Here is a 1088728-nt window from a genome sequence, read left to right as displayed (position 1 = left end):
AGTCTAAAAGACAGCTTGACAGGCAATAGGAAATGTGGAGGCAGTTGGGGCTGGAAGGTGAGAGGCTGAATTCTGATAAGAGGGGAGGGGGCCGAGGGCAGAGAGACAGTGTGGACAGGAGGTGCCAAGTCTAGAGTTAACGCATGTCCTTTAAGGTGAGGGCATGGGTTGTTTGCTTTGCACCCCTGTTTTAGGGACAGATATGGGTGGTCTATGTACAGTGAGTGTTTGCAGACAAGAAATCAAAGGAAAGCAGAAGAATCTTGCAACCCAAGATCCCCACAAAGAATTAACTTTCCAGTTAACTATAACTCTACCAATAGTCTCATTTAACTGAAATGATGTCATATCAAAGATTCAAAGGTATTCTAAGCTAAGCACACATGTCTCCATGTCCTTAGGAAGGAGGGGACACAGGCCTGGAATCTCAGAAAGGGGAATAGCTGTAAGGTTCCTCTCTGCCTTCCATGTTTTACTCCATAGCTGCATTCTTGACTCAACTGTTGCCCATGGCATTCATTCTGCTCTGTTCAGGCTAGTCCCAGGGGTCAGAGCTATTCTCCTGCCTCTGTGCTGATAGTCACTCAATCCCACCTCACCCTGGGAATCAGACAAGGCAGAGGGAACAGCAATTGCCTCCACTAGTGCACAAAATATAACCCCCAAAAGGAAACTCAACATGCTCTAAAAACAAGAAACAAAGGGCACTGTGTGGCTGTGGTTGAGTATATGCCTTCCACTCAGCATCGTGATCCTGGGATCCTGGGATTCAGTCCTGCATCAGGCTCCCTGCAGTGAGCCTGCTCCTCCCTCTGCCTATGTCTCTGTCTCTGTGTGTGTCTCTGATGAATAAATAAATAAAACCTTAAAAAAAAAAAAATCCCGAGTAGGAAGTGACTTGTCAAAAGGAATATAAAGCCATTAGATTGTCTAGATTTGCAAACTCTATCACCTGTAACCTTTCAAAAGGATACTTCACACTGTAATTTTTTCAGGCAATTCATTTTTGAGATAGAATTATAATAATATGGAAAGATCTCTAGGGAATATTAAGTGAAAAAAACAGATTGCAGAACATTATTTTTAGTATGATCTCATTACATATATCATTTAGGTCAGCCTTACTAATTAGGTCATTTAGATCTTCCATATCCTTATTTATTATTGTCCACTTGATCTATTTTTTAAGATCCATCAGTCAATTCATAGAAAGACAAAACTCATTTTACAGAAGGTAAAAGGGAGGAGTCTATTCCAGATTACTCAGGCTGGTAGTGCCTCTTAATCTTTAAAGCCCTTTACTTTCTTTTCAATTTGCTCAGATTTTTCATTTATATCCTCTACTCCATATTCAGCAGTGTCTGTTTTCCTTCATGTTCCTTCCAATATAGCTTTAATTTTGATCACAGGGTTTTTTGGCCTTTTTTTTTTTTTTTTTTTTAATTCTGGGCTCTGTGCTTCTTGAGGAAGATAGATGTTTGGCAGTTTTCTCTATTTCTTTTAATGTAATTGGTCTATATAGATATTCTATCTACCCTTAAATCTTATTTGGTAATTTATATTATACCTGTTTACATTTCAGCAACTTTTGTTATTGCAATCTATTTCCCTGATCTTTTGTATCTCTGCTTTAGGCTCTTAATTTGATTACTTTTTTTACCACCACTTCCTGCAAGATACAGTTCAAACAAATTCTTTTTTTTTTTTATTCATTTATTGGAGAGAGAGTGGGAGAGCGAGCATGAGCAGGGGGAGGGGTAGAGGGAGACAGAGAAACAGACTCCCCAGTGAGCTGGGAGCCCGACACAGGGCTCAATCTAAGGACCCTGAGAACATGACCGGAGCTCAAGGCTGACACTTAACTGACCCAGACACCCAGGTGCCCTCTTGATTACATTTGAAATTAATTCCAAAGTATTTTGTCATAATTTTAAAACAAACTTTATTTTTTAAGGAAGTTTTTAAGTCCATAGCAAAACCAAATACAGAGAGTTCCCACATACATCCTGCCCCTGGCATGCATAGCCTCCCCCACCATCAACATCCCACACCAGAAGTAGTACATATGTTACAACTGATGAAGCTACATTGACACATCATTATCACCCAAAGTCCATAGTTTAGAGTTTACTCTTGGCATGGTACATACTACAAATTTTGACAAAGGAATGATGCCATGTACCCACCATTATGATATATAGAATAGTTTCATTGTCCTAAAGCTCCTCTGTGCTCCACCTGTTCATCCCTCCTACCCTGGCAACCACTGATCTTTTTACTGACCATCATTTTGCCTTTTCCAGAATGTGATATAGTTGGAATTATATATATATATATATATATATATATATATATATATATATACTGTGTATATATGTATATATGTATATGTATATATACAGTATGTGTATATATATACGGTATATATATTATACTATACTATATATATAAGTATACAGTATATATATACTGTATTATATATATATATATATATATATATATATACACTGTATAATTCCAACTATATTACATTCTGGAAAAGGCAAAATGATTGTATACATATATATATATACATATATATATATATATGCCTTTTCAGATTACCAAATATAATCAATACGCATCTTGGGTTCCTCCAAGCCTTTTAATGGCTTATGGTCCATTTCTTTTTAGCACTGAGTAATATTCCATTGTCAGGATACACCACAGTTTATTTATCCATTCACCTACTGACGGCCATCTTGGTTCTTTCCAAGTTTTGGCAATTATGAATAAAGCTTCTATAAACATCTGTGTCCAGGTTTTTGTGTGGACATAAGTTTTCAACTCATTTGGGTGAATACCAGAGAGTGGGATTGCTGAATCATATGGTAAGAGTATGTTTAGCTTTCTAAGAAACCACCAAACTGTCTTCCAAGGTGGCTGTACCATTTTGCATTCCCACCAGCAATAAATGAGAGTTCTTGTTGCTCCACAACCCCTCCAATATTGGGTGTTGTCAGTGTTCTGGATTTTGGCCATTCTAATAAGTGCAGTGTTGTTTTATTGTCATCATTTTTATCAGTGAGACTGCAAAAGTTTTTCTAGAGTGTGTGTTCTGCTTGATATTTTGTTTTTACTTCTCCTTTCCTTTTTTTTCTTGTAACATCTTTGTATATTACATCCTTTTTTTTTTTACTACTTCTTACAGAAACAGGAGATATTTTCCTGTATCAGCTTTTTGCTTTCCTATTCACGTTACTTCCCTGCCTAAGTCAACCACTTAATGACAATGTAAAAGGGAAAAATGAGCTCCCTGGTGTTCCTCTTCTTCCCAGACCCTCCTTACTCATCAGAAAAACAAAAGTAGAGAGCATAGGTAGAATGTGTACATATCACGAAGTAAAGTGCAAACAGCTGAGTTAGTTGTGTGCAGTGCTTCTACTGCTCTGGCTAAAACAAAATAACATATGTGTATGTGCAAGCTACAAAATGTGAATTGTGTAATTTCAGTGATTGTGCCTTTGATTTCAATGATTTTACCATTAATAACTTATAACTGACATTGCACAATATAAAGATAAATGGTAAAATTCATGCTAACATTTTAATTTTTATTTACTTAGAACATTAAATAGTAAATGGAAAACATTATGACTGGTCGAGGGAACACAGGAAAAAGGAACAATTTATATCTTAGGATCTTAAAAAGTACTTTTCCCGGGATCCCTGGGTGGCGCAGCGGTTTGGCGCCTGCCTTTGGCCCAGGGCGCGATCCTGGAGACCCGGGATCGAATCCCACGTCAGGCTCCCGGTGCATGGAGCCTGCTTCTCCCTCTGCCTGTGTCTCTGCCTCTCTCTCTGTATGATTATCATAAATAAATTTTAAAAAAATAATAATAATAAAAATAAAAAGTACTTTTCCCGATTTTTGAACAAAGGCCTCGCATTTTCATTTTGCAGTGAGCCCAAAAAATTATGTAGCCAGCCCTACCCAGGAGGTTAGTGCTAAAAAAGACCTTAGAGATTATCTAGCTCAATCTCTTCATCAGACAAGGAAGATAAGGCCCAGAGAGGTGAAGTAACATCTATCTTGCTTAGGAAATCAATTAAAAGGGAAGGATAGAATGAGAGGAACATCGTCCATCCTTAGAGCTTGAGGAGTGAACTGGGGCTTCGCTGAAACGTCCTAATTCCCAGAGACCTGACCCTCTCTGCTCTATCACAGTCTAGGTTCTCTAACACCCAATCCCTCTCATGATGACCTTGGTGTTTCCAGAGCCAGCCTTGTCTCCAGGGTCGGAGGACAGTAAAGCCAAATTCCCACATTCTGTGTGGTTGCTTCATATTCCAGCCACATCCCCACCATCCTGGGATCCCCTTAGGCATCACTTGCATACATTCAACAGCCAGACAAGGTCTTTTGCTACCAACTGTGTCCTGCCAGCTCTGAGCACCTGGGGACTTTCGATGGACATGTTTTCTATCCTCAGGAACATCTGGCTTCTAGTAAGTCCACAAACCCTTTTAAGTTTGGGAAATAAACTATTAGAGGTGGAGTTTAGGGGGGGAGCACGGAGAGTTCTGATGCAGTGTCCTGAACTTTCCTGCCTTACATCAAGTTCTTCCTTCCTACGAAGACAACATGAAGGGGAGAAAAGGAGAGCACTAGGAGAACAGAACTGGGAAAGATGTGTTGTATTTTTCTACTGGCCTCAGGACACTCTTGCTGTGAGGCTCAAAAATGTTGACTTCAAAAGACTTAACAATTTCTTCCGAAGGCAACTGACTGAATAGCTCATATAACAAGTCTTTTTTCTCAGATGGCCTGTCTTCTGATAGTCCAGCCAGTACCTCCACCACACACACACACACACACACACACACACACACACTCACACTTTATTTTCACTTCTTCAAGGAATAAGAAAATAGGCACTTCTTCTCAAATTACAGTGAGATCATTTTACCCTCTCCTATAGCCCTACAGCCAACGCATTCCCAAAACACATTCCCAGAGCAATGTCTGAAAGGACACCATGTACCCTATCATTGCTTTGGGTGTAAACATGATTTTGAACTCCACTCTGCCTTCCGTCCACCTACATCAAAACCCTAGAAGGATATTTTCTTCGAATGTTATATTTCCTGGGACTTCCTCGTGTTGCCTGAAAAGTGTTTCTTTCTAACCAAAACCTTTCAGCCCAGGCCATGGCCAGCTCTGGGTGTGGAAGCAGATTGGGACCCTGGTTGCACAGCACAAGAGCGGGGCCTCCCACCCCAAGACCAACACTCCTGCCAGCTCTTGGGCCCTTCGTGCTTTCTCAAGGAATGGTCTTTCTCCTGCCACCAACCAGAGATTTTACAACAGAAGACCACACCCTCTGTTTCAGTGCTATGGGGCAGCTTCCCGCTCCACTTCCGGACCCTCTGGCCCTTCGGGGGTCCCACACTGTCTAAAGACCCTCTGCTTTGGACACATTGTCTTGCCATTGACTCCTGAGTGTTGAACTTCAGATTCTCATTGCTTCCTGAGCTTTCCTGCCTGGGCTGGGAACTCAGTCCTCCTGTCTGGTTGTCTGACTGTCCTGCAAGAACCAGTTCCACGCAGCTGGCCCTCCACACCTCCCCTAGACATTTGAGAAAGGCCTGTATTCTAGCACATTATCTTCCTCTCGGGATTGCTTCACCCGCTGATTGGAACTCAGGGATGATAACTTATTTCTCTATGCCTCCCCTGCGCCCCAAATGCCTCCCGGGCAGGACTGGCGTATAGGTCCCCTAGGAGCTGGGCAGAGACCGGCGGTGTCCGGGAAAGCTCCCACCGCCAGCACAGCGCTGTCAACATACCTGCACACATGCCCAGTAAACACGTGTGCTGGTAACTCTGATTTCAGCTCGATGCCTGTCTCCCAGTGTGTTCCCAGCGCCCCTCCTCCATCACCGTAAAGGCCCAGCGAGGTTGTCACACCCCTGTGAGATCTAAAAAGCTACGTGGGCCGCTCTGCCCAGCTGCAGAGCACCAGAGGCTGTTGGGGAGCTTTGAACAAATCCGGGATTATTTATAATTGAATGTCAGACTGCAAGCGCCTGCAGAGCCACGAAGGAGTTTATTATCCTCCGCCCTCGCATGCATCTCCCGGCCCTTGGCCCTGGCCCTGGGCCCCCTGCCACGCTCACAGCCGGCCGCCCGCTGGCCTCGGAGCACCTGTGCTGGCAGCAGCTCCCTCCGGGCGGGGGTGGGTGGGTAGTGGGGGGGGGCGCTCAAGCATCTGAGACCACCCAGCACCACTGGACCCTGCCGACAGAGGTGGAGCGTCCCAGAGTAGAAGGGCCAGCTGAGGCAGAACGGCTGGACTGGCTTCCTCCAGACTTATCTCGGGGGGTTGGGAGGGCCGCTGCAGGGTTGGGGCAGGGTTGGCAGCCGCTAGGAGAGCCCTGGGGGGAGCCTGTCCTGGGGGTGGGGGAGTTCTGGTTTCCCTGTCCCCAGCACTTGGCCTGAACTCCCTGGCCTCGAAGGCCACCCACCTCAACTACCTGAGCTGCAGAGCCCTTTCTTCCAAAGACCCTTACCAGAAACCCAGAAAGAACAGCCCACATTTCTCCATTGTGGTTTCCAAGGTGTCTGCATTTTACTCTCCTTCCTCTGCTCCCTTCCACTCCTGACCAGCAGAGGCACCTGGCACCACGGAGCCCAGCGCCAGGGACCAGGCCGGCAGGCAGCCTGCACCTGTCGGGCAGGAATGGTGTTTATGGAAAGCCACAGAAGACAGGCACATGGATGAGTGCATTAGAATGTTCCTTCCTGCGAGTGGTGGAAGATCAGTTCAAACAAGTTTAATTAAAAGGGCCTTTACTGGAAGGACCCCCGAGCACCTGCACACACATCTGGGTTCTGGGTGCTAGGATTGGGCCTCAGAGTCACGAGGATCCCTCTCTGTCTCTCCTCTCTCCTTACCTCCACATGGCTTTTATCCTCTCCAGTGGACGTGTCTGAAAATACAGCCTCTGGGCAGCCCGTGGCTCAGCGGTTTAGCGCCGCCTTCAGCCCAAGGCGTGATCCTGGAGACCCGGGATCAAGTCCCACGTTAGGCTGCCTGCATGGAGCCTGCTTCTCCCTCTGCCTGTGTCTCTGCCTCTGTGTGTGTGTGTGTGTGAGTGTGTGTGTGTGTGTGTGTGTCTCATGAATAAGTAAATAAAATCTAAAAAAAAGAAAACAAAAAACAAAAATACAGCCTCTGGAACCCTAACCTCCCGCCCCTTCCCTGCAACCTCCTGAGTTCAGATGCGGTCACCCTGACGTCTTCTCAGAACGATCCCAGGAAAGGCCTCTGATTGGCCCAATCTGTCACGTGCCCACCCCTGAACCAATCACCGTAGCCCGAGGGAGAGATGCCCGCCTACTCCGTGGCCCAGGGCAGGGAGCGCTGGGATTGACAGCCGCTGCGAACCGCAGGGGGAGCCCAGGGAAGAAGTTCGCCCTGGAAAGAGGGGCTCCCGTTAGGTTAAGGATGGTGGACAGCATGGGTTCTTAACATTTTGACGAGGCTTTCTTGGAATCCGTGTCTTCACCAAAAGAAATGGTCCGAATGAGTTCAACCTCAAGCATTGGAGATGGGGGCGAGGAGAGCCTCGCAGAGCCCCCGGGACCACCCACAGAGGGAGCCACGTTCGCCCGGTGCCTACTCCACCAGAGCTAAACCCAAGCATTAGCTGGGAGCATGTGTGTTGCTTTTCCTTTTAAACTTAATTCAACTTGAAAGGGCTCTTCATCTTATCTTGTGCAAGTGAGCAAGGGAGAGTGTGTTGGTTCAGTGGTGCAATAAATAACCTCTCATTATGAGAAATGTGATGCCTCAGTCCGCTAAGCCATTTGGTAACCATAATCTGACATTACAGAAGCTTTTCTTGTGAGACGAGAGATATCTGAGCCACTTCCCTTTTCAAACAACTTCAGCTAATGGCTTTCCATGCTATTAGTGGAATGAGTCCAAGCTATCTTTGATTTGTGGCCACTTGATTGGGTCCTGAAAGCAGAGGCTCAGCCTTGTGAGGAGGAATAATTGCCTGGGAACGCCGCAGAAAGATACAATTCCTGTGCAGTCAGAGGGACCACAGATGGAGAGAAACTCAACTCCCCTCAGGAAGATGAAAACGTTTGTAAAGATTTCTCACCCCTATGCTGGCCCCTTCCTCACTGGGACAGTTCACTTCAGCCCTCTCTGCCTCTGCAATTTTCCTGACTCTGGGAATGTTTTCTTAAAAAGGAAGGAGTCTTCTTGGATTCTACTACACCCAGCCAGAAGCCATTTAGAAAATGATCCAGCTGCCCGGCCTGGCTAACAGGTCAAACCTCCATATCTGTAGGCAAAATGTCAGTCCTCACAGTGCACCTTAGCCTCTGCCTATGAATTCCAAACTGACTCCAGCTGCTGCAGGGCAGTTAGAGTGAGGGGGCAGCAGTGTGTGGGCTGCAAAGTAGACCTCTTACTAATAGGAAGAGAGACGCCATTTTGTAGAGCAAAGTTGCATGACCACCTGCATGCTTCTGGGCTAACCACAGGCCCGTTTTGGGAGCCTTGGTGTTCTCAAAGAAAATGACAGTAGGGGATCCCTGGGTGGCTCAGCGGTTCAGCGCCTGCCTTTGGCCCCGGGGCGTGATCCTGAAGTCCCGGGATCGAGTCCCACGTCGGGCTCCCGGCATGGAGCCTGCTTCTCCCTCTGCCTGTGTCTCTGCCTCTCTCTCTCTCTCTCTCTCTCTCTCTATCATGAATAAATAAAAAATATTTTAAAAAAAAGAAAAGAAAAGAAAATGACACTAAAGCTCAACACTGTGCTAAGCACCCTTCACAGGTCAAAAGAGGGAATACCAGTGGGACAGCATTTGTTTTGACATTGGAAACCCGGCTTCGTTTGCAGAACCATAACAACCAAAGGTTATCTCGAGCTTGGAAGGGACTTTTTCTTTTGAATAAACTTTTGATTTTGGAATAATTTTAGATTTACAGAAAAGTTACAGATATAGTACAGAGAGTCGCCACATACCTTTCACCCACTTTCCAATAATGTTAACATCTTTCGTTATGCTGCATTTCTCAAAATCAAGAAATTAACATACCATCAACTAATCTCCAGACATTATTCAGCTTTTCACTAATTTTTCCACTAGTATTCCAGGATCTCACATTGCATTTAGTCATCATGTGTCCCTAGCCTGCCCTGATCTGTGACAGTTTTTCAGTCTTCTTTTCCTTGTTTATCAAGACCTTAACAATTTTGAGGAGTATTGGTCAGATATTTCATAGAATTCTCTATTTGGGTTTTCTGATGTTATCTCATGAGTAGACTAAGGTTAAGGGTTTTGATGAAGATACTCAGATATGAAATGCTCAGGAGGGATTTTTTTAAAGGCCAGGTAACTCAGAAGTTACAAACTGATCTGCTGTCAAATCAAGTCATAGTTTGTTTGCAGCCAATTTTGTGCTGAATTTTTTCAATTCAGATTTCTAGCTTCTCTTAAAAACTAGAAAGAGCTGATGACTGAGGGCTTCTATTGCAGTCAGAGGTGGGCACTGAGAAGCCATGGCCTCCCCAGCTCTACAGTCCAGCAGCAGCTGCCATTGATCCTCATATCAATGATTTTGATCTTCTTACAGTAAAAAGGTGCCTTCTATATTTCCATCACAATAGAAGTGGACCTAGATGGCTCCACACTTCAAGAGAAAGAAAGCAAAAGCAAGAAATGTGGTTAGGGGAATCTCAAAGAAACTACATTTTTCCTAATAATAGAAAAGGGCATGAATGCACACTCTGAAAACTACATGTGATTTTTGGTGACTATTGTCCACCTGACATCGACCTCACCACTTATTTGACAGCAGAAAGGAGGGGGTGGGTCAAGAGGGAAGCCAATTATAAGAAAAGTAGATGGGTTAGGAGAAAGGATATTGAAACTTCCATCTGCCCTGACTTCCTCCCAAGACCCTTCCACAGACAATGTTCATATTATTACCCAAGGATGGCCCTGTCACCTACCTAAACACAGACATCCAGTAGGGTCTACACATCCAGGCCTACCCTGAACAGGGGTTTCCAGTACTGCCAAAACCACCCCAGGACCTGTGAGCAGGGAGAGGGTCTGCCATGTCTTTTGTATCCTTCCTAACGTAGGACTTGCTAAAGGCAGTGTCAAAGTCGGCCTGATTTCTCCTCTATTGCCCAACCCTGCCATCTGCATGTCAGACATCCCTTGCCGCAAAGCTAGAATTCCCACCTCCCCCACCCCAAGCAAAGTGACCACAGGTTTCTCAACTCTTCCTCATGATCCCTCTCCCCTTTTCCATTTCTATCCCCCATACCCCCTGCCTTTGAAAGCTGCAGGATCTATAGAACGTGACCACACCAGGCACTGAGGTATTGACCAAGCCAATATCCAAGTCTCAAGCCCCCCTACCAATGGGATGAGTTCTACCCAGTGCCTTGCCAGAGCAAACCTGGAGTGGGAGAACTCCATTGAAAGAAGTGAACCAGGAGTCAGAGGATCCGGATCTGGTCTGGATTGCAGTGCTGTGTGGTATCAGGCAAATCACCTGATGTCTCTGAGCCCTAGATATCTAGCTATCTTAATAGCTGGTGATATTTTTACCTGCCCTGTTAACCTCTTGATTACTGTGATGTGGAAAGATGATCAAGCCACAGAATTAGCTTCCTAGCTTGCTCCCTTTACTACTAAGCACAAATTATATCCTCTACTGTCCACAAGAGCCACACCTTCTCCATCAGTGCACTTCCATCACATTCCTTGTTTATCTGTTTACCCTGCACCCTCACTCCTAACAGGACTGCCTTGAGGACAACATACTCATATTGGAACATGGGAACTCGCACTGTGGTATCTATTCCTGTTCTTGGTATAGGCCGTATCAATAAATATTGAATGAATAAATTAAGCAAGCAAGCAATAAAATTAATGTAGTGTATGTAAAAGTACTTTGTAAACTATTGGGTCTTGTCTAAATGTGAAGGCCTAGGATGCTACGAGTCCAGTTCTGGGGTAGCTGATCGGATCTACCAAGCCCCCTTCTCAGACAACCTTTTCTGCCCCACAGCCAATGGTTAGTCCTTGACCCTGCCTTCTGCTCAAAGCTGATTGGACCAATCCATTGGCTGACCAATCTAGCAGTCTATTGGCTGATGAGCTGCCAATGAAACACTTCCAGTATTGGAACAGTTACAGAGATCTTTAAAATCATAAAATGAAAGTAGATGATTCAATAGCCAGACTGTGGAAGGAGCCTCAGTGTCCATCAAAAAATGAATGGATAAAGAAGATGTGGTCTATATATACAATGGAATATTACTCAGCCATTAGTAATGACAAATACCCACCATTTGCTTCCACGTGGATGGAACTAGAGGGTATTATGCTGAGTGAAGTAAGTCAATCGGAGGACAATCATTATATGGTTTCACTCATACGGGGAATATAAAAATAGTGAAAGGGATTATAGGGGAAAGGAGAGAAAATGAGTGGAAAACATCAGAGAGGGTGACAAAACATGAGAGACTCCTCTAACTCTGGGAAATGAGCAAGGGGTAGTGGAAGGGGAGGTGGCGGGGGGAAGATGGGGTGACTGGGTGATGGGCCCTGAGGGGGACATTTGATGGGATGAGCACTGGGTGTTATGCTATATGTTGGCATATCAAACTCCAATAAAAAAAAAGATTAAAAAAAAGAAAAAGAAAGTAGGTGATTGAACAGAAAGTGTTATGTAGAGCCATGCCTGGGGCAGCTATATTGGTCCAAGAAGCCAGTACAGTAGATGGAGAAATAGATGTGAGAAAGATTATCTAAGCCTTGCAACTGCAGAGGGCAATTTCTGTTCCCAACATTCCAGTTGCATTTCTAGTCTGACTGTACTTTGTGTCTTGTGCTGCGATGTCTAAGAGATTTTCCATTGACATTGTATAATAAATAAATCCCTCTTTGCTTAAACTAGGGGTGGAGTGGAAGTTGGAATATCTATTCTTTATACCCAAATAATCTTTCATTTAGACATTGAGCAAACAACACACAGCCTCCTACTAACAGGTACAAATTTATCCATAGGGAGAAGGAAGAGGACATCCTGAGAGCTAAGACACAAGGACTTACCTAAAGCACTTACTTCAGATAGGGCCTGTGGCCCAGAACAGACCCTGAATCCCAAAGTTGATAATGAGAGTGGTACCTCCCTGAGAAACCTCAGAGATACTGAGGAGGCTAAGCCATAAGGCAGCCAGAAAAAATATTCCAAAGAATTAAGCATCAGGTTGGCATGTTATTGCTGGAGCTGATGGCTAATGGTTAGTAGCCAGACCAGGAAGCCTTTTGGGACCCTCTGTGGAGACTGGCTGGCTCTGAAAGGCTGGGATTCCACCAAATCAGGAGATGGCTAAGCTCACAAGAGGCAAAAGTGCTAAAGAACCAGATGAGCAAAGCGTCAAAACCAGGAGGAGACATAGCCGGATTTAGCTCTGGCCGGTGGATCCTGGTAAGAAAAGATTTCTCATCCAGGAAACATAAGTAACTCAGATGGTGTTTCTCATAAGATTATGAAACACTGTGGAACTTCTGTTTCCTGTCATTTGTCTGCCTCAGAAGAGCTAATGTTTATTGATTTTCTTCTGTAAGAGGCAGAATCATCAATTTGGTTTGCCTATATTGAAAATTCTCAGGTTTCCAGGGCGCCTGGGTGGCTCAGTGGTTGAGCATCTGCCTCTGGCTCAGGGCATGATCCCAGGGTCCTGGGATCGAGGTCCACATCAAGCTCCCCGCAGGGAGCCTGCTTCTCCCTCTGCCTATATCTCTGCCTCTCTCTGTGTGTCTCTTGTGAATAAATAAATAAAATCTTTTCGAAAGAAAGAAAGAGAGAGAGAGAGAGAGAGAAAGAAAGAAAGAAAGAAAGAAAGAAAGAAAGAAAGAAGAAAGAAAGAAAGAAAGAAAGAAAGAAAGAAAGAAAGAAAGAAAGAAGAAAGGAAAGAAAGAGAGAGAGAGAGAGAGAGAAAGAAAGAAAGAAAGAAAGAAAGAAAGAAAGAAAGAAAGAAAGAAAGAAAGAAAGAAAGAAGAAAGAAAGAAAGAAATACAGAAGAGAAAGTTAGTTCTCAGGTTTCCAAAAGAAGTTAGAACAAAAGAATTGAAATCAGGGTCTCCATATTGGTTTTATCCTTATTCACAGAGAGTACTATAATGACAGACTTCACAAAAATCTTCAGATTTTCAGAAAGACTTCATCTAAAATCTTACACTTTTTCAAATACTCGGAAGCCAAAAATGTTAGAAGGAAATGAGCATTTATTGAATACTGAGCATGTGTCAGGCACTGAGTTAGGCCCTTTTATGAGTCAAGCAGCAAAATTTATCTTGCAGGACTTCCAAAAGTTATTATACTCATTTCACTGAAGAGAAAACTGAAAAATAAAGAAACTAAATGGCTTGCCCAAAGTTCCACTTACAATATGGAGCCAAACTGAGATTCTGATCCATGTCTATTTGTCTCAGCTTCCTCATCTTTCCATGGCACAGACTGCCTCTCTGTGACTGGCCTCCCCAGGTCCTTAATAAACTAAGTACTGTGAAGAGATCTAGTTTTTATGACAATCTTGGGCCAAGAATGTAGAAAAATATTGAAACCCCAAACTGTGACTAGTATCATCTTTTTTCTAATGTAGTTTTTAAGACTTGTATTGTGAATCCATCTGGAACTTATTTTTGAGTAAGGTGTGAATTAGAGGTACAGCTTCATTTTGTCTTAACAGACACCTGTGTACACCTGGTACAATTGATTTTTTTAAGCTTCTTTTTCCCACTGAATTGAAATTGCCACCTTTAGCATTCATTATGCTTCTATATTCACAGGTTCTACTCCTCACTCTTTTCTTTCCACTGATCTATTCCAGTACCATTTCTCAGCTGTCTAAATTTTGTAGTTTTTTTTCAAGTTGTACTACCTGGTAAAGCAAGCCATCCTTCTTAAATTCCTCTCAGGTATTTATTCTTCCATAGGAACATTAATACCTCCACCTACACAAAATAACGAGTTTTATTCCTTTAATTTTGAATTATATGTGTATAGTAATATGGCTTATTAATAAAGATTGATGTTGCAAATTAAATCTTATATTGGTGTGTATCTCCATTTTTCAATCTTACTCTATGTTAATTGACATGATTTTTAAACATGTTATTTATTTATTCATGAGAGACACACAGAGAGAAACAGAGACACAGAGAGAGGGACAAGTAGGCCTCATGCAGGGAGCCTGATGTGGGACTCGATACTGGGACTCCAAGATCACACCCTGGGCCAAAGGCAGGTGCTAAACCACTGAGCCACCTAGGGATCTCTGCTACTGACCTTTTTATATGTTTATCATATCCAACCACCTTACCAAATTCTCATCTTCAGACTAGTAGGTTATTAACATCACTAAATTCTAAATATATATTTCTGAAAAAAAAGATAATTTATTTGGCTTTCCTCCAATACTTTACATATTTTATTGCTCTTTTGCATTCCTTAAAACTTCCAAAATAATACCAAGTAGTGATAAAAGCTCTCAGTGTTATTTATTCCTGATTTTAAAATGGCTTTACTATTTCAAGTTTTAATATTAATATTGCTTGGGAACTATTTCTAAACCTAGGATAGTTTAAAAAAAAACTCACCACAGTTTCATAGATGCTGACACAAAACTCCTGGATCAGAGACAAAAGACAGTTTATTACTGCAATAGCAGTTGTGAGAGAACAGTGTATTTGTGCCAATCTCTTAAACCCTGATCCCCACAGGGCGATGTGAAGAGGACCAGATGACACCTGCATATGCAGTGGTTGGATTACAGGAGCAGAATCCTGAGTTTAAGGAACTTGATCTGATTGTTTTATAATGAGCATTAAGCATATCCACTCTTTGCTCCAGAGTGAGACACACTCTCTGTCTTCCGAGGTTGTAAAAAACCCACCCTTTATTCTGAAGAGAATCATTATATCTTTCATAGTTGTTTGCAATACAAACATCTTTGAAAAGATAATCCAGAACAAGGAGCAGTCAGTAGTTCACTCATAAATATTCAAAAAGGTGAGAGATCCATGGAAAGTTATTTCCCAATGATGAAAAACTGAGGCAAAACAGACAACACATTAGTGCTTGTTAATTTTTAGCGGGCATATGAATGGCATTAAATTATTTCTTGTCTTTTTTCTATATTTCTATAAACATCTGCTCCCACCCTCCAAAAAAAAAAAAAAAAAGAATCAAGAACTGTCTAGTAATGAAATAGCTGCCTCAAAATATGGTGAATATTCCAAAAAAATATGAGTAACTTCCCCGTAGGGACACTGGAATCCTAAATTGTATGGGTAGGGCAGGGTAGGTCCCTTCTAATTCAAAGAATCTGGAATATTAGATGGCCAAGTCTGAAGGCATGTCAGAGTTGACTTAGCTACTTCTACTTATTACATCTGCATTTCCCATCATATTCATAGGAGCGCCAGAGACAAATGATTGGAAATCACACACACATGTACACACATACACAGTTTCGAAAGAACTTGTGGCTAGGATTATCCATGTTTCTTAATCTCTTTAGTCTTTCTTTAATGAGGTCAGTGGGAGGACTGTTATTTATGCTCCTAGAGCATTGGCATATGAGAAATGTCATGGGCACAGGAAAGTCAATGGTGAGGAAGATAAACATGACCCTGTCCCACAGAACTTACTATCTTGAGGGGGAAGATAAATAATTCCACAGAATATGAGATGTAATTGGCTCTCAAATTCACTAGAAATTGATTTACCCCCCCTCCTCCTCCACATCTACTCACCCACTAGCTCTCAAGGGATCCATAGCTAGAGAGAGATGGTGCAATTTTCCTGTGTATGTCCCACAGGGAGTAACAGAATAGGGGGACCAGGAAAACCAAAGGTTAATAATGCAAGGTCCAATAAGATACTGGATGAAAAAATGCTGTCTGCTTAGGTGATTCTGCTCTCTCTGACTCAGATTTTCCTTTTCAAAGGAAACCTAATATCTATCTTCATAGCTCAAATGAATACTAATTGTTTTAAAGCAAATCTAACATAGCATTAAAAAGTCCAAAATTGGGCAACCCGGGTGGCTCAGTGGTTTAGTGCCGCCTTCGGCCCAGGGCCTGATCCTGGAGACCCAGGATCAAGTCCCGTGTCAAGCTCCCTGCGTGGAGCCTACTTCTCCCTCTGCCTGTGTCTCTGCCTCTCTCTCACTTTCTCCCTCTCTCTGTGTCTTTCATGAATAAATAAATAAAATATTTTTAATAAATAAATAAATAAATAAATAAATAGTCCAAAATTAAAATGATCTCTTGAGGTTTTTGCCCAAAATTTAATACCCCACATCCCTGATCCTTCCTTTGTTTCTGCCTCTCTGATACCATTCTTGTGGCCATAACAGTATATAAAACACAGATGCACACACACTTACATACACTCACACACACGTTTGCTTTCTCTATATTTCTAAAATTTCCTCTTATTCACTCTCAAAATTTGAGACCTACTGTGGCTGGAATAAGAATAAGATTTTAGCCAATGGGAATCATGGTTTCTTTACCCTCTCTCAGTAACAATAAAAACGCAACTACCGTTCAATTTGAGCAAACACCTAAATGAAAATTCATTGAAAATATTAAATTAATATTAAACCCACTGAATTGTCTTTATTTTTGAAAGCATTCAGAATAGAATTCCTTCACTTAGCAAGCTTCTCTCACAGCTCTTCTAGAAAAATATTTACTCTGAAAGGCAAAATGTTTGTCTTTTTCCCAAATTTGATGCCAGATGTACCCCAAGTCAGATAAACAATGAGCAGAATGCAAAACCCGGTTCCAGATTCCTTCAAAAGCTGAACTAAATAACATTTCTACTCTGCAACGCCTGAAATGCTAGGCCTTGCCAAATGATTTTGAAAGATGGACTTCCTCTGCCCCCTGCCGTACTCTAGGTAAATGACAGGACTTCCTAACAGCAGGAGATGGGGCCAGGGTAGGTAGGTACGGACATTCCTTGTAGAATATAAAGGCTGTGGTCAAAGGGCCTGTGCCTGTCATTCGGCACTGTGCTCCTGAAATGAGGCAGAATTGGAATATAGCAAGCCCTCTATAGATAATGTGCCGAATGAGTAAACATACAGGTGAGGGAAATGGGCTTATGTACTCCACATAGGCATAATAGCAAAAGCATACTGGCCCAAGGAAAAAAATAGTCCAAACATCTTGTGATTCTTTCTTCATAAGTGTTTGAAATAAATTGGTAGCAATCAGCATGCCTAGCATTCTCTAATAATTCCCCTGGGCTAAACAAAATAATAAAATTGGAATAGTCAGACTTTAAGGATAAAGGTAGATTTTTCTAAATGTTACTGTCAAGAAATAAGTCTTTGAGAGCTTAGGATCTAAAAGCCATGAGGTAAACAAAACAAAACAAAACAAAACACCATATAATTTTCTCCAAGATGGCAGAACAAGTTGAGAGATCATAAAGTTCTCTGTGTTATCTTTCATCCTTTTCTCCAGAGACCCCTGTTTCTACCAACCCTCCAATGATTACCCATGTATCTCTCCAGGAGTAGCAAAGCAAGGTTGGGACAGATAGGCATCATCTTTAGTTGGAGGTAGGTTTATTGAATATGAAAGAAGTCATGTTAGGGCTAAGATTTTGACATTTGATATACCTATGTACCTACCCTGAAGAAGCTTAGGTTTCACTGAGAAGTCAACAAATAAGTATATGCAGAACAGTTCTACAGGGAATATAATTAAGTGCCAGTTGTGATATACAAAATGTCCAAGGGGCAAATGTTTCCACCAAGGAGTATTTCTACCAGTTGAAACAGACACTTATACAGTTCAGGTTCTTTAGACCATATCCCTAAACAAGCAAATAAAATGGAGGCTAGATGGAGGGTGGAGTGAGTGTTTACTACTTTAGCTGAGGTAATTGATCCTGGTTACGAAGTGGAAATAGGATTAATACTACATGAGACAGGAAGGAATGTTTGGAAACTAGGGGATCCTCCTTGTCCTGCCTTGTTTAGGGATGAAAGTTAACAGAGGCCTAGAGCAATGCTAGAGAGGTAGAGGGCCACCAACGGCTCAGATCTCTCAGGAATAAAGGTTTGTGTTGCTCTACTAGGTAAAGCCAGATGAAATAATAGTAGCTGAGGGCAAAAGAAACATGGATTGGACAAATATCAACTACGGACATTTTTCTCCATCCTTGATGAGTTGTGTGCATAAGCATGTATGCTAATTCTTTCCTCTTTTTCTCCCCAACCCTACTAATAGTCTCTGTTGATTCGTTTCATATTTTACAGATGATAGGGTATTAAGATGAGATTGTGTTTAAATTAGAAGAATGAACATCAAACCCAAATCCTTAATTTAGAGTTGAATGCAATAAATTAAAATTTAGGGCTTCCTCTTTTGAGGAATGAGTAGCATACTTTGTAAAAGAGATAGTAGCCTAGTGTGAAGTAGAGTGGAGACTCATTTTTTCCCTAACAGTTACCACCTTCTAACAAACCTTATAATTCATTTTACTATACTTGTTGTTGTCTGACTTCCCTACAAAGGCTTGATGTTTTAGTCTCTTTTGTTCATTGAGGTTTCCCTCAGGCCTACACCTGGGTCTGAAATATGGTACCCAATAAAGATTTGTGGAATGAATAAATTGAATTATCAAATGAGTAAATGAGTTATCAAATGAATGAGTGACTATTGCTTCTACAACTCTTCTTCTGCTGCTGCTACTACTACTACTACTACTACAGCCCTCTTTCCTGGCCCTTCCAAGTTCATTGTATTCACCTTGCAAAATTCTGCCTGGGCAAGAAGTGAGATTCAGAGCAGGAAGTTACTAAGCCAACAGCATAACTTTTCCTTATCAAGAATAAAAAGCTATTAATTTTCAAATGTAATTTTGTTTGGGGGGCTGGGAGGAAGAGAAGGTATAGGGGGATTCTTTCATTTGTTCATATTTAAAATGCCCTAATCAATGAAACCCAGTGACTCAGCCTAGAAGCACAATTCTTAAAAATTAAGAGGTAAGGTAAATGGATCATCCTTAATTTTTGAGGAATCTTTAAGATCTAGAGCTTATGCCACACAACCAGGGTAATGTCCATGAAAAGTTAGTTCAAATTCTTGTAGTGGATGGTCAGGGGCTTTGGCTATATGGAGATATTTATAAGATAACTGGGAAGAATTGAATGCTAACTAGATATTTGATTTTGAGTAGTATGTTATTCTTTTTGGAAAAAAATAGTATTGCTTGCTAACAATGAAAGTCCTGTTTTAGAGGTATATACTGAGGTATTTATGATTGAAATAATATACCTGAGGTTCAAATTAACTGAGTCTGGGGATGGGGAATGGGAGTACATAGATGAAATCAGACTGGCTATATGCTGGTAACTATTTAAGCTGGGTGATGGGTACATAGCAGTTCATTATACCGTTCCACTTTATGTCTGAAAATCTTCATAATAATATCCTTAAGCATCTCTTTATGGACTTTTACATTAACTCCTCATTTGATCTCTTCCCCCTGGCACCACACCTCCTTAGTCAAGAAAAACATAGTCTGTAGGTATATGCACTGACACCACAAACAGCCCAGAAATAATATCCTGACATTTACTCAACAACAGCTGTTTGCCGACACCCAAGGAGTCAACTTCCATGGGAAATATTACTCAAGGCAAACCACTGTGAAGCTTACCTGAAACTTGCCTCCTTAATTTCTTTCTCCTCTGTGGAGCTTCTTCTCCACTATTCTACCCACATTGTCCTTGAAAGATTTACGAGAGTTTTGCTTAATGTATGTATAGGATCTTTTTAAGCATTGAAATTATCTGCCAAATACTTTTAGTTAAATATAAATGATATAAGACTATTCTTTTCAATATTAAGTTTATCCATTTACTTCTCAAGACCCCTCCAAATTTGTGATATGAGTGTGTTTACAGGACCATTTGCTGTGGCAGAGACCTGCAATTGTTTCATCCAATAGCTCTGTTAAACTGCCTAACTGTATACTTAACGTGTTTACAGTTCTGACAATTCAAGTAGTTAATAATACTGTATTTTAACTCTACCAGGCAGACTTCTAAAAGCTAGAAATGTGACAGTTGAACAGAGAACCCTTATCCTTTAGAAGCCAACATACTAATATAGAAAGACATAATATGCAAAAAATATGTCATCAGGTACTGCGAAGAAAATGCTAAAATAGACTAAGGCAATAGAGCTACTGGAATAACTGGTTAGGAGACATCTCTAAGGAGGTAACTAACATTTGGATTAAGATCTGAATGATGAGAAGGGAGATCTGGCAAAAAGAATGTTCCTAGTGGAATAAACAACAAGCATCGAAGTCCCGAGATAGTCTTCATATGCTTAAGGGCAGAGTCAGTGTGGTTGGAACACAGTGAGTGAGAAAAAGAGAAGATGAGCTTCTCAGCCAAGGTAAGGAGCCAGAGCTTAATTTTTCCAGTAAGGGGAAATCATTGGAGAATGAAACAGCAAAGTATGATCTGACTCACTTATTAGAGAAAGAGTGGTTCTGGCTACTTTGGGGAGAACAGACTAAAAGAGGGTGAGCAGACCAGTTTGGGCTGATGACAGATGACCGTGTATGACCACAGCTGTAGCAGGGGAGCTGGAGAGAAGAAATCAAATTCAGGATATGTTCTAGAACAGAACCGATGAGCCCAGGGTGGGTTGAATGTGGCTATGAGAGAAAGAGTAGAATGGAAGAGAGCTCTTAGACTGTTGACTGAGACAAATTGCTTTTGAGCATTCTCAGTTGGGGCTGAGAGACAATCAGTAGACCTGTTCTTGGCAGAAACTGAAATGGACATACAAAGGGAGATATGGATCAGTTCAATACAGAGTCTGGGTGGGCGATAGAGATTTAATAGTCACCAGTGTAAAGATGGTGGTTATGGGATCCAGCAAAGGACAATGAGTAGGAGACCAGTGAAGTGAAATAATCACAAACGCATTTGAACGAACGTGTGGTCAACTCTGTCAAATGCTAAGAGACTGTGCTATTAAATTAACCGTTAGCTTTGAAGATGTCTTATAACCTTAATCCTAACTATTTCAATAAACTGGAGGCGAGCCAGCTTGGAGTCCATTCAGGTCGGAAATCAGAGACAGTGTGTGTATATAAATCTTTCAGAAAATTTTGCTGTGAAAAGTGAAAACAGAGAACTATAGCTAGAAGGAACAAGGACAGGCTAAGGGAAGGGTGGTTTTTTGTTTTGTTTTTTTGAAGTTGGGTGAAATTAAGGAAGGTCTGAAAGCCAAAAGAAATGATACAGTAGCCTAGAATTTGAGGATGCAGAGAAATGCAAAGAAAAAGGCTATCTACAGAATCAAAGTTCTCATGAAAATGGATTCCAGAGCACATATAGAAGAGCAGACCTTAGATATGAACAGGGACACCATCCATTATGTAACAGAAAGAAATACAGAATCATGTGGGCACATTTAGAGTCACACTCATAGATCAATTGTGGCAAGATAAAAATAATTGCCTTCTTGCATGCATTTTCTTTATGAGCTAGAAGGTGAAGTCATCAGTGCAGAAGTAGGGCAGAGAAAGGATTTTAACAATCTGAGGAGCAAGAAGGTAAAAAACAGCCCTTCAATTTACCAGAGAAGTGTGGTCAGGTTGTTTGGCAGGGCTGAGTACCCATTTCAGATTTGCGGACATGCAATTTAAGGAACTTTTGCCGGCTGGCTTCTGTTATTTTCTCCAGCTATATTGAACCGCTAGAGAAGAGGTACAAATACCATGAAGGGACCAAGGATGTATGTGTGTAAAGGAATGAGTACAGTGCTGGAACACTGCACCTAAGAAAAGTGGGAAGGGAAGTGAGATGGGGTAACATGCACGAAAAAGCAGTGGGGCCAAAGGAGGGATAGATCTGAAAGAATTAGAGAATGTCTTGAAAGGGAATATAGGAGTAAATGAGCTGAAAAGGTGAGTGACTGCTGTCAAAAATCTAACTTGGGGAGGCAGAGAGTTCTACAGCAGGAGGCTGTCTTACGAATGGGTGGAGATGGAATGGAAGGAGATATCCTTAGAGCTGAAAAAAAATCATAGCGTGGGATGGGGCACTTATAGGAGGGAAGGTTGCCAAGACTGATCACAAAAGGAGTAAAAAGGCTATAAGCACGGTGCTAAAGTTATCAGTGCAGGAGGGGGCAGTGGCAGGGAAATCAGTAGACGCCCACAGTATGCTGGGGGCCGAGTGAAACATTCTGACAACTCTGAAGAAGCTGTTTTGTTTTGTTGTTAATAGAAAAAAGATTTGATATCAGCAATGGAGGACAAGGACATCTAACCCTCCTTTAGTACCCGAAGAACACAGGGTGTGTTCTGAATGGGCTGCGCAGGAGACATTCAGCTGGGAAAGTAGAATAGGAAACCAGGTTTCAGTTCAGGAGAGAAATTAAGAGAAAACACACAGTGAAGGTGTCTGGGTGGCTCAGTCCACTAAGCGTCTGGCTTTGGCTCAGGTCATGATCCCAGGGTCCTGGGATAGAGTCCTAGCATCTAGCTCCCTGCTCAGTGGGGAGTCTGCTTCTCCCTTCACACATCCACCCCCCACTCGTCATCTCTCTCAAATAAATAAAATTGTAAAACACACAGAGAGAGATCAAGTTATAGGCAATTTTGCTAATAACAGTGGATTATAGAGCACCAAGAAAGCGGCAGGAAGGCAGGGAAGGGTTAAGCCCGGAGGAAGAGTAGGTAGTGCTTCTCCATCCTACCTGCACAATAGAACCAAGTAGGGACCATTTAGGATACAATCTCCAGGGGTGCCATGATCCTAATACGGAGTTGTGAACCACTTGCTTAAATGATAGTGAAGCAGTATGGAGATAAATGACTTCATTGTCTGATGTTGAATGGGGGAGATAGGGAGTGAGGCACAATGGGGTTGGCCGCAGAAGCACTGGCAGAGGGACAGTGTTCTCAAGTACTGCTAGAGAGGACGTAATTTGTACAAGACTTCTAGGGGGCAGTGATTCTACTTCCCAGAGTTTGTTCCAATATTCTGGTTATTAACACAGAGATGCATCAGATGCTGGTTACAAGGTCCTCCATTGCTGTATTAACACAGCAAAAATGAAAATGTCAAATATGCAATGTTATGAAGCATATAAGTGTAAATGTAAAGAGTAACAAAATAAAATGTAACCATTTAAAAAGACTTAGAATGTGATTTCTGTTGTGAAAAAAGATTCGGGATATATCAAAGAGAGAATGCAGTTTCAAAAAAAACATTATGTACAGCATGGTATTAACTCAAAAAAGACTTACTTTTACACACTAACACAGTAACAGATTGGAAGACCTTTAAAAAAAGGAAATCAGTGTTTATCCCTTTGAACTTTGACAAGTATTAAGGGTGATTGTTTTGCACATTTTGAAGATTTCTTGCACACATTTTATATTGATGGAAAAAAAAGGTTTTTGTTTGGGGCGGGGCGGATGGCTTATTTTAAAGAAATGGGCCTAAAGTATCAGTTCCAATTCCTACTGTTCCCAAGGAGAATTTGGTCAGTGCAATTTGTTTCTGGTGACAGGCACATGCCATGGGCTTCTAAGTATTAAGAAAAATTACCTCAAATATGGAAATACAGCAAATGATGGTACACCCTGTCCTTTCAAATTCATACAGGGGTGTTAACAGGCCTGCCAAGGGGATTTTTTACTGTAGGGCAGTGGTTCTCAAAATGTAATCCAAGGATCCCTATGAGTCCCCAATAGACACTTTTGGGATTCTGGAAGGTCCTCCTTTTCCAACTACATAACTGCAAGACCAGATTTTCTTCATATACTTCAACCAAAACAACATATTGCAACATATGAATGTGGAAGCTGATATGAGAATCCAGCTGTCTTCGAAGCCAGTTAAGTGTTCTATTTGCAAACATGTAAAATAATGACTTTTTTCTCAAGATATATGTGTGTGTATATATATATACATGTATACATATATATGTATGTATATCTGAAGCTATTTTTATAAAAATACTAATACATTATGGGTTTGATTTTTAAATTAATACGTTTAAACTTTTAATTTCTAAAGTAATTATTGACAGATCATTTGGGGTCCTCAGTTTTTAAACCCGTAAAGGGGTGCTGAGACCAGAAGTCTGAGACACACTGATCTTTGCTATTTACTCTGAGGAGGGCAGATGACTCGGCATACTCATTTCAAAACCCTCTGTGGGTGGACTATGTGACTCCTGTTCCTCCAATTCTGCTTTGAACCAGCTTTGCAGCCTTAATGATTTCTTCATTAAGGAGGCAAATAAATTTGACAAATATTCATTATATATTTATAGGAGTCATGTTTTTTTTGAAGATTATACTTTGACAGATATAATCTGATTTCTAGATATTATGATTTAGCCCTGATGTTCTTTCTTTGCATTCAAAGGTGGATGAAAAAACAAACACTATGAAAAGTCTCCTCCTTCTTAAACATTTCCCTAATGACTGCCGTACCTAAAACTAGTTTGTTCCTCAAGAAAAATATTAAAAGGGAGAATTGGTCCAAAGGTTGTGAATCAGAGCAGCAGTTTTAAAAGAATGGTTAAAGAATGGGTAATTTGGCAGAAACAATATCCACCTTCATATCAAAGAGTACACTTTTCACCTGTCACCATGTCCTTCCCCAAGGCTCGACCACCCTTCTCAGGTAAACAACCAAATACAAGAACATAATTTCAGCTCTGTGCAGAAAGCTTTCCTAGTCAGTATGAAAACAGCAGGAGAATAATCCTACTACCCATTAGGAAATACTACTCTAATACTGGATCTTAAATTTCAGTGGGCATCAGAATTATCTGGGAAGCCTATTAGAAATCAAATTTAAATCCATTATATACAGTGTGAGGGAGGGCAGGAGTGTGCATCTGAAACAAACACTCCAGGTGATTCTGATTAAAAATAAATAAAATCAAACTTTGAAAAACTATCCTAAGACTACTAAAACTGCCACTCAACTGATCTCTTCCATTTTTCTACGAATCATTCGGGTATCCTCAACATCTAACTGCCAAGTTCCGCCACAGAGCCTGTAAGGAACTCCGCAATCTGACCAGTCTGTCTTTACAGCTCTGTCCCACAGCCACATCCACTTCTGCCCTACAGCCATCTCACTCTCCTGGAGCCCAGCTGCATTCCCCCTTGCTGAGCTCTTTCCCATTCCCTTCCTCTGCCTGTGAAGGACAATTTATGCTTCATGGTTGTGTGATAGGGTGGGCAGTCCATGGCTATCTGGACTCTAAAACCAGTAGATCTGGCTCCCAAGCCTAGAGCGCACTCCCATGGGCAACCTCTCTGAGACTCGGATGACTCCTCTATCAAAATGAAGGTAAAAAATAGCCACCCCAAAATTATTGCTCCAGCACTGGCAGTATTTAGTTTAGATGTGAAGTGTATTCATTTGGGGTGTTTGTTTTTTTTTTTTTTTTTTTGGTCTCTTGTAAAGGCTTCTATCCTCCCAGTAGTGCGTTCTAGCAACATCAGCATTCTTAGAGACACATAAGGAATATAAGAACAACTCTTTAACTCCTTAGACAGGCTTATAAACCCAATTCTGGAAGAACTTAAGAGCAGATACTGAAGCTGCATCAGATCAAATCAGTATACTAAAGTCCTAAAGATAATCCAGGTCCGTAAGGGTAGACTGCTCTCACCTCACAATTATTTTGCCAGACATTTTTAGTTAATAATCCTGTTTCCTTGGAATGCCTGGGTGGCTCAACAGTTGAGCGCCTGCCTTTGGCTCAGGGCGCGATCCCGGGATCCAGGATCAAGTCAGTCCCCTTATCGGGCTCCTTGTGGGGACCCTGCCTCTCTGTGTCTCTCTCATGAATAAATAATTTTTAAAAAAATGTTTCCTAGCATTTTGAGGCAGAGGGTTTGAGAAAACACATTGATTGCCAAATGACAAGCCGGCTCATCTAGAGCACACGGTACATGTGTTAAGTATGAGAGGAGGATGAAAGGGATGAAGTTACCAGTCCAGCCCATGTTATTCTGCATATTCACCATGCACAAGAATATTGGATAATGTGAATGATTACAAAATGCATATAGATTTCATCTTTCCAAGGAGCTAAATCTAGATGAGAAACTTACTGATACCACATTTTTTCAGACAAAATAGCAATGACCATTAACCTCCAAGATGGTCATGTTTTTTCTCTTCAGGAAGCAAAGGGTATAAAATCAAAAGTAGGTATGATTTGGAAGATAGTTGCATTTTTCACAAACATTCTCTCCATAAAAAAGGATTCAAAAGAATGTCTACCAGGATTTCGATCCATGTTCTCATCCCGTCCTCATAACAACCCTGAGAGAGGTATTCTCTCCATTTTGCAGATGAAACAGCAGAGGCCAAGCTGTCATGTAGGATTTACACAAGTTCACAAAGCATGATAAGGTGGAGCTGGGACCAAAGCTCGGTTTTAACTCCAAGGTCTATCTCCTTTTCCTGGAATTGAAATTTAAGTATGCCTCCAAGTTTTTAAGTAATCTTCATATTTTGTGACTGGGGAAGTCTAAGCTAATGCACAAATGATCCCCACCCCACAACCCAAAAAAGTTCCTGACAAGCTTCAGGAAGTTATCAGACTACATGGAGCATTAAAACAAGAAAAATTGAGTGCAAAATTTCTATCCCTGCTTCCCAAACACCTTTCACATTTTATTACTTGACTCTCTTACCAATCCTGTGGTGGGGGAAACTCAAAAAATAAGACAACTATTAGCAATCCAAGGTCTAATGGTCTCTCCTTAAAACCCCATCTACCCTCAGAAAAATCAAAGCAATCTACATGAGCATAAAGGATCTTCTTGGCCTAGGTAAATGTCTGTTATTTGAAAAAAAAAAAATCACATACAGGGTAATTCTGTTTTTGTGCAAGATAAAAATCAAGAGTATGTCTTATGCATAAACAGACATATCAATAAGCACAGGAGTTATTTCTACAGCATACCAGATAATGGTTACCTCTGAGGTACACAAAGAACAGGAAAATTTCACTTCTTGCTTCATATAAAGGAATATTGTGGGTGATTTTCACCTTGTTTCAGTATTAATAAAATTGTGTTTCCTCCACCTTTTGGTGCTTTACAGAATGCCACCAAGACAGCTTTCATCATGAGGAACTTGATTTGTCTGTGTCTGAAACCCCTGAAGGTGTGTAGTAACATCCTGGTTTGCAAGCCTGAGTTCCCCAGATACTTTTTTTGATAACGTGCTTTCCTACCAACCTCACAGGACCACTGTATGAAGTGAAAGTGCTTCGCTGGGCTATACAAAAGCTGTGATCCCCTCTTCTCAACCTTTTTGTACATATCTTTAGGCAATTTTGAACTGGTCAACTGCTAGCTTTGGCTCCAAAGAGCCCAGAAAGTCACAAATCTAAAAGAACATAACAAAAGTTGTATTGCACTGAAGGATGTCAAGAGTGGTTAATTCCTTAACCTTAACTCCAGCAAACCCCAAATCTGGAGGAGAAATCCCTAGGATCTAAGACTTCAGTAGAGAAAGCAGCAATTCTGTCCTCCTTTGAAAAGTCCCAATTCCACTTTGTTTGCCCAGGAGGCCTACTGGCAGATTCCCCAAAGTTCCAATACAGAGGCTTCAAACTGAATCCAAGACAGACAGTCACTTGGTTAGCAAACCTTGTGAGATTAGTAAACGCTGGCATGAGAAGGTGGCTGCCAGCAGCACAGTCAACTGCTCTCAAGGCTGATTTTTCTCATCATCCCACAACTATGACAGGAATGGGAAAATAGACGCACAGATTGATTCTGATCAAAGTTTAGGAATTCGACCATGAATAAAGTCTAACAGTTGGAGAACCTACCCAAGTAACCTCCCCTAGCAGATAAGCAGCTTATCAAAAAGCTGATTCCCTGGTTAAAAGGCTAAGCATGCACTTATGAAGACTGTGAAAGGCCACTTTGAATATTTATCTAGTGCACCACTAATAGCACCACCACAGCGTTTACTGAAATTTTAACAGGTTCTTAACCAAGTTAAGACCAAGCTTCCTTTAATCCCATAATAATGAAACAACGTAACTAACACCAACAGTACCCATGCCTTCAACAAGGATAAAGCCCCTAGTCCCATCCAATTCTGGAAATAACTAAAGCCCAAGTCCAAGTCAGAGTTTTCTGAAAATATAACCCTCACAAGTGAAATACTGCTATTCAATTCTACAGAGGAAGTTCAGTAAAATGAGGAGGACTAGCTATCTTCATGAGAAATGTGTATGTCAGAGGTGCCTGGGTGGCTCCGTCCATTAAACATCCAACTCTTAATTTCAGCTCAGGTCATGAGATGAAGCTTCACATTGGTCTCACTGGGCATGAAAAGCCTGCTTGGGATTCTCACCTCCTCAACCCTCACACCTCCTTTCCCCTCTCTCTTCATCCCTGCTCATACACTTGCTCACTCTCTTTCAAAACAAAAATATATATATATATATATATATATATATATATATATATATATATATATATACACACACACACACACACACACATACACACACACACACACACACGACAGTAGCAGGGTTGTGAAGGACTGTCCCTCCCATAAAAGTAAATTATTTGTGTCTTAATTAGGAAAATAAATCATTTGTCATTAAGCATTCCTTTAAAAAAAAAAAAACTGTCATATTATATGGGCTACTACAAAATTGTACCACAGAAAATATACTAACACCAAAGTTAGTGCAGTCAACAGTTTTGAATATGCCTTTAATCCCTTTTATTGCTTCTTACTTAACAATTATTTTCAGTCTTCCAGCTGAAACCAAAGTGTTTTTTCTTGGAATTCTTTATAGAATTTTATCTTCTTCGTGGAAACACATTCTCCAATAAGAAATATTAACAAATCCATGGTCTAGATTTCACAACTCTTATGATTTGTTGTTGTTGTTGTTGTTTAAAAAAAAAAAAAAAAGGTAAGCTCTGTCTTTAATTTCAGAAGAATTGCTATTATACAACAAACTTTTTATTTTTTCATTCATAAAAACAGTCCACAGCATTCATAAAACAGGGTGTTAGAAGAAATAAAAAGACTTTTCAAGTAGATTCTTTATGTTTTAAGAACAGATGAGTCGGTAGCAATTTAATACAGATGGAAACAAATACAATCCATATAAAAACAGGATTTGAAAGAAGGAGGGGAGGAGATATATCAACCGAAGTAAATTTAGAGCTTTCAGGCATGCAACTCAACATCTGAATTTTCTTTACTTAAAAACCAAACTAGGTGCTTTAATAATAAGTGTTTATAAAGAAGGCTACAAAAATATTGCAAAAATATTAAATATTAGCCTTACATATACCATCAAAAAAAAAAAAAAAAGGAGAGAAAGAGGGAGAAAAGAAATTAACAAATCCCCAGCTACACCTAGGCTAATCACAACAAGTTTTCCCTAACAGAGACAGACAAAGAAAAATAATTTTTACAAGCTCAGCTTTGGGTACAATACCTTAGAGCTCTCACTTGGGTGTTTCCTGCTCATGCTCTTTTCAGTTTAAACAAACATGGTTTATGTAATGGAATACATACTTGAAGGATTCCTTAAAAAAGAATCACAAGTTTCATTTTATATATACAACAAATTTTTAATTATGTACTGAAAATAAATTACAGGAAATAACTTTAAAATGCAACAGAGGACAAAGTCACAATAAACATTCCCATTGAATTCCCTTGGGGGGGGGGAGGTGAGATTGCAGTGCTCAAGAAGATAAATATCACAAATATATCAAAAACTTCAAATTGTCTATGCATTCACACACTGACATGAGCCACAAACATTCCTTCACAGGGACTGTACTTAGCCTACCACAGAACCAGATTTTGCCATAAACTACAAAACTTTTAATACAAAATCGTATTTATATATTTATAATTCATATACATGCCCTATCTGTGATTTTAGAAAATAAAAGCTACACACTGTACAGACACTCTTAACTCATAGCTGTAGGCAACATTTTTGGATGGAATTTCTCCCCCAATAAAATTAATGGCATATTTTATGTACATGAAGGCTAAACTGCATAAAGACAGTTCAGTTTCCCAGATATGCATCTCCTTTTAGGGCAGGTTTATAAATTTAAAAAGGCAAGACAAATGTACACCTCAGAATCACTTTCTTAGCTACAAGAGTTGTCATGTAATTTCTGTGAAATTTCTGATACATGCACTTATGTAATACTGGTATTGAAGGCAGTAAAGCAATATATACTTTTAATGTAGTGGCTCAATAAAGGCTTCATTGTCATTCTGATTCTTGATACAGTGATTTGTAACTTCACTAAAAATTAAAATTTCAATGGGACACTGGTGTTAAAGAGACTCTAAATAGATTTTTTAAAATATTTCCCTGAAATATCCTTTTACATAAGACAAATTTCACTAACATTAGATTAAAAGGAAAAGAAAATAAAAGAAACATGGCACAAATGTGCATGATAAACTAATGCTCCTCAGCCAATCTCCATGTCTTAGGAGCCAAGAACAGAATGCTTAAAACCAACAAACAATTTTCACACTCTGTGGCAGCCATCTGTGAAGCCAGTTATACTAAACTACTTCTACAGTTGATTGTAAACTTTGGTTTATTTTTATTTGAGTTCTCATTGTACAGCAAGCATGAAAAAAGGGAGAGTGGAGTCCATGAGGAGATGAATTGTCAGTCTGTCTTTAATCTGGCATGATGAGACACCTGGTCAGTCAGGCCTGCTTTGATAGAGTTTGTTACAGACTGCCTTATGTTTTCCTCCATCAAATTATCACCCAGGGGCTTCAATACCTGTGGTATGAGAAATGTGCAAAACAAATAAAAACATGAGGTAAAAAAAGAGTTACATATAAAAATAGATATAAAAATTCAATTCAAAGCAATGAAGAAAATAACCAGAAATGTGGGAAATAAAAAGATGCTTCTCCCAAAAAAAGCTATGATGCTACAAATAATGCAGTTAGACATCTGATAATGCAACAAAAACTAGTTTCCTCCTATTCAAACCATTTACAATTCCTAGGAGACGGATGTGCAATTCCATACCCTATATGCAGCATCAAATCTGGTAAGTATACAGCATTTATGCAGACCGGCCCAGACGGTCCTGCTTATTGTCCTACATGTATTAGTGGGAACACTTCAGATAGAGAAAAAAGTTAAAAATACTGTCTAATTTTTCTTCTTGTTATTGTTGGATGACAGTCTCTGTCGCTGTGCTGATGAAAGAGCACGATGGACCATTCGACGTCTAGTAACTTCAAACAGTTTGGAAAACACCTAAAACATGGAGTGATTCGTTAGGACAATGACTCAGAGTGCCTTGAAGTTAAAGAGTTTAAGACTACAAGAATCGGAGACTTTGTGGGTTTCTCACCTTCCTGGGACTCCTCTGAAGCAAAAGAAAAGAGAAATGCAAGAAAATTTAGGCAAGGTTTGTTGACACAGCACAGATCTCTGACTAGTGATCAACTTACCTTCACTACACTGAAAATAATTTTACACACTTTAGATTCTTCCATTTAATTATTTTGTAATAATGGCACCTCTAAAGTCCTAGAATCAATGCTATACAGGAGAATGACTGGCTTTCAAAAGAAAACACTGTACAATGATTAAAATTCATGCTGCAGAAAATTAGTAATGGTCCAAAATTTTAAAGTAGGTAATTTTTTTTAAAGTGAGATTGTTGATAGCTTTTAATCCATCCTCTATTAGAAGATATCAAAGGAATATGAAGAGTGAGATTTTTTTAGATAAAAGGTTAAATTTAACAAATATCCAAACACAAGCTTCCAAATCAGATCCAAATAAATCGAGCATTTCTCTGAAGAATAAATACAAAATCCAAATTAATATAGTGGGTCACTTTATAAAATAATGACATTATTACAAGAAAAATCAATACCCAATCAACCTTCAAAAAATTATTTACTTCGTCAGTCTTTAAACTTAATGCCAAAACCAACATGAACCTGCATATCCTAGATCTTCAAAATAAGCTCAATTACTTCATCGGCCCAGAAATGATATTTGAAAATGCCATTATTATACTGTCCGTCAATAATAACTGCAGCTTTCCTTCTGATCCTTGACATGATGCTCAAGTATTTCATGATGATCATTTTAATAACATCCTTGAATGGAATTTTCTCAACACAGGCAATTCCAGCACACAGTTGGCCAATATACAACATGGCTTTCCTTAGTAGATTCTTGTCAGGCCCGACTCTGAATTCTGGTTTGAGGTAAAATATTATGATTTGAATTCTGGCTGAGGTAAAAGATTACGATTAAGAGAAGCTGGTTCTCTTTGTAGTGCTTTGCTTTGTTCAGAGTGTAGTGTTTCCAAAGTACAGAAGTCAAACAAAATTCCTTTGGTAAAAGAAATCTCTACAAGATTGTTCCTTGTAGTACATCAGCAAATCACCACTATCTTCATGGATGGCAACAAAGACCTGAATGCCATCCACTATTTTTCCTCAAATAAGCATGCATTGCTTCTTGCCAGTATTATTAAGAGACTTCTTTTGCTTTCTTAAAGCATTGCACTTCCAAATTTCTTTTCCTTATACCGATTCTATTTTCTTTCCTCTAAGAAAAAAATCCTTAGAGACTCTGGCCCTGCCCATCATGTGGCATAATCAGGCCCATGACTAAGAATCTATCCAAAGGATATTACAGATTTAAGCTAATCAAAGCACACTATAATTATTTATGACTTTAAGAAAAAATTTCTCCGGTTCATTTTTATATTCATATTATACAACCAAACAAAACAGAAAACATCCTCTTGACATTCCTCATACAAAAGAAAAGCAGGTGTGCAAATACTGCAGAAGGGTGGGGAAGTGTCACAGGGATGAGATTAGTCACTGAAAAACCAAAAGATAGATACCAACCTGTTCCCACAGTGTTTCAGCAATCTGATCAATCATTGTTCCAATTTCTCTGAACTCCCCAGAGTACTTTACATATGCCCAAGTACAAAGAGATGTCAGTGCTAACCCCATGATAAGGTTACACAAGACGGCTATAGAGTTTAGGCCAATGAAGCCAGTCAGTCCTGAGATTATATACATAGCAAACATGACTGCAAACAGTGTGGCAGGGGTACGAGCAGCATAGAAGATATTTTTGCCATCATTGTGCTTTATAAAATTTGCATAGGTTTCTTCGATTTCAGCTTCAAGCTGGTCCTGATAACGATGGCAGAATTCATCTCCACCCATTTTTTTTACTGAACGGAACTGTTTAATCGCCACTTCCTTGAGATCCAGGTGTTTTCGCTCCAGATCTGAAGGTGCAATGTAAGGCTTGTCCCCACCACATACCTGTACAGACAGAATTACAGGAGGACACATTACAGGCTAGAAGTAATTTATATTTGGGAAGAAGTTCCCTGCTCACAGTTTTTAGTCTCAAAGTCAAGCCACCTACATGGTTGAGTTTTAAACTTGTTCATAATACCCTACACATAAATTACTTCTTATATGTTTAACTGACTTGGGCAAAATAAATAATCCCAGTAAAGACAGAAACAATTATACTGCAATCTATACCTGACTTCATTGGCCCACCAACACACCATTAGAATACAAAAAGACTGCTGGCACAGAGTGGGTAAAAAAGAGAAAAAAGGTATTTTAATGTTTGAGTTAGCAAGATTAGCACAGAAGTTGTTATTGGCCTTAAACTGATATTACATCATAAGATACTAATAAGAGCACTCTGAATCATGTGTCAAAACTATTTTAGTACAATTTATATAATAACTTGCCACCTGTATCCTGCACTCCAACCATGTGAATTATATTCTTAGTTTATTTGCAGTAGAGATGGTAAAGGGGAATCAGTAACTGATATAACGTGATAATCCATGCGGAGCACAAATTAGTTCAATTATTTTAAATGTAAAAATCCTCTTACTCTAGTGTCAAATTTAAATGTTGGTTACAAACCTGCTCCATACTTTTGCAATAGATCTCTCTTGCTCCTGCTACTGCAGCAAGATTATTAGCTTCAGCTGTTGCCTAAAAAAATAAAACAAAATGTGTCAATTTTATGCAAAAGATATTCAATGGCTCTATAAATTCTGATTAACACAATAAATTATATACAATGAACATGCCTGAAAATGAACCAGAGAAAACATTATCGACTTCCAGTTTTCCTTTCCAATGGAAGGGAAGACCAGTATAAAATATCTAATAATTGCTTCTAACAGGACTGCCTAATTTTGTTTTGCTTAGGTTTATTAAAATGGGTATGCTAAGGTGTCTGGGTGGCTCGTCGGCTTAGCATCCGACTTTTGGTTTTGGCTCAGTAAGAGTCATAAGACTGAGTCCTGAATTGGGCTCTGTGCTCAGCAGTCTGCTTGAGATTTCTCTCTGCCCCTTCTGCTTGTGTTCTCTCTCTCTCGAATAATCTTAAAAAAAAAAAAAAAAGAAAAAAAGGATTGTAAAAAAAATCCGTATGTGCTCAAGAAATCAAAGAATCAGACATGATCATAAAATGTGTCAAGCCCCCAAATGTACAGAACCAATGCTTGCTCTCTCTCCTATAAGTATTATACAAGAGACTTTCAAATTGACAAAACAGCTTATTGCAGGAGCTGTAGAAATAAATACTGTTTAATCTACTATAAAACTGAGAAATTGCCCAAAAATATCACCTAGAAATGCATCTGAAAAAAATTAAACATAAATTTAAGTGAAAAATTAACAGTATGAACACAGTGATATAAAAGTTACAAGAACAGGGATCCCTGGGTGGCGCAGCGGTTTGGCTCCTGCCTTTGGCCCAGGACGCGATCCTGGAGACCCAGGATCGAATCCCACATCGGGCTCCCGGTGCATGGAGTCTGCTTCTCCCTCTGCCTATGTCTCTGCCTCTCTCTCTTTCTCTCTCTGTGACTATCATAAATAAATTAAAAAATTAAAAAAAAAATTAAAAAAAATAAAAAATATTTAAAAGTTACAAGAACAGATGGACATTAAAATAACAATTATTCTTGATCTCTTAAATTAAGCTGTCTCATCTTCTCTTAAAAAATGAACTAGGTTAAAAAAAAAAAAAAAAAACTAGGTTAAAATAACATTGTCCCAAAAGAACACTTTTTTTTTTTTTAAGATTTTATTTATTTACTCAAGAAAATGAGACAGAGACAGAGAGAGGCAGAGACACAGGCAGAGAGAGAAGCAGGCCTCATGCAGGGAGCCCAATGTGGGACTCAATTCCAGGACTCCAGGATCACGCCCTGAGACAAAGGCAGACACTCAACCACTGAGCTACCCAGGCATCCCAAGAACACTTTTTATAAAAAAGATTTTATTTACTTATTTGACAGAGAGAGAGAACAAAACCAGAGGGAGCAGCAGACTCCCCACTAAGCATGGAGCTAGCTTAGAGTTCCATCCCAGGATACTGGGATCACGATCTGAGCTGGAGGCAGACACTTAACTGACTAAGCCACCCAAGCACCTCTAAAAGAACAGCTTTTAAAAAAGGAGAGGGAAAAAAAGAAAAAAACTATATGCACTAGAGGCAGCTCTAAATCATTAATATCAAAGGGATAAATAAACTTTATTTCCAACGTTTATGGTCAAAGCTCAGAGAACAGAAGAAATTTGGTTCAGAGAGGCCCATATCAAGCCATCTCCTGCAAAAGAAATTATTTGCTTGAAAGAAGCACAACTCCATCTCCAGCACTTATTTCTAAACCAAAGACTTTTTTCCTTCATAAATATATGTACAACACACACACTACCTGAAGCATGGACTTTGGATGTGGAAGTTCCTCTCCTTGATAAATTTTAATATAAGCCTAAAAATACAAAAGACATTATATTGGCAGGTTAAACAACTTGGCTCTACATCATGAAGGAAGAAAAACCATTTAATATAAAAATAATTCATGCTTGTAAAAGGGAAGTCTAGGAAAAAATTCTAAATAAAAAAATAAAAAAAAGGAAATTAAAATCTTAAAAATCATAGACTCTCATTTCCAAAGTTAACCCTATTCTCAACATTATTAAAAATACATGTTGCAAAAAAGTTGCTAAATAATATCCTAGAGATTGTTTCTAAATATAATTCCAACTTGCATAAGTTATCTCATATATAAAAATTATTTATACAACGCCATCTACTTTATGAAAAGACATTCATAATTCTTCCCTCCTGCCATTGTTTTAAATGTTAGAAAATATTTTTACTCAATATTTCACTTTGACCAAGTTAAATTATATTCCAGTTCAAGAAAAAAATTACCTAATTTATGCTTTAAGGATAAGAAGGAAAAATGAAAGTTTTTGGTAAGTTCATATAGGAATTGCTCATCTTAACTCCTTACTACCTCTAAATTAATTCATAACAAAAATAGTATGAAAGTGAACATCAACTGTCCAATAAATGACCCAAAATATACTTTCAACTGGAATTTCCCTTCCATCTCTAACTACTATGAACAGAAAGAACCCTGACAATGGTTTTGTTCTGGCAAGCAAGCTATGAGGACTAGAAAAGAGCAGAGAGAGAGAGAGAGAGAGAGAAAAAAAAAAAAAAAATCTATGAGTAATTTACTTAAACTCAGAAACCAGTTTTGTACTTTCAGTTGCTCTTATCAAGTTTTCAAGAACTCAGAGAGAAGGCTTTTATGAGAACTCAAGATGCAGAATTACATTCCCAATTATTTATCATCATTCACAAATGATAGAATGGTATGACAATTATATGGTGAATGGTCTTCTCTTCATATCAGAGCTGAAGAAAAAGCAGGATAATTCCATAAACAAATAAAATCACTGTCTAAGAGATATAAGTTGTCTGCTGTAATTTTAACTATCCTTAAAAACTGATATAGCCGATTCAAAGTAGAAAAAGAAACTATATATAAACCTCACTTTTTTGCTTTAAAGTATACATACATATCAATTTTAAGTCAGCTATACTTCTAACTGAGACAAAGTCATTTAATGTAGTTTTACCTTAAAGTATTCTACAAGATCTCTACAAGTGACTTTAGATCCACTTATCTCTTTTTCTACCAAATTTTCAGGGGCAAGCAGCAATGGAACTAGATTTCGAAGCTCTCTTTTAAAATCTTCATCAATATCTGGAGGAGATGAGATAAAAGCCAGCATGTTAGTCAAGAAAAGAAAGAAAGATTAAAAGCAGTCCCCTCTGGTAAAGATTCATAAAATCTTGTTTCATGAAAACGACAATATACATACAGTATTTATTACTTGAGTAGATTTATTTTAAAAAAAAATTTCATCCAAACACCTATCTCCTAGGAAAAAATACTCCTCTTATTCTGCTATTCCATTTCCCTCATCCTCCAATAATTTTTTCAGCTCAAATAATAAACTGCGATCTACCAAAATAAATTCCAAGTCTTTTTCAAAAGACAAACAATTCCTGAAATTATACTAAATTTTAATACTAGATTTTGTATTTCCAGCTATATTGTAAAACTTTCATTATTCCTCCAGCCTTTAGCCATCACATTTAATCCTAAAACATACCTAAAAATTTGCATCATCCCTAAAACAGTCTTAAATCTGATTACATGAATACAATATATTAGTAAAACATTTTACAGACTGCAAACAGATGAAATACTGAAATGTTCTCAGCCTTTGGAATTTTTAGGACACTAGTGCTAAGCAACAGATCACATTATAAAATATGCTAATCCATACACTAGGTGTCTGTGACAAACCCAATGGAAAGCTAGACAGACCACACAGCATTAAAATCACCTCATTAAACTATCTTCCAGTACAAAACAAAACATTAAGGAACCATGTATTTTTCTTTTAAACTCTCAGCCTCTAAAAAATTAAAGTTCTGATTTTAGCAAGAATGGGAATTCCCACCTTTCAATCTCCCATCAAAACTAGGATTAGTTGCAACTTTAAGACCAGGATGTGGCAAAAGGAAGCAACCAAGATTTGAGAAACAATTGTGAATGTGCTTCCTTACATTCTGTAGCTCTTCATGTTGATTCTGTTTTACCTGAGGGGAGAAAGAAACAGGGTGAAGATGCAAACAATAAAAAAAAAAAAAAAAAAGAAGAAGAAGAAGGAAGAGGAGGAGGAGGAGGAGGGGGAGGAGTTGGAAAAGAAGAAGAAGAAGTTGTTTTAAAGAAAATACACATGCATACTCACAAGTGTGCACACTTAACTCCAATGCTACTTCCAGATGGGTGTTTTTTGACAACATAAAATTTTACTAAAGACCCATTTCTGACCACTTTGGTAAGACCCCACTTTATCTGAAAACTAGAAAAGATGTTTTCCCCCATGTTTGCTGCGAACGGATGAAAAAATACAAATAATAATTAATCATACTATCTAACACCAGACTAACAAGTAGTGGTTGTGGTTTACAAACCAGTAGATAAATTAAGAATTTGCCTTTAGGGATCCCTGGGTGGCGCAGCGGTTTGGCGCCTGCCTTTGGCTCAGGGCGCGATCCTGGAGACCCGGGATCGAGTCCCACGTCGGGCTCCCTGCATGGAGCCTGCTTCTCCCTTTGCCTGTGTCTCTGCCTCTCTCTCTCTCTCTCTCTCTCTCTCTCTCTCTATCATGAATAAATAAATAAAATCTTTAAAAAAAAAAAAAGAATTTGCCTTTAAAGTACTTGTAACAGCAAAGAGAAAAACAAAGTACTAATTTGCCTACAAATAAAAAGGTCAACCCCCGAGCAAAATAACAGCTAAAAATGAAAAAGCTCCAATGCAGTCTAAAAAATATTTGAAACTTGTTGGGATTTCACTACTTACCCCAAATGACTATTTATGATTTATGCTAGTTATCAGTGTTTTGGGAAGAGAGATTGCTATGTGTTTTCTAGAAGAAAATCTTAAATTTAGATTTCGTTTAATAACTACTCATCTCAGTATAATTCACATACTCTCTCAATGACTCTTCTCAAACACCATTTTAAAAAACGATGCACTATTTATAATCAACAAAACCTTGAAACTACCTAAATCTCCATCAAGAGTAGAATGAAGAAATTGTTGTCCAGTCATACAATAGAATACTGCATAACAATGAGACTGAATGAACTAACTACATGTAACAATATCTAAGAAACATAATACTAGCAAACGAAGCTAGACACAAAAGAATACATGATGTATATGATTCCTTTCCTAAAAAGTACACACAAAGCTCGTCAGAGGTCAGGATACAAGTAGAGGGCTGGGGGGTAATAGATGAAGGTGGGTACTTCTGGTGAGTACCGAAGATGGCTACATTCATTTGTATAAATTTATCAAGCTGCGCTTACAACTTGAGCACTTTCCTGTATCATTTCAATAAGATAAAAACAAAAACAAAACGTGGTCTTTGAAGTTCAAAAAAATTCTGAGTTTAGTTAGTATGTCTGATATGCTCTGTATTCATTTCTTCTGAATAAACCAGAGAAAACTCTGATGATTGAAATTATCTCTGACAATAGGGTCTGGAAATGCCTTTCCAATAGCCAAGAACGAGGAATTGGTTTCCCTCTTATTTTTTTAATAAGAAAATTATATTATGCCCCGAGTTTTTTAATGTAGTTGAGAAACTAAATACATCATCCTACAGGCAATAAAACTTTATTACCCAAAAGTGAGGACCCTACCACTTACAAATTAAGAGATTTTCATGTAACTTTTGTGTATGTGAGTAGATGGATACATCTGACCTGATAATTTCCCCCAAGTACTTCGATAGGAGGGTACACCTCAGGAACAAAGGATCATGTTGTGAGGTTATTTTCTAGGAATGCTTTAATGTAGCATGTTGCATGGATCAGGAGTCTGGACATTAGGGTCCTAGTTCCAGTTATCAACAATTAGTTAAGAGACCAAAGGCAAGTCACTTTTCTGGGTTCAGTTACATTATATATTTAAAAAAGGAAGCTGAATTAGATTTGGTTAAGATCCTTCTTCTAGCTCTATATGCTGTCACTCTAAGAGACAGTATTCTTTGGACAGAACACATCATCTGTGTTCAATGTATGTATATCATATTACCTATACCTAGTCTGTTCCAATTGTTTGGAAAGCTCAGCTATGCCAAAAAGAGACACATGCAAGTAGATCAAAAAAGTTAGTCTCCTTCAAAATTTTATCCTTTGAATATTGTACAGGAGTACAACCAATCTACTTTTCATCAATTCTATATAGGCTAATTTGGGATATGCAATTTATAGTGGCAACACTTAAGAGACAGGAAGTCTAAGCAACAGTCCAGACAGCAGACTCCTTCATCTGGCTTCATGCTTATTATGCTCTCCTCACTAGGAAATGGGGGCTTACCTGCAATCTCTTTTCAAGGAATTGTTTTCCACCTTCCAAACCATATGAATGTTCATAAGGATAACTCCAGTCTCGAATCAAAAACATTAGTGTCTACAGACAGAAAAAAGTAGAAATCATTTCTTACAAAATTTTACAAAAAAAAAAAAAAAAATCACTAAACAATTTAACAACCACTCCCCTAAACAATCCCTATGAAAAGTTATAGTAACCAAATGGTTAATACTGCTCATAGTTCTAGCAAGGTCCTACCTAAGCCTACAACACACACTCCTAGCCCCTATACCAAGCAATTGCTTCCATTTGAGAACTTCATGGTATTTGAAGAGTCACCAGAGGCAATAATACGGGATCTTAAAAAAATCAACAAAAGGCATTATTAGGGCATACAGATCATAATTTTAAGTCAAGGTTGTATAACTAACAGCAATTAATCTAATTCTAGACCAACTGATTCTTTTCACTGAATTTCTTATTCATATATGCTTTGGTTTCTCAATCGCAGCCTTACTGATAATTTGAACCAGACAATTCTGCATGTGGCTGGTTGGTGAGAAGTATTTCTGGCCTCTATGCACTAGGCCAGCAGCATTCACCTCCCTCCAAAACTGTAACAACCAAAAATGTCTCCAGACATTGGCAAATGTCCCCTGGGTGACAGAATTATCCCAATTAGGAAAAACTGATTTGGGCCAAATACAGTATATTTCATCCCTAGACAGAAAATAAAGCCATAGCCTGCCCCGATATTTCATAAAAGTGATCACCTGAGTCACATAAGACTGAGGCAGAATCAATATAAACCCACCAACACTAAAGATCATCAGCTGTCACACAGTAAGTACTTCACATACTGATGAGCAAACAGGGTGGAGTCATTCTCACCTATTATAACACATCTGACTAAACAGTACTAATGTCAACTTACAAATTACACTTACTTGAAAAAAGAAACCACCTGAAATTAGCTTTGCTTTTATTAATTTAAATCTCTGTCACAACAGGACTCTACAGAAGCAAACAGAGCATATACTTCTCAAATAACTCCACCTAGGTTTATTTCTGACTTAATATTCTGTACCTGGCATTTAACAGGAGTAAAAAATATGGGGATTGAGGGAATGGAAGGAAGGGAGAGATATAATAAATTGTGAAATTTTCTATATGAAACCAAAATTAAGAATAACTACAAAAAACCTACAATATTTTGTAATAGTTTTCCATGTATAAAGAAACTTACATGACTGTCTCAAGTTTAGGAATTAAATTACATCTAATTAAGAGAAACATTAACCTCTTAATCTAAGCATAGCATTAACAATCTAACTATATTCATTTGTTCTATTTCCTACTCTTGTTAGCCCACTACAGGTGGTAATTACATTAGTTTCAACTACACTGAATCTGTTACTAAAAATGAGTTTGAAAAAAAATAAAATAAAATAAAAATAAAAATAAATAAAAATAAAAATGAGTTTGTTATAATATCCTCTTATCTTCAGACTTAAAAGATAAAGTGGCTTGACAGCTTTTTATATGTAAGTTTTTAAAAATGATAAAATACTTATTTACCTGAAATGGTTTCTGGTAGATTTCTTCCATTGCAAGTCTGCCGTACTCTGTAAATAACTATTAAAGCAAGTTATTTAAAATAATGCCCCCAAATAGATTGAAAGAAGACATTTATCTATAAAGCCGTTCTATGTAAGACCATATAGATGTCAGAGCCTTTAAAATCATTTGAAAGTCAAGCATTTAATTTTCTAACAGACTAGTTATACATTAAAATTTCTTCTAGCTAAGAAGTTATATTTCAGTTTAAAACCATGTAATACTGAATCTTCTTACACTATAATAGGTTTCTAGATGGAAAGTCACAAGTAAGAATTATATTTTCAATTCTTTGGCACACATTCTTTGAGAAATACATACTTGCAAGTGTTGAAGATCATCTTCTTGAATATTCTGAGACAAATTATATACCTGTTAAAACAAAATTGTAGTTTTTATCCATTTTTTTTAATACCTAGCTGTGTACAACTTTACTTGTTGAAATTAAGGGTATTTTATACATCAGCACAAAAGAATCACCTAGCCATTAGCTTAACCAGTGGCACATGAAAAGAATTTTCTTTTTTCCTAACAGGATAAAACATTAAGGGGGGAAGTAGTGGCGGTAAATTACGCAAAAATCATGAAAACATACATAAGGGGTCTAGAAAGTGGCAGATATTTTTTTAAAGGTATATTATGTAATAAGGATTTTTTTTCCTCCTTCCCAAAGTTTCTTTAATGTTGTGACATGATCATTTTTTTTTAACAGTGAAGACTGTTTCCACAATTATTTTCCTAAGTCAATGGACATAATTCTGCAAAAATATACTCCTCCCTAGTATAATCTTAAGAGTGTGTGTTTGGGTGGGTGGATGGATAGATAAACAGATGTGTTTGGACAGATGGATGGATAGACAGATATAGTTTATAGTTATTTAGTGTGTGCCTTGACTATCATCAACTTTACATGGCTTTTTTTTACTTCAAGTAAATCATTGGTCTAAATAACTTAAAATGAACATTTTACCAGCCTATGATAGCTGAAAAATATAACAGTAGGTGGCACTCTTGCCCTTTCTAGAATCTTTTATGAGGCTTTACAGGGCACAGAGCCCAGAGCTGAAGATTTGCGTGCTGTCAAGGAAGGAAAACTGGAGAAAAGACTGGAATTGCAAAAGAGGTCCAATCCTTCCAAGTCAGGCTAAAAAGTGACAGTCTGCCGAGGGAGAAAAGTGAGTATCCACAGATGTCACCCCTGCAGAAAAATAACTCAGGTCTAAGAAAATAGGGTTACTCCAAAAATAGAACAATTTGTTCTAATGGCAAATAAGTGATAATCTAGCTGAATCACTTGGATGTCAAAAATATAAATAGCCAAAACAGGCCAGCAAACCTAAAATGACATTCTCAACAGACTAACTCCAAACATGGAACTTAAAAAGTAGTTAATGACTGAGGTGATTATACTAGAGCTAAATGTAAAATCTGAAAGCATGACCAACCTATTCCTACCCATAGGGATCTTAGGTTTTAGAAAACAGGTCAAGATATTTTCATTGTCTGGGCCAGGTTGCAAATCACAAAGAGAGACTTGTTTATCTTAGATCATTAGTACTTAGTATATTGTATTTTACTTAATAGATGCTTAACAATCACTTGTTGAAAGAATAAATGACAAATGGATTTGTCATTGATCGACCAACCAGATAATTTATGAAAGAAAAATGTAACCTCAAAGATGAAGAAAAAAATGAAAATAATTTTCACCTTCATTGTTCATAGTTTGCAAAGTATCTTCTTCTATATTATCTCATTTAGATCTTATTTCTGCCTCCACACAACAATCACATGCAAGATGGGTAAAATCCTCATTTTACAGATAAGAAAGTGGTGGAATGGCTTTAAGTGATTGTCTAAAACCAGGCCACCTACTATCGTGAAGTTAAATAAATTGACAAAAGAACACCAAGGTACAAATTTCAGGACAGAGAATTCCTTCATTATAACTTAAGGCAAGCTACAGAGCCAGCTAATCTGAAGTGCACAAAGACTGGCTTCTGCTTGCCTCAAGGGAATGGCAGTAGTGCCACCCTGCAAGATCAGAGAAAAAAAAGGTAGAACAAAATGGAGAAAAGATATTGTAAGGGTTCCCAAAAGCATTATTTAATTGGCAGTACCAGAGCTCACCGGCCCTAAAAAAAAACAGAAGCCACTCTGAAAAGCATTCCTGTTTTATCTCATAATAATATCCAAAATTTCTTTTCATTCTGACAGCTAGGTATTTCAAAATGAGGAAGGAAGGAAATGGGAACTTATAAGAGACTGGACATATGTTCCAGATATTACCAGAAACCATTAGCAAAATTCCAAGATGCTATGACAGTACCACCTATGATCTACCATCAATAAGAAACATCATCTGAGGAGCATATACTTCTACTGTTTGCACATATACTTCTGCGTACATCACCACCAGCTAGGGCTAACCACCATACTCAATAATTCACTCTTCAGCCAGAGGAGCATCAACCACAGATGATCTCAGGGGAAAAAAAGTAAAGAGATACAAAATGACATGTGGTAGTTTAAATCAGTCCATCAGCCTAAATTATACAGAAAAGAGATGGACTAGCTTGAAGAGACCAGAACTTGATATAATAAAAAACACAATTCAAGTACAGAGTAAGTGAAAAACAGAAGGGATTTTACTAAATCAAATGGTTCCTATAAGTCCTTAGAGTATTATAGGACCATCACATAACATTTTGTAAGTTTAATATGAATTAATTCTTCTGCCTCTACTACCACCAAATAATCAAGTACTAGTTGTCATACATATCAAGTAGAAAACTAAGTTTAATTACTTGGGATCTTTTCTTTATTGGTTTAGCCAAAACATAAAAGACATACTCTATAATATAGCTGGGAACCATATGACTGAATTCAATTAAAGATAACATGCGGGGCAACCCCGGTGGCCCAGCGGTTTAGCGCCGCCTTTGGCCCGGGGTGTGATCCTGAAGACCCAGGATCAAGTCCCACATCAGGCTCCCTGCATGAAGCCTGCTTCTCCCTCTGCCTGTGTCTCTGCCTCTCTCTTTCTCTGTGTCTGTTGTGAATAAATAAATAAAATCTTAAAAAAAAAAGAAAAGAAAAGAAAAAAGATAACATGCGGTATCTTTAAAAAGAAAGAAGAAAGGAAAAAAGAAAAGAAAGAAAACGAAAATAGAATAGAAAAGAAAAGAAAGAAAAGAAAAGAAAAGAAAAGAAAAGAAAAGAAAAGAAAAGAAAAGAAAAGAAAAGAAAAGAAAAGAAAGAGAGAAAAATCAAGCAAGCATAGGGGTGCCTGAGTAGCTCAGTGGATTAAGCCTCCAACTCTTGGTTTTGGCTCTGGTCATGATCTCAGGGTTGTTGAGATCAAGCCCCATGTAGGGCTCTGTGCTCAGCGCAGTCTGCTCGAGATTCTGTTTCTACCTCTGTCTCTCTTCGCTCCCACAGGTTTGCGCACACACTCTCACTTTCTCACTTGTCTTTTCTCTCAAATAAATAAATCTTAAAAAAAAGTATAGATGCTATGATGAAAAAACAAAGGGATTGGTTATTGGTTTATTACTTCCTAGCTAACCACTCAAAGTATGAAATTCCACACTGTGAACCAGAAAAGCATGGAAATGTAAATAACTCTAATTTTAATCCTTCTTTCTTCAATCAAAAGACATTTGTTTTTCAATGTGGATCATTTTTTTTCTTTTTCAAATTTTTATTTAAATTCTAGTTAGTTAACATATAATGTAATATTGATTTCAGGAGAATTTAGTGATTCATCACTTACATATAACACCCAGTACTCAACAAAACAAGTGCCCTCCTTAATCCAGATCACCCATTTAGCCCATCCCCCACCCACCTCCTCTCCAGCAACCCTCAGTTGTTCTCTATAGTGGAGTCCTTTACCAGTTCAGGTTTGCTTCCCTCTCTCCCATCCACTTCCCCTATGCTCATCTGTTTTGTTTTCAAAAAGCATTTGAAGAAAGAGCAAAGGTATTAGGATTATCTGAACTGATTATACCATGCCATTTCGTGTCTCACCTGGACAGAGCTAGTCATGGTGCTCAGAGCGAACACCGTTGCGCAGTCTTTGATAGTTGACTGGCTATCAAAGGCACCCTGGGTATCCATTAGCAGCACAGCCACCTAGGAATTTAAAAGTTTAAAATACTAAGTAAAATATTCACCAACAGTGACCAATTTTTTTTTTTTTTTTTTTACCAACAGTGACTATTAAAACCAAATTTAAAATGATAAATGTCAAAATCAGTAATAAAGTCAAGGAAAGTACTCTAAGTATCTCACACGTTTTGACATGATAATCCATATATGTTATGTTAAAGTTAACATCGCATTAACAGTTCTGTGTTTTGATCTTTAATACCAGGAAAGAGATCAAAAAAAGAATATGGGAGGAAAAAAAACAGAAAGAAAGTATAAACATTTACTTTTGTTCCATTAGGTCTGTCGATCACAAATACTTCATTCCAGACTTGTATGCCTGTTGTTTCTCTTTCACAACCACCTCGCCACGTAAAGCCAGTCAATGGTTCATTGTTTCCACCAATCCAACTTTGGGAATCCTGTTAAAGTCAAGCATAAATGTAAAATAAAACACAAAAAGTTAAGAACTAATTAATGAGAAGTGTAAGAAATCACCCATTCTTTATTTTACAAATGAGGCAGGTAAGCCCAGCAAGATAAAATACACTTTAACATTACACAAGTAGTTACAAAAGCAATTCCAAGTCCTATCTGAGGTGCTTTGGTCTTAGAGACAGTCTCCTACAAACTAAACATCTCAAATCTCACATTTTCATTCCCTAGGCTTCTAGATAAGTGAGATCATACCCACTTTCTCCCCATTTTGAAGATTTCCTATGTTTAAAAATCACAAAAAATAGATACTAGCTATTGTGACATCTTGTACAAATAAGCAAAACTAAGTTCCAGAAAGAATGGCTGTCAAAAAAGCACTCCTCTCTTAAAATAGCTTATACTAAAATGTTTTCACGCTGCCTTAATTTTCTCTTTAAAAAATACCAACTTTAAAAATAACCAAAACACTTATTTAGAATCAGATTCAAACAGTCCAATTGTTTTTTTGGTTTAAAAGAGAAAAAAAAAAGCCTTTTTTAAAACCAAAAGGGACATCTGAACCCAGACAGGATATTTTACTAGGCAGTGCTAACTCACAGTAAAAATGACTGTTTGGTGTGATAACGGTACTGTGGGTAATACTAACAATAACAGAGTTCTTATCTGTTAAATACTCAAGTACTTATGGTAAAAAAATATGCCCGGCATTTGCTTTAAAATATTCCAGCAAAAAAATAAAAGTGCAGGGAGGTATACGGATGAAACAAGACCAACAAAATGTTGATACATACATTGGAGTTCATTATACTATCCTATCTTTGGTTATGTTTAAAATTTTCCAAATAAAATGTTCTACCTAAACCACAGGGCTAGACGGTTATAATTAAATATCGTGAAATAACATAAAAATTAATACATAATAAGATAATTTATCTGGAAAATTAATTCTGGGACACAATAAATGAATAAGTTTGACAGATATCAAGATCCCTATACTTTAGCCCACATACCCTTTACTCAAAAGTAACCCACAGGAAAAATTCATTTGTTTCAGAAATACTTTTAACAAGCTTAGATACATAGTCCAAAACAGATAGCAAAGGTCACATTAAGAGTAAAGATGTTTAAAGTAGGCTCAATGAGGAATGAAACAATTTATGAAAAACAGATTTAAGGTGGGGAAAAAAAAAAGTGTTGTCTAGACCATCATCTAATGTAAAAATCAGCCTTAAACTTCAAGCCATCCTATAGTTATTATTATCCCACAAAACTCCCATCCCCAATAGGTTACCAATCTTATCAATCACAAAATTCTCTTGCAGTCTTCTTCACTTTTCAGTGTCTTCAACTTAAGGCCCCTTCATCCCTGTTGGTGACAAAGCTACCTCATGGCATAACTCTATTTACATTATATACTAAGGACTTGCACTTCAGGAGGGGCCCTTCCAAGGATTAGAGAGATTATGATATCCCCTAAACAAGCCCAATGGTGGTCTTGCCCCTTGGACTATATTTTGGATGCTCCACATAGGTCTTCTTATACCTCCATGCTATATTCTCCAACCCATCCTTCCATAGTCACTTAATTTTCTCAACAAGAAATGGAATCATGCTACTGTCCTAAAATGTTATCTGCAGAGGTGCCTGGGTGGTTCAGTTGGTTAAGCATGACTCTTGGTTTCAGCTCAGGTCATGATCTCATGGGTGGTAAGATGGAGCTCCAAGTTGGGCTCTGCTTGAGATTCTCTCCCTCTGTCCCATGCCCAAATAAGTAAATAAATAAAATCTTTTTTAAAAAAGTCATCTGCAGTTCCCCATTTATCTATAGAACTCTGGAGTTCTGTTGTATACAACCCACTTTTAATTTTTTTAATTTACTTTTCCTATCTCTGCTCCCAATAGTCCCTACGATCCCCCTAACACACACACACACACACACACACACACACACACACACACACACTTTTTCTGCCATACCAAAAAGATCACTATTCTAAATATGTATGTTGTTTAGCAGATCTATACCTTTGTTCCACCTGTTCTCTGCGTGGACTGAGCCAGCAATCAAGAAACTCTAACTTTTATGAATTCCTAAGAATACTGCTGACACTACAGGTGGTTATCTTTACATGGCTTTGGACTGCACTTCTTGCGTGAGTCTTCAGAGCACACGGTATAAATTCCACCTGTTTACCAAATTGTTCCTACCAAAGTGTCTTACCCCATTTTAGGCTCTCACATGTGGCTTCTCATTCCCCTAACAATGCCAAAGTGGTACTTGATAAATTATTTTTAAAAGGTCCAACCTATAGGAACAACTTAAAAGAATCCACCCTGTTAATCAATTTTTATTCTATATTTTACTTGTCTTATGTATCTATGAGAATGTATGAGACTGTAAGTTCCATGATGTCACCTGAATGTATGTTCCATGAAGAAGGAAGTTTTGTCTTTTTTTTTTTTTTTTTTTTGTCTCAAAACATAGATCAGTATTCCCAGGACATAGAAAAAACACAGATCAGTATTCCCAGGACATAGAATAACGCCTGACCTGCAGTAGGCACTCAAAATATTTGTTCAATAAATGAACACAAAAAATTTTACTAAGCTTCAATGTGTTTCCTTTTGAGCATGGGTAAGATATATGGAAGAAATACGATCCCTTTTATTATTCCTAAAATCAATTACACAGACAAGAAAGTAAAAACAAATTTTAAAAAGCAGACATGACTGAAATCACAGGCCAACATATTTGCTAATCTTACCTTCTCCAAAACTTAAAAAGAATTGATGTCTCAAAAAAAAAAAAAAGTCTCATAAAAAAAATCTACTATGTATCATGGTTTCCTAGTTCACCCTGTTACGGAAATGTTTAAAAACCACTAAATTTACTAGTCAACAAAAGTATGAAAGAGGAGCACCTGGGTAGCTCAGTTGGTTGGACGTCAGACTCTTGGTCTTGGTCATGATGTCATGGGTGGTGAGATGGAGCCCAGAGTCAGGATCCACAATCAGCAGGGAACCTGCTTGAGATTCTCTCCTTTTGCCCTCCCCCCACTCATACACTCATATTCTCTCTCTAAATCTTTTTTTAAAGAGAGAGAAGAAAGGTAAAACTTGAAGAAGTCTATCACTATATCATACTGAATACTGATAAGCTCCATGAAACATATTCATACATTCACTCAGCAAGTATTCACTGAACCCCTACCACGTATCAGCTACCGTTCTAGGTTCTAGGGCTACAACAGTACACAAGAACAAACTTTCCTGCCCTTCAGAAGCATTCTAGGGAATTCTAAAAGCAGTCTCACTGTAAAAAGATATTTGTCATAAGTTACTAAAAATAAATCTAAGAACTGAAATACAGTAAACTGGTGCCATTTACTACTGGGGAGATGAAAAAAAGCCTTAAAACTCAGAATTCCAAAAATAATCTTAGTCCTTCAGTAAAAAAAAGAGATCTTTTAGAATGAATCTCAATGGTAAAAAGTAATCTAAAAACACCTGAACTTTAAATATAATCAAATTCTATAGAGAATAAACATAAGCCTTGCCAAAAAGACTTACCAATGTAATATAATTATCAATAATAAAGAAACCCTACCTACTCTAAATAATAAGAAACAAATTCTTTTTTTTTTTTTAAGATTTTTATTTACTTATTCATGAGAGAGAGAGAGAGGCAGAGACATAGGCAGGAGAAGCAGGCTCCATGCAGGGAGCCCGACATAGAACTCGATCCCAGGTCTCCAGAATCATGCCCTGGGCCGAAGGCAGCACTAAACCACTGAGCCACCTGGGCTGCCCAATAAGAAATAAATTCTTATTTCACCATAGGCAAGATAACACTCCCTAGCAATGAAGTGAAACAAGCTAGGTAAACTTTAAACAGAGTTGGTGGTCCAGCCAGGTCAATGTCAGAACACACACAACTTCCTGTTTGAAGGCCTACACCCTTCAATGGGCAGATTGGAAAAATAAAGACCATAGTAACTTATCATAGCTAGGAGGAAAAACTGACAAAAGAGATGAAATTAAAGTTTCAAGTAACACTACAATAAAAGAGGAGACCCTTCCTAGTTGAGAGACATTCCCCCACAAAAGCACCACAGATGAAAATTTTAATCTTGTAAATCTACCTAATTAAGGAGATAGGTTATTAACAATCAACATCCAAATTGTGGATAGAGTAATATACATATTCTGACCACAAAGCATCAGTTAGTCTTTTTATTTAAATACATAAGAATCCTCTGCAAATCCTAGAACAAATTAAGAAACATTAGAGTCTTAAAACAGTTTTAAACTATCTAACATCTTACCTAACCCCATGCCCAACTCCTCTCTTTGGGGGCTAGACAGATAACATTATGACTTATCCAAGTCACAAGCGCAGACAAAGGACAACTCTATCAACTTAGGTGCACACTAACGAAGAATTAAAAAAAAAAAAAAAAACTGGTTAAAAGATGTCCTTGACTTTGATGACATTATACTAAATGAAATAAGCCAGCCACAAAATAACAAATATTGTATGATTCTATTTATATGAAGTACCTAGAATAAATTCATGGAGACAGAGGAGAATGGTAGTTACCAGGCACTGAGGGGGAGGGGAAAAATGGGAGTGTCATGGGTACAGAGTTTCAGTTTGTGAAGGTGAAAAAGTTCTGCAGACATTAAAAGGAAAGCTACAGACCCATAAAGCACAGGAACACAGATGCAAAAACATTCAACAGAATGTTAGCAAATTAAATCCAACAATGTATATTAAAAAAAATTATACACCACAGCTAAATGAGACTTATTCCAGGAATGCAAGAACTGACTCAATACTCAAAAAATTAATAACATATCAACAAGCTAAGAAAAATCACATGACCATATCGATAGATACATAGAAAAAGCACTTGACAAAATCCAACAACTATTCACGATTAAAAAACAAAAAACCTCCCAACAGACTAGTAACAGAGAGGAACTTCTGAACTTGATTTAAAAAAAATGCAAAGGAAAAAAAAAAAAAAAAATGCAAAGGGATCCCTGGGTGGCGCAGCGGTTTGGCGCCTGCCTTTGGCCCAGGGCGCGATCCTGGAGACCCGGGATCGAATCCCACATCGGGCTCCCGGTGCATGGAGCCTGCTTCTCCCTCTGCCTGTGTCTCTGTCTCTCTCTCTCTCTCTGTGACTATCATAAATAAATAAAAAATATATATTTAAAAAAAAATGCAAAAATTCCTACAGCTAAAAATCATAGATAATGGTGAGAACTTCAACACTTCCTCCCCCAAAGATTAAGAAAACAAATAAGAATACCAACCTTACCACTTGTACTCAACATTGTACTGGAGATTCTAGACAGGATAGTTAGCCAAAAAGAGGTTAAGAGGTACTTAGATTGGAAAGGATGAAGTAAAACTATCTCTGTTTACAGATGACATGACCTGGTATGTAGAAAACTCTAAAGAACACACTAGAGAACTATTGAAACTAATGAAGGAACTGAACAAGGTCACAGGATACAAGATCGATATACAAAAATTGATTATATTTGATGGAAGCTTGCAATGAACGATCTGAAAATAAAATTAAGAAAACAATTTCAGGGGTGCCTGGATGGCTCATCTGGTTAAGCATCTGCCTTCAGCTCAGGTCATGATCATGCCCTCACTGGGCTCTCTCTGCTTGGTGGTGAGTCTGCTTCTGCTTCTCCCTCTCCCTCTCCAATCTCTCTTGCTTTCCTTCTCGCTCTCAAAAAACAAAAACAAAAAGAACCACAATTCCATACTTAATAGCATTTAAAAAGTAATACATTTATCAAAAGTAGAACATACTCTGCAAATAATTAAGCATTTTTGAAAAAAAATTAAAGATCTAAATAAACAGAAAAACATCTTTAAAACAAACAAATAAATGGAAAAAAATCTCATGTTCATGAAGTGGGACACTTAATATTAATATGGCAATACTCAAGTTGATCTTTCACAGTCAACCTAATCACCAACAGAATTCCAGCTAACTTCCCATAAAACTGACAGGCTAGGGATCCCTGGGTGGCGTAGAGGTTTAGCGCCTGCCTTTGGCCCAGGGCGCGATCCTGGAGACTCGGGATCGAATCCCACGTCGGGCTCCTGGTGCATGGAGACTGCTTCTCCCTCTGCCTATGTCTCTGCCTCTCTCTCTCTGTGTGACTATCAAAAAAAAAAAAAAAAAACCGACAGGCTAGGTCTAAAATTCATATGCATGGACTTGCAAGGAACCTAGAATAGACAATCTTTTTTTTTTTTTTTGAGATTTATTTATTTATGATAGACAGAGAGACAGGCAGAGACACAGGAGGAGGGAGAAGCAGGCTCCATGCCAGGAGCCCCACGTGGGACTCCATCCCAGGACTCCAGGATCGCGCCCTGGGCCAAAGGCAGGCTCTAAACCACTGAGCCCCCCAGGGATCCCCAGACAATCTTTTTTTACTATTATTTTTTATTTTTTAAGAATTGACAATCTTTAAAAAGAACAAAATAAGAGGACTCTCACCTCCTAATTTGAAAACTTCCCTAAAGAGCAATTGGTAACCAAGAGAGTCTGGTCCTGGCATTAAGAATAGACATATAGACCAATGAAATAAAACTGAGAGTCCAGAAATAAATTCATATGTCTATGACCAACTAATTCTCGACAAAAAAAAGTACCAAGACCATTCAATGGAGAAAGAACAGCCTTTCAACAAATGGTGCTGGAACAAATGGATAGACATATACAAAAGAATTGAAGCTAGACCCTTGCCTAATTCCATTATTATTATTATATACTACTGTTTTATAATTAGTGAATTACATTAACATGTATTCAGATAATTATAACATTATTCATAAGCCAAAAGGTGGAAACAACCCAAATGTCCATTAACTGATAAACTGGATAAAGAAAATGTGGTATATCTATAAATAAAATGATATTGTCTTAAAAATTAATGAAGCACTGATAATGCTACAACATAAATGAACCTTTAAAACGTTATGCTAGGGGTGCCTAAGTAGCTCAGTTGGTTCAGTATCTGCCTTTGGCTCAGGTCATGATCTCAGGGTCCTGGGATCAGGCCCAGTGTCAGGCTCCCTGCTCAGTGGAGAGTCTCCTTCTCCTTCTCCCTCTATCTCTAAACCCCCACTCATTCTCTCTCTTAAATAAATAAAATCTTTAAAAAAAAATAAAATATTATGCTAAATGAAAGAAGCTAGTCACCAAAAAAACCACATATATTATTTATGTGTATGTCCAGAAGAGGCAAATCTATAGAGACAAAAAAAATTGGTAGTTCCTTAAGGCCAGAGGTTTTGGGGGTAGAGAAGGGGAAGTGATAGTTAAAGGATACAGGGCTTCATTTTTCTCATTTTTAGGTGATAAAAATATTCTAAATTTGATTTTTGGTGACAACTATCACCATATTTTGTGACTGTCTATTCTAGGTCCCTTCCAAGTACAACTCTGCGAATATACTAAAAACCATAAAACTGTGCAGTTTAATTGGATGGATTATATGGTGTATGAATTATATCTCAATAAAGCTGTTAAAAGAAAAACCAAAAATCAAATACACTTAGTAGACAAGCTTAACAAAGACTTCCAGTCATACAAAATCCATCCCATACTACTACAGAAGTCTAGGAGGAAAAGGAAAGTCCACTGGAGGTTCTGCTATATATCCATGTACTAGTGTAACATGTCATAAATCCTATGGCTTAAGTTTTTTTTTTTTAAGATGTTTTTATTTTTAAGTAATCTCTACACCCAACATGGGGCTCAAACTTACAACTTCAACATCAAGAGTCGCATACTCTACTGACTAAACCAGCCAGGCACCACTAAACTTGTTTGGGTTTTTTTAAGATTTTATTTGTGAGAGAGCGCGCGCACGCGTTTAAGTGCACGTGAACAAGGGGAGAGGGGCAGAGGGAGAAAGAGAGAATATTCTCAAGCAGATGCCCCAGGCTCAATCCCAGGACCCTGTGACCATAACCCCAGCAGAAATCAAGAGTCAGCTGCTTAACCAACTGAGCCACCCAGGTGCCCCTAAACTTGCTTTTTGATGGACGGATTATGATAACCATTATCCAAAGTATCTAAAGAAAATGCATCCTATTAGTTATTTTAAAAATGTGTAAGATTATGATAACCATTATCCAAAGTATCTATAGAAAATGCATCCTATTAGTGATTTTAAAAATGTGTAAGAAAATGATGTTTCAAACAGAACAAACATTCCTGAACGAAAACTCATTCAGTTAAACAGCAAAATTTTCTGGGAGAATGAGAGAGACAGGGAGTTAATAACTTTAAAAAACTATTCTTCAACAACAGTTAATAATAAAAGGCACTTAATTTATACAAGACTGTTTAACACCCTAAATGTCTTAATGTGTTTGATCAGTTCTTACATTAACAGTCTATTACTTAAAGATATCCTTCAGTAAATGACCTAAATGAAATCAAGTACTTTAGAAATAGTAAATTTTATTTTTTTTAAGATTTTATTTATTTAATCATGAGAGACACAGAGAGAGAGGCAGAGACATAGGCAGAGGGAGAAGAAGGATTTCCACAGGGAGCCAGATATGGGACTCAATTCCAGGACCCCAGGATCACTACCTGAGACAAAGGCAGATGTTCAACCACTGAGCCACCCAGGTGCCCCAGAAATAGTAAATTTTAACTTAAAAGAAACACAGATTTCAGAATGGAAAAAAGCTCTGTTAGAACAATTTATGTTCTCCCAAGTACAAATATATGACGACACAGGTACTGTAATTGTGATGATACTACAAAACAGGCAGTATATACAAGTGGGGCTTATAGCTGGAGAGATGTTTTCAAAGCCTACAAACAACAACATTTTTCAGGGAATAGACACTCAGGAATGCAACTGAGAAAGCCTCTCTTAAGATACTGCTATAAGGACTTTGAACAATATATTGTAGACTACTCCATCTCATCTGCTTTTGATTCCTCTAGCTTTGGCAACATTTGGTGAAGTTTTTCTAACTGAAATTACTCACACTAATTTTAAACCTGCATATGAGAGAACAGAAGGTTAGTTTCAGCCCAGAAATCAAAATCTAAGAGGAAAAAAAAAAGCCAGTGTGCTGATGAAAAAAGGGTAATCCACAGTTCACATAACTCAACCCTTTAGCTTATATTCAGGGATAAAAATAAGCCTAACAATTTTTATTTTCTTTATTAAAATTCTGATCAAATTTTGCTGGCTTAAAAAAATTTTTTGCTGGCTTCCTGCATAGGCAAAAATAGAACAATGTAAAATTTAAATTTTCAGCAGCTTATCACATAAGTTATATAGAGTATTCCTTTCACCTGTCGTAAGTGAAATACACAAGTTAATTCAGTTCAATAGATGAATAAGCTAAATTTCTACATTAAATGTAGCAACAGTTTTATAAACATGAACCTGTAAAGAGTAGGATGATGACTTAAAACTTACAAAATGCATACCTATCAGAACGCTAAAATTAAAAAGACAATAGTGTTCATAAGATGCATAACGAACGTAAATCTCTTACATTGCTCGTGGAAGTACAAATTGGTAAAGCCACTTTGGAAAAAATTTTGGCAGTCCATCTAGTTAAATGGGCATTATGGACCTAGCATTTCTACTCTTGGGAATATAACCGACAGAAGTAAGTACTTATGTCACCAAGACTTATATAAGAATTTCATGGTAGCTTTATTCATAACAGACAAATATTACAAATAACTCATATGTCAAAAGGAGTAAATAAATTGTGATTTATCTTCATCCAATGAAATACCACTCAGCAATAACAATTACTAATGCATGTGATAACACAGATAAATCTCTTAGATTCAATGTTGAGTGAACGAAATGAGACACAAGACTGAATACTTTATGATTACATTTATGTAAAGTTCAATCAAGAGTAGACAAAACTAATCTGTGGTGATGTAAGTCAGGATTGTGGCGGACTCTTGGTGTTGAAGACAGTAATACCTGGCAGGGAGCACGATGAGAGAGCCTTCTAGAGTGCTAGTAATGTTCTCTTTCTTGATTTGAGTGGCAGTGGTTACAAAAGTATAGGTACACAAAAATTCACTGGCTATACTAATAAGGTTTATGCACTTTATTTTAAGTTATACCACAAAAAAAAATAATGACCCTTGGAAGAACCTTTTAAAAATATTATTCATACTCTAAATATATTTCTTTCTTAGAAAAGAACATGAAACAAGCCTTCCTTCATGCATCCACACATTTCCCACAAGTCTCACATCTCAGACATTGTTATTAGCCTTAGGGAAAAAAAAGGGTGAAATCAAGTTCAACATCCCATATGGCCAATTCGGAGTTATTTGTACTTTTGGCAAATTATATGTAGCAGCACATATGATCCTTAAAGATAGTTCTTACTCCTGATCTCTGGAAGCCATTCAGGGAGCAACTCTAGTAAAATATAAAAACTATATATAGTTTCCCTTAAAATGCCTTTAGTAATTATGTTATAAATGTAGTCAAAACTCTTTACTCACCTAAGCATAGATACCAGTGGGCAGCAAACAAGTTAACAGGCATGCACTCCTGTCAGTCTATCTCAACTACTGAAATAGACACTGAAAGTGACCATTTTCAAAAGAACAGTTCAGTGAAAGTATGGAAAAGGACCAAACATCATTTTACATAGTGGTTTTAAGAATAAAGACTTTGGAATCAAACTGTCTGGTCTGGCTGGTCTCAGCCTTGCCATGTCTTTTAAATTTAGCCTCATTTCCTTACCTATCAAGTTGAAATACTAATATTACTGTATTGGGGTAATGTGAATACTGAGTGAGATAATACCTATTAAATGCCCAGTAATCAGAATACCTAGAATTCGACAAAGATTCAGAAACTGTTATTTTAAGAGATAATCTGTACTTCCTCATGGAAGAATACATCATCTATGAGATGCTCTTGCCAAAAAGTCGAACAAGTCCTGAGTCTGATCAAGTCCATAGATTTAACTCACAATTTATAGTACATTCACAGGACAAAGGAACATGTAAAACTACACCATTCAGATAAAAAACAACAACAACAACAACAACAGCAGCAAATCCAGACTGGAGAAACTGTAAGACCAGCAACTAATTTATTTAAAAAATAAACTGCCAAGAAAGAGACGGAGGGAAGCCTAAAAAGAATTAAAAGCACTTTAAAGGCCACCAATCACAATGTGGATCTCATTTGGTTCAATCTTGACTTGAACTGTAAAAAAATTTTTAAATTAAAACATATGAGTCAACTGCAAAGTTTATCCCTTTTATTACCTAACTTACGAATTACTCGTTTTTATGCATGATATTATTGTAATGCCCACAAAACCCCTTATCTTTAAAGAGATATATACTATAATATTGACAAATTCTATACCTGGACATACTTCAAAACAACATATAAAGTATGGAATGAGTTGGAGTATAGATGAAATGAGATTGAGTTGATAACTATAAATACATGAGCACTCATTATGCTATCATCTACTTTCATAGGTGTTAAAAACTCACAGTAAAATTTTTTTAAAAAACAGAAAATGATATAAAAGTACAAGCAACTCTGTACAGAATTAAGACTAGCTACAAGAGTTCAGTAGCAGCTCTCACCCATATATCCCAAGTATTAAGTTTTACATTCATAATTTAATTCTAAATTAAGTTTTGACCTTCCTAAACCAATTCCTGAAATTCAAATTACTTTTACATGATAATTTTTGATCAGCATTCTTCTAATACTTCCTATTATCACAGGTGTAATCTACTTGGGAAGCAGGGGATTCACAAAAATCAACTTACTAAAACTGGTAAGATCAAAACAAATATCCACTGACAGCTAAATGAATAAATAAAATGTGGTATAATCATATAGCAGATAACAAAGTAACAAAAATAATGAATGCTCACTACATGCAAAAACACGGACACATTTCATAGATATCTCAAAGAAATAAGCCAAACACAAGCTTTTATAGTATGATTTCATTTACATGCAGTTCAAAACTAGGCAAAACTGTCTGTGGTACAAGAATCCAGGATAGCAGTTATCTTTTGGAGTAGATATTAACTAGGGGGTAGATATTAACTGGAAGGGATATAATAAGGTGGGGGGTGAGGTTCTGTATCTTTATCTGGGTAGTGGTAATATGGGTGTGTACATGTGTAAAATTTCAGAAAGCTATACAGTTAAAGATTTGGATACTTTTCTGTATATAAATTATACTCCAGGAAAAAAAGAAAAGAAAAAACACATTTATCTAAACTACACCCCCCAACAACCAAATCAGCATTAGAAAGGGAAAGGCAGGGATCCCTGGGTGGCGCAGCGGTTTAGCACCTGCCTTTGGCCCAGGGCGCGATCCTGGAGACCCGGGATCGAATCCCACGTCAGGCTCCCGGTGCATGGAGCCTGCTTCTCCCTCTGCCTGTGTCTCTGCCTCTCTCTCTCTCTGTGTGTGTGTGTGTGTGACTATCATAAATAAATTTAAAAAAAAAAAAAAAAGGGAAAGGCATAGAATACTTGAATATACATACATAATTCGCAAGGAAAAGTCATCCTCTCTCCCACCACTACCACCTATTCTGTTTCTCATTACAGATTTTCATCTCCTCTTATATAACTCCCTACTTGTACAAATAATGATTTTTTTAAAATACTGACATAATAGACCTAATAGTTCTCACATAAATTTTTATAATTATTTACAGCTTTTTGAGAATTCAGTTTTTGAGAAAACTCAAACTCTTTTACAAAAAATATTCTACTTACAAATTACTAGGTTCACCAACAATATTTGAATTTCTGTAGTATTCCTCATATGTGGCATTCATAGTGAATGTCGTAAGTGATATCCTTTTAAGTTCAAAATGTGCTACTACTTTATGAATTCAAGAATCAACAATTTTAGTGACCCTCTCATATCTTATATTTCATGGTAAAAGTTGAACTGTAGTTATTGATCAATTCCAATACACAACAGAATCTTATTCTAGAAAAATGTCTAGTTCATCTCTTGTTTACAAAAGAAGACTAACTTCTTTCCTCCTATACTTTTAAAACAATCTTTTCAAAACACAGTGGTAGCTCAAACAAAAACCCTGTGTAAAAAGCTATTTACTTCACAAGAATATAAGACCTAAAAATCAGAATTTCCCCTATTATTTGGAAATGTTTGATAAAAACCTCAGAATATTCTTAGTTTTAAGAATTTGAATACCGAAGTTTTCATTTTTATCCAACGGAAACAAGCCTACATTCAATCTTGTATTACTTTACTAATTACTCAAAATGAAGTCATCTATTTCTAAATCGTAAAGTAAAATATTTATATTTCGCTCCTTTAGTGAACTGCATCCTTACATAAATTGACTCACGTCAATAAAAAGACAAAGTCAGTACAAGCCACTGCTCATCTCCTACCTTCTTCAGCTATCATAACACCTTTGCAGGCAAGATATGGTTAATGAAATAAATTCAGAACTATTCCATTGTGACTTTCCTTCTATACTTTCATTCTCCTAGGAAAAGCATAACCCACCACTAAATCAGTGTAAGTAGAGGCATGCTGTCCCAAAATTCAGACTATGTTTAGCATCATTTTTATTTTTTTTTTAGCATCATTTTTAATTAAGAGTAAGATTATTAATATCAGAAATTCTATATGGAAACCTTATCAATCAAAAATTAGTAAAGCTATTTCAGCTTAGAAGCCACTAAGTAGGTATATAACCTCACTCAGGTCCTGATAACCTTCCTATGGCTTCAGTGTCTCCCCCAGGAAAAGGGATATTGTGTTACTTCAGAGACGATAAATACAAGACACATGCTACTCCCCTCCTGAACCACCACTACCAATTGATCAGAGATTGATGTAGAAATGGCACCTGAGGTGAAATTTATCTGTCATTGCTAGGTAAGTGATCTACACTTCCTTCCCCTTTGAACATTCTGTCTGTGACCTACCTGGAATCAAATACATTTGCACTCAACATCTCAAGACACACATACATACAATAGTATAAGCTTACTTAAGGAGTCAGAACCTCAATTATCATCTTTAAATGTACAGTCTTTTTTAAAAAGAATATGCCACTATTTATTCATTTCTCTATTTCAGATGTAAAATTTTGAGAATAATCAATCTAAATGGATGAAATAATGCATTTTTCTCAGTTTGCTACACATGTAACATAGTGCTGTTTAATATGAACTACATTCTTGATATTGAGGCATACCTGACCATGCCTGAGGAGATCTTATGAAAAGAATTTACTACTGAAAAGTTTCCTGGAAAATCAGCTAGGAATGTTTACCTTGTTACTTACCTTAAGGCAGATGCACACCCAGTTACAGATTGATATAGAACTTGTAAAGGTGAGCACCCTGACATGTGTTTAGACAATTACATAATTCTGTCAAAGCGTTATTTCTAGCATCTTCATGTGGCTTCTGAATGTCAAACGCCCCTGTAATGAGAGTTCTTCCTCCTAAGTGCGGCACTCCAAATTTCCAAGTCCTCCTTCTTTGTCCCTATCAAATTCTCCCTCCCTCAGCCCAATATTCAATGGTTAGAAAAACATTCTGATTCAAGTGAAATTATTTTTTGCTTTTTTTCAGGGGAGAATGCCAAAATCAGGGGAAAGAAGGAAATAACAATTGCTTGGTATTATGAAAAAGTGAAAATCTGTGGAGAAGGGGAGATTCACTGGTCAAAACAAGAAGTGCTTACTACGGGACAATTAATGTGTTAGATGAGGGAGATGTGGTAATCAAGATAAGACCCACTCCTGACAGAGGTTAAACTCACCAGGAAAAATAAGTAAGTAAAACAGTATCAATGAAACAAATGACTTGTACATCAGAGGTGGGAGGAGAATATAACATAGTCTTAAAAATCAGAGGAGTCCTCAGGGCACCTGGCTGGCTCAGTCACAAGCATGTGACTCTTGATCTCAGGGTTGTGAGTTCAAGTCCCATTTTGGGCATAGAGCCTACTTAAAAAAAATAAAAATAAAAAAAATCAGGGAAGGCCTGCTATGCAAAGATTAGCCAAAGATAAAGCAACATTTGAAGAAATAACAAGAAACACTTGAGGAACTGCAAATACGATGGTATGCTTGACACAGAGAAGCAAGATACGAAGCTCAGACATCATCAAAGGCCTTGGAAGCCACTCTAAGGAACTGGACTTTAGCTCAAAATGTAATAGTGACTGAAGCGAACTTATTTGAAGAGCATAGGTATACTTTTACAAAAGTCTCTATCAGCCCACTTCACACATTGTTGGAAAGGTGATTAAAAAGGGGAATGTGTGGGATCCCTGGATGGCTCAAAAGTTTAGTGCCTGCCTTCGGCCCAGGGCGTGGTCCTGGAGTCCTGGGATGGAGTCCCACAGCAGGCTCCATGTAGGGAGCCTGCTTCTTGCTCTGCCTGTGTCTCTGCCTCTCTCTGTTGTGTCTCTGCCTCTCTCTCTCTCTGTGTCTTTCATGAATAAATAAAATCTTTAAAAAGGGGGGGGGGGGAATGTGTGAAGAAATAACAAAAAGGGAGAGATGAACAGTGTATCAGAGACCTTAGCGTATACTCAGACATCTCGGGTTAGAGCTACAATGACTCTGACGTAGATTCTCACTCACATGCATCAACATGTACTACATGCAAAAAGCAATTACGGAGATGAGGAGGAATCAAAAACTCAAACAAACTTAGATTACTGTCTTAGAACTGAGTAGTTTTAGCAAGAACTGGATTTTGGTAAAATTAAAGACACAGTTCTCACTGTTTTTTGTCTATTATTTTTAAACAAGGTTGGGTTTTGGTTTTAATTGGGTTCAATTTAAAAGACACTATTCACCTTGTTATACATATATCTAAGCATGAAGTCCAGTAGAAATGATTTCCCTTTACGAAAAGCTCCTGCCACGGATACCACTACTATGTTAAGATCTCGTATGTGCTCCTGTAGCAATATCTGCTCCAAAGCTTCTTCATCGAGCTCAAAGTTATGGTCATCTTCATGAGCAAGAACAATCTGTACTGGACATGGTTTCTTCATAACCTCATCAGAGTTTACTAGGTCATCATCTTCATAATTCTCACCTAGAATTAAAACAAGAGAAAGAGGTTACTTGAATTCCTGCATGACAAATTTCTAAAGGATCACAACTAAAGCAAAATTTCAAGTAATTTCCCCCTTATTGCAGATCATCTGAAAATACTTATATAAAGTAATATTCAAGTACATACTGGATTTCTCACTCCCTCCTCTATAACAGAACCAAGAATACGCTAAGATTTCCCACTATATATACAATAAGCAGCAATACTGAGTACAGCCTCTACTATTAAGTCTTAACAGCTAAACGTGAACAGTAGCTGTTTCTTGAGCCTGCATTATTCTATAAACAATTCCTGTATGCACACATAAAGTTGATCTGTGCAAAAGGGAGTAGGAGGGGAGTCTATTTTACCGAATAACTCAGATTCCAATTCTCCCTGTGGGCATCACCTGGAAATTACTCTAAGCCACAAAGATTAAAACATGAGTTGTAAACATTGCTCCCTGGGAAACTTAAAACGGCTAAGCTAGGGTCATAAGAAGTTTCTAAAACGGACACTTATGGTAAAGCTAACAAGTCCCTAATTTAGTAAGAGTAACCTAAGAGTACAGCTTCCCTTATTAAAGCAAAGCACAGGATTAATATCTTAGTGGAAAACACAAGAACAGTGAGGTGCCTAACTATAAGATAGTTTCATTTGCCTCTGGGCTCTTTTTCACCAAAGACCACAGCCACCACTTCAAAATTACACATCTCCCCAAAACAGTTATATAAACTCTTCCTTCATTCACCCCGCACACCAAAAGAAGGTAACCTTTGCAGAACTTTACTCAACAATGAGAAGAAAAAAAAAAAAAAAATGAGTAACTATAAAACCCGAAACAGCAGAGACAAGTTTCTAAAGTTTAGGTTTCTGTTCTTTTAAAAAAATAAACAAAAACATCTAATAGCTGGTTTCAGAGTCTATATCCCTTGTCTGGCTCTCCTCCCTATCAATTATCCCATGTAGCAACAACTTACTCCTGAGGACCTTATCCTCTTCCACATCAACAATTTTAAGAGACTCTCCCCCTTGAACCTGTCTACTAAGCTCCTTCCCAATCTATGGAGATGTACAGTATCTGTTCTGTTCAATGCAATGACTGTCCCTTCTCTACCAGCAGACAGCCCAATGAGAAGTGGCACATTATTAGCCAACACTGCTAGAATATCTTATCCAACTAACAACTATTCTTAAAAATGAAGTATCTACATTAATGGATTTTTTTTTCTCCTTACAGAAAGAAAAATCTAGCTTTTGATTTGCAAAAGCTAGGAGAGCCTTTACTTCCACATTACAAGGCACCTTTAACTGTAAGTAGCAAAAGCAGCAATACTATTTCAAAATGCACTGCAAACAATAACAATATAAAGAGCAAGCCATTTCAAAGAAGAATCTTTGAAAGTAAAAGCAATCAATATTTAATTAAAGAGGATATTATCACTTCCAGTTTCATGGTACACATGCAGAGTGGTACCTAACTGGTCTCTTCTTGCTGGTGTCCCTCCTCTAATCTGATCTAAATTCCACAGAGTAGCAACTAAGTAACATACATAAGTGAGTGTGATTAAATTACTCTCCTTAAAAATCACTGTTACAGAGGATTAACAACTGCGATCCTACATAAAATCCTGTACTCACTGCCAAATCTCTCCTGCCTCATTTGGTGCTACTCTCGCCTCTGTAAACTACAAATAGACAAGCTAGCCTTTTTTCAGATCCTTATGCTATTACAGCTCTTTCTAGACTCATATTTCACTCATGATATTCCTTTGTCTGGAATATTTTTTCCATGCCATTGCCCTAATCAATTCAATAAGACTTATTCCTTAAGTCTCAGAATATGTCCCCCCTTCTAGACTATCAATCTTCTGTTTAAAACTCTCAATTAGCTTCCCACCGTAACCAGAAAATATAAAGAAAAAAACAGAACTCGAAGTTCCTTAACCTCCACAGCCCTGTGTTATCTGGTTCCTTCAATCTAGTCCCCTAGCTTTTCCTTGAACAGGCCAAACCTGTGTCCCCTGTGTCCCACCTTAAAATCTTTGTCCTGGGGCAGCCCCAGTTTAGCGCCGCCTGCAGCCCGGGGTATGATCCTGGAGATCTGGAATCAAGTCCCACATCAGGCTCCCTGCATGGTGCCTGCTTCTCCCTCTGCCTGTCTCTCTATCTCTCTCTCTCTCTCTCTCTCTGTGTCTCATGAATAAATAAATAAAATCTTAAAAAAAAAAAATCTTTGTCCTGCTTTCCCATCTGGAATGATCGGTCCCTAGAAACTCGTGTGGCTTAATTCTCCATCATCCAGGTCTCAGCTCAAATATTCTCTTAAGTGTAGCCTTCCTTGATCACTCAAGTCTAAATTAAAGACCCCTCCACATCACTTTAAAAAAAACAGGTTTCTTTCCCCACAGTCCTTTTCAGTATCTAAAATGACCCTTTTTTATGTGTTTACACGTGTATCTTATTATCTCTCCCTCCACAGAATATATGTACCTCAATCACCCTGATGACCACTCCATCTCCCAGCATCCAGAACAGTGCTTGGCACCTAACAGGTGCTTAATAAATATTTCTTGATTGAACGAAACTTACACATTTCATTCAGGAGTTTTATACCTGCCCCTATGTATTTTAAAAGCAAATTTGAGAATCACCTAGTTTGGGAAAATACTTCCAGCAACTCAAGAGTAGTGTACTTATCACAAAATTACAATTAAAAGTATTAAGTTCTATTAAGTAATACACTAATTATAAAGAATCCAAAATGATTAAAGGTTAAAATATCACAATGACCAAACTTGGATTGATTTTGTTAAAAAAATCAACAAATAGTCTTGTTCTTACAATAAAGAAAGCATTAGTTTTTGAAAAATAAAAACAAATCACTTGGCAGGAAATTTTTATTAACTTGAAATTTTACCTAGATTAGTTGACTATAGTTACCATGTAGCCAGTTTTCTTTGATTAACATGGATAAAGATAGGTACCTCAGATTTATAGGCAAGTGTCTAGATTCTGTCATCATTTCTAGTGTGTAGACTTCAAAGTGAAGTGCACAAACCATGTTTCAAAAGTATAATGGAGCACATTATAGTGACCTGGTTCACTTAAGTTTACGCCCTCATTATGATTTTTCTACCAAATTTGTACTAACTACAGATAAAGAACTCCATTCATCAAACACTGATATAAGCAACTGAAAAATAATGTACATTAGATTACTTGTAAACATTAACACATAGTGATTACATACAATTGGAAATCTTTTTAAATTTAGCATCACTCTAAAATTTTAAACTAAAGTTAAATGCGATGCAGAGAATAGTGATTTTATTTCCATTTTTCAATGCCGGAAAATGACTTAAGGTGACTTCAGATTTCCAATAAATTTTCCTGATTGACTGTTCCAAGTCAGTTCTTCCCCACTCCAATTCCCAAAATGATCTTTCAAGATAAAAGCTGAAATATACTTATAGAAAATCAATTGTTCCCCAAGTATTTCCCCATGCCTTAACACTAAGTATACTTAACCTATTTGCCACAAGGCCTACAAAAAGACACCTGCAGTAGTAAAAAAGATGAGTAATTGCCAGGGGTTGAGGGGAAAGGAGACAAGGATTTTTAGGGCAATAAGCTATTCTCTCTAATGCTATAAAGGTACACACACGGCATTACACATTTGTCAAAACCCAAAGAATATACAACCCTGTAAGTGAAGCCTACTGTAAACTGTGGGCTTTGAGTAATAATGATGAGTCAATGAAGATTCATCAACTCTAACAAATGTACCCACTTTGGTCTGGAGCAGGGAGGCTGTTGATGTGTGTGGGGCCTGGGGTATATGCATACTCTGTACTTTCCACTGAATTTTGCTATGATCCTAAAACTGCTCTAAAAAAAGAAACCTATAAAAAAAAAAATTTGTCTTTTTGATTGCTCTTTAAACATACTTTATCTTAAATCTGCCAAACTCATACATTCAGCATATATTCCAACAGCAAAATTTACACTTCAAAACTGACCTAGATCCGTCTGCATTCAAGCTTAATTATAAGCTAAGGCAATAAAAAGATACTACAAATCTGTATTACAATAAAATGTTACTAACATTAGATTATTTCAACCCCAAACTAAACTTGTAGAAAGAGAACCAAATAAAGAATAATTGACTTTTCAAAAGCAATGAAAGTATATTTTAAGTTATTATTCACATTCCAACTAAAAACTTAAAACAAGGATCCCTGGGTGGCGCAGCGGTTTAGCGCCTGCCTTTGGCCCAGGGCGCAATCCTGGAGACCCGGGATCGAGTCCCACATCGGGCTCCCGGTGCATGGAGCCTGCTTCTCCCTCTGCCTATGTCTCTGCCTCTCTCTCTCTCTCTCTCTCTGTGACTATCATAAGTAAATAAAAATTAAAAAAAAAAAAAAAACTTAAAACAATTCTTATGGAAAGTAGCCTGGATTCAGTCTACTTAGTCTATTTTCAAAAATTTGCAGTTTGACAAAAGCAATGTTTTTGTGTCTGGTATGTTTATACTCAACATTTATACTCTATAACCAAATGGAAACAGTATCCAATTACTTTATTATTAATTATTCTAATTATTTTAAGTTTATTCTAGCACATATTTTTAAAAGCCATAAAGAGGTTATACCATGGCAAAGCTATTTGTAGGAATCTTATAAAAAATAAGGATGCAAAGATGTACAGGTTTGCTGACCAGTGTTATTTACAGTAGTAAAAATTAATGTTGACTGTGGAACTCCATTGGAAATGGGCCCCATAGATCTCTTAACCATGTGGACATACTATGCAGCTTAAAAACACATCTACACATTTAAGAAATTAAGGACATTTAAGACATCAGTATTAAATATGTGGGAATAAGGCAGATCACAAATTATTATAACTCCTCTCCAGTTTTGTTTTGCTTTGCTTTTAAAAACACAGGTACACTTAGGGAGAAAAAAAAAATATATATACACACACACACACACACACACACACACACACATCACTTGGGACTTCCAGGCATTAGAATAACTACTGGCCCTCTGTTGCAAACTATAATACTAGACAAAATATATGAGGCATCTTTTTTCAAGGATGGACAATAGTCATAGGAGTCAAGCAGTAATCCTTGCATGGGAAACCAAAGCACAAGCAAAGATCTGAGTTGAGGACTGCTAAAGCAACTGGAACCATTACACAGGGCAGAGAGTAAAAGAAGCTGTGCAGAGGTGGAGCCAAGGTGCAAAGGCACATAATACTAGCAAAGCTTACCAGAAAGCTGCTACTACAGTGTTGAACAGGAACATAGACTCCAGAGATGAAACAGTATTGGGGCACTTTGGCATTCTGGACCAGCTATGGTAGAGATCTTATGAGCACTTCAGGCATTAAGCTAAGGCAGAGAGAGCAAAGGCATAATAATCTGACAGGTTGGCTATGGAAGAATAGATAAAACAAAATGGCCATTATGTTAATAATCACTCAAAAATCTGGGAGATGTATATACACAGGTTCCTTATATTGCTCTCTTCACTTCCATACATATTTGAAAATTTCCATAATAGAAAGTTTCTTTTAAAAAGTAGAGAAGCGGGATACCTGGGTGACTCAGTGGTTAAGCATCTGCTTTCGCTCGGGGTGTGGTCCTGGAGTCCCCGGATCAAGTCTCACATCCGGCTCCCTGTATGGGGCCTGCTTCTCCCTCTGCCTAGTGTCTGCCTCTCTCTCTCTATCTCTCTCTCTCTCATGAGTAAATAAAATCTTAAAAAAAAAAAAATGTCAAAAAGCTAGGGGCACCTAGGTAGCTCAGTTGCTTAAACGTCCAACTCTTGATTTCGACTCAGGTTATGATCTTAGAGTCATGAGACTGAGGCTGAGGCCGCACAGGAACTCTGCGCTCAGTGGGGAGTATGCCTGAGGATTCTCTCCTCTCCCTCTGCCCTCCCCAAACTCGTGAGCGCTCACACCTGCTCTCTCTCACTCAATGTCTCAAATAAATAAATCTTTAAAAAGAATAGCAAGGCTAAAGTTTTCATTAGGAGATGAAACAGATCCAAATACAAAAGACAGAGATACAGGTCAGTGCTATTAGAAGTGAGAGAGAAGTCTCAAAGATTGTATAATGCAGCTTTCTCAACCTTTCTTCTACTTCTACAGTCCTTTGGTGACTGGGAGAAACAAAGGAGTACCATGGAAAATTTAAAAAAAAAAAAAAAAAAAGGAAAAAAGAAAGTTTTCAAAATATACAAGGTCAAGCAATTGTAAAATTCTACATCTACACTACCATTCCCCCCAACCTACTTCCCCATGAAAACAGTTCATCTAAACACACATCAATCCTTCCCAAAATCTGAAAGCAAAATCCCTAAGAAACTCAGTATCAGTTGGCTAACTAAAAGTAGACACTCTATTACTAAGAAAAAGAAAAAAAAAAAAATGAGGCTTAAAATCAAATCTATTAAACACCCTAAAAAGAAAATTGTAGAACCAGATGGCTACACTGGTGAATTCTACCAAACATTTAAGGAAGAAATTATACCAATTCTACAAAGAATCTTACAGAAAAAAAGAAAAGAACATTTCCCAACTCATTTTATGAAGCCAATATTATTATTCTAACCAAATCAGACAAAAACATTACAAGAAAAAAACTACCAACAGTCCTCATGAACAAACATAAAAATCCTTAATAAAAATGTAGTATTTTTCAGTATATAGTATTCAGAATATACAAAAAAAATCTACAACTGTTCACTAAGAACAATTCCATTTTTTAAAGACTATTAATCTGAGAGAAAGAGAACATGCATGCACAAGGGGGGGGGGGGGGGGGGGCAAAGGGACAAGAAAACTTCCCGCTGAGCAGGGAGCCCAACATGAGGCTTGATCCCAGGGCCCTGAGATCATGGCCCAAGCATAAGTCAGACGCTTAACCAGCTGAGCCACCCAGGCACCCCTATAACAATTCCATCTTAAAATGGGCAAAAGATTTTATCTTCATATCACCAAAGAAGATATATGGTCATTAAGCACATGAAAATATACTCAACACCATTAGATGTTAGGGAAATTAAAAATAATACCACAATCAGATACATCTACATACTCTAATAACTAAAATTTACAAGACCAATGAAAGCGCTGGTAAAGAGCAAACGACACATATATTTCTGTTGAGAATACAAAATGATACAACCACTTTGAAAAACTTTTGGTAATATCTTTTAGAAAGTTAAACATATTTTAAATAATCTCTATGCCCAACATGGGACTTGAACTCACAACCCCAAGATCAAGAGTTGCACGCTCTACCAACTGAGCCAGACTGGAGCCCAAGTTAAACATATATTTACCATACAATCTATAATCACACTCTTAGGTACTTAAAAGAAATTAAAACATAACAACAAAAGACTGAAAATGAATATTCATAGCAGTTCTACTCATAATGGCCATAAACTGGAAACAACCCAATGTCCATTTACCGGAAAATGCATAAACCGTGTTAAATCTGTACAATGGACTATTACTTGGAAATGAATTACTAAAATACACAATGACACAGATAAATCTAAAAAGATATATACTAAATGAAAGGATATATGAAATTCTAGAAAAAGTAAAACTATAGTAACATAAAGCAGATAATTGGCCACCAAGAGCTGAAGGCAAGGGAAGAAATTGACTACTGCTACAAACTGTGTGTCCCTCAAATTCGTATGTTGAAGCCCTAATCCTCAATGTGATGGTATTTGGAGGTGGGGCCTGTGAGGGGCTAATATAAGGTCATGGGGGTAGAGCCCTCATGTATGGAATTAGAAAGGGACCTGAGAGAAATGATCTCTTCCTCCACCCTGTGAAGACAGATGCAGAAGCCATTTGCAAACTAGAAAGAGGACTAAAACCAAATCTGCTGGCACCTTGATCCTTTCCTAGTCTCCAAAACTGATAAATAAATGTGTGTGTAAGCCAACCAGTCTATGGTAATTTGTTATAGCAGCCCAAGCTAAGTCAATTCTAAAGGAGCACAAGGGAACTTTTTGAGATGATGGAAATGTTCTGTAACATGACTGGTGGTGGTGGTGGTGGTGGTGGTGGTGGTGGTGGTGGTGGTGGTGGTGGTGGTGGTAGCTACAAAACTAGCATTCATGAAAACTCATCAAACTATACTGAAAAATCAATGATTTTTATATAAATTATTTCAGTAAGGCAGATTTTGGAAAAATCAAATGCAACTTATTCCCCTTAGCACTTTTTTTTAATTCATTCAAGAGTGAGATCACAAGTAGGAGGGGAGGGGCAGAGGGAGAGGGAGAAGTAGACTTCCAGTTGAGCAGAGAGCCCCAGGCAGGGGCTCGACAGATGCTTAACCAACTGAGCTGTCCAGGTGCCCCCCAACTTTAGTACTTTCATTTATTAAATGAGAGGATAAAGCAATACAACAATTGATTAATCATTTTCCAGAACAAAAATGTCCCCTTCAAGGAGTATTACCCATGAAGGTTATACTCCAATGTCATGAAAAACTAGAGCTGTCAATCAATTCTGACACTACTCAAATTCAATATAAAATGCTTTCTCTTGACCTGAATTCAGGAACTGGAAAACATAATTTTGAGTGTTTCTAATGGTGACAAATGTACTTCTTTGTGAATGAATTCCTGTGAATCCACTACCACATCATGCCAAAATATTTTGGTTAGAAAATAAAAAGGTATTAGGAAGCTACTAATACTTATTTTCCTAAAGAACTCAAGACAGCTTTTTATATTGAGGAGGGAGGGCTTTTTTATTCCTATAAATTCCATAATCTGTTTAAGCATCAACAGATTATGCATATGCTTCCTAGCATACATATCTCAAGACATATGAGGACATTCAAGTTCTAGAATATATGCTTAAAAATTAGCCTCAATACTTAAAATTAAATCTAATATATCACTCACAGGGGCTTTAGAGATTCGGCAGCCAGATTCACTAATTTTACAGATAAGGAAAACACAGGACTAGATTTTTATTTGCAGGGAGAACTGGGCTAGGTCTTCTTAGTGTTTTTCCTCCACAGCAGTGCTTCTCAAACTTTTAGCATGCATATGAATCACTTGAGGATCTTGTTAAAATGCATATTCTGATTCAGTAAATCTGGAGTGGAGCCTGAAACTGCACATTTCTAACTCCAAAGTGATACAACACTAATGGAGTACCAAGGATCACCATATTTTACAGGTGTTTAGTATGTAAACTAATTTTATTTTGTAGTTTCTACTGATGTTAAGGTTTTTACAGGAGGAAGAAAGTTTTCAAGCTAAACTATAATCCTGCATTCTTCCTGAGACAGCTAATACTCTGATATAACTAATCACTCCAGGCTAGCCACTGAGGATTCTGGATAAGGTGAAAAAAGGCAGTGAACACAAGACACCCCTACTTTAAAAATATAAGTATAGAAAATGTTTTAGTATTTGACATGATATATATAGCCAGATTTGAAAATCATTGGACTGGAGTCATCATCAGCCACCTGGGTGAGCTTTTATAATAGTCCTGGACTTCCCTCCATTCGCCCTCCCCATCCCCCAAGACAGATGCAGCCCAGAATAAGAATGCTGACAGATACAAACTTGAACTTCCATCCTATAGTTTTTTTTGAAAAAGAGAAGCAGCTGTTACCTACCAGGTACTTCAAGAAAAGGTTTTATTTATTTGCTCCTGTAAGATAGTATTATTAAGAACTACAAGGTTACACTTCTTTCATAGAAAACATGAACCATAATGCAAATTGCAAAATAAAAACTTCAAAGATTCCAGAAGACCTATTAACACCATCAGATATCAGATACTTTCCCAAATTAGCTTTGCCACTTTTGTTAATCATTTTGCTAAAAATGCTCTTAAAGAGTTATCTAATGTAATTCATCTCCTTCCTTCATTACTGTCAAATCAGGAGATACACAAAAGTTGTTTTCTTAGAAGATTCATATATTATTTTCCACTTGAAAACTACTGTTTCCATAGTAACCAGCACTGATGTCATGGAATTTTTACTGTTCCCATTTAAAGAATACTGAGGCATAAAAATGTTTTTATGAATTTACCTTAATAGATTAAGAAAAATGTAAAATAGACTACAAATATATAAGCACAAAGTATTTTTCCCAAAGCTTATCACCAAATACTAAGTAGTTCTTAAAGCATACACTTAAATACAAGTGTAATTTGAGAGAAGAAAAAAATTTTCAACTAAAGTTAATTTAAACTAGATATTTTAAATGAGGATGCAGTTTATGAAGTCAATTTTGTTAGCTAGTTAAGAGATGCTAAAATAATGGCTCAGAGGACTACAACACAGAAATTCAGAAAAATTCTATATAGGTTCAAGTTCTATACAGTTTAAGTCCTTACTAAGGTTTTTCCCGATTGTCTTCTAAAGTTAAGTCTTGTGAAAAATCTCACCCAAGTCACCCAGGAGTCTTGCATCTGCCCTAAGTACTTTTTTTGGAAGGAGGAAGAGGGGAAGATGATATATTTTTGTTCTGTGGTCCCAGTTTTTAAAGAACTAAGAGTCCAAAATACTGAAAAATTTAATTTTTAGAAAAGTCATTTATATGCTAGAGGAATACTTACGCATACGCAAAGGAAGAGAAAAACAAGGTTCCTTGTTCACTGAAGTACTATTTGAAACGCCAAAAAAAAAAAAAAAAAAAAAAGACAATCCAAATATTCATGGATAAATAAACCATGAAATAGAAAATCAAAATTAATGAATAAGATATAAGTGTGTGTACATGGATAAAATTCAAAACCAATGCCAAATGAAAAAAACAAATCAAACCACAAGCTGCTTAAGCTGCTTACTTAAAATTTTTAAATACAGCACAATACTGTATATCATGCATTTTTAAAATGCATATACAGGGGCAACTGGGTGGCTCAGTTAAGCATCCAACTCGATCTCAGCTCAGGTCTTGATCTCAGGGTTTTGAGTTCAAGCCTCACATTAAGGGAGAGTGTTGGGCCTACTTCAAAACAAACAAACATATATTTTATAAGAGTATTAAAAAAAACAGGAAATATGAATACCAACTTCAAGATGAGCGTGTATCTGTGGAGGGAGGGAAGAAAAGAAAAAGATGTTGGGAGAACCCTTCAACTTGTACAGTGTTTGCTTCTCTTTAAAAATGATTCAAAACAATTAGGGCAAATAGTATGCATTAAATCCAACAATGGGCACTTGAACATCTGTAATATTTTTCTATCATTTTTATAAGTTTGAAATATGTTACAATTGTTTTTAATGAAGCATGTTAAGTTACTTCAAGAATTTACATCCACAGAAAAAGGAACTATTTGAGTGACTATGACTTTAAGACAGGCATCGTGACAGAAATCCTCTCAACAGCCCTGTAACTTAGCAATTATCCCCATTTCAGAGAGAAGAAATGTAGACAAAGTTTTTTAATAAGAAATTCTACAAAATTCTACAGCTAAAAAGAAATATATGCATCAAGTTTTCTATAGTAAGTCCATCCTGCTTCCTTTATACCAGACTTTTTACGTTACAGGGTAATTCTTATAAAAATCATTGCTCCCCCAGTGGTATAGCCATAGAAAAGAGACTCAAATCAGTCCTTATTTTTGAAAGGATGTTTATCACTTAAAACAGATCCCTGGTACCAGTTCATCTATTCTTATGAGTAAAAAAGACAAGTACAGATTATCTGTAGGCTTAAAGGGTTTGATCTTGTTTGGTTGGGAGAGGTGGACTAATAAACATCTAGTATTTGAGATTTCTAGATCCTTAAAGCTCTGGATTTAAACTGCAGTCTAGAAAAAAAATAGAGTAACGAAAATAATCAAAACTACAGATACACATAAGTTTTCCTTGAAAGGAAAAAAAAAAAAAAAACCCCACAACTTTGCGATTGCATGGTCATACCACCTGCAATTTAATTATACATGGATCTGAGTTATGCTGACAACATTTAATTAGCCAAAACCACACCATAAAACAATGAGTCCCATGTACACTAAAGTTTAAGAACCACCTGGGTGGCTTGTTTGGAATACAGACTCTTGGACCTCGCCTCCAGAGTTGATTCAGCTGATCAGGAATAGGATCCAGGAATCTACATGTGTAACAAGCACCCCACTAACCACCACCAAGGTCATTCTGATGCAGCGAGGTTAAAGGACTAGAAGTGGGAGCACGTAAATTTCTATTCCTTCAACAAACATTCACTGAACACCTACAACATGATTCTAAGAATTGCAAAATTCACTAGTGAACAAAATTAAAAAAAAAAAAAATCCTGCCCTTAGGAGTTTATTACATCCTAAAGATGAGGAAATAGAAAACAAGTAAACAAATATAGGACATTGACTAGTATTAAAACTTCAAAGAAAAATAGAGCAGATTAAAGGAAATGGAAACAGGGGCTTGCTACTTCATAAAAGAATAATCAGGCAACACTTCTCTAATAAGGAAACATTTGAGCAGAGAATTGAAAGAAGTGGATATCTGGGAAGAGAGGTGAAAACATTATTAACTTTTTCACTCTTCAAAATACTTTAATGTATGAAATAATTTTAGGTATACCTTCTACTACAGAAGAGGGAAAAACAGTGCCTATTCTGAGTTAATAACTACATAATTATCTCTTTAATCCCCAAAATCACTTTGTTGGGTAAGCTATGAGTTTCTGTATAAAGGAGGACAATGAGAATCAGATTAAGCAATTTGCAAGGACATATATTTCCTAAGTATTCAAATCTGGACACATACTCAGGTCCTTGTCAAATCCATCATCTTCCAACTATGCCAAATGAGCATGTTTGTTGAATAAACTTGCTGAATTCTTACATGCTCAAGATTTCTAAAAGGCTGAAAAAAGTTACCTTAACCACAATTTGTTTAGGGAAAAAAAAAAAAAAGGAAGAGGGGTTTCTCATCTTTTTTTTTTTTTTTTTTTTTTTTATTTATGATAGTCACACACACACAGAGAGAGAGAGAGAGAGAGAGAGAGGCAGAGACACAGGCAGAGGGAGAAGCAGGCTCCATGCACCGGGAGCCCGACGTGGAATTTGATTCCGGGTCTCCAGGATCGTGCCCTGGGCCAAAGGCAGGCGCCAAACCGCTGGGCCACCCAGGGATCCCCGGTTTCTCATCTTTATAACAAATCTTGACATATGATTATTTTTCCCTCTTTCCAAACATTTCCTTGTCAAAATTTAATCATTTATACAGTCAGCAAATCACTTATACCATCCTCCAACATTGGGGAAACAATCTTTTTATCTTCATAAGCTTTCTAGAAGAGCACTTTTAAAGTGCAGACTTTTAAGATATGAGATGCAATAAAATTATATTTCCAACTAGTAGTAATTAGAAAGCAAGGCATTATACTAGATACTAGAGAAATATAATTTGCTGATGATAATGGTTCTTACTCTCAAGGAGCCAACAAAAACAAGTAAAAAAGAACAGTATAAAGAAAGTGCTATGTTAGATTATTTAGCTAATGTTATCAATGAAGACATCCTGGAGAAGGCTGTACCTCTCTGAGGCCTGAAAATCTGATTAAGGCTAACCTTAAAAGTTTAGGCTATGAATACTGAGAGCCAAGGAAAGCATTATCCTGAAAGATAAGGAAAATTTTGAGGCAGAGGAGTGACAGGATCAAAGCTGAGCTGCAGAGATAAACCAAAAGTGATGAGTGAATAAGAAGTGTAATGAGAATCTAAAAACAGAGAAATCAGATATTAAGTAACTAGAAGAGCCTGAGTATAAGATGAGAAGCCCAAAGACAGAAGGTGATAGCAAAAAGGGAAAGCAATGCATGCAAAAGCTAGCCAGTTCAACATCCTTCTCTGAAGTAGGCAACAGATAACACTAAACTATTCCATATTTTTATAAGGAACATATCCTTTTCTTATAAGCCTTTATAAAACAGCAATGTACTACATTTCCATTCCCAACAGTAATTTTGGTACAGTTACTCTAAGGTTTTCTAACACAGAGATCGGGAATCCATCATAATCAGATTAGATTTCCTTGACTCAGGCAAAACATTGGATCATTCTCTTTTTGGCCCCAAAATTAACTTAGTAGTAAGTTAAAAAATATTAAATCCATTAAAAAGCTACTGAAATTTGGGATAACCAATTAGCAAAGGAGTTGTTAAAATACACACACACACACACACACACACACAGAGGGTTAAATTTAGAATAAGGTTTTTATGACAAATCTCAAATAGGTATCTACCAAGACTCCAGAAATAAGATGCTACATTCCATTTTGCCACAACTCTCTACCTCGGATGACTCATTATAGCAGCACTTTATTTTTTTTTTTTTAATTTTATTTATCTGAGAGAGAACGTGTATGCAGGGAGAGGGACAAGCAAACTCTCCACTGAGCAGAAAGCCTGATGCTGGGCTCGATCCCAGGACCCTGTGATCATGATGTGAGCTGAAGTCAGATGCCTAACCAACTGAGCCACCCAAATACCTCTATAGCAGCACTGGAAAAAAAAAAAAAAAAGTATACTCTCCCAAACTCAGCTCAAAATAGGCAAAATTCCTACTAAGAAAACAGCTGTAAAAATAGTGCAAAACAGACAAACATCCTTCCAAGTAGATAGATAAATGTGATTTTTTGAAAAAACAAAAGGGATAAGAAAGTCAGAGGTTCTCACTATACTCTCCTTTTACCCTTTCTCTAGTTTGGCAACTTTTTTAGAGTACATGTCAGGATTCTTTATGGTAGATAAATGTACATGCTCAAAAACAGGTGTACGGGAACACATCTTCACAGTTTTTAAGAAGTCACATTTGGGGCTATTCAGTTTTTCTAGGAATCATCCAGTTATTTAAATCAATTCTTTGCCCAACTTGACTACAAAAACTGCCCATATTCTCTTTTTATTACACATGCTCTAACACCATTTGATCCTCTAGTTACCTTTACCTAATTGCTTTTACATACTTTTTAAACATCCCTTCTGGAAAAATTCTTAGGAAAGACAAGGGCTTAAACTATTTTGTAAAAAACCTTACCAAATACTGCCTTTTTATCTTCAAAGAAGGGATATATCCTACACTCTGCTTCCTAAAACCCACTCATTCTTCAAGGCCTGATAAAGCCCACCCTCCTCCACGAAGTCTTCCTCAGTAACACCAGCACACAGTAATTCTTACCTGTGAAATTATAAACTTAAGGATAAACTTTACTCACAAATACGCATAAGGTCTATCTGATCTCCCAACTACATGAAAGCTTAGACAAGGGATCTGTTCTACACTTTTCTACACAGGTACTCATTACAAGCAACCAAAGAGCCCTTTCGTAAGGTAGGTGCTCAATATGTCAACAGATAACATCAAGAGGAAAAAAAGCTAGTTGTCTAAAAATGGTCTTCTATCGGCCTGTCCTCCTCTACCTCTTTACTCCCAAAGAAAACTAACTTCTTTACCCTGAAGGGGTGGTAACTTTCTTTGTACACTGAATACATGCCAAGTGTTTTTAAGACATTATCTTTTATAAACTACCAAAGTATGTTTTTTTAGTTAAGGAAACGAATCTACCATGCTACTGGGCACCAAAGCAGAAGCCCATACTCTGCCATTAAGAGAGTCAGGAATAAACAATGTATCAGGAAGAATTCAAAACAGTTCAAAAAATAAAAATAAAAATAAAACCCTTCTGGTAGCATACCTAAAAAATTCAGAAGAGATTAGCACCAAGAAGTTGAAAAGTTGACAATTTATTTAAGAAAAACACTCATATGGAACCATTTAGATATTTTTTCAAAAACACAATATTCCTCCCCAAATCCCACGAAATTAAAAAGCAAATATAAACACTGAGAGATGGTCCAAGAATATGAAAATGCAATAAAAAGAATTCAAATTCAGTTACCGTATTAAAATTTAAGAATTAACTGTAATTGAAGAAATACAAATGCAACAATAAGATCTTTTTTACCTATTATGTGTTAGCATTTGTTTTTAAATAATACCCACTTGTGAACAAAAGTATTTGCAAACAAGTACAAAAAAACCTAACCCAAATGAACACAGAATAAATCAGAACAAACTTTCTGAATGGATTTGCTGATGTGTCTTCAATCTTGAAAGGTATAGTAAGTAGTTTGATCCAGAAATCTACTTTTAAAACCTTATCCTAAAGGTCAAGATTTATCTACAAATATGGTTAGCCATCATTATGCACAAAAAATAACCTCATATCCAGGAGGATTAGTTTAGTACTACTATGCCATTTTAAAAATCATGTCATAGAGATTATTTGATCACACCGGGAAATACAGTATGAAATGAAAAAGTAAATTACAAAATCACAAAAGATCCCAATTTAGAAAAAATTAAATTATACATTAAAAAAGGATATACACTAAAAGATGTATACTAGAATGCTAACAGTGCTTACCACTAGGTGGTATGATTTTTACTTTTTTCTTTTTTATGTGTATTTTCCCAAGTGTCTACAAAGATTTACTGCTTTTGAAATTTAAAAAAAAAATGAAACTTTTACAAGGTATAAAATTACCCATGTTAGATTAAAAGCCATGATCACAAGATCTGATCAATCACAAGATTAGCTATAATTTAAAGGCAGTAGATACCTTTTTTTTTTTAAGATTGTATTTATTTATTAATGAGACAGAGAAAGAGAGAAAGAGAGAGACCCAGAGGCAGAAGTAGGATCCCCAGGAGCAGGGAGCCCGATGTAGGGCTTGATCCTAGGACTCCAGGATCAGAACCTGAACTGAAGGCAGACACCCAACCAACTGAGGCACCCAGCCACCCCTAAAGGCAGTAAATTTCTATCTTAGTATCTAATTGTAAGACTTTTGGCATGAAAAAAAAAAAAAAAGACTTTTGGCATCAACAATCTTGTTCAACCTTTCTGAGAACTTCTAGCCTACACTACAGAATCTGAGAAACCATACCCAAGGCAACTGCCATTCTCCTGCAATAAAAAGCCTCTCAACTCTAAAACCCTCCACAGATCATATTGTCATATCTATTTTAAAATTAAAGTGCTGATGAAAAGAGCGATTTCTGGAAATGTGATTAATAACTATGTTCCAAAAAAACCTAAGAACAAGAGTGAGTTTGTGTCAAAGTTTCCCTACCATTTACCTCAAAAATCAGCTATCCTCATTCTGATAAGAGCAAACGTAATCTAACTTTTAATATCTCATAAACCCATTCATTCAAATATGGAATGAGAAGTTCATTTAGCATGCCCATTTCACCCCCCTTTTAAAAAAAGTTAGAGAAGGCCTTAAAAGTTTCTAAAGTGCCTTCACAGATTATCTATTTAATAATCCAAAAAGAAAAAAAAAAAAGACCTGTAAATTTGCTAAGGCAGATATTACCTACCAGGAAGGAAAAAATGCTATTACAAAGCTAGTATTAAAATCCAAGCCTCGGGATGCCTGGGTGGGTGACTCAGTGGTTGAGCATCTGCTTTCAGCTCAGGGTGTGAACCTGGGGTCCTGGGATAGTCCCCCATGGGCTCCCCGTGGGGAGCCTGCTTCTCCTTCTGCCTAGGTCTCTGTCTCTCTGTGTCTCTCATGAATAAATAAATAAACTCTTTAAAAAAATAAAAAAATAGAATAAGATAAAATCCAAGCCTCCATTCTAAATCCATTCAGGAGATCATAAGAAGTTTATAGAATTCAAAAGTTAAGTCTTTAGTTAAAATATGTCCTAATCACTATCCATGACTCTAAATGTGGACTTCCAAGTCAATCATTCTTTAGGCATTTTTGTCCAAAACAGACCCGAATTAAATTCTGCACATTTACTATCTAAAAAGTAAATGCACTCTCCTTGAAAACTGCCATGACCTTAACTAAGTTACTTCATATTGAATCCTATTCAGAAGACTATTTTGCCATATGACTGATTCTCTAAAGTGCAAGTTTATTAAACTGAAGATAGCAGAGAAGTATAAATATATATTTTATCTTATAAAAACAAAGTTTTTATCTTAGAAGAACAAATGTTTTTCAAGTCACCTATTTTGAAACTTAACTTTTAGTCCAAAATAACTACATTATACTAATAGCTACCATCAACAGAATGTCTGCCACTGGGTTGAGCACTTTTATCACATTTAATACCTGCAATATCCCTAATCATGAACACATTATCAGCATTTTACAGATAAAAAATTCACCTACCACCTTTGCCCAAACTAAACCTTTGTCCAAACTGCAGGAAAAAAAATTAGAAGAGACTGATTGCAAATATATACATGTATATACAATAGAGTAAGTAATCAAATTGGTGCATTCCTACATAAACATTACAGTCTCCTACACATAAACAGCTTTACCATTACAAAACACCTGTACCTATCATCTCATTTGTTTCCCACAACAGCCCTCCTTTGGGATTATTATCACTGCAGTGTGTAAGGGGCTTCAAGGCTGAGTTTAAGTGAAGTTACTCAGCTTCTGATTCCTTATTCTTTCCCATTGCACTACCTTCCTTCTCTATACTTAAAAAAACACTGCCTCCACAGAGTATCATGCAATAAAAAAAGGAAATGTACTATAGATCCTTGATACGCATCTTTCATAAATTACATAGTTCACCAATAAGTTATTAGTTACTGGTTATTTTGACACTAGTCACAGAAATATAATTTGTATGAATAATTTCATTAAGCTGGTACATTACCAAGGAATCCCCTAAATCCTGTCCATAAAACCAACTATCTGCAGCCACCCGTCCCATGGTAGATAGTGAAGGTGGGTACTTAAATACACATTTTACAAAAATCTACCTAAGATTAGCATATATGTTACACCTAAACACACAGAGATACGGTTACCAATAACCTGAAAAAATCATTTGTAAAACAGTTATCTTGGCTTTGCAATTCTGAACACTTCCTACTTCTCAATGTCCTTAACAAACAAAATTGTTCTATTTCATGAATTCTACTTCTTTCTACAACATCTACCTTTTCCCTTCCTACTTCAAAATTTCCCACTCCACTTAGTGACTTGATCTATCTTTACTTATCTATTAACTGCTCCAACTACTCATTAGTATGATTTCAGATGTCATTCATTCAACAGTTTTACTGAGACATTTCTAATTACGTATGCAATAATTTTCAATGAAAAAGGGCCCCTACTCTCCTCCAAGTCCACAGCAGTAAGAGTGCCTCTGAGTAGTTTCTGTGACTGTAGACAAGTTAAAATCACTCCCTCTAATGGGATTCCCTCAAAGGAAGATTTTTAAGGGAGAAATAAAAAAAAAAGCAAAATGTTTAAAGCGCTTTATAAAATATCAAGGATTATTCTATTGCCATCATATTTTCAGACTGGTGGGAGGTTTTTGGCAATTCTTTTTCAAAGCAATAGAGAAAGCACTCAACCATTCTTATAGGAGGGATGGTGAGGAACGGTAAAGGATAGGAAGAAACTTATATGAGTAATGAATTCTTTGGGGATCAAGCTCAGTGACTCAATATTCACATCCATTTTCCTTAAGTTAAATAATGCCCAAGAAAGTAACACACTTGGATTTTAAAACTATAAAACAGTAATACAATCAGAATAGCACTACACTAAAAAAAAAAAAAAAAAAAAAAGCTATTTCCCTACAGCCACTCCACCCAGAAAAAACTCCTATAAAGCAGTAAATCACCAGTACAAAAAAAGTTTAACTTCCATTTCCATTCCTTAAATTTCTTTTGTCTCTTAATGTTGAGAGCCCTATTTGAACATAAACAAATTTTTAATATGCTTCTTGTTAAAAGTCTCCCAACTATAAAAATATTCCTTGAACTACAGCATGGAATGAGGTGACAGTCTTCTGTACTCTTTAACAACTGCTTAATATCAGACAGGTGGAAAAAGCATAATTTTGGAAATGGTCTAATAATTTCAAGAAAGTTGCTTTCATCTGTGAATACTTTAAAACTTTGTCCTAAAGTTAAAAAGAGTGGCAAAGTAAAATTGAATCCCAAAATAGGTGTACCCATTAAGGCCAGAATCTCATTTTAACTCACAGTTTATTTTCCCTATAATAAATACCTCTTTACTGTATATAAGACATCTCCTTCTTCCCCAAATAATTTCCAAGATATTTAATCACATGAACAGAACCTGTCATCTGTTAAGTCATTAAAATACAAGAGTACATAAATGTTTACAAAGATCCTGCATTCCTAAAGAGAGTATGCATTTCTCTTCCTAAAACTAAACTACTAGAGCGTAGAGCGGCACCTGAGTCACCCCTGAACTCAATTCTTCAAGTTTACTTATCCAGAAAGCAGAGGGAGACAAAGAGTTTCTTCTACAGTCAAAAACAGCTGAGTCCCTACTCATTCACAGCCTGTTTGCTCTCGCTTTAAACACAAATCTTAAGTTTTATTTGGATTTTTATGTCATACAGTGACTACAGAGCAAATCAGCAGGTTTTAGCCATTTGATAGGTATGGTTATCAAGCGAAGGGCTACCTCCAAGAGCAGGGAAAACCTGTAAGCAGACAGCATGTTTAATAAATGGTGAGCCCTATTTATCAACTCTTAAGAAGCACATTTCTTCTCGATGGACCATAAAATAAAAACGATGTTCATAATCATGACTAAGTCACAAAGTTATGCTTCTCTTAATAAGGCAAGTACACAAAACACTCTGAAACTACATCTAAAACGGTTATCTTAAAAATACATACGAGTAAGTGCAAGAGCGTATACACACATCACACACACGCCCCTGGGGTCCAAGAGATCTAAATCAATCAATCAGCATTCCCAAACTAATTACTTGAGAATTCTAACCAGAAGGGGGGCACTAAGGCAAAACAAAACCTCTCTTTGGTTGTGTTTTTTCTTTTCTACAGGTACACAGTTCTGTCAAGTGCTTTTGTTGGCAGGCAATAATGAAATGCGCTTTATTTCCTGCTCTTTTCCCTGTATCAAAACTCGACAGTTTGTCACCACCTCGGACGTATGTTCAACACATTCAAAGGTCACTATAAAATGATGAAATCTGTTTCACATAAACTTTCCTGCTGAAGCTGGCCTTCGTGGATAACATCTTATCAAAATGCTTTACATTTCATCTCACGAAACCTTTATCAGGTTGGAGAAAAGCGGAATCTCAAGAACGCCAAGTCCACATTCGGAGTAGTTTATAAACTCAACGCGTGCCACGGACGCACTCAACTAACCGTACGCTTTTTACTGTTGATAAACCTCTGAAAAAAAAAAACTTTGCGCCTTAAGTACTACCAAGATTCTCCATCAGGACCTCACGCGTTCAAGTCACACCGCAGCGAAAAGCTCAAAGGCCGAACGTCCTAAAAATAGGGGTGTTGTGAGCGGGACCCACGACGGCCCGCGGCCACAGCGAACGCGCCGTGGAGGGGGCAGCGGCGCTCCTCGTACACGTACGAAGCAGCTCACACTCAGCCAAAGCCGGGAGCGACGGGTCAGGTGACTCACACCACACGCACCACAGTCTCCCCGGGCCCTACTACGCCGCCTGGGCGACTCGTGCCCGGCTCACAACCCTAGTTTAGCAACTCCCCGGACTCGCACCCTCGCCCCGCGCAACCCGCGAGAACAGGCTCCGGGGCCGAGGCGTCCGAGCAGGCGGGCCCCGGGGCGCAGCCCTGGCCTGCGGACTGCGGTTCCCTCCTGGAAGGGTGTCTGGAGAGCTCCCCGACCTGGCGGCGAGGGGTCGGCGCCCGCCGCGCGCCCCGCGCCCTCCTCCTCCGCGGGGCCCAGAACGCCCCGGCCGTCTCCTCCGTCTCCCAGAGAAAGGCAGAGGGCAGACGGCGCCCGCCGGGAGACACATGGCCCTGCCGCGCCCGCAGCTCTCCAGCACCCGGCCGCGGCGCCACCGACCTCCGAGCGCCCCGGGTCTGCGGCCCCAGCTCAAGGCCGCCCCCTCAGGTCGGGGCGGACGCGGCGGCAGCCACGCGGCGGGCGGGCGGGCGGGCAGGGGGCCGGGCCGGGCGCAGACGCGCGCGCCGCCAGTTCACCCGACAGCTGCGGGAGCCGCGGCCCCAGGGCCGCCCTCTCAGGCCGCGCGCCGCCACAGCTCGGGGCGCGGCGGGGGCTAGGCCCGGCGGCCGTCAGACGCGGCGGCGGGAGGAGCGCTGAACCAGCCACGGACGACGACCCCGCCGCCTGCGGCCGCTGCCCGCGGGTCCGAGCGGCCCGCGCCCTCTCCGCACCGAGGCCCTGCGCCTCCGCCCCGCCGGCGCTTACCTAGGAAGGTCGTGGACGAGACGTGGTTAACCCCGGTACTCGGGTCGCTGGTCCGGCGCCGGCGCCGCAACCCCTGGTGCGGCTGCTGCCTCCGCGCTGCCTCGTCCCCCTCCGCCATCTTGTACCGATTTAAAATTAACTCCCCACTGACGTCAAACGCCGCCGCCGCTTTATCAACCTCCCGGGAGCCGGCGGGGCGCCCGCGGGTCCTAGCGCCGCCAGCAGCCAGCGCCTCCGTGTCCTCCCCACGCCCTCTCGCGTCCCGCCCACCGGCGCCCTCGCTCCGCCTCCGCCCTGCCAGCCTCCCCGCCCGCCCGCCGGTCGCTGGGTTTTCCTGGCCTCCCACTTCTGGAAGGGATTGGGCGGCGCCGTGACCGCGATCGCCTCGCCTCGCCTCGCCCCGCACAGCTCCGAGCTCAGTACCACACCCCCTTAGCGCCGCGCTGGTCTGTGTGAACGCAGAAGGGATCTCCAGAGAACCAGGTCCCTCCTTCCCAGTTCAGTAACCCAATTCTTCTTGCGGCTCTTCTTGATTATCGTTAACTCGCGCTCTGCACGTGAGGTTGCTTTCGCGAACGCCTTCCTTTCTCTGTTTTATCCCCCACCTTCTCCTCCACGGCTGTTCTCACTGTCCCCCCTCCCAGGCTATTGCCCTGCCCTGCTTCTCCTCTTGATCTGTGCTCGCCCAAGTCCCTAATGTTGCTTCCCCTCTGAGACCATCCTATGGTTTATTTGCATTAGTTCCTATCTGCTCATGAGACCCTCCCCCATCCTCTTGACTGTGCATAACCTTTCCTGCCCCTAGTACCTGCAGGGACAAGCCAGAAAGCACTGTCATCAGAAAATGAATTGTAGGAGGTCTTTTACTAACTATGATGAACCTTCTTGTGAGAATCCAGTGATATCCTGTAGAAAGTTCAGGTCACCTTTTAAAATAAATACCAACTAAATCAATAAACACAGACAGACAGACAGACCAGCCTCTGGAAGCTTCTGTGAAACACAGTCTCTTTTCTTTTGGATTTTTACCACATCACCAATGCATTCAAAACTCTTTTTCTTTGGTCAAGACAGGTGTCCAGGTGTCCAAATTGCTGTCTTGTCCAGGTCTTCTCACAAGTCTAAAAATCACAGCCTTTCATCTTGCATGATCTCTAGAAAAGCATTGGTGTCCTAGGAGCTTGCACAGTGCCATCCTAGCAGGGTTTTCATTGGGCTATTTGTTTATTCATCTGTTTTCTGTCTTTATAGAAAGGGAGCTGGACCTCCTCCTGGGCTTCCTAACTCCCTGAATCCTGGTTCAGTGCCCCTAAGATCCCAGCCATAAGCCTGGTTTAATGACGGATTTCCTTTCATAATCTCCCCATGCAGCAACTATTTAATGTTGCCCACGATCTGTTTTATGCAAGAAATGGTCTTGGGCATGAGAGAAGATACAAAGATGAGTATTTTTGCAGACAAAAAATAAACTTTAGTTAGAATTAGCAGTTACCTTAGTATTGAGCGCCTCCCATCATGGACCCCCAAGGATTCACAGCTCTACTCCTCCTAGTCTATTGGCCTAACTGCTTTCCTTTCCACTATTAGACACTAAGTATATCCTGGACTGCTACTACAGTGCCCTGCACAGGTCCCCACAACTCCTGACTTTAAGGAGCGTGGAGAAGCCAAATGGAAATACAGTCAAGAGATTGAGCATTGTCCCACAGTCACCTCAAATCTGCGTGTGTTGAAAAGTCCTTGGGGCGCCTGGGTGGCTCAGCAGTTGAGTGTCTGCCTTCAGCTCAGGGCCTGATCCTGGGGGCCAGGATGGAGTCCAGCATCGGGCTCCTTGCATGAAGCCTGCTTCTCCCTCTCCCTATGTCTCTGCCTGTCTCTCTCTCTCTCTCTCTCTCTCTCTCTCTCTCTCTGTCTCTCATGATTAAATAAATAAAATCTTAAAAAAAGAAAAGTCCTTTCTTCGTTTTCACCAGTCAGCTATCCCTCTTGTTTCTCATCACAGTGAAACCTCAGTGTTACTTCAGATTTCTCCCTCCTCGCGCTTCCCCTCTCCACCAAGCAAGTATACGAGTCAGTTCTGACTTCTGAATCTCTGTCCAGCTCACCTCCAATCCATCCACTCAGCCTTCCTCTTGATTCAGCACCATCATTTCCCACTGCACTGAGGTAATGTCACTGTGGGCCCTTCTATGGGTCCTCCACCCAGCCACTGGCTTGAGTTTTCTTAGATGCAGATCTGTTGATGTGATTTTTCTGCTCAGGATAAAGTCCAAACTCTTCAGAATAGTTGACAAGGCCTTTCATGATTTGGACCCTACCTATGTATTGAGCTTCATTTTTCACTACTCTGTCACTTATTCTTCATTTTTTTTTAATTTAACAAATGAATTTTGACACTGTTGTATGTGCTAAACCACAAATAATGAACAAGACAGTCAAAATTGGTTTACCTAGTTGTTTTGTTTTGTTTCTTTCTACAGCCCACACAGACCGCTCCAACACAAGAAAGTGAGTTTCAGGGGCTCAAGGATCTAAATTATTCATGGGCACCTGGGTGATTCAGTGGTAGAGCATGTTAATCTTGATCTTGGGGTCTTGAGTTCAAGCCCCATGTTGAGTGTGGAGATTACTTTTTAAAAACTGTGGTTCTGGGCAGCCCCGGTGGCCCAGCAGCTGGGCGCTGCCTTTGGCCCCGGGGTGTGATCCTGGAGACCCAGGGGCGAGTCCCGCATCAGGCTCCCTGCATGGAGCCTGCTTCTCCCTCTGCCTGTGTCTCTGCCTCTCTCTCACTCTCTCTCTCTCTCTCTCTCTCGCTCTGTGTATCTCATGAATAAATAAAATCTTTAAAAAATATATTTTAAAAAAAATATATATATATACACTGTGAATTCCTGGAGGACAGAAACCAGAGCTTATCCACAGCAGGTACTTTGGACTTTGGGATTCTGCCTTCAGTTAGTGTAAATTGTATCCAAAATTATTTCTTCCAAATAGACAACTGTAAAATGTTTAAATCCTATGAACAAATGGGCAAAAGTTGTCCACAATTTGCAAAAAAAAAAAAAAAAGTGTTGTAAAGATGGACCTTAAACATATGAGAAAATACTCAGCTTCACTCATAATAAAAGAAACACAAATTAAAATAACATTGAGACACCATTTCTCACCCATCAGTTTGGCAAAACTTCAAAAGCTTATGATTACACTTTGTTGTCAAGGACATGGGGGAAAACAGGCACTCACACACTACTTTCTCACTGAGACTACAAAATGGTGCAACCTCTATGGAGAGGAATTTGGCATTGCCCAACAAACTTCAAATGCAATTACACTTTGACCTACCAGTCCCACTTCTGGACATTAACTCTGAAGGTACAACTCCAATAATACAAAAAAATACATTTGAGCAAGGTTATTCACTGCATTATTTGCAGTTGCAAAATATTGGAAATGAAATATCCAACTGTAGGTAATCAGAAAAATAAATTATGATAAATACTCATGATGGGGCAATTTGTATCTATAAAGAGAGAAGAGAAAGATCTCTATGAACTGGTATGGAATAGCTCCCAAGAGATATTCTAAAGTGGAAAAATCAAACTGCAGAAGAGCATATATAGTATGCTACCTTTTGGGTAGAAATAAGAGGGAGAAATAAGAAAACATGCGTATATCCACTTATTTGTCCAAAAAGAAACTCAGAAAGGTTAAACAGAAAACAATAGTTGCCTCTAAGAGGGTGGGGTTTTGGGGAGGGAATAAGAAAGAATACAAAATGGAAGGGATCCCTGGGTGGTGCAGCGGTTTGGCACCTGCCTTTGGCTCAGGGCACGATCCTGGAGACCTGGGATCGATTCCCACGTCGGGCTCCCAGCGCATGGAGCCTGCTTCTCCCTCTGCCTGTGTCTGCCCCTCTCTCTCTCTCTGTGTGTGACTATCATAAAAAAAAAAAAAAAAAACAGAATGGAGTGACACTTCTGATTATACTGTTTTATATAGTGTTGACTTTTGAAAACATGTTCTACATGATCAAAAAAATAAACAAGGACAGGAAAGAGTTACTAAAATTGAAAGCAAACCAAATAACGATATATTATAACGATATCTAAATGAACAGCCACCCTGAAGAGGGGGAAAAAAGGCAACAAATCCAAGTAATTTACAAACACAGAATCAGACTATAAATATTTCTCAGTCTTGGTTGGGATAGGGGGAGAACAACAAACAAATCCTGAACATTTTCTAGTAGGCTTATTCTTGTATAGGTATGGGCAAAGCAATTCTGAATCTATTTTAGCTGTATTATGGATCAGTAAATATATATATGTTATATATAATATTGATATATATTATATGTAATCAATTTATATAATGTACATGTATATACATGTATATATTAGATATGAGTAAATATATTTTAGATGAATTATAGATAAATAAATGTGTTGTTCTAGCTGAGAGCTAGGGTTCTCAGTGGGGAAGAAGGGACATACAAATAATGAAAGGGGGAAAGTAAGGTGGATCCTATAGGATGAACTAAATTGGAGTTATTGATATGGACTGAAGATTTACAAAACATGCATATATGTATATGGTGTCTGCAAGTGTAAATATGTGTGCATGTGTGTATATACAATGTATATATGTATATACATGCATATATTTCCATTTCTTAGCCACAGAAAAGGCTTATAAACAAAGACACCCAGGTAGCAACAATCATACCTAGTGCCCAATCTTGGCCTCTAGTACCATTCTCTACTAAAAGGAAGCAGATGTCCATGGAGAAACCACTGATTTTAGAACTTGAGCAGGGTGAGAACAATATGAACCATGAGCATCATTTTTGTAGCAGAAGAAGGAGGTACTCAAAAAACAAAACAAAAAGTCTCAGAAGAGGCTCCCACTGGCCACATTTGAAACAATTTGAGCACCAAAACAAGTAAGGACAACAATGAATTATAGAAAATAGGGAAAATAAGAATCTATAAGTCTATACCAATGATAGATTGGATAGGTAAATAGATGATAGATAGATAGATAGATAGATAGATAGATAGATAGATAGATGAAGGGAGGACTCTTGTTTACAGTAAAATGCTGAGGGTCAATTGGTAAATGTAAAGGCAGTGCTAGAATTGATGAGTCATCACGTTGCAACCATGATAGCAAAGCCTAGGTCAGACAAGAATTATTAATGGATGCTAAAACTAGGGGCAAAGATTTGATGAAGAGTCGAAGATTTGCATGTCTTAAAGTTTCTCTTCACATTTGCTTATTAATTGCAAGAGAAAAATAGAAACTGAAATTAGTTGATACTTTGACTAGGTGATTAAAATTAGCATCACCAGGGGTGTCTGACTAGCTCAGTTGGTAAAGCATGTGGCTCTTGATCCAGGGTCGTTTAAGCCCCACATTAGGTGTAGAGCATACTTTAAAAAAAAAGTTAACATCACCAGTGAGGACGCAGATGGACATCATGTGCCTCCAGATATCATGCTCTGAGAGAAACATTTATGCAGTATGCCAGTCTGGAATGAACCTAACCATGAGGGAACCTAAGATAGGCCTAAAACAAAAAAAAACATTCTATTAAAAGAGGAAAGAAAAAAAAAATAGAAGAGGGGATATATTCTTTAAAAGATATTCTTCAAATATTCTTCCAATTTTTTTTAACTTACCAAAATGACTTTTATTTGTATGTGCTACATAAACAGTGAATGGTAATTCATGGCACTTGTTACTTGGTCCAGACATGAAAAGGTTTATGGAACCAGTAAATGACATTTTGAAAAGGGTCATGTCATACATCCAAAGTAGACCTGTTTAGCACAATTCAATACTATTCCTTCCGTATTTTATAAATGGAATTTTCTTCTACTTGTATCCATTTCCCGGGGCTTATGGACCCATTCATATTCTCCATATTTAGAATCAAAGGTTCCTTTCTGAAGAGATCTTAATTTATCAGTGTCACAAAAGACAAAGAATGACTGCAAAAATGTTCTAACACCCTTGAGTCAACTGACAAAATTAAAATATGGCTGGTAGATAGAAATATTACAGTATTAAATTTATAAAAACATAGTGTTATTTATACAAAATACATACAGGAGTATCTTAAAGTGCCAGCATGTATCAAACTTTCTCTAGAATGGTTTAGATAATATTAGGAGAAGACAGAAAGGAAGAAAATAACCATAAAACAGATGGGGCAAAATGTTAATAATAGTCTGGATACAGAACATATAGATGATCAATGTTTATTCTTGCTCTTGAAACTTTTCTGTAATTTTGAAATTATTTTCAAAATGGATTTGTTTGGGTTTTATAATTTTAAAAATGTTTAAAAAATCTTAAATTGTTTCTTTTAAAGGATAAAAAAATCATCTCTTTGATTAAAGATTGATCAAAATTTACACTTCATATATCACTATGCAGTTATTAAAAATAATCACAACTAACAACTTAGTAGAAGAATATCTTTATGTCAAGCAGGAAAAAGTAGATTACAACTATGTAAAGATATGTGTGGACATAGAAAAAACTGGAAATATGTTAAAAACTGGTTGGATGATATGGGATTATGTTCTCTATTTTACAAATTGCCAGTTGTCCTGCTGCACTGCCCATAAGATATTTAAAAATTACTTTGCAAGTGGTTCATTTGGGCTTCTAACAAATGCCTATGATAGAGGATAGAAGAGGCCTTGATTTTAGGGGGGAAGAATTAACTTGGACATTCTAATGTCTATGTCTTCCTTCTTGGAAGAAATCTTAGAAAATATTGGCACAAGTCAGCAATAATAGAAAAATTTTAAATAGGGTAACTAATGACCCAAAGTCTCTCAAATCTCTGATATACAGTTTGTTCCTTTTATATAGAATACTGCTAAAAGCCTCACAATATCCTTCACAGCTTGTTCGATATGTCTAGAAGAGACGGAAAACTCTCAGCATATTCTCCAACCATACAGTCTGGATTTTCCAGCTGATTCTGCTTTCATACATAATCACCTATTCTGTATGAAATCGTACATTCAGATGTTTAGTTGTGAATATGTTATCACCATGCTTTGTAGAATTGGAGAACTTGCTTCCCCATTTCCTCTACTCCTCTTAATAATTACTCCCTTTTCCTTTCTTCTCACAGGACCTCTGGAAATTGCTTGATTTCTCTGAAAAGTCAAAAAGGAAGAATAAAGCTAGTTTACAGAAAAGCTACAGATTCAATCTAAATATTTAACCTGGGGATCCCTGGGTGGCGCAGCGGTTTAGCGCCTGCCTTTGGCCCAGGGCGCGATCCTGGAGACCTGGGATCGAATCCCACGTCGGGCTCCCGGTGCATGGAGCCTGCTTCTCCCTCTGCTTCTCCCTCTGCCTATGTCTCTGCCTCTCTCTCTCTCTCTGTGTGACTATCATAAATAAATAAATAAATGATTTTTTTAAAATAAATAAATACATATTTAACCTGAATCAGGAGTTCGTCCCAGTTGTCATACAAAACTGGGGGGGGGGTGGTGAACTAGGGGGAAAAGCATTTCCGTGTTCTTGGCAATATTCTTTGAGTAACTGAAGTGGTCTGAAGGTTCTAATTCCAGTTCTGGGACCTGACCCACCACCACAATCCAAAGAATGATAACCTTTTCCCCTGCTTTCATATTAATGGCAGGATCTTTATCAACTTGTTGGTGGCATCCTCCTTATGTCTGAGTGACAGGCAATTTAGAAAGTTGGCTTTGTAAGGACATAATCTATTTTATTATTGGCCTGAAGAATATAGTATTTAAAAGAAGAAGACAAAAAGGGGCATCAGGATGGCTCAGTCGATTAAGCGTCTGCCTTGGGCTCAGATCATGATTCCAGAGTTCTGGGAACCAGCCCCACATGGGGCTCTCTGCTTCATGGGGAGTCTGCTTCTTCCTCCCCCTATGCCTATCACTCCCCCTGCTTGTTCTCTCTCTCTCTCTTTCTCTCTCTCTCTGTCAAATAAATGCATAAAATCTTTAAAAAAAAAAAAAGAAAACAAAAAAAGAAAAGAAAAAAGCTCTAAAAGGATTATTCCACAAAGATTTATACATTGTCATTTGCTCACTAAAAAATTGCCAAGACACTAGAAATAAACACTTTATAAGCAGGACAACATAGACCATTTGCTAAACTGAAGTTGATAGAATCAACCAAAAAGCTACCGAAGTCCTTACTGACCTCTAAGTTTGCCTGAGAAGTCACTTCACTATCTACTGCCTAGCGCAGGTGTGTTCTTTCAGAAGACTCACACATCACACAGCAGAGCCATTAGTTTTCCCTCACTTCAGTTCTAAAGACCCCAATACTGTCAGTCTGGTCTCCCATGTTTTTTCCTTTCCTTTCCTTAATATACTTTTCTCTTTTTGGTGTTCTGTATATGTTGTCCCCTCCCCAGTCTGCAGTTACTCTACCTGAATCAAAATGGGCCAAATCCTTATTAAAAAAAAAAAGAAGAAGAAGAAAGAAAAACACCTTCTCAAAGAGAAAAGGCAGTGATTCCTAAAGAAAACCTTCCCCACTCCTATTTCATGGATTCTTGCTGAGTTTTCCATGGAAGGAAAGCACAAGGTACCAAGAGTATGAGAAATGGCTGGAACAGACCCTATGATCTTTTTAATCTCCATGGAGATGGTGTAAGATAGAAGGAATGTTCTTCCCAATATGAAGTAGAGATTTGGATATCCACTAGTGGGAACTCCTCCCTTGGATTAGGGGGCATCAGATGAACTGGGCAGGGTAAGGGTAAGAGAACAGGTAAGCAAACATAAAGTAGTGACTACAATAGAAAAGGTATTAGATATGGCTGAGGCTAAAAGGAGATGATTTATTCTCTGAGAATAAAAAAAGTTGCCCACGTTAGGGGCAAATTGCATCTCTGGAGACCTTGTTACGTTTTCAGTGTTGTTTTTTCTGGAAGTATAGTTTAAGCTACACCATGCTTACAAACTACCGCTCCCTCATGCGAAGATACGTGCTTTTTTGTGCATGAATCACTGACAGAAGATGAATGAGCCATTTCCCTGAGGCCATGTAGAGTTCTGCATACAGGCAGAGTTGCTTCAGGGCCCAGTTGACAAAAAGAAGAACAAGGCTGGAGAACCGGCCTGGGGTCAGACAGGGTTAGGAGCACTGGCAACCAGGAAGCTTGACCCAATGGCCAGCATCCCTAGGTGAACTCTGCAGGCTCAGTGGTAATGGCCACTGGTTAATTCCGAAGTTGCAGTGACTGTGGCTAGCAAACTGCTTTGCTATCTATGAGGCTTTCTTTGAGATTAAACATTCTGAGGGAGAGAGAGGGCAGAGAGGACATTTTTTGCAGGAAAAGAGGGAAACCAGAGTAGATGTAGACCAGAATAGGGACTCTGGGTTACTGACTGGCAGGGAGATTTTACTTATATTTAAAGCTGATGAGCCAGAGTCATTTGGTTATATTCTCTAAGGAAGATCAAACCAAAAACATCAAGGTTACTTGAGGCTATTACTTGCAGGAGCCTGGACAGGAGTGCATGCTTCTCCAGCATAACTGTGTTTGTCTCCCATTGAGAATCATCAGTATTTATTTGTTTATTTATTTATTTATTTATTTATTTATTTATTTATTTATTCCAGGGTTTTTTTATTTTTATTTTTTATAAATTTTTTTTATTGGTGTTCAATTTGCCAACATATAGAATAACACCCAGTGCTCATTCCATCAAGTGCCCCCCTCAGTGCCCGTCACCCAGTCACCCCCACCCCCCGCCCACCTCCCCTTCCACCCCCCCTAGTTCGTTTCCCAGAGTTAGGAGTCTCTCATGTTCTGTCTCCCTCCCTGATATTTCCCACTCATTTTTCTCCAGCATTTAAAAAGTTAGTTGCTGGGCAGCCCCAGCAGCCCAGCGGTTTAGCGCTGCCTTCAGTCCCAGGGCCTGATCCTGGAGACCCGGAATTGAGTCCCACATCGGGCTCCCTGCATGGAGCCTGCTTCTCCCTCTGCCTGTGTCTCTGCCTCTCTCTCTCTCTGTGTCTCTCTCTCTCTGTCTCTCTCTGTGCCTCTCATGAATAAATAAAAAGAAAAAATAAAATCTTTAAAAAAAAAATCAGTTACTCCATATGGAAGACTGTGGGCAGATGAGTTTCCACCTGGGCTGCTTAATCTTAGATGTCCACTTTTTCTCTAGAGCAAGAGGGAAATAATGACCTCTCCAGCCCATGTTGATCCCAAGAGAGAATGACAAACTGAGCTATGTTAACATCAGTGTGGCTTTGTGAAAAGAACACTGACTTTGGAGATCAGACCCCAGCTCTGCACCTTCTATTTGTCACCTTGAGAAAGTTAATTAACCTCTCTGACCCTCAGTTTCCTCTGCTTAGAACATAAAGATCTCTTCGTAGCATGTTTGTCATGAGGATTGCACATAATATAGATGGAATGTTTAGCCCATTTAGGCACATCGTAATAAATGATAGTCATCATGATTATTTCTCCATGGAAGCAGCTCTTTTGAGTCTAAGCAGAGATTAAAAAGCAAAAACACAATTAATAATAATAATAATAATAATATCTATTCATAATTTCATTTAATTGACAAAGTACCTCAATGAAGCAAGTATTATCAGCATCATCAGCCTTTTACAGAAGACAAAACCTAGGTTTAAAATGTCATAAAAGGGGATCCCTGGGTGGCGCAGCGGTTTGGCGGCTGCCTTTGGCCCAGGGCGCGATCCTGGAGACCCAGGATCGAATCCCACGTCGGGCTCCCGGTGCATGGAGACTGCTTCTCCCTCTGCCTATGTCTCTGCCTCTCTCTCTCTCTCTCTGTGTGACTATCATAAATAAATAAAAAATTAAAAAAATAAAAAATAAAAAAAAATAAAATGTCATAAAATGGGCAGCCCTAGTAGCCTAGCGGCTTAGCGCCACCTTCCACCTGGGGCCTGATCCTGGAGACCTGGGATTGAGTCCCACGTCTGGTTCTCTGCACAGAGCCTGCTTCTGTCTCTGCCTCTCTCTCTCTCTCTCTCTGTGTCTGTCATGAATAAATAAATAAAATATTTTTTAAAAAAAAATTTTAAATAAAAGGTCATAAAAGGGACACCTGGGTGGCTCAATGGCTGAGTGCCTGCCTTCCGCCCAGGGCGTGACACAGGGCGTGATCCTGGGGTTCCAGTATTGAGTCCCACGTCAGGCTCCCTGGATGGAGATTGCTTTTCTCTGCCTATATCTCTGCCTCTGTCTCTGTGTGTGCCTCTCATGAATAAATAAATAAAATCTTTAACAAATAAAATAAATAAATAAATAAATAAATAAATAAATAAGGTCACACAAGGGTGCCTGGGTGGCTCAGTGGTTGAGCATCTACCTGTGGCTCAGGTCATGATCCTGCAGTCCTGAGATCTAGTGCTGCATCAGGTTCCCCTCTGGGAGCCTGATTCTCCCTCGGCTTCTCTCTGTGTGTCTCTCATGAATAAACAAATAAAATCTTTTAAATAAATAAATAAATAAATAATAAAAGGTCACATAATTTGTTCAAGCTCACGTGACTAGTAAATTGAAGAGCTGAGGTTTAAATGCAGTACTGTTTGCTTCCAGAGCCTGTGTTCTTAACCAGGTATATCTAGATTACATGCCAGTCTTCAAGCTAGACACTGAAAACTCTATAATCATAAGCCATTTATACAGACCATTAAGTAGCTAGAAGCAGCTTCTGGTTGTTCAGGAGACTGTTTCAGGTAGCTGGAGTGGAGGTAGATACCTCTCAAAGTCCAGGACAAGGGTGGACATGAGCCCTCTGACAGACATTCTCCTAAATGCAACAGAAGCATCTACTTGAATGACCAGCATCTATAGAATTCATAGGTGTCTTGCAGTCACTAAAATAGCTTAGCAGTAGGAGCAAAAAAATCCAAATCCGTGTACTAGATCTGCCTGAGAATATTTGGAAAAGTAGACAGAGACTGCTTTTTAAATGAAGATCAGTGTACAAAAGAAAAGGACATTGTCAGGAACTCTTTAGGGACTATTATCAGATTCTATCACATTTTTTCAAAGATAATAAGAAGGAGGTGGCTGTCGCCATCATGATACAGAAAATGTGCTTCTGGCTTGAAGGAAATACTGCCATGTGTTTTCAATTCCTCTGAGAACAGGGGAGTCAATGATTCCCTCCCCAAGCCTGTCCAGACACACCTAACATCCTCCCCATAACTCCCCAGCCTTCAGGAATACCTTTGAAGTCAGTGGGAAATCTGGGCCTCTCAGAAGGAATTGCATATTTTAGCTTCTTTTAGATTAGGACGGTATCTATATTGGCTTTATTATAATCAACATATTTTATTTGTAAGTGGAAAGCAGCCAAATCTTTTCTATCTCACATCCAAGCTTAATTCCAAGCTCCCGAAATTTGACTGGCTTGTCAGCAGACAGCACACTCCACCTTGACAATGCCCTTAGAATTGATTGTCCTTGTTATAACCTATTTAATCCTTGCATTCACTGCCACTAGGTAGTTTCATGGTTCTATTTTGACAGTCAGATCTGCACCTTACCTCAAATGCCTCCCCAAAACGCCTCCCCAAGCCCCACACCCCTTCTCCCCTGCCTCATATTCTCAGGGTCTGTCCTCAAGTACAAGTGCTCAGAATGTAAGCTCCTTCTATTTCCCACAACCATTCTTTTGTTCGAGCTGAGATGTCAGAAGATAATGCCACTGCCACCTCATCAGCCTAGAAAACATTTATGATCACCCTCCAAGAAGGCGAGATATAAGACATAGGGAAATGATTGTTGTTTTAAGGCATTATGTTTGGGGACAATTTTTTTTTTTTTAATTTATGAGAGACACAGAGAGAGAGAAAGAGAGAGGCAGAGACACAGGCAGAGGGAGAAGCAAGCTCCATGCAGGGACCTCGATGTGGGATTCGATTCCGGGTCTCCAGGATCACGCCCCTGGCTGAAGGCAGCGCTAAACTGCTGAGCCACCCGGGCTGGGGGGCAATGTTTTATACAACAGTAGATAACCAGAATGCCCACACATGATATATGCTACCAATGCATAAAAATATAGATGTGGTAAAACAATAAACAGGTATGTAGCAACAGTAAACACTGAATTCAGGATAGTGGTAATGACTCCAGTAAAGTTGCTTGTTTCTGCTGTATAGAATAGAGGGGCTTCACCATTTGCTTCAACGTGGATGGAACTGGAGGGTATTATGCTGAGTGAAATAAGTCAATCGGAGAAGGACAAACATTATATGGTCTCATTCATTTGGGGAATATAAATAATAGTGAAAGGGAATAGAAGGAAAGGGAGAAGAAATGGGTAGGAAATATCAGAAAGGGAGACAGAACATGAAGACTCCTAACTCTGGGAAAGGAACTAGGGGTGGTGGAAGGGGAGGAGGGCGGGGGTGGGGGTGAATGGGTGACGGGCACTGAGGGGGGCACTTGACGGGATGAGCACTGGGTGTTATTCTGTATGTTGGCAAATTGAACACCAATAAAAAATAAATTTATTATTTAAAAAAAGAAGAGCAGGGCTTGATTTTTTTTGTTGTTGTCATTTTGTTTTATTTGACAATAATATGAATGTTAAATGGCATTCACTTGCAGGACATGTTCCCACAGGCATGCCCAAATATCCATGGGTGGCCACTGTAAATTAGACTATTGGCCATGCAGCATTCATCAGGAGCAGATCCAGGATTTGTGGTGCCTAAAGCATCTACAAACTTGGGAAACCTCTTTAAGAAAAAAAAATACTGAATCAAAATTTGATGTAAAAGTAAATATTTATTTCGAAGGAGAAAATAAATCACGAATTTTATAAGCTAATGTATACCACAAACACAGAAAAATAATATTTTTATTAATTAACTTTATGGCATGCCTTTCTAGTACTAGTTTTCTGGCCATTCAGTCTTTGATTGGCTCTTCATATTATACCAAATTGAGGATATCATTTTCTGTAAAGAAAATGGAAAGGCAATTCAGTTTTTTCTCTAGCACAGTTAATAGAGTTCATATTTATTGATAGTTTTTGAAAGTCTCTCTCAGCTTTTAACATTTTCTTACTGATGTCATGTGAATTTTGAGGATTATTGTCACATTTAGGGAGATCTCCATCAGGTCTCTTTTGTGTCAAATTTCAGGGCATATTAAGTTATCTTTTCAGTGACTAATCTCAAATATTCTGATTTGAAAGTGCATGCAGCATTTATAACTGCATATGCTACATTTTGCAGTAGATTCTTGACAGGAGAGAAATTTCATTCTCTTTCTTTTCTTTCTTTTCTTTTCTTTTCTTTTCTTTTCTTTTCTTTTTTCTTTTCTTTTCTTTTTTTTAAGGGAGGAGGGTCAGAAGGAGAGAGAATCTCAAGCAGGATCCATGCCCAGAGCAAAACCTGACATGGGGCTCCATCTCACAACCCTGAGATAATGACCTGAGTGGAAACCAAGAATCAGATGCCCAATGAACTGAGCCACCCATTTCTAATCATTACTGATAGGGTCAAAATCTTCTTTTTACAATTTTACCTATCCAGTGGTTGGAAGGATTTCCCCTACACTAAGTTTTTTCCATACTTCTCAAACATTATTTTCCTTCTACTATCCACATACTGTTGGGGCTGGCCAATGGAGGACTCTTCTACTTCTTCTCTTTGATATGTTCCTATCACTTTTGAGCCTGAGAACACAGAACTAGAGAGACAGAGGGTATGTACTGGTTTGCCCCTTTAGGGCTTAAATCCAGGAAGTGGAAGTTAAAGAGATGGGAGGGATTACAGGAAGCAGAGGAGGTTTTTCCTTCCTCGCCCCATTTGGAGTGGGAGGGAGGACACTACTTGCTCCTTTAAGAAATGCTCACAGCAGATTAAAAACAATAGTGTGTGGGGTTTAGATGGCAATGGACCTTGGTTATCCCTCTGAGCTTCCCTTGGCTGGGACTTGGCTGGGACCGTTCATACCATGAAGGACTGGGAAAGTAGTTGAGTTGGAAACCAAAGGGCAAGACTTTGAGTGTAGAGTATTCAACCTAAACCAGGAATCAGATGAAGGTTGTAGGTGTAGTTCAGAGAGGTATGCCACACCAGGGTGACCTGGATCAGCAGAAAAGAGCACTGGGTCCTGGACACACAAAGAACAAATTACAGGCAGGTCAACTCCAATGGTGCACAGGAGTGCAAGGAGTACAAGGTGCCCAGGGACCAGACTAGCCGAGCCACCTCCCAGCAGAGCCCAGCAAGGCCCCACACAAGAGCACTGGGACACAGGCATGTATCCCAGGTCTCCTCCTCTTGCCAGACAGTCACCTGAGTTAGCTTTCCACTCTGTTTGCAACCTTGTTTTTTAGCTATTGTTCTAGGAGGAAGTAGAAACAATGGAATCTAAGATACCAGAGTCAGATTTCCAAGTCACAGGGGAAGATCTCTGGAATTCTCTACCAAGACTTATTAACAATATCTATGAGGTTCTTGGGGCCACTGGGTGGCTAAACTGGTTAAGCATCTGCCCTTCAGCTCAGGTCTTGGTCCCAGGGTCCTGGGATCAAGCTCCGCATCAGGCTCCCTGCTCAATGGGAAGCCTACTTCTCCCTCTTCCTCTGCCCCTCCTCACATTAGTGTGCTCTCTCTCACTCTCTCTCTCTTTCATAAATAAATAAATAAATAAATAAATAAATAAATAAATAAAATTTAAAAAAGAATATCTATCAGGTTCTTACATATGTCTGGTAATTCATATAATCATAATAAGATATTTTTTATCACTTTTTTCAGTTAAGCTTCACAATATCTCCAAAGCAGAGGTACTATTACTATTCACATTTTACACTAAGAAGCCGAAGCCAAGAAAAATTAAATAATTTGCTCAAAGCTACCCAGTTTATAAGATAGCGGAGCTAGGCTTTGAACTCACAGGTAGAACTTGGGAGTGTACACTTGGAACTACTAAGTTCTGTTTACCTGTAGCAGCTCGAGGACTCTAGGTATATAATGTCAATAGCTCCTTGGGGTTAGCCTGACAATCCCCCACCATAAGTCCCTTCCTCAGCACCATGTGACATCAGTGGCAGATCTCAGAAGATAAAGTGATTGCTGCTGCAGTATATGTAGTGTAGTCTACTTCTCAAATCAGAGCTCACATTGCTTCTGAGGAGAGTCACCTGTTACAGGGGAAGCACTGCACATCAGCTATTACTACCCTGTGGGTACTATACTATGCCACCCTGGCAGAGGCCAAGTATGCCCTAATCTCATATCCATTCTCTGCTCCATTCCAGAAGCCTCTGGAACATCTTAAAGGTATGCTCATTCCCTGTACAAAGTGTGTTGCGTATTTTAATCTATGGAAGTTCATCCTTAGAAAGAACCACACTTGCTATGGATAACCCAGAAACTAGAGCAATCCAGGCTCCAGATTGCAATTCTGACTCTGTGACAGGATTACTTGAAAATGTGTTTACCCGCCATGTAGCTTCATTTTCACAAAACTGAAGGGGGTGCAACATACCACTATCACTTATAGACTGGTTGGTTGGTTTCTTCTTGAGCAAGTATTTATGCGCAATGTACTGCTCTGCCCAGCCAAGCCATCTCCTCCAGCACCCCTCCCATCAGCATGTGCTTTCCTCAGAGTTCTTAAGGACAAAGCCATATCCTTGCTGGTGCTGACAGTGCCCATGGAGAAAGCTAGGGTGTGTGCCAAGCAGGCAGACTGCTGATGCTCCTAGAACCTCTGGTCCAGTGGGCACCACAGCTAAGAAAATTCCACATAGAGGCAGTGAGATCAGCCTCTAACCAGTGCTGCCACGGTTTGTTCCAAGCAGTTCTGCTTATGCCTAAAGATTCTCAAAGACTGCAGTTTCATCCTCTCACCTCCTGCTGGGAATGCCTCAAAATCTCATGAAGCCAATTCCTCTGTTTCTGGATTCTCCCCTCAAAGTTTCCAGATATCGTGCCTCTCTTCTGCCACTCACTTCTCAGAACCAACTCCTCAGTAATCCTACTTGTCCTCCCAGCAGGGGCACTGGATATTTGACCAACCCAGCACAATGCACATTGTGGATAAAAAGGGGATGCAAAGCCAAAAGAGACTTGAACAAGAAATATTGTCCTCACTAGCTGTATTTTGGCCCTAGTTTGGGACAGCAAAATTGGCCTATAACAGATGTTAAAAATACTTAAGAATTTTAGCCTGGAAAAAATAAAGAATTTTAGCCTGGGTTAAGTATTTTCCTCCTGTTCTTATTTTAAGTATGTAGAACCAAAAATGTGCATGTCCATCTGGAAAACAGCATGTTTAGGTTTTAGTTGTGGGTATATTTAAATCTGAAGGTCAAGGCCAACAACACCCTACATCCTGAATTGGAACCCTGTCCTCATATACAGTCAGTCATGTTTTCTTTTATTTCATCCTGAATGATGAGGGACAGGATCTGTCAAATGCCATGAAGAAACACTAGAGTAGGTTCATCATGACTGAAGATAGGATACTCGTTCTTGACAAGATAAGCAGGTTACATCTCATCAGAAATGTTGCAGTTGTATAACAGAACATGAGATTTTTTGGTCTAATATTTTCACAAGGATAACTATTTTCAGAGTAATTTCAACATCTTTCATAATGCTTATGTGACAACCGAGGGCTGGTGGCCATTCTGGGCTAAACACCATTCACAGAAGACTAAGGCATGGTAACTTTCCAAAATTAAGACAAGAGAGTTCCAGGAAACCGCTAAAATTAGGTATACACATAGATGCTCCAGGCAGGTAGGAAGGAAAATAACAGGTCTCTAGTGAAAAAACAAAAACAAAACAAACAAATGAACAAACAAACAAAAAACCCCAGGAAAATAGGTATGTGGGGATAAAGGAGCTAGTTTTGAGCAGTAGAGAATGGGCAGAGGAAACTAAGAGGAAATTCAATTTAGGAAGGTAAGAGAAGGCTGACAAGCAGAGAAGTGCCCTTTGTGGGTCCAAAAGCAGGAAAAGAAATTCAACAACAAAAGTTCAGGAACCCCAAAAACGAGAATAAAGGGAATGTATTAGAGTCACATATGATTCTGGAGAGTTTGTATCTGCTCATGAAAAGATGGTGCTCCTAAATCCCACAGCAAGGAGATGAAGAATAACATGACCTTGATTTCTATTCTATCTTCCCCAGCATCTGCGAAAGCAATCTGGCCAGCTATTCCCTCTTGGGTGGGTAGGGAAGGGGAGAAGCATACACACTACAAAGGCGAGAGGGAAATATAAAGGAAAATAGCATCAAGTATTTCAGTAGAGAGACTTGGGAGTGCTGTTCAGGAAACACCCTGAGATGAGTGTGGGATCTGTTAGACTGTGCCTCAGGGAGTCTATAATAGGCTTGTAGATAGTGATCACAACCCAAAGGCATCTTTGTAGGCTGAATAGATCCTTTCAAAATTAGATCATCTGCAGTTCCACGAGTATGAATATTTTAAATCTAAGACTATGCCTGATTCCCCAGGTAGCATACCTGGGGAATTTACAGCATAAGGATATAATATTGGACACAAGCTACCAATCCACCACGGGTTTCCAAAATAGCTTTTCTCTCCTGCCAATGAGATCTCTGATCACATCTCCAAGTCTTTAGCAGGTTCCTCCTGGAACATAAAGGGCAACATTAAAACTCATAGGCTGTGTCTAGTAAACCCCTTTTTGAGGACACAATATAATCTTGAAGGGAAAGCTAGGCTATTTCATTACTCAAAGTGGAATAATAATTGATAATACATTTTCTATTTCTCCTTCCTCTGCTCTTCCTTCTTCCAACCAAAATGTTGACTTGTCCACACATTTATCTTCTGTAGTTGCAAACTGGCTGCCAAAGTTGTTAAGTGCGCCATAGAGATGTAACAGTGTGAACAAAGGAGAATCTATTTCCTGCCTTGAATCCCTTTTCTTCAGGGGGAATTTTAAGTTTTTAATTTAGTTTTTAAAATTTTAACTTAATTTTAAGTTTTCTTTAAACTTTCTTACAGTCTCACTGCTTAAAATTGCTACTCATGCCAATTCCTAGTCTTTGACAAGGAAAATGGCCTTTCCATGATTGGATCTTGTAATCAAGATCCACCCTGCCTTGGGCTAAAATCAGCTTTCCCTAAAGCACTAAGTTGCCTTATATCTGACCAAAGTTGAGATATTGTTAGTAAGGAAGGGAGGAATGGCTGATGGAGAGACAGCCATATTGTTTGTTGTAGAGAAGAATATGACTTCCAAACATACCCTAACCCACCACCTAGCTCCTCCTGCTCCAACAATCCACTTGCCACAAGGCTAATGACTCCTCCTCTCCTACCCCTAAAATTGGGCATAACTGAAGCAATGAAGGCTCTCCACAAACAGGCTACGAGCAAGCCTGGAAGTCCTAAGACCCAGTCAAGAATTCTACAAGTACCAGAAAAATTAATATGAGTCATAGACAGCTTATGTTGAAACATAAACCAACTGAGAAGCATAAGTTGTACCACTGATGATAATAAAGGACCTTTTAATTCTTAGTAAGCCCCAGTTAGGTATTGTTCCTGTTCATGCCTTGACCTGGGTTGTTTGATTGAGGTTTCTGTGGGTTTCTGTGAGGTTTCCTGGGTTTCTGTGTGAGGCCTTGCTGTATATTGAAAATCCTGTTTATCTTATTGTCACACATATCCTTATAATAGAGTCTCCCATAACTAAAAGTAACTTTAATAGTTGGATTTTTCTCTGCAGAAAATCAGTTTAACCTGGAGGCCCAGAGTTGGGAACCAAATAAGACCTACAGATTATTTTATCCTCACATAGTTAGCCTATAATGTGGTTTTAAAAATTTCTAAATTAGGGCACCTCAGTGGCTTAGTTAGTAAGCATCTGCCTTTAGCTCAGGTCATTATCCCAGGATTCTGGGATAGAGCCCCTGTCAGGCGTCCTGCTCAGTAGGGAGTTGGCTTCTCCCTGCGCCCCTCCCCCCACTCTTGGGCACTCTCTCACTCGCGCTCTCTCTCAAATAAATAAATAAAATCTTTTAAAAAGTAATAAAATTTCTTCGTTAACTACAAACATTTAAAAATCAAGAAATCACATTTTTAAAAATCTGGATTTCTGGATTTTTCTCAAAAAACCAGATCTGACCATGGAGTCACATGGTGACCATTATCTGAGGCTGACTAGAGATTCCCCTTTGGAAGGAAAGTAGATTCTCCAGCTTGCTACAGACTCCATTTCATATTCATGCTGCCTGCTTGATCCATCTGAAATTTATGGCCCTTGGCTACCTAATCAAAACTACACATGGACTTGCCTAATGTACCTGAATTTAATAAACACAAGAATCATAGCCAATTCAATCTGAGATTGAAAAGCAAATGTATATATGAAGTGAGAGACATACATGTGTGTAACACATGATAGGAGACATATGATCTCCAAGAAGAGCTGAGACATGAGGCCCATCCCCCAAGGAAAAACATTCCAAAACTCACAGCCCTCCTCCCTCTCCCCACAAATCTTGGGAAGCTGGCCAGCCCTGATAGGAGAGGAAGAGGAAAGAGTCAAATGTGCTATTGTGTTCTGGTCTAGTCTACAACAATCACCATGTCGGGGGAGGCCCCAGAGCACTAGATCTGATTACCTACTGATTGTGATTTCAGCTTGCAGAACAAGCCTGTTCCTATTAGTGACTGTATACAATTACTAACTGATATGCTTTTGGGATTTTACCACAATATGCTTTTCAGGGATTTCTCATTTCTTGCACCATCCTCTACACACAGTCACACAGACATTTACACATGTGCACACACACGCATACACACAAACACACATGCTCTTACCTTGATAGGTCGGATAGCAGGCGGCCCAAAAGGAGTCGAAACCTAGCTCTGTTTCAGGGTCCATTTTTTCTTCTTTTAATCCCCACTTAATGACCACATCCGTTAAAACCTATCTTCCTTGCTGAATGTCAGAGTCCAAAATGGAAAGGCCAGGGATGGGAGTGGAGGGATCTATCTACCAATTATTTTCAGTAAGTGCCTAATTCCAAACTAAATCAGAACTGTAAAAATGTACTAACTTAACATCTCAGGATCTCATCCAGAAATAGCCAACATCCAATATGAATAAAAATGTGCATAGCATGATACAAGGCTGTATGTTGAAATGGGCAATTGAGTACAGATCTTTTAGTTGATGAGATGACAGAAATAGTTCTTAAAAATTAGGACAGATAAAAAAAAAGTCAGCAAAACAGGGAACTAAGTATCATAGAGATCACTGTGGCCTTTGGAGAAATTTCTATCAAACTGGATGCAGCCATAGGGAAATTAGGCTAGTGTAATAAGATCAGACATTTTGAGTCCAAAGCACCCCTTTAAGCATGGAAGAACACAAACAATGCTTCCTCCTGATAACCCAGGGTAAGGCAGTCTTCTATCTGTTCTACTTTCTGGTGGTGTAAGGTACGTGCCTCAGGAAAATCCTGTTGAAAATAGAAGGGTTCATTCTACGTAAAGAGTTTTAGCTCTTGGAATGTAGGTTCTGGTAGAACATCAAGAGGCTGGACATTTTCTAGAATTCCTGTCGGATCCTTTCATCACCCTAGGAAGTGCCTGAAAATAATGATTCAGTGAGGAACTGGGAACAGAGAGATGTTGCATAGACCTTAATGGATTTGCTTCCATTATTCAGTTCAGCCCAATTCAATCAGAACTACTCTGTGTCCAGCACTGTGTTAAGGGATATAACAAATGTGAAAGAAGTTTATGACAAAGCCCTTGACCTCGAGAAGCTTGCCATCTTGTTGGGTAGGCACCGAAATCAATCTAATCTTTACCTAATCTCAGGTTTCTTATGTACCATTCCACAAATACATTTATTAAATTATAACAAATTAAGTTAAAATCCATCACTGGTTGTATTCCAGCATAGCTAAAATGAGTAGATAATGTCAAGTGTTGAAAAGAATGTGGAGCAACTGGGCCTCTCATATATCTATGATAGAAGAAAAATTGGTAACACCATTTTGGAAAATTCTTTGGCAGTATTTGTAAATATAAGTATATCCCAGGATCCAGAAATTCTACTTCTGGATTTATACCCAACTGAAATCAATGTATATTTTCACCAAAAGACATATATAAAAATGGTCACAGCTGCACTATTCATAAAATTGCCCCAAAACTGGAAACAACCCAAATGGCCATCAGTAGCAGAATAGTTAAACAGCATACTCAGGCAATAAGCTGCTAAAGAGCCTGGGAATAAAAAAACCATACCGAACAATATGAATGAGTCTTACCAACATAATGTGAGCAAAAAAAGGCAGACCAAAAAAAAAAAAAAAAAAAAAAGACAACTAATACAATATGATTGCATTGGTACAAAGTTCAAAAGCAGAAAAACTAATCTATTGTGGTAGAACTCAAGATAGTGGTTATCTTTGCTCAGAAAGGATAGTCGTTTGAATGACAGGCAAGAGGAAGACTCTGGGGTGCTGATCATGATTTATTTCTTGATCTGGGAGGTGATCACATGAGTCACATGAGTGTTCACTTTGTGCAAAATCACTGAGCTCTATGTGATTTGCACACATTTCTACAAAATTTGTCAATAAATAAATCCATACAAGGGTCACATTGAGTATTTTAAATGCATCGATATTTTCTAAACATCTCTACTAATGGAGAATTGAAGCCCAGAAGAGTAGTAGAAATTTACTTCCGGCAGTCTTTGACTGGGACCAGGAATTGCAAGTTTCTGAACTCCCTGTTCTGTGACTGATTCTCTAGACAATTTTAGAAAAACATTACTTGTCATATATCTATTTTTAAAAATTGCAAGTTTGGCTTTCATTCTTCAATCACCATCTAATAGGTTTGCCTTTAAGGGTAAAATATGTGAAATTGCCTGGCAGTTGATGCTTTCAATGTTAAATCAAAATGAAAATTCTAGTCCCTTTAAATTTTCATGATAGGTAACAAAATTCTGCTGCACATAGGGAATGGGTTGTTATTATCCAAAGGAAATCATTATCATTCTCATCCTCTGCTCAGCCCACAGGTAAAGTTTAGACTGTCTGCCATAAATCTTTATGTGGAAGCCAAGCTCTCCTTTCCTTTCCTTTCAGAGGGACGGGGACAGGTGCTTTCTCAATCCTTACATGGATGGATTCCTTTGCTCTGAGGAACAGGAGAAGAAACAAGTCTTAGCAGAATCTGAGCCAAAATGACAAGAGAGTTGGTCTTGATGGAAGGGGACCTGGGGCTGTCTCTTATTAACAGGAAAATTGTAACCAGTCATTCTACCCCTCAAATTTCAATTTACTCATGTTTAAGATGAAGCCATAACAATCCTACTTATGTCATTGGGTTGTCTTGAGGTAAAAGTGAGATTATGTATATAAAAGGTTTTTGGAAACTAGAAAGCGCTACACAAATGCAAAGGATTATATTTGTGTAAGAATGCTGTCAGTAAACTCTGTTGTTTTAAAGTCAGGGGTCCAGGGGATGAGAATATAGCACAGTGAGCAAGACAAACAAGGTCCCAGCACTCAAACAGCTTAGGTAGTGAGATCTTTATACATAAGATAGCAAAAGGCCAAACAAAAAATAAGATGACTTTGATGGTCAGTAATATTGTCATAACATTGTGTGGTGACAGATGGTGACTACAGTGATCATGGTGAGCATTGATTAATGTATAGAATTGTGGAATCACTATGTTGCACACTTGAAACTAATATAACATTGCATATTAACTATACTTCAATAAAAAATAAGTTTGGCTAATTAAAAAGTGCTATGAAGAAAATAAAGCAAAGCAGTGCAACAGAGAGTGACTAGGAGATTCCATTAGGTTGGATGACCAAGGACAGCCTCCCTGAGAGGAGGTCTTTGAGGCTGTGTCCTCAAAGGGAATAGGAAGCTCTGGAGGCAGAGTGCTCCAGGCACAGGGGACAGCAGAGCCAAAGGTGCTGAGATGGGAGGAAGCTTCATGTGTGTGTGAGGACCAAAGAGAGAGCCCCTGTGGTTAGAGCAGAGAGAGAAAGGAAAGATGGCCTGACAGGCAGGCAGAGGCCAGAGCACAGAAGACATCGTGGATTGTGCTAGAAGCTGGTCACTTAGGGAAAGGATGCAGGTAGAAAAGAGGGCACAGGACCAGGATTCATTTAAAGCAGAGGAAGAACTGGCAGCAAAAGACTTTTCTCCCAGGGAAATAGCTGTGAAACCATAAAGTCAGGCCTTCCTCTGACTTGCAGTATTTCAGACAAACACCACTCAGGTTTCAGACATGGATTCACTTTGAAGCTGGTGAGGGGTAAGCTTCAGAATGCCCCACTTGTACAAGGCTCTTCCAAGGCCCCTGGAGGTACTTCAGCATTTTGTAATCCAATTTGGTATTCTTTTTCTTCAAAAGATCTCCCCAAACCTATCTCTACCCCTGAATGTGTCCAAATGTTACTGCAAATTTCTAGAATCAGAACTTCAGCAACAAGTCAGAACCCAGAGGTTTGTAAATATGCCTCCTTTTGACTACTCAGGGTTCATTTCAACCAGCTGGGAAGCCTGAGATCAACATTTCTGTGGGCTGCCCTACTTACTTCTCTTTGCCTGACTAAGCCCTGGGACCAAACTTTTCACAGTCTGACCCTGGCTAACCTTCCCAGCCTCATTCTCCATGGCTTCTCTAACCTTCTCCCTCCTCTGCCTCCACTACCTCCCCACACCTATAAAAATCTTCAGCAACGTGCTCCTGTTCTGGCAACCAGTAAATCCTTTCTTGGCTCTGTATTTTTATACATGCTATTCCTCGTGCCTGAATGCTCTTCCCCCTTCTCCTGTCAAACCCTTGTTGCACCCATACTCTACAAAACTGGAGTCCTCTTGCCCTTCTCCAATTACTGCTCCCACGACACTGAAAGCATCACTCAATGAAGACACCAACCTCAGTGTAATCAGTTACTCTTTACATGACTATTCTCCTCACACCCCCACCGCAGCACACTGGCCCAGTAGATTCCTGGAGAACAGTGCATATTCATCTCCTGCATTCTCTTGCCCCATCCCAGGATCTAGCACATCAAGTAGTGAATCAGTGGATGGCAATCTCCCAAATGTTCGGCAGGAGAGAACATGAGTGTTTGAGGAAGCTTCTAGTTTGGCCAAAATACCTCTAAGCATTTTTTTTTCTTTTTAATTTATGTCCGCATCCATCCCAGTATGCCCAGGGCCTGGTAAATACTGGGTGGTCGGTAAGCAGTCGTTGGCGGAGTCGTTGTGCATGATTCCAATACAAAGTACAGGCACTGCCAGGTGGCTCCCCTGCTCTCGTGGGGAGCTCACACTCCAGTGCAAGGTGTAGCATGGCTCTAATTATAAACAAAAGTGAGTAAATAGCTAATTTCAAATAGCAGAAAGTATTATGAAGACCTTAAAAGAACCACAGGTAGAGGAAGGGAACCACGGTGAAAGGGCACCAAGGTTGACACTGTAAAGGAGTAACCAATGACTTATCCCTGGGGTTTGCTACACAAAAGAGAACAAAATCGTCTGGTTCTCTCAGGGGCTATGGGTTTGGCAAGGAGGTGGATGTGGCTTGGTTGGAACTCCTTCCCCTGAAAACTCTTCCTGGAGCCCTGTGCTAGGAGCAAAGCTTTCCCAGGGCAGTCACAGGCCTGGTGCCAGGCAGCTGGGTGGTAGAGCCGGCCTCAGTGTTTACTAAACAAACCAATGTGATTATCCTGTCAAGATCTGAAAGACAAAGACAAAAAACTTAGCATAAATACAAGGCCACCTATTCAATTAAAGCTTCAAACCAGGGCAGCTAAAAGCCTGAATATAAAGCAGTCAGGGAGAGTTTTATTAAAAGTGAGTTACATAACTTGAGACTTGCTTGAGACTCAAACAAAGGCGTTCTTATCTCAAGGTTAAAGCAAAGAATTAAGACTAGCAGCGGTCTCCAAGCACTTCTCCTAAAACTTGCTGCCGTAGTGAGGGACCAGCCTGGGAATGAAGGGTGACAGAGGCCTCTCCAGCCAGCTGCTCCCTTGGGTTCCTTAGGACGTCTTCTGGGTGGGCTGTTGCTCCCCGCGGATGGTGGAATGGCAGGACAGTCACATCGATCACCAACTCGTAACTCAAGAACTGTCCCATTCCACCACCCACTCCTGTTACGGTGAAGAAACCCTAGAGATGACCCAGCCAGGTACTGCGGGACAGGGACCAGAGCTGCCAACCAGGCCAGCGCCCCTTCCACTCCACCCCACCACCTGCACCTTCAGACACATCCACGCACCTTGGTCAGCAGCCCATGGCTGGAGGGGGCAAGGGCACATGCCCCCAAACACTGGCTGAGGCCAGCCCCAGCCCCACCCCCAGCCCCACTGAGAGCTTCACTTTTCTCCTTTTCCTTTCTTCATTCTACCCTTTTCCTTCCCAACCCACTGATGACACAGAGGGACCCAGATGCATTGTTTTGTCTTACTGGCACATGGGAGGCAGTGCAGTCTGGAAACAAAATGTTTCTCTTTCAACCTCTTCTACCTCTCTATTCTAGCCTAAGCCTTGTCCACCCGGGGCCTCTAGCCACCCCCATCCCTGACCCAGCCTTTTCCTCCTTTGTGCAAGTCAAGAGTCCTATCAGTGGACATAATTAAAAGATAAAGTCTTTGGGCAGCCCAGGTGGTTCAGCGGTTTAGCGCCGCCTTCAGCCTGGGGCATGATCCTGGAGACCCGGGACCCAGTCCCACGTCAGGCTCCCTGCGTGGAGCCTGCTTCTCCCTCTGCCTGTGTTTCTGCCTCTCTCTCTCTCTCTCTCTCTCTCTATGTCTCTCATGAATAAATAAATAAAATCTTTAAAAAAAAAAAAGATACAGTCTTTGGGATAGGGATTTCTGGCTCTCCCAGAGATTAGAATTTAGAGGTAATTCTGGTGCTCCAAGGGGAATTGAAGCTACCCAACTCCCCCACCACCTCCTTGAGGGAGCAGTCATCCCATCCTGCTGTCGGTCACCAGCTCCAGTCAGGGGCTCCTGCTTCAGTGGAACCTACATTTGCCAATGCTGTACTCCGAGGTTACACCCTCGGGTGCTGTCCTCCTTGGGGACGTGCAACGCTAGGCAGCTCAGAAGTCCTGACTTGCACAAAGGAGAAAAGGGTGATGTTTGAGCCACGTATGGCAGCAGGCAGGTGGTTTATAGCTTTAAATCCAGTGGGATGTCATCCAAGCTGGTTCTACAGAGGGACAATGAAGACCTTCTTTGGAGGACTGGGCGGGGCTAGGTTAAAGCACCAGGCAGGCTCTTTGAGCCGTTCTGTTCTGTAGGCTCCCAGGAGTGTTGGCATTACACAATCTCTTGCCGGACAGACAGGCAGAACTGGCAAGCTCGCTAGAACACAACGAGGTCTTAGGAGAGAGCTTTTTCCCTGCAACTCTGCCAGCGTTCCTAATCACACTGGCTCTCGATTTAGGGACTTCAAATGACAAAATGATAAGGTCTGAAATTTGTTTTGCCGCACCATAGAAAATTGTAAGACTCCCCCTGGGCCAGAAAATTTTTCTAAGTGTTAATTCTGAATAAGTGGCTTTTCCAAACCCTTTGGCATTAGCCAAGCACACCAGAGAGAATGAAAACTTGCTTTTCTGGGGGACCAGGTCCTGCGCTGTCCCTTTCTCTTTACTGGGCAGGGTTTGTCTTAAATTTGCATCTAAACAAAGGGCGCCAGCAGCAAACTGGGTGGCTGTTGCTGGGTTGTTTTGCATTTTTCCATCTTCTTATTTAGAAAGCAAATATTATTATTTCTTATTTTGGCTCCCTCCAAGTGAAATGGTCTTTTAGATCCAGCATATTTCGGGATTAGTTTGTGTAAGGGTTTATGAGAATGTCTGTTTAAACTTCTAATGCTGGGATCCCTGGGTGGCTCAGCGGTTTGGCGCCTGCCTTTGGCCCAGAGTGTGATCCTGGAGTCCCGGGGTCAAGTCCCACATCAGGCTCAAGTCGCACATCAGGCTCCCTGCATGGAGCCTGCTTCTCCCTCTGCCTGTGTCTCTACCTCTCTCTCTCTATGTGTCTCTCATGAATAAATAAATAAAATCTTTAAAATAAATAAATAAAAATAAATAAATTTCTAGTGCTGCCTTTAGACCCATCCAAGAGTGAAGTCTCCCCAGGGTACCCAACTACTCCCAGAGGGTAAACCCCCTACGAGGAATCAGCCAGGGAGCTAAGTAAAACAGGAGGAAGGCTGCCTCTTCTGTGGCATCCAAGGGTTGGGCCTACCGACTTCTGATTGTACTTCTGGAAACTACCATCCACCTCTACTGAAGTTAGCTACTGGAAAGAGCCACAGAATATCTCCATGGTATTTCCTTCATGGATGTCATTGAAAACATGGTATAACTGTCATGCAAGACTCTCTTTATGAGGATTCTTAGGAGAAATTTCTTTCTGGACTTAAGACCACAGGCATACATACCTTTTTTGAATAATTATACCACCTTAGGATATTTGCATGCAGTCTTCAGAACCCAGCCATACATTCTGGATGGAACCTGCCTATGTAGTTCTATCAGGGCTGCCCTGAGGTGATCTGCCTGACTAGACCCTCAAATCCCAGAGAATACCTCCTAGGAACCATCAACCCAGACCCAGAGCTTCAAGAAGCCTGACCTCAGCACAAAAGCAGATCCCTATGGACATATCATTCTTTCAATAACAAATATTTCATATGACAAGTATGTACAGAGCATCTACTATGTGTCAGAGGATATAGCCATGACATGACAGGCACAATTCGTTCTTTTCATAGAGTCTAATAGGATTTATCTCACTGGATCCATTTGAGCTTGTAGATATGCCAATGAAATTAACAGTCAGCTAAGAAGGAAACCTCAGAAAAAGACCAGAAGACCAAATTAACAGCAAAAATGAAAAGATGGAGCCAGAGTGAATGAGAACACATAGAAAAAGAGAAAAACTATATTTCTGTTAGCAGTATAGTCTTGGGCAAATGACTTAAACCCCTGAGTTCCCACATCTAAAAAATGATTATACCACAAAGGCTTATCGTGAGAAATAAGTGAGATAAAGCTCTTAACACACACTGATAAAGCTCCTTGCACATGCTCAATAAATACTGGCTGCAACTTTCACTACTATCCAAGGAGTGCTGAGGGGAGTAGAGCCCATAGGATGAGCATTGTGGCCACTTGACCCATTTCAATGGGATTGACAGGATTGGTGTTAGCAGGAAATGGAAATGTGGGGACAATAGAGGGGTCATGCCTGTGAGGTCACCTGAAGCCTACTATTTCCCATAGAAACTATTTTTTCTCTTACACTTCAATAATTTTTCATCAATCCTCATACCCTCTCTCTTTTCAGATACAGAAACTCCCGTTGTCCCTTCCATTTTACTGATGAGAATGGTTTCCTTTTTATTGACCTTGGCCAACGTTAGAAAGTTAGCACAGATAGAAAGTCCAGACTTTCTAACTCGCTTTTGTGCATTTTCTCACCCATGATTGTGCATTTTCTGTTCTGAGGGAAAGCGGAAATCAATTGGTTTTCTTGTTTTTTCCTTTTTGGCAGTAGCAAGCAGTGTCACATGCCACACACAGAAGTCTAAACAGCACACATTCTAATTTAGGAGTTCCTTACAACTGGCTTTGGGGTTATTGCTTCTCTAAAGTAAATAGTCAAATACCCCATTAAATGTAACATCTAAGTGACTCTTGGCTGCAGCCCTTGACCTAGAATTCTGGGGTGCAAAAAAGTTAGGGAAGTTCCAAAGATGTGGTTCCCTCTGGCTCACATATCAGCCTCAGTGAATGGCTCACTTCTGTTTCAAGGGGTTGATCTTCTTTGTACTGTCTGGGCAATGAAAGTTGAATTTCAAAGCAACAAGATCCTAAAATCCCAGATTTTGAAAAGCCAGTTTCCTCATGTTCTGTGCTTCATTGTACCCATCGGCCCCGGCCCACACCCTCCTTACCCTTTATGGCCCTGAAGAACTTCTCCAAGTCCAAGCAGAGAGTAGTTCTATCAACAAAGTGGTGAGAGGCCCACTCCCACCCCCAGCACTGGAGCCGCAGGAGTTGAGACACACTTAAGAGAAATGACCTTGCTGTAGGAAAACCTAGAAAGGCTAGGAAATGATGGAGAAAGAGCATGCCACTAGTAATTTCTACTCATGCAAGGTGCACAGGTCAGCAATATAAATAGAACAGGGGCAACTCTCAAGCCTTCATGCCTTTATTCTCCATAGACATTTTATTTTATTTATTTATTTATTTATTTATTTATTTATTTATTTATTTATTTTAAAACAACCACCTTTGCTCCACACCATTGCACTGAACACTTTCCTCGAGTTCCTTCCTCCCCCTCAACTCTATGCCTCTCACCTTCTTCTGCTGGCCACATTTTCTAACTCAGTATTTTTTCCCATCCTCTTTTTTTTATTTATTTATTTATTTATGATAGTTACAGAGAGAGAGAGAGGCATAGACACAGGCAGAGGGAGAAGCAGGCTCCATGCACCAGGAGCCCGATGTGGGATTCGATCCCAGGTCTCCAGGATCCCTCCTTGGGCCAGAGGCAGGCGCCAAATTGCTGCGCCACCCAGGGATCCCTCCATAGACATTTTAGTGCAAATGAGCTAGATTGGGCTCAACATAATCCCAGTTTATTGACCCTCAGTTATCTTCAGGGAATCAGTTGGCCCTTCCAACCCATTGCTAATGAAATTTGGAAGAAAAACCCACTGGGCGTAAACTCTACATCCAGAATCTAGAGTTAACTGTGACCATTGGTAACAGTTTTTGGACAAAGGCAATGTTTTTAGAAACCTACTCTATTATTGCTCTGCACCATAAATTCAGGGGACCACCCCCTTACTTCTCTTATCTCCTCAGCCTGGTCTCTTAAGGAACCGTTGAGTGTTTATCAACTATTCATTCTGGTAAGAGTGATAAGGGGAAATGCTTTTGTTTTCTATGATAAAGCTTCTGTGTTCTGTTCTCATGGTTAGGCAAGTCACCACCGCCTGGGAGATTTATCAGTTACCCACGCCAATTTTGGGAGCTTACAACTTTGAATCAAACAAGAGATATTCGCTATTTGTACAAACCTAGCAAGCCAATGTGGAAAACTCGGGAGAGAATATATACTTTGACCAAATTATTCAAGTCAACAACATCCCATCTCCTAGGTCAATTGACCACTGAATCATAATGCCTGATAGCCACATGACCCTTCAAGGAGAGCTTACAAAGCATGTTCTCATTTGTTATCTCCTGACACTCCCAGCAGCCCTCTTGCTGTGGACTTGACTGGTGTTATCACAGAGCAGGCTCTGAACTCTGAGCCCAAAGGATAGAGCTCCAGCTCCAGCCACTTCCTTGGTTGATGTGCTTGGGTAATTTCACTTCAACTCTGATCCTCAGTCTTCTCTTCTGCACAAAGGAACTAAAACACCCAGAGATGGATGGAACTGACAAAGCTTTAGTTTCAGCACCTACTGTTGTACGATTTCTTTTCCTTTGGTGCCACAGTTCTTTGATCACTCTGCTTCAAAGAATGAAGAAGTAGACCAGACACAGAGTGGTGGGCAGCAAAGCAAAGTTTATTGAGTGACAATACAAAGCTCCCAAAGAGAGAGAGGGGACCTGAGAGGGTTGCAGATTTGACGTTTAGATCTAGGGGTTTTAATGGGCTTGTTGGCAGGCTGTTTTAATCTGATTAATCCTCTATGCGCCTGTCACCCAATCAGGTTTTTGTCATGTACCTATCATGTGGGAAAGGGTAGAGGGCTCCCTCCAGGGTGGTATAAAATCCTTTGAAGGGTGGTTTCCTCTTAGGGCAGGGGGACTCCTTGTCCCTGCCTGCCTTACTTCTGACTTTCCTTCATTACTACCACCTGCACAGGATGTGAACCTAATTTTGTGTCCCTTTCCTTAGAGAAGACTCCCCAAATTGTAATAAGCTTCAGGACTCAAAAAACCTAGATCAATTTCCCAATAAGACCTGTTTAGTCTCATACCAAGAAGCCAAAATATGACTGGTATTTGTATGGCCTCAGCTCTGCCAAATGGCCCATGATGATCACCATTCATCACATACTAGAGGGACTTTGGTGGAGAATTGCTTTCCACTGCATCGGAGCCCCTGGTCTGGAGATTACACCATCACCTCTGTTAGGGCATTTGACCAATGTCTGCTTGAAGCGGAAGAGCCCTCTGTATGAATAGCTGCAGCCCTGTCTCAAGGTGGGACGAGCTCTGTGATACAATCCTATAATCCATGCTCCTTTGGGATCAGATTGAAGCTAGACTGCAGATGGGCTGACATCCTTACTTAGCTCTTTCTGCTTCCCTCACTCCCTTTCATCGCCCTACAGGTTATATATGTCCGTGAATCCTCACCCGGGGCCCAGCTTCCAGGGTACCTGACCTAAGATACAGTGATAAGGAGAGTATATCATTATCGCCCACGTCAAAGCCTATCTGGTCCACTTTCAAACACAGTCAAAGAGCCATGAGCCCCTGAGACCCCTGCAGCCAATGCTCAGGCTACTGCACAGATGTATTTACTTATTCCATGACTAGTATCCCTGTCTGAGGCCCATCCTGGGCCCCTAGCCAAGTTCAGAGATGCAGGGTTCTAGGTACCTTTGGAACTAGGCAGTGGGAGGGTGAAGGCCGTGAAGCTGAGCGTTTGGTAAAACTCTACACTGTGATCGCCCCACCCTTAATGTCTTCTCTGAGCACTTGTTTTAGATGTTAGGAAAGGAGACCAAATGATGAGAAAAGAATGATTGGTAGCATTATGCCTCTTTTGATCATTTTCTCAACGTTTTTTACCCAGGAGATTTATAACTAGCTCTTTGTCCCCGCTGAATAGACGAGAAATCCAGGCTCTCCAGTGTTGCCTGTCATTTTACAGAAGACAGAGTTCGGGAGGAAAAAGATTTAGAGCCTCTTTCTGTCTCATCTCTGACTTGGCCTGTGACTTTAAATGAATTAATTGTCACCCTTTAGCACTCATGTGTGTGGCATGGAAATTTACTTTCATGCCCCACAAAGAGTAAAGACTCTTGGAGAAAGATATCATAACAGCAAGACCACCATCTACAAAAGAGACATAATTTTTAAATCACCAAAAAGGACACACAAGGAATTCTTCATGAAAGGGAATAAAATGTGAGGCAGGAAGTACTTATTACCAAAGTGTTTGCTCCCCCAGGCCTTTAGCGCTAAAGGGTCTAGAGATCATTAGTCCGCCACTTCCTTACACAAATGAGACAGGCAGGTATAGGCTTTGCAGACACATTGTGAGGAGCTAGGTCCAAATACAGAAGTATCATTTAAGGGAGAGAGGAACAGGTAGGCCTGATGAAGCTAGGCAGGTATATTCCAGAAAGAGCTATCATAGGCTGGAAAAGCCCAGTTAGGGGACTACGACCCAAGAAGCAAAGCTTCAGGGAACTCACCCAGGTAAGGCTCCCAGTGCCCAACATGGAATTCACCACAATCCTGGCTTTTCTGGATCAAAAGTTTCCCATAGATATCCTTGGAACTTATCTCAGAATGTGGATAGTACTATATTGAGTAGGGAGCAAAATAACAGGGTTAACTGTGTGACCTTGGTCAAATTACTATCTTCCATTTCCTTGTCTGTAGTAGGTCCTCCTTTACTCATCTTTTGGGCTGGAATCAGATTCTGTTCCAGGCAAGTATGTATGAAATTGCTTTGAAACCTGTAGAGTGAGAACTGTCAATGTAAGATAATAACATCTGTGGATAGATAAGAAGGGAGAGAGAAAAGAAAGCTTTTCAGAATAGGAAGAAAGGAGCTCCAAGATCTGTAGGCTCATTCAGCCTGGTCGCTGAGCCGATGCAAGGCCAGGCTTACAATGCATGCAGAGTCTTCCCTACTGTTGAGAGGGAGCTGGAAGGAACCCCATGCTCAGTGTCCAGTGCTCCTGGCAAGAATGAGTCTGCCTTTGGGAATCCACAGAAGTAGGAGCTGCCATCTAGTCTTCCTATCATAAGCAACCACATATGGTCCATCTGTCTGACTGTTCTCTGCCATGATTTCTGGTTCCAATTCCCTCTCCAGCACCCTGTTGGGATTAGGGCCCATTCCTAAGCTCTGATCCAATTGGCTGGGGCCCTGTTCATTCCAGTCTCTTCCCCAGGACAGATGGACATGTTGGATAAACATATTAAATATACATAGAGCAACCAAACTCTCAGAAATCCTGCCCTCTACTTTACCTGCTCAATTCCAACAGAATCTCCCGTGGACTCGCTCAGTCTGGATCACACTCAGCACCACTCCCCAGGCTTAATGGTTTGAACCATGGATTCCGCTCCTGGGGGAGGAGTCTTCTGCAATTCCCCCCATTCCAGCTATTTCCCCCTCCCCCCCTACATTGACATTAGTTGCAACATGCTCCCTCTTCCCCGGAGCCTACAATACTGATAATGACAGTTTCAAATATCTTTCCCTAAAAATTTCAGCGAAGAAAGGCACAAGATAAAAGGCTCAAAAGAAATAAGGAGCATGTACTTCTAAAATTTTCATCCTTCAAAGGAACAATCAAAGATAATTAAAATATTAGTGAAGAAAACATAATTATATTTGCATATCCTTTAAATTATAAATTAGCATGCTGCTCCTTAAAAAAAGTTTTTTTTTTTTTAATTTCAACAACTTAGGTAATTGAAGTGATGAAGTTTGTGGAACCCTGATTGCCTGTGAAATAAATACACCTTGTATGTTCTCCATATAACACTTCAAAGTGTTGTTCTTGGAGCAGAGGAGAGTACTCCTAGAGACTTCATCTTGAGATTACCAGGGCCAAACCAGACTGATTGTAAACCAAGTGGCAGTTGGTGAGAAGTGGCTTTAGGGGCTTGGATTGGACACTCAGAGACAAAATGGGAAGACAGAGGTGGGAGCAGAGACAGGAAATTGTCTACTTGGAGAGAGACTGGAGTAGGTTTTGATAAATCCTTGGTAGCCTTGGAATGGCCAGGGAGGGAGCCATTTAGGCATCAGGTGGGTCTGGATTCTTCTCTTCCCTCCGGGAGCCTGTGTGAGAAGGGTAGGTCTCTGGAGGTAGAGAAAAGACGGAAGACATTTCTGGTTTTGATGCTAATTCACCTGCTGCATGGCAACTGGTCAGAAGGCAGATGATGACTTTCTCCTGAAGTCACAACTCAATCTACTCACCTCTAAAATTCACCAATATTGCAGCACCAAGGATGGGCACAGCCTCAAAGTTAGAATATCCACGCATCTGGAACAGGAATTCACACTTTGTTTTGTTTAGTGAGAAGTCTCTACTTCTTTCATCTTGACTAATAGGTAATGTGGTCGATCATTTAGATCAAGTCTGGTAAACAAAGCAGGCAAATACAATTTGGAACCCCAAATCACAGTGCGAGCATGTGGGGTCCCTAACTAACATGGCTCCCAGGGGGCTTTCCTGGGACTAGCTGGTTATTAACCTAGATAGCAGAAAGAACATTTCAAAGGGGGCAAAGGTAACAACTGAGAGAAGAGGAGGAAGGTCCCTCATGAGGGTCAAAAGCTTGAATCGTCAACTATTGTGTTGATAGTTACTCTTCTACTTAAGATCCTTCTTTGGCTCCCCCTTGTCAAAGGATGACCCCCAACCACCATTGTCCATTAGGGTGACATACAAGACCCTGGCTTGGCCTTATCTCTTCACATGACCTCCAGATATTTAACTTCAGGCATCCAGATTGCTAGTGACTGGGTTGATCTAGTAACTACTCAACCATGAGTCAGCTTTCCTCACCCTGTAATAATTCCTGCCCTTCCTATGCCTGGGAAATGCCTCTTCTTCCTTAAAAATCAGACCTTCCCCTTCCCAGCAACGTGCCTCCCTCAGTTGACCATTCCCTCTTTGGGCCACTAACCTAGTTTCTGCACCGCTTTATTAGACTCATTGATTTTATGAGTCTGTAAATCCCTCCAGGTGAAGATGACTGTGACTTACCACCCTCCATACTTTCAGTGCCCAGCACTGTGAATGACAAAATTTAGGAACTTCACCAATGTTTGTTGAATCAAATTGAATTGAAATTGAATATGACAAAAAATTGACTATGACTCTGAAATAACAAGCATTTTTTTAAAGATTTTATTTATTTATTCATGACAGACACAAAAAGAGAAAGAGGCAAAGACACAGGCAGAGGGAGAAGCAGGCTCCATGCAGGGAGCCCGATGTGGGACTCAATCCCACATCTCCAGGATCACACTCTGGGCTGAAGGCAGCGCTAAACCGCTGAGCCACCAAAGCTGCCTGCATTTTCTTTTTCTTGTCTAACTCACAAATAGCGTGAGAAGAAAAATAAAGTAATATGTGCATACCATCTCCAAATAAATTATCTTAGAGAACAACTTCTATGTGAATTTTGGATCTGCAAATTCTATCAAAGAATTCTATACATGAAGGTAAAACCAAATTTGTCTCCTCAGTTTGCAGTTTAGACCCAGGATGACATTCAGTTAACTTTATCCATTAGTGGTTGTAAAAAAGGTGGGTGTTCTAATTAATCAGTTTAAGAGCCATCATAAAAGAACACAGAAGACCTGGATCCTGGGTCCTGGCTTTTCTATTTACACCTTCTATGGACTCTGGGCAAATCACTTCACCTTAATTCCTTCAGCTTCAGAATGTGGATTATAAGTTTTTCTTGTTTAAAATACTGGATAGGGACATCTGGTTGGCTCAGTGGTTGAGCAGCTGCCTTCAGCTCGGGTCATGATCCCGGGGTCCTGGGATCGGGTCCCAAATTGGGCTCCCCACAGGGAGCCTACTTCTCCCTCTGCCTATGTCTCTGCCTCTCTCTCTCTAAGTCTCTCATGAATAAATAAATAAAATCTTTAAAAATAAAATAAAATACTGGATAGCTGAAAATCGATCTGTCAGTATGAGGTATCATTAGGTATACCTGACCAATTCCCCAGGAATAAATATCTTAACATTTAGCACCAGAAAATATTAAGCAAAACTCACATCTTTCTTTGCTGATTCAGAAGGCACTTCAGCAAGAGCATTGGGCTCATCATTATAAACATCACTTCCCATTACACCATTTGCACTTTGTGCAAATACCAGTCAGTTAATAGAAAGTTCCATTTGATAGAATGGTACATAAACCAACCTTTGAATAATATTATATATTTTCTTAAATGGACACACCATGAAACAATTTAATGAGGTTACTACCAAAACAGCTTTGAGTTTTCATGAGTTAAATGCATAGCTATGGCTGGAAAGGATTGTTTCAACTCCATCAGCTTAATCACAGTTTACTGGTCCCAAGTGGGTTTCGAGGGATGGTGTCAGGCATTACCATGTGTGGTCAGTGACTCACACCCAAATCACTGTTTTCAGGCAGGAGACTCAAACATTTGGGCAATAAGCCTTGTAAAATTCTTATTTATAGGGAGGTTAAGCAGCCTTTGGGATTAGTCTCATCCAAAGAGGGTTTTAAAGACCTGCATTGACTGCAAATCAGAATATTCCCATTTACTTCAGTGACACAGAAACTGCATTCTAGGGAAAACATTTGTCCTCCTCCAGACTTGTTAGACACTATATATCTTGGTGAACATTACCTTATAAAGAAGTGGTCTGGGAGCTGAACAAGAGCTGTCCACTGAAGCTACATGTTCAGTCTCATAAACTCATCCACCACTGGGAAATTCCATTTGTAATTTTGTTCTGAAACAGGATCAGAAAGAAAAGGTGGCAGGGCTGTTCTTGGGGCAAAGACTGGATTAAAATCTCTAGAGAAATAAAATCATGTTTGGCAAAGTAAGGAGGACAGAAGAATTGGATGACTGATTGAGTTCAGCCAGGAAAGCGCTGGAAATGAGATGGAAAAATCAGAAGTCATGGTGGAAGGGAAGTAGAAGCTTCTGGAAAGAGGCTGGAGCGAAGGGGACTCCCATGCAGGATCAAGGGGAAGCTCTGCAAAACTTGACATGACACGAAAGAGCATCATCAATAATGAAGGAGGTAGCAGGTGTGAGAGAGAGCCAGTGGCAGTGAGGGAGCATGCCTTTGCCCCAGTTCTAAAATGGAACAACCCACACGAAAACCATGTTTCTCAAGTGAGAGCTGTGGAGTGACCATCCACACTTGGAGCTTGTTTGAAATGCAGAGGCCCAGGCCCCATCCCAGATCCACTGAGTCAGAGCTTGCACTTTAACAGGAACCCTGGGGGAATTGGTGCACAGGAACCTGAGCCCTGGTTTTATTTTAGGGCCCTGGCAACCTCCTCTCCTCTTTTTCTTTGTTTTCCTTCTTCTCCCCTTCATCTTTCATTACTTCTTCCTCAAATTCCAAAACCAGGTCATGTGTGAAAATCAGTATCTGCTTGTCTCGACCTGATCTAATTCAAACACTCAAATATATTGCTACTTGGTCCTGAGTCAAAGCCCAAACTAGCCTCAATTCATAAACACGTGAACAAAATCATTCATCGGGCCCCAGAAAAACAGAAAGCAAGAGCCCTCCCCCACAAGATCTATATTTGTGTCATTTCTTGATACAGAGCCATAAGTGTACACAGGGCTTTGTTGGGGAGCATGCCAACAAGACTATAATCCTTGCCCTTTAAAAAAATATTTTTTTCTTTTTCTCTTATGCCTTAGGGAATAGCTAGGGTGGGGATAGCGTTAGGAAATCTTTGGGCCAAACTATATAAAATGAATGGAAGGAAGCCATAGGTATTTGTTAGGGCCTCCAGACTACTCTAAGAAAACAATCAAGACTTTCCCAAACAATATGCATATGAGCAGATTCTTGCTGTGCAAGGAAACCAGCCCTCAGTTATCTAAAGAAGTCTCAGCCACACACACGCACACACACACACACACACACACACACACACATCCCACAAGAGATCCTACAGGAATTTGGGCCAAAGATACCTGTTTAAAAAATAAATGTATAAAAGAAAATGTAAAAAGGAAAAATATTTCATAGTACTTATAAAAACAGTTAAATTAAATCTGAAATAGCCATTTGATAAAATATCCTGTAGTCACTCAAATCAGAGTTTCAATAATATTTAGCATAAAGCATTAAGAATAAGTGGTGAGGCAGGATACAAAATATATTTATATTCACCGTTTTCCCACTTTTACGTAAATAAAAAAGGAGAACTAAATATACCAAAACGTTAATGGCCTGTATCTCCAAATTTGAGATAAGTGACTTAAATGTTACTCTCTGCACTCTTCTATATTTTCCAACTGGTATGGGCATACAACTCGTACAAGTACTCTTCCAAATGGTCACATTTGTCTCGGTAAAAATTCTTTCTTGACTTCACAAATTCTCTTTTCTCTCTACAGCCTCAACAAAGCCCACTTAATTTTCCCATCCAGAAAAGAGGTGGTTCAGAGAATTCTATCCATTGGAAAAATCATGCCGGCTCTAGACACCGAGAAGAGGGGAAAGCAGGATCGGGAGGGGGTCAAAACGAGGAAATTTAACAACTTCCCAAATCGTCTTACATCAGCCCTTCAGTATGAGATTCTAGATTTCATTCAGAGCATTTTTCATTCCCAAACATACCCATCATTGATTGACACAGAAACACTCTAAAGTCCAAAAGCATGTTCGCACACTATCCAGAAGCTCAGAAGCAGCACAATTTTTTGAGATATTCTAGTTCACTAGTTCTCAATTCTGGTGTGTGTTGGAGTTGCCTGGTGAGCTTGAAAAAATATTAACACCCAAGTCCTACCCTCAGAGCTTCTGATTTTACTGGTCTGGGGTGTGGCCTAGGCATCTGGGTTTCCTTAGAGCTCCCGATTGGGTGATTGGATATGGAATGCTGTAGCCCCTGCTCTTACCCAAACTACCCTGCAACCCCACAGATGTACATTACCCTGGTCCAGGTGACATGTCCAGCTTTAGCCAGCTCATCCCTGGCATCCAGAACCTGATCACATATTTGGCTACAGGCAAAACAGCTACCTGACTATAATGAACTACAAGGTGGGCAGCCAGGTTCTGTAACTGTGCAAGAGGAGGAGGACCAATTTAAGCGGACAAGTCCAATCCTGACCACATGGGTAACACCTGCTTTTTGGGGCCAGACAGATGCAAGGTAATTCACTTGGCCAAGAGCTCTCAGCTGCTGAGTGGTTGGGTCAAGATTCTCATCCTAAAGCCTTGGTCTTTCACCTGAATACTACAGGATAAAACATCGAATGCATTTTTAAAATATCTTTTGGATTTCAAAATAAGCTTAGATCTATAGAAAGTTTGAGGAGAGAGCACAAAGTACTCCTGTGCAACCCTCACCCAGCTTCCCCTAATATTAACATCTTACCGAGCCAGGGTACGTCTGTCCAAACTAACACAGGGGCATTGCTATGTTCTCATTCTAACTACGGACTTTATCCAGGCTTCACCAGTTTCCTTACTAATCTCCTTTTGTCTGTTCCAGGATCCCATATTAAGGACTAATACATTTAATACAACATAGGAAATGTCACAGGATAATTATCAAATGCAGACAGTAAAAAAGAGCTGAGGGAGGCTCTTTTCTAGCTTTCTAGCTGAGAGAGGTCGAGGCATGTATCTCAGAACCAGTGGGATCTCTGATGTGCCTTGAGGGATGTGTCCTGGTTCCATGGCAGACAGGGGTAGGGCAGGCATTCCAGCTCTCAGGAATGTCTGATGGGGCTCAGTGTACTAACTGCCTGAGGAATTTGCAGCTCACATTGGACAGAGTATAAGGCTCCAACCACAGACTGGGACCAGAGACCAAGGGGTCAAGCGTTGCTGTGCGGGAGAGGAGAAACTTTCCCACGCCCTGAAGTCACACCGCTTGCGCTGTGCTCTGCAAAAATGCAGAGTCTCCAGATCCAGGCTTATTTCTGAAGTTACTCTCTCAAGTCAAAGGAACCAAAGTAACAAATTAAATATTCAGACTTGCTCTCCTGAGGGGTCTCTTTTATTTGCTTCTCCAGGGGCCACTGTGGCCCTGAGGCTGCGTGGGGCTGGCGAGCAGGTGCTAGCACTGAGCCGCTGCCAGGAGGGAGCCAAACTGAGTCTGCCTGAGTAGAACCTCGGCACCCTTGGGGGACCCCTCAGCTCTGGCTGTCTCTCCTTAGGAAGTCACTGATCTTTGAGGTGGACTCGGCGCCCGAGGCAGGCTAGGACTGACATTTTAGTGTTCTGACTATATTTAACGTGGAATACATTCTAGATTTAGCTCTTCAGCTAGGATAGAATTTTCCCCTTCCCCTGCCCTCACTGTTCGGGGCCAGGTCTAGGTTGAGGCAAGAAAGGTGGCTGGGGCACACAATTGAAGGGGGACCTTGTGCCACCTTGAGAACAAGCACCTCCCTCAGTTCCCCCACCCCCGGGGCCCTCGGCTCACCTCACCCCAGCCCCAGCCCAGTTACCACCTCCCCATCCACTGCTCCACCCCTGTGGTATCACCGCGATGATTTTTTTTTAAAAGATTTTATTTATTTATTCATGAGAAACAGAGACAGAGGCAGAGACTGAAGCAGAGACTGAGGTAGAGGAAGAAGCAGGCTCCCTGCGGGGAGCCCCGTGTGGGACTCCATCCCAGGACCCTGGGATCAAGACCTGAGCCAAGGCAGACGCTCAACCACTGAGCCACCCAAGTGCTCCTCACCTAGCACCTGCAGAATAAAAAAGGGGCCAAGAAAACCCCCACATTTTGAGCTTTCCCTGTTACAACTAATAGAGGTTTAAATGTCCAAACCCCTCGCTTTGAAACAGGACTAAATATGAACAGTCCTCCCCAGGCAGCAGGCTAGTTAGTGAGGGCTTATGTTCAGCAGCTGCCATGTGGGACAGCAGATAAGACCTGGGACACAGCCACTTGCTGGGTCGTGCTGCATCAGGCACCCTCTGCTTCAGCTCCTCTACGGACTCTGTGCCTAAGGAGTCTGGGGTTTAGAAAGAAGAGAGATTCTGGAACTTCTGAGTCTTCTGACTTAGAAATATAAAGCCAGTGAGGAGAAAGAAGTAGGAGAGCTGGCCAATGGTCCAGAAAGATCAACTTAGCAGAAAAGAGCAGAACTCTCCTGATGGCTGTTGATGAGTCTGGCTTGTTGGACACACTGGACATCCACGCAGGGCTAACAGCTCAGAACTGCCTCCAAGCACCTCAGTCCTGATTTTCTCAAATGAAAAATAATGGAATTTTAATTAGCGAATGGTTCTCAACCCTGACTGCGTCCTAGCATCACAGGGGGCTTTAGAAACATCAATGCCTGAGCCCTGCTCTGGAGGCATGGTTTAATTAGTCAGGCCCAGCCACCAATGCTTTTCAAAACCCCCAGGTGGTTCAAACGTGTTGCCACACAAGAACCTCTGTGACAGGTGAGATTTAACTCCACCTCTGACATTCTATGATCCTGAGAAATAATAGGTAACTGTTTTTGGCCTTGCTTCTCTGGACAGAACCCAGTTCAGGAGCTCCCATTAAAATGCCACAGTGGGTTTGTGTGTGTGTGTGTGTTTGTGTGTGTGTATGTGTGTGTGTGTGTGTGTGTGTTTTAAAAAGAAGGTTAAGCGTTTTTAGTAAAGTCTCTGGATCCTGACAGAAGGATGTCGAGGAAAAGGCAGCCATGATAACAGGGTGAATGAGCAAATTTTCAAGTAGAAACTGTCCCGGGGGGCTCACAGCTACAGTGGCAGCTGAAAAGTCACCCTTAAGTTGCTTCAGTGCTCAGAAGCCAGGGGCCCAGTCCCAGAGAATGGCCTTGTTGCCCTAATGATTATGCAATGACCCAGCTGCCCACAAAGTGGGTGCAAGGCTGTGAGTAATCAGTGGACAACTTCAGCTCCACATCCCAGGAGGACACCAATGCCAATTAAACCAGAGGTCACCTGTGTCTGACAAGGATGGTGGCCAGCCTGGGCTTCACTGAGTGGTAAGTGGTCATAGATGCTGCTGTGCAGTAGCCATTAGGGACTAAGCACACTGGTCACATGCTAGAGCATAGTGATTGAAAGGTCCACAGAAGATTGGGCAACAGTGGATTTCAGGACCAAAGTCCCAGGGCAGAAGTATGGCTGGTGTCTCACAGTAGCTTCCCAGGACAGCTGCCCAGTGTATTACAACAGGGCTCTTATCCAGAGCATAAAGAGTTTTTATTCCCTTCCTGCTTTTTTTTTTAACCCTCTTCTGGACTTTCCACGTGGACTATGAATGCCAAGTGCTGTGAACACCAAGTGATGCTTTGGAACACACTGCCACCTCAGAAAACATCCTCAGGAACTTTCTGCTTGTCTGGTAGTGGAGGTTCTTGACCCCAGCTGCATGTTGGATTTGACTGGTCTCAAGTGAGGTCCGGGTATCAGTAGGGTTTTGTTTTTTTTTTTTTTAAGATTTTATTTATTCATAAGACACACACACACATACACACAGAGAGAGGCAGAGACACAGGCCGAGGGAGAAGCAGGCTCCACACAGGGAGCCTGACGTGGGACTCGATCCCAGGATCCCGGGATCACAACCTGGGCTGAAGGCAGCGCCAAACCGCTGAGCCACCCGGGCTGCCCTCAGTAGGGTTTTCAATCTCCCCAGATGACTCTGATGTACAGCCAGTGGTGAAAAGCATAGGACTAAGCCGTGCCTGGCTCAGGTGAGGAGGTGGTGGGATGGATTGGAGGGAGTCATGGCAAGTGTCTCAGGGGAGTCATGGAGAGATGGAACAAGACCAAGACATGGCAAGCTGGAAAGTTTTCAGAAATCACCTATGGGGGCAGCCCGGGTGGCTCAGCGGTTTGGTGCTGCCTACAGCCACAGTGGCTGGGTGACAGGGGAATGGCTGGGTGCCAAGGGTATAAAGATGAATAAGACCCAGGCCCTACCCTCAGGGAGCACACAGTCTAGTAGGGAAGACAGACATACAAATTGTGTAACGAAAGTTGGACATGGACTATGTATGTATTCAACTCAGGCATATGGGGCAAGAACCTTCTGTGATCTGGGAACTGTCTACGTTGGGGACCAGAGATCTGAGGCTACGAGACAGGTAGGGCTATATTGGGATGTAAGCTAAGCATATACCAGCTTAAAAGTATGGACCTTGTCTTGTAGTGGACGAGAACCCCCCAAGAATGCTAATCAAGATCGTGGCATAATCTGATGAGTGGAAAGATCTGCCCAGCAGCCTAGTGGCACTGTTTCCAGGTAGAGGAAAGTCTTTGAGGAGATCTTGAGATGATTTTTGCTACCTATGCCCCATCCTGCTTTTGGAGGAAAGGAAAAGAGAAGCGGATTGAATCATTGACCAGCCACTGTTTCTCCATAGCTGACACAGGAATTGGCCATGGTCTCTGTTGAGTTTTCTGCTGCTCAGAACCATAAAACAAAGGGTGTCTTTCAATTTCCAGGCATTGCAAAAACCTTGCCTTCCTTCCCTCTAATTCAAGTTATAAAAAACAACAACAACTATCTCGACAGTCAAGGGTAAAACAAAAGGAGCTGGTCTTTGAACTTCAGGGGTCTGCTTCCTACATAGGAAGTAAGGGCACACTGAGCAAGTTCCTTACCCACCTCCCACTAGCTCACTTTGACCTTCCTTTGATGGTCAAGCCCATTTCTCTAGACCCCCAAGTGATTTCTATCATTGCTTGGGTCAACCTGCTGCCTCCTCCTCTGAAAGAAAGCAGCACAGAGTCCCTGGGCTCATTGGTTCAACAATGATTTCTGTACTTTATTTGCTCAGATCAGGAAAAAAAAAAAAAAAAAAAAAACCTCCAACTTTTTGACTGCGAGAAGACGCAGACATGCAGACATCATGCTTGATAGAGTGTCAGAGAGAGGCATTATTTATTCAACTGGCTTGATTAGTGAGTGCCAGACAGCTATTAGAACAAAAATCATGCTTTCAGACAACTGTGTCTATTTATGAAATGGTGAGCCTCTGCTGAAAGCCCAGATAATGCTTGTTATCTTCACCCACACTAGCCAAATGTTTGGGTAAATAAAGATGTTACATGAAATTCCCTGTCACTTTAACACAAATTGACATAAAATGGAACACTATTCTGTTTTGTTCCATTTCATGGCTGGGTGACTTCCAAGGCCAAGGAAAGGGGAAGGGGAGGGTTTCCTGGGGCTAAGGATCCTGCTTAACCTGCCACCCTCCTCTGTGCAGACATACCAGGTCCTCCCCTGAGACCATGGTTCATTGTATATCAGGTAACCTAATCTTCGAGTGGTTGCTAGAATTGGCCATCTGTAACCAGTATTTTAATCTAAATAGACCTACACACACAGGTGACCAATACAAGGGCATCGGGCACACTGATCCCATTGCTAGCCACTTGTTAAGATTGTCTGCCTTTGTTTTTTTATCTGGCTCTGACCCCTTGCTCAATGTTGATATCTAGCCAAAGGCCAAAGACACTTCAGGCTTTGTTCCTTGTTCTTGGGCCCCTGGAGAACATGATCTATTTTTTTTTCCTTGCTTTTGACTGTAAGTACTGGGCATGCACTAACCCTGAAGCTCCCCTGTGACAACACCCCAGATAAGCACAAGTGAGCCCCTCCACTAGGCAAGTTCTAGTTTCCCATATAGAGGGTTGAACAAAAGTGGAAGATGAGTCAGTTGTGACAACCAGAAAGAGCAGTTACTGGACTTTTCCTAGAATCCAACTTGCTCAAATATTCATCTTGCTCAGGTATCCAACTATAACACGGAGAACCAGAAGTAGCCAACCCATTTTACCAGTCAGGCTACATTGACTAAGAAGCCACTCTTAGGCCGATCCACTTTTTGAAAAGCAGCTGCAGACATGGTATAAACATGTGCTCTTGCTAATAGAGACCATATGCACCTCTTCTTGCCCTTAGGTGTAGTCTGCCCACACTGACTATTTCATTTTGCAGCTTCATGCAGTGGAAGGAGGGCTTCCACCCCATTCCCTTCTCGTCTCCCATCCTAAATCTTCAGAAGGAGCTCATTGACCCACTTTGTAATGTGGCTGCTTCCACTGTAGCCCTTTGATGCAGGTGAGAGCATGGCATGAAACATTAAGACATGGTGGCCCTCCAAAGAAGGGAATTCCCACAATTGATCAAACTAAGTGAGGGTTATCACACTGTCTTGTTCCTGAACTCTATCAATCCTGATCCCATTTCACAAAACAAGAGTTCCCCTGTTGCATCCCAGCTATATCAAAAGATAAAGGCTGGAGTCAGTTTAAGATAAGCCACTTGTGGAACCCTTACCAATTATTGCCTTGTAATACAGATGATCCCTTTTCTATCACTGTATAATGGAGAAAAAAAAATTGAGCTGTCCAGTCTGAAGAGACCCTGTGTCTTAGACAAAGACTTTGTTCTGTATTCTGGAGGAGGCCAGTCCTCAACAAAAGGCAATATGATGGAGAAGTTAAGCTCATAGTTCCTGGAGTTAATTAAGGGCTGAGTTCAAATGCCTGCTCCAACATTTATAGCTGTGTGACATGCAGCCTCAGTTTTACCACCTATAAATGAAAATAGTTGATACCCACCTCCTGGTGTTGGCATGACAATGACTTGAGATAATGCATGAAGAGTACCTAACATGGAACACAGAAGGCTTTTCATGATGCTGGATAGAGTTGGTCTTCAGTGATGTCCCTTTGTAGTGTCATCCCCATTCCCCACCCCTGTGTCCTGGGGTGCCCAAGACTCTATAACCAGGCTTGCTTCTCAACTGTTCCTTCTCCATATGATTTCCCAAGGAGACTTTATGAAATTTTTACCCCCATTTGAATTTAAAATCCTTCATGGCTCATTAAAACAGTCAAGTCAAAGCTGAAGTCTTTATCATGGGCCCCCAAGCCCACTCTCAGTTTGGATCCTGCCTACCTCTCCCACCTCACCTTGTCTATGCCAAGCTCTCACCATGCTAGACATTTGCTATTGCTCAGATAAGCCATGCTCTTTCATTACAATGCATGTCTGTACAAGCTGTCCCCTCTTCCTGCCATACCTTTCCCCTGGCTACCTCCAGAGAGCCTAGCTAACCAGTTTCCAAGATTTGTACTATCAGGAGATTCCTGGAGACTCTTGACAACCCCAACCTGCATTCTGTATTAGATATGCTTCACTTGGCTCTATCAAAGTCTTTATCCACTGTATTTACTTGTCTTTGCTATTAAATTCTGAGTTTCTTGACTATAGGAATACATTTTCAGAACCAACCACAGAGCTTGACATGAATGAGACATTCAATAAAGTCTGATTGCCTGAAACACCAATGATATGTTTTTGAAACCATGTGTACTAGAAGGGATGATGAAACACGTAGTCCTTTTCTCCATGTGATTAAGTGAACTAGTTGGGCACTTAACCCATGACTTTGGCCACAACAATTCAGCTGGCATGTCTAGATGCTTCACCAGAAACAGAAGCCAGCACTGTGTATAAAATATCAAGTTTTAAAGTTGGAAACCTACTTTCAAAGTCCTTGTTTCTTGTGATCTTGGCCAAAATGCTTAACTTTGTTTTCCTTGCCTACGAACAGAGTTTATAGTGCCCGGCTGTAGAGAATAAATGAGACAATGCCTATATAAGTAAAAAGTATCATTAAAATTCTTTCTGTATCTAATTGTTATGGCCACTTTCAGAAAATGGGGGATATTCCAATTTTCTAAGCCACAGTTCATCCTTGTCCCTTAAATATCAAGTCATTGTCTGGTACCAGAAAATATTGATCACCTGCGTTTTTCTCATGTTTGTACTGCATCTCAAGTGGAGACCTGGGCATAAATTTTACACCCCTCATGACATTTAGATGTTACAGAATTCACTGGAGCCTGACTCTAGCCCAGCACCATCCCTAGAGACCATGCTGTGGGACTGGGGTCACAGCAAAACTCCTATAATGAGCTCTTTCCAGCACGGCCAGCAAAAAACAACCCTCAGCTAAGATATAACCTGTCCTAGCACAGATTTCTATGCTTTCACAGGTCAGCCTCTAGTGAGATGAGTGATAAAACCAAAAAAAGCTGAAATTAACTGTGGGAATAAGGTTTGCATTATTCATCTGTAAGGATTCTGTATAGCGTTTTAATAATACATATATTAAGCATGGCTAAGCTTCTCCCTGCTTATAATTATTAACAAGTTGCAGAGAGACTCATGGTAATTATCGTCTGGGAATACCACTCAGTGTATAACTCTCAGAAGGTGAACTAATTCCCAAGGTCAGGTGATGTGGAGCAGGAATGTCAAAGTGTGCAGTATATAAAGTAATTAATAAGGTAACCACGAGCAATAAGGCCATAAATCCATCTAAGAGGTTAGAATCTCCCCCGGAAGGAGAACTTGTAGCCTGACCAGGATTTGCACATTTCTAACCTTTATTGTTACTGATGTGCAATTTTTGGTTAGCATCCCCTTGGTAACCAGCACATGGAACCCAGAATGTGAACCTGAGACGGAGGAGAAGTCAGAAAGCCTTTATTCATTACACAAACATTGCAGAAGCACTCACTGAATGCCTGGCACAGCACAGGTCCATTAAGATAAGTTCCCGGCCTTAAGGAGTCATAGATGAGCAACAACGTGATAAGGGTAGTTCCAAGTGTGCACAGAGTCCCAGGAGAGCCCAGAGAAAGAAGCAGCTCATTCTTTCTGGGAATACTTGAAAGGATATCTATGAGGATGTGGCTTTGAAGCGGAAGTCTTGAGAAGTCCTTCTGGCCCAGAAGTCAGAAAAGGGCATTCCAGGTGAAAGAGAAAAGCAGATGCGTTGACTCCCTGTCCACCGGGAGCCAAAATGGGTCCACCTAGGGCATGAGTCAGACAAGCTGGCCATGAACCTCAGAGTCAAGCTAAGCAAGGAGAGGAGAGGGCCTGAGAAAAGGGCCAGCCAAAACCTTTAGAGAGCTGGGAGGTCATCGATGACCAAGTCTGGGTCAGTTGACAGCAGGGTCGGAGGGTCAGATGCTGACAGAACAGAGGGAGACAGGAGAGGTGGAAGAGACCCAGCCTCCTGTTTATTGGTGACAGCTACTTGGTGGGTTGATCTGGTTTAAAAGTGAGGGACTGGGGGCACCTGGGTGGCTCAGTGGTTGAGCATCTGCCTTTGGCTCAGGGGGTGATCTTGGGGTCCTAGGATTGAGTCCCATATCTGGCTCCCTGTGGAAATCCTTCTTCTCCCTCTGCCTGTGTCTCTGCCTCTCTCTCTAAGGAATACGGCTCCATCTCGTAGTCCATGGGAAAACATTATGGTATCTTAGGCCTGGGAGTGACACAGAATTATATTTTGGAAAGATCACTGTGGCAGCACTATGGAAGACTCACCAGAGCAGCCTTTCTTGGAGGGTAGTAGACACTCTGTCTTAGAACTTATTTAAAAGGAATATGCATCATGTTAGCTATACCCTATATCTACCAAATCCAAATTCAGTGGAGACGCCTAGGAATCTGCATTTTTATCTTTCCCTGGTATTTGGGGGGCACACTCGAGCCTGCAAGCCATCACCGGGGCAAGACAAGACAGGATCTGTACTGAGAAGGAGGCTAGTAAAGAAACATGCAAGCAAAGACCCTGTCACACACAGAGGGTGCATACTAAGAATGGGACAGATAAATGAATAAATAGGACAGAAACAGGTTTTGGAGACTGATGGGATGAAGAGAGGTCAACTCCAAAATATAAGGTAGAAGCATATGACATACAGTGTCTGCCTTCCACAGTGCAATAAATGTTGAATTTGGGCGGGGGGGGGAAGACTTACACAAGAATACTCAACCTCCATGAATTATTTTGTAGAATAAGGGCAGACCAAACTCCACAATGCTTGGTTTCAGTGGTTCTCACCCTGACTGCACATTAGGATCACCTAGGGACCTTTACAAAGTTATAGGAACCTGGAGCCTACCCCTAGACCAATTAAATCTGAATCTTGGAACAACAGGGGCAGCCCGGGCATCAGTACATCTCCAAAGCTCCCCAAAGGATTTTAATGCACAGCCAGGGTTAGGAATTGATAATCCTTAGAAGTGACAGATAACAGAAGGGAAAAGTGGCTTTATTCCTTCGCCCTGATCATCATGGAGAATACAAAATCACCAAAATGGGAAAACGGCAATTTGGGGATGAGACGGACCCAAGACTGATTTCATGGTATGTAATCCAAGAGATCCAGTTTAATATCCTTGAAAGGCAGTGTGAGGAAATGTCCAGAAAACCCAGCTTTCCGTTATCCCAATGTGGAAACCGGGACACAGCAGATGGCAGGATAATGGATTGCATCTGCTCAAGTTAGAGCTGCTTTTATTTGCAAGACATCAAATTCATATTGACTGCGGGACAGCTGATATGATTTATTTCTAATGAAAATGGAGGCATCGGGGCTCTGTCTTTGCTCGTTACCCTAAGACAGAGTCTTGTCTGTGATCAGGACACACCGGATGACAGAACATGTATGCAGGGACCGCAAGAGGCAGCTCCTGCTCTCAGGGACTAACTGTTGGAGAATCTCCACCTGCCCAGCAGAGAAGCAGTGAACTTCCCCACCCAGAGCCCCGCTCCTCCAGAGCAGTCAGGTACGTACCAGGGAAACACCATTTATATTTCCTTTTCACCATTAATTATGTAATCCTACATGTGCTCTCAAAAGTGCAGCATGAGATTTCGAAAAGAAAATGCAATAGGTATAGTGCATTCATTCCTGAAAGAAATCATCTCCAGCGACATGAAAGCAGCCCTAGCCCCTGGCGCCTGAGATCCTCTCCAGCTCAGCAGTGTGAAATGAGCAGGGAGCCTGCCTGCTGCCCCAACCGCTCCTAGCTGCTTCCTGAGGCTGTGACAGTGTGAAAGGGAGGGCAGAAGGACATGGGGTGGAGGAAAGAACAGGAACACCCGAGTGACAAGCAGCATTTTTCCCACACCTCTCAGGAAAAGAGCAGAACCAAGCCAGGTGCCCCGCTACCTGCCCAAACCTGGGAATGCCTACTGATGTTTCAAAGAGGGTCAGTCCTGTGGAATGGGTCTTAGGAATCTTCCACTTCTGAACTCCCAATATACAGATGAGAAAACGAGACCAGAGGAAAAACTGGCTTGCCCAAGATCACAGGATGACCCAGTGGCAGTTTGGGCTTCGGGTCTCCTGATTCTCAGATGCTCCCCTTCTTTTCCTCACCAGTAGATCTCAAGCTTGGCTCCACAGAGGAATCATCTGGGGAGATTTACAAAACCCATGCCCAGCCCTACCCCCCAGAGATCCCAGCTGTGGGATGGGGGTGGGGAGAGTCTGGATGTTGGCACTTTACAGTTCCCCAGGTGATGGGCAGTGCGCCCAAAACAGAGGGCCCCTGTGCCCTGGCTTAACTTGACTCAGCTGTCTGTTCCCTCTTGGTCCAGGATAAGCCCAGCCCTGTGCTAGGGGCCTGAGCTGGGAAAATGCAGCAGACTCGGTTCTTGCCCCATAGCTGCTCAGCATCAGGCAGAAGAGCCTACCGTGAGAGGCTCATTCCAGCAGCAGAATTCGTAAGAGTAACCATATAAAGAGAGATAAGTGGTAGCAGTGATTAACTCCATATGGGAAGGCTGAGGGAGGCGGTATTTGAGTCTGTGGTAGAGGACAAAGAGGAGTTTGCTGAGAGAACTGCAAGATGCAGGAGGGTTTTCCAGGGAGAGAGAACAGCAAATGCAAAGTCCTGAAGGCATGAAGTGACCCAGCACATTCGAAGCTTGGTGTATCCAAAGCAGGGCGCAAGGTGGGAGGCAGGCAGGGGCTGGATCCCAAAGGGCCTAATGATATAAACCATTCTAAGGGTTGGGGGATTATCCGGGAATGATGTTGAACCACTGATCTAGGTCATGCAGAAGGATGGCAAGGTTAATTTGCATTTTAGGAAAGCAACCCTAATGGTGGCATGGATAGTGAATGGGAAGGGCAAGAAGCCAGAGGCAGGAAGGCAGAGGGACGATGAAGGTCTAGGGAGTGGCAACAAGCCCTGAGAGCAGAAGACAAATAAGGCCCAAATGCTCATCTCTGCCCTGATTCACTGCACTTAGAGGTGGGATTGATAGCATGAGGTGGCTAATTGGTTAAGGAGCAAGAATGCCTGATTCCAATGCAACTCCTTCCTATTCCTCTTCATATACTTGGAACTGAATGGCCCACTCCCCACTGCCTTGGATACTGCTGGCCCCTCAGCCTGGCATGCCTATCCCTCCCCATGTCCAAATGTCCGAAGAGAATATATCCTTTAGGTCTCAAATTGATGCTGCTTCCCTCGAAAATCTGGATTAGGAAGGAAGAAAGGTAGGAAGGAAGGAAGGAAAGGGCAAAGTTCAGCAACTCTATTCCACGTGTTCTCAGAAACAGGTCTTTGCACCATGTCTCCTGAGAGTCTTCCTTCTCGTCCACGTGGTAAGCCACCATTCCTTCACAACTCCGCCGAAAGCCACCTGTACTGGGAAGGTGTGTTTGGTACTTGCAGACATGGGTTGTGTCCCATAGCACTTCTGCATTCCTCTGTCAGTATTTAGAGAATTGTTTCAAGTTGTCAGTACTGTTTTCCCTCCTAGGGTAAATAGGCTCTTCTGAAAACAGGAGCCTTTTCGTCTTATTGTCTCCTATTCTGACCCAGCACACGGAAAAAAGGTGATGAAAGTTCGTTGAATGAATGGGTGTCAGAGCCAAATTGATGAATCTAGGGAAGTGTTCTACAAGGACGATGATGATGCTTATGGGATGCTGGAGGCCCCCCCCCCCCCTTAGAACAGGGTACCTCAGATTTACCTCTCTGGCATCAAGTGATGCCCAAGGGTGGAGTGTTATAGTGGGGAAGTACACCCATGCCTTTTGAACTGGTCTGCAGACCACTTGGAAGGCTTCCTGAGGCTAGTGCAAGGCTGGGAACTGCACTCTGGGAGCTGCTTCCAAGGCATTCCCTCAGAGGAGAGTTTAGCCATGGCAGGGAGCGGAAGGGAGAGACAAGACTGCCCTATCCAGGAAGAGTCAGGCTTATCCTTGTCTTCTGTGCAACTCTCCCTAGGGCGTGGCCCTCTCCCAAGGAACTGATATGTTCCAGAAGCACCTCTCCCTCCAGCAATCTCTCTTAGCTGGGTATTATGAAGGAACATTTGATGAGCTGATACACTCAAGCAATGCACCAGTACTTCCTAGCTTAGTCATCCCACAGGATGACCTTTTAAGGTGCTGGAAGATTCACAGGAGTTTCAGGTGCTGTAGCAACCTGAAGGGAAACGTATGTAGACCTCAGCAGTGTCCTCCAACTCCCCCACCATGAGGGAACTCGTATATTTGAGAGTCATTCCTGCTCCCTTCGAGTCACACATCCAGGCATGGAGTCCAGATTTTTTGAGTCTGAGCTGACAACTCAAGGGAGAGAGCACTGAGAGCTCTGCTGGAGGGCAGCATTGCTGAAATTAAAAGGAATCATTTTATCTGGTGCAGTGTCTCCACATGATTGCTCCCCTGTGGCAGCTATGATGTTGGGGTAAGCCTCCGTACGTACCCCAGGGCCTAGGGGGAAGGAGGGGGGAGCAAGGAGAATCATGGGAAGGAGGAGGGACAGGAAGAGGCCCTCCTGGACACACATGTGTCAGTGGGAGATTTATGGGGGGGCTCTGCTGATGCACAGACAACAAACACCTTTCAAACCAGCCACATTCCTTTCTGGGAACCGGAGAGGAGAGGGTGTGACTCCATGGCAAAATTCCCCCTGAGGCTTTGGCTCTGCAGGAAGCTCCTGGCTGTTCTCTAGAAGGTGCAACTCCCATAGGAGAAGACAGACAGGCTCGGCAAGGGCAGGCAGGTGCGGCTGGGCCAGCCCTTCATCACCCTTAGGCCGGTTCAATCTGGAGGGCCCCACCTCAGGTCTGCCATCTGCTTGGAAATGAGGTCTGGGCAAAAGCCATTGATAGGAAAGCCTCTCTTCCTGGGAGGCCGTGGGCTTTAAATCACCCAGAGGAATTGTGGAGTGGAGGCCTGGCTTGACACCCTAAAAGCCACTCCCAAGAATGGGTACAGTAAAATCATCCTGAGGGTGGGTTAAAAAGAAGTTAGAGTGAAGGACACGATGCCCACATCCAGAACGTTTCTATTGCTCAGATGGGTGGATGTGTTCTTCAGGATGATGCTTGGAAGCCTCTCGAATTTGTTCTCGATCAGGCTACCCAACTTGATACTATTCCTTCAGGCCAGCTTCTTTTTGCCCAGACCTTAAATTCAACCTCCAGCATTACAATGGTGTCCTCGAGAGACACCATTTTAATTTTCAGTGAAAAGCATCAGCCACCTCTTCATATTGTACTTCTTCCACTTTGAGTTTTAAAAAGAATTTCTTCCTTCTGTCTCTCCTGATCCAGCTGTAGAATTCCCTGACCTCAACATGAAGTCCTTGTAGACTCCAGCCCTAAAACATTCTGAGTCCACATAAAGCCTCCCCTGTGGCATGCTACCACGGTAAGATTTGGATGGATCTAAGCTCCCATCTGACAGTTCCTCCTCCCTTCTCTTGGTCCATCCAACAGAAAGGCTATTTACCAAATGGCCTTGAAGCCTTTCCCTGGTGCTTCCTTCTGGATTGATCTAGCAGACATTCATGAAACTCCCATTTTGTGCCAGGCACTTTACCAGCCACTAGGAATGCACAACAAGTAGGACTAGAGAGAGGAGATAGCAAGCCAGAAGGTCCTTTTCCTTGCTGAGAGTAGAGGACTGACCCTAAAGTATGACACTGGCCCTGTGAGACAGGATTAACTGGAAGCTCTCAAATTCATTTACATCATCAGATTTTTCTAGGCCTCACTTGCTGCCTCCACTGCAGTTAGACTTATAGGTGTGGCCCCAGTGACAACTAAGGCAAACCATGTTGCAATTTTCCTCTTAGCCCCGTACACATCTCTGAGCCTGGGAGAGCAGGTGCACGAGAGGAGCACCTAGGAGGCAGGGAGGGTGGGGTTCTCCATGCATTCTGCCGGTAACTGGCAGTGCCACCAACTTGGTTTGTTCATCTGACCTGCCCTCTCCCCGCAGAATGGGTTAGGAATAACAACTGTCCCAAAACCAGACTGAAGGTCTTGGCCCACTTTTAAGGATTTCCAAACCAATGCAGCTCAAGCTATCCTGCAGCTGTGCCTTTAAGAGAATGATGCAGGCAGCTGAGCTCATCTTTCATGAGCTCATCTTGCAGAAGGTGTGGTCTTTTCTTCCTTACCATTTTTCTTATGCTGCCAGAGTCTGAAGACTTAGAGGAATTCCTACAAAATAGCTCACCTTTGCTTGGCCCATGAAACACAAAAACCCTGCAGCAAACATCAGTCTAACGGGTCATCATACTCCGAAGGAGTGTAATAAACGGCATTTTATTCTGCGCCTGACAGTTGGTTCCAGCCCTCTGTCCTCAGCCCCTGGTTTAAGACGCTTATTCTGGGCAGTTCCAGAGAGCAACAATAGCCATTCATCAGTAATGTTTGAACTACAGATCGTTATCCATCCATCACTTTTGACTGTGACTGTGTTTGTAATAATGAAGAATTAGGCCAGCAAGTGCTAATCCTCAGAATCTGGTCTCAGACCCAGTTGTAATATCACTTCTGCTACTATAAGCAACACGATCCTGGGCAAGTTACTGAATTTCTCTGAGTCTCAGTTTTCTCATCTGTAAAATGAAGTTAATGGCACTTACCTCATAAAATCAACGTGACAATTGTATTAAAGAGTGTCACACATGGGTGGCACAGAACCAGTACTTGACAGATGGTCCATGAATGCGCTGATGGTCTGGCAGGGGAGGGTCATAATATTCCCTTTGACAGCCGTTGTCTATTGACCAGGAAGATAGAGAAAGGAACAATTTTGCTTGTTAAAATTCTCACACCTCTTCCTCCACAACTTAGCCCTTCACTCTCTCTTGGTTATCTGCCTGCGGCTCCCACCAAAATGCCAAAGCTCTTTGAGGTCACAGATTATGGCCCAGTGGTCAGCAGTCTTTCTACATTTTTTAGATAGTTAATAAATATTTGTGCATGAATGCATGGATTTTTTTTTTCACCTGACTAGTTGAATATGACTTTTGCTGCTTATGGGTATCACTACCCAGGAAATGTAGAGTCTAAGATGGGAGGGACATGGGTTTAATATTTACTGATTCCTCATACCTGCCACCTATCATTAAATCCAAAATCTTTAGACCTTGCTGCTTTGCATGACTGGATTAGATTGCATATAGGAATTTTGCAAAGCAAGAAAGATACATCACACCAATTTTCATCTCAGTTTCTATTCCTTTCAAGAGGCTCTCCAAAGCCACTTAGTCCCCCAGCAATAATCACGCACAAGGCAAAGAAATTAAAAACTTTGGATGGGAAGACATTAAATTAGTCTCTGGAATGTAGTAAAAGACATATTCAGGGGTGTATCCTTTCCCTGGACTTCTTTCCGGCCTCTGCCACTGACTCTGAGCAGAACAAGTACTCATGGGGAAGGTTCCTCTTGGATAATGAGAGAAAATACATTAAAATCTTGTTACAAATTGCTGCTTGGTACTTTGGATTTGTTGTACTATAGGTATGATCATGTTCCCATGCACAGTGGTGTATAAAAAACATCACTCCTGATAACAACAAAAACCTACAATATAGAGTTTCTAAAACACAGAGTCTCTTGGTAATAAAAAGGTGCAAGGCCCCAATAACCCAACAGTTCTCTTTACCCCCTTTCATCGACGATGTTCCAGGGAAATCTACTGTGCTTCTCCCTTCCAGTCTCTTGGGAATCATGGGGATAATGTGCGCTTGGGGAAGGTGGGGTGGGGAGGTGGTGCTTGATGGGGTGTGGATGCAAATAAGCTGGTTATAGCCCAGGGTGGTTGTATCAAAAAGAGGAGCCTGGTCAGAAAGGAAGCAAAAGGCCCAGCCTGGCTTGTAAGGACTCTGGGGGAATCAAAATTCCAGATAGAAAATCCAGAGTAGAGTTTAGTTTGTTTGTATTTGTTTTAATAGAGCAATAAGACTGGACATGGGTTTTCTGCCCATGTGTATGTAGGTTTATTGCTTGAGGTAGAAAGACTTCAATGCAAAGATGGGACTTCCTCTCTCATCAGGAAGGGGATTGGCCTTCAGTAAAACCCCAAAGCCTGTAAACAAGGTTTTGTCTGCCAAGTGAACAGGCCTGGGTGGTTGCCGGTCCCATTTTCAGAAGTCATTTCCTTGGAAACCCCTGCCCAGCTGAGCCCATTTGGCCTGGTAGCCCAGAGCACTTGAGGAAGTTCTTAACCTCCACCCACCAGAGCTGAGGCACCCACATGGCCCAGTTTCCCTTCAGATATTTCACCCATAGGTCTGCACAATTAGGCTTGTGTCTGACAGGTGTTCTCAGAGGGGAGGAGAGGAGGGTTGGAAAGTACAGCCATGGGAAACACCCCTGTAGTAATAACTGATCCCCTTACCAAGTCCCTCACTCCCTCATGCCCCTTCTTAGTGAAGCCTTCTTGGACATGCTAATTAAATGTGCAATTTCCCCAGCCCCTGTCCCTAGTACCCCTTAGCTCCTGTCCCTGCTTTATTTTTCTCTGTAGAACTTACTACTTTTTGACATTATTTTTTATTTTTTTAATTATTTTTTAAGATTTTATTTATTTATTCATGAAGGACACAGAGAGAGAGAGGCAGAGACATAGGCAGAGGGAGAAGCAGGCTCCATGCAGGGAGCCCGATGAGGGACTCAATCCCAGGTGTCCAGGAAGACGCCCTGAGTTGAAGGCAGGCGTCAAACTGCTGAGCCACCCAGGGATCCCCCGACATTATTTTTTATTTATGTGTTTACTTTCTCTCCCACTATGTTGTAAGCTCCAAGAAGGTAAGATTTTTGTCTACCTTGTTCACTGTATTCCCAGTACCTAGAGCAGTGGGTGGCACATAGCAGGCACTCAGTAAATGTATTTGTTTCAATCAAGGCCTATTGACAGCCAAGTGCTTTACATTGATTACAGCCCCCAAGCCAACCCTACAAGTGAACATTGGTCCCTGAGGGAAACTAATGTCCTCTCCATGGATAGGTAGGGCCACTCTCTGCCTTCAGAAGAGTACTACTTTCCTAAAGGGTGTTTGTTTGTTTTTAATTTAAATTCAACTTGCCAACATATAGTATAATACCCAGTGCTTATCACATCATGTGCCCTCTTTAATGCCTGTCACCCAGTTACTCTCATCCTCTCAAATTCCTTCCCTTCCACAACCCTTTGTTTCCCAGAGTTAGGAGTCTCTCATGGTTTCTCTTCCTCTAATTTTTCCCCACTCGGTTTCTCCCTTTCTCTTATGGTCCCTTTTGCTATTTCATATACTTGACATACAAGTGAAAACATATGATAATTGTCTTTCTCCTATTGACTTATTTCGCTCCACATAATACCATCTAGTTCCATCTATGTCAATGTAAATGGTAGATAGTCATCCTTTCTGATGGCTGCGTAATATTTTGTTGTATATATATACCACATCTTCTTTATCCATTCATCTGTCGAAGAACATTTTGGCTCCTTCCACAATTTGGCTATGGTGGACATTGCTGCTAGGAACATTGGGGTGCAGGTGTCCTATCATTTCATTGCATCTGTGTCTTTGGCGTAAATACTCCGTAGTGCAATTGCGGGGTCATGGGATAGCTCTATTTTTAACTTCTTGAGGAACCCCCACACTGTTTTCCAGAGTCGCTGCAGCAGCATGCAGTGTTCCCACCAACAATGCAAGAGGGTTCCCCTTTCTCCACATCCTCGTCAACATTTGCTGTTTCCTGTCTTGTTAATTTTAGCCATTCTCACCGGTGTGAGGCGGCATCTCATTGTGGTTTTGATTTGTATTTCCCTGATGGCAAGTGATGTGGAGCATTTTTTCATGTGCTTGTTGGCCATGGGTAGGTCTTCTTTGGAGAAATGTCTGTTCATGTCTCCAGAGGGTGTTTTAACAACCACTGTGTTAGTGGGAAGAGTCACTCTGTCTGGTTAAAATTCTCAGAATAAGTGTGTCTTCTTCTGTTTCTTAAATTCAAATTGGTTAGGGGATCCCTGGGTGGCTCAGCTGTTTAGCGCCTGCCTTCGGCCCAGGGCATGATCCTGGAGTCCCACATCGGGCTCCCTTCATGGAGCCTGCTTCTCCCTCTGCCTGTGTCTCTGCCTCTCTCTCTCTCTCTCTTTGTGTCTCTCATGAATAAATAAAATCTTTTTAAAAAATTCAAATTGGTTAAAAAAAAAAAAAAAAAAACAGACCCTGCTGTCCTCCTCTGTCTCCCAGTTAGACTTGCTTCTGTCAAGGAGTCAGTCTTGGCCTGAAGTTTGATCTCTCTAGAGAATGGCTGGCATCCCACTTTCTCGTTTTCACTGGGCAAGGTAGCTCAAGAAGTCATGGTTCTTTGCTGAACAACAGAAATCCAAACTGGCTAATTTAAGTAGAAAAGATATTTATTGAAGAATGTTAGGCAGTTCACAAACTCTCTAGCTCTCAGCGCTAGAGAAACAGGCCTAGAAGCAGCTAGAAAAACACCCTAAATCACACCACAAAAGTGGTCCCAGAGAGACACCATTTTTGCCACTCCTATTTTCAGACACTCCAGCTCACCCCCCCCCCCCCCCCCCCGCATCAACAACCCCAGCATGGGGCACAGATGCTGCCCTGGGAATCTCGTCCACACTACCTGAGAAAGTGGACCAGGCTGCTGCCACTTTCGCATAAATGGGTTCACACACCACCTGCTCCTTACATAATCAACTTCAGAGTCTGCAGGGAGAGTGTCCTACTGTCTAAACCCAGTTGGAACACTGGCTCCCTGGCAGCAAGGGAGGCTGGGAAAAGAAATATCTGATCTTCTCCCATGGGAAGAAGATGAGGTCACATTTCTCAAATGATAAAGTGATCAAAAAAGTATGACAAATGTTTACTTCATTGATATACTTGGTTCTCCTGGTCAAATGCCCTCTTACTAGCACCTTAATGCAACATTAATTTCTAAGAGAGAAATCTTATAGTCCCCTTTTCACACGAGAAGATGGACTTAGGGTCAGAGACTTGTCCAAGGTCACACAGCTCAACAACATCTGATTAAATATTCAAACTCCCACACCACACTGACTCAGCTGCACCTCACTGCCTTCATCCATCAGTTGCCTCCACTTTCCTATTCTTTATTATCTATGTCTTCATGTATATTTCCTTTTGGTCTCATCTCCCCTGTCACATGATAGATTCCTATTCCTTCTCCACTCAACCCACTGACTAAAGGTAGGAGGGAGCCCAGAGGTCTGCAGCAGATGCAGGTGCAGCCATCCAACAGCCATTCACTGCCCATCCCCTGCTAACAGAGCACCCGCTTTGTCCAAGAGACAAGAGGCTGGGCCTCGGGAGTGCATGGTGATTGGTCCAAGTGTGCTTCTCCTTTGAGCTTCCATCACCTCTGATTCCCTGACCACCTTAGCACTTCCTGCCTCGAGGTACCCGCTCTGCTCTCACCTGCCCTGTTCCACTCTTCTGGTCCCTGGCCTCACATTCCACCCTCTATCAAGTCCTCTTCTCGAGGAACCTTGACTTCAAAGTAAGCAAAGCTTCCCTCACACCTCGAGGGAGGCGGTGGTTGTACAACATTGTAGATGCAATATATGCCACTGAGTTGTATGCTTTAGAATAGTTCATTGAATATATGTGAATTTCACATCCAAAAAAAAAAAAAAAGTCCCTTTACTCTAAACTTGCTCTGCTCCATTCTCTTGCTGCTAGCCTTCACCAAATTTGGCCCTCCCTTGAAAGAAGGCACCATATGTCCTGATACATCTTATCCCCCACTTCATTTGCCACCTTTCCCCACTCAATAGAAATCCTTAATATGAAGCCCATGAACACCCAAAGAGGGCTGTGAGCTCCCTAAAAATATTTGCAGAATTTTAAATATTATACATGGCATTACAAATATTTTAAAGGGACTTGTGATCTCCAAAAATGTTCATGTAAAGCACATGTCAAAAAAAGAGGAGGAAATTGATATATATTTGTATATGTATGCATAGAGTATACCTTCAGCAGCAGTTTACAAACTTCAGCATGCACCAGGAGGGCTTGTTAAAACGCAGATTTCTGGGTTCCCCCCCAACCCCCTGCCAAACTTTCTTCTTTAATAAGTTTGAGGTGGGATCTGAGAATTTGCATTTCTAACAAGCTCCGGGGTGATTATTTTACTGCTTGTCCATGGATAGAGTCTGTTGTGAGATACATAAAAACTGTTAATATGATTGACTTCAGGGAGGGAGAACTTGTTGGCTGGGGGCACAGGTAGAATTTCTCACTGCACCCTTTTGTATCTTTTGAATTTCTGTCTATGTGAGTATATTACCTACTCCAAAACAAACTTGATATTGAAAAAAAAAGAAATGAGAACATCACTACCTTGAACTCACTACCCTCACCCACATGATAAAAGAGAGAGTTTTATTTAAATAACTAGAGATTCTTCCAGAAGGTCACCACCCTCTTCCCTCTTTCTCCCTTTGTTTCTCATTTGTATGCTGTGCATCCACTCAGTGTTACTTTATTCAAATAACCCCTGCTGCTGGGTACCCGAGCACATTTCCACCTTCCAAGAGGAATCCTACTTGTGTTCAAAGAGCTAAAAAAACACAATGGCAAATTCAGTTGTCTAAGAAAATAAAACAATGAAATACTGCTTTCCACAAAATTTAAAAGTTATTAAACATCCAAAATATGTTGGCAGGCATTGGGGAATACAGACTTTTTGCACTACTGGTAGAAATAAAAATTGGATTATCTCTAGAAGGCAATCTGGCCTTTAAAAATGTGCACAGCCTTTGACCTAATTAATTCCACTTATAGAAATAAATCCTAAGGAAACAGCAAGAGATGCATAAAAGCATTTATAATTAAGGATGTTCATCTCAGCATGAAAAACCAGAAAAAAAATCATGGTCGAACAATCAGTGTTTATTAAATATACTATGCCACATTTATCATGGAACCCAATATTACAATTTAAAAACTGTATTGTAAAAAGATACTTTCTGACATGGAAGCGTGCTCATGTTGTATTATCACGCAACAGAATAAATCGGGTGACAAAACAGCATCATGATATGTTTAGAAAATTATGAATATAAGATAATTTGAAAGATCTATTCTGTAGTATTTAATAGCAGTTAATCTCTGTCGTGATTACAGGTGGATTTTACTTTCATTTCATTTTCATTGTACTCATCAATATTTCAAACTTTCCACACTGAGTGTATACTGCTTTTATTAAAAACAAGAACAGAAAAAAAGGGGAAAGGGAGCTCATGTTGACATTAATTACACTTCCTCGTACAAGGACACTCAAGATGGGTCAGATACAAGGCCTCTGAAGGAGAATCCTCAGGGAATGCTGTTGAATGCCCATCCTGAGACACCACTCCCCGGGGTTTCTTGAGCTTCTGGCAACCAGGGTAGTGTGGGGGCAAGAGCTTTTCACTCTGGTCTCTTCTGCTGCTGCTGCTTATCAGGACAGCACCCACAGGAGGCGCCATGGTGGTGCCCAGCCCATGGCCAAGGCCCCAGCAGAGCCTGCAGTAAGTATACAGACCCACCCAAATCACTGGCCGAGAGCAAAACATGGGTGCAGGTCTTAAGGCAAGGAGTGAGTGTCCCGACCTGTGCGGAATGCTGGGTGGTTTGTGGTTAACCGCACCTCCCAAGGAGCTGGGCAGGCTTGAGGCCAAGTGAGAATGGAGCGTGGGAGCTGGTTATGGGAGTGAGAAAAAGAAAGTGTAGTAATTGAGACTGAGACTTAAGCTGAAACAGTGTAGGAGTTGACAGAGATGGAGGTGCAGATACAGACCGACTTGGGCTAACTTTGGAGGAGAACAAGTTTTTCCACCAGGGAGCTGGACTTTTGCTAGGGCTGGAGCCCCCTGCTCATGGGAGCGGGAGCCATTGTTTAAAACAACACCAACAAAAACCTCATTGTGATTCTAAGAAAATACTGAATCTGAGGAATACACAAGGTTTAGGCCTCATGGGGACTCTTCAGTATGTCCAAAGCCTCCAACGTTATTCTTCACAGCCATCTTCCAGGGTAGACTAGCCATGGCATGGTCCCCAGACTTAAAAGAAAGAAGAAAGAAAGAAAGAAGAAAGAAAGGAAAGAAAGAAAGAAAGAAAGAAAGAAAGAAAGAAAGAAAGAAAGAAAGAAAGAAAGAAAACAGCTGAGGAATTAAAGTTGCGTTTCCACAACTCGACCATATTGAAGTGACAGGACATGTTCTATCATGTTGGTTAGTTTACTGTTCAAGCAAAGTTTGCAACTTCTCTGAACTTCCACATGACAAAAAAAAAAAAAAAATTTTTTTTGCAAAGATGGAAGCTGTGATTTAGTAGAAGGATCATAGGATTTAGAGCCACCCAACTGTGCAACTGCCCAACCACCACAAGGTTTGAGTGCTAGCCCCACACTTGAGAGAGTCAAGTAATCTCTGTGAGCTGTGTTTTCCTTGCATGTAAAATTGAGAAATTCACTCCTCCAACAAATATTTATTGAGTACCTACTACACGTCAGAGACTGTACTAGGCACTGGGGACCCAATCATGAGCCAATTCCCACCGTCCTAGGGATGGGATCATTTTATGGCCACAGTCTTCGTACTCTGAAAGTTAAAAAATGCTTTTCACATTTTTGAGTTAGTGAAATAATTAAAAGGAGGGTATTAAAAAAAAAAAGGAGGGTATTTTGTAACTTATAAAAAGTCATACAAAATTCCAATTTCAGTGTCCTCAAGTCAAAGTTCATTGGAACACAGTCCTATTCATGAGTCCACTTGGTGTCCAGGGGCTGCTTCCACAATCCAGTGGCAGAGCTGAGCAGTTGTAACGGAGATTGAAAAGCCCACGAATCTGCAAATATTTACCATCTGGCTCTTTAAAAAAAAACATGTGGTGACCCTTGAACTAAAGGAAGAATAACAGGTGATAACAGACTCCAAAAAGTTCTATGAAATTAAAAGAGGAGAGGAATTTGTCAAGGCTGTTAAGAAGGTGAAAATTAAAATGCTCCATTGCTTTTTCTGGCATTCTGTAACATCAGCTCCCAAATCTGAGTGTTTCTAGGTCTTGCTGGGCTGTGGGTACCCACCAGGTGGAAGGAACAGATGTATCTGGAACTTCAGTGGCTCCTGCCTCCACCTATGCAAGCCTGGCCCTCTAGCCCCACCTAAGATGCACCGGTGTTCCCCACCCAGAGTCTGGGAGGGTGACTCATGTCTTCTCAGGCTGCCCTCTGGGAATACACCTGTATTCTTGCCAAAGGCGCTGTTTCCATGACACCAGAGGTGCCGACCAGCCTGCAGGTATGCCTTCTGCTATCCTCACATGAAAGAGAGATGCTTTGCTGCACAGGGACAGAAGGACAATGCCCCTCCTCTGCTCGGTGTCCCTGAGAGTTAACTTTAAAACCAAAGCACATAGCTCTGGCCTCTGCCTCCCCAAGGCCCTGTGGAAAGGGCCCCTCAGGTCCCTACCTGGCTGCCTGTCCTATTGGCCTGGGAAGACAAGGCCAGAGATTGGCATTGCCTTGTATCTGTGCCAAACTCTCCCCCTTCCTCTCCCCCAGCATTGCCCCCCACCCAAGCCAACCACCTGGGACCTGTATTGACAACTGAATACAGGTGTGCCTCAGTTTTATGATCTGCTATATAATCTCTGTGCTGTACACGTGGTATTTCCTAATCCAGCTCCCCGTCGGCCACGCACCCCTGGACTTTCTCCTGCCACAATTTGGTGACACATGCATTCAGGAGGTCAGCCTGGGGCTCCCTCGCTTCTCTCCGCGTGCGGCGGGCCCCAGGCAGCTCCGTCAGTACGTCAGCAGCACTGTGCCAGGCCTCGGGCCCAGGGAGCCCGTGGAGGCACCAGGCAGCAGGAACACAGCCTGCAAAGGAGGCCTCTGCCTCTGGTTCCCTGTGGGGGGCACGCTGGCCTCCCGAAGTGTCAGGTTAGAGCTCTGACAGCCTCCCTGCCTCCAGCCTGCCCCTGGCCCCTAGGCTGAACCCTGTCCTGACTCTCAGGCCAGCTACTCCGGCCTGCACGGGCTTTGATAGCGACACCCTGCTGTGAAGAGTCCAGTTCCTCAGGCCTATGGACCTCCTGCCACAAAGGCCCACCCAGCTCCACCACCCAGGGCACCCACACCATTTCTCAGCTTTGCCTGAGCCTCCGGTGCCCACTGCATCTTGCATGCTACGTGTTCAGACTGGGTCAGCACCCTTAACCGTCCCCTCCCTACCCATGCCTGGGCTTCCTGCCCTCCCCCCAATTTTTAAGGAGCATCTTCAGCTCCCCTCTTTAGCCCAGAAACTCTCACCAGCTTGTGTGAGATGGGGGTTCCGGTGTGGAACAACCCTGCTGTTCCATTAGTTAATTCTGGCTTTTCCAGTCTGGCTTCCTTCCCTTACCCTGAAGGACCTGTGCCACCAATGTCCCAGCATGGCTCAGGGCCCAAACCCACTTAACAATGATGGCAGCTGGGGTCATGGCTTGCTTCCGTGCTCTAGTAGAGCAGAACAGAAAATGGGGAGACAAGTGGAAAAAACAACTATTAACACACCTCACATAGGCTCTAGGTGGGCTCAAAAACTGGGGTGGGCCCAGCTTAACGGGGAAAGGCATCCAGGGACTCAGGAGGTGGGAAGACAGAGGGTAGAAGAGGGGTGACAGAGAGGCCTGCTCCCCCCAGCAGAGGCTAGCGGTGAGTTTCTTTTTTGAGGAAAGGCCACATCTACATGTGTTTCTGTACCTTTAAGGAGGCAAGAAAGCAGAGACAAAGGGACGGAGGGAAATGTGCACACAGGACTCTCAAGCGATTAGTCAAATCCCCCTGGCTTCTCTGCCCTATTTCCAAGTATGTGGATGGATCCAATTCCTCTGTTGTTCCTCAGTCTCTCCTAATCCAGGATATGATTATATGAAGTAGATTAAAGGTGTCTGTGACCAAAGTAGGGGCTGCTACACTCCTGGAACCGGTTTTGCAAGAGTCTGTGTTCATTTAAATTCAATTAGCAGACTTGGAATTGCTCATGCTGACTTCTGATTCTTGATGACAAAGTGAAAATTGATGTAAAGTTTTATAGGGAGTTTGTAACTTATGGGATGCTGTCCCTCCAGCAATGCCCTTAAAAAGCCAGCTCTCAGAATACAACTGAGATCAAGCGTGTTTTAGGGAAAATTCTTTCATCAGGTGGGAAGTTGGATGGAGGACTTCCAGGGTCCCTTCTAATTCAAAGCTTTTATGTCTCTGAGATTACTGGATGCCGAAGTGCAGGGCCAGAAAAACCATCTAACAAAAGAGGTTTAAAAAGACTTGACAACGTGTTTTATCCAGGGCAAAGTGAGCCCAAACATTTCAAACTAGAGCTATCAACAAAGAATGTGTTTGCAAACCAGACACAATTTAAAATAAGCTTCAGCTGGCAAATGATAAACCTTCCCTAAAAAGGTAATCAGATGGGAGAGTGAACAAACATTGGAAGTGGTATTAGAAAAGATATCTGCACCATCCAGCAGGCTCTCAGACTTTTAACTCCAAATAGACCCGTACACTTGTTTGGGGCAGGGTGGGTGGGGCGATAAAAAAAAAAAAAAAAAGGGAAAGTTAGGATTGTTGCATCCTACTCAGCTGGTGGCTGTGGGAAAGCCGCAGGAAATGGAGTACTCCGTGGCAGCTTTGAAAAGGAAAACAAAACAGGCTAAATCCTGAGGATTGTGGTGTGGGAAGAAAGGGTTATAAAGTGGGTTAGGTGAGGTCCCTGGGCCATGAGAGCAGGAAGTCCCTGGGATGGTGGGACACACCCCAGTCCAACTGCTGGTACCCATGGCAGACGGGCAGGGAGTGGCTTACGTTCCTCCTCTCTCACTGATGCCATTCTACGTCTTCACAGCACCACATTTGATGCCGTCCTTTAGGTTCAGACCATTCACCTTACCAACCTCCACCTTTTATTGGCCTGGTAGGGAGCTTTGGCTTTGACAAAATAGATTTTTTAATATTTTCACTGTGCAATAGATCATACTTACAAAAGAATGTGTGTGATCGATATGTACTGTTCAAAGAATAATAATAAAGCCAAACACCCACACATTACCACCCAGCTTAAGGAATAAAATATGGCCAATACCCTGAAGCTCCCTCTGTTCTGAGCCCCTTCCCAATTGCTTCTCCACACACCCGACCCCACACCACCCCCCGGCAAGCCCCTGACCTGACACATGTGTTGTTCACTCCCTTGGATTCTCTTCAATCCATTTATAATGGACCCCCTAACCATCATATTACTTAATGGTGCCTGGTCTTGAAGTTCACATAATGAATCCATACTAATTGCAGTCTCCTCTATTTGTTCCTTATGCTCCGCAGTAGGTATTTTTGAAATTCATCCATGTTGATATATGTAGCTGGAGTTTATTCACTGTCTCTGCTATGCAGGAGTCCATTGTCTGATTACATCACCATCACTTCTTGTTTACGGACATCTGGGTTGTTACCTTTTTTAGTTGTAAACAAAGCTATTATGAACATTCTGGTACGTGTCTCCTGTAGAATATGGGGGAGCCTTTCCTCGGGCATAGCTCCTCGAGGGTAGTCCGCAGACCCACTGCTGGTGCCCATACTGGCACTGCTTTACCATGAGGTAAGGAAGCTGTACCAGAACATGAAGCAACTGCACGATTTAATACTGTGGAGCGGGACCAGTGGTTTTTCCACAGCAGGACTCCACTGCGAAAGAGCAGCTGAGTTAAAGTCTGGCACAAGCACCTCATTTCTTCTTACCTCTGGCACTTTGCTGAGCCCAAGGTGCCCTTTGCCTTTTTTCTTCACCCTCATCTACCAACCTGTAGATCTCTCCCCGGTCAATGAAGACTCCGGCCACTTACTCAGTCTCCAAGTTTGCTCAACAAAAATCTGTTGAATGGATGAATGAATGAATGAATGAATGAATGATTTGCCCTTCCCCACTCACACATCTACCTTAGGATTTCCATATTCTTCCATGAACCTCACCTCCCCAGTTGATTTGTCAGGCGGTGGGAACAAGCACTGACAAGCAAGCTGGGAGAGTCAAAGTCCTTTCCAGCATTTTTCATCCCGAAACCAACAACGGAAGTCACTCTCTCTCCAATGCAAAAGCTATGAGGCCATTCACCAGGACGGTCAGAAGCCCTCTTTCCCACCTCGGGAAAAAGCAGGTCTGCCATGACGGGGGATTGAGTCGCACAGAGAAAACGAGTAGGAACAAGAATAGGAGCAAGAACCTGGCAGCACTTCAGTCCCAGCCCTCAGTGTTGGGTCTGGCTGCATCCTGCCTTTTCCATGCAGTTATTCAAGAGCATTCTTGGTTTGTCCTTTTTCCCAAAGCTGGCTGAAACTGTGTTTCCGGGTCTGGAAAGAAAATAAATACTCTATACTTTAGCCCTTGTAAGCTGCAGAAAGCTGGAATCAAGATTGACCTTTGGACTGCAAAGCTAGTTTTCAAGGATATTTTTGAAGAATGGTTGTCAGTCCTTTGGATTTGTGTTGGTACCAACACCAAACAAAAACAAAAACCAAGCAAAACAAAAACTTACAAGCAGATGGGAGATCACTGTATTGTAGTATGAGAGTCATTCCCATCTTTCCCACCACTGCTCAGGTATTGGCTTTTACTTGGGGCACACTCATGACCACACGTGTCTCAATGCTGATCTCACACAAGGTGTGCAAGGCCCTCTTTACCAGGAGTTTCCTCTGTGGTACATCATTCAGGATGCCATGTGACACCACCAGGAAGGCTCTTTTCCCACATCCAAATATAACCCACGTGTATGTGGAGGGTCCAGGAAGAACATGTGACAGTAGCTGGGACAGTCAGGACTCTGTTGATAAAAGGAGATGGAGAAGAAGCTCTAAGCAAAGGGACTTTAAGAAATAGCAGGAGTCTCCTGAGGAACATTTGATCCAGAGATAATTGCTTTAAAAGCCAAAGGGGCTTTTAAATCATTTACCACAGAAACTGAAAGCCCTTTGTGGGCATTTCATCTGTCTTAGTTCATGGTCTTACTGGACACAAAGCTCAATTAAGTCAGGGTCATGGTATCTGCAGTGGACAGAACAGATCAGGTCGTTGCCCCCACCCCACCCCCCACTCACCCATAGATGAGCACCCTGAGTGTTCCTGGGTCACCTGGTCACACAGTCTGTTTTGGAATCTACCCAACCTGGGCATGCTTCTGTGGTGGATAATCTTGGTGCTCCTCCAAGGTTCTCTTCCATGTTTTCTCTCTCTGCAGGGCTGCTCCTGGGCTTCGGAAACCCACTTTGCCCGCAGCCAGAATAGCTGAAGGTGGCTGGCCATTTAAGCCCAGACCCTGTGGCCCTTAGCTAATGAATGCGGATGAGTACAAAAGCATGCATGCAGCAGGTGTTGAGCACTTTACTGGTAAAGTAACTAGTAGCCAGTGAACAGGGGGAAACAATGGGGATCCACAGCAGGAGTTTGCCATTAGTTTTCCCTCTGACACCTCCACGCAAAACAGCTCAAAACCCAGCAGAGGATAGTGGGGCACAGACTACACGTGCTCTAGGTCTGATCTGAGCAGAAAAGGGAATCCTCGTGCTCAGAGGCAGAGGGCAAAGTGTGCCACTTTACCGTTTTTCCTTTCCTCTTCTCTGCTTCTCTGTGTCCCAGCCCCTAAGCTGTGCCACAACTACTGGGGGACAAATGATGTCAAAGCTGGAAGCTGGTGTTGGAAGAGAAAGTTGTACTTCTGGGAGTTGCAGTGACCTACTCCCACTTGAGAGCATCCCACATTATTTTCATTCCTCCTTCTCCCTCCCTTCTCTTCCTCCCTTAAGCAAGAGACGAGATGAGCCTATATCCGAGAGGACATGTCTTGCAGGAGGTGAAAAAGAGTGAAACTCATTTCCTCACTCTCCGCTCCAAGCCCAGACTGAGAACACTATTAAAGAAATCACATAATCTGGAAGTTAACAAAAACGGAGAGGAGAAAGAGCACTAGCCTTGGAATCAGAAGGCCAAGATTCAAACCACAGTCATATCTCTTATTAACTCAACAGTGGTGAGCAAATATCTTGTACTCAATGGCTTCTGGTCTGCTCTTAAATTGCATCTTAATTGCGGGTAATAACACCAGCTTGAGGATTCATACTCTGACACCTGTGAAAATATTTGGGTACATATCAGGTATAAATACTGTGGGACTTGGTCTTGATATTTGTCCCCTAGGTACTCAAAGTTTAAGCTAGACACAATGAAGGAAACTCAGAAAATATCAAAAAGAGAATTTCAAACCTGGAGTTGATGTGACCTCTCACCTCTGTGAAGAGAAAGTGGGTGTTCAAGGGGTTAAGTGACTTCTCTAAAGCCACCAAGTCAGTTACAGAGCTGGGGTTGGAATCTGGCCTTCACCAACTGGTCCTCTGCATTCTTCTGTTACCACACGTCCCCTTACAGTGAGTGAGCTAGCCTGGTGGCCACCCTCATGCTGAACAGGCAGGTCTCACAAATACCAAGCAGACAGAGTAGCTGAGAGGACATTAGGTCATACAGCCCCAGGCTGCCATTCACTGTAAAGGGACCTCAGGATCCATGGGGATGGAGAGGCCTTCTAATGAGCCTTACAGACTATTTGACCAGGCGGGAAAGATAACTAATACCTGAGGTAATTGATTTACTACGTGAGCCAGACTCCTCAGCCCACAAGAAGAGAACAACTTTATTCTTTCCCACCATGACTTTTTAACACCTCTGGTGGGAGGGACCCTCCCCTCCCTGCCCACACACAAAGGACAGTTCAAGCGGGTCTATGCATTTCCCAGACACTTTCACGATTAACTGATTGCATCATTTTCAGATACTGAAAAAGCACAATCAAATCTAAACCTAAACATCTCTGTCATGTCCAGTTTAAAGTACATCCTGTCTCCATCTCCATCCTGAACCCCAAACAGCAGACCAGCAGTAGGAGTGATTCTGTGTCACTTGTTCTTTCTGCATCCACCTCTTCCTCTGCTTCCCCCACTGACCATAATGTCCAAGGTAGTGAAGCCTAGGCTAGTCCAGGGTAGTGGTGAGGGGGCTCAGGGTGAGGGAACAGGTAAGTGGGCCACAAGGTCTTATTTAGCCAATGCTGTTGTAATCTGCCTTGGTGAGTTCTGTGTGGCTAGTACCCAAACACTGCGTCTTTCTCAAAGAAAGAGCTTTGTGGGTTCTCCAGGGACCTTCCCCTTTGACTTACTCTCTAGTTCCTCCACATTCCTCCAAAGGCACACCAACAGAATGCCCTTCTGCTGGGGCCACCTTGACCTCATAGGTCATCTTCTTGGGCCAGACCTTTCAACTCAAGCCAGATCCCCTTCCTCTGGTGTCTGCCACATGCTAGAATTGCAAGCTGTCCCCCAGAACTTTTTCAATGTCTGTCCAGTAGCAGCACATTGCCACATCTCAAATGAGCTGCAGGAGAGGGGCAATTGCAGATGTCAATTTCCCCTTACGGTAGTATCCTCTTCCACGTTAATGGTTTTTAAACCTCCACCACTTGGCTTGAGTTACGCAGGAGGGGAGGAGAAGCACATAGCATCCTGCTCATTGGGCCAATGGTTTTCATCCATCTATCACTTTCTCTTTCTCTTGTATTTGGGATGAAAGTGGATGATAGGCTAGGGTTTTTGAGGATATCTTTTAGCAAGTCTTACAATGCCTTTTTAAGAATAGGGGTACATTGATACTTCTCATTCACCTAGGGACCTCACTTATGACCAGGAGCATTTCTACATTCTGTCACACCAGATTTTTACACCAACAATAAGTGTAATTCGTGGGGATATAAAAAATACCTGAAATTCTAATTCATCTGCCTTCTCCTTTGTTACTCACTGGCAAGAAAGGAATCACTATGGACCGTTTTAATTGATTCAACAAAAGTTTCAACATCCTTCATGAAGATAATCATCTCTGATCATAAAAGTTCTGGCCATAATAAATGTAGACTATGGGCAGACAGCATCCATCAGAAATCTGCTTTTCTACTTGAGCACAGAGTCAGGAAGCAAAGGACTTTGCCCACAACAGGGAGACCCAGAGAGTCCATGTGCCGACCAGTGAGCCTACGCTCATTTCCTTACTCCCCAGTCACATGCTAGCTCAGAAGTCTGATCTTCTATAAAAGAATCATAATGTAGATGCCCTTCATTATTTGCTTTATTCAGAAAAGAAGAAATGTGCTGTTGAAGATGATAAAATACTTTTCACAATCTGAAGACAAATAAGAATGGAGGGAGGAAAGAAAGAAGAAAGGAATCAAAGATGTAACAGACATTGAGAAATTGGCATGACGGAGGAAGTAAACCTCAGGAAGGGTAATAGGACTCCTTATCTTGATATGCAATGAAACTCATAAATTATCTCCTCAAATCTTTCCCCAAAAAACTCCAGCTTCACTTAATTTTTCATGTGTTTCAGGAACACTTGAAATTCTCACTTAAGATCTAAAAGGCAGGATGCCTGGGTGGTTCAGTGGTTGCGCATCTGCCTTTGACCCAGGGTGTGATCCTGTAGTCCTGGGATTTAGTCCTACATGGGGCTTCCTGAATGGAACCTGCTTCTCCTCCCTCTGCCTGTGTCTCTGCCTCTCTCTCTCTCTCTCTGTATCTCTCATGAATAAATAAATAAAATCTTTAAAAAAAATGATCTAAAAGGCTAAGAGGCATATGCATCCTAATGTTTATAGCAGCAATATCCACAAGAGCCAAAATATGGAAAGACCCCAGATGTCCATTGACAGATGTGGTATATATACAACAGAATATTACTCAGCCATCAAAACAATGAAATCTTGTCATTTGCAAGGATGTGGATGGAATGAGAGGGTAATTATGCTAAGCAAAATAAGTCAGAGAAAGACACATACCATATGATTTCACTCACGTGTGGAATTCAAGAAACAAAACAGATGAACATAGGGAAGGGGAAGGAAAAATAAGATAGATACAGAGATGGAAGACAAACCATAAGAGATTCTTAGCTATAGGGAACAAACTGAGGGTTGCTGGAGAGGAGAGGGGTAGAGGGATAGGGTAACTGGGTGATGGGCATTAAGAAAGGCACATGATATAATGAGCATTGGGTGTTATATGCAAATGGTGAATCACTAAATACTACCTCTGAAACTAATACACTTTATGTTAACTATACAGAATTTAAATTAAAAAATTTTTTAAAGATTTAAAAGGCTATTTATTAATAATGCATCCTATTTATATCATACTTTCTACTTTTCAAAGTGTTCTATTGTTTTCAATTCTCATAAACACGCTGTGGGGTAGATAGGGCAGGCACTTTCATGATTGAAGGTAGCTAAGGTTCAGAGAGGTTAAGTAAATTATGCAAGATCACACAGCCAGGTATTAACAGAACCCAGGCCAGAAATGAGAAATTCTCAGGCCTGGTTCAGTGCTCTTTTCTCTATACTGTGCTGCCTTGGATCACCACTCAGGAAATCTCAAGGAGAGTTCAAATGGTATGAATTAAAATGTAATTTTAATTAAAATGTAAATGTATAGTCAAGTAGCTATAGTTTCCTCCCCATTAGCATGTAGGACAGCTATCAAGTGGCAACCCTGGGACGTCCTGGGCATTTTATTACCCTGACACCCAACTCTTTGAGAGGCAGATAGAGGCCTGTAGACCTTTGAGTCTGAGCTTTTCGTGGGGATTATGAAATCAATTAGTGTGTCAACAAACATTTCTGAATAGAATAGAAAATATCACACTGCATCATATGGGAAGATGAAGCATTGCCTTGCAAAGTTGTTATTATTGTGTGTGTGTTTGTGTGTAATGTAAGTTTTGTTTTGTTTTGTTTTTAACCATGGATCATTGTCAAAAATGTTTGGAAACTCTGCTTTACAGAAGAACTTCTAGCCAAACTCCTAGCCAAACTTCTAGCTGTTACCAGTTAGTTATATGCTTTTACATTCCACAGATATAAAATTTTAGAAAAAAGGGGGGGGGGGTTGCAGTAAACAAAATTTGGAGCTATTTTAATAAAAATCCAATTAAGCAGAATGTTTAGGGAATTTACTGTCCTGGTTAATTGAATCTCTACATTAATGAGGACAAATTGAAAACCCTGTCAAGATGCAGGATTGCAGAACTTTATAGGTAGGCGAGACCTTGGAGATTGGTTTTCCCCTGCTCCCTCAATCCTCTGCTGGTGGAAGCCCAGACCCAGAAGGAGGGAACCGCCTGCCCTGGGCCCTGCAGACAAGCCAAGACCCAGGCCCACAAATTGCCTGCTCAAAGCTCCTGTGAGATTGAGCTGAATCGCAGTGCAATCGTCCGTAACCCTTGGGATTGCTTAATAAAACCTTTAAAATAAAACCTCAGCTTTCAGTTTGTCTTTGCCATTGTCTTTTCTCATAGGTCAGTGTCGTTGAGTTACAGAATTTAGAGCAAACACCAAAGATCTGTTGGTAGCATCAAAAGACTGGAGTGGCTGAGCCCCTCTCCCTCTCTCTCTCTCTCTCCCTCTCTCTGATTGATTAGAATTCACTTTTCTTTGTTTCCTCTGATCTTGTTTCTTCATACATTATTAGTATTCCAGACGCAGGGTGAGAACTTTCTTTTTTTTTAATATATTTTTTATATTGCTTGAGGCTGAAAGAGGCTGTTTTCATCCTTGGAACTCTCTAAAGCATCCCATGACCCCACTCTGCCACCGTTCCTGCATACAAGCTATTATTTCATTCATTCTAGCACATCGAAACTGAAACACCTAGCACCATACTTCAAAGGCACGCGTTGTTCTCTGTGCACAGTCGTCCTTTCAACACATATATACAAGCACCTCCTGAATGGCAGGCACTGTACGAGCTGCTGGGGATGCAGCAGGGAACAAAATGGAAAAATTCTTGCTCTTACAAAGCTTATATTTCAATGTCAGCAAATAGACAGTAAATGAATACACAAGTAAGAATGTGGTATGTCAGATGGTAATAGGTACGAAGGAGGGGGAAACAGCAAGATATAGGAAAACAGAGATTGTCAGGGGTGGGTCATTACTATTTTATGGGGAGTCATTGGGGAAGGTCTTGCTAATCAAAATACAGAGACCTGGAGGAAGTAAGGGGGTGAGACATGTCACTCTCTGGGAGAAGAGAGTTGCTAGCAGAGAAAAAAATTGTAAGTGAACAGCATTTTAAGCATCAGGCTACAAATGCTTTCCCTCAGGTACCAACGTCTGACTGTTAAATCCCCCTCACCAGTGACACAGTCCTAAAGGGTATTTTATGTTGATTTAGGGATAAGACAAGTTGCATTGGTTCATTCCAGTCACAAGCATAAGTGCCAAGTGCAGGGATTCTCTAATGAAAGACACAGATGGCCCCTGCCCTCGAGATTAGTGACCAATGGTCTATACACAATGGTCAGGGTATGAAAAGTATTGCAGAGGAAAGAAAGCATAAAAAGTCTTCCAGAATAGGAGGAAGGGGGATTTCAAGCAGAGGAAATAACAAATTTGGGTAAAGGTACAGGGGTAGGAGAGCAGATGGTACATTCCTGGTTCCCAAATTGGTATGATTGGAAGGTGAGTCTCAGGAAATGGGGGTAGAAATGGGAACAAATGTGGATGCCCCTCTGATCTCTGGAGCACTATTAAAATCTCTCCTGGTTGCAGCCCAGAAAAGCAGGCTGAGGTGGAGAGATGGGGATGAGAGTGGGAAGGCTCTGGACAGGGGAATAGGAGCCACATTATAAAGTCACGAATTTAAATATTTGAAGCAGAAGAATTATTTGATCAGATTTGCCTTTTATAAAGATCTATTGATACATAGAGGATGAAGGAGGAAGGGACTGGAAGCAGGAGAAGCAGTGAAAACTCTGAAGGGGCTCATAGGTCCAGAATAATGCAGGTAAGAAAAGCAGAGAAGGTCCCCTAAGAGGCTGGCAGATGATGCAGAAAGAGTGGGATGGACTTGCCACTATTTCAAGGATAGGATGGACCTGGGGTTGGATGTGCTCTCAGGGCACAAGAAACAAGTTTAGGAGGAAAGGGAGCAATTCCCTCTTAGAAGACAGAGCCAGAAAAGAAAAGCTATGTCCTGAAGGCTGTTTGGAATTCCTCAAATGACACCACTGGCATAGAAGCAAGGACTGTTACTTTCACAGATGATGGCTTTAATGTGTAATTGTAGAACTGGCTGATTGGTTTGGGGGAGTAGATTCCAACCGCAGACTATCATAAAATACAAGATAAAATGTACAGTAACGTGGTTAACTCTACAAAAGCCATACCAGGATTTACATATCCAAACAAATATTATATTTCTTGGAGGCTACACATTATTTCCAGTCTGCACCTGTTGAGAACTGCCTCAGACTTCTCTTGGGGATATCCCTTCATGACCATAGCCCCAGAGCTAGAAAATTTCAGCCTTTGATGGAAAATCTATTTTTCAGAAAAGATGCTTATTTGCCACAAAAGAACAGTGGTTGCCTGAGACAGGGTAGGTGGGGGCATAGAGAAAAGAGATGGGATATCAAGGGACACAAGAGAATTTTGGAGGGTGATGCACTCATGTCTCAATTGTGGTGATGGGTTTCATGAACCCATGAGTTTATTTATTTATTTATTTTTATTTTTATTTTTTTTATTTATGATAGTCACAGAGAGAGAAAGAGAGGCAGGGACATAGGCAGGGGGAGAAGCAGGCTCCATGCACCGGGAGCCCGACGTGGGACCCGATCCCGGGTCTCCAGGATCGCGCCCTGGGCCAAAGGCAGGCGCCAAACTGCTGCGCCACCCAGGGATCCCGAACCCATGAGTTTATATATAAATTCATCAAAATGTACGCTTAAATATGTGCAGTTTATTGTACATCAGTTACATCCCAATAAATCTATTTTTTAAAGTCGTTTGTTGCAAAGAGTAATACCTAAGGCTCATGATCATGTTGAGGAACCCTCTCCTTTATTATTTTTTTAGTGAAAATTTAAAAGAATATTCTACTTGTGTGTCTACCAGGCTGACTTGAAGGCAATTCTCAGTACAGATTGGTTTTTGTTTTAAAAAAAAAAAAAGGAAGAAAAATTAATTAATTAATTAATTAATTAATTAAAAAGGAAGAAAAAGTCACAGAAACAAATGAACTGCCCCCAGTAAAGGATAGTCTTCATGTGAGCAAGTACATCCTAGAACATATAGTCATGCCCTGTAATCTAAATTGGAATCCAATGACTTAGTATCTTCTGGTTCTTCTACTCACTCTCATGAAGGACAGCTCTCCACGTACGTATTGTGCCTTTTGCTTGGCTCATCCAGAGAAGGGGTTGAATAAGAACAAGTATCATTGCTTCTACTACCTGGGGTTTGCATTTCAAATATCCAGGTCCAGTCTTAGAGAGCTGAGATTCCAGAAAGTTTTCCTGACTGCCCCCACTCCCACCTCACCTCCACCTAACATCGTCCTCTGACCAGTTTACCAATGTCTGGAAGTCTACCACTGGAAGATTATTTCCTTTGGGTTAAACCATCCCATTCTCCAAGAATCCCATTGGAAAGTAGGATCCTGGAGGGCAGGCCTGGATGGTGTGCCAAAAGGGGAGAGCCTGGAGTTAGCTGGGGGCGCTGTAAGGACACTGGCCTCCAAGGGTGGAGGTCACCAATGAAAGAAAAGGGAGTCCAGCTAGGGGAGATAAGTTGCCACAGAGGGCCTAAACTAAAGCTATTCCCCATTTTTTAGTCATATATTTATTCAGAAAGCATTTATTGAGTATCAGCATTCCCAACTTGGTTTTACTTCCCGACTTAGTATCAAACACAGTGATACAAAGGAGGAAGTTCTGCAAAGTTGATGAGCAAGCTGACCTGCTCTGTAATAAGAGAGCTGGCCCGTGCATCAGCAGCTGGTCCCACAGGGACTCAGAGGCCAGGTGCTCACTTCACACCTTGAGCAGAAGTTTGGAATTAAATGAAACAGAATATTGACAAATGAAAGTTTTAGAGAAGCATGAAAACTATGAATGCAAAGCAGGTGGGGATGCTATTAAAATAGTTCATCTAAAAATAGTCTAATTCCATCTAGGGGCCAAACCCGATTAGGTTTCGTGTTCATTTGGGTTCATAGTCTGTCTATGCCTCCTTCGGCTCTGTGGGGCCAACATTGGAAGGAAAGAGGGTATCCTCCTCAATCTTTATGCTCAGTCACAACACACTGACCCATCATCCAAAGCAGAGCCCAAGAATGGAGAGGTTTGGAGACCAGGAAGTAAATGTTGAATGTGGAGCTGTCTGGAGCTAGAAAAAACTTGAAGTGATTTAGGAAAGTTAATAAGCCCTCCTTTTGACCCATCTCCCCTCAGGCAAATGAAGTCAGAACCTCAGTGGGGTCATCCATAAAATTCCCAAACCTCTGGCCTCTCCTGTGGTCCCAGCCGTCACATGGCTCAGCCTAGGGGACATAAAGGAGAGTGAAGCAAGGTCCAAGTGGAGAAGCTTGTATTTCACTCAGCTGTAGCACGGGGCAGTGGTCTGAGAAACCAAATCCATCCTCAAAGCTTATTCTTGAGTCTGGCAAAGGCATAGTGCTCAGGGAGTTCCACTGTTGAGGGGAGACCACTGAAATCAGGACCCAGAAAGGGGATTGTGCTGGACAAGTGTCGTGGCTCCTACCCATCTTCAGCCCTTTTTATAGAAACGGCCCTCTGATGTAAGGCTGGGCCCTATGGTTAGACCATGTGACACTGAGCTCTTGCCATCCCCTCCAGCACCACAGCTCCCTGGCCCAAGGTGGCTCTGCCTGGCTAGTGACCCAGGACTCAGGGCCCCACCTGCGCTCAAAGATGGCTAGGCCGCTCCACCTCCCTCCCAGCAGCACCAGCGGTGGGCAGAGCAGCCTCGCTCAGTTGGGTCTTGTCACAAGAGCTTCATTTTTCACTAGTGCCGTCTTCACCCTGCTCTGTTGCAATGTCCCTTTCTTCTAGCAATTTAGAGGAGGCCACGGAGGTTATGAGTAGCCAGAGTCAAGGAGTGACCCAGGAGAGAAGCAACGAGGAAGCCAAAGGTGGGACAGGATAGCAGACCTAGGGGGCAGCTGAGTCATCTGGAGGAGCCTGCAGTGCTCATCAGCAGTCCCACTGCGGGGTCCGCAGAGCCAGGCAGGATCTGGAGCCACCCCCCAGGTCCTTCCCTGTGAGCTCTGATCCCGGGTGGCTCTTGTTTCCCTCCCTGTACAATGTTCCTGATTGCTCTGTATGGGGCAATACCAAACTCACCCCAAACACCCCTTCCTCGGGTGAGCTCGAGGTTTCTCCCCCTTGCTAACCAATGAGCCAAACAACGGTTTTGCAAGAGGTCTCTGGCCTCCCCTGAGCACAGAAGGCCAAAAACATGATATGGTTCCAGGGAAACCAGTGAGGCCCTTTGCCCACTGGAAGCAGAGGGTGAACCTGCAGGCTGCTTTCCTGTGAGGCATTAAATGTTTTTCTTTCCACAAATCATTTTTCCGAAGTTTAGAGGAAGCAACATGGTGTAGGAGAAATAAAACTGTGCCTCCCTAAATCAGTGATGCGAGTTTGGCCAAGCAAATTTAAGTCCCTGTCCCAGTTTTGTTTTATCATAAAAAATGCAGAATGAATAATAATTGCCCTACTGCCTTGAAGATCTTTTTGTGAAGATCACATAAAAATAAGCATAAGAAGGCTTGGGGAAGCATGTATAAGAGCTATATTATTTTATGAACTGAAAATGAGAGTGGGAAGTAGGAGGTGGCATTGCACATGCCAACCAACAAAGGAGTCACTGCCATTCCCTTCTGCCAAGGTTAATGGACTCAGCACTAAAGAAGCCAAAAGATGAATGTTTGTATCTCCCAATAATGAGGACGGTGGCTTCCTGCCTATACCCAAAGTCACTGTTATTTCCACAAGGGACATTAGAAGAATTAGAATTTATCCCCCTCCACTGCCTCCCTATCCTCTCTCTCCCTCTCTCTCTCTCTGTCACTCACTCTCTCCACTCCTAGCTGCAGGTAACCACACAATCCAGGTGAAAGCAGCTTAAACAACAGAAAATTCCCATGCAATTTCCAATCCCCCGATTTGTTAATGTAGTGGCATATGAGTTGGCCTATGTCCTCGGGCTTCCCGCCACAGGGTTACAAAAAGGCTGCTTCAGCCCTACACAGCACATTCTCCCCCAGCCACACCCAAGAGCAGGAGAGATTTTTCTTAAATGTCTCTGGGGCATTTCTGTCATTGGAGCAAAAAACTTGTTCAGGAAAGCTCCCTTCCTCTCTCACACACACACACACACACACCCACACACACAACCAACACAGAACATCCTCCAAAAGGGCCGGGAAAGGTTCTCAGCATCTCTAGTAGGAATGGGCACCGCCAGCAAGAAAAAAGCAGAGGGCGGGATTGCAAGGCAGTAGCACAGAAGAGACATCTGTAGGGTTGGCAAGAGCATTTCAGTGCAGAGAATGAAGTTCATTCTTGTTAAATGAAGCAGAAGAATTTGTTCCAGGGTATTAATTGGCCAACAAAATTATTGTAAAGGCTAAAGAAGCAGATTCTGAGTTGAAGATTCAGGAAAGAGTCCTATAGTCACCCAGCTGCCTGATCTGCACTCGGAAAGCCAAGGGCTCCAGAACCACACTGCCTTGAGCACACCATGTCTGCCGTGGTCCACACTGGGCTCACGGATGACCCATCCTGCCTCTTCACACCCACAAGGCCAGAGACTGGACCTTGAGATCCCCACTCCAGCTGTTATAGGAAAACCAAACACCTCCCCAACCAAATTTTCTGGTAGAATCTTGGATCCCCTCAATTCAGTGGTTCAAAATTCACAGGAAAGATTTCAACAGGCAGAATCAAGTCGGAACAGAAACTATAGCTGCAAGAGAGTCTGGGAAGTGTCCTTGTTAGCTCTTAATCACCTGTGATACAGGGAGGTACACCAGAAGGATGGAAGACATGGAATTCCAACCACACCTAATCAGCCACAGTAATCAACTGTGTTGGCCACACTCTGCTTCAGGCTATAGCTTCGAGCTTCAATTGGGTCAGTCCATATGTTCAAGGTAGGGGCCAGAGGTGGGGTCTTTCCCTGATTCCAGGGCCACAGAACATGACAATCAGCATACCTCATTCTCCTGGCCGTAGTAGTCGGCTCAAGCAGACGCACGCCTTAGGGCCGTTCAACCTGATCAACCCTCGGGACTCTTACCCAAGCTCCTGGAAAATGAAGCTTGCTCTTTCCAGCTAAACAGGAACCTGAAAAATCTAGAGCTGCTACATCCATCTTTCATTACAAAAGAAAAGCCCATCTGAGAATGGAGCCAACAGAGATGAGGCAAAGCCAAGAGATGGAGAGAAGTTAGGATCTGATGATATTTTTGAACCCCTGGATTCACCCATTCCTGAAGCCTTCTGGGCTGTTCAGGTACATGAGTCAATATCTTCTCTTTTTGTTTAAGTTCATTTTAATTGTCATGGTCAGGGTGAGGGACACAGAGGAGTGTTATCCAAGACCAATTTTGATCATTTCCCCTTAACATGCAGGAGGTGGCCACTGGTTTATTGAGATTACTACCCCAACTCCTTAAGGGTTAACTACTCACAGTGAAGTGAGAAAGTCCAGAAACAATGGAGAGATGTGAGCAGCTGGAGCTAGGGTTACAGCATGGACAGCTGCAGCCTTGCTTTTCTTCATTGATATAAAAACCACTCTTGTCTCTGAATCCCCAGTGGGCTGGGGGTGTGTTCATTTTGCTTTGAAAGATTACAGGGGTCTTCACATTTTCCTTGGGAATCTCATTTAGAAGCAATAATAAGATCAGAATGCATTATCCTATTTTCAAATAGATATTAAATATATATTTTAAATTTTGCATTTTGGATGAATAAATACATTCTTTTTAATCAATCAAATAAACTTATTAATAACAACATATACATTTGTCTTCATAATATTGAAGATGTTGTGCAAATGGACTGTTCAACACACTCAAGCTAACTTATCGTTTCAACCGCTGCCTAGGTGAGGAGAGATGAGGGGCCCGATGAATCTGATGGTCCTCAGCATTGAGTGTACAACTGGGCAAGGGGACCCTCACGGAGTCAGTGCACCGGGACCCTGTGCTGTGCCACTAGATACTCCCTTTGGGAATGGAAGTCTGATTCCGCCAGATGCCCCAAAGGTTGTCAGCTAATAGGCCTCAGCTGTCCACCCTCTTTGGGGATTATATTGATTGAAGATGACTGCCTTATCCAAGGTCACAGTCGGTCCTTCCAAGGGCAGCCCTCATCCAATGACTGACGATGCAGGAGAGAAAGGTCATGTGACCTCCCCTTCCAGTCACTCCTGCTCCCTCCCCCTGGGGGTGACCCCAGCAGCACTCCCCAGTAAACACCCTAGCTCTACCCTCCATCTCAGAATCTGCCTCCCAGGAGACTCCTGCAGACCCCAGTCTCGGACAACAGTTGCTGGATGTAGGGGTTCAACCAGGTGTAACAGAGAAAGATTCCAAACCAATTTCCACACTTCTCAGCAGCTCCCACTGTTTCTGCTGCTCCCCGTCCCTGCCCCATCTTCTTGTGCAAATAAAATTATCCTTCATGGTCCAGGCTCACTGCTCACCTTCTCTACGAAAACCCCCCAAATCCCCAGGCAGCAGTGGGCTCTCCCTGTCCTGAATTCCCATAGCATTTTGTGTGTGCCTCTTTCAGGATGCATCATCTGCTTGGGTTTTTTGAAGTTTTGCATTTTCAGTTTCTGCCACTGAGTTTTTGAGTTGGTGAGGTACCTTCTCTGAGCCAATTTCTCTGTTCTATAAAATGGGAACAATGATACTCTGGGGGATAAGGTAAGCCAAAGCCCCTACCCCAGAGTCTGGTCCTCCAAAAAATCCTCAATGTGCCTATTTCTTCTCTCCTTCCTCCTAAATGGGCCACTCTCCTCAAGAAAAATGGAATGCCTTCAGTTTTTCTGCTCTCTCAGGGAGGAGCAAGCAGCAGGAGCCCCCTTGAGAGTATCTGACCTCCCCACACACTGCCCTCCACAGAGCTTTGGCTATTTGCAAACAGAAGAAGCGATATTATTTGTGGCTTTGAAGAGACAAAGGATACACCCAGGTATACTCTTCTGTGGTCACACTGCAGTCAGCTTGCCCTAGAACATCTAAATCTCTGTCTATTTTTAGGATCAGAGTTAATTTTCTGGCTTGGTGTGAGCACCCTGAATGGGGGAGGAAGTTAAAAGTGGATGGTGTTTCACTGTTAGGTATACATCCAAAGAATTGAAAACAGGGACTCATATGGATACTTGCACACCAATGTTCACTGCAGGATTATCCACAATAGCCAAAAAATGGAAACAACCCTGGTGTCCACCAACAGATGATTGGGTCAGCAGACCATGGTGTATATATATGATGGAATATTATTTAGCCTTAAAAAGGAATGAAGTTCTGACACCTGCTACATCATGGATTAACCTTCATAGCATGAAGCTAAGCTCAGTGAAATAAGCCAGACACAAAAAGGACAAATGTTGTATGATTCCACTTATATGAGATGTCTGGAATAAGTCAATTCATAGAGACCAAAAGTACATTGGAAGTTACCAAGGGCTGGGAGGAGGGCAAAGTAGAGAACTAGTTCAGAGCTACAGAGTTTCTGTTTGAGGTGATGGAAACATTTTGGAAAGGAGTGATGGTCGTTCAACATTGTGAATGTAATCAATAGCTCTGAATTCATACTTAAAAATTGCACACTTCATGTTACAAATATTTTACCACAATTTTAAAAGTTAATGTTGTAATATGTCAAAAAACTATTGAATTATACTTTAAATGAGTGAATAATATGTGAGTTATAGCTCAATAAAACTTTTTTTAGAATGATATTTACTATAATGGCTCATTCTGGGGCACAAAGGGCTGTATAAAATTCAAAGACCAAAAAACAAACAAACAAACAAACAAACCCAAACCTAATCCGCAACTGAAGGAGAGATGTGACATTTTTAGCTAGGGCCCCCCCTGGGCCTCCTTTTCCCCCTTGGCGCCTAGACCATTCTGCAGGGCTGCACTCCCCCTCGATTTCTTTATTTTTTTTTATTTTTTAAAATTTTTTTTATTTGAATTCAATTCGCCAACATATAGTATAACACCCAGTGCTCATCCCATCACGTACCCTCCTCAGTGCCCGTCACCCAGTCAGCCCATCCCCCAACCCACCTCCCTTTCAGCAACCCTTTGTTTCCCAGAGGTAGAAGTCTCTCATGGTTTGTCTTCCTCTCTAATTTTTCCCAACTCAGTTTCCCTCCTTTCTCTTCTAGTCCCTTTCACTATTTTTTTATATTCCGCATATAAGTGAAACCATATGATGATTGTGCTTCTCCAATTGACTTATTTCACTCAGCATAATACCCTCCAGTTCCACCCACTCCCCTGCAGTTTCTGAGAAAACACCAGATTTGTTGCACACAGTGCTCTCCCAGGATTTTGGTCATTTCATCTGGCAGCTGAAGACTGTAGCAACCTCCCAAACCCCCCACCCCACCCCCAGGTAGGACAGGTCTTGAACAGGCACCCTGGGTGTTAGTGCTTCTCCTGCCTTTGCAGCAGAGAGGACTAATCCTTGGAAAGGCTGGCTTCTGGTATGAGAGGGGTTGGGGACAGAGAGCTCAAGAGGCTAGCAAGTCTGCCTCCCACCAGGATGCAGAGCCTGCTGGGCAGGCTATAGAACACTTGCAATGAAATGTGAGAACCTGCGTGTTTTATGCTTCTACATCCTTCTCTAATTTAATACCGGGATCCACAGCCACCGCTGCCGCCAAACACATAACCATACACTTCAGATTCCGGGGCAGGTACTTCTCAATTAACATAAGAATTAGTAAGGGAAGCAGGTTTGCATCATACAGGAGTCCTGAGCCCACAGGCCTATAAAGGGCACAAGGGAAATGCAGATGAACAAAGCAAGCTTCTCTTCATCCAGTGAAGTGTTTTAGGTGAAATTTCTTAATATTCATGTCATTGTTGGCAACTACCTCAATATTTCAATGTCCTGAATACCCAAGCCCAGGCACAACTTCAGGCTGTTGCCTCTGCCCGACTTGTCAATTTTTACCACAATCCTCTAAGATGAGTGTTATTAACCCCATTTCTGCAAACAAGGTGTCACACAAGATGGGTCCCTGTTACCAGGATCCAAGACAAATGCCATGATGTCACAAGGCATGAGCTAGGGAATGTGCTATCTAGGGGAAAGAACAAATGAATCAAGTAAGGATCTACAAAATGAGTGAAGGCAGCCATCCCTTGGATCCACCCATCCTCCCAAATAGTACAAGCCTAAGAACAAACCTGACAGTAGAGCCAGACAGTCTGGATTTGCCAGCTGCTTATAGTTGTCAGAATGCCAACTGTGCAGATCTTGGGGTCCATGGGATATTAGAGACCCTCTGTCAGGAGAGCATAAGTGAGCCTAAAGGCTAAGTTGAGATGCAGTGCCTCCTGTAGGGAGTCAGTGGGAACCTCCCACCCGGTCCCTGAAGGCTCACTTTCCGGGCAATCTAGAATAAGAACCTAGGGTCACTTTAGACAATTCTGATTACTGTACCACATGAGGAATCTGAGGCCCAGAGAGTTTAAGGCACGTGAGAGCAAGATCACACAACTGGTAGATGGCAGAGTTCAGATTCTAAATCACGCTTTTTTCACCACACTGTATCTCAAGGATAACATCCTTGTTATCCAACCCATGGTCCTCCCTGCTTTCCGCTGGAGCAGCCCGTGGGGTCAGCATACTCGCAGGTGTCTCAGGTTTATTGTGGGGATGAGGCTGAAACCTGCTCTCCCAGGTTCTCTGGGATGACTAGAACCAAGGGGAAGCCTTGGAGGCACCAGTAACGCCAGTTCACTCTGTGCTATCTCCGAGATTTCTAGATGGCAAGGCCACTTGTCTTTCTCTTTCAAGTTTGATTTCCCAGTTTCCAGAGCCAGAGGCAGACCCTGAAAAAAATCTATACTAACTCCAGTAAATACAGATACCATTAACACCTCAGCTCCTTCTTTCCCCTAGGACAACAGAAATATAGTTCAACATGGATAATAGTAAAGTCTTGCAATGTGGGTGTGGGTGGGTGTGTAGATCCCTGTATGAGGTTCTGGGAGAGTTGAATAAAAATGTCCTTCCCTTTCAAGGGATCGGTACACTTTGGTAACAGCCAACCTATGTGAGCCAAAGACCATCATAAACTGAGTGATTCTAATAGAAGGCAAACAGAACACAGAGCAATTTATACCCTATCCTTGTTGTAATTTCAAAGTCTCAGAAAATTTAATTAGAGGAATCCCAAGAGTAATTTAGATCTGTCTTGTGTTTCATTGGTCTTGCATTGGCACGGCTTGGGACATTCAGGATGTATTTGTGTCCTTCACCTTTTCTTCTGTCTGAGTCAGAGTCTTTTACTGTCCCATTTGGCCATAGTACTGGTCTGGAAATCTTTGAGCCTAGCGCCCAAGGACACATATGTACCACTGACCAGCCCCCATAACACAGACATTCTTTTGGTTCTCTTGTTGGCTGGAGTTATTTTGCCATGTCTGAGAAGCTGCTGAAGTGACAGCTTCACCTGTGTCCCGGCTCTATCAGCTCTCACAGCTGTGGCAATGTGAGCGCCTGATGTAAATGCAGTCAAGGCCCTGGGAGGAATCCCTGGTTGGAGAGAACAGGTTGTGAGATAAGAATGACATTCCAAACCGTGCGGAAGGCATTTGGAGATGCAGCCTGAGAAATTCTGGAGGACGCGCAAGTTGCTCCCAGCTACAGAAGATGCAAGGACACGTGGTCTGAGAGAGGCCAACTGACCTCAGAGTCATCTCAAGCACGTACTCTGACCCACCCAGGAAGCAGCTGGCCAGAGACGGACCCAATGGGGATCCCTGTGGTCCTCAACCTTACTGCCTTATTAATGGGTAGATAACAGTCAAAATATTTATAAAGGCAGTTCTTTTTCTCCACTGTGCTTGCTTGCTTGATTTACAAGTCCAGGGACGAGGCCTGGCCGTCCAAGATGACAGCGAACTGAGATTCCATTCTTTAATCATCCTTATTTTTAGTCATGGGGATAAGGGAGTTGAATTACTATCCTGTCACCCCCTTGAGCTGAAATCCATCTGTTCCTAAGAATCTCAATGGAAAGTTTAGGCCTTTGTGTTCTGTAACCTCTATTTTTGGAATAGAAGTGTTCTCCAAAATCTACTTTTTAAAAATCCAGATTTGCTAACCTGTGTATAACCTTATTATTTTTCCCTCTTTATCTGCTCCGTCATCATCACCACTCCCCATATCCCCTGAGATCCACCCCTGTCAAACACCTACTACACAGGGAATGTTGTTCTGAAAGTCATCATTCCTCTCATAGGTAACTGCACAGAACAGCAAGAAAGCACTTCAGGGAGGTCGAGTGTTGCACTCGTCATGGAATTTGGAGAGCAAGCTTGAGCCGGGAATTCAGCAGTCAGCAAAGGTGCCTGTCCTTTTTCTGGAGACCTGTCAGTCCTGGGTTGAATGTCAGAGTACACTCCCGATCCGCCCGCAGGTTTCATCTGATGGTTTTGACCTTTACAACGGGGTGTGTTACCGGGGCAAGTTTCCCATTGATTCAATGAGCCTCATTTGGAATCAGTTGAGTAATTACAATTTTTCTGGCTTCCCACCCTATTCTAATTAGTGTACTTTACCTAACCAGAGCCAGCAGGAGCTGCCTCAAAGTCTCTGCATCCCTTCCTCCTGGATCTATGAAGCTTGTTTGACTGGAAAGTAAATATTATTTGCTAAAAGTAGCTCAGATCGAGTTTATAAGCTCAAGATTCCTCATCCTCCTTCCTGCCTCCTCCCCAGCCACCCCCAATCTTTCTTCTTCCCTGTCAATGTATGCAATAATAGAATCTTGATCTTTAATCATCTTTTTCATCTCTTCAGTTAGTGTCACACTTTTGGGCTCATCTGAGAAAGACTTCAGGGATGGGTTGATGAGTGAGTGGGAGACCCTGCGGGGCAGTGAGCTGTGGGGCCGCCCTGAGAGCACAGGTGGAAGCTTGAAGTTGAGAAGTTTCCAAGGAAGGGTAGACTCCCTGAGCTGTCACCCTGACCATTCTCAGGGGGGAAGAGAGGATAAAGCCCAGGTGAGCCTTCCTCAAAGTGGAAATAGTCAAGGTCTGGCCCTTGGGATGAGTAGGCTTGGTGAAGCTCCCTCCCAAGCCGGTGGAGGTGTGAGCCTTGCTGTCTCCCATCCCATGTCTCCCGCCTGGATCAATACTTCTCAAAAAGTTCCAGCAACAGAATCCCCACCTGAAACAAAATTTAGGCAGAATCAACCGATAAAGCCAATAAAAGCTAAGTAGCCGGTGGCAGGGGGTGAGGGGGTGCAAGGCATGAGCTTCTTCCTCAGTCCTCCCTTTCGCCACCCACCCTCTGTCCTTGCAATAGCCCCAGCAAACATCCAGGGAACAGTGTTTGGGGACCTCTGCACCTCCAGAGCACGTGGGCTGCTTTAGGCAGAAGGACATTGTAATCTTAGCCTTCCCCTGCACCCCCTCCCTTTCCCCAACTGGAGAGGACAGATGCTCCCAAGTAAATGAGTTGAAATTCAAGTAAGAGAAATTCCTGGGGGCTGTTTACTTGGTGTTCCATGGCTAACAGGTTTTACTGTGCCCTCTGGCTGAATCATCCCTCTGGGGGTGGGGATGGGGGGGTGGCAGACGGTGCCAGGAAGCCTGGGCAGCGTTGGGTGGCAGCACTGCCACCTCGAAGACACGTGGTGTCTGCTACCTGCCCACCTGCTCGGTTCTTCCCACATCTCTCCCTCCTGCAGACAGATTCCTGGCTCTAGTGTGTGGGGTTTCCTCATGCCCGCTCACCCCTTCTATACCGAGTCTGCATCAAATTAAGACAGCAGGGATTTGTGGGGGGAGAGAAGATAGGGAAGTGTTCATACCCGAAAAGGTCCTCTTTTTTTTTTTTTAACCTGGTGCAGCACTTACTGAGCATCCAGCAGAGCAGATGCTAGACTCCTCCTTGACATCTCCTGGGAGCCCTGGGAAGCGTGTTGGACCCCGAGTCCTCGGAGCGGGGCTCTGCTTCCAGCTCTGCCACGAACCGTTCCAGTGGCCTTGAGCAAATGTCTCGATTCTCCAAACTTGGCTTTCGATAAAATTAAAAGGTGGTCCCTAAGGTCTCTTCTAGCCTTACCCTTAATGGGCCACTCGTGGTCACTGCCTGGTCAGTCCTTAGCCTCCCCTCTGACGTCAGGGGCCCCGGAGGCTCTTTGGGTGACATTACTCTGAATAGTGCCCTGCTCCTTGAATGGAATCGGCCTTGCAACCCGCCCACCGGGAACCACCTGGAACGGAGAAGATGCCAAAAGCAGTCCACACACTCAACCAATTAGGGCTAGCCCGCAGGGAGGTGGCAGGTGGGGACTCTACCCAAAGGGGCCCTCCTGACTGATGGTGACCAGATCATCAGATTTTCTTGTGTCAGGAAGATGAATGTGAGGTTCTTACAGAGAAGATGCCAGAATAACCACAGGGAGACAGACTGCCTCGAAACAAAGTGTGGCCATTGTTCTACTTTTTTTTTTTTTTTTAAGATTTTATTTATTTATTTGACAGAGCAAGCACAAGTAAGGGGAGAGGCAGGCAGGGGGAGAGGGAGAAGCAAGCTCCATGTGGAGCAGAGAGTCTGACATGGAGCTTGATCCCAGGACCCCAGGATCATGACCTGAGCCTAAGGCAGACACTTAACCATCTGAGCCACCCAGGCACCCCCCATTGTTCTACTTCTTGAAGGAGGTCCCACAGGCCAGCTCCAGGAGCCCTGGGACAAAGCACAGCTCTGTACTGACGAGATGGCTTTCCAGGACTCCTCATGTCCCCTCCTGTGGGCTTACAGTTCACATTCATCACCTGAGGAGAGCCAGACCTGTCTTGTTCCCCGTAGCCCAAAAGTGCCTAGAAGCGATGATCCTATTCTATTCTGTCAGCAGGTCATGATAGGTCATTAATCTCCTAGGTCATAAATCTCCTGACACCCTGAATTTGTGTTGGGCATGATTGCTCCTTCCTGACCCAACACGTAGGGTTAACTCCTTGTGGGTCAATGGAGCAAGCATTTCTTCAAAATCAGGGCCCTGAGTGGTTCGTTTATTATTAACTGGTAAGGTAACTTTGAGAAAGGTGCTTGACCTCTGCCTCAGTCTCCTCAGCCTCTGATGAGAACAATATTATTCAATCTACCTGCCTCCAAGGGCTTTTGTAGAAAGAAATTAAATGCGATCGTGTACATGAACCTGCTTAAGTGTACACAATGTACTGGGTAAACAATTGTCCTTAATAGCCAGACAGTGAAAGGCATGAGACAGCAGAAGGTAGAAATTAAGAGCACCAACTCTGGCGTGTCCTACAAGGCCTACTTAGCCTGTGTGCCTCAGTTTTCTCATCTGTAAAATGGGGGTGATTACACCAGCACCGCTTCATAAGGCTGCTTAACTTAATGTACATCAAGAACTTAGAACAATGCATAGCATATAGTAAATGCTAAATTAATGTCTTGTATTATTAAGAAGAACACACTCCTCTGGCTAGAAGCACATCTGGTGGGCACCCACAGCCCTCCTGTGCACCTGGGAATGAAGCCCTGTCTGGGCCTTGGGAAGGAAAACGTGGCAGGTCTGGCACAACTCCTCCCTCACAGCAGGTTCCTGGCCTTCTATCCTGCACTGGTACTGTGAGACTCCATGCAACTTCCTCTGGCCCAAAAGCCCCCGTAGAAAAGAAAGAAGACCATAGTGACTTGTCCCACAATCCTCTGGATTGCTTCCTGTGTGGTATCCGGGAAGAATGCCTCACTCCAGGAGTCCCCAGGTGTGCACCCTATTGCAGAGGGGAGCCTTAGCACATGCATGTTGAAGAATCAGAGAGAGAAAGAACGCAGTAGAGCTCCCCTGGAAAGGAATAGAGAATTACTATTGCTGTAAATACCTTTACAAATAAATGATTCCTCAGCCTTACTTTTGCCTATAATTTTCCTCGTTATAGACCTCCACCGCCACCCCTTGAGTTCAGAATGAGGTAGAAATTTTTTTTCAGGATTTTATTTATTTCAGAGAAAGAGCAAGAGAGAACATGAGCAGGGAAGAGTGGGATTCCCCACTGAGGAGGGAGACCAGCATGGGCTCAATCCCAGGATCCTGAGATCATGACCTGAGCCGAAGGCAGATGCTTAACCAACTGAGCTACCCCTGAGGTAGAAATTTTAAAAGCAGTCTTATTCCAGAATTTGGTGTACTCTTCTCAGCAAACCTCTATATTGGGAGCAGCAGTCACTGACCCCATTGCAAGGGAGGTGGGGGGAAGGATGCACCCAGACTGCTGTGACCTCACGCTGCCATGTCTGAGGAAGTGACTTGAGCAAGAAAGCCCCAAGTCCTGGGGGCCTGGCCCTTGCCCACCACTCTACCTGGCAAAGGCATAGAAGCATCTCTGCCACACATCACTCTGTTGTTTCTGCAGTGGTCCTAAGTCAGACTGTCACAAATGATCATCCAAGTGAACCCTGAAAGGTCCCCACTGCAGCAGTGGGGACTGGTGAGGAACAGGGTGACCACTGCATTTTGAGAGACTCTTCTGTGTTTAGTCAGCCTCCGGTTGGCTTTCCACACTCCGCAGTGTCTATCCATGACCGCATTCATGTCCAGCTGGAATGACAGCTTTGGCTCCGGGTTTGGATTTCTTAACCACGACATGAGCTGAGAATGCGGAATGGCACGTAACAGTGACCAGGTCTTGGTATTTGCTCTGATGGCACAAAGACTTTTGTCCTGGAGTCAGATGTCAAGCCAAACCTTGAACTCTGCTGCCCTGGCTTCAGCAGTTGCTTCATAAGTGAGTCCTAACAATTGTTCCACGTGATCAGAGGGAAGAAATAGCATAGTGCCATCCTCAAGGCTTAGCAAGGACACCAGCATGCAGTCCCAGGAAGGCTGTGGGTTACAAGAGAGTATGTCCCAGAGCCCTGGAGTGGAGTTAGTCTCGGCAGCCTCTGTCATGTGACTCCTGTCCATTTCCCCTCAGAGGGAATTTCTCTCTCTCTATGGAGTAAGGGGGCAGGCATGAGGTTTTCTCTGTGGGAACCAAAATGTTCCTACAGACTTTATCTTTTTCAACTTCAAAAACACCTTTTTTTTTTTTTTAAATGTAAGGTATTTTCTGAAGTCTGCATGAGGTATGCATAGTATTATCATGAATCCTATTGTAGGGCTAAGCTGTGAGGTCCATGGCATCACATGAGTGTAATTCACTCTTTCCTTCGACCAGTATAAAACTAAAACAACCTGCTAAGCAGTGTGTAAGTTTCTCCCACTAAAACTCACATCTGGTCACAGGATGGTTCCAAGGTGGGGGGCAGACCCCCATGAAGACCTTTCAGAGGCCACAAATACAGAACCAGTGAAGGAATCCACCCCAAAGGAAAATAACATCAAATTGCATTTTTTTCAAAGTGTAAGGGAAGAAGAACACAGATCTGGTTTTACTCATGATAAATATTTCATTAGCAAACGATCTCCACCTCTCCCCTCCTCCCACCCCCTGCTCACTCCTCTACCCTCCTCCCTCCACCAACTTTGCAACCCAGCCTAGGGGGAGTAGGGGAGGCGGAGGGGGGGTGCATTTGAGTGATGTCATTGCCTAGAAAGTGAGAGCTCTTCCCAGGGGAGAGGGGGAGACTTCCAAACACTGCAAAGTGGTCGGAAGCAGGAGCCGAGGGGCAGTTCCCTGGGGGAGGGATGAGAATACTCTGGGGAAAGCCGGGTGAGACTCTGTAATCTCGAGGAGGGAGAGGACTCTTCTTTGCAGAGTCCAGCTGTGGAAGGCTCACCGAAGGGAGCTGAAGCTGTGGGAGCCTGTGAGAGAATGATAGGGGAGGGCAGACATGGAGTCAATCAGAAAATTATCTTGACTCATCTAGGAAACTAAGGACGAAAGCAATAACTCAGTTTCTACATGTGCTCTTGGGGAAAGGAGAAGATTGTTCCCAGAGAAACACTGGCCTTCTTAGTCTGCCTTAGAAGACCTTAGACTCAAAGCCAGGGCTGGGGGAATAAAGAGGAGCAGGAAACCAGAAAGATCTGGAGATAACTCCGTAGTATTTTTGGTTAACACAAGCGGGGCCTTTAACCGCCAGATCCGATACTCTTAGAGGTAGGTACTGCACCCCAACACTTGTCTCCACTTAGCTAGGCACCGAAAGTTTGGATGTGTAAACACTGCTGTTGGAGGGGCAACACAGGAGCCCAAAAGGGGAGAGACAGGAGGTCATAGTGGCTCAGACGGTTAGGCATCTGCCTTCAGCTCAGGTCATGATCCCTGGGTCCCTGCTCAGCCTGGAGCCTGCTTCTCCCTCTCCCTCACCCCTGCTTATACTCTCTCTCCCTATCTCTCTCTCTCTCTCTCCCTCTCTCTCTAATACATAAATAAAATCTTTCAAAAGGCGGGGGCGGGGGGGTGAGGGGTAGAGGCTATGATTCCCGGGGCACCCCTTTGGAAAAGCCATTTCTCCTTGACCTTAGATGAAGGTCTATTCCTTGTTAATTTCTCCCTAAATAAGTTTCTTTAGCTCTTAAAAAAAATAGTGGTTCTCAAAGCAGGGGTCCTTGTACTAGCTGCATCAACATCACCTGGGAACTTGTTAGAAATGCAAATTCCCTACCTGATGCCAGCAACCTATGTTTTAACAAGCCCTTCTGCTGACTGTGATGCCCATGTGCAGGCTTGTCTAAGCACCATCACTTTAGCCGAATGGCAGACCCACTGAACCAAGAAAGTATTAAATATTTCACCCTTTCCTATTTATCGATCCATGTTTGGCTTTTGCATTTAAAAGTTCTTTGCAGATGGGACGCCTGGGTGGCTCAGCGGTTGAGCATCTGCCTTTGGCTCAGGGCGTGATCCTGGAGTCCCAGGATGGGATCAAGTCCCACGTCAAGTTTCCTGCATGGAGCCTGCTTCTACCTCTGCCTGTATCTCTGCCTCTCCCTCTCTCTCTCTGTCTCTCATGAATAAATAAATAAAATCTTTAAAAAATAAAATAAATAAAAGTTCTTTGCAGAAATGTACAGGGTTTCTATGACATGTAGCTCAGTGTTTCTGAGGTTATGATGCACACTATTGAGTTAACTCTTTTAACCTTGGGGGTAAGGAAGAAGTAGGTACAACAGGGCCAAAATGTAATTTGATCAACCTTCCCTCCGAAGCTGAGGGAAGTGCATCAAAGTGAACGGAAGAGATGCAGGGAACAAACCTTGAAAGACTCTTAACACTCCAAAACAAACTGAGGGTCACTGGAGGGGAGAGTGGTGGGGGATGGAGCCACTGGGGGACGGGCATGAAGGAGGGCACTTGATGGAATGAGCTCTGGGCATTCCATGCAATTGATGAAACACTAAATTCTACCTCTAAAACTAATAATATATTATATGGTAACTAAATTGAATTCAAATTTAAAAATTTTTAAAAATATTTTATTTATTTATTCATAGAGACACACAGAGAGAAAGAGAGAGAGAGAGAGAGAGAGAGAAAGAGAGGCAGAGACACAGGCAGAGGGAGAAGCAGGCTCCATGCAGGGAGCCTGACGTGGGACTTGATCCTGGATCTCCAGGATCACACCCCGGGCTGCAGGCGGCGCTAAACCACTGCACCACTGGGGCTGCCCAAATTTAAAAATTTTTAATAAAAAATTAAAAAGAGAGAGAAAGAGGCAGGGGACCAGGCTCCAGCTGCCTTTGACTCCCTCCCTCTAAACAGAGCCGCCTGAATCTACAAAGCAACTGAGAAGTGTCCTTAAGACTACACTAGCTCGTCCTTCTCTTTGGAAATAAGAGCTTGCAGGGCTGCCCGTGGCAGGTGAGTAACCCCCAAGATTGTTCATATGCATCCCATTTCCTTTTCACTTTCAAGGTCAATCATTCTAGTATTTCTCAACACTGATTCCCTGCCCCACTCCTGGGGAAAATGGAATTTAGAGTCCTGGAGACTCAGCTGCAGTCAGCCACCCTTTGGCCTCACCCTGTCCCTCCCCCAAGCCACACATTCCCTGTGACTCTCTCCTCTGGGTTCCAGAACTGCCGAAACATTCCAAGACAGAGGTGATCCCTTCCCACCTGGCTCACATTGTCAAAAGAGATAAGGGAGGCCAAAGACAGGTATCTGTCAGGGGAGCCAAGATCTACGTGCTCCCTGCAGCCTCTGGCAGGCCCAGATGAGAAGGGAATTGGAGCTTTGGCACAATGCCTGGAGAAGGCTGAGGCTGAGGTGGAGAAGGGGCTGTTATGTAAGTGAAGCACATGGATTGGAGCCCTGCTATTCACCTGTTGCTAATTAGTGCACTCGCTCGCAGGAAAAAAATCTGCCTGCTGGTACAAGCTTACCTAGCTTTCAGAGTAAAGGCAGAAAGAGGCAATCTAGAGGGGTTTCGTTCAGTTCAGCAGAAACATTCATTGAACCATAGGGTACCTATTAGATACTGGGGATCCTGAAATAAATAAACCAGGGTCCCTCCTCACCACTGGCTCATGGTCAAGAAGAGGGACACAGGATTGTCAACAGTCCTTTGCAACCCATGTGATTTACGATCCATGTGATACATAAAATGAAACTCTCATCAGTGTACAACAAGCCTGCAGAAAAGCTTTGAAAATTAAGTTAAGCAGACCCAGTGGTTTCTTCCAGAAAGGCGTTCCAGGCAGGAAAAACAATGTGTGCAAAAGCTGGGGAGTGGGGCTGGGGTCCTCTAACCTGGCAAAATTAAGTGAAGGTTCAAACGCCAGGAGCAGAGTCAGGAAGACCGGCTGCCTCCTTGCAGGGCCAAAATCTGAGTGGAAGGAGCAGAGAAAGAGTGAGGGTAAGAACAGGTCAGGACTGAATGGACAGGGAAAGATCGGGGGAAGGGAGGCCAGGGAGATTGCTCGGACAACCGGCGAGCGTGGAGGCCTTTATGGGCCAGTGGGGACGCTGCTTAGAAGAGCCAGCCTAGCCCAGATGGCAGGGTGGCTGCGGCACGCAGACACAGCTGTGTGCAGACCCCAGTGCTCCCAACCAGTAGGAGGGGCTGCTCTGCTTGAAGAAAGAGTGGAAGTTGGAGCCCAGAAACTTTTTTAAGCCCCTGGACGAGGCCTACTGTGTCTGGGAGGGCATGAACAGGATTAAAAGGGAGACTCCAGGAGAGCAGAGCATAAATCTGCCCATTTGCACCCAAGAGGAAGACAACTGCTTACTGGATATCTTTACCTTGAACCCCCATGGACACTCAAACATAACATGTCCAAAACAGATATGTGATCACCACCCCTCCTCCCTAACTCACACCCAGAAACCCCATGAGGCCTCTCTCCCACCTCCTCTCTCTAAGCAAATTATTTACTAAATCACTCTTGAATCTGCTCACCTCCTATTAGTTTCCAGGTGCCATGGTCACAAATGACTACAAATTTAGTAGCTTAAAACAACACAAATTTATTATCTTATAGTTCCTGGAGGTCACAAGCCTAAAATAAGTCTCTCTGGGCTCACATCAAAGTGCCAGCAGAGCTGTGTCCCTTCCGGAGACTTTAGGGGGAAATTCATCCCCTGGACTTGTTCCAGCTTCTGGAGGCTACTGCGTTCTCCAGCTCTTGACCCCTTCCTCCATTGTGAGAGCCTCTCTGACTTTGACCTTCTGCTTTCTTCCATCTTTTAAGGATTCCTGGGATTAGCTCAAGCCCACCCAGAACATCTAGAGTAACCTCTCAATCTCAAGATCCTTAATTTAACCACATCTGCAAAGTCTCTTTTACCATGAAGGTAACACTGTCACAGATTCCAGGCTTAGAAAGTGAATGAAGTCTTTTTTCTGCCATCTGGGCAGTTATTCGGCCCACCACACAGCTCTGCCCAACGCCTCTGTCACCAGCGTCTCTCATGTGGAGCTGTCACTATGTTGCCAATACATAGCCAGCTCATGAAGTATTTAATGAGGGGAGAAGAAAAGAGGGAAAGAAGAAAGAGAAGTGGAGGAAGGAAAGGGTTCCTCTTCCCATGGTCCCCTTGTGGGAAAGGATGCCTTCATTCCCAGGCTCTCACCTGGGCTTCCTGACCCCAGGGTGTCCCCCTCCACACCATTCTTGGCCATGCGGTTTCCTTCTGTCCTTGCTCTTTGCCACCAAGCTTTTCCTTGCTATCTTCTCTGTCTGGAAGCTTTTCTCTGACCATCCTAATAGTCATCCTCACTGCACCCCAACCTCCACACAGAGCACCTGGCCAGGTGATGGCCCTTTGGCTCCAGCGGCTCTGTTACCTCCCCAGAAGCCTTCTCAGACTTCTAGGTTGCGGTGAGTTGGGGCTCTGGGGGGCACGTGGAGCCCTGCTCTCATCTCTCCCAGCCTTTACTTCATCTGCTTGGGACTGCCTGTCTCCTCATCCATCTTTTCTGAGCTTTATATGCTTGAGGACAGGTCAGAATCTTGTTCCATGTTGTCCCCCAAGTACATTGTAAGGCTCGGTAAATATTTCTGAATCAGAGGTGCCTGGGTAGCTCAGTGGGTTAAGTGTCTGTCTTTGGCTCAGGTCATGATCCTGGGGTCCTGGGGTCAAGTCCTGCCTCAGACTCCCTGCTCGGTGAAGAGTCTGCTTCTCCCTCTGTCTCTGCCCCTCCCCCTGCTCTCTCTCACTCAAATGAATATATATATATATATAAATATATATATATATTTATTTCTGAATCAGATTTTTTTAAATAAAATAATATTCTCTTTGATTGAAAAGTCTTTGGGTACCAGATCCAATCTGGCCAGCTCCTAGACAGCCAGACCCTGCTCTTTCTTAGTGCTTAGGGCAGCATTCTTTACTCATGGAGATATGTTCCCAGGCCTCCAGAGGATACCTAAAACCTCAGATAACACTGAACCTATACAGGCTATGCTTTTTTCTCTACACACATATCTATGATAAAGTTTAATTTCTAAATTAGGCACAGTAAGAGATGAACAACAATAATCAATCATAACAGTATACCAGAGTAAGTTATGCAAATGTGGTCTCTCTCTCAAAATATCTTCTTATACTGTACTCACTCTTCTCCTCCTGTGATGATGTGAGATGATAAAGTGCCCACGTGATGAGATGAAGCGAGGTGAACGAAGTCGGTCTTGTAGCATGTTAGGCAACTACTGATCTTCTGTCGATACGGCAGAAAAGGATCATCTGCTTTCAGACTGAGGTTGGCCTCTGGTAACTGAAACCTCAGATAAAGGGGGACCACCGTATTACCTGCTGCTGACTCGACTGGAAGGTGTGGTGGCAAAGTCAGTAGAGGGACATTTTCCTATAGACATAGAGGGGCCAGTAAACAGTTCAAAGCTTGTCAGTCGGTCCCAGATCAGGAAGGCAACTAGGGACAAGGCCCTGGCAAAGAGGCCTGGGAGGTTTTCCAAAGCCAGAATCCAGAAAAGAGGTTTCCCCACTTGGGTCACATAGGCAAGGCTGGACCCTGCTGTCTGTAATTTCATCACTGGCCAGAGCTGGATTCCTGCAACATAGCAAGAATTCCAGGACAGCACACGTGAGGCAGCAGCTGGACTGTCAGCCTTGTGCTAAACCAAGGCAGAGCCAATGCGGCAGCTCTCCAGCAGAGGTGCACATGTGGGGGCCCCACAGCCCTCCCACACTCAGCTCTTCTCCACCAAAGGCCTCTCCCCACACCTCTCCCCTCCCGATTGTACTCCCCCAAATGCCAGGTCTGCTCAAGGAGGGGAGACATTTAGGAGAGTACCACCAAATCTCTAGCAACTTCAACAGTTGATGAGAAAAAAATTGTTAACAATGACTCTTTTCCGTCTGCTTTTAATAGAAAAATTTACAAAATAATAGTTTCCTTCAAGAGTTAGTGTGGCCAAGACAAATTATGTCAAAAGTACTTGTCAACTTGCTTATAGGCTAAACAAGTATCTCTTTTTTCTCACTCTCTTTCTCTGTTTTTTTTTTAACTTTCTTAAAATGAATATTATTAGAACTTTTCACAGCCCAAACTCAGCTTCTCACTTGCATTCCATATGGAAATTTTTGCTTTGGCTTATTTATTTTCACAGCTCTATGATATTCCGTAGCATGTCTACTCTACAATGTATTCATCCATTTTGCTCTTGGTGGATATTTAGGTTGTTCTGAGTTTTTTCCCTCTGTCAAATAATTTTTTTTCCTCTTTCAAATAATTCTGCAATATATTCTTCTACAAAGTCTCCTTATGCACGCTCAGGAGAGTCTCTTACGTGGAATCGATGGGTAAGTACTTCCTCAACTTGACAAAAGGAGTAGTGTCATTACTAAGCTACTATCCAAAACGGCTGCATCCATTCACCCTCCCACCAAGAACACGTGTTCCCATTGCTACATATATCCCCCAATACTTTGCAAATGTTTTGGGGTTTCACCAATCTTACAGGTATAAAATGTTATCTGGTTTGTGGTAATTTACATTTCTCTGGCTACTAGTGGGATCGAGTATCTTTTCGTGTATTTATTGACCTTTTGGATTTCTTCTGTGAAATGCTTGCTCATATCTTTGGCCTGATTTTCTACTGAGTTGTTTGTTTTAATCTTATCAATCTATATTTTGTTTTTTTCATACACTTTCTGGATACCAGTCCTTTGTCATTTATAGGCTATGTCTGTTCAAGTCCTCCAAGAAGCAGACACTAGAAGGGAATTAGAAGTGCAAGACAAGGGCAGCCCTGGTGGTGCAGCGGTTTAGTGCTGCCTGCAGCCCGGGTGTGATCCTGGAGACCTGGGATCGAGTCCCACGTCGGGCTCCCTGCATGGAGCCTGCTTCTCCCTCTGCCAGTGTCTCTAATCCTCTCTCTCTCTCAATAAATAAATAAATCTTTAAAAAAAAAAAAAAGAAGTGCAAGACAACAATTATTGGGGCTAATGCTTATGAATGGGAGTGGGAGTGATGGGAGTGGGAGTCATTGGGGAGAGTCTTCAGATGCCAACGCAGATCTTGATATATGGAAAGAGGAAGGAAAAAGAAAGGAGGATTGGGCAGGAAGAGCCTCCACTGTAGGGCAACTCTGAGAAAGTGTCTGTCCAGCTAATGAGCCCTAGAAGTTTGCCTTTTAAAAGAATTCGACATTGGGCAGGAATGTCTCAGCTCTAGCTCTCCAGCCATGCTCAATTTTTAGCAGGGACCAAGCCAGGGAGAACATGGCTTCAGCTTGAACACGGTGGTGGATCTCAAGGGTACAGCAGCTACAGGCTCCCCTCTAGTCACACACCTGGCAGGTGCTTCTCTCTAGAAGGGAGACTGAGCAGCACACTCCTATGGCTGCCACACTGCCAAGATCTTCTGCTTGGCACTTGTCTATTTTTTATTTTTCCCTTACAGCATCTTTTGGGGAAAAGAAGCTTCACATTTTACATGGTCAAATTTACCACTACTTTTCTTTATGGTTTGGTCTTTTTGTTTTCAGATAGTATTGCCTACACTGTGATCTTGACAGTTTTCTGTATTTGCTCTTAGAAGTCCTAAAGTCCTGCTTTTCAAATTTTTCACCCAGAACTTGATGGGTTCTTTTGGGTTTTGTTTTTCTGTATGGATTACCAAATTCCCAGGGCCATTAGTTGAATGGTTCATTCCTTTTCCATGGATCTACATGTCATCCCTGTCACATATCAAGTCTTCACACATATAGGGACCTGTCTGGGGGTTGTCTATTCTGTTCCATTGGTTCTGTCTCTTTCTGGGCCAACACCACATGGCCTTAATTTAGTAAATCTAAGAACCTTACAGGGCAAGTCACTCATCTTGTTTTTTTCAAAACTTTATAACTCTTTTGGCCCTTTGCTTTTTCACAGCAAGGTTAAAATCATCTTGTCTACTTACAAACACACACACAAAAAAAAAAAGAAAAAAAAAAAACCTGCCCAGATTTGGTTTGGTGTCACATAGAGTTTATAAATTAATTTAGGAAAAATTGAAAGTGACAGTGAATCTTTGTATCATGAACACTTTATTCATATATTGAAGAATACCTAAATAAGTGTGAAGTTTTATCATTTTCTTCATAAAGATCACGTATACATTTAATTAGATTTATTTCTGGTCCCTTACAGCTTTTGTTTCCTTTTCAGATGTTAGCTTTAAAAGCTTCTGTTTTCTAACAGGGATTGGTCATAAAAATGCAAATTGGTTTTTGCATAATGATCTTCTATTTAGCAAACCTGATGTATCTCTTACAAGTTGTATGAGGCTCCTTTTTACACATCTCTAGAAAATCTGGATCCTCTGTACCCAAAGAGAATCCATTAGGCTTTTACCCTTGGTTACCTCAGCAATCCTAGCAGGGGACTCTGCTGACTCCCCTGGCTAAACAGCAACGCCCCCTTCTGGAGACCTGCCAGGGAGCCAGAACTCTTCTGCAGGATAGCTGTGGTGCTTGTTTAGATCCAACAGGGATCTGGACAGAGTAGCCTAACTTGAGGTCAGCTTTACTGTTACAAAATAGAATGATCCCCAGGCAAAAGGCTCAGAGCCAGCCGGTTAGACAAGGGGCTGCCTGGATGACCTGATTAAAAGATGTCGTTTCTTGATTGGCCACATCCACTCTGTCCTTCCACTCTCCCTACTTGAAAAGGCCTTGGGGACATCAGAAAGCAGGCCAGAGGGAGGAGGCAGCACTGTATGGAGAAAGGGAGTTAGAGTGAAGCCTGCCCCTCACCCAGCCCACCCCCACTGAGCTCTCAAACTGTTCCCAAACTAGGTTCCACTTCCAGTGTCCATCTGGCCTGCTGCTGGAGGGCAATTGGGCAGCTTCCAGAGACCTATGTGAGGCCAGAAAGATGTGCTCTGTGGATCATTGGCTTTGGGGACTCCAGATACTGGAGAGAGACAGAAGATGAAAATGTGATGTCCAGGGATCCCTGGGTGGCGCAGCAGTTTAGCGCCTGCCTTTGGCCCAGGGCGCGATCCTGGAGACCCGGGATCGAATCCCACGTCGGGCTCCCGGTGCATGGAGCCTGCTTCTCCCTCTGCCTATGTCTCTGCCTCTCTCTGTGTGTGTGTGTGACTATCATAAATAAATAAAAATTTTTTTTAAAAAGTTAAAAAAAAAAGAAAGAAAACGTGATGTCCATTTAGTGGACACAGGCCTCTCATTAGCCTTCAGCTATCTCCACAAAACAGTCCTGAGGCAAAGTGACTTTTCCAGGGATCCCATTATCTCTTCTCTCATTTCTCCATGGCCTACTTGGGTGTACAGGGTCTTGGTGACTTAACGTGAAGTCTTGGGTTTTATTCCCATATCCATCAAAGCTGTGAGCCAGTGACGCACAGTGAAAAATGAATGATTTGAGTCCGACAGATCTGAGTTCAAATTCCCATATGGTCTCAAGCATAGTGTAGTCAACTCTTCCAAGCTTTAGTTTCTCCCTCTGCCTATGGAAGAAGGAAATATTTTCTTTGCGGGCTTAGTGAGATGATAAAATTAAATCAAGTACATCACCCCAGAGTGGGTGCCTAATAAAGATGTTTGAGTCCTTAGATGGTTTGTGAGGAAATTGTTAGATCACTCTTCTAGTTTAATGGAGTGTTGGGTACTTGCCAATCTCACCTCTTTTCCAGTGAATCAAGAAATATGAGTTCCCCTGAAATGAGCAGCCACTATGTACAATGTTGTATGCTCAAGATGGAGTTCATGTGCATATGTTAACTCATTTTATCCTTAGGACAACTCTGTGAGGTGCACGGAGTGGATATTATGGCCATGCTTCAAATGAAGAAATTAAGGTCCAGAGAAGCAACATGACTTCCTGAAGTTGGAGGCAGGATATAGAAGAACTGAGATAAGCTGTGTGCTTCGTGGAAGCCTTTGCTGACTTTGGCCCCATTGGGTCATTTCCCTTCTCCTTTCCTGGCAACCTAGTTCCAGACCTCAGGTAACCCCACGGTTTTTAGCTAAGTTCCAGGGCAGTCCTGACGTCTCCTTTTCAGATGACAAATTAAGTATTTCAATTGCCAGGAGCAACAGTTCACCCACTCACTGGACCCTCCCAGTCTCCAGTGTTTTCCTGCCAACAAGAATTGACTGAAAAGCTATTGTTTCTATTATTCTTGCTTTTCAGAGGAACTGCTGTTCTGTATAAAGTCCCTGAGGTGGAAAGTGCAATCAGAATAAGGTGGAGAGGAAAGAAAGGTTAATGAGAAGAAAAGAAGGGCAAGAGAGGCTGTTTATAGGAATCAGCAAATCATTATTTAAACCAAAAATGATTTTTTTTGTATATTAACTCTATTATAATTTCTGTGCATTTGTATGGCTTCCTCCACTCACCTGTAAGCTTCTCGAAGGGGAAAGTGTGTGTGTGTGTGTGTGTGTGTGTGTGTGTGTGTGTGTGTGTGTATCTGTCCTTCTGTTTCTGTATTTAATCTATGGCACCTGACCTGATATCTAATACATAAACAACTACCCCATAGAAAGAAGGAATTGCTGGTCCATCTTTCCAGAAATGCCTCATCCTTGGGCTTTCAGTTGTGCCTGACACACCATGACAGTCTCCACCTCCTGGAGGGCTATTCCCTTTGACAAGTTAACTGAGTCCTCTCCCCACTGTCCACAGAGCAGAGTAGCATACCGTGGGAGAGGACTGTGATGAGTGAGGCCAAGGGAACAGAGGATTATATGGGATACTGTCAGTCCTGGGAGAGACCCAAGTGGGAATATACTCCTGGGACATGCAGCATGGATGGTTTTGCCCTTGTAAGAAGAAGACAAATCACTCCACCAGGAGGAGCCCTGAGAAGGCAAACATGGCTCATGCTATCATCATTAGCTTGACCTGGGTCTGGTTCCACACTGCAGCCTGCACCATAAGGCAGAGCAACGCTATGTGGCTGCTGTGTGAATCAAGCTGACAACCCCAAAGCTCATTCCTTTGGTCCCCATCAAAATTGAGCCAGACAACTACAGACCTCTGCAGAGTAAGAGATGCTCTACAGCAAGGGATGCCCAGAGCCTCAATCCACTAGGACAAGTCAAGAGGCTACTGATGTATTTGTTTCTTATTTGTCTGTTCCATTCACTGTTTTGATCATTGGTTTTTTTCACTCATTCGTTCCTTTATTCTCTTATTTTGTCACTCATTCATTAACATATTTATCCCTGCTTTGTTACAAAATGGACTTAAGGTGGAACAACTTATCCCAAAGATGACATTTTTAAGTTGATTTGATCCCATCAATAATTCAATAATTTGAATATTTGCAATACTAATTTGCAATTGTATGAATTGCATTCAGTAATTTAATTCAACAAATAATAATTAAATGCCAATTCTAATAAAGATGAGACAACATCAGTGAGAAGACAAAGATGGGCGCCACCCAACTCTACCTTCTAGCCTGGGTGTAGACAAGTGGGTGTGGACAAGTAAACAATCACAAAACAATTGCACACTAGTTATCTTTTTTTTTAAGTCTTTACTTATTTATTTGACAGAGAGAGAGAGAGCTGGGGGAGCAATAGAGGGAGAGGGAGAAGCAGTCTCCCCGCTGAGCAGGGAGCCCAATGTGGTGCTCGACCCCAGGACCCCGAGGTCATGACCTGAGCCAAAGGCAGATGTCTGGCCGACTGAGTCACCCAGGTGCCCCCAGTTGTCTCTCTAGTGATCAAGGCTGAACATTCTACATTACTGTCAGTCCCTAAATACTGCAGATATTCATTTTAAAAGCTGTTTATATTCTACGTACTATAATGACATCTCACTAATTGTCATATCATTCTTCAACAACCAAAAACTGCTCCCCAGATTAAGACTGATGCAGCAGCAGCCCCATGTCCCCCACCGCCAGGCTTTGCTGTCTAAAAACCTGCTGTTCCTACCCAGATAGTGGCCTTGGGACATTGCTGTGTCCTTATGAAAGGAAGAACTTACAAACAAACCTATCAGAAGTTAAGACAACCAGTGGACAATTTTAAGTGCAACCTGCAAACCTCAAGTAAAAGGCAAAATTTGCCAAGATCCCATTCTGGGTCTAATTCCTCTGGTGCTGGCCCCCCAACCCCAGGTCTAATTCTTATTGGCTCGGTGAGAATCCTTTGTTTCACTTCCCTCCACCCTGAGTGCAAACCAGGGTTTCTCCCTTCAATGAGGAGCTGCTGGTGATCCAAGTACTTTTCCAGGTTTACTCAGAAAGAGACCTTTGTTCTCTTGATCTTCCACGTTTCATGAAAGAGCAGATTCCAAGCTAAATCCTGTCCAGAGGACTATGGGAAATCCATTTAATCTCTGAACCAGAGCTTCTGCTTAGAGAAATAAGAATTCTGCTGCCTGTCCTGCCTACCTCCTCAGGCTGGCTGTGAGACTGAGCCCTGTGAAGCACACAGCCAGTATCAAGAGAGGGAGGAGTCCTACTCACTCATCCATCTTCCAACGAATGGCCTGGTTCTCTGTTCTGTGTTCACCTGCATCCGCTGTGGTCAAGTCAGATCACTCTGCAGAGGTCCACAGCCATGTTTTACTTGCTTTTTGTTTTCACTTGGCCTTGTTATGTGGTAAATGACCCTGATATTTTTCTTCCCACAAGCCTCCCAGATGCTTTAAATGGAGTATTTGGTGCCCCAAACCTATATTACACTCTGAAGAAGAGGAGAAACTGACCTCTGTATAAACCAACATAAGAATGAAACCAATCTCAGGTGCTGGGGTTGGGAGTCAAACCCCATGTTCCTCCAGCTACAAGCAACATTTGAGACCACCCAGGCCAATCCCTGCCTTTGATGAATGGAGACCACTGGACTCCAGGTCACCCCAGTTAGTGAAAAGCCAAGCCCCACAGCCACCATGTTTGTCTCTCCAGTCACATAATAGCCAGCATTTGTACCTTGAGTTTTAAATATTTCTTAATGTGTTTGAGTGTATTCTCTCATTTCATCTCCTTAAGATGTCACCTTTTTCAGATGAGCAGGAAATCAGGCCAGGGAAAGAGAAATGACTTCCTTTGTGGTCATTCACAAAGTTAGTATCTGGGCTGTAAGTAGTGTCTAGGTCCTGGAATCCCAGGGCCTGAGTTTCCCAACAGCTGGTTTTAATAGTAAGTAGGACAATTGCAGGACCTAGCAAGAGCAGGGCTCTGGGGTAAAGGAGCCTGGTGATTTAGGAGGAAGCCCTGGCATGTCAGATAACACTACTGTTACACATCAGAGCTTGAAGTAAAGAAAGGTCTCTCTGGTCTGGATTAAGGGCCAATTGCTTTTCAATGCAATGGAAGGATCTAGCAAGGTAGCTTTCAAAGTATGGTCTCCAGGTGAGCAGCATCAGTGTCCCCTAGGGAATTATTAGAAATGCAAATTCCAGGATCCCTGGGTGGCGCAGCAGTTTGGCACCTGCCTTTGGCCCAGGGCGCGATCCTGGAGACCTGGGATCGAATCCCACGTCGGGCTCCCGGTGCATGGAGCCTGCTTCTCCCTCTGCCTGTGTCTCTGCCTCTCTCTCTCTGTGTGTGTGTGTGACTATCGTAGATTTAAAAAAAAAAAAAAGAAAAGAAATGCAAATTCCCCAACCAATGGGATCAGAAACTGGCCCCTGGGTGTGGTGCCCACGCACTGTGTTTTAGTAAGCCTTGTGAGGATTCTGATGCAGGCTCCCAGTTTGAGGGCATCCACTCAAAGAGCAATATTCTCAAGTTTTGGTCCCGGGAGCCCAGCCTCAGGATCTCCAGAGGCAGCTTTTGAAATAGGTGATTGGAGATGCAATGAAAGAACCAGAGATTACTCCTTCCGGCCATCATTTCCCAAACCGGCCTAACCTGAAGTATTACTATGGACCTCTTGAAAAGACCAATGGGAAAGGGCAGACCAGCACTCTGAGCTAGAGCAGCTAACAAACCATGAATTGGTTAATGGCTTCTCAGACTTGAATGAGCGTCAGGATTCCCTGGAGGGCTTGTTCTAGCACACACTGCTGGGGCCCCCCCCTCAGAATTTTTAATCCCATGGGTCTGCAGTGGGACCTGACATTAGATCATCTTGATTATATCACCCTTGATTGCAGTACTGGTCCCAATCACCAGTGCCCAGGATTCTGATTCTTATTTTTGAGCATGATGATCATCTCATAATTTTGTTTTTAATTTATGGAGAACTTGGCATCCAGTATCATATGAAGGTACTTGAATGACCCATTGGCCCAAAAGCACCTCCTGCTTTCTGAGAAATTTCCAACATCAGAATCACCAAGTGAGGGACAGGGTGACTGGAACTACACAGGGAGCTAAGAGTTCCTCTGGTCTTCTCTCATTTTGCATGGAAACATGCATTAAATTGTTTTGTTAACATTTTGGTGCTGGGATAGTGAGATGCAAAGGAGTTCTGTAGGTAGAACCATGGCTAAAACCAGCTCCAAGGAAAACGAGATGGGGGCAGAGGGCAGTCTGAAGATGGGTGTGAGGGTGGCTGCCCCAGGACAGTTCTGGGGAGATATGGGGCACGCGGGTACCTGCTTTTGTGTACTACCATCTGGATTACCAAAGTGGTTGCCAGACACAAAAGAGAGAAATGAATGTCCGAGCAAAAGAGTCCCTGATGGCTCCAAAGGGAAGTCAATAGGAACTAGTGACTTGGCTCCCAACCAGCTGTGTGTGTCCTGTTTAAGTCACAAGAGCCTTGTCTCTCCCTCGTGTATTGTCCCAGTTCTCATCCTGTACCCAGGAAGGCAAGTATTCTGTCTAGATCATTCCATAAGGAGGCTGGGTCACTTATTTCTGGGAGGATGTGGTACAGGTCCATGGAGGGAGAAGACAGACAGCTCAACCTCAGACAGAAATATGTATCCTGAAACTGGAGACCCCCATGGAGACTGGTATCAGATAACTGAGGACAAGACTGTAAACACAGGCACCTCTGTCTGCTACTGTCCTGCAAGCAGTGTCCAGGGGATGCTATCTTCCTAGGGCAGCCTGATTGGGCCTAGGGGCCAGTTCTTTGTATAAAAGCTTTGCCTGGAAAAAAATATTTCCTTTGTGCAGGCTCAAAAGAGGCTTCTGGGTGAGCTCAGTGCCTTAGTGGACAGCGAGCAAAGAGGGGGATTAAAGTGTTGGAAACAGATGGATAAGGTTAGGGGCTGCAAACACAGAAGGCTGAGGGCTACACCGACAGAGGCTTTTGAACATATCAAAGAAACTAATTTTGCAACATTCTGCTCGCAAGCCAGGCACTTTGCTGGTTATTGGTCCTCTCCAGGCAAAGGTACAGAAATGGGCTCAGACCTAAGTCACTTGCCTGAGGTCACCCAGCTGGTAGTGACAAAGCCAGGGCTCATCTGACTTGAGGCTCACCCTGCCATGTGGTCTTCAGGGGGAACAATAGTAGAGCCTGTGTTTAAGGGGAAAAAAGGTGGCACTTGGGTATTTTCTATTTCTGCAACATGAGAGATTGGTTTACACATTAATAGGAATTGTCTGAAATAAAAACAGATTCTCTCAGGATGTTAAAGAAATCTCTTTGTGAGATGACTGCCCTGAAAGTGGGAGAGTGCATGGCGAAGGGGCCCCTTGGTAATCCAGGGGCAGCCCAGAGGAAAGGACATGGATTTGGGGCCTAGAAGTAGCTTTGGAGAGTCACAGAAGAGAGAGAGCCACAGAGGAGGGAGAGCCACAAAAGCCTCCCACCCCCACCAAACAGACACACATACACAAAATCAAACTGAAAATTTGGGGGCCTTTATTTTTTTACCTTAACACTCAAAGGATGGGGATCCCTGGGTGGCGCAGCAGTTTAGCGCCTGCCTTTGGCCCAGGGCGCGATCCTGGAGACCCAGGATTGAATCCCACGTCGGGCTCCCGGTGCATGGAGCCTGCTTCTCCCTCTGCCTATGTCTCTTCCTCTCTCTCTCTCTCTCTCTGTGACTATCATAAATAAAAATTTAAAAAAAAATACCATTTAAAAAAAAAACACTCAAAGGAATGAGGCTCTCAGGTATGATAGGCAGTGAAGTGGCTATTTTGGGCCATTACACTTGCCTGTCCCTCCCCTCATCCCCCAACATAAGTACCATTGCTTATTCTGATACTTGGAGGAAGAGGGAGATTTGTGCTCAGAGACCTTCCAAGCAGAAGCCATCTGAGACTGGGTGCTTGTCCTCCACGGGCCCTGCCACACAGCTGTTGTGTTCCCGTCCCATCTGGCTGTGTCCAGATGCAGGCTCAAAGGTCCTCACACTACAGGTGCCAGCCAAGAATGGAATGATTAAGAGCAAAATAAAATCCAAACCTTGGCAGTCTCTTTGTCCATGAGTTTCAGCATCTGCAAGCTGTTTGCCATCAAAAATGAGCCCCTTGGGGAGGAGTTCTGCATGTAACTGGATCCTGAGAAGCTCCAATTCCCTAGTGACTGAAGACAGACTCCCCCCATTTCAGGAGCAGAGAGGGTTGCTCCACAGTCACACTGAACTGTGTCAGATGCTCAAGGAGGACCCTCTCTAATTAGCCTTGTCTACCTGGTCCCCTGAACACCCTATGGACCTTTCCTTCACCTCTACTTACAATACTGTTCTTGCCTGGATGTGCCTCTCTTCTCTCCCTGCCATTTAAATCCTATTCATTTTTCAAGGACTGACTGGAAGGCACTTTCTCTCTGGAAGACTCTCAGGTCACCCCGCCCCTGGAGATCTCTTCCTCCTGTGAATTATTCACCTTGCCTGTCTGCACCATTCATTTGGCTTCTAAATGGCCCTCACTCCCCTCCAGGTTAGTGGATTTGACTTTGAGACGAGTCTATTCAGATGATTGTGCTTTTCCTGGTATTTCCTGGTATTTATGTGCACAATAAGCACTCAAATACTCATTGTTTGACTGCCAATGAATTATGGACAAACTCCTTCAAAAATATTTTTATTGGACCTGCATTATATCCTCTCAGGAACACATATTCCAGTCTTCTGAAGCTTATAACGTGAAAAGAAAGTCTTGCCGAGTACAGGAGAATATAACAAGGCATATCTATTCATATAGGAAAGAAAACGGAAAATATTCAAAATCCCACTATCTAGAGTCAACCAAGGTTTGGTGTTTTGTTTTTTTTTTTTTTCATTTTTGTTGTTTTTTAAAGATATTATTTATTTATTTGAGAGAGAGAAAGGGAGAGACAGAGCGGGGGAAAGGACAGAGGTAGAGAATCCCAAGCAGACTCCGAGCTGAGCTCAGAGCCCAATGTAGACCTGACCCCATGGCTGTGAGATCATGACACGAGCCAAAATCAAGAGTCAGACACTCAATGAACTGAGCCACCCCAGTGTCCCTAGAATCAACAAGGGTTTAAGTGTTAAGATACAGCCTTCCAAACATTTCTATAGATAGGTAGTTTTTTTTTTAATAACAGCTTTATTGAGATATGATTCACATATCATACAATTGGACAGTCATATGGAAAAAGATAAAATTTAATCCATTTCTCACACTAAACACCTGGATAAATCTAAATGGGTCAAAGATCTAAATGTAAAATTGAAATCATGTAAATAATAGGAAAAAAATAGATGAAATATTTTATAACCTAGGGGAGGCAAAATCCAGAAGGAATAACAGAAAAGATGAATAAGTTTGGCTCCATAGTAACATAAAAACATCCTAAGTGAAATCAAAAGGCAAATGAAAAGCTGAAAGAAATAACTGGTAAATCCAGACAAAGGGCTAATATCCTTAATAATCAGAGAACTTCAAAAAAGAAAAAGCCAGACAACCTGATAGAAAAACGGGCAAAAGAGATGAACAGGCATTTCATAGAAAAAGGAAAGCAAATGAAACTACATTCACCATTGCTCATAACAAAAGAACTGTAAAATTAAACTAAACTGAAATATCATTCATTATTGTTGGGATCATCAAAAGTCCAAACATTTGACAATATACTCTATTGGTGAGTGTTTGAGTAAATAATTGCTCTCCAGCATTTTTGTTGGGAATTCAAAATGATACAATCTCTGTGGAGGAGGGTTTTGTAATGTCAAGCAAAATTGCATGTGCCTTTTCCCTTCGACCCAGAAATTACAGTTCTAGGAGCCTACCCCAAATGTAACTACCAAAATTGTGAAATGACATATGCTCAAGGTTATTCATTGCAACACCATCTATAATAGCAAAGACATGAAACAACTCAAATGTCTATCAACAGGGGACTTGTTGAATACATTCTGGAATATAAAAGAATAAGGATGTGGGTTGTCTGGGTGGCTCAGCGGTTGAGCGTCTGCCTTTGGCTCGGGACGTGATCCCGGGGCTCCAGGATCAAGTCCCACGTCAGGCTCCCTGCATGGATCCTGCTTCTCCCTCTGTCTGTGTCTCTGCTGCTCTGTCTCTCATGAATAAATAAATAAAATCTTAAAAAAAAAAGAATAAGGATGGCCTTCAGAAATACAAAGTTAGAAGGGTAGAGTGTGCTGTTTTGTTAGAAAGGGTGGAGGACTACAAGCCTATGTACATATAAACAACAATGGAACACTAAAACGAATCTAATTATAGACAAGCAAGAATCCAGATGGTGGTTGAATGGAGACATGAAATCTAAACTTCTCTGTTTGTATCATTTTTATAATTTTTACTTGTAGCCATATAGATATTTTACAGTATTAAAAAACAAAAACATATTTAAAAAAGGCAACACCCATCCATCAAAAACAGACTGAGACAGATGAAAAGAACAGGGTTTTCAAGTTGATTTCATGATCACATGAAGAAGTACTTCAAGTGACTTAAAAGCCAGTTTTTGACTGTGGATACCTAGTGGGTAGAGCCTGGGGTGACAAAAACATCTTAAATAAATCGTATTCCTCAGTCTTCCTAGTTATTCCTTTTTTTTTTGTTTTGTTTTGTTTTTTGTTTTGTTTTGTTTTGTTTTTTATTTTTTTCCTAGTTATTCCATAGGACAAATGACCCACTTTTGCCAACAAATAAAATGGATAAAAACTAAAAAGAAGACAATCTCTTATAGATTAGAAGGGACTTAAGACAGCCACAACCAAATGCAACCAAAAAGAGAGTTTTGAAATAGAGAAACCTGAACTCTAACATTAGGTGAGATTAGGAATCATCATTAAATTTATTGAGTGTGATAACAATAACGTGGTTGTAAGTTTTTTTAATTCTTTCTCAGAGATTTGTTTTCTCCCTGTGTCTTTGGATTTTTTTTTAAGTATGGCTTCAATCAAATAAGCTTCACAGGAACTAAGTGGTGACTTCCAGAGTTCCAGGGAGACATACTTAGGATTCTGTGACACTAAGTCCTGTGTCAAACACCTGAGTCAATGGTAAACTTTTCAGAAGGTGCGAGTGAGAAATAGAGCCTTAAAAATAATGACCTTAGAGGATGTATTCTGTTTTATCAAGTTGATTGAAGTGGAAAAGCCTTTGCAGTGTATATAAATCAAACCATCCAAGTCAGAGAACGCAGGCCCTAGAGCCAAGCTGCAGGTTCAAATTCCAGCTCTGCCAACTCCTCCTCTATGGCCTTGGGGCCAGTTCCTTAGCTTCCCTGTTCCTCAGTTTCCCTACCCACATAAGGGGGGGGGGGGTGATAATCATACCTACCTCATAAGGCTATCATAAGGAGTAATTAAGTTACATACACAGAAAGTGCTCAGAACAGTGACTGGCACATATGAAACATAATATGTTATTAAACATAATAAATCTTTTCTTTAAGCATTTTTTTTAAATTTTTTTTTATTTATTTATGATAGTCACAGAGAGAGAGAGAGGCAGAGACACAGGCAGAGGGAGAAGCAGGCTCCATGCACCGGGAGCCTGATGTGGGATTCGATCCCGGGTCTCCAGGATCGCGCCCTGGGCCAAAGGCAGGCGCCAAACCGCTGTGCCACCCAGGGATCCCCTTCTTTAAGCATTTAAATTTTGGAATAAATTTGCCAGCCATATACATTGCCCCTTTTAGTTTTCCAAGAGAAATTATTTTTTCTAGAATTATTTTTGCATCTTTAAATAGTGAACATGTTAGTGGGGAAATACAACCAATAGATCATTACATTCGCCCCCTAGCACCCTTCCACAATGATGTGCCCTCTTCTGGTGACTCTTGGGGTCTGAGGAGTGGGCTTGCCCACTAACTATAAAGGGCCCACCAGGCCAGGTGCCAATCTCAGGACTACTTTGTCCAGGAAGCCCCCCACATCCCTTGGTCCAGGTTAGGTTCTCTCGTTGGCCTTTTTGCCTACAGTGGGTAACCACCACTTGAGAGCACACTCATTACAGTGAAATTCCCATCTTGTTCATCTTACAGGATGGCATTTATTGAAGAGAGAGCTTTGCCTTGCTCTCCTTTGTAATCCCTAGCATGGTGCCTGTCACCCAGTGGGTGTTTGATGATCGCTTGTTAAAATGATCTGAGTTGCATCATCACCCAGTGGGTAGAGGACCTAGTGCCTGAGCAGAAAGAAGGAGATAGAAGAAGAGTGTCAGAAGGGGAAAGGAGGCCATGGGCAAACTGCCAGTCTGCATTTCTCCTTGGGGACCACCCGGGCCATCAAAACTTAAATCCCACTTCATTCAAAATATGTTGCTTAATCACTCCTGGTATATGTTCCATGCTTCACCCCACAGCCATTTACTGAAGAACCCCCTGAAATATAATCTTGCCCCCAAAAAACTTCAGATTGGTAGAAGAGATCAAGTCAAAGTATCCAATCAACAGAATGAAAAGGAAACTGATGAAATGGGAGAAAATATTTGCAAATCATATACCTGATAAGGGATTAATACCCAGAATATATAAAGAACTTCCACAATTCAACAACAAAGACCATAAAAATAAATAATCCAATTTAAAAATGGACAAAGGACTTGAATGGACATTTCTACAAGACATATAAATGGCCAACAAGCATATGAAAAAATGTTCAATATCAGTAATCATTAGTAAAATGCAAATCAGAACCACAGTTAGATATCAACTCACACCCATCAAGCTGGCTGCTATAAGAAAACAGAAGCAAAAACTAAAATAGAAAATAACAAGTGTTGGTCAGGATGTGGAGAAACAGGAACCCTTGTGCTCTATATGGGGATGTAAAAGACTGCAGCTATTCTGGAAAACAGTGTGGAAGTTCCTCAAAAAATTAAAAATAGAACTACTATATGAACCAGGCAAGAGACTGAACATCTGTGTGCCCCCACTATTCATACGTTCAAATTCCAACCCCAATGTGATGGCATTTGGAGCTATGGCTTCTGGGAGATCATGAAGGCAGGACCCTTATGAATGAGATTAGTGCTCTTATAAAAAAGACCCAGGGAGGCCCCTCACCCCTCTGCCATGTGAGGACACAACAAAAAAACCAGATATCTATGAACCAGAAAGTAGATCCCCACCAGACATTGAATCTGCCCAACACCTCGATCCAGAACTGTGAGAGATAAACTTTTGTTGTTTATAAGCCACTTATCTATAGTATTCTGTTACCACAACCCAAATAGACTAAGACAATCCAGCAATTCCACTTCTGAGCATATCTTCAAAAGAACTGGAGCAGGATCTCAGAGATATTTGCACACCCGTGTTCATAACAGTACTATTCCCTATAGCCAAGAGGCAGAGGGGACCCAAGTGTCCATCAGTATGAATAAATGTGTGTATACATACAATGGAAAATTATTTGCCCTTGAAAAAGAAGGAAATTTTAACACATGCTACATGAATGAACATTGAGGGCATTATGCTAAGGAAAATAAGCCAGTCACATAAAGTCAAATCCTGTATGAGTCCACTCACATGAGATATCTAGAGAAGATAAACTCATAGAAATGGAAAGTACAGTAGTGGTTACTGGGGGCTGCCGGGAAGGAGGAGGTGAGAGTTATTTCATGGGTACAGGGTTGCAAGTTCTGGAGACTGGCTGCACAATAACATGAATACACTTACCACTACTGAACTGTACACTTAAATATGTTTAAGATAGTACATTTTACTTTATATTTTTTTATCACAATCTTTGAAAAGAGAGAGAGAAACCAGGTGCAAAAACCAATTCCAAACAATTTATTGAATAATCTCAACTAGTTAGGAGATAAAAACAGGATTCTTGGTCCTATAATTGCCTCCCAACTAGTCCAGGTTGTCCGTCCTTTTTTTTCTAAATAGTGGGTCCTATAAGCACTTCTTTACCATATTCTATAGCTTCCTGGTCATCGTTGATTATTTCAGATTTAAGACTCAATCCTGGGCAGCCCCGGGTGGCTCAGCGGTTTAGCGCCGCCTGCAGCCCAGGGTGTGATCCAGATCGAGTCCTACATTGGGTTCCTTGCATGGAGCCTGCTTCTCCCTCTGCCTGTGTCTCTGCCTCTGTGTGTGTGTGTGCGTGTGTGTTTCTCATGAATAAATAAATAAATAAATCTTAAAAAAAAAAAAAAAAAAAGACTCAATCTTGTTCTTCTTTTATCTGATCACCTTTCCTCCCAGACTTCCTGGGAGACCAGTCCACGGCTGCAGCGTTAGACTTGTTCTTCTCTTTACCCATGACACCCTCTCCTCTCTAGGCCTCAGATAGTGTTGGACCAGGAAGCAAGAGAGGTGGTAGAGAGGTGTCTCCTTACTTTGACAGAGCTTGGTTACATGGCTCTATCTCCTACACTTCTCAAAGCAGTGGTTCTGGGCCCTCTCTGCCCCCCACAGGATCCCTTGAGCATTACCTTTCTCTCATCCTTTTACCCCTGTTCCAAACTGCAAGGTCAACAAGTCTTTAGACCAAGCAAATAACCATTTGGGAGAACAATGCCTGACTCCTGAAAAACACTTGTGTTTTTTTCTGATTCCCTCAGATCCCCACTCCCTTTCTTGGCTTCAAGGAGTGGAGTGAGTAACCTCTCTCCCTTTTCAATCCTCTTCTTATATGGATTGATGGGGGTAGAGGAGATAGCTTAGATGGCTGGTTAGGGCAGGAAGCCTGGCTTTTCCAACTTCTGGGGCTCCCTGGGGCTCTCTGAATTGAGAGAACTTTGACCCTTACCAATCACCCTCGCTCAAACCAGCCGTATCATAAGCAGTCAGAAGAGGAAAGCTCACCCTCAATACTAGGGAATTCAGGGGGCCAGGAAACATTGGAATGGACCTCCAAGGATGGGTCAAATTTGGCAAAGTGGAGACTAACGGCCAGATGAGAGGGAGGGAGAAGCCGAGGGCACTGAGTGGTAGGCCAGCACAGGCAAAGGCCCAGTGACAAAAAGTTATAGGACTTGTGAGTGGCACCATTGACACATTCATGAAGGGGTCATAGAAATAAGGCTGGAGCAGACCTACCCCTGCCCAGGGTTCTATTTCGGATCGTACTCAGCTCTGTCTGCCTTGAGGAAGGATGACAGCTACTGTGCACCGCTCCCAGGACCAGGTCAAGATTGGCCAGGGCAGAGCCCTGAAATACCCAAATTCACTTGCCCTGCAATGAGCTGTTTGCACTGGCTGTCAGCCTGGAAAGCAGCCTACATTTATGGCTTACGCTTTCTTTCTTTCTTCCTTTTTTTTTCAAGATTTATTTATTTATTTGAGAGAGAGAACACTCGAGCAGGGGTAGGGGCATAGGGAGAAAGAGTCTCAAGTAGGCTCCTTGGTAAGTGGGTAGCCTGACTCAGGGCTCCATCTCACCACCCCAAGATCATGACCTAAGACAAATTCAAAAGTCTGTCACTTAATCAACTGCGCCACCCAGGCGCCCCTGCTTGCGCTTTCTTTTGTCTCCAGACATAAAATCAGCAAAATTTGTTCTGCAGTCAATCACATTTTTTGTGGGCTTCTTGCAGAAGTGCCAGCTGCTTCTCTGTAACTCGGACCACTCCACGCAGCTCATTCTAACCTAAAGGACGCAGCCCCAAACGCATCGTATCCGGCCAGCCCGCCCTGAATTCCCACCACCTGAATTCCAAACCTTATGGGGGAGGGGGGGAGTTACTCAAGGGGACAGGTGGACTTTAGCTCTGACCACTCACCTGCCATGTGACTTTGGACACGTTAGTCTCTCAACCTCAAACTGATCAGAAAATGGGGTGAATACAATCTGCCTTGACCTAGGATCAAAGGGGGGAAGTCATATGCACGAACCTGCACTTGAGAAGTGTCGTGACAGACACACGTAAGAAGCAGTGACAATGATGTGTAGCTCTGTATGCCAAAGGCAGCGTTTCTCCTCTCAAAGCCCAGAGACTCTAAGTGCATCAGGAAGCAGACAGCATGTGCGCTCCCAGGGGAGAGATCTGTGCACAGAGGACATGATAAATAATAGTGCCAGCTCAAAATAAACACTAGTGTCACAAAACACTGCTTCCAGCCCCCCCCCCCCCCCGTGTTTGGGGTGTTCCCTTGCTCTGTTCCGCCTCCCTGCTCTTTCTATTTCTATAGCACCCATCACCATGGCATCTAGGTACTCAAATAAACACATGAAGTTTAAACCAGAGCCGTCTGTGGGAAGACACACTCGGCTTCCGAAGCTTGTCGCCCGACGCTGGACCTGGAAGAGGAGCGACAGGTCGAACTGTCTCCGTGGATGATAGAATCTCAAGATTACCTGTGGGAGGAGAGAAGTCAACACTCAAGGCCTAGCAAATACCCACGGGGGGTAGCACCTTATTAGCTGCCTGGGGACTGAGAGTAATGAGTCGGTGCTGCTTGCCCTCAAGGATGCACAGCCTCTAAGGCAAGAGCAGACTCTCCAAATAGAGGCCCAGAGTGGGGACATCAGATGACACCGGGGCTTGTCCCCGCCCGAGGTGGATATACACACAGCCCACGTTTTTACGAACCACAAGCCAGAATCTATTAGGCAAAACGACCTTATTATTCTATTTCCAAAGGCAAGATGTCTTCAAGAGGGTGTGGAGTGAATGTGGGCATCCTGGAGTCTCCAGGGCAGGTCATTGTTTAGAGTCACCGTCACAGGTGGCTATGGGAAATAGGGCTGTGCCTGAAAGCCTGTGACGAGGGATCACAGGGATGGGCAGCTTTCCAGGCAGGATGCTCCTTCCCAGGGCACTGCCACGTGTCCACAGCACCTTCTTGAATATTTCTGGGGTGGGGGTGGGGTAATTTCAATATTGAAGCAAAAATCTGCTTCCTACTAACTTGTTCCTTGATCCCAATTTGCTCTCTTATCTTCCCCAGAATAAATACCTTCTCTTCCACATTCTAAATATTTTTCATCTTTTAAAAAAAATGTTTTAAAGATTTTATTTATTTATTCATGAGAGACACAGAGAGAGAAGCAGAGACATAGGCAGAGGGAGAAGCAGGCTTCATGCAGGGAGCCCAATGCAGGACTAGATCCCAGGACTCCAGGATCATGCCCTGAGCCAAAGGCAGATGCTCAGCTGCTGAGCCACCCAGGCATCCCTTTTTAAAAATTTTTTAAAGATTTTATTTATTTATTTGAGAAGAGAGAGCAAGAGCTGGGAGAGGGCAGAGGCGGAGGAAGAGGGAGAGAATCTCAAGCCGACTCCATACCAAGCACAGAGCCCAATGCGGGGCTTGATCCCATGACCCTGAGATCATGACCTGAGCTGAAACCAAGAGTCAGACGCCCAACCAATCAAGCTACCCAGGTGCCCTCATGTTCTAAATATTTAAAGAGGGATTAGTTCTTGCATGTCTTCTTTATTCTAAACCAAACATCCTTAATTCCTGTGAATATTTCTTGTTTTCCTGGCCTGTCATCCACAATGCCTTGTTAATTATACGCTAATGTATGATGCGTCTTTTTAGAAAGATGGTTTGACCAGAGTCGTGGCATACTTCAGCCACAAGAGGAATCTCAAGGCTCCCTTAATCCACCCTAGAAGAGAAGGAAGCTTTCTAGCTTTCCTGGAAATGGGTACAGAGTTAAGCAAACATTCATTTGGCTTCTTCCATTCTCCCTGTTAGCATCTCTATCTCTTGGAAACACACACCTCTGGTCTCTTATCAAAGGGACCAGTGTTTGCCTCCTGTAAGAGCAGAGAATGGGCCCTTAGGAAAAGGGAAGCCAGACAAAGGAGATACAGAGTGTCTGGCCTTCAACCATACTCAAGGCCCAGAAGGGCTTTGGTCCCTTTACGCAGGTCTTCTCATCAACCAAGTAAAAAGGCCAGATAAGGGGGGCCAGAGAGGCTTCTCCCCTGCCTTTGGCCTGGACTTAGATCTAGGGAAAAGGAGTGCTTGAGGCCCACTCAGCCAAGAGAGCTGGCCAAGACTGAGCCATCTCCACCTCCTTCCAACAAAGAACAGCCAACAACCAACAGAGAGTGAGTACACTACAGTGGGATGACTACATCCCACGGCCCAGGTGCTGTGCTATTGATGCAAACACACATTGCATTTACCTTTTGAACCAGTTTCACTATTGGCTCTTACTGAAATCATGGGTTACAAGGCACAACGTTTTCCTAAATAAAATTGACCCTAGATTCTGCGAGGTTTAGCATCAGAAGGAGGAGTCAAAGAGGAAGGGATGTCACTCTATCATTAACCTTCAGGTTTTCTCACTTCCATTACCATGTCAACCCTGAACTGGTACCCGGGGCCGCAGCCTTCTCTTACAGTTGGAATCTAAATGCAGACATCACCCCCCTTCCCTCCTCTGTTGATTTTCCCTTGGCTCTGCAAAACCCAAGTGGCTTTGCCAGTATAGGGATTGACTTCAACATAGCTATTTTGTCCCTAGGTTCTAACCCAGCTCAGTCGGTCTGAGAGACCCATACACTTGCCCAAAGAGTCTGATATAAGTCTTCAAGTATCCTCTTTGCATTCCTCATTTCTACATGGAGGGCACCATCCTGCAGCCCAGCCCCCCGGAGACCTCCCATTGGCAGTTTTGACATCTTCAATCTCTGTACAAAGTGAGAGCACCCACTCTGCAGACTGACCAACTTTATGCTGCTCAGATCATGGAATCAGATATGAGAAATGTCCCTCCTCCTTAAGAGAGTACCCTTAATAATGAATGACCCTGCCCTTCAGGACCCTGCCTTTTCATAGTGAGGTTATGCACACTAACGCAGTATTCACAAAGGAAAAGGCCAGTATAGTTCCTGGCCAGGGCAGGCCTCCATGGACTTGGGCCTTCACTGCAGAAACTGTGGGCAGCTCTGGATGATGGATGAGGCCTTGCCCTCAAAGGGACTGCCCTCCCTCTGTGGCATCCAGAACCTGCTTCATATAACGAGAGGTGGCCTGTGTGCTGAAGAGGATCCAGCAGAGAGCTCCCTTCAGGATGGGCCTAGCCTCTGAGCAGTGCAGACCATAGGAAAGAGAGCATGTGCCCCCAGAGAACTGCCTTCAGGTTTAGGTAGCCAATGAAGTCCTGCAAATTCACCTTGTGTGGCTGTAAGTTGCCAGGACCTCACTGATCTTGGCAGGCTCATGAGAGAGGGAGAGTTGGTGCCTAGGTCCCTACCTGGGTCGGGCCTGCAGGCTATGGAGCACTGTGCCCTCTGCCAGGGCCCCCACAGACTCTTCTGGCTTCACAGTGGTGTTCATCGTCCTCCAGCCCTGGGGCGAAAGGCTTGTCTGCAGACACCAAAAATTTGGTGCTCAGAATCTGTGCTGGAGGTCCTCGAGACTGGCCAAATGCCCTTGGGAGGCATGCTCACTCTGTCTTGGCTCTGGCGGACCGCAGGTCTGCATTCCTCACAAGCCTAAGATGACTGCGGTGAGGGGAAAAATAACATTACATGGCACGATTCCAGCTTTAATAGGGTTTCTGCAAAGAATTGAGGATACCAAGAACTATACATGTGTATGTACATAAATGGGTGAACTTTAAGTACTTGGAATTGTTAAAGAGCTCGTTTTAAGAGTCCTTAGGCAAAACCACCCCTTTCTCAGCTAAACTTCCACTTTCTGGAAGGTGGAACAGGCTGGGGAGGTGAGCCCGGCTGGGGCTGGAAGGCGGGTTCTTCACTCAGTCTCTCCGGCCAGGGCTCCCGAGGCCTGAGGCCTGCTCCGCCCAGACAGGACGCTCCAGGCAAGGTCAAAGGCCTCCGCCAGGTCCCCAGAGGAGGGCCGCCCCCGCCCCCGCCCCCGCCCCCCCTCGGGACCGCGGCCCAGGTCCCACCGCTGAGGGCCGCGCACCCCGCCCGCGAGGCCCGGGCACCGGGGAGCCCCCCGCTGGTGGGGCGTCTGGCCACCAGGTGGCGCCACTCGGCTGCCGGCGCGCCCCGGGGCGGAGGGGGGTGGGGGGGGCGGGTGGCTGCGGCCCAGGGAGCAGAGGACCAAGGACCACCCGAGCCAAGCCGCCCCACCCCACGGCTCCGTCACACCAGCTCGTGCCTGGGGCTGGGGGCAGGCAGTTTCAGCGGAATTACTGAACAGTCTCGTAAAAAAAAAAAAAAAAAAAAAAATCAGTGGAATTACTGAACAGTTCCATCCCACCCACCACTCTTGCATCAATTTAAAAATAAACTGTGCTAAGGGAAGTTGTTGGCGACAATGGAATAGTACAGAACATCCTTAATACTGACAGCAGTAGAGGACTGTGTTTAAGAAGGAGTGTGGGTTCTGGAGTCTCAATGAGTTCGAATCCTACCTAATGACCGTGTACATTAATCCCCATATCCTACTGCCTCATCTGCAAATGCAGATAGGTAACCTAGAACTTATACATGGAGCTGTGAACAGGAATTAAATGAGTCGATACACCACATATGTAGGTGTGTATATTTAATATATGTACATATTAACTATATAAGAGTATATGTATATGTCTATAAATTATATTTTATATATACAAAATTATAGGTGTATATGTAATAGTATACAAACGTCTAACATAGTGAGCACCAATGTCAGCTCTATTGTATATTTCACTATGCAACGTCTATGAATCATTTATTTTTAAAAACATCTTTCAAAAAAATAAACAAAAATAAAAAATAAAAACATCTTTCATTCAAACAAGAGAAAGTCACACCTTTGGAGCTTTTTTGTTATCTTTTTATATGGAGATTTTCAAATGTTTATAAAACCAGCAAAAATAGTATAATGAACCCCTATGGACCCGTCACCTACTTTCAATAATTATTAACACATGGTCAATTCTGTTTAATCTATACCCTGTGTCCCCTCCCACAGTCAGCTGGGTTATTCTAAAGCAGACCCCAGATCTCATATTATTTCATTCCTACACACTTACCTATTACACAATAACTTTTAAAGCTCAATGTATATTTAATACTGCCTCTATGAATAGTCTGTTGTATTCATCAGTCCATGATTTCCCATGACACTGAGTATCTTTTCCACAGCATCATTTGACACAGAAATTGGAACTGAATACTGAATCAGTAATGAAAATTTTGGAGCAACAGATTTTTTGCTGGTAAAGTATTTCCACTTCTCAAAAGATGTGTTCTAAGGAAGGAACATTGCCTTCAGCCACTGGCTCCCTCCCAGTGAGAACCCCAAGGCTGCTCTTTTATCTATGGAGACCCAGCCCAGGCTGAATTATCAGTCAGGGAAGGAGATTTCTCTTAAATTACACAATCAGATTCCTGCACTCAGAGCAGGGTATGATCCATTTCAAGAAGGAAATCACTTCTCCAGACACTTGAAGGTTTTAAGATACACACTCAATACTTCAGTGGATAATTCATTGTCTGCCTAGAGTGTTGCTGACACAGTACCAATGTTATTTTCACGCTGAAAATTCAACTAAATTTTTTTCCTCAAGGCACTTTGGAACTATGTTAATGTTTTAAACTATTGTCATTAGATATATAGGTATATATAGAGAGATATACATATATATATTCTAATATAAGGAATACGTGTGTGTGCCTAATATTCCTTGCATTGAGAGCCCTTTGAGACAGAAAAAAATATGGAAGCCAAAGAAATAATAAGGTCCTGTTTCAATTATATCCTTTTGAAATTCTGCACTTGTGTTACTATACACTGCCTGAGTGGCAGACAAAGTTAATGTGATGGGAGGCAGGATCTCAGTGCGCTCTAGGATACTTTTGAGCTTCTTTGGAAAGGGTTATCTTATTTCCAGTATAATTAGTAACAGTAGCCAACATCAGAGTGTCTCAGATTTTGTAATATTTATATTACTATTAATAAGGGACTTTCATAAGAAACAGACTATTTAATCCTCAGAACTCTATGGAGTTGGGATTATACCCATTTTACAAAGGAGGACACTGCAACCAAAATTCAAGACAATCTGGGAATACATACACACACACAGAGTATTTCAATTTGTAGTTTAATGAGCTAAGTGAATTCTCTCACTGAATCAAAATGGTATACAAATCTTGGTGCTGTTCTCCTGTTATATTTATAAAGTAGGCATCTGTCTTCCTCTCATTCTCAACACAAGAAAAAATGTAACCATGTTATATCAAGCAGAGAGACTGTCTAGACCTAGGTATATAATTCCCCATTTCCTCCATTCTCTTTTAGCAAACTGACTGAGTTATCTAGCACAATTACGCCTTTTTCTGATCATTAGTCTCCAGTGTCTAGGTTAGGATTCTGAGCGCTCCATAGGGTAAGGTGTCCAATTCCTACAGCCTCTGCACCTTGAGAATGAGACTCCTTGGGGATCAATAAAGCTGAGTAGCAACGCTAAAGGTCTGGGACAGTACAGTCTTGTAGGAACCTGGGCCCTCACACACTTCCAGGAGAGGGCCTGGGAGGTAACCTTTATGTCTATGGCTGTTGGCAAATGATCGGAAGCCAAGATCAAGAATTCTCCAAAATTCTGGGGCAGCCCGGGTGGCTCAGCGGTTTAGTGCTGCCTTCAGCCCAGGGCGTGATCCTGGAGACCCGGGATGGAGTCCCACGTCGGGATCCCTGCATGGGCCCTGCTTCTCCCTCTGCCTGTGTCTCTTCCCCTCTCTCTCTCTCTCTGTCTCTCATGAATAAATAAATAAAATCTTAAAAAAAAAAAAAAAGAATTCTCCAAAATCCTTTTCTTCCTTTAAAATCTTGATCCTTTGGGGTGCCTGAGTGGCTCAGCGCATTATGCATCCGACTCTTGCTCTCCACTCAGGTCTTGATCTCTGGGTTGTGAGTTCAGGCCCTGTGTTGGGCTCCACAGTGGGCATGGAGCCTACTTTTAATTAATTAATAAAAATAAAATAAAATAAAATAAAATAAAATAAAATAAAATAAAATCTTGATCCTTCTAGGAAGATAAAAATCATCCCTTTCTTCACATTACCATGACAGCTTGGGCACATTTCCTAGGCTCTTGCATTCTATCAGTTGATATCTTTGTTAGCCTTCCCACTTCATGACAAATGTAGAGAAGGAGGAGATAGGCCCATTCATCTTCAGATTCCTCAGGACCCAACCCCATAGAAAGTAGGTGCCTAATAATTATTGATTGACTTTATGATTCAAATCATTGGGGCAACTTGACTCTTATACCATCTACGGCTAACTTACATGCTGTTGTAGTTCTTTTACATCATTCACAAATTGCCTGGGTTTTTGCATTGTGATGTTTTGTTTTGTTTTGCTTTGTTTTGTTTTGTTTTGTTTTGTTAATACCAATGCTCCGGATCCAAAAGTTCCTTGCTAAGTGAGGAATGTACCAGCTCCAAGTGTCCCTGGGGTACTATTAACTATAAAATTTAAGAACTACTAGAAGTGGAGCTGGTGAGAAAAGAGTGATTGCAATATGTAGCTCTTGCATCAGTCATCCATTTTTCCATTTTCTCCTCCTTAAAGTCATGTGCCCTTGGGCTACAGTGGAGTCGTCTGCCCTGGTCACTCAACAAGTAATACATGGAAGAAAGCCCAAGCCAAGCTTTGGGCTCAGCATAATACTCCTTTATGTGAAGCAGACTCCTTCTGTGTGACTGCAAAGCCCTGGCAACAATCCACAGCTAGAATATGTTATGGCCCATGGACTTATTTTTTAGAAATGGGCATCTTTTTGCTGACTGCTGCACTCTGAGGGAGTCTATTCCTCTTGCTATTCCAACTGGCCCAGAGTTTGACTGTCTTTCTACAAGTGTCCCTAAAGTTAACATTTCCTCTTTTTTTTTTTTAAGATTTTATTTATTTATTCATGAGAGACAGAGAGAGAGGCAGAGACATAGGCTGAGGGAGAGGCAGGCTCCTTGAAGGGACCCCAATGTGGGGCTTGATCCCAGGACTCCAGGATCAAGCCCTGAGTCTAAGGCAGATGCTCAACCTCAGTGCCACCCAGACATCCCAACATTTCCTCTTTCTACCCTATCCCGCTAAGGCTTACGGTAAGACATGCTGTGTGGCATGCCTACAGCATTCATTCTTTGCCCATGTCCATCCAGGACAATCGTGTTGCTCGTGAGAACACAATGCAATCTCTGCAGTGGGAAGCAAGTGCCATGCGATCTGGAGGGTCCCAGCCTCTCTGAGGTCTGCCTACACCTCATCCTTACATTGTCTTGCACACCACCATCATGTCTATCTTCCTAAGATTCCTACTCTCCTTGGGCTGCTTCTCTTTCAGGAATCTACTGTGGCTGTCCACTGCCTACTGGGAGGGAAAAAGGTGACATATTTGGTGAGTACCCACTACCCTATGTACCAGGGATTTACACACACTCTATTGAAGCCTGTGGGTGAGGGATATTCTCCTCATTCATAAGATGCAGGCTCTGCAGCTCAGAGAGGTTAAGAAACTTGCTCCAAGTCATACATCTTGTAAATAGTAGAATCAGGATTGACACTAAAGTCCACACCCTCCACACCATCTGTCCTCCTGAGAGCAGAAGACAGATGGGTAAAGCACTCTGGAATTCAGACATTTCCTCATCTGTCCCTACCTAACCAACATACCCTCACCTTCCAGTTCCCACAGTCAGATCATTCTCTGAAAGGCCCTCACACACCTGGCTCCTTCACACAATGAATGTATCCTGGAGGTGCAAATGTGGAAATGATCTTCTTGCACCTGGGAAAGTAAGAGGCGGGGTGAAGACTCTTTGGCCTCTGCCTTCACTGGCCCTCACTGGGCTCCCTGGGAGCCTACTGTTTGCCTGCAACCTCCTGCAAAAGAAGCCACCAGAACACACCTACAGTCAAATGCAGAGTTTGAGATTTGCTGCCCTGAAGGGGACCACAGAGCCTCAGTGAGAGGGCGTCCAAAGGAGTTGATGGTAGGGTTTGGGATTGTGCTCAGTGATTCTGGGGAGGATTCAGGAAGTGGGGCGGTGCTCTGGATTGGATGTTGGCAGGAAGCAGCAGTGATGCTCTGATGGGTACCTTAATTCTTATCTAGAAGGTAGGAGGAGAGAAGCAAGCCTACAGCTATAAGGGAGAAGGAAGCGGCAGGCGCTCCTATTACCCAGGAGTAGGGGAAGGCTAGGTGGTCATTTTTGTGATCTGGACAAGTTCTTGCTTCCGATGATGGTCACACATGATGACAGATGGGTCTTGTTTTTGTCTTGACCCACCAGAGTGACAGAGTGGCCTTGTCTGATGCAAGTGTTCTGTGAGGCTGTTCATGTTGAACAAGAGTGTACGACAGGCAGTGGTGTGCGGCCAGCTGCTCTTCTCCTCTCTCTCCCACTTTCTCCATAGAGCTGGTGTTCTGGTTTACACATTCTTTTTTTTTTTTTTTTTAAGATTTTATTTATTTATTCATGAGAGGCACAGAGAGAGAGAGGGGGGCAGAGACATAGGCAGAGGGACAAGCAGGCTCCCCGCAGGGAGCCCGACATGGGACTCGATCCCGGGTCTCCAAGATCACACCCTGGGCCGAAGGCAGCGCTAAACCGCTGAGCCACCCTGGCTGCCCTGGTTTACACATTCGATGTCCTCTCCCCACGGCCCTGTCTGGACCCTGGTTCTCTCCCGTCAGTGAATTTCTGCCTCCAAATACAACTTAGTGCTCGTGTGTCCACATGCCTACGGAGGCTGAAGCCGTGTAGAGGGGTGCAGGCATTTCTGGAGAAGAGTGGGACCAGCGTGAGAGAGCTGATGGGCGCAGGGAGCCAGGCCCACCATGGGACCAGCCAGCCAAGTGGGAGGCAGAGGGGCAGGGAAGGCATTCCTCCCCCCAGGAACCAAGGCGCTGCTGGCTCTTTGGGACTCTGAGGGCACATGCTGCTACCTTGTAACTCTGGCAGAGCCCTGAGCACAGACTGGGCTCCCTAGCGGGTACCTCTGCCTGGACGCTGTGCCAAGGTCCCTCCCCACACCCAGGAGGCAGGCTCTGAAATCACGGGAGCTGCGGGTACTGCAAAATGTACGGTATGACTATTATATGATCCAACATACATCCATAGATTGGGAGACAAAGGCTGGGCTATTTTTGTGTCTTAGGAAAGCACTTTTAAAGATGACAATACCCTCACTGTAACAACTTAAACAGGTTGAATTACAGAAAGTTTTTTTTTTTAGATTTTATTTGTTTATTCATGAGAGACACACACAGAGAGAGAGAGAGAGAGAGGCAGAGACATTGGCAGAGGGAGAAGCAGGCCCCATGCGGGGAGCCCAACGTGGGACTCAATCCCAGGACCAGGATCACACCCTGAGCAGAAGGCAGACACTCAACCGCTAAGCCCCCCAGGCATCCCAGAAAGATTTTTTTTAAATCGTTTCTTCCTCCTCTGCCCAATCCTACTCTCTTAAAGTAACTGGTGTTAGCATTTCCGTGTAGTTCATCCCATACTTTTCTGCTTATACAGAATTGCCTATTTAGAGTCTCACTTTTGCTTTTTATAAAAATATGATCATGCTCTTCATATTATTCTACAACTTGCTTATTTGAACTTAACTATATGTCTTCTACACCTTTCCAAGTTAATATGTATAAATGTGTGGTTCATTTTATTTAAGGATTGCCTAATATTCCATAAAATGGATGTACCATAATTTATGAAATCAGCTCGACATGAATCATGGTTTAGGGTTCCATCTTATCAGCTTTGTTTGCTAATGGTAATGTCTGGGCTAGTCTTGTTTGGTTGTAATCTCTTAAATAACGAAGACCATGTCTGAAATACAAATTTCCTTCCTAGAACCTAACACATCACTGCCTACACACATCACACATTTGACATGACATGAATATTCTTTTAATTTTGGAAATGCTCATAATGTCTTCTTTTCATTTGCTAAAAGGAAGACAGTTCTTAGGATGAGAGACCCATATTTGGCACATTTGCTGAGCAGGAGGGGATAATTTTTAATTTCCTAATCCCATACATTCCAAATTTTCTCCGTATGTCAATCTCCCTCCCAACATGTGCATCAAATTTTCCTTTGAAAATACTGTTGTATCACTACAGAAATTATTTAAATTCAACCCTCTGCACCATAAAATAATTCAAGTTTCAGAGCAAGGCTGCCTAATCGAACACCCTTGTTTTAAAGATGAACCAAGTGAGGCTTGAAAGAATTGATAACCTGCTAAAGTCACATGGCTGCTCTGTAGAGCACCTGGGCTAGGACCACACCAGGGCTCCCTCCACTGCTGGACACAGTCCCTCCAGGGCTTGGGGACGGAGGGGCTCAGCACACAGGCCGTGGTGTTTGTATTCGAGGAAGATTTAAAAGTAGACTATTACTGTTTCTCAAAGACAAACAGGTAAGAGACTAGAGTTCCTGAAGAGGGAACTCTTTCCACCAGATGCTAAGCCAATGCTTGTTTTCCCCAGGTCTGCACTTGTTCCAGCTGGCAGTTTTCCCTGCATCCAGCAGTGACTTGAGTGGTGAATGGACCTCCTTTCTCACATTCCCACATGATCCCTGGCATTCCAGCACACCCTGGCCTGGAGTTAGGGGCTGTTCACTAGCTGGTTATATAAAGATGAAATCCACCAGGCATGGACAGAGAGGAAACCCTGATCAGGAATGAATGGATCCAGCTTATAAAATTTTTGAGATAGTTTTTAATGGGAAACAATACCAAAAAATCTTCTTTTTGCTATTTATACAAACATATGAACACAGCATCACTAGGCATCCTTCTAGTTCCTTAGAAAAGGTCAGCCCCAGCAACTAAAGGATGCTAAAGGTTAATTTCCTTTAGTTTCAGTGTAAAATTCTCCCTGGGCCTTACATAAAGTGGGACATACCTGGGGCACACTTTCTGATCCCCCACATATATTTGGATGAAGCTGCTCAGACCCCTTTGAGAGGTAGTAGCACAATAACCAGAAGACCCCGAGAGTATTTGGGACACTTCCTATTTCAAATATTTTATCAGACCATATGTTGAATGATGCTTCTTGACTTTTCAGAAAATATAGGTGATAATGTTATAGAATGGAAGTACAAAAGACAAAGAAAGCAAAAAACCAAAAATCAAAAGCCCAACCCTCTTTCTTCTCCTCACTAAATGAGTATAAATGAAGACAGAACTACCAATTGTTTCCTATGGATGTTTTATTTCCTGTCTCAAAATGGAAAAAACAAACAGAAGAAGTACAAGAACAGAACACAGCCTCTTAGAGACACAAGTTTCTACCTGCTAGGAAAACAGGAATCTTTAAAAAGAAGTCTTCTTCCTTTATAGGGTAGCAATAATTATGTTGCCAAGGAAATCTTGCCTCCTTAGACTTACCTTGTATAAGAAGCAAAATGTAGCCAGAAAAGACGAGTTCAAAAGCCTGGAGACCGTTCTTCTAGTTCCTGTCCTCAGTTTTCCATTCTGTGGAAACTGGACCTGAGACTTCCCAGCAAAATATTGAGGCAGATGTGCTGTGTATAGCTCCCGTGCCCAAAGACTCAGGTCCATTATTCCACAGACTTCTAAGGGACTGTCAGGGAACAAATGGGCAGTGATAATGCTATTTTCCAAGCATTTATGAATCAACCATGAGGGTCAGGGAAGAGGAGCTCATTTTGCTTTCCAGGAAACACCCTCTATCTGAAAGGAAGGTGATACATATGAAGCACTTCCAGAGTTAGCCCAGTGCATTTGCTGCCCTTTCATTATGGTGATAGTGATAAAAGTCATAGCTACTATTTATTGAGACTATGTGCTATAAATGTATTATCTTGTTTAGTCCTCCTAATGACTCTATCACTATTCCTACTTTACCTACAAGAAAACAGATTTCGAGATGTTAAGAAAAATACCTAATATCATACAGCTAGTAAGTGCTAAAGCTGGTATTCAAACTAGTTCTATGAGACTGCAAAGGCCATTTAGCTAACAATTGTGCTTTCCTATCTCCTTTAATGGACATTTGATGGATTTCTGAGTGATTAACTAGAAGAAAGACAGACAGAAAGGGAGGAAGGGAGAGAAAGAAAGGTAGGAAGAGGGAGGGAGAGAGGGAGGAAAGGAGAGAAAAGGAAGGAGGGAAGGAAGGAGGGAAGGAAGGAAGGAAGGAAGGAACGAACGAACGAACGAACGAACGAAGGAAGATTCAGTTAAACATATCCACAAAGATCAGCCAACTGCTGCTCAGTGGTGATGTTAACAGAAACTGCTATGGAGCCAGCTCCATTCCCTCATCAGTTCCAGCATCAGAATAACCTGGGCACACTCTGGAGAACGGTATGGAGGTTCCTAAGAAAGTTAAAAATATAGCTATCCTATGACCCAGCAATTGCACTATTAGGTATTTACCCAAAGGATACAAAGATACAGATTCGAACAGGTATATGCACATCAATGATGTGTCTAGCAGCATTATCAGCAATAGCCAAACTACAGAGAGAACCCAAATGTCTATCGGCTGATGAATAGATAAAGATGATGTGATGTATATATACAATGGAATATTACTCAGCCATTAGAAAGAATGAAATCTTGTCCTTTACAATGACATGGATGGAACTAGAAGGTATGCTAAGTGAAATAAGTCAGAGAAAGACAAATATCATATGATCTCACTCATATGTGGAATTCAAAAAACAAAACAGATGAACATGTGGGAAGGGGGCAGGGAGGGAGAGAGAGAAATAAACCACAAGAGACTCTTAACAATAGAGAACAAACTGAGGGTGGATGGAGAGAGGTGGTGGGATGGGCTAGATGAGTGGTGGGCACCTTTTGTCATGAGTACTGAGTGTTGTACATGATGAATCACCAAATTCTACTCCAGAAACCAACACTGCACTGTATGTTAACTGAGTAAAATTTAAATAAATTTTTAAAAAACAGAGAGGAAAACCTGGGTAGTTAGGAGAAAGGCCTATTGTTGGGCTCATTCCAGACCTGCTGAGTCAGAGTCTCTGGGGATGGGGCCTAGGAATCCCCATGTTCCCACACCTCCCGCACCTGCCCACCCACCCTCAGGCAATTCTGCTGCACTGCTGTTTTAGGAGGTCTGAGAACAGCTTCTGGTCAATGGCCATGCCTACAGGCTCACCTGGAAGACTCAGTTGTCCTGGCATAAGTAGCAATAGTAACCACCTTTATTCCCATAAGTGAGAATAAGCTTAGACAATCAATTTGCATGTGTATATTTCTGTATTTTTTGTACCAAAATCAGACCATATGATACATGCTATTTTATAACCTGTTTTTTAATTTAATGATTCCTGCTTTTCTATATAAGTAAAATTTCATCTTTGCTAATACCAATTCATACTCAGATTTCTTGTCATCCCAAAAATCTAGTTTAATCAGCATATAACTGTTTTATAATAGATAAGACTATTTAAACTGAAAACAGTTTATATATATATATATATATATATATATATATATATATATATAACATCAACTTATTAAATAGACAAGATGTACTATGGGCCATGCCATCTTTTGGATTTTTCTGGATACTTCTTGTTGATTCATTCATTCCCGTTTTCTGTATTACTTATCAACGAAAAATTAAAGTTTGATGGAGTCAAGTTTGGGTCTACATCATAATGTTTACTTCATCTCTGTATCATATTGGAAAACATGTACCACCTCATCTACCTGCCATTACTGATGCTAAGGTCAACCATTGGATGAGGGTGATGACCTTCTGATCCCACAACAGGAGAGTTACATTTTTCCCCTTGCAATTAGAAAGTCATCTATACAGCATCAATTTGGCTTTCTATAAACATACGGTTTCGCATCAACCGTATACCTAATGCTTTTAGCACCCTTGATAATTGTTGCCTGAGTTAGGGATGTTGCAGAATGTTGACTTGCTAATTCTATTAATCCTATTACATTATTAGCAGTTATTATTTGGTAACATAGAGATTTTTACTAATCATCTGGGGCCATTTGGTTACCAGTTCCTATTTGAAAGGCAAATTAAATTTCTTTCTTTTCCTCTACCATTTTCCAATTAAGGAGCTAGTTTAACAGCCATTGGGCCCAAATTCTAGAGTTCCCTTTGCACAGACATGATTGGCAATCAGAAATATTCCACCAGAAAGAGTACCCGTGGTAAGTGTTGACCTAAGCTAGCTATAATTTTCACATCTGACCCTTGAGCCACAATCCTGTACCGCATTTCTTTGAGCTCAGAAAGTTCTTAAATAGCACTTAGTTTGTGATAAAACACACTCTGTTGCCTCTCAGAAATGAGCTTTCATTAAGCAGAAACAGAATGGTTCTAGTTAATGGGCTTTCAAGAAACAGGAGCATTGTACCAAGTTACAGGACAATGATTCTTGTGTTCACAGTTTGACATATGGTGTAGGTCTTTAAAAGGGGTCACATCATCACACACTGTGGCAAGATCAACAATATCTCTCATTGTAAATGCCCTTCTTACACCGTGACTTTAACACTCTTGCCAGTGAGAGGTGGGGTCTGTGTTCCCTTCCCTTGAATCTGGGCAGGCTGGTGGCATAGCAGAAGTGACACTATGTAAGGATATATCACCATTTGTTTATTCATTTGCTTGTTGATGGGCATTTGGTTGTTTCCAATTTTGTGCTATTACAAATAAAGTTGCTATGAGCATTTGTGTACAAGTCATTGTGTGGACATGTACTTTCTTCTAGGAGTAAATGGCTGGATCACATGGCAGGTGTATGGTTTAACTCTTAGGAAACTGCCAAATAGTTTTTGCAAAGTGTTGTACCATTTTACATTCGTGCCAGAAATGTAGAAATTTCCAGTTGCTCCACAGCCTCACCAACATTTCTTATGGTCAGTCATCTCAATTTTAAGCCATTCTAATAGGTATGGAGTGGTTACTCACTGGGGCTTTAATTTCCATTTCCCTAATGACTAATGATGTTAAGCATCTATGCATGTGCTTATTGATCATTCACATATATTCTTTGGTGAAATGTCTATTCTAACCTTTTTGACAAGTTCTAATAGGGTTGTTTTCTTTCTTTCTTTCTTTCTTTCTTTCTTTCTTTCTTTCTTTCTTTTTTACTAATTTATTTTATTTAGTTTTTTGAGTGAGAGCACACATGTGTGCATGAGCAAGGGTGGGGAGGGACAGAGAGAGAGAGGGAGAGAATCTTAAGCAGGCTCCATGCTGGGCATGGAGCTCGATTCTCACAGTCCTGAGATCAAGACCTGAGCTGAAATCAAGAGTTGGATGCTTAACTGACTGAGCCATTTAGGTGCCCCAGGATTGTTTTCCTATATTGAGTTTCAAAGGTTGTTTATATTTTCTAGATACAAGTCATTTATCAGATATGTACATTGCAAATATTTTCTCTTAGTCCATGGCTTGTCTTTTCATTCTAAGAGAAGTTTTTTTTTTTTTAAGAGCAGAAGTTTTTAATTTTGATTAAGTCCAATTTATGAGTTGTTCTTTTATAGATCATTCTTTTGGTGTCATAACTAAGAAATCTTTGCCTAAACCAAGGTCACAAAGATTTTTCTATGTTTTGTCTACAAGTTTTATAGTTTTAGCTTTCTTACATTTATTTTTTTTTAATTTTATTTATTCATGAGAGACACAGAGAGAGAGACAGAGGCAGAGACACAGGTGGAGGGAGAAGCAGGCTCCATGCAGGGAGCCTGATGTGGGACCTTATCCCAGGACTCCAGGATGACGTCCTGGGCTGAAGGCAGACACTAAACTGCTGAGCCACCTAGGGATCCCCTCTTTCTTATATTTAGATCCATGACCTATCTTGATTAATTTTTTCTGTATATGTTACAGAATATGAGTTGGAAGTTCTTTTGTTGTTTTTTGCTTTTGTACAGCCAATTGTTATGGCAACATTTGTTGAAAAGACTATCCTTTCACCACTGAATTATCTTTTCATCTTTATATCATCAATGTATGTATAGATCTCTTTCCACGCTCTTTATTCTGTTCCACTGATTTATTTCTATCTTGTGCCACCACCCACTATGTTTATAAGTTTGAAACCAGATAGTTTCAGTTCTCCAATTTTGTTCTTTTTCAAAGTTGTTTTGACTATCCTGGGTCCTTTGCATTTCATATAAGTTTTTTGGAATCAAGTTATACATTTTAATTGGGAAAAAAAAGCCTGCTAGGATTTTGATGGGATTGTCTTAAATTTATAGATCAATCAGCAAGAGTTGACATTTTAAACATTCTGAATTCAATAGCCAAACATGATAGTAGAGTAACTAGTCAGAAAATATAATGAAAGAAAAGATTCAATTCACAGTAACAAAAATAAAACACCTAGGAGAAGTATATTAAACTCCACATAAAGAATATCACAAAAATAAAAAAATAAAAAAAAGTATCACAAAAATATGCTGAAAGACTTAAAAGGAGACCTAAATCTCCTAGATAGATTAATGTAAATAATATAATAATAATGTAAACATGTATTTAGATATTATATATTTATATTTTACATGTTACATGTACAGAGTAAATGTAAATATATAATAACATAAAACTATATTAATTCCTCTCAAAATATAAACCTAATGCCACTCTAATGAAAACTCTGGCCTTTGTTTTAACTTGGTAAATTGATCCTCAAATTATTTTTTTTAAGATTTTAATTATTTATTCATCAGAGATACACAGAGAGAGAGAGAGGCAGAGACACAGGCAGAGGGAGAAGCAGGCTCCATGCAGGGAGCCCGATGCGGGACTTGATCCTGGGACTCCAGGATGACGCCCTGGGTCTAAGGCAGGCAATAAACCGCTGAGGCACCCAGGGATCCCCCAATCCTCAAATTAATCTAGAAGAATAAGTACTTAAGAATAGGCAAGAAAAATGTGAAAAATAAGATACATGAGAGTTGCTAGAGTAGCTTACTCTGTCAGATATCAAATTAAAAACATAATATGGGTTCAGTGGGACAGATTAGAGAATACAAAACCAGACACAAGCATTAAGGGGATTTAGTATACCGCCTGTGTAGGATTATTCCAGAAACTATGTTAAGACAATTGGTTATACATAAGGAGAAAAATTAGATCTTTGTGTTGCACAGTACACAAAAATGAATTCTCAACTGGATCAAAACTCTTAAATCCTAAAAAAAGAGACTATTAAACTATAAGAAAATACTTGTAGAACTTCAGAATAGAGTTTGTCTTTCAAATAAGGATTTTTAATCTATAAACCTCATGTTTATTTTAAAATTTTACACAAATATGTAGCTAGGTTAATGTACATGTAAACAAAAAGTTGGAGGAAGATCCTGCAGGCTGTAATATGGCTAGGAAGTGGGATTACAGTGGACTTTCATCATCTGTTTTATATTTTGAAGATGTTTGAATTTTGTCTGATTATCTTTGCAGTTAGAAAAAAGCAAACAAAAAATCCATATTATGTACTCTGATGAAATATATCAATACTCTCAGAAGATAATTAACTAAAACAAAGCTATGTGCAAAATGCTTCAATTTCCAAAATATTAAAATTTTGTGAATCCTATGCTTAGCATTCTATGTTCATTATGCTTGATTCACTTTGATTTGCTGATGACTTTCCAAATATAGCATTCAGAATTGACCTAATATTCCAGAAATATTCTGGCCAACCTGCAGAACAGTAAGACATGACCTGAAAACTAATGTTTCCCTCTCCTTATTTTGTTAGTGTTGTTTTAGCCTCATCACAGTGTGGTTTCATCGAGGCATACTCCCTTTTATTGCGCTTCACTTTGGTGCACTTTGCAGGCACTGCTTTTCTTACTAACTAAAGGTTTGGGGCAACTCTTCATCAAGCAGGTCTATCAGTACCATTTTTTCAACAGTATTTGCTTACTTCATGTCTCTGTCACATTTTGGCAAGTCTTGCAATATTTTAAACTTTTTCATTATTATCATTATATTTGAATTGCTGTAATCTCACAATACAACTTTAATGGATAAGATGTTCCTTCTTACAGATGAGCAAAGAAAGTGGTTTCTTGAGATGGAATCTACTCCTGGTAAAGATGCTGTGAAGATTGTTGAAATGACAACAAAGGATTTAAAATATTAAATAAACCTAACTGATAAAGCAGCAATAGTGTTTGAGAGGATTGACTCCAATTTTGAAAGAAGTTCTGTGGGTAAAATGCTGCTAACATCAATGCTACAGAGAAATTGTTCATGAAAGGAAGAGTTAATCAATAGGGCAAATTTCATTGTCTTATTTTATGAAATTGTCACAGCCATCCCAGCCTTGAGCAACCACCACCCTGTTCAGTCAGCAACCCTCAACATCGAGGCAAGACCCTTCACTAGCAAAAAGATTGATTACCTGGAAACTCAAATGAAGGCTAGTATTTTTTAGCAATGAAGTATTTTTAAAGTATGAACATTATTTTTTAGATATATTATTGCACACTTACTAGATTCCAGGATAGTGTAAACATAACTTTCACATGCACTAGGAAACCTAAAAATTCATTGACTTGCTTTATTGTGGTATTCTTTATTGCAGTGGTCTGGAGCCCAACCCACAGTACCTCTGAGGTATACCTGTATTTAGACTGTGGTCAGTAAAAAGCCCCCCAGTCATCCAACCAGGTTTCTGTTGGAAAACTAACCAACTCTATTAGTTTTTATTCTTGTCATAACAAATTACCACAAAGTTAATGGGTTAAACAACACAAATTTATTACCATACAGTCCAATAGATCAGGAATCTGATGTTGGTTTCACTTGGCTAAAACGAAGGTGTCAGCAAGGCTGTGTTCCTGTCTGGAGGTTCTAGGGAGAATCCACTTCTTTGTACCTTCGGGTTGTTGACATATTTCGGTTCACTGCAGTTGTAGCACTGAGACTCCTATTTGCTTGCTGATTGTCAGTTTAAGGACTGTTCTCATCTTCTAGAGGCTACCCACATTCCTTGACTTGTGGCCTCAACCCTCCATCTTAAAATCCATCAATAGCAGGTCAAATTCTCTTCGAATATCTCCTCCTTCTCCTATCTCCTCCTTCAATGCTGAAGGAAAGTTCTCAATTTCAAAGACTCATGTGATTAGATTGGCCCCTCCTAGATAATCCAGGATATTCTCCCCAACCAAAAGTCAGTAAATTTACTCACATCAGCAAAATCCCTTTTGCCGTGAGGTTATATATTTACAGGTTTTGGGGATTAGGACATCAACATCTTTGGGAGCAGTTAAGTGCGTATGCTTTGGAATCCTCAGGGGTTGGAATCTGGTTCTAACACCTAACAGGCAAAGAATCTTGGACAAGTTACTTTAAATTTTTTCTTTTTTATAATAATGGCATCGACTCCAACTGACTCTCATAAAAACTACAGAACACATATACTTAGCAGGTGCCTAACATACAAACATAACTGTTAGCTATTATTAAACTTAAATGAGGAACATTTAATCTCAAATTTCATATTATTGTTTCCAACCCAGCGCCACAGCCTGTCAAGATAGTTTTTAATCTCAATTCTGTGGTCTGCAATATTATAACTTCCTTTTAGATTTGTGTTATCTTCCCCTTGATAAGCACACTTGCTCCTCCATTTTGGTCACAAAGTTAGGGAAGGTCAAACTGTAGCTCTGGCACCCATGGAGACAACTCTTCTCTTTGAGAACAATTTCATGTGAAAGGCCCTGACTCCCTGGGTCAGGTGCTGAGAAAGGGAAAGGAAATACAAAGGCTTCTGCCCTCAAGACATTCCTAGTCTAATTAATGGCCCTTTTCAAAACAAGAAAAAAATAGGGTCACTGCAAATGGCACCATGGCCTGCTCTAAGACAATTTAGTTTTAGGTGGATAAATGAGGTAAGTAAAGGAGATATTAACATCCCCATTTTATAGATTAATAAACAACCAAGGCTCAGGACATTTTAAAGGACTTGTTTAGGCTCATTTGGCTAATGAAGGGCAGAGGGAAGCCATGAACCCAGGATTTCTGAATCCAAATTCTACATTCCTTCCCCCTCAGCACTCTTCCTTCTAAGGGTATGGAAATCACAATGAAAAATAGCTTCCTGTGAACTGGGGTGAGCACACCACTGGCATACAGTTCTGCTTGCCACATATCAGAACCTGAAAAGCCCCAGAAAGGAGATAACTAAATGATGTAAGAAATCCTGGGCCTTATCAGGGAAATACAAATCAAAACCACAATGAGATACCACCTTACACCAGTGAGAATGGGGAAAATTAACAAGGCAGGAAACCACAAATGTTGGAGAGGATGCGGAGAAAAGGGAACCCTCTTACATTGTTAGTGGGAATGTGAACTGGTGCAGCCACTCTGGAAAACTGTGTGGAGGTTCCTCAAAGAGTTAAAAATAGACCGGCCCTACGACCCAGCAATTGCACTGCTGGGGATTTACCCCAAAGATACAGATGCAATGAAACGCCGGGACACGTGCACCCCGATGTTTATAGCAGCAATGTCCACAATAGCCAAACTGTGGAAGGAGCCTCGGTGTCCATCGAAAGATGAATGGATAAAGAAGATGTGGTCTATGTATACAATGGAATATTACTCAGCCATTAGAAACGACAAATACCCACCATTTGCTTCCACGTGGATGGAACTGGAGGGTATTATGCTGAGTGAAGTAAGTCAATCGGAGAAGGACAAAGATTATATGTTCTCATTCATTTGGGGAATATAAATAATAGTGAAAGGGAATAGAAGGGAAAAGAGAAGAATTGGGTAGGAAATATCAGAAAGGGAGACAGAACATGGAAGACTCCTAACTCTGGGAAACGAACTAGGGGTGGTGGAAGGGGAGGAGAGCAGAGGGTGGGGGTAAATGGGTGACGGGCACTGAGGGGGGCACTTGACAGGATGAGCACTGGGTGTTATTCTGTATGTTGGCAAATTGAACACCAACAAAAAATTATTAAAAAAAAAAAGAAACAGAAATTGAGGGTTGCCTGGCTGGCTGAGTCAGCAGAGCATGTGACTCTTGACCTTGGGTTTGTAAATTCACAATGGGTGTAGAGATTACTTAAAATAAAATAAACAGAAATTGAACCAAAAAAAAAGAAAGAAAGAAAGAAAGAAAAGAAAGAAAAGAAAGAAAGAAAGAAGAAAGAAAAAGAAAGAAAGAGAAAGAAGAAAGAAAGAAAGAAAGAAAGAAAGAAAGAAAGAAAGAAAGAAAGAAAGAAAGAAAGAAAGAAATCAATCCTGGGCCTTTGATGAAGAGCTACTTCATTAGAATTAAAAAAAAAAAAAGGGACACCTGGGTGGCTCAGCGGTTGAGCACCTGCCTTTGGCCCCCAAGCGTGATTCCAGAGTCCAGGGATCAAGTCCCACATCGGGCTCCCTGCATGGAGCCTACTTCTCTGTGTCTCTGCCTCTCTCTCTCTCTCTCTCTCTCTGTGTGTCTTTCATGAATAAATAAATAAAATCTTTAAAAAAAAAAAAAAAGAGGGCACCTAGGTAGTTCAGTGGTTAAGCGTCTGCCTTTGGCTCAGGTCATGATCCCTTGGGTCCTGGGATCGAGTCCTTCAGCTCCTTGCTTCTCCCTCTGCCTATGTCTCTGACTCTCATGAATAAATAAAATATTTTATTAAATCACAGATATGGCCAACATAGATGAAAATCCAATATTGTGACTTCAAAATCCCATATTCATAAAAGGGTCAATATGTACCACATCCTGGTTGTGTAAGATCTCAATTTACTATAACATGTGTATACAAACATACATATATATATTCAATACTAAAAGTGAAATTCTATCACATAAACTTCTTTTAAACTAACAGTTTAATTTTGCCTGGCTTTAGAATTTAGGAGGTCTTTTATGGAGATCGTATAAGTCTACAGAAAACAAACAAACAAACCACTGTCCAGATAGGTTGAAATCATTCAAACCAGCAACTTATTGGATTTTCTATTATCTGAGCTATTACATTTTATTTTATTTTTTTTTAATTTTTATTTATTTATGATAGTCAGAGAGAGAGAGAGAGAGAGAGGCAGAGACACAGGCAGAGGGAGAAGCAGGCTCCATGCACCGGGAGCCTGATGTGGGATTCGATCCCGGGTCTCCAGGATCGCGCCCTGGGCCAAAGGCAGGCGCCAAACCGCTGCGCCACCCAGGGATCCCTGAGCTATTACATTTTAATCTACAAACCCATTTTTATTATTGAAGAAGTTTCAAAGGAGCAGCTGACCATGAATTTGAAATGACAATGATTGGGTTGTGACAGCCTCTATTTCTCTCCCAAGTGTCAACCCCATAGCAGTGCAGAGGTCCTCTCCAATGGAAGTGCCCCCTATCTGTCCTGAAGATTTATATTGACTACCATCAGAAGCATGTTTATATTCTTTCACTGTGAGGTAAGTAGGACAGATATTGTTCTCATTTTACACAAAAAGAGTCTAAGGCTTAAGGTACCTTAAATGACTTTGCTCAAGGTCACACAGCTCATTGGTCGAACAGCTGGGACAGGAAGTCAGATCTCACAAGTCCTGTTACACAGTGCTACCTCAAAGTTATTAGCAATTATTTTTCACTCATCCAAAACAACAGAATGTAGTAAGAGTTCTGTTTCTGTCCCTTCTTAATTTCAATACATTGTCTTGAAATATGTATAAATTATGCCTTAACTGAAAAATACCACTTTCCCGCAGTATATCCAGTCACCTGTCTGCCAGGACAGAAAGATATTTCTAAGAATCTTTGGAGTTGGCAAGTTGTATACATGATCAAAGCAGGACTTTTGGTTGAGACAGGACTATAATGCAGACAGACTATTAAGCCAGGTCTTTCCAGTAAGGTGTCTCCCATTTAATGGAGCTGTTTCTAAAATGCCTATCTATGATCACTCCCTCTCACTAGATGGCCAATGGCACAGTGAGATTTTCTTGTGATCATAGATGTCTAGATTTTTCTCAAAGCCACATAGCTTCAGGAGAAAAAAAAAATCAAAGTTTTAGCTACTGTGTTTCTTTTTTTCCAACTCTTGAGTCAGAAGCTGGTGCACCTCAGATATTTCTTCAAGCTCAGAAAGGCAAACCAATACCTGAGTGTGCCAACACTACTGTTCTCCTCCCCCATCACAGCAACCCATCCCATAACCTGGCCCCATCTATCTTACCTGTAACCTGAATAGAGGTGGCTGGTATCATTAGGGAATACCATGGAAAAGCAGCACTGTTGCTTGGCAGCAATCTCCTCAGCTAGCTTCCCATAAACTGGGATAGAAATTTCTTCCTCTAATCCAAGTTACCTCTGTAATATATACCAACTTGAAGGATCCTCACATAAACATTCATGATGTAAGAAATTGGTAGGCAGCCTGATTCCTTCCTTTATTCCTTTATGCTATAAGGGCAAAGTTACTAGGGAACAAGAATAATTAATCCAATCAGGGGATCCCTGGGTGGCTCAGCGGTTTAGGGTCGCCTTCAGCCCAGGGCCTGATCCTGGAGTCCCAGGATGGAGTCCCATATTGGGCTCCCTGCATGGAACCTGCTTCTCCCTCTGCCTGTGTCTCTGCCTCTCTCTCTCTCTCTCTCTCTCGAATAAATAAATCTTAAATCTCTGTGTCTCTCATGAATAAGTAAAATATTTTTAAAAAAATTCAACCAATCCATGAAAATTATCTGCATAATTCAGACAAGAAAAAAACTCACTCAAGAACAATTTTACTCATTTTATTCAAATAATTTTGACAGCCCCTTTCCCCAGTGATAACTGCTGGGTCAGAGAAGAACTTAAAAAAAAAAAAAAAAGTGAACACCACCAAATAGAACTGCTTTCTTGAGCAAACAGTGTCATCTAGCCCAAATTGTATCAATTCTGCATTGTATCAATGCAGAACCTAGGAACCATTACTATAATCCAGGTCTCCTTCCTCAACAGTCTCTGCCCTTTGCACTATATGCAGTCACGTGCTCTTCACGGGAAGAGCATCACAGCCCATCAAACAATCCAATGTGTCACACCTGGTGGTAAGTAGGTTGAGCGTTGGCGCTCCCAGGGGTTTTCCCTGGGCATTTTCAGGGACTTACCCTACAATTTATAAACCGTGTAGTCTTCATTCACACATAATGGAAATAATTCCCCAAAGCAGTCCTACCTTCCTCAGAAACATAAATGAACAAAGGAAAATAACAGGTTTTACTGATTCCAAGACTAGTGTTAAGAGCAGAAACTGGGGGGAAAAAAAAAGAGCAGAAACTGGGGACTACAGGGTTATTACACAGCAGGAGGACATTCAACAGGCGTGGAACTGTTTTTGGCACAGTGGTAGAAATTTCAGTTCAATAGCACTTTGCTGAGAAATATTGTGGTATTAAATAATCATATGAGGTCTTTTAAGAACAAATCTAAATTTGTATTAGCAAAAGTCCTGTAAATATTACTTATCCTTATAATAGTTTAGCAAGAAAAGCTCTACCATGATTGAGGTCACTGATATTGGAATCAGTCCTTTTCGACTACTTTGGTTTGGTTTTTTTGTTGTTGCTGTTGTTGTTGTTTTTAATTTATCCATTTGAGAGAGAGGCAGAGGGAGAGGGAGAAACAGATTCCCCGCTGAGCGGAGAGCATGACATGGGACTTGATCCCAGGATCCTGAGATCATAACTCAAGCAGAAGGCTTAATGGACTGAGCCACCTAGGTGCCCCCAATTACTTTGTATTGGGCAGAAAAAGCTCAGGTTTTATCATGTATCATACAGATGCATAAAACAAAACACATTAGCATTCTCATTTTAGATAAAAGTCCCCTAAAGCCCTCTTGAGCAAACCATAAGAACTCATATATACATAAACTTTTTTGTTTTATGTATTATTTTCCATATATATATATATATATATATCAGTCTCTTATTGAAGTTCTCAAGACTTTGAAGCAGCTATAAATGCAATACATGGATCAAAGTCTAAAAAAACAGGGTAGACTGGATAAGATAGCCTATAAACTTTCAAGGAAATTGGGTATATTCATAACTATGTCTGTAGTCTGAGGCTCACTAAGTGAAGACAGCTCAAAACTGTTTTAGTAGAGAGTCCTCCTGAACTGAGCAGCTAGTGTACTACTCTGGTTTAGGAGTGCTGAGAAGTTCTACTTTCTATTTATGGAATCATACCTATCATTCCTCAAACCCTCTTTCCTAACTGCTCACTGTTCATGAGACCCAATGGACTCTCTTCCCTGGCTCCTACTCTCCTGCCCCATAGTCCATGACAGAACAGAAGCAGCCAACCAACAGAGCAATTCAACCATAAGCCAGATTTAGAATCACATCTTCCACTGGTGTTAGGGGATATTAATCCATACTCCCCCCATGCCCACTTCCTCAACCTATTTAACTAGCTATATGAAAGCCCTGACACCCTCACTATATTGAACCTCATCCAAACTGAAGGGTTGCTGGGCCAGACCTTTTCTTTCATTGTAAAATACACATAAAATTATCATTTCAACCATTTTAAAGTGTACAATTCCATGGCATTTACTATTTCATAGTTTGGCTAAACGTTACCACCCTCCAGTTCCAGAGCAGTATCATCACCCTCCTGTATCCACTCTCCATTCATGCGACCCCCAGCCCCCTGGCAAACTACTTATTCTGCTGTCATTTACCACAGCAATTAGTAGTTTGGGCTAATATTGCTAATACTTCACTGAGAAGGACCAATTAATTCAATGAAGCAAAAGGGATTTTTGTTTATATTAAGAATTTTAAGGACTAACATCTGGATTCTAAATCCAATTTAACTTCAGGTCATAATATCCCTGTAGGTTTTGTTAAACCTTAACAGATTACCATATCTGGGTCCCTCATCATTAATTTGTCAAGTAAAATTAATTACCATCCCCGTTTCCCTCCATACTCTGTAGTGTTAATCACTCCTTGATCTCATTTTTCCATTTTATAGAATTCATAAAAGAACAAATTTAAGTTATATTACTCAAAGATTAAAGATTCACTAGTCGATTTTTGGTTCCTCCTTCCTAGGAAATAGTGTTTCCTATCTGGGAAGATATCTTTGCCATTCTTCTGTTGGCTCCTTTGTAAGCTCAAATTGACCCACTGACTTTTAAAAGCCCAACTTTTAATGTCTGGCACATTCTGTGCACTTAACAGATGTTTAAAAAAAAAAAAAGAGTTAAATGTCCAAGAAGCTAAATGGTTGCAAGTGACACTTCTGGTATGGTTTTTGTAGAAACTATTATCTGTTGGCTCAAATTGTCATTTTTCCTTTGCACGTCTAAGTAATAACAAAAATAATCTTAACTACATTTGTTTTGTGACATCATAAGATCACAAATTTTAAATGAAAAGCAACAAATAATACAATTTGCTTTGACTATTAGAAACACAAACATATAGTCCAATTAAGTCAAAATCTGCACATGGACCAGTATAATTCTAGTTTCTACTCATGGAATCATCCCCCTCCTCCAGCCCTCCAACACCCCCCCTCCCAAACCCCTACAAAATCCTCTTTTCTGTTCAGAATCACTGTCAACTATTACTGGGCAACACAAGGCATCATTTACCACGTTTTTCTCCTATTGTCTTAAGAAAAAGGAATTTCAAACAAACAAAACCACATCCATAATCATCTTAACAACCTAAATTTCATAATCCTAAATTGTAATCAAGTTTCAAGTCTCCAAATTATTCCACTGGTATTCAGTTATCTAATCAGCTATACTCAAATTATAGTAATAATCACAATATTTCAGGCCATTTATTGGTTTAACTTTCCAAGCTCTCAATAATCCCCAGAAAGGATTAATATTGCTCTTGATTTCTCTTGGTATTTCTGCGGAGAAAAAAAGATAATCAAATTATCAAATCAACTCAAAGCAAGTATTTCAAGGTTGTTCAGCAGCTTTAGCCTGATTACTGTCACCTAAGGGAGCTGTGTATGTTTTCAAATCAGAAATTCCCACTAATTCAGTGCTTCTACTAAATTCAATTAAGTTCTGTAAAATTTTCATAAAAAGATTTAAGTTACACAATAGGGAGAATTTGTGTCTCTCTCTCAATAAATAAAATCTTTAAATAAAAAATAAAAATAGGGCTACCTGTCAAACAATTCTCCATGCTCTTTCATTCAATTGTGTGGTTTTTTTTAAAGATTTATTTATTCATGAGAGAGAGAGAGAGAGGCAGAGACATAGGCAGAGGGAAGCAGGCTCCATGCAGGGAGCCTGAGGTGGGACTCGATCCCGGGACTCCAGAGTCACACCCTGGGCGAAGGCAGGGGCTCAATCACTGAGCCACCCAGGCATCCCTGATTGTGTTTACATTACAATGGCCAAAGATGAGATTTAGGCACTTAGACATTCTTCAAACTGAAAAGGGAACTCTGAAGACAAGAGTCTACTGAGCATGATCAAACTTGCTTATGCTCACGGTGGTTTCCAAAGCTATCTAAATTAGGGTGTCTTTATAGTTCTCCTCCTTCTGTGTATCATTTTTTTTCCACCTGCTGGTTGCTCTCAAGATAGTAAATTGGCTGTTGCAGTCCCAGGCCGACCTCACAGATGTAGGCCACACCCCTTTGGGAGAGTATTTCCTCCTCCATTCTTCAACAAATCCTGTCTTCACTGTCTTTGGATCAATCTATCCCCCTTACCTGTTCAACCCAGAACCAGATTAGTTTAAATCCACAGTTCCCAACCCAGCCCAGACAATCTGACATCCTTACATTATGCTGAACTAAGTCTTTGATAATACCTACCTACCTATCTACCTAATATACACACACACACACATACACACACACAGTTTTTGAAGAAAAACAACATTAAAACTTAATTATATTATCAGGGAGAAATAAAACTTATAATAAAATGCATAGTGTGAAAAAAAAATAAAATAAAATGCATAGTGTGATACATAAATGTTCAGGAATGGCTATAATAGAGGAAAAAGAGGAGTATGACTGCTGCAAATGAAAACTGACCCTGATGTGCTGTAATGTCAAGTACTGTAATGACATAGTTTTCCTAAATAGCAAAACAACTCTTGGAAATATTCCAAACAAAATAATCATCCTTCCTTGATTTACAAGGCAGTTGCATTCCTAGGAAATTCTTTGTACTGTATACAAAAAACACCATTAATATCTACAAAATATTATTCACTCTAAGATCAGATAGTATCTGATGGGATACTGGCAAGTCATATAGGACAGGGACAATTCTTCCTAGTCCCTGCCCATCAAATATTTGTAGTAGTATCCCCCAAACCATGAAGAAGCACCCCTACATGCTGTTGAAATGTTCTCTAAGGGGGCCACCGGCTGTAGGAATCCGATGAAGTCAGTAAGGCTCACTCAAACCTCAATTACTTTACAAAATGAAGAAAGGTGAGAGGCAGCAATATCCACTTCCTCATTCATAAATTAAAACTAAGAGAATTTCACCCAAAACCCAAAAAATACAATTTAAAAATGAGCATAAGACATGAGCAGACATTTCTTCAAAGAAGACATACAGATGGCCAACAGACACTTGAAAAGATGCTCATCATCACGGAAATGCAAATCAAAACTACCTCACACTTGTCAGAATGATTAAAATAAAAAAGAAACAAACAACAGGCATTGCGAGAAAGTGGAGGAAAAGAAAACTTCTAGCACTGGCAGGAATGCAAACTGGGGCAGCCACTAGGGACAAAAGCATGGAGGTTCCTCAAGAAGTTAAAAATAGAGCTCCCCTACAACCCAGCAACCCACTATTGGGTATGTACCCAAAGAATACAAAAACATTAATTCAAAATGATACAAGAACCTAATGTTTATAGCTGTGTTACTTACAACAGCCAAATTATGGAAACAGCCCAAAAGTCCATCCACTGATGAATAAAGGTGTGTGTGTGTGTTCACACCAGTGAGAATGGTGAAAATTAACAAGACAGGAAACAACAAATGTTGGAGAGGATGTGGAGAAAGGGGAACCCTCTTGCACTGTTGGTGGGAATGTGAACTGGTAAAGCCACTCTGGAAAACTGTGTGGAGGTTCCTCAAAGAGTTAAAAATAGATCTGCCCTACGACCCAGCAATTGCACTGTTGGGGATTTACCCCAAAGATACAGATGCTGTGAAATGGCAGGACACCTGCACCCCAATGTTTATAGCACCGATGTCCATGATAGCCAAACTGTGGAAGGAGCCTCGGCATCCATCGAAAGAGGAATGGATAGAGAAGATGTGGTGTACACTGGAATATTACTCAGCCATTAGAAATGACGAATACCATTTGCTTCAACGTGGATAGAACTGGAGGGTATTATGCTGAGTGAAGGAAGTCAATTGGAGAAGGACAAACATCATATGGTTTCATTCATTCGGGGAATATAAGAAATAGTGAAAGGGACTATAGGGGAAAGGAGAGAAAACGACTGGGAAATATAGAAGGTGACAAACGATGAGAGACTCCTAACTCTGGGAAAGGAACAAGGGGTAGTGGGAGGGAAGGTGGGCAAGGGGTGTGATTGGGTGACAGGCACTGACGGAGGCACTTGATGGGATGACCACTGAGTGTTATGCTATATGTTGGCAAATTGAACTCCAATAAAAAGTGTGTACACCTACATATAATGGAATATTGTTCAGCCATAAAAAAGAATGAAAGCTTGACATTTGCAATGACATGGATGGAGCTAGGGTATAATGCTCAGTAAAAAAGTCAGAGAAAGTAGAAGGGGAGGAGGGCGGGGGGTGGGAGTGAAAGGGTGACGGGCACTGGGTGTTATTCTGTATGTTAGTAAATTGAACACCAATAAAAAAAAAAAAAAAAAAAAAAAAGTCAGAGAAAGACAAATAACAAATATCACATGATATCACTCATATGTGGAATTTAAGAAACAAAATAAGCAAAGGGGGCAAAAAAAAAAAAAAAAAAAACCTGATGGTTTACCAGAGGGGAGGTGGATGGCGGTTGGGTTAAATAGGTGATGGGGATTAAGACGTGCACTTGTGATGATGAGCACTGGGTGATTAAAATAAAAACTTAAAAACAAAACACCAAGAGAATTTCAAGTGCTTCCTCAGATAAAAGGCTTTATATTCAAGAAATGTCTACTAATAAATCAAAGTCTTTTGTATTTGTTCAAGTTCAAAGCATGTTAAAATTGAGATGGCCAGAAAGGTGATAAGCTGAATGAACTAAATAAAATATATCAGTTTTTAATTAGCACTTGAATCCATTTGGTAGAAATGGTAGGTTTTAGGAAAAAGCAACAATATTACAAATTAAATATCCACTAGATTTCAAACTCCCAATAACTTTCTCGGCTTTAAACAAGAATCATGTTTGCACATTCACTTATATTTCGGTTGACATTGGAAACCATCATAGTAGAAATAATTTAGAAGGAATAAAACATGCTGAGGGACAGAAACTATGAATCTTGTTTCCTCTAAATCCGCTTATGACTTAATTCTGTGAGCAAACAAGTGGAATTATGAATAAAAAGGCTTGCTACTTTTCTTAATAAAGATTTTATTTATCTGAGAGAGCAAGCAAGCATGAGTAGGGGTGAGAGAGGCAGAGGGAGAAGGAGAAGCAGACTCCCTACTGAGCAGGGAGTGGGACTTGGGGCTCAATCCTGGAACCCTAGGATCATAACCTGAGTAGAAGGCAGACACTGAATGGACTGAGCCACCTAGGTGCCCCCCAAATTTTTGCTACTCTTTACGTGGTCCCTTAAATGGACTAAGTCTCTTGAGCCAAAGGACCATATGGAGGCAGGAAAGCTTACTGCAGTTATCTTTCTTACAAGGACCCTTGTCACCTGAAAAACTTTTGGAAGCAAAGCTCCTTGTGCTTGATTCTTAATTATGGAAGAATGCTCTAGTCAAAATTGCTTTGCGCTAGAGAGGGAATGAAGTATCACTAACAACTACTAAAAAGCAATTACCTAGCAACCTAACCCTACAGATAGTGATTTTTTAAAAATGAAACACAGCTGACCCTATTTGGTCATTTTTATTCTCTTCTCTCATTTCAGTCCCAGAAAGTATAGTCTGGATAACCAAATCACTAGGATGCTGGTAAGTCTCATGTCAGCTGCAATTGCAATTTTTTAAAATTTGGGGTAGTACCCTCAGTAGGAAAGTATGGTTTTAATAGGCAGCTTATATTCCTTAACTCAGTCATACAGATGTATTATCAAACATTTACTGGAATTTAGATACGGAACAGGATTCTATTATTTAAAAAAATAAACTCACAGCTAATATTATTTCTTTACAGCTATAGAATCTGCTCTTTCATGTTCTCCTAAAAGTGGAAAGATAGCATAAAGAAGTTGTTGTTAAGGCTAAGGAAAGAGAGAGTGTTGTCAGAGCCAATTCCATTCTAGGATCAGATAATATCAGATATTCAACAGCAGTGCTGCCCAAGCAAGTAAACTGTCAAAGATATTACTGATAGCAACAGAATAGGGCTGACGTATCAGTGATCTATGAATAAACAAGGTACAACTTAACATACTTTACACATGAAGAATTTACTGATCATTTTGTTGGGGAAAGAGCATTAAGATAGTGTTCATACCTAAAAGTCAATACCACTTAGAGGTGCCTGGGTGGAGCAGTTGGTTGAGTGACTAACTTGGTTTCAGCTTAGGTCTGATCTCAGGGTCGTGGGATCGAGCCCCAAATCAGCTCTCAGTGCAGTCTTCCTATGACTCTCTCCATCTCCCTCTACCCCTCCCTCCCTGCACTCTTCTAAAATAAGTAAATCTTTAAAAAAATAAATAAAAAATAGTAATACCATTTAAACCAAATCTAAATTAAATAAGCCCTGTCACCATCCAAGGGTTTCTTTCCTAAAACCTTAGGTACAACATAAAATAATCTATAACACTGACATCACGATTAGTTTTCAGAAGAGGGGAAGGGAAGGAAACAATTCTACAAACTCAGAAGTTACCTTTTAAAATGAAAGCATTTTAATTTTGCAATAAATGTAGAAAAGTATTTATAGGAGAGGGGGGATAAAGCTTTGTTTATTGTAGAGTTACGTAAACTTAGGTATTAAATTGGCAATGAATGAATGAGGAATATACACCACTGAGTACCACACACTTACAGTTCATATACAAAGTTACCTTGGCAAAACTGACTGGGTTCTATAAGAGTCTAAAATGCCTCAAGACTGAACTTAAATTTTTCTAGGTCTTTAGAGGGCTAAAGGGACATTGGTTGACAGCTGTTTAAATTCAAAGGGAAATAAATGTTAATGTGTTTGGTATCCATCTTTACTTACTGTTCAAAAATTCTAAAACTTTTTAAAATCCTGCCTCATTTCATTTATTTTTTTAAAGATTTCATTTATTTATTCATGAAAGACAGAGAGAGAGAGGCAGATTCATAGGTAGAGGGAGAAGCAGGCTCCCTGTGGGGTCCCTCATGTGGAACTCGAACCCTGGACCCTGGGATCATGACCTGAGTCCAAGGCAGATGCTCAACCACTGAGCCACCCAGGCATCCCCGCCTCATTTCTAAAAGGATTAAGGCAAAATGTCTTTTTTAAGTTAAAATTCACAATAAAACTTTTACAAAAGATCTAAATGGAACTTCTACTTGCAAATTTGTTTAAAACTCTCAAGATCACAAAACTGCTATTGCCAACTATAAACTTCAGTTATTTTAGGTAGATGAAATATTGTCCCTTTTATTAAAGATAAAAATATAAAATGGCTATATGACATTTTTATTATAAAAAAGCTCTGAATTTGCTAAGTGTGCTACAGTCTCTTTTTTTTTTTTTTTTTTTTTTTGCTACAGTCTCTTAATACCATGTTTACACCTTCCTTACACCTTCCTTGAGATGTAGTACTTTCCAAAAAAAAGGAAAAAAAACAGATCCAGTGGGAAAGAGAATGTTTAATAAATGGTGTTGAAACAAACAGCTATCTGTTTGGAATAAAAATAAAATTAGATCCTTACACCTTGCACCATATAGAAAAATACATATATTACTGATGGATTCAAGAGTAAAAAATAAAAATGCAAGTACCCAAAATTCTACATACAATTTTAAGGGGTTCACAGACTCCCTAAAGCCCCTCCATGGATCTCAGGTTAAGAATTGTTAATAACTTCTATTAAAATCTCAATGCCAAATACCAAGTGTGTTTTCAAGATCAAGTCACATGCAACAAATGAAGATGAACACATTAACTCATTGTTGTAACTTTATAAAATCTCCAAACTGGAACTAGAAACAGAGGCATGTCAATACAAATGGACAATGACTTAAAAAAAAAAAAAATACACCAATTTAAATAAGTTTGAGTGCATACTGTACAAGTGTATCCATGTCTGTTAGCCTTTCAGAAATATAAAATCAGCTAAATCTTTAGTACTTAAAATTCATTATGTGCAATGTTATTCTCAAACTTGATTAAAATACTTAATAAATACAAGTTATGTTTAATATGAATAACTGCAACATACTTAAAACATCTAAACATATAATAGGAACTCTATAATATTAAAATGCAATACTTTCACCTGCATTAATCTCATACACAATGGAAAAATACTTGCAGATAATTAGCATTAAGAATGCAAATATATTTTCACTGTGGAAGAAAAATAATAAGATTAGAAATCATATATTTGTGTAATCTACAAGGAAGCTGTAGATAGTCTACATTATGACATTCTATTTTAAAATGAAAACAATTCAATATTTAACTTTACAACAAATTTACTCAAGGCAAAATATCTGTTTATTACAGAACAGGATCTTAAATCAAAGTAAGCAAGGCAACATTAGATCAACCATCTTAGATTTTTCTTAATGAAGTGTAGCTTTAAAATTGTAATAAAGGTGAACATAAATTCTAACATGCTCTTCTCTTCTTATAAATGGGATGATGTAGAAAAGCAAAGCTTCAACGTGTAGGGATTGGAGCCATCTGTAAAAATAAAAAAAAAGTTAACAGCTCACTTCATCAAACTTTCAAGATTACTCTGAGTTAGCAGAGTAAATTATTTCACCTTTTTATAGAATCAGAAGCAGAAACATAAAGAAGGAAAATTTTTATCTAAGTAAGGTAAGGGGAAGATTACTTTTGTATATCTCCACCAGCAGGTAAGCTACATGTAGGCAGGAACTTTTATCCACAGCTACACACTCTTGCTACTGCTCTAAACCCTATCTGACACACAGAGGCACTCAACATCTCTTAGTGAATTAGTTAATCATTACAGATAAACAGTATAGGATTAAGCTTATGTCCATTAGTGAAGCTCATTTTGCAGAATATATTAGAATGGCAATTCCTCTATAAAAGCCAATTCAAACTGAAAGGAAACAAACCATGAGACCCTTAACTCCAGGAAACCAATTGAGGGTTGCTGAAGGGGAAGTGGGTGGGGGAATGAGATAATTATGAGATGGGCATTAAAGAGGGCATGTGATGTGATGAACACTGGGTGTTGTATGCAACTCATGAATTACTAAATTCTACATCTGAAACTAATGATGTCCTTCCTGTATGTTGGCTAATTGAATTTAAAACTTTTTAAAAAGCCAATTCAAATAGAGGCTGGGAAATGGGATAAGAATGGAATGTAAGGGAAGATATTAATAAGCTGAAAAAGTTCCAGGATCTAGTATTAAATTCTAGAATTAAAGGTTCCCTGGGTGGCTCAGTGGTTTGGTGTCTGCCTTTAGCCCAGGGCATGATCCTGGAGTCCCAGGATCGAGTCCCGCATCGGGCTCCCTGTGTAGAGCCTGCTTCCCCCTGCCTGCGTCTCTGCTTCTCTGTGTGTGTGTCTCTCATGAATAAATAAATAAATAAAATTCTTTAAAAAAATAAAAATTCTAGAATTACTCAAAAAACAGAGTATAATCCACAAAATTTTTTCCATTTTACACATTTTTCTTTCTTTTCAGACCAAAGAGAACTCCTCCTCAATTAATTATGCAAAGAAATAATTCCAGTATCTTAATGGATTAAATTTTTTTAAATTCCTATAAAGGAAAAAGCATATAAATTAACAGGTATTTGCATGACACTGGAGAGGATAAAAAGATAAATAATTATTCCTGCCTCCAAGTAGTTTATTTACTTATTTATTTAAACAAATGTTTTCAATTTTTTTTTTAAAAGATTTTATTTATTCGTGAGAGACAGAGAGAGAGAGAGAGGCAGAGACAGAGGCAGAGGGAAAAGCAGGCTCCATGCAGGGAGCCTGACAGAGAGAGAGAGAGACACAGAGAGAGAGACAGAGAGAGAGAGAAAGGCAGAGACACAGGCAGAGGGAGAAGCAGGCTCCATGCAGGGAGCCTGACGTGAGACTTGATCCTAGGACTCCAGGATCATGCCCTGGGCTGAAGGTGGCACTAAATTGCTGAGCCACTCGGGCTGCCCCAAGTAGTTTAAAATACATCTTGAGTATGTCTCAAATATGTATATAATTTTAAAACCTTTAAAAGCCTTCTAGCAAAGATTAAGCTTGATTCACTACTTAAAATTTATTTTCGTTGACTAAAAGTTATATGAAAGGAGGTACTCTTATTCTTTAATTAAAATTTTCAAACATAGGGCAGCCCCGGTGACGCAGCTGTTTGGCGCTGCCTGCAGCCTGGGATGTGATCCTGGAGACCTGGGATCAAGTCCCACATCGGGTTCCCTGCATGGAGCCTGCTTCTCCCTCTGCCTGTGTCTCTGCCTCTCTCTCTGTGTCTATGAATAAATAAATAAAATCTTTAAAAAAAAATTTTTTTCAAACATAAAAAATATATAAATTGACATGATAAACCCCCATTTATCTATCACCTAGTTTTAATAACTGTCAACATTTGGCAGTCTTATTTCATCTACTTATTCTCCACACACATTTTGGGAGCTGGAATATTTTAAAGTAAATCCTAGATATATTATTCCACCCACAAATCCTTCAGTGTGTATTTTTCCTTTTTTTCCACATTACACCTAATAAAATTAATACTTTTTTCTTCCACTATTAGAAAAATAAGGGTTTAACACTCCTTAAATCCAGGATCAAAGTAAAGTACACAGCACAAAGCTTCAAAAGTTAAATACTTGAGTGTATTTTGTATGATAGAAAAAGAAGCCTTTACCATTCTGGAGAATAAACAGTGACAATTTCACTTAATACAAATTAAAACAATGGAATTCCATTTTTCATCTATCATACTGGCTAAAAATTGAAAGTTTGACAAGACTCAGTGTTGGTAAGAATGTTGGGCAATGGGCATTTTCATATACCACAGCTAGAGATGTATACTGTACAACCTTTCTAAAGGGCAATCTAGTAACATTTATTAGAATATAAACCTTTATGTTCTCCACCATTAGGAAATTGCCCTACAAAATAGAAAAAGTGCAATGATAGGGAGGTTATTATAGTAACAGAAAAAACAACTAGAAAAAAACAGTATTCACTAGTAGGGAAATGGGTAAATCAAATAAACTGTGGTGTATCTCTACTATGAATAGCTACTCTGTCTGTGCTTTGGGGGAAAAAAAAGTAGTAGCCTTGCATATGCTGATACAGAAATAGCTCCAAGACATATTAAGTGAAAACAGCAAGGCATAGAAGAGTATGTATAGAAAAACCATTTTGTATAACTTTTAAAAACATAGATATACATACACTGAGGAGGAGGAATAAAAGGAGACAAGTTAGAAGCTACTGAAAGCTTTTTAACTTTCATTTTGTACCACTGTGTGTCGTTTTTTAACCATATATGTATTGCTTTCTTCTAAAAAGATCAACAGGGACTGTGGGAGCCAGTATCCAAGACGGCCCCAATGGTCTCTACCCTCCTGGTATTCATAGCTCTGTATGGTCCCCTCCCCACACTGTACTCTGGTTGATCTGTGGGACCACAAGGATACAACATAAGTGATAGTATGTCACTTCCAATGTTAGGTTATAAAAGATACTGGGGCCTCTGTTTTAGTCATTTCTCTCATCTCTCGCAGATCACTCACTCGAAGTAAACCAGCTACAATGAAATGGCCAATGTAGCTTAACTGGACTTGCAAATAAGCACATAAATGAGCTTGGAAATGGATTACCCACTTCCCAATCATGACTTGAAATGACTGTAGACCCAGACAACAGCTTGACTGAAACTTCAAGAGACCCTAAGCTAGAAATACCCAGCTACACTGTACATGTTACTGACCCTCAGTTTGCTGTTTTAAGCTGCTTGGTATGGTAATGTTACACAGCAACAGGTAACTAATAAAAGGATTGTTATGAGTTGCAGGACTTATATGCCTTTTTTCTTCATACTTCTCTATATTTAAAAAAAAGTGTTATTTTAAAATTGTTGATGTTTCTGAAGTAACTCCTATTGAATAATTATGACACATCTTTCTTACTTGGAACTCTTATCTGGTAGTGATTAAGTGCTGTAAGGGCTTCTACCGCATCAGTTTTGCATTCCCATTCTAACAGCCCGGAAAGCGTTTTGGCAGAAGCTAAAACAAAACAAAGAAACAAAAATCCAGTTATTTGCTTGTCATCAGTTTAACCAGAAAACTTAAAAAGAGGGAATGTGCACTTACGTTTTGCGTCAAACACTTTATATTTGATAAATGTAAGAACTTCATGGTCATTACATAACTGTCAAAGAAATGTAAAACCCCATTAAAAATATGGCCAAAATAATATTCCTGCCTTTTTTTCTTTTTTTTCTTTTAGAATGTAAACTTTATGGGGGCACATGGGTGGCTCAGACAGTTAAGTGTCTGACTCTTGATTTCAGCTGACCTCATGATCTCAGAGTCATGAGATGAAGCCCCACATCAGGCTCTATGCTGGGTGTAGAGCCTGCTTAGGATTCTTACTTTCCCTCTGCCCCTCCCCCCTTCCTGCGTGTGCACATGTGTGCATGCTCTTGCATGTTCTCTCTCTCTAGAAAAAAGAAAAAAAAGTAAACTTTGTGGTACCGTTTAAGTCCGGCATGAATGAATTAAGTCAAACATGTTTTTAGACTGGTAAGTTCTATGAGAAAATCAATTTTAAAAAGTGATATTTCTTATAAACTATGTAAGTAATTTAGTGCTAATACAATAAAACTATAAATTTTATGTAACATGTATGCTCAGAGTTGTCAGGATTTATTTAGTACCTAAGGTAGAGAGTAGAGTTCCAGAAAAATCAATTATTTTCTAAAGCATTTCCTACAGTTTGGCAAAAAGGCAGGGATATATAAAATTTTGTAACAGACAAGATTTAAGGGCATAGTAAAATAATTTTCTAAATGCAGAAGTCAGGTATTTCATTCCAACTCTCAAAATAACTGAGCCACAAACCAACAAAAGACTAAAAATACTAATAATGCAGAATGGAGGCCAGAAAAGCACAATGGTCAAAGAGTGAGCTATAAAGTACCAAATAAATAACAGAACACCAATAATATCAAAAGCAGAAGATGAATAGTGCAAGACTTTAAAATGAGGTAAAAATGTTATAAATTTTAAAATAATAGGAACATTCTACGTAATTGTATTTTAACACCTACCTTTGTGAAGGTCTCCTCTGTGACACACAGTGGAACATTATAATAATGCAGCACACATGAGGGTGGCTGGATTATATTCTTAGATGCTTGACCAGCACTTGTAAAGCGATTATTTTTGCTCATTGCAAAATCTTTGTAGCTACTTGTACCATCCTCCAGCTCAAATATTTGACTTGGAACAACTGAATGTTGTTTAGACACACTAAAGATTGGGAAGGAAAAAGGTAAAAAACATGTTAGATAAAAAGCAGCAAGTAGGCAGTCTCAAAATGTTAGTATCTATGCCTGCACCAATTTTAACAAATAATACACATAGCTATTTAAATATGATTCAAATATTTAATATTTAAACACTTATTTGAATATTTAAATTTAAGTTATAATCCACGACTCTTATAAGTTTAGGTATATTCTCACATTAGGAAACTTCACATAAAACTTGCCCATTTTAACATGCTGTTTTACAATCATAACACTAAAAGCTAAGTATAGGTGAGCAAAACCTGAATTATATGACCTTAACATGCTATGTCAAAAATGGTAACATTATAGGTGCTAGTTTCAAATGTGCTCTCAATTACATTAAAATATTCTAAAACTGAAATATCTAATAAAAACGATAAAGATTTTTTAATACATTTAAAATTTACCACTTAAGATAATTACCAAACATTAAGTCTTTTCCCAAATAATTTGACATTGTTAAGGTGTGTGACAGCTCTTTCTACAGCATACTCATCACCCATTTCTACCAGTGCTGTACCAGGAATGGTCTTCATAAATTTTACCTGCAAATACAAAATCCCAAAAAGGTGACTATTTCCCTTCTACAATAACAGAATTTCTGAGAGTATGATTTAAGTGGTTGAGGTCAAATACAGACGATCATCTAGAATCTTGACTTTATTCTGCTGTGCTATTAAGACACTCTTAGGGCAGCCCGGGTGGCTTAGCGGTTTAGTGCCGCCTGCAGCCCAGGGCCTGATCCTGGAGGCCCGGGATTGAGTCCCACATTGGGCTCCCTGCATGGAGCCTACTTTTCCCTCTGCCTGTGCCTCTGCCTCTCTCTCTCTGTGTCTCTCATGAATAAATAAAAAAAAAAAAAGACACTCTTTACTCTTACCAAAACTCAACAAAGATAAAAGGTAAAAAGGAAGACTGTAATTCTACTGTGTAGCACAATGAAGAAGAGCACAGGCTTACTCTGTCTCTGCTATGTATTGCATGACTTAGGGTAATTTTCTTCTCCAAGCTACAGACTTCCCTATAAAACAGAGACAATGATAACATCTGATAGGGTTCACCGATATTTATTCATTCAATAAATATTAGGTGCCTAAAATGTCTTAATAAACACTGAGCTAGATACTGGGGATTAATGGTGAACATAATAGACCTGGTCTTCTTGAAACTTATATTCTGGTAGGTAGGATAAAAAATTTAAAACTATTCAGAATGCTGTTAAAGCAATTAACAAGATGCTATAAGAAATACTGCAAGACAGCCTTGAGATAGCAGTGACAGCAGGAAGGCTTGTACAAGGTAGGGGCAGTTTAAAAACCAGGCACACTTCACAAGTTTCCATTGCATCTTGGACAAAAGCTCATACCTATCCTCTTATTTTATTCTGGTTTTAGTAGGTAACACTGTAGTAATAAGGGTTAAATGGGTTAAAGTAGGATAGTCATTCAGCATATTACCCACCCCTTACAAAGTCCTTAAATAGCTATTCTGTACCACTAACATTCATGATACCTTGAACATACTTATTTGTTAACCGTAAAAGACTACTACAAATACATTTATACAACAAATACAGCATAGTATTTATATCCATCCTTGCAACTACCAAATTTATTTATTTATTTTTTTAAAGGGAAGGATTTTATTTTATTTAAATTTTTATTTATTTATGATAGTCACATCAGAGAGAGAGAGAGACAGGCAGAGACACAGGCAGAGGGAGAAGCAGGCTCCATGCACCAGGAGCCCAACGTGGGATTCGATCCCGGGTCTCCAGGATCGCGCCCTGGGCCAAAGGCAGGCGCTAAACCGCTGCGCCACCCAGGGATCCCGCAACTACCAATTTTAATGGGCTATCCTAGCATTTTTATTTTTCTTTTTATTTATTTATTTTTTTATCCTAGCATTTTTATACTATACCTATACTTCAACAAAACTCAGTTGTAGCAGAACTTTTCAACTTGAAATCAATTACCTTCGTGTGGGCAAACCTTCTATACCTTGATTTAATCGACCTGCAAATCTAGCAATGACTAAATATCTAATGCTAAACATGTAACTCTTATCCTTGTAAATTTCAAAGAAAAAAAAAAAAAGGTGAGGCATAATTAACTATATATAAATCTTTTAAAATATTACCATAGCTTAAGTTTCATATATCATAATCATTTAAAAAGTTGAAAAAAAATTTTTTTTACTTTTATTTAGTTATTCATGATAGACACACAGAGAAAGCCAGAGACATAGGCAGAGGGAGAAGCAGGCTCCTGTAGGGAGCCCGATGCAGGACTCAATCCCAGGATCCTGGGATCACAACCTGAGCCAAAGGCAGACACTTAACCACTGAGCCACTCAGGGGCCCCTGTTTAAACATTTTTGAGATGTGAGACCGGAATTGCTCAAATAGCACACAGAAAACTTAAGTTTATCAGACAAAGCGATTTAGGTTTCTAAATCATGAGATAATTAGTTCATAACAGAAAAGACAAAAATATACTAAAGATGTTAATTAAACTGCCTGATTCTGATTGCCTATAAATGTGAAAAGCACAAACAGAAAAGTAACATTATGTGATAAGGTTAAAATACACATTAAAGCCCATTTAGTTATCAAACATGCAGTTCTTCCACCTTAACTAACATCTAGGTGTCTAAGAGAAATGTCTGTGTGAAAAAATCTGAACTACTTCTCAATGTTGCTAAATCTGTCCCATGTATTCCTGGCAAGTTATATAAGCAGAAATATCCCATATGTTATCCCTAGACCAAATGTGGGATTTTCTTTCTTTTCTTTTCTAAATGCGGTCAAATGGTTATGTTGAGGAAATTCTTGTTTCAGAGATTTTCTGAGTTGCTTTCTCAGATCAAGAAGCTTTTAGAATTAACAAAGTAAGAACTAAGAGTACCAACTTTTCAACCCAGGCTCCCTCATGCACACACATTTATGACTCATGCTTGTACCTTTTTTATTGTGAAAAGAATAAAGAAAAATAACATTATCTCAGTACTGAAATTCAAATTAGCAAGTGTATCAAATAACTGGTAACTTAAAACAACCAATCATTTCCCCAGTTAAATTTTCCATGATTCTTTAAAAAATAGTTTAGTGGGACACCTGGGTGGGCTCAGTGGTTGAGCATCTGCCTTCGGCTCAGGGCGTGATCCCGGAGCTCCGGAATCAAGTCCCGCATTGGGCTCCCTGCATAGAGCCTGCTTCTTCCTCCTGTGTCTCTGCCTCTCTCTCTCTCTCTCTCTCTCTCTCTCTCTCTCTGTCTCTCATGAATAAATACATAAATCTTAAAAGGCAAGCCTCCAGATACAGTTTTGAACACATTCTTTCAAAGTGGGTCACTGTTTTAGATACTGATAGACCTAAAAGCACATTGTTCCTCAGAAGATACTAGAGCCCTAGCACTTAGGAGGCAAGTATTAAATCTAGAAGTCTCCTAAAACTCATGATACACGGCCAAGCTCCATGAAAGTAAGTGCTCTTTCTAATTCTACAGTTAACAGGTTAAATGCTAGACACTCTTTGCATCATTACAATCAAAACAGGGTAGTAATTGATTAAACTACTGCTTTGGATTTCTATTTATATTAGCTATTTTTAAAGTATTTTTAGTAGCAACAACCTATACTGATGACTTACCAATAAAACCCAATTTCTGAAGCTTGTAATGAATTTTTAGCTTATGTGGGTTATTACTGGAAGAACTTTTATGTTCCTAATATAAGAAGACACACATATTTGCTGACTTTTCAGACTTCCCTACTAGATATCCTAGCAAAAGAAATTAATATAAAACAAAACTTACCTTTTCAATATTTCCATATAAGCAGAAAAGGTTGAACACTCTTGAACAATTCATTTTTAGCTGATGCAATCCACTAACCATTACAACTGAACCAGAGGGATTTCCTCCATGCATGTAAGAGGAAGAAGCCTGTGGTAATGGATACGCAACAAGTTCAGGTGTGTCTCGAGAGCCCATTCTGTAACGACTCGGTAAAGGCAATAATGGACCATGGGATCCTATAAAAATGATAAACAAAACACAACTTTAGCAGACACACTTCACACTAACAGTAAACTCTTAATATTAGCTAGTGTGATGCATGTCCAAGGAAAACTCAAATGTGTTTTCAAATATAACCTGTGGAGATTAATAAAATCTGTACTTCTTTCTACCAAATCCAAGATGCATTGACCTGCATATATGTCAGGCTTTTAAGTTTATATTTTAAAAAATACTGTTAACAAAAAAGTGTATATAAGATCAGGCCAAAGATAGCAGGGATGGAGGGGTATTAATGTAAAACTTTGGGCCACTGTGTATAAATTATAATTATCTCAAATTTGTTTAAAAACCATTCTGTCAATATCTTTTGGAGATAATATGATAATATATACAGTGAAATCTCGGAAACTATCTATATACAGATATAACAAAAAGAACATCTCTTTAATCCACTGAAAGGCTATCCCCTTGAATAGATTTTACTGTAATGTGCTTTCTGGTTAGTATTTTATTCCCCTAATTCTAATCTAGGAAACAAAACCTCTAATTTTGTTAATATCACACCTACTGAAAGGTGTCATTTATTCAGCATCTGCATTATCTGAAACATCAAGAACCCAGAAGAAAATAATGCCTGAGTATCTGAAACTGTTGTCACAACACACACACAAATCTACATCTCTTATTGAGAATCCTTATGAAGAATCAACTTGCTAATTTTAGAGTAGTTCTAAACAACTTTGATTTATCTGATTTCCCATCCGTAAAACAAGAAAATAAAGCTAAAGTGAATGGAACAGACAGGAATGGGGGAGTCTGGAGAACTGATACTAAAAGCAGGCACAGGGCACATTCACAATAGCAAGAACTGAGAAGCAACTAAGAAGACTGATAAAGTGGTGGTTGCGGAGGGGAGAAGGGAGGGGGTGAAAGAGGTGAAGGGGATTAAGAAGTACCAACTCCCAGTTACAAAAATAATAATAATAATAATAATAATAATAATAATAATAATAAGTCTCTGGATGAAAAGTACAGCATAGGGAATATGGCCCACAACACTGTAATAACATGATATGGTACTACACTTATCATGGTGAGCACTGCACAATGCATAGACTTGTCCAACTGCTATGTTGTCTAGCTGAAACTAATATAATATTGTATGTCAGAAAAAAAAATTAAAAAAAAGAAAAAAAACACTGTATGTCAACTATACCTCAATTAAAAAAAAAAGCAGCAAAAAAAAAAAAAAGCAGCAGTAACTAAAATGGAGATATAACTCAGAATTATAAACCTATACATGTTAGGTGTTCCTGAGTTAGTGATTACAGAAGCATACTCTTGTACATGCAAAGCTCCTCCTGATGTGCAAGATACCAATCCAAAAGCCCAAGTCTTTTCCTCATTTCTCAAGAAATAAAGAGTATGTAATGCTACTGGCTCTCATTTTTATGTAAGACTAAGGGACACTTGTCATCTATCAGGTAAGTTACCAAAACCACATTTTGGTATTCATATTAGAGTTTCTGCAGACTCCAATTTAGTATTTATATTTAGTATTCTAAATATAGCTGCCATTCATAACAACACAGCAATACTACCAATGAGCATACACACAGTGTGAATTCCTACAATTTCATGGAGGGAGAAACACTTCATCAATGCATCATCATCATCAGTGTTGCCTTAAATTGGAATGGTTTTCAACTGCCCTTCTCACTGATAATTAGTAGTTTATCAAAACAAACAATATAGCTCATGGTGAGTTACTTGTTAGTGACTATACTTATTTTGGCCTCTAATTTAAACTTGATACATAAGCTAAGGTCAAATATCACTCATTCTTATCCCTACTGCAAAAGTACATATCCATACCACATCATCCCTCCACTACCACCATTTGCTTGTACAGTAATGACACTTCACTATCATCGCTACATTTTGTCATAGAAAGTAGGAAGATGTGTGGCAGACGAGCAGTGGAAACTTCCACTCTATTTAAAGTCCAAAAATGTTGAGATCCACTGCCATAGGTAACAACTGAATTCAGTGCAAGAGAATATAACTGATATTGGTAATCATGACCTCAGCTTTCAGGATTAAATTATGTTGTCTACACTATTTAAATTGTTGCCTATATTTTAAGAAGAAAAAATAGAAATCTTTTAAAAGCTTTCTATACATAAAACAAAAAGTTCACACAAAATGTTTTGATGCTTGGACAGCCTGGGGTAGGCTCAGCAGTTTAGCGCCGCCTTCAGCCCAGGGCCTGATCCTGGAGACCCGGGATCAAGTCCCGCATTGAGCTCCCTGCATGGAGCCTGCTTCTCCCTCTGCCTGTGGTCTCTGCTTCTCTCTCTCCCTGTGTCTCTCATGAATAAATAAGTAAAATCTTTAAAAAAAAAAAAAAAAAGTTTTGATGCTCAAAAGCTAATACTTTGGGTATTAAAAAAATTAACTTTATGTGGAAAAATGCTACATAAATGGCATTATTATAATTTTGAAGACATTTTTCACCCTTATACTTTGAAACCTTTGGTTCAGGGGCCATATCCAAAGATGCTAGCAATTAATATACAATTTTTTTCTGAGGTTTAGAGAAAATAAATCTGTGTAATGGCAAAAATAGTATTTTTCAAGTATGAGGGCGTCTACTAGTTCACCTCCTAGGACAGGGCTTCCCAAAGTAAAAGATTTAAAGAATTCTGAAAGCACAGATCTTTAATACTATAATAAACTGATGTATAAATTTAATATAATTAAACAATTAAACCTTTTCTATTCCCTTATTCTCATAGACCATCAGAAAGGAAAAGCCACCCATGGTATCATATGACACCAGAGTGCAAAAATACCTGTTTTGCTGAACTGCAGATGTGAAGGGATACAGCTATGATTTGCAGTTTTTAAAAAGGCTCAACATATCACTAGCACCTACTCCCATCTCTGCTTTTCCCCAATTTCCTCACCTTACTTCTCCACCTCTTTTTAGTCATCTCTCTCTCTCTCTCTCCTCCAATACTCTATTCTGCTTACTTCCCGAGGAAAGCAGAACAAGTTATCGTCAGAATTAACTGTTTCAATGGACATAGCTCAGAATGTATACCCCTACATAACCCCACCACAACCATTCCTCCTCAGGAGGACCCTATTTATCTGCCAATGCAAAGAATTTTGCACCTCTCTTTAAGTTTACATTTTAAAATTTATACACACACACACACACACGCAAAATCAATTAAGGTATGAAACTGACAAAGAATTTCACTTTGGCTTTTTAAAAATATCAAGTTCTTCTAGAACATATAACATTTTTATTTATACAATTTTTCAGTGAGATATAGTTTATAAAAAAAAAAAAAAGGCAAACCTGAAAACCCATACTGAGAAAATAGTCTGTGTCAACACTACCACAGCAGGGTTCTTGGTCCTTCATTTATTTTTTTCACAGATTTTTCTAGATTCCTTTGGCAAAATATTTAAACTATTTTTAGCCCTTTCCTGACTGTCATAACACATATACTCCACAACTACACTACAAACTTATGATTAGGGAAGCCCTGGTGGTGCAGCGGTTTGGCGCCGCCTGCAGCCTGGGGTGTGATCCTGGAGACCCGGGATCAAGTCCCACGTCGGGCTCCCTGCGTGGAGCCTGGTTCTCCCTCTGCCTGTGTCTCTGCCTCTTTCTCTCTCTGAATAAATAAATAAAAATCTTAAAAAAAAAACTTATGATTAGAAATCTTTGTTACCCTCCATTATGGAAAGCGCAGTGGGCTCCTAATAAGGGCTCCTAATGACCAACTTAATATTTATGCTGTTAAAGAAACAGCTAAGAAAAATGATCAAGGAACGCACTAAAACAGCTGTAATAAGATTCTCTTTCCATATCACATTTACTGTTTTGACAACAAAGAGATTGTTTCAATCACTTCTGCCATATAGACTACCATATAACTGAACATACACACACACACACACACATAAGTTAATAAATTCCAGAGTTCAAAAAACGACACTAAGGAATGCAATTTGAAAACATTTCAGAGCCAACACTGGGTGCTTTTCGAAAATAAATCCCGAGAGTACAGTATAACAATTTCTATTTTCTATCACTTCTAAGAGCATTGTACTTCAGCTTTAAACCACAGAATAGGTGAGGTCAATAACTACTACTAAAAACTAAAAAACATTTAAAAAACACAAACCTTATAACCAGTTAAAACTCTTATCAATAACAATTCTCAACATCTACCCCTACAAGGATAATAGTCTGATACCTAACTTTTTCCTTGGGAAGACTATTATTTTAGGTTTCATGATCTCATCTTATCAACATAGCAAACATTAAAACTGAAGTTTTAAAAGAGGAATTAAATACAAACAAATTTAGCCAAAGCCAAAATACCAACTCCAGAACTAAAGAATTAGGCTCTAACCAGAAACATGTTTCTTTTTGACAAATGCCCCTCTTTCTGCCTTTATTACTCAAAGTTCCTCATTGTTCGTAATTGCTAGAATGGAAGAAAATATACTTACTAAGCAGTAGTATTTCTCTTTGGTCCTCTAACAGACCAGAGCCTATTACTAATCAAAACCAAACCAAACCAAACTAGTAATAAAGCTTTCAATCCCCAACCAACAGCTCTCATTCATCTCAAGGATTATATATCAATATCCTAAGAAAACAAAGGATTTTGGACAACTCCTTGGGAGTACATTATAAGGGACTGATCCCCTATAAACCAAGTCAGGTGAGCAGGAAAAATAGAGACAAGAAATGTGCCATTCTTCATCAGAAATGCAAAAATTCTAATAGTTCATCTATACTACCTTCCTTCTGCCTTGACAAACTTACCATAGCCATCATGTCTAAACGAAGAAGGGTGTTCTCCCAAAATGGCTTGTCTCTGGCGACCCTTTCCTCTATCTGACACAAAAGTAGAAACATGGTTTTAACAATTTTGACCCAAGTACTTAACAGAGTACTCACATGGGAAACACCCATTCAAAACATCCATTACAATTCATAAAAGAAATATGATTCCTGGTTAACTTTAAACATCCATTCATATCCAATTTAAATACAAACACCAAGAGTTTAAGGAAGTAACTCTATCTAACAAATTCCACTTAACTTGAAAATATCTTTTTGGCAAATGCCAAATACAATCACACTTTCAAATTTAAGGAAAGAATGGATACTTTTCAGAAAGTGAACATACACAATGCTAGAGTTTGACACTGTACAGAAGTTTTTACCAATACATGTCTTTAAAACAAGCTTTAAGTGCAGTACTTTTGAAAGACAGTACCTGAATCATACTATTAGCTTCAACAGCAACACATTTTCAAAGTGGGCTTCTTTCAAGAAGTTCAGCATAAGCCAACAACAACCTGTATTACATGGTTTCACAATCAGTAAACACAGAGTATTTTGTATGTATATACACATATTTACAAACACCTACTGACTTGAGAGCTGGAAATTTGCACATCACTGGCCCATATTATATCATGGATTGGTCATTGTGTATAGACCTTAACACCAGGCAGGACTATGAGCACTCCCCAAAGTTTAAATATGCCAAGATAAAGCTAACCAAGGGGGCTACATTATTGGATGAGAGTACTACAATACTCCTAAAAAACAATTTTAATTCTAGCTAAGTTTTTAGGAAAGGCATGCCAATTTTCCTAAATTTAATTTGAGACATCAAAAAAAAAATTACTTGTAAGTTTCTAAAACAACACTTCCTATGTTGGTTGGTAAATTTTAGAAATTATTGTACAATATTTTTAGAAAGTTTGCTGATCATATTATAGTACCAAATAAGAATTTTTTTAAATGTATCTTTGAGTCTGGTCATTCTAAATCTTTGAAAATTCATAAAGAGGCTTTCAATAAATCCTTAGTCACCTAAACAAATGAGGTTTATGGGAGATGAGAAATAATTTTCACTTCAGCCTAGAGAAGTTGTCATTTTAAGTACCTATTTCAAGTTATCATAGCATTAAAAGGGACCTAAGAGGTCATTTAATTCAACTTTTATTCAGTATATAAATTCTCTTTATACCATCCCTATCAATCAAAAAAACCATCTAGCCCTCTGCTTCCCCAAAACCCATAAAAAGGTACTCATTACTTTCCCTTAAATTTTCAGTTGGTCCAAAATTAGAAGATAATTAATTTTTATATTGTATAGAAATTGGTCCTCTACCCATATTCTATCCCACTTGGGGCCTCACAGACTTAGTCTTTCTCCAAAAACCCTTTCATATGCTCCAAGTTATTAAGATCCTCCCTCCATTTCCCCAAAGTCATTTCTTCTCCCGTCATTCATAGTTCCTTCTTTCCATTACATGGATTCCACCATCACCATGTAAGTCCCACTCCTCTTGAATTAACCCAGTCAGCTAATCCTTTCTGTTAGTATTCCTCTATTTAAGTATGCCACCAAACACTACATGAAATTCCTTATCTGATCTAAGGAATCTTAAACCAAAACCACTATAAGGTCTTCACGGCTCAGTTTTATTGAAACAAGTTAACAGTGTGCTATAAAGGAAAGAGCACTAGATTAGGAATCAGAAGATTCCAATTTAACCACTAATTCACTGTATAATCACAGAAACTCGGGACACCTTGGTAGCTCAGTGGTTTAGCGCCTGCTTTTGGCCCAGGGCATGATCCTGGAGTCCCGGGATTGAGTCCCACATTGGGCTTCCTGCATGGAACCTGCTTCTCCCTCTGCCTGTGTCTCTGCCTCTCTCTTCTCTGTGTCTCTCATGAATAAATAAATTAAATCTTAAAAAAAAAAATCACAGAAACTCACAATCTTCATTCATAAAATGAAGGAGTTAAGAGTAGATGGTCTCCCAAGGTATCTTTCAACCAAACATTCTCATTATTAATAATTCTCATTTGAAGTATTCGCTACCTAATATAAGGTCACATAAAACAGAAGTGTGCAGAAGAATCAAATACTGATTATATCAGTCTGTAAATAGTGGCTTGTAACTTTCCATGAATACATCTAAAATCTGATGGAAGCTATATTACCTTCTCCCCAAAAAAAGTGCACACATACACAAGTTTTGCTTAACATTTCTGGAACGATTTTCTGGAGTCCAGGCTAAGAACTTTTTGCACTAAAATGTAATTTGGGCTGAAAAGGACTTTTAAAAATGAGGTAATATTTATTACAGAGTTCTTTTTGGTAGAAAAAGTTACAATTCAGTTATCAACTTGATTGGATGATGAAATCACTACAAAAACAAGAATATAAACTGCTACAGTCTTGCCAGACAAGTATCTGTCAGGAATTACAAAGCAAGAATTCTTTTCCTTTGAAAACCAACTAAAATTCCACTTTACTTCTTTATATTTCACTCTTTAAATATCTACCTCACACATTTCTAACCTTTTCTGATTATAACTCTTATAGGAAAAACTAACCAAGGCTGGCTCTGCATAAACTTTAGACCTCCTAACAGAACAGATGTAAACACTAGTAAGTAAGAAGCATATCCACAAACGTTTTAAGAGACATTAAGAGAAATGTGACCAAAACTCACTCTCTCAAATGAGTTTTAAAAAAAAAAGTATTCAATAACAGACTGTAAATTGACAGAAGTGAGAGATTTCTCATCAACCACTTGTTCTGTTGTTTGAGTACTAAGGCTTTTTTTCCAATACTGTATTCAACTGTACCAAGCTTATGCCAAGCAGATTTGTGAGTAGGGAAAAATGTGGGGTCCGGCCAAAGCTGCATCACAATACAAACCTGTTTGCAACCCCGTGCATAAGGCAAGATGATTTCCTAACAATTGAGAATTAAAGAGGCCAATCATCCAAAGTTCTAAATATTGGAACATGCACAAGATCATTGCATTGTCTTTTATTTTTTCTTTTTGCAAGAGTACATGCACTATTGCGTCCCTATTGCCCAAGATATTTTGGATGCCACAAAAATTTTTCCTACTTTATGGACTTTTACAGATATGATCATATTGGTAAGTTTTTCCAACATGTGGTTCAAAAACTGATATTGTAGTTGAGGTGTAGCCAATACTGCAGCCCCCTTGTTTTTACAAGATCCACATTTTAATTTGTATATTCCAAAATTGCCACACAATTAGTTGAACAATTTTATCAGTCAAATCTATGCTCATGAAATCTAGCATTTATAAGTTATAGGTGAAAATGCATCTCAAATGAAATGCTTATTTTAAGATTTATCAGATTTAAATATAGTGTACCTTGAACAGACATGTTACTTTCACCTATATTTAAAATGTCAAAATTTCTAGTTACACAAGTTAACATGAGTGATAGATAACCTTAAATTGTTACAAAAAGTGACAACTTATAAACAGCCACTTTACAAAAAAAAAAAAAAAAATCAAACCACACAGAAACCATCTTTTACATATAATGCATCTTTTCATCATGTTAATCTGTTCGATGTCCACAATTAAGGTAAAAAAAAAAACCCAAAAGAGTAAACTTAAGTGCAGCAAGTGTGCACCTTTCTAATCCTTTTATCTTTAATATCTGTGTGGATTGGTTGAGCATTAGCAGTTCTCAAGACCTATAGATAAATTGGTCCTGGTTATTGCCAATTAACAATTTGAATCTAAGCTGCAAACAGTTACATTAATGGGCATTAAGATTTACAACATTGTAAATAAAGTCTAGTACTTCGTGAAAAGTCTTAAATTCTACAACTGAAGCCTTAAGGGAAATCAGACCAATATACATATACAACTTGAATAAATGGGCACAGTCTATCATGGTGTTCATCCCATGCAAGTCTGAAGTACTGTTAAGTGTCCTCCTTTAAAAACTTGGGGTGATGGTGCATGCAGTATGCAGTCAAGGTGAATTGCAAGTCTGAGTTTTTCAGAGGGCTTTTTGCTGATGCCGATGTTGTGCATGATGAAGTGTAGAGTCAGCCTGCTGGAGTCCTCTATCCTTCTTAATGCCTCGTCCAGCTTGGGGGAAAAGTCCTTTCCATAGAGAAGCAGTGTGCAAGTCTGCAGTTTGTAAGGAATATTCTGAATCAGTTTCCTCTCCTCCAAAGAGAGAGAGCTGCTTGGAGAAATGCAAGTCCTTGAACTGCGGGCGTGCCTGTATGTGTGGGCTCCTTGTTGAACTAAATATAAATAACTCAGTACATACCAGTAGGGGGCACTAATTTCAAGGTTATTTTCCAGTATTACAAGGCCTTTAGCAACACAAGCATTCACCAAACAAGGTTTTCATTTGAATGAACTAGCTCACCTCAGGAAAAAGGAAGCTAACTGCACGTAAAAAATTTGTCAGCAGATGTAAGACATTCTAAAATGCATAAAATACTTACCTCGTCTTCCCAAATATGGTTTAGTGTAGTCCCAACTGTCATTGTCATTCCTAATAACATTTAGACGAGTTGGCTGTTAAGATTAAAAAAAAAGTAAGCTCAAATTGTATATCCAAAGCATAAATACTTCTTTGGCAAAGTGTTGAAAAAAATATTTACCCTTGCATATTCAATTTTTAGTGTGCAACATCCAGCATATATATCTGCTCCATTGAGTGCTGCTTTAGCTTTCTGGGCACAAAGGACTGATTCAAACATAAGATCTATTAAGGAAATTTGGTTTAATTTAAATATTTAATCATTATTCACTGCCTAAAAAAAAGAACTGAAAATAATCAGACATAACTCTCGCTTCTAGAAATGCTTTACCAATAAAATTTCTAGATGAATTTTAGGAGAATTTCTTTTTAAGATCAAGGGTGCCAAAGAAAACATAATAAACCAAAAACTCGACATTAATCCTCCTATGCCATTAGAAGTACTTTATAAATTGAAAGGAAGAGGGGAAATGGAGCATGGTCCCATTCCCTGGCAAACGACAGTCTGCTCTCTTGAAACAGGAAATATTTTACTCTTAAAGGAGGAAAAACATTACAAAAAAAAAACTATATAAAACAAATAATTGATTTTATATATTTCTGAGAAGGCAGGGTTTTTTTTAAATTTTTTTTAGAAGGCAGGGTTTTATAATCACTTAACTACCTTCATTTTATTGGTTTTAAAAAATTATTTGGTCTATAGTTAAAAAAAAAAATCACCAAAGTGGTTTAAAAAAAAAAAAAAAAAAGAGCAAAACACCTTGCTGGAAGTCAGCACCATTAAAAGTTTGCTGTAGAAGAAAGAGGCTCTCCCTGCCAATAGACCATGGAGACTGGTGGCACAGTAGCAACCTAGGTGTGAGGAGTGTGAGGATTGCAGTGGCAGCGGCCATGCAGGCCATACTGAACAAGTTGGTGTCTGTGGATGACCTGCTGAAGTTTGTTAAAGAAATTTCAAATCTGGGAAGGTAGCAGGTTTCGTGTCCAAGAGCACACGGTTTGAGTATGGCTGGTGCCTGATGCAAAGCAAGTACAGCGATGACATCCGCAAAGGCATTGCACTGCTAGAGTAGCTGCTCCCCAAAGGGAGTAAAGAGCAGTGGGCTTATGTCTTCTACCTGGCTATGGGGAACTACTGGCTCAAAGAATATGAGAAGGCACTAAAGCATGTGCGGGGGCTGCTGCAGACAGAGCCTCAGAACAACCAGGCCCAGGAACTGGAATGGCTCATTGACAAGGCCAGGAAGAAAGATGGACTAGTGGACATGGCCATTGTTGGAGATGTGGCCCTAGGCGTAGTGGACCTGGCTGGACTCATCCGACTTGCTGTATCCAAGTCCAAATCCTGAGTGAGATCATACTTCCAACCTCTGCCCAGAGATACGTGGGAGTCTATGGGGGATACTTGAAGAGGGGGGACCCATCCAACTTTGTTGTACCTTTCCTCTATATCCCATCACTGCCTGCCAGCCTACAGCCTCCTTTCCCCAGAGACATGTCTAATAGCCCCAAACCATGTGCTCTAGAATGAGTGTTAATAAAACTGGGCCTTGGCTTAGGGGGAAAAAAAAAGTTTGCTGTAAAGCCCTCATGTTTTTCTATGCATACACATGTACACATAGGTGGGGGGGAGGGGTGGGTAGTTATTATTTTCTTTTTACATGGCATTATACAATACGTAGTATTTTGCAACTTGCACCTTTTACTCAACAATTAACAAATTTAACAATGAAAAATTCTTACATAAACTATGACCATTTAAAAAATTCAACAAAAAAAGGTAAGAAGAGTTTTATATTATCAACTCTATAAAGTTTTGGTACTTTCAAACTACTTATTTTAAGGAGAAGTTCACATTTTAGAAAGGTACAAATGTACATATTATCAAACATTTTTTCCCCATTAAAAAAAGACAAAGCACACTCTGGAGATGCAGCACTAGAATGTTTTTAGGTAGCAAGGTATTCTTATCTGTAAGTACTGCAGTTTCATTGTTTAAATCTAAAGTAGTTTGGGGGAGAGGAGTGGAGAATACCACTTGTCTAGAAATTATAAAGGGAAAACAAGAGCACATTACACAGCATTCCTATACATCAATAAAAAAAATTTATAAGTAAAGGATATTCAACCATTGCTTGTATCCCATTTCTCTTGAATATAACAATACGCTGTACTTTTCCAACAGGGTTGCATACAGTATATAAAACATCCTATGAAGGAAAGAAAACAAGATTTCTTCACATTTTATATTTGGAAAAACAAGAAAGTTATACTATACCTTTTTCAACTTAAAAAAAAAAACTTGTCAAGATGTCATTTCTATTCATTACTATTAAACTTTTAAAAACTGTTACACTTCTAAATTATTTCCTCACCCATACAGTATATCTAACATTAAAAAAATTACAATGAAACATTTCAAAAGGACTGTAACCTATTTTATCTCCTAAATAAATACTTGATTCCTATTTCACAGGTACCTAAAATAACGTCTGACAATACACAATAAAACCAACCTATAATCAATTAATATATGTTTCATTTTCCAAATGTGATTCTGAAATGTTTTATGATCCCTTAAATTATAGTAATAAATACTTATTAAGAAGTGTTACTACTTCTTAAAAAAAAAAAAAAAAGAAGTAGTAACAGATCAACTTGGTATTCATTTTTTAAGGGATGACTATACAGAGACAAGACTCTGGGAAGATCATTTATACAATGTTAGATATCAACAAACAAGATCCCTGAATTAAATAATAAAGAACTAAAATACCCACTTAACAACAACTCTTCAGCTGTCAAGAAATTTCTTGAGCATCTACAATTACATGGTGGCACCATTAGGTACTAGGAATACAACCATAAACCAATGAGAGTACCTGTACTAGATCAGATTTGTTCTTTTTCCTCAAACACAAAATACTAGAACTATATTGATACTGCTTATTAATAAGTCTAGAAGTATTACAGAGGTAAATAATATCTAGTAAAATTTAAATAGTATCTTATGCTTTATGTCCCAATATCACATACCCTTACTAGAAATCATACCAAGTGAAGCTTCCCTTACTGTGATACTCTATTCATCACAAAAATAAAGTTCCCTTGTCACTGATTTATTATGAAACAGCATGTGACTATGGAGTAAAAAACTTAACTGATTCAGGACATGAATCCTTTATATAAATTCTGCTAATATCACTTTTTTTAAAGGGTATGACAGAATTTTAAGTAAATCAGACAGGTTTTTTTTGTTGTTGTTGTTGTTTGTTGTTTTTTTTATTTATGATAGTCACACAGAGAGAGAGAGAGAGAGAGGCAGAGACACGGGCAGAGGGAGAAGCAGGCTCCATGCACTGGGAGCCCGACGTGGGACTGGATCCTGGGTCTCCAAGATCGCACCCTAGGCCAAAGGCAGGCGCTAAACCGCTGCGCCACCCAGGGATCCCTCAGACAGGTTTTTAATACATGATCTCAAACCACTTAAAATGATATATACATCTTCGGGCTTCTGTCCTTTCTTAGTAGTTGCCCTTAACAATTGTGCTTGCACATGAGTGAGAGAAGTTTCTTGGTCATTTCTAACAAGTCTAATTCCCTATCCAAAACAGAGTTAACACTGATGCTGAATGTACAAAATCTAAAATGTGCTTATTTAATTGTGACAACTGCATATCTGACCTTTTCAGCTTCAGTGCTCAAAATCTGTTTGTTACATGATAGTCAAAATTAAGATTCATCTTAATAATCCTTTTAAAAACACTATTTTTAAATATCTAGAAGGCAGTGAAGAAAACTAAGTCACTCCAGAAGCAATTTTCAAAATCATTTTTAATTTAGCTTATTATCCTAAAATACATACCACTGTAATTGGATAAAGAGGATTCTGAATTGATAGCAGAAGAACTTTGTTGCCTCCTGATGGATCATCAGTATTTCCTGGCCGAGTGATCCTCTTGCTTGTAGAATAGTTGAAAAAAGCCTGTTGACCAGCAATGTACACAGGTTCATCCGCAGCAAATGTCACACATTCTTTGGCACTATCTATGTTTTCAAACTCCACTAGAGCCTGCCGTTTAAATGGCATCATCATAACATAGCTGAAAAGCAGATTGGGAAAGAATATCCAAATATAATAAATTCAGTTACTGTTATTCTCAATCAAGAAAAAGTAGACTTTAATAAAAATGTGTGAAATAATACAGATTAGTATTCTTTACTATATATATCCAGTTTTCATCAATTATTAAATCATCCAAATAAATTGTGGTACACCAGGCAGATGATTCATATTTGAAAACTTATCCTATGACTGAAAGGTTGTCCATCTTTGGCCCTTCTCAAGCACAAGTCTGTTATCAGTCATTAATGACACCGCCCCATTTTATTCTTCAGGCTGCCAAAGCAGTATTAGAAAATAGAGAGATATAGAAACCAATAGGAATAAAACTGTAGAGTAGCAGATGGGACCCTTAACAACAGAAACTACCCCTATTGAATTTTCTAAATAAATAAGTGCTCACACTAATAATTAAGAAATGACTATATACTTTCATTTATCTTACTAAAAACAAGGGAACCAAAAGATACATGAAAGCAACTCCAAACCAACCAAATTTCATACAAATAAATGATCTCCAAAATATTTTTAAATATTAAAGAATCTAGGATGCCTGGGTGGCTCAGTGGTTGAGCATCTGCCTTAAGCTCAGGGAGCGATCCTGGAGTCCTGGGATTGAGTCCCACATCGGGCTCCCTGCATGGAGCCTGAGTCTCCCTCTGCCTGTATCTCTGCCTCTCTCTAATGAAATCTTTAAAAAAAAAAAAATTAATCCATGAAAAGATACTCACTAGATTATGGTAACTGCGGTTGCCTATGAGCAAGAAGGTGGTATTATTTACATTTCACTGTATACTCTTGGGAAGGAACATATTTTAGTACACCAAATGAAAAATAAAGCAATGAAGGGAAGAAGGGAACAAAGAAATCAAAGCACGTGGATTACACCAGGGGAAACAATATGCCCTCTATTCACAAGAACACCTTAAAAATATTTAAAATACAATTATGGTTTTATAATAACAGAAGGCTGCAGGAAAAAAAAAACCATCAGGTCAGGTACTCAGTGACAGCACTGCTTCTCAATCAAGCATCCAGACCTACTGCTATCCTTTAGAAACTGGCAAATGGTTTATTTTGTGGCCTGGCAAATTATGTAATTTTTTTTTTAAATTTTTTTTTTTTTTAATTTATGATAGTCAGAGAGAGAGAGAGAGGCAGAGATACAGGCAGAGGGAGAAGCAGGCTCCATGCACCGGGAGCCCGATGTGGGACTCGATCCCGGGTCTCCAGGATCGCGCCCTGGGCCAAAGGCAGGCGCCAAACCACTGCGCCACCCAGGGATCCCCAAATTATGTAATTTCTTATGATTTTCAGCTTCCTCATTTATAAAACTTGGAAGGATTGTTGTCAAGATTATGTTACTGCATACAAACTGCTTGCCTTGCTTCATTCATCTTCAAATCCTTGGGAATTTAGAAACAGAGCAGACACATTAACAGGCATTCAATCAATATTTGCTGGTCTATGAAGCTTGCTAGCTCTACCCACCCACACTGTTTCAAATTAAACAATACAGAAATAATAGACTTTTTTAAAGATTATTTATTTATTCATAGAGACACAGAGAGAGAGAGAGAGAGAGGCAGAGACACACGCAGAGGGAGAAGCAGGCTCCATGCAGAGAGCCTGACATGGGACTCGATCCAGGGTCTCCAGGATAACGCCCTAGGCTGCAGGCGGCGCTAAACCACTGCGCCACCGGGGCTGCCGGAAATTAAAGATTTACCAATCATGAATGCAAAATATAAATCCCAGGAGGGAAACATTCCTTTTAGAAACTTCTGGCTGAAGTTCTCAAGTCTTGCATACAAAAAATAGAAAACCCTGGAATCAGGACTACGCTAAAGAAATTAAAGAATAAACATTCTCCTCTCACAAAAAAAACAAAAAAAGTTGGTTGAATAAATGGTATTACCAAGTAAATATGTTAATAATGCCCTTTTATGGACGCCTGGGTGGCTCAGTAGTTGAGCGTCTGCCTTTGGCTCAGGTCATGATCCTGGGTTCCTGGGACTAAGTCCCATATTGAGCTCCCTGTGGAGAGCTTGCTTCTCCCTCTGCCTATGTCCTGATTCTCTCTCTGTGTCTCTCATGAATAAATAAAATCTTAAAAAATAATAATAATGCCTTTTTATTCTTTAGCACAGGAAATTATAAAAGTTCGAAAATAAATTCTTTATTGGCCTATTTTAGACATGGTCATAGTAAAACTGCCTTCTGTAACTAAACTAAGTGAGCTAGAGATTTAAAAGTTGAGAAGTGGCAGGATGCCTGGGTGGCTCAGTGGTTGAGCATCTGCCTTTGGCTCAGGGCCTGATCCCAGGATCCGGAATGAATCCTGAGTCCCAAGTCCCACCACTGGGCTATCTGCGGGGAGCCTACTTCTCCCTCTGCCTGTGTCTCTGCCTCTCTAGGTCTCTCATGAATAAATAAATCTTAAAAAAAAAAAAGTTAAGAAGTGGCATCATGTGGAGATAAAGAAGAAGAAATTAGAATATTGCAGATAGCAGATATTTTTAGAATGCACCTAAAGTATTGGGCATGTAATTTGTAAGAAACCTTTAAAAGCATTAATATGAGGAAAATTGGAAGAACAAAGAAAATAAAAAAGTAAAAGGCCTAAGGACATGGTAGGGTCAGTGCTTTCAACTTATAACTCAAAACACATTTACTAATTTTTAAATAAAAACAGAAGGAAGCAAAAGATTTATTATACAAATTAGGTCCCAAAAGTTTTGTTTTAAAATTTTAAACCAATGTAGCTAATTATACATAGCATCCTCTCCTTTAATGGAAGGGGGAAAGGGAGAAAGAGAGACTCAGTATAGATTTTTTTTTTTTAAGATTTTATTTATTTATCCATGAGAGACCCACAGAGAGAGAGGCAGAGACACAGGCAGAGAGAGAAGCAGGCTTCACACAGGGAGCCCGACGCGGGACTCGATCTTGGGTCTCCAGGATCACACCCCAGGCTGCAGGCGGTGCCAAACCACTGAGCCAGCCAGGCTGCCCCTCAGTATAGATTTTTAAATATTATTTTGATCCTAACACATGAATACACTAAAGAATAAAGACAAAAATAGAATTTTATTATACTGACACAACCATTCTCAATATCTTATACTTTCTCCTAAACTTCTTTCCTACACATCTAGTTTTTAGGCGTAAACTTACTATGTGTTGAACTTAGTGACACATCCTTTTAATATGTGCAGCTTCTATATAATCTTATAATCCTACACACACCACTAAAGAAATAAACAGAGAAAGATTCTATAAATGCAACATTTGAAGTAAAATACCTACTCCTCGCTGGAGGCTATTTCAAGGTTCTTTCAGCTTTAACAGCTGCCATCTTATTCAAGATCATTGCATATAAATAAAACTCCTATCACACATATTTATCCCAATTAAACTTTTAATTATACACTAATTTTTCCAATTATTTTGCAACTTTTTACCCACAAAACTACCAATCCTGAAGGCAGAATGCAAATTAACTGAATTACATTCACATATAAAACACTTTATCATGGACTAAGTATCAAAAAGTATACAGGCTAAAAATAGGCCACTCAAAAGGGATTCAAATAACTAACCAACTTCAACAAATAGTCTTATTTCTTTAAGGCCCAACATTCAGGTCATGGTCATAATTAACATCAAAATATCAATACAGTTATTATTTCTCTAAAGTTTCCACCAGTATTTGCTCACCAGCTTGTTTTCGGACATTGCTTCAGTATTTCTTCACTTTAAGGAAATAACTTTAAAAGCCCAATATAAAAGAATAGAAGAAAAAATAAGCCCAGAAATAACCATCTCTTTCTAACTCCATGGGATGATGCAATCCATAGGGTTAGTCTAGAGCAAACATGCAAGTCTAAGCAAGGTCTAAGAGGTTTGCTTCAATATATAAAGCTCCAGACAAACTTATTTCCAATATCCACTTAAAATGACACTTTAAGAAATGGGCTTTCTTCTGCCCTGTGGATTGCCAATTTGTACCTCCAAGAATAAACAATATATAACTGTAGTTTCTGAGGTACATAAGTTGAGGATAACAGGTTTGCCAAGTCATCCACCTCTTTATAACATGGTCATCAAAAAAATTAATAAAAAAGATGACAGAAGGTGTCACCTAACACTACTCCTACTCCTTTGAAGCAATGATTCCTTTCCGTTGGACATGTCTGATCAATCTCTCACCATTTATTTATACATCCATTCAATACTCAGAACTCCACATCACATTTTATAAGATGGAAGCAATCAAGCAACCGATTTATCTCTGTAAATATACTGAAACTTCTCTGCTGTTTCTGTATTTTGAGTTAGTCTGTGTTTCTAAGGCCTATAACCAAAACCCCAAACATATTCACCAAGGAAAAAATAATAAAATCAACTCTAGACTATCCATACTAAGAAGAGAACAACAGCCCGGCATACTCCAAAAATAATTTAGAAAGACTTTTTGAGTGTCTATTTTTGGCAACAGATTCACTTTTCTGATTATGTTTTCACTTAAGTCAATATTCTTAAGCACACACCAGCTGTGGGAAGAGAAAAGAGGACCCTGAGTGAATACAAAACACAAAAATAAAACAAACTAGGATAAAACACTGACAGCTCATGATCTGCTTAAGAACTCATAGCAACACACCTAAGCAAATAATGCCTACCCTTAATCTACCCACTTTTACTTGCCAATTAATTCTTAAAAATTCCAAAATAAATAACAACAAAAAATCAGTTTTTAAGTACCACTACTTAAAACTCTAAAGATGAAGAGTGTAATCAACTCGTTTAAACATTAAAGCAGTGTTTAACAAGGAATCATGGACTCATTTGAAAATCAGATGAAAGATGTCATAATCTATTTTACATACAACACCTGGCTGCGGAGTGAGAGGCAAGCATGGATCCACAAAAATACATCCATGCATCATCCCAGAAGGTTAAAAATAAGAAGCTCAAAGGGTTCTAAGGAAATACACTCACAGGCAAACTTAATATAAATTATGGTTAAACATCAAGGATTGTAGCAGGCAAGCAAGGCTTGTTTTACCATACTGTTTTCAATCTGCACAAAGTCCCTATGAGCCTTACCATATTGTCCCAAATTTCTCCAGAGCCTCCACAAGGTCTGCTTCCACCACAGATTCACAGAGTCCTCGAACATGGACAACAGGTGAAACAGAAACTTTATGATGACTTCCACCTGCCTCCTAGCAAGAGAAAATAATTTCTAGTTAAAAACTTCATTTTTAAAAGATCTTATTTATTTGAGAGAAAGAGAGCACTACACGCACGCACACAAGAGCAGGGGCCAAAGGAGAAGGAGTAGCAGGCTCCTTGTTGAGCAGGATCCCCCAGGATCCCCCAGGACCACCAGGAGCCAAAGGCAGGCGCTTAACCAACTGAGCCACCCATGCACACCTAGTTAAAAACTTTAAAAGTCTAAATTGCATTTTGGTAAATTCAATTCTGCATTAAAAAGCAAACATTAAAAAAAAAAATCCAAACCAAACTGCATTCACAAGTTAGCAAAAGGACCTAAGAATAAAATCATCAATTAAATGTTTGGCATGAAAATTTTGATTTCTTAAAAGGTAGGATTCTCTAATAAGTACAACATAATAACTTATTTCAACTTCAATCTCCAAAAAAATTTTAGCAGATACGAAGTATGCTATGACTGGAATTATATGTTATACTCATAATTTTATAGTTTCACGTCCATAAAATCAAAATCTCAAGTAGTCCAAATGAACAAAACATTTTAATTTTAAATGTTTCTTTAACATAAAGATTATAAACTTTATTTATATCCTCTTTTGTTCTTAATTGGTTACCTAGTCCCACTATAATTTGAAGTTACTTACTTAAGCAGTACAATCACATTTATACAAGGTACCTCTCTATTGACAAACAAGTATCACTCAAAAATGCAAGCCTCCCAGGGCTTCTAGAGTACTGTATGTCTTGGAGTACACCCAGCAGACAGTTTTAAATGTAAGTAAACGGACTATATTTAAGAATTACTTGGGCAGCCCTGGTGTCTCAGCAGTTTAGCGCTGCCTGCAGCCCAGGGTGTGATCCTGGAGACCCTGGATGAAGTCCCAGGTCAGGCTCCCTGCATGGAGCCTGCTTCTCCCTCTGCCTGTGTCTTTGCCTCTCTCTCTCTCCTCTCTGTGCATTCTCATGAATAAATAAATAAAATATTTTAAAAAATAATAATAATTACTTTGTAAATGAAAACAGCTTTCTCACCTGCTTAGTCAAGTTCTATTAAGACAAAAATCTGTATTAACAACTAGCCACTGGGCATCTCTCTTACATCACTTCAGAAATGACTTCCATATATGATCCATACACACAGAAAAAAAATCTATTAAATAAAAAGCTTTTTTCTCTTACAGACTAACCTAAAAGCACAAATGTTTTACCTTTAAAACTTAAGAATCATGTTAAGAAAACTAAATCTCTTTATGGCTAGTTTAAAATATTCACCAATTTCTCTTTACTATAAAGACTGTTAGAAAAATATAACAGTCTAGTGCCCTGCCAATAAAAAAGTTACATCATGGTTTAAAGAGCTGATTTAAATATATAAATTAACCATGGGACTACTCTCTTACACTATTTTTTTTTTATTTTTTTTTAAATTTATTTATGATAGTCACAGAGAGACACAGAGAGAGAGGCAGAGACATAGGCAGAGGGAGAAGCAGGCTCCATGCACCGGGAGCCCGATGTGGGATTCGATCCCGGGTCTCCAGGATCGTGCCCTGGGCCAAAGGCAGGCGCCAAACCGCTGCGCCACCCAGGGATCCCACTCTCTTACACTACTGTCAAATTCAACAAATAAATTCAGTCCTCTCCAAATACTAATAACTTGGAATTTCATTTGAATTGCTTATGCTGAGTCTTTTCTATGGTCAAGTAGATATTCATTATACACCACTAAGTTTGAAAGGAATAATTCTGATTGTATACTATGCAACCAAACACTCTATTAACAACCTTAAATGAACTCTGCCCAAGTAAAGTTCAATAACCAAATGTACCTTAACATCAATAAGCTACTAAATATAACTGGACAACAATTCAGAAAAAAAGCTCTAAACCATACATATATTTAAAGTTTAAGTTAACAAATTTTACTCTAAAAATAATGCAACAGTAAACTTCAAGAAATAAGACAGTCATCTCGGTCCTTAAAAATCAGTTGGCGGGGATCCCTGGGTGGCACAGTGGTTTGGCGCCTGCCTTTGGTCCAGGGCACGATCCTGGAGACTCAGGATCGAATCCCACGTCGGGCTCCCTGTGTGGAGCCTGCTTCTCCCTCTGCCTGTGTCTCTGCCTCTCTCTCCCTCTCTCTGTGTGACTATCATAAATAAATAAAAATTAAAAAAAAAAAAAATCAGTTGGCGAAGGTAAATGTGCAAAGGAAAACTACATTGGCCAAGGCTCTTCAAAAAGTTAGCATGAAAAAATAGTGGAAGATCTTAGATTAAGACTAAAGAGAGACAACAATCAAAGGTAATACCTTAGTCTTCATTTTATAACAGATAAAAACTGCTATGAAAGATATTTTAAGGACAATTGGAGAAATTTAAATACAGATAGGATATTATATTATGTAACAGAACTATTTATTGTCTTAGGTACCATTATGATAATGGTAATGTTGATGTGAAAAGAATATCCTTATTCTTAGGAAAGCTGGGATATATTTAGGGATGGATTGTCATGATGTGTGCAACTTACTTTCACAGTTTAGGGGGAAAAATGTATATGAGTATGGATATACATGTACAGAGATAAAATCTCAAATGGCAAAATGTTAAGAACTAGGTAAAGGGCATATGTAATTGGATTATTTCCCATAATAAAAAATTGGAAAATTATTTTATTATATAATATTTAAGGTCTACAATAAGGTATGAAGAACAATGTAGTCATTAATTCACCACCCGGTTTAACAAATAAAACACTACCAATCATCTGAATATGTCTCCTACCTCCCTTCCCATCATGGATAACCACTACCTTGAATATAATGGTAAAAAATATGACTATTTTCAAATTGATCTTCTCACAAAGAAGTGGATTATAGGACCAATTTTTTAAAATCCCTCAAAAATAACTGCTGTTAATATATTATTATTTAATTTGTTTTCTAAATGGAACAGTTCAAGACTTAAGTCATTCTTCTGAAGCTGGAAGCAATTAAATAGGGACGCCTGGGTGACTCACGGTTGAGCATCTACCTTCGGCCCAGGGTATGATCCTGGAGTCTCAAGATGGAGTCCCCCATCGGGCTGGGCTCCCTGCATGGCGCCTGCTTCTCTCTCTGCCTATGTCTCTGCCTCTCTCTCTCTCTGTCTCTCATGAATAAATAAAATCTTTAAAAAAAGATTTGGCAAAGGCTATTAAAATACTATTTTTTAATGCTATTAAACATACTTAGGGGGAAGATACAATTATCTCAACTTCAAGGCAGAAAATATATCATATCCCCCTTGCATTTCTCTTATCCCCACTAATGAATCTTCCATTCATGAGTTTATCTACCTTGATAGTTCTCCAATCTTTAGATCTCTTTTCTTGAACTTCACATTTTTTCATCCTTTGTTTAAATAAAAAAAAAGGAAAAAAAAACCCTGGGATTGTTTCCAAATATAAAACCAATCAATATATTAGTGACATCTTTTCAAACAATATTTTCACACGCCCCCCTTTTGTTTTTTTGTTTTTTGTTTTGGGTTTTTTTTAAAAAAAAGAGAGAGTGTGTGCGCACAGGTGTGTGAGCATATGTGCAGCAAGCAGGGGAAGAAGGGGCAAAATCTTAAGTAGGCTCCACACTCAGCACAGCAGAGCCGGATGTGGGACTCAATCTCACAACCCTGAGATCATGACCCAAGCCAAAATCAAGAGTCAGTTGCTTAACCTACTGAGCCCACCCTGGCGCCCCCTAAAACTTTTCTCAAATCAGTATTTTCTTATCTCTAGCTATGCTATACACTGGTGATAAGAAATCTGAAATCATCTGTACAACTTCTTTTACTTACCCTAAAATTACCTCTTTAAAGCATCATACTATGAATCTAATTTCTAAATTGGTAAATAAATATTATTTACCCTACCCATGTATTTACATTTTGATCATGTCTTCTCCAGTTCAGTTTTTTTTAAACCTTTCTCATACAGAAGTCCAGTCTTTCCATTTCAAATATTTAGTTATCTAGATTCCCTCCTGATCTATTTGTCGATTACTTATCAGACTAAAAACAGTAATTCAAGTAGCACTCAGCAAATGAAGCCATTGCTGCACTTTACATATACCTTTTTTTTTTATCACCCTATCCCTTCTTTAGCCAAACTTTGTCAACTATAACGGAGGCATTATTTTTTCCCTTTGCAGGCTACAGACCAGTCTAGTCATAACCATTCCAAACTCTCAGTCCCGTGAAGGCTATCTCAAGTACCAACTCTAATAATACCAACTTTAAGTGCTAATTTTGACTACTGCTGATTGAAGACCATGCTCTATTGAAGAGAAGGGAAGCTCAGGAGAGTATAGATGAAGCTTCTACCTGAGAGTCCTGAGAGGACTAGGAAGGGCCCATAACGTCTCTTCACATAGTAAAGCAACAATTATAAATTATAAACCAGTAAAGGCCAGGCACAACATCCTTATTAGGCTTTGTTTTCCCAACATCTTCATGCACAACACATGTTTAACAACACAAGAAATGCTAAACAGCAGCTGAACAACCCTCTTCTGCCCTCTTATATAGTTAGAGGATTAAAAAAAAGACCAACCTCAAATTCAATAATTCAGTCCCCAACACCAGACACAGAACAACTGCCAAGAGATTATCTAGCTTCTCCTTACACACCTCCAATGACAGGAAACATACTACTCATGAGACAATCCATTAAATCTTTAGAAAATTCTTCACAATATGCATCCAAATCTGTCTCTCCATAGTTTTGTATCCAAAATGACCTTTGAAGTCAGACCAGCGTCTGAATCTTTGGACATTCATTGGCTCAGTGATCTTAGACTAATTAACTTTTTGAGCTTCAGTTTCACTACTAAAAAAAAAAAAAACAACTCTGATCACATAAGATTACAATAAATGGGACAACAAATATAAAATGTCTAGCATAGTTGCAAGATATAGTTATTTAACAAGGGTTCAAGAAATATTAAATGGCACCCCCTACCCTGATATAGTTATTTAACAAGAGTTCAAGAAATATTAAATGGCACCCCCTACCCTTATCTACATTTCCCTTTTCTACATGACAACCTTCCAAATATTTGTAATGATTGTTCAAATTACACCTAAATATACCCTTCAGGCTACACAGCTCCAGATTCTTCTGTCATTCCTCTTATAACGTGATTTCAAATGTCTTTTCCATGCTGGTAATCATTCTCTGGATGAATTAGAATTTATCAACATTAAAAAAAAACACAATCAATAGATATTTATATTTCTTTTACTTTGTATACTTCATACAAACAAAAGACAAAGGGGTTTTAAGGGGCAGCTGCAAATATTTTTTAATTCACACTATGCTTAGAGTTAACTACATAATTTTTCTTACTAAATAAATTACACCTCTTTACTTTTTTCTTCTTCTTTTTTTTTTTTTTAGAGAGGAAGTGAAGTGGGGGGAAGGGCAGGTCAGTATAGGGAATCTTAAGAGGGCTGCAGGAGCCCACCACCCTGAGATGATGACCTGAGCCAAAATCAAGAGTTAAACACTTAACTGACTGAGCCGAGGGGCCCCTTTCTTTTCTTTTTTTTAAAGAAATACAGCAGATCCAAAATATGGGAAACCCTTTAATTTTCTTATCTAAAGTTTTTAGGTACATTTGATCACATAACAGAGCTATGATTAAAAAGAACAGCCGTACTCAAATAACTTTTTAAAAAAATCTTCATTTTGCTCGTGTAGTAGAAATTATTTGGGTTGCCTACCTAGAGCCCCGTCCCCTTCTTCTAGTTAAACACATACACACACGCACACACTTGGAACTCTTGTTATTCCACCAGTGTTCTCAATCACACAATCATGCCTGCCCAATTTCTGAGGTAGCCCAGTGATTAGATGCAGGGAGAACAAAGATTAAAAGTGTTGATCAGAAGGGATACATATGGACACTGAGGAAGAGAGTGTTCTCTATTTGCTAGCGCTAAGAATGTAAGTCTAGCTTTATAACTACACAGAAGATATAAAGCACACAGAATCAAGTCACAATGACATCACCTAAATCCCTAGATCCAGCCATGCCTGAAACCACCACCACAACTTGGCTTTCCAGTTACATGGGCCAGTAAAATTCCCCACGTCTGCCAACTTTTTGTTTTGCTTAAGCTCACCTGAACTGTTGCTGTGGCTGCAACTGCAAGCTTTGAAAGTTGTATCCAATTTCATAGAGGCAAAAAAAAGAAGTACTAAAGATGTAGAATCACAGATTTTTAGATATGTAATTTTTTTTCTTATATCCCCATCAGTGAGAATAGCATCTAGCACACAAAAGGTGCTCAAGTATTGTTTTTTGATGAATTAAGAGATCACAGTGATCATCTAATCCAACCTCCCCATGTGATAGTTGAGTTCCAGAGAGGTTAAGTCACAAAGCATGTTGGTAGCAGATCCAAGACAACTGCCTTGGTTGGGCTTATGGCTCTATTAACAGCTCTTTTCACTGTTATGTACTAACATGATGAAATATAGTCACTTGTTAAAACCAAAAGATAGCAGGGACGCCTGGGTGGCTCAGCAATTGAGCATCTGCCTCCAGCTCAGGGTGTGGTCCTGGAGTCCTGGGATCAGAGTCCCACATGGTGCTCCCCTCCTCGGGGAGCCTGCTTCTCTCTCTCTGTCTCTGCCTCTCTGTGTCTCTCATGAATAAATAAAATCTTTAAAAAAAAAAAAAAAAAGATAGTAAAATCTACTACTTTTCACTTCTTTCCTAATATCAGGCCAGAAAATCCTCACGCTACTACAGCAGCTTAGCTAAAGGAGACAGGGAACACTATTGCTATAGAAGCCTCAAGACTTTGGCACTTCCCTCCAGGGCACACATCCTTTAACTTTTTTATTGCCCAGGGTATAGTTACCATGCTCACTGTCAGCCTCTAAACTTTTCCTGTGGGAGCTAAGCTAACAAAGTGACCTCATCTCCTCTCCCATCCCACATTCATCCAACAAGCCATCATAATATTCCTATGCATCTTTGTAATTCAGATCCTTAAAGTATAGTAGTGTATCATAAATTCAAACTAGATTCTCTATATGATATATATCACTAGGAAATCTTAGGATCTACATTTTTATCTTGGCATTTTGCCATCTTGTAAGTCTATTTATTAAAAAGTTGAGAAATAAATTCTCACATCAGCAAACAAACCACTTTAACAATCTGATTTGCCTGTTTACTCACCGGCACAATACAGTGAATGAAAAATTTAAAAGCCTCCAAAATGAATTAGCACTCTATAAATGTTTTTTGATACCAGTCTTTTATAAAAGATCTTTTCTATGTAATCTCCCAATTTAATTCCTCAACTGGTTTTGCCAAGTAAAGTCCTAATATTTGTAAGTCAAACTGCTTTTTTAAAAGTAAGCAGATATGAATGCCTGGGTGGCTCAGCGGTTGAGCATCTGCCTTCGGCTCAGAGTGTGATCTCTGGATCGGGAATCGAGTCCCACATGGGGCTCCCTGTAGGGAGCCTGCTTCTCCCTCTGCCTCTCTCTCTCTCTGTGCTTTTCACGAATAAATAAATCTTAAAAAAACAAAAAAAAAAAAAGGCAGATACAGGGGTGCCTGGGAGGCTCAGTTGGTTGGGCATCTATCTTTGGCTTAGGTCATGGTCCAGGGTCCTAGGATTTGAGCCCCCACATCAGGCTCCCTGCTCAGCAGGGAGTCTGCTCCTGCCTCTCTCTCTGCCTATCCCCTCATACTCTGCTTTCTCTCTCTTATACTCTCTCTCAAATAAACAATCTTTTAAAAAAATAAAGCAGATACAGAAATGTACCATTAATATGATCTTGAAGGTCATGACTGCTAAATTTAAGACTACTCACTCTACAAGAATAAAGTAATTGTATAATACATAGCACAAACCTCCATAATCCAGCTTTGTGCAACAATGCAGTCAAGTGGATATGAAACACTCTAGGAATTTTTGATCTTCAAATTAAGTACAAGAAGCCATAAATCTAAAGTATCTTATTTCTCATATCCAAATTCATTTCTTCTTTTCCTAACTCATTTGTCTATACACCTTAAAACAACATGATCATTCACAATGATCAATTCATCTTTAAATTATAAGTATTTATAAAAATACTCATTTTCTTTCTTTTTAAAGATTTGAGAGAGAGCACACACGAGAGGGGAGGAGCAGAGGGAGAGGGACAAGTAGACTCCCAGCGTAGAGCTTGAGGGGAGACTCCTTGATCTCACAACCCTAAGATTAGGACCTGAGCCGAAATCAAGAGTCAGACATTTATTGAGCCACCCAGGAGCCCCATCACTGCTTTCCTAATTACGGCAGTCTTTAAATCTAATCATTTTTAAAGCACTCATGGAAACTTAATTATCCAAAGCAAAATAATGTAAATCTTTGAAGTCTTTGCATCTTACAAACCTCCAACTGGAGTGGAAAAGCTTGATTATTATTGTATCTAATCTACGTTTACTGTTTTTAACAGTTTGACCACCAGGTATTTATTTCTTCTATGGCTGGAGGTTGAGCCAAACCCATTTCAGTTAGATGAATTATCATATTTCTGGCTGATGACGCACTAGACATTAAACTTCTATCTAGGGAATGTCTATCCTAATAAAATTTTATTATGTACAGGTTTCCATAGTTGCAATTATTTCAAAATAGTACCAAAAATTACACGAATAAAAAAGTTTGAAGACAGGAAAAATAAGCCTTCATTAGATTTCACAGTACAGTATTGCATTCTACAGTTGAATAAAAGCAATTCACTCTCCCCTAAGAAACAAAACTGTAAGATAAACAAAAATTAGAATTTTTAACTTAATCTGCATATGTTAGTTCCTGCCTGGGTAATTTAAAAGCGGCATTACATTAATCACTGAACTACAACATCAGGTATGGAAAGATTCAACTTTTTATATTTTACAGACTAAGCAAATTCAAGAGTAGTAGTTAACTGACTTTCCCAAAGGCACATAGATTGTATGCTAGCTAAGACTTCTGACTCTCCTCAAGCCTTGCCCAGTGCAATTTCCACTGCCAGATCCAATTCACTTTGGATATGTTAATTATATATTATTTTCTTACCAACATCCAAAATAATACTATTGCCCTAATGTTTAATCAATTTTTCAAAACAAATTTTTTCATAAACAGATTAAAGTATCTTTCCAAGACACTGAAGGGAGATATTTCATGCTGCTATGCAAAAAACTCAAGACTTTTGGCAAAAGAAATACACTGATCCATGAGATCCATCTAAAATATCAGTTACAATATTCCTGTTTCAATTCCACAGTGGAATGGTCTTTGAACTGAAACTTTTAAGAAAACATGCATTTCTTTTATTCGCATGTTCAAGTTACATTCTGAATATTCCAAATACCTAGGCACAAAAATCAAAAGCTATTATTTAGCCAGGAGGAGACATTTATTTAGAAGAAGAAAAAGTTCCTTTTTTTCTAACGTGTTGAAACCTGTTTGGTATTTGGAAACTCTAACACGGACTACTTGACCAGAATTTTTTACGTAAAAATTCAAACTATTACTAAAGACTTAAATAATTCGCCTCTTATAAAAAGTGAAAACATCCTAAGTAGAATATGTGTGCACAAAAAAAAAAAATCACAATTGTGTTAAATGTTTGAAGGACATCTAGGCTATTATTAAGACCCCTTAAGGGCACCCAAAAAAGGGCGACAACTTGCTTTGCTTTGTTTCCTTAAAGTCATGCAACTGAAGCCGAGTTACTACTACTAGCTGCGGACCAGACGACTGTTCACATTCCTTCTGCCTCCAGCTAACAAGAGCAACAAGAATGCAGGAATGTGTGTTCAAGGCAGTCAGAGTTCTGTTCCTCCTTTCGTGGGGCAAATGTGCAACGAGCAAACGGCCAATGAAGAACTAAGGCGATTTTACGATTTTACTTAAAAACAAGGGCGGTGTTAAGACCTTACCAACACTTTTTTTTTTTTTTTGGAAAAAGGCATGCACGCGCGCGCCATGCCTGCCAAGAGTGAACATTTTGAAATTAAACCTCCAGAACTGGGGTGCGAGCGCCGGGGCGCGACCTGTCAGCGGGTGGCGGCTGTGCTCGGGGCCCAGGCGGAGAGGGACCCCGGCCGAACCCACGCAAACCGTCCTGCGGCCGAGCCGGGCGCGCGGATGCTGCGGGCTCGGCGGCAGGAGGCGGAGACCGAGGGTCGCGCCGACGCCCGCCGGCGGAGTTGAACTAACAAAGAGCAAGCGGCGCTCGAGCGGCGCTCGGGAGTCCCCCGGGCGCGCAAGCAACGCCGCCCCGCCGCCCCCGCCCCCGCCCCCGCGCCCGCCCGGCTCCCCTCCCCGAGTTCGGGGCCGGCGGACGAGCGCGCGCGCGCGCGGGGCCTGCGGCCAGGCCGGAGCCGGATTCGCGGTCGGGATGCGCGAAACAGGTAGGGCAGACAGGCTAATCCCGGCCGGCCCCGCGCAGCAGCAGCAGCAGCAGCAGCAGCAGCAGGGAGGGGGCCCCGGGCGCGCGGAGGGCCCCGCCGCCCGGCCCTGCTTCCCCGGGAGCCGCCAGGCACCGCGGACGGGGCGCCGCGCTTTGTTACCGGCTGAGAGAAGCTCCGGCCGGCGCCGCCGCCGCCGCCGCCATCGCCCCCGCCTCGGGGCGTCGCTTCCCGGCGGTTCTCGCCCTCTTCGGCCGAGTAGTCGATCTCCCCCTCCTCGGTCTTGAGGCGCTTGGCCTGGCTCTCGTACTCGCGGTCCTCCTCGTAGGTCTCCCTGGGGGAGGAGGAGGAGGAGGACATGGCGGCGGCCGGAGGGACCGGCGGGCGCGCGAGCGGGTGGGGGTGGCGGCGGGGCGCGGGCCTCGGACGCCGCCGGCCGTCCCCGCCACTGGCCGAGCCTCTCGAGCGAAGGGCCGCGCTGCCGGGCGGGCCGCGGGAGCCGGGCGGGCGCAGAGGGCGGGCGGGATGCGGGGGGCGGGGGGCGGCCCAGGAGGAGGCTCCGGAGCGGCCGCTCCCCTTTATTACGGAGCCCACATTCAGCCTCTCCCTCCTCCTCCGTCTCTGCTTCCAGCCCCGGGGAGCGAATCTAAGGATGGGGACGCGGCCGTGGCTTCCGGTCTTCCCTCCTCCCCTAATCCGCTCCCCGCCGCCCAGGCCGAGCCTCCGCCCCCGCCCTCGCGGCCGCCGCGCAGGATCGAATCCAGCCGCAGCCCGCGGGAAGCGCCCCCCGGCCTGGGCCCCGCTCCCCATTGGCAGGCGGAAAAGTCGACCGCGCTTCCAATTGGCCGCACGGACTGTTCGTCAAGAGCCGCCCACGGCTCGGCCCCGCCCTCCTCCCTGCGCCGGGCCGACTCGCCGCTGGCCTGCGAGTCCCGAGCGCGCAACGCTCGCCGCGCGCTGCCCGGGAGCCGTTGCTGCGCGGCGGCCGTTAGCGCCGCTGGATTCTCTCGCGCGCCGGAGCCGGGCGTGGAGGGATCCCCAGCGGGCCTCGAGGCGTGCAGGGGAGCCGGGGCTGCGGGTGTTAACCGCCCTCCCGCTAATTTAAATGCTCTTATTCTCTTGACAAGAGGGTGGGGAAAACCTCTAAACTCCCTGCAGAGAGAGCTCGCACAGCCCTTAAAAACTACAGAGGCCGACGGGAGGAGAGGGTTTTTGGAACCATGAAAGTAGGCTTCTCTCTCTCTCCCTCTCTGTTGTGTGCAAAATCGGATGAGAGTGGGTGCACCCTCTCCCCGCCCCTCACTAGATATTTCGAGATCAGCGGTCTACATTTAGCAAGGCGCAGGTGGACGTCAGTGCGACCCGTGATAGCGTTTGTCATCTAGGCCTCTCTTTCCTGACACTTAGGGGGGACTGCTGTGTGTAAATTCCTGGGTTTTAGATCTTCCGTGCGATATGTCATCCTTCATCCCAACCCTTTGCTCTCGGGCTGATGAATCTGTTTCAACGTTATCGTTTATTTTTGAAAGATACAGAAACTTAGGAAAATTCTGTTTCTCCCTCGGGCCAGGACTCCTTTCGTTCGTGGAGCCCCGAGGACTCTTCCAAGCTTCTACTTGCTGCTTTCTCTCTGTCTCTCTCTCTCTTTTTTGCAGGGCCCTTTATACTTCACCTCTTAGGGTGTTCTGTTTTAAAGACTAGAAACGCTTGAAGACGAACTGTGCTGTTTTTTTGTTTTTTTCCTCACCTGCTGTGCAGATCCCTGGCATAAGTTAGATACTCAACAATGCGGAGTGAGTGGTCCTTGGGAAATAAAGGTCCAGTATCTGTCAGGAGAGAAACTAGCAAATCTAATCCAACCTAACTGCCCTCTGTGACTTAACCCCCGGAGGGTTGCCTGGGATAGAGACCCTTAAGTGTTTCCATTGTCTTTATCCTTCCATGCTCTTCTAAATGTGGCTCTTCCTTTCCTAACCTTGTGGATTGTTTCCTCCTCCCACCTTGTTCTCCCTCATTTCCAAAGTTATTTCCTCCAAAAAAGCCATTTTTATTTATTGCTGGCAGTGCTTTAACACACACTGTTTTTTACTTTATAATTTACACTGCCTGTCATTTTGGGGGGGAAAAATGCAAGCTTTTCACAGCACCATAGAGCTTATAATCAAATTTGTGTGCAGCTGCAAGTGTACACTGACAGAACTAAAAAAATGTTAGAAATTTATTTTTTAGATTAAGATAGAATGGAAGTAGACAAAAGAAATACCAAAGAGGGAGCTGCAGTGCTGGCCACATGAGGAAATATTACCGACAGAGCATTGGGAAGAATGAAAAGAGCCAGAAAGAAGGCCTTATCCAAACTTTCCAAATATTTTATAGTGATAGTGAAAATATTCTCAAAGCCTACCTCCAACTCCTAGATTATACCAGGTTAAAATTCAAGTCTCACGCCAATCCAGAAGGAAACCCAGCCTTGCGAAACCTTGCAGTTATACTCTGTTTACTAACAGAAGGTGGGAAGGAATATGTACCAGCATGAAACTTGGTTCTTTTTTGGAATAGGTCACATCAAACTGCTCAGTAAAAAAAAACCTGAAGACGTGAAACATAGTCTGTTTAAAGGACATCGATCTGTACATTGACCACAGGTTATCTGTGAGCTTATTGCTGATAAGTTGTTCAGTGACAAGTCCTTCGATAAGGAGAATGCTAGCTAGCTAATCACTCTACCATGAGAAGAGCTAAAGAAGGAGGGTATAAATTATACTCTGCATGATTTAACTTAAATGAGATAAATTACACACCTCCCAGGAGCCAGAAATGCCTAAGAAACCCAGTAACAGCTCCTAAATGCCCTGACCATCTGGAATTTCTTTTGCACTACATCTAGCCTCAGGCCTTTGGCTGATTGTCTGAATGCTTGATTGGATTGGATGCTCTTGATTAGGATAAGAAACAGCCATGAACTACCATTACCACAACTCAAAGTGGATTCAGAGGCTCTACTAGAATGGGAGACAGGTCTAGAGCAGCCCTGGGGAAACTGGAAACTGATAGTCAAGGTCCTTTATAATCTAACCCTGAGTTGCTATTTAGTTTTAAATCTCAGTACTGAGTGTAATTTATAAGATAGTGGGGGATCCCTGGGTGGCTCAGCTGTTTAGCGCCTGCCTTTGGCCCAGGTCTTGATCCTGGAGTCCCGACATCGAGTCCCACGTTGGGCTCCCAGCATGGAGGCTGCTGCTTCCTCCTCCTGTGTCTCCTCCTGCCTCTATGTCTATCATGAATAAGTAAATAAATCTGTAAAAAAAAATTATAAGATAGTGTGCTAAGTGATGAAGGGACCAGAAAACTATATGAAATCATCCCTGCCTTCTCAAAGCTTGCAGTCAAGTCAAGGAAACAAGACACATGTAATAACAGCCATTCACAGTGTGCTGGGTACTATGCTAGCCACTATACAGGTCATGTCAGCAAATTCTGACAGAAGCCCTCTTACAGGCATTATTACTTTGCCCATTTTACAATTAAACAATCCAGGAAGGGTTAAGGAGGACCTGCCGTAAAGACCAAGCCAACCAGAGAGTAAGAATTAGAACCCAAGCTATCTGATTCCAGATCCAGTACTCATCAAGAAGAATAATTTTTTAAATTTACTGCCACAAACACAGATCTTATACTCACTTATCATGATACTAACTTATTCACTAATTTCTACCAGGGCTTATGTAGTAGTAATTCTAGAAAGGGATGAATAGATTATAGTTTTCATCATTTTTATTAGTATAAGGAAATTTAATTGGCTTCCATAAGAAATTACAAACAAAGCTGTTTTAGTGTTCATTTTTAAATTTAATTTCTATAGAAAAGGCTCAGAAATCAATAGAGAAGTATCTTTATTTTCTGATGGATACATCATATGAACAACTGGCGATGCAAACTATGAACTTTTCATACCCAAACTCAATTTCCAATATTGCAACTATTTGACTGAATATACAAAACTTTGTTTTCTGCCTCAGCTTTTTCAAAATCAAATAAAACCCTTATGCACACCTTATTTGTGAGCCACATTTCCAAAGAATTGGAACTATAGAGGTATATTTTCATTAAGACCTGTTTAACAACAACAACAACAAAAACCTGTTTAACACAGGGATGCCTGGGTGGCTCAGCGGTTGAGCATCTACCTTTGGCTCAGGGTGTGATCCTGGAGTCCCGGGATCGAGTCCCATGTCGGGCTCCCTGCATGGAGCCTGCTTCTCTCTCTACCTGTGTCTCTGCCTCTCTCTCTGTGTCTCCCATGAATAAATAAATAAAAACTTAAAAAAAAAAAAAAAAGACCTGTTTAACACAAAGCCCAGACAGAGACAAATCAATTAGTTCCTATGAAACTGTCAAATCCCAAGTATGCTTGTGATGATATCACTTCTGTGTTTGACAGAGATCCCCCAAGAAAGGACACTCTGTCCTGTACCCAAGCTAACCCCTTTAATTTGATCTACATTTGGTTTGTTATGGTGAAAAGCCACAGTTCCAAGTGGATGCACCCTGTAGGAAGTGCTTGAGCACTATTAGCTCGCTGTGTAGTCAAGTGTAACCACAGTGGTATTCTCTTTTGGGCATTATCATCATGCACATCTGCTTTGGGGCTGGAACTACTACCTTATTATGCCTCTTTAAAAAAAAAAGTTGTGATAAGTCAGCAAAAATAAAATAGATTTACTTTAGAGGACTAGCTCAGATACTAAATAATGATGGGTAAAATTCAGATTCTTACCATCATAGTGGTAGCCACTTAATCTTAGAAATAATACTTAAATTATTTCCACTTCTAACTCCTGTGAATTGAGAGTGCTTTAGACATCTTTAAAATTTTTTTAATAAGCAAGAAGAGTAAAATCGTAGCATTTCTATCCCCAGTTGAGAGCAAATAGAATTTATCAAAGTAAATTCACTGACATGAAAATATAAAGATTAACAAGTAGTTGCTCACACTTAACAAAATGGTACTAAGTGCTACGGATCATTCCCAATGGTATAGAAGATGAAATAATTGGGAGTAATCAGTATTTAGTGCCTTTTTGTTAAGTAGAGCTCTTGGTTCTTTTCTTTTTTAACTTAAGAAAAATAAAAACTTCTTGGAAACACCCCATTTCACCCCATCAAGGAAGTTTCCTTAGTAAGAAAGTTACTAATTCACTCATTGTTTTTCCCGATCTTTGATGCTGCAACCACTAAAAATGACAAGGAATACTAAAGAGAACACATAAACTAGGTTTTTAGACCTTTTTTTTTTTTTAAGATTTTATTTATTCATGGTAAACATAGGGGGAGAGAGAGGCAGAGACACAGGCAGAAGGAGAAGCAGGCTCCATGCAGGGAGCCTGATGTGGGACTCCAGGATCGCGCCCTGGGCCAAAGGCAGGCGCTAAACCGCTTAGCCACCCAGGGATTCCCCCCTTTTTTTTTTTTTTAATTTACCTTTCCCACCTTCAGCTTTCTCGGCCTGGCAATGTCTTTGCATTCTGAATATGTTAGGGGGCATTTGAATCAAATGGAATGGATTTTTAACAGAATTGTATAATCGTTTCCCTTGATACTATGTACTTTCCGAAATTATTGTGGCAGTTTCCTCCACCACTACCCCTAAGATCAGAAAATCAATAGATCATCTTTAAGACAAGAAAAGAAGAAAAAAAAAAAAGACAAAAGTGTTTGGCCCATGCAGCCTAACCACAAATCAGTTATTGAGTTTGGCTAGACCTGTGCCATCCAGTGCAGTGGCCACTAGTCACACATGGCTATTTACATTTAAATTAGTTGTAATTAAAGAAAATGTAAAATTCTATTTCTGAGTCATACTAGTCACATTTTTTTAAAAAGATTTTATTTATTTATGATAGACATAGAAAGAGAGGCAGAGACAAAGGCAGAAGGAGAGGCAGGCTCCATGCCGGGAGCCCGACGCAGGACTCGATCCCGGGGCTCCAGGATTGCGCCCTGGGCCAAAGGCAGGCGCCATACCTCTGAGCCACCCAGGGATCCCCCTACTAGTTGCATTTTAAGTAACCAATAGCCACATGTACAACTGGCTGCTGCTTTGGATATGCTGGACTGGACTGTAGCATAGGACCGTATCTTATTCATCTTTTTGTGTTCTCATCACCTACAACATTGTACATGGTAGCCACTGACTAGACACTTGTTGGTCTGAGTTAAGCTCTCCTTCTCCTAGCTTAAGAAAAGGAAGCACATAAAACATGTAAGTTGTGCAACTTAGGTATATGTATATGTCTCAAAGATTTATCCATAATTTGATTTGCTCCTCACCCATATTTGAAATGAGATCATTTAAAAGATATAATTACATTTTTCAGCCAACTAAGCTATATTTTGTACACTAGATATACCAAAATGTGTATGATTTAAATTTGTCAACCAATTGTATTAAATGAAGCACATCTATCGAAAGATTTCTTATTGTGAATATTTTTCAAACGTGAAAATTCTTCTCACAAAGTAGTCACTCTCTGACTTATCTCTAAGAATGCCATTACATTGGGGTACCTGGGTGGCTCAATTAGCTGAGTGTCTGCCTTTGGCCCAGGTCATGATCCCAGAGTTCTGGGATCAAGCCCCACGTCCTGCTCCCTGCTCAGTGAGGAGCCTGCTTCTCCCTCTGGCTCTGCTGCTCCTCCTCCCATTTGTGCTCTTTCTCTCAAATAAATCTTTAAAAAAAGAATGCCATTACACGATCATCAGAATTTCCACTGAATTGAGAATAAAGCAAACAAAAGTATTTTTTAAAGGTGCTATCATAAGCATCCTATATTAAAAGTCCATAGAATAAATTTACTATTATTACTAATTATAAATAAATAGCACTGCATAGAACTTTACTATGTACAAAGCAGTTTCATATACATTGCCTGATTTGATTCTCACAGAAACATTGAAGTAGAGCAAGTCCTTACTGTCTCCTTTTGACAATGTTCAGAAAAACTAATCTTTTGTCTCTCAATTCCCATCTTCTTTCCAGTATATCAATGAGGACATATGGACTGTTATTTATGGGGATTAGTTTGGCATTGGAACTTTTAATTTTTCTGTCCTATTTGGATGGGACTACTTTCTTAGGAATATAATTTTGGGGCAGCCCGGGTGGCTCAGCGGATTAGTGCCGCCTTCAGCCCAGGGTGTGATCCTGGAGACCCAGGATCAAGTCCCACGTCGGGCACCCTGCATGGAGCCTGCTTCTCCCTTTGCCTGTGTCTCTGCCTCTCTCTCTCTCTCTCTCTCTCTCTCTCTCATGAATATATAAATAAAGTCTTTAAAGAAAAAAAGGAATATAATTTTTAATTATATATAGATATGTAATATATATAAACACTGGTTCAGAGAAGACCCTCAATAAATACTGGCTAAATAAATCAGTGAATACATGTATGGTCCTGAAAACAGCTGACTATATGAATCAAAGTTGAATTTCAGAGAACAGAATTCATTCCAGTTAGTTTAAGCCAGAAGTATTAAAATACTTAAAGAATAATTGAGAGTATTAATGGAATGCTTTTCTTTCTTTTTTCTTTCTTTTTCTTTATATATATAAGAGAGAAAGTGTTGGGAGGGGCAGGAGAAGAAAAGAGAGAATCTTAGGTAGGCTCCATGCCTAACATGGAGCCTGATGTGAAGCTTGATCTCACGACCCTGAGATCACGACCTGAGCTGAAATCAAGAATCAGATGCTTAACTGACTGAGGTACCCACGCGCCCCCAATTTTGCATTCCTAACAAGCCCCCAGGTGCTGCTGCTGCTGCTGATGTGAAGACTACATTTTGGATACCAGCATTTTAGATAAGTCTTCTCCAACTCAGCTGCCAAAAGAATGGATTGTGCCAAGGCAATGATTCCCTTCAACCCTTGGGACAGCTAGATGAGGCCAGGTGCAGGCAGTTTCAAGGCTGATTGGCTCCAACTTCCATCAGTGTGCCATACGAGTACTAATATTTTCTACATGTGCTGTGATGTGGGAAGCATTGCAGTCTTTGAATAAATATGTCTGTTATTGAGTCTTTGTCAAATATTGGCCAATACATGTAGTCTTTTCGGAATCCTTTATTAGTAGCAGATTTTTTTTTTAATATTAACTATTCCTGCAACACATTTAGAGAACTAAAGATAGCTTGGGGTTCCCCAGGTGGTTCAGTTGGTTGAACATCTAACTCTTGATTTCAGCTCAGGTCATGATCTCAGGGTTGTGGAATTGAGCCCCGCATCAGGCTCTGCACTCAGCATGGAGTCTGTTTAAGATTCCCTTTTACCTCTCCCTCTGCCCCTCTCCCTACTCACTCTCTCTAAAAATAAGTAAATAAATCTTAAAAAAAAAAAGAGAGAGAGAGAGAGAGAAAGGGAGAGAGAAGGATATACCAGGGTGGCTCAGTGTTTGAGCATCTGCCTTTGGCTCAGGGTGTGATCCCAGGTCCAGGATAGAGTTCCACATCGGGCTCCCTGGGAGGAGCCTGCTTCTCCCTCTGTCTATGTCTCTGTCTCCCTGTCTCCCTCTCTGTGTCTCCATGAATAAATAAAATCTTTAAAAAAAAATTTTTTTTAAAGAGAACTAAAGATAGCTATAGTCAACTTACATATCACCAAGTCAACCCTTATAATGAAGATTTACAGTGAGAAAAGATAGTAATAGGGCACTTGAGCAGCTCAGTTAAGTGTCCAACTCTTGATTTTGGCTCAGGTCATGGTCTCAGGGTCATGAGATGGAGTCCTGTCTTGGACTCTGAGCTGGGCATGGGCATGGAGCTTGCTTAAGAGTATTTCTCTCCCGGGCAGCCCCAGTGGCTCAGCGGTTTAGCGCTGCCTTCAGCCCAGGGTGATCCTGGAGACCTGGGATCGAGTCCCACATCAGGTTCCTGGCATGGAGCCTGCTTCTCCCTCTGCCTGTATCTCTGCCTCTCTCTCTCTTTGTGTCTCTCATGAATAAATAAATAAAATCTTTAAAAAAAGTCTCTCTTGCTCTTGCTCTCTCACCCCTTGCCCCTTTCCAACCCCCCCATGCACATGTGCACTAAAAAAAGAAAAAGAAAAAAAAAAAAGATAAAAGATGGCTTCAGCTCTTCTGCTAATGACATCAAAATGACCATAGGAAGGGAGAAGAGAGAAAAGTCCATCTGCTTGATTATTTCTATATTGTGCAATGTTTTTTTGTTTTTGTTTTGTTTTTGTTTTTGTTTCAGAAAAGAAGTGGCAATTTATAAAAATGATATTTGGAGTTGTTTCTTCATGGATGCCAATGTTTGCAATTTAAACACAGAATATATTTATTTATTTATTTATTTATTTATTTATTTATTTATTTATTTATTTTGGTCCTACAGACAGTAAAACAAACTCTAGGCCTTTTAAAATAGGTGAGGCAATAGTTCTACATAGTCAAATTGAATTCTTTTCACAAGCAGCAACATTTCAACCACTCCTTAAATTCCTTCTCAGCCCCCAGCTTTTCAGCCTTATCAACCAGGTGTAAGTGGAACACTAAAGGTGTATTTGTTGGATAAGAAGAGAGAAAATGTTGTAGCCATTAGCCTTACATGGAGAGCAACCATGTGTGCCCTTGATGTGGGGTTCTGAATGGTTGGGACACCATAGCTATTGTATGCTCAGTGTAAGAGGGTGAAGAACTGAGATCAACAAAGGTAAGTTTCACCCACTTCCACAACTTTAAAAGATTAAGTGTGCCCAGTGTTGTTGGGAAAGACGATTGCCAGTCACCTCCAGATTCAAATAAAAGAAAGAGAAGAATGAGTTAAAGAAGATAAATGATCTTGGAGTGCCTGGCTGGCTCAGTCAGTAGAGCATACGACTCTTGATATCAGGGTCTTGAGTTTAAGCCCCACACTGGGCAGAGAGCCTCCTTAAAAAAAAAAAAAAAAAAAAAAAAAAAAAAAAAAAAAGGACAAATAATCTAGTAATGAAATGGGTTGAAGTATCAGGCCTGTATTGATTTCTGTTTACTTTAGTCTTGGTATTTTGAAAGGATCTAGTTGTGACATTCCAGCATCACAATTCAATACTGAGACAGAGGGCAGCCCCGGTGGCGCAGCGGTTTAGCACCGCCTGCAGCCCAGGGTGTGATCCTGGAGACCCTGGATCGAGTCCCACGTCGTGCTGTCTGCATGGAGCCTGCTTCTCTCTCTGCCTCTCTCTCTCTCTCTCTGTGTCTCTATGAATAAATAAATAAAATCTTTAAAAAAAAAAATACTGAGACAGAGGGCAGCCCTGGTGGCTTAGCGGTTTAGCGCCGCCTTCTGCCTGGGGTGTGATCCTGGAGACCCGAGATTGAGTCACACGTCAGGCTCCCTGCGTGGAGCCTGCTTCTCCCTCTGCCTGTCTCTGCCTCTCTCTCTCTCTCTCTCTCTCTCTCTCTGTCTCTCTCTGTCTCTCGTGAATAAATAAAAAAAAATACTGAGATTCAATGATTCATAATCCAGTTGACATCATTACCACCTGGTAAAAAGGATTATTAGTGGGTGGTTTTGTTTTTAAGATTTTATTTATTTTAGAGAATACGAGCAGCAGGGCAGGAGGGACAGAGGGAGAGAATCCCAAGCAGATGCCCCACCAAGTGCAGAGCTCAATGCAGGGCTCCATCACACAATCCTGAGATCACGACCTGAGCTGAAACCAAGAGTTGGACACTCAACCATCTGAGCCACCCAGGCACCCAATTCTTACTTTGAGATACCAACAACGACTACATCAATTCTTCTCTGCATTTTGGGCTGGTCTTACAGTCACCTGACTAAAAACTACGTTCCCAGCTCCCCTTGCAGCTAGGTGTGACCTTGTGACAAAGTTCTTGCCAATGAAATATGAGCAGAGAGGTTGGTGGAACTGCTGTGTCATTGCTTAAAAAGAAATGGTTTGCCCTCTATGTTCTCTTTCCCTTCTTGCATCCTAGAGTATAGACATGGGACTGAATCAGCTTCTACCAAGCAGAACATGTAAGAGATGGCAGGGCAACCAGACTGAAGGCACTAGGTCCCTGGATGAGTTTTGTGGAGCAAAGTCACTCCCCAGCCTGAACCACATACTTCCAGACTGTTACATGAGAAAGGCAAACTTCCATTTTGCTTTTATGCCTTATTTTGGGATTTCTTGGTGATGGCAGTTTCTAGCCTATACCTAACATATCTCTGGTAGACCCTCCAGGGAGGGAAACAGGATTGCTGGAGACCACAGCTTGAAAGAATACTTCACATATTCTTTTATACTTTTCAATTTTGTGGCATATACACTATTCCCTAGTTATTAAAAATTCATCAATCAGTTCATTAATTTGTTAGTGCCTTTGTATCCCTGTTGAATTAAACAAAAACAAGTATTATCTTACTAGAGAGTGTTTTTTCGTCCTGGCTAAGAGAAAGAGGCATGTTGTTTGTCCCCAGATCTTCAATATCTTGACTCTACCACCAACTTTAGCAGATATTCCTAGAAGCTGTGCTAGCAGGAGCAACAATCTAAATCATTAAGTGTAATGAGAACTAGGAACCAAATGCCACTATGAGTGCTACTGGTTTTATGGGAACACAATGCTTTCTATGCTGTCATCTGCCCCAGTAAAGTCAGTCACATTCAGCTAGTTGCTTCAAGTGACTACTCCTACCCCATCTGTCCATCTAACAAATATTGATCATGCATATAACTTTATAGTGTACCCCTACTCGACCCCATGGTAGGCACTAAGGAAAGGAAGATGAATAGGACACTGTCACACTTCTCTGTGTCTATGTCAGTACTTCTATTCTTAATGAAGGCTAAAATACAGGATTACCCCTCCCCACTTATGTGATACTTCAAGAAACAGTGGCAGGGATGCCTGAGTGGCTCAGGGTGTGATCCTAGGATCCAGGATCGAGTCCATGTCAGGCTCCCTATGGGGAGCCTGCTTCTCCCTCTGCCTATGTCACTGCCTCTTTCTCTCTGTGTCTCTCATGAATAAATAAATCTTAAAAAAAAAACAGTGGCAAATATAAATTGGGTAAAGAGATATCCTCTTTGCCCCTCAAATATCACTGTATATTCAAAAAGCCAAAGCTGTCAGATATAATCCTCTCTCGGCACCATCACTTCCCACTTACAAAATTATAGCATTAGAAACTGTGGGAAAAAAAAAAAAAACTGTGGTTAAAGGCAAATTTTAATTCTCTTTGATAAACTGATAATAATTAATGTATTTTGCCAAAGTTAATGTTTGTTAAGTTATGTATACCAGTTTTAAGAGTCATTAAGGTTATAATACCCTGGGGTGCCTAGATGGCTCAGTCAGTTAAACATCAGACTCTGGATTTCAACTCAGGTCCTGATCTCAGGGTTGTGAGATCAAACTGTTGTGTCAGGCTCCACACTCTGCTTGAGATTCTGTCTCTCTCCTTCTGCCCCTCCTCCACTCCCTCTGTAAAATAAAATAAAATAAAATAAAATAAAATAAAATAAAATAAAATAAAATAAAATCTATAATACCCTTTATTAAGGTAATTTTACTCATGGGAATTTAATTCAAACTAATATAGAAGCCATATGTATGAAGATGCTCATAACATTATATCTAAGAGTGGGGACATCATTACCTAAATAATGATTGCCAGCTAGATGATATAAGTGATAATTATAAAAATTTTATAAAAATAAAAAAGGATACAATAGTTGTTAAAAGTATAATACAAATGTGTGTGTGTACAGGGTTTCTCAACCTTGCCACTATGGACATTTTGGATTGGATAATTCTTTTTTTGAGAGGGAGCTGTATACTGTAGTCTTTTTGTTCATCTATTGGAAACCCAATAGATGCCAGTAGCCCCTACCTGCCCCTAGTAGGGACAATTAAAAATATCTCCAGATATTCTCAACTGTCCCCTGCAAGGCAATCTTCTCTAGTTAAGAATCATTAGTAGATGTACTCTCTATATAGTGCATGTTCTGTGATCACAGTTATATAATATATTTGCACATACAGATAAAGGTGGAAGGAAATTTAGAAAAACTAAAAAGACATCTTTACTAGAGTGATGAAGTTATTGAAGCTTTTAAACATTCTTTTTAATATTTTTGCAAAAAGAGGTTCTTGCGTGGTGCAGTTAAGCACCTGATTCTTGGTTTTGGCTCAGGTGGTGATCTCAGGGTTATGGATTGAGCCCTGAGTTGGGCTTCTCACTCAGCACCGAATCTGCTTGGATTTCTCCTCCCTCTGCCCCACTTGCTCATGATATCTCATTCTCTCTCTCTAAAATAAGTAAATAACTTTTAAAAATATTTTTGCAATAAAACATTAAGAGAGTTAAAATTGAGTATTGTTAAAATTCGTAAACTCTTCTAAGGAGTTTTAATCTTTAAAAATATTATACATTTCATTATTAGAGATGATTTTCTTTTTTTTGTTATTTGTTTAAGTTTTTATTTTAATTCCAGTTAGTTAATATACAGTATTATATTAGTTTCAAGTATATAATGTAATGATTCAACAATTCTATACATCACCCAGTGCTCATCATAAGTGTATTACTTAATCCTAATCACCCCCATCTCCCATTCCCCTACCCTCTGGTAACCATCAGTTTGTTCCCTATAGTTAAAAGTCTGTTTCTTAGTTTGTCTCTCCCTCGGTTTTTCCCTCTTTGCTCATTTGTTTTGTTTCTTAAATTCCACATATCGGTGAAGTCATATGGTATTTGTCTTTCTCTGACTGACTTATTTCGCTTAGCATTATACTTTTGAGCTCCATCCATGTCATTACAAATGCCAAGAGATAGGTTTTACCTTCCTATGATAGTCATATCATCAAAAGAAACTTTATTTAGATGACTGCAATATCATTTTTTAAAAGATTTATTTATTTATTTATTTATTTATTTATTTATTTATTTATTTATTTAAGAGAGAGCCTGAAAGCACAAAGCAGGGGAATGGCAGAGGGAGAGGGTGGATGTGAGGCTCCATCCCAGGACCACAGGACCATGCCCTGAGCCGAAGGCTGGTGCTTAACTGACTGAGCCACCCAGTCAAGGAAGCCAAACTGATATATGATTCAGTTGGGGAAGAAGGACACAATGACCCATTAATAGTGGACATGATTGTCATTCTGCAGAATGCTGCCTGGAGCTAGCCCACAATCAGAATTGCCACTGATTTCAGAAGAAACTTTGTACAAGAAAAAAAAAATGAATTCAGAATTATTTCATCATTGATCCCCATGATTTGAGTAAGAACTTAATGTATGTGGCTTCAATGGGAAAGTTACTGAAAATATTTTGACAATGCCCAGTGTTATAAAAAAAATGTATTAGGGATTACAACATCTAACATTTGCAGGATACTTTACAGCACTTCTTCTCTTATATAATAGATGTGAGCACAAGAAATAGAACCTCACTTATGAACATGTACTGAGTAATAGAGCAAGTATATAATATAGTGTAAGCTACTCTAACCCTGTAAGATTGGGAAAGAATAAAACCATTGTCAACATTTATATAGCCACTCTGTTTTTGTTCCACTAGTACAGATGATTTAAGATGATTTTTTGAAAATCTCAATGACATTGAAAAGCAATCTGTCTGAGCGGCAGGTGATCTGGTGGACCTAAGCTTTGGCAGAGAGGGAGACCTTCTCCTGTTCTGGGGCATATATTTGAATCTGTTAACAAATACAGGAGTGTTTGACTCTTAGTGAGGTATGTTCGGAGACTTGGGGAATTTGGAGGTTGAGAAAGAAAGGAAAAGAGAGAAGATTGGGAGAAAGAATCTGGAAGAACAGTGCAGAAGGCACGGCTTCTCACTGCTCTACCTCTACTCTACCCCAACACACTGGGTCCTGTGCACTCATTAGATCCCTGCAAAAAGAAGTGTTAGAATCAGAAGCTGAAACTTTCTCGTGATACTTTGTTGGACTGAGCACATATCAGTGCTGTTTTGAGACCCAGGTAGGAAAGGACAGAGTGGAATGGGGGCATTATCTTAATTGCTGGGTGGGTGGATCAAATCACACCTACCAAGTGCCTTGTAGGATTGGAGCAGCAGAAAAGCAGAATTTACATGGAAGGTCCTAGCTACAGGGTGGGCGCCTCCTTCAAACAGATTTTGAACAAGAAACTTCCACCAGGAAACTATAATAGAATCATTTCTGCTGGTACTATTATCACACCAAATTAAAACTTACTTAAAATGATGTAGCACAGGGGCACCCGCCTGACTCAGTCAGTGGAGCATGCAGCTCTTGTGGGGTTGTGAGTTCATGGAGTATGGAGATTACTTAGAAAGAATCTTAAAAAGAAATTATACAAAAAAAAATCAGTTCAACATTCATTCCAAAAGTTTAGAATGCTTTATATTGAATGTTGTAACCCCTGTTAGGGACCGTGCTGATTAGCACAAAAGGACAAGATTTTAATCAATCAGTAAATGATAGGTAAATGAACCTACAGTGGATATCTCTTGTTATTAACAGTCTGGTTTCACGACCCTTTATATTAGAACTCTTCTTTCCTGTAAGGAACCCAGTCCCGGTATCTCAGGTGGGGCTGAACTCTCACATGACCATTATGACAGATGTGTGCAAGTGACCAGGGCAGGCCAGCCAGAGTTCTGTTTCCTCAGTGTCTTTGCTTGCTTGTTTCAGAGATGTATATGTGACCCACCAGAACATATCGGAATTTTTGGTTAGAATTGTTGGGATAGACTGTCCTCTTAGTTGGATTTGCTAAGCTGGGGATATAGGCATCTGGGACTGGAGAAGCCCAGAATGAAACTTCAAGAGATAAGCAGAGCTGGAGATACGGAAACAGGACTAATGACATTGTTGGAACCTTTGGATTCAGTTATGCCTGAAGCCAACTTTGTGTTGACTCCCCTATCTTCTACCATCCACTTCGGAGTAGTAGGCTCAATTACACCAGTCCCAAATCAATTTACCTGGCTCAACAGGAGTCAAAACTCCCATCATTTCCTAGTTCTAGGTTCCTGGGCTTTGCTTCCAGGCAGTGGCGTCAATGAAACAACTGGTGAGGGCAGCCCCGGGTGGCTCAGGAGTTTAGCGCCACCTTCGGCCCTGGGCGTGATCCTGGAGACCTGGGATCGAGTCCCACATCAGGCTCCCTGCATGGAGCCTGCTTCTCCCTCTGCCTGTGTCTCTGCCTCTGTCTCTCTCTGTGTGTCTCTCATAAATAAATAAATAAAATCTTAAAAAAAAAAAAAAGAACTGACAATAAGAATATGCAAGCAAATGATTCTTTATTTTCATTAACTTTGGCCAAAGAGGAATGCCTGGCTCAGCTGTTAAGCATCTGCCTTGGGCTCAGGGAGTGATCCTGGGTCTAGGGATCAAGTCCTGCATCGGGCTCCCTGCAAGGAGCCTACTTCTCCCTCTATGTCTCTGCCTTTCTCTCTGTGTCTCTCATGAATAAATAAAATCTTTTTAAAAAAACAAAACAAAAAAACAACTTTGGCCAAAGACAGGGAGAAAGACAGCAGTTTCGAAGTATCTAAAGCTCTCTCGAGCCTACAGGATGTAGATAATCCTTTTTATAACCAGAAATCATTTTCCTCATGATACTACTCTTATCTGTAGTCATGTCACTTCCAAAAGTGCACTACCTCCAAGGTTTAGTTAGCTAGATTACCTGTGGCTTTGTTACTAATTGTTATTTTTCTTGCATGTGATCTTTGCCATTATCATAAAGAAAGTGTTTCATCATCAGAATACCTGGGGCGTGGCTGGCTCAGTGATAGAGCATGCAACTCTTGATTCTCAGGGTTATGAGTTTGAGCCCCATGTTGGGTGTAGAGATTACTTAAAAATAAACTCTAAAAAGAGAAGAACACCCACAGGGAAAGAGAACATCACAACTTTAATGAAGCTTGAACCAACCCAGGTCCAATCCCCACTGTGTTCTTGGTTCCTCTTGGCTTTGTATTCATAAAAACAGACTTTCTGCAGTCCCTGCCCATCTCCCCCTTGTTTTGCCTCCTTCCAAAACTTTGGCTGACATGTTCATATTTGCCCTAAATTTGCTATCTTAACTAATTTTATCTTTACTAACTTACATGGATAGCTTCTCTTCCTCCTACGTAATACATTCTCTCTCTGAATTTCTCTTTTAGACCAAAATTGTCCATTCAACCCTCTGGACCTCCTACCTTTCAGGAGCCAATAAATTCTTCTTTTCCTTAAGCCTGTTTAGGGAGGGTTTCTTTTGCTAAAAAGCAATTCTTGGGATCCCTGGGTGGCGCAGCGGTTTGGCGCCTGCCTTTGGCCCAGGGCGCGATCCTGGAGACCCAGGATCGAATCCCACATCAGGCTCCCAGTGCATGGAGCCTGCTTCTCCCTCTGCCTATGTCTCTGCCTCTCTCTCTCTCTCTCTCTCTATCATAAATAAATAAAAACTAAAATAAAAAATAAAAAAAAAGCAATTCTTGCTCCTGCCACAACATGCTGAATGCTGGACCATTAAACCCTTCTCAGGGGTTTTCATTGCAAGAGCCAGTTACTAGGATGTTTGCTATCATAATTCCTGAAATGAAGAAAAATATGGTAGAAACACCAGACACCTGTGCCTCCTCCCAAACACTAGTAAAATAATGGTAAAAGAATACAGTTAAAAAAAGTATTAGCCCTCAACAAAAAAAATTGGAAACAGAAACAAAGGCTATTCAACAAACTTATGGAAGATGAAAAGTGAAGGGAGAAGTAATAACTAACCTAACAGAATAGAGGAAGTTGAAATCCAAACATCTCAGAAGGGGGTTTCCAATGAATAATAAGCTAGAAACCAAGAGTCTCAGTGCTTGGACCACAAAAGGTACAAGTGAAGGTGTAACTCCAAAAGTAATGTGAATAATGAACTATAAAAGGACAATGGTTGGACCTCTAGTCCCCAGTCCCCTTCTCAATGCTAAGTAGCCAGCAAAATACCACTCCATAGGAGAATGGAGGTTCATATTCTGGAGAAAATCCAAGAGGCTGTGGATTTGAAGACTAAGCCACATGCAGGGTAAGGACAAGTCATTGAGTTGAAAACTGGAGTATCATATAAGTAGCTAATACTGACCTATGGGGAGCCTGAGGCATGTCCTTCTCCCCAGCTCACACCAATCAATTAGATTCTCCTCCAAAGAAACTAGACCGGTCCAGAGGAAAGACCTATAGACACTGATATTAGACAGTCCCCAAATAATAAGGCTGGTCAGGACCCAGTGGTCTATAGCAAAGCCCTTAAAGCAATAAACCTTGTCAATGCACCCAGGGCCCCCAAAGAGCTTTCTTCATGAGTCAGTCTTAAAAATTAGTGGCCAGTCAGTGTCCATCGAAAGATGAATGGATAAAGAAGATGTGGTTTATGTATACAATGGAATATTACTCAGCCATTAGAAACGACAAATATCCACCATTTGCTTCGACGTGGATAGAACTGGAAGGTATTATGCTGAGTGAAATAAGTCAATCGGAGAAGGACAAACATATGGTCTCATTCATTTGGGGAATATAAAAAAAAGTGAAAGGGAATAAAAGGGAAAGGAGAAAAAATGAGTGGGAAATATCAGAAAGGGAGACAGAACATGAGAGACTCCTAACTCTGGGAAACGAACTAGGGGTGGTGGAAGGGGGGAGGTGGGCGGAGGGGTGTGGGTGACTGGGTGATGGGCACTGAGGGGGGCACTTGAGGGGATGAGCACTGGGTGTTATTCTATATGTTGGCAAATTGAACACCAATAAAAAATAAATTTACAAAAAAATTAAAAATTAAAAAATTAGTGGCCAGCCAAATAAACCAGATATTTGAGAAAAACCTGCAACATGAAAGAAGTATGCCAAAACAAACAGAAAAACGGAAGCCAGAGAGTCCTCAACCCTAGAAAGAGTAGTCTAGTTACAATCCCTGCTTCTGAGGATGTTTGATAGCAGTGTTAGAACTACTATGGCCACAGAGTCTCGTTGCTAAGATTACATTCAGTTGCAAGTAACAGAGAACCAGACCACAATTGATCAAATAGCAGTTTATCACATGAGAAGAAATTGAAGGTATTCAGCAATATCCTGCTAGAGTTCAAACTACGAATTTAGGGATCTTTGCTTTGTTTCTATCAACAGTGCCTAGAACAGCACATAGAATATATATAGTAGGACTCAAAAAATATTTGTTAACTGAATGAATGAATCTCTTCCTCTCTTCTCCTTGCTCCTCTACTCCACCTTCCACCTCTTTTGCAGAAGAAAATCACAACATTTCAGGCATGTGAGGGATTGTCCCTTAGTTCCCATTCAATGCTACACATTGTCCAGCCAGCAAAGGGTATTATCAATCACATACAACTATCTGAATGACTAAACTTTTAAGAATTATGCCCAAAATGTGATGAAGAAAGAGAATTTGTACAGCCTTTACTTCTGCCACTATTGCTGGTTGTTTTATAAATAGATCCTTTGTGACCACTCCCGCCAGCAAATGCTCCTATGTTCTCTAGGCTGAAGTTTCTTTTTTTTTTTTTTTTTTTAATTTTTATTTATTTATGATAGTCACAGAGAGAGAGAGAGAGGCACAGAGACATAGGCAGAGGGAGAAGCAGGCTCCATGCACCGGGAGCCTGATGTGGGATTCGATCCCGGGTCTCCAGGATCGCGCCCTGGGCCAAAGGCAGGCGCCAAACCGCTGCGCCACCCAGGGATCCCTCTAGGCTGAAGTTTCAAGGAGAAAGTGGAGTGGTTATGATGGACTGTGATTAGAAGACCAAATAGGGGGCAGTCCAGGTGGCTCAGCGGTTTAGTGCTGCCTTCAGCCCAGGGCATGATCCTGGAGACCCGGGATCGAGTCCCACATCAGGCTCCCTGCATGGAGCCTGCTTCTCCTTCTGCCTGTGTCTGTTCCTCTCTCTCTCTCTCTCTCTCTCTGTCTCATGAATAAATAAATAAAATCTTAAAAAAAAAAAAAAAAGACCAAATAGGACACAGATCTGAAGTGGGGCATTTTTAAACAGCTGTTTTGATGTAGCCAGGTCCAAACGGCCTATATAAATGTGAAATCACTATTTTAAAAATATACCAAGTAATGGATGCAGCAGACATTCTTAACTGTTGCACTATTATTAAGACGTTATTTTCAAACTTAATGATGATTCTGGGAAAGGAGAATAATGGATCCTGTTATATATATATATATATAATATATATATATATTATATATAATATATATTAGATCAAAATCAAAGATAACTATGAGGTCCGGGATCCCTGGGTGGCGCAGCGGTTTGGCGCCTGCCTTTGGCCCAGGGCGCGATCCTGGAGACCCGGGATCGAATCCCACGTCGGGCTCCCAGTGCATGGAGCCTGCTTCTCCCTCTGCCTGTGTCTCTGCCTCTCTCTCTCTCTCTCTGTGTGACTATCATAAATAAAAAAATTTTTTAAAAATTTAAAAAAAAAACTATGAGGTCCACAGGATGTAGAAGTATCTATCCTCTAGAATAGTATTTCTCACCATTTTTTTTTCTTTCTCCTCTTTCAGTAAATACAAGAATCTCAGCTCCTGCAGAAATTCATTTCTTACCACCCAAGGAGACTTTGTCAAGCTTTACTTTCTTCAGTTACAATATGAAATTTGTTTTAACTAGCCGATCAAAAGTCTCTTAGGCTTAGCTTTTGAGCAGCCTCTTGGATAACTCAGTCATGAAGGCAGACACTCAGTGACATTCTGAGGGTGGTGGTTCAATAATGGGGGATGGCAGGGTAGAAGGAGAGGGGGACCTCAGATCCAGGTGGTATCCAGGATCCTTGCTAGTCTCTGCTATGAAAGGACTGATTTCTCAGGACTCTTCTCCCTGCCTGATGGATCCTGAGTGCAAATGTTCCTTCCTCTCTGGCCATATAGGGTATTGTGCTGCCATCACTGATGGAGTTGCTCATTTTGTCCATTTGTTTTGAGACCTAAAATCTCTGTGTATGTGGTTCTTCATCCCAGCACAGGCATCTATTCAAGGGTGTACTGCGACATGCTTAACAACTATTTCCAACTCACATCATGTCCTCAGGCCCCTAACTGCACAGAGCGTGTTCTGGGATGCCTTTTCAGGGACCACATGTTACTCTGGCTATACCATGAATCCTCCTGAAGCTCTGGCTGCTACAGAAGAGAAGAGCTTCTCAAAGATCTCACAGTGTTTTTTCCTGGTCTCTAGCTAAGCAAAGATGAGAGCTTGGGGTGGCCATGAGGGGACAGGGACTTCAGAGAGTTAGAGTGAGTAGATTCATGGTGATGTCCCACATCCACCTCTTCAGCCCTCTTCTCATGGAAGATTGTCACTGGCCAAGGAAGAGAGAAGCTGAGAGAGCAGGAAACTTTGCTTTTCCCTCCTGGTCTCAGTCTCCAGTAGCTGCCCATCCATCTTGAAAGGCCTCATTCACTTTTCAACAAATGTTCACTCTTATCAGAAGTTTTTTTTTTTTTTAAGATTTATTTTATTATTTGTTTGAGAGAGAGAGCACAAGTGGGGTGGGGTGGAGAAAGGGAGAAGGAGAGAATCCCAAGCAAACTCTGCACTGAGCATAGAGCTCAACGAAGGGCTCCATCTCATTGCCCTGAGATCATGACCTGAGCCAAAACCAAGAGTCGGATACTTAACCAACTGTGACTGAGGCACCCTGTCAGAAGAGTTTTTAAAAACATGAGTCAAAACTCTTATGTGGTCCTATCCCTCAGGTACTTTGTAAGCATCTCTCATAACTCATGCAGCTTGCATTTGGTTTAAAAATTTGTAATTTAAAAAGCTCTGTCAATCAGCATTAAAAGATATGTAAACTAAACATGGAAAAGTAAAATTTATTAATTCGTTATGGTGCTGGAATTATGGGTGGTTTTCACTCAGTAGTTTTTATTTATATCACTATTACATAATGATGTTTATGAATTTTTTATGCTTTAAGAAAAAAGGCTAAAAGTTGTTGTCATCTATAACCCAGCTCCAGAGACTGATTCCCAAGTTAGCCTAGTTCATCTCTGAATTAATCTCTTGAGGATCTGAGAACTCTATAGTGTCACACAGAACACCACCAACTTTACATGGTCATAGCAACATACTTTTAAACCACTTGAGGATGTTTTATGTATCATATACAACATGAAATACAGTGTTAAAATGATAAGTGTTAAACCTTTGAAATGTAATGTGCTCAGAAACAAAATCATACAAAAATCAGTTGTGTTTCTCTGTACCAACAGTGAAATATCTGAAAAAGAAATACAGAAAACAGTCCCATTTATAATGGCATCAAAAACAATAAAATACTCAGGGACAAATGTAACCAGGTGAAAGAGCTGTACATGGAAAACTGTAAGACTTTGATGAAAGAAATTGAGAAGATACAAATAAGTGGAAAGATGTCCTGGGTTAATGGATTGGAAGAACAAATATTATTAAAATGTTCATACTATCTATAACCATCTATATATAAATTCAGTGCAATCCCTATCAAAATTCCAATGGCATTTGGCATAGGTCGCAGATTTTTTTTTTTTTAAATCCTGATATTTGTATGGAACCACAAAAGACCTAAAATAGCCACAGCAATCCTGGGAAAGAAGAACAAAGCTTTAGGCATCATCTGCCTTATTTCAAATTTTATTACAAAGCTATAGTAATCAAAACAATATAGTACTGGCATAAAAATAGACACATAAACCAATGGAACAGAATCAAAAGCCCAGAAAAAAAAAAAATGTATCTATGGCCAACTAATATTTGACAAGGGAGCCAAGAATACTCACTGGGAAATGGACAGTCTCTTCAATAAATAGTGCTAGGAAAACTGAAAAAACAATCATGAAAAAGAATGAAATTAGATCCCTTACATCACTCACAAAAATTAACCTGAAATGGTTTGAAGACTTAAAGATAAGGCCTAAAACTATAAAATTCTTACAGAATAAAACACAGAGGAAAAGTTCCTTGACATTGGTCCTGGCAATGACTTTTTTTGGATATGATACCAAGAGTGCAGGCAACAAAAGTAAAAATAAACAAGTGGGACTACATCAAACTAAAAAACTTCTGCCAGCAAAAGAAAATATCAACAAAATGAAAAAGCAATCTATTGAATGGGAGTAAATAGTTACAAACCATCTATGTAATAAGAGGTTAAAATCCAAAATATATAAAGAACTCCCACAACTCAATAGCAAAAATAATAATAATAATCAGTTTCAAAATGGGTAGAGGACCCGAATAGACATTTTCCAAAGAACGCATACAGGTGACCAACAGGTACATGAAAAGATACCCGACAATACTAATCAAGGAAATCCAATCACAACCACAGTGAGATACCACTTCACATCTGTTAGCAAGGCTATTTTCAAAAAGACAAAAGAGTTAAGTGCCAGGGAGGGTTTGGAGAAAAGGAGGGCACCCTTGTGCACTGTTGACAGAAATGTAAATTGGTACAGCCAATATGGAAAAACGTTGGAGGCTCCTCAAAAAAATAGAACTAACCATATGATCCAGCAACGCACTTCTGAGTATATATCTGAAGGAAACAAAATCACTGTCTCAAAGAATCATCGGTACTTCGATGTTCACTGCAGCATTATTCACAATATCCAAGACACAGAAACAACCTAAGTGTCTGTGCACAGATGAATGGGTAAAGAACACACACACACACACACACACACAGAGAGAGAGGAGAGAGAGAGAGAATATTATTCAGCCATGAAAAAGGAAGTTCTGCCACTTGGCACAACATGGATGGATCTTAGGGCATTATGCTAAGTGAAGTAAATCAGAGAGAGAAAGATAAATACTCTATGATTTCTCAGATACGTGGAATCTAATGAAGCCTAACTCCTAGAAAGGGTGGTGGTTGACAGGGCAAGGTGGGGGAAATAGGGAGATGGTGATCAGAGGGTACACACCTGCAGGGATAAGATGAATACATTCTGAGGCCCTAATGTACAGCCGGTGACTATAGTTAACAATACTGTGTTATATACTTGAAAGTTGCTGAAAGAGGAGATCTTAAGTATTCTCACCACACACATATACACACAAAAGGTAACTTTGTGAGGTGATAATGGATGTATACATGTATCAAATCATCACCCTGCACACTGTAAACTTATACAATATTATATTTCAACTACATCTCAATAAAGCTGGGGAGAGGGAATGATGTGCTTGCAGAACTCTTTTTTGAAGACTCATTTTACATTTTTAAAATTTTTTTTTAATTTTTTTTTTTTTTTTTTATGATAGTCACACAGAGAGAAGAGAAAGAGGCAGAGACACAGGCAGAGGGAGAAGCAGGCTCCATTTAGGGAGCCCAACGTGGGACTCGATCCCAGATCTCCTGGATCAGGCCCTGGGCTGCAGGCGGTGCTAAACCGCTGAGCCGTCCAGGCCATTTTACATTTTTTTTTTGATGCTGATCGTTAACAGTCCCACATGGACACGCTAACTGCCAGTTAACTAGAGGGAAAGTTTCCTTAGGGAAAGGAAAGGGTGTCAGCAGCAATACCATCTGCTAATTTGCCAATGATCATTATTCTGATTACCTGTATTTAACAATTAGCAGTCTAAACCAAGGGTTCTCAAACGGGAATCGGGCTCTACTAAAACCAGGAAACGGAGCAGCCGGGTGGCGGTAGGAGCCGTTACAGGAGCCAGAGCTGCTGATTAAGCTGATCAAGATGACAACCTCCCAAAAGCACCGAGACTTCGTGGCGGAGCCCATGGGGCAAAAGCCAGTGGGGAGTCTGGCTGGGATTGGTGAAGTCTTGGGCAAGAAGCTGGAGGAAAGGGGCCTTGACAAGGCCTCTGTGGTCCTTGGCCAGTTTCTGGTGCTAAAGAAAGATGAAGATCTCTTCCGGGAATGGCTGAAGGACACATGTGGTGCCAATGCTAAGCAGTCCCGGGACGCTCCGGGTGCCTTCGACAGTGGAGAGCCCCCAGCCCCAAGCCCCAGCATGCAGTCTCCCGAGTTTGCAGCCGCGTGGGGACTCCTCCCCTGTCCTCTCCTCTACAAAGGAAGAGATTGCTGTTGTTGTACTCACTTCTGATGTACTTCAAGGTCTTTGGGAGTTCTCTTCCTCTCACCATTTCAACTTTTTTGAAATTCTCACTCTTGCATGCATCTCCCCACTCCTTCCCCCTGCCAGCTTCATGTCAACAATTATCAGCTTTACTGAGTGAGTTCCTGGCCCTTCCCTCACCCCCACCCCCACTAGTCTGGTCTGTTTTATGCTATTTGGCTCCTTTTTTGGCAGAACAGTCACTGTCCTTGTAAAGTTTTTTAAATCAATAAAGTCAGTGGCCTTCAAAAAAATAAAATAAAACCAGGAAACATGCCTCTGAGCCTTTGGCAGCCATCAAGCCACTCCTGTTAACAACTTCCCTCACAACCTTCACAGGTCCCCAGCCCCCCAAAAAGGCAAGGGGCCAGCAGCATCCTCTTCTCTGCTTTGGTCCGGGGTCCCCTCTGGAGAGACACTTGTACCACCCCCTCCCTCTCAGCTCCCACGCAGGTCTCCCCGTAACCTAAAACTTTCACGGAGGTGCTTAGGAGGTAGAGATCTCCGCATTGGGTTAGTGACAAGCCCAGGAATGTATCTGAATCTTGGTGGCAAGTCATGTTATAGTGGTGTCATATAATCCTTTGTGGCTTCACAAAGTGTCCTGTACTCGTATATTTGCAGCCTGACTGAAAAAAAATCAGTAATAAAAATAGCATCTAATGTATTGAGAATGTACCACAATGCCGAGTACTCTGTTAAACACTCCACATTTATTAACTCACATTATCCTTAGAGCAATCCTGGCAAATACTCTTACTATCCCATTTTACCAACATGAAAAGTGAGGCTAGGAGGTTAAATAACTCGCCTAAAGTTACACAGCTAGTAAATAATTGTTAGAATTGGGTTTTCTTACATTGTAAGCAAGAGAAAACCACTTGAGCTAAATTCAGGTCCATCCTCCTACACAAAAAGGAGATTTAACAGAGGCTATTACCAGGAACCCAAGGGTCAGGAACATCAGGCATCAAGATGGAATTGAATCAAGAATTGGAAATCGGGATCCCTGGGTGGCGCAGCGGTTTGGCGCCTGCCTTTGGCCCAGGGTGCAGATCCTGGAGACCCGGGATCGAATCCCACATCGGCCTCCCGGTGCATGGAGCCTGCTTCTCTCTCTGCCTCTCTCTCCTGTGTGACTATCATAAATAAATAAAAATTAAAAAAAAAAAAAGTCCTTTAGGGACCTCTCTCTCTGTCTCTCATGAATAAATAAATAAAATCTTTAAAAAAAAAATTGGAAATCTATTATGAACAATGTGAATGCCCAGAATTCATGTGAGGGTATGTTTGTGATTAGGAGTTCATCTCTCTCTTCCTTTCGATCTTCCTTAAGATCTCTTGCCTTATTCTCGGCCTATCTTCCTCCTTCTGTTTCATTCTTTTCTATGCTCCAGGCATAGCCTCTGCTGCTCCATATGTGCATAGCCAAATATAGCTGCCCCCTACCATAGCTTGCAAGTCTACTTGTTCTTAAGTGGGAACAACTCTAAATATTAGGAGAGAGAATTTGATTAATCTTGTTTCCTCCTTTGATCCAATTAAATATGTCCAGTCAGCTATGGGCGTTCTCAGAGGAGGCTGTGGTCTGGGAACATTTCCCAGACCAAAATATGTATTCCCCAGTGCTTGAGATAGGATTAGAACCCAGATCTTTCTCACTCCAGAGCCAGAGTTCTTAACTACCATGTTATTCTAAAAGAATGAAAGTGAATACCTAGGGGATTTCCACATTGCTAAAATCATAGCAAACAACATTTTATAAAGTTGATTTATTAAACTGGATGAAAATTCAGTACATTATTGCACACACTTTTGTGTATCTAAAACATTTCATCATTTAAAAAACCAACGCATCAGTAGCAACAAGAAAACAAAGCACTTGCTCCCCAGTGGCTTCCCAAAGTTCCTAGTTTCACAAAGTCAAGGAGCTTGAAGTGCTGCTGATGGACAACAAACCTCAATGGGCAGAGATTGTTCACAGTATCTTCCCCTAGGACCATGAAGCCATTATGGAAAGAGCAGCCCAGCTGGCCATCAGAGTCACCAAGCCCAATACCAGGCTACACAGCAAAGAAAGTGAATGGACAGATGGCTATGTGCACATCGTATTTGTGTTAATAAAACCGTAAAACTACAAAACAGAAAGACTTTCTTAAAAAAGCCAAAGCATATAAAACATTGATTTTTAGAAAAAAAAATCAAAAGGTGCTTGGGTGGCTCAGTTAAGTGTTTGCCTTTGGCTCTGGTCATGATCCCGGAATCCTGTGATTGAGCTCTGCATTGGGCTCCATGCTTAGTGGGGAGTCTGCTTCTCCCTCTCCCTCTGCCTCTCCTCCTTGCTTGTATGCTCTCTCTCTCTCTCTCTCTCTCTCAAATAAATAGATCATTTTTTAAAAAGGTGATTAAGGAAAAAAAATAAAAAATAAAAAAAATAAAAAGGTGATTAAGGACTATCCTTTTTAGCAGTATAGTGCCCTAACTATTCAGAGTAAATTTCCCTGTAAAGAACACCTAAAAATACTGGATAAAGTATTTCTTTTTAAAAACCACACATTTTTAAAAAGTCTTTTATTTTTTTTTAATTTTTATTTATTTATGATAGTCACACACAGAGAGAGAGAGAGGCAGAGACACAGGCAGAGGGAGAAGCAGGCTCCATGCAGGGAGCCCCACGTGGGACTCAATTCCGGGTCTCCAGGATCTCGCCCTGGGCCAAAGGCAGGCGCTAAACTGCTGCGCCACCCAGGGATCCCTAAAAAGTCTTTTAAATACATGGTTGCATATGAAGGAAATCCATGGGTGGGGAATACAAACTTGTTCAATTTATTATTAATCTTTAAACTGTACAAATATGTTATATATACTTTTTTGTTTTAATATCTTCATATTTTTAATTTAAAAGATGACGAGTTCATTTTAAAAATCACTACATTTTTTAAAAAGTTGAAAATGCATAAATAACGCAGAATTAAAGTATCAATATTGTATACAGCTCATATAAATCCATCAGATAAATACTAAGACCATGTTAGACAATGGAACAGAAGTCAAGAGTCAATAAATTCAAATAAAAGGAAATATAAATAGATCAAATATGCACAGTAAAAAACAAAGTTTCATCAACCCAGTAGTAAAAAAGAAATTAAATATTTAAGTGCTGTCATGTCTTGAATTTTAAAAAATATTAAAAATATATTCATTTTCGGCACTGCTAATAGATAAATTAATAGAATTTGTGAAAAGCAACTTCTCAATACCTATCAAGAGTTCTGAAGTGTTTATACTCTTTGGTTAAATAATACCATTTCTAGGAATCTTGTATAGAAATTATTCTTATACACCAGCAAGTATTTTTTATTACAAAGAGGGTGATATTTACTGAATGCTTATGCCATGCACCAAGTATGGTGCTAAAATCATATGAAATCGGAGGTGTCATAATCTCAATCTCACAAATAAGGAGACTTGGGCTACATTACTGCCCAAATTACTCAGCCGGCAGGTACTATGGCCCCATCCAAACCCAGGCAGTGTGATTCTATAACCCATATATTTTTTTTAATTTAATTTTTTTGAGAGAGAGAGAGAGAGAGAGCACAAGCAAGGAGGAGAAGCAGAGGGAAAGGGAGAAGCAGACTCTCCGCTGAGCAGGGAGCCTAATGCAGGGTTTGATCCCAGAGCCCCAAGATCATGACCTGACCAAAAGCAGAAGCTTAACTGACTGAGCCACCCAGGCAATCCTAGAATCCATATTTTTAAGTGCCACACTATACTGGAGCATTGCAGCATTGTTTCTAATTGTCAAAAACAAAACCGAACACTTCTTAACAATTCAATAAACAGCATGAGACAACTATTCATGGAGAAGAAATGAAAGGGGAAAAAAAACTGGCAACAACCTTAATATCCAATAGTAGGCAAATAGCACAATAAAGTTTGGTACTATGTTTATGTGCAATAAGAGAAGGGAGATTACTCATTTCAGAAAAATGTCAGTACATGGGAGAATAGGCATCTTAGAAATGAAGAAATGTGGCATCATGGTTCAGTGCAAATGTATTACGGTTAAAATTAAACTAAAAATGAAACTCCTACTTATGGTAAATCAATAGCATCATCTTAGTAAGCAAAAGAGAGCACTTCTGCATTTATATTCTAATTTACTGTGAGCAGATAATACGTTCACATTGTCCAAACATCAAACAAGCATAAAAATATACACGGTAGAAAGTCTCAGTCTTGCTCTGTCCCAATTCCAGTCAGTTATCATCCCTAAACCCAACACAGCTCATCAATAGTAGCAGTTTTTTGTTTAGCCTTCCATGGGATTGTTCCTGGTCAAAGAGGTCAACTTTTGTCCTCTTCTTTTTTCTCACATTATAAGATACTAGATGCATATTTCCAGCAACTTGACTTTTTTTCATTTAGTCTTTTTTTTTAATACTTTTTAAAATTTTATTTGAGAGAGAGGCAGAGACACAGGCAGAGGCAGAAGGAGAAGCAGGCTCCATGCAGGGAGCCTGATGCGGAACTCGATCCCAGGTCTCCAGGATCACGCCCTGGGCAGAAGGCAGGCACCAAACTACTGAGCCATCCAGGTGTCCCTCATTTAGTCTATCTTGAAAATCTTTCTAAATCAATACAAAAAAGCACCTACTCATTCTTTTTAATAGCTGTATAGTATTCCAAAGTAATTGTACCATAAATTCTTTAATGAAGCCTATATTAGTTGACATCTGTGTTGCTTCCAATTTTTTGCTATTACCAAAAAATGCTGCAATGAATAATATTTCTTAGATACTATCTCTAGAAATCATTGTTAAAAGTGGAATGTTGGGGGGCACCTAGGTGGCCCCGTGGTTGAGCATCTGCCTTTGGTTCAGGTCGTGATCCCAGGGTCCTGGGATCGAGTCCCTCATCAGCCTCCCCACAGGGAACCTGCTTCTCCCTTTGCCTATGTCTATGCCTCTATCTGTGTCTCTCGTGAATAAATAAATAAAATCTTAAAAAAAAGTGAAGTGCCAAGTCCGAATGTATACCAATTTATAGTTTTGATGGATCCTACCAATCCCTAATGCACTAAAACTTTATGCCATTAGGTCTTCCTACCCAGGAACAGGTCTGCTTTTCCATTGATCCCAGCCTTCATTTATGGAGGACAACACATTTTGGGCCCACTACGGTTTTTTTTGTTTTGTTTCTAAGATTTTATTTATTTGTGAGGGAGAGGGAAAAGTAGACTCCTCGCTGAGTAGAGAGTGTGTGTAAGGCTTGATCTCAGGACCCTGGGCTGATGACCTGAGCCAAAGGCAAATGCTTAACCGACTGAGCCACCCAGGCACCCCAGGACCCACTACTTTTCAAAACACAATGCATATATAAAAAACAAAACAAAACAAAGCTATATATCAATGATTTCAGTTATGCAAAAAAAAAAAAAAAAAAAAAAGAGAGAGAGAGAGAGAGAGGTTTGGTGAGGTAAAAAAAAAAAGTAGTTCATTATGTTAACAATCTATCAGGGCAGGTGGGATTATGAGTCACATGTGTTACCTCTGTAACTACTCTGTAGTCTTTTTTTATCCTTTTCTGCATTTTTCAATTTCTTGCTTTAGTTTGTTTTGATACAGTGAGCATGATTAGTTTTTAAATAAGAGCTTTTTAACTAAATGTCATTTGGCTCAGTCTTTTGCCTTCAGTCTGCCAATGTGAGACAACTAAAGCAAAAACTTTAAGTGACAGGCCTGGGGTCACATTAAACTACTCATCTTGGTGGGAGGACAGTTCAAGGTTCCTGCCTCCCAGCATGGGACCTCCCTCTCGCCCACAACTTCCCATACTTCTCTGAGTTATTTGGCAACTATGGAGGTTTTGGTTGCTTTGTAACGTTTGGGAAATTGGGCTCCATAAATTTCATTCTGTTTTGATGTAGTATTTTAAGGCTTGATTTAGTGCTGCATTTTGATACAACTCTAGACTGTGTTTTTGTTTTGTTTAAGATTTATTTATTTTTGAGAAAGAATGAGAGAGCTGAGGGGTGGGGGTGCAGAGGAAGAGGGATAGGAAGAGAAAGAGGCTCAAGCAGGCTCCCTGCTGAGCACAGAGCCCCACACAGGACTCCATCTGAGACCCTGAGACCATGACCTGAGGAGAAATCAAGACTCTGTCGGTTAGCAGACTGAGTCACCCAGGTGCCCCTAGGCTGTGTTTTGAAAATGATGTCATCACCAATATCCCTGCAATAAATGTCTCCTGAAAACCCCAGGTATCCTCATCACTTTCCTGAAGACTGAGCTGAATGCAGTTCAATCTAGCCAACTCTCACTGAGGCACATTTTCACTTCCCAAATGTCCACCTGGCTCTTCACACGTGATGTCTGCCTGCACTATAAAAAAATATCAGGGAATCCCTGGGTGGCTCAGCAATTTAGCGCCTGCCTTTGGCCCAGGGCGTGATCCTGGAGTCCTGGGATCCAGTCCCACGTCGGGCTCTCTGCATGGAGCCTGCTTCTCCTTCTGCCTGTGTCTCCGCCTCTGTCTCTCTGTGTGTCTCTCATGAATAAATAAATAAAATCTTTAAAATATATATATATATCATAAGGCTTTTGCTTGGCAAAATATGGCCCAGTTTTATGACCAATAACTGAGGCAATAAATACACTGGAAATTCTACATTTCCAGGAAAGACATCATTTGATGGAAAAGGTGATGCATGGTAGAGGATAGGAAGCAGGTGGAACCAGGCATATGTGGGGTTTCTAGAAGCCTGAAAAGGAAGCACAAGTCTGCAGTTATACCATGAAATTTTTTTCCTTTTTTTTTTTTAAATTATAAGTAAGTTCTACACCCAATGTGGGGCTGGAACTCACCACCCCAAGATCAAGAGTCATATGCTCCACCAACTGAGCCAGCAAGGTACCCCTATTTTTTTCTTTCTTTTTTTCTTTTTTCTTTTATGTAAGCTCTACACCCAACATGGAAGAAAAAAATATTTTATTTGAAATCTCAAATTAGTCAATAACTTTTCAAAGTAATAAGATTTAGCATTATTCATCAGGGGAGAAAAGCAAGATAAATCCACGAAAAATTGGCCCTGAGAGTTAGGTACTTTAAGATGAAATTGTGAAGTGTCTAGATAAAGCAAACTCCCTTTTTGTTCTTACAGCATCTTATATCAAGGGATAAATTCATGAAAGACCAATCAAGAAGCAGCTATATCCTTGCTCTGACTTTGACCTTTCTCAGAGAAGAATGTGGTTTTGCTAAAATAAGAAAAGAATCTATTGAGGTCATGCTATACTTGATTTTTATCTTTTAAAATTTGGCAGAAATTCTGACCTAAACCTACTGGCTGTGCTGACAATCCCATCGAAGAATTTATTTAAACTGGTGCCACTGTCACTGGTGCAGAATCTTGTCTTAGGAAACTTGACAGTTTTGGGAAACCACAGTTTAGAGATGTATAATTTGATTCTCTATGGGACAATTTAAATCAGAATTTTTGAAGGGAAAAATTCTAATATAGAGACTCATTAAGGGAAAAATTTGCTGAAAACTTCCGTTAGGGGATAATTGCTATGTGGCATAAGAGATTTTCCCCTCTTTGGTCAATTCTTATAATAATTCTTTTTTATAGAACAAAGCCCTCTGAACTTCATATTTGGGGAAGGAAAGGAAGGAAGAAAGATCTTAAAATTCTGGGGGAAATAAAAAAATGGCTACTCAGTTACCTTTTAGGGGCTCATCCCAGACAAAAGTATAAGCAAGTTTCCTCTCCTGCTATCGTAACTCCCAGTACTCCTGTTTTGTTTTGGGGGTACTGTTTTTACCCCAGTACCCACCTGTTTTGTATTGCTTCAAACTCTTGTTCTGAGCCAGATGTTTTTTTATAAACAAATTCTCATTAAGATGACTTACCTTTCCGAGGAATACTCACATTTCAAAAAGATTTATAAATACCAAAAGGCACATAACTCTGTGCCTTTAGACACTGTGCTTTAGAGCTTAGAAGAGGCTGGTGGGGAACATAGTAGGGAACCATATCAGAATTCCTGATTATAGTACACAGGTTGGTCACACATGTCTCCTGCAGAAGGTTAGTGTCAGTTCACCAAAATGCCAAAGAAAAAGAATCTTGATTATTTCTACATTCAAATAAAGAAGGAATAGTTTAAAACTGATAGCATATACATTTTATTTTTAAATTTTATTTATTTCTTTGAGAGAGAGAGAACACAAACAGGAGGAGGGGCAGAGGAAGAAGCAGACTCCCCACTGAGCAGGAAGCCTGATTCAGGACTTGATCCCAAGACCCTGGAATCTTGGGAGAAGATCAGATGGCAGATGCCCAACCAACTGAGCCCAGTCACCCTATTTTTATTGTTTGAAGCAAAAAAATCAAGCCATGGCTCCAAGTCCTATATCAACCATTTCATTTAACACATTCAAAATATTTTAACTGTTAGGCAAAGGAGATTCACAAAATATTCATAGAAAAATAATAAATGAAGGCATCTACCATGCCTAATACATACCTCAGTATGAGAAATAATTAATCCTTCCAATTATAAATTTTCTTTTTCTGTTACTTGTCAGCTCACTGGGTTTTCCTGGATTAGGAACAATGAAAACTCATACCGACTATAACAGATTGTTAGATTTTCATTCTCCTGATTTAAAAAAAGTTGGGCATCTTAAAGAAATTCATAAATTATACCGTATAAAAATGTATAAATGAAGAACATTGAGATAAATGGAAATGAAGGTAAGAAAATAAAGTCATGTGATTAATACACAAAAGCCATGCCATGAGGATCCTTCCTGTAAATAGAGGTGGGCTATATTTTTGGTTTTGAGCTTCCAGCAGTGAAGAAAGAAAAAAACTCAGATCAGTTATTAAATCAAAAGCCAAGTTGGAGTTCTATTCACAGAGCCTAAGTAAACAGGGCCCAGATGTTGTTAGGTGCAGCACTGTGCATGTATTTGAGCTCCTGTATGAATCTGGAACTAAGGATCAAGATGCAGAATTGTAGTAGAGAGAAGACAAGCCATATTTAGGAAAGAGCAAACTCCTTACGAAATCTGGTGGCTCTAGGGTATTCACAGACCAGTTGCAGAGAGGGCCAGCCTCAGGGGCTTATAGCTGTCACCGGCTCATCCCCATACAGCAGCAAACAAAACAAACAAAAACAAACATCCTAGGGGCCTCTAGATGGCTCAGTCAGTTAAACATCTGGCTCAGATCATGATCTCAGGGTTGTGCGATGGAGCTCCATGCTGAGTATGAAGCCTGCTTAAGATGCTCTCTCTCCCTCTCCTTCTGCTCCTCTCCCACCCCCATCTCCTCACCCCTGCTCATGCACGCATGCTCGCTCACTCTCTCCCTAAAAAAAAAAAAAAAAAAAAGTCCTAGAGCAACCCACCAAGAATTCTATACTAGGGCAGCCCCGGTGGCGCAGCGGTTTAGCGCTGCCTGCAATCCAGGTCATGATCCTGGAGACCCCGGATTGAGTCTCACGTCAGGCTGCCTTCATGGAGCCTGCTTCTCCCTCTGCCTGTGTCTCTGCCTCTCTCTCTTTCTGTGTGTGTCTCTATGAATAAATAAATTTAAAAAAAAAGAATTCTATACTAAAAAAAAAAAGAAGGAAAAAAGCATTCATGACAAAAAAGTGAGAAATAGTGAAAAATGAAGTCGAAGGATTCACAGCAAATGTATGGTTGATCATTGCAGAAGATGAGACAGAGATGAGCATGTGATGACAGTGGAGATCAAAGGTACTTCAAATGCATTGGGGAAGATTTTATTATACACAGAAATACACATAAAGGTTAAAAGCAAATATGCCAACATGCTAACAGCTCTCAATTCTGGGAAGTGAGAAAACTTTGTATTTTATACTTATCTGTATTTTTTAATTATTTAAAAATTTAAAAATAAAAATAGAGGAGATGGTAGTAAGAGGGGATACATTGGTAAAAGATTCCTGGAGAAGATGAGTTTTGGGGCAAATTATGAAAAACAGACTTTGGATGGCCTCAGGGGAGACTTGCCAGAGTGTAAGACTGAGGAGCTTTCTGTTTGGAAGCTAATTAGGGACATAAAAATTATGTATGTGAAACACCTAGATGCCAATACACAGCCACACAGAACTAAAGTTCCAGCACTTATCATTAATAACAGAGAAAGCGGGCAGCTTGCGTAGCTCAGAGGTTTAGCGCTGCCTTCAGCCCGGGGCGTGGTCCTAGAGACCCAGGATTGAGTCCCACTTCAGGCTCCCTGCATGGACCCTGCTTCTTCCTCTGCCTGTGTCTCTGCCTCTCTGTGTGTGTGTCTCTCATGAATAAATAAATAAAATCTTTTAAAAAATTAAAATTAAAAAATAACAGAGAAAGCAAAAAAATTACTTCAGAATGAGTAATTCAGAGTTTTCCACATGACTCAACCTCAGACACATTTCCATTTCTTTATTCTTCCTCATTCATCTTCACCCATACCTATACCATTACTATGTCACTGAATTTCTTTGGAATGGTCTAGAAATAAGAGGAAGGAAGGAAGGAAGGAAGGAAGGAAGGAAGGAAGGAAGGAAGGAAGGAAGGAAGGGAGGGGTGGACAGGGAAACTAAGGGAGACAGGGAGAGGAGAGAGAAGAGAGTTCAGCATATTGTGCAAAGAACTTACTAATGGGCAAGATGATCATGCATCCTAGAAAAGAAAGAAAAACCAAATTAGTTCACAATAGGTGTTCCACAATATCATCTTAGAAAATAAGAAGTCTTAGATTTTGAGGAACAAAAGGAAAGGTTGCCCTAGAGGCCACATGACAAGTCTCCCACCCTGTGACTAAAACATACCTAAACATTTTTTTGCTTTGTTGGATTGGCTATTTTTCTGAGTATGTGGTTACAACAAAAAAACTCCACCTCATGTTTCTCAATCCTATTTATATCAACTCAAGTTCTTGATGTCATTTCTGTGTTAGAGTCCTTTTATTTCTTTCTTTTTTTTTAAAAAATATTTTATTTACTTGTGAGAAAGAGCATAAGTATGGGGAGGGGCAGAGGGAAAGGGAGAAGCAGACTCCCCACTGACCAGGGAGCCCAATACGGGGCTTGATCCTAGGACCCTGGGATCATGGCCTGAGCCCAAGGCAGAGTATTCACTGACTGAGCCACCCAGGCAACCCAAGTCCTTTTCTTTTTAAGGACAGTTCATTTTCTTGGTATCTCTGGGTACTGTGTATCAATTAACAGGGTAAGCCACTGGGACACCTGGCAATAGATGCTGTTACTACAGCTGCAGAACTCATCTATGCTATAAAACTGCATTTAAATTTTGTCTTTTACAGTTTGAATGAAGTATGATTCCATTATGATGCTATTGAGCACATTTATAATGTGAGCATTCACAAACACTCTGTGGTAAAATGGCTCAATTGCCCTTTCTTCCTGAAGTGTTGAACACCGAGATCTGTTGCCTGGTTTAAAGCAACTGTAATGTGAGGTCAGAGTCAGATACTTTAAGTCCTGCAGATCAAAAAGCATAACACCATATTGACAATTTTCTTTGGGGGAAAAATGCATATATTTTCACTATAATTACTGTATCTTAGTTCTTAATGAGGTATGTCTTTTCCAGAGAAAATTTAAAAAGAAAGTCTGATGCAGATAAAATGTTTAAATGAGGGAAGAAAGTGAGAACATTCAAATCACTCTGAAATAATGATAAATTATAACAGCTTCCAACAATTACTTAGTTCTTATGAAAAGTATTTACCATGGCAACCACTGCATCAAATTGCTCTTAAATAGGTCCCGAGCCATATGCAAAAAAAAAAAAAAAAAGCAAGACAAAATTCGTCTCCTAGACCCATATTTGTTCAGTTTAGAGCGAGGAGGTAGCCTACGGTAGCATGATAATACATAATACATGTGTACCATGCTTTCTTTGTCATACAACACCTCACATATACCATCTTATAGTTGTGTTCGTGATGCAGAATCACTTTAATTATCTTGATCTCCTTCTTGATGTTTCAGACTATTTAAGATTTTATTTATTTGAGAGAGAGTGAGAGCACAGAAGCAGGAGAAGGAGGAAAGGGAGAGGGAGAAGCAGGCTCCCCACTGAGCAGGGGAGCTCCACGTGGAACTAGATCCCAGAAACCTGAGATCTTGTCCCAAAGCCCAAGGCAGCAGCTCAATCAACCAACCCACCTAGGTGCCCCTGTTTCAAACTACTTAAATGTGAAATAAGAGGTCTTCAGTAGCAAATGTGGAGGGGTCTCTCCTCTCATGGAATTACTGAAATAGTGTTAAATTCTTGAGGACCTTTCCCCAACACAGGTCTCCCTCCACTTTGATTTCATATTATAAATGAATATATACAAGAATCTTAAGGAAACATTCTAATTTGTTGACAAAGATATAAGAACAAAGATATACAGTGCAGCACTATAAAAATCAAGGAATTAGGGGATCCCTGGGTGGCGCAGCGGTTTGGCGCCTGCCTTTGGCCCAGGGCGCGATCCTGGAGACCCGGGATCGAATCCCACGTCGGGCTCCCGGTGCATGGAGCCTGCTTCTCCCTCTGCCTGTGTCTCTGCCTCTCTCTCTCTCACTGTGTGCCTATCATAAATAAATAAAAAAAAATTAAAAAAAAAAAAATCAAGGAATTAGAGCATGTTCTTATTTATTACGCCATTAGTCTGGAGGCAGACTGCCTTGTTTTAAAATCCAGATTTTGGGGGCAGCCCCGGTGGCCCAGCAGTTTATATGATTTATAAATCACATACCCTGCGTTTGGCGCAGGGTGTGATCCTGGAGACACAGGATCGAGTCCCACGTGGGGCTCCCTGCATGGAGCCTGCGTTTCCCTCTGCTTGTGTCTCTACCTCTCAATCTCTCTCTCTCTCTCTGTCATGAATAAATAAATAAATCTTTAAAAATAAATAAAGTAAATAAATAAATAAAATAAAATCCAGCCTTTGCTACTTCCAAGATATGTGACCTCCTTTTCTCTCAGTTTCTCACCTGTAAAATTGGGATAACCCTAATACCTATGTATAAGATTATTATAAGATTTCTTCAAGTCAGTACAGGAACAGGGCACATGAACAATGCATAGCAAGTACAATGTGTTTGCTATCATTGTCATCATCATCATTAGTAAGCACATACTATGTGCCTGGCCACAAAATCCTTGATATACATAGGCTCATTTCATCATTGCAGAAAACTTATATAGTAAGTAGTATTAGTCACATTTTACAAATGGAATGTCAGAAGAATTACATAATCTGCCAAAATCACACAAGAAGTAAATGGTGCATAGCTAATCATACAAATAATTTAGGGCTCTGGGCCAGTTTTTGCCAAATTTAGGATAGAAGAGTTGTGAAGAAATATCTGACTTAAAATATCGGCTACATGGTTTACAAAAAGTTCACTTTGGTAGGGGACTAAAGAGTAGCTACTGGCCAGAGCATCTGATACTGAAGTATAATGCAAGACCATTGGGAATGCTCACTGGGAGAGACACACGATATTAACAAAAAATTACAGTCAGAGAAAACATGGAACAATACTACACCCAAATTATAAATAGGGTCAGGTACAGCAAATTGCACTGTTAATGTGCAGAATTGTAACCTAGCTGTTTCTCAGATGCACAGCTCTGCACAGGATGGTCCAGGAAGCAAATAATCATTTATTATGTGACAACTGTTGACATTCTAGAAGAAGGTCAGCAAACTATGACTCATGGACCCACTGCTTGTTTTTGCAAGTAAAGTTTTATCAGAACTCAGCCACACCTACGTGTTCATACACACTCTGTGGTTGTTTTTGAACTATAATGGCAGAGATGGGTAGTTGTGAAGAATACCATATGGCCCACCAAAACCTGAAATATTTACTATCTGGCCCATTTCAGAAAAAATTTCCTGATCCCTGTTCTAGAGCAATGCTGGAAAGGCCAGCCTATCTATCTATCTATGTTTATAAGAAGAAATTACATCTGAATTAGAAAGAATTAGATTATTAAATAGACGTTCATATTTTGTAAAGAACAGTTTGTATGCCCAAGACTTTTTTAACGATGACACTCAGATGTGGGGTTTTTTTGTTGTTTTTTTTTTTAAGGAGAGAGTTGAGGAGGAAATAGTGAGCTTTGTCTTGAATAGGATAAGCATATGGTGGCAGTGGCACACCCAAGCTTCTACTTAGAATAGTTATTAGGCAGATGGAGATAGAAGTCTAATGCCTGGGAGATAGGACAAGACTGGAGTTGCTGATTTGAGAGTCATGAGTCAAAAGGTGCTCTTTTGAGTTCATAAAGATTTAGAAAGCATATGAAAAAAATAAAAATAAGAAGCACCTTTTTTTTAAAGATTTTATTTATTTACTCATGAGAGACACAGAGAAAGAGAGGCAGAGACTTAGGCAGAGAGAGAAGCAGGCTCCATGCAGGGAGCCGGATGTGGGACTCGATCCTGGGACCCCAGGATCACACCCTGGGTCAAAGGCAGACGCTCAACCACCGAGCCACCCAGATGTCCCCCAAGATTATTTAATGTTTTGGATTCTAGTATATAAAAAGTTGGACAGTTATTAAAATTAGGATCTAATCTCTATTATTCTGACTTGTATTATTATATTTTTTAAGGATTTCCCTTTACTGACATGATAAAACTCTATTCTTCCTAAAATTGCCTAGCCAATGTAGTAAATATTTGTATTAACTGTTTCTCTATTTTTTTAAAAAGATTTTATTTATTTATTCATGAGAGACACACAGAGAGAGGCAGAGACACAGGCAGAGGAAGAAGCAGGCTCCATGCAGGGAGCCCGACGTGGGACTCGAACCCCTGTCTCCAGGATCACACCCTTGGCCGAAGGCAGGCGTCAAACTGCTGAGCCACCCAGGGATCCCCAACTGTTTCTCTATTTAACCATTGGAAAGTTCTTAGTATTTTTTACAGCTTTCACAATTAACAATTATACAATTAACAGCTTTCACAATTGTCAATTATTACAGCATATTCCTCTTGCGGTAATAATTACACATTTTTACTTCAACAACTGATCTTTCGGTAGGTATTCAGCTATTTGGTTTTCCCAAAATCAATACTGACAGCGGAATTGTAGCGCCTCCATCTTGAAAAGTTTAAAATATGTAGACAAACCTAATTTTTGTTTAGGATATTAAGAAAAATTCAACTGAGTAGACTTTAAAGATCTTATTAACTATTTAATGATTCATGAATTGGGCAGCATCCAATCTAGCAGATAGAAGGTAGCTCTGAAGAGCTGTACAAAATAAGGGACTTTATAGGCAGAAGGTTACTGGGAACAAGGAGGTTGTACTAGGCAAATCGGGGAATGGTAATTGCATGGTTACTTTTTAGGGGATGGCAGGGATCTATCAGGCAGATTACCTAACTACTGCTGATCAGGTGATGCCGGATTGTTTTAAGATTCCATTGGCGGGGTGGGGGGCAGCCCTGGTGGCTCAGTGGCTTGGCGCTGCTTTCAGCCCAGGGTGTGATCCTAGAGACCTGGGATCGAGTCCCACGTCAGACTGTCTGCATGGAGCCTGCTTCTCCCTGTGTCTATGCTTCTCTCTCTGTGTCTCTTGTGAATAAAAAAAAAAAAAAAGATTCCATTCCTGGGAGAGCCGGTTTCGGTTTGGTGATGTGGTGCTTAGCATCAGCAGCTCTATTTGGGTCCTTTTGTCTTGTTTTAAATAAAGATTATAATGATAAAGGCATATCTGAGAGTAAAAGCCAAAGTCAGACAGAAATTTGGCTCTTCTGTGGGGAAAGATGGGGAATGAAGTAGGGAAAAAATACCCAGAAGGGCCAGTTTTGGGGCACCTGGGTGGCTCAGTGGTTGAGTCTTTGGCTCATGGTGTGATTCCAGGGTCTGGGGATTGAGACCCACACAACAGGCCAACAAGTCCCCACAGGGAGCCTGCTTCTCCCTGTGTGTCTCCTGAGTAAATGAAATCTTTAAAAAAGAAAATAATTTTATTTGTAACATTTCATTTCTTAAGCAAGGATTTGAAACTTCAGTGTTTATTATATTACTCTCTACTCTTTTTCACCTGCCTCAAAAGTTTAATAACAATAAGAAAGATAGCAGCAAATAAAAAAAGCTGCTTATTAAGAATGCCCTTGCAGTTCTAGAAACTGGAAATATTTCTCATTTCCAAACTTTTTAAATTGGAAAAAGATTCTAAAATAGGGATTTATCTTTTCTTCAAAGGTGAAATTATTGGTTTTTAAATCACCATTCAGCAGTTGATGTATTTAAATCTCAGAAAATAAAGTTAAAAACAAGCATAAAATTCACATAGTAACGTAGCCACATACCATTTTTTGACGGCAAGCTGATACAAAACATTTTTCTGCTCTAGTGATGGTAATTAAAGGAAAAAGAAAAGAAAAGAGCTGAGAGGAAAAGAAACTGGGTAGTTTGATTGGGTTTGAAACCAAATGAACAACATTCAAATCTGCGGTCTTCAGGGTTAAGATCTCTACGTGATCTGGAACCCCATCTCAAAAGCTGGCTCATGGAAACGTTCCTCCCACTTCTATTTGGGCACAATTTTTCTATTTTCAGTATTACCTGGCGCAAATTTTCTGGTTTTCTCCACAGATCCCCCAAACATCTGATCAGAAAGCCCTAGCCCTGGATATTCCTTGGTGAAGGTGGTTGGCCCGGGCAAAGTACCTGCCTCGTTTCCTGTTTTCTCTCTCATCTAGGTACAACAGGGACCCAGCAGAGCAGGATATGACAGTTAGAGGGAATGCTGCAAACAAGAGTGAAAGCAATTACTCTGCGTCTTAGGTGCATTTGCTCGTTTGCATTTCAGTAGATAAGTGATACTATCTCTTGCACTTAAATGGGACAGGCTGTACCCGGTCAAGTAGAGAAGAAAAGGCACCTGCCTCCAGTTATCACTATCAATTAGCAGCTTGTTTGGCTTTCTTCAGGACTGCGGGGGGTGGGGGGGTGGGGGGGGTGGGGGGGGCGGGTGTACAGGGCACGTGTTTTGTATTTTTTTTTTTAAATATTTTTATTTATTTATGATAGTCACAGAGAGAGAGAGAGAGAGAGAGGCAGAGACATAGGCAGAGGGAGAAGCAGGCTCCATGCACCGGGAGCCCGACGTGGGATTCGATCCCGGGTCTCCAGGATCGCGCCCTGGGCCAAAGGCAGGCGCTAAACCGCTGCGCCACCCAGGGATCCCTGTATTTTTTTTTTTAATGAAAGCCTTCCACTTGGGGATCCCTGGGTGGCTCAATGGTTTGGCGCCTGCCTTTGGCCCAGGGCGTGATCCTGGAGTCCTCGGGATCGAGTCTCACGTCCTGCTCCCTGCGTGGAGCCTGTGTCTCTGACTCTCTGTGTCTCTCATGAATAAATAAATAAAAACTTAAAAAAAAAAATGAAAGCCTTCCCCCAATGAGTTTTTCAATTCCAGTTTTGAGTTTGTAACTTTATATCTACTTTATGTCTTTTCCAAGTCTCACTTGAAGAGAGATTGGAATAGAAAACAGCCAAGATTTAGAAAACAGCATGATACTTGTGGACAAAGTGAGGAAAGGGATGAGGGGCAGAGAAATTCCTTCACTGAGTGAGATAATGAATCATTTCCTTCACACACAAAAAAAACTCTTACCACAGCAGATGAACTGCATTTCATGATATATTTAGATCTAGGTATCTACTCTGCAGCTCATTTTTATAATGCTTTCTACTGACTTCCTAGCAGAAAATCCCCCTTTAAACATTTGTTATCAGAGAGCAAAATAATGGTTGCCTAGTCCTGGGGGTGCTGCGGGTGGGGATGAGAGTGACTTGCAAGAGGTTACTTTTTGGGATAATGAAAATGTTTCAATCTTAGATTTGGGTGACGGCTGCATGAGTGTGAATATACGCTGTACAGACCTGAGATTTTTCCTAACACGCTCTCTCCCCACTTCCCATCAGGGCTTCTTTATAATTGATCTCATGGACAATCTAACCCAATATAGCCCCGTGATAGACACGGGATTAGCAACCCCAAAGCCATTCATAGAATCCTCTTTTTCTGCCTTTTTCTTTTGTAGTGGCTGGAAAGCAAAATACCTGATTTTTTTTTCATTTTTGCTGTGAGGAGCGACCATATGATTCAGTTCTGGCCAATACAACACAAACTGGACTCAATTACCCAGGATTTCCAGGAAAGTGTCACTTTCCAGATTCATAGATACAACTGGCAGGTACAACTTCATCTCTGTTGCCTTCTCCCCTTCCAACTGCCTAGAAGGTAAATATGAGGTGCAACAGCCAGTTGGGGACAAGAAGTGACAAGCATGAGGAGAAAAGCCCAGAAGCTAAGAAAGGTGGAGCAGAAAAACTGAAAAAGCCTTGGTCCTCATCAGCATTTCTTAGCGGCTATACCAGCGCTGGATTGCTCAGTTCTGGATTTCTCATAAGAAAAAGAAAAGTCTTTTGAGTTAACATATTGCTGCTATTGCTATTGCCAACAGGTACCCTGTTATTTGCAACCAAAAGCACTCCTAACCAGCCAATTATGAGACTATTTAAAAATGATTTAAATATGTCAGTGTCAAAGTGGTTTTATTTTAATGGCCAGGGGCTGCTTCTCATGTATAGAAAAGACCATTTATAGTTAATTGGAGTTTGAGTTAATTTATTATTTATTGAAGAATCGTATTTTGCTTAAACCTTAAAGTTTATTTTTATTATTTGTTTAAAGATTTATTTATTTATTAATGAGAGACACAGAGAGAGAGAAGCAGAGACATAGGCAGAGGGAAAAGCAGGCTTCTTGCAGGGAGCCTGATGTGGGACTCAATCCCAGATCCTGGGATCAGACTCTCAGCCGAAGATAGACGCTCAACCGCTGAGCCACCCACGCGTCCCAAACCTTAGTTTAATTTAAAATATTTTATCTTCCTTACAGATCTAGTAAGGTAAGTGCCACACTAGAGATTTGTGCACAAATGAAGACAAAGAGTGTCTTCACAGAGAAGACACAGAGAAGAAACAGAGAAGCATCTGAGCTAGGCCCAAAGAATAAAGGAAAAAGATGTTCCAGAATGAAAGAATCCATAAACTCAGAGGCACGAAAGAGTATGATGTGCTAGATGGGTACATGAGGCTGGAGAAGGTGAGATGATGTTAGGAAACCAATTGAAGCCAAATCCTTTCAAGTCTTGTGTACAAGACTAAGTTGCTTAAACTGTATCCTACAGAAAATAGAAGCTTTTAGCAGTTTCGAAGGGAATGACATGATCATATGGATGTTTTATTTTATTCCACTTTATTTTTTAAAGATTTTATTTATTTATTCATGAGAGACCCAGAGAGAGAGAGAGGCAGAGACACAGGCAGAAAGCAGGCTCCATGCAGGGAGCCCGATGTGGGACTCGATCCCAGGACTCTAGGATCATACCCTGGGCTGAAGGCAGGCGCTAAACCGCTGAGCCACCCAGGTGTCCCGATATGGATGTTTTAGAAAGTGGGGCACACGCTCAGTTGGTTGAGCGTTCGACTCTTGATTTCAGCTCAAGTCCTGATCTCAGGGTCCTGGGATTGAGCCCCAAGTCAGGCTTTGTGCTCAGTTTAGAATTCTCTCTGTGTCTCCCTCTCCCTCCCAGATTATGCTCTCTTTCTCTTTTTCTCTCTCTAAAACAAATAATAAAAAAATAATAATAATAATAAATAAATAAATAAAATAAATAACAAACAAATAATTAAATCTTTTAAAGAAAGAAAGAAAAAAGAGATTGCAGGCCACAGTTAGGGAGGCTATTTGAAAAATACTGTAGAGAGGATTAGGAACCGAACAAAGAAAAGACCCCACTGCAGAGGCTGCGGGGGACCCCCAGGGTAGGGGTCCAATGCAGGACAAGGCAGAGGCTGAGGTTCCACAGTCAGAGAGAGCTGAGGGGAGGCAAAGCTGGCCAGGGAGAGGGGTTCAGTGTTCCAGGAGGCATTGCTGAGGCCGTGAAGGGCCAGCTGTTAACTGCTGGAGCCTGCCACTTAGGAACCAGCACAGTGCATAGCGAACAGGTGGACAAGGCAGCAGAGGAGGCAAAGGACACCCCCCCTCCACCCTAGGACCTTGGCTCTTCCTGCAGTGGTAGACTCCTAAGCCCCACCCCTCCCTCTTCTCCAAACACCTGCTCACCATATTAGGAAAAGAAACCAACAAAGGCGGAGGTTATCTGAAAATTACAATATCTTTAGCCAAGAGAAACTGAACATACCTATTTAATTAATTAAACAAGGAGGCCATTAGACTGAGGTGACCCTGATGCCATGGCAGCCTAAGTAAGCAAACCAAAATCTAAGCCCGTAAATGCCTCAAGGTTATGAAACTGAAACCTAAAGACATCCAGTCACCAACAGCCAACCAGACTAAACTATGGCCAATCAATAATTCCTTGCTTCACTTCCACCTTTTCTCCAGAAAAGTCTTATTCCTAACCACTTCCAGTTTGGTGCTGCCCATTCAAGTCGATTTTTTTTTTTTTAAGATTTATTTTTGAGAGAAAGTGAGAGAGAAAGAGCATGAATGGGGAGAAAGGTCAGAGGGACAGGGAGAAGCAGACTCCTCACTGAGCACGGAGCCCCATGGATGCAAGACTCGATCCCAGGACCCTGGGATCATGACCTGAGCCGAAGGCAGATGCTTAACCAACTGAGCCACCCAGGCACCCCTTGTTGATTTTTAATCAAATAAGCTCTTTAAATTTTTAATATGCCTCAGTTTATCTTTTAATACACCCAAGGAGATCATTTCAATTATCAGCATTGTCATGCTTTAAACCAAATCAGACATTTAGCTAATCACCACCACCACCATTAGCAGCTAACCATGTAATTAGGAGCGCTAGAGAAGGCCAGATCAATTATGGACAAAATAATAGGAAAGCCATCTTCTCTGCAAAACATAGGTATAGCACCGGTTAAATTATACACCTCAGATACAGAAGCACCATGAAAGCAGAGTCAAACATACAAACATTGGTTGATTCTATCCTATACCGTCCATGGGCAGCACTGGATCTGGGGGACATTGGCAATTGGGTCACTAGAGATAATTCCCACTTAGGAGGCAGGTACATTTTGGAGGACCTGGCCCTGACCCGAGACTCTCCAGTTCTTTGCCCCAGTCTATGTTCATCAAATGACCCATGATTATTATTATTAGTTCAATCAATTCTTTAATACTAGAGACTGGTATTGGAAAAGGACCCCTTTCCCCCTTAAAAGAAACAGGAATGGACTTTGATTTTATATAAACAGGACTTAGACCCTTAGTCCAGAGCATACGCCTCATGTCAGAAGCAGCCAAAGATGGAATCAACCATGTTATAATCAGCATGAGAAATGTAGATCCCAGCAATTTCTAGAACTGCTGGCTGGGTTCTACCTTAGGAATTTGAGTTCTGCAAAAAGACAGGAAACATTTAGCAAGACCGGTGATTTCCCAAGATGTATCTGAGAAATGACTGTTTCAGTAAGTAGCATCTGTATGGACTGAAGGTGTTCATACCTGGTTGTGCAGAGATGCTGCATCAGCACTGCCCTTTCCATAGCAGTGATAATGGAGTGACTGACACTCTATTCTGTGGCTGCAGTGGCTCTAGCTCACAACCAGCTCGTACCAGCTCAACATGTTCCTTTTTTTTAAATATATTTTTTAATGTATTTACTTGAGAGAGAGCAAGAGCTAGAGAGAGCACAGAGGGAGAGGGAGAAGCAGACTCCCAACCGAGTAGGGAGCTGATGCGAGGCTTGATCCAGGGACCCTGGGGTCATGACCTGAGCCAAAGGCAGGCACTTAACCAACTGAGCCACCCAGGTGCCCCTCGATATGTTCTCTTTTTGTTACTTACCATTTTGATATAAGAAGTGGAGCTAGGCAGGCCTGAGTCAATACTCACTGTGCCTCCTTTGCTACAGTCTTCCCTGAATCTTGTTTTTTCTCAGCCATGAGAATACCAATGGTCATTACCTCTCAGGCAGATAAACTAGGTAAAACACCTAACAATGCACAGCCTGGCACCCAACAGCCACAGACCACTGTTAATTCTGATTCCTTTTTCTGAGTTTCTGATTCCAAACTGAGGCAGACTCTCCAGGATCCTCAAGATTGACCTCGGCTTGGGGTCCTCTGCACCCACTTGTAATTCTTTCTCATCTTTAGGGGAAGAACATAACCTGCAGTCAGACTTGGGGCCCTTTGTTTAGGGCATGATTGGACATACTTCTGGAAGGAATGGTGTTGGGAGTGTGGGGTACAACTCAAGGAAACGCATGATTCTCAAACTTCAGTGAGCATGGGAATCATTTAGGGAGTTTATTAAAAATACAGATACCCGGGGTCCTGGGATCAAGTCCTGCGTCAGGCTTCCTGCAGGAAACCTGCTTCTCCCTCTGCCTATGTCTTTGCCTCTCTCTGCGTGTCTCTCCTGAATAAATAAATCTTAAAAAAAAAAAAAATACAGATACCCAAGTCCCTCCCTCAATGACTAAGAAGAGTCACTGAGCCACTGAAAGTCAGACCCAGGAATCTATATTTTTAATACAGTCCTCAGAAATTCTAAAGTGCACCAAAGTTTCCTCCTCCTTGACCTTGGTTACTCCCTGAAGACAGAGTGGGTGGCAGGGCACAGTTGGGGGCTGTGGGAAAATAAAAAATATTTGGTCTCTGTCTCTACTTTCTGGCACGTAGCTCCCCAAACCTTTGGACTCTCTTGAATGATAAGAATGTCTTAAGTGATGAGTGTCTTATGCTAATGAAACAACCCTTGGGCTGTGTCAAGGGGCTAAGAACTCCAGGTTGAGAACTGTCTGGAGAAAAACCAACCAAGTAATTAGAGGGTTAGAATTTTCTACCTCACCCCTTGACCTCCAGGGAGGGAAGAAGAGTGGAAATTGAGTTCGATCACCAATGGCCAGAGCTTTAATCAAATTTGCCTACCTAATGAAACCTTGAGAAAAACCCTAAAGGACAGATTGGTGAAGACATTCATGTGCTTGGAGATGGCACTCCAGGAAAGAACATGGAAACTCTGCACCAATCCCCAGTCCTCACCTTGACCACCCCCATAACTTATCTTATGTGTCTCCTCCACTTTGCTGTTCCTGAAGTAGAACCTTTAGAATGAACGGGTAAACCTAAGTCAAGTGTTTTTCCTGAGTTCTATGAGTCATTCTTGCAAATTATCAGATCTGAAGGGACTCATGGCAACTCCCAAATTTGTAGTCAGGGTAAACCCTCATAGTCCACTTGCAACTGGTGTGTGTGCCAGCCCATGGGACCAGGCCCTCTAACCCATGAGATCTGACCCAAACTCTAGGTAAAGGGTGTCAGAATTGAATTGTTGGGCACCCAGTTAGTGTCATAGAATTGGTTGGTATCTGTAAAAACATGATACATTTAGTGTCAGAAAAAAAACCACACAGAGGCCCTGTCGTATTTTATCTCCTTCTGACTTCACCTGGCCCTGGTACAACTGCACTTCTTTATAAAATGTGGGTAAGCCTAGAAGAAATGGCCAAGTCTGTTGCAATTCTCTGACCTAAATTCAGTGTTAGCTTTTTGAAGAGTAACAGAAATGGGGCTTAAATTTTCCCTATTCAAATCTACCCAAAGGAGGGCAGAATTTGCCTACAGACCTCTGACCTGCTGATTGTAATCCACACCACAGCCAGTGGGCAATCTTCAACAGGCCAGGGAGGAAAGGGCTCTCTCTGGAACAGGGCACAAGTCCATTTTCTGGAATCATTTTATGGGCTCACTGACCTTGACTCTGGCTAAAACCACTTGATATGCCTCTTGACCTTTTGAGCTAGGTCCTGTGGTGTCTGCAAGACTTCTTCCATCTACCCAGATTCTTTGCCTATTTATCAATAGTCAAGCCTCTCCTCATGCCCCAAAGTTGCTACAATAAATTCACTCAGCCATTTATTTCCACCAGAATATGCCACAAGAGTCCAAACAAAGGCTTTTCTGGTAAGCTTTCCTGTCCTGCCTTCATGCCCAAGGTCTCAGCTGCACTGCAGTGTTTGTTATTAGGATGCTATACCTTCCCTTCCTTGCTTTCTCTTCCCTTTCCTCCTGGAGAAGCCACACCGTTTTAGCAGTCAATGCCACCCATCTTGGTTTACCACCTGATATTCCCAAAACCATTCAAAAGGGCCTTCATTCTTAGCCTTTTTTTTTTTAATAATATATTGTGATTTTTGGCAGACTTCTACTAAGACCCTGTTAGAACAAAGTTAACCTTGTTAGTGATTGTCTTGCCCACCTGCAGGGAGGGAGACATGATCAATTTGGTAAAATTTGGCACAAAATCAACCTATTCTGAAGTTTGATACAATTATGTGAATAAGTTATAAGCCACTGTGATATGAGTGGAGGTAATGTATGAACTTTCAGGATGTATCCTCAAAGGGAAGGGGCCTGCTCCTTCTTCAATATCCCCCACTCCTCACATGCTCCCCTTCAAGCTGTGACTCTCAATGTGGACATGGTGGCATACTTCCTTAGCTAAATGGACTTTAGGTCATACCCTTCAGGTAGTGAAGCAGCAAGCTAGAGGGAACTTATGTACCAGATGACCACATTGAGCAGAGCTGCCATACTAACCTTGGACTACTCGTTGAGAGAAGCAATCCACCAAGGCCCTGAGCATCCCTGAACATCCTTTTTGGGTATACTAAGAATTCAAAGCCTACTCTGGAGGCAACCATTTCTCGAGGTTGAGTTTGCAGTGAGCAGATCCGTCTTCTCCCAGACAAAGAGCAGGCTTGCTTACCACTCATTATAAAAGTGGTAGGTTCCAGTTGTAATGTAAATCCACTGTACATATCACGTCCACCTTGGTTCCTCTGTGTTGCCTCTGTGACTCTTGGGGGGCATAGGCAACCAGCCCCAGCAGAATGCATATGCTGCTTGCTATGCAGTGAGAAATGAAATCCTTTGTCTTAGACCCAGGAGTCTGTGTCTTCAGTCAGAATCCATGAAACAGTAATTTATTAACTTGCAAATAGGGTAAAATCCCAGATCTTGGGAACCCTGGGTGGCGCAGCGGTTTAGCGCCTGCCTTTGGCCCAGGGCGCAATCCTGGAGACCCGGGATCGAATCCCACGTCGGGCTCCCGGTGCATGGAGCCTGCTTCTCCCTCTGCCTTTGTCTCTGCCTCTCTCTCTCTCTCTCTGTGTGACTATCATAAATAAATAAAAATTTAAAAAAATTTTTTAAAATCCCAGATCTTTTTTTTTTTTTAAGATTTTATTTATTTATTCATGAGAGACACAAGAGAGAGAGAGAGGCAGACAGAGACATAGGCAGAGGGAGAAGCAGGTTCCATGCAGGAAGCCTGATGCAGGACTCAGTCCCCAGACTCCAGGAACGCACCCTGGACAGAAGGCAGACACTTAACTGCTGAGCCACCCAGGCATCTCTAAAATCCCGGATCTTGACATACCTACCTCTGGACTGTTTTGGAGGAAAAAGAAAACTTGTATCTTTCTTGAGCCACCATTATTTTGGATCTCCATTATAGGCAGCCAAACCTAATTCTAAGTAATCAAAGAGTAACTTTCCAAAGCTCTAATTTGGAAAAACAACAATAACAAAACATGCTTGTCACATCTTGTCAGAAATTTATCTTTCAAGCAGAGCCAAATGTGATCCATTCAGAAGCGAGAAATTATAAAAGTAAGAAGTATATGCCCCTTGGGACCCCTTGAACATGTATCCTAGAGAAATTAAGACCACACTATGACTGGTTAGCAGGTATCACAGATACTGAATCGAAGTTTACTTAATCAGCCTGGCAAAACCACAAGAGCAAATTCTCCACATTTATGTGGGTCAGATCATCTTTAAATGTTTTAAATGCTTGAATGTTACTTTCTGCCAAGACTTCTTTTCAGCCATGCTTTTTGATATAAGATTCCACATTATGAGGGAGGGAGTCCAGACGAACTCAGAGAGCAATTCTCTTGTTCATAGAAGAGGAGGAGGCAGGGGTGAATCTACTTCAGGCTCGGCTGAGTCTGAGCTCGTGTTCTTTCTAGAATGTTGGCAGCTCTTGTCCTTTGAAAAACAGCAGGGTGATTGAAGATGTTGAGAAAGGTTCAAGCAAGTTTGCGTCACTACCACTTTAGTCAGGAGACCGAAGCGGACAAAGATAAGAAGTGAGGATGTGGCACACCTGCTACGAAACCACTGACAAAGTGTTGATAGCTCTTCTTGAGACACAGGTATTTTGATGTGTCAAAAATTAAGTGCTTGAATTCTCTGCAAGAATTCCCTTTGCATTTATTTCTTATTTCTCTAACTCATTCACAATTCTCTGACAAAATTACCCCATGACTCTTTTTGGTGGGCAAATGCTGCTGTTGCCTGTTTGGTATCCATTTTCACTTTGAGACTAGCATCTAGATCTTCCCTTAGAGAGTCGCTCCCCACTCTCCTCCAGCCCACATTGCTATAAGTGAGGTGACTCAACCCTACCAAGCACCAGGCAATTGGCTCAGAAGAGCACATAACCTGGTAAGATTCAACACTGGGATAATTTTGTTGATGCTATTTGGGATTGTGAGGCTTCCTATGTCCTGAGATTGCTAGTCTAGGGATAATATAAGTTTGGAGATGCTAGGAATCATAGGTAGAGAAAACAGTCTGAAAATGGGGCCAACACATCAGAAAACAGAACAAGAGGAAGAGAGAAACCAAGTTCTCTTTTTTTTTTTAATTTTTTTTTTTTTTTAAAGATTTTATTTATTTATTCATGAGGGACAGAGAGAGAGAAAGAGAGAGAGAGGCAGAGGGAGAAGCAGGCTCCATGCAAGGAGCCTGACGTGGGACTCGATCCCGGGTCTCCAGGATCAGGCCCTGGGCTGAGGGCGGCACTAAACCACTGAGCCACCGGGCAGCCCCGAAACCAAGTTCTCTTGACAGAGTTTTAGCTCAGATCCAGCCATGCCTAAAGGTAGATTCATTCATAGACTTTTCACTATGTTATAATAATTTCCCTTTCCTTTTTTTGCCTAAGCCAAACATGAGCTGGTTTATAACTTGTAGAATTAAAAGAGTTCTGATTCTTGAAAGTATTGCTGTTACAAAGGACAACTCGAAGTGTTTATCCATTCTATATAAAACCAAAGAGGGATCCCTGGGTGGCTCAGTAGTTTAGCGCCTGCCTTCCTCCCGAGGCTTGATCTTGGGGTCCCGGGATCGAGTCCTGCGTTGGGCTCCTGCATGGAGCCTGCTTCTCCCTCTGCCTGTGTTTCTGCCTCTGTGTGTGTGTGTCTCTCATGAATAAATAAATAAAACATTAAAAAATAAAATAAAATAAAACCAAAGAATGTGCTCAGGCCAGTTGAGGCTTTATAATTTGTATAAATAGGTGCCACAATCAAGTAAAAGGGAATGAATGAGGGACTGGTTTTGAAGCTTCTTTACATGACATTGATTAAACATCTATTATTCATATCAAAAAGTGAGGGGAAAGAAAAGACATCCCCCCCAAACCACTCCCTTGGCAACATCATTCACTCAAACTAAGGAAAGATCAACCAACAGGGTTTCCAGAGCACTATGAGGGTTTAATACATATCTGACTATTAGTGCTTACCTGAGGCTGAAGGATGTAGTAGAAAGTGCTCTGGATTAAAATCTTAGTTCTACAACCCCCTCAAGCTAAATGATCCTAGACTAATGGCTTAAATTCAGGGAGATCTAGCTTATTTTGCAAGGTTTAGTATTTGCTATAAATGATATTCCTGCATCCTTCTGTACTATTTTTTTCTTCCTTAACATAATTATAGAGGCGCCTGGGTGGCTCAGTCAGGTAAGTGTCTGCCTTCAGCTCAGGTCATGATCCCAGGATCCTGGGATGGAGTCCCACATCCATCAGGCTCCCTGCTCAGCAGGGAGTCTGCTTCTCTCTCTCTCCCTCTGCCAATCCTCCTGTTTGTGCTCTCTCATTCTCTCTCTGTCAAATAAATAAATATTAAAAAAAAACATTTTTTTTAATTTTTTTTTTAATTTTTATTTATTTATGATAGTCACACACAGAGAGAGAGAGAGGCAGAGACAAAGGCAGAGGGAGAAGCAGGCTCCATGCACCGGAGCCTGATGTGGGACTCGATCCCGGGTCTCCAGGATCGCGCCCTGGGCCAAAGGCAGGCGCCAAACCGCTGCGCCACCCAGGGATCCCAAAAAAAAAAAACATTTAATTATGAAATTTATGCCTGAAGGCCTGTGGAGTCCCTAGTGCATTTATTTTCCTGTTATGTCATATTGTGTTACATGGATATATACCAAAATCTTTTTATCCATTTTCAAATTGCTGGACTTAGGTTGATTTCAAATTTGTATCTTACGCATAATACTGCTATAAATATTCTTAAACCTGTATGCAAAAAATCATCTAGTGTATATTCCAAGACACGGAATTGCTGGGTTACATGCAATTTGACTTTATTAGATATTGACAGGTTGTCCTCCAACATGGTTTTATCAATTGAGATTCCTACCAGCTATGTACAAGAGATGCTTCACATCCTGTCCCACATATTTTTTAGTGATCTTCTAATCTGTTCTAGTTATTGGGATACAGCAGTGAAAATTCTTGCTCTCCTGGAGCTTTCATTTTCTTGACAGAAGACCTAATAAGTAAACAAATGACAATATAACAGGTCTGGAGGCGATGAGAGCCTCCTTTCCAGAGTGTATGGGTGCCAAGGACTAGCTCTTCTCCTTGGGCCCTTCTTAACCTACAGTAAATGAATGCAATGCCCTCTTGAGCTCAATGTGACCTAATTCCAGAAACTCATTTTTTAAACTTGTAATTACCATAAAAATTAGGAGATGAACATTTTACACTGGCGTAATATATTAGAATTGCTTTGGAATCCAGGTTCTCAGTTGACCGCAGTACCAGGCAGCATATACAGAAGTAGTTAAATGCTCCTATCTCTGCAGTCAAAGTGCCCAGGATCAAATCTTGATTTCCTGACTTAGAAATCATGTGACCTTGAACAAGTTACTTAACCTCAATAAGTCTCAGTTTCTGTATCAGGTAACAGTGTCTGATTCACTAGAGGTGTTTATCATGGTGCCAGTACATTTTTAGCACTTTATATTTACTAAGAACCAATTAATAAAAATCGGATGGACCAATCCCAATAAAAATAGGATATTATTCCCATTTCATAGTTGAGGAAACTGAAGTTCAGAGTGGTTGAACAAATTGCCTGGCCAGTAAGTTCCAATGCCTTTTGGACCCAGGTTTTCTGATATCAGAGCCAGTTTTCCATTACAGCATTGTAAATATGAATGCATCATGTATTCACTCAATGATTATTTACTGAGCATCTAAAATTGCCAGTCCCCGTGTTTGATGCTAGGAAATTCTAAAATAGTCCTAATAAAGCTGAACATCTCTGGGCAATCCTGAAACTACAACTCCTTTGAGGCCAGTCCCAGTGTTTTTTTTTTCATTCAACACTGGTAATGAATTCTGAAGATTTTACTGAAGGCTTTCTGGAAGATAGAGATGAGCATTGTATCATATTAAGACTGTAACCTTCTTGAAGGCAAGGATCCTGATTTTTTTTTAATTTATTTATTCATGAGAGACACAGAGAGAGAGGTAGAGACATAGCAGAGAGAGAAGCAGGCTCTCTGCAGAGAGCCTGATGTGGGACTCGATCCCAGAACCCCGGGATCATGACCTGAGCCAAAGGCAGATGCTCAACCACTGAACCACCCAGGTGTCTCAAGGATCAGGTTTTACATATCAATGGGCAACCAGAGCTTAGCACAGTGCCTGGCACATACTTAATGAATCTTTGATGAATGAACATGTCATACAGCAAAATTTAATCCATCTTCCTCAACAACTTTTCTCCTGCCCTCATCATACTTTCCCCAGCAATCACTCCAAAATTATTGATGAAACAGGTGAGTTGAAGTGTAAAGAATTCTGCCTCTGGTGATCCTGTTGGGGTTCTCCCAGGTATTCTGAGCTTCCAGATGAGTAGGTTTCTTCTGAAACCACATATAGTGTTGTTGAGGTTGCAAAAAGTGTATGAGTCAAAATATCAAGTCAGCGAGCCAATAATTGAGTAAACAGTAACAACAAAATGTACTCATGGAAAGATAAAGAATGATCTAAGACACTGCATAGTTGAGTGCCCAATGAAGAGAACTGACGATAAACACTATTCGAGTTCAGAGCAATGACAAAGCCAACAGGAAGATGGTAACTAATCAACTGAAAAGAAGCTATTCTGGGTCTCTTTATAGACAAACTGTGAGGTGTGGTGAGTTGGTTTTATTATTATGGCTCAGAGACTTTCCTCTGCCTAACACCTTGTCAACGGCTTAAAGCTTTGGAGCCATTTCCATGGGCCCTGGGTCTGATGGGTCCCAGGAGCAGCACACCTGCAGTGTCTATACAGAATGAGGAGGTAGGGCCCAGGGTCCAAGGACTCAGATCTCCTCATTCCTAGCACCCCAAGCACTCAACTTTGGAGATTAACCTCTAGCAAAGAAGAAAAACTGACCTTATTCTTTACCTGTCTACCCTGGCACCACACTCTCTGGTTGAGAGAAAAGGTATCTATTTTAAGCAACTCCTCTTGACATAAATGTTACAATTCCTTCTCTTTTTACCTCATAACTTCACCCTTGGTGCCCATTCCAAAAATAAAAATAAATACTTCCTTGAATTTGACAATGCTTCGTTTTCAAAGTTACTATCTTACTTCTGACCTAATCCAACCTTGGAGATGGAAAATATTTCCTTCGATTTAGGGTGCCTCTTCTTCCTTTTTTTTTTTTTTAAGTTCACAAATATTCCTTTAATATATTTATTTTAAGTAGGCTCCACACCCAACATGAGGCTTGAACTCATGACCCTGAGATCAAGAGCCACGTGCTCTACCGTCTGAGCCAGCCAGATGTCCCAAGTGTACAAATATCCCTTTAGAGTATCACTAGGAAAATGGGATATTTTGGTAAGAAAAGTCAAGGTTCAGGCCTGACAGCTGACCTAGCACAAGCTAGTTCTAGTTAGAACAATATGTTAAGCCCTTAAAAGTGAAAGGAAAGTGAAATAAAGAAATGTCCCCTTACATCTTAGAGAGACATCATAGTCTGTTTCATTTTCTACCAAGCCTAGCTACAATACCTCCCTTAGTGACACTTGGCTTTGGCCATTCAAATGCATTTATCTCTTTCTGTGACAACATGAGCTTGGCAGAACATTGAGAACTGGAGGCTGAGAAAAGAAAATGCAGTCTTCCTGCCCACAGAAGAGAGTCTGAGACATCAGTGCTAACACAGCATTGCCGAAAGGGCTCGTATATGAATCAGCCACAAATGTGAAGTGGGCTGATGAGGATTGCAGAGTTTATGAGAATTTCTGATGAAGCAGCACGCAAGAGCGCTATCGGCTATTGTGTGAGGCTGGGGCAGTCTGTAATTTGACTTGTTTGGGTCTTTTTGTTATTATGTGTTTCGCTTCACCAAGGCTTGTTGCAAGCTCTCTTTTTCCTTTGCTATCACAATTCCCCTGCTTCATGAATGAGAATTGAGGCTTGTGGCAAGAATGTTAAATATTCCTTCAAACTGCAGACAGAGAGGGCTGAGAAACAGTTATGTTGCATTAGCATCTGATTCCAGGAACACGATTCCAGTTCTCCTCATTTTCCAACCATGGATGCATTTTGGCGCTTACTGCGGTCTAGTTGGATTCCTGCTGCAGAACCTAGAAACCAAACTGAAAGCAGTGTCAAGCATAGATGAGTCTAAAGGTGGTCAAGTAAAACATGTCTTCTGGTTTCCAGCATCCTCCTCCTTCCTAGGCCCAGTACTGTCTAGATTTGACACATTTAGCAAAGAAACAGGCTCCTGTATTTTATATGACAATCCTGTTAAGGACTTTAGGAGCTCTATCTTAGTCTTATGGCATCAGAGCCTATTTTTGGGGAAAAAAAAACCCCACAAGAGATCAGTCATCAAACTGTTAAGTAGCATTTCTCAAAGTCTGGTCCCAGATAATCTGCATTAGAATAACCTAGGAAATGAAAGGGGCAGATTCCTGAGTCTTGCCCTTGACTCACAGAATCAGAAATTCCAGGAATAAGCCTGTAAATACACATTCTTGAAAAATCTCAGGTAATTTTGAGGCACTCTACAGCATGATCTGTTGTCTTTTCCTCTCCCACCACCCCTTTTCTGCTTGTAGAAAAGAGATAATGAAAGTACAGTATGTGACATTTAGGGGGGAACTCAATAAATATTCCCTCAATTCCTTCTTTCTCTCTTCCTCTCTCTCTTTTTTTTTTTTTTAAGATTTATTTAGTTATTTATTTATGATAGACATAGAGAGAGAGAGGCAGAGACACAGGAGGAGGGAGAAGCAGGCTCCATGTCGGGAGCCCGACGTGGGACTCGATCCGGGGACTCCAGGATCGCGCCTGGGGCCAAAGGCAGGTGCTAAACCCCTGAGCCACCCAGGGATCCCCCTCTCTCTCTTTTTTTAAAGATTTATTTATTAATTTGAGAGACAGAGACAGAGCGAGTGAGCATGTGAGCTGGAGGAGGGGCAAAGGGAGAAAATCCCCAAGCAAGCAGACTTCCCCTATGGAGGAGGGAGCCTGGGACTTGATCCCATAACCCTCAATCATGATCTTAACTGACTCAGCCACCCAGGGAACCCTCCCTTAATCCCTTCTTAAAGGAATTTTGGATTTCATGAACTAAATGGGGTAGATCCTCAAGGCCCTTCCCCAGAGCCCTGAGGTAAAGAAAGTCAGATGCTGTCTCTGACCACCTCCATGGAACCAAGCCCTACCTTATCTACACTTGATTCTGTCCAGCTGGGCTGCTACTGTAGGTCCACAGCCAGCACAAGCATGTCCAGAGCTTCACTGTGTGGGACAAACAGAATGACTCTTCAGTGTTCAGAGTGGCCTGCACTTACTTGCCCTTTCTCTAAATCACCTCTGCGCTTCTGTACTTCTTTCTCCTCGAGATCAAAGAGTTCATTTAAAACCAGAATCTCCTACCCCACCCCCACCCCCCACATTCGTCTGTGTCTAATTCTGCTCTCTGTGTTTTCCAGGATTTCATCTGAAAGTCTGCCACCAACGTTAATGAACAGCTAGCTCACTGCTAGCTCACTGGCACCTGTTTGAGAACCGCGTGCCAGGAACGGGGGTAGCATCCCGCAGATTCAGGGTTTGGGTTTGGCCCGTAGAAAGACTACAGGCCCCAAGATGCAATTTCACCTTTCAAAGACTTCCACTCCCAACATGCAATGCAGCCAGAGTTAGCGAAGGAAAAGACGGGCTGGAAATTTTGCCTTCCTGTCACCCTCAGGCAAAGGAAAGATTCAGAAAGTCGCCAGGGGATATTTTTTGCAGGAATGGTCACTCCCTGAATCTAGGCAAGGAAGGGGAGGGGCCTGGGCCGCGTCCCGCCTCTTCTCCAGCAAACTTCTCCCGCTCCTGCCTCGCGGCTGCAGTTCCCGGGGCCGGGAGTCGCTGCCCGCCCCTGGCTTTGCCCATGGTCTCGGTGACTAGAGCCGTGTTCGGGGACCTGCCCTCAGGGGCAGGGACAGTGGAGAAGTTCCAGCTGCAGTCTGACCTGCTCAAAGTGGACATCATCTCCTGGGGCTGCACCATTACGGCCCTGGAGGTCAAAGACAGGCAGGGCAGGGCGTCAGATGTGGTGCTCGGCTTTGCAGAGCTGGAAGGTGGGTTGAACTCGGCCTGGGCTGCGGGCCCCCAGCCCTGCCGCTCACCCCCCCTGGGTCGGGCTGCTGCCCGGGACCCAGGGGGAAGCCCCGAGCTGGTCGCCGAGCTGGTCGCCGTCAGGGTGCCTGCAGCCGGCCGACTTTCTGTGTTTCCATCCATTGCCCGGGAAAAGACGAATGAGTGGGAACAGCTATAGGACATGGCCTCTGGTTGTCTATTTAGGCTTTGCTTTAATTAATTGAGAATAGTTGAAGGTAAGATAAAACCCCAGTAACCCAGGAGCCATCTTTGAACCCGAGGGCAAAAAGAAGGAAAAGCTGGCTAAGAAGGGGGTGTGACTCCCAGTTCTTCCCTCAGGTTCTTTTTGTAGAAGGACAAATCAAGACCTGCCTCATCTACTTCCTTTTTTTTTTTTTTTTTTTCCTTCCTCTTCTACTTCCTTTTTTCTTCATCAACTTCTCTTGGAGGCCTCCTTCTCTTGGTGTCTCAGAAATGCTCCAACATGGCTCAGTGGGTGCAGACAATTTAGCTACTTGGGCTGGAGTAATATAGTGCCCAGCATTGGCTGGCTGCTCAGTGAAAAGTGGAAGACCCACTCATTGTCTAGCAATGAGGTCTCCCACTAGAATGAACCTCCACTTTATTGGAATCCATGGGCAATTGGGATGATGTATTCATCTGTGCATCCAAAAACTGTTCATTCAGTTATCTCATTCAGACAAGGTCCTCAGTCACCCTCACAGAGCTTGCTCTTCAGCTGGGGAGATAGACATTAGCCAAATAATCGCATTCAGAAGTAATTGCAGTTGCAGTTTGATCTCAGCAAAGGAAAATGTATGCAGCGCTCTCATGTCACTACCGTGTAGCTAGGCAGGAGATGAGGTCTGAAATAAAGTTGGTGAAGGGAATCTGCTTGAAGATAAAGGCCCTTTGCTCAGTGGAAGGGGCCGGGGCAAAAACTGCTAGAGGAGGTTTGAGGTTTTCCTCTAGGTGTGTCTTTCTATCTGTTTGATTCTTTAGACATGTAACATGGCTTATGGTTAGAAGTCAACAGAAGACTCTGGGTCTTGGTTTTCTCTGGTGGGGGTTCAGATCTTCTGTCATCAGAGTCAGAAGGCAAGGGGGTTGACGAGTGACAAAAGACAATTCTTGAGAATCATTTCGCTGAGTCACCTGTTAGTAGCATAACTATTTTCTATGCTGACACAGAATCACAAAGAGATTACTTGGCTGGTGCAAAATTGCCCAGTGGGGTCGAAAAATTGGACATAGTGCCTAGAATTCCGAGCCAGCAAAGCATTGGAGATGCTAAGCTGTCAGCATCTGCTTTTTTTTTTTTTTTTTTTAATTTTATCGCCTCTTCCATCTCTGCCTTATCACTGCTCAGGAGATAAACGCCCTCCCTCTGCACCTCTACACACACACACATTCACCTACCCTCACTCCTTACCACTTTTAATTCCAATAGAAGAGTCACACGGATCTTTTTTTTTTTTTTTTTAAGATTTTATTTATTCATGAGAGACACAGAATGAGAGAGGCAGAGACACAGCCAGAGGGAAAAGCAGGCTTCATGCAAGGAGTCCGATGTGGGACCGGATCCCGGAACTCCAGGATCACGCCCTGCGTTGGAGGCAGGCGCTAAACCGCTGAGCCACCCAGGCGTCCCAAGAGTCACACGGATCTTAAAAGACAAGGCGTCTTTGTGGACTTCTAATGAACCACGTGCCATGACATGACACCTGGGAAACAGCAGTGTCTTTGTAAGCATGGAAGTGTCAATTTTTTGAGGGGGCATCCATACAGTGGAGCCATCCCTAGGAGTCTGTGACTTCTGCAGGAGTCTAAGTGAAGAAAGTACTATCCCCACAGGTTCTTAAAAGGGAGAAAACAAATAGATCCCCTCGGATTACAGTGATCTAGCTTGTGCTGTATTGCCCTCCATGTTAGTAACATGTCTTGAGAACGTTAAATAGCATTTTCTTATTAGGCTTCACAAAAAAGGTTGAATCAAAGTGTCTAAAATATTCTGGGTGCTGAGTCGAGACAGACATCCTCATTCCTGAAAGCTTGAATCAAAATGTCTAACATATTTTGGTTATTGGGTCAAGATAGACATCCTCATTCCTATGCTATAATTTAGATAATTGAATTATTTTTTAAGGCTTTTCAATTTTTTTAACTTTTTAAGAGATTTTATTTATTCATTCATGAGAGACAGAGGCAGAGGGAGAAACAGGCTCGCTTCAGGGAGCCTGATGTGGGACTTGATCCTAGAATGCTGGTATCATGCCCTGAGCCAGAGGCAGACACTCAACCACTGAGCCACCCAGGCGTCCCTTTAAGGCTTTTTAAAAATATATATTTTATTTATTTATTTGACAGAGAGAGAGCGTGTGAACACAAACAGGGGGAGCTGCAGGCAGAGGGAGAGGGAGAAGCAGGCTCTCCCGCGGAGCAGGGAGCAGGGAGCCAGACACAGGACTTAGTCTCAGGACCCAGGGATCATGACCTGCGCCAAAGGCAGACACAACCGACAGAGCCACCCAGGCGCCCCTAGATAATTGAATTACTGATTTTAAAAGGAAAGCAAGCTATTTGCAGAAGAGGAGAGGTTGGAAAAAAGCCCTCACAATATCAAGTAATGCTTTCTAATATGTGTACCCATCCTCGTGGTTAATGCAAGTGGCCCTTTGTTCCCTTTTTACAGCCCTGTCTTTCAATTTTTTTGTAGATTCTTTCAGTATTGCTGAAGATAAAAGAAGACTTCGTATATGTCATAACAGGAAGCATACTTGGCTCGGTTAGAATAGTGTGAAATGGCGCTCTGCTACTATTTTGACCAATTTTTGTGTATTAAAACCCATGTTAAGAAACTGGCAAAAGTGGGGCACCTGCTTGGTTGGTGGAGCAAACGACTCTCCATCCCAGGGTTGTGAGTTTGAGCCCCACAATGGGTGTAGAGATTGCTTAAAAAATAAAATAAAATCTTAAAAAAGAGAGAGAAATTGCTAACAGTGATTGTTAGAAGGAGGCTTAATTTTCACTGTTGATTCATTTTGAATATCTGAATATGTAAGTATTATATAAACAAAACTGAGGTAAATCATTTAAAGCTCTAACACATAACAGAATATGACAATAGGGGGTTATCTTGACATTACTATTTCCCTGAAACGTTTTGAACCACAGGAAGGAGCTAAGCATGGGTAATTCCATGAGACAGGGTCCTTTTGTAACTGCCAGGTTTGATGTGAACTCTCTCCAGTTTCCCAGATAGATTATATAAACTGTTTGGATCATGGCCATGACCGGAGGTCAGAATGGCTCAATTTCTCCCTGGGAAAATTAGATCTTTCTTCTGTAGAATTCTAAAGAGGTAAACCATATGATCTTTTAGTTATAGCCTGGAAAAATTAGTAATGCCTCCTATGAATTTTTCTGCCATTTTTTTGTACTTAAAATATTTAAAGTGCTTTTCATCTTCGGGTCCCACCCACAGTCATTATGACTTCTTTCAAAACCTGTGATGAGACTATATGCCTATAAGCCACAGGTATAAACAGCCTACCCACACAATCAGTGCCTGTTCTGCCCCCTTGCCTTCCCCCCCAGTTACCACCAAATACCCAGCTATTAACTGCCATGAGAGCCATTATGGAAAAAGTAGAAAAAACAGACTTCGTGCTTTTAGAAAACCACAGTTCATAGGGGGTGGAGGAAATGGGACGGGTTTAGAGGCTGTGGTGTGGTACTCCACATGCCCAAGAGTGCCCTTGTAGGAGCACTGGGGATTCCTGATTTAAATCTCCACTTTGTCCCTTAAAGCTGTGGGACCCAAGCATGTTATTTCACCTCCCTAGACTTATTTCCTCACCTTAACTAATGGGTAATGATGAGGAAATGTGTTTCCGGTTGCAATAGTGTCTGTCCGTAGTGAGCCATCAATAATTTTTATCTCCTTTCCTTCCCCTGCCCCCAAATATCTTCCCCTCACACTACTTGAACCTTTTACATCGCTTGCTTAACACTGAATAAAGGGCAGGAAGAGGGGTACCTGGGTGGTTCAGTGGTTGAGTGGCTGCCTTTGGCTCAGTCCTGATCCCAGGGTCCTGGGATTGAGTCCGCATCGGGCTCCCCACACAGTCTCTGCCTCTCGCTCTGTGTCTCATAAATAATAAATAAAATCTTTAAAAAGGGGGGAGGGGACGTGAAGATCCATGTAGACAACCAGCAGCCATTTGAAAATAGAGAAAATATTGGGGACGATTAAAGTGCTTGTCAATTAAAGTAGTGTTTGTTTCTCTCCCAAAGCCAAAGGAAAGTCATTCAGTTTGGAGAAGCTTAGACTGGGATTGGAAGGCAATTTTATTTCAACTTCAGGGCACTTTGGCTGGTTTGGGCTGTATGAGGTGGACTGCCCAGTTGGGGTCTGTGGGATGCTAGAGGAGTGGAGAGATCCGTTAATACATTCTGGCCAGTCCTTTGCCCAGGAAAAGGGACAGACTATTCCTTTGCTCTTTACCTGACATGGGCAATTGGCTTGATTAAATCATCATTTGTGGATTGACCTGGAAAACTTTGTCCTTTTTACATGGAAAACACTATTTTCTGCACTTCAAAACAAGCTGTTTAGTCATGTCCTGTTCAGAATTTGAGGATTGTCACTTTTTATAATTCTGATTTGATATAAAAGCTTAGTAAACATATGAAGATAGTATAAAATCCATTTGTTCTAAGGAGTTTTTTGGAGACAGTTGGCAGCATTGGTTTCTGAAATACAATTAGTTATGAGAAGAATGTGGATTTAAACAGTCTGGCTCCTGAGTACTTGTTCTTACGCATCACATTATTTGAAAAGCACAAGGCTTTCTGGTGAATTGAACTTACAACCATCTCTTCTCCTAGGCCACACTGACCTCTCCACCAACTCCCACCTCCCTTCTGATAACTAGTTGTATGTGGGGGCAAATTACTTCACCTGTCTATCCTTAGTTTCCATATTTATAAAATGAGAGTAATAATTTTGTCTACCTCATAACTATCCAGAAGGCGAAATTAGTCAAATGTAGAGCACTTTGAAAGCAGCTGAGCCTTAGGAAGAACTCAGTGGCAGCTATTATGATAGTCCATGGGCAGGACTCTGAGGACCTGCAGGTTAGCAACGGAGTGAATCAGGAAAGATCTGGCAAAGAATGATTGATGTTTTACTTATGCCCAAGGTTGAGTAATGGAAACCTATGACCTGTAACTGGCCCAATGGTCCAGGGTCTGTATCCTGAGAGCCCCTCCAGCCATGGTAAAAATAATTTATATGCTTGAATTGTATACTCTTCTGATCCACATAGATGGGATGGATATAGAATCTACCTCCAAACCTTAGTCTCTACCATTGCAATCATATGGTAGAGGTACTTAGAAAAGGAAAGATCTATGTAACATGCCCATGCACAACTTATAAGTAAAAGGACTCAAGCACATTGCTTTTTATAGCCCCCTAAAAAGCCCAACAACAGTTTTGCTCATCAATATGCCATGTTGCCATCAAAAGGAATATGGTAGATGGATATGTAGTCACTTGGATAGATCTTAAGGCATTTGATAAATGGGAAGTTGCAAAATGATGTGCATAGTACAATTCTCTTTATATAAATATTGCATTTGGGTATTTGTATGTGCTTCTCTGTAGTTAATTAAACAAACAAACAAAAATGGAAGTGTATATGCCAAACCGTTAGCTGTGGTTGTCACTGGGAAAAAGAAGAGTTAAAGCATAAAAGAGGGACTTTCACATTTTACTCTTTTTTTTTTAATAGTTTTATTTTTATGTATTCATGAGAGACACAGAGAGAGAGAGAGGCACAGACACAGGCAGAGAGAGAAGCAGGCTCCATACAGCGAGCCCGATGTGGGACTCGATCCTGGGACTCCGGGATCACACCCTGGGCTAAAGGCAGATGCTCAACCACTGAGCCAACCAGGCATCCCCACATTTTACTCTTTCCTTAAAAAAATTATTTATTTATTTATTTATTTATTTATTTATTTATTTATTTATGATAAAGAGAGAGAGAGCCAGAGTGGGGAAGGGGGAGTAGAGGGAGAGAAAGAATCTCAAGCAGACTCCTCTGTGAGCATGGAGCCTAATGTGGGGCTGTATCCCACAACCCCGAGATCATGACCTAAGCCGAAATCAAGAGTTGGATGCCTATCCAACTGAGGCACTCAGGTGCCTCTTTCTATTTTACTCTTTCTTAAGTTTGCCTGATTTAGTGAGTGAAAATACAGGTGTCCTATATTTTTATTTTTATCTTAAGTATGAATTTGAGATAAACAACAAATGAGGGTTTAAAAAAAATTTTTTTTAAGTTTTTATTCATTAATTTATCTCTACACCCAACATGGGGCTTAAACTCACAGCCCCCAAGGTGAAGAGTCACAGGCTCTTCTGACTAAGCCAGCCAGGTGCCCCAGCAAATGGTTTTTAAGTGTCAACTATGTCTCATGTATAATAATAATGTGGGTGTACTTATACTAAAAAATTATTGTTTATCTGATGTTCAGATTCAACCAGGTGCTGTATTTCCTCTGACAAACCCACTCTGTATATTTGTTTAATGCTTTTTAAAGGATAGATTCATGGGACACCTGGGTGGCTCAGCAGTTGAGCATTTGCCTTTGGCTCAGGGCGTGATACTAGAGTCCTGGGATCGAGTCCCACATCAGGCTTCCCACAAGGAGCCTGCTTCTCCCTCTGCCTGTGTCTCTGCCTCTCTCTCTCTGTCTCTCATGAATAAATAAATAAAATAAAATCTTTTTTAAAAAATAAAGGATAGTTTCATGAAATGATTGTATAATTTATTTTTATTTTTCATTAAAAAAATATTTTGTTTATTTATTCATGAGAGACACATGGAGACAGGGAGAGAGAGAAGCAGGCTCCCTGTGGGGAGCCTGATGTGAGACTCAATCCCAGGACCCTGGGATCACACCCTGAGCCAAAGGCAGACGCTCAACCACTGAGCCACCCAGGTGCCTTGTATTATTTTTTTAAAAATTAAGAAAGAAAGAAGAATTCTTGTCAAGACAATACAAAAATATAACCTAGGAGATTGGCCTAGAAACGAGCGGATTACAAAGCAGCATGTAAACTAAGACTCCATTTTTATAAAATGAAGAAAAGCACATGTCTGCATGTACTAAAAGACAGGAGCATATACATAAGAATATTAACAGTAGTTCTCTCTAGTGATGAGGTTAGGATGATTTAAGTTTCTTGGGGCACCTGGGTGGCTCAGTTGGTTGCACATTTGCCTTTTGGTTTTGGCTTGGTCGTGACCTCATGGGTTGTGAGATCGAGCCCCAAGTGGGGCTCTGTGCTTAGCACAGAGTCTGCTTAAGACTCTCTCTCCCTCTGCCTTCCCCCCGCCTCAAATAAATAAATCTTTATTTTTTATTTATTTTTTTTAATTTTTATTTATTTATGATAGTCACACAGAGAGAGAGAGAGAGGCAGAGACATAGGCAGAGGGAGAAGCAGGCTCCATGCACCGGGAGCCCGACGTGGGATTCGATCCCGGGTCTCCAGGATCGCGCCCTGGGCCAAAGGCAGGCGCTAAACTGCTGCGCCACCCAGGGATCCCTAAATAAATCTTTAAAAAAAAATGTCTTCTTTGTGCTTGATAAAGTTCTTTTAAATTGTTTATAAAGAACAGGCATTACTTTAGGAAAGAGAAAACATTGTGTGTAAAGAACACCATTTTTTCTGTGCTTCCCTGAGGACTTAAATATGTCCAAGTTGTTATTACTTTCAGCTTCTCTCAGGAGAAAGTGGTGTGCAGTACTGTGAGCCTGACCTTTGGTTTGAAGTTTTATTTTACTTTATTTTATTTAAAGGTTGTATTTATTTATTCATGAGAGAGGCAGAGACATAGGCAGAGTGAGAAGCATGCTCCCTGTGGGGACCCCCATGTGGGACTCGATCCCCAGACCCCAGGATCATGCCCTGAGCCAAAGGCAGATTCTCAACCACTGAGCCACCCAGATGGATGCCCCTGGTTTGAAGGCTTTTTTGTTTTTAGAGATTTTATTTATTTATTCATGAGAGACACAGAGAGGCAGAGACACAAGCAGAGGGAGAAGCAGGCTCCATGCAGGGAGCCTGACGCAGGACTCAGTCCCAGATCTCCAGGATCATGCCCTGGGCGGAAGGCAGACGCTTAACCACTGAGCCACCCAGGCGTCCCCGGTTAGAAGTTTTAAAAAACACTTTTATCTCATGTCCTGCAGGCTACCTCCAAAAGCAGCCCTACTTTGGAGCAGTGGTTGGCAGGGTGGCGAACCGAATTGCCAAAGGGACATTCACATTGGACGGGAAGGAGTACAAGCTGGCCATTAACAATGGGCCCAACAGTCTGCATGGAGGAATCCGAGGGTTCGACAAGGTGAGTCAGGGGCCCTGGACAGAATCCTCACCTAGTACCCCTCACGGAGTACCTTCAAACACACCATCTATTTGCCAGGCTCACTCCCAGGCCCTATAGCAAATGCATGGTGAGGTGATACAGGAAAGAGGCTGCTCCAGTGGTTGGAGGGAGCAGATGCACTCCCTGGTCCGGGACTCATCCTTCTGTAGCTCCTCTGATGGTAACAGGCAGGGGAGCCATGAGTGAAAGGGCGATAGCCCTTGACTGGGGAAAGTTGGGGAATGACTTTCTCCTAGTGTCGGCATCAGGAAGTCCAGTGGACCTTAGGCACAACAGAAAACTGTACAAGGCATCTGCATGGATTCTCTCTTATGCTTACTAGAGCCCTGTGTTATCACCAAATGAGGTATCTGAGGGTCTGAAAGGCCATGTACCTCCTAGGTTGGGCTGTCCGGCCTGCAGCCCTCATTTCTTTCTTTCTTTCTTTTTTTTTTTTTTAAAGATTTTATTTATTTATTCATGAGAGACACACACACACACACACAACACAGAGAGAGAGAGAGAGAGAGAGAGAGAGAGGCAGAGACACAGGCAGAGGGAGAAGCAGGCTCCATGCAGGCAGCCCAACTTGGGACTCAATCCCGGGTCTCCAGGATCACGGCCTGGGCCGAAGGCAGGCGGCAAACCACTGAGTCACCCAGGGATCCCCCCCGCCCCCATTTCTACACTATACCTGCTGGTGTCATCCATGGCCTCTATAGGCACCCCCGGTCCAACACACACCCCTGAAACTCATTAAGCCCCCTCTCCATGTGGCAGTGTGTGCCACATCCAGGCCTAGCCTTCCACTGAAGTGCCTCATGCCTCAAAATTACCTCAGATTCTTCCCCAATGACCCCTTTCCACATTAAAACTCCCATTCCCCAAGTGAATTCCTGGAAAAACAAGGTTAGGACAGCAAATTAATCAGATAGCTTCTCCCTGAGGTAGAAATGCCTGGCATGCTTCCTAACTGTGTGGGAGTCTGAGGGTTAACACCCAGCAACTCTCTTACTAGTCTAATTTCAGGGAAACAATTTTGGTAACTAACTCTCCTTTATTTTATTTTATTTTATTTTTAAAAATATTTTATTTATTTATTCATGAGAGAGAGAAAGAGAGAGGCAGAGACACAGGCAGAGGGAGAAGCAGGCTCCATGCAGGGAGCCTGACATGGGACTTGATCCTGGATCTCCAGGATCAGGCCCTGGGCCAAAGGCAGTGCTAAACCACTGAGCCACCCGGGCTGCCCACTAACTCTCCTTTAAATTATACCACCCAGTTTATTCCCTAAAGAAGAACCAGAAAATACCGCAACATGTATGGCAGCTAAAGATCACCATTTCTTCTTTTCTGCCTCTTACTGCCACCTGTCCCTTTGAAGGAAGTTGGTCACTCTGTCAGCAACTTCCTGTCTGTGGCCTAGAACCATACTGCCCCTCTGTTCCCCATTCCTCCATGATGGGACTCCTCATACCAGGAAGGCATGAAGGCAAGGGGTAGCCCCTGTCCTGGCAGTCCCAGGGCAGAGGGTCTCTGAAATATGGCAGGTGCATGGGCAAAACCCAACCAGAGGAGGTTAGGCCCAGCTGTGTTCTGACAGGGATCTTCAGACAAGCCTCAGAACAACACCTGTTCTGGCTTGTTCCTCTTCCCTCTATTCCACTGTAGTATTTTCTGTGATATTGCTTCACATGTGTCCCTGGTAAAAACACAGCAAGATAGTATACACATCCTTCAGAGCACCGTGCCTACTGATTCCCTTCTGTGAACCAGGGAGCACGATATGGTGGGGATTTCTGAGACTCCAGTATAGTGAAGGAGCCAGACCCTTAGATAAATAGCTGCTATAGGCAACAAGCCCCATAATATGGATGTCAGTAGTGTGTTACAGAAACTGGGTGTGGACAAATTCATGGCAACTGGGGAGGTAGGATTTGAAGAAAATCCTTTGAAGAAAAAATAGCATTTCATTTAGGAAGTAGGTACTGGAAAAGATGGCTGTGCAGAAGCCCAGAGAGGGTGGGGAAAGACTTGGAATTTATCCTGAAGATATTGAAAGCTTTTGAACTGTAAACTTTTGTACAGAAACATGAGCAGTATCAGGTGAACTTTGTTTCAAGTTGTATTTCATCTCAACAGTTACTGAATAATAGCTGCTTTGTAGATATGTCTTTTTCTATTTATAGCAACACATTTTTTTTAAAAGATGAAATTTGAATAACCTAACAGGGTTAGAAATGGTACATAAGTAAGCCTAGAGATGCAAATGTGAAAATTTTCAGGAAATTTTGAAACTGTAGGGTCAGGGATATTCTCGCATGAATAGGAATGGTTTTCCACATAATTATACTTATCTGATAATGACGGTTTACACAAAAAAACTTTCCACTGTGTTCTTTCTCTGAAGGACAAAAACTAGGTAGCAAGTTAAGAACATTTTATTTCAAGTACTTTATTCTTAAAATTTTCCATTTGGGGGATTTTTTTTCTTTTTTTAATCATGCATATAACTGGCTTTGTATTTTAAGTATCTTGAAAGTTCAGCATTTCTAGGAGATAACTAGGGTGTAAAATTAATTTTTTACTAAGGTCAGTGAATTTGTTTCAGATACCAGCTGCTCTCACCATAGGTAAAGGCAGAGGCCTCCGCTCCTGCTGGGCTTCCCTTCCTGGTAAATGTGGGATCTCTCAACATCAGTAAGAGAGATCCAGGCCACACTAGAAGCAGGTGGGCAGAACCTGGGCTCAAAAGCCATTCTTATAGCCCACAGCAATTATTATCTTTCAAGTCTATTTGGAATGACAGTGTTCGGCCTCAACTCTTCCATTGAAAAAAGGAGATTCAAACAAAACATTCACTGAAATGAAGATGTGAAATGGTGTAGACTACCTGCATGAGCTTGAATCTTAGTTCTGTCCCTAATGACATGTGTGACTTTAAAAAAATATTTTATTTATTCATTCATGAGAGACACAGAGAGAGAGAGAGGTAGAGACATAGGCAGAAGGAGAAGCTAGCTCCCAATGGGGAGCCTGATGCGGGACTCAGTCCCACAACCCCAGGATCACGACCTGAGCCGGAAGCAGACACTCAACCACTGAGCCACCCAGGTGCCCCCGTGTATGACTTTAAACAAGATTTCCTCCCCTTTAAACAATAGGCATGGGGCACCTGGGTAGCACAATGGGTTAGGCATCTGACTCTTGGTTTCAGCTCAGGTCATGATATCAGAGCTGTGAGATCAAGCCCCTTGTCCAGCTCCATGCTCAGGTCAGAGTCTGCTTAAGATTCTCTCCCTCAAAAAACAAACAAACAAACAAACAAACACTGTCTCTCTCCCTCTTCCTCTGCCCCTCCCCCATTGCATGTACACTCTCTCTCTGTAAAATAAATAAATAAATTTTTTTTTTAAAAAAGAGTTTTAAGCAATGAGCATGAAGTATGGAAAGGTTCTACTCAACTACCCTGGAATATGGGAGGTGGAAGTGGGCAAAGTAACACCACTGAATTCAGTTTGCTCATCTGTAAAATGGGGTCATAGTATTAGTTGGAGCCATTTGAAATTGCCAGTGTTCAATTCTTTTGACCTACAAAGACAATCATTTTGTTTGGTTCAACCAAATCCTTACCTTATAAAATGGTTTATGTAAAGCACCAGGTCAGTGACTGGTGAGCACCAAACAAATAGAGGTCTCATGTCAGCAAAGACCTCTTGATTAGTGAACCCCAGGGCTCCCCAAAGGGATCGGGCTTTCCAAGCAGTATATTCTCTGAAAGCATAGAATAAGGAAACAAGCTCAGGATAAGACCACTGTCTTCCCAGCTGGAAGAAGCTAGGAAAAGTAGTATATTCTTTCTGAGCCCAGCTCTCTCAGCTCTCTCATCGTTAAAGAGGATAATGGTGCCTATAATGAGTCAGCTTGGAGACAAATAAGACAGTGTCTGTGCAGTTCCTAACAAAGTGTCTTGGCTCATCATGGGCACCCAGTAAATCCTGGTTGTCCCTCCCCTGTATGGGTGGGTAATCTTGAGGCCTCTAGGGCAAAGGTGAGAGGAACCGCTGTGCAAATCCAAGATTCCTATTTCCAAAAGCAAAAAAACTCCTGGAACCTTCTTTTTCTTGCCACCCTTAGAATCATATTTTCTAGAATGAGAAGAAAACTTCAAGATCATTTTTTCAATCCCTTTGTGGCAGGGACTCATGCCCACCCGACATCACACACTGAGCTAAGAACAAACCTGGCACCCAAATCAGGACTCCTGACTTGTGGGCAGAACTCTTCCTAACAGAACAAGTGCCTTCTTATTTGTTTGGAACTCTGCCCAGGGAATACAGAAACTCTTGAGGCATTTTTTAAAATAAATATTCAAAATAAAATAAAATAAAATAAAATAAATATTCATAAATAGTATTTTCCTGGAAAAGAGGGGCTGATTTATTAAGGTCATCTTTTAATACCATTGGCAGATATTGCTATATGACATTTATCAGAATGAGATACCAAGATTAAAAAAAAAAAACTTTTAAAGAAGGGGAGGAAGAAAATATTGTAAACACATACATCTAAGTTTAGGGAGAAAGAATATAGGGAATATGAATACGTAAAGAGAAAGAAAAAATTTTTTCTCTCAAAGTCTACTTTTTTGTATAAACAAAATTTTAGAACAACTAATATCTAAGCTATTATTTAAACATCATAAAGATCATACAACCATTTCTCTTCCTAGAATTAGCTAGCTTTAATATTGAAATGTGGCATTTAGCTCAAGATTGCAATGACTGAAAAGCTTTGAAAACACTTTTTTCTAGGTCCTCTGGACCCCTGAAGTGCTGTCAAATGGCGTCCAGTTCTCAAGGGTCAGTCCAGATGGTGAGGAAGGTTACCCTGGAGAGTTGAAAGTCTGGGTGACATACACGCTGGATGGTGGGGAGCTTAAGATCAACTACCGAGCACAGGCCAGTCAGACCACACCAGTCAATCTGACCAACCATTCTTATTTCAACCTTGCAGGCCAGGTAAGTGAACTTGCCTCTGCTCTCCTGCTGTGTGCTTTGTGGAATGGCCTAGGGAGTGGCTGGAGAGACCAACCCAGGATAGAATTACTCTTGCAATGGGGTCAGCCCTGGCAATGAGGAAAAATGTCTAGCAAGGCAGCTGACTCATAGTAGGTGCTCAATAAATGGAAGTTATAGAGAAAGATAGAAAGAGTACATTTATTACCCAGAGAATGATCTCTTTCCTACATGTTCAGACAAGTAAGTAGCTAATTCAAGAATTCCCTCTCATCTCACTGTACCATGAGCTTACATTTGTTTCCTCATTCCACTCCTACCCCTAAAAAATTCCAGTGAAGGCAGTTTCCACCCTTGGGACTTTAAAAATGGGCTTGGCTCTGTCCCTTTCAACATGCTGCTAACATTTGTGTGCCTCCACTGTGCCGCCCACCCTAAGAGTGGTGGAGAGACACTCCCGACCCCTCAGGTAAACCCCTCTACGTTATCCTATTCCCTCCTAATGGTAATATTTCGGCTTGTTGAAGAGGCTGTTACATGAGGCAGAGTAGAAAGTTTAGCTAAACTCTGTAGACTTCCTCTTCATCATCATTGTCTACTATACTTGAATCGCTTTGGCATGATTTCCTACCACAAGATGATGTTCACAGCCAGCTAGTAATATCTTGCTTTTTTACACTCTTTTAGGAGTCTGCTGATGATGTGCTGCTTTTTTTTCTAGGATCTTTCCAAGTAGCACGAATTAATTGGTTCTTATATAATTTCCAAAGTTCTCCCTTTAAAAATAAGATGATTCTAAACTTGTCTATTGCTTATCCTCAGAAACTTCCACCATCCTCCTTAAGATCTTAAAGACAAAGCAAAAATCAAAACCAAAACAAACATGCCCAGCCATAAGAGGCTCTGCAATAATGTGCATAAAGACCGTACTTTTTATAGTAAGTTCAGAAAGAAACTTGAAGAAATAGAACAAAATATTAGTATTTTTTTTTATAGGTAGTAGATCATGGTGATTTTTCACTCTTTTCTGCATTTTTGTATACTTAGGACATCCTATTTTATAATTGGGGGCAGGGGTAGGTGCTCTAAAGAAATAGATTCAGAAATGGAAATTACACTAAGTATTACATCTGCTGATATATTCCAATCAAGGAGACAAAGTGAGAATGCAGTTCACTAAAGCTCTTTCCATTTACTTGGCAAGAGGACCCTCACAGATCACAGACCCCACCCACAAGGGTGATCAAGGTTAACTGCCTTCTGTGTACTCTTAGTGAGTGCAACTCAAATCCACAGCCACTAGCTTCAGGGTTGAGGATGGCAGGGGGTCATTAGCCCTTTGGGGCATTTTGATAAGAGTGGGTGGTCATTCACCGGGCCTCGGGTCTAGGGGCCTCTGCATCTTTGGAACATCTCTTGCTCTACCCAGGAAAGTGTGATTATGTGTCTTAAACCCTCCCCAGGGAAATAGCTCAGAACTTGATCATTTAAAGTAGTTGACTTCATCTTATATATTTCTTGTTGCTTCTTTATTGGTTTTTAAATTTAATAAGCAATATGTTTGTTCTACCTGGGGCCGAATTTTGACTCATCACTTCTGAGTGTCAGTGGCCTGGGGGGAGGAGAGAACTGTGTTTTTCAAAGAATGAAAAAGGTTTATAGGTTGCAGGTTGTTTGGGCTTTGTTGTTGTTGATGATGTTCCTTCCTTATCTCACCCCAAACTGGACAAACATTCTAAGAGGTAGGAAAGTGGCCTGGGGGAATTGGAGATGAAAAGCCATAGTGGGGTTCCAGCATGACTAGGGGATGGGGTATGTCAGCAAGGACCCTGGTTCTTCCATCTTTCTATTCTGCTTCTTCAGTATTTTGGCTTCTATGTTAGGGCTCAACTTCTCCTTTTCACAAGATGGTTGGCACAGCTCCAGGAATCACTTTTTCATATAGTCACATCCAGAGGCAAGTGAAAAAGGGACCTATTCCTATTCCTCCAATGTTCCATTTTGAAGATTAAACAGAAGTCTTCCCAGAAGCTTCCCAGCAGACTTTGCCTCACATTTCATGGGCCAGAAGTGTGTCCCTGCCCTGCCTAACCCAATACTAGCAAGGGATTTGGACCACCATGATGGGCTTAGGCCAAACAAAATTCACCCGGTGGGATTAGGGGGGCCATCCTTTCCCTGAGTATGTGGCCTACCACAGAATGAATCAACAAGTCACCATTCTGCCAGGGAAAAGGGAGGGTGCCAGTAAAGGAGCTGCTGTGGCTTTTGGGTAGTATTGTAGAGTTGGTGATAGCCTGCTAGAGGTGATGAAAGCTGAAGTAAGGCAGTGGTAGTAGCAATGCACGGAAAGGTCTGTAAAGCCCCGTGCAGGCCACAGTGAGCTCTGTAAATGGTTAATGTCCTGAACTAGTAGCAGCTGAGCAAAGCTAACCAAAGCAAACACTGAACCCAGAGGTGGGCCTCAAGATCTGTTGGTGGGGGATCCCTGGGTGGCGCAGAGGTTTGGCGCCTGCCTTTGGCCCAGGGCGCGATCCTGGAGACCCGGGATGGAATCCCACGTCGGGCTCCCGGTGCATGGAGCCTGCTTCTCCCTCTGCCTGTGTCTCTGCCTCTCTCTCTCTCTCTCTCTGACTATCATAAATAAATAAAAATTAAAAAAAAAAAAAAAAAAAAGATCTGTTGGTGGATCCGCATTCTTTTGCCAGGTTTTCATCAGCCTAGAAAGGAAATGAATACAGCAGGAATATTCCACCAGAGTGGATCATCGCATTATTCCAGGTCAGAAGAGTTATAAAATGAAGCATGCTTCCCTTTAATAAAGGAATGTAGGTGTCGCTTGATGACCCAGTGCCCATTAAGAGAGTGGCTCTCTAATAAATGTTCCTTTCCTTCCCCCCCAGCTTCTTCCTAACCTCTCAGACTTGTGAATTTATTTGGTGAATCATTTTCTTCCTGCCCTAGAGCTACAAAGCAAATAGAAGAAGGAAATTCCTAAGCAGCTTTATTCATAATAGTAAAAAACTGGAAACAAGCAAAAGTCTGTCAACAAGGAAATGGACAAACAGATTGTGATACATTCATGCAATGGAATACTACTCAGCCTTCGACTGAGCACTGAGCAGATAGAGCCAAGGAGGGGCACCTGGGTGGCTCAGTTGGTTACGTAGCTACCTTTGGCTTAGGTCATGATTCCAGGGTCCTGCGATTGAGTCCCACATTAGGCTCCCTGCTCGATGGGGAGCCTGCTTCTGTCTCTCCTGCTCCCTCTGCTATGTTCTCTCTCTCTCTCTCTCTGTCAAATAAAAAGATAATAATAAAATCTTAAAAAAAAAGAGAGAAAGAGAGCCAAGGAAATAGCTCCTAGTTCTCTGCTCCCCTCAGAAGCAGAGGCCTCTTCAGTGCTGGCAGTACCCCTGAGGCATGAGGAGATGGGAGTAGGGAGAGCCAGGCAGGAGAGACCACTCTAGCCTAGAGCTGCTCTAGGGGATGCAGTAGACCCCTTCCATTTTGGACCAACCTTCTCACATCAGAATAGGGGCTAAACGAGTGGCTAAGCGTAGAAACTGTGGGCAGAAGAGAGACCTCTGCCCTGGGCTTGTCTCCCGTCCACTCCTATCCCTGCCCATATGAACCCATGGGGAGGACACAAGACCATGGCTGTTCTTCAGAAACAGCCTTCCCGGAGTGTCATTAAAGCAGTTTCTGGCATGTTTACACATAGATTCTCAAGGTCTCTAAAATGCTGGCATTTGTCCTCAGGACAACTCCATTTGATTATGTGGGCCTAAGTTTTTCTGACTAGAGAATCTGTTTCGGTTAACCTGCAGGGTTCCGCCTCCTTCTGCTTGCTTCTCGAGAACCCAGCCTAGCTTTCAGTTTAGCTTAGCTCAGTCTCTCAACCCGAGCATACTAACACGTTGGGTCAGGCAATTTCTTTGCTGCAGGGGTGCGTCTAATAGGGTGTTTGGCAGAATTGCTGGCCTCTTCCCACTAGATGCCAGTATCATTACCACCCCCAGTCATGACAGTCAAAAATGTCTCCAGAACATTGTCAAATTTTGTCCTCTGGCAAAATCATCCCTAGTGGAGACACACTAGTTTAGCTTATTTTTGAGCATTCACTAAGCAAAAGCCCTCTCCTGGTTGCCCTTACACATCTTTTGCTGTGAAGCTTGAAAATATACTATTAAAATATAATCCTTTTTATCAGAAATCTGTATGTGTCTTTTCCAATTTGCAAGTAGCACAACACAGCTTTACTAAACTGTTCTTCAGGGATCCCTGCGTGGCGCAGCGGTTTGGCGCCTGCCTTTGGCCCAGGGCGTGATCCTGGAGACCCGGGATCGAATCCCACGTCGGGCTCCCGGTGCATGGAGCCTGCTTCTCCCTCTGCCTGTGTCTCTGCCTCTCTCTCTCTCTCTCTCTCTCTCTCTCTGTGTGACTATCATAAATAAATAAAAAAAAAATTTAAACTGTTCTTCACAAGAACCCTGGAAAAGATGGGAGCATCATTGGCCCAATTTTACCCTGAAGGACAAGAGAGTCAAGGTTAAGTGATTTCCCTGGGGCCACTCCATGATAACCAGAACTAGACCCCAGGCCTTCTGATTACTGACTGGTCTTTGACTCCCCCTGGGAAGACAGGCTGCATGGTTAATGGAAGTAACTCCAGTTCTGACTCCCAGGCTTTTGTCATTTGGTACAGGGTGGGTCCTCTGGATGGGAGTTGAGCCAGAGAAAGGAGAGAGATACCCCTACCTCCAAGCCTGCTGGTGATAGTTGGCCATCCAGCTCTTGTGTTTCAGGTCAACAGCTCTTGTTCTTCTGTTTGCCTAGCATGTGAGGAGAGCGTGAGAAACCCCTCTGCTAATAAGTCAAAGTCCAAAAGCCTTTCAAAACACTGATGTCTCTGACTTTTCACACTAATAATTCTATTTAGAAAAGAAAATACATGCTGGGCTCACACTGGAAAACTTTTTTTTAAAGGATTTTATTTATTTGACACAGAGCACAAACAGGGGGAGCAGCAGGGAGAAGGGAGAGGAAGAAGCAGACTCCCCACTGAACAGGAAGCCACACCTGGGGCTCAATCCCAGGACCCTGAGATCACATCCCAAGCCAAGGCAGATCCTTAACTGCTAAGCCACTCAGCCACCCATGGAAAATTTCTTTCAAATGTACAGTTGCTATGTTGAGGACTTAACTACCTACATTTAAATGAACATATTTATCATTGCTGTACGTCAAATGGGATTTCTTTCTTCTTTTTTTTATTTTTATTTTTTTATTTTTTTTATGAGAGAGAGAGAGTATGAGCTGGGAGAGGGGCAGAGGAAAAGGGAGAAGCAGACTCCCTGCTAAGCAGGGAGCCTGACATGGGGCTCAATCCCAGGACCCTGGGATCATGACCCGAGCCATAGGCAGACACTTAATCAACTGAGCCACCCAGGTGTCCCGAAATGGAATTTCTAAAGTGTTTGTCAATGCCTAAAAATATTTCTGCAAGAGAAGTTAAAAAGCAAAAGTACATGGGGCACCTGAGTGGCTCAGTCAGTTAAATGATTGACTCTTGATTGTGGCTCAGGTCATGATCTCAGGGTTATGGGATTGAGCCCTACATGGGGCTCTCCACTGAATGCTGAACATGGAGCCTGCTTGGGATTCTCTTTCCCTCTTCCTCTGCCCCTCCTCACTGCTTGTGTTCTCTCTCTCTCTCAAATAAATCTTTTTTTTTTTTTTTTAAAGGCAAAAATACAAAATAAGACTAAGCATTAGGTCTTATTTTCTTTCTCAACCTTTCCAGGGTTCTCCAAACATATATGACCATGAAGTCACTATAGATGCTGATGCCTTTTTGCCTGTGGATGAAACCCTGATTCCTACAGGTTGGTGAATTTAAACTTTTTTATGGGAATGCAGAGCTGGGGTGTGATTGGGGGAGTACTGAAACTTCATTTACCTAAATGTATTTTCTCTGTTGGCTTCCAAATTACATATAATTACCATGATTAGTCACTTATGTTGGTTAAGGTTGGGTGATCATATAATTAAACACCCAAGTCAGGACATTTTTGAGAGGGAAAGGGGATGCTATTAATAATTAACCCGGGGCAACAGGGAAATTCTAAACAACCTGGGCAACATGGCCATCCTAGCCAAGCCTAGACGGCAAGAATTCTCTGCTAAAATGTAAATCTGATACTTCTTAACACCTCACCAGAGCTAAATTTATCTAGGCATTACTTCACCAGTGCAGGACACTGATAGAGCCCGATGTGGTTTTTGATGGAGGAGGAAAGGTTGTACCCTGGGTAAGACAAATGCATATGTCACCTTTAGGATAGAGTTGGGTGGATGGGGTAGCATGGAGAGTTCAAAGTATGAAAAGGCAGGGTGAGGTGTTGCCAAACTCAAACGTTATGAATGTGTGAGTGTGTGTGCCTCCTAGGTCAAATGAATTGAGATCATCTTGGTTATTATTATTTGGGATCAAAACTAGCTTGGGATGCCTGGTGGCTCAGTGGTTGAGTGTCTGCCTTTGGCTCAGGGCATGATCCTGTTCCACATCGGACTTCCGGCATGGAGCTTGCTTCTCCTTCTGCCTGTGTCTCTGCCTCTCTCTGTGTCTCTCATGAATAAATAAATAAATTGTTTAAAAAAAGAAAAAAACTACCTTATTCAAATAGGCAAATCCATTGAAATAGAAAGTAGATTAGGAGGTTGTAGGGGCTGGGGACAGAGGGCAATGGAAAGTAACAATGGCTACAAGATTTCTTTTTGAAAAAAAAAGAAAAAATTTCTTTTTGGGCTGATAAAAAGATTCTGGAATTAGGTAGAGGTGATGGTTGCACAACCTATAAACATACTAAACACTACTGAACTATGCACTTTAAAAGGGTGAACTTTGTGGTATGTGGATTATATCTCAATTAAAAACAAGAAAAAAACAAACAAACAACCTTGGTTCATGTGTTGCCTCCAGGATTAAGTGGTGTAGATTTTTTTTTTTAATTTTTTATTTATTTATGATAGTCACACAGAGAGAGAGAGAGAGAGGCAGAGACACAGGCAGAGGGAGAAGCAGGCTCCATGCACCGGGAGCCCGACGTGGGATTCGATCCAGGGTCTCCCGGATCGCGCCCCGGGCCAAAGGCAGGTGCCAAACCGCTGCGCCACCCAGGGATCCCAGTGGTGTAGATTTGTACTAGATTGTAGGTGTACCACCATCTGTGTCGAGGGGACAGGTTGATGACCTCAAGATGGCTGACAGGGGTGCTGTTATTTGTGGCAGCTTATGGGAATTCATGTAAAGTAATTACCCCAAAGCAGGGGTCCAGAAATTCTTACTGAATTTCATTAAAATCAGAGCTGAGGTAAGTGTAGAAGGCTTAGTCAAAGAAAACCAAAGTAAACAAAGTAGAGGATGAAGGGAAAGAAGAACAGAAATCTAGAAACACACACTTTTGTATCAGCTCCTCTCCCTCTGGGAAGAAGGGCAGCTGCCTGCTGCCTCTTGACAGGCCAAGATCTCTGGCCTGTGTCTGACAGAGACTTAGAGCACTAAATGTCCTGTGTTGCGCTCCAACCTTCCATAAGTCCATCTGCTGGCAGCTACATGTGGGAGGTCAGGAAGGTCTTTTCCTCTCTTCCCACCCCCTGTAGGGGTGCTATTACTTTGGTTATCACCTCTGCTAATGAAGAGCTTAAGAATGATAGATAATGAACAGTTTGAAGCCAAGGGCACCGTAATCAAATAATCAAGGTTTACATCATCACCAATAAGTTGTATTGTGTCCTCTTCATATGATATACTGAAAAAGCACATCATTTGTGTCATATTCTGTCAGAAATGTCTAACCTCATTTCATTTAGGACAAGGCATCACATGAACCCAATTGAGGGACAGTCTACAAAATAATTGACCAGGACTCTTCAGTAGTGTCAAGGTCATGAAAGACAAAACAAGCCTGAAGAATGGTCACAGAAGAGAGTAGGGAGATGGGACAACTAAATGTAGTGTGAGATCCCGGACTGGATCCTGAGCCAGAAAGAGGACTTTAGTGGGAACATTGGTGAAATTCTAGTGAAGCATGTAGTAAAAAGTATTGTACCAATGTTAATTTCTTGTGATTATTGTACCATGGTTATATATATATCAACATTAGGGAAAGGACAGGTATACAGAGATGTACTATATTTTTAGATTTTATTTTTAAGAAGTCTCTACCCTCGTCGTGGGGCTCAAACTCACAACCCTGAGATTAAGAGTCGCACAGTCAACTGACTGAGCCAGCCAGATGCCCCCAGAGATGTACTATTTTTGTAACCTTTCTGAAGTCTAAAATTATTTCAAAATTTAAAAAAATTTTAAAGCCCAGGGCTCCAAGTAAGATATTACTTTAATTTTCCTGGACACCTGCCTTCCTTTATAGGTAAGGGCTTCTGTTTTATTTTGGCGTCTTTCAAATAATGGGGTTGTGTTTATGGCCACTAATTGAAAATGTTTATAAGAAAATGGTAAGAATGTGAGTCTCCATACAAAATAGCAACTTCCATGAACAGCAGGAATTGGAAACGCATAAATACAGAGACTGCAAAGCTAATTAGAATAATAATGAGAAATCAAGATAAATGGATTAAAATTTTTTGCATCACAGTTTTGAACGTTTTCCTAGCTCCAGGGCTGAGTTTACAGACTTTTACATTGGTCTTGGTAACATGTGTCATCTTCTGATATTTACATGACTCAACGTGAGGATGAGTAAGCTGGCCCATCTTGTCCTAGATGCGGCAGGATTGCATTTAAACTCTTAGGTTGTGAGCTGCAAGAAAAAAGTGGTGGCGGCTGCTGTTTCGTAACTGATAAGGAAGAAAATGAATTCAGTAGCTTCTAGGTGGAGGTGATGAAATTAGTGCATATTTATTTGTGTACATTTATAAAATCTTATCCTGTCCTGTTGCGTTTTGATCAGATGAGAATCACAAAAATGCATAATTCATGCCATGTAAAGATTATTTGTCACGATGGTAGGAGATAATGGTGGCAAAACACAGTAGAGCTTAACATGTAATCTGCTGAGATGTGGAAAACTCATTCATCTCAGGTCTGCACTGTGAATGGTTTTAGGACCAAATTCTATACTTTGTACTAATTTTGAACACCTGTGAAGCTGAATAGAGCTCTGGATCCTAGGATGCAAGAGCCCCAGTTGTAGTCTGGGCTCTGTTGTTAACTAGCTAGGCAACCTTCAGTGTGGGTGTGTTTGTAGCGCTTTAACATTTAACTTCCCTATGCCCTCATTTCCTTTTCTGCAAATGGGAAAGATGCTGAACTCAATCCAATTTTATGAACTAGTAAGTTTTCTTTAAAAAATAATTTCAGAGACTTACATGGGGTTGCCCAACTTTTCATTTTGCCAAGTTAGAAAGCCATGATAAATATAGGGCTATTAAAACTAATGGGAATGTATATATATTATATTTCAATTAAAAAATAATTTAAACTAACTGGGATAATAATGAGGAACAGAAATAAATAGACCAGTGATGCTTGGCTGACTCAGTCGGTAAAGCTCTCAAACTTGCGGTTGTGAGTTCAAGTCTCATGGTGGGCACGGAGCCTACTTAAGAAAAAAAGGAAGAAAGAAATAGACTACATTTATTTTTTTTAAACCCATGCTGCCATTTATAATCACCAGCTTTTCATAAAAGAAAATATTTTAACACCACAAAAGTGGGGAATTTTTTTTTTTTTAAGATTTTATTTATTTGAGAGAGAAAAAGCCAGAGACAGAGCATGAGCAGGAGGGGCAGAGGGAGAAGGAGAAGCAGACTCCCGCCTGAGCAGGGAGCCCCAAGCAGGACTTGATCCCTGGACTCTGGGATTAAAATCTGAGACTAAGGCAGACATAACCGACTGAGCCTCTCAGGTGCCCCATAAAAGTAGGGAAATTTAAATCTCAGGATAAGTAACTACCCTTTAAATTGAATTCATCTTGTTTTTTAAAGAAATGTGATAGGGCACCTACAAGGCTCTTAATATAATATTTTACTGCTATTTCTACCACCCTTCAAATCCATTAAAACACTATCATGAAAGTAAGTAAGTTGCAACAGCTTCAGAGCACATAAAATCCTTAAGTCTCTTTAACTATGTCTGTTTGCCCAGTGACACTTCAACTGAAATTATAGGGTTATTTCTTCTCCCCCTTTGTCAGAAATGCATGAAAAACAAGTGAATTGTATGTTTCCTTTGGAACTGCCTCCAAAAATGAGTGTTAACTGCACTGTGCACTGCCCTAATGGAAGAATTCATGCATCTGGCACTCTTTCAGCCAAGAACAAATCTCTAGGAGCCCAGATTTCATCAGACTCGTAACACTGACCCAAAGCCCATGAGCATGTGGCTTCATTCTGAGACCAGTCCGTGTCATTTGGTCATTTGGAGAGTTGACAGTCTAGTGGAGGAGTCAGCCAGAATATTATTCATTAACCTGGAAAATGTCAGGATAGATAGAACTCGAAGACTTGCTACAGAGGGAAAGCACTGCCTGGGGGCTCCCAGATCAAGGATGAGAATTAAATAACAACTGAAAGGGCAAGTGGAGCTTTGCCAGGCAGTGAGGAGAAAGATGTTCTGGATAGAGATGAAGAAGAAAAGGGAGTGCAGGCACAGCAGGACTGTCCCCAGGAAAGCGCTGGGCTTCTGAAGCATTCAGGGCATGCTCTTAGTGTCAGAAAACTAATGGGCCTAGAGAGGTTGGCTGGGACCATGTTAGATATGCACCAGGTTCTGGTATGGCTCCAATCCTGGATGACCGTAGGTTGCCCTGGACTTTGAGTCTGATTTACACAGGCCAGACTCACAGGTGTACCTGAGTCCAGTCTTAAACACCCGGATATTCAGCCAGAAGTGGACTGAACCACAAGGCCACTTCCTTGAGACATGGTACAAGAAACCCGTTAGACCAGCCACACTCTGTTAAGAGTTCTGGGGATTGATATGCAGTATCTAGAGATTGTGGTTGTGCTGAATTGAGAAAAAGGAAGATACTGTTTATTTGTGAGATGAGGTGAAGGTTTATGATAATAATAGCTAATATCTCAGAGAGGAATTTATAGATGATAATCTACACTAGATTCCCATAAGGTAGTTTCTGTTAATTTTTCATATTTAACAGATATAGAACCTGTAGCCCAAAAAGTTTAAGTAACTTACTGGGGATCACCCAGTTAACAAGTGGTGTGAAGCTGGGATTCAAACCTAGGGAGGCCAGTATTTCAACTCAGACTCTTAACTAGACCCATACTCTGCAGACCCTACCGTGGGGTTAGATGTCAAGAAGGGTTCTGGGATAGGGAAGCGGGATGGGAGGGGAAAGAAAGAAAAGTAAACTAAATTCTTGATAGTATAGATAGCCAAGATCACCATGTAGTCATGACCTGGGAAGTAAGCCAGAAAGAAAAAGCTTCAACAGTTGTCAGTTCTCATTTCCTTTCTACCTTTTATATAAGTAGCCTTACAGCATCTCCATTGTCCTCCCTTTATTTTGACTTTTCTGCAAAGAAAACAGAAAATAAGTTATATTGGAAAGGGGGGAGGGGAGGAGAAAGACAAAGATGGAGGCATAAGAGGCTTTCCTGAGACTAAAGAGCATGAATAGAAGTGCCTGGCCGTGTTAGACTGACCAGGAAGGGAATGTGGAAAAGGAACAAGTCGAGAAGAGTCCAGTTTCAAGCTCAGAATTATTCTCCGGGTCCCCTCAGTAATCTCGGAGGTCATTGTGCTGTTGCAATGTAGTACCTTGTTTGGTAATGCATCCTGCTGGCTCTTGGTCTTCTCATCTGCCAAATCTTGTCATGATCAGGCTATTGTTGCAGGTCTGCTGTCTTCAGGTATTCACACTGGTCATTTCTGTTGAAGGTGGTAGGAAGTTCACCAATATAGTAGAAGAAAAGCTTAACCATGTACCTGGGTAGCTTTCAGTTATCTGGAAGGTTTACTTACAATGAGATGCCTCGTTTCACCAGCAGGGTGCTGGGCAATGACTTCATTCTAGATCCTTTGGCTGTCTCTGGCTTTCCCCTGGGCTGCTGCCTGGTGGTGGGGAAGCTCTGCAGAGGCTGGCAGGCCAGTTTGGTCTCCTTGTGTATGAATGGCTCTACTGTCAGTTATTTTGTGAACCATCCACCATCCTGTGCCTTCTACTCTAAATCCTTGTTTGTGTGTTTATTTCTTTTAGATTTCTCATTTTAGGGTAGTAAAAAAATCCTCATTATTTTTACTTGGAGCTCCCAGAGAGAAAAGTCTCTCTTACCATCATTGTACCAAAAAAGAAACCAATGACTCCTTACCTGAACTCACTATCACAGGAAGAGACAGCTGCAAAACATGTCTGAAAGAATGGCTCACAAAGGAGAATTTGTGGTGGATTTGGAGGAAGCTCGGGGCAACATTGTAACCATGAGGACTTTTATCAGATCATTCTTTGAATTCTGTAGGGGTTTGTCCCAAATGCTTTATCTGACAAATTGCAATTTCTTTTTTCTTTTCTTTTCTTTTTTTTTTTTTTCAAATTGCAATTTCTGTAGCTTCATTTAGCCAGCCTCCTTTTGACTTTCTGCCAAGGCCCTTAGGCTCCCTTCGAAGCCCATGTCTTTCTGTGATACAAAGATGTTTAATGGTCCCAGGCCCTGCCTTTTGGGACTATTAATTTATACATATGTTTGTTTTTCAACTCCTTCCTTTTGTTTGCCCTTCATACAACTATTTCTGAGAGAAATGCTGATGCAGATCTAAACTTTGCGGGTGTTTTTCACCTTGGTTATAGATATTTGGTAAATAATTTTTCAGGTGAAGGGAAAACCCACTGCCATAAGAAAGTAGCACCTCTTATTTTACAGTAGCTGTGAGACTGTGGCCGAGGTACTCAGTAAAAAGGGACCTTCCCCCTGTGTGTGTTTGGGGGAGGGGCGGAGCCTTGGCCTCCATTTTGCTTGTTGCAGGCTCACCTCACCAGTTGGGCGTTATCACACAGGAAGGAAAGGGATATGTTGCCATGCAGTTTTCAGGAGCCAGAGCAAGCACATACCATGAAATCCCCTTGTCTTAAACTCATAGCCCCCGTTTATACCTCTACCCCAGGCAGGGCCCTCAGACCTAGCAGAGTCTGGCTCTCGTTTTGCTCCTACCTTTCTTCCTGTTAGCAATTTGGGCAACATATAAAATGTCTTCAGCCCTTTCAATCAGTAAAACGCAGAAGACAACAGCCTGTATTGCGTGGCTTCTTCATTCTCCCCCTTTCTCTGTGCATCTACTGAAAAGCTATCCTCCTACTGAAAAGCTATCCTTTTCCCAAAGCTCAGTGAAAAAACCTCAGCAAATATGGGGGTAGCAGAAGCCTTCAAAGGGCCCATTCAAATAATTTAGTCACACGCACACCCCCACTCTCCCCCTGTAAATTTCTGCCATTTTGCCATTCCTGAGGGCTTCCAGGCAAACAATATTCTTTGTGTGTTGTTAGGCTGCAAGACTCCAGCATCTTTGCTGTTCTTTTTTTTTTGGGGGGGGGGGTAAGTTAAAAAAAAGAAGAAGAAAATATGTTGAATAAAATAGGAGAATGCCTCACCTAGCTTCTGAAACTACTGCTCTGGATGTAATTCTGGGCACTTTGGCATTGGCAGTGCTGTCTGGGTCACGTGGTCCTTGCTCACAGGTGTCTCTCCCATGCCACAGCTACACCACCACCGGAAGGCCTCTGCAAGGCTGATAGCTTGGTTCACCTGTAGACCAAGAGCAGAGTCTGCAGCTAAGCTGTCAGGCTGGGTTTGCACATCAGCAGTTAGTTTAGCTTTGCTTCTTCTGAGCAGTTGTCCTCCCTACTTGAAAAAAAAAATGCAGCCCATAAAGCATTTGCCACTACTTAGGATGGGCTCCTACTCTGTTACTGAGGTATCTTCAGAACTTCTCGAGTGTGTGTTTATGTTTGTTGTTGTCAGGGCTGTCTGTGTAGTTTCCCGAAAGTGCAACTCCTGGAAGCAGTTTATCAGGAAGGACCAGTGTGTGATCGGTGTCCACAGAGAGAGGACATTCCAATGCCAGATCTCTGTACTGCCATGTCGGGCGTTTAGCTTCAGGACCTGAGTCTAGTGTCCTGTCCAGTGGCAACCAGAGAAAATTGGTTCCCAGGAACCCTACTCAGGTGGGAAGCCAGCTAAATATGAGCAGGTGAGAAAATTCAGGCCTTCTGTTTCCCCAGAGATTAATTCATTCCCAGGGTTGTAAACATTACACGTCCCCCTTTCGCCTTCCAGAACCGTGAGACTCGGAGGCAGTGTGGGCAACCTGCCCAGCAAGATATTATCATGTACACAACATTGTGCAGAACCAAGCACGTGTCTTTCATAGGCATTTTTGGCACATGGCTTTTTTTTCCCTTTAATTTTGCTGTTCTTTACTTGCAGTCGTAGATAAGGAATTTAAAAAGCAAAAAAAGGAATGCTTTGACTAGGTCTTTTGCCTCTTAAAGTAACATTAGTAAAATTCTATCTTATTCTTTTCCTTGAGAAAAGATACCTTTTATTTTTATAGAAATCTACCCAGCCGACTCTGTCCCCCAGCCCATCTGTGTTCACTCGCTATTCTTGCGGCTCTTGGTTTTTGAAAGCGCCTTCTAAAATTACATGAAAGCAGCTCCATTTTGACAAAATTAGAATTCTGGTACGAACAGCTTACCGTGAGGCTGTGGAGAAAGGCCCAGCAAAACCTTTGTATTTTCTTCCACCCTGTCTGGGTTCAACCCATAGTTCAGTCAATTTTATAATTACTTCCCTAGGGCAGGTCTAAAGTCTCTGCTCTGGAGAAATAACAAATTCCAAAATAGTCTCCTGTTTCAAAGATGGTGCAAACAAAGACTGTTTTGATCTACATGTTTTAATCATTCTGGAGCTTCTTACAGAAAATTCCTTTAGACTTTCTATGATTCTAAAATGTTGGACATAAGGCTAGCTTCAAACCTACATCAGGACGGGTCCTCTTTCCTTTTCCTTTTCCCCCACTTTTACCTTTTCCCCCACTTTTAACTTTTCCCCCACTTTTACCTTTTCCCCCACTTTTACCTTTTCCTTACCCCTTACCCAGTATTGTTAGTCATAACAATATCCTACCATACCATTTCTTAAACTAAGACTGTATTTTTTTTAGAGAAGTTTTAGGTTCACAGCAAAATTGAGCAGAAGTTACAGCAATTTCCCATATACCGCACAGCACCCCCCTCTCTCTTCCACATCCCCCACCAGGAGTGGAGCATTTCTTATAGCTGATGAGCCTACAGTGACATATCATCATCACCCAAAGTTCATAGTTTACATTAGGGTTCACTCTTGGACATAGGTATAATGACATGTATCCATCATTATGATAGCACACAGAGTAGTATTCACTGCCCTAAATATCCACTGGATATAACAGTAGTAGTTTCAACCAATCCTTCAGTACGCTTCCTCTTTCCTTTTGAGTCTCCCCTCCCCCCAATATTGTTAAGTCATCAGGACCTGCTGATTTTTAACTCCTAAGTATTTCTCAAATCTGTCTCCTCATTGGGTATCATTGATTATAGGGTTCTATTTCCATTGTCACTATCCTGGTTAGGCTGTCTTTTCTTGTCTAGATCACTGCCCGGCTTGTATTATGAGTTTCACAAATTGAGAGCAGTGAATGAACAAACGAATCTGGAGAATAGCTCTCTAACTGTGGGGGGAAAAAATCTCTTTAGATCTATCCTCCATCTGGTTACTAAACTTATCTATCTAAAATGCAAATCTTACTTTGATACCCCCCAGCTTAAAAACCTTTTACGTGGCTCCCAGGCCAGCTGCCTCCCAGACCCATCTCCCAGCGTGCCTTACTCATGCCCCACACTCCTGCCACCCACAGGCACCACCCAACTCCCCCTTCTCTGTTGCATAAACCCTCTGCTCTTCAAGGCTATGTACTTCCTCCTTAGAAATTCTTCCCCCCTCCCTCCTGCTTCCTGGAAACAATAGATTCTTTGTTGTTCAAGGTTTTTTGTAATGACAGAAACTCTTTAGAGCTCACCCTGTGCCCAGAGCTCACCTTTCTTATATTCCCCTGCACAAGTCTGCCTGGGATGATCTATCAGGATTTAGTTACAGATCTAAAGTAGGGAGCTGGAAGGGAGCTTTAGGCTTGATCTCTTTAGCTTCAAGCAAAACTATGCTGAACACAAAAATGAAACCCAGTAAGAGCCAGGCTATACATTCTAGGAAAGGTACTCCTTCCTTTCCCTACACTCAGTCTCTCTCCTGTCTTCTCTCTTCTTGACATTTGTTTTCAATAGAGCATATTAATACAATACTGCAGGATAACCAGAATTCAGAAATCCTGGGCATGGGTCTCCCTTTTGCTACCTACCAGCTATGCACTCAAGTCAGCCAGGAAAACTCACTGGGCCTCATAACCTAATCTGCTACCGTTCATCAGATGGGGGTTACATCAGTTGAACTCTGAAGTCCTGTTGGTTCTAATTCTGATTCAGAGACCCTGTGGAATCTCTAAACCAGATATTCATCACCAAGGTCCATACATGTATGTCTGGGAAGATAATGAGAGATTTTCAGGGAATTGCTGGCCCCCTGAAATTCTGTGTAAAGCCCTGTATGAGCTGATGGCATCATCTTGGTTCATAGAGGGTTTGTCTTTTTTAAGGCGGTGGGAGTGGTTGTCTGGTCCTTTTTTCCTTTCAAGGTAATGATAGTTTATGGTTATCCTACTATGTATTATAATATATAAAGATAGCCATTGTTTTGGAGATGAACACTAGTGTGTTTTCTTTTTTGTAATCTTCAGCGTGGCTTTAAAGTTTTTTTTTTTTTTGCTAATTTATCATCAGTTGATTTTCTGAAGGGATCTAGAAGACTAGCTTAGCTACAGGAGGAAGATAGCATTCCAGGAGAAAATAACTTCTCCAAGGTTCCATCTGGAGGAGCAGCAACTGCCAGGGGTGAGGATTGGATGGCTTTTCTGTTTCTGCTTGATCAGATGAATGAAATTGCCTTTCTGTAGCCACTAGCAGTCAGGACTCCAGGCCAGGCCATCAGTCTGTGGAATGTAGGAGCAGGCAGGCACGCTGGGGCCCCGCTGTAAGTGAGAAGCCAGAGCATGGTGTCCTGGCTGTCACCTTCAGCTCTGCATTTCTGGAGACAAGCACCTCGAGCCATGGGTCTGCTCCCCAAGCTTCTTCGTTTTCCATTCTTATCACCGGCCCACACCAAGCACCTGCTACGTGTCAGGTACTATGCAAGCCCCAGGGAAGCAATGTGCCCTGCCTGCACGGAGAACATGCAGCCATGTATATAGCACAGGTCCTGTGCTTGAAGAAATAAAACTAGTGTTATTAAAGAAAGAATTTGAATAACACTAAAAAAGTGAAACTCATGATATTGGTACTTATGGAATGTTAGTTACCCTGGAGCTGTTTCTTCTATGACAGGTCCCTCGTAGACAGTTGGAGGAAGTTCACTATAGAAACTCTCCTGGTAAAAAAAAAAAAAAAAGAAAAGAAAAAAAGAAAAAAGAAACTCTCCTGGTAGCAATAATACTCTCCAACTGGGTGCATTACTGAATCCTTCTCAATAAAAGGGTCCCAAGAACAGTTTTATGAGGCTCCAGAATAACCCCCAAAGCAATACTTGTGTTCCCTGCTAGAAAACACATCACTGCTACAAGATTGGCAAACACAAGCCAGCCTGGTGGAAATTTGGCAGGAAGAAAGCTCAGAAATTAGCACTTGGCCAGGCATTATGTAATTCCTATGAAAATTTCAGACTAACAACAAGTAAATTTGCCAGAAGAGATGTTATTTGCTAGAGCTCTGACTAGCTGGTGTTTAACACCCACTCTCCCCACCCCGGATCTGGACAGGGGCTGGCTGTGGTTCATTCCTTCAAGGTCACTCCATTCTGAAGGACCTTAGAGATAACTGTGGGTTTTGCACTATGGGCCTGAGGCTGATTCACACAAGTACTCAGAGCAGATTTATATTCAGTTCAACCAACATTTATGGAGCGCCTGCTGATTGCTACCTGCTTCCTGAGGCATTGGCCATGGAAAGATGATTGAACACTATCTCTGCCCTTGAGAAGCTCACAGGGAGTAAAGAATCTAATGTGGTCAGGACAGTGGAAGAGGTAATGTCCATGGGGCTAAGGGAGTATAGAGGCAAGGGTAGAAGGAGGCTTTCTCAAGATCACCCTGAGCTGCAAGAAGTTTCTTAGTGTGAGGATCTAGCAACAAGGAGAATGGGATACATTTGTGAAGGCACCACCAATATTTAAGGTATAAGACAAGCTCACATGAAAAGCACTGAGGGAGATGGTTAGATATAGAAGGCAAACAAAGAGAAAAGGTGAATGGAAGTCATGGAGTGGCCAACCTCATCAGTGCTCCAGAGAGTACTCTCCCTAGGGAAACCTGGGGAGAGTGCGTTGGGCTGCAGTGGCTGTTCCTGCTTACCTCATTTTACAGAGTAGTGAGGGTAGAAGCCAGGCCATGACAGCTAGAGAAGCCACTGAAAGTGAGGAAGGAGAATCAAGGAGCACAGGCCAAAGAGGAGTTTCCAACTAAGGCAACTTTCTTGAGTACAGAATTTCAGGCTCCACCTCAGAGATTCTGGTTCATTTACTTTAGTGTGGGGCCAGGGAATCTGGGAACCACTAGTGTTGAATTTGCTTTCAGTAACCTGTGAAAGGAAGAAGACAGGGTGCCTCCATGAGGTGGAGATGCAGGGTCAGGAAGAGTTTTTTTCGGGAGAGAGGAGCTGATGGAGGGCAGGTAAAATGTTTGTCGAAGGGTACCAGGTGAGGATGGAAACCAGGAATCTGTGGTGGCCTCAGTTGGTGCTTCTGGGAGTTTTCTCCAGATTTTCTCAGAGAAGGCAGACTGTGAGATGATCCAAAGCTGGAATTTTGTAAAGTAGGAAGGGCAGAAGGACAGGGTGTAAGACAGGTCACTAAGAGTGGTACTAACCAAGTGGACTCAGATCATAGACACTGGGCCCAGGCAAAGAGCGAAGGACATGAGGGACCTGATGCACACTATAGCAGCAGAACCTGGAGACCAGGGGAATGTAGTGGCACTCTGGAGAACAGGTCTGTCAGGAATGCCCCTTCAGGAAGACTGCAGATTGACAGTGGGCGAACTTTCCACTGGCTGCAAATCCCTGGAGGCCATCTTGATGTGAGTCTAGGATGGAAAAATTTTCTGCATGAAAATGCCTCGTGTGGGCCCAACTGTGAAGTGTAAAATTGCGTCCTCACCTGAAAACAACATGTAACTGGGTTTAGCATCTTATGCTTCAGATGGCATGTAATATCCAGAAGCAATACCCATTGCAAGTCAAAGTAAAATCAGAAAATGCTCAGTGAAAAGAAAAAGAAAACAGCAGAGAATAAAGCCACAAACCCCAAAGCTTTGGCAGAGGAAAGGGGGAAAACTGCCATAGAGACAAGCTTTGAGGTTGTGTGATCTATGAAAATTTATAGAAATGTTACCTTAAAAAAAAAAAAAAAAAAAAAACCCAGGGTGCTTTACTTGCCAACCACTGGAATGAAGACAAAATTCCCACCCAGGGTGTTACTTTTAATTATCATTCTCTTTATGTTGTTTCTTAAAATAATAACAGGCATTCTAGAGATGATATACCAAGATGGCTTAATTAGGTGTCAGATGAGTACCTGTGCCCACGAGCCCCATTACCGCTGGCTTCCTTATGCAAATTTGACTGGCTTCTGAACCTGACTAGATAAAGAAACAGACAGAACTGGAGCAGCTGGGCTGGAAGCACAGCTGGGCTGTCCCCACAGACACCAGACTCCCATGGCAAGGTGCTCTTCCCATTGCCCCAGCATTCCTCACCCCCCCCCCCCACCCGCCCCTGTGCTTTTTTTTTAACTCAGATGAACGCACGGCACATCCAGCCTGGGTCTCCCTTAGATGATCTCCACAATCGGTGCCTTTCACCTACAGGGCACACATAGAGCTTGTTAATATGCAGATTCCGACTCAGTTGGTCTGAGGTAGAGCTTCTGTGTCCCATGTCTAAAAAGCCCCCGGTGATGGTCCAGGGTCCATCCTTTCTCTAGGCACCTAAAAAGCTCTAAAAAGCTCTGCCTAGCCTCAAGTTTATTAGTTTTTCCCTCTTGGGGCACCTACTTCTCCCTTCCAGCTCTCCTCCCCAACAACCCTGTTGTCCTCCTACTACCCCCTGAGATACCTTTATTCCCTGCCCTCCTTCAACTTTTCATCTCCCACTTCTGGACCTCTCTGTAGGTCATTCTATAAAGAGCTGCTCTCGGCCAATGGCCTCCCTAGATAAGACAAGCTAACAATTATTTATTCATTCATTCATTTATTTATTTTTGAGCTAATTTTATTTATTTATTTTTTTAGATTTCATTTATTTATTCATGAGAAACACAGAAAGAGGAAGAAACAGAGGCAGAGGGAGAAGCAGGCTCCCTGCAGGAGCCTGATGTGGGACTGGATCCTGGGACCTTGGGATCATGCCCTGAGCCAAAGGCACACAGGCTCAAACGCTGAGCCACCCAGACATCCCTAAAAATTTGATTTTAAAAAGAGAGAGGGGGCGCACCTGTGTGGCTTAGTCAGTTAATCATCTGTCTGCCTTCTGCTCAGGTCATGGTCTCAGGGTCCTGGGATCGAGCCCCACATTGTCAGGCTCTCTGCTCATCAGAGAGTCTGCATCTCCCTCTGGCTCTCTCTCTCTCTCTCTCACTCTCTCTTTTTTTAAAGATTTTATTTATCCATTAATGAGAGACACACAGAGAGAGAGGCAGAGACACAGGCAGAGGGAGAAGCAGGCTCCATGCAGGGAGCCTGACATGGGACTCGATCCTGGGTCTCCAGGATCATGCCCTGGGCCAAAGGCAGGTGCCCAACCACTGAGCCACCCAGGGATCCCTGGCTCTCCCTCTCAAATAAATAAATAAATAAAATCTTTTTTAAAAATTAAAAACTAAGAGGAGGGAAATAACTAGATGTGTCTCTAAGGGGAACAACCTGCTTCATCGTGTTTATCACCTGGGCCAATGGATCTACAGCCTTGGAAGGTCATAGTTGGAAAAGTTGAATCCCAGACTTTTGGGCTCCATGGGCACTCAGGTGCTTCTGGGTCAAGATGTTCACGGTCCATCCTGGGTCAACACATCAGAAAGTCCTTTCTGAAATTGAGCTGGGATCCATCTACCTAGACCCAGCCTCAGTTCTCCTACTTCTTGTCTCAAGCCTCAGAAGGTAGCTGTGATGGTGCCCCCCAAGTCATTTCTTCTTCAGGAAGAGCTGTTCTTCTTATGCCATGAGTTGGCCATGGTCCTCTGCTTCTCCTTCTGTAGGTCTAGGCCTCTCCATCTGTGATGCCTGCACTGCAAAAAGTAATCAAAAACTGTCACCACCTCATTACACTCTTTATGTAACTCCTTTTGAATTTACTGCCAACCACATCCTTAAACTCATTTTCACACATGCTGTAGCTCAGCTACATCTCCCTAGTCAGTAATAATTGTAGTCATTAGACGTAACATTTATGAGAATTAGTATAACATGATAGCTAAGAACACATGCTCTGGAACCAGACAGCCTAGATGTGAAGCACTTAATGAAGAACCGTGTCATTGTTAGTTATCACCATCATGACTATCATCATCACACCTGTGCTAAGCACTTGCCCACAATAACTATTTTAATCCCCATGACAACTTCCTGGGATTTATTGGGCTATATTGTCCTGATTTTACAAGTAAGGAGATGCAACCTCAAAAGATTATTTTTTGTGCCCAGGGTTAGAGTTATGGTGCAAAGCTAGGCAGTGTCCTTTGCTTTTTGGTCTTTGGCTTTTGGGACACAAGTACAGGACCATATCTGTTGCCATTATCCACAAATTTTATCTACTTATCGGTGCTTTACTCCCACTTTGTGCTGTCTTTTGTATTCCTGGTTCTGTTTATTCCAAGTGAATCTGCCTCCTGGCTTTGTGCTGTCTGTCCTAATTTGAGAAGAGTATCTTCTGTGTCTTCATCCAGATCACCCACAGATCAGAGGCCACGTGACAACCCCCTCCAGATTCTGCTCACTGCAGCCCAGGTGGTGTTCCATTTCCTGAAGCTCCCCATGCCACCAGCTTTGTGATCCTGTCAGAGAAGCCTAGGGGGTAGCCTGGGAATGATTTGTATTTGAATATATCTGTATTTGGTTCCTAGTGAGCATGCTTCATCTTGCCTTCCAGGTCTCCATTCTAGAATTCTTCCAAGACAGAGAGCAGCTCCTAAATTTATAGTTTGTGAAATATTCCCTCCAGGCAGGGCCAGTTGCAAAGACCAGGTCAAATGCAAGGTCTGCTGAACACGTACAGCAGAGAGGATACTGACCACGTGCTACAGATAGTGAGACCTACGAGGCTGGCTCTACATTTCAAGGCTCCCTTCTTTCGGACTCCACAGGCCTTCTATGTCCTGACTAAACCATAGGAGGCTGAGCAGCGAGGTTGAGCAGTCGTGGTGGCCAATATTTCTGTGCAGGGAAAACATGGGGCAGCAGTCTCATTAGAAGGGAGACTGGAGAGGGCCTTGAAACTTAAATCATAGGTTTATTTGGAGCGATTTGCAAGAAAGGGGAGCACTGATGGAAATCCGAGAGGCTAGAGCCCCCACAAAAAGCCATTTCTTGGTACTGCCACTGCGCCAATTGACCAGAAAGGCTGGACTAATTTCTTCCTTCTCTCCTACTGTACTATTGCCGGACCCTAAGCCATTCATTCAATTTGGCTATCTTCAGTTACCACCCTTTTCGATGTCAGAATGTCAACCACCTGTGTCTGGTGCTCTTCCTGGCTTCCTGCGAGCCATGACTGTGGGAGCCTCCTGGCTCTTGGAGGACAGCAGGACGCCATGGGTCTGCCATGAGCCTGGGCTCCCTAATTATGCCACTGTTGCTGGAGCCTGCCCAAGCTACTGTAAAGCAGCAAAACAAGCGTGCTGGAAAATGCTTCCGCCCCAAAGCGTTCCCTTTTGAAATCATCAAGCAAATGCCAAATACTTTCTTTCTGTGTGGTCAGGCAGCAAAGCTGTCCCTCTCGTGCTAGAGCAGTTAGGGCGGACTGAGCCTGGTGGATCTAGGAGGACTTGGGGAAGGCAGTCTTAGTTCTCAGATCAGCATGTGGCCCTAGCAATGCACCTACTCTTGGGCAGTGGGTCCCCCAGGATGCCATGAAAAATGACGGGGACGGGTGAGGGAGCTTCCACTGGAAAGAGAAGATGCCTCTGATCTTAGTGCAGTGAGTCCTTGGTATGCCGTTGAACACTTAAATGCTGACTTTAACACATCAGGAAAACAAAGTGGTTAAAGGCGTGGACTCAAACCCTGACTGCTTAGGTTTAAATGCAGCTCTGTGACATTGGATCATTTATTTAACCTCTGCAAACTTCACGTGTAAAGCAAAGGTAATCGCTGGACCTATCTCGCTGGTTGCGAAGATTAAATGAGGTGCTACATGTAAGGTGCATGGAACAACAGCTCCTGACATTTCACAAGAGCTTTGTAAGGATTAACTACTATTATTACCATTATCATTATCCTCACCATCACCACCATTTCTGAGTGTTGAATGCGTACCAGCTACTGAGCTAAGCACATACATGCATTAGCTCGTTTAACTACCCTGTGAAATAGGTGTAATGCTTCAATTATGCCTCAGTCGAGGAAATGGACATTTGGAGAGGTTAATTAACCCGCACAGAGCTAAACAGGTAAAAAATTGGTGAAGTCAGGATTTGGAGCCAAGTTTCCCTAACTCCAGAGTCTATGCTATTATCACCCCTGGCCACGGTCCATAAAAACAGCTGTTACAGAGTACTTTCTGCACACTGGATAGGATGCAGAGCACTCTACATTCCTTATCTTGTTTAATTTTCATAATCCTATGAGGTAGATACTCTTCTTATCCCCAGTTTACAGATGAGGAAAGCAAGGTTCAGAGAGCTAAGCAACCTCCACACATTTTTACAGCAAAGAATTTAAATCCAGGCTGCCTAATGCTTAAAATCCATTCTAATATCTACTGGGATTGACTGCCAAACAAGTGAGCAAGATGCTGCTCCTGGGAGGTTGATAACAGTCAGAGATCTTGACTCCTGAGGGCCACGGTAACCCAGGGGGACACAGTTTGCCGATCAGCCCTTTTCTGAGCTATCATTAGGAGCAATTTGCACTTTTTCTTATGCTTCACGTTCCTGCAATTTCTGTAAACTGCTGATTTGCTCAGATTAAGATGTGCTCCTGTGCATTTCACATATTCCTTTATTGTACGTCCTGCAAAAATGTGCAAGAATCATAAATAGTCCAGAAGGAGGTCCTGATGTATTGTGCATTGCCATAGGAGGAGTCTGCGGATTCCCAGACTGCATTCCTTGACCAAAAACACCTGCGGTTGGACGACTACAACATTCCAGATGCGCATTTCAGGATCAGGTCATGAGAGGGCAACTTGCTTGGTGATGACTAGTGGTCTAGATTTCACCAGACTGGAAATCAGGGATTCTTTACCAGTCATGCGTGACTGATCTTCAGCCGTTCTGAGAACATTCTTTACGTTCGTGTGCATTTTCCTAGAGAGAGAGCCCGTAACTCTTACAATATTCTCAAAGGAGTACATGACTCAAAAAACGGTTTAAAAACTACAGTTCTAGGGATGCCTGGGTGGCTCAGCGGTTGAGCGCCTGCCTTCAGCCCAGGGTGTGATTCTGGAGTCCTGGGATCAAATCCCACGTTGGGCTCCCTGCGTGGAGCCTGCTTCTCCCTCTGCCTGTGTCTCTGCCTCTCTCTCTCTCTGTCTCTCATGAATAAATAAATATAATCTTAAAAAAAAAAACACAGTTCTAGGTTTAAAAATCACTAAGGGAGGAAACTTCAGAAACAAAACCAAACCAAAAAATCCTGAATCCTTTTTAATGGAAATGGCAGTGCTCCCTGAAGGCAGAAATGCACCTTCCTTTTGCATCTGTGATTTATGCTATAATGAATAATTGTTCTCTCTGTTCTCTGTTGAGAGGGGGAGAGGGAGAGAGAGACAGAGAGAGAGACAGAGAGGAAAGGAACAGAGAGACAGACCACCATGTGCCAGGTACTACCCTAAAGATAAGACTTCCTTTAATCATTCACTCAATTAAATCTCACACTATCTGTTGTAGGTAGATACCAATATTAACTCTGAATCTTACAGAGGCATAGAAACTTACCCAAGGTCAATTACTAAATTCATCTAAATCCTAAGATGTCTTACATAGATTTGTAGATCAAAATACAGGACAAATCATATAAAATAATTTTCAAATAATATACTTAATTTTACATACTTGATTTTTAAAATATTTTTTTAATATTTCTTTTCTAAGGGAGAAAAAAATATTGGAAAGAAATTTCTCCTCTCAAAATTTTCTAGAAAGTCTATGCCAGATTTTTTTCTTTTCCCAAAATAATTTTTAATTATTATTATAAATGAGACTTTGCGGAGGACTGTCCAATGGGACTATAATTTTATGGCTGTGCTTGTGTTACTGGGTTGTGAGAAGATGAGAGAGAAAGGGGACCTGCCAGGAAGGGGCTAAAAATGAATGAACATGGAAATGCAGTGACTCTTGCAGTGACCATCTGTTCATCTTCTCAGAGATTCAGGCACTAGGGCCACCAGGCAGAGGAAAAGAGCAATTTCTGATGATGAGAAATTAAAAGCATTGAATTAAAATTCACCCCAGGTGAATTTTCTCAGTCAGACAGAGAGAGAGTGTTCATGCCCAGATGTTACAAAAAGACATTTCACTGTAGTCAGTGTTTGATCATGAGTTCAAAGGACTAATTCACCTTCCACTCCACTTTCTTAAGTCGTTTGCCCCCCAAATTAATTCAGAGCTAGGGGCTTCTAGGGTATGTGTAATATAAATGCATCTTGCCTATGCTCTACATACAACTTCACAGGTGACAGGTGACAGGAGTCCATGCCTATGCTTGTTTGGTCTTGTACCTTGTCCACTGAGCCAGTCCTGACTTCTTTTTCAAGATAAGGCTCTGTCACCACCTCTGGAAAGCCTTCTCTGCCCCCCACAGCTGCACAGGGAGCTGCTTCTGTCTGTTCCAAGAGAGCCCATTGGATGCCACTCTCACTGCCTTTGTCACACTCCCCTATCAGTGTTAATTTTTTTGTCTGTCTCCTTCACCAGATTCTAGGCTCTCAGGTCAGCTGCATGCCTGGCACTTAAAGCTGCTCAAAAATGTGTGAACCAACAACTTACTTGTTTCTTCCCCACCCAAAAGTAATTACGAGGATTAGTGTTCTTAAGGAAGAACCAGTTAAGGACGCTTCTATGTGATAAAGGGAGGGGAAGGGTGCATTAATCTCCTGTCAAGACCAGTCAAGTGCCAAGAGGTGAAAATATCCTAAGGCAGTGTACTAGTTATCTATTGCTATATAATAAATGACTCCACACTTCATGTATTATCTTTCACTGTTTCTGTGGTCAGGAATTCAGACAGGGTGTATCCTGTGTCTGCATGTGATGTCTGGGGCTCATTTGCTCACATGCCTAGCTGAGGTCATCAGCAAAATACCCCACACGTGGCCTTTCAATGTGACTTGAACTTCCTTACAACATGGCGGCTGGCTTCCAAGAGCAAATATCCTGGAGAGCAAGGGCCAAGCAGAAACCACTTCGTTTTTACAACCTGACCTCAGAAGTCACACAGCATCATTTGTGCCGTATTCTATTGGTGGAGGCAGTTACAAGGGTCCTTCCTGGTTTAAGGTAGGGAACAGACTCCACCTCTCAATGAAGGAGTGTCAACATCATATTATAAGTAGAACCTGTGGAATGGCATACACACTGGCGCGGCCATCTTTGAAAAGTGAAATCTGGTGATGCCTGGGTGGCTCAGTCAGTTGGGTACCTGCCTTTGGCTTAGGTCATGATCCCAGAGTCCTGGAATCTAGGCCCACATTAGGGAGATGGCTTCTCCCTCTCCCTCTGTCCCCCACTTGTGATTGCTCTGTCTTTCTAGTGCTTACTCTCTCAGATAAATAAAAAATCTTAAAAAAGAAAAATAAAAGAAAAGAAAAGGAAAGAGAAAAGTGAAATCTGCCACAAGCAGTCATGGGGAAAGGGCCGAAGTCAGTATAATAGAATACATATAAGAACCCCTTATGTAAGATAAGAGATATGAATGAAAGCAGATGGATTTCATGAAGGCAATGAGTCTTTCCTTTGCTGCCAGAAGGCAGGTAATTATAACTCTGTCAGGATGCAAATAGGAAAAGGAAGATTTAACACCTTGTGAGAGAGTCACTGTTTTCAGTTATTAGATCTGCATCATCATCTTGCAAAGATGGGGCAGCTGTAGTTGCCAGAGTGACACATCTCTTGAGGTCATCTATAGACATCACCTCATTCCTGGCTTACTTTCTTTTTTTAAAAAGATTTTATTTATTTATTCATGAGAGACATAGAGAGAGAGAGAGGCAGAGACACAGGCAGAGGGAGACGCAGGCTCCATGCAGGAAGCCCAACGTGGGACTTGATCCAGGGTCTCCAGGATCATGCCCTGGGCCGAAGGCAGGCGCCAGACCACTGAGCCCCACCCCAGGCATCCCCCTGGCTCACTTTCATTCCAACACCACTCTTGTTGTAGTCCCTAATTATTTTATTATCCATATTGATGATACTCTGACCTCCCAGCTTCTTGACATCGTCTCTTCCAAAGATCTTATCCCCAAACCTTCTCAGTTACTCACTCCCTTGGTCATTGGGTCATCACCTCTTACTGTAGCCATCTACAATCCCTAGTTAAGATGTCTATTCCATCCCCAACAATTCTTTGATGCCACACAAAGCGATAGTCCCTTGATTCTACCATCATTTCACTGCCCCTTGCCTGCTCATGAGCTCGCTTCCACCTACTGCATCAGAAATCTGCCATTAGATTCACTCTTTTGCATGTGCTCTGCACTCCCTCACCCACCTCCTCTTTCTGTGTCTCTCCTAACAAACCCAATCAGCCAAATCCTCCACAGCTGCCACCCCGCAGGGCCTGGTCTCTCACTCTAAATTCATGACAGTAACCTCAGGTGAGTGCACAGTGGTGCCTGCAGTCAGTGGGGTAAGTAGAAATGCTACCTCGAGCTGCTCGCCCGCACCAGAGCTGTAACCCCATACCTTTGAATCGGAGCCCACCATCCACTCAGACATCATGGCATTGCTGCTCAGACCCTAATGCACAGTCAGCCAACCTCCAGGAACATTAAGAAATCCTCTTCAGGGACGCCTGGGTGGCTCGGCAGTTGAGCATCTGCCTTTGGCTCAGGGCGTAATCATGGGGTCCCAGGATTGAGTCCCGCATCGGGCTCCCCGTGGGGAGCCTGCTTCTCCCTCTGCCTGTGTCTCTGCATCTCTCATGAAAAAATAAATAAAATCTTAAAAAAATATATCTTCTTCAGACAACAGCTTCTCTCTGCTGACACCTCAGCTTTCTGGTAGCTTCAAAACTGAAGTCTGGTGATGTGACATCCTCTCTGAGGGCACCCTTTCCATTTCCGCTTCATTTTCTGTACACTCAGCGTTGCTGAGCTATTTTGACATCTTCTATTCTTAGCACCAAAGCACAAAGTCACATATGCAGATAGACCAAAATTAGAAGAACAGCACATTGATTTTCCAAACCCTTTGAAAAATCAAGAACACTTGGGGGCTTGGTGGTGGAAGGGGCTGTGACCAAGTCACTCCAGGGTGAGGAGCCTGGAGACTGACACAAAGGAGACGCGTCACCTTGGGCAAGTCCCTTTAGCTGTCTGAGTCCCAATCTTATCTGCGAAGCAAGAGGACTGCATGAGGTAATTCGGAAGGCCCTTTCTAGATCATTCATTCTGACTTTGACACAGGATGCTACAACATTCACAGTTGTCCCTGCTTTTTCTGCCTCTACTTCATTCATCAGTTTTTCAATCAAGTAAAGGGCCATTGCATGCTTAGAGGGTACAAAGATAAAAGGACACAATCCCTGCCCTCTAGGAGTTTGATAAAATCCTATAATTATGCCTAATGTGATAAATGTTTTGAAGAAGGTATGTTTCGAAGTGTGATAGGAACAAAGTAGAAAAGGAGATTAGTTGTAGCTGTAGAGCTTGAATCCTTCACAGAGGAAATGGCTTTAGAGAGTAAGTATTCTTACACAACTTTGCCAAGGTGTGGTGGAGGTAGGCACAGAGAGGACATTCCAGTTATGAGAAAAGGCCCAGAGCCATAGTGAATCTGGGAGACAAATTCCATGTTTTCATTATCCCCAATTATTGGGTACATGAGGTACGTGTTTCAGGGCATGAGGCTGGAAAAAGATGGATTGGAATCCCTCTTTCTTTTTTTTTTCTCATTCAGCAGAAGATCTCATTTTAGATTTATCCCAAGTTTCTCAAATTTAAGTCAGGGTTTCTCTGCCATCCTTGAAATCTTATCCCCTCTAGGCTCTCCTTTGTGTTACATATGTTATCCTGAAATTTGACCTGTTTATTGATGCCACCCACCTGAAACCATTTATCATATATTCCCATGTAATATATAAAGCTGAAAATAATAGCTTCATTTTACAGAGAAAAAAGTTAACATAAACATTGATTTGTAGATCAATACCAGGTAAATATGCGCTGAAATGTGCCCTGGCTCCCTCCTTCATGAAAATTTCATGACATAAAGTGAGGAGAAATAAGTAATCTTGGCCGACTTGTGCAATATTACATTGGGACTGTCATATAAGGGTTAGATTTTAAGTCAAGCATGGTTTTAAGGAACTAAATATTGTGAATACCATATAAGGATAGGGAAGAAAGTGTAATGTAAATTAATACTCAGAATATGGGTTGGTAAGACTAAAATAATCTTCTGGAACCCATGAAAATAGCTGCTACTTTTTCCCAGATTAATTCTTTCATAAGGAAGCATTTTACCTTTTTAAAAATCAGTGTGGGGTGGTTGGTCACCCAGACTTTACAAGACAGTAGGACCCACAGGGTCATTACCATCCAGGATTTGGTCTTGGGCCTGTGGTACCCAAAAAGTTCAATTATTCATTTTTGCAGAACTGATGAGGGTTTAGAGGACTATGAACCCTGAGGCGGATGTCTGTAAAGCAAGCTCTTTATATTGTGTCTCTCTAGCACCATCTACTGGGAAACAAAAGTGGCTTTATTAGGATTCTTAAGAGTTGAAAGCATCAGAACCCAAGTCAGGTAGCAAAGAGAAGGAGAGTGAGAAAGGAAAAGCTTAGCAGAGTCTAAGAAACAGAGGATTAAGTATATTGAAGTTATTTATATATAGATAGATGTAACTACTTAAACAAAACTACAAACTTTTGAACTTATAAGACACACACATACACAGACCATATAATACAAGATTTTAGAAAGTAAGCAACAACAAAATTCATAAACACAGAAAGCAACCATAAAATGTAATGACAAAACTAAGAATACTTAGAACATATGTATGTCATGGTAATGCCATAAAATGCCTCTATTAAAGTTTCTCAGATTAAATCACAAAGCAAACCCTAAGGAATGCTGTGTACAACCAAGTTGTGGGGAAGGTTAAAATATGAGATTTCAAAAGCAAACCAAGCAGATGAAAGCCAAAGTGGCAGGGGTCTCAATCTTAATATCAGTAAAGACTGATTTCAGGAAAGAAAGCATTAAATTTATATAAAAGGAAGACACCTTGTAATGATAAAGAATACAATTCACAAAGTTCACCATATCTGAGACCATAAAGAAAACCACAGGTAGCTTCACAAAATAGGAGTAATAGAGCCAATACTGACCTAGAAATGTTTTAACTCTTAATAATTCTTGGATCAAAAGGGAACTCAAACCCTGAAACTAGTAACATCTAGAAAATCACATCATAATTATATATAATGCAAATATATACACAATATATATTGGAATATATAATAAATGGAAATATGATGTTATAATTATATATAATGGAAACTCCTACATGTGATATAAAGCCTATTGCTCAGAAAAACATTGTAGCACTAAATACTTACACTAATTTAAAAATATGTGAAAATATGGGATGCCTGGATGGCTCAGCGGTTGAGAATCTGCCTTCGGCTCAGGTCCTGATCCCGGAATCCAGGACCAAATCCCACACTGGGCTGGCTCCTTGCGGGGAGTCTGCTTCTCCCACTGCTTAGGTCTCTGCCTCTTTCTCTCTGTGTCTCCCATGAATAAATAAATAAATTCTTTTTTAAAAAATAAAAATATGTGAAAATACATTAATTAGGAACCTATCCAAGATATTTGAAAAATAACAAAATAAACCCAAAAGAACAAAAAAAATTAATACAAATAAAAGCAGAAATTATGATTTTAAAAAGAGGAGAAAAAAATAAAATAGATAAAGCATTAGCTAACTTATTCAGTGCACAGTTAGAAAAGAACACAGGCCAATAACCACAGGTGAAATTGAAAGGATCATAAGTTACGGTCTTCCTCGACCCTACAAATAAATTGGAAGTAATATAGATGGAATGCATACATTTCTAGAAAAATATAGATTTGTATTTATGACACTAGAAAATAAATTTTAAATAGATTATCATAGAAAACAGAAATATGAATGCGTTGAGTTGTCTAATGAATACATAGGAATAAATTTAGCAGCAACCTCCAAGACAAACTGAGTAAAAAGATCAAGGTGGAGGGACACCTGGATGGCTCAGTGATTGAGCGTCTGCCTTTGGCTCAGGTCGTGATCCCAGGGTCCTGGGATGGAGTCCTGAATCGGGTTCTGCGCTGGGAGCCTGCTTCTCCCTCTGCCTATGTCTCTGACTCTTCAGTCTCTCATGAATAAATAAAGTCTTTTTTTTTTTTTTTTTAAGATCAAGGTGGAAACAAGCTGTATTTTTCTGTATGCGTGCATGGTCTGCATTTAGTATTTGGATATCTTTGTAATGTCTCTGGAAGGATTTGTGAGGAACAAGCAACAGTAGTTGCTTCTGTTGAAGTTTGATCTGTGGGGAACAAAGATAGAGATTGTTTTGGTTTTATGGTATTTTGTACCTTTTACATTTGTTACTTTTCAAATTGATTACATGTGCAAATATTACCCATTCAAAAATTCTTTTTCAGACAAGCAGAACTAAGGTAAAGGAAACAGATGGTTTTAAAGGATATTTTCAAAAAGAATGCTACTTAATTTTTCCTAAAGCTGACTCTGGTAAGGGAAGAATTCTTTTGTGTGCTTCCCAAACTCCCTTGGTCAAACAGTGGACACCAGATGTGCACTAGGATGGCATTGGCCAGGCCTCTGTGTCCCCCTTGGGTTCTTTGGACCCCAGGCATCCTCGCAGCTCAGCGTGAACTCACAGATTCCAGTCCTCACATACCAGGACTATGTTTCTGAACAGCAGCTCCAAGTCTAAGAAAAGGATGCCTCCTTTCACCCAAAGATAGCAAATTTGTATTTCCTCTTTAGTATTTAGGAACACACAAAAGCAGAACTAAATTATTATAGTGGCTAAAGTTGGTTCTCCTTTTACTTGTTTAAATCTTTTAATGGTAAGGTACAAGTTCCTGATTTTTCCTAGCCTCCTCAGGTTTCAGACCCATTTTGCATGCTACCTCTCTCTCCTCTAAAGTAGTGTAGAAACCAAGTTCCTAAAATATCTCCATCTGGCCACATGAAAGGAAAAAGTATTTGTAGCCCTAAAAGAGTATGTTAACTAGCGTTTGTATTCACTTTTTTTAAAATTTGATTTATTTATTCATGAGAGACACACACAGAGAGAGAGAGGCAGAGACACAGGCAGAAGGAGAAGCAGGCTCCACACGGAGCCAGATGCGAGACTCGATCCCAGGACCCCGGATCACGTCCTGGGCCGAAGGCAGGTACTAAACCGCTGAGCCACCCAGGGATTCCCTGTGTTCGCCTTTAAATATATGATACAGTTCTAGAACAAAAGAAAACTTTTAAAGAAACTAAACTGGGCTTCCAGTTATGAAATGAATAAATCATAGGAATGAAAGGCACAGCATAGGGACTAGTCAGTGGTACTGTAATAGCGTTGTATGGTGACAGATGGGAGCTACACTCACGGTGAGCACAGCATAATGTAAAGAAGCTGATTCACTATGTTGCACACCTGAAACTCATGCAGTATTGTGTTAATTATGTTCAAATTTTTGAAAAAAATTGAATAAATACAGAAACTGAACTGGATCAGGGTGTAAGGCTCTGAAATAGAGTCCCTCTCCTCTTTCAAGAAAGCATGGCCAGAGGAAGAGTACTCCAGCCTGCTGCCCTTTTATCTGCCTCTTCCCACCAGGAGAAGTTGCTCCAGTACAAGGAACAGCGTTTGACCTGAGGAAGCCAGTCGAGCTTGGAAAACACCTGCAGGAGTTCCATATCAATGGCTTTGTTTTTTTTTTTTTTTTTTTTTTTTTTTTTTTTAAATTTTTATTTATTTATGATAGTTACAGAGAGAGAGAGAGGCAGAGACACAGGCAGAGGGAGAAGCAGGCTCCATGCACCGGGAGCCCGACGTGGGATTCGATCCCGGGTCTCCAGGATCGCGCCCTGGGCCAAAGGCAGGCGCCAAACCGCTGCGCCACCCAGGGATCCCCATATCAATGGCTTTGACCACAATTTCTGTCTGAAGGGATCTAAAGAAAAGCACTTTTGTGCACGGTAGGTCCTTTCCACTTACTGTCTCCGTAGGGAAGAAGAGACTCCACCTCCTATACGAGGAGCTTCTGCTCTGGCCATATCAATAGCATTTACTATGCCGCAGGGACCAAATACCACATCCTCGGTCTTCTCAAAGCTCCTGCTCCACAGAGTAGCTCCATGGAACCATCCCCCCACCCCCCCCACGCCATTATCCCTGGGCTCCCACCTAGCAATCCTGCCTCTCTTTGCTCCCTCTCTCCCCATCTGTGCCTGTTCTTTAAGGACCATCTTTTATTAGAAGCCCTGACTGAAGTCACCTCTGCTTCCCTTGAACTTCTGGAGCCCTCTGTACTTTGTTCATTTGTGATTCGTGCCCTGTCTACTTCCATGGAAAGTCCGAGGCTGCACTTCTCCCAGAGCACCCGCCACCGGCAGCCTTGTCCGATAGGCGTCTGCGTGCACTCTTCTCCTCACTAGACTCTGAGCTCCTCATGCCGTCTCATCCCTGTGAGTCCCCCCGTCTCTGCCCTAGTCCCTAACACCCTGCTTGGCACTAGCAAATAACAAATGTCTGTAGAAGAAATGGATGTTAAGTAAAGCAGAGAAAATGATTCAGACTCTAGTAGAAGCTTCGAAAGCTTTCTCTCTCTCAGAGCCCCAGTCCCTGTGTTCTTCCAGATGGAGTCTGCTCTCCTCCGCTTGACTAATGTTCACATTTCTCTCTCTACTGCCCCCACCTCGAGGAGACTCTCCTGCCTCCTCCTCTCCAGTATTCAAATCCTGGCCCTCCCCTTCCCAAACAGCTTTCCCTGAACCTTTTGACTGACTGTGCATAGTTGGAATGTTTTACCTCTCAGTAAGAGGGTAAGACTGAAGCTTTCCTTTATCCATATCCCTTCAACACCAAGTATGGGACCAGGTGGCTACTCTCAGCTCTGTAGAGGCCTGCTTAAAAAAAAAAAAAAAAAAAAGGAAACAGTGAATCTAGCAGAAACTGATGGTACAGCTGTTCTCAGGAGAGATCTGACCACAGAGTACGACCTGTTCTAGCCCGAGGGAAAGGGAGTGGTTTAATTTAGAAAAGCATCTCTTCTCTTTCAAAAGACATAGCTGGTGGTTTTGCCAAGCCAAGCCGAGAGCACCAACTGTTTAAGAGAAAGAATCTCAGCCCCTCCAGAACCTGAAAACTGCATCTTTTCAGCCTGACTGCCCCAACAGACATACATACATATATATCTAGCTGGGGTGAGCCTTCCCCAGAGAGGCCACGATCACAGTGAGAGCTTGCTATTGAAGGATCTTCAGAACCACCTGCTCACGCCTCACCCAGGAGACTGCGAGAATTGCCCATCATGCTCTCATCTTTGTCTTCCAGTCCCTGCTCTGGGGCTGGGTCTGATTACTGTCTCCAAGGCTGCTTCCCAGCTTCTACTTGTCCCAGCTAGCTTTTCTGTCCTATACTTACATGATTTGCTTTCTTCCCAGGGTCCATCATGCTGGAAGTGGCCGTGTCCTGGAAGTGTACACTACCCAGCCTGGGATCCAGTTTTACACAGGCAACTTCCTGGATGGCACGCTGAAGGGCAAGAGTGGAGCAGTCTATCCCAAGCACTCCGGTTTCTGTCTCGAGACCCAGAACTGGCCTGATGCAGTCCATCAGGTAAAGCTCCAGCCCAGCTTTTCAGTGCTGTTGTGTCCAAGGTCACTCTGTATGACAAGGGTCATGACACTCAAATCAGGTCTGTATGATTCAAAAGTTCATGTTGGTGGTTCTCTTCTCCAAGTTATGATAAGGAAACCCTTAGCCAAGTTACTAACACAGCATTTATGTATTTTTATATCTATTTTGTGTCTTCAAAGCCTTTATCCGGTTTAATGTTGCTCCTTGTCAATACCTGCTCATCTTTTGAACCACGCTTTTTTTGGTGGGTGTGTGGGGGAGAAGGGGAGGGAGAAAGAGAATCCAAAGCAAGCTCCACGCCCAACATGGAGCCGACACCCTGAGATCATGACCTGAGCAGAAATCAAGAATCAGACGCCTAACTGACTGAACCACCCAGTCCCTCCCTGCAACCACACTTTTAAAATGATCCTATCTTTTCTTCCTATTTGCTTACTGGTGACCTCTTTTTCTAGCTACTGCCTAGAGTAGTGCTCCTCAAAGGACCAGCTCATCAGACGTTTGCAGCTTGCACCAGAATGTGAATTGATACAGGGCCTCCATCAGGAAAGTCCTGCTGTAACGTGTGCTCAGTGATGTAGCTGGTTTTCATTCCAGCTGAAGTTCTTTATCTCCTTGCAAACCAATAGTAAACAATTGTTACATTGGCAGCTGGTTCTCAGAGCCAGTCTAGAGACCAGTCTAAAGCCATCCTGAATGGTGAAGGGTGCAGCCTGGGCTGGCAACGTATAACCTGTATTGTTTTTCCCTCCACAGCCCAACTTCCCTCCTGTGCTGCTGAGGCCTGGGGAGGAGTATGACCACACCACTTGGCTCAAGTTTTCTGTGGCTTAAGGAAGTGTAAAGATGTGACCTCCTCCAGGGCCAGGCTGGGAGCCCCTTCAGCAGCTTGTCTCCTGCCCAGAGAGATTTAGAGGCTTTAAAAGTGATCCTGTGAATGAAACCCACATAAAGGGTAGCTTCCTAATGATTAGTCTGAGTATTGATTTTTCTTTCCCAGTGACTGACTACAGGTCAGGTCTATGAGCAGCTCTCTCCTCTGTGTAGTTAAGAGGACTCACTGGGTGGCTCAGTGATTGAGCATCTGCCTTCGGCTCAGGGTGTGATCCTGGAGTCCCAGGATCGAGTCCCACATCAGGTTCCCCGCACAGAGCCTGCTTCTGCCTCTGCCTATGTCTCTGCCTCTCTCTCTGTGTCTCTCATGAATAAATACATAAAATCTTAAAAAAAAAAAAAAAAAAAAAAAGAGGACTCATCCATTAATGTCATCACCTGAGCCCTGACCCTAGCCCAGAAGTGGTATCCAAGCCCCTTATACCGTTTTGGCTCCATCTCTTCACCCTGTTGCTTTCTTCTCTACTTTTTACCCTTCCTTTGATCCTTTCATTCCTTTTCTTTGTCCTCCTCCTCCACCGCTCCCCTGTGCAGCACTGTGGAGTTTATAGTCACATTAGCTCATTTTTACATGCTAGCAGATGGACTTGTCTGCCTTGATAAGGCAGGAGATGACGGACAGCCAGGGAGCTGGGGCCTAGGGAGGATAAATGACCCTTGTAAAAAGCATATAGCTAGGAAAAATTTTAGCCAGGACTTGACATCAGATCATGCACATTCAGCTCCCCTTCTTTGCTTCCATTTCAGCCCGCCAGGGCACCCAGGGTCACTGATGGGCAAAGGAGGGGAGGGGGCTGACCTTCCTCTCTTAGGCCAGCCTTTCTTCCCAGATTTACATTTATAATAAGCATCAGTCTGAGTTGAGTTTACCGGATCTTTAGGGATGTCACTTAAAGGGCCAGATCAAAATATCAAGAATCTAATTTTGATTCTCTGCCTTTGGGGTTGAGAAAGTCCCAGCCCAGCAAAGGCATGGGAAGAAAGTCAGCCACTAGAGATGAGCTGTGTCAGTGTGGAGACAAGACCTTACTTAGGACTACACATTGCTCCTAGAGCAAGAGATTGAGTTATGTAGATGAGGCTGGGGCTCCCCCCTTTCCTGAACAATGGAATCACTAGTTATGGGTTTGAGTTGATGGTTACTTTAGGTTTTTAAAGAAATGAATCTTATACTTCTGTATACTAGCAACCAGTTGAAATAAAACCAAAAGCTGCACCTTCAGAAGACTCCCAGTCTCCTCATTCATTTTTAAAATGTCTCAGACACGGACCTTTGGGAAATTGACCAAGTGTATAGTGTATTCTGGATCCCACTGTGCTCTCCAGTACAAGCCCCAGCATCTTCCTAGAAAAAACCACCTAACTGGTAGCCTGTTGCGTTCCCATGCTTCTTAACAACAACAATAAACCAAAAATAGTGTTCATTTTTTAATTCATTTCATCACAGATTTTCTGGATACCTTTTGGGTCCATGGTTCTCTGCGGAGTCTTTTAAGGAATTCAAGAAGTAATGTTTAAGATACAGTGTAGTGCCCCTCAGGGACCTCAGTCTCTCTGGGGAAGACAAGACCAACAGTGACAATAACATGATGTAGATTTGCACCACAACAGACCAAACCTTGAGCACTAACTTTGCTACTGGTATTTACTGCACAGCAAACTAATTTCACTTGTCCTCAATTTTTCTCACCTATAAGGCAAAGATATTAGACTTGAAATGTCTGGAAGGCAAATCTATGTCTGCAGAGCTAGAATGAACACTGGCCACTAGTCACATTCTTTTTCCACAGAGCCCTCCTCCTGTGCCCATGACAAAGGACCTGAGAAGGTGGAGAGCAAATGCTTAAGCCAGCCAGAGCACTGAGCAACAGACCTTGAGGGCTAGGAGCTGTGACCTTGGGTTTGAGCAGGCACTGAACTCTAATTATTGTTTGGGGCCCTGCACAATGTATACTTCCATCACACATTCTTCTAGGAAATCTGTGGACAGTTGAATTCTTACCCTGTTACTGGGATTGCAAGGATTCTCCTCCTTTATGGCTCATCTTATTTTATGGTTGTCAAAAATATGTTTGAAGAAATTATTTCATCTGATCATTATAACCTATAATGAGGTAGCAAAATCCTCATTTAAACAAAAAGAGGTCGGGATGCCTGGGGGGCTCAGTGGTTAAGTGTCTACCTTTGGCTCAGGGCGTGACCCTGGAGACCCGGGATAGAGTCCATCCGGCTCCTTGCATGGAGCCTGCTTCTCCCTCTGCCTGTGTCTCTGCCCCTCTCTCTGTGTCTCTCATGAATAAATACATAAAATCTTTAAAAATTATAATAATAAATAAAAAACTATTAAATAAATTAGAAATAAAATAAATTTTAAAAAAAAGGTCACAGGGATGCCTGGGTGGCTCAGTGGTTGAGTGTATGCCTTTGGCTCAGGGCGTGATCCAGGGTCCAGGATCAAGTCCTGCATCAGTCTCCTTGCGGGGAGCCTGCTTCTCCCTCTGCCTGTATCTCTGCATCTGTGTCTCTCATGAATAAATAAATAAAATATTAAAAACAAACAAACAACAAAAAAACGAGGTCACTGGCTAGAGAAAGTAATAGTGCCAGAAAGTGGCAAACTAGAACACAAGCCCTTCAATTAGAAACCCAATTTATTTTATTTTTTTAAAGATTTTTAAAATTTTTTATTTATTCATGAGAGACACAGAGAGAGAGAGAGAGAGAGAGAAGCAGAGACACAGGCAGAGGGAGAAGCAGGCCCCATGCCGGGAGTCCGATGCAGGACTCGATCCCAGATCTCCAGGATCATGCCCCGGGCTGCAGGCGGCGCTAAACCTCTGGGCCAATGGGGCTGCCCTAGAAACCCAATTTAAAAAAAAAAAAGGGTGGGGGGCAGCCCAATGTATATTCTAGTGGCACTACACTCCAAAAAAGTCCCCAATTTTTCCTTACAAAGGGGAAAATCTAAGATTCATAACAAAAAGTATTAGTAAATGGAGAATTTTTACTCAATCACCATTAGTAGCAATGTAAATAATACCACTTTTTTAGAGGAAAATTTCACAGAATCTATTAATATTAGCAATCTTGCAAAATTCCTAATCTAGCAATTCCACTTTTAAAAATCTTTCCTAGGGACGCCTGGGTGACTCAGTGGTTTAGTGCCTGCCTTCAGCCCAGGGCATGATCCTGGGGTCCCGGGATCGAGTCCCACATCGGGTTCCCTGCATGGAGCCTGCTTCTCTCTCTGCCTATGTCTCTGCCTCTCTCTGTGGCTCTCATGAATAAATAAATGAAATCTTAAAAAAAAAAATCTTTCCTATAGAAATATTAGCACAAATCTGTAAAGACAAACATTCAGACAAGGATGTTCATTGTAATCTAATTAGCAATAATATAAAATTGAAAATTACTTAACACCCATCAATACAAGAATGATTAGCCATACAATGGAGTACTACTGAAAGACCATTAAAACAGAGGACATCAAATTATACACTATCCTGCTTTTGTAAAATAAAATAAAACAAAAATTTACACATATTTGTAAAGTCTAGAAGGGCTAATTAAGTTATTAACAATTGTGTCCTCTGGCCAACAGAATTTGGAGGGGAACTGAGGACTTTCACTTTTTACTTTTTTTATATTGTTTGAATTGCCAAGCATCTTCCTTTTGCAATTAATAATTTAAGTCTGCGGGATCCCTGGGTGGCGCAGCGGTTTGGCGCCTGCCTTTGGCCCAGGGCGCGATCCTGGAGACCCGGGATCGAATCCCACATCGGGCTCCCGGTGCATGGAGCCTGTTCCTCCCTCTGCCTGTGTCTCTGCCGCGCTCTCTCTCTGTGACTATCATAAATAAATAAAAAAAAAAAAAAATTAAAAAAAAAATAATAATTTAAGTCTGCAAAATGAGGGGGGAAGACACATTTTTTTTTTAAGACACATTTTTAAAAACAGTATTTCAGACTTACAGGAAAGTTGCAAGAACAGTATAAAAAATTTCCATATACCCCACACTCAGAAATCTCATTCAAATTTCACCACCTGTCTCTATGTCCTTCCTAGTAAAAGGGTCCAAACCAAGAGCACAAATTGTACTTAAGTTTCTTCAGTTTCCTTCAATCTGGCACAATTCCTCAGTCCTCTCGACTTGACCTTTATAACCTTCATTTTTGGAGACTGCAGGAAAGTTATTTTATACAATGTGCCTCCATTGGGATTTGTCTGGTGTTTCCTCTTGATCAGATTGATGTCATATATCTTTCGCAGGAATATCACTGAAATAATGCTGTTCTTCACACCGCAGCCTCTCAGGTAATGCCAAGTTCCAGGTGTGGCCTCTCACCGATGAGGTTAACTTTGTAGGTGCTGGATACCAGGTTTCTTCAGTCTAAAGCTACCAATATATATGTTAGCCATGGGGCCTTAGAGATGAAATACTAAGCTGACTGCAATGTATCTATTAGTTTAATTAATTGTTCAACGCAGGGTTGTAATATTCTAGGTGCCAGAAATCATTTAGGAAACCTTAGAGGAAAAGAAAGAAAAAGAGTATTTTCTTATTCACAGGTAAACATAACTACAAATTAGTTCCCAATTTAAGTGGCCTCTAGGTTTGAGAATACATTTATTACTCAAGTACAGTTGACCGTTGTTGAGCAATGCAAGGATTCACTCTACGCAGTCAAGAATTCACGTGTGGGATCCCTGGGTGGCGCAGCAGTTTGGCGCCTGCCTTTGGCCCAGGGCGCGATCCTGGAGAGCCGGGATCGAATCCCACGTCAGTCTCCCAGTGCATGGAGCCTGCTTATCCCTCTGCCTGTGTCTCTGCCTCTCTCTCTCTCACTGTGTGCCTATCATGAAAAAAAAAAAAAAAAAAGAATTCACGTGTAAATTTCGACTCCCCCAGAACTTAACTGCTAATAGCCTATTGTTGATTGAAAGCCTTACTGACAACATATAAACAGTTCAATAACACATAGTTTGCAAATCTGTATCACATATTGTATTCTTACAATAAAATAAGCTAAGCTGAGAAAAATATTAGGAGAAAATAAGCTGAGAAAAAATATTAGGAGAATAAGAGAAAATACATTTACAGTACTGTGATGTATTTTCACATATATGTGAACCTATGCAGTTCAAACCCATGTTGTTCAAGGGTTAATCATACTTTGTTTTCCTTTTTTTTTAAAAAAAAAAGATTTATTTATTCATGAGAGACACAGAGAGAGAGAGACAGACACAGGCAGAAGGAGAAGCAGGCTCCATGCAGGGAGCCTGACGTGGGATTCGATCTTGGGTCTCCAGGATCACACCCTGGGCTGAAGGCGGTAATAAACGGTTGAGCCACCCGGGCTGCCCTGTTTTCCTCTGTTCTAAGGAGTTGTCTTTCATAATAAATAAAATAATTACAAACAAAAAACAAAGTAACATCTTCCACTCATTAAAATAATAAATAAATAATATAAATAAATAAGTAAGTAAGGTGCCTGAGTGGCTCAGCCAGTTAGGCATCTAACACTTGATTTCAGCTCAAGTCATAACCTCAGGGTTGTGGCAGCGTGCCCCACATCAGGCTCCTTGCTCAGTGCAGAGTCTGCTTATCCCTCTCCCTCTACTCCTCCTCCAGTGAGCTCACTCAAATGAATAATAAATCTTAAAAATAAGCAAATAAAAAGTTACTTAACCCCAGTAAGGATATGCACCTTTAGGGCAGCTGGAAGAAGATACTGGTAATTAATTCTGTTTATGAAAGACAATAAAAAGGCTAACTATAGGGACGCTTGGGTGGCTCAGCGGTTGAGCGTCTGCCTTTGGCTCAGGGTGTGATCCTGGGGTCCTGGGATCGAGTCCCACATCCGGCTCCCTGTATGGAGCCTGCTTCTCCCTCTGCCTATGTCTCTCTGTGTGTCTTTCGTGACTAAATAAATAAAATCTTCAAGGAAAAAAAAAAGGCTATGTCAAGCAACAAATCTGGTGAAAGTAAAATCTTAGAAAAATTGATCTTTTGTGGTAGAAACCACAAAAGTGGTTTCTATCCCTTCTTATGAAATACACACATAAAAGAACTTTGATTTGCCTGAGAAAAGACCTTCTATATCCTTATGAGACATGTAGAGTGTGACAACATGTGAGCTTAATTCTGGCATTTTATGATGAGCTTCATGAAGATGTCAGGAAGAAACAAAACTTTACAGTCTAATAGGACAATTTTAGTTCCTGTGAAATGGTGAAGAGAAACATGGTATTCAATATGAAAAATCACCACACAACCAGTTATTAAAGCCTTGTTGAAAATGCAAACATCCACTAAAAATGCAATACAACCTATCCCACCCCCACAAGAATACATTTCTAGGAGAGCATGCCTTCTTAACCATACACCCCTAACCCACACCCAGACTAGTGCTATTATTCTGAGTTCTGACTCTTTACAAGATGATCATATCACTGACTTCAGTTCAATGATCTATGGGTTCCTGTTTCAAATTCTTAGAAGTTCTTATCATTTGCTGTGGGATTTTCATTTTTCCAATTCCCATCATTTTGCCTAACAAAGTAAGATGTGGTAATAACTGCACAAACATCGCTGTAAAGATCCCTGGATGGCTCAGTGGTTTAGTGCCTGCCTTCGGCCCAGGGCGTGGTCCTGGAGTCCCGGGATCAAGTCCCAAGTCGGGCTCGCTCCCTGCATGGAGCCTGCTTCTCTCTCTGCCTGTGTCTCTGCCTCTCTCTCTCCCTGTCTCATGAATAAATAAATAAAATCTTAAAAAAAAAATAAAGACTAAACTAAGATGCCATGCTGTGGAGGTTGAACTGTTATGACCGCTAGGTAACCAATGACGTCCAATCTCAAAGGACTAAAGGAAGTCAGTGTTAATGAATACAAGGAGAGTCTGTGAAAAGTAAAAATACAGAACTACTATACTAGCAGAAGACAGAAGGGAGACAGAGCATGTACCTCCTGTTCCTTAGCCAGTTCCCATTATCAGTCACAACCATTTTAAACAACTGGACCACCAGTTTGCAGTGGGTTATTCACAGTTTTGACAGGAGTGCAATCCTTTTCCAATTGAGCCATTTATCTTTTTCAAGTTTCAACTTCTCCTCTTCCTTCTCCTCCTCATAACTCAAGTGTCAGGTGCTTTGGGTAGCACTCCCAAGTAGCCAAGTAAGGAGCCAAGTAAGGCTACAGTACTTACTGTAGCCAACTAAGGAGGATCAGCAGATCCTCTCCTCAAAAAAGCAACTATAATGCCGAAAAAAAAATTGACAAAACAGCTTTGGTGCTCTGGAAACCAGCCAAAAGCATACAACAGTCTGAGATGTGTTTATGTTTGGAAAACTGTAGGACTTGGGCAGCCCTGGTGGTGCAGCGGTTTAGCATCGCCTGCAGCCTGGGGTGTGATCCTGGAGACCTGGGATTGAGTCCCATATCGGGCTTCCTGCATGGAGCCTGCTTCTTCCTCTGCCTGTGTCTCTGCCTCTGTCTCTCTCTCTCTCTCTCCTCTCTGAATAAATAAATAAATCTTTTTAAAAAAGAAAAAAAACACATTTCTTTAAAAAAAAAAAAAAAAGGAAAACTGTAGGACTTTGTATAGGAATAGTGGGACACTATGGCATTCTTGCCTGGGGCTGCTGCCATTCCCTTATTCCACCAAGCTCAATCACTATAGAGGTTCTACCAGGGGCAAAACAGAACATGAGGCCCAGTAGGTTGCTGTGGTGGAAGGGGGAGGGCTCACTCAATTTGAATGGTGGGTGACATCAATGCCCAACAGCTTTATCAATAGAAGTAACGATCTCATTGCTATGCAAGCAGGGACAGCTGATGGCTCTACTAGCCTGATGTTGCAATCTGGTTGGAACATGCAGATTTCAGGCTGATCAGAGGCTGCACACATGCATAGTAGAAACCAGACAGGGTCCAGGCTGCACTCTCCTGGCCAGCTCTGAGGCTGCACGCATGTGCAGAGAAAATTAAAAGGGGTTCAGCAGGGATCCCTGGGTGGCGCAGCGGTTTGGCGCCTGCCTTTGGCCCAGGGCGCGATCCTGGAGACCCGGGATCGAATCCCACATCGGGCTCCCGGTGCATGGAGCCTGCTTCTCCCTCTGCCTGTGTCTCTGCCTCTCTCTCTCTCTGTGTGTGACTGTCATAAAAAAAAAAAAAAAAAAAAAAAATTAAAAAAAATAAATAAAACTAAAAGATGGTTCAAGTTGGCAGATTAACTTTATGAGAAAAAAAAAAAGGGGGGTTCAGCAAAAAGTAAAAGCCAGGATTGATAACACTGAATTCACTCTCCACCTACAAACCAATCCACCAGCAAAGGGCAGAAATCTGACTGACTGGTTGAGGTGTCTGAGCTACAACCTGTCTAGTGATTGGCTCACCACTAAGCTATGCAGACACAAGGCAACCCCCTAGAAAGCTAAACTTAAAAATAAACACAAGAGGGGCACCTGAGTGGCTCAGTTAAGCATCTGCCTTTGGCTTAAGTCATGATCTCAGAGTCCTGGGATCAAATCCCACATTGGGCTCCCTGCTCAGTACGGAGCCTGCTTCTCCGTCTGTGTGCTGCTCCCCATGCTTGTGTTCTTTCTCTCTCAAATAACTAAAATCTTAAAAATAAAATAAACAGGGCAGCCTGGAGGGCTCAGCGGTTTAGCACCACCTTCAGCCCAGGGTGTGATCCTGGAGACCCGGGATCGAGTCCCACCTCAGGCTCCCTGAATGGAGCCTGCTTCTCCCTCTGCCTATGTCTCTGCCTCTCTCTGTGTGTATCTCTCATGAATAAATAAATAAAATATTAAAAAAAAAATAACTAATTAAATAAACACAAAGTTAAGAATCACCAAAAAGTTGAGTGGAGATAGATTTAAAAAAGAAGTGAAAACTGTTAGGTTGAAATGTACAGTAATAAATGAAAAGTGCACTAAAGAAGGTCAGAAACAGATTTGAGATGACAGGATAAAAAATAAGTGAACTTGAAGATAAACCAATAGATATTCAATCTGAAAAACAGAAAAGAGACTGAAAAAAACAACAGAATCTTGGGAGACCTGTAGGACATCAAGGTCTATTAACAACACCTTATGTGTGAAAGTCCAAAAAGGAGAGGACACTTTCTGCCTCCGATGCTGCCACGTTTGTGGCTAAGGGGGACAAAAAAAGGAGGACCCTTGACTGCACACATTCTGTAGAGGATGGAATCATGGGTATTACCAATTTTGAGCAGTTTCTTCAAGAGAGAATCCAAGTGAATGGAAAAGGTGGGAATCTTGGTGGAGGGATTGTAATTATTGAAAGGAGGGATAGTAATTTTTTAACTCCTGAGGTGCCATTTTCCAAAAGGTATTTGAAATATCTCATTTGAAGGATGATCTATGTGATTGTTTGCACAAAGTTGCTAACAGCAAAGTTATGAATTGCATTACTTCCGGATTAAGCAAGACAAGGAAGAGGAGCATTAAAACCCATTTATCTGGAATATTTTGTATGAGTTCTTGAATAAAACTTGAATACCAAAAAAAAATAAAACAAAACAAAAAAAAAAAAAAAGGAGAGGAAAGGATCAGAAAAATATTTCAAAAAATAATGGCGGGATGCCTGGATAGCTCAGCAGTTGAGCATCTTTCTTCGGCTCAGGGCATGATCCCAGGTCCAGGGATTGAGTCCCGCATCAGGCTCCCTGCAAGGAGCCTACTTCTCCCTCTGTCTATGCCTCTGCCTCTCTCTCTGTGTTTCTCATAAATAAATAAAATCTTTTTTAAAAAATGGCAAAAATCCTCAAATCTGACAAAAACCACTAATCGATAAAATCAAAAAGCTCAAATAACTCCAAGAGGATGAATACAAAAAGATCCCCACCTAGATACATAATATTTAAAAAGATGCCAAAAAGCAAAGAGAAAATTTGAAAGAGATAAATGACTCATTATTACAGGGACCACCAATACAAGTAACATCTAACTTCTCATCTCAAACAATGGAGTCCAGAAGGCAGTCCAGAATGACATAGTCAAAATGCTTAAAACCAAGGATTCTATATCACTTAAAACTACCATTCAAAACCAAAAATGAAATGAAAACATCCCCAGATAAAAAATCAGAGAATTCACTGCTAGCAGACCTGCCTTACTAGAAATACTAGAAGAAGTCCTTCATGCTAAAAGGAAATTAAGTAGCAACTTGAAACCTTGGAAAGAAATGAAGAATATCAGATATGGTAAATAGATGGGTCAGCAAAAAGAGTCTCTATATTTTCTCATCTCTTCTGTATAAGACTGTATAATGCAATAATTATGACACTGTATCACTGAATTTATAATACATTCAGCACACAGGAGAAGTTCAAGAAAAGGAAATACATTGGAGCAAAACTTCTGTATTTTACCAGAATATTAATCTGAAGTAGATGGTGATAAATGAAACTATGACAACTAAGGAAATAACTCACAAAAATAGTAAAAAATAAAATCAAGAGGAATTAAAATGACACACTAAGAAACCACTTAATACAAAAGAAGGCAAATATGAGGAGAGGAAAAAAAGGAGACATATAGAAAACAAAATGGGAAATAAAATGTCAACTGTAAATCTAACCATATCAATAATTCCATTAACTATAGATGGCTTAAATACCCCCAAAGGCAGACTGAATTAAAAAAGCAAGATCTAGCAACTAACTATATATGCACTGATAGGCTGAAAGTAAGTGGATGGAAAAGAGATGCCATACAAAACAGTCATCAATAGAGAGCTGGAGTGGCTATATTAATAACAGACAAAATAGACTTTAAAAAAAGAAATATTCATAGAAACAAAAATATTTTTTATTTATTTTTAAAGGATTTTATTCATGAGAGAGAGAGAGAGAGAGAGAGAGGCAGAGACACGCCGGCCCCATGCAGGGAGCCCGATGTGGGACTCAATCCTGGGTCTCCAGGATCACTCCCTGGGGGGCTGAAGGCACCGCTAAACTGCTGAGCCACCTGAGCCGCCCGAAACAAAAATATTTTGTAATAAAAGCATCATTACACCAGAAAGATATAATTATAAATGTATGTATGCAACCCGAAGAGCCATAGATGCTTTGAAGAAGTAACTGTGATCAGAGGCCATGTCTGGAGTTGCCTTAGTGTTGGGTAAAACCAATAGTTCTAGTAAATACTGCTTCAGGTTTTTCCTGAACAGTACATTAACTTTTTTTTTTTAGATGAATATTTCTCTGAGCACAGTGACCTCTGCTGGTATTTATATAAACTAAAATGCAGTTTCTACCACTTGCATAGAAAGGTTCCATTCCAGGGTCACTTGGGTGGCTCCGTGGTTGAGTACCTGCCTTCAGCTCAGGTCATGATCCCAGGGTCCTGGGATTGAGTCCTGCATCAGGATCCCTGAAGTGGAGGAGGGAGCCTTTGTCTATGTCTCTGCTTCTCTCTGTGTCTCTCATGAATAAATAAATAAAATCTTAAAAAAAGAAAAGAAAGGTTCCATTCCAGCATAAGGTCATTTGCTCAGAGAAAGGATCAGAGAAACATAAAGGATACATACATATTAGAACCTTCCTTTGAATCACATGAGTATTGCAAACTTTATTATAATAGTAATAAGCCAAACTGTCCATTAACTAGTGAACTAGGAGTGGGCCATCACTAGCCCCAACAGCAATAGTTTTCTCTTCTGGCTAAATATTGGAATCACCAGGAATATTTTTAGAGTATTGATGCTCAGCCCTCACCAATGATGATTTTGATTTCACTGGGAAGTTTCTAAGCCTTCTGGGTGATCCTAATATGTAACTAGGGATAAGAACCACTGACATAGAGTAAAAGGTTTCACCGATATTATAAGTGCATAAATGTTTAGCTAGAATTTGCCCCCTAGCTTCATAAAGCACTTCCTCAAGAATGAGTCACAGAGAAAAAATCCTCCCAGACCAAAAGTATGTCTTGGGAAGGCTGTTGCAACCCTACCAGCAATGGCACCCAAGATCTTCAGAAATAATTATATTGAAAATTATGAACAGTTGAAGATAAATGTCTAAACCAGAGTGGCAAACATTTTCTGTAAATGGTTTTGTGCCTTAGCCACTGTAACACAAAAAGTCAAGAGATGAGATAGGTAAACAAATGAGCCCGGCTGCAATCCAATAAAACTTTATGGATGCTGCAACTTGAATTTCACATAATTTTCATGTCATTAAGTGTCATTACACTTTTAATTTTTTCAACTATATAAAAATGTAGAAACCAGGGATCCCTGGGTGGCGCAGCGGTTTGGCGCCTGCCTTTGGCCCAGGGCGCGATCCTGGAGACCCAGGATCGAATCCCACGTCGGGCTCCCTGCATGGAGCCTGCTTCTCCCTCTGCCTGTGTCTCTGCCTCTCTCTCTCTCTCTGTGAGACTATCATAAATAAATAAAAATTAAAAAAAATTTAAAAAAAAAATGTAGAAACCATCTTAGCTCATTAACCACATGAAAACAGCAGTGGGCCAAATCTGGCCTGTGGGTCGTAATTTCCAAAAATCCTGGTCTAAATAAATATTTTGCACTCTGAAAGATTATAAACGTTAAAGCACAGAATAGCCATCCTTATTTAAAGAAAGCAGTATGCTCTTACTATAGGAGCCCAGGAACTCTGGTGATGGTCATCTTGACAATGACAGAGATAATAACAAGCCCATCTACCTTTACCTCTGCCATATACATATTTTCTTTATAGCCAGATTTTTTTTTATGCTTGGCATTGAACAGATTCATTTTCTAGAATCCAGATTTCTTGAAGATAAGCTACAACCCAAAATTAAAACTAACAGGGTCTTTCCTATAGAATCACAGTCAAGTCACCTTCACTTTGGTTATTGAGAACAACCCAGGCAATCTGTAGAACTGGAAGGGATTACAGGATATGCTGGGTGGCCCAGGTGGCTCGGCAGTTTAGCACTGCCTTCGGCCCAGGGCCTGATCCTGGAGACCCGGGATTGAGTCCCACATCGGGCTCCCTGCATGGAGCCTGCTTCTCCCTCTGCCTGTGTCTCTGCCTCTCTCTCTGTCTTCTCATGAATAAATAAATAAAATCTTAAAAAAAAAAAAAAAAAAAGAAATAGGTGCTGTTGGTCCGATGACTTTACCTTTCTTAGATGGGATAAGGTGACTTAACTGGGCTCACCAGCTCTTGGAGTGAAGGTAAGTCTCCACCCTTGTATGCAGAGAACTCTTTTTTTATTTTTTTATTTTATTTTTTTAATTTATTTATGATAGTCACAGAGAGAGAGAGAGAGAGGCAGAGACAAAGGCAGAGGGAGAAGCAGGCTCCATGCACTGGGAGCCCGACGTGGGTTTCGATCCCAGGTCTCCAGGATCGCGCCCTGGGCCAAAGGCAGGCGCCAAACCGCTGCACCACCCAGGGATCCCCTATGCAGAGAACTTTCTGCACAAAAATTTTCCACATCCTTTCAGAGCAGAACTCTTGAAGTTTAATCCAAAGGAGGAGAAAAAGCCCTTGCACTGGAATTGCAGAGTAGACCTGGACATTATAAACAGTGGCTATGGATCCATCATCTGCTTGTCTGCAAGCAGATTCAGACAGTAGTCAAGAGTCAGTCTTGGAGGTGGCTAGAAGGAAATGTGAGTTTTTATAATTGAAATGGTGATTATAAAGGTCTGAGAGTTGAAGAGGAGGTTCCAATTTTATATGCTTGGTTTAACAGATTAAAATTCATTAATTTATTCATCCATTAATTTTTCCTTCAAATATTTAAGTATCAGGCAATGAGGAAATGGAACAACAAGGCCTGGTACCTGCTATCACAATTAGACTTCGGTGGCATACCTGCAGAGATGGAAATAGGCAATTACAGTGTGAATAGGAATCTGACTATAGAAGTTCAGTGTTGAGAGCAAGGGAATGTAACCTAAACTTTTGAATCTGTGGAAACTGGAAAGTTTCCAGAATGGGGGTAAATACCATTCTGCCACAAATTAAAAACCAAAAACTATGCTGAGACACCATTTCCCAACATATGATTGGTAAAATTAACAAGTGATAGCCTACCATGTGGTTACACAAAGTATACCATGTAGGTAAGAGTACAGAGAAACAATCATATACCTTGTCACCAAAGCAAACAATACAATGCCAGGATAAGTGCACATATTCTTTGACCCAGTAATTTAACTTCTAGGGATTATCCAAGATATGCAGGGTCATGTGTGCAATGTATTGTACAAGGCTATTTACTACAGCATTGTTACAGTAATTAGAAACAACCCTCAAATCCATTGATAGGGAACTGATTCAATTCCTGTTACTCTTTGCTCAAAAATGCTTGGTGGAAAAAAAGTAAAAATGCTTGTCTTCTCCGTATACAAGATCCTATACGATCTCTATATATCCTATACCCCTCTCCCTTTCTATGCCATCTCTTCCCATTCTCCCCTCTGGTTCGCTTCATACTGGCCTCCTTACCCAACTCAAACCACTTCATGGCCTTTGAGTTTACTGTGTCCTATCCAAAACACTCTATCCCCACAAGCTGATGTACCTTACTCTCTCACTTGCACAAATGTCACTTTCGGAGGTCTCCCTCCAACATCTTTTACCTAATACCAACTAACTCCCTCTCTCTCCCTCGGCTTCACTGTTGTACATACACGTTATTACCCACCTGACGTTTGTTCATTTGTCTCTCCAGAACTCAAGCTCCATGAAGATAAAGACTTTGTTCACCTGTTTTCCAAGGGTAGCAGTACCTGGCACATTGAAGGGGGCACAAGTTAACTATATAAATTATGCAACACCCAGGAACTAAATAGTATGCAATGTAAAAGAATGAGCAAACGACATTTTACGTGAAAGAACTCTAAAATGTTAAGTGACAAAAACAAGGTATATCTATTTTGTGTTAAAAGGAAAATGGAGAAAATACGTTTACTTGCTCAGGCTATATAATTGCTTGTTTACCTTTGGGGAGATAACTGGGCAGCTGAGTCAGAGTTAGGAAACCTTTTCATTGTATACACCTCGAATATAAGTTACCAAGTCAAAAAATAAAATAAAATGAAAAATAAGTTGAGTCAGTGGGAAAAAGAAAAAAAGAACTAGATTTGAAAATTGGTCTTAAGGATCTAACAATTAATTTGCTACTGCATTCCACATGCTTGTTATCCTTCTATCCAGCATCTTTTCCTCATAAAGTCTAGAAAGAAAATAGCCTAGTTATTAACAATGGTGTAATCTACAATGGGTAGAATGTTATATCTTCTGATTTTCCCCTATAGTTTTAAGGGAGCAGTAAGAAGCTTTATCGATTAGAAAAGCAAGGGCTTTCAAACAATAGGTAGGATTCAAATGTCTCCTTCTCCCTAATAAGAGAATAGTACAGAATTAACAATCTCTGAACCCATCTCCTCTTCTCTGAGATGGGGAGTTAACAGTATTATTTTGTTGTGGGGACAAAACATTCCTTTGCTATTTTTTACGAGAATGGTAACAAGAAACCTAGAAGGTGTGGAAAAATAACCTATCAGCCTTTAAAACTGTCTAGTGGTGCTTCCCTGCCACCTTCCCTTCACTTTAGTTCTGGATAGAACAGCTTTAATACTACCATACCATAAACCTAGGCATTTTCACCCCATTTCTTTGGCTTGTCAAGTTTTCACCACCCTCCAGACAGTCGAAGACTAGCCAGGACCCTAGTAAATGTGTTACTTTGAACTTATCTTTCTAGCTATGCAATTATATATACATCTTGTAGATTGTATGGCTCTCCCTTCCAAATGTCTCCAAACAACGGTTGCTCAGTTAAGAGCCAGATCTAGTGAATTCTTTGCTTTTACTCTTCACTCTGATTACTCTTTGCCAAGCTGTTTTCGAGCTTTCCATTTATCTTGGAAATCACCATGCCCCTTTAGACTTCCAAGATAAGCTACACAAAGATGAGAAACAATCCTACACCACCATTCATTTAACCAAGTCTCAAAGTGATGGCATTTCCAAACTCCAATTTTCTTCCTCCTCAGGAAAGAACATGGCAAGGTGGTAGGACCTCTTTCACAGGATACTTAGCCTAGCTCTAAGTCCAAAGGAAGACTACCATTGTGAAGTTAAGGGTATTCATTACCTACCTCCCAACACCTTTCTATAGGTGAGAGGATCAAAATATTGTGTCCAAAGTACTGTCTGATGTGTTCATTAGCTACTAATACCAGGTTTAAAATTTAGAATGAGCCTAGACTAGCACTGACCAAGTCAGTCACATAAATTGAGCATTCCTAACATCTAAAACTGCGAACAGAAAGTACACTGCATCAAAGTGTATCAAATATTTTAAGATGTATGCTAATCATAGTAGTTCCTGTCAAGCATGTGATAAGTACTGGCCTAGATACCCAACATTCTCTTTCTCATTAAGGGCAGCACTTTCTGTGCTTGTTTCTTAAACCCATTTTTGACCCTACCCCTCCCTCCATATCCTTTCCATACTTCTGCACTAATCTCTAGGATGCTGCTAGTTAGTTAATCCATCCCAAAGCTACAGGATTAGATTCCTACTCTAGGCTCAGAACTCCCACTTCCAAAAATTGAGTATCAGGATTGTTTGTTCTCTGCAGATTTATTAAGTGAACTTATCTTTATATTAATACAGAACAATTAAAGCTGACCAAGTCAACAAATAAGCCTGCCGATTATACACAAAGCTTTACACCATTATAATTCAGCCAGTTGTCAAAATTCTGAAAACAAAGCATCCAATCTTCCAATGCACTAGTGATCAGACCAAATAAATTTGATGCAGACCAGTATTCCCCTTTTTTATACCAATGCTAATGAATACCTGGTTAAAAAAAAAAAAAAACTTGACCAGAAAACTCAAAATTAACTATTACCTGCCCTACTAAAGATATTTAAAGTCTCAACAAAGAATCTATTGGCTATATTTCTAAGATCTACCAGATGCTACCAAAACAACTATATGAGGTGTTGCTAAATGTAGGTGAGATTTACATAACTCCTTTAGTCTCATTAACATTTCTAATTAACATCTTTTTCTTTTGACATCTTTAATTACTTTTGCACCAGCCTGGCAAAATAAGATGTTGGTAGTCAGGAACTGAAAAACCTAAGTTGGAAATTAACAGAACAGATCTCTGCTCTGAATAAGGCAATTCATTTTAAAAGACAGATTATCTGGACTGGAAAATTTTGCAAAGCTGGTTTACATGAAGCTGTTTTGTCCTAAATTCAGACAATTCCTCAAACATGCAAAAGTTGTGGTATAAAATGAATGTTGGAAACCAAAAAAAAAAAAACCCCAGAGAATTTATTAAAACCAGGAGTTCTAATTTGACACCATCCCATCTAAATAGCCTGAAAACCTCAATTTAGTTCTATTAACTAAAATAGCCTTTGGAATCAGTGGTCCCTCTAGGTTGACAGACTGAGATTAGAGCTTGATACCTAGTAACACCAACTCCAAGAGATTAATGTAGGAACTGGTCAGATACGCTATTAAAGAACTTGAGTTCTTATCTCACCCAAAGCTCTAAGAATAAAAAGGAATTTTCCAAGTGTATGTATTCTATAGCTAACGATGTTTAAGACTCAAGTAACACCATTAAACTTTGAATGTAGGTCTGTATGAATATGGTTACTATCAAGGTTTACCCCTGAAGCTTAACAGAATATTGATATTGAACACAAATCAGAAATCTAGTTAGAAACATTTTATTTAAATGTGCCAAATAAAAACCCACATTTTCAGACCATAGGATGTTAATACATTCAACAAAAATTTATATTATCTTACTGCTGTGAATTTACAGAGTAATAATCCAGATCCATTTTGATTAGATGGTTGAAATACCCTTCCTAGGTTACACTTTACAGACATCACAAATCCCTTATAATAATGTAAACAAAATAACTTTTCCCTAAAAGGTGAACTTGAGAACTTCAGTCCACTCTCTCAGGACTTGCACTTCTTCGCGGACTTCCTGATGGGGAACGACTAAAAAGAAAAACATTAAGTTCGGAACTGATTAGTATTTACTGAAATTTATTCTTATGTACATGTCAAGGGAAAACTCAATTTCAATGAACTCAAAGGTGGCCAAAGGTACTATACGCATCAGAGAACAAAAAAATTTTAAGATTTACATATAAATCCTTTGTTCCTGCTTAAGATTAGGTTTAATAGCCTTGCAAAAATTCCAAGTTAAAGAGAACAACTATTTGAATTCTGGGAATTTTTTATAATTAAGTGGCAACTAAACAAGATAATGCTTTAACTGTAAGATTTCAACCTAAACATTTTTTTTCCTTCCTGTGGGTACCTCATTTACCTATTGTCCCATGTGGAGGAAAAAGCACATTTCTTAACATGAAATTATACAGTTAAAGGTTCACAGGGCAAAACATCTTAATAACCATCTTAACAATTTAATGACTAAATATTCACCAAAAATACAAGCTAATGTTGAAATGGGAAATGCAATCACCTACGAAACTTACTATCTAGTAATATATATACATACATACATATACATATATACATAAATATATATATATATAGCACCAATTCTCCAAAGAGCTCAAAGCCTGTAAAGTAAGCAGTAAGCAAAACATATTCTGCAGATGCCACACTTGACAACAAATTATGTAGCTTACCTTCTTTTTGGAGATGGAGATCTGGACTTTGATCGGCTGTCAAAACATGAGAAATTCTATTAAGAAAAAGTACTAACCAATCTCTTTCTTATAATCACAGTATCATGAAATGAACCCCCAAATTGCCCTGAGCTTAAAATTAAAAGGTCAGGCTGCAGTTAAACTGAAAAAGAGCCTACCAGTTTGCGAACAAAAGCCAATCTTCCAACACTGTTCTTCATAAAATGAGTGAATTGCTTCATTGTATCACTATCTTTACACTCTGGCTTTATGCACAATTATCTCAGAATGCTTCTCTAGGGCCCATCAGTTCTAAGAAGGCCTCTTCATATACCCCAAAGTCAAACTTCTGTCTCACCATAGCTTGACATTTCCTTGTCCAAAAGTCAGCCCTAACAGGCCATGTATAAGTCAAGTTCTAAAGTTTGGTATACTAGAGTAAGGTACAGGTACTGTGTTCCCACTAACACCTAGACTTAAATTTAACACTTGAAATTTCAACAATTCAAAACACTTTGAACTCTTTGGATATTGGTGCCATATAACTAGAAAAGCATTAATCAGATTTTTACCCTACCTGCTTCTTGGTCGTGAAAGTGATCTGGATCTTGATCTTGACCTCGACCGGGATCTTAACAAAAAGAAAAACAATTATACCAATTAGTTCATAGGAATAAGCTCCTTAAATATCTACTGAGCACTTGTTAAACTAAGAATAGAGAAACTAAAATTAAGCAAGACACAGGGCACCTGGCTAATTCAGTGGATAGAGTATATGACTCTTGATCTCAGGACTATGAGTCAGAGACCATGCCAGGTATAAAGATTAAAGAAATTTAAAATCAAGTATTAAAAAAAAAACCCCACAATCTAAGCTCTGGTACCAAAATAAGCAACCACACACTTCAATTACTTAGTTCTATCATACTCCACCACTGGGCTGATTGTCACAGTTCCTGCACAGAGGTACAAAATTCTTAAACAGCGTATAATATCCAAGAGAAAGAAATGGTTTTAAAATTGGTGTGGTTTGGTTTAATTTTATCTTGAATCAAACCAGTATTACACAGATCCCTAAACGGAGATTTCAATTATTCTGGTAAGAAGCTCAGTATAAAATCACAACTGGAGGGATCCCTGGGTGACGCAGCGGTTTGGCGCCTGCCTTTGGCCCAGGGCACGATCCTGGAGGACCAGGATCGAATCCCACATCGGGCTCCCGGTGCATGGAGCCTGCTTCTCCCTCTGCCTGTGTCTCTGCCTCTCTCTCTCTCTCTCTGTGACTATCATAAATAAATAAAAATTAAAAAAAAAAACAAAAAAAATCACAACTGGGGAAGCACATGAGTGGTTCAGCAGTTGAGCATCTACTTCTGGCTCAGGCCATGATCCCAGGGTCCTGGGATCAAGTCCCGCATCAGGCTCCACAGGGAGGCCTGCTTCTCCTTTTGCCTACATCTCTGCCTCTGATGAAGTCTTAAAAAAAAGAAACTACAAAAAAATTAATTACAACTTGGTCTTAAGACTTTATTCTTAGATCAATAAACTTTCATGGTTCAGGACTATTGATTTGTCACACAAACCAAGTCAAGTTCTAAAATACACACATTGGGGTCCGACAACCAAAGGCATTTATCTAGGCAGAATCCAGAGCTTTCAAGTGGACCACAAATTTAGAATCCCTGCATTTAGAGATTTTGTGCTATTATTCAACAGTAGGAACTCCCAGTGGCATTCCCTACTAATGACTCAACTGTAGTATTGTCAACTCCTTATTTTACAATCTTACCATTTCTACCACCTTTAAAAGACTTCTACAAAGGAACAAAAAAAGCTAGGATTCTTAGTTGATTTTTAACTTACATTTCAGTGTCTCTGGTTAAAAAGCAGGCCACACACCCCAAATCTACACAATTACTACTCTGAACAACTTTCCAGTCTCATTCACTTCATCACTCCAAAAAGGAGAAATTTAGGTGTCAACTTGCTTCTGAATCTCCTCCTGGTTCTAATGGTCCTCTTCTTACCAGAGATCAAGCAACTATCCTCTCTTAGAGGTAGTAGCATCATTTACCTATACAGACATAATCTGTCTGACTTTCGAAAAGCTTTAGGCAACATGTCTACCCAGAGTGTTCACTGGAATGACTTGGGGATTTGTGCTTTGGACCTTCCTCTACCATGGCCTCTCAAGCAACCCTTAAAAAAAAAAAAATCTTTGATCAGATTTCTCTTTAACTGTATAATTACAGTAATATCCATTTACAGGTCATGTATAAATTCAACTTTTTTTTAAGATATGAGAGGCACCCATGGGGGTGGGGGGTAGGGCAGAGGGAGAAGCAGACTTCACTGAGCAGAGAGCACAACCTAGGACTCAAACCCAGAATCTGGGGATCATGACCTGAGCCAAAGGCAGACACTCGACTGAACCACCCAGACACCCTAAAATTCAACTTTTAGATCTCCAAATATTTTCTGAAGCAATCCATTTCAATTATATCTTTAAGACACTCCTTAATGGTCTTAAAGTGCAGTCATTAAGACGTGACAATCCAAATACAAGTAAGGGAAAGAAAGTGTTACATACTGGAAATACCTCGATCCTTTTATAGAACCAGACCTAGATCGTCTGAGCGAAGCTGATCTTGATCTACGAAGAGACACAGATCTTGATCGTCGTGGAGATGCTGATCTTGACCTGATAAACAAATCAAAGTTTAAGTCTCAAGTCCAACTAAAGATTAACACTTGTTAAAATTTAAATTAAATATTTCTCACCTCCTTCCCCTGCTCCTGCTGCGTGAGCGGGAGTATCGCCTACCTCTGGATCTTGAATGTGATCTAGATCGTGACCTATTTTTTTAAGTCAGAGAAAAACAAAATGTTAGATGGTAACTCGTTTTTAGAGTTTGTGTGCCTCTGCTGAAATCAAATCTCAAAACTATTTAAATTTAGTGTCTCATTTGGAAATAAACTCTGGGCCTATTAGTTTTTTTTTTTTTTTTTTTTTTTTACTACCTAAAAAAAGATTTGTTAAAAGCTGAATTACATCTTAGAATTACATAATATAAAACACTGTAATGTGTATTTAAAATAAACCTTGCAAGTTTGCAGGTCGACCCTCTTTGGCCCATGGTCTAGTAGATCTAGACGATCTAGAAGTATCTATAGCCGATCGCTGCATCTAGATGTTTTCTTCAATCTAACGACGATCAAACTGACAGCCAAATGAGCCAGGTGAGGCTTGATTGACGCAAGAAGATTTTTCTAGTTGGGAATGTGGTCAATCTGATGTTCCTCTTTCTAAACCGGAGGGGGCCCCAATTGTAAGCCAAATTTACTGTTACGGCGATCACCGTCTCAAATTTTCTGCCCTTTAAAGAATAAGGTGAAGCTAGGTGTAGATGACTCGAGGGGATCTGGCCTCTTATGCTGATCACCTCAAGGTCTAGGAGGATCTTAATTGTCGGATTTGCAAGGCGCCTCAGCATGATATCATAAGGCTCGTGACATTCTGAATCAAGGCGACTGACTCAAACGAAGAAACCTGAAAGGTTTTGACCAGGTTGATTATTAATATATTAACATTTGTTTAATTAAACAAAAATTGTAAAATACACCTGTACAATTAACATTCAAGTTTATAGAAAAATACTAGTTTCTGCCTTGCTAATAAAAAAATTACTCGATTAACTAGTATACCAACCATTCCTTTATTAAAATAAATACCTGCTTCGCCGCCGCCGGCTATAACGATGACAATCATAAGCATAATGTCCCTTTTCGCCACATTCATAGCATCTATCATTGGGATCAAAGGGACGTCGGGCAGGTGGTCTATCAAAACGAGATCTCCGAGGCATGCCTGTTGATAATTCAACTCTCACTCGGGAACCACAAATCACCCTACAAAAAAAGGCAACAAAATTCTAATGCTAAAAAAATAAACAATTCTAGATTTAGAGCTTTCCAACCATGCTTTTCCCTCACAAACTTCAGCTATCTTTATAAACCTTTCTAACTCCACCTTTGTGCCTCCTTCATATCTTTATCTTAAGTATATAGTCATGATTAGCTACTTAAGTCTCCTCTAGACTACAGAATCTATGCTTGTCACCTAGCTCACTACTCAATCCACAGGAATGTTCTAATAAACGTCAATTTCATAACCAACTCTTACTTACTTCCCATCCAGGCCTCGCACTGCATCTTCTGCATCTCTAGGATCTTCAAATTCCACAAAGGCAAATCCTGGAGGATTTCTCGCAATCCACACAGTTCTTAAAGGACCATAATAACTGAAAGCCCTTTCTAACTCTCCTTTGCCGGCACCGGTTCCCAGATTACCAACATACACCTTGGTTTCTGTTTAAAAACGCAAATAGAAGAATGAATGTTATGCAAAATTTTGCCTACGTCTGAGTGAATTTTGTGCCCCAAACAGACCATCCGTTAAGATTGTGCCAAGCACGTTCAATGCTTTATCAAGGATTTAATTTAGTCTTAAAGCCAGCGAAGCCCATACATTTCTGAAAAGCCAGGCGTGTGACAAAGTTCTTAACGTTCTAATAGGGAAACGACCTCCAAAACAGAAGCAGACACGTGGTAGGATATTCCGAGGCGTGGGGCGGGCTCCGCCCCGGCCCCGCCCCCGAGTCCCGGCAGCCCCGGGCGCGCGGGGAGCGCGCGGGCCGGCAGCGTCGGCGGCGGCGGCGGGCGGGCCCCGGCAGGGGCCGGACCGGGAGAGCGGGGCTGCGCCGGCTCTCGTCCTCCGCGGCAACCGCCCGAGGCGCAGGCTCGCCCAAGACTCCAGCTCCCCGCCCCAGAGCCATAAACCGCGCTCGAAAGAGCTAAAAGAGAAAAGAAACCAGCCGCCAGACGAAAAGATTAGGTCTCCATTCCCACTCAGTTCGACCGACTGTCTGACGAGAATGCGCAGCTCGAAGCTGCCCCACTTCTGTCCGGTCTCAAATCCATCCTTGCTTTTAAGGCTGCGACCCGATCTGTCTGCTAAAGTGGCGGGAAAGCGCCAAGGAAATGCGCCACCATGGTCGTCAATGTGCGCAAAATGGCAGCCGGGAGCGGGGGGGTGGGGGGCGGGCGGGCGGCTTCCAGGAGGGCAACGGGGAAGCCGTGACCGTGGGCCTGCCGTGGGCTGTGGTTGAGACGAAAACGCCCGAGAAGGAATACGGAACCCACCCAGACTTGCACCCGCCATCCCCCGGCTGCCTCCGATACCCCGCCCCCGCGGCCTCCGGCTTCGTATGGTGTACGCCGAGGCCGCCATTACGCACGCGGAATAACCGTCTCCCAACCGCCGCGCCAACCCCACGGCCTCGCAGTACTCACTGCATCCGCAGCAACGCCCCTCACTGGGCCCTGGCCTCTTACCTCCTCCGTACCGCCCGTAACGCGACATGATGCTGGCCCGCGAGCTCGGCGCTTTCCGCTCGCAGTGCCCAGGGAGCGAGGAATACAAAAGCTGCGAAACCCAGTGAGTGGCCAACGGTCCCGGCGGCACTACGAGGAAGAGTCTGGGTTCGCGCTTATATACGCGGCGGCGGCTTCTCTCTGCGCATGCGTCATCTCGACGTTCTGCGCGGCACAAAGGAGCTGGGCGGAAACAGCGGAGGGGCGGCGCGGAGGGAACTGAAGGGGCTAAGACGCTGGGAACGGGCGGAGGGATACGTTTCCATGGGAACGCCAGACCTCGCCGGTAAACCCGTGGACTTCCCCGCCGCGTCCCGCCCCCTCCCCTCCCCTCCCCCTTTTCCTTCCTTCTCCCTCCCCCCTTTTATTTCCCCCCAGTCTAGGAACCCTCAGCTCAGGTAGTCTTACTGCAGGTACACTACACCGGCCTTACGAAAGGCTGTAAAATTTAACCGCTGATGTTGCAGCTGTCGCCGCCTTTCTGCGGGGGGACCTGGCTTAGACTGCTGCTCAGTCGTCTCCGGGGCTCATCAGAGGTAATCGGGAGTTTGGCCAGGGTGAGAGCTGCATAAACCCCTCCATTCTGAGTAGTGGTCACTGCGCCCTGGGCCTCAAAAGGAGTGCCGTGCCCAGGGACTGCACCGACCCTCCGGCCGCTTCAGAACCAATTTTCACCCACACCGTATGAGTTCTTGGACTCTGGGGCACAGAGGAATAGAGTTGTATTTCGTTTTACGGTTATTTTGAAATTGTGCAAAGCCCCTAAATCCTTAAAGCATTCTAGCTAGTGGCAGTTATGAAATTATTTGCATTTGAAGCACAGATTTATTTGTGCTTTCTTTCTAGTGCTTTCTGCTTTGAATTGTAGTAACACATCTCATCCACTAATACTCCTATCCTGAGGACTGGGACTTTAAGTCGTCTTCGAGTAACAGCCTTGCTGCTCAGCCAAACTCTATAGAAAATAAATGTAAACCCTTTCTTTAGATAGAATTGCTTAACATAAGTTCTGATTGTATTTTTATTAGGTATAGTTGACATACAATGTTATATTCATTTCACATGTACAGCATAGTGTTTTAACAATTCTTTGCATTACTGGATGTTCGCCCTAAGTGTAGTCACCACCTGTCACGCATACATTTTTATGGTATTATTGACTATATTTCCAATGCTATACTTTTCAGATTTGATTTTATACAATGTATTTTCCAAATGCCAAGTCTACAAATACAGATTTAACTCCTTTTTCACCAGCTACAAAAAAAAAAAAAAAGACATTACACTATATATAATAAATACTTGGAATATTTGAGTTGGAATTGCTTCACATAAAAGATGTAATCATTAGCTATTTGTATCTCTATGTTTTTCATCTGTAACTTCACGTGATGTATTTGGATGTGTGATGCGGACTATGGAAGACAGGAGATTTAGTTGGTGAATAAAATATGGATCCTCTCTTGACAATGCTACAAATTTATATACGTATTTTTTTCAGATGTATCAAATTATAGAAAGAATACATCCATTGCAAGAAAATTCTAGCAAGAAAATAGAAGTTCTATAGAATGTTATATTTATTCTCCTTTAGTTTTATTGATTGTGTTTTCTACTTAACTGGGTTCTTCTCAAAGGATTAAATGATAAAGATCTTTTTATATACTCCCTCGAAGACTGGGTATCAGTTCTGTAAAGGCTCACTAATTTGACTTTCTTCTATTAAGAAATTATGGGGGTGCCTGGGTGGCTCTGTCTGTTAAGCATCCAACTCTTGATAGACCCCCACCTCAGGCTCCAAGCTGGGTGAGAAGCCTGCTTAAGACTCTCTCCCTCCACCCCATCCCTGCCACTCAAAAAAAAAAAAAAAAAAAAAAGAATTTATGAAAAGTGTTGTTGCACAAAGCACAGGTAACTTATTGGAAGATAGTACTTATTATACTATTAGGCCTCAATACATGTTTTTTTGTCTCTGAATACAAAGTCTATTGTACTAAGGAGAATTCTGAAGGATGTCATACTATAAAAAATATGAAAAGAAGCAATTTTCCAACTTACACAACTGCTTTCAAGCACATTAAAGGAAAAGTGATAAACCCTGCCTGGCTTGCCTTCCTCTCTAGGAAATAGGTGCTTTGATAAGCTAACTACATGTTATTTATCTGTATTAGAAAAGGGCCAATTCTAGGCTGAGCTTTGCTATCCTAGGTACCATGAAAAAACAATAGTTCTGAATGGTATTTCCATACACTAGTCTACTGAACACTCTAAGAACACATAACCAATTCTTTTCACTAAATGTCAATCCAAATCAGGGAGATAGTATTGTACAGAACACTTTTATTTCCACTGATTCTTTTGAAATCAGTTTCAGCCACATAAATTTCTGCCTATAGGATTATGTGTTAAATTAAGATCATTTTCCCAGATTCAATTGGAATATAAAAGGTACTTTATTCAACGAATATTCTAAGATTTCCTAATATGAAATTTTAAGTGATTCTTAATATATCACTTTTTTTTTTTTTTTTTTTTTTTTAGAATTTATTCATTTGAGAGAGAGAGAGAGAGAAAGAGAGAAAGAGATCAGGGGGAAGGGTAGAGGGAGAGGGAGAAGCTGACTCCTGACCTAGCAGGAAGCCTGATGCCAGGCCTGATCCCAGGACTCCAGGATCATGACCTGAGCCAAAGGCAGACACTTAACCAACTGAGCCACCCCGGAGCCCCTGTATTACTGTTGTTAAATAATACTGATTATATTATTAGTTTATGAGAGGGTGGGTTAATTCTTAATCCTCTTACAGCAGCTTTTGAAATTTATCTGCATTTCCTAAATTGAGTTTTTCCAGAGAGGCATTAAAGGAAAAGTTCACTCTTTCTCTTATTTTCTATTCCATTTTAGTTTCACTTTTTTTTTTTAAGATTTTATTTATTTATTCATGAGGGACACACACAGAGAGAGAGAGAGAGGCAGAGACACAGGCAGAGGGATAAGCAGGCTCCATGCAGGGAGCCCAATGTGGGACTCAACCCTGGGACCCCAGGATCACGCCCTGTGTGGAAGGCAGGCACTAAACCACTGAGCCACCCAGGGATCCCTTAGTTTCACTTTTAAATCGTTCCAATTTTAGCTTGTATGTGAAAACTTTAAACCGAAACCAGGTTTAGTCCTTTTGAATATGTATCTATTTTTATTTTTTTAAAGATTTTATTTATTTACTCATGACAGACAGAGAGAGAGAGAGGCAGAGACACAGGCAGAGGGAGAAGCAGGCTTCATGCAGGGAGCCCGATGTGGGACTCAATCCCGGGTCTCCAGGATCATGCCCTGGGCCAAAGGCAGAAGCCAAACCACTGGGCCACTCAGGGATCCCCGCACATGTATCTATTTTTAATGTAAAGAAATAGTCTGTACTTATAAACACTAGTGTTTTAATATGTATTTATGTGTGTGCTATATATATATGTGTACTGTGGGCCAGTCCAAATAGCTGTATTCAACTACAACTTGCTTTTCTTTTTTTCAACATTTCATAATCTTCTATTCCCTCTAGAATGTTCTTACAAACTTCTAGGAAGGAAAAATCGTCAGAATTATGTTTATGATTCTTTCATTTTTAAAATATTTTATTTATTTATTCGTGAGAGACACACCAGGAGAGGCAGAGACAGAGGCAGAGGGAGAAGCAGCCTCCATGCAGGGAGCCCGAGGTAGGACTCAATCCTGGGACCACAGGATCACATCCTGAGCCAAAGGCAGATGCTCAACCACTGAGCCACCCAGGCATCCCTAATTCTTTCATTTTGTATCAAGAAATTAACTTTTCGTTAGCCAAGCCCTGGATTATAATCAGTACTGAAGTATGGAGATGGGGCTGGGGGAGCAACAGGTAAAAAATGCCAGTGCCTTAACCAACTTGAAAGGGTGAAACTAGGAAGAATGAAAATGTGATGCAAGAGTGCTGCACTGATACAAATACTACTAAATGGCTGGTTTAAGAATATAAAGCAATCTAGTAAGGATGAGGCTTTCTGAGGAATGCCTGATTGTATTAAAAAGAGTGAAACTGTAAAACCATCAAACCCCATTGAATTATGTTGTTCCTTATCTAAAGAAAGAATATTAATGAAAGGGACTTAGGGGCACCTGGGTGGCACAGAGATTGAGTGTCTGCCTCGGGCTCGGGTCATGATCCTGGGGTCCTGGAATCGAGTCCCACATCTGGCTCCTCACAGAGTGCCTGCTTCTCCCTCTGCCTGTGTCTCTGTCCCTCTCTTTCTGTCTCTCATGAATAAATAAATAAAATCTTAAAAAAAAATGAAAGGGACTTGGTCACCTTGTTGTCTTAACTAGAAAGCTAGACTAGCTTGGACAGAGTTTAGCAGTTCTAAACTGTCACTATCTTAGAGAGAACCTATGTTATTAGCCTGCTCTCAGCTGTACTTAAAGATTACTGCTCAAGACTGTTGACTTCCCTCATTGATGTTTTGATACCGATTTTTCAATTCCCAGAAATGAATATCCTCTACCATAAATTAATAAAAATTATTGTTCTTCATGAATTCTTTCCTTAGGATAGGTGGTAGGTATAGTATAATGATTAAGAGCATATAAACTCATGGAGTGTGACCGTTGGGTTTGAAGCGTGGCTCCACCATTTAATTAATAGCTGCCTACCCTTGATCAAGTTGTTAATCTCCTGGTACTTCAGATTCCTCATCTGCAAAATGGGGTTTGAGAGTAGTACTCATCTCAGAGAGTAGTTGTTAGGATTACATGAGGTAAATCAAGCAAATGACATTGCCCAGTGTCTAGCACATACTGAGTACTCAATAAATGTTAGCTGTTAGGAGGATGAAGAAGAGAGGCAGTAGTAGTGGTTTGACTAACCTTTGTCAGCTGCTAAAAATTTGATATGACCTGGGTACACTGACAGAAATGAAGTTTTGTTTCTGGAAAGCCAGGGACAAGACCCTGAAACACGGTGAGCAGCTTATGCCCACTCCTAAGATGTCTTTGTCTCTTCACTCATTTGCTTCTAAGTGAAATTGTTACTTTTCTTCTTTGACCCTATCCACAGAGACAAAAACAATCTGACACTTAAAAAAACCAACAAGTCAGAAAAAGAAATTTTCTTCATGAAAAGTGGATCTGCAAGAATCCTGAAATCAAATGCTGAAACTTGCTTAAAGGGTTTATGCAAAGGCATTTGCCTATGGAATTGGGGTGGGGAGGGGAATGGATGTATGTTCATGAGCAATGGGGAAATTGTTGCTTTTTATTACAAAGTTAAGTCTTTGAAGCTAATTTCTTTTTTTTGAGAGGGAGTGCAGAAAGAGAGGGAGAAAGAATCTTAAGCAGGCTCCAGGCCCAGCTTGGAGCCAACTTGGGGCTCCATCTCATGACCCTGAGATCATGACCTGAGCTGAAACTCCATGAGACTCCTAACCAACTGAGCCACGCAGATGCCCCTTTGAAACTAATTTCAATAAGATTAAGCATACCTTTTTTCCTAAAAAAAAAAAAAAAAAAAAAAGATTTTATTTTGGGCAGCCCAGGTGGCTCAGAGGTTTAGCACTGCCTTCAGCTCAGGGAGTAATCCTGGAGACCTGGGATCGAGTCCTACATCAGGCTCCCTGCATAGAGCCTGCTTCTCCTTCTGCCTGTGTGTCTGCCTCTCTCTCTCTTTCTCTCTCTCTGTGTCTCTCATGAATAAATAAATAAAATCTTAAAAAATAAAATAAAATATTTTATTTATTTATTCATGAGAGACACAGAAAGAAAACAGAGACATAGGCAGAGGGAGAAGCAGACTCCCTGCAGGAGCCTGATGTGGGACTCATTCCTGGAACTCCAGGATCATGCCCTGCACCAAAGGCAGATGCTCAGCCACTGAGCCACTCAGGCATCACAAGAGTACCTTTCTTTAAAAAGCAAATAGAAAACCTATTCCCAAGCCAATGATAAATGGATACATATACTGTGACTCAAATAGATAAGTTTAGACTTCATAAGAAAGAAATGGTTTGAAACACATAGGGAAACAAGGAATTTTATTAAATCATTAGTCTAACCACCTCATTTTTCAAATGAGACTAAGACCTAGAATTGTAACATGGTGAGTGCAGTGGTACCCAAATCTTGCTATGAAGACTGTCAGAACTTTGATAAAAACATCTCCAATTCCAGGGATGCTGGGGTGGCTCAGTGGTTGAGTGCCGGGATTGAGTCACACATCAGGCTCCCGCGTGGAGCCTGCTTCTCCCTCTGCCTATGTCTCTGTCTCTCTGTGTGTGTTTCTTATGAATAAATAAATAAAACCTTGAAAAAAAAAACTCCAATTCCATAAAAATAGTTACTATTCCAACCACTCTTTCTTGGGAAGAACCATCTTTTATTCTGTGAATATGTCGTATTTATTTATTTATTCATTTATCTTTTTTTTATCTTATTTTTTTAATGTTCCTCTGCCCCCCCCCTTTTTTAGGTGGTTCTGTTTTTATTTTTATTTATTTTTTTAATTTTTTTATGATAGTCACACAGAGAGAGAGAGAGGCAGAGACACAGGCAGAGGGAGAAGCAGGCTCCATGCACCGGGAGCCGGACATGGGATTCAATCCCGGGTCTCCAGGATCGCGCCCTGGGCCAAAGGCAGGCGCTAAACTGCTGCGCCACCCAGGGATCCCTAGGTGGTTCTGTTTTTAAATTTAAATTCAATTTGCCAACATATAGTGCTGCCCCTTTTAATGAAAGGATGCTAACAGTAATTTTTTTAAATCTCATGTTTTCTTTTAAGTTTGTTTGGTTTTAATAATCTCTACACCCAATGTGGAACTCAAACCCACCACCCTGAGATCAAAAGTCAGCATTCTTCTCTGACGGAGCCAACTAGGCACTCCTCTTCATGTTTTCTTGATAGAAAAAGTTTGTACCCTCCATCCTCCAGTATTTTTCAGATCTACCTAGTTCCCCAAATCCAAGACTATGGAATCTCTAGTTAAGAACCAAGTCTGATAGGGTGCCTAGCTAGCTCAGTCAGTAGAACCTCTGACTCTTGATCTCAGGATCTTGACTTCAAGCCCCACTTTGGGCATATAGCTTACTTAAAAAAAAAAAAAAAAAAAAAAAAAAAAAGACTTCACCCAGTAAAAAGTAGGAAAAAAAACCCCACAGAAACAGACAAGAAAAAAGGCCCCCCAACGAAAAAATTGTCTGTCCTTACTAAAAATGCAAATTAAAACAACATGCTATTTTTGTCAGGAGTGCGGTTAAATCGGCAATTATATACACTAAATATTTGAGGGTCAATTTAGCAATAGGTTGTTTCCTTCTTTTTTTTTTTTTTTAAGATTTTATGTATTTATTCATGAGAGACACATAGAGAAAAAGGCAGAGACACAGGCAGAGGGAGGAGCAGGCTCCATGCAGGGAGCCTGATGTGGGACTTGATCCTGGGACCCCAGGTTCACACCCTGAGCCAAAGGCGGCGTTTAAACTGCTGAGCCCCGAGCTGCCCTAGGTTGTTTCCTGAATTAAACACTTTTATATCCTATATACTGCCCCCTGCACACACACACAAACTTTAGAATATATAAAATTTAATTATTCAAAAATATCCTTTAACTTTTCACTAATTCAAATACAACATTTATAATTAGTATGTAATTTTTAAATTTTATTTTTAAATTTTAACTAGGCGCCATGCCCAACATGGGGCTTTAACTCATGACCCTGATGATCAAGACTCACAGAGTCACATGACTGAGCCAGCCAGGCACCCCAATTAGTATATAATTTTGAGATAGTATTGGGTATGGGCACCTTTGTGACTGTTCTTTCTTTGGAAAACTGGTCCCAGCAATTTTCACCTCATTGGTATGGAGTATGATTCCCCACAGTCCATAATCACTGTCTCAATCTGTGGTTACAGCCATATTCCAACATGAATATGGTGAACTGGAAAAAGTATTGAGTTCAGAAGTAAGGCAACATATGTTCCCATCTTTATTACTAAATAATCATATTATTTTTTATATGTTACAAACTTTCTGGGCCTCATTTTTCTCATATTAAAAGAGGTTTCTAGCCTCCAATTATCTTACTAATGTTAGTATTTGCTGAGTATTTACTATGTGCCAGACACTATACTAAGTGTTTTACATATGTTAACTCTTTTTTTCACTTTAAAATCAAAGCAAACTGCTCTTTTTTTTTTTTTAAGATTTTATTTCTTTATTCACGAGAGACACACACAGAGAGAGAGAGAGGCAGAGACATGGCAGAGGGAGAAGCAGGGAGCCCAACAGGGGCGCGCAACTCAACCCTGGGACTCCAGGATCACGCCCTGGGGTGAAGACAGGCGCTAAACCTCTGAGCCACGCAGGGATTCCCCCTGTTTGTTAGTTTTTAAGATTTTTAAATTTTTATTTATTCATGAGAGACACACAGAAAGAGGCAGAGACATAGGCAGAGGGAGAAGCAGGCTCCCTGCAGGGAGCCCAGTATGGGACTTGATCCCAGATCCTGGGATCACGCCCTGAGCCAAAGGCAGATGCTCAACCGCGGAGCCATCTAGGCGTCCCCAAGCTGCTCATTTTTTAACAGACCTCTGCCCCTTTCCTTATGCTATTCTTATCCTTATAATATTAATATTCCTTGACTGTTCCTGTGAACAATCCTACCTATGAAAGTCCTACTCATAGTTAAAAGCTTAGCTTAAATATATCACTTCCTAGAATCAGAGAAGTTAAATGATTTGCCCAAGGCCTTCCACCTACCTCTTTGATGAATATAGTCTGAGTTCATGAAAAGAGCAATGACCTGGGACTTAGAAGACTTGAAATTGAATACTGTTTCTGCAATTTACTACTTGGTTTTAGACAAATCACTTACATGTTTTAGACATTGGTTGTTTCATTTGTATTCATTCATGTAATATACATTCAAGTATACTTTGAAAAATGATTCAAAGCTAATAATACAATTCAAAATTTTGAGTTATTTTGGACAGCAATGTTGTATGTTCTTCTGTACTTAGCTAAATTATTCCACTGGATTATATGGATAAGGTTATTAAGTATCCAGGGGTGCCTAGGTGGCTCAGTTAGTTAAGCATCTGCCTTTGGCTCAGGTCATGATCTTGGGGTCTTGGGATTGGGCTCCACGTTGGGCTCTCTGCTCAGCAGGGAGTCAGCTTCTCCCTCTCCCTCTGTGCTCTCTCTCTCTCTCTCTCTCTCTCTCTCAAATAAATAAAATCCTGAGTCTCCAGGATCAGGCCCTGGGCCGAAGGCAGCGCTAAACCGCTGAGCCACCGGGGCTGCCCAATAAAATCTTTTTTAAAAGATTATTAATTATCCATGTAATATTAAATTCAGAATGCAAAAACTTTCTTAAGTTATAAAAATAATTTACTTTTGCTATAGAAAATGGAAAATATAGAAAGCAGAATGAAAAAAACAACAATAATCCTACATGGCTTAACTTTCCCAATAAAATATGTCATGTTCACTGCTACAGATAAATAATTGCCAAATAATCCTACATGGCTTAACTTTCCCAATAAAATATGTCATGTTCACTGCTATAGATAAATAAATAATTGCCAAATGACATCTTTTAAAAGAAAGAAGTTTGGGGAGCCTGGCTGGCTCAGGCAGAAAAACATGTGACTTCTGATCTTTGGGTTGTGAATTTGAGCCCCACATTGGATGTAGAGATTAAATAAATTTTTAAAAATTAAAAAATAAGATTAAATAAATAAGTTAGCTCATGTTATACTGTTGACTATGACTGTCAGCTCTGCAGTCCAACCACCTGGGTTTGAATCCTGTTCTCCATACATACATCAACTATGATTTTGGGCAAGTCACTTAACTTCACTTAGACTCAGTTTCCCCATACATAAAAGAGAAATGACAATAATACCCACTTCATCCAGTTGTGAGAGTTACATGAAATAAGCATGCAAAACTATTATAGGCTTCCCCCCCACCGAATATAAGTAACATATTGATTGTGGAAATTATAAATAGTACAAATACCAGGCTGTGAATTTTGTGAGGGCAGGGTCCAACTCTATTTCATTAACTAGGTTATGCCTATTTCATAGCATAGTCCTTATATAGTAGGTGCTCAATATTTACTGAATGTTGTTAAATAAAGAATATACGGGGATCCCTGGGTGGCTCAGCGGTTTGGCGCCTGCCTTCGGCCCAGGGCGCAATCCTGGAGTCCCGGGATCGAGTCCCGCATCCGGCTCCCTGCATGGAGCCTGCTTCTCCCTCCTGTGTCTCTGCCTCTCTCTCTCTGTCTATCATGAATAAATAAATAAAATCTTAAAAAAAAAAGAATATAAATGTTATCCATAACCCCACCACTCAGATATAATCATTATTATAATCTGAAATTTATAGTTCCAATTTTTACCTATGCATATATCACTTCTTTGGAAAAAATCACATCATATAGTTTTGTAAAAACCTTCTCTTTTTACTTAGTATATGTGATGGTTAATTTTACAAGTCAACATGACTGGTCCACAGGACCAGACATTTGGCCAAATATTATTCTGGATGTGTTTGTGAGGGTGTTTGAATGAGATTAACATTTGAATCAGTAGTAAGCAGTACTGAGTAAAGCAGATTGACTCCCCTATGTGGATGGACCTCATCCAATTAATTGAAGACCTGAATAGAACAGAACAAAAGACTGAGCAAGATAGAATTCCTCCTGTGTGACTGTCTGAGCCAGAACATCAGTCTTTTCCTGCCTTAGGACTCTACTTGAAAAATTGGCTCTTCCTGGATTTTGAGCCTGCTGGCTTTCAGATTAGAATTTATACCATGGGGTCTCCTGGGTCTGCAGCTTGCCAATTACAGATCTTGAGACTCCTCAGCCTCCAGATCTGCATGAGCCAGTTCTTTATTTTATGTATTATTTTGTACATACCTGGCATTGGTTATGCTTCTCTGGAGAACCCCAACTAATACAGTACATTATACCATAAACAATTTCTTAAGTCATTAAATAGTCTACAACAGTATAATGTTTGCGATAGTATTCCATCAGTATCCACTGTTGTAAGAAATTTAGATTTTCATTTTTGTATTATAAATAATGCTGAAGTATATATACCTTCTGTAGATATTTATATACACCCCTGATTATAACCTTAGGATAATTCCATAAGTAAAATTACTTGGTCAAAGAGTATAAAAAAAATTTAAATGTTGGGGCACATGGGTGGCCTAGTCAGTTAAGCAACTGATTTTTGCCTTCAGCTCAGGTCATGATTTCAGGGTCATGGGATTAAGCCCCACAACAAACACAACAAGCCCCATGTTGAGCCCCATCTCGAGCCCCCGTCCCACTCCATGCTCAGAGAAGAGTCTGCTTGGGATTCTCACCCTCTCCCTTTGTCCCTCCCCCCCACAATAAATAGATCATTTAAAAAAATGTAAAAGCTTTTAAAACATGTTGCCAAATAGCTCTCCAAAATGGTTGCAGCCACTTATGTATACCCACCAACAAGTCCACAAAGGTATTTGGTTTTCTGCACCTTCATTAACACTGGATGAATTTTTTTTTAATTTTTTTAAAATTTTTATTTATTTATGATAGTCACAGAGAGAGAGAGAGAGAGAGGGAGAGACACAGGCAGAGGGAGAAGCAGGCTCCATGCACCGGGAGCCCGACGTGGGATTCGATCCCGGGTCTCCAGGATCGCGCCCTGGGCCAAAGGCAGGCGCTAAACCGCTGCGCCACCCAGGGATCCCTGGATGAATTTTTTTAATCTGCCAAATTTCATTTTTAAGATGGAGATATTTTAAAATTTTTCATTTTATTATTTATAATGAGATTCAACATTATGCTTATTGGTAATTAATTTATTTACGTCCTTTGTTGATTTTTCTGTTGGGGTGTTTTTCCTAGCTTAGTGATCCCTAGGAACTCTTACTATATTAAGGACACCAATTCTTTGTAGTATTCGTTGTTACATTTTTTAGTATCATAGTTTTAAAAGTAAAAGGATTACTTCATCTTGAATTTATCTTAGTATATGTAAATTGAAAACTGTCATAGCCATTTAATAAATGCTAATTTAGTTTGATAACTAAGTGCCAGTCATTATACTTGATGATGAAGATAGATATAAAAGATGCAAAAAAAAAAAAAGACCAATGTTTAAAAATATATATATATTTTATACCAGCAAGTGCTGGTATAGAGGTAAGCACAAGGCATCATGGGAATACATAGGATGTTCACTTATCTTAGTCTGAAAGAAGAGATCAAGAGATTCTCACATCTTCTATATCTCTCCTCAAATGTCACCTTATTGGGGAGGCCTTCTCTGACTACCCTACATAAAATACCAAGTACCTTATACCCCATCACTCTCTAAATTTCTTATTCTGTCTTAATCTGTTTTAGTCTTCCTCATAGCATATATCAACTGCTGACATGTTGTTTATTCATTTGTGTTTTCCTCCACATCACAACATCCTTCTCCCTGCCAAGAATGCCCCTCCCCTAAGAAAACCAATTCCATGGTAGCCAGGTCTTTATTTTGTTCATTGCTGTATCCCTAGCACCAAGAATAGTGCTCAGTATATTGAAGGGGCTCAATTCAATCTGTATTAAACGAATAAGAGAAAGGAAGGCTCTTCTCTGTTAGTGTAAGAGGTTTTTCTCATCTCATCCAAGGCTTTCCTCCCCACACTTGTGCTCTGTATCCCTCTCTGCTTCCTCTCTATCTTACTCAAGCCCCTACTCGACTGATCTTCCTGGCTCAGTATTAGTGCTCCCTAATCCATTCTTACTAGACTGATATTTTTTTTATTTTAATTGTTTAAAACATTTTATTTTGTTGAGAGAGAGGGAGGGAACATGAGGGGCAGAAGGAGAAGCAGACTCCCCGTTGAGCAGGGAGCCTGATGTGAGTCTTGATCCCAGGACTCTGGGATTGTGACCTGAGCCAAAGGCAGATGTTTAACGGACTGAGCCACCCATGTGCCCCTGATCCTTAAAAAAAAACAAAACAAAAACAAAGAGATTACATTTTTAAGTAATCTCTACACCCAATGTGGAGCTTGAATTTACAACGCCGCGATCAAGAGTCACATGCTCTACCAATGGAGCAAGTCAGGCACCCTGCTAGAGTGATCTTTTAAAAGTAGACAAGTGGACAGAGGTAAAGAAGACATCTCAGACAGAACATTTTAAGCAAAAGAATGATAAAATGACTCCACTTCTATTGCCAAAAGCTATGAAACTCCTCACACAGCAGTCTGCATCCCAAATGTCATTTAAAACAATTTGGCAAAAAAAAAAAAAAAATTTAAATTAAATTTAAAAAAATTAAACAATTTGGCAAGCACCTGCTATATGCCAGGATATGAGGGGATTTGTATAAAATAATATATTGAGTATTTACACTATATGCCAGGTACTGTTCTGACTGCTTTCCATATATTAATCTACCTAATTCTCCCAACCACTCTTTGGTAGAAGTATTATTATTCCCTATTTGCAGATGAGAAACAGAAGCACAGTAAAGGCAAGCAAGTGGAGAATCAGGATTCAAACCTAAGCAGTCTAACTTAACAGTTTGTGCATTTTACCATATCATACCATTTTACCGTATTATAACCTCATTAAAGAAGAATGTCCAGGGTGATTTGGAGGACAACAGAGAGGTACTGCATTCAACAAAGTAGATCTGACAGGATTTGGTCACTGATGGATATGGGAGGAGGAAAAAAAAGAGAGAGATCTAGTGTGGATGATAGTACTAATCATCTAAAGAGAGAATACAAGAGTTAGAGGAGGAGGATATAGTCTTAAGGGTCTATAAATAACATGCCTTTTCCTGTCTGAGTTCAGAACCAATGGAATATAGATGCAAGAGTCAGGCTGAAGGACCCCAAAGTTGATTTTTGATTAAGTTGACAGTTACTGTGGTTTCAGATGTGATGAGCTGCCAGGACGCCTGGGTGGCTCAGTAGCTGAGCATCTGCCCTTCGGTTTAGGGTGTGATCCCAGAGTCCCATATCGGGCTTGCACAGGGAGCCTGCTTCTCCCTCTGCCTGTGTCTCTGTGTCTCTCATGAATATATAAATAAAATCTTAAAAAAAAAAAAAAAGACGTGATGTGCTGCCAACTGGGCTCACCGATGCTTCACCCCCTAATTAAACCTTTGCCCATCTGGTCCCAGGCACAGCTAGAGAGCAGAAAACAAACTCTTTCTGGTTGTTGGTTTCAGGCCAATTCAAAAGGAGGAATTCAGAAGGGATAGAGCAACGCTCTTCCAGGTCTTTTTATCAGCTCCCAGCCAGAAGTCAGCCCAGAGTATTCCTCTAGCAGAAAAGTCCCCTTATGGGAACATTAAGAGCAAGGGATTGGGGGGATAGGAGAAATAGGGAGAAGCTGGTAAAAGAATACAAACTTTCAGTTATAAGATGAATGAGATCTAAGTATCTAATATATGACATGGTGGCTATAGTTGATAACATTGTATTGTATAATTGAAATTTGCTGAAAGTAGAAAAATGTTCTTATCACCCCTAGACCATCATGTTATATACTTTAAATGTCTTACAGTTTTGGGCAGCCCCGGTGGCGCAGCGGTTTAGCGCCGCCTGTAGCCCAGGGCGTGATCCTGGAGACCCTGAGTCGAGTCCCACATCAGGTTCTCTGTATGATGCCGGCTTCTCCCTCTGCCTGTGTCTCTGCCTCTCTCTCTCTCTGTCTCTATGAATAAATAAATTAAAAAAAATAAATATCTTACAGTTTTGTCAATTTTTTCTCAGTAAAACTGAGTGGGGGGGGCAGAGAATAGAGAGTGTATCAATTATACAAAAAGAAAAAAAAATTTCTTAAAGGGAATAAGCCTTCCCCCATCAACATTTCTGAAAATGTGTATTATTGCTGAAAGAACTCTTTGTTTATAAAGGATTTACTTCACATGTTTTCTATATATTACAAATGATTTGAATTTCTCAGAAATACCTCTTATGAGTAAATAAAATTCTTTCTCTCCCCTCCCCATCTTGTCTGCCATAGATGAGAATATTCTAATGCTGCACCCACACTATTAGTTTGTCTGCCTCCGTTGTAACAGCGACACCTCAGGCTGTAGAAGAAGTGAGCTCAGTTGGGAGAGCAGGAGCTACCCTCATTGCGGCCACATCACTCCCTGTCAGATACTGCCCATCTCTAAAGTAAGGAAGCAAATATGTCACTTACTCTAAGTAAAAGAGAAAATGATAAGGAGAATGTCTTTACATCATTTACTCTAAGTAAGGCAGAAAGTGATGAGGACAAATTTGAAGATGCCTATGAAACTATCCCTGTGGCAACAACAATGAATCTAATGTCTTCCTTAGAAGAATGCACAACTGGATTGTATTTATTTCTAAATAATAGATTCAAAGAGGCCATAGATCTTATTCATCCATGGTCAAAAAACAGTATATACCATGCTCTAATTTATAATATCCTTATGGTTGTTAAGGCCATCTTGACTTTTGACCCACTGGATATACAGATTGGAATGACTACCACAAAGGAAGCTTTGAAAACCTGCAATGGTTTCCGAAGAAAATCTAGGATGACAAGTTTTTCTCATCTAGTGAATAAACAGGGAATAAAGGCTATCAAAGAAGAGGAATTGCATGCAGAAGTCTGCTATGCTGAGTGCTTGATTCTGAAATCCACTGTAACATTTATACAAGACGACAGTATGTTTGCTTTCCTTAAAAGTGCAATCAACATCGGGTTAAGTTATCAAATATACAAAGACTGTCAACAAGTATTAACACAGATACCTAACAACCAGAGCAAAACCTACAGACATCTGGTTGGAGGAGTAAAATTTGGACTTGGAGCATTCAATCTGATATTATCACTTGTGCCACCAAAGACCCTTAAACTACTCAATATTGTTGGATATTCTGGTGATAGAGACGTGGGCTTGACTTTGCTTTATGAGAGTGCATCTGAATCCCATATAAACAATATCTTAAGTGTTCTAACTCTACTCTTTTATTACAGTTATATCTTTGTAGCTTTTGGTGTTGAAAAGGGTCACAGTTCTGCTGTAGAGGACCTCTTCCTAATCTACCTCCAGAAATTTCCAAACTGTGTCATACTTAAATTTTTTCATGCACGTTTTAGTATGCTGAAAGGAAATTTTAAAAATGCACAGTTAGTATTAGAGCAATGCATTTTTATTCAAAATGAATGGAAGCAGTTTCATCACCTCTGTTATTGGGAACTCATGTGGTGCCATGTTTTTCTGCGGAATTGGAAGCAGGCTTACCACTATGCTGACCTACTGTCTCATAAGAGCAGGTGGTCCAAGGCAATATATGTATACAGTAAAGCTATGCTACTCGCCTTGCTTCCTTCTGAGTCTGTCAAATCAGAGAGTGAGGACCTAAACTCTCTCTTCTTAAAAGTGGATAGCCTGAGAATCAAAATTTTAGGAACTTCTGTGCCAATAGAAAAGTTTGTTGCTGAAAAGGGCCAGCGCTATGGCACTACTACAGGCTGGTTTACTGCACAGCCCATCCTGGAATTCATTTATGCCTGGAGTGGTTTCCGAGTCATGAGTAAAAAACTAGACCTTATTTCAAGCTGGTTATCAATAATTAATAGAGGAGAAGACCTTTTACGAGAAAATCCAAATAAAGAGTATGGCACAGATGACATAAGTTTGTTAAATTTACTGAAAGGTCTATGCCTGAAACATTTAGGCAGATATTCGACAGCTGAGCATTACTTTAATCGTGTCATTCAAAAGGAGAAGTTGTTAAAATATGACCACTATTTGGTGCCATACACTTATTATGAACTAGGAATTCTTCACTACCTAAAAGGAGATTATGAGAGTGCAACAAAAAACCTAGACAACATAAAAAACTACAAAGACTATTCCATGGAAGCCCGATTACAGTTTAGGACTCACATAGCTCTTGAACAAATAGCTAAAGAAAAGCGATGGTCTTGACACAAACCAAACAAAGTGTGGTTTTGTTTATTATGAGTGAAGTATCTGCAATCAGCAAGGTAATTAGCAGTCAAAAAATTATTTCTTTGTTGAAGAAATCCAAGAAGAGGCAGCTGCTAAGAATCTGATCAGTAACAAGAAAGGAATTGGCCATTACTTTTCCCTCTTTCCCTCTCCTTACCTATAAAATGGAATGTCTTAGACTGGCAAATGGAGTGATGCACATTTTCTTGAAAAAGAAAAGGCAAATAATGTACAGTTGACCCTTGAACAACACAGAGATTATGGGTGCTGACCTATGTGCAGTCAAAAATCTGTGTATAACTTTTGACTCCCCAAAAACTTAACCACTAGTAGCCTACTGTTGACTAGAAGCATTATCAATAACAAAAACTGTCAATTAACATATATTTTGTGTGTTGCATGTATTACATACTGTTTTTATACTAAAGTAAGCTAGAGAAAAATTATTAAGAAAATAATAAGAGAAAATACGTTTATAGTACACAGTACCATATCAAAAAAAAGTCCATGTATAAGTGAACCCACATAATTCAAACCCATGTTGTTCAAGGGCCAACTGTACATTATAAAATCTACTCTCTCTTCTATGTTATGAATTTTTCAATTATGTTAGATAACATTTTCAAAAACTCAAAAAATATTTTTTTAACATCTCACTTGATTATATATATACACTTGCAAATAAAATAGGAAAAGAAGCTACACCAGGAATCCCAGTGCCCTATAAATGTTTTTACTGTTAAAAGAAAGAAAAAAACCCTTAAGGTCTTACTGACATTTCAAAACAATGATGTACCAAACAGCATGGACTCTGAATACTTTTCTCTTTTATAGTAAATTCTATTGGCTTTTTATACCAGAGAAGATATTTTTCCCCACGTCTACTTTACCTTTCACCAGTAGTCTATTTTACCTTTTTCACTAGGAAGCTCAAATAGGGGTCTATAATTTGTCACAGGGTAGAAAAGAAAAGGCCCCCCTTACACACACACACACACACACACACACACACACACACACAAGCAAACCCTTTGTAGAGAAGTGGAAGAAGCCAGGGAGGATATTCACTAGGCAAGAAAAAAGACTAAGCCCATGGAGGCTTGAATTACTGCTGGCCCTCCCTTAGCGACCCTCCCTAGGGTGTTAAGAAGTGACAACATAATTAAACCCTTGCATCTATCCAGTTGCCATTGTTAGTGAGCTAATCTGAGAGTAAACGGCAGCTGTACGAATGGGATATTGCTTTACCTGCCTTGGGGGTAAAATCAGTACCTAGACCATTTAATTTCCAGACCATTAAATCTGGCTGGGTGTATCCTCCCTTGGAAAGTCACCCTTGGAAACAGACCTTGCTGGGAAAGTCTGGTTTGCTAAAACAGGTGAGTGAAACACGTTATGTTAATGTTTTGGGCATCCAAGCAATTGACTGGATCACAATGAGGAGCTAGGATTTCAGATTTAAAATGTTTTACTTTGAAAAGCACATTTCTCCTTAACTAAAAATAGACTGTCAGGTGAAGACCTGTGCTTAAGTTTTCTCCATTATTTAATCAGTAGGGTAAAGTGGTTAAGAGGGCAGGCTCTGGGCTGATGGCCTGGATTGGTACCCCTGCTCCCACATTAGCTAGCCATATGCTCTTGGGCCTCTGCGCCTCAGTGTCCCCTGGCTATAAAGCAGGGATAATAGATCCTAGTTCATGTTTTTTTCTGGGTTAATTAAGATTGAGTTAATACACATGTATTATTACTACTACTCTTCTTACTAATAGTAAGAAGAAGAAGAATACATTGTTACCCAGTGCAGAAGATTTAAATTATTTCCTCAGAAAAAGCAAAGGTGCCCTTGTTACTGCTTTCCCAATCTGAAGCTTGACCTGTTACTTTGCTTTTTCTATTTTAGTTGATCTTGGTCACTTATGAAATAAGTAACTGCCTAAATTGGGCAGCCCGGGTGGCTCAGTGGTTTAGTGCTGCCTTTGGCCCAGGGCGTTACCCTGGGGTCCTGGGAATCCAGTCCCATATCAGGCTCCCTGCATGGAGCCTGCTTCTCCCTCTGTCTGTGCCTCCCTCGCTCGCTCTCTCTGTCTCTCATGAATAAGTAAATAATAAAATCTTAAAAAAAAAAAACACCATTAAAAAAAAAAAAAGAAACTGCCTAAATTATGGTTTTGTGTTTTGTCCCAGCTTCTTCCAAGAGTAAATTTATTAATTGGTTAAATAAACACATGTTGAATGCCTACCATTTGCAGCACTGAACAGGGTATTTAGGATATAAAGTATGTTCTCTCTCCTGAGGACTTTATTAGGGAGACAAGTTAGAAGAGGATTTTGTTGGGGTGGCAACACTAAAAACAGTTGCTTAGACAGGTAGGAATTTGTCTCAAACACAAGAAATCTGAAGGTAGATAGCTCAGGTCTGGTATGGCTCTTATTTTTCTGCTTGGCATGCCAGTCTTCCCATGCTTTTCTCCTTACACAGTGGAAAGAGGCTACCTCATCTCTGGGCCTTATGTCCAAACCAGGCAAGCTGGAAGACGAATGGTTAAGAAGCAAAAAAGGCTTTCTCCTTCTGAGGAGGCTTTGCCTTTTTATTTCAGAACGGACCAGGAATTTCCATATATATCTCATTGGCCAGGAATCTTCATATGGCCACTTCTACCTGCAAGGGAAGCTGAAGATTGAGTTGGAGCTTTCCAGCCTCATTAGGAGGTCGTGAAAAAGGACTGTTAAGTGACCCAAACCCACAGTAACTGCCACAACACATATGTAAATTAGAAGACTACAAAATGGTATGAGAAGGGTACAGCTGAAAAGGGAACAAGGCAACAATGAGATCAAGGAATCACCTGGAGAAGACTCTGGGGCTCCAACAGGAAATCTTGAAATTGGCATTTCCTTGGTGAAATTGCTATTCATAGCCCTGCTTTCTCACCCTTAACTGCCCAAGGGTTGACTAGACACATCAGGGCTGATTCTTACCAGTCAGATTCACAAGAGATTAAGATATAATTTGCTTTGCTAATTTATTTTTTTATACTAGGGACTATTCCAGAGTTGCAAACTCAGTTTCCTGTGGGATCAGGCAGTTAATGTAAACAATATAAAGCAGATGAATGGAAAAACAATAAGGGTGGTAGAAACTAGCTGTGAAGAAGACAGAGGAAACCCATCTAAGAGCTTTCAAATTAAAAAATAATAATTTTAAAAGATTTTAAACTGTGCAGATATTAAACTATCTGCACGTCCCGATAGGATGCCTAATTTGTGATTGCTGGTCTATTCCTTCTTACTGACTAGAAAGTGCTCATGTTTTCTTCTCAAGAACCACCTCTCTTGATAAACACTGTACCTAGGGCAGCCCCGGTGGCGCAGCGGCTTAGCGCTGTCTGCAGCCGCGGGTGTGATCCTGGAGACCCTGGATTGAGTCCCACGTCACGTCACGCTCTCTGCATGGAGCCTGCTTCTCCCTCTGCCTCTCTCTCTCTCTCTCTCTGCATCTCTATGAATAAATAAATAAAATCTTAAAAAAAAAAAAAAAAAAAAAAACACTGTACCTAGAAAACCAGCAGGGAGGAGTCATAAGGCAGCGGTGAGGGTGGAATCAGAATATGAAGCCGATAGTTTTAGGAATGTCTATTCCAGGCCAGCGTGAGACCTGATGAAGCATCTGTTCCCCACAATATGTATATATTTCTGGAAAGTCCCTACCTTGCAGATCCAGGGTCTCTCAGAAATACCTCCCAATCTTGTGCTTACTGACCTTTCTTCTATGCCTTCTGCTGCCAACCCTGGGGTACCGAAAGCCCCAGTAGGGTATAATAAGTTTCCGTTTACTAACATAAAATCCCATTCCAGTCCTGCTTCCACGAGAGTACAACCAGGTCACTTAGTTTCGAATTTTGGTCATCCCCACCTTCTCTAGTGATCCAGGCTATAGATGGTCTCTTTGTACAAACGAATCACAGATTGAACCATACCATTTTACTTAACATTTAGGGTTAATTTATAAAAGCTTGGAGGAGGGTGGCCCAGTGGCTCAGCGGTTTAGTGCTGCCTTTGGCCCAGGGCCTGATTCTGGGGACCCAGGATCGAGTCCCATGTTGGGCTCCCTGCATGGAGCCTGCTTCTCCCTCTGCCTGTGTCTCTGCCTGCCCACCCCCCATGTGTTTCTCATGAATAAATAAATAAAATATTAAAAAAAAAAAAGCTTGGAGGAGAGACCTCACTGTTGCCTTCCTGTGCCATAAACACAAAGTATTATTGAAGCATTTTTTATTCTGGGGAGAAATTTCTTACCTGATTTGGTAAACATAGTAACTATTTGGAGGCCTGAGATCCTGAGAAAAAGAGGAAGGGATTATGAATGAAGAACAGAGAAAAGCTTTGTTAAAGGATCAAAGTTCTCAACATGCCCTGCCCCAGTCCAATTAATCACTAAATCCTGTTGATTTTTCCTTTGAAATATTTGTTGATTCTACTCCTTTTTTCTCCTTTTTCATTTTCATTGCTATCAGCTTAGGCTAGGACTTTATTATTTCCTGTCTGGACCACTGCACTAATTTTTAGCTCAGCAGTCAATATCTTGTGTTGTTCCAAGGCAAGTCCAGGGAAAAATAAAAATAGTTAATCCCGCTTTTTTTTTCAAAACAAAATAAAATCTATGTAAAACATGTATATTCATACCACTTAGATTATGTCATTGACTAAGAGGAACTCAATGAAAAAAATAGCACCGATTTTTAGCCAGCCTAAAGATATTATCTGAGCATATTTTTTTTTTTTTTTTATCTGAGCATATTTGAAAAACAATTACAGAAGCAGTTTGCCAAACCTTCATGCCTTACATGTGTTTGGTGCTTTAGAGTTCACAAAGTCTACTCAAAACATTTTTTAATCCAGGGAAAACAATCCTATCTTCACTCTACTACTAGGGAAACCAATTTTCTCTGAGGTTGTAAAATGTCCCCTCTGGGTAGGCCTCGGAAGTGCTGGTCAAAGCAGATAACTAATCAACTTAGAGACACTGCCTCCCTAAATCCGATTTCCATTTGGAAGGTGATTCTGGAAATTTTTTTTTGTCCTGATACCACTGCTTTGTTTGGATAGAGAGGCTACATTTTAAATTTTTTTTTTTTAATTTTTATTTATTTATGATAGTCACAGAGAGAGAGAGAGAGAGAGAGAGAGGCAGAGACACAGGCAGAGGGAGAAGCAGGCTCCACGCACCGGGAGCCCGATGTGGGATTCGATCCCGGGTCTCCAGGATCGCGCCCTGGGCCAAAGGCAGGCGCCAAACCGCTGCGCCACCCAGGGATCCCGAGAGGCTACATTTTACATAAAGTTTCATGCTGTGTATATATACTCTGTACTTCCCCGTTTTTCTCCACCTCTATTGTCTAATTTATCTGCATCCTTTCTAATACACTGATTTATTTAAAGATTTTATGTATTTATTGACGAGAGATAGAGACTGAGGCAGAGACATAGGCAGAGAGAGAAGCAGGCTCCCTGCAGGGAGCCCGATGTGGGACTTGATCCCGGACCCCAGGATCACACCCTGAGTCGAAGGCAGATGCTCAACCGCTGAGCCACCCAGGCGTCCCTCTAATTCACTGATTTAATCACGTTATTCTATCACTCAAATTCTTTCCATTCTCTTTGTATAGTATAACTATAATGTAGAACTCATTTTGAGTTAATATTTGAAAGTTCTTAAAGTAGTGCCTGGCACATATTAGGTGATATGTAACTGCCTAAGAAATGAAAATTCAGTTGAATGAAAATTGAGCACCTACTATATGCCAGGCAATGTGGTAAAGGTGGGAGATACAGTAGTAAATACAACAGACGTGACCCCTACCCTTAGAGGTTCACAGTGACTGTGTATGGCTTAGTCATGAAAATTTATTGCTGACAGGATGCTAGGTCATCTAATCCCACATTTTCATTTATAAATGAGGAAACTGAAATCTAAGAGGCAAATGACATCCAAAGTCATAAAGCTGGTAGGAACACAGTCAGTGGTGTGCAGGAACCAGCTTAAACTGTCTCAAAATAGCCCATTGTTAAATACTGAGGAATTTTTTGAGACAGTTGTTTAAAACATTGGTACCTTGAAATCAGATACGGTGGGAATATTTACACCTTAGAAATCAGCAAATAGTACAAATCAAGCCCCTTTTTTCCCCAGGAGAACCAGTTTACCAGGACATTACAGATTTAACCAAATTGAAACCAAGCTTGCTAAAACTCCCTGTCTACTGCTTTTCACTCCCATCTACACCTCCTTTGGTAAGGTTCTGTGTCCTATAGACACAGAATTTTTTGCAGTTGGTTCATTACCTATAAATCAAGTTCAAGGGCTACCTCTTTAGGAAGCTTTTCTCTAAGAACCTCTTCCTCAACCCTTCCCATTTATTACCACCTCCAGGTAGAATGATAGCTTACTCATTTACAAGTACAAGGAGACATCAGCTTCCCAAAGGCAAGACATTTTTAAAATGTTTTTGAATTTCTACTTAACAGAAAGTGTAGCATGTATAGCTACACAATATATGATTGATGAATAAATATAGAAATAAAGAATAGACACTTTTAGTGGGTTCTACTTGTTGAATAAATGAAAAAAACAGAACATTAAAAAAAATTGGGGCCAAAATGACCAGAGTTGTTTTTTTTTTTTCTGATCTTCCCTTGCATGAAATATACTCAGCAAATATCTATCCCACTCCCACTCATTTTCTACCTACTCTTCTGTTTTTTTTCCATGATAAGTACATTCTTTATCTACCTACTATTATAGTCAACAATGTGAATAAAATTGTGATAGTCTAGCCAGGCAGAGCAGGTTTATCTTTGCACCATGATAAAGAACAGTGCTAAAACTACTGACAACTTTTTTTTTAAAACTTCTAATTTTCTTCAGGGCAGTTAAGAAAAGGTTCTTTTAAGAAAAGTTTCTTGCTGGGGCACCTTGCTGGCTCAGTTGGTAGAGCATGCAATTCTTAAACAGGGTGGTGAGTTCAAACCCCATGTTGTGTGTAGAGATTATTTTTTTAAAGATTTTATTTATTAATGAGAGGAACAGAGACAGAGAGGCAGAGACACAGGCAGAGGGAGATGCAGGCTCCATGCAGGGAGCCTGATGTGGCACTCGATCACGGGTCTCCAGGATCAGGCCCTGGGCTGAAGGTGGCGCTAAACCAATGAGCCACCTGGGCTGCCCTAGAGATTACTTTAAAGTTTCTTTTTTTTTTTTTTTTTTAATTTTTATTTATTTATGATAGTCACAGAGAGAGAGAGAGGCAGAGACACAGGCAGAGGGAGAAGCAGGCTCCATGCACCGGGAGCCCGACGTGGGATTCGATCCCAGGTCTCCAGGATCGCGCCCTGGGCCAAAGGCAGGCGCCAAACCATTGCGCCACCCAGGGATCCCTAGAGATTACTTTAAAAAACAAACTTGTCTTGCTAAAATTAAACAAAATGTACTCCAAAATCTAGAATAAGCAATTTTGCACTTGGCAGAGGAAAGAGTTAAGTGTGTATGTGTGAAGGTTTGAGGGGGAGGTAGACATTAGAAAGGAGATGGAGTGAGAGGGAAGGGGAAGGGAGGGAGGAAAGTGGAAAATGTAAGAGAAGGAACATCACTTGGTCTAAGGGAGGCCCCAGGGGGACCAAGGGTAAGGGGTGACAGGGGAAAGGAAATGGTACATCTGAACTTGTTGAGGGTGGACTACAGGAGAGGGTCTTTCTGTAACCCTGCATTAGGGAGTGGGCTTGGCTCAGCCTGTTGTCAGCCAGTGACTCACATCATCAGATGCTGGGAATGATTCTTCATGTAGGAGGGGGGAAGAGAAGGGGAAGAAATTGCCCTAGTCTTATCAATTTAAAAGGGTGTCATTTAAGTTTGAAACTAGCTTCCAAAGTCTTTGATTCTGCAGTACAGATAGAAGGCTTAAAATCCCAATGACTAGTTGTCACAATTGGTTGAAGCTCTTTTGGACTGAATTTTTATGAAGTCATATATTCAACTTCACAGTATAACAACTGGTATTTATTTATGTTTTTGATTTAAGTAATCTCTATGCCCAACATGGGGCTTGGGCTCACTACCTGATGATCAAGAGTTGTGTGCTTTTCCGAATGAGCCAGCCAGACACCCCCGATTGGTATTTATATTAGCTCTTTGTAGATTTACAGAGGACTCAACCGGCATAATCTGAGTCTACTAAAGCCACATTAATATAATTAGCCAATCACTCAACAAGTGAAGGCTGCCAAAGGATTATTTGAAATGATGGCAATAAGACACAATATACTGCAAGGATTTTGTGAACTCAAATCCCAAGTTGTAACGGAAAAGCTGGCTAATTTTCAATGTTTTCTACATTGTGGTTTGAGAGTCCTCTAATTCAGTTTTTGTAAATCTCCTCTGGCGTTCACATTTGCAGAAACTCAACATTTAACACCATGTACCACTTTCCGGATCACACTTTATCTGGACCATGCCAGGAGCCAACTGCATACCAGAACAGAAATCTGCGGCAGAAGCGAGTCTTTTGCACTTTTCCACGGGGAGGGGGCGGTTGGGTGAGGAGTTAGAGGAGAGGCCGGGTCTTTCCTAGTGAGTAGGGCACTAGTCAGTGGTCTGCTAGGTGGAATTCATGCCAATCCTGTGCTTTTTGTTTCTGGCTTCTGTACCTTCAGTAGGACTGTAGCAAGGGCACATCCCAAAGGAGCAGACGTATTAATTGCCTTACACCAACCAACCAACCAAAGATCTTGCCTCTATCGCTCTTCTCCAAAGCACTTTCATTTCCAGGAATACTGTCAACGAGAAACTGGAAGGAGACGTCTCCTCTTTAAAAACAAAAGGTTGAAAAAAAAAAAAAAAGGTTGAAATGTCCATCGTGAGAACGAAGAGGGATGGTTCTAGGGGAACAAGGAGCCTTATTATCACCATACAAAAACCTCAGGTGGGTGGCGCAGCGGTTTAGCGCCTGCCTTTGGCCCAGGGCGTGGTCCTGGAGTCCCGGGATCGGTCCCGCGTCGGGCTCCCTGCGTGGAGCCTGCTTCTCCCTCTGCCTGTGTGTGTGTCTCTCTCTCTGTCTCTCATGAATGAATGAATAAATCTTATAAAAAAAAAAAAAAAAAAAAAACCACCTCAGGCGCTGCCGGCACCCCGCACCTGGCCTTTATTCCCCCACACTTGGCGCCTCTCAGACCTCTAGGTATGACCAAGGACTACAAAGCAGAGAATTCTGGGGGAAGGAAGTGACGTTGCGGCGCAAAGCACGCTGGGCTCAGGTGGGCGGGGCTCAGGTGGGCGGGGCCGGAGTGCCTCCTTCCTCTCCGCGTGGTTGCTGCGTGCTCGGCGCTGCTGGGAGTTCTACCTGGTATTTCTCTCGTTTGTGGGTTTAAACGATTAAGTAGCACCAGGTTTGAGCACCGTTCTAAGCGTCATGCAGCTGCAAGCGGGGCTACGGAATGTGCCTCGCTCTAGAGCCTTTGCTGCTGCCCCCGGGTTGGTGCAGCCTCCGGACTACTAGGAAATGGTCAAATCCAGCGGAGAAACAGCTAGAGAGCGCTAGTGGGTGGGTGTCAACGTTTTCTTTCTCAGTTGTGGCTGACGGTGATGGGTGAGCTCCTTTGATCGCAGGAGAGCAGAGTTAAATTGTTTGTTTGAGCCCCTGCCGACCGGAGTTCGAAGCCGGGGTGAAGGCGATCGCGCATGGCAGTGGGGGATGGGCCAGAACGAGGAAGCCAGATGAGTTACCCGAGGCTGGGCCCCGTGGCAACCCGGGGTCTCCTTAGTTTTCAGACTGGGTTGTGAAATAGCTGATAAGCTATTTTCCTGTTAGGGACCGTGAGGCAAATCACAGATGCGCTCTATCTGTAGGATGGAGATTAGGGGCAAGGCATTGCTTGAGTGGAACATCTATGTTAACCCGAACTGGTGATGCTTTTAGATCAGCCATGAATGAATGGATGAAGAAAGGCCCCTTAGAATGGCAAGATTACACGTACAAAGAAGTCAGAGTGACAGCCAGTGAGAAGGAATATAAAGGATGGGTTTTAACCACAGACCCCGTTTCTGCCAAGTGAGTATGGGTCCTCCTTCCCTGAAATCCTGATGACACCCCTCTGTGCGGCCCATATGTCATGTCCAATTTAAGGAAGTAGATAAATGAAAGGCTAGTTATTCACACCTAAGAACTGTATTGCCTTTGAATCCAAGTGTTGTTCTAACAATGGATTACCTTGGCAGACCAGCCAGGTTTGTAGAAGGGAAACACTTATTACTACATTTTTATTAGAAAATCTCAAACATCCATGAATGTAGAGAGAATAGTTTAACAGACACTAGCCTTACTTTCCCCTTCTAAATATCTTTAAGCCAGTTGCAGATGCATACTTTTGTTCACAAATACCTTTTTATCTTTTAGCAGATGAGGACTTTTTAACGACCACAACAACATAATACTAAGCAAAAGTAATAATAACTTTATTATTAACAGTCTGTTTTTAGGTTTGCCTGGTTGTCTCAAAATATCTCTTTAATTGGTTTATTAATGCGGTCTAAGTATCTTAAGCTAGGACTTTGCACTTTCTCTTTTTTTAGTTTTCTGTGTCATTTATTTGTTGAAGAAATGGAATCATTTGTCTTACAGAATTGAACACATTCTGGATTTAGCTTATTGTATTATCATGGTGTAGTTTAACATGGTCTCTTAGCCTCCATATTTCCTATAAACTGGTATTCATATCTAGAGGTTTGATTAGGATCAGATTTGTTTTTTGCATGACTACTTTAAAGGTGGTGATACACAGACACACGCTTTATTTTGGAATGATTTTAGATTTACAGAAAAGAGTGCAGAGAGGACCCATCTACCCAGCCTCCCCTAATTGTTGGCATCTTACCCAACCATGGTACATTCCTCAGAACTAAAATTACATTAACTAAACTGCAATCATTTGGCTTTTAACAGTTTTTCCACTAATTGTTTGCCTTTTTCTGTTCCAGGATCCAATGTAGGATCCCATATAACATTTAATCGTCTTGTGTCCTTAGTCTCCTCTGAACTGTGACAATTTCTCAGTTATTCCATGTTTTTCATGACATTGACACTTTTGAAGAGTTCTGGTGAGGTATTTCGTAGAACATCTCTCAACTTGGATTTGTGTGATGGTTTCTCATAAATAGCCTGGGATTATAGACTTTGGGAAGAGGACCACACAAGTGAAATTCACATCACATCATATATTTTGTTTAGTTAGGAGTTTTGCATTTGTATTGATGAGTGAGATTAGCTTGTAGTTTTTATATTTTTAATCATCTTCTCTGCTTTTGGTATCAAGATTATATTAGCCTTATTAAACGAGTTAAGGTACAGTCCTTTTAAAGTGTCTACAAGAATTTGGTCAGGTCAGAAATGTTTGAACCAAAAAAAAACAAAACAAAACAAAAAAAAAACAAAAAAAAAAGAAATGTTTGAACCTTGGGGTGCCTGGCTGGCTTAGTCGGTAGAGCATGCAACTCTTGATTTTGGGATTGTGAGTTCAAGCTCCGATTGGGTGTGGAGATTAATTAAAAATAAAATCTTAGAAAAAATGTTTAAACTTTGAAAATTGTATATAATTTGTTGGTAAAATTGGGCCTTTTTCCCCCCCCTCCACGGGAAGTAGAAATTTATATTTTCTCAGAAGTAGAAATTTATATTTTCTAGGAAGTTTTCTGTTTTAGTTTTCGAGACTATTGGCATAAATTTGTTCCTGATACTTTAAACTGCCAATCTTTGCTACCTTCTTTCTAACATTATTTGTATGTGTCTTTTTTTTCCTGTTCTAATTAATCTTGCCTGAGTTTTGTGAATTTTACATGTTTTAAGAACCAACATTTGGCTTTGATGATCATGTTATTAACTCTTTTGTTTTCTATTTCGTCAATTTTGTGCTTTGTTATTTTCTTTGGTCTGCTTTGAATGCGAGTTCTTCAGGTTGTTTAACTCTAAAATTAAGTCTGTACCCTTTCTTTCTTTCTGATACACATTTAAGCCATTTATAATTCTTCAGTGCTTTAACTGCATCCCCCAATGATTGGTTTTAGGCTAGACAAAAAAGTCTAGATATGTAGGATTCTCAGTGAATACTTCTTTTTTTTTTTAAGATTTATTTATTCATGAGAGACACAGGGAGAGAGAGGAGAGAGAGAAAGTCAGAGACACAGGCAGAGGGAGAAGCAGGCTCCATGCAGGGAGCCTGATGTGGGACTCGATCCTAGGTCTCCAGGATCACGCCCTGGTTTGAAGGCGGCTCTAAACCACTGAGCCACCCAGGCTGCCCAGTGAATACTTATTGAATGAGTATTTATAAACGTTTGGTAGTGAGGGGATTAATTTTAAACAGGGAAGTTCTTATTTCCTATTTGTAATTGCCTATTGGGGCTGGTGATGCCTCTCATTCCATTGCTTCTTCCACAGTTTTATGGGCCTTTGGGTTTTTCTTTTGCAAATCTGCTCTGAACTTAACTTTCCCTCCGAAGTATTGTCCTGGTGAACTTCCTGGAAGATGGCAGCATGTCTGTGACTGGAATTATGGGCCATGCTGTGCAGACTGTTGAAACTGTGAACGAAGGGGACCATGGAGTGAGAGAGAAGCTGAAACATTTGTTCATGTCTGGAGACTGCAAGGCCTACAGCCCTGAGGATCTGGAGAAGAGAAAGAACAGCCTAAAGAAATGGCTCGAGAAGAACCACATCCCCATCACTGAGCAGGGAGATTCACGAAGGACTTTGTGTGTGGCTGGGGTTCTGACAATAGAACCACCCTATGGTCCAGAAAATTGCAGCAGTCCTAATGAGATTATTCTGTCCCGTGTTCAGGATCTTATTCAAGGACATCTTGCAGCTTCCCAATGAGAGGCCAAGACCTATGGATGCATCGACTGAAATAACACTTCGTTTTTATTCCTTCATAAAATGTTTTGAATGTTAAATCCATGATATTACAAGATTTCAGAGGCACACAAGTGTGTTTGTGTGTTTGTGTTTGTGTTCTCCATTGTTTTGGTAAAATCAAAGATGTGGATTATGAGTGCTAATAAATAAGGGAACTATGGCAGGGATAGCATCACATGAAACAATAGCACAAGAACATTAGAATTGCAAGACTCTGCACAGGTGGCAGCACACCTCGGGTTTTGTTAGGCAAGAAATGTATTTGAAAGAAATGCAACACGTTTGATTCAATATAAGATGTCTTGTTAAGTCCCTTGCACTAACTGGATGTGTCCATTTTAAAATAATTATTTATTGTGTAAGGATGAAATAGCTTTTGAATCAGAATATAGCGGAATATGTGCTTTTTTGTTTGAAGCTTGAAAGTTTCAACTACTTGTAAAATCTTAACACATAAGCTATATAACTTTTAAAGCCTTTCAAAGTGAGCACTGGCTGATACCTCTAAAAAAAAAAAAAAGGTAAGCATCACGAGTATTTTGCGCTGAACTGAAACGTGGTTCCTGTGCTTGGTGGATTTGACCAAGGCTTTCGGCCCATGCTGCTTTCTGCCCGTACCGCATTCCCGGGTCAGGCTTTCCTGGAGGGAGAGATGCAGGAACATGCTTCACCAGAGCTGGCCCTACCCCGTGGAAGCCAGGCAGGGGCTAGGGCTCGATATGGAGGTTTCTGGCCTAGAAACCTAGGGCGGTATCTCAGATTGTCATTTGAGGGTGTTCTCAGGGGCAGGTCTAGAGTGACCTCGGGGTTTTCACATCAGATTAGAACCCCAGGCCTCTGATTCCCGAGGACACGGGTCAGCAGACTTTGAGACGTTGGGGCGAATGCAGCCTGCTGCCTCTATTTGGTAGGCTTTACTGGCACACAGCGTACCCACCAGTTTACGTATCTTCCGTGCCTGTTTTTGAGTCATGATGGCAGATTTGAATATTGTGACAAACTATATGGCTTGTATTTACAGAAAAATAGAGCCCTTTACAGAAAGTCTGCCCTAGGAAATCCTTGAAGCAGCCTGATATGCCAGAGCTTGGAGCAGACTTCCAAGGCAGTTTGGAACTGGATAGGCCATGTGCGCTGCTACAGGGCAGCCTCACTCACTGCTCCCTGGTCTGTCCTCAGGGATCATCTGTGCACACAGCCCTTTCAGTTCCCACGTACGCCCCTTATTCAAAAGAAAAGAGAAGCGGTAACTTTTGGAAGAAAGACTTCAAGATATTCAGGTTTTAGGGACGCCTGGGTGGCTCAGTGGTTGAGCGTCTGCCTTCCACTCAGGTTGTGATCCTGGAGTCCTGGGATCAAGTCCCACATCAGGCTCTGCATGAGCCTGTTTCTCCTCCGTCTTCCGATGTCTCTCATGAATAAATAGAATCTTAAAAAAATACATTCAGGTTTTAGGGGGTCTTTGAATGCAGCTCAGTAACAGCTATTTCTCTGCCTAGTTGTCTAATGACAGGATGTAGCCTCACACTCCTCACACTTGAGCAAGCACCAGAATCAGCCAGAGAGCTTGTTAAAACATTGCAGGACCCTACCCCCAGCAGACTCTGGCTCAGTAGGTCCAAGTTGGGGCCCAGGCATTTGAATTTCTAACAAACTCCCAGATAATGGTAATGCTACCTGTCTCGGGCCATGATTGCAAAAGTAATTCAGGAACTTTGGGGGAAACAAAGTCCTTCCTTCACATCTTTAAAGTTCCCATGATCCTAAAGGGATTTAGTGCATAGCCTTTCTCCTTGTGACTAAGACCTCGTTCAAGTCTTGGAATGTCTTGGAAAAGCAAATAGGAGATGCAGAATAAGAAATTTAGTGTGGAAATGATTTTGGCAAAATACGGGGAGACCTTGAGATGAGAGAAGCCATGTAGGAAATTGCGCCTTGGTCCAAGGACAGGTGCACTGGTATTGGTAGATTTGTTTGCTGTCAGGCTAGTGAGCTGGGAGAGAGACTGTTTCTTGGCAACTGAGTCCTCCGATTGTTTAAACAATGCACCTGTGAACAAAACCTGAGTGCCCAAGAGGGTAAATGATCTGGCTCTGCCATGGAAACCTCATATTCTTATCATTTTGTCAAATCTATTTGTATTTCTAATATTTACTCCCATGCAATTACACACTAATTATGTAACTACAGCATACATGCACTGCTTTTAGCTTGTTTTAATGTAATTTCAGATTTATAGGAACTTTGCAAGAACAGAACAAACAAGTCTCATATATTCTTCTCTCAGCAGATGTTAACATTTTACCACATTTGTATTGTCTATGTGTGTGTGTTCATTTTATCCCCCTGAACTGTTTGAGAGTAAATCATGGACATGATGGAAAAATGACATTCTCTTAAATAACCACAGTACAGCCATCAAAATCAGAATAGTAACATTGATACAGTGCTGTGATTTAATACACACTTTATCCATATAATCTCAACGTCCTGTATTGCAAAAAACCAAAAAACCCCCACAAAATGAGTTTTAAAATTTGGACAATGTATCATGTTCAGTCATGTCCCTTCCTTTAATCTGGAATAGTTCCTCAGTCTTTCTTTGATTTAATGGGACATTGATATTTATTTTGTGGAATGACCCTCAATTTGAGTTTGTCTGATGTTTCCTTTTGTTGTAATTTGGTATGATGTTTTTGGGTAGGAATACCCTGGAAATGATAGTGTATTTTCAATAAATCATATTGGGAGGCACATAAAACTGGTTTGTCCCATTTCTGGTGATGTTAACTGATCATTTGGTGAAGGTGTTGTCAAGTTTCTCCACGGTGAAGTTACTATTTTTCTAAGTTCTTTTTTTTTTTTTTTTAACTCCTTTCTACATCCAGTGTGGGGCTTGAACTCATGACCTTGAGATCAAGAGTCACATGCTCTTCTGACTGAGACATCAGGTGCCCCACTATTTTTTTTAATAAAGGTATCTTAACAACAAATTTTTATTTATTTTTATTTTTTTATTTAATAAATTAATTTTTATTGGTGTTCAATTTACCAACATACAGAATAACACCCAGTGCTCATCCCGTCAAGTGTCCCCCTCAGTGCCCGTCACCCATTCACCCCCCCCGCCCTCCTCCCCTTCCACCACCCCTAGTTCATTTCCCAGAGTTAGGAGTCTTTATATTGTCTCCCTTTCTGATAATTTCCCACACATTTCTTTTCCCTTCCCTTATATTCCCTTTCACTATTATTTATATTCCCCAAATGAATGAGAACATACACTGTCCTTCTCCGATTGACTTACTTCGCTCAGCATAATACCCTCCAGTTCCATCCACGTTGAAGCAAATGGTGGGTATTTGTCGTTTCTAATGGCTGAGTAATATTCCATTGTATACATAAACCACAGCTTCTTTATCCATTCATCTTTCGATGGACACCGAGGCTCCTTCCACAGTTTGGCTATTGTGGACATTGCTGCTAGAAACATCGGGGTGCAGGTGTCCCGGCGTTTCATTGCATCTGAATCTTTGGGGTAAATCCCCAACAGTGCAATTGCTGGGTTATTTATTTATTTTTAAAGATTTTGTGTTTAAGTACTCTCTACACCCAACATGGGGCTTGAATTCAACAACCTTGAGGTCAAGAGTTGTGTGCTTGATTGAGCCAGCCAGGCACCAAAATTTTTTTTTTTTTTAAATTTTTAGAGCACATTTTATGTGCCATCAGTAATGGGGGGCAGAGGAGAGAATCTTAGGCAGGCTCTACATCCAGCACAGAGCCCTATGTCGGGCTCAATCTCACCACCTTCAGACCATGATTTGAGCTGAAACCAAGAGTCAGAGGCTTAACCGACTGAGCCACCCAGGCACCACAGGCACCCAATATATTTTTAAAAAGAACTTTATTGAGAGGTATTATTAACATACCATAAAATTCATCCACTTGAAGTATAGATATCAGTGATCTTTACTACATTTAGAGTTGTGCAGTCATCACCACAATCCTTTATTTATTTTTTTAAACATTTCCATCCTCACAAGAGTCTGTTTCTCATTTGCAATGAATTCCCATTCCCACTCTCAGTCCCAGGCAACCACTAATTTTTTGTATCTGTATCTTTTACATTTCTGTACATTTCATATAAATGGAATCATACCATATGTGGTCTTGGTGTCTAGCTTCTCTCACTTAGCATTATGTTTTTGAAATTCATGCATGTTGTAGCATGTATCACAGGTTCCTTTTTATTACTGGATAATATCCTATTGTGAATATACTCCTTTTTGTTTATTCAGTCACCATGGATATTTGGATTGTTCCCAGTTTGGAGCTATTGTGAATAATGCTGCTGTGAATATTTGTGAAAAACCTTTGTGTGGACATATATTTTCATTTCTCTTGTGAAATAACTTAGGAGTGGAGTCACTGGATTATATGATAAATTATGTTTAACTTTTTAAGAAACTCAAGCTATGTTCTAATATAGCCACACCATTTTATGTGCCATCAGTAATGTAATGAGGGCTCCAGTTTCTCTGCACCCTTATCAGTACCTGTTATTATGTGTGATTCTAGAGGTTATGAAGTAGTATCTCCCTGTGGTTTTCATTTGAATTTCTCTAAAGACTAATGAGGTTGAGCATCTTTTCATGTGCTTATTAACCCATTTGTATATCCTTGGTGAAATGTTTACTCAAGTATTTTGCCCATTTTAAAAACTGAGTTTTCTACTTGAGTTGTAAGAGGTCTTAACGTATATTTCTAGATATACAATTCTAGATACAAGTGCTTTATCAAAATATAATTTACAAATATTTCCTCCCAGTCTGTGGCTTGTCTTATATTTTCTCGATGTTTTTGAACTGCAGAAGTTTAAGAAATTGGCTAAGTATGATTTATAATTTTTTTTGTTATCTATCATGCTTTTTGTGTTTGTAGCTAAGAATTCTTTGCCTAACTTAAGGTCACATAGACTTTTTAAAAAATATTTTATTTATTTATTCATGAGAGACAGAGAGAGACAGAGAGAGAGAGGCAGAGACACAGGCAGAGGGAGAAGAAGGCTCCATGCAGGGAGCCCGACGTGGGACTTGATCTGGGGTCTCCAGGATCAGGCCCTGGGCTGAAGGTGGCGCTAAACCGCTGAGCCACCCGGGCTGCCCTCACATAGACTTTCTTTTTTCTAATTTTAAACATTTGTTTATTTTAGAGGGAGAGCGCATATGATTGGCGGGAGGGGCAGAGGGAGAGAATCTCAAGCAGATTCCTCCCTGAGCACAGAGCCTGAGGTGGGGCTCTATCTAACAACCCATGAGATCATGACCTGAGCCAAAACCAAGAGTCAGGTGCTTAACCAAATTATTCATCCAGGCACCCTCAAATACATTTTCAAGAGGGAGTAAGCCATACATTTATTCCCTACAGCTACTTCTTTGGTGATATACAGAGGTTTCCTCACAATGTTTTTTTTTTTTTTTTCTCCCCTTTCTCCTTCCACCTACTTCCCCTTACAGTGTTTAAAGAAGCACACCTAGGGGTGCCTGTGTGGCTTAGTCGGTTAAGCATTGCTTTAGGTCATGATCCTGGGGTTGGTCCTGGGATCAAGCCCCACAGCAGGCTCTCTGCTCAGCAGGGAGTCTGTTTGTCTCTCTCCCCATCCCTCTGCCCCTCCCCACTGCTCATGCTTTCTCTCTCTCTCTCACTTGCACACTCTCTCTCAATAAATAAAATCTTAAAAAAAAAAAAAAAGCACACGTACTTGCTGAATGAGATGAGATCTTTCAAAAGCAGAATAAAAGACTTAAAGCCATTAGTATCCTTCCTTTAATGTCAACAAATAAGCCATCTAGTTTCTTTAGAACCTTCAAAGGATCTTGCAGGGGGTAAATTATGCTCCTGATTGAATTTATTCAAGGAAACTTTATTTCTCTATTGTCCTATTTCTCCTTTGTTCCTGTTTATATCCTGACTTCCTAGGGTGGCTGGCACATAGCACCTGCTTAAAATGTTGGTTATATTGAAATTACGAGCATAAATGTCGGATGAATGTCTGCAACCCCAGCATGAGTCTCAAACTAGCCATGTAGTACACATTAGTTATAAACTGGACCATCAGCCTCCCTCTTAACTAATCAGATTGCATGCTTCAATTAATCTGTCTTAGCCATGCTTACTATGGAAAAGGGTGGTATAAAGATTTATGGGCCAGAAATAATGGGGACAGCTGGAGTTTAAATGGGAAAGTGCACAGGTGAATTTCAGAGACAGAAGGGTAGCATTAACAGCAACGTCTATGATTACAGATTGTTTGTTTTGCGTCTATAGTCAATGGATTAGTTTCCTCCTCATATGGGATAGTTCCTTGGTGCCCATGATATAGCATGGCCCCTGATTTGTAAGGACATCTGTCTTCTAAAGAGCATAACATATCTTTGATTTTCAGTCTGGTAATCTTGCTAATAAGTCCTAAAACAAACTGATTTTTTTTTTCCAGCTTAAACTGTAGAAGGGTTACTGAGCCTAGAAATTACAGTTCCCAATGAGACTTCATGTTAGATTTCAACATTTTACAGTTATCTACCTAGAGAGCTATATACTCCCATCCCCCTTCTTAAAACCCTATTTGTGTTATACCATATCGGCCAAAGTCTACTAAGTTGGACTCTGTTCAAATAACAGAAAGATAAAGTAAGGGTGTGCATATTTCAGACATCTTAATGTGGGCCTACACGGGAGAATTTGAGTTTTGCAGTGAAAAACATTAGCAGTATGTCATATACAAATTGTATTTTCAAAAACCATGTTTTAACTTTTAACATTTTCAAAATAAGTGATATTTATAAAAACTAAATTTAATGGTAGAACATGTTTTTAAAATAAACATATCCCAGGGCACCTGGGTGACTCAGTTGGTTGAGCATCTCCCTCTGGCTCAGGTCATGATCCCAGGGTCCTGGGATGGAGCCTCACATCAGGCTTCCTGCTCAGCAGGGAGCTTGCTTCTCCCTTTCCCCCACTTGTGCTCTCTCTCGCTGCTCTCTCAAATAAATAAACTCTTAAAAAAAAATATATATATATCCCTACCCATCTGGGTGTGCATGGTTTTTCCCATTTGTACATATAATTTCCTCAAATTATTAAGCACTGTATTTTGGTAACAACATGATGGATTCATAAGCTTTTATGCACACAGTACATGTTTATTAGAGTTGATTTGGGCATAATTTTCAGAGACAACTATGGGCATAATTTATATCTAATTAATAGACTTTTTAAGTAGTTACCTATCTCATTTTGTTTAGATTTTCTCCACCTTGGCACTACTGATGATTTGAACTGAATAATTTTTTGTTGAGGGGGGTGGCGGATCCTGTGCCTTATAGGATATTTAGCAGCATCTCTGGCTTCTAACCACTAGATGCCGGGAGTATACCCCAATCCCCCATTCAGCGGTGACATCTCCAAGATACTGCCAAATGTCCCCTGGTGGGCAAAATTGCTTCCAGTTGAGAACCACTGGTTTAAAACAAGTAAAATATACATTTTCTCTTATGAGAAAACTTCTTTATAGTCTTTGTACATGATAAGATCCTGTATTATAGTTATCAACCTCTGGACAAATACAGTCTTACTTGAAAGGTTAACACAACTTTTGTTTTAATACATTTGAAAGTTAAGGATGGAATGAGGCAAAACTTACCACAAGGGGACTCTCAGGAAGTAAATGAGTCTTTTTGGCTATGTTATCCTGTCTTGAATCATTGTAGAAGAAAATTGGCCATGGATAATCTCCCTTTCATAAAATAAGTTCATTCAATATGGAAGGAAAATAAACTCCTTTAGGCCATTTTCAGTAAAACCCAGGTTGGAGGTAGCAGTAACTGTGTTATAAGGATTATGCAGGAATCTGCATAAGGAATAATAATTTTAAAAACCTGTTTGAAATGCTTCTGTTGAAAATATTTATTAAATATATAATTACACCATATTTAGGAATATCGTTATTTATAATGTCAGGATCATCATCCTAAACACTGATTTTCATTGTTGGTATTTATGGGAAGTTGCCCCCTACTTTTTTAAAGATTATTTGTTGAGAGAGAGAGAGAACCCATGATTGGGAGGAGGGGCAGAGGGAGAGAGAGAGAGACAATCTCAAGTGAACTTCACAATGAGCATGGAGCCCGACACGGGGCTCCATCTCCTCATCCCAAGATCATGACCTGAGCCACCCAGGCGCCACTGGGGAAATTGCCTTTTCAAACAAATCCCTTATACTGTCTTTGTTGCAATTTGTTTTTTTCCTAAAAAGTTGAAATATAGGTAGGAAATCAGTGAATGAATCTAAGCCATTCTCCTGTAGCTATCTCACTGGGGCACTGTGTCCTAGCTTATATACTCAATCAGCTGGGTTGGAACCGACTCAGGAGTAGACTCGGGGATGGCCCCAGGGGCAAAGATGGGGCAGAGGCTGAACTGTCTGTGGGGACAAGTTCATGTTTAGGCTGCTGTCCTGTATCTTTCCTAAAGAGTATCAAGCGAGTGATTCTCCAACAGAACTCCTTGTCTCTGCTCTTTGACAGAACAAATTATTAAGACATCTAAGATTTTAAAGCACTTTGAAGATTAATGATTGGCTATAAATCCTATTTAAGACCAATCTCTTTGATAAATCACTTTAGGGATAATAACTTATAAATGGCAAGAAAAAGGTCTCTTCTGTTAATGACTCACTGTGGTTAATGGTTTACACAGTCATTACATAGCTTTACATGCATGAGACTAAAAAGACACGAAGAAGCCTGTCACTCTGGAACAGTCTGGAACAGTCTGAAACGACTGCTATGGCAATAGACTGAGCTGTTTATACAGTGTTTCCACCTGAGGCACTGTCCTGTGAATACTCAAATACTGACACAGTTTCAGGATTAAGATCTAACTTCTGAAAACAATAGCTCACTCTGTATTTATTAACTGGCTAAATATTTTAAGCAAGTTCTACCCACCCCCCCCTTTGGGAGAAAATAAACCCTGGGAATTATGCCTAATTCTAGCAGGACTTAGGAGGAAAGAACCAGCATATACACAGGCTTAGGTACAATGGCACCATGAACATAATTCTGCTGCCCCCAGGGATCTTTATTTATGTGGCAATTAGGTGACACACAAAGGACAATGTCAAGAATGTGACGCCTGAGCTCCTCAGCCCAGCAATTGAGAGAACAAGACAGAGTGCAGTTTTCAAAAAGCCAGCCTGGGCTGCATCTGAAAACCACACCCTTGGTCCCAATTTGCTTACATTTGCTACATTTTAATTTTACAAAGTACTTTCACAAGGTCTTATTTTATGATAACCTCTTAGGGATATATTCAAACCATTGCCCAGAAAGGAAAAAGAACATTTACCATATATGCCTACAGATCCACAGGCTGTGTGCTTTGGCATATTATTTAAACTGCTCACATAACAGAATGGGAGGATAAAGACCAAAGTTCACTACCTGTCAGAGAGTTTGAATTGTAATATTCAGATATGGAACTCAAGTAGGAAGAAGACCAACCTAATGCTTTGCCAACCTATGACCACCTTTGCAAGAATGTTTACCTTGTTTTCATCTCCTGAGAACAACCCACTTACACAGACTACAACACGAGGGGACTAATTTTGTAGCAAGTACTTTACCAATATTGTTTCCTAGCTAGATTCCAGTAAAGGTAAAACAAATAGGTAAGAAACATTTACAGAATTCTTCATACAATTAACATGAAGTGCTTACCATCTTTCTGGGGTTTAGACATCCGGTTTCACCTTGAAATGCTATACTGCATTCTGATCTTCAATTGCGAAGAAGTAATCCCGTTTCACTTATTTCATAATTTTAATGAGGGGGCTTACGAAGTTCAGTTTTGGGGGTGGGGGAGGATTTTCTTATTCAGTGTCTTCAATCAAGGCTTCCCAATCTTTTCCAATCTTTCTGGCACATCTGTGAAATGACTTGTGCATTTGTATGTGGCTGCAAGTAACCAGCCCAAGAATAACTTCCTCGAGGGGAACGATTTCGAAGCACTTTTAATGGAAAGTTCTGTTGTTTATCGCCCCGCTGTACGCTTTGCTGCAAACTTGTGTTGAAGCTGCAGGTCCACTTGGGCAGATGGCTCCAGCTAGGGCAGCCAGCACGAGCTCCACTATAGCACCAAGAGTCAAAACTGGTTTAAGAAATGTTTTAGAGGGTTAGTGCGGTTTTCTCCTTCATTTCTCCTGAGCGGTTCTGTAACATGAGCCTTGTTTCAATAGCAAGTTAGAACTTGAATACTGCGGGTGCTATGCATATCCGTGTTTTTTTACTTAAAGTGAGGACATGAGTTAATGCCTTTTAAAAATACTACTTAGAGTCTAAACATTTCAAGCATGCCAAAGCTTCAACACACTTGACACTAGCCATTTGGGACAGTCTGAGAGGTTTTCTGAAAACTTAACCATTTGAAGTAATATGTTGAAAAGGGAACAGCCTTCACTGAATTGGGTTTGCTGACTAATTTGGATTCTATCCATAATATGAAATCTGTAGTGACTCTACCTGGGCGCCAAACACAAGAATATTTTTTCTATTCAGCTCTTCGGGATTCTTCCAGCCACACTGATAAATGTCCAGAGAAAATGTAAATGTATTAATAGTTTTCCAAAATGCTAGCTCCCCATTCACCTAAGTGGCAGCTGAAAATAAGCAGTCTCATGGAAGATATTTTTATGGCTGTAAATCTGACACTAGTGTGGCAACCTTTTCTACTTCGACTATGCCAAGTTGGCTGAGAATACCATCAAAATTCCCCTTTGGGTATCGTGAAATGTGGCCGTTAGATCTGAGCATGTTCCTAAGAGAGAGCAAAGATTCCTAATTGGAAAACTGAAAACAGAACAAAGACACCTGGATTGTTCTGCTTTTCTGAACAAGAATGGTAAGTATTAAAACCAGCTTGCATTTAATAACAAGAGCTCTTCAAGGTTGTTTTTTTTAGGCCGACTTTTAATGAGTAAAAATAAAAATCCCTCAGAAATTAGGTTTAAGTTTACTTTGTAGCCCATAGCCTTAAAATGAAATCTCAATTTTTCTTGTTCACATGATTTTTTTTTGTCCTCTGTTCTAACTTCTTTCAGATGAGCCTTTATGATAGATAAAACATTCAGTATTTCTCCCCATGCTCCTATCTTGCCCCAGGAAAAAGCAAGAGAAAACAAATACGTACATTAAAACAGAATTGTATTAAACATTCACTTTTGTATTAGGAGAGGAATTTCATTTATCCCAGAATAGTCACAGAGAAAAAGACAGCAAGCTGGTTTTGAGACTGCCTCACATTGACACTCCAAATTGTGCTGGGAGTGCCCCTGAGCTGTTAACAACACTGTCTGGGAAACTCCTCTAAGGGAACGTGGTGTCTCAGCTTAGTGGGCAGTGCCTGGGCCCCTCCAGGGCAGCCCCAGCACAGAGCTTGGTTGGAGGTAGAGGTGCTGCTGTTATTTCCCAAGTAAGCAAGAAGCAGGGGAGTAGCAAGCACTCTCCTAAGACTGGTCTTTATTGTGTGGTGACAAGTTTCACAATTGTGCTGATGATCCGAGATCCTCGCGGACATGTACACAGATCTATGCTTGGGTTTTTAATCTTATCCTGGAGGAGCTGGTCAAGTTCGCAACGCAGTTCCTTTACTAATTCAGCCACCTAAAATGAAAGTTGCAACGTAAGCCGTGATTGGGTCAATGAGGGAGGAAAGGTTCCTAAGGGAAACATCTCACGGATGACTGTCATTATTTTAGATTTCTGGTAGTAATTTTAACTCCATGGTGGGAGGAGGGGAGAAACTAACACATTTTTATTCTAGAAGTACTTCTAAAATTTTTTTTTTTTAATATTTTATTTATTTATTTAGGATAGTCACAGAGAGAGAGAGAGAGGCAGAGACACAGGCAGAGGGAGAAGCAGGCTCCATGCACCGGGAGCCTGACGTGGGATTCGATCCCGGGTCTCCAGGATCGCGCCCTGGGCCAAAGGCAGGCGCCAAACCGCTGCGCCACCCAGGGATCCCTACTTCTAAAATTTCTTGATGCAGCTCTAAGAATGTTCACTCAATGTCAGCTCTGCAATATAATAAATGGGGTCATTATAAAAAGTCTCCTCTATCACATCTCATTTAAAGAGAAGATTAAATCTGGAAGAATGGCTTCTATGTAGCGTTCTGCATATTAAAGCTTGGTCAAGGGCAGCCCCAGTGGCGCAGCGGTTTAGCGCCGCCTGCAGCCCAGGGTGTGATCCTGGAGACCCGGGATCGAGTCCCACATCGGGCTCCTTGCATGGAGCCTGCTTCTCCCTCTGCCTGTGTCTCTGCCATTCTCTCTCTCTCTCTCTGTGTTTCTCATGAATAAATAAATAAATAAATCTTTAAAAAAAAAAAAAAAAAGCTTGGTCAACTTTTACAATTTGCTCCAAGAGAGGCAGGAAAATGGAGAATTAAAAATGCTAGATATTAAAGCCAAAAAATCTGTAGCTTTGGGATACATTTGATGCTTTCATTGGAAGAAACAACTCCACCTTTTTTATGGCATTTTCTTATGCTGATGTACAGCGGGCACTGGAGATGTCTTCCCAAAATGGTTTGCTGCTCCCCCATTATTTGGTAACCATGCAGTTTGCACCTGGCCTAACTCAAACAGGCTTATGCCATGAGCTCTGCCAGAGTGAATGGCTCAGATCATCACGGCCTTAGAGTTTATGACATTCCTTTGGTCATAGAAGTTGGTTTAAGAGAAGAAGTTTCTTGTCTCCCTGCTGGACAGTGTGCTGCTGCACAGATGTGAGGCCTGGAGCTATGGCAGCCATCCTGCTACCATGAGGTCAGCCAGACTTTTGTTGTCCCTGGGCTGCTGAATCAAACCAACCCTTTCTGGCTTTCTTGACCTGTACTGTGCAATACAACAGCCATCTGTCACATGTGGCTAATCTAATGGCCAGTTCAAACAGATGTGCTGGTGTATGTATGTAAAATACATCCCAGATTTTAAAGATTTAATATAAAAAAACAGTATAAAATATCTAATAAATTCTTATATTGATTACATGTTGAATATAAAACTTTTTAGGTGTATTAGGTTAAATAAAATTAAGATTAATTTCACTTATTTGTATTTTTTATGCGTGGCTACTAGAAAAATTGAAATACAGCCCTCAGGGGGGCTCCTTCAGAGACGGAACTGATAGCCTTTACCTGATGGGAAGCAGCTGCAAAACGGATCCAACCATCATCCAAGGACACAACAAACTCCCCTCTCTGAAGCTGCACACTCACTTGGCCTCCTCCAAACAAGACCAGCGGGTACACGGACACCATACTGCAGTCTCGGATGAACACCCGACTGGTTTTGATCTTTTCATGGTACACCAGGTAGGGGCTGTCAAAGTGTCTGACCTGGAACAGGAAACCTCAGATGAGGGCACTGACAGCCTGAGGGGAACTCCACCCACTCCATGGATTTAAGTACCACCTGTCCATTGACAATTCCCCAAATTATCTCCGGCCTGTACCTTTCCCTTGAGGACAGACTTCTACATGCATCGACCTCAGGAGGTCTTACTTTGGATATTTAATAATCATCTCAAACTCACGTTCAAAAGGAATTCTTGATTTTCCCCAACTTACAGTATTCCCCTCCTGCTCAGTAAGTGATATTCCTGTTCACCTAGCTGCTCACGTCCCAAACTGAGAAACTTTTCTCAACTGTTCTTTCCCCTCATGCTGTCGAAATGATCACTAGGTCCTGTCAGTTCTATTTTCAAAATACATAATGAACGGACATATTCCCTGCAATGTGACAGCTACCACCTTAGCTCAGAGCATCACTGCCTCCCACAGACCACTGCCACAGCCTCCTAAGCACCTGCTTGGCTTCTGTTTTACACCTTCAGTCTCTTTCCCACCTAGCAGCCACGGTTACCTTTTATTTATTTATTTTTAAAACTATTTTATTTATTTATTTGACAAAGACAGAGAGAACATAAGCAGGGGGAACAGTAGGCAGAGGAAGAAGCAGGCTCCCCACTGTACAGGGAGCCCAAAGTGGGGCTCTATCCTAGGACCCAGAGATCATGACCTGAGCCGAAGGCAGACACTTAACCCACTGAGCCACCCAGATACCCCTGCAATGATCTTTTAAAAACATAAATCCAATTAGGCTCAAAACCTTCCAGTGACTTCCTAAGAATAAAATCTCAGATCTATGGCCCACACAGTCCCACACAACCTGACCCTGCCCACTTGTCCTGACACATCTGCTCCTCTGGCACCTCATCATCCCATTCCACCTCTCCCAACCACTGGTCTGCATCTCCGGAAGCACACCAATATGCTTCTGTCTCATGGTCTTTGCACTTATTTCCTCTGCTGGAATGCTCTCTCCCTAGAGATCTTCATGGCTCGCCCTGTACTTTATTTAGGATCTGCTCAGTTGTTTTCTCCTCAGCGAGTTCTTCCCCGACCACATTTGGCAAAATGGCCTATCTCTTATCACTCTCAATCTCTTATTCTGTTTTATTTTCCTTGATTGCATTTGTCACTAACCTGAGATGATGTGTTTACTTATTTCTTTCCTGTCTTGCTCAGCAGAACTTAAGCTCCCTGAGGGCAGAGACCCTGTCTGTCTAGTTCATCCACTGTCCTCCATGGATCAGAGTAGTGCCTGGCACAGAGAAACTGCTAGGAGATACTGAATAATTTGGAATCATTGCATGAATGTCATGGTAAACTCAGAAGAGGAGGTAGAACTAACTGTGACCGCTGGCTCCTAAGTACGTATGTAGCTGAAAGACCAGATGGCCATCTGGTCCTCAAAGTCTTCTGGGCTGAGGAGACCCTTTTCGTGCTTGGCTGACACGTTACTCGGTAGTTCCAGGGGTTGGCCAGCCCTCACACTTCAAATTCTCTTCCTCCATCCCCCTGTCCTCTCTTTCTCCATCTCCCCTCAAAGTTTTATTGAGTGTCTGCTTTTAGGGAGGCGCCCTGCTACATGTCAAGAACATAAAAATGAAAAACATACAATTCCTGTCTTTAGAAATTTCATCCTTCCATGAAGATGATGTACCACAAACCATGAAATAACATGGTAAGCACAACTGTGGATAAAATGCACACCTGATGGTGGACCAAGAAACAAAGCAACTTTGAGGGAGAGTTGTTCAAATGGAAGCTCAAATTAGAGGAGCCTGCTGGGAATGAGAATGTATTCCAGGTTCCAAGAAAGCATGTTACATGTCATGGCACACAGAATGATCAAGGGAGGAGCAGTGGGAGACATGGTAAAAGAGGGGCCTGGCCTGAAAAGTCATGGGAGAGTTTGCAGGAGACTCCATATATGAAGAGTTTCAAGCAAGGGGATGACGTGACCCAATGTATGTTTTGTAAAGTTAATTCTGGCAGCAGTACTGTAAAAGGCTGGAGAGAAAGGACCAGAAGTCAGATCATTATAGCACTTTAGAGAAGAGACAGATGTTGGGGTTTGAACTGAGGAAGGGACAGTGGGAAGAAGAGGAACAAGCACATCTGAGAGTGTCAGAAGGCGGAACTGCTGGGACCTGGTGTCCACAAGGACTGGGGTAAAGAGAAAAGTGGCAGGGTCTCTATGAACGCAGGGTTCTAGTTTGGGTGGTGCTGTTCACCAAGACGGAATACAAGAAGAAAAGAATGAAGTGGAAAATAAGGAATTTGAATCTTCATTATCTGGCTGATGATTTCTGGCAGGAGACTCAGAAAAAGCCCAGGCCCAGAGAGAGAGGAGCAGGGGCTCAGTGACAGCACACAGGCGGCAGTGAGAATCACAGAGCTATGCTCTGATGGTTCAGGAAGAATAAGTGCACTACAGTGAGAAATGAGAACTCAGGACAGAACCGCTATTTCAGAGCAAAGGAAGAGAAACTCCTAAAAGAGGTGTCAGGGGATGATCAGAGAAAGGGAAGAAAGTGGCATTTCAGGAGCAAAACCACATGAAAGAGAGTTTCAAGAGGACAGGAGGTTAGCGGTGTCAGATACTACACAAGAGTCAAGTCTGATGAGGACCAGGGGGTGTTCACTGGGTAGGACACCAAGGAGGTGATGCATAGCTGGTGGTGAGTTCAATGGAGCGCTGGGAAAAGCCTCAGCAGCAGGCCTGGCCTCGGGAGAAAGCAACGAGGAAGTGCCATCAGTAAGCACAGGTCATTCCCTTTTAAGGCACAGATTTAGTGATCTCATTACATCCTTCTTTTTTTTTTTTACATCCTGACTTCTTAAATCCCCACTGCAAAGAAACATCTGAAAGCAGGTTTGAACATTTTTTTTGGTATCCAGTAGAATTTTCTTGAAATGGAAATAGTCTTTCCCCAAACTGCCCAATTTCTAGTCTGTTCATACTTATTCAACCTCCCCCCAAGACAGTGGTGCTGCTGGGGATGGCGAAGGATAGAAGGAGGTATGGCTCACTTGAAGGGACTATGCTGCTCCCCACAAGACCTGCCGTATGTAAATAGAGGTGTCTCCCACCATTCCTACCTGGTAGTTCACTGAGGAAGGGTGAATGTGCACATATCCATCATTCTTGGTGACAAACTTCAACTCATCTGATTTTGGTTGCATTCTGACTGCTCCAGTACTGGTCTTCTGAAATTTCCCTTCTGGGCTTTTCACCTAAACAGGTTTTTGGAAAAAAATATAATAATAAATTTATGTATGTATGCATGTATTTATTTATTTCTATGACCAGAAGCATCCCTTGGCACGAAACCAGTCTTGTCTGAATGCTTTGGCTGTTTCTTCCCTGCTTCCTTTTGAAGGTAGTATAAGCATACTTTCCCCCTTTTATTTCTTTTTTCTGACCACCAAGAAGTGTGGATGTAGGTGCAGTAGCCCTGGGAGACTCTACGGCACACCAGCCATATGGGGGTAGATGGATGTTGCTAACTCGAGGTCTGAAACCGATTCTCAGCTGCATCTAGCTGGCAGCAGTGGAGGACGAATCTGCTACTTTTGGAAGTAATCCTACTTTTCCAAATGCCTTTCTTTCCAAATGAGGGGGAAAAAATGAATAAACACATTATCTCATTTAAAAAGAAAAATTTTAGGGACGTACCTGGGTGGCTCAGCGGTTGAGCGCCTGCCTTCGGCCCAGGGCAAGATCCTAGAGTCCCGGGATCGAGTCCCACATGGGGCTCCATGCTTCTCCCTCTTCCTATGTCTCTGCCTCTCTCTCTCTCTCTCTCTCTCTCATGAATAAATAAACTAAAAATCTTTAAAAAAATTTATATGCACATACACATATATATGAATTATATATATATGTATGTTTTGCAAAAATAATACATGTTTACTATAGAAAATAATATATTAGGAAAAAATAAGAAAATAAAGATATCTTATAATCACATGATTAAGAGAGAACTTAATTGTATCTGATAAATATTTTCATTTTTGGTGTTAGATTTGTTTTTATACAGAAACAAAGAAAACTATAAACATAAATAAAAGTACACAGGTATTGAAATTAACATAGGATCATTTTCTATAATCTTTTTAAACTTAATATTTTGAGAACATTTTTCCATGTTAAATATTTTCTTAAAACATAATTCTAAATGGCTATATGGTATCTAGTTGTAAGGATCTATAATCATTTAATAAATTCCCTATTATTGGTACTTTTGATTGTTTGCAATTACAAACAGAGCTAGAATGAACATTCTTCTAGCTGTAGCTTTATGCATACATGCAATTAGTTCTTAATAAGTCCTCAGCAATGAAATTTAGAAAGGGTATATCAATTTACACTCCCACTAACAGTAAGAATGTTCATTGTGGGGGGCTTCTGATAGCAGTAGTATTACAATTTTTAAAAACTTGTGGTACATCATAATCACCCAAAGCCCATAGTTTACCTTTAGGTTCACTCTTGGTGGTGTATATTCTATGGGTTTGGGCAAATGTATAATGACATGTATCCATTACAATGGTATCATGCAGAGTATTTTCATTGCCTTAAAATTTTTTTATTTATTCTCCCCAATCCTTTGGGGTTACTTTGTCTCCATGCTTTTGCTCCAAATGATTTTTTAAAATAAATTTCAAACGGTTTGAAAAGTATTCAAGTACCGAACAGAAAATGTGCCAGAAATTCATCAGATGTCAACTGAGCATTTAACAAAATGATAAACGAGAAACAAGTTTGTACTCTGACAAATTCAGTCTTTCTAAGTTTGACAAGGGCTGGGAAATTAAAACTCAGGTACAACAGCAATGTACAGATAGGATTTTCCAGAAGGTTGGCCACAGGTGGTCCCACGGCAGAGCCCTAGCTTGTTTGATTTTGTTCTTATCTAACTGTAGTCCAGAGCAGAGGCCATAAGGGAAACTGTGGTAGAATCAAGCTTCTATCTAACATAGAAGGCTAGTTATGCACAAACTACTGACAGGGTCACATTTATGTACATTTAAATTTCTGGAATGTCGTAATCTGTCAGAAGGATTAAAAAGGCACTTCATTTTATACAATAAATGTATTCTTGAATGATGTATCGAACAGATTTGGGGAATTGAAGGATTGGAAATGTGTACAAAGTTTAAAAGGCTCTGTGTTTATTTGCATGCATCTCTTTAAGACAATTAATTTGTATGTCTTAACTTATGTCCCCTGGCTACAAATCAAACAAGAAGTGGTAGGACCCAGGAAAAAATGTTTTGTTACCTGCACCACATTTGGATAAAGAGCAGCACACAGCATTGCTGATATCAGCTTGGGATTCTCAGCATTTGAGTTTGCCTATGAGAGAAAGCAAGCATTGATCTTATAAGTAATGTGGCTACTTCTGTCTGTACCCTAGAATTTATCATTAGATTACATATGATTTCTTTCTTAAAACAAAACTAAAATACCTAATTTCTATGTTTTTGCTAGAGAAATTCTTTCCTTCTAAGTAAAAAATAAGTCTACTGGACCATATGCACACAGGACCCACTCCAAGAAGCCCCAGTAACTCTGGGTCTCTGCAAAGCAATTACAAAGCCAGTGTTTCTAAGGATCAGTAGACAGAGATTCTGGTTCATGAGATGTTCATCATCTGCAGAAAGTACTAAATGCACTGAGAACAGAGTGACATCAGGTTCATCTTGAAGAAGCGTTCTTCCCACGGTCATATAGAAGAACTATCCTTGGTTGGAAAAAGGCTGGTGTGATTTAAGAAGACATTCTTGAAACATCTATTTCACCTCTTATAGGCTTATCAAGAACCAGTGCGGGGATGCCGGGAGGGTGCAGTTGGTTAAGTAGCTTGGTTTCAGCTCAGGTCATCATTTCAGGGTTGTGAGATCAAGCCCTGCATCAGGCTCTGTGCTCAGCAAGGAGTTTGCTTGAGTTCCTCTATCCCTCTCCCTCTGCCTCTCCTGCTTATGCTTACTCTCTTTCTCTCTCTTTCAAAGAAAGAACGAACGAATGAACAAACTGGTATGAAATTAAAAAAAAAATGTAGCAATTAACAGAAAAACCCTTCTGTTTTTAGGAGTGTTACCTGACACTTTGTGGAAAGAAAATCAAGAATGCCACTAAGCCCACTATTCAGAGGGCTTAGGTGAAGAATTAAGGGAGTTCATATATGGTTCATGCACCAATTGAAGAGAAATAAAAGAACTAACTACGCATTCTTTACCTCTTCTCCTGTGGCGTCCAAGATACCATCTCCTCCTTGGGCCCTCTTCTCGATTTCCCTTGCTCTGAGTCCTTCCTTTACAAAGCCTATATCTGATAACAGTTCAGTGAATTGTCGTTTGAGGCTGGCCATCTCCTGAAAGAAACAGAAAAAATCTTTAAGCCCGGGCATCAGCAAATTGAAGATGCGTGCAGTGTTTACTTCAGTGGATAATAGTGAGGCTCACACAGGTCATCACACAGGTATGAAGATTATCTTGTCTGGTCATTTCCAGAAGGGCAATTTTTACTTAGATGAATTGGCAGACAGAGTGAAAGAGCTACCCAGAAATTCACCAATTTCAGAAAACCCAAGGATCATTTAACTCAAAAATCACATTTTTTCTTTCTTTTTTTTTTTTTTAAAGATTTTATTTATTTATTCATGAGAGACACACACAGAGAGAGAGGCAGAGACACAGGCAGAGGGAGACCCCGACATGGGACTCGATCCTGGGTCTCCAGGATCACACCCTGGGCCGAAGGTGGCGCTAAACTGCTGAGCCACCCGGGCTGCCCCCAAAATCACATTTTCAAAAACACATTGGATTTGGGGTAGGTCTGACTTTCCTGGCAGTTCTTAGGACAGCAGAACAGTTTATTTTGGGTCTCCAGCTCAAGGCACTGCAACATCACCTCACTTGCATTTCTGAGCAGATCCTCTTGGCCCCTTCCTGGAGCCTGGGTTGGTAGTGTTCTCTCTCAATGGATGTGGAATCCCCAGCTCTGAACTTACTTTCTATGACCTAATGATCCTTGGGCTCACATCTTTTCCTAGGAATAAGGATATTACTGAGTGGTTTAGATGCAGACACCCCTTTGTGTAGCCGAGCACAAGTGTGAGAAAGAAAAGAACAGACCTATTTTTCTTCTGCCACTGGTCAAATATAGGCTGTGTATCAGACAACATGGAAGGAGGTAAGGACAGTCAGGGGAACTGAGAGCCAAGCAACACTACTCTGTCTTGATGATAGCTCAACTATTTTCTCGGAATGTCTCAGGTACACGTGGATGACATGGCAAAATATAGCTAGGATTTCTCTATCATGACAAAGTTCTCATTGATATTTTAATAAATCTTAATATCTTTAGTGAGAAGAGGGAACTTGGATGGACCTTCTAGATCACAGCAAAATGTACATACATCATGAAGAAAACGAATACATTTCATAAGAAATGTAATTTGAAAGAAATATCATTTTACACTTAAATATTAATGTCCTGAGGGCATATCTACTACTGCCCCTTACAGATAACATACCCTCCAGACCAGTGGTTCTCAACCTTGGCTGCATACTAGAATCCCTTGGTGCACCCAATGATAACAATGAATCCACCCACAGAGATCTAGATGTAACTGGCCTGGGATGGAACCTAGGCATTTTTCCTTATTATACTGTTAAGCCTCCTCAGGTGAATCTAATATGCAGCCAGGATTGAAAATTATTGCTTTTGATATACTTAGAACAAATGATGCTTCATTGTAGTACACCCCAAGGCATAAGAGAATGAAGGCAAATAGTGAGATGCTTTTGAAGTCTTTTATTTCATTTTAAATAACCAAATTCATTCACTTGTGCATTTCTTCAATGAGTCTTTACTGAGTATCAACTGTGTGCTAAGCACTGTTCCTTGATGCAGTGTTGAACACAACAGTAAGGTCTATGCTCTGAAGGGGCTTCTGGGATACATGGATGGATGGATGGATGGATGGATGGATAGATAGATAAATGTTAGTGGGAAGCACTAAGGACATTAATTTTGTGTTCTACTCCAAGACATCTTTTATTTTTAAAACAAATTTCAAGCATTTATTTATTTGAGAGAAATGACAGAGATAGCGAGAGAGAATACGAGTGAAGAGGAGAAGGAGACACAGACTCTCTGCTGAGCAGAGAGACCCACATGGGGCTCAATCCCAGGAACCTGAGATCATGACCCAAGCCAAAAGCAGATCTTAACTGACTGAGCCACCCAGGTGCCCCGAGACATCTTTTTTTTTTTTTTTTTTTAAGATTTTATTTATTTACTCATGAGAGACACAGACCGCGCACGTGCAAGAGAGGCAGAGACACAGGCAGAGGGAGAAGCAGGCTCCATGCAGGGAACCTGACATGGGACTCGATCCTGGGTCTCCAGGATCACAACCTGGGCCGAAGGCAGTGCTAAACCGCTGAGCCACCCGGGCTGCCCTGGGACATCTTTTAATAGGAAAATAAAGTCCTTTCCCTTCCCCAGGCTCAAAATCTTTGAGCAAAACAATGCTTTAAAAAGATGTGTACCACCACTATTCTGGCTTCCATACCACTTTGGAAAGGTGCCTAAAACACTGTCATAAGAGAGCACAGAGCCCTCTCACTCACACAGAAGTGGACATAAGAAAAATTAACAAAATCTGGTTCAGTACTCGTTCTCTGGTTTTGTGGAGAAGGTAAGGAGTTTGGGGATGGTGATAGACTGCTCTGAGAATATGATGAGAGCCATGGTCCCTGTCTCCAAAATAAAGCACATATGTTTAAACATATGATTTTGCATACAAATTTGGGGTTTATGGATCCAGGTTAAGAATGTCTGGTATAATTACTAAAAAACGGACTTCCAGTAAGCTGTAATTTTCACAGTGTCTGTATTCTCTGATCCTTCACACAAACACAGATTCACTGAAAAGAGGAAAAATGGATCAGTTGAAAGGTTCAGCACAGAAGGCCTCGGAGGATATAAAACAGGAGTCTGTTTTACAGAGCTGGTAAAGCCAACCATATTCCAGAAATGACATTTTTAATGTCAAGGCAGGACAAGCGAGACAAAGTTGCAACACCCTCTTCTGTGTGGCTACAACAGAAAATGAATGAAAACAAACTGCCATGGGCACAACTCACCTGAAGAACTCTTCCAGACAAGAAGTTTTGTCTGCAGTAATTGTAACTTGCACGCATTCCTTCTTTCATACTTAGCTGCCACCCCTACATTTTAAGAAAATAAAAGTGAACTTACTCTGTCGTTAGTGCCAATTCTAGTAATACATCTCAGTTATTATATACTTACCTTATATGCTCGTAGAAGGGCCAGATAGTCACTGTTTGCAAATGCAAATTCTAGCTTTTTCTGGTTAGCTTCCTCTTTTTTATCCCAGGGAGACACCTAAATGAGGAAAACCAGGTTTGAAGGGCACATTCATTTAACCTGAGGTTTCTTTCTTTTTTCTTCAAGATTTTAAGTAATCTCTATACCCAGTGTGGGGCTCGAACTTAACAACCCCGAGATCAAGAGTTGCATGCTCCACCAACTGAGCCAGCCAGGTGCCCCATGATTTTTGATAATAATGCCAAGACCATTCAATGGTGAAAGAATAGTCTTTTCAACAAATGGTACTGGGACAAATGAATCGTTATATGCAGAAGAATGAAGTGGACTCTTACTCATGCCAATTTGCAAAAATTAACTCAAATACACCAAAGACCATAATGTAAGAGCTAAAACTATAAAACTCTTCTGGGGCACCTGGGTGGCTCAGTCGGTTAAGTGTCTGACTTTTGATTTCAGCTCATGTCATGATCTCTGGGTTGTGAGATCAATCCCCATCTTGGGCTCTGTGCTGAGCCTGAAAGTCTGCTTAAGATTCTCCCTCTCCCTCTGCCCCACCAAATAAAAATAAAGCTATAAAACTTAGAAAACCACATAGGGATAAATGGGATAAATCTTCATAACTGGATCTGGCAATGGATTTTTTTTCTTTTTTTTTATTGAGGATTTTATTTACTTACTTAGAGAGAGAGGGAAGGAGCATGTGCGCATGTACACACATGTTAGCAGGGGCAGTGGCAGGCAGAAGGAGAGGGAGAAGTAGACTCCCAGCTGAGCAGGGATTCCCATGAGGGTCTGAATTCCAGAACCCAGGGATCATGACCTGAGCTGAAGGCAGACAACCCAGAGAGCCTCCCAGGCACCCCGGGATTTTTTTTTTTTCTTTTTTAGTGTAGTTGACACACGTTACATTAGTTTCAGGTATACAACACAGTGATTTGACAAGTCAATAATTTATACATTATGCCAATGCTCTCCACAAGTGTAGCTATCATCTGTCAATGGACAACACTATTACAATATGGTTAACTATACTCCTTCTGCTTGCCTTTTATTCCCATGACTTATTCATTCTATAACTGGAAGCCTGTATCTTCCACTCCCCTTCAGCCATTTTGGTAATGGATTCTTTTTATTTTATTTATTTATTTATTTTTTAGGATTCTAAACTACGACAATGGAAGGTCGAAGAACAAAAAAGGGGATAAACTGGACTTCATCAAAATTAAAAACTTTTGTGTTTCAAAGGAAATATCAAGAAAGTGAAAAAGGTAACCCACAGAATAGGAAAAAATATTTGCAGATCTTATTTCTCATAAGGGACCAGAATAAACAACTCTTACAAATCAATAATAAAAGGATGAATAACCCAATTTTAAAAATGGGCAAAGGATCTGAATTTCTTGAAAGAAGATACACAAATGGCAAATAAGCAAATGAAAAGATGTTTATTATCATTAGCCATTAGGGAAACACAAATCGAAACTACAAATTCACAACCCCTAAGATGATTATAATAAAAAAATCAGATAATAACAAGTGTTGGTGAAGATAGGGAGAAATTGCAATCCTAATAAAATCCTGGTAGAATGTAATGTGAGGCTACTCTGAAAAAAAAACCTGGAAATTCCTCAGAAAGTTAAATAGAGAGTTAACATTTGATCCAATAATTTTATTCCTAGGTATATACTTAAGATAAATGAAAACCTACATCTACATAAAAATTTGTACATGAACATTCGTAGGCAAAGATGGGAACAATCCCAATGTCCATCCAGTGCTGAATGGATAAACAAAATGTGGTAGGAACGTCCATACAAAGGAATATTATTTGGCAAAGGAATGAAGTACCGATTATGCTATAACACAGATGCACCTTAAAAGCATTATGCTAAGTGAAGAAGCCGTCACCAAAGACCATATGTTATATTATTTCATTAATATGTAATGTATGGAAGAGGTAAATCTATGAAGACAGAGCAAATTGGTGGTTATCTAGGGCTGTGGTGGATGAGGGATTAGAGGGCGGAAGGGGTGTGACTGCTAAGGGGTTTCTTTTTTTAAAAAGATTTTATTTATTTGACAGAGAGAGAGAGAGAAAGCGCGCGCACAAGCAGGGAGAGCAGCAGAGGGAGAGGAAGAAGCAGATTCCCCGCTGAGCAGGGAGCCCGATGTGGGGCTTGATCCCAAGATCCTGGGATCAGGATCTGAGTCGAAGGCAGATGCTTAACCAACTGAGTCACCCAGGCACCCCTGCTAAGGGGTTTCTTTATGAGGTAATAAAAATGTTTTAGACTTGACAATGGCGAGGACCACATAAACTAAAAATTACTCAATGTACAATTTAAGTGGGCAAATTATATTTCAATAAAACTGTTTAAAAACAGTGGTCCACTTTTTGCTTGCCTTCATTTTCTGATTTTTCTTTAATGAGCAAGGATGTAGCAGATACAATAAAAAGCACATTTAGGTTATTTTGATAAGATGGATCTTTAGTTCTTAATCTTTATTTGAGGTATGAATTTGAGGATCAGACAAAAGTTATAGACATTGTGACCTAAGAATTCCCATATATCATCCTCACAAGAAAATGTGGGGGCGGAGGTCTCACATAACCCTGAAGCCCCCATGGTCCCCTTAGAGACCTATGGACTCCAGTTTAGATGAATGTTGTTTACTTACAAAAGGAGACTTAAAAGCCAAACTGGCAGCAATGGTGAGGGCAGGATCCAGACAGCGGAAGATAGACCCAAACAGCATCAGTTTGCCGATTCTCACATCCACGGGCAGAGAGGCCAAGTGATACCCTAGGGGGGTCAGCTTTTCATCTGGAGTTAATGCTCCTAAGTCTCGTAATCGTATTTTTGAGGCGCGGAGAGAGTCAGTGTGCGGCGGCTCAATGAGCCGAGAAAACACAGACTGGAGATTGTGAGTGCTAAACATCTCTAAAATTTTAATTCTACAAAAAGAAAACAAAATAATAATTTGGCCATTTTATTTCTGGAGAGATGACACAGAGGAGTAAGCTTCTTTCTTGAAAGAAAATAGTTGATAATTTCCCAGACATATATGCTTTCATAAGCCAGACAATCCTAGTTTAAATACATCTTTTTTTCTTTTTCTTTTTTTTGGTGGGGGGAGGCGGGCAGAGAGAGAAGGAGAGAGTGAATCCTAAGCAGACTCTGAGCTGAGTGCAGAGCCCGATGGAGGGTTTGATCTCCTCACCCCAAGATCTTGACTCTGAGCTGAAATCAAGAGTTGGACGCCCAACTGACTGACTGAGCCACTCAGGTGTCCCTGAGGTGTTTTTAAACCATATGTGCTATGTAATTACATTTTCCCCTCTCTCATCTTCCCTCATGGATCATTCAACTTCCAAAGCTTTCTTAAATCCCCTAGTTCCTCTCATTTGCACTGTTACTACCTTAGATCAAGGCATCTGCTCGCCCAACTTCTCAAGACCTGACTGTGGACACTTAAAAGCAGGGCCTAGGTCTTGTATCCTATGTATCTCTAGTGCTTAGCTCAACCCTGGCAAATGGAAGGCTTTCAAAACATACCCACTGGATAAAAAGAGAGCTATAACATCTTTGTACAAGGAACTTTTTTTGCTTTGGGCTATTATTTTATGAGCATACTCCCTCCAAGTAGTGAATGGGTCATAGGGCATGGATAGTGTGAGTTCTAACATCACACCACCTGCATTTTCAGAAAGGCTGAACCAAAGGTTCCCTGGCTTCAATAACACTGAGTTCCATCATTCGTTCATTAAACCCTATTTTATGATATTTGTTCTTGTTTGTCAGATAAATAATGGTGTTTTTCAAGTTGTTTCTGTTTAGCTGGCTCTGATAATGAGGCTGTAGATTTTCTACCTTTGATGATTTAATATTGGTGTTGCTCCTAGCAGAAATTTCTTGAGAAGTCAGATTACTTTCCTGAGTTACAAATGTACTCTTAAGTTCTATTTTAGGGCCATTTTTTGCAATGTAAGAGATCTTCCTGTGCAGACCATGAAAACGAATGGTAAAGGCAACACTGAAGAGCTCTTTCTTTGCAAATGAATGAGTTCATCCATGTTCACTCTTAGCAAAATGTCTTCTACTAAGAAAAAGAAAACACAGAACTTAGGGTGAGAAACATGAAGACCTTCCAGAAGCCAGAACACAAAGATCCAGATGTACCTCAGACACAGCTGTTCTAATGGCACTCTTTGTATTTCTGGTAGCTGCTGCTTTAAAAGCTGGTGATTGAAGTGATGACTGGTGAATAAGTGGAAGCAGACCCCAGAGGCAACACGGCCTGCTCGACCTTTTCTTTGCAGAGCATTGGCTTGAGAGACAAAAGTATCCTCTAGGCTCTCCATCCCTTTGCTGGCATCATATCTACAGAGAAAAAGAAAATGTAAAAAGGAGTTATTTTTTAAAAACATGGCTAAGACCCTACTTTGCATGGAGAGAATAGAAGAACTACCCTGCTTCCACAGAAGAACCCAGTGTCCTCTGTGTTCTGGGATAGTTTAGTCCCTGGTAGGAGCACACAGTGCTGATTTATGTGGTGTCAAATGTTGGTGGACTACATACAGTTCCTTTATGCAACCTTTATTTTTATTTTTTTTTTGTATTTATTTTGACAAGTAAAAATCGTATATATTTAAGCTATACAATGTGATGTTTTGATATATGTGTACACCATGAAATGGTTACCATAATCAAACTAATTAACACATCCATCACCACCTATATCACCTCTTTTTCATTCAAGCACATGTAAAGCATATGAAAGAAAGGAAAAATAATTACTTTCAAGATAAAAACCTTAAACTTTGCATCTCTATTTGACTTTAAGACTATGGTCCTGGTATAGAATCACTCATATATACTCACATAGTTTTCATAAAACATTTTTTCAAATGGCAATCCATGCAGCTCAGTAGCATTAATAATTAACACGTCACTCTAAGTAAGCCATCTTTAGCCCTTCTCTTACATTGCCAAAAGAGAATACCTCTTTTCTTTCATTTTCCCAGAATCGATGACATAGACAACATCGTCGATGGTTATGGATGTCTCAGCAATGTTGGTGGAAATTATAATCTTAGTAACACCCACAGGGGGTTTTACAAACACAGCCTGCTGCTCTTCACTGGATAAAGATGAATGAAGTGGGTGAACCACACATCTGAAAGGAAATAAAAAGCACATTTAGTGTTCTAGCACAAAAGGCTGAAATTGGATTAATGATGGGTGAATTTCTACTAAAATTAACAACAGGACTCCAAGCATCAGCAGCTTCTCTATAACCTGCCCTCAGGGTCCAGCTCTTCCAAATGGGAAGGTTCCTTCTGAGCCTTACAAAACATTTATTCAGTTCTATGAATTAAAAATCTTGCACTGACTGGGGAAAAACTGGAGTGTAACTTAGTAGTAAATAATCAAGAGGACTAGATAGTTGATATTCTATAAACGAACAAGCCTAGAGCACATTAACCAGTAGAGAATTATTTTTCCTCTATCTTTAAATCCAGAGAACAAGAGGCAGAGACAGTCATGTATGCTAAGAAACTTAATTCTTGTATTTCTAGGGAGTGTTCATTTCTTCAGTATTTAATATGAAAACTTAGATTGAAAGTTTGATATGAAAACACATGTCTTGCTACTGGAAAAGAAACTGTTACAAATAACTTTCTCAAATGGCAGCATTTCTTTGTTGTTACTTACACTGGCTTCTCCCATCCCCTGTACATGGCAACTGAAATTATATGCAATTTTGCTGAGTCACTACGCTAAGTAAAGAGAAATATTTTTATTTAATGGAATGGGAATGACTGATTCCCTGGAACAAATAGGTTTGTCTGCTTCCAGCTGGCATAACCAAACGTATTCTTGAGGAGTGACACCAGGGTCTAAAGAGGGTGATGGCTGTCAGAGACTGTTCTGGTTATTCATCTTTGCATATAACTGCAACAGACAATTAAGGATAGGGAAAGCAATTAACTTACCGATGACTGCGTCTGTTGTTGAAAAGAGAATTAGATTGTAGCTGTTCATATAGCATTTTGATTTCTGCTAGTCCCGGTAAAAATACGAGTATAGCACCTGGGTACATAAAAAGAATCAATGTGATAGATGCAAAAAAAAGAAAAACTAATATGGACTACAGAGCTATTTTAAATTTTAAAAATGTAATAAACTGAGATTTTTTTCACTGTCAGTTTCTGTTGTAAAGTCCCCAAGGATTTAATGGATAACAGTATTTTTCATACATTTTCTGACTTAGCTCCAAAATGAATGGGGCATAATTATCTTTCTACAAGAGGAAAAACTTAAGTGTAGAAAAATATAATACCTTAAGTTATACAACAATCATTAGCAAAACTCTTTAAACATATTTCTTCAGTGCACTGAATAATTGTGGAATATTTCAGTGCCAAGAGGGGGCACTCAACAAGAGTCACCTTCTTTTGTGCTTTATTCAGAGAGGAGATTGATGCCCCTCCTTTAATCCCACAAATATTTATTGGGTGCCTATGTCAGCCCTGTGCTAGATACAACGGCATATAAATATTTTATTTTATTTTATTTTATTATGATAGTCACACAGAGAGAGAGAAAGAGGCAGAGACACAGGCAGAGGGAGAAGCAGGCTCCATGCACCGGGAGCCCAATGTGGGATTCGATCCCGGCTCTCCAGGATCACGCCCTGGGCCAAAGGCAGGCGCCAAACCGCTGCGCCACCCAGGGATCCCTACAACGGCATATAAACCAAAGATCTGCCCACAAGGAACTCAGGACCTATTCTTTATCACCATTATTCTCCCCACTAAGTAAATAGGGAAACTAATGCTTTTATACTATAAAGTGTTGAAACCAATCCTCAAAGATACCTTTTGCACCCTTCAGAGTTCCATTTTTGTAATAATTTAGTTTCCTTATTTACTTAGTGGGGATTTTTTTTAAAAGACATTATGAATTTATTTGAGACAGAGAAAGAGAGAATGAACAGGAGGGACAGAGGGAGAGGGAGAGAGAATTTCAAGCAGACTCCGTGCTGAGCACAGAGCCTGATGTGGAACTGTATGTCACAACCCTTGCATCACAACCTGAGCCAAAACCAAGTCAGTTGCTTAACTGACTGTGCCACCGAGACACTCCATAAATAAATGAACTTAAAAAGAGTGGTAAAATAATCTATATGGATGGGGAAATTTTTTTGGTCTATATTTCTCTGTGCCTCCTGATCTGTTCTGCCCTCACAGCTTGGTGACCTGTATTTGAGATAACTTTTTTTAATAAAGTAAGCTCTACATCCAATATGGAGCTTGAACTCACAACCCCAATGTCAAAAGTCACATGCTCTGCCAACTGAACCAGCCAGGCGTCCCTGTATCAGGGTTATCATTAACATCCACAAACATATCAGAGTCCCCAGAGTCCCCTCACTACAGTTACTCTGCTGTGAATTCAGGTAACTTTCTAACAGTTCTTTTTGTCTGCTATGCCTGTGTTTTTCAACAATCATCTTTTCCTTTGGGATGAACAAGACATTCAGCCCAGTGATAACGCATTAGCCAACACCAACTATTTGCCAAAAGATAACAAATAAGGCACTTTAATCCTTTCATGTGGCTCATGATGGTAACAAATAAGGCACTTCAATCCTTTCATGTGGTAATAATTACCATAATAATTACTAAATTATTAAATTTATTATTAAAGTCTAAGCAGAGGAGGGCAGCCATTCCCACTTTCTAAAGCACTGTGTACAGTGAGCACATGACGTAACTGTTTGATCAACTTATGGTCACCCAACAATGGCTGCATCTATTCATGCACATGACCAATTTTTACTCTGTACCTAAATATTCCAGATGTAATCCCAGAGTCTGAATAACACAGTGGTGTATGATAAATCCTTATTCTTAAGGAGTTCACATTCTATTGAAGGAAACTGTCAGCAAGCAGACCTATAATTCTGGATATAATGAAGTGCTAGAATGAAAATGAAGATCATTTTTGGATATCATAATAGCTTAAGGAGTAGAGGGCGGTGGGAAAACAAGGTGGTCAGAGAAGACTTCTCTGAAGAGAAGATATCTGACAGAAACCTGAATGATGGGAAGGATTCAGTTATGAGGAGACTTGGGAGATAAGGGGCTGCAAATGAGGTTAAGAAGGCCACTGGGATAGGAAGTCAGTGAGTAAGGGGAAAGTAGTGATTGCTCTGGGTCATACTAGTAGTAGTAGCAACAGTGATCATAGCAATAATGACGATGTATGTTATGATTATAATGTTACCATTAGAGATGGTATTTACTGGGCATTAACTATATGTCTGGTACTGTGCTAAGTGCTTTACATATGGTCTCTTTTTTTCTTTTTCTTTTTTTTTTTTTAAAGATTTTATTATTAAGCAATCTCTATGCCCAACATGGGGCTTGAACTCACAACCCAGAGATCAAGAATCACATGCTCTGCTGACTGAGCCAGCCAGGTACCCCCTACATATGGTTTCTCTTAATCTTAAAAATAGCTGAATGTCAGAGGAATTATGACTGTCTTCATTTCACAAACAAGGAAACTGAGGCAGAGCAAGGATAAAGACTTTATCCAAGGCTACACAGTTCCCAAATAGCAGAGCTGGAAGTTTATCAGACTCCAAAGCCTGTTCTCTTAACCCCCTGCCCTGTGACCTCCATATGCAGAGTCTTCATGGGATTCAACACTCATTACCAGATTCTCATTTAGCCTGGGACTGAGGGTTTAATATATGGAGTACCCAGATCTTCTTTTTAGCTTTCCTCCTTTTGGACTTTGTATTGTTAATATCTTTTTGCTCAGTGGGAACAAGAGAATGGCAAGCAAAAAGGAGTCGGTGAACCTCAAAAAGTAAAAGGTAAAATTTCCTCCTGAAAAGCCTCATAAGCAATTTTACACACAACTAGGTGTGAAAAAGTGAGGGTGGGAGCAAGGGATCCAGGAAGGGAGGTCGGCCCCACAGTACCCACTGTCTCAGTAAGCGAGCTGCCTTCTTTTTTGCCATGTTACACACAAATGAAGACAACAAGTGGTTACCTGGAGGGTAGGAGTGCTTTCCATCTACAATCCACTCTAACAAGGCCTCTATTAATTCGAGATTAACCTTTTCAAAATCCATGATGGACATTGTTTTGATGACTGATTTGCTAACTCCTGAAAGAAAGGTAAAAATCAGAAGGATAATTATCCTTGTTAAAGCAATGATGCCTGTGAACTAGGTGAATCTCTTCATTTAATAACACAGATGTTCACATTTACTCACCGAAATGAATTGTTTTCTTTCAGTCTCTCAGAAAATACGTTCTTACTAGGAGCACTTTTTGCTTGAACAATGACTTAAAGAATAGGCACCTGACCCTGCTGAAAAGGACCAGATTGGCGACTTTTTCCTTTCTTCCTTCCTCTCTTTTATCTATCACTCATTTATTGACAATTTAAATCTTAGAAACAAAATTCAAGTCAAATACAGTTTAGAAACCCTTTCCAGATTCATCAAGTCATGAGTCAGATCAGATAGAAGTCCAGGTAACAGTGATTCAAGGAATAAAAGGACAAAGACCACAGCTTTCACCAACATCCTCACGACAGTGACTCTTCACCTTTAAGTTCCTTTGAGAAAATGGCAAAAGTTCTGGATCTTCCCTGAAAAATACATATGATTTTAATGGCTTCACCATGAACCCCTGAAATCTAGTCATAGACTTTTAGGTAAGGGTCTCCAGTCTCCTCCTAATTTATCTAGGACTAGTGAAAGACAGAGTTCTTTGGGTTGTACTTTAAGCCTGAGCTCTTTTAAAAATAAATAGCTTATTCCTGGGGAGACTAACTCTCCAAAGACCACTGGCCTTTCTTTTTGGGTCTTCTTAATAGCCTATCACCCTAAATATAGTCTAACTGGAACAAAATAGTTGCAGGCGATATTAAGGAAGGGAAGCTTCCTATATTATGCTGAAAAGTTTGAAGAGTGGCAAAAGCAGTTTCTAAACAATGTTGTTCTGGCAGTATGAATCTGATACTGGTCAAACATGAAAGAAAGGAAGATACAAGCTACATAAATATGGATGTGTCTAGGTGTGGAAGGCAGAGAAGGAATAATTTTTATATGTCAAGATTCCAAAAAGCAAACTTTACAAAAAGGAGAAAGAATTAGCTAACAGAAAAAAAGAGAAGTGAAAATAATTTTTAAAAAATTTTAGTTTGACAGTTTTTGCTAAACAATCATATACTTAAAAGGACTGATTATGATTATTTAACTAGAAAAGTTTTAAAAATTGAGCTCAGAAACATGTAATTTTCTGAAAAGTCAGGGAGCCTTGACATCAACTAGACCTGGTCTTTTGTTATACGGAAAGGGAGAAGCTAAGCGGTCAGCCCACTATCACGCAGAGCCAGGTTTCTTGACCCCAAATCTTCCATCCTCTTCCTTCAGAAAGGAGTTCTCAGAAGTGCTTTTTGAACTTGGTAAACTGTGTACTTGAAATTAGAAAGGTCTGGCTTAATCCAGTCATAATTTTTATTTATTTACTTTTAAAAGATTTTATTTATTTATTTTAGAGAGAGAGAGAGAGCGTGAATGGGAGGAGGGGCAGAGGGAGAATCTCAAGCAGACTCCACGCTGACCATGGAGCCCTTTGTGAACCTCTAGCTCACAACCCTGAGATCATTACCTGAGCTGAAATCAAAAGCTGGATGCTTAACCCACTGAGCCACCTAGTCATCCCATCCAGTCATAATTGTTAAAGAAAATTCTGAAATTTCAAAGGAGAAATCAAGGGGGTTTTCCTGTAACAGAATTTAATAGAATAAACAAATGGGAATTATCAGCTGGTATGACGTATTGAAAGAACACAAACTTTTTGACTCAGACATATTCGGATTAGAATTACAAATGTGCACTGACTAGCTGGGCCTTGTGTTGGGAATTTGTATTATCTCATTTAATTCCCTAAACAACACCATTTTATGGTTAGGGAAACTGAGGTACAGAGAGGAAAGAAGGATCAACACTGTTTCTGTGGTTTTCTTTTCTTTCTTTTTTTAAGATTTTATTTATGTATTCATGAGAGACACAGAGAGAGTGGCCAAGACATAGGCAGAGAGAGAAGCAGGCTCCATGCAGGGAGGCTGACATGGAACTTGATCCCGGGTCTCCAGGACCACACACTGGGCTGAAGACAGCGCTAAACTGCTGAGCCACCTGGGCTGCCCTGGCCCAAACTCTTAAAAGAAAAATACAGGCTGGGGAGTTTTTTTCAGATTAAAAGAAACGAAAAACACATAACAATGAATGCAATATGTAATTGTGGACTGGATTCTGAACCAGAAAAAAATAGAAGTAAAGAATATTTTTTTAGATAATTGGCAAAGTTAGAATATTGGATATGGATTAAATAATAGTATTATATCAGTTAAATATCTTCATTTTGATTATATCCTGTGCTTATGCTTTTAAGAAATATAATTAAAGGGGCAGCCCGGGTGGCTCAGCGGTTTAGTGCCACCTTCAGTCCAGGTCCTGATCCTGGAGACCAGGGATTGAGTCCCATGTCGGGCTCCCTGCCTGGAGCCTGATTCTCCCTCTGCCTGTGTCTCTGCCTCTCTCTCTCTCTGTGTCTCTCATGAATAAATAAATAAAATCTTAAAAAAAAAAAAGAAAAGAAATATAATTAAAATATTAGGAATTAAGGGACATCATATCTGCAACTTATTCAAAAGGTTCATGAAAGAAATATATACATGCACACAGAGCAAATGATAAAGCAAATGAAACAAAATATTAATAATTGGTGAACTGGGGGTAAAGGATATAGGAGAGTTCATTGTATAGTCCTGCCCACTTTAATTTTGAATTTACAATCGTATCAAAATAAGAAGTCATAAAATACTCAAGAATATATTTATATTTCACTATCCCATTTTCCTATAATACATCTTCTATAATCACAAAAAAAGCCTACTGGTAACTATAGTAACAATTATACCTAAAACGTGTTGGAATTGCTACTTTTCTAAGTTTAAAGTTGTTCTGATGAATTATGACAATATATATGAAACAAGAGCTACGTTTTTCTTCCTCTGGATCACCTGGGGGTGGGGGGGAACTGGTTGCCTTTCAGCATAACTGTAATATTCCCCCAGGGAACGCATTACCTTTATAGCGGGCCAGGAGCTGCTTAAAATCTAACTGTTGATCTGGCACTGCATCTTTGACAGAGTCCTGGTGCTGGAGGTGAAGAGAGAGCCTCAGGTCTTCTTCTACTTCTTCAAATGCGGTTCTGCTGCGCCTTGCTTTTAGCTTCTCCTTTGTCATCTGCTTCATGGAGCGCATATATGGGCTTCCGTCTTGTAACACATACCTGAGGAAGGAAGACAAAGGAATGGTTCTGTGTGTACCTGAGTCTGATGGTGAGAAATGAAAATTTTCACCTATTTATATGCTCATTCACCAGAATGCTACTCTGTTTCTGCCCAATTCATGTGCTACTCTTCCACCAGTCTGCTAGCTGTGCCCTATTTCTGATAGGGAACACACTGGAATGCTTTTGGTTCTGTTTCAAGATAATTCTGGAGGCAGTGAGTCTGAGTTTGAAAGTGAGAGAATAAAAAAAAAAAAAAAAGAAAGTGAGAGAATAAAGACAGGTAAACTAGTTGAAAGATTAATTTCCCCAGAGATTCACATTCAATAGAAATGGGATGGGGCCCAGAGAATAACAATTTTAATAAGCTCCCTGTGTATGCTTATTGCACACCAAAGTTTGAGAGCCACTGTTTCTGGGTTTTTAGCTTGAGAATACTGCATGATTAAATCAATAGAGAATTAGGAGTGGGGCTTATTAGAAAGGGAAGGAGCAGGGAGGAGAAAAATTCTGAATTGAATTCAGGTGCCAGATATCAAGGAGCTCAGAGGTCAGGAACAAGGATAATGATCTGGGAATTCTTGGCACAGAGGTAACATTTGAAATCACATGAGTCTAACAGAGGTATGAAAAAGTTTAACAGTGAGAAGAAGTAGTGCAAGGATAAAACCATGGGGAATCTTCAAGGTCAAAGAATGGGAAGAGAAATCAGGGCTTTCAAAGGAGAGAAATATATTTGTATCCAATGGAAATGACCTTCTCTATCCAGTACTGAAATTACAGACATCTTAACACTATACTGCAAGCTCCCTGAGACTTGTAGAATGATAATAGCTAACATTTATAAAGCATTTGCTATGCACCAAGCACAGTTCTAGACACTGGCAGCTATTACCTCCAAGAATTAATAAATAAATCCTCATAACAACCCTGTGAAGCAGCTATTAGTAATATGATCACTCTACCTATGATGAAACTGAGTCACAGAGAGATTAAACTACTTATCAATGTTACAGTTAGTAAGTAGAAGGATTTTTAAAAATCATTTATTTATTTTACATAATCTCTACACCCAACATGCTTGAACTCACAACCCTAAGATCAAGAGTTGCATGTTCCTCCAAGTAAGCCAGCTAGGTGCCCCTACTAAGTATAGGGATTTAAATACTGGCAGTCTATCTGCAGAATTGGTTTTTTTTTTTTTCTTATTAAATTGTCCATGTATTTTGTCCTTCATCATTTTTTAAATAGATTCTGTTCTTCAGAGCAGTTTTAGGATCACAGCAATATCGAGCAGAAGTTAGAGAGATTTCTCAATACCCCCTGTTCCCCACATATGCATAGTCTCCCTCATTATCAATATCCCCCACCAGAGTGGTGTAATTGTTATAACTGATGAACCTACAAGGTACATCATGATCACCCAAAGCCTATAGTTTACATTAGGGTTCCAGTCAGTACTAACAATATACAATATTGTCTGTGAATTGCAAATATTGTATAATATTTGCTGAAAAGGGAAAATAAAATACTCAAACAGAGAATTAGAAGAAAAACTAACATATCTATTAAAATGCTGGCCCAGTGAAGTAAAATAATAATTGTGTTCAAAGTCTTTCACCAAACCTTCGTTAATGTCTTCCTTACCTTGTCACAGCAATTGCATCTTCCAGAAAAAATTGATCAACAGGAAATGTACGACCTAGAAGAACAAAAAAATAAACGAGAAAAGCCTCAGTTTCAACTATCTTGAAATAAATAGTTTGTATATGTAAAAATAACTTGTATGTGTAAAATTCTCTTAAAACAAAGCTTGGCACAATAAGGGGCTGTTTGTTCTGTGGTCTTAAAAATATCAAAAAAGAAAGAAAGAAAGCTTTTGATGATAAAACTAATTAGAAAGGATAGATTCCAGCTCATAAAAAACTCCAGGAGTGCATAGGTGAAGAGATGCTCATTTGGTAATAAGACTTTTTTTTAACCTCTTTTTTTAAAACCAGTTACACTTTTCCCACCCTCCCCCTTTCCTCCCTCTAACCAACAACTAGAAGAAATAATATCATTATCCTCAAAATTATCCCCAAATTTGGGACACCTGGGTGGCTCAGCAGTTGAGTGCCTGCCTTCGGCCCAGGGCATGATCTTGGAGTCCTGGGATTGGGTCCCACATCAGGCTGCATGTAGCCTGCTGCTTCTTCTTTTTTTTTTTTTTTGTAGTCTGCTTCTCTATCTGCCTATGTCTCTGCCTCTCTGAACAAATAAATAAAATCTTAAAAAAAAAAAAAAATGGGGGGATCCCTGGGTGGCGCAGCGGTTTGGCGCCTGCCTTTGGCCCAGGGCGCGATCCTGGAGACCCGGGATCGAATCCCACGTCGGGCTCCCGGTGCATGGAGCCTGCTTCTCCCTCTGCCTGTGTCTCTCTGCCTCTCTCTCTCTCTCTCTCTGTGACTATCATGAATAAATAAATAAAATCTTTAAAAAAAAAAAAAATGGGACGCCTGGGTGACTCAGCAGTTGAGCATCTGCCTTCAGTTCAGGGCATGATCCCGGGATCTGGGATCGAGTCCCGCATCGAGCTCCTTGCAGGGAGCCTGCTTCTCCCTCTGCCTATGTCTCTACCTGTCTCTTTCTGTGTCTTACATGAATAAATAAATTTTAAAAATCTTAAAAAAAAGTTATCCCCAAATTCTTCCTTTGGCAATCAACTGCAAAAGGATAAAGCAAAGCCCATAGTGATAAATCAATCCCACAATGAGACTGAAACACCAAAAGACACAGACTATTCAATTTTACTTTCTCTCAGAGTAGGCCAACATCCAGAAAGTTAGCAGATTCTAGCAATGAATCAACATGCTATACAGATACAACTTCCCTCTTTGTGACATTTTACCATTATTAGCTTACATTTTGATGTTAAACACAATGGAATCCTAGAAATCCTATTAGCCTAGACTTTTTAAAAAAGCACATATAAGGCAGCCCCGACGGCACAGCGGTTTAGTGCCGCCTGCAGCTCGGAGTGTGATGCTGGGGGCCCAGGATGGAGTCCTGCGTCGGGCTCCTTGCATGGAGCCTGCTTCTCCCTCTGCCTGTGTCTCTGCCTCTCTCTCTCTCTCTGTCTCTCATGAATAAATAAATAAAATCTTTAAAAAAATAAATAAATAAAAAGCACATATAAAACTGAAATCTCTTAGCAAATGGATATGTTACTTCTTTGTTAATTTTGTTATTTGGTCATAATTTTGTTATAAGTGAATCACTCTTCTAGAAAATAAGTATTAATACCTGTTATTTTATATCTCAAATGAACTTCAAAAATAATTATACTTGCTTATTAGAACAGTGCATATTTAAGGATGCATTTTAATCACCTGGTATAGTAATAACTGGGCAGGAACTGAAATATTCTGAAAAGAGTTCAGCATTTAAAGTTGCGCTCATTAGAATAACTTGAAGATTTGGTCTCTGCAACACAATGTCCTTCAAAACTAGTAGCAAGAAGTCACTAAAGGAAATAAAAGAAACACCTAAAGATCAAACAAATTCAATACATAAAAATGAATTAAATTCATTCAAAAATGAATTTTGGTGAATTTTAAGCATGGAATGTGTAAGATCTATGTGAAAAAAACTACAAATCTCACAGAAAGATGTGTCATGATCCTAGATGTGAACTTAAAATTATAAAGATACCCCCTGCAATAAACTAAAATCCGTGTAGTACCAATCAAAATACCAATAGGATCTATCATTGCCTTTGATAATTCTACTTCTTGATATCTACATGTACATAATGAAGAATATACAAGGATTTTCATGATTGCATTGTTTATAATAGTATAACAATGGAAACTACTTAAATATCCATCAACCAAGAAGTCATTAACTACAGTAAAATCACCCATTCTGTGGAATAACATGAGGCAGATAAAAGGAATAAGGTAGAGCTTTGATACTGATATGAAAACATCTCTAAGACATAGTGAAAAAAACCCAAGTTGTAGAATAATATGCGCCATAGAAAAGCAATATCCTTGCCTCAGCATCCCCTTTGTACTCTATTCTCAATAGAACAGACCAACAATTCTATTCAATGTAAATCTTACTGTGCCACTCTTCTCACAATCCTCTGATGACTTATTAAAGTCCTCACTAACAAGTTAGGTCCTACATGACATGATCTGCATCACCACCGCTCATCTCCTGTTGCTCTTCCCTTATTCACTCACTCTACCCACACTGTACTCCTTGCTGTCCTTAAGGAGTACCTCAGGTACTTTGCACATGTTATTAATCTGCCTGGAATAGGCTTCTCCTGGACATTCACAGGTAGCTCCCTCACTTCCTTCAAGTCTTTTTTTTTTTTTTTTTTTTTTTTTACTTCCTTCAAGTCTTTACTCAAAGATACATTTTCAGCCAGGCCTTCTCTTCTCTGGCTACTCTGTTTAAAAATTCAAATGCTCCCCTTCTCTGCATTTCATATCACCCTTAGCAGTTACCCTTTCTTAGCAGTTAACATATTCTACTTATTTATCTTTCTTATTGTTGAGCTCATCCATTAGAATATAAGCTTTATTAGGACAAGGATTTTGGTCTACTTTGTTCACTACTAAAAGTAATCTAGAACAATGTCTGGAGAATAGTAAGTGCCCAATAAATATTCTTTGACTTACTAATTGAGCCTATCATTTGTGTAAGACAAAAAAGGCCAGAAAATAAAAGTACCCAATCCTAACAAAGTAAACATACATGTCAATGTATAGAAGGACATATCATCAGTCTGATGCCCATAGTTATCTCTGGGGAGAGACTGGTGAGGACTTCCATTTTATCTGTACTGCCTGAAGAAAAAGAAAAATTAAAAAAATATGTATAGTAGGCCCCAGCCCAATGTGGAGCTCAAACTCTCAACCTCAAGACCAAGAGTCTCATGTTCTATTAACTGAGCCAGCAGGTGCCCCCTGTATTGCTTTTTCAATGACAGTATATTATTGTACTATTTAGTTTTCTTTAATTTCATGAGCTAATGTAATTGCATTAATGATTTTTTTTCTTTTTTAGGGAAAAGGAAATAATGTGTCAATAGGAAATGCTTAAATAATTTATAGTATATCCATGCTTTAAAATCTCCTTATGCAATTATTAACTTCAAAGATAGCTCATGCTATTATGTTAACTATTACATCAAAAGGAGTATAGAAAACTCCAATAGTGTTTGTAGAGACACATTATCTCTCTCTACCACATCTCTCTCCTAACTCCTAATACATCCCCAGAAGAAAACAGACCAAAACTGTAACAGGAAACTATTATATAGGGTACAGAAACTATTCTTGACATTTCTTTGATACTTTCTAAATATTTAGAAAAATCAAACTTGGTTAACTCTATGACCAGGAAATTCATTTAAAATTTTAAACTAACACAACTGTAACTTTTGTATATTCAACCTTCAATTTTGTCTATATTTTTACCTAGATTTTACTCTCATTTTTTCTCCTTTTCTATCTGAGCTAGCAAGTATTCCCTTGCTTTTTCTTTTTCTTTTAATCTGTATACTGCTTTCCCATAGATTGGTATGTCTGGATCTCCCTTCTACAGTAACTTATCTTTATTCAGATGTTAAAATATTTTGAATTTTTAACTGTTGATATTCCACATTAAGTTTTATGAAATCTTTTACTTTTGAGAACATGATTACCCCTAGAAACCAGATCCAGAACTATGCTTCAGTTTCTCTGGGTATGTGGAAATATAAATATTATGAAATCCAAAGCCATTCTTTATACTTAAAGTTACACTGGATATAATTTCCCCTAAAGTTTTAAATGTATTTTTATAATACAATCATTTAAATATTATTAATCTGGTTGAATGTTATATTTGATTTCCTCCTCCAACTTATTTAATGAAAAAATTTTCTTCTTTCAAATGTTCACTTGAACATTTACCTGCAAAATGAAATGACTTACCATTTGTTTTTTCCCTCCTGTTTTCTGGAGTCTCTACAAAAAGATTATTTGCCCCTTAAAGATTCCCAGTGTTTTCTGTATTACCAGAGTATAAATGACTCTATAGAGTCATTTAAAAGTTTACTATTGTTGGGACCCATGGGTGGCTCAGTGCTTGAGCATCTGCCTTTGGCTCAGGTTGTGAACCTGGGGTCCTGGGATCAAGTCCTGCATCAGGCTTCCTGAGGGGAGCCTGCTTCTCCCTCTGCCTATGTCTCTGCCTCCCTCTTTATTTTGATCTATTCTTTTTTTTTTTTAAGATTTTATTTATTTATTCATGAGAGACACAGAGAGAGAGAGAGAGGCAGAGACATAGACAGAGGGAGAAGCAGGCTCCATGCAGGAAGCCCAATGTGGGACTCGATCCCGGGACTGTGGGATCAGGCCCTGAGCCAAAGGCAGACGCTCAACCACTGAGCCACCCAGGTGTCCCTATTTTGATGTATTCTTTACGTCTGCTTTTCTTTAGTGTCTAATTACTTCATATTTCTTGTTTACTAGCATATCAATGTATTTATTTCTTTGAACAAATAGTCTTCTAGTCATGTCTTCTCTATTCAGTTTGTAAAAATTTTTTATCATTCATGTTTCTTTTTTAAATTTTGCTATTAGCTATTTTCTGCTTCTCTGTCAGTCTGACAACTTTACTTAGACTTTGCTTCTTCTCTAGATATTTATAATAGGATAGTCCTTTTGGGGAAGTCTCAAAATTTTATGGTCTTTTTTTCTCCCCTACTAGTTTTTTTGTTGTTATCGAACATGATCCACATGACAAACTATGGTTGATATCATCTATTAGCCCTTCCTTTTAAAATATTGAAGATTTTGAGTTTATGTCCCAACCCCTTAATGACTTCTAATCCCATTAAAATAAAATCTAAGGGGTGCTTGGGTGGCTCAGTCAGTTAAGCGTCTGCCTTTGGCTCAGGTCATGATCCTGGGGTCCTGTGATGGGGCCCTGCTTCGGGTCTGCTTCTCCCTCTGCAGTACTGCCCCCCTCATGCTCTTGTACTTTCAACTCTCTCAAAAAAAATAAATAAATAAATAAAAATTTTTAAAGATTTTATTTATTTATTCATGAGACACATAGAGAGAGAGAGACACAGAGACACAGGTAGAGGGAGAAGCAAGTTCCATGCAAGGAGTCCAATGTGGGACTCAAACCCAGGAATCCGGGATCGTGCCCTGAGCCAGACAGGTGCTCAACTGCTGAGCCACTCAGGCTTCCCAAAATAAAGAAAATCTTAAAAAAAAAAAATCTAAATGCTTTATTGTCCATGGTATACGAGGTCCTCGAAGATCTGGCTCCTGCCTCTTCTACCCACTACTTTTCCCCTCATATACTACACCCAGCTCTGCACAGGCCTTCCTCCAGCTTCTGGGCTCATGACACCCTTTCCCACCAGAGCCTGCAAATGTTAGCCTTGCCCCCAGCTGTCACATGGGATGCCTTCTCATACTTCCATTTTTAATTTAAATGTCATCTCGAGAGAGATCAGCTCTGACCATCTCGTGAATCTCTCCTCCCAAAAGAGAGCATCCTGTTTATTCCTTCATGGCACTTACTCCAATTTGTAACTATTTATTTATTTGTTCATTATTTCTTTTTCCTTCCAGACCATGAGATAAAGGAGAATCACATATGCTTATTCACTCTAGTATCCCCAGCAGTTAATAGATCACTCTGCACTTAACCCAGTCTCAATAAATGCATGAATGAATGACAGACCAAATGAACTAAGAAGGAAGCACATATTGACCAATCTATCAACTACAGTGTATGTTACAACTGCTATTTCTACTAGGTACCAAGCCCAGCTCAGCACGAGGCCCAGGAGGGTGTAAAGTATCTCCTAGTAGAAGATGTCCCTGTAACATGATGACTCTTCTAGTGAAGAACATGTGCCCTCCTAGCATTTCTAGTGTTCCAGACCCTGGATATCAGGGAAGCAGTTCCTCTTCTCTAACTTGGCCTTCTCTGTGGCCTTTCTCTTTTGCTCTATGAAAACTGAATTAGAAACAGAACAAAATTATTTCAGTGATGTCTTTGTTTTAAGTATATGGCTGTTTGTTTGGAAGATCCTTGTTTTACCTTTCTTCTGTCCTCTCATGAACTTCATCAACAATGATATGGGTGACTCCTTGGAGAGATGTATCTCCTTCCAGCCTTCTCAGCAGCACGCCTGTGGTGCAGTACAACAGTCTGGTGGCTGAGGACTTACATAGAAAAGGGCACAGAAAGCATTCATGGAATTTTTGAAAAAAGGAAATACTTTCAAGGCCAATATGGCAAAGCCATTTTGAATGGATAGGGACAAAGAATCTTGAAAACCTCAGTAGTTCCATTTAATAGGAAACTACACTGAATGCATAGTTTCTTATTGGCAACAACAGTTAAAGCTTTTCTACTTCATATCAAAATTTTAAGTTTACAACTCATAAAAAGCATTCAAAGTTATTATAAAACATAAAACCAACAATGAGTGATGAACTCAATTCTGAATTTGTCCATTTCTTATTTGGTTGAATGGATTAAGTCCCAAGTTTAAGAGTAAAACAGCAATTACTAGATCATTTCTTCCAATAAAGAATAAAAGATCTTTATAGAAGAAATGAAATACATTCAAATAAGAGTTCTTATACCAAAACATTTCTTAAAGGTCTTAAGTTGTACTGAGGTACGTATCCCAACTTGCCCATGAGTCCCCAGGCCCCAAGAATTTTGTTTCTGTTATCAGGAAACCAGCAGAGTATACAAACCTTGACACTTTCCAGCCGGATCTGGTACCCCACAGTCAGACCCACTCTTTCTGTCCTTTCTTTAGCAACACGTTCAGCAACAGATATTGCTGAGATTCGTCGGGGCTGGGTACAGATGATGTTAGCCACCTTCTCAGGTGGTCCGCTCAGAGAATCATCCAGAATAAACTGAGGAATCTGTGTGGTTTTCCCACATCTGTATGTCAAAACAAATAAGTCCTAAAATGAGAGTTTTCAAGTGCTAGTTAAAAAAAAAAAAAAAAAGCAATTATGTGCGATGAGGGAAGTGAGAAAGCTAATTATAATAAAACTTGTTCGGCTTCATTTATCTTCTAAACCAACCTACTGCCTTGTTACCTACAGCCCAAAACTGCTAGGAACTTGCACTTGGAAGAACAGAGCAATCATATATTAATTTAATATCATTGTAAAATTGGGACAATTGAGTAAACAATAGATTAAGTTCTGTAAACACCTCTAGGAATATGAACTCTGTATTTGAATCCTAAAGAAGTAGGAGTATTGTCTTATGATTTTATGTATTATCTTACTGATTTGGCTACAAGTGGACTGAGGTTAAAAAATAAGCCAGAAGATCTCAGATTAGTACTGTATCAGTGAGTCTGGGCACAAATGTAATTACTAGGTTGAATACCTATGAATATAGAATTAAATTAAGCCTATGACCTGTTCCTGTTAAATAAGTTTGGATAGGGATCCCTGGGTGGCGCAGCGGTTTGGCGCCTGCCTTTGGCCCAGGGCGTGATCCCGGAGACCCGGGATCGAATCCCCCACATCGGGCTCCCGGTGCATGGAGCCTGCTTCTCCCTCTGCCTGTGTCTCTGCCTCCCTCTCTCTCTCTCTGTAACTATCATAAATAAAAAATAAAAAATAAAAATAAGTTTGGATAACACATGAAAAGTGTGAAACAGGAAAAGAAATATGCCTTAAGTTGTTCTTAAAAGAACAAATAAAAGCTCTAAGAAAATCAGAATAAATTTAGAAGATGAAACTTCCCAAGTTAAATATTCTGTAAGGGCATCTGTGTGGCTCAGTTGGTTAAGCAGCTAGCTCTTGATTTCAGCTCAGGTCATGATCTCAGGGTCCTGGGATTGAGCTCCCCATTGGGCTCTGTGCTCAATGGGAGGAGTCTGCTTGAGGATTCTCTCTCCCTCTCCCTCCGCCCCTTCCCCACCTTGCATGTGTGCTCTCTCTAAAATAAATAAATCTTTTAAAATAAATAAATGTTCTGGAACTATCCTTTACATTTAAAAATAGGCCTGTTAAAAGCTTTCAGTTAGGGATGTCTGGATGGTGCACGTCCAACTCTATGCTCAGCATGGAGTCTGCTTAAGATTTTCCCTCCCTGTGTCCTTCCCCACTGTGTATTTGTGCTCTCGCTCTCTCTCTCTTTCTCAGATAAATCTTTAAAAAAAATGTTTTAAATGGCTGCAGACCTGCAATATTATGTTCTGTGAAATATTATTTCATACCATACCAGAAAGAGCACAAATAATAACAGCTACTAGTTTTTTACACATAGAACTGGTTATGGTAACCAGTGTACACACCATATTAATGGATTGAAAGCTACATTACAAATAAATTGCATTCTTACCCAGTCATACCACTTATAACAAGCACTTGGTGCTCACTCAACAATTTAAGAATGGTTTCTCTTTCTTCCCACGCAGGGAGTGATTGTCTTTCTTGCAGAATTGACTGGAACTGTCTGGAAGCCTAACAACATAAAAGATAAGGCATCAGTTAGGTTACTTTGAATCATCTTTCACAAACTCTGAGTGTGGAATCCCATAGCTTGACCCACCCTTTTTGCTCTTTAATAATTTGTTCAGAGATAGAAACTGCAGATTTGTTAGGATTAGGTGTTGATGACTTAAAGTCAGGAGGCTGCTCAGAGAATCAGCCAGAATAAGTTGTGAAATCTTTATGGTTTTCCTACAACTGAATAAATTGCAAGATCTTACAAGAGAAATAAACCATCCTGCTTAGCACTACATGGCTCTTCCTAGCAAGAGTCTCTGCATCAGCACTATCCAATAGAACTTTCCCTGTTAGTGGAAATGTCCTATATTAGTATTGTCCAGTATAACAACCTCTGGCTCCATGTGGCTAGGGAGCACTTGAAATGTGGCCAGTGCTACTGATAAACTGAATTATAAATTTTAATTTAATTTCAATTTAATTAATTTCAATTTAAATAGCCCACATAGCTAGCTACCACATTGGACAGCATTAGATTTTTACTAAAATCAGTAAGAGCACTCATGAAAGGGTTCTTTTTGGCCAGGCATCACATATATGTAACTCAGTCTGACATCCAATGGCCAATAAACATTGTAGTGCATGTTAAAACTAAAGATGTATTTTTGAATAAGAAATTCATACTAATATATTATTTTCTGCATATAATTTTATCATATAAATTAATCATCTCTGAACACAAACTGATCAAATTGGAATGTACAATTTTTGGTTTCTATCACCTTACTATTTATGGTGTGAATTCCTATTTCTTTTGATGTCCTACAGGTATTGCACTGTAATATGCGATAGTGTCATACTGTGTCAAAAATCAGAATTAGAGCCTCATAATTAGAAGAGCCATTAAACAGCATCTAATCCAATCCCCAAGATGGGTAAGCTTTTGTCCTACACCCAACACCCCACTGTGCCCTAAAAGTTCACTTTAGGTTCTAAAATAATCTTTGTGTGAATGGAGTAAAAACAGCATGGACTTTAGAAACAGAGAATTAACTCAAACCAATGTGTTGCCACCTACTAGCTATGTGACTTTGGGCAAGTTATTTATCTTGTGATCCTGTGAAATGGGGTAAGGGTCTCTCCTTGTCCTTCTCCTTTCTATGCTATTCTTTCTAATGTAAATCACAGTATTAACTTTTATTTCACTTATCAGATCTTCTATCAGAGTACCAAAGCCACGTGATTCTGAGAATATTTGGTATATATGCGTGTTTCATTGTCACCAGCCACTGGATTTTCCAAAACTATCCAGAACATGCACCCATATTTGCTGTGGCATGCAGAGAGTTTGACCACTCAGAGTTAGAGAAAACCAAAGTATACTAGGGAGGGTAGCCAAGGTTTCCTAATGCCTAATCCATTCATCCACACATTAGGGAGGCAATGCTAGCCATTATCTCAGAATACTCTACCTGTTTTATTCGGAACTGCTTGCAGATTTTAGCATTTTCAGCATATACTGATTTTGCCTGCCAGTCATATCTTTTGGAAATCTTTTTCTTAAGGTTCACATAGCTTTCATTCTCCACTATAACTGGTGCAGGACCTTCATCCTCATCTGTCTCCTCCTCAGGTTCTGATTCTTTTTCAACTTGAAGGGGATAAAAGGAAACATTTTCAATATGGAGCCCTTTCTTTAGCAAAGGGGGAAAGTCACTATCTAATAAATAAAGTAACAACAAAAAATCATAAGATGGGAAAAAGTTAAAGCATGAATAAAGCAGGTTCATTCATTTCAACTACTTCTACTGCTCAAGAACTTAAAATCCATCTTCAAATAAACTTTAATCAAGTACAAGTGGCTACTGCTAAACCAAATTTAAAACGAAGAAAAAAAATCATGACACACCTTGTTAATTCCAGACTTTTTACATTCAAGGAATTAACCAAAAGTTTCAACTACTTGCAAGTATTCCTAAAATCCTCTAACATACAACAACCTAAATGTCTATTAAGTGATAAATTGATAAACAAAATATGGCATGTCTATGTAATGGAATATTAGTCAGCAGTAAAATGAAGTATTGATACATCCTACAATATGAATGAACCTAAAAACATGATGCTAAGTGAAAGAAGCCACTCACAAAAGCCATATATCGTATGATTCCATTTCCATGAAGTGTACAGAATAGGCAAATGCATAGAGACAGAATGTAAATTCATGACTGTCAGGGGTTGAGGGAAGGAAGAAATGAGGATTCACTGCTAATAAGTAAGTATGAGGTTTCTTCTAGGGTTGATAAAAATGTTCTGAAATTAGATAGTGGTCACGGTTGTACAACCCTGTGAATATACTAAAAACCCACTGAATTGTACACTTTAAAATTAAGGGTAGATTTTATGGTATGTAAATTTTATCTCAATAAAGCTGTTACTTAAAAAAAAAGTCTATGCCACACATTTTGTCATTTCTCAAGGAATATATTTGAATCTCATATGCTAGAAGCTGCCATTTGGGAGCAAGTAGCTAGTGAGTACATCTACCCACTGTCCATCATCCACATCTCAATGCAATTTCATTGTTCTTTACTTATTGATGCTTACTTAAGATATCTTGTAAAATAATAAGAACTTGTTTCTCTCAAAGAACGATGGTAACAAGAGAGAATTCTTTGGACTCTGAAAAAGGAGTTTAATTATAGTGTAAAAATCTGTATAACAAATCTGGATTTTGATAAAGCCAGAAGCTTGCACACACATTTTTTATACTTGAGGATTTAGGGGTTCATAAAGATAGCCCTAAGATAATGAATTTTGGGGGTCTAGTGTACCCTAGAAAGAGAAATATCTCTAAAAACTCATTTGAAAGTAATTCTGTGTAAAGCATCAGAAGTAAAACAAATGAATTAAATGAAACATTTCCTAGAAAGTTGCTTTAAGGTTCTTCTAATCCCCAACTGCTAGAATCAACTTATACATCACTACAGACTTTCAATACAAAGAGCCCAATTATGGTGACAAAATTGGGACTTACAATTAAAGTTAGGCCACAGTTCAGAGGATTCTCATTCCTTTTTGCCCATGGACCAAGAAGAATGACTTGCCTAACATCACCAGGAGATCCTAGAGCAGCCCTTGGAAACTCTGACTTCCTTAATCCACCATTCTGAATGCCCAATCCAGAAAGCCCTCCACTCAGTCAAGGCCTTACATACCTTCAGCAATTTGACTTGATGTAAAAGAATTATTTGGAATCACTGGTTTACGACAGATAGGATTGTTTATTCTGGTTCCAGAGGATACTGGCATAAAGTTCACAGGAGGGACACTGTACTTGTGATGGGTATTTGTTAGTAAATTGACTATTTCTGATTCTTCCTCTAAAAGGGTTATCAAAGAATATACAACAGGTTCTGAAGTTTCTGCAAATGTCAAGGCCTTGCCGTAAAGGAACTCAGAAATATGTAAACGACAAGCCAGAGGTAGATTCTCATTGGTAGAATAAAATGCCACAAGGGGAGCTTGGTAAGGGTATTTGTGGTCTTTAGAAAATCGGATTTCAAGTTCATATAAAAAAGAGGCATCTTCATGAGCATTAAGATGAGAATCATCTACAATTCTTTCTGCTCTTCCGACAATTTGATTTGGGGGCACTTCATGTTTGAATTTGCATCTTGATCCAAATTTACAATTTCCTTTGAGGTAAAATTTACAGATTTCAAGAGTAGTCTCCTGTATATTTTTGGTACTTTCCTTTTGCTTGGATTTGCAGAATTTACTCGTCAAATACTCCAGTTCTAATCCAATGGTCCAGACTCGGTTCTGAATTCTTTCTATAAATTTTTCTCCACAGATTGACTTGAGAGCAAATGCCTCTTCCTGCCGCTGTTCTACACACTCTTCCACGCTTACATGGGCAACTGCCTCAGAGATCTTCATTTTCTCCCCAAATGTCTCTGAAAAACATTGTGTGAGCAGATGTTCTAGTGATGCCCCCACATCTCCATCACAAATCCTCAGGGCTGCCTGACAGCGTTCAGTGTTGAAACCATACCTAGCAAGTGTGAAACATGATAAAAAATATTAAGTAGTATCAAATCACAAAAGCGAGATTCAGTTAAATGTTTATGTGAAGTTGTAAGTTATAGGCAGGATCTGTATTTTGAAAGTTTCTGGTAATATTCCCTAATCAGTTTGTTCTAAAAGACAGGATATTGGGACGCCTGGGTGGCTCGGTGGTTGGGCATCTGCTTTTGGCTCAGGGCGTGATCCCTGAGTCCTGGGATCAAGTCCCACATCTGGCTTCCTGCATGGAGCCTGCTTCTCCCTCTACTTATGTCTCTCCCTCTCTCTCTGTGTATCTCTCCTAAATAAATAAATAAATAAAATCTTTTTAAAAAAAACATGAAAGAGGATATTAGACCTATCAGGCACCACTGCAACCCACACAATAGGAAAGTATTCAAGGTGGGGGGTAGTTGGGTTTATAGTACAATTTCAGTTTCTTCAGTTCTCCCCTAACTCCTATAAATGTTGAAAGCAATCACCTGGAAAGTTTCTGCACTGCAAATGTTGAGACTGTAAATTCTGGATTATGAGGCTCCACTGGGCCTGAGCCAGCATATTCCAATGGCTCACAGTCTGGAACAAGGGAAGCTTCTCGTCCAGCAGACCAGTACTGTTCATCATCACAATCAGGCTCATCATCTTCCTCCTCCCCAGAAATGCTTCTTCTGACAAAGATAACATTTTCATTTATTAGATTAATTTCCACGTATGTCGAAGAAAAATTTAGCAAGTGTCTAAGAATTTAGTGCAAGGAGCCAAAGGACATAGGATCCTAACCATTCTTCAGTCACTGATTTAAATGTTTACTGATCTCTTCATTTATATCTTGGCAATTAATATTTATCAGGCATTTATTACATGCAAAGTACTAGGGGAAGTGTTTCATATGTTCTATTTCTTTAAAAATCTTTCTACTAACCCTTAATCAGATACTATTGGAATCACCATTTTTCCGATGACCAACTAAAACTTAGAATTAGTAATTGCCAAAAGTTATACAGTAAAGAGCAACTAGAGACTTCCACCAAGGCAGTCTGACCCCAGAGCCTGTATTCTTAACTACAGAAGCTCTGGCTATCCTCTCTCCTCACTCATAAAAACCATGCCTAAGTTTTTGCTTTGCTGCATCGCCACCTTTCCTAAATCTAAAACAGATAAAGAGATTTGTAGATAGGATGGAAATTGAGCTGTTCATGACTGATCATCCATTAATTCTGGCAAATGGAATGAATTGACTTCTTTGACTGAAATCACAAAGCAAAACAGCCAAAAGAGTAAAAGTTGTTTCTCTTAAGCAGATGGTTATGAGAAAGTGTACTCCTAAGACTTCATCTGATCAACTCAGTATTTGCTCCTAGAACAATACTGCTACTTGTTCACTACAAGGTTTTATTTGAAAGGCTCTCAATAAAGCAATTATGGAATCCATTTGAGCATTGTCCTCAGAAAAAAAAGATGAAAAGGCAATCTGTACTGCTCCCAGATATTGCAAAACAAACTCCTTCTAAAATTGCTGCTGAATAATTATTCTTGTATTTCTTTTGGCTCACTTTCAACTAATTACATTGTCACAATAGGATCAGTATTGAAAAGTGTTCCAAAGACATACAGGACCTTCCCACTGCCAATATAACTTCCTTAATATACTAATTTACTTAAATAAAATAATTTACTCAGATCCAGCATCTGCATCTTGTTCCTGCAAGTCCCGGAGAAGAGCTTTCACTTTCTCTTGATTCTCAGAAGTCATATGCAGGGTCTGAAGTGGCACTTTGGCTTCAGGCTTCCATTTGGGGCGTGCCTCTCCTTTTCTTGTGCTACTGTTGCTAGGTCTGCAAAGGACACATTTACCTGTGACCAGAACTTTGACACTCACCTCACAGCCCCCAAACATAGAACATGAACTGGACTGTCTAGTACTGGACTGTTTACTACAGTACTTACCAGGCTTCATTATCTTGCAACTGCTGGAAAAAAATGCCTGATTCTTTTTTTTTTTTTGCCTGTTAGATTCTTAATCATTAAATCTGGCTTCACTAACTCAAGAATCGTCTAGAAAAAGTAATGCCATGATGACTCCTATTGGAATAGAGGACTTTCAAAAGAAAAACATTACACACAAAGAATTATTTCATTCTATTTTAGGCTCCCAATCTGAAAACAATGAAGAATCTCATCTTACTGGTGCATATTAGGCCCTGCTTTTGAAATATTTACCTAAATTATCATTATTTCTTAATTACAAAAATAATAAATACATGTTCACTGGCGCAAAGTAGAAAACAGAAGTCATCCTAAATCACATCAATTCTTTTCAGACACATTTTTAATAAAATTATACAGCATATATAATCTTATATAATTAGCTTTATTTCCTTATCAAAATAAAACTGGCATTTCCCTAAGCTTATTCTCCTACAACATATTTTTAAAATGGTTACATATAGTTATAGATGCACTGGAATTTATTTCATTAATCTTTCATTATTGGATTTTAGATTTTTTAGAAACTCTTTTTAGTATTTAAAATAATAAATTCTGGGCAGCCCGGGTGGCTCAGCGGTTTAGCGCTGCCTTCAGCCCAGGGCCTGATCCTGGAGACTCCCTACATGGAGCCTGCTTCTCCCTCTGCCTGTGTCTCTGCCTCTCTCTCTCTGAGTCTCTCATGAATAAATAAATAAAATCTTTTAAAAATAAATAAATAAATAATTCTAAAGTTTAACATTGTTCATTAAATTTCATTTTTTTGGGGGGGGTTGGCATGTTTCATTATAAATTTTCACAAAACTAGGAAAATGGAAGAAACTTTTTTTGTGTTTAAAATTACAATCCATAATATTGAGACCTTGAAAAGAACCACACATTTATACTTGCAACAGTGGGTAGCAAAGGAGAAAATATAATTGATTGTGGTTTTAGCCACTTAGTACAAATTTCTTTAAAGAAATATTGCCCCAAATCTATCATTTCCTCTTTTTTTTTTTTTTTAATGTAGGCTTCATGCCCATGTGAAGCTTGAACTCATGACCCTGACATTAAGAGTTGCATGCTCTGTCAACTGAGCAAACCAGGCACTCCTTAATAATGGAACACAAACACACACACACAAATGGAACCCACACTTTAGAGCGTTAATTTTAGGATTTTTTTCCCCAGTAATCTTTACACCCAACAGGGGGCTCAAACTCATAACCCCGAGATCAAGAGTTGCATGCTCTATTGACGAAGCCAGCAGGTGAAGAGATTTTTGTTTTGAAAAATTGAAATCTATAGAAATAAACATCCTTTACCTAGATTCACCAATTGTTAACATTTGCCATACATTAATGCATATATACATTTATGCAGCCTCTTCCTCTCTCTCTCTACGTATACACATATATGCCTATTATATGCCCCCTCTATTTTATATACATATTGCTGAACATCTGAACATAAGCTGCAGACACCATAAAGAGATCGTGTTCACTTTTAAATATTTCAACATGTGTTTTCTTTCTTTCTCTCTCTTTTTTTAAAATATTTTATTTATTTATTTGACAGAGAGAGAGCACAAGCAGGGTAAGTAGCAGAAGAGAGGGAGAAGCAGGTTCTCTGCTGAGAAATAAGTCTGATGCGGGGCTCGATCCCAGGACCCTGGGATCATGACTGAGCCGAAGGCAGATGCCCAATCGAGTCACCCAGGTGCCCCTTTGGCATTTATTTTTTAAGAACAGAGACAAATTCTTATATAACCACAATACTATTATAACTCACAAGATACTTTATATTGACACAATATCTTCTGAAATATAATCTATATTCAAAGCCCCCAATTATTTCAGTCATGTCCTCTATAGATTTTGATTATCTAATTAAAAATGATATTTAGCTTTTTTTTTTTTTTTTTTCAAATTCCCTTAAGTTCCCTTACCTATTTCCTGACATTGTCTTTTTTGAAGAGCTCAGGTCAGTCATCTTGGAGAAATTCTCACAATTTGGATTTGTCTGATTGTTTCCTCATGATTTGCTAAAAAAAAAAGTACACGGGGGGGGGGGGGGAACTACATGCTCCTAACTCACCACTTATCTTTATACCCCTTTACTTTTTTTTTTTTTTAAGATCTTATTTATTTATTCATGAGAGACAGACAGAGAGAGAGAGAGAGAGAGAGACAGGCAGAGGGAGAAGCAGGCTCTATGCAGGGAGCCCGAAGCGGGACTCGATCCTGGATCCCAGAATCACACCCTGAGCCAAAGGCAGATGCTCAACCGCTGTGCCACCCAGGCATCCCTATACCCCTTTACTTTGCCTTCTTTCCTGTTACTAGGGAAGAATGATCCTAGATCCTAAAGGCAACCCCTCTATTTGTATACTGTATCTCAATCTCTTCAGTCTCCTCAAGGAAATTATTCTAGCATTTACCTCTCCCTCTACATCATCAGTTCTCTATTCCCCGTGGAGCATTTCCATCAGTATATACACATGCTGTATAATGTCTACCATCTTAAAAAAACCAAACCAAATTCTCCCCTTGAGTGCACACCCTCTCAAACTATACTTATCTTTCTTTCTTCCTCTGCCCTTTATCATAAAACTCCTCAAAAGGGTTATCTACATCATTATCTTTGTCTCCACTTTCTTTTTCTCTTTGACAGACACTAAAATCAGGGTTTCTCCAAACCAAGTATATAAAACAGCTCTTGTCAAGGTTATGTATGCTATAGATATAACTCAATGAAGCCTAAAACCAAAATTATGAGAAAACTCATATACTACACTAAGAAAACCCTGCCTCATCTCACCACCCATCAAGAGTCTTGAACACTATTGTTAATGAAGCTAAGGTGCAGACATTCACCAGCTGAGGCTTTGGAATAAAGCTACATGTGAGATAAGACCAAACTGGGGCCACAGAGAAGAGATGCTGTTAGCTTATTTTTCTCTAGGCATGTAATTGTTATGCCACCCATGGAAGCAGTGTGAGATCTGGCTTTGGGATTCATAGAAAGGGGAGTTATCAGTTAAAAACTGAAATTACCTGATTCTTGGGAATCAACATGTGAGGAACATTTGGATTGTAAACTTTTCCATCTATCAGTTAATCTTACCTTGGTGCCTGCATAATCTCAAGTCCTTCTCAATAAAACAGAAGTCTCCAATAATCCTGAATTCAAATGAATAAACACCATGTAAAAATTTCCAATTTATCCCATTGGTTCAAGAAATTCCTGGTGGCCTTCAAATGTGTTCTCCGGGAGTCTGAGAGTCATAACTAGATTATACAGCGCCTTCATGGGAATGAACAAAATGCTGCATTTTCTAGTCCTATTTAGGGGAAGTGATCATTCCAATGGGGCAGAAGGGGAGCTGGGGCAAATGGGTAAAGGAAGTCAAAGGGAACAGATTTAGTAACAAGAGGAGTGTGTTCTGGAGACGTAGTGTACAATATTGTTACCATAGTTAACTATAATGTTTTATATATTTGAATTTGCCAAGACAGAGTTAACTATAATGTTTTACATATTTGAATTTGCTAAGACAATAGTTCTTAAAAGTTCACCCATATATAAAATTTAAAAAATAAAACAAACAAAGAAAGAAAAAGAGACAAATGGGAAAGCAGACTCCTAAAGACACAGAACAAACTGGTGGTTGCCAGAGGGGAGGTGGGTGAGGAAATGTGTTAACTAGACAAAGCAGATTAAGAGTACACTTATCCTGATGAATACTGAGAAATGAATAAAACTGTTGAACAATTATACTGTACAACTGAAACTAATACAAGACTGTATATTAATTATACTTGGATAAAGAAAAAAGTTCACACCAAAAATAAATAAACTGTTAATATATAAGGCAATAGATGTGAAACTTAAAATGAAAAGTTACCTATGCTATCCACATTGCCAAATCCAGGGGACAGCTGTCTCTCTTGACCTCTCACAAGTACTCCTTTACAACTGAGTGTCCCCTTTAGGTATCCAATCCTATCTGACTGGATAATCCCCTTTAAAGCAACTTTATTTCCTAAGTCCAGAAACCAAATTCTCTTAGCTTTCCTCCTACTTCACTGGCAACTACACTATTCCCTCTGTCAGATTCTCCCAATATTTCTCAGTTCTAAGGCCCAGAGTATCCCAGTGCTCAAAGTTCAGACCTCTTCTCTATCTGTATAGTCTATCCCACCCAATCTTAGTTTTATTTTTTTTATTTATTCATTTTTTAAAGATTTTATTTATTTATTCATATAAGAGAGAGAGAGACAGAGACAGAGACAGAGACACAGGCAGAAGGAGAAGCAGGCTCCATGCAGGGACCCTGATGTGGGACTCGATCCCGGGACCCCAGGATCACGCCCTGGGCCGAAGGCAGGTGCTAAACCGCTGAGCCACCCAGGGATCCCCCAATCTCATAGTTTTAAATAGTGGTTATTCAGACAACTCACACATTTACTTTTCTAGCTTAGATCTTTTCTTTGAACTCCAGACTATTATGTAAATCGTCTATGACATTTCTTCTCAGAGAGTATCTCCCAACTACTCTTCCTGCTTCCAACCCATGTTCCCCTGTAGTCTATTTTCCTTTTTTTTAAAAAAAAAGATTTTATATATTTATTCATGAGAGAGGCAGAGACATAGACAGAGGGAGAAGGTTCCCGCAGGGATCCTGATGCCAGACTCGGGCCCAGGACTCTAGGATCATGATCTGAGCCAAAGGCAGACGCTCAATCACTAAGCCACCCAGACGTCCTTGTAGTCTATTTTCCACACAGAATACTGAGTCAGGGCTACTGAGTATAGTTGCACAGACTGTACGCTGTTCAAAAGTTCCTGTTGGGGTGGGAGGAGAATGAGGGAGGATGAGTTGGCAAGAGCTTGAATCCAATCCATGCTAGCTTATCAAGCCATGCATTCTGGGGCTATCACTGCCCCAAGAGAAAAGCACCATATTCTAATTCACACAAAGGCATATGCTGAATAGTAGCAATTCTGGCCTGAGAAACTGATGTCACACACCTTTGCCTCAAACCTGGCAGTGGCTTCCAAAGGCTGACCAAAAGCTACACAGTGTGAGCCTCTTGGATCTAACCATTACTCTCCTTCTTACTCATCCACTCTAGCCATGTCCTTTTCTGCCACTTCCTAACCCTTCCTGGCACTCTCTTAGCTGAGAGACTTTGTATTTGGTGCTCCCTCTGCCTTCAATGTTTTTCCCTCAGGTAGTTTCATAGCGCTCCCCTTCATATCCTTCTTTTCCCTGCTTAAAGGACATGTTATTAGAGAAGCCTTCCCTGATCACTCTATATAAAACAGCAACTGTTTAAAAATAGCAGGAGTTTATTTTGGCATTTTTTACCTCTTTTATCTTCCTTTCTTTTTCTCCAGGGCACTTTCTACCTGGACATATATTATTTATGGTCTTTATACCTCAGACTTCCTTCTAGGAAGACAAGGACAATATTTTATTCATTGTTACAATTCTAGTCCCCAAAACAGTGCCTGGTGCATAGTAGGCACTCAGTATATACTCGCTGTGTGAATGAACATCTAAGACTGTAAGAACCTCCAATTATGTCTATGTTTTCAAAAACAAGGGAGCTGCATCTAACTCAGAAGTTAGGTTATTAAGTCAGCAGGTAAGATGAAAACATATCTTAAAATTACCTTGGAAGATTCCTTTAAAAAAAGATGTCAAGTTTGATATTGACATATTAGTTCTCAATATGTCCAAAATGACTGTTTTTCTTCTTGAACAACAACAACAAAAAAAATTGTAGATTCTCTGGTTGAGTATCAGATGATGTATTTGATTATGTTACAGACCATGTATAAAAGCATATATTTAGGGGCACTTGGGTGGCTCAGTAGATTACATGTTTGCCTTTGACTCAGGTCATAATCCCAAGTTCCTGGGATCGAGTCCTGTATCAGGCTCCCTGCTCAGTGGGGAGTCTGCTTCTCCCTCTCCCTCTGTCCCTACCCCTGCTTGTGCTCTCTCACTTTCTCTCTCAAATAAATAAATAAAATCTTTGAAAAACAAAACCCTATATATTTAAACTCTAAAATCATATACATAGTGCATCAAGTGGCTTCAAGTACAAAAAGCACTTGGATACTGAGGATGATGGAGGGAATTGTCCTTCTTCTTCCATATCTTGCTCACTGTGGGGCCCAGATTCATTTAGTGGCAAGTTTAAACCACTTAAATGCTATTTGCTTTTCTTTTTCTTTTCTTGAGTGCATATAATTGTATTCATTTAAGTTAAAAGCATGTATTATGCAGTTAAACTTCCAGCACTCACTTATATTCCTTTCTAACTAATATTTAGTTGGGAGTTATTCCCATAAAAGAAAGTGTACACATAGCTTTAAAGAAATCTCTTTTGTCTCTAAAGATTCCAGTACAGCCTGCGTTGCCATTTGAGAGACAATGAGAATCCTCTATCTATACTGCATAACATGCAGCAATAAAAGCTTTACTTTCATTAAATATTGATTAGAATTATCAGGATCTATTCATTATTTAAAAGTTGAATATGAAAGAAGCCTGGATATGACTCTGTCACTGGTCATCACATGAAGCACCGGTAAAGAGTTGGCTGATGTGTCTAGAAAATAGATAATTCATCAACTAAAAAGACAGAGTACAGCCAAGTAGCATTTCAGGTTTTTCAAACTACAGTGTGTAAGTGTGTAAGAAATACTTAAAATAACTTTTGCTAAAATGTCTTTCACTATTTCCAGTATTTACTTTCCTGGTAACATTAGTTACAATAACAGTATTACATTCAATTCACAGTATCATGTTAAGTTGAAGTTAACTTCAGATTTCCATCTTCTTAAAAAAAAAGCTGTTATTTGCCATCATGTCTTTAAGAAAAGGTTACAAGGGATCCCTGGGTGGCGCAGCAGTTTGGCGCCTGCCTTTGGCCCAGGGCTCGATCCTGGAGACCCGGGATCAAATCCCACATCGGGCTCCCGGTGCATGGAGCCTGCTTCTCCCTCTGCCTGTGTCTCTGCCTCTCTCTCTCTCTCTCTCTCTCTCTCTCTGAGATTGTCATAAATAAATAAAAATAAAAAATAAAAAATAAAAAAAAAGAAAAGGTTACAAAATAGAGGACTGCAAGGTTTTAAAACAAGAGGAACAATTAACTTGACCAGAGTTTCTTAGCATTTCCCCCCCTTTCTCTTAGCTCTCTGCTGTCCCACAGATTAGAGATTGATACCGTTTCTATATTGAAACATTAAAAAAGTATAATGACCTGGATGAGCGCCTTGATTCAGTGAAGATACAAAAGTCATCACCTTCATCCCAAATTCTACTTGAGGCCTTTCTATTGCCAGCACTGCCACCGCCACTGCTGCCACCCCCATGAGATTTACTAGTGTGACTTCTGCCGCCTCTTCCTCCTCTAGAAGACCCTTTTCCACCTCCTTTGCCTGGCTTGCCTTTTCTTCTTACTGAAGAACTCATTTTCACCTGCAAGAGAAAAAATAATACAGATACCATAAAACCAGACAAGTATAACATTCCTTTGTCAAAGTTACAAATATAGCCCATTATAAAGAAATAAGGAAACACACATTTTAAAAAAGGTCAGTCTAGGTGAAGCATAGGTAACTGTTTTACAAAAGCCTTACAAGCCCATCCCTCTGAGGATTAATATGTAGTGACTTTCTCGGACACAGATGTCTTAACCAAGGATATGCAACAGAAATACATGGAGAAGTTCCAAAACACACATGCTTAAGCCCCAATCTTACATTCTGACTAGGTTAGATTTGCTGTAGGGTTTAAAAAACTCTAGTTGAAAAGACACTTTTTTCATGTATATAATATGTGATTTGATAAACAAAATTTTAATTTACATAATCACTTGCAGAGCCACAGACTTGATTCAGAGATTTTGCCTGTGTAGAGTAAAAGTACAGCGCTTTTGCATGCAGATGAAGTTGTTAACCAGTTTAAAACAGAATGATATAACTGTAAGATGTTTTATGTAAGCTTCATGGAAACTACAAAGAAAAGAAAAAAGTATATATATACAAAAGAGAAAGGAATCAAAGCATACCACCACAGAAAATCATCAAATCACAAAGACAGCAATAGAGGAAGAAAGGAACAAAGGAAGTGTAAAACACCTAAGAAACAATTAACAAAATATCAATATTAAGCCCTTACCTATTAATAATTACTTTAAATGTAAATAGATTAACTTCTCCAATCAAAAGACACAGGATGGATGAATAGATGAGAAAACAAGACCCAACTATATCCTTCCTACAACAGAAGTGCTTTGGCTTTAAAGACACAGACTGAAAGTGAAGGGATGGAAAAAGCTATTTCATGCAAATGGAAACCAAGAGAGCAGGGGCAACTATACTTTTATTGGGCAAAATAGACTTAATGGCAAAAGCTAACAATGGAGAAAGATGGTCATTATATAATGATAAGGGGATTGATTCATCAAGATGATCTAACAATTGTAAATATTTACACATCCAACATCAGTACACCTAAATATATAAAGCAAAACAATTTATAGACCGAAAAGGAAGTAAAAATGAAAATGATACATTAAAATTATAAAATATAGCCAAAGCTAGTTTTAAGATATTTTCTTAGACTTACATATTCCTATGTTAGGAGAAAATAGTTTTAACTCAAGAAGTAATAAGCTGCATTAAAAAGAATACCCAGGAATAAATTTAACCAAGGAGGTAAAAGAACTGTACACTGAAAACTATAGACATTGATGAAAGAAACTAAAGAAGACACATAAATGGAAAGATAGTCTATGTTCGTGGATTGGAAGAATTGATATTATTAGAATGTCCATACTACCCCAAGTAATCTCCAGATTCAATGCAACATCTATCAAAATTCCAATGGCATTTTTCACAGAAATAGAATAAATAATCCTAAAAGTTGCATGGAGCCACAAACGACCCTGAATAGCCAAAGCAATCTTGAGAAAGAACAAAGCTGGAGGCTGATTTCAAACTATATTACAAAGCTGTGGGAATAGAAAGAGCATAGTATTGGCATAAAAGCAGACACACAGATGAATGGAACAGAATAGGGACCCCAGAAACAAACCCAAACATAGGGTCAATTAATTCGCAACAAAGGAGCCAAGACTATACAATGAGGAAAGAAGTTTCTTGAATAAATCGTGTTGGGAAAACTGGACAGCCACATGCAAAAGAATGAAATTAGACTATTATCTTATACCACACACAAAAATGAACTCAAATGGATTATTGACTTGAATGTAAGACCTGATGCTATACAACTCCTAGAAGAAAACACAGGTGGTAAACTCTGACATCAGTGTTGGTAATGATTTTTGTGACTCCAACTTCAAAATCAAAGGCAACAAAAGCAAAAATAAAAAGTGGGACTACATCAAACTAAAAAGTTTTTGCACAAAAAAGGAAAACATCAAAATGAAAAGGCAACCTACTAAATTGGAGAAAATATTTGCAAATCATATATCTGATAATGCGTTAAATATCTAAAATATATAAAGAGCTCATACAACTTATCAGAAAAAAATCCAATCAAAACATTAGCAAAGAATCGGAAGAGACATTTTTCCAAAGAGAACATACAGATGGCTAACGGGTACATGAAAAAATGCTCAACATCACTAATTATCAGGGCAATACAAACCAAAACCAAAACCACAATGAAATATCACCTCACACTTCTGAGAATGGCTATTATCAAAAAGACAAGAATTAACAAGTGTTGGCAAGGATGTGGAGAAAAGGGAACTCTTGTGCACTCACTGTTGGTAGGAATGTAAATTGGTGCAGCCACTATGGAAAACAGTATGGAGGTTCTTCAAAAAATTCAAATTAGAACTAGCATAAATTTAATAATTCCACTTCTGGGTATTTATCCAAAGAAAATGAAAACACTAGTTCAAAAAGATACATACACCACTATATTGACTGAAGCATTATTTACAATAGCCAAGATATGGAAATAACCTAAGTATCCATGATGGATGAATGGATATAGAATATGTAAGATATATAGATATATATACATGCACAATGGGATACTACTCAGCCATAAAAGAGAATGAAATACTGTTATTTGTGACAAGGATGGACAGTGAGGGCATTTTGCTAAGTGAAATTAGAGACAGAAAGCAAATACTATACAATCTCATTTGTGTGTGGAATTTATAAACCAAAACACAGGCTCACAGATAAGAGAACAGTTGGTGGCTACCAGAGATGGGGGGTAGAGGGTGGGTAAAATGGGTAAAGGGGGTCAAAAGGTACAAACTTCCAGTTATAAAATAAATAAGTTATGGAGATATAATATACAGCATGGTGACTATAGTTAATAATACTCTATTGCATATTTGAAAGTTGCTAAGAGAGTAATCTTAAAAGTCTTCATCACAAGAAAAAAATCTTTTAACTATGTATGGGGTTGGTGCTAGCTAGACTTACTGTGGTGATCGTTTCACAATATATACAAATGACAAATCATTATGTTGTATACCTGAAACTAATATAATGCTATATGTCAGTTATACCTCAATTAAAAAAATTATCCAACTATATGCTATTTATTCATCACTTTAAATACAAAGAAACAAATGAATGAAAAGCAAACAGATGGTAAAAGATAAATTATGCATACAGCAACCACAAGAAAGCTGGAGTGACTATGCTAATATCAGACAAAACAGACTTTAAAGCAAAAAAAAAAAGTTACTAGAAATAAAGGACATTTCATAATGTTAAAGGAGTTGATCTATCAGGAAGATGTAACAGTGATAAACATATATCACTGTTGGGGGACGCCTGGGTGGCTCCGCGGTTGAGCATCTGTCTTTGGTTCAGAGTGTGATCCCAGGGTTTTGGGATCGAGTCCCACATCGGGCTCCCTGCATGGAGCCTGCTTCTCCCTCTGCCTGTGTCTCTGCCTTGTTCTCTCTGTGTCTCTCATGAATAAATAAAATCTTTAAAAGAAAAAAAAGTAACAATTGGAAACTTCAATACCCCACTTCCAATAGTGGTGGAAGAACAACTAGATAGAAGATCAATAAGGAAACATTAGATTTAAAACACAGTATACTGGGATCCCTGGGTGGCTCAGTGGTTTAATGCCTGCATTCAGCCCAGGGCGTGATCCTGGAGTCCTCGGATCGAATCCCATGTCAGGCCTCCTGCATGGAGCCTGCTTCTCCTTCTGCCTGTGTCTCTGCCTCTCTCTCTCTCTATGTGTCTCTCATGAATAAATAAATGAAATCTTTGAAAAAAAGAAAATAAAACACAGTATACACCAACTAAGACCTAAGAGACATCTATAGGACACTCTACCCAACACCATATATATTTTTCTTGTTTGCAGAAGGAAAATTTTCTGGGACAAATCGTATCCTAGGTTAGAAAGCAAACCTCAATAAATTTAAAAAGATATAATGCAAAATGTGTTTTGCAACCATAGAAAAAAATGAAATTGGAAATAAAAGCAGGAAAAATTTTGGGAAACTCATTGTTATGTGGAAATTAAACTAGGCCTCTTGGTATTCCTTTCTTCAAAATCCTTCATAATAATACATATTTATACAGTGTTTATTTTATGTTTATCTGCCCTTTCCTCCTCTCAAAAAGCTCTCTGAAGGCAAGAATTAGGTCTATTTTGAGTAACACAGTACCTCTTACAGTGTCTTGTATACAGTAGGAATTCAATATATACTTGGGTAATGAATGATTGAAGGCTGAATGGCTGATATGAGACTGCAGATTCATTCTTTCCACAAATATTTTTTTGAGCACTTATCATGTGCCAGATCCTAGGGATATGACAGCAAAGAAGACAAAATTCCTCATGAAGCTTACCTTCCAAAGGGAAAGAAAAACAGTAAACAAATAGATAATATCAGTTAAGTGCTATACAGAAAAAGAAAATGCCTAAGACTGTTATTTTAAATAGAGTGGTCAGGTAAGGCCTCTCTGAGATCATGTTTGAACAGACACCTGAACAAACTGAGAGAATGAGCCATGAAATATTTGTGAAAATAGTATTCTGAGGGGAAGGTGCCAAGTCCAGTACATCTTCAATGCACTGAGCTGGACAAAAAGTAAGAAGTCTAAGGGGTCGGTACAAAAGTGAAGAACAGCAGTGAGGTCAGAGAGCAGAAAAAGCCAAGAAAACTCTGGAGACAGGGGGTGCCCCAGGAGGAGAGGCAAGAGAGAAGAGGCTGTGACCTCAGGAAAACCTGCAGGCCACAAAGCTAACATTGCATTGCCATGGTAAAGATCTGGTTGGGTTTAGTTTTTAAGTTGCAGTTGCTGCCAATTTAGGCTAATACCTGGCTTTGACGATTTTATACACAATATTTTTGTACATCACAACTTGGCCACCTTTGCTCCAAACAATAGGATGAATTTTCTTAAAGTAAGCTTAGTTTCTGAACTTTTTGGTGATTCACGTATGTGCATAGATTCTGTGATCCCATTTCATACTGCACCATACAGAAACACTTTGTATGAACGAATTGCTTTTTATTTTCACATTATTAGTAATGTCATGGTTCAATTACATGCTTATTCACCTCATAAATTTGTTATTAGTCTTTGAAGAAAAAATATGTAAATATGTACGTGTAACATGAGACTTTCTAAAGCAGGACTTAAAGTATTTTGGAGAAGTCTGACAGTGTATCACGTGAATTCGGATTTTACCTCAATGCCAAGAATTATGTTTAGAGAGGAAAAAAGAAGCTTGTTTTGATCTCAGAAAAATAGATTGCTTTGGGTTTTATGTAGCTTTAGATTCTTAAAAAGCTAGAATCTACTCTGTTTAACTAAAAGTCATTTGGAAAAAAAAATTTAATTCTGAATATGATAGGAAGTCACTAAAGAGCTGAGGCAAAAGATTGTTATGACTGACTCATGTTTTAAAACAATTAGGCTAGCTGCTATGTGAAGAATAAAAAGCCTGGGGGAGGGAGTGAGGAGGCCAACTAGGAGATTATTGCAGTTGTTCAGGCAGAACAAATAGAGGAAAAATAAGGTGGTTTGGACTAGAGTGGGAGTAGTAGAGTTGAAAACTGGTCACAGATTTTCTGAATGTATTTTAAATGTAGATGAATTAGACGAAAAGTATGAGAAAGAAATGTCTACAATTTTGGCCTAGGTTAACTGGGTAAATAGTGGTGTCATGTGCTCAGAATTGGAATATTGGGGAGGAAAAGATCTGGGGAGGGCGTCACAAATGCAGATTGGATATGTTGCCTTTGAGATGCCAATTAGATACTTACATGGAGACATACTGAAGGTAGTTGAATATACCAGTCTGCATTGAGGGGAAAGGTAAGATTATTTCATGTAACCCTCTAAAAATCTAGTACAGTAAATATTATCATCTATATGTTACAGAGGAGGAGCTTAGAGGACAAGTAAATTATATAACTTGTCTAATGTCACCTAATGTGTAGAAGCAAAGTCTGAAGCCAGGGTTTGAAACAATCTGTTTGACATCAAAGCCAAAATTCTTTCTTTTTTTTTTTTTTTAAGATTTATTTATTCATGAGAAACACAGAGAGAGAGGCAGAGACACAGGCAGAGGGAGAAGCAGGCTCCATGCAGGGAGCCCAATGCGGGACTCAATCCTGGGACTCCACGCCCTGAGCCACCTGGGTGTCCCAGCCAAAATTCTTTCTACGGTATCTCCTCCTCCTCACCATCAATATGTACCTTGTATCGTCAATGCAAAGTTCAGTGATAAACCAGACTTCTTTTGATTTGTGCCTGGGACTTAATTTATAAAAGTGACAAGAAGAGGTCAATGTCACCAAAAGAAAAGTGTAACGTTATTCCCCGTTTGGCCAGAAAGGAGAGAAGTACATCACGCCACGCCAGGCCAGGCCACAGGAGGAAGCACCAAGTGTCAGTCAGGAGGCACAAAGGAGCCAGGGGAAGGCAAAGCCATAGTCCTTCTTAGGGTTTCCACAGGAAAGGCAGGCAGAATAAACAGTTTAGGATTGGCCAGTTAAAATAATTCCAGCAGACTTGGGGCATAGGGGCTGTCCTGGTTGCCTGTGACCTGACCCTGGGTTGATTTGGGGGTAGGGAAAAATTGGCTTGGTGGGCAAAAATTACTTAAAGCAGGTAGGTCGTTGGGGGTCGGTCTGCATATGAAAAGCATGTTCACAGGTCAAGGTCCGTTAACTATCCCTGCCAAGGGCAGTTTCTTGGCGAGCCAGGCCCCTAAGGTGTCAACATATAATAAAATATGGAAAATAAAAAATGATTAATACACTTTTCCAATCCAAATTTAAAATCCCGTAACACCTGGGTGGCTCAGTGTTTGGGCGGCTGCCTTTGGCTTGGGTTGTGATTCTGGGATCTGGGATCTAGTCCTGCATAGGCCAGGTGGGATCCAGGCAGGCTGACAGGGGCCGGTGAGTCTGGACCAGCAGGATCCCAGGGACCAGCCTGCTATAAAGAGCCGGCTTCTTCCCTGCCTGTGTCTCTGCCTCTCTCTCTCTCTCTCTGTGTCTCATGATTAAATAAAAAAAAAAATTTAAATCCCTTCATTGCAAGTTTCCTGACTCCAGATCTCTTAGATAAGAATATCCTAAGAAGCCCAACTACCTCAAATTCTTCTGTAAAAACAGTGGTGCTTATATGTATATATATACTCACAAAAATGTAGGGTCATTAAAAGCGTAACAAGAGGTCAAAAAAATAGGACAAACTGAATTCTGTAAAGTTGTGCATCAATAATTACTTATTATTTCTAGAACTCAGAAAAAGGGAAAGGATATACAAATCAGACAGAAAGATCAGAACTTCGGCTCAAAAAACACCCAGACCAGGTAAGTTTGTGTAAGTAAAATACATTAGGAAAAAAGCAAGAAGTTACCGCGCTCTGACTTTTAAAGAGTGGGTAGCCAACCAGAGCAAGCCCCAGCCAGCTTGGCTAACAACGATCAACAACCTGTCTCACACCCATCCAAAAAAAAAAAAAAAAAAAAAAAAGTCACCTTCACAACCTGATCTGCGATCTGCTCTCAAAATGTTGAAGGAAGACTTGCTGGCTGTATCCAATACGACTCACTCCAGATGTTCTCGAGGGAATGGGAATTGGGTTGTATCATCTACACGGATAAATCTACTATTTTATTCCATTTAGCCTGGGAAGATTCCAACTACTTTTTCTTCACCGTGGACACAGGGACCTAAGTTGGGCTCAAAGAGGATCCTTTGTTTCACACCCAAAACAGGCCCCCAGGCGCAGAATCACCAAACGGGATACTTAAAACCGATCACACCCACTCCCTTCCCAGCAAACCTCTGGCCCCATAGAGCCAGCTCCACGCAGATGCCCACACCTGGTACCTTTCTGCCAGCAAACACTCAGACCCAGATGACCAGGGACAAGAAAGGAAACCCGAGCCTCTCCAATGCAACTCTTTACCCCTCCAGCCGGGACGCGGACAACCCGGGATCCTGCTGGTGCAGACCCACCGGCCCCGGGCGGCCTGCCTGGATCCACCCGGCCGGACGCTCCTCACACCCCGACCACCCCGGGGAGGGAGGCGGGGGACGGCTCCGCACACCGACAACCACGGCGGCACACATCCCTGGTCCGCGGAACGGGAGGCCGTGGTGGGCTCGCAGCCTGCTTCCCGGGGCGGCGGTCGGAGGCAGCGCCCACAGGCGAGGGGTCCCGCCAGGGCTTCGCCACCCACCGCGACCTCACCTGGAGCTGCTCGGCCGCGGCCCTTCTGCGGCAGCACAACCTGCTGTCTTCTGATTGGCTCCGCTTCGGCCCCTCGCATATTCACTTCCGGGTGAGAGGTGCCTCGTCGCCCCGGCAACCAGGGCGCGCTCCGCACCCACTTAGCCCTTGGTTCCCTCATTGCCGTAGAGCTGGCGGCCCCGGAGGAATCGCGGAGTCAAGAAAATCTCTGCCACACACCTCTGTCGAGTGAGTGCCCCTCCTCCCAATGCCCCGAGCGCGGAAGGGCACAGGGCTGCCCCAAGGAGAACTCCCCTTACGCCGCAGCGTGGCCCCTGGTGGCTCCGGTGTGGCTGTGACTTACTTCCTGATCGTCTACACTGGGCATGGCGTGGGGCACACGGAGAACCCGCCTGGCCTGGGGATCAGAACACCTGGATTCTACCTCTGATTCGGCCATCGACTGGCTGTTGTGAAATCTTAGTCAAGTGCCATCATCTCTGGGTTTCAGTTTCCTCTGTGGTGCCAGATGGTCTCCACATCTCTTAGGTTCTCCCTCGCTCTAACATTACAAAGTTTCAAATGTGGAGCAATTTAAGGGCATTTGAAAACAGGTTTTTTTTGGGAATCCTTGGGTGGCTCAGCAGTTTAGCGCTGCCTTCAGCCCAGGGTGTGATCCTGGAGACCTGGGATCGAGTCCCACGTCGGGCTCTCTGCATGGTGCCTGCTTCTGTCTCTGCCTCTCTCTCTGTGTCTTTCATGAATAAATAAATAAAATCTTAAAAAAAAAAAAAACAGGTTTTTTTTGTATGATAAAGCACTGCTTGGTAAGCACTTAATGCCTGCTTCCCAAGTGCCATTCATTCACTAGACATTCAGTTCCTACGAACAAGTACTAAGCACCTACCACTAAGTACTAAACTGGACACTAGAGTGAGAAAAAAAAGATTTGACTAATCCCTGATCCCTGACCTGGGCGAGCTGGGTATTGTGATTGGGGATTCCAGCACAAAAGCGTTGTTTTAACAGGGTTCTAAGTGTGTGGAGACGCCTAGATGAGTCTAGGGTGAGGGGAGATAAGAAAGGCTTTGCTCAGGTGATACCTGTCTTTTTCTTTGTGCTTTTTTTCTGGGAAAAAATTGCAACTTCGTATCCCAGTTCACCAATTTACTTTTCCGTTGTATCCATTATGCTATTCAGTCATTACACCAATTATGTTATTCATTTCCTAGATTGCTAATTGGTTCTTTTTCATAACCTGTCTCAAGGATACTATACCCTCCCTTCCTCTCTGAGGATGTTACAGTATTCTGAGGTCTTCTACCTATTGTGTTATGTTTCCTCAAAGGGGATGAGCCTCCGGTCTTTTTCAATTGGCACCTAAATTAATTTTTATATTTTTTATTTTTTTAAAGATTTTATTTATTTATTAGAGACAGAGAGAGAGAGAGAGAAGCAGGTAGGCTCCATGCAGAGAGCCGGACACGGGACTCGATCCCAGTTCTCCAGGATCAGGCCCCAGGCCGATCGCCGGCGCTAAACCGCTGAGCCATAGGGGCTGCCCCTAAATTAATTTTTAAATAAAAATTTAGTTCTCTTGTCCCACCCGCAGAGATTCTGATTCAGTAATATAGGAACTTGCAAGCATCCTAGGTAATTCTGATGCACGAGCCACACTTTGAGTAACATTCTGGTAGACTCTATGGTCCCAGAAGTTAGAATTTACTTATCTTCTCCATATTTATGTGTTCTTTGCTATTGGAAAAAAATAACTTCTAATGATTTAGTCCGCTAAATGTCCCAGGGCTTTGAGGCATAGATTCCCCTCAGTCCTTTCTTTTGATCTCGTCTCCATTCCAATCTCATTCTGTTTAGACAGCCTCACCCCTACCTCTCCCCACTATCATATACTATCTTTCTTTATTTTCTATTCCCTCCTTGTGCCAATTCCTCACTCCACTTTACCTCTGTGAGGGCATCAACAGGTCATAGAAGCTACCCAAGAGAAATAGAAACGTATATCCACACAAAAACTTATACATGAATGTCTATAGCAAAGATCTTCATAACAGCCCAAACTGGATAGACAACCCCACTGTCCACCAATTGATAAATGGATAAACAAACTGTTATTGCTGTACAGTGGACTGTTATTTGGTAAAAAGAGATGAAGTACTGCTACATGACATGGATGAACCTTAAAAACATGCTAAGTAAAAAAAACAAAACAAAACAAAAAAAAAACATGCTAAGTAAAAGAAGCCAATCATAAAGGACCACATACTGTGTGACTCCATTTATATGTAATGGCCAAAATAGGCAAATCCATAGGGATAGGAAGTAGATTAGTGGTTGCCAGGGGCTGCCGTGGAGTTGAGGTGTGGCTGGGGATAGAGAAGAGATGGGAGTAGAAATTAGGGGAATGGAGACTAACTGTTAACATTCTAAAATTAGATTGTAATGATAGTTTCATACCTCTGAATATGCTAAAAAACATTAAATTGTATACTTTTAAAGGGTAAGTTTTATGGTATGTGAATTATACATTAATAAAGCTATTATAATAAATAAATAAAAATAGATCATCTAGACAAAATTATTAATTTCCTCAAGACCCTACACTAGATGATGGAAATGCCAAGTAATCATGATACGTGAGCAGCCCAGGTGGCTCAGCGGTTTAGTACTGCATTCAGCTCAGGGCCTGATCCTGAAGACCTAGGATCGAGTCCCACGTCGGGCTCCCGGTTCATGGAGCCTGCTTCTCCCTCTGCCTGTGTCTCTGCCTCTTTCTCTCTCCTTCTCTCTCTCTGTGTTTCTCATGAATAAATAAATAAACTCTTTAAAAAAAATCATGATACGTTTATGATCATATGAAGTGAGTCAGTTTGGTCAGCCCTTAAAGCACATTTGGTCTTCTAACATAAAAATATTTAAGTTTACGTGACTTTTCTTAACTCTTTTAAAACAGCTGCTGAAGTGTATAAGATAAACTTCATATTTCCAAATGGAGACAAGTATGGTAAGCACATATTTCAATTACTTTTTCTATCTCGATTTACATTAAATAGCTTAAGAGTAAAAGAAAAAGAGACTGTAAATTTTGTAAAACTACTATTGGAATATTCCATTAAATAAAATGACACAGAAATACTAATAGATGGACAGATTTTAAATTTAAACTCTAATGTTAAGTCTAGGCAGTATGCCTTGAAACCTATATATGGGATCTGTCAGTCTTCCTGGCTGGTATGTTTTAATGGTTACAGGACTAAGGGGCACCTGTCTTGCTCAGTCAGAAGAGCATACAACTCTTGATCTCAGGGTCATGAGTTTAAAACCCATGAAGGATGTAGAGATTACTTATATACATACATAAATTTAAAACAACAACAACAACAAACCCCAAGACCTTTTAAGTCCATAGAGCTCCTTATCTCTGGTCACATTAGTTTCAGTGCTAGAGAGCCAAAGAGACCCATAGGGGTGCAGTTGTGATTAGGCCCGAACATACTTTATCACCTAGCCAAACAAGGTTCCCATTCATAATGAGTTATAATATATTTATCTCTTGTTTAGATGGTGACTGTACAAGAACATCTTCTGGAATCTTTGAGAGAAATGGAATAGGTATTCATACCACTCCTAATGGGATTGTCTACACAGGAAGCTGGAAAGATGACAAGGTATTGTTGTCATTGTAATATTGACAGTGGATAAGTAAACCTATTGCTTAAATGATTCCTGGCATTTCACCATTAATGAAAAACACATATGAGTAGACTATACAATAAAAATAACCGATATGGACATAGGAGTGATACTAAAGTCATAAAAGGTTTATCATCTTTTTTTAAAGTTTTATTTATTTAAGTAATCTCTACACCCAAAGTGAGGCTCAAACTCACAACCTCCCACCACCCACCACCCTGAGATCAAGAGTCTCATGCTCCTCTGAGCAAGCCATAGAGGCTCCCTGTCATCTTTATTATTATCTTTCTCATCTCCTATTCACTTAGTAGTTAAACTCATTACATAATTTACTCATCTAATCCTCATAGCAACCTCATGACATAGGTAAAAATTAATGCTCCTATTTTAAAAATGAGGGAAATCAGGCTCAGGTTTCTTGCCCAGGGAGTAATGAAACCAGATATATACCCGGGTCTGCCTGAATACAAATTTTTGTTGCTCATAACTAATTTGTACTGTTTCCTGGGCTAATTAAACTGGTTGTCCTGGGATCCCTGGGTGGCGCAGTGGTTTGGCGCCTGCCTTTGGCCCGGGGCGCGATCCTGGAGACCTGGGATCGAATCCCACGTCGGGCTCCCGGTGCATGGAGCCTGCTTCTCCCTCTGCCTGTGTCTCTGCCTCTCTCTCTCTCTCTGTGACTATCATAAATAAATTAAAAAAAAAAAAAAATAAAAAATAAACTGGTTGTCCTTTAAGATCTTTGACATATTCACGATATCTTGAGGACTCTATTATCATCATCATGGACCCCCTAGATATTCAGATGCTCCAGATCAGGAACATTTGACTTGGTGGGCTTCAGAGAGAGATGCATTTGAAGGACAATGATAAATGGTAAATGTCTTATTTTATTTTTGTGGAAATAAAGGATGATACAATGATAGATTAAATAATAACCAAGTGGATGATAGACCTATTTATGTACATTTTTTAAGTATTCTAGGTAACTGAATGTTAGTTACTGAGATCATTTCCTTTGTTATAAACAGATGAATGGTTTTGGAAGACTTGAGCATTTTTCGGGAGCAGTGTATGAAGGACACTTTAAGGACAATATGTTTCATGGACTGGGGACATATACATTTCCAACTGGGGCAAAGTATACTGGAAACTTCAATGAAAATAGGTAGGCTTAAAATAAAGTCATCGTAGTTATAAAAGATTCTTTCCAGGCATATTTGCTTAAATATTATATTTAGTTAATACTAAAATGCTAAATATTCTTTTGTAATATATTTCATTAAAATATATTTATAATATATTTATTAAGAATTACTGGATTAGAAGCACCTGGGTGGCTCGGTGAGTTAAGTGTCTGACTCTTGATTTCAGCTCAGGTCATGATCTGAGTTGTGAGATCGAGCCCTGCATTGACCTCCAAGCTGGGCGTGGAAGCTGCTTAAAATTCTCTCTGTCTCTCTCTCTCTGCCCCTCACTCTGCCCCTCTCCCTCTCTCTCTATTAAAAAAAAAAAAAAAAAAGAATTGTTGGATTATTTGAGGGGGGAAATGTCATGAGAGGCTAAGACCATCATGAGCCTCCAAAAGAAAATATTCTTGGTAGTAATCTATTAGACTTTTCATTTATTTCCTCTTACCTTTCGTATTACTATAGAACCTTTTGAAGTCAACTTGAAAATGGAAAATAGTCAGAATTATTGAGAAAATTTAGGCCAAAAATTACTTTCACTTAAAATATCCAGATAAACTTTTTTTTTTTTTTTTTTTAAAGAGGGAGCGAGGGAGATGGGGGAGAGGGAGAGGAAGCAAGAGAATCTTAAGCAGACTCTACACCCAGCATGGAGCCTGATATAGGGTTTCATCTCACAGCCTTGACATGACCTGAGTCGAAACCAAGAGTTGGATGCTTAAACAGCTGAGCCACTCAGGCACCCCATCCTGATAAACTTTTAAAAAAGAAGCCTTGGGAGATAATTCATAACTGTTTATTGGATTTTGACCTGATATATGTATGTATTTTTACTAAGATAATTTTTAAAATGTAAGCAAAATTAGTCTTCGGATTATAGAAATGTACCCATTGTTACCTTTCTGAACTTATGCTTGAAGGAAAAATAAAAGTGAAATGAAACAAAAGCACACTTTTATAGCTTAATCTTCACACTGAATATTATGCCATGTCATCCAGAGATTCATGTTTATTTATAAATATCTTTATTATTTCCAGAATTGAAAATGCAGACTAATTGTTATGAAGTTGTTGATATAAATACATTTTGAGGAGAGTAGAAAAGTATTCACCTTTTTTTATTCCAAGTCTGTGCTGATAACACAAACTTTTTCCACTGATGTTAATGAAGGGAAAAATTCTAACCCATGGTATTAAAGTCTATTTGTATATGTGAAGTACATTTTCACTACTTCCAAGAGTCCAAGAAAACCCTCCACATAGAATACAGCACCTCACACATAGTTGATAGTCAATAAATATTTGTTGAATAAATGAATGAACTAATATGAATTTTTCATTTTTTAACTGATTGTTTAAGTTTTGTATAAACTTAGTGTATGAGATCCAAAAATCTTGGACACCAAAATTTGTATAATAACAAGGTTTGCTGGAGGGTATTATGCTGAGTGAAGTAAGTCAGTCGGAGAAGGACAAACATTATATGTTCTCATTCATTTGGGGAATATAAATAATAGTGAAAGGGAATATAAGGGAAGGGAGAAGAAATGTGTGGGAAATATCAGAAAGGGAGACAGAAGGTAAAGACTGCTAACTCTGGGAAACGAACTAGGGGTGGTGGAAGGGGAGGAGGGTGGGGGGTGGGAGTGATTGGGTGACAGGCACTGGGGGTTATTCTGTATGTTGGTAAATTGAACACCAATAAAAATAAATAAAAAAAAATAACAAGGTTTGTTTGGGATAGTAATGGTTTTGGTAGGATATGAAAGCAGGATGCTGAATTTTATTTTATTATTTTAATTTATTTTATTTTATTTTATTTTTAGGATGCTGAATTTTATTTATTTTTTTATTATTTTTTTAAGATTTTATTTATTTATTCATCAGAGAGAGAGAGAGAGAGGCAGAGACACAGGCAGAGGGAGAAGCAGGCTCCATGCAAGGGAGCAAGGGAGCCGACGTGGGACTCGACCCTGGGTCTCCAGGATCAGGCCCTGGGCCGAAGGCGGCGCCAAACCGCTGAGCCACCTGGGTTGCCCGAGGATGCTGAATTTTATTTCTTTTTTCTTTTTTTTTTTTAAGATTTATTTATTTATATACTTATTTATGATAGACACAGAGAGAGAGAGAGAGAGAGAGAGATAGGCAGAGACACAGGAGGAGGGAGAAGCAGGCTCCGTGCCGGGAGCCCAACGTGGGACTCCATCCCGGGACTCCAGGATCGCGCCCCCTGGGCCAAAGGCAGGCGCTAAACCGCCGAGCCACCCAGGGATCCCTGGATGCTGAATTTTAATTTTTAATTTTTTTTTTTTTTTTTTTTAATGATAGTCACAGAGAGAGAGAGAGGCAGAGACACAGGCAGAAGGAGAAGCAGGCTCCATGCGCCGGGAGCCGGACATGGGACTCGATTCCAGGTCTCCAGGATCGCGCCCTGGGCCAAAGGCAGGCGCCAAACCGCCACGCCACCCAGGGATCCCTGGATGCTGAATTTTAAATCAAAATTTGAAAGTGGGAAGATATGATTCTTCAGGCATAGAGTATAATATGCTAGACAATCTTATACCTAGACTGTAAATTCTTGGCTAATGAACAAATTTATTTTTTACTATTGCAGGGTGGAAGGTGAAGGACAATATACTGATATCCAAGGACTAGAATGGTGTGGTAACTTTCATTTCACTGCTGCTCCAGGCCTGAAACTAAAGCTCCACATGTAGTATATTCTGCATTAAAGTTTTAATGTGGTAACTGAAGCTTTTAGTTATAAAGAAAACTTAGTTATCTGAAATAACTTCATACACTACCTCTGTATCATAATTTTGCCAATAAAACCATCATTCAACGTCTTTTTGAACTTTATTTTCATTATCTTATAATTAGTTTAAAATAAATTATGTGGGGATGGCTGGGTGGCTCAGCCAGTTGAGCATCCAATTCTTGATTTTGGCTCAGATCATAATCTCAGGGTCATGAGATCAAGCCCTGTGTCAAGCTCTGCACTGGGTGTGGAGCCTCCTTAAGATAGATTCTCCCCCTCCCTCTGGCTCTCCCCCTGCTTACATGCACACTCTCTCTTTCTCTCTAAAATAAACAAATCTGGGGGATCCCTGGGTGGCTCAGCGGTTTGGCACCTGCCTTTGGTCCAGGGTGTGATCCTGGAGTCCCGGGATCAAGTCCCACATCAGGCTCCATGCATGGAGCCTGCTTCTCCCTCTGCCTATGTCTCTGCCTCTCCCTGTCTCAGTCTGTGTCTCTCATGAATAAATAAATAAAATTTTTTTTTAAATTTTTTTCTTTTTAAATTTATTTATTCATGATAGTCACACGGAGAGAGAGAGAGAGGCAGAGAGAGACACAGGCAGAGGGAGAAGCAGGCTCCAAGCACCGGGAGCCCGATGTGGGATTCGATCCCGGGTCTCCAGGATCGCACCCTGGGCCAAAGGCAGGAGCCAAACCGCTGCGCCACCCAGGGATCCCAATAAATAAAATATTTTAGAAAAATAAAATAAATCTTTTTTTTTTTAAATAAAATAAATTATGTGATTCTTTTTTTTTTTTTTTTTTTAAGATTTTATTTATTTATTCATGACAGACACACAGAGAGAGAGGCAGAGACAGGCAGAGGGAGAAGCAGGCTCGATGCAGGGAGGCCGACGTGGAACTCAATCCTGGATCTCCAGGATCATACCCCAGGCTAAAGGAGGTGCCAAACCTATGGGTCATCGGGGCTGCCCTGTGATTCATTTTAATAAACACAGCAGAACTATCTAAATCTTGGCAAAGTCAATTTCCAATCCTGTGCCTGAGTTTTGTCATCTTTAAAAAGCATATCTCAAAAAAAAAAAAATATATCTCTATGTTAAAGGGAACTACCAAGGAATTGAAAAGAATCCACAGAATGGGAAGAAAGTCTTCTATCTGATGCAGGTTTAGATTCCAGAGTATATAAAGAACTCATATGTAAATATATATAAATAAAATAAAAATATAACCCAATTTAAAAATGGGCAAAGGATTTGTTTTTTGTTTGGTCGGGTTTTTAAAAGATTTTATTTATTTATTCATAAGAGACACACAGAGAGAGAGGCAAAGACACAGGCAGAGGGAAAAGCAGGCTCCACACAGGAAGCCTGACATGGGACTCGATCCCCAGTCTCCAGGATCATGCCCTGGTCTGAAGGCAGGCACCAAACCGCTGAGCCACCCAGGCTTCCCAAAGGATTTGAATAGACATGTCTTCAAAGAAGATATGCAAATGTCTAATAAGCAAATGAAATCATTACTCTTTAGGAAAGAAGTAATATAGTAATACAGTGCTATAGTAAGATAGCACTTCACAATCACTCAGCTGGCTATATTAAAAAATACAATAACAAAGATTGGCAATGATAGGGAGAAATTGGAAACTGCCAACATTTCTGCTGCGAATATAAGATGGTACAGCTACTATGGAAAAGTTTTTCAAAAAGTTAGGCATAGAGTTACCATACGACCCAGGAATTCCTAACTATGTACCCCAAATAATTGACCTGTATAGGAATATTCATGGCAGCGTTATTCATAACAGTTCAATGTTGGAAACAACCCAAATATCCATCAACTGTTGAATGTATAAAAAAATGTGGTATATCCATATAAAGGATTATTTTCAGCCATAAAAAGGAATGAAGTACTGACACATGCTACAACATGAATGAACCTTGAAAACATTATGCTAAGTGAAAGAAGCCAATTGCAAAAGGCCACATATTTACACCCCTTATGTGAAATGCCCAGAATAGGCAAATCCATAGAGACAGGAAGTAGATCAGTGGTTGCCATGGGAGGAAGGAACTGGGAGGCATGGGGTTTCTTTTTGGGGGTGATGGAAATATTTTAGAATTAGTGGTGATGGTTATACAACCTTTGTGAATACTAAAATCACTGAATTATTCACAATAAAAGGGCAAATGTTATGTTTGGTATGTGAATTATATTTCAATTTTTTAAAAAGTATATTTCAATGTTTTGTGTCCTCATGTATTCTATGCCAAAGAAGCTTCTTCACGTTCTAGATAACACAGTTTTAAAATGGCCAGAAGAGTATATGACAGCTACATATTAAAAATTATAATAAAGACCTGAGTTTGCTGAAATTGTTTTTCTGAAAATGACAAAAAGTGCTGTAAACAGTAACTTCCATATCATATTTTTTCATTCAAAATCTTGTGGAAATTTGTACTTCTCAATATATCATTGCTAAATTCTTAAAAATTTCTTGTACTACTATAAATCTGGATTGAGATGTCTTTAAAATATAAATAAAAATGATATTTTTGTTAGTTTTCCATAATCATATATTATGTATTTAATTTCAAAAGACCCCATTTTTAACAGTTCAAAGATACATTTTTAAAATTAGACACTTTTGGATTTGTTGCTTAGCATTAATTGGTATGTTTTACAATTAAATATTATTATTATACTGGAATTTATACAAATTAAGATAAAGTAAGAGGGGGATGTTTTCAGGGACCAGGACATATAATTCAATTTCAAAATTTCTGGAAAATATAGAAAAATATCTGTTTTATTGCAAACCTAATTTTTCCCAATATTTTCCTTTAAAAGTATTTAAGGTAACAAGATAAATATTTTGCTTTTAAAATCTTTAACTTTTTATTGATAGAGGAATAACTTTTTAATGCTCAAATTTCCAGTTTTCTAAGATAACAAAGTCATTTCATTTAAACAGTTTTCTTTCTTTTACTCCTTGAAAGTAAATGCAGTTCAGTTGATTAGTTGATGCTAGAATTTGACCTGAAGCTTATATAATTAGAAGAGACACTAGTTTTCCTCATTTAAAAGCCTAGTTAGCATATGACAGTCTCGTTTCCGGGGAAGTCAAACCTCCCCTGCTTTTTTTTTTTTTTTTAATAACCTTTAAATTAATTTAGACTCCAGATAAGCCTTGATCTGAGGATGATATAACCACAGCAAGCAACATGGGGTAAGTGTGTGCTTTTATAAGCTTTGAAAGATGTTGAGAGGGGAAATATTTTCATAAAGGAAGGAATCCCATATATCCTTACTAATTCAGCTTCAAGCCACGCTGACATTAATTTAAGGTAGCCATTTAAAAGAAGTAACTATTTAAAAGTTATAACAATTTGTAAAACATTCATTTATTTTCTTGCTTAATTTTTAAATTATACCATAATCTGCCTTTGCAAGTTGTCAACTAATGAAGTGTTTGGGGACTGAAGAGTGTGGGATATTTATGTATTAATTTGAAGCAGAGTTACATTTTGAGAGTAATCTTAAAGATGACAGGATTCTCGATTTACAAGACTGATAAACCCAACATGTATATGCCTCTTTGGGATTAAGAATAAAGGATAAAAAAGATTAGGAATGTCTTTTGTGACACAGAAAAGGGACAGAGGATTCTATCAGAGTTCACTCTGCTATGTACCGAATAATGTGTGCTGATTAATTACACAGGGACATTAGTGAAACTTAATTCTAAACTCTTTGTGGGGTTTGGGAACATGATAAGAAGAATTGGGCTTCACTTGAAAGCTTTCTATTCTTTACTTAAGCAAGACTAGCATTCCATTATAATTAGTATTGGAATTAATGGGCTTTTATATGCTGAAACTAGTATTCTAAAAATGTAGAATTACGTCTTTTTATTACCATTTTGTCTTTTTAAATAGCGCCTTTCAATAAAAAAATCATATTGCTGGAAATGGCATAACCATTTCATTGCAATCACTTCTGAAGGATTTAACATAAATGATCAGAAATTTATACTAGGGAAATTTTTTGACACATGTTTATTCTAAACAGTTTCCCTGAATTTAATTAACATCTACATTTTTGTTGATACCATGGACTCTGAAAACGCAGTCTAAATCAGTTTGAAGCCTCAGAGGCTTTTGAAAGAAAAGATGATCATAATATTGTTAACTTTTAATATAATACAATATAAAAGTTAACAGATAAACACCTTGTACAGATCGCGCACATTCATGTGGTTGATCTGATTTGGGACAGAATTGATGATTTGTCCTTATTCCCCCTCTTTCCCTCCTCTCTTCTCTCTATATAAGAGTGAATATCAACATAGCAGTAAACTAGTAAACTCCAAGCAATGGACACACAAAAAGTATTCCTTTCTTCCTTCCTCTCTGAAAAAAAATTTTTGTAAAATCAAACAATGGCAAGTGATTTACAGATGGTCTGAATTTTCATCTATGGACCCCAGATTCAGAATCTTCTGATTTTGAATGTAAGGACTGGAGTATGAGTTGCTCATTATTTTTGAATTTTTATAAAATGTAAGAATATTTAATTATTTCTGCTAATCTTCTCTCGGGGACAATGTTGAAAGTACTGATTCTTCTACTGACCATCTCCCAACACACACACACACACACACACACACACACACACACACGAAAGAAGCACAGTTTGATCAATATCCATAGTTTGACAATCACATTACTACTGCTTGTCCCCAATGACTTGATTAATCACTGTGCTTTCAAGAATGCCAGAAATCATCTTGGGAATGCTGGAAGAAAAAAATGTTCATTATTTTATTTGTAAGGTGCTTTCAGTGCCCTAAATAAGATGAACTAAACCATAAATCACTAAACTTTACAGAGGATACTCTTCTGATTATTTTGTTACCTAATCCTGTCCTGACTGAGAGAAGAGAGTTTGGTAGGTATTGACACCCATTTAAGTCTTCCTAAAATAGAAAAATAAAAAAAAGTGGCAGCTGATCAGATGCTCAAATTTTTTCATTTGAGGAAGTCTTTAGAATTTATCCCCTGGGAATGAAGAAGCAGCTGTTTAGGATTTTTTTGGACAGGGATTACTTATCTCAGAGCTATTTGAGAATACAATGCTCTTATATGGGTCTGTGCCAGCTCTTTCCATTTTTCCTCAGGCTATGCTGGCATAGTTTTAGTGAACAATGAAGGCAAATAATAGAAAATTCTAACAATCCTCCTTCTCTCAAATTTTCACTGGATTCCTTATGGAGTATGATGCTGGGTGGGGTGGGTAGAGAGAAAGGGATAATTGTGGAAAAGTGGAAGGTTAATGTTAAGTTGATACCTGTTATTTATCATCATACTCGGGTAGAGGATGAACAATGGGAAAGAAGGGATGAATGCATATCTTTGCTAAGATACTTTTCCTTTTTCTTTTCTTTCTTTCTTTCTTTATTTTTTAGATTTATTTATTTTAGGGAGAGAGAGAGAGCACAAGCGGGAGGGGCAGAGGGAGAGAGAATCTCAAGTGGACTCCACGCTGTGCGTGGATCTCCATATGGGGCTGGATCTCACCACCTTGAGATCACAACCTGAGTGGAAACCAAGAGTCCACTGTTAACCCACTGCACCACCCAGGAGCCCCCTGAGATACTTTCCAATACTCTTTCCCCATCTACCGTGGACTCCCAGTTGACATCTGAGGATAATAAATGTTAAGGTTCTGCTAAAATTGTAGAACCAGTAAGTTCATTATTACAGCATATTCAACCTCCCTTTAGTTTCCCAGTTCAAATAAGTGCAATTTTAAAAACTCCTTAATGGCTATAATCTTCACTTTCTGAATCTGAGAATTACAATCCACATCTTTTTCCTGGGCAAAGTACACATTGAGCTCATGCAATAACCTCTGAAATGTTGCTTCTATCTGTGTCTTCTTGTCCTTTCTAATAGTTGCTTCCCTCATTCAGATCATCATCACCTCTTGGATTGCTTACAGGGCCTGCTCTCTGGCCTCCCTGCAGCTGGTGTTCCCTTTGTAGGGCATCCTGTGAGAAGCATCTCCTTACTGAAGACATGGCATCTGGCTACTCCCGTGTTTAAAACTTTCAGTGACTCCTTGTTCTCTCTACTGCAGAGCAGGCCCCCAAGCAGGTACCACGGCCCCGTATCTTTCCCCAGTCTCCCAGTCTAGCTTTTCCTCCTGCCCTACCCTTCATGCTCCCTAAAATCCCTAAGTCCACCTGTGTCTTGTGACTTTCTACTCTGTTCCTTTGCTGATCCTTTTTACCATTTCTACACGTTGTGCAAATCCCAGTCCAAATCCTATCTTTGCTTTTAAGATTTATTTACTTGAGAGAGAGAGGGAGAGAGCATGAGTGGAGGAAAGGGCAGGGGGAGAAGCAGACTCCCTGCTGAACATGGAGCCCACCTACTCGGGGCTCTATCCCAGGATTCAGAGATCATGACCTGAGCCGAGGTCAGACGCTTAACCAACTGAGCCAGCCAGGTGCCCCACAGATCCTATCTTCTTTGTGAAATTTTCTGTAATCCTCAGAACTAGAACCATCTTTTTTCCTCTGAAAGTTTTAGGCACTTTATATTTTTCTGATTGCATTTTTTATAATCCATTATGGGCTACAGGTTACTCGTGTGTCTTCCTGAAGGAGGAATAATGTCATCTTCATATTTCTCCTAACACCTGGCACAGTGCTTTTTACATGGTATGTGCTCAGTTGAAATGAACTGTTTTTCTTTAATCCACAAAAAAAGCTAAAAACTGAATTTTAGCCAAACTTCCTTCTTTCTTCCCCAGTAGAATGGCCCCATCTTTCAAGTTCCTATCTGAAGAGCTCAAATGAGTGTATAATTCCACAATATAATTGTTGCAAGGAAGAAGGGTAAAAACAAGGATTGAAGTGATGCTCCTGAGGCTTCTGAAGAGTGGCGAATTTGTTATTCAATAAAAGGGACACACATACTTAAGGGAGAGAAGACTTTTAAGAATTAAAAATGCAAAAAAAAAAAAAAAAATGCTTCTTGGTTTTAGACATTTCCCTAAAAGGCCAACATATCAGTAAGTTTGGGTTCATCTGCATAAGATGGAAAAGCAAAACAACAGTGGCTTAAACAAGCTAGAAGTTTATTTCTCTCTTATATTAAAAAAAAAAAAAAAAGCCTAGGGCTGCCTGGTTGGTTCAGTCAGTAGAGCATGTGACTCTTGATCTCAGGGATATGAGTTCAAGTTCCACATTGGGCACAGAGCCTATTAAAAAAAAAAAAAAAAAAAAGCCCACAGGTTAGCAGTCCAGAGCTGTTAGAGTGGGTCCTTGTCTGAAGGACCCTGGTTCCTTCCATCCTGCTCTCCTGCCATCCAAGTTGTTCAGACTCCACCTATCTCATTTGTGTTCAGCCAGTAGGAAGGAAGAATAGGAATAAAAAAATGTTGTGTCTTTTGAGACTTCCCACAGATCATTCACATTATTTCTACTTCTACCTCAGGGGTTGAATCTATTCACCTAGCTGTGAAGGAGAAGGGGGAACATAGTTTTTAAACTGGGTTACTAAAGAAGATTCTCTTAAGATAAAGGAGTGGACCTTGACAAAATGGCAAAGGAGACTTAGTAAGCCTTCAGTGCCGCTACTGCCCACATTCCAGCCAGAATCACATTCCAGCCTTGATCTCCCTTAATCCTCACACTTACATTCTTATTATGATGCCACTTATGCAGATCAAGAAACGGATGCCCAGAAAGATTCTGTGACTTGGCCAAATGGCCAAAGAAGAAGCTTCAGATAATGAAAAAATGAAAAATAAATAAAACAAGTAGCTGGGTTGAACCTGTTATATTACTCAAAAACAAACTTAAGCCCCACAACCCAAAAAACCCACCATATACTCATAGAGCATTTTCCAAATGGATTTCTACTTAATTTTGACTGTAGATCACCTCAATCAGCCCCTACAGAAAAACCTATTACAAACCCGTTTCACTTGTCACTTGAAGTACATGACTTCATTTAATGTGGGATATTTAGGAAAATCTCTAGATTTGTGGCTTTCATCATTTTAGGGTCTGATGAATTGCTTTGAATGTTGAAGTACTCCAGCTGATTTTAAATACATAGGAATTTGTTTTTATTAGTCACCCAAAGATAGAAATACCAAGGTGAGTGTGTTTACTGAATACCAGGTAACTTAAAAAGGAAAGGGCTAAAAGAAACAAGAACTTTCATTTTTACTTTATATATTGTTGAATGATTAGAAATTTTTAACAGCAATCTTTATATATTGTTGAATGATTAGAAATTTTTAACAGCAATCTTAAAACAAAGGATGGTATAAATTACAAGATACCTATCCTTATCAATGGCCTTTTGTTTCTTGTAGAACCTCTAGAAAAATCAGAAAGACTTTACAAAACATGATGTGATGTCTACTGGTGGAGACAGGCCACGAGGTGAGTGAAAATTGCTTAGAGCTTATTTCTAGTAACGACACAGATGAGCTGAGAGCTTAGTTTAAACCAGTGTACTTAGTTTAAACTAGTACTTGTACTTCATTTATAAATTTAAACATTTATGCATTGCTTAAGAATCTTGTAATTCTCCTTTGTTTATTTGTTTTTATTTTTTAAAAGATTTTATTTATTTATTTGAGAGAAAGAGAGAGAGTGCAAGAGAGCAGGAACAAGAGGGAAGGGCAGAAGAAGAGGGAGAAGCAGATTCCCCGCTAAGCAGGGAACCTGAGGAGGTAAGGAGCTTGATCTCAGGTCCCTGGGATCATGACCTAAGCAGAAGATAGAGGCTTAACTGAGTCACCCATACACCCCAACTCTTCTTTATTTAAAAACAGGTAAATATATCATGAGATTCCTTCTTCATTAGCAGTCAGAGCTAAGCCACCTTATAAACTAGCCATGTTACATCAGACTTTTACTGAATGTATGAATGCTTACAGTATTGAGATAATAATGAACTATATTTTCACTGAGTTTTATTTTGAATGTCTTTGGAGATTGCAAACACAACAAAACCTTAAGGACAACAAAATTTGCATTCAACTAATATTTACTGAGTCCCTACTTCATGTTAGGCTTTGTGGCATGATAACTATGTGGGATAGGTAAGTATTATCCTCATTTTACAGATGAGGAGATGTAGGCTTATGAAGGGTAAGTAACATTCCCATGACATAAAACTAAATAAGTAGCAGGTCTGCAATTTGAAGCTAGATATCTCATGAACTTACGAAGAAAGTCCTATGGTTTAAAACATTATTTTAAAGTTTCGAAACTAAAAAGCACACATTGCAAAACAAACAAACTTGATCAAGGCAGAAGAGCCTAGAAGTGCCAGGGTGGGTTAGTCAGTTAAGTGGCCAATTTTTGATTTTGGCTCGATCACAATCTTAGGGTCCTGGAATCGAGCCTTGGGTTGGGCTTCATGCTCAGCAAGGAGTCTGCTTGAGGATTGTCTCTCTCCCTCCACCTCTGTACCTTCCCCAACTTGTGCACATGCATACTCTCTCAAATAAAAAAATAAATCTTAAAAAAAAGACACAAGAGTATAAGTAAAATTTGAAAGTCCATCCCACCCCTACCCCATCCCTTTTTCCAAGAATAATCACTGTTAGTAGTAGTTTGGCATAAATGCTTCCATATCTTTCCTTTTGACCAATGTCAAAAGAAAATGTACTTTTTACTGTATCACACTTCCCATCTACTTAAAAAAATCAATGAATAGAGGAGATTGAATTTAGTATATATCTACTAATATAAATATGTAGTCTAAAAAATGACTGAAATGTTCATTCAGCTAACATTAGGCCTCTAACTATAGAAATTCAAAGTACAGAACTCACTTTCTGTTTCACGGGGACTCATAATCTAGTGTAGCAGTTCTCAATTTGGTTTTGAGAGGGTAAATAGGGACTCTGTTGTGAGTCTGATGTGAGCTCTGAACCTACAACATAAAATTTTACCTATAACTCAGGGAATTCATGAACACCCTGAAAGTAATATGGATCCCTGCCTCTTGTAGAAGTAAGATTCTTAAATCAATAATTTAACATAAATACTATAATAGACATATGGACAAGACACTATTGCCGCACAAAAAAGCAAAGGCTTACCTTAAGCAAGACATGTCAAGAAAGACAAGGAAGAATGATACTTGCCCAGACTCTTGGAGGACACAAGGAGTGTGACAATTCGCCCAGTGTAAGGGAAGGAGATCCATTGAGGAACAACTCTATAAAGCCTAGAGGCCAGAAAAGACAGGGAGCCAAACACAAGACTGTGTTTGGATAGTGTGTATACAAGAGTGACTAAAGATGACTTGGAGAGCTGGGGGGAGGCAGACCATGAAGGTAGAGGTCTGCTGTGTTAGGACATTTGAACTTTAGGAGTCACTGAAGGATTCTGATTCTGATTTTCATAGGTAAGTAAGAAGTCTATAATTAATGTATGACTGAATAAATGATCATGGGAATAGTAATTTAGATGATAGGATAAGATAGAAAAAGGAGATAAGACCACTTGATTCAGACTTATTGGAAGATCAGTGATTAAACAATAAGCTATTAGAAAGATATATTGCTAAAAATCGGATGGAAATCATTGGAAGGTCATTCCTTTTGCAAAGGAGACTGGGAGACTAAAGCTTGGAGACTGTGTGTGCAAGATAAAACTCAAAATTTGGAAAGCAGTTCTGTCCTCTCACTGCAGTGAGTCCCACACACAAACTAGTGTGGATCACTCAGGGAGTATCATTCACATCCCCATGCCTTCTGCTGTCCTCCAGTGACTCCTGATGGATGGTTTGTTTTTCCATCAACTCTTCCATCTTCAAAGAGTAGAGAAGAGAAAGACAGTAAAATTGGTCAGTTTCTCAATATTTCTACACTGAGTATATGTATTCCTTTCATAATTATTTTCCTAATTCAGGTTTCAAAGTAATGTAATTTAGAGCAAGGCTTACAAACAATGCCATATCTGGTTCATTTCTTTTTGAGTCTATTTAACCTAATATACCTAACTAAAAATCCAATTTTAGTCTCACCTCCTACTACTTGACAGTAGCTTATAATTGTGGCAAGACCATAATGTCCCAAGGATATTTACTTGATAAATATTTATTATTCATTAAAAACTTTACATATCAGATGCTGTAGGAGCTTTGAAGACTTATCCATATATTGAATATGCAGTTTTGTGTGTACGAGATATCATAAAAATTTGTTTAAATACAAAGAAGCATTTGGTCTTTGCCAAAGGGTAGTTGCTCCAAAAGATTTCTCAGTTCCCATGTTTAAATAGTGAACTTTTGTTAAAACAATATTTAATATAATTTTAGGTGAAATAGCATTGATTTTTCCAGCTTGCCTTTTTGAGGTTATTGATTTGGAGCAAAAAAAAGCATCTCCTTGCTATTACTATGAATGAATAAAGTTCTGTGTCATTTTCTTTTCTTTTTTCCTCAGGTTTACTGAGGAATAATTGACAAATAAAATTGTAATGTTTTTAACCAGCTGATTTGTTATATGTGTATGCTATGAAAAGATTTCCCCCATCGAATTAATTAAAACATCCATCACCTCACATATTTACCTTTTTTTTTTTTTTTTTTGGTGAGAACATTAAGTTCTACTCTCTTAGAAATTTTCAATTATACAGTATTATTAACTTTAGTCACTAGGTTATACATTACACCCTCAGACCTTATTCATCTTATAACTTATACCCTTTTACCAACCTCTCCTTATTGTTGTCTGCTTTAGGGAATAAAAAAATCATTAACCATCCACATACTCTGGAATTGAATTAAATTCAACTCAAACTTGTGTTGAGTGCTCATCACAAAAAGTTCTCAAACTACCTCAGAGGAATGTGAACAAATAATATAAATGTATTTACCTTTAAAAGCCTAATTTTGCATGCCTCTCTATAAAATATCTCAGCATTTAAGAATATGTAATAATTTTTAAGTTGCTTATTACTAAGTAAAATTGCCATATAAGGAGATGATCTATATTTATCCTGAGGCTTAGAGTCCAGCACTCTAGTTTGGTAAGAACCAGATGCCCACCAGGCGCTATGGCTATGAATAAGACATGGTCCCTGCTTTAGTAGAGCTGACAGTTTTGCATGGGAAAAATAGTAAATATTGCTCAGCTAAACCGCTGAGCCACCCAGGGGTCCCCAATCCCAATTGAATTCTACAGATATTCCAAGAAAGGAGAAATAACTTGCTATTGGATTGAAGGAGGAAGTTCCAGAGGTAATTAATTATATTATTAACTATAGCTAATAATTCCCAGTAGGGAGAGATACTAATAGTATGGTATGAGAATGTAGTAGAAGAAGGGTTGACTAAAGATGATTTAGAGGATCAGAGCTGGCTTCGTAGAGAAGGAGGTGCTTGAATTGAACCTTGAAGGATGAGAAATACTTCTTTAGGTAAGGAAAAATGCTTGAGGCATAGAGAACGGGAGGAACAAAAGTACAGAGGCAAGTGTTTGATGAAATGCATGAACTGTGATCATCTACCAGCTTAGCTGTTATAAGTAGCAATATCATATTTCAACTAGTTCCAGCTTAGCTGTTATAAGTAGCAATATCATATCAGCCAATTTTTCTAGCTAGCCCAGGTACACATGGGGAGCCTTACCCTGGCAGCCTCTCCGAGGTTCCAGAGAAAAGTGCCTGAGAGGATGTGATGTGATTGTGATTTGCCAATCAGTTAGTGAGAAGGGGCTCCTGAAATATAAAATTAGGTGTCGAGAGACCTGAAGCAGGCTAAAACTCTGACACTCATTCAAACAGATTTGCTTTCAATATTTAATATTTGAATAAACAACAGGCTGATCCCCTCATGGAAGAAGAGTGAAAGAGGCCCCTCAGGGGCAATATTTGGCCTCCCATCCAGGGTCAAGGCAGTTTGGCTCCAGCCTCACACTACATCACTCAGCTGAACAAACATTTTATAAGGAAACTGGACTCACCTTTCTTAGTAGGCTTTTTATTGCCACTCAAGACTGTACCTAGGGAGTGCCCAGCTGACTCAGTTGGTATAACATGTGACTCTTAATCTCAGGTTGTGAGTTCAAGCCCCATGCTGGATGTGTAGCCTATTTTTAAATGAAAGAAAGAAAGAAGAAAGAAAGAAAGAAAGAAAGAAAGAAAGAAAGAAAGAAAGAAAGAAAGAAAGAAAGGAAGAAAGAAAGAAAGATTGCACCCAGGACAGCCCATCACCCCCACCTTCCCACCCACCCACCCACATAGCCTTACCATGTTTATCGAAGCATTTATTTTAATCACACAAGATGCTTTCCTTGAGAGAAGTCCTAACAAATACAGTTTTCTCCCACTCCCATTTCCAGGGCTCTTGTAGTGCCTCTGACACATTGGTGCATGCATAGCTCCTTAATCCAGCTCTAAATCCATTTTTAGGCCTGAGAGTGTCAAGCAGTTGATTGGTGGGGGCTCCCCTGTCACATAGCTGGGCTAAGGCTGCAGCTGAAAATGCAACTTCCAGATTCTGGCTCCTGCAATGGTAACCAGGGTTTCTGAGTGAGCCATTTTATTATTTCCATTCAAACAGGAGCTTAAGACTTAGTCAAGTCACTCAAACTCTTGACCTCATTTTCTTTATTCGTGAAGCAACAGGGTTTGGCTAGCTGATCTCTATGTAATCCTTCAGTTCTGATTTTCTTCACCACTATATGCTTCATCTTTAGTTTAAAGATTGCAAGTAATTCTGGTTTGGTTTGGCTTGGTCTCTCCAAACTATGATATTGGTTCATTCATTTATTCAACACCTATTTATTTGAACCTATTCTGTGCTTGATCTTTCTGAGCCTCAGAAAATGTAGAGTGAATAAAAATGCCCATGCCCTGGTGAAGTGGAGGTGGCGGGCCAAGATGGCCAGTGAACAAATAAATAGATAGTATTGTCATTTACTGGTTAGTGCTACAGATAAAAACAAAGCAGTGAAAGGCAAGTGGACAATGGAAGTTGGGTCCTGCTCTTACACATGTGGTCAGGAAAGACCTTTCTAATAAAGTGATATTTAAGCAGCAACCAAAAGTCTTGAAACTTTTTATCCTTGATGTATGAATATGGGATATTGTAAATTTGAGAAGACCTGGAAGTTCAAGAGATGGGAATGAAATCGGCCCTGGTAGAGGTACATAAAAGTCTGGGTTTCAACCTAGCTTTTCTCTGTCATGTCCTTCACATCCCAAGATTTTCACAAATGAACTATCTCACTTCTAGGATTCTAAACATTCTATTTTAACACTTTAATAATAACTTTTCAAATGTACTGCATCTACTTGCTTCTTTCACTTTTGTCAATGGGAATTATGCCTATAAGTATGTTAATTATGAATTAACAATAAATTCAAAAAGCTTTGATAATTGAATTTACAGGAATTTACCAAGTAGGGATTTGTTTAGCATGTGAATTTTGCATCCTGATTTTCAGTACTTTCCTCTTCAGCTCCACAAACCACAGCCCAGAGGAAGGACACAACCTAAAGAATGTGTGAGAAGGAGTTAAAGAATCAAGGACTAGATTGGAAATATTCTTTTCAAAGGGGTGGGTCTCTCTCCATCCTCATTCATCTTGCCTCCACTGGCTCATTCACGAACTGCCTATCATGTGATTTGTTTTGGAGCAGGCCAGAAGCACCGGTCCCCAAGCAGATGAATGGCAGACACTGCAGGCTGAAGGCAGGTTCTGTGGTTATTAAAAGAAAAGAAAGAACAGAAAAGAAAGGAAAAGAAAAGAAAAGAAAAGAAAAGAAAGGAAAAGAAAAGAAAAGAAAAGAAAAGAAAAGAAAAGAAAAGAAAAGAAAAGAAAAGAAAAGAAGTGGGCAAACCCCAGGTAGTGAATTTGCCAAGGTGCATTCCAAAATGGGCTAAAAATGAAAAGGATTCATTTTGCTTCCAAAACACTAGCATTTTATATATATATATATATATATATATATATATATATATATATATATAGGCTAAGCCATTGCCGATTATCCTACTTTTTTTAAGTAACTTTTTTTTTTTTTTTTTTTTTTTTTTTTTAGAGAGAGAGAACCAGCAGGATGAGGAAGGAGTAGAGGGAGAAAGAGAGGGCGGGGGTGGGGAGAATGAGAATCTCGTAGGCTCCAAGCCTGATGCAGGGTCCAGCATGGGACTTGACATAGGTCTCAATCCCATGACCCTGAGACTATGACCTGAGCCGAAATCAAGAGTCAGTCACTTAACCGACTAAGCCACTCAGGTGCCCTGTAGGTTATCCTACTTTCTACCCTATAGCTCTGAGAACGCCTTTTCGGGCTGAAATAGAGCCTTAAATCCTTTCATTCTTTCTCCTTAGCATTTCCAGCCAAATTCTTCCTCCCTCAGTCTCTACATTCATGACTACCGATTATTAGATTTTTAGGTAAGAGAACATTAAACCACTTAATTATTAATAATTACACCTAATTAGCACATTAGATTATGTGCTAAATAGTTGCCACTTGCAGTGTTTAGCAGGTTTATCATCTTACTCAACAAGCTTTTTTTGAGTTCTTCTCTATGTAAGAACATAGAGTCAGCACCAAGGAGAGTAAGAGGTAGAAAAAAAATAGCCTCTTTTCTCCAGAAGTTTATAATGGAACCTGCGGCAGCAATCCCAGGACTCTGGGATCATAACTGCAGCCAAAGGCAGACACTTATCTGACTGAGCCACCCAGGCGCCCTAGAAAATGAAATTATTTATGTAAGATAAATAACAGTAGAAACTCATGGTTTAGGTTCCAACTGAATTCTTTTTTTTTTTTTTTTTAAGATTTTATTTATTTATTCATGAGAGATAGAGAGAGAGGCAGAGAAACAGGCAGAGGGAGAAGCAAGCTCCATACAGGGAGCCCAATGCAGGACTCAATCCTGGGACTCCAGGACACTCTGGGCCCAAGGCAGGCGCTAAACCGCTGAGCCACCCAGGGATCCCCGATTCCAATTGAATTCTACAGATATTCCAAGAAAGGAGAAATAACTTGCTATTGGATTGAAGGAGGAAGTTCCAGAGGTAAAGAGCCTGAGTTGGACCTCAGGGAAGGAATAAGGATTTGACAATTGGGGGAGGGGGAGGAGGGCAGACCAGGCAGCAGAGAAAGGAAGAAACAATGCAGGAATGAAAATGAATTAACTCAGCAGGCTGGAATACTTTCTACATATTGGAAACAAGGTTGGAGAGGAAGGTCAGGGACATTGTGGAGGACCCAGAAAAAATAATTGATGTATTATACTTTATAACTTGAGTCTTTGAGCAGAAGTAAGAAATGATCAAAGGAAAATAATCTAGGGGCACCTGGGTGGCTCAGTCCATTCTGCCTTTGGCTCAGGTTTGATCCCAGAGTCCTAAGATTGAGCCCCACTTGTGGGCTCCCTGCTCATCAAGGAGTCTACTTATCCCTCTCCCTCTGCCCTTCCCCTCAACTCATGTGCATGCTCTCTCTATATATATCAAATAAATAAATAAAAGCTTTAAAATAATAAAGGAATATAATCTAGTAGCAGTGTAGAGCATTGGATAAACTACTTAGGAAGCTCCTACAGATGTTTAGGCACATAGCAGTCAGGGTTGAAACAGAGAGAATGAAAAGAGAGAGGGGAAATTTAAGAAATATGACAAAGAAAGACTCGGAAGGATTTCACTGCTGGATTGGAGGAGGAGAGGAAGTTCATTTGGAGGTCTTGAGCCGGTGACAGGGCTAGGGAACTCCCAAGGGGGAGCCTGGAATAGGCTAAAGATGACCTGCAAGATTTAAACAGCTTGAGTTTGAGGTGACCATGGAACAGTCAGGTGAAAATATTCTTTAGAGAGGAATATAACAACCAGGGATGCTCATTTAGCAGGAAAAAAATAGCAAAAGATCTGAAGAATAGCTGATTTTGTTTCCTTCTCTCCAAATAAAGACCTAAGTACAAAAAAAAAAAAAAATCTAAAACTGCATAGTGGAAGAATTCAGGATTGGGAAATTGTGAACTGTTTACCATAAATCCAGTTTGGGGTACAGTGGCTTTTTGTTTTTTTGTCTCTGTTTTTGTTTTTAAGACTGAATAAAACAATTATGGAAGGCTGAGGGGACTGAGTGGGCTGGGAAAGGGAGGCTGTGAGTTGCTATGTCCCCATGTTCCCGAGTAATATTTGGAGACAGCCTGCTAGAGTCTAGTCTCAGCATTTTAGAGTTGAGAGCCTATTTCTATTACAGATGAAAATATGGAAGGCCAGAAAGAGGTCGTGGCTTCCTTGTGGCCCTGCAGAGTGAGAAGTCAGGGTTGCATCTCAGTCCCGACCCTGCCAGTAAGCAGGTGAACTACCATCTTGATACCGGAGAACATTTTTACATCCATCTATAGGGGGATGCCTGGTGAAAATGTTCAGATTGCATTACCAAAAAGCAAAATGGAGGGCCTATGAAAGCATGAAGTACGTGCCATCAGAGGCAGGAAATGATGTGGCATAGCACGTGTGTACCCCCTGTTAGATTGACTGACCTTGGTGAGAGAGCTATTTCCAAGTGACCTCAGAACAAGATGAAATGGGCATAATCTACACAAGGAATAATTTTCCTTACATCATGTTTAAACAGCCCTAGAATAGATGTCAAGTGTGATTGTTCAGTCTGTTTCCATATGTATTTTTTAAAAGTTCTGAAGAATAGGATTGCTATCTGACAATCGGGGATGGGAGAAGCATGTAATTCAGTTTGGAGGCAAGAGGATGAAGAACTTCTATGTTTCATTTACTTATTCCTGTCCCAACTTGTTCCCAAAAGGAAACTGAAACAGTGCAACAAGAGATTTGGGAATCAGAATATACTAGTCCCATTGTGTTCTTATTTCTTGATGGGATATCTCTAGACCTTTTGCCTTTGTGCCAAACCTACCAGATATTGGTAAGAAGTGGTAAGAAGTTACTCATGATTGGGTTTGATGCACCTTAACTCTAGGAAGGCCATGCAGGAAATAGGCTAAAATTAGAGACGAAATAATCAAACTAATGATGAATTTACATTTTTCATTGATGAATAAAAATATTGAATATTTCTTTAAGTTAGTATATGTTGTTAGACTCTAGTAATAACAGATTATAAAATGACCTTTGCCTTAGTGAGGATAGGTGACAGTTGAGGAGAATGGCCAAGATAGGCTTAGGAAGAGTATGACGCATGAACTGCCTTTTGGAGGTTGGTGGGATTTGGGTTGGAAGAGTGCAGAGGGTTTTAAGGCAGGGGACCTGCAGGAATTGAGATCCTCAGGTGCAAATGCATACAGCTTGTAGGTAGACCAGTTCTGCAAGGAGAATGTTGTAGCTTCTTAGTGGCCTGAGAACATTGCTGACCCCTGTCAACACTGCATGAGCTGTGGGGCTATTCTTCTAACTGAGGTTTTAGATTTGCAGGGTTTGTCTGTGATTTCCAACTCCTGGAGTCTTCGTTCACTGGGAGGTAATGAGAAATTACAGTCATTCTGAGGATTGGATTTTACACTATTCTCCTTTCTAGCAGTTCTGAAAGCGCCAAAGGCAGATCCAAATTGGATGTCATTTTATCTGAACTATGAAATGTCCCCCAGGAGAGGCAGCAGTAACCTGGTTTCCCCTCTCACCTAAAAAAGGCTTTAGTGACTGATGATCTATTTCACAAGGTACTACTAACTCAGCCACATGATCCAGCTCTTCTGAGGCTTGCTGCTGCCTCTGCCTCAGTGGGAAGCATACTTCCTGAGGACTAGTTAAGGTTTGCCACTTTGATAGACCCCTCTGCTAATTAGGGTCATCCCTAGGGCTGAAGCTCAGGGCTCTTTCTCCACGGTTCTCTTAGGAGCCTTTCTTGCCCTTCACTGTCTTCCTGCTTCTCCACTCAGGACCAGCCTGGTGAAAATACAGTGACAGTAACTTCATCTTCCTTTGAAGTAGGTATTACCTTGCACTGGGGCAACACTGGGCTCTCCACCTCTTGGAGAGTGTCTTGGAGAAGCTCTTAACTTCAGCTCAGATGAATCCAGAGAGAGAACCTGTTTGAAAGGTTGAAATTAAATTAGTAGAACCAGGATAAGAAAAGAGAGCGAGCACATCTTCCTGACTAGACCCATGCTATAGCATTTAGGTTCACAAAATTGGGTTCTGGCACATTTATGTATGCCAGACAATAAAATGAGTCAGAAGACCCCTTGGAAGTAATAGGCTCTGAAACTGGTGATATGTTTTGATGTCTCAAATGACATGATAAATTAAATTTTGACTTTAATTTTTAAAATAATTATCTCTAACCATTGGGTTGTTTTTTTGTGTGTGTGATAGCATACTGGTGTTTTTTTTTTTTTTTTTTTTTTTCCGATTGATGTTGACATATAGCAAGCAACTCAACCAAATTTCTCTATCCTGGCTGATATTATGTAAACAAACAAATAAACATGAATATGCCTGTGGAGTAGAAGTAGAAAGATCTCTGTTTTTCTGTATTTTTTTTAATTTATTTATTTTTTCATGAGAGACACAGAGGCAGAGACAGAAGCAGGCTCCACACAGACAGAGGCAGGGAGCCCAATGTAGGACTCGATCCTGGATCCCAGGATCACGCCCCGAGCCGAAGGCAGATGCTCAACCGCTGAGCCACCCAGGTGTCCCGTGTTACTCTGTATTCTGATGTAAAGAACCTCTATGTGCTCCTGAGATACAGGGTTGCCCACTTGTTGCTCCTTTTCTCACTGGCTTTGGGAGCTCTCGGATTGCTGGCAATAGTGAAGGATCAGTGGTACTTAGTTTTAGTGTGGGACCACTCCTTAGGAGATTGCAGGATCTTTAAGCCCCATGGTGGGCACAGGGGATATATTTCTGCTACTAAAACTTTGCTTGATGGGTTTTTTCCCCCCTCACAAAAACCACCTCCAGGCTAAACTCTTTCTATTTACCAGTAATTGTTTTTTGCCTATGTGAAGCACCATGTGTTAGAAGGCACGTTTCTCTTGTAGTACTGGATGGGAATTCAATTCAATTCCACAAGTATTTGTTGATGACAAACTCAGAATGTCACAAAGAGCTGGGGACACAAAGACAAATAAACCCCACTCTGCTCCCATGTTGCTCAGTCTGGTGAGGCGATTAGCATTCAGACAGTTAACCAACGCTATGATGATGGCTTTGTGACCTGGTTCAGTTGGCAGGGGCTGCCCTGTTTCTAGCAACACCCACATATGGGAAAAAATCAATTAAGAGTCTGACTTGAGGACCAAGGACCATTTTCAAAATAAGACTGCTTAATTGGGGGGCTGTCTGGCCCTATATTTTAATTCTTTAATGTATTGCTTTTGTCACCATAAGCTGTTATATATTCAAGAATGATTTGGTTATCTATATTTTTAGAAGCAGGAATAAAAAAATAACACTATCATGGGGTATCCTTGTTTTAAATACTTGCATCCATGCCTATATATTGTGAAATTTATTTTATCTCCCTATCATTTTGCTTCTAAGGGTCATGTCATGTTCTTTGTTTTCTTTCATTATGTTGATTAATAAATTATATTAATAGATTTATAAGCATCCAGCCATTTTTGTGCTCTAGAATAAATTCATGTTATTGTATTTTTGCTTTCTGATATTTTATTCAGAATATTTGTATATTTATTTATTTAGGCTATTCTAGAGTAGATTCAGGATCAGAACCTCATAGGATGGAAATAGTGATTTACATATGTACTATTCTCTGGTACAGATTAAATAATAGTCACTGCTATTTTCAGAAATTTCCTGTGATATTATCCTAGGTTATTTCTTATTTGAGAAGTAGATATTTGACATCCCTCTTTCAATATCTTCTCTAGACAGTTGTTGTTGACTTTATGGTTTTTATTTTTTAAAAAATTTTAAAAAGATTTTATTTATTTGAGAGAGAGAGAGAGCACAAGCAGGGGGAGTGGCAGGTAGAGGGAGACGGAGAAGCAGGCTCACCGCTGAGCAGGGAGTCCAATGTGGGATCACGACCTGAGCTGAAGGCAGATGCTTAACCAATTGAGTCACTCAGGTGACCCTGGCTTTATACGGTTTTTAAAACAAAGCTCAGCAATTTATGTTTTCCTAGAAAATTGTCCATTTCATCTAGCTTTAAAAATTATTGGCAATAAATGACACATAAAATTTTTAAAGTAATATTTCATAGCCTCTGAATTGGTGGTTATATCCCTCTTTTTTTCTATTCTCTCTCTCTCAATCTCCCTCTGTCTCATCAGACCTGTCAGAACTTTTCTCCTTTTACCAATCCATTCAACCTGTTTGTTCAGATGGCTCTCAGAGCCCACATAGGAAGGAACACATCATTAATGACAGTAAAAGTGTTTCCTTATATTATAGTGCTTTGAAATCCTGTGGCATGAAGTAGTTTATTTAAAGATCTAAGCTAATAGAGTAATGGTCTCACTTAGAGCTACTTCTTAAGTAACTTTGAGTAAATACTTAATTGTTCAGAACTTCAGTCTCCTTCCATATAACCTAGATGGTAACAGTGCCTTGCAGAGGGATGAAGTAAGGGATCAAGTAATGATCTAGTAAGACAGCATCGGAGAAAGTACAAACTATGACATATATACAAACAAGGTCATGAAATATGTCATATCGTGAAACCTATGTCACTTCCAAGTTAGAGAAGAAATCAAACAACCCCTTCCATAATTTTTAAAGCATTCTTCTAAGATCAGACAGATCACAAAGATCATACAGATTTTCCTCCCTGAAAATGTTTGCAGGATTTTTCCTGATGAATTACTTTAGTTTCAGGGTAGAATATTTCCTCATCACCCTCCCCCCAACATAAAAAGTTCTCATTCTACTAATTAGAAATGTGCACTAAAGACCCATTCAATAAAGGACACCGAAATGGAAATTAACTCAATTCTGCTTTCAATTAATTCCAATTCCCCAAAGTGCCAAACTTTCTTTTTCTGTCACAGCAGTAATTGGAAAGTAATAAGACAATCCTAAGTTTTTGTGGTCTTATGCGTGTTTGTGTGTGTGCGGTATGCATTCTAGGTCAGTCTGGGGGAGGGTCAGGAGATCTTTTTTGGTATTCTTTAGGCTTCTATTAACTTTATTAATATTATTAACTTTATTATTTGAATTAATTTCATAAAAAGTCTGGCTATCACTTCTTGGGTTAATTCCTATTTCTCTATTGCAATAATTTTATTGCAGTAATTTTAGAACCTTTGTCTTTAAGCAGCAGCAATCAATTTAAAAGGAAACCCTTCCCCAAAAGCTGCAGTTTGTTAATCAGACAAGAACAGGGAGACTCTGGTTGAAAGGGATGGAAAGGGGGGGTCCAGGTGCCCACAGCTTGGTGGCTTTCTCCTTGTTTCATGGCAGGTTCAAAAAAGCCCACAGGCTTCAAAGAATATACAGAAAACCATTGCTCTATATAACAATCAGCCATGGTTTAGTAACTAACAGGCTTTTCCTAAAAACTTAACAGTGTTTTCCAAGGGTCTGCCAAATCCCACATGGGTGTGTTTAGAGCCCAGGACTGCTATTGTAGAGATGGAAATATAGGAGGAAGACTGAGGAGGAGTAGAAGCCATGTTAACTTGGTGAGAGGAAAGCATCTGCTAGTTATTCAAAGGTAGGCAGTGATTCCAGCACAATGAAGGACAGATAGAGAATAGGCTCAGAGTGTGAGGGATTCCTACAGAAAATGAAGAAAAGACTAAGATCTCAAAGGGAATGTTAGAATGTAGTAAGGCTTTTTCCAGAAAAAGTCATACAACTTTTCCATGTAATCTTGTTATTGTCCCTTTTAAGATGTGCCTTTCAATGTATGTTACTCATTTATATGATCATAATATTTGCACTAGTAATTCTCTTCTGGAAACCTTGCCTAAGGAAAAACTGTCTTAAATATGAAAAGAAAAAAAAGCTATATTTCTTTTAATGTTTATTTATTATAGTGAAAAGAAGAAAACTGTCCTAATGTTGAATAATTGGGGGAAGGAAAGAAAACAATGACACATTTCCTCAATTATTTTTCAGTAACAAAAATAATGGTTGTGTAACTATTTGGAGAAAGATACAAAACAGCCTTCTGAAATCACAGAGACCTGAGTTCTAATTCAGACTCCCTCTGCCATTTTTTATCCATGATCCTGGGTATATTATCACTTCATTTTCCCAACCCTCAATATTCTCATTATAAAATGAGGATAATGATGCATGCTCAACAGAACCAATATGAGGATTAAATTAAATGTGATAATATAAATAAATATGAAGCAATAGTGTTTGGCACATAGCAGCTGTTCAATAAATATGATTTCTCTCTCCACCATTCTTTTTTTTTTTTTTTTGAGTTCATTGGTGTTCAATTTACTAAAATACAGAATAACCCCCAGTGCCCGTCACCCATTCACTCCCACCCCCCGCCCTCCTCCCCTTCCAACACCCCTAGTTCGTTTCCCAGAGTTAGCAGTCTTTACGTTCTGTCTCCCTTTCTGATATTTCCCACACATTTCTTCCCCCTTCCCTTATATTCCCTTTCACTATTATTTATATTCCCCAAATGAATGAGAACATATAATGTTTGTCCTTCTCCGACTGACTTACTTCACTCAGCATAATACCCTCCAGTTCCATCCACGTTGAAGCAAATGGTGGGTATTTGTCATTTCTAATAGCTGAGTAATATTCCATTGTATACATAAACCACATCTTCTTTATCCATTCATCTTTCGTTGGACACCGAGGCTCCTTCCACAGTTTGGCTATCGTGGCCATTGCTGCTATAAACATCGGGGTGCAGGTGTCCCGGCGTTTCACTGCATCTGTATCTTTGGGGTAAATCCCCAGCAGTGCAATTGCTGGGTCGTAGGGCAGGTATATTTTTAACTGTTTGAGGAACCTCCACACAGTTTTCCAGAGTGGCTGCACCAGTTCACATTCCCACCAACAGTGTATGAGGGTTCCCTTTTCTCCACATCCTCTCCAACATTTGTTGTTTCCTGCCTTGTTAATTTTCCCCTTTCTCACTGGTGTGAGGTGGTATCTCATTGTGGTTTTGATTTGTATTTCCCTGATGGCAAGTGATGCAGAGCATTTTCTCATGTGCATGTTGGCCATGTCTATGTCTTCCTCTGTGAGATTTCTGTTCATGTCTTTTGCCCATTTCATGATTCTCCACCATTCTTTATATACATGGAAAGATGCTTAAACTCTATCAATGGATTCATTGACAAACTTAAGGAAATATATGGTTTCCTAGGAAAACAAATTACAGAATTAAGTAGAAAAATTGAGATTACCTTTGAGAAAACTGAAAAAGGTTTAAAGATATGTCTACTTTTTAAAAATATATTATTTATTTATATATTTATGAGAGACACAGAGAGAGAGGCAGAGACATAGGCAGAAGGAGAAGCAGGCTCTCTGCGGGGAGCCTGATGTGGGACTTGATCCCAGAACCTCCAGATTACCACCTGAGGCCAAAGGCAGATGCTCAATGACTGAGCCACTCAGCTGCCCAATCTGTCTACCTTTTCTTAAAAAGCACTAGGTCCAAATGATTTCATAGCTATGCTCTATTATCTTTTAAAGACAGATAATTCCAATTTAATTGAATTTTTTGTAAATTATAGGAAAAGATTGAAAACTTTCTAGTTCATTTTAGGAAGCTAGCATAACCTTAATGCCAAAAAAGAGTAAAAGATAAAAAACATAAATCTTCCACAGATCAAAATCACTCATGAATATAGATGCAAATTGTCTAAATATTAACAAATAGAATCCAGCAGTATATCAAAAGAGATGACCAAGCAAATATTATAGAATGTAAGGATGACTCAACATCAAGGAATCAGCATAATTCATTATAATACTAAATTTTTAAGAAGTAATTCTATCAACAGCTACTGAGAGGACCAATAAAATATAATACACATTCCTAATAAGAAATTTTAGTAAAATAGAACTAAAAAGAAATTACTTAAATATGATAAAGATTATTTGCCAAAAAGAGCAAGTATCATGCTTAAAGCCATTTACATTAAAATCAGAAAATGGATAATGATGTCCACTATTACCATTATTATTAAACACTATACTGGAAGCTCTAACAAATACAATGGTGACAGCGAAATAGCCAGTATAAATATTTGAAAATAAGGATAAAAATCACCTAGAAAGGAGGAACCTGGCTGGCTCAGTCAGAAGAGTGTGTGACTCTTGATCTCGGGGTTCTGGGCTTGAGCTTAACCCAGGCTTGGGGTAGAGATTATTTAAAAAATAAAATAAAATAAACTTAAAAAAATTACCTAGGAAGCTCAAGAAATACTCATTTATTTATTTTATTTTTTAAAGAGGGCTCCACTCTGGGTTTTAACTCACAATCCTAAGATCAAGACCTGAGGTGAGATCAAGAGTCGGACACTTAAATGACTGAGCCACCCAGGTGTCCCCAAAAATACTCATTTAGAAATCTTTTGTAATTAATAAAGGAATTTACTAAGGTGGCCAAATGTAAAATAAATATAAAAAAGATAGAGGATACAGGGCAGATGAATGAATAAATAAAATCTTTAAAAAAATAGAGGATACAAAAACCAGCTAGCAATGGAATTGGAAAAATGCCATTCACAATAGCAATAAAAATTATAAAACGCTGAAGAATAAATTTCACAGGAATGGTACAGGATCTTTAAGAAGAAAACAATAAAATCTGATCAAAAGACTTTTTTTTTAAATTAAAGATTTAATTTATTTATTCATGAGAGACACAGGCAGAGGGAGAAGCAGGCTCCACGCAGGGAGCCGGATGTGGGCTTGATTCCGGGATTCCAGGATCACACCCTGGGCCAAAGGGAGGCGCTCAACCACTGAGCTACCCAGGCATTCCTGATCAAAAGACCTTAAGCAAGATCCAGTCAAATGGAAAAAACATACATGCTCTTGGATGACAAGATCTGATGTAAAAAAAGATCAGTTGTTCCAAATTAATATATAAATCTAATGTAATTTCAGTGAGAATCCCAATCTTTTTTGTAATGGGTAAAATAATCTTGGAGTTCATTTATTCATATGGTAAAATAAATATCAGATAAAACAAATTATAAAAAATAATAGTTGACTCGCCTTACCAAATATCTTTAAAATATCAGAGAACACCTATAATTTGTGGTTTGGGAATAGACATAGAGAGATCGGAATGGAATAGAGGGCCCACAAAAGGTCTCTGTGTATATGAGAATTTAATGTGTAACAAAAATAATGTTCAGTTCTGTGAAGGAAAAGGATGGCTATGCAATGACTGGTGCAGGTACAAATGGCTATCCATCTGGAAGATAAAGAAGATTGAACATGCCCTCACACTTCATATAATAACAAGTTCCAAATGAATTAAACACTTAAAAATAATGAATGCTTTAGGAGAAAATTTAGGGAAACATGGATATAAAACATTGGAGCTTCAGAGAGCTTTTAAAGCAGTGCAAGAAATCTAGAAGTAAAAAGGGAAAAATACCTATTTGATTTCATAAATTGAAAAATATTTCAGTAGCCAAAATGACCATAAAGTCAGAAGACCAAAAAAAAAATAGATGGGAAAAATATTCAAAATTCACACAACAAATAAAAATCTAACCTGTATTATATGAAAACTCTTACTGATTGATAAGGAGAAGATAGATAACCCAATGGAAAAATATGCAAAACAGAGGAATAGGTAATCCCAAAACAGCATTTCTAAATGTACAGTAAGTATATGTAGAGATGCTCAGTAGCAGTAGTAATCAGCAAAAATAGCAATGAGCTATCACTTGTCACTCACCTAACTGGCAAGAAGTAAAAAGTGTTAATATCCACTATAGGCTGGGATACAGGAGAGGTACTCGTGCAATATTCTTGGGGGAAATGAGAATAATTACAGTCCTTTTGTGAAACAGCCTAGTTGTATCTGTTAAAACCACACATAATTAAAAGCACCAATGAGTAAGGCTCTATGTACCAAGTTGTTATAGGATTGTTTGCAGTGGCAAAGTAATGGAAATAGAGGGAATGTACGCCAATACAGAAATGATTAACATAGGTCATCCGTACCTCAGATACTAGACAGCCATTAAAAATAATTTATTGGGGATCCCTGGGTGGCTCAGTGGTTTGGTGCTTGCCTTCGGCCCAGGGTGTGATCCTGGGGTCCCAGGATCGAGTCCCGCGTCGGGCTCCCTGAGTGGAGCCTGCTTCTCCCTCTGCCTGTGTCTCTGCCTCTCTGTCTCTGTCATGAATAAATAAATATAATCTTAAAAAATGAATAAAAATAAATAAAAATAATTTATTGGATCTACACCAATTAACTTGGAAAGATTGCCACGATGTATTATTAAGTGAAAGAAATAAGATGCAGGGAGGTCTAGTTTGGACCTATGATAACTTGTATGTTCTGTGTATGTGTGTGTGTATACAATTATATGAGAATGGAGAAAGGAATGGAAGAACACTAGCAAACTGCTAACATGGATGGGACTGGGGAGGAACACTCCTCCTCTCTGCTCAAATGGCCACAATAAGAACATGAGTGGGCAGCCCGGGGGGCTCAGCGGTTTAGCGCCGCCTTCAGCCCAGGGCGTGATCCTGGAGACCCGGGATCGAGTCCCACGTCGGGCTCCCTGCATGGAGCCTGCTTCTCCACCTCTCTCTCTCTCTCTCTCTCTGTCTCTCATGAATAAATAAGTAAAATCTTAAAAAAAAAAATGAGTAACAAGGATCCAATATTTTTGTAAAGGGGATTTTTTTAAAAAGATTTAATTTATTTATTCATGAGAGATACACAGAGAAAGGCAGAGAGACATAGGCAGAAGGAGAAGCAGGCTCCCTGCAGGGGGACTGTTTCAGGACTCGATTCCAGGACCCCGGGATCATGAGGTGAGCTGAATTCAAGCAGATGCTCAACCACTGAACCACCCAGGTGTCCCAAGAATCCAATTTTTTAAAAAAGATTTTATTTATTTATTTATTTATTTATTTATTTATTTATTTATTTATGAAAGACACATAGAGAAAGGCAGAGACACAGGCAGAAGGAGAAGCAGGCTCCATGAAGGGAGCCTGACGCGGGACTCGATGCCCGGACTCCAGCATCATGCCCTGAGCCAAAGGCAGGCGCTAGACCACTGAGCCACCCAGGGATCCCCAAGAATCTAATTTTTAAAAAGAAAGTAAAGGGACTCCTGGGTGGCTCAGCGGTCGAGCGCCTTCGTTTGGCCCAGGGTGTGATCCTGGAGACTAGGATCGAGTCCCGTGTCAGGCTCCCTGCATGGAGCCTGCTTTTTCCCTCTGCCTGTGTCTCTGCCTCTCTCTGTGTGTCTCTCTCTGTCACTCATGAATAAATAAAGTCTTTAAAAAAATAAAAAAATAAAATAAAAAGAAAGTAAAACATGGTATAATGTAGGTAATGCAATAGTGATGCAAGTAGGTCCAACCAATCATGTAAAACATTCAAGAGAAGAAAGATTGGCAGGCAATACAGCTAAATGATTATCGCGGTTGTTTAAGTAGAGGCATTATAGTTGGTTTTTTCCTCTATATTTTCTAAATTTTTTCCATTGTAGTTTTGTTGGTTTTGTATATAAATAAATAAAATAAAAATTCTAATTTACTTTCTACTAACCACACACATTTTATCATGTCTTGAAATCAATCACCATAGGTAGATAGGTGAGCTTGATGATGTCCTAACTCTGAAAATGTGTAAATTTACATATTATTTATGACATATAAGAGATATTTTCAGTTTGTTTTTAATTAGTTGTAGATTAGATAACTAAATCCCTAGGAAATAATTATCCATAAAAATATGGCTTTCAATATTTCAAGATTTTTTTCTCCTCTAAACAGTAATAGACATCACTTCTAACAGTAATTTTCAAAGCTGTGAGGCTTTGAGCAGGTCATTTTCTTCCCCTCCCCAGGCCTCAGCTGAGCCTATAAATGAAGAAGCTGGATGAAATAATTTTCTCATGGCCTTTGGCTCTAACATTCTGTGATTTAATTTGCATACATCATAGAATGCATTAGATATCAAACAAATGAACAATTGCTAAGGAGAAGAAAGTTTTCCTCTGAGCAATACTTAAATCAGCTCTAAAAGATATTCAGATAACTAGAGAAAATGCCCAACCTTGATGTAACTTTCATGCTCACTTGAAAAATGTACAAGATTCCAAAGACTATATAGTATTGACTTTCTTGATATCCCTCATTTATAATTATATAGCTGTTGATAAAATGCTTTTTCATTAACGTTTACCCTTTTGCCCCTGCCAAGTTATTATTTTGCTTTACAGACTTCAATATATGAATGAAAGGTTGTTTTTGTTTTTTAAAAAGATTTATTTATTTGAGAGAGAGACAGTATGAGTAGGAGGGGCAGAGGGAGAGGGAGAGAAAATCTCAAGTAGACTCTACACTGACTGTGGAGCTGACTGCAGGCTCCATCTCATGACCCTGAGATCATGACCTGACTTGAAACCAAGAGTTGGATGCTTAAGTGACTGTACCACCCAGAAACTCCTGAATGAAAAGTTTTAATTCTGATTTCTTGAGGTATAACATGTAGCAAATAAAATGCATTCCATTAAAACATACATTTTATGAATTTTGGCAAACTTATGCACCTGTATAACTACTATCACAATTAAGCAATAGAACATTTCTATCACTCTAAAAAGTTCCTTGTGCCTCTACCCAGTTAAGCCTCACCTCCTACCCTACATAATTACTGATCTGCATTTTGTCACTATAGATTAGATATGTCCTTTGTAGGCCAATGAACAAATTTTTTACTGTGTTTTCTCAGTCTTGGATAGTGTTAATATATTTTGATAGTTTCAATCAGGATTCTTAGTTGCATCCAACAAAAAAGAGCTCTGGCTGATTTCAGCAGCAAAGGAGTTTGTTGAAAGGCAGCTCATAGAATTCCTGGGAGACTGGGGAACAAGACTGGGATTATGCAGCCAGCAACAATGCCCCAAATCATAGAGTACAGCTGTTCTGGTGAGGAAAGCACCACAAGCAGCACTTGGAGTTACCTAAGCTCTGTACCACATCATGGTCACCACTACCACCCTTGCTGCCACTGCTGTTTTAGGAACTGTTTCTTAGAAAGTACTAAGTATGTCCAATATATCTGTCCTAGGAAATCCTTCTGCAACTTCCAGTGTCAACTGGAGTGAGTAAATCTGCGTGGCATATCCTAGGTCATGTGGCTCTTATGCATAAGCTGCAAGAAAGGCTAGAACATGCCACTTACAGCCTCTAGAGCAAGAGGTTTAATCAAACTTCATAAGATGGGAGGATTCCCCCATCATTGGAAGGGGTTAAAATTCTAGATGGCCAAAAGGAGGGCCAACGTCTACAATACTGACAGTTACATTTGTTCATTAGATTGCATTCTGAACTTGCAGCTTCATATCTAATGGTCACTACAACTAGGCCACATTTGATAACACCTCCTGTGTCTAAAGTGGCCTACCGGACTCTGAAAGTGGGAATGACATCATCAAAGCACTTACTGTGTAATGAAATAGAAGTAGATGTATTTGCCTTCATACTTGCTTAAGTTTTTTCTACTTAAGGCGATTTCCCTAAACCAGAACCTATTAATAAAATTAATGGGTCTAAACTAATGGATTTAATTGGAAAAAGAATGTAGCATATTAAAAACCACCGTAATTTTAAGTAATAAATTTCATATTTATTTACAAAATACTTATCTTTAACTTTTTCTTTGAAGTTTTTACTTATTTATTCATGAAAGAGAGAGAGAGAGAGGCAGAGATGTAGCCATAGGGAGAAGCAGGCTCCCTGCAGGGAGCTTGATGTGGGACTCGATCCTAGTCAAAGGTGGATCCTCAACTGCTGAACCATCCAGGCATCCCTTACCTTAAACTTTTTTTTTTTTTAAGATTGTATTTATTCATGAGAGATACAGAGAGATTGGTAGTGACACAGGCAGAGGGAGAAGCGGGCTCCACACAGGAAGCCTGATGTGGGACTCAATCTTGGGACCCCAGGATCATGCCCTGAGCTGAAGGCAGATGCTCAACTGCTGAGCCACCCAGGCGATCCACCTTTAACTTTTAAACTAAATATTAACTTGATATTTTTCCGAAATTACATAAACCTCAAGTTGCCTCTAATAGCTGTGTTCATTTCAATTATTTTAAGTTAACACATAAAATAAGTCCAGTTACTTCACCAGTTCTTCCTGCTATCCCTTCTTGATTTCATTTGACAGGTCCAGAGAAGAAGGGGTGGCCTGATCCAGGGACAATGAAGATGTAATGTTGAAGAATCAGCTGGAGGAAAGAAGCAACAGTCACCATGGAAAAGACAAAAACAAAGCAAGGTTAGATTTTTCCTATGTCTTGCTTTATATTTTGGGATGTAAGAAATGTAGGTTTCAGTGTTCTCTTGCCATTGTATCAAAACATGATAATATGTTACCTTGACTATTCTCATTTCCTTATCATCGTGTAATGACCACGAAGAGCACAAACTTGGTGCTAGAAAAACAGGAAATGCTATACATATAATTTGGTCTGAGTAGTTATCTTATTTTTCTTGGCAATAACTTTAGGACTTGCTTCAGGACAACCTGCTGAATGAGGCAAAGATACAGATTCAGCTAAGAAACATCCAATACCCTCTAGGTTAGCCTAGAAACATAAGTGCTCTCTCTTTTCATCTTTGCCATATAGAATCAACCATATGGAAATAGTTTGTTATCACCTCCAATTTCCAGATAAGGAAACAGTCATAGAGAAGTCAAGCTACAATCACAAAATGTCAGAGTTTGATCTGGGAGCCTGGTCTCTGTTCTCACATTCTGGTCCTTGCCATGATACCAGGCTGTTGGAACACAGTGTAAAATAAGCTAAGTAATCTTTACCCAAGCTTGTGTGGGGAGTTTTGGTTATTTCAAACCATCCAGATTTTGGAGGAACAGCCTTCTATCTGTATAAGTTCTGGGCTGAGGTTATATATTATTTATGAACTTAATACACTGAGGGTGTTTCCTCTAAGGAAGGGTTTTCTATGCAGCATGTCTTAGAGAACAATATACGTGTCCATGTAACCAAACATTTGCAACCAGTACTTTCATCTATAAATTGCTTGATTCATACAATGTGACCATTTCTCCAACAATGGAGATATAGCTAAATGGATGAGCTGCATGTTTTACACGGATTGTCTTGTATTCATGGTCAGCCAATCTGATTCTGAAAGGTACACTCTAAGCCAACCATCTTTCTCCCTAGTTTGTAGTGGTTTTTATAAACCTACTACTTCCTTTGTCTTTGCCCTGTGTTTTGCAATCTCTAGTGTTTCTAATATTATTTTCTTTTTGCCTGCATTCTTCCCAGAATCTTTCCATTGACAATTCCCTTCTACCAACCCTCTTGCCCAGGAAGACAGTAAGATTACCTTAGCTGATCTGGGCAGTGACAGGAGGCGAGAGCTTAGAAGTTTGGCAAGGACATTTTATGCAGGCTTCCTGAGAACAGCAGAGTGATGATGGGGCAGGTGCCTTGTGTAGCCTTCCTGGTTATAGAACTACCCCCTCAAGTAAACTGCTGTCAGCCCCACGAACATGAAGGAAACCCTTCATGCACATTCCCTTCTGGTTGATTAATGATGATTAATCATTCAGTTCGGTTGAGAAACTTTCCCACTGCGGTAGAACAAGTTTCTTTGTTTTGTTTTGTTTTGCTTTTCACTACAAGAGTTATATCAGGTAGAAATGGTTAGGTCATTAGGATGTGAATATAGAAACCACCCTCACCAGCTTATGTTTTGTTCTTATATTGTTGGTTTCTTGTCATGCAGTCACAGATTTAAGATCCTCTAAGTCCCCTTTTCCTCTGTGTGTGAAGAGGCCAGGGACAGAGTGAGTTATATTCATTGAACAGAGCTCTTTCTTCCTACAGGAGAGAATGAACATATGCCAATGAATAATCCTTCCACACAGATTTACCAGGTAAAGACAATTAGATTGTTTTGAACACTCCTTGTGTGATGATGATGACTGTCATTTGTGTATAAAATTTTCTAGCACTTGCAAGTGCTTACACATCTCTCACTGCGTTTGTTCACTTAACAGGACTCTGAGATAGTCAGGGGAGAGAGTGCCACTCATGTTGCACTTTTGAGAAAACTGTTTAGTGAAGAACAGCTTATCCAGGTTATAAATTATACCACTATCACTTCCACGTCCACTTTGCTTTTCTAGCCTGTCACCACCAACACTATGGCCATTACATTGTATAATGCCATCTCCACGAGAGACGAGAGTGAAGGAGAGAGCAAGATCTGTTTTTGTTTGTTTGTTTGTTTCCTACTTTAACAGGGAGAATTGAGGACTGAAAGGGAGTTAACACTGCAAATGTTCAAATATGGTGATAGAAAAAATTTTAAGCTCCTTTTAAACAATGGAAATAATGTACAAGGAAGATACATATTCTGCAAAACATTTTGAAATACATTTGCAACAAGGATCACATGGGGCTGCTTTGGCTTTCTAAACAGTATTTGTTTGGCTTCTATCTTCTAAATGTAAATTTGAAGTAAAATTCTGTCCTTAAAAATCATGGGAATTAATTCTGATGTAATTTGTAGTATAAAAGCAGCTCTGGCTAGGGAAATTCATGCTCCTCTCTAGAGTTAGGGCACTGTTCTCTGGATTGCAGGAGGAGGGAGAAAGAAACAACAGGGCTTGATGGGCTGGGAGAAAGGATGACTTCAAAGTTGGCTGTAAAGTTCTAAGCTTTCGTTAGGATAAAGAGTAGTTTTCTGTAAAGAGCTACAGGAATCCAGAAGAGTGGAGAGTTTTAGGGGAAATATTATTTAGATTTGTTGAGATTAAGTGATAGTAGAGTGAATATTTTCACAACTAGTTGCAAGATATATCATGCAATAGATCATTGCTGCGGGCCAATGAGGGCAAGCCAACACAGAATTATGAAAACATTTTTGTAATCATGTTGCTCCTAGACCAAAACCAGCAGTGGGAATGGGTAGAGGAAAGAGCTTCATTTGAATTTAATACGTATTTATTGAGCAGTTACTGTGTACAAAACCAACTGCTTGGCCTAATGAGAAATAACAGATGCAACAGATATTTGCAATTGATTTTTAAGTGTCCACCACCTGGAAAACATATACAATTAATAGTTCAAACAGGTAGGCTGTTGGAAGGATTACAACAGAGGGATGAATGAATATTGGCTGAAGGATTTGAACCAGGCATTTAAGGACAAATTGGTCGTTTGGTAAGTGGATATGGGGAAGGGTGTTTCAAGCAAAGGGACCAGCTTGAACAAAGGCCTGGAAGTAAGAGTGAGTCTTCACTCAGTGCTGATTTGATGCTGCACTTATCCATGACCTCCAAATGCCTTCCTTGCCCACCTCCTCTCTGTTCACATCTGACTTGTGTATGGCATATGAATGACTGTGAGTATGTCTTTAAACTTAGGCATGATTTAAAGTCTATTATAGACTTTATGTAGGTCACTCCCTGAATGTTGGCTAAATATAGCAGCAGTGGGGGGTGGCCTCATTCTCTTATTGTATCACAAATCCAAGTACATCTGTTAACAGTGGAACAAATGAAGAGTGGAAGTGAAGTTGGTCTCTATGACCTCTGTGATGCTGTGATTATAACCCCATCCTTGTTTTAAAAGCATGCTTCCTAAGCCCCAGTCTGTTTACTCCAAGCAACATTTAACCAAAAGAAGATGAAGGAGAAGTAAAGAAAGAAGAAGAGGAAGAGGAAGGAGGGAAGCAGGGAGAGGTTAACTATAATAGAGTACAACCTATACCAAAAAGGGAGAGCAAAATATGAAACCTGAAGCAAAATGTGATGTGTTAGTCACTTTCCATCTATTTTATAGATCCCGACCTGATATTATAGTAAATATTATCTTGTTAATTTATTTATTTTTATTGTCTGTCTCCTTCTCTAGAATGTAAGCTCCAAGGGCAGGGATTTAGTACATCATGCTCTCTGTTGTAATCTCAGCATAAAGTACAGTGCCTGGAACATAACACATATTCAATAAATATTAGTTGGATGAATGAATGAGTATCTGCAAGATGTGTATATTGCTTTGAGCCAAGAGATATGATGTAGTCATTTAGTCTGGTGTCAAATGATGTTTGGAAAATTGTCTGATTCTTCTTCAGGAAAAAAAATAAAAGAAGAGATCCTTACTTCATACCCAAATCAAAATAAACTCAAAAATGGATTAAAGGGCTAGAAATCTAAAAATCAAACCATAAAAATTTAGCATTAGTGAATATTTATCTAGTCTCTGCATGTGAAACATCTTTCTAAGTGAAAAAGCACTGGAAGAAATCACAAAGGGAAGGCCTAGAGATTTCACCCACATCACAATTAAAAATTTTCCCAATGTATATAAATATATTTTCAACCTATTCAAAGGCCTATAACAAAATGGAAAAATTATTACAAAAAATATCACAAGGGTTTAATGATATACAAATAGTTAATACAAGTCAGTAAAAAAAGACACTTCTAAGACCTCAGTAGAGTGTAGGCAAAAAATACAGAAAATTTACCAAAGTAGAACTATAGACAGTTAATAAATAGGAGAGAAAATTGAGACTTTTGAAGCTTATGACAATCTGATTAGTGAATAATGAAATAATAATACTTAATTCCGATGAGTGTGTGTAAATTAGTGGAAACTTTTTTTCTTTAAGATTTTATTTATTCATTCATGAGAACACAGAGAGAGAGAGAGGCAGAGACACAGGCAGAGGGAGAAGCAGGCTCCATGCAGGGAGCCGGATGTGGGACTCGATTCCGGGACTCCAGGATCATGCCCTGGGCCAAAGGCAGGCACTAAACCGCTGAGCCACCCAGGGATCCCCTAGTGGAAACTTTTACAAAAAGTATTAGTTAAAATACAGTAAAAGTGTTAAAATGTTCACAACCCTAATTGGCTCCCTGTTCTTTGGATGGATTTGACCTCCTTGGTGAATAAGGTACATTAACTCAAATAGGGTCACAAAAGCCAATAGGAGAATGAACACTACCATCTCCCACTCGAGAATTATTACTAGAACTAGTGAATGTGTGTGGATACACTGATTGCGCCTTAGCTCATCTTCCCTTTTATTTGAATCCAAGTCTACCCTGCTTTTCTCTCATCCTTGGTCCACTGTACATAAGCTTCTCAAAGTTCACCCAGTTTCTTCTCCAGAGTCAGATTGTGTTGCTTCAGACTGATTTCTTCCTTTTGCACATGGATTTTTAAAATAAGATTCCATTAACATGAGAAGTGGTGGTGGGGGCAACAATCAAGGCAACAGATATGGCAACTGCACCATCTTGGTCCTAGCTCAACTCCCGCCTAATGATGTGAATTCCAACTGTGTTTTTGGCTCGCTTGTAGGAATGTAAACATTGCAGTTTCCTCCATTTATATTACTTATATTCTATGCATTTTGTTTTTCTAAATACACTAATTTAGCCCTTTGGATCAAATACTACCCAACATCCTTAAACGCACAGTAATTTCATATTTAGGAATTTATCCTAAGGAAATAATTTGAAATACATACAAAAATTTAAATAAAATGTATTGTAGATCAGCATTATTTATAATATTGAAAAATTATAAACAACATGAATTTCCAAGAAGAGTGAATGAGTGGATAAACTCTGGCACATCCATTGGTTGGGATATTGAGCAACCATTAAAAATAGAGAAAAAAATTTGAAGTCTATGAAAAAGGGTTTATAAGAGTGTTTTGCAAAAAAGGGGGGCAGAATCAAAATAAATCTGTCGTGTGATTTCAACTATATAAATGTCTGCACTTACTTTCACAGAACAAAACAGAAGGAAATATGCCAAAACATTCGCAATTGTATTAAAGTAAGGAGATTTGAAGTTCTTTTTTCTTTTTTCTTTTTCTCTCTAATGAAAATCATTTAAGAAAAAGAGTTATGTACCAAAACGACTCCTAACTAAAAAACTATGGGAACCAGTCCTACAGTAATAGGTTTCATCATTAAAACTGTCGTTGAAAGTTTTCTGCAATTTGTAAGTCCTGTTTGAGCCTCAGTCTCTTTTTGCCATTGAGGAATGTCTTCCAATACCAGAGAAATGAATTCTACTAGGCCTGTGGTGCATCCAGGGATCAATAAGATAAACTGGCACAACAAGCCTCATACCAGCTTCAATAATGCCCTGCAAGAATGTCATGAAGGGTCAACTTTTGCAGGGAGTGTAGAGGAGTAGATTTGGGAAATTTACTCTTGACTGTTAAAACGACTTGCTGCCCACTTTTTGTATTAAGTTATTGCATTTCTGGGGATTAATAAAAAGAACTAATATTAAGATGACAGTTGGCAGAAAAACTGTGTTTCCTCTGTACAAACCCTGGTTTGGGGGAAACCAAAGCAATTACGTTGGCATCCTTGCCATCATGTGCTGCTTCGTAGAGCCTGTAGTCAGGTGTTGTAGGAATGTGGCCTGCCATGTGGAGCTTTCTCAAATCTTGACATTTGTGACTTAGCTAGGATCTCAAGGCACAGGCACAGGCCCCTGAGTTTGCCCCATTGTAGCCTTTGACCTTGATTATGGAACAGAACAAAGGACAAATCTATGTGAAAAACAAGTTGGAACAACTTGCATAATTTATGAAAGTGTAGTTTGAGGGATCTTTGGTGGAAAAAAAAAGATGGGAAGACATTGATTAAAATTGACCTCGAGAAGAGATCAGAAGCCAAGAAAGTAAAGAAAATTGAGCAACAGAAATTGAGGACAGGAAATAGGAAGAATTCGGACTCGTCTCCCCTATTTCTTTGAGCGTAAGATGCCCTCTGTGGTGCCCTAGGCTTCGAAGTACAAGTCTTCCCTGAACCTGCCTCCAGTGGGAGCCCGCCTCCAGCGGCAGGATGGAGGGATCATAACCTCTCTAGAGCAGCTTCATGAAAAAATCAACGAGATGAGGAACGTGTTCAACTCGCTGGAGAACAAGGTAGACACCCATTTCTAATCCTTGGGGTGGGCTGTGGGCTGTCGAATGAGAGAGCTGAAGGGAGAGCAGAAAAAAAAAGATGTTACATCCGTGTCCTCAGAGTATTTTTTTATTCACAAGGAATGGCCAGTGAGTATTGGAAAACCAGTCTGTGGCAGCTAAAGATACTGAGTCGCATGCATCTAAAGAGTAGCATGTTGGTTCAGGCGTGTGATGATTCTCACTAATGGCATTCCCTTCCTGGCTTTTCAGTGTTTGTGAAGCTGTTTATAAGGCAGTAGTGCTACTTCAGTACCCAAGGGGCTCAAAGTAATACATAGGAAGGAAATGGGCTCATAGCTTAAAATGGTTTCAGAAATCTCAAGGTCCCCATATAACCAGATTGTTGGGGGAAACTCAATTTTTTTTTTGAGAGCTGGGGTTCTTCAGGCGAGGAAAAATCCTTTCCCCTAGGATCCTACTGCTGCCTTTTGGTTCCTGGGGGAATCTCTACATATCCCCCTAAGGGAGCAGTGATAGTGAAACCTATTTCTGTTGGATGGTGGTTCCCTTTCTTTTTCAAACAGGAAATTTGAACTTACCTCAGAGCACCTGAATGAAGGTCAGGTTTCCTTTCTTCAATTTGAAAACTTGCACAATTTTTGCTTTGATATTATATTGCCATCAGTTTTGTTTATTTTGTTCACTGAAGATGAATTTGCATCACAAGAATTACCAGATCAAAAGTAGTTGACCTGGTGATTTCATCCATTATGATGACTAGATTAGGACACGTACTAAAATCCATCACAAAGATTAATTAAAATTAAGAATGATTGGAGCAAAATACAGATTGCTCATGTTGTTTCTCAGGCTTCCAGCCCTGAACACTTGGCAGATCCCACTTTTATCTTCAGAATGATCTCTTTGGTTCCTCTTATTTCTTCCTATTCCGGGCCCTTGAAAGAAAACTTGGTGAGGTACAGTGAACCACAAAACCTTATATTTCAAAATGTGGTGTAGGAGATCAAATAATTTTATAGTGGGAGGTATCATTGCAAGTTGGAATCATTTGGATAACCAGATTCTGAAAATGTTTAGAAGTACACATTTGAAGGAATTTTGTTAATTTTGTTAAAAATTCTGTTTTGAAGAGAGAACTGGAGCCAAGAGTTCCTCTCCTTAGTAGAGTGTAAGATCATGAATTTCAAGAAAATAATGTTATTATCTTATTGTTATTATCTTAACTCTTTGTCTGTTGAAAATGCTTTTTTTTTGTTTGTTCAATAAAAAAAACTTGAACTTTTAGAAGTGCTCCATTTTCTCCACATTTCTGTTTGTGCTTTAACTTTTTGATGTGGTACTTAAAGGGGGAGAAGAAATAAAATTTTTTGAACACCTTCAATGTACCAAGCATGCACTGTGGCAGGAAACTTGCCTACATTTATTCATTTAATTCTCCAGACAGCCCTGTGAAATAGGTGTCACAGTAGTTATTTTATGCAGGAGGAGATTGCTACAAAGAGGTTAACTAACTTGCCTGAGGTCTTACTTCTTATAGGAGAGAGCTAGGATTTGTACCCTGACTCCAAAATTAATACCTTTTTCATGATGTGGAAGTTGACAACAGAAGTCCAATGTGTGCACTCCTACACAGCCAAGCTTGACTCTTGAAGATAATGCAACATCACTATCAACAGCGTGCTGAGCTCCTAACACTGTAGCTATTTCTTGCCACTGCAAATGCCATTTTCTCCTTTTCCACATCATCCAGTTTATTTATATATATATATATATATATATATATATATATATATATATATATATATCTCCTCTTCCCTTTCAAAGAAATTCTTAGATATGCTTAGTTTTTACTCTTTTTATCATTTAATTTTTTAAAGGAAAAATAACTGAATTTCTTCATCTTCTTATAACACCAAGGATAATATGATCCACCCCTTCTTTCATGGGATTCAAAGAGTTACTGGATCAAGATTGTATTCAACATGCATAGTTGCCTTTCAAGTAAATCTCATTTTAATCAAATGTGTTAGAATAAACAGTAGCTCACAGGAGCACTTGTAAACTTAATTAATTGCTTGCTTGCTTGTCACTGTCAAACTTCTGCAAGTGCTATATAAAAAAACTCTCTTTTCCCTAAATGGAGCTAAAGTTGCCTTATGTTGTCTAAACTTAAGTCTACTAGTAAATGAAATTTATAGATTTTTAGGAGCCTGGTTTCTCAAACAAAGGAAAATTCATGGGGCCAATGGTAATATTTATAATAGTTTCTAGCAAATTTAATTCACTCTTGGCGATTATTATTTAGTTGCAGGCCTTGGCCTCTGAACTTAAAACTGGTTTCACAGAAGCAATGCAAGAACTGTCAAGAATTCAACATGGAGAATATGCTTTGGAAGAGAAGGTTAAGAGCTGCCGATGTTCCATGGAAGAAAAAGTTACTGAGATGAAGAATTCATTAAACTATTTCAAGGTAGGCTCCTCTTCTATTTCCCTGCTAAGCAGAGAGTAACAGAAGTAGAAAACACCTTTTTGTGTGGCAGCCAAATAAAAGAATTTCCTTCTGACCCATTCACTAATTATCATGAAACAAAACTCTATTTCCTGTTTTTCTTTTTTGGATCTTGGTGTTAAAATTATAGGCCACAATAGAAATAAGATGTTCATCTCTCATTCATTCATTCATTCAACAAATATGTATTAAAAGCTTACTGTGTACTAGATATCATATTATATATCCTTTCATCCCTTTTATCACATTAAATATGTATCGATTCCTATTTTTTAGGAAGAGCTGAGCAATGCCATGTCAATGATTCAGGCCATCACTTCCAAACAAGAAGAAATGCAACAGAAAATTGAACAGCTTCAGCAGGAAAAGCGAAGAGAATCTCGAAAAGTTAAAGCCAAGTGAGTGTTTTACACAAAATTGGCCAAAGGCAAACCCATAAGCAGTAGCTTGTAAAGTGACATGGAGAATACCTTCCCCAATACACAGAGAGCTAACTGCCTATATACTTCTGGAATCTGCCACTCAGCATGTGATGGAGGTTATAGAATAATAAAAATTGGTTAATATTAAAAATGGAAGGTAATTATTACATGGAAAATGCACTTAACACAATAGGAAGTGAAATGAAAATGATATAAAATGGCATGTGGTATTTTATTTCAACTGTAAAAATGTGTAAGATAACAACTATAGAGATATATTTAAAAATAGTGACTATTGTCTTAATATAATGGGGTCACTAATTATTTTCTTTTTTTATTCATTTTCTAAAATTTCTGTAATGCTACACCTAGTTTACTTCTACTGTTGAAAATAAAATTTGTGTTAACGTCTCAATCAGGTTGAATCAATTAAATTTCACCATTAAACATATATGATCATTATTATGTTTTTCAATTATCGAATTTAAAATAGAAAAATATGAAAATAATATTTCTGTGGCCCTGAAGAATGGCTTCTTGTTTGCAGCTGGAAGACCTGCTGCCTCTTGGTATCTTTGTGTTGCTTTGTTAAATGAATGTACATTATCCGAAGCAAATTATCATCATTGCAAACTGTAGAGATCCCGATGACAAGGAAGCCAGTAACAGAAAAACAAAAAATATAGATATTACAATTAGGATGTGATTTGTATGTATTTGAAATCTTTTCTCCAGCTTTGGAGATGAATTAAATTGAACTCTAAGAACTGCTAATATCTAACTATTTTTAATTTACAAAAACAGCACTTTTGTATGGCCCAACTTAATAATTCAGAATTTTTCTTAAATTATTCTGAACTGATTTTCTTCTTAACCCATCAGGCATTCAGACTCTTTGTTTTCCTTCCCCAGGAAAACTCAAAAAGAAGAACATGGCTCACAGGCTGGGCCTGCTCAAGCACAAGGAAGTCCTTTCCGTTCAATCAATATCCCTGAGCCTGTTCTTCCAAGTGAAGACTTTACAAACCTTTTGCCCTCTCAGGCTTATGAAAAAGGTACACTTTGCAAATCATGTTGAATTAGCCAAGTCTTTCCCCTTGATTCCTAAAGCTTAAGTAATAGTGAGAATGGGCTTATGTCCTCCATCCTTATTATAGGAAAATGATGTATTGCTCAGAATTTTTCCTCCTGTAACTGGAATTTATAAGAATCTAGAGGATTGGGCGGCCTGGGTGGCTCAACGGTTTAGCGCCTGCCTTCGGCCCAGGGCCTGATCCTGGAGACCCAGGATCGAGTCCCACATTGGGCTCCCTGCATGGGGCCTGCTTCTCCCTCTGCCTGCATTTCTGCCTCTCTCTCTCTCTCTGTGTGTCTCTCATGAATAAATAAGTAAAAAAAAAAAAAAAAAAAGAATCCAGAGGATTCTACAAGATCAAGAGAATCTGCCCAATTTTAAAAGATTTTTTAAAAAAGATTTTATTTATCAGAAAGAGAGAGAAAGAGAGCACAAGCAGGGGGAGCAGCAGAGGGAGAGGGAGAAGCAGACTCCCCACTGAGCAGAGAGCCCAACGTGGAAGTGGGGCTCAATTCCAGGACCCTGGGATCATGACCTGAGCTGAAGGCAGATGTTTAACTCACTGAGCCAGTCAGGCGCCCCTAAAAGATTTTCTTTTGGGGGAAAATACTTACCTGGGTTTTCTAAATTTCAAATACTAACCCCGGGAGAAAAATGTTACAAAAAATTATTCATTCTAATAACTCATTTTATTTTCTACATTGTCTCTCAATCCTCATCTCCCTGCATAAACATAAACATCTTAAAGATAGGCATATTCTTAGCATAAAATTGTGTGTTCTGTTTTTTTTTTTTTTCAGCAAGGTTTCACTGATAGGAGAAAATCATATCTGCCTTAACTGGTGGGCAGTGATGTCAGTGGCAATGTAGCTCTGCACCCCTCTTTCTCTGGATAACAAGAGCTGATGCTGCCTGTGGGCTGACAGTCACTAGCCACACTCTTGCACTGAAGGATAATAAAGCAGATGCTAGAAAATTGTTCCTGGGCAGTCCTACAGAAACTGGGTTTCCATCCAGTTACCTCCATCTGTACCCATGTCTGGTTACGCGTTTGCTACATCTTTGTATGCTCAGCACCGTCTAGCAAAGCACCTTGTATGCCAGAGAGTGTAGACATTAATGTTGTTTAGAGGAATTGTCCTCTTTTTTTTTGGTCACATATAGAAAGTCTCCAAAAGAAGCTCAAGGACTTCTTAATCAATTGTAAGCTCCTCAGGGGCTCCTCAATATATTGTAAGGCACAATATATTCCTAGACAATAAATCTTTTTTGAACAACTAAATATAAAAATATAAATAAAAATCTAAATCAGATGGCTTTTAATCAGTTTAACTTCAAAATATGAAAATGCTTTTTTTTCTTTTTAGTGTTTTTACCCCTTTGAGTAGTTACTCTAGAGACTGATGGAAAACTCACCAACCCAACTGGGTAATGAGTGGGTTAATCACAGGTGGTTCTATTTTCTTTGCTCCGTGTCACGAAGAACAGGATATGAAAGGATAGTCTTATTAGGATAGAATACAGGATGGCCTTGAAAAGTAGAGGTCAGATCAATGCCAGGTCTAGGGAAGTTGAACATGTTCACAAGATAAAAGATTAAAAATTTTATATTCAAAGTGTTCAGATGGAGTTCAATTAGCTGTGTGGTGGCAACTCCTCCTTCCTTCCCTGTTATAATATGCATGGCTTATATATTATAGTTTATTCAACCAAGTTACTGCAGAATTTGGAAATAATGTGCCATAGTAAGAAATTCTGGGTATGATTGGTGGTAGGTTATGTTAAAATTCAGGATCTAAGGGCTAAACTTTCAGGAAGGGTTGGCTTACTCTCTGTTAATCATAAAATGGCTCAATTGTTGTTTGTTGCTCCAAACTTCAGTAGCTTAAAATAACAAACATTCATTATGTTATAGTTTCTTTGAGGCAGGAATTTGTGGGTGCCTCTGGCTCCAGGTCTTTCATGAGATTGCAGTCAAGGTGTTGGTTGTTCCACTATCCATTTCTCTTTCCTTCTATCCATCCATCACCCCAGACACAGACTTAGATGGTGGGAGATGGTAATGAACAAAACAACAAATATTCCTGCTCTCATGGAGCCTTTGTTCTGAAAAAAGCAGACAATGAACTGAGACAGATAAAATGTGTAGTATGTTAGTCATAAGGAGAAAAATAAGGAAACACAGGTATAATTTTAGAGAGGGTGTCAGGTAAAGACCTGAAGGAAGTGAGGATGTGAGCTTATGCATACTGAGGGGAAGAAAGGGATCAGCCCATGCCAAGGTCCTAGCGGGAACATAATTGAGATGTTCAAGTTGGAGAAGGAGCAGTGGTGCTAGAGCAGAGTGACCAAGGGAGACAATAGGAGATGAGGATTTAAGAAAAGAAAAAAATAGCAGGCAGAGGAGGGGACAGATATTTTAGGGCCTCATGGTCATTATAAAGCCTTTGGCTTTTATGCGGACACAGGAATCCATTGTTAAGCAGAGGAGTGACAGGGTCTGACTTACATTTGAACAGCATCATTCCAGCTCTTTTCATCATCACCATCCTCACCATCATAGTTAGACAATAATTTAGTTCTTACTCTGTGCAATTTACACATATTAATTGATTTAATTCTTTGGAAGTCTATGAGGTGAGTGCCACTTATTATATCTTCTTACAAATGGGAAAACAGCTTGCCACTATATTGATATTTATTTTATTTTTTGCTGCGCTGTCTCCCTTAGTAAACTCCTGACAGTTTACTGAGGGAGAGAGCATAAAAGAGAGCATCTCATAGAAGATGGCCAGCTCCTGTTAGTGGAATGAAATACTGATTGAAAGCTTTCCTTTCTTTATAGCCCAAGAGTCCAGATCCATGCATGTGGGAGATAGTAATGTGAAGGGGATGATAGGTCCTGGTAAGTAGCTCTGTTTTTAGTTCTCTTCTCTTCTATCAATATCTACCCTTTCCCTCCTCTTATTCCCTCAGGCCCAAACCAGGCTTGAAAGAACTCAGGCAAGAGTTACTAATGGTTACTAAGAATCCAAGATGTATAGTGGAGTAAGTCAGTGACTCAGTTAAACCCAAGGAGACAGAAGGGGTGGAGATGTTTAAGACACCTAGTATTCTTGGTTCTTTCTGGCTCATTTAAATTATCAATGAAATAATACTCACTGACAAACTCACATGTATACGTAGCACGACATCAGTTTCCTACGGACACATTTTATAGTTTATTTAATTTAAAAGTTATTTACTTAATATTGAAAATTCATCTGTATTTTGTAAATTATTTCATCTTCCCACCTTCCATTCTTCCTTCATTTTTTCAACTTACCATTATGGAGCCAAGGAAGACAAATTCCAAAAGAAAACATTGCTTTCAGCATCTTTCTTATTCTATATTTTTTTCCCCTGGTGTGCTCACCTAAAAGGAAGGAGATATAAGGAGTCAATGCATACTACTACAAATTAATTATATTATTTTATAAATTTATTTGTTTAAATGCCTTATTTAGTAGAGATTACCTACAGAGAGTAGAGGATATATATAGGCCAGAAACAGACAGAGGTGATCCTTTGCAACTGATGTATTTAATCCTCAAGGGATAGTTTGTACTCAAACAGGGGCATAATATTTATGAGTTCATAACAAATATAATTTGTTTTTAAAAAGTTGGATCTTGATGGCAGGTGTTATTTTTCAGGAATGAACCCAACAACTCCAGAAGCAGAAGAAAACCTAAAGTCTTGCCTCTCGGCTGATATCCAATCCAAGAGCCATCTGTCATCTGGTGTGTGGAGGCAGCCTAAGGATGGTAAAGAATGGGGTGACGAATATGTCACAAAAGACCACCCAGATAAACTCAAGGATGCTGGCCAGGGCAGACACAGCTCCTTGGAAAATGTTTTATGTGAAACCTCTTTAGCTGGTAAGTCCCAAGAGGAAATATAGGCTGAAAATTTGAAGAACAGGAAATCTAGTGGCTAGAACCCTTGCAATTTAGATTCAGTGGACCTACAAGACCACCTGGTATCTGATTTCCTTTTCAGACAAACACTAAAGCCAATAGAGATGAAGGGACTCACCTGAGGTCACATGGCCAGCTTGGGACAACCACCTTGATTCTGGATATCCATGACATTTAGTAATGCAGTGCCTTGGGAGGAAAAAAAGGCATAAAGTTGTTGGAGAAGAGGGCAGAATTTTATGATTTATTCAGTGGTGTGAAATCTTCAGTATGTGCCTCTTGCATCAGTAGTCTACCACCAAAATATCAAGCACTGCAACAGGGTCTGCCCTCCCTCCCTCCCTCCTGTTTTCCTTCCTTCCACTCCTTTGAATCACAAGTTGCTACATAACACTCATTATATGTCACACTATGGCATTTCTCTCCAACTATTTTGTGGAAGATAATTTTTAAAAATTAATTTTTACTATCAAACACATGAAAAATTAAATAGCACTGAAAGGTTTATTATGAAGAAAACAGTAACCACTTTACATTGTTTTCAATTCCTTCTGGTAATTGCTTCCATGTTTTCAAACAAGTTTATGCTGCCTTTTTTTTTTTAAGATTTTATTTATTTATTCATGAGAGACACACAGAAAGAGAAAGGCAGAGACACAGGCAAAGGGAAGAGAAGCGGGCTCCATGCAAGGAGCCCAATGTGGGACTCGATCCCAGGACCCTGGGATCACGCCCTGAGCCAAAGGCAAATGCTCAACCACTGAGCTACCCAGGCGTCCCTACTTTTTTTTTTTTTTTTATCAGTACCTTACTGGGGGATAATTTACATACAGCAAAGTTCACAAAGCTTAAGTTCATTGACTTTTTATATATGTATATATACCCCCTTGTGATCACTACCTGGATCAAGATATACAGTAATACAGTATTTCTGTTACCCCGGAGAGTTCTCTCATGCACTTTACCACCTGAAGAACCACTATTCTGACTCCATCACTGTAAATTAGTTTTGTCTGTTCTTGAACTTCATACAGAGGGAATAATACAATGTGTACTCTTTTGAGTCAGGCTTCTTTCAATATAATGTGTTGTGTGTAATTCACTCAGTAGTGCATTCCTTTTTTTCAGTCACATTGAATAAATTTACCACAGTTTGCTTAACTGTTTTCTTGTTGAAGGACATTTGGATTGTTACCAGTTTAGGGCTATTATAAGTAAAACTGAAATGAATATTGTACAAATCTGTTTTGGATGTATGGCCTCATTTGTCTTGGGTGTACACGCAGGAGTAAAATCTCTAGATTATGGGATAGGATTAGGTTATACTTTGAAAGAAAATATCAAAGTTTTCCAAAGTGGTTGGGACATTTTATATTCTACCCAGTAATGTCTTTGAGTTACTAGATGGAATATAATGACCACAGTTAGTAAGTATGGTCAGTCTTTTTAATTTTTGCCATTCTCATAGGGGTGTGCTGGCATTGTAGTTTTAATTTACACTTCCCTGATCACTAATGATGTTGAGCATCTTTTCATGTGCTTATTAGTTATTTGTACATCTTCTTTTATGAAGTGCCTATTTAAGTTCTTTGTCCAACTTTTATTTATTTTTTTAAAAGATTTTATTTATTTATTCGTGAGAGACACACAGAAAGAGAGAAGCAGAGACACAGGCAGAGGGAGAGGCAGGCTCCATGCAGGGAGCCCGACATGGGACTTGATCCCAGGTCTCCAGGATTGGGTCCTGGGCTGAAGGCGGCACTAAACCGCTAAGCCACCCAGGCTGCCCTTTGTCCAACTTTTAAAGTGCATTATCTTCTTATTATCAATTAGTAGAATTTCTTAATATATTTTGGATATGAGTTCTTTATTATTAGAGAATTTCTTAATATATTTTGGATATGAGTTCTTTATCTGTGTGGCAAATATTTTATTCCAGTATGTGGCTTGCCTTTTCACTTTCTTAATAGTCTTTTGCTGAATAGATGTTCTTAATTTTGATGAAGTTTATCCATTTTAAACTTTTTATATAGATTCTAACTTATGTGTCCTTCCAAGAAATCTTTGCCTATCTCAAAGTTGTGAAGATATTCTAGTATGTTTTCTTTGAGAATTTTTATAGTTTTAGCTTTCACATTTAGATCTATTATCTTTTTTTAGATGTTTTTTGAGTAAACTCTACACCCAATGTGGAACTCAAACTCATGACCCCAAGATCTAGAGTCAGATACTCTGCTAACTGAGCCAGTCAGGAGCTCAAACCTACTACTTATCTTGAATAGATTTTGATGTATGGTGTGAGGAAAGAGTCCGAGTTCATTTTTTTCCCTATATGTCTATCCAGTTGCTTGAGTACCATTTATCAAAAATATCTTTCTTTCTATATTAAATTGTGTAGAGAGCATCAAGTGATTCACATATGGGTGGGTCTAATTCTAGACTCTATGTTCTTTTTATTCCAATTAGTAGAGAATTTATATCTTGTCAGTATTGAGTGTTCCAATCAAAGAACATGGGATATGTCTCCCTTTATATAGGTCCCCTTCAATTTTTCTTAGCAATGTAATGGGAAATCTATCATTTATATTCTTCTTCTTTCCCCCCACCAAAGCATTTGCCCTAGAGAATCTATCATCCTACCCCATCCTGGTCTGTTGCACTGCTGCCATCCTGGGACTTTCCACTCTTCCTAAAAATTTCTTTCATAGTTCTCCAATGTCAGATTCCTGTTTGTTTGCTTTTATCTTGTGTGTCTTTGTTGGTTTCTTGGTTTACTCCTTGTTTGATGGAACTCATTGTCCAGTAGCTTCCACATACTTGTTGATAATTTAGGTGAATACAAAATATTTTTTCCCTCATCATTTTGAAGCAATTGTTCCATTGTCCTCTAATGTCTAATGTTACTATTGGAAAGTCCAATACCATTCTGATCCCTAGTACTTTGTTTCCTGATTGTTCTTTCTGGTAATTTTTAGCATCTTCTTTTTACCTTTGGTGTGCTAAAGTTTCACAGAAGTTTGAGTCTTTTTCATTAATTATGCTGAACACGGTAGGGCCCTTTCCTCTAGAAAAGTGTGTCCTGGTATTTTTTTCTATTATTAATTTGATAGTATCTTCACATCCATTTTCTTCTTTTCTCTGAAATTTCTAATAACTAATTTGATGTTGGGTCTCTTGGATTGATGTTCTTCACTACCTCTTCTTCACTTCTAGTCTCTTTTTCTTCAACATGTCTCTTTCTTGTTTTGGGGAGGAGTGAGGAAGAAGGCAGGAAATCTCTTTGACTTTATCTTCCACTCTTTTCTCTGAAAAAATGCCAAAATTTCTTCTTCTTCTCTCTCTCTCTCCTTCTTTTGGAATGTTCTCTTTTCTTAAAAATATAGCATACTGTAACTACTAAATGGGCAGAATGTTTTTCTCTTATCTCTTTGAGGATATTAATTATAGGATTTTAAAAAGAGATTTATTTACTTATTTTTATATATGTAAGGAGAGTGTGCAAGTGGTAGGAGGCACAGAGGGAAAGAGAGAATCCTTCAGCAGACTCCCTGCTGAGTAAGGATTCCAAGGCAGGGCTCCATAGATCCCAGGACCCCAGATCATGGCCTGACCTGAAATCATGGTCGGCGCTTAACCAACTGAGCCACCTGGCTGCCCCTTAATTATAGGATTTTTAAAAAGTTTTGTTTCTGCATTGTCTCTTTTTTATTTAATGTACAATTGACATATAACATTATATCAGTTTCAGATGTACAACATAATGACTTGATATTTGTATATATTGTGAAATGATCACCACAATACATCTAGTTAATATCATCACCACACATAGGTAAACATTTCTTTCTTCTTTGAGGAGAACTTTTATGTCTACTCTTTTAGCAACTTTCAATTATGCAAGGCAATATTATTAATCATAGTCACCATGCTTTACATTACAGCCTCTGCATTGTCTCTATTCAAAATGCACATATACCTTTTTTTCTCTTTTTTTTATGGTGTAAGGTTGATTCAAATGTCTGAGGATTCTTGGCTGATATATATATATATATATATATATATATATATATATATATATATATGAGGCCCTAAATAAAAAACCTGCAAGATTCTATATTGGCCAAGCTTATCAGTTAAACAGGCTTCACTATAGGCTAAGCAGGTAGCAAAATAACTTTTTGGTAGGTGACTTCTTTATGTCAGTGAGTGTAGGTCTTTTTCCCTTGGATAGTTTAGTTTCTTTGGTGGAAGATCCTCCAGACTCCTGCCTGGAGAGTATAAGTCTGTCTACTGGTATTGTGGGAAGACCTGCAGGGGAAGGGGCTGAGAAGAATCTCCCCAATCACTATGCAAGCCTTCTCTGAGTCCCCTTGTTTTCATTTTGGCATCTCAACTCTTCCTTCTATGGTCGATGTCTTTAGTCCAGACCCCAGAGATAAGAGCCCCTCTAGTTTAATTTTTCACATTTTCCCATGGGGCGTAAATGAGGAAGTCATCTGGCCTGGGAGTAGGGGCCTGGAAGTCCAATTGCACTTTATGAAGACTTGTGTCCTGTTTTCAGCATTGATCTTTATTTGCACTTTCTATGATGCCTGGTGCCTCTACTCCTTGAGCCTTTCTGCTTCTCAGCAGATTTTCCATCTGCAGACAAGAACACCACAGTTTTGTGCCCTTACTCAGCTGAATTAATTACCATGCTTCCACTCTGTTTATCATCTTCCAAAAACTTGCCGATGTCTCTTTTTATTGCTTTCAATGTCTTTTTATTGCTTTCTATCATTTCACAGAGCTTTGGAAAGGAGTGGTTGACAAAAATTCCCTCTTTGATTTGTTTTTAAAGCTAAAAGACAGACTGTGGCTCTAGAACTCCTTGAATCAGAAAGAAAATATGTCATCAACATCTCTCTGATCCTGAAGATCAAGGCAACATTCCAAGGGTCAGATGGAAAGAGGAATTCCAAAGAGAGAAGGTATCCATTGTATTCATTGCCTTTGATTTTCAGATTGATTAAAATTTTAAGGTAAGTTGTTTATTGTTTTCACTTTGGGAATTCTGGGACCTGCAAAGAGTTCCAGAAATAGTCTTTGAAGAGAGTGTAGGCAGTGACAGCAGGTAACCCCTGGCAAGTCTTACATTTAGACTTACAGCAGATAAGAAAAGGAATATAGTCTCTGAGACCTTCAGTGTTCCTGGCATATCTGTAAAGAACCTAAAGGGAGAATAAATGTTCCAGTGAGGGAGACATTGCTCTCGTTGCCATCTGCATGTCCTCCTGGGATCACAGGTCTCATAGAAGTAGAAGGGAATGGATGCAATGTAGGTCTGGAGCATTAAGTGGCCATTAGATACATGGCAAAGGGCTGAATAACTCTGGACTTGGATCTTTCTTATTTGTTCAGGTGATCCCATAGTACTAGACGGTGCACAACTGGTGTGTGTGTGTGTGTGTGTGTGTGTGTGGTGAGGCAGTGCTTCCACAGGGTCTGCAGTATATTATAACAGCATGCTAGCTCCAAGATTACAACACTCCTTGATTGCTTCTGCTCATAATCTTTATATCTCCTCTGCTTCTTCTCCTTTGAGAAAAACAGGAAGGAGGAAACTCTGATTTGGTGGAAAAGACTAACATAATGAAGATGTAATCAGATTAGTTGAGGAAAAGGCCAATCCAAAAAATGGAAGGTCTGAATTATGGACTCTTACAGATAAATGCAGCATTAATAGTTTAAACAGTCTATCAGGTAATAGACCCTGGTGGTTCACAAGCTATGAATCCTTCTAGGGAAGTCCCTAACTGCATTTTCCTGCTCTTTACCATTCCCCAATTTTACTTGGCTTTGCCGCTGCCAGAAGTATACCTAGTTACCAGAACGCAATGCTCCCCCTTTCTAAATGGCTGAGGTGAGGGAATATTCCCTGACAAACTCAAAAGTGGCTTGACTATTTTCAAGAACCATTTTACTGCAAAATTGAAGTAAGCAAAGTATAGAAAGTAACAAGGAACAGAAAGAGTGGTGTGAGCTAAAGCTCTGATCACTAGTGGCCCTGGATGGGGCTTCACCCTCTCTCAGTGGCCACCCAGGTTCCTTCCAACGCTGGTCATTCCTTCCCAGTCTAGCCACTTGAATCCCCTGCTAGACTCCAATCTGGCTTGCCCTACCCTCCCACATTGCCCCTTTGGGCCTCTGAGAGGTCTCCACAGCCTCTACTGGAGACCTAGCCTCTATTTTGCCATTGCTAGAGACCTGCTCGGTTTACATTAATCAAATCTAAAGGCAAGTCTACCTTTTGGTGCAGCATTGCTTCCACATCTAAGATTCTGAGCCAGCAGAATTTCTTCCTTGTCTCTGAAAATCTAGGGATGGGGCATGGAAAGAGAGAGAATTATTTACTTTGGAACACAGTAACCAGGCACTTTGTTTATAACTTCATGAAATCTGCCCCAGAATCCTGTGAAGCCTACCTTATAGATGAAGAAACTAAGGTTCAGGGGGGATTTAAAGCCACATAGTTGATTAGTTCCAGACTTTGGACCCAGGCCCCTCTGCCCCTGTCCTTGTGACCTTTCTACATCACACTACTTCCCTGAGGACCATATTATTTCAAAGACATCACCTGATTAACAGCAACATGTCAAGTTTCTCGGCCAGAAGCATACTCTGTCTGTCCCTGTTTCACAGCGTAGGGTTCTCTCTTAACAGCCCAGATTTCAACTCCACTGTCAGGAGTTCTTGACTCACTGAAGCTCTCTTCTACTTGCCATCACTTCCTTCTCCTCTAAGATCTTCTCCCATGACTGACCGATGACTGAGGAAGGACTGAGCTCTCTCAAATTCCGAGATTAGAAAAAGTTTAAAACTATCACACAATCCTCCATGAAAATAAGAAAAATAGTTATGTCTCATATCTGTGCTAATGCTATTCATGTTAGTTATTTGTTGAGCTAACCCTCTTTTTTCTTTTCATAGCTCAAGACGAAAAAGCTTTCAGTCAATATTCTTAGTACTCATGCAAAGACTCTAGGTCTGAGCTTTGCAGTGTTGCCATTTTTCCACCCCAGGGTTAGATTTCTGTTGAATTCCTTCACTCACTACATTTCTTCTTTTTTCTAAGCCTTTCTGAAGCCTCCATGTGCACTTTAAATAGGCCAGCTGAATGAAGTAACACAACAGAATGAGATGATTCCTTTTCTCTACTGGCATTTCTCCCCATGCAAAGATGAAAATAAATTGTAACATTTCCTATTTTTTCCATTATACATTACAAGCCACCAGCACTTTCTACCCCTGCTGCAAAGTAACCTGGGGGTAAAAATAAAACCCACCATAACTACAACCTGCCACTCAAAACTGAGGTTGCCACCTCTTCTCAAATCTATAAAATAAAACTTTCGTTTTTCCCTAGAAAAAAGTAAAGCCCTCAAGAGCCTCCTCACCCTGTGTCAAGCCGGCCCTGCTCCTGGCTGAACGAAAGGAGGTTGAGCTGCCAGCTGAGGTCTTGAGTAGAACTTGTGGGCTACTGTTCATTTGTTGGAGGATCACAAAAGTTGCAGTTCTTGAATATTTCTGGTATGATTCCTCTAGATAGAGTTACAAGCTCAGGATCAAACAGTCCTGTCTGTCTGAATACTTGTGAAGAAGGGCAACCTCAGCCTGAAAGTATTGCCAGTCTTCTAAGCTAAACTCCGGCTCCAAATTCACCAAGCACTCAGTATGCTCCAGATCACCACCAGGTGGCACATGCTTCATTATTGATGCCCCTCAAATGTGGTTACATCCCACTGTTGAAGCTCAGGAGTTATTTTGGCCTAAAATTAGACAGGCAAGAGTTAAGTTATTAACTTGAAACTCTAAGTGGGTTTTCCTTGATTGCTTTTGGTTTATCTCCCTTGTTTAAGTACTGTATTGTGGGAGTTGAAATAACCTTGAAGGTTTTAAAAAGAATAAACTACTCATGCAGTTGCTAGAATTTCATCCCTTGTAAGGAAGAGAAAAGAAGTTGAGTACTTAATACTTTCATCCTTATGAAAAAGTTGTCTCTAGGAGTCAGGTCTGGCTCTAAGCAAAACAATGAAACAGGTTATGTGTGTGTCTATACTGCTTGGTTGCTTCTTTCTCTTTCTGTTCTCCATCTCCTGGCTCACCTCCTCCACACTCCTCCCTGATTTCAAATAATATCCTTATTAAATAAAACTTTTTTTTTCAATATTTAGTATAGAACCCACTGTAGGTCATTGCTCTTCATGGAACTTACATGTTTCCATAATACTTGCTGGGAGCATTTTCTGACCCTCACCTTGAAACCTCAAGCTATTACCCCCAGCAGACAGCCCAGGAAGTACCTGGACTCTGACCAAGTTACCAGCTCTCCAATTCTGCAAGTACACTGGTTGCAGCATAGCAGAAGAAAGAAAGCTGACTTTCTCATAGCAGCATAGAGAAAGCTGACTTTCTCAAAATAAAGAGAAAGAAGGTCAGGTCAGGTGGGGCCAGGCGAGGCCAGAAAAAGAATAAAGAAAGAGAAAAAGAAAAGAGATAATCCAAGAGATATGACATAACCTATACAGACAACCCAACTCAGTCAGATCTCACCATGGCATGGTGCCCTAACATCTTTCAGTGTCACCCCAGGAATATTACCCAAAGTCATGACAGCCTTGGGTGGGGAGCAATCTTTCAGATCTAGACCTTTTGCTGGATCAGTGTTTTACTTTTTCAGTTCAGTCAGCTTTGCTTTCCTCTACCAGCTTTATGGTCTCCTCCCAGTCAGACTGTCTCCTAGCCACCCTTCCAGCTTCCCTCTGGTCTGGACAGGGATTACTTAGATCTTCTGAGCCCACTGCGTCAGTCATAAGAAGTCAAATTGGGAAGCCCCTCCATGTGAGCTTATGGACATGGGTTTGCCTATGTAAAGGCTAATGGTACAGGAGGTGGAGGGATAGAGACCAGTGGGAAGGAATCCTTATATCTTTTCACAGGGGGCTGGATACTCTCTCTGGTATCTGTGTCTTCTCTGAGCTGTAGCCCCAGGGGAATGTTTGCTTTTTGTAAAGATGGGTTGAAAACTTAAAAAAAAATTTTTTTAATTTATGTATTTATGTATGTTTGTATTTATTTATTTATTTTTGGGAGGGGGTTAAAAAAAACTCCTTATCAAACCAGTGTTCTTCCTACTGTTCTCAACAAAGGTCTATTTGTTCCAGGTTGGCAAAGCACCCCAATGACCCACTAATTTATTCTCGTTGGACCCTGAGGGAATATCGAGATAAGTTCAGCCCTCAGTGACAAGCAGGCGATCACTTTCATCTTTGTTAAACCTGTGGTCTTGAAAGCACAAGAGAACCTGCTTTCAATTCCCATTAAGTCACCAAGTTAGAGCTTCAAACCTTGCTTTGGCCCAGCAAAACTCCTTTTCCTTACAGCTTCCTTCCTCATTCCTATAGGTCCCTGACTGCCCTGCCACTCTCCATCCAGTCTTCCTCTGGCCATGATTCTTTCTCTCTCTCCTCTCCACCACATCCTTTGCTGACACCTCTCTTCCTTCTTTCACTTCCCCTGGAGAAAAATACGAACAAACCAACCAACCTGAGACATTCTGTGGGATGGGGGAGAGGGAAGTGAGAGGAGGGAGGGGCTCTGTGAAGCTCCAAGGAGTAGCAGGCCAGGCCTGGTCCTCAGCTTCCCCGGGTAAGACTGTGTCCTTGCCCAGTATTCCTCTTGGAAATAGGAAAGGGAAGGAGCTCTTTCAGAAGCCCATGCCCTGAGCATGTAGTTCCCAGCTTGAAACAAATTTTCATTTTTACCTAAATCAGAGTCTCTTACCTCGTAGCTAAGAATGATCAAGTGCCCCCTCAGTACTGTCATATACAGCATTAATTAGAGTAGACTATGTTGCACATCAAGCAGGAATAACTTTAAAGTTTTACAAAAGAGTTCCCTTAGAATTTCCACTGTCACATAAATGAGAAGAGCATAACAGTTTGGCTTTTAAAAGGCCACTCACGGGGCACCTGGCTGGCTCAGTTGGAAGAGTGTGTGATTCTTGATCTCAGGTTTGTGAGTTTGAGCCCTGCATTGGGTGTAGAGATTATCAAAAAGATAATAATAATTATAATAAAATAAATAAACTAAAAAAAAGCCATTTAAGCGATGTGCTCTTTATTAGTACAATACACAATTGTGGAGGAGCCATTGGTAAAGGGGTCTTTTTATCTTTATTCCTTTTTTAAAAGATTTATTTATTTATTTTAGAGAGAAAGAGTGTGTGTGTGTGTGTGTGTGTGCATGCATGCATGCTCTCAAGAATGGGTAGAGGGGCAGAGGGAAAGAATCTTTAAAGCAGAATCTCTTGAGTGTGGGGCCCAATTTGGGGCTCGATCCCAGGACCCTGAGATCATGAAAGCCAAAATAAAGAGTTGGACGCTTGACCAACTGAGCTACCCAGGCACCCCTAATGCGGTCTTTTTACATCTTGAGGATATTTGCTATTAGCTCTACAATGTCAAACTTAAAAAAAAAATCCTGATGTAGAGCTGCGACTCAAAATGTTTTGAATGACTGGGAAAATGGAACCTCCTGCATATATTCTCATAGGGTCTTTTCTTCTCTACACCTGGTTTGTGTGATCCTATCTCTATTCTGTTTCAAGCCTCTTCCCTGGCTCTTTACGGTACCTTGTCCAGCAGCACCTCGATTTGCTTCATGCTCTGCAGGAACGGGTCCTAAAGTGGCCACGCCAAGGAGTTCTTGGAGATTTATTCCTTAAGTTAACAAATGATGAGGTGAGTTTTTTTGGAAAAATCCTTTATAAGTTTGAATTACATGCATCTGTGTCCCCCTTGTCTGCTTCTTTGAATGGAGAACCTCAAATCAGTGATTTTCAGAGTTAGGAAAACTGTTGAGATGTATAGTCTAACCTCCTCATGCTACAGATAATGAAATAAAGCTCAGAAACATGAAAAGACTGCTGAAATCACTGAGTTAGCTAGGTAGTTGTGGACCTGTGATCCAAGTTTCCTAACTTCCAGCCCATCGCTTCCCACTGTACTATGTATAACTGCTTCATTGAATCTGCGTATGTGTGCATTTATGTATAAATAAATATATATATCATATATATATCCATTCACACATATGAAATAAATACAGGAGGGTTTGTGTATGTATATGTATTTCACACTTATTTCATTCCTTGTGAAAATGTGATGGGCAGCTATTTGTCTTGCATGTTTTTTTATTTTCACTTCCTTGGAGAAAAGGAAGGAAACTTTGCTAAGTTTCCAAGTCTCTATACTGTTCTGCAAAGAAAATATGACCCAGGCCAGAGGTTGCAGACTCAAATGCCTACAGGGCCAGGCAATGATAAAAATGAGTGGAAGAAAGCAGAATGTGATACAATATGGATCGTTGGGAGGTGAGCTTAAGTGGAGCATATATGCTTTTCTACAGGAAATACTATCCAATTATTATTCAGGAAGAAAGGATTACAGTTGCCAGATCTTCTGATACTTTAAGAGACACTGGCAATCCAGAATTTTGTTTGAAATTTTAAAAATATTCTGTGGGCTAATTAAAATTGGGCTGCAAAATTAACATGCAGAGTTAGCCTGCAATCAAACTCTATATATCAATGATTCTCAATGATAGGTGATAACACAAAGTTTACGGATTATTTACTTGTATAGTTTACAAATTATTTACTTACATGGATGTAATGTAATCCCTCTAATATCACTTTTATTTGTATTCAGTATGCTTTCTTGGTGAGAATTGTTGTATCTGTGGCAATATAACTTTGGAAGCTGAGAACTATTTTCCTGGAACATATTGCATAGGTGAATAAGCATTTGGTGGAAATACACAATTAGTGGAAGAAGTTGAGAATCATTGGTCTAGACACTGGGAAGTGAGTTGGACAAAGTTCCTTACTGGATGTAGATGATTGAAATTAAAAGTAACTTAAAAGCAAAATAGGGATTTTAATCATTTAACAATTTAAAAATACTTTTTCAACTTATGTGACCCCTTTTTGGTGCGTTGGTTTTCCACTTTCTCATTAAAACAGGACTATTGAGTTTGGTTCCCAAGTCCATATGGATATTTACCTTGAAATCAAAAAGACTTGAAAAAAGAATTAAAAAATAAAAAAAAAACATTAATGAGCACATTAAATAAATGATTAAGATAATCTGCCAAGTACTCCGTTTTTATATACATGACTCTATAAAAACATTAGCTGTTATCATTCCTGTTTCCAGGTTCTTACCATGCATTTTTGTGTTTGTTTTCAAGAATAATTTCTTGGATTATTACGTTGCCTATCTAAGGGACCTGCCTGAATGCATCTCTTTGGTTCATGTTGTTGTCCTGAAGGAGGTAAGGTAACTCTGTGCATGGACTGCTTTTTGGTTACATGTGTGTCTATAGGCCATTGCTCATCCACTTAGGAGAGGACAACACATGTACTCAGCTTGTCTTCCAGGCTGGGGAATGGCTCAAACAGAGCCACTGACACTTCTACCTGGGGTTAAAGGAGCCCACTTGAGGATGAGTGCCAGTGCTTTGGTCCTTGCCCTGCTCTACTCTCTTATATTCCATTGGAAGTTTGCCCAAAGTAAACAGGTGTTCTAAGCAGATATCCTCAAATTGCAGCTTGCATGTTATATGAAGATTTCCTCCTCTTCCAGGCTCAGACAATTTAACTCTGAATATTAAACTCAAATCATGCTGTGTCTGTCAGTTTATAAGATGATAAAGTTCTAATCATATAGCTTAAAGTATTGCTACTGCAATGCTATATTAGGTACTCAATAAGCACATATAATTATCTAACAATTCTAGTTATTTTAGGTAAGTTGAGTTAATCAAGTTTTACAGGAGGTGAGGGTCTCTTTCTTATTAACATTTTACCTCAACCCTCCACTACTCTCAACTGTATGAGTATAATGCCCACCATATATTAGTGCTCAGCAAATATTTGAGAAAGGGAAGCAGAGGGAAGGGAAGAGGAGGGGAGGGGGAGGAGGGAAAGGAGGGGAGGGAGGGGAGGGAAAGAAAGGAACATGGAGAGAATGCGACCTGTTTCCTCTGCAGCCCAGCTGACAAGTTTCTAGTTACAGTCTTTCTCCACCCTCACAAGGCTCCAATTCACCCTTAGTGCCTACTAGCAAGCCACTGCAATGAGTACTTCCAAGAGAATCCTTATGAATTAATTCAACTCAAATATAATCTATTGACTGCCCAAATCTGTCCAGCACTGTGCCATTCCCCAGTGGTGGGGAATGAGGGGGTTGTTTGGAAAGTTGGGTGGATTTAAAAGAAGTATATGATATGCTTCCTGCTACAGAAGAATTGTCTCCTTGAGCATGTCTCTGAACAAGTGGCCTATGCAATGAAGGATCATGGCACTCTAGAGAAAGAAAATGCTCTGGAAATAAAAAAAAAAAACCCTTCTTACTCTGGTAGGACTCACTTTGGGGTTCTGCAGCCAGTGTCTTCAGGGACAATGAAGAGTGACTCTACCTTTCTTTCAGGGTGATGAAGAGATTAAATCTGACATCTACACACTGTTTTTTCACATAGTCCAGCGCATCCCTGAATATCTGATACATCTGCAGGTAGGCATGGCTGGGAATCCAACAAACTGATTTTCAAGCTAAACTACTATTTGTGGCTTGCAACTGAGAAACGTGGTAAAGGGTCAAGGAAGAATCATTGGTATTTCTAAGGGGTGATGAAATGATTTAGACTACTGTGATTACCCCATTCCTACTTTGTGGCATGAACTAAAATCTAAATATCTAAAAATCTTTGACTCATAACATTTATCTTTGAAGTTCTATCTTCGTTTACCAGCAATCCCCACCTCTGTTGATCCAAGATCTTCCTATAGCATCTCCTGATAGATTCTGAGTACCCATTCGGTCCTTTTCACCTTGTTCTACATCATCTAAATGAACCCCCAAACCCTTACCCCACCCCCTGGCATTTAAGAAGTATCTATATAACCTGTCCACTTAACTGCTATCCTGACTACTTTCTTTTGGCTCAAGTCCAAGGGCCTACCACATATTGCTCATGTTTTATGTCACAGAAAAACCATGTAGAAGTTGATGAGCTAACTTCTGCACACCATTTTACCACAGGGTTTGCAGTACCTGGGAGGAAGTAGATTTGAGAGAAAAGCTCACCAACACCCTTATCAGTCCTTCTTATTTGTACCATCCATCTGTTCTGATTTAATTGCTGATTGATTTTCCTAAGTAATTCAGGAAAAGCATCTTAGAAATGCTTGAAATTTATCTCAGGCAGAAGTAACCTAGTATCAATATTGTGTGGCTTTAAAATTTAAAATCTTCTCACAGGGATGTCTGGATGGCTTAGGGGTTGAGCAAATGCCTTCAGCTCAGGACATGATCCCGGGATCCGGGATAGAGTCCCACATCGGGCTTCTGGCAGGGAGCCTGCTTCTCCCTCTGCCTGTGCCTCTGCCTCTCTCTCTGTTCTCATGAATAAATAAGTAAAATCTTTAAAAAATAAATCTTCTCACAGTAATTATCTTATTTATTTTTAAATATTTATTTTAGAGAGAGAGAGCATGAGCAGGAGGAGGGGCAGAGAGAGATGGAGAGGGAGAGGGAGAGGGAGAGGGAGAGGGAGAGGGAGAGGGAGAGGGAGAGGGAGAGGGAGAGGGAGAGAAACTCCAGCAGACTCCCTGCTGAGTGCAGAGCATGACATGGGACTTGATCTCATGACCTAGAGATCATGACCTGAGCTGAAATCAAGAGGCAGATGCTTAGCCAGCTGAACCACCCAGGTGCCTCAATAATTATCTTATTTAATGCTTTCAAAAATCCCATGAAATAAGTATCATTACCATAGCTTAGATAAGGAAATAGAGAGCCAGAGAAATTAAGTAACTTGTCCAAGTTAACACACCTCATAGGTGAAAAAAGTCTAGGACTGAAACCCTGGTCTTACAAGCAGTATGGTAAATAAGAGCCCTGATTCTACTGTCTGAATTCAACTTCTGGCTCTGCTACCTGTCAGATGTGTGACCTAATGACTTAACTTTGCTGTGCCTTGATTTCCTTATTTGTTAAATGGAGGTAATAATTGCACCTATCTAATCTAGCTAGCTATGGTAAACATTAACTGAGGAAACAAATCTGTAAAGGCATTAGTACTTGGCAATAGGAAGACTCAATAAATGTTAGCTTTCCCAGATCCAACTAATATGCATGTTCCTCTACAGGACAATAGGCAATATAATAGGAGGGACCAGCAGGCCAGGCTTGATCATAAACAGCCTCCCCTTCCAGCATGCCTTAATTCCTGACGTCTCACTATTGGCCTTACTCATTTGGGTCATAAGGCATTGCTTGTAGACAGTAATTGTTAGAATGGCTCCATTACCTTAGAGATCTAATGAGTAGATCCTTCTAATTTTTCAGAGGGAATTATCCAACGTTCATGTCCAACTGAAACAGGAGCTATGGTGACTATTATTCTCCCTTGGTGTGATGGACAAAGAGAATAGCAGGTTTAACCTTTCAGTTTACAATTAGATTGGCCACATATATTGATGTTCTGATTAAATGACTACCAAACCCTCACAACAGATGGAGGCAAGGTGCAAAAGAGACAAAAGTTTTCATTCTAATTATGCAAATGCTGCCTCCTTTTTATCTCCACCCAGAATGTCCTGAAGTTCACAGAGCAGGAACACCCTGACTATTACCTACTCCTGGTGTGTGTTCAGCGCCTTCGAGTATTTATCTCGCATTACACCCTGCTGTTTCAATGCAATGAGGATTTGCTTATTCAGAAACGGAAAAAGCTCAAGAAGTAAGCTTCTGATGGTGCCGTCTAGAGGGTTGATCAAAGGTTTCTGAGAACAGGGATACAGTCAGTGTGGGTATCTGTCACAAGTAACCTCATTGTATGTTAAATGGCTGAAATGTAGTGTCGGGGGGGTAGAAGAGAACAGAGAAGAGGATGAAAATGAGGTGGTCATGCTGGCTACAGGAGAGAGGTACCTATTACCTGGTGGTAATTTTCACCAGGTAATAGGTAGAATTATTTTAGAAAAATAAAATTTTACTCTAATCCCTATACAGACCCCATCTTCTGTTATTAACCACTTTGAAAATAGTTATTTCCCTAAGTTTGCCAGGTTAAAAAAAGCAGTTTAAAGGCCAGAATGTAGTTTCTTTCATGAACTCAACAAATATTTATTGAGCATGTATATCAGGCCCTGCTCTATGTATTGAGTATAGTGCAATGAACAAAACAGATAAAAAGCTTTGCCATGTAGAGCTTATTTTCTAGAGTTGGACGGCCAGTTAATAAATAGATGGTATAAATGCTATGGATAAAAACAAAACAAATAAGGGAGAGGGTGGTAGTTGAACAAATTTCATGCTAAAGAGAAACAAAAAGGGCTGACTAGGGAGAATCTGGGCTTCAGAAGGAACAGAAACAACCCATAGCAGAATTTCCTAATGTCCTGGATTTCCTTTAACGTCATCCCAAGCCAATGAGGAAAACAATTTCTGGGGTTGTTTGAGACCAGAAAAAGATGCTATCTCCCAAGCTAGGGCTTCTCTAATGGAGGACATCTTCCTATACCATCCCTTTCCCCTAAACTTAATTCAGGCAATTAATCAGCATCCCTATTCTTGCCCAGCATCTAGCTTGTACTGTTATGTAAGCAACCTGGTTTGTAGAGAGCCATGGAGAGAGACAGACAGACAGAAAGAGAGAGGGAACTTCACAGCTGAGTTTCATCTGAGAAATATTGTTTCCTGATCTATCTTGGGATAATCTGAATCGATTCAGATAATTCAGAACCAATTTTCCACTGTATACCCTGAAAATTATTACTTCCATTCTCACAGATCATCCATGGCAAAGCTGTACAAAGGGCTGGCTTCCCAGTGTGCAAATACTGGACAAGATGCTTCCCCTACTGCAGGCCCTGAGGCTGTCCGTGACAGTGGGATCCACTCAGAAGAGATACTGCAACCCTACCCTTCTGCTCCCAGTTCTGGCCCTGCTGTCACGTAAGCACCTATTGCTATGGAAAGGTTAATGGCAATGCCCTTGGGTGGCAAGTCATCTGTATGGGGTCGCAGGACAGCCTGGAATAGGAGTATCATCTACAGGACTCTTGCCTCCCTCTTGCTCCATCAGGCCTAAATATGGCAGGCAAGCAGCTAACCCAATGGTTGGGTCCCAGAGGAAGGCTAATGTTAACAGGGCAGGTCTACAGGCTGAAGACTACACCTAACAATTTTATTACACATAACCACCTTCTATCTACAGCATAAGTCTCTCTGGGTTTAGACAGTGATTGAGTGGAAGAGTGCCACAACAAAACAGGAAGGCATTTTACAGCTCCTCAGAAGGGTGAGAACCCACCTAAGTTCTCTACAAGGTAGAGTAGAGGGAAAGAATCCCAGTCAGGGGTGAGTGGAAGTTTAGGTTCTGAGAGGAGAAATAGGCTTGAGGTGATACATAAAGAATGTTGTTTAGCCCTTCTCAATGCCCCTTGAAGCTTCTTCAGAAAGGGATTTTCTAAGTTCTTTTCTTCACTTAGGATAGCTTCTCTTAAAGTTGTTCTATGCATTGGATGTATTTGATAGCCTTTTAAAGTCTTTGCACACAACACTCTAGCACATTGAACTGGATTCGTATTCACCAGACTTCTCGATGATTTTTACATTAAGGATTAGGCCATTTATATATACTTGGAACTCTTTACCAAGGATAGGATAAAGTCAAATTAGCTACTTTTGATACCAGGATTTCTGGAAAGATAAGGGAAACCCAAACTCAAAATTCCAAAACCTCCCTATGTCAAATACAGATAATTCTCATCAAAGTATAGACTATAATTTCTGCTTTGGGTTTTATTATCTAAAGGAAAATTGAGAAGTTGTGCAAAAAGTTACTTTTCTTGTCTAAGATTACAATGAAGTAAGAGGTAGGCAATTGAGATTCTTTCAATTTTTAATCACTACAGTTTTTAAAATGCCAATTACAATCACTGCAAGGAGTATCTGATCAGTAATGAAAAATAAACGCTGCTTCCTCTTTCTGCCCTCATAAAATTGAGAAGATGTATTCTAGAAAGACAGAAGTGCAAATGTGGAAAGAAAAGAAAGAGAAATTCCATAATCATTCTGAAACCTGAGACATTAACCTTTCCATACAGAGAGCCCAGGAAGATTTTCTTCCTATAGAGAAAACCCCATAAGTCTTGTAGGGGGAGAACTCCATACAGAAAAAGTACCTTTCCAGGGTGGAGAGTGGAAGACAGGTAGGAAGAGGGTATTAACTTTTTGGGTCACTTCAGCTTTTATGACAATAAAGGTATCTTAAAGTGCAACAAATAGAACCAAAACAAACAAACAAACAAAAACAAAAAAAGAAAAAGAAAAGAAATCCCTAGAGAGGATACCCCAACCAAAAAAGATGGCTGTCATTGCACCGTGTTGGCAAAATGGCCAGTAGAAAATTCAACAATTTTCCAAGTGAAAAGGCAATTCAAGTTAGGTATTTCATTTTATCATTTTTCACCTTTGAAAGTGTGAGACTTCATTTTCATCTTAAGATCGCCAGAGAAAGATACTTAGATTTTGCATCTATTTTTCCTTTTTAATACATCTGCATTTTTAATGCATTTTTTGTGTGTGTGTGTGTGTGTGGCAGAATTAGTAAACTAGCAGAACAATCAGGTTGGGTCAGTGTGTAGCCAGACACTCACATCTGCCTGGCAATCACCTTCTACCAGAACTGGCAAATCCCATCCAATCTGATGTGTATGCCACCCTAATATCTTATGTAAATTATTCATTATTCACGATTAAACATGAAATTGGGCATATTTAGAGTGAAAGCCTTTTCATTTTGGTGGGTTTTGAGGGTGAAAGTTCGAGACGACTTTATACAGCACTCTCCACAGCGACAACATTTTCAAATTTTTCATTATGAAAACTTCAAATACCTACGAAGGTGTACCGTGAACCCCGTACTTCATCATCAAGATTCAACAGCTTTCAAGATCGTTACCCATTCATTCCATTTAGAAACGTAATTGTTCTTAAGCGCGAAGGTCCAGGAGTCGAACAAAAGCTCTTTCCATGACTTTGTATCATACCGCTAGGACAAAACAAATCGAGAGGTGAGAGGAAGGAGATGCCTCGGGGGCTCTGGACACGAGCTGGGTGAGCTGGGTGGGTCGGAGCTCCCGGCGCGCGCCGGGTCAGGACGCTCCTTGGCCGACTTGCCTCGTCGACACGCAGCCTCCTTGCTCAGACAGAGACTTCGGGCACCCTCTCGCCAGATGGCATTTTCACCCCCCTAGGTGGGGGGCCAGGGCTCATGGGGCCTCCTCGGCTGGAGGAGCCTGTGGAGCTTGGTAGGTGACCCACGCCGGCGCGGGGGAGGGTGGAGGCGAGAGAGCGGAGCGGGCGGCTCCCGCGGCGCCGGGGCGGCGGCGGATGACAGAGCGTGTAGCGCCCGCCGTCGCCCTCGCCCTCGCCGTCGCCCTCCGCCTCGGCCGCTGAGGCCTGCACTAACCGACCGTAAGCACACCTCCTTTTGTGTTCTGTTTTCCTTTTAAAGACATCTGATGCCCCCAGTGAAGAAAAGCCAGCCACAGCCAAGCCTGATGGAGAGCATGCAGCCCGGGAAGCCCAGTGAGTGGGAGCTGGAGGGCAGAAAGCACGAGAGGCCCGAGAGCCTCCTGGCGCCCGCGCAGTTCTGTGCCGCCGAGCAGGACGTGAAGGCGCTGGCCGGGCCGCTGCAGGCCATCCCCGAGATGGACTTCGAGCCCTCGCCCGCCGAGCCGCTGGCCAACGTGGAGCGCTCCCTGCGCGCGCCGGCCGAGCTCCTGCCCGACGCCCGCGGCTTCGTGCCCGCGGGCTACGAGGAGTTCGAGTACGGCGGCGAGATCTTCGCGCTGCCCGCGCCCTACGACGAGGAGCCGTACCAGGCCCCGGCCCTCTTCGAGAACTGCTCGCCCGCCTCTTCCGAGTCCAGCCTGGACATCTGCTTCCTGCGGCCCGTCAGCTTCGCCATGGAGGCCGAGCGGCCCGAGCACCCGCTGCAGCCGCTGCCCAAGAGCGCCACGTCGCCGGCGGGCAGCAGCGGCGCCTACAAGCTGGAGGCGGCGGCGCAGGCGCACGGCAAGGCCAAGCCGCTGAGCCGCTCGCTCAAGGAGTTCCCGCGCGCGCCGCCCGCCGAGGGCGTGGCCCCGCGCCTCTACAGCACGCGCAGCAGCAGCGGCGGCCGCGCGCCCCTCAAGGCCGAGCGCGCCGCGCAGCCGCACGGCCCGGCCGCCGCCGCCGCCGCTGCCGCCGCCGCCCGCGGCGCGCCCCGGACCTTCTTCCCCCAGCAGAGGTCCCAAAGCGAAAAGCAGACCTATTTGGAAGTAAGGAGGGTAAAGTAAAACCAAACCCAAACCCACAGCGCCGGCAACCCCCCCGCCCCCCGGGTCCAGGTCTCCAGGGGGCAGCCTGGGCTCCCCTAGCGTGGAGGGGAAAGCGGGCTGGCCCGAGGGGCAGCGGAGGCCGCCGGGGGAGCTGCCCCCGAGGCGAGCGGCAGGGGCCGGGTGGCTGGCCCCGCACGTGGGCGTCCGGTGGCGAAGAGCCAGCAGAGCACGGACTCCTAGACCTGCTTACTGCCACCAGCCTCCCCTCCCGTCCGCTCCGCAGAGTTAGGGCTCTTTTCTGCCTTAAGCCGCGGCACCTCACGGTTGCACCTTTGCCTTCAGAGCCCTGCACGCTAGTCCGAGGCCTGTTTCCTCCTCTCCTGCTGCGCGCACCTGCGTGTGCAAGTGTTCGAAATGCCGAACACGGTGTGCCAGCCTGCCCCACTCCCTGACCCCGCACGAGCCTCGCCTGCAGCTGGGAAGGAGGCGGGTTGCCCCATCTCGCTGTGCACGGCCTGCAAAGTCTGCGGCGAATGGGGTCCCATTGCTTCGCAGATTCCGGTGGGACATGGACCACACGATGAGTCAAGGAGGCGTTGACTCGCAAACACCTTCTTTGGCGTCCGTATCAATGTTTAGTATTTTGGATGTCTAAACTTCCTCTCTGCAAGCCTTGGGACGTTTAAAGAGGTGTTCAAGTACATACGCATGAAACGTCTAGTGGTTCCTGAGCAAACAGTTTATCTGTGTGTGATCGGAACGATGCAGTTTCTGATTAAGCCGAGAGAGGCGAGATAGCTTTGACCTCTGCCATCATCCTTGCTGTCTAACTTCGTTTTAAGAGTGGTAGTTAGGGTTTGCAGGGCAGCTCTGTATTGGGACATCTTGAGAATGATACAGTCCAGGACTAACTTTACCTGCACCAAGTATCACTTGTATCAAGCCTAGGCTAGAGGAGATTTTTCCAGGAATGAGGGGCTCTATATTCCACGTATTCTTGTTTCCAAGTGAGCGAGGATAGATTGAGGATCACTGACTCCATTCATTCATTCATTTTTCAGTAGACACTGAGAACCTGCCTCCCAATGGGCTCTTTGCCAAGGGCTGAGGGTTCTGACATGAATAGCACCTAAATCTGCCCTCTAGCACTTCTGGCATATGGCAGGAAGGAAACCCAGAAACCCAGAATGATAATAAACTGTGGGAACACGTGGAGGGGTATTTAAACCCTCCTGGAGTGATGGTCAGAGAGGGCCTCCTGGATAAATTGAATGTCTTAATTCAACTTTAAAAGCTGCCTAGGTGAAGAGTGAGGTAGAGAAATATGAAGAAGGCTCATGAGTCTTTTTTTAAAAACAGCAAGGTGATGCTTTTCCTCTTGGATACTCTACCAAGTGGGAGTGATGGATCTCAGGCCAGAGGAACAGGAAGGGGCTGGGTTGTGAAGAGTCCTGGAGCTTGTAGCCCATCTAGACTCCAGCATCAAAGTCTGACTGGTTCCTGCAGAGGGACCTTAGTATGCTCAGCTGAAGTTGCTGAGATTCCCCAGGGTTCTGAGATATTTTTTCTGACTTTGATCTTCAACTCTGAACTTTACAAAATTCTATTAGGCAAAATTTCTGAGACAAATCAACCTTAGGCATGTGTCAGAGTTTAAAAGTTCATTAACATGGGGAAATAGGTAGGAAATAATGATGCCAATTCAAATTGACTTGAGATGGGCAGAGATTTACATATAAAACCTTCTAACTAGTATAGTCTAAGCTGCAAAGAATGCTTTTATTTCACATGTTCAAAAAAGTGTCTTCCCTCCCCGCTAGTTAATATGTGAAAAAATGGGAGTTCAGCAGTTGACAGGGAGAAAAAAACATTAATCAGAAATAAACAAGTAATATATCTGAGAAGCAAACAATGAGTAAAATATTTGTGGCTGTTTATCAGACATACCAGATAACAATAAACACTATATTACGGATTGTTACTCAGACATCCTGGACAGCAAGTTTCATCCCATAACAGTGTCAGACATGAATCAGCTCAGTTCAGAAAGTGACACTAAGGAGATGTCAAATAGAGGTCAGTTAAAAGGCCTTTTCTCTTTCAGTTGTCAGTAAATTTTTCAAGCATGTGAATTTTTCACACGAGGTTCACCTTGCTTATTATTTCTGTTCTTGGACAAAGGTTTTTCTTTCTAAAAATTCAGAAGGTGTGGACTGTTGGGAATCCTAGAGAGAGATGGAATGCAAAGTCTAGGAGGGCAGAGGCTGTGTGTGGGTATGTGCGTGTGCATGTATGTATGTATGTGCATGTACATTCATGTGTGTATATGGGCATGCATCTGTATATATATATATATATATATGTATATATGTATATGTGTGCTTGTATGTGACTGTGGGTGGTTGAGGTGTGAGATAAGGTTTTAGTTGCAAAAGATGAACCCTTCAAAAGCCCTATCTTTAAAGGTGTCAGCTCTTTCCTACTGAGATGTGCAAAGCTCCTACTATTTCATCTCCTTAAGTATACTCTGTATATCTTCCACACCTGCCCCGCAGAGCCAGCCAAACCCTGTTTCTAAGAGGAAAGAAGGGAACATGCTTTAGTGCAAAGAGCACCTACCTGGGTGTCAGGAGATCTGGGTTCTAGTATTGGTTCTGGTGCCAAATAGCTGTGTGCTTTTGGTCAATTCACTCGGCATCTCTGTGTTTCCAGTTTTCTCCTCTATAAAAATAAGACAGTATATACCTTACCTAATTCACAGCATTGTTGTGAGGATCAGGCCAAATAAGATAAAGTATGTGAATATGCTTGTAAAGTATGGAATGCTATACAAATGGAAGATATTATCAAGATCATGATTGCATAGAAAGATGCAATCCTAAACAGTCCCTAAAAGCCCAGTTTTCAAAATATGTTCCTTGGGCTAGTAGTAAATGCATTCATTTACCTGGGAGCTTTTGTAATTGCAGAATTTGGGCCCCACCCCAAATGGGTGACTCATATAAACATTAAGTGCAGGTGGGCAGGAACATACATACCTTAAGCTACTGGTTTTTAAGATCTAAGTGTGTATCAGGATTACCTAGACCTAACTCCAGAGTTTCTGATTCAGAAAGTCTGGGTTGGGGCTCGGGGAATCTACATTTTAAATAGAAGCTCCAGTTGATCCTGTTGCCCCAGGACCACACTTTGAGAAATGCCCCACTAAGCTATCAAGATGTTGCTCTTCATAGTTTAGTTATGAATCTTAGTAGAGTCTCAGAGAATCTCCAAATCTGCTACTAAAACCCCAAGTTAAATTCTCAAAGTCAAACCCATGTGTCCTGAAAAAAGTCATCTCCATGCCTCACTTCACTGTCAGCAAGCAGGCACCCATCCAATTCATGAAAGTTTTGGGGTGGTTTTTGCTTTGATCTCTTGGGTTCTCTTCTTAGGTTCAAAATTAAGCAGCTATTTTAGGTCCCTTCTAAGTTCTCAGTCACTTCATTTCATGAATGAAATGAAATATTTCATTCATATGGAACATAAACATAAGTACATATCTATTTTATTTAGCACATCTCACGCTTGAAAAGAAACTAGAAAGTTCACAGAAGATAGGGCCTTGTTTTATTTATTTTTACTTTACACCGCAAATACCATGAATTAAGAATTATAAAAACTATATTAAAGGCGTATTTGCAGGGTGGAAATAATATGGCAGGCACACATACACACATGCATGTACATGTGCCTGTATACATAGTTGACATTTACTTCTAAACAGATATGAAAAAAAATAAAAAAAAATAAACAGATCTGACCTCTCAAAACCTCCTTCCCCATTTATGTCTAAAATGGAGAGTTAGGAATATGAGTTTAAAACTAACATTACAAGGAAGGAATTGCCTTATTTTGTAGAAAGAGAAACACTTCCAGAGATGTGAGGGGACCACTACTTGTTTTTCAGCAAGACAGTATTGGTACCAGAATAAGAAGCTGTTCTCCATAGTCTTAAGATACTTGCTAACTTCCCTTATGTCCTGATCTTTAATTATTTTTATACCATAATCTTACTCTAAGACTGTTTGCCTTGGTTCGTACAAAATCCTTCTGAACTCAGTAGAAAATTATCCTCTTGCCGACTTCTGATTTCTTTGTTAGCCTAGGTTTTTTAGTTGGAATAGGGTGCTCACTGTTAGTCTTTTGGGGTAGGAGAGGAAAGTGACAGAGTTAAAAGAATCGTCCCAATCAGAGGGTAATATTAACTTTGGAAATAGTAAATAAACACCCCTCTTTTATTTTATTTTCAGGAGATGCATTTAGAAGACACCACCAGATTCTGTCCAAAGGAAGAAAGAGAAAGTGAGCAAACATCTTTCAGCGATCAAAACCCCAGGCAAGACCAGAAAGGGGGCTTTCGCAGCTCCTTCCGCAAGCTCTTTAAAAAGAAGTGAGTAGCCCTTAGACAAGACAGCATTGTAACTCATTTCCCTTTGGGCTAAGTCTTGAGGTTTTAACAGTAATAAGTTTCGAGTAGCCGGGTTTCACACAACAGCTTCAAGCTCAGTGCCTGCAGCCAGTAGCCACGATTCCTGCCAGGTGAATATGTTTTCTTGTTGTAATCTCCTAGAGTAAAAGCAAACTCAGCCATGTCCTCTGCCTCTTTTAGCTCTTCCTTGTTCCCAAAGTTGTGTGTCTGAGAAGAGTAAGCAGAGGAGGTCCCCAGGGTAATGAGCTGATGACAATCAAATCCCTTTGAGACTGGGAGGCATGGGATCCACTGTTGGAGTTGGGTATAATGGGTGCTCCATCCAAATCTCCCCAGCTGTAGAAAGTTTTCCAGGGCATCTCAGCACTTCTGCTTATAGGAGTCTATAGTTATCCTGGATGCTAGTACTTGGTTTACTAGTGTTTTCCCTATCAGAAATGATGGAATGGATTTGCCTTGGGCCCTAGTTAAAGAAAAATTACTTTAATGGAGTTTCCATACTCCAGAGGAGGCAAAAACAAGACATTTCCCTCCTGTGGTCCTTCTAAGATTCTAAGTCCTTTTTGCAGGGAATCACCCATCAGGCATTTGGGCCAGCATTTATGAGCACTGTCTTACAGACTGGGAGATGATGGCCAAACCCCAGCATGAAATGTAAGGAAGAGAGATTGGAGCATTTAGCATTTGACCTGAGAGGGATTCTCCAGTCCAGTCACTGCCTGCCTGAGAGACTATTGTCTCTCATCTCCACTGGTCCTCAGGCCACCTCCCCCTCCCTTAGAGAGAGTTTCCCTGCTACTTAGTTTCTCTTGGGAGAGGAGGTTCTTGTAGTCAGTTTTCAACATTTAGTGGATGGAAAAGTTAAAGACACTGTAGCTGCCTTTGTGGAATTGCTTATAAGTGAGAAAGTAGAGGGAAATCACTTTCTCCCTTGAGGGTAGAAGTTACTGGCTGATGTAGATAATGGTCTTGATGGAAGAGTTGAGGGCAGGCCTGGAGTGAGGACTTTTTTTGATGATTTGTCCAATTTTTCTCCCATGGGGAGGATGGTACTGAGATTAGTAGATCTCTAATTGTGGGTCCCTGCCTGTTACTGGAAGAATGAGGAAGAGAAAGAGAGCAACATTATTACAGTTAGATACAGTACTACTCCACCATGTCCTCTTTCACTGTGACTAAGGTAGCCCTGTGCATGCATGCATGACTATTGCTAGATCCCTTTATGCAGAGGGCGAGGAGTTAAGACTTGTATTACTCTCTTTACCTTCATAGATTAGATTTTTCTTGGCCTACTGCCTGCCTCTGTCATGTTTGGCTGGGATGGAGAGACCTGGAAGCAGACAACCCTCCCAACCTAACCTTAGAATTTAGGCTCCTAAATCCTTCTAAGGACTCCTAAGATAGCCACTGCTTAAGCCTATCTTTTTGTTAAACCACAATATTGCCAAAACAAATAGCCACTTTTTACCCGCTGCCATTTATAGTGAGTGGGTACTGTCTGTTGGAAGACAGTGAGCCATGGATTCACCACTGGTTCCCATTTTTTGGAGCAATGTAAGAGAATGCTCTGTCCATTACTTGAGGCAGAGGGAGTAGACTTGTCCTCTCTGTGTCTAAGGGGCAGAACTAGGAGCAGTGGGTAAGAAGAAGAACTATCTAAAAACGCAGGTACTGGGAACTGGCTGCCTCTTGAGGGAATGGGTTCCCCTGAGTCGAAGCTAGATGACTTGGGTCAGGGATGCTAATGGAAGGGATTCCTGCACCGAGTGGGAAATTGCCCAAGATAAGCACCTGAGATTTGCTTTATCTGTACTTTGGCTTTGTTTTAGATCAATCTGAGTAATCACATCTTTTTAACACCTGGAACAAGAAATTAATATGGCGTTGGGACCTATAATTTTAAAGACTCACCATGTGGAAGACCTGATTTTACCTTTCTGTAGCCCTCCCACCACCCCCCGCCCCCCAGCCCTCGGCACAGTGCTGAGGACTAGCTGTGGACTCTCCAAATTCATGTTGGTTAATTGCTTGCAGTCTTCTTGCACCTTTTGGGGATCCTTCTTAGAGAGTTAAGTGGATCTCCTTCGACCTCTTATCTTTTCTCATAGATCAGTCTCTTCTGCACCAATCACAGTGCTGCCACCAATTCTGCTGCTGTCTTTGTATTTAAAATCTGAAGTGGTATATGAATGGAAGTGAAGGGGGTGCCACACAGATGGCTGCTCCCTCTGGCAGACTTTCCTAGCTTTGAACATCTAGGGTAGGATTGTGAGCACCACCAGGTGATATTTGCTTACTGCCTTGTGTCAGGGTACCATAATAGGTGCTTTGGGACAGGATAAAGAAGCAGCTTGAGTAGTTCTCCTGAGTGTTCTCATGTAAAAACCATGGGAAGTTTGCTCTACTATGCTAAGATAGAGAGGAAGGATAAGAAAGTCCCAGAGTAGCACAGAAAGGTCAGTGGCTCTTAACTCAGATGAGAACACACCATTCTTCTTGGTGGTTAAGCATTCTTTCTTATATGCATGTACTGTATGAGATACTTGTGTAGGAATCATGAATGACATAGTCCCAGCTGTTGTATAGGAACTTGCACTCTGAAGTCAGGCATGTGGACAGGTACAGGGAGGAACCAGAGACATTTAGCTCATTCTCCTCCCATGTGTGGAGAGGTCAGGCCGGCAGCAAGCCGTGTGACTTTAAGAAGTGGTTAATCCTGGGTCTTGGAGCCATGCCACAACCTGGCCTCCGAGGTCCAAAATGGACTAGTGCCAGAAAAGCCACCTGTGTCAAGTTTGGGGTTCGCTGCCTGCCTCCCCCACAGCCCTCTGGAGGCTCATTCCTGTCTACACTGACACACTTTTTGTATCCATAGGGGCTTGTTTGGCTGGTGGCCCCACACACCCAGAGTGCTGCTTCGGGATGAAGCTAGGCATGGAGCCAGATGCAGCAGAAAACCTGAGAAAGGGTTCTCTTCCCTCTGAGGCTGGGAGGGCCGAATGCTCAGACCCACAAGGATTCAAAAGGGAGAGTCAAGTTGACATCATAAAAAAAAAAAAAAAAAAAAGTCCTGAAAAATGCCCAAGATATTTGGGAAAAGGATGATGCTCTGATTATTTCTATCTCAGGCACATTTGTCCTGGGTAGATACCAGGTCACATGTCCCTGAAAGCTGCCCAGAATTGATCAGAATAAAGACTACATATCTGAAGCTTGAAAATGTTAAGCAACTTTAAAAAATTTTAAATGAAGATCCTTAGAAGCCAGGAGCAGACCTAATATGATAGGCTGACGCTGGACTGAACCCTTATCTCTGCCTTTGAGCAGGGATTAAGACAAACCGTCCCGTTCTAGAAGGCTGGATATGGAGGCTGTTTAAGTCTTATATCTAGACTACTCTGAAGTGTGAAGCAAATGCTACTTTATCTATATATATATATAAATCTTGCACTTAGTTTAATAAGTATGCTTGGTTAGGGGTATGGCATGAATGAAGAGGATTATGTAAGACAGTTTAGAGGTAGAGAGTATAGGTGTTCTTTTATTCCCAAATTTGGGGAAGTGGAAGAAAAAGAATATGGCTTCCAAATGATTAATTCTGTTTCCTCACCCATTCTCATTCCCTTTAACGCTTTATACTTATATATCTCAGAGTGTCTCCTTCCTCCTCATCACCCTCCCTGTACCAGTCACATCAAAATCTCTCTCTTTTCTTAAAGACACACACATACAGAATACTTCTACAGGGCCCCATGTAACTGAACATCAGTGAATCCTCTTCTTTTGGTGTCTTACCAGCTGTTTTTGTGTATGCACAGCCTTGGCTGTGGAACCATGTAATAGAAAGGACTACCAAAGAATTTTTTTTTTCATATTTCATTTTTTTTTTTACTACCAAAGAATTAATTGATAATTTATCCCACCTTCTTCTCTACTTCCTCAAAGCCTATTTCAAGTCCTCTCATTTCTTATCTACTGGGGATTCCTCTCTCATTTCCCTACATAACTTCAAAATCAAAGGAGATGATTGAAAGCATAACATTTTAGATGACTTAAACCTCATTACAAATGTTTCTTAATAGATCATTTGAAACCTATCACTAAGTTAAGGAAGGGTCTTTAGTGTACTAAGTTCTGTCTAGCACAAAAGAAGTAAAAGAAATAGTTGTAGTCCATTAGAAGCTTATAGTTCAGATGTAAGGGTAACCGAGCTGAAGGTTTAGTACCTAGAGCATAGTAAGCACTCAACAAACATATAGTAAAAGAATGCTAATTTGTCACCTTGTTGATTACTAGGGCTGACTGGTTTGGGGGACAGGATGGGTGTTGCCCTGCTCCCTTGCCTTTCCATGTGCAGGTTTGCTAAAGCTTTCACAGCAGACAATCTTTCCAATCAGAAAACCAGCCCTTCTTAGGTCAGAGGATTCCAGGGCACTGGATTTTACCCCTGCTCCTTTCCCAGCTCTAAATAAACTTACAAGGCTTATTTGTAGCAAATCTACACTTGTATGATCTACCCAGCTTGTTATTTTCTTTGTCTCTGTGGACTGAGAGGAAGGATGAAGGGCTGAAGGGAATAAAAGCAAATACGGTAGCTCCTTCTCCTAGATTCTGCAAATTATTTCCCAGTAATTTAGGTGTACATTACTTCAAAGCCTAATAGCCACACATTTGGAAGAGTCCAAGTGGCCACATACTATGTAAGCAAGTTAAAATTATCTTTGAAAGGATAAAAACAAGCTTATAGTCATGGCTACAGTAGAATGCTGGATTTTGAAAAGGATTAGCAAGTTAGCCATTAGTTAATTAATAGTTAATATCAGGAAATATAGAGAAATTCACATACTTGGAGACACAGAGAAAGTGATTTGTGAGAAGAGCGGTTAAAAAAAGAAAATACTAAGCTGAGTTTGTGGACTTTGAAAACTAGACAGGGCGATTTTGGCATTTGTTTCAGAAATGGGAACGCAACTGGTGAAGATTTCTGTGGTCCTTGGGGCTGGTGGTGACATCAAAGCTTTCCCATTTCCAGGTAAACACTAAACAGTTGCATGTTGGAACCATCAAAGTATAACATACTGGGTTTTGGAGAGATCAGATGTAGCTAAGAGGGGAAATGTGAGGTAAAGATTTTAAGTTTTGGCTAATGATTTTCTGATGAGAAACTGCCGTAAGGGGGAACCATTCAGAAGAAACACCACCAGATTAAAATCTTGCTTCCTATTTCCCACCCCAAAATATAGGCATTCCTAGCTTTCTGAATAGCAGAAGATATGGAAAAAGAATGAAATTGTCAAAAATATATCTTCCTAACATTTTGGGCACAACTGTACTACTCAGGGATGATTTGAACTGTAGGTAGGTGGGAATTCTGAGTTGAGAGGAGGTGTGGAGTCTTAGGGTGGGGCAGGTGGAGGCTCTCTTTCAAGGCAGAGTTGGGGGGGGGGCTTCTGAAAGGGAAAAGGACTTTCACCTCACCAGATAAGATAGAATCTTATCTCATGAGTACCCAGACGGACTGGTGTTGAGAGAAAGAATAGTTTTTCCTCTATGCACTGTGATGTAGTGGAAAAGTGCTTCTTCCTGAATGAAAGTAGAAAACATGGTGGGCAGCTCTGGCTTCATCTGTGACACCAAGCATCAGGAATGAATAGTATTAAAAAAAAAAAAAAATCCAGTCAGTCATCAGGTTTCCAGACATCAAGATTTTAGTCTTTGTGTGGATCCAACTTCTTTCCTTGAATAATATAAAGGGATGTTTGCATTCTGCCCAATTAATTCAGTAAGTGATAGAGTCACAATTAACTTATCTAACAACAACAATTAGGACTTGTAGCATACCAAAGATAGTGAAAGAATTTATCCTTCTTTTGTGGATAGTGGAAGCATGCCTGATTCTCCCTCAGCATATGGAGAACCTGTTCAGTTGTATAGGAGCTTTGGACAAAGAACTTCATGTCTAATGTCACTTCCATACATCCTGCATGAGGTCTTCTGATATTGGTCTTAGTCACTGGGCTAGTTTTACTCATTCTAGCTCAGAGTTTAAGTTAGCCAAAGGGCCCCAGCCTAGCTTATCAGAGGTTATTTCCAGAAAGCCTCCTCCCTCCAGGGACTTCTGACATGAACAAACTGGAGAAGGTGCAGAGCTGGAATGGATTACCCAACTGGCTTAACCAAGATAAAGGAAGAATGCACCCTCGACTGGGGACTCAATTGGACTGATTTGAGTTGTTGACTATTGATTGATTGGGCTTGGTCTCCTTTGTGGTGGTTGAGATAATAGAATCTCCTCAATCTGACTACTGTACTAATTTCTGCATTCTACCAAATGTAGCATATATGTGTGGTTGGCTTCAATAAATCTTTCATTTAAAAATGAAAACAAGTAAAAGCAAGAGTTTGTAATGTAATGCCCAAATTCAGTAATGGCCCTTGATAGATAACCTTGATTGAGAACAATGAATTCCATCCATTTTAATTTAAGGGCCTTGGTAATTTGTGGAATAGTTGCTGGGTTGAATCAAAAATAAGATTTCCTAAATTTTCTGAGCTTTTGTTTCCCCTTTACAATGTTATACACAATATCTTACACTAACATACACAGTTGTCACAATTGTCTCCATAAAGCATTAGAAAGATATTCTCTTTATATTCGTTGCAAATTTTAGTTACACATGTGCTGAGTCATGAAATTGAAGGAAAGTAAAAATTATTCCAGATCTAAAAGGCAATTGTTTTACAAATGCAAAACAATTTGGATAGATAAAATATCTGAAAACAAAACCAAATCAACCTGTACTTTATCTGTGTGCTGAGATTTTAGGTCCAGTGGATCAGAATACAGGGAAAAAACTAATGAGAATCCCTCAATGGATCCTTCACCCACCAAACAAGATTTCTTCAGAAACCGACTTGCTCTTGCAAATGACCTTGACCAAGGAACAGCTGTGTAAAACATACTTAAAGTTGTATTGTCAAGTGGTAAGATGAGGATAAAAAGCTTGTATATATCTGTGTAGGAATATATATATATATATATATATATATACACACATATATATATTGATGTATAAATCCCTGAGGAAAACTAATATAAATACTTACATATGAAACTAAATCAACATACAAGACATTGAAGAGATGAAGATTAGTCTATGGTTGAGAGCTGGCTTTTTGAACCTCAACACTTGGGAAAAGGGAAATGAAGACTTTTCACAGCATTACAGAAACACAATAAATTTGGAGGAAAATAAATATTTGTAAGAACAAAAACTTCCAACTTGAAGTCATTCCCCCAGTATAATATTGAGCATGTAACATGGATGTGAATTTTATGCTTCCTAGGCATTTACCTTATGAATTCATTCCAGTGCTCTTAGGCTAATACACATGGTGTTAGGGGCCAGGTCTGTCTTGCCATATATCTTCCAAAAACTCCAAGGCATACCTAAAGGCAAAGGATCAATTAACAAAGTTATATTTTACATGTTGCCAATCTGAGTTGTGGAGTATTTGTGCTTAAACCATGATATAGAAGGTTCAAAGCATATAGACACATTGATCTCCAAACAGGAAGAGAACCCTGAGAGTAGTATTTCTTTTGTTCTGTTGTTATGAAAATCAGTACAGGGACCAATGATATCTCTCAAAACTGGGAGGCCAAAGAAATATTTTCCCTCATGGGGATTATGCTGTAGATGAGAACAGTTCAGAGTCTATGTGTTACTGAGTATTCAGGATTTAAAGATCCACTAGTGATCCTGAATGTCACAAACACTCATGAACAGATAGATTGGGGGGAAAAGCACTTATTAAGCTACATCTTCTCTTTAAAAAGACTTTCTTCAGTCTGGAAAGAAGATGGCAACATCAGTGCTTTAATGGCTCACACACATGGGTTGCTACAAAACACCAGGTCAGAATGAAAACTACGGCTGGCAGTTCTTTTTCTGTTTTCCAGAAGTAAGCTGTAAAAAAAACAAAAACAAAAAACAGTTTTTATAGCTCAGACAGGGGAATCATTGCAATGAGGCTTGCCTGGGTATGGGGTACTAAAATGTGCTTTGTTTCCACATGGATATGTCCAAGATGGTCCACATCCTTGACATGCCCCAAATGTAAGAATAATAGAAAAAAATTAGGTCTCTCTTCCCAGGCAGTTGTCTGTAATGAATTGGAGGCATTTGGTTACAGCTTATTCAAAATCTTGGTACTCAAACCAACTTTCTTTAGAGGGTGTTCCTCTAGGAATGTGCTGTATGATAGATTTGGGGGAAGTTTAGCTTCTGAGTGTTGTAGGTTTTCTTCTACTTGTCTGATGGTTAATTAGGAACTCATCCATTAGCATTTTGAACAATAGGAGGTCTGGAGCACTTAAAAGATCGCTTCCAAGTTTGGAATATTTGGAATATTTCCAATATTTAAGTGTAAGCCAAGCTTTTCATTTTCCTGAAGTTAATGAACTCCTTTGAAGTTCCAGTTTCTCTCTATTAGTAGGCCAAAGGTGGTTTGGGTGCAATGCCTGAAAGCACAACACAGAACTGACTGGATGTGGAAAGTGAAGTACAAATCACAGTCTTTTAAGTAAAGTGTAAAAACAATAACATTTCTTTCTCCTTCATAATGTTGATCATATAAATGATAGATTCCTGGGAAGGTTTCAAAAGCATCACACACCTCGCAAAGGATAACATCCTTTGAAAAAATCTTGATGTTACATCGGTAGCATAACTCAATTTTGTTGTGTCTTATGAAACTAGCATATAAAATTAGTAATAATTAGTGCTGCTACTCTCTGGGTCTCCATCACTCGATATCTGGATTTTTCTGGTAGCTTTCTGACTGTCCCCAAGTACTGTCTGTTCCCATCAATCCTACACATCTCTAACACATTAATATTTCCCAATGCTGGATTGTATGATACTCTTTGTTCTTATTGTCTACAAATTCTGAACTCCTTGACTTGACATTCAGGGCTGTCTCTCCAGTATGGCTCCAAATCTTCTCTTTGGCTGCCATCTCCCGTTTTATAGGCCTGCTGGACCACGTGTATCAGCAAAGCTGGGCTTTTATTGCTTGCTAGTGAGCCTTGAACCTTGCTTCATGCCTTTTTCCTAGCCTCTTTCCTCTCTGCTGGTCTTCAAGGTCCAGTTTAAGTCCCTCATCTTTTTGTGATCTCCTGTGTTGTAACATGTCTGTCTTTTGATATATTTTATCTTGTCTTCCCAAGAAGAATGTAAGTCCCTTCAAGGACAGGAACTATGACGTATCTTTGTAAATTCCTTTCCACTTCTAGAATAGTGTAGAGTAGACTACAGGGAATAAAATCTATTCATAATTTGACAAAGAGCTTCAGGATTGTCATTTTACCTTCCCGCCTTTCATTTTTTTTAAAAGAAAAATACCAATCACAAAGGAAATAAAATACAGTTGTCTTCAGAAGCACTTTTTGCTTAAAGGCAGAAGGCGCCACTGCCACTTTCACAGCATCTAGAGTTAGAAAACATCTCTCCACTTAAAAAAAAAAGTTTGCTACTTTTTTCTGTGTTGTCCTGGCTCATTTCATAATCTTTCTACATAGTATTGTAAATCGACAGTGGAGATAGGATCTTTAATAATATTTCTTAATGACATTTAATATAATGCTGGATTAAGGATGAAGTCAGGGTGAGAAGGAGGTTTGCAGTTCCTACATCTGTGAGCTCCAGTCTCCTGGAGAAGTACAGTTTACAGGAGACTATAGCTGTCTTCTGGAAGTCTCTGGGTTCATAAGCAGAAAGAAACATTCCACCAGGAGATGAGGTGGATGTTTTCACGCAGGTTGGGAGTGGCAACAGGTCCCTTCTGCAGCCTGCTGTGGTTTGTGTACAAGCCCGAGCAAGGATTCCCCTGCTTTTCTGACTCCCAAAGTGGAACCTTGTAGAACCAGGGATTTGTGGAGCAGCACTCTAGGGTTCTCTGTAGTGGGTTGTTTGATCATGTGACAAATAGTTAAAACCTGTTGGAGGTTTGAAAGTAGAATGTTTCTTGCTTGCCCAGGGAAAACCATTTGAGTAGTGCTTTCTATAGAACTTCATGTCTCATTTGCTTACCTTCTTCAAGTCTTTACTATTATGTTACTTTTGCCATGAGGGCACTTGTAAAAATTCAGGTTCCTGGATACTAGCTCAGTCCCACTTTATTGAAATATTTGTGAGTGAGGCCCAGGCACCTGCATTTTAAATGCATTCGGGTGATTCTTTGCCCTACCAAAATTTTAGGGCCATTACATCTTAGACCAATAAATTGATCTTAGTATGTAAGCTTCGGCACGCAGATTTTATCCATAGATGGAAATTTAGGACAGAATAAAGAATTGATTACACTTATCTTGAGATACAGAAAGTTGATAGTTCATCAAAATCCAAATGAATCTTTCTGAATTCTTAAATTTATCATCTGTGACCTTTACTATCACATACAGTAATATTTTGGTTAAAATATACATATACACAGGATTAGTGTTCTTTATAATAAATTGACAAAATTGATTGTATAGTCCAGATAATTGCATGCACTTAGGAAAACAATAAAATGAATGTCTTATATTAAGTTGTATAATAAAATTAAATCTAGTTTCCAGACTAAACTTTCTCTTGAAATATCACCATTGATAATTTTCTTCCCAAGCCTAAACAGTAATGCTTTTGGGACACTTCGGATTCTCATAGCCTAAAAGTTGATTTAGCATGAAGATGTGACTGTAGCGCTCTCAGCATCTGAGCATCCTGGTATGTATGGAATATGGGCCAGTAAGTCTCACAGTGGTGGGGACAGGGTGAGGGAAAAGGGACATGATATATACTCTTTCAAAAAAGGAAATGAGTTAACAAAAGAGGTTGAGAAAATTGATGAGGACCTATATATTTTAAGGGAAAAAATAGAAATTGTTGTGTAATACTAGACCTAAATTTTAAACATATGTATAAGAATATACGATATGATTTAGGTAATGCTGAAAATATTATTTTTGGAGGTTGTCAGAACTGCAAAATAGTCAAGATTTTTCTACCCAAGTAACTTATTTTCCAAAACTTGTTTTCAGAGAGCTTATGCATGATCTTGGTAAGTCATCTAAACTCCTTTCTTATCTATAAACTAGATTTTTTTCTCCCCTCTTGCCTCGTTCCCTTCAGAGGTAATTGTATTAAATGCTCATAATTCTTAGCAGGAAAACAACGTATTGTGTTTCTTCCTCATGTCCATAAAGCTGATTATCTGAAGACAGTGGTCTCTACTGTAGAGGTCTGTTGTTGGATACCATCTGTGTTTCTAAGTGGGTTGTTTCCATTCAGCCCTAGGCCACATCCCCTCTCCTTATTATCACATTTTCCAGGTGGGGCAAATGCTTTAGCATACAAGCATGCTCTTATTTCTTCCATTTTTTAAGCAAAAGATATCTTGACTGTTGTAGCTATGCCTTATATCTCTGCTTACCTTTCTAGTAAAACTTGAGTGAGGAAACTTGCTCCAGTTCTCTCCTCCCATTGTTTATTAGACTCACTTGGCCTGTACCACTCCCCTCAACTGGCTGTGTCCAGTTTATCACTGACTTTCACTTGCTAAATGAATAGTCCACTCTCTCTATCAAATAGTATTTGACATGCTTGTCACCTCTTCCTTCTGAAATACTACTACTACTACTACTAATTTACTAGTCTTCAAGGGCACAACATACTCTTGGGTTACATCTTTCTTTATTGGCAATTCCTTCTTAGTCAATTTGCTGGTTCTGCTTTCTCCTCCCTCTCTTATCAGAGTGGCCTGGGGGCTCTCCTTTACTTAGATCTCTTCTTTTTCCATTTTGTACTTACCTTCTTTGGTGATCATATCCAGTCTGCTAGCTTTAAAATATGATCTTTATGAAAGTGACTCCCAAATTTATAGCCTCAGCCCAGACACCTGTCAGAGGTCCGACATAGTTATATTTATTGAACTTAATATGTCTGAGCCTGCTTCATCACTACCTTCCCACCTCAGTTAATGGTAACTTTGTCCTTTAGTTGCTCAGACCAAAAGCCTTGAAGTCATCCTTGACAATTCTGTTTCTTTTTTTTTAATTCCTTTTTTTTTTTTAAAAAGATTTATTTATTTATTTGAGAGAGAGAATGCATGCACAAGGACTGGGAAGGGGCGGAGGGATAAGCAGACTCCCTGCTGAGCACGGAGCCTGTTGCAGGGCTTGTTCTAAGGACCTTGAGATCATGACCTGAGCCGAAGTCAGATGCTTAACCAACTGAGCCACCCAGGCACCCTGACAATTCTGTTTCTTAACCCCATGTTCAGCCTCTCAGCAAATTGGCCATCTCTGACCACTTGTCACCACCTGCACTGCTCTCACCTTGACCAAGCTAGCCTTCCCACTCCCACTCTTGACCCCTGATTGTTCTCAACATGGTCAGAGTGAACCTCTGCTCAAACGCTCTATGAGCTCCTTTTCTAAGAGAAGCCAAAGTCATTAAAAGTGATCTGGCCCCTGTTAAACCTCTGATGGCATCTCCTATTCTGCCTACATTCATTCCTCTCCAGGCACAAGTAGCCTCGCTATTCTTCAGATGTTCCACGTATGCTCCTGCTGCTGGGCTTCTCAACCGGCCTTTCCCTGTGACTGGGCATGTTCTCTTCCTCAGACACTTGCATGTCTCCTTCCTTCATCTCTTTCAAGTCTTTTCTCACATGCAATCTTCTCTCTGAGCTGACTCTGATCATCTCATTTAATATATTCTACCCCATCCCCTACATTCCTAGTCACCTTGTCTTTTTTTGTTGTTGTTCATAGCAGTTACAACATTCTTATGTATTTCTTATTGTCTACATCTCACTAGATTATGAATCTTATGATGGTACAGATTTTTGTTTTGTTCATTGCTATATTCCTAACATCAGAAGTATACCTGGAACAGTAAATATTTGTTGAATAGTCAGATGGGCCCTATGAAATGCTTATAATGTGGTCATTTAAAAGCAATTGAAATGATAGTAACATCAAAGGAAACTGGATAGTAAAGAATCAAGAAGTTATGGGAACTTCAGAATGAAATAGCAACCTCTTAAAAAAAGATACCTACAAGCAGGCAAACTTTGAAAACATATCCCTCATAACTTTAGTTATCTTTATTAAGCATTCTATTCTGTAAAAGGCATTGGGCTTCACACATTTTTACATTCTGTAGTTCATCATGAATGACCTTACACTTAAAAAATTCTTTACAGAGTATAACCATAAACTGTTATCTTTTTATGTTAAGCCTAGAAAGAATTGCTAAACGTCAGGTTGCCACATTCCAACAGGTCTTGGTAAGACTTGTCTGTCCAGGAACTGTGATATCTGAAAACTTTTATGGAATACAAGTGCCTCCCTCAGCCCTTTGAAACTTCATCCAGGTGACATCCAAGGTCACTAAGGTACTGATTTTCATCCCAAGGGTCTCCCAGTCACTATAGTCAGAGGGGCTTGATACAGGAGGAAATCCTGAATTTTCTCTGTATGATGATAGAGGAAAAAGTACGTCCAAAGCAAGACTATGATAAAGAACAAACTATTTTCTCTATGGAGAGCACAAGCTAAAATAATGGTGATGGATGCTGAAAGGAGTGCTTTCTAAAATAAATACATACAGAAAGAATACACTTGTGGACTATGTAAGGCATTTTTCTTTATTATTTTTCGGTTTATCTTAGTAATGCCAGAAAAATAACAGCCATTATTTTCACTTTAAATGCAAACCGAATAATACTGCACACAGAGTACAAAGATTACCTACGAACGTGGTTAGGTACAAAGGCCATATTAGATGTATAGACTGCACTTTGTTTTTTTTACATCAGAGTAAGACTGACAGAGCAATTTTTTTGACGATTATTTTAGCAAATACCGTGCTACTAAACAAAGGCAAATACATACACACACACACACACACACACACACACACACACATACACACACAAACACGTTTCTACTAAAGTTATACATGTCACTTTGACAAAGGCTTCTTCTCTGGTGAGTTTCACCAGATATTTGCACCCCAAGGTCCCCTGCCCTGATCCCGCCCCCAAATGCTGACTTGATCTGAAGAAAAAAATTAGAGATGTTCTTAATTAAAGGCACATTTGGCAGCTACTGAAAATGGCATGCATCTGGCACAGGTGCACTCTCCCTAAAGCCATACCACGTGACTTCCATCCTATGCATCTTGTTTCTTTGAATGATAGTCTAATGTGATCCACCTTCAGCTAACTTGATTTATAATTTTGCAGCAGTTGGCTACTTAATGCACTATTTTCATTAAAGGCAAAAGGGAAATTTGCTCAGAGTTGACAGAAAATGCACTTTACGGTGTCAAAAATGGAAAATAAGGCATGAAATTTACAAAATAAGTTACAAGTGCTTTTGTTTAGATTTAACATATAGACTTCATGCTTCTTAACTAGAGCTCAAAATATTTCATTGGCTCATGTATTAGGGATCATGAAATGATTTTTAGTAATGAGATGTTTCAAAAGAAAAATATTGAATAAATAAACTTAAGTCATCACTTTCCCTTATAAATAATTCTACTGCATAATTCTTTCAGCCAAACAGATATTCACCTTGTTGCTTTTACTGGTAAAGATGAATGTGCAACAGGACCTACACTTGTACAGCGGTCATACAGTGTAAGTTAAAAGAATAAGTGAATCTAACAATGGCAGCAGAATACCAAGAAATAAATGGTTAAGTTTCTTTCTAAATCTGGAGGAAACAAAAGGTTTTCCTCAATATATACAACACTAACAAATTGGGAACCTCTCCCTCCTCCATTTCCATGATTTGTTTTGCTGAGCCACTTAAAACTGAATTTAAGCTATCATTAAAAGGATGAAATACATGACTAAAGTAAGCTAAACTTAAGATTTAAGATCATGGTCGTAGATACCAAGTAAGTTTTAGTTTGTGTAACTTTTAATTTATGAAAAAAAAAAAACCATTAAGGAAGAATTCAAAACCATAATATACCCTCAAGTGAAACAATACTTGTTCACTAGACTGTTGTGTTGATTGTAGTATCATTAGTGTGGCATGCTTTTTCCTAAATTCAGATCCATTAAAACATTCTTGAGCTGTTAGAGCATAGTAACCTACTAAACATGTAATGTGAAACCCAACAGCCTTTAATTAAGCAAACTTTTAATGTTTGTGTATTTCCTGATAATTTGTACTTTTGAAATACATTAGGAGGGCTGGGAACAGTCAATTATCTGTCTTTCAATAAACTTAGAAACATATTACTTATCTGTTCCTGTTTTAAAAAGTGCTTAGATGTGAAAATTCTCCCTTTCTGTTGTTATAATCAGCCCACTTAATTCAACCTTGAAATATTTTTGTGCTCCAAAGATAATGAAACTTCTAAGAACATCTCCATTTCTAAAAGAAATGTCCCGTATTTTGGATTGTGGTTTATAAATAGTCATGCTGCCCTATCTTGTAATGTACTGGATTCAAAAGCAGAATTGAGTGGTGATGCATTTCTCTTCTTAGCCACTTCTTGTCCCTGAATAAGTATATTTTAGTTACTACAAAGAATAAATTTGTCGGCTAGTTCACATATGAAGAAGGCAAGGATAGTTTTCTCACCTCTCTTTAAGGGCCTCCAATGGAAAGGTTTCTAATCCGTTACCACTGCAGAAAATATTTTTACCCAAATGTCAACTTTAGAATAAAAATATCCTCTATCCACAATGCTGATGCACAGTGAAGTGGTCTCCTAGAACCACTGGGGGTAGAAGAATGGTTCCCTTCGGGAGAATCATGACTAGAAACCAAATCTGAACTTTTCCTCTATACATGATCAAGTGAGTTGAAAAGCCTTGCTGAAGGCTGACACACTGGCCAGGGAGATTGTGAATGGGCTCCCATGTGACTTCTCAGGCTCGCATTTGAAATGAGGTGGGATAATCCAAGAGAAGTGATCAGTAAGACATAGAAAGGGAAATCGTAGGGAAAATGAGGCTGTTCTAATAAAAAGTCATGAGGGATTCTGGAATGTGCACTAGGATTAATTGTAGCAGCTCTAGTAAGTAGGCGTAGATAAACACTTGTTGAATGAATGGTCTTATGAACACTTTGTGTACACGAGTAGATTTGAAATTAATTTTGGAGGAGACTTTTAAAAGGAGACATTTTACAGATAGAAAAATGGCTACCATAATAGGAATGGTACAAATATTAAACAAAAAAAGATTCAACTCTAACAAATAAGAAAGGATATGATAGGATGGATTGTTTAATGATGATGCAATCAACATTCTAGTCTTAAAGGACTATATACTGTAATACTGGTGAAGTACATTTAATGCTCTAATAAAGATCACAGGAAATTATTAAAGTACTAGGTTTCCACCATGATGCAGCACTTCTAAAAATGTCTCTAATGGCATGGTTAACAGAATTGCTGAGATGTTGCTTCATTATTCTGAAGACACATGCAGACACTGATGACTCTCTAATGATGGAACACTGCACAATTCACAGACATTGTAGTAGAGATTAATAAAACGTTTTCTCTTCGACAAATTGCATGCATTTCAGTCACAGTATTGGTTAGACTCAGATCAGTACATATGCTTAATGAATAATCCATATTATGATACTAATGATGTAGGTAGATGTTCTATTATGAATAGAGCAAAGACCTCAAGCAAGGTAGAATGTTTAATATAACAATCTGTATACATGTTGCCTAGGAAATTAAAAAACAAAGTTCTGCTTAAAATACCCATTCTAGTCTAACCAAATTTTTTCCTACATGCCAAACTGTAACTTTAGATCATTCTTTAAGATGAAATACATACATCCAGAACTAGAAACCACGGCGTACCGCAATACGTGCTTTTATGCTTAGTGTTTGCATGTGATGTGTGTGTGTGTGTGTTTCAACTGAAAGAAATAAGAATCAACCATTTTCTCCATATAATAATTTAATATATGCCAGTCAAACAAAGTATTTGTATCTTTATTCAATTAAATTAAAACAGACCTGCCAGGTTTATTATATAACATTCACTATATACACATGATTTCAGCAATGCAAGGTAATTCTAGATATGCTGATTACTCAACTATCAGTAAAACATGAATGGTGTCAGTGATGCCCAGCAAGTGGTTCTTTTCACACTGGGTGACTACATTTCCAGAGTATGGTTAGAGGGACAGCTATGAGCCATGACATGGATTACCAGTAAACTTTTGTGGGAGAAGGGGGGAAAATAACAATCTAGCATAGATTAACAGTCTCCTAAATGTAAATCGTATACATGACAGTTACATTTTTTAAAAAGTTCTTCTGTCATGTTAATGACACAAAACTTATCTGGTTTGAAGGCAACACCACCATGTTTTGTTTGTGTAGGGAGGGTGGGGGAATGCTCTTAAAATTAGTATAATTACTCCTAAAAAGAGAGACAGAGAGAGAGAGAGAGAGAGAGAGAGAGAAAGAAAGAAAGAAAGAAAGAAAGAAAGAAAGAAAAGAAAAGAAAAGAAAAGAAAAGAAAGAAAAGAAAGAAGAAAAAGAAAAAGGAAGGAAAGAAAAAGAAAAGAGAAAAGAAAAGAAAAAAGGAAGGAAGGAAGGAAGGAAGAAAGACAAAGTACCTCTTTGGTGAAGCCTTGGTACCCATTCACTTCACTGTAATAATCTGTAAACAGGACTGTGGCACAGTGCTGGGCCTTGACGCCAACAAGGTCAGGCAGCACAGCCACTCCTCACAGTCCTTTGAATGATTTTTAAGAAAATATTCTAAAGTAGGATGAGTAAAAGCAAAGGAAAACAAAGGAGATATGAAGATCCCTGTTTAAGATTTCTTTTTAAAAAGTGCATACTTTGAATTACAAAAACTGTCATCATGTGGGCCTGCTGGACACTAGACTGTGTTTTCCATCCCTTTAATGATAAAGATCAATTCACAAAAAGAGGACCCCTGCCTATAGGCTAGAAACAGTCCCTTCACTTGATTTTCAGGTGAAATCAGTTGTCCAATTCCTCTAGATCAGTCTTTCCATATTCTGAACGAATACCATTTTCATGTTCTAATTACGTCTAGGTTCAAGTTCATTGTCTCATACTGCATCCCGAAGGAGAGGCGTTAGTGTTTGGAGTTGTCATTTTAACTCCTCAGTGCTGGCACATTCAGTGCCCTCTATTGCCAGCCATGGAGCTGGGGCTAGGAAACGTCCATCCCAGAACAGAGAAACTCAGGAAGAATGGGCATTCTCCAACAGGGGTGGTCCATCTCTGTGCACAGATGGGTGTGTGTGCTCCCTTTTATAAGTTTTCGGAGGGAGTTTAGGGATATGTTGGGAAGTGCTTTGTCGTGGAGGAACAGGCGGCCCAGTGACTGAAGGAAGGTCCGCTTCTTGTGTCAATGGTGGTGATGGCAGATGCCTTCTCGTGCCATGGGGAGAAGGTGTTTGAGGAGGAGGTGGTGTAAAAGGGGAAGGGCTGTTTGGGAAGAAGGCATTGCCATGATCACTTTTTTTGCCCAGAGGGGGAGGCTGGAGATGTAGTGGTGAGCTGGAGAAAACATCAGGTGTCCTCACAGGTTCTCGTGGTGGTAATAAGGGAGGGCTCTCAGGAGGGTCTGATATAGAGGTCCGGTCTGATATTGAATATCGCGGTGAATAGGCTTTTGATGTGGGCTGCCTAGGAGGAATTGCTGGGGGGCTGTCCAAATGCTTAGACATAATCTGACACAAATGAGAAAAAGAATAAAACACAAATTTATTAATAATTGATGTAGTACCACAAACATATTATGAATTAAGTTGGGGTTTTCAAAAACACAACTGGTAGAGCCCTGGGTATGGTTCAGGGGGTTTTGCCATATGTTTTAAATGAGGGTTTAATACCAATTTGTTAAGATTTTTTTTTTCTAAGTTTTTATTTTTCTCAACATTTTGTCGCTTGCTACTGCTTACCTATCAGTCTAGTATAAAATCATTTACAATTTAACATAAGTTAATCTTATAATTTAAAACTTACTACATTAACATTTTTTGATGTTCTGCAAAGAGTGTCTTGACTTGTTCAGGTGCTCTGTTCTCTGGACACTTGAGAACCCCTGAATCAAGTTAAGAGTTGGCAAAGAAAGAAGCTTAAACAACTGGGGAAAAAAAGGCTATTATATGCTGTTAAGGTCTCTTCCAACCCAGAATCATCAGGCAAATCCCATTTAAAAGCATGTCAGATCTGTTAAGGGCTCAGATAGGTAATGTTTAAGATTCACTTTAAATGTGCTTTCATACAAAGCTTCACACCTCTTTGCTTCTTTCTCTTTCCTTGCATAGTCTCTGCTTGAGACTACATTACTCTTTATAGATTAAGCTTGTTTTTTTCCTTGACAGTACCCATAATTTAGATTTATAAGGGTTCTTAAAACATACCAAAAAACTATGTTCAGAAGAAAATAAATAAACATAACTGCAGGGTAAATTGTATTTAGTTCTTGTCTACACTCTATTAAGCTCAGCTACCCTGAAGTTTCAGCCTAACCTGGTGGGAACATGATTCTACTGTAACCATAATGACTCCAGTGTCAAGATGACAGGATTCTACTTACCTTAGACGGTGAAGATTCGGCGGGGGCAGATTCCGGCCTTCTTCGTGGAGGAACAGGAGGGGGGACAGGTACTTCATCAGTGCCCTTGGTTAAACTTATAGATGATACTGAAGCAGATCCTGTAGGGTGTTACATTTTTTAAAAAGTTGACAGGTATTCTATTTCATCTCTTAATCCTGTAAAGGCTTAGCTGGAAACTGCTTATATTTATTAAAAGAAATGTACAGAATTATCAAAAGCAGTTCAATAAACCAGTACATAATAGGATTTCCTTTACTAAAGCAAATTGCTCTAAAAGCATGCAGAAATTTCCTAGCAGAATTTTCAGAAAAAACAAACAAAACTGCCTAAGATATTCTGTTATTTTGCTTCTTGAACAAAATAACATTCCCACTGTTAATTTTTTACTGGAATTTTTAATTTCAATATTATTCTCAGAATCTGGGAGAAACAGCAAACTACTAAAAACTTTTGGAATGGTAATTTTATTAGGTTTTTTGTTATGGGCTCACTTTCTTTCTCTGACTTTATTAGTATAGAATTTCCTTGTCTTTACTGGATAGTCCTTGGGATTAGTTTTTGATCTTAACTGCTCTCCTGAGCAGTTTTCTCAAAGGGTGCCAGGGAGAGAATCTCATGTCTGGAGGAAGGGTCTCCTCACTTTGTCTAGGTATGGGCTGGCTCTCCTTGGTGAGTGAGCAAAATCAGGTTAATCATACTCTAATCCAAAAATTTTAATTGTGATAGAGCTATTTAAGATGACTGAGGCAGCCCTGATAAAAACAGAAATTACACTAGAATCTAGTGAACCTGATTTAAGAGTGAGTTGATGAACTGGCACAAAAAAGGTAAGTAAAGCTTCTTATTAGAACTTATCCTATAGACATTTATGATGACACGGGCGTAGTATAGGCATAAAGTAATTACATTTTGAGAGACAACATTTATATAAGTTGTTAGTTTATGCAAAGTATAAAAAAGATGAAAATACATAAATGATCAGAATTATACTTGGGAGGTTCTTGTTTTCCTTTAAGTACCAATAGCTTTTATTTTGTCGATTAAAAGTTATAACAATATAGAACTTAGAAGAGTGCTTTGTGTACTGATATTATTCAAATGAGCAACATTTTGGTCACCTACCTTTCTTCTTAGGAGACTATGTAGGAAGTTAATTTAGCTTACAACTAATGTTTTCCATTGTATACATTTTGAAATCATTTGTATGAAGGGCAGCATAACCCACTAATCTATTAGCTTAAAACTTATGGAATCATTTGATGAATTGTTAGTTGACTTTAAAAATAAAAAAGCAAATATCTACAGTATAACTTTATTTTGCTTAACAGTGATGAATATTTAGGCCATATAAATTAAGTTACAATTATAAGATAGTTCTTCTAAAGTCAAGTAGTAGTAGTCATTTGCCTATAGTCTGTGCTGTTGCCAGGCTAAGTGTATTTTGTGATTTAGACACTGCACATAGCTGCCAGCATTCCCATCTGCGCATGCATGCTCTTGCTTTTTTTTTTAAGTTGAGCATTAAAATATATTTAGAACTCTATAGTTGGAAAAGAGAAATGGTTAAATGTGGAAGTCACCCATATAATAATGTTCTTTTCAAAAGAGAAAATAGGTTTTACAAAAAGCATGAAAAGTATATAAGTTGAAGCAAATCATTTAGGATCAAAAGATAGCACGAGTGAACCCCTCGCTTCTATGATATTGCAAGCAATGTACCAATGCCGCCAGACCCAAGAAGAGTTTTAGCAGGGAAGGTTACACTTGGTTTAACTTTTAAAGCCAAAGCAAGAATTATGAGTCTTAAACCAAATATACTAACTTGGGCCATGGGGCAGTGAAACTTGGATAAAGACGGTATCGCTGCCTGTGAAAGGAAACAAGAAAGAGTAGATTTTTTTCTTTCATTGATAAATTCAACTCATCTGTAAAAATGCATTTCTGATAAAAATATAATTTTTGTTATTCTAGTTGTAAAGAATGGTACAGCAGTCTTTAGTAAAAGCTCACTACTTCTTACTTTTGAGAAAAATAAAGAATTATGTTGAGCTAATATCATATTGGGAATTTTGAAGATTTCTTTTAGATTCTACTTGATGTCATAATATTTAAATGAAAAGCATTCATGAGAAAACTAAAATATCTTCTATTAGTGGAAGACTTTTAAAAAATGTATAAACCCAATTCAAGCAAAGAATTCAGCTGGACATTATAGAAACAGGTCATTTACTAGAGATTTTTTGAAAACTCAAATGTGTGAAGTTAAGTAATAAATAATGAATTTATGTTATATAAATTGAAAAATAAAGGGGAATTTCTTACTAATATTATATACTTTTGAAAATGTTCTTGGAGCATATATTCTTATTGCAAAATAATTATAGCTTTGGATATTGTAAAACAAGCTTGAAAGGGATATAGCCTTTTCCTTCTGTATTCTTGAACACTTCATATATATTTGGCACTTAGACACATTTTATACAGGAAACTCACTGACAAATTTAGGATGTTTAATTTCAACAGTATTAATTCTTCTAGAAAAAAAAAAAATGAAAACCATAAAAGCCAAAGCCCCAAGAGCATTAAAGTAGAAAAACTGAGACAAGAGGCTAAGTGATCTGTACTAAATCTACATAGTTGTTTATGTGACATTGCCTCCTATTACCAACATATTAAAGCGATAATATCCAAGAGACTAGAATAATTCCTGTAACACTAATCTCAGCTGATTTTTTTAAAAGTTCAGGTTCCTCTCTCCCTCTCTTTGTACAACAATCACTCAGATAATTTGGACCATTGTTTTTTTCTAGCTGCTTTGGTCAGAACAAGGATAATTTTATGTTTCAGGTTCAGTTGGCAAGATTATTAATGTGATTGCTATTTATATAGATATGGTGGGTATATTTCCCACACAGCCCCAATTTCCAACAATCTATCCCATTAATTTCCTTTCCTTATGGACTGATAGTTTATTTAGAGGCCATGGTTGTTACCAAGGGTAGCAATCCATTAATTCTAGTAAGTTATCTCTCAGAAGATAAAAAATAATTTTTGTATTTTGATGTTAAACGAAGCTGTTGTTCTTTCTGTCAGTGATTCACTCCACTATTTATTAGGCACCTATGATGGGACAGGGGTAAAGGAGTATTTACCTCTAGTGTTTCCCTACTCATGTTTTTTTCCACTTTTCTTAGAAAAGAAATAAATATGCCTCCTGGAGATAAGCCTCAAGAACTTGGTAGTACACTTAGTACAATAAGAGAATAAAATAAAAACAAAGCTTCTGATAGCTACAAATGCAGGCTTTTACAAAGAATAATTATACCTATGTGTACCCACTGTACATACACAGACTTGACTTGGATCATATTTATATATATGGATGGTGCAGGCTTATGTGTGTGGTAAAGTAAGGGCACTTTTCTGATTTGTCATTTTATTTTTTAAGATTTTATTTATTTATTCATGAGAGACACAGAGGCAGAGACACAGGCAGAGGGAGAAGCAGGCTCCCTATAGGGAGATGTGGGACTCGATCCCAGGACCCCAGGATTATTTTGGCTTCCCTGAGCCAAAGGCAGACACTCAACCACTGAGCCACCCAGATGCCCCTGATTTGTCATTTTAAATGAATTTCTTGGTCTTACTGTCTGTAAAATGCTAAAAAAAACCTCTTAGAATTATTCGTGCCCTAATCAAGAAATATATACTAGAAATTCTATACTAGCTAGGAACCGAACAAATTCATGGATAATGACTTAATAGTGAAACCCAATTAATTAAAAAAGGTAGTATTAATTTGTTAAGTACAAATCCCAGACAAAAGATCAGTGGTTCTCAATCTTGGCTACACATTATAATCCCCCTGGAAAGCTTTTACTTTATTTTTTTTAAAGATTTTTATTTTTTATCTATTTATTCATGAGGGGGGGAGGGCAGAGACCTACAACAATCTATGAAGAAAAGCCTTGCATTCCAGCTTGAAATGCTTGGAATACATCTTTTCTGGTTAAAGTTTCTTCTCCTGAGTCCTAGAGCTGAAGTTCATCAGCAGTAGACAGACCGGTGGGACCTCTGGCTGCCTTCTATGATCAGGCAATCTTCAAACAGGAAGGCACCTAGAACACTTTCCTCCTCCTCTCCACCTTGGGATGGCAGCAGAAACAAAGCAGCAAGCTGAGTGACCTCTCCCTTGGTTATGGAGACTGTCATGACCACCTCAAAGGTGGAGCTGGCCAGGCCAAGATGTGGAGCAGGGCTTTGAGTGGGAGAGTGTAGGAAGCTGACTAGGTGGGTGGCCAGTTTCCTTACCTCTCTGTCCTCACCACAAAGCTTTCCGTGACCACTCTTGCCCCTTCTGTGATCATCTTTGTGTAAACTTCCACAGCACTGTGTCTTCACCACTCATTTAGCATTTTGCTGAGCCCTTAGGTATCTTCTCTGGTAAAGCTTGCAATCTTACTGAGATTGAAAAATAAATATAGTACAAAGAGAATCATAGCATTTAACAATGGTTAAAGCATTTAACTATGATTTGCTTCGTACTATGATTATTTTTCCTTTCTCAGTAAGATTATGAGCTTTACCAGAAGAGATGTGATGTGTAAGTGCTTGGGAAGGAGTGAGACACGTAACAGATACTGGCCGATTAATTAGCTATGGTTTTAAAGTAAACTATTTTGAAAGACAAAACTAGAAGCAAAAAAGCACTACTATAACTGATCAAAAATTCTAGTCAAGCTTTGGCTTTTGAAAAACTTAGGCAATGATACTTTTGCTGCTATGTATCAAGTGGAATATGTTCAGATGAGCTAAGAATGTAGGCACAGCAGCTCTTTCCTGACAGGCCCTGAGGATGTAGGAAGTCTCTCCGTGGTGGAAACATTTTTGGCAAGCTGGGAGCTCCAGTGACCCCCACAGTACTAGTGGGTCTGTTAAGCAGAATTGGGGTCATGAGCACATGAGAACCTTCACTACACAGAGGCCCACAGGTAAGTTTTAAGTAAGGGACTGAGCACACAGATGATTTTATATTATGCTGGCTTCTCTAATTTCAAAAGTTATTTTCAGTTTTTACTCAGAGGAAAGAGAATCGTAAAAGTTTTATCACAAAGAAAGCGAAATTGAGCAAACCCTCCAAGCTCAGCTTACAAAGCCTAACTCCTGGACCAGTGGTTCCTCCACCTGTCCAGCTGCTGAATACTGTTCCACTGCTGTGTAGGACAGAGCACTGCATTCCAAAGTGATTCCTTCTTCCCTCTATGACTTAACTGCTTTAAAGATCTAGCACCAGTAGGGAATGTTAATGTGCTTATCTCCTGTTTTTCCCTCCTCTTCCATTTTTAGCTACTTTTTAAACTAAGAGAAGCAGAATTTGCAATTGATAGCTTTCATGTGATTTCAATCATTTATTTATGTGGGAATCTTCATAATATAGACCACACCTATCTGCTCTAAGAAAAAAAAACCCTGCAAAGAATTAAATAGGTCAGAATAAATCATGATTTGGGGTTGGGTATAATAAAAAGTGCTGGTTTTATTACTTAATTTTAGAGGGTTTATGAATTGGGGAATATAAGTGGGATTTTTTTTCTTTTTTTGCCTGATGTTTATTTGAACTTACAAAGATATCTGATAGCTTTAGTAGGTTTATAACGGGACTCCAAAATCCCCAGTAGCCAAATGAAGCCAAGATATAGTAATTCTCAAAACAAACACACCTTAGGTGGTAAAAAGAGATACTACTGGGCAACTACAAATGTATGTACAACACATGAATAAATAGATAGGATTCTGGGCCAAATCTCAAAATAATACACCTTTGAAGAATAATTTTAAGTCAATTTTTATTTAAAAAGTTAGGTTCTCTGAGTTGGAAGAAACCTCAAAAATCTAGCTGGATTTCCAGAAGGCACAGAAAATGTCTTTTATCTAAAAATCAGAGAAGCTCACTAGCAGACTGAGATCCTCAACCAGATTGCTAACTCCTAGGTCACCTGGCTCCTTGACCTCCTCCCCCATAATAACGACATGCTGTCTTCTCAGGACTGGATTTTGTTCTGTCTGATACTAGGAATTGGTCTGTACATTGATCTGAGATAGCCAATGGGAAGAGCATGTGGAAGTGTTTGTGAGAGGGGTAAAGCTGATGCGATTCAAGTTTTAATTCTGAACAAATGGAAAGAGTTCATGCATTCTTAGAGCTTTAAAGCTCCACATGGAATTAGAAATTCTAATTTCTAATTAGAAAATTAGAGGAAGCAAGGTGACCCTCATATAAAAGGTAGCCTCTTCAAAGGGCTAGAGCTGAGCTCTACTGTTTGGAAGCCACTAGGCACATGTGGATTAAGCATGTGAATGTGGCTAGTCTGAGTTGAGGTGTGCTCTAAGTGTAAAATGCATACTGGATTTTGACAATTTAGAACAAAAAGAGAATGTAAAATAGCTCAATAAATTTTTATCTTGAATTCATGTTGCAATGATAATATTTTACACACACTGAGTTAAATAAAATATATTAAAATAAATTTCACCTTATTCTTTTTGCTTTCGTAAGTGTGGCTATAGAACATTTAACGTACCTACGTGGCTCACGCTATATTTCTACTAGACAGCACTGATCTAGAAATCAGAAAGGAATGAGCAGTAGTATGCAGTCTGTGAGATCTGTACAGCTGGGCTTGAAAGCACAGGCAGTGTATTAGCGGGTGCTATACAGCATCTGCCAGATGGTGTAGACTGAGAAAGGGTTAAATAGGAGATTAAATTTGATACTTGCTGCAAAAATTGAAACCTATAGAGTTTGGTGAAAAGGGAATGATGTACTGAGTGGTATTCAAATATAATAATTTTGGAGGCAGCATTTAAAGCAGTGGATTGACAATCCTTGCAGATTTTAGGAGTTATCTTTGTTTCCTCTAGATACAAGGAAGGCGTTTTGAATTCACCAACTGAAAACAAATGCTCAAATCAAGTTTAAATTACCAATTTTATCACTAGGCCTTCTGGTAAAGTATAACAAATTTAAAGAGGGCTATTCAAACAGGTTTTAAAAAAATTGTAAGTTGCTGGAGTTTAGAATTTGCTTTATATTTTTATAATGATATATTTTGAAACGGTATTTGTCTACAAATTTACAAAAAATAAAAAAGTTATATATATTTTTTTACCTCAAGCACATATCATACTAACAATTACTTTAAAGCACTTAAAATTTTAGCACCTACTTGAGTGAAAAGGGCTCGAATGGTCGGAATCAAAAACGCTGCAAACATCTGTGGTACTAGAAGCACCAGAAGCAGGAGGAGGTGTTAACGGTGTTCTTGGAGAATTTGGTGCAGATGCTGTACTTTCTGTTTCACTTTCAGGGATTCTACTATAACTAATTTTCCTTGGCTCCTGCTGCAGAGGTGTAGGATGTCTCATGGTACCTGGTCTTGGGTTTGATGGACGAACACCAGGAGATTTTAGGGGATAGCTATATTTTTTTGGCTGTAGACGTATCAAAAGAAACACATTATTTATAATACCATAACAGAAAGGAAGGTTTTTTTGTATGCCTGGTAAAACTCAACTAATATCTTCGAAAACCACAAATCACTACTAAACAAATGATTAAAATCAAAGTGTCCAAGTTATATTAACATCCCGTTTCCATAAAGCCTTGGCTACCTAAAATAGTAGGCAATGGATTTCTTTAAATAGCGGAGTCTTAGTCCTAAAAATACTACGATATTTGTTATCTTGATATTTTTGAATGGGAATCTTTCTCAGATATGCTGTAGATTTCCCTGGCTTTTTAAACAGACCTTGTTGAACTAATTTAACCTTGCTGGAAAAGCCAGGATCATGATTATGAACTATAATACCTTATGATGCTGTAATACTGTGATGTTGGAATTGTTTGAGCTATTTACAAATGCATTAAATTGCTTCAGTTTTCATCTGTGTGTGTATGCTAGTTTTATGATTTTCTTACAGAGTGCTATTAGCAAAGCTCTTTGAAGCAAGACTATATAGCTACTTCTAATTTGCTGTTTTTAATGAATCTTTTAAAAAAAGGTTTTAGGCCTTAAGAAATTTTCTTGCGAGGTAATTGCATAAGCTTTAGTTCACAGATACTTTGAAATTTACCTTGGTTACTAAGGAAGCCACTTTTATTTACTTCTTGATTTTTTATTTTTTTAAGAAGGAACAAGACAGATTATATTCAGACCAGTGAGGTGATGACACTACGTAAAACTAGCCAGGCATTGACAAGTAATAAAAAACAATGGAAACTTTACTTTCCCCCAAAAAGTATCTTTAACCAAACTTGTTATTTTTATGGCTAATGATTCGTAGTTAAAAGTTTTCATAAGTTGTTACTTTAGAAAAGTCATAAATGAGTATGCTTAAGTGAATTAGTATAACTTAATCAAATTTCCTGCCTTTAAGAATACATCTCAAATAACATTTCTTTTTACAAAAACAACTTACATATTTGCCCAATTTCTTCATCTATCAGGATTTATTCATATTAATAGTAATGCTCACTTATTTCCAACCAAATGGGATATTCCTGAGCATACTTATTAAGCATTTATTCATTACTTCTATCCATCACAGGTACACTTCATCCCTGAATGACCTCATGGAAACTAATCTGTATAACACATATGGTAGTGATGATATAACCAGATATAGATAACTGCAAAAAAATCTATAAATATGAAAGAAATATAAATATGTGAATGCTTACAAATCTTGGCAGAGGCTTAGGGTTTCGTGGTTCTATCTCTAGGGATTTGTTGAAAAGATAATCTGTAAATTCTTTTTCCATGCTATTTCCCATTGGATTCAAATTTTCAAAAAACCTCTAAAATAAATGCAAGAAATAATTATTAATATTAAATATTTTAAATGCATTTGAAATTCATGAAAACATTTAACATATGAAAATTTGAGTTATTTTTAACTTTATTTTCCTTTATCACCTGTATGAAATAAACCAACTTTCATCAGCTGGTTTATAAACTTTATTAGAAAGACATATCCTCAAAGAATTCAACTTACTTTGATATCTGATTCTACTCGTAAACAATAAGGCTGATTTTGGTACTGCTGGATCTCTCCTGTTATTTCTGCTACTTTCCTCCTTTTGCTAAAGTTTATAAGCTCTTTTCCATGCCTTTTTAGGACCTCAGGGTTGCCTTCTTCTGTTTTCAAGATATTAGTTAGATAAATTCCTGGAAGATATAATTAAATTATTTCAAGGATAAGAAAGGAACCAGTTAGTTCTTTTTCTTTGTCAGTAATTGTCAGCATATCACACTACCATCTCAATCACCATAACCACAGATTTAAAGCACAGATTTCCATTCTATGAAAAACTAGCTAAATATCAAGAGAAATATTTTTATAAATGTCAAATTCTTCTGTGACACTTAAATTTTATAAATACGCAGAAAAAGGGAAACCAAGTTTAACAAATTTTAAGAGCTCTATCAGGAGGATAACCAATTTTCCATACCTCCAAAACCATGTGGTATTTGACACAAGTCCCTGTTTTGTTAAAGGAACTTTGAGCATAACCCACCACATAACAACACATATTTCTGGCCAAAGGGGAAAACATTAAATTCAAAGGATCATATTTTCTGCTTATTCAAAGCTCGTTTGGCTTTTTTAATTCAGAGGTAATACTGTTTGGATAGGCCTACTTGTGGGAATGTAGAAGGACCTGCAAACTTATCAAACACAGTATTGCATATAATTTATGTCTGTTCTGGTCTTCAGTACTTCTAGGATGAGTGGCAGTCTCATAATTGAGCTCCTGTTTCCCCATCACTGTAGGTTGTGCACTGGAGGAGGAGAAGGAACCCAATCCAGGCACTTGCACATTCTTTATATGGCCCTCTGGGGCGGGGAGCACCTTAATTCCTTTCTGTTCTAGCATAAATGTTCTGGAGCCAACTCTGCAGCTTTCTGCTTGTGTGGTCTTGTGCAAGTTGCTTAGCTTCTCTGTGCCTTAGTTTTTTCATCTGTAAAATGAGGACAGCAGGGTTGCTTTGAGAAATAAGGGAGTAAATTTACATATAGACTTAGAATAGGGCCTGACAACAGCAAATACTTAATTAGCGATGGTTGTGATTGTTGATGCTGATTTGCCAGTCTTGCCTTATTCTTTTAAGCTTCTGCCTCTCCCCCTAAAGTACTGACTGTGACATTGGGGAAAGAAAAGAGTGTGTATGAATATCTGAGTTCATTCACCCCGCATACAAGTACTGAGTCTCTGCTGCATGCCCAGCACTGCATTAGGTGCTGCAGTACAAAGATGAACAAGACACACAGTCCCTGATCTCAAGGAGTTCAGAGCTTTGAATGTGGGCTACAGTACAGTTTGGTAAGTACTATATCAGTAGTAATGCATAAGATGCTATGAGAGCACAGAGATGTGCCTGTCTGCCTTGGGCTGGTGGGAATAGAAAAAGCATCATAGATGAAGTGATGTTGACAATAAATCTCAAAAAATGAAGCAAAGTTTAATGAGTAAGAGAGGGGCATCCTAAGCAAAGCAGCAATGTGTACGAAGGCACTGGTTTGTGACGAAGCCTGGAAGGCATAGTCGGAGATAGCATGCTGTGTGTATGGCTAGACCAGAGGGGTTTGGTGTGTGGGTGGAGGAAGAGTGGAGGATAGGAGGACAGACATAGGCAAGGGATTACTAGTTCTAATCCCCCATCACTGCAGGTTGTGCATCACGGAAGGAGCAGAATGGACAAAATAACAGGCACTTTTGTTCTAATCATAGTGTAGTGGTTCTAAAGGCTTTTGTAGCAGAGGCACACTTTCAAATACCTGAATATTTGGCCACACTCCTGAAAAGATTAAATGACTCAAACTCCGTGAACAAGTCAGCAATAATGCAAAATGACAGATACCAATGCCTGTTTGGTTCTAAAAAGTATCTGGTTTTTAAGTGTATTAGTTGGCTGTTTCTTAGCACCTAGGCTACTCTTGATTATACATTCATATTCATAAGACAGATTTACCATGTGTTCTAATATGCACAGGCTTTTTATTTTCTACATCTGCCTGTTACTTGGCTCTTTTACTTGCAGCCAGTTATATCCTCCACTACACTACATTGCATGATGTACATAGCTCAATGTTCAGTCTGACAAACATATTCATATGGTAAACATATTTAAGGGGCAGCTGGAATCAACCTTCTACATTGGTCCCACATTGATGGCCCAAGAGTTTGTGGGTAGCAGCACCTGGATTGGAATCATGAGGAGCCTTTTTTAAAAGACCTTAATTTTTATTCATAGGAGATTATTGGCATCTTTGCATTCTAGAAGGTTTACTCTGGCTGTACTACGAAACCAGATGGGTTAGGAGTTAAGATTAGAAGCAGGATGAGCAATTAGCAGAGTAAATGTAGTCCTGGTGAGCTAATGAGGGCTATCTTAGGGTCTCCAGTGATAGAGTGAAGTGCATACATATTTAAGGGGTAGACTCTACAACAACTGAGTAATTGGTCTGGGCAGAGGGAGCAAGGTGGAAAAGAAGACTCTCAGATTTGTGCCTGACTGAACGGGTGGGGGTATAATGACTGCCACTGGGAACACAGAGGATAATAAACTATGGGACGTTGTATGTGTTCAGCATATACTTGAACAAAGTTGTGAAAATGCTTACACGTAGCATTTTGGGAGCGTTCTGGATAGAATCTGGAAATTATGTTATGACATATTAATGGCTAGTTAAAAGAAGAGCAAATGATTAAAGATGTATTCAAATTTTGTTGATCACACACTACCATCAGTAAAAAGTGTTTAAGCACGGATTCTCTCTCTCTCTCTTAAAAAAATACATATACATATGTATATGTATATGTATATGTATATGTATATGTATATGTATATGTATATGTATATGTAGTTTCTGAGTAAAAAATGTAGTACAAATGGATATATAGACCTGAATATCATCTACGGGTAAAGGTTAATTTTTTTCAATAGATCATTTTACATACCCTGCTCTGGTGATGGCTGTCTGGGGAGAAGGAAAGCAGAGCATTATGACATAAATAATGAAGAGGGGTAAGGTTTACATTGTTGCTGATGCCTTTCCCAATCTTTGTAGGAAAAACTGGCTGCTCAGGGTTCTAGGTTCCTATGTAGCACTTTGCACATACTTCAATATATACATTTCTGTGATGCAGTATTACATTTACTACATGGTACTATAATTTATTTTTCTGCTCTTTCAAGAGAGCTTATTGAGAATAAGACTATGTTTTATTTGTCTCTTGATTCTTGACACCCAGCGTGGCAGGTAGAGGCATTCAACAATATCTCTGAATGAATAAAAAGCACATTATTTCAGAATAGAAGAGAAAGCATTTGAAGAATGGCTCAGGATGCAAGAGACCTACAGTTAATCCTAAAATGGCAGGATACAAGAGTGGAAATGAGGCAGACTGAGAAGAAGCAGGAGGAGGACACAAAATTAGAGCTGTATGAAAGGAAAGAACAAAGCCAAAGCTACAGGCTTGGATGTTTGTGCAGGGAGGTGAGACTTGGCTAAAGGAACAGTCTATATCCTTTTACCTTAGAGGAAATGTTTGCCTACATATACCCATTTATTTTTTTTATTTTTTTATTTTTTTAATTTTTATTTACTTATGATAGTCACAGAGAGAGAGAGAGAGAGGCAGAGACACAGGCAGAGACAGAAGCAGGCTCCATGCACCGGGAGCCCGATGTGGGATTCGATCCCGGGTCTCCAGGATCGCGCCCTGGGTCAAAGGCAGGCGCCAAACAGCTGCGCCACCCAGGGATCCCCATATACCCATTTATAAAAAGTAGAACACTTTGGTATGTGGAGAAAAACTGGGATATAGATCCACAGTCTGGGAAAGCCTCAGAAGGAGAAGTTGCCTGACTTATTCTGTAAATGGTGCAGCACCAGCAAAAGACATGAATGAGAATTCTGGTAAGATGACAGAGGGAGTGAAAGTGTCAGATGCTACCTCTGACCCTCCCATAGAGGAGAAAAAAAAAAAATCCAAAAAAACTAGTCCCCAGAGTTAAGGATAAGAATCTGGAAGGAATTTCTACAAGCCACCATATAGACGATACAGAATTAGGAAGCAGCAATAACACCTGGTTCTACCCTCTGGTCAGAACCATGAAAGGCTGTGTGGCTAACCCCAGGAACTGGGGAACAGCAAAGATCATCTTAGAGCAGCAGAACTGACCTTGAAACAGCAAAGCTCAATAACCAGAGAGATAAGCAGAGGTAGGTAGGAAAGCTGGCAGGTGACTTGTCTGTACCTATCAAACTAGCTACACTTTTGTGTTCACTCACCAAATCACATCGCCAACATCAAAACAAAGAAACCATACTCTAAATACAGGTCTGAAACTGTTTTTTTTTTCACTTAACAATGCATTAGGAAGATCAGTTATGTTAGCTCATATGTCTGATGGAGAATAGTTTAGAGAGTGCAGTCTGTGTGACTAACTGCTCACCAATCAGGGTGATAGGGTAGCAGGGACCAAACAGACAGCTGGGTGAATAGGCCCTGAAGTTTTGGTTCACCTCTGTGAGGTGTAGGAGGTGTAGAAGCTGTAGGATATCACAAGTAGTACAACCATAAGCTCAGGGAGCACAGGCAGGTACTGTGTATTTTTTACTTTTTCTATGCACCTGGCATAGTCCCTGATACTTCATAGGTACTCAAGAATTTGTTGACAGATGGAATGAAAGGAATATCAGGCCTACCCAGGTTCTTCCAAGGCTCCCTTGTATGAACTAGCACCACAGTCACCACACTTGAAATACACAGATTTTAATGCATCTGCTTCTTCTTTTTCTAAATTGTTTTAAAATTGTTTTTAACTCCTTATCAAAATTGTCTTTACATTCTTTCCTCTAGGAACTGTGGAAGGTCTGTGCATCTTCTGTAGTGCCCAGATAGGTATAACATTTCTAACTTACAAGATCTTATGTAAGATATATTTCATTTTGAAAATTAAATCTGATGAATCTGTACTTTTTTAAGAAAAGATTTTATTGATTTATTTGAAAGGGGGGGGAGAGAGAGGGAGAGAGTGAGTGTGCATGTGTGCACATGACCTGGGGGAGGGGCAGAGGGAGAAGCAGACTCCCCACTGAGCAGGGAGGCCAGACATGGCTCAATCCCAGGGCCCTGAGATCACGACCTGAGTGAAAGGCAGATGCTTACCTGATTGAGCCAGCCAGGTACCCTTGAATCTGTACTTTTGTAATTAAAAAGAAAATGTTTTGCCAGAAAGAGAAAATAAATTAACCAATAGTTTTACCAAGAGTGTAGGGGGCAAAAAGTTCTCAGGAAAAAAAAAAAAATTATAATGATAAAAAGTAATACATGATATAAAAAACAAAAGAAGAGAGTAATTACATTTCAGTTTTATCTTTTTGAAGTAAAAAGCAAAGTAAAAATAGAAATGGGAAAGATATATTGCAAATAGGAACAATTTAGATAGATAAAACTGACTACTGGTATTTTTAAAATAATGAGACAAGGGCAGCCCGGGGGGCTCAGTGGTTTAGCGCTGCCTTCAGCCCAGGGCCTGATCTTAGGGACCCGCGATGGAGTCCCACGTTGGGCTTCCTGCATGGAGCCTGCTTCTCCCTCTGCCTGTGTTTCTGCCTCTTTCTCTCTCTCTGTGTCTCTCATGAATGGATAAATAAAATCTTTAAAAAATATATAAAATAAAATAATAAGACAATTGTGTAGCAGAAAACAGAAATAGAAAAAAATTAAGGAAGGAATGAAAATGTTACCAAAGAACTGTATCGTATAAAAGATTCCAGGCCTAGATACACTTTTTCTGTTGGCCTGTTTCAAAGTTTAAATGCTAAATCATTTCATGATATTCCAGAATAGAGTAAGATGGAAAGCTACTGAACTCTTGTTACAAAGTAAATATAATAATAACAAAAGCTGACAGATACAACACAAAGAAGAATCACAGACCAATCTCATTCATGTAGATGGATAAAAAATCCTAAATAGAATTCATTTGTACACTTAAAAGATCAATTTACTGTGAATAAATAAGGTTTAATATTAGTAAATAGGAAAGTTCAGTATTAGTAAACCTATAATTTTAATTTGCTAAGCAAGAACATTTTTCCCTTTTCAAAAGTCCTAATAGAGTAAAATTCTATGGTGATTCACATGCTAATTATTTATTAAATAAGTATTTTCTGCTGGCATATGACACGTACGTACATTCAGTCATTTAATGAAATAAATGTCTTGTTATATCCAGAAACAATAAAAATTCAAGAAATGCTCACCAAAGAAAGGCACACATGGTGGATTAATAGACCTGAGTTTTGCCAAATATTTCTTATAGTGATCTTCACTTAATTCATGAGCTTCTTCTAAAATTTTCTTTTGGCGACTTGGTATTTGCTACAAAAAAAAGAAATTTTGGGAGCATAAGTTTATAAAAGGAATCACAGGTTTGTCCCAAAATGCTGGGCTAAAAATAAAGCCAAATACAACAGTATCAGTTTGATTCTAAGAATGATAATAATTGTTTCAAACACACTATCTTTGTGGATCCTAGAACAAACTTGAGGGGTGTGTGTGTGTGTGTGTGAGAGAGAGATAGAGAGAGAGAAATCTAATTTATCTTGCAATTCCTTACACAATTACGAGAGCACTTAATTGTACATTACATATAAATTAAATCCTGAAAGGTTTTTCTTCTTCAAACCTAGCCTAGGACCTGTGAATGCATTTTAATGAGAATCCCTAATTTAAAAAGCACAACCAACTCAATACAAAACTTAGACAATTCCATCTTTTAAACTGTTACTGAAAAGACAGATGAGGCACTTAAAAATTAAAGACTATGATTGTTAAAATCCTGATTCTTCATTTAAGAAATACCTACACAAACCTACCTCAAATGTGTGGTCTAGTCTGTAAACAGGTGATGAGTTCATAGCACTGACAACCTCAAGAACACCATTGAAGTTGTTCAGCTCTTGAAAGACTTGTAGAATCTCAATTATTCGACTCACCACAGCTACTCTTTCTTCTAAGTTTTCAGTTTCTACAATACATCTGGGAATCAAAGACAAAAAATGAATTAAATTTGTAGTTTTCCCAACAAAGCTATAACTTAAGGAATTTAGTAAATAAAATAATGTAGAGTGGGGCAGATGGTTATAGTTATAGAGAGAATCTATATTCAGAGTGACAGGTGAACAGCAGAAGACCAGATAAGGCAGTGCCTTCAGTTGGGCATGGCGCTCTTTAGTTTTTCACACTGACACAGCCAAACAGTCCAGCTTTTTCCTATTCTATTAGGATTAATTGATGAGCTTAACATCTTGTTGAATGTATGCTGGTCTTTGGGATGTGGGTATTCTAGGGGAATTTATTCTGGAACTCAAGAATTCCGTGTCTCCTATTCGTCTAACTCCAAGATTGCAGTGATTAATGTTTCTTTCTTTGGTATACAGAAATAATTAGCTACATTTCTAGGAGCAGCTCTTTAGAAAAGCATTGAAATGTTAAAAAGTCAATGAAAGTATTTTACCATAATTAAGAATAAAATTTCTTAAATTACTAAGGAAGAAAAAAAGTCAAAAGCACTTTATATTTAAAAATCAAGAATCTTTGGAAGGTACATAAATTCCAGGACATAGTTAAAAGGAAGCATACTATGCTCAAAAAGAAAACTCCTCAGTAAGCACTTACTAATATTTGAGAGAATTTTTTAATTTACTAATCACCAGGAAAGAAAAAGGCATTTTAAACTTGGTTTTTAATAATGTAATATTAAACAACGTGTAATCTAAGAAAAAACCCAGTATATATAAATGGAAAAAAAATATAAATAAAGATTTAAAAATTTTCTTAAAAATATAAAGGTGAAAGTTACATTATTTGCCAATGAGGGTAAACGGTCACTAAGAAAAAAACTATTGTAAAACTATCAAAATAAATTCGCCTTGCTATCAAATTAAACATAACATGTTTACATGTTTAAAGCATTAGCTAGATCTCTACAAATATGTCATATAATGGCTAACTAGTTAGCTGGACATTTAGAAAAGTACAAGTATATTTACAGCTTTTATTTAACTATTTCAGTTGATATTACCTAGGTACACAGACTGAGATCACCTGTGGAGTTTTTGTAAAAACCAGGTAAGTCTGGGGTGATTTATCCATAGGTGACTCCAATTCTAATGTACATCCATGGCTGAGAACCACCATAGCAAACAAACAAGAATCTCTCACATTGAAAAAGCCAAAATTGGGACCCTTGTTTACTGTTGGTGGGGGGAATGCAAACTGGTATAGCTACTATGGAAAATAGTACGGAGGTTCCTCAAAAATTAAAAATAGAACTACCATATGATCATCCATCAGTTCCACTTTTGGTTATTTATTCAAAAGTATTGAAGTCAGGGTCTCAGCGATATTAGCACTCTATGTTTGTTGCAGTGTTTGTTCACAATAGCCATGATGTAGAAATAATTCAAATGCCCATCTATGGTTGAACAGATAAAGAAAATGTGGTATATACACATGATGGAATATTATTCAGCCTTAAAAAGAAGAAAATCCTGCAATATGTGACCATATTGATGAATCCTGAAGATGCTATTCTAATAAATAAGTCAATCACAGAAAGACAAACACTGCATGATTCTACACATATGAAGCATCTAAAATAAGTCAAAATTATAAAAGCATAAAGGGTGATTGCCAGGAGCTAGGGGAAGGGGATTAATAGGGAGTTGTCAACAAGCATGTATAAAATTTCAGTTACACAAGATGAATTCTAGAAATCCACTGTACATTATGCCTCAAAATTAAAAATACTGTATTACACATTTAAAAAAACTGTTAAGAGGGTACGTCTCATGTTAGGTGTTCTTACAACAATTTAAAAAAATAAGAAAAAGGAAAAAGTGCAGGAAATGGCCTTTCAGTCATCTATTAAAAAATAGGATAGAAATGAAAATGGTCTGTCTTATTGGTTATGTTTCCTCTTTATAGACATACATTTTAATCATTATGATAGAAAAGGTCTTCTGCATGTTTAAGTACAATTATTTAACTTGATAATGAAGCAATCAGGAAGCAACATTTAGATGGCAAATTATAAAGTTTTACTTTTTAAAAAAATTTATTTTATTAAAAAAAATTTATTTTATTTGACAGAAAAAAAAAAGAGGAAGAGAACAATGGGAGAGGGGGAAAGGGAGAGGGAGAGAGAGAGAAGAATCTCAAGCAGACTCCCCGTTGAGCACAGAGCCCAATGTGGGGCTCGATCTTACAACCCTGAGACCATGACCTGAGACAAAAATCAAGAGTTGGACACAAACAACTGAGCCACCAAGGTGCCCCTAAAGTCTTACTTTTTAGAGGCTAAGAAATAATAACATAAAATAAGTAACTTGGAATGCTAATTTCTCTTTAGAAATTGCTTTCAAGCCTTTATCCACATTTTAGCTAAAGTTTCAGTCATATTAGTCAATTAATCACTTTGTATTTACTCAGAAAAAAATGGCCAGTGTATAAAATGCTACTCTGTGGCCCCAACTATAAAATTGCATTGAGATTCTGGATTGCTGATGTGGCAGTGTAAGCAGCTCTGCTTTCCCACTCCTCATTGAAACTGGTGAAAATTATACATATAAGTAAAAATATAAATATAATATAAATCTACCCCCCCTTCCTCAACATTTAAAATCTCTGGAAATAGCCCTAAGAGCAAATGGCAAATGAAGAAACATCTATTTAGGAAAATCTTGCCTCTCTTACTGAATTTTTGTAGAGTTTATGGCATTGGAACCAAGCCTCCTCCCTCCTTCCTCCCAAAGAACCTCTGGTGGTGGAGGGGAAGAGTCTACTCCAGTGAGCTGCAGCCAAGAATGCAGGTCTCCCTGTCCACCTAGCTCCCAGATTGAGGGCTTTCTTCTCTGGAGGAACAGGACTTTAGCATTTCTCATGCAGTCCCCAGCTGCCTGGTCACTGAGGCTAAATCCCTGCTGAGTGCAGCTGAGAAGTGGGGACTCCCTTCTTCTACCTAACTCCTACACGGAACATAGGTTCTCACCTATGTTGAACCCATGAAATACTGAGAATGCTGAGAAGACAGACTCTCCCTGGTTCCTGAGGCAGTGGTTCCATGCCAGGAGGATCTCACATACCACCCCCAACTATGCATTTGGCTCCTAGAGCAGGAATGTTTCAGAGAAGCTTGCCATCATCCTGAGCTCAGGAGGGCAGGCTCAAACAGTTCCTACTTACTCTTGTCATTTGCAACCAACTGTGAGGAAGTTTATCTTGAGAACAATGAAGGAAGGTTGTGATGAAGGCGATAGGAAGATTCATGGATCTAACTGCCTACAATGTCGGTTGACTAGTTTGCAGGAGAGAACCAGGGAAAAAGAGCTAAAAAGGGGTCTTCCTGGGGTCAGAACAAATATCAGAGACCTAAGAAACTACTCCTTAAGAGCAGTCTCAATTTGATTGGATTAGTTTGCAGATTAATTTATACCACTAGGGAAATGGTTTTGTAGGTTTTTTACAAGATTTTATTAATTTATTTGGGATAGAGAGTCCAAGAGCGCATGAGCAGAAGGGAGGGACAGAGGGAGAGGGGGAAGCAGACTCCCCACTGAGCAGGGAGCCCACCAGGGGCTTGATCCCAGGACCCCAAGATCATGACCTGAGCTGAAGGCTGACCCATGTGCCTGGGAAGTTGTTGAAACAGTAGAGTAATCAGTTACCAATTAGTGGAGTTTAACAACTGAGTGTGGCCAAGAAATCCCTACCTATACTGCCACCTTCTTAGGATGACGATGGACATACCCAAATCTATACCTCTCAGAAGAGGAACTTCTCAGCTTCAAGTCTCAGTATGGAGGGAGCAGGGGGGATAGGCTTCACTACAATAAATCTAGTTAGTTATTCACTAAATAAGCAATAACAGTAACAAGCTCTGGGGGTCAGGGGAAGGAACTACCCGTAAGTTGCTTTAATGTATTATCTAAAATGTCAAGTTTCCAACAAAAAACGAGGAGGCATGCAAAGCAACAAGAAAGTACAGCAGTCCCCACTCATCTGCAGTTTTATTTTCCCCAGTCTCAGTTACCCATAGCCAACCACATCCTACAGATGATCCTCCTTTTGAAGTATCAGCAGGTCATTAGTATCCTAAGGCTATGTCACATTACGTGAGCATTCACACCACTTAATCTCATCACATAGGCATTTTATCACCTCACATCATCACAAGAAGGGTGACTGTAGTACAGGAAGATATTTTGAGAGAGAGATCACGTTCACATACTTTTATTGTAGTATACTGTTATAACTGTTCTATGTTATTAGTTATTGTTGTTAATCTTTTACTGTGCTTAATTTATAAATTAAACTTTATCATAGGTATGTATGTATAGAAACAAGACATAGTATATATAGGGTTCAGTACTATCCATGCTTTCAAGCATCCATTGGGGGCCCTGGAATGTATTCTCCATGGATAAGGGGGAATTACTGGATGACCCATTCATAAGGTAAAAAGCAGGGAATAATAATTGCCTGTGAGAAGGACCAGATGTCAGATTTAACAGAAAATGATTTCAAAGTAGCCATTACGAATATGTTTACAGAACTAATGGAAAGAAAGCGGGATTTAAAAAGTACAGGAAGATAGGATGACAGAGTGCAGCACAGAATATCATAAAAGACACAGCAGTAAAAAAAAAAAAAAAGACACAGCAGTAATAAAAAGAACCAAATGGAAACTCTAAAATTAAAAAATACAATAGTTAAAAAACTTACTAAAGAGGCTCAAAAGTACATTTGAACTGGCAGAAGAAATAATTAACTTGAAGATAGAGCTATCGTTCAAAAATGAAGGCAAAATAAAGACTTCCCCAGATAAACAAAAGCTGAGAGAATCTGTTGCTAGCAAACCCAGCAGAGGAAGACTACTAAAGAAAGTTCTTCAGGGTGAAAGCAAGGAACCCCAGATGGTAACACGAATCCACAAAAACAGAGTGCTAGTGACAGTAATTAAGTGATTACATAAGATGACACAAATGCATATTTTTTCTCATTGCTTCTGTGAACTGATTTAAAAAGCAAACTGTATAAAATAATATGTATGTAATGTATCGTTGGACTTAAAAGGCATCTATATATAATACATTGCCAATAACTACATAGAGGAGGTGGGCCACAAACGGTAAAGCAACAATTGTTACAATGTATTATTATCAGAGTTGCCTCATTATTATATGTAACACATAGTACAATAATACCACAAAAAAGGAAGACAGAATAGGGCTACCTAGGAGGAACACCTCTATGTACCCTGGAATCAAGCTAGCACAAGTCTGCAGCTGATTCCGAGAAGATAAAGCATCCACTAAACCCATCCTCAAGAAACCATTAAATGAAATAACAATACATTAAAAAAAAGAGGAAAAAATACGTTAGAAAACTATTCTCCGTGCAAAACAAAGCAGGAATAGAGGAATAAAAAAGGACATGAGGCATACAAAAGCAGAACTGCATTTCAGGTTCTAAGAGCGGGCTGCTATGAAGCGTATGATGGCAGCACTACTTACTTCTCAAACCACAGAGTGAGATTAGTGGTGTGCCGGATCATTTTTAGAAGATTGGGAGAATTAATTTCTTTGTCTTCTTTTGTCCACACACTTCCAACTAATTCTGATGGCTGTACAGCTCTAAAATCATCAAGACACAATAATTCTACATGATACCTTTGCCTCTAGCACGCTGCTTTATTAAGTAAATGAGGTAAATAAAATCAAACACCCACATAAAACTTCTTTGAACACCAACAGAAAGGTTTATGAAAACAAGGCATAACAAAATCTTACAATTATGGGTATTTTTCTATTTCTATGTGTGTATCTATATACTTATATCATCACTTTATAGTAGCATTCTGCTTTGGGCAACATTGGGATTTTTCATAACATCTTTCCCAGCACTTACAAATACTATTTAATGAATTAGGGTGACAGTGTAATTTGGGATAGTTCTTTTAAATAATGGTATCTGTTATAATAATCAGTTCACTGAGGATATAGTAACCACTGTAATTCATAAATCTTTTTTCTTCCCCTAAAGGAGGCAGGGGAACATACCACAGAAAGCTCCTGCGAAATAAATAAAGTAGATTCTAATACATTAGGTTTTTGGGAAAGTGATGATTTTTGGAGCAGACAGAGATCTATAAATTAAGTTCCTTTTATTCATGTAGTTATTAAAAAATAGTTTGTTATTCTAAATTCTAAATAGTCCCCATTTAAAATGAGAAATACACTGAGACAGTAGTTACATTAATGCAGAAAAACTAAAAGAAGCTATGACTGGCCATAACTTAAGTTCACAACTACAAGGGCAGCAGCTAACTTACTGAATGTAAGTTACTTTGTGCTGGGCAATGTGCTAAGCACTTTATATACTGACTATTTCCAATCTAACAATGGCCCCAGGAATAGGTACTGTCATTAGCCCCATTTTAATCTTGAGGAAGCTCAGGGACACAAGAAGGCTCAAGTTGCCCAAGGATACCAAGCCGGTGATTGGTAAAGCCAGGATCTGCACTTAGCTTTACCAGCGGGAGTGACAACAGACACAACCTGTAAATCCAGGCAGAACAGGGGAATCAGGGAGAGAAAGAAGGGGAGGCTGTCTATCCATCAAGGCTTTACTACTACACACTTCAGGCACTAGCTCATTTATGTCTTTTAACATTCCTATAAGGCAGAAACCAGTATTTCATTAAAAAAAATTAACTCCTTTGAAATGATTTTTCAGCTTGAATGTCAAATTACATACCGATACAGATCTGATTCAAGTAAAGTGAGTTGTCGAGCAATTTCTATTGGGTGTAAGGTGAGCAGGTCAAAAGTCTCTATGTGCCCAGGCCTGCTTATATGCCACTCGACTGTGGGAGGTGAACTCTGAAATGTAATATTATGACCTGGTCCATTGTCTCTTGCAATTTTTTTCCTTTGGATTATTTTAGTGATGGATTCAACCCATTTTTTCATTGCTTTACCTGAAATACATTATATTTTAAATGACATTTAAATACTTTTCACTCAATTATTTTATTCTTTTAAAATATTTTAAAATTAGACAGGTGATACTTAAATATATCTTTGCTATTACAAAGTTCAATGATCAAAATTTAAAAAAAGGAAGTTCCCCTTTACCATTTCCCTGTTCCCTATCCTAATCTCATGCTCCTTCCCATGGCTAACCACCATTAACAGTCTCGTATACATTCTTCCACGTCCTTTCTAAATAAAATTAGAAAGTAACTCATTCATAGAGATTTCTCACCTCCACTCTTCCAAACTTCAGTTCAAAATGTTATTTTATAATCCTCCATAAAAAAGACATGAGATTTATAAGAATAAACTATACACATTCACTGTTAACCTAATTAACATTGCATTTTATACACCAAACAGTGCCAGGGGCTTGATTCCTTCATGTTAGAGTTTCTGATGTGACTCTGTTTTGTACTATGCATGAAAGTACTCTCATTTAACTCTTTATTTTCTGATTCTCATTTAGAGTGCACTATGGAAATTAGAAACAAGTTTGTCTAGGACATTCTTAGACCTACACAATCATAGAATCTTTGAAACTCGAGGGGATATGATGACACACCAGTTCCTAATTGTCTTCTGGTACACAGACCTTCAGATAAGTGGAAAAATAGCATAAATTGAGACTTTTTTTTTAGCCAGTTCAAAAATAATCAGTAAGTTGATTTACTAAATGAAAATACACCAGGTCAACCGGGTGACTATTGAGGAATTTGTGAATCAAAACGTTTGATGAAAATTTTCAACTTTTTCAAGTGCTTATGCTGCCACTATTATAAACAACTTTTAACAACACTGAACAATAATGACATCAGTTGATAGTCACCATAGTGGTACTTTTACATGTAAAACTAGGCACTTAAAAAACAAAACAAAACACCATACCTCTCACTGTTCCAATAAATTCTTCCATTCGCTGCAAAAGATCTGCATCTCTTTCAAAATCATAGAAGTGGTGCTCCACCCAATGCCGACATACATTTAATACTCTATGGCATTAACACAGAAGAATAACTGAATTACATGGGAACTCAGACATAAATGTTTATCATGATGAATTGTGTAAATTAAAAGAGTAATTCTTTCCAAATTAAATAATTTTATCAGTGGCTTACACTTTTGCTTCCCTCATTTTACTTGTTACCTCCTCCTGCTTGGAAAGATCCTTATTTACTTCAATTCTGAAACCAAAGCTCAAGACAGACTTCACTACTTCAGTTATTTCATTACTGCTTACCGCAGTTGTACAGGCTGTATGTATTCTTTTCTAAACCTTTTTAGTTCTGCACTCAAGGGCTGATCTCCATTCTCTATAGCTATGCGATCAGCTTCTGTTGGCTCAGGCTCTGGAATTTCAAACCTAACATAAAACAGAACAAACTAATGAAAATACCAATAATATCAAATTATACAAACTGAAAACTACAAACCTTTTCACTAGTCAGCACAATAAAGAGAGCAATGTGAAAATTAACTACAGACATACATACATTATCAGTGAAAACAAGTAAGGCTTCTATAAAGGTTTAAAGATCTTACTTTAATTTTTAAAAAATAAATTAATATTTGCCAATATTAAAAAAATGAGAAACATAATAAAGAATACATGCAGAGTCTAAAAATAAATGTGATTATAAAGTTATGGGACTGCTGTTCATTTTTGGCTTGTGTAATCACTCTAAATCAGCTAACATAATACTTTTTAAGGGTAATGCTTAAAAAGTTGACTGTTCCTTGGGTGGCTGAAACACTTTTCTTGATTATGGTATTTGTTCACTGATAAGCTCCATTTTCTTCAACATGTGATATATTTGAAAAATTCTGTTTAGAACATCTAAATCATCAAAATTTAAGTTTCCAGAGCCTAAATTATACATTTTTATACAGTTCTTTAACTTGACTAATTCCATAAATTTGAAATTTCCCATACTGGGTTTCCATGTAAAAAAGAATGCTCATTTTTATATTTCAATGATCAAAACTAAAAGATTATTATAATATAAATGGTCATCTAAGAGATGTTAGTTCTTAAAAAAGTACTCATGAACTATAATTTAAAGCTCATATAATTTATTTCTGAGAAACATGTAGGATCTTTTAGCTCAATCTCTTTAAAAAAAAAAGAATTTAAATATTTTACATTAACAGACCTTTCTATTATAAGACTCAGTAGTTCTTGAGGTTTACAAAAGGATCTGTATGTTGTAAGAAATGTCCGAACAAAATTGGGATCTAAGAAGAAAAAGGAAAATTATCTTATTAAAATCTTTGATTCAGAATGATTAAAGCTATTATCAACATTTTCAAAAGACAATGAACAATTTTAAAATTCCCAAAATGTTCTGACCACATAGAATGCTTTGGACTTTATAACAAATTGCTAGCCTAAGCCCTTACTAAAATCAGTGGCAAAACCAGTTACTAAGATTCTGTATCAACTTAGTTCTTGACCTCTGTACACTCTGAGTGGCTGAACTTACTAAACTCCTCATCAGCCGCAGGAATGCAAAGGGAAGAAAGGCAAAGAGCATGGAAACAAGCTTCCACCTGTTACCTGATCTCAGAACATCTCCAGTTGGTTTCTATCTACCTCATGAAGAGAAAGGCCACAGTGATAACCCATTACTTTTTCTGACATCCAGACTAGTTTATCTAGGATCAGCTACCTAGATTCCTTTAAATCATGTTAAGAGAGCATTCAACTAGAAACTGGATCCTAGAATGCTGTAGATTAAATACAGTTTCAATAAATAAATAAATAAATAAATAAATAAATAAATAAATAAATAAATAAAATAAATACAGTTTCTCAATGATTTTATTTGCTAGAGGTCTTCATTAAAACTGCTAAAAGAAGCTTACAAATACCCATTAGTTATTAAACTACTAAATGTGTGAGAATATGGATTTGGTTCTCTTCACAAGTCCATTCTTTTTATTTCAAATAGTCATGGTAAGAGTTTAATCATAAGAGCAGGTGTCTCCAACTCTTTCCGTGAGAGAACCTACTTTTCATTCACATCTCCATGAAGTAAATCAGGAGGCTGACAGAGCGTAGTAACTTCCCTAGGTCTGGCCTACTCCAGTCTATCCTTGCCAGTTTTCTCCCAGGTTGTGGAGAAAGGCTCCTGCCACCAGCACAAGAGACCTGGGCTGTCATCTTCTGCACAAAGAGGGGGAGAGACATTGTCCCACAATGGGAAAAAAAAAAAAAAAATCATTCCCTCCTATGACTCAAATTTCATCAAGGTCCACATTTAGTTATCAGGCTTTAAAAAAAAGGAGGTGAGAATTCATAAACTTTTCTTACTGGGAGCATCCTTTTCCTGGTTTTCATTATGGACTGGTAAGCTCTAATGTAATGAGAAATTCATTGAGAGTAGCAAGTACCTTTATTTTTGTTAGGCTTCACACTGTGGATCCTTTATGAATACTATCGCTCTTCTATTAGCATAGGATTTACCAAGAATCAGAGTTAATTTGTTTGGAAAATTTCTACTTAGGCTGATTCTTTCTGATTAAGAACCACTGTAAAGTTAGCCTTAACATAAAATAATGATAATATATTAAACTCCCTTCCCCAAAGTAAATGCTTGGTTTTATCACAGAAATCTATTTCTGATCTGTTGGTATATGTGGTCATCAAGATAATGAATTGATTTAAATATCAGACAACTTGAATTTATAAGGTTTTTTTTTAAGTTAAAGAAAATTCACAGAATAAAAACATATTGATTTTAAATGCCCCTCTCCTCCTCTACCTTCCAAGTCTAGAGTGGGGTTACTGATAAAAGTAATTCAAATATATACAATCCTTTAGTAATTTCCTCTCTGTTGGTATCTTATTGTTTGTCTTCAGTTACAGAGTTCCTCAAACGTTAAAGACTAATGTCTCATCCAGAAGAAAAGATTTTAGAACAGAAGGCTGTACAAGATTTTAAAACAGAGATTTATATCGATTTCATCACAATCCTCCCTTTCAAGAATCTACTTCCTGTTCTGCAAATCTATTTGTAAGGTGAGGCCTCTCAAAACATCATATGTCTAGGAATCAAAAGCAGTGGCCACTGCAGAGATGCTGAGCTGTCACTGATGGAGAGAGCTCAGACCCTTAGCAGACAGTGTTCCAAGTCTACTTGGATTCTAGCTGTATTCTAAATTTAAGCTGACCCCTCTATTTTAAAGGAAAAGTTTATTTTGGTCTAAAAACCGAAAACCAATATTCAGATCCATTTCTTCTCAGAGGCCACCTAAGTTAGGCTAAAAAGTTGTGGGATATCAAAGGTACTTTTAAACTGAAAAAGAATAAAAACAAGTTCTAAGTAAATTATTCTTTAAGAAAACTGCCTATTTTTAAAGGCAAACTACTTTTAAATGGTCTTTTCATCTTCAACCAAACCAAAATTTCTGGTCATTTCAGTATCTTAGTAACTGATGACAATGCGGGGAAAGTCCTGACATGCCTCGGTCCCACATCAGGCACAGTTCCTGCTATCTGTTATGTAACGTTCTCCAAGGGCACTCACATAATTACTCCTTATGATTTCTGTGAAGTGAGTGGGGCTGATGTTTTTCCTTTCTGCTTATGAGAGAAGTAGCTAAGACTCATCCAATGTCACACAGTAGAGTGGCAGAAACGCAACCAGACTCTAGATTGTGTGATTCCTAATTTTATGCTTTTTTCCTACTGTATCACATAACCTCTCTGGACTAAAGGATCCCTTCAAGTTTTCACAGCTGTGACATATAAATACAAAGAATAATTCTATGAGTTATGTAATCAATACAGAAACTTAAATAAATAAATGATTAATTCAGAATGTAGCTGTAAACTGCTAATCTGGTTAAAGGCACTACAATGTCACTGAAAAATTAGCAGGCTAATTGTGATTCTGTAATTCTTGTTAAGCCTTCTTCCAGATTTTAGGAAGTAGCAGCTGTACCTTCCTGTACACTGTATTCAGAAGAGGAGTTTCTGAAGCGGGCAGTGAAATAAACACTCCCACAATCATCACTGTTGTACTAGATTCTAAAGTGACTCAAGTTTAAGTTGTTTTTAGCTTGATTAGAAATAAGAGCAGTCTTGCCAAAAAGAAAAAACCAGCAGAAGCTAAAAATAAACCAAGAAAACTTGGCAAAAGTTTAAGTACTTTCAAAAAATATCTTACAGGCTGCATATATTCCCAGGCTTGTATTGATTTAGACTCCATTTTTGGTTGCAAGTGGTGCAAAATTGCTAATGAATGAAAAACTTTTTATATAAAGAGAGGACATAACATCTGTATTTGAAATTTTAAACAATAAAAGGGTACATATTCCAGAAGCTATTTTTATCTCTATTAACTTCCCCTCTTCAGTGATTCTAACATGTACCATGTCCCACTAACCTCTGGAAACCTTTATCTTATGGATGATGTGAAGGACTAAGATAATTTGATATTTTAAAAATACCCATCAATAAGTACAGATTATATAATTTTTGTAAGGAAAAAAGTCCTACCTACTCAGGCAATGATAAAAGCTAAGTCTTATCCTGGTTCTGTTGGTTGTGAGGCAGCAGCTATCTACCTGTATTATAAAATGATGTTTCAGAGACAGATGGAAGGCAAACACATTAAAAATACAAAAGCCAGGCTGCTTTGGTTTCAGAACATAAGCACAAATATTTGTGGAGACCATGAAAATTGGCTAGTTTGAGAGTCTCCTTCTCTCCTTTTCTCACTTGCTTGTGGATGTAAATCCTGCAAACCTCCTTCTCAAACATGATTTCAATATCAACAATGATAAAAACTTCCTTCTGGTTTTTCTTCGTTATTATTTTAGGTACTAGTCTCTTCTACTAGATTCTCAAATCCCTGCACTAAGATTTCTACACCAAGCTCACTAGCTGCTGTTTCCTTCCCTCTATACAACTCTCCATACAAATAGTTGCTCACTCTCCCATCAAATCCTTGATCCACGTTATTTTGAACAGGAGCTGCAGGTTTTTTTTCTGCTGATCTTCTAGCTGCCTTTTCTCCTTCACTTGAAAACTATTCTTTGAAAAATACTTCATTGCACAGTTCTTCAAAATCTTAGGAATTCAAAATATACCTATGTTAATGTTCAGAGGACAGCATGCTAAATTGAAGGTGATAATGCAACTGTTTTTTTTTTTAGGTACCTATTTTGATTGACACTTGACATTTTATTTGGCAAGGTCAATGAAATTTATGAAATATTTGTTACATGGAGTTATTTATGTCAAGAATGCCCCTCCTCCCATCACCATAGTGAACTGCTTTTAATCAGGATGTCTGTTCATGTGATAATTCTCCCTTTAATACAGCCATTTAAAAAGCCACAAGAAACAATAAGCTCCTCAACAAGGGTTTATAAACAATCACTCTTGAATTCCTTAAAAAAGGAAACAGACGCTATGCTGACGCACAAACATTTAAAAAAATTATCAGAGAGTTTAAAAATAGAACAGCACTGCCCTATAGATCAAAAATTGTTCAAAAGATTTTTTTTTTTTTTTAAAGTTAAGACACCCAAACTGAACTTATATAGGCCACAAACTCAAAAGAAATCTAATGCAGGTTTCTGAGGATTTTCTGAGGGCATAAAATAGAAATAAATATTTTAAAGAAAACTATCAACTGGTACAAGTTTTTTCAATACCATTTTCTAGAAAAGAGTTCACCACGTATGGGAAACACCTTTTTCCCACACTTCAATATGAAAAGCTTTTATTTCCATATAATGTCAGTTCTGAATTTTCCCTATCTCGAGGTCATCTCATTTCTCTAAAATAAGATTATCGAGTCAGACACACCATTACCAAACATTTCTTCACTCATGTCGTTTTAAGTCTCAATAATTAATTTTTGCTTTATCTCCTATAACTCTGAAACAGAAGTAAAATTCCTACTCTCATCTCTTCTTTACATGCATTGCTTTGTGTTCTCTTAAGGTAGGTAAGAAAAGTCTCTTCATATTCTTATCAGATTCAGAGTGATCTAACAAGATAGTGTCCCCTCTCCAGCATTTGAAATGAATTCCAAAGTTCTGATGTAGTTAGCAGATTACTATATTTACAGAAATACTGGATCTGAGAGACAAGTTATAAATCAGATTCCACATAAGAACCCGTTGGAATCTTTTAAGCAAGTTAAGCATTTTCTAATTTACCTTAATTTAACTTTTTCTCCCAGAAAGCTTTCTTTTATAGGACAAACAACACCAATAGACTGGGTTTTGTTAAAAACTAAAATTATGATGCCCAATACCTAATGGTATACTAAAATCTATGCATTAAAGTGGAAGTTTGTCTATAGTTAGAGATGATTACCTATTTCAATAAGAGAAAAGAATTACTCTGCTTAAATCTTCACAGTAAACCTGTGTTTGCCCATTAATGAACAACCCATTTATATTGCTTGTAATTCAAACTACACATGAAATTCTATTTTTATTATGTGATAAACATAAGAAATATATTTTAATAATGAAAAAATTAGCCTTATATGAGTCACTGTAACATGGTATAAAGTACAGTCTATTAAGAATCAAGAAACCTAAGTTTTAGTCCTCATTCTGCAATTGGTATGATTTCTGGAAAATCATGTAATTTTCAGGGGCCTTGGGTTTTTGTCTGTTGTTTGAGGAATTGGTCATCTTGTCTGACACTGCAAATCTATAGCTGTTTCAAAGTTATTGTTAAAAACACTTGAGGGATCAAGTTGGCTGAAGCCACAGTGAAGTCTGAATCAAGTAAGGTTAAACCAGTTTTTCTTCTGGTTTTTATGACAATTTCTGACCAACCCATAAGCTAAAAAATGTTTGCAAGTGATGCTTAGTGGATATTAAATTTTCTCATATATTATAGCCAATGTCTTTTATTACAATTCTGTACAATATAATAAAAATGTACAAGTTAAATGTTAGCTTTTATTTCAGCCTAATTTGCACTGTATGTTCCAATAAAAATAGCTACCAACCAAATGAACCCCCCACTCCACCAAAAAAGAGAAGAGTAATAATTCTAAAAACAAACGGTCACTTGATCTGTTATTATTGTTGTGAGGACTCAAAGTACATTTAATCTGGAAGAGTCCTTAAAAAATAATTGTTTTCATGTTTTACAAGTTCACAGATGATCTAATAAAAACACATTCCATATTGCCAGTAACATATTCAGTTAACATATTCATACAGAAGAGTCCAAATAAGCTAGTAATTAATACTATTTGTACGTATTGTAAACCATAACTCAAGAAAGCTGCTTGTGTATTCCAGTTACACCAGTAATATACCGTAGTGACATATGTTAAAATATTCAATTAAGCTTCAAAAGAAGACAGAAAAGAAAAATGTCAAAAAACCTTGGCCACAACACTTCTAAAATTAACACTGGCATTTTATTCCTCGAGAAATTAGTAAAAGGAATTTTTGAAAAACTTTAACTTTTTAAAAAAGTAAAATAATCTTGTCAGTTTAAATGTGAATACACTTAGGCTTACAAAGTCCTGTAGATCTAGAAATTTCAGTGTTTTATACTAACTAGAAGTAAAACCATTGAAAATACTACTCTATTCAAAAGCTAAAGGTTAATATAAAGAAGAGCCACAATCAAAAATAACTCACAAGACACTACAGCAAAAGTACTATGTCTACAGACTTGGCTAGCATTGTGTACATTAAGGAGAAAAAATAATCAAGACTACAGAAAAACTCTCAGCTATGCTTGTTCAAGTTTTGTTTTAAAGTGTTTTCAATTCAAAAAATAAATAAAAAGCAGAGTTTCCAGAAAATATTTAATTGTAGTTCTGCAACTGTTTACTAATAAGTTAGTTCTGTGAAATGCAGTTTTTAAAAAAAACTTTATCAACAATCAAGTTTTACAGAAACAATTATATTAAAAAATTTGGAATCTGAAAATGTTTTCCAATTTAAATGCCACTATGGTGACATAATAAGTCTTCTTTAGCACTTTCTACTTAACATTGCTCTACAGGAAAAAAAAAAAACAGTAAAACTTTTGTCTTATGTAGATAAAAATCTAAGGATTAATTTAATACAGTCTAAGAACTCAAAGCAAAGGTATTTAAAATAAAAAACAGTTTAGGATGTTCATGCTAATGAAATCAGTGAATCATCTAAGACTGAGAATAATGTGGCAAGAAGAACAATTTGAACTTGTGTAACAACCTTAAAAATTCTTAAAAATCAAAGAAAGAAGTATTCTGCAACCACAAGTTTCGAGTAATTTAATGAAACATTTTTGTAGTTGATTTTGATCTTAAAGAGTACACAGAAACTGATGAAGATCACAAAATAGGTTAGTCATATTAATTACTGAAAATTATACCTCTCAAAAAGTTTTATATAACATAAAAAAAGATGCTAGAGTAATCTGTTTCTTTTTTATGTAAAATCTTAGGCAGCTTATTTAACTTTCCTGTGCTTTTTTTCATTTTTGAGTCAGTAAAATGAAAACACTGATAGCAGAAGTTTCTAGGTGAAAAATCAGTAGTAAAATTGGAATCCCAGAGTAGGTTTCTTGCATGATCTTCAACGTGTTTCAGCTACTGCCTGCTACTACCAAATGGAATCTGTTTAGAGAATCCAAACTGCTTTTAATAACCTATGGAAAACACTAATATTTTACTATGGAAAAGGCTAGCTAGCAAAAGAACTACCAATTGGAGGCCAAATAAAAATTAAAACCAAAACAAAACTGGCTTATTTATCCCAGAGACATGTGGAGATAATGAAACATGATATTAACGAAAGTGTTTTGATATCACTGATAAAAATATTCTTTTTTTTTTTTTTTTTGATAAAAATATTCTAACTTGATTTTACTTTTTTTGCAAAGAGGCCCTGATAGTTTCCAGGCCATTTAAGTAGTTCTGACTGGACATTTAATAAATCAAACAGATTAATATTATCAAATGCTATTCATCTTTATTACAATGGATCAGTTAATGGGTAATCTTTAAAAGTTTAACTGGTGCCAGAACAGTTTCCAGAGAGAACTGAGAACCCATTCAGAGGACTTTAAAAAATGAAAAAACAAAACAAACCAAAAGACCCCCACCTCCCTTAGAAATACACATCTCTTAGAAATAAGAATATATTTAAGCAAGAAGTATAGGGATGGAGGTTAACATTCACATTCAACTACTTCAGAAGAGCATTTATGTTATAAGATATACGTTTGAGTTTATAGATCTTTGTAATAAAAACATTCTTTGAAATTTTACATTTATATTTACAAAGAGCTTTTGCATATAGTCGTTGATCTGTTCTTTCCAATAACATTCTAAGGTTGCTGTTGGGATGTTGATTTTTGGGATGAAAACTGAGGTCTGGGACCTTAGGGAACTGTGACAGAGTGAGGGTGTAAATCCAGATTTGGTGCTCTTTCCACTATACCATAGGCTACAGCACTGTACAATTACCAAGCTTTCTATCGTGTAGGAAAGTTGAAGGTTGAGGAACATTGGATTATCATGGGTTACTTTACTAGAAGAAATAGAATTACTTTAAAAAAAAAAAATCATGTTTGTTCCTAAACTCTCCCAACATTACATTTGATTTGGCTTCCACCAATCTTCCTAGGTAGTTTGGACGCATTTGTCTCTTAAAAACTGCCCTGCTAAGGTAATACTGTTTTCTTAAATGTGATCAATTGTAAAACAGAAAAAAAATATTGAAAACTTTAATGAAAGTTTTAGGAATGGAAATTAAGAAAAAGCAATGCGCATATTCCAGCACAGTTCTGGTAATGAATGTATACTAAAATTTTTACTGACTTTAAGATCTCAGTAATGGAAAGAGAAGAAAGAAAGAAAAAAAAAGGTAAAGGTTTTTAGACCCTAATGATGATTTATCTTGTTTCTGCCACCAATTGGGTAAATTTAGCCAAGTGATTTTATTTTCTTACTTGTAATTCTGGTTGTAAAGTTAAAAATAATATTTAAATGTGGCAGAAAAGGTACAAATGGCAGTATTTTTAGGCAAAGGAAAATGAACTCGGAATAATGCAGAGATCTTTTGTTGTTAGTTTGCTTTCTATTTTAGGCACAATGACCTGTGCAGCAAAGAAAATCAGTTGGAAGCAGGAAAATAAAAGTGACAGGCAACTTTATATTTCTTACCTGCGTACATATGGTACGTGAGCCTCTCTATAAGTTTAATAACAGTTCCTGCTTTGATAATTGGAATTCCAGCCTTGGGCTGCATGTTTTCTTCAAATATTATATTCTCTTCAGAGTCAGGCTCTGCAAATCTATAAACATCGGCACTAGGGAGCCTCATCTGCTCCTCCTTCTCTTCCTGTAGCATCGTCACATCAAGCATCCTTTCCAGTGTACTCCGGTACTGTAAAGATATCAATGCTGCCATCCAATTGTTTTTCTCTTCAGCTGACTTGGCAGAAAATATAACACTATTTTCATCTTTTAAAATTATTTCAAAAGCATGCTTGTACTCACTGGTGTCATCTTTGTCATTAATTTGTACCTTTCTCATGAAAAACTTTTCTTTAAGACGATATTCTGCATTGCTAGCACCAGGAAGTCTTGGCTGCCCATGATTTGATTTACAGCAAATCATTAAGCCATCAAAGAGAAATATGTGTCTCTCATGTTTGGCTCCTACACGTGTAAGAGTTCCTTCCATTATAAATTCATTGCAACATTGTCCAATGTCTTTTCCCTCCCAACCATCAATATTCTTTTGAATCTCGTTCATTTTCTTGATTGCTAGTTGTTTCCCCTTCATTTGCTGACTATAAAACCGACATGCAGATTCACTGGGATAAAGGAAAAAAACATCATTAGTACACAGATGACAGACAATCTAGAATTCATAAAATAAAGGACAATATAAAAGTACATTTTAAAAAGTTGCACGGAGAAGGCTTTCATTAATTTTCCAAATATATTAGTGTTATAAAACTGCACCATTTTAGGAATTAAAGCAACACAGTAGAGACTTTTTTTAGTGCTCTAAAAAGAACAATGAGTAATGACAAAATTCTACTCTATAAATTTAGCTATGGAATGATTATTTCTACCTTGACTTCTAAATATTTAGAATGACAAATATTAAAAAGTAGCCCAATATAGTGAAAAAAATCGTTTAAAAGACTTTAAAAAAATTATTTAGAAGTGTTTAAGTGGACAAATCCTCAAGCTAACAAACATGCACATATTATAATTAAGAAAGTGGAAGCAATGTTATCTGAATTAATACCTCAAGTTATATAATCCCTAAAATAAAGGACACTACGAATTTTACTTTGACAGAACGATGATGTTGACATAAATCTACTCAAGACATTTTTCTCTGTCTCTCCCTTAGCTTACCAGTTGACTCTCAGGAGGTCTTGTCTGGGAGTACGCAAGGAAAATGCACAAATATGAAAGGTTTTTCAAACAATAACAAATTCTCTTGGCTTTGATGTCACTTCCTCTGAAAGACCAAGCTTGTCACTAAAACTATTTTCTTCATTGTTTACTTGAGGAGGGAACTGGGATCCCTGAATTTATACCAGAATACTCAGGGTGAAAGGGAGGATTATTAAAATAGTAAAAATATTCACCTCAGTCTTCGTTTTGCAAGACTTTTAGAACATATTTTTTCCATACCACTCTGAACATTAAGCAAAGCTGTTATTGCTTGTTTCAAACACTCCTTGTCCTCTTGATCTTCACTCTTTTCTTCTAACTGCTGCAAAGTCAAAATGACAAATCTGAACCCATAGGACAGTTTTGGACAAAAAAGAATAATAAGCTCATTTTATTTAAGAATGAAAATAAAATTGATTCAACTCTTTCTGCCACAATAAAATTTTTAAACATGTCATAAAGTGTCTTCTTTATGTATTGCTTTCTGTATCGACATGCAACCAAGTTTTCCATATTAAAAAAAAAAGATCAAAACCAGTGTTAAAAGATGTCATGCCTTGTGACAGGCAGTAATGTGCAGTTTCTCATCTGAATATGACTGAAGATAAATGAGGGACATGAATTATCTTCTTAACCAGCACAGGATTTGCACAGCAGTAAGCACATAGATAAGATGTCTCCTTAAGTACGGAATTTGGTCTTAGGTTTCTGGATCCAACACTACTATTGTAGCAACAGGATGATTAGGAAGATCAAGACACAAAGAAAGATGCAATATAGTGAAGAGGAACTTGCAGACACAAAACCTAGGCCCCAGTTTTGCCTCAACTTCCATGTGACTCTGGGGCAAATTACTTGGCTTCTGAGTCTCACTTTTCTCAACTGTCAAGGCTTGTAAAAAGCCTGCCCTGCCTACTTAATGGGGCTCTTATTAAAAATCAAAGCACTTATAAATGGTAATGTGCAGGATAAGTCTAAGTTGTTTCTTTGTAGTTCTACTGCAGAAGTAACATTGGTTATCATGAAGCACTTTGTTAGTATTCACACGTTAAGATTTTGAATAAAACTAGATATGTACATATTAGTGAAACTAAGTACATTTTCTATGAGTGGCAAATATACTATATATGCTAGACAGAAACTCTGTACTTAGTAAGGATTGAGTCATGAAGAAGTACCAATTATCAATACAACAGGTGGTTATAATTCAAGCAAGCAATTAACTGAGGTATGAGTTACAATAAATGACAAGAATCCAGTAAACTTCTAAACCTATTTCCGGATACCAAAAAGAAAAAGTTAAGAACACGTATCAGTAGTTTTCACACAACATTTAAAAACACTTACTCTCTACCATAACAGAAAAGATGTGAGAAGTAAAATCACAAAATATTCAAAGTAATTAGTAAAGGTTTACTATTCAATGAGTGTAATTATTCATTATTACTTTAAGTATTTTATGTTCTTGAGAGATAGTCCTTAAAGATCAACAACACATTCCTTTGCATTTCACCTGATGAAATCAGTTATAACACATACACATACTGATGACTTGTGAAAAGTAAACATATTTTTTACTCAAAACCTAAATCATTATAAAAATAATTTAATAAAATATCTTAAATGCTCAGGTATTCCAGATATAGTAAATGCCATACTGTGACGTCTATTTAATGTTCAGTTTTATTATTCTAATTTCTTATATTAAGAACTCACCATACTTTCAACAAGAGGCACAATCTGCACTTTTTAGAAAAATATTCAATCTCAATTGTGTTAAGTAAAACAAAATTCTATTCATGATAAACCCCCAGGACAAAGAAGGGTAAAAAAATGTTTTTCTCCCTCAAAGCATATATATATATATATATATATATATATATATATATATATATATATATATATACTCATATATATTTTTACTCATAGTATTACTCTTCACTATGGCCAGCTAGATTAAAGAAAGTCAAGAGCCAAGTGTTCATAAAAGAAAGCTACCAGGTTTTTACTTAATGGATATAACTGGTAGGCTGAAGGCTGTACTTAGGGCATTCTTTCAAAATACTCTCCCCTTCCCTATTTTACTTTTCATATGGCGGAATTTTGGGAGACAAATAAAATGTTACTGTTAGCCTTACTGAGTTAAGGTTTCCAAGGCAGCAATTTCACATTGAAAGCAATGTGCATTAAGAAATGGCAAAATTCGGGCAGGGGGTGGGGGTGAGTGGGTGAGGGGAACTGAGGGGGACACTTGACGGGATGAGCACTGGGTGTTATTCTGTATGTTGGTAAATTGAACACCAATAAAAAATTATTTTATTAAAAAAAAAAAAAGAAATGGCAAAATTCTATGTGGTGTAACAAAAGCACCACTAAAGAAAATTATTTCACTGAGTTATTTCAGAATGCAATCACTCAAATATTTGAGTCAATAGGATACAAGGCAATTTTTTAATCTTAAAGAGCTGGTAGAATATTGAGTCCTTCATATTCTATCCTTTTATTTTTTATATTATTAATTCAGGCAAACATACCTAAAGTCATACAAAAACCCACAGTTTTGACAGACATAAAAAGAGCTATGAAAGTAACAAATCAAAAAAAAAAAAGTAACAAATCGACTTAGACATGCATTTGATTTTCTATTCTAATAATGTTTCAAGTTTCTGGGTCATTGATCTGTTATTAACTATATAGCATTTCACATATAGAATATGCCAGTATCGCAAAAATATTAATACATTTTAAAAACCACAAACCCAAAGTCTATGCCAAACCTGTAAGACTTTACTAATGAAGTAGTAATCTGCCCCAGAGTCACATGATAGTTGAGGCAAATTTTAAGTGCAATTTTTACCTTCGCACCATTACCCAAGCATCTAAAATAAATTTCAAGGTAATAAATGACTTTTCTTATAAGCATTTTTGTTAACATTGCTGACTTAAACTGGGCATTGGTGCAGAATAATTGAAGCTAGCTACTATCAAAGGTGTGGCTTACTGTTACAGAAACAAAGCAGTTGCAGAGAGTTCAACTAATTCACAAACATATAATGGCTTCCTTTTGTTTTAAAAAAACACAAAATCTTTGAATTCATGTTTTTATTTCTAGAAATTAATTTTTCCAATATGAGATTATATATAATGAAGGAACTGCCATTAGTAAATGATGACAGAGGCAGGAAAGAACCAGGATTTCTGAACCTCAGTTCAAGGACCTTCTCAATATACTATCTAAAAAACTGATATAACTTTGAAATACCTATTAAGAGAATATTCACCAAATAAAACCTATTCCATTCAAATAGGTGAATTGTAATGCACAGGATGACAAAATATACAATCAAGAAATATATAACTCTAAGATTTGGGACATAAAGATTTGTTTTTATCTTAAATGGGGATCGCGTTTTGATTGTGGAATGGTTACATGTATACTCTGATAAGATGCTAAGAATAGATTACAAAGTGGAAAATACATGGTCAAATAGAAAATTTAATTTACTATTTTTGTTAACAAATGTATGGAATATTATCCAAATTATTCCAGAAACCAACAGATTAAGCCAGCTGCTCCTGACTGTATGCTATCTCATAATTCACACATCCCATTTGAGGCTAAGCACAAGAAAGGCAATGACCCTCAACTATTCTTTTACAGTTGCAGCAAAACTAAAAAGTATGGGTGAAAAAGATTAAATTCATAACTAAAATGAGATTTAGAGATGGTCTGCAGACTTCAATTACTCATACTACTTGCTAAGTCAGAAAGTACATTTCATAATCTAGTTCCTTTCCTCTCAAAAGTTATTTTATGTGTGGTGATTTCATATATGCCGATAATTCTTACAATACACAAAATTTCAAATAAGCGATATTAATATGTTAATAAAGTTTGATCTTTTTAATCAGCCCAAGCTCTCATTTTCCCCCATAAGAAATGGAATAAACAGCATAAATTTGTAGTATAAGCAGTGTAAATTTATAATATAACTAGTATAGTTCTTCCATAATTATAATTTACATAATAGCTTTATTAAACTAACCAGTAGTTGAAAATATAAAAATGAAAGCTTAAAATATAAATTGTAACATGATGTATGATTCACTGCTAGGAAATAAAAGCAAAATTTTCAAAGTTTTTTGAAGGAAAAGTCACAAATTGTATTAAGATAATTAAGTGTGGCCCTTTGTATCCTTTCGAGAAACTATTTAGAATATTAATAGTAGCTGAGTGGAAAAAACTGAAAAGGGCAGATCAACAGGGGAAAGCCCATCAAGTTCTATTCAGAATTAAATTAACAAATATTAGCCTTACACTATTTCCCCTCTTACTGCTTTAAACACCACAGCCATAACAAATACTGCAGAAAAACTATAAAAATGCAAGAATTTCCAGTAATGGTAGTGAACTGAAGAAGTCTTGAGAGCCCTCCCACAGATAATAATTATATTATCTGGACAAAATGTAAAAAACAACCATTTGTAGGCACTGGAAAACATCTAAAAGAAAGCATAAGCCAGCAGCACCAATTATTCTTGAAAAGCTGCAACTAGCAAATGTACACACTTGCGCGATTTAAGGCTTTCCCCAACCTCTCATGGTAACAACAGTGGGGAAGAATGAGAAGAAAAGAAGCCTCTACAGGCCAGAGATCAAAGAGAGCACAGTTTAAAAAGACATTTAAGGGGGGAAATCTGGAACTGCAGAAGGATTGAAACCCAAAATCTGAAAATAAACTCTAAGTACCTGTTTGCTAAACTTTGCATGCACCGGACAACCCCAGGAAGCCTGGCAAAAAAGCAGGCAGAGACCAAAGAGGAATCTACTCTTGAAGGATAGAGCTCTAATGGAGAAGTTCTGAGGCTTTTTTTTTTTTTTTTAAGAAATGGGTTTATTACCCAAATGTACACAGCTCAGGTAGCAGAAAGCTGAAGCCTTATTTGTTTCAGGTGCCAGGAGATAAAGCTTAAAGCTGACAGAGCAGCTGGAAATTAAGGGGAAATCCCTGGGTATAAGGGAACCACAGAGACTGTGCCCCCAAAACTGAACATAATCTCTGCCCAAACACTTGTCTGACTGCCAAATCATACATGCATAGGGGAGACCCAAGAGAATCACCTAAAGCAACATATAGAAATCCTAGAAAGTGAACAGAGATATCAGCTGCTGCATAATACAGAAGAGAAATTTTCAGCCGAGTCTAGGAAAGTGAACTGCCTATCAAAGTAAATAACCAAAGTAAATAATCCCAAAACAAGAAACCCAGCAATCCTCAACACAATAGAATCCAGAATTGTTCACGAGCAAACAACAGGAAAGTGTGACCCATGTTCGGCGGGGGGGTTGGGGGGGGAGTCAATTAACAGAAAATGACTCCAAGTGGGCCCAGATGTTAGATTTAAGAAAGGTTTCAAAGAGGCTTTTATGATCATGTTCAAAGAATTAAAGGAAAACATGGTCTTACTGAGTGGACAGATAGGGAGTCTGTGGAAACTGTAAAGCAAAACCCAAATGGAAATTTTAGAGTAAGCAAGGTATTAATAGTTCTACTGACAGATTTAATAAAAATTACTAATTTGAAGGACAAAGAAAAAATAAGATTTAAGAAAAATGAACAGTCTTACAGATGTGTGGGACAACACGAATTAGTTCAACGTAAATGTACCTGAAGTTCCAGAAGGAGAGAAAATGAAATAAAAAAATGGCAGAAAATGCAACCATAATGGAAAAGCAAGTTAAAATCTGAAGCATGGAAAGGAGTTTGAAACTTTAAATAGGATATCAACCCTAAAAAGTGTTAGGCATAACATTTATGAAAATAAAATACCTTTAAAACTATCTTCCTGTTTTTATCAGAGAGAAAATTATAAATGCACCTCACAGTTTAGTTGATTTAAAATTTAAAATTAGAGTAGTACAATAGTCAGCTGTTTATTTATTATTACAATGGCTATTGAATTACACTATCTTATGTTTAACTTTATTTTATTATTTTTTAAACGATTTTATTTATTTATTCATGAGAGACACAGTCAGAGACCTAGGCAGAGGGAGAAGCAGGCTCCCAGCAAGGAGCCCAATGCAGGACTTGATCCTGAAGGCAGACGCTCAACCACTGAGAGACCAAGGCGTCCCCTATGTTTAACTTTAGACATTTAACACCTGTAGTCAGATATAATACCATTTAGCTCACTGCTTGGAGTCCATGGTTTCTGGATAAGAGTTTCCAAATTTAGAAACCTAGTTCAACGGAATGGAAGCTAGATAGATCTCTATTGGGCTTATTTTTATTACAGAAGCTATGTTTTCTAAATCTTCTCTTACTGCTGGTATTAAAACATCAGTTCATGGGCAGTATAGAAAATGGTCTGAAGCATACAGCAGTAAAACCAGATGTAAAAAATGAAAAAAATTATAGATAAAAAATGATGTAGAGTAGATGATTGCTATTGTACAGCTCCCAAACTGAAAAAGCAGCAAACCAAAGACATTAACAAATGTATGCCAAGATGTTTGTGGTGGGGTTTGCAGAGCAGATTTCTTTACAAAGAGTTTTTGGCACACTACATGAAGGCCACTAGTGGGTGTTTAAAGTGTATTATGTAGCACAATTTATATTTGACTCTTCATATTTGTTTTGTGTAGCATTTTTTAAAAAAGGCTGTATATTGGGAGGATAAAATCTCTTAATTTTAATACTGCTCAAATTTTTAATTTTTTTAAGGTTTTTATTTTTTTATTAGAGAGAGAGAGAGAGAGAGAGAGAGAGAACTCTCGCATGTGCAAGTGATAACAAAAGGCAGAGGGGGAGAGAGAAGCTGACTCCCTGCAGGGAGCCGGAAGAGGGGGGGGGAGGGCAGCCGCAAATCCCAGGACCTTGGGAACATGACCTGAGTTGAAGTCAAATGCTTAACCGACTGAGCCACTCAGGCACCCAACATTTCTCAATTTTTTCTCCTAAGTTTTCCACTCACTGTACCATTCAGATCATTGAGTTCTAAATCTTTATCAGTAATCCTTTCCCACAATTCCTGTACTGAAACATTTGGGGCTATAATTTTTGTAATATTTGTGATGTTAAGAATAAAAAGAGCCAATCTTAAAATCAGTCCGCTATGCAAAAATCTAGGAATATTAGAAAATTTAATGTTGAATTCTGTTTTTTAAATTTTTAAAAAAGATTTTATTTCTAAGTAATCTCTACACCCGATATGGGGCTTAAATTTACAACCCCAAGATCAAGAGTCACATGCTCCACCAACTGAGCCAGCCAGGCACCACAAATGTTACATTTTAACATATAGCAAGAAGCTAACCAGGTGAGCCTTTGGATTAAAGTCATTAGTGTTCTTATTTTCTAAAATAAAGCTTGTGATCAAGATAAACACTGCAATGTTAAAATGAAATAACATCAACTACAATACTTACTATTCTGTTAGTCCTCAATTTAATTTATTTAAAAACACATGGTTATTATGATGTGTTAAAATTAAACCTGGACATGTTTTCTCTCAATTATTTTGCTATCTTGTACTTTTTATTATCAGTAAATACTAAGAAAGGTATAGAGATTTTAAGGGTTTAATTTTCTATTTTTTTCCCTTAAGAGAAAGCATATATGATAACCCCAAACCCAATTATATACACTTAGTCTTATTCAGATGATTTAGTAATTTTATATTCCTGTTCTTTTTTTACCTGCCTACAGTCTATCTGAAAAATACTGCAGCCATTAGCATTTCACAAGAATTTTTGGGACTAAAATTAAATTAAATTTTATTTTTTTAAATAAATACAAAATCTTACAAATAAATAAAAAATCTTACATTTTATGTATTTATTATGAGACTCAGAGAGAGAGGCAGAGACACAGACAGAGGGAGAAGCAGGCTCCTCACAGGGAGACTGATGCGGGACTTGACCCCCAGACTGGGATCAGGCCCTGAGCCAAAGGCAGATGCTCAACCGCTGAGCCACCCAGGCGTCCCTATAATTAAATTTTAAAATCTAAGATCAGAATGAAATGATACTTAACTGGCTTAATGTAAAACAATATATATATTGTTATATATATAATGTAAAACAATATATATAGTTATATATAATGTAAAACTATATATATATATATATTTAAGAGTCATTATATACTGGAAAATCAGAAAACCCAAAATGAGTATAATTCTATACTATACCAAAACTTAATTGTCATGGGTTGAACTGTGTTCAAGTCCTAACCTTTGGTACCAGGGAATATGATCTTATTTGAAAACTGGGTCTTTGCAGATAGAATCAAGTTGAGGTGAAGTCATATTGGATTAGAGTGGGCCCTACAACTGTTGACTTAGCACCTTTGTAAGAGAGAGGACAGAGCAGATGCAGAGATAACCGAAGAATGGGGAGCTGTGATGAAAGCCATGTGAAGATGGAGGCAAGGAAAGAAGTAATGGCATGGGCAAGCCAAGGGCTAGGCTACCAAGGATTGCTAGGATCCACCAAAAGGTAAGTGGCAGGATTCTTCTCTAAAGTCTTAAGAGGGAGTATGGCTCTGCTGATACCCTAATTTCGGACTTCTAGTCTCCAGAACTGTTAAAGCTCGAATTTTTGTTGTTTTTAAGCTACACAGTTCGTGGTGCCTTTTTCTGGCAGCCATAGGAAATGAATACACTAATGTACATATAACAGTATAGATTTGAACCCAATTTTTAAAAAAGATTTTTTTTTTTATTTATTTGAGAGAGAGAGAGCAAGTACAAGCATGGGAAGCAGCAGAGGGAAGGGGGAGAAGCAGAGTCCCCAGTGACCAGGAAACCTGATGTCGGGCTGGATCCCAGGATCACAGGATCATGATCTGAGCCAAAAGCAGAAGCTTAACTGACTGAACTAACCATGCCCCTGAACCCAACTTTTTTAAATTGAGGGAAACTTACTTTTCCTTATATTGTATGGTCAACATACTTACATAGTCCCCAAGTAACAACTCTAAATTTGCTTAATAAAGCAAATTAAACTTCACAGAAAAGAGTATTATTTTTCAGTTTCAGAGCATTCAAGTCTTACACTTATTTGATTACTTGACTAAACTTTTATTATTTTCTGAATTTATAAAGTTTAAAGAGTTCTAAGTTTCCAGGGCACATGGGTGGCTCAGTCCATTAAATGTCGGACTCTTGATTTTGGCTTAGGTCATGATCTTGGGGGCATGGGATCAAGCCCTGTGTCGGGCTCTGTGCTCAGCAAGGAGTTGATAGAGACTCTCTTCTTTATTTATTTTAGAGAAAGCATGGGCAAGCATGGGGAGGGGTGCAGGGAGAGAGAGAGAGAGACAGAAACCTTTTAGCAGACTCTGCACTGAGCATGGAGTCTGATGTGGGGCTTGATCTTAACACCCTGAAATCAAGACCTGAGAGGAAACCAAGAATTGGACATTTAACCAACTGTGCCATCCAGGGATTTCAGATTCTCTCCTTCTTCCTCTACCCCTTCCCCCTGCTTACGTGCTCACTCTCTCTCTAATAAGTAAATTTTATAAAAAAAATTCTAAGTTTCCAAAATTAGTGTAATTACATACAATTTATAGTTAAACGTCTTTTAAAATATAAGACACCTATAGGAATTCTAAGGAAAACTTATTTTATTTTTGCAATTTTTTAAACAAGTGTTTACTGTCTAAGTGCCAGACACTACTAGGCACAAGAATTCAAAGATACTTAGGACTCACCCATTCTAAGGAAAACTTATTTTATTTTTGCAATTTTTTAAACAAGTGTTTACTGTCTAAGTGCCAGACACTACTAGGCACAAGAATTTAAAGATACTTAGGACTCACCCACTCTGTGTGAAGCACACAGTCTAATAACAAGGTAGACAATAGGAATGAGACAAGTTCTATGAGGAAGTATGAAGAAAGGAAACTCATTAGGTAAAAGAATCAGCGTAGGGAATCAAGAGTAACTTGACAGAGAAACCAAGATTTGAGCAAACTGACAAGCAGGAATTTCTTAGATGAAAGGGGAAGCTAGAAACAGAAGGGAAGGGAAATGGGAACAAAAGGAAAGTGGAATCCTGAACAGGTTTGATATATCCAGGGCTGCTAAAAATTTTCTTATGGCTAAAGCATAAGTCGGGTTAAGACTAGGTACTGAGATGAGGCTGGAAAGAGGCTAAAGAACTTAGATTTGTGTTGAAGTTGATAGGGAACCAACTGTCCTTTTTAAACTGAAAATTCCAAGAGGCATAAAGGCCATATAGGAAGCTGCTACAGTAGTCCCAGCAAGACATGCTGGGAGACCTGGGCTAAGGCAGTGTTAGTTAAGTGTAGAGAACACAAGGAACTTCCAGAAATGTATTACATTTGAAAGATTTATTTATTTACTTGAGAGAGAGAGAGAGAGAGAGAAGGCACACACCCAGTGGTGGGGTGGGGCAGAGGGAGAGGGAAAGAGAATCCCAAGCAGACTCCATGCTGAGTGCAGAGCCTGACACTGGGCCAATCTCAACACCCTGAGATCACGACCTGAACTGAAACCAAGAGTTGGGTGCTTAACCATCTGCACCACCCAGGCGCCCCAGAAATATAATGTTTATATTTATAATATAAATATAAAAATATAATGTTCATAACATATTTTAAAAGGGTTTTATGTCAGAGACTCTACCAAAACAAACAAACAAACAAACAAACCTACTAGAACTGATAAATTCAGTGAGGTCTCAAGTTACATATACAACTAATATAATACACAATAAATCTGTTACATTTCTATACACTAATAATGAAGTAGAAAGAGAAATTAAGAAAACAATCCCATTTGCAACTGCACCAAAAATAATAACATCCCTAGAAATAAACTTCATCAAGGAAGTGAAAGACACACAAGACCTCGAACAGCCAAAGCAATCTTGAGATAGAAGAACAAAGCTGGATGTATCAGAATCCCAGATTTCAAGGTACATTATAAAGTTGTAGTAATCAAAACAGTATGGCACTGGCACAAAACCACACACACAGATCAACAGAATAGAGAACCCAGAAATAAACGCACACTTATATAGTCAATTGATCTACAACAAAGAAAGCAAGAAGATGCAATAGGTAAAAGATACTCTCTTCAACAAATGGTGCTGGGAAAACTGGAGAGCTACATACAAAAGAATGTAACTGGAAAAGAATGTAACTGGACCACTTTCTTGCACCATATACAAAAATAAACTCGAAATAGATTAAAGACCTAAATGTGAGACTTAAAACCATAAAACTATTGGAAGAAAACAGGCACTAATTTCTTTGATATTGGTGGGCACCTGGGTGGCTCAGTGGTTGAGCATCTGCCTTTGGCTTGGGTTGTGATCCTGAGATCCTGGGATTGAGTCCCACATGAGGCTACCTGCAGGGAGCCTGCTTCTCCCTCTGCCTATGTCTCTGCCTCTCTCTCTATGTCTCTCATGAATACATAAATAAAATCTGGGATGCTTGGGTGGCTCAGCGGTTTAGTGCCTGCCTTCAGCCCAGGGCATGATCCTGGAGTCCTGGGATCGAGTCCCACATTGGGCTCCCTGTGTGGAGCCTGCTTCTCCCTCTGCCTGTGTCTCTGCCTCTCTCTCTCTGTGTCTCTCATGAATAAATAAATAAAATCTTTTTTTAAAAAAAATCTTTAAAAAAATTTGATATTGGCTGTAGAAACATTTTTCTAGATATGTCTCTCAGGCAAAGGAAACAAAAGCAAAATTACACTATTGGGTCTCTACAAAATAAAAAGCTTTCACACAGTGAAGGAAAAACAAAAATAAGAAGGCAACCTACTGAATGGAAGATGGTATTTGCAAATTATATATCCAATAAGGAGTTAATATCCAAAATATATAAAGAACTTATACAACTCAATGCCAAAACCCACAAGCAATCCAATTAAAAAATGGGCAGAGGATCCAAATAGACAATTTTCCAAAGAAGACATTCAGATGCCCCACCAACACATGAAAAGATGCTCAACATCACTGATCATCAGGGAAATGCAAATCAAAACTACAATGAGATATCACCTTTCACTTATCAAAATGGCTAAAATAAAAAAATACACAAAATAACAAGTGTTGGTGAGGATGTAGAGAAAAAGGAACCCACATGCACTGTTGGTGGCAATGTACATTGGTATAGCCCCTATGGAAAACAGTATGGAGATTCCTTAAAAAATTAAAAATATAATCCAGTAATTCTGCTACTGGGTATTTACCCAAGGAATACAAAAACACTAATTTGAAGATATACTGTACAACTATCTTTACTGCAGCATTACTTACAATAGCTAAATTATGGAAGCAGCCCAAGTGTCCAAGGATAGATGAATAAAGATGTGGTGTATATCTACAATAGAGTATTACTCAGTCATAAAAAGAATGAGATTTTTGCCATTTGTAACAATATGGATGGACCTACAGAATAATGCTAAATGAAATAAGTCAGTGAGAGAAAGACAAATACCATCTGATTTCACTCAAACGTGGAATTTAAGAAACAAAACTAACGAACAACAAAGAGAAAAAGAGGACAAAAAAACCAGACTCCTAAATACAAAGAACAAATTGATGGTTGCCAGAGGGGAGGCAGGTGAGGATCCCCTGAAGTAGTTAAAGGATTAAGGGTACACTTATCTTGATAAGTTCTAAGTAATATACAGAATCACTGAATCCTTGTATTATACATCTGAAAATAATATAATACTGTGTGTTAATTATACTTCAACAAAAATAAAGAAAATATAAAAGGGTTTTATGGTCTAATTAATTTGGGAAACCCTAAGAAAACAATTAGATTGCTTTATTATGCAACTTAACAAAGTCTTTATTTTTTTTAAAAAATATTTTATTTATTTATTTATTCACGAGACACACAGAGAGAGAGAGGCAGAGACACAGGCAGAGGGAGAAGCAGGCTCCATGCAGGGAGCCGGACATGGGACTCGATCCTGAATCTCCAGGATCACGCCCTGGGCTGAAGGTGGTGCTAAACCGCTGAGCCACCCAGGCGGCCCCAAAGTCTTTAATATTCTAGTGTACACTGAAAATTTCTAAGAGTATATAATTAAGGATGTAATGCAAAGAAAAAATAATAATAAAAAAAATAAAAAATAAAAAAAAAATAAAAAAAAAAAAGGATGTAATGCTCCTCCAACATATTTGACCACTATACACACCCACCAACTTTTTATTTAAAGTATCCCATGGGACTAGCATCTCAAAGAATATTCTTTGAAAATACTGCTCAGTGAAAATATTTAATTAAGCAACAAACCAACAATTAGAAATTGAAAAATAAGTATAAATAATACATTAGTACAGAGGGAATGCAGAATAAAAAAGAGGGATCACAGTCTGTGAGATTAATTAGAAGGTTTCCACTCAATATACTACTAATTTTGCAATGGAACTTTAGGTAGTAATACAAACAAGGGTGCTTAAACCAATAGAAATCTTTTAAACTGCTGAATGATGTTTTCTAATAAAAATTCTATTACCACAACTTACAAATTAAAAAATCTTAATCACCTGTACTTGGGGGAGTAAATAATTTCTTACATTATTAAGATGATTAGGTTTTACAGCCTTTTGAATCTTCGTCAAAGCTTCCTATTATTATTATTTATAAATTAGTAACTGTTTCCAGGTTTTATCTGGCCTTTAATGTTTCAGAATTTCATTACAGTCTCATGTTAAAATCCCATTATCATACAAACTATTATGAACAAGGATTCTATATAATAAACTTGTTTGCAAATATCCCATGAGGACTACGGTTTGTCATAGTGAATTATTTGTAAAGAATGGTTTTGTATAACAAATGCTTCCTTCTTGATCATCCTCTTAAAATAATCATTCTATACCATAGTATATTGGTTTTTGGTCTATACCAAAGACCTTAAATGGTATGCTGTTTTCAGTCTACAATAGAGAGCTAAGAGCTCTATAATTCTGCTTGGTGATTAAATCCTTTAACTCCCTTGGTCCTTCTCCAGTTCAAACATTCCTACTTGAGAAATCTAGAGTCCAAATTACTATAATGTAAAAAGCCTGGGACTTCATTCACTGATTCATTGATAGCCCAATTTAGTATGTACTCCTGCAAATTGTAAACAAAATTTCTACTAATAAATTCTCCATAACAAAATCATGATATTAAATAGAATTTTTCCTTAATGAAGCACACATTCCTTTAAAAGCTAAAGAAATAATACTAGTATTAACCCATATCTTATTTTGTCTCTATGGGGCTAGTTCATTAAGGGTAAATAGATTATCTTTAATATTGCATCCTTTATTTTAAGCTTTTGAAAAAAAATGATTTTTAGGACATATTATCCACAATCCAAAGGAGATGTATGTCATTAGATACATACATAAGTTTTTTTTAAAGATTTTATTTATTTATTCATGAGAAACCCAGAAAGAAAGAGGCAGAGACATAGGCAAAGGGAGAAGCAGGCTCCATGCAGGGAGCCAAAGTGGGACTTGATCCCAGTACTCCAGGATCACGAGCTGAAAGTAGATGTGCTCAACTACTGAGCCACCCAGGCATCCCATATACATAAGTTGTTTAAAAGTAAATCACTTTGAGCTACATCAATGAATGACTCTTATACAGACCAAGTCCCTTTTTCCTTAGCTAATTTCAGTGTGTAAAGGAAAAGGGGGGAAAAATAAAAATCTTTTTATCAGTGCTTCCTAAATCGAGTATTTTGAACTGTGTGATCAAATAAGAAATTTTCACTGGGATTATACATAGTTCACTCTAAAGTAATGCTAAACAGTTTGAAAAAAATATTTTTTATGCCATGTAAGCAAAAAGGGCACAAGATAAAAATATCTGATGATTGCTTTAAAATTCACTATTAAAACTAGAGAAAATATAGAATTTTTTGCAGATTCATTTACATTTTATTCTTAACTAGAAAAAGCAATTAGATATAGACTAATGTTCATGGGTGCTCACATAATAATTCACAAATAAATTGGTAGGAAAAAAACTGCATCACATTTGCATGTTTTATAAATAGCAGTAAGAGTCTTCTTACCTTCAAAAGTTCAAAGTAATGTAGACAGTGGTAAACAGGGGCTAGAAGTAGCCTGGGTAAAACATACTGAACAGCTTCTTTGAAACCTTCGCCTATTGACTAAAAAACAAAGTAATTAATTTTTTTTAAGTTTCCTTTTCAGATATCATATATCTTTATTTAAATTACTATACCTGTAAATAGAGTGCTGCTCCAGGCTTTGATAACTGACTAAGGAAACGATCATGAAAACCAGGCCGTAAAATATCTCGAGCATATGATTCATATGGATCAAATGCCAGTTCCTTAGAAAATAAAGAATGTAAAAGATAAATAATCTTTCTCTAAGTTAAAACATAAATAACCTACCACCAGAAATACAGAAAGATTAAATTATGAGTACAGCTAAGCTAGCACAATTATATACTTCTTTTAAAGCCTCCAAACAAAATTACATGGCTATTAATTATAATTTTAATAGGATAAGTTTAATATTCTCCAGTAAGAGAGTAAGTAAATCAGTTCTTTCTGATGAATAATGGCATCCTTATATGTTATGACAAGGATTCTAGTAGAGCATTATCAACAAAAGTGGTCATAAGAATGGCAAGACTTATGGTTCTGGAAAACATAGTTAAGCTTCAACAACGAATACAGTTATCAACAATGAAGTAAAATATAAACCCTTAGAATATGGGTGCCCAACATTTATTTTCTCATGGCTGTTTCTTAGTGGTAGACTTTTACTTTCACATTCTTTAAGCCAGAGGTAAACAGTTTGTATCATCTAAAATTCATTGTTACAGTTTTCACAAACATGAGTTTAATCCAAATTGCCGAAAATTTTACTATAATCAATCAACCATTAATAAACAAAAAAAAATTAATGGTTAGGTCTAAAAAAGTACAATCTATTGGTTTTGATGATTCCTAAGGGAAAGAGAATCAGTGTCTTGATTTCAGCAGGAGCCATCCTATGCCTTATTCCTGGTTTAAAACAAAACAAAACAAAACCAAAAACCTTAGGAGAACTGTGCTGTAGATTCTAACAAGAGCTCATTTCTAGGATGGGGAATTCCAGAAAGAGGAAGAGGACATCTAGTGGAGTACAGAAGGAAGAGGGGCTGACAGCACAAATGATATTTATATTCATTACCCTTAATATTATTATTTTTTTTAAACAAAAAATTGAATAATAACAATACAAGATCAGAAATCAAAAGACCCGAGCTCTACTCTTTGTGAAATACACTATGGCACAGAAAGTTCTAAGTCATCTTGAATTCCTTGAACTGGCTCCTTATTAATTTCCCAATTTCAACTCCTTCAACCACTTTCCCAACTGTAAATCTCTATGATAATATAACACTGGAAATTGCAGTCCATCGTCGATTTTACAAGAATGAATAGTAAAGTCTCGACAAAGGAGTCAGGTGTGAACAGAGTAGATGGGAGAGAGGAATAAAAATGTGACTTGAAACTTTTATCTTGGGTCTCTTGAACTCTAGAAATCCTCTTGCTTAGCAGATAGTATTTACCCTCGCTCTCTTTCGATAAACTCTAATTTACTACAGAATTTGTATGACAGCTATATATAAAGTAAAGGCTATACACTGAAGTGGCTTAAAAGCATAATTTTAGAGTCTCAGAGATCCAGATTCCAATTCTGATTGTACTACTTATTAGCTGTGGGAGCTCTGATAAACTAAGCCAGGTTCTTCACTGGAAAGCGGATAATATCTACTTTCAAGGGATTGTTTTAGAAATTAAACGAGATATATGCAACATGCTTACAAATAAATGCTTACTGTCATGCACATAGTAGGCACTGAGTATGCTGTACCCAGTATTATCATTCTAAAATAGCTAATTTCAAGAAAGAAAAAACCAACACATAACTAGGAATCGAACTGCTAATCAGTTTAATTCTAGAAGGTCAATTTTTAGAATTGCAAGCACTTCTAGGAATCCTTGTACTAGTTAATAGATCATTTTATGATTAGTTTACTAGTTAAAAGTTAATACTTTTATTTTTTTAATTTAATTATCAATATGTCATTGTGTATTAATGATTAAAAATGTAGAATATTCTAAACACTGAAATGTACAGAGAACAACCTAACATAACTATATTCATCATTTAGCTCAAAAAAGTTGAACATTTTATATTTGTTTCAATTTTTAAAAAAGAAATAAGACAGAATTGTGGTAATTGATCCTCCTGAGCTCCTTTTCACAAGTTTATCTCCTCCCCTACTGATCCCCAAAGAAATCACTGTCCTGAATTTGAATTTTATCATTCCCACATGTGTTTTTATAATTACTTATGTATCAAGAAATAAGGCAATGTTTCCAAACTTTATATAAATATCATAATGTATTTATTCTTCCCCAATTTGTACTTTACATTCAAAGTTGTGTCCAAGATTTATCCATTTGGATTAATGTGGTTTCTTCCATTTATTTATTCTAAACTCCGTAACATTCTATAGTATAGATATGTTTTTTTGAGATAATTTAGAATCACATGCAGTTACAAAAAATAACAGAATGATTCTGTGTGCACACTACTCAGTTTCCCATCCTGGTAACATTTTCCAATAGTACAATATAGTACTCACAATCACAATCTGGCCATTGACCCCAACGTAGTAAAGTATGAAACATTTCTATCCACAGGCATCTCTCTTATTGACCTTTTTTAAAAAAGTTTTTTTTTCAAGGTCTTATTTATTTTTTTTAAGTAATCTCTACACCCGACATGGGGCTTGAACTCACAACCCAGGATCAACCCACGCTCAACTGACTGAGCCAGCCAGGCGCCCCTCTCTTGTTGCTCTTTTTAGAATCAGACCTCCCTCCTTCCTGTTAGCACCCAAGTCTAAATTATGTCTCTTTGTTTTGTAGCTCATGCTTTGGATGTGTCACATCTAGGAATCCTTTGCCAATGCCAAGGTTGTGAAGATTTAGCCTTGCTTTCTTCTAAGAGTTTTATCATTCTAGCTCTTACATTAGATCCATTTTATGTTTGTAAATGTGTGAGGCAAAAAGTTCAGTTTCATTCTTTCAGGTTTCTCATAACTTTATAGTGTCTTTTTGTGAACAAAAGTTTTAAAATTTTAATCTTTTATGGTATGCACTCTCTTAAGAATCCCTTTCTATCTCAAAGTCAAAAACATATTTTCCTATATTCTCTTCTAAACTTCTAAAGTATGCTTTCCATTTTTAGATTTTTAATCTGTTGAGAACTTGGGTATGAAGTGAGCTAAGGAATTTTTTTCTTTCCACATGGATAACCAGTGTATTTTTTAACCCAGCACTATTTTTTAATTCGTTTGTTCTTTCTCTACTGATTAATAATGTAATCTCAGTCACATACCACGTGTGTATGTATATTTTTTTCAGGGTACTCTATTCTGTCGCACTGTTTATAGCTACACCACTACTTTATATTTACTGTGCCTACATAATAAATTTTAAAATTTGACAAGACAAATCCTCTCAACTTGTTCTTCCTCAGAATTTTAATTTTTGTCCCTTCATTCTTCTACATTCATTCTTCCAAATTTTAGGATTAGTTTGCTATGCACTAGATTTAGAAATTTTTAGGAGACAACTGGTATCATTATACTATTGAGTATTTCCATACATGAACATAGTACGTATTCCCACTTACTGAGATCTTCTTTATGAATCTAATTATTTTATGATTTTCTTAATTGGTCTTGAATGTTTATTTGGCGCATTTCTGAATGTCTTATAGTTTTGTTTCTAGAGTGGAGTCTTTTTCCTTTAATGTCATGTGTATTCAATGGGTAATAACTGAGCATAGTAATACTATCAATTTTTATTTTATGTACCAACAATACTGAACTTGACTAATACTTCTAATACTACACAAATCTTAGAATTGCCATGTTTACATGTTTTTGAACTTCCTACAAATAGAATTATATAGTATTTTGAGTGTCCTCATATAGTTCACCATGAGTCCTTCATTGGCTATAGATATTACAAATATTGTCTCCCTACCCTAGCTTGCCTTTTCATTCTCTTAATTTTGGTTACTGATACATATGTTCTTACCTTTAATGAAGTCCAATTTATCAATTTTTTCTTTCATGGTTTTGGTGTCTTATTTAAGAAATCTTTGCTTATTCTAAGGTCATGAAGATCTCTTACATTTGCTTCTGCAAGCTTTGTTATTTTAAATTTTGAACTCACTCTTGAAGAGAAGTCTAATTGGGCAGAAAATTCTATTTTCTCTTAGTACTTGAAGATATCACTCAAATGACTGTTAGTTTCTATTGTTAAAGAGAAGCCTTCTGTTTTTCTAGTTGTAGTTCCTTTCCAAGTAATACTCTTTTCTCTCTAATGGCTTTTAAGATTTTCTCTTTATCACTTGATGTTCTATAGTTTCACTATAATATTTTTAGCTGTAGGCTTATTTTTATTTATCCCGTCCAGTATTTGGAATTCATTTTTGATTGTGGGAACTCATGTCTTCATTTCTGGTAAATTCTCAATTTTCACCTCTTCAGATCTTTCTTCTCCATCATTCTTTACCTGAAACTCCTATTAGAGGCTATTAAAGCTCTTCGATATAGCCTTTATTACTCTTAGCTTTTCTTTCATATTCTAATTGTGGTTTCTCTGTGTCATATTTTTAGTTAATTCCTTCTTCCAATTCATTAATTTTCTACTTAAACTAGGTTTAGCAAATGTTTACTACATACTGAGTTTTTAATTATATTTAATTCCCAATATCCTAATTGTTTCTTTTGATACTTACCTGTTCTTATTTTCTTTCCGATTTTTATTTCACAACGTCTTCTTTAAAAATGGTATTTCTTCATTTATATGAGCATCCTAAACATCTTTTATAAACTCTTTGTATGTCTATTGTACAAAATTAATTTCATCTGGAATGAATTTATTTTCTAATTGTTGATTTTCCTATATTCTATACTTTATTCTATATTCTGTACTATACTAACTCTTCTGTACTATAGACTTTTCAGGGGGAGGCTTTTATTTTTTGGTTTCCTTTTTTTCTCTCCTATCCCTTTATGATCACTCTTCCAGACCCAAACCTGCTCTGTAACAGATTTTGGGGTTTTAAGCTCTATCATCATACCGGCTTGATATTGTAGGATAATTTGTTAGGTTTTAAAGTATTTTTGTTATAATGTAGTGTTTCTGTTTTCTTACCTCAAGTCCACGACTTCCTATAAAACCTTGCAGGGAGGAAGTTGATAGGATTTCCCTGGTATCCTCCTATGATCAGGGTTTTACAGCAAGAAGTCTTGCTCACTTTCACATTTAGTACATTTAGTACATTTAGTCTTCATTGTCCTTAAGAGCTGAACATCCAACTATCGGAGCTTATTACCTTGAATGTTTATTTCTAATCTTATTTTTGAGTCTAGTTATGTATATTCCTTCTTTTAAAAGTAATATACTTTATGACTTCTATGTGTTTGAAGCAAGAGTGGAGGGGCCCTAACGAAACTTAAGCTTACCAAAATATCCTGAAAAATCTTATTTTTTTTATTTATTTATTTTTTTACCAAACTCAACCCTGTGTTTATGGATTTTAGGCTTAGAATGAAGTAAGAGCTAAAGATCTCAGAATAACTATCAATGCTAACTCATTTGGACTAATTCATATATTTTAGAATTTGAATACCCAAGGAGGTGGTTACTATTTTTCCACCCCCATAACATCTGAATCATCTAGGTCCTAGTCTTGATTTTCCTATTCACTTCATTCCTCCTATTCTAAATAATAATGTATGGTTATCATAGCTTATAGTAATGAAGGTGATTAGCTAAATATTTTAGGTAGGTTACTTTAATTTTCACAAAAATCCTGAGTCCTACCTATTATTATGCCTATTTTAGAAATACAGACATGGGGATTTAGAGATTGGAGATAAATTGCCCACAGTCACATACAACTAATAAGTAGCAGAATTTAAACTGGAACACAAGTAGTCTAACCTAAGGTCCAGCTTCCATGGCTTCTTCAATCAAAGGGCATTGATGGACTTTTCTTAGCTTTGTTATAGAAGAAAAGATAATGGATTGTCAGGTGTAAATGCCTTGCCTCTGTGGGATCTGCTTTTTTATAATAGATGAGAGACTACTTTTTTGTGTGTTTCATAAGATAAAGAGACAAATGTTGACAATGAGCCTACAAGGAACAGACAATACGGCTAAGTAGTCAGCAGTCAATATCCAGGATTTTAGCTGGAAATAAGAATTAAGATTCCAATTTTAATGCAAATGTACAGCTTTTACGCAGAATTTTTTTTGGTGTATAATAAAGTACTTACCTCTGCTAAGTCTTCAAAGCAGCTTCCTACTAAGGGATGGGGGCTCCCTTCATCAGTCATTTCCACAGTATCTTCTATATGGCCCAGTAACTTTACACTAAGTTCATGTATATCTACTATACGACTAAATATATTTTCTACATCCTGTTGGGAGGAAAAACACATTAAGTCAATTGGGCTATAGAATAAAAAACAAATTTTGAGCCAATAAGTCATTTTATAATCATGAAATTTAACATGGCAAGTACAGTGAGAAATTTTAACAACTTATAAATCCAAGTAAAAGACAATTCAAGAATTCTTTTTTGCAAAGGTGTATAATTTGCAAATACATTTCTTTAGGTTGGGGTTCTCAAAATAATATATAGTACTTTTATGAAAACCATTTTTTAAAAACAGTTGAGTGAATGAAGCAAACGGCATTGTTTTTACATTTTTGCAAATCTCAACCATCTAGCTTAATAGAAGACAGCTGGATTTTCACATATATTTCTGCATTTAATCTGTTGTGATATGTTGTTTTTATTAAAGCATACAAAGAAAATCTAGTTTTACACAGATACTTGAAAAAGGGAGGAATATTTTAATAATTATTCAAATAATTGTAGATCTCTTTTTCAGTACTGTTTCTTTATTGAGATATGTCACACACCATAAAATTCACCCTTTTAAAGTACACTATTCAATGGTTTTCACATATTCAGAGCTGTTCAGTTATTGCCACTATCAAATTCCAATGTATCTTCCTCACCCCAGAGAAGGTCTACATTCATTAGCAGCGTTCTCCATTCTTGTTTTCTGGCAGGGGCTGGCAACCATTAATCTACTTTCCATCTCTATGGATTTGCCCATTCTGGACATTTCATATAATGGAGTGAATAGCCTTTTATGATATTATACCAAAACTCAACAAATGGTAGTTTCTTTTTTTTAAAGATTTTATTTATCCATTAGAGAGAGAGCACAAGCAGGGGGAGTGGCAGAGGGAAAGGGAGCAGCAGACTCCCTGCTGAGCAGGGAACCCACTCAATCCCAGAACCCTGGGATCATGACCTGAGTCGAAACCAGACACTTAACCAACTGAGCCACCCAGGTACCCCTAAATGGTAGTTTCTTAAAGGTTAGTTACAATGTGGAATCTGAAACCATATCAATTTTGTACTTTTACATTAAAATCCATCAGTCTATATTTTAACTTTTAGAAAACTTTAACTTTTAGAAAAATGTCTAGGCAATTGAAAAACAAATATTCACTTACAATTATTCAGTTACTATTTTTTTGATTTGATTATTTTTAGTAGTGACTGTATTTTTTTCGTCAAATCAACTCTGAGGCATGATTCATATCCAATAATATATATATCTATTTTGATGTACTTTTGGATGAGATTTTATGTAGTTATTCACCCTTGTAACTATTACCATAGTCAAGATATAAAACAGTTTTATTACCTTAAGAAGTCTTCTTCTGCCCTATCCCCATTAATCACTACTACTGCCCCCAGGAAACCAGTGATTTGCTTTGTCAAAGATTAGACAGATTAGAATTCTAGAATATTAAACAAATGAAATCTTTTTTTTTTTTTATTTTCAAGGATTTGTGCATACAATGGTGAATAAAAAATTGTATTTCAACTATAAAAGGCTGACTCCATTCCACCCTGGTATTCAGGGTTTATGGTGATGCCAGTTTGAATCTGAGCCAATACTGCTATCCCCCTTCCTTCACCCCCTAAAAGACTCCCTCAGAGGAACAACCTCCTATAATTTTTAGCCAAAATACATATGGCACATCAACCAAAGTAATGAATAGCCTTCTGCTCATCTGCTTACATAAAGGCAAGAAATAAAATAAACTGTGTATTTGTTTCTTGCTGTAAATTACCTTCATATTGTGCACATTTTTGGTACTTTCTCATATGAAAACATCTCAAAATATAACAATTTAGGTCAAGATGTTATTTGCTCTTATTTGTCTAGTTTCTTGGCTAATGTTTTTGAGATACATCCATATTGTTGCTTTTATAACTACTTCATTCCTTTTAATTCTGAATAGTATTCCATTGCATGGACATACCACAATTTGTATATCCATTTACCTGTTGGTGGATATTTGGGTTGTTTCCAGTTTGGGGCCATTACAAATAAAGCTGTTATGAACACTCACAAACAAGTTTTGTGTGGACATGTTTTCATTTCTTCTGGGTAAAAACCTAGGAGTGGAATTGCAGGTAGTATGGCTAGTTTATGTTTAATGTTACACAAAACAGCCAAATTCTTTTCCTAACTATTTGTACTAGATCATATTCTCACAAGCAATGAGGGAATTTTACATTCCCATAAGCAGTTGCTCCACATTCTTTTCAGCATTTGGTATTGTCAGTCTTTTTAATCACAGCCTTTCTATCTAATGAGTTTGTAGTAGTATCTCACTGTGGTCTTTATGTGGCCTTTGCATTTCCCATCTGGCTACCGATGTTGAGCATTGCTTTCAATGTGCTTTTCAGACATTGGTATAACTTCTTTCACAAAGTGTGTGAATTTTTGCCCACTTAAAATTATCACGCTGTTATTCCAATTACTGAATTGTAAAAGCTCTTTATAAAGCTGGATTCAAGTCCTGTTAAATATATGTATTGCAAATAGGTTCTACCAATCTGTGGCTTATTTTGTGACAATGTCTTTAGAAGAGCAAGTTTTTCATTTTAATGAAGTCCAATTCGTTAATTTTTTATTTTATGGTCTTAATTTTTGTGTCTTAAGAAATCTTTGCCTATTCTTTACTCCTTTTTTTAAAGTAATGTCTATACCCAGTGTGGGGCTTGGACTCACAACCCCGAGATCAAGAGTCGCACTGTCCACTGACCGAGCCAGCCAGGTGCCCCTTCATTCTTTTATTTTTAAAAACAACTTTATTAAGGTAAAATTCACATAGAATGCATTTCATCTATTTAAAGTGAACAATTCAGTGTTTTTTTAAAACTCTATATAAAGATTTGTGCAACTCATAAATGAATCCTCTAACTTTTAATGGTCAATCAGTGCCATAACTCAAGCCCCAGTTGCTGCTTCTATAGTGAGCACTACTTTTCTGTTAGTCATCCATGGGTAGACCTCTAAGAATTACTAGAATGTAACTCTCTTTGGCAATTTCTTTTTCTTTTTTTTTTTTTTTAAATTTTTTTTAATTTTTATTTATTTATGATAGTCACAGAGAGAGAGAGAGAGAGAGAGGCAGAGACATAGGCAGAGGGAGAAGCAGGCTCCATGCACCGGGAGCCCGATGTGGGATTCGATCCCGGGTCTCCAGGATCGCGCCCTGGGCCAAAGGCAGGCGCCAAACCGCTGCGCCACCCAGGGATCCCTCTCTTTGGCAATTTCAATTGTTCTTACCACTCAGCATTTCCCCAGCATTGAGTAGGCTGGTTTGATTACTATTGTAAGATCAGTGAGTCCTCTCTAATTTTCAATGTCACAAGCTCTCTCCTTTTGTTCCTCAAAATATTGTTGTCATACTTCTATTGTGGAAATTACCACACTATACTGCAATTTAATATTAAGTTTACATTTCAATCTTGACTAGACTCAATTTGAGGGAAGGAACTGTTTTTATTCATCTTTGAATCCCTACCGTAAAGTACTATATGATGCCTAACAACATATATAGGCAGCACTGATGAAGTGTTAGTTGAAGGACTCAAATAAATGAGTCAAATTAAACAAAAAACATCTTCCACCTTAACAAGAAGCTTTATTCCTTGGAGTACAAAGAAGATTCTGTAAGTTCATTTGCACTTAGAGTTCAATCTAGAGTTTAGATTTTGTCTTTTAATTTTTGGTGTTGAATTTATTCAAACTATTGTAGCAACTATGAGATCATAGTCACTATGAATTAAATCCCACAACTTAAAAATATGACAAAAAAAAAAAAAAAAAAATATGACAAATTAGCAATCATGAACTACACAACTTCAAATCTGAGTTGTCATGTAAAATTATCAACACATGCAACGATGTATGTGTACACAACAATACTTACATTAGCTGAAAACAATTTTGAATTGGAGACAAAGGGCTCTCTAAAAACTTTTATAATTAAATTTAGTTCCCTTATGTACTGTCGAATTTCTGCCATAAATGCTTTTACCAAATCATAATAAGTTTGCTCTCCTGAGGTGGAAGGCTCTTCATCAGTCAAAGATAATATATTTATATCTTCTACATCTTGATGAAACATGTCCATTAATACCTAAACAGAAATATAAAACAAATACAATAAAATATGAATCTATAGTCAAGCTTAAGCACCCTAAGTTGCTCTTTGAATATAGTTCTTAAGTGATAAAAAGCAGGTACACAATTATCTCTTCTTGGCTATACTGCCTCTGTCACCTCCGTATCTCTCTAAAACAGAATTCCCCATCTAATATCACAAACTGCTTTCTCTAAGTTCTCTACTAATACTAGTATTGTCTCTCTTTTGTTAACCTATTACTTCAAATTTGTTCTCAAATCCTGTATTGGATTTCTCTCTTACTTAGTTTCTTCTGTTTTATACCCTTGCCATCGCTACCTCATTCCAGGGCTCATCACTCTGTATCTGATAATTCACAGTCTGCTAATTGGCCTCCTTAATTACATTTGTTGGAAACTGATCAAAACTAGTCCTGTTTCTTCAAAGAAGTCTACTATTATTATTCTTGCTAAACCTCATCTCTCCATTTCAGTAAATTTCTGTGTGATTATCCCTACAACAAAGTGAAGTAATATTTTATCTTGGATTATTTTCTGCTTGTTTCACAAATGTAAGTTTTCTCCTTCACCAACTCTGGAGACTTGTTTTGTGTTTTTTAAAAGAATTTATTTATTTATTTATTTATTTATTTATTTATTTATTTATTTATTTATGAGAGAGCGAGCATGAGCAGGGTGAGTAGCAGAAACAGAAGAAGGCTTTCTGCTGAGCAGGGAGCAAGACATGGGGTTTGATCCCAGCATGAGCAGGGTGAGGGGCAGAAAGAGAAGGAGGCTTCCTGCTGAACAGGGAGCAAGACATAGGGTTCAATCCCAGGACCGTGGGATCATGATCTAAGTCTAAGATAGATGCTTAACCAACTGAGCCACTCAGGCACCCCTGGGGCCTTGTTTTACACTTCTTTTGTATTTCCTCCCTGTGTGAGCTCATAGTATGTACTCAAAAATACTTATCTAATTTATTTAGAAGTGTCAAGTATTTTACATTTACTGAAAAGATAACTCTTTTAAAAACCAAATACTTATTCCTTTAAAAATATCAATATATTTGAAATCCTTCCTCAGATCAGGTGTTTTTTAATCCTGTATGTTCACATTCTGAAAGAACAAAGAAGACTGGAACATAATTAAGTGAACTTAGTAATCAGAAAGAATATTCCAAATCAGTAAGAGTATAGTGAGAAAAAATGGATTGAAATCCTTCATCAGAAAATATTTTATTTTCTGCAAAGTTATTTTTATACAATGAAAATACTGAGGCAGTCTAGCATGATAATTAAAACTTTTAGACTCAAATCTAGAGTTTGAGTCTAGACTTTAAAACTTCTCAGAAAATTCAGGAACAATTTCTTTATCTCTCTGAACTTTAGTTTCCCTTTTATAAGAGCATCTTACCTTAGAGTGATACCATAAAGGCCAAATTACATAAATTTCATATATGCTTAACTTTCAATAAATGTTTGCTCTTAATATTATTATAATAAAACCATACAAGTAGTACCTACAGATAGTTAAGTATTGAAATAAAACTCAAGAGTTAAGCATTTTTATATTTTCAAAATCCATAATCTTCTAAGTGTCCCGATCTAAATAACTTAAAGAATTTTACTAATAAGAGATTATTACCAGTATTAACCCTATCTGCAAGAGCACATCAAAGAAAAACTGCATGACATGTTTAAACAGTTTAGTACTATATATAATACTCTATTTCCATAAAGTGTTATCTTGAGTACTTGCTATTGGGTTACTGGAAATGTATCCTAACACAATATATAATTTTATTGTCTGAACAGATTAGCATCCAATAAATCAGGAATAAAAATTTAAGAACAAAACATAGAGAAGATCAGTATCCTACCTTATCAGCACACATTGCCACTTTAATATCTTGTTTTGTAATTTCATAATGCCGTATATTCCGTACATAATTCCCCACCAGCTTTAAAATGTCTGCAGAAATGTATTCTAATACTGCTACTATGTAAACAGAAACTTGGTGGTCAATTTTATAACCTAGGACCTCCTGAAAAATTAAAAGAAAAACAGACTTAAAAATCATATACTATAAATTTGACACACCGATTAAAAAGAAACAATGCATACAATTTAGCTTAATTTTTAGAGTCCTGTGACTATCAACAACATTTAATTGTAGGTTCATCTGTGAATAATATACATACTGCTATTTGGAAATACAAGCTAAGCAAAGGTAAGGCAAAATTACCTATGATCATATAAAATACTTAAGTAGTACAGATTACTTAATAGATCATCCTTAATCTAGGAAGGGAAGCCCCAGTTTGGGGGTAGGGGAATGTTCACTTTATCTAATTCAGGAAACTTGGAATTAACTATAATAAGTAAAACTATAAATAAAATAATTTATATAATAAATTATTTAATAAAATAATAAATTTAAATAAATAAATAAATATAAAATAAATTTTATCTTTACGTAGAACAAAAGTTAATATATTACTGGTATCTGGGAATATCTAGTAGCCTTATAGCTCTATTCTTCTTTCCAAAAGAACCTGGGATCCCAAAACCCTAGTGGCACATTCCTGGTATCTATAACTGTTTCTATGGGGAAAAAAAAAATCATGCTATGTTCTACTGAACAACAGTGGTTATTAAAAGCATGTTATTAAATAGTATGATTAGAATTCAAAGGATGTATGGGATTTTGTGGGGCTGACTAATGCCTACAGGAAAACAAATTCTATTTTCTAAACAATCCAATTTAAAAAAACCTTTGAAATAAAAAGTTTACTTAAGTTGGAGACAGGTGGCATTTACCTTTAAAGACATGTAAAAACTATAAAATGTTTATAGTGATAAGGATGTATTAATAAATTGAATGATATCCACAACAGATCACAAAATTCAGTCTAGGATCATTATTAATACAGCATGCACATACCTCAATTTGTTAATTCTCTTAGAATATAATTTAATGTATGGCTGGTAAAAATCATGAAGAGAATTATAAAGAAGTATGCAATTACTAATAGAGTTCAGTAATTTTCTATAACTTGCACTTATTTCCTCAGACCAGTTAAGACATAGGCAGATATTTCTATTCCAACAACCCAAATACAAAACATAACCTTTTCACAGTCCTAAACATTATCCAAGTGTTAATCTTAAATCTTGAATAAGATCAAACAGATTTACATTTCCTGACACTATCACTCTGAGCCCTGTGAACGTGAACTCAAAGTCACTCAATTACTTTCTGTCTCAGTCACCTCATCTACAAACTGGGCATGAGAATAAATCTGTGGAGTGTTATTACATAATATATGTAAGATTTAGCATTTTGCTTGTGTTATAGTTTATACAAAATTATGGATATCAAAGTATTGTTAAGGTTTTAATTACTATAGCCCCTATATTTTTTTATGTGAGTGTTAATAATTAGTTTGTTCATTTTATTAAATAAATAAGAGCTTCCAGCAATTATTCTTTCCACTAGTTGTGGAGAGATTCAGCTGACTGATTTAAATGAGGAGAGGACTGGGTAGTTTAGATAACCTTTAGAAAGTTTTTATTCAAAGCTTACACGTAGCTCTGTGTAAGCCTCAGTCTCACAGAGGTCCCTTCACACATAATGATGTGAAAGGTTTATAAGGACACTTAGGTCTAACCAACAAGCAAGGAGTTTTATAAATTCTCTGAGATTATAGTAACACCTGAGATGAATAAAATCCACAATTGTAACTTTTCTTTTAGTCTTTTCAATTTGCATATTTTTGTTGGTATGAAGTTACTTTAAATCACGATGCCCAACTTATACTTTCCTATTATATCATCCCTCCCCACAACAAGAATTCCTGGAAAAATTAATATGAGAGAATTTCACCCTTCAACTCACTATCATCCATAAAAATATATTCTTAATGTTTGAAAATCATGGGTTTTATTTTGCTTTTAAAAGGCAAGAAGGCAGTATTTCAGCTTTACCTTTAATAAAGGATGAATTTTTTCTACTGGGAGAGATAAAGGGTTTCTTCGCTTCCTCTTTTCAATAGCCGATTGGGCATCAGCTATTGCCCACTTATCAATTGGATGAGGGAAACTTTTTTGAACACGTTCCTTGGAAAATAGGAAAATAACAACTAAGCAACAAATACATTAAATAGTGCTCTTCACTTACCATTTACTTTTAAAATCAAAGAATATCAAAAGCAGGCTTTTCACATGTGGTATAATTTATACTACAAACATAACTTAAGCTAAGAGAACTATAGCTGTCAATGTATTAGTTTCTTAATTAGGAAATTAAGAGACTAAATATCCCTTATATTATCTCAGGGGAAAATCACATTCTGAATTTCGACTTCACTGTGATAAAGCTAATGACAAGAATGATTAGAATAACCATTGAATTGAGTATATAAAATCTCAAGAACAAGACCTAAATTCAAGAAACGTATATCTAAACCCAATTCTCCTTCATTTGTCTTTTCAACACCAATCATAACCTCAAGTAGTATTTTGCACTTGAAACCTCTAAGAATTTTTTTCTTCACTTTATTCATCCATACTAAAGTACCTAACTTCAAAACTATTTACACATCATGGAATCAAGGGTCTACACTTGGTAATAGTAATTTTTATATTTTGAATCCTTCATTGATCATTAATTTTTAACAAAATAATTTCTAGTACTTATTCAGTTAGAATTTCCACTGCAAGTGAAGGAACTCATATTAATGTAAAAGCTGAATTTCCATACTTTCATACTTTAATATAATTCACTTCAAAACATTCTCTTAAGTTTTTAAATTCCATTTTCAGGATACCATAGTTAAAGCCAGTAGAGGTCGCTATTAATTTAAACACATGTATGTAACTAGTAGTACATAAAAACTATTAGATAAAATTAAACATCATCATTACAAGTCTGAATAAAAACTTTTGTCAGTTGCTATTAAAATGGAAAATAAAAAGATTGCTATGTGATACTCTGGGGGAAAAACATGTTGATTCTAGGACATGTTAAGAACAAATTTATAAAGTGAGAATAGTTCAACCTATTCCAGTTAAATAAATTTTCTCTTCATCTACGTTTAAGGCTAAATCAGCTGCCCAACATAAGAAGTGATCGTTTCAATTCTAATTAATGAATTAGAGGTGTGTTGAAAGAAATTATTGTAATTATAATTTCACATACTTTTTGAAATGCCTAGTTGAAAGCTATTTGCCAGGACAGTATATCTTCATATAACACAGGCAGTATAGAGGTCCAAAATATTGGGGGTAGTCTGGCAGGTGAAAAAGGAGAAAAGAGAAGGGGAAAACGGTGGAAAGGAACAACCAAAGCAAAAATTCTTTTCCGTTTTCCCAGGAAACAACTTGGTAATCCAAAAGTAACAATTATAGATAGCCCTGTGGATTGCTAATTTCTTTTTCTCTTTTTTCCCCCTCAACTCAGAGTAAGATATAATAAATTTTTTGGTAAAGATTTTTATTTATTTATTCATGAGAGACAGAGACATAGGCAGATGGAGAAGCAGGCTCCTCACAGGGAGCCCGAAGCAGGACTCAATCACCGGACCCTAGGATCACACTCTGAGCTGAAGGCAGACACTCAACCAACCACTGAGCCACCCAGGCCTCCTAAAAATAATAAATTCTTAATACATTTCACATTACATCCTAACACATCATACACATACTAAGCTGGAACAAAGTTCATAAAACAGAACCTGCCCTTATTAGATGCAATGCACTGATATTTTCTATTCATTTAAAACATGTTGGGCAATGCACTAAAGTGATTTTATGACTTATTAATGGGTCATGACCTAGAATCTTAAAAAGCACTGGTGTATAATGGTGAGAGAAAAGCAGAAGAGAAGCTGAACTCAGTATGCCAATTCTAAATATACTGAACATATGTCTTTTTGGGGAAAAAAAGACATTGGTGGAATTACAGAGGCAAATGAGACAGGAGTAGAGGTGGAAGAAAAAAGAATAGCAATCCCTTCCCATCTCAGTTGTATCCATCTAATTCCAAGTTTATCTATTGTTTTGAGAAAGAAGGGGAAAGAAAATCAGGAATGATAAAAGAGGAAGCAAGAAAGGGAAAATAATACTGATGAAAAATACATTTTAAACTTACTTCTTAGTATATTACTGGAATCAAATTACCAACTGTATATTTAGGAGGTAATAATCAGAGTCAATGTATGGGAAAACTGGTAGGGTCAAAAAATAAAAGTGCCTTAAATGTCAAAAGGCCAAGTTGAAAGAATCACTTTATCCCTTGTAGTGGCAAATTTAATAGAGCACAATAAATTTTTACAATTATTTTATAGATTTTAAAAGTTTTTTTTTAAAGCCCAAAGAGGAATGATCAATGAAAGATTCATGAATTAAAATTCTAGTACTCTGCTACTTTAATAATTTCATTTGTTTGAAATGAGAAATTCCATCTTTATTAATATCTAGTGGCTTTGGAAAAAAATGAGATACAGAGCTAGGTTTAAGGTTCAACTGTCTCTTTATTAGCAGAACCCTCTCTTTTCCTTTACATAAAAAAAGGATCTAAATAGATATCCTTTCAGATCAATTCCAATACAAATATTCTAGGGCCTATGAAAATTCCCACACATGTATTTCAGCGTAAATATTCAGACCCACAGGTACTTTTGAAGTCCTATTAATAGTAATAAAGGCTTACTGTGGGGAATTGGGGGGGAGGGTCCTAGAAAGGTATAAAATATGGAGAAATTACTTGGGAAATCTAAACGTTAATAGAACACTTATTAGAAATTATAAAGATTCTTTAGGATGTGAAGGAAAAGAAGTTAATTTAAAAAAATGAATGGAAAAGTAAAGCACACTTTTAAAATTTTAGATTATAGCTCATAGAAAAAAGAGTCTTAGGTAAATTAGTCCAAGAAAGCCTGAGTTAAATGAGAAGAAAAATGCATTGGTATCATAAGAAATCAAAGTTGGTTAAATACAGGACATAGAGGCCAGAAAGGGAAAGAAGAAAGACATTAACAAATGGAAATCAGTTTCGTTAACCAGAGAAAAGAAGAAAAAGAACAAGTACAATTATGAAAGGATGAGACCTAAGAAATTAAATAAAATATACTTTACCAGGACACAGAAAAAAATACTATTATTTTTTGCTTCTATTTTTTAAAAAGATTAAATATAGAAAACGAACATAGGGAGAATAAACTAGACTGGAATAATTTTATACCTATGTTCTAAATATTAAATTATTTTGAAAAGACAGAAACAATACATACTCCTCCTCTGCATTCCCAGAGCATTCGTATAAATGCTTCCTTATTCATCCTGAACACTGCCTGACAGGTAGTAGATGCTCAAATATTGGTGGTATGGATTAGTTAATTTTGGCAATATCAATAAAAAGAAATCCCTTTCATTTGAACTATGACAGTCCCTAACCTGTGATTATCTGTAGTACCATTTATCAAAACTTTTAATTAACGTAAGCAAGATTATAGATATGTATTATATAATCCATCAGTTTTCAAGTACTTTTGAAGTATCTTTTCCCAAAATTACAGGGCAACTAAAACTTTTAGTTTTTCATTAAAACGAATCCCCTTGGGGCCAAATATTAAGCTTGAATTGCTATTCTACTTTGTTGATACTTTAATCGAAATGTATTCTTTAGAAAGATTAGAAATGTATATATTGCACTAATTCAGATGGATCTATTTTTAAGTAAAATTTTTAATATGGCCCCCATATTTTAAAAAATTTTGATGAACTCTCACCTCAAAATTTATTTGAAGGGCTTGCAAAATTCATGGCCCTTATTATTTTAAAAGAAAGCTCTATAGATGTATTAAAGAAATTAAATGTATTAAAGAAATTAAATGTATTAAAGAAATTAAAAATCCTAATGAATGAGAAAATGAAGAATTATTTTCTGATAAAAGAATCTAAGACACCATTATATTCATTTAAATATCTCTACATACCCATATTCTTGTCTAAATAAACTTTAGGGAATGGCACAAGAACAAAGGTATTTGATTATTGAATGGAAAAGACCCAAGTTTCCACCTTTTCTAAAAATCTACCATTCTGAGGGTTGTCTAACATATAAAATAAGGAGAATAACTACAGAGTTGTTATAAAGACAAATATGTATGTAACAGTACTCTGAAATCACAAAGCCTATTACACAACTCATTGTTATTTCTATTACTGTCATATATATTCTCTCTTCCAACCATTCCCAATCCCAAAGCCAGATCACTGATATATCACATGGCTATATCTATTTTAAGGGTCCAGGTTAAGTGCTTGAAAATAACAAGATAAGGCATAGGGTAAACGTATACCTTCAAGATCTCAGAAGTTTTCTGAACACTAAGAAGCTATAAAGTATTTTTTATTACTTAGAGTCTTGAGGGCTTGAGGGCCTACATATTGGTTAAATCTGCACAAGTTAAAGACTAAAGAGACTCAGTAATTTCCAAGAATTAATGGAAATTTCTTCAATATTGGAAAATTATATATTTGTTTCTATATTAATTAAAAGAAGAAGGCTAGATAAACATAGGTATATAGTATATAGTACAAGGTATCTAGAAAGAGCTGAATTTGAGTTTGTAATGTTATCAAACCAGGAAATTCCTGGAATGTCCTCTAACATCAGATTGTCAAGCAAGATGAGATCTGTATTCTAATACAGCAGGCAAAAGGATGAATGCTGCATTTTATAAACACTGTGGGAGAACCTAACTAAGATCCAAAAGAGCAATTGCAACTGGAAATGTTCATGAGAAGAGTCAGGCAACCAGTTCTATTCAAGATCTACTCTGAGTCCCAGTGTAATTAAGTATCTAAAAGAAATCATGAATATAAGATAGCTGATCTTATAATTCAATGGGAAAAATGGGATAAAAATGTATAAAACCTACTTTGAATTACTTAGGAAATCAAAGTGAATTACTATTCCATCATATAAAATATTTCTACATCCACAACCTCTGTAATTCAGTGTTTTTAAGAGTTTTATCTCTTTGCTTCAGCTGAAATCTGTTCTCCTGAAGACTTCTAGATCAAAAGCTGCCCTGTCCCAAAACCCACTTGAAGGTAAATTTAACATCTTTTCCACTCCCCAAGCTGTTTCTGGGTCATGTAAAATCTTGCCATCATCTGTGTGACTTTATCATCTATATTAAGGACACATAAAATACCCTGGCCTCTTAATTCCTTGAATACCTCAACTTGGGGACCTTTGCTTCTAGCCCAGCCACCATCACAGGGCCGCATCCTGCTTTGTAACTGTGTTACTGAGGAAATCTTAAATTCCAACAATTTTGTCTCTGATCCCAATCTATTCTTTTAATTCTCCCACTCAGGTATTTCAGTGTTATCAGTTCTCTGACCTTATTGAGAAATCCAATACCCTAGTTCCATGCATGTTTTTCCAGTTTACTTGCCCTCTCCTGGCAGAACAGCTGAGCTGGAATGTACATCCAGAAAGCTTACACTTTTGGGGTTAGTCTTGGCTTCACTACCTTTTAGCTGTGACCTTGGGCAAGGGCAATTTATTTAACCTCTCTGTGCTTCAGTTTCCACATTTATTCATTCAACATGTATTTCCCGAGTGCCTTCTCAGTGCCAGACATTGTTCTGGGCGCTAGGAATTTAGCAGTGAGCAAGAAAAATAACCTTGGAGCTTACATCTAGTAAGGGGAAAAAATAGCACCATCTTCATGGTGTTATTAAAAACTTTAAATAAAACGTAAAACATAGAAGTGTTTTAGAACAGTGCATGATACTATAGCAAGCACTCAAATATCGGCCATTATTACAGTTCACTTTTTTTCCCTATCCAGTTTGGATACACTTTTCAGAAGTTTCTTTCTTTCTTTTTTTTTTTTTTTTAAGATTTTATGTATTTCTTCATGAGAGACCCAGAGAGCACAGAGAGAGAGAGAGAGAGAGAGAGAGAGAGAGGGAGGGAGGCAGAGACATAGGCAGACGGAGAAGCAGGCTCCATGCAGGGAGCCCGATGTGAGACTTGATCCCAGGACTTCAGGATCACGCCCTGGGCTGAAGGCAGACACTCAACCACTGAGCTACCCAGGTGTCCCTTTTCAGAAGTTTCTTATCGGATATGCCCTCATATTAATTCCTCAGCCTCCTAGGGAACTAAGCAGGGCCTGGGGTATTTAGATATACCTCCTACCTAGCCACTCTTTGTGATAAAATCTTTATTTAATTCTATGTGTGTTGTATTCTGAAAGGTTATAAAGCATCGCTATTATTAAATTCCTCATTCCTTGGCCTATGGTTCCACTGTATATCCATGGTGAAATACGTTCAACCCAACTATCTTTTTTGTGCCCACATTTGAAAATGGCAAAAGAAATGTCAGAGAAACTCAAAGATTTGTACCAGTATATATTCAATGTCATTAAAGTCAAATTGATCCTTCATGCCAGAAAACTATATTTCTTCCAGCTCTATCTCCCATTTTTTACAGGTAGAATTTCAAACCTTTTTTCTTTTCTTTTTTTTTTTATTTTTTTATTTATTTATGATAGTCACACAGAGAGAGAGAGAGAGAGAGAGAGAGGGAGGGAGAGACACAGGCAGAGGGAGAAACAGGCTCCATGCACCGGGAGCCCAACTCGGGATTCGATCTCCAGGATCGCGCCCTGGGCCAAAGGCAGGCGCTAAACCGCCGCGCCACCCAGGGATCCCACCTTTTTTCTTTTTTCTTTTCAGACTTTTGACTCCTTCAGATGCCTCTTCTAGGAGGCTAATCCTTAAGCCACAAAACCTATGTGATTAGTTTGTCCCTTTTATAGCTTCCCACATACCTTTTATTCAGTATATCACATAATGTTATTGCCCATACTCCCACCTGTATCTCCTCTAAACTAGAAACCCTAAAAACACAGGGGCCATATCATCTTACTAAGAGATTGCAAGAACTTCCTAGATTTTTATGTTTCCTTCTCTTCCAACTGGTGGGAAGGAGTTCACTTACTATCCAAAATACATGTAACAGGAATGCCTGGGTGGCTCATCGATTGAGCATCTGCCTTCAGCTCAGGGCGTGATCCAGACATTGAGTCCTGCATCAGGCTCCCCGTGGGAAGACTGCTTCTCCCTCTGCCTGTGTCTCTGCCTCTCTCTCTCTCTCTCTCTGTGTGTCTCTCATGAATAAATGATAAAATCTTTTTTAAAAAATAAAATAAAATACATGTAACAACTGAAGATCAAAACATTAACTGACATGAATTAAAAAAAATTTTTTTTAAAATTTAATCTAAGTAGGCTCCATGACCAGCGGGGCTTAAACTAATGAGCCTGATATTAAGACCTGAGCTGAAATCATAGTCAGACGCTTAACCAACTGAGCCACCTAGGTGCCCCAAATGAAATGTTTTATAAATGATAGTTGGCTTTAAAAATGAAAGAAACACTTGAACATATTCCACTTTAAAGCTATGTGCGTGTGCTTAAAATTCTTGCATCAAGAAGTAGTATTTGGAGGCCAACAAAAGTTCATTCCAGATTTAAAGCCAAACATGGAATAACTGGACAGCTAAAACATATACAAGTTATCATACACCTAATACAAAGAATAAATTCAGGCTTCATTTTTTTAGTACCACATATATATTTTGTGGACTTGAAGAGCAAACTCTTCCGCTGACATTACAATAAGTACAGATTAGATATATGTGTGTATATACATATCTGTATATATGAAGTAAATACAAGGCAAAATTTAACATACCTCTACATCTGAAGCACTTCGGGGCTGAGCTTGGCATAGCATATTTAATAACTGCAAAATTAATTCTTCAACATATTGAAGAGCATCGTCACTAGACTCAAGAGTCGGATGAACTTGTCCCTGGACCTATAAACAAAAAGCAAAAGTAATTAAAATGTAGATTTGTACTCAAGTATACGATCTGGCTTGCAATACAGATTTAAATATTATGACCCAGAAGTCAGTTCTTAAACTTTTTCCCAGCTACATATACCATCTAGGCTTATTCACATGCTCCTGGAGATTCAGATACTTAACCACAAATTTCAATATATTTTTTTTCTTAAACCACAGTTACCTTGAGGTGTGGGAATGCAGAGAGGGAGAGAGAGGATAAGCCAGGAATAAAAGATGCAGTTTATATGGTTTTCATCATGAACCAGTGGTAGGAGAGAAAACAAACAAACAAAAGAAAACAACAAAAAAAAGTGGTAGTTAGATCATTTATTACTTGGGCAAAATTGACCTCCCATGAGTCTCTAGCCCTTGTTCCACTCTCTTTCCCACTAAACGATAAAATCCAAAAGGGATTTCACCAATATAACACCAGCACATAATAGAAACTTGATAAATGTTTGTTGAATACAAAGTCACCTTATATCAAAGGACACAAAATGAGCACTTCTGACAATCTGTGACTGTCTCTGCTTTAGTAGTCACTTATTCATAAATGCATAATAATCTTTACCTTCATTTTCCTCAACTGTTTCTTTGGAGGTACATTAGGCCACTGGCCTCTGTAAAACTTACATTTTAATAACCATCATGATAGTCTTTACTGGCATACTTTGCCATTCACTATGGGTCACAACTATTTCTCTCTCTCTCTTTCTCTTTTTTTTTTTTTTTTTTTTACTTTTTAAATATCTTATTTATTTGAGACAGAGATAGCATAAGCAGTGGGGAGGTGCAGAGGGAAAGGGAGAAGCAGACTCCCAACTGAGCAGGGAGCCCGAGCTTAGGGCTCAATCCCAGGACTCTGGGATCATGACCTAAGCCGAAGGCAGACATTTAACTGGCTGAGCCACCCAGGTCCCCCTATGCCCTACTTTTAAAAAATGGCAGAAATATCAGTTCCAGGAGACAACATATATTTTAAAATATGCTCAGCTCTCCAAAGAGTGGCAGAGTTCTCTTTGGAGGAAAGTGCACAATACTCGCTGCCCAAGCACATGTAGTATGGTTTATACTATTATACTTCATCAGCAGACAAGGTATGAAAGCCTCAGTGTAGGGGGACATTTTAATAGTATACCACATAAAACTTTCTGAAATGTATGTTATAAGTACATAGGGGGCGCCTGGGTGGCTGAGTCAGTTAAGTATCAGACTTGTGATTTCTGCTCAGGTCATCTCATGGGTCAAGATGGAGCCCCACATCAGGCTCTGCACTCAGCAGGGAGTCAGCTTGGGATTCTCTCTCTTTCTGCCCCTCCCCCCACTCATGGGCACTCGTACTCTTTCTCAAAGAAACGAATCTTAAAAAAACATAGTTCTATATATATATATATACATACATATAAAATACTTTTTATATAAGCATTTAAATTTTACTTTTTAAAAAATACATTTAAATTTTTTAAAAATGCTTTTTATAAGCATTTAAAATACTTTTTAAAGAAGAATTTTAGAGGCAAATAATACAACAGTTCACGACTGTAGGATGGAGTGCTACATCAAATATGAGACTTAAAACAACTTATTATTACTTTATAGGTGAAGAAACTAAGCCCCAAAAGACTTAAATAATTTGCCCAATCATTTTTGGTCATATTTAGGATAGCAATTGCCAACCTGATTGTAACTGATTTGTTTATAAATCTCTCCACCCTATTAGATGACTGAATGGCTGTACAATTAAAATAATGGATAGAGTTTGGACTTAGAACCCAGAATCTGTTTCTCAGCTCAGTGCTTGCTATTCACCATACCATCATACTCTAATGTGTATAGCTAATGAACCTTGTAAACCTATTTCCCTTCAACACTTAACAAGATTAAACCACTTTTTTGTTTTTAAACTAGAACTTCACATATATTTTATTTATTAATTTGAGTATAGGTGACACACAATGTTACAATGGTTTTAGGTATACAACAGTGATTCACCTTCTCTATACCTATGCTCACAAGTAGTTACCATCTGTCACCATACAATACTATTATAGTATCACTGACTATATTCCAGATGCTGTTCCTTCTATTCTCTTATTAATCATTCCACAACCAGACGCCTGTATCTCCCATTCCCCTTCACCTACTTAGCCCATCTCCATAGCCCCTTCCCTCTGGCAACCATCAGTTTGTTCTCTGTATTTATAGGTCTGATTCTTCTTACAAAAGTTTTATATTTATTCATTGAATTGCATGCACCCACTGGCTTGAATGGCCTTCTCTGATACCCTTGACCTTCATGGCTGATTTATCTTCATTTATTAGTAAATCTTAACACCAGATGGTGTGCTTTTCTTGGGGGGCTCTCAGTCAACACAATCTATTCTACCTCTCTTCTTTGCTCCTTTCGCATTTTCTTGTGAAGTTCCTTATTTTCCTCTATCTCTTAAGTATGAATTATATTGTTTGTTTACTCCTTTCTTTTGTTCTTTCCCCCCAATCTTATTTACTTCCACATTTTAAACTATAATCTATGTAGATGACTCAAAATCTACTTCTCTCCTGAGTTTTAGACACGTACTTCAAATCACTTACTAGATATCTCCACCACCTATCCTACCCAAATCTCTAATATATATATATAACTTGGGGAGAAAAAGGAATTTATTATAAAAGTTTAATAAGAAAAACTGTATCTCGGGACACCTGGCTGGCTCAACTGGTGGAGCATGTGACTCTTGATCTCTGGGTTGTAGGTTCAGCCCCACACTGGGTGTAGAGATCACTTAAAAATAAAAAATAAAATCTTTTTTTTTTAAAAAAAAAGCACTTAAAAGAAGAAAAACTGTATCTCACACATAGAACTAAATTTAAAAAAATGAAAGTATATTTGAGAAAACACAGTATAGACAGCTCCTGTTTTCACAAGATGTAGTACTGGAAACTGTAGCTATAATTGGGGTTTACATTCCCGTCCAACGCTCCAGCATCATATGAACTATAGCTACAGATTTATAAAACCACAGAATTTTAGAAATAAAAGGGACTTTAGAAGTCATTTAACTCAGCCCCACTATTTATTTAGCAAATGAGAAAAAGGAAACACCCACGATCCTATAGCTAACTAGTAATGCTGTAAATATTGAACCTGGGCCTCCTGGTGTTTGGGCTACAGCTCTTTCCACTAAACCCTTGACTGTCAAATTTGGAGTCTGAGGAGTGTCCTAGTAGACACACTAGCATAAGGAAAATGTCCACAAACTTTATCTATTCACATGGTAGAGTTCCATAGAACACTTGGCTGGCTTGAAGTATGCTGTCATACTTTAATGAACATTGGCATGTAATAAATGCAAATGCATCACTTATAAACCTGTATAATCTGAAAAGGTACAATCATTTTCATTCAAAATTATAAGCAAAATTTATAAAATTATAAAGTTACTAAAAATCCAGCTAAAATGCTATAGATAAAATGAAAATATTTATTCAACAATAATTTTAATTAACTTTTAAAAATATCAAAGCCCTCTGAGGTTTAGGTACACAGAAACACATTTTAAAAAGTGTTCAGGGGGCAGCCCCAGTGGCGCAGCGGTTTAGCGCCGCCTGCAGCCCAGGGCGTGATCCTGGAGACCCTGGATCGAGTCCCACGTCAGGCTCTCTGTATGATGCCTGCTTTTCCCTCTGCCTGTGTCTCTGCCTCTCTCTCTCTGTCTCTATGAATAAATAAATAAAATCTTTTAAAAAATAAATAAAAATAAAAAGTGTTCAGGGAAAGTGTAAATTAATCAGATATTTTTTTTAAATGTTCTTTGTTTTTCAAAGAAACCCATGGAAACAATATAATTCTTCACTAATATATATATCCATCTCTGGCTGCTCTTCAATTTACACTTTATGCTGAAGCAATTCAAACTATTTGCAGTTTGCTAAAACATGGCATGCAGTTTTACTCACACTGTTCTCCATGCCTATCATTCATTCTCTGTCCCTTTCATCTGCCTGTTTGGCTTTCAAAGCCCAGATCTCATCTCATTTGGGAAGACTTCCTTGTTTCTCACCTCTTTCTAAGGTAGAATTAATCTCATTCATTTAAATGATTTATTGACTCTATTAAGTACCAGACTCTATTGGTGTGGGATACATAGAGATAAACCAAAAACAACCCCTGCTTATAGAGGCCTTTATTCTGCTAATGCTTACCATATTTTTGTTATCAGTCTGTCATACTGAATTACATTGCATGTTCCCTTGTTTACTGGATGGACTGTGATGATCTAATTGGGCAGAGCCTTGTTTATCTAGTTATAGAATCTTATGCTCTTTATTTTGCACTCTAAATCCCTGACATTGACAGTATATTCAAAGCCTTGGTGCTATAGGGATGAAAGGGATAAAATATTTCTTTCTTGGAATTAAGATTGAAAAGGGGATAGTGGTAAGGCTTGAGTTTGGGTGATTTCAGGAGCATATACCCCGAAAGCAGAAACTCAACATATAAAGACAGAACTAAAATAGATGCTTATTATGTAGAATCAAATGAACTGTATATAACCAGAGTAGTGAAATGCTATGGTTTAAACAAACAAACTTGATATTGCTTATAATTTAGGCACATACAATTCAAATGTTGGCTAGGTTTGACACCTCACATGACGCATACAATTTTAAAAATTTAAATTCAAACCATTTTATTCACTGATAGTTACTAATAGCCAAATAAAACCTATTAGATAAGTTAATCACAAAGAATTAGGCTTAAACAGAAAATAATGCATGGTGCCAGCTGTTCTAAGTTTATGAATATTAACCTTTACCATATCTTAAACTTGTCAAATGAGGATCACAAGGTTCATTCACATGAAAGACTAATGTTATTTTATTTCCTTAAAAACAAAAACAATACTTCAAAACCTCTGACTGAAAAGTATGGACAATGGTAAATGTTTCAAGACAAGAGAGCACCAATTCCTGAAATACACACTTTGCTCTTTATTCTTTTAAGGAAGATGCCGTTAAGAGATTTCTTAATGAGCAGACATAAGTAGTATTACATTTCCTATACAGACAGAATAAAAAAACAGCTCTTTTCTATGAGTGTTACAGCTGTATAGGGTTACAGCTAAAGCATTCCATTCCACTTAAGTGGTACTCAAATGTATTTAATAGATCAAATGATCCAAATTATTCAAGACCATACAGAATAGGTTACCCAGCCAAATCTTACGACAGCCTTCAAAAGTCATCTACAGCTGATATTCACTGAGGGTGTGTGTAACACCAGTTATAATAAGCATGATGGGTTTATACATCAAATGTGGGCTCTATCTTATATACGGTTTTCAAAATATATTTATTGACATATATTTTTTAAGATTTTATTTATTTATTCATGAGAGACACAGAGAGAGAGGGGGCAGAGACACAGGCAGAGGGAGAAGCAAGCTCCATGCAGGGAGCCTAACATGGGACTCGATCCCTGGTCTCTAGGATCACACCCTGGGCTGCAGGTGGCGCTACACCACTGTGCCACCAGGGCTGCCCTATATTTATTGATATTAAAAACTTCATATACTTCAAAAAATATAATTAGGTAATTTAAATAAAGCAAATGCAAGAACTTCAGTAAAGAATTAATGTTAACTATGGATAAGAAATTCATGTGATCATGACAGTGACTCATTCTTTTAAGGTATAATCATTATATTCAACTGAAGATGTCATGTTGAATTTTAAACCTTCTTTAAGGACTGCTTGCATCTATCTTGATGGTCTGTTTTGTCTCTAGTGGTTTCTAACAGGTTCAGAAGCAACTTTGTTGACTATTATTGCCAGATTTTGTGGAATCTGAAAAAAAACAAAGGGATCAGGTCTATTTCAATTCCTAGTTGTTTGATACAAGTCCTCTAAGTGTATTCAGCAACCCCTTGGGTAAACTGCCAGAAAACACTATGTTGAATTCTGATGAATTTTTCATAGCCTTTTCTAGCTAATGGCTCTCTGAAGAATTAGAAAGGCTTCTGGAGTGTATTTTGTCCTATCTTGAGCACAGATCTGCTACTTTTATTTATAACTACAACAGAGAATATAAAATAAAACTGGTATTCTCAAAATCTTTATCCTAGCAAATAATATTAAAGATTTGGATTGTTAAATTTCTTTCTCAGTGTTACAATGATTATTTAGCCAACATTTGAGGTTTTAGGTGCTTATCTCTCCTCATTCATAGATTTAAGAATCACAGCAAAAATCCTTTGTAAACAAAATTTAAGAAGCCAAAAAATAAAACAAATCAGAGAATTTAAATCTTTTCTATAATTAAATTGACTAAAAAGATTTTCTCATTTCTTGGAGCCTGTTAATTAGCCTTTAGGCCCATATATATAACAATCTTTCTTTCTTTCCACACTTCCCCTTATTTGCTGGGGACACAAAGAGGAATAAGGACATAGCATCTGCCTCACAAAGAGTTCAGCTCACAGAGGAGCTAGACATGTACACAACTGACTTAACAATGTGATGGGGCTTAAATGTAGTTACATTTAAGATAGAGTGATGACAAAAAAAAAAAGGGAGTGACCCTGTTGATGGTGTGAGGAGTATCAGAAGTCTTCTCAAGCAGGGTGCCTGAGTGCCTCAGTCAGGTAAGCGTCTGACTCTTGATTTCAGCTCAGGTCAGGATCTCAGGGTTTTGAGATTGAGCTCCATGTTGGGCTCTGCGCTGGGCATGAAGCCTGCTTAAGATTCTCTCTCTCCCTCTGCCCCTACCCTCCTCCAGCTTGCACTCTCTCTCTCTCTAAAAAAAAAAGAAAGAAAAGAAAAAAAAAAGTCTTCCCAAGTAAAACACATATAAACTGGGGCATAAAGAATAAGATATGAAAGGCAGCACTTAAGGAAGCAGGGCTTTTACTAAAAAAGCCAGCATACAAAAAATTATAGAGGCCAAGACCAAATGATATGTTGGGAAACTTTAAGAATTGGGTCTAAGAGCACCTGGAGGGAAGGCTAAGCCTAAAGGACAGGTTTGTGTTTAATGCGAAGAAGTGGGGAGGTGAGTGACCAGAGAAGTAAAGAAAAACTGAAAGGTTTTAAACAAGACACTGACATAACTAGATCTGTTTGCTCAAGAATCTCTCTGGTATCAGGATGAAGATTGAGTTGAAATGAAGATGAGACTGAAGGAAGCAAAACTAATTGGAAGGATGGTATATAGGCTCTGGAAAAACAAACAGTGAAGGCCTGAACCAAGGCAGAAATAGGGGGAGGTGAGAAAGTGAGGAAGTGTGTTTGGACAACTATTTTGAAGGAGAGTGGGGGCAACAATGAGAACCACCAACTTAACCAGTATAGGAAATATTATAAGAGGACAGTATTTTGCAGAAATTCAAGTTGAGCACTTCAGTTTAAGGTTCTTGTATCTTATGTAGTGAAACAAAGCTGAATTTTTTATCAAGTGGTTTTGAAATTTTTATTTAGTTTTTTTTTTGGTTGTAAAGAATTATTTGCCCTAGTAGTATTTCAAATACTCAAGTAGCAAAACTACTTAAGTACTGGGTATTTATGGAAGAGATATATTTACTTTTTAACCTACTAGTTGTCATAACTACAGGACGTAAAGAGGGCTTATTTAATGAATACTTGCAAATAACTTAGTCCCAATTTTCAAGATTTTTCATTTTTACTAATGTTAAATGATTACAGTAAATTAACTGAAATAAGTAAAAATTATTTAAGACAACTTATCACATATTTGGTCATGTGAGCAAAATATAAATAAATAAACAATTTGAGAACCTGTGTACACTGTAGAGGTAGCTTTTGACTACTACCCATGGCCCAAAAATGTATGCACAAAAATAATTAAGATAATTTAAACTGTAATTAAATTTTTAAAATAAAAGCAATGAAAAAAGATATAGCTAACATATAGAAAAAACTTTAAATTATAGGAAATATAGTCACTGAAAAAGTCTATCTCATACCATCTGAAGAAATTTTCAATTGGAGAAATTTTAAAAACATACACATTTAACTCTTCATTCAACGTTATTTTAAGATTATTTATTTACTTATTTATTTGAAAGAAAAAGAGAACAAGTAAGCAGAGCAGAAGGCAGAGGCAGAGGAAGCAGCAGACTCCCCACTGAGCAGGGAGCCCAACGTGGGGGTGATCCCTGGACCATGGAAGCTGGAAGCAAACACACTTAACCACTAACCAACTGAGCCACCCAGGTGGCTCTTCATTCAAAATTAAATTGTAAATGCCGATGTAAGCCTGGGACATCTCATTGTACCAGAAAGGAAGGAAGCTCTTAGAGGGGAATGGGTCATAACAAATAAAACAAAACAAGAGAACACAGAAATATCATGAAGAAGCTTCTCATGGGACGCCTGGAAGGCTCAGTGGTTGAGCATCTGCCTTTGGCTCAGGGTGTGATCCCGATCTAAGGATCCGGTCCCACATCAGGCTCCCCACAGGGAGCCTGCTCCTCCCTCTGCCTATGTCTCTGCCTCTCTCTCTCTCTCTCTTTCTCTCTCTCTCTCTCTGTCTCTCATGAATAAATAAATAAAACCTTAGAAAAAAAAAAAGCTTCTCACTTGCAAAATATGGGCTAATTCAAGAACCAAATCAACCTTAACTAAAATATGTTGAATCTGTGCTCATTTGCTAGCACATATACTAAATTTGAAAAACACAAAGAAGATTAGTATGGCTCCTGTGCAAGAATGACATGTGAAATACAATGAATCTATGAAAAACCAATGAGGTCAAATGATGTTTATAAAATACCAAACTCATTAAACAGCACTGGAAATAACTGAGGCATCAATTCTTTATTCTGAAAGAATTTATATACATTCTTCTTTTCCTGTCTGAACTATGCTCTGGGATAACCAAACAATCCAAGCTGATGAGGAAATCTTCCTTACAGAAGGATTCCAGATAAATGTAAAAGGAACGCAGAGTTCAAAAAACATCCATTTGCAACTTGAACAACATAAATTCAGACATTAATCCAGCCAATGAACTGTTATATGAAGAGTTCATCTTTATAAAGAAGGGCTAAGGCTATCACCTCCTGAATCCCCTGATCAATTTTAGATAGCACCACTAAAATTGGGGTCAGACTTGATGCAGTGTGAAGCCACAGCACCACCTGTGAAGTAATCTTGCCAAAAAAGCTAAAAATAAATCTAATAAAAAATCCAGAATGTTGAACATCTTGCACAACTGTCCCAGTTCCTGCAACAAGTCAATTGGGAAAGGAGAGTCTATAAATTAAAGAAATTTAAGAGACATAACAACTACATTTAATATGCAGATTTTGTTTGGCTCCTGATTCCAATAAACCAACTGCAAAAACGACACTTCTCTGGTGCTTGTGTGGTTCAAGTGGTTAAATGTCTGCCTTCAGCTCATGATCCCAGGGTACTAGGATTGAGTCCTGAACATTGGAGAGTCTGCTTCTCCCTCTCCCTCTACTCCTCTCCATCCCCCACCTGCTCATGCTCCCACTCTCTCTCAAATAAGTAAAAAGCTTAAAAAAAATGACACTTCTCAAATGGACAAATGTGAATTTTGACTAGTATTACTAGATGACACCAAGAAACTGTTAATTTTGATAACTATGATAATGGCATTGCAGTTCTATAAGAAGAAAAATGCATACTGAAACAGGTAGGGAGGAAATGACCTCTAATGAATGTGATCTGCTTTAAAGTCCTTTGGGAAAAATAAAAAGGAAGGTGGATAAAGATGAAGTAAATGTGGCAAAAGCTAGATAACTCTAGGTGATGGACACATGAAGATTTGTTCTGCCTACTTTGTATATGTTTAAAATTTTTCTTTAAAAATATTGGTGTGGGATATAAAAATATTACATATCACCTACAGAGACTATCACCAATGCAAATTCACCGCATTCCTACTATTCCCTTTGGGAAGGTCTGGGGATGGGCCCCATGATCTGTATCTTTAATAATACCTCTGGAAATTCTTGCAAGTGATCCTGAGATCATACTCTGAGAAATACTAACATAGAAGAAAGAACTTCTAAAGTCCTAAATATATCTAGAGATGTTAAGAGGAACACTGATAGAAGATCTACAACCTGAGCTGACTTTTGAAAAATGAATGGAAATCTTCTGGGTGAATCAATGAAGAGAGCAATCTAGCAGGAATACTGCGGGTAAATACACAAAAATATGAGAGAGAATACATCCAATGCCCTGATCTTGGTTTCTAACATCATTCTCCAAAGGAGAAAGAAGGGTTCTTTGCATATATGGTTGATTCTAGGTCTGGGGACGGGTATATACAGAATGAGCCTAGAGCATGTTGTAATACTGGAAAGTAAAAAAGTGCTCAAAAACCAAAAGAGTAGGGTATGTCAAAAAGACCTAAGAGGGGAAAAAAAGAAAGAATGAAAGAAAGGGAAAAACAACACAGGAGCCAACATGAAAGAGTTTCCAATGGTCAAAGCTGGTACAATCTGAGCAAGAAAAGAGTACTGGATTATAACCCAAAGTATAAATAAATAAGTATCCATGAGGCTATCCTGATACATATACAGATAGATATATGAAACATAAATATATATTTATTTTCCGAAATAAAGGGAGATGGTCTCTTTTCATATATATATATATATATATATATATATATATGAAATATATATCATTTCCTTTATACATATATGCAACTATAAAGTTACTCCCTCCCCTATCTTTTCCATATTCTTTAGAAGCAAGCTGGGGGACGGGTACTTAATACTATCCTCTTTAGTTACAATCCATTTCTACAGCATACATAAAGGATGGGGGATGGAGGAGTAACCTTATACTGGATAAAGCTAACAAACACTACCTTGGCCAAGTGCTCAAAGATTAACATCAACAATGACAAGTCATGCTAATAACAGGTACCTTTGATATGCTATGACAAAAAAATGGCACTTTCCTTCTGTAGTTTTCCTACCAAAAACGTATGACCTCAGTCTAACCATGAGAAAATGCAAATCCAAATAGAGAAGCATTCTGCTTCTCTAGAAGTACTGACCAGTACTTCTCAAAGTCATCAAGTACAAGAAAAATCTGAGAAACTGTCACAGACCAGAGGAGGCAAGGGAGAAAAGATGACTAAATGTAATGCGGTAATCTGGGTGGGATTCTGAAGCAGTAAAAAGAACCATGTGGGAAAACTGGCAAAATGTGAATAAGGTAGTAGATTCAGTAAATAGTCATATACTTATGTTGATTTTTTAGTTGTGACATACCACAGTGACATATGGCATTAATAAGGAGAAATTAGGTAAGGGGTATACAAGAATTTTCTGTATTATCTTTGCAACTTTTCTGTAAATATAAAACTGCTGTAAAGTTTATTTTTAAAAATGTGGGTTGTGGCTGAAGTAGTACTAGAAAGAAATTTAAAGCCTTACCGTTTATATTAGAAGAGAAGAAAGGATGAAAATGAATGGGCTAAGCATCTGATGTAAAAAACTGGGGATGGGAGGAGAAAGATATATTAAAACAGCACTACCTAAAAGAAAGAAATAAAAAGCAATAATAAATAAAAAATAGGTAACTCCCTGGACCTCACACCATGCCACGTGCAGCTAGAGAGAGAAAGTGGGGGTCTGAGAACAAGGTTACAGGCCCTCACCAGACATCAAATCTGTCAGTGCCTTGATTTTGGACTCTATACCCTCCAGAACTGTGAGAAATACGTTTCTGTTGTTTATAAGCTACCCAAGTCTATGGTATTCTGTTACAGCAACTGAATAGGCTAGATACAAACTATACAGATAAAATCAAAGATGGACCAAATACATAACTGTGATGAACAAAAGATTTAGAAACCTTTAAAAAAGTATGGAAGAACATCTTTATAATTTGAGGCAGTAAAGAATTTCTTTGAAGACACAAAAAGCATAAAACAAAGAAAAATCATAATTCAATCTCTTAAATTAAGAACTACTGCTTCATCAAACAAAATACAAAAAATACAAAGCTAAGTCACACACTGGGAGAAAATAAATGGAGCACATATAATCTACAAAGGATAAATATCCAGGATAAAGAACTCTAAAGTATTAATAAAAACAAACTCCATTTTTTTTAAATGGGTAAAAGACATGTAAAGGGATTTCACATAAGAGGAAACACAACTGCTGCATAAATAATACAAAGGTGCTCAGCTTCAACCTTGTAAATATTCGGGTAAACAGAAATTAAAACTATGAAATATAATTTCAGATCTTACTTTTTTGACAAAAATTTAAAGTCTGAGAGTATCAAGTGTTAGTGAAGATGTGAAAAAACTTCATTCATTACTGGTGGAAATATAAAACAACATAACCTTTTGGATTAAAGTTTCAGAATACTGGGGTGCCTAGGTGGCTCAGTTAAACATCTGCCTTCAGCTCAGGTCATGATCCCAGGGTCACAGGATTGAGCCATGTGTTGGGCTCCCTGTTCAGTGGGGAGTCTGCTTCTCTCTCTCCCTCTACCCCAAACCCTCCCCCTGCTTGTGCTCTCTTTCTCTCAAATAAATAAAATCTTAATAAAAAAAAAAGGTTTGAAAAAGCCTAGTAAAGCTGAATATACACATATTACATGGTCAGCATTTCTGCTTTTTATTATATTATAGATGAACTCTTTTTTTCCCCCAAGTAATAAGCTCTATGCCCAATGTGAGGCTTGAAGTCACAACTGTGAAATCAAGAGCTGCACTGTCTACTGAGCCAGCCAGATGCTCAAAGAACTCTTAAATGTGTGCAAAAATGAATAAGCACAAAAATGTTAATAGTAAGTAACGTCTGAAACGCAAAACTTGGAAACAACCCCAATGTCTATCAACACAATGGATCAATACATTGTAGTAAATTCACAAAGTGGAATATTATATACTAGTGAAAGTGAGTGAACTAAAAGCTGCAGAGTAACACAAATGGCTCTCAAAATCATAATATTGGGTAAAAACGTAAGTCACAGAATAATATAAACAATATGATTCCATTTATATCAAGTTCAGAAAAGGCAAAATCAAACTATGCATTGTTCAGAAATTTACATATGTGATAAAACTGTAAAGAAATGTAAACAATTGATTAATCCAAAACTCAGTAAATTGTTACTTCCAAGTGATGGGAGAGGACATGCAATCAGGTAGAGAAACTCAAGGGCTTTTTAAGTATTAGAAATACCTTATATCTTAAACCATGTGTTACATACATAGGTGTTCATTTTAAACTGAATGTTAGTTACATGCACTTTTTAAAATGTATGATATACTTAAATTTTTTTTTAATTAAAGGATTCTGAGTAATATTTAAAACTATTTTTTCTAGTCTTGGAAGTTTTTAAGTATTTTCTTCAGTAAATGTTATAAAATATAAATAATACATAACTTTACGAGGAAAAAATGTGTTTATTGTTAATTTGGATAATGAGTACGGAGCAAAACAAACTGATGCAACTATAAGATTGACAAGTTTTGGGTTTTTTTTAAAAAAAGGATTTTATTCATTCATATGAGTGAGAGAGAGAGAGCACAAGCAGGAGGAAGGGCAGAGTCTTTGCTGAGCACGGAACTGGACCCGGGGCTCGAACCCAGGACCCTGAGATCATGATGACCCAAGCCAAAGTCAGATGCTTAACCACCTGAGCCACCCAAGCGCCCCTACAAGTTCTTAATTGTTAGCAAAGAATGTTCATAGTTGTTAAGTTAAAAAGTTCTGATGATTTTTTTTCTTGCATTTATTAACGAGGTAAAATCCATACTATGTTCTATAGTCAGAATTTAAGTGGTTACTTGTCTGTTTTTTTCATTTTTATGGAAACATCAGTTAATAAATAGGGAAGAAATCCTAGTCTGATTCTGATTAATTACACAATAAAATCAGGTTGTACTTATTTCCTCATATAATCTCATTTTAAATTCTAAAACTGGAACCAAAATTTGTTAACTCTGGTGGAAGAAGATTTGTGTTTAGGCCTATGTATATATACTTAAGAATAAAAGGTACTATAACTTTATATGTATACGTTCCTTCTATTCATCATAGAGCATTTTTATTTTTAAATCTTTGCAAATATTTAATCCATGTTATAATTTTTTTATAATTTCCCTGATTTTTAATTCATAAATATAGCATCTGACTATTCACAAGTTTCTGGATTTTTTATTAAAAACTTCTCCATAAGGAATACTCTCCTAGGTCATATAAAAAGGATATAGAAAATGATACCTGTTTAAGAATTAATAGTAAAGTTGAAGAAAGGAAATACAAACACATACAATCATAAAATCTAAAAGTGTTGAAAAGAAAGAGCCAGAAGTGACTTTGTATCCTAAGTTCCCACCTAAGGAGGATGTCTTACAAAATGGCTTGAAAATACAATGCATCACATCAAAAAATTTAAAAAGCTGACAAAGTACTAAGAATAATCAAGTTTTGGACTAATTAAGCACGGGGGCCTGGCTTCTTTGCCTTGTTACACACTATTAGCTTTTTATCTTATTTTTAATAAAAGTTAGAGCCGGGGCAGCCCGGGTGGCTCAGCGGTTTAGTACTCCCTTCGGCCCAGGGTGTGATCCTGGAGACCTGGGATGGAGTCCCACGTCGGGCCCCCTGCATGGAGCCTGCTTCTGCCTCTCCCTCTGCCTGTGCCTCTGTCTGTGCCTCTTTCTCTCTGTGTGTTTCTCATGAATAAATAAATAAAAATCTTTAAAAAATAAAATAAAATAAAATAAAATAAAATAAAATAAAATAAAATAAAATAAAAGTTAAGAGTACTTATAGTTAAACCCTTGAGTGAGTTTGAAATTTTCACCCAGAAGCATCTTATTTCTAATTTTAATGTCTGCTCCAGGGAGAAAAGTAAACCTGAACTGACTAGTATCATGAACTGTTCAATTTATTCCATTTTGTTATTTATATCTCAATAATGAAAATCAAACTTGAAATAGGGACTTAAGCCCTCAGCTAGTATGTAGCCAAGAGACAGGATATAGTTAGGTATTTTACAAAACTTGTTAAAAATCTAAATTCATGTGGGAGCACAGCCAAATTATTCAAGCTACAGAAGGAAGAGAAATAAAATAAACACTACTATATAAACATCAGAATTAAGATTATAGACCATCTTAGCCTGATAGAACGTTTGGTTCTAAACAAAGTTCTTCTAACCTTCCTCTTACAATTCTTTCATTCATGCAACAAATATTTGTTAAGCAGCCTATATGCTCAGCAGTGTAGCAGGCATTGGGGAAAAGCAGAAAAGACAAAGTTCTAGTCCTCGCAGAACTTAAAGTCTTTGGTCTAGGTTGGACTTGTGTCTTTTCCATCATTTTCCTCTGTATTTTTGGCAAAGAAAAATGAAATCTATGTTAACGAAAAAATAAAGAAGAATAGAAAAATAAGATATCTTAATGTAATAATCAAAATTTACCAAAGAAGAGCCAGAAAATCTAGCTAGGTTGTAAAGCTCCATAAAGAGGTGAAGGCCATAGAAATGGATCTAGGAAATAGTACAAACTAAGAGTGAATAAAATCTCAGTCCAGGGTAGACCACAGAGCAGTGAAGGACAGGACAGAATCTTGGTAGCACCTACCTGCAAGCAGCAAGCAGATGAAGATGAGGCAAAACAAAAACCATTGTCCAAGAGCTTTAAATGTTGCAAAATTCACAGTATTTTGAGAAGACCAATTCATGAACAATTAGCACATAATTGGTGACCTCTTAGAGTAGCATGCGCAGAACCCAAATGGCAACTCAAATGAAACTCAACAAAATGGGACTCAATTGTCTGGCCATTGTGGAATAAATGGGAAGAGAGAGAGGGGAAGAGAGATCCTAAACGCAGACTGCTCCTGGGGGGAAACTCTAGGGAAGAAAACAAAAGATGTAACTGTAAAAGTCTTAAAAAGAGATCCAAAACACAGAAGGTAAAGGAAATACCCAACTGTGAGTCAAAAATTGATTACTCTTGTTATTTCATGCATTTTAAAGGAAGACATTTTACCTATGTTGATAAAGATTTAAAAGAAATCACTTGTTTGTGTGGTAAACTTCCCATTCAACACCCATGTGCCAGAGATGAGCACACTGCCTGACACATTCATTCAGGAAATATTACTTGAGAGCCTGCTATGTTTCAGATACACAGTATACACCTAATGGATATCCTATTACTTCTTACTGGCTTTTATTTCTAATAAAGGTTTAGTGGCTAATGAGTTATGTTTTCCTTCTGTTTCTAACCAAAGTGGATATTGCACGTGTAATAAGGTGGCCAGAGATAAATAGGCAAATACAAACACAGACTGGGAAGTATAATAAATTAGACATTTTGTTTGGGGATAATCTTTTAGAACCCATTTGGGAAGAAAGCGTAAGTAAACAACAAATTGGGAAAAGGGAGGAAAAGTATGCAAAAGCTGCAAGGGTACTAACCTGCCAGCTAGGACAAGTGGGACCTCTTTTCTTGCTTCTAATAACTCTCCCTTCCCCCATTTCTGGTTTTTCTACGCACTTCCAGCAGTTCCAACAAAAGGAACAGGTCCCTGGTCATCATAGAGTAACAAGCCCCACAATTACCTTCCCACTTTGAAAAATTTATAAAACCAAATATATGAAACAAAGATTTTCAGATATTGGGAAAAAGGCAACTCAAAACTATGATGCCTAAAAGGAAGGGAAATCAATGAGGTGACCCCTATAACTGCTCAGCTTCTGCCAGGAGGCAGTTTTCAGGTCTCTGAGCAGGGAGAGAGTAGAGGAAGGACTCAAAGGAAGCCCGGAAATCTCAAGTTAAAGAGACAGAAATCATACAGGTCAAAGTGGCCAAATATGTGCAGTAGGTTGTGAAAATGGAGAAGACTGCCCAAGACAGAGGAAGCTCTAGAGATCTGCAGAGTACTCTCAAATCTATGGCTGAGTACTGATGTGCACAAGTGAGAAAAAATTTCTCAAGGCCAGGAAAGAACCACCAAAAGGGCCGCAGACAAAACAATTCCTAGAGCTCACACAGGAGTGGGATTAGTTCATGCTGCCATCAGCCACAGTGGAAAGATCTCTTAATACATGGAATATCATGTAAAGTTCTTAAGAAAATACTACCTCAGTAGTAAAACTAAAACCTGCTTTGGATCTGCTCTAACAAAGCTTAAAGCAAGTCTCAAAAGGTAAACGTATCCTAAATAATTTAATTACTTGTCAGAACAAAATACAATACTATTCATAAAATATAACAAAATCCAGTACACAACAATATAAAATTCATTAATTTCCAACAACCAATAAAAAATTACTAGCAGGCAAAGCAGCAGAAAAATATAACCCAAAAGCAGAAGAGTTAATCAACTGAACCTGGAAAATGGTAAGGATGATGGAATCAGTAAAGAAATTGAAATAGCTAGCATAAGGCCACAAAACACATCTCCACAAATTCAAAAACAAAACAAAAAACAAATGAAGTCACACCATGCATCTTTTCTGACCGCAATACTATGAAACTAGAAATCAGGCACAAGAAAAAAATCTGGAAAGAGCATGAATACATAGAGGTTAAATAATGTTACTAAACATTGAATGGGTCAACCAAGAAATTAAAGACATCAAAAATTACTTGGAAGCAAATGAAAATTAAAAAGCAGACAAAATCTTTGGGATGCAGCAAAAGTGGATCTGAGAGAGAATACAGTATTATAGTAATACAGGCCTACCTCAAGAAGCAAGAATCTCAAGTAAACAACCTAACCTCACATCTAAAGGAGCTGGAAAAAAAGAACTACAAAACCCCAAACCAGCAAAAGGAATAAAAATGAAGGAAATATTAAAGATTAGGGCAGAAATGAAAGATACAAAAACAAAAAAAACACAATAGAACAGATCAATGAAACCAGGAGAGATGGTTCTTTGAAAAGATCAACAAAATTGATGAACCTCAAGCCAGACTCAAAAAAGGTGGGGTGGGGGAGGGGACCCAAATCAACAAAATTACCAACAAAAGAGGAAAACTAACAACCAACATCACAGAAATACAAACAACTGTTAACAGAATATTATGAAAACCTATATGCCAACAAATTGGGATAACTCAGAAGAAACAGATAAATTCCTAGAAACATAAAACTTATCAAAACTAAAGCAAGGAATGATAAAAAATTTGAACAGACCAATTGTCAGCAATGAAACTGAATCAGTAATCAAAAAAATTTCCAAAACACCGAAGTCCAGGACCAGATGAATTCACAGAATTCTACCAAATATTTAAAGAGTTAATACCTATTCCTCTCAAACTATTCAAAAGAAAAAAATACATATGTATATATATACATATATATGAGGAAGGAAAACTTCTAAATTCTTTCTATGAAGCCATTGTCACCCTGATACCAAAACCAGATAAAGACACTACAAATGAAGAGAACCCACAGGCCAGTATCTCTCAGGTATTATATATGCAAAAATCCTAAACAAAGTATTAGCAAACTGAATCCAACAATTCATTAAAAAAAAAAAATCATACATCATGACCACGTGGGATTTATTCCCAGGATGCAAGGGTGGGCTAATATTCACAAAATAATCAACATGATACATCATATCAATAAGAGAAAATATAAAAATCATATGATCATTTCAATTCATGCAGAAAAAACATGTGACAAAGTACAACATTCAGGGATGCCTGGGTGGTTCAGCGGTTGAGCATCTGCCTTTGGCTCAGGGTGTGATCTCAGAATCCTGGGATGGAGTCCCACATCCGGCTCCCTGCATGGAGTCTGCTTCTCCCTCTCCCTGCATCTCTGCCTCTCTCTCTGTGTCTCTCATGAATAAATAAATCTTAAAAAAAATAAAAAGTACAACATTCATTCATAATTGATAAAAAAAAAAAAAAACCCCTCTGCAAATTAGGTCTCGAGGGAACACACCTCAACCCAATTAAGGCCTTAAATGAAAACCCACAGCCAACATCATATTCAATGGTGAAAAACAGAGCTTTTCCCCCTAAGGTGAGAAACAAGGCAAGGATGTCCACTCTTAACCACTTTTTTCAACATAGTACCAAAAGTCCTAGCTACAGCAATTAGACAACAGTAAAAATAAAAGGCATCCAAATTGGTAAGGAAGACGTAAAATTCACTATTTGCAGATGACATGATACTATACACAGAAAACCCTAAAAACTCCACCAAAAAATTACTGGACTGATAAATGAAGTCAATAAATCACAGGATACAAAATCAATGTACAAAAATCTGTTGCATTCCTATACATTAATAATGATGCAGCGGAAAGTGAAATTAAGGAAATAATCACATTTACAGTTGCACCAAAACCAATAAAGCAAACTTAACCAAAGAGTTCAAAGACCTATACCCTGAAAACTATAAAACACTGATGAAAGAAATTCAAGATAACACAAAGAAATGGAAAGATATTCCATGCCTATGAACTGGAAGAACAAACATTGTTAAAATGTCTATACCACCCAAAGTAATCTACAGATTTAAAGCAATTCCTATCAAATACCAACAATATTTTTCACAAAAGTAGAACAAGCAATCCTAAATTCGTACGGAACCATGAAAGACCTTGCAGAGCCAAAACAATCTTGAAAAAAAAAAATAAAACTGGAGGTATCATAATTCCAGGTTTCAAGTTATATTACAAAGCTGCAGTACTTAGAACAGTATGGTACTGGAACAAAAACACACATCAATGGAATAGAGTAGAAAACTCAGAAATAAACCCACAATTACATGGTCAATCCATCATCAACAAAGGAAGAATGAATACACAATGGGAAAAAGACAAATCTCTTCAACAATTGGTGCTGGGAAAACAGGAGAGCTACATGCAAAAGAATGAAACTGGACCACTTTCTTGCACCATATACAAAAATAAACAAAAAAGATTTTAAAGACCTAAACCTGAGACCTGAAATCATAAAAATCCTTGAAGAGAGCAATGGCAATAATTTGTCTGACATTGGCCATAGCAACATTTTTTTTGGATGTGTGTCCTGAGGCAAGGGAAAAAAAAAACAAAAGCTACTGAGACTGCATCAAAATAAAAAATTTCAGGGACACCTGGGTGGCTCAGCGGTTGAACATCTGCCTCTGCTCAGGACATGGTCCCAGGGTCCCAAGATCCAGTCCTGCATCAGACTCCCCGCAAGGAGCCTGCTTCTGCCTCTGCCTCTGCGTCTCAAATAAATAAATAAATAAATAAATAAATAAATAAATAAATAAACAAACAAACAAACAAACAAACAAATAAATAAATAAAATCTTTAAAATAAATAAAAAATAAATTTAAAAATTTCTGCACAGTGAAGGAAACAATAAAAAAACTAAAAGGCACCCTACTGGGTGGGAGAGACAGTTGCAAATGACATATCTGATAAAGGGTTAGTAGCTAAAACATTATGTACTTATACAACTCAACACCAAAAAAAATCCAATTTAAAAATGGCTAATAGACATGAACAGACATTTCTCTAAAGAAGATATACAGATGGCCAAGAGACACATGAAAAGATCCTCAACATCACTCATCATCAAGGAAACGCAACTCAAAACTATGTTGAGATATTACCTCACACCTGTCAGAATGGCTAAAATAAAAAACACAAAAAACAAGTGTGGGTGATGATGTGGAGAAACAGGAACCCTCTTGGTACTGTTGATGGGAATGGAAACTGGTGCAGCCACTATGGAAATTAGTATGGAGATTCCTCAAAAAATTAAAAATAGAACTATCGTATGATCCAGGAATTGCACTACTGGGATTTACCCAAAAATACAAAACATCCCTATGTTTATTGCATCATTATTTACAATAGTCAAACTATGGAAGCAGCCCAAGTGCCCATCTGTAGATGAATGGATAAAGAAAATGTGGTCTACACATACAGTGGAATATTATTCAGTCATAAAAAGGAACGAAATCTTGCATTTGCAACAACATGGATAAAGCTAGAGAATTTAATGCTAAGCAAAGTAAGTCAGAGAAAGACACTATATAATCTCACTCATATGTGAAATTTAAGAAATGAAACAAATAAAGGAAGAAAAAAAAAGAGACAAACCATGAAACAGACTCTTAACTATAGAGAACAAATTGATGGTTACCAGAGGGAAGGTGGGTGAGGGAATGGGTGAAATAGGTGATGAGGATTAAAGAATACATTAATCATGAAGAAAAAATAAATAAAAATAGCTAGAATATAATGTAAAGGAAAAATATGAACATGATGAGGAAAAGATACAAAAATTTATTTAAATAAAACTTCTAGAGATAAAATTATAATATCTGAAGTGGAAGATACAGTAGATTGAATACTGCAAAACAAAATACAGGGGAACTTTGAGACACAGCAGAGAAACTCTTCAAAATTAAGCACCAACGGAGGGGGGGAAAAACGACTGAAAAAAATGATAAACCTCCATGACCCTTGGGACAATACTAAGCAGTCTAAGAGATATGGAACTGGAGTCCCAGCAAGGCAGACAGAAAAAAATGTTTAATAAGGAAGAAGTTCCGCTGTGGGAGGCTGTGTTTGGGCCCCAGGCCCACCAAGAGCACTTTGGCAAGTAATGCAACAAAGCAGTTGGCTGTGTTTTAATAAGAATCTACAAGGATTTACATTTCTAGTTTTTACTCTGATAGGATTAAAACCTTGACTTATGTTTAGTCTAAGTATGTCCCTTTTCTTATATTTATCAGTGTGGGAGGAAATAAGAACATTAAAAAAAGAAAGAAAAAAGTTATTTTCTACCTCAACTGGACTCAAATATTTATTAAAGATCTGCTGTGCAGCAAGACCTTATTCTAAATGTCAGAGATTCAACATTAAATGAAGTTCACACTGAGCTTATATTATAGTAAGAAAAGGGGTCTGGCCTGTGCATTTATTTTTTAAAAATAAGAAACCTTAATTTCAGCCTCAATCCACTGAAATGAGACATCAAGTATATACAATAAAAAAGATGGGGCACCTGGGTGACTCGGTTGAGCATCCAATTCTTGGTTTCGACTCAGGTCATGATCTCAAGGTTATGGAATAGAGTCCTGTGCCCAGCTCTGCGCTCAGCAGGGAGTCTGCTTGAGATTCTCTCTCTACCTTTCCCTCTGCCCCCCCTTTCCATACTCACAAACACATATTCTCTAAAATAAATAAATAGATCTTTAAAAAACTATGTTTAAAAAAAGGAAACTACATATGTAACCACAGTACATATGACAGTCTCTATGAATTGAACATGTCTTATTATTCAAAGTACATAAAACACTCTACTCACACATAACTAATGAATGTATCATGTAAGCACATAACTGGTGGTTAATCCAGAATTCTCTTTCCCAACAGAGCCAGGATCCCATCCTCCCTACATTTTATTGTAATTATCATATCACCCATATATTCTGCTCCTTGCCTACTACCAGTCTTCTTGCATTCTTTTACAGAAGACAGAATCCCTCCCCACATTAGGATAAATCAGAAGAACGAGAGTTCTGTTCACGTAGTACTTATGAAATGGATGAATCACACTGTTAAATTCTATATGGTATTAGCTATTTTATTATGAGTTAAACATGCTTTGTAGGATAGTATTGTTATTGGACTGAACTGTGTCCCCTAAAAATGCGTATGTTTAAGTCCTAATTCTCAGCACTTCAGAATATGGCTATATTTGGAGATGGGTTCTTTAAAGGCAACTCAGTTAAAATTAGGTCATTAGGGTAGGCCCAAATCCAATCTGTTCTTATAAAAAGGAAATTTGGACACATATATACAAAGAGGAGAGATCATGCAAAGACACAGGGAGAAGATGGCCATTTATAAGCCAAAGAGAGAGGCCTCAGAAGCAATCAAACCTGTCACAACTTTGATCTCAGACTTCTAGTCTCCAGAATTACAATAAAATAAATTCCGGTTGTTTAAGCCATCTGGTTTGTTATGGTAGCCCTGGCAAACTAATACAACTATGTATCCATTAAAAAGAATTAAAACTATGCCATTTGACAGACTTCCACAAGGTATGATTTTTTTTTTCCATAAAGATTTTATTTATCTACTATTTGAGAGAGAGAGTAAGCAACAGAGACAGGACAAGCAGGGGCAAAGGGGAAAGCAGATTCCCCTGCTGAGCAAGGAGCCCAAAGTGGGACTCCACCCCAGGACCCTGGGATCATGACCTAAGCCAAAGGCAGGCACTTAACCGACTGAGCCACCCAGGTGCCCAAAGTATTCTTAAGACAGAAAAATGTAAAGTACAAGGAATCTCAAACCATATACATGTGCATGTGCGTATATACTATATTATAAATATACATTTGTACATGAACATGACAACTGGATGAAAATATGTAATAATATAGCCTGAATTGTTAACATGGGTTAAAGGTGCTGGCAGAGGAGGAAGGGAAGAATGATGGGAGAAAAACCAACCAACCACTCTCTTCCCACCCTTCCCAAAAAACTGTACTGAAAATAATTGTGCCATTTTTATATATGTTTGTAACATTTTATATATGCATAAATAAAACTAAATTTTTCATTTAAATAAAGGTCTTATGATTGCTTTTCTGCTGTGTGTACATCAGCCATGGGAAAGACAGTATCCAAAGTCCTTTCCCACAGGAAATAACTATACACAAATTCCAAATATGTGTCAATTGCCAAGTTCATATCATCTTGCATTTGTTTTGCTTTAAAAACAATAAGTATGGCCTTCCAAAACAAATTTTTTTTATTACTTTTTGTGATAACAGAGTTCCCACCAATAAAACAAATAACTGATTCAAGAAAAAGAATCTCTGATGGTTTTTCAGTTCTTCAAGCATTTTCTTAATCTTCATATTTGAGTCTTCCAAATGTGGCAGAAATCCCTGTTATCAGTGATGTCCTTGACACAAGCAGGAGCTCTCTATAAAATCCCAGTTTTTTCCCATAGCATTCCCATACATTCTATCCTTCTGCTGAAATTTCAATACCATTTGAAGAGGCATCTTTAAAGTTGGAGTAGCAATTCACAACACATGTGTGTCTACCGTCTACTCTTTGTTAGTTTTCCTAAAAATACCAACAGATGGCAGTTTGTGACTTGAATATATTTCTAGTAAGATTCACCAGTTGACTCCCCCTAACTTTGAAGTGTTAGATTCTAAAATCTACTGAGTCAAAGGCAGAAGAGCAGAAGGAAAAGCTTTTACAAATGCAAACTTTTCTAAACAGATCAGGTTCCTTGATGTCTAATTCTAAGACAGTAAATTGATTTACTAGATAAACTAAATGGATTTCACACATACAGATATTTTCTTTTCTGGAAGGTAAAATGGTCAATGTCATCTGTGAATCTATTTGTAAATTTTATCCATTTTCAGATTTTGAGTTAAAGAGGCTATATCCCAAATAAGGCACATGCACACAGGCATGTGTTCACCAGATATCGTGCTAGATACTAGGAATATAAAATAGACACAGCCCCTGCCCTCACAGACAGTAAGGCTACAGAGGGTATGTGTAAAACAGGAATATTAGAAGTAGCTTTCCCCTACTACCTTCTACTATTCTAGAATGTGGCTGAATGTCCCTGCAAGAAAACAGAATCTACTGACTCCTGGGCTCAACTGTGACAAATATATTCTTCAAAGGGAAGCTTTAGAAAATAGTCACATTTAAGGAAGACATACTAGGCACAAATGGTTGGGTGTAGAGATCACTTTGATGCAAAGGATCAGTGCCACAGAATGACAGAGTTGCTTCAGGTTTCCTGATAACTGACATTAAGTGTGAGTATTACATATTTATACTTCATAAAAATACTTCATTAAATACAATCAGTGTATCTTAGTTTTGTAAATATTAAACATTGCCAACATGGCAAGAATAACAGGGTTGTCAAATGATAAAGTCTTGTCTGCAAAACTCAAGTACTATGATTTAACAACTTCACACTTTTCAATCACAAGACAATTAAATCCATGGGATCTTTATAATAACAAGATCTACTATTTTCTTGGAGACTGCTAAGGGGGAGGAAAAAAATAACAGGAGTTGTCAGAATACCTATCTTGGAGGTCTGACTTCCCCTGTATGTATGATCTTAGGTAAGACATTAAATTTCCTAAAATTTCAAGCTTCTCTCCTGAAAATGGCAATATCATTACTCATTTCCTCAGGATACTGTGATGATCAAATAAAATCACGTATCTGAAGGCACTTTAAAAAATACAATGCTAAATAATGAGTAGTCATTATTCACATTACCATACATAGTGAGGCACAAATTTTAACAGCTGAACATAAAACACATAGATGAAGATTATATGTACTTGACCTTATCAATCTGATAGTTTCTCAGTTTTTTATTTTTTTTTAAATTTTATTTATTTTTTCATGAGAGTCACAGAGAGAGAGAGAGAGAGAATGGCAGAGACATAGGCAGAGGGAGAAGCAAGCTCCCCTCAAGGAGCCCAATGTGGGACTCGATCCTGGATCCCGGGATCAGGACCTGAGCTGAAGGCAGATGCTCAACTGCTGAGCCATCCAGGTGTTCCTCTCAGTTCCACTTTAAAAGATACACCAGTAAAACCCATATTATTCCACTTCGAATTATATAATCCTAAATATTGGTCATTCTTAACCTACACGAAGCATAACAATTATCTAAAAGTGGTTTTTTTTTGTTTGTTTGTTTTTTGGGCTTCTTTTTAAATGCAGCCTTCTGAGCCTCAACCCTAGATATTATGGTTCAGTATGTGTGGGGTGAAACCAAGGAACATGCTTCTTTTTTTTAACTGTGGTAAAATAAAAGTTACCACTTACCATTTTTAGGTGAGCAATTTAGTGGCGTTAAGTACATTCACATTGTTGTACAACCATTACCATTATCCATCTGCAGAACTCTGTAGCCATTAAACAGTAACACTCCATCCCTTCTTCTCTCCAGTCCCTGATAACTACTCTTTTATTTTCTGTCTCCATGAATTTGGCTATTCTAGGTATTTCATAGAAGTGGAATCATACATTCGTCCTTTTGTATCTGACTTCTTTCCCCTGGCAAAATGTTTCAGGGTTCATCCATGTTGCAGCATACAGCTGATTTCATTGCCTTTTTTAAGCTGGTAAAACTCCTAATCTTTTTTTAAGAGTATTTTTTTAAAGCATTTTTAAAAAATATTGAGAAGATAGATTTCCTGTATATTATATACCCCCCCTGCCTCCACTCATGCATAGCCTCTGCTGTACCAACATCTACACCAAACTGGTACATTTGCTACAACTATATGAATCTACACTGCTACATCATCACCCAACATCTTTAGTTTACATTAGAGTTCACTCTTGGTGTTGTATGGGTTTTGACAAATGTATAACGAGGTGTATGCACTATTACAGTATCACAGACAATAGTTTCCCTGCCCTAAGAATTCTCTGTACTCTATTCATCTTTCCCTCCCACCCAACCCCTGATCTTTTAGCTATCTCCAGAGTTTTGCCTTTCCCAAAATGGCATAGTTTGGAGATATACAGTAGGCAGCATTTTCAGATTGGTTCTTTCACTTAATAAAATAATGCATGTAACGTCCTCCATATCCTTTCACAGCTTGATAGCTCACTTCTTTTCAGTGTTAAATAATATTCCATTGTCTGGATATACCACAGTTTATTCATTCACCTACTGAAGGAAGTCTTGGTTGCTTTTAAGTCCTGCCAAATATGAATAAATCTGCTATAAAATCCATGTGCAGGTTTTTTGTGGATGTAAGTTTTCAGTTCCTTTGGGTAAATTCCCAAAGTGTGATTGTTGGCTTACATCATAAGAGTATATTCAGTTTCATAAAAAAATCACCAAACTAACTTCTAAAATGGCTGCACTATTTTGCATTTCCAAGAGCAATGAATGGGAGTTTCCTATTGCTCCACATTCTTGCCACCAGTTGATGTTGCTAGTGTTCCAGATTTCATTATAACAAAGAGGTAGTGATATCTCATTTTAGTTTTATTTTTCTTTTCCCTGATGACCTATTATGTGAAGTATTTTTAGTTGCCATTGTGTATCTTCTTTGGTGAGGTGTCTGTGAGGGTCTTTGGCCCATTTTTTTTTTTGGCCCATTTTTAATTGGGTTATTATTGTTGAGTCTTAAGAGTTCTTTGTATATTTTAGATAACTATCCTTTATTAGATTACATCTTTTGCAAATATTTTCACCCAGCCCATCGCTTGTCTTTTTATTCACTTGACAGGATCTTCTGCAGGGCAGAAAATTTTAATTCTAATGAAAGTCTAGCTTACCAGTTCTTTCTTTCTTTCTTTTTAAGATTTTATTTATTTATTCACGAAGGACACACAGAGACAGGTAGAGACAAAGGTAGAGGGAGAAGCAGGCTCCCTGTGAGGAGCCTGATGAGAGACTCGATCCCAGGACCCCAAGATCATGATCTGAGCCAAAGGCAGATGCTCAACCACTGAGCCACCCAGGTAACCCACCCCCCCATCAGTTATTTCTTTCATTGATCATGCCTAGTGTTGTATCTAAAACAGCACTGCCAAGATCATCTAGATTTTCTCCTATGCTACCTTCTAAGAATCTTAGTTTTGTATTTTACACTTAGGTCTGTGACTCACTTTGAATTAATTTTTGTGACAGCTGTAATGTCTGTCTAGATTCATTTTTTGCATGTGGATGTCTGATTGTTCCAGCATCTTTTTTTTAAGATTGTATTTATTTGTTCATGAGAGACATGCAGAGACATAGGCAGAGGGAGAGGCAGGCTTTCTGTGAGGAGCCCAATTTGGGACTCGATCCCCAGACCCTGGGATCACACCTTGAGCAGAAGGCAGATGCTCAACTGCTGAGCCCCCAGACATCCCATTCCAGCAACATTTGTTGAAGAAGCTACCTTTGCTCAACTGTATTGCTTTTGTTCCTTGGTCAAAGATCAATTAACTATATTTATATGGGTCTATTTTGGGGCTCTCTATTCTGTTCCACTGATCTATTTGTCTATTCTTTCACCGATACCACCCTGTCTTGATTACTATAGCTTCAGTGTAACTCTTAAAGTCAGGTAGTATCAATACTTTGACTTTGTTCTCATTCAGTATAGCCTTAGCTATTCTGGGTCTTTTGGCTTTCCATATAAACTTTAAAATCAGTTTGTAAATATCAGTAAGATAATTTGCTGGGATAATTTTCACTGATATTACAGTGAATCTATAGATTGAGTTGGGAAAAACTAACATCTTGACAATATCAAGGAGTTCCTATCCATGAACATGGAGTCTCTCTCCATTTATTTAGTTCTTTGATTTCTTTCATCAGAGTTTTATAGTTTTCCTCATATAGATCTTATGTATATTTTGTTAGATTTATACCTCATTATTTCAATTTTGGGGTGCTAATGTAAATAGTATCCATTCTTTGCTTATCAGTTATTTCTTTCATTGATCATGCCTAGTGTTGTATCTAAAACAGCACTGCCAAGATCATCTAGATTTTCTCCTATGCTACCTTCTAAGAATCTTATAATTTTGTATTTTACACTTAGGTCTGTGACTCACTTTGAATTAATTCTTTGTCTAGTTTAAGATGACTATCAATCCTATTCCTTTATTTTTGTTGTTGTTGTTTTTTAAAGATTTTATTTATTTATTCAGGAGAGACGGGGGTTGGGGGGGTGGGCAGAGAGACAGGCAGAGGGAGAAGCAGGCTCCATGCAGGGAGCCTAACGTGGGACTCGATCCCGGGTCTCCAGGATTACATCCTGGGCTGAAGGTGGCACTAGACCGCTGAGCCACCCAGGCTGCCCTTAGTCCTTTATTTTGGACCAGCCATTCTGTATCTAAACTAAGAGTTTTCAGCCTCAGCACTACTGATATCTTGAGCCAAATAATTCTCTTTTGTGGGGGGTCTGTCTTTTGTAGCATAAGATATTTAGCTGCATAACCGGCCTCTAACCATTGAATGACATTAGCATTCGTGCCCCTGCCAGTTGTAACAACCAAAAATGTCATCAGACATTGTCAAGTGTCCTCTGGAGGTGGGGCAAAATCACTGCTGGTGGAGAACTGCTGATTTAAAGCACACCTTTCCCTATCTCTTCACAGTCTACCAGGTGCAGCTGGATCTCCTGACCTCCTATAAATTTTCTTGGATAAAAATTAAATCTCCAGTAGTTCATAATTCTTCAGCCTGGCACAACAGACCTTTTCCTCACTACTGCTTAAATATATTCTGTTAAATATTCTCTTCCTTGTGCTTTCATAAACATACATTCACATTCTATTTATACCTCAACTTTTAAAAATAGCAAAATCCATATATTTATACCTTATATATCTACTGACAAATTATAGCTTCTTGAGGCAAGAGAGGAGGTGATAGATTTAAAACTTGAAATAAATTTTTACCAAAAAATAAAAGTAAGCCTCAAAAGACTTATACATTTTCAAATAAAATCTCTTTAAAAGCAAGACAAATTTAAATCTACTTGGAAGCTCTTAATTAGTTGTAAAAATGTCTCTTCAAATTACGCATTCAAGAAAAACTTCCTATCACTCAAAGTCTCCAATTAAAGCTTAAAATGAATATGACAATTTACTTCTAAATATCAACATCCTGTTATAACTTCAGAACTCTTATGAAGCTCTATTACTTCTTTTGTAAAATGTAACTTTAAAAGGAGTCTCAGCATATACAAAGATCTCAAAAAAGCAATTATCACAGAAATACTGTAATTTTTTAAATAAATGAATTTTATTTATCTTTTAAGGATTTTATTCATTTATTCATGAGAGACACAGAGAGAGAGGCAGAGACATAGGCAGAGAGGGCCCGATGCAGGACTCGATCCCTGGACACCAGGATCACACCCTGAGCTGAAGGCAGCTGCTCAACTGTTCAACAACCACTGAGCCACCCGGCATCCCTAAATAAATGCATTTTAAAAACTAACACTTAAATAAAGGTTTGTTAACTCTTACAGTAACAGGAAACTTCTTATCCTTTTTTTCTAATCTTCAAACAATCTTACAGGATAGGCAATATTTTCCTCACTGTACAGATAATAAGGGGTTATACAGGCCATTCTTAATATATGTGAATAATTTAGAGCTGGATTAAAATATTTTTATTTATTTATTTAAATTTAATTTGCCAACATATAGTATAATACCCAATGCTCATCCCATCAAGTGTCCACCCTCCTTAGCGCCTGTCACCCAGTAACCTCCCCTTCCACAACCCTTTGTTTGTTTCCCAGAGTTAGGAGTCTTTCATGGTTTGTCTCCCTCTCTAATTTATCCCCACTCAGTTTCCCTCCTTTCCCTTATAATCCCTTTCACTATTTCTTATGTTCCACGTATGAATGAAATCATATGACTGTCCTTCGCTGATTGACAGCATAATACCCTCCAGTTCCATCCACATCGAAGCAAATGGTGGATATTCCTCCTTTTTGATGGCTAATATTCCATTGTGTATATATATCACATCTTCTTTAAAGAGTTGGATTAAAATCTTGATTATTTTATTAAGTAGCTGTATGACTCTAGACAAAATATTTGACTTCTTAGTTTTCCTACTCCATAAACTGAGGATAATACCTCTATTACAATGTTAAAACAGAGATTAAATAATAAATTCAAATATGTTATAACTTCAAGGGATTATGTGTATGAATGTGCCCATAAAATTTTAAGTAACTCCCTTATCAGTTAAATGGTAATTGAAGCCCCTTCACTACACAGTGCACCACATACACAGTAAGGTTTTTTAATACTATCACACCGGTAAGTAGTGAGCTAAGTAAGTTTATTTCAGAAATTACCAATGTAGGGCACCTGGGTGGCTCAGTGGTTACGTGTTGCCTTTGGCTCAGGTCATGATCCTGGGGTCCTGGGATTGAGTCCTGCATCGGGCTCCCTGAGAGAACCTACTTCTCCTTCTGCCTATGTCCCTGCCTCTCTCTGTGTGTCTCTCATGAATAAATAAATAAAATATTTAAGAAAAAAAAAAAAGAAAGAAAGAAATTACTAATGCAACAGTCCAGGTGTTTTTGTACTATTGTACAAAAAGTATTTTAACTGCAGTCTTGAATGCTTTCAATAGAGGCAGCAATCCAGTTTTAACTAATCCTTGTTCCTTCTATGGGTTTATAAAGAGTTTACCCTTTAACTAATATGCAGCAAATACCCGTCATTCCTGGGTGTCTTCTTAATAGGACTGTGACTTCCTTTTGAGGAATTCTTCCCTCTGTACAATCTTAGAGAAAGAGGACTTTCTGGTGACCATAGAGAAGCCAAGAGGCTAGACCCTAACTCTTCCAGTTCCAGGGGTAGGTAGACAATCTCTGCTAAAGTATAAGCATATAACCCAAGGAAGGAAAAACTGGAAGTCCATCAACAACAGAAGCTGGGATCCACCAGGCCTTTTCCACTTAGGAGCCTGCAGCATTAACCCTGAAGCCCTAGACAGAGCTCCCTGGGCTCCTGCCAATTCCTTCCATGAACCCCTGAGCAGTACCTTCCAACAAATCTCTTTTATGATCAAGACCTTTTATTTGCAACCAAGAATCCCAACTGATATACTACTAAACTAATGGGAAACTGAAAGGTTTGTCTTTTTGAAATCTGGAAATAAACATGATAAGGAAGGTGGATGAGCTGCTTTCTCATGCTGACATTTGGCCTGTGGGTTTTAAAAGTACATTATTAAATAAAATTCCTAATCATTAAGATATATCAATAATTATTTCCTTAAAATTGAATTTTTAAAGTATGAAGTTATTATAGATATCCAGGGTACATAAAATTATAGAATTGAATATTTCTGTGCCTGCTTAACTCTTAACACATAACAGGAAAAAAAAAATCACCAAATGTCAGTCTTTAACCCACTAAATCAGAGACAAGCCTTTCCCTTAAGACTTAGTAAGAATTTGCTATTGTGTATTTGGGACTCTTAATCATGCAATATAACACCATAACAATTCTGTAACCTCCTTTGGTGTAGGAGATACATCTTTTAAACCCCTAGATTCTCGGTCTGCAACTCAATAATCAGGTAAATTCAGTAAAACATCAAATATCATCTAAAAATGCAACTTCCTGAAAATGTATTATAGTTTATAACACCTTTTAAGTAAAGAATATTAATAAGTACATCAAGCAATAAAACTGTAATTTTGGAAAAACATGTTGAATGTTCCTGACCAGTAGCTTGTTTCAATCACCTAGATTTTTTTTTTAAGATTTTATTTATTTATTCATGAGAGACACAGAGAGAGGCAGGCAGAGATACAGGCAGAGGAGAAGCAGGCTCCATGCAGGGAGCCCGACGTGGGACTCAATCCCAGGTCTCCAGAATCATGCCCTGGGCCAAAGGCGGCGCTAAACCGCTGAGCCACCGGGGCTTGCCCCAATCACTTAGATTTAAACCAAATCCTAACATATAAAATAGTGGTTTTCTACTATATATATAGTATTTCTACTATATTTTCCTGAAATAACTAATCACCCATATGATAGGTCCTACTAAATAAACTATAGCAGGAAAGACAATTTTTATATTTTCCTGAAATAACTAATCACCCATATGATAGGTCCTACTAAACTATAGCAGGAAAGACAATTTTTAGTGTTTTTGCAATGGGAAAGCACATTTTTGCACTTTAGAGCAAAGTATTTGCAATCCAAATGATTCAGTACCACTTTCATTCCCACCAACACAGAGCAGGGTAGATCAAGTGTAAGAAATTCTACTCAGGGATCCCTATTTTCACATTCAAAATCAGGTATGTTCTACTGGTAGGTTTTTACTTAAGATCTTTTTTTTTTTTTTTAAGATTTTATTTATTTATTCATGAGAGACGGGGGGCGGGGGGGGCAGAGACACAGGCAAAGGGAGAAGCAGGCACCCTGTGGGGAGCCCGATGTGGGACTCGATCCAGGACTCCAGGATCACGCCCTGGGCTGAAGGCAGCCGCTAAACTGCTGACCTACCCAGGGATCCCCATGATCATTTGACACAATACTGAAATTGCTAAGAAATCAGAGGGAACAGCAAGCACAAAAGCCCAACACAGGAGACTGCTTAGAGGAACAAAAAGTTCAGTGTGACTACAGCAGAGTCAGCAGAGTTTGGAGATGAGATCAGAGAGATAGGCAAGATCACTTAAGGACTTTGAGCACAATACAGCAGCAATGATGAAAAGCCAATGAGAAGGTCGTGTAGAGTCTTTCTACAAGGGTGCACTGCTACTTTTAATTCAGGGAACAAAAAGGTCATTGCTATGGTTTCAGACTCCACATTGCATTTAAGAAACTACCACTTGTGGGGTCTGATGTCAAAGAAAAATATTCATAATAGCTGAAAAACCTGTTAAATACCTCTTCCCTTTCCAACAATTTGTATGCATAAGACTGGATTTTCTTCATACAGCTCACCTAAAACAACATATCACAATTGATTGTAATGCAGAAGCAGATATAAGAATACAGGTTTGTTTTACTAAGGAAGTCATTAAAGAGATCTGCAAAAATGTAAAACAATTCCTCTCTAAATTTTTTTTATCTTGGAAAATATAGTTCTTTTAATAAGAACGTTAATACCTAACAGCTTACTATTTTTATTTAAATTAATTTTTTTGTTTTATTCTCAAAAATATAAATTTGTGGGTATAACCCATATAAACAGTGCTCTTTGGGAGCCTCAATAATTTTTTAAGAGTGCATAGGGGATCCTGAGATAAAAAATTTGAGAACTACTCATTTATCAATCAAAGATGTCCTGGAGTAGCATTCCCCAAACATCATTAATAATTTTGGAGGACTCCTTGTCAGATAAACTACAGAAAATCTATTTACAAATAATTTAACAGTCAGCCACACACATCATCTCTCTTCTCTCACTAAAACCCAAAACTATAAACCTGTTAGTCAAAGGATTTTTATAACTTTTAGGGAGGAGAAGGGAGCTCCCAAGAGAAATCTTCAATGAGCCACAATATATAATACAGAACATAATACGAATAAAAGTAAAGCTACTCTGGTTAAAATGAGGGTGGTATTTTCTGCCTCCAGTTCATCCATCATTTTAGCTACCATGAAAATCCCTTAAAGTACTACTTAGAATTTCACAGAATGCAGCTTTTAAATCTTTATTTTAAACTGCTGCTTAAACTTGCTGCTTACTTAAGTTTCAGAAAGGTTCTGCCATTGTTTTAAATGGTCATTTTCAACTTTACTCTCCAGGAGAAACCAGATGTATGTTTTTTGCATCTATATAGACAACCACAAAATTGTTTAAATCTCATAGAGAACTCTCAGAGCCATGAGAATGTCTAAGGATTCTTGAGAAACTACTTCAGGACTGGTAAATGGGTGGAGTTAACATAAAAAGGCTTCCTGAAAAAAAGAGACACTATGATTAGGCAAGCAGAAAAGGCTCAGCTCAGAAATGAGAGGTTCCATAAGGGCAAGGGTGAGCCATAGCTTCTAGGCTATAAAGGAGAATAGCCAGTCCGTGGCTCTCAAGTACCAAAGTTCTGCAGACTACATGCAAGTTTATAATTTAGATAGTAAAATAACTCCCTTTCCTCAATCGGGCCAGATGAACATTTCTTATTTTGCTAAATTCCCTACATTAAGGAAAATTTAAAAGGTGAGACAAACCAAGCCTCAAGTCTTAATAGGAATACTTGCTTCCAAGACAAAAATTATCCCAGTTCCACATATTCTGAGTTGACATAGGATAGGGCTGTGTCACTGTTCAAAGAAGACAGAGGGGAGTCATTAAGAGTTTTAAGAGTGAAGCAGAAAATTATTTTAGCAACATTACAGAGTGACTGGAAGAGGCTATTGGCTGTATAGAAGTCTAGGCATGAGCTGACCAAAGGCAACTGGGAAATAATTTCATTGGGAAATAGTTTCATAAGTCAGTAGTGTTTTCACAATCCATTTTTAATGTTTAATATCATTTCTGTGCATTCTACAGTTGGTACATGAAAAGCAAGATGTTTATGTGGAGCTACTTATTTGGCTACCCAAACTCTTATAAAAGAAACAATGCAGATCAACTAATTTTGGGGGGGAACCCCACAAAAAAGGTTGTTTAACTATTAAAGTGAGGCTGAATGAAAAAAAGACATTTTAGTATTTCCACAATAATTAAAATGAACATCTATGGCCTATAACCTAGGCTAGTGAAAGCAAGACTGTCTTTCCCCTATGCAGACTTAGGGAGTTTTTTTTTAAAGGCAAGAGAAGGGGAAAGGTGAGCAGTTTTATACTTTTTCTATTACTTCCTTTCCTCAGTAACTCCCTCTGAATTTTCTAATAGGTATAAGAGGTATCAAAGAAACAACATGCTGAATGTGCTCCATTTTACATGAGCTAATTTATGGAAATCTATCCCACATCTCACCTGCACACATTCTTTAAGATCTGTCTTCTTCATTTTATGTTACCTTTAAGGGCAGAATAGAAAAGGGCCTATAAGGGGGGATGTTGACCAAAGGGTACAATGTTTCATTCATATAGGATGAATAAATTCTGGAGCTCTAATGTTGAGTTGGCTTTTTTCTTTTTTAGTTTTTCTTTATTTAAATAATCTCTACACCCAACATGGGGCTCAAACTCCCCACCCCAAGATCAGAATCACATGCTCTTCCAACTGAACCAGCCAGACACATTCCTCTGGAGATCTAATGCATAGCATGGTGACTATAGTTAATAATATTGTACTATATATTTAAAATTTGCTCCCAGAGTAATTGGGAGCAAATTTTTTTGTGTTTTCACAACACAAAAAAACTGGTAACTATGTGAGGTAATAGATATGTTAGTTAGCTTGACTGTGGTGAACATTTCATGATGTATATGTGTACCAAAACAGTTGTACACCTTAAATATAAATAGTTTTTGACAATCACACCTCAATAAAGCTAAAGTCGGTGGGGAGAGAAAACAAAAACAAAGAGAAAACAAAAACAAAGAGATATCAATAATATATATCTTTTAAAACCTAATTATTTGTCAGGCTACATTCATGTGGGTTTGTTTGGTATTGTTTGTTTTTGGTGTAAAGTAATAAAATATCATTTAGTATAGAACAAGTATAAAAAGTCATTTCAAAAATATTAAGCTTTTTTATTACCTAATGAAATATGTTACCAAGGAGACCTATATTTGAGAAACACTAAAAATATATTAGCTGAAATAAATTTTTATTTTTCTTCAAACAATAAGGAATTAACAGAAATAAAATTACTACCAATACCCACCACTAATTTGCTATGAGATCTTGGATCAAGTGATTTAACTAATCTCTACAGAGGGGGACTGAATTGAATGCTTTGTAAAGTTCCTTTACATCCTAAAACTCTTTATTAAATATCTACTTAAGTTCAAGGAAATTTGTGAGGATCTACGAAAGACAATCCTAGGAAAAAGGTATATGTTCTGTATATAGGAGCCTTGAAAAAAACCCAAATAATTTAGCCTTAACAATGGCTAAATATTATTTAAAAACTATAATATATATGCAAGTATATGCAAATTATATATGGAAATGTGGGATAAAAATAAAAGTTTTATCCCTTTTATCAGGTAGAAACTCCTCTATTTATCAGCATTACTCGAATATTATGATAGTTCATAGGGATCATTAAAGTAGAGGTCCAGGAATCAACTGTAAAATCTTGGGCCCCACCCAAGACCTTCTGAATATCTAGGAACCTCTAGAAGTGGGCCCCAATGAAGTAAGTTTCAACAGCCCCTCCATGTGATTCTAATGCTTAATAAAGTTTGAGAACAACTGCGCTAACATACAAGAGCGTGGATTAACGATCAACATCCATGATGAGAACGGTTTAAGTATTTTCACCTATTGAAAATTAAATGTTTATGTAAGCTTAAATTAACTATTCTTTATTAATCATAATATTATAAGAATACTTTGGTTTACATAATGGGAGAAAATATTTGCAATTCACATATCTAATAAGAAACTTGTATTCAGAATAATAAAGAACTCTCGCAACTCAACAACAAAAGGACAAATAACCCAATTAACAAATAAGAAATAATCTGAATAGATATTTTCCCAAATAAGATATAAAAATGGCAAATATGTATTGAAAAGGTGTTTAACATCATTACTTATCAGGGAAATGCAAACGAAAACCACAATGAAATAATCACTTCACACCAACGACAATGTAGGCTAGAATCTAAAAGGTAAGGGTTGGTGAAGGAGAAATCAAAACCTCACATATTGCTAGTGGGAATATAAAATGGTGCAGCCACTTAGGAAAACAATCTGATGGCTCCTCAAACACAGAGTTACCTATACCTCAGTAATTTTCCTCCAAAAGAAATGGAAACATTATGACCACACAAAAAATTGGAAATAAAATTCATACAGCAACATTAGAACAGCAAAAGGTAGAAATAACCTAAATATCTATTGATGAATGCATAAATAAAATTTAGCATATCCATAAAATGGACTCTAATTTGGCTATCAAAAGGAATGAAATACTGATACACACAATGTTGATGAATCTTGAAAACATTTTGATCAGTCAAAGACAACAGTCTCAAAAAACCCATGTAATGGGATGCCTGGGTGGCACAGTAGTTGAGTATCTGCCTTTGGCTCAGGGCGTGATCCCAGTCTTGGGATCAAGTCCCACATCGGGCTCCCTTCGGGGAGCCTGCTTCTCCTTCTGCCAGTGTCTCTGCCTCTTTCTCTGTGTTTCTCATGAATAAGTAAATAAAATCTTAAAAAAAAAAAAAAAAACAACACGTATGAGTGCATATGACTGTATTAGATGAAATGTCCAGAACAGACAAAACCAGAGAGACAGAAAGTATACAAATGGTTGCCTGGGGCTGGGGGCCTAGAAGGAGACAGCTAAAGGGTACAAAGTTTCTTTTTGAGGTGATGAAAATGGCTGATAATTGACTATTAGTGATGGTTGCACAATTTTAGGAATTATTCCCCAAATATATACTTCAAATGGGTGGACTATACAATATATAAATTATACGCCAATAAAACTCTTCCCCAAAAGAGAGACGGAGAAAGAGGAGAAAGGACATAACACAGTAAGAAAATATAAAGAAAAACCTATATATTAGCTGCAAGAATATTTAGTAGTATGCCTAAACCAACTGTTGAACAATTAAATAATATAGAAAACACATTATATGAATCCTGACAGCATTCTGGGCACCCATCCTAACTAAGCCTAGCTTGAATTATATTTATTTAGAAATTACCAAAATTTGTTCCAAATGTGGAAACTTCTAACAAACGAGCATTTGTGTAGAAATACAAGGATATTTTTAAAAAACACTTTTAAAAAGTGGATGTATACTTCTTTCATAAAATGCTTGACTAATTTCTTCTTGCTTTGAATGACCAGCAGCACACGAAGAACAGTTTTCAAATTATGAGCACAGAATGAAGGGCTTCCCCAGAGGTATGAAAAACACTAACCGGGAGAGGGGAGGAGACAGCACAATTCTACATACTGTCTCTGCCAGAAGAAAAATACACAACTTTCTTTGTGACCTGTTAATATATTGAGTTTTCATTTAAGGTATTGTTTTATTAAGTACTATCTCTACTTCTAAAAATGGACAAGGGTTTTAATACTGAGACGAAAAACAAAAGATTCTGAAGTCCAAAAGACTACGCTATATGGATTCTGAGTGAGGCTTATAGAATGAAGGAAGAGATATTCCTTTTTATTTCGTACTATTATTTATTTATTTCAATACTGAATGCTTATTACTATTAAAAAAAGGATTCCCTTAAATGAGTCATAAGGAAGGTTTCTATCTTTTAAGTTCTTTTTTTAAATTTTTAAGACAGCTACAAACCATTACAAGGATGTCCAGTTACCGGCATAATGCCTATTAAATGTTGGCCATTTGAAATTTTTATTTTTAATATAGAAATAAACTTGTATTTTGATGTAACCAATATATACAGACTAAAACAGCTTAGTATTCTGAATTGCTAAAAAGCATTATGTACTAATATTCTTAGACCACATAAGGAATGTTTTGGTTTTTCCTTAATATTTTGGTAGAACAATTAATTCTGCAAGAAGCTGGACACTTGGTACTTTCATCATTCTAAAAAGTAGAATTCATTTCATATACTAAAACTATTAGTAAGATATCAATAAATGTATCATTATGTATTTTGCCAACTTCAAAGTTGTTTGACCTAATTACTGTAAGAGAACTCTCAATAGAAGACAAAAACCAGAAAAAGCAGAAGCAAAACTAGAATTGGCTTATTACAAAGATCTGAAAAGATTTCTGATTACTTTCACTTTTCCCATCTTGGAAAGCTTAAGATACCCAGGTAAAATGCTAATTTAACACAGGTATAACTTAAAATATAGTCATAAGGAGACTCCACTACACTCAAGTCCTGGTAGTTTTATAGCACAAATATTATGGGCTGAGATACTTGATTCCAAATTTCAATGAAGTGAAAAATTATTTTATTATATAATTTGAACTGCCCTGGTTTAGAATCAAGGAGTGAGGATGGCCAATAATTTTACTATGTAATTTAAATATAATTTTAATATAGAAGTTAAATATAATTTTTCCCCTCACCCCCTGGAGACTTTCTTTTCAAGGGTTAATTTACATAGCTATAGCTGCTATTAATAAGTCATGATCCCAGTGTCCTGGGATCAAGCCCTATGTCAGACTCCCTGCTCAGCAGAGAATCTGTTTCTCCCTCTGCCCCTCACCCTGCTTATGTTCACTCGCTTTCTCTCTCTCAAATAAATAAATCTTAAAAAAAAAAGTAGTAGCTTCATTATGAAATAATTTTACTAAAAACTTTATAGGTATTTCAAGACCAATACAACTTCAATTGGGAAAAAACTATTTTTTCACAAAAAATAAATAATCATATGCAAATACAACGTAGAATTTCTAAATAGACTAGCTAGAAGGTAGACAAAGAAAAACACCTTATTCATATTTTAAAAAAATTAGAATGACAACAGACTTCTCATCCAAAATCATGGAGGTCAGAAAGATGTGGCATAATATTTTTTAGGTGCAAAACAAAAAGAGTTATCAATCCAGAATACCATATCCAGTAAAAATACATTCTGGAATGAAGCAAAACTAAGAAAATACATTAACAGTAGACCTACCCTAACAGAATGGCTAGGGCAGTCCTGGGGGCTCAGTGGTTTAGCACCGCCTTCAGCCCAGGGTGTGATCCTGGAGACCTGGGATCATGTCCCAGGTCAGACTCCCTGCGTGGAGGCTGCTTGCTTTTCCCTCTGCCTGTGTCTCTGCCTCTCTGTGTCTCTCATGAATAAATAAATAAAATCTTAAAAAAAAAAAAAAAAGGAATTGCTAAAGGAAGTTATCTAAAAAGAAAAACAAGAAAAGGAACTTGAGAATATCAGGAAGAAAGGAAGAACATTAGAAAATATATGTGAAAATACAATAGTAAATACAATTCTTTCTCCTTTGACCTTTATAATTTTGTTTTAACCATTTATGTTTGATGGTTAAAACAAAATTATAATGCTGTCTCATGTGGTTCTAAATGTATGGCGAAGAACTATCAAGACAACCATAAACAAAAGTGAGTAAAGGAAGTTTTCTCTATACTTCAATCAAACTGACAAAATGACACCAATACACTGCAGTAAGTTATATGTATATATAATGCCTAGAACCACTAAAAAGCATACAAAAAGATACTCAAAAACACTATAAATAAATAAAAATGAAATTCTAACAAATGTTCAAGCAACCTGCAGTAAGGCAGGAAAAAGAAAATAGAAACAAAAAAGTACAAAGAGAAAATAATAACTAAAATAACAGGCTATAACACCAATACACTGCAGTAAGTTATATGTATATATAATGCCTAGAACCACTAAAAAGCATACAAAAAGATACTCAAAAACACTATGAGTAAATAAAAATGAAATTCTAACAAATGTTCAAGCAACCTGCAGTAAAGCAGGAAAAAGAAAATAGAAACAAAAAAGTACAAAGAGAAAATAATAACTAAAATAACAGGCTATAACATAGCAATAATTACACTGCATAAAAATGGTCTGAACATACCAATTAAAAGCAGATGTTGCAGAGTGTTTTAAAAGACATGACCCAACTATTTGCTATCTACATGATACTTCAAATATAAAAATATATATCACATAAACATTAATCAAAGGAAGCAGGAATAGCAATATTAATATCAGATAAAGTAACTTCAAGGAAACTTTATCAAAGAGAGGGACATTACATAACTATAAAGAGGTCAGTCCACAAGAAGCTACAGCAACCCCAAAAGTATATCCACCAAGCAGAACTCCAAAATATGTGAAGCAAAAACTGAGAGAACTGAAAGAATATAGAAACAAATTCAAAGTTACAGTTGGACGATTCAACACCCTTCTCTGAACAATTAATAAAACAAGTATAGAGAAAATCACCAACAATAAACACACACACACACACCACCATCAATCAACAAGAATTAACTGACCATTTTTTATTTTTTTTTAATTTTTATTTATTTATGATAGTCACACAGAGAGAGAGAGAGGGGCAGAGACATAGGCAGAAGGAGAAGCAGGCTCCATGCACCGGGAGCCCGACGTGGGATTCGATCCCGGGTCTCCAGGATCGCGCCCTGGGCCAAAGGCAGGCGCCAAACCGCTGCGCCACCCAGGGATCCCTTAACTGACCATTTATAAAACACTCCATACAGGGGCACCTGGGTGACTCAGTCAGTTAAGCATCTACCTTCGGCTTAGGTCATGATCCCAGAGTCCTGGGATCCAGCCCTTTGTCAGGCTCCATGCAGCCTTGAGATTCTCTCTCTGCCTCTTCTCTGTGCTTCTGCTCTTTCTCAAATAAATAAAATCTTAAAAACAAAACAAAAAACCCCACTCCATACAATAGTAGAGTACACATTCTTTTCAAATATGTAACATAAAAAAAAAAAAAAGATAAACATACCTAGGACTACATAACAAACCTTAGCAAATTTAAAAGAATTGAAAACGCACAGAATATATTCTCTGATCACAGTAAAAATCAAACTAGAAATTAATAATAGAAAAATATCCAAATGCTTGGAAACTAAAAAAACCACTTTTACCTAAATAAACAAAGATGGGATAAAGGGGCAAAGAGTAAATCTCAAGGGAATTCACACACACACACACACACACACACACACACACGAAAGAAATACATATATATTTCTTCCATATACATGTGAAAGAAAATTAAAACATAATATATTAAAATTTGGGGGTGCCTAGGTGGCTCAGTTGATTAAGCATCTGCCTTCAGTTCAGGTTATGATTCCAGGGTCCTGGGATCAAGCCTCTGCCTTGAGCTCTCTGCTCAGTGGGGAGCCTGCTTGTCCCTCTCCCCCCTGCTCCTGCCCTCTCTCACTGTGACTATCCCTGTCTCTCTCTCAAATAAATATTTTTTTAAAATGTTAAAATTTGTGGGGATTACGTAAAACAATGCTGGGAAGGAAATTTATAGCACACTAGAAAAGAGGGAAAGCCTCAAATCAATCATTTAAGAACCCCAGAAAAGAAGAGCAAGCTAAAAGCAAACCAAGAGGAAGGAAGGAAATAATAAAGATGAGAAACGAATGAAATTGAAAACAGGAAAAAAAAAATAGAGAAAAATCAATGAAACTACTATTCTTTTTTCTTTCAAAGATTTATTTATTTAATTCAAAAAAGACAAAGAGCACAAGCAAGTGTGCATTGGTGGGGAGGAGCAAAGGGAGAGAGAGAAAGTCTAAAGGTCCACAATGAACACAAAGCCCCATGTGGGGCTCAATCACATGACCCTGAGATTATGACCTGAGCTGACACCAAGAGTCCAATGCTTAATCAACTGCACCACTCAGGTGGTCTGAGAAATAAAAAATTGACAAACATCTAACAAGACTAACAAAGGAAAAAGACAAGACACAGATTCTCAATATTAGGACAAAATCGGGACTGAAGCATGGAGACCACTACAGACTGTGCAACTATAAAAGAATAATAAGAGAATAAACCATGAACAACTCTTCAGACACAAGTTGACAATTCAGAAAAAAATGGATCAATTTCTCAAAAAACAAAAAACCTACCATAACTTACTCATTATGAAACCATTTGAATAACCCTATACCTACTAAATAAATTTCATTTGTAATTTCAACACACTCTAAAAAGAACTCATCAGGCCTAAATGGTTTCATGAAAATTTATAGCAAACTTAAAAGAAATTAACACCAATTCCCACAATCTCAGCCAGAAAACAACTGAAATACTTTCAAATTCATCTATTAAGCTAGTATTACCCCACAACACTAAAACCAGACAGAAACAGTACAAAAAGGAAAACTATATACCAATATCCTTCATAATTACAGATCCTTAACAAAATATTGGCAAATGGAATTCAGGAATACACAAAAAGTAATTATTACACACCACGACCAAGAAGAGTTTATCACAGGGATGTAGGTCGGGATCAGTATTCCAAAAATTATCAATATAATACACCATATTAAAAAGCTAAAGGAAAAAATCCACATTGATCACATTAACTGAGGTAGAGAAAACATCTGACAGATCTCAACACCCATTTGTGGAGAGGGAGTTGACAACACCTTTTAGAAAAACAGGAAAGAAAGTACCTCAACTTGATAAAGAGCATCTACAATATACCTACAGTCACCATACACTAGACAGTGAAAGACTTAATGGTTTCTCCCTGCAACTGGGAGGTGGGGAGACAAGAATATCCACTGTCAACATATTGAACATCATGCTATTAGTAAAACCCTGCAAAAAGCAAAAATAACAAAAAAAGGGAATCCTTAGAACAAACTGAGGACAAAGGATACAAGAGAAACATACAGAAATCAATTGTATTTTGATATAGTGACAATAAACACAAGCATACTAAACAAACTAAACTAAATTAAATATAATCCACACACCCAAAATACTTCAGTTCCAGTCTAAGAAAACGAATACAGGACTTATATGCTGAAAACAATACAATATTGGTGAAAGAAATCAAAACTCTAAATAAACGGACAGTCTATGTTGATGGAAGGGGAGACTTAACACAGTAAGAAAGTCAATTCTCCCACCCACTTAAATTAATACATAGGTTTAACACAATTCCTATCAATATCCCAGAGAGATTTTTCTTAAAGGATATCGACAAGATTATTCTAAAACTTATATGAAAAAGAAAGAGAACTAGAATAGCTAAACTAATTTTGGAAAAAGATAAAATGAAAAAAATTATTCTACCCAATTTCAAGACTCATTATATAGCTACAGCAATAAAAACTATGTAGTATTGGCAGACAGAGAGACACAGACAGAATAGAGAACCTAGAAATAGGTCCAGAAAAATATGCCCAATTAATTTGTGAAGAAAGTGCAAAAAAATTCAATGGAAGAGACTGCCTTTCCAACAACTCAAGATACTTCAGACTTACATGTAATATAAAAGTAAAAAATTCAGGAAAAAAATATATGACAAAATTTTCAGGATCCATTAATAGCCAAAGAGTACTAAGACTTGACACCAATCCATAAAAGACCGATAAATTACACTTCATCAAAATTTAAAATTTTTGCTCTGAGAAAGACCCTGCTAAGTAGACAAAAAGACGAGCTAAGGAGTGGAACAAAATATTTACAAACCACATATCCAACAAATGATTAGCATCGTGTGTGTGTGTGTGTGTGTGTGTGTATGAGTATTTATTTAGCATATATATATTTAGTTAATACATATTATTTATTTTATATATATATATACACACATACATATACACACGGATTATTCCTTTACCATTGAGTTTTAAGAATTTTTAAATAATCCAATTTGAGAGTAAATAATCTGATTAGAAAATGGGTAAGAGGGATCCCTGGGTGGCGCAGCGGTTTGGCTGCGGTGCGATCCTGGAGACCCAGGATCGAATCCCACATCGGGCTCCCGGTGCATGGAGCCTGCTTCTCCCTCTGCCTATGCCTCTGCCTCTCTCTCTCTCTCTCTCTCTCTCTGTGACTATCATAAATAAATTTAAAAAATCAAAAATAAAAAAAATAAAAAAAAAAAGAAAATGGGTAAGAGACATGAAGAGTTCACATACTGATGATGACATATATACAAGTTTTCACTGCACTGGTGTTTACAATACAAAAAGACAGAAAATGACCTCAGTGTTTCTGAATAGACTAGTTAAATAAATTACAGTATAACCAAACAATAGAATGCAGCCATAGAAAAGAATGAGAGTGATCTTAAATATTATGCTCTCCAAAATATATTGAAAAGGGGGGGGGGGGGACAAAGATGCAAAAGAGAGTATACCAAAATAAAAAAAAAGGAAAAAAATAACAAAAATATACGCACACATATATTTTAAACACTTGTTTATCATAAAAAAAATCTGTAATAAGAGAAAAAGATGGATGTTACATAATGACAGAAGAGCCAATCCAACAAAAGAATATAACACTTATAAATATTTATGCATCCAACAGAGGAGCACATAAATATATAAGGCAAATATTAACAGAAAACATACAAGAAAATCTCAGCCTTGAATGACATGTTAAATCACTGCACTTAACAGATATATTCAGAACATTCCATTCAAAAGCAACAGAATATACATTCTTTTCAAGTGTACATTTTCCAGGACAAATCATATGTGGTCACAAGAAGTCTTAATAAATCTAAGAGAACAGACATTATATCAGGGATCTTTTCCAACCACAACAATCTGAAACTGGAAATTACATGAAGAAAACTGGAAAATTCACGAACATGTAGAGATCAAACACCATGCTACTGAACTACCAATGGGGTCAAAGAAGAAATCAAGAGAAACCCAAAAATACCTTAAAACAATTGAAAATGAAAATACAACAAATTTGTGCGGCAAAAGCAGTTTTGAGACAGAAGTTTATAGCAATAAATGCCTACCTCAAGAAAGAAGAAAAGTCTCAAATAAACAGCCCAACTTAGACCTCAAAGAATTAGAAAATAACAAAGCCCAAAGTTAGTAGGAGGAAGGGAATAACAAAGATTAGAGCAGGAATAAATTAAATAGAGACTAAACAGATCAATGAAACTAAGAGCTAGTTCTTTGAAAAGATAAAATTGACAAGCCATTAGGCTTATCACGAAAAAAAAGAGAGGGCTTAAATAAAGTCAGAAATGAAAGAAGTCACAACTGATACCACAGAAATATAAAGGATTTTAAGAGACAACTTTCAGCAATTATATGCCAACAAATTGGACAACCTAGAAGAAATGGATAATTTCCTAGAAACATACTTACCAGAACTGAATCATGATGAACTAGAAAATCTGAACAGATTGATTACTAAAGGAGATTGAATCAATAAAAAACTTCTTGGGACACCTGGGTGGCTCAGCAGTTGAGCGTCTGCCATTGGTAAGGGCGTGATCCCAGAGTTCCAGGATGGAGTCCCACGTCGGGCTCCCCGCATGGAGCCTGCTTCTCCCTCTGCCTGTGTCTCTGCCTCTCTCTGTGTGTCTCTAGTGATTAATTTAAAAACAAAATCTTAAAACAAAAACAAAAACCTCCCAATGAACCAAAGTCCAGGACTAGACAACTCCAGTGGTGAATTCTCCCTAACAGTCAAAGGAAGATTAATACCAATCAATCCTTCTCAAACTCTTCCAAAAAAACAGAGGAGGAGGGAACTCTTCCAAGCCCAATTAATGAGGCTACCTTTACCCTATCAGGGGCAATATCAGACAAGGACACCACAAGAAAATTACAGACCACTATCCCTGGTGAACAAAAATGCAAAAATCCTTAACAAAATATTAGCAAACTGAATTCCACAGTATATTAAAGGGATCATAGTCTGGGATCAAGTGGGATTTATTCCAGGGATGCAAGGATGGTTCAACATCTGCAGATCAGTCAATGTGATATACCACATTAACAAAATGAAAGATAAAATTCATATAATCAACTCAATGGATGCAGAAAAATACTTGACAAAAAAATCCATTTATGATAAAAACTCTCAACAAAGTGGGCATAGAACAACCCTCAACATAATAACAGACATATATGACAAGCCCACAGCTAACATCATACTCAATGGTAAAAAACTGAAAGCATTTCCTCTAAGATCAGAAACATGACAAGTATGCTCACTCTCATCATTTTTATTCAACGTAGTATTGGAAGTCTTAGCCAGAGCAATTAGGCAAGAAAAAAAAATATAAAAGGCAAGCTAATTGAAAAGGAAGAAGTAAAAGTGTCATTACCTGCAGATGGCATGATATTATACAAAGAATACACTAAAAGCTCCATCAGAAAACTGCTAGAACTGAAATTAATTCAGTAAAGCTGAAGGACACAGGGTCAAAACACTAAAAACTGCCTTTCTACAAACCAATAACAAACTATCAGAAAGAAAGATAAAGAAAACAATCCCACTTACAATTGCATCAGAAAGAATAAAATACCTAGGAATAAATTTAACCAAAGAGGAGGAAGAATAATTGAAAACTATAAAACATTAATAAAAGAAATTGAAGAAGACACAAATGGAAAGTTATTCTACACTTATGGACAGGAAGAATCAATATTATTACAATGTTCATGCTACTCAAAACAATCTACAGATTCAAAGCAATATCTATCAAAATTCCAATGGCATTTTAAAAAACACTTTGAGAGAGAGTTGAGGACAAGTGGGGAGAGGGGCAGGAGAGAACCTGAAGAAGACTGTGCTCAGCATAGAGCCCAAAGGTGGGGGGGGGGGGGGTCAATCCCATGACCCTGATACCATGACCTGAGCCAAAACCAAGAGTCAGACACCTAACCGACTGAGCCAGCCAGGTGCCCCACCAATGGCATTTTTCAAAGAAATACAATAAATAATCCTAAAATTTATACAATAATAGTCCTAAAATGGAACTAGAAAAAACCCTATAGGTTTTGTAACCTAGGCAATGTAATCTTGAGAAAGAAGAACAAAACTGTAGGGATCAAAAAACAAAACAAAACAAAACAAAACAGGGACACCTGGATAGCTCAGCAGCCTTTGGCTCAGGGCGTGATCTCGTGATCAAGTCTCATGTCGGGCTCCTTGCAGGGAGCCTGTTTCTCCCCTTTCTCTCTATCTCTCATGAATAAATAAAATCTTCAACAAAACAAAACAACTGTAGATATCATGTGCCCTGATTTTAAACTATATTACAAAGCTATAATACTTATTAATAACAGAATGGCACTGCAATAAAAACACACACAAAGATCAATGGAACAATCTAGAGAGCCCAGAAATAAACCCATGCATACTGGCCAATTAATTTATAACAAAGGAACCAAGAACATACAATGGGGAAAGGACAAGCCTTTAATCCATTTTTAGTTAATTTCTGTGTATGATACAAGATAACAATCATTCTTTTGCATGTGGCTGTCCAATTAACTAAAAATGGATTAAAGACATGAACAAAAAATTAAATTAAATTAAAAAAATAAAATAAAATAATTTAAAAAAGACTTGAGGGGATCCCTGGATGGCTCAGCAGTTTAGTGCCGGCCTTCGGCCCAGGGTGTGGCCCTGGAGTCTCAGGATCAAGTACCAAGTCAGGCTCCCTGCATGGAGCCTGCTTCTCCCTCTGCCTATGTCTCTGTCTCTGTCTCTCTCTCTGAATGAATAAATAAATATTAAAAAAAAAAAAGACTTGAACATAAGACCTGAAACCATAAAACTCCTAGAAGAAAACATAGAAAGCAATCTCCTTAATATTGGTCTTGGCAAAGTTTTTCTGAATGTGACACCAAAAGCAAAAATAAGTAAGTGGGACTATACCATACTAAAAAAGCTTCTGCACAGCAAAATGTAAAAGCAACCATTTAAATGGAAGAAAATATTTGTAAATCATATGCCTGATAAGGAACAAATATCCAAAATATATAAAGAACCCATACAACCCAACAGCCTCCCCCAAATCAAAAAATAAATAAATAAATAAATAAATGGGCAGAAGATCTAAATAGATGCTTTTCCAAAGATGACAGACAGCCAAATGGGTACATGAAAAGATGCTAAACAACATTCATCATCAAGAAAGTACAAATCAAAGTCAAAATGAGATATCACTTCACACCTGTCAGAATAGCTACTATTAAAAAGACAAGAGGGGAGCCTGGCTGGCTCGGTTGGTAGAATTTGCTACTCTTGATTTTAGGGTGGCAAGTTCAAGCCCCACAAGCCCCATATTGGGTATAGAGATTACTTAAAAATAAAATTTTAAAAATTAGAAGACAAGAAATAACAAATGTTGGCAAGGATGTAGAGAAAAGGGAAGTCTTGTGCATCACTGGTGGGCATGTATGTTGGTAGGGCCACTATGGAAAACAGTATGGAGGTTCCTCAAAAAATTTAAAAAAGAAAACAAAAACACTAACTTCAAGTTATATGCACTAGCATGTTCACTGCAGCTTTATTTATATTAGCTAGGATATGGAAACAAACTAAGTGTCCACAGATGGATGGATAAAGAAATTGTGATATAAAGGAATACTATTTAGCCATAAAAAAGAATGAAAATTTGCCATCTGCTACAACATAGATGGACCTCTGAAGCATTATGCTAAATAAAAATGGACACCTAACTCACACCATATACAAAATTTAACCCAAAATAAATCAATGACCTAAATATAAGTGCTAAAACCATAAACCTCCTAGAATAAAACTTAGGGATAAATCTTCATGATGTTGGATTTGGCAAAAGATTTTTAGATATGACATTAAAAGCATGAACAATGCAAGAAAAAATAAAATTTTTTATGCAAGGACATTATCAAGAAATTGAATAACACAACATGGTTGGGTTTGAATGGGTCTATCATCAAGAAAAATAGGGGTGCCTGGGTGGCTCCATTGGTTAAGTGTCTGGCTGTTGGTTTCAGCTCAGGTCTTGATCTCAGGGTTGTGAGTTCAAACACAGCATGGAGCCCACTTAAAAAAAAAAAAAAGGACATCTAATGATTTACTAAAACTTAACAAAAATACAATCTAATTTTAAAAATGGGCAATGGATTTGAATAGACATTTTTTATAAAGAAGATCTAGAGATGGCCAATAAACACATGAGAAAATGCTCAATATCATTAATCATAAGGGAAATACAAACCAAAAGCACAATGAGCTATCATGTCATACCAAACTAAGATAGCAATTTTTAAAAGAAAAAACAAAAAATAAGAAGTATAGGTGAGGATGTGGAGAAATTAGAACCATTGTGTGTTACTGGTGGGAATGTAAAATGGCTGCTATGGAAAACAGTATGGCAGTTCCTCATAAAGATAAACATAGCATTTCCAAATGACCCAGCAATTCCACTTCTAGATATATACCCAAAAGAACTGAAAACAAGATTCAGGTGTCTGTATACCCATGTTCATTGTAGCATTGTTCACAATAGCAAAAAGACAGAAACAACCCAAATGTCCATCAATAGGTGAATGGATAAACAAAATGTGATATAAACATACAATGGAATATTATTCAACCCTAAGAAAGAATGAAATTCTGATACATGCTACAATATGAATGAACCTTGAAGACATTATACTGTGAAGTCAGACACAAAAGAACAAATATTGTATGATTCCACGTACATGAAATATCTAGAATAGGCAAATTCACAGAGGCAGAAAGTAGATTAGAGGTTACCAGGGGCTGAGGGAGAGGGAAGTGGAGAGCTATTGCTTAATTTGTGCAGAGTTTCTGTTTGGGATGATGAAAAAGTTTTGGAAATAGTGGCGATGGTTGCGCAACACTGTGAATGTAGTTATTGGCACTGAATTATACACTTAAGAACAGTAAAGATGGCTAATTTTATGTTACATATATTTAAAATTAAGAGAGTTATTAAGTGTATGTACAAAAATCAGAATCCTACCAAAGTCCTTAACAAAAACAGGTGTAAAAGTAATTATCAGTTAGTGCATTCCATTACAAATTATTTGGCCATACATAGAAATCAATTTACTTGCAAATGATTTAGATTATAAGTAAAATAGAAAATGAATCGTATCTATATAGAAAGGGAAAACTTTACTTTGGGCATATAAATGAGCAACTAGAATTATTAGCTTATTACAGAAAGTCTCTGTTAATGAAAAACTCCACTTTTCTTTTTCTCTCAAGATCTATTTATTATCTATTTTGAACCCTGAACTGTCAAATTCCTTTCTATATACTAAGGTCAATCCTATTTGCAATTGGGATGCTTTAAGGTATAGGGGGAGAGTATAGACTTATGTTTTATCACCAGATACAAGTTTCAGAGAAACAAATTTTTTTATTTTGAATTGCATATCCATAATGCTTGCCATACAGTAAGAGCTCCACAAATTTAGTGAATAAAACCAAACCAGTCAAATCAGCAGGAAGCAACATTAAAAAATTTTTTTCAAAATCATCTTCCTGTTACACTTTTAAAATATGCATTTTAAAAATAATATCTAAGTAATTCAGGGTCCATAAAACTCAAACTTTAAATTTTTCCCCTATGTATACTCCTAACCCCAATGGGAAGTGACCAGAATTTGACTTTTTGATGAATTTCTTGTACTGATCTGTGCTTGTCTGCCTCTGAGGTAGCCCAAATCTAGAAAGGAAAATCAACAAGCAGTCATCTTCATGTTGGATAGTGGACCACTTAAGGTAGTGCTGAAGTGCTCCTAGTTCATATAGTAGAGTAATATGGGTATCATTCGCATTGTTTTCTTTTGCTTTTACTGCTTTGTTTGTGGTTTTGTACATTAAAGGTTTAATTACAAGATAAACTTGAATGTGAAATGTGAACTTTACTTGACAACTACTAAAGCAAACTGTGTACTACTAATATGAACGATAATTAAGTTTTGACTTTTAAAACTCACCCTAAGTGGGGATCCGTGGATGGCTTGGTGGTTTGGTGCCTGCCTTTGGCCCAGGGTGTGCTCCTGGAGACCTGGGATCGGGTCCCGCATCGGGCTCCCTGCATGGAGCCTGCTTCTCTCTCTGCCTGTGTCTCTGCCTCTCTGCCTCTCTCTCTCTCTCATGAATAAATAAATAAAATCTTTAAAAAAATAAAAATTAAAAAAAATAAAACTCACCCTAAGATAGATAGATAGATAGATAGATAGATAGATAGATAGATAGATAGATTGATTTTTTTTTCCCCTTTTTACAGCATAAAGGGCTTGGGGGCAGGGGGAAGTCCCCCTTGAAGTGGTGGAAGATTGTAACTGATTATCCCAAATCAGGCAATTTATAGCTACAGAGGTGACTCTGGCTGGCTACGAGAAGGAGTCTCTCAAATCTTGAACTCCAGGGAAGATAACTGACTGAGGACTCCAGCTGCTGCATTCAGAGATCCATCACGGTGCTCGTACAGAGGCTGCGCTCAGGTGGCAGCTACCAGTCAGGGACTGAGCAAGGCAGGCAAACTAAGGCAGGCTTATTCCTGGGAAACGAAGAGTCCCTGTGACAGGCAACTCTCACCCAAGAACTTTCCTTAGAACTGCACTGAAAGTGTCAGACACTTTCACCCAAAGTTCCTTCCTCCCTTACCTCTCTCTCTCTCCTTCACTTGGGAGTCAGACTTGCATCATAGTCTAAAGACTCTCCCTAACTCCTTCCCCATTTTCTCTCACAAGTACTTCTAATAAATACTTGCACACCCAACCCCATTTTGGCATCTGCTTCTCCCCTGCATTACACACTTTAAAAAAAAAAAAAAAAAATTTAGCCATTTCGAGGCACCTGGGTGGTCTGTTAAGCATCCAACTCTTGATATCAGCCCAGGTCTTGATCTCAGGGTTGTGAGTTCAAGCCCCACATTGGGCTTCACACTGGGCATGCATGTATGAATATATACATATATATAGCCATTTAAAATGAATTATTTCTAAAATACAGTATTTGCTTACCTATTTGCTAAAATGGTATATGCTGAACATGGCAATTCCGATGTCCTTTGAAGTTGAAGGTGTCAACCAACACCTAACTTGAAGGGACAGACTCAGAAGCACATGCCATTCAACAAATACGTCCTGAGCATCAGCTATACATGAGAAAATATGCTAAGCATTTTAGGGAATATAGGATCCTATTGTTGAGGTACTTCCCAATATAGAGAAAGACAGAAGCCATAGATGCAAACTTTGAAGGGCAGACTCACTAAGTACTAAAATAGAGGTATAGAGTCCTAAGTAAACCAAGAGATTCATTCTCCTTAGGGGATGGAGTTGTAGTGTTTCTACTCCTCCTTTATGGAGAAAATGGTATTTGAAATGTACTTTGAAATACATTATCAGAGCTTTCAGGTTGTTGCCTGCCTATAATTCCTGAGGACAGTTCAACGACACTTTCCATTCCTGCCACACTTGGCTATCCTCTAACTGTAAACCCCTTCTAACACAATCCTCTCACACCCTCTCATTCCCAGAGTACTGAAGGCTTCTTAGTTCTTCTTCTCCTAAGATGCTCCTCTCCTGGTATGTCCTTTTTCATCCCATTACTACTTAGACCTCTAAGCCAGAAAGTGAAGAATAAGTTTTGATTTCTCTCTCTCTCACTACTCTACCATTCAATCATCATTCTACTTCTGCATCTGAAATCTGTTTTCTCTATCCCCACAGCTGTTGCCCTGGTCAAAACCACCATCATCCCATCCTAACTAGCCTTCCTGCCTACAGTTCTACTACTATGTAATGTATGTTCCACAGAGCAGCCAGTGAGCCTTCAAAATTCACACCTAGAGGCACCTGGGTGACTCAGTCGGTTAAGCCTCTGACTCCTGGTTTCCACTCAGGTCACAATCTCAAGGTTATGAGATTGAGCCCCATTATCAGGCTACATGGTCAGCAGAGAGTTTGCTTAAGATTCTCTCTCTCCCTCTCCCTCTGCCCCCCCCACTTGCTCGTATAATAAAATCTTTTTAAAAAATTCATATCTAATTGTCAATATCCTGCTTGAAACCTTTCAAGCCACAGTGGTGGCTTTCATTGGTTCCTCACTGCTCACAAGATCTGGCCCCATGCTCTAGTCTCCAGCTACTCAGAACTCCTAAAAAGCTGAGCTCCTCTTAGACTCCAAGCCACCACAAATCCTTGAATACCTCCTCCTCATCCTCACTTAATTCCCTTTCCACTTAAAACATCACTTCTGTCACTCCCAAACATAAACACACAGGATAGTCTCCAAGCTTCCTATTGCCACCCCAAGCCTTTACTTCTCAGCCCCCTCCTTTGTGGTCTATGCTAGCTTTCCATTAACTAGTGCCCTTAAAATTCTTAATTTTTTATGCAGCAGAACCCCTTTTCCAAATGTCATCCTATGCAGAGCCCTAATGCATAAAAAGGCTGAGCTTCTCAGCTTAAAGCAAGGGATTTCAAAGCCCTCTTCATTCAGTCTTCTGAATTCTAAGGCACTTCTCTTTCCTAAAATCTAAGGTGCAAGATAATTAAACCACCACTGTACTGTATTATACCGCCTACTCAAAGGAAGCAATACAGTACAGTAGAAAGAGTTGTCTTTGAAGCCGGACAGACTCAGGTTCAAATCCTAATTCTATCCTGTATTAGTTTTAAGATCTTGAGCAGTCTGCCTCTCTAAGGATCATTTCCTCATCTGTAAAACTCAGCTATAAAAACAGATGACCACTCTCACTACTTTCATTCAACATTTAATGGAGGTCGTAGCCAGTAAAATAAGGAAAGGAAAATTAATTAATTAATTAATTAATTAATTAATTAATTAATTTTGGATTGTCTGTAGTTACAGATGACATAATCACATAGAAAATTCTGTGGAACTACAACTACCAGCAAAATCAAAGGATATGACCTCAACATATAAAAAGCAGCTTTATGTTTGCATATTTGTGACAATTAGGAAATAAAATTCTAGGGGTAGCTGGATGGCTCAACCAGTTGATTTCAGCTCAGATCATGATCTCAATGGGCTCCCTGCTCAGTGGGGAGTCTGCTTATCTTCCTCCTTCTCTCCCTCTGTCCCTCACCCCACCACATGCTCCCATGCATGCTCTGTCTCAAAATAAATAAAATCTTAAAAAAAAAAATAGAAAAAATTCTAAAACAATTTACAATAGCATCAAAACACAAAATACTTAGGGTTAAACTTAACCAAAGACATCTAAGACTTCTCCATTGAAAACTACAAAGTGTTGCTGACAGAAATTAAAAACTCTTGGGGTGCCTTCAGCTCAGGTCATGATCCCAGGGTCCTGAAATCAAGCCTCACAATTAGGCTCCCTGCTCAAGTGGGGAGTCTGCTTCTCTTTCTCCCTCTGCCCCTTCCCCTGCTGGTGCTTATCCTTTCGGAAGGAAGGAAGGAAGGAAGGAAGGAAGGAAGGAAGGAAGGAAGGAAGGAAGGAAGGAAGGAAGGAAGGAAAGAAAGAAGAGAAAGAAAGAAAGAAAGAAAGAAAGAAAGAAAGAAAGAAAGAAAGAAATTTAAAAGTCTATATAAATGGAGAGATATACCATGTTCATGGACCCAAAGATTTAATACTGTTAAGGTGTCAACTCTCCATAGTGATCAATCTATAGACTCAATGCAATCACAATCAAAATCTCACCAAGATATTTTGGTAGAAATTTATAGTGAAATCCAAATCTAGAAACACTAAAAGAATATTTTAAAAGAAGAACAAAATTGGAGGACTTAACACTACCTAACTTCAAGACTTATTGAATTCACAGTAACCAAAAGTATGGTACTGATATAAACAAACTGACCACTGGGATAGACTGAAAATGTTTGAATATACATTCACATAAATATATATGATATATATTCAATTAGTTTTCATAAAAGCATCACAGTCCAACAGGGAAAGGAAAATCTCTTCAACACATAGTTCTATAATAACTAGATCTCAGCATAAAAAAAGAATCAATTCCCACTTATACACAACAATTAACCTGATAGGGACCACAGATTATATAAAAGCTAAAACTTCGGATTTTAGTATATGTGCTGCCAAAGCGAGCACTATAAAAGCTAAAACTATAAAGTTTCTTTAGAAAACAACATTAGGGAATTATTTCATGATTTGGTGGCAGGCAGGGGGTTCTTACAGAGCAATGACCAAAAAAAAAAAAAAAAAAAAAAAAACCTAATAAATTTGATCCTTTGATATTTAAAAATCTGCTCATCAAAAAACACCATTAGGAGAACAAATAAACAAGCCATAGGACAGAATATGTTTATATTCATAAAACATCTTTCTGATAAACAAGTTATCCAAGACATACAAAGAACTCTTATGACTCAATACTAAAAACTCAAAATTTAAAATGGGCAACAGATTTATGCAGACACCATTCAAAGGAAGACATAAGAATGGCCAATAAGAACATGAAAAGGTGTTTAATATCAGTCACCAGGATAATGCAAATTAAAACCACCATGACCACTGCACACCCATCACAGCAACTAAAATTAAAGACTAATAACATCAAAATGTGGAGCAACTAGAACTCTCATACATTGTTGATGGGAATATAAAAGGTACAATCACTTTGAGAAAAAGTCTGGCAGTTTCTTAGAAAACTAAACAGACACTCTATAAGCCATTTACCTAACAGTATTTACCCAAGAGAAATGAAAACGTAGTCCTACCAAAAAAAAAAAAAACTTGTATAATAAGAACATTCATCGAAACACTATTCATAATAGCCTCAAACTGGAAACCTCCCAGGTATCTAACCACTTGATAAACTCTGACACAATCCTATGATAGAAAAATGGACTGAATTTCTGATAAACACAACCACAAAGCCTTACCAAAAACATATACTATATGATTCTATTAATATGATGTTCTAGAATAGGTATGATTAATCTATGGTAGGAGGATAAAAGATCAGAACAGTTGCAGGGATCGACAGGTAAGGCACATGAGGGAAACTTCAGTAGTGATAGTAATGTCTGATATCTTGATAGAGGCTTGGGATTCTATTGGTCAAAACTCATCAAATGGTACAATTAACATTTGTACATTCCACTGTACATTAGATTTTACCTAAAAACCAAAAAGAACTGTAAAAACACACTGAACTATAGTTAATAACATGCATACTTAAGTGTTTAGGGATAAAATGTACTGATATCTGTAACTAACTTTGAAATGCATGAAAATGTAAGATGGATTGGTGGATGGAGGGAGGAAAGGATAGGCATGTGATAAAGCAAACAGTAAAATGTAAATTATAGAACCTAGGTGATGAGCTGAAATTTTCATAATAAAATGTTGGGTAAAAAAAGGACAAAAAAATTCAAAAATAAAGTGCAAAGTTCTTTCCTATTCTACCCACAGTTGTGAAATAAAATACATTATGGAAAATAGGGAGTAGTTGTCACTTACATTATTTTTGGCTGAAGCATCCTCACTGCTGTAATTTCTGGACCTCACTGCCATTGCTGGATTAGAGTCTTCCTTTCCACTACAACATATGCCATAATCCTTGGACTTCGTCATCATCCATATGTATAGAGTACTCCAATTCATCATTCAATACACCAACTCTGGAGCTCCTAACTGTCTTATTTCTCTCATCTCTGGAATCTTAAAATGCTAAAGTATAATTGTCATTTCTACTCATAATCCCCGATCTGCTCTCACTACCCTACCCTCCTCTTCCAACTCATCAGGATTCCTAATCCATGGGAGCCGCCTTTTTTTTTTTTTTAAAGATTTTATTTATTTATTCATGAGAGACACAGAGAGAGAAGTAGAGATGTAGGCAGAGGGAGAAGCAAAGTAGGCTGCTCGCAGGGAGCCCAATGCAGGACTTGATCTCTAGACCCATGATCACACCCTGAGCCGAAGGCAGATGCTCAAATGTTGACCCACCCAGGCATCCCCATGGGAGCTTTCATTTAAACCTCCACGACCTGTCTTACAGCTTTACCTCCTATCATTTGAAATACTGCTATCCTTAGTCTCTATTGCAACCACCTGCTACCAATTCTTGATCTGTACCCCCTCTACCTAAACTGATGAGTGCTGCTGGAGGAAATCTCATAACCAGACCAATTAATGATACTCCAAGTTTATGGTCTCCACACTCAGCACTGCTCAGCAATTCCTTTCTAATTCACTGGCTGGCTCCTTCTCCACAATCCCTAACAGCAATTCCAAAACTTCACCCTGCTTCTTAAACTCCTTACTCATTTCTCTTTCCTCACTCTATGTAAAGATTCTTGCCTTTTGTTTCAATATGAAAACAGAGACTACCTGTCATGAACTCCCTGCCCCACAACGTACAAACCCAACTTTATTTCTTTCCTCTCCAACACAGAAAAAAGGTTGCCATCACCCCTGCTAGAAGTAGCACAGCAGTGTTTAAAAATGCACTCTTAAAAAAATAAAAATAAAAATGCAGACTCTCTAACCAAATTACTCTTTCAAAACCTGTTTTTTGTCTTCATTCAACAAATTCCACACACCTGAGTTATACAATCTGTTAAATTTTAACAAATGTATATATCCCTGAAACTATCAGTATAATCAACAAATGAACACAAAAGCCTTCCCCAAAAACAACCACTGACCTTTTTGTCACTGTAGATGAGTTTTCAATTTCAAGAATTTTACATAGTTATATAGTATATACTCTTTTTTGAGCTGGCTTAATTATTTTGGAGATTCAGCCATATTGTCATTTGTGTCAATAATTCATTCCTTTTTATCACCAAGTAGTATTCCAATGTAGGACTATTTCACAATTTATTCATTCACCGTTAGTGGACATTTGGGTTGATTCCATGAACAGAGCTGTCACGAACATCTAGGTGTAAGTCTTTGTATGGATAAAGGCTTCATCTTTTTTTTTTTTTTTTTAAAGACTTATTTGAGAGAGAAGAAGCAGGAGAGGCAGAAAAAAAAGGAGAGCATTTCAAGCAAACTCTGCACTGAGCTTGGAGCCCAACGTGGGGCTGGATCTCACGACAATGAGATCATGACCTGAGCTGAAACCAAGAGTCGGACGCTTAAATGATTGTGCCATCCAAGTGCCCCAAGGCTTCATCTATTCTTTTTTTTTTTTTTTTAAGATTTTTAATTTATTTATTCATAGAGACAGAGAGAGAGAGAGAGGCAGAGACAAAGGCAGAGGGAGAAGCAGGCATCATACAGAGAGCCTGACGTGGGACTCGATCCATGGTCTCCAGGATCACGCCCTGGGCTGCAGGCGGTGCTAAACCGCTGTGCCACCGGGGCTGCCCAAGGCTTCATCTATTCTTAAGCCTTTACTTACACCCCTAGCAGTCCCAAATCTGCGGCGGCAGATACCAACAACCAACTGCCAGCTTTGACAAGTCCACCTGGATAAGCCATCTTTTAAATCAACATGTCCCAAATGTGTTTTTATGCCACTCTCTCCACCCCCAGGAGCTTCTCCTCCTCCATCCTGTCTTGACTAAAGGTACACAAACCAGAAACTTAAGACTCTTCCTGCTCTCTTATCACGTGCCCTACATCTCTCAAAATCCATCCCTACATCTCTTAGTTCAAATGCACCCTTAATTCAAATGTATATCATCTCTTGGCTGGACTACTAAACTAAACTAGCCTTCTAACTTTTCTCCTTACCTCTGGTCTCATTCTTTTCCAATGCATTTTCTATTCTATAGCCAAAGTGAATTTTCTAAAATTCCAAACTGATTTTCATCCCCTCAAGAAAAAATTCAAACTGCTTAGCTTAATATTAAAAAATTTCTCTATAAACCAGTTTCCTCTCCAAACTCATCCTCTGCCCCTTCCCACCCTGCTCTAACTTAGTCATTTCTGGATGATGTCATTTACTTTTTTATCCTTAGTGCCAAGGGCATTACCTGGTCTGTAGTAAGCATGACATATTTGTGCAATAGATAAGATAGGACTTAGATTGATATAGTGAAACATTCTGCACATATCCAGGAAAAGCAGTCATCCAGTTTAGCTGAAGCATAAAGAATATGAAATATTATGGTAAGCAATCCAGTCAGAAAAGCAGGATGAAGCCAGATCACTGATCACCACCAATTCCATGCTAAAGACTGTGTACCTCATCTTATGCCCTCAAAATTTATCAATTGTTTGTGTGTGTGTGTGTGTGTTTTTAAGTTTTTATTTAAATTCTAGTTAGTTAATATATAGTATAATACTGGTTTCAGGAGATTTTAGTGATTCATCACTTACATGTAACACTCAATGCTCAAGTGCCCTCCTTAATCCCCATCACCCATTTAGCCCATCCCCTGGCCCACCACCCCTCCAGCAACCCTCAGTTTGCTCTCTGTAGTTAAGAGACTCTTACAGTTTGCTTCTCCCTTTTCTCCCTCCCCCTATGTTGACACCAGTGGTTGAGAACAAGAGTGCAACATATTCAGAAGTGTTCTATAACTTCTGAAATCTCAAAAAACAGATATGGGAAAGGTAAGAGGCAGTAAACTAGTTAAGAGGCTATCTACAGTAGTGTGGGAAAGGAGACTCAGAGTAGAAGGCAACAGATTAGAAGAACATGTCAAAACGGAATAAACCTATAGGCTGTGCCTGGGTATGGGGAGGAATAGTAAAAGAGAGAAGTAAGAGATGATTCCAAAGTTTTGAACCAAATAAAATAATAAAGCCCTAATCAAGAGGAATTTTTTAAATAGTCAGTGTAAGGGAGAGAGGTGACGGTTTTAGTTTGGGTATTCCCTCACCCATTTAGCCAAATTATGTGCCTACTAGATAAGTATCAGGCACTGAATGTGTGAAGGGTAAAAAGAGGGGTAAAATACCATTCCTATTCTCAAGGACCATCCAATCTAGTCCTGGGATGGGGGAGATGGCTAAATAGGAACTTACAACTCACTGAAGTGCTAGGGTTTGCTGCTAAAAGAAAATAAAGACTATCCAACTCAGCCCTGAGGATTTGAGAAAACACCTGAGTTAGTGTTGGCCAGGCAAAGGGCAGTCCAGGTTAAGAGAATAACATAACAACAGAGCCTCAGGTAAGAAAACACAAGTTGGGCACTTGTTTCTGCAAACAGTAAAATAAGTCTAAAGGAAGAGTTCAAAATAGGGAGCTATCCACATGAAATGTCTAGCAAGCAGGTGAAAATGCAGGTCTGAGCTGCCAGGAGTGCATCCAGATATGCAATAGATTTTCAACCTCATCTTAGGTGGCTTAGAGTCAAGAGCAGAGGCTATCTCAAATAAGAATTGGAAGAATCTTTACTTATCAGCTAGATTGTGTACACTTCCACCTCCCCCCATCACTTCTGTCATGCAAGGTTATCTCTGCTTCAAGTCAAAGCAGGTTTATGTAAATAGGCAACGAGGACCGGTGGGGACTGTGAAAAATTGGAGATGCATGCCCAGTCTAAAGAGGAAAGCCATTCACTCAGCTCCAGCAGTTTACGGTCTTGCCCAGTGGGGAGAGACCTTCCTATTCTTCAAGAAAAACTGAAAATTCAGATTTTACGTAACATCTCCCACGTTTAAATACTGGCAACTAATTACATTAAAAGTTTGTAAAAGAACACTGTGCCAGCCAAACAAAATGCTTCTATGGAAAATGCTTCAGCAAGGGCCACCAGTGTGGCAGTTAGACTTGATCTGCCAACTCCTACAGTGCTCTTTCCATTACTTCACAGTACCCTCAACTAACAGACTATCTTGATGGTTCCCTGGGACAGGAGTTGTTTGCTCCTAAGCCAAACAGCCCCAAACAGATTGGGTTTTATGAGTTCTTCTGTATGTTCTCAACAATGTCTCTGTCTCCTCCCCACTCCACCCCCACCTCCATCAGTACCAGGCTTCTATCATGACTGAGACCTCCTACTCCCCTCTTATAAGCTAAGACACCAAGATTACAGGTAAAGTAAAAAGAGTTGAGAGCCCTGATGGGATAGCTAATGAATACGGTATATAAGGAATATGGCATCTCTCTGGTTTTCTTAGAAAACAGTATCACAGAGATGCCTATTACTTACTCAGACACTTAAGGAAAAGAGTCAGTAACTTATATCTGAAAAAAATGAGCAAATTCGGCTAACTAAATAGTTTCCACTGTAAGCTTCCAAGGAGCTGTTGGGGGGGGGGGGGAGTGCTGCGTAGGGCAAAAGGGAAAGTAAAAGTTGCTGGCCTTTGGGAAACATCAGGCACCTTTTAAGACACAGTTTTTAAAAGTATAAATGTTTAGAACAAAAGGTACACCACAATCTCAACTCTCAGTAGGAGCAAAAATATTTTTAATAACATAAAAAACATTTTTTGAGCAACAAGAAATTGGGATTAAGCAACACTACTAAAGTAATCTATTTATAGAAAAGGTAAAAGGGAAACAAAAAAACACCGTTTTTATGTTCAAACACATCAGTTTCTGACGCTTTGGTGTTTGTCACAATGTTGCTTTAGAAGCTTTTAAAGTGTAGCAACAATTCCTAAATGTACTAAAACATTTTAAAAGCACAGATCATGGAGTGTACAACTTTAGATAACAATGTGGCAAACTTGAAAAAATACAGAAAGGCTGAAAATCCAAATTAACAAAGCAAGATAGAATGAAGATTCTCGGACGCTGGGGGGGGGGGGGGGTGGGGGTTGGGGAGGGAGTAGCCTGTGCACCCGCCCCTGTTCCCCGGGGCAGTGGGGGAATCCGGGGGAATGAAGAGTGATTACAGAGGGCGAGCAGAGCAGGCCGTGTTCCGGCTGGCAGGCGAGCTCTGCAATTACCCAGAGCCAGCGGTGTGGCTAGAGCGTTCTCGAGCCCACCGAAAACAGCACACTGGACACCTAAAACTGGAGGCTGACAGCAGTTCCCCGGGCAAGACGGACAAGGCGGAAAAGTGGCCTGCTTTGACCTCCGCTGCAAGCTGAGCCTCCCCCAACTCCTGCCTGCGAGTCGGGGGGGCAGGACAGTCACCTCTCCGAGGCTGGATGATTCGGACAAACTCTGCCTGGCTTCCCGAGGCCTTCCCACACACCCGGTGAATGTCAACAGCGAGCGAGCCGGCGAGCGTGGGGGAAGCCTCCCAGGCCGGGAAGAAAGACGGCCCAGCGCGCGCCCCGCCTCCCCGGCCCGGCCCTTCCCCGGCCCTTCCCCGGCCCTTCCCCGGCCGCGGCCCCGCGCCCTCGCAGGGGCTGCAAGCCGGGAAGCAGGGTCCCGCGCGCGCTCCTCACCTTCTTCAGCGCCGGCACCAGCAGCCCCCGCCACTTGGGTGCGTTCTCCTCGCTGAAGAACTCGTACGGCAGCTGCTGCGCCTGCATGGTGCCCCCGGGGCGCCTCTGGGCGGGGAGAGGGGCGGCGGCGGCCGGGCCGGGGAGCCGCGAGAGGGCGAGCTCGCAGCACCCAACAGGCCCGCGGCCCCGCCGGACGGCCCGGCCCCCTCGGGGCGCCGCGCGGCCGGGCTAGCCCCGCAGAGGCGGCTGACGGGCGAGGCCCGCGCCCGGCCAGCCACCCGACACGGGCACCCGCGGCGGACAGCGAACGCAGCCCGGAGGCGGCGGCGGCGGCATCCCGCACCACCGCCCCGGGGCCGGGCCCCCCCGCCCCTCCCCGGCCCGCCGGCGCCGCCCCGGGCTGCCCTCCGCCGCGGCCGCCGCCCGCCGGGGCTACGCTCCCGGGCCCGGCCTGGCCCCGCGGCGCGGCCGGCGGCTGGGGGAGGGCGTGTGGAGGGACACTCCGGCCGCGGCGCCCGCTCCGCGCGGCGGGGACCCCGAAACGCAAGCGGCCCGGGGCGGAGCGGGGCCGGGGCGGAGCGGGGGAGGGGAAAGGCCCGAGGTCGTCGTCGGAGGATCCGGCTGCCCGGAGGTGCCGCCGCCGACGCCGGTGTAGCGCTCCAGCTTCCTACTAGCGAACTGAACCTGCTCGCTACTGAGCATGCGCCGCCCGGCGGGGCCGGTTCGCTCCGGGTTTTCCGGCTCTCCAGCGGAGGAGGAGGGAAGCGCGGGAGGGGGGGCGCCCCCGAGGACTGCAGGGGAGGAGCCAAACGGCCCCGAGGCGTCGAACCCTGGCCTGCGGGGTGGGGTGCGAGCTACCGCGAAGCAACCCCCATTGTGTGCTTGGGTCGCGAGGGCTCCCACCTCTCGGGAGTCCCCGGGCCTTTAGTTTCGGAAAGGGGCGTGTGTGTGTGTGTGTGTGTGTGTGTGTGTGTGTGTGTGTGTACTTTGTTCCTGAACATGAAGACCTGCCCAGGGCATGCAATGTATAGTAAACAGACTGGACAAAAGATAGGTGCTTTTCTCACGAAACCTACTGCTCGATATTTGTCGGGTAATAGAAGTGATTGCAGTATTTCCCATACGTCTCCCCACCCCCGGCCCCAAGATTTATCACCAAGAATAAAATGCGTACCTGCAGCGTAGATTTTGCGTGTGCGTTTTGAGTTCAATATGTTCATCTTTCAAAGCCACTTAAATTTGAACGCCTTTGAATAAATTATTTATTTAAGGTGATTCTTAAAGAATCACCTCCGTGGAAACAGACCTCTTTCGCAGCTCCCAGGTCCCAGAACGTGGGGCACTTGGTTTATCTGTTTTGTAATCTCTCCTGGCTCTCTGAACTAGATAGCAAACTCCTGCAAGGCAGATCTTTTGCACCACGGGCTCTACACAGAATAGGCACTTAGTGAATGTTTGGGGAGCGCTAAAGGAGCATTATCTACAAACTGTTCATCTCAGGGATGCAGGTGTTTAACAACGGCACTGTGTGGCTGGCCCTCACGGTTTACCATTAAGTGCTTTTTGAGCACAATCTCGTTTAATACTCATAGCAATTCCATTGTATTCATTTCACAGATGAGACAGTTTAGAGAACTAGCTTTGGTTAAAGTTGATACTGGACACTGCTATTCCAGAGAACAATAAACAGGATCGCATAGATGAAAACGTTAAAGCAGTTATAGTTCCTAATCTCTACAAGACCTCTTTGCCGAACTCTTAGAAAAGCCTTAGGTCTTTCCCTTTTAAAATGTACACGCAATTTGCATTTTAATATCCTTCACATTTTCAAAGTATTCGCAATGGACATTTTGAAAATCATCCATACATCCTGTGGGTAAGATGGAGATAGAGGAATCACAGCTTTTAGAGGAGTTGGGGGCAGGAGAAGGGGGTTTCAGGGGAAAGAAGGGTCTCAGCCAGCCATCTTCAAATATGATATGAAAGGACTAACATGGAAAAAATCATAGGATATGTAATATGGTTTATGTGATTCTAAACAATTGAACTAAGATCAAGCCTCTGGCTCAAATTATTCCTTGGCTTCCCATTGCTCTTAGAATACTTTTTTTTTTTTTAAGAGTATTTATTAGAGAGAGCACGTGAGCATGCTCGCGGAGGAGGGGAAGAGGGAGCAGCAGTGAGAATCTAAGCAGACTCCCTGCTAAGCATAGAGCCCCACCCCGGCTCCGCTGTGGGAAGATCACGACCTCGGCCGAGAGTCAGCGGCTGGCTGCTTAACCGAGTGACCCACCCAGGCGCCCCCTCTTAGCATACTTTTCAAAAACTTCTTACCACGACCCGCAAAGTCTGCATCTGGCCCCTGTTTTACATTCTCAACCTTGGCTCACCACACTCCCAAGTCACACTAGCCTTTTGTCTATTCCTAGAAAACACCAAACTCTTTCCTGCTTCAGGAAAGCTCTGTGCTTCCCTCAACCTGTAACTCACTTTGCTTCTAACTCTCCACTTGGCTGGTTACAAACGTTACCACCTCCAAGAGCCCTTCTCCCATCACGCCAAGTTGTTCCCACCTATCTGTTTTCACCATAAACCTTGCTTATTCCCTTGCTAGCATCATCACAGCCGCTAGAGTGCATTCCAAGAGCTCAACCTCTCTGCTGCATCCTTGCATCCCCACCACCTACAGTCCCTGATACACACAGGTGCTCAACAAATATTTTCAAAGGAACGAGAGTTGGAGGAAACTTCGAGGAAGGCTATCGAATCACAGTCGTCCCAGAAACACAGACGGTCTTCGGGGGCGGGGGGTGGGGGTGGTGCCAATAAAAACCGTACATTCCGGGGTTAATAGGTTAGATCTGGAGTCCCCTACAACCTGGGAGTCTCCGATTTGACTGCAGAGGTAAACAAGCCCTCTTGAAACATGGGTTACAGCCCGGCACGAGCATGCTTAACGGCCAGAGCAGGTTTTCACTAGCTTAGATCTACGTTTTGGCCGCAGCCTGAGAGCAAGCAGCTGGCGGAAGATTGCAGAGGCTCGAGGCTCGACGCTTCTCAGCGGAGCCCTAAGGGGCGTGGTTCTGGGCTCGGCGCCGCTGAGGTCGGAGAGCAACCGAGCCCCTCCGCGCCGTTTGCTTGTGTCTCTTGGCACAAATCAAAACACCTTACGGCCGTGCAGCGGTACAAGACAGCCGCGGGAGACGCGGACAGCGTCTAGTGGAAACGCGAAAACTCCCTGGGGGCGCTCAGCCTTAACGGCCGACGGCCGCCCGCGGCGGCGCAGGCGCAGAGGTTCCGTCCGCGCCCCTCCCCAGCCCTAAAGAGCCTTGAGCCAGAGCGGACGTGACGCACGGGGGCGCGCCCGACAAACTAGCCGAGGCCCGAGTGCGACGCGTCCAGGAGGGCTAGCCGAGTTCCGAGAGTGTCGCGACGGCCCCCGCGCCGCGGGTAAGGGGGCGGGGAGGGAGCTTGGGCCGGCGGCGCGCCCCCTGCAGGCAGCAGTGCTCTTCTCCCTGCGCCGCCTCCCCACCCCCCGCCGCAGCCGCGGGGCTCCCCGCCTGGCTGCGGCGACAGTCATGCTGCTGAAGCGGACCTCGGGTCCAGTTCCTCCCTGTTCAGGAGCCTTCACTGCTATCCCAGGATAAAGTCCAGAGTCCTTAGCTCGGTATTCATGACCTTGCACAATCAGACCACACTACTTATCTCTCCAGCTCTATCTCACTTAAAGTGGACTACTGTTAACCCATCAGGTTCTGCTTCCTGCCTAGGCTGTTCCGTCCGCGTGGTGAGCCCACAACAGCCCCCCCCGCCCCGCCCCCGCCCCGCCAGGGCTTCACCTCATCTCCCTTGTGCGCACTCACCGAGGAACTAACTCTTTTCCACGCTCTTGCGCCCCCTTCTCTCTCAGGTCTTTCCCGACCCCCCCCCCCCGCCCCGCCCCGGGTTCAGGATTCTTACCGTTAAGCTTTAGAGCCCAGTGCGCAGAAGAAACAGCAGTTTCAGCCACCAGCAGAGCCACAGTCCTCTTCCAGCGGCATATCCTCGCTTCGTGTCCCTCAACCCTGTCTCTCTTCCCAACCCCTACTTTTTCAATTCCAGTTCTCCAAATAGTATGTCCCTAAGAGACCACAACAGGGAAAATAGTGACCCAGGAAACCACCGCATACCTACCCTTTATCACTTTTTAGTTACGACTCTGATTTCCTCCATCTGTATCTCTCCGTCAAAGACGGTGGGGAGCAGGGTAGGGACGGTTAGAAGAAAAGATCCAAAAGCTCTCCAAGATAATGTGAGACTGTTCCTGGCCCTTTGTTTTTTAAGAGCCCCCCAGAGTCCAGTTTGCCTTTTTTTTTTTTTTTTTTTGCAAAAGTCTCTTTCAAGTTGTAATGGCACCTCAAACTGATTGCATCCTGATCCCATGCAACTTTAATCAAATTCCCAACAGAGTTTGTCATGAACCTTGATTAACTGATTCTACAATGTATATGGGATAGCAAAACAAAAAAAAACAAGACAAAACCCTGTTCTATAAAAAGAACAAGGTAGCAAAAATTAAGATATGGAGACTTTATTACAGAGCCAGAGTAATCAAAACAATGTGGTGTCAACACAGGAATAGACAAACAAACCAATGGATCAGGGAAGGACCACATACGTGGACACTTGATTGCAGATGATTAGGGAAGGGATGTACTGCTCAATACGTGGAATATAGGCAATTGATAAATACATACAGAAAAAATGAAATTCTATCCCCAACTCATGTGCTGCACAAAACAGTACCACTTTGGCAGAAGACTTAAATACTAAAAGTCATAACATTAGAAGAAAATATAGCATGTTTTGATGAGCTCAGAGTAGGAAAAAATTTCTCAAATAAGAGACAAAAAACACAAACCATAAATTTAAAGTTTGACAAATGTGATTTCATTAAAATTAAGAACTTCTCTAAATCCAAACATACTATTAACAAGTGAAAGGACAAGGGGTGCCAGCTGTCTCAGTTGGTGGAGCATGCAATTCTTGACCTCCGGGTTAGGTTATGATTTGGAGCCCCACATCAGGTGTAGAGTTTACTTTTAAAAAAAGTGAAAGGTGGGACCCCTGGGTGGCTCAGTGGTTGAGCATCTGCCTTCCACTCAGGGCTCAGGGCGTGATCCTGGAGTCCTGTGATCGAGTCCCACATGGGGCTCCCTGCATGGCCTGCTTCCCCCTCTGCCTGTGTCTCTGCCTCTCATGAATAAACAAATAAAATCTTAAAATAAAATAAAGTAATAAAAAAGTGAAAGGATATGCCATTAAATAAGAGAAAGCAGTTAAAAGTCACATAACCAAAAAAGAACTTGTATTCAGAACATGTAGTTTACTTTAGAGGAAATAAGAATGGCTATATGTTCACCTCATTAGTGATCAGGGAAACACAAGTTAAAACCACAGTGAAAAATATTATGTCATACCCATTGAATTGGCAAAAATCTAGAAGCTGAAGAATACTAAGATTTGGCAAGGATGTAAAGCAATGGAGATTCTCATCCACAGCTATGTGAAAATAAATTAGTACACAATTTACAGACAACTATTTCTTAAAAGATAGTTGATAAAAGCATAGATATATTCCCATAGCATATATATTCCAGAAATTGATTGTAATAACAGAAACAGTAGAATGGGTAAACAAATTGTGGAATACTGGCACCTCCAGAACTGTGAGTAATAAATTTCTGTTGTTTGAAAGCCACCCCATGTGGTATTTTGTTATAACAGCCCAAATGAACTAAGGCACACATTGACTTGTTTGTCTTATTATTTTATTTTTTAAAGGATTTTATTATTTGACAGAGAGAAAGAGAGAGAGGGAGATCCAGAGAGCCCAAGCAGGTGAGTGGGGGGAAAGGCAGAGGGAGAAGGAGAAGCAGACTCCTTGCTGAGCAAGGAACCTGTTACAGGGCTCGATCCTAGGACCCTGGGATCATGACCTGAGCCGAAGGCAGACGTTCAACTGACTAGGCCACCCAGATGCCCCTGTCTTATTATTTTGAAATTTAAACACATACACTCTTTTTTTGTATGTACATGTTACAAATACATGCTACACACAGAGGAGGGATGTTGATTATAATGGGTGAATAATGAGAGAGCCGAGTGAATTCATAGACCATTCTGAACAGGACTGTGACAGTCTCAGAAATGCACTTAGGAAGTAAAATCTATTTGCTCCTAACTATAGACCAGAATCTAGAAGTAAGCACAAGTACACAGCACTTTGAAGACAAGCCATCGATATGGACTGCCAGTTTCCCTTCTCTGCTCTTCTCACCAACAAAAGGCTAACATTTCCAAAGCTTCTCAATCTCAGATACTAAAGATTAGAGAGACCACCAAAGACAGAAAATAAGAGCTACTTAGGTCAACGAACTCAGTCCTTTAATGTTCTTTGTTGCCCTAAGCAAATTACTTAAGACCTATATAACCCTGAGATCTTGAACTGAGCCAAAACCAAGAGTAGGGCATTTAACCAAATGAGCCACCCAGGTGTCCCTCAAGGGTTAATTTTTAGAATCATTTGGCATTTTAATTTTCAAATAAGTAGTGTATTCACAGGGGCGCCGGGGTGGCTCGGTAGGTTAAACGTCAGTCTTCACTCAGGTCATGATCCCAGGGTCCCAGGATCGAGTGCCCTTCACCCCTCATTGGGCCCCTCATCCTCCACCTGCTTAGCAGAGCTTCTGCTTCTGCCTCTCCCTCTGCCGCTCCTTGCCACTCATGCTCTCTCTTTCTCTCTCTGTCAGATAAATAAAATCTTTTTTTTAAAAAAAGGGTAATATATTCATGTTATTCAAAAAGTATCTTTTTTACCCTGCCCCCAAGCTATAATGCTTCTACCTATTCTTGCTACTAACAGGTAACAATTTTTATTAGTGGCTTATTTATTCTCCATACAAAAACAAGCAGACACAAATACAATTTTCTAACAGAAAAGTTTCCAAGTTTCCAGTTTCAGAAAATTTCTTATGAAGAAAAAGTTTTATTTCAAAAACTTTTCAGAGAAAAGCTTCAAAACAGCGGAAGGATTCCCATATATCTTTCATGTAGAATCACCAATTTTTTTTGTATATTTTTTTAAGTAGAGTTTGATTTGCCAACATATAGCATAACACCCAGTGCTCATCCCATCAAGTGCCCCCCTCAGTGCCCATCACCCAGTAACCCCAACCCCCCACCCACCTCCCTTTCCACTACCCCAGAGTTAGGAATCTCTCATGTTTTGTCACCCTCACTGATCACTGATATTTTCACTCATTTTCACTCATTTTCTCTCCTTTCCCCTTTATTCCCTTTCATTATGTTTTATATTCCCCGAATGAATGAGACCATATAATGTTTGTCCTTCTCCAATTGACTTATTTCACTCAGCATAATACCCTCCAGTTCCATCCACGTTGAAGCAAATTGTGGGTATTCGTCATTTCTAGTGGCTGAGTAATATTCCATTGTATACATAGACCACATCTTCTTTATCCATTCATCTGTCGATGGACACCGAGGCTCCTTCCACAGTTTGGCCATTGTGGACATTGCTGCTATAAACATTGGGGTGCAGGTGTCCCGGCATTTCACTGCATCTGTATCTTTGGGGTAAATCCCCAGCAGTGCAATTGCTGGGTCATAGGGCAGTTTTTAACTCTTTGAGGAACCTCCACACAGTTTTCCAGAGTGGCTGCGCCAGTTCACATTCCCACCAACAGTGCAAGAGGGTTCCCCTTTCTCCACATCCTCTCCAACATTTGTTGTTTCCTGTCTTGTTAATTTTCCCCATTCTCACTGGTGTAAGGTGGTATCTCATTGTGGTTTTGATTTGTATTTCCCTGATGGCAAGTGATGCGGAACATTTTCTCATGTGCTTGTTGGCCATGTCTATGTCTTCTTTGGTGAGATTCACCAAATTTTTAAGACATTGCCACTTTTGCCATATCATTTACTCTCTGTCCTTGTCTCTCCATATGTATATACATACATACATACACATATGTGCACATAATACTTCTTCAGAATTACTTGAGTGCCATTTGCACTCATCATCCCCTTTACCCCAAACATTTCAGTGAGTCAGTGTGCATTTCCCAGAACAAGGATTTTCATTTACATGATCAGAGTAAAATTATTAAATTCAGAAAATTAACATCAATATAATACTACTCTCTAATCTCCAGACCATTTTTCATCGATTGTTCCAACAATGTTCTCTGTAGAGACTGCTTTTCCTGGTCAGGATCATAGACCGCGTTCAGATTTCATGGCTCCTCAGTCTCCTTTTAATCTGGAACAGTTCCTCAGTCTTTCTTTGTCTTTACTGGTGTTGGCTTTTAAGATGACAGGCTATTTAGTTACATAATATTCCTCAGTGTGGATTTGTTTGAGGAGCATGTTAAGAGTTAGGTTTTGTCTTTTTGGCAGGGATAGTACATGAATGAGATGTTCTGGGACTGTCACATCAGAGGGCACACGAAGACAGTTTCTTCCATCAGTGGTGATGCTAACTTTGATTACTTGGTTAAGGTGGAGTCAGACAAATTTCTCCAATGTAAAGTTATTTTTAGCTTTTGTGGTTAATTAGTAACTTGTACAAATATATGTTATTTTTTAAAAAAACAGCTTTACTGAAATGTAATTCACATCCTGTACAATTGACCCTTTTAAAGTTTTCAAATCGGGGTGCTGGGTGGCTCAATTCTTGGTCATGGTCTCAGGGTTGTAAGATTGAGTCCCACATTGGGCTCTGTGCTGAGTGGGGAGTCTTGAGATTTTTTTCTCCCCCCCTTCCCTTTTACTCCCCCAACTCCCCACCCGTGCTCTCTCTCTTTCTAAAATAAAGTGTTCAAATCAATGGTTTTTAGTATATTCACAGAGTTGTGCAACCATCATCACAATCAATTTTGGAATATTCTCATCACACTCCCCTCTCAAATAAGCTTCATATCCATTAGAGTCATCACTCGTTTTCCCCCAACCTCCCCCAGCTTCAGGCAACTGCTAACCTACTTCCAGCCTCCATACATAGATTTGGCTATTCCAGAGAGATAAATGGAAACATACAATATGTGGTCTTTGTGACTGGCTTCTTTTTCTTAGTATAATGTCTTTAAGGGTTCCTTCATGTTATGGCATGTATTTCATTAATTTTCTTGTCAAGTAATATTTTGTTGCATGGATATACCACATTTTATTTGTCCATTCATCAGTTGATGAAATTTTGGGTTATTTCCACTTTTTGGGTAGTGAATGCTGTTATGAACATTTATGTATAAGTTTTTATGTAGACATATGTTTTCATTTCTCCTGGGTATGTAAGTAGGTAGTGGAATTGCTGTGGCATATGGTAACCCTACGTTTAATCTTTTGAAGAACTACCAGAACTTTCTCCTAAGTGATCGCATCATTTTACATTTAAATCAGCAATATATGAGGGTTATGATTTGTCTATGTCCTTACCAACGTTTTTTATTGTCTTTTTTTATTATAGCCATCCTAGATAGGTATGAAGTGGTATGTCATTGTGGTTTTGATTTTCATTTCCCTGATGGCTAATGATGCTGAGTATCTTTTCATGTACTTAATGGCCATGCGTATATCTTCTCTGGAGAAATGTCTATTCAGATCTTCTTCTCATTCTTTAATTGGGCCATTTGTCTTTTTATTATTGAATTATAAGAGTTCTCTCTACATTCTGAATACAAGACCCTTACCATATACATGATTTGCAAATATTTTCTCTGATTCTTTGGGTTGTCTTTTTATTTTGTTACTGGCCCTTTGAAGAAAAAAAAAAGTTTTTCATTTAAATCTAATTTATCTACTGTTGTTGTCACTGTGTGTTTGGTGTCATTTCTAAAAAGACTGTGCCTAACCCAGCATCATGAAGAGTTATCTCTATATTTTCACTTAAGAGTTTTGACACTTCAGCTTTTAGATTTAGGTCTATCATCCATTTTGAGTTCATTTTTGTGTGTGGCATGAAGAAGGGGTCTAATTTCATTCTTTTATAGATGGATAAACAGTTATCCCAGCACCACTTATTGAAAAAACTATTCTTTTCTCATTGAAATGTGTTGATATCCTTATTGAAAATTAATTGGCCATACATGTCAGGGTTTGCTTATGGACACTGAATTCTATTCCATTGATCCATATGTCTATCCTCATGCTAATTGTACACTGTCTTGATTATTGTATTTTGTAATAAATTTTGAAATAAGGAAGGGTGAGGTCTTTAACTCTGTTATTCTTTTTCCAAGATTGTTTTGGCTATTCTTGGTTCCTTGCAATTCTATATGCATTTTATGATCAGCTTGCCAATTTCCACAAAAAAAGGAAGTTTGGATTTCGTTAGGGATTGCATTGAGTCTGTAGATCAATTTGGTTAATAGTGCCATCTTAAACAATATTAACTTTTTTGATTCATGAACATGAAATGTCATTAACACTTGTGCAGATCTTTAATTTCTTTCAATAATGTTTTGTCGTTTTCACAGTGTATGTCTTGCACTTTTTTTGTATTTCTAAGTTCTATTTTATTCTTTTTGATCTTATTATAAATAGCTGTTTTCTTAATATCATTATCAGGTTGTGTATTGGTAGTATATAGAAATAAAATTAATTTTTATGTATTTGTATTTTGCCTTGCAACATTCTAAACTCATTTATTAGGTCTAAAAATATGTATTATTACATTCCTGTTTTATTAACAAATTGTAACAAACAGTGTTTTAAATGTTTTTGCTACCCTTAATAGTTTATCTTAACCATGTCTCCAAATCCATATATAAAGAGAATTCTCATGTTTCTGTAGTTACATAGAATTCTATTACCTAAATATACAATAATTTATTTTACCAGTCCCCTTTTGAGGGACATTTGGTTTTTTCCTAATCTTTGATTACAAACAGCACTGCAACAAGTAAAATTATTTTGCTTGTATTCAAGTATATCTGAGGATAAATTCCCTGAAGAGGGATTGCTGGGTCCATGAAAAGTACATTTGCAATTTTGATAAATATAGACAAACTAGTGGGCTAATTATTTAATGTTCATAATGTATTTTAGGGTGCTCATTAGGAGTGGTATAGTAATATTAAGCCAAGACAAAAACATCTTAGTTACCTAATAGTGACTATTCATATTATATTAGTATCTCTAAGGACTTTAAGATAGTATTCTTGAAGTGGTAATACCTCCCGAATGATATATAGGACAAATTATCATTTTTAATACTATTGTCTTATTCTGTATTCATTCTATAAAGCATGTAGCTTAATTTCAGCAGATAAATTTATACCACGATACATCTGCTGTCAATTCTTTCTCCCTCTGTCTGTCTCTTTTTTTTTTAAGTAAACTCTACCCCCAAATGGAGTTGGGACTCATACTCCGGAGATTAAGAGTCATGTGTTCTACTGACTGAGCCAGCCAGGAGCCCTGCTGTCAATTCTTTGGATATCAGGGCTGTTACCCCATTGAGAGATAAAATGATCTGCCAAACTAGTGGAGTTACACTAGACTGTATTAGCTAAGTGACGTACAAAATGGCTATTTTTTCCCAAGTATATAAATAAATAAATGATAGAGCCAGTCAAGCCAATTGATCAGTTGTCATTTCTTAAAAAAACTGATGTTGTTTATAGGTTTTACATCCTCATCATTTTTTTTTTAAATAGGAAATTGTAAAGAAGCAGCACATAATTTGTTTTGTCTGTAACACTGATGCTAACTTGTGGCAGACATGGAGATGCTGTGTAGCCCAGATATCTCTTTAAGAAAGGACTCAATTTGTCTTGACTCTTCATACGTTTGAAATTTAATTTAGAAAAACCAAAGCGCTACAGAACTATTTAAATAAAAGCACGTATCTTCCATTTGCAAAAAAAAAAAAAAAAAAAGAAAGGACTCAATTGCCCAACTTCAAGGATTATGCAGTGAGCTGACAGCCTCCAGCTGTTAACCCCTTCACGTCTCCTTCAGCTTTTGAGCCAAGGCCATACTCTTCTTGAGGTGGCCTCAATTGATGACTCAGCAAGATGGTAGAACAAAAGACTGGCCATTTCCACCCATTGCAGGACTCCTCTACTGGGCAAGCTTTGCTCTGGAACTCCCCACTGGGATGGGAGAGTCATTGCAGATCTGCATTGTGGTCTTCTGGCTCCTCTGCCTGGTCTTGCTTCCTCCTTTCTCCCTTCATGGACATTAACTTCTCAGTAAGCCTTTTGCACTCTTAGCTTCATCTCAGTTGGGTCTTCCCAGCAGACCCAACTAATACTTTTGTGTATAAATACTGTTTACAGGATATCAACCGATGTTTTTAATCATGATGCATCCATATAAGCACCTTAAATTCATTGATTATAGAAATACATCCATAATTTCCTAAACTGATCCCTTTCTCATGATATGCACAGAAATTGATATAGCTCTACATCTCTCAGTAAAGAGATTGCAGTTTACCCTAATTTTGGTTATGTTCCTTAAACAGAGTTTAGTTAGAATAAATATGGCTAAAGCATTCAAACTTCATCAGATCTATTCTTCTTTAACTGCTTTGGACAGAGACAATCTCTTTTTTGGGGAGTGGTGGTGGTCAATAAACTACCAGCAGTTCTAAAAGAAGACAGAGAGAGAAAAGTAATACAAAAACAAATAGCACATCCCATCATCCCTTGTGCAACAGCACATTTCCCCAAATCTTTGAAAATTACTTATACATGCGTGGCTTATGAAGAGAATGCCAGAAACATAGTTTCATAAGGATTATATTAAACTTTTCTTGTCCCTGAGGCAGAAGCATTACTGCTTCAGAACTGATTTCCTCTTAACCTCCTCTGCCTAGAAATGAAAAAGTTTGCCTTGATTTATGGGGTGTCTAGTTTTCGTTTTCTTAATTCTAACATAGAAGTTAAAACAAAAACAACAAAGCCTGAGGATGGAAAACAACACCAACAGCTATAGAAGAATTTATTTATTTTTTAAGAATTGAATTTTTTAAAAAAGATTTTATTTATTTTAGAGAGAGAGAAAGTAAGTGAGAGGGCGGAGCAGACAGAGAGGGGGAGGGACCAGCAGACTCCATGCTCAGTGCAGAGCCCAATGCAGGGCTCCATCTCACCCTCCTGAGATGATGACATGAGCTGAAATCAAGAGTCAGTCACCCAACTGACTGGGTCACCCAGGTGCTTCAAGAATTGAATTTTAATTTTCTCAGCTGATCAGGCAAAAATAGATTATCTTCTTACTGAAGCCAGTGGGACCAGTTCTCACAAAATATTTTGTTACGATATCCCTTTCTGTTGTTTATTGATTTTAGGTAGGAGAAGCAGAGGGAGAAAGACTTGAGATGGAATCTATGTGCCTATTAGGTTAAGCACATCTCTTGTAAGTTTATTCCTAGTTCTTGTTAACTTTTGTTGTCATTTGGAATGGAATTTTGAAATTACATTTCTACCCAATCTTTTTTTTTTTTTTAATCTAACCATTGCTTTCATATAATTATCTTAACTCTGGCTACTTTATGAAGTTTTTCATTCACACCAACAGTTTTCTTTTTAAAATAGTGTTTTTGATTCCCTATGTTTATGATCATTTTCTGTGCAAACCTTGACAATTTTGCCTTCAGCCTTTTCATAAGGAGGGAGGGAGGAGCAAGACCTGGACCCTATAACCACTCTCCACTCTGCCTTGACCAAAATTGAAAATGCTGCCACTACTGATGCTGAAAGCTGCTGAATCAAAAAGTCATCTGCCAAATTAATAAGCTACTGCTACTGTGGCTAGCTCCAGAACCAGGCCACCTCTGCCGCGGTCTACACCAGCAATGCAGATGCTCTGCACACTGCCTCTCCACAGATGACTTGGTTTCAGATTAAAATCTCACATGCATGCTTCTGTTTGATGGGACATCTTGAGCCTTAGCCACAAAGAGAGCCTGGGATAGAGTTTTTTAGCTTCCATCTGTGCATTCATTATAAAGCATGCCAATTTGCAATAAGGCCATAGTATTCCTTAGCATGTTTCCTTATATTTCTTATTTTTATTGTGATTAAATACATATACCATAAAACTTACCATTTTAAGTGTATGGTTCAATAGTGTTGAGTATATTCACGTTTTTGTGCAATTTCCAAAACCCTTTTCATCTTGCAAAACTGAAACCCTGTACCCATTAAACAACAATTCTCCATTTCCTCCTTCTACTTTCTGTTTCTATGAGTCCACCATTCTACTTTCTGTTTCTATGAGTCCAACTTCTTTAGGTACCTCATTTAAGTGGAATCATATTTGTCTTTTTTGTGACTGTCTTGTTTCACTTAGCATAATGCCCTCAAGTTGCATCCATGTTGTATCATGTGTCAGAATTCCTTCCTTTTTAAGGCTGAATAATCTTCCATTCTATGGATATACCACATTTTGTTTATTAATTCATCTGTCAATGGACACTGGGATTCCTTGCACCTCTTGGCTGTTGTGAATAATGCCACTAAGAACATGGTTGTACAAATATCTTTTTGAAGTCCTGCTTTTAATGCATACCCATTTCTTTCTTCCTAGGGCTTTAAAAAGGTAAGGGCTGGTAAATTTTTTTTTTTTAATTTTTTTTTATTATTCATGATAGTCACACAGAGAGAGAGAGAGAGAGGCAGAGACACAGGCAGAGGGAGAAGCAGGCTCCATGCACCGGGAGCCCGACGTGGGATTCGATCCCGGGTTTCCAGGATCGTGCCCTGGGCCAGAGGCAGGCGCCAAACCGCTGCGCCACCCAGGGATCCCAGGGCTGGTAAATTTTATCAAATGATTTTTTTAGTATCTGTAGCAGATAATACTTTTTGAGAGGTTGAAATATTATCACCCACCCCACATGCTTGATGTGCTCTTCATTGAGTTGTAGGGTTTATATGACCCTGAGAATATCTCTGCGACTGCCTGGACAGAGTATGGCCAAAATGATGGTATGTTACCTGCAAGGCTGGATCATAAAAATGCAATGCATTTCTACCCTCTGCTCCTGGGATGCTCATTTTTGGATCCCATCAGCCATGCTATGAGAGGGTTCAGATTAACCCTTGCAGAAAGTACCTGGAGAGGCCATGTATGAGTTTTCCACCTGACATCCCAGCATTAAGTGTAAAACAAGCAAGTGATGATACCTCCAGATGATTCTGTTCCTCAGTCATCAAGACACCCCACACTTTGAGTCTCCCCAGTGAGGCTCTGGACACTGTAGAGCAGAGGTAAATGGTCTCTGCTGTGCTCTATTTGATTACTGACCCTCAGTATTTGTGAGTGTAAGCAAATGGTTGCTTTACACCCTGAGGTTTTGGGGGTGGTTTGTTACACAGTAATAAATAACCAGTACTATACCTAATAATATGAGCATTTGGTTATTCTTCATTCATCTTTTGATGTAATATTTAAGTACCCATACATTCCTAGAATAAACTGTCCTTGCTTGTTTTTTTCTTTTTCTAAGATTTTATTTATGTATTCATGAGAGACACAGAGAGAGGCAGACGCACAGACACAGGTAGAGGGAGAAGCAGGCTCCATGCAGGGAGCCCCACGCGGGACTCGATCCCAGGTCTCCAGGATCAGGCCCCAGGCCGAAGGCGGCACTAAACCGCTACACCACCGGGACTGCCCTGTCTTTGCTCATATTAATAAACTTCTGGGTTTAGTTTGCTGGTGTGATTCAGATAAATAATTATTATTCTAAAACAAAACTGGCCTTAACTGCTTCTGCCTTCTAAGGGGAAAGGTGATATAATTTATACTGGAAGAGGAATAAATATCCGCACTATTCTATTCCACTTTCAGGGCAGTTGCCTACTGTCTCTTCTCTTCTTATTTGGTTTAAATCCCATGTTTGCCACTATGATCAATCCCTTGAGAATACTTTCCATTTCCCTACCTTTCTCCCTTTACCATACTTGCCTTGCAAAAAAGTTCAGCCTCCGATAACCCCATCCACCCACCAGTTCTGTGCCTGCACATGTGATCTGGGCTGTGCTCAGCTGGTGTCACCATAATTTCATGATCACAAGCCTTGTAAACTGAACCAGTCTTTGGAACACCTAATTTACACCTTTGCCTCTTACTTTATTTCTCCCACCTGTTTCCACCTCCTTTTTGCTCCTGACCTTGACTTTTACCTCATTAATAAAATCAAAACCATCAACCTGGAGCTCTTCCATCCTGCCACATCCTTCTCCTTCATCTTAATTCAAGGACCATGTGTATCACCCCAGGGTGCCGCTTTCAAAGAACTGGTTTGGCTGTGGGCAGAAGAAACGAACATTTTGGAGCCTTTCCAATGTCCCAGGTATACCTTACTTACATTTTGGTTTACGAAGCAGGGGTTAGTATTCCCACTTTTCTGAGGCGAAAACTGAGGCTCAGCAAATTTAAGCACTTTGCCCTACCTCACCCACTGCAATGCTGTTGGCGGACCAGAGTCCGTGCTTGCCTACTGCACTTCATCTCCATGGTTCCCCATGCCAAGGACTCTCTGTACATTGCTGTTTCAGATTTATCTTTTGAAAAATGAGACCGTTCAAGAGAGGAAAGTTCCAACAGCTTATTCTTTGATCTTTCGAAGGACATCAGTGTGTGAGAATATGTCGGGTCCAGCTGGGGCTGACAGCAGGTTGTAACTTGAACAAGTCACCCTGCTCAATCCCATTCTTGCTCTTCAGTGCTTTGTGTTTAGGAGGTAAATCTGATCCTGAGTCACTATGTAACTCCTACCTTTAAAACTTAGTCCTAGAAAAATGGATCTTTGGCCTAAGTTTGTGAAACCATAACATATTTTTATGTTTGTTATCTGTATATGCTTTACATTTGCTTTACATAAAATGAGACCAGCACTGAGTCTCCCCAAAATGAGACCCATTGCTAAGTTAATTTAGCATGATATAACACCATCCCGGGGTGGGGGGCGGTGGGCAGCTGTTTCCTACCATTTTACAAATCTTTTATATTTTGCAGTATTAGGACATTTTCTTAAAGCCAAATAAATGTGTTTGCTTAAGTGCACATTGGAATGTCTTTAATTATGTGTTTCTGTTGTATATAATTATCATGGAATGTAGGCGAGCCAAAGACTGGACATGATTTTCCCCCTGGGTTCTCAGTCTGGCATATCTATCTGACTTTGGCTTTCACTCCAGGGCACTTGGAGATTAGAGCTAAAAAGAGCCTGAAAAAGTGGGCACTGCAGTTCAGCGCTTGCTTTGCCCTGCCTTCTGAGCTCCACAGCCCGTAGCTAGGATGGACAGTGACACAACGACATCTTGCTGGACTGGGAGTGTGTGGAGTAGGGGGAGGAGAAGGCTGTGCTGATTGAGGCAGGGGATAAAAATATATGAGAATGTTGAGCCCAGAACTGCATAATTTCAGTCTTATCAGCTCTGCTGAAAGTGACATTTATAATCCACTTGCAACATAGGAAAAAATGAAAGCCAGTCCAGTTTCTCTGGGTCATCCTCTTCTTCCCCCGCTGACAGACAGGGTTCGCCTTCAAGCTGCCCAAAGCGTCACCCCACCCATCCCGCCCACCTGGCTGCCTCTTTGCTCCATTTCCCCCTTCCTTACCCAAGCCTCACTTCCAAGGCCCTCACCTGCCAGGGTCCAAACTCCCGTTTCCTCAGAGATTCTGAATTCACTGAACCAAACCCTGGCATGTAACCTTAGTTTTGCCTATCCAGCTCCCCCTTCTTTCCTTTGGGAGCTTTCCTTTGGGAAACCACTTTTCCCCGGCTGCATTCCCATCATTTTGACCTGCCCTTTCCCCAGCCAGGAGGATCTTTACTGATGAAATTCATGTAAAAAGGCAGGAGCTAGAGAAGTGGTCTTTGAGGTACCCTTTCAGTTATGCTCATTATAGATCCAACTCCATTGATTCCTTAAAATGGCTTTGAGACTGGAATGGAGACTATGTAAAGAAGATAAGTGTGGGGCCTGTCTAAACTGCATTGAGGATTTTTAAAAAGATTTTATTTATTTATTCATGAGAGACACACAGAGAGAGGCAGAGACATAGGCAGAGGGAGAAACAGAATCCCCGGGGGGAGCCCCATGCGGGACTGGATCCCAGGACCCCAGGATCACATCTTGAGCCTAAGGCAGATGTTCAACCACTGAGCCACCCTGGTGTCCCTGATTGAGTATTAAACTAGCTGTCTTTTACAGGCTGTCAGGAGCAAAGACACATTATTTTCTGATTTAGTCTTCCTCATTATCACACAAAATTTCACAAGAGTGGTTTATGGTTTTATATCTAGCAAGGAGGTAGTACTTGTTCCAGAGAACGGAGCTAATTTATTTCTGCAGAGTAAAGTGATTCCTATCCCCCACCCCCACTGCTATAGAAAGCAGAGTGGCTGCAGCAGCATTGATTTTTTTTTAACTTGTCTTACAACATTTCTCTTTCATATTCTTTTAAAATCTATATTGCTAAGATGCTAAGACAAGCAACTTTCTTAGAAAAAGAAATCCCTGATGCAATGTTATAAAAATACTTTTCACTAGATATGGGTGTCTCTGTGTTGCTCTTTTCTAACTTCAAAGCCACGAAATGCAGTAATTTCTCTGAGCATAATTTCTTCAGGAATTGCGACCCTCTGCCATTAGGCTTATAGGAAACATTTTGTTCAGGATCCTAATTTTGTAAGTAAAGGGATGGAGCCTAAAGAAAAATCAGTACTTGCTTGAGGTCAAACAAGTCTGTTAATACCAAAAGTAAAATTAGATTTCTTGGTCCTAAAATGCTTATAACCTTTCAATGTGATCTTGCCTGGTATTTCAAGGAAGGTCTGCCCTTTTCAGATCCTGTGATTCTAGGACAAAATAACAACAGGAGCAGTATCTGAACTTAGCCAGAGAAAGGTGCTGATTTACTCTGATTCTTTTTTTCCCCTTTTATATGTTTATTTTAAATAATCCTTGCTTGTGTGAATACTCTGTCCCTTAAAAAACCATCACCCAATGGGTTCTCAAACCAATAGTTCTTAAAGTGTGATCCTGGAATCCGCATCATATGGGACTTGAATAAAAAAGCAAATTCTTAGCACCCTCGGCCCCCAGACCAGCTGAACTCTGGGGGTGGATCCAGTAATTTGTGTTTTAACAAGCTTCTAATTGATTCTAATACACACTGACATTTGAGAACCACTGATTTAGATACTCCTTACTGGCATTAATTAAATTATTGAAGTTGCAATATGGTAAATTTCCATCATCCGTTGAACACTTACTCGCTGGAATTCTTCCTCTTTTTTTACTGAGATATTATTGACATATAACATTGGGTAAGTGCAAGGTGTACAATATGTTGACTTGGTACAATTCTATATAGCAATATGATTACCATCGTAGTGTTAGCTAACATCTCTTTCAGGTCACATAATTATCATTTCTTTTTTTTGTGTGGTGAAACATTTATGATTGAGTGTCTCAGTAACTTAGAAATATATAATATATTGTTAATCACAATACTTTGTATCGGATGCTTAGAACGTATTCATCTTCTAACTGCTGGTTTTATCTTTTGACCAACATTTTCCTATTTCCTCCAGCCCCTAGCCCCTGATAATTATAATTCTACTCTTTCTGTGAGTTCAGCTTTTTTAGATTCCACACATAAATGAGATCATGTAAATTTGTCTTTCTCTATCTGGCATGTGTCACTTAGCATAATGCTCTCAAGGTCCATCCGTGTTGTCATAAATGGCAAGATTTCCTTCTTTCTTAAGGCTGAATAATATTTCATCATATATATGATGAAAATTGTGTGTGTGTGTATGTATGTATATATATATGGTGGAATATAATGGTGGAAAAATTATATATTCCACCATATATATATATATATATATATATATATATATATATCATTATATATATCACATCTTCTTTATTCATTCATCCATTGATGGACACTTAGTTTGTTTCTATATCTTGGCTATTGTGAATAATGCTGCAATAAACATGGGAGTGCAGCTATCTTTTCAATATCCTATTTTTATTTCCTTTGAATATACAGCCAGAAGTGGGATTGCTGGATCAGTAATATGGTAGTTCTATTTTTAATTTTTTGAGGAAGCTCCATAATATTTTCCGTAGTGACTGCACTGATTTACATTCCCACCAAGAATGTACAAATATTCCCTTTGCTCCACATTCTCGCCAACACTTGTTGTTTCTTGTCTTTTTGACGATAGCCATTCTAACAGATGTGTGGTGAGATCTCACTATAGTTTTGACTTGCATTTGACTTGCATTTCTGATGATTAGTGATGTTGAGCACTTTATGTACCTGTTGGCCATTTGTCTGTCTTCTTTGGAAAACTGTCTAGTCAGTTCCTCTACCTATTTTGATGGGATTGTTTAGGGGGTGGGGTTTGCTATTGAGTTTATAAATTCTTAATATATTTTGGATATTGACTCTTTACCTGATACGTGGTTTAAATATTTTCTTCCATTCTGTAGGTTGCTTTTTCATTTTGTTGGTTCATTAGCTAGAATCCTTTTCTATAAAGTTTTATTTATTTATTTTAGAGACAGAAAGTGTGGAGGGGCAGAAGAGAGTCTTAAGAAGACTCCCTGCTGAGCACAGAGCCCCACATGGGGCTCAATCGTAGGACCCTGATATCACAACCTGAGCCAAAACCAAGTCACTTAACTGACTATGTCACCCAGGCACCCCTAGTTGGAATCATTCTATACAGAAAAACTTTCTTTTGCCTTGCCCTACTTTTCTCTCTATTCTCCTCTCTTCCTCCATCTCCATGGATTCATAGACTTTGGAAATTCAGCATGCTAAAATCTGTTACAGTCACCATTCTTTTGAATATCCAAATAGTCTCTCATTTACCTGATGGAATCTCCTTCAAGCTGTTGCTGTGTTCTTTCCACCAGGCTCCAGAAGGTGTTTAGAGCATCTTGCTGTCTGATGCAAGAAGATTCAGTGATTCTTGACTGTGTATTTGATTGTTTTTATATGAATCTTGAGGGCAGGAACAAAGTCTGCTAGTGAACATTAACCAGAAGGGACCTGATATCTAAATAATGTTCTCCACAGTAAATTTATTCACGCAAGATGAGTTTGACCATTATTTTGGAAAGGGCAAAGCCTGTTCAAAGTTATATTGAAGTCTCTGTGATTCTTAGACTAGGGTGATTCAGAATAGGTGTAAATTGCAGTGTTTTGTTATGACTTTAGGTTAACTGACTCTGAGGTCAGATCCTTAATCAGATAAAAAAAAGACACTCACTCATAATTGGCAAGAGCATGCTGGAGATAGTAAAATGAGATATTTGGTTTCAGTCTTTAATGTGTATGGATTTTAGGATCTATATAATACAGCAGACACAGCTACTTAAAATATCTCAGTGCTTATCAGAGTAACCTAAACGTAAAATTAATCTGCAAATTTAATACAGCTACTTGAAATAATTAATATTTCAATACATACCAGAATAACCTAAACAGAAATTAATTTGCAAAGAGAATAATACCTTATACTTGCAAAATGATTACTATGAGTCAGGCACTGCACTGAGCGCTTAACATGTATTAACTCAAGTATTGCTTTTAAAACCTCTATGAGGCAGGTGCTCTTAGTATTCCTATTCTACAGATAAGTAAACTGAGGGAGAAAAAGGTTTAGTATCTTACCCCAGGCAGCACAGCTAAGCAATGGTAAGCAGTCCATGCTCTTAACTGCCACACTATAATGCCTTTCTAAATGTGTACTGATAAATATAATTAACTGAAGAGATTGCTCTCTGATTAACTTATTATTTAGCTTCATAATATTTTCAGCAAGAGAATAGAAGTAGTGGAGTATTGTGGCAATAGCCCAGGAGTTTTGAATGTCAAAACCTGCTTGTGGGTTCCAACTAAAGCTCAGGTATGAACTTAGGCAAAATCGTTCTAAGCTTCAGCTTCTTCATCTGTAAAATAAAGCTAATAATATGTTCTCTGCTTACCACTTAGTCATAAGGATTAGATAGCATAATGGGTGTGAAAGTGCATTGTAAATTGGGTTAGACATAGAATCTTAACAGTATAAAACATATCTTACGTTTTTCTATTTATAAAGCAAGTTCACATCTCAGTTTAAAATATTCTGGATCCTTAAACTATTTCTCTTATATTTTATTTATGACTGAATCTTCCAAACTGGCAAATTTCTTTTTTTTCCCCCATAATTATTTGACTTCCCATCTTGGACTTATTAAAATTTTTATAAAATCATTATGCAAATAAAGCATCTTTTACGTGCATCTCCCAGAGGCAAATTTTAACTTCTTGTCATGTTTCAATTTTATCTGCTACATGCAGGCGACATAATCTGCTGCTCTGGTGGCTCATGCATTTGTGTTTTGCATATTTCATACAAGAAAATGGATTGGAGAGAGAAGTCGACCAGATGGGATTCTCTTTCCAGGCAAAGAAGAACCAGAAAAAATTTGCATGACCACGATCTCTTCTGTGGACAAAGGATGCTTGTTTTCAGGACTGGCAATCGGTCATAGAGTGACAACCCATCCCTGAATTCCTGAGGTGCCCTAGGTTTACAATCTGAGGTTCTTAAATAGTTCCCAAGGTGCAATTATATCCAAATTTAATCAACCCCAGAAAATAGCTAATTAAAAATAATCATGTAAAACAGCAGGTCTTTTCTCCAAAATTAAACACGCACTTTCTTTTACTGGCTGTTTAGACAAGTCTTGCAAAAGCCCAGCCACCTGTTCTGGGGTGGGGGTTGGGGGGTAGGGAAGGAGGTACTGGAGTTCCTAGGAGGTGACTGTTCTTGGCAGCCACCTCCACCCAGTCCTTCCTGGAATCTGTCATTGTCAGCTTCTGCTGAGATATGACTTTGTACTTGGTGGGTAAAGATAGGCAAGACATTTTTTTCTTTAACCTCTCTTTGACTCTCTTTTCCAAACTCTTGTTTACATTTTTTAAGTGACATAATTAGAGTAAAGCTCCTAAAATAGTGTGTGATCCTCCCTTCGCTTGTCTCTTTTCCTCCCTCTTGGCAGCCCTGACTACTCTGGTTCCCCAGGCATTGCCCTATTACCCAGGAAGTTGGGTGTGGTTTCCAGAAGGTTTGGTTGGGATTTACATTCTGGTTTGCATTGATGATTTAATCCATCCTTTGGGCCTCTTTCAGCAGAAAACCAGACAGAATATTTTTCTGACCTAATTTGTTTTTCTCTAAATTAACACCTCACAGAATAGAATGCCACAGAGTAAAACCAGTAGAGAGGGGAGTGTTTTTCTGAAAATTAGGAAATTTCGAGAATTCATGGACCATAATGGAGACACTTGGGGAAGCAACACTTTGGAACTGAGGTTAATGTTCTCCTCTAGCTCAGTTTCTTTTGTTCCCTTGTCTTAATAGCCAGCTAGCGCAGTTATCTAACACTAAACAAAACAAAACAAAACAAAACAAAACAAAACAAAAAAACAAGAAACAATGAAAAAATATTTCAAGTTCTTGGGGATTGTGAATTTTTTGTGTTGACCGCCGCTGAGCAGGCAGTGAAGAGATGAGCTCTGGCAACTCAGCAAGACCTGAATTGTTAAGGCAGTATTGAGTATTGAGAGCCACTTTGTTTTGTAATGCCCCATGACTCTACTTTTAAATGTCTATTTTCAATTCAGTTCTATTTTAGTTCATCATATTGTTTTGTCTGTTTTGTTTTTAATTGACATACACTTTGCATAGAGCTGAATGCACAGATATTAGATGTATAGTTGCATGAGTTTTGACAATTGTATACATCTGTGTAACCCCAGTCAAGATGTAGAACATTTTCATCACTCTAGAAAATTCCCTCATTGCTCTTTACTTATCCCAGCCTAACTCCAAATAACCACTCTTCTGATTTGTATCACCACAGGTCAATAGTTCTACCTGTTTGAACTTATATAAATAGAATCATGAACTATGTACTCTCCTTTTTGTATGTGGATTCTTTTACTCAACATAATGTCATTGAAATAGCAAGTCTCTCTCATCCATGCTATTACATGGATCAGTAGTTGGTTCTTTTTTTCTCTTTTTTAGATTTTATTTATTTATTCATGAGAGACATAGAGAGGCTGAGACACAGGCAGAGAGATAATCAGGCTCCATGCAGGGAGCCCAACGTGGGACTTGATCCTGGGACTCCAGGGTCACACCCTGGGCCGAAGGCAGATGCTCAACCGCTGAGCCACCCAGGCATTCCCCACCCCCCTTCTTTTTATTGTGGTAAAATATACGTAAAGTTTACCATTTAACTATTTTTACATGTACAATTCAGTGCCCTTAAGTGCATTCAGGGTGTCGTGTCACCATCGCCACTACCCACTTCTGGAAATTTTTCAACATCCCAAACTGAAACTCTGTCCCATTAAACTGTATCTCCCCAGCATCTGGTAACCACTATTCTACTTCCTGTCTCTATGAATTTGACTATTTGAGGTATCTCATAGAAGTGGAACCATGCAATATTTGTCCTTTTGTCTCTGGATTCTTTCCCTTAGCATAAGGTTTCCAAGGTTTGTCCATGTTGAAGTATGTATCAAGAATCTCATTCCTTTTTAAGGCTGAATGATATTCCATTGTATCTATATCCCACGTTTTCTTTATCTATTTATCTATTGATGGACATTTGGGTTGTTTCCACTTTCTGGTTATTGTGAACAATGGTGCTATGAACATTGGTAGACAAGGACCTGTTTTAACCCAGGCTGTCAATTCTTTGGAGTAGATACCTTGGAGTGGAATTGCTAGATCATGTGGTAATTCTAGGTTTAACTTTTTGAAGAACCACCAAACTGTTGTCCACAGGTCCTGAACCATTTGATATTCCCCAAAGCAGTGCAGGAGGGAGTTCTCAATTTCCCAGCCCATACTCCTTATTTTCCTCTTTTTAAAAAAGAATAGCTATTTTGATTAGTATCAAATGACATCTCATTGTGGTTTTCATTTGCATTTTCCTAATGACATGATTGAGTATCTTCCTGCACTTATATTTACTAGGCAGCTTTCTGAACTTCTCCCTAATCTTTTTGCAGGAATGATTTGAAATACTATTTAATCTAGAACAATAAACTACAGATTTTTTATCCTCACAGAGAAATTCAATTTGAAAATATTTTAGAGGAATTGACTTTTTTGTAGTTGTTGTTGCCAAGAAAGAACTTAATACTGCCATGTCCTATGGCTATCATTTTACAAATGATAAGACATTTTAGTTTAAAAAAAAGAAGGAAGAATAATCCCTAAATAAAGGAGAGACTTTTGAATTAATTTGGCTTAAGGAAAAAATTATTTTTTTGTCCGTATTTTTCTCATTTTTGCTGTGATCCAGAAAAACCAACTGGTTCTTGAGTCTCGCTGGTCTGGAGCAGACTTCTCCAAAGGCAGAAACATGCACTCAGGATACAAGATCTCATGGAGAGAAAATATCAGAACTTGTTTTTCTTTTTTTCCTTTTTTTTTTGTCTGGAAAAGAAGAAAGATATGAAGCATTCTGCTATTTAACATGGAGGCCAACACTGGCATCCTCATTTAGCCACATCTGAGAGAAAGAAGTTTCATGATATGGATAGTTTGACAGTGAGGCTTCCATTCACTCTTTGACTTTTAGCCTATTAGAGTATTTGTGGAATATTGTAGCCTTGGTAAGCCTTCTTTTTTTTTCTTTTTTTAAGATTTATTTATTTGAGAGAGAGAGAGAAAAAAGAGAGAGCATGTGCAAGTGCACTCACATGCCCAGGCATGCACATAAGCATGTACCTACATGCGCAGGAACCCATATGCACATGCATATGCACATGTGCACACACATGCTCACGAGTGCATAAGCAGCGTGGAGAGCAGAGGGAGAGAGGGAGAGAGAGAATATCCCAGACTTCTCTGTGAGCACAGAGCATGACAAGGGGATTGATCCCACCACCCTGAGATCATAACCTGAGCCAAAACCAACACTTGGATATCCAATAAACTGAGCCGTACAGGCACCTGAGGTAAGCCTTCTTAAGTGGACTTAGTGGAATATTTATAATAACACTTTGTAATGAGGTAGGGAGTGTGGGGAACATCTTTTCTTTTGGGACTACCCAAAGTCTTTAAGATTTTATTATTTATTTATTTATTTATTTATTTATTTATTTATTTATTTTAGAGAGAGAGAGTAGGGACAGGGGCAGAGGTAGAGAATCTTCAAGCAGCGGATCCCTGAGTAGCTCAGCAGGTTTAGCGCCTGCCTTCGGCCCAGGGCATGATCCTGGAGTGCCAAGATCAAGTCCCGGGTGAGGCTCCCTGCATGGAGCCTGCTTCTTCTCCCTCTGCCTGTGTCTCTGCCTCTCTCGCTCTCTGTGTCTCTCATGAATAAATAAATAAAATCCAAAAAAAAAAAAAAGAGAATCTTCAAGCAGACTCCCTGGTGAGTACTACCCCAACTTGGGGCTTGATGAGATCATGATCTGAGCAGAAACCAAGAATTGGAAGATCAACCAACTAAGCCACCCAGGTGCCCTACACCCAACTGGGACTTGAATTCACAACCCTGAGATCAAGAGTCACATGCTCTATCAACTGAGCCAGCCAGGCACCCCTGGAACTACCCAAAGTCTTTAGAATTCTCTCTCCACATTTTGATAATTTCTCAGAATCAAAATCTCACTTCTCAATATAAAACGTGAAAAACTACATTTTTCAATCTTTTTCTGAGCTAAGATGCACACTTTTCTTTTTTAAGATTCATTTATTTATTTTAGGAGGGGAGGGGCAGAGGGAGAGGGAGGGAAATCCTTAAGTAGACTCCCTAATGAGTGCAGAGCCTGATGTGGGGCTTGATTCCAGGACCCTGAGATCATGACCTGAGCTGAAATCAAGAGCTAGACGCTCAACCAAATGAGCCACCAAGGTGCAGACTTTTGATATGGATTCCATCTGTAAGGCTCATGTGAGTGAGATTGATTTGGAACTGAATCACACAAGTGAAGAGGCATGGTGTGAGGCATCGTTTTGCTGTGGCAAAGTGGCATAGTCCCGGAGTCAGCAGGTACAGGTACAGATCCCTTGGTAAGACAGTTCTGGATTGGACCTTTGGAAGTTCACTCAAGGAACTGTTTCTTTAGCCCTTCTGTTTATTCTTTTTAGTTGACTATCTCCCTTTCTGCTCAAACTTGCTAGAGTAGATTCTGTTTTTTTTTTTAAAGATTTTATTATTTATTCATGAGAATACACAGAGAGGAGACAGAGAGAGAGAGAGAGGCAGAGGCACAGGCAGAGGGAGAAGCTAGCTCCATGCAGGGAGCCGGACGTGGGACTCAATCCGTGGTCTCCAGGGTCACGCCCTGGGATGAAGGCAGCGCTAAACCGCTGAGCCACCAGGGATGCTCAGATTCTACTGTTTTTAACCAAGAACCCTCCTGACCAATTTAAGGAGATGACCAGAACACAAAGGTTTTCCTGATTATCTAGAGGCAAAGTCCTTAAAAGAATTGTCAAGCGTGGTGAAGTTACCTATCTTTCTTTTACAAGAAGATACGGGTTGGGGGATCCCTGGGTGGCTCAGCGGTTTAGCGCCTGCCTTTGGTCCAGGGCGCAATCCTGGAGTCCCGGGGTCGAGTCCTGGGGTCGAGTCCTGTGTCGGGCTCCCGGCATGGAGCCTGCTTCTCCCTCCTCCTGTGTCTCTGCCTCTCTCTCTCTATCATGAATAAATAAATAAATAAATCTTAAAAAAAAAAAAAAAGATGCGGGTTGATCTTGTCTTTCAAGTGTTGACAATTTTTTTAAGCTTGCTACTAGATATTTTTTGGAAAAAACAAACCAGACCAACTTTTTAAGACACAAGTGACATTTTTAGAAATAGATAATATGGTAACTGCTTTTTGAAAGAAATTTATACTTTGAAGAAATTATTTTGAAAAAGTATACTTGGAAAGAATTCCATCATTCTATTTTTTAAAAAACCTCAAAGTATAATCATACCTTTTTAAAAAAGATTTTATTTATATATTCATGATAGACATAGAGAAAGAGAGAGAGGCAGGGACACAGGCAGAGGGAGAAGCAGGCTCCATGCAGGGAGCCTGACGTGGGACTGCAGGCACTGAACCGCTGAGCCACCCAGGGATCCCCTATAATCATACCTTTAAAAAATATGTATTATGTGCACACACAAAAAATTTAAAAACAGAATTTTCTAACATGTTTAAAAATCTTACAAATGTAGAGTTTTAATAAGTTTCAAATACACTTGTTTAAAATAAGAATTTGACAACTTCCAATTAATCTGTAAGAATAACTAATTCACTTTAGGGAAAATGGAAAACTTTTCTAACCAAATTTCAACAACACATTAATATAATTGTTAGGTAAGGATTAAAAATGAGTATTATGATTTAGGAAGCTTATCTAATAATATATTATAATACTGTTTTGAAGCACTTTTTTTTTTAGCTTTGACAGACTTTAATGGAATGTATTGGGGGAAAAAAAAAAAAGCTGAACATAGAACCAGACCTTTGCTTATTGCAAAGTGCTAAACCAAACATTATAATCATGACATATTCAATTATATTTCTCTTACTAATTATATTGCTATGCTAGTAGTGATATATACTTTTTAAGATTTTATTTATTTATTCATTAGAGACAGAGAAAGAGGCAGAGACATAGGCAGAGGGTGGGACTCGATCCCAGGACCCCAGGATCAGGACCTGAGCCAAAGGCAGATCCTCAACCACTGAGCCACCCAGGTGCCCCTAGTAATGAAATTTTTAGTAAGAGCAAAATTTTTGTATCAGTAATAACTGAAATAAATATTTTCTAAAGCATGTGATTTAGCTTAGTATGTATATATGTATGATTTACAAGTTAGTAAATAGATATATTAGAAATGCATGCTTAAAACAATTTTTAACCCAGTATATCCAAAGTATTATTTTAACATATAATGGATAGAATATTAATAATGAGATATTTCACATTCTCTCTTTCATACTGCCTTTGAAATCAAGTATGTATTTTATACTTAACCAGATTTCAGTTTGAACCAGCCATAACTCAAGGGCTTATGTGGTGGCTACTGTATTGGACAGCACAGCTCTCGCTGTATTATAATTTACCTTCCTTATTTTCAATGTCTTTTCTAACTTTGTTTCATTCAGGCTGTTGAAAACAGGCAAGTGTAATATATTTTTCAACCATCTTTCAAAACAAACAACAAAAATCAGGAGAAACAATCTATCAAGAATACTGTATGCCTAGTTCTATGTAGGTTTATTGGAAATAGTCTAGAGGTTTTGTACCTTTGCATCTAAAATTCCGTATTAACATCTTTGCTAAGTAGAATCTATACTAAGGGATCTGAATGTGGGTGTGGTAATTCCTATCTACTGTCTCCAAAATAGGATTTTAGGTAATTATATTATTAACCAAAATTGTGGTATTGTAGCCATCAGTTCTATCAATGTGTCTGCCTATCATGTCTTTATATTTTATAAAGTGAGTGGCAGGTACTTGTTTTGTTCTAAGAATTCATCACTCGAACCACATTCAAGTGTCTGCTTAAGATTGTATTTAGTATTTGGACAACTCAGATACAATCTAATGTAGCCTTATTCTCAAACTTGAGGAAAATATAGTAGATAATGTCTAAAAAGGGCAATTATTAAACTAACTTCTGTAAACATAACTGAGGTAAATAAAGGCTTCAGATAAGAATTCACTTCGAAATTAGCCAGAAGAGGTTTAGGCCCGTAGATGACACAAATTGGCTTGGATGATGCAAATGCAGGCTATATATGAATCATCCTTATTTGTTTATTAAGTGTGGAAAGGAGGTAAAAGATTTGGCTCCTGGTTTTACTTTTGTCTATGTGATTAGTTATTTTTAAGAAAAATTACAGAAAGCCAGTCATTATGTGCTCAACAGTGCATTTTAGAGCTCTTAGAGAAGATCATGGTCACCTGAACCAGTCACCCTCATTTTATAGTGAAAGAAACCCAGGCCTGAGGTGTGTAGGCTGGGGCTGATTCCCAGGTCTCTCAACTCCCTGCCCAATGCTTTCTACTGAGCTACTAAAGGACATGAGTAAGTGATATTCAAAAGAAAACACACAAGTGGCAAAAACACATATGAAAAGTTTATATTGAATACAAATTAAAACCAGAAGATACCAATTTGTTTTTCATTGAACAAATTGGCAAAGATGCAAGTTTATAACAAGGATTGTTTTTTTTGTTTTTGTTTTTGTTTTTTTTTTTTATGTGAGACTTTTGGGAAATGGGCTGGCTGGTATCTGAAATTTCACAAATAGATTAAAATGTTATCTCATCTTAAACATGAAAAAAGAATAAAATGTTATGCTTTACTAATATTTACACCTTAAAGAAAGTGAGTGCCTCAGCTCCTTTGCTGAGAATGGGGTTTCCCTGGGGTAAAGGGAGAAAGTCCAATGTCTGTAGATTTCCAATGCCTTATGAATGAGAACATGTTTGTGTGTGAAGGTTTGGGAGACAGAGGCAAATGGCCTTTCTCACAGTTTACCTAGATGGGCTGGCTCTGATAATAACGAGCCCATGATGGGACAGTTTCAGGATGTTAGAGTCATTAAAAAAAAAAAAAAAAACTCCCAGAAAAAAATTATTTTGATCTCTTTTCCTACATTCTTCATAGCTGGCATTTGGGTTTGGGATTTATTTGGTGAGCATTCTTTCCTTTGCCTTTTGTATTGAATTTATGGAGAAGTTCTGTTTCTTAGAGATGATCCTTTGAAGCCGGAGATGAAGTTTGAGGTCTTTCTGTCTAAAAGTTCCCTCTTGGGCAGCCCTGGTGGCTCAGCGGTTTAGTGCTGCCTTCAGCCCAGGGCGCAATCCTGGAGACCCAGGATTGAGTCCCATGTCAGGCTCCCTGCATGGAGCCTGCTTCTCCCTCTGCCTGTGTCTCTGACTCTCTCTTTCTCTGTGTGTGTCTCTCCTGAATAAATAAATAAAAATAAAATCTGAAAAATAAATAAAAATAAAAGTTCCCTCTTTATACAAGTCCTGAAGAAGCAAGGCTATTAGAGGCTCAGCTCAGGAAGATGCTGGGCAGATATTGGGTACTTCCTGTTCATGTATCCAAATGGCAAATATAGGAAAGCAATGAGGCTCCTATTTCAATTCCTTCAGATTTATGATCCTTGATTAATGTTTTCATATAAACTTCCCCTCATTCCCAAGTGGGTCTGAGGCAATGTGAACTTACTGCATTCAACCCGGAGCTCTTGCTTGCAGACAAGAGATTGCCAAAGGACCAGGGGTTTTGTGGGGTTTTTTTGTTTTTTTAGATTCTTGCAATATGTCATCTCATAGTGTGATAAACCAAGTTATTATCATGAGCAATTTTTTTAATCTGCAAAGTATTTTATAGTTTACAGAGGCCTTTAAAATCCTTTTCGTTTGACTCAACAATCTTGCAAGCTAAGAAGGAAGGGTCTTGACAGTGTGCAGATGAGGAAACTAAAAATGAGAGACTTTTGTAAAGATTTTTTTGTTCAAGTAATCTCTACACCCAGCGTGGGGTTTGAACTCACTACCCCCCTGATCAAGAGTCACATGCTCTACGGACAAAGCCAGCCAGGTGCCCTCTGCCCCCAAATGAGAGACTTCTGATTTCAAAGTTACTAAGTGACAGGTAAAAAACGAAGATTTACACCCAGGTCTCCTAATTCCAGCCCCTTTTTCCTTCTACTTTACCACAGTTCCTCTCCATAAAAGCAAAGGGGGGAAAATCATTCATCATGGCAATTAGGAAGATAAATCCCCAGCAACCTTATAGCTAATTCCCTTTCAAGGGTCCTCCAGCTGAAGTCTGCTGCCTCGGGCGAGTCACTGAATGTTGCTCTTGTAATCTCCCGCTGGGTCAAGTCCTCAAGCAGCCACACTGCCCTTGCACCACCGCTGCCCTCTGCTTACCGCCGGCTGGCGTCACCTGGTCTCTGCTGTGACCACAGCAGCCGAGAGAGCTGGCTGTCCACCAGGAGGGAAACACCCTCTTTTCCACAAGAAAGAGAGGTAGCCGGAGCACACCGCGCAGCCTCCCTCCCCCCGGGCTGCTGACTGAGCTCTAACCCAGGGGACGTGAGGAAGAGTTCCATCTGTCTCAGGTAAAAAGAATCCCTGGCCGTCCACTTTCCCTCTTCTCCCTTCCTGTGGCTTAAACACCGATGACTGAACCGACCCTGGGAGCTGCGTGTCAAGGGTGGCACAGCAGCCGTCCTCATGGCCCTGAGTGCCTGTGAGGAACGGCCGGGCCCACGGCGGTGCAGCCCTGTGACCATTAGGTGACAGGGAAGTCAACCTCTCTGTAGTCTGAATCACCAAATTTTGGGGTCTCCTATTTACAGATGTGTAGGGTGTTACTCCACTGTTATCCCTTGACTCCTCCTGGCTGCTCCATCCCTTCTAGCTGGAAGCTCTCTAACGGTTCATGGTGCCTCAGTACCAGGCTATAATCTTTCATGAGACATTATGGAAAGTTTGGGAACAAAGAAATCACTCGGAGGCAGCAGTGGGGCAGATGCATCCTCAGGGTCTGTGGCGGCCCCAGGGGCTTGCCTAGTGGCGGGCGGCTTCCCGCTCCGGCCCCACCCTGCAGCCAGCGCCCTTGAGGCTTTATCGCTGTAAGGATGGTCAGTGTGGCAGCGTCAGCTTCCCACCCACAAAGGCCACAATCGCACTAGCGTGAAAGACTTTTTTTTTTTTACATGCAACACTTTGGAGAAAAAGGACTCCTGGTCCGGTCACAAGGTTACCCGCCTTTCTGCCCTCTCCGCTGCAGCTGTGACGGGTTAACGTGGCCACACGCGTCCCCTCCCCTCCCACTCTTTTCCTTCCCCTCCTTTCTTTCATTAAAATAAAAAACACTGATTGCAGGTAGCCAGCAGAGGCTGGGCTGAGGGCCGCAGCTGAGGAGGATGTGAAGGCCTTACCTCGTTCCAAGTCACATCCAAGTTCTCACGGTGGCCCACACAAAGGCCTCTCCTGACCGCCTGTGGTCTTTGAGCTTTTAGAATCAGTCTGTAGAGAAGCAGGGAGAGCAAGTCTCCGTCCAGAACCCTGTAAATGTTACCAACCCTGACGACAGAGATTATGGGGCTGGAAGTTAGCAGGGAGAAGGAGAGGTGAGGGTGCGGTGGTGCCTCCCGCTTTATGAACCAAGTCTAGCTGATGGACTTTAAAAGGCGTACGTGTATTAGAGGGATAAAAGGGAACCCACGGAGGAACTAGATCTGTTCAGGGGGGGCAGGAAGGGGGCACCAAGGAGTCCAAGTGATCAAAATCTGCAATCAGCAATCAAAAAGTAATAAATACCCAGTTTAATATCAGTACTCTAATGCCAGAGAGTATTAACTTTTATTACTACTTTATGAGCACACTTAACGAAGGCATGTATGCCATTAACTGTTATCTAAAGCCTGGTGGGATCGCTCTCCAAAGGCGGGCCTCCTGTTAATTCCTGCTCCTGGGACGTCCCTCGCCACACTGAATCAGCGCTAACCCAGGCCTCACTTTAGCTAATAGAAGGTAGCAGAAGTGACACCCTGTCCGTTCTTGGCTTTAAGGGGGCTGGCAGCGTCTGCTTTTGTCTATTTTGGAGTCCCGAGCACACATGTAAGAAGTTCTGCCACCCTGCTGGATGCACGTTGTGGAGAGATCACACACAGAGAGAAAGGCGCTGAAATTACCAGGGGACATGGAGACAGGCCAGGCCGCCCGGTGCCCCATCTCAGCGCCCCCTTCCAGGCAGGTGTGGGGTGAGGCCGGCTTGGCTGTTTCAGGCCCATCGCTATCTGGCTTGAGCAGCAGCACGAGACACCCTGAGCGGGGCCAGCAGAAATCATGGTCCCGCTGGGCCCCAGCTGACCCACACACGGGTGAGAGATAATGAAATGGCTGTTGTTGTCAGCCTCAAAGTTTTGGGGCGGTTTGTTATGGAGCAAAAGATAACTGGAACAGGCATATTTAATCTTTTTCTGTCAGGTCACTCGCTTCCTGCTCAAGTTCCAAAATATTAATCCCCAAATTCCAAGAACTGAGGAGAGTGTGGGGAAGGGAGGAGCGGGAGGAAGATGGAGAGCAGGATGTCTGGTTGCCACATGGGGTGAGGTGGGAGTGAAATGGCCTCTGTGGTAGGGGAATAAAAGGACTCTTCTACCCATGAATGTCAACATTCAAATTTGGAGTTTTCTGGAGCCACTATAGATATCCTGCCTCCATCTTCTCATTTTTCTCCCCATCCTTAGTAAAGACTGCTAGACTGCTACCCACACATTACTTTGTATGAGTAGAATTTTTGTAAAAATTCAGGGGCTGGATTCATGGTTGGATGCTTCCTAGGGAACACTTTCAAACTCAGAAGAGAAGGTGGACTTGGGCTTGGTCTGGTGGTTTGCCGTGGGACCCGCACTGCTCCTGAGTAGAAGGTTCTAGAGGCATTGCAAGTTTCCACCGGGCCTTTTGTTCCTGTGCCCTCTGCCATGAGAAGGGCATACCCCGTATAGCATCTGCTCCTTTAGCCTGGGTGTCTAAGTGAGAAGACACATGAACCTGTTCTCAAACCATAACCTGCGGTAGCCAAACCACAACCACTGCCCTGTAACAGGAGCAGGAAATAAATATTTGTTGTAGGTCACTAAGATTTTGAGGTTGTTACACGGCATAATCTAGCAAAAGCAAACTAATATGAAGCCCAGACTCTAAAGGCTTCCAGAGGGGAGAAAAGAAATCTGGTCATTTACAAAGGGTCCAAGTTAGACAATGTCAGGCTTAAGATCAGCAATGCCAATCAACGATCTTAAGATCATTACCGTTAGAAGGTAATGGAGCCCTGTCTTCAAAGCTGTGAGATAAAAGTATTCTGACTTTAAAATCTATAACTTATATGATACATTCATGTACACAAAAACTTGGAAAGCATACCATCTATGTGCTTCTCATGAAATTAAAAAACACATATATGGTGTTATAGTTTTTTTCTTTTTAAAAAGATTTTAAAATTTATTTTAGGGGGGTAGGGGGTGTGCAGAGAGGGGCAGAGGGAGAGGGAGAGAGAGAGAATCTCAAGCAGCCTCCATGCCCAGTGCAGAGCCCAAGTCGGGGCTTGATCTCATGACTCTGAGATCATGACCTGAGCCAAAACCAAGAGTTGGATGCCCAACCGACTGAGCCATTCAGGTGCCCTGGCATTATATTTTATCCTAATAAAGTGAAAAGGAAAAAGAAAACCCTTTCTTGATAGTGAAGGTATGGGGAAATAGTGATGGTATAAAGAAATATGTAAATTAATTTGTTTCTGGAGAACTTAGCAAAACCTATAAAAATCCTAAAAATATTCCCATCTTTGAATCAGCAATTTCATTTGCAGAAATTTATTTGAGGAAAATTAGCATCAATATAGACAAGGATTTAGCTACTAAGATGTGGCACAAAGCATTATATATAATAGTGATAATTGGGAACAGCCTAATGTACATACTGGGCAGGCATTAACTATTATGTAATTTTTAAAAAATTATCCCTTTGAACTAAATACTGTGCATTTTATGAAATGTTTAGAAGATATAAAAATAAACCTTTTTTTTACTCTTACGCTCCAGCTACTGAGTTTCCTCCTTGAAGGCAATTATTCCAGTTTCCTTTTCAATCTTTCCAGAGACATTCTTCCTTTATACATGTACATATGCATAACTAGATTATATATTAATTATTTATGCATATGTGTATTTTATAATGGTAGCACACTGCTACCACACTACTCTGCTCTTGGCTTTTTACACTTAATTCTTCTTAGAGATTACTCAGTGTAAGCACGTGGATCATGACCTCATTCTTTTAAACAACTCTAGGGTATTCCTTTGATATGTGTCCCTTAATTTACCTAAGCCATTTTGAGAAGATCAGATCTGTAAAGGATTTATAGAAGAACATTTAATAACATGCATAGAAGTTTATGATTTATCAAGGTAAAAAAAAATGAAGCAGCAGATTACAATGTGGTTGAGCGCTATAGCAGTCTGCAAGTCAACAGATAGTCTCTTCCCAATGCTTAGGACACCTATTTGCATGAAAGCCTAGCATTTGCCATTACAAATTCCTGGACTGATTCAACCACTGTGCCCTTTGTTCTAGTGAGCTGGCCTTTGTAACCAGGGAAACAGCCCCAGTTCATAATCTAAAGAAATATTGCAGAGATAGTCCAGCTAAAGATAAGAAATAGGGTTATATTATTCTCTGGGGACTTAGTGATCCCTCTCTCCCCCCCTCTCTCTCTATCCTGCCTTCCCCCCACCTTTTGTGTGTATGTATGTATGTGGTTTTATGACTTTGACAATCAGTGGTTAGTTCTCATCCACATTGTCCAGAAGTTTTTGAAAGTGGTGACAGGGACATAGGTAACCAACATATAAAGCTTGTTTGGTGAATTTTTATCCTCATCATGTTTCCTAGACAACATGGATACTGTATAGCACATTCTTATTCCTTTGACCCAGATACTTTGCTGAGCCTGGTGTCAATGCACATACCTGGCATTCCCATCTCCTTCAAGGCAAATTTCTAGATTTCGTTGAGTGCCTGAAGGGCTTGCCTCTTGAAGCCCATTCCATGATGTCCATGTGAATGTTGATGGTATAGTCTCTGGTCACTACCCCACTGATGGCAGGCAACCCTTCTTCTGGGAGCCATTCTGTGGGGCCCAACTTGGAAAGACTTGGTTATCTTAACACACTTTTATTTTCCAGGGCCATTTATGATGCCAGGCAGCACCACAGTAGAAGCTTCCAACCCCAGACTTCCCTGCTGCTTAGTTAATCCAGGGGTGGACTACACTACCACCTCCTTTGCTTGTGCTACTAATTGGGTTAGGAATAGAGGAATGGGCTAATAAATGAGTGACTAGAGGCCTTTCAGTCTTGCAGAAACTATAAAATCAACACTAAGAGAAAAACGGGTTGGAGTCCTGGGATCACGCCCTGGAGATCTGCCAGCCCTGCCCCATCTGAGTTTTCCTCACTCACTCAGCTGAACGCTGGACCCTTACTGGGAAGCAATGACAAGAAGGGAGAAGACTGGTCCAGGTCCTGATGATGTGAAAAGCTTGTCACAACTGGAACCTAATCTCTGCCTCCAAAAGTGTATGTTGAAACAAGTATCCCTTAAAAAAGGACAACAACAGAGCTTCTTATTTTGGAATAATTCTAGACTTACAGAAAGGTTGCAGATATTACTTATAGTTCCTGTATACCCCTGACCCATATTCCCCTAATGTTAACATCTTACATTACCGCGGCACATTTGTGAAAGCCAGGAAACCAGTATCAGTTCATTACCATTAGTCGAATTCCAGAATTTACTTGGGTTTCACTAGCTTCTCTATCAATGTCCTTTTGCTGTTTTAGTATCCAGTCTGGGATCCCATGTTGCACTGAGTCACATCTCCTCTGCTCTCTGCATCTCCTTTCCTGGTCTTTCTCTTTCACAACCTTGACAGTTCTGTAGAGTATTGGTTAGGTATTTTGTAGACTCAAATATGGTTCATCTCATGTTTTTTCTCATTATTACACTGAGATTATGGGTTGTGGGAAGAATACCAGAGGTGAAGTACCCTTCTCTTCATACCAGATTGGGGGTATAGGACATCACCGCGGCTGGTCACTGGTGATGCTAACTTGGATCACACAGGTAGGTGGGGTTTCTCAACTCTCAAGTCACTATTTTGTCCCTTTCCATATTCTATTCTTTGGAAGAGTTACTAAGTCTAACCTGCATTCAAGGAGAGGAAAACTGGGCTCCACTTCTTGGAGGGAATAATATTTACAAAGATTATTTGGAATTCACCTGAAAGAAGCTTTGTCCTCCCTTCATTTATTTATTTAGGTGTTTATTTATGTATTTATGTATGTATATACAAGCATCCTTTTAGTTAAAAGTGGTAAATAGTCTTGTTTAAGTAAAGAGGTTGAGTCAGTACTTATGCTTTTAGCAAAGTTGACTGTCCCCTATGACAGGGAATACCCCTTCTAGGGGTTCCTAATGGATATAAGAACAGGGACTCTAAATAAAGACAGTTTAATCTCAGCTCTGCCACATGTTAGCTATATGACCATGGGCAAATTTCTTAATCTCTCAGTTTTTTCTTTTTTTAAAAGTTTTTTTTTAAAGATTTTATTTATTTACTTGAGAGAGAGAGAGTGAGAGAGAAAGAGGGAGAGAGAGAGAGAGGGAGCACGCGAGCGAGCAGGGGGAGAGGCAGAGGGAGTAGATTCCCCCCCACTGAGTAGGGAGCCAGATACAGGGCAGATCCTGGGACTCCAGGATCATGACCTGAGCTGAAGGCAGACCCTCAACTGACTGAGCCACCCAGGCATCCCTCAGTTTTTCTTTTTCAAAAATAGACATACTATATATTAAAAATACTGTTTAAGGGTACGTGGCTGGCTCAGTCTGTAGAGCACGTTACTCTTGATCTTGGGGTTGTAAGTTCAAGTTCTATGTTGGATGTAGAGATTATTTAAACAAAAAATCTTTTAAAAATACTATCTTGGACAGCCCAGGTGGCTCAGCGGTTTAGCACTGCCTTCAGCCCAGGGCATGATCCTGGAGACCTGGGATCGAGTCCCACGTCAGGCTCCCTGCATGGAGCCTGCTTCTCCCTCTGCCTGTGTCTCTGCCTCTCTCTCTCTCTGTGTCTCTCATGAATAAATATAATCTTTAAAAAAAAAATACTATCTTATAGAATTTAATGAGATGGGGTGCTGGGGGGCCTTTGGCTCAGGTCATGATCCCAGGGTCCTGGGATGAGCCTCTCACTGGGCTCCTTGCTCAGTGGGGAACCTCCTTATCCCTCTCCCTTTGCCCCTCCCCTGCTTGTGGTCACTGGCTCTATCTCTCTGTCAAATAAATAAAATCTTAAAAAAAAAAGATGGGACGTCTGGGTGGCTCAGCGGTTGGGCACCTGCTTTCAGCTCAGGGTGTGATCCTGGAGTCCTGGGATCGAGTCCCACTTCGGGCTCCCTGTATGGAGCCTGCTTCTCCCTCTGCCTGTGTCTCTGCCTCTCTCTCTCTCTTTCAGGAATAAATAAATAAAATCTTAAGAAAAAAAGAATTTAATGAGATAATTTAAACACATAGCATAGGATATAATGAATAGTTAATGCTTAATAAATATTAGTTATTTATTACATGATTTAATTTTATTAGATTAAGAAGTATATATGTAATGTGCATATGAATACATATATATACTCACACATAGAATCAGTGGTTGATGATATTCTTAGTGACTTTATTTTCTTCCCTTTGCTTATTTGTACATTTTAAATTTTCTATAAAAACATTTTTTAATTTTCCAATTAAGAGAAAAATATAATAAAATTTTCCAGATTGATAACGCCTACCACTGCCACAAGTATGGAAAATGACCACTTTCTCATATCACTGCTGGGGAGAAAACTTGCCAAATCTTTTCTGAAGATTGCTTTGGCAATAAGTAGCAGAAGATTTTGCAGACTGTCTAACTCAGCACTTCCATTTCTAGCTATTTATCAGATGAAGATATTGTACAGAATATATACATAAAGAATTATCTTTATAAATGTTCAGTACATCAATTATGAGAGCAAAAACTAGTAATAACTAAATCCTACATATGAATTATGGTCTTGGGAAACCAAAAGATCATTTCGTAGAAAACTATTTAATGAAATTATTAAAATGTTGACAATATATTTCAGTGACAAAGGGAAAAAATTATGACCATATTATTTTATTTTTGTAAAACACACAAAGTTGTTTAAAAAATATAAGTGGTGACAGTTATTATCTCTGTGTTGTTGGATCATGAGTGACTTCCTATTTTCTTATTTGGGTTTATCTGCATTTTCCAGATTGCCTATGAGGAACCTAAATTATTTTTGGAAATTGAAAAAGCCAATGCTATTTTTAACATGCTCAACACAGAGAATTTGAAAAATATAAAATTTTATATAGAAGAAAGTAACGATTTTACCACTTAGGGCTATTACTAATAATGTGTTAATTCTTTTATGTAAATGTGTAATCTGTCACTCCTCCCTCCTACCCAGGTTAGGATCATACCACGTACAATGTTTTGTATTCTGTTTTTTTTTTTTTCCTAAAACTTAACTCTGTATCATAAATATCTCCCTAAGTTTTGAATACTTTTAAAAACAATGTTTAAAAAAAACAAAGACCGGGGCAAACTGCAGGAACTGATGTATAAAGATTCATTACAAAGTGCACAAAGCAAGCTGCAAAGCCATATTATAGGGTGATCATATAAGATAGTCACCAAGCACATAATTTTGATTATCCCGTAAGAGGAGGAATTTTGGGGAAATAATTGGAGGCTTAAAATTTTAAAATAATGTGGATATTATTATTTCTTTGATCAGAAAAGTGATACTGTTTTAAAATAAATAAAAACTACATTTTTAAAGTGCTGTACAATATTCTACTATTCCCTAAAATTTCCTTTTGGATATTTGGATTTGTTTCCACCTTTTCATTATATAAATAATGATCATCCTAGGATGAATATCTTTGTTTTCAAGCCCTTTTCTGAGCTCCTTATATCCTATGACAAATTTGAAGAAAAAGTCCTAGATCAATTTGTGTGTACTGATCTTAAAGTATTCTGCTTAAAACATATGCTTGTACATAAATGTATGCCTATATATAAAGAGTAACAGATTTAACTTTCTATTTCTTAATAAAAATCAGCAAGACTGCTTAGTTTATGGCCTTCAGTTTACTCAGAGAATTTCTCATGGGAAAAACATACTCTCTTTTGAAATATATTTCAGAGTTTTATTTGAAAACTCCATTAGAAACTTTGAAAACTGGCTAATAGTCTACAACAAAGAAATGGAGGCAATAGATCAATGTTCTTGCATTAAGCTAATGTGATGCAGGCCAATTCACTAACAGTACTCTGACATGGGATTCAGAAAAGAGATTGTAAAAAATAAAAATTAAAAATTAAAAAAGTCATTAATGCATGGTTTTATCCTCTATCCTATTTTAAAACATAAATATAAGGGCGCCTGGGTGGTTCAGTCGGTTAAGCATCTGGCTCTTGATTTCAGCTCAGATTATGATATTGGAGTCCTGAGATGGAGCCCTGTGTTGGGCTCGGTGCTTAGTAGGGAATCTCCCTGAGGACTCTCTCTTTCTCCCTCTGCTCCTCCCCCTGCTCTCACACATATATGTGCTTTCTCTCTGTCTCTCTCTAAAATAAGCCAATAAATCTAAAAAAATAAAATAAATATAAATATAGAAAAATGCATATAGAACTAGTCTTTATCAAAAGTGAGTTTTATTGAGGTATAATTCACATATCATAAAATTTATCCCCTTAAAGTACACAATTGGATGGTTTTAGTATAGATATAGATTGTATAACCGTCACCACTGTCTTATTTTAGAACATTTTCATCATTCTTGCTTTTGGAAATTATCCCTCCATTTTATTTTATAATTATTATACATAGACGCTACTTCAAATCCATTATCAAATCAGGCAGCAGGGAGACCACATAGTTAAATAAATAAATACAGTTCTGACAACCCAGTTAACCTGTGTTTAACATTTCTTTTGGCCTTGGCCTTGGCTTTCTTATCTATAAAATCAGATGTTTGGTGAGCTCTCACAAAGGACTCTGATTTAAATTTTTTTTTGTAGCATTCATATGACTGTTCATATTTCATGATAATTTCAGTACCATCCACTTCGGTTAGAGCCAGGCCTTTGCATATACAGAGGAGGAATATGCAGATGCCTTTATTTACAAATGTGATGAGATCTACCCAAAAGAGACAACACATTGTTATAGTTTGGGGCTAGCCAGTTAGCTAAGGACACATGTTATATAGTTACTTTAGTTAAGATTGGCCTTAGAGAAATTACAAATATCAGGGTGTAAGAATTCAGCGAAAATTGAAAATGCCCCAAAGCAAGGGACCTGGCTTCAGACAACTAATGCTTACCACCTTTAAATGCAAAAATAAGTGAAAAGTTTGGCAGAAGTTTTCTGAAAATTTAAAAGCCGGCTCTGCCCAGTCCTGGCTACCTTTGTGAACCTAAGATTTCTTACTTGTAAAATGTGGCTAACAATACCTATTTACTCCCATATTGGGGAGAGTATGTATAAAGCATCCAGTCGTCCAGTGCCTGACATCTGAGGAGGGCTTCACGTAATTTAGTTCCCTTGGATCAGTTAATCTACCAAGAACATAAAGGTCATCAGAAAAGAGGTGGTACGGAGAAGGACAATCATCATATGCTTTCACTCATATGTGGAATATAAGAAACAGTGAAAGAGACCTTAAGGGAAAGGAGGAGAACTGAGTGGGGAAAATTAGAGAGGGAGACAAACCATGAGAGACTCCTAACTCTGGGAAACAAAGGGTTGCAGCAGGGGAGGTGGGTAAGGGAATGGGGTGACTGGGTGACGGGCACTGAGGAGGGCACTTGGTGGGATGAGCACTGGGTGTTATACTATATATTGGCAAATTGAATTTAAAAAAAGAAAGAAAAGATATGGTAATATATAATGCAATATATGATACATGCCTAAATCAGTGAAATTAAGGATTAATCGAAAGAGCCATGGATGCCTGGATGGCTCAGTCAGTTAAGCGTCTGCCTTTGGCTCAGGTCATGATCTTGGGGTCCTGGGATTGAGCCCTGAGTCGGGCTCCCTGCTCAGGAATCTGCTTATCCCTCTCTCTTTGCCCTCCCCCAACCTCCTGCTCGTGTTTGCACTCTCTTTCTCAAAAAAATAAATAAGTAAAAATCAATAAATAAGATCTTTAAAGAGAAAAAAAACATAATTTGCCTCCATAATGCATCAATGATTTGTATTTCAAGCATGATAGCTGCTTTATATTTAGAATATTGATTTAAAATATTTCTTTCCTTTCTACGACATAAGGCTTGAGATTTCTATTACTACTTAATGCTTCTCTCTAGCTTTGATCCTATCAAACTTCCTAAAATATCCAACTGCATTGGTCATTGTTGCTCCCTTGTGGGTTTAGAAATTCTGAAAATTAAGGGGTGCCTGGCTGGCTAAGTCAGTGGAGCATAAAGCTCTTAATCTTGGGGTCCTAAGTTCCAGCCCCATGTTGCAGGGTAGAATGTACTAAAAAAATAACCTTAAACCCCGAAATTTTGAAAATTAAAACAACAAACAAACAGAAAACACCATGTAAATTTGTGCCACATAGGTTCTGATGGTTAACAAGTTGATATAAAATTAAAATATTGTAAAAAATGTTCAAGGATTTTATATACTGAGATCCCTGGAAAATCTGCAAGCAATGTTACCTCGATGGAGTCTTCTTGCAGATCTTGGCCAAAGATTTACTTTAATCCTTAGGAACTGTGCAATTTGAAAATTGAAGTTTCAATTTCACCTGTACTTAATAGCTATCTGCCAGCCTTATGTGTTCTTCCTTGTTGATGTTACTGATCAAAGGATGTGCACTTATTGGGCAAAAATGGTACTTTCCCTCTTCAGAGTGGCATCCAGCTTATCTATTTATAGTATGCCATAATCTATGGCAACAAGTAGTTTAAAGTGCTTACAAAGGCAAAACAAAACAACAGCAAATCCCAAGCCCAGTGTTGAATATAACGTAAACTCTCTAATACCTCTTAAATATTTTTGGATTGCTGAAAAATTGACAGCAGGGCTCCTGCAAAGCAACTGCACCCTCAGGATTTTGCACTTGCCACCATGGAGCTAGCTCTCTGTAGCAGACAGGTTGGAGAAAGGAGATCTTAGAGTAGCTTGGGACGGTGGAAGAATACAGGACTAGTTCCTTCTTTGTGAAGCAGACAGAGCATGATCCCTACCTGGGCTCTTTCTCTGTCCTCACTTCTCCATTCAATCTGTGACAGACCTGAGAAAAGGAGGGAAAGAGGACACATATACGGGACAAGAGAATAATGACAGCTGTTTATATCATTTCACAAAATATCTCTTGGTCAGAAGGATCCTTAAAAACATAGAGCTAGAACCTATTGCCCTTTGCCCACTTAGCTCTGGTGCATGCTCTTTGTTAGGAATGATGCCTGAGTGTGGCACTAGTAAATACCTGAAGCCCACAGTTTGCTGTCAGCATATTTCTACCTCCATTTCTTACCCCCTGTGGTGGCCTCCACTCCCAATCCCTAAAGAGAGACCAGTGCTCTGATGTTGCCCTGTAGCCACTCAATAGTGTCACCCAGGGAAGCCCACATGTCCATTTTCTCAGCATACTGATGACAAACAGCTCTTGGGAAAGCTATTCCTTTAAATAAATTCACACAAAAATCCCAACTGGTACTTTATCTCCCTAATCTTCTCAGTGGAATTACTCTGGAACCCAGATGGATTTCTAAATGTTAAATATTTAAAGTAGAATGAGGAAGAGATTTTTATCTCTTCTAGGCCAAGCAGCTTCTGGGCAGAATTAGTCATGGTCTTGCTCTATTTCAAGTGTAAAGGCTCAAGATGCAGGGGAAGGCAAACTGGTGAGTGCCAGGGCAAGAGGGAAGAGGTCCTTTGTCCTTGGTTGGAAGTCCTGAGAGCTGTCTAGATGCTAACCCTGCAGAACTTCCTGGAGTTTGGGGCAACAGTAGCCCTGAATTACATTATAGAATCTGGATTTGGAAATGGAAAAGGGGACTCCCAACAGATCTCTTGAGGCCAACTCATGGCTAAGAACCTGTGATTTAGAGGACACATTTGATGGAATCAATTTTGGTGAGGGATTTTTCTGCTAAAAGTGATCACATTAAAGGAAGAATAAAGAGTATGACATCTAAAGAGATGTCAGTCTCTAAAACAAATGTGTGTGTGTGTGTTTAAGCAAGCTCTACACCCAATGTGGGACTTGAAGTCATGACCCTTAGATCAAGAGTTGCATGCTCTACTAACTGAGCCAGCTAGCTGTCCCTCTAAAACAAATATATTTTAGAGACTTGTTTGAATTCAATCTAAGATTATTTTCAAACTTATATAAGGTAGTGCTGGTGTTTTACAGAGGATTCTTATATTTTAGACTAAATACAGTATGATTTTTTTCTGACCTGAAAATTGCAGGTAGTAGAAGGGGGAGATTAGCCAAACCTACAGGGGAGGCAATTGGATATTGGAGGAATTTCTGCTCTTTTCTGTCAGAGTAGAAAGTGCAATGATGGGTTTTTGGTGAAGGAAGAAACTAATGACATAGGATAGGGATTTAAATCCAAGAAAAGTAAATGTGTAGAAAGGAGGATAATTATGCAAGAGGAAGGGAGGAACGGTGGAAAGGTGATCTTGAGATGAGGACTATGGCAGGACAAGTGACAAATGCCAATTCTTCCCCTAGATGCAATTCTGACAGTTCCTCTCCTTTTTTGTTTTTCCTTTCACTGCAGGCATTCCTCAAAGATTGGGACTTTTTTTCTCACTCACAGCAGTGCCTCACAAATACAAATTGTTCATATGATTTCCTTGCCAGGACACACACACATTAAATGAAGACTTCGGTCTCTAGCATTGGTCTCTTGCCTTTTTTTTTTTTTTTCTTCTGTAGTTGAATTTCCAATAGCTAACCATCCTGGACACACACAATACCAAATTTGCTTTGTGTATTCCCATTCCTAAAATGCTTTTAAAAAAGATTTTATTTATTTATTCATGAGAGACACAGACAGAGAAAGGCAGAAACACAGAGGGAGAAGCAGGCTCCATGCAGGGAGCCCGATGTGGGACTTGATCCGGGGTCTCCAGGATCAGGCCTTGGGCTGAAGATGGCGCTAAACCAGAGCCACCAGGCTGCCCCCTAAAATGTTTCGTAATCAAAATTTAGTTGTACCTCCCCAGCCAATTCTTCTATCTCTGATGATTCAACCCCTTAGGAAATTTCTTGGGAGTTATGGTCAGATTATGATTCTGATGTTCGTGTCTTCTCTACGTTTTCTGGTGAGGTCTTAATAAGCCCATCAGGCTGTTTCTTCTTGGTGGCTATATATTTCCTTGAAGGCTTATTTTTTTCTGTGTCTGCCTAGTACTTGATAACTTGATAGTGTTTGCTAGACAATAAGCAAACATTTTTAATAATGTCAATAAATTCAACTGACGTAAAAAGAAAAAGTTGGCATTTCTGTCTGCTGGAAAATAAGGGCCTTTTCCTGTTGGAAATGCACAAGCCACTACATGGAAGATATGAGCAGTTGAGAAGGATGAGGTCTCACACTTTTTGGGAGGAAACATGGCAACCACTGTCTTTAAAAAAAAAAAGTCTAGATTGTTGGGGAGCATGGTGGGGGATGGGCAAATTAGGTGAAGGGTATTAGGAAGTACAAATTTCCAGCTAGGAAATAATTAAGTCATGGGGATGAAAAGTACAGCACAGGGAATGTAGTCAACAATATTGTAATGACTTTATATGGTGACAGCTGGTAATACACGTACTGTGAGGAACACTTCAACCCATATATAAATGTCGAATCACTATGTTGTATGCTTGAGACTGTTATAGTATTGTATGTCAACTCTATTTCCATTTAAAGAACAATAAATAAGTGAAATAGCAAAAATTCTCTTGATTTCTTTCAAAGGGCTAGATATTTTAATTTTTTTTTAATTTTTTTTATTTATTTATGATAGTCACAGAGAGACAGAGAGAGAGAGGCAGAGACATAGGCAGAGGGAGAAGCAGGCTCCATGCACCGGGAGCCTGATGTGGGATTCGATCCCGGGTCTCCAGGATCGCGCCCTGGGCCAAAGGCTGGCGCCAAACCGCTGCGCCACCCAGGGATCCCTCAAAGGGCTAGATATTAATGTAGAAGTTAATATATTCCCAAACCCCAGAAGGTAATAAAAGTAATAATCAGTCATCATATACTCTATTACAAAGCACATTAACATCATTGTTTCATGTAATACTTCTCATGACCTCAGGTATTAAGATTCTCATTTCAGGTAAGTGTTATTATTCTCACTGTAGAGTTGAAGACATTGATGATCAAAGGTCATGACCTGAAAGTGGCAAAGCCAAAATATGACCTCTGGTAGGATGTCTTTCTGGTTCAGAGAGAGGGAAAATGTGGAAAGATGATGGAACCAGTCATCCTGAATACTCAAAGGTGCTAGAGACCTTTCTGAATGAGGAGAAACTCTTTTTTTTTGTGAAATTTAGATAAGCCTTTTCCCTAAAAGCACAAAGATGATCACTAACTTGTGTCTGCTAAATGGGAAGATGAGTAAGGAGCACTGGTTAAAAACACTCACCAGTACCCAGACTGACTGACTCTTGTTTTGGGCAAAAGGTTGAAAACTAATAGTCTGGCACCTATACAGTTATCTAACAAAGATGGGAATATTTTTCTTGCAAAAAGAAGGAAAGTTTCTCTTGGGCCACTGTAAAGAGATCAAGTCAATTTCTACCAAGAATGTACTCATGTATTTGTAAAATCCAACATTTGGATCATTTGTTCATTATAGTGTTTTAGATTTCCTGCGTAGGGCAGTTACACACGGTTTATGAGAAGATTTTCCTCTTTTTTTTCTTTTAAAGATTTTATTTAATCATAAGACACACACACACACACACACACACAGAGAGAGAGAGAGAGAGAGAGAGAGAGAGGCAGAGACATAGGCAGAGGGAGAAGCAGGCTCACTGCAGGGAGCCTGATGTGGGACTTGATCCCAGGACCATGCTCTGAGCCAAAGGCAGACGCTCAACTGCTGAGCCACCCAGGCATCCCAAGATTGTCTTCTTTGGAAGCATAGTAGCCTGGACTAAAATAAATAGGATCCAAAGAGAGAGGCCAATGGGTAGCAGAGAAGAATGATTGTCAGATTCTCTAGAGTATATAGAATAAATAAAATCTTAAAAAAAAAATAATGAAAGCAGAAAGATTAGTTCAAAAGAAAATAAAAGAATTGAAGCATCTTTAAAGAATGACCTCATTCATTACTTTACTAATTGTTTTTCTCTCTTTTGATCATTGCTCTAAGTTCTGTCTTGAGCCTCTTCACCTTTTTAAACCTACAACAGAAACCATTGTGATGATTTGGAATTGAAGTTGCAAGAGAATTTCGTATTTTGTAGCTTACATATTAGGAAGGGTCAGAGAACTATTTTGATGAATTGAAAGAAAAAGAATCTTACAGCCTCAAAGTGAATGTTCTCAGGGATAAGCATCTATTGGGTTGGACTGGAAAAGATTTTGTTAATTTCCCCATTTGTGAAAATTGCCAACGCAAGGCACAAAAAGGAATAGTTGCTACATCAACTGTTCAGATAGTCCAACTGCGAGGAAATGAAATAAAAGGTTCTGAAATTTATATATGAATATGACAGTTTCTCTCATTTAAATACAAAGTATTAGGCAATGGATTAATAGGTGAGTTGAACAAAAATAAGGAGACAGAAATATTTCTAACTTTTATTAAAATAAGCTAAAGAACATATTTAGATTAAGTTATATATACAAATAAGGTCACCAAAGTATTTAAGCCCATATTTAGGTTTTCTAAATATCTTAAGCTAAGTTTTTAAGATATTATGTATATTTAACACAATAACTAAAACTGCTTTGTAGTAAATTGTTTCTGTACTATAAGTTGTCATTATGCTAATGATCATGTGCTAATTAATACTACAGCTACAATTTCATGTGATTTGAAATAGACCTACTTCTATACTAATATATTCTATACTAATATATTCTAAAACCATAAGCAGACACAACATTTTCAATGTGACTGTATTGAGAGATATGGTCAGTGACTAGTGTACACAACAGAAAAGAAAAATTTTAACTTTATAAATACAAGTTGTTTATATTCCTTTTAAGTAGGATAACCAATTCTTCGCTTGAGTAGATTATAGGTTAAATATAAAGTAGACTGAACCTGAGTCTCCGCTGCTCAAATATAAAACAGGTATAATTCAATATTTGTAGAATTCCCTTAAGTTACCATTTACTGAACGCATTAAAAGTTTTGCTGAAGTTAGAGATGTCCTCAGTGTTCTTTGCCTTAATGGATATCTTAAATTAGTATTTCATAGCATATGTGTCATTTCCAAGCTAATTAGAGTTAGATTAAAAATCAAAGAATGATTATATAGTACTCTGCATTTTAAAAGCACACCTGTTTTATTTACATTAATTAAAATTTGGTGATAATTAGCTTTAAAAAATCCACTTTAGTTTATAAAATTGAACCTCCATTAGATAGTTGTCTGCAAACTACTACTGACTTGATAGAAAGAACTAGGAGGGGGTGGTTGTGTGTGTGTGTTGATATGAGTGTGAAAGCAAGCAAGCAAGAGAGGGATCAGAGACAGGGAAGGAGAGAAAGATCTCCTAGCTCCTGGCTAGATCATAAAATCCAAAATTTATCTTAATGTTGTTAATGAGAAACAATCTCTAGAAAGTCTCTTCTAGTGGGAGAAAGGTCCAGGACAGAAACACCATGTGGAATTCTCCATCGCACATAGGTCCACAGCTGAACGGGAGCCCTAGACATCCCCTAGCTTATCTCTTCCCTTATTTTACAAATGAGATAATGAAGGCACAGCAAAGTTACTTGTTGTGACCAGGCTACATGGAGAATTGCAAGCCAGTAGAGAACCTAGTGTCCTAACACCCAGACCAAGTGATAATTCTATTATTCTTTAACCTATCACTTGTAAAGACTTTGTCTTCTACTAAAACAGGAATGACGTTGTTGAGTTCATGATTTTAATAGAAAACAAATGCCACACCTCCACACACATCCACACCCAGAACATTACTTTATCATATAAGTGGCGTTTTATCTTCATGCCTTAATTGTATGCATCACAAATCTGTATATTTGTATGTAATGCGTACATATGCACTATAAATCTGAATCTGTGATTCAGCTAATGCCTTACACTGACTTCCTAATTTTTTCAAGATTTTAAGGTTTATGGAATTTTAGGCTCACTCTTCTTCCAGTAGTTTTAATTAATAAAACATTTTGGGGTGTGTGTGTTTTATTTTTTCTTTTGAGAATTCTGTGCCATTCAGGTTGTTCCAAAATCAGGATTGGAAATCACTGGTAGTGACAAATGACTGAGAAAGTGCCATCTTTTTGAAAAACTGTAATTCTGGGGCAAATAAGCTAAAGAAGCATAACAATTCTTCAGAGTTGATAATTTTTTTCAGAATAACATTAATTTTCTTAGGTCTTATAGTTTGGGAGATCTGCAGGAGCAATGAAAGCAATGACACGACTAAGTTAGAAGGGGGACAGTCTATCCTCTTCTTGCCTTTTTCTTTCCTGCTCGAGAGCTTCATTTATACCCCTTACTCAATTATGTCCCTAATCCAAAGCATGCAAAGAGCCCCTTGACAACAACTTTTTAACGATTCAATATAGTTAAAATAATCTTCAAAAAGTGACCCCCTAAAAGGGCTTTGTGTCTGGGAGCAAGTTGGAACAAGTGCATTCAACAGGACTGAAATGCAGCCCAGAGGCAAAGTCCAAGCCAGTAGCCTTCCAGGGCTGATAAATGTCTAATGAATTGTCTTTTTCTATGGTATATTTCCTTCTTCCCTGAAGAAGCAGGAGCACAAAGAACTAAAGACTGCATTTTTAGTGTTCTGTAAAGTGCTCTGCAAACAAAACAAAACACAAACAAAATGAACTGCTTGGCTGTTTGGAGTTTCTCAGGTCCAATGTGGAAAGTCTGAGGAAACCAGGGTGCAAAGACATCATGCTGGGGCGGAGAGAGGGAGAGCATTCAGGCAGTGTCACTCACCACAACGGCACAGTATTTGGACAGCACCAGGAAAGAGCTCTACACATAAATTAAAAAGCCTGAAAGCTGGCATGCGTGAGACAGGTGCAGGTAAGCCAGAAACTTTACGAGGATGTAAAGGAAATGCATGGTTACAGAATCCTGTGGGCTTTTGTGATGAGCTTGGTAGGTTTTACAAAAGTCATTACTTAATTTGGGCACTATATGCTGAAGTGCAACTGTCTTCCATGTGGCTGAGAAATGCAAGGGAGTATGTGTAGTACCTAAGTGCTAAATGGGCACTTAAAACAGAAAAGAATTGCAGGTTGAGGTCTGCATGCCTGTGTGATTCAGAGGTGGCAGTGCTACAGGGCCTGGGTCACCAGGCGAAAGTGCCTGTGTGCAAATGTTACTCAGAAGATTGTTTTTTGGGAGACACCTGGGTGGCTCAGTGGTTTGGCACCTGCCTTCGGCTCAGGACATGATCCTGAAGCCCCGGGGATCGAGTCCTGCATCAGGGTCCCTGCACGGAGCCTGCTTCTGCCTCTGCCTGTGTCTCTGCCTCTCTCTCTGTCTGTGTCTCTCATGAATAAATAAAATCTTTTTTTTTTTTTTTTTAAAAGGAGGTTGTTTTTCTTCATAGTAAAAGGATGGCAAAGAGCATTTTCCTAAGCATTAGATGCTTTCTCCACTCTCCTCCCCAGTGATCTCTAAATGATGGATTTGTCTATGGAAAAAAAATTGCGAAAGTAAAATGCCAGTTTGCATTAATTCTTACATGTAAGCAAAAATAAGAAAAGGCAGTCACCTATCAACCCTTGCCAAAAAGTCCATCATCGTTTGAAGCATGATTATAAGCAAAATGGGAACTAGGGTTGTGTGCTGTATTTTGAATTTCTGAGTGTGTGTGTGTGTGTGATACAGTCTAGATATTTAGGAAAGCTGGTGCAGTATGAGTAGCTTGGCAGTAAGAAGGCTTACATGATAGAAACACTATGAAAGTTAAAAAGAACTCTCAGCAAAGTTGCCTTTTATCTTTTATTTCTCATTTTCCTTGTTCCTGTAGTATTATTTAATTAAAAATGCAAGAAACATACAAATCTGAAGAGGCACAGTCTTGATGATAAAATGACTATAAGCAGACCACAGGAGCTTATATTCACACTAAGCTCTTAAATGACTAAATAAGCCCACTTAGAATGTTCTTCCAGTGAGCAAGAAAATATTATTTAGATGCCACAATTCCTAAGTGATGCTCCCATATAACTGAAGAAGATTCTCTAGAAGTCTACATAGCCATGTTTATAAGTGCAATAAACTTTTAGAGTTGAACATAAGACATTAGTGTGTTTTCCTAAAACAATTTATGCTTGGTATATAGGTGCTAGACACACGGCATCTTTGGACTTATGGGTATTTGCAAAATCTGACAATGTTAAGGTAAGCATGCCAGACCCAGGAGCAGAAAAGAGTTAGTGAAACAATCTTAACATTTATTGAGACATCACTGTTTTGTGCCTTTATGCCAGACAGTGATAGAGAACCCCATGCTATTATTTTACATGAGTTTCTTGTTAGCAAACTAAAAGCCCTTTAAATAACTTCATTCTTAGATGTCTAGGATAAAAGGCACCTACCATGATGTTTCAAAACTAATAAACATATATTTATATATTTGTACATATGTGTGCATGTATGTGGGTATATCTGTCAAGTTTACTTGGGAAATATCCCAATGTAAACTGGGCCTACCTATTGTGATGTTTGCTTGCTTCCTTTTATTGGTAGAAGACACAGAGCAGTTAACTGAAAGATAATCTTTCTGCTGTTAGAAGCATTTACAAACCTGATGTGATCGTGATATACCAGTTTAGGGCTGCAAAAGCTCACAGAAGCTGTGGATTCAAATGTTTGGAAGAGTATTGGCAGTGAACTATTTAGGACACACCCCCAACAGGATACATCCAGGTACTGAAATGATTGAGCCAGGAAAAAGAATAAGAAACTATGATGTTCTAAAGGACAGCATTAGAATCAGCAGTCAGTTATCGCAGGGGATTATGTCAGGAAGATGGTAATTCCTTGTAGTGTAGCCACCTTATTTGCTGTGTTGAATGTATGGAATTTTCTCTGGCTAGCATTAAAATTAGAATCATCAATGTCTCACGAGACAGAGAAAGTAGAGTCTGCCCTGAAATCGAGGGATAAACCTACATGACATTTCAAAGTTCCCTTCCTCCACCAATATAAAATCCAGCATTACTCAACAGAGTTACAATAAGAGTGAATTAAAATGCAGAAACATAATGTCATTCCTTAGACAAACAACAGCTAGGCAAGATATTTGATAATGTTCTAAGACATTATGTAGTCAGGTAAGCTGAAATGACATATGTAAATCTTTTTTTAAAAATCAACATACAAGCCCACAAATTCTCAATATAAATTGCCTCGGGAGGGGCTGCTCTGATGAAATTGAAAATGTCTCCTCCATATGTGCAGTTTCAGACTCTATAACATTTAAAGAAAATGTTCTAAAAGATAAAGTTGGCATATAAAAAGCACGGGCAGAGGAATCAGTAATGATCAGAGCAAAACAATTCTAGAAGGCATCTTAATTTTCATATGGCTCATTTGCATCTGAAACACTGAGAATTCCTATCTCTCTTGTACAAAAATGTGTACATATTAAATTACTTTCCACTTGAAAGAACATTTTCCTAAATGTTTGGAAGATGATCAAATTTTAACTGGAGGACTTGTTTTCTTCCATCAGGTGTGGGGGAGATGTGGCTTCCTGGTATGAGAGGCAACAGTTGATTCTAATAGCAGAACAAGACAAAAATAAGAAAGTAAATGGAAAATAATTCCTATTTGTACAGTTTGATTTAAAGATGATAAAACAAAAAGGATACACATGATACAAAGATGTCAAAAGACATCAATTTAAAAATCAAATAGGGTTACCCTTCCAAAAATTGTGATACTCTGATACTTGAAAATTAGGTTCTATTACTTATTCTATTACTATACTTATTATTACTTATTCTAGGATCCTCAAGGGTGTAGCTGATTTATTTCAGTACATTCATTTCTGAGTATCTCAGTGTTTAAAAGCTACATGCCCACCAGGTGTTAGGCAATAATTCCAAGAGTCTACTTTCTACCTGTCTTAAATTTTTAATTTCAGCATATTAATTTTAGGATATTGGCAAAACAGTAAAGATTTAAAACCTCTTTCCTATCAGTTGTTTAAACAATATTTAGTCTTAAGGAAATTGCTGGTCACTTACTCAGAGATCTAGGAGTTGGGATCTAGGTAGAAATTTGAACTCACAAAGCAAAACCACATTGAATGAAAAAAATCTTTTTGAATTTTTAGTTTATTTTCTGATACGGTAAAATGCTTAGGGAAGAGGCACATGTTCAGAAAGAAAACCAGAACCTGAACGACATCCCTGTCTTTCTCTTGGCCTTTCTCTCCAGAGACTTCGGCTGGTGGCGGAAGGTGTTAGGCCTGGTCTCAATGATAGGTGCTCTAGTAAGGCTTTCTTGTAAAGTGGGCTGGGATGCAGGTGACTGCATAAGGATGGAGAACATGACATGAGTTCTGTAAATGAGATTATCTAGGTACATGCTGCTCTCTGTGCCTCTTTTCCTTCTGGAGAAATAAAGTTCCTGATCTGTATCAGCTGGGCTAGAGGGTATTAAGGAATGGGGAACACAGCCTCTGACAGGAGACTAGAAGGGGTGAGTGTGAGAAACTTGAATCAGGAACCAAGGGGATCCTTGGATGACCTTAAGGTGAGTGTGGGAAACTTGAATCAGGAACCAAGGGGATCCTTGGATGAACCAAGGTTCATCCTCCCAGGCCAAAGGTAGGGAATCTGGTGAGATGTTTTTAAGGGGATAGTGTTTTTATGCACAACTCACCCTGTATTTCAAACTGCTGCCTCAGACTTATTTGAGCAATGCTAATCTTTCAGTTTAGTAAAGCGTATTGGGCTTGACTTGCAAACACATAACTCAAACAGCAAAAGATAAAATGGTCTATGCAGCAAAATTTTGAAAATCATCTTAATATGTCATCTTGTTGATTGGTTAGATCTTTCTCAACAAACTTTGATTTTAATGATCAAAAATTTGAAAAGACAAAAACCCCTGCTTTCTTCCTATATAGTAGACATGCTAATGAGAAGATAAGTGACCAATAAGTAGATCAAAGGTTGAAGCTTAAGCAAACATAGAATGGGATGATTGTCAGTCTGATAAATTGAAAATTACATCTTCACTTATTAATAAGCAATGTTCGTTTATTTATTTATTTGGATAGTATTTACCAAGTACCTTCTATGGGGCAGACACTGTTTTAGGTGCTGGGGATACAAGATAGAAAATAAACTTCAAACCAAAACATACCCACTTCCATGGGGTTTATGTTTCAACTTCAAAGTTTTTCTGAAACCAAGTAAACCAAGTAAAGCACCTTAAAAAACGCAGAATCGGTATTTGTCATATTCATCATATTATTCTATGATATTGGCATTTTTTAGGATAGAATTTGGTTCCCAGGTGTTTGAGTTTCATCTCTTAGTATCTGCCAGAGCTTGTCGTTGGTTTTGAGGAAGAGCCTAGGGAAGACAGGCTTGGGTGCCTGCCATCGGTAAAAAGATGGCAGGTCAAGTTTCTTTTAATGGTGCGTCTGGAGGCATCAGGAGGGTCCCAGGATTCCTCTGTAATGTTCAAACTCAGTCTTGCTGTCATTAGGGATTTTTTTTGTATGAAGTTGTATTTCAGGTACATGATCTGGCAGGTGAACTATCCAATCAGCATAGCAAAAAGCTGAGCAATACTCTGACTCAAGTATGTTTGGAATAAGATTTTGCAACAAATTTGAATATTTCCATAGTTTTATGGTTTTATTACATCAATCACCAAAAATTTATTAAAATAAACAAATATAACTAAACCAGTACAAAGAAAGGTCTTGGTGTCCACCTACTCTCACTTTGAAAGGTAGAAAAAAGAAAATAAAAGAATAATTTTTATAGCACTTTAACTTTTGAACTGAGGTACCTGCTGACGTCTTCTGTTTCTTCCTTCAGTATGTGCTTTTCTTTTAATATGGTCCTCGTGAAAAGAATCAAAGTAGGGACTCTCCAGGAGTTGGGCACAGGTTAATCTGTCATCAGGATTCATCTTCAGACACTCCTTTGGAAGAAAATAAAGTATTAAAAGAAGAGCCTTTTTTGTTACTGTGCCCCAAAACTGAATAACTTGTTAGAGCAAATAAGAGTTTAGAAAATCTTCAGGTTTGCAAATGATCAAGTACTTGAAACTTGTTAATATATGGAATTGCTTTTCCTTTTGCCATTTCAAAGTCTTGAGGGTAAAATTGACCATTCAGTGTCTCTGGAAGGGAGCTACAAGTAGGTCAGGTGATTCTACCAATGACATCTCTTCATTACTTGTCAAAGTAAATAGTTTGTGGGACACTTCAAGTGTGATCCTGTGTGTGATCTCGGCTGCACCAGCATTACGTGGGAACTTCTTATAAATGCAGTTCTTGGGACGCCTGGGTGGCTCAGTGGTTAAGCATCTGGCTTCTGGCTCAGGGCGTGATCCTGGAGACTGGGATCGAGTCCCACATCGGGCTCCCTGCATGGAGCCTGCTTCTCCCTCTGCCTGTGTCTCTGCCTCTCTCTCTCTCTTTGGGTGTCGCTCATAATAAATAAATAAAATCTTTAAAAATAAATAAATAAATAAATAAATAAATAAATAAATAAATAAATAAATGCAGTTCTTGCTCAGGCCAAAGCACCGGGGGTGGGGCCCAGCAATCTGCATTTGATAAGCCCTCTGGGTGATTCTGATACTGCTCAAGTTTGAGAACCACTAGTTTAGAGAGATGGGTAAAGTATGAGTGTTCATAATGAAACCAGTCTAAAACCTGGATAATTGACATATATATTTATATAAGAAAAGCTAGAGGCAAAAAGGAAAAGATAACATCATGACCCTTATATTAGAGGCTACTGGAAGCCTCTAGCTTTGCCTTCAGGAGAGGGGAAGACTCTGGCAGCAGTGGGGTCAGTGGAGTCCTGTCACAAAGATTTTCTTCAAGAAGCCCTGGTACTCTTTGGCCAGAGAATGGGGCTTTTCCCATGAAGAAACACAGATTATGATTCTTAAGGAATTAGAGCAGCCTTTGAACACCCAGGCACTGGAGACCTGAAATTTCTTGCCTCATGACCATAAATAGAGAAGTAAAACTTATCAACATAACAGACTTAGTTTTGAGGCATATGAGTGTCCAGATAATTACATTGACTCAGGCTGCCCCAGCCTGGGCTGCCCTGTGGTATGCGTTCCTCCTTAACCCCAGCTGACCTCAGGTCTCTGAGATCCTTACAAATGCTGCCACCCCTACAGTCTCACCTGCCCTTCAGAGCCGTGTCTGATTGGACCCGGTTTTAAGAAACAACTCTGCTCAGTCAGCATAATTAGATTCACCTGTCCTTCCACAGCCACTACCTGCTCCAAGCAGATCCCCCACCCTCACCACAAGTTAATGATTTGTGCCATAATTAAGTCTAACTGCTACCGGGGGTCTGTCTCCTCAAATTCTAACACTGTCAGGACTATAACCAGCACAAAAAGACTGATATTCAAAGATTCTGAATATAAACTGTAGTAGTCTATTTCTTCATCACGTTGCTCTGGCTTTTGCCTCCATCATTCCACGTAAGTGATTCCTGCCATTCATACCTATGACTTCCAGATTTATAAATCCAATAGGGAGATCATGTTCTCATCTCCACAGTATTAGACACTATTGACCACATCCTCCTTTCTCGAAACTCCCTTTGGCTTCCTGATGCCTCCCTTTCCTTTTTACCTCGTGACCACTCCTCAAACCAACCTTTGTTAACTTACCTCCTTCTCCACTGTGGGTGGATAGAACTCTTCCAGGCACATTCCTAGGCTCTTTCTGTCTCTCTGTTTCTAGCTAATCTCACTGATGCTTAATGGCTTCAATTATTAAGGTTTATCAGAGACTTCCACATGTATATTTCTGGTCCAGACCTCTCCTTTGAGCTCCAGACCCACATATGCAGTAGTCTACTTAACACTTCTGATTGGTCTCAAGGGCACTGTTATAGATTGACTTGTGTCCCACCACCCCCAACTATGGTGAAGTCCTAACTCCCAGTATCTCATCATGCGACCTTATTTGGAATTAGGGTCTTTACAAATGTAAAGGGTTAAGATGAGATCATAAAGCTCTGCCATAGATTGGCTACTGCATGCCACCACTAACTTTGGCTGTCACTGGCTGGCACTTCACCCATTTGAGCATTTTATTGCATAGATGGTAGTCTATTCCCATGGGACAACTTTCTGTTACAGTAGCTAGTATTTATTTGTTGTTAAAGATATTACTCAGCTATTAGAAATGACAAATACCCACCATTTGCTTCAACGTGGATGGAACTGGAGGGTATTATGCTGAGTGGAGTAAGTCAGTCGGAGAAGGACAAACATTATATGTTCTCATTCATTTGGGGAATATAAATAATAGTGAAAGGGAATATAAGGGAAGGGAGAAGAAATGTGTGGGAAATATCAGAAAGGGAGACAGAACGTAAAGACTGCTAACTCTGGGAAATGAACTAGGGGTGGTAGAAGGGGAGGAGGGCGGGGGGTGGGAGTGAATGGGTGACGGCACTGGGGGTTATTCTGTATGTTAGTAAATTGAACACCAATAAAAAATAAATTAAAAAAAAAAGATATCTCAATTGCAATTAGTTTAAGAAAGTCTTCCTTCATTTAGCCTGGGGCAGGAGTATAGCAGACAGGGTGTGGCCCATGGAACAGCACAATCTTTGATGCACTTAGAGAATCCTTAGGTCTCAGATCAGATGTTACAGATATAAATCAAATAGCTGAGTGAAAAAACTAGCTTCATCCAGAAGTGGGCAGGCAAACATGGCACTTCACCTTTGGAGCTGAAGACAGGGAGTTTGTCCTATATCTTGGAGTATTTTTTTAAAAGGTTTTATTTACTTATTCATGAGAGACACACAGAAAGAGGCAGAGACTTAGGCAGAGGGAGAAGCAGGCTCCCCGTGGGGAGCCTAATGTGGGACTCAATCCTAGGACCCCGGGATCACACCCTGAGCCAAAGGCAAATGCTCAATCACTGAGCCACCCACGTGTCCCCCTTGGAGTTTTTCTGCCCTGGAGTTGCCTTCTAGGAAGTTTTTTTCCTCTGGTTAGAGGAGTAACCAGCAGAAGGCCGGACCTACACCTGAGAATGGGTTGGGTTTGTAGTACTGGACAGATACCTCTCCACAGGAGGTCTTGCTAAATACCTATTTAGCAAGGTGGGTCATAACAATCTGTCCAGAACAAGGTTAGGAAGTTGGACTTCTAGGACAGGGCCTTCAGAGTGCTGGATTAAGGCAAGTCAGAGCAGGGAGAGAGAGAGAAGGCAGCTGAGAGCCAGTGAAGCATTGGTAAGGGCAGTCTGAGGGCACAGAGATGCCAGGCTTTCAGGAGGACTCAAACCAAAGGAATCCAGCACCCTGGATAGCACCTTGGCAGTGACCACCACTAGAACAATGGCTAGTCTATCCAATTGACTCTAGGTCATCCAGGTGGCTCTGCCTTCTAGATCAGATGATTTCTGAGCTAGGCTGTGTATCATAATCACCTAGGGGGATGTTTAAAGATGCAAATTCCAAGGTCCTATACAGAGAGATTATGCTTCTGTAACTCTGAGGTTAGATACTGGAAAGTATATTTTTAAAAAGCTCGTTCTGATGAGTAGTCATTCTGATGAATAGTATGGAAACCACTGCTATAGATAGAACTTAATTGGTTGCTAAAGATAGATACCTTTACTGATATCTCCATCCATATCCCACTAAGAGCTTTCAGTATCCATGGTGGATATAAGAGTCACATCTTCTTGCATGGGTCAGTTGGTCAAGCATGAATGGCAGCCTAATCATAGGTGAATTTCTTCTGCTTTATATTAGAATTTTTAAAAATATTTTATTTATTTATTTATTCACGAGAGACACAGAGATATAGGCAGAGGGAGAAACAGGTTCCCTGCAGGGAGCCTGACAAGGGACTGGACCCAAGGATCCTGGGATCATGACTCAAGCTGAAGGCAGACACTCAACCACTGAGCCACCCAGGTGCCCCTGCTTTATATTAGAATTTGTCCTTTGTTTGACTATTTCTTTTGGGCCTAGTAAAAGAACTCTATCTAGCATCTTCATGTCTCTGAGTTTGCCTGGTCTATTAATTTTTTAAAAAATGATTTTAAATTTCATTTAACCCAATGTATCTAAAACATTATATTGTCAATCCCTCCCAGAGTTACCAGCTTCAATTATTACAATTTGTAGTCAATAATGGTTATAATTGATTCTTAAGTACCTTCATGAAATTCAAAGACATGGGGTGAGCATCTGAGAACTTTTCTTCAAGAGTTTCCTAGAAAACAAAATAAAGAATTTCAATGTTACATAACAACAAAGTTATGTTTATTTTGAATATATTAGAAGTAAGTGCACTCTGGAGAAAGACCTCCCCTAGGAGACTAGATAATTCCTTTTAGGGACTTTCTTAAAGTCCATTTTTATATAATTTTACACTATAGTACAAAGGTTAAAAGACAAAAGCTGGAATTATTTATTTCACATTGTCTTGCAATTGATGCTTGGTAAATGTGAACTCCAAATTTCCCTGAAATCCTACAACAGTACTTTAATAGCTGTGCCAGGTCTACTTATAGGGAATGCTTTGAGCATTAATGAAAATGTGTTGAGCTACATGTGTATGAGCACTATAGAAAGCAACAGAATGATAAACACAAAATTCAGAATAGTAGGGAAGGAAGAGAATGGAATTAAGGGAGGAGCACATAGGGAAGGGGAAGCTTCAAAGATTTCAAAGATAATAGTAATAGTCTCCTTTATGGTTTTTAGTTTTTTAACTTTTTTTTTTTTTTTTTTTTTAGGTTGGCTCCACACCTAGTGTGAATTCACAACCCTGAGATCAAGACCTAAGCCGAGATCAAAAGTCAGACACTCAACCAACTGAGCCACTGAGGTGCACAGGTAATAGTCTCCTTTAACTAGGCAGCAAGTATTGTGAATTTGTATTCCATTCTTTAAACTAAACTGTTACGTAAATGTTCTTTTGTAATTCAACTTCTAACCTTGTTAATTCAATTTTAATCTTTTGTTGTATTTATTAAAACCTTTAACAAATATAGGGGCACCTGAGTGGTGCAGTAGGTTAAGTGGCTGACTCTTGGTTTTGGCTCAGGTCATGCTCTTAGGGTCCTCAGATCCAGCCCTGGGTGGGGATCCACACTCAGCATGTAAGTCACTCAGCCTGCAAGTAGGCTAAAGTTTCTCTCTCCCTCTCTCTCTATTCCCTCCCCCACCCCCACTCACTCATTTGTGCCTTCCAGCTTTCAAATGAATAAATCAATCTTTTTTTTAAAAAAAGCGTTAACAAATATAAAAAAAGAAATCTAGTATATATCAAAGTATCATATGAAATATCAAATTTAAAATAAACAGGGTGTCTGGAGATGGTTGGGATCATTTGAACCTCAGATTGTTCACATGGCTATGAACCATAATATGGCTTTACAGACTTTCCCCATCCCTGCACCACTCTTGTGCCAACACAGCCTAAATGTGGGCAAACATCTCTTCTAACAGTCCTTTCAATCTATAGGCAGAATTTAGACCACATGGAGCTTTAAAAGTCATAGCCCATGCTTAGCTAACACAGACAGGAAATCAATGTCTAGAGAGAGTAAGAGTGTCAAGTAGTCACTGACACATGCCCAAAGAAAGGCAAAGAACACAGCAAGAGTGTAACCGTGATTAATGTGGTTTAGAGTTTTGGTTTGGATACAATGAGGATCATTTTGTAGAATGACTTTCCACATGAAAATATCTGTTGTGAAGAAATGGTTTTTATGGACTTGGGCTTTGTTTTACAAGCTGAAAAAATAGAGAATGCATGTTATCAAAATAAAGAAGACTATACAGTAAGTACCATTTAACAGTAGACAATTATTTTAGGGAAAGGTACTGGGTGTTTTGACTAAAAGGATCAAGGTATTTATGTAAGGTACTAAATAAACTTTCATTCCAAATTTAATATTAAGTTAATCTTTGACTAGATAGGGCAAAGAGACTTTTAAAGCATTCTCTGGGTTAATTTATATCATTTTAATACAACTTCTTTGATCTGTGTGTCAGTGTGCCAGAAGGAAAACAGGAGCCAAAAGTTCAGATATTTTTAAAAATACCCCTTTAAAGAAAGCTGCAACACAAATAATAAAACATCCAAAATTGAGCAGTTTACCATGTCTTCTGGCTCAGGAATACTGATGCCATGGAAAAACTGGTTACTTTTGAAGATAGATTGATGTCTTGGGATTAGTTTTCCTGTAAAATACAAACCATGCAACTCATGATAAATTTAATAAAAATAAAATGTTTAAATGGTTAACTTCTGAGGTCCAGATATATAAGAATACTAAACCTGATTATTCCTTCCAGATTTGGAAGGAATGAGTCGCTGCAAAAACATGCCTCCTCAGGGAAGGTCAGTTCTCCCATGCAACTCTTTTAGTCATATGTGGCTCGGTCTGCCATGCAGCTCTCACCAAAAGAGTAGGTATGAAAACCATATTGAGGGCTTTACACACATGATCTCATAACTGTCTCATAGTAGTTGCTATTTTTAATTTGGAAAATGAGGCTCAGAAGCTTAATAACCTGTTTAAAGTCACATGGTCATTAAGAGACAGATGCAGGACTCACACTCAGGTCTGTCTAATGTCTGCTAAATGTAAATTTGCACAGTCCTTTTAGAAATAAACCAAACAATATATACTTAAGGCATGGCTTGTGGTGATACTCTACCCTACATTTTTCATGCTGTGAGTTCTCCAGAAGAATGTGTTGGAACCAAACAGGGACGTTCATAAGACCAAACAGCAGTGTGGTTCCATTGCCTAGCAGCCACGCTGCCAGGATAGCCTATGGGAAGGAATTAATAAATACCTATTTTGTGTGTGGATGTATTGCTTTCCTTGAGTCCCTGCTGTTTGGTGTAAAGCTATAGCTAACCTTCTGGTTACATCCTCTGCCAACTGCCACAGATGCTGACACATGGTGAAAACTTATGAAAAAGGCCCCTTGAATCCCATTCCTGCTTTGTATGTAACTGTTGTATGACTTCATGGAAGCTCCCTGAGCCTCAGTTTCCTCATTTGTAACACAGACACAACTAAAAATGTTATGTCCTTAATGGGTTTTTTCTTGTATGTCCTTAAGACTGAAGAGACGTGTGTGAAAGTAATACGTAAATTCTAAAGTGCTATACAAAGGAACAGAGTTGAGTTGCAACAGAGACTGCAGAGCGTACAAAACCTAAAATATTTATCATCGAGCGCTTTATAGAAAAGTCTGACCCTTGCTCTAGAGTTGGGGGGAAATCTCTTTTACAGTGGGCAGAAATAACATTTGATCAAATATCTCTTAGAGTCAGCTCTATGCAGATGACTCCTATTTTAGCCTGATACAGAAAGTAAGTATATAGCTTATTCCATGGCTAATTGACTTGACTTGGAAAGGTACCTGAGAGCTCCTCACTGAGAGGAGATATGGCTCTGCATTGAGAAAATGGTTGGACTTTGGCTACAGCCCAGAACAAGCAACTGAGCAGCACTTTGGAGAAGCAAGAAAGCTCTCGTTCATTACAGTGACGTCCTCTTCTATCACTGTAACAATTTAGCAACTCTGTAAGCCATAAAATGCAACTCATACCCAGTGTTCTGATGATCAGATAAAGCTGGTCCACATCTGATTTTCCAGGCCAGAGTGGCTGGCCTGTCTGAAGCTCTGCAAAAACGCAGCCAATAGCCCATATGTCTACTGAAGAACCATACTGTGTGTCTCCCACAAGAAGTTCAGGAGCTCGGTACCATCGGGTAGCGACATAGTCCGTGTAGGCGTCTCCTGGAACTGCAAATGCGTCAGTCAGATCAGGTGGGTCACATTCCTTTACCATGTGAATGACTCTGGGAGCTGGTCTGGCATTCAGGCAGGCTTCAGTGACTCTGAGGCCACAATACTCCTAACAGTTGAGGCAGTGAAGCACTAACTGTGTAAATACTTCCACTGTGTGCTCAGGTAGGAAAGTCAATTCCCAAGGGTCTTTCAGCTTAGCATCTATATCATCCTACATTTGGGGTGGGGGCAGGAGTGAGGGTTCCTGTAGTGTAACCTCAAGTTGAAACCAGCTTCCAAGTGTATCATGAAGCTACCTGCGTCTGGTCCTATCAGGATACTGATTCTGGGCGCAACCACCTCGTGGTGAATTGTTGCTAATGCGTGTTTTTGCTTGCCCGACAATTCTAGATTCAGGGAGAAATAATGCTTTGTTCCCTTGCCCTTTGATTCCCCACTGTCTGGGATGACTTCCTCTTTTCTTTTCTTTCTCTTCTTTCTTTTCCTTCCTTCCTTCCTCCCTCTTTCTTTTTACTTTCTTTTCTTTCTTTTCTTTCTTTCTTTCTTTCTTTCTTTCTTTCTTTCTTTCTTTCTTTCTTTCTTTCTTTCTTTCTCTCTCTCTCTCTCTCTCTTTCTTTCTTTCTAGATTTTATCTATTTATTTGTGTGTGTGTGAGAGAGAGAGAGAACAAGTGAGAGCATGAGCCAGGGGCAGGAAGAGGGAGAAACAGGCACCCTGATGGGCAGGGAGCCTGCCCTGGGGCTCAATCTCAGGACTCTGAGATCATGACCTGAGTCCCCTGGGCGCCCCCACTTCCTTTTCCTTAGCACTGTCTCTGAAGCCTCTCCTCAACTTTTGGTTTACTATTCTAGTTGCACCAACCCCATGTGGGGTTTTCATGACCTCTCTGGGGCACAGTAATGTCTCCCTCCAGGGAACCATCTGCACCCTTGCTTTGGTACTTCACTGTGAGCCATCTAGTTTTATTCTTTTGTTTCTTGTACTTCAGATTATAAGTGCATGAAGAATAGAAATGCATCTTGTAATTCTTTTCCTCTAGGAGGCAAAGCACATGAATGCGACATGCAATAAATTTGAGTGGAGTGGAGCAGAGCTGTAGTGCAAACCAAGGTACTGGCTAAAAGGTAGACGTGAGCCTTTCTTCTTTGAAATAATCACAGTGTCACATTTAGCATCTATCTGTTCCATTTCTAAAGTAAGAGTTTATCTCATTTCATAATCATCTGAATTGGATGAGCAAGTGAAAAATTGCTACTTACTCAGAATTCGTGCAAACCCAAAGTCACAGATCTTGATTATCCCTTGCTTAGTTATTAGAATATTTTCAGGTTTTACATCTCTGTGAATACACTGTAAGATAATATTTGATTATTTCTCAGCGTCATCAAAGTGACAAAGCATAATAAACATTATTAGTTTAAATGATAAACACAGCTTATGAGATCAAAACAAATATGCTTTTCCTTCATTTTTCTAAAAGAACTTTAATTGGCAGGTTTTCACTTGTAAACCTTATCACACCAAAAGGAAAAAAAAATCAAAATGCTGCTATGGAGGTGAAGAAATAAAACTATAATTGTTGGATAAGAAAACTTTTTTTTCTTTGAGAAGGCAATGCCACACAATTATTTCTTTTTTCTTTTCTCTTTTTAAATATTTATTTATTTATCCAGAGAGAGAGAGAGAGAGAGTCAGAGACACAGGCAGAGGAAGAAGCAGGCTCCATGCAGGAAGCCTGACGTGGGACTCGATCCCAGGTCTCCAGGATCACACCCCGGGCTGCAGGCGGCGCTAAACTGCTGTGCCACTGGGGCTGCCCCACACAATTATTTCTTCCACATTTTACTGGGCTCTACTTAAACTGTAAGAGGTAAAACCCTAGATGAGATTAGACTCAATCTACCTCTGGTAAGAACTGTTGCCCAAAAATCACAATTCAGTTAAGTAAGTATTGCAGATTTGGGAAACTGGAAAATACATGTGAATGATAGAAAACATTTCTTAGGGGGATCCCTGGGTGGCTCAGTGGTTGAGTGTCTGTCTTCGGCTCAGGGCATGATCCTAGAGTCCTGGGATTGAGTCCCACATCAGGCTCCCTGCATGGAGCCTGCTTCTCCCTCTGCCTATGTCCCTATGTCTCTGTCTCTGTCTCTCTCCCCGTGTCTCTCATGAATAAATAAATAAAATCTTTAAAAAAAAAAGAAAACATTTCTTAAAAATTGGCTTATATAAAAAATTTGGCTTATAATTAGAGCGACCATATTATTTACTGACCAAATTGGGATGTGTAAAAGGATCTCTGTTAGTAATCAATGCCAGGACAACAGGAACAAACCACAAGGGTCCTGGGTAAGTTGGGAGCTATGGTCACCTACTTCTCTGGCATCAGGGGATGAGGACCACTTCCACTCCCTCAGCAGGGAGCTAACCTGGAGGGATTAGCAGCTCTCCTGAGAGATGACCACACAGTGCTGTCTGCTGGGCTCCCTCCTAGGAGAGCAGGACACCATGAGGCATTCTCACATCACAGAGGCTCCTGCTATTTCTCTCTAGGTAGAGACCTGACAGTTTGCTGCATCACTGAAATGACCCTGAGTGGAGCATGGGCTCCTCGTTGGACATGCGAGGACCAGGCTGAGGTGAGGATGAAGGCTGAGTGAACCTCCCTCTTCCTTCTTCTAGAAATGGCTGCTCCATGTTCTCAGAGGTTCTCTGAGAACACAGCTCAGGCCCTATTCCTCAGAACTTTATCTTTCCAGTCCTTTCTCCCAAACAAGCAAACAAAATTGATGTTGTTCTTCTACAGATCAGCCCTCATATTGAGCTCTGTCCTTTTCAAAGTACTTGCACATGAATCATTTCATTCCTGCCACAATCTTGTGAATGCAAGACTCCACTGACAGGGTCCCTGGAGGAAGTGTCACAGTAATTTGCTCCTTTTGCCTCATTCCTCTCCTATGCTACTGGTCCCTTTATAAATTCCTGCTACATTGACAATTCTGAAATAATTTTTCTTTGCTTCTATTGGAGCTATCTGGGAAGAGAAAAAGCTGAATCCAAAATCATTTGAGGTCACAAAAATGGCAGTGGTAGTAGAAGTTTGTTCCTACTTAGTCTCAATTATTGTCAACTGTCTCACGATTTGTATGACCAAAAGAAGAAAACTCTAGCCCTCTTTAATGTCCTAAGGCCTTAGATATTAATTTTTTAAGGATACATTGCTATAATATATACCAACATAGTTTTGAGATCCTATCTTTTAAGCAACACAGTTATGAAACTTGGATTAACACTGAGTTCTCTTCACAATAGTTGGTGATTTACTAGGAATAGATTGTGTCCCTCAAAAGAGTTTGCATCAAATCCTACAATTTTTGGACTATGTGTGGCATTATCAAGCAGATGGACTTACACTGACACTTGTTTTTTGGCCTATTTAAATATGATTTTTGGATCTAATGCAAATCCATGCAAAATTTTTAGTAATTTATTTTCCAACCAAAAAATACAAAGGCAAATGAAGTATTGATGTTTCCCAAAGAAACAGAAAAAAAAATATATGGGTGTAGGTGCAGTAAGAGAAGCAACAAAATAATGAGGAATAGGATACTGAATAAAGAAAAAGAGTAAGAATCTCTGGAACAGTAAGAAGTCAAGCAAGGAGAATGGAAGCCGCTGAGTGAGTCACAGAATATTCACTTTCTCGGTTGCAAAGCCACACTCAGTGCTAACTCGGTAGTACTTCTTGCAATCAGCTTACTTTCCACCAAAGAACAAGAAACCTGCAAGTCACCGTGACAGAAGCAGTTCTTTTTAATAACCTGGGTTGCATACACAGTTTTAGAAAACATTGCTCATGTTGGGTTATTGTGGTTAATGTATAATCTCATTTTAACTGGCTCACAAGCCAACAAGAAAAGATATCCACGACTCTCAACTTTAAGAAACTCCAGAACTTTCACAAATTGCTTCTCATACAACCTGATCAAATAATAGTTTTCTTTCTTTCTTTTTAAATGTTTTATTTTTAAAGGAATCTTTACACTCAAAATGGCGCTCAAACTCATGATCCCAAGATCAAGAGTTCCTGGCTCTACCAACTGAGCCAGCAAGGTGTTCCTAAATAATAGTCTTGTTATCTGAGGTCATCCTCTTTGAGCTTCACAGATGGATACTAATACAGCAGTGAGGAAAAGGACCTCCTTCTTGACAGCCAGAACATAAATATGAAGAAGATGATGATGGATGTTGCAGCCCAATACACACACATCTTTGAAGTCACTGTAGTTTTGGCATTTTGAGATAAAGTTCTTTTTGTCTAATATATCAAGTATATAAAAATCCATGAGTTCATAATGATACTAAATGGGTCACTTTAGTTAACTCATTCTAGCAATATTATTGGGTGAGAAAGAACAAAATGAGTAGGTATTTTCTTAAGTCCAGTGCTTCTCAAAATTTAATGTGCACGTGAATCTCCTAGAGATCTTATTAAAATGCAAATTCTGGTTCAGTAGATCTAGGGTGGGCCTGAGGATCCTGCATTTCTAATGAGCTCCCAGGTGGTCTCTGTTAACTACACTTTGAGTAATAAGATCTTAATTCCTTACTACTTTAACCTTCCTTGTCTTAGTTCGGATCACCACTCTGGAGATAATAAGTAGTCCTGGTTCCCATAGGTTGAAAGTTGTGAATTTTCAGCAACACCATTGGGTTAGATTGCCTTATCTGTTCTTTGAGAGTATCATGAGGGTTCCTTTAAAAATAAGGGGGGGAGGGTAAAGGTTTTAGATGTAGTATTGTAACAGTTTATACATGACCTAAATTTTTTCCTTTGCATGCATTTTAGTAATAGATAAAATAAGAAGATACACAAAGGCTTACCATAGCATAAGAAAATGAGATAACCAGAGTTCAGAAGTAATTCCCATGTTGGAGGAGGGAAGTGTGTCTGAAAAATTATCTTTTTTTTTTAAAAGATTTATTTATTTATTCATAAGAGAGAGAGAGAGAGAGAGAGAGAGGCAGAGACACAGGCAGAGGAAGGTACAGGCGCCATGCAGGGAGCCCGACAAAATTATCCATTTGTAATAGAGGTCATGGATTATCAATTGGAGGTTTTAAAACTTAAGATACAGAACATTTCTGAGCAGAGAAATGATGGTAGTTGCACTGAGCTATAATAATGTTTGGTCTGCTGGAAATTATAAGTCACAATTAGGTAGGTAAGCTGATTGATTCATTCATTCATCTAGTTATTCAACAAATATTTATTGAGTGAGCACCTTTTATATAAGAAGACCATGCCAGATGTTGAAGAGATACAAAGATAAATCAGCCTCGATATTGCATTCAAGTTTATAAACTAGTACACAGGAAAGTGTCTGATAATAGAGATAAAGGACAAACACTATGATAAACAGAATTTTCAAAAATAATTTTAACTACCCATAACACTCCTACAAGAACCTTAGGTAAACTTTAACACTTCTTTTTTTTTTTTTTTTAAACTTTAACACTTCTGATAGCATGATGGAAAGCAACAGAGATGTGGTTTTAATTCAGCATCATCTTTAGTAAGTATTTGAAAGCATTTGCATCATGAAAACCAGACTTATGTATCTTGTGAACAGTATTTCTCTGTATTTTTTATTTTTATTTTTTTTAAGTAGGCTCCATGGCCAGCATGGAGCCCAATGTGGGGCTTGACTTCACAACCCTGAGATCAAGATCTGAGCTGATATCAAGAGTCAGGCGTTAAGGGGATCCCTGGGTAGCTCAGTGGTTTAGCCCCTGCCTTCGGCCCAGGGCATGATCCTGGAGTCCTGGGATTGAGTCCCACATTGGGCTCCCTGCATGGAGCCTGCTTCTCCCTCTGCCTGTGTCTCTGCCTCCCTCTCTTTCTCTCTCTCTCTCTGTCTCTCATGAATAAATAAATAAAATCTTAAAAAAAAAAAAAGTCAGGCGCTAAACTGAATGAGTTGCCCATGTATCCTAACAAAATACTTTATTTAAAATATAAGCTTTTGATTGATCCTAACAAACTCTTCATTGACTTTCTTAAAACTAAAGGAAGCTTCCCCTAAGTATTGAAATTTATTTCCATGATTCTGCATTCTTTTCCAGCAATCCTAGACTATGTTAGACATTCCACTGGCATCAACATTGACCGTATGGTAGTCTGTATCCTTGCTCAGGCACTGCCTCTGTCTAGGTACCAACTCAAAAGGTCTAGAGTTATTGTTTAAAAACTATCATTATATTAAAAGTCTCTCGAAGACAACTTAAAGAAGTTCCCACTGGTCCAAGATGGGACAATTTGAATGTTAGAGAGAATGACAATTGCAAAGGATTGAAACACATCGGTGATATAAGATCCATAAGTTTGTAATGATGCCTATAGTCCCCTAAAATCTTCATTGTTCACTCTTGGAGGTTGCTAAGATACCAACTTATCACTGTTTGTGTTAGCAAATAAAGGAATAATCACATCTTTATCTTATTGTATTTTACTGTAGCCAGAGTCCTTGAGGGTTGGTTCTTCTCCATATAATTCGAATTAATAAATGCAGATGAAATAATAGATTTTGAAAATCGCCATCTTTTAACCCTAATGAAATACTAGATATAGGCAATAAACAACAATGGATGCTAAAGCCATCAAGTAAAAAGGCTGACCAGGAAATTAATAATGGAGAGGATCAAACTAATAGCTCGAGTCCACTAATCTATTTTAAGATTATCAAAAGTGGAACAAGCTGGCATATGCCTTGTGATGTTAACACAAGACATGTACATGTACAGCATTACATATGAAATATTCTTGTTTGAAAAACTGAACCTGAAATTATCAAGTCTCTAGACACAATACCAATTTACTAGAAATACAGGGAAAGAACAAGTTAAATGACACAGGAAGCAATCAGCCGCAAGGATCTCTGGAACACAGGAGTATTCCAAGTGTATTTCTTGGACCTGCAGCTTCAGTATTAACTGGGCAAAGGTTAGAAATGCAAATTCTTGGGGCCCTACCCTGGACCTCTGGAATCAGAAACTCTGAAGGGGCGGGGGCAGCAAACTCTATCTTAATGAGACCTTCATGGCAGATGATGCATCCTCAGGTTTGAGAACTATGGATCTAGAAAACTAACAATAAAAATAAAAAAAAAAAATGATAGAGGAAGGGGGCCTGTTAGAGAACAAAGGACTCAGAAAACATTAAGACCAAAATCAAATCAAGTGCCATGGGGAGTTACACCACTGCTATCCTGCAAACTTATTTAACCCACTTTAAAAATGATCACAGGAGGGATCCCTGGGTGGCGCAGCGGTTTAGCGCCTGCCTTTGGCCCAGGGCGCGATCCTGGAGATCCGGGATCGAATCCCACGTCGGGCTCCCGGTGCATGGAGCCTGCTTCTCCCTCTGCCTCTCTCTCTCTCTCTCTCTCTCTCTCTCTGTGTGACTATCATAAATAAAACAAAAAAAAAATGATCACAGGAATCTCCAATAGGATGGCAAAAGGAACATTAAATTTACACAAGCTTTTAATTCATAAGGATTTACTAATTTGGTTCTCATGGAAATTGGGGAGAAAAAAAAAAGGCCACAGATTGCATTCCCTATATTCTGTGACTGTCTTCCTTTCCCTCCATCCTTAGCTCTTTAAAGCGATCCCTGAGCTATTTAGAAGAAAAGAAGAAATTAACAAATATATTGGAAAATGTTACTTACGTTATGTTTATGACAGAAATTAAGAGCTTGAAGTGTTTGCCATAATACACTTTTGATCACTCCATCAGCAACTCTAGGGGAAAGAAAATGAAAATGGAAATGAAAACTCCTAAGATAGAGTCAGGCGTGGGTGCTGGGAACAGAAATGGAGTGGGTAGGGCTTGCCATGGCCAACAAACACGGTGCAAAGGGTGTGCTGGAGATATTTTATTTGAATGTGTTAATGAAAATTGCTTTACTATGTTTTCATTATAGATAATTTTCTCTTGCGATTTGAAAATTTTAGATCTGTAGAAATGATATATGCTTATCACAAAAATCAAACTGTATTGAAACATAAAGGAATAGAAAGTACTGACTCAAAACTTGCTACCCCAAACTAATTGCTGTAACGTACAGTGGCTGTCTCTTCAGGTACCTGTATCTCTCCCTCTGTCTCTCTGCATTTTTAACTTTAATTTTCTGAGAGAGAGAGAGAGAGAATAAGAGTGAGTGAGTGTGGGGGGAAGGAATAAAGGGAGAGAAAAAATCTTAAGCATGCTCCATGCCCAGCACAGAGCCCAACGTGGGGCCTGATCTCACGACCCTGAGATCATGACCTGAGCCAAAATCAAGAGTCAGACACTTAACCAACTGAGCCCCACAGGTGCTCCTTTAATTTTAAATAAATGCATTCATATGGCTCAAAATTTAAAGAGTATAAAAGTATATCCACGAAGAAAAGTCTTCCATACCTGGGTAGTCCAACATTTCAATCTCTGCAACCTCCCCCACCTCTTTCAGAAACCTTTTATGCATAGGGGTATAAACACTAATGCGTCTACATCTATTTCGTGGTCTCATTATATGGATGTGTCATAATTTACTTACTTAGTTCCCACTGGTGAGCAATTAGGTTGACTCAGTTTTATTCCTAGAAACATTTCAATGAATATCCATAATCATTCATCTTATTACAGTTGTGCAATTATCTTTTTAGGGTGAGTTCCAGAAATGGGATTTCCAGAACCAATGGAGGGCACATTTTACATTTTGATCCTGCAGGTATGACCTTCAGGTAATCTGAAATGACCTTCAGGTAATCTGAAACCTGGTTTTGCAGGAAGGAAGGCATACTTGAAGACTGGCTTCCAGCAGTTTGGTGGTAAACACATTCAAGTAGGTGCTGTAGTTGTGTAACAGTTTCTCATACCTGGTAAGCATGCAGGTACGCAGCCAGGGCCAGCCAGGGAGCACACACGTCCCCTGAGAAGGGGAGGCTGGGTGCTTCTTGTCCCTGCAGAATCCTGGAAGTACTGGAAGGTATTTTCCCCTGCAGAACTGGGGATCTGGGCAACTTACATTCTGCCTGGGAGTAGTCTACTTTGTCTAACCATCTCTATAAATTATAGCCATTACATTCCCTTTAACTTTCTGTTAGTATCTTTCCATTCATCACTGTCCCATGATGTGCCTTCAGTTACAGACTGCCAAGCTACCTTGTCTAAAAAAGGTTATGCCCATTTACACGCCCACCAAACATCTGTGCATTAAAGTCCCTGTTTCCTCATTGTCTTGCCAACATCTGGTTTTGCCGATGTCATGTTTGCCAAACTGTGGTTAAAATAAAAAGATAGCTCATTTTGGTTTTCTTTTGCATTTCACTATTGGTGACTTTTGTTTTCACATGTTTATTGGACATTACGTTTCTTCTTTTGTGTACATCCTGCTCATGGCCTTTGTGTCTTTTTTGGCTATTTGTTTACTTATTTAAAAACTGATTCAGGGGATCCCTGGGTGGCTCAGCGGTTTGGCGCCTGCCTTTGGCCCAGGGCGCGATCCTGGAGACCCAGGATCGAATCCCACATCGGGCTCCCGGTGCATGGAGCCTGCTTCTCCCTCTGCCTGTGTCTCTGCCTCTCTCTCTCTCTCTATCATAAATAAATAAAAATTAAAAAAAAAAAGATCCTAACGCTAAAAAATAAAATAAAGTAAAAAAATAAAAAAAATAAAAACTGATTCATGAAGACTTGATGATATATATATACCGGATTCTGCATATATGCTGCAATATCCATGTGTTGTTTGTTTTTCAACCCTGTTCATGGGGATGAGGCTGCTGTTTACAGGTTTGAAAATCTGAAACACAAGATGTCTTTTGAAGATTTTTTTTTAAAGATTTTATTTATTTATTCCTGAGAGACACAAGAGAGAAGCAGAGACATAGACAGAGGAAGAAGCAGGCTCTTCACAGGGAGCCCGATGTGGGACTCAATTCCTGGACCAGGATCATGCCCTGAGCCAAAGGCAGACGCTCAACTGCTGAGCCACCCAGGTGTCCCTGAAGAACTTTTTAATTAAAATATTTTAAATTAGATGTGTTTGGAATATCTAATATTCCAAATATCCCCATCACTTGGCCTTAATGTTTTATCACATTTGGAAATTTAAATCATATGTTTAGATCAGTTTTTAAAAACTAAACTCATCCTGTAGGTGTAGCTGGTCTTACAGAGGAGTGGGATGGCCTATGTATGACATAGGCATGGCATTAGCTAGAAGACCTCACCAGGAGGAGCTGCAGTACATGCTGAGAAACAGCAACAAGTACATGGAGGTATTTTTCGCAGGGCAGTTTTCTGATTTCAGGTCACAATTATGGCGGCACGTTCTTGATATCCATGGTCTGGTGGCAGCCCTTTGACTCCAGTTCTTCTGATTATTAAATATTACTAATTTTGAAAGCCCCTAGTTCTCAGTATTAAATCCCTTTCCACTGCAAGTATATAGGGCCATTTCTATTTCCTGTCTCTTATAAAAACAATCAAGCAATGTCGTCTCCAGCCTGGTTCTAGGCAAAGAGGGGAGAAAGATCAGGTTATGTCAAAATTCAGAGACAAAAAGAATAGTACAGCCATTTTGAACACTATGAGGCAAGGTTCAAATCCCAGCTGTGCTGTTTCCAAGTTTTATAACTCTGGGCAAGTTACTTGTGCCTGCAGTTTTCCTCATGTGTAAAAATGGAACAATGCCCCATGAGTTTATTGAGAAGACTATTCCTGGGCATCCGGGTGGCTCAGTCGGTTACATATCTGCCTTCGGCTCAGGTCATGATCCCAGACTCCTGGGATCAAACCCCAGGGGGGAATCTGCTTCTCCCTTTCCCTGCTGCTCTCTCTGCTTGTGCTCTCTCTGTCTAATAAATAAAATCTGAAGAGGAAGAGGAGGAGGAAGAGGAAGGAGAGGAAGGAGAAGACGATGATGATGACTATCCTCTAAGAGTCTGGGTTTTTATCTCTCCATAGGTTTAGGAAATGAGGGTCTGGGATCAGGTGAGACCAGAGATAGGACTGAGACCCTGTACAAAGACAAGAAGAACTCCAAGAGAATAGCAGTAAGAAAGAACAGGGAGTACAGGAGAAACAGTTAGGAAGCCAGGGTGGTCAAAGCATGGGTGAAGAAGTTGGTGAGGTTGGCAGGAGCCAAAGCACAGAGGGCCTTACAGATCTGGGTAAGTAGTTTGAATTTTATTCTAAGTCTAAGGGAAAGCCATTGAAAGGACTCAAGGTGGCAAGTGGCATAACATGGAGAATGGATTTCTGGGGTCAGAGTGGATACAGGAAGGTTGATTAGGTGGCAAATTTAATGATGCAGGTGAGATCTGGTGATTTGATTAGAGTGGTGGTGGTAGAGAGAAGGGAAATGGATTTCAGTCCTTGTGAGGGACTGTTAAGAGAAACATGCAGCCCAATTCATGTAGAAATGTAATGCTGGGCGGGATGTACGGACTGCAGGTCCGGGGGATCAAGTCCTGGAATTTGGAGATAGGGGCAAGTGTTCAAAGGCTGGTAGAACCAAGGTTTCTAGTGTTAATAACATGGAATCCAGCATGAACGAATGCCATAGGAAAGTCCTGGGTTCTTGCTGTGGAAGAAGAATGTTTGTTTTGTGGCATCTCATGGGAAGTGTCATGGTTCTGCTCTACACAGAACAGCTCAGATTTCGAGAAAGCAGGTTCCATCATAGGCACCACAACATATATTCAAAATACCAGCTACAAACAAATACCACTGATCTTACAAAGAGAAGATAGTTATCAAAGAGAAGACAGATTCACACAGTGCTCATTCCAGAAAGATAGAGGATTGCAACATTATTCAGCCAAAGGCAGCATGTTTCAAAGTGTTTTGAAGTGAAATCAAACCTTCAGAAGTCAACTGACACTCAGTGTTCCCTTACCCTGGGTAAGTGCAGAAACAAATACTGCAAGGAATAGTGAAGGCCTGAGAGCAAAAACCAGACGTCCTTACTCAAGGTTGAAGAAGGGTGTCATGATTGGGAAATTCAGACTGGATTGCTCAGGGACTGCTCTCTTGGGTCACTGAGACGAATCCGAATGCTGACATCAGGACTCATCATCTTTGCTTTAATTTGTTATACAACTTCACATAGGAAAACCTGATTTCATTGTCACTACCCGAGTAACACTGCCACTTCGGTAACCTCCTCCTCATTGATCTCCTCCCATAGGCCCACAGATACTCCACTTTGGCCCCATTGGTTTCTGTGGTTCCCTGAACATGCCAGGCTTGTTCACACCTCCAGATCCTTGTGTTTATTGTTCGTTCTCCTCCCCTCCCTACGCATTCTCTAACCCCTCCCTGTGTTTTCTTTCAATTCAAGGACTTCGTCTTATTCACTGTTGTAGCCCTGGGGGTACCTAGAATGGTACCTGGTATCTAATAGGTACACTTCACTAACCTTGTTTTACAGGCACTCTGGACATTTTATAAACCAGCACCCCATAATACATCCTTTTCATTTAAACTAGCTGGAGTGAATTCTGTTGTTGAATCCTGACTGGTTCAGAAGATGATACCAGAAGCGTTTGTGGGCAGGACACCAAGGCCTTGGGAATTGGGGACTGGCTATCTGATTTAATTGGGTCTAAAGGCGGGAGAACCTGAGTACCACTGGCAACTGGACTAGGTGGTAGATGGGCACCTAGAGACAAAACAATTGTTAAATCATCATCTGTGGTCATTTGGAATAAAATGCCCATTCAAGGCAAGCCTTTGGCGGACTGAATGTGACAGAACAACATGGGAAACAAATAATAAAAGTGGAGCAGGTTGGCTTTTTCTAACTTCATGAGAAATTTTTAAGAAGGATAGGGTTAGGGCTTTAATATCTTTGTTCAAGACCCACTTAGGAAGCCAGGAATTTCAATGCTTGCCCTAAAAGATCCCTTTATTAATTGTGTGTGTGTAGAACTCACTTCATGGACCTTTAGGGATAACATGAAATGACTGAAAAATCAAACCAAGGAGAATAATCCTGCAGGGTGTTAAGTGATGAGATAGATTTAACTTACATGAGGTTAATTAATTTCTCAATTAACTGAGAAAGAGCTATCTATATTTCAAGAATTGAAATGTGACACTCAGGTGTATTTATATAGCTAAGAGCACCCCAACTTCCCACCAAACATCCTGTCTCATGCAAACTGGTCCCCAAACTTGTATGATGAGGCTGGTTTTGCCTTGACAGAAACCCTCTAATGTTCTCACTTGAGGTAGCTGTGTTGCACGGGGATAACCATTCTTCTCAAGGCTCCTCTCCCCAACACTTCTCAAGGTCTCCAAACCTTATCTAAAGTCAGATTTCAGGATGTCCCATGGGGCCTATTACAAAGTCAAACAGAGGAAGAGGTTTATGCAGCCAAAAGAACTATAAGATGTTGCTAATTTCCAATGGGGAATGCCTATGAGAATGGATTTCATTGATGTAGGACCAGAGAGGAAGAATCATAATTTTATATTGGACTGATTATTATAATATGGACACACTTACTAGAGATTCTAGTTTCAACAGACTACCTGGAACAGCTAGGAATGAATCTAGCTGATTACTAAACTGGTTGATTAAAACCTGGCTAAATGGCTGCCTATGGCAATTGAAGTTGAATGCCAGAAATCATTAGTAAAATGAGGAGGAGGAGATCCAAAGATCTGAGGAGATAGAGTGTTGGAGAGGATTTTTCATACGCAACATGCTCATCTACCTCTCAACTGTGCCTCCTCAAGGTGTTTAATGGTAGTGCCAATCTATGCTCTTCTCCAAATGCATGGTATGGCTTTCAGTTTTCTATTTTGGTAAAGAAGCAGAAGGATACCAGCCAATTGTACCAGGCTCTTCCTACCACCATAGTTTTCATTCCTTGGATCAAAGCCAGCTGGCTTCCCACCACCTCCCCCTCTCCCTTCTTCTAGTGTATTCATTTCAACTATCCAGGTAGGAAATGGGAAAAAAATCCAAAGGATGGATCTGTGGACCTACTAGGACAACTGTGAGATGGATTTGAGTCAAGATTTCATTTACCACCAGACTTAATGCTTCCTGCTTTCCATCCCTCTAAACTGACTGCAGTGTCTTTCAAGGTCACTGGTCACTGGTTTTACCTCAGAGCCTTGTCCAGTAATTCCTGAAATATAGGGTATTTCTCTTTTCCCAGTATGCAACTGTCTTGGTAAATGGCTACAGACTACTTTAGGGCAGGCTAAGAGAAGAATTAATTACAGATGTGTGATGTTACTGCAGGGCCATTCCTCAAGGACAGCCATCTTCCCTTGAGTCACCAGGTACTGGTTCTGTGAACTGGTTATTGTGGTGACTCAAGTCAAGCCTCTCACCAGTTTTATAGAACAAACAGAACCTTAGCAGTCTGCCCTTTTATTTTGGTTTGAGAGACCCTATGGTCAATTAGGCCATTTTGATCAATCACCCTTGGCTCTGTTGCCTGTTACAATTCTGAAAATGAACAACTACTATTTGGCCACTGTCATCCAGGGATCTCATCATCCCCACTGAAATCAGGAAGCCATTTCAAAGAAAGGCTCTCCCTACACTTCATTATCTGGGACATGATGCTTGTGCAACCCTCACTGATGTATTTCTCGGTACTCATGATTCACAGTCAATTTTCTACCAAACCACACCCTGTCTTATGGGAATTTTTCTATGAACAGTTAAGTGAGAGAGAAATTCAAGCCTTTTATATGTCAATTATACATCAATAAAGCTAAAGTTAAAAAAAAAAAAAGAAACTGAAGAAGCCTGACTTACATATATACATAATGTGCTACTGTCAGCCAGAAGTGGAATGGACAGCTGTAGTTTTATAAACCCACTAGCTTTATAATACTATAATCACTTATAATTGTTCCTTTGCATTTCTGATTCCTCATTAGATCTTAATCTTCTTGAAGGCAGGATTATTCCATTATACATAGTGCAATGGGAAGGAAAATCCTTCCTCTGGCAGGGACGCAATTTCTCTCACATAACCAATTAACTTGCCCATTGTACTTACTATAGAACACAGCAGGGTCTTAGAGAATGGGAATAGATTATTTTAAGTTTAATCAGGTGATGCCAGTTTCAGCTGCTGTACATACATGTAGTTTCTTTACTTGAGCAAATCCAGCCCAGTCTCAGTACCCAGTACTCAGCATGCAGCTATTGATCTAACAAGTGCTTTTTTTTCTATCCAAACAGAAGACACCAAAGGTTTTATCTGGCAGAGGAAGCAGTACATTTTCACCATCTTAGTGTTAAATCAGCTCTTCTTAATGACACGATTTAGTGCTTGGATCTCTTGGTCATCAGCTAACCATCCCACAGCTCAGCCTACCTACCTGTCCACTATGTTGATTGCCTCATATCTGCACACCAGTTATTTATCCAAACTGTGAATTTACTCTATTAAACAATGGCTCAAATAGGATTGGTATGTGTGCAGTCTGGTTGTTTACCTGTTTCTATTCACTGGTTTTACACTCTGTTATTACTTAAGTAGGTTTTAAGAAGGGAGTGAAGATAGATGGATGTTTTAAATTAATCATTATTATGCAGAAGTACCCTGCGTTTCATAAAAAGAGTGGCAGGTTCTGCACTGTTCTCCTATGTAGATCCAAGTCTCAGGGTGGACCAAAAGCACATGTATGCACTAGCCCTGCTAAATACACTTATAAAACTTAAAAAGAGTGGAAAGTAGGTAGTTCAGAGATCCTTGTGAGGGTAGCTCAGTCGGAAGAGTGTGAGACTCCTGATCTCTCAGGGTCATGAGTTTGAGCCCCACATTGGGTATAAATTGGGTATAAATAAAACTTAAAAAAGAGAGAGTGCGAGAGAGATCCTTGTGGTTGCTAAATACACTGTATGAAAGATTACTTGACTATGTTTTGCTCCTTCTTGCTGTGCATTCCTCCCATGACTGTCCATCTGGCCAACTCTTCCCTTTGTAAAGTCTAAGGCTAAACACTTCCTTCTCTGCAGAAACTTCCCTGATTCCCCAGGACTGGCAGATGTTGCAGTTGTACCAACATTAACCCAATCAACATTGCCATTTGTTTTTTTTTTTTTTTTAATTTTTTTTTTTATTTTTATTTATGATAGAGAGAGAGAGAGGCAGAGACACAGGCAGAGGGAGAAGCAGGCTCCATGCACTGGGAGCCCGACGCAGGATTTGATCCCGGGTCTCCAGGATCGCGCCCTGGGCCAAAGGCAGGTGCCAAACCGCTGCGCCACCCAGGGATCCCCAACATTGCCATTTGTAACTGCTATTCTGGGTATATGTCTCTCGATTCAATTTTAAGCTTCTTGAGGGCAGGACTGAGCCACTATATCTTTGTATCCTCTGCACCAGCAGAAGTCCTCAATAAGTTATTTCTGAAGTGAATGAATAAAAGAATGGTGCACACTGAGGAAGCTGTTAAGTTTAATTAGATTTGAATTCTGCACTCAAAATACTTACAATCCAGTAAGAGAGAATGCACATAAAAACACATAAGGCAGGTAGGTACCAAGGACGTAACAGAGATAGAAATAAAACTCTGTGGCTATGCCAAGGAGGGAGGAATTCTACCCAGGTGGAGGAATTTCTGAGATGTTGAGAATATCTAGGATTTCCCATTTTATTTATTTTTTAAAGATTTTATTATCTACACCCAACCCCCATATCAAAAATCACATGCTCTACCAACTAAGCCAGCCAGGTGCCCCTAGGATTTCCCATTGCAAAGATGATGATAGAGAAAGGGAAAGTGGAATAAGTTAGAATATTCCAAGTTAAAGGAAGAGCATCAGCTAAGTCCCACAAGTAGGAAGGCTTACGGTGCATAGAGGAAAGAGAAAGATGTTTAGTTCAGTTAAACAGGTATGTGTATTGTATGTATGGTATGTTTATTTTTAGGGCCTTTTTTTTTAAAAAAAAGACAGTCTTTGGGGATCCCTGGGTGGCGCAGCGGTTTGGCGCCTGCCTTTGGCCCAGGGCGCGATCCTGGAGACCCAGGATCGAATCCCACATCGGGCTTCCGGTGCATGGAGCCTGCTTCTCCCTCTGTCTGTGTCTCTGCCTCTCTCTCTTTCTCTCTCTGTGACTATCATAAATAAATAAACATTAAAAAAAAAAAAAAGAATAAAAAAAAGACAGTCTTTGTCTTTTTTAAAAAATTTTTTTAAAGATTTTATTTATTTATTCATGAGAGAGACAGAGAGGTAGAGGGAGAAGCAGGTTCCATGCAGGGAGCCCGACGTGGGACTCGATCTGGGACTCGATCTGGGTCTCCAGGATCAGGCCCTGGGCTGAAGGTGGCGCAAAATCACTGAGCCACCCGGGCTGCCCCTGTTTTTAGGGCTTTGAACAATATATGAAGTTTACATTTCTAACTTTATGAAAATATATGTTAGTTTATAAATTAACTTGTAGGATGGTTAAACGATCTGTCCTCTAAGCCAATACAAAACCTATTTCGCTCATAATAAAGATGAATTAATTCATCATGTAAACTGTTTTTTAAAATAATTTTTATTTTAAAAGTAAAATTTGTGCATTCACTGGGATATTGGAACAATTCAAAATAAATTTCAATTACACTGGACATTCTATTTTCTAATCTCATTTTTTCCCACAGTATCATTTCATGAATATTTCCCCAGAACATGACTATTTTACAGCTTCCATTTTAATGGGCTGGATGCATCATGTTCCATTATATGGATGTAGCAAAGTGCAGTTAACCAAATCTTTACTATTAGAAAATTAAGTAAGTCCCAATTTTTTGTTGTTATAAATGTTGATGTGTTGAACATTCTTATGTGTAACTTTGCAACTGATTATTTTATTATAAATTTCTCTAAATAGAATGTTTATTAAAGGATGAAAACCATTTAAAGGATTTTCATACATACTGCTAAATTTCCCTTCAATTATATACTCTCAGCAGCTGTGAATCAGAGTGACACATTCCTTGACTTTAACAATGCTAGGTATATTGGTTTTTCAAAATTCTTTGCTGATTTGATAGGCAAGAAATGGTACCTTATTTTAAATTTTTGATTTTTTTCTAATTAATTGGGAGAATAAACATGTTCTCCAAGGTGTGTTTGTCATTTTCCCCTCTGCTTTATGATTTACTTTTTCATGTAGGAATTGGATGTAAGTTCCATAAAAGTTAGGCAACTTTTTTTGTATGTTCTGTTTACTGCTATATCCTCTGTATCCAGCTGGAACAATAGTAGGATTTGACTCAAGTTTTTTTGGATGAATAGATTTTCGAAATGGGTGTTACTCTTTTAAAACATTTAATTTAATAAAATCTGCAAATGAAATTATATTAATTCTTCACCTGGCAAATAAATTTTTAGTTTTGTTTATGGTACTTTTTGTCAAAGGAAATCTCTAACTGATTTAGTATTTGGCAGTTAAGGTCCCCTTTCTTTTTTTAAAAAAAGATATTGATTTAGATAACTTGATTTTCAAGTTAAAAAAAATCCCGTTGGCACTCTGATAAATAAATAAATAAATAATAAATGCAATAAATAAATAAAGGAAGCAGTATCTTTGTAATAATGAATATTTCCATCCAGAAATATACGTTAACTTATTTTTTTATTTGTTTATTGTTTTAAAAGATTTTATTTATTTATTCATGAGAGACACAGAGAGAGGGGGCGGGCAGAAACACAGGCAGAGGGAGACACAGGCTCCATGCAGGGAGCCCAATATGGGACTCGATCCCAGGACTCCAGGATCATGCCCTGGGCCAAAGGCAGGCACCAAACCCCTGAGCCACCCAGGGAGCCCCAGAAATATATGTTAATTTAAATAAAATCATTTATGTACCTCACCTAAGTTTTGTAGTTGTCTTTACGTAGAGTCTGAAGAATTCTTTTTATCTTCTAAACTTTTTTGTTGTTGACATTTGAATGAGATGCTTCTCCACTAGATTTTCTAAAGTGCTGATTGGTACAAAAGCTGTTAATTTTTGTGTGTGGAATTTGGAGAGCTGTAGTCATTATACTGAATTCCACTGGTTGTAATGACTCTTAGGCAATTCTCTTAGATTTTGTAGAATACTATCATCCAGACAAAAATGATTAATCTTGTCTCCAAAGTTATACATTCTATTTGTTTTTCTTATTACAATACATTGGCTAGAGCTCTTGGAATGTTACATTATACTGGTGACAACTGACTTCTTTGTTTCTCACTTTAATGGTGGTTCCTTTAGTATAAAATCAGCTGTTGATTTGAAGAGGGGTGTGTGTGTGTGCACACACATGTACACTAAGGAAGTATTTTAATCCTAGTTTGCTAAGGTTCCCCCCCCCCCCCCCGCCCAATAACTAGGAAAGGATGTTGAATTTATCAACTGCCTTTTCAAATTTTATCAACCCCACGTATTTTTTTGGTCCGTTGACCTACTAGTGAATTATATGAATTCTAATATTGAATCCTAATATTGAACCATGGTTCATTCCTTGAATTCATACAGACATTCCTCATTTTATTGCCCTCGGTTTTATTGTGCTTTGCTTTATTGCACTCCACAGACATTGTGTTTTTTACCAATTGACAGTTTACGGAAACCCCTGTGAAGCAAGTTCATTGGCGCTATTTTTCCAATAGCCATCGTTCACTTTGTGTCTGTGTTTGGTAATTCTTATAATATTTCAAACCTTTCCTTATTATTATATTTTATGGTGATCTGCAATTAGTGATTATGACTTGCTGAAAGTTCTGATGATGGTTAGCATTTTTAAAAGCAATATGATATTTTAAAGTTAAAGTATGTACAGTGTTTTTTAGACATAATGTTATCACACACTTAATAGACTACAATATAGTGTAAACATAACTTTTTAAACACACTCGGAAACCAACAAATTCATTTGACTCACTTTATTGCAATCTTTGCTTTATTGCAGTGGTCTGGAGCCAAATCTGCAATATCTCCAAGGTATAACCTCATACATAATAGCATCGGGATGCACTGTGATTTATATTTGCAGCCGATTTGTATTCCTAAATATTTTTACTCTAGGTTAGTATTTGTGTCCCTCTGAGCACATCCTAAGATGGGAAAGAGGTAGTCAACAGATGCATCTTGGTAGAAAGAGGAGTGTGTTTCAGATGTAAAATCTGCCACAGTTAGCCCAACATATAATGAAACTGAGTGGTCATAGAGTCTCAGTTTCCAGATTACTTACCCTTTTGGATTTCTTTCCAGCTCATTTAAAAGTGTGTGATCACAGTATTCAAATACTAAATGCATTTTCCTTTTTCTTCTGAAAACCTCAATGAGGTTCACAAGGTTTGGGTGTTTTAATTGCTGCAAAAGGAAATACAAAGTTCAATGATTTGTTTCTCTTGGTAGTTTCTCCCAGATCCCTTACAACTTAAACAATGCAAGGCCTTGCTTATCTTTCTCTTTGCATTTCTTGTGGATAATTTTATTATGGTTACTCACAAGAGAAAACTACTCTTAGTAAGAATCATAGACACTTAAGGTTGGGGAAAAAAGAAGACATTTTTCTTCTTCTAATGTACCTGTAACAGGTGGTAATTAAGCTGCTTGAATCTCTGGAGATAGCAAATGAAGTACACACATGAAATAAAGGTACCGATGCCATAAATACTTTATGGATTTTGTGAAAATTCTAAATATCCAAGTCATAAAAGAACCTGAATAAAAAATTGAGGAGGTAGAAGTATTGAGTTAAAGGCTATAAAGATTATCAATCCCCATTTAGCTTGCAGAGTGCCGGAGATTTAAAACAAATGTCAGCTGGATTTAAGTGGTGTCTGGATTTTAGATCCCAACTTCCAAATCCGGCTAAACTACCTATTGTAGGAGTTCCCACAGTGTGTTTTTAATTTATCATCTATTCAGCTCTGTTCTTTGATTCTATTGCTTTCTCTTATGCTTAGATATTTTATGTGTTAAATTCTATCTCAAGCTAAAGCATTTCACAAGGCAGCCTCTGTTTAATGTTTTAAACCAGGGGAGAAATTCTATTATGGGTAAGATAACCCATCATAGAGTAACTGTATAATTTATCATCCAATCAGGGTAAAGAGTATAAGACAAGACTGTCCCAGGCAAACAGGCAGATACAGTCACTCTGCCTATATCTAGGGTGGCCACATAATTTAGCACACAAACCAGGATGCCTTTTTTTTTTTTTTCCAAAGATTTCATTTATTTACTCATGAGAGACACAGAGAGAAAAAGGCAGAGACACTGGCAGAGGGAGAAGCAGGCTCCATGCAAGGAGCCTCGATCCTGGGACTCCAGGATCATGCCCTGAGTGGAAGGCAGATGCTCAACCACTGAGCCACCCAGGTGTCCCAAACCAGGATGCTTTTGAAAGAAGGTGCTAATCAGACTGGACTCTGGGACAATAGCTATAAACAGGACATCTGGTCACTCCCATCTACATATAACTCATTTTCTCTATTGTTTTCCCAGTATATTAGATACATCACTTTTCAAACCGTACGCCACTTAGAAAGATATCTATATAGAGGGAGCACCATATTTTGCATATAGTGGGAGCTGCATAAATATTTTACAGGCCCAATAGAAACAGCATCCTCTACTTTAGTTTCTGTAAGCATGGTTTGAGGGGGGAAAAATCACTCTGCAACTATGTGCTCAATAGTTTGGGAAAAATGACTCCATCACATATTAAAAATATGTCCAGAGCACAAAATCGATTTGCCATTGCCTAAAGAGCAGAAAGGCAAAGAATGGATGGACAGGTCATACAGGTAAGCCAGCCACTTTGTGCTATGCTAAAAACCACAGAAGGGAAGAAAACAGTGTTTTTACCAGGAAAGTAAGGGATTTATAGATGCTAACCTGGTCAAATCTGTCTTTGGGCAGCTCAGCAATTTATATCCCTTTTGCAAATAAAATTAACTTAGCCCAGAAAAACAGTGACTTGTATAAATAAAACAGGTAATACGGAGGACAAAAATCAAATCACATTTAAATACTAGGAGGATGTGAGGAAGGTAAGATACATTTATTTTGGAAGGAATCTGTTCAGGGCATGCATGGGTGTAACACATCATATAGCTGGCAAGAGGTACATTAGAAGAATCATCGCCAGACAAGCTGAGGTGGAATCTTACTACTTTAAAAAAAAAAAAAGATTTTATTTACTTATTCATAAGAGACACACAGAGCGAGGCAGAGACATAGGCAGAGAGGAAGGCTTCTGCGGGGAGCCTGATGCAGGACTTGATCCCAGGACCCCAGGATCACACCCTGAGCTGAAGAGCTCAACCACTGAGCCACCCAGGGCCCCTCCGACTTACTTATGACCTTAAAGTCCATTCTTAAATTGGGGCATTGTGACCCAGGAGGTACTACCTGAGCTTAACCTTACTTGCAGACATGAGGCGGCTGCAGGTGCTGGATAAAAAGCATTTACTTTTATGAGAAAACCACCCACGGCCGGTTCAGACACACCCTGTAGCTTATTAGCTCTGCGACAAAGCCGCCTGGCTAACCCGCGCCCTCTGCCGGCTGTGAGGTATCAGTGAACCAGTTTTTATGATGGGAAAATTCTGCATATATTAAATTATATTTTAAACTATTATTAGTTTGAGAAAACCTGCTGCAAATAATACTTGGAAGGACGGATAATGTGGTAATTGTTATCCTCCTCTAAAAACTGGTTTCTGGGATTTTCCTAAAAGAAAGATGGCACAGGTCAAAAGTAAGGAAATCACACTTTTATTACTCAAAGTGTGGTCTATAAATCAGCACCTACTGTGCCATCGGGGAGTTTGCTTGAAATGCTGAATCTCAGGCTGGCCATGGACCTTTGACTCAAAATCTTCATTTTAGCAGAGTCCCCTCGGGAATTCCAAAGCACATTAATGTTTGAGAAGTGCTGTCCTGTACCTCAGTTTCCTCTCTGATAAAATAAGGATGATGGATGAGAGGCATCCCTAAGGTCTTCTGTGCTTCTAACACCATAAGATTTCTAGGACTGGAAAATATTTACGTTGAAGACTTATCTTACATGTCAAATCCTATCAGAGTAAAAACAACTTTAGAGGTGCCTGGCTGGCTCAGTCTTAAAGCATGTGATTTGATCTCTGGGTCTGGAGTTCAAGCCCTACGTTGGGCATAGAGCTTACTTAAAAAAAAAAAAAAAAACCTAACAAAATCTTTGTGAAAAATATCTATATGGCTGGGGGAGATACTCAATATGCCTAAGACCCGGTGGAGTGAAGCACAGATGCCATATTGATGCCTACAGGGGCACTGGTACAGTCCTGGTGGGCTCCTGTGCCAGGAGGTGTTCTTTTAGCTGCTGGTTTGTGGGGAGAAGGGAGGTGGGCAGGTGGAGAAAGGCCAAGGTGGGGGAGGGGGAGGGTAAACACTGGGGTGAAGGGACTTAGGACATTGAATATTTACCAACCACAATGTAAGGACTTCAATATCAGAACTGCCAAAGTCCAAAGTAATAATCAATTTATTTTCCATAGTTGCTGATACCAAGAAATTTAAGTTCAATGAGAAAAAAATATCACTTTAAAATCCATTTGAATTGTAATTTTGGCATACACATTTCATCCAATACCATGATGTTATAGATATACAGAGAAAGTTAACGTACCTTCAACATACGTATTTCCCTTAGTGCTATTTTCTTAATAACAGGATCATCTTCAGATTCCACAAATTTTTTAATAGCTACCACTTGTCCTGAGGTTTTGTTTCTGCATTTGAATACAACCCCATAAGACCCTTCTCCAATCTTAGCTAATTTTTCGTACTTTTCCATTACAGTTGAAATGACTTATATTACTGTATTGATTGACTTGCAGCACAATGTTACACCTGGAAAATAAGATGACTCAGCTTAATCAAGTTATCAAGGACAACGTGCTCACAGTCTCTTACGTAAAACCGATTTACTTAGATCCCAAAATTTCTTTCCGTCATTTAATTTTAAATACACTTAAAAATACTGGAACATTATTTTGGTAATTCAGTTTAGTCATAATGCGGTTCTTCCAGCTACTAGAAAGATTTTATATATTTCTTATAATGGGTCTGCTTTTAGCTCAGTTGAATTAAAGAATTTGTGGAAAGGAACCGTATCCAGTCTACTTTCATTATCCTCAAGTAAATTATTAAAATATGATGCTGTAAAATCCAGCTGGTGGAACATTTCACACTCTTGAATACAGTGTTTATCTTTTCCTTCCTCACCTCTCTGACTAGGGGACTAGAAAGAATTGAGGAAGAGACAGGGTACAAAGTGCTATACTTCCACCTGGTGGAGAGAAGAAAGAGTAGATGCGGTTGCTGACCAAAGCAGCCATTAAAAACAGAAAATCTTTTCAGTGCATCATTTATTGCTCTTAGCTTTTATATGTACGAAGGAACAGATCCTTAAATTCTTAGCTCCCAAATAAAATAAAGAGCATGAAAAAGGAGACAGGTTTCTCTAATTTTTCAATGATGCTTTCTTTCATAGGGATTTCCATGGAAATATTTTTCTGTCCTCCATCACTCACTTCACTTGTGAATTTTGTGGTGACTGGATTACATGTTGAAGAAGGCCAACATTATTAAATAAATAAGTCTAGGATTAAAAATATATAGCTTTACATTTTTAATATAAACCACTTTATCAAGCAGAATCTTAATATAATCTAATAGTGATAATAATAGCACTTAAGTAATATTGTCCTATGAATGTTACATATAATTTTGCAACCATTCTATGAAGTAAGTGCTATTTCTAACCAATTATGTGGATGAGAAAACCAAGGGAAAGTGAAGCTAGGATGAAATTAGAACCCAGAAAGTCAGGTTCCAGATCACAATTTGAATCACTATGCTATACTGCCTCTCAGTTAATTCAAAAGAATGCACAGTCCAGGTCTTAGTATTAATAAACTGTCAAGTGAAATGCTGACCACTTTTACAAATTTCTCCTGGTTCAAATGAGTACTTTTTTTTTTTTTTTTTACTTCACTAACATCTTTTTCATCATCCACAGAGTGTCTCAGTGGAGAAAGAAATCATCCACGCTCACTTGCCACCATAGAGATACACAACTGGGAAAAGTGTTTTACTTGGGTAAATGACTATTACTAAATGTTTTACAATGCTATATATATTTTTTATAGATTCTATTTTCTCTTATTAAAGGGAGAAAATGGAAGCAATATACACTTAATGCATGGAAAATTCATCACAGATTATGTTTTGAAAACTCTGTAGGTTATACCATTTTGTTACATAAATATTATTATCTTAAATGTATTTAGATACAAGCATGCATACATTTGTTCTTCAGGCTAGTTACAGGTGATAGGAAAGAAAATAGAAACTAGGAATTTGCTTTAGAAAGTTATTGGTGTAAATCTCTGTGGATTTATGAATTCAACCTGCTTGATAAGTCCCATGTTACCGGCATAAACTATGAATATGCCAAAAAGCTTAATTATGATATTTAAGTCTTTGTATTATTTTATTTCTCTCTAGGTAGATGATTTGATCTACTGATCTATGATTTTCTGTTTTTGCAAATGGCTTAATAATGATTGAGTTCTCAGACTAATACTTAGATCTCTCAGTTACATCAACCAAACTTCTGAATTCGATAAAATAAAGCACCAGAAAATAGTAAAAATATTATTTTATCTGGTAACCTCTCAATAGTAGCTGTTTTCTAAAGCCCTTATATGTTCATGGAAGATGAGTCTGAGCATGCAGAGAGGACTCAGACCAACGCAGAAATTCCTCAAAGGCATTTATTGTTCTAATTCCAGCTTACTAGGACTCTACTGGAGTGTGAAGAAGCAGTAATTCTTAATATCTTAACTGAGGTACAGACCAATTATATGTTTGATGACTATCTCTACACAAATAGAATCATCTCAAAATCGGCTTGTTTTAAATAAAATGCCTTCTTTCTTATTCTCTACACTTACCCAAAGTTCCCAACCCTCTCCATATTATACCTAAATGGCTTGGGAAGATGTATATGGTGGAGAACTTTGATAGTGCCGAGGATAATGGTGGCTGTCTAAATCTAATCTCTTCAATAAACAATAAAACCATATTAAATGCAATGCTTCCAACATTGCAGGAAGACAGAGGAATTTACAAATTAAAGTAGAAAAGTAAACTCCAAATTCTGGAAGAGATATCTTTGAAGGTCCCACTTTACAGAGAGCAAATACAGGATTGGGGTGGGATCTGTAAAAACTGTCAAGAAGACAGAAGAGGAAATGAAGGGTCTATGATAGACTTAAAATCATCCCCCCTCCATCCCTTGAGGAGAAAAAACAGCACACATGCAGAAATCCTAAGTGTGTCTGGTAGATCAAATGTCTGCCGCAGGGAAGGGACTTAAAGGCAAGGATGCTGAGGAGGCATCAGTCAGCGTGACACTGCTCTTGGGGAAGAGAAGGGCAGGAGGGAAGGGAGAGGCCTCCCCAAGCTCCATCAGAGGCTGGATAGAGAAGGGAAAAAGAAGCAAGAGGGATAGATTTGTGCCCCTGCAAGACAAAGGAGAACCCAAAACTGAAGGGCATGCAAATCTCTTCACCACTAATTTTTAAAATGTGCTACTCATGAAAAAAACTGCACTTTGGTACAGTGACAAAAAGAACTACCTTGAGCTAGGATAGCTGTCAATTATTACAAGACAAATCCTGCCAAGGAAATAAAATACAGAAGAGCAGTTTCCATACAAACCTATTACTGGAGGAAAATAGAAATGAGAATCAAACATTTTAGCTGAAGAAAATCATGCCAAAAAATAAAACTAACAATGAAGCAGAAGAAAACTATCACAACACTCCAAACTGATTTAAGTATCTTCTAACATTCATCTGGAGATATGAAAGGCTACTTTTCTTTTTTAAAGATTTTATTTATTTCAGAGAGGGAGAGAAAACACGGGGGAGAGGGGAGAGGGAGAAGCAGGCTCCTTGCTGAGCAGGGAGCCCAATGCATGTGGGGCTTGATCCCAGGACCCTGGGATCATGACCTGAACTGAAGGCAGATGTTTAACTGAGCCACCCAGGTACCCCCATGAAAAGCCACTTTGTTTTGTTTTGTTTTGTTTTTTACAGAACACAATCCATTTAATCTTGAACAACACTATATAACAAAACTACAGAAATGAGCACAAACCCCACAAACCAGTATGCTCCCTCATCAATTCTATAACTGCAATAAATTTAATACTGTAAACAAACACTGAGCAAATCAGAGCACTGTGGAAAGAGCTCAGGAGCTCAAACAAGTCATACTATAATTTTTATGCGCTAAGAGAGTAGTGAGGCAAATGGAATTCTTAGAACATTACTTAAAAATAGATTTTTAAAGACAAAGGTCCCAACTGATTCTTATACACACACACAAAAGTTCATCTGTCACAGACAGCAAATGTTGAATTTATACACTGGAGTTTCCGGCAGCATCCTGCACATTTAGAATAATTAAAGTTGTCAAATCTAGGATGGATCATTCACATCTGTAGAGGACGGGACACAGCTGTCCTGGGCTACTGCGTATGTGCTCACTGCTGCTTCTCAAATGCAAAAACCAAGTAAATACTTGTGGCTTCCCACTCTGATTTACTTAAGGTTCCCAAAGGTAACCTTACTTGACTGTTCTTCATGTATTCTGCTGCATGTTCATAGTCATCCACCTTCTCAGAGGCAAGTTTGGAATTCTCCTTTGCTGGATATGGCTCCAGGGCCTGCATTAGTTTTAACAACATTTTATTTTCCTTGTTCTTAATCTTTTCCTCATAGAATTCCAGAAATGTCTTTTTGTAGACTAGTTTCATATTGTACTTCTTCGCCATTTCATTTAGCAATGGAAAATAGACCAAGAATTCAGGGACATCCACAACACCTTCCAAGTTGAAGTCATGTTTGCAGCCGAATAAAGGATAATCTCCTTTCTTCTGAAACTTCACAGTATATGTCTCATTCCCAAATGATTCTGTTTCTGAAGCTTCAAGGCGTCTTATCAGTTCAAAGCTATTGGGAGTGGTACCAATAAAATAGCCTCCAGGGCTCAGTCTCACAGGCATTTCTGAGCATCATGTCAGCCTGCTCATAGGATTCAAATGAATAATGACAGACAAACTGACGACTACAGATGTCAAAGCACGTTTCGGGGTCACGAAATTTGTTAATCAAAAGTTCCTTTGAACAATCAGCAGTTACAAATTCTGCATTGAAAATATATTCATTATCACAACAACGATTTTTCATGTCCTCATACCGCTGCTGACACTGTTTGACAGAAACATCAGCGATATCCGTACAAACTAGCTTGTTAATTCTTCCCTTTTTCCATTTGAGCAAATCTCCACCTTTACCACATCCCAGGTCCAAAACAGTGATATCGCGTTTTTTTTTCTGTCGTACCTTTTCTAAAAATTCCCCAATGAGGACACTTTTCATCCAATTATTAGTTTCTTAGGTAAAAAATATGACTTTGGCTACGCTTCTCCAAACCAACTTCCTGTAGTTCATTATAGTGGGCAGCCACTGCTGAACTGTGTCCTTCTTCTAAGTTTTTTTGCTTTTCAGGAATATCCTCAAGTTCTATTTTTCTCTTCTTCTGTGTGTCATCTCCAGTAGAAGGTTCATCTTTGGGAAAATCATCAGTTTCCATTCTTCTTTTCCTTGAAATGCCCTCATCATCACCAGAACCTTTTTCCTCTTGGACAATTTCAGCATCAAGTTTTCTTTTCTTGGTTGGAGTATCTTCCCCACAACTAGAACTTTCCTTTATAAGATCATCTTCAAATTCCTTTCTCTTTTTTGGTGTGTCTGCTTGTCCCCAGACAGGAGCCTTTTCAGAAAGTCCAGTCCCAGGAGTGGTTGTGTTTTCATTAATACTGAATGAAGACTTTGTTTCCAAATCTTTTGATGCTTTTGCCTCTTCGAGAGAGAGCTTTTCACACTCTTCTGCTTTTGCAGAATTTTCCATTTTTGATTACTTAAGTAGGTGGCAAAACTTCATGAATAAGTGGAACTGTTGGGTGTTTCTTCTGGCCTAGTGACACCACGCAGGCGGCCACAGCTCTGTTTGTGGAAGCACGAAAAGCCACTTTGAATTAGAAATTCAAATAAGACCAGAAATGAAAGAAAGAGAAAGAAAGAAAGAAAGAAAGAAAGAAAGAAAGAAAGAAAGAAAAGAAAAGAAAAGAAAAGAAAAGAAAAGAAAAGAAAAGAAAAGAAAAGAAAGAAAAGTTATTTGAACTCAGGAAACAAGAAAAAGACAAAACCATCTCACAGATAATGGCTAAAAAACACAAGATGCCAATGGGATAATAGATTCTAATGAAAATTGGAAGGGGCATTTTAAAAAAGCAATGAAGAGAACAGCAATCAAGAGAATAAAAATGAGGGAAAAAAGTAACAGATTTTAGAGCGAAAGTGGTTGAAATAGAAGACAGGCAAAAAAGACCCAACATATGTAACTAGAATCTCTGAAGAAAAAAAAAACAGTGTAACAGAACCAATAGTTGAAACTATAAACTATGACATTTTTCTGGCAACAAAATAAGATTGGAGTATACATATTGAAAAGGCCCATGAGGTAGTTGGCAAAACTGAATCACAACAATCAACTCAAAGGTGTATTGGAATAAAACTATCAAATCAAATACTTACATAGCCTGTAGGCATAAAGACTAAAGTGTAGGAGAATGAGAGTGACATCCAAATTGTCAAGAGAACACACAATGCAACATAAAAATATAGCAGCCTTTTGAAGACACTCAAGAAAGTGAAAGCCAGGATTTTCTACTCAACCAAACTGTCCTTCAAGTAGCAAAGTTATAGAAACTGTTCAAAATACGCAAGAACTCCAGGTATATTGCATTCGTAAACCTTCTCAAAGAATCTACAAGAGGACAACTTTTACCCAACCAAGAGCTGATTGGGAAAACTGCAGGAAGAGATTTACAGTAAGCATCTAATATATTTAATTGAAGACTAAAGCAAAAGTGGGGACAATGGTGGAAGAGTAACATATAAATGTTAGAAGTGCAGGACGCCTGGGTGGCTCAGTGGTTGAACCTCTGCCTTTGGCTCAGAGCATGATCCCAGAGTCCTGGGATCAAGTCCCACATTGGACTCTCTGCATGAAGCCTGCTTCTCCCTCTGCCTGTGTCTCTGCCTGTCTCTCTCTCTCTCTGTGTCTCTCATGAATAAACACAATCTTTAAAAAAATAAATGTTAAAAGTACTGACAGGTTAGAAAGTACTGCAATTAAAAATATGTGTAAGAGGGATGCTTGGCTGGCTCAGTGGTTAAACGCCTGCCTTCAGCTCAGGGCGTGATCCTGGAGTCCCAGGATCGAGCCCCACATGGGGCTCCCTGCATGGAGCCTGCTTCTCCCTCTGCCTATATTTCTGCCTTTCTCTGTGTGTGTCTCTCATGAATAAATACATAAAATCTTAAAAAAATAAAAATATGTGTAAGAAATGGAAAGGGAAAGAAGAAAGCAGAATAAACTCATTCATAACTGAACAGATGGGGGAGTAAAATATACCATTAAAAACAGACAAACCATAAAATAAAAGGTTAAATAAGAAAGCAGGGACTAAGAGCATTAAAAAAATACCCAAAGAAATCTGAGACATAAAAACCAACACAATACATAAAGAAACACAGATTAATATTGTACACATAAAAATTATAATATAAAACAATACGACAGAATAAAGACTAATATCAGTGATACCAATAATTATGAGTGAGCTTAACTCACTTATTAAATGAAAAAGATTTTCAATTTTACTCTCAAAGCAAGCTCCAACTATATGCTCTGTGCAAGAGACACATCCAAAGTGATTCAGAAAAGTTAAAATAAAAAGACAAGCAAAGGTATTCAGGGCAAATGGAAACATTAAGAAAGAAGATTTATGATCCTAGTATCTGACTGAGTAGAACTAAAACTACAAAAAGAATTAAATACAACAGAAGGGGGGTAGTTTTAATGCTAAAGCCACAATTCACAATGAAGATATAAGAGCCTCCAAATAATATAGCAATTACTGTTATAAAAGCAGAAACTTTAGGACATGCAAGAAGACATGCACTGAAATACATTAATAATGAAACTTAAATATACTACTGTCAGGAAAAGGCAAGGTAAATGCACAGAAGATACGTAACTATGTAGAAGACTTAAAAATGTAACCATAAAGGCAGCCTTTAGAAAGGCAGCATTGAATTTTACACTCTGATAATCTAAAATGTACCTTCTTCTCAAGCACACATGGAATATTTATAAAAAATGATCATATATTAGGTCACAAAGAAAACATTAGAAAGTTTCATAATTAGAAATCACAAAATCATTCTGATTACAAACTATCAAACTAGAAATTAGAATTAAAATATATATACATAAAATTAAAAAAAAGACTTTCCACCTAGAAACAAAAAAAGCCTTCAATTAAATACCTCTTGCGGAAATGCAAACTTAAATAATGGAATGTAAAAAAATAATAATGAAAATACTACATATCTAAAGCAATGATATATATTTAAAGTGGGGATTCTCACCTGGGTGTGATTTTAGCCCCCAGGGGTATTTTTCAATGTCTGGAGATATTTTTGGTTATTATGGGTATGTAGAGGCCAAGGGTGCTGCTAAGTATTCCTCAATGCACAGGATAGAACCCCACGATAAAGAATTACCTATCCAAAATGTTTATAATGCCATGGTTGAGATAACCTGACATACAGAAATTAGGAGAAAAAAATCCAGAGATCAAAACAATATAGAAGAAAAATGAGTAAAAATAACAAGCTTAACAATTTAAAAAAAGAACTACAAAATAAGCCAAAGAAAGCACAAGAAACAATAAAACTGATGCAGAAATTAATAGAGAACACAAAAATAATAGATCTAATTAATAAACCCAAATATTAGTTCCTTAAAAAAATTAAAACAAACCTATAACTAGCTTAACCAAGAAAAAAGGGAGAAAGAATGAATATAAGAAATAAAAATAAGAAATGACAAGAATAACCACCAAAGAGAACAATGTTTTTAAGAATCATGAGGCTACTTTGCAGACATCTATAAAAATGAATCTGAAAATGTAGATGAAATGGATAATTTTCTAGAGAAATACAGTTTACAAAAATTTACTTATTTAGAGGTTGAGAACTTAGAGTAATTTTGTATAAGAAATAATTTGTGGTGTGTGTGTGTGTGTTTAATCCCACAAAAAGCACCAGGGGCCAACTATGGCTTTGACTACTGTGGGGGTAAAGAGGTTGGCAATCCTCTTTCTAAAACACAAGACTAGTCAAAATTGTCAAAAAAACAAAACTAAAGCCAACACATAACAATTTGGGGGCTCTGGAAATCAACCAAAGGCAAAACACAAATTGAGAAGTATTTATTCATGATACATTAGAACTCTACTTAAGGACAATGGGCGTCTGTGGCTTCTTACCCGGGTCTGCTTGCCATTCTTTATCTATCCCCATTCTCCAGCTCAGCAGGTGTAGCAGTTCTACCACTGTGAACAGGCCATAAACCAGAAGCCTTACTCTAAGAGAAAATGTGCTTGATATGGCTCAAACCTGTGACAGGCTGAAAACCTGTGACAATACTATCAGTAAAATCCTTAAAAATTCAGTAAGAAACAAATGGGGAAAACCCCCACAGCTTTGCAAGCCTAAGGGTATGGTTCCTGTAGGGGTGAGCTGCAGACTAGCCAAAAATTTATGGGAGGATCCTGGAAATATAAGAACCATAGAAGAGTTTGGTTGGCTTTACATATCTCTGGCTAACTGGGAAACTATGAGGAATGCACAGGAAAGATAAAGGAAGTTAAAGCTGAGGCAGATTTGAGGACTGACTGAATTATGAATATGCTCTTCAACCCACACACTGATCCACTGGGAAAGGGTGAAAGACTATGGCTAGAGTTGTTTAAATACCACTGCTGCCCAAACTATTGGTGACCACTAAACTATGCAGACAATGGTTAGTCCTAGAGAGCCAGGCCAAAAAAATTAAAAACTGAACACAGACAACAACAGTCACACCCTCAGAAGGAGATAGATTCTGGAATACAAGCAGGTTACAAAAACAAAAACAAAAGCAACCCACAAAATTTTCCTCAGGGGGGAAAACTGGAATCCAGTATAGATATAATATCTAAAGTGTCTAGTGTCTAGTTTTCAATTAAAAAAAATGAGACATGCTAAGAAAAAGCATGTCTTCCTGATACTCAAAAAAAAAAAGTTAATAAAAATGGATTCTGAATGGATCTAGCTATTTTATTTAGCTGACAAAGACTTTAAAGCAACAATTATAAATTTGTTCAAATAATTAAAGCAATATAAAGAATTAAAGAATTATATGACAATGATTTAATAAATAGGAAAGCTCAACAACAACAACAAAATGACAAGTTTAAAAAAAAAAAAAAAAGGAACCAAACAAATTTTTGAGTCGAGAGGTACAACTGAAATGAAAAATTCCCTACATGGGCTCAAGAGCAGACTTGAGATGGCAGAAGAAAGACTCAATGAATCTGAAGATATATTAATGGAAAAAGACCAATATCCAAGAGAGAAAAAAAGACTAAACAGAGCCTCAGAGGCCTGTGGTACAAAATCAATAGTACCAACATAAATGTAATGACATTCCCAGAAAGACAAGCGAGAAAAAGGGGCAGAAGAAAATAATGAAAGAAATAATGGCAAAAAAGTTCCAAGTTTAATGGAAAATATTAATTTACAGATTCAAGAGCTAAATGAATCTCAAAGTAGGATAAACATTAGGAGATCCAGCTCTAGATATATTATAGCCAAACTGTTAAAAGCCAAACTGTTAAAAGCCAAAGATAAAGAGAATATCTTGAAAACAGTGAGAAAGATCCATTCACATACAAAGGAACAATAATCCTTTCTGACAATAATCCTTTAATGACTTCATCATTAATGAACTGATGCATCAGAAAAACAGCAAAAAATCAATAAAACAAAAAGTTGGTTCTTCAAAAAGATCAATGAAATTGATGAATTTTTAGACTAAGAAAATAGAGAAAAAAATCATTCAAATCACAATCACCTAGAGAAATTAAAAATGGCTAACAGAATATTATGAATAGTTTTATGCAGCCAAATCAGACAATGTGGTTGGCTTAAAAAGACGAAATATCAAAACTGACTCAAGAAAAAGATAGAAAATTTGACTTGCCCATAACAAATGAAGAAACTGGATAATAATGAAAAATAACCCACAAAGAAAAGAGTCAGATGGCTTCATAGTGAATTCTACCAAACATTCAAAAAAGAATTAATGCCAATATTTACAAACTAGTCCTAAAAATAGAAGAGGAGGAAACATTTCCTAACTAAATCCATAAGGCCAATATTCCCTTGATACACAGACTAAGAAATTACCAGAAAAACTACAGATTATTTTCATAAATACAGACACAAGAATCCTCAATGAAATAATTGGCAAACCAAATCCAGACACATATAAAAAAGATTATATACCATGAATATGTGGAATTTATTTCAAGAATGCAAGTTTGGTTAATATCTTTTTTTTTAAAGATTTATTTATTTATTTATTCAGAGAGAGAGAGAGAGAAAGGCAGAGACAGGCAGAGAGAGAAGCAGGCTCCATGTAGGGAGCCCGACGTGGGACTGGATCCCGGGTCTCCAGGATCACACCCCAGGCTGCAGGCAGGGCTTAACCGCTGCGCCACTCGGGTTGCCCAGTGTGGTTAATATCAATGTGTAACACCATAATAGTAACAGAATAAAAGACCCAACCACATGACCATTTCAATAGGCATAAAAAAAAAAGCATTGATAAAAGCCAACACTCACTCATGATAAAAATCTCAACAAATCATGAATAGAAGGGACCTTCCTCAAGGGCATATGTGAAAAATGTAGTTAACGTGTGAAAAATGTAGTTAACATGTTTAAAGACAATGCTTTCTCCCTAAGACTGGGAAAATGATTTTGCTTTTACCACTTCTATTTAACATTGTATTGGAAGTTCTTGCCATTGCAATAAAACAAGAAAAATAAATTAAAGTTATATAGATTGGAAATGGAAAGTAAAGCTGTCATTACTTGGAAATGCCACGATACTGTATGTAAAAAAAGAAAACCCTAATGAATCTATAAAAAAGCAACTTGAACTAATGAACATATTTGCAATGTAGTAGGATACATGATCAATATAACATACTAAATTGTCTATGCACTAACGACAATTTGGAAATGAAAACAATTCCACTCATCATAACATTAAAAGAATAAAACATTTAGAAATGAATTTAACAAGTGAAGTGTAAGACCTGAACATTGAAAATTAAAGGAGAGATAAATAAAAGGAGAGAAATGTCATGGTCATTGGTTGGAAAACTCAATAAAATGTCAGTGCTCCATAAATTCACTGACAGATTAAATTCAATCCCTATAAAAATCCCAATAGACTTTTTTGGGGCTAGAAATTGACAAGATGAACCTAAGACTGATATGTAAATGCACAGTACCAGGAAGAGCCAAAGCAAACTGGAATAAAAACAAAAACAAACAAATAAAAACAAAAAAAAAAAATAAAAACAAAAAATAAAGACTTACAATACTTGACTTCAAATTTTACCATAAAGTTATAGTCAATCAAAGGATATGGCATTGGAATAAAGATAGACATATATATTAGTGAAACATTCAAGAAATAACACTTTTTATTTATAGCCAATTGATTTTGACAAAGATGCCCTGGCAATTCAATGAAGATAGACTATTTTCAACAAATGATGCTAGGACAATTAGCATCCACAAGTAACAACAACAAAAGCCAAAAAAACCTTAGATACCTTACACAATATACAAAAATTAACTCAAAATGGATCACAGACCAAAATGTAAGAGCCACAACTACTACTGAGTTCTAGTTAAAAAAAAAAAAAAGGAGAAAAATCTTTTTGACCTTAAGTTAGGCAAAAATATCCAAGAGATGACACTAAAAGCTTGATACGTAAAAGAAAATTGATAAAATGAATTTATCAAAATTACAATCTTCTGCTCTTCAAAAAAAAAGAAAATGAAAAAACAAGCTGCAGACTCAAGAAAATGTGAGATAAAGGATTTGTATACACAATATATATATACAGTACTCTTACAATTCAACAGGCAGCCAGATAACCTACGTTAAAAATGGACAAAAGGTATTTTTCAAGTAAATTCTATCCCCAACATGGGGCTCAAACTCAGAACCCCAAGATCAAGAGTCACATGCTCTGCTGAGCCAGCCAGTCACCCTATAAATGGACAAAAGGTTTCAAGAGACATTTCACCAAAGAAGATACACAAATGTTTAATAAGCACATGAAAGAATGCTATTAGCCATTAGGAAACGTAAAATAAAACCACAATGATACTTCTACACACACACCAGAACAGGTAAAATCCAAAAGACTGACAATATCAAGGATTGATAAGGATGTATAGAAACTGAAACTCTCACACATTAATGGTGGGAATGTTAAATGGCACAGCCCCACTGGTAAATAGTTTGGTTATATCCTAAAAGTTAAACATAAAACATAAATAACAATTCTATTCTTTGGTATCTACTCAGGAAAAATAAAAATATATGCCTGTACAAAGACATGTATGCAGGTGTTTATAGTACCATTATTCATAAAAGCTTCAATTGAAAACAATCTAAATGTCCATTAACTGATGAATGAAAATCCATGCGATGAAATACTCATTCAGCATTAAAAGGAAAGTATTGATATATTCTATTATGTGATAAGCATAAAAAAAAAAACCACAACTGAAAACATATGCTATGTGAAAGAAGCCAGACAACTCTCCTCCCACCCCCCACATATTGTATGATTCCATTTACATGGAATTTCTAGAAAAGGCAAATGTGCCACCGAGAAAGACCCAGGATTTCCTTAGTGGTACTGTTGCCTGAAATGCAAAGCCTGAATTGAATCATGAGAAAAAAGTAGAAATAATTTTGACATCCTACAAATATCTGGCCTGTGATTTTTCAAAAGTGCTAAGGTCATAAAAGACAATGGTCAAGGCACTGTTCCAGAAGGAAGGAGACTGAAAAGACATGAAAATAAAATGCGGTGTTGATCCTGAAATGAATCTTAGAATAACTATAAAGAGCAATGCTGGGATAATTGGTGAAACCTAAATATTGACTGTGGGTTAGGTATTAAATTTCCTGATTTTGGTAATCTGTACTGTGGTTATGTAAGAACATGTCTTCATTCTTAGGCAGTTTACACTGAACTACTTAAGCATAAAGGTACATGATGTCTGCAACTTACTCTCAAAAGGCACAGAAACATTGAAAGATACAAAAAATTAATTACTCTCAAAAGGTATATCAAAAAATTGAGGTACTCTCAAAAGTCAAACAGATGAAACTGGTTGAAAATATTTTTCACAGTCATTAGTGATGTTCAATTGAATTTATGTATCTCTTGGCTATGGGGCGGGCTTCCTGACTTCAAAATTTACCAAATATCTGACTGTTAAATTAATGAAATTCCGTGCACAAAGGCAAGAACAGATATGGAGTTGGACCCATTGGTAAATACAGAAACATATCTGAGTGGGTAAGATACTTGAGTGGATCATTAAATTCTTTGAAAGTTTCCTATTTTATTTCCTTAGTCTGAAGGAAATGATGCACATAGAAACAGAAAACCCTGGGAGGCGGATTATTTTCCATGACCGTATCACAAAGCAGGTCCTAAGGGCTCAAGCAAGCCTATGGAATACACTGGGGGAAGAAAATTAAGAAAGAGAGAGTAATGGGGTGAAAACATACTTATTAATTTCCTGATCTTAAATCTATAAGAAACTGGTGTAAACAGCGGTGTTAGGAACAAGGGAAGCAAAGGGAGACATTTTCAAGACCAGGCCAGCCCAGTTAAATTCTGCAGGCTTAAAGCCACAAGGTGCTATGTTATTTATTACTGTTTCCAATGCAACCAAACCTGCACTATTCATGTTTAATAGAACTGATCAGGAAAAATGGGCTGCGAAAGGATTCTGCATCTGTCTTAGGAACATCATATTGTATCACGGAACTTCAAAAGTACACACACACCTGTTAACAAAGTTGTTTGTTTGTTTTTTTTTTAAAGATTTTATTTATTCAGAGAGAGAGAGGGGTGGGGTGGGGCAGAGACACAGGCAGCGGAGAAGCAGGCTCCATGCAGGGAGCCCGATGCAGGACTCGATCCCGGGTCTCCAGGATCACGTCCCGGGCCGAAGGCATCCGGGCTGCCCAACAAACTCGTCCTGACGACGGTACAATCATATTAATTAAAAGCATCCCAGGAAACCAGAAGACCACGTAATTTATATAAGCCAGGAAACTGGTTTTGTTTAAACCACCACCACCACCACCACCACCACATTTCCTATGTACGCGTACCTGGAAGCGTGGCCGAGTCCGCTTGACCTCCAGGCCTCTAAAGGGGTCTCGACCCCCCAAGGCAGCGCAGCCCGGCGGCCACCCGGGCCCGGCCTCCCGAAGCGCAGCTGCGCGCCCGCGGCCCCTCCCGCCCTCCCGCCCCGCTCCAGGCCCCAGGGAGCCGCGGCGCGGGGTGCGGCCTCAGGAACGCCCCTCGCCGGGAGCGTGCGCGCAGACCCCGCCTGGCTCTCCCCCAGGCCCCGGGCCCGCCCGCAACCGACTTCCGGCGCGGACCCCGGGCGCGCCCCACGCAGCCCCGCGCAGCCCCGCGCAGCCCCGGCCGCCCCAACCCTGGGCGTCGCTGCGCGCGGGCCGCCCCCGCACAGCCGCTGCGGAGCGCTGGGCCGCGGCGTCTCCCGGGCAACCGGACGCTCAGCGCGCGCCGGCCCGGCGGCTTCCGGAGCCTGCGGAGCCCCCGCGCCCGCCGCCGGGGGAGCCCGGCCGCCTGCCTCCCCTCGCGGCGTAGGGCTGGGGCCGTGGTGGGGGCGCGAGCGACCCCTGGGCGGAGCCACGGTCGCGGTGCAGACGCAGCCGAGCTTCTGCCCCGCGAGCCCGACGGCGCCTCAAGAAGGCGCTCAGGAAACTCTGAAACGACCGGGGCTGGCGGCGGGCTTGTAGGAGGCGCTCCTCTCCAAGCCCCCAGCGCACTTACAATGAAGCACGAGTGGATGTTGCAAACGGGCGGCCTCCCTGCCCGGGCGGGGACCTTCAGTCCGTCCAATCCTCCGTCGTGAGTACTTTTCAGGCTTGCCTTGTGCAAACGGCTTTTGGGCGGAGGCCTGGAGCTGCTGCGTGACGGGCAGCCCCGGGCTCCAGCGCGGCGCACGCTGCCGCCGACTTCAGCACCCGGCGCCGCGGTTCTCCCCGAGACGCACCGGCCGCGCGGTGGGGGAAACCGTCAAGCGAGGGTGTGACGACTGCTCTCCTGAAGTAAACGTATCCCGCCGGACAGGATCGTTTTTGCCAAAGCTTACTCTTCTTGTTCCCAAGTACGAACTTAAAAAAAAAATACTGTATGTTAAGGAGCACATACATACTTTGTTTAGCATCAATAAAGCGGTCCTCAATGTGCCGGATTTAGGGTGACCATACTTCCTTCCCCTTCTTCCTTCGGGTGACTGACTGTACCCCTTTCCTCATCTTCGATTTTCCATCTGCTTTCATCTGCTTAGAAAATACCAGATTTATCTCCTTCCTCCTTCAAGACCAAGCATGTTCCCAATAAACTCAAATCTACATGAACTCACATCTATTCATTTCTGTACCACTTCTGCCCCCCTCCTGCTACAGAAAATCTTCTAAGGATTCAAGTAGATCACCTCAACACAAACCCAGCAGCCTGGTTTCATGGGCCGTGTGTCTGATCGCTGGGGTTCCCAAACTGTTGACTGCGGAGCTCCTGGCTCCCTTCCTCATTAGGAAGCTCTCCACAATCAGGCCCAACCTTGCTTTTTAGCTTCGTGCCCCGTTGCTATGCTCCGGGCACTCCAAACTGAGCTCAGCTGCGTTTACCACTCTTCCAGGAACGTGCATTCGAGGTCCTTGAACTTTGGTCTAGCCTACAGCTCGCTGACCTTTTGTCCTGCACCTGATAAACCCTTCATCAATTAACAACCTGGTTTATATATAACTTTCCACGTAAAGGCTTTCTTTTTCCCAAAGCATAATTAGGTGCAGCCCTTTGTACCTTTCTTTAATTTTTTTTTCATTCAAGTGGGCTCCTTGAATACTGGAAATGCTGCTTTTTCTTTTTTTTTTTTTCCAGTGCCAGTGAGGTGCCTGGATACACTGTGACATATAAGTTGGTTGAGTATTCACAAAGTAAAAAGTCTTTGCAATGAGTTTTGACTAGACTTAATAAGCTTTAACTGTAAAGTTATTTTATGCAAATCCTCTTATTCTAATACAAAAACACTTTGAATAAAGAAAATGCTTTTTGGTAAAGCAAAAAATGGAAGACAGGAAGAGAATTTCTCCTGTTGCAAGAGAAGGAAATCAGAATTTGAAATCTAACTCCTGGAGAAAAATGCTTAATGTGTTTTAGAGGGCAGTGGATACACTGCTTGTATTTTGTGTAATACATACTTCAGTAGTTAAGAGTATGTACACTTTGAACCAAAGTGGCCTGGGTTCAAATCCTGCCTCCACCACTTTTCAGCTATATTATCTTAGGAAGTTATTTAAGCTTTCTGTGCCTTAGTTTCTTCATTTGTAAAATAGCATTAACAATAGCTACCCACTTGGGCTGTTCTGGGGCTTCAGTGGGACGATATATGTAAAGCATGTAGAATCACACCTGACAGAGATACATGCACTGAACTCTTACGATATTCCCTCAAATAATACTTTTAGTGCTTACCCATGATTTTGTATAGCACGCATTTTCATATTTCTTCTAGTAATGGTGAAAACTGCTGTCTGTCCTGTTTCCTGATCTCTCCTGTAATCAGTGGCACACTTGCCAGCTGAATGACTGCAACAGGCCCAGAAACAACTGATCTCATTCTTCTCAACACTAGTGTCTAAAAAACTAGCTAATAAAATAGGTAGCTTGAACTTCAATGAAGCTGAGATACATTGCTCCAACATTTCAGTGTGTCTCTTTTCCTTCTGAATACAGATCTTTAATCAAAAAATATTAGGTGAAGCCACAAAATTTACACTTTTAAGAGTCATCAAAGATTATTCTGAGGCATGTGATCCTTGGACCACCGTCAGAAAAATGATTTAAATTCAGGTCAGCCAATGTTTCCCACATGGGGACTACACATCAGAATAATCTGTACGACTTTATACAAATAACAGGTTACTTGGGCTTGGCCCCCAAAGTGTGATTCCAGGGGTCTATGTTGTTTAAAAGCCCATGAATAACACACAAACCAGCTGTATATTTTCTGGGAATAATTCTAAGTGTCTGACAGTTAAATATGATTGTTAAATTTTCTGAGATGCGACTCTATATATATATAACTTACAGGACTTGGAAACTAGAAAAAACAGTGGTCCAGAAAAAGGATCAACAACTTGGTCAATAAATGCCAAGAACAAAATCTTAATTTCTTGAAAGTCTATTCCATGAGTCTTTCTTTTTCAAAAAGTCAATGATAATGTTATTCTGGCAAAGATGTGTTTTTGAGTCATTATTCAGTCATTAATGCTAAGATCAGTGACAATGTATTTATTTGGGAAAAGTGACACATATATACAACTGCTATAATTATTAACACCTATATGATTTAGAAGTCATGTTTTAGATAAGAAAACTGTTCTAGAGTCAAGTAAATTACCTAACATCACACAGAAGGGTGGTGACACTACCAAGAGTAGAAATGGTGCCTCATGATCCACCATCCAGTTCTTCCAATCTAATTGTCCCCTTCTTTAACTTCCAAAACTGCATTCCCAACACGCTCCCCTTCCTTTCTGTAACCCAGGAGTTGGCATACTTTTTCTATAAAAGGGTCAGACGGTAAATGTTTAAGGCTCTGTAAGCCATACAGCTTTCTTGCAACCATTCACCTCTGTCACTGTAGCACAAACACAGCCATAAACAACACATAAATGAGTATGTGGTGCGGTGTTCCAATGAAACTTTATTTACAAAAACAGGTGGTAAGCAGGATTGGGCTGAGGTATGTTTGCCGACACCTGCTCCGTAAGACTATGAATGTTCAATTGATTTTTCTGATCGGAAAGTTGAAAATTCTATCAAAGATGCCCCATTATGAAACTGAGATGACACTTCAAATAAAAATATGATCTAAGGGACATGAAGTATTTAAGGGGGTATTTAAAGAGTCAACGCAGAATGATTAAAAACTGTTTTCTCCTTAATATATTTTAGTCTTACTCCATATAAGCCAGATGACAAGCTACTATACAACCGCATGTTAAAAAACATGTTTATTTTACACTATGTACAATCAGGAACATATTTAAAAGCATTATCAATTAAAATAAATGAAGACCATAAATCACAATTTAGTTTGTTCCTAGTGTATATATCCACATTAAAATATAAAGAACATATACCAAAAAAGAGCCAAAGTGTGCATTTTGCTAAAACTTGGTATATACATATTCCATTGGAAAAAAGCAATCAAAAAGGACCTTAAATCAAAACTAAGTTCCTGTGATGTGTAGTAACCATTATATTGTTCATATGAGGTAGTAACTAAATTATTTTGGCCATGTGTGAATACTCTAAGTCAAAAGAAATATGAAAATGATCATAAAATAAGGCCAACCAAAGCAAAAATTTCACTAGAAATTTGAACCACTCCACTCTATGGAATGTTATAGTTCTTCAATATGATTATATGAAATGTTTAGTGTGGACTCTTTAATAATGCTAATTTATCCTTTGTGCATACTTTGCATACTGTAATTCAGACAACAACTGCAGTGTTATATCACGGTACCGCTATTCTGTGATTCAAAATTTTTTCAAAGGTATGTTTTTAAGCACAGACAATCTTACAGGATTCTGCTTAAATATAAAAAGACCAGTTACTACAACAGGTGGTTAATTGGTTTGTTTCACATAGAAAACAATCCAAATACATTTAAAAAAAGATATTGTGGAGCCAAATGTGTATTGACAATGTCACAGCTTACTTTTGTGACTTAATACATCACATATCGATATTCTGTGCAAATATAAACACCAGTGTACTTGCATTAAAATTAAAAACAAGATTATAAAATGATTATAGCCTCCATTACAATTTTGAAAGTTACAAGATTTATATTTGTATTACTAAATTACATATAATAAAAATACAATAGTGTTAAATGTACTGTTTGCCAGCATCCCATTTTGTAATATAGCCACACCCAAGAATATACTAAGAATTCTTAAAATATTAACCCCAGTTGCATTTTTCATCAACATTTACATTTGTACAGATAAGACGCTTACTTGTACATCTCATAAAAGTACATTATCTACATAAATTCTTAGTGTATGTCTTCAGCAATATGAAGTTTCACAGAAAAATACTGCCCATATGTACAAAGATTACATAACAATGAATTAAGCACTTGTGTGGTTCAATATGCTAAATATATCCATACCACTTAAAACAAAAAGGCTCCCCATCTTGTCTCATGCCACAATAAATTACATGTAACTGAAGCCAGGTCACTGCAGCTTTTGTACAGCTTCAAGCATTCATCAATGTTGCGGCAGTAGTGTTTGTTCTTTCTAGAATTAACTGTCCAAAGCACAGACTTCCTCAGTAACTGTTTTCATGGCCTGCCAGGATGTATAAGTTGCTATTTGCCGTGGGGTTATCAGTTGGCCTACTTTCCAAAACCACGACCCTAAAATAATAATAATAATAATAATAATTAATAATAATCAGACAAAATGTTATTCTTGAAAACTAACGTTAGCAGAAACGTTTTCCATTGCTTCTTCATTTTATGCCTCTATAAATGCTGTTTATTTGATTTGTGGACAGAAAATGATTTGCAAATCCCTATGATTACAGAACCAGTTCCAACCCCAGGAAATAATTTTGCTGCCCACCATCTCCCACCTCTAAGCTGGTGTTCTAAGGGTCAGAGGTAGAGAAAACCTGTATTTGGAATAATTTGGGGAACTTAATTTTTACAAGGTATAAAATCATCTGTCGTTCAAGAATCAGAAAGTATACCAGAATAGAACCCAAAGATTCTATGTGGCACTAAAACCAAAAAGTTTTATTTGTTAGCATATGGTATTTCCTCTTTCTCACCCTGTAAATCATACTTTAGATAGCACATTTAATGCAAAATTAGTACTGACAGATAGATATATTCCTGCTACTTGGAAGATCAGGCACATTTTATAACTTTCTGACTTGTGAATTCTTCAGTGTGAAAAATACAATGTTGAATATATTACTGTAGAAATTTCAATTCCCTTGAAAAAGAAATCAGTTTCATGCTGGATTTATGAAATGCATTTAGTACTATGTATTTAACACAACCCATTCTCCATACCTGTCAGATCCAAGCAGTCTGAAAATTCTTGTGTTATCTGAAATTTCTTGTGTTACCTGTTCAATTAAAATATAAACTTAATTTCTGGAATTAAAGGCACAAAATTTTATATGGGCATTTAATTTATAGCTCTACTGAAAAGAAATATAATTCCTAAGATGAAAATAGAACCTTGCATGATTGTTAACTTAAATCAGTACATAAATACATCAGAGTTTGTTAGTCTATGTGCTTAATTTTCAATTAATCATAAAATAGGAGAGTAGGAAAACCATTTACTTATTAATTACAGACCCCGGAAAAATTTAAAAGCAAGCACCTAGACCATTTATCGATCAGAAACCTCTGTCAGTTATGTTAATACTAACAGCAAGGCCACTGTAGCAGCAAGCCACTCAGATCTGGTTCTTTTATTTCAAAGGCTGCACTGTGGTATGATGGGACAAATTCGAGATTGGAATTTGAAGCCCTGCTCTCCCACTTATGGGAGTGTCCAGTTACGACACTGGACAAGGTTATATAATTTCCTGAAAATGGTTTTGTCTTCTGTAAAATAAAAAGAGAAAAATCTCTACCCTGCAGTACTGTGCAGTGTTCTTAGAAGCAGTAGTAGGTATAAGCACTAGCTAAGGCAGTGCTTATACTTACTTAGCTTACTAGCTAAGGCAGTGCTCAATAGATGATTTTTCTTTCCTGTATCTCCCCCAGTCTCCTGAAATAGTATTTTCTGAAGGCATGTATCCTTTAAGAAGTCCTCAGTGTGGCAAATTACCAGTTGGGAAGTTAAAGATAAGTCTATGGGAGAAAGAAAAACCCACTATTTTTGCTTACTAAATGCAAAACATTCTAAATTATAATGGCATAACTTCTCCCCACAATGTCATAGGCTGAAAAAACCATTTGATTTCCAAACTAAATGCATTCTATTAGTACCTCTAAAATTGGTTATTCTGGAAACACTAAGGATTCTCACTCTCTTTTGGAACCCAGCACATCTGAAGGCTACAACCTGTTAACTTCAGTAATAGTGGCTCACCATGACTGATCTTCAGTGTGTTTGGGGGTTTGCCTAATAGAAGGACCTAACATTTTTGGAGGAGCAGTATTCAGTACAGGCTGTTGGCACAGTTTGAAACAGCCCCTCAGGGGATTTTTTTGGACAACCTTTTCTTTTTCTGAAACTGCTCTCTTGTATCCTGCCCATGGTGTCTTTCTTTCTCTGCCTAGTGTTTATTAGTTGCTGACTATTCTTATCTCCTGCTCAATTCCCCCAGGTGATTTTTCAAACTTCCTGAGAAGCCCTTTTGTGGGAAGAGCTACTAGAAACATATTAGCTATGAAGTTTCTTTTCTTTCATTTAAAATTTTTATTTTTAAGCAGTCTCTACAACCCAATGGGGCTCGAATTTATAACCCTGTGCCTTGGCTAAAAGCCGCATGCTCTACAGATGGAGCCCCTGTACAGATGGAGTCAATCAGATGCCCCTATGACTTTTCTGGAATACTTATTATAAGCCAGGCATTATGCTAAGCATATTACATGCTTCCTTTCATTTAATATTAATAACTCAAAGAAGTAAGTACTATTTTGTTATCTTCAATTCACAAATGAAAAAGTATAGGCAAAGAGAAGTTAAGTGACATGCAATGGCCACAGTTATGAAATAGCAGGATGGAGACTTGAATCCGGTACTTTCAACTCCAGAACTCATGCTCATGGTAACTCTGCTATAATGTCCACTTGGTTAGAAGACATACTTTGAGCTTAGAATGACAGTTTAGAACACAAATGAGCTACTTTCTTGCTTCAGGCACCCAAGGTTCTCTTTTCCCTCTAATGCTCAAGTGAAAGTTAAACTATTGAGAGGGGTTTGGGGTACTGAAACGTTGGAAACGTCCAAGGAAACTGAGAGTTTCTGGTGACTTAATTTGCCCATAATATTCTTAGGGGCAATACCACATCTTGCTCACATCTGTAATCCCAGTGCATTCTGGTGGAAATGCTGAGCAGAACTGAGTATGTCACAGGAACTGGGAGTTAAATTGTTCCTGGAGCTAAATTAAGGCAGGAAGAAACAAGTGGGGCACCTGGGTGGCTCAGTCAGTTAAACATTGACTCTTGATTTCAGCTCAGGTCATGGTTTCAGGGTTGTGAGATTAAGCCCCATATTGGGTTCTGCACTCTGCTTGGCATTTTCTCTCCCTCTGCCCCTCCCCCCATGCTCATGTTCTCTCTCTAAAATAATAAATAATAAATAGAATCTAAACAAAAACCAGACATACAATTTGCATATCTCTACCAAAGCATCTATAGAAAAGGAGAGGAGGAGCCAAAGAATCTTATAAATGTCAAGTGAATACGGGTAAGAGAGACAACAGGTAAGGCAGTTGAAAAGGAATGTGCAATCCTTTACTTATAAGCCTGCTCTGGTCATTATTTCTGAAATACAAAGTAGAAAGTTGCCTCAAGACAGAGCCAGCATCTACACTCTTGTTCCAAGTGTGGTCTGGGAGAGTTGAAAGAAAATCACTTTTAGCAGTATCAGGAAATTCTTGTTCTGAATGTAGGAGTATCTGGTTGCACATAAAATATGCACTGGAGTTGTTTGAGTGAATGGAGAGAGGTGCTGCAGAGTATGTGCTATTAATTTAATTACCAGGCTGAATACAGTAAATATTAATAAAGTGAGCATACCAAGTATTCCTCTATTAATTAGGAATTTTTCAAAGTTAAAGGAAATTATTTGAAGTAGAATTTGATAGCTTCATGACTATTTAATGGACACAATTTTTAAAAGCTTACCTCATTAGATCTAAAACTTCTACCTTGCATTCCATGTTTCCAGAACGCTAGCACACTGTCTTGTAGGCAAACTAGCAGGCAAGAACAGCTCAGTTACTGTTAATAGTACAAAAGTTCAACCAATAAGCATCATTTTGTCCCTCTATCTTGTATAGCAATACTTCATTTAATAACTATCAGCTATTCCATATTTACATGGCATCTTTACTTTTGTTTTTGTTTTGTTTTTTTTTTGCATCTTTACTTTTGAAATGAAAAATACACATATGCCAGATAGAACTTATTCAACTTTTTGGCAGGAAAAAAGAAAATTCTTCAAAAATATTGTTTTGTTTCTAGAAATTTTTTTGAAAATATTTGAAAATGACAATATTTGAAAATAAGGTGTTTCAAACACCTAGAAAAATATGAGAATAGCACAGAAACATATGCATTTACTATTTAACTAGCAAATCCTAACATTTTGCCATATTTGCCTTTTGTTTTAAATAAAAACAAATATAGCTGGCATCCACATAAAACCTCCTGTAATCCCATTCCAGTCCTTCTTCCCTCCCTGATACACTATTTTAAAACTGGTGCTTGGGCAGCCCGGGTGGCTCAGTGGTTTAGCGCCACCTTCAGCCCAGGGCGTGGTCCTGGAGACCCGGGATCGAGTCCCAGGTCAGGGTCCCTGCATGGGGACATGCTTCTCCCTCTGCCTGTGTCTCTGCCTCTCTCTGTCTCTCATGAATAAATATAAAATCTTAAAAAAATGCATATTTAAATACATACTTTTGTGTGTATTCAGCAAGGAAACGTCCAATTTTGTTTCTTGTAGATAGCCAATTGTACCAGCATCATTTGCTGAACATCCACCATTTTCCACTGACATATTATGCTTATAAATTTCCATCTATATATAGGCCCATTTCTGAGCCTTCTCTTCTAGAGCCACTGTTCTATTTATTTATCCCTGTCTTGCTTGAGCCCACACTGTCTTAATCACTATAGCTTTATAAAAGTTTCAACACTGAGTAGGGCAAGTATTCTTTGAAATGTATTTTACTGTTCTTAGCCTTTGGTTCTTTCATATGAATTTTAAGATCAGCTTATCAAGTGGCATAAAACATCTTGTCAGGATTTTTATTATAAATGCACTAAATTTGTGGTTTCATTTATTAAGAACTGACACCTTTCTTATATTCTGTCATTCTATCCATGGACATGGTATAGTTCTTCATTTGTTCAAATCGACTTTTATGTTTTTAAACAATAATTTTAAACAATTTGGAATTTCCTAGATAATGACCTTAAACATATTCTGATTACATTTAATTCCACCTATTTTATTGCCATTGTCAATGAGATCTTTTTTCCTTTCAAAAATTTCACAATTACCGGCACACTGAAAAGTGATTCATTTCTGTTAGTCACATTCAGCAACTCTGAATTCTCCTAGTGGTTCCTGTTTAGAGAGCTGTACATTCTATATAGATAATACCATCAGCAAAAAAGGATCTTGTGTTTTTTTCTTTCTAATCCTCATAGTTTCCTTTCTTGTCTAGTAAGATGTTGAAATGTGATGATAGTAGGTATTCTTACCTTGTTCTTGACTTTAATGGGAGAGTTTAACCATTAAAACATGAATATTTTAAAATATACTTTGCTAGATGAAGAACATTTCCTTCTATTCCTAATTTGCTAAGAAGTTGGGTTCTTTTTTTCTTAAATCACGAATGACTTGGATTTTACTCAATGCTTTTTGTCTATTTACCAAAAAATTATGTGATTTTTTGCTTTTAAAATTTAGTAAACAAATTTTCTGATGCTTAACTATCCCTACTTTCCTGACATAAAGTCTATTATTTGATGATACAGAATTCTATTTGTTAGTACTTTAGATTTTTTTCAAAATCTATTTTTGTGAGACTGGATAATTTTGTTTTCTATGTTAATCTTGCTTGACCTTAGTATCAGTGTCAAACACTGATTTGTTCAGCATTCCTTCTCTATCAATAATCTGAAATAGTTTGTATAGATAGAGATCATCTCTTTTTTTAAGGGTGGATAAAAATCTCCTATAAAGCCATCAGGCCTTAGGTGCGGAGAGTCTTGGTTACCAGGCATCTCAAGCAAGGAGCCTGGCTCTGGTTCCTATCTCCTGTGGGATACTTTTCATCTTCTTTATTACCAGGAGCCCAGCACATCTGTTGGCTTCAGGCCTGCATACTGCTTTGAGTTTCTGTTCTTTATCTTACTCTTTGGCCCTGACCTTGTGTTTTTAAGCATGGATTCCATTTTAACATCTTGAAGAGATTTCCCTCATTATCATCGGCATTTGCTTGCTGGCAGAGAGGCATTCTAATTGGAGGACAGAGTAAAAATAGAGCCAGGAATAAGACAAATGAACTATTTGCTCTCGGCCCTACCCTCAATCAACATATATATGTGGAAATATCTTTCACTGATAACAAGACCAAAAAAATTGTCTAGTTAAATACTGAATTAGCTCTCCTTCATTTTTCCAGCATCATCTCATATTATGATCATTTTTACCTACTTTTCTGGAATGTAATCATTTTAGAATACTGATTCTGTAAGAAATCTTTTTTCAGAAAACACTCTAGTCAAGCAAAATGTGAGGATGATAAGGAGATTCCATGATCTCATTATGGAGGTGCTTAAAATGCTGATAAGCAAATACAACAGCAAAAATATAACAGAGTACCCTAAGTCTGAAATTTTCAAGTATTTATAGGGAAACTACAGGAATTTGGAGAAATGGGAATTCACAACTGTGTTATGAAAAATAATATTTAATTATTTCTTTTGAAATGTCAAATCTCTAAGGAGGGTAACATTATTTATAGATTATATCAGTTATTAACTATTTCAGAGAATTATAAAAGACTGCTACTTCAAATAACTATCACATAAGTTATTTTAAGGAGCTCTTACTGAAATCATACAAGAAATCCAAAACTTTTACTTACCTATTGATTCAATCTGGAAATCAAAGGTGAGTTCAGATGATAGTTTTCTGCTAGATTTTAATCTTCCTTGGAGATTTACTATTTTGATACAACCTAAAGAAGGTAGGGAAAATTCACTCAGAAACCAAGATTAAGAAAAAAGTGTTAAAATAAGGTGTTCATAAAGAAAAACTTACAGTCCAAGCATACAAGAATGGTATCTCTCTCCAGTTGAGTTACGTGAGTAACATTTGTCTGTGGGCTATCTGTAACACAAACAAACTCAATAAACTTACACAAAAAAGTAATATTGAAAGCACAGAAGTATAAAAACAAGAATTCTGAACATCACTGAATTTGAAATGGATTTACATTTTTAGCTATACATATATAGTGGCTGAACCAGGCTGCTTGGGGGTCAAAACTCTGATCCAAGTGCTAAACAAAGTGAGTGCTCGGTGGAACGCTATCGTCATTACTACTGTCAATCTTCTTCATTTGTATGTGGAATCAGGAGTCTAATCTTCTATATTATGGTTATGAGTGATTCCTCCTTTTAAGCTCAGAAGGCCACGGACTATGCTTTTGTACTTTATTATATGGTTGTGCCTGGCACCACATGTAATATTTACTGAGTGAATCAAAGTCAAATATTTCAAGTACAAATGAAATTAAAAGAAATACTGAAGTATTTTGAGAAGTATAAATACCAAAATGCAAAGAGGCATTACTTTTATTATAATGATTTATCAAAGTTCTTACAAACTCAGAATATTTAAATAATGATTTGCCATAAAGTGAAAAGTAGGTTATCCTAAACTTTATATGAACGTCAAAACTGAAATTGCTGAGCTATAGGCCTTTGTTTCTGGCCTTATATTTCCTAAGAGTCTGATGACCTACAGTCCGCTGTTTCTATTTCCCATAGTATTTAGGTATCCAAGGACTGCAGTATTTCAGACCTGCAAATGTATTTTAGACCTGGTACTTCTGTAACTATCCAGGGCTGAAAGAACCTAGAGTAGGCCTCCTGCAAATCTGATCTTTGTAGCCCTTATACACATGGGTGAAAATTAACAATCTATTCAATCTAGATCTACACAATCTATTTCAGTTCAGGAAGCCAGTCCAGCATTACTAGAGAGAAAGCCAGGAAAATAAGGTTTTATCAACTGCTTGTATTAATTAGTTACCACGCACTGGAATCATCTAGAGATCTTTAAAAAATACTGATGCATAGCTTTACCTCTAGATGTTCTTATTTAATTGAGGGTGTGTGTGACTTGAGGTGTCAGGAGTTTTAAAAGCTTCCCAAGTAGATTCTAAACTGCAGCAGAGTTTAGGAAACCACTGGTTTAGAATCTCGTTTGATGTAAAAGTCTAACTATACTTTCTCTTACTCAATTTTTATCTCACCATCTCAAAACCAGAGATGAGTTATACTTATCATATTTAACCTCTAATAAAGAGATATCCTTACAGGAAGGGAATGAAATTAAAAATTCCTTAAAAGGAAGGTACCCATAGTATTAAATTCTTTTGTGCAGAGATTAGGCCCTTCATTCAATAGTTTGTAGAGAAGGATTTAAAATTAAAATGCTTGGGAGAAATAAGGCATTAACTGAAAATCACTAACAATAAAGTACCAGTCACCCAACAATGCCTGTCTGTAAAACAGAGGCGAAGAGATCAGGAAAGCAGGAGTGAGCCCACTATCTGAAAGGAAGAAGCAGTGTCTAAGGGAAAAGGCCGTATAGATTATTTAGGGGAGCCAGAGAAGCCACATTATGTTGCCAAGGGCCAACCACGTTTTCCTTCAACAATATGTCCTTAAAGGAAAACGGTTTCAAGTTTCCTGGGCTTCAGTAAGTCCTGTAATTGTCTCTAGGGTTCTTAATGTGTTTGTGATTTTTTTCTACTGCAGAAAACTTCAACTCTTAATTTCTTTCCTTTTGTGAACACTCAGGCTTCCAACAAACTCCTGACTCATCAGTATTTAGTAGTAAACTGGCTTAACATTTCCGTAAGAACCCAAAAACTCTGACAAAGAGGCTCTACAAGACTTTTAAAAATTGCCTTCTAGGGGCACCTGAGTAGTTCAGTCAGTTAAGCATGACTCTTAATTTTGGCTCAGGTCATGATCTCAGGGTCATGAGATTGAGCCCTATGTCAGGCTCCACACTGGGCATGGAGTTCTGTTAAGATTATCCCCCTCAATCTCCCTGTCCCTCTACCTCTCTGCCCTTCACATGCCTTGCTCTCTAAATAAATAAAAAGTGCCTTCTAAAATGGCCACTGTATTTTACAGCAAAACACCATACAATGTCATTTTAAAAGGGAGAAACAACAAAAGGAGCTCCATAATAAATACAGTGCTTTAAAAATAAGAAAAAAAAAACTGTCCAGGTTACTTTTTTTAAAGTGTAAAAGTTCAGATTTACTTACCACATAACACAAGTTTTACTAATGCGTACTGATTATAACAAAATTGAAGGTTTCAAACTATAATCAAATTTCTGTAAAAAGCTCATTAATTGTAAATAATATTTCTAGCTATGAAGGAAAGATCTGCTATGCAACTAAACAACGCAGATCAAAATGTAAGGAAACAAGTTATATAAAAAATTATTTTCAAGTACCATCTAATATTTCAGAAGGAGCTATTTCATTATAATTTATATCCTAATTACAAATCATTAAAAATTTATTAAAGTTATAGTAGCTGTGTTTCAATTCTAGGAATAAAATGGAAAATAAACTACACTCAGTGCAGTTTTTCCTTTTATTTAAATCAACTTTTCTAGGCCTGAGATAGGTGTATTTGTGTAGTTTTCAAAGTGTGGTTCCTGTATTCACATCATCAGCACCACATAGGAACATACAAAAGTAAAATCCGCAGGTCCCACGTCAGATGTACTGAACGAAGAACTCTCGCAGTGGGGGCCAGCAAGCCTCCAGGTGATTCAGATGTATACTTGGGTTCAGGAATGCATTATGTTTTAAATGTGTCAAACAAATTAGCTGTTTTAAAGCAAGCCATATTCTTTTTCCAGAAGTTATTAAGTTATTCCAGATTAGATTTTAATATGTTATTCCAGATTAGTTTTTTATGCACTATATTTGCCTGAGAGCTACAGTAAGTTTATTATTTATAAAATCAAATAATGTATTGGCCTTAATAATCAACAAAAATCACAAACCTGATTCTGTAAACCATGAAGAGGTAGAATTTGGATTGACTGTTTCAAATCGAACCACTTGGTTGAAGTCTCTCCCTCTACTGACACCAACACAGACTAAAGGGTACTCCTGTTCAGGAACTACCAGCATTTCAAACATTCTAAGTGGACATGGTATAGGAAAATCTATGTGCTAAAGAGAGAAACAAAAATATATTAAACAAAGGAAAGCAAAAGCCAAATAGTTTCATGAGAACACCGTTAAGAATTTTTAGTTTTATGAAAATAAAGAAAATAACTCTCTACTAAAAGATTGCTTCTTGCCACAGAAACTTTGGATATGCAGAGAAATACAAATTATAAAGTATTTAAGGTTTAAGCACTGTACAAATTTTTTAAAGTTAAAAAAATCACATAATTTTAGGACATCATGGCTAGAAGGGAACTTATAAATCACCTGTCTAGCCCTCTCTTTTCAGAGGTGGAAACCGAGACCTAGGAATCTGGTGACTGGTCCAGGGTCCTCCAGCCCTTTCTGGCAGTATCTCCTGCCTCCCAATTTGATGCTGCTTCAGTTATACTCCCTGCCTTCTTATCCAACTGAGCAAACATGGGTAAGAGCACTGAAATGCTAGTTAGCAAGAAACCCTCTTCTTGTAACTGGACAGGAAAAAAAAAATCACAAATAAGAGATATTTATCCTCATATCTCAAGTGACTATTCATGAACTCACAGTTATGATGCAACCAATTTTATTTAACTTCAAAGTTATTTTTATGTTGCTACAGAATGCTATAGAAAGTCTAAATAAATTCATATTTACTAAATTTAGAAAAATCGATGGAGAACATTAACATAATCAGGAAATTAAACTACCAACTACTATACATATCCACCTGAATGACTAAAATGAAATGATTGACACAAAAAGTGTTACCCAGAGAGGAGCAGACGAACGCTCACAAGGTGATATGTGCATGACCTGTATAGTATGGCCACACTAGATACCTACATTATCTGTTCCTGCTGAAGATATGCATCCCTTTGAGCCTGGCAAGAATACTCTGGTTATACGTTCTAGAGAACATGAGTATGCATGTGCATAGGAGGCATATGCAAAAATGTTCACAGCAGTACTGTTCAAATAACAAAAAACTGGAAGTATCCCAAATGCTCATCTACAGTAGATAGATAAAATAATGGCATATTCACACAATGGGAAATTATAGAACAATGAAAATGAGCTATATCCAACAATGAAATATGTTGTTACACAAAAGTCAGACATGAATGAGTATATACTTTATGATTCCATGTACATACTGTTGAAAAATCAGGTAAAATTAATTCTAATGTTTTAGAGGTGCATGTTTATCCGGTAAAAATGGAAAGTACAGGCGCTGACTTGGTGGGAGGTGCCATGGGGAGTTCTGAGTAGCTAGTGATACTCTTCACAATAAAAGTTGCTTTTTCAAAAAATATCAATCTTATACATACTTTAATAAGTCCACTCAGTATCTTTGTATTTTTGTTGCTCTTATAAATGGGCTGTATTTTCATTTTATTCTGCAAAGGGTAAGCAGTAATGGTACTTACCAAAGCTACTGAATTTATATTTTAATTTGGCAACTCATAGATTCTAAAGAAAATAAAGTCTGGAGAAAAGAAACTGGTAAAATGGGGCTACCGTAACTACCATTCTTAGAGAGTTAGAAAATATGATGTGGTCCTGTGGCTAGAAGGTAAAGCCTGTGCATCTGTTGTCCTCATCCATATCCCTTCCTTCCCTGTGACTGCCAGAGCACCTACAAGTGTACAGAGACTTTTCATCAATGCTCTCCAAATCCCCTCTCTAGAAGCTTTCCCATTACCTGAGGAATAGGCTTTCCATAAAATTGGCCATATTTTTTAATAAGGTAAAACAATTTAAATAATTCTCTTTGAAAAAAATTCTCTTTGAAATGTGATAAGAACAGTAAAGCAGAAAACAATGCTTCTGTTTAATTTTGTCAGCAAATAAGAAAACCAAGAGATTCTGAATAATTCTATTTAGCTTCTAATAATGTGTGCTAAGTCATTAACAGAAGAGGATTCCCATCTAAGAGCTTTAAATCCAGTTGCTATTGGTAATGGTCTTTGAACCAGTGACTACATCTTATTCATTTTCTTCTCTAGTTAAAAAGCACTGTGCCTGGTTTGTAATAAGCACATAATATGTTTGCTGGAAAGGTCTTTAATTTCTAACTTTTACTTATGAAAATGTAGTCTAATGAAGCAAAATCTCTGTCAGAAATGTCATTAAGAGGAAGGGAGACTACAGAGAGGATAAAAATGTTTTTAAACACATAAGACTGTAGAATAGAAAAATCATAAACACTAATCACAATAATGTCAAACTTAGAAACAAAATATCCCCAGTATTTTGAAGTAGAGAGATGGGAAAGAGAGTTGGGTTAAGATTCAGGGTAAGGGCCTACAGAGAGCTCAGGGAGTATAAGGAAAATGGGAAGTGTGCAGTCTTAAGGGAGATGGTATTCCAAGTGTAGTATCTTAGAACACTGGCAACAGGCCTCATTAATTAGTCAGTGCCAGGCTCCCTGCAACCAACCACCTGGAAAAGAGAACATGTGGATGGGTAATTTTTAAGCTTCTCATGTCTTCAAAGTGTATATTCTTTCCTGCATGTTCTTCATATCTAAAATTCCTTTTTTTTTTAAGATTTTATTTATTTATTCATAGAGACAGAGAGAGAAAGAGAGAGGCAGAGGGAGAAGCAGGCTCCATGCAGGGAGCCCGATGTGGGACTTGATCCTGGGTCTCCAGGATCACACCCCAGGCGGCACGAAACCGCTGCACCACCAGGGCTGCCCCCTAAAATTCCTTTAATAGAGAAAAGGTCTTTCATTATATGTTAGGATAAGTGGTATAACATATCAGGTAATGTAAAAAATTCATTCATCCTAAGTTTTAATCAGACTCGATCTATGAAAACTGACAGAATGAAACTATTTTTTATTCTGCTATAGGTTAGGAATGAAAGGAATTGGGAGGACCTAATTAAAATAAAAAGGAAAAGATAGGAAGACAACAGGGAAGGGAAGGGCTGCAGAAAAATCAAACTGTGCACACTTTATACCCCCCATCTAGAGGAGGCATGCTTTTGTTAAATAGGCAAAAATAAAGAGGACCGGAGAACAAAACCGTTTTTGCCATAAATGGGCTGTATTCAGAAGTCTTGCTTTAGATAGTTCATATGGCTATTTATTTCTCCCCTTCAGTTTTTGGTTTAAACAATTTTTACTTCAGTGATTTGTGGCAAGAGCACCTCAATGGGTTCAAAATTCTTGAAACTATTTTTTCATTTCTTTAGCCCTACTTAATGTTGAGGTTAACAAATAGTGATAGGAAATTAAAAAGATTCTTTAGTCACTTACAGAAATTTAAATAACAGGAAGCCAATACTTTAAGTACCCTAAGGCTGGATTATAAAATTTAGGAAGAATCTTCTCCAATTATATTCTGACCCCAATTTCTAGGGAGATGTCAAATGCTCAGGAAGTAAGACTACTTAATTTATATAAAATAGCAAAGAAAACAGCTTTAAAAATTCATTTGGTATTTCCTTGATGTGAATGAGCCCTTTTGTTAGTTTTTCCTCCAATTTTAAGTTACAGTTGAATAATATTAAATATTTTAAAGAATATTCATTAATTAAAGATTCTAGAGAAACTTAGGTACAAAAAAACCATCCATGGGAAGGCCTGACCAAATTAACAGTTAGGCATATAATCCAAGTAAATTCCCTCTCACTATGGTTATTCCCTTGTCCTCTTAGGCCAAATGCCAACCTGTAGGTTGTTTCTCCACTGTGATGAAGCAGGTCAGCCAGAGAACATATTTAAACAACATTCCACTGCTTCTTAACACCTCCTGTTCTGGACATCAGACTGTGTGTGTGAGATGCTATTTCTTGCTCCTTCTGCCATTTCCCTTAAGTATTTCTCTAGTCTCTTTTAAAACTTATATCTGGCTAACTGATTTCCTTACAATTAGGAAATTTCCTTTCCTGCCACATAATCCAAAATCATGAAATTAACTTGGGAAGTAATGGGAAAAAAAGAAAAAATGTGGTGTTTGGGTTTTTTTTTTTTTTTTTTTTTGAAGAACAAGAAAATTGACTTAATTAAGCTTTTATACTAAGAATGACTTAGGTTGCTTTTCATGCTTACCTTAATTAACATAAATTTCTGCATTGGTTCAACCCATTCTAATAAAACAATGCTAGTCTGAAGTGCCCCACATAGGTACTTATGGCCTGTGTAAGGATTTCGCACTGTCAAGGCAAAAAAGTATATGTAAGTTCTCTTATAATGCAAAGTCCTGACAACAGTAGTTGCATGCTCTGAAAACAAACAAAAGCTGGCTGTCAGTTCATTTCTTAATCAGACTGCAGGGTGAAAACACCTTCCATGAGAGTAGGAAACTCCATCACTTGCAGGAGTTTTGTCTTATTACAAATAAGTTCTAGGGTCTGGGGTTAGGAAAAAAGATTTTAGGTCTCATGGTACCAGGACGATTAGGTGAGGCAGCAAGATCCTGAAGGAAGATCATACATGGGTTTGGGGAGAAGTTGCCAAATAGGCTAAATATAGCACATTTAGGGAAAGGTGGCTAAGGGTGCTTTTGGTAGTAATGTTCAGAGACAGTGATATTTTGGTTCTAGCAACATGAAGACATTAATCAAATCTTAAAATATAGGTTTACAAATAAAACAAAGCCTCAGAGTTTCTTAAGGGAAGGAAAGAAAATTATTTTTTGCTTTTGCTAGGGGCAAATAAAACAGCTGGTTGTGATGGGAATGGGGGAGGAATTTAGGATCATGGTGTGTGAAGGAGATTATAACCTTCACATCATAGGAATATGATTTCACATATTAAAGGCATGAAGATATATGCTCAATGAATAAATGCAGTTTCATAAGCTATTACTGAGCAGCATGTGAATGATAAGGAACAGGCCCCCCCCTGGAGAACGGGGTATGATAAAGTGCTATAATAAAAAGTCATCCTACTTTCTCCATTTACTCAGTCAATAAATTATTTGCAAAACGACCGTTATGTGCAAGGTACTATATTAGGTTTAGTTTACATGGAGACTGAATGGCCAAGACATTTGTTTTACTTAAGGGGGAAAAATAAACTACTACTGCCAGAATGCCCTGGAGAAGTACTATTTTATACTAGATTTAAAAATGAGCCTCACAGTGTTTTCTTATCTGCTCTGCAAAGCAGGAGAACTACACGTCATGGAACAGTTTACTTACCAACACAACATTTCTGACACCACTTGGTTTCAGGGATTTTTGCTGATACAGCAAATTTCCTAAATGTAAATGAAAATGAATATATAATACATGTAGGTGAAGTTAGTATATGATAATGGTGTCATTACAGATCAGTGGAGAAAGGATGAGTTGTTAAAAATTGGTGCTGACCTACTAGGTCATCTACTAAAAATAATACACTTGCTCTGTTTCTCATCCCTCCTCCAATTCCAAATAGATTAAGGATTTATTAATGTATGAAGAACAGGACTATAAAATATTTAGATTTAGAAGAATACGACCTTGAAATTTCTTTAAAGAATGCAAAAAGAACAAATTATACAGGGAATATTAATAAACCTTTGATACTTTTTCATGGATGGACCCCCCTACCACCACAAACTACAGGTGGCATTCAATTTATTGAATGAATTTGTTAAATAATATTAATAACTTTGGTTTACCAAAAGATACCACTAAGTAAAAAGCCATAAACTGAGGAAAGATATTTTTAGCACATACAGTAAATTTAAGCTATGTAAAATGCTGTCTCACCACTAAAACAATTTATAAAAATTTTTTTATAAGAATTTTTTAAAGACATTTTTTATTTCTCTCCTTAGGAAGAGTGGGATATAGATTTTTCTGGCAAAGGTCGTTTAGGGGTTCTGCAAACATCAGATTCAAACTTAATTTGTAAAAATCCATTTAAAATTATTTTTTTAAACTGCAATTAAAAAATATACATAAACTCAAAAGCCTTTTATCACGAAAGATAATATAACACTGTTAGTGCAAAGTTATGCAAACATCAAATTATATTTCTCCATTTTTGCACACATATTTAAACTTCTTTTACATGTGTAAATGTGTCACAGATTAGATATTGCTCTGCATGTCTTTTCTTCTTTTAAAAAAAAATAAGAGTTGTGCTTTGCTGGTAACAAAATTGTAAAGCATGCATGTGATGCTCAATACCATTTCAAACAAGCTTAGAATAATCTTGATGTTCTTGTTGCTGTACAACTGGCAGCTGAGTAGATCAAGCATATAATGCTGAGGTATTGTTAATGTTAGCTTTTAATATGTTGTACATGCTGTTTATATTTATAAAAATCTTTAATAACTACTGCTAACATTTACTGAGAACTTACTGTTTGCCATGAACTTCACATGTTCTGTATTAGTCCCTCTGATAATGCCATGAGATAGGTCATAGCATAGAAATCTGAGGGTTAGATTTAATAATTTCCTCAAGGTCATACACTTAGCAGTTCTAGGCAAGAAAGAATTCTAATCTAGTGCCTTAGTCTAACTGTAGTGCTCACAGTCATTCAACTTTGAAAAAAAATTTTACTTCTCTTTTATGATTGTGGATCAGTTTAACTAGAGTGCTCTGAGCTTGCAAGAGAAGCTGTTAAAATTTGTTACCACTTGTAAGTACTTTATCTGTGTGAATTAGCATTTTATTAGTATTATGGTACCCAAACAATGACACAGAAATTCATCAGATACTGAGGCACTGAATGACAACAATAATGATCTAGAATACATTGATTCCAAATTTGGGGTTAAAGACCTACTGTTGCCTTCAACTATGTTCTTATCAAGAAGAGTTTTACATTCCAATTCACACATTAATATTTATGAAAATACCCCTTTCATGTACAGTGAAATTTCATACAGCTTAAAACAAAAATTCCCCCCACCTGTAAATTAATTAAATTGCTCAAACAAAAGTGCTTTTCAGAGTTTAAAAAAATCTGAATCAAGGTCTTGAAAGATTTCCACTGCAACAAGTTTAATGTTCCTGGTCCACACTTGTAAACTTGCCCCCTGGCTCCCAAGGTTACTTAGGGGTTAAGTTACTGAAGCTGTCAAAACCCAGGAGGATTAACTGACTGCAAAGTACTGAGGGATTATACAGAGAATACCACATAATCAATACTACTAATTACAGCTTAGAGTTAACGATAATGAAACTATTCAAAACTGAGTTGTGAGCAGCACACTAAAATGTTATAAAAGTTTATAATTTTCTACAGTGATCTATACAGACTTACCTTACTTTCAGTAATGATTTTACAATAAGGTAATAAAATTTATTTACTGGCACCTAATTAACTAGAATCCTAAGTGAACCAACATTCTCAACTTATTTAATGTAAGATATTTTAGCATATATTACAGACACAGTTCAATTTATCATGCCTAACAATGATGACAAAAGATCTACTTATTAAGATGCCAGAAACCATGGTGGATATGATACATACATATTTTATCATTTTAAAAATAACTTTGCAAGACTGGTATACTGGTTCTATTTTCTAGATGAATACCCTGAGAGGTTGTGTAATTTATTCAAGGTCCCAAACCTAGTAAGTGAACAAGGCAGGATTTAAATTCACTCTACCTGGATTCCAAAACTTATGCTTTCTTAAAGAAGCTTTACAGTATGATACAATGAGTACCTAGATTTATGAGAACTACAGCACATTACAAGATGCTCAAAGGAAGTTTAATTTGTACTCATTTTACAGAAGAACTAGTACTAATACACATATAAAATTTTATCATGCAAACAAGGCTTTCAGATTTCCTGCCAGTAAATGAGAGAATAGTCGATTTTACAATAACTAACTTCTTGATAACAAAACTGAAGAAAGCTGGAAGGACACATTGGTGAGTGCTACCAACACCAAAGACTGACTGTAACAAAGTAACAATGTAGAGGTAAAGTACTCTTAGAGGTAACCTCTTCCTCTATGGAAACTCCTTAAATGAAGAGGTAATACGGTATTCAATGCTGTCTCATGTATATACTAGGAAACTTTCTGCACATCTGGTATATTTAGTAAAATTTGAAGAACTGAACACAGCTACAAAAAAGCTCAAATAAAGCTACGAATGTCTCTATTCTGACAAAATGATATTAATAAGTGAATACGTTAAAGTTTACATGCTTTACATTCCTTAGAGGGCTCTTGTACCTTACATTTATTTTTAAAGTTTGGTGGTCAGTTTCTGTGCCCAGAGGAATTGAGGATTATCAAGTTAGATGGATAAATGGACTGTGACCACAACAGCATCGAGTGGCAGCTGGGAGGAACAAAGGAGCATTATAAACTCTATGTGAAAAAAGAAACTCCCTGACTCCATTCTTGGGGCTAGTTATAGGGGCAACTCCAATTCCGACTGTAAATATTATAATGTAAATATAATAAATCAAGTTCATAGTTGCAACTCTGAATCATCATGAAAACGTGTCCAGTTAAACTCAATGTAATCTATTTTAAGAAGACAGAAAAGCATGCCGTATAATTTTTAAATGATTTTCATCAAAAAGGTTTATTTTTTAAAAAGATTTTATTTATTTATTCATGACAGACACAGAGAGAGGAAGAGACATAGGCAGAGGGAGAAGCAGGCTCCCTGCAGGGGAGCCAATGTGGGACTCAATCCCCGGACCCCGGGATCACGCCCTGAGCTGAAGGCAGACACTTAACCACTGAGCCACCCAGACGTCCCCAAAAAGGTTCATTTTTTTTTTAAGATTTTATTTTTTTATGAGAGACAGAGAGAGAGAGAGAGAGAGAGAGAGAGAGAGAGAGAGGCAGAGACATAGCCAGAGGGAGAAGGTGGCTCCATTCAGGGAGCCTGATGTGGGACTCGATCCTGGGACCCCAGGATCATGCCCTGGGCCGAAGGCAGGTGCCAAACTGCTGAGCCACCCAGGGATCCCCCCCAAAGGTTAATTTTTAAGAAGTATTTTGCACAAGGGGGCAAATTTTAGCTCTACTGTAAACTCAGCAATTGAGAACAACAGCTTTTCAAAGTACTTGAAAGCTAAGGTTGTACATTAGTTGTTCTATAATGATGCAGTAAAGGAAGAATGGCTATAGTATAATGTTTCCATAAAATATAATTTATATCAGACTCAGAAGACCTTTTGGTCAACAAATGAGGTACAACACAATAATAACCAAAGGAAGAAAGAAATAATGAAAACTCCCTGAAAGTAGAAAAGCAAAATCCCTCAATTCCTAAGTAACTATCTTCTAAAGCAAAAAGCTTGATTTAATAAATCATTTTGATTTTCTAAGGTTAAAAACTCTACTTTGAGAAAAATTCACTTTACTCAAAACAAGTATGTCGAAAACACGATGTGTGATGAAAATTTACTAGCAAATTATAGAAAAAAACTAGTTTTAACCTTGTAAAACATACTAAATACTCATCAGTTTCAAAGTTCCAGAGGGGCCTCTCAGTTCTGTGAAAATATATTACCTCTCACATTTTTTCTTCACATGTGATTTCTACTAACCCAAACTGAGTGCTTTTTTCAATTTCTGTAGTATAACTATTATTTAGAATTAATTAATGTATTATCTTTAAGGATGAAACATAATTATTTTTTATTTATTTATTTTTTTAGGAGGAAACATAATTAAATGTACAATTACCTCGGCAGTATTCGGTCAGGGAGTTTGTGTGCTGGAATAGCAACAGGTAACTTTTGCATTTGTCTGGCATAATCAAAAAGCCCTGGTAAATTATGGGAATAGAGCTGAGAAGCTTTACCTGTTAAGAAAAATAAACATGATATAAAAGCTAATAACATAAATAGGAATAATAAGATATGTAAAAAGTAAAAGACTTACCAGATATTGATAGTAAGCAATTGTTCATTACATATAACCATGTACACCTTCGGGGGAATAACTAATAAAAAAAAAGAAAAGGCAAAGTTTACAAAAGATAACAGATAAAAGAGTAATGTAAATATGTACATATTAACCATGTAAGCTATCTTATCAACAGGTCAGTTCTTAAAAAAGAAAATTATTTTTAATAGAAATTCATTTTAGAAGACATTTAAAACAAGATGATATACATTTACTTACACTTATATGGGAGAAAAAGAAGTAAACTAGCAATGTAATTTTATTATCTAAGTCTCAACATGATGTGATTAGTTTGAGTCCCAAACTATAAGAGGAGAAGAGACAATTTCAAGCCATGTCTATCCCTTTATTTTGGTTCTAGGGTTAAATAATTAACTTTCCTGTGTACCTCTCCAAATATGTTTATATCTAGGTATATGGAAATCCATGGCTTCTAGAGCAGAAGAGACAGAAATCATAGTGCAGTGGAACACAGGGTAAAGAAACACCAGGTATGGAGGAAAAAAAGCCTGAGAGAACATAATGAAAATGCACAAATAATTAAGAATATAAATATGGGATTCATTTCTGAAATACAGCCCATAAGAATTGAAAGTCACTTCTGTAAGTTTGAAAGTGATTAGTATTTAGGGAAAAGAAGAGGGAATTTCATGAACACAGTCCATATACTTTGAAGGTAAAACATAACTGCTCTCATTAAGACATTTTATCATGAAGATCAGTGGTTCTCAAAGTGGTCCCTCCATCTGCATCAGCAATATTAGCATCACGAGGGCATTTGTTAGAAATACAAATTCTTGGATCTCATCCCCAGATTTACTCAAACAGAAATTCTGAAGGTAGGTCCAGCAATTTAGGTTTTAATCAGCCCTCCAGGTGATTCCGACGCATACTGGTCTGAGAGCCACCGATGAATATAGTTAAGTGTTCTGATTTAACAAGCCTGAGTGTTGGGTTTGTGCTGGGATCTGGCAGCTCCTGCTTCAGTTCCTCCAAAGTAGATTGGGATGTGGGCAGGGAACAGAGAGAATGAAGGGACGGATGAAATATACCAAGGTATCTACGGACTTTCCTTTATTAAAGCACAAAGTCTCAATGATGGCCCTAAATAATTAAAGGAGAAAAGGTAATAATAAAAGGGAAACAAAAAATCTATTTTATATAAAACCTGTTTCATATATTTGCAAAATATACTCAAAGTATCTAATTTCTCCAAATAAAACATGGCAATATAGTTTTTTAAAAAAATTATTATTGAAATATAGTTGACATACAATGTTATATTAATTTCAGGTGCACAGCATAGCGATTTGACAATTCTATACATTATCCAATGACCACCATGATAAGTGTAGCCACCATCTGTTGCCATACACTTTATTACAATATTATTGACTATGTTCTCTATGTTGTACTTTTGCCATAGTTTTTAATTTTGGAAAATGTGCCTACAGCTGTGTCTTAGACTGAAAGGACATAAACATTTCCTACTTTATACTCTTCATAAAAAATTCACAATAGAGGGATCCCTGGGTGGCGCAGCGGTTTGGCGCCTGCCTTTGGCCCAGCGCGCGATCCCGGAGACCCAGGATCGAATCCCACATCGGGCTCCCGGTGCATGGAGCCTGCTTCTCCCTCTGCCTGTGTCTCTGCCTCTCTCTCTCTCTCTGTGTGACTATCATAAATAAATAAAAAAATAATAAAAAAAAAATTCACAATAGAATTGGAAATTCATTGGCTATATTGAGAAAATTTGGCAGAAAAAGGGGCAATGACTTATAAGTCACATAGCAATGTTATCAAAGTAGCAAAAAATTGATTTTTATTTAATACTGTCTTGAACTGGATTTATCATAAAAAACAAAAAGCAGTTCTCTAGTATTAAATCTATGGCTTATTGTGAGATGATATATTTGTAAATATAAGTGAGCTAGCTTGTTGAATACAAGCATACATAAAGTAGCAGGGCAAGACACAAACTCCTTGCATAATAAATTATCAACATAGGGACAATGAAAAAGTATTTATACAAAGTTATATTAAGTGGATTTCACATTGGATTTTAGTTTTTAACCACATTTAATAAAACCCTAAAGCTTTTCTAGATTTCTAATGTCTACTTCTTTTAGCAAAGTAGGTTCTGGGTGAAATAAAGGGGAACTCTTATACATTGTTGGTGGGAATGCAGCCACTCTGGAAAACAGTATGGAGGTTCCTCAAAAAGCTGAAAACAAAGCCACCCTACAGCCCAGCAATTGCACTACTGGGTATTTACCCCACGGATACAAATGTAGTGATCCAAAGGGGCACCTGCACATAGCAGCAATGTCCACAATAGCCAAACTATGGAAAGAGTCGAGATGTCCATTGGCAGATGAATGGAAAAAGAAGATGTGGTGTATATATATATGCAATGGAATATTACTCAGCCATCAAAAAAAAACCAAAACGAAATCTTGCCATTTGCAACAATGTGAATGGAACTAGAGGGTATTATGCTAAGTGAAATAAATCAATCAAGGAAGACAATTATCATATGATCTCACTCATATGTGGAATTTAAGACGCAAAGCAGAGTATCATAGGAGAAGGGAGGAGAAAAATAAAACAAGATGAAATCATAGAGGGAGACAAACCATAAGAGAGTCTTAATCATAGGAGACAAACTGAGGGTCACTGGAGAATAGGGGTAACTAGGTGATGGGCATTAAGGAGGTCACGTGGTATAATGAGCATAGGTACTATATTAGACTGATGAATCACTGACCACTACCTCTGAAACCAATAATACATTTTATGTTAATTAAATGAATTTAAATAAAATTTTTAAATGCAAAAAGTAAATAAATAAAACTATATAATAAATTGGTTCTATAGTTTGCATAGACTCAGATATCTGCTTTCTCAGTGACTGTGACTTGGGATAATGTGATCTCTGTGAGTCAGTGTTCTTATTTGTAAAATGGAGCGCCTATACCTAATAGAGTTGTTGTGGTGATTAAACAAGGGCGTGGAAGACTGGCACACGCTGAGCAATCAACAAATATTTCACTATAAATAATAAAAGCTGATAAAAAATTTAAAATCAGGACTCTGTTTGGTGTCATTTTCTCTCCTTCCGGTGTCTTCCCCTATCTAGCAGACTCATGCTACCTGGTCTCTTTCCCCTAGAGGACAGAGAGAAATCCACCTAATAATTTCACAGCGAGACAAAAAAAACCCCTCAGGATCTCATATATTCTCATTCCCTACTTCCAAGGGCTTCCTCTGGGAGGGAAAAGGTTTCACTTTGTAAGGCATGTGTAGCTCAGAATATTATTACTCAATCAGTGTAGTTTCCAATACTGAAGCATCTCAGGAGGGGACTTCTTGCAGACTAGTACTGGGAGAGGTGGTGGGCACCTTCACTTGACTGTCCCTTGAATTAGGCGGATAAATACTTACCTCAACTATGCATGAAGTTGGTTTGCTCCTTAAAATTAATACTATTATTTGTAAGGTGATTTTTAGATATCTTTTAGATATCTTCTTACGTCCAAGAAAGGTATTACTACCTTTGAATTAGTTACTGATTATTATATATAATCAGAAAATAAATAACTTCTCTAGTTCCTAGTATTTTTCAGCCACCTCACTATATACCACTTCCAGATTGCAAGATTTAGAGTATATCATACAGTTTAGGATCTTGTTAGAAAATCTAAATTAAAAATGCTGCAGTGAGAAAAGATGGAAATGTTTGGTTAAGAGATTACCATTAGATTTTTTTTCCTCTCCATTGTATTTGTAATCAATTTATCTTTTTTTTTTTTTCTTTTTTTCAATTTATCTTGATAATGGACAGCTTTATACCCAACAGGCACCCAAAACTTACTGGGACCAAAATGCATGCAGTATCATTCCCATCAAATCTACTTGCCCTTCTGTATATTGTCCCTGACTGGTGGTACTGCTGTTATTCATGCTGGAGACCGGGACTCAACCTAGACTTCCTGGCTTCCATGGTGAAGTGGTCATTCAATGTGGCCAATTTCAGATCTTTAATCTTTCTCTAGGTTTAGTGTTTCTCTACAGAAGCAATACAAGTGGGAGAGGCAGTGAGGTGAAGTAGTTAAGGACATGGGACTCTGGAGCTAGCTAGCCTGGACTCATATCCCACCCAGTCAGCACTTAATAGTTGTGGGATCTCTGAAAAGTTACTAATCCTTTCCTAATCCTTTCTGTGCCTCAGATTTCTCATCGGAAATGTGATTCATGATTGTATACATCTTTGAGAATTGTGAAGATTAAGTAAGTTTATTATACAAAGCATTTAAAAATAGTATCTGAAAAAAAAAAATAGTATCTGGCAGGGGCACCTGGGTGGCTCAGTCACAGTTGAGCATCTGACTCTCGGGTTCAGCTCAGGCCATGATCCCATGGGTCATAGGACTGAGCCCTGCTAACTGGGGAGTCTACTTGAGATTCTTTCCCTCCACCTACTCTCTCTCTCTCTGGGATAAATAAATAAATCTTAAAAAAAAAATTAAAAACAGTATCTGGCACATAGTAAGTTTTATATGGATACTAGCTGCTAACACAATCACTATCATTTTTGCAGGTTGTTTAGCATTGCTAGCCTCTGGGTACTAAATGCTCAGCCACTGGACAGTAACAAATGTCCTCATATAATTCCAAACTCCACTTTTTCCTTTCTGTCCTCTCCACTTCTGCCCTGCCTCAATGCTTCTTCACCTTTTGACCAAAATATCTTGTGTCATCTCTCATCACACTGCAAACAGTTCTAAAGACATGGATCTTGTCAACAGCATGGTATACACAAAGCTTGCGGGTGGCAGCTGCCTTCCCCACCTGCCTCCATTTACTATTACTATTCTGCACTCATTCTATATTCCAGTCAGACTGTCTGTTCATGGTTCCCTGTTCTTGTCATGCAGTTTCACAACTCCACGGCTTTATACTTACCCTCTGTCTATGAAGCTTCCACTCATTGCCATGGATGGTTTCTTCTCACCTGCCCACAGGAGGAACTAATGACTCCCACCTCTGTGGCTTCTACCTTGAGCTCATTCCTAGTGTGATACCTAACCTGAGTATTATAATGACTGCTATGTCTCTTTCTCTGTTATGTTGTGAGGTCCTGCAGGGTGAGGACTAGTCCTGTGAATGTGTCCTTAGTACCTGACAAATACAACATGCTCCATGGAGCTTTTATGGATAAGAGGCAGAAAATCTTAGAAGTGAATTTTTTTTTGTCTAGTACCTATATATACTTTTTTAAAAGGGAAAGTTTAAAATGACATACCTGTTCCATTGATGTTTCATGAAGTTCATTAAGATTCAAAGTATAAATCCCTTCTTCGGCACCAAATATCAAATACTGATCTGAAATGGCAAAAGTAATTCACTGGTTTTGATATGTAAAATACTTTCAGAAAGGACTTATATACAGATTGAATAAATATGTAATAACATGAAGAAAGAATTACTGTGATTGATAGGCAATAAATATATTTTAATACAAGTAAGTGGATAAACACTGTAACTCAGTGAACTGAGCTATATGTAAATACCAGCCTCAAAGCAGTAAGGCAAACTTTTATGTAAAACGGGTTTTGAAGACTAGACTGCTAGGGTTCTTCACTCATCAGAGGGTGCTGAGAACTGGCAGAGAATCTGTAGTTCCTTTTCTAAAATTCCTTTAATAAAGGATCATGTACAATTGATATACAGAACATAAATAAAGAAGAACTGGTACAGCTTAAAGATATTTTTGCAGATGGGTGACCATTATAGCAGTAGCATTAAAAAACCAGGATCTGAAAACCAACCAACCAACCAGGATCTGGCCTATTCAAAAAGTTAACTAAAACTTGGACAGCTCCTACTCAGTATCTTTTAGAAGATGGTACACTAGTCATGGTCCTGTCTGATCTGCTTTGATAATAAAAAACAGGCAACAACTTCTCCACACTACACTGAGGTATGCTGAGAACTGAATGCCAAGAGCATTCCTATACTGCCCATAATTTAGCATTAGTGCTGGCAGATTAAAGGCATAAGCTTTGTTGTCTGACAAAACAACTGAACTGGGTTCAAAGTGCAGCTCTACTCCTGACTGGTGATGAAACAATGAACCTCTCTGAATTCATTCTCCTTATCTGTGAAATACCAGTTCCTACACCTTGAATTTTTAAAAGATTCAGTAAGACGACATGTGGGCATGTACTCACATAGATCTTATATACACAGATACTAAGATACAGATATATAGTGAAAGAATGCAGATAGTCTTTAGTCAGGAAGTAATGACGATTCTTAATATGATCTCCTTTAAGATGGAGAGGTCCTCTAAAGTAGTCACTATACCCTGGATCCCGGGTAGTTAAACTCCTTTAAGAACAGCTGTACCTAAAACGCAAAGATACTGAATGTGCAGCAGCAGAAAAAAACTTTTCTAGAAGTAATTAGGGTGACATAGAGTATATGGTTTCACTCTATTGATATGGGCACCACAGTGAAATTTCAGTCACGAGTCAACTCAAACACTGCTAACAACATAAAGAAACATTTACTTTAAATAATTTTTAAAAATCACAACCAAAATTTTTTCAGAAAGGTATTCAGAACATGAAGAAAACTGAATGCTTTCATGACCTCAGTTTAAAAAACAAATAGGTAACAGATAAAAACATATGGTACTACCTCTTGTATCTGGGTTTATCCATGATGTTGCACAGTGAATTTTCAAAGGACATCCATTAAAAACCTTCGAAAAACATGCACCCATCTGGAAAAACGAAGAAAAACCAAGCAATACAATATTCCTTGATAAGAAGTAAATCAAGATGAAAATTTCATTTCATGACTTATAATGTTATTAATCATTGAATTTAATATTATAACATGAAACAGGTATAGCTGATTTCAAATTCATATTACAGACTTCAAAACATGGGTCTGTACTCATTAAAAATAAAGAATAAACATAAGCCATGCGCTTAATTCACCCTGGATAGATTCAATAAAAAGCTTTATTTATGTTAATATTTATCAAGCTCATTTACAAGTCTTTCATATAATAAACACCTTATCAGGAAACACAATACCATTCATTTGAACTTTTTTTTTTTTTATCTTCAAAGAGTAAAATGTTAATTTTGAAACTGTTGTTTAGGTCAGAATAAATAAATATAAGAAGGTTTATTCATTTAATCACTTTTACTACCAACAACTTGGGGGGAAAAGAATACAAAAATATTTGGTGAGAAGAGCACTGTGCATCATTTTATAGCTAGAATATTTTCCTCAAAAATATGGAGATGATATCCAGAAACAGAATACATTACTATAGTCGATTATAATGGATTATAAAAATGTTAATGTAAAAAATAAAACAATAAACCTTAAGATTTCCTTTTTACTCACAGAAGCCTACCAACCAGTATTTTTTTAAGATCTTAGTACCAAAAAACAAGCACCACCTGGTAGTACCATCAGGTGGTAGAAGACCAATAAAAAATGTTTTTATGGTGCAGGGCAGAAACTGTATCATTTAAACTAATTCTAGGGATCCCTTGGTGGCTCAGCAATTTAGTGCCTGCCTTTGGCCCAGGACACAATCCTGGAGTCCTGGGATCAAGTCCCACACTGGGCTACCTGCATGGAGCCTGCTTCTCTCTCTGCCTGTATCTCTGCCAATCTCTCTGTGTGTCTCATGAATAAATAAATAAAATCTTAAAAAAAAAAACAAGAAACCTAATCTTGATAATTACTCTTTAAGACAGCTGCCAAAATTTGTATGTGGAGGTGCCTGCCAAACTCCTAAAAATCCAACTGATGAAATGAGGTGCCAAACAATCAAACCAACCCAACCTAAGCTAGTCTGGATAGTTGATCCTAGCTGGCTTTTCAGTTATGAGCTCTTCCCTGTCAGCTGCACACCTGACCTGAGAGTTTTGTGCTATGGCCAAGCAAGAAATCTTGTCCCGTTAAGGGTCTCTGATAAACTTGGGAGACCTTTGCTCTCAAAACTCTTACTTTATAAGATACGGTATAAATATTTATATCTTTTTAAAATATTTATATCTTTATACTAATTACAAATTGAAGAAACTAAAAAAGGCTAAAAAGAAGAGTCAAAAAAATACAGATTAGAAACGCAGCTGACACCTTCTAAATTAGCGTCACACTATGTTTTAGGTTTTTGCAGTAGCAAAAATGCAGTTCTATCTATACCAATGCACAATTACACTGAGCTAATATAATTTTAATCCTAGGATAGTATGCTCTAATCCAAAAAACAAAAAGCAAAACCAGGACAAACTGGAACACAGGGGTATATCTAGGTTCTAGTTCTAGCTCTGGTTGGAAATGGGTGGAGTTCTGCAAAGATTCTGGGGTCTGTTTCATTCATGGTCCAAATAAAGAGTTCGGGCCAGATGGTCGTTTAATATTCCTTCTAGTTCTAAACTTCAGTTTTTGATAACTGAAAACGCTAGAAGGGGCGCCTGGGTGGCTAGGTCAGTTAAGCGTCTGCCTGGTCTTAGGTCATGGTCCTGGGATCCAGCCCAGCATCAGGATCCCTGCTCAGCGGGGAGCCTGCTTCTCCCTCTGCCTGCTGCTCCCCTGCTTGTAGTCTCTCTCTCTGTCACAGAAAGAAAAGAAAAGAAAAGAAAAGAAAAGAAAAGAAAAGAAAAGAAGAGAGGAGAGGAGAGGAGAGGAGAGGAGAGGAGAGGAGAGGAGAGGAGAGGAGAGGAGAGGAGAGGAGAGGAGAGGAGAGGAGAGGAGAGGAGAGGAGAGGAGAGGAGAGGAGAGGAGAGGAGAGGAGAGGAGAGGAGAGGAGAGGAGAGGAGAGGAGAGGAGAGGAGAGGAGAGGAGAGGAGAGGAGAGGAGAGAGGAGAGGAGAGGAGAGGAGAGGAGAGGAGAGGAGAGGAGAGGAGAGGAGAGGAGAGGAGAAAAGAAAATGCTAGGAAAAAAGTGTCATATCTACATTTTGTACTTCCTACTGTATTCATGTGCCTTTTCCACATTTTTTAAAACATATCTACAAAGATTATTAACAATTTTTGGAATAAAGGAGCTTAAAATGTATAATTTATCATAATTTTATTCTGAAAAGCTACTTTTCAGATATAACAATGTTTATTTTTTAAAAAAGACTTTACTTATTCATGAGAGACGGTGGGGGGGGTGGGGGTCAGAGACACAGGCAGAGGGAGAAGCAGGCCCCATGCAGGGAGCCTGATGCGGGACTTGATCCCGGGACTCCAGGACTAAGCCCTGGGCCAAAGGCAAGCGCTAAACCGCTGAGCCACCCAGGGATCCCCTAAATTAGCAATCTTACAGACTTTTTCAATAATAATGGAGAATCAAACAGGTAAAAAATCTAACCAAAGATAGTCAATTATCTGCCATTGTATTTAGCTTGAAAACAATCTATCTGATATTTATACTTACATGTACTTTAGGTGTTGGGGGTAGACCGTTACTAATAGGCTTCTAGAAAAAGAATACATGCATGAATACACTTTTTTTTTGTTGCTGTTTGGTGTAACAATACTGTATTTCAAACATATATATCAAAATAAAATACATGAATACTTTTTCTTTGTAAAACAAAATATAATAGGCTGAAGTTCTCTTTATTTTTTTTTTGAAGCTCTCTTTAACTCTTCTACAGTCCTGATACATGCTCCCCCAAAAAACTGGTTCAGTGTGTACCCTTCCAAACCTTTTTTCTAGACAACTATAGGTATTCATATATTTGTGTATATTCCCATTTTTGTGCATGTGTGTGTGTGCGTGTGTATATATGTGTGTGTGTGTGTGTGTATGTATATATATAAAACCCACAGAAAACACTGTTTTTGTGTGTGTTTTAGAACAAATAGTTATGTACTATTTTATCAACCTCTTTGCCTTAATGTTGGGCCTTGGACAGATCTTCGTATCAATATACACATCTGGTTCATCTGTTTTAACTGGAGCACAGTATGAACATACTTTATTTAGCTATTCCCTAATTATTAATGGATTTTTAAGTTATTTTTCATTTTTTACTGTAACAACATTGCATAATCACTCTGGTATACGTCCTACTATGCAATGTATGAATGACTTTATTAGGGTATGCTGTGAAAAGAGAAACCACTGGAACAAAAGGGCTGCACCTTTTACCCTTTGGCAGATACCGACCACTGTCCTTCTGAATGCTCATTTCATAACATACCCACCAGCAACGTTGGAGAGCGCTGGTTCCTTATGGTTTCACAGACAATGTTATCAAACTGATCAGTAAAAAATGTTTTCTCCTTAATTTGCAGGCCTCTGATTGTTAGGAAAATTGAGAATATTTAAAAACCAGTTTATTCATTATCTATATATTCTCTTCTGTGAATTGTCTTCTTCCCTCTTTTACTGAGTTATCTTTTTTCTTATCTGAGTTCTTTATATAATCTAGATTTGAATACTATATTAAACACATTACAAATGTCTTATCTAGGTCTGTAGATTATCTTAACCTTGTTTACAATGTCAACTGAAGTTTCACATTTTGATGGATTCAAATTTATCAATCACTGGTCAAAGTATACTGATAATTATAAGGAAGAGTAAAAATTGCATAACTGTTTATCTACAACATGCTCAAGAATGTGAAATATTCTTCTAAGGGGCTACATGACTTGGAGTATAAGATTTGTCCCCCACAGAAGGAAATCTCTTTGAGATTATATATTTTAAACAAATTTTATGAAAGTCTAGACTTCTCTGGAGGTTAATCTTAATATTTTAACGATGACATCCTAATTTTTTCTCAATCTAAGTCAAAAATATCTAAATGGAATGACAAAATTTAAAAACTATTGTTAATTGATATCATATAAATGATACAGATGAAATATTCTGTGTAGTACTACTTCTGTAACTACTACACAGTTTTGAAATTAAGACTATTTGAAATTTTACTTTGTAGATATGTATATGAGGATGTACAGCCTATTACGGCTACCAATTTCTGACAATTTTTTTTCATTTTGCAAATAATTTATGTACTTAGTTTTATATTGATATCCTTAAATTATGTTAGATTATCTACTTTAGCAAAACATTTTTAATTAGGAAGCTCTGAACCTTCTAACTGCCAGATTTACATTAGAAATTGACAGAACTGGCTATAAATAATTTCAAGCTGGTGAAACTGTAATCATGTTTCAATATGTCATGGATACTACTTATCTTATCATACAGTCATGGACATATTTCAGAATTACTCTTAGTTTCACTACTACAGCATAGTAATTCCTTCTAATGAAATAAGGTAACAGAGTGAATTAAAAATGCATACATAAAAAATGTATACATCTCCCAAAGGCTTTTATGCTGTACTACAGAACAGTAGGTTGTATTTCTGTACTACTACATTAACAGGGCTGCTAAAATTTAAACTGATGAAAACAAAGAGGCCCCGCTCAGTTGGAGAGACTTCATAAAAACTTATTCCTGAAGGGCATTTTATGCTTTTGTTAACATCCTACCTAAATTTCACAAATTATGATGGATAAAGCCAGTTAAATGCTTTAACTGAATATAAAAATAAAGTTTGTCATATTATGTCATGAAATCTTAAAAAAAGTTGACTATCAGATATAGTACAAAAGCCTCTAGCAATATGCTTACTACATAAAAACATAGCTATATGTGCAGAAACATTTGAAATGTACTATAAATATAATATACTATAAATATATGTGTATATTATACACAAAAAATTAAAATCTCATTAGCATCTGAATTGAGGACTTTAAGGACTTTTTAAGTATTACACTGAAAGATAAATGTTAAAATATTTTAATCTCTCAATAAAAATTATTTATGTTTTATAATTGTGTCACAGTGTTTTATCCAAATTTGTAACAGGAATAAGCTGCTAAGGTTAATTTCATCTTTCCTGAAGTGTTATTTTATATCTACTGGAAAATAATTTTTTCTCATTAAGTTTTTTTTTTTGAGTAGTAATACCAAGAATTATGTAATCTACAGTCAGAAATTTGTCCTGAGTAAACGTTCTAGCTTTCCTTATCTGTCCATGTCCTTTCCATAACTTTTTGAGACTGAAAAATGAACTTTTAAAGAATCAATCTCATCATAATGAGAATAATAGTTACCTGTATACAGAAGGTCACATTTTATAATACACTATTATAACAAACTGGCCACCATTCAAGTATGTCACAGCAGTTACTTTTTTAAAGATTTAAGCAATCTATTATCATTATAATTAATATATTAAATACTATATTATAAAATCTATAATTGCCACAGTTTCATTAATTATAACGAAACTAACTTAACACAATGAAAAACACAAGTAGAGCTTATAAATATAAATACCTACTGGTACATCTTTCTTTTCTTTCCTTGAAGGGTTTGTGCCTCTGTGTTCATTCTGTTGTTGATATAGTGAACCATCTCGTTCTCCATTTAACTGGAAGGAGCTCACTCCATTTCCTTCAGTAAGATGTTTAAATATATTTTAAAAGGATTAATTTTCATGAAAACTTTCGTTCAGAAAATCATCAAGTAGGAAAGAAAAATAAGATCTTTCAGTTTCTGCCTTCATTTGGGATCATCCCATCAGAAATATTTAGCACTCAAGGAAAAAGTCTTATACGCATGTTCTGCTACTTAGACCTCTATTTTTCTCATACAAATTTAAATCAGGTTATATCTAAGCACATATATTGTGTAAAAGACAAAGAAATACTGAATACATAACTACTTTTAGGAAAGGGTAATCTGCAGTATGTTATCCAGGAAACTTTAGTTGTTCTTTTTTTTAAATTGCTTTTTATGCATAACATCCAAGAATATATATTAAAACAGCATCTTCTAGTATTAATTTGGAGGCAAATATCCAGTAATAGTGACAATCATTTTTCTAAAAATGATAAATAAAATAAGGAAGTTAGAGTAGTACTCTTCTCTTTTTCTAAAACACAAGTAGCCTACAACTTGTCCCTGTCTGTTCAGAATTCAGTTTCTTCTGTTGCCACCTAAGATAAATGATGAATTAGCATTCACAATTCTCCAAGAGGGAAGAGGGCTAGATACGAAATGAGAAACAAGCACATCTGAATCCCAGAATGGGTAACAGGTAATCCTGTCATATAAACACTTCAAACCATGTGGCAAAAAGCAGAAAACATCTCTACAGTCAACTGCCTTCCTTCTCCTCTCCCTCAAAGGAATTTCAAATATTCCCTTAAAAGAAGGATATCCTCCATTTTCTTTACACAGTACTAAACCCTAGTAACATACTTCTCTCACCCTTCCTTCCCCCATTACCTAAAGCAATTGGCTTTTGTGGAGGTAATCTGGGAGGTGGTGGTCTAGGTGGAACTTGGGATGGCTTTGCAGGGCTCTCTGATGTGGGACATCTCTTGATAGTTCCTTGATTATCATCCTCAGTAGAATGAGTTTCCTGTGGTATGAATATGGACTTAGGCTGAAAAAATACAGAAAAGGAAACAATGATTAAACATGAAATTACTCGTTTCATTCAAAAGGTAAAACATTAAACATTTTCTCTTACGTATTAAATACTATTATATATCAGGATTTTAAACTGTGTTTACTAGCTAAGCTTCAAGATTATTCAACTATCTGATTATCTTACATATATCCTTAAAACGTACAATAATGGGTTTTCTCAGAAAAAAAGGCCCCTTAATTCCTTCACAAGCTTTCCTATGTAGACTTGCTAAGTAAAAATATTTTTCTTTTCTGATCTCCAATTTAAATGAGTCTCTTTTTATTTTAAGTATTCAGGCTAATCAGATTTCAGTTCTTTACAATGCTAAACTGTCTGTTTTAGATGACTCAATGTCTTTTATGTTAAAGCTTAATCTTTTAAGCTAGGGCAGGAGAAGATACCAATTAAAATTTTATCATACTGGAGAATACTAACACAGCAATATGGAATGGCTAAGAAACTTTCTGTGCAGGCATTGAAAAAACCTCCGGTCAGCTGACAGTTTAGAGAATTTATAAATTCTTTTTTTTTTTTGAATTTTTATTTATTTATGATAGTCACACAGAGAGAGAGAGAGAGAGGTAGAGACATAGGCAGAGGGAGAAGCAGGCTCCATGCACCTGGAGCCCAACGTGGGATTCGATCCCGGGTCTCCAGGATCGCGCCCTGGGCCAAAGGCAGGCACTAAACCGCTGCGCCACCCAGGGATCCCTATACATTCTTATAAATGTGTCCCTTATTAGGAAGATTGCTTGCTGCAGCACTTATCTTTTTGAAATTCTAATGTAAAACTAAACAAGCAAGTGCAATATTATCTACCTATGTGAATCATAATTTTTTTCAAAAGTATAAAATGAAAACAAAATATAGTAGTACCACTGGATGCCAAGACTGGTCAGACTCCAATTGTCATTTATAATCCCTAATTTCAAACCTTACTACAGCTCATTTTATAACTAGTTCAATTTATTTATTTATTTATTTATTTATTTTTAACTAGTTCAATTTTATAACTAAAATTTGCTCTGCATATAAACTTAAAAAATAAATTCATATTAGTATTACTATATTAACCCATTTTGTTTTTAAAAATACCATCAGAATAATTTTAGTATTTTATGATGCTTTTAACAAAAGGATTTTGTTGATAAAAATTTCTGAAAATTACTGTCCTATCTTATATTTTTAATGTAAAAGTACCTTCTGAGAGTTACACATCTATGATAAATTGCTATCCATTACTCATTCTCAGGAAATCTGTTACTAGTAGACCATACATAGATTTTGAAAGAAAAAATCTTAGAAAAAATGTGAGATTTCCAATCAGATGAAATAATACTAACTCATTATTAATCATTTTCAAGTACAAATTTCTAGAACTTACTATTTAGAATAAACACTAAGTGATGAGGTAGATAACTAAAAAAAAGACAAAAATAATCACAATCATATATATCATGGTTAGTAACTTCTTCATGATTTTTTTTTTTTTTGTGGCTCCAAGTGAAAGTAAGCTACAGAGAAACAATACAGTAAGAAGTGACAGATCACTCACACACACACACACGTAATTCAAACTGAAAAACCTGCTCACCTTTGGTGGCAAAGGAGGTGGAACTTTCGCTTTCATGGTTGAACTATAAAAACATGAGAGTTTAGAATCAGAATTAAATTGTTACTAAAATATAATTAATTTTTCAAAGATATGGAGGAAAATTTGCATAAACAAGTTCCTTTTTCTGAGATTATGAGTGTTTTCCAAAGTATTCTGTGAAATGTTCAAGTTATACTGAATGACTTATTCAGAAGTAATTAAGGAGATATGCTTTCTTGGTTTCAAATTAAAACAGGAAGATAACTACAATTCCAGTTTATATCAATCAGAAGGTAATTATTATAAAAAACATAAGTGGTAATTAGGTTAGGGAAAAATAGCAAAATGATATAGTATAAAAATATATTACAAGCCTCATTTTTACTACCGTTAGATATGAAATATTTCTGATGAAGCTGATCAAAAGCTACATATATTTGCTGTAAAATTTTAGGTAGAATTTATTTGATTGAAGCTAAAATTCATTAAAATTCATTACTGGGGTTTTAGATGTACAAAAAAATTGGAAGATGAGGGAGCATAACTCTCAGATGAGGAAAGGGAGGCTGAGAGGTAAAGTGACCTGACTCAAGGTCACAGAGTAGTGAGGTACAAAGGAAAACCTATGCCTCCATCCCTCCAGCTATTAGTCAGGTGTCACTGTACTATGAAACTGCACCTTTCTTTAAAGGAAAAAGAAATCTAAAAAAACTATGTATTAGTTTCACTTCACTAAGTGAAAATATGCCCTCTTTAAAAATACACTTATATCCAATGTATGTGTTTATTTAAAACATATCAGACGAAATTTAATCAACCAAGTACAAGCTTCTTTGTAGTCATAGTAGTAATTATAGCATCTGCAAGTTACCAATTTATGACATTAAACTACAAGACGTATTTACTGTTTGTTAATTAGTTTCTTTCAAAGTTGTCATTAGCCAGTGCCTTGAACTGAATTTTGTCCACTAAAATTCCTATGTTGAAGCCCTAATACCCAATGTGATTGTATTTGGACATAGGGCTTCTAGGGTAAGGTTAAATGAGATCATCAGGGTGGGGGTCTTGATTCAACAAAGACCTTGGAAGAAGAGTAAGAGAGATCGTTCCTTTTCTCTCTCTCTGTACACATTGAGAAAAGGCTATCTGAGGATATAATAAGAAGGCAGCTGTCTACAACTCAGGAGTAGGGCCCTCCTATTCCTTAGATAAAGGAACTGAATGGGCAGTTCCTTTATCTAAAATACCCAGACTCCAGAGCGGTGACAACTTTCTGTTATTCAAGTCACTCAGTCTGTGGTATTTTCTTATGGCAGCCCAAGCTAAAACAGACTTGCTTGGTAACAAGAATACCCAAATATGTGGAAGCAGCTTTGGAACTGAGTAACAGGTAGAGGCTAGAAGAGTTCTAAAGTACATGCTAGAAATATGGATGCTAAGAGTAATTTTGGTGAGAGGTCAGAAAGAGGAAAGCTGGAGAAAAAGTTTCCATCATCTTAGAGTACAAAAATAATCATTCACAGAATGTTGGTAGAATGAGGATATTATAGGATATTCTGCTGAGATCTTAGATGGGAATGATAAACGTACTACTGTAAACAGGAGGAAAGGTGATCCCTGTTATAGAAAGGCAGACAACTTAGCTGAATTGTGCTCATATTCTAGTGTTTAGTGAAAGGTTAACTAAGGTCATAAGAGTGGGTCCCTCATTGGACAGGATTGGAGGCCTTCTAAGAAAAGGAGGAGAGATTTTTCTCTGCATATATGGACTGAGGAAAGCCCATGTGAACCTGGTGAAAAGGTAGCCATCTGCAGGCCTGAAAGAGATCTCTCATCAGGAACTAAACTGGCCAGCAGCTCCAGCCTGACTTCTGAGCCTCCAGAATTGTGAGATAAATTGTTTAAACCACCAGCCTATGGTATTTTGTTAATGCAGCTTAAGCTCACTAATACAACTAGAATAGAGAAAGAAACTGTGGTATAATCCATAATACTAAGTTACTAATGATACTAAAATTACTGGCAATATTAAGCTGTCAGATTTATGAAACCAAGCCAAATAATACCTTCTCTTTTATCAAAAACAGAAACAGAACTTACTGTTTAGATTCATCATCATCCCCTTCATCATCTTCTAAATGTGCCACATGCCCTCTAAGGACAAAGGATAATTCCACTGTCACTAAATGGACTTTAACCAAAATGGCTTAATAAGAAATTTTAGAAAATGCAAGAAGGGCTACTGCAAGACAGAATTTTATTTCTGCAGCTTTACAGGATTTAGAATTAAACAACAGTACAACTTTAGGCTATAAGATAGAGAAGGGGGCAGACTTTACTCATCTATGACGAGAAGTATTTTAAGCTTAATTAAAAATCAAAATTACCGCTGATGTAATTCTTCCTCAACAGACTTCAGAAGACTCCTTAAAAGAAAACAAAAACAAAAACAAAAAATGTGAATAAATAAGCAAAGGAATACCAAGTACATATTTTCATCACTTTAACCTTACCCACAAATTTTTAAATTACTTTTTACTACTTACTAACATCCACCACAATGATTTCTATACCATAGAACATCAAGTTATACTTAATAATATATCTCTATTTTCTGTTGCTAATGTCTTTACACATGTATTTGAAATGAACAAAATAAATCCTAATGTCTACTGAAAAATACCAATTCAAACAGAGGACAACCCACCATGAAATGTCACAATAGGACTGACACAACCATAATTGCAGGGTCATAGTCAGGGTTTTCCAGGATTCAAATTAACCTGGAACATTTTACCTGACACCTGAAATTATATTTTCTTTTTTTTAAAATAAGGAAGGTGACACACTTTAAAAAAAACATGCTCTCAGGCAATCCTACAAAATGAAACTCAACATGTTGGATCTCTGCAAAAGCATGCATGCATGTGATGTGAATACATGAATGTAGTAGCACTTTGCTTTCACAGAAGACACTCACTTACCTGAAGTATCTGTTCTCCAGTGGTGTACTGGCAAACACATTTACACTTTTGGGAGACTAAGCCTGTATCAGACCAGGTGTGAGGATTTTATCATTAGGAGCAATTTATGAAACTCTGGTATTCAGGAATGTAAGAGAGCACTCATGGCATTCCTGAGGTTCCCTTGCTTCTTTTCACTGCAAGTTCATGCAGCTTATCTCCTACATTACACTCTTCATAAAAACTCTGTAGCTTTCTTAAAGCCAATGGGATAGGGAGAAATATGGCTACCGAAAGACTGAGGTAAAAGTGAGTCCACAGAAAATTTACTTTCCTCCAAAGTTGTAAGGCAGTACCTTCTAACCATTTTCCCCCTCTGATATATATTGGAAAAACCATCCTTAAAATTATCAAAACATAAGACCAAAGAAACTGAAAGGTACGGTTAGCTGGTATAAACAATTAACAGAATAGATTTTGGTCTTCAGATATTTTAATTAGGCCAGCTTACTAACAATGTAAGTATTAAAAAATGACAAAGCTCTAGCTCAAGTGTAAATGACATGGGAAAATAATAAATTAACTGCAAATCCTACTTTGCAGATAAATAAAATTGAGGTATGTCAATCAAATCTATCATCCTATTCACAAAGCCCCTCAAGGGCTAGCTCTAGGAAGGCAGGAGCTTCTGACTTGAAGCAGGAAAGCAAAAATGATGATGCCAGGTTATGAATCTGAGTCCTGCCTCTGCCTCTGTAAGCTGTGTGGACTTCAAGAAGTTACTCTGATTTCCCAATTCTTCAGTTTCCATATCTATAAAACAGGAATTATAACAGTATCTACATCAAAGTGTTTATCTAAAGATACACTGAATATGGGTAAAATGCTCAAAATAGTAATTTAGAATATATTTAAGTACTCAATTAGTATTTTCTTTATTATGATTGACTAAGCAATATTTCCTTAAACTAGCAATTCTCAAAATGTGGTCTAGGGATTTCTGAGTCTCCTGTAGGGGGTCTGCAAGAACAAAACTATTTTCATGATACATATGATGCGGAAAGCATTTACCTTTTGCACTCTTATTCTTTTATCGAGAATGAAACTCTGGAGTTTTCCAGAGATTACAAAATGTATGATAACACAACAGATTAGTAGCAGACATAAGAATCCAGCTGCCTTCTATTAAACCAGATATTAAAGAGATTTGCCACTTTTCTTACTATTATTTTGTTTCAGAAAAATAGCTGTTTTTCATTAAAAATGTTATTAGTGGGCCCCATCAAAATGTCTGTTGAATTACACTTACATATATAAATAATCACAATTATTTGCTGCTTCTAAGTCTCATGAGAGGAATCAAGCAGTGTAACAAGGAAGGTATCATAAAGAGGTGCCACTTAAATTGGTCCTTAATGATGAGGAACTTTTTAAAATACAAACATAAAAATGTTATTTATGATAACATGTAATGAGTATATTACTATTTTAAATAAGTCAATATTTTAAAAAGGTCTCAGTGTAAATTTCCAAAACAATAAATATTGACAGTTATAACCTATATAAACAAAAGCTCACCGGAGTCCTCAACAATTTTTAAGACTGTAAAGCGATCTTGAGACCAAAAATTGAAGAGGTGCTTCTTTAAACTATTTTACTAAGTTAAACACAGTACCCTCTGAAGTGTAGTGTGGGTTTTTATATCATTTTAAAAGCTATGAAAAACACTTTTTCATTACATTGAACAATGTTCAATAATGAACATTAATTCATTATTGTTATAACAATAGTTTTTTGGGGGGCATCTCCCAAATAATCAAATTTGAAAATAATTAAGAGGGAAATTAAAAATGTAGTTTCTTTTCAATTACCATATTTAATTGGATTTACACAGCAGTCCACTTTAAAAGAAAAAAAAAAGAATCTTCCAGGGATTGTTAGGTTCTCCAAAAATAAGAGAGAAAGGCTGAATAAGAACACAGAAAAGCAGCTAGCCTATGGCTAGGGACTCATGTAAAATTTTAATTTATTTACTTGTAAATCTCCTATATGTTATAGATATTTTGTTTATAGAATTCATGAAATTTTAGAGAAAAGTAGGATATATGATTTGCTTCTCAGGCTTTTTAAAAGAGAAAATGAAATATCGCTACATTTGCTAAGAGGTTCATTTATAGTAAATATTGTATTTTGAGTGCCCTAGAGAAAAATATGACACTGATTTAACCAACAAGATTGGGTGTTCTACAATGAACAGTATCACTATTCACTAGTTGATGTGGATTGTTCTGTTATGAAAATTTTAGAAAGTAATGAACAAAATAAAACAAAAATGATGCCCACAGATACTGAATTACTAAGTCAATCTAAACTACAAAATCTGGATGCAAGGTTAAAAATGGAACAATATTGCAATATAGATTTAATCAATAAAGTGAAGAAACTGATACAGGGAAGTAAAAAACCACAGCCAAAATATTTAGCATATTCAAATTAGGTAAGAAATTCACGCTGCTGGTTACTAAAATCTGAAATTGCCTAACTGGCTCAAAATAATCTTTTAAGTATTGTCCTGATTATATTTAAAGACAAAACAATAAAAACCTTCCTATTTCTTTAAAACCAAAGAACAGTTCTATTCACTCATATTCATATCACATTCACAATCAACAATTACTTACTGAATAAATACTACAGATAAGGGCAATTAATAAGCATTTACTAAACCCTAATTGTCCTAAATGCTTTGCAATGATTACTACATTTTACCCTTAGCACCCTACAAGGCAGGGACTATTATAATCCCCATTTTACTAGAGAAAATGGAAGTAAGTTCCTCAAAGTCACATAGCTTACAGGAAGAGACTGTTTAGACTCCAGGCCTGGCATTTATTACGACTATATATTCAATTGTGCCAGGAACTGTGTAATTCAGTTTACTCTTCATTATCTAAGACTGTAGAATAGAATTTATCTTTAGAATTTTTGCTTTACATTAAAAACAAAGTTAAAAATAAGTTTTGTTTTAAAAATGGTATTTTGTTGGTTTTAAATGATCAGAAAAGTTGATCCCAATAAGTATTTAAGAGAAAACAAAACCCAGTAAGTTAAAATACTATCAATCTACTAAGAAAAACAAAAAACCCACAAACTATCTTAGTTCCTGTTTGGTCTGGAATAGGTAGAAACCCATAAATGGAAATCTGTCTGCCTGATCACCTATGGAGAAAGCAGGAAATCCTGTGAGTTTTAAAACACTGCCTAGTCACAAGAATAAAGCAGACATATCAGTACAGTAAGAGAAGTGCTACATCCATGCTCATGTCACATGTATGTATATACCTTTACACGAAACACAGCCAAAGGTCAAACTTTTGGCCAACCTACCTTGCCAGTGATTCGTTATATAGAATACAGTTCCTTAAGCAGGGATCCAATTAATCAAAAAACGAAGGTTGGGCAAATTATTAACATTTTACCTAGCCAAAGTAACTATATACTATGAAAATGTCTAACAATTCAATTAGACAATGGGAACTAAGGAATCTGGAAAAACATTTAGTGATGGGCCATATTTTTTTTTTTTGCATTTCTGCAAGTATATAATTTAAAAATTTAAGATGAACTAAAGAAGTATAAATGAAATTTCTCCAAATTATCCACTGTCTCTTAAAATATACCAAAATTTGCCAACAAGGTCCGTAAAACCAGTGACCTTAAATTTAGAAAAAATAACATAAAAACACTTCAGAATTTTTATTTACTAACCACTATAAGACAAATTTTCTTTACTGTCCATCAATGAATCAGGACAGATTATAAATAGCACATAGTTCCTATTTAGATAAAATTTCATTTTTCTATTAAGGAAATTTTATGCTTATTTTCTATTTTAGGAAACCTAAATCAGGTAATTTTTAAAACTTCATTGTATTTAACTCAAGTTCAGTTTATTTATTTATTTTTTTTTTTCAAGTTCAGTTTAAATCAAAACTGATGCCTTCCTTTCTCTAGGTTGTCATTCAAAATCTTTCCTTTGTGTTGAGAAAAGATAGTGTATTTAAACACTTCGTCAACAAAAAAGGAGAGAGACATGATATTGCATTATTTTTAAATTTGAGCTACTCATCTTTAGTCACCATTTCTCAATTGCTTAACTTAAAGTATGGATGGATGGACGTATATTTCTCTAGTTTTTAAGTGAAATCCTATGTTGAAATTTCGAGTTGTTCTGATTATCACAACAACATCTATATTGCTGGGAGATTTTGGCAATTTAAATAGTATTTCCTTACAAATTAGATTTTATAATGATAATCTATCCATGAACTCAGGAAATGAGAACCTACTGGGAAGGGCAGAGTCCTGTCCCCCGACCTTGGTGACTCAGGAGTATGAGCAACTTAACACTATTATACCTTGTAAGCTGCCTTTTCACCACAGTGCTGCATCACCCACACAGTCACTGGCATAGAAGAGGCCTTAGTAATTGTTGGATTTACTTCTTACATGAACTGATAATTCTTAAGACACTAGACACATTTTAACTATTATCTGCTTTTTGAAAAGATCTCAATGGCTATAAAGTCAGGATAAAGATTTCTACACAGTATGAATACTTCCAGCTATTTTCAGAGCCAACACACCTGGAACATGTACCAAAGCAAGTTTTATAAGGAATAAACAGGTCAACTTTAACAATAAAATAAAATAAAATAAAATAAAATAAAATCCTGAAACATATATTGTCTTCAGTCGGAATGTACTTCATTTCCTCTAACAAGTAAGATCTACAAAGTAGCTTGATATAAAAACCTTAAGGTAACTGTCCCCATTATGACAATTACTAACTAAATGATTAGCAAAGTAGCAGTGAAGAAAAGTTAAAAGCATATTAGAAAACATATCTACCAGACTAATATAATTTACTTCTGCAAATATTAAAACATACATATATTAAATATATTTATTATATATAATAAAATATACAGTAAGTATAAATACATAATATAATAAATATATTAAAATATAAAGTAACTTAATTATTCTTGAACTTAAACTTAATTTAAAAAGAACTTTACTTACTTGTTTGCACCCAAAAAGTAACTACCTTGGTGTCCTTGTCCATATTCTAGTTGTAGATCCTAACAGTATAAAATTACATATTTAGCAAAATAGTAGTATATCACAAATGATACACAAATATATATATTTTAAGAGAAACCCCAGACTGCAAATAAATCTGTATTGCTATATGTTCTTAAAAAAAAAAAAAGGCATAGTAGGACTTCCAACAATAAAGTGTGTCAGAAGTTTGTAGTTGTGGTTCACGTATTTATTTAAGTTCCTTATTTTCATGGGAACTTGCTTGAATAATATATGCAAGTTTCATTTATGGTTATTGCTTTTGTAGTTAAAATTTGCAAGAGTCAGTTTTAGAAAGAAAAATGCTCAAGGTATTTGATATCAAGCTATAATGAAGGAAAAATGATTACAGAAGAGAACAAGCAATAAAAATCTTGACCTTGTATGTAAGATGTACAAGAAGTGTGTGTGTGTGTGTGTGTGTATATACACACACACACACACAACATTCACATATTTCTACCATTGTTTCATGCAGGTAATAATTTTTTAAAGATATAGAATAGGATGGTCTTTTAAAGTAAATTCTATAGATGAATATGCATATCTAATTTAAGGTTGTAAATTACACTTAAAGGATTTTTTAATAATTTTTTAAAGAATTAAGTAGCAAACCTTCAAGTAAGCATTAAGGTAGTTTCTTAACTAGACATTTCCACTGAATGCTACAGATTGTATAGTTAAGAATTGAAATTCAAAGGGACTAGCAATATATATCCTCAACTGTCTTCTTGAGGAAAAATAATGTTTTCTAACAACCATGGAAAATACAAAGTAAAGCTTCCCTTCCTCCCCTTCTTACGTCACTGTATTTCAAGCATGGTTTTAACAATAAAGAGGGAATATTTAACATCTTAAATGAATTTTATTTTCATTAGAATATAGTGTAAAGTGTTTCCTAATTATACAAGATATTGCCAAATGCACAACCAGGATTTAGTGCAAAAGATATCTCCCCTTCAGGTAGCCTTCTAAGACTATGCAGGAAGAAAAGTGCAACCTCTTCCATGTCTCCACAGCATTTCATACTTAGTTCTCCTCTAGCACTTAGACTGTCTTTTTAATTAATTTATTAGACCAGTCCATAAAAAAAATAGGAGCCAGGCTATGAGCTCCTCAAACAAAGGGATACTGTTAAATCCATCTTTCTTCCTTCCCTACAGCCCACAGTCTAGAATACTTAGTACACACTACTAGGCCCTTAAAATAACTGCTGGTTCAAATGCCAACAGCTTATTTTCCTATAGACAACCAACACTTCAGCCTCATTAAGATACACAAATGCTAGGAATACTAAGCCTAGGAATATGAGGGTTCTAAGCAATACTAAGCCTAGGAATATGAGGATTCTAAGCAATACATTACACTTAAGTGAAAAGCACTGTAACATTAAAGTACTTCAATACCTGTCAAAAAGATAACTAATGAAAAACAAAATAAAAATCCTGGTTTAGACAAGATTCAAATTTCATCTTCTTCAATATTTCTGTTCTTTCATGTATAATGAATGGTCATAACAGTGACAGAAAATACATCATAAACAAATAAGATTAGTCAAATGTCACACTGGCATCAGATGAAATTCTAATGAAAAAGGATACCTGTTCTAATTCATAATGATATATCTTAATAGGATGATAGCACTATTATCACAAGACTGCCACACAATTATTATGCTGCACAGTTTACGTGGCCATGACTTTGTACAGGAACACTTAACCTTTGGTATTCAGTAAAGAGAAGTACTAATCTCAATGAATACACTTTCAAATTCAAGTTTGTTTTCTTCAGCTATAGGTAACTGCACCACCTCTACCATACCAGCAATCTCTTCAGCCAACAGAATGTCTTAAGCCCTAAATTAAATGATGGCTTCTAAAATTGTACATTTGTAGAGTGGCCATGGTTATATAAACACAGACGTGGCTGTTGTACGAACAGTCACTTATGATACAGAACAACCACCAGGTTGATGACAAGGATTTTTTAAAAAAATCAAATGAGATTAGCAGAGTACTTAGGAAGGTAAGAGAAGAGCCTAAAGTAACAAGTGTAGTATTTTAATAGAAAACTGAACATAGGTTCATATGCAGAATAACACTCAGGCCAGGGAAAAGCTGGAGATAGAGAGAAGTCTGATGATTAAATGCACCATGTCTCAAGCCCTAAGGGGAAAGCTAAAATTAAAAGGGGCTCATTCTTTATTAATTCCTTCTCCATAAATCAAGTTATGTTTTTAGTAACCATGGAACAAAAACAATGTACGAAGAAGGTCATCGAATAAAAGAATTATACTAAGTCCTTCTAATAAGTACTGTCATTTAATTCAACTATTATTTACGAAGAACCTATTATATTTCAGGAATTCAGACAGTAAATCATTTAAGAAAAACAACTGAAAGAAGTAAAAAGAAAGAAAGAAATAGGAAAGGAAGCAAAGTAAAACTTGGGCAAAGTTAGTAGCTGTTTATGTATCTTTAGAAGAGCCTAAGGAAGACTGATCTAAAATGCTTGTCAAAAAGTACTTGGAAGCAATTCTATAATAGAAAAATGCTGGGATCCCTGGGTGGCGCAGCGGTTTAGCGCCTGCCTTTGGCCCAGGGCACGATCCTGGAGACCCGGGATCGAATCCCACATCGGGCTCTTGGTGCATGGAGCCTGCTTCTCCCTCTGCCTATGTCTCTGCCTCTCTCTCTGTGACTATCATAAATAAAAAAAAAAAAGCAATCCCCTAGTTTAAAAAAAAAAAAAGAAAGAAAAAGAAAAATGCTACCAAAATTAGGCTTGGAAAAGCACTCAAGATAACCCTAGATGATGGTAAAACACAACAATCCTTTGTAAGCTAAAGAATACATTTGAACATGCCAGGAGAGAAATTTAAAAAATTAGTAGCACAAATGAGGCATCAGCTTATTAATGAATGACAATGTTTAACTACACAGTAAAGTCAAGTAAGTAGCAACATGGCTGGAGACATGCAGCCTCCTCATACAGATTCAACCTTCAGGATCACACAAAATTAAAAGTGGTTACTCTAGCCGGATCAAAGTATCTTTTTGGGTTAAAAATCCTAACTTCAGGTTTAATGAATGAGGAAGCACTGAAAGCATTGAAAAAGATAAAGGACAGAACACAGAACACCAGAAAAGGAAAATACATGATCAAAAAAATTTTATTATGGAGTTTTTTAATATGCCCCTTGCTAAGTTATAAACAGCAGGAAGTTAATAGAACTGATACAACTGGCTACAGAAACATAAAAGAAAAATTATTTTAGCAATCTATTTTAACCTACAAAAAAGAGAACAGCACAAGAGAATTTTTTTCCTCATCAAAAAATGAGAAAATTATGATGCAAATAAGGTTATTTTAAGTTATCTTTTAATAATGATAGGTAATTTACAGAAGTAAAAAAGGACTAAATCGTGGACAAATACAAAAATATTTAATTTCTTAAAAAAAGAGAAGCCAGTGAGGTCAGGACATGCAGAGTGAGTGGATGAACACTAGTATTATTCATGAGTCTTACACTGGTGAACTTGGAAATGAAGAACAGCAGGGTAGGTCTGCCATTCCAGAGAATGTCCGATCACTGGGCAGTTATGAAATGAATTTTCCTTAGAAACTGTCTTTATATGTATTAGGTAAGAAGATTAACTATGCCACATAAATTTAGTATGTGAAAATTTAATAAACTTGAAATAAAATTGGCATTTACGATTTATTTTCCAGAACACATTTATTTTTGGACTTTATTCAATTTTGACCTAATTAAGGGGAAATCTTAAAGCACTTTTGTTATGTTTACTAATAATGATCAAATAGGTGTATCTTTTTGACATGTTTTTAATTATAATTTAAATATTTTATTCTTTCTTTTTCAGGTGTACTGTAAAAGTTTCTTTAGAGAAAAGATTGTTATTATTTATGTTCCTCCACAGCAGTTAACATAGTATTTTGCATATAATTAACTTTAAATATATTTTTCACTGGTATATCAGATAAAATATCCAGTAAAATTAGGTAAGTTAGAAAAAAATTGGCATCAGTTAAATAGATTATATAAACTTTTAACTGAAGACAGCTCTTTTACATCAGATAAATCCATTTTTAAAGTTATGGGCAAAACTCTTACTATTTTCTAAATAATATATTTTATGAACCAACATATCCAAAGTATTATCATTCTCCCACATAATATAAAAATGACTAAGGATATGTTTACAGTTTTTTTTCCAACTGAAGTATAGTTGACACATATTACATTATTTCCAGGTACACAACATAGTGACTTAAAATCTCTTTATACTATCTCCCCACAACTGGAATTACCATCTGTCACCACATGACATTATTACTTCCCTATGCCATTTCATTCTGTAACTAGAAGCCTATATACCTCCTACTCTCCTTAACCCATTTTGCCCATCTCCCACCCCCCTCTCTTCCGGCAACCACCAGCTTGTTGTCTGTATTTATGGGTCTGTTTTTTCCCCTTTTTGGCTTGTCTGTTCATTTGCTTTGTTTCTGAGATTCCACATATAAGTGAAATCACATGGTATTTGGCTTTCTCTAACTTTATTTCATGTAGCATATCTTCTAGGTCCATCCAAGGTTTTGCAAATGGAAAGATCTCATCCTTTTTTTATTGCCAAATAGTAATATTCCAGTGTGTGTGTGTGTGTGTGTGTGTGTGTGTGTGTGTATCACATCTTCATCCATTCATCTATCTATGAACACTTAAGTTTCAATGTCTTGGCTATTATAAATAATGCTGCAATACATAGAGGGGTCCATATATCTTTTAGAATTAGTGTTTTCATTTTCTTTGGGTAAATAAAGAAAATGTAGTAGTGTAACTACTGGATTTTATAGTATCTCTATTTTTAATTTTTTTCAGGAACCTCCATACTGTTTTCCACAGTGGCTGCATTAATTTACAACTCCACTTAACAGTGCACAAGGGTTCCTTTTCCTCCAATTCCGTGACAACACTTGTTATTTCCTGAGTTTTGATTCTAGCCATTCTGATAGATCTGAGGTGATATCTCATTGTGGTTTTGATTTTCATTCACCTAATAACTAGTGACGCTGAGTGTCTTTCCATGTGTCTGTTTGGCCATCTGCTGTCTTTGGAAAATGTGCTCCTTTTTTAACCAGATTGGGTTTTTTTGGTGTTGAGTTATATAAGTTTTTTAGATATTTTAGATATTAACCCCTTACTGGATATGTTATTTACAAATATCTTCTCCTATTTGATAGGTTAACTTTTCGTTTTGTTGATGACTTCCTTCTCTGTGCAAAGTTTTATATTTCAGTGTAGTCTCAATAATTTACTTTTGCTTTTGTTTCCCTTGCCTCAGGAGACCTATCTAGAAAAATGTTGCTAAGGGAACAAGAGATTACTACCTATGTTTTCTTCTAGAAGCAAAATTCTTACTATTTAATTATTACATCATGGTGAGGTTTTTAACTTTGGCATCTTCGTAAAACTTGCAGATCTGTTTTACTAACAATTCTAGAAATCAAGCTCTGTTCTCCTGGTTTCATATTTTATGATTATCTAATTTTAAAAAATCACTTTACTGTAATAATGAAATTTGAGATATAATAGTCTCAATTCATTTACAAAATTATAAAATGAATGCACTTGGCCCTTAAAACAATAAGAAATCACTGATGATATGGGAATTTTAAGCAACAAGGTCTTTAAAGGGGAAAATGTTTTGAGGTGCCTGGGTAGCTCAGTTGGTTAAGTGTCTGACTGTTGGTTTCAGCTCAGGTCATGATCTCAAGGTCATGAGATCGAGTCCCCCCATGGGCTGCACAGCATGGAGTCAGCTTAAGAGTCTCTCCTCTCTCCCCTTCTGCCCCCTCCTCTGCATACATGTGTGGGGACTCTAAATAAATAAAATCTTTAAAAACAAACAGAAAAGGGGTAAATGTTTCTTCCGGGTCCCAAAAGATTTACAGTTGTCATCTTGGTACCAAGTGCCTACTAAATGACATGCCAGACATTTTGGGTTCATCAGGTTTCTAGTGGCAACAAGTATTTGTAACAGTTGGAAATCTTGCTCACAGTGGCAAAGTTTTAGGACTGATGAAATTAGGCAACTGAAATAGATATGGACACTTCATACCCATTAGGATGGCTATTATCACTCTTACACACATGCACACATAAAAAGAAAATAACAAGTGTTGATGAGGATGTGGGGAAATTGGAGCCTTTGTGCATTGCTGGTAGAACTGTAAAAGGACATAGCTGCTATGGAAAGTGGCATGGCATTTCCCTTAAAAATTAAATGTAGTGGGATGCCTGGGTGGCTCAGCTATTGGTGTCTGCCTTTGGCTCAGGGCATTATCCTGGGATCCAGGATCGGGTCCTGCGTTGGGCTCCCTGTGGGGAGCCTGCTTCTCCCTCTTCCTGTGTCTCTGCCTCTCTCTTTCTCTGTATCTCTCATGAATAAAGAAATAAATCTTAAAAAAAAATTAAATGTTGAATTATGACATGATGCAGCAAGTCTCCTTCTTGTTATATGCCTTGAAGACCTAGAAGTAGAAACTCTACAGATATTGCACATCCATGTTCATAGCAGCATTATTCACAACAATTAAAAGGTGGAAGTAATCCAACTGTCCAATGACAGATAAATGAACAAACAAAATGTGCGTACAGACACACAGACACAGAGGAACATCATTCAGCCTTAAAAAGGAAATTCTGACACATGCTACAACATGGATGAATCTTTTAAAGATTTTATTTATTTATTCATGAGACAGAGAGAGAGAGAGAGAGAGAGAGAGAGAGAGACAGGCAGAGGGAGAAGCAGGCTCCATGCAGGGAGCCTGACGTGGGACTCGATCCTGGGTCTCTAGGATCAGGTCCTGGGCTGAAGGCGGCACTAAACTGCTGAGCCACCCGGGCTGCCCAACATGGATGAATCTTAAAAGATGTTGTGACATTATACTAAATGAAGGCAGCCAGTCACAGAAGGACAAATATTGTATGAGTCCACTTATATAAGGTACATCAAAGAGACAGAAAATAGAATAGTGGTTGCCAGGCACTGGAAAGAAGGAGGAATAGGAATTACTGTTTGATGGGTAAGGAGCTGCACTGTGGGAAGATGAAAATGTTCTGGAGATGGATAGTGGTGATGGTTGCACAACAATATGAGTGAACTTAATGCTACTGTACACTTAAAAATGGTTATAATGGTAAATTTATGTTATGTATATTTTATCACAATAAGAAAATAACTATGGAACATGTATATGTTGATTAAAAAAAGAGATCACGAGTGTGAGCTCAGTATTCGTGGAAAGATATTTGATGACGTAGGGTAGAGGCAACATGGACTAGTGGTTTAGGTTTAAATTCCTGAACCAGGCTGACTCAATCAAACCCCACCTCTGCCATTATTTAGCTGGGTGGTAAGACCAATTTCAATTTCATTGTACCTTAAATTCCCTCATTTGTAAAGTAAGGATTTTAAGTTAATAATTTGAAGTGTTTAGAATGGCTTGTGCTTAAAAACTTGTAGATAAATGTTAGTTTTTATTATCATCAGAGGTAAATTTTAAAGGTTGACTTTATAAATTGTAGGATCTGACAAATATGTCGTTCATCCCTCTTCTGCCAGAACTATCTAACTATCCCTAAAACCCTCTGTCCTAAGAAACTCCTGATGATTTGGGGGTGGGAGCAGTTCTAGGGAACAGAGCAGAGATAACTTATTCAGGTTACGAGGATAGTTCCAGAAACACAGAGCACAGAAAAGATTAACTGTAATTCTAAAGACTACGTTTCTGGGTTTGTTATTTTTCTAGACAATATTAATAAATAAGTCACTTTAAACTTTTGATTCTGTGGTATTTCCACAACAAATTTCATTGTCATTCTAGCCTATATATGTGTAATTCTGAAAAAATCTTTAATCCGAAAATCACTGTTTTCCTCAGACATTTCATTTTTCTTGCTCTTGTGGACAGTTAATTCTCAATCCTTACACTTTCTGGTCCTCCCTAGTACTTGATGCATCCTTCTTTCTTTTGTGACAGTCCATGTACTGACTTCTTCCAGCTTTTCAACTGTTTCTTCCCTCTCTCCCATGTCAGTTCTACCTTTGACTACAAAACACAGGGATCACCCATCGTGTTAACTAGTTTTCGGCACTCCTTCCTCCTTTGGCCCTAATTAGGGAACACACACAATCTCATGGTTTCATCTGTCACTTCTTCTTTTATGACTTTACTCTTCCTCTTCTGAGCTAATTCCATAATTCCAGGAGTAGTATGACCATTTCTATGACTTCAGCTCTTTATCTGCCATCTCTCAAAACTGTGGGCTGTGCTGATGTTCATTCCCATGAACCGTTGGAGGCAGTTGCCCACTCTCTTCCTGAAGAATCTATCATGGTTCCTACACTAAAATGAAATCAGTCTTAGTCTCTTCCAGAAGCCAGATAATCACATTAACCCAAAAAAGCTCTTCTCTGATTTCCACAGCACTATTACATATAGTTAGCCTCTCGCCATCGTCAATGGTCACCACCTGTTGGCAATCCAATATATTTTGCTGCATGGCTGAAAGTTTATATGTCCAAGTATTTTCTGCCCATCAAGACAGCAACTTTCTCAAAATAGAAATTGTATGTAAATAGTCTCTTTCATGTTCTACAAATATTACAGGGCATAGATTTAAGAATTTATATAATCACTTAAACCAACCAGAGGCGAAAGAAGTAGGTTAAGGCAGAGAGAAAGAAAAGAGAATGAAAAGTCCAAAGGAAAGGCAGAAAAGTACAATCCAGGAGTAAATATGGAGGCAACTTGGAATCCTGGCTAGCTATAAACATAGAAAAGACTACTTAATACCAACTTCTAAAAGTACTATTTATTTAATATTTACCAGGGTTAATTTCCCTTTTTCTTTACCTAATGGTAACACAGCCTTAATATTTATAACTTCAGGGAGGCTTTAAAATCCAAATTTTGGCCTGAGAAAACTGGATATTACCTAATGTTACAAAGTTAAAATTTCACCTGAGACTGATTTCACTGTTATTTTTTAAATTATATATGCATAAATTATATACATAATATATAAAACAGTTATATATATGAATGGAGATGTATACATATAGATGATTTCTAGTTTACGAAAATAAGTCACATTATTAAAACTGAACATTTTTATAGGAAAATGTAATTTTAAAAATTTGAGTGAAAAAATTAAATACTTCTCATAAAAAAGGAAAAGTTTTTAATTTTTCATTGTAATATATTTGAGTTGATACATCTATTTAACTTGTTTTGGGAAAAAACGGCTATAATCAATATAGCTTGCTAAATAGCAGGAACTTATAAAACAATGCTTAAACTGGTTCATTAAAATTGAACAAAATATTTGATCAAAAAAAAAACCCAAAAACAATTAAGACTAAACAATGCTGACAAAGAAAATCAGAAGACGAGAAATACCAGATTAGATCTTGCAGTGTAGTATATTTCTTCTGAACTGTCCAAAAAACCATCACTGTCGGGCTGTTTAGCAGAGACCAAAAAACCCAAGTTATTTACACTTAGACTAAAAGCCACAAATTCACAAAGGGAAACTGTCACAAGTGAGGTAAGTCCTGCTAACATAATTTTATTAAGGCAAATGCCAAGTCAAATAATATTAAAGAACTTCTAAAATAGCAATAATGCAACAACTCTGCTCTGTGATGCAGTTATTAAATTAGTACTGAATTTAAATACATGCAATGCCAACTTAAAAAGAAAAACAAAAAACAAACTCAAACTGCCTTAACAAAATACTATTAGCATTTATAAATATCATGACTAGACTACTTTTTGTTTTTCATCTCCTCCATCCTCTACATAAATGTTGGGCTTAAGTATTTTAAATAATAATTTTAAGAAGTTTTGTTTAACCTTCCATGCTGGTATACTGAACTAGATTAACTCCATAATTTAAAAGCTAAAGATTCACTTTGTATCTTTAGTCAAATGGGTTAAAATAGGCACTAAATTTAAGAGGAAAGTTCCCATTTCAATCCTTAGTACTTATTAACAGTTACTTTCTTCTCATTATTGAATAGGAAAGAAAAAATGAAACATATAATCTGGAGCTGTAAGAAACTAATTTTATTAGGATTAATTTTGTTTTTTAAGTCTAATTCTTTGTTCTTCCACAGAATATTATCATCTTAAATATTTGCAAAACATGTTGCTTCTAAGACTGCATCTAAAAATATCATATATCTGGACAGGCATATTTAAAATCTTAACAAAAAAGAATCATGAAAAGAATATTGTGAATGACAGACTTGATCTACTATGTATGCCTAGTCTCTCCTGAGTTTTAGTCCAAACAGATTTGACTCTACCCTGATGTTTAGAAAACTGGCTTACACTCTTAAAAGGCTGCCCATAAATTCAGTGAGATGCCCTTTTACTGGTCCAACATTCTAATTTAAAATGGTGGCATTTGTCCCAATAAATGCATACACAAAAAGCCCCTCAAAAGTTGAGAAACAAAAATGGGGGTGGAGGGAAGGCCAGCATTAAAAACATTTAATTGGAGAATGGTAAAACTAGTAAGTTTCTCCTAATTTTGAGAATATCCAATCTCAGCAACACAGATTTATTTTTTCTAAATTTTAGAATTACTTACCTTTTTATTTCCCCAAATGCTTTTAAAAATATCAGTAACTAGATTTTTTTTAGTCAGTATCAATATCTCAAAGACTAATTAAAATACTGATTTTCAGTGTTAACATTTCAAGACTACTACTTACAAGTTCATGATGTGGTTCTGTTTCCTTCCTTAAGGGTGGATCAAATTTTACTTGGCCAACTAGAAAAGAAAAGAAGTAAAGCCACAATCTGTTTCTCTGTTTCTATATTCTTAATTCTTAATGATGTAATAATTTTAAGCTACCCCATGGGAAAACATTTAATTTTATCATCTACCATAAAGTGATTATAACCCAAAGATTTAAATGAAGAATCTGTTGGCTGAAAAAAGCCCAATACAGTCCAGGTAGGATATCAAAGCTTAATCTGTTAATCCCAAGCCTCTTCCATAGTAAAATAAACAAACAAACAAATAAATAAAATAAAATAAAAATTAAAAAATCATTAACAAAATTACAGTCAGGATCTAACTTGTTACTTCACTGTGACCCAGCATTAATTAGAGGCAATCTTAATTTAGGATTTAGGTGGGTAGACAGCAACTGAGGCAAAGTACTTTTGGAAGCCAGCCTTCAAGATGGCCTCTAATGATGATTCCTGCTCTCCTGGTGTTTATAAATTTGTGTAACACCTTCCAACATCACTAGGGTTGGTCTATGTGACCAAGTGAATATGGCAGAGTGATGGTATATCACTTCCAAGATAAGGCTTTTGTCTTGGGCTTTCTCTAGTGGATTACTTCTTCTGGAGAAGTCACGCTTTGAGCAGCCCTGAAGAGCGTCTACATGGTACATAACTGAAGCCTCAGTGAAGAGTTATGTAATCTCAGAAGCAAATCCTCCAGCCCAGCCAAGGTTTCAAATGACTGCAGCCCCAGCTGATGTAACTTCTTAAGAGACCTAAGCCAGAACCACCTAGCTAAGTTGTACTGGATTCCTGACCCTCAGAATATGTGAGATAAAAATGCTTATTGTTTTAAGCTGCTAAATTTTGGGATAATTTGTTATGTAACAATAAATAATATAACATTGTAGCTCACGTATAAACTAGCTAGGGCGGACATAAATTAATTGTACTACTCTCACCTTTTCCTTGCTATTATACTGAATGTTTCATTACCTTTATCTTTAGTTTCTTTTTTTTTTTTTTTTATCTTTAGTGTCTATATCTCATTATCATGATCTACTTTTATAACCTGGGTAAAGCATTTAAGATCACTGAGATAAAAGCAGAGGTAAAACAATAAATGCAATAAAAAAACATTAAAATAATAAACAATAAAATAATGCAATAAAAAAATTAAAAAGAAAAACAATCACAAATATGTTACAGTTCAACTAGTGAAATAGCAATTCTCAGTCAAGATAGGGAAATTAGGGATCCCTGGGTGGCTCAGTGGTTTGGTGCCTGCCTTGGGCCCGGGGCGTGATCCTGGAGTCCCAGGATCGAGTCCCTGCATGGAGCCTGCTTCTGCCTCTGCCTGTGTCTCTGCCTCTCTCTCTCTCTCTCTCTTTCTGTGTGTGTCTCATGAATAAATAAATAAAATCTTAAAAAAAAAAAAGATAGGGAAATTAGTGAAATTTCAAAGTATAATCACTGATAATTGCTTTGATTTTAGCTTTGTATATAGGATTTATTATGAATGCTAATACAAATTAAAGGAGACCATGGGATTTAAATATTTAGCAATAGAAGGCATAAGTACAAAAAACTGGGAAATAGAGCTGTATAAAACCTCCAGTTGTGTAAGTCTGTATATAGTTTATAGCTGTTCTGGACCAGGTATCAAATTCTGGCCCTTAAAGGTGAGTAGGTTCTTCAATAAGAGGTTCCTCATACTTGTCCATACATGATCACACATCAAGGACCATAAGGTAACTTTTAGTAAGGTATTAAAAATTTATATTTGTATATATATATAAATAAAGTATATATTTATTCACCTTCATAGAGGCCTAGTAAACAGCTCTCATCTACATTTGTCATCAAATGATGTATTACAAATCATGTAATAAAGTTACATAAGGATAGTTTGTACATCTATCTGCTTTGTGTTTTTGTCACATGTGAACAGGCCAGTTTCCCCTACACGTTCACTGAATGCACGTGTGCAGGGATGTTGTCTTAGACTAACTTTCACGTCAAGGATAAGACTTTAACTGTAGCAGGTATCCAATATCCCTGTCCTCTGTGGGAATGCATTCCCAGAAAGGGAGGACTGCACACCAGTCCCTCTGGAGATTCATTATTCATACCTGTTCTCTTCAAATTCCCTAAAGTTATGACAAGCTTCTTCCACAGAATCATCCAGCTACTGTTCAAATAGTTATTGTTAGTTATTTAGCTCAATAATTATTTAGCACACAAGGCTAGTTAGTTATTTAGTTCAATAGTTATTTAGCACACAAGGCTGTGTGCTAAAATGTCCTTCATAACACCAGAAGCTCTCAACTTTCTGTAATTGTCTATTGGTCTTGATCTCTGTTTCCTTTTTCATCATCTTGAACACATGTCAAGCCACACACCACAAATTTCCATTTTAATATCCAGACGGAAACGCCTTTCTTAGCTTCTCTGAGACAGCACCAATGCAACATTACCACTTGCTGAGCCTACACTAGCAATTATGGGTCCAAACTACCTACTATGGCAGACAGGAAAAGCCCCAGAATTACTTCTTAAAGCAAGTTTTTGCTTATCATATTTAAGTGAAGGCAGAGAGGATTCCCAAAAAGGAAAGAATGACACCTTTTCTGCAAATGAGTCCATTTTCACTCAAGTTGTTGCCTAAACACCATTAATTTAAATAAACAAAATCTTGGTTGCATGGAGAGACACCATGTAACTGGGAACACTATCAAGAGAAACAAATATATACAATTATTAAAATAATTTTTCCAAAGCCTGTCTTTATAGTTAATAGCATTAGCTATTCTATCACATCTCACGTAAAATCATAAAATATTCTAAGAAAGCAGATATTAGAATATTGTGTAAGATTTAAAAGCCTCAAATATTGAACTCGCAAATTATTAAAAGTAGTGGTTGCTACCAAAAGGAAAAAGGTCCATCATACTTCACCTGCTCCCACCAAAGGGAGGGCCTATCAGAATCTCAGAAAAACTGGGGTACAGGCATCTGTTTCAAATAGCATATACATCATATGCAGTTAGAAGCTGAAAATCACTAATATAAATTTGTAAAGAATGACTGAGAAAGAACTGCACTTTGCAATAAAGAGCCTGATAATATAATTTTTTTAAAGAATTAGGTAACAAGATTAAAGTTCTTTTTTTTTTTTTAAAAAAGATTTTATTTATTTATTCATGATAGAGAGAGAGAGAGAGAGAGGCAGAGACACAGGCAGAGGGAGAAACAGGCTCCATGCCAGGAGCCCAACGCGGGACTTGATCTCGGGACTCCAGGATCGCGCCCTGGGTCAAAGGCAGGTGCTAAACCACTGAGCCACCCAGGGATCCCCAAGATTAAAATTCTTTAAATTAGATTTTCAATAGTACTGAACACAGTTTTCTAAATCAATGACAGAGCTATCTCTGATCACTATTTGTATTATTAAAGAAATGACAGACATCTTATAATTGCTTTTTGTATATGAAAAAAAGGAAATGTTTATATACTAAAGTCATTTTCAAAAAAATATGCTTGGAAGGAAATTAGCAAATTTAAATCATCTGGCTTCAGATGGAACTTTAAAAGGTCACACAATGAACTGTTGGCAAACAAAGTGCCAAATTTCAGTCCTGGGCCTTTGTACAATGCATGATGCTTTCTTTCAAGAGTTTCCTCCTTTTAAGAGCATTTCTAAGTAGCACCAGCAAAAAGTTTTTCTAAGAACTTAATATATAGTGTATGGTCCAGCCAAAGCTTCAAAGAAAAGTTTGCAAAGAACCTGCAGTGTAAAATCCACACAAGTGTGGAGAGGTGGTTTCTGAAAAAGAGCAGTGTTTATGAAAGACCACTAGGCTGGAAGTTGAAAGAGATCCAAAGCTTTCTTTGGTGTATGAGTTTATCCCACAGGCAAATCTATGCATTTCTGCATTTCTTATGTGGGTTTTTTCCCTATTAAATGGTGATAGTGGGCAGCCCGGGTGGCTCGGCGGTTTAGCGCTGCCTTCAGCCCAGGGCCTGATCCTGGAGACCCAGGATCGAGTCCCATGTCAGGCTCCCTGCATGGAGCCTGCTTCTCCCTCCGCCTGTGTCTCTGCCTGTCTCTCCATTTCTCATGAGTAAATAAATAAAATCTTTAAAAAAATAAAATAAAAATAAATGGTGATAGTGTCTGCAACTACTTACTTAGCTTTTCAAAGACACAGCTTCATCTTAATTAAAGTATGAAATGACTATTATTATCATTACTGATCTAGACAAAAATTGGGAACAGTTTCTTTACAGTAGTTATCTTAAGTTACCACATTACCTAATTTCACTAAAGTCATTTTGGATACCAGATCCTTTAGGATAAATCTTTTACCCATAGAAAACTGTTATCAGAAGCCTCATTGCACTAAATTAGCATTCTAAGTCATAGAGAATTAATGCTTCCAAGATGAAAAAAGTTTAGGCACTATTGCTGCAGGTTCCCACTGGCAGAATCACTGATGAGCTGATAGTACCAGATTCCATGTGAATGGATGGTCTGTCTCAGCAGGCCTTAACTTGGCGGTCCATAAGAATTACCTGAAGGACTCTTTTAAAAGACAGAGTCCTGGGCTGACCAAAGACCCAGTGAATCAAGATTTGTGGAAAAGTAGGGCCGGGAATCCATTTTAGCACTCAGAGGCTAAGTCATTTTGCAGATCTCTACACCTCTCCTAGCTACTCAAAGTGTGGCCATGGAACCATAAACATCTACATAATGTGGGGGCCTGTGAGAATAACCTCAGGTTCTGCCTTAGATCCATTGAATCAGAAACTGCACTTTAACAAGCTCTCTAGATGTGTTATATACACCTACCAGTTTAAGAAGCACTGCTGCATTTACTTCTGTTCTGCCTGGTTGAGGAATTTTATTCCTCCTCCAAACAATAACAACATAAATACATCCCCTCTCTCTCACTACAGAAAATTCACCAGGAATAAGGTAAACGAAATTCTTACTGCCTAATTAAATTCTACCTTTAAAAAGATTTACTAAGAATGACTATTTGGAAGAAAATGAACAGAAATAATTATAATTAAATTACAACTTGAAATCTTATTTCTCATTGTTAAATTATGAAGTGTGCATAGTATATACTTACAGTTTATCTCCGATCGTGTTTTTTCTTCTCTTACATTTCTACTTGTTGAGTGAATTCTATGTGGTACAGCAACAAGAGGCTAGGAAAGAAAAAAATCAATGACATGTGGCATTTGATAATCAAGTCACAGTGTAGTCCACAAAATTATCCAAATGTGAAAGAGACTCCATTTTATGCAAAAATAGGACAAAATATAATGATTCTGTGAATATTTTTTTCAAAAAGAGGCTACTACAAACTGGGAGCTTCAAAGATTATGGATATATTTTATCTTCAGCAGTTTCCCAATAAATGTTCTCTGAGTTGAATATAAGATATTTATGATTTGTGGTCTTTTTACTTAGTTAACACATTTTTCCCCCTTTATGTTTTTTCTTGTAGGAGTAGTGCTCTATTTTCTTTCCTTTCACTGTATTAAAATCTCTCTATGTGTACTGTCACACTCAGAAACATTCTGGGGCAGGGCGAGGCAGGTGGTGGGGTGGTGATGAGTTCTACTGCTACATCACGGACATTCCTCCAACCTTTTGGAGTACAGGGGGTCCTATCTATCTGTAATGCTTCTGCAGCTCCATCTCATACACTTCAAGGTCTCACCTTAAGAGGTGATGCCAGCATCTATTTCATGTACCAAATAGGTTTTTTTCTGTGTGTGAAATGCTTCCCTTGAAGTTATTACCTTTGAAGGAGATACATTCTTAGATGTATCTTCATGGGAAATGTAATTTATAAAGACTTGAGCTCAAATTACCAGATTTGAAAGGCAGATCAAGAACATGACCCAAGTTAACTATTCTCAGTACAGGCACATCTCAGGAAATAAAGCCATATGAATTTAAAATACCCCAAATAGGGGATCCCTGGGTGGCGCAGTGGTTTAGCGCCTGCCTTTGGCCCAGGGCGCGATCCTGGAGACCCGGGATCGAATCCCACGTCGGGCTCCCGGTGCATGGAGCCTGCTTCTCCCTCTGCCTATGTCTCTGCCTCTCTCCTTCTCTCTCTGACTATCATAAATAAATAAAAAATAAAAAACAAATTTATTTAAAAAAATAATAAAAAAAATACCCCAAATACTGAAATACTGACAGTAGTAAAATATAGCAAAAATCATTTCAAAAGTGGAGTATTTACACTTAACATGTACACAGTGATTTGTAGTTTACAATGTGCTTTCATACACCTGAGCTCATTTTGTCCTTAAAATAAACTTAGGAACCTAGTACTAGTCTTCATTTTAATTTTTTTATTTTATCTTATTTATTTATGATAGTCACAGAGAGAGAGAGAGAGAGAGAGAGAGACAGAGACAGAGACAGAGACACAGGCAGAGAGAGAAGCAGGCTCCATGCACCGGGAGCCCGATGTGGGATTCGATCCCGGGTCTCCAGGATCGCGCCCTGGGCCAAAGGCAGGCGCCAAACTGCTGCACCACCCAGGGATCCCCTAGTCTTCATTTTATAGATAAAAACACTGAAACTCAAAATTAGGGCACTCAGCTTATTAGATGCAGAGCTGGAAAAAAAAAAAAAAACCCTGTACTTCTGATCACAATATATAGTAGCAAAAACAAATAAGCAAACAAAAAAGGGTATCATGTCAGGTTAGTCACACAGATTGCTATCATCAGTGAACATGAATAAAACCTATGACTGCCTGTAAGAACAGTTTTACTTACCCAGCTTAAATGGTGTAACTATGAAATTATTAAATCTTAGAATGCTACACACAATAAATGGATTAACATGTAGGAGAAGAAAATTATATCAAGTAAAAATGAGAATCACCATTACTCCAATGTGTACTACTTCTAAAACAAACTATATGGGAACTCAACAAAAAAAAAAAAAAAGAAAAAAAAAAGAAAAATGCCCTTCTAACAGTGTATGATGCATAATAAATATCAGAGACTATAGTAAACTAGTAGATGTGCTAAGTATTTTCAAGAGTATTCAGCCTTCACACAACATGCACAGTATCACAGCAAAGGCTGAAATGTTAGTTAGATACATTCAAATTATGAGTGACAACACAGCACTCAGCAATTTCCTTCACAAAGCATTTGCAAATAAGATTATGAATTTCTCTGGAAAAAGTATTTTATGATAGGAAAAGTACTCCCCCTAACTTATAATTCTAATACAAACACAGTCCTCATATGAAAGATGAATTTCTTTCTCTGTTACGTGAGAAAACTTCAGGAGAATTTTTATTCCACAGACTGCTTCTGTATTTGGCTTATTATTTCTCCTCTTTAAATACATTTTCAAAAGGACTTCATAATTCAGTACAAAAAGTCAACAGGATGAACTAAGAGGCAATGGCGTAGCATTCAGCACACCGAGAAAACAGTCCTTTCTTGCAGTCTTAATATGCAGGAATTTCAGTTACCACGATTTAGTAAAATTATACCAGTCCCCCCATCACATGGTTCAAGTTTCAGTCAGCAGTATGTTAATATTCAGTGTATTAATACCTTATTCACTTAGTACATTAATTATAATTGCATGATGTGCAAATTTCACTGCTAACTCTCCACTCTACTCACAGGTCACCAGGTGACTAACAGGTGCATGCCATGCCGAATGACTAATCACATCACTTCTTTCCAAGTCTGTGACTGGTCACTGAGCATCTGTTATTCAGTTCATGCACAGACAGCAAAGTGGGTAGTTGTGCTGTGTAATGCACTCATGTGACATTTTAACAAAAGCTGGTAACTGAAGGAGAATTAGCCAACAAAGATAAAAGTGCTTCAAAGAAATAAAAAGTGATAACCCACGGATAATGCTGGCAAAAAAATCTGAATCTAACATACATTGATTTATAAAAGGAAACAGCTGACTGTGAGAGGGTGGACTCTGCTGCTGCTCAGGAGACTGGAGAAGTACTGCCAGAGAGCTTGGTGAAGGTGAACTTACTGCTATCAATGAAGAAAGTAGTTGTGATTTAAAAAAAAAAAAAAAAAAAGAAAGAAAAAAGAAAAAAGATGGAAGATGCCCCAGAAGTGGCACCAGCAAATTTCATATCACAGAAATTTGAATACTGAGATATTTCATGCATTGAAAGTACAAAGGATAAAATGTTGGAAGTTGATACAAACTCAGAAAGGAATAGGACATTCACCAAGGCAGAGAAAAGATATTCACTCTGTGTCCTGAAGGTATGACAAGAGAAGTGCAAGCACTGTGCAATCTACTCAGTAAGTAGACTACTTGATAATTCATCTATGTAAGTTTTTTGGTAAACAAATGAAACACATTCATTCGCATTGGCTCTACTATTTTAAATAACAGCACGCTAGGTAAACATTAGTTTTAATCTTTTTTTCACTTCCTCATACATTTAAAACTGACAATAAGAGAATTTTTAATATTTTGAGAGAAATTTTTTAAAGTCACAGAACATGGTGATGATTACGATCACTTTGCAAGGTGTCTCAGCTTACAGGGTCATTTTCACAGTCCTGCACCACCATGTAAATTCAGGACTGCTTATATGTTTTGAATTATAGCAGAAGAGTATAAACCGAAGTTTATAAAAAACACAAAATTAAGCAAAAAAAATAATAATTTTTCCCTATGATAAGGTCAATAATACTTCACGTTTCTTAAGTTTTGTTTTCAAACTCTTTTACAGACCTTGAACAAAAGGACAGACAGTTGATTTAATTATGGCTGTGTAATGATAGCAAGCTAGAGCAATGGTGAATTGATAGAAAGGTTCTCTCTGACTTAAGACGATAAGCGACCACCTTTCTGACCACTGAGAGCTATATCGGTCCCTGAGTATCATCAGTGAAATTTACATCATTTTAAGTACCTTCCACAAAGCCAGTCAGGGTCAAGGCTATTCATGTCAGTTACAGACCCAATAATAAAATCCTGCCATGTCACATTTACTAAATTTATCTTAGGTGCCACAATTATTAGCTATGTCAACAGAAGAGAAGCTTCCTTTGATATCAATGCTTCCATCATCATATTAGTTATTTTATTTTTCTCAACTACACTGGCTCATTTTTAAACCTTTCCATAGTAGATAATTAGGGTTTCAGTACCAACAAAAATCAATCTTACACTTTCTACTAACCACTAATAATTAATAATTCATGAGGTGCTGTACAAGGATTCTTTTTAAGAGGAAAATTGAACAGAAATTTTGAGTATATTCTAGCATCTGATTTAGGTGCTTCCCATTTGCATTCTCTCTTTTATAGTGATTTAATGGGCAACTTTATTTGAAATAACTACAATAATTTCACCAAGTGGATTAGATGATTGTGCCTTTGCCATTTTCAGCAAACAGTCACCCTTAAGAAGTAAGAAAAACGCAGCACATTACTTTCCTAAGAGAGACCAAGTCAAAGAGTTAATTATTCCCTTATAAGATTTTTATTTAAACTAGACCCAGGACTTTAAAAAACTGCTTCTGAGATACACATACCTACATACATTTATGTTAAATGTGCTAACTGGTAAAAACAGTTCCTACCTCGGGATCATCATCATCAAAATCATGGTAAGTGGAATGATCTGGATTATTCACTTTATCCAACAGTTCAATTGCCAAAGACCGTGTCAAAGGTTGTGTGACAAAAGGATGCTATAAAAATAACATAGTACAGAACACTCATTAGAAACCTAATTGGATGACATTTTATCTTTTGAAAAAAAGACATATTACAGGGCAAAAATAATACCTGTAGTAACTTCTCAGCAGTAGGTCTTTTTTTTGGATTTTTGGTAAGTGCCATTTTCACAAAATGATGAAAACTATTTGACCTAAGAAATTTTGAAAATCAGACTTTTAAATTTTAATTCTTTTTTACACTTGATTATAAAGTAAATAACACAAAAATACTTACCACTTCATTTTATCCTTTAGTTTAGGAGGCTGAAAATTACTTTTTGTCATTAGAAATAATGCTCTGAAAAATCAACAAAACATTAATAGCATTTTTAAGATTTCATATTTTAAACACATAATATAATTCTATTACTATTAATAATTCTATTACTGTTAATAGGTAGAACAAGACTAAAAATATTATTTGTTCATGATGTAATAAATATTGGGCGGAGAGGGGATTATCCTTCATTTAAGCATAGAATTCTTCAGTTACAACACACTGACCTCATTGGGTGTAAGTCAAACATAGGCGGCTGAAGCTCAGCGAGTTCTATGGCAGTGATTCCCACTGCCCAGAGATCACAGAGCTGATTGTACCCCCCTTTCCTCTCAACAGCTGCAACTTCTGGAGCCATCCTGAAGGAAATATTGAGGGGGGGGGGGAAACTTCTGTTTATTGTATTTTCTTTCATATTCCCACCAGAAGCACTTGGAACTATGACTATCTAAGCTGAGGCCTATTTAGGTCCTGATATCTGAAAAATAAGTATATAGTATTTCAAAGTTCTCTCCCAAGATCTTGACCTTGTAAAGACCCTCCCCCAAGACCCTACTGGTGATTCCTTGGTTACTTTGCTATACTTTGCTATACTTACTATAAAGATTTATAAAACTTTACAATTATAATATAGCAACATAATCAAATTTGTCTACATCGGTATCTTCTGTACAATTTTGCAGAATTTTACAGAGAAATAACATCTTGTAATAAATGATCTGTAATTTTTAGCTCCACCTGCTTAAACCAATCAACTGCAATCTGGCCTGTTTTCATGTGACCAACACTATTTACTGAGGTATCAGTAATCCTCATTTAGTACTTAACTTATATTTACTATAAAATTGATTGGTAGTTTTTCAGTTTTATTATAATGGTAGAAGTTACAAAAATGAGTGCTTGCTTTTTAAAACTGTATTTATTTGGAGGAAAGTGACTCAAACTTCGTTTTCTTTCTTTTAACTTTCCTACATAGTCTTATTCTAATTATATCTCTATAAATTTGTCTTTGATTTAAATGATTATATTAATTTTCAAATATAAGAATTTTAAGTCCTAAACAACAGTTTTAAAAATAACCAACTCTTACATATCAAAAGAATTACTGAAATAAGTAGCTTTACAAATATACATTTGTCTTCCTAGTATGGTTTCAGGAAACTCAAGTAAGTCAGTAAAGTTAAACACACACATACACAACACAATCCTCTAACTTTCAAAATGCTTGTTCTTAAAATCTTTCTAAACTTAAAGTACTTCTAAAAATATTCAAACTACTGTAAGAAAAGTAATTTTACAGTATGTCAGTTATTACTAGATTCCAGCTTGCTGGTAGAAATGCACTATCGGAGAATGAAAGTGCATAAAGCTAATATGCCTGATTTTCTGTGAAAGGTGATGTCCTCCATTCCTCTATAAAAGTATGAGTGAAAGATTCCAGCTAGTGCACTTCTACTCCTGTCAGACTGTACGCTTACCACAGTCAATTGAGTTCATCTCTGAATCGGCTTATTCATTATACTACATAATTATATAACAAATAATATTTAATTGTTACAAAAAACTCATTTGTTATGAAATTAAAAAGAGCAAGTTATTAAAATTAAAGTGAATGCTTTCAAAACCTTATTAAAGACAAGTTTCTAAAGACAAAACCAAAAAACCTGGCAAATTAGTTAAGAATATGACACCTGTAAAAGACTAGAAAGGCCGTAGGCTGTGTAATTCCATTTGTATGACATTCAGGGAAAAGGTAAAACTACAGAAACACAAATCAGATAGGGTATTGCCAGAGGCTAGCGATGAGAGGATAGAATTTACTAAAAGTGGACAAAAGAACACTTCCTTGGGTGCTGGAAACTTATCTTTTGTATCGATTATGGTAGTATTTCTCACCACCACAGCATGCAAGTTTCTCAGTGGTGGGAAAACTGCATATCTAATAAGGCTGAATTTATACCTCATACGTCTGACTTTAAAAAAAAAAAAAAAAAAGGTCACATGCTTAGTCCAAGTTCTGCACTTTAGAGAAACACAACCCGGGAAATATAGCTGTTGCACTGTGGGTATAGGTCATATTATTAAGATAGAACTCTAATTAGTGGGCCTCTTAAAGAAAAGGCGTTGGTCCTATGGCAAAGAAAATAAAAGTACACTCACATGTGTACATATGTTTAAGGTACATATGTATTAATTTTGAGATTTGCTATTCAATAGATGTTTTTTATTAACTGAGTAACTGCCAACCTTAGTCACTTTGGATGAGAGATCCATTCTGTACTATATCCCTAAAGTTCATGTGGGAAAGACATGATATTAGAGAGATGAAGAGTCAGAATGTTCCCAAAATTTACTTTGCCTAATTCACAGTTTCAGATGCTCCCAATATAGTTCCTACTTTCTTACAAGAGGGGTAACATTAGTTTCTAATCTCTGAAGCTGGAGCTGGAGATCACTTATCATCAACATTTACTAAGTATGTGTAAAACCATGCTGGACCCCAGAGAATCAATGAGAGTTCCTTTATATAGAGGTTCCCAAAAGCCATTATTCATCTTTTTAAAGTCTTTTCCACTTAATGAAAATAAACATGATAAAATGTTCTTTGGCTGTGTAATCCACTCACAAGTGTACATGCCTAAATTGCTTAAGCTACTGATTATCTTCTTAATCTGTTTTAGTCCTAAAATTTTTGACCAGTCTATTTTTTTCAGTAAGTGCTGACTTCAATAATGATAAAAAAAAAAAAAAAACAAAAAGTTAAATTGTCAATTAAAATACAATTACCAATATGGTGTACCAATGAAAGACTTCCGTTTGGCAATTGTAGCTGTAATCTGTGCAGATACTCCAAAATCAGCTATTAAAAAATAAGAAACATTTAGAAAAGAAAGCAGAGGGAAAGTAAAATTATTTACAATAACATGAGAAGAAACTTTTAATAATTCTTTTCATTAAACTAATTTAACAGAAATGAGATCTTCTTAAATATCACACATTAAAATTTATCACTTTTATGGGTCAGCATTAAAATATCACAAAGTAGTCAGTGTACATCACAGTCAAACAGAATCCCATATATCCCTGCATGAATCAAATGACAACAAAAGTCAAGATCAAATGATTTTGATGAGAAAGAAACAGCTGAGAAAATTTTAAGCTGCCAGACTTAATAATATTATAATTTCAAATTCCCAGAACCTGAAATTCAAGGAACATCACTGGAAGGGGCTGTAAGTAATAACATATTCTATTCACTTTCTGTTATATTCTTAATAACGGACATCAAACAAACTAATAAACTACTGGCCAATCTACCCTAGCCTGAAAAGACATCCAAACAGAATATTCGGAAAATCTCACCTCAACAATACATTTCTAATACCAAAACTAATTACTACCAGGTAATTTGTTTTTATGTAGGATTTGTTGCTATTCTTTGAATATGCTGAGTTCTAAATATGTTCTAGTTTTTTAATGGTCATTTCTAAATCCTTATTGACCAAGATACATATTGGAGGTCTGTCCAGAAGTCACATAATACTAACACAAAATATTAAACTGCTGATAGAAACTGTCTGCTAAGCCATCAATAGTTAAATAAATGCTTTTTTCATCTTTAGAGGTGGTTCAGAAAAGTGTTATTATGTGTTAATGTTCAGATACATACTTTTCAATCTGATTAGTCCTATTGTAGGCTACGGTTCAAAATAGTTTTATTTGTGCTTTTATAAATGTGTTTTGAATTCTGATCTTATAGTAGTATGTAATTCAAAACAATTTTATTATTAAATTCTTCATTTAACACCTAACAGCCATGATTTTATTTACAAAAACTACTATACATGTTTCCAGTCTTCAACTTTCAAATTCAGTTATTCTTTAAGAGTTTTGAATTCTATTTCAGTCATAAACAAAAGTTACAAAATAAAAGGTACAGTTTGAAAAAAAAAGCCACATCCAGCATTGATACTACAGTCTTATGTAATTAATACTGTATTTTATTTTAAAAGCTGATGTAAAGGATGTAGGATTCTGGTATAATTGATTTTTTAGCTTTTGTTTACCTTGTCTTTTGGTTACAAAGTAGTTCTGTACAAATTATTCTTACTAAAAGTCACATGCCTCAGGTTACAGTAAAGGAATTTTATCTTTACAACAAATCTGTCATATGTAAAGGGCAAATTATCCCCACTTAAGAGGAACCAGATACAGACAGGTTACCTATGCCCCACAATGAGATTTCCACCTAAAAATATAGAAATGCTGAGGGAAAAAGCCCAGTCCTAACAGAGGAAAATATATATAAACTTACTATGGTCTGGAGTAAATTTGCACAAATGACAAAATTTTAATTTACTTACCCAATTTTACATGACCATTATCCGTTAACAGAATGTTAGCTCCCTTCAAAGTGAGAACATTTTAAAGTAAGAATCATTTTTTCAGATAGCACATATAATAGATAAGATATATATATTTAAAATAATCACAAGTAGCAGCCTTAGAACTAGAAGTACTCAAAATTCAAAGTATCCTCAATTAAAGTGTTACATCATTATATTCACAGGAAAATTTGTCCACGTTTTAGGAAATCATTATAAAATGTTCCACCTTGCAAAAGGCTGCTACTAACACAATATGAATGTTATTATAAAAATGATGTATTAGTTTTCATCTAAATGTTATTTTCTTACTGATCCAACACTGTGACTGCACTAAAATGTGACCTTATATTGGCATTTTCAATTCCTTTTACTGTATTTTAAACTTATTTCCTGTTCAAAAGACCCCCAAACTTTCCTTTCTAGGAATTGATCATTAGTTGAAACAGTGCTGGTGTGGAAGATTCTATCTGGCTATTTACTATCTTAATGTGTCTGCCCACTGTTTAGGCCCACTCAGAACAGAAACAATTAGCCACTGGCCCACCCAATTAAAAATGTTATCTGTCTGCACGACTGTGAGATAACAGAAAATACAGACTGGCTTCTACCCTCGGTTCCTGGCACAGCCCTCTGGAAACCCCGATAATTTCCTAAGTGACAAGAACATTGGGAGCATCTCTTGTTCTAATATATGGTCTCAGACCCTGGTTCCTGACACAGTGTTCTTGAAACATTTGTAATTTTGGGGTGATAGGAGAGTCTTCTGTTCTAACGAACCAACCCTGAGTGGGCTCCTGGATGAGGAATGTCACTGGAAAGACCAAGTCATGATCATAAGCTTGGAATTCTCAGCCCTGCCCCACATTCTCTTGAGAAGGGAGAAGAGCTGAAAATGGGGTTAATGACTGATTATGCCAACATGAGGATGGGGTTTGGAGAGCCTCTAGGTTGGTGAACATGTAGAGGTCCTGGGAGAGGGATGTGTCTGAAGAGGGCATGGAAGCTCCACGCCACCTTCCCACACACCTTGCCCTATATATCTCTCCCATCTGGATATTCATCTGTATCTTTTACCAAATCATTTAATAAACTGGTAAATGTAAATACCTGTTAAAGAGGTTCTGTGAGCCTCTTTAACAGATTGATTGAACCCAAGGAGAGGGTCTTTGGAACCTCTGATCCATATAGCCAGTTGCTCAGAAGCACAGCTGATAACATGGGCTTGCAACCTGTATTGGGCATGCATGTGTGTGTGGTGGAGGGAAGGGACAGTCTTGTGGGAGTGAGCCCTTATCTGTGGGATCTGATGCTATTTCCTGGTAAATAGGGTTAGAATTGAGTTAAATGGGGTCAGAATTGAGTTACATGGTAGGACATTCAGTTGGTGTCACAGAGAACTGCTTGCTGTGGGAGAAAACCTTCACACATTTGGTGACACAAGTGTCCAAAATGTTCTGCATAAGTAAAGATGACTTGTGAAAGAAGCACACAGTAGGGAAGAACTGGGTTTTTTCCCTACATAGAGAGGAAAAAACTCAGTTTTTTCCCATTACAATGCCCTATTAGGCACTTCTACATCCTGACCTGAGCCTAAAGTAACCACTTCATCTTCAATAAGCTCAAAGTTGTTGGAGGAGGTAGAAATACTGTCTCCCAAGGTGTATAGACTTTTCATTTTTTTGTTTTGTTTTGGTTTTTTGCCTTTTCTGTAACTGAATGAGCAAGCAAAAGTAAACTGGCTCTTTAGTCAAAGGTGCCACCAATCATGTAATTGTAGCCTTACAGGAAAAATACTAGGAAACTCCTTCCCACCCAAAAAAAGAGGAAGCTGTAAAAGAGGAAGATATAACATAAGACTGTACTCCCTGATATTACTGCGGCAGTATGGAATAATGGGAGAAAGGAAAAAATGGAGGGACAAGAGACTACAGTACAGATACTTTTTTTTAGAGGGGGCACAAATGGAGAGAGAGAATCTTAAGAAGGCTCCATGCCCAGCAGAGCCTGATATGGGGCTCCATCTCAACCCTGAGATCATGACCTGGGCCAAAATCAAGAGTCAGATGCTTAACCAACTGATATAGCAGGGATTTTAACTTGATGTGGGCCCCTGCTATCTAGATGTCTGCCACAGTCCTCAGCTTGGTCTTTTCCTAGCTCCCGGTTAATTTTCCTAAATTACATCACATCACGTGCATCTGGCCTTTGATGCTCCCCTCCTTCCATCCTTCTGTTCCTCTCTTCCTGAGCAACCAAGTGATATCTTAAGCTGTAGGGTTATAGCAGTAAATAAGAATAAGCTCCAGCTCTCATGAAGTTTACACTGAATAGGAGAGAAAGAAAATCTAAAAATGAATACACACATACACACACAAATGAATGGATTAACAGATGATTCAAAGCCAGGAAGAGATAAGTACTCTAAGACAGGTAAAGCAGGAAGGGAAGGGCTCTCTAAGGCAGTGATATCTGAGCAGAGATCCGGATGAAGTGAGGGTGCATGAGCCATGCCAAATCTGGGAGAAAAACATTCGGGAAAGAGGGCTCACCAAATACAAAGCCTTGGTGCCAGAATGAGTTCAACATATTCCAAAAACATCAAGTTTAGTGTGGCTGGAACAAAATGAGTAAAATGGAGAGGAGTGTGAGATGAGGTCAGAGAGAAAAGCAGGGGTCAGATCATGTATAACCTTATAGGCCATGGTAAAAATCTGGATTTTACACTGAGTATGGTAAGAAGCCAAAGGTGGTTTATAAACAGAAGAGTGACGCACTCTGATTTAAAAAGATCATTCTGGTTGCCAGGTGGAGAAGTGACTGTAGAAACACTCAAGTACAGAGCAGTTAGAAGGCTGCTACAGAAGTGCAGATGAGATAGAATAAACTGATGGCTTAGATCAGGGTAGAAATAGTGGCTACGGGCAGAATTTTCCCAGTTGGGCTCAGATTCTGAAGTTTGGCACACAACTCCTCGTGTAATGGGAGCACAAACCCACCTGGCCAAACCCATCTCCTGTTACTCTCGTAAGTTCTCTTCTCTTCAGTAATACAGTGCAACTTTTCTACTCCCTAAATTGACCCCACACTTTCTGACCTATCTTTGCTGACATTGTGCCCTCTGCTTGGAAGGCACTCCAACCTCCATTTCTGATAAATATTGATCAGTATTTCCAGATTATCTACTTGCGGGTGACATAGTACCTTTCTTGACTTACTCATGTTATGATCTTTTCTTCCTTTGAGCTCCAAAGCTCTTTGCTTATGTCTTTTAAGCGGCTTATAAAAAAAAATACTTAAAGGGGGATACCTGGGTGGCTCAGTGGTTGAGCGTCTGCCTTTGCTCAGGGCATGATCCTGGGGTCCTGGGATAGAGTCCCACATCAGGCTCTCCACACGGAGCCTGCTTCTCCCTCTGCCTGTGTCTCTGCCTCTCCCTGTCTCTCACGAAAAAATAAACAGAATCTTAAAAAAAAAAACTTAAAGGGATCTCAGCAGGTGACCTGACAATCCACTGAAATTTCATACAAAATATGAAGGCATGTGCATAAAGACATTTTTTGAGAAGAGAGTTCATGGCTTTCATCAGAGACTCAAAAGAGCAATAGGATACTCTCGCCCACCCACAAAAAAGTTAAAAACCTTTATGCTAAAGAAAATTTCAGAAAACAAAAGGGGGAGAGAAGCAGGAGAAAAGATGAACAAGGAAGAAGGTAAAAGAAAAATAAATGAAAGAAAAAAATAACTAAGTTGGGAAAATGGCAGTATCTTCAGAAATAACTTTAGGAGTCCCATCACAGCACCTAGTTTTTTACCACAGAGCTAACTAACCCCAGCACATCCAGTGCACCTGCTCTCCTCTGCCAGTTAAATCAAAGACCATTAGAAAATATTACAGTTGAATTTATCTATTTTGAAACATTATTAATGATAGCTCCTTAAGATTACCAAAGTTTATTTTTCATATTAAAGCATAAAATGTTCTAAAAACCCTAACTTGATGGAAGCTAAAGATCTAATCTGCTTTTTACAAGTAAGTAACTACAGATAAGCTAATATGGGTTACTGCAATACTAACCCACAGAGTATACTTTAAAAGGGTGAATTTTATGGTATGTGAACTGTATTTCAATAAAGCTGCTTTAGAAAAGTAATAAAACTCTTAAAAGTATCACTCAATTTTATTATAGTAACATATTTTAGGTAAGAAATTTCATCAAATAGATTAAGACAATATTGCTGAACAGTTTGATTATTTAAAAATGAAAAGAGGTCATTAGCTTAAACATATGATGTATACCTTTATATCTCTGTGCATTTTTCCTTTACTATGAAGATAGTATAATCCCTGGAATTTCAAAAAACAAAAAAACAAATATTAGTAAGACTTTACTACAGAGCATACTTCAAAATGTAAAGTGATTAACTGAATAGTAGTTTCTATTTTTTATTTACTCATTACAGAAAGTCTAGTGGTAATCATTAATTTATTTTACTGAAATAGCCTAAAAGACAAAAGAATCAAGAAAATTAAAGGCAAAGCTTAGCTGGAACTACTAATTTTCTTAAGACAAATACTTTTCACTAAACCTTGCAGATAGTTTGAAATAACTTTTAAAAAGTATAAACGCAATTAGCATTAGAATGAGTTTCAATTCCTATACATAATTCCTATTCAATTCCAACACTTAATTACTTTCTTTGGTATTAAGGGGAATATAAAATAATAAATCCATAGCAGTTACATTTTAGGAGGTCATATTATCACAGTGAGGCTTTACAGTATTTGCAAATATAATTTGAGTTTACTACACAATCAAAAATATGTTAAAATCCAAGAGTTTACCAAACTAGAATGCTCAATCTTTATTTAACAGATAATACAGAACAATTAAACACTGAATCTAATAAAGAATGGCAATTTTTAATTAGCACTGGATTTACCTGTAGTGTTTCTCTGCTAACATAAGCAATTTGCAGTTCTGACAGAGGTCCCGTTACTGTAAGAAAAGAAAATTAATATTAATGAAATTAGTCAAGGTATGTTTTTCAGTGAATGATGAAGTTTTATAAGCTCCACTAAGCAAGAGCCTTGATATACCTAAACAACTGTACTAAAATGTAAGCTCCATGAAGGCAGAATTTTTTAAATCTGATTTTCTCATTGTTGTATCCCCAGTATTTAGAACAGTTCTTGGCATGGGAAAGCTGCTACATAAATGTTTGTGGAATGAGTAAGACTGAAGAGGCTTAGCTAGTTTTTACTAAAGTTTTTCTAAAATTGGTATGTAATACATATATTAAGGCTAGTTTTTTGTTATTCTTTAAGGAGGTATGCAGAGGGAGAAGGAATGAGAGATTCTTAAAGCAGGGCTCAATCTCATGACCCTGAGATCACGAACTGAGCCAAAATCAGGAGTCAGACACTTAACCAAATGAGCCACCTAGGGGCCCCATATTACAGCTAGTTTTAAGTCAATATTTTTTTTTCTTAAAATAATTATCTTTATAGCTATAAAATTAGTATGCTCATTATAAAAATCCAATCAATAGACAAGTTTGGAAAGTAAAGGTCTCTTTCTTAGCCAAATTACTCAAGAACAGGCACTATCAATAGTTTGACCTATAATCTATCAGATGATTTTATGTAGAAATAGATTTTAAATAATGTATATATACATCTCACAGAAAAATATGAATGGGATCATATTACACATAAAATTCTGAAACCGGCCTTTTTCACTTACCATCAAAACATGTAACTCAATCATAATATTTAAATAATGTTTCTCTGTGTGCATCTATCCACTACTGAAGACATTTAAGCATTTTCTCTTTCATTACCAAATCACTTCGGAATAAAGAAATACATTAAGTGGGATAGGCTATTCTAAAAATCGAATTAAATTCCAATGATAGAATCTTTTGCTAGTTAGTAAGTGCTTTGTAAAAATGTTTACTTTCAAATATTTGTGGTATTTTACAATTGTGGAAAACAGAAATCTATTCACTTATATTTTGTTGAGAACAAGTCTTGGAATGAATGCCTGAAGATAAGTCATATAAGAATTAGTTCTTGTGGTTTGTAAACCCACTCTCACTCAGTAAGATGGGCCTCCTTTAGATTTGTTTCCACAATATGGCAAACAATCTGAAAATCCTGAAAGTAACACCTAGAAATGACAGAAAAGAATATTTTAAATAATCTTTTAAATGTCTAAGTTAAGCAGTAAGAGACTTCCCCAGGAGCCAAAAACAAAAGGGAAAATGAAAATCAGAAGGATAAAATGTGAAATATTCTAGCTATCTCTAAGAGGAAAGTCATCTTGGTAAGCTGGGGCTTTAGTTTTATCCACTTCATGGGCATAAAGGAAAATGCCATTCATTGGTCTGTAGACAAAAAGTTAGAACAAATATGCCCATAAAACCAGAACCTTCAAAGGGCCACATCCTCATATTAAATGGTAGACAAGGACAAGGAGAAAAGGATTTTGTGTCATGGCCTGGGATGTGGACAGGGGAAAAATGTCTTCTAGATTGTATCACCATAGGCGGCTTCTTCCCTCAGGTTTAGGGTTCAAACGTATCAGATAAACTGAGGTCTTGGGATCACAGGGGAAAAAAAGAAAACCCTCTGTGGAAGGACACACACTCAAAAGGCATATGGAATTCTCATTGAAGATGATCTCAGAATTTAAAATTTTGGTGACACCTGGGTGGCTCAGTGGTTGAGCATCTGCCTTCAGCTCAGGGCATGATCCCAGAGTCCCGGGATCGAGTCCCACATCGGTCTCCCTGCATGGAGCCTGCTTCTCCCTCTCTCTATGTCTCTCTCATGAATAAATAAAATCTTAAAAAAATAAAAGAATTTAAAATTTTTAAATAACTGAAAAGCAATTCATCGTAAATGACATCGAATGTAGAAAACTGTAGAGAACAATATTAAAAGAAGAAAAATGTTCAATAGAAAAGAAAAAAAAAGCATTATGTTGGAACAATAAAAGGTCTAATGTTCTTCAAAAAGAGAAGCAACTCATGAAAAAACATAAATTCAAATGGATCCTCCCCCCCCCACCAACACACACACACTCCTGTGGTAGTTTAAAACATGTCCATGAATTCTTTGATAGTTTCCACCTCAAGTGTTGGAATTTAATTCCCTTCCTGAGAATGGTCTGGACAGAAAGGACTTGCTTCTAAAGAACAAAATACGGTGGAAGTGATAGAATACAACTTCTACAACTACACATCATTGAAGGCTTTGTGGCTTCCTCCTTGCTCTTTGGGATCACGTACTCTGGCGGAAGCCAGCTGCAACATCGTGAAGACGCTCAAGCTGTCCTATAGCTAGATCCACATAGTAAAAAACTGAGACCTGCCAACAGCCACCAAGGACCTGAAGCTTTCTGCCAATAGCCATATTAAGTGAATCAACATGAAAGTGAATTCTCCAGCCCTCGTCAAGCCTGCAGATGACTGCATTCCCAGCCAATAGCTAGACTACAACTTCATGAAAGAACTTGAGCTAGATATGCCCAACTAAGCCATTCTTGAATCCCTGACCTTCAGAAACTGGGACATAATATTTGCTGTTTTAAGTTGCCAAATTTTGGGATCATTTGTTATATAGCAATAGACAACTAATACAATTCCCTCTTATAAGAAGATTTAAATTTTAAAAAATCCTATGGAGTGATGGAATTAAGAGCAGTAAAGCAAAATATAAAAATCGGCTTAATGATACCTTAGAAAGCAGAAGTAATAGGAAAAAAGCAGACTGCAAATTTTGCATGACAGATCAAAATATGCTTTGCATACACCTATACAAAAGCAAACTCCCATTAAGCATTAGCTTTATGAGAAAAAAAAACTCCTCTTTCACTAGAAAAGTGACCCAAGTTATACTACTCCCTATTCTATACAGAATGACAACGCGGTAAAAGAGAGAGGAGAAAGAGAAACACAGAAAGAAATGGAGGTATTTGTCTTATGCGGCTGTGCAAGTAGAGAGCTCTGCAGACTAGCCAAACAGGAGTATTACACATTGCCATAAGGAGGTCACCGGGTGGAAATCAGGATGCAGTCAAGAGTGAATACAGACAGATACTGGGTATACAGCTGCTAACCAGTATAAATAAATCAATATTAACAAATTCATATTACTTTGTTACTTCCAACATTTGGTTGAAATGAAATGACAAGAAACATGACAGAACTATTTTTGTAACTAAGCTGGTCTTCTTGCTTCTTAACGAAGAAAGCAGAACCAGACACCTAAGACCAAGCATATATACATCTGATGTTACTTAACAATCCAAGAAACGCTAAAGAAAGGGACGCTTGAAAAACTAAAGATGTAAATGAAGGAATGAAAAATTACAAGAGAATGAGCCACAAATACAAAATGAAGGGAGACTTGAAATCGAACCAATACTTTCTAGAGATGAAAAATACAGTCACCAAAATTAAATCCTAATGGATGTACTAAGCACAGCTGTAACATCAGTGAACCAACTCTAAGATGGTTATGAGTATCCTCAGTGCTCTACTGAAGGATTAAAAAGTGCAAAATATGCAGCTGAACTTAAGAGACATGGAGAAGGTCTAATGTATACCTAACCTAATTGATATTCTATTTTTTTTGTTTTTTTTTTTTAATTGATATTCTCAAAGGAAAAATCAAAGAGACTGGGTTAGAAAAGATTTTAAGAGATAGTAATTAAAGAAAAAAGAGAGTAATTGACAATGATCCAGGCTTGATGAATAAATTAAATCCTCTCAGGTAAGGATTTTAAGTCCTAAGCAAGAAAAATGTAAATCCATGTTTAGATACTAAAAACATAAAAAATTAAGAGGAAGAAAAGTCTTAAAATCAATTAGAAAGGAAGAATAATATGTAGTTGGAGTGACAAAAGATACCAACAACTATAGAAGCTAGAAGACAGTGGTCTAGTATCTTCAAAATGCTGCCAGAACATATCTGCTTCTACCCCCCACTGAAACTACGATTGAAGAGTGAGAGTCAAACACTGAGAGACCCAGCAGAAACAGCTTCAGGATGAAGGAAATTAAATAAGTGAGAAAAAGGGAAATAGCTTCTTGAATTTAGAATGCAGATAACATAAGCTTCCAGAAATACTGTGTATGTTCTGCAATGCAAAATAAGGCCAAATATTTCTCAATTTTCACTGAATCTCTGAAATCAAAATGTCATTAATAAAAAAATTCTCAAATATAAAGAACAGCCATACATAATAAAAAATATTCTCAGAAAAGAAACACCTTCTCATAAAGCAGAAATATTCTCATGTTCTTCCATCTGGCTTTCCTAGGCTCCCCATATCTGACCCTATTCCCCAATAGGGAATAGATTGCATACCAGTATGAGTGATCTCACATGTCATACCTTCATGTCACTGTATTGTTGTTTCATCTCCTAGAATGTCCTACCTCTTCTACTCAAAGTTTATATATCTTACAAAGACCAATTAAAAACCCATTTTCTTCATTAAGCCTTTGAAACCAATTCCAGAAAATCTATCATTTCCATTCTCCCATTCCAACTATAGTTAGTAGTACCTTAAAATACTATTATGTCAATATTATGGTAAGGAAAATCTACACCAAGAAGATACAGTAAATTGAGTGAAATGGAGACAGTAAAATTCCTAATCAAAGAGTCTTTTAACATCTGCTTTATTACAATCAGCCCCCCAAATTACATAAGGGGCCCTAATGGGAAAATCTGAGCCCAAATACCATATCAAGAAAAATGAAAATTTTTTCCAAAATAATTTCTCATAAAATTGACATATGACTTAAGACATTATTTTATTTTACATTAATCAAAAAGCACAGCTTCAGTAAAAGAATAAACCTACTCTGCAGTTTGTGACAATTACCCATTAAAAGAACCAGAATGAGACAGGGAGAGAAAGAAAAGACAAACACTGTCATTGTACTTTACAAATCTTTCTTAAATATTCCACTAAAATCTCAATTTAAAAAAGATTTAAGGGGATCATCCCTGGGTGGCGCAGCAGTTGGCGCCTGCCTTTGGCCCAGGGCGCGATCCTGGAGACCCAGGATCGAATCCCACATCGGGCTCCCGGTGCATGGAGCCTGCTTCTCTCTCTGCCTATGTCTCTGCCTCTCTCTCTCTCTCTCTCTCTCTGTGACTATCATAAAATAAAAACAAATAAATAAATAAATACATACATACATAAATATTAAAAAAAAGATTTAATTTCTCAGAATCTAGTATTTGAAAAAGTAAACAATTAATTGATGATTCTTGAATATATGAGAGTAAAATCAATTATCTTTGTATTAATACTACTCATGTATTAACTGGATATTCTTTTGGCTTAGTGTTCACAACCAAGGCCTTTATGTATTTTTTTTACAAATCTGAGTTTGAAATTTTGAACTAATTATACATATCTTCTTTAAAATCAGCAAATAATTCAACTGCACATAATTTTGCAACCTATAAAGCAAACGCTCCTTTCATTTGTATAGATCTTAAATTCTTTTATATATCTAATAATAAAACATACCTTCCTCAAAGCAACATTCATGCTTTAATACAGTAAATAACTATATTTTAAGAAATTCTACTTAATTTGTATAAAACATAACTTTTGCCTTACCATGATAAATATCCTGTAAAGAACCACCTCCACAAAACTCCATGCAAATCCAAAGTTTATCTCGCCTACGAAGAGAAAATAAGCATGTATCACATTGTCATGATTAAAATTATGTGAGGTAACAAGTATTTTAAGATTGTATCCTATAATCTTGAAAAAAACCACGTAAATGAAAAGCGCTGAGAAAAAAGCTAGTTAATCTCTATCAGTAAAAGAATTACTTAATATGTTATCATAAGGCAACTCAAGATTTTAATCCTTAAAATACATCATTTGTAGGATATAAAGATGTCATCAGGTTCATTCAAATGAGAGAAAATTTCCCTTTAGTTAAAAGCTTCTTACCATGTACCCAAAGATGGTATTATAAAAGTTAAATGTTAATTAAAACATTCATACCAAAAACTGTAGAAAATTCACTACAGAATGGTAATATATCTCAAAGCATATCACTTTAACAGTGTCATCATCAACAAAACAGACGAATGTATACTTTACCCTCACACCTAGATTCAACCAAGGTCTTTCCAAAATAATCTGTTAAAATTTATCACTGTCTTTAGATAGCATTTCTCTCTCACACTCACTTAAGATACCATCATCACACTCACAGGAGAAATGATTAGCAAAATTTAATAGCTTATTCCTTGGCTCAATCATTCACTACTTCATCTCAAAGTGTATCAAGAAATGTAGTATTCTCATGGGACAGAGATGGACTAGAAAGTCTCTGAACTCAGCAAGTTCAATAGAATGCAGAATATTCTGCCTTAATATGTCTTTCTCACCACTGCATTCACAGTACCTAGAAGAAAAGCCAGCAAATATTTCATAAATGAATGAATGCAAGAGTGACTGAAAGAATAAACATATGGGTTAGATACATCAAAAGTCAGCAAACCACGGCTAATGAGCCAAATACAGCCTGCTGCCTGATTTGTACAGCTCATGAACTAAGAATGGTTTTTATATTTTGAAATCATGGAAGGGCAAAAGTCAAAAGAAGAATAGCACATGACAATTACAAGAAATTTAAATTTTAGTCTCCATACAAAGTTTTCTGGAAACACAGTCACCTTCATTTATGTTTACATTTGTACTAAAGCAACAGAGTTGAGTAACTATGACAGAGAGAAACTGACAAAGCCTAAAATATTTACCATATGGTCTTTTACAGAAAAGACCCTGGATTAGATTATAATTTCATTAAGTACATAATCTAGGCATGTATAAAGTTCTATGAGAACCCAGAGGTAAGAATACCTAGGAAAGTCAAGGGAAATAACTAGGGAGGAGATACCATTTGAGTTGGGTCTTGAAGTAGGAATTCATCACAGAGACAGGGGACTCTGAGCAGAGAATGACAATTTGACAGAAGATGCCACAGTTGAGAGACTGTGGGTGATATAATGTGATTGGAACACAGAGTAGCTGAAGAGACAATGGCAGGAAAGGAAGCGAGAATAGGTTGGATCACACTGTAAAGCAACGCTTGGTTTGTAAGCTCCTCAGTTTAGTTACCTTCATCTAGATGATCTCTACTTAATTCTTTTAAAATGTGCCATCCAGAATCAAGCATTATTCCAAGTGTTGCATAAACAGTTCATAAAAAGTGGAGCTGTTAATCAGGAGTAGATCACATATGGTGGTATTGGTGAGATTAACCAGACCTGAGAGGTGGAGCTGACCTGGGTGAGTGCAATGGGACAATGCAGCATGTAACAAGGGAACACAAGTATCCAAGCATAAAGGTTGGCAAACTTAAGAGTACAGAGTGAAAAAATTACCATGGTTCTAAAGGCAAAGCTGCATATCCTGAGGACCAGAAGAAATCTAAAGTCACAATAGTATCTAAATTTCACAGAAACCTGAAGTCACTTTAGTATCTAAAATCCACCTACCAATGAAAGAAACTGAGGCATGACAGTATGGTATATAGTATGAGCTATATACCATAAAACCAGTGGCCTGGTTTTAATAACTCTCAGAATGGATGCCTAGTGCTGGCAGATGTGTAGCCTTATCCAAAAGTATGAAGGCATTTATGACTAGTGATTGCTACACAGGGAGAAGTCTGTCTAGCCCAGAGAATCTAACAATTACCTCCTTTATTTGAACACTTATATTTCTATTAACTTGGCTAAAGGCTTATCTTCAGGTTCTTAGCAACTGCTCTTAAAAACTGATTTGCAAGGCTGAAGTGAACTAAAACCTCTGGATCTTTTTTGTATAAATAGTCATCAGATGATTTTCTCCAGCAACACATTTACCTGGTTCATTAAAACTATGCATAGGGCTTTGTCCTTATTTGTTAAATCTCATTCTTTAAAAAAAAAAAAAAAGTAGTCTTGATTCACATACTTTTGTTTCTGACATACATCTTACCAGCTCTCCAACTGTTTTTACTTAAAATACTTGAGCATGGACATTATGACACTCATTTCTAATTGGAAACACCCCTCTGTGCTACTGCCCACACGCTCCAGAAGTGGTTGATTGGAAAGACCCTAAGCAGGGGTCTACCTTCCAGAAGCAGCTACTATAAGGGCTTTGCTTTTAAGCTATTCTGATCTGTATGAGTGAATGTACTAAAGAGCTAAGAAATGTCAGAAATATTTTTTTTTACTGATGACATAAATCTACTCTATGTAGACTGCTTACAATGACCATTTGGTACCTCTCTACCTTTGCTTGAAATAGGGTGTAAGACCTTGGCCAGTCCACCAACCAAAAAACTTTGGAATGAATGCTGCTTTGGCTCCAATTTGATATGTGTAGATAAATGGAAGACAGCACAGCCTGGTCTCTCTAGGTTAGCTGAATCCTTCCTCTAAGAATGGTGATTCTCAAAAGTGTGGTCTGGAGGTCTCTGAGAGCCATTCAAGGGGGTCAGCAAGGTCAAACCATTTTCATCATAACACTAAAAAGCTATTTTCCCTTTATACTCTCATGAGAATCCAGAGGAATTTTCCAGAAACTAGACAAAGTGCTGTTGATGTCATTCCTCCAACAGCTACTGCAATATGTGCTTATGTATTCTTGCTTCAAAATTCTCTGAAGTTTTAATTTTTAATATAGTTATTATCAATAGATAATAACCTACATAATTTAAACAAAAGCTCTTTGTGGTACTCAGTAATTTTTAAGAATGTAAAATAAAAGAGGTTCTAATACCAAAATGTTTGGGAACCACTACTCCATAGTATTTTCACATCTGCCCCCAAATGGACCATGTAAAATACCATCCCAAGTGGTTAAGGAATAGGTAGTGGGTGAGTGGTTGTTTGCAGTCTGCTCAGGATAAAATGAAATAACATGTAAATTGTTTAGTAAAAGACCCAGAATATAAACCCAATTTATATTCTGTAAGCTGTTTTCTACTCCTTTTGTTATAATTCATCTTGTAGTATATTCATGTAAATCACCTAAGTTGTTCCTGGAACTGAACAAAGGTATAAATAAATAAAATTGGCGTTTTCCTTTTTAAGAAAGAAAAAGAGAGATGGAATTGACTAACGACTTCTTACTAAAGTCATGTTAAACACTTCTTTCTTATAAATGCTAATTATCTGATTAATAATTTATCCTAGTCGGAGCTGATGACTGGGATCAAGTTTAACAGTCTACTCTGTAGAAATCACCTTTTTCTTTCCTTTACAAATTGGTCATTGCCAATCCCTAATATTTTGGTGTCTCCCCTATTCGTCAAAAGACACTGATAGTGGATACCAATCCTATCTGTTAACCTTTCAGTATAACAAGATACAATTTATATAAGTCTAAAAGCTTATATTCATTTAAAGTGTCTAGCTGTTTTATAATTATCTCACCTATCTCATGCTTCAATCCCTACGTAGTAATGCTTTTCCTACCCTTTGCAACTTGAAAATAATTCTCCTCAGTAGAGAAAACAGACACAGGAAATAAGTTCTCTGTAATATATATTTCACTATCTCTTGATCCTCTACTTGACACTGTTCTATTCCCTTTTCCCATCCTGCTTAAAAGCATAATTTTCTAGTCATTCTATGTAAAATGACTTTCCCAACTTAAAGGAAAAAAAAAATCAGGATTTGAAAAAATATATATACTACATATATACTCTTTACCTTTTAAGGTGCCTAGAATACTTTTAATTTATATAACATTCTATTTAGTTAAGTCTGGTATTATCAAAAAAAGGTTGAATATTCAGAGTCTATTAGAAAAAGGACTTCCATCTGTTGCATGAATGTCCCTCTTGTGATGACAAATTTGCATCTGCTTTTGGTCATTCACCAAGCCATCTGCCTAACAGGAAAGGACTCGAGTCAATCAGCCCATTTTATGCAGGCCAATACATCCCAAAAATCTTTGTCCCTAGACAGCTACAGTTAACCACTGAGGTAAATATTCAAGGTATCACTATAGGTATTAAATTTCCTCAGAATTCTTTTCTCTTATTTTGTAAAGCTATCTTTTAAGGAAGAGAAAAATAAATAAAACAGGGGAAGTTCACTATTTTAATCTTCTAGTTCAATGTTTACTAGGAACATATAGGAACTAACATTCTAATACTAATTCTATTTCACTTAACTGACAATCTTTTAATTTCTAAAACATACTTTTTAATCTTCCCATACTTTGTAACACATCACAAACTTAAAACTGATTAGACAATACAGACTTATATATTTTGCCCAAATATAACATAACTTAAAAAGTAAAATAAAATGTGAGCAAGATGACCAAGAATCCACAGCTCTAGAATATCTGCTAGAAACTGGCATACCAAATCATTCTCCCTGAGATGGGATGGCCATCCATGCCACCACAGTGCAGTCCCCTCATATCTATACTTAACTGTGGGTTATCTTGCTGAACAAAAGCATTTGCCAATAGCTACTCCACCATATTCAGCAAAAATAATTCAACTTATAACCATAACTGTCAATGTGAAAAATAAAAAATTTAGTAACTGCTAGTTGTTTTAATATAGGATATTTATGTAAACTGAATTTAAAATATTTTGGCGCATTTTTATTTTAAGATTTTATTTATTTATTTAGAGAGAAAGAATGTATGTGGGGGGGCACAATGGGACAGGGAGAGAGAGAATCTCAAGCAGACTCCCCACTGAGCATGGAGCCCAATGCAGGGCTCCATCTCATGACCCAGAGATTATGACCAGAGCTGAAATCAAGAGTCAGACACTCAACTGACTGAACCACTCATGTGCCCCCGGTGCATTTTTCAACAGACATGCAAAAACTACTGCCTTCCAAAAGGTTATAAGTAATTCATCTATCTCCTTAACCATTAACAAGGGGTAGTTATTTATTCAGAGATACATATTTATACCTAACAATTAGCCCCCAGTTCAATCTACTAATTTCCAAAGAATGGGTGACTGGACAGCAAACCTACATGAAGTATAGTTCCCATTTAAAAACAATCAATGTATAGGGCACCTGGGTGGCTAAGTCGGGTAAGCTCCTGCCTTTGGCTAGGATCATGATCTTGGGGTCTTGGGATCCAGCCCCATAATCAGGCTCCCTGCTCAGGGAGGAGCCTGCTTCTCCCTCTCCCTCTACTCCTCCCCACTGCGCATACACTCTTTCAAATAAATAAAATCTTAAAAATAAATATTTAAAAAACAATGTACAGTTAAACCAGTTTTTGAAATGCCACATACTGTAGTCTTCTCTTGGAAATTAACAATGACACTGGTAAGTTAAAGGCTCTAAGAAACCCTGCAGTGAAGCAGGGGCTGTTGCCAGAAGGAAAGGAAGAAAGGTGGGGAGAGGAAACAAAAGATAAGAAAGAAAGGAAGAATGGGGATAGTGAAAGTTGGGGAAGTGAAAGGGGAGGAGGAAGAAAGGGATAAAAAAGGAACAAAGAGGAAGAAGAAATAAAACTTCCACTACTTCCCCAAATTATTTATTCCATAGACCCACTTGTTTCAAATCACGTATCAGCATCCCCAGAACTAATGTTCTGTAGGAAACACCGTAGCAACACTGATATAAAGAGGTATTCTCATTATAGAGTTCCACCAATTTTTTTGCTTAAAGCAGTGGTTCTCAACTGGGGGTGATTTTGTCCCTCAAGGAATATTTGGCAATGTCGAAGACATTTTGCATTGTTAAAACTGGGGAAGTGCTACTGGCACCTAGGAGAGGTTAAAGAAATTGCTAACTATCCTATATGGCCTTTGAAGTAACTGCTATTGCTACTCCTCCTATTGCCCTTGAAGGAAACAAATGTTGTTTGTGGGAGAATAACCAAAAAACTAAAAACAAAACAGGAACACTGGTAGAAAACCGCTGAAATCAGTATGAAGTACCTTAGTTTGGCTAATGGTATCATACTAGTGTTGATTTCCTAGTTTTGACAAATACACCACGGTTCTGTGAGATGTCAGCATTAGAGAACACTGAGAGGAACTCTTCGTATTCTCTTTACAACTTTGATGTAAATCCAACACATCCCCGAATTAAAAGTTGCCTTTTTAAAAAAAGAGGGTAGCTAGGTATAAATTAAAGTGAACTTAACTATAATCTTTATTTCCATAGTGTGAGCATTCAAAAAAAGCATTTCCAGCTATTAAGATCCTGTGGTTTCCCTCTCCAGCTCCATCTCTAGGCTCTGGAAAAAAAAATTCTCCCAGTTTCTATATAACTCAAGAGACAGCCACCTCTTTCCTGGATTACTATAATAAAGGTACTATAATAAATGAACTTACTCCCTGTCTCAATCCGCTATACATCAGGTCCATTCTCCAAAGAATTTATCACGGTGTTACAACCTTTAGCAAAGATGCTCAATACCTACAGGTCCTAATTAAGGGATAGAAAGTTCTTTTTGGCCACATCTCTATAGCCTTACGTATGGTTACTACACCCTTTCCCTTTAGGCTCTAATATGAAACTATTAGTTGTCTCCTGAGCACTTCATGATTTTTTTCATGCATGCATTTCTTTTGCCAGAAATTACGATTTTCTACACACATACACATGCTATAATAAACATCCACTAATACTTTAACACTCAATATTTAGGAATCATATCATTCATAGAGCTTTCTCAGATTCCCTCACTTTGACAAAACTAGATTTTTCTATCATCTTCACCACTTTGGGTCTTATGTGGAAATTATTATTGCACCTAGCATATTTTGTTGCAATTATTTGCTCGTGTGTATTTCTTTTATTAGATTAAGAACTCCTTAAAGGCAAGAGTTGTGTTTTATCAGTCTTTACATCTCCAGAAACCAATACAGCACTCTATATACATCCATTTTTTAATAATGGTGGTGATCTGGGGTGCCTGAGTGGCTCAGTCAGTTAAGAGTCTGCCTTTGGCTTAGGTCATGATCCCAGGGTTCTGGGATCGAGTCCTCCACCAGGCTCCTTTCCTTTCCCCCTGCTCATGCATGTGCTCTCTCAAATAAATAAATAAATAAAACTTTTTAAAAAACGGTGGTGATTTACAAATGTTATGAGATAAATTATGCTCATGCAAAGTTCTGATCTATTCGCTTATCTTTCGAGGGGTATCTGTTGTTTTTCAACTGCAGCTTTAAGAGTTCAAACTGGAGAGAACGGTCTCAATTTTCTTAATTTGTTCTGATAGGATATGTTGGGCTAGGAATGCTTAGAAGGAACCTAAAGAGTCATTACTCACTTAAAAGAAGCAACAGTTAAAGTCTACTGGGAAGAATAGGTCTATGACAATTTAAATCTGCTATTTCATATACACAAAAAAATCTACAAAAAAAATTTTTTTTTCTAAAAAAAAAAACCAGGACTATTTTCTTTTATAAACTTCAGAGAGTTTTGTCTATCCAGTCCTTGTTGTACAGTATAGGTACTTAGGCTCTTAACAGACACAGACTTTAAATGATATTGAAGAGTAGGAAATGCCCTATTAAGAATAACACTAGGTATCTTGTCTTTGAGGAGCTCAGTTTCAGGATTTCTTCAAGAAATGAGCATAGCTACTCTATTATAAAAGAGGCTTCTGAACTTAATTATATGCTGATCATCTATTCAGTAAATTTATAGGATAAGTTTGATTTCCTGAAGAGGAAATGTATTAATTTAGCTCAATTTCCTCAAAAAATTTTTTTGTCTAAATTTGTTATAATAGGCTATAAAGGCAATAAGAAGGAAGTTGCTAAGAACAGTATATATTTTAGGGGGATTGTATCAAGTTAAAAAAAACAAGTTCCTTGTCTTCGGTAAAATCATTTGGTAAAGAGAAGGAATCCAAGAAACCATGTTCCCTTTTAGATGAAATCTGGCCGTCCCAGGCTGAGTAATATGGTAGACAGCCAATCAACTATCTAGAGAGCCTGGTTTAAATCCTGGGTTAAAACCAGAGCCTAGTTTAGATCCATCCATCTTTGGATGACCTAAAGAAGTCATCTGATGCAGCATCCCATTTTCTCATCAGTAAAAAGAGTGGGCCTATGTGACAATATCCCTTAGTTCCTTCCAGCTCTAATACTTGGAAGCCTAATCATTAGTATTCTGCACTCCAAATTTGACTGAGTCTGGACTTTAATTAGGAAAAAAGGGAAGAATCACTATAGAAAAAAAGAGCTAGAGAAGGAAAGAATTAATTGCTGTTCTGTTATACTACTGTTTGCTTTCCTATCACTTTCATCAGTTACACCAGTTACAGAATAAAACATCTATTTAAACCTGCATTTCCTATGTTGGATTATACAAGTCCAAACTAACAGATAGCCCTATTGAAAAAAATGACTCCAATTTTGCTGTTTTACTTTGGTTTCTGGGCAATTTTGCTCTGTGTAGTCTTACATTTGGATTAAAAGTACCTTTTAAAAAAATTCACCTAGCTATACACAAAACATAAATTTGTGTACCCTCAGTATGTACATTATGCTCCCAAAAAAGTTTACATTAAAAAAGATATTCAGAATATAGTCAGAATACACATCTCCTGAAATCTAAGAGAAAACACAATTTTTGTTAAGCATAACCTAATTTGCTTTCTCGTAGTATGTCTAGAAGTGAAGGTTAACTCAAGGGGAATTCACATTTTGGTGGGTAATAAGAACAAATCTTTTGCTGCCTAATCTGTACAGGAAGACTCTTATCTAAGTAACCCAGACAAATGTCCAGTTTAGTTTAGTGTTAGGGGTTTTTTAGGGGGTGGGGGTGGAGTTTTATTTGGTCAGCTCTTTCAGCAAGAAAGAAAGATTGAGTCAATCTTTCTTCCACGAGCACAGTATTACAGAGAACTACAACTCTATTCTGTCAGTAACTTGCAGTTGGACTGTAAACTAAATACTTGATATTAAACTCTCTCAAGCACCTTATTTAAAGAATGGAAATAGTATCTACCAAAGTAATATTGATAACAGTGTTGTTGAAAAGATCAAATGAGATATTAACATAACACTTAAAAATAGTTAAGAAGCAGTAATAGCAAAAGTAGTAGTAATAGAGGTTGGTAATTAGGAAGCATTATATCTTAACCACTGTTCTTAACACTTTACATATATTTACCCATTATCCTGTAGCTATCACACCATGTATCTATTATTATCCCCATTTTATAGATGTGGAAATGGAGGTTCAGAGTATTTAGGTAATTTGCTGTAAGTCATTCAGTTAATAAATGGAGTCAAGACTCAACCAACCCAAACAATCTGACTCCAGAACTCAAGCTCTTCACTACCCTATGCGCTATCGTCTCCATGGCAAAAAGACCAAGGTTGCCATATATAGATGGGGCTATCCTGGAATAATAAATTAGGCTTTGAATAGTCCCACAGTTCCAGAAGATTCAGACCATGTTTGAGAAATACCCTTAGATCAACAACTTGTTTGCCCTTGGAGGAGAAAAACATTTTGTGATGCTTCTCAGCCGAATACAAGTAGGTCATTTTGTTAGGACCAGTAACAATAAAATAAATTGTTTTGAAGTGATGGTTTTAATGTATTGGCAGTAATCAATTCTTTTTATTACAAACTTAACTGATTTTTTTTTTTTTAACTTAACTGATTTTAAAATCAGTTTCTGGGACACCTGGGTGACTCAGTCGGTCGAGTGCCTGACTCTTGGTATCAGCTCTGGTCATGATCTCATGGTCAAGGAATCAAGCCGTGCATTGGGATCTGTGCAGCACAGAGTTTGATTCAGATTCTCCCCATCTCTCCCACTCACTCTCTCTCTCTCAAATAAAACCTTTTAAAAAAGAGGGGGGGGGGCTGTTTCTTTGACTTGATATAGTAATTGCCTGTGCTGAGTCTGTCGTAAAATAAAAATTGATGCAGAAACTTTGTTTCTGTTTGAACCACTCACCATTAAAGTGGTTTTAAATTGGCTGTTATAGAACCCATTCAAAATATATTAATGGAAAAAAAATATATATATATTAATGGTCATTGACCTGAGGGTAGTACCCATCCCTATGTTAAGTGAAGTCTCCATTAAACTCACTCTTCAATCTGAATGAAGGTGGGGCAATCAAAACTGTTCAAGAGTGGTTAGAATTGGGCAGCCCTGGTGGCTCAACGGTTTAGTGCTGCCTTCGGCTCAGGGCATGATCCTGGAGACCCGGGGATCGAGTTCCACGTCCAGCTCCCTGCATGGAGCCTGCTTCTCCCTCTGCCTGTGTCTCTGCCTCTCTCTCTGTGTCTCTCATGAATAAATAAAATCTTTTTATTTTTATTTTTTTTAAAAAGAGTGGTTAGAATCAAGAAGAGCTGGTCTGGTTGGCTCTTTGCAAGCTGGCAAGAAAAAAGGCAGAACTGCTCTGTCTTTTCCATATGCTGTGCCTCCATCAGAAGAGAAGTAGGGTTTTTTGTACCTAGATCATAGGACAATGGAAGCTACAGTAAGCTACTTCCTTATATAGCTTATAGTATAACAGAATAAAATGTTGAGTTTTTTTAAGACATAAGAAAACATTCTTCAATCCAATTTTTAAGGAGGAATATTAAAAATAACTAGGTCACAGCATTCAGCTCAAAACTACACACAGAAGTGAACAGAAAAACAGGATTTGACCTCGGGGTCATCCCTGATGGACTGCGGTACCCAACATGGTCCCGCCAAACCAAAAACAGGGGGCCACAATTCACAGTCTAAGTTTACTTTATCACCTGGGAAAGTAAAAAGTCAGTGAAATAATTACAGTTCCCAGTCCTTTGGACAAAATGAAGGGAAGGGATAATGCAGTACCCTGAGGCTAGAAGCACAAAAGAAGGAAAAAGTCTCTACTAAAACCCTAGCAGTTAGAGTGCTCCTGAATTTCTAAATCCACCCAAGTCCAGAAATAAGGGGCAATGAATGGCATGTTTAGATCTCTAGGCTATCACAGGAAGACTAACCATTAAGAGTCAATTTTTACCTGCCAGCCTCCTCACTAAACCACATCCCGAATTCTCCAGAGTACAAGAGAAAAATCACAGACTATGATATTGGTCACAGAATGAACATAAACAGGTCAGAAATAAGTTTCATTCACATGAAAATATCCTCTATCCTCAAAACATAAATAAAATTATAAAACATACGATTAGAGCTAATTTTATTTTGTTAAATGTATCAGGTGATAGGAAACAAAACAATGTACCTGAGATAGCTTCCAAAATAAGCAACAATATTTGGGTGTTTACAGTCTTTCATCATAATAATTTCTTGCTGTACAACTGCAAAGTCTTCTCCTAGAATAAAAAACAAGCATGTTGAATATATAATAGATAAGGTTCAAAATGTCAATTTGTTGGAAAACATAATAATGTTGATGTTATATTTACTATAGTTTCAGTCCTGACAGAAAGCACAGCGATTAAAAGTCTGAACTCTAGTTCTAGACTATCTAGAATCAAATACTAACTCTGTGTCTCTTACTAAGCTATGTGAACTTGAGCAAGTTACTTGACTTTTCTGTGCCAATTTCGTCCTCTGTAAAACAGGGATAAAAATAACAACTTACCTCATAGGGCTGTTGGAAAAGTTAAATGGGCTAATATATGCAAAATGCTTAGAACAGTGCCCAGTACAGAGTAAGTGCTATATAAGCATTTGCTATTATTAGTATTATGTCTTGGATATAATCATCATATAATCCATTGGAAAACATACATGGCTTTTTTCTTTCACCACCAAATAACATTTAATAAAATTTTAGCACAATTTTAGTACAATTTTAGCTTGTGCTAAATTAAATGTTAGGGTAGGAACCCGTATACACCAGGAGTATCAAATATACCTCCACAAGTTCTTGAGCTGTGAGGCCTACACTCCAGCAGTACTGGATTACCTGATGGCCCACATACACAGGCTTCTCCTGGATGCAAGGGCCTTGTTCCTACTGTACTGGGATGCAGAACTGGATTGTATTTAGCCTGGTGGGACTATTAGTAAATAATCTCTCTCCTTCTACTCCCTTCTTGCCCAAATTCTTCAAAATAAGATCTGGCAATCCTATAGCAGTATCACATGCTCTGGCTCTTGAAAGAACACTTTTGATAGAGAGAAACAGAACTACAGTGAATGCAAATGTGGTGAACCAGAGACTATGCAGAAAGAACAAATGGAAGTACTTATCATTTAAATGAAAGTAGCTCTGCACCACTAATTCAGTTTTTAAAGCATTATATACTATGAACAGCCTGATTAAATATATATTAGTGGCAAAGTAAGGAAAAAGGTTTCCTAAGTTAAAGCACAAATCCTATTAGGTCATTATGGAAGCCCTGATATTTTCTTGCCTTGGCATTTTCCTACGATAAACTGAGACTTAAAGTAGCCTACCCATGAACCATTTGAAGCCAGTGTCAAAACTCATCTCACTGCCCCAGTTACAAGGGAAGAAGTAACAGAGAAAAGACAGTATGTCAGGTTCTTAATTTCAGCAATGAAGTGAGTACAAAAATCAAAGATTTCCAAAGGAAGAAAAACAGGAAATTTTTATGCTTCCAAAATTTCAGAAGAAAACCACTGAATGAACTACAATCTTCTTCTGAGTTTACTTCACACCATTAAGAATTCCTGATTTTCATTATATTAAGAAAAATCCAGTTAGAAAGAACAACAATAACAACAAAAAACTAATTAGGAATGAAAAAAAGCCAAATAAACTAATATCAATTTTCAGGGATATACTAAATATTTTGAAAGTTCTTCACCTTCCTCTCAATTGTACTTGACTGGAAACAGTGAAGGGGTTACATGAGATCAAAGTTAATCCAGTCAGAATAAACTCTAGGACTTTAGTTTGATGGTTAAGGATAGCAACTCTCTTTCTGGGGGGTAGTCATTGCACAATTTAAAGGGAGCCAGCTTTAGAACAAAGTTGATCAGCAAAAACCATGGGGGAGAAACAGGAAAATGGGAAGGAGGAAGGCTCACCTGAGCCTCTATAGCAAGCCTCATCTGCCTCTGTAAGCTTCAGATACACCTGCACATGATCAATAAATTCCCTGAACTGTTTAAACTACCTTGAGTTGTGGTTTCTGTTACAACTGTAAGCGTCACATCTTCTACTATGATCTTTGCACATATGACACTGCATCAATGTCTGAATGGCTACATTCTCACTAGAATATTATATCCTCTAAGAGAGGACTACGCCTTAATCATTTTTGTATCCCTAGCAACTAATATGTAAGCAATAAAACTGTTGCCTAAATAAATCTATGATACAAGATAATTCCTCTACATGTTGACTCTAAATCAAAAATGTCTGTTTTTTGGTTTAATTTCAACCAGTTATTAACCATGCTTATACAACTGATTGCTTATTTGCTACTTCTGTGTTTAACAAAAGTCTGTGAATGGCTTTAAGTCTTCAACTACATCTTTCCCAGGAAAAGGTGTCAAACCAAAGTGCTTCCTATTTTCCTATGAAGTCATTTTCTATGTGACTATGATGCCCAAGTTAAATTCAAATTTTTGTGGGAAAAAAATTTTTTTTTAATTTTTTTTTTTTTTATGTATTTATGATAGTCACAGAGAGAGAGAGAGGCAGAGACACAGGCAGAGGGAGAAGCAGGCTCCATGCACCGGGAGCCCGATGTGGGATTCGATCCCGGGTCTCCAGAATCGCGCCCTGGGCCAAAGGCAGGCGCCGAACCGCTGCACCACCCAGGGATCCCGTGGGAAAAAATTTTCAAAGAAAAAAAATCCACAGCTCAATCTTTTTAAAAAGATTTTATTTACTTATGTATTCATGAGAGACACACAGAGGCAGAGAAATAGGCAGAGAGAGAAGCAGGCTCCCTATAGGGAGCCTGATGAGGGATTGATCCCAGGACCCCAGGATCATGACCTAAACAGAAGGCAGATGCTCAACCCCTAAGCCACCCAGGAGCCCCACAGTTCAATTTTTGAAGGTAATTGAAAAAGCCAAATTTGGGAAGGAAAAAAGAAAAGAGTTTCTATATGGCAATAATCCAAAAGAGCCTAATAGTTCTAAAGTACTTTCTTCAAAGCTCCAGAGAAATATACTCCAAAGAATAAACAGGTACCCCCACCCAAAATAACTAGCACACTTAAATTGGATACTGTAGAACAGTATGGTTAGGCTAGATACATAATCTCTAAAAATTCTTTCCAATTCTGAAAGTCTAGGATTTTTGATTAAATTTTTAGACATTAAAGTGAAGAACACATCTGCCAAAAAATGGCATAAAGAAAGGCAGGCAGGCAAGCAAGCAGGCAGGCAGGTAGGTAGGCAGACAGGAAAACAGAAAGAAACCCTAATTGAGAAAAACAGGCAGGCCTACAAGCAGAGCAGATCACGAATAAATCCAAGTAAACAAAAAAATACAAAGACTTGAGAAGTTCTTAGAATAAACATGACATATATTTAGTGTTCAATAAATGTTAATTATTTGCAGCAGGCTAAAATAATAGCCCCAAAAGTAGAAAAGTCCTAATCCCTAAAACTTGTGATATTACCTTATATGGCAAAAAGGATTTTGCAAATATGATGAAATTATGGAACTTGAGATAGGGAAATTATCCTGAATTATTTAAATGTAATTACTAGTGTACTTGCAAGAGGGAATCAGAGGGAGACTGGAGTATAAGAAGACAAGAAGCAAAATATTATGCTTTGAAGATAGAGGAAGAAGCCAAGAATTAAAGGAGTACAGCTCTAAAAGTTGGAAAAGACAAGGAAACGCAATCCCCCTTAAAGTCTCCAGAGGGAATGCAGCCCTATTGACACCTGGATCTTGACCAGTGACACACACTTTGGATTTCAGAGTTCCAGAACTCTAAGAGAATCAATTGTGCTTTTCCAGGCACCAAGTTGGTGGTAATCCGTTACAGTAGCCACAGGAAACTAATACACTATTACTATCAGCATTACTATTATTGTGACAGAACTGGCTAGCCATTCACAAATAATCAGTGTTCTCCCTTCCATTGCATAGAAGTTACTGGTGGCAGTCAAAGACAACTCTCCCCTCAAGATGAACACTAATGTGCCCAAGAGACTAGTTCCTGCCAATGCAAAGTGAGCAAAAGTAAAATGTACTTATCCCACTATTTATTTACCTATAAGCAAACTACATAACACTGTGAGGCCCTAGGAAATACAAGAAGTCTGGGTCCCCGAGTCACTAAAAGGAACAAAGTCATCCAACACATTAAGCATCTGCACTGAACTATTACATAAACTTAAAATAAGACTTTATTATATTAAGTCACTCATAAGTTCTAGTTATTATAGTAAACATTATCCTATGCTGATATAATAACTACCATCCATTTGTAAAAAAAAAAAAAAAAAAAAAAAAAAAAAGGTTGTCCATAGTAGGTGCTTCACAAATGTTTTCGTGGATTAACAAGATTAGTCCCTCTATTTGATAGAGTACAGAACCAGATTATAGGCATTTCTCTCTATTTGGTAGATAATGCTTGCCTGTAAACAGCTATATTTAGCCATATGTATGAGAATAAAAGAGGAGATTTGAATGTCATGGGGGTGAAAGCTACAATGAAACACAGAACCTCTAGTACCTCCTTGCCTTTTAGATACCAACTGACAATCACTGCATTTCCAACAGTTCATAAAATTCTTTCTTTTTTGACAAAATAATACATAATCTTAAATTGAATGCATATTCAACTGACTGCCATTTTGGTATACCTAATTATTTTCACTGGTGTAAACTAGCCACATTTATAAAACCTACTCTTCTTACATTAACATAAGCATTTTGAATTAATAAACTACTCACTTGCTTTTTTAATAAAATTATAACAAAAATTCAATAAAAGAATTATACATGTACTGTTGTTTGGATAAATACGGTGAAGCTGTCAAAACAGAACTAATGGTTGGGAGGCAGAACTGTCATTTTGCTCTGTGTAACAGCTTATGCATGTAATTCTAAGTCTTTATATGAAGGCAGCTGACATGTCTCTTTACACTAAATAGAAGTAGAGGTTATTTGAAAACCAAACCAGGACAACTGAAGGACTGATTATCTGTATTGGGAGGTGAACCAACAGTCCATTACGTTCATGTTTTCAGGGAACCAAGTCTTAGTCTATTTGTAAACTGTATATACTATTTCCTTAGTTCTGTCCCTGTGAAGTAAACATAAATTTACAAGTCATCTACAATTTCCCTTTGTTTTCTTATTTTGTTTCCTATTTCCCTATTTTGTTACTTGCTTTCTTATTTTCCTTTAGTTATCTTTATGTCTCTCTTCTAAGCTTTCTTATTTTCCTTTAGTTATCTTTATGTCTCTCTTCTAAATGTTTAACATCTTCACAACCCTAATAAGCTGACAAATGTCATGATGAAATAATTTTCATTATCAACAGTAATTTAACACAGTAACAGAGCAAATTAGAATTAATAATGCTTTTAATGATCACTTTTTAAGATTTTAAAAGCAAGTTTTCTCAACTTGTAATAGAGATGATTTACCTTCCAACTTATGAGGAGCTACATGTGTGAGTGTAAATTTTGTATACATATATTATTTGTGAAAATATCTAATGCTTTAATTTGGATAAAGATAAAGTTATTCTCTGGATAGTCTCTCCTGAGAACATATTCAACCACCACCATACACTGAGCACCAAGTATTATGTAAAAGAGAATGTGCTAGAGACTATAGGTAGAGTTCTAGAAATGAACAAGACTTTCCTTGACTTTAATAAACGTACAGGGGGCATAAAATTTGTACTGGACTCACCATATCTAGCACACTGTCATCATAAAGGATATGTACTTTGGAATCAAAATACTGATTTATGAAACCTGATTTTACAACTTTCTAGTTGTATGATCTTAGGCAAATTCATTCATATTCTCTTTTTCTGAATTCAGGCTCCTCATAAAATGGAGATAATAATGCCTCCCCTTGAGGTTATTGTAAGGATTAGATGAAAAACACTTAAAATACTTAGAACAAGGCTTCACACATGCTCATTACCATTATCTGCTATTACGACCACCCAGTAGGATGTGTTATTTACTATTTTACATTATTTTTCCTACTATTCTCCCCTTTCACTCTACTTCAGCCACAGAAGTCCTTCCTGCTTTTCCTTGAATACCATAACAAGCTTCTGACTCTCATTCAGCCTTTACAGTTTCTACTCATACTACCTGAAGAGCTCTTTTCCACCCAGATGGTTGCTTCCTCACTTCTTTCAGGTCTCTACTCAACTGTTGCCTTCAAGGTGAGATCTTCTCTGATATTCCTATATAAAACAGCAACCCATAATCACAACTCCACAAACACCCTTACTGCTCTGGTTTCTCTATAGTATTTAACCATATCTAACATACTATATGTCTACTTATTCATTATGTCCCCTAACACATGATGGGACACTGAATATGAATGAGTCAACGAATAATTCTACAAGTACTAAGCAGCTAAAATCCACAAGAGAAAAAAAATAAGGTGGATAAATAGTAAAGATACAAAATTCTCATTATTTGCAGTATATATGATTACATTCCTGGAAAGCAAGCAAACAGAAATCAATTGGGAAAACAACCAGTTATTTAAAAAGAAAGAAAGAAAGAAAAAACCAGAAAAAAATTTTAAATCCTAAGTTAACAAATTAGAATACATCAAATTAAATTACATATCTACGGGGATCCCTGGGTGGCTCAGCGGTTTGGCACCCGCCTTTGGCCCAGGGCGTGATCCTGGGGACCTGGGATCAAGTCCCACATCGGGTTCCTTGCATGGAGCCTGCTTCTCCCTCTGCCTGTGTCTCTGCCTCTCTTCTCTCTCTCTCATGAATAAATAAATAAAATGTTTAAAAAAAATACATATCTAAGGATAAGCTTTAAAATGTGTAGGCCATAAATAAAGCATTTTGGGGGATAAAAGATCCCAAAACTGGAAAGACATTTCAATTTTTTTTTTAAAAGAGATAGAATGTGAATGTGAAGGAGGTGGGGAGAGGGGGAGAGAGAATCTCAAGCAGACTCCATACTCAGTGCAGAGTCCAACAGAGGGCTCAATCTCATAACTCTGAGATCATGATCTGAGCTGAAATCAAGAGTTGGATGCCTAACCAAACAAGCTACCTAGGCACTCTAACACTTCACCTTAAAAAAAAAAAAAAATTTTTTTTTAAGGTTTTATTTATTTACTTGACTGAGAAAGAGTAAGAGCAGGGAGAGAGGGAGAAGCAGACACCTCACTGAGCAGGGCTCCCAATGTGAGGCTCAATCCCAGGACCCCAGGATCCTGGGGGACGCTTAACTGAGCCACCCAGGCACCCCCTAATACTTCACTTTTGAATAGAAGAATTTACTATGGTAAAGACTGCAACTGACTCATGAATTAATTCCTGAATTAATGTATTACCAATCAAAATACCAATTGAACATAAAAAAATTAAAATTATATTCATCAGAAAAAATAAAAATGGTAGAACCATTTTGTAATTGGTATTACTTTAAAATAAGTAGTTCTTACTTAAGAATTCATATACCCCCTGGCAAAAAAAAAAAAAAAAAGAATTCATATATCCAAAAGAATTCTCATATTTTTTTATTCTTTACCTACCCTGGATCATGTTAAATGTCCTCTGCCAGAGATAAGGAAAAGAAATAAAGCATCTGAACTGGAAAGGGATAAGTCAAATTATCTGTTTACAGTTGACATGATCTTATAGGTTAGAAAAAAAAAAAAAACCTAAAGATTTCATAAGACAATTGTAAGCACTAAAAAAATGAATTCATCAAAGTTGCAGAATATAAAAACACACAAAAATTAGTAGTGTTACATACTCAAGCAATGAATAATCTGAAAAAAAATTAAGAAAATCTCAATTATAATCTCACCAAAAAGAATAAAATACTTAGAAATAAGCTTAAACAAGGGAGTGAAAGACTTGTACACTAACAAGTACCAAATATTGCTGAAAGAAATGAATAAATGGAAAGATATCCCATATTCACAGACTGGAAGACTTTATATTGTTATCCCTATAAAGTAAGGATAGTGTCCTTACTATCTAAAGTGATCTATAGATTCAATGCAGAAATCTCAGTGGCATTTTTTGCAAAAAAAAGAAAAAACAATCCTAAAAGTCATATGAAACCATCACAAAGGATCCTGAATATTCAAAACAATCTTGAGAAAAAAGAACCAAGCTGGAGTCCTCACATTTCTTGATTTCAAAACATACTACAAAGTTACAGTACTTAAAACAGAATGGTATTCGCATAAACACAAATATACAGACCAATGAAACAGAATAGAGAGCACAGAAATAAACCCACACATATATGGCCAATTGATTTTGAACAAGGGCAACAAGACTACACAATGGGGATAGAACAGTCTCTCCAATAAATGGTGCTGGAAAAACTGGATATCAACATTCTGAAAAATGAAAGTGGATCTTTATCTTACACCACACAAAAAAAATCAACTCAAAATGGATTAAGGACTTAACTCAAAACCTAAAATTCCTAAAAGAAAACACTGGGGGAAAACTTCATAATGTTGTTGGCAATTATTCTTGGATATAACATGAAAAGAACAAGCAACAATCTTGTTTTCCCAATGGCCTCTCCCAAGGAAATTTTAATGACACAGATACTATGCATGAGTTTGTGTCTGTGCTACATACATAAAAAGAGTAAGATTTTTTTCCCACACCCAAAGAATAAAATTCTACTCCCTTTTCATTTTAAAGAAATATTTGAGAAAACATTTCCCAATATAAATAGATGGTCTACAGGTAGTGGCTTAACCTGAAATTCCTGACTAACCTGCTAGGTCCTTTTCTCTTACCTGGATCCAGCTCTTTTTTGGAGAGCCTGGTTTATTAATATAGCTCTCATGGAAGATTCAAAATAAAGTAGATACCCATAACTCAGAAGTGAAGTCTCAGTACAAGTCCTCTGGCTTATATCCTTCCTACTTTATTAAAAGTTATAGCAGCATACCTAGAGTTTATATAAAGCGGGCCTGTAGTACGCTCGAAAAACATTCTGAAGTAAGAACAGAAAAAGGAAACCTAAATCATGGTAGTGATTATAGTGAAGAATATAATGGGCAATGATTTCTCCTTCTTTATCATGCTTACCAACAAGAGCCACAATCCTATTGTTAGAGATAGTTCTCAAACTTTGAATTTGTTCAAACTCTCTAACTTTCTGGTTTTCCCTCGTAAAGCTTGATTTAAAAATATAATTTTCTAGTGGCTCCCGATCCCGAGGCTATATAGGGATAAACCACAGCTGAATAAAACTTAAGAAAATATCAGTCTCTAAAATCAAAACATTACAGCAAAACTATTCTCCCTATTACCTCAATTTGGATGTATAGGGCACCTCTCCATAGTAACCTGCCAGTCATGTTTCAGTCCTATTGTCCTATTCCAGCCTAAAATCTCATGTAGGCAGCTCTGCCTTCCATGCCACTCAACTATGGATGCTATTAAGTGTAATAGGTCTTCTTACCCGCAGGGTCTCTCTTCTGAATCTACAGTGACCCGTGTACTAATCTGTAAAAAAACAAACAAACAAACAAAAAAAAATTCCCACAGTCCACAGGGAGAAGTCTAAATCTTTGGGCTACTATTTACAGTTCTCCATTAACTATTATCAATCTGCTTTTCACATCTTATTTCCCAACCATAACCAAACAGAGCATATCACTCAGGTCTTATTTCCCAAACAGGCCTAGTAGGCCAACATCACCTTTGCTTTCACATGACCCTCATATGAAATATGCTCCATTCTATAGCTAGCAAAATCCCAGCCAGTCTTGGAGGCTCAACTGAACTGTTCCCTAATTATACCAAGCGAAATGAACCTCACAATCTCTACGGAACTCACCCAAAGAATCAGGATAGATGAGCAACTCTGTTCTATTCATGTTCCCTCACATAGCATCTTGCCTAGATACTCCCTATCTAGAGCATTTACAGAGTAAACAGTCAAAGCCAGCTATTCATTGACCTGGGAAGTGATTAAGTTTTTCTTTTTTTTTTTTTTTAAAGATTTTATTTATTTATTCATAGAGAGAGAGAGAGAGAGAGGCAGAGACACAGGCAGAGGGAGAAGCAGGCTCCATGCAGGGAGCCTGACGTGGGACTCGATCCCTGGTCTCCAGGATCACACCCCAGGCTGCAGGCGGCTCTAAACCGCTGCGCCACGGGGGCTGCCCTGATTAAGTTTCTCTAATCACAGCTACCCCCGCAGAATTCATATATACACACACTTGGCTCAATGAGTGAATCCCTATAATCTGGTTGCTACATAAACACTCTAGTTAATTTTCACAATGGGTAGCAAGCTCCATGAAGGCAAGAACCCCGTCTTTATATCTCCTATTCTAACTGAATGGAGTGCTAAATAAATACTTATGCAGTTAAATCCACTGAACAGATACACAGGACTGGAAATGAGCAAGAAATGGTAGATATATGAAATAGTCCTTTGTTATTTGTTTTTTAAATTTTTGAGTATTACCCTTCAAAGTGTGAATACCTAGTCTGTCCGGTATAGTCAGCCTCAAGCCCACAACATGTCTCTAATATATTAAAGAGTAACTAAGCAATCCATGAATAATCTTTGAAAAGTAATTATCACAAATGATGTAACAATGACTCTCTTCATGATGGCAATAAACAGTGCAGCACTGAGTAAACAACTGGTAGTAAGGGATCTACTATAAAGCACTCCAGGGAGATTGGAAAAGGAGCCAGATAAGTAATTTCCCTGGTGTCTTCAACTCTATGATGAAAATAAAGGGGGAAAAGCACCTCTTCTACCTCTCAGGGATGAAAGAATTAATGTCAAAAGTTGATGGGAAAAAAATTTCTAAGACCTAACTGTGGAGATCCATTAAAAACTCAGGGAGTGAGGTCTTCCCAGTGACTTTCATACTTGCAAAATTTTGCTCTACAATTTCATAAATGCGGCTCTTGTAGAAACCAAACAGAATACCCTATTCTTCTTACTACGAACTTCCCTGCTCATCAATCTCTATACATTTCATTGTGTTGAAAAAGAAATGAGTTTCCCTATTTAGAAGAAATGAGAGTTTCTCCGAGTTGCTACCTAATTAATCAGTGTTATCTGCATTTACATTCTACTTTAAAAACTGGTGCTGCAAGCAATAGCACGAATGAGTAATTAGAAGTAACTGTAATTAAATCCTATTTTCTAGTGTGGAAAAAGTAAACAATGAGCCAAGAATCAGAGGAACCAGATTCACAAATAAGATGTGTGAGTGTGGGTGAATTATAAATGCAGTACCTCCTTTTTCACAACAGGAAATTTGAGAGTCAGGCTTAAGAGATAGTTCAAATAGAACTTCCCTGTCGCCACATATTTTCTATGACAAAAGTTTTCAAAGTTGTGAAACATCTGACAACCACTGAGAAAGATGACCTAAAGAGTTCCTTGTGGCTCTAAAACTGATCTTAAAACACACGAAGAAAAAAAAAAAAAAGACTCAAGACTCATGATGCAGGTACTTGTAACACCTTCTAAGAACTGGAAGGTGAAGTGTTCTACTAGCAAGCTCTGCCATGAGCTCTCATCCTGATTTACTTTTAGTTTTCTTTTAAAATAAGTCTCTAAGAGTCGGCAGTGTGCTAGCCCAACCGGGTTAAAGACCACAGGAATAAACCTGTGGTCAGATAAACAGATTTACTGATGCATGGCAATGGAGGGAGACTGCACACCAGGGGAATCTTCAGCCATCTCACAAAACAAAGGAAAAGATAACAGTTATTGTAAGATTTGAGGAGGAGTGGAGTTTAGGTGAAATTTAAATGAAGTAGCGTTGTGATAGGCTTAGAGCAAAGCAGAGCTGTATGTAAAGGGGTCTAATTCAGGACTGGACTACAAAGTGAACTCAATGTTCTCTTTCCTTTGCAACTACCAAGTTAAGATATATCCTGATGATGTATCCAGAAACCCCTTATCTGAGACTGTGCATCTCACCTGTAAATCAAGATTGCTCCTCTATATCAAAATGACTTCAGATTCTCCAGACAAGAGTAGGATATTTTACTCTTGCTGATACAATTACAAACAGCTAAGTTTCTGCTGGTCTATGATTTTCAAGTGCAAAGTTTCTCAGGATATAAGCAAGCCATAGTCAAAGATGGGTTTATAACACTTTCCAACTGCACCATTCTTGGGAGAAATATTGTTTGAAAACAGGCTTTGTGTCTGTTATACTAGCCTGATAAATAAGCAAATTTTTATTTTGTCCATTAGTTACCTGAGATTCCCATCTCCATTTTATATGTGTGAAGAACAACTTGCTAACTAAACTTCACTTGATGTTATTTAGAAAGAGGAGTTCATTTGCTTGTTTATCTTTTGGTTTGTTTATTATCCATTAATTTCTCCACAAAAGATGTCAAATTCAGGAGATACACAGGTTTTAAAGAAAAAGACAACTGACAGGATGGTAGAAGATATTTGCAAATGTCTCATCTAATAAAGGGTTAGTATCCAAAATATATAAAGAACTTTGACCAAACTCAACACCCAAAGAACAAATAATCCAATCAAGAAATAGGCAGAAGACATGAATAGACATTTCTCCAAAGGCGGCATACAAATGGCCAACAGACACAAGTAAAAGAAAAGGCATCTTGGAATCTTTAATAAAACACATGAGAAATTAAAAAAAAAAAAAAAGAGTGGGGAAGAAAAGTAATTTCTCAAAAATCACGACTATAACACTCTGGATGCTCAATGCTATTCCACTGATCTATATATAGGTCTATCCTTATGCCAATCAAGACCACACTGTCTTGATTACTGCAGCTTTGTAATAACTTCCAAAATTGGAGCAGTATAATAAACCCTTCAACTCTGTTCTTTTTTTCAAGACTATTTTAACAATTCTGAGTCCCTTGCATTTCCATAATTTTTAGGGTCAGCTTGTCAATTTCTGCCAAAAAACGAGTTGGGATTTTGAGAGAAACTGTGTTGAATCTGTGTGTCAATTTTACAAGTTCTGCCATCTTAATAATATTAAGTCTTCTATCTATAACTATGGAAGGTCCTCCCATTCAGATCTTCTTTCAGTAGTGTTTTGTAGTTTTCAATGTACAAGTCTTATGTTTCTTTTATTAAATTTATTAAATTTATATCTAAATTGTCCATTAGTTACATATATACACACATATATTTAATGTTTGAACGGATTTTTTTGACATTTTAAAACCATGATTTTCTATGTGATAGCCCAGGCAGGGCCCCCACCGTTTGGTTACAGTATTTTTGTAAAAATATTTCATTTTCAAATGTGTTCTTTTTTTTTTTTTTTTTTTTCAAATGTGTTCTTTTAAAAAGTCAGTGATTCATGCTTTTAGAAATTTCAATGTTACATATTTGGGGAAAATGTTCTAAGGAATAAAGGATTCCTTTAAGTTGAGAAACATAAATAAATGCCAGCAGAAACGGATGACCACCCTAAGCACTGAGTTACTGGTCACTGTGCTGCATGGGATGTGTGGCCCTGTGGACTTCAGTGAAATGCAAAATGGGGCCTTACTGACTTTCGGTGCCTTGACTCTTCCATGGGTGCTTCGGACCCCCTTTATTATGTTAATCTTAGTTTAGTACTTAATCTTAATTTGATGCTATTCTAATTAAAATTGCAAAGTCCTGTTCAGAATGTCACTGCTTGTATATAGAAATAAAATTGATTCTTTGTATACTGATCTTGTATCATGCAACCTTACTGAATCTGTTATTAGTTTTAATTATATTTTAGTGGATTCCTTAAGATTTTCTAGATACAAGATCATATTACCTGCAAACAGATGATTTTACATTTTCCTTTCTAATCTCAATGCCTCTTATTTCTTTTTCCTAACTGTCCTAAGAAGATCTACAATGATGAACAGATATGGTGAAAGTGTGCCTTATCTTGTCCCTGATATGAGAGAAAAGCATCTTTGCTTTTCATCATTAAGCATGATTGCTAACTGTAGGTGTTTTATACATGCACTTTATCAGGTTGAGGAAGTTCCTCTGTATTTCTAGTCTGTTTAGTTTTTTTTTTTTTAATCATGAAAGGGTTTTGGATTTTGTCAATCATCTTTTCTGCATTGTTGAGATGATTTTTGTTATTATTCTATTAATATGGTGTACTACAGTAACTGATTTTCAGATGTTAAACCAATTTTGCATTCGTGGGATAAATGCCACTTGGTTATGTGTACAGTCTTTTTTTATACATTGCTAAATGTGTTTTGCTATGCTTTTGTGGAGGTCTGTAGTTTTCTTGTTAAGTCTTTGTTTGGTTTGATAGCAAGGCAATACTGACCTCCTGGAATGAGTAGTTCCTGAGTTCCTTTCCTTTTTTGGGGGTGGAAGGGAATTGTGAAGTACCGATATTTAAACATTTAGTAGAATTCACCAGTAAAGACATCTGTTCTTGAGTTTTTTCCAGGAACATCCCTTTTCTGGTTACTAATTTCAACTTGTTATGGGTCTATTCAAATTTTCCACTCCTTCTTGAATCAGTTTTAATGATGTGTCTTTTTAGGAATTTATCCATTTCACCCATGTATCTAACTTGTTGGCATTCAAGTGTTCATAGTATGTTCATAATCCTTTTTATTTCTGTAAGTTCAGCAGTAATATCCCTCCTTTCCTTCTTGATTTTAGTAATTTTAATCTTCTTTTTCCTTGGCTGAACTAAAGATCTGTCAATTTTGTTGATCTTTTCAAAGAACTAATTTTCAGCTACCCTGATTTTCTCTATTGTTCTATAATCTATTTTATCTCCAATCTAATCTTTATCATTTCTTTCCTTATGTTTGTCTTTGGTTTAATCTGTTACTTTTTAATTTCTTCCTTTTTTTTGTTTTCATTTCTTAAAGTGGAAATTAGCTTATTAATTTGAAACTTTCTTTTTTAATATAGGCATCAACAGCTATAAGTTCCCCTCTAAGCACTGCTTTGGTTGCATAAGTTTTCATACACTGTATTTTCATTTTTTATTCCTCTTGTACTTCCTAATTTCCCTTATGATTTCATTTGAGTCATTAAGAGTGTTGTTTAATTTCCATATATTTGTGACTTGCCCAAATTTCCTCATGTCACTAATTTCTAACCTTAGTAGTACTCTTGAAGAATGTACTTTGTATGATTTTAATTCTTTTAAACTTATTGAGACCTGTTTTATGACCATAATATGGTTTATTCTGGAGAATACTTTATGTTTACTTGAGAAGAGCATGTGTTCTGTACTACTGGGTGGAGTATTCTATATATGTATCAGGTCTACTTGCTTTATAGCATTTCTATTTCCTTGTGAATCTTCTGCCTAGCTGTACTACTAATTATTAAAAGTGGAGTATTAAAGTTTCCAATTTTTATTGTCTATTTCTCTCTCCTTTTGTTAGTTTTGTTTCAAATATTCTGGGGCTTTGTTGTTAAGTGCAAGTATTGTTTTCTACTCTTTTTCATAACAATATACATAATTTACATTGTGAGCTAATTTTGTTTCCTTTTTATTATACCCTTTTACCAACCTTTCACTATATCCCCACCTCCCATCCCCAGGCAAACCACTTTTCTATGCTTTGTTTCTAGGAGTTTGACCTTTTTTGTTTTCATTTTTTAAGATTCTACATGTAAGTGATACCATGCAGTATCTGTGTCTAACTTATTTCACTTAGCATAAGGCCTGCAAGGTCCATCCATGTTGTTGCAATTGATAGCATCTCCTTCTTTCTGGTAGCAGAATAACCCTCCACTGTGAATGTATACACTACATCTTCCTTTGTCCATTCATCATCAACAGACATGTAGGTGGTTTCCAAATTTTCGCTACGGTAAAATTAATGCTACAGGAAAAATAAGAGTGCAGCTATCCTTTAATATCCTATTTTCACATCCTTGGGATATATACCCAGAAGCCGGACTGCTAGATAGTGTAGAATTTCTATTCTTAATTTTTTGAGGAACCTCTAAACTGTTTTCCACAGTAGTGGCACCAATTTATATTCCCACCAACAGTACACGAGGGTTCCCTTTCTCCACATCCTCACCAACATTTATCTCGTCTTTTTTAGGATAAACAGCTAAAACGCTTCTGCACAACAAAGAAAACAATCAACAAAATAAAAAGGCAATCTATGGAATCGAAGAAAATATCTGCAAATCATATACCCAAAAAGGACTTAATAACCAAAAAAATATAAAGAACTCACACAAGTTAACAGAAAAGAAAGTATGATCTAAAAAATGAGCAAAAAAACTGAATGGATATTTTTCCAAAGAAGACATACAAGTAGCCAAAGCGTATGTGAAAAGATGTTCAATATCATTAATCATCAGGGAAATGCAAATCAAAACCACCAGATATAACCTCATACCTGTTAGAATGGCTATCATCAAAAAGATAAGAGATAACAAGAGGGGGCTAATATTTTATTGTGAAGACCTCTGGAACTACAATTTCCATTTATAACACATCAAGGAAATGTATGTTTTGTTAGAAGCAATAGTCTTAAAAGGAAACTGGACTTTCTTCTATATTGGCATTATATGAGTGCAATAAATATTAAATTTGTGTTAGTACCATTTCATGTTAAATACCAAGAATCACTAGTATGCATGACACATTTGGAATCAAGAAGACTTACGCAAAAGGATGAGATTATGGACTAACATACCTTAGTACTGCTTTTCTCTTTTCTATAAAAGTACTTCTACCTCTCATTAAACATCTGTCTTGGTATTACTATGTTGTTGGGTTTTTTTTACCCACTTTATGAGTAAGGCTGAAGATAATTTACAAATATATACTTGTTATCCTCTGAGAATTGGAGAACAGGTAACATGGATGCATAATTAACATTACAGGAACAGGAATTTCACTAATGAGCAGTTTTTAAAAGAGACAAGTTTATCTACTTGGGAGTAGTACCTTGTCTAGTTCTCTTAATACTAATTTATCCTTACGTCTAATTTCTAGAGAAGAGAGAAACTTTTAATAGCTGAAAATTGATGATACAATGTTTTCAAATAATATTCTAATGATAGTTCTTGAATAGTAACATAGCTATGTTAATTAAAACAATAAAAAATGATTTATTTCTAACTTCAGTTAGGCATATAACACCATACAACAGCCCTGTCACTGGCAACTAGTCAGTTTCTTCTATTTCCTACAGTGGCTCCTAAAACAATAAAAAAGTAATTTCCATTATTCTTCAGGTATCCTACCTAGCTGAGAGTGAACAGAGGCAGGTAAGGACCAAGCTTCCTCCATCTAAGAAAATGGAGCCCCCATTGTAGAGATCTTTTTCTACCCTCTCCTCAACCTTAAAGCTAATTTATATTTGTGTCTACTCCTGGCCCTTTACAAAGATGTGATCCCATAAGAGGTATTCTCTTCTTTTGCAAAAGAGGCACCTCCTGATTTTATCTCTTCCAAGCTCTCTCTCAACCTTGTTTCATCATTTATATTCTTTCATACCTTATCTCTAGCACCACTCCTTTCCTTTCAGCCTACACACATGCTCAAACTTACTTCAATGTAAAAACTTTCCCTTAACCTTTTTCTCCCCTGTTAGAGCAGTCCCCCTATTGCTTTTCACAGCCAAGCTCTTCAAAGAGTAGTCTCAGCTTGGTTTCCTTTTCATGCCTTCCATCCATTCCTCAACCCACTATAATCTATTTTTTACCCCAGGACTCTGCTGAAATTACTCTTGCAAAGGTCCATGTCATTCTAAGACCCAAATCCAAGACTCCTTATCATTTCTGAAGCAGCATTTAATACTAGCAACCCCTTCTTTCTTTTTGAAACTCTCCAACTACAACTACTACCTAAACAATGACTTTCAAATCCATGCTTCTACCTAGGTCTTGGAGCTAGGTCAGCTCGCTCTCTCTCTCTCTGAGCACGCACCAGACCTCTAGATCAAATTGATACTGTACATATCTACACTAACAATCTCTAAACACTTCATAATCAACATGTCTCAAATAATTGGAAATATGTTATTTATTTCATTCTACCACCTAAATACCTCTCAACTCCAGCTCTGCTATAACCAAACCACCTTGGTGCAAATCCTCATGGTAACACATTTGAGTGCCTCTTGGGGGTAGCCTGCTATTTTTGCTTCCAATAGCCATTCTTTCCTTCTTGGACATACAGCTGCCAGGCTAGAGACCACACATCCCAGCCTCTTATTAATTTGTGTGACCATATAAGCAAGTTGTCAGCAACAGAAAATGAGCAGAATTGGTGGGTGACTTCCAATTTCATTCGTTAAAAGAAAAGTTGCTTAGGGGGATCCCTGCCTTTGGCCCAGGGCATGATCCTGGAGTCCTGGGAACAAGTCCCACATAAGGCTCCCTGCATGGAGCCTGCTTCTCCCTCTGCTTGTGTCTCTGCCCACCCCACCCCCCTCTGTCTCTCTCAGGAATAAATAAAATCTTTAAAAAAAAAAAAAAAAGTGAAGTTGCTTGCTTTAAAATGCCTATTTCGACCAGCTAAAGATGGACACACAATGACCTAGCTTCACAACAGTAGGTGAATGTGTGCACTACTGGGTGATATCATAAAATGAAAGGCATCCCTGAATGAGTTCATGGAATAGTATTGAGTACCAACCTGAGCTCACCTCGTAACTGTTATATGAGACAGAAATAAATGTCTATCTTCCTTAGGTCACTTTATTTTGGAGTTTCTTTGTATAGCAGTTAACCTGAACCCTAATACCCTTCTCCATATAACTCTTAACTGGTCTCCCTATTTCCAGTATTAACATTTCAGTACATTTGTCATAATACTGCCAGTTATCTTCAAAACAGAGGATAAATATTAGTCTTCTCCCTAATAACATTCTACGACTCACAGCTCCAGACGTTTTGGCATAGCATAGAAGGTGTCATGGTATACAATCTGGCCTTAATTTATTTCTGGCTTCCACCCTTTAAGACCCACTCCCATCCCTGGCCACATCCCCATTTCCCCACACAGATACTTTATGTCTAACATCATTAGACTGCAACTCTCTCCAGTGTTAGAAAAAAAATACATAACCCAAAAGCTCTGCAAATGAGAGAAGAGGTAAAGAAAATTACTCTAAATTCTGATGAGGCAACCAGAAGAATGTGAGCAGATAAAATATACTTTACACACAGTTATTAAAAGGATAAACCTCAGGGTTTCTTCTTTGTAGGAAGCATTTGAAGATGCACTGTCCATTTCATGGGCTGAAATGTCAAAGTATCAACACCCATAAGGAAAATAAAATAAGTGGCTATTTTAATTATATGGATAATACAGATTTTTGAGGTAAAATCCATATAATAAAGTGTAGAATTCAGTGGCATTTAGTATATTCACAATGCTGTGCCCCCATCACATCTAATTCTAAAACATTTTTATCAGCCTTGAAAGAGACCCTATACCCTTAAGTAGTTACTTCCTATTCCCTCACTCTTCCCCAGCAGCCACAAATCCTCTTTCTGTCTATGGTTTTACTTAGTCTGTGTATTTTCATATAAATGGAATCATACAACATGAGACCTATTGTTTCTCACTTCTTTCATTTTAGCATGTTTCTGAGGTGCCTCTTTATAGCATTTTATCAATATAGAGGACATAAATTTTACAAACAGTGTTATTTGTAAATGAAACATACTGGAACCAACCTAAATGCTCACACATAGGGACAGTGACAAAACTAACTATGGTACGTATATATGATGGAGTACTATGCAGAATGAGAAAGATCTCTAGCAACTAGTGTGGAATGATTTTCCAGATATGCTAAGTGAAAAAAGCAAAATTCACAGAGGTATTTATAGTATGCTACCTTTTATGAAAGAAAATAAGAAAATATTCATGTATTTCCTCATTTGAAAGGGTAAAAAACCACCACCACCACCACAAAACCAAAAAACAGCACAAGAAAACATGGAAAGGAAAACCTGAGGGATGCCTGGGTGGCTCAGCAGTTGAGTGTCTGCCTTTGGCTAAGGGTGTGATCCCACGGTCTGGGACTGAGTCCTGCATTGGGCTCCCTGCGAGGAGCCTGTTTCTCCCTCTGCCTGTCTCTCTGCCTCTGTCTCTCATGAATAAATTTTAAAAATCTTTAAAAAAAAAAAAGAAAAAATCTGACACCAAAGAACAGGCTAAAAAGGATAAAAGTATAATGCTTCCCTAAGTATACTTTTTTGTATACCTCTGCCTTTCAGAATCATGTTAAAGTTTCACATACTTTAAAAACACTCTAAAAGAAAATAAAACAAAGATGGGGGAGGCATCCCCCAAATGAATACAACCAAAACAAATGAGCTGGCCATATGTTATGGGTTGAATTGTGTCCCCCCTAAAGATATGATGAAGTCTCAACCTCCAGTATTTGTGAATGTGACCCAACTTAAAAATAGGGTCTTTGCAGTTATCAAGTCAAGGTGAATCCTGTCAGGTGATCTCTATTACTGGTGTCCTTATATGAGTGGGAAATTTGGACACAGGAAGCACACTGTTTGATGATGAAGGCAAAGGCTGGTGCCCTCTACAGGCCAAGAAACGCCAAAGATTGCAGGCCATCACCAGAAACTAGAGTAGAAGCATGGAATATATTTTTTCTCAAGCTCTCAGAAAGAACCAACTCTGACACATTGATTTCCAACTTCCAGCCTCCCAGAACTGTGAAAGAATAAATTTCTATTGCTTTAAGCCACCTAGTTTGTGGTATTTTGTTACAATTGTCCTAGGAAACTAATAAACCATGGAGACTTGAAATGAGTAACATAAACACTTTTGAAAGGGTAAGGGAGGTGGAGAACCAAACACTAGATCAGTGTATGTTCTAAAGATAAAAAGAACTCTAAACAAAAAATGATCTCTAGTTAGCTGATTTCTCACAGAGGCCTGGATTAACAATTCTGAAATTACTTTTGTGTTCAAGGAAAAAGCAAAGAAATATCCAATATATTGTAGCTAATGGAAACTAAGCACCTCCCTATTGGAAAAAAGAGTTACAAATACGGAAAGGAGAGAATGAACCCTGTGGCCTTAGACTAGCATTGGTTTTAGACAGTCAGATGGGTAGAGGTGTAGGAGAAGTGTGGGTAAATGTGTATTTATGTGTGCATCTGCATGGGATGTCTATCTCTTAAAGTAGCCTAGTAACAAGGACCCTTCAGCAGCAATAACTACACCTAGAATCCAAAACAAAGGCTTAAGAACTCTTTTAGATTAAAGAAACTCAAGAGACCTGGCAACTGAATGCAACACATGATCTTGGATTTTCTTTTGACTTCAAGGGATATTACTGGGACAACTGACAAAATCTGAGTAAGGTCTGTGGGTTAAATAATAGCATTGTAACAGCATTAATTTTCTGATTTTGAGAATTGTACTTTTATATAAGACAAAAACATTTCATTGTTAAAGGAAATACACACTAAAAAGTATTCAGGGGAAGATGGTATCTTTTAATATAGGAAAGAATAAAGTAAAAATAATTCAGTACTGAGAAATCTGGGTGAAATACTAAAATTCTTTGTACTATTCTCTTAACTTTTCTCTAAAGTCTACAATTTAAAAATATAAAAACTTAAATTTTAGTTAAAAGTTTAAAATAAATGACCATGGGTTTTATAGTAGAGAGGCAAACTTTCAAAGAGCATTGCTGGAGAACCAGAAATTATTCTAAACATTCCATGAAGTATCTGTAAGGCAATACACATAATAACATAGGCTCTAGAAAAAACATAAACCTGGATTTGAGTTTGCTCCAATGTTACACAGTCCTAAGGTAAATTATTTCATCTTTCTCTGCCTCTATTCTACATCTGTGAGGTGAGGATGATAATATCATACCTACTGCAAGGTGTTAACTGTGAGGACTGAAACAATGCATATGAAGAGTAAGTACAGAGTTTGGCATGCAGCCCTAAGCAAATGTTCAAAAAGTGGCTGCGGTGACTTTTATCACTATTATTGTTTTTGTTATGTGGATATGTGAATTTCAGGAAAAAAATTCCATCATCTGGAAAAACACTAATAAAGTGAATTCCTGTTAAACCAAGTTCTGTACATTATCATTTCCTAGATTTCTAGCCCACTTGAATTATGCTGCCAATTTCTCCCCTGTACCTCCTCTGACATAGAAAATAGAAAATAAACCCAATATGATAGTTGTTTTCCCCGCCAGCATTTCAGAGCTTATCAATGCTACTTACATAGACAACACAGATTTAATTTTAAGACTATATATATATATATATATAAAATGAAGATCTAGATCAAACATATAAAAAGGATCAATGTGAAACAAAGAAAAACAAAGACAAACCAAAAGAAAAAGACTCTTACCTGTAAAAAACAAACTGATGGTTATCAGAGTGGAGGTGGATGGGGGATGGGTGAAAGAGGTTAAGGGGATTAAAAGTATACTTATTATGATAAGCACTGGGTGATGTACAGAATTGCTGAATCACTATATGGTACATCTGAAATTAATATAACACTGTATATTATAATATGCTGAAATTAAAATTTAAAAGAAGAACTAATTGATTTATCCTAAGATTGTCTTGATTTTATCTCACAAATAATAAAAGCTTCTCTCCATTTTCTCCAGAAACTAGGATGGGCAGCCTACAAAAGGCTAAAAAGTTACCTTGTTCCACAGAGTATAAGAACTCTAGTAATTGAACTCATAAGTATTTTTCTTTTACATAAAAAACAGGTTTTATGGCTGACAAATTACTCACTGCACTGATCACCAGTTTGGACCACCTCTCTGAGGACCTGGAGACACCCTGGGGATCTGTGTCCACTCACATGCATCCTTATCTATCCTTTGCAATGCTTGTTCCGTGGTTCAGTGGTAGGCAAGCATATTAAGCTGATCTCAGCAGTATATCCTTGGCAATCTTTGAACTCCAACCAGCCCTTGGCTGTCTATATAATCGTGTGTGCCATATGTAATGTCTGTATATAGACATTACATTCTCCTGTATGAAAAAGGAGAAAACCACCAAAAGTGGACCGTGTTCATATAACAGGTGGTAGAACCATGATGTTTAGTTTCCTCTTTTTGTTTAATTGTATTTTTGTTACTTTTACTATAATAATCAAACATAGTCTTTGCAATTTAAGTTTAAATATGTTATAAACTATTATTATATGTTAACTAACTGGAATTCAAATAAAAACTTTCAAAAGTTATAATCTGTTGGTTATCAAAGGATTACTGAGAAAACCAAATATAAATTAAAGCTACATGGAGGTGCCTGGCTGGCTCAGTCAGTGGAGCATGCGACTCTTGATCTTGAGGTCATGAGTTTGAGCCCCACATTGGGTGTAGAGATTACTTAAGATAAAATAAACTTTTTTTTTTTTAAAGAAACAAACTCATTAAAAATAAAATAAAATAAATTAAAGCCACATGAGTAAGACTAGAAGTCCCAGTGATGTACACAAACTAAATTCACATTCAAAAAAAGAATTTTGTCCATATGTCTGAATTAGTTTTCATTTAGCTTCAGGTTCAAATCAGGTAGAGAAAAGAAAGGAAGAAAGGGAAAGGGAAGAAAGAAAAGAAAGAAAGAAAAAAGAGAAAAGAAAGAGAAGGAAGGAAGGAAAGAAAAAGAGAAAGAGAAAGAAAAAGAAAGAGAAAGAGAAAGAAAGAAAAGAAAAGAAAGAAATGATAGAAAATAACAAACTTTGGATGCAAAATCTTCATTATGTTACACTGAAGTATTTCAGATTTGATTTTTGGTTTTCAAAAAGTTTGAGACTGGCCATGAGAATTCTAAGTTACAAAAATGTGAACATACCATCAAGAAGCTATCTCCCTCCACCACATTCCAAATCAAATCTGAATCTTATCAATCCTATGAGGCTAACTACCAATTCACAGAACATATTAAATGACACCATAAGGAGGCAATGAGCAAAACCCAAACTGAGAGAATAATTCTACACAACAAATAAACAAGTTTCTTCAACAAAAAAACTTCAAGGAAAAAGAAGAGATTTTTAAAAAAGAAGAGATAAAGAAGGAACCTATGAATATAAAAGAAATTTGATACACATCAACTAACTGCAGTATGTGGAACTTATTTTATGGTGAGGAAGCTATTATTAATATTGTTAAGACATAGCAATGGCATTGTGGTCATATATTTTTATCACTTTGTTAATGCATATTTTAAAATCATGTAATTCATCCATATCAAGTATACAATTCAACAGGGTTTTTTTTTTAGTAATTTACCAACTTGTGCAACCATCACTGTAAACCAGTTTTAGAATATAATCCCAATAAGATCCCTCATGTCTATTAACTGTTAATCACACCACCCCACACACATACCAGTCCATTAGTCCACTTTCTGACTCTTCAGATTTGCCTCTTCTGAACATCTCACACAAACAGAATCATACAATATGTAGTCTCTCGAGTCTGGCTCCTCTCACACAGCACATTTTTAGTTCATTTATGTCATTGCAAACATCAACAATTTGTTTCTTTTTATTGCTGAATAATATTCCATTGTATGCACATATTTTGTCTTTTCATTTACCAGTTGATAGGCAGTCGTTTCCATCTTCAGACTATTATGAATAATGCTACTATGAACTTGTGTGTGAAAGCTATGCACGCAGATGCACAAGAGTGGAACTGCTGGGTCACTATGGCAAATTAATGTTTAACTTTGTAAGACACTGCCATAATGCCAAACATTTTTCCAAAGTAGATGGACCATTTTATGTTCCTGTAAGAGTTCCTGTTTTGGTTATACTTTGGGTTCTTATCCTTTAGCCATATATGATGGAAGATTAAGGGCTAAAATGATACGACATTTGGGATCTGATTCAAAATTACAAGTGAGGGAAGGAAGGTAGTGTATAAAGATCAAACAAAATTGGTCATATTTTGAAAATTATAATACTGTTAGTAATAATAATAGCTACTTACTACAGTTCGTACTTTGTTCCAGGCACTATTTTAAGTGCTTTAGATATATCAGCTCATTTAATCCCTACAACAACCTTAAGAGGAAGCTACTATTATTATTTCCATTTTAGAGATCAGGAAAGAGAGAACCAGAAAGCTTACGCAATGTGGTCAAGCCAGGACTACAATCAAAGTAGCCTGGGTTTAGATCTGTGCTCTTTACCACCAGGCCATATACTTCAAGCTGACCAATGAGTGATATGTCAAATTAAGGCAACAAAATTAAATGCTAAGATTCAGGTAGTTTCTATGAAGATCTAAGCAGGGAATGTAATAATAACTAAATTTAAAGGTATCTAATAGCACATATATGATGCTATTGTTATCTCTGAACAGAATACGATTTTTCTTTTTTAATTGTATTTTCTACTTTTAAAATAATAGTATATGCATGACAGTGTTCAAGATTAACATCATAACAATACAAACATCCCATCAGTCAGAAAACAAATGACTTGATGAACAATAAGATTTTTCAAATTCCTCATTTTTTAAAGAAAATATTAAGAGTTACTGAATGAGTACTATGAACCAGACAGTAAGTTTAGTGCTATGGACACAAACTAGATTAAAGCCTAGAAACAAAAAAAAAAAAAAAAAAAAGGCCTAGAAACAAAGAAAGGCTATTCTAGGATGATAATACAGCTGTGGTAAGTGCTATAAGGAAGCTATTTCTGCAGAGGAGTCCCCTTACTCAGACGAGGAACAGGAAGACCTGAAGGAGAAGGCACTAAGCTGACTGAAGGAATGACATATGTATAACTACTTCGAATCAGAGATGATTTCATCAAATAACATAGCCATATCTTAAGGATTACAAATGAAGACTATGCTTCAAATGCCAAATCTTCCTTTTTTTTTTTTTTACCTCAGACTTCACCAACTTCAAATATCCCCTAAAACATAGGAGATTCAAAGAAAAACTTGTCTTCTACGTTAAAGTGTTAATTAAAGTATACAAAATCTGTAAGTATGTGTAACTAAGAAAGTATTTTTTTATTCATTATATTTGAGTGTGATCTGACCACAGTCTGTCAACACATCCTGAAGTTTCATCTTAATGGCACTTCTAAAAAGTTTATTGATGATCTAAATCAGAAGTGTGCAAACTATGGCTGTAGGTGGCCTGGTTTGTTAAGAATGGTGTTTCCTTTTAGAGGGAGAAGGGGGGTGGTGGAGATATGTATACAGAGACCACATGTGGTCCACAGAGCCTAAATTATTTTACTGTCTAGACTTTTCAGAAAAAAACTGCACACTTTCAAAACAAAACAAAACTACCAAATGGGTTTATACTCACACCAAGGATAAAACCTGTTTTACCAAATTCCTGTATTATCAGTTTGGAGTGGAGGGAGCCATCAGAAAGGCACTACCATCACTATGGAACTCAGCCTAGACACTAGCACAATTGCTTGCTTATAGTGGCAAAGAGAAAAAGAGAGAAAGGACTTTTAAGAGAGAATAAACACGACTGTAGTTGATCAGAAAGACAGGAGTTCTGCAAGAGGTGGGGGATTTCAGAAAGAAAATACAGTTTCTGCAAGAGGTGGGGGATTTCAGAGAGAAAATACAGTTGAAACAGAAAAAAAAAATACAGTCATTCTAGGGGCTCCACAATAAGCCGCTCACGTTGGAAGGTAACTACTATAGCAGTATTAAGGACCCATAAAATGTGAGGGCTAGAGCGACTGAGAAAACTTAGGCTCAGAAAAGTTACCTGGCCAAGTTCACAGAGCAAGAGCACAAAGTACTGGGCTCCCAGCACCCCAGTCTCAGTTCAGTGCTTTCCCCTGCATCACACTGACCTCTCACTGCAGTACAGGGTTAACCTGGAAAAACATCACTCCAGACTGGTGGCAGATTAGCTCAACTAAGTTCAGAAGAAACAAGGTCGCTCCAGAAGTTCACCTCCCTTCCCCAATTATGAGTGATTTTTCAAGAAAGAATTGAACCAGCTGTCTACAGGTCTCAAAGAGAAGGAAAGAGTAGACCACACTTCTCTTTCCCAGAAGATGTTAGGAACAATCAGAGAATGCTGACCAAACATCATTTAAATCAGCCTTAAAGTCATCCAATGGCTTACAGCAATAAGAAACATCAAATTTCAATTTACCTGGTTCCAATTTTATTACTTTAATTGCTGCCAATTCACCAGTGTTTACATTCCGTGCCTAAAAGAGAAGAAAAGATAACTGTGAAAAAAAGCTTTCATAAAAAATTTTATGAAATATTTTAGTTTACTGTTTATTTTCAGTTATATAGAAATATTTTAATTAATTAATTTATTTATTTATTCATGATAGAGAGAGAGAGGCAGAGAGAGAAGCAGGCTCCATGCCGGGAGTCTGACGTGAGACCTGATCCCGGGACTCCAGGACCGCCCCCTGGGCCAAAGGCAGGCGCCAAAAGGCTGAGCCACCCAGGGATCCCCTAGAAATATTTTTAAAGCAAGAACTGCCAAAGGTATTTACATTTACAAAATAGTTTCTTCACAATGAATATCAACATTAATTCAAATGTAAATTTAATTATGGTGATAATAAATGAACAGACACAAAGATTTCTTGTGTATGTTAGCATTGTTCTAAGTGTTTGAGTAATTCATTTATCCCCCACAACAATCTTTTTTTTTTAGATTTTATTTATTTATTCATGAACGACACAGAGAGGAAGGCATAGACATAGGCAGAAGGAGAAGCAGGCTCCATGCAGGGAGCCTGACGCGGGACTCAATCCCAGGTCTCCAGGATCACATCCTGGACTGAAGGCGGCGCTAAACTGGTGAGCCACCCAGGCTGCCCCCACAACAATCTTATAAGGGAAGTACTAATATACATCCACGTTGCAGATGAGGAAACTGAAGCACAGAGAAGTTAAAGAATTTACTGAGGCCATACTGTGAGTAAGCGACAGTAGTAAGATTCCAATCCAAGAAGTCTGACTTCAGAGTCTGAGCTTTTAAGCATTATACTCTACTGTCATCCTCTCAAAACTGTTAAAATTTTGAATTAATTAACTAGCCTTAAACTTTTAAACTTATTTTTTTTAAATATTTTATTCATTTGAGACGGGGGGGGGGGGGCAGAGATACAGGCAGAGGGAGAAGCAGGCTCCATGCAGGGAGCCTGATGCGGGACTTGATCCCAGGTCTCCAGGACCACGCCCTGGGCTGAAGGTGGCACCAAACCGCTAAGCCACCGGGGCTGCCCAAACTTTTAAACTTAAAAGTCTTAGAATATGGGGCGCCTGAGTGGCACAGTCAGTTAAGCGTCTGTCTTCCACTCAGGTCCTGATCCCAGCAACCTGGGATCCATCATCATCTATCTTCAGGCTCCCTGCTCAGTGGGGAGTCTGCTTCTCTCTCTCTCCCTCTCCTTGTGTTCTCTCACTCTCAATAAATAAGTAAAATCTTAAATCTTAACAAAAAAACTTAGAATATGAAAAGCTAATATAGTTATATAAGTACATAATGATAATGTAACTACAAAAACAGCCCCCTCCTGCATGTTTGAACACAACTAATGGTACAATCAATTAAGTGCAGTTTCAGTACAAATCAAATATATTTTTATAAGCCACATATTAAAAATAAAAATTATTTTAAAAACCAGTCCAAGAGCACCTGCTTGGAGTGAGTTAAGTGTCTGACTTAGGTTCATCAGGCTTCGTGCTCAGCAGGGAGTCTTTTTCCCTCTCCTTTCCCCCCCTCCTCTGTGTGCATAGGCGCATAAATTCTCTAATAGATAAATAATATCTGGGGTGCTTGAGTGGCTCAGTCAGTTAAGCATCTGCCTTGAGCTCAGGGTCCTGGGATCAAGCTCCATCGGGCTCTCTGCTCACTCTCCCTCGGTGCACTCTCTCTCAAAGTAAAAATAAAATCTTTAAAACAAAAGATAAATAAAGTCTTAAAAAAATCAATCCATAATATTAGGTTGCTGGTATTTACAACTGTAATTATGTATAAATAAGCAGAAATGGTCTTTTCAATTTCTATGAAAATAGCAATTCTTTGTCAACTTAAAATGTTTTACAATTGGATCATAACTTTCAAAATATTTCAAACTGCTTATAACTGTTACATAATACTTAAACTAACTGAAACTTAATTTCATAACAACCAATGAAGATCAATATACACAACTCCTTGATCACAAAAAGATACATTCCTGAGCAAAATTACTTAGTTGCAAAACTCTTTTTTTTTTAAAGATTTTATTTTTAAGTAATCTCTACAGCCAAAGTGGAGCTTGAACTCACAAACCCAAGATCAAGAGTTGCACATTTCACTGACTGAGGCAGCCAGGCACCCCACAAAACTCTTATGAATGTAATGATGAAGATCATGGAATCACCCACAAGAAATGACAACAGCATTAACAGTGGAATCCTTCTAAGAATACTGGAGCATTAAAAGTGTCAGACAAGAATCTAGGAAGGCAGATATGGGGACACAGCCATTGCTGCGATATAAAATTTAACCTTTTAACTCAAAGAAGAAACAAGGGTATTAAAAGTTCTCCATCATATCAAAGTACCTGCCTGGCTCAGTCAGAAGGGCATGCGACTCTTAAATCTTGGGATCAAGTTCCAGCCCCACATCGGATGCAGAGATTACCTAAATATATATACATATTTTTAAAGATTTCCCCATAATAATTAAGAAAAAATTTTAAATTCAATTGGCAGAGAAAATTCATTCCTCCTGAAAAAAATCCCCATAACCAACGAACATTTATCATGGCCAACTATTATTGGCAGTACAAAACAGATTTGAAGTTATTTCAAACTAAACCTGATTTCTGTTAAATGAGATAGACATTTCAAATACAATGCCAGGTAGGTGTGCATTCCCTTTCCTAGGATGAGATTGTGTGTGTGTGTATGTATGTGTACATGCACACATACATACACACATATATACACACATATGATGAAATAGAAATAAAACCAGAATATTGTTCTAGGAGCATTTTCTAAAGGAAGGGGGTATAGTGTGCCTGTAAAATATTCAGGTATATCACATAAGACTCATAAATCTCCTCAAACACTATCACAACTACTTGCCTCTCCTCACACTTCATGAACTTTTCCTGTGAGGCTCCTAGATACTCTGTTCTCTAATACCCACCTTTTTTAGTACTTATCCAAATAAAATAAGACAAGATGCTACTCTACCCAATACTCAATTCTCCATTTAAAAAATCGTGCCATGGTTTTGTCTTCTGTTTATTGAAAATAAATTCAGAGTATGGGTGATTCCATTATATAAAAGCAGAGATTATATGAGCTCATAGAAAGCCAGGATGATTTTTTTATATCTGAAATTTAGTCCGTAACTGACCACAAGAGGGCACTACTGACAACACAAGTTATACAGTGTCCAAAATGGCTACTGTACACAATGTATTACTCTTCTAAAAATAGATTTACTAAGTTAACACCAGCACATATTCATCAGAAAAACTATGACAGTGAACAACTTATCAGTAGCACTTATCAGACTAAAGTCAGTTATTTACAATACGCTTGGACTCAAATATAATTTTTCAAAATGTAAATCAGTCCAGAAATTTCTTAAGGGTAACAAAAGAGTTTTTAAAATTATGATTCTTTAGAATGAAAAAACCAAAACAGCCAAAGGATTACTGCTCTTTTTTACCTCCTGAAAATCTTCCAATATGTAACTTATTTGACAGAATTAAGGTAACTCACACAAAGGGAAGAAAAATAACAAAAACCCCATGCAAGTTGAATAACAAAAACCCCAAGCAAGTTCTGAGCTTTTCTGCATCAAAATCCAGATGTTTATTAATGAAAAGTCTTATACACTTTTTAAGATTTTGCTTTTTATTCAGAGAGAGATCAGGGAAGGGGAAGAGGCAGAGGAAGAAGAAGAGAGAATTTCCATGAGGCTCCATTACCCTGAGAGGTCACGACCTGAGCTGAAATCAGAGTCAGATGTTTAACTAAATGAGCCATCCAGGAGCCCCTAAAGAAAAGTCTTTAAAGCATTATAATTCATCAAGAATCTTGGTATTCTGGTTAAATCATATTTTGTCATCTCTAAATTTACAATGGCCAAGATCACTCACTGAGATTAATATAAAAATTAATAGTATATCTCCTATACTCTGGAACTACTATTCTTTTAGCAATCACCAAGACTGATTTATTAGGAAGAAAATGAGAACAAGGTAAATAATGTAAAATACCACCGTGTATAAAGTTTAAAAAAATTTTTAAGATTTATTTATTTGGGGGACGCCTGGGTGGCTCAGCAGTTGAGCACCTGCCTTCTGCCCAGGGCGTGATCCTGGAGTCCTGGGATCAAGTACCACGTTGGGGTCCTGCATGGAGCCTGCTTCTCCCTCTCCCTGTGTCTCTGCCTCTGCCTCTCTCTCTCTCTCTGTCATGAATAAATAAATAAAATCTTTTAAAAATGAATAAAATATTTTTAAAATTCAGTATCAATAACATAATATTCTCAGACTTGCTCAGGACAGAAAACTGAGGATAAATACTCTAAACATCTAGACCTAGAAGGCTTCTGTGACCTCAATGCTATGACCATCATTTGTTATTTGCTCTGAAAATGATATTCAGATCATGTCATTCTTGAAAACTCTTCAGGAATACATAACTGCTTTAAAGACAAAATTCCTATTTCTTGTCTGAGAATTTAAATTTTTACTAAATATAGCACTTTTTGTAACAGCTTTTATTGAGATATAATTCACATCCCATAAAATTTTCCCGTTCAGCACACACAATTCAGTGGTTTTAGTATATTCAGTTACATAGCCATAACTACTGTCTAACTTTGGAACATTTCATCACCCCAAAAAGAAACCCCAGACTCGTCAGTTAGCAGTCACTCCCTGATCCTCCCCCTCCTAGTCTCTGAGAGCTACTAGTCTACTTTCTACCTCTATCGATTTGACTATTCTGGATATTTCATATAAGCAGATCATATAAAATGTGGGCCTTTGTGATGGGCTTCCTTCACTGAGCAGAACATTTTCAGATTCATCCATGCTGCAGCATATGTACCAGTCTGTACTTCACTCCTTTTGTTATTGAATAATCCTCAACTGTATGGAAATATCACATTTTGTTTATCTATTTATCAGCTGAAGGATATTTAGGTTGTTTCCACTTTTCAGCTATTATGAATAATGCCTCTAATGAACATTAGAACACACTTTTTAAAAAAGATTTAAGAGAGAGAAAGAGAGCATGAATAGGGGGTGGGAAGAGGGAGAAGCAGGCTCCCCGCCAAGCAGAGAGCCACATAGGGCTTGATCCAGCATCCTGGGATCACGACCTGAGCCAAAGGGAGATGCTTAACTGACTGAGCCACCCAGGCACCCTCAGTGTCACATTTTTGCTTTCATTTCTCTTGGGTACAGACAGACCTAAGAGTAGAAGTGATGAGTCACATGGTAACTCTGTTTGGCTCTTTGAAGAACTGTTAAATTTTTCTCCAAAGTGGTTGCACCATTTTATATGATGACCAGCAATATATGAAGATTCCAATTTCTCTGCATCTTTGCCAATGTCTGTTGTTATGGTTTTTATTTTAGCTGTCCTAGTGGGTGTGAAGTAGTATCTCATCATAGTCTGACTTGCACTTCACTAATGACTAATGATGTTGAATGTTTTTTCATATGCTTATTGGTCATTTAAATATTTTCTTTGGAAAAATGTCATATTCACCTCTGCCCATTTTTGTGTTGTCTTTTAACTGTTGACTTAGAAGAATTACTCATAGATCCTGATATAAGTCTCTTATCAGTTACATGATTTGCAAATATTTAATCCTATCCTGTGGATTGTCTTCATTTTCTTGATGGCATTCTTTGAAGCACAAAAGTTTTAAATTTTAATCAAATACGATTTGTCTATTTTTTGTTGCTTTGCTTTTGGTATCATAGCTTAGAAACCAATGCCTAATCCAAGGTCACAAAGATTTTTTTTTTTTCCCTACATTTTCTTCTAAGTGTTCACTTGCCCCAACTCCTTCCTGGGCCTAACTGCCACATAATTCTTTAAAGCACAGCTTAGGTTATTATCACTTCCCAGGAGCCCTTTTCCCTATTGCCTCTCTGGCTTAGGCATCCACATCCACACACACACACACACACACACACACACACACACACTCCCAAATGGGAGTAGGCCTGTCAGGAAAGTCCTGCAGATCTGGAATTAGTCTGTTTGGAGGGGTTCTTACAAACTATTATGATTCAAAGCTGTCCCAGAAGTCAGTTCGGTTCAGTCAGACTTTTAAAAGCCATTCATATTAGAACTAATTTGAGAAAGGATTTTTCTGAGATGATTTCATGCTGACTACTATGTTATCCCCAACTATTAGAAAAGAATCCTTGAGTGTGAGTAAACAATATAATCAAGAAACAATCATTAAGAGGCAAAAAGTGTACTACCGTATGATTAAGTAGCTAGACAGTCATTACCAATAAAATAATCTATTGACTATGTACCAAGCACCCCCAGGTACTCAAAGCTTATTCCTTAGAAGAGTCTGTCCAATATTAATATGAAGAAAGGTTCAGAAATGGGAGTGAAGATATATGAAGTTTAGTCCTGGTCCTGCCAGTAACTAGCAATGGGATCTGAGCAAGTAATTTCCTTTCTGTCTTCTTCCAAACTCCTTCCCCCAGTTTAAAAACAAGTGAAAAAAGACTTTTTCTAATGTTCCTTCTAATTCTAAAAGTCATTGTTTATATCAAATAATGTAAGTCTAACAGATTCCAAATATTAAACCAGCTGGCTAGTTACATAAGAATCATATTAGGGGAAAAAAAAAAGAATATTAGGAATTTAAAAACAAACCAGTAACAAAAAAATACCACCACTAATTTTTAATCAACAGATTTAAGACAGGAACCATTAATCTGTATTTAAAGCTACTGATTTACTTCTGAAGTTCTGCCAGGTTTGGGGACTTGGTGTGAGACACTGTGCCATCTGAATTTTATAAAATATAAATACCAACTTCTAAGTCTAAAAACAGTGTTATAGGGATGGCTTTATGAAAGAGATTACCATTTAAGCAGAGGTTTGCAAAATGGGCTGGATTGCAACAAACACACAGAAGAGTGATGGGAAAGAGGGCAGAGAAAGAAAAGCATGAGCAAAGGCACAGGGACAAAAAACACAGGCTATTTTGAGTGCATATGGCGAGCCAAGCCTCAGAGTACCTCCCATATAAATAATCCCTTTCAGAGGTAAATGGCTAACCCACAGCCCCTGCTGAAGTAATAGTTTTGACTGCTTTTCCAGCTACTTGAACTGGGTGTGAGTCTACCACAAGGGCAACTAAATGTACAGGAAGACTGATAGAGTAACCTCCGTCCCTGGTTTGCTTAGGGACAACTCCTAGTTTATGCCTACTGTCCTAGCAGAATTCTCAATAATGCCCACTTTCATTCTCAAAATTAAGTTTTTATTTAATTTGGATGATAAAGTATAAAGTCACTCTACCAGTAAACCCTGAGCTGACATGAAGAAAAGATATAGGCCAGATTCTCTAAAATAGAGGTAAAAAAACATGACCATTAAAAAAAAAATTTCAGTATAGTTAACATACATATAGTCACATTAGTTTCAAGTGTACAATATAGTGATTCAACAATTCTATACACCATTCAGTGCTTATCATGATTAAGTATACTCCTAATTCCCTTCATCTACTTCACCCACCCGCCTCCCACATCTCTACTCCAGTAACCATCCATTTGTCAGAAATTGATCTGTTTTTATAAGTAAAATTTTACTGGAACACAGCCATGTTTATTTGTTTAAGTATTGTCTATGGCGGGCAGCCCGGGTGGCTCGGCGGTTTAGCGCCGCCTTCAGCCTGGGGTGTGATCCCGGAGATCGGGGATCGAGTCCCACGTCAGGGTCCCTGCATGGGCCCTGCTTCTCCCTCTGCCTGTGTCTCTGCCCCCCCACCCCTTTCTCTCTGTCTCTCATGAATAAATAAATAAAATCTTTAAAATTAGAAAAAAAGTATTGTCTATGGCTGGTTTCACAATACAATGGTAGAGCTGAATAGTTGAGATGGAGACCATATGAAGTATCTGAAGTACATACTATTTGGCTCTTTGGAGGAAAAATTGGTGGACTCCCCCACTCTAAAACAGCACTGTCCAATAGAACTTTCTGCATTGATGGAAATGTTTTGTATCTGGATTGTACAATAGAGTGGCCCCATGCCACATGTAGTTGTCAATCAACTGAAAGCTAGAACTGAAGAATTGAATTTTATTTATGAATACAATAAAATATTTAAATTGGGGAATTTTAATTTTTTTGAGATATAACTACATTTAAAATTTATGTTTTAGGTGTACAAAATAACTTGATAGATGTACGTACTACAAAACAATTACCACAATAAGTTTAGTTAACATCTATGACTACACATACTTAAAAATTTTTTCCTTGTGATGAGAACTTTTAAGATCCATTCCCCACCCCCCCCAAAAAATAAAATCCATTCTCTCTGCATCTTTCAAATATACAATATAGTATTGTTATAATTGTAGTCACCATGCTGTACATTAATTACATCCTCAGGATTTATTTAGCTTATAACTGAAAAAAAATCAACTTTAAAAAATATAGTTCTAGTAGTTTTAACACAGGTATAGATTTGTGTAACCACCATCACCAGTCAGAAGCAGAAAAGTTCCATTACTGCAAAAACTCCCTTGGGAGTTACATGCTTGCCTCACCTAACTCCTGGCAACCACCGACTGGATATTTGCCGCTATAATTTTGTCTTTTCAAGAATTTCATATAAATTAAATCATTCATTATGTAACTTTTAGAGATGTCTTCTTTCACCAAGTGGCTGCATTTACCTTTAGTTTTGTTCCTTCTCATTGTTGAGTAGTATTCTATTGTATGAATCACTGTTTATCCACTACCAGTGGAAGCATATACTAGCTGCTTTTAGTTTTTGCCAAATATGAATCAAGCTGCTATGAACACACAAGCACAGGTTACAAAAATACCCAGAAGTGAAACTCAGTTTTATGGTGGGTATATGTTTTACTTTGTAAAAACAACAAAAACTACCAAACTCTTTGTATAGTAGCTGTCCCACTGTTCATTTCCAGCAGCAATGTATGACAGTCCCAGTTGTTCTATATCCTTGCCAGTAATTGGTACTGTACTTTCAATTTTGTCATTCTAACAAGTGTGTAAGAGTATCTTGTGGTGGTTTTAGTTTGCAATTCCTTAATGGCTAATGATGTTGAACATCTATTCAGATACTCATTTGCTATCCTTTGGCAAAGTGTGTTCTAGTCTTTTTTCTACGTTTTAATTGGGATGTTTACTTTCTTATTGTTGAATTTTGAGAGTTCTTTACATATTCCAGATACAAGTTATCAGGTATGTAATTTGCAAATACATTTTTTCACACTCTATAGCTTGTCTTTTCATTTAATTAATAGTGTCATTCCCAGAGTGTTATGGACTGAATTGTGTGCACTCATTCATAAAATTCATATAACCGCCCCCCCCCACACACACAGAGTACCTTAGAATGTAACTGTATTTGGAGACAGGCTAAAGAAGTAATTAAGGTTAAATGGAGTCATATGGTGGGGGAGGGGGGGACAGGGGGCCTCTAATCCAGTAGGGCTAGTATTATTATAAGAAAAGAAAGGAATCCACAGATGTGCACACACAGAGAAAAGGCCATGTGAGAACACAATAGGAGGCAGCCACCTGCAATCCATGGAGAGAACTTCAGGAGAAACCAACTCTAGCAACACCTTGATCTTGAACTTCTAGTTTCCAGAACTGTGAGAAAATAAAATTTCAATTGTTTAAGACGCCCAGTCTGGTATTTTGTTATGGCAGTCCTAGCAAACTAATACATAGAGCAAAAGTTTATACTTAAAGTCCAATTTATCAACTTTTCTTTTATGGATTATGCTTTGGTGTCAAGTCCAAAACCTTTCTACTTAATCCCAAATCAAAGATTTTTCTTTCTTCTTAAAAACAAGTTTTACATTTAGATTCATGATATATTTTTATTTAATTTTTAAGGTGGGGGACTTAGGTTGAGAATTTCGTTATTTGTTTTTGCATGAATATGTCCAACTGTTCTAATACTATTTGTTGAAAAGACTATCCTTCCTGCATTGAATTGCCTTTCACCTCTGTCAAAATCAGCTGGCTATACCTGTGTGGGTTTGTGGATGCTATATGGATCCACTGATCTTATATCTATCTCTTACTAATAATGTTACACAGTCTTGATTACTGTAGCTTTACAGGAAGTCTTAAAAATAAATTACTATAATTCCTCCAACTTTTTCTTTTTCGAAGTGCTTTAGGTATTCCATTCTAGGTCTTTAACCTTTCCCTATAAATTTTAGAATCAACTTGTCTATATTTATTTTTTTAAAATACTGCTGGGATTCTGTTTGGAATTGCATTAAGTCAATATCAATTTGGGGGGAACTGACATCTTTACTATGTAGAGTCTTCCTATCCATGAACACTAACCTCTAGGTTTTCTCCAGTATCTTTCATCAATGTTTTACGGTTAACACATACAGATCCAACACATTATTTTAACAGTCTTGTGTAGCTAGTGACCACTGTATTAGACATCACAGCCTTAAAAATTTTGAACTTGGAAATACTGAGAAACAGTACCACCATACAACGTAACTCGATGTGAAAACTATGCCATAAAATTGTGCTAGTGTCTTAGCAAGTAAGACCTTTGGCAAAGCGAAGATTTGAAGTAGTAGAAAAGATCAATAAGGAGACAGTTAATAAAGAGCAGAGAACAGAATGAATGCACAGAACAAATTATAAGAGATCATGAGAAAGGAACAGATCTCCAAACTTGCCTTGAGTTCTTCGTAACATTCCATTTCCATTTCACATGTATCTTTACAACAGCCTCTTTTTTCTTGAATTACCTCAAATGGCTGTTTCCTGAAACCAAATGATTAAAGGTCTATATTTCTAGGGCTATATGATGTATTCTTTTTTCTTTAAAAGATTGTATTTATTTGAGAGAGAGAGAGCAGGAGTGGAGGGAAGGGTAGAAGTAGAGAGAGGGAGAAACAGACTCTCCACTGAGTGCAGAGCCTGATGCAGGACTCCATCCTAGGATGCTGAGACCTAAGCGGAAGTCACTTAACTGACTGAGCCACCCAGGTGCCCCATATGATGCTCATTTCAAAAAGGAAGAAAAACAGATGGAGACTATCATACTAACTTTTTTTTTTAATGCACTTAGCTAATGACTGAATATAATGGAAAATAATCTGTAAATGATAAAGGACAAACATATCAATAAATTAGACTTTAAAGTTTAATCTAGGATTCAAAATGGGCTTGTTCTCTATCATTAACACTTTTAAATGGCAGACTACAAATGTCAATTTAACTGATAACAGTGGCATTGAATTTGGGAAAACGCAAAGGTTCAAATAACTAAATTCCAACTTCCCACTTTAGAAACAACAGCAAGCAGTATCTCTAACCCAGTGGTGCTCCAACTCTAGTGTATATACAAATTACCCGAGCCTTTACTTTTGGAAATATGTTAGATGAGATATGAGAATCCCTCTATTACAAATACCTAGATATGGCAGATAAGATACAGCAAATATTCTTTTAAATGCATTGCTGGACTCACAAGAAATCCATAGGCAGCAAAAACAAAGACAAAACAGTAATTAATCAAATATACCTGTTGAGTGTATTTATTTAATAAAATCAGAGTAGTAAGCAAGAGCTAAAGCCATGATCTTAGCTTAAAGTTACAATCTAGAGATTTGAATTTTGACTTTTATTAGATGGAATGAAAGGTGGAATTAAGACCACTGCATAGAACTGGCAATGTCCTTGAAAGGCCACACTCCTCAGTGAATGTGTAGACCTGGGTGGGAGAGAATGTGTGTCCACTAACAAGGGCAGCAAATAAAAAAACTCTATGAATCAGGCCTTCACTGGAATGGGATCCACTGAAAATTATTGCAAGCCTATTCTCAGTTAAATATAAATATATACTTCTTTCAAGGACCAGGAGATTCAAGCCAATAAATGAATTTAAGCTGTTTCTGGGTTGGGGGTTCTGAAAGGCATCTGTCAGGGAGAGAAGCAAATTCTCTGTGTGAAGCCAAACAGACCCTTCAACCCTATGTGATCCAAGGAGATTCCTAAATATTACTATTAGCCAAATATGGGATTAAAACAAAAAGAAACAAACCACCACAGCAGCAAAAGCTATAAAAAAAAAATTTAAATCTGCAAGATGTTCAAATTTTGGAATTAACAGATCATAATATATAAGATTACAATTAGGTATGCTTTAAACGTTTACAGAAATAAAAGTAAGTATGAAGTGTATAGGCCAGAAACAAGAGACAAACAAAAGTGACTTGGGAGACAGGAAAAAAAGAACTTAATAGAATTTCGGGGGATATATATAGATGTGTATATATTCATTCCTTGAAATTAAAAATCTAGTTGGAGTAGATACAGAGAAAGAATTAGTAAACCAAATGACAGATCTGAATCAGTAAAGAAAAAAAAGAAGATATGAAAGAGATGAGACATCTTAAAATCATCTTATCTCATAAAAGAGATTAACATATCAAATTACAACTTCATTAGGAAATAGGAAAAAAAAATTGGAGAAACAACAATATCTCAAGGGACACTGGCTGAAATTTTTCCAGAATGAACAGAAGACCTTGTATTCAGGAGACACCAAAAGTCTCAAGAAGAATAAATAAAAAAGTCTCAAGAAGAAAAATAAATGAAAAAGAAATTAAAATAAATACATAAATCATTTAAATAAATAAAAAAATAAGTACCATCCAGATACATCATATGAAACTGCAAAACGCCAAAGGCAAAGAGAGGCCTTTAAAACCAGAGAGAGGGGCACCTGGATGGCTCATGGTTGAGCGGCTGCCTTCGCCTCAGGGCGTGCTCCTGGAGTCCTGCCTGCATCTGGCTCCCTGCAAGGAGCCTGCTACTCCCTCTGCCTATGTCTCTGCCTCTCTCTGTGTCTCATGAATGAATATTTTTAAAAATAAAAATAAAACCAGACAGAGGAGTTAGATTACTTACAAAGGAACAATTATACTTCTCAGAGAAATAATAAAGGTCAAAATAATACTGCACTAAAAGTAATTAAGTCACTTCAGAATTGCATTCCTAAGTAAAAACATCATACAAAAAATAGGACAAGGGGCAGCCCAGTGGCTCAGCGGTTTAGCGCTGCCTTCAGCGACCCTTGGAGACTCAGGGTTGAGTCCCACATCGGGCTCCCTGCATGGAGCCTGCTTCTCCCTCTGCCTGTGTCTCTGCCTCTCTCTCTCTCTCTGTCTCTCATGAATAAATAAAATCTAAAAAAAAAACAAAAAAAAAATAGGACAAACAATAACAACAACAAAAAACCCCACATATTTTGAAAACCAAAACAATTTAATTACCAAAAAGTTTGGAATATCTTTCTAGGGGGAATCCCTGGGTGGCTCAGCAGTTTAGCGCCTGCCTTTGGCCCAGGGCGTGATCCACGCCAGGATCGAGTCCCACATTGGGCTCCCTGCATGGAGCCTGCTTCTCCCTCTGCCTGTGTCTCTGCCTCTCTGTGTGTGTGTGTCTCATGCATAAATAAATAAAATCTTAAAAAAAAATGTATATATATATATATATATATATATATATATATATATCCTTCTAAAGATATAGTTCAAGATTAAAAAGAAAAAGACTCAGAATGAAAGTCTAAATGCAAAAAGGAGCAAAAATAATTTGGCAACCTTGAGTTGATCAAAACAAACACTGATGACTGTAGAGAGCAGTAACAATAATATCTAATTTATGAGGATCCCTGGGTGACGCAGTGGTTTGGCGCCTGCCTTTGGCCCAGGGCGCGATCGAATCCCACATCGGGCTCCTGGTGCATGGAGCCTGCTTCTCCCTCTGCCTGTGTCTCTGCCTCTCTCTCTCTCTCTGTGACTATCATAAATAAATAAAAAGGAGAATTATTTAAAAAAAAAATATCTAATTTATGAATTTTTTTTAAAAGTGAGAACTCAAATACTGAAAAAAATGGCATGTAAATGGAAAAGTGTGATGGACATTAAAGCGCTCCAAGGGGTGGCACCTGGGTGGCTCAGTCGGTGGTTAAGCATTCGAGACTCTTGGTCTCAGCCCAGGTCATGATACCAGGGTTGGGACTTTAAGCACCCCTTGCACTCTGCACTGGGCTCCAGGCTCTAAGGAACTTGCATTGTTTAGGAAGTGTGCAGAGTTAGGGAGTAATGTGAAATCATAGATTAGATATATGAATTAAATTAAGAGTAACTTCTAAAATACTAGCCCATTGGTGGTAGAAAGGAGGTATCTGTGACTGTGTGGAGGCATTCTGCTTGTGCTAATAACTGGGGATGATAAGGGTATCTGGTAGGTAGGAGGAGTCAAGGATTTTAAGTGTCCTGGTGTGCCTATGAAGTGCCACATAGTGACAGTCCTGGCCAAAATGCCAATAGCCCTACAACAGTATGAAATAATACATATTCCTACCAAAAATGGAATTTAAATAATTCAATATGGAAATTAAACAATTAAAATCACCTATAAATGTGCTCTAAGTCACAAATTCTTGGGCTCCACAAATAACAAACTCTGAATCAATAGGTCTGAGGTGAGACTCAGGAACTTACGGTTTTAAGAACTACCCAAGCAACTGTGATGCAACAGTCCATCAATCACACTTTGAGAAACATTACAGCCTAATGAGGCAGATGACGGGGTTTCAGAGACTCCCATTACAAGAGCTGCCTATTGCTGAGGAGAAATCTAGCAATAGGGAGTAGGTGGTGGCAGAAGTTCATATGCACATACCATTAGGAGTACCCAAATTAGGAACTGCAGAGCAAAAAGAAAAAGGGTTTAAATAATAACAATGCTTTCTCATTACATCAAAGGCTTTTTCTTTTAATTACTGGAAATGAAGTTATAATAGAATGGATCAGGACACCATAAATAAAATAATTCAATCCACAACCTACAAATAAACCACCTATAAAACAGATGGTGGGAAGGTCTATCTTCAGAAGTCCCACCCATATTCTGACCTACACTCTGAGTAAATGCCCTTCCTTTACCAATTCCTAACAACTGGGCAGCAAAATAGTATTTCTGAAAGATACTAAATATATTCTGGAAAAAAGAGTTCCTTGTACTGAAAATAATAATATGTTGTCTTCCTAGAGATTAACAATGCACAACAGTACATTAAGAGTCTGAAAATTCTACAGTAAGGAAATCCATTTGCTTTGACTCCATATTTCCCATATGATTTGATTAAAAGGATCTCCCAAGTCTTCCCCATTTTCATTACAAAATTTAAGATTTAGAAAATGATGTTCACTTGTGTAAATGCTCTTTATTCCCTGCTGTATCTCTGACACCAGGACAGTGACTTGAACACAACAGGCACTCAAAAAAAATGTTTGCTGAATGAGTAATTAAAATCAGCTGCACGCTGGTAAATGTTTAAAAATCAGCTTGGGGGAAATAGGGAGAGCAAGCCTTGATTGGTGGTATTTCAAGATTGTAAACACTCCCACCATGGCTACCAATTTGTAATCTCTGAACACAAAATTGGAAAGAGATGCTCATAATCTCACTAGGACAAAAAGGCTCCAGGACATCAATGATTAAAATGCTAAATGTAGCTTATTTTATGCAAATGCAGAGTAACACCTCACAAACCAGTACCCCTGCAGAATGAAGACTGAGTTTTCCAGATACTGGGATAAAAATGTTAAGTGCAAACTGTGTGTTTTTTTCAATTCAAAGAAATACTGTACATTTATTAAGTGTGAGGTACAAAATCTATTATTTTCTGTTAACTCAGCATTGTCAATTATCTATAAACTGTCAAAAGGGATGATCGTAAAGATTACAGAGGTATATAAAGCTAAATATCTTTTACTAAATTACAGGTTCTTAACTGGGAACCCAAGAATGGGCTTCAAGGCACCTAAGAACCCCTGACACTGAACACAAGCTGGTAACATGTTTATGTATCTTTCTGGGAAAAAATTCTATAGCTTCCCATCAGGCATCTCAAAAGTGTCCATAACCCAAAGATTAAGAACCACTTCTTCAAGAAAAGAATTGAGAAGAACTACAAAAACAACCACAAAAAATGTAACAAAATGGTATAAGGACATACATGTCAACAATTACTTTGAACATATGTAGATTAAATGTGCCAATCAAAGGACAAAGGGTGATGGAATGTATAAAAATGTATAAATGTATTAAAAAGCAAGACCTATGGTGCCTACAAGAGAGTCATTTCAGATCTAAAGACAAATACACATTAAGAGTGAAGGGATGGAAAAGCATTTATCAAGCAAATGGAAGTGACAAGAAAGTCAGGGTAGCAATACTTAACATCAGACAAAATGGACTTTAAAACAGAGTAAAATTATAACAAAAGACAAAGAACACTATATAATCATAAAAAGAACAATCCAACAGGAAGATACAACAACTATAAATATTTATGAGCCCAACATGGGAGCATCCAAATACATAATAAAGTAGCTAGTAACAAACATAAAGGAAGTAATCAACAGTAATACAATAATAGTAGGGAACTTTAACACCCCACCTACATCAATGGATAGATCATCCAAACAGAAAATCAACAAGGAAATAGTGGCTTTGAATGATACATTGGACCAGATGGAGCTAACAGATATACTCAGAACATTCTATCCTAAAACAACAGGATACACATTCTGAAGTGCACATGGAACATCCTCCGGAATGGATCACGTATTAGGCCACAAATCAAGTCTCAACAAATTTAAAAAGATTGTAGTCACTGTAGTCACACCATGCATCTTTTCTGACCACAGCACTATGAAACTAGAAATCAACCACAAAAAAAAAAAAAAAAAAAAAAAAAAAACTGGAAAGAATACAAATAAATACAGGTTAAATAACATGCTACTAAACAGTGAATGAATCAACCAAGAAATCATAGAGGAAATTAAAAAATACATGGAGGCAAATAAAATGAAAATACAATGATCCAAAATCTTTGGGATACAGCAAAAAGCTATCCAAAGAAGGAAGTTATAGCAATATAGGCCCACCTCAAGAAGCCAGAAAAATCTCAAATATACAATCTAAACTTATACCTTAAAAAATAGAAAAAGAACAAAATCTAAAGCCAAGAAGAAAAAAGGAAATAATAAAGATCAGAGCAGAAATAAATGAAATAGAAACTACAACATCAAAAAAACAATAGAACACATCAGTGAAATCAGGAACTGGTTCCTTGAAAAGAGCAACAAAATCAATAAGCCTTTATCCAGAGTCATAGAAAAGAAAAAAGAGAACTCAAAATCAGAAAAGAGAAAAAAAAAAAAACAAACCCAACACCATAGAGATACAAAGGCTTAAAGAGATTATGAAAAATTATATGCCAACAAATTGGGACAACCTAGAAGAAATGGATAAATTTCTAGAAACACGTAACCTTCTGAAAACTGAATCATAAATAAATAGAAAATTTGAACAGACTGATTACCAGCAATGAAACTGAGTGGTAATCAAAAATTTCCCAAGAAACAAAAAGTCTAGAACCAGATGATTTCACAGGTAATTCTACCAAACATTTATGGAGGAACTAATACCTATCCTTCTCAAACTATTCCAAAAAATAGGAGAGGAAAGAAAGCATCCAAATCATTGTACAATACCAGTATTACCCTGATACCAAACCAGATAAAGACACAACAAAATAAGAGAACCACAGGTTAACACTTCTGGTGAACACGGATACAAAAATCCTCAACAAAATATCAGCAAACCGAATCCAACAATACATTAAAAAATCATTCACCATGATCAAATGAGATGTATTCCTGGGATTCAAAGGTGGTCCAATATTCACAAACCAATCAATATGATATATACATCAACATAAGATAAAAAACATGATCATTTCAATAGATGAAGAAAAAGCATTTGATAAAGTACAACAGCCAGCCATGATAAAAACACTCAATGAAGTAGGTTTGAAGGGAACATACCTCAACATAATATGGGCTATATATGAAAAACCCATAGCTTATTTCATACTCAATGGTCAAAATCTGAGAGCTTTTCCCCTAAGATCAGAAACAAGGATGTTCACTCTCTCCACTTTTATTCAACATAATACTGGAAGTTATAGCCACAGTAATTAGACAAGAAAAAGAAAAGCCATGCAAAATGGTAAGAATTAAAAGTTTCACTATTTGCAGATGACATGATACTATACATAGAAAAACCTAAAGACTCCACCAAAAAAACTACTAGAACTGACAAATGAAGGCCACAAGATACAAAATCGATGTACAGAAATACACTGCATTTCTATACACCAATAATGAAGCAGAAAGCGAAATTAAGAAAACAATCCCATTTACAATTGCACCAAAAATATTAAAATACCTAGGAATAAACTTAACCAAGGAGGTAAATGACCTGTACTCTGAAAACTGTAAAACACTGACGAAAGAAATTGAAGATAACCACAAACAAATGGTAAGAAAGTCCATGTTCATGGACTGGAAGAACAAATATTGTTTAAAATGACCATACTACCCAAAGCAATCTACAGATTTAATGCAATTCCTATCAAAATACCATTAGCATTTTTCAAGAATGAAAACAATCCTAAAATATGTACGGAACCACAAAAGACCCTGAATGGCCAAAGCAATCTTGAAAAAGAAGAACAAGACTGGAGGTATCACAATCCCAGATTTCAAAATATGCTATGAAGTAATCAAAATAGTATGACACCAGCACAAATATAAACACATAGATCAAGGACACAAAATAGCCCAGAACTAAACCCACAATTATATGCTCAGTTAATAAAGGAGACAAGCATATGCAATGGGAGAAAGATAGTCTCTTCAACAAATGGTGTTGGATAAACTAGACAGCTATATGAAAAAGAATGAAATTGGATGTGTTCTTACAACACACACAAAAATAAACTCAAAATAGATTAAAGATCTAAATGTAAGACCTGAAACCATAAAAATCCTAGAAGGGAGCACAGGCAGTAATTTCTCTGGCATTGGCTATAGCAACAGTTTTGTAGATATGTCTCCTAAGGCAAGGGAAACAAAACCAAACTGCTGGGATTTTAGGGACGCCTGGGTGGCTCAGCCATTAAGTGTCTGCTTTCGGCTCAGGGCATGATCCTGGAGTCCCGGGATTGAGTCCTATATGGGGCTCCCTGCATGGAGCCTGCTTCTCCCTCTGCCTATGTCTCTGCCTCTGTGTGTGTGTGTGTGTGTGTGTGTGTGTGTGTGTGTCTCATGAATGAATGAATGAATGAATGACCCTATTGGGATCGTATAAAAATAAAAAGCTTCTGCACAGTGAAGTAAACAATCAACTAAACTAAAAGACAACTTACTGAAAGGGAAAAGGTATTTGCAAATGACATATCCAATAAAGAGTATCCAAAATATATAAAGAACTTATACAATACCAAAATCAGTGCTATTATTGGGACATACATATCCTCTTGTTTTATGATAGAGTCCCAAACTTAAATATATTTATAAAACTTAGCTTCATAAACCAATGAATGTTATCTTCATAAAACACTCCTAGTGATACTAGAGACATACTATGTAAAATTTCATATCATACTATCATATTTCGTATCATACTATATAAAATTTTTCTACCATTATTCCTCCTTTTGCCTATTAAAAAATTCACCTATTATTATAGGAGACTCCTCAGTATGAATACATTTTTCACATTTCTCCTCTGTTCCTATAACCCTTCAAATGAATCTCATTTGCTTCTGTTACTGCAGGGCTTTTTACGTCAATTATATTACAAAATCTCAAAGGATAAACTGAAGAAGGAGCCAGTGGAAGGTGAGACAACCTCTAAGGCCATACTGTATTAGAGCAGGCCTGAAGTGATGATCACTGAAACTGAATTTAATGGGAACGGAGAAAAACGGTTAAAATTATACCTCACTTCACATTTTGCAGCTTGTGGTGCCCAGAGCCAAAATTAACAAGAGCCACATTATACTTGCTTAAGCAATTATTTTCAGGAATAAGCAGCTATGCTTTCTGCTGCATTTTCAATCCAGAGTTGTCTAGAACAGTCTTCAAGTGAAGGGCCACAATGGAGCTGGGCCATTCCTCTCTAGTGAAGTTAGACCTGAGCTCTATCAGGCTGCCGAAGTATCAAGATATGAAGACATATCTTCAAGTAAGTTATGAAACAGCTTGGCCAGATGGACAGGAAAAAGAAATGTAAGAGCACACTATGGGAAAAAAAAGACCAGTTCACAGAATATGACAGGGGAAGACAAGACCAAACAGACAGGTATAGACAGGAATGGCTAGATACACAGACCACTGACAGTAACTGGAACTGATCTCCCAAGTACCACATATTGATGGGATAGTCTGTGGTTTCCATGATAATCTCACATAGGTCTCTAAGAGCTGAAGTAAAGATATTGGAGAATGAGTTCCTACTGCCCTTGGTAACAGTTGTAGCCTCCTCTCAAAATCAGTCTCGCCTGGAAAGGGACCTTTTCCTATGAGTCAGATAGAATGTGAATCCATTAAACTGCTGAAGTAATCACTCTCTAATTATTCTCCCAGAATAGGAAACTTAAAATGTAAAACAAGTATCTGTGAACTCACAACTCTAGTTTTTTTAAAAATCTATTTTTTTAATTAGAGAAGTGAACATTCCACAGGCTACTCCCCTTTTATTTTTGTTTGTCCCATAATCCTAGGGACAAAGTAGAACAATCCCTCTAGAAACCCTTATTCCATTAAACAAACAGGTAGGCAGGCAAGATGATACATGTATGCAGGCAAACATGAATACATATAAAGGCAATAAAGATAGTGGCTACGTATATGTTCTAGGGGTTTGAGTCTATCTCCATCATTTATTATAAATACACACATAATACATTTATAATGTATTATACATCATATAAGCATATATGATGATAAGCAAGTTCTTCAACCTCCATGTGCCAGTTTCCTCATCTGTAAAATGGAGATATCGAATGAGGTAAATGAAATAATGAGGTAGTTGTGAGGTTTAGTTAGTACTTGTAAAGTGCTTAGAACAAAATAGTCAAATACTAAGTGTCCATTATCAACTATTATTCTATTATTAATGAAACCCACATAGAAATGCATTAAATTTCATTTTAAATTTGCAGCAGGGCAGGTAATGTTTATCCTGTTTGTTACAATGTTCTGTTTCCTAAATATAATCAGATAAATATTTTCATAATCTGGAAAAAAATCTTATTTAAAAATTTCACTGTGTTTCTAAGATTAAAGACATACTGTGAGATTTCTGTACTTTTCCAGCATCTTAACTCAGTAAAGTGATTCTCAGAATTTGGATAAACCAGGAAAATATTGAGAAATCTACTTAAAATGAACTACACTAGGTATATTCAGAAAAAATAGTAATTCCAATTCTTTTTTAAGATTTTATTTATTTGATAGGAAGAGGGAATACAAGCACAGGAAGCAGCAGAGGCAGAGGCAGGGGGAGAAGCAGGCTATCTGCAGAGCAGGAAGCCCAATACAGGGCTCGATCTCAGGACTCTGGGATCATGACCTGAGCTGAAGGCAGACATTTATCTGACTGAGCTACCCAGACACCCCAGTAATTCCAACTTCTGTTAAAAAGCATTTAATATCAAGCAGAAGCTTCACAGTTAAGTGTATATAGTAAGATGATGTTTATACAAACCAAATAGTCATTATATAAAGTAAAAAATCATCTTTTAAAATTACCTGTTTTAGAAATACAAATTTACACGAAGCTCTTACCTAAGAGTAGAGACTGCTGTAGTTAATCATACCAGATAATTCCAAGCTTGGTCTATGTTGACATGATATATCCTACTACAACATTTAAGGACTTCACTGAAAGGTTGGAGCATTGGTAGTAAAGCAAGTAAGTATGTCATCTTAAATTGTGCATAACACAAACATGCTATCATAGTAATTATTCAGTAATAACTCAGTTATAAGAATAGACTTCTTGTAAACCTATGAAAATGAAATAGCTCCAAAAGCATGATTTATTTGGCATTTATAAAATTCACACTAAGGGCAGCCCAGGTGGCTCAGAGGTTTAGCACCGCCTTCAGCCCAGGGTGTGATACTGGAGATCTGGGATCGAGTCCCACGTCCGGCTCCCTACATGGAGCCTGCTTCTCCCTCTGCCTCTCTCTCTCATTCTCTCTCTCTCTCTCTGTCTCTCATGAATAAATAAATAAAATTAAAATAAAATTCACACTAAGCAGGCAGCAACAATGAAAGGGCTGAAAATAAAGAAACCTAAAGTCATAACCTGATATACTCCAATCGCTTCCATTCCAACTGGCTAGTATGAGTGACAAAAGGCTAGATGCTACACACAAATGCTGAAGAGTGGTGGCAAGGAAGGCAATAAAGTGGCTTCTCCTGTTGGTAATCAGCTAAAAGAGAACAGAGTAGCAAAGAGAAAGGTAAGAGGCAGTGACAGTCAGTTATGATAATCACAGGAAAGAAGTCAGAGGACAATACGGTCAAAGCCTTGCTGCAGAAGCACAGAGTATCTGAGCCTAAAAAGTCATATGCTTACAACCTACAAGAGCAAAGGGCACACAGTCGCATTGCACAAATTGCTAATTTTCTTTAGAAAATATGCTAAGCGCGTTCTAAAATACATTTGGAAGTGAAAATGTGTGATTGACTAAGGAAAATTTTTCAAAGATTAATGAAAAGGATAAACTGCTATATAAAGTACCAAAACATATGATAAAGTCACAATTATTAGAAAAGTGCATTTGGGCACATGAATAGACAAATATCAATGGAATAAAAGAGTTCAAATTAGGAATATGATAAAGACAGAAATTCAGATTGGTGGTGAAAAGACCCTTGTAGAACTATCTATTCAGTTGGGGGAAAAAAAAATCAGACTCCTATCTTATGCTATGCACAAAAGTTAAATTCAGGTGTTTTCAGACTTTAATATAAAAAGCACAATTAATAAATTAAAAAAAAATAAAAAAAAATAAAAAGCACAATTACTGAAATACTAGAAAAAAGACTGCATTTTGATAATCATGGAGTGAGGGCCTCTGAAAACTAACATGAACCCAGAAATCACAGAAAAAGTAGCAAAAGTATCTGACCACATACAAATTACACATCCTACATAGCAAAATAAGTAGAAAATGGGCAAAGGACGATATGAAATAGCAATATGTAGAAGAAATATAAATAATAAATATTACTAAAAATTATCAAGCTCAGCAAAAATCAAAGAATGTAAGTTAAAATAAAATACATTTTGTGTATCAATTTGGCAAAATTCAAATAAATTAATGACTTGAATAAATGACATGAATGAAAGGAAAAACAGGAGTAAAATGGACATCCCCACATATTCATGAGGAGGGTATTGGAAGAATAATTTTTAAAGGAATGATTTTTACTATCACCATTTTAAAACATATATCCTTTCACCTAATTTCATTTCTAACAATCTATTCCACAAATATTCTTTAAAAATGTACAAATATGTGTAATATTTGCTGCAGCAATATTTATAAAATTAAAAACAACCTAAATACCCATTACTGGGACACCTGGGTGGCTCAGCAGTTGAGCATCTGCCTTTGGCCCAGGACGTGATCCTGAAGGCCGGGGATCAAGTCCCACTTTGGGCTCCCTGCATGGAGCCTCCTTCTCCCTCTGCCTCTGCCTCTCTCTCTGTGTGAATCTCATGAATAAATAAATAAAATCTTTAAAAAATAAAAAATAAAAATAAAAATAAATACCCATTACTAAGAAAATGATCAAATACAATTATGGTAAATTTATACTATGAAATGCCATTGGAAGCAGAACCTTAATGTATAGACATGAGATTTCCATAACAGGGTACTGAATTAGAAGAGCAAGGTGCATAATGATATAAAATTAAAAATAAAATGAGATATATACAGATATATACAGCACATACACACAAAATTCTGCACATAGAATTTACATACATACAAAAAAAGCTCTAGAAATGTATACATACAAGGAACTAGTGGTTAGATATATTAACAGGAAGGGGGAGTGGAAGGAAAGGACTCTCACTACTTTAGTGTCTTGATTTTTTTTTTTTTTCTAAGTAGACTCCACACCCATTGGGAGTGTGGAGCCCAATGCAGAGCCTGAACTCATGATGCCGAAATCAAGACTGTCAAGATCTTGAGCCAAGATCAAGACAGAAAATGAGATCAAGAGACACTCAACTGACTGAGCTATCCAGGCTTCCCAGCCAGTTTTAATTTTTTTTGAAAAGGTATGCATTACTAGAAATAAAAAAAGAAAAGCAAAATGTTAAAAAGTTGTGTTAATAACTTTTAAAAGCACTACAATAACCCATATACAACATAAAAAAACTACACACAACAAACTGAGGAGGATTCATCTATGACTTAGGCTAAAAAAAATTCAAAATGTTGGCAAATTCTCAATCTCTGAAGTCTGTAAGCAGTGTCACATCATGCACAAAGTCAAATAAAAGCACAAAGATTTCAGTTTTATGCTTTCCTATGAAAACAAGAGAACATCCCTATGACTTCTCATTGAAAAGCACAGACTTTGCCAAACCGTATGCATTTCCCAGGTAAGAATCTTGGCATTTCAAAGTAACCATATTTAAAGATTAAGTATTATAAGGCAAACAATTCATGAGACTGACAGAGGATTATGTTACTTTGTCAGAGCCCTCATTTCAGATCATGATCTCTTCAAAAGTTTTGCAACATCAGTACCAGGCTCCTTCAGTCACTCTTGCCTATTTTCACTCTAGCAGCAATCCCTAGTGTGAAGCAGATGAAAACCAGCAATCTCTTTTATGTATGTTAATATCATAAGAGCTCAAAAAGTATAATCAACTTTGATGATTACAAATATCCTATAATCGGGATCCCTGGGTGGCTGGCTCAGTGGTATGGCGCCTGCCTTTGGCCCAGGGCGTGATCCTGGAGTCCCGGGATCGAGTCCCAAGTAGGGCTCCCTGCATGGAGCCTGCTTCTCCCTCTGCCTGTGTCTCTGACTCTCTCTCTCTCTGTGTCTCTCATGAATAAATAAATAAAATCTTTGAAAAAAAAAAAAAAAACAAATATCCTATAACCTTTAAAAATTATATTTGCTAATTACCTAGAACAAGCTAGGTTATCTCTAATAAAATATTAACTCGTAATCAATAGTGTATTTTTAGCACTCTAACACAGTAGAACATTAGTTTTATGTAATTTTACAGTTTTCCTATCAGGAAATGTTTTGTCCCTGATTCAACATATGAATCAATGTACTTACTCAGAAAATGATAATGTGGATGATGGTACCATATCAGCAATAAACACAAAAGAACTGCCTCTTACCAAGCACTTATGATGTGCCAGGCATTGGGCCAGAAGCTTTTTGCATAAAGCTCATTCACTCCACAATGATCCTATAAGATAGGCATTATTTTTATTACATCTTTTTATAGAATAATTAACTGGCACCCCAAGAAATAAACAAATTGAAACCTAGACTGTCTTGATTCCAGAAAGCTATGCTCTTAATCACCAAGTTACCCATAATCAGGAATATTATTCAAAAATAATTCTTTGAGGGATCCCTGGGTGGCACAGCGGTTTGGCGCCTGCCTTTGGCCCGGGGCACGATCCTGGAGACCCGGGATCGAATCCCACGTCGGGCTCCTGGTGCATGGAGCCTGCTTCTCCCTCTGCCTGTGTCTCTGCCTCTCTCTCTCTCTCTGTGACTATCATAAATAAAAAAAAATAATAATAATAATTCTTTGAAAATGAATATTCATTATGCAGACACCATATACACTTTCATTCGTCACTTTAAAGATTTAATTGTGAATTTCACTTGTGCCTAGATTTCATTTTTGAAGAAAACATTAGAGAATGCTTACAAAGTCACCAATTGCTTCATTTAACAAATACTGAGTGTTAGGCACTGTGCAAGATGTTCCTTATAATGAGCTCTTGGAGGAAGAAGACAATCTAATGTAGGAGAAAAACAGAGTTGGAAACTTCATACTGTTCTGTACAAAAAAAACTAGAAGATCTTTAGGTAAAAGGAAGTCAGGGAAGGATTCTCTGATGACCCAATTGTGTTCTAATATTATACATAAAGATACATGCTTTTTGACCAAGATTTTGTGCCTTTGAAGTACAAACACATACAAATGCAAAAGATCTTTATTTCCTAACTCTTAATAATCTGAAGCAAAAATAAAAGGAATCATTCCACTGTGATAGCAATTAGATTCTATCAGAATTGGATGACTCAGTGGTTGAGTGTATACCTTTGGCTCAGGTTGTGATTCCAGGATCCTGGGATGGGATCCCACATGGTTCCCTGCAGGAAGTCTGTTTCTCCCTCTGCCTATGTCTCTGCCTCTCTCTCAGTGTCTCTGATGAATAAATAGGTAAAATCTTTATCAAAAAAAAAGAAGAATCTATCAGTTGAGTTTGCAGTAAGAGCAAATACTAGTAGTTCAGACACTCATGAAATTAAACAACTTTCTACCATTCTGATACCCAGTTTAAAAAATTGATCTAGGGGGATCCCTGGGTGGCGCAGCGGTTTGGCGCCTGCCTTTGGCCCAGGGCGCGATCCTGGAGACCCGGGATCGAATCCCACATCAGGCTCCCGGTGCATGGAGCCTGCTTCTCCCTCTGCCTGTGTCTCTGCCTCTCTCTCAGTGTCTCTGATGAATAAATAGGTAAAATCTTTATCAAAAAAAAAAAGAAGAATCTATCAGTTGAGTTTGCAGTAAGAGCAAATACTAGTAGTTCAGACACTCATGAAATTAAACAACTTTCTACCATTCTGATACCCAGTTTAAAAAATTGATCTAGGGGGATCCCTGGGTGGCGCAGCGGTTTGGCGCCTGCCTTTGGCCCAGGGCGCGATCCTGGAGACCCGGGATCGAGTCCCACGTCGGGCTCCCAGTGCATGGAGCCTGCTTCTCCCTCTGCCTGTGTCTCTGCCTGTGTCTCTGCCTCTCTCTCTCTCTGTGACTATCATAAATAAATAAAAATTTAAAAAAAAATTGATCTAGGGATGCCTGGGTGGCTCAATGATTGAGCATCTGCCTTGGGCTCAGGGTGTGATCCTGGGGCATGGGGATCAAGTCCCCCACCAGGCTCCTGGCAGGGAGCCTGCTTCTCCCTCTGCCTGTGTCTCTGCCTCTCACTCAGTGTTCTCATGAATAAATCTTTTTAAAAAGAAAAAAAAAATTTTAAAGATCTATGCCATGGTTTCCATTCAAGAAGTAACACCAACTCACAACGAAGCACTAATATCATAACGTGTCTCAGCTACCAGGGTTTCAATATGTGAAAAATATCACAGAGATTAAGAGTAGAAACATGATTGCCTGTTGTTGACAAATCTAAAATCAGTATATAAAAGAGATTTAACCAAACAACCTATACACACACATACAGATATTTTTAACTCATACTGGTTTTAATATGCCAAGTAGCTTTTTCCATTACTTGCAATACTAGTTTTTGTTTATTTTGTTAGTATATACAGTCAACCATCAGTTTTTCATTAACTATGTTATAATTTGTTAGTATATACAGTCAACCATCAGATTTTCATAACTATGTTATAGCTAAAAAGAGAAATGTAATGCCTCTGACACTATTCTCTTATTCAAAAGAGAAATTATATAATTCAACTTGATAGACTAGATTATTGGCTTCCTTTCTCACTATTAAGTGCCCACATCCAATTTTATTGTGACTTAAGACTCCTTCTCCTAAAATCTACTGTGACATTCTATACTTACTCCAATTTCCAATTTTCTTTTCTCACACCCATCAATAAATCAGAAACCCAAGCACCCTACATTACAAAGTAAAACATTTTATCAAATGATTCCTTCCCATTTATCTTTAAAGAGAACAAGAAAAAGGACTGAGCTCTCAATTACTCTTCAAAATATTTTTTGATTTATATGCTTTATTTAAAACCTGAAAAGTTTAGCATGCATAAGACTAGACCCTTTTTAAAAGTTCAAGATGATGTTGTGTTTCCTGTGTAGGATATATGTATATTTAAATCCTAAAATATCAGAAAAGCAAGGAATATCAGGAATACAAGTATTTTTATACTTAGAGCCTAATACTCCAGAATCCCCCAGGGTGAAATAAAAGACAATTCAGTTTATGTTTCTGAATTCTGGGAATATTTTTTTTAAGATTTTATTTATTTATTCATGAGAGACAGAGAGAGAGAGAGAGAGAGAGAAGCAGAGGGAGAAGCAGGCTCCACGCAGGGAGGCCAACACGGGACTCAATCCTGGGTCTCCAGGATCAGGTCCTGGGCTGAAGGTGGCACTAAACCGCTGAATAACCCGAGCTGACCTGGGAATATTTTTTTTACTCAAGACAACATGCTTTAGCTTCAAGCCCCAAATTTTTAAACGATCAGAGTAAAGCACTTTTCATAAAATTTCAGCAAAAATATTATCCTTAAACAGTGTCCTCTTAACTTAAGAAACCATTCTTACTTTTTGAAGGAAGTAGACCTTTATTCCTAAAATATGAGAGACCCGAAAACTCTTCAAGTAGGGCCTACTACATTAATGCAAAGTCTTGGTCAGACATAGTATAAACCTGCCAAGAAACAAACTGGTGAAGTCTTATACTTAATATTTGTATAAAGAAAAAAATAAGAACTTGATTACACCCAATGAAGCTTCTATGAGGTATATTATAAAAATATTACTAAATTATTCAAAACCACATGTGCCAACTCAGTATTCAACTTAACTAAACTACATCACATACCAGGAAATATTTGGATTTCATATCACCCTTAATACATTCACCAAATAAAAACCTTCAAATTTCAAATCAAAGAAATAATTATTTTTCAACTTGCTAGGGTAGGGTTCATTATACTACACATCTATACCAAGAAAAATGTATAGTATAATCAATAATGTCTCTCTACCAAGACTTTAGCACCCCCCCCCCAAAAAAAAGGAAGCTATATAACACCTACCACCTCTTTCAAAAGTGCTTTAAAACAATATTTAAAATTCTGAGCACAAATCTAAGAGAATTCAGTAAGATAGGCTATAAAATGAATGTACAGAAATCAATAGCCAGTATGTCTATATGTGAACAGCAACAGAAGATTTAAAGGACTAAAAGACCTCATTTCCAAAAGCACCAAAACAACAAAATATTTGTGCATTTTCACTTAATCAAAAATGTGCAAGCTTATGAAGAAAAGTTTAAACACCTTTAAAAATGAAAGGAGAGGCACTTAGGTGGTTCAGTCTGTTAAGTGTCTGCCTTCAGCTCAGGTCATGATCCCAGGGTTCTGGGATCAAGCCCCTCTATGGGGGCTCCCTCCTCAGCAGGAAGCCTGCTTCTCCCTCCCTCCCTCTGCCCCTCCCCCGTTTGTGCTCTCTTTCAAATAAAATCTTTTTAAAAAAATAAAGTAAAAAGAATCATTCTTTTTTTAAAAAATGAAAGAATTCAATGAAGAAAAAGCTATAATCGTATTCTTGGGAGAGATGGGGTAAACATCACAAATGTGTCAACTCTTAAGGTAATTTACATTTTACACAAATCCTATAAAAATGCCAACTTGTTTTTCCTCCAGAGACTAGACAGGCCGATTCTAAAGATCTCATTGAAAAATAAACAAAAAAAGAAAAAAAAAGAAAAGAAAAGAAAAGAAAAGAAAAGAAAAGAAAAGAAAAGAAAAATAAAACAAGCAATAACCACCATGAAAACCCTGAAAAAAGAACAATGAGAAAACAGCTCTAACAGATATTAAAGTTTCTTATAAAGCCTCAAAAGTTAAAACGGAGTATAAGTGGCAAATAAAGAAACCAATGAGACAAAATAGAAAGTTCAGAAATAGACCTATACAGGGATCCCTGGGTGGCTCAGCAGTTTAGTGCCTGCCTTCTGCCCAGGGTGTGTGATCCTGGAGTCCCAGGATCCAGTCCCGCATCAGGCTCCCTGCATGGAGCCTGCTTCTCCCTCTGCCTGTGTCTCTGCCTCTCTCTCTCTCTCTCTCTTTCTCTGTGTGTGTGTGTGTGTGTGTGTGTGTGTTTCTCATGAATAAATAAATCTTTAAAAAGAAATAGACCTACAAAGAATTTCTAGAAAGAGAAGACAATCTAACAAAAAAGTGGACAAAGTATACGAGAAAAAAACACAAATGACCCTTAAATACACAGGTAAGATGCTTAACTCATGAGAACAGAAACGCAAACCAAAAAGTACACTGAGATACCATTTCTTATCCAATGGGCAAAATCTGAGGAAAGTGCAACCACTCTCTAGTCAAGCTGCTGGGCAATGTATGCTCCACAGACCCCTCATACATTGCTGGTGGGAAAATGTACAACCTTTATATAAAGGGAATATAAAAATATCTTTCAAACTTACAGATGCATTTATACTCTTTCACCTAGCCAACATTTCTAGGAACCTAAGAAACAGGATACCACAAATATAAAAAATAACAAAGAAGATTATGGACTATGCAATTATAATAGTAAAAGATTAGACACTTTCAAGTAACTGGCAACAGTGTTGAATAACTATGGTTGAATAAACTATGATACATACACACAACTGAATACTACCCAGTTTAAAAAAAAAAATGGGAAGGGCAGCCCTGGTGGCCCAGCAGTTTAGCGCCACATGCAGCCCAGGGCCTGATCCTGGAGACCCAGGATCGAGTCCTGAATCGGGCTGCCTGCATGGAGCCTGCTTCTCCCTCTGCCTGTGTCTCCGCCTCTCTCTCTCTCTCTCTCCCTCTGCCTGTGTCTCTGCCTCTCTCTCTCTCTCTCTCTCTGTCTCTCATGAATAAATAAATAAGTTTTTTTTTTAAAAAAAGGAAGATCTTTATTTATTGATGTGGAGAGAGCTTCAAAATATAAAACTGTAAAAGAAAACAAGGTGAAGAACAATAGTATGTTATCTTTTGACTAAAAGGAGGAGGAAATAAAATATATTATTTGAACTAGCTACTGGCAAAATAAAGTCTGGAAGAATAAACAGAAATTAGTAAAAATAATGACATGCAATGGGCTAGGTGAGGATAGGCAGGAGGACCAAGACTCCTCAGAGTATACTTTTTAAAAATTCATTTTTATTTTTGAGCCATGTAAATAAATATATTTCCTAGTCAAAAAAATCTAGTTAAAAACATGAGATGCCTGGGTAGCTCAGCAGTTGAGCATGTTTGCCTTCAGCTCAGGGGGTAATGCTGGAGTTCTGGGATCGAGTCCCACATCAGGCTCCTTGCATGGAGCCTGTTCTCCCTCTGCCTATGTCTCTGCCTCTCTCTCTCTCTGTGTCTCTCATGAATAAATAAATAAAAATCTTAAAAAAAAATAAAAAGTTAAATTTGAAATAGATGTAAAGAAGGTGACTTGGTTGATATTTGGTCAAAAAAAAAAAATCACTGGACCATGGTGTAAGTCTTCCTGAGTAGTATAACTAAAATTATAAAAATACTAATCATTGTGTGAAACACCAATATCACAAATATAATCACATTTGCATGTTCATATCAAATTTTAAACCAACCTATTAAAACTAGAGAATGCACTTTTAAAACTCATGTGGTACTGTATAGCAAAAAAGCATACTGTTCACCTTGATCAAGTTTATAGCTGTACTTTATATGTTAATAGAAGTCAGCAAGAGTGAGTAAACACTTGTGAAAGGTAGCAAATACTTCTGACAATGTAAACGTTTTAAATAACAGCCAGCTCAGTGTAGGTCAGGCTTATGCTAAAACTGGTAAAAAGCAGCCTTAGATACAGTCAAGGAATGAAAACAGAAAAGGAAAGGCCACTTCCAGTATCTGCCACATTCTCTTCTAATACAACAAAAAAGGATACGGGAACCATCTTGCTTCCATCTTTGGGTGGCTGAAAGTTTTGTTTAGGACCAGAAGGAGGAAATAAAAGTTTACATTTACCACCTCACTGACATAAGTGAAGGTGGCTCATTCAAAAACTGTTTTAGGAACTTCATTAGTTAAATGAAAGCTAGACAAAAGGGTCATTTTCTAGTAAAGGCTGCCCTAGCTGACTAGGAGCAGGGTCAGATAAGCCTGGCAGTGACTCCTGGAGAATCAGAATCTAAGCTGTAGCCACATCACTCAGAGAAATCTGAGTACTTACATACAAACTGTGCCAAAAAGTTAAGGGCTCCTGTTACAAGCATACGTTTTAGTGTTTATTACAAGAGGCTGCTCTCTAAGTAGGCTCTTTGTTCTCGTATCTAAGATCTAGCTGGGTAAATAATATTTATATGGGGGTGGGTTTAATCTGATTTTTAAAAAGGTATTTTAGGTTTCTGAGAACATTTACAGACATGCTCATAAAAAGAAAAACAAACAGGTGAATTTAAAAACAAGAACCCAATCCCAGGGACTCCTAGGTAGCTCAGTCGGTTAAGCATCTGCCTTTGGTTAAGGTCATGATTCCCAGGGCCTGGGATCGAGCCCCACACATTGGGCTCCCTGCTTAGCAAAGAGTCTGTTTCTCCCTCTCCCTCTGTTGCTTCTGCTTGTGCTCTCTCACATATGCTCTCTCAAATAAATAAATAAAATCTTAAAAAAAAAAAAAAAACCCAATCCTGTGGTAAAATAAGCAGACCCTTTACTCAGACTTCTAAGCTCAAGACCTATATAACCAACTAGACAATCCCACTTGCCCTACAATATACCTCAAGTTCAATACCCCCTGCCCTCAAACCCTGCTATTCCTCAGATATAATGCCACCACTCAACACCATACAAGCCTAAATCCTGTAACCTAACACTTTAACTATTCCCTGCCATTCCCCACCTCTTCCACTTACAGAATTATAAATGTCCTTTTATTTCTGTTTCCATTCCTCATGCCCTGGAGTTTGAGTTACTATTATCTCTTCTCTACAACACTAAAAATGGTCTCCATCCTAGATCCTGCCTTGACTTTACAATTCCTGCATCTAAGCTTTCACTTTTTATTAGCATAAATTGCTCACAATATTCCCCTATGAGTTTTTAAATATTTGCTATATTGGTAGGTATGCCCTCTTTGTTCTTAATAATAATTAATAAAAACTATTTGCGCCTTTCTTATGTCTTACATGACCTTGTTAAAAACTTATCGTTCTTACATATCTTTTCAAATATATAGCATTAGGTTTTATCAATCAGCTTTTTAAAAAACTTCTGTTTTTTTTATTATTTTATTTATTTATGATAGTTACAGAGAGAGAGAGAGAGGCAGAGACACAGGCAGAGGGAGAAGCAGGCTCCATGCACCGGGAGCCCGATGTGGGATTCGATCCCAGGTCTCCAGGATCGCACCCTGGGCCAAAGGCAGGCGCCAAACCGCTGCGCCACCCAGGGATCCCTCAATCAGCTTTTTAAAAATTTTCTTCTTCCTATTTAATCCCTGCCCCTCCTTTTTATTTACATTTCTTCCAGTGCCTATGAGTTTACTCTGCCCTTTTTCTGATTTTGGGGGGTATTTAATCTTTTTATATTTTTGTTCTTTCTTGTTTTTTTAAGAAATAAAACTGTATAAATCAGACTATAATAATACAGTCCTGGGTAATTTTCAAGGTTTGTAAACTATACATCACAAAGCGGGAAAAACTATTTAAAAGTATATTTCAGGATGAAATCCTAAGAGATAACCTCAGTAACTTTGATATTGGTAAATTATTTCTTAAATACAACAAAAGTAGCATGAATAAGAGTCATGAGTGAATAAACAAACTGTGTTATAACCCTACAATGGAACAATACTCAACAATAAAAAGTAATAAACTACTGATATATGCAACAAGGACAAATCTCACCATAATTAAGTAAAAGAAGCCAAACAAAGAGTACATACAGTATGATTCCATGCATATAAAATTCTAGAAAATGCAAACTAAGCTAAACTGCCAAAGAGCAAATGAGTGGTTCCCTGGAAACTAGTTAGTGACTAAAAAGATTATTTGGGGGCATAAAGAAACTTCTGAGGATTATGCATATATTATTGACTGTGAGGTGATGGCTTCACAAGTATATACAGATGTAAAAATTTATTTTTTTTTTTTTAATTTTTTTTTTAAATTTATTTATGATAGTCACACACACACACACACAGAGAGAGAGAGGCAGAGACACAGGCAGAGGGAGAAGCAGGCTCCATGCACCGGGAGCCCGACGTGGGATTCGATCCCGGGTCTCCAGGATCGCGCCCTGGGCCAAAGGCAGGCGCCAAACCGCTGCGCCACCCAGGGATCCCCAGATGTAAAAATTTAAATCATACAATTTAAACATGTGCAGTTTACTGTATGTCAATTACACTTGCATAAAGCCTTTTTTAAAAAGAACAGGAGAACTTGGGGGATCTCTGGGTGGCTCAGCGGTCTGGTGCCTGCCTTTGACCAGGTGTGATCCTGGAGTCCCAGGATCGAGCCCCAAGTCGGGCTCCCTGCATGGAGCCTGCTTCTCCCTCTGCCTGTGTCTCTGCCTCTCTCTCTCTCTCTCTCTCTGTGTCTCTCATGAATAAATAAATAAAATCTTAAAAAAAAAAAAAAAAAGGAAAGGAAAGGAAACCTTCAAGGTCACTTTCTCCCCACACGTTGTAACTTTTCTTGGCATTCTCAGGCAGAATCTATATTCATACCACATCACAGAACTTAAAATATACTTCAAATATACTTCTAAAATAAAATCACAGTTATGCTATTTGTATGTCTGTCTTCCCTGTTAAGACTATGAGCTCCCAGAATGTCTTATTCATATTTTTATACCCAAGACATAGAACAGTGCTTATGCATAGTAAGTGCTCCATACATACACAATTAATTGAATATATGTTTAATTTTTTAAAAACCAGTAACTAGGTGATAGGCACTAAGGAGGGCACTTGATGGGATGAGCACTGGGTGTTATATATATTGGCAAAATGAATTTAAATAAAATATTAAAAATAAAATTTTAAAAACCAAATGAAGAGCCTTGAGTAAATGAAATTTGGCTTGAAAATAGATACTGGATGGAAATACGAAAGGGAGTCAAAAATGAGTAATACTGTTAAGCCTCAATAAAGATCCACTTGAAACTGGATTTAATGCTTCAGTATAAACACTTAGCCAGTTCATGAATTTATCCAGAAAAATTCAGTGTGAAGAACAGAAATAAGAAAGTAGGGACACCTGGGTGGCTCAGTGGCTTAACATTTTTCTTCAGCACAGGTCATGATCCTGGCATCCTGGATCAAGTCCTGGCATCAGGCTCCCTGCAGGGAGCTTCTCCCTCTGCCTAGGTCTCTGCCTCTCTGTGTCTCTCAGAATGAATAAATAAAATCTTAAAAAAAAGAAGAAGAAGAAGAAAGAAAGAGTAGATACTGAGAGAAACTCAAAGGTAAAAACTAAAGAGGACAAAGCGGGATCCCTGGGTGGCGCAGCAGTTTGGCGCCTGCCTTTGGCCCAGGGCGCGATCCTGGAGACCCGGGATCGAATCCCACGTCGGGCTCCCGGTGCATGGAGCCTGCTTCTCCCTCTGCCTGTATCTCTGCCTCTCTCTCTCTCTCTCTGTGTGTGACTATCATAAATAATAAAAATTAAAAAAAATAAATAATAAAACTTAAAAAAAATAAAAATAAAGAGGACAAAGCAATTCAACACTATGGACAAAGACAGACTAAGAATAATTATCCAGATTCTATACACAATTGGTGGTTGAGTCTATATAAATGCCTATTTACCAAACACTATAATAAATGTATAGACAAACCTCTAATCCACAGGCACGAAGATAAAGACAGTATGGTTAAGAGAAAGAATAGCTTTCAGAGGGTCGATAGTGCATAAGCAAATAGTTTCTAAGTGCCAGCTCCAACAAAGGACTGAAAATAGCAGAAAGGCATTTCTACTGCTAAAGGTACTTTGAAAATCTCTCTGTGCACCGGAGACACAAAATGCTACAATGGTTTATGTCTAACATTCTTTAGGTTTTTCTGATTATATCAGAAAGGTAACTCTGGCCAGTCTCTGGTTTCAATTATACCTAGGTCTGGGTGGGAGGACAGTAATTTAGAATAGTGGAAGAGGGCCTACTAATCTGTCTTTCAACAAGGCTGATTTCTAGTTCAGGAACAGACCAACTACATTATTTAAGTCAAAGAGGCAGAAGAATCACAGATGGATTGGCATGATACACCACAAAGAGCCAGAATCAAGAATTCTGAGTTCCCTCTATTCATGCAACAACCTGCACCCAGTTTTAATAATTTGAATAATATAATCACAACAAGGCAACTGATATTATTGAAAAAAATCTTAGAATTTTTTTAAAGCTTTGTATCTACATAAATTTTGGTTCTGTGCCCATACATTAAAATAACAAATTTTACTAAACCACTTTAGTCATTAAACAACAGCCAACAATATTATTTTATGATTTTAAAACACACACAAGTATATGGAAAAAAAAAAAACAGAATTTGTCTTCAAGAGACAAATATTAATTTACTTAGAATGAAAATGATGTGTGTGTGTGCGTGTGTGTGTATATATATGTATGTATATACACACACACATATATACATGTATATATGTGTGTATATATACATACATATATATACACACAATCTTATTCTTTTTTTTCTTAAGTAGGCTCCACATCCAGCTAGGAGCCCAAAGCAGGTCTTGAAATCACAACCCTGAGATCAAGACCTGAGCTGGGGGTGCCTGGGTGGCTCAGCTGGTTAAGTGACTGCCTTTGGTTCAGGTCATGATCACCGGTTTCCTGGATCAAGCCCTCCACTGGGAGTCTGCTTTTCCCTTTTCCTCTGCTTCTCCCCCAACTCATGCTCTCTCTCAAATAAATAAATAAAATCTTTAAAACAAAACAAAAACAAAAACCTGAGCTTAGATCAAGAGTCAGATGCTTGGGGGATCCCTGGGTGGCTCAGCGGTCTGGCGCCTGCCTTTGGCCCAGGGCACGATCCTGGAGTCCCGGGATTGAGTCCCGCGTCGGGCTCCTGGCATGGAGCCTGCTTCTCCCTCCTCTTGGGTCTCTGCCTCTCTCTGTCTATAATTAATTAATTAATTAATCAATCAATCTATCTATCTATCTTTAAAAAGAAAAAAAAAAAGAGTCAGATGCTTAAGGGACTGAACCACCCAGGCACCCCCAACCAAACCAAAGACCTTGTGGAAGGTATTCTTTAAATAGCAGGATCCCAGGGTGCTCAGCAGGAAGTCTGTTTTTTCCCCTTCCCCTTCCCTCTACCCCTTCTCCCTGCTCATGTTCCCCTCCACCAAATGAATAAAATCTTTAAAAAAAAAATAAAAGCAAAAAAAAAAAAAAAAAAAAAAGCCTTTGAAGATCATAACTAGTACTTTTTAAAAATAAGAAATGTAAAAGGGGAAAGGAGAGAAAATGAGTGAAAATATCAGTGAGGGTGAAAAAACATGAGAGACACCTAACTCTGGGAGACGAACAAGGGGTAGTGGAAAGGGAGGTAGGCAGGGGGTTGGGGTGAGTGGGTGATGGGCACTGAGGGGGGCACTTGGCAGGATGAGCAAGTGTTATGCTATATGTTGGCAAATTGAACTCCAATAAAAAAATAATAGTAACAACTACAGAGCTACAAACAAAAATAAGAAATGTAAAAACATTTTTCTAACTTTTAAAAAACTTCTCAAAAATAAAACTTTCTTACTGTACCAATTAAATAAAAATATAGGAAATAGCCATTTGAAATACATAAAGGCTGGGGTGCCTGGTGACTGAGTCATTTGGGCATACAACTCTTGATTTTCACTCAGGATCAGGTCCTGATCCAAGGTCCTGAGATCAAATCCCCCTTGCCAGGCTCTGTGCTCAGTGGGGAGTCTATTTCTCTTTCCCTCCCTCCCTACCTCCCCACTTGCTTCCTCTCTAAAGTAAATAAATAAATCTTTAAAAAAAATCATAAAGGCTATGTGATATAATGACATTAAAGGAAGTACATATATATCATAGTTAAATAAATAAATCTTTAAAAAATCATAAAGGCTATGTGACATTAAAGGAAGTACATATATATCACAGTTATTGATGTTAATGTTCTAGTACTGCTCTTCTATATTACTTTTCATTCAAATGAAATATATCTACACCATATAATGTAGACAGTCATTAAGCAAACCTTTTAGAAATAATTAAATGTGTTTAAAAGAACTGAAAATTTTGATGTCATTATACTGTTTTACTTAAAGTTGAGACAAATGGACAAAACCCAATGTCCTCTTAAATACAGGACAATAATTAAACAGTAATAATTATGCCTTAAACTGAGAGAATTTCGTAAGTACTAGAAAATGGATATCCATATCCAGGAAACAAGTCTTTGTGACCTCTATTTTTAGTTAAAGCTATTATTTGAGATCTAATTTAAAAGCTGAGTACAGGGATCCCTGGGTGGCGCAGCGGTTTGGCGCCTGCCTTTGGCCCAGGGCGTGATCCTGGAGACCCGGGATCGAATCCCACATCAGGCTCCCGGTGCATGGAGCCTGCTTCTCCCTCTGCCTGTGTCTCTGCGCCTCTCTCTCTCTCTCTGTGACTATCATAAATAAAATAAAATAAAATAAAATAAAATAAAATAAAATAAAATAAAATAAAATAAAAAATTAAAAGCTGAGTACAGAGAGATAGCCAGTAAATTTGACTCCCTTACTGCTGGCATAAATGTAGAGCTTTGCCTGCATTTTTCCTACTTAAAAACGATACCACATAGTTGCAGTGCATAATCCAGACTGAATATACAAAATTACATTCCCTCTCTTAACAGTGACTCCATTTCACTATGTAAAAGAGAATGGTGCCAGATTTCAGTGTCTTTTTTTATTATTAAAATATTTCCTAAAAGTAAATTACATGCCAGGTGTGGTATTAGGTGTCCAAAAACAAAGCTATTATTAACTTAACACTTTGTCTTTGTTAGATGGTAAAACTACAATGTTAGAATTCTGAAAGTCCATTTCCCTGGAAGACCAGGTGAGACTGGTGAGAAAGTGGATGGAACTAGGGAACTCTGATCTAGCAAGGGCTTCATCATTCAACCAGTTTAGGGTATACCATGTATCTCTGTTCTACACATGGGCACAAAAGTCTTCCAGAGTTGAAAAAATAATTCTAAGGGTAAGAAGAACTGGGATTATTAGCACTGAAAAAATAAGAGGTCTGCAGAAAGGGAAATTGAATGCTTTCAGATTCTAAGGATATCTGCTATCACATTTACATGGTAGCTAAAAGGAATAGATTTAAATGCTTGACAAGTAATGCCTATGGCACTCTAGAGTTTTCAAAGTATTTTCATACTATTTCATTTTAATCTTAATTTTCCTGAAATTATAATTTTACATGGAAAAGAACTGAGTGAGGGTAAACCAGGCTTTTAGCAGTAGGCTAGCCTGGCATTTCCCAAAGTACATTCTGTCAAACTGGGATATTATAGTCATTAGGTAAAAGAATAAATTAATAAATAAATCTGTTTAGGTTCATGATCAACTAATTTAGGAAAATAATTGATCAAAGTTAAAAAGTACATCTACTACAGGACTTCTCAGTCTTCACTATATAATGCGAATCTGTAAGTGGAGAAAGGGAGTAAGTATCATTTCCCAAACTCATCACAGAATCCTTTAATCTTTTAATTAAGTATCATTTTGAGCATCTAATGTTCCAGAAAACAAACTCTGGGAAACTGCACTACTGTACCAAACAAAATAAGAATCAAGTCAGAGAACATACTTCCAGAGGCAAAATTCTACCGACAGCCAGAAGGTCACAGACCTGGAAAAAAGACCACAAAATACCTTTTGAGAAGACCAAAATGTCTACCATAAACAAAGCTGCAAAGTCAATGCCACCTTCCTTTGGATATATACACTGAACAACTAACTACAGTCATTAATGATTTCCTCCAAAATATTTACTGAGTGACTACATTGTTCCAGGCACTATGGTGGAAGCTAGAGATATAACTGTGAATAGTATGGGAGAAGGTCCATGATCCTACAAAGCTTACATTCCAATTGGGGGACACAAAAAACAAGAGAATATCAGATTAATAAAATAGATTAGATCAGATTTCCCCTATGCAGGAAGAAAAACAAAAATGTGAATTATGTGGTAAAGAAAATATGAGCGGTTTGGCGCCTGCCTTTGGCCCAGGGCGCGATCCTGGAGACCCGGGATCGAATCCCACGTCGGGCTCCCGGTGCATGGAGCCTGCTTCTTCCTCTGTCTGTGTCTCTGCCTCATTCTCTCTCTCTCTCTCTCTCTCTGTGACTATCACAAATAAATAAAAAAAAATTAAAAAAAAAAAAAAAGAAAATATGATTGAGATGGGCCGATTAAAAAAAACATAAAATAAATGAATGAATATAGGCTCAAACTTAGGTAACAATAAAGAATAGGAACAAATAGGAGCACTGGCTGGTTCAGTCTGTAAAGCATGCAACTCTTGCTCTCAGAGTTGTGAGTTCAAGTCCCACATTGGGCGCAGAGCTTACCTGAAGGAAAAAAACAGGAATAAGTACTATTATATGATAACAGTCAACACTTATGAAGTACTTAGTATGTGCAGAGTACTATACTAAGATTTAAATGTTTTATTATTTAAACCCCACAATAACCTTTTGAGCTAAGTACTACTAATCATTCCCCCATTACAAAGGAAACTGAGGTAGAGAAGTTAAAAGGGGTGCTCAAGGTCACAAAGCTAAAAACCAGTAGAGCTTAAATTCAAATGCAGCAATCTAGGTCAGGATGATAAATTCTGATTTGGCCATCTGACCAAGCACTACCTACTTGGCAAATACCAAATTATTGCCACTGCAATAATTATAAAGATTTTTTTCGACCTCCTCATTGTCTATTATGTATAAAACTAATTTCATCTACCTCTCTGAGTCAACAGCAAAAGACCGAAAAAATGATTATATGCATTTTTTCCCCTTAGGAAAAGTAGAAATTGCATCCTGACATACAATTTTACCTAAGCTATCAAGAAATTTATCAAAGAGCACACTGTGGCAATTAAAGAACCAGGCTAAATTCCTTGAACAAGAAGAAGAAAACTATGGCCCCAAGTGGTTAAGTAACTAAACCACAGTCATTTACCTAAATAACAAGGGAGCCAGGAGCAAAACCAAACTTACTGTGTCTCCATTATTATCCTCATGCGTTGACTATGGGGACCAAATCAGTGCAGAGGATGGACTGAACTGGGTACATCAGTGGTTAGACTGTATTATACTGGTATTGGTGAGAATAGCAACACAAAACATACCTGATACCAAATCTTATGTAAGTGGGAATTCATTAAATAATGGTAACTCATTTAATCCAAAATTAAGACCCAAATTCCTAGAGAATCATGACTATTGGCACCAACAATTTCTGGAAAAACTAAGGAGTTCAAAGGCTAGGCACAATCCCATAAGCCAAGTGCAACGGCTTCTAATTTGGGTATGGTTCACAACTAGATTTTTTCTGTCAAATGACAACCTGTACTTGTAAAGTCCAAACTCCTCCAGGAAGCAAGGTGTTTTTTAGAGTTATGGTTTTTAAACAGTTCCAAATGTATGGCCATCATTTAAGAATCATATGGTCCAACTGAAGATGTATCAAAATTAATGATTAAAGTTACATTTTCTATACTAACAGCTTTGACTCTGCTTAAGCAATAGGAGAAATTTAACATACTCCACACTAAAGAAATGGGACTTATCAACACAAACAAAAAAGAGCTTTTCCCTTTGCAATTATTGGTAGATAAGTAATAAATACAACCTAGTTCCAACTCAATTATGACTTAGTTGAAATAGGTTTATGAGACTAAATGCTCTTAAAACTGAGTGGGAGAAAAAGATGAGACAATAAAGAAGAGAAAACGGAATTACAATGAAACAAAGGCAACTGTGTGCGTTATTTCAATGAGAACTAAACCATATTCTGATGGTTTCTAATGGTTTTAATGTCTCTCCAATCTTTACAGGTTAATAGTGTTAGACAAAACAGTCACCTTTGGCTTCCAATAATAGTTAATATAAAAACAATTATAAATCAACATTTGGAAGAGTAAATTCCATTTATCACTATCTTATCTCTGATTTTAAGACTCATATTTAAATCAGTGGTTGTATAACTTATTGAACTGTATATTTTAAATGGGTGAATTGTATGGTATGTGAATTATATCTCAATAAAACTGTTAAAATTTAAGTCAGATGCTGAGAAGGGGTCAGAAGTGTTTAATGCTCCAGAATATATATAGAAAAGCTGACCAATGAAACCAAATGCTAAACAGGCTCTGGTGAAACAGAATAGATTTGATGTATCTGGCATATTAATAAAGAAATCCCTTCAACTGATTTGGTTCTTGATCAGCAGCCAGCTAAACGCCTTTGCTAATTGCAATCCTGACCCACTCCTCTCCCCTCTATGCAAGAGACATATGTGAAGAGGGTGAAAACCACATGCTTCTACCAGAAGGAAAAAATAATCTTCTGGCAATTATGGTGGGGTAGTTTGGGGAAGAGAGAGCTGTTAATTCCAGAACATTTTCAAAAGCATCAACTACTTTCCTCGCAAGCACAATGTCCTTAAAAACCAGAAGAAAACAAACTTCCTGATCTTCTAAGTATAAGATCCATTTCTCCATGGTTGCCTTTTTAAGGAAATTTACTCTTTTCTAGCCACTGTCCCTTCTTGTGTTGAGGAGAGGACTTTGAGGATTTTTCGACTATCAACTGAATCACTTCCAACCCTCCTCCTTTGGCAAAAAATACTTCTTTAAAAATTAGAAACCAACCTGACCGGTGTATATCCATGTTCACACACCTACTTTTGGCAGTGTAGCCAAATGCATGGACTCTACAACCAGACTGCCTGGGTTTAACTGCTACTGTGCCATTTACAAACTGGGGACTCTTGGACTACAGCTCTTTGTGCCCTCTAGTTTCATTTGTAAAATAGGAACAATTACAGTTCCTACATTATACCATGGATTAATTTATTACCAATTTTAGTCTCACCAACACTTCGCATGTGGTATTTAATAATAATAATCAATATTATTATTATTCAAAGAGTGAACTAGCAGCTTAAAAAGTATGAGAACAGTTTGGTTTTGAAAACTTACAGAGTTGTGACAACGCCCTAAAAGCTATACAGATATACTGAGACTGGACAAATATGTAAATGACTGGCAAATGGTGGGAGGTCCTTCTCACTACTGAAGAAGGAGGCTACAGTAGATAAGCAATGTGGGAAGGCTAGAATGAACCATGTGGTAGTGGATTAGATTTGGAGACAGCAGTATGAACTCATGTTCAACTGAAAAATAGATTAAGTTAGATACAGAAATAAATACGTATGTGTATGTATACAAGGATTACATATATATATTTATATTTAGTTAGGTTAGCAACACAGTTTTATTAATTTCCTAGCTCTATCCACTGAGAAGGCCTAGAAGTAATAACACACCAGTAATAATAAATACACTGAGAACCTATATCTTGGTTTCTTATTCTATTTCCATTAAAAGGAACCAGTGATCCTTAGAGAAATGGCTGGTTATAAGGCTGGGGAAGTGAATATACATGATGAGCCTAGAACACCTATACTGCCAGAAAGTCAGGAAGTATTAAAAACAAAATGATGAAGACTATCAAAGGGACACAAGGGACAGCCTAAAAGAGCTCTCAATGGCTAAGGTGAAACAATGTGAACAACTTGACTACTGGATTAAAACCCAAAGTATAAAAGCATTTATAAATCTACTGGATATAAAATAACTAAAGGGCAAAAATACAAATCTCCATACAGAGGAATTCCAAGGACTTTAGTTACTGCCTCCCTCAAAAAGACGCTTAAGTGTAGGGGTGAGTTTGGTGATTTGCTTTCAGAGAGCAACATGGAAAAGAAACACACTACAAAATCAGCGCCCCTCAAAACTGCTAAGATCATCAAAAACAAAGAAAAAGGGTGAAACTGTCAGAGACTAGAAAATTCTGCTTAAAAAGATGATGACTAAATGTCATGTGCTATCCTGCAGGGTCCTGGGACAGAAACGGGACATTAGGGAAAAACTAGTGAAATCCAAATAAGCTGTGGAGTTTGCTTAATAGTGATATACCAATGTTGGTTCCTTTAGTTATGACACATGTACCATGGTCATGTAAGATGTTAACAAAAGAGGGAAAACTGAGTGAGAAGTACACAGAAACTCTCTAATATCTTTGTGATTTTTAAAATTTTTTTAAAATCTTAAGAATTAAACAATTTAAATATTTTTAAACAAATAATTTAAATATTTTTAATGTTATGAGTTTAAAAAGGTAACTTTAAATCTTGACTGATAAATAAAAAGGTACTTCTCTCCCCAAACAGCTGATTGTATCTTATCTCATAATTTATGTAAACAATGTTCACTAAAAAAATAACATCCCATAAGCTTAATTCCCAGACGTTTCTAAGAAACACCAAAATAAGTTAAATTATATTTTTAAAATAGTTTGTCTACACTCTTGTAACACATAGTTTAATTAAATTTCAACATCTTTTATATGATCACTTCCTATAAAAGTTGTTATAAAAGTATTCTTTGGCAGCCCGGGTGGCTCAGCAGTTTATTTATTTATTTTTTTTAATTTTTATTTATTTATGATAGTCACACACAGAGAGAGAGAGAGAGAGAGGCAGAGACATAGGCAGAAGGAGAAGCAGGCTCCATGCACCGGGAGCCCGACGTGGGATTCGATCCCGGGTCTCCAGGATCGCGCCCTGAGCCAAAGGCAGGCGCCAAACCACTGCGCCACCCAGGGATCCCGGCTCAGCAGTTTAGAGCCACCTCGAGCCCGGGCCTGATCTTGGAGACCCAGAATCGAGCCCCACATCAGTCTCCCTGCATGGAGCCTGCTTCTCCCTCTGCCTGTGTGTGTGTGTGTGTGTGTGTGTGTGTGTGTGTGTCTTATGAATAAATAAAATCTTTTAAAAAAAGTATTCTTAAAAAAAAAGTATTCTTTAAATTGTAATTCATATATTGCATGATAACATGATAGAAACAGCTAAAGAAATCTTGACACAATTTAAACTTACTGTAAAAATAGCAACTCTGCCCAGTAATTAACAGAAACCTTCAATTTTGGTTTTTGAAGAAAAAAAAGTTTGTCAAACCTCATATAACCACAGTTTACTGAAGGAAAAAAAAAAAAACTCAACATTTCAAATCAAAACCTCTTGCTCCAGTAGTGTTACAGAATCAACATCACAGCACTAACCAGAAACAGGAAACCCCAAAAGAAAAGTATCAACACAATGACTGAAATAAAAATAATGACTGACATTACTGTTCAAACTGGAGAACATTCAAAACTCTTAACATAACTGTGTGTGTGGTGGGTTTCTGCAAGTCTCTGTTTCATGTTCTTCAGAAGTTTGGGGTTTGAGGTTTTACTGAAAGGAGAAAAGGGTGGTAGAGTATGGCGTGAACAAGGAATGGAGAAAGGAAAGATGAACAGGTTTTAATAATGACACCGTCCATCTAGTTTATCATTCAGTACCTTCAATGCTTTATTTCTGTCAACTTAGTCACCTTCCAAGAATGACATGGAGGGAGAGGAGTGCATAGGAACAGTGAAAGATCCTAAGTCATCTATTTCTGAGACACTGTAAGTAAGGATAACAGGAATCCAAACATGGATTTTAAGGATGTACACATGTTGAAAGAAAACTCTGATAACAGTGGTTAATTTTTATCTCTATTTACTCCATTATGCCTACCTGTTTCAACTAAAAAAATATTCAGTTACTTGTAATACCAAAACTTTTCCTTAAAGACCGTAACTTCCACAAGCATGTATACTTACATCACAGTTCTTTTAGATATTTCATTCTTTCACTTAAATAGGTCTTAAAAGAAAGCTTGAAATCATGAATCTTGAATTCCTTGGATATTAAAAGTGAAAACAAAGTTAGATAAGAGCTTTCCTTCCTTTGCAAACTAAGGACAAAAGATGTCCCTTATCCAGGCTCCCATCACCGCATAATTCCTGTTTTCAAGTGTGCTCTTTCTTTAACTGTATCTCCCTACTGGTCCCTTCAAATCTGCTAGTTTCTCATTTCAGTGGTAGACAGGAAGGGGATGGGACCACACTTTTCTACTTAAATACAATACCCTAAATCAATTCATCCAAATACCTAACTCCACATCTCTTCATTCAACTTCTTCTAAGCCATCTATGTCCAAAATGTCCCCTGCTATCAATAGAAATCACATCATTACCATTCACTCTTGAATGGGTACAAGACATTCCAGATAATCTGAAATATCAGACTATGAATTGTCTACCCTACATCACTCCCGCCTAGCCTCCATAGAACTAAGTGGTCCCTGCCATCAAATAGCTCATTATCTACACTTCAGTACTTCAGTTCAAACATCTTCAGTGGTTCCCTATTTCTGTCATACTTAATTTGTACCCTGGAGAGTTTCTCAAGACATATTTTGGTCTTAACTACCTCTCCGTTGCAAACAGTGACAACAAAGCATAGGTTCTGGAGTTAAGACTGACTGAATTCAAATTCTAGTTTTACCACTTACTAGATGTATGACTTTGGGCCTATTCTTGACCTTTCTTTTAGTGCCTCAGTTTCCACATCTATGAAATGGAAGTAACAGCAATGCGTACCTCCTGCTGCTGTGAGGAAGATTAAAGTGAGAATACCTATATAGTGCTTACATTAAAAAAAAAAAAATCACACCTGGTACATAGTAAATACTTCATAAATGCAATCTGCTATTATAATTATTCTTACTGACATTCAGTACTTCCTAGTATTCTCATACAAATAATTTGAGGCTTGTTGAGGAGTTTCCTGTGTGATCCCTTCTTGCTTATTCCTCCCCCAACAGGTCTTCATTCTGCAATATTCATCTCAAATATAATGCCATTCCACTTTATCAGTCTAAATCTAAACCACACCTCATGGCCTAACTTTCTCTCTTTTCCAAAAAGCCTTTCCTCTTTGGCCATGGACTGCAGCATTTTCTCACTTTTCAATTTTTATCGAGAATCACATAATTCAGTAAATAATCACAAGATGATACATATTATTTAATGTTGTGATTAAATTACTTAGTACCATCCCCGTATCTAGTCTGCCACCTCGTTGAGAAGAGGGATTACATCCTCTTCATCAGCCATAGCCCAAACTCAGCACAGATTCTCCATAAACACTCTGATGCACACCCTAAAATAAGAATGAGGGACGCCTGGGTGGCTCAGCAGCTGAGCGTCTGCCTTTGGCCCAGGGCATGATTCTGGGATCCGGGATCAAGTCCCACATCGGGCTCCTTGCAGGGAGCCTGCTTCTCCTTCTGCCTATGTCTCTGCCCCTCTCTCTGTGTCTCTCATGAGTAAATAAATAAAATATTTAAAAATAAAATAAAGTAAGAATGATATGGTACTAGAAGGATGTAAACAGGAGGAAACTCAACAACTGACTACAGAAAATGTATGTCACCATCCCCTTACCTTCTGAATCACCTGCAATTAGCATTCTTTACCAACCATTTCAACCACTCAAGAAAATGACTCTACAGGCAGCAAACATATCCTCCTAACTAGACTCACTGGTCTCCCAGTACTTACCTCCCCTAGTACTCTGCTGTATATGACTCCAAATTACCACTTTTTATTAATCTCAAACTACCTGTATTTGTATATGAACAATTTATTTATTTTTTATGTATTTATTCATGAGAGACACACAGAGAAAGCGGCAGACATAAGCAGAGGGAGAAGCAGGCTCCCTGCAGGGAGCCCAATGCGGAACTTGATCCCAGAACCCCAGGATCATGACCTGAGCCAATGGAAGACGCTCAATCACTGAGCCACCCAGGTTACCCTGTATATGAACACTTTAGAGGGAAGACCATGTAAAGACACTAAGAAGAAACAGCCATTTATAAGCCAAGGAGAGAATACTCATAAAAAAACTAACCCTAACAACACCTTGATCTCAGACTGCTAGCCTCCAGAACTTTGAGAAAATAAATTTCTACTGGTTCAGCGATCCACTCTGTGATACTTTGTTAGAAAGCTCTAACACACTAATACAAGAACCAGAAACAGATTCATACAAACACAGTTAAGTGATCTTTGACAAAAGAGCAAGGGCAATTAAATGGAAAAAGGGTGGTCCTTTCAACAAATGAAACTGAATCAACCGGACAGCCACCATGAGAGATAACAAAGAAAGAGAAAAGAAAGAAAGACGGAGGTAGGAAGGGAGGAATGCAGGAAGGGAGGGAAGAGAGAGAGAAAGAGCAAGGAGGGAGGGAAGAGAGAGAGAAAGAGAGAAGGAAAGAAGGAAGGTAGCCAGGCAAGCAGGCAGGAAGAAAAGATCTAGATACAGATCCTACACTTCTCCCAAAACTAACTTGGATCAACATGGATCAGACCTACATGTAAAATGCTAAACTTCTAAAAGTTTTAGAAGATAACTGAAAATCCAGGTGACTTTGGTTTGGATTTGGAAGTCAGTTTTTAGATCTAACACCAAAGGCAGGAGATCCCTGGATGGCTCAGCGGTTTAAAGCCTGCCTCTGGCCCAGGGCATGATCCTGGGGTCGGGGGATTGGGTACCACATCGGGCTCCCTGCATGGAGCCTGCTGCTTCTCCCTCTGCCTGTGTCTCTGCCTCTGCCCCTCTCTCTCTCTCTCTTTCTCTCTCTCTCTCTGTGTCTCTCATGAATAAATAAATTAAATATTAAAAAATAAATAAATAAATAAATAACACCAAAGGCATGATTAACAACAAACTTGATAAGTTGGACTTCGCTAAATTAAAAAACTTCTGCTCTGCTAAAGACACTGTAAAGAATGCAAAGCCACAGACTGGGAGAAAATATTTGTAAAACATATAGCTGATAAAGGACCTGTATCAAAATATATAAAGAACTCTTAAAACTCAACAATAAGGCAACCAAATCAATTTTTTTTTTTTTTACCAAGCCAATTTTTGAAAGGACAAAAGATCTGAAGGGACACTTATTAAACAAGATATATAGATGGAAAATAAGCATAGGAAAAGATGCTCAACATTACAGGTCACTAGGGAAGTGCAAATTAAAACTACAATGATACCACTACACACCTATTAGAATGGTCAAAATCCAAAACACTGACAACATCAAATGCTAGGAAGGATGTGGAGCAATAGGAATGGGAATTGCTGCTGTTGGCAATGCAAAATGGTGTAGACACTCTGGAAGACAGTTGGGCATTTTCTCACAAAGCTAAACGGCCTTACCACACAATCCAGCAATTGCATCCCTTGATATTAACCAAATGAGCTGAAAACTTATGTCCAAACACATGCACACAGATGTTTACAGAAGCTTTATTCATAACAGCCAAAACTTGGAAGCAACCAAGATGTCAATCGATACATGACTGAATTTGTAAACTATGATACAATCATACACTGGGATATCATTCAGTGATTTAAAAAAAAAAAAAAAAAAAAAAAAAGAGCTATATAAGTTCCAAAAAGACTTGAAGGTTGAAGGAACCTTAAATGCATATTGCAAAGTGAAAGAAGGCAGTGTGAATAGTCTACATACTGGGGTGCTTGGGGGGCTCTGTTGGTTAAGTGTCTGTTTTCAGCTCAGGTCATGATCTTAGGGGTCCTGGGACTGAGCCTCACATGGGGTTCTCTGCTCAGCAGGAAATCTGCTTCTCCCTCTCCCTCTGACCGCCCCCCCCCCGCAACTTGTGCTCTCTTTCTCCCTCTCAAATAAAATCTTAAAAAAAAAAAAAAAAAAGGTCTACATACCAATGATTCTAATTTGATTCTAATTATATGCCATTCTGGAAAAGGCAAAACTATAGACAGTAAAAAGATCAGTGGTTGCCAGCAGCGGGAAAGGGGGATAAGGCAGAGGCAGACTCAGATAATTTTCAAAGCAGTGAAAATACTCTGTAGGATACCGTGATGGCTACATGTCTAATAGATCTGTCCAAGCCCATAGAATGTACAATACCAAGAGTGAGCCCTAATGTGAAATCAATACTGTTTTGTTAATTTTAACAAACATATTGCACTAATGCAGAATATTAGCAGGGGTATATAGGAACTTTGTACATTTTTTTTAGAGGCAGGGAAGGGCAGACGGAGACAATTTCAAACGTGGAGCCCAATGCAGGGCCCGATCCCACAACCCTGAGATCATCTGAACTGAAATCAAGAGTTGGATGCTTAACTGACTGAGCCACCCAAGTACCCTAGGAACTCTGTACTTGTTCAATTTTTCTGTAAACCTGAAAACAGCTGAGTCCACAAAAACAGAAGTAAACCCTGGGTACAATAGATGAAGGGAAATGGAAAACCAGGATTGGGGTTTCCACCAACAGTAGCATAAGGATAAAAATAGAAGAGATGGGGAAGGGAGAAATTGGCCTTTGCAAACTAGATGTTTGAGGTTTTAAAATTACTTCAGGATAGGTAACTATCCTTACCTATCTACTACTCAACTACTCAAAACAATATATTAGTACAGAGACCCCTGGATAAAACTAGGCCCCTGGAAAGGATTCTCGGTAAGGTAAAAACAAAAACACAAAAAGCAACCCACAAACACAGGAGAATGATAAAAACAAAGCTGGTCTCTCCTTGGGCTCTGAATAGGAAGAAAAAAAAGTCCCCTAAGAATGCAAAACCAGGGACACCTGCAGTTGAGTGTCCACCTTTGGCTTAGGGCGTGATCCCAGAGTACCAGAGTACCGGGATGGAGATGGAGTCCCACATCGGGCTTCCTGCATGGAGCCTGCTTCTCCTTCTGCCTATGTCTCTGCCTCTCTGTCTTTCATGAATGAAAAAATAAAATCTTAAAAAAAAAAAAAAAAAAGAATGCAAAACCAAGGCCCAGCTGCTCATTTGGGCTTGGGGTTCAAATGTGCATTACTGGGACACCTGGGTGGCTCAGTTGATTAAGCGTCTGGCTTCAACTCAGGTCATGATTTTCCAGGATTCTGGCATCCGCCCCCATGTCAGGCTCCTGGCTCAGCAGGGAACCTGCCTCTCCCTTCCCCCTGCTCAAGCTCTCTATCTCCTACTCTCTCTCTCCATCAAATAAATAAAATGTTTTAAAAAAAAAAAAAAGTCAAATGTGCATTATTCATGAAGCGTAAGGAATTCCGAACAGAGAAATTAACAAAGATCAGTCCTAGACCAAAGAGACTCATGAGGTTCCTGGAAGAAGCAAAAGTAAAACTATTTTGGAAAGACACCCCCACAATTTGAGCCACAAAAAATTCTTACAGGAAAAACTTGATGAATTCAGAATTAAAATAAAAATCTACCATAAGTGAGTCAGCAAACACAACAACAAACAGCAAGATTAAAAAACCCTTAAAATCTGAAAAGACAGTAGTAATTTGAAAGAAAATGTTAAGTATGTTAAAATAATCAAAATTAGAAAAAGGAATCAAGAGATGCCTGTGTAGCTCAGTGGTCGAGCATCTGCCTTTGGCTCAGGTTGTGGTCCTGGGGTCCTGGGATCAAGTCCCTCATCGGGCTCCCTGCAGGGACCCTGCTTCTCCCTCTGCCTGTGTCTCTGCCTATGTCTCTGCCTCTCTCATGAATAAAATCTAAAAAAAAATTAAATTAAAATAAAACCTAATTAAAAAATAAAAATCCTTGGGCAGCCTCGGTGGCTCAACCTTTTAGCGTGGCCTTCAGCCCAGGGCCTGATCCTGAAGACCCAGGATCAAGTCCCATGTCCCTGCATGGAGCCTGCTTCTTCCTCTGCCTGTGTCTCTGCCTCTTTCTCTCGCTCTCTCACATGAATAAAATATTTTAAAAAATAAAAAATAAAAATCCTTAAGTCTAAAAATAAGGTGAAAGCTCTTCATCACAATGCAATATCAACTAATAAATGCAGAAGTAGTTAATGGAATTAGAAAAGCACTATTTTGCACCACAATAGTAATAACTCAAGTATGACTCCTCAATGGATGTTAAAACTAATAAAAAGTACAAATCAGATGAGGAAGGAGATACCATACAGTCTTAAGATATCTTCCCACAAATTATTTATTAATTACAAAAGGAAAAAATAACAACTTTATATGAAGAAACCTGGCAGATCCATGTTAACCAAGTGATCAAAACTAGTATTAATAATGGAACAAGTGAGCACCATATGCCTCCTGATACTATTAAGAGGACCTATCGCTTATATACACTTCTGCCAAAAATGCATATCCTGAATTAGAACAAAAGGAACACCAGATATACCATTTTTCAACAACAAAAAAATGATGTATACTCCTAAAAAGTGTCAGTGTCTAAAAAGTTGAAAAACTATTCTAGATTAAAATAGACCACAAAATTTTGCAAAGTAAAAGTGACGTACAATCCTGGATTGATGTTTGGACTAGGAGAAAATTACTATTGTGGATCTCATTAGGCCCACTAGTAGAAATCTGAATAAGGCCCATAAATCCAGTAACAGTATTGTATTAATATTAAAATTTTCTGATTTTGCTAACTGTATTTTTATTTAAATGAATACATTTAGACAAAAAAAGAATAATGAATGTTTATCGCTAAAGGAGCATGATATCTGCAATCTACTCCCAAATGTTTCAGATAAAAATATAATATGTACGTATAGAGAGAGAAAATGTGATAAAATGTGGCAGTGTTAAACATGGTGAATGTGGTAAGGGTGTAAAAGAGTTCTTTGTATTATTTTTGCAATTGTCCTATGAGTTCAAATTATTTCCCCCCAAAAAAGGATTTTTTAAAAGCAACAGATTATACACAGACTAATTGAAAATATTGAATATATGAACCATAATACAAGATACAGAATAAAGAGTTGGAAAAATCATGACTTTACGGGACATGGTGAAATAAAAGGATAAAGCATACAATAGGAGCTCTCAAAGGGAAACAAGAAAGAGATAGGGAAGAAATAATAGTCAAAGATTTACCAGCTCAGAATTTCCCAGGACTAATGAAATGCTACTCTTTAAAGAAAAAAAAAAAAAAACCAACACAAGAATTTTTATTCAAATCCACATCTAAAAACCATCAACATGAAAACTGCAGGACACAAGAGTCAAACAAACAAAAAAATCCTTTTTTTAAAAGATTTATTTACTTATTAGCAGAGTAAGGGGTATAGATTCAGAGGGAGAGAGACAATTTCCAGCAGACTCCTCACTGAGCACAGACACACGGCAAGATCCCACAACCCTGAGACCATAACCTGAGCAGAAATCAAGAAATCAAGAGTCAGATGCTTAACCAACTGAGCCACCCAGACACCTTCCCCTTCCCCAAAAATCTTAAAAGTCAGAGAGAAAAAATAGGTTAGCTAAAACAGTTAAATTGGTAACAGACCTTTTTTTTTAACCATTTTATGACAATAGACTTTTTAGCAACAGCAACAGGTAACCAGAAGATAACAGAGTATCCTCAAAGTTCTGAGAGATTGTCAACTTAAGAGTTCTATATCAAAAAAAAAAAAAAAAAAGAGTTCTATATCACCCAAATTATGATTTGAAAGTAAAGACACAATAATGACATTTCTGAGGTTAAAAGACTGAGTTCACCTTATACAGTCCCTCACTTGAAAGAGAAAGAAACAAATAAAGATGAGAAAGAAAGAAAAAGAACCTTTCCAAATAATGCTCAGGAAAAATACTGAACCCAGAATGCTAGAGTACAATGCCAAGACAAAATGGTGAGCAATTAAATTTGAAAACACATATAGATAAATTGTAAAGGAGAACTTTCTGTAATAAAATAATGTTAAAAAACACTTATCGGAGAGGGGCCCCTAGACAGCTCAGTTGGTTAAGCGTCTGCCTTGGGTTTAGGTCATGATCTCACATTCCTGGGATTGAGCCCTGCATTGTGGTCCCTGCTTACCCAGGAGTCTGCTTCTCCCTCTCCCCTCTGCTCGTGCTCTCTCTCTTTCAAATAAATAAATAAAATCTTAAAAAAAAAAAAAAAACCCACTAATCAAGGAGATATAAAACAATGTAGAACCAAAGTAAAAAACAACACAAAAAGGAAGAAAGTAACTGAATTAAAGTACTCCAAAGTTCATGTACTTACCAGAAAGAAAACAGAAATATGCATGTTGAAATTTCAAGGTAATCACCAAAAGTATAAAAATAAAATGTATAACTTTTAACTCAATAGAGGGGAATGAGGGGGAAATAAAAGGAAAATGCATTGAATAACATCCAAACAGCAACCTAAGGTTAGAAAGACAAGCCTGGCCTTAACGAATTTGGAAAATTTTATACTATACATCAAGTGAGTTCAAATTCTTCAGTTGACATTCATTTGTATCTTGGGTCCCTGAAACATTATCTATCACATTTCCTATTACGGACCCTTATTTTAGTTAGAATGGCTATCTGTAACCTCTGCCCACTTTGGTCCCATGGGACTTTTTTTTTTTTTACATTTTATTTATTTATCTTTTTAATTAACTTACAGGGGGGAGAGAGAGAGAGATTGAGACAGATTGAGCACATGCACATACACAGGGGGAAAGAGAATCTCAAACAGACTCCATGCTAAATGTAGAGCCTGATGCAGGGTTCAATCCCACAATCCTGAGACCATGACCTAAGCTGAACTCAAGAGTCAGATGCCCAACCAGCTGAGCCACCCAGGCACCCCCCGTACAGTAGTATTTTTACCTGTTTTTACTCTTTTGGAATGGCTTCTCCCACAGTTCTCTACAAACACAAACCCCGTATTTCTTTAAGTACTAGGTCAAGACACACTCTTCCAGAAAGTCTTTACCAGACTAACCCCATCTCATCTTACCCTTAAACTGAATTTCTATAGAATTTATAATATATCATTGCTTTTTTATTAAAATACTGCCTTAGGAAATTCCTTAAATCTTCGATTTAGCATAAGCTCCTCAAAATCAGAGAGAAATTTTTTAGGATCCCCTAAACAATCTGGCACAATGTTGTTCATTATTCACTTAAGGATGAAGCAAACTAAGTTATTTTTCTTCAGTAAGTTAAAAAATATGAAATCTGCAAAATATGCACACATAAATACATATCTCATATAAAAATATCTCAGATTTTTAAAGACTTTGCTTTGATCTTTAGATAAGAATGCTAAAGTGAACAGATTTTAAAGTCATTTCCCATTTTCCTTTCTTTTCACTTTTGCCAATTTTAAAATTGGCATGCTCAGAGCTAAAATGTACAAGGTCAAGTGAAAGGAAGTCAGACATCACTAATACAGTGAAGATTTTAATAAAAACTGAAAATGTGGCTCACATTCTGATTACTGCACCATCTTGAAGAAGTATTACAGAGTAATTATCTTTACTACAATATTAAGAGAAAAGGCTAGGGATAAAATTTAGAAGTTAAAAAAAATAAAAGCAAAGCAATGATAAGATAAAGATCTAAATAAATGGAGAGCAATAACACTTTCATGTATCAGAAGACTCAATGCTGTTAAGATCTCAAATTTCCACAAATTGAACTACATAATCCCAATAAAATCCCAGGAGGCTATCTACATGATAAAATGTCTTAAAATTATGCACAGAGACATGAAAAAAATGGGCATGCAAAAAGTGGTGAAATCTAAGGTCTAGTTAATTGCACTGTGTCAAATCAAGCTCCTGATTTTGATAATGCATCATATATAAAGCAGTCACTACTGGAAGAAGTTGGATATTTGCTATACACAAGATCTCTTTGAACTCTTTTTACAACTTTTTACAACTTCCTATGAAGTTGGATCTCGGTGCATCTCATGATTGAAAAAATAAAATCTTAAAAAAATAATAAAATAAAGATTTTATTTATTCATTCATGAGAGACAGAGAGAGAGAGAGGCAGAGACATAGAGGGAGAAGCAGGCTCCATGCAGGAAGCCCGATGTGGGACTCGATCCCTGGACCCCAGTCGGGATCATGCCCTGAGCTGAAGGCAGACGCTCAACCAGTGAGCCTCCCAGGCATCCCTCATTTACATGAAGTTCTAAAAGAGTTTTTACAGGGACAGAAATCAGAACAAAGATTGCTATGAGGGAGGGGGTGTGAAACCAACTGGGAAGGGGCACAAGGGAACTTTCTGAGGTTAAGGAAATGTTCTACCTTAATAAGGCTGTGGGTTACACAGCTGTATCTATGTCAAAACTCCTCTAATTGAAATACTTAAGATTTATTCATTTCACTGTAAATAAACTACAATTTTATCTTAGAAATATGTAACAGCATACAAGCTTTGTAAAATATTTGTCTATAAAACACCAGAAGAAAATACATCAAAATACTCAGAATATATATCTCTTGGGAGTTAGATCATTATTTTTTAAAATGCATTATGAACATATATATGCCATATTAACAAAACAAGAACATATTTAAATGTATGCCACAATAGGGGCACCTTGGTGGTGCAGTCAGGTAAACATCCAACTCTTGGTTTTAGCTCAGGTCATGATCTCAAGGTCATGAGATCGAGCTGCAGTTGGGCTCCACACTCAGAGTGGAGTCTGCTTGAGACACTCTGTTCTCTCCCTCTGCCCCTCCCTGCTGTCTGTGCTCTCTCCCTCTCTAAAAGTAAGTCTTTAAAAAAATGTATGCCACAATAAAAACATCTAGCCCATATTCTACTGTTCTACTCACTAATTCCTACATCAATTACCCTCCAAATCTGTAGCACTGTTTGACAGGAAGACAGCTTTGCAGGTCTTCCTAGTAATCCCTCAGTAAGAGCTGAGAGAAAAGTACTGATCTTATCAATTTCCATTAGTTCTAAAGGCCTGCTAAAGAATATACTCCACAGAGAAAGGAAGCATCACTCTATTAGTTTCTTCAGAGAAACTATAGCAAAAAAATGAAACAAAATCTCACAGATATCTCTTTAGAAATACCCCAATTTCCATCACAGTTCCTCCCTCTTTGTAACTGACATCATTCTCCCACTACTAATTTATTTGAACAAATATTTTATGTGCTCCTCAGGCTTAAAATTTTGAAGTTCTCTTCAAATCATCTTTCTCCATCCTCCTATTTCTTCACAAAGCCCCATCAAATGTTTCTCCAAGATGCTTTTCATCAGTTCCTTCCTTTCCATTCTTTTTACTACTTTTCATCTTGTCTGCTCCATCATCACTTTTTTTTTTTTTTTTTTAATGATAGTCACACACACAGAGAGAGAGAGAGAGGCAGAGACACAGGCAGAGGGAGAAGCAGGCTCCATGCACCAGGAGCCCGACGTGGGATTCGATCCCGGGTCTCCAGGATCGTGCCCTGGGCCAAAGGCAGGCGCTAAACCGCTGCGCCACCCAGGGATCCCTGCTCCATCATCACTTAACCTCACCCTTAGTTTACTCCACATAATCTTCTAGCACAATTCTGTGAATCCCTTAGAGCCTCTGGGATTCTTGAGGGTTTGAAAAGTCAAAATAATTTTCATAACTATATAAAAATGTTATTTGCCCACTTTAACTGTGTTGACATTTGCACAAGAGAGCAAAAGCAATGGCTCTAAAACTGCTGGTGCCTTGGCACCAATCAAAGCAGTGTCCCACAATGTACTACCAATCATTGTATTCTTCACTGCCATGTACTCAAAGGAAAAAAAAAAAAAAGCCAGTTTCACTGAAGAATGTCCTTATTGAAACATAAACATTATTAATTGTATTAACTCCTAACCCTTAATACAAGTCATTTTGATATTTTATTTTATGAAATACATAAAACCCTTCCATTGCATACCAAAGTACAATGCAATGGTTGGTTCAAAGAACAGCATTTGTGATTTTGAGTTGCAAATTGAACTAGCCACCTTTTCCATAGGACATCATTTTTATTGGAAAGAACTGACAAATTGATTATTCATGCTTAGATATCTGACATTTTATTGAAAATGAATTAACAAATCTGTCACTTCAATGAAAAAACCCTACAGTATTTGGTTGTGATACATTTAATTTAGTTCCTTAAAAACAGAAATTTGAATCTTGGAAAACTTCTATGTACCATCAATACTTTTAAACTTTTCTGATGAAAGGAGTAATTATTTTTGATACTGTATAATGAAATACGGAAACTATGGGAGATCTGAATAACTCAGTGAATCTCTACTTTCCAAATGACCAATGTATGTTAAAAGAATCATGCATGGGTAAAAAAAGACCCATTTAAGTCCAAGAGAGACCAATAATCATTTTAACATAGCCAGGAGGAAAACTTCATGATATGGTCTTGGATTCCACATAACAACTAACTTATGTATTTAAATTTTTATTTATTTATTCATGAGAGACACACACAGAGATAGAGGCAGAGACACAGGCAGAGGGAGAAGTAGGCTCCATGCAGGGAGCCCGATGTGGGAGTCTCGATCCCAGGACTCCAGGATCATGCCCTGGGCTGAAAGCAGGTGCTCAACTGCTACCCACCCCGGTGTCCCAACTAACTTTTAAAAAGTTATAAACTGTCAAATTGTGAAAAGTATCAGAGGAAAATATTCACGATTATCTGAAAAGGCTATTAAAGTATTGTTTTCCAGGGCAGCCCAGGTGGCTCATCGGTTTAGCATCTGCCTTCAGCCAGGGCCTGATCCTGGAGACCTGGGATCGAGTCCCATGTCAGGCTCCATGCAGGGAGCCTGCTCCTCCCTCTGCCTGTGTCTCTGCCTCTGTCTCTCTCTCTCTGTCTCTTAATAATAAATAAAATCTTTAAAAAATATATTGTTTTCCAAATACATACAAGATACCAGATTTTCTTCATATTATGTCAACAAAATATCCCAACAGAATAATGAAGAAGTAGAACTGAGACTCTTACTTAACCAAATACTAAACTTCTCAGGTATAATTGCTAATATGGTCAACAGCAATAGATATTGACATAATCACAATCCTGAAGTTCTCAATGGCATAAAGGAGCTCTGACACCAAAAATTTGAGAATCACAGATTCTATTTAGCAGATAGCTCCATCTTTCCTTTCTGATCCATTCTCATCATGATTGCCAGGATAATCCTGAGCACAGCACTTCAACGTCACTCCTTGTAGAGAAACCTTTCAAGTTCCCGAAGTCCTACCATTTCATATCTAAGTGATTTTATCTAGTTTCCAAGTTTATAAATTGGCCCTACCTTATCTAACAAATATTTCTCCATGCTACTCAACACAAGCCTTCTGTGTTAGTGAATCCCCTCTTCTAGTCTCCAAGCCTTTACCCATCCCGGTAGTTACACATACCTGTGAATACCAAGGCCCTTATTCCCTCCTCTGCCCACTTCCTCTCTCCCCCTACTGGCTCTCAACTATCTAACCTTAATTCATTTTTCGGGGGCCAGAGGTCAAAAAAGACAGTGCCTTGAATTTTAGGTTTAAAAGTTTGTACTCGGGATCCCTGGGTGGCGCAGCGGTTTGGCGCCTGCCTTTGGCCCAGGGCGCAATCCTGGAGACCCAGGATCGAATCCCACATCAGGCTCCCAGTGCATGGAGCTGCTTCTCCCTCTGCCTATGTCTCTGCCTCTCTCTCTTTCTCTCTCTGTGACTATCATAAATAAATAAAAATTTTTAAAAATTTTTAAAAAATAAAATAAAAGTTTGTACTCTACAGGCAATGTAGGAAGATTTTTTTTTTTAAGATTTTATTTTTATTTATTCAAGACAAACACAGAGAGAGACACAGGCAGAGGGAGAAGCAGGCTCCATGCAGGGAGCCTGATGCGGGACTCGATCCCGGATCTCCAGGATCACACCCCAGGCTGAAGGCGGTGCCAAACTGCTGGGCCACCAGGGCTGCCCTATAGAGGAAGATTCTTTGAGCAGGAGAAGGTGGATGACCATCTCAAACTCCTAACAAGACTTTAATCGAACAAAATAAATGTCTTATCTGAACATAACTAAAATTCATAGTCAAATCTAAAAATCTTCTGAAGAGTTTAAGGACTAAGGTAAGCAGTACACTGAAATCCAAACCTATAATCTCAGGTCAAGGCAGCCTGGAACTCTGAAAAGTGGCATCTTCCAGAACAAAAAAGACTGAAAAACGAAGCTAAAGCAGAAAATAAACATGTTTTCATCTCTTGAATCTAAGGTCTTTTGGTTTCGATGAACAAAATCCATTCTTAAGACATAGACATGGCCAACAAGCACATGAGAAAATGCTCCGCATCACTTGCCATAGGGAAATACGAATCAAAACCACAATGAGATACCACCTCACACCAGTGAGAATGGGGAAAATTAACAAGGCAGGAAACAACAAATGTTGGAGAGGATGTGGAGAAAGGGGAACCCTCTTGCACTGTTGGTGGGAATGTGAACTGTGCAGCCACTCTGGAAAACTGTGTGGAGGTTCCTCAAAGAGTCAAAAATAGATCTGCCCTACGACCCAGCAATTGCACTACTGGGGATTTACCCCAAAGATACAGATGCAGTGAAACGCCGGGACACCCGCACCCCAATGTTTATAGCAGCAATGTCCACAATAGCCAAACTGTGGAAGGAGCCTCGGTGTCCATCGAAAGATGAATGGATAAAGAAGATGTGGTATATGTATACAACGGAATATTACTCAGCTATTAGAAACGACAAATATGGGACACCTCGGTGGCTCAGCAGTTGCGCATCCGCCTTCGGCTCGGATCCTGATCCCGGGGTCTGGGGATCGAGTCCCACATCGGGCTCCCTGCCAGGGCCTGCTTCTCCCTCTCCCTATGTCTCTGCCTCTCTCTGTGTATCTCATGAATGAATAAATAAAATCTTAAAAAAAAAAAAAAGAAAGAAACGACAAATACCCACCATTTGCTTCAACGTGGATGGAACTGGAGGGTATTATGCTGAGTGAAATAAGTCAATCGGAGAAGGACAAACATTATATGGTCTCATTCATTTGGGGAATATAAAAAATAGTGAAAGGGAATAAAGGGGAAAGGAGAAAAAAATGAGTGGGAAATATCAGAAAGGGAGACAGAACACGAGAGACTCCTAACTCTGGGAAACGAACAAGGGTGGTAAAAGGGAGTTGGGCGGGGGGTGAGGGTGACTGGGTGACGGGCACTGAGGGGGGCACTTGATGGGATGAGCACTGGGTGTTATTCTATATGTTGGCAAATTGAATTTCAATAAAAAAAAATCCTCTCCTAAAATCCTAATACTATTAAAAACAAAACAAAATAAAACCATATGTAACAGCTACATACATTCACTAGTCACTAAAGGTCTTTGGTTTAAAATGACAGTGTCTTCATATGCACAAAATAGGTATGACCATCACTTAATATGCAAAAGATACATGAGGCCTACTGATTTACTTTAGGCCTAATAATAATTCAAAATGCTTAATTCATTCTGTACCCACTATGCCAGAACTCTAGGTCAATCCCAATGTCCTCTCTGTAAAACCTATGATTTATCCCAATCAGAAACGATTTCCTTTCTCTAAATTCACGTAGCATATGGTTTGTCCTCTTCATGTCAGTTCATTCACTCATTCCACAAATATGCACTGAGAGTCTAATATGGGCCAGTTACTCTTCTAGGCTCTAGAACACAGCATGAACAGAATAAAGCCATCAGCTTCCCGGATTTCAACTATGGTGGGAAGAGAAAGGTAATACACAACTAAATATAAGGTGACAGATGTCATAATAAAAATGAAAATTAGGTAAAGAGCAGAGGTAAATTTTCTATAAAGCTAACAACTTAAAAAAGTTCAGCCTCCCTCACTTGCATGAGCCTCTCTGAGTGCTGAGAATCACTAGGACATGCAGAATGCCATAGGAGGTGACCAGTAGCAGCCAGGATGCTAATAGGGAGCATTTTATGGGAGCATTTCTGAGTAAATACATAAAGAAATCTCAGAAGAAAAGGACCTGACTCTAAGGTTACAGCATTTTGTTGGGACACCTCTTCTCATTCTAAATAAATACTCACTTTCATACCAAATTTGTTATTCTAATTTATTTATTTACTTAATGAGAGCCCTCAAAGCTGTATAAACTCCAGGCTCCACAAAATCTAGATCCATTCCTGCTAATGAGAGAAAATGAGTGGGGTGCTGTTTCCTATAGGGTGGTAAGGAAAAACACATTGAAAGGTGACATTTGAGTTGAGACCCAAGGGAACAGAAGAAGCAAACCATGCAGCTATTGGGGGAGGGCAGAATTCAGGCACAGAACACCAAGTACAAAAACCCTAAGGCAGGTACATGAGAAGCAGGGTATGTTAGGGCAGTAGCAGGAAAAATACATAATAGTAAGTAATACTAGACCATAGAAGCAATTAATGATTACAGAGTCTTGTGTGCCAGGCACAGTCCTAAACACTATTCTAAGCATTGCTACTTTACAACTGAATAAACTGAGGCACAGAGAAAAGAATGAAAGTAAATGGCTAACACTTGCTGAAGCCAGGCAGTCTGACTCCAGAACCCAGCTCACCCAGCTCTTAAACCACTTTACTAATAAGCTACAGAGAGGTCGGCTGTTCAGATTATGGAGTGTCTAGACAATCTCAGCCAGTAAGAGTGTTAATACTCTAGAAAAGAAATCAACAAGGTTTTGATCTCAAACTATGATAGCTAAAATAGGTACACGTTTTATGTCCCTATAAATACCAAGTGCCATGTCTTGTCATTTTTGCTACTCCACTCACAGTCCCTAACACATTTCCTTTCATATTATAGCTATTCTATGTACGACGGTTGTTCCTTGTACTCTCAAGAGAACTAGCAACTATTCACTCTCAATGCAAAATAATGTATTAGATGTTCTTTCACAAGTAAATACATATACACATCAAATCAAACACTTCCTTCAGGGAATCAGATCCATATTAAAGTCAGATAACCTGTTTTGTATTTTTAAAGCTCTCAAGAGAGGGCAGCCCCAGTGGCCAAGCGGTGTAGCACCGCCTGCAGCCCGGGGTGTGATCCTGGAGACCGGGGATGGAGTCCCACATTGGGCTCCCTGCATGGAGCCTGCTTCTCCCTCTGCCTGTGCCTCTGCCTTTCTCTCTCTCCCTCTCCCTCCCTCTCTCTCTGTCATGAATAAACAAATAAAATCTTAAGAATAAATAAATAAATAAAGCTCTCAAGAGAAACTATCTCACAATCCATTCCACTGTCACTTTCCATCTCAAATAAATACCGATGCTGGAAAATTCTACCTTAATTTACCTTAAATGCACAAACAATGTTTCTGAAGTTTAGGACCATTTCCTCAGGATCCTCCAGACTTTGTCCTCCATGAAAGTAAAAAAATAAGCATACTCCTGATCATACTGTATTTTACTTCAGCTATTCTTTTCTAAATGCTTAAGGTGTTCATGTTTCTCAACAGGTTTCAGAACTGAGTTTTCCAGTCTTATAAACACTGACTATAATGAAAGAATTAGTCTTTGATGATACTAATCAGAACACCTTGAAAAGATACAGAACTACAAATAAGCAAACACAATTCACTAAATGCTTGAACAAATTAATTTCCTGATTTCACTGCCCAATCTTCCATTTTTCTTCAGTCAGCTTTCACAGAGACTCTGTTTACATACAGTACCATGTGAATGTTACTTTGGAGCTTAGCAACATTGCAGCCTCTGCTTCACCAGCAATGGCTTCCAAACACACACAGATAAAATCAGTATCGACATTTCCAAAGCATGTTCTCTACAAGGCACAAATTCTAAGAACAAGCAATATGTATTACAAAGAAAAAGAATCCCACAGTCAAGTAAGTTTGGAGTTTGCTGGTTAAGCAACACTTAACCAGTTTCTTTACCATATGACTTCTGAACCTTTAGTATACTCAGAGTAATCCTTTTCCTGGAGCTTCCCAACCACATTTTGAAATGCCTACACTCCTGTCCAGGATAAGAGATGATTCCAATGCCCCAAGCCTTAGCAAACTATCAACAGTTGGAGCTTTTGACAAAAGTGGGATACAAGGAAAGGCCCATTCGGAGGCAGATGTAGTCTGTGAAGAGGTCAGGTGGAGACAATGGGGAGAGCTCAAGAGGAAGCATAAGCTGGAAACAACTGGGAATCGTTCACAGGGATCAAAGTTAAGTCTTAAGACTAGACCAGATACTTCTGCAGAAACATTAAGACTGGTCCTTCAAACTTCCTTGCCTTACCCCATCTCCAGCTTTAGTATCTTCTGCTGGTCTCTAGCAATAAATCTAGAAAAACATCAGGACATGGGGAGGAATAAGACCAATCCAACTGAAAAACTGCCTGTGAAAATCCTATTAATGTAGACAGATGTTGATAATGTGATCTGGCATAAGACTACCTAATATCTCCAAGAGAACTCTTTGAAATGACAAACCTAGAGGTTATTCATTCTTTTCTTTTTTGTAAATGTAATGAATGCTATAAGCCATCTCTACAGAAAAACACACGCACACAATATTAAACCTATTAATTTCAGAGGGCTTCCCGGGCCTCCTGAGGCCCAACCATTGAGCTCTCTAGTCAAGTCTTAGTTCCCTAGATAACCCCTGCTACAAATACTTCATCTCACAGATGAAGGGCATAGTTACAGGACATTTAAAAGTATGACCGTTTTTTTAAACTGTATTTTCCACGTACTTTAAGATAGTGCAGAGAAAATGTATACTATATTTACGTATATTTTTCAGTCTAGAAAAAATGAAAACTTATTTGTTGAGTAAAACTCAAGTCATTTATCTAACACCAAAAACAGAAAGGCATATGAGCGATAACACCTTCACAACAAAAGAGCTGAGGCGCTAGCTAATTTTACAAGGCCACATAGCTAATAAATTTTAGATCTTCCACATTCTACTTCAGTGCTTTTTAACTAAACCATGCCACCTTAAGTAAGCGTATTATTTCATTGGGTAGGATAGTTTTTAAAATAAAAATCCCTTGAAACACCCACCTTCTAAGAATGACTATAAATAATTAGATCTCTTATTTACTTAATGTGATCATTCCATTTTTAGCACCTAAACACAAATTAAGGAGCAAATTATACATACTGGCTTTTGAAAACAAATCCTCTAATGCACTCCTCTCTAATCAACACAATTTGTATAAATAAGAAAAATCTAAAACAGCAAAACAAATACAAAAAATCTGTTATCTTTATACATGGACATGATTACAGACAAAAATACAAAAAGCTTAAGCTTTGGGTTATTTAGCAAGGAGGGGGTATGATGCCAAAAACCACACGGAGTTTCTCTGCTTTGGGCCCTTGGTATGGGAAGAGTCTGGCAGGCAGGGATCAAGCATCTATTATCTGATGTCCACTTGGCAGACTCTACAAAAACAATGAGCCCTGGCTGCACAGCAGAAGTTAGGTATTCCAACTACTACTTAAAGATCCACTCTCACAGAGTGGCTACAACTCAATGTGCTGAACTACAGGTGTGCCTTAATTTCTCCACTGGAAACTCAGTAATATGCTATCTGCTCATATCCCATCTTTATAGAGGCAGTACTGCTATTATTAAGAATGCAGTCTTGGGTGGCCTGGGTGGTTCAGTCAGTTAAGCATTTTACTTCTGCTCTGGTTATGATCTCAGGGTCCTGGGATCCAGTCCGTGGGGCTCTCCGATCAGTGGGGAGTCTGCTTGTCCTTCTCCCTCTCTTCCTCCCCTGCTTGTGCTCTCTGACTTAAATTAAAAAAAAAAAATTTTTTTTTAAATGCAGTCTCTAAAGGCTAAGGTTCAAACTGTGGCTTTGCCACTTGCCAACTCTGGCAAATTACTGCAATTTACCTGTGCCTCAATTTCCTCAAATGCAAAATGGAATTAATAAGAGCACCTATTTCATAGGGTTGCTGCAAGGAGTAAATAAATTAATACATGGAAAATCTTAGAGCAGTGCCTAGCAAATAATAAGCACTCCATAAATGTTAGTTCTCATTATCATTACCTTAAACAGATGACAAGAGTAATCAACTTATACCTGTATTGGACTTAGATGTCCTCAGGAAATTACAGGCTTTAATTTTTTTTACTTTTTAATCATGTGGCTTAACTACCAGCTGTTTTTTCTAAATATAGTAAATACATGGCCAATTATTTTTGTAAAGAACTTGAAAAGAACTTACTGTACACACTGCCACCTAGGACTGACACATTAAAGTTTAGTTAACTTTTCAACTGAATGTAATTTTTTTGAAAGATTTTATTTATTCATGAGAGACAGAGAGAGAGAGAGAGAGAGGCAGAGACACAGGCAGAGGGAGCCTGATGTGGGACTCGATCTTGGGACTCCAGTCCAGGATCATGCCCTGAGCGGAAGGCAGACGCTCAACTACTGAACCACTCAGGTGTCCCCAACTGAATGTAATTAGACTCCCTTAACCAGCTCTAATCTACTTGGATCCATTCGCTTCAACTTTCATAATCACTACCAATTCCAAAACAGCCACGGTTATTCTTACCTGGACTATTACAATGGCTGCCTAACTGTTCTTTTCCTCTCCAATCTACACTCCAGTAAAGTAGATCTTTTAAATCTAATTTTACTCCTCTACATAAAACCCTGCAATGGCTCCCCATTGCCCTAGAGAAAAATCTGACCTCCTTAAAGGACCTAAGAGGCCTGTATGATCTATTCTCCTGACTGTTCAGGCCACTGAGGTCTTTCAAATCCTTACCCTGGTTCCTTGGGTCCTCACAGCCTTCTCAGATTATGCTCTATCTGGCATAATCTTCTCTCCCCACTGCCTCTGACTCCCCAAAGGAGATCAGGTCCTCCTGTTTCTGCATTCATAACCCTAATCCTAATCTTCTTTTCTCCTGGGCAGCACAAAATAAAACTGCAATAAAACAATTATCCAAATGGTCGTTTAATGTTCTTCTTGCTCCCTCAGAAATATAAACTCCAAGTAAGACTTAGGAATAGGTCTCTTTTCCTGCTACAACCCAAGTGCTTACATGTCCAGTACCTTATACACAATAGGTGTACACAAACCGCCTATACTATCTTATGAGAAAAACTGACGAGACAAATGATGACAGAAGGCGAATCAACCACGAAACAAAACAAATGCAGAATCCTAGCTGCATTGTGAGTGGACATACGTGTTTTACTGAAGTAAAAGCCAAAAACCTACTGCTAAACCACGGGCAAAAAGTTTAGCTAGGACTAAACTTTCCAAAGTAAAATTAAGTTTCTCTGTGCATCCTCAGATGTCATGTGAAACAAGAGGAGTTCCACTCCAGTCACCAGTAAGAAGATACACAACTAAATCAAGACTGCTGCCACATTTGGCACTATCCGCTTCCTGGCAGTCTCTGCGAGGCCAAGAGTTGAGCTGGCCAGGGAAAGAGTGATTTATCTCCCACATTTAAAAGGGGTCCCTCTACAACAGGAATGCTGTACGACTAATACCCTTTGAATTCTAACCTAGTCAAGCCACTACCTTTCCTGAGTATTCAATTCGCTTTAAAAAAAAAAAAAAAAAAAGGCTGAATCTTCTGTGTCACTGACAAAAACAAGTTTAATGAGGCATCATAGTCCAATTCCATCTGGAGAAAACAAAGTTGCTTTTTCCTCCAAAACAGGGGTAAAAAAAAAAAAAAAAAAGAAAAAGAAAAATTATACTAACGAGATCTCTTTAACTAACGAAAGTCATTACTTGGGGAAAAAAAAATTTTTTTTTTTACTTGGAAAATTAAAAGATGGCATGCGGATGCTAAGAGGCAAAAAAGGCTGAGGGGGGCGGCTGTGGCAGTGGTAACTACTGCCGGCCCGGGGGTGGGGGGCAGTAGCGGCAGACCTACCCAGCGGGCCGTCCCAGCTCCGTCGGACGCACACAGGTTTGACATACGCCAAACGCCCCGCCAGCGGGGCCGTCGCACTGACCCTGTCAATGCAACAAACGACAAGCCCCACTCCGCGCTGTGCTGAGGAGAGCGGCCCGCTCGCGTCCAGGGAAGCGCTCAGGTAAGCGCCCCGAGGTCTCGGGGTTACCCGCTTGGCCCTTTGTTCGTTCCAAGGCAGCGGAGCCCCGGGCGCCCGCTCCAGCTCCAGCTCCAGCTCCAGCTCCTGCTCCTGCTCCTCCTCCTCCCCCACAGCTCCCGGGCGCCCGCGTCTCCCTCAGAGGGGCAGCGCGGACGCGGGCGCCCAGACGGCGGCGGCGGCGGCGGCGCCCCCCGCCCTCCCCGCGGCGGGTCCCGACCCCGCGGCCTCCGCGGCGCGCGGCCCCTCGCCTTTACCTTGTAGACGTCGCCGTAGGTGCCGCTGCCGATGCGCTGAATCAGCTCGAAGTCCTCCTGCGGATTCCGGCGGGACAGATCGAAGCCGGGGTTCATGGCGGGCCCCGGGTGCCCCCCGCCTCCCTCCCGGGCCGGGGAGGGGGGGCGCTCAGGGGGCCACACGGAGAGTGGGAGCCGCGGCCGGCCCCCTGCTCCCCCGGTGGTCACAATCGGCCGGCTCCACGCTGCGGCCGCCGCCGCCGCTCCTCTCACGCCGCCGCCGCCGCCGCCGCCGCCGCCGCCGCCCAGGCTAACCGTCCCCGCCCCCGCAGCCCGCCGCCGCGCCGAACCCGGGTCACACCCACAAGGAGAGGAGAACGCTCGCAGCCCCTCGCTCGGGGTGCAACTCCAACATGGCTTCCGCCTTCGCCGCTCCTCCCCCTCCCCTTACTCCGGCTCCTCCACCCTCCTCCCCCTTTTCCCGGCTCCGGCCCGACTGCGCAGCCGCGATCCCGGAGGGAGCGCTCCCCGGCCCCGCGCGCGTGCGGCCCCGTGCGCGCTCCGGCTCGGGCTCCGGCTCCGGCTCCGCGCGCCTGCCGGGCGTGGGCGGGCGGGCGGCCAGGCCGCCGGGGGCCCCGCTCCCGCGTCGCGTTCCCGAGGGCGTGCCTGCCCCAGGGGGCCGTGGGGTGGTGGAAAGTAGCTCCCGTTCGCTGCTGATTCACCCGAACGGCAAAGTTGGATGTTGCCCTCTCTACGTCCCAACCGTAAGCAGCTGGTATAGTTTTAATTTGCAAGACAGCCAGTGTCCCCAATTTATTTATTTTTTTTAAGCATCTATACCTAGGACACAGCCGAGCATCAGAGATTTTCCGGGATTGCAGAGAAGGAGTGGCCATGAGGAGAGCCCCTGAGAGGAGTGAGCCGTGCTAGCTTGGATACCCGACACTGGGCCCGGGCCCGAGGTGCAGAAGAGGGCAGGCCCGGAGAGCAGCCAGGAGGCGTGTGGAGTGGAGAGGGCGTGGGAAGCTCTGGGGGAAAAACACGCTGCGAGGCCGCCCGCCAGCCCCAGTGGAGGGCGTGGGAAGCAGGCAGAGCCTAGAACTAAAGCAGTGATTGACCTTCTTCTCCAGAGACGCTGGATTATCAAAGACCCGGGCGGGGACAGCCCAAGCTGTGGAGCAACCTTGCGAGGGAGAGGTTGTGGAGGGTGGAGCGTGAACAAGATCCGTCCTGCACCTGAAGTGTAAACATAAGGATGATGCGGAAGCTCTTTGGTTGACCTACCCACAACCCCACCCTGCGTGAGACCCAGATTGTGAGCATTAACAGCCAATCTATGTGGACACCAGCTCCAACTGTTACTCCCTGTGCAGGCAAGCATGTGAACATGGGTTAATTTTCTGTTCTCAATACATTGTCCACTAGGCCTTTCCAAAAGCTTTAATCAAGCTTTAATCGATGGCCACTTGGACGGTACCACTTGGAGTTTTGTTTCAGAAATGTCTTCCTAATATCCATAGGCACCACACCTTCTGACCACTAGTGTTCCCTAATGCCCAAACCGCTTAAGGATAAAATAAGTATAATCAACTTTGCCTACAGTAAGATTGCATATTTATTAAGTTCTCAAAGAAGTTGTTTATCTGAGTATCTGTTGACTAGAAGATGTTGGGAAATGACCATCTCTTCGCCTACTCAAGTAACCTTCCAATTGTCTTCATTTTTAATTAAAGCATCAGTTAATACGTGCATATAACTTAAATTACTGCTATTTGAGTCCTTATCGTGGGTTTTTTTGTTTTGTTTTGTTTTGTTTTGTTTTTTCTACCCATGATAGATCTTACCTTAAGGCTCTGGTATCTTGAGAATTAAACTCCTGAATATAAATGTTACTCCATTCCTGCTTTTGCCTGTTTATGGCACTTGCTGGGAACCCAGACTGCAAGCCTTTCTTGTCCACATTTCTTGTCCACATTTGAAGAATTGTTTGGTCTCTTTAAGCCAAACATGAGAATAATTAGTCCAGGATTCAGATAAGCAGACCTAATAAACTATCCCAAATAGGAATCAGTTCTGCTCTTTTTCTCTGCCTTTTCAATACAGGAAAGCCAAATTCTCAGCACAAGAACCTGGTAATGGTTTCACTGTTTTGTTTGCTGGGATTATCATCTGTGCAGATAACTGCATTTGCATCACTAATAGACTTCTTTCAAAGAGAAAAGACATTTCAGTAGGGCTGAACCGGTCTTTAAGGTTTTGTTTGTTCCATTTTGGCAAGGCCAAGCTAGTCCTTTTGAAAAAGGATTGATTTTCATGTAAGGGCCTGATTTGCCATAGGGTTACAGCATAAATAAAAAGGCTTTTGCAATTAACTGTTCACAAAGCCTAAAATATTTTGTTTTTTGTACAATATACATGCAGATGCCAAATCTGATGTCTTTGTTTTTCCTATTCCAATGCTCCTCAACGTTGCTAGAAGTAACACTAATGATCACACTTTCTTTGAATCCGAGAAATAGCTTCCCTCTTCTATGATTAGAAACATCCTTAGAAGTCATCTACTCTTTTCAATTCAAGAACTGCATCTATACCATCTTTCCTGAGTTTATTGCTAGTTGAATACCTTCAGTAAAAGGAAATTCACTGCTCCCCAAAGCAACTCACCTTGTTATAAGATAGTGCTAGAGAATGATCATAATAACAACAAAAACAATAGTCACATCTAACATTACCAAGTGCCTACACAGTGCCAGGAACTGAGCCAAATATTTCCGTGTATTATCTCATTTAATTTTCACAACAACTTGATGACATAGGTATTATCATTATTTTTTGAGGTATAGGCAGATTAAACTGGCTCAAACTAAAGGAAGTTGAAATTTGAGCAGAGGATAAGACACAAAGGCCTGACTCCTCTTAGCCACTAACCCATACTCTGCTTTACAGTATACTTTTTAAAATTTCTCTTATGCTAAATCAATACCTGCCTCCTTGTCATGCATTTAGAGTCAACGATTAACCTCAAAAGAAAAAAAAAAAGAGTCAAAGATTATTAGATTCTAGTGGTACAGAAAATAGAGAAGAAAACCACAGTGCCTTGCTCTCAGGGAGTTTGCAGTCTCACAAAACTGTGATATATAGGAAGGATGTTAAAGCTAAATCTTAAAGAATGTGTTGGAGTTAGCCAGAGAAGTAAAGGGGAGGGCATACACTCCAGGCTGACTGCTTAGCCCTACCCCCTTAAAGCACCCACCTATGTAAGCATCACACTGTAGGGAGCAGGTAAAGGCCAAGATGGACAGTATATCCAGACCACCCTTCTCTTAGCCCATCCTTCATCAGTCTGTAGCTTAGGGATTCTTTAGTCTCTGTACCAACTTTCAGTTTTAGTCTCGGACTTCTGTCTAACCACCCGTTGGATCTGCTTCTTTGGTTTACCGACTTCATAATCACCACTCACATTTCAGTATGCCAAGAGCTCTGAGAAAGGAACATGGAGCAAGCCTTAGCTCAGAAAAAGACCCTACAACCAGGTCATCCATGAGAGGAGGAGAATCAGACCCAGACATATGTGAAGCAACGACAGAGTTCCAGGATGTTATATAGCCTAGTCTAGCACAGCTCTGAGCCAGGCAGGCTACCTACCTGATTCATATCTTATCTCTGTCCCCTACTGAATGACCTTCAAAAGTTATTTCAAAATGGGGCTGCTCTGGAGATAAAACTAAAATGTATGTTAAGGAGCACCTGGGTGGCTCAGTCAGTTAAGCATCTGACTCTTGGTTTCAGCTCAGGTCATGATCTCCTTGGTCATGGGGTCAAGCCCTGAGTTAGACTCCACCCTCAGCAGGGAGTCAGCTTGAGATTCTCTCTGCACCTCTACCCACTCATGCTTTCTCTCCCTCTGTCCCTTAAATAAATAAATAAATAAATAAATAAATAAATAAATCATTAAACATAAATAAATAAAATACATTTTAAAGTCAGTAGTGCCTGGGCCACAGCAAGCCCACAAAATACTAATTACTATTATTTTGAATATTTTTTAGAATGTTTTATTTATTTTTTTATTTTTTTATTTATTTATTGGTATAAGTGTAACTATTTTTTTTTTACAGGGTTAGATTAATTTCAGGCGTACAATATAGTGATTCAACCATTTCATACATCCCTCGATGCTCATCACGACAAGCGTACTCCTTAGCCCCATCGCCTATTTAACCCAATCTCCCACCCACCTATTTTAGGTTTTAAAGGATGACAGTCATGGGGATGGGCATGGAGATATTATTTAGGAAACAAATGCAATAATATATATAAGAGAACCTGATTTAAGGCCAAGGATGCTGAAGCCAGAGAGAAGAGAAAGAACACAAAGATCATTAGAAGGTGGAATTGAAGGTTTGAAGGGGTGAGGAAGCAGGCAAACAATGGGTGATGTGTAGGCTTAGACAACAGGAAGGTCCCAAGAGGGTGATAGTATTTACCATAGTAGGAGGTATTAGGGTTATTTGGGGGAGGATTTTAGTGTTGAGTCAAAGTAAATGATTCTGCTTCATATCTATTAATGTGGAGATGTTCAACTAGAAACGTAAAATTGGTGACAAAAAATAGAGTTGAAACTTAGAAAGGATGTCAGGGCTAATTTTTAAATGTTGAGAGTCATAGTTTAGGAGTTATTAAGTATCTGTTATGTTCCAAACACTATATTAGGTTCTAACCGTGTAACAAGGCATGGTTGGGTTACAGACAAATTCTCAGATAATTCCTTTACAATGAGATGAGTCCTAGGGTGCAGGGAAGCAGAGCCAGAAGGAGATGTTAGGTGCTACTTAGGCTAACAATCAAGCCCTACATCAGGCTAACAATTTGGCTCTTTTTCAAGCCAATATATATTTTAAATTTTTCTTTAAATATTTTTTAAAATAATATATTCATTTACTTAAGGTAAGGTGGAGCTCTGCATGGGGAATAGGTGGAGATGGAAGTCCTCAGGTGTAAGCTTTCAGCTTCCACCCTGATATTCTGAGCAATTCAGTTCTCCCAAATTTGCATATGTCCCAGCACAGTTATTTCTCAATGGAGGTTTTATTAGCACTTAGGGTAGGACAATTCTTCCTTGTGTGGGGCTGTCCTCTATTTCAGTACTGCTCCCAGCCACACTGACATCAACCACAAAAATAGCCGCACATATTTCCAAATGTCTAGGGTTGGCCTGGGGTGGGGGATGGGAGTGACTGGATTGAGAGTATTTGTCTATCATGTCCTTGAGAGAACTGTCACCCACACCAAACTATTTATCATAGTATTCCTTTCTATCTCATATAGGATATACCCTGAGACAAGTTCTGATATATAAAATATTGTTATATTATTTCCAATGCTTAGCACCCAAGTGGGGTTTCACTGCCTTCTGTAGATTCACAACCAAGAGTCCACCCGCTTTTTATCACATAGTTCCTAGGATCGCATAGGAGGGTACCAAATCTAGTCTTCACAGGTTATGGAAGACTTCACAGAGGAAGGAACCTCTAGGCTGAGACTTAAAAGACAAGTAGAGAATTAGGCAAGCAAAAACCTATACTCCATACCAAGCGTACAGTGTTTACATCCAAAGAAACAAGTAGTTCTGTTTAAGGAGAGTAGCAGGAGAGGCTAGTGTGGTAAGCAAGGACTGGTCCATTAAGGAGCATGTAAATTATGTTAAATAATTTGCATTTCCTTTTTTAAAGATTTTATTTATTCATGAGAGACACAGAGAGAGGCAGAGAGAGAAGCAGACTCCTCACAGGGAGCCTGATGTGGGACTTGATCCCAAAACTGGGATCAAGCCCTGAGCCGAAGGCAGATGCTCAACCGCTGAGCCACCCAGCCATCCAGGCATTTCTTCTTAAGAGTGCTGTTGGGTTTTCAGCACAGGAGCAGGGTGATCTCTTTTGCTCTTTAGACATACTCCACCAGCTACAGATGGAGAATGAGTTGCAGTCAGGTGGCAGGACTGGAGATGAGTTAGGAGAATAGTTCAGAGGCCATTGTAGCAGTCCACCTAGGAGAAAAAAGATGGTCTGAGTTAACATATGAACTCAGCATCCCCTTTCAGTCATGTATTTGAATTGTGGGTTGAGATGAATTTTCATAGGGAAAATAAATGAAATAGGCAGAAAATGGGTTCCTAGAAAACCCCAACATTTAAACTGTGAGCAAAGGCAGAGAATCTAGCAAAGGAGGCTAGGAAGGTGAGATCCAATATGATATGTGGAAATGGAATGGTGTGGTAGCCATAGGAGTGCACCACTTAGGATTCCCTTCAAGGAAGCATATGCTGTAAGGAGTGTGAATTACTGACAGCCTCTAGCCACCATGCCTTTGGCATCCATCACAGCCTTCATGCAGAGGTCTCAATCTCCCCAGATGCTCCCAACCAGTGACTGAGCACAGCCCGTCATTCCTCCCCAATGCAATTTCCTCTACTGGACAACCTTTGCTATGGGGCACCCCATTGGCATCACTGGTCTAGTCTCAGAGCTTCCCTGCAGACTGAGGCTCTTCCTCCCCAGGCCTTCTTCCTTCTTTCTCTCCTTTCACAAGTTTTAAGCCATGCATTGCAGTCTGAAAGCCTTCCTACTCTTGCTCCCTTTCCTCTTTATCCTTCACATGTGCATCTTGCACTTCAAATTCAGCTTACCATCAACTAGTACAATTGGTATCAATGCAGCAAAGGAGGGAATTTTAAGAGAGTGATCAAGCTGAGTTAAATTCCAGAGAGAAATTAAGGAAGAGAGAGAGAGAAAAGTTTCGTCAGATCTGTCATTATGGAGGTGAGTGCCAATCTAATTATTGAAGTTCATAGTCCTTTTTCTACTATTGTGTCTCCTCTTAGTTATATTCTCCCATACATCATAATCTTCATACATCTCATCTAGGTTCCCTTATTATGAACACATTTAATTCATTAATATCTTTTTAAAATTTGGCACCAGGAAGTGAGTTCAGTATTCCAAATGCAGTTTGGTCAATGTTGACTATGGCAAAATTGTTAACTATCTGTTATTTGAACACTCTATTATAGCCTAAACTTTCAGGGTTTTTTATAGCCACAACAACTCAGGGTCACTGTACTGCTTGACACCAGGGGATGCCATTGAAATTATACAATCCTCAAATCCAAACCTGGCCCTGGGTCCTAATTTTTAAAATCTTCAAAACCCTGGAGGTGCCTGGGTGGCTCAGTCGGTTAAGCGTCTGCCTTCGGCTCAGATTATGATCTCTGGGTCCTGGAATAGAGCCCCACATCAGTCTCCCTGCTCAGCGGAGAGTTTGCTTCTCCCTCTCCCTCTGTCCGTCCCCTCCACCCACCCCCGCCACTCTCTTGCTATCTCAGGTAAAGAAATACAATCTTTAAAATATAAAAAAAAAAAAAAAGAATAAAAATCCCCCAAACTCATAATTGCTTCCCTCTAAATCAGATCATCAGAGGCATTCTTGAACCCTCATTGCTATAAAATGCCAGGGACAGGAACCCCGGTCTCATGCATCCTACTGTAAAGTTCCTGCCTTGTCAACAGTTTATCAGACCAGATATCATCTTCTCATCACCAACCCATATATAACAACAACAACAAAAACACAGGGGGTTTTGTTGTACTTCTACCCAATATTGCTTCCAGGTGAGATCTTGCAAAGAAAAGTCAGACAGAAGCCTAAAACCTTACTTAGATAGATAAGAACTTCCAATCTTGTTGAGAAGCCAGGATTTTAAGGGGGGTGCTCTTTGGGTTTTAAGGGGGTGCAGCACCCCCTTAAAAGGGGGTAATTGATACCTTTTTAGACTCAGCTAATCCTTGAGGCTGTGTGAAAAATAGATGACAAAGTATGGAAGGATTGCAAGGAAGTATAGGTGGAATACAGACTGGGTGAGAGATTGAGAGATGCTGAGATAATCTAATTGATGAAACTCCTGATTGTATTCATCTTTTATCCCATGATCGATTTGAGCATAGTGTTTCCCTGGTTTCCTTTTACATAATATTTAGCCTACAGTTCCCCTTTGATCTCCCCAGTTAAAGTGTGTTGCCCTGTACCTTTGTTCCCAAATACAGAGTGAGGCCACTGTTGGACCAGATCAAGTTAGTCTAGAACAAATGTGGTTACATACACTCTGTTTCTGGAGTAGATTACTACCCAGGGTGTTATCCTACCGGTCTTTTTTTTAAAGAAGCTTTGTTCTAGTTATTTTTCCTCCCTTCTGAGGACTCCAACCCCTACTCCCAACAAAACCTGTAATAAAGCAATCTGCTTATAAATTAGAAAATTCATCTCTTTGGGAAAAAAAAATCCTCTAATTTGTTTTTTTAATTAATTAATTATTTTCTAATTTGGTTTAAACCTGGACTGAAGGTTTGTCTTCTTGATCAAAACAGACAAAAAGGTAGCAATAAAAGCTCTGTTAAATAATTCAAATAACTTGCCAGGGGTTTTCCATTATTTCTTTACTCCCTGGTCATATTCAAGGTGATGTATAGATAGCCCAAGTCTCAGACTGACCCAGATCAATGGCCCAGGAGCTGGATTCATTGGCAGGGTCTGAGCTCATAGCAAAGCCCATTTGGATCAAGGTATACCTCTTCTCAGTATTGGAGTCAAAACTTTGCCTGGAATCTGATCATTTGGGTCACTCAAAAATACTCAATACTCAATACTCAAAAATACTCAAGCTCAATGTGGTGCCAATATCTGAAAATGTTAAATGAACTTTTATTTATTTGCTTTAATATAAATTCAGTTAATTAACATACAGTGCATTACTAGTTTCAGAGGTAGAGTTCAGTGATTCATTAGTCTTATATAACACCCAGTGCTCATTACATCACATGCCCTCCTTAATGCCTATCACCTAGTTACCCTTCCCTCCACTCCCCTATATGAACTTTTAATGCCAAAAAGTGTAACACTTTTAAGTTGCTGATACCAATATTTAGGGTTTACCTCTCACCTAAGGAGAGCACTTGCCAGTCATTCCAAATCAATCCAACATCATGTCTGCAAATCTGAATGTGGTCTGTTTTCTGCTACATGGTGCAAGTCTCTTAGTGTTTTTGTCCCCATTCTCTTCCTCTTCTAATAATACTACACCTGGGCAATAAACATGTCTCTTAAAATGCCAACAATGAAAATATGGAAGTCCTGAAGGGAAACTAAATTTGGAATGAATAAGAGTTTACTTTGAAGCATGTTAATTTTGAAGAGCATCAAGGAAGGGACATCACAAGGGCAGTGACAGATTTAGGAAGTGCAAAAGGCAATTAGATCATGATGTGTAAATGTGAGTCATAGAAATAAAGATGGTAGAATCATGGGATACTCCAAGTGAAAAGTTTGAGAGTGTAGAGCAATGGTGAGCAACCTCTTTTTCTTTCCTTCATTTTTTTTTAAGGACCACTTAGGGGAGTCTGGGTAGCTCAGTGGGTTAAGCGTTGGACTCTTGATTTTTGCTCAAGTCATGATCTCAGGGTCACGAGATTGAGCCCCACGATGGGCCTGCTTGAGATTCTCTCTCTCTCTCTCTCCCTCTGCACAATCCTTCTTAAGAAAGAGAGAACAACTTAAAAGGAGCAAAAAGTGTTTATGAACCTTTTTTTTAAAAAACATTCAAAGTGAAAATAGTGTTACTGACTTCCATAACAAGAACTTCTGCTCTGGGATGATTATTAAGATATGAATACCTGTTCTTCTCCCAGGCAGTGTTTTCTAGCCTGTCCTAGCTTGATATATTTGTATGCAGAATTTAAGGTAAGGGGAGTAGAGACATGAGTGGAGAAGTGAGAAGAGAAGGATAAGTAAGCCAGAAAGGAGCTAAGTGAACCTTTAAAGTGTTGAAAGAAAGGGAGAAGGGAGATGGCCAAAAATACCAACAAACTGGGTTCTAGAGAAAGAGTTTAGAGGTTATATATAAGACTAGAGAGAATAGAATGGAATGCAAGTGTGCCTCTGTAACCATAAATGGCTTCCTCTGATGTTCTTTGAGAGCAATAAAGATAAACAAAGGTTGGAATACCTTTTTAAAATTACTGTGATCCTAAGCAGAGTCTGACATAGGTGGGACACCAGGACTTATTAGGGTTGCAAGAAGAACGCCAATGAGAAATTTGGCAATGGTTCTGAACTGCTACAATGTTATCTGGTCATACTAAGTCATGACACAGAAACAGCTTTCAAATCTTTTACCACTTAATTTACATTGCTTTTTAAAAGGTATACATGTTTTTACATTTATAACTTATTTTATCTTTGGAATGATTCCTTAAATTATTATCATCCATAATTTATAGATGAGGAAATTGAAGGTTAGAGAAGTGAAAGACAGAAACAGATCAGGATTAACGATTAGATCCAGTTAATTGAACATCTACTGAGCCTTGCTTACTGAGATTCAGGTTGTGCTATATATGAGGAAACGCAAAAATGGTTAAAATGTGCATGCAATCCTCAGCCATTATACCATTCTGGCTTTACTCTTTCCCAGTTCTCTCTGAGAGGATGGATCTCTCTTCTAAGCCTAGGCCAGGCTAGTTCATAACGAGATCCATCTGGGAGCATCACTGACACAGCAAGATTACAGGAAGAATTGACTCCAGGGTACTCTGGCAGTTCCAAGTCGGTGGTGTAGTCATCAGAATTGCAAGATAAGGAAGATCTGGGAACTCTTATACACTACTGAGTAGAGAATAAATTGGTACAATTACATCGGAAGACAATTTAGCAATATCTATTAAAACTAAAGAGGCCCTTTTCTTACATTTAACAATTCCACTTCTCTCTATATATATCCAAGAAACTCTCCCTTAAATGCATAAGGAGACATTTAAATGAATATTCATTGAAGCATCATGTATAACAGGAAAATAATTGGAAACAGCCTAAATGTTCATCAACCTGAGAGTGGTTCAGTAAATTGTATGATCACACAGTGGAATACTATATTGTAGTTAAAATAAATGAACTAGAACTAGAGCTATAACATACATCAATCTAAAAAAATAGAATATCTAGTGAAAACAAGAAAGTGGCAGGAGATATGTAAAGCATGCTACCATTTATGTTAGCTTCAGACCCATGAAACAATAGTCCACATTTCTAAGTGTGATAAACATTTTAAAATATTAATTGTAATAATAACTCCAAATTCAGGATAGTTGTTACCTCTGCTGAAGAAGGAGAATGACAGAGTATGTAGATGCCTTTAGCCAAATCTGTGTCCCCTCTTAAAAGTGGATCTGAAACACATATGGCAAAAAGCAAATATTTGATAAAATTTGGTGGGAAAGGAGAGTTCATATTATTATTTCCTATATGCTGTAGGCTCGAAATATTTCATTTAAAAGTATATAGGGGCCTTCAATCCTGGAATTCTGGGATTTTTTTCTTGGTGCAGAAATTTCTTTATTCCCCCTTTTCTCATGTTGAAACTCCATCCATTTTTTGATATTTAATTCAAGTCTCACTACCTTATTGAGAATTTCTGTGGCAATCTTGTTAGTCCATGCTATGCTCCATAAAGTTCTGTAGGTCTAGAAGGTACTCTTGTATTCTATGATGATTTTATCAAAATGACTTTTGTTTTTCTGAGTATGCTGAAGCCACATATTAAGTATTGAGAAGGAGTAGAAAAAAAATAAAGTTCCTTTGTACACTATGTTTGTATGACCAGAATTCTTTCATTCTGTTGTTTAAATATATATTGCCTTGCATTAATATTTGGTTTATTGAACATAAATTTTGATTCTCTAATTATATTGTAAGAGCCTTAAGAGCAGGGACAATGTCTTGAACTTTTAAAATTCTTCCCCAGTGTCCAGTGGAACCTAACCAAATACTTATTAAAGAAAAATGACATATAAACCAATAATTATTATCCTTCCTACAAAACATTTATATAGAATGTTGAAAATACTAGTTGGAGCTACATTTGCTTTTATTTTCCCAAAGAGAGAATAGTAATGAACTGTGAAATGACCAACACTCAGGCAGCAGAAGGAGAAAAAGAAGAAATAATGGTTTTGTATATTACACATTCTGGATAATCAGCTCTTGAATGATTAAGTGTAGAAAATCTCTTATGAGTAAAAGCAGATTTTAAAAATATATTTTATGACTGTGGACTTGTTTTATAGATCATTTCCAGTTTTCAGATGATTCCAGGCCAAACTTACAAATTATTTTGGAAAAACGTTTCCTCTTACGATATGCTAGATAGCCATGTACAATATACCTTGTTGTCATTCTGCCTTCATTCCAATATTTATCGGACTACATGTAGGAATGGTGACCCAGGGAAACTAAAACACAAAAAAGTGTTCCATCTGTAGAATCAGGAAAGAGTGTTGAAGAAAAACTAATTACTTTGAATTTTATTTACCCTTAGTACCTCTTGTAAAAAGTGTTTGGTGGACAGCCCTGGTGTCTCAGCGGTTTAGCGCCGCCTTTGGCCCAGGATGGGATCTTGGGGGCCCGGGTCAAGTCCCATGTCAGGCTCCCTTCTCCCTCTGCCTGTGTCTCTGCCTCTCTCTCTCTCTGTCTCTCATGCATAAATAAATAAATAAAATCTTAAAAAGAAAAAAAGTGTTTGGTACTTGAGGCAACCACATTTGAAATCTCAGAGTAAAAGTCTATATTAGTCCAGGATTAAAGCTAAAGAGAAAAAAAAAAAAAAAGCTAAAGAACATAGGGAATGGTAAGAGGTCTGGACCACATTGTCTCTCCTCAGAACCAAAAGTTGGGTATTGAAGAATGAGATAAATTTAAGAATCAGTGCAGTTATTTTATTAAAAGCCACAGCTGCTAGGCCAAAACTACTACCACATTGTGTCTGAAGAATTTCATAATGAACTTTTGTAATATTTCATTAAACCAGGACACTATCTTGTGATTATTTGGCCTAAGTACTATAACACTCAAAATTAAGTTCTCTAAATTAAAACTTACCTACATCTGTATATATAACTGCATTTTTAACTTCACAGTGTACCTCAGGGAATTATATCTCTTATTACCCTCCTCTATTTCTATGTCATTTGTATCCTAGTGAAGACAAAGGCAAAAAATATCTTGCAATTTCATAGGAGAGCATATATTCCCTCATTTTCACTCATTTGTAAATGTTAATGTTGAAGAAAACCCTGAAGCAAAGTGACCAGAGTATTCCTATAATAATGAGGGGCCTTATCATTGGTCTCTGCAGTTTTCCCTTTCCCTAAATAAAGTGAAGAAAAGTGCTATTCTACCGATATTATGTATAATGAGTTGACTGGGTTTTTAAAGTTCCCCAAAGGATAAGTGTTTATAACTTGGAATTAATTTCTCATGGAAATACTATGATTATGTTTGGTTTAAAACCTAATATATTAGTAGGTATGAGATGTTAGTTGATTATGAAATTGTACCTCATTTTGTTGTCCAATAAACTTATCATAGAAAAATGAGAAGTATTTTTCCCTTCTCCAGCATAGAGGGAGGTTAAGATGGTGATTTTCTAAAGCCTCAGGGAGGCAGAAAACACAACTATCTGTCAGGGGGAGGGTTCCAATAAAGGGGAATGGCTTGACTTCGGGAGAATTTGGATCTGTTGAACCCAGAAAGAGAGAAACCAGACAAGTGTCAGTTTCCATAAACAGTAAGGATCTGTCTACTCCCAGATAACAGATCAGAATGGTATACAACTCTGATGAAGATGTCAGCAAGGATATCTTGTCTCAGAAGTAGTAAAAGTATTAATTTCTGCTAAGCTGAAACAAGTCAAAGATACACATTATAAATTCTAGAATTACTATTAAGAGAATAGTAAAATTATGTATAAATAATATAATGAGGGATGCCTGGGTAGCTCAGCAGTTGAGCATCTGTCTTCGGCCTAGGGCGTGATGCTGGGGTGTCGGGATTGAGTCCCAAATCTGGCTCCCCACAGAAGCCTGTTTCTCTCTCTGCCTAGGTCTCTGCCTCTCTCTCTCTCTCTCTTTCTCTCTCTCCATCTGTGCCTCTCATGAATAAATAAATAAAAATCTTAAAAAATATATATAATACATAAATAGAAGAGAGCATAATTTAAAAAAATAGTCAATGAAATCAAAGGAAGATAAGAAAAAAGGACCAAGTAACAAGTAGGATAAATAGAAAACAAAATAGTAAGATGTTAACTATGAATCCAAATATATCATTAATTACTATAAATATAAATGCATAATATTCCATTAAAAACAAAGATTTCTATACTTGTTTTTTTTTATTTTTTTAGATTTTATTTATTTACTCATGAGAGACACACAGATATATACAGAGATATAGGCAGAGGGAGAAGCAGGCTCCATGCAGGGAGCCTGATGTGGGACTCAGTCTCAGGACTCCAGGATCATGTCCTGGGCCAAAGGCAGGCACTAAACCGCTGAGCCACCCAGGCATCCTCATATTGGTTTTAAATAGATGGGGCACCTGGGTGGCTCAGTCAGGTAAGCATCTGACTCTTGATTTTGGCTCAGATCATGATCTCAGGGTGGAGAGATCTGGCTCTATGCTCAGTGGAGAGTTTGCTTGAGATTCTCTCCTTCTCCCTCTGCTTTTCCCCTCCAACTCCCCACTCGTGCATGCATGCACTCTCTCTCTCTAAAATAAGTAAATACATCTTAATAAATAAATATACATATTTAATAATGCAATATTATAATAAATATATATGTGCTTTTTCAAAATATATGTTACAATCTAAAATAATACCACAGAATTACCTGAGAGTGCGCCATGCCCCTTCAGACCAGCTGTTCCATTAGATTTCCAGGGTCATAGTCCCAGTTTAAAGCAGTAGTACTTCTGGAAGGGAGTGGTGCTGGGCTCTGGCCTTCTCACAGAGAGAGGTCAGGGACTGGGTCAGTATTGTGGGCATGTGTATATCTTCCCGAGTTCTCTTACAGTCCTTGCTGGGACTCCCTGACTTATTTTGGTTGGTACCTATTGCTACTTCTTTTACAAAATACACTTTGTAGAACTGATTAGATTACCTTGTTTATTTAATGTGAGTTTGTGCCTTTTTGTCTCAATCTTCCAAAACAGGTATAGTGGAGGGAAAAAATAGTCTAATAAAATCCTAGACAGGGACGCCTGGGTGGCTCAGGGGTTGGGCATCTGCCTTTGGCTCAGGGTATGATCCTGGGTCCGGGGATTGAGTCCCACATCAGGTTCCCTGTTGGGAGCCTGCTTCTTCCTCTGCCTATGTCTCTCCACCTCTCAGTGTCTCTCATGAATAAATAAATAAAATCTTTAAGAAAAAAAATAAAATAAAATCCTAGACAGAGGAAAAATAAATAAGTAAATAAGTAAATAAAATAATGCCACAGAAAAGTTAAAGGTAAAAGTAAGAAAGATATTTTATGCAAACATTAATCCAAAGTAAACTGGTATAGCTATACAATAATATTATAAAGTAGACATTAAGGAAAAAGCATTATTAGAAATATAATGTGGTATTTCATGATAAATAAAAACTAACTTATCAGGAAGTTGTAACAATTCTAATTTTGTATACAATTTACAATAGACTACAAAATATTGAGAACAAAGGAGTTGCACAAACTGCAAGGAATAATAGACAAATCTACAATCACAGTAGGAGCCTTTATTTTCTTTTAATATTTTATTCATTTATTCATGAGAGACACAGAGAAAGAGGCAGAGACACAAGCAGAGGGAGAAGCAGGCTCCATGGAGGGAGCCTGATATGGGACTTGATCCCGAGACTCTGGGATCACACCCTGAGCCAAAGGCAGATGCTCAACCACTGAGCCACGCAGGTGTCCCTGGAGCCTTTACTACATCTGTCAGTGTCTAAAAGAATAAGGAGACAAAAAAAAAAAAAAAAAAGAAAAAGAAAGAAAAGAAAGAATAAGGAGACAAAACTTAGTAAAGGTATACAACATTTAAACAACATGACTAACAAAATTGAATCAATTGATGCATATGGAATATTTCATGCAACAACTGCAGAATTCACTTTTGTTTCATGTAAGTAATGAACATTTAATAAAAATGACAATAACTTGGGCCATTAAGCAAGCCTCCCCATATTTCAAAAGATTGAAATTATACAGAGTATGTTCTTTGAGCAGAGAACAGTTAACAGTCAACAACTTTTTAAAAACTACAAAATTCCCAAACATATAGAAATTAGGCAATATACTTCTAAATATTCCATCAGCCAAAGAAAAATAACAATGGAAGTGAAAAAAAATTTTTGAACTACATAAAAATAAAAACTAAAACTGTTAGGTAGGAAAATTATAATCTTAAAGGCTGAAATTTATAACTTTAGAGAAGAAATACTTAAGGATCCATCTCAAGAACTTAGAGGAAAAAAATTAAACATGAAGAAAGTATAAAAAAGGTAATGATAAAGTAAAGAGAAAAAATTAATGAAAAAATGTACAGTAGAGTCACTGAAAAAAATACTAAAACTGATGAGTGCATAGCAAGACAGATCATGCATATGAAACAGAAACAAAAGCAAAAAGGGTACATATTACTTCTCTCAGACTTGGAAAGAGGAACATCACTATGGATCCTACAGACATTACAAAGTTGAAGTAAAAATATTTTAGATAACTTAATGTAATAAATTTGAAAATTTAGATGAAAAATTTCTAGAAACAACCCAACTTATAACAAGTGACACCAAAGAAATAGGAAATTTGAATAGTACTATATTAACCAAAGAAACAAAATAGTGATCAAAAATCTTCACACAATAAATATCCAGATTCTGGTGATTTCACCAGCAGTATATTTTTCTAAAAGTTTAAGGAAGAAGTAACACTAATCATATACAAACTCAGAGAACAGAAAAAGGATCCCCAAACCTGAGAAGTTCATTACAAGAAAAAATTACAGACTAGTCTTTCTCTTATCAAAGATGAAAAATCTTCTGAGGCACTTGGGTGGCTCAGTTGGTAAGTGTCTGAGTCTTGATTTCAGCTCGGGTCATCTCGGAATCATGAGATGGAGCCCTGAGGCAGGTTCCTTGCTCAACAGGCAGTCTGCTTGAGTTTCTCTCTTCTTCTTCCTCTGTCCCTTCCTCCTCTCTCTCTCTCTGTCTCAAATAAATAAATCTTTTAAAAAAAGATGAAAAAAACTTCTGAATTAAATATTGGCAAAACAAATCCAGTAATATATATAAAAATATTTATATATATAATATATATATATTTAAAGATTTTATTTATTTATTAATGAGAAACACAGAAAGAGAGCACTGAGTGGCAGAGACACAGGCAGAGGGAGAAGCAGGCTCCAAGCAGGGAGCCTGACATGGGACTTGATCCCAGGTCTCCAGGATCAGGCCCTGGGCTGAAGGCGGTGCTAAACCGCTGAGCCACCCAGGCTGCCTGATCCAGTAATATATTAAACATAAAATGTGTGTTTATTTCAAGCATTCAAGATTGATTTAACATAAAATCTAAAAAAAACAAAACAAAAAAACACTAAAATCTCACTGTATACCAATTAATAGTATAAGTGAAAATGTATATATTCATCTTTGTAGATACAGAAAAGGAATTTGATAAAACTCAACTTCATTATTTATTTTTTTTTAAAAATATTTTATTATTTATTCATAAGAGACAGAGAGAGAGAAAGAGAGAGAGAGAGACTGAGAGAGGCAGAGACATAGGCAGAGGGAGAAGCAGGCCCCATGCAGGGAACCTGATGTGGGACTCCATCCGGGGATTCTGGGATTACTCCAAGCCAAAGGCAGAGGCTCAACTGCTAAGCCACCCAGGCATCCCACATTCATTCATATTTAAAAACTCTTAGCAAACTAGGAATTCCCTCTCTTTTTGGTATTCCTTTATTTTGAAATAATTTTAGATTTCTAGAAAAGTTGCAAAAAAGAGAAAGAACTCCTGTATCACCTTCACCAAGATTCTGTAATCATTTACATTTTATCACATTTGTTTTATTAATGTCACTCTGTCTATATTACTTTTCTGAGCTATTAAAGAGTAAGACATGATATCTCTTTATCACTAAAATACTTCAGTGTGTATTTTTCTTTTTTAAGATTTTATTTATTTATTCATGAGAGACACAGAGTAAGGCAGAGACATAGGCAGAGGGAGAAGCAAGCTTCCTGTGGAGAGCCCAATGCAGGACTTGATCACAGGACCTGGGGATCACAACCTGAGCCGAAGACAGACACGCAACCACTGAGCCACCCAGGTTCCTCTAGTGTGTATTTTTAAAGGACAATCCATTTACATAACACAGTAAAATTACCAAAACTGGGATATATAATATAATATAATATAATATAATATAATATAATATAATACCTTACTAAATCTCACCAATTTTCCTAATACTATTTTTTTGCCATTAAAAAGAACCATTTTTTCTGTTTCAGGATCCAATCCAGGATTATACAGTACATTAGTTGTCATGTCATTTTAATCTTTTAAAATCCAAAATAGTTCATTATCTTTACTTTTTATTTTATGACCTGACATTTTGAAGAGTACAAGCTTGTTATTGTGTAGAATGTACCTCTACTGGGTTCAATTAATGTTTCCTCATGAATAGATTCAGATAATGGGTTTTTAGTAGGAATACCAAAGAAGTGGTATTGTACCTCTGACAATGTCTTACAACAGGATGCCCATGGTTTGTCCCATTGTTGGTAATGTTGACTTTAATCAACCAATTAAGGTAATGTCTATCAGGTTCTTATATTGTAAAATTATATTTTCCTCTTTGTAACTAAAAGTATTTTATGTGGAGATATTTTGAGAGTATGTTAATATCTTCTTTTTCATTAAATATCACCTGCTAATTTTTAACATCTTTTGATGATTCTTTCCTGAATTAATAATTACTCTGATTACAAAATGATTTTCCAATCTAATCATTCCTTATATATTTATTAGTTAGAATTCTAAAAATGACCCAAAAATGGGTCAGAGACTTGAATGGGTATTTTAAAAAAGATAATATCTAAGTGGCCAAGAAACACAGCATAAGTACAAGTTAAAATCAGAAGATATGATACAACTGGAACTCTTGTCTATGCTGTTGGTGAGAATTTAAATTGGTATACCGAGTTGAAACCCAGCAGTTTCTAAGAAAGCTGAATCTGTGCATAACCTCTAAGCGAGCAATTTCAGTCCTATTTGCAGTGGCCAAAATTTGGAAACAACCCAGAAGTCTTCCCATAGTAGAATAGGTACATAAATTATGTATATCTGTGCAATCCAATGCTACACAGAATGAGAATGGATGAACTGTTGCTATACATGCATGAAGTTTATAGACATGCTGACTGAAAGAAACAGTACAGAAAAGGGTGCATTTGTTTAAGGTTCAAAAACAGAAGAGATCTTGCATCCCCGCGTGTGTGCCTAACCTCAGCTGGTCCGCCCGAGACCCCCGAGCTCCAACCCTAGTGCCCCGCGCGGTGCCATTTGTGCTCCAACAAGATGAAAGAAACTATCATGAACCAGAAGAAACTCACCAAACTGCAAGCACAGGTGCGCATTGGTGGGAAAGGAACTGCTCCCCGAAAGAAGAAGGTGGTTCATAGAACAGCTACAGCAGATGATAAAAAAACTTCAGTTCTCCTTAAAGAAGTTAGGGGTAAACAATATCTCTGGTATTGAAGAAGTGAATATGTTCACAAACCAAGGAACAGTGATCCATTTTAACAACCCTAAAGTTCAGGCATCACTGGCAGTGAACACTTTCACCATTACAGGCCATGCTGAGACAAAGCAGCTGACAGAAATGCTACCCAGTATCTTAAACCAGCTTGGTGCAGAAAGTCTGACTAGTTTAAGAAGACTGGCTGAAGCTCTGCCCAAACAATCCGTGGATGGAAAAGCACCACTTGCTACTGGAGAGGAGGAGGATGATGAAGTTCCAGATCTTGTGGAGAATTTTGATGAAGCTTCCAAGAATGAAGCAAACTGAATTGAGTCAACTTCTGAAGAAGATAAAACTTGAAGAAGTTACTGGGAGCTGCTATTTTATATTATGACTCCTTTTTAAAATTTTGTTCATGGATCTGATAAAATCTAGATCTCTAATATTTTTAAGCCCAAGCCCCTTGGACACTGCAGCTCTTTTCAGTTTTTGCTTATACACGATTCATTCTTTGCAGCTAATTAAGCTGAAGAAGCCTGGGAATAAAGTTTGAAACAAGGTTAATAAAGTTCTTTGCCTAGAAAAAAAAAAAAAACAGACGATATTAGGTTACTGTGATAGAAGTCAGGAGTGTGGTTATCTGACAGGTGGTTGTAATTGAGTGGGAGCATAAGGGGGCTTCTAGAGTACTTGTCCTCCTTGATCTTCATACTAGTCACATGGGTGTGTTTACTTTGTGAAAATTCATTGAGATCTTGCCCTTATGATTTGTACCATTTTATTTATTTATGATATATTCAATAAAAGGTTTATTTAAAATGTTATGCTCACATGAATACTTGTATAACAGTTACAACATAGAACATGATTTATAACCAAGTAAATTCTATTTGTTTGAATTTGCCCAATCTAAGAACATCTTATAAATGGAAATCCTAACATACAAAACAGAAAAATACCTATAGCACAAAAGCACCCTTCACTTTTCAAAGCGAAACATCAAATGCATGAAAGGAACAGGGATAACATCCATAGCAGATCCATTTTTCAATTTTGTAAATTTACCCTAAGGAAAGAAAGAACTCAACACACAAATCTTGCTGTGAAAATGTTCATTTTAAACATCATATCTGCTAGCAAAACACTAAAATCAACTCAAATATCCAAATACTGGATCAAGATTTAATAAAGTATGACATGCCAGTACAAGAAAATAACATACATGAAAAATGATGTATGGAAGGCCTTATAGAAACACTAAACAATTTTTGCAGGTACAATGTTAGGTAGAAAAATTCAAATGTAAGATGATATGTATATCATGATGCTAAAGAGAACCAATAGGTAAGATGAAAAAATTAAAAACTTGTGTTGTAGTCATAGGTTTACGGTTATACTTTTTGAAGGGGTAAACTTCCCTCCTTCCCCTATGAATATTCTTTCTCTCTCTGTCTTTTTGAAGATCTAATTGGCTTTATTAAACAATTCATGAATGGGAAAGCATCCCATCTAGCAAATAGAAGGGCACTCCCCTCCATGAATATTCTTTATTATTATTCAGTCAGTTAGTGTTCTTTTGTTGCAAGCAATAGAAACTAACTTTTTTTCTTTAGTTTGAAAGAGAAAGCAAGCTAGAGAGGGAGAAAGAGAGAGAGAGAGAGAGAGCACAAGTATGAGGAGGAGTGGAGGGAGAGAGAGAGAGAGCAGATTCCCTGCTGAGAACATGCAGGGACTTGATCCCAGGACTCTGGGATCATGACCTGAGCCAAAGGCAGATGCTTAACCCACTGAGCACCCAAGTATCCCCAATAGAAACTAACTTCTATTAAAAAATAGATTTATGGAGCCATAGAGGAGTAACTTACAGAATCAAATGAATAACTAAATGTCCAGGAGGAAAGAAGAAGAGCTAGGAAGTTTCAGAGATCTTAGAAACAAATATCTCTAACCAGTTCTCCCATATTCTACCTCCTGATGACTTGTTTTAAATGCTTTCTGTCCCTCCTTGCCTCTACTCAATATTCAAATTATTGGGAGAGAAAATCGGATTGTCCTAGCCCAAGTCAAGTATCCACCTTGTCCTTTGATTGGCAACCACATCAGAACAGCCTGGAGTTGGGGAAAGCCACTTTCCTTTTTTTTTTTTTTAAGATTTATTTATTTATTCATGAGAGACATAGACTGAGAGAGAGAGGCAGAGACATAGGCAGAGGGAGAAGCAGGCTCCTCTCAGGGATCCTGATGCGGGACTTGATCCCGAATGCCAGGATCACGACCTGAGCTGAAGGCAGGGCCCAACTGCTGAGCCACTCAGGCTCCCGAAAGCCACTTTCCTAAGGGGGAAGGGTAGTGTTGTTACCAACCAGATGAACAGGGAGCCAAAAGATGCTGGGTGGAGAAAGCAACTGGTCCATGAAATCTTAATCATTTTTCCAATAAATCAGAATATTACTACCTTTGTCTTATAGTAAATGAAAATATGCTTATTGTAGAAAATTTGCACAATTTAGAAAAGTATATAGTAAAAGAGTAATGAAAAAGCCAGCATTCTTTATCCCACTATCCATAGCCTTGTGTTTATTATTCACTGCTACACAACAAATTACTCTCAAAACTAGAGTGCCTAGAAGAATGTAGATTAGTGGTTGCCTAGGGCTGGGAGTACTGGGGATGATAGCTAAAGAGCATAAGATTCCTTTTTTCTTTTTTTTTTTTCAGAATTTTTTTTATCATGTTCTAAAATTGGATTGTGATGGTTGCACAACTCTGAATACACTAAAACCACTGAGATTTCAATGGGCAAATGTTAAGGTATGTGAATTATATCTTAATAAGGCTGTATTTAAAAAATAGTAGGGTAACCAACTATCCCAGTTTGCCCAGACTTCTCTGATTTTAGCACTGGCAATCCTGTATTCCAAGGAAACCCTTCAGTCCTGGTAAAACCTGGACAGCTGATCATCTTATACAAAATGTAGCAGTTTAGGGCAGCCCCCAGGGCCCAGCGGTTTAGCACTACCTTCGGCCCAGGGTGTGATCCTGGAGATCTGGAATCAAGGCCCACATCGGGCTGCCTGCATTGGAGCCTGCTTCTCCCTCTGCCTGTGTCTCTGCCTCTCACTCTCTCTGTGTCTGTCATGAATAAATAAAATATTTTTTAAAAATGTAGCAGTTTAAGACAACAAACATTTGTTATCTCATAGTTTCTTTAGATCAAAAATCTAGGAGGAACTTAACTAGGAGACCCGGGGTCTCTTAAAAGGTTTCAGTCAAGATGTCATGGGACTATAGTCATCTGAAGGCTTGACTTGAGCCAGAGGATTTGCTTTCGAATTTACTTGTGTGGTTTTGTCAAACGGCCTCAATGACTTGCCATTTGGGTCTCTTCACAGAGTGCCCTCATGACATAGCAACTTGTTTTCCCCAAAAGCTTATGATCTGAGAGGAAGACCCAGAGACTAACATGGATGCTGTAGAGTCTTTTATAACCTAATCTTGAAAGTTGTGTGTCATCACTTCCGTCATACTCGATTTGTCACACATATCAACTCTGTAACAGTGTGAGAGGAAACTACACAAGGGTGTGAATACCAGGAAGCAACAACCATTGCCCTATTCTGGAGGCTGGCTCCCACAAGTGGTAATGCCAACTCTAACCCTACCAGCATTTTACTGAAATTTTGCTGATTTTTAAATTAAAACATGCCCATTATGGAACATATGGACAGTATAAGAGTACAAGAGAAAAACATTTTACAATGAATACTTTGTGTATAAATTTTACTTCTATCTCTGATTAGATGGGATAGATCTCTAGATGTGCAATTATTAGAGCACATGGTTTAAGTATCTTAAGACTTGTTACATATTGCCAAAATGCTTTTCTGATACTTGCTTGGTATCAGTGCCCATTTTGCCATACCCCTGTTAGCCTTAAGTATTATTGTTAGCAACTCTGCCAATTTCTATGAAAAATTTTATGTTCTTGTTTCAGAGTGTCTTTTTAAGTTAAGCATTTTCCCATGTGTAGTGGCCATTGCTAATAAATAAGCATGTAACAGGCCATAAATCCTCTCTAGATACATTCATGCATTCATTTAATATTTGTTGAATGCCTTCTGTAACAACACAGCTCCCAAGATGTTCACATTCACATGAAAGAGACTGGAGAAGGAAACAGTTCGATACATTCTAATCTGAGGAAATATTTAAAGAGCACAAAGTCAGGAAACCATTGGCAAGCTGATGAAGACTGAAAGAAATTTTTCTTGTTGGAGCATTGAGTACAGAGGTGGAGGATGAGGAAGTCCTAAGAGAATCAGACCAGACTACGGAGGTCAAAGCAAATCTTATTGGTCTTCTCAGTTCTATTAAGGTTAGACCTTATACCTGAGGGTAAGGGGAAAGCAGGAAAGAGCTCTTTTGTTTTTTAGGTAATCTCTATGCCCAACATGGGGCTCAAACACAAGGCCCATAGATCAAGTGTTGCATGCTCTCCTGACAGAGCCAGCCAGGCACCCCAGGAAAGAGTTTTAAACATGAGAGTGAGATAATCAGATGTGTGTTTTTGGGATATCCCTTTGGCTAAACTGTGGACAAAAAAACAGAGAGGGGTAATAATGGACATAGGACAGATGGTCAGAGAGGAAACAGCTATAGTCCGGGAAAGAGATAAAGATGGCCTGATCTTGGGGAGCAGTGGGAAGGATATTGAGAAATATCCCTTGTCCCAGTCTAGGTTTCTGAGAAAATTAAGTTATAAACGATTGAAAAAAAAAAAGTTATAAACGATTGGCAGATAGACTCCAAAACATGCCATTTTTGGCTGAAAACACAATGATGGAGGTTTTAGCTGAGTGTGAAAGCCAAATGAGATGCAAAGTAAACCCCTGGATCAGGGCAGGCCCCTCTGAGGTAAATGTGGTATGCCACCTGGATGCCTCTTCAGAAATAAAGGATGTATTCCCCTGGCTACTGGGAGTGCTGCGAAAACCATCAGCTAGCAGCCTTCTTTTGGGATGGCCTTGGCTATAGAGAACCACTAGCCCAAAGTCATGTTCCCTTCCTGGGGTGGCTGGCATCCAATGACAGATCAGAGTGGGAATATAAAGTCATGGTCCCCTAGCCCCTATCTGAGACAACTTTGAAAGGTCATCTAAGCTTTGGAGCCATCCCCCTCAGGGTCACCTGAAGCCTTTATTGGTACTGAACCTCAACTCAACTTCTCCCTTTGTTCAATCTTGCTTCTTCCCTCCCCTCCCCTCCCCTCCCCTCCCCTCCCCTCTCTTCCCCTCCCCTCCTCACTCCCTGTCCCTCCCTTTCCTTCTCCTCTCCTTCCCACTCCTATTCTTTTCATCCTAACCTTTCCATGCCCTTTCTGTTCTTTTTTTTCCCCTTCCCTTCTCCTCCCTCCACAAGTATTGATCCTGAGAGTATTGCCTAATAAACCTCCTATGCATAATATATATCTCAGTATTTGCTTCCTAGGCAGCCAAACCTGTGACATCCTCTGGGACATCCTCTGGGGCATGGTGCACCTGGATGACTATTAGAATGTGTGCTCCTGTAGGGGTGCCTGTCTGGTTCAGTAGTAAAAGTGTGCAACTCTTAATCTTGGAGTCATGAGTTTGAGCCCCACATTGGGTGTAGAGATTATAAATAAATAAATAAATAAATAAATAAATAAAATTAACTTAAAAAAGTAATGTTTCCCTGCAGCTAGCAGTCGAGAGAATAAAGAGTGGCTCAGAACATGCCCAATTTACCCTTTCCAAATGTACAAATCATGGGTCACTCCACCTTCCCTGAGATGGAGCAGTTAAATGCATGGAGAGATTCTAGCCATTATACCACCTATGTTTCTTCAACAAGTTGGAAACATTAGGACAATATTGAGTGACATTAAAGAAATAGAATCTTTGGGAATTAACGTAGTTGATGTAGGTGAGGAAAAATAGGACCAGTTAGGAATTACTCTTAGGTTTCTTACTTGGGTAACTGATGATATGGTAGTGCTATTGACTGAGATAAAAGAAAAAAAAAAAAAAAGCTTGGAAGAAAATAGGAATTCAATTTGAGGTGTTTTAGGATGTCCAAGTAGAGTCATTCATTAGGCAATTAAAGATACAAACCTGGAGTTGAGGAACATGACCTGGAATAGCAATATAACTGCATGTAATCAGCAGCATATGCCTAATGATGAAGATCTCACAGAGAAATAATTTAGGGAATAGAAATAAATTTATTTTAAAAACCCCAACAACTTCTAATTAGCATTTTCAGAGATTTGAGAAGCTATTACCAAGTAAAACAAGAGCAAGGATGCTATAATACGAATGTTCAGAAATATGAGGAAATTTTGGGAATGAAAAGTCTGATTGGCAAAATTAAAAATTCAGTAGAAAGATTAGATAGTTGATAAGACACCTCAGAAAGTAGAATATGAGTAGAAGGTGAGAGACATAAAGGGTGATTCCAAAAGATCCAACAGTAGGTATTTTCATGTAGCCCTCATCCTGGTTCCCTTTTATTTGTTGTCCGTCCTTGGATGTTTCTGGACCAGCTTTTAGCAGGAAGTTCATATGAGGAAAGGCCAGGGTTTTGTGATGGATCAAAGGAAAGGATCCAGGAGAGGGGAAGAAATGGAGGGGTGGGGGGGAGGTAACTGATGGAGTACTCTCCCTGAGAAGACTAATGGGGTAGCTGCAGAAATGTGGTGCAGGGTCTCACCTTAATTGAAAGGATGCCCTTTCTTTGTGCAAGATGGAGAAAAATATGTGCAGGGGCAGATTGCTATAACAGAATACCATACACTGGGTGGATTATAAACAACAGAAATTTATTTCTTACAATTCTGGAAGCTGGGAAATCCAAGATTGAGGCATGGTACATTCAGTGTCTCCTGACAGCATGCTTTTTGGCTGTTTTCTTGTTGTGTCCTTAGGTGTAGGGGTGGGGAGAGCTCTAAGGGGCATCTGTTATAAGGGCACTGATCCCAGCCACGATGGCTCTACCCTTGCAACCTAATCACCTCCCAAAGATCCCACCTCCAAATACCATCACACTGGGGAGTAGGTTTCAGCATATAAATTTTGGGGTGAGGGGGCACAAATAATCAATCTATGTAAGTGAAGTGATTGAAAACCAAGGGAGTCCTTTTCTGATTGTTTGTATTTTCTCACTAAAGTATGAGCACTGTCATTTGCTGAGGCTAACTGCACAAGCCTGGAAGTTGGGATAGGATGTGGGTAGGGAACTCTGAGGAATATGGAGAGGTTTTTGTTTTTTTTTGAAATAGACCAAATGAAGGATGAAAAACACCAGAGCTGCATAAGGAAACAAGAAGTGATTTCCAGGCTACCTGGAGGGCCCAGGTAAGATGTAGGCCAAAAGCAGTGGATGGTTGAAAGTAGACTTTGACAACAGGAACAGAATTGAGGAATCTCTGGAAAGGGGAGACAAACTATACACATAAAGAAAAGGCTCCTAGGTTCTTCTGAGAAGAGAGCTTTAAAAATGAAAAATAGAAAAACTTCCTCTTCTGAGTCATAGGCCTAATTTTCATCAGCTCCCCAGTCCTGCTGATTTTCCTTTGATGTTTACAAAGGGACATGTGATTATAAAGGGGAAAGGTGAAGGGTATAATAAACCAAGGATGCAGGAGGAGGAAGGCACTGGAGAGCCTAAAGGAGGGAAGGAACAGCATGCTCCAGCTGAGAGGAAGCAGCCAGGGGAAGGGTTTCCTCCAGCCCTCTCTGGTGGAGCACCCTTTAGCACAGCAATTCCCTGCAGGGATCAGACACTTGGTTGTCTTCCTTGCTCTACTCTCAGCATCTAGAACAGAGCCTGGTGCCACACAGGTGCAAAGTGCAAGTTTGGTGAATGAATGAATTCCACAGTGCAGTTACTGGCATTTTCAGTGGTGGAGGACACAAAAGTTTCCTTTTTTTTTTTTTTACCCCTTCCCCTCTTTACAAAAAGTTTTCAGACAGCCTTTGGGCCTGCTGGGGCCTTTTCAAAAGACAAATAGTCCTAGCGCTGCTCCAAAGAACCCACCACCCACCTTCCATTGAGAACTGCCTCTCTCTATTCTTGTTGGAAAGGGAGGCACAGCTTGCTTTGCAAGAAACTTGCATAGGAAATGGTGCAATCTGGGCTGTTTTTCAGCCTTTTCAACCTCATTTCCTAAATTAAAGAAAGAAATGTAAGGAATCTTAGGAATATGAAACCTCTCCAGAATAATCTTTATTGAGCTGTGCTTGGAGCCAGCTGAAATCCTGAAGGGCTGTCAAGGCAGCCAAGAAGAAAAGAAAATGAGAAATAACTTCATCTTAGCCAAACTCTGAAAAAGATATCTAGAGCAGCTGCTATTTTTTCCTTCCCAGAATGGTTTGCCTTTCCCCCAGTTTGATGATTGTTTTAGATTATTTTGGGGGTAGAAGAGGAGAAAGGAGGAGGGAATCCAGGGTTTAGGAAGTAGCATGATGAGGTTAGTTGTACCCTGTAAGCTTTATCATTTACACAGCTGTTTTATATGTGCCGACTTCCTCTCCTTTCAGGATGCCACCAACCGGTAAGTAAGGAATTTATTCCCCGGCATCCTCTGTAGGAGGTTGTTCACAGCATTCTGCTTCCCCTTGCCCAATTCATCTCTACAGAGCTGCATCAGGAGGTGAAGGACCATTTTGTGTGCCCTACAATTATCCAAAAAGAGTGCAAGAAAAACTGTCTAGTCTGCTAGATGGGTGAAGAACACGACTACGCTAGAAATTTCCAGCAATGGTATCCCCAGCTTGCCCTTTTGCTGTGAGCACAGCCCAAAGTCCACACGTGTTTTCCCCTGAAATCTCCACCTCCCCACTGCCAGACGGGTTTGGCTGGTTCCCACAGGCACTGAGAGGGTGGGAGGAGGCAGCCTATGGAGTGGCAATTTGCTCGACCCTCATTCTCATTTCATTCTGTGATAATCTGTTCCAAAAGTGAGCTGGATATGAGAAAGGAACTGAAACGGATTTGCCCATGGTCCATGTCCCTCTGAATGTTGACACAGGAGTGAAGCACAGAATTGCTGCACCCGGGCCTGGCCCCGGGGCACATGGGCTGACTCACTGCTACACCAGGAATGCAGCTAGTCTGGAATGCAGTGCAGGGGCCCAGACGCCTGACTGGGAGCAGGACTTTAGAAAGGGGAAGGTCTTTTCCTAAACAGAATGAAGACCTACATTTGTAAAGCTAAGGAATCTTGAAAAAAAAAAAAAAAGGAAAAAGAAAAAGAAAAAGAAAAAAAAGAAGAAAGAAAGAAAGAAAGAAGAAAGAAAGAAAGAAAGAAAGAAAGAAAGAAAGAAAGAAAGAAAGAAAGAAAATCACACACTACAGATAAATAAAACATTTTTCTTTCTACCCTTCCTCCCACCTCCATTTCAGTTCCTGCATTGGGCAAACACTGAGCTCAATCTGGACTGTATCTGTTCAGATATTTATATATCTGCATTATTTACCCGTATATTATATATTTGTTTACATATGAGTCTGTATGTATACTCAAACACACAATTTTAGAGAGAGAGAGAGAGAGAGAGAGAGAGGGAATTTTGCATATCAGATAGTGTGGATTGTTCCTCAATTTTTTTTTAATTTAGCCATGTCTCTTGGAGATTTTTCTGTGTCCGTGTGTTCTAATTCTTTTTAACCACCGCATACTCTTATGTAACTCAGATGCATCATTGTTTATTCAACTGTCTCTCTTTTGAAGATCATTTAGGTTGCTCTAAGTTTTTAATATATTAGTGAACAATCTTGTGCCTGCTTTCTTTTTGCCCACATATTTTGCCCACAGTATTTCTGTGGGGTAGATATCAAAGTGTGAGATTGCTGAGTCAAAAGATAGATGCATCTAAAGTTGGAAGGACCACTGCTCAATTTGCTCTCCAAAAAAATGCTCAACCAGTTTATTTATTTTTTATTTTTTTAAAAAAATTTATTTTATTATTCGTGAGAGACAGAGAGAGAGAGAGAGAGAGAGAGAGGCAGAGACAGAGGCAGAGGGAGAAGCAGGCTCCATGCAGGGAGCCTGATGCTCGACTCTATACCTGGACTCCAGGATCACGCCCTGGGCTGAAGGCAGGCGCTAAACCACTGAGCCACCCAGGGGTCCCAACTTGACCAGTTTATATTTCCAGCAATGGTGTAAGACAGCACGTCTTTCCCAGAATGCTTGCCAACACTGGATATTGATCTTTCTTGCTTATTGCCAGTCAAATGTGTGAAAAATGGTATCCTCTTGTGTTTATTTGCATTCTCCCTCCCCACAAATTGATGAGACTGAGCATCTTTTCAAATGTTTGTCATTTATGTTTCCTCTTTTGTGAATTGCCTATCATATATTTTGTCCATTTTTCTATTCCGCTTATCTTTTTTTGAGGACATGAACAAGCAAGTCCATTGCTATATATGTTACAATGTGCTCGTGCAGTCTATACCTAGAATTTTAATTTCGTTTCCAGCTTCTTTTGTTGAACGAATTTAAAGTGTTAGTAAAGTAAAATTTATTTAGTTTTTAAATCCTTTTCTTTATGGCTTTTGAGTTTTGCATATTGTTTTAGGAGATCTTCCCTACTCCCAAGGTCATAAACATGGTCTTCTATATATTTTCTTTTAAGTTTGATAATATTTTTGTTTTCCTACCTGAATTTATCTAGAATTTATTTTAATAAAACACGTGATGTAAAAAAGTAACTTAATTTATTTTTATATCCAATTGTTTCAACATCATTTATTTATTTTTTAAAATAAATACATTTTTAAAAGAATAAATTTTATTTACTTATTCATGAGAGACAGAGAGAGAGAGGCAGAGACATAGGCAGAGGGAGAAGCAGGCTCCCCACGGGGAGCCTGATGCTGGACTCCATCCCAGGATCCAGGGTCATGACCCCAGCTGAAGGCAGACTCTCAACTGCTGAGCCACCCAGGCATCCCTCAACATCATTTATTGAAGAGTCCATTTTTTTCCTCATTGTTTTGAAATACTATCTTTATAATGTACTAAATTCTCATATACCTGAACCTGTCTCCGGGCTCTCTCTTCTGTTCCATTGAGCTATTGATCAATCCTTGTTCTTTTGGAAATACATTGAATTTATGAGTAATTTGGGGGACAATTGTTATCTTGACAACATTAAGTCCTCCTATTTAGGTCCTTTGTCTAAGTGTCATATCTTTTTCTTCCAGTTCTTGTACATATCTGCAAGATATGGCGTTACTGGTGACTACTTTCTAATTTTGCTGCTGTTGTAAATGGAATCTGTTTTTTTTCTTATCACACTTTATATTCTTAAAATGATCAGTTTGTTGACTTTTTTTTTTTTTTTTTTTTTTTTTGCATTTGACCTTGCATCATTAGTTCTTGAAAGTTTTTCAGTTGATTTTCTTGGATTTTCTAAGTATGTTATTCTAGGATTTCCTTGGATTTTCTTGCTCATGTTATCTGCAAATAGAAATAGCTATGTCTCTTTGTTCTTATTTTGCCTAGAATCTTTCAGGTAAGAATAACAGAAACATAATTCAAACCAACTTACTCAAAAAAGGAAACTCATGGGCTCACTTAGCAGATAAGAAGCCAATATGACAGGATCCAAGATGTCATTAGATTTTGGTCTTGCTTTCTACACCTCTCAAGGGTACTTCTCTCTATCTTGACTCCCTTTCTAGGCAGGATCTCCCTGTGTGGTGACAAGAAGTCTGCCAGAGAAGCTCCAGGCTTACATCCTAGTCTCTCAGCAATACTCAGAGCAAGCGTACTTCTTTTGTAGTGTTGCTACCAGAAATAATATAAGGATTGGTTCTAACTCACTGATTTGCTCACATGCTCATCTCTGAGCCAATCATCTTAGTTAGGGTGTTAGAATATGCACATAGACAGGGAGTGAGTCTGGTTCTCCAAGGAAAATTGGAGTGCTGTCATTAGGAAAAAAGGAAACAGATGCTGGAGAGAGAAAATCAAGGGCTTTCCATGCCACTGTATTTAAACCTCTTTCAATATTTTCAATCTTTCAATATATAAATTTCCAATTTCTTTTCTTTGTCTTACAAGCTTTCCTTCCATTTTTAGTCTGGAGTGAACTCTCCTCAATGTTGTTGCTTCTATTTTGGGTATTCTTTCTTAGCACTAATTTCCTCCGTCCCACCTTCCCTCCTTGCTTCCCTTCTTCCTTCCTCTGAACTTAACCTTCCCTGTTTAGTAGTTCTGTGGTTATTTCCATCTCGTTTCTGGGACTCTCAGGCCAGACCTTGATCTTATCGCATTGTATTACACATCCAATTTCTTCTCTGGGATTGGACTCTGGCCATGAGACTGCGACGGATTCTTCCACCCTCCCTAGGTACGTAGGTTTCTACAAGCCTGTAGCCCTAGGCAGCTCCTGACTCTTGATCCCAGCCCTTGATTTCAGATGGGTCTTCTGCTTCTCATGGAGATGTCCAGCTCCTGAATGCTTCTGTTTGCTCTTGGCAGAATTCAGCCACTCAGCATATTGTTTCTGTTCCATTTCTGGGCTGCAGAGGTGTTTTTAAGTGTGAACATGCCTAACAGTTCTCCCATTTTATATTCCATCTGTTATCACTATCATTCTGGATTGGAGTGGTCCTCCAAGCACCAACGGGGCTAGAAGTCCACTCCTGTTTTTTCTCAACTGTCTGTGACTTACCTTCCTCTCTTGCCTTTCTTTGGAAACCCACTGTCTGAAGTCACCACTCACCAAATTGAACAGCTTTTTCTTTGGTCCTCATTTTCCTTCACCCTGAGGCAGTATCCAATAGTGTTGACTGTTCTTCATTTATCCCTCTCTTCCTTTGTCTGATACAATGCTCCACTGTCTTATTTCACTTTCTCTTCTGACTCTTCCTTTTTTTTTTTTTTTTTTTTAATTACCTTCAGTTCCTTCTCTCATTTTGTAACTGTAGGTGTTTCACAAGGCCACGGCCTTTGCACTCTGGTTTTACCCTCTTTTTTTTTTTTTTTTTTTTTTTAAGATTTTATTTATTTATTTATTCATGAGAGACACACAGAGAGAGAAAGAGGCAGAGACAGAGGCAGAGGGAGAAGCAGGCTCCATGCAGGGAGCCTGACTTGGGACTCGATACCTCGTCTCCAGGATCAGGCCCTGGGCTGTAGGCGGCGCTAAACCGCTGAGCCACCCGGGCTACCCGTACCCTCTCTTTTTTAATCATTCTCATAACTTTGGTAATCTCTAAAATGATTCCCTGTCATCTCCCTAGGATATTATTCCTGCTGTGTCCTATAGCTATAAATTTTTAAAAAAGATTTTATTTATTTATTCATGAGAGACACAGAGAGAGAGGCAGAGACATAGGCAGTGGCAGAAGCAGGCTCCCTGCAGGAAATCTGATGTAGGGACTCGATTCCAGGGATCATGTCCTTAGTCAAAGGCAGATGCTCAACCACTGAGCCACCCAGGTGCCCCTATAACTATAAATTTGCTGTGGTACATCTGCTTGATGTCCTGCTGTCCCATCAAATTTCCTTTCCTTTTTGGATTAAGAGACACAAACTTCCAGTTATGGAATAAATAAGTCACAGAGCTGAAAGGTACAGCATGGGGAGTATAGTCATTAACATTGTCACAATACCGTATGATGACAGATGGTGACTACACTAAACGTGGCGAGTACTAAGTGATGTATAGAATTGTGGACTGTTGTATACTTGAACCTAATATAACATCATATGTTAATTATACTTCAACAATCTAAAATTAAAAGAAAATTCCTTCCCCTTTTGAACCTTCCAAATTCCATCATAGTTTTATCTTTCTCTTAGTTTCTAAGGCTCAAACTCATACCCACCCTTGATTCCTCCTATTTTCTCCAGAGCCAGTTAATTACACATTCTATTGATCTTTTTTCCTTGAATTTTCTCTTTTTGCCATTGCCCTATGTGTCTGCTTCCATCCCTTATCATTCCTCTTTTAGGCAGTTTCGGTGATTTCCCAATGAAACAGAAAAGTTAAATGTAGCAATATTTTGATGAGTTTGTGTTAGAATTTATTATTTTAGACACCCCACCAAAAAAAAAAAGAAGACTTAACATAAATATTCATAGCATTATTCCCTCTCCCTCCCCAAAGTAGGAAGAATCCTCTGTTGAATGGACGAAACATCAAGATTGATGTGCTGTGCTGATCTGAGTGATGGGTTCAGTCTAGAAAAGCTAAAAGGTTTTATCAGAAAGAGCAAGAAGCTATCAAAAGAAAATTCATTCAAGCTGAGACTTGAAGGATGAGTAGGAACTACTTAGGCAACCCAGGGAGAAGAGGATTGTATTCTACACTGAGGGGGAAGCATGAGCAAAACAACATGATGCCTGTGTGTGTGTGTGTGTGTGTGTGTGTCTGTCTGTCTGTGTGTGTGACAGGGTCTACAAAGAGTAACTGTGAGTGAGGAACAGGGGAGATCTGAAGCTGGACAGAAAAGCTTTTTACGCCAAGTTAAGGACCATCACTTGGGGTGTCATGGAAACATTGGAAGTGGGGATGTGGTCACATGGCCACATTTGTGGCCAGGTTTCTAGTTGGGATGGCATCTTTCATCAAGCAGAACTTGAGAGAGGGAAAATGGGTATCTGATGGGGGTTCTGAGGAGATTGTGAATACTTCTCTACACTGCTTCTTTTGGGCTGCTTGTGAAGGCAGGATTGCTGAACAGGGGGGTCTCTGTTCAGAGAACAGGGGGAAAGTATTCAGGGCAACCCTCAGAAATGGGGCTTTTGGGGAGCACCTGGGTGGCCCAGTGGTTGAGCATCTGCCTTCAGCTTAGGTTGTGATCCTAGGGTCCTGGGATTGAGTCCTGCATCAGGCTCCCCACAGGGAGCCTGCTTCTCCCTCTGCCTGTGTCTCTGCCTCTCTCTGTGTGTCTCTCATAAATAAATAAATACAATCTTTAAAAAAACAAAACAAAACAGGAATGGGGCTCCTGGGATAGTCAGAATGTGTCCAGTGGGGAGGCAGAAGCAAGGTTTGGATCAAAGGAACTGACACTGCACTGGGAAGATGACTGCATGGCTATCATATCTAAAAGGAGTTTCGTAAATGAAAAAGAATGCAAGAGTCAAGTTGACGCCTTAGCCCTCGTTTCACTATCCCGCTACTTGTGATACTCCTGTTAGCCCTTTAGAACCCACCTGGAACGCCAGCTTCTCTCTGAAGCTTTTCCTCTAGCTTCTGTCCACAGTTATCTCTTTCTTTTTAGAACCTCTATAACTTGTGGTTTACAAGTATTTTATCTCTTTGTATTTCCCCTTATGGGTAAAATCTCTCAAGACTGGCTTCCTTATCTTTGCATTTCCTCCACTACCCAGACTCTGCTCTGTATACCCTCTGTACTGAAGAAAAGATAATTGAACTGAATCTTCACTTCCACAGAAAGGTACATCCTACAGGGTTTCATAAATATGAATCATAAATAATAAAATATTTCAAGGAATTTGAATATTTCAAAGCTCCATCTATACAAAACCCAAATAATTCATGTAAATATTTGAAGAATAAAATCTTATCTAACAATTCAAGACATATTTGTTTTCTTTCAGACACAGAGAACATTTTATTTTCTTACTTTTTAAAGTGTTATAAGATTTTCCAGCATTAAAATTCATTTTTAAGTAAGATGATCAAGAAATAACAAGACACTAAATTATACAGTTTTATAATTTTCTGTTACTTTTTGTTTTTTAAGATTTTATTTATTTATTCATGAGAGACACACAGAGAGAGGCAGAGACATAGACAAAGGGAGAAGTAGGCTCCCTGTGGGGAGCCTGGTGTAGGACTCTATCCCAGGATGCTGGGATCATGCCCTGAGCCAAAGGCAGCTGCTCAAGCACTGAAACACCCAGGTGCCGCTCTGTTGCTTCTTAATCCACTGAAAATTTCCTAGTGTGACACTTGTAGACAGCTTCACTGCTGCTTTCTTTGGTCTCTACTCCTTTAGGCCACAATGGCTCAATCCTTAGTAACAAAATTCCAGTGAAAGCACCTACCACAAAGGGTCCCAAATTCAGGCATCTGTGCCTACATTGATAACAGATCAGTTGCTTGCAGATTGGCAGCTATCTGGTAACTGGACATATCTAGTATTGCTTTTTTTTGGTTTTGAAAATGCTCTTCCTTTCTTCATCTACCTTAATTTCATGTCCAGTTTTAAATAATTCAAGAACTTTGGGGATGTCACAGGCAATGGAATTCCAAGTCTTGGAAATCTTTTTTTTTTTTTTTTTTTTTTCCATTTTCTTCTTTAATGGATTAAGCTTGGGCATTATTTCTGGAACAGCTACATAAAAGTCTGATTGAATTTCATCATCCAAAATCTTCTGAATCAGATTAGCTCTTCCTCAAACAGCAGCTCCATTTTCTTCTGCTATTTTAATCTCTGATGCATTCCCTGTAAATACAGCAACTTTATTATTTCTGAGACATATGAGTATGAAGAACTTAGAACATTGGCCAATGGCTCCACATTTTTCTTCTTCCCCAGCACCATGTCCAGTGTCAAATCAAAAGAAATGCTTTGCTTTGGATTAGTAAAGTCCAGATTCTGAAATGTCTTAAGCAAGCAATTAGCTATTTCCACATCATATAGCTGCCTTGGATGTAAGCGTTTTAAGTAGATCTCATCCTGATGTTCACCTTCCAGAAAGGTTCTTTTTTTTTTCTTGTCTACTGCTTTTTCTCAGCATCTTTTCTGTTTACTTTGCAGATTTTGTAAAACAACAAAATGTCCATTGGGCACTTGAACATGGACAGAACAAGGATGAACAGGTGCCTGATAAGCCACCTTGGAAAGATTATGCCTTCGGTGATGTATGGAGGCTGTCATCTTATGGCTACCAGCATGTTGACCATTCCAGATTGTGTTCAATATACTGTTCTTTATTCTGGTCCATAAACAGAGATCTCGTGCTTGGTGGAAAGCTCAGCTCAAGAAGCTTTGAAATGCAGATTAGGTTAATTACACCAGAATTATATTTGAAAATTGAGAAGAAGCATTTTCTAAAAGGCAAATTCCAAATATATGCCTTTTCAAAGGAAGTGTCATTTGGAAAGAAACTGAATCACACCATGAAATCTGTGGCATTTCTTTTGGTCTCCACTCTCTTCTATACTAGTGGTAGGCTCGTGTGATATGTAGAAATGTGCTTAATCAAATTTAGCTTGACTTCTCAAGTTAAGAAATGTATATGAAGTATTTCTGAGATAAGAAGAGGCACATTCTTTTTTTAGCAAGCATACTTCCTATGCTGCTGCATTTGCCTGATTCCCTTATTTGAAAATTTGGCTTTGCTTATAAAATCTACAAATTTCTATTTGTTTAGAACAGGGCTAGAATAGCCTGGGATCCTATGGAGCTGAATGGTATTTTAGAGTGCTGATTCTCATTTTCTCTTCAATAAAGATTGCAATACGCTATTTGTATCTTACAGTACACACACTGGGGATTACCCACCTGGGAAAGGGACCCAGATTAAGCCTTTTGTTTGTGGAGCTATGTGATGTTGAGCAAGTCTCTGAGATAAAATGAAGGACTATTGCCTGAAACTCCATGAATCTGTAGTTTAAATATAATCAACTCTAAGGTTTAATGATTTCTTTGATAATTTAAAAAAAATGCTAGTGACCATAAATGCATACTGCTGATCCCTGAATTTATTTTTGAAATAATTTAAGACAGGGGAACCTGGGTGGTTGAGTGTCTACCTCTGGCTCGGGGCATAATTCTGGGGTCCTGGGATCGAGACAGGAGCCTGATTCTCCCTTCCCTCTGCCTATGTCTCTGCCTCTGTGTCTCTCATGAATAAATTAATAGAATCTTAAAAAAAAAAAAAATCTAAGACAGAGAGAGGTTCATGAGGTCCTTTTCTTTATATAAATTTTATATGGGATATGTTTGTCTGAGGTAGCACATGCCAAGAGTTAGAGGTCTATAGAGGCCACCAGAATTAGAGATGTAGAGATAAGGATAATGGAATATTTTTCATTTGGAAAAAAAAGTATAACAGAAATGAGTTTCTAATTTTACTGCAAATAACTTGTAGGACTGAAGATGATTACACTGTCACACACTTCTACATTGAATAAGCACTATGCAAAAGGATCAGTTACAATGCAGTAATTTACAAAGATTAAAAAGAGTCTAATTTTTAAGAGCTCATTTTAAGGGTTGTTGATTTTTAAATCAATTTGCTTATTGTTTCTTAGTTTGCCTTTTGTTTTGAGAAGCTTCTCTCAGGAAAAGAAATTTTATGCAGGAAATATATGTGATCATCTTTGTGATGTGTTAAAATTGAAAGAAAATTTAACTTTAGCAAGAAAAATGATACTAGATGCAGAAATAGACAAAGAACCACATACTAGATGTAGATTAGATATAATGTATAAAGATGATTCTTTATAATGGCTTTTAAAATTCAACTTTAAGATACAGATTTTTTTTTTACTGAGGAAAGGAGAGCAATGTATTTGTATTGGAATTTAGTCATATGTATTTTTTCATATGTGTACATCTACATATGAATGCCTGTGTTTATATAATTACATGCTGTATACTATGCATATACAGTGTACATACACTTATATATGTTGGCATTCTTGTCTATTCTGTAGAAAGAAAAGGCTGCTATACTTAAAAATATCTAGCATTCAGTTAATTCTGAAAAAATCACATTGTTTCTTGGCTTTTTTTGTTACTTCCTGTTGGCCTAGTGACAATGACTCATTATAACGTAATGTAATACATACGGTTTCCAGTATCACATGATGAATCTAAATGGATATATAAGAAATCTGAAACACCTTTCTTGTTTAAAAAATGTAAACATTGAACAGAAGCTTATTCATCAGAGAATTTTATGTCACTAAATAGTAAGTGCTTTGATTTCAGTAATACTAAGACTCCAACAGAATCGATCTTCAGTGAAATAATGTGGCTGAATTTTACTTTTTAGTAATTATTTTGTAGCTTATATGTACACAGAAACTTTTATTTTTTAAGATTTTATTTATTTATTTATTTATTTATTTATTTATTAAGATTTTATTTATTTATTTATTACGATTTTATTTATTTATTTTACAGAGAGAGAGAGAGAGAGAGAACAAGCAGGGGGAGTTGCAGGAAGAGGGAGAGTGAGAAGCAGGTTCCCGCTAAGCCTGGAGCCTGATGGAGCTCAATCCCAGGACTCTGGGATCATGACCTGAGCCGAAGGTGGACGCCCAACCAACTGAGCCTCCCAGGCACCCCCAAAGAAACCTTTTCAAACCATTAGTTCATTGTCTCTTTCGGCAAATAGATCACTTTTATTATAGGTGCTGAAATAACATTTTCTCAATATTAGATTTATGTGATACCGGTACTGATTTCAAAGTTGAAAAACAAAGTCTCCAATGGTTAACTTGAGAGGGGAAAAGAGTAAACAAATACAAACACAAAAGAACAAATATTCTTTTTTTAAGATTTTATTTATTTATTCATGAGAGACACACAGAGAGAGAGGCAGAGACACAGGCAGAGGGAGAAGCAGGCTCCATGCAGGGAGCCCAACCTGAGACTCCATCCCAGGTCTCCAGGATCACACCCTGGACTGAAGGCGGCGCTAAACCGCTTAGCCACCTGGGGTGCCCAAGAACAAGTATTTTTGAGTTAACAGTCCCCTAAGGAGAATGGAAGAATTAGATTAACAAATATTTCAGTTGAAGAAGGTCTTAACAAAGTTTAAGCTACTAATTTAATGATAATTAATGGAAATTAGTGGAATTCAAGAGTGAAGAAATTTCTACAATTATAGCATGAAAGAATGAAGAGAATTTTGTTAGGGAAGCTATTGTTTTTGAATGAAGAGTTAACAATCAAGTAGTAAATTAGGAAACTAACAATTACATGGTAAAGAGAATCCAATATATGTAAATTACTCTCACTGTAGGTAGAAAAGTTGTTTGATTTTATTTCCCTAAGCCACCTCAAGAACCACCTACCAATAAAGAAAGTTACATTTTTGGGCTCACCTTTCATTGTCTGGATGATATTCCTGGGTAGGTAATCATCTCCATTTGGAGCTGGAAACATTTGCATTAGAAATCAATCTACTTCTAAATGATGTATTTTATTTCACATAATCTTAATGTTGCTCAATTGAAATTTGTTGCTTTTTTTCATCAACAAGCTGATGTTCCAATAATATTATGCATATTAAAAAAAATACAATTCTGTAGTTCTGACTGAACCTGGCCAAGTATCAGAATTGTAAATGATAAACCATGAAGGTCTTACATGATTGGTTCTCCTCTCGGAAGGGTTAGGAGCTCTGAGATTTCTAAATAGATTTACTTCACAAGTATCCCAGAGATTCTTCTGCTTTTGCTTCTCATTTCCTTCTTGATAAGATTCTATTTCCTTTCTCTTCCTCTTCACGCTGTTACTTATCATAGTTTCAAAATATGGTAGCCCCCCTAAGCCACTGCTTTCAGCAAGTGAGTCATCATGAGATAACTGAAGATTTGGGGGCATATGTGTTACTTTTGTTCCTGTTAATTCTTTACTTTCTACCCCACTATGGATATAATAAACTTCCATATTTGGCACCAGATTTTTTATTTTTTTATTTTTGCTACCGTTCTGGCATTGAAACATCAGCCTGTCTCATTTTCTTTGAATCCAAGATTAAGCCAGAATGAAAAAAAAAAAAAAAAAAGAGAGAGAGAGAGAGAAGAAAAGAAAAAAGAAAAAGCCACAGTGCAGTCTTAAAACAATACGTAATGGATTTACTTATTGTTCTTGACCCTTGGTTTAGTAATGACGAGGCTTGGAAGAAAATGAACCTCTTTTTACTCTTTCAAGAACGGTACAATAGACTAAATGTTTTTGTCCCCCAAATTCATATGTTGAAACTTAATTCCCAGTTGATGGCCTTTAGGAGGTGATTAGGTCATGAGGGTGGAGCCATCCTGACTGGAATTTGTGTTCTTACAAAAGGAACCACATAGAGCTCTCTTGCCCCTTCCTCCATGTGAGAACACACTGAGAAACCTGCCATTTGTGAACCAGGAACTGGGCTCTTGCCAGACACCAAATTTGCTACTGTCTTGATGTTGGGCTTCCCAACCTCCAGTGCTGTGAGAAATAAATTTCTGTTGTTTATAATCATCTAGTCTATGGTATTCTGCTATAGCAGCTCAAATGGATTGAGACATATGGCGACCTTGTTTGGAGAAAAGATGGAAATCAGGGCAACATGGATCCCTTCTTTTTCCCATATACATCTCATACCTTCATCTGGCAGAGAGTGATCTTTGCTGCTTGGATACCCTACACAAATGGGTCCCTGCACCAGTTGATTTCAAATCTTGTTCCCTCATCCCAACCCCCTTATATCCTAAAGCTAGCATTTGCTACCCAATCCCCCAAAGTTCCGTGTAATTCCATCTATATTAAAATGTGGGTAGGAGTTGTAATAAAGGGTAACTTGACTGTGAACCTTGATAGATTTAGAATCTTTTCCTAATATTAGTCAGGCTTCCCTGACCACCTTCATTTTCTTCATTTTTCAAGTACATGGGACAACCTGGGAAGTCTGTGACACTGCCAACAAGAGACCAGGGATCTCTCTGCCAGGAAGTGTGACAGAAATGAATCTCTGCCCAGTCATGTCTTTAATGCTCATCCCCATAATTCTTATTTGCTATAATAACTACTGTCTTCTACCTTCATTTCAGATGAGGAAATTGAAGCCCTAATAAATGTCAAGGGATTTAAGGGCAGGACTCACATAACAAATTAGAGGGACAACAAGGATTTTAATTATTTTTTTAAAAATATTTTTAGAATTTATTTATGAGAGACACAGGCAGAGGGAGAAGCAGGCTCCATGCAGGGAGCCCGACATGGGACTCGATACCAGGTCTCCAGGATCACGCCCTGGGCTGAAAGCAGCGCTAAACTGCTGAGCCACCCGGGCTTCCCGAGGATTTTAATTCTTATCTGTTTACACTTTTTCCTCACAATTCCCATTGCTGCCTTTTGTGTAAATACCTGGTTAACACAGGAAGAAGAGAATTATGACAGCTTCTGGTCTTTGAATGCCATAGATTTACTTCATATTAATGCCATTAATCATCCAATTATTGTCAAATCGATTTAAATCTTGTGAGATCAGCATCTCCTGAAATTCAGTGCATTTATTGAACACTTTTTTGCATACAATGCAGTGTATTAGGTTCTGTCTGGGGGAACTAAAAAAAGAAGATACAGCCCCTGACATACAGTCTTATCCTCTAGTTAGGAAACCAAATGCACAGAAAATGATTTAAAAAACTGTATATTACAACATATTTCCTTCAACTCATCAGTAAGATGAAAACTGTCTTGCCTTTTCCATAGCATTACCATTACAGCCAAAGATTCTCTTACTATGGCCCCTCAAAATAAGCTATATTTTGCTCTCAAAGTGGAGTCAACCATGAGTCCATTTCTCCCATATTTTCTTGACATGTCTCTGCAGTTCTTTAGCAACCTCTTTGTGTTTCTCTCACATGTCACTCTTCTCCATGAGGCAGAAGCTTGGTTTTTATCGGCGGATATTATGGGCCATGTTGGCTGGATTCCCGTGGGGGTGTGTCTCATGGTGGGGGCTCAAACATACTCTTTCTCTGGCTGCTTCAATGCAAAGGACTCCATGCAACCTGGAGGCTGGCCTTCCACTGAATTGCCATGTTGGGCACAGTTAGCTGCCCAAGTTGGGATTGTACCTTTTGGTAAGTTCTTCCTTTCAGGAGCTAGAGAGGAAAGAGGAGTCAGTATTGCACCTGCCTGGCAGGAGCCCTGGCCCACTCTTCACCCCCCCCCCCCAACCTCAGCCCTCTCTTGGCCTACTTTTGACTCTTGGACTTTGCTCTCTGGTGGGTGAAGAAAGACAGCCCCACTGGCTGCTTCAGGCTGGGGCTTTTTAGCTTGATGATCTGGGGCAGCAGTCCAGATGGTGCTGCACTTGGTAGGGGACACACACTCTAAGCTGTTGCTGCTTCTCTCTGGCTGGTGTGTCGTCTTTTTATGTACATTATTAGAGGAAAAGAAAAAAAGAGAGAGAAAGAGTGAGAGATGGAGAAAGAAAAAAGAGATGGGGAAAGGAGAGAAGCAGAAAAGAAGAATGAAAATATCAGTTTTTGTTCTTGTATGGGATTGGCATTTTACTGATTGTTTCTCTCCCCCCTCCCAACTTGGTTCCTGTCATGGCCTCTCTGATTCAGTAAGTCAAGGCTGGGGCCTGAGATTCCGCATTTCCAACAAGCTCCTGGGTGAAGCCAATGTTTTTGATCCTCAGACCATACTCTAAGTAGCAAGGGTCTTGAGTAATAACACATCAAATATTCTGTCAGTTTCTTCCCCAGTCTACAGATAACATCTAACACTAAAACAGCACTTAATATGTGCCTGACAGTATTTTAAGTGCTTCGCATGTGTCAACTCATTCAATCCTCATGATGCCCTATGAGATGGGCACTATTATTAGCCCTACTTCACAGCTGGGGAAACCAAGGCACAAAGTTAATTTGTAAATATCACATAGTAAGCAGTAGAGCCTAGATTCAAATTCAGTCTGGCTTCAGAGTCCATGTGTGAAGTTCCATTCCTATTTCAACAGTTTACAAACTCATTGCCTTCTTCCAGACATACTTTTTCAATACTTCTCACTTAAAGTGTGGAAACCAGCTTGAAAGTAGTGCTCCTATGATGTGATTGACCAAAGATGTGACTGTTATAGATCATCCTGATATAGGAATTCACCATTATATTAGCCACACTGCCAACTTTGTGCCTGATGTAAATTTGATCATTAGAGCCAGTACTCAAGGATCCCTAGGCAGCTGTGGTTTTGGCTGTTTTTTGTTTTGTTTTGTTTTTGTCAAATAGAGGCAGCAAGGTCAGCTGAGGTTAATAGCTCTAGCTGATCACTGAGGCAGCAAGAGAAATAGCTCCAAGACAAACACACTGTTCATTGTGTAGCCTGAGGGGAGAGATCTGGCTGGAAAGACTGAACTGGGCAGGGGTGAGGGGTGAAATAGGATACTCTGTGGTGAGGAGGTTGGTGGCTGGTCAGGGCAGAAAGGAGAGAGGCTGGGCAAACTGGAGTCTTATGAATGAGCCAAGTTTGGATCAAGAAAGACCATTCATTCATTCATTCATTCATTCAATATTAATCGACAACCTACTACACTCTAGTCACCATGCTATATGCTGCTGATACAGTGATGGATAAGACAACTCTGGTCCCTTTCCTCGGGGGATTCTAATTCTTATGGAGAGACTGCTAAGACAAAACCAAACCAAACCAAACCAGACAAGAAAGCAGACAAATAAATCATTGCAGGCTATAATGAATGTCCTGAAGGAAAGCAAGAGTCAGAGATGGTGAAACCAAGGGACACCCTAGCTTTAGGTAGGGTGGCCAGAGAAGGCCTTTGGCTGAGGCTGAAAATCAGAGGAGTTAGATATGGGGAGAGAGCATTCTAGGCAAGAACCAGCTGTGCAAAGAATCCAAGGGTGGAAATGAAAGAGAGGCTGGCAGGATTTTGGGGACCCATAGTCATCTATTGGGAATGGGTACAAATAGACATAAGGATTAATGCTGAGAATAACTGATATGAAACAAAATTAATTGGCTTTGACAGCCTGGTCAGTTCTCATCTGGAGTATCATGTTGAATTCTTGACATATCAGAGTGTCAAGGCTCATGGGTCATTGGCTGCCACAGCCTCTGAAATTGGGAAATATTTTTTAGGCAAGTCCCAGTTCCTATTGTTTGGCTTTTTTTTTTTTTTTTTTTTTGATTTAAAGGCCCATCTCTGGGTTGCAAGGGTCTCACTGAAGTTCTAACAATCCTTACAGAGAAACCTTTATCTAGGTTACTGTGATAAAGGGCAAGGGCAGAAAGAAAGCATAGGGTGGGGTTAGTGTGGAGAAGTCAAGGCACACTGACCATCTCTTCTCTGAACTCTCAATCTCACAGACCTACTGCATAAAAGAGAGGAGGTTGGTCTGGATGCCTCTTAAGTGTGAACTGCTAATGGTTCTTAGTGACCAACACATTTCCTAAGGCTCCTCAATGACCTTTTAGGTGATTTTTGGAGAATTTTTTTGAGAGGAAAATGTAGTTCATCAATGTATTGGTGAACTACAGGTTACAACTGAGGAGAATCTGTCCTTTTCTATCCTTTTGAGAATCAGAGCATTTGTCATCCCCCAGGCCCTCCTCAGTTGTAACCTGGATTACTGTATTGGTGTCTCACAACTGGTCCCCCTGACTCATCTCTCACACCTACAATCTGTCATCCACAGAGGTTTCAGAAAGATTTTACTAAAATTCACATTGTATCTTATCCCTATCCTTGGCTTAAAGTGGCTCCTCATTACCACTAATTAATTACTCTTTCATTTTAAAGATTTTGTTTATTTATTCATGAGACACACGGAGAGAGGCAAAGACATAGGCAGAGGGAGAAGCAGGCTCCCCTGCGGGGAGTCTGATGTGGGACTGGATCCCAGGACCCAGGGATCAAGGCTTAAGCCAAAGGCAGACACTCAACTGCTGAGCCACCCAGGCATCCCTAATTAATTACTCTTAAAAATCTGAACTTCTTTTGCTGACATTCAATGCCTTTTGCCATCTGACCTTTGCCTAAACTGCCACTCTCATTTCCTGCCATATCTCTCTACTATGAATTATGGCCATACTACACTACTTGCTCTTTACTGAAATAATCATGTTCTTGTATCACGTCTCTTCTTTCTCATATGAGGTTCCACTTGTTTCTTCCTTAACTACTTCCTATTTATCCTATAAAGGATAATGAGTTTAAACCTCATTTCCTTTAGGAAGTCTTCCTTGATTTCCCTAGTCAGGATTAAGTGCTTAATCTAAGGTTGTAACACATTGTATATGCCTCTGTTACAACACTCAGCATCTAACTCTTTTTCTGTCTTCTCTACAAAAACCTTGAGCTTTTTGAGGGCTGGGACTGCATCCGTTAGTGCTTAACTGTGCCCTGCACATAACAGCCTTAGAAAGGTTTATGGAGTAGCTGCATTTGCACCTTCTACTTTCTGGCTTTATTGTAGTTTTCCATGATTTCTCACAGATTATAAAGAACTCATGTTAATTTCTACATCACATATATTTCCCATCTCTACCTACTCTTTTGGGGAGTAGGGGAAAACGATTTGTTTAAGCTGAGGTCTAGAGACATATATTTCTAACTTTGTCAGTCTTGCAGCAATCTCTAATGAGAATTTTTTATTACTTATGGTTTAATCCAAGGGCTCATATCTTGCTATGATTTAGGATACCAAATTATAGACTTTTAGACCTAGAAAGGACCTTAGAGGGCAGCCCCGGTGGCCCAGCGGTTTAGCGCCACCTTCAGCCCAGATCCTGGCGACCCGGGATTGAGTCCCATGTCAGGCTCCCTGCATGAAGCCTGCTTCTCCATCTGCCTGTATCTCTGCCTCTCTCTCTGTGTCTCTCATGAATAAATAAATAAAATCTTTAGAAAAAAAAAAGAAAGGATCTTAGAATGATCAAATCTAATATTTCACTTTACAGACAAGGGCATGAAGACTCAGAGAGTGGTTAAGTGAACCCTCTAGAATCACCCTACTAGTTGTAGTTGGTGGCAGTTAGCCCTAGAGCTAGGGCTCCATTCTTCCCGCCCTGCATCCTTTCCCCTAAATATGGCCACTCTTCAAATCTTTAGCTTCTTTTGATGTCAGAGACCCACTACGAATTTGATCTTGGTTGATTCACCAAGCCGAGGTTTTCATATTGCCTTTGGAACTAATCATTTATTAGGTTATTAGCAAATAAATTAATATTATGCTTTTTCATTTGGAGGCCTGCTAAACTCTGAACCTCTTTCTTAAAAAATCCTGAGGGGGGGAAAAATCCTGAGGGGACGTTAGAAAAAAAGAAGCATAAGTGTTGGACAGATTGTTAGTCTTTTGTTGGTCTCTCAGGAGTCTTTCATTCTATCACAGATTGGTTCATAGCAGAGCAGCTAATGAGCACTGGCACTTCCTTTATAATGGAAAGACATTCACATTGTCTCTTTTAAGAATGCTCTAGAAGGGAAGTGGGAAGTTGTACATAAATATTATCTCCCATGGAAGCAAATAAGTTCCTTTACTAGAATTTAAAAGGTATAGGTGCAGTTTGCTAATTTTTTTACTTTTAAAAATTTGGCTACTTATTAGATTTGGTTAGTAGCATTGTGGACTACTACTACAAAGATTTAGCAATCTTTCATTTTAATATAGAATATTTCCTTTAAAAAAAGATGTATTTATTTATTTTAGAGAGAGACAGTGAGAGAGCACCTGTGTGCATACAAGGGGCAGGGTGCAGAGGGAAGGAGAGTCTTAAGTAGACTCCAGGTTGAGTGTGGAGCCTGATGTGAGGCTCGACCCCATGACCCTGAGATCACAACCCTGAGATCATGACCTGAGCTGAAATCAAGAGTGGATGCTTAACCAACTGTGCCACCCCAGTGCCCCAAGAATATTTCAAACATACAGAAAAGTACAGAGAATAAAATAAAAATCATGTATCTACTACCCAGCTCAGTCAGTCATTTAATAAAATGCTGCCATATTTGCTTCAGACCTCTTTCTCATTCACTCCATCCCACCCTCCCTTATTCTTCTCTTTCTCCTGTCCAAATTAAAATCTTACAGATGTAAAGTCCCTGTAACCAACCTGCCCCATTCTTCTGCTGCTTTTGACAGAGTTGACACCTATCTTGAATTTTTAGTTGTTTTTTTTTTTAAAGATTTAATTTTTATTTTAGAGAGAGAGAGAGAGCCAGTGTGTGTGAGTGTGAGCAGGGTGCGGGGATGGTGTGCAGAAGGGGAAGGAGAGAGAAAATCTCAATCACACTCCATTCTGAGTGTGGAGCACCACAAGGAGATCAATCCCAGGACCCTCTCAGATCATAACCTAAGCTGAAGTCAAGAGCCAGATGCTAAATGGACTGAGCCACCCAGGTGTCCTTTTTTTCTTTTTCTTGAGTAGACTTCCTGTCCAACGTGGGTCTTAAATTCATGACTCTGAAATCATGAGTCACATGCTCTACTGACTGAGCCAGCCAGGTGCCCCTGAATTTTGAGTTTCAATTTTGTGTTTTTTTATACTTATAGTATACACATATCCATAAACAATAATGGTTTTTGCCTGTCTTCCATCTTTATAAGATGATATATTCTACGCTTCTCAAGTTTTCGTTCAACATGTATTAATACACATCTTCCAGTTCATTTAAACTGTGATATGATATTCCATTGTATAAAAGGAACACAAGTTACCTATTCCATTCTCTTGATGCATCTTTCAATTGTTCCATATTTTTCTCTTATAAACAATATGGGAACTGTTTCCTTGTGAGAGTTCTATACCTACATGTGGTGTCACCAAGTTGTGTCATTAGTATTGAGATGAGTTTTCATTTAATAGGAAAATAATCTGATTAGTTATTTAAAAGAAAAAATAAAGTTAAGTGCTGGGAGAAACAGAATGTCAGGAATAAAAATAAAATACTATGGAATGGTAAGTGACTGAGATAGAATCCTATGCTTTTTTAAAAAAAAATTCATCTTTTGACAAAAAAAGTAGATTTAACATATAAATAAATGGAACAACCACCAAGAGCCACAGATTTTCATCTACACGTAAGACATTGACTTTTTTTTTTTTTTTAAGTAATTTCTACACCCAATGTGGGGCTCGAACTCACAAGATCAAGAGTTGTATGCTCCACCGATGGAGCCAGCCAGGCACCCCGAGACACTACCTTTTGTGTCATTGCTTCCATTAAGTTTCTTAGAACTTTCCTTTTTCTTCTGTGAAAATTTACTACTTCCTCCTTTGGGCCTCCATTCTATCTACTTCTATTATTTGATATATTGTATGTTATATTTGCAATGGTTTGTTTATATGTTTCTCTTAATAGGCTGGGTATTGTTTGAGGGCAGAGTTCATGTCTTACTTGTGTCCCCAAGGTGTGGTGCACAGAAGGTAGTTACTACAGTCCAAATAATGAATGAAGGTCTAAATAATGGAAGATCTTATATACCCAGCATTTGTTTCTGTTGATAGGATACTTCAGTGAAAACTTGCAATATTGAAAAGGTTTTCTATTTGGCTTTAACTGGAACTTCAATCGGAAGTTTCATGTAAAATTTAATAAAAATGACTAATAAAGCAGAGAAATCACTTAAAATTTGACTGTGGACACTTGCAGTATATGATTAGTAGCTTTAAGTATACAGTTAATTTTAGAAAAACTTTAATCCTACAAATTACCAAGAAATCATCTGTAAAATACTTTCTATTCTCATTTAGGGATTTAATTCTTTATCAACAACTAAGATTTTCAAAACCCTTTATTCTTATGATCTGGGATACTGGGATTTTGCCTTATTAGGATTGCTGATTAAAAGAAATAGTTCTTCTAAAGTGCTTAGCACAATGTTTGGCAAAACAGTAACTAAATAAGTATTAGGTTTACTATTATTGACTGATTTCATACTTAGATTCCTCTCATTTATACCATGTGTTTCCTGGTATTTATATGTTTGTCCATCTCCCGTTTTGGAGTAGTGCATTGATTAGTAAAACTGCCAGCTCAGAAAAAAGAAGGCATCTAAAATTTCTGATCCTAAAATTAAGCACATAATGGGAAATTCCGGAATTTTTTGTGAGTCAGGTATAAGAAACAGAAAGGGATTACGTATTATAAATATATTTGTCAAAATGTAGAAAGTCATTAGAATATTAAAAGAAGGCTTACTCCTATTAGAGGAATCACTTATTATGAATAATATATCACATGCACGAAAGAAGGCAGTAGCTAGTTTCATTTTCCCCAAAACACCCTTTCAATGGTAAATTTGAGGCAGCTGTAGTTTGCCAAAGTATAAACCAGTGAGGTCCACCATAACTAGTATGTGTTTACATTTTGACTCATGGAGCCTGTCAGGCTTTAATCACAGGGGAACAAGTAATCTTACTCAGACTTCATTGTTTAATCTTCCATTCACTTGTTTTCTAAGAATGTTTCAGCCTGTGGGAAGGTTCCTCTTTGATTACAACATGTAGTCCTGATTTCTGCAATTTATCTTCATTTGCCATTTTGAGGTAGCTATGAAAATCCTATGATAAGCTCCTTATTTCCCCCATCTATGCATCTAAACCTCATTGAGCTGGATTCATCTTTTTTTTTTTTTTAAGATTTTATTTATTTAATCATGATAGATCCACAGAGAGAGAGGGAGAGAGGCGCAGGCACAGGCAGAAGGAGAAGCAGGCTCCTTGCAGGGAGCCCGATGTGGGACTCGATCCTGGTCTCCAGGATCTGGCCCTGGGCTGAAGGCGGCGCTAAACCGCTAAGCCACCCGGCTGCCCTGGATTCATCTTAAGTACATTTTGAAATCACATCAGCACTTTCAGATCAGCAAGTTACTTCTTAATAAATTACTGTCTTACTATTAGATGATATTTTAAATACATGAAAGAGAACAGTTTCCAAATGTGTGCAACTGCTTCCAGGGAATAGTAAATTGGAGCCTTTAATTAAATGAAAGTCCCTAATTTTTATTATACAGTCAGTGGATATTTGAATAACTAGCTGTATGAGTTATATTTGTACAAAAGGAATTTTCTAAGTCCAACTGTCCCTATTTCAAAATATAGTTTTGGGGCACCTGGCTGACTCAGTCAGTAGAGCATGATGCATGTGATTCTTGATATTGGGGTAGTGAGTTCAAGCCCCATGTTGGGGGTAGAGTTTAGTTTAAAAAAATAATTGAAGAAATAATACATTAAAATTAGGTCCAGTTCCATGGCAAAACTGGAAATGGAATGGTCATGTCTCCATTGCTAAAAAAAAAAAAAAAAAAATTAGAAGCTTACAGCAATAAACTGAACCAATAGAGGAAGAACAACCTCTAGGCTCCCCCACCTTACTTTTTTTCCCCGGAATTGATCAGATAATTTACTCAGTTAACATTGTGTAGTCACTAGAAAGTCAGTTCTTCATTCTAAAATTTCTTCCACTCAAGTAAACAATTTGATGCATATAAATTGGATTTAAAAATCCTTCTAATAAATATCTAGATATATGCCTTGAATCGGCTCCCTAATTTGGGTCACAGAAATGTAAAACCAGAGATGATAATAGCTACATTAAGTACCATTTATTGAGCATCTCCTATGTGACAAAAATTTTATATACTTTAGACCTTACAGCAAATTTGCTGGATGAATTTTATTTTATTTTCTTAAAGGTTTAATTTATTTATTAATGAGAGACACAGAGAGAGAGAGAGAGAGAGAGGCAGAGACACAGGCAGAGGGAGAAGCAGGCTCCAAGCAGGGAGCCTGACGCAGGCCTTGATCCTGGGTCTCCAGGATCAGGCCCTGGGCTGATAGTGGCGCTAAACCACTGGGCCACTCCGGCCGCACTGTTGGATGAATTTTAGGTAGGAGGAAATCTCTGCTCAGATTGGTTACGTAACTTGCCCAAATTTGCCCAGTTGGTAAGTCAGAAGGCTGATATTAAAATCTTAGCCCATCTGGTAGCAGTGCCCAAGAACATTTGTTCTTTCCTCTGCAAAACAGTTGATTCAAAGTGAAATTACTTTATGGTCACTTTGACAGTTGATTTTTCAGAAAAGCTATAAGACATTGATTCAAAGGTGATAAAAATATGTCCAGTTAGGATACAATTGCATTTTCTTTAATAGTTCCTGTATTTGCCAGCTGGTTTTCTCTTTCCCCACTTGAAATATTTGCAGAAACATACTGTTAACTAACCTACTAACTTTACCTCTACCCTCACTCCTCTCCTGCTAACCACATACCATTAACAGAAAATAATTTCCTTTCAAATTATATAACCAAATTTATAACTCACACATAATTATCACACAGTAACATTTATTAACCTAAATGATGGCCACGTTTTTGCCAAGATTCACCAGTTCTGAAGTTACTTGCCAGAAAAACAGATTTCTTAATAGTTTGGTGAGACTAGGTGCCAAATTACCCAGAGGATGAATAACAATTACTGCTGGTCCTGTTGACCAATCTGCTCAGCTGTTTCCTGAAATTTCCAGTGCCTTGAGAGAATTCAGCCAGGATGGCCCCCGAAATCTGCACTGGGACCTGATCGACTGATAAGTCAGAGTACAAATGCTGTGAACAGATCCAACAGAGGTTCAGGTGACAACCCAAGCAGGAGTTCAGGAAGTCTCAGAGGCACAGATACTAGACTAGCTACCATGTAGAGACCAATTTCTAAGAGCCAGACACTGTGCTAGCAGCTCTATATACAGGATTTCATTTACTCTTCTTAGGCCAGGTTGCGTAGTAGTTAACCACATGGACACAGAGCCAGAGTAATATGGCCTTGGGTCCTTGGGCGGGCAATGGAAAATGTGTTTCAGTTTCTATGTCTGTAAAATACTTCACAGAGTTGAAGGTAGAAATGAATTCAATTACACACACCTTTTCAACAGTTCATGGTATGGAGATAGCACTCAGGATACTCAATATATGTTGGCCATTAATTCTCAGAATGACCTGGGCACCTGGGTGGCTCAGTGGTTGAGCACTTGCCTTTCGCTCAGGTCGTGATCCCGGGATCCTGGGATCTAGTCCCTCATTGGGTTCCCTGCAGGGAGCCTGCTTCTCCCTCTGCCTATGTTTCTGTGTCTCTCATGAATAAATAAGTAAAATCTTAAAGAAAAAATTCTCATAATGACCTTATGAGCTAGAGGCTATTCTGATCATCATTTACAGTTTAGGAAGTTGAGGCTTGGAAGTGGCCTGTGGTAGAAGCAGATTTTGAAAATAGGTCAGTGTGACATCAAAGCCTGTGCTCCTTTTTCACTGTGCCATTTGGCCTGTCAGTACAAGATGCACAGAGCATGCAAAAGAACGTATGGCATCAGCCTCAAGGCCTCTTGCTTCCATGTATGTGATAAGTGCCCTCTGGATGACTTGTGGAGTGGTGGGGCAAGCATTCCAGGGCTTCCTCCATCCAGATGGGAATGTGAACCATGCAAACCACCTCAGTGAAGACTTAACCACAGCCAGGTGACTCCACCAGTGGTGACGAAAGTGTGCAAATGGAGAACAGGAGGTGGGAGCCTTCACACACCTCCAACCCTTCCTGTCTCCTGGCATAGTCATATCCCCTGGCACAAACCAGCCAGAGAAATCCATATCCACTCACTCAGAACCTCAAAGAGAATCATACAGCAGACTTTTCTGCCTGTTGGATAATAATTAGAATTGAGCTTCTAGTGTAAATCTTTAAAAAAATCTTATGAATTAGGTATAATTATCCCATTTAAGAAATGAAGAAATTAAGGCCCAGAAGAATTAGGTGAACTGCCCAAGGTTATTACACAGCTTACAAATGAACAACTAGGATTCCAACGTCAGTTTATATCTTAATCCCAAACCCATGCCACGTTCCTCTCACAGGGATTGCTCCTTTGGCTTGGGGAAATTACAAAATCATTGTTTTTCCTAATCTTTTTGTTGCTATCATTTGACCATCTCATTTTTTTGTTACTGATTTTATCCAAGAGCAAGAACATGCTACAGAATTCTTGGAGTAGCTGTTGACATTAAATGCTCTAATTTAAGAGATTACGGATTATCTGTGGATTGCTATTTCTCCATACTGTCTCTTCCTCCTACTATCTCACATATTTGACATCTGATGATTAGAATCTTTTTAGGGGTTCTTGAAAACACTCATTTGTGGGAAAGTGCTAGCTAAAATTATTACAGGCAGACATTTGTGTTCTCATAGCCTTACAGTAGAGGGAAGAAAGTAAATTTTGGTTTCATGAAAATGTACACTGCAAAGGTTTTCTTAAAATTCTCCACAAGGGGGGCACCTGGGTGGTTCAGTGATTGAGCGTCTGCCTTTGGCTCAGGTGGTGATCCCGGGGTCCTGGGATCGAATCCCACATTGGGCTCCCCGCAGGAATCCTGCTTCTCCCTCTGCCTATGTCTCTGCCTCTCTGTATGTCTCATGAATAAATAAATAAAATCTTCCAAAAAAATTTTCCACAAAGTGAAGATAATCAATTAATCGTAGATAGTAAAATAATTAGTCAATACAGTAGTGACATCAGGAACATCAGGAATGGTTATCGGTTTTGCTATTTCAAGCTTACAGCAAATTATTCATTTTGACAGTACAAAATCTCTGGGACAGTCAGAGGACTTGAACAGCCTCCTCTGTCACTCTTAGTGCCACTGAAGGGACTGAAACTTCATAAACTTAGACCTTCACCCTCCGAGCTCTGACTCTCTTCTTCCTATAGGGAATGAACATGTTGCCTGCAGGAGGTATTTGTGAAACCTTTTCATATTATCTCATCACTATGATGATCAACAGATGTGGCCTGAAAGCCTTTTATATGCAGACCTTGAAGTTGGACATTAGACGGTCTGTGGTGCAGAGCCTGGAAACCTTGTGCACAGGGAGCCATAAAGGGCATGTGCCACATCCGTAAGTGGTAACCTCATCCCTTAATGTTGAAGTGGTTTTACTTTCCTCTACTAGCAAGGATAGCAAATACCTATCTTGCTTTTATTTTCTGATGGCATATCTAGCACATTTTGCAATTTGAAAGCATTGATTCCCATAACCAGTCTAATTCAGGAAGAACTCTTACAACCACCAATCTCTGCCAAGACTCTTTTCAGTGGCCACCTCCACCTCCAATTTCATGTA

At 38.8% G+C, this 1088728-nt stretch overlaps 12 protein-coding genes, 4 long non-coding RNA genes, 1 other non-coding gene and 5 pseudogenes across 73 annotated transcripts; 11 read left to right on the top strand and 11 right to left on the bottom strand.

Moving 5' to 3' along the window:
- Nucleotides 1-9020: 9020 nt before the first annotated feature.
- LOC140600698 (uncharacterized) lies at nt 9021-11035 on the bottom strand. Its single transcript, XR_012003861.1, has 3 exons — nt 10473-11035; nt 10015-10098; nt 9021-9692 (listed from the first exon to the last, which is right to left on the bottom strand). It is a non-coding gene; the product is annotated as an uncharacterized lncRNA (long non-coding RNA).
- Nucleotides 11036-29105: 18070 nt separating this feature from the next.
- On the bottom strand, nt 29106-85264 carry ATL2 (atlastin GTPase 2). Of its 5 annotated transcripts, XM_072770490.1 has the most exons (15): nt 72511-72528; nt 68109-68229; nt 62581-62825; nt 46520-46654; nt 46113-46217; nt 42402-42452; nt 42042-42098; nt 40470-40562; nt 38035-38173; nt 37141-37268; nt 35922-35978; nt 34114-34185; nt 33055-33486; nt 31530-31544; nt 30950-31432 (listed from the first exon to the last, which is right to left on the bottom strand). In XM_072770490.1, exons 3-15 carry the CDS (start codon nt 62779-62781, stop codon nt 31325-31327), a joined length of 1593 nt encoding a protein of 530 aa, XP_072626591.1. In that variant the 5' UTR covers nt 62782-62825; nt 68109-68229; nt 72511-72528; the 3' UTR covers nt 30950-31324. The 5 variants fall into 5 exon arrangements, with proteins under 5 accessions (XP_072626590.1, XP_072626591.1, XP_072626592.1 ...); XM_072770488.1 differs by lacking the exons at nt 68109-68229; nt 72511-72528 and adding an exon at nt 85106-85264 and having other exon boundaries at nt 30952-31432; XM_072770489.1 differs by lacking the exons at nt 30950-31432; nt 31530-31544; nt 68109-68229; nt 72511-72528 and adding exons at nt 29106-30943; nt 85106-85264.
- A 151115-nt stretch (nt 85265-236379) lies between these two features.
- HNRNPLL (heterogeneous nuclear ribonucleoprotein L like) lies at nt 236380-276232 on the bottom strand. Of its 3 annotated transcripts, none has more exons than XM_072770464.1 (13): nt 275673-276230; nt 264929-265047; nt 259559-259796; nt 257818-257903; nt 255815-255911; nt 255656-255728; nt 251149-251220; nt 246090-246307; nt 242698-242819; nt 242032-242233; nt 241073-241130; nt 240887-240985; nt 236380-237439 (listed from the first exon to the last, which is right to left on the bottom strand). In XM_072770464.1, the coding sequence occupies exons 1-13, from the start codon at nt 275868-275870 to the stop codon at nt 237384-237386; spliced, it is 1638 nt and encodes a 545-aa protein (XP_072626565.1). In that variant the 5' UTR covers nt 275871-276230; the 3' UTR covers nt 236380-237383. The 3 variants fall into 3 exon arrangements, with proteins under 3 accessions (XP_072626565.1, XP_072626567.1, XP_072626566.1); XM_072770466.1 differs by lacking the exon at nt 275673-276230 and adding an exon at nt 268400-269447; XM_072770465.1 differs by lacking the exon at nt 251149-251220 and having other exon boundaries at nt 275673-276232.
- On the top strand, nt 256585-257042 carry LOC140601494 (mitochondrial fission 1 protein pseudogene; annotated as a pseudogene).
- GALM (galactose mutarotase) lies at nt 275424-385518 on the top strand. 3 transcript variants are annotated; one of them, XM_072770476.1, is made up of 9 exons: nt 275424-275513; nt 335939-336197; nt 342724-342878; nt 347714-347920; nt 353724-353805; nt 381375-381467; nt 381688-381736; nt 383204-383378; nt 384156-385518. In XM_072770476.1, exons 2-9 carry the CDS (start codon nt 336170-336172, stop codon nt 384231-384233), a joined length of 867 nt encoding a protein of 288 aa, XP_072626577.1. In that variant the 5' UTR covers nt 275424-275513; nt 335939-336169; the 3' UTR covers nt 384234-385518. The 3 variants fall into 3 exon arrangements, with proteins under 3 accessions (XP_072626577.1, XP_072626575.1, XP_072626576.1); XM_072770475.1 differs by lacking the exon at nt 275424-275513 and adding an exon at nt 334311-334433; XM_072770474.1 differs by lacking the exons at nt 275424-275513; nt 335939-336197 and adding an exon at nt 334028-334433.
- Nucleotides 384382-408604, bottom strand: SRSF7 (serine and arginine rich splicing factor 7). 11 transcript variants are annotated; one of them, XR_012004502.1, is made up of 10 exons: nt 408362-408544; nt 407155-407335; nt 406700-406876; nt 405749-405823; nt 405558-405668; nt 403545-403598; nt 402968-403003; nt 398967-399051; nt 398101-398131; nt 384382-389146 (listed from the first exon to the last, which is right to left on the bottom strand). XR_012004502.1 is itself a non-coding variant. In XM_072770483.1 (9 exons), the coding sequence occupies exons 1-8, from the start codon at nt 408387-408389 to the stop codon at nt 398997-398999; spliced, it is 708 nt and encodes a 235-aa protein (XP_072626584.1). In that variant the 5' UTR covers nt 408390-408546; the 3' UTR covers nt 384382-389146; nt 398967-398996. The 11 variants fall into 11 exon arrangements, 7 of the variants coding, with proteins under 7 accessions (XP_072626584.1, XP_072626579.1, XP_072626580.1 ...); XR_012004504.1 differs by lacking the exon at nt 398101-398131 and adding an exon at nt 395635-395766; XR_012004505.1 differs by lacking the exon at nt 398101-398131 and having other exon boundaries at nt 384382-388820; nt 388919-389146.
- LOC140601489 (tetratricopeptide repeat protein 39B-like) lies at nt 408090-463618 on the top strand. 8 transcript variants are annotated; one of them, XM_072770467.1, is made up of 6 exons: nt 408724-408936; nt 423465-426815; nt 451597-451832; nt 457964-458352; nt 462393-462503; nt 463319-463618. In XM_072770467.1, exon 2 carries the CDS (start codon nt 423637-423639, stop codon nt 425410-425412), a length of 1776 nt encoding a protein of 591 aa, XP_072626568.1. In that variant the 5' UTR covers nt 408724-408936; nt 423465-423636; the 3' UTR covers nt 425413-426815; nt 451597-451832; nt 457964-458352; nt 462393-462503; nt 463319-463618. The 8 variants fall into 8 exon arrangements, 6 of the variants coding, with proteins under 6 accessions (XP_072626572.1, XP_072626573.1, XP_072626574.1 ...); XR_012004500.1 differs by lacking the exons at nt 462393-462503; nt 463319-463618 and adding an exon at nt 460804-461289 and having other exon boundaries at nt 408711-408936; nt 423465-423622; XM_072770470.1 differs by lacking the exon at nt 457964-458352.
- On the top strand, nt 434732-441156 carry GEMIN6 (gem nuclear organelle associated protein 6). Of its 2 annotated transcripts, none has more exons than XM_072770487.1 (3): nt 434732-434831; nt 435405-435536; nt 437981-441156. In XM_072770487.1, the coding sequence occupies exons 2-3, from the start codon at nt 435412-435414 to the stop codon at nt 438354-438356; spliced, it is 501 nt and encodes a 166-aa protein (XP_072626588.1). In that variant the 5' UTR covers nt 434732-434831; nt 435405-435411; the 3' UTR covers nt 438357-441156. The 2 variants fall into 2 exon arrangements, with proteins under 2 accessions (XP_072626588.1, XP_072626587.1); XM_072770486.1 differs by having other exon boundaries at nt 434742-435029.
- DHX57 (DExH-box helicase 57) lies at nt 443571-506037 on the bottom strand. Of its 7 annotated transcripts, none has more exons than XR_012004499.1 (25): nt 505919-506037; nt 497439-497656; nt 489867-490025; nt 488673-488858; nt 487341-488179; nt 485595-485773; nt 484016-484137; nt 482398-482593; nt 481730-481854; nt 476998-477131; nt 475274-475328; nt 473421-473626; nt 470307-470423; nt 467234-467330; nt 466240-466413; nt 465417-465617; nt 463915-464191; nt 461194-461289; nt 461028-461111; nt 458111-458245; nt 457153-457227; nt 454968-455102; nt 451656-451856; nt 448175-450115; nt 443571-446304 (listed from the first exon to the last, which is right to left on the bottom strand). XR_012004499.1 is itself a non-coding variant. In XM_072770458.1 (25 exons), exons 3-25 carry the CDS (start codon nt 497648-497650, stop codon nt 449972-449974), a joined length of 4149 nt encoding a protein of 1382 aa, XP_072626559.1. In that variant the 5' UTR covers nt 497651-497656; nt 501864-502001; nt 505200-505497; the 3' UTR covers nt 443571-449971. The 7 variants fall into 7 exon arrangements, 6 of the variants coding, with proteins under 6 accessions (XP_072626559.1, XP_072626558.1, XP_072626561.1 ...); XM_072770458.1 differs by lacking the exon at nt 505919-506037 and adding exons at nt 501864-502001; nt 505200-505497 and having other exon boundaries at nt 443571-450115; XM_072770457.1 differs by having other exon boundaries at nt 443571-450115.
- Nucleotides 505538-513644, top strand: MORN2 (MORN repeat containing 2). Its single transcript, XM_072768936.1, has 6 exons — nt 505538-505931; nt 506015-506146; nt 508869-508919; nt 509477-509583; nt 510640-510776; nt 513413-513644. The coding sequence occupies exons 1-6, from the start codon at nt 505538-505540 to the stop codon at nt 513513-513515; spliced, it is 924 nt and encodes a 307-aa protein (XP_072625037.1). The 3' UTR covers nt 513516-513644.
- Nucleotides 513645-516657: 3013 nt separating this feature from the next.
- On the top strand, nt 516658-603293 carry ARHGEF33 (Rho guanine nucleotide exchange factor 33). 4 transcript variants are annotated; one of them, XM_072770442.1, is made up of 19 exons: nt 516658-516787; nt 521953-522022; nt 544883-544993; nt 546576-546625; nt 553964-554128; nt 554444-554565; nt 555502-555644; nt 558510-558569; nt 559360-559584; nt 564464-564593; nt 570272-570404; nt 571915-571998; nt 573156-573239; nt 575321-575469; nt 576522-576686; nt 579253-580069; nt 584353-584492; nt 589489-589563; nt 591358-591533. In XM_072770442.1, exons 3-18 carry the CDS (start codon nt 544969-544971, stop codon nt 589538-589540), a joined length of 2544 nt encoding a protein of 847 aa, XP_072626543.1. In that variant the 5' UTR covers nt 516658-516787; nt 521953-522022; nt 544883-544968; the 3' UTR covers nt 589541-589563; nt 591358-591533. The 4 variants fall into 4 exon arrangements, with proteins under 4 accessions (XP_072626543.1, XP_072626544.1, XP_072626540.1 ...); XM_072770443.1 differs by lacking the exon at nt 591358-591533 and adding an exon at nt 590644-590925; XM_072770439.1 differs by lacking the exon at nt 589489-589563 and having other exon boundaries at nt 591358-603293.
- LOC140601485 (uncharacterized) lies at nt 532321-579834 on the bottom strand. 3 transcript variants are annotated; one of them, XR_012004493.1, is made up of 10 exons: nt 578633-579834; nt 570297-570383; nt 565910-565979; nt 559742-559812; nt 558990-559079; nt 546431-546569; nt 544839-544943; nt 540688-540862; nt 537205-537855; nt 532321-532631 (listed from the first exon to the last, which is right to left on the bottom strand). It is a non-coding gene; the product is annotated as an uncharacterized lncRNA (long non-coding RNA). The 3 variants fall into 3 exon arrangements; XR_012004494.1 differs by having other exon boundaries at nt 544844-544943; XR_012004495.1 differs by lacking the exons at nt 570297-570383; nt 578633-579834 and adding an exon at nt 567060-567545.
- Nucleotides 600818-740832, bottom strand: SOS1 (SOS Ras/Rac guanine nucleotide exchange factor 1). 2 transcript variants are annotated; one of them, XM_072770432.1, is made up of 23 exons: nt 740649-740832; nt 677171-677296; nt 669373-669504; nt 667265-667429; nt 665189-665398; nt 661150-661293; nt 655006-655116; nt 654833-654931; nt 639958-640085; nt 638510-639165; nt 629513-629594; nt 628600-628722; nt 628248-628351; nt 627082-627304; nt 625839-625958; nt 620139-620301; nt 619524-619641; nt 613239-613411; nt 612925-613041; nt 611411-611675; nt 606007-606051; nt 604164-604282; nt 600818-603291 (listed from the first exon to the last, which is right to left on the bottom strand). In XM_072770432.1, the coding sequence occupies exons 1-23, from the start codon at nt 740733-740735 to the stop codon at nt 602800-602802; spliced, it is 4002 nt and encodes a 1333-aa protein (XP_072626533.1). In that variant the 5' UTR covers nt 740736-740832; the 3' UTR covers nt 600818-602799. The 2 variants fall into 2 exon arrangements, with proteins under 2 accessions (XP_072626533.1, XP_072626534.1); XM_072770433.1 differs by lacking the exon at nt 606007-606051 and having other exon boundaries at nt 740649-740831.
- On the top strand, nt 685984-686080 carry LOC140601973 (U6 spliceosomal RNA; annotated as a pseudogene).
- A 3155-nt stretch (nt 740833-743987) lies between the features above and the next one.
- Nucleotides 743988-810184, top strand: LOC140601486 (uncharacterized). 3 transcript variants are annotated; one of them, XR_012004497.1, is made up of 5 exons: nt 743988-744098; nt 801561-801660; nt 805643-805713; nt 807157-807242; nt 810132-810184. It is a non-coding gene; the product is annotated as an uncharacterized lncRNA (long non-coding RNA). The 3 variants fall into 3 exon arrangements; XR_012004498.1 differs by lacking the exon at nt 743988-744098 and adding an exon at nt 772461-772854; XR_012004496.1 differs by lacking the exons at nt 743988-744098; nt 801561-801660 and adding an exon at nt 804333-804621.
- CDKL4 (cyclin dependent kinase like 4) lies at nt 765864-848450 on the bottom strand. 12 transcript variants are annotated; one of them, XM_072770448.1, is made up of 12 exons: nt 844434-844720; nt 844224-844350; nt 828296-828519; nt 824867-824988; nt 812336-812408; nt 805863-805953; nt 804400-804597; nt 802931-803013; nt 800978-801034; nt 796601-796735; nt 784629-784675; nt 782068-782990 (listed from the first exon to the last, which is right to left on the bottom strand). In XM_072770448.1, exons 3-12 carry the CDS (start codon nt 828461-828463, stop codon nt 782876-782878), a joined length of 1089 nt encoding a protein of 362 aa, XP_072626549.1. In that variant the 5' UTR covers nt 828464-828519; nt 844224-844350; nt 844434-844720; the 3' UTR covers nt 782068-782875. The 12 variants fall into 12 exon arrangements, with proteins under 12 accessions (XP_072626555.1, XP_072626549.1, XP_072626547.1 ...); XM_072770446.1 differs by lacking the exon at nt 844224-844350 and adding an exon at nt 843839-844182 and having other exon boundaries at nt 844506-844720; XM_072770454.1 differs by lacking the exons at nt 782068-782990; nt 844224-844350; nt 844434-844720 and adding exons at nt 765864-766195; nt 848263-848399.
- Nucleotides 828529-843272, bottom strand: LOC140601480 (mRNA cap guanine-N(7) methyltransferase pseudogene; annotated as a pseudogene).
- Nucleotides 846760-1034493, bottom strand: MAP4K3 (mitogen-activated protein kinase kinase kinase kinase 3). 6 transcript variants are annotated; one of them, XR_012004491.1, is made up of 35 exons: nt 1034211-1034493; nt 965843-965900; nt 938864-938954; nt 927271-927335; nt 921563-921618; nt 920919-920966; nt 916598-916640; nt 915021-915093; nt 912461-912592; nt 912192-912254; nt 912027-912108; nt 911819-911929; nt 907328-907406; nt 902168-902226; nt 900846-900908; nt 891297-891355; nt 889599-889631; nt 885636-885674; nt 885349-885402; nt 883249-883291; nt 881468-881627; nt 880518-880630; nt 877580-877621; nt 874826-874910; nt 873426-873505; nt 868097-868157; nt 867899-868016; nt 863433-863491; nt 862339-862442; nt 858131-858302; nt 855128-855196; nt 854952-855044; nt 851977-852072; nt 849175-849230; nt 846760-848511 (listed from the first exon to the last, which is right to left on the bottom strand). XR_012004491.1 is itself a non-coding variant. In XM_072770434.1 (35 exons), the coding sequence occupies exons 1-35, from the start codon at nt 1034304-1034306 to the stop codon at nt 848424-848426; spliced, it is 2718 nt and encodes a 905-aa protein (XP_072626535.1). In that variant the 5' UTR covers nt 1034307-1034493; the 3' UTR covers nt 846760-848423. The 6 variants fall into 6 exon arrangements, 5 of the variants coding, with proteins under 5 accessions (XP_072626535.1, XP_072626536.1, XP_072626537.1 ...); XM_072770434.1 differs by having other exon boundaries at nt 851977-852047; XM_072770435.1 differs by lacking the exon at nt 889599-889631 and having other exon boundaries at nt 851977-852047.
- LOC140601484 (uncharacterized) lies at nt 1033567-1036256 on the top strand. The gene is made up of 2 exons (XR_012004492.1): nt 1033567-1033938; nt 1035021-1036256. It is a non-coding gene; the product is annotated as an uncharacterized lncRNA (long non-coding RNA).
- A 9517-nt stretch (nt 1036257-1045773) lies between these two features.
- LOC140601987 (small nucleolar RNA SNORD59) lies at nt 1045774-1045848 on the top strand. Its single transcript, XR_012005041.1, has one exon. It is a non-coding gene; the product is annotated as a small nucleolar RNA SNORD59 (small nucleolar RNA).
- A 7824-nt stretch (nt 1045849-1053672) lies between these two features.
- Nucleotides 1053673-1054455, top strand: LOC140600697 (transcription factor BTF3 pseudogene; annotated as a pseudogene).
- A 15178-nt stretch (nt 1054456-1069633) lies between these two features.
- LOC140601483 (large ribosomal subunit protein uL1m pseudogene) lies at nt 1069634-1070809 on the bottom strand (annotated as a pseudogene).
- Nucleotides 1070810-1088728: the final 17919 nt, after the last annotated feature.

This window comes from Canis lupus, chromosome 12, assembly GCF_048164855.1.
Source record: "Canis lupus baileyi chromosome 12, mCanLup2.hap1, whole genome shotgun sequence".
NCBI classification, from domain to species: domain Eukaryota; kingdom Metazoa; phylum Chordata; class Mammalia; order Carnivora; family Canidae; genus Canis; species Canis lupus.
This window is presented reverse-complemented; position numbering and strand designations above follow the sequence as displayed.

Bases quoted from the DNA above. Each gene is read 5' to 3' on its own strand.
- ATL2 (XM_072770488.1), bottom strand. From the start codon at position 85,223: ATGGCGGAGGGGGACGAGGCAGCGCGGAGGCAGCAGCCGCACCAGGGG. The intron at 46,218-46,519 runs GTAAATGTTTAT...TTAAATTCCTAG, and splicing joins ACAGACCTAATGGAACAAAA to GTGGCTGTGCTGCTAATGGA. The intron at 42,453-46,112 runs GTGAGACACGAA...TTGTTTTAACAG, and splicing joins CCATGACTAGCTCTGTCCAG to GTATATAATTTGTCTCAGAA.
- HNRNPLL (XM_072770464.1), bottom strand. From the start codon at position 275,870: ATGTCCTCCTCCTCCTCCTCCCCCAGGGAGACCTACGAGGAGGACCGC. The intron at 259,797-264,928 runs GTAAGGCTCATA...TCTGCTTTTCAG, and splicing joins GAGAAATTTGGGACAATATG to CTATGTTATGATGATGCCAT. The intron at 240,986-241,072 runs GTAAGTGCACAT...GTTTTGTTTTAG, and splicing joins TAAAGTGTTTGACGCAAAAC to CTTCTGCCAAAACGCTTTCC.
- GALM (XM_072770474.1), top strand. From the start codon at position 334,244: ATGGTCTCGGTGACTAGAGCCGTGTTCGGGGACCTGCCCTCAGGGGCA. The intron at 353,806-381,374 runs GTTGGTGAATTT...TCTTCCCACCAG, and splicing joins TGAAACCCTGATTCCTACAG to GAGAAGTTGCTCCAGTACAA. The intron at 381,737-383,203 runs GTAGGTCCTTTC...CTTTCTTCCCAG, and splicing joins GAAAAGCACTTTTGTGCACG to GGTCCATCATGCTGGAAGTG.
- SRSF7 (XM_072770477.1), bottom strand. From the start codon at position 408,389: ATGTCGCGTTACGGGCGGTACGGAGGAG. The intron at 405,824-406,699 runs GTATTTATTTTA...TTAAAAAAATAG, and splicing joins AGCCGGCGGCGGCGAAGCAG to GTCACGATCTAGATCACATT. The intron at 405,669-405,748 runs GTGAGAAATATT...TTTGTTTATCAG, and splicing joins AGCAGGAGCAGGGGAAGGAG to GTCAAGATCAGCATCTCCAC.
- LOC140601489 (XM_072770470.1), top strand. From the start codon at position 423,637: ATGTCACTTACTCTAAGTAAAAGAGAAAATGATAAGGAGAATGTCTTT.
- GEMIN6 (XM_072770486.1), top strand. From the start codon at position 434,923: ATGTGCCTCGCTCTAGAGCCTTTGCTGCTGCCCCCGGGTTGGTGCAGC. The intron at 435,030-435,404 runs GTGGGTGTCAAC...TGATGCTTTTAG, and splicing joins CAGCTAGAGAGCGCTAGTGG to ATCAGCCATGAATGAATGGA. The intron at 435,537-437,980 runs GTGAGTATGGGT...TTCCCTCCGAAG, and splicing joins ACAGACCCCGTTTCTGCCAA to TATTGTCCTGGTGAACTTCC.
- DHX57 (XM_072770457.1), bottom strand. From the start codon at position 497,650: ATGAGTTCTTCAGTAAGAAGAAAAGGCAAGCCAGGCAAAGGAGGTGGA. The intron at 488,859-489,866 runs GTAAATTATTTT...TATCTTTGTCAG, and splicing joins GATGCAGATGCTGGATCTGA to AAGAAGCATTTCTGGGGAGG. The intron at 465,618-466,239 runs GTATTCTCTTTT...TTTTCTCTGTAG, and splicing joins GGGAAAATGAAAGAAAAGAG to ATATGATGCCAGCAAAGGGA.
- MORN2 (XM_072768936.1), top strand. From the start codon at position 505,538: ATGCCCACACCTGGTACCTTTCTGCCAGCAAACACTCAGACCCAGATG. The intron at 506,147-508,868 runs GTGAGTGCCCCT...CTTTTAAAACAG, and splicing joins CTGCCACACACCTCTGTCGA to CTGCTGAAGTGTATAAGATA. The intron at 508,920-509,476 runs GTAAGCACATAT...TCTCTTGTTTAG, and splicing joins TCCAAATGGAGACAAGTATG to ATGGTGACTGTACAAGAACA.
- ARHGEF33 (XM_072770439.1), top strand. From the start codon at position 544,969: ATGGAAAAGACAAAAACAAAGCAAG. The intron at 564,594-570,271 runs GTATCCATTGTA...TTCTGTTTCAAG, and splicing joins AGGAATTCCAAAGAGAGAAG to CCTCTTCCCTGGCTCTTTAC. The intron at 575,470-576,521 runs GTAAGCTTCTGA...CCATTCTCACAG, and splicing joins AAACGGAAAAAGCTCAAGAA to ATCATCCATGGCAAAGCTGT.
- SOS1 (XM_072770432.1), bottom strand. From the start codon at position 740,735: ATGCAGGCGCAGCAGCTGCCGTACGAGTTCTTCAGCGAGGAGAACGCA. The intron at 613,412-619,523 runs GTGAGCATTTCT...TATATCTTCCAG, and splicing joins ACCATGTGTGCCTTTCTTTG to GAATTTATCTAACTAATATC. The intron at 611,676-612,924 runs GTAAGCATTCAC...ATACGTCTACAG, and splicing joins CTAAGCCTCTGCCAAGATTT to CCAAAAAAATATAGCTATCC.
- CDKL4 (XM_072770449.1), bottom strand. From the start codon at position 828,463: ATGGAAAAGTACGAAAAATTAGCTAAGATTGGAGAAGGGTCTTATGGG. The intron at 805,954-812,335 runs GTAAGTAACATT...ATTATCTTACAG, and splicing joins ATTTCTGTCATAAACATAAC to TGTATTCACAGAGATGTAAA. The intron at 801,035-802,930 runs GTAAACTGCTCA...TTTGTTTTCTAG, and splicing joins TTCCTGAGCCAGAAGACATG to GAAACTCTTGAAGAAAAGTT.
- MAP4K3 (XM_072770434.1), bottom strand. From the start codon at position 1,034,306: ATGAACCCCGGCTTCGATCTGTCCCGCCGGAATCCGCAGGAGGACTTC. The intron at 885,675-889,598 runs GTAGGTTGGCCA...TTTTCTTTTAAG, and splicing joins TATAACGAATCACTGGCAAG to GAGTCTTCTGAAGTCTGTTG. The intron at 855,045-855,127 runs GTAAGTTTTTCT...TACCTTCTTTAG, and splicing joins CATTCTTGTATGCTTGGACT to GTTGTATCAAAATAGTAAAT.